Raw genomic sequence first — 954,761 nt, 5'->3', positions numbered from 1 at the left:
GCAAACAGAAGGCAGTTATTGGTTCTGATGAATCCCCAGAGCATTTTTGGGAACCTTAACTAGAACTACACACAGCTAGAAGTCCATCTCTATAAGCATTTCTGGGAGAGAGAGAGAGAGAGAGAGAGAGAGAGAGAGAGAGAGAGAGAGGAGGTGCAGTGGGAGGAAGGGAGGCAGACAGGAGAGAGGGAGGGAGGAGGCGGACCAGATGGGCTTGCTGATAATCAGGTGTGTGCTCAGACTCACTTGTCCATAACAACTGGCCTCTGGGTCCCTTGGGTCTCCATCCTTCGGTTTCACAGTCTTGCTTTCTCCCTTCACGGTCCCCTTGAAGAAGCCACACTACACACACTTTTCTCTGCGAACGGTCCTCTGGGACCCCACTTCTCACTTTCTCCCACTTCCTTAACCCTCTCCACTTTCCCCTCTTTGCCTCCCCATTTCGTTTCTCCTCTTTTCCTGTTTCTCAATGGTTCTTCATTTCTTGCCAACACTCAGCAAACCTTTGCTAAGCACCGAGTATGCACCTGGTGTTATGCAGGGCCCTGAGGGCTCACAGCCACGAGGATGATGGTAATTTCTTGCTCTGGAGGAAGCTCACAGGCTGCTGAGGAGCAGACACAACAAATTTCAACCCAACAGGGGACTGTGAGGACCCAGAGCTGGAGCAGCTAGCTCTCCCTGGATCTCTGCTCCTTGTTCCACACAACCCACTTTATACCGTTGTGATGGCAGATGAAGTCTAGAAGTAAGCCCAAGTGAATGCCAAACAGCTGGTGGTCAGGCCCCAAGAGTAGAGAGTAGACTGTGCCTAGCTCCTGTCTTCAGGCACTTATTGGAAGGATGTCTTAAATATGCTCAGGGTATGGAAATGGAGTGGATGTCAGTTAGTGCTTTTGGCTGAAAGTAACAGAAAACCCCTATTCAACTGGCTTAAATGATGACAATTTAATATCTTACGAAAGAACTCTAGATGGTTCCAGAGTTGGTCAGTGCAGCAGCTCAGTGATGTCATCGAAGATCCCAAGTTCTTTCCATCTTTTTTCCCCCTGTCATCCTCAGTTTTTTGGAATGTCCTCAATCTAATTCATGGTCACAAGCTGGCTGCCATTGTTTGAGACATGACGCTCAGACATGATAATATCTTGAAGGAGAGGAAGGACTGGTTTTACCTGGCATCTCTTATCTGTGAGGAACATTTGCTGCAGAAATCATCCAGCAGACTTTTATTTTTCAACAGCCAGACTGCATTCCAGGCTCATGCCCTGAAGGAGTAATGGGCAAGGGAACAGGGACTGCCACAACTAGCTTAAAGCAATCATGGTTCCCTTCCTGGCTGGGGCTGGGACCCCTCTCTCCAAAAGTATGTGGCCACCCAAAGGATGCTGAGAACACTGAGGTCTGATAGGGTGGGGGAAGGGAGTGGTGGGCAGGTATTGCGTGATCAACCAAACCAGCGAGGTGCGGGGGCTGGAGCGTGGGCGGTGGGGCCTGCCTCCAGCTGGCCGGAGGCCTCTTCACAGGTTTGAGGGCCATTTGGTCTCCAGGTGTAGCCAACAGGTGAAAGGCATCGAAGAGTTAAGTAAAGGAGCAGCAGCTGTGTCCTTGCCTGGCTGCTCTGCCCTCAGATTCCCCCGTGGCTCACTCCTGAAGCTCCTTCAGGTCCTAATTCAATGCTTCGTTCTAAGACCCTCCTGCAACCCTGTCAAAGACTGTGATCCTCGTTCAGAACCTGCCGTTCTCCTTCTCTGCTTAGTTTTCCTCCTTGGTGTTTCTCTCTCTCAAATAGTAGACAGATTTTACTCACCTCTCTTGCTTTTTATCCGTCTTCTGCTTGAGGGGGGATGTTGGTTTGCTTTGTTCACTGCCTTATTCCCAGCACCTAGATCAGTGCCTGGCAATAGTAAATGCTCAATAAATACTTCCGGAGTAAAAGAAACCTGGTTGTAATAGAATCATCATCTAGGGAGTTTGTGGGAAATGCAGGCTCCTAGGCCCTATCCCAGACCTACTGAATCCAGCTCTCTGATGTGTGAGGCCCCAAGTCTCCCTACGGGGCCCCCATCACTGTCTGGAGTTTGGGAGCCATTCCCCCGGCTTTCCTGCACTGATACAAGAAACCTCAGCTTCGGGACAGAAATACTTAAGCACAGTAGAGGTTAACACATCCTAGCATCAGTGAAGTGTGGAGGGATGGAGATTCTGTACGACAGTTTGCATGTTATCAAGTGTGAGGACGAAAGTGTCCTGGATTGAGTGCCTTCCAGCCCCAGCGACACGGTCATATGACGCAGGAGCGAATGCACAGAGCGGTGTGTGTGTGTGTGTGTGTGTGTGTGAACAAAATATGGGTGCACATAAGTGACTTATGTGAGAAAATATAAGGAATGAAGACAACTTAATACGGAAAAGCACAGAAGCCAATTAAGACATGGGCCAGAAAGCTGATGGGGCCCTTCACAGAAGACCGTGTGTGACTAGCCAATAACCACACGCATGGCGTATGTACCTAGTCCCCTTCGTCGTCAAGAAATGCAAACGAAAACCACAACGTGACACCACACACGCACACCGTGTCACAGAGGGGGGCTTTGTATGCATGCGTTTATTTTTTATTGAAGTATGACAGATACACATTAAATAATGCCAACTCCTAGGAGTACAACTTAGTGAGTTTTATAAATAATTGTGGAAGTGCGTCTGGATCCCCCACCCAGACTAAGATATAAAAGCATCGGCATGGGTCTCTCATGGTGCCTGGAGAGACCGTCATTCTGACTCCCACCATAATAGAGCCCTTTCTTGAACTTCACATAATGGAGTTATGCAGTACGCAGTCTTCACAGTCATTTTTATCTGGCTTCTTCCACTCCTCATTATGTTCATTGTTTAAAATCTCTGTATGGTATTCAGTCATGTGAACCTTTGAGTTGTTGGACCTATTGATAGGCCTTCAAGAGTTTCCAATTTTTTGACTCTTCTGAATAAAGCTACCATGCACATTTTTGAGCATGTCTTTTGGTTTCTTTCTTTCGGGTATACACCCAAGAGTGGGTCATAGGATGGTAGGCATGGTCCCCTCTCTGACATGCGACATGTCGTTTGACACTTCCTCCGGCAGCATATGCGAGTTCTAATGGATACCCACCCTTGCCAACTCAAGATATTGTCAGCCTTTTATTTTTAGCCACTTTGGTGGGTGTGTGTGGTGTCACACTGTGGCTTCAGTCTGCATTTCCCTGATAATTAAAGGTGTTGAGTGCATATGGACTCAAGAGGATGGTTGTGGGGGCCTGTGAGGAAGGAAGGGACTAGAGTGTGGTTCGGACATAGGAGGAAAGAAATGAATAAAATAAAAAAGGGTTCTTGTCCAAACCAATAATGAAGGTTTATAGAAACTAAAGAGTATGATTAATTCAATTTTTGCATGTGCCCAAGGTAGAAAGAGACAGAAGTTGACAGAAAAGGTGAAAACAAGGGAGCAACAACAGCAGTGTAGTGAAGGCAGTTAAGCTTTAGAAACTCGAACCTAAGTGGACCCTGGGGGTCCCTGCAGTCAGCAGACAGTGGGTCTCTGCAGTCAGCATCTCTGTCTGGGCTCATTGCCAAGAGCAGGCCACCTGGTCTGGTCGACATCACAATGGAATCCAAGACAGCAACAGGTGCAAGCAAGGCAGAGTCCCCGACTCTGGTCACTCAGGGTTGAAGCTTCCCCAGCCCAATGTCCTCTCTGGGAATTAAACCAGACTAACCCTGAGCTGTGTGTTTAGCAATGAGTACATAGTCACCAAGGCCAGTTTTGAAGAAACTCATATGAAGCTATGTTTGGGTTCTCCAGGTAAGGAGCCCCAGCCGCTGGTCAGTGGGTCATAAGCTCTGCGTCAGAATAGGAACATTTCTCATGCAAGTCACTCAGGCCACCAGTGACAGACACTGCTGTCTGTCGGCCTTGGACGAGCCTAGGACGACCCCTGGTTTCAGTGATATGGTTGTTTTGGGTTGAACTGTGTGTTCCTCAAATTCGTATGTTGATGACTTAGTATCTAGTACCTCAGAGTGGGACCTTATTTGTAAACTGAATCATTGCAGATGTAATTAGTTAAGACAGGGTCATACTGGATGAGGGGGCCCCTAATTCAGTGTGACTGTTGTCTTTATGGAAAGTGGACCCTCAGAGGCAGGCATGTGCCCAGGGAGGAGAACACCATGTGAAGATGACGGCAGAGCTCAGGGCACCAGAGAATGACAAAGATCGCCAGCCAGCTGCCGGAGAGAAGCCGGGGGCCTGGGACCGATCCTCCCTCAAGGCTCTCTGGTTGGGAGGAACCAGCCCTGCTGACACCTGGAGCTCAGCCTTCTCTCCTCCAGCCTGTGAAGACACCTTTCCGTTTTTAGGCCCCCAGGCTGTGGTTCTTCGGCAGCTGATACAGTGGCCTGCCACCGATACTGGAGTGCCTTCCCTCTTGGTCCTGGCCTTCCCCTCCAAACCCCTCCCACCTTAATGGGAGGGGGAAAGGGTTATTTCTGCACAGCGTGGGAGAGGAGCTGAAGTGTGTGGAACATTTAGAAGTGGATTTTGGGAAGAGGAGCGGTGTGGGGAGAGGGTCCTGTGGGGTGAAGGGACTCTCTGACCGTGGAGCCCCCACTGGGTACCGCTGGTTGGGGGAGAACACAGGGGAAGAGGCTCAGGGAGGCTTCGGAGAGGTAATCAGGGACGGAGTTAGCAGAGGCTTGTGGTGGAGGGTGCTAGAAAGCTGCTGGCAATGGGGGTGTGTGTGTGCATGTGTGAGGATGCATGTGCGTGCATGTGAGTATGTGTGTGCGTGCACGTGTGCTTATGCGAGTGCACACACGTGTGTATGTATGCATGCGTGTGCATGCGTGTGTGTGTGTGTGTGTGTGCGTGTGTACTGAGAGTGAGAAGTTAAAGAAAAAACAGGGAGAGGCACCCAGCAGGAGAAACTGGTTCTTTAAAGAATCCCCCCCAAACCCTTCCTTCCCTCCTGGGCTTGCTGTGAACCTTCCTTAATTAATGCCTGTAAAATGCTCTCAGATGCTGGAAGGAAAGCAGCAGCTTTATAAATAAACACAGACTTCTAAAGGTTGACGAGTGCCTGTGTCCCTTAGGGGGAGGAGAGAGCTGCGCTGTGTTGGGGGCAGAGGAAGTGAAGTCGAAGGAGGCAGCTCCAGCAGAGGGGCCAAGGTTGTGGCCCTGGCCTGGCCATCCTTGAGCACGGCAAAACTCATCTCTGGGCCCCATCTTCGTCAGTAAGATGAGGGCGTCGGATTATGATCTCACAAGATCCTCTCTCAAGCTCACATTTGTTACCAGTGAGTGCCCTTGGCCAAGGTCACAAGAGTGCATTTGAGAGAAGCAAGCAGGACCACCCGCAGGATTCTTGAAGGGACGCTCGGAAAAGTGCATAACTTGCCCAGGGCCTCAGATCTAGTCAATGGCAGATCCAAAATGGGATGGTAAAGCCATCCGTCTACCCTTCATTCCGAGCATCCCTGTCCTGGGCATAGAGGGGACCGGTCTCCGGGTGGTCGTGGAGGAGGGGAAATGGTGGCCATTCTACACTCAGAACCACTGGCCACCTTTGCCAGTGACCTCACTTGAATTGCCATCTTAACCAAAAAGGAAGGACCCAAAGGGAGTAAGGGAGCTGGCTGCTGAGGCTGGAGGAAACCACATTTAGTTCAAACCCTTCATGTGACAGAGGCAGCTGACATGACCCGGCTTTAGTGACACACAGCAAATTAATGATAGAGCCAGAGCCAGAGCCAGACCTCGGCCTCCTGGTGTGAAGGCGGCTTGTCTGCAGTCTGGTTTCCGGGTGTAGCCTTAGGCTGGTGCTTGTGGCGGGGCAGAACCAGGGGCTCTCCGGCGATGCACGAGGTGAGCATTTGTCCCCCAGGTGGTGCAAGTTCCTGCCTGTGGTTTGGTGTGATTATTAATAGTTCACTGACCACTGCGTGACACTAAGGAAGAGAGGGGACCTGAATCTGTGGAATCCTTGCCTTTAGGCCTGAAAGGACCTCTGTTCACCACAGAATCCCTCCAAGAGGTTCTGCAGGCTACGGCAGGAGTGGGGCTATTCTGGAGATATCACTCTTTACTTCTCTCCCACTGGAGATGAGTGCAATGGAATAAAGGAAGGTACCCCAGTATCTGAGTAACCCCCCAAATCAGAGGCAGTCCCCACTGGCTTACCAGTTGCCCAAGGTCCTTGGGCACGGAATGGCCCCAGAAATACCTGCTTCGCGGGGTCGCTGAGTCTGGAACTGCAAAGAGCTCCTCAAACGTGCGGCATTATTTTTTTTTTTTTTATCAAGTCTCATCATCTTACTTTATAAAAAAGAGAAACTGATATCCAGAGAGAGGAAAGAGTCATGGAGCAGATTCACAGCAAAGCATGAACCGGAGCCCAGGTCTCCGGGGTCTCGCTCTTTCTTCTGCCTGCGCTGGCTGTTGGCATTCACATGGGGCAGCCAGGCCTGGGCAGAGGGGGGAGAGGGGAGCAGTCCCCTCAGTGTCCCATTTCAGTCCATTAAACCAGGTGAATAGCTTCAGGTCCCAGTGCGAAGTGGCTGCTACATCCCTCAGGTTCTCCAGGAGGGAGCGACAGCCCGAGTAGGTGGAAAGCCTCCCCAGGCTCTTGAGAGGCCCACCCAGGAGACACTGGCAGAGACACAGCCCCCTCTGCCCAGGGAGGTTGGGAAGCTGTCAGGAGAGACTGCTGAGGGCCATAGACCATAGGGAGACTGTAGGGCCCTTTGCTGATGTCCTGGGACTGGACGGGGCTACCCACTCACAGAATTTGGGCTCAGCCCCTGGGAGATGGTCAGTCTGGGCCCAGGCGACCCAGATGCCCTCATTCCTGTGACTGGCCCTGCACTGCTGCCATCAGCTCCAGGGGGGAATCCGGGTTTGGGGACATACATGCCGTTTGGGAACATAAATTTCCTTTCCCCGAGCCTGAGCTAGGCTGCCCACGCGACTGTCCTGCCTCCCGCTTCCCATGGCTGTGTTCAGCTTGGGCCAGTGGGAAAGCACGGTTCTGCCTCTGAATGGATTCAGTAAAATAGTCCAAGTAAGAAGAAATGACTTTTTTGAATTTCAGTTTCCTCAGCCCTAAAATCAGGAATACTTTGCAGGATTTCAGTGTGTGTGACAAATGAAATAATGTACTAAGTGCTGAGAAAAGTGCCTGGTACAGATGAAGAACTTAATAGGTGCTATCTGCTAGTATTACTATTATTACTACTACTACTATTTTTATTAAGTCTAGCCGGCATTTCCTCATTCAGTCTCATTATCATCCACCAACCAAGCTGGAAACTGATTTCTTCTCTTCTACTCTCCACGGATGAGTTATTAATCATCTTAGTTATTACTAAGTCTTACTGATCTTGCTTCCTAACTATTTCTTATAACTGTCCCTACTTAAAAAATCTCGACTTCCTCTGCCTCGGATCAGGTCATCATCCTTTCCCATCTGGACCACAGTCACGGCTCCCAGCGGCATCCCCATTGCTCATCCTATCTTTCCTGCACCCCTACCCCCTCTCCTCAGCTGCCAGGGATGCGTGGAAAATGAAGGCCCTTCCTGCCTGAATCGCCAAGACTCCCTATTGTCCATGGAGTCTGGCCTGGGCTTTCTCCAGCCATGTCTCTCCGGCTCTTCACTGAAGTTCCAGCAACACTAAGTGGCTTGCAGTCTACCTCCCTCCTTCCCATCCAGCTACACACCATTGCTGCTTCTTGCCTTTATATCTTACACCCTCTTCTTTTTTTTGCCCTGAACACCTGCCTCCCCCCATTTTGTCAACCGTTACCTGTCCTTTGTGAACCAGCTTGGACGTCCTCTTCCTGGAGGCCTTCTCTACATCTCCCATTTGCTTTAGGTGTGCTGGAATATCCCATGCTGTCAATGACAGTAACTAGTCTCCCTGTGACGTGGACCGTGAGACCCTTGGGGCAGGACTAGATCTTATTCGCCTTTGTGTCTCCCCACACAGAGAGCTCAGTCCATGTTTACTGAGTGAATGAATGCAAGCGTGCATGAATGAAGTGGCCCCAACGTTGGCATGTAGAAAAGAGTTTGGGGAAGAGCAGCTCATCTCCAAAGGGTAGGAAAGATGGTCATGCTTTCCGGATCCATGAACCCGAATGAGGCACATTCCTCTGACATCTTCCAGAGAAAGAAGGCTAAGAGGGAAGGGGAAGCACTGGGGCGGATGGACGTTTCTCAGGAATCCAAGATCAGGAGTAGCTGTCTTTTTAGCTGTGTTCTGCCTGGGAACGACAGAGGCATCTGACAGGTGACGGGCATACACACATAGGCTGGGCACTTTACCACAGAACAGAGCCCCTCGTCCTCTCAGGGTCTGGCATTTATGGATTTTCTGTCAAGCCGCAGTTTCTCAGCCTCTGGGCATGCTGGGTGAGCTACTACGCACACAGCAGGGAATAAAACTTGAGGAACTCATAACCCTGGGGAAGTGCTATGGCCCGGAAATATGAAAGCATCAAAAAGAATTCTGGACAGATCTATGATGGAGCCATAAATGGCAGCAAAGTGAAGCTGGGACACACCTAACCTTTGAGGCTGATGGAGTGAGGAGCAAGGTCCTCCCTTGGCATGTTTCCTGGGGCTGCTGTCCAGCAGAAAACGACACTGCGGAGCATGGATGGCTCTGGCCCAAAGTGACAACTTCTTTTTTGTTTTTTTTTAAATTTTTTTTATATTATGTTAGTCACCATACAGTACATCCTTGGTTTCTGATGTAAAGTTCGATTATTCATCAGTTGCGTATAACACCCAGTGCACCATGCAATACGTGCCCTCCTTACTACCCATCACCAGCCTATCCCATTCCCCCACCCCCCTCCCCTCTGAAGCCCTCAGTTTGTTTCTCAGAGTCCATAGTCTCTCATGCTTCATTCTCCCTTCTGATTACCCCCCCTTTATTTAACCCTTTCTTCCCCTACCGATCTTCCTAGTTCTTATGTTCCATAGATGACAGAAATCATATGATAATCGTCTTTCTCTGCTTGACGTATTTCACTTAGCATTATCTCCTCCAGTGCCATCCATGTTGCAGCAAATGTTGAGAACTCGTTCTTTCTGATAGCTGAGTAATATTCCATCGTATATATGGACCACAACTTCTTAATCTCGTCATCTGTTGAAGGGCATCTCGGCTCCTTCCACGATTTAGCTACTGTGGACAATGCTGCTATGAACATTGGGGTGCATATGGCCCTTCTCTTCACTATGTCTGTATCTTTGGGGTAAATACCCAGTAGTGCAATGGCTGGGTCATAAGGTAGCTCAATTTTTAACTAATTAAGGGACCTCCACACTGTTTTTCAGAGTGGCCGTACCAACCAAAAATGTAGGAGGGATCCCCTTTCTCCACATCCTCTCCAGCAATTGTTGTTTCTTGCCTTGTCAATTTTTGCCATTCTAACTGGCGTAAGGTGGTATCTCAGTGTGGTTTTGATTTGAATTTCCCTGATGGCTAATGATTTTGAACATTTTTTCATGTGTCTTAGCCATTTGTATGTCATCATTGGAAAAGTGTCTGTTCATATCTTCTGCCCATTCTATGATTTGTTTATTTGTTTCTCACACATTGAGTTTGAGAAGTTCTTTGTAGATCTTGGATACCAGTCTTTTATCTGTAGCATCATTTGCAAATATATTCTCCCATTCCGTGGGCTGCCTCTTAGTTTTTCTGACTGTTTCCTTGGCTGTGCAGAAGCTTTTTATCTTGATGAAGTCCTACAAGTTCATTTTATCTTTTGTTTCTCTTGCCTTTGGAGATGTATCATGAAAAAGGTTGCTTTGGCCGATGTTATAGAGGTTGCTGCCTATGTTCTCCTCCAGGATTTTAATGGATTCCTGTCTCACATCGAGGTCTTTCATCCATTTGGAGTTTATCTTTGTGTGTGGTGTGAGAGAGTGGTCAAGTTTCATTCTTTTGCATGTAGCTGTCCAATTTTCCCAGCACCATTTATTGAAGAGCCTGTCTTTTTTCCACCGGATGTTTTTTCTTGCTTTATCAAAGATTAGTTGCCCAAAGAGCCGAGGGTCCATTTCTGGGTTCTCTATTCTGTTCCATTGGTCTATGTGTCTGTTTTTGTGCCAGTACCATGCTGTCTTTGTGATCACAGCTTTGTAGTGCAGCTTGAAATCCGGCATTGTGATGCCCCCAGCTTTGTTTTTCCTTTTCAACAGTTCCTTGGCGATTCGGGGCCTTTTCTGGTTCCATACAAATTTAAGGACTATTTGTTCCAGTTCTTTGAAAAATGTATTTTGATCGGGATAGCATTGAAAGTGTAGATTGCTCTGGGTAGCATGGACATTTTAACTATGTTAATTCTTCCGATCCATGAGCATGGAATATTTTTCCATCTTTTTGTGTCTTCTTCAATGTCCTTCAAGAGTGATTTATAGTTTCTAGAATATAGGTCCTTTACGTCTCTGGTTAAGTTAATTCCAAGGTAACGTATGGTTTTTGGTGCTATTGTAAATGGGATGGATTCCCTAATTTCTCTTTCTTCAGTCTCATTATTCGTGTATAGAAATGAGACTGATTTCTGAGCATTGATTTTATATCCCGCCACATTACTGAATTGCTCTATAACTTCTAATAGTTTGGGAGTGGATTCTTTTGGGTTTTCCATATAGAGTATCATGTCATCTGCGAAGAGAGACATTTTGACTTCTTCTTTGCCGATTTGGATACCTTTTATCCCTTTTTGTTGCCTGATTGCTGTTGCAAGGACTTCTAGTACTATGTTGAATAATAGTGGCGAGAATGGGCATCCTTGTCGTGTTCCTGATCTTAAGGGAAAGGCTTCCAGCTTTTCCCCATTGAGAATGATATTTGCTGTAGGCTTTTCATAGATGGTTTTTATGAGATTGAGGAATGTACCCTCTATCCCTACACTCTGAAGGGTTTTAATCAGGAAAGGATGCTGTATTTTGTCAAATGCTTTCTCTGCATCTATTGAAAGAATCATATGATTTTTAAATTTTTCTTTCTGGATAAAATCTAAGACACTGATAGATTTGCAAATGTTGAACCACCCTTGCATCCCAGGGATGAATCCCACTTGTTCATGATGGATAATCCTTTTAATGTACTGTTGGATTCTATTAGCCAGGATCTTGTTGCGGATTTTGGCGTCCATATTCATTAGGGAGATCGGTCTGTAATTCTCCTTTTTGATGGCGTCTTTGCCTGGTTTGGGGATCAAGGTAATATTGACCTCATAGAATGAGTTTGGTAGCTTTCCTTCTGTTCCTATTTTTTGAAATAGCTTTAGGAGAATAGGTATTATTTCTTCTTTGAATGTTTGGTAGAATTCCCCAGGAAAACCGTCGGGCCTGGAGTTTTGTTTTTTGGAAGGTTGTTTATCACTGACTCAATCTCTTCATAATTAATTGGCCTGTTTAAAAAATCAATTTCTTCCTGTTTCAGTCTTGGTAGTTTATAGGTTTCCAGGAAGGCCTCCATCTCTTCCAGATTGCTTAATTAATTGGCATAAAGTTGTTGATAAAAGTTTCTAATAATCCTTCTAATTTCATTGGTGTTGGTTGTGACCTCTCCTTTTTCATTCATAATTTTATTAATTTGGGTCCTTTCTCTATTCTTTTGGATAAGTCTTGCCAGTGGTCTGTCAATTTTATTAATTCTCTCAAAGAACCAGCTTCTAGTTCTGTTGATCTGCTCTACTGTACTCCTAGTTTCTAATTCATTGATTTCTGCTCTAATTTTGGTCAACTGCTTCCTCGTGCGTGGATTAGGCCTGTCCCTCTGTTGCTGTTCCAGCTTCTTGAGGTGAGAATATAAAAACTGCATTTTAGATTTTTCTATTCTTTTGAGTGAGGCTTGGATGGCTATGTATTTCCCCCTTAGGACTGCCTTTGCAGTATCTCATAGGTTTTGGACCATTGTGTTTTCATTCTCGTTGGTCTCCATAAATTGTTTCAATTGATTTTTGATTTCCTGGTTTATCGAGTCATTCCTGAGCAGGATGGTTCTTAGTCTCCAAGTGTTTGAGTTTCTTCCAAATTTTTCCTTGTGGTTGAGTTCCAATTTCAAAGCATTGTGGTCTGAGAATATGCAGGGAATAATTTCAGTCTTTTGGTATCGGTTGAGACCTGTTTTGTGACTCAGAACATGGTCTATTCTTGAGAATGTTCCATGGGCATTAGAATAGAATGAGTATTCTTTGGTTCTGGGGTGTAGTGTTCTATATATATACCTATGAGGTCCAACTCATCGAGTATAGCATTCAAACCCCTTGTTTCTTTGTCGATTTTCTGCATGGGTGCTCTGTCTATTTCTGATAGTGGAGTGTTGAGGTCCCCTACTATTAACGTATTTTTATCTCTATGTCGCTTTATTCTTTTTTTTTTTTAAAGATTTATTTATGTGACAGAGAGACAGCCAGCGAGAGAGGGAACACAGCAGGGGAGAGGGAGAGGAAGAAGCAGGCTCCCAGCCGAGGAGCCCGATATGGGACTCAATCCCGGAACGCCAGGATCACACCCTGAGCCGAAGGCAGACACTTAACGACTGCGCTACCCAGGCGCCCCTCTATGTCGCTTTATTCTGGTTAAGAGTTGGCTTGTGTATCTTGCTGCTCCCCTGTTGGGGGCATATATATATAATTGTCATATCCACTTGTTGGATACATCCTTTAAGAATAATATAGTGCCCTTCTGTGTCTTTAACTATAGTCTTTAGTTTAAAATCCAATCTGTCTGATATGAGAATTGCTACCCCAGCTTTCTTTTGAGGTCCATTGGCGTGAAAGATGGTATTCCATCCCTTTACTTTCAGCCTGAATGTATCTTTAGGTTCAAAATGAGTCTCTTGTAGACAGCAAATGGATGGGTCATATCTTTTTATCCAATCTGCAACCCCGTGGCGTTTTATGGGAGCATTTAGGCCAATTTATATTGAGACTGAATATTGAGAGATATGATTTTAATGATGCCATATTGCCTGTAGAGTCTGTTTCTATAGATTGTAACTTTCTGTTCTGTATCACTCTTGAGGCCTTTTTACTTTTATAGAACCCCCCTTAATATCTCCTGGAGGGCTGGTTTCGTGGTCACAAAATTGGTCAGTGACTGGTGATTCTGGAAGGTCTTTATTTCTCCATCCATTCTGAATGACAGCCTTGCTGGATAAAGGATCCTTGGCTGCATGTTTTTCTCTGAAAGAGCTTTAAAAATGCACCCCCCCCAACCCTTTCTCTCATTCCAGGTCTGTGTAGACAGGTCTGATGTAATTCTGATACCTTTGCCTTGGTACGTGAGAAATTTCTTTGCCCTGGCCGCTTTCAATACTGTATCCTTGGATCTAATATTTGCGAATTACACTATGACGTGACGTGGTGTAGGTTTGTCGCGGTTGAGCTTGGGAGGGGTCCTCTCTGCCTCTTGGACACGAATGTTTGTTTCCCTTGCTAGATTAGGGAAGTTTTCAGGTACAATTTGTTCAAATATCTCTTCTAGACCTCTGTTTTTCTCCACCCCCTCGGGGATGCCCATGATTCTGACATTGGAACGTTTGTTTCATTGAGTCAGTGATCTCCTGTAACCTACATTCTTGAGCGTGGAATATTTTGAGTCCAGATTCTATTTTAGCTTTCTCTTCTACTAACCCATCACCAATTCACCAATACGTTTTTCTGCCTCATTCACCCTGGCCATCAGAGCCTCTAGTTTTGACTGCATTTGGCTCATAGAATTTTTAATTTCTGCCAGATTCGCTCTCATTTCTGCCCTTAGAGATTCTATATTCTCATTAACATTTTCGTTAATACTTTTTTCAAGTCTACACATCATCTTGACCATTGTTACTCTGAACTCCATTTCTGATAATTTGGTTATATCCATATCCATTAGTTCTGTGGCAGAGGCCACAGACTCGTCTTTTCTTTGCTGGGGGGGATTTCTCCTTCTCGTCATTCTGATGAGGAGAGGTTGCAGGGTTGTCCAGAGCCCAAATTATTGACCGGGACCCAGGCCGTGTGCCCTTGTTTTATAGGGATCTTAGGGATGTGGGCTTCTTGATTTTTCAGCCTGCCTTCTGGGGGAGGGGCCTGCCGCGCCGATACTCAGACAACCCTGTTTGGGTAGAGTCTCCGTGTCCCCTGCGAGTGGGGATGGGGATGGGCACACTGTGAGCCGGTATTTCCAGGCTTTTGTTCTCTGGCAGCTTTCCCTGGCGGTTTGGTGTGCCTCTTCTGAGAGTCAGAGCAGCAGTGGCCGAATCTCAGCCTCTGTCTCAGAACAGAGGGATCGCGGACCTTTCTCCACTGATGTTCTGGCCACTTTAACTCTGTTTCTGTTGGTGCTGCTCAACCCTGCAGCGTCCCGGGATGTGCGCCCCACACCCGGCGTCCCAGCCCTCACTTCCAGGGCCGGCGTGTCTCTGTCCTTTGTGTTTCTAACACCGCCAGCCGCCGCCGCGCGCTCCCGGAGCTCCCGGTCTCAGTCTGGTTCCAGTGAGCACACCGGACCTCCGTTTCAGTCTGGTGGTGCGTTCCCCAGCTCATGGTCTGTCTGCTTTCTTGCGGGTGCTGGTCCGTGAGTCCGTCTGCTCCCCCGTGCAGGTGTCTACTGCTTTCCGGCGCCCGAATGTAGCGGCTCCCTCCCCCTTCTGTTTATCTTCCGATATCTGTGCGCGGTTTCAAGGCTCCCCGCTTCATACCTCAATACTCATCGCTGGAGATGTTCATTTGTACAGATCCAGATGTATCTTCCTGCATCTCAGGCTGATTCCGTGGATGTTCAGGCTGGTCTGGTACCTATCGAACTCGACTCAGGGGACCTGCTGAAAAAGGGGTACCCTACTCCTCCACCATCTTAACTCCCTCCCAAAGTGACAGCTTCTATGTTCCCATGATAAACACACAGAACATGATTTTTTTCCCTGTTACTCTCTTGGTTGAGGAAAGAGACGGGAGGTGGTGGGATTCGAATCCAGAACTGTTTGGTTCTTTGCCCTTTGCCATGTGGATAAGATGCTCATGGCAGCCTAAATGTTGGGCTTGCCACCTTGGTCTCTTGAGCCCTTAAGTTGATTGTGCAGGCTCTAGCTGTGCTGAGAAAAGACATGACTGGCATTACCTATCAGCATGGTGGCAGGAAGTGAGAACAAATCTCTTGGAGGAGCTGGCATATCTTCCATAGACTGGTGTGTGGACGCAGCTGGATCGGACCTGTAGCTTCCATGGTCACAGACAATGTGCAGTCTTCTAGACCAGTGGCCTTATTGTTGCTCAGCATCGCTAAGCTGGGAACACCCACCACCTCTCTTGAGTGTCTGTTTCAGCTCCTGCCAACCTCTGTGGGAGGTTCTTTCTACCTTAACTTTCATCTAGGTAGTTAGTGCCTTCCGTCTTGGTCCTTAGACTTATAGGGAAATCCTCCGATTTTGGCTTATAACTATTGGGTCTTCCACCCTTTCTCTTGCCTGTTTAGAGCACTCTTTACTTCCTTCCTGATGTGCCCTTAACTTGTCCTTACCTGGCTGCATGGTTTGGGCTGTGCTAGCTGGCAAAGAGCCACAGTGCCTGTCTGAACTGCCCAGCCCCTGGGGAACACTACCAGCAGCGCTCAGCTTGCTACCTCCCCGCTGATGTTTTAAGACCACAGTCTGCACACACAGTTTTTATTTGTGTACTTTTCTCGAGGCTCTAAGTTGTTGGAAGGCATTACTCATAACTCGATTTGGTGAATATCTATCTAGATACTCAAGGTTGAGTTAAATATACCAAGTATTTGTAACTGCCTCTCTCACTATCCTAATTATAAGAGGGAGGGGGATGCCAAGCCTTTGAAACCTGAAATCAAGTATTCAGCAAAATGCTGGGGAGACCCACCAGTCTGTGCAGCCAGGCAACTTTACACGTTGAAGTGTTGCTACAACCTGCTGGCTGCAAAAGATAAATTTAGCCTGAAAGATGGTTCAACGTTCCAAAGCCTACGAAGCAAGCTGATTGTTTTGCAAAGGGAGAAGGAGGCACATATCTGAATAGAGCAGGAGCTGGATGGAGCAGGAGCTAGGAGGAGAAAGCTGCCAATTTGTCCAGTCTGGAGACATCGCTCTTAACCCTGCACCCTCGCCCTCCATCCCGCCCCAGCCCTGCCCCGCCCTGCCCCGCCCGGCAGAACAAAGAACTGTCTTCACAGCTCAATTCTGAGTTCCTCTCCCTCCTTGCGTTTGTACTGACACACGGTTGAACCCAAGCGAAGCCTGGTATTCACAGGTCTTTGATGTGACACCTCCCATGTTTAATATTACACACCCAGGGGCGCAGGCTGTAACCTGTGCCAACTGCTGGTTTTAACACCCGAGAGAACTGAAGAGGGCTAATGCTGTTCAATAGCTGGGGCGTCTTTAGGAGGACAGGCACCTTCTTCTCTGATCAGCACACTTTTCATTCAAAATGAAGCAAGTAGAGTCCTGTCTGCCAGGATGTGAGAAATGCATGTGGGCTAACAGTGTTTGAGGAAAGGATGAACTTACCAGAGGCAAATGACATGTGCCTTTATGGGGCAGCCTTCAGCCTGGGAATGTTTTGCCCTGGGCCTACCTTTTGAGAGGGTTGGAAGAAGCCAGTTGTGGGTATCAGCCGGAATGGGTACGGAGACAAGGAAATTCTTAAAGATGCTGACAAAGGTTTCTCTCACTCTGCAACTACCTCCATGCCTGGCCTTCTAAATGGGGAAGCTGAGTCATGTGTGTGTTTTCAGAAGTTCAGGGACTACGAATTCTATTAACAGCACTGTCCTCTCTGGCTTTACAATTAAGACGGCATGTTACCCATAAATGCAGGGCAGGAAAATACTATCGTGGGTTACAGTGACATCGTTGTCTTAGCTCATGACCTTTCCTTTGGAAGGAAGGGGCAGGTGTTACTGCTTTCATTTTATTGATAAAGCTAAAGACGAAGGGGAGAGGACAGTAAAGTGACCACAGAAAAATAAGCGGCAATATAAGACTTAATACTTGGGTCACAGTGGAGACAAAGGGTGGCAGATGAACTTCCCTCCAGCAGCTGCAGGCCTCATCCTGACAGCCGGGGCCTGGGACACAGCAAATGACATGCAGGGGACAGGACGGAACTGGTTACTTCTAGAGTTTGTGGCACAGAGGAACTATTTTCCATAAATAACTTCCATCTGAGGACGCTGTGGGGTGGTTATTCCTTTCATTTTACAAATGAAAACATAGCATCTCGAAGACATTCACTTGTGTGGGAACCGAAGGCAAGACTGTCTGAGAAAGGCTATATGTTCTGTCCCCTAACCAGGCAGCACTGACTTCCATAACTTCTAGAAGGTTGAAATCCACTGCACCTTTGACACCGGCTTTAGGAAAATTATCTCAGGGTTCCATCTGAAATTCAATTAGCTTAAAACTGCTGCCTGGAGCCAGTGACCCCTGGGAGTGGCAATTCCGATGGTCTCAGAATTTGGGGTATAGAGTGGGAAAAAGAAAAGTGAATTTATCTATGAAATCTAATTTGGGGTGACTCAGATAACCCTTTTTATCTCTTTCTTGGACTCTCTAGAGAAAGCTCTTTGTCCAAAGAAGCTCTCCTCTGCTTTGCCACATGGAAGGCAGAAGCACTCAATCACCAAGTGTCCTTTCAAAGGGTGACTTAGTCTTTGGTCAAAATGAATTGGGCCTGTCACTTTTAAAGTGATTCATTCCAGTAAAGGATGGACAATTTATTACTTTTCAAAACAGATCACTGTGGCGTTGACCTAAAAAGGCCCGAGTGAAGCCTGCAGTGCGGGTCTGACCATGCTGGGCTCAGGCTCTTCCTTCTGTCCCATAGCACGGCGCGCCTTTTCACATGACGTACCGCAGCTGAGGTCTCTATTCTATTCATCTAGTGCTGAGGTTAAAAAATATTTCAGAAATCAGCCATTTTCTACCCCCAGATATATTAGAAACATTTAAAATGGAATTCATTTCTCCCTAGTTCGACAAGCAACTCTAAACATGTAATTATGATCAAAGAAATTTTTTTGAAGAAAAGGTTGGCAAGTGGTTAAGTGTATCATTGATTTTGTTCCAATTTTAGTGTGTGTGTTACAGAAGTGAGCACAATCACTGATTTCAGGATACTAGAGCCCTGTGTGTCTCTCTCCTCGCCCCATTCTCCTTATAAGAATGTGGAGATACTACATGTGCAATTATTAATTTCAAGTAGTTTGTTACAGTGTTTACGTCTGTGTGAGATGATGTGGGAGATGTCAAAAAAAAAAGAAAGAAATCATCCCTTCCTAAACTTAGGAGGGTAACAGTAGACTCCTCAGCCTAGTGGACAGCACATCACGAAGGGTCAGTAAGAGTCCAATCCTTTCCCGCCCACCTTTTCTTCTTAGAAGAAAAAGCACGCTCCTGCGGGAGGTGTGGGAAGTGGTATTCTGAGGAACACCACTGATGGTGTGCCTGCACGAAGGGCCAAAGCTTAAAGCCCAAGTGAGAAGCTGTGAGGAAACCTACTTTTCCCATGCCTCCTGAATGACCTATAAAATGAGAATAAAACCTGTCTTCCATGCAGTAAGCTAGGGATTTTTTTTTTATGATCTAAGAATAAAAAGAGCTATAGAAATGCAAAGCTTTATTTATTACTAATACTCAGCAGGGACTAATTCCCATATGGACACTTTGGGGCCTTAACAACTTGGCAAGGGCTCTTCTGCCTCCCTCCAAGATTAAGCTCCTCATCTCTGTGAACATAAAAATCAATCTGCTATGTAGCTTGAAGAGTCCTTATCCATCAGGGCCCCTAAGCAATCTACTACCTCTCTTCAGAGGCTAAGAAAAAGCTTTAAAATCTTCTGTGACCTTCCTCTCAGCATGTTCTGCTGAAAATGACAAAATGTTCATTTGGAAGCACAGGCAGGCATATTCTGCTGGTTGGGTCCAGAAGAAATAAGAGGAGCTGGGATAAATGAAGTGTTACTGGAAATCTGGGCCACTTGTGGACTCCTAGAACAATTATCCTCTAGAAACTACCTATAAATACCCCTAGAAATAATTTCCCTTAATAAAGGCCCGGGGAAAACATGCCAACTGGATTTTTACAAATGAAAGGTTTACTTTGGTAAAGAAAACCTTTATTTCCGAAGGCTCAAAGGCTCGGGCAGGGCTGTGTAGGTTAGTCTGTGGGGTGACACTGCCACCTGGTGGCTGGTATGCACCATGGCATAAGGCGCTCAGCAACAGGGAAACCACTCCCCCCTTCAAAGAGTAACCAGAGCTATTAATAAAAAAGAAACCAAGTTTCCAGAACAGCCCTTCCTACTGAGAGGCTAGTGCTTGTAGAAGTGGCCCCATGCATGCAAGGAAAAAATAATTTAAGCTTGGAATTTACCATGTGATATAAGCAAAAGACTTTCTATCCACTGGATTCTTAGTACCAAGTGTACTGGAGGATGTGATGAAAAAAATATCTTGACTGAAGAAAATTCCGAGACATTTTACTTCATATTATATATACTTTTTTTTTTTTAAAAAAGGCAGAAACATTTAGGGTAACACCACTGACGCAAAAGAACCTTGAGCCACAGGACCTTGAAAATCAGTCTTAAAATGTCTTGCTTTCACATCGTCTTTTTCATGGCTGCTTGTGTCATGCTGAAGAGATAAGCTTCGTAGATGATATTTAAGAAGTTGTCATCGTTCTGGAAAACAAAATCAAAAGACCCAAGGGCATGTGATTTGGTCGGCAGAAACCCAAGGAGCTGAACTGGCGCGCTGACACTAGGACGCTCCTCTCCACCTGTCTGCTCCAATGGCTGATAGCTCTTCACTGCATATGTGAAGTTTTTAAAAAAGACTTTATTTATTCATTTGAGAGAGAGAGAATGAGTGGAGGAGAGAAGCAGAGGGAAAGGGAGAAGCAGATTCCCTGCTGAGCTGGGAGCCCGAAGCAGAACTCGATCCCAGGACCCTGAGATCATGACCTGAGCCAACGGCAGACGCTTAACCATCTGAGCCACCCAGGCGCCCTGAATATGTGAATGTTAAGTGGGATTGGAGGCAAGTGCCAGAGTCAGCTGCTGGTTTCCAACAGTCAATATGAGAAGCACCAAGTGCTCATTACATATAGTCCAGATGGGCGGCCCAGCCACGTGACAGAGTGGAATGAGGTTCACTCAAGAAAAGCCTGGGTCTGTTGTGTGAAAAGACACAGGTCCTAACAGAAGGCTGGACTGGGAGGCAATGATCCAGATCAGGGGTTCTCAAAGTTTGGTTAGGAGATTGCTGTTGTTTCTTAAATGTCCTCCCAAGTCTCCCACAATGTGTATACTTTGCCTTTGGCATTAGTTACGATTTATTTGCAAGATGCTGCATTTATATCATCAAAACCAGCCTAATTCTCCCATGAGTTACAGCAAGTTTTTGGTCTTGGCAAGTGGGCAGCCGTGAGACTGGTAGTCTCTGGGCTCCCCTGCCTAGCTAAGGGCTGAGGGAGAATCATGGGTCTAAAGAGTGGTGCTCTTGGTTTTTAATTCTAGAGACTTCACCCTCCCACTCAAATCCTTTAAAGCTTTAGCAATTCACCCACATTTCACATTCCCCCTTCATTCCCTCTTGGCACCCCACGCACAGAGCTAGCATTATTCTCATGCAATGAAAGACAGCGATGTTATCCCAGTTTTTCCTTATCCCACAAAGTCCCAGTGCATGAGATTGTGTCCTACCAACAGGCAAAGGCTAAAAACAGATTGCGTGAGTGACTTCCAAGAGTTCATCAGGAAGATGATGTCTACAACATGGGGGAAAGTAAAGCGTTATGCAGAGAGTGGAGGGAACATACATGTAATTTTCTACCTAGCAATAGACAGGGCCTGCTCTAGACTTTCAGAGTCTTGGCTCCTGTACAAAGATCTATGGAACCATGTTTTTTAAATGCAATGAACCAGAAAAATGTGAAACTTTTCAATTCAAATTTAGGGTTTTTTCCTTTATTGCTCATAAAAAAAAAAAAAGAAGTTTAAAGATGTCCTAAGTCCTCACAAACTAATCACGAATGGGTTGACAAGGTGGGAAATACTTTCATCCTAATATTTGCTCATGAATTAGTATGGCCCACTCATTTGTGGTTGGTCTTTAGCGGACTGCTAATCTGCTTTCACATGCAGACGCTCATTTCTAGCCCCTGCTCCTTCCCTTCTCTCTAAAATATGCGACCTTTAAAAAATGTTTTTAAGAATAGAGACCACTGGGGCGCCTGGGTGGCACAGCGGTTAAGCGGCTGCCTTCGGCTCAGGGCGTGATCCCGGCGTTACGGGATCGAGCCCCACGTCAGGCTCCTCCACTATGAGCCTGCTTCTTCCTCTCCCACTCCCCCTGCTTGTGTTCCCTCTCTCACTGGCTGTCTCTATCTGTCAAATAAATAAATAAAATCTTAAAAAAAAAAAAAAAAGAATAGAGACCGCTGTCTTTTCAACTAGGATGAGACAACTGCAGAGTGCTAGCCAGCACTCCGGAAGTCTGCTAAAGCTTAAGCAAAGTACCACGAAAATTATCGTAAAGATTCTATCAAAAAGATACCCGACTCCGAGGTGCTTGAAGTCTGTCTGGATGACAGTGCCCCCCTTTTCAAGGCCTCACGTACATTTTCCGGGTGTGCTTTGCTAGGTGGTTGGCCAACCTGCCTCCTGGGGCCGCCCCTCCCACTCCTGTTACTCCTGCAGGGAAGGAGCATTCTGCAGCCAGCATGGGGTTGAAGCCTAGCTCTGATGTTTACTAGCTGTGACCTCAGGCCTGTCACTTAGCCTCAGTTTCCTTACCTCTAAAACAGAAAAAAAAAATAATAATAAGGTTGTTGTATAAGGATTAAAGGAATTAACATATGTAAAGCATTTAAAACAGTGCCTGGCACAAAGCTCTCTGCAAGTGTCAGCTGTGACTCTCTGAGTACCTCACAGAGCCGAGGGAGACACGTGGCTGACAGAGAAGTCCCCGCAGTCCACCCTGTCCTAATTAGCAGGGCTCAGAATTATTTGTAAAGCATGCCCTTAGTGGTCACAGCCATGACTCCTCCCCTACCTGCTGCCTCCTCCTTCCTCAGTACGCGGGAGCTTGCCCAACGGCCTCTTACCTCTGTGGCCCCACGGTGAGCTGTGCGCGTGTGGTGGGCACCTGCGACCCTCCCAGGGGCTGCTAAGCATCCAGGGTACACTGCCTTCTTTCCTGGCAGGTGACAGCTTGGAGGACTCAGCCAGTCCTCCATCTTACAAAATCCTTGATGTCGTGAGACGCCTCGAGCCACAGCTGGTCTTCTGAATCTCATCCAGTGAACCGAGCACAGAAGCCAGGGGGTTTAGGTTGAACTGTTACGTGGTCTCTTTATTCTTGGGGTGCACTAAGCAGGCGTTAGCTAACTGGCACTTTCTCTCCCAGTGGCAGCCCACAGGTCAGCAGCGCTGGTAAAGGGAAGAAGAGAGACAACGTGGCCCTCCTACCTGAATGAGGTACAGCAGTGCTTCCTGCAGTTGTCTCTTGGTAAGTGGGCTGCTGGTGATCACTGAGGGCTCCGGGGTCGGCAGAGGCAGGAGGAGGCTGGTGGAAGTGGCAGCTGGTTCTTGGCTTCCCAGGGGCAAGAGCCCACCATCCCGTTCCTTCGGTGGGGCGCAGGTGGGTTGTGTGAACACCATGGGGGACATGAGCAGAGAAGGAGCCCGGGGGGCTGGGACGCGCGGAGGCGAGGTGGCCTGCTCACGGCAAACACACACAGAGGACAGCGGTAAGTAGCGGCTCCTCGGAAACAAAGGGAGAGGGAGAGAGAGGCCCCTCGCTTGCAAGCGTGGGCATAAGGGAGTTTCAGTAGTAATTGCGGCCACTCCACGAGGCGGGCAAAGCCTGTAGGAGCCTAATTCCTGGTTGGTTCTCCACGTATTTTCGTGTGTCATTACCGCTAAGCAGCTCTGGCACTCTGCCGCCGGCACTGTTGCTCCCACTAGCATAGGCAGCTCGCCCTGTAAGATTTTACCTCTCTGGTTCACTGCTAGCCTTTTCCCTATCGTCCACTGCTCTGACCTCAAGCTCCAGCAACCCTACTGCACTTGCTCGGGGAGCACACACACATTTCTGCTCCTGACTCTCCATGTGGGGGAATCTTCCCAGCCTCTCTCCGCCTGTTCACTGACTTCTTACTGAGAGGGTCACCCCTCCCGGGTCCCTTCCTGAGGATCTGCCCGCTTGCAGACAGCAGACACTACTGGTGTCTCCAGCTCAAGTTCTGGGCGCAGGGAGGGCTGCTCGTGCTCAGCACTGCCAGTGACTTGTCTGTCCCCGCGAGTATGTCTACCTCGCTTGGCTATAGATCTAAAACCAAGTTTTCCGATAGCTTTTCCAGTTACGCAAGTGACATTTTGATCCCCGTCTGACTCCTATGGCTAGCTCTCATTTGTTTCTAAAGCAGGTGAGGAAAAAGAATGTTACTTATCAGCCTTCTGAGGCCCCAAAGGAACTCACGAGAAGGGGGACATAAAGGCCTGCAGTCTAGAAGCTGCTGTGATTTCACTCCCTCAGCAGAAAGAAGTTTGGAGGAAGATAGGTTGTTTGTTTCCTTTAACTGTCCCTATCTGCCATTTGGAGCAGAGGAGCTAAAACGGATGCCCCCCCAGCGGGGGTCCCAGCGTCCACTGTGAGGAAGAGGAGGAAGAGTGCACAGTCGTGCTCAGCTCTCCACACCTGCGGGTGCTCAAGAGAAATGAGAATTGTGTCTGCAGAAGCTGCTGTCAAATGATTAACCCCAGCTTTCCCAGTGTCCCATCTAGTGTCCTAGTTTTCCTAGCGTCCCATCCTGCCGAGAGAAAAAAGCAGGTATCAAAGAGAGGGGACAAGACACACTGAAATGAGGATGCAGGCAGCTAACCACCATTCCTTTGTGACTGTAATAAATAATGAACAAGAACACTTTGACTCAGGCTGTCACATACAGACTTACGCTACAGGCCCATCATTTTTGTTATCAAAAAAGTGAAGGCTTGTTGAGGAACTGTTGTAAGCTACTTGCCAAAACATGACAAAAGGACCAATGATGACATCTGTAATAAACAGGGAGAATGTCCTAATTATTAAACCCAATGCCTTGTCAATGAATTTGTACCAATCCAAATGGGGAAAAAAAAATCAGTCAGATATCCAGATGTTCCTTACAGGCCATGAAATAGCTGTGGTTTTATCGCTGTTCCAAGTTACTGATACATAGAGAGTCACCTTCCTTGAAGGACAGAGTGTTTATAAAAGTCACAGTATTTCCCCCGACTGGCCCAGTGTGTGTTTGTGGAGGGGGTGGGGGGGAGTTAGACGGCATACTAACTTACCCTTCTCTCGATCTTCATCGAGCTACAGTGGTGACAGAAATAAAAAGTGTCTGTACCTTTGAGGAGTTGATATGCTTTTTCTGTTGACCTCAAGCACCCCCAGGACCACGGGCCCTGCAGAGGCGGTGAGTATGTAAGCCTCATCATGAACGACGTACCCCCAGGTAGCACAATGCCTAGCATGCAGTAAGTGCTCAGAAATATTTACTGAATAAATAATAAGAAGAGGTCAGATGTCTGGGATCTCAAATGATTTCAACTCAGACGGGAAGTGTTCACGGTCAGATTCAGGGGTTTTCTGCCTGTCTCTGTTGTTTCCCATGTCCATGTGCTGTCTCAGACCTTACAACACTGTGAAAATTTAACTCGACAAGTAAAGTATCTCTAAAAGGAGGGCAGCCCCCAGACAGTTAAGCAAAGAAAGGATTGTCTCTCCAGGCGTAAAGTTACGGGGATCATACGATGTGCGGATGTGGCTTGTGGCACCCCGTTCTGTGCAGGGGTCTCCCTAGAGCACCAAAGCTGATCTCAGTCTCGCTGAGTATTCACGAAGGACTAGAGCAATACCACCCCCGCTCCCCCAGCCTCCCCCGAAGACATCTACCTGAAAAAGAGGGGTCTGCTTTTCTGTGCTGGCTGTCTTGTCCATCCAGGACTCCAGGGCTTGCCCTGCTCTGGAGCTCTGAGTCACCACTGGAAACTTGGCTGCCAAGGCCGGCCGGTTCGATGCGTGCAGCTGCTGCTCCTGCTGTACGATCTGGAGCTTCTTCAGTAACTCCTGGGGGGAGATCACCCCAGAACTGCCAGTCTGACTGCCAGAGTGGGGGAGCGCGGGTCTTGGGTGTGCCGACGGCTCCTTTCCACAAGCCTGATGTCCTAGCGTCTGAGCTGGAAGGGAGGCACTGAAATACCCTGCCTGCACCTGAGCCAGCCCCTTTACTGGGGCACCAGGGGTGGCAATGGCGAGAGCGGTGCTGAGGTTCGGGGCAGCTGAGCTGGCAGGTGCTGGAGTGCTAGGGTCATACTTATGTGCTGGCCTTGGGGCACTCTGAAGCTTCTCCAAAAGGCTCTGAGTTCTGGAAGCACTTTGTACACGCTGAGAAGTCCCAATGCTACGGGGAGACCCTGGCTGCACAGGTCCCAGAAAAACTTCCCCCGCAGAATGGGTATTACCATTTCTGCAGGGCCGGTTTTCAGGCAGCTCTGACAACGGGTGGAGGTCTGCACTCCTGACCATGAGTTTCTGAATGGCTGGACAGAGCTGCTTCTCGATGGGGGGCGAGTGTCTTCTGGGTTCCTCATAGGAGAGGGAGCGTACAACTCCCTGCCTCATCGGAAGTGGCTCCTGCTGCTGCTGCTGCAGCTGCTGGATGGTCTGTGGGGACCCCACGGTCTCCTGACATGTAGATTTGTCCTGCTTCCCAAAGAGAGCTGTCAAGGACAAGTGCTGGGGCTCGGGGTCTACGGTCTGGAAAAAATAAAAATGTCTGAAAATGGGTCTACATACAATTTGGTTATATGGTGGGCTATGAAACACAACTAACCTAACCAATAATTTTTTTTATTTACATAGGATCAATTACAGAGGATGAAAAACCTATAATTCAATCACTTTTACAAACCAATTTTACAAATTTAAGAACTTCTTTTTAGGTAAAAATTTGTCACAGCATTCTTCGCTCCCAACCCCAAGACAGCAGTTATATTTTAGCATCTGCTGATTGAAGAAATAGCCCTTGATGGGCCTGGGGTTACAGACTGGGGACCACTGTGGTGCAAAGTTACAGATACGAAAAGGGAAATAATCTCGTCAAAAGCAAGTCCGCCTAACCCTGCAGAGTATAAGATGCCGAGAACACACAGGAATATGAGGATGTCAGCAGCTTTTCTTAGAATTAGAGAAATTTTGGATAAGTCATTTAAACTAACTTGATCCTTTCAACTATATACCAGTAGCTTTAAAAAAAATCGCCATATGCATACATACGACCTGCCCTGGCCTAGTCAGTCACAAAGCTACCTCCTTCCTGCCCTATCGCCCCTCCTGCTCCTTCTGCGGCTTTCCGTGTTGTTGGGCTAAGAAAACACGAGCTCCTTCTAACATCAACATATTCCAGTCTCTTTATTAAAATGAAAACTTTCCATGGAAGGCAAACAATAAAAAGCAAGCTAAAAGGTCATTAGGAAAGACTTATTTTAAAAAATTCAGTACAAGACTTTCATTAGCCAGTCTTTATGTCGTTTGGCTCTATGTTCATTTTCAAAATTGATTTAAATGAATTCCTTTAAAAAAAACCCCAACCCTTTAATGAGGAATAACCACAGGAAGGGGAAATACCTATAGAACACTGACGATCAATAACGGGACTCGCAGATTAACAATTTTGTTAACGCGGCACTATTCTGGAAAAATGCTCTTATTTTCATATATTTAGATGCAAATACAATGATAACTCAGCAAGTCTACAGGGGAGTTTTATGCCACTCCTTAGAACAGGAATCCCGTCCTATACACACCATGCCTAGCGCTGTACCTGGGACAGAGGAAATGCTGGAAATGTTTCATTGACTGTTGTTGCCTCGGCTGTCCTTCTCTCAGTGGCCTTGGGAAACCAACCACCCACCTCAGAAGAATGCAGGCCTGGCAGGTAATATTCCTGTCAGCTCTGACAATGTTACGAGTTTGCTGTTTTTAAAAAAATACATTATCCTCCAAGGAGTTCAAGTCCACAAGAGATGAACACAGAATATGGTAAATCCCAAAATTAAAAATTTCAACCCCCTTCCAGGAAAAATACATTATTAAAATGAAACAATCACGAATTTGAAATCTCTCTTTCTTAGATTTACCCTGAAGCCTCCTTGCACGGCACCAGGCTCTCCTTTGACTATACTCTGGGTAAAAGGTCTTTACCAATCCTATAGAGACATTGCAAATGGAAAGCAGAGGCCTTCATACCTGGCTGGGTCGAGGTATGCGCTGTTGCTGGTTTTCACTGGGCTTCACTGGAATTGGTTTGATGAGATTGGGGTTGTCGTAGATGGCAGACGAACTGGTTATCTGTTTTGGCTCAGAACAGGTTTTACACTGAAATGGAAAAAAGAAGCTCATTTTTGGTGTAAAAGAAGCTTTAATCTTTTTAAAAGAACATAACTTCTTGCCCTTTATTTTATCTAATTGATAACTATTTTTTGATAGACTTTCATGCAAAAAGGAAAATTACTTGATCTCCTCCAATATGAGCTATATTTGAGTATAAATCAAACTCCAATTTAATTTTTCTTAGTTGCACAATTTCAGCGCCCTAAAATATTACCAACAGCATTAGCCTGTAAGACCCAGAGGCTCTGAAATACTTGGATATTTGAAAGGCTATAGATAGGCTTAAGAAGCAATAGTTTAAAAATATTGAGTCTAATGCTTTTCAATGATGAACAGTGATAGAAACAATTCTTTAAATGCCATGTCTGGATTACAGTATGGTTTTATTTACCCATTAGCAGTTGACTTAAGATTGGAGAATTGCATCACCAAAGCAACTGACCCTTTTCAGTCTACAAACCAAAAAGTAAAGCTGACTCAAACCACTGACTTAAAAATTACTAACACCATCTTTATTTAATAAATGACTTTTAACATAAACAGAATAATTCAAATCTGAGTGTTCTGAGCCACTCACTACAAATTAGAACTTCACAGAGAAAGAGCCAAGAGCCAAGACTCATCATTTCAAATACTGAATCATTATCATACATTAGTCTAACCAACCATACAATTGCTAACACAGTAGGATTCATAACACAAAGAACACAGCAATGATGGCAGTATCTATCTTGTTAAAACACCAAATAAAACTGAATATAAAACCACTACCTTCTATTCTATACTCTCTATAGCATTGCTAGTTTCAACTGTCAAGGCCTCAGGTAAGAAAATATTTCACACTGTCCCTGACACAGAATGAGCTATAAACACAATCTCATCCCCCAGGAACCCAAGGCTTCCAATGTGTTCTACAGTTATTGGGTTGTATTTTCTAATTCAAGGATGTAGGAGTATGGGGTCAATCACCACCACGTTCACTTGGGCTTGTAAAGTTAAATGTACAAAAGACTAATCATTTTCTTCCAAGAATTCTATCAGTATTTTGGATGTTTGGCACCAGATTAAGTGGGATGTGAAATCCCTTTATGAGTCATAAAATGTTATTTCTAATTCTTAGCTGAATGCTGGAGGTTAATGGTATGGCTGCATGGACCAACTGGCCTGGCTTTCCAAGGCAATAACCAACACAGGACAAGAAGACAGCCTAAGATAAAGTCACTTATACAAAATTTTACCGTGAAAGCCTTTAACTTCTGCTTGCTGTGTAAAAGAAAGTGGATGCTCAGATTACATTCACTGAATGACCGTGTCTGTACTTTAAAAAAAATTTTTTTATTTATTCATTTATGAGAGAGAGAGTGCAAGGCGGGGGAGGAGAGGAGCGAGGGAGAGGGACAAATGGGGGAGAGGAGCAGAGGAAGAGGGACAAGCAGACTCTATGCTCAGCGTGGAGCCCAATGTGGGGCTCGATCTCATGACCCTGAGACCCCAACCCAGAGATCACGACCTGAGCCAAAATCAAGAGTTGGATGCCCAAGTGACTGAGCTACACAGGCACCTCTACTTTTTCATTCTCTATGTTCAGGGACCTTGAATTTCAAACAAAGAAAAACAGACCCCCCCCCCACCTTCGCTTTACACATATCCACATGGGCTGAGAGGCTGCTCTGTCTCTTGCTATGCGTAAGCCCTAGATAGCCTTTCTAAGTAAAATTGCTGGAAGCTGTTTTCTGTGTTACTATCCATCACTGAAGCCTTGCTTTCAGGTAAAAATTGCTCTCCATCAAATTGCTCGGAATTAAACATCATCTACCTCAATAGTAGATAGCTCATTTTCCAGCTGTTTAATTTTCTATGCTTCTCCTGACCCAAATAACTTTAAGATACTTGGAAAAAAACAGAGTTGGAAGAAGTGTATAATGGATTCTCCATAGAGATCCTGAGGCACTTCTTTAAAGCCTTAAAAACTATGTCACGTGCTCTCCTTTTCTCACCCACAAACACACAAACATACGTACTCGTGCCAAGAGAAAAGTCTGGAAGAAAATACACTGAAAGCATTAAAAGTAGACATCTTTGGGTTACAGGATTATGGATATTCTTTATTTCCCTTTTCTACTTTTTTGAATTTTCTCACTGAACATCAAAAGACACTTAGTAATTTCTTTAATTTTATAAATAAGTCACAGTATATTAAAAGAGCACTATTAGTTCTTGCCTTAAACCGGAAAACACAAGAAAGTCCACTTGTGCATACTCAGAACCGAACTATGCGGCCAAAGAGCCTTTCTGGCGCTGGTTGTTTCTCTTACTGAGAGCGGTGCTCTTATTGTTCATTAGCGTCTGGATCAGAAGTCTAACAGGGAGGGGGTAAAAGGAGGGGAAGGTCAAACTAGCGTCAGGCTGCTCTACAGCAGATTCACAGAAAATTGTTTCTTAGGGGAACAATCATAAAATACTGGCCAAAATAAGGTTTTCTAATTATCTTATTAACTTCATGTAAACAGTTGGCATCTGCTGTCACTAGGTTTCAGTTGACCAACATCATATCCCTTTAGCCGAAAAGTTCTCCTCCTCTTATTTTTTGGGATTTTCACAAACTGAAGCATTTTAAAGTTGGGAAGATCTCAGAAGTCATTGAGTTTAATCCCTACCCGGAGAAGTGAGATTTTTTCCCCCTAATATTCCAGTATGTCATCATGTAGTCTCTTACTGAATACTCCCGGTGATGGGAGCGCCACTTTCTCACGCGAGAATTCCGAGAGAAATCTTGTCTTCTTCTCTTTTGCCTCTGTCTGTGTTCCCCCTTTCCCGTACCTCAGAGCCATTTTACTCATGATCTCCACATTTTCTGAAGTGTCTGTGTGTGGGAGAAGACGTAACACAAACACAGGCATATATAAAGCAGGTTTGAACAATACAACGGAAGTTCACGGGGGAGCATACAGATCTGGTTGCGTAGATCAGAAATACCAGGATGGACAAAGAACACTTGAAATGGGCCCTGAAGGACTGAGCATATGTCGACAGGTAAAGAAGGAGACGGGACAGCATGGCAAGAAGGCCACGAAGGCACTTTGAGGAAGCAACACTGTTACTCCATTTGGCAGGAGTTTCAAATATTTGTAGGGGGGAGTGGGGGGAGAAGGTAGTGAGGTTAGGAGAATAAACTTAGGAAAATAAACGTTATGTAATCCTTGAAGAGTCTGAAGGTTCATATGCTAGGCAGTGAGAAGCCGAGAAGAATTTAGACCAGAAAAGTGACAGGATCATGCAGGTGCTCCTAGAAGGTTACATCCTCTGGCTGTTAACTGCAGGAAGGATAATTTCTTCTGTTTATCACACAGTTGGAGCAACTAACATTATGTATATAACATGTATTTGATTTTACAGAAAAGCAGGTCTATACACCGATTAAACATCTGCACTTTACGTCAACAGTATAACAACCAGTCTGGGGGAGGGGCGTAATGATGACTAGAACATTGTTTCGACCTCAGTTAGGTTTACAGTGGAAGAAGGTGACTTAACTTTAATAAATGAGGAAGAGCAAAATACATTCCAAATAGTAACAGACTGGTGAGTTCATTGGAAAGAATAATTAATCTGAATGAAGAGATCTGGGAAAACTCTGTAAAAAGTGGAATTTTAACTGGGCCCTGAAGAGTATGTAGATTCTGAAAGGCAAAGAAAGTGTGGGGTAAACACTGCAAGCTATCGGTACAGTATAAAGCCATGGCTTAATTGAAGTCTCCAAAACCACATATTAGCGTTTGTGTGTGTGTGTTCCGTGTTCTTTTATGAGACAGTCAGGTGCAGCTAGAGGGGAGACAATGGGGAGGCTCAGGAAACAAATATCCTCATAGGTCCTAGCAACAGGAAGCATGCGGAAACCTCTGGGTGGGCCGGAGACAGAAAGCAGGAGCAAGGGGAGAGCCAAGGCTAGAGCCTCTGTTGGAGTTTCTGCACTTTAGGATTGGCTAGTTTGGATAATTTTCAGTAGGTTTTGAACTATAGGGTGGTCCCTAGTCCCCTGACCTGAGATGATTAAGGCAGAGGAATATTGCCTCCGGGGGTGCCAGGGCCAAATGGAGGAGGAAGGCTCTGGATGGCTAATTTGCATGACAAAGGCAGCCTTTGGGCCATTTGCTATCTCTAAGAATTAACTAGCCTAGGGGAACCTGGATGGCTCTGTCGGTTAAGGAGACAGCTCTTGATCTTAGCGTGGGTCTTGATCTCAGGGTGCTGAGTTCAGGCCCTGTGGTGGGCTCCACGCTGGGCACGGAGCCTACTTATAAAAAAAATATTGGCTAGCCCAGGGAGGAGAATTCTGGCCCCGATCAGAAGACTTTCAAGATGTCAAAACATCATAAAATAAAAATAATACAATATGTGTGTGTGTGCTGAGAGGAGGGAGGGAAAGAAAGAAAATAATTTTTGTTCAGTATTTGCATTTATTATTTATTGGCCACTGTTATGCTGTCCTCACAGAACCTACATTCCTGGAGGGCAAAAATGTCACCATTTAAGATTGATCTTTAGTGTGCCTAACAGAGTACAATTAGGTAAAGTATAATTAATTGATAGTTGCCAAGTCATTAGGAAGTCTTTTAACAGCTGCTGAAGAATTAAGCTAAATGGAAAACTAATACAGAAACGTTGTTACTGACCACATCTGGGATTCAAGCACCTCTGTCCAGGCCCTCTGATGGAAGGACAATGAAACTGTGATTAATTCATATTCATATGCATTGAGTCAATCAACAACCATTTATGTGGCACACATGTGCCGGGAACATTGAAGGAAACTAAGCTGATGAAGATGGAGACAGGGTGTTCTCTGTGTTCAAGGAGCTCACAGTCTACCAATCAAGGGTAAGTCAACCATCAAGTCAAAGCATCAAGTCAAAGCATGTTGGAGAAATCTGGCCGGTTGTCCTTTAGCATGTCCCACTTCATTCAGGACTTTTCTGATTGCTTTCTTGTGGTGCCATTTAATTTGTTTTCTGCCTGCCCTCCCCCCTCCTCCTTTTCATTTTCTGTAAACTAGTAAGTTTAAGAAAGCTCACAATGTGGATGGAACTAGAGGGTATTATGCTAAGCGAAATAAGTCAGTCAGAGAAAGACAAATACCATATGATCTCACTCGTATGTGGAATTTAAGAAACAGAACAGATGAACATGGGTGAAGGGAAGGAAAAATAAAATAAGATGAAAACAGAGAGGGAGGCAAACCATAAGACTCTTAACTCTAGGGAACAAACTGAGGGTTGCTGGAGGGGAGGGGGGTAGGAGGAAGGGATAATTGGGTGAGAGGCATTAAGGAGAGCCCTCGATGTAATGACCACTGGGTGTCGTATGTGACTGATGAATTCTGAAACTAATTCTACCCTGAAACTAATAATACACTATGTGTTAACTAAATTGAATTTAATAAAAATTTAAATAAAAAATTTAAAAAAAGATTCAGGATCAACAATATATATTTCAAGGTGGGGCTACATATTTCACATTGTATCACATTAGGAGACACATGATGTCTGATTATCCAACTTTTTTTTTTTTAAGATTTTATTTATTTATTTGAGAGAGAGAGAGACCACAGAGGGAGAGTGAGAGGGAGAAGCAGACTCCCTGCTGAGCAGAGATCTCAACATGGGACTTGATCCTAGGACCTTGAGAACGTGACCTGAGCCAAGGGCAGACGCTTAACCGACTGAGCCACCCAGGCGCCCCTGATTATCCAACTTTTAAGAGCGCTGGTCAGTGGGCTCATGTGGTGGTAGAATGATTTTCATGGTCAAATTTCCATCAACCTCTCTCATAATATTATTACTAATGATCATTGCTTGAATCACTTATTTACTAGTGTGGTTTTAAGTTCTATCATCTCATCTACATTTAATAGCTGGAATTCTTTGGTAGCAAAGAACTTTCCCTCATCAACCAGGATTATGTGGTTACTCTGAAAATTTGTCTCTACTGGTCAGGCAGGGTAAATGCTTAATTCCTTTCCATTAACAACTGATTTTCAGAGGAAGGAGTTGGTGTCCTAGTACCTCCAAGAATAGCCAATAATTACTTTTTGTTCTGTTTTACATTTTTGGTCTGCTTGCTCACTCATCACCATGAACTCACAGATTATACTCAGTGTGTTTCAATAGTCTTTCTTGTTGATGTTAGAATTTGATGTTTAAGTCAGTGGTCCCTTCAAGTTGACTACTGAGCCCCTTTCACGTGACCCTGTTTGTTTGATTTTCCCATCCCAGACATGGAATTGGGAATTTCTTTAAAGGCCCTGATAACTTTTTTTTTTTTTTTGGGGGGGGGATAGTATTTAGAAACAATAATCTGGGGGCCAGAGGTGCTTATTGCTGCTGAGTTGTCACTTATTTCTAGGTTTCTTCAGGGAAAAGGTTAGTAACTACATATTTAAGAAACAAAATATGAACTCTAACATTTCCACTTAAAGTTTAACATTATATAAGGCTTTGGGGCACCTGGGTGGCACAGCAGTTAAGCATCTGCCTTTGGCTCAGGGCGTGATCCCGGCGTTATGGGATCGAGCCCCACATCAGGCTCCTCCGCTATGAGCCTGTTTCTTCCTCTCCCACTCCCCCTGCTTGTGTTCCCTCTCTCTCTGGCTGTCTCTCTCTCTGTCAAATAAATAAATAAAATCTTAAAAAAAAAAAAACATTATATAAGGCTTTAACTTAATATTTTCTCTTACACTGAAGGTTTTGTTCTGACTGCATAAACATACGCATTTATTATATCCATGACAGCTGAAAAATTACAATGCCAATATTGCCATTAACAATAAAAACCACTTAATGATTTACAATTTCTTTGCAGTTCTTTTTGTCTAAGGGTGTTTAGTCCAAATAAGGGGTTCTGAAGTCACTCCCCAATTTCTTTTCTACTGTCATAATATGATATTCAGTTATGTACACTTATTTCAGCTAGTTTTCAAATTCTAGGTTTTGTCTTTTTTTCTTAATTTTCTTTTTCCCCAAGTTTCTAGAGGGTGTTAATCTTTTACTTCTCAATTTTTATAATAGCAGTTTATAAAATTGGGAAATTAACCCTCCTCCTATTACTTAGGTAAAAATATTTCTCAGTTTTACATATCTTTTCACTTTGCTTGTGGTTTTTTTTTTTTAACCAGGCAAAACATTTATTTTTTTTTATTTTTATGTAGTTGAATTAATTGCTTTTGGGTTTTAAGGCAGAGTTTAGGAAGATTTCTCCTTTCCAGATTACAAAGAAATCCATATAAATTTCATTCTGGTATTTGAATGGTTTTATTTTTAACATTTACATTTCTAATACATTTGGAATTTATCCTGGTATAAGGTACAAATCCAATTTTGTATTTTTCCAAGTGGCTACCACTTGTCCCAATATCATTTATTTAAGTATCCAAACAGCTGATTTGAGATTTTCATCTTTATCACGTCCTAAATTTTATATACACTGGCGTGTCATTTGGACTTTCCCACCAGTCCTATTGGTCTATCGGGCTGTTTATGCATCGCTACCATCAAGACCATACTGTTTTAAGTGCGTAGGCACTTATTATGCCTTAATATCAGATAGGTAGAGCTTTCTCCCCCTTCTCGCCCATCCAATATTGCTCGTTTGTCAAGGTTTTCCCTGCTATTCTTTCTTGTATATTTCTCCATATGAACCTTATAATCAACCTGTCTGGCTCCAAGAAAGAAGAAAAGAAACTAGTCTGTATTTGTTTAGGAATCATCTTAAATTTGCAGATTAAACACAAGTGAGAGCTTTAAGTTTTATCTTCTTCTCTAAGATCAGGACATAGCTTCCCATTTGTTCAAGTCTATTTTTATGCCTGTCAGGAGTGTTTAAAAGTTTTCTTCATACAGGTTTTGCTCATTTCTTGCTAATTTTATTCCAAAGAACATTATATTAATAGTTCTTGCTGTAAATGGGGCCTTCTAGTAAACCTTCTGATTGGATACTATTTGTATGTAGGAAGGCTGCTGATTTCTTAGACTACCTTTTAATCCACTTAAAATAAATGGTATTCTTTAGCTTGCTAAAACCAAATAGAGATTTAATTTTTAATTCGATTTTGTCTGGTGGAAGGAATAATAGCACTAACCCTTTCCCACAAGCATATTACCACTGTAGGATTTAAGTATGTTTCACAAAGGAAGACAAAAACTCACCTTGGTGTATTCATCTTTGGCCTTGGTGAGCATTCTTACGATATCTACTTCCTTGCCCTCTCCTGAATTGAGGATCATTGGGGAGTTTCCTGCTCCACCTCCTTGATGGGCTTTCAACTGTTCATATTGAGTTAGGCTAGAAAAATAGAGGGGAAAATCCACACAAGAAGAATGAACTCAACACAAATGGCTTTTAAAACCATCTAATTCCCACCCACTTGTTTTTAACTTTTTTTTTTTAAGATTTTATTTATTTATTTGTCAGAGAGAGAGAGAGCACAAGCAGGGGAGCGGCAGGCAGAGTGAGAGGGAGAAGCAGGCTCCCTGCTGAGCAAGGAGACTAATGCGGGGCTCCATCCCAGGACCCTGGGATCATGACCTAAGCCGAAGGCAGATGCTTAACCCACTGAGCCACGCAGGCGTCCCCACTTGTTTTTTATCTTGTTATAGTCATAATAGAAGTAAGACTGCTTAGGAAGTGAAAGAAGAAAACTGAGAGTTGAGGTTCTGATAGAGAATACATGTATGAACCCAGAGGAAGGGTGGCCAAACGATCCTGCAGGCCAAATCCGGTGCACCATGTGTTTTTGTAAAGAAAGTTACAAACAGCCACACTTACTGGTTTATGTATCATTTACATTTACAGCCAGCTTTCACACCATGACTGCAGAGCTGAGCAGTTGTGACAAGACTATGGCCTCCCAAGGCCTGAAACACTCACTATCTGGGTTTTTTTTTCAGAAAAGTTTGCCAACTCCTCATTTAGAGCATTTGAAAGGACTCATTAATTGCTGAGGAAACCCAATTTAGAGTTCTCAAACATTGAGCAAACCGCGTGGCAAATCAAGATCCCTCCCCTTCCTTGTTTCAAGGTCCCTTGTAGTCAAAGCAAAATTGATCTCAGCAACTCAAATATTGTACTCCTCTGGCAATTTATAAACAGCAGAGATTCCATTCTAGAAGGGGGGCATTTAAAAAACAAAATGGAGCAACGAAGAGTGTCTTCTGTTTTCCTGAAGACAATACAGGAGAGAGACCAGATCGCTCCTACATGGTGCCAGGTAACATGGAGAAAGACACTTTTTCTTTTGTGTGCTTTGATTTTCAGCTCAAATTTTTAAAACGGCCATGTCATTTATGGTAAAAGACATCTGAGAACTTACTGGGAGATCTAATACTAACTGAGGAAGGGCTCGGAATCCACACATATCAGCTGCTTATTGCTAGTCAACAATCAATTTCCTGCCCCAGCTGTTAAGTAATTACTGCAGAATGCTAACAGTTTGAACAGGGGCTCTTGGCTGAGACACAGGGTATTTTTTCATCTATATGAAATCCTGCTATTATTATCCGTTGTACAGTTTACAATAACATGAATGTGTTAGGACCTAGTTGTTATAGGGGTAAATACCAGTTTGAACACACTTAATCACCATCCGCAACGTGAGCTGGTTACCTACAATTAGCTATCACTAGATTTTCAGATACCTATTTATAAAAAAGTGTTCCCCACATTTCATTTTTGAGGGTCACTTTTTAGTCATTTCATTGCCCCAGGATTTAAAATCAGAAAATGGTTCTTTTACAGATGGAGATGTTTTGTCAAATCTGCGTGGGCAGCAGCCATACTGTGTGCTCGGCAGAGCCTATCACGGGCTGACATACAGCATGTGTAGGAAACTCATTTCATTCTGAGGCTCTAAACCACCTCCAGAAAGCAGGGACATAACTGCCTCACAGGGAGCAGCCTCGGGGCTCAAGAACTGGTCAAAGAGTTGACCAGTCACAGAGGAGACAGCACACTTACCTGGGCTGCCCTCTCAATGCAGCCAGGGAGCCAAGACCCCGATTTAAGTGTCCCAAAATGCAGGCGAGACAAACCACAAGGTTATCAAGAGATTAAAAAAAAAAAGAGACTTGCAAACAATGAATCATGGAACACTACATCAAAAACTAATGATGTACTGTATGGTGACTAACATATCATAATAAAATAAAATTTAAAAAGAAATAAAAAATAAATTAAAAAAGGGACTGCCTATTGATCACTAAACTAACATTAACTTCGATATTTCCAACAAGATTGAAAATAAAGTCTATCCTAAGTACTCACAGCATTTGAGACGGCAAGAAACTCTGCTTCCACAACCAAGGATATGCAGTTAAAGGAAAGTGTTTAGGGCAGGAAGGAAAGATCTTAGAGAATGTGTAGCAGCCTTTAAAATGTTCCGAATTTTCTTTTTACTGACAGCTATACCGATAATTTTTCAGAGAAAAAACCCTGCTAATTTACAAATGAGGAAAATATTGAAGAAAACTACCATCTGCAACAATTCATATTATAGATATTTCACACATGCAGAACAAAAATGAGGTGAACTGTTCTACATGATAACCTAGTAAAATGTAAAAAGTTGTGACTTTTTCATTTAAGTGAGAGTAAATGTCTTCCTAGCCACGGTGGAAAGGACTGCTGTAAGAGCTACATTCTGCTAAGAGTATAGTGGAGATACACCGAGAAACACAAATGAAAGCATCATGTCCAGAAAAATACTTAGCCTTTCAGCACCTACTTTTTCATAAGCTCTGCAATTCTTTGGCATTCTTCTTTATCGTAAAACCAAATCCCATAAATGGACACTGCAAAAAACGTATCAAATTATGAGGACCTTCAAAATTACAAAATGGAAAGAAATTCCCTTTCCAACTTAAAGAAAACACATACTTATGGATGAAACCAATCACTGGAGTTTAAGCTTGAAAACCTAGGGTTGGAATTGTCTAAGACCACACAGAACTCTGGAGTGGTCTTATGCATACACAGGGACACATACCTCCCCCCAATAAAGTGCACGGTCCTTAACAATATAGCACCTGAAAGTAACAGGCATTGGGCAAATGCTTCTTAAATGAATCTATACAGATTGAGGATGAAACCAGAATTTCTAAACTCCTGGCTTTTAAACCTTACTGTGCCCAGACTCCATTTGCCCATTTATACACATATTTCATCTTTATTGAGAAGTATCCAGAAACCTGATGCACAAAATTAGGCCTGGAAACCTCTCTTCCTCCTTCTCCACCTCCTCCTCCTCCTCCCAGGAATATGTTCACTGAAAAACTGGCTTTGTAAGCTCTTAGTTAGGACACAGTGCAGGAAAAAGTAAAATTCAATAACAAATTTCTGACTTCAAAATGCCTGTATGGGAAATTTACAGCTGTTGAAAGATGAGATGCGACCATGACTTAATCATTTAGTAATGAAAGAAAAATGTGGTATAATGGAGCTACGGATTCATTTAACAATTTTCAAATAAATTGTATACTTTAGTATGTGCCTATCTACATCATTTTTATAGCAAAGGCTAAACAGTTCCAAAATACATTTATAAAGATCTAGTTGAGGGTCTGGTGCTATTAATCATATAAACAACACATTAGCTACAGACACATTTTCAAACGCTTCATTGAAAACAGCGGCATTGTTATGATAGGACAATGAAAACCAACAAAACATATTTTTTAAAGGAAAAACTTTTTAAAATTTAAACATTCAAAATATTTAATTCTATGAATATTATTTGGTCATTAAAACAGCTGTGATACTTTGACAACTCTTTCCCCACCTACCTGACCAATGCCTCAGTGTGGGATTTCTGCTTCTTGTCAGTAATGATTCAGATAACAAAAGCTTCAGGAAATGTCTTCTTAGTGCTATTTTAGGCAGATATTTTTTTTAAAAGGAACCCCATAAATCTGAATTACTCACTTGCCAAAAGGTGGCAACGGGGTTTTTTAAACTTTTTGTATGATTAGTGTGCCAGGGTTTCTTACCAACCTACATGTGAAGAGGGAAGAAAAAGAATGGAAAGAACCCTCCAGCATTTTCTGGAATAGAACCATTTTATCCTCTTAGAAATACGTACACATATTCCTCTTTAATACATTGATAATCTTTTGAAAAAAGCCTGAGTTCTGAAGCCTATGTGCAAAGCGAGCCTTACTATGAAAAAGAAATTCTTTTGTCTCAAGATCATTAAATGTGTATCTTAAAACTTTTCATTCAAGATTGTTAGCAGTCCATCCACACTAAGGTCCTACTCTGACTGCCTACACACACTGTGACACACTAACCCACCTCGGCTTGTGTCCTTGGAAGCATAAGTACAACAGATCACCGACATTCAAAGCCAATAAATCTGAATATGTTTGTGTCTTACGGTGGTTTTAATTTTAGTTATAAAGCTAACAGCTGAGTCTACTTTTTTGGTGACAGTGATAACTTCCTTTCCTGGGAGACTGGGTTTTCCAAAACTATCAGGAAAGAAAGGTGGTAGGTAGCAGGAAAGAAAGGTGGTAGGTAGCAGGAGAGAAAAACACAGCGTGACTAAGAAGCCCCAGGCCCAGTGGCAGTGGGGAACCAGCCATTTGTGCCTGGTCTGTAGGATACATTAGCAGAAATGTTCTGAGTGTCATTTTGTTTGTTTGTTTGCTGTTACACATTTGTGGCATCTGACATAAGGAATTCGGTTTTCCTAAGAGCTGGATGCCAAGGAAACTGTTGATACAAACAGAAAAGCAGTTTGACAATGTCATTATCATGAGATAACTGAAATGTAGATTTAGGGAGGAAAAATGCTATGAAAACATCTTTCAGATGTCAGCGCAGAATGAAGGGAAGACCAGGTTTGTAATGACTATTTAAGACTTTGAGGAGATTTCTTTTGGACCTATTTATCTCTAAAACAACATGACTTCAAGAGTAAAATGGGCTCCTTTTGAAATAGCATTTTTCATCCTCGTTAATATTTGGTTTGAACGTAAAATCTAACTAGTCAGTGGAGAAAAAAAACAGATTTACCAACAGTCCTGGCTCCTGAAGGGTAGCACCAAGATAAAATGTCAAACCAGGCCTAACTTTTTTCTCCTTAAAATAGTTTTGCGACTTGCGTTACATTCCAGCAGGAGAGGGGCCGCGGTTCCGTGAACATGCATTCCAACCGAAGTTTTCTGCCTCTTAGGTCCCAGGTCTCCCAAGCCCTGGACAAACCTATCACTCTTCCCGCACGAGAGGGTATATCAAAGCAGCTCGTGGTGATATATAAAAACCAGAGATCATCATGCCTCAGGGAGGTGATGAGCTGACAGGCTGACAGAAACCATTAACTTCACATTTCAATCCCAGTTTTCCTGTAAAAGCCACTGGGTGAGAGGCCCATCCTTAGGGAGGCAGTGAGCACGCAGGCAAGGAAGAAAAAACTCGGTTGAAAAGAACCCAAAAAGAAGGTGTGGTTTTTCGAATTCTAAGCCTGATAAAGTAATCACCGTGACCTGAATTTGCAGGGACCTGTGGGACGCTGACACGTTACTGTGGGAATGACCTCTGGGCTTTGAGAAATCACCAGGAGGGAAGCTCGCGAGGAGGATATTTATTTACTTTAAAACATTGACCTATTAGTACACATCTGGAAGTTCACCATGCTTCGAGCCTTCGGCCAGCCTGCTGCACCTGCATACCAGCCACTTCCCAGTCACCCCGCCTCCGAAGCCGAGGCGAAGTTTAAGGGCACTTTGGTGCATGAAGCTCAACTCAACTGCTTCTACATTCCTCCTGGAGGTAAGAAACCCAAAGTGGGGTAAAGAATGGGAAGAACAGGTTGAAATGTACTCCAGAATGTTTTAATGATGTCTAGAATGTGTGGCATAAGGACTCATCTTTTTGGCAGTCCTCTTCGTATTTAATACAGGACATTTCAACGGCACAGTTGCGAAATCTTGCCTAAAACTGCACTGTCTTGGTCTCTCATGCTTTGGAAATTCTCAATCAGAAACAAAACCAGTGTTTGGGGCAACAGGCAAGGTAATATTGCCCTTACGTAGCTGTTGAAACATCAATCTTCCCTTTTTCTTTTAATTCTGTGTGGATGATTAAGGAAAGCAAAATCTCCCTATTAGATTTCATGTCTGAATATCGTAGGTACACACAGGTGACAGACAGAGCAAGGTGGTTGTATCTGATGATGGTATTTTCTTCTTTTTAAATTTCTTCAGCAGAAAGCTCTAAAGCTGATAAAATGTTAAGAGGTTAGTTAAGAGGTCATCAGAGGCAATATGAAAATGGTCTTAAGTGCACATTCATCTAGAACTCCTGGATTCTTATTAGCATGGAGCGTTAGTTCATTCTGGATGATCTTTGGGGATTTACCTCATCTAGGTTATGTTCCTAGCAAATATTTCTATACAATCTGTTCTTTTAAGACATTTATCATTTTTTGCATATTTTACCCAAAATATCTTTCAACTCAAATCATGAATGGTAGCTAGCAATCTTTTAACAAGGATTCATGCTAATATTTGTGCAACTTTAAAACATAAAGCATATTTCCACACAGTTAGGAAGTAGATAATACATAAATACATAGGTAAAGTTTAAATAGGCATGAGAAGGACATCTGATTTGGTAATGCTCTCCCCCTCCAGCAATAATTTCACTCAAAAGCATAGGGATATATATTTCTTAGTCGGAATGCAGTTAAGAAGGCATTTAAATTCTCTTTTTTCACTAGGAAAACTATGGAAATGTGGCAGCGTAAATCACACAAATCTCTTCTGCGCACTTAAGGATAAACCAAAATTTTAAAATTCCTTCAAACCCCATTCCTTTAATCAAGTTTTTCCCAAATGAGTGGAATAATAATCCCAATGTAAGAACCAAGAACATCTAATCATACATTTGATGTAAACACTTGTTTTTGAGACTTCACTCAAATATATTTCTTGATTTATGGTACCATTTATCTAGTTCAAGTTTCTGTAAGATTGACCAGCTGATGATGACGGTTACTGGTACTTGGTAGTAAGCACGCACAGTTACTACGCCCTGAAAGACCACAAGGTAGCTAAGAAATTAGAAAGTTAGAACCGTGAAGTTTTAGAACTGGAAGGCAGCTGAGAAGTGTGCAGTTCAATTGCTTATTTCACTAACGAGGAATGTGTGGTCTCACAAGGTGAAATGATTTAGCCAAAGACGTCTTGACTGGTTCCATCTGTTTGCTCTGAAATATGTTCCTCCCCCAGCCTTACAAATGAAATAAATAAGACTGAATCAAGTTTTAATTTGAGTTCTACGTTTGGTTATAAGAGACAGGAATGAGGCTTTTCTAAAACCGAGCTTCATATGGACTCTCAAGAGGAAAAAAGGCGAGAGGGAAGGGAGGAAGGAGATGAGTGTGGAAGGAAGGAAAGGAGAGGGAGGAAAGGGGGGATTCTGAGGCTTCTAGTATTGGCCATACTTTGATAGCAGTGAGTGCTAGGACAGCAATCACACCGCCCATGTCCTGGCAGCCACAGATGGGAAACACAAGCTCTGTTTGGCGGCTCCATCTTGACTCTGTACTTCTACCCCATTTGGAATGCTTTGCACTAATAATGTTTTTCTTCCTCATGTTCTTTAATGCCTTTAAAGTAATGTTCTTTCATTTACCTTTTGCCTCAGCTCTACTGACCAAACACGGACACAATCTTGTAAAACAAACTCTTCACTGGCCATAGAGAGTCTACATAGCACTGTTATCTTTGGCCCCTGGTCTGGTTCTTTTCATATGACATAGTTTTACTGCACCTCACAAATCAGTGATCCCGTGATCTCAAAATATTGGAAAGTTCACAGTAGATGGGAAGCAGTTTCTATTTTATGGGTAACTAATCCTCATGAACATTTTGGGAGAAACAGTAGAAAACCTAAATAAATATTGTGAAGTAGAACAACCTTTTCTCTAAATAAGTTAACTTCATTAGAAAGTTAATGCCATAAACAGCAACAACAGAAACAATCTCTCAACTAAAGCATTAAACTAATTTGGATTAAATTAATATGTATCTCCAACTATAAACTAGCATTTATTATTTTGAAAGAAAAGGATGGATTTATCTTTTTAAAAGTTTTTGTTATAACAAACGCGCGTTATGTCATTAGGCCTTCCTAATCTCCACAGAGGTCATTATCCTCCCAAAATGAGACTCCAGAGGTCTGCTACTGGCCTCAAGCTCATGAAAGGCCAGATGGAATCTTTTTCATGATACACTAACTTCCTAATTTTATTTATTTCAGGGGAAAGTTCCTTTAATTTAAGAGATTTAACAGAGTAAATAACCATTTAAAAAACTAGGAAGCAGAAAAAGTCATCGGTAATAATAAATATAAATAGGAACAACTTATTCTGTTTTGTTGGTCATTTACATTTGTATTTTCTTTTTGTTCATAATCCTGCTGATTAGTTTCAAAATTTCCTAGACCGCAAATAACAAACATGGGTTCCCCAAAGTGTCTTTCCCCCTCTCTGAGCTAAGAGTCCTCCTGAAGACTCAGGTTTTCCCATTCCTCTAGGGATAAAGAGCCTCAACTTCTCTGTTGTTCCTGTAGATTTCTGGATATCCTTGGACCAAAAAAAAAAAAAATTGAGCACACACCATAATTATTTACACAACTGTTTCCTCCACTCGACTATGAGCTCCAGCATAATGGCTGGCATGTGGTAGAGATCAACAAGTATTTGCTGAGTTGAACTGAAATCAGACTTCAAGATCCTATATTATCAATTCTCCTTGTAATGCTAATATTAGTAGTTATCATATTCTGGGCTAATTACACATCACAGACTAGATGCCTAGATCCTCTGTATTCAGTGATCACAACCTCTACCAGGGATTACAGCATGGGGATCCTACAGTGCTCCTTTACTTCTCTTTCTAACTGGAGTTTATTTAGCTTTAAACATTTGGTAACCTTAGGCATTAGTAATGTTGATGGAATTTTGTCATTAGGGGACGAGCTCCCTAGGATTGTATATTTCTATTGATCCAGCACTATGCAAGCACTAATGTATTCATTTTATGTGTATTTATTATTACAACAATTCTACCATATACCAGTCTTCCTGATTGAATACCTGTCAGGCCCTGGCAACTAAGAGCTCAAAGAATGCAATTAATCTGCAAAATCACATGCATTTATCTTCAGAGTATAACTAATAGTACTTCAATCTAGCAGAAAAAAATAATTCAAATTCCAGTCGTGTCTGATAATAGTAATCTGAAGCTTACATGTACAAGTACCTAAATTATCTTAAAAACCTAAGATTTATATGCAATGTCAATTATTCCAGCAACACATTGAAAACGTACTATCTTAAATGAATCTCAATGTAGCAAAGTAAGTCTTATCTCATACAACTGTAGTTTGCAAAAAATACATGTTTAACCTAAACATAAGAGTATTTCTACAGGTCAAAACTTGTTCCAATGAAAAGCAGACTTCCTCATATTTTAATCAGATTATTTAACCAAGTATTTAAGAATCATAGGAATAGCTTTGCTGAAAGTACCCTACCTATAATGTATATGATCAATGAAAAATTTCTAAGATTTTATATGGCGTTGGCCTTCCACGAGGAACTGAATACTGTTCTTGATTGAAGGAAAGTGAGCCAGAGTTTCTGTACTTTTTTCCAATTTGACTTTATTTAGAATTATGGATATAGGAGATACTACTTTTTCCAAAGCCCTTTATGTTATACATAGTTGAATCATGTTTTGGTCCCACTTAAATTAAATTAGAGCTCTAAGGCTGAATATAAGATAATTCTAACACAAATTCTTGGCTAAAATTGTTTTCTTTTTCCAAAACCCATAAGAACATGATGATTTGCAATTTTTCCTTTTGTAGGTTAAGAAGAAAATTAATCCAATAGTTTCAAATTGATTATTTGAAACTATTTTCTAAATGATTTTTGGACAAAAATCAGTAATATAAAAGACAGACTCTAAAAGAACAGATATGAACACTCAGTGTAGCCATAATGAGCACTTACTATATGCAAAGCACTGTGGTAGTGTAGGAAAACTGAAAGATGCTTCACACATTAAGCATTTCAGAATGTTTTGGAATCCAGTTTTTGCTCTGCCAAGATTTAGACTTCTATCATGCCAAACTGGGCTCTCAGAAACAAAATATAAAATACATTCTATCTCCAAGCCACAAACTTAGTGTATGAATCCAAACAGCATCACTATGCAGATGTTTCTTTGGTAGAAGTCGAGAATCTTAAAAGTGTTTATGGTTCAGGATAAAATAAAAGTGACTTCACTTTAATTTCACTCTCACATAGTATCTGTGTATCACCTTTGCCACATGGGTTCTTCATCTAGGCATGCCAGATTGCTAAGGCAAATTAAGTTTAGAAATGCTTATACCATTTCCAGTTAAATTCATCTGACAGCCCTATATCCAGTGAGTCCCCTACTAATAAATGATGAAAGTCTGGAGGCTGCATAAATTGGGTGGTCAGGGTGAAGAGAAGTATTGTTTATCCACCTCGTGTGTGTGTGTTTCAAGGAGCTACAAGGTATCACAACTCAATAGAGTAAAAAACAACATGAAACCTAGACATACCACGTGACTCACGAGTGAAATTTTGCTTTATGTGAGGCTTTTCAGAGCTTTCTTTAATTGATAGGATGTCAGTTATTTAGATTAATAGTATCCTTTAGAGTTTAGATCTTTTCCTTTCAACATGAACTGAGCATTGACAGAACAAAAGAGTAATTCTGGGTTAAGGTCAGAGTGACAAGTTTCATCACTCAAGTCACAGTAGATGTATGACCCTTAATCATATATTAAAACACAGTAGCTTTCTGAGCAATGATGCATAATAAATAGATCAATTTTTCAGTTAGAATGGTAAAGGAGACTTACAGAGAGAGTAAGATTCAGTGACCACATTATAATTTTTAAATTTTGGTGGTCTTTCTCTGTCACTAAGAAGCACAGGCTTCCAGCTGGTAGAAAGAATCCTTGCGTATGGTGACTAACGTAACATAAGAAAGAAAAAAAAAAAAAGAAAAAAGAAAGAATCTTTGGTTCTCTAGTGCACCAACGGTGCTCTCACATACAGCAGAAGAGCAAGACTGTATAGGTTTCCTATTCTGATTGCATATGAAATGTCAAATTCCTTGTCCCCCATTCCATACTGCACATGATTTGAATGAGTTTACTTTAAGGATCTTGTATCACTGGACAGATCCTTAATAGAACATTCTCTTCTTATTCCTGCAAATACTAAGATTCTGCCTAGCAAGAATGTCAAGTATTTTTAGCCATATAATTACTTTAAAGATGTTTCTTGACTCCAGAGGGCTTCAGGAGTTCAGTAAAATCCCTAAAGTTGTATGCATGCCAAACGATGTGTATATATGCAAACAGACATGTTTGAGGTAGACAAGTACAAAGCATAGACACCCCCCACCCCGAACAATGCCTGACACATAACAGGCAATTAAAAAATATTGCAAGTGCAGGCAGGAAGGAAATTCATAAGATTGTCAAAGAGATTTGTGACCCAAAGAAGGCTAAGAACTACTATTTGAGGATCAGTACACCACTAAATACCTTAGAATGGAAAAATAAACTCTCAATTATCTGTGGGCAGATAATGTGACTTTCATTTTCTCAGTAATAAATTTACACAGAGTTCTCTTTTAACCTTTCAAATTGCTTTTGTAATAATTGCCTGAACTGATTCGAAGGTTAAGAAAACAGATGATAAAGTCTTGAGGTCTTAGAATTTGTTAAGTTGTAGGACCTTTTATTCCTCCACGTGGCCTGAAGTCTAGGAGAGGGCTTAAAAAGATTTCACATCCTCAGCCACAGCAAGGGTCAACCACACAGTTCAGCTTCCGTTACTGCTTTGCGTTATTAGCTTGAGAGGTGGGATTTCCTTCCTTCTTCCCCTCCTTCCTCCCTCCCTTCCTTCCTTCTTTCCTCCCTCCCTGTCTTCCTCCCTCCCTCCCTTCTTTCCTCCCTTCCTTCCTTTACTCCCTCCCTCCCTTCCTTCCATCTTTCCTCCCTCCCTCCCTTCCTTCCTTTTCTTTTTTTTTTTTTTAAAGTAGGCTCCATGCCCAGTTTGAAGCCCAACCTGGGGCTTGAACCCTGAGGTCAAGACCTGAGCTGAAATCAAGAGTAGGACATTTAACCTACTGAGCCACCAGCCACCTGAGAGGTGGGATTTTCAATCTCTACCATGAAATGGCCAACGGGGAGGAATTTCAGAAAGCTGAGCTACTTTTGGCTCTTTCTCAATTACCCCAAGCATAACGTCTTCAAAGCTGGACAAAAACATCAGATGTATGTCCATGGAGGACAATTCTAGAATTAATATAAATGATTTGGGAATTACTTTAAGTACATTGTATGTGTCTATTTCTTATCTAGATGTGTTCATTTTCGGTGGTTATTTGGTACCACAGGACAAAATATTAAGATGTAGTCTCTGTAATTTATTACTCATGCCACTGCTTTCTCAATAGCCTAGATAATCAATAACCAATCAATTAATGGCAGTATACTGAAAAAGAAAACATTTTACAACATGTATTCAAAGTATAGTGAGCAATGTTTCCAAACTGTGACCTACCTTTGTTTGCAAATTTGGCTTTCTTGCTGCTATTATTTATTATGGCTATGCCCAGGTACCTTTCAACTGGAGCTTTGGAAAAAATTAAAGCCTATACCTCATAATATGCTTTCTAATAGCCATCAAGAAAGATCTTATTAATTGCTTACCATATATTAATTGTTTACTATATATTTTGTTCTAGGAAAAAGACTGCAGAAGAAATGCTAGGGCTTCTCTCTGCCAGAAAATTGACTTAAAAAAATGACTCTTAAAAGGGAAACGGAAAGTTAATTCCTTCCACTCAGGAAAAAAGATTACATTGTACAGGTTTTCACATATTCAGCAAAAAGAAACCTTTCTTCTTTGGCCATGTGGAGGAAGTAGATGGCCTAAGACAGAGGAAAGGGGTCATAGCCTTCCCAACAATCTGAAAACTAGAAACTCAAAACTATTTCCATCACCTCAAATTACTTAAAACTTTCAGTTGAGGTCATATTACATGAAAGGTTTTGGTATCATTTTGTTTAAAATCCTGGAGATGTGTTTTAAAATAAGGACAGTTCTACAACCAGGTTGAGGAAGCCAAGATACGAACTTGAGAAGAGTTAGTATAGCATTCTAATCAACTTAGAAGAAGAGATCAAGATGAGATGAAGCCCTGGTTAATAAATGCCAGGATAAAACAGAAAGACCACCAATGATATTTAAGTATTCATTTATTTAAGGTCTTCTTTGATAAGGTTCAATTATTTCTTTTTTTAAAAATTGAACAATACTTTATATATGATAAAAGGCACAGAACTTAAAGTGTTTTGTTTGATGAATTTTGGCAATAATACACTCTTAGGTAATCAACCACCCAAAACAAGACCTAAAACATTGTCATCACTTATTTTCAGGCAACAACTACACCATTTCCGCCACCAACCCAGCAGACACAATCGTTTTCTGCTTTCCATCACCATAGATTGGTTTTGCCTGTTCTTAGACTTCATATAAATAGGATCATACAGTATATACTGTTTTGTAGATGGCTTCTTTTGCTCAGGATGTTTTTGAAATTTATCCATGCTGTTGAACCAATTGGTAGTTCATTCCTTTTTATTGCTAAGTAGTATTCCCTTATATGGATATACTAAATTTGCTTGTCCATTTACTTATTGATGAAGGACATCTGGGTTATTTCCAGGGTTTTTTTGGGGGGGGTTGCCAATTATAAATAAAATTGTTATGAACATTTGAGTAAAAGTCTTTGTGTGGACACGTTTTCATTTCTGTTAAGTAAATACCTATAAGTGGAACCTGTTGGATCATATGACAATTACGTTTAAGTTTATAAGAAATTGTCAAACTATACTCCAGTGGTAGACCATAGACCTCCGACCTCCGACCATCAATGTATGACAGTTTCAGTTGGATAATGTCAGTTTTTAAAATTTTGGCCACTCTACTAAGTTATGTGGTATCCTCATGCAAGTTTTAATTTGCCTATCCATCCAATGTGTGATAAGCATATGAAAAAGTGCTCAACACAATTAGTTATGACAAAATGCAGATTAAAACCACAATGAGATAACACTTCAGAACTCCTAAAATAGCTCAAGTTAAAAGGAACAATGTCAAGTGTTGACAAGGATATGAAACAATTGGAACTCTTATACATTATTGGAAAGGGAATAAATAGGGATACAACTTTAGAAAACTGTTCAGCAGTATCTACTAAAGCTAAACATCTTTATACTATATATAAAGTGGTTGGTAAAAACTCAAAATAAGTAAGTGCATATATCTACCTAAACACCACGGGCCAGAATCCTCATGACAACTTTATTCACAGTAGTTCACTAGAAATAATTCAGATACCCACTAACAGAAGAATAAGTTAATAGACTGCACTATTTTGAGGCTATGGACTACTACACAGCAATAAAAAGGAATAAGCAATTGCTACACACAATAACTTAGAAGTTCCTGATGATTACTGTTGAGCATCTCTGTATTGGCTATTTATATACCTTCTTTTGTAAAATGTTAAATATTTTGCCAAAATTTTAAAAAGATTTATTTATTTGAGAGAGAGAGAGACAGAGAGAGTGCAAGGGGAGGGGCACAGGGAGGGGGAGTGAAACAGACTCCACTAGAGCACAGAGCCCGGTGTGGGTCTCGGTGTCAGGATCTTGAGATCATGAACTGAGCTGAAGTCAAGAGTCAGACACTTAACTGACTGAGCCACCCAGGCGCCCCAAATATTTTGCCAATTTTTAAATTGGGTTGTTTGTCTTCCTATTACTGAGTTTTAAGACTTATTTATATATTCTGGATGTAAGTACTATGTCAGATACATGCAGTGTAAATATTTTTTCCCAGTCTGTGGCTTGCCTTTTCATTTTCTAAAAGGTATTTTTAGAAGAAAAGTTTTTGATTTGATGAATTTTTCCTTTTGATGGGATGCAACTTATCATTTTTTCTTTTATGGTAAATGCTTACAAGATTCAATTTAAATCTACTGTTTGGTAATACTACCTGTTTTTAACCATTTTTGATAAAGTGTTATCGATTCAGTTGCGTCTATAAACATGGAAAAAGGATTTCTTATTTAACTCTCAGATAAAGTATCTATAGCATAAACCTTACTGTTAAAGCCATAAGACTGTGGTTTAACAGGGCCATTGGAAAATAGGAACATGACTTGTTTTCATGTATCATAATTAAAATACCAACTTTGGCACAGTGAATAAACATAAATATCAAATCAGAATGTCTCAATAAAAGTAAAACAATTTGAAGGAAACATTCTATAAAATGTTTTTTAAAACTTAAAGTTTCATGAAGAACTTTATACAAGATTAACATTTTCCTACATTATATATCTCTTCTTAGAATTATTAAATTTCTCAAGATGAGGATACACGAATTCTCAAAACTTGCAATAATTTCTAGGACTTTCAGGTAAATGCTACTACTATCTATATAAAATCAACCTTGAGGAACAGAGGAATTCCTATGTAAGCTGCTGAAATTCTTTAGTATTTTGAATTTCTATCCAGGAACCACCCAGAGCTTTAAGTTATATTTATTGTCTGTTGGAAAATGCTCCAAAGGTAAAAAGATTGAAGAAATAGTTGTTGGTTAAGTTTTATAGGTTACCTTGAATAAAGAAATCTAATAAAAACAGTTCAGTACTCATTGCAAATACTTAATAGTACACACTTAATGCAAGGAATTAAGTGTTGCAGGGGAGTAGGATACCTTGCCCTGTAGGAGCTTACACTCTAGTAGAGAAACTAAGGCATATATGTAAGATAAAATGTAAGTACTAGTAAGTGCCTGTTGTGTATTTCCAGCTCAGCATTTAGATCATTTTGAACGTTTTAGTTTATATATCTGTCTTGTGTGCTAGGATAGTAAACTCTAAGAGGGAAGGAATGTATCTTAGTCATTACTGAACTCTCAAAACCCAGCACAAAATCAGTATCAACAGACAAATGCTCAATAAACACTCACAAAAGTCAAGGAAAGAGAGTATATGCTGCAGCAAAAAATCACAGCTAGATAGAGGAATTATAAAAACATTAGGGAGAGGTCCAATTTCAGTTGGATTTTGAAATATGGTAGCGATTAGTCAGGGTGAGGGAGAGAATTCAAGGAGGAAAAAATAAGCACGTTTAAAAGCATGGAGGTAAGAAATTAAAGAGTATTCTGGGAAAGCATATAGTTGTGTTTGGTTAGAACAGAAGACAAGGGGCGCCTGGGTAGCGCAGTCGTTAAAGCGTCTGCCTTCGGCTCAGGGCGTGATCCTGGCATTCCGGGATCGAGTCCCACATCAGGCTCCCCTGCTATGAGCCTGCTTCTTCCTCTTCCACTCCCCTGCTGTGTTCCCTCTCTCGCTGGCTGTCTCTCTGTCACATAAATAAAATCTTTAAAAAAAAAAAAAAAAAAAAAAAAAAAAAAAGAACAGAAGACAAGTGTGTAAAAGTAATGGTGCACTTGGCCAGAGAGGTAAACTGGGACCTGACTATATAGCAAGCTTTAAACACCTGGTGAAAATGTTTACTTGGTAGGCATTTGAGATTTTGAGCAGGAAAATGACTTGATCAGACTTACGCTTTAGGAAGATAAATCTAATAGTGGATGGAGGGGATAAGCCAGTTGCAAACTATAAGGCTAATGCTATGTCATCCTTTTTATATGTTCCTGGACTCAATTTGTTAGTATTTTGTGTGTGCGGTAAAACATAAATAACATGAAACTCACTATTTTAACCATATTTAAGTGTACAGTTCAGTGCATTAAGTACACCCATGGTGTTTGCATCTATCTCCAGAATTTTTTCATCATTCCAAGCTAAACCTCTGTACCCATTAAACTCTCCATTCCCTCCTCTCTCCAGCCCCTGGTAACCACTATTCTACTCTCTGTCCCTCTGAATTTAACTATTTTAGGTACTCCATGCAAGTGGAATCATACAGTATTTGTCCTTTTGTGTCTGGTTTATTTTACTTTGCATGAAGTCTTCAAGGTTCATCCATGTTATAGCATGTATCAGAATTTCATTCTGGTTGAATAATATTCCAGTATATGTATATGCCACATATTGTTTATCCATTCATCCACCACTGAACATTTGGGTTGTTTCCGCATTTTGGTTATTGTGAATAATGTTGCTATAAACATTATTTTGTTGATGGTTTTTATATCTGTGTTTATGTGGGATATTGGTCTATAATCTTCTTTTCTTGTAATGTCTTTGTCTTGTTTTGGTATTAGGATAATGTTGCTCATAAAATAAGTTGGGAAGTATTTCTTCTCCTATTTTCTGGAAGAGATGCATAAAATTAGTATTATTTATTTTTTGAATGTTTGATAGTATTTACCAGTGAAACCATCTGGACCTGGACTTTTCTTTGTTAGAAGGTTTTAAACTACAATGTCAACTTAATATAGACAGGGGATTATTTGGGTTATTTAGTTCTTGAGTACATTTTGGTGATTTGTGTTTTTCTAGTCCATTTCACTAACTTGTCAAATCGATGGACATGGGGTAGAGCACAGTATTTCCCTTATTATTCCTTAATGTCTACAGAGACCCACTCTTTCATTCTTGATACTGCTCATTTGTGTCGTCTTCTCCCCCACCCCTTGATCAGTCTGGCTGGGGTTTTATCAGTTTTATTGACTCTTTTCAAAGAATCTGCTTTTTATTTCACTAAGATTTTTTTCCTAGTTTTTGTTTTTTGTTTCATTGATTTCTGGGCTTATTTTTATTTTTTCCTTCTTTCTGCTTCCTTTGCGTTTAATTTGCTCCTCTCTTCAAATTTCTTAAAGTGAAAGCATGAATTACTCATTTGAAAACTTCCTTCTTTTTTAATGTATTTGATGCCATAAATTTCCCTCTAAGCCCAACCTCAGTTACATTTGACATATTATATTTTAATTTTTATTCAACTCATATTTTCTGATTTGTCTCCCTCTTTGACACATGAGTTATTTAGAAGTGTGTTGTTTAATTTCCAATCATTTGGGGATGTTCCACATATCTTTCTGTTACTGATTTCTAAGTTCAAATGCTTGTGATCAGAGAGTGTACTTTGTATGATTTCAATTTCTTCAAAAATTTTAAGGCTTGCTTTATGACACATGACGAAGTTTATCCTGGGGAACGTTCCACATGCACTTGAGAAGAACATGCATTCTGCTCTTGTTGGGTGGAATGTTATAAATGTCAGTTACATCAAGTGAGTTTATAGTGTTTTTTAGGTTTCTAAATCCTTGCCGTTTTCTGTCCATTTGTTCTATCAATTATGCAAAGTAGAGTACTGAAGTCTCCAAGTATAATTGCAGATTTTATTTCTCCTTTTATTTCTATTACTTTTTGCTTCACATTTTTGGAAGCTGTTATTAGGCGCATATTAATGGTTGTTATGTATTTTGGATAAACTGACCTTTTATGTCATGTCCCTCTTTATCGCTGGCAATTTTCTTTGTTCTAATGTTTATGTCAATATTAATATAGTCCAGCTTTCTTTTAATTAGTATTTGCAAAGTATATCTTTCTCCATCCTTTTACCTTTAACGTATCTATATCATTACATTTAAAGTGGGTTTTTAAACAAACAGCATATTGTTGGGTCATGATTTTTTATCCAATCTGACAATCTCAGTCTTTGTATTGGCATGTTTAGACCATTTACATATACTGTATCTAATATGGTTAGATTTAGATCTACTGTTTTGCTTTATGTTTGTCTTTCCTATGTTTGGCTCTGTTGTTCCCTCCTTTCTTGCCTACTTATGTATGACTTGAAATGTTTTTAGTATTCTGTTTTATCTATTGGTATCTATATATCTTTGTATTTTTTTTCCGTAGTTGCTCTAGGAATCACAATATATATATACCTAACTTTTCACAGTATATTACAGTTTTCATTTTACTACTTCAAGTAAATGTAAAGGCTTTACACCTATATAGGTCCCCTTACCCTCCCCCTTTTATTATAGTTGTCACACATATCATATCTACATACATTAACTCACCTCCTGACAACATAACTTTCGCTTTCAATAATCCTGTGCATTTTAAAGATCTTGAGAGGAGAAAAAAATAGCTACTTTATTTACCTATATATTTACTATTTATGCTGCTCTTCTAAGGCATCCTGCAATTCCAACTTCCCCTTTGGTATCATTTCCCTTCAGTCTGAAGAACTTTTTTTTAGCATTTATTTTAGAGCAAGTCAGCTGACAAAGAATTCTTTTAATTTTTCTTTCTCTGAGGATGTCTTTAATTTCACCTTAATTCTGGGGGGATATTTTCACTGGAGATAGAATTCTAAATTGACAGTTCTTTTATTTCAGCACCTTGAAATGTTGCCCCATTGTTTTCCAGGCTTTATGGTTCCTGGAGAGAAATCCGGAGTCATTCAAAACATTGTTCCTCCATATGTATCATTTTCCTCTGGTTGCTTTCATGATTTTTTTTTTTAAATGTGCTTTTCGGCAGTTTGATTATGATGTTTAAGAGGCATGGTTTCCTTTGGGTTTATCCTGTTTGAGGTTCATGGAGTTTCTTGACGCCATATATTTGTGTCTCATCAAGTTTGCTAAGTTTTCAGCCATTATTTCTTCAAAAAATTTTCTAAACAAGTCTTTTTCTCCCTTTTTTCTACTCCAATGACACCAATCCAGACCTTTTGATATTGTCCTACAGGTTTCTGAGGCCTTGTTTTTGTTTGTTCTGTTTCATTTTGATCTCTTTCCTCTCTATTCTGCAAACTGGGTAATTTCTACTGATCTGTCTTTGAATTTGCTGACTCTTGATTCCTCTGTCATCTCTATTTTGCTATTAAGGCCACCCAGTTAACACTGTATTATTCAGTTCCAAATTATCCATTTGGTTCTTTTTATACCAATTTCTCTGCTGAGAATTTCTCTCTACATTCATATTAAGAGTATTCAGTTTTACCTCATGGAGCATAATTATAGTAACTGTGTTAAAGCCACTGTCTTATAATTCTGACACTTAGATCATCTCAGGGTAGCCAATATTGACTGGCTTTTCCCTTGAGAGTTGATCAGATTTTCCTGGGTCTTCGCATGATTAGCAATTTTGGATTGTACCAAATGTCCAACATTTTGGTTACATTGTTAAGATTCCAAGTACACTTTAAACTCCCCAGAGAATGTTTATTTTGTTTGAGAAGGTGTCTAATTCATTTAGGTTTAGATAGGAAGTTCTCTCTTGCCTTTTGTGGGAAATGGTTCTCATGCCAGTTCCATTTCAATGCTGTGTCTGCTCTACATATATACCACTTAGGATGGTGGTTTATATTATAGGTGAGTTCTCAAAGCCTTTGCTATGTTTGTCTTTGTTACATGTATGTGAACCTCATAGGTGAGACCAGGACTTGTGTCAGTTCATAATCAGAATTAGGAGATCTTATTCAGCTTTCTCCTCTAGAATCTCTCCAACTCTCCAGCTCTCAAAGGCCCTTTACCCCAGACCTCTGGCTATAAAGTCAGGATGTCTCTCAGAGTTTCGGCTTAACAGAGTCAGGCAATCTGCATAGTTTGGGCTGCTCACAGGGTGAAGCAAAAGAAAGAAAAAATATATAATGGGAACCCTCCCCAACCCTGCAAGTCTTTGGACCACAGGGGCCCTGGTTTCCAGGTACTGTGGCAGAGACAGGCTATTTCTTGGGATCTTCAGGTGACTGTGCCATCACCATCATTGCCACAGTAGCAGTTCAGCTTTGCACTGCAACTGGCTTCAGGGTAGGGCTAGGAGAGAGAAAAGGGGGAAAAGAGGTAGATTCTTTCCATACTTTGTAGCTCACAGGAGTCTATTTCTCCAGTTCCCAAACTAAAAAGAAGGAGTTTTTGTTGCTTAGTTTTTGTTGCTTTTGTCCATAGTTCTGCAACTTGGCCCACTCTTGAGTCACCATCAGGAGATAAGAAAAGAATAAAATCCAGAAATTCACCACTATCTTGGTTGTTCTTCAGGTTTTGATTTCCCTTCCCAAAATGCCTGTTGTTTACTTTCAGAATCTTCACTGAGTCGCTTTTTGTATTTAGAACTTTTAGTTCTAAACGGTGAGAGAGATGTCTGATAGCGAACTTTCTGTATTTTGGCTGGTGCTGGAAGCTTAATCCCTTTTTGTTATAAGGAGTTATGAAATACCCCCAAGTAACAGGTAATGAAAAGCCTGAACTGGAATGGATGTGGGAAGGGAAAGGAGGAGAGAGCAGCAGAACCACTACTGAAGTAGGACTTAGCAATTGTCTAAGAAAGCTTTGGTTTACTGTACTATTACCAAACATGCTAAAGTATAATTTATATGAATGTTTTAGCCTTACAAATAATCTGTTACTAAAAATGAGTACTACAAGAGCTCTGCCCTGCAACCTAAGGAAGTTATACTTTTGGGGATACACATTAAGTCTTATTCTTGAGTAAATTTTCTTACAGAAATAATGCTATACCTGCTAGTGCTATATTTCATAGATGCATCATTATAATGTTACTGTGTGACTCTTCAGTATGTGCACAATGGGCTAAAAATACTCTTGCGAGTTGACTCAGAAACCTAACAAAAATATTGTTTCTATGAATGTATTCTGCTATTCAAATTTTTAAATTTTAATTATCAAAATAATACATGTACATAATTTAAAGAGCCATATACTATTTATATAATTAAATTATAATCTGCAGAGCCATATAGTGTACTATAATTATATTTCCTTCGTTTTATGATACTTTGTTTTCCCAGGAATTAAGAATTGCCTCCTTTTGTTGTTGTCTCTCAGTTTTCAATGTTTCTACAGCATCACCAAACTTTCTTAACAAGAAACTATAAATGTCCCAATAGACTCAAAGTATTAGTTGTGAAGTTTTTCTTGGACACCCTTCCTGAAGCCCTTTATCCTTATACTTTAATTTAGACTGACCAATCTCTGGTTGTACAGCAGTCATTACGGGATTCCTCTTGACCATTGTTCTCAGAATTCCTTTACCTCCATCCAGCATTTGGAGCCCCTTTTTCCTGGATAGCTTATGTATCTGTCACAACAGGCCCAATTATGCTTTAGTAATAGATGACCCCCAAAATCTCAGTGGCTTTCAGTGATAAAGATTTATTTCTTGTACACATTACATGTCCATCACGGGTCACTTTTACCTCTGTGCCATGTTATCTTCATTCCAGGACCCAGGCTGACAGAACAGCCTCTGCCTAGAACACTGCTGGTCATCACAGCAGAAGGAAAAGAGACATGGTGAATCATGAACTAGTTCTTAAAAGTATCTGCTCAGAAGTGACACAAACCACTTCTACCTACATTTTACTGGCCAAAGCAATTCACAAAGTCATACTTGAGTTCAACAGGGTCATTACATATCCTCCTGGAGGGTGGATCAGTGGGGGGAGGAACCCAAATCACGTAGTCAAGTCTGATATCAACAGAGCAGAGATATATAATCTTCTGCAGGGAGGCAAAGCTAATACATCATGAATAATAAAGCTATCATAGCATGACTTCCTCTTTCTTGTTTATTCCATCTTTTTCATGAAATGCATCCTCCACCCCTGTAGGTTTATGCCCCTTTTTATTCCTTTATTGTCATTTCAACAGTTTTGGGAGAACCACAGGAATGTATTCAATACACCATGTTTAACCAAAGACCAGCAATCAATTACTTTAAAACGGAGCGGCTAGGACATGGCCTATTTGAAAGAGGAGGACTGTCTGTAATTACCATTTTCATTTACTGTATCATATTCCATTATTTATAGCAGTTTTTCCCAGATCCTACAAATGTCAATAAAGGATTTAAACTGTGTTTCTTTCTGAATACAAAACTACCCAACATGGTAAATTTACTTTAAAACTGAGGCAGAGTTTCTAAAACAACTTTATCTTAAATATCTTGATTTTGCCTTTTATTATTTCCTCTAAGCTCCAGGTTTATGTTTGCAATGAAATCAAGCAGCTTGAAAGAATTTAATTCTACTTCTGTAGACACAGACAATGGTGTATTCAACATGCTGGTCTAACTCTACCTGCCTCTGCTGTCTGTAACTTACCTCAAATCTTATGATATATTTGGGAAAATACAATCTTATTTAGTTGTGAAATGGAAAATACAGGAAATGGTTGCTAAAGGGCTATAATAGAAAAGAAATGGTCACATTCAGCTTTTTATTACATTAGTTTTTATTTGATATTCTAATAACTGAGATACAAGAGATTCTCAAAGAAAAACAAAATTGCTTTTTGAACTTTGGAGTGTGCAATAAAAAGATGAAGTATTCTTAAAAGGTAAACCTTGCTCAAATGCATCATTCATGTATGTTAGTACTTTTACTGCTAGGGCCTGGGCTCTTAAAGTTAGGCTCTCTCAGGGTGCCTGGGTGGATCAGTCAGTTAAGCATCTGCCTTCGGCTCAGGTCATGATCTCAGGGTCCTGGGATCAAGCCCCACATCAGGCTCCCTGCTCAGTGGGGAGTCTGCTTCTCCCTCTCCTTTTGCCCCTCCCCCCACTCTTGCATACTCTCTCTCCTTGTCTCTCACTCTCTCAAATAAATAAAATCTTTAAAAAAATAAAGTAAAAAATAAAGTTAGGTTTTCTCAGTTCAAAATTGTCATGGAAACTGGTAAGTGACTTAAATCTCTTTAATCTCAGTTTCCTCATTTATAAAACAAGAATAACAGTATTTCCAAGAAAAAGTTACCAGAGATAAATAACCCATGTTAAGCCTTGACGTAGTGCCTGGCAGACAGTAAATGCTCAGTAAATGTTTGCTGAATAAATGAATTTCTGTCCTTAATTAACAGCTATCTTACATTTAAAGTTTATATACGCCAAACCCAATCACAAGCAAACTTAAAAACTATAAATCCTTTAATGTAATAACACTGTATATTTTGTGTTTGGTGAAATTCAAAGTTACTTATTTATTAAACATCTTTTTTTTAATTAAATGAAGAAATTTTAAGATTTTTACTCCTTGATTTTGTTCTTCTAAATTCATCCAATCCAAGACAGGGATAACTGTCTCCCTAGATAACTAATTTTTTTCTAACTTAGTGAATCGAAAATACTCCATGAGAAAACTCACCACAAACCTAAATCAACTCTACCTTTTGACATGTCCAAATACGGCCTATGACATACCTAGGCCGAAGTAAAATGCCAACACTATACTGAGAGATTCTTGATTACACAGGTCTTGAGGGGTACAGAGTCTTAAAAACCATTCTTGAGGGAAGCTGGCTTCATTGTTCAAAGGACGATCTATATGTTATTAGAGAATACGTAAACCATATAGGATTATTACATAAAGTATTTGAATTCTTTAGAAACATCTGAGAAGTATCTGAGACTCTGAAAGCAACATGGAGTAAACTCTTCTGTGAACCTTTGATGGCAGAGACTAAAAAGGCTTTTAGAAATAAACTAAAACCAAAGACTATGGCTGCAAAGGCAATTATTACCATATATTAAGGAGAAAACAAAAAGCAAATAAACCTAGAAAGGTAAATAGATCCATTTCCTTCCATTCTTTGCTGTTCAACTGATTTCATTTCTTTCTTATGGAAATTCATTGGAAATATTCTGTTATGTATCCAAAAGGCTGCCTTCCATTTGCATTCATGTTTAATAGTATAGAGAACAGTGGAAGTGATGTAGAAAAAGAAAAAAAAAAAGCAGAATTTATGGGTTTCTGTCAGGTCTGTCATCTCATTGAGCCTCACTTTTCTCATCTGCAAAATGACAGTGAAAATGTCTGCCCTACAAAGCTATGATTATGAAATACGGTAAAATAAATGAAAATGCCTATAACAGTGCTGTTCAATGGAAATATAAGGTGAACCACAAATGTGAGCCACACGTGTAATTTTAAATAAAAAATTAAAAGAAGCAGATGAAATTAATTTTAATAATTTATTTTATTTAACTCAATAAATTCAAAATATTATCATTTCAACAGATAAATCAATATAAAATTATTAATGAGACTTTTTTTTTACATTCTTTTTTGGTACTAAGTCTTTGCAAATCAGTGTGTATTTTACACTCACAGCACAACTCAATTCAGACTGGCCACACGTCCAGCGCTCCATGGCCACTTGCAGCTAGGGGCTACCATATTAGACAGCAGAGGCCTGGAGCCAAGGTGAGGCTTGATATGTTTATTATATCCAAACACTATTTCCCATCAGATATACTCTGTGGGACTTAGGAAAGCTATTTTTAAAAATTAACTACATTAAAGAAAGTTTTTATTTTTTATTTTTGATATAGTATGTTATATAATATGTAATATTGTGATAAGAATTTAAAATAAAATACTATCTAAACTGACTAGACGAAGTATTTATCCAAAATAAGAACCAAAAATGATTATTATAAGTTACTCATATTCATTTATTTTATATTTATTTTTGTGATTATATTGTTAGGATTTGAATTATATATTAATATATTTGACATACTCAAATAATCTAAAAAAAAATAAACCTGACATATCTATACGCACACAAATAATCCAAATACCATCTACAACTGATTTAACTACACTCCTAGCCAAGAAATAGGAATAAAGAACAAAATATTTCCCTATATTACTAAGTTTTTCACTTCATAGGACTTACCATTGGTAAGCCATGCTACAGTTTTAATGGCTTTTTTCTAATAAAAACTTAACTGTATTCTCTAAATAACAGATGACCACCTATTCGTAGCAACTTGATTATATGTGAATATAATTATAAGTTAAAATGCTATATTTATTTTAAAACAATTCACTGGAGTTAAAACATTAAATATTATTTGTATTACATTCATTATTTAAATTACACTGAATAGTATACAGTTGGCAAATTCTTGTATCTTGATCTCAAAAGCAGGGTGGAAAATGTATGGAAAACAGTTCTTAACTGCCAGGTCTTTCTGAAAGTTATGCACAAAGCACAGATCACGTGCACGCACAATTTATATTTAAGTATGCTCTTGTTTTCTGTGTATGGAGATGCTCCTATAGTTCACATATTTTTCATCGATTTTTCTCTGGGCTGCCCAGTAATCCAACACAGTGGTCACATAATCACAAGAGTAAAATGAGAGAGAACATTGGATAGGCGATTGCTACACCTCGTTTCAAATCAGACAAGGACCATTTAGTTACCTAACATAACTTCAGCTTTACAAAGTGTTAGGAAATTCGTAATGACCCAAACTCTTTGGACTTTGGTTTTTCATTTACTATGTGTTCAGAAGATGGCAAAGTAGAATATAGGCCCTCTTCCTCCAGTATCCTATCAGGAGGCTCAGTCAGAAGTGATACACAAGGAAAAAGTGCCACTAGCCAAATCATTAATTCTGTATCTGGAGCGCCGCCTATGTGTCTGCCCCTCTGCAGTCTCCTGACCAAGAATCTGCCTCCCCCAGTGCTACTCAGGTTTAAAATCACTGATGGGTTCACACTACAAACAGGTCTAGCTGCAGAAGATGGGGTTCAAATACTTACATCATCATATTCACATTGTTTTCATTGAAATTTCACAAGGAAGAAGCGATTCCCTCAACATGCGTATTTCCCAAGTTAACTGACACTGACCCTAACAGTCACTGATACTGAACACAAACACAAAGGCCTCTACTATACATTTTTAAACACTTGGCCAAACTGCAGAAATAAAACTACCCAATGCATTAAGAAAGACTCACATCTGGCATTTCTGTAGAGAAGGAAAGGATCCTGGAGCTGGAAATCCAGGTCTTTAGTAATGGGTTCTGTCCTGTTTTCCATGCTCAACCTATTCATAATGGTGAACCCATGCTTTGGAGAAGCAGACCTAAAAATCACAAGGGTTGGGGAGGATATCAAAAGACAAATTATTCCACAGAAGTACACTTTTAGTAGAACTACTATTCGAATGTATCTCTCCACCTTTTTGTACGTATACAGAGCTTTGTGCAAGCAGACTGTACAACACACAAAGCACTGGACCTTTACTACGGGCTAACAGTACTGATGTACTGATTCACGCACTACTTTGTATGTAAACATCCAGCATGACTGCCCTTGCTGTGCCTTCGGCAAAATCAAGTCCTACTTACGTAGCTATGTGTACATAGATATCTTGCTTCCCTATCTAGATGGTAAATTCCTTTATGGCAGGAATATCAACCACTTAAAAAAAATTACTAACAGATACTTTTAAAGAATCTTGATAGTTAACATAGAGTGTACATCACAATCGTGTGAAGAAATTTTTTATAGAAAATGTCAGTGTTGGTTTGAAATTGAAGCTGTAAAATTTCTTAGAAAAATGCCCCTCTGGTCAATGAACCTGTGATCAGATACAGTATGTTTAAAAGATCATAGAATTCAATGCAAGCAGCAACTATTTTGTTTTCTTCAATATAAAGGAAACAACTTCATAAACTACTATAAAAGTTTTTCTCCATAAAAATGTGTCATTTAGTGTCTTTTTATTTTTCGTTTCATTGACTAAACCCTCAGTGCCTACTCTCTGTCAGGCAGAAAGAGCCCAAATTACACAGTGTAACTCTAACAACTACGTGTGCATTTGCCTACTCTTGGGTGACAGCCATACAGTAATCCAACTGTGCGACTTCTGGTGACAAATGAAACACCAAATGCTTCTACGCTGAAACGGAAGCAAGCAGAATTCATTTATTTACTTTAAACTAGGGCAGCAGGGTAAGCAACACACAGAAATGTTCTGAGCGATAGGAAGAAAAGGTGTTGACGCTTTAGTTTTATTTCACATTAACCATTTGGTGCTACTAAGGACATCAAACACAGCTACAAGGACTACTCAACAGAATTTTCTTTTGAGACCTCCAATTTTAAAACTGATGGAAGGCAATCCTTGCCTAACTTATTTTACAAAAAGGTAAAGCAGCGGTGGGCATATAATCAATACTAGAAATAATCATGATAATAATTTCAACTTAAATTCTGAGGAAGAATGAAAAAGAGTTCCCAAGATCTCTGACAGAGGGTCCTCTGGAAGTGTCAAGTTTAAAAATCACCAGTGGGTGTCTCTATGAACTCTCTATTACAGAAAGCAAGCTATGGGAGGAAATAAAGAAAAGAAATAATTTTTAAAATGGGATTAGGTGTTTTTATACAGAATCAGAATTTGATTCTTCAAGTATTTCATTATCACAACAGGACCTCACCTCTCTAACAGTATGGTTACTATACCATCTCATAATTTATAAAACAGGCTCAGGGGATGAACGTGCCAGTTCCCCTGAAGCAATATACGTAACAGAAGTCAAAATACTATCACCAGCAGCTCCACTACCTGTACTAGAAACTCCCTTCTGGCTTTTATGAGCTTTCTGTCATTCTCTACTGGGGAAAAACCTCAACATGCTAGAATCTGGCATCTATCTGATGGGGGGGGGGTCTGGCCCACCACCAAGCAGGGGTTAAGGGGACATGGAAAAAGCTCCTATTCTTGAGGCGTCAGATTTAGGGAAGAGATTAAGGAACAGGGAAAGAGTTGTTTCTCAACCTAATCGTTGAACTGACAGTTCCATTTGGAACTCAGAGTATATTAAGAAATACTTGAAAATGCAAACCTACATTTGATTTGGGTACAAAAGAGAAAATACCTGTATAATTTGTTAATCTTCTGCAGTCAGAGAGAGAGAGAGCACCTAAAAATCCCTAAAACAAATCATTAGCGTATATTAATACATCTTTTCTTTCACTTCTCAAAAGAGTAATACTTGTATGAAATGAATGAGAAATGCACTGTGTGTGTGTGCTTGGTATAAGTCAGAGTTCATCTGTTCGGTTTCCTTTTCACACTTCAGAATTCTCAAGAGTAGTCTATACTCACTTGGCAGTATGCTCTGGTGCTTTTGGAATGTTTTAGAACATAATGTAAACTAAAGTAGCCAATGGCTCTTAGGCACTCCCACCACTTTTCTAATAAACCAACCTCCTCCACCTACTCTGATGGCCTTGCTCATCCATTCCTTTCTTTCCACTCCCACTGCGGCTTCTGCCTCCACCTACACACTCTTAAGCCATTCTTGCACTGGGCCTGCAACTGACCTTTCTGCAATGTTCCTGTGTTGCTTGTATCTGTATGGCTGACTCTTCTCTGTATCTCTGGGCCCACAAAACGCAACCACTAGCCCTTATCACTTTCTTCTCCTTCAGAGAACACTTGTACTCTCACAGCTTCAACGACCAGTTTAAGGCCGATGACTTCAAACTCTGTATATCCATCCCTGACCTGTCCTGAAGGACCTGGCACCTCATTTGAATGCCCTGCTACTACTCCGAAATTATTTCAAAATAAAATTATCTTCAAACCAGATTCTCCACCTCTTATCTTTCCACTCTGCTCACGAGTCTGTCATTCTTTGTCTTCTATTTCAAAATCTTAGGTTTTTTTTTTTTAAATTTCATCATTCCCTCTATACGTGAAATCTTCAAGAAACTTTTTCAATTTCAACTTCTACCATTCTAGTCCATACTCCCATCATCTCATATCTACTCCACTGCAATAATCTTCCCATTGTCCTAAGTCCAACTTCTTTAAGAACCAGGGCATCCTCATAATGCTAATACACAGACTTTCCTCACACATTTTGCTGTAAGCTTATTACTTCCCTGTTCATAAACCTTCAGTGACTCCCTACTGCTAAGAAAGTAAATTTCAAAATCCTTGTTCTGACATTCCAAGCCAGCAAAATCTCTTTACCCTGACTGTCTTCTGATATAAACCAATATAAACTCTCTGTAGCCAAGTCATTTTCCTTAACTTCACCACACTAGGTCCTATGCCTCAGCTTCTGCCATTCTTCCTGTTGACATAGCCCTTCCCTCTCCTCTATGCAAGTTAAGTGCTACCTTATTCCTGAGGCCTACTCAAGATGCACCAATTCTTTAAAGTCTTCCATAATCACAGCAGCCCATTCGTTGCTTACAATCTATCAACCGGTGCTGAGGATAAGCTACCTATTGGGAATTATCTTTATTTTTTAAATTATTTTTTAATTATTTTAATTATTTTTAATAATTAAAAAATTATTTTTAAATATTTTATTTATTTTTTAAAATTTATTTTTAAATAATTAATTATTTAATTATTATTTAATTATTTTTTGTTTTTGGGGGGGAGTATATCTTTAAATGTGCACGTGTACAAAAAATATGCATGTGTATATGTGTGCATTTTCTTTCACCCCAGTGAAGCTGCAGGCTCTAGAAGAGTTTGTACTAGGCCTTTGTATTTTTTCTTCGTCCACCCACTAACAATGACGGACAGTTTATGTGAATGTTTATGTGAATAAAATGTTTAACTATTAAGACAATATACATACTAGGTGATATTAACAATTTCTGATACAAATAACAAAAAACATGAATTTATTAAATTTATCCTGAAATATATTCTATTAGCTATATAATGGAAGATTCAAAGACATCTTTAATTTTGGAGCACACTTCTTTAAAGAATCAAAGGCAGGGGGTGAGGAGGTGACTGATAAAACCTTTTTCCAAATAGTGATTAAAAAATCTAATATTATTAATAGTGTACTTCTAGCTTCTTGCCAATGCATTATATTCAAGGACTATGTACCATTCATTTGAATTAAAGGATAAGTATTTAATACTGTTTTAAAAAGAACACAGAGGTTTAAGTTCATCAATACTAGAGTTTAAATTACATTCTGAAATTAGTATTCCTCACATTATACCAGATGACATTATTCAGTATTCCCTTCCCTATATCACTAAATAACTTCAAACTAAGATTCAGGTTTTTTTTACTTCTCTTTGAAATAAAACTACATTTGAAGAAGAATTAAAATATTTTAATTTTAAAATATTCTTTCAAAGACTGTCAGTTTCTTCACAAAAGTAAAATACTCTTACCTTGTGTAAACAAATAAGGTTCCTTCCACATCAGTCTTTTCCTAAAAAACAAAACAGCAAATATGTATCTTCTCTTCATTAATAGTAACTTTCACAGAGGTTAGACAACATTCAGTTTCAAGTAAAGCCAAATCCATGTAACATGAGGGGTTTTTCTTACGGAAAGGAGAAAAGCAGGTTCTCGGCTGGGTTGTGGCTCTGCTGACTGGGCAGCAAGAAGCAGCCATTCTTTTCTCATTCACGAAATAAACCACCCTTATCTCTCTTTATCAAAGACAGGGACAGCAACACACCTCTGGCTAAAGCAATACAAAAATAAATATGCTCCATGGATATCCTTTGAAAGAGATCATCAGTGTGCTGCCTTCTCCTCTACCCTGTGACCATGGAACGTGGTACATGGCTGCGGAAGTCACTGGGTCCGCATTTCATTATCCCTCTCTTTGTTTTCTGGGTTCATTTTCTCTTGCCATATCTTGTCACTTAGGAGAGCAGATGATCTGTCAATAACCCTACTTTGACTACAACACAGAGGAGAGGAATGATGCTGTAGTTTTCAGACAAATTAATCACCAATGTGGTGTGGAATATTTAGAGTCTATTTTGGATCTTTGAAGTCAAATTAGAAACATTGCCAAGCTCAGACTTAAGAAGCTGCCTGAGAGAAACTGGTTAAGTGGTAAAGTGAAAGGGATAAACTATCATTCCAGTTCATTTGGAAAGGCTCTCTTCCATCTCTCTGAAGATAAGAGCCCAGGCCCTGATGAAAATGTTCATCAGTACAATGCATACTAAACCCCCCCCAAAAAAATTTTTTAACTAATATCAAATTATTATTATTCAGAATTTAAAAGGTACTTTTGCTACTTACATGATTTAGTTTGACTACTCTATCTAACCTCCTAATATTTTATTATTAATCTCTATTATAAAAATCATTCAAAATTTAAGTACTCTGTAGTTTTGGGGAAAAATACACTCTTAAAGAACAAGGGTATATATTAAATGATAATTTTTTTAAAGGCACATAAAACATTGGAAGCATGATTCTCTCCCATGCTCAAGTAATTTCAGCAATTCTCTTGGTCACCTTATTTCGGTGGATCTTAAGGTATGGTCCCCACATCAGCAGTATCAGCATCGCCTGGGAACTTGATAGAAATGCAAATTCTTGGGCTCCTCCCCAGACCTACAGACTCAGACTGTGGGGTGATGCCCAGCAACCTCATGTTCATCAAGCTGTCAGGTGATTCTGATGTGCGCTATGTGAAAACCGCTGCCTTAGCTAAGTAACATATTCTCTGCCCAAAGAACTGCACTAGGAGTCCTGAAATCAAAATCCACGATGTCCCAAAGTGTGTCAAACATCACCAAACATTGTTTTTTAAAAGCAAATGGATATTAAGAGTAAGTTACTTAGCAACAAGAATTTTAATCCTCATCGTACAATATGCAATTAGAAATAAAGAATTTATGACAGTTAAAACAACTTTAGTCAGTCTTTTCTCTAATACATAAATATTGGTAAGAAAGTTAGAGTTCATCCTTAAAATGGATTTATTATAAAGTTTGTATAAATCACTTCAGTGTCCTGTGAAAAATATCCTTACTTCTCAAAGGTGGCCCTTTTCCACTGTGCTTTGAACTGAGTCACAATGAAAAAAAAAAGATACAGAAACATTATTACTGATCTTTCCTTGTGTAAACAACATGGTTAATTCTTATCTGTTGAGAAATCTATATCCTGGGTGCACTTCAAGTGCCAAAAATTACCTAAACTGCTACAATATTAATCACTGAGAAAATGGCCACTACAGAATAATAAATACCACCCACAGTCTAAAAATTTGTGGGCATTCCTAAAGTTCAACTGGTACCGTTGGCGAGTATTTAGAGTCCACAGAGCCTTCAGGAATAGATGTGTAAAAATTAAATATTTGGTATTATTTGTGACGGTGATAAGAAGCGGAAACAGAGATACAGTTAAGGAACTAGACAAAAGCCTACATGCATTGCAAGGACTACTTGCTGCAACGCCAACACACTTTCCTGTCTTCCAGTATTTGACCTCAGACTGTTGCATCTTAGTGATCCAAACCAGGATGTGTCTATGGACCAGCGCACATAAAGCTAATAGCTTTTGACTTGTTTCCCTTCTTCCTCCATGAAGCAGCAATGGAAATTACTTTTTCTTAAAAAAAAAAAAAAAAAAAAAAAAAAGACCTTAATACCCAATTTTAGTTTTGAAAATCCATAATCAGAAATGTAAAAGGCATGTTTCTCCTGAAATTCTCCTCCAACTTGTAACAATTTTTTTTGATTCCACGTAAATAGTGAGATCAAACAGTATCAGTATGTCTTTCTCTGACTTATTTCACTTAGCATAGTGCCCTTAAGGGAATGGACCCCACCTCTTGATTGAAAGAGTGTTAAAGAATCTGTGGCCATCTTCAACTGCAACAGGTCCTTAAAAAGTTTGAAATTCCCTGAGTAGCTAGGGGCCAGACTTCCACAGCCCAATACCACAGACCTGGTGACCCTGGAGAATGAACATCAGGCAACAGCTTTGGAGAGTTTTCCTTGGGATCCAGACCCATAACTAGGAAAGTCTGCACCAAACAAAATCCACTCTGTACATTGCCCACCAGGAGCACTGTCATCAGCACTAAAGTGTATAGGGGATTTCTTAAATCTTGACTATGAATACCTGGAGTGGGGTTCTTGCCAGGTCATAGTGGGCTAACTAGTTTATTATTCTATGTCTCAGTTTCTTCACTGAAAAGAGTAACTCGCCTATACCACTCAGATCTTTTGATAACATTTTAAGTGCTCCATTACACCTGGATAAAAGGGGCTTTGGAAATGTAAATTCTGGGGGCGCCTGGGTGGCTCAGTCCTTAAGGAACCCCACATCAGGCTCCTCCGCTGGGAGCCTGCTTCTTCCTCTCCCACCCCCCTGCTTGTGTTCCCTTTCTCCTTGGCTGTCTCTCTCTCTGGCCAATAAATAAATAAATAAAATCTTAAAAAAAAAAAAAAAAGGAAATGTAAATTCTGATCTAGCAAGGTTGACATGGCTTAAATTCATCATTTTCCTGGTCCCTCCAGAGTTATCCAAGGGTAACCAGATTTTTTTTTCTTTCTGGGCAAAACTCAGGGTTGGGCTTCTGGGGTATAGTTAGAACAAGATTTTATTAGATCCTCTTTAGGTCCTCCAGGCAAGGAGGACTTCTATGTTAAATTATTAGTTTATAGTAATGGGGAATTTTAGCTACAATTTTAAAAGTACAATTTAATAATTTAATATTACACTCTATTATAAAATCTAACATGTATTAAAAAATTAAGCAGTTCAAAATTTAAAATAATAAGATGGAATATAAAATAGTGCTAGTTGGCAAATTATTGGGACTCGGCACAGTAGTTGCCACTTTTGAAACAACCCAAAGCAATCTCTATATTACTAATTATCTATGTTAATACGATGAAAAAGTAGGTCTCCATTTATCATAAATCTGTCTCTCTCCATCATGCACAGAGCATCTAAGTCACCTAGGAAGCCTAAAAAATAGCAAATGCCTGGACTTCGCATCCGGAGATTCTGATCTGGCAGGTTATACTTTTTAAAACTCCAAGTGATTTCAATACACAGGAAACTTAGAAAACACTAGCTAGAAACAGGACAACAGTCACACTAAGGCAGTTTCTCAAGCTCAGCACTTTTGACCTTTGGGGCCGGATTAATCTTTGTCATGGGGGCCTGCCCTGTGTGTAGGATATTTAGTGGCATCCCTGGCCTCTATCCTTTGGATGCTAGTAATACGTTCCCTCTTAGTGTAACAACCAAAAACTTTGGTCATACTGCCAAATGTTCCCTGGAGAAAAAAATCAAAGCTAGCTATGAACCACTACTCTAAGGACTGAGAGGTGAAAATATATTCTTCAAATGACACATAGGTGTTTAGGGGGGAGCAGTCTTTCCAGATAATGAATGGGAAGTAGTTCTGGCTCTCAAATTCCTACTCTAATCATGACATAATCTTTCTTAATCCTTCCTTCAAGCTCCTCATTTTCTGTCTACCCTTCATTCCTAATACCTCCTGCTCTGAATGCCTGAAGTCAATTTTCATCTATTTCAATGTAGTTAAGAATTCCCCTCCTTTACCTCCCATACTTTCACCTCCAATCTCAAGAACGTTCTTTATATTTTCAGTAGGTTTATGTTCAAAAGGCTCCCATCCAGAGGCCCTGAGCGATGGCATATGTAGACAGTGGTAACAAACTGTTCACCCTCAGCAACTTCTCTGCATCTGAACTAGGTCTCTTTTTTTTCTGGCTACCACAGCCTTGAAGATTAGTACTTTGAAAGAATGACCTTTTACTGAATGAATAATGCCCTGTCCGAAGGCAACAAGTCCAGGAAGCAGGAAAACATAACTCCTGTAAATAATGCACTGTGACACTTCACTTCTGCCTTTTGATAAGGCTTTAGAAGGACTTCACTGGCTATCTAATAAACCTAACTATCTGAACAGGTATCCATCACAGAGATCCTGTCAAAAGCCTATAGCAGACAATTGTTTTCCAAGAGGAATGCTCTCCACTACATGTTAACAATTTCTCAAGATTCTCCAGACTCTAATCCCACTGTCAAGTAGGCTTACATTACTGTACATTCCTGATCTTTTATCTCTTACAAAATTACCTTGACAGAATTAACACATTATGCCTTTGGCATTTTTTAACAGAACAGTATAATAGCAATACAATATAGAATATCTTTGTATTTTTCTAAATTGCCGTTGATGAAATCCTCCAGTACATTGCTCAATGTCCTTTATATAAAGACTCAGGTGACAAATTCCCCCTGAAAATTAGGGGAAATAACCTCTCTGCTTACCAAGTGGTATACTTTCTATTACAAATGGTGAATATTAAAGACATCTCCCCGTTTTTCTTTTTTGCTTGACAGCTGGGAGTATAGACCTAAATTCCTTGCTCTGTTCCAGCAAATTTCTTCACTTAAGAACTATTCTCGTCTCTCCCATTTTAGGACCTCCTTTTTAATCTTTTTATTTTTGTTAATGATTTTCAGGTGAATTTTTTTTTTAATAGACTGCTCAAGGTCCACACTAGAGAGAAGCAGGCTATGTAAATGAATGCAAATGTTAAAAAAATATATGAATTTGTTCAATATGTATGCTTTCCTTGATTGAAATTTGGAGAATACATTTTTAAAAAATCACCTGAAATCCATTCATCCACGCCCAGTTCTTTATACTGTTTTCTAACTTATTTTAAAATGATGGATGGTTATATAATGGATGGATTATTATTTGAGACAAAAATCATTATGACGAAAAGAAAAATTACATCTCTCTCTATTCAAGTGGGGTGGGTTACAGAATCACACGCAGTAGTTCCTGCAACAGGACTGAAGTGTCTTATGCTCCTACCCCATTGTAACTGTGAGGAAACTTAAATTTCATCCCATTGCTATTTGTTGGGTTTCTGCTTTGAGAAGGGCACTAAATAATTCGGCTTCCAAACGGACTCAAATTTCAAACTCATTTTGGTCTTGGTAGGCTGTGGTGTAATGATCTTTCCAAGAGCGTCAGCCTCCTTCGAAGTGTTAGACCCAGCCCCCATTTTGTCCTCTATTTCCTGATGTTTGCTCTTCTCTTGGTGTACTTCCTGAGTTCCCAAGTTCAATTTCTCCCCTTCTACCAAGGTTTGACTTCTCTTCGTCCCACCTAAGACTGCTGTTCCAGAACCAGAACTCGGCTTTTAAATTCCTCCCCTACCCCTGCCTCCCCTACAGCCATGTTACACTGTGACAGAATCCTGCTTTACTTTGTCGGAGTACATCAGTCTTCCGGCCTCAAGGCACCAGGCCTCCCTCCTTCCTTCAGCTCTTCGGTCCCGTCCCTGATCGGTCTGGTCTCCCCACGTGGGGTATCGTAGATATTTAAGTCTTTCCCCCAACTTCAGGTGGCTTCTCAGAGCGGCCTCCCTTTCCCCCCAAACCCCCGGCCCAGGGTCCAGTTGCCACAACTTCGGCCTCAGGCCGCGATTCACCACCATCCACCTCCATCCACCTCCAGGGCGTCAGCGTCTCCTCCCCCTCACTGGGTTCAGGAGCCCTGAGTCTGACGACCCCGTCCCCACCCTCGCCCTGGCTGCACTGCCCCGTCGCGTCCGCACGCACCCACTCGTTGGCCCGATGGCCGAAAGTGTACAGAGCCACCTGGCTGGCCACGTCCACGATGCGGTTGATATAGGGGTCGTGGCGCTGCAGGGCCGCCAGGCTGATGTCGCGCCCCTTTCCCACCAGGCCGCCCGCCGCCACGGCAGCCATCTTCCCTCCCTCCCCGACATCAACTCAGGGCTGTCGGAAGCCACTCTCAATAGATCGCAGAACAAGCGAGCCGCCTCGCGACCGAAAACACGAGGCGACCGCAAGTCCGGGGAGGCCTGCCTTCTCCAGCCGTGCCCCCGCCCCCACCTCCGGTGCCGGACGCAAGACATTACTAATCGATGGCCGCGCTCCCGCCCCCGACGATCGTTGCCGGGGGCAACCGCAAGCCCCGGCTGGAGGTCTGAATCCGGTTCCGCCTCCCCAGGCGCTGTTTTCTTCCTACGTGAGCCGTGGAGCTGCACGCGCGATGGGGTGTATCTCGACGCCGCGGAGTGTCTGTCCTTTGGCGCTCAGTGATCAAACCTATAATAATAAATAAATCTCAAAAACTAATAACTGAAGAGAAAGGGAACTATGATGTCCGTATCTACAAACACCCAGTGGTTCTCAAAGCGTGGTTCTCGACCCCCTGGGAATTCCTGAGAACCTTTCAGGGGTCTGCCTTATCAAAACCATTTTCTTGACAATGCTATGATTTATTTGTCTCTTTCACTGTGTTGACATTTGCACCAATGGTGCAAAAACAAGGGCGAGTAAAAAGTGTAGGTGTCTTGGAGTGATTCAAGGCAGGGTACCGCGGTAAAAGCCAGAGTCACTTGAGAGTGTTCTGCATAAAACAGTAAACATTAATTTTATTAGAGTCCAGCTCTTTGGTTCATTTTTTAAAGATTTATTTTTTGAGAGCGAGAGAGCGAGCGCATGTGCGAGTGGAGGAGGGGCAGAGGGAGAGCATCCGAAGCCTGACTCAGAGCTGAGCTCAGAGCGGGACACTGCCTCCATCTCCCCACCCTGAGATCAGGACCTCCCCCTAAACCAAGAGTCCGTGGCTCAACCAACTGAGCGCCCACACTTTTTAAATTCTGTGTGAAAAAATAAGTATGTGCAAAGTACATGTGCTGAATATGGGAGTACCATGTATTTGTCTCTAGGAAAACACTTCTGTGCTTGAATTGCAAGCTGAACTAATATTTTTATTTTTATTTTCACTGGACACTATTTTTACTTGAAAGAAAAATGGACAAACTATGGTTATTCAGACAGGTATTCAATAGACTTTTTTTTCAAAAATAAATAATGTGCATCTGTCACTTTCAGAAAAACAAGGAAAATTATTGTTGCCAATGATAATTTTTGAGCTTTCAAGCAAGAAATAGAAGTTTAGAAAACATGTATCCACTATCAGGAGTTGGACAGCTTCTCAATAGGTAAAGTCTTTCTGATTGAGATCAGTGGGCATTTAGAAAGTCTGTGATGAGGGATTTAGTCTTTAAACCTTCGGAGAATGGGAATGTTGTCAGTCAGATACATGCATAACTGGATGTACATTTTTGTTAAAATCTTTTAGCAAGCATTTAACATTTCTTTTGTAAAGGAATTTACCTTTGAGTCTTGGGGCCTATGGGCAAAGTCTACCTTTCCCAATATTTCAGGGAACATAGATACACCCTAGTTGGCTCCCTAGTAGTTAGTCCAATGCCTTGTGAATAGAAATTTAGTAAATGCTTATTTTGTTGCACTAGACCATGAGATAGTTGAATTTACTCATTTAATGTCTTTTTTTTTCTTTTCTTTTTAAGAGCTCATGACTTAGAGAATACTGAAATCCAAGTTGGGATAAAAGAGCATATAATAGCAAGTTCTGATCTTTCAGAGTTTACATTCTAAGGAAGATAGGAAAAAATGGAAAGTTTTTTTTTTTTTTAACTTCCTATGTTGTAAGGGAAAAAAAGAAAAGAGAAAAACCTTGAGGGTTAGAAATCACACAGAAGAAAAAACTGTGTAATATCACAGTGACTTCAGGGTTGCCATACTGTTCATCTCCTGGCCCACAGAGCTTTGTTCTTTTTTTCTAAATTCTTTTCCTCCAAATTGTTAAAGATCCAACCTTCTAGGGTGAAGACAGACTTCTGCCTACTTTCTACTTGAATAGCTTGTGTAAAATCAGGTCATTATTACCTTACCCAAACATACTACGTTGCAGGCTGTATGTTAGTAAAAGACCATTTACAATAGGCTAATTCTTATTTAATCTATATAACATTAACTTCCATTGGCTTTCATATTGCTGGCATACTTCCACCGTGTTTCTGGAAATCTCATTACGATACCTTGAGTAGCTATTTGTGACTTTGGGTTTTCATGATGATTTCGTAATTGTCATTTTGAGATAAAACATGTGCAAACACTTGGTATTTAAAGTTATGTACAAGAATTTAAAACAAGTTTGTAGTATGATAAAAAAAATAATGTCCAGGTCTATGATTTTTATAATATTGCAATGACTAAAATAAAATTCACCAACTAATCCATCAAGGTAATTGTGGGAACATAGTATGCTTCAGTTGTTTGAAAATAGGGATATAATTGAAAAATGTTTGGTTTTGTAGCTATGTATGAATGCTTGTATACAAATATAAACTGACTTTTTATGGCATAACAATCTGAAACATACATACACAGTCTGCTTTACTAGTACCCTTTTCTTTGTTGTATAAATGACCTCTAAGTTACGCATTTGCCCTAGACTGCAATGTGTTGGAATGGAGGGGAAAGAGGAGCTTTCAGGATGCCCCCTAAGAGTTTGTGATTCTAAAATGACTTAAACAAACTCTAATGGTTTGCTTGTTCTGCCTGTATGAAACATCCTTTTGTTAGCTAGGAATTTTGTACTAAAAGATAATAGAAGGAAAGAATTAATGAAAGCCCTCTTTCTCCTAGTGGCAGGAAATGGTTTGAAGCTTGTTATCAGTTGTTTTCAGTGCATGGCTCATTTCTTTTGTAGGCAGCAATATACAGTGGAAGAGGCACCCTTTGGAAAGGGAAACTACTTTAATCTCTCTTTATCTATGTGATCTTCAACAAGTGACCTCACCTTTAACTTGGGGCTCCTAACTAACATCTATCCTACCAATTTTGTGGGATAAATGAGATCAAGTTAGAAAGCGTACTTGAAAAAGATTTACAGTCTATGAAATGTTCTGCAAATGAAAAAGCTATTATTATTTTTATTATTACTACTTCTACATCATCATTAGCATTATTTTCATCACTGTTGTTATTATGTCTTTTTTTTAAAAAAGATTCATTTATTTATTTTAGAGAGAGAGAGCGTGTATGAGCAGGGCAGAGAGAGAGGGAGACAAGCAGACTCCCTGCTGAGCGCGGAGCCCAACATAGGGCTCTCTCCCAGGACCTTGAGATCATGACCTGAGCCAAAACCAAGATCGGATGCTCAACCAACGGAGCCACCCAGGCACCCCTGTTACTATTATTTCTAATAGAAGCTCAGGAGGATCCTTCTTGTCCAATTAACTAGCCAATGCTCAGTTCATCTCAACAAAGTTCTGTGTGACAAGGAGCTCATTAATTCTCAAGACAGTTCATTCCCAGGATTTTTATAAAATGGAGAATATGAGCTAAAACACACTTAGCAGAAACTTCACAAACAGAGGAAGAAATAATATAGGAGATAGAGGTCTATGTTCCGTGAGATTGCAAAGCAGTTAAGATGTGAAACAGCTATCAGAGAGCCCTGGAGCAGAATGAGAAGGGGCAGGTGTGGGGAAGAAAGGGGCCTGTTAGGCGAGACTTTGCTCCAGCCTGAATTTCTCCAGTCTGGGCCCAGCCATGGCCTGGATTAAGCCCCTGGTAACCAGGCCTGGAGTGGACCTGGGGTCATTGGAGCTCTTTGGAGTGGGGAGACCGCACGTACACATTCTCTTCTAATCTCATTTTGTCTTTTTCTGCCAGTCCCACTAAACCTATTCACTTTACTTCATGGTCAGGGGTCAGGTTTTGTAAACATAGAGGACCTGTACACTAAACATGTCTTTCCAGTTACTTCCCAATGTCTGCACATACTAAAACATGAGAAAGTGCCTTGAATTCCACATGAATGGATTATAAGCTTAAAATACAAAGACCACTGTGGTAACTAATGTCTGTGAGTCTCAGCACCTGAGTGCTAAGAGGGAGGGAGAACAAGATGTGGAAAGGGTTCATTGAGAAAGCAGAAGACAAATCTCCCTGTTTACAAGTGTGCTGTGGAAGTGACTGTGGACGTTGCATAGACCATCGGCCCTGGCCCAGCAAACACAGACAGCTCTGTGTCATATGATGCAGGAAGCTGTTATTGAATGTGGCCAATTTCACATAAAGGAGTTTTGTCCTGGGGCAGAGTGGGAGTGTGGGGGGTTGCTAGTGGGTTGCACAGTAGGACAGCAAACTGAGTTGCCTCTCTCGTTACCTAGGTGCGTGTGGTGCTAGCCGGTTCACCGTGGTAGCACCAGCGCCATAGAGGGATGATTTAGGATTATTTGATTTGGGTAGAGTCCATGGTTCTAGGCAAGCTGCTTCACTTCTCAGTGGAATAGAGCGATTGAATTAGAAGGATGTTCCCCCACTCCAGATCACATGGCTGTCTATTGAGCCACCTCAATTCATCTCAAATGCAGCTCTCTTTACAAACACGTAGATGAGCCCAGAAACAATAACGACCAATCTATTTGATGCACATTGAAATTAGGTCAAGATAGCAGCCCGTTAAGGACTTGTTAACATTATGTCAAAACTGAGGGCTCAGGTAGTCCACGGTTAAGATGGCGGAGAAGTAGGAGACACCTTTTTCAGCCGGTCCCCCGAGTCGAGCTGGATAGGTACCAGACCAGCCTAAACAACCACGGAACCAGCCTGAGATGCAGGAAGATGCATCTGGATCTCTACAAATGAACATCTCCAGCGCTGAGTATTGAGGTACGAAGCGGGGAGCCGTGAAACCGTGCACAGATATTGGAAGACAAACGGAAGGGGGAGGGAGCTGCCGCGTTCAGGCGCCGGGAAGCGGTAGCCACTTGCATGGGAGAGCAGGCGGGGCTCGAGGACGGCACCCGCAAAACAGCAGACTGAGACTGTGAGCCGGGTGTGCCACAAGGCATCTCGCGGAACACCGGAATCCCGGTGCGCTCACTGGATCCAGACTGAGACTGGGAGATCCGGGAGCGCGCGGGGCGGCTGGCGGCTGGCGGCGTTAGAAACACAAAGGACACAGACGCGCCGACCCTGGAAGTGAGGGCTGGGACGCCAGGTGTGGGGCGCACATCCCGGGACGCTGCAGGGTTGAGCAGCACCAACAGTAACAGAGTTAAAGTGGCCAGAACATTAGTAGAGAACGGGCCGCAATCCCTCTGTTCTGTGACAGAGGCTGAAATTCGGCCGCTGCTTCTCTGACTCTCAGAAGAGGCACAGCAAACCGCCAGGGAAAGTCGCCAGAGAACAAAAGCCTGGAAATACCGGCTCAGAGAGTACCCATCCCCATCCCCCCTCGCAGGGGACGCAGAGACTCTACCCAAACAGGGTTGCCTGAGTATCGGGCGCGGCAGGCCCCTCCCCCAGAAGGCAGGCTGAAAAATCAAGAAGCCCACAACCCGGGCGCCTGGGTGGCGCAGTCATTGAGCGCCTGTCTCCGGCTTAGGGCGTGATCCCGGCGTTCTGGAAAGGAGTCCCTCATCGGGCTCCTCCGCTGGGAGCCTGCTTCTTCCTCTCCCACTCCCCTGCTTCTGTTCCCTCTCTCGCTGGTTGGCTGCCACATAAATAAATAAATAAATAAATAAATAAATAAATAAATAAATAAAATCTTTAAAGAAGAAGCCCACATCCCTAATCCCTTTAAAACAAGGGGCACGGCCTGGGACCCAGTCAATAATTTGGGCTCTGGACAACCCGCAACCTCTCCTCATCAGAATGACAAGAAGGAGAAGTCCCCCCCAGCAAAGAAAAGACAGTGAGTCTGTGGCCTCTGCCACAGAAATAATGGATATGGATGTAACCAAAGTATCAGAAATGGAATTCAGAGTAACGATGGTCAAAATGATGAGTAGAATTGAAAAAACTATTAACGAAAAGGTTACTGAGAATATAGAATCCCTAAGGACAGAAATGAGAGCGAATCTGACAGAAATTAAAAATTCTATGAGCCAAATGCAGGCAAAACTAGAGGCTCTGACGGCCAGGGTCACAGAAGCAGAGGAACGGGTTAGTGAATTGGAGGATGGGTTAATAGAGGAAAAAATGAAAATAGAAGATGGTCTTAAAAAAATCCACGCTCACGAATGTAGGTTATGGGAGATTACTAACTCAATGAAACCATCCAATGTTAGAATCATCGGCATCCCCGAGGGGGTGGAGAAAAACAGAGATCTAGAAGAGATATTTGAACAAATTGTAGCTGAAAACTTCCCTAATCTAGCAAGGGAAACAAACATTCGTGTCCAAGAGGCAGAGAGGACCACTCCCAAGCTCAACCACGACAAACCTACGCCACGTCACATCATAGTGCATTCGTAAATATTAGATCTAAGGATACAGTATTGAAAGCGGCCAGGGCAAAGAAATTTCTCACGTACCAAGGCAAAGGCATCAGAATTACGTCAGACCTGTCTACACAGACCTGGAAAGAGAGAAAGGGTTGGGGGAGCACATTTAAAGCTCTTTCAGAGAAAAACATGCAGCCAAGGATCCTTTATCCAGCAAGGCTGTCATTCAGAATTGATGGAGAAATAAAGACATTTCAGAATCGCCAGTCACTAACCAATTTCGTAACCACGAAACCAGCCCTACAGGAGATATTACGGGGGGTTCTATAAAAGTAAAAAGGCCCCAAGAGTGATACAGAACAGGAAGTCATAGCCAATACAAACAAAGACTTTACTGGCAACATGGCATCATTAAAATCATATCTCTCAGTAATCAGTCTTAATGTAAATGGTTTGAACCATCCCATTTTATGCCACAGGGCTGCAGATTGGATAAAAAGAAATGACCCATCCATTTGCTGTCTATAAGAGACTCATTTCGAACCCAAAGATGCATTCAGACTGAGAGTAAGGGGATGGAATACCATCTTTCATGCAAATGGACCTCAAAAGAAAGCTGGGGTAGCAATACTCATATCAGATAAATTGGATTTTAAACTACAGACTATAGTTAGAGACGCAGAAGGGCACTATATTATTCTTAAAGGAAGTATTCAACAAGTGGATATGACAATTATAAATATATATGCCCCCAACAGGGGAGCAGCAAGATACACAAGCCAACTCTTAACCAGAATAAAGAGACATATAAATAAAAATACATTAATAGTAGGGGACCTCAACACTTCACTATCAGAAATAGACAGAACACCCTGGCAAAAACTAAGCAAAGAATCAAAGGCTTTGAATGCCATACTCGACGAGTTGGACCTCATAGATATATATAGAACACTACACCCCAGAACCAAAGAATACTCATTCTATTCTAATGCCCATGGAACATTCTCAAGAATAGACCATGTTCTGGGACACAAAACAGGTCTCAACCGATACCAAAAGACTGAAATTATCCCCTGCATATTCTCAGACCACAACGCTCTGAAATTGGAACTCAACCACAAGGAAAAATTTGGAAGAAATTCAAACACTTGGAGACTAAGAACCATCCTGCTCAGGAATGACTCGATAAACCAGGAAATCAAAATTCAAATTAAACAATTTATGGAGACCAATGAGAATGAAAATACAACAGTCCAAAACCTATGAGATACTGCAAAGGCAGTCCTAAGGGGGAAATACATAGCCATCCAAGCCTCACTCAGAAGAATAGAAAAATCTAAAATGCAGTTTTTATATTCTCACCTCAAGAAGCTGGAACAGCAACAGAGGGACAGGCCTAATCCACACACGAGGAAGCAGTTGACCAAAATTAGAGCTGAAATCAATCAAGCAGAAACCAGAAGTACAGTAGAACAGATCAACAGGACTAGAAGCTGGTTCTTTGAGAGAATCAATAAAATTGACAGACCACTGGCAAGACTTATCCAAAAGAAAAGAGAAAGGACCCAGATTATTAAAATTATGAATGAAAAGGGAGAGGTCACGACGAACACCATTGAAATTGGAAGGATTATTAGAAATTTTTATCAACAGCTATATGCCAATAAACTAAGCAATCTGGAAGAGATGGAATCCTTCCTGGAAACCTATAAACTACCAAGATTGAAACCGGAAGAAATTGATTTCTTAAACAGGCCAATTAATTATGAAGAGATTGAGTCAGTGATAAACAACCTTCCAAACAACAAAACTCCAGGCCCGGATGGTTTTCCTGGGGAATTCTACCAATCATTCAAAGAAGAAATAATACCTATTCTCCTAAAGCTATTTCAAAAAATAGAAACAGAAGGAAAGCTACCAAACTCATTCTATGAGGCCAATATTACCGTGATCCCCAAACCAGGCAAAGACCCCCTGAAAAAGGAGAATTACAGACCAATCTCCCTAATGAATATGGACGCCAAAATCCTCAACAAGATACTTGCTAATAGAATCCAACAGTACATTAAAAGGATTATCCATCACGATCAAGTGGGATTCATACCTGGGATGCAAGCGTGGTTCAATATTCGCAAATCAATCAGCGTGATACATCATATCAACAAGAAAAGACTCAGGAACCATATGATCCTCTCAATCGATGCCGAAAAAGCATTTGACAAAATACAGCATCCTTTCCTGATTAAAACCCTTCAGAGTGTAGTAATAGAAGGTACATTTCTCAATCTCATAAAAGCCATCTATGAAAAGCCTACTGCAAATATTATTCTCAATGGGGAAAAGCTGGAAGCCTTTCCCTTAAGATCAGGAACTCGACAAGGATGCCCATTCTCGCCACTATTATTCAACATAGTACTAGAAGTCCTTGCAACAGCAATCAGACGACAAAAAGGGATCAAAGGTATTCAAATCGGCAAAGAAGAAGTCAAAATGTCTCTCTTCGCAGATGACATGATACTGTATATGGAAAACCCAAAAGAAGCCACTCCCAAACTATTAGAAGTTATAGAGCAATTCAGTAACGTGGCGGGATACAAAATCAATGCTCAGAAATCAGTTGCATTTCTATACACGAATAATGAGACCGAAGAAAGAGAAATTAGGGAATCCATCCCATTTACAATAGCACCAAAAACCATACGTTACCTTGGAATTAACTTAACCAGAGACGTAAAGGACCTATATTCTAGAAACTATAAATCACTCTTGAAAGACATTGAGGAAGACATAAAAAGATGGAAAGATATTCCATGCTCATGGATCGGAAGAATTAACATAGTTAAAATGTCCATGCTACCCAGAGCAATCTACACTTTCAATGCTATCCCGATCAAAATACCGAGGACATTTTTCAAGGAACTGGAACAAATAGTCCTTAAATTTGTACGGAAACAGAAAAGGCCCCGAATCACCAAGGAACTGTTGAAAAGGAAAAACAAAGCTGGGGGCATCACAATGCCGGATTTCGAGCTGTACTACAAAGCTGTGATCACAAAGACAGCATGGTACTGGCACAAAAACAGACACATAGACCAATGGAACAGAATAGAGAGCCCAGAAATGGACCCTCGGCTCTTTGGGCAACTAATATTTGATATAGCAGGAAAAAACATCCGGTGGGAAAAAGACAGTCTCTTCAATAAATGGTGCTGGGAAAAGTGGACAGCTACATGCAAAAGAATGAAACTTGACCACTCTCTAACACCATACACAAAAATAAACTCCAAATGGATGAAAGACCTCGATGTGAGACAGGAATCCATCAAAATTCTAGAGGAGAACATAGGCAGCAACCTCTACGACATCGGCCAAAGCAACCTTTTTCATGATACATCCCCAAAGGCAAGAGAAACAAAAGATAAAATGAATTTATGGGACTTCATCAAGATTAAAAGTTTCTGCACAGCCAAGGAAACAGTCAGAAAAACTAAGAGGCAGCCCACGGAATGGGAGAATATATTTGCAAATGACACTACAGATAAAGGACTGGTATCCAAGATCTACAAAGAACTTCTCAAACTCAATGTGCGAGAAACAAATAAACAAATCAAAAAATGGGCAGAAGATATGAACAGACACTTTTCCAATGAAGACATACAAATGGCTAACAGACACATGAAAAAATGTTCAAAATCATTAGCCATCAAGGAAATTCAAATCAAAACCACACTGAGATACCACCTTACGCCAGTTAGAATGGCAAAAATTGACAAGGGAGGAAACAACAAATGTTGGAGAGGATGTGGAGAAAGGGGATCCCTCTTACACTGTTGGTGGGAATGCAAGTTGGTACAGCCACTCTGGAAAACAGTGTGGAGGTCCCTTAAAAAGTTAAAAATTGAGCTACCCTATGACCCAGCCATTGCACTACTGGGTATTTACCCCAAAGATACAGACATAGTGAAGAGAAGGACCATATGCACCCCAATGTTCATAGCAGCGTTGTCCACAATAGCTAAATCGTGGAAGGAACCGAGATGCCCTTCAACAGATGACTGGATTAAGAAGTTGTGGTCCATATATACAATGGAATATTACTCAGCTATCAGAAAGAATGAGTTCTCAACATTTGCTACAACATGGACGGCACTGGAGGAGATAATGCTAAGTGAAATAAGTCAAACAGAGAAAGACAACTATCATATGATTTCTCTCATCTATGGAACATAAGAACTAGGATGATCGGTAGGGGAAGAAAGGGATAAAGAAAGGGGGGGTAATCAGAAGGGGGAATGAAACATGAGAGACTATGGACTATGAGAAACAAACTGAGGGCTTCAGAGGGGAGGGGGGTGGGGAATGGGATAGGCTGGTGATGGGTAGTAAGGAGGGCACGTATTGCATGGTGCACTGGGTGTTATCCACAACTAATGAATCATCGAGCCTTACATCGGAAACCAGGGATGTACTGTATGGTGACTAACATAATATAATAAAAAATAAAAAAAAAAATTAAAAAAAAAGAAGTTGTAGTCCATATATACAATGGAATATTACTCAGCTATCAGAAGGAACGAGTTCTCAACACATGCTGCAACATGGACGGCACTGGAGGAGATAATGCTAAGTGAAATAAGTCAAGCAGAGAAAGACAATTATCATCTGATTTCTCTCATCTATGGAACATAAGAAGTAGGAAGATCGGTAGGGGAAGAAAGGGATAAAGAAAGGGGCGTAATCAGAAGGGGGAATGAAGCATGAGAGACTATGGACTCTGGGAAACAAACTGAGGGCTTCTTAGGGGAGGGGGGTGGGGGAATGGGATAGAATGGTCATGGGTAGTAACGAGGACATGTATTGCATGGTGCACTGGGTGTTATATGCAAGTAATGAATCATCGAACTTTACATCAGAAACCAGGGATGTACTGTATGGTGATTAACATAATATAATAAAAAAACATTAAAATTAAAAAAAAAACTGAGGGCTCAATGTTTTAATCAAGAAAGAGAAAGGGTGTCCTCCTTCATTCATTGTGCTCTTTCTCTCAGAGGGAAGCAGTCACTGTTGGGAGGAAGGGATGTTCATCCTCACTACCCTTTAGGTGGGCTACTGCCAGGGGGGATCAGCTCTCTCCGCAGATTTTTAATCCAGATGAAATGCATATTTCACATTACCTTGATGATTTACATGGCAGTCTATAGGAAGCAGTCAGAAAAAAAGTGTGAGGGACTCCTAGATGGAATACGTTTGAAGAATATTCTGATTACTTATTATCGATGCAAACTAGCATGTCAGCTCTTCACTTTGTGATTGATTTTTCTCTTTTCAAACTGATGTGTGAAGCCCCAAGGGAAAATGAACAGCAAAATATTGTGCTGAACTAAACTGAAGTCCAAGTAAGAGGCTTTGGAAGAACACTTGGCTTGGTCAGGAGCTAGAACTCTACAAATGGGCTAGAGGCCTGAGGGGGAGGCACAGAAGCCGCTGATAGAATGCTGAGATTTCAAAACATCTCCCAGCCTGGATCCTCAAGCCTATCTTATATACTCTCTATTGGGTTGACAAACTATAGCCCACAGGCCAAATCTGGCCCTCTCCCTGTTTCATAAATAAAGTTTTACTGGGGCGCAGTCAGGCTCAATGTACTGATAGACAACCGTAGGGCTGCTCTCACCCTAAAACAGCACAGTTGAGTGGCCGCAATGGAAACCAGACGACCTGCGAAGCCTGAAATACTTACTCTCAGTTCCTTTTCAGAAAGTTTGCTGAGCGCTGGTGTATTTGTTAAACAAATCAATAAGTAACTTATACCAGTAGGCACCCAGTTTGTGCACATTGTCAGCACACAATAAATTAGGAAGGGTGACAAATTATGAAACCCAGTTTTATTAAGGAACTTAAAATCTAGTTGAGGAAACAAGGTTAAGCATACCTGAACAAATGGTGAATAATGAAACATAATACATAATCAAGGGTTAAATTGTGATGTATAGACCAGTGCCAGAATTTGGAGAAAGGGGGGGGCTCCTGGGTAGCGCAGTCGTTAAAGCGTCTGCCTTCGGCTCAGGGCGTGATCCTGGCATTCCGGGATCGAGTCCCACATCAGGCTCCTCCGCTATGAGCCTGCTTCTTCTTCTCCCACTCCCCCTGCTGTGTTCCCTCTCTCGCTGGCTGTCTCTCTGTCACATAAATAAATAAAATCTTTAAAAAAAAAAAAGAATTTGGAGAAAGGGAAGGAGGATCTGTGAGCCCTCTAGTAGTTGGAGCAGGCTCTGTTTAATATAATAAAGTTCCAGGATACTGTAAGAGCTTGGATGTTCCCTTGAGATCCTCTGTAATTGGATTTGACCTGTATTTCTACTCTAGTGTCATTTAAGTCACTGATATTTTTGGCCCTGTGCTTTGGGGATACCTTAATGACCAGAAGTATTTCTGAGTAACTTTCACTGACTGATTTTTCTGGGATTTGGGATTCCTTCAATATCCCTAAACTACAGAGAATTTAATTCAGTCGTAGCAGAATAATGTCTTTCTTTTTTGGAGGAAATACAGTATAATGACGAAGAACATGAGTTTTGGAGTCAGAGACTCCCAGATCTAAATCTTGGTCTCATCTGTTCCTAGCTATTGTAACCTTGGGGATTCTGTTAAGCTCTGGGCCTCAGTTTCTTTACCCACAAAATAAAGACAATAACAGCACGTACCTCTTCAGGTTGTTGCGAGAACTAAATCAAATAATACCTGAGAATTGCTTAGAATATAAAGTGCCTGGTACGGAGATGGACCTCTATCAATGTTTTGTCATTGGCCATTGCTTTTGATAAGGGCAAGATTTATGCCCTGGACAAGAGAGTCACACTTACATCCAGAACGAAAATTAGTACTTTGTCATTTATAAAGGCACCTTGCGTACGATAAACAAATGTACTCATGCAGAGTGCGGAATTATTTCTTCCCGTTTTTAGTTTGCTAATGGCTGTGCTTCTTAATTTTTAACATTATCATCATTGCCAGGCCCCTAATTTCTTTCCGGATGTCCTTGGCAACTTGGGGACAAGCAGCACTCCATAAGGCAGGAACACACAGATCTGCGCTCTGCCGCACGCAGGGGTCTTGAGTGCTTGCAGGGTCTGTATGGCCTGCCTTCGGAGGCGAGGCAGGTTGGCAGTGGCCCTAGCCTTGTGGATTGGGGATCAGCATCCTTAGATTTTCATCTATTTCCATGATTATGGGAGAAGTCATGTAGAAAGGAGACCAGTTTTTCTTATTTGTAATAGGGAGTAATGACATTTAGTTTTGTAACTGTTGTGAGTATTCCTGAAAGAGCTCTTTGAAACACTTGAAGTATTTCGATGTAATCATAACATATGAGTCTTTAAAGTCAGGGGTGTCCGAAGGAGGCTCTGCTTCCTCTGTGGATGAAGCCTGAGGATGGCATTGCTCTTTGTTTCCCTTGGGGTAATTTGAAGATTGAAGGGCAGGGTGTTTTCCACATTTCCTGTCGGTAATAAGTGGCCTTCTACAGGGCTTTGACCTTGGCTGCTGTTACAGAGACTCCTAGGAACGGTAGCCGTGACCCCAGCCAGCCTGGCTCACGCCGTTCTGGGGGTCGCTGCCTCTGAGGGCCTTAAGTTTTCATACATTTTCAAAGAACTGCAAACACTGAATCCATTGTTTTGTTTTAGTTGCTTTTGTTAAGAATTACATGGGCTTTATAAGAAAGCAAGAAAATGTCAGGAAAACAAACATGTTTATTTAACCCAAATAAGCCACAATTAGTCTAAACTGGGAGAGCTCTCATAATAAGTAGGGCAGCTCCTGTGTCACTAGTTGCCTGTGAAGTAGGTAGCAAGCATTGCTCTATTCATTTGTCAGATAGCCTTTACATGTAATCATTTATTCACTCAGTGAACATTTTGTAAGCCCTTGTAATGGAACAGGCACAGGGCTGGGAGCCGAGACTACTACAGTGAGCAAGGCAGACGTGCCCTGTCCTGCTGGAGTGTACAGTGGGACTGGGAAGTTGGACACATAAACAGGCAATGACAAGAAGGTGGGGCTGGTGTTGTGTCAAAAGCTTAGGACGCGATGGGAGCACATGGCGGAGACGCAAGGGAGGCTTCAGTTTCTTTAAACAAGTTGCCAAGAATAACAAAATGAAGGTGTTGTACATCCTCTCTTTGGATGCAGACCAGGGTGGAAGGGCCCTAAGAGCGAGAGACTGGGCCCTGGTCATTCTGACGCCAAGAGTTTTCTTGGGTGGTTTGAGCTTTTGGTCTTAGGGAGGCAGTAGACACTTGTCTGAGTAGTGCCACAGACATCATGTCCTAAAGTCACATTGATCGCCTCTGGCCTTGCAGCAAAGCAGACTAAGTAAGACCCTTCCAAGGGCAATCCCTTCCTCCCTGGGGACTAGCGAGTTCTGGTCGGGTATTCATCTATAGGAATAGTATGTACTCAAAACACCAGTAGTTTTCACCTGCTCGGCCCTCCCTCATTCTGCTCCTAGAGATTGCCCTTCCCGAGAGGATAGACTGTATTCTCTACTTCATCACACTTGTCATCCTGAGGCAGGGCAGAGGACCCACTGTCAGCTATGAAAGGGCTAGTTTACTAGTCAGTAGACTCTCCTGTACCCTGTCCCTTTCCCCAGGGCTAAATGATCATCTGCAAGTAGGGCTAGCAAGGGGTACTCCTTGGGCTACATTTATTCTTTCTTGTCCTTCCTAAGGAGCTACATAGCTTTTACTCCTTCACTGCATTTCATGAAGTAAACTATAGTGCTGGCTTGTCATAGCCCCAATTTCCCTTCAGTCGGGGCTAAAAAATCCAGGAGCGGGCTGGCTGGAAGTCCATATATGGGGATCCCAGGAGACCCTCTTTGCCCATGCCTGAGGTTAAAGATGGATGAGGGGCAGGGATAATTCCTAGGCATTCCAGCTTGAACTATCACCAAGATAAGTAGTTTCAGCCACTTCATTGTAGGGAAGAAAGCTAGAGAAGTGGCTTTTGTGAGGTTACATCAGCTTAGAGTAGAGAGAGCCTAGAGCAGAGGTTCTTAATTGTTGGAAGGCATTTGGGAAAAAAAAAAAAATCCAATGGCCAGGGCTCATCTAGACAAAGTTAATCGAACTCTCAGTTTGGGTCCTGGTAAATCTGCTTAAAATGAGTCTAACTGCTGCCAGGTTGGAGAGCCAGTGTACAGCCTGTTTGGCAACCTCTGTGCCAAGGACAAGCTTCCTGGGTTTGAATGTGGCTCAGCTAGTGTGGGCCAGTCCTTATCCCATGTCAACCTCAGTTTCCTTCTCTATAAAATGAGGTTTCTGATGAATCTGACTTTGTAGGATTGCTGTTGAGGATTAAATACAAGTAAAGCACCCAAGACCTATCAAGTACTTAATAAAAATGGTAATGACAGAACAGGACTAGACCAGACAATGCTCTCTGTCCACCGTGATCATTTATTAAGGCACGAGATGATCAATTCAGTGGCAAATGGGCTGCTCCATCTTTTAAAATGATTCACTTTATTAAAAAATGACATGAATGGCCTTGTTTCTCAAATAAGGAAGAGTATTCCTTATTTTAAGCTTCTTAAACCTCATTTAATGTTTAATGTTTCCTGTTTGATATAATTTATTTATTTGTCCATCCACTTGTTCTTTGATTTGACAAACATTTGTCGTGCTCCTATTAGGTTGCCAAGTACTATCTAAATATCATCAATATGACAAAAAATTAAAAACAGACCCTGCTTTCCAGGAGCTTAAGTTTGATGGAGGAGATACACTAAGACAAATCACTGTACACTGTTTTTACTATGACAGTAGATTTATAAAAATAAATAAGTCAAAGTTCCACGAACAGTTTCTGGTGCTCCAGGCAATCTGGATGACCAAAATACTATTATGGTTTTGACATTACTTATGGTGTGAGATGCTGGCTTCAGCCCAGGACATTCTGATTTAATTGATAGGTATGTGACCTGGGCATCAGGAATTTAAAAGCTCCCAGATGATGTTAATGTATGTTAAAGTTTGGGAACCATTGATTTAGGAGCTTCCTCCTCATCAAGGACACAACTCTAGATAGAATGGACCTGCATGCTTAGGAGGCTTCTGGACGTGCCTTAGACATTGGGATTGGGAGTTTATTCTCTAGGCAACAGGCTGCAATTGAACAGAGAAATGACATCTGATTTGCAGAGAGATAATTGTGGCTACCATGTAGAAAATGGGTAGGGCTGAAGACAGGATAACCCACTGGGGAAAAGAAGACACTGAGGGCCTAAATTAGACTGGGATGGTGGGACTCCGATGCCAGGTATCAAAACCCTGGGCACACAGGGGAAAGGAAAAGGACCCAGAGCAACAGAAAGGTTTTGCTTCTGCTGGTTTTCAGCTTTGAAATTGAGTTGCCATCTTGGTAAATATCTAAAGAATTCCACTGATACTTCATATGTTGGTCTTTAAATGAAGACAGCTCCTTCAAGAACTCTCAAGCATTTACAGGTTTCAGAACGACATAGAGATGAATTTTCACCCTTAAAAAATAAAAGGATGCAGATTCTGTAATTACCCAGTTAATTTTGGCAAAGTAGATCATTAAGCTCCCAGATAGATTTTTTGGAGGGAAGGGAGGGAAACGGTCTGGCTACTTACATTGATCCAATTACCTAGATAATTGCCAAGTATCCGCTTACCATTGTGATACGAAGTTGGTTTTTTTGTTTTGTTTTGTTTGTTTGGTTTTTTTTGTTTTGCCTTATCTAATGCTTCTTGTAATCAAAATGTATTTTTACTGTTGTTGGGTCTGTGGAGCTAATGGGACTCTGGTGGCGAGATGATTGGGTTCATTTGCCTCATGCTCCATGAAATTCAGTCGTCAGTCAAGTCCTAATGCCAGACTCATCACTCTCAGGAAGGAGGTCGAAGGAAGCAAGAAGAGCCCAGCTGGAGGCTCGCATCTTGGCTGGAACACATAGCACAGCAAATCAGAAAGAACTTTGGTTTCCTTCTAGACTGACACAACACAAAGTGAGGTTCTGAATATTTTTCACAGCTCTCTAAAATATAAAAATCATCCTTTGCTCAAGAGTCATACAAAACCAAGCCCCTGGCCAGAGTTTGCAGACCCCTGGTCTAAACAGTGCACAAAACAACCCATCGAAGTTTGATACGCAGCATTTGCTGATTTCCCGGCTATAGATATCTTACACTGACTTGCTTTCACGTAGCAACACTAACGTCACCGGCTGCAGAGTAGGGAAGAGATGCTCTGTAGCCTGTGGTTTTCCACCACTCAACAGACGTGAGTAACTCCAAGAACAAAGATAGTGGTAAAATGTAGTAAAGTAGTTAGGAAGTAATGAGGTTTTGACTGTCTCTCCCCTTTGTTTTTGATGTAACTTATTTAATTGTAAGCTTACATAATTCGATACCTGCTATGTTTAACAAATGGTTCACAAAATTTCTGAATATTCAGCAATCTTCTCTCACCAGCTGGTGCAAACTGGCTCCTGCACACCACTCGTAGGAGAAGGGAAGGTAGAATGTTGAGAACGGCTGGGGTAAAATTGAAGGAGTGAGGAAAGATGAAATTCAAGGCTATGGGCAAACACTTGATCCGTCGACTGAGATGTAGCCAAGCTTGGGCATTGCACAAGACAGTAGCGGATTTTACAGAGCTAATTTGGTCTCTCTGTCTTAATAAGCATGACTCAACTAATTTGGGAAGAAAACTCAGTTCAGTTTGACCAATACCTGGCAGAGACAGAGAACTTGATTTAATACAGGGCAAATCTGATTTTAAAAACACAGTATGCGAATTTACATGTGAGTAAAACTATGATGGTAAAACAAAAATAGAGCCTTTCCCTTACCGCCATGTTCAATTTTCTTTTCCAATCCAGCTCTCTTAAAAACATGCAAATAAACTGAAACCAGCTAAAGTAGCAGTCCCAAGTCCCTAACTAAAAAAAAAAAAAAAAAAAAAAAAAAAAAAAAGCTAACCCTCCTTTAAATATTGCCTGATAAGGGAGTAAAATTTGTCATTCCCCAGTGAGAGATGGGATTCCCGATTTCTGTGGATGCTATTGAAGGAAAAAAAAGGAGACGTCAAACTGGGTGGCTCCCTGAGTCATTACTTGGGCTCTAAGCTGTGTGAGTCTTTAACTGCCCCAGAATGGTGCAGAATGGATGATTTGGTAGGGAGGAAGGAGAAAGGGGAAGAGCAGAGGTTGAGATGCTTGAGGACAGAAAGTAGAACACAGATGGTCTCTACTGTAACGTGTTATTTTTGTGAGGGGGCACTGTTAACTACAGCACTGTTGGATTTGCTCAAGATCGATTCGGTTTTTAGTGCCCATACTATGTTAAATATTATTTAAAATGAACTATGTAACTACACATGTTTAATATTTACCACCTAATGGTATCCTTAAGATAGCAATGGTAAATGGTTTTATGTTTCTATTGATTTCTCATGTTCTTTAACTTTCTGTAGGGAGGAAGCATTTGTTAAATATCTTCTTACATTTCTTACTATAGGGTATCGTGGCATGAACATGGTGGGCAATCTTTAAAATAGTGTGAAAGACAAACATTAAAAGGTGTATGATTCTTTCAGAGAGCTACTTTCTCTCTCTCTGTCTTTCTCTCTCTGTCTCTCTCTCTCTCTCTCTCTCACACACACACACACACACACACACACACACACACACACACACTTCTCTTGGAAGCTGAAGTAAGGCAGGAACAAAACTCCATCAGCAAATGTCCTTTGAAGGACATCAATAAAAATACTTGCAAACTTTCACTGATGACTCTCTGAATGCCAGATACCATGCTAAGCACTTTACATGCGTTGCATCATTTAAATTTCAGAATAACTCTGTGGAGTGGGCACTAATATTACCCAGATTTTTCAGATAAATTAATGAGAATCAGGAATATTAAATAAATTGCCCCGAGTCACTCACTGTAGTTGGGAGAGCTGGTTGGGGTGCCTAGGACTCTTGTTCTCCAAATCTCTGCTCTGCACCTTAACTTCCTGGTAGCTTCCTTCCAAACTCATTAATCAGGGTAGGTTTCCTGAAATCGATTTACATGGAGTTAACTTCAGAATGAAGGAATAAAAATAGAAGGCACTGGGGGGATGGGAAAAGGTAGACTCGTTAAGACAGATACAGTAGAAAAGGAGAAGAAAAATTCTAAATGTTTTAAGCTTCCCGAGTCTATAAGTACACTTGGCTGGAATGAAATGGTTGAAGGGGAAAGAAGGGAAGACAGAAGGGCTGATTTGGTGGAAGGCCATGGAAGGAATAAAATTAGACATTGTAGTTACAGAATAGAAACACTGAAACTACACTGAATCTACAGCATCTCAGGAATGGAAGAGAACTTGAATGCCATCTGCCTAATACATAAATTTGCTCTGCGTCTTGACAAGATGGTTGTTAAGCCTCCTTGAATGCCCTTGAAGATGGAGAACTCATTAGACAGTCTCAACAGGTGATGTATCAGAAAGTTTTTCTTTGTATGAAACCCATAGATGCCTACCAATAATTTCTCCCCACTGGCCGGGAACGACTACTTAGGGCCATACACAAGTCTCAGAATAGTCCCTAGGGTAGTTACAGACTAGTTCCTAGGGTAAATACAGAAATATCCACACATTGACTATTTTTTTTCCCAGTAGTAAAATTATTCCTAGATACTGAGTTCACAGATGCTCCCTAATCACTGATTATCATTCAGAACATTTCTCAATCAACTGACTTCCTCCTAGGTAATAATAGCAATAGCTGATAATAGCCAATTGGGTATTTATGTGTCAGGAAATTTATATGTATCATTTCCTATGCTATTATTTCTATCTTATAGCTGAGGAAGGTGAGGCTTAGAGAGCCAGCTTACAGAGAGAGGAGTTGGGATTTACATACAGGGAGGTTGGACCCATATGTAGAATACCCAATAAATAAACTACTCTGCCTGGTATAAAAAGCAAATGTTATGGAAGGTAGGGTCTACCCAGGGCTGGTTTCACGGATGTGCAACTTGTACATTCTCCCTTAGAAGGGCTCTGAGTTTGGTTTAATGCTCTGCTGTCCTTGTATTAAAATTCCTAATATATCGAGGGGCTCCTGGGTGGCTCAGTCAGTTGAACCTCCAAATCTCGATTTCAGCTCGGGTCACAATCTCGGGGGTATGGGATCGAGCCTGCATTGGGCTCCAAGCTAGGTGTGGAGCCTGCTTGGGATTCTCTCTCTCCCTCTCCCTCTGCCCCTTCCCCACTTGTGTGCGTGTGCCTGTATGCTCTCTCTCTAAAATAAATAAATAAATCCTAAAAGCAATCCTAATATATTGGGAACAGGGAGCCTGCAATATCATTTTACACTGAGCCCTGAAAATTAACTGGTTCTGAGCCCACCATTGAAACAATCGAGCTGATAAATAAACCACCTTTTTTTTTTTTCCCCGTGTGATGCATCTAGTGTTCTGTAGTTCTGAAGCTTAGTATGTTTTGGAGTAACCTGGAGAACCCATTCCCCATTCTGGGTCTCCTGATCTCACTGTGCTGGAAAGCCCCAGTGGGTGGCTACAGTGGTCTGGGTGCAGAGTGTAAGGACGGTTTCTTTCCTTGTACCTTCAATGCTATGCACGGAGGATGGGCTGACTTCTGGCTAGGTTGCTTTTACATTTTTGGTTTTTGTTACTTTCTACTCCTTTGACATCATGTTTTCTGTCAAATGAAATTTATGGGCATGTTATAGTAGTTGACAGGAACAACGAGCCTCCAGGATTTCCCTGGGAGAAACTTCCACCTGCTGGGTGAGAGCTTCATACTTTTGGCTAATGTGGGAGCTCTTGGCTCTCCTCCTTCTGTCCTCAGCCTGCTGTAAATGCCAGGAAGACAGACTTTGCAAGGCCGGGCAGAGGTGGGATTGTGGAACCCCAGCTGGATCTTTCAGTCACTGTTGCAGGAAACGTCAGCTGGAAGAGATCATGTCCGTACTCCTCGGATGTCTGCTTTCAGTTGTCTTAGTAAATCCAGTTTAACAAAAATGTTCCTAAGTGACTGTGGCTCAGCCCATGACTGCCAAGTAAGACAAAGGACCAACAATGTGTAATAACACACAACCACCCAACACCTTCTTTATAACATCGGTTGCCTGATATGCTGTTTCGCTGCTCATTAGTCTTCATTTAGACTGTGGATTCCTTCAAAGTGGCAGGAAGGTACTGAGAGCCCTCACTGAGAGTTATGAAAGCTGGATTTCTGCCTGGTTTTACTTGTCCTGATTAAGTAAGGGGGTTGCAGTAAGCACTTGCCAAGTCCGGCTCTTCCTATCCAGCCCAGGACTTTTATAAGGCTTCATATTTTGGGAATGGACAGACTTTGAGCTTACGTTTCCTTCTCCTGGCTCAAAGCACATAGGCTTTCAGTCAATGAAGACATCTTTTCTGAGGTCTTCTTCTTCACTGCACTGTGAACACAGCATCAGAGTGATATGTACAGACAAACGGGCTGGTCAGGAGAAATTTCCACCGGGGGTTGCCTTCCAGACTTTGCACTTAGGGCCATGGAGTCAGGCAGGATCCACCTGGGCCAGGTATTTGTAGATGACATTCTTAGATGAGATACAGATTCGGCTGCTGGAAAAGCAACCCCAAATCACAGTGAATTAAGTGGGGGCAGACATTTAATTCTCCTTCACGGAAGCCAGTGTCTCCCAGTGTCAGACACCCAGGTCCCTCTTAGCTCGTTAGGTTAACCTCCACACCTAGACTCTTGCCCTCACCTGCAGGGCCCAAGATGGCTCCCTAGCATATTCACAGTCCCGGCAACAGGATGAAAGAAGGGGAGCTGAAAGTAAGCTGCAGCTGTCACACCCCCTCACTGCCCCACAGGCAGCATTTAGTCTGTTGGAAGAGGGGAATGTAATCTTTATTCTGGGCAGCCACGTAGGATATGTGCCAGTGGATATTGGCAGATAAGTAGCAGTCTCTGGCATGTGGTTTTTATCTCGGGATTTGATTAAGATGAACAAAAGGTCTGTTGGGAGCATCTGCATTCCCAACCTGTCAGGAGATCTCTAGTACTTTAGTATATGCACTCATCCGTGATGAGTTCTGAAGACTAAAGCAAGCACCAGCAATCCATCCCTTCTCTGAGGAGTTGGCGCGACCCTTCAGCCAGTGTGGCCGTGGACTTAGTCCCTGTACTGGACCAGTCTGGATCTCCTCAGTGGAGCCTGCAGGGTTCTCATTTGGACTGTGCCAGAAAGTCACCTTCCTTCTTTATGATGCACCTTACCAGCTCTTGGGCTCATTTACACAGCTGTCCAAGTGTAGTCTCTGAGCCCTGGTTTCTGCGGATGCTCCCTTCTGATACCTTCTACAAAATGCTGCAGCTTCTAGCTGCTCCAACCTGGATTCTCTGCATCTCTGGGGGATTTATGTTTCTGTGACTGTGGGGAAGGGAAGCAGCCCCTTTTGGTGGGAAGAGTTATTTCCTACTTATAGTCAGAGTGGGGAAATGACATGTTCTGTGGGTCCATGTTCCGGGCAACACCCGTGAATGCTGACCCCAGGCAGTGCTGTGTGACCACCCCCCATGCCAGGCCAACAGCTGGTAGGCGAGCGACAAGGGGCATCGTGGGGTACACAGGGACGCTAGAAGTGACTATGGCGCTATGCTTTCCCCATCCTAGCTCTGTGCGTTCAGCACAGTGGAGGGGCAGGCATTTTCTTGTTGAGGACTAGTTTACTCGAAGCCTCCAAAATCGTTCTTGGATTGCTTTATTTTTAGCCTCCAAACAAGGCTGAGCCCTCTTCCTGCTTTTCTTTTTTTCTCTCACATCCCAACCTCCTAGAATGCAGTTCTGTCTTCTGTGTTCTGATTCAAATCCTCTTCATCCATGGGAGACTCAAATACCTCCTCTTCCTGCAAAACACCAGCCTCAGAGTTTTTTTGACCCTTGCTGTTTTTCCCTTATATTTCTTGTATCGGTTGACTTGAACTATCACTGATCTATTGTTAAGTATGTCAACTTCACTTATTTTTGTCTTCCTTTCTCACTGAGGTTGTAAACATTTGAATTATTTTACTCCTGTATTTAACAGTCATTTATTAGTCATTTATTGGGGCCTGCTCTGCGCCCAGTACTGTGCAAGGTACCAGTTATGCAAAGACAAACAATCCCCTTCCTAGCATCTACTTAAGAAAACTCAGGAGGGGGCACCTGGGTGGTTCAGTCGGTTAAATGTCTGCCTTCGGTTCAGGTTATGATACCGGGGTTCTGGGATCCAGTCCCACATCACCGTCAGGCTCCCTGCTCAGTGGGGAGCCTGCTTCTCCCTCTGCCTCTGCTCTTGATGCTTGTGCTCTCTCTGCGTGTCAAATAAATAAATAGAATCTTAAAAAAAAAAGATGAAAGAAAACTCAGGAGGGAAGGCAGTTCCTGGAAACAACAACAGAACAAATGACTACTAGTAGACATATGTGCAAATGCTTTGAAAGATAAGAAAACCAACTGCCTAGGAATGTTGGAAAGTCTCCTGAAGGAGCTGACATTTCTAACGGTCTATCAGATGGAAGGGAAGTAACAGTTGGGGCTGACGGACACATGAGTGTAATTGACTGTGTTCCACGGTTTGAGGGAGGTGGGAGTTGGAGGTCTGTGCGTGTTTGGGTGGGCAAAAGGGAAGATGAGCAGGAGAAAATGCTAAAAAGGTGAGTTTGGCAAGATGGTGGGCAAGATGGTGAAGTACTTATGGGCTCTGCTAAAGTGTTTGGATTATCCCGTAGGGAGTGGGGACCCCTGGAAGCTCTGAAGGAGGAGAGTGGCATGGTCACATCTGTATATTAGAATGACGATGTTGGATTCAGCATGCAAAGTTGATTGGGGTGGGGAGTAAGACGAGGGACAGACAGATTGGCTCGGTAGAGCTTCCTGCTGGAGGACAGCACCAGCAGGAAGGGGTGAAGAGAGGCTGGGAATGAAGGAAGGGAGCACATCTGAGAGACGTGAGGATGACTCCCTGGGTGTGGAGGCAGCTACAGGTGCCAGAAGGCTTCACGCTTCACAGAAGCCACGTCTTACCTCATAGCTGCTAAATATCAACAGACTTTTAAACACTGTGCACAAGTGATGTATACTTTTGTGGAGATTTAATTTCTGATGTAAAGCCTAAGATTTAAACAATACCGGTATTATTATTTTTTAAAGTTGATTAGAAGCCTTTCATGTGAGTTCACTGCATAAGTACAAGATTTTGTAATGTTGATGATCCGCCTATTTGGTAGTCAGACTGTTTTCTTATTAAGTACCTTTGTGACATTTTGGGGAGTGCACAGTATACATTCTGGAAGTACATATTCAAAATGTGCTCCCTGCTATGTTTTAAAAGAAAAAAAAAACTGCAAAATGTTTCTTTCACTTCAGGTTTTATGGGTTAAAAAAAAGTAGAAAAATAGCCTTCTAATTATTTCCTGCCATTCCCCAAAGAAAGGTACTGTGATGTTTTATTAAATTCAAACAGTGGGGTTTTGTTTGTTTGTTGTTTCCTGCTGTCAGGCCAGCAATCTGAGCCATGATGTTGGGGGAAGGAGGGGGGTTAAGAAAAGAAAAATATTTCCTGGTATAATCTCTCCTAGTACTAAGAAATGCTTTGCCCCTGGGGTGGCATATGCCACCCGATGGCAGAGCAAGGGGGGTTAGAATCGTGCCTTTTCCTTTTTGTCTGGTGTTGCCCATAACCGCATAATTGTTTTTAACTTAATTGGTTCAGATGCTGCATTGTTTCTGAAGGAGATCAATCTTTCTTCTCTCCATCCCTCTCCTGCTTTCACACCCGATTTGTTAAGCTCCTGTGCTCTAATGCCTAAATGCTTAACAGTTTATCTGCTGATCCCCTTAGCTCCTAGATACTGAAAATAAATTATCTTTATGTTATGGCTGCTATTAATATATTCCTGTTTGTCTTGGCCTCTGAGTTATGGGTAGCTGCCTGCCTTCAACACTGCACCATAACAGTTGTATAACCTCTTCCAAGCACTGCAGCAAACTTGAATTTAAAAATGCCTGTGGAGTGAGAGGGGCTGACTTGAGCATGGACATTTGCAGCAGAAGTTCCCTTCCCTGGAGGTCTCTGTCAGTTGATCTTTCCAGAATGACCATGAGAGACTCAGACTCTCCTGACATGTCTCGCCCGATTATTCATTGACCAAGTTTAATTGCAAGGATCCAGCAAGACGTCAGGATCAAGTTTTATGACAAATGAAGTGGTACTGCCTTGATTGATGTAAAACGCTAATTAATGATCTAGCTTCATAATTTGAGACTATTCAGACAAAACACACAGATTCCGAATTGAACAGCTTGTCTCCCGAGAGGGGTCCGTTGGGCTGGTAACATTTAGCAGTTAGTTAAAAGGAATGTGGAGCTCCTCAGAAAGTCGAGGTTTTGAACATTTTTATATTGGCCTGGGTTATGCCCTTGGAGGGATCCCACTTGCACCTCTTACCTGAAATCTTCAACAACTCTGTACAAGGATACCAATCCAAACAAATATCTTGGAGCAAAGTGATATTTTAATATTCTAAGTTTCCCCACCGAGTTAAAGAATGCCTAAGGATGTGGTATTGAAATGAAGATTTTTAGGTTTTATTTTCCAAAGGATTGCATGAGTTTCTATTCAAATGGCTCTCCAAATGTGTTCCACAGGGTCACAGGGGTTCCAGGAAGGTGTCTCAGGAACTGCTTGGGGCTTGGAGAGAGGTTCTGCGTTCTTCCCCTGCCACATTCATCCAGAACAGCTCCTCACTTTTATCTGCTTTGTATCCTGGCCTTCTAAGGAAGCTTCCTTCTAAGCCTGAGTTCCACTGCTTAAATAATTGGAAACCTTGATCTAGCCCAATTCTGAGTTTCACAGAAGGGGATCCTAAGGGCCAGAGAGATTGTAAAAGCTGCCCATGTCACAGTGGCAATGACCAAGGTGGATCTAAAACCTTGATCTCTTGTCTACCCGTCCCGCGCTCTTTACTTTTCCTAATGACTCTTGGATTCCTCGGTGTAGGCAGGACCAGCGTGGGCCTATCAGCACCAACCTTAGAGCTCAACCAGAGCCTAAAAGAAATTAGATTATGTCTATGGAGAGGCCGGAGAGCGCAGAGGTTAACCATGCAGGCGCTGGATCTGGACTGTCTGGGCTCGCACCTCTTCTCCACCCTTGTTAGCTGTATGACCTCGCGTAAGCTCCTTAACCCGCCTCATGCTCTGCTTCCTCAGCTGTAAAACAGCTGTTGTGGGGATGAAGTCAGTCAGTGGCACGTAAATACTGCCAACAGTGCATGGCAAGGAGTAAATACTCAATAAACGTTAGTTTTTATTTAAAAGTTTATGTCATCGGCTCTTTGAATCCTGGGCTTTCTGTAACTTTCCCTTGATTGCCTTGTAACCTGTCGATCCTATTACATTTGGTGCTGAGGATGACCTTGCTTGTGGGTGTGTGTTCCCTCCCATCGTTAAAGCCATTATCAAACGACCGGGGCGGGAGGAGTGATAGGATCATAGGCCCTTTGGACTGGAAGCTTGTCTTATGTTACAGGTAACCGAGAGCTGAGGCCTCCATGATCAGAAATGACTTGCTTAGTCTATTGGGATTTTCCAAATGGTGACATCTGACACAATCCTGGGAGCCTGCAGTCTACCCTAAAACCACTTATTCTTTGCATCACTGTTTATGTTGCAGTTAGCAAAATTGTTTTTTATGGAGGTAAAATTCACTTAACGTAAAATTAACCAGTTTATAGTGTACCATTCCGTAGCATTACACACATTCACAATGTTGAGCGACTAACACTTCCATCTGGACACCAAGCATTTTCATCGCTCCCAAAGGAAACCCCGTACCCACTGAGCAGTCATTCCCCGTTCCCCCCTCCTCCCAGCCCTTGTCGATCACTAATCCACTTTCTGTCTTTATAGACTTACTTATTCTGGATTTTTCAGATAAATGGAATCGTACATGTAAACTTTTATATCTGGCTATCTTCACTCAGCCTAACGCTTTAAAGTTTCATCCACATTGCAGCATGCATCTGTATTTCACTCCTTTCTATGATTTTTATATTGCATTTTGGTAAAAGGTTCCCGTTCTTCCTTTCATGTCCTAGCATCCCCCTGAAGTGAGTGAACGAAACACAGCTTTTTTCCCTTGCACTCCAAACCTCCGTCATTGATAACACACTGCACTGTGGTCCCTTCTTTACTACCAGCCTGTCACTAGTTTCTTAGGACAGGAGCCCAAGGGCAGAGAAAACTCACCACCTGGTATCCTTTTTAAAAATTATTTGTTTTTATATTTTTAAGATTTTATTTATTTATTTGAGAGAGAGGGAGAGAGTGTGTGTGAGAGCACAAGCCAGGGGAGGGGCAGAAAAACAGGCTCCCGGCTGAGCAGGGAACCAGATGTGGGACTCGATCCCAGGACTCTGGGATCATGACCTGAGCCGAAGGCAGACGCTTAACCAACTGAGCCCCCCAGGCCCTCACCACCTGCTATCCTATTTAGAGTCTATCTGTGAGGCCCCCCTGCCTGATATTTAGACAAGTGCTTGTGCCCAGGAATTTGTGAACTTTGAGGACCAGGCTGGCAGCTCTACCATGAAGAAGGAACAGACTTCAGAGGCTGGACAATTCAGCCCCCGTATAATACTGAAGTTCTGTACGAAACCCACATGGCCGTGGAGAGGCTCCCCCCTCATCAATGCCATCTCTGCCAGCTTGTTGTCCTGGCCTGAAAGAGGAACCAGCTAACATGTGGGCCCACTGGTTCCTGGCAACAATGCCATAATGCGGGTTACCAGGGCAATAAGTCAGTGTCATTTCATGATGTTGAGATGTTCTATTTGTTAACCGGGTAAGTTCCTTGTCTGTAAGGATGAACATCTGAACTCTAGAGGAGAGATTTAAAAAAACAACATCACCATCCTAATCAGGCCCAATAATTCCTATTTAAAGGTTGGATCTAATGCCGAAGAATCTCTGGCATCCTTCCTTGGAATCAATTACAGTCAATTTCATCACATTTTACATCAGTTAAAGGAACATTGTCAAGATAAAATCTTGCCCAACATAGATGTCTTTTGTTTTAATTTCCTTACTCTCATAAACCAAGAGCTTCATAGATTATTTTGCCAAAAACGTATTTTTTGAGCCAGATTTTACGGGTTTGGTCTTTATTTGGGCTGTGGTGAGGAAAATAGCAGCCTCCTTTTTCTGATCCCATGCTAGTTAGCTGTCTTGCTTTGGTCCTTCTCCGTGAATCTCAGGTGTGCCCTGGGGTCTGCCTTCTGTCTGCATGCAGGGGCCTGTGTCCTGTTTCCTTAGGTGCTTGTGAAGTTGTGCCTGTCTTGTTGATGGGATGATTTGTGCTCATCTTTCCAGAGGACAGGCATGGGCCACAGCAGGGCAGAGCTGCCCGGAAGGGGTCAGGGCAGGCAGCCAGAGATCTGATGAGCAGCAGAGCGTAAGCAGGCACAAGGCCATGCTCCACAGGTCTGAAGCCGTGTGCAAGCCAGCCTGTAGGCCCAGGCACCACGAGCATCAACTCCAAGAAGTTGAACTCAGAGTAGCCAAGGCACAAAGGATCAAACATGGACTTTTACACCACAGGTGAGTTAGGGAGCCAGCAAGAGGACCAACAGCAGGTTGGGACACTGCCCATGAGTTTAGGTTCCAAAGCAGAAGTAAACTTTGTCCTGACCTCTTTGAACTTCTCGTTTGTTCCCTGTGATGGGCAAGAACCCACAGGTGTGTGCTTGCTGCTGGAAGGCAAGAGATGGTCCACAGGTGCAACTTATCCCTGATAAGGATGGACAGAGAGGCCTAGACCTTGTCATAGGTCTCCTAACATGATTGTTAACGAGATTTTGCTTGCTGTGACAAAGGGACCTAGAGACCCTGCTGCATAACCTCCCGTGACCATTCCTGCTCCACCCTCCAGGCAGAACCCTCCTCGTCATCAAAATCGGAATATCCAAAGGGTCAGACACCTCTTCACTCTCTTAAGGGTCCAACCTGAATTCTTTCTCATCATTATGATCTCAGTAGGGGGGAACTCAAGAGCTTCTCCATGCTTTCCCTTCCCTGAGCCTTCTGGTGTCCAGATGAGCTTGAGCTGGCTAAATGGTAGGCCAGGTTCCTTAGCACATGGATGGGCAGCTGGTGAATATGGGGTTGAACTCAGTTCTCCAGGCTAACCCATTTGGAAGACAATGCTTTCCTGTCTCCTCTCCTTCCTTGTCCCATGTCTTTGGGCAGGAGAGGATTGAAAAATAAGTTTCTTTTATCTCCACCGTCTTTTCTTTTCTTTTTTAAGATTGTATTTATTTACTTATTTGAGAAAGAGGAGGGCGAGAGAGGGCATGAGCGCTTTAAGGGGCAGAGGGAGAAGCAGACTCCCCGCTGAGCAGAGAGCCTGATGCTCATGGCTCTATCCCGTGACTGTGACTTGGGGATCTTGACCTGAGCTGAAGGCAGATGCTTAACCGACTGAGCCACCCAGGTGCCCCTCCACCCTTATTTTCTATGGAAGCGAAGTTTGAAAATAAGTCTGCTTGAGCCTCTGCCTCTTTTTCTCTCCTGCTTCCCCTTCCTCCAGAGCAAAGGTTCTGAATGCACAACAGAATCAGTGGGGAGACTTACAAATCCCGATGCCCAGGCTGCTCTCCTAACTGATTAAATCAGCACCTCCGGAGTGGGTCCCAGGCACAAGCTGCTTATGCTCTCTCAGGAGCCAGGAATGGTTGGGAACCCAAACCCTAGCAAAACTTCATGGTCTTGGCCAACCCAGGCATCCCTCTGCTTTCCCTTTCTGAACAGAATCAGCAGGATGCCAGGTTTTACTGCAGCATTAGAACTTGGCTTCTAGTCCTAAGTCACCTAGCTCTCAATCCCAACCATCATTGCGCTCTTTCCTCACCTAAGACCTGGGGCTGGTAGCTGTCCAGGCCATGCAGGGTGGTTGTCAGGATTCTCTGAGTTATTGTACATAAAAGGTTTAAAGGAGCATGTCCCATAGAGGTGCTAAATAAGTATTATTATCTTTTATAGAATGATTTGTTTTCATAAAACTTTATTGTTGGACATAAACTTTACCTCTTGGTGGTTTCTCTTTTGTCCTAGTGTCAATTTCCTTACCAAAGACAAAGTCTCCCCCCCCCCCGCTTTCATTCTTTCCTACATCTTTTCTTTTTAAAGATTTATTTCTTTTAGGGGGGAGGGGTGGAGGGAGAAAGAAAATCCTCAAGCAGGACCCCCCCTCCCCCCTCCCCTTTCTCCTCTCTTCCCTCTCCTCTTCCCTGCTGCTGAGCTGGGAGCCCGACACAGGGCTCCATCCCACCACCGTGAGATCACTACCTGAGCTGAAATCAAGAGTCAGATCTTAGCCAACTGAGCCATCTGAACGCCCCTTTTCTCTCCTACATTCTGAAGGTTCCAAAGTGTGTGGAAGTTAATTCTATCTCCGTGGGAAACAAGCTTTAATATCTCCTTGGATTTTCTTATATAGCTGAAAAATTTTTGGTACCATTTGGAATCTAGGTGGCTCAGTGGTTTTCTTTTCTTCTTCTTCATTCCCTTGAAGAGTTCAAGCCCTGCTCAACCCTTCCTGAGAGGCCCTGAGAGTGAACAATGGCAGGTTCAAGGGAGAGAAGGTGCTTGTGTTTAGTCTCACCATGAATATGTAATCGTCGTGTTTGTTTGCTATTTCTTTATCCTGGAGACAAATGGTTTCTCTGTATGTGTGTGTGTGTGTGTGTGTGTGTGTGTGTTTTGTGGGGTAGGAAGGTATAATCCCTAGCTCCCATCTGGACTCCCTCCTTGCTGCAAGGTCTGTGAGTGAGGAGCACTGTGTGCTGGAGTCCTGCTAACTGGAGATGGGGGCATGCTTTGGGGTACCACTCGGGGGGGGGGGGAATTCCTGTGGTCCCGAACACTCAGCTCTCTGTGTGAGCTCTTTCCCAGAGTTAGGTTTCATCTGGGTGTCTCTATCATCATAACTCCCATCAGCCTCAGTGTCACAGACTGTCCCTAACGTGAACACCAACCTGTCACCTTCCACATCTTGGGCCCCCTCCAGGCAGGAGGCTCAAGCTCGTGCTTATCGGCAGCACACATGGAGAATGGACTCTGATGCTCTTGAAAAGGATTTAAAAAACAGACTTAGCATCCTGGTTTTTCTTCTTTTACTAACTAAACCTACCAAATGCATCTTTAAATGTAGTCAAAGTTAGGACAATTGATGTTTCAGAATAACTGACAAGCATGCAGACCTGCTGGAAACAGCAAGGTCATTAGGTGGATGTGTTTGTGGGTGCTCAGATGTGAATTACACCGATCCATTACATTTGTTTGGTGTTCATTGGGGCTGCAATATTTTTATGCAGGAGCCGTGAAAGAAGACACAGTTCAGTGGTGTTTATTAGTGACCTTGTCTTGTCCTCTGAATTATGGACAGGCAGCTCAGCACATCAGGAGGAGGTGTTAACAACTGTGCCATGTTTTCTGCGTATTCTATATCCATGAGATGTTGCTGCCATCTCGGGCTTGGATTTTGAAGTAGAGAAAGTGAATGTGGGTTTTCAAATCAGAAGTATTTATAGAACTAGGTTCTGATTTAACAATAGCTGAAGCCCTTGTGCTGGAAATAAAAATAACACAAATCAGGAAGGAGAGAGAATCTCCCTCTCGATAAAACACCTCCCCCTGCCCCCACCGACAGTGTTTACTTTTGGGGGGTGTCTTCTTTACGACAAATTAAGGGTTGGCCAATCTGACCAAAAGGATTTTAAACTGAAGGTGGGGGTGGTGGAAGAAAACGCCAAGCCAGCCCTACGGCACGGATAGGAGTGTCAGGATGGCAGAGTGGTGTAGCTGACCCCTCCCTGAGGGCATCCCACTGGCCTAGACTGCCTCTAGAGAGGGGGGCATGGGATCCCCGGTCTTTGACTTAGGAGGAATCCTGGGGCATGTGTGGGCAACCCCTCCTACAAGTGGAGCCTCGTCTTTGCGTCCAGCTGGCTCCTCCTCTGACTCCTGACACCGGTGCCCCATTATGCCCCCTTGTGCCCCTGTAGCCTGCTCACGCAAGCCAACGCTGTCTGGGCTGCACATCTGCCCTGGAATTCTGCATGGGGCTCAGGTCCCTGACACCTCTGGAACCCAGAACATGGATCCCCTTTCCCCTCCAAATCCAGGCTAATTTTACCTTAAAAAACACATGAGTCTGACTATACCCTCTTTCCTGGAAAATTGAGCTTGATTCCCATCCCTCTATGCTAAATGTCTCCCGGGATCTTACTGTCCTTGAGGGGTCAGGGGCATTATCTCCAGGGCCTGGAGTGTTACTGTAATTCTAAGGGTGAACATTTTCTAGCAATCTCATGCTAAAACAGATGAGAAAAACAACAACAAAATTACGGGTCCCACCTCCACCCCCATTGTATCATTCCCCTCACCCTCACAGTCAAATCTCCAACAATCATCTCACCACAGAGAGGAGAGCAACACGGCCAAAACGCCCAGGAACTACAGAAGATGTGGTTGCCAGAGAAGTTAAAGGAACCCTCGGCACCATGAGCAGAAGTATAATGTCCGACACGAAGGTGGTGATGGTTTGTGCTGCCCTAGTCATCGCCGGGTGACGGCTCAATCCTGCAGCCTGTTTTGAGAGGAACGTTGTTAGAGAAAGAGATGAGGACAGCAGAGAATGAGAAAGTAGCTTATGTTTTGGCTTAGAGAACAAAAGATTGATGGAAAAGGCAGGAAGATTTTGTATGTTATTTAATATATTATCTATGTTATCTCTCTATATTAATGATCTATATTCTAATATTTATTAATAATGATAGCAATCACATTTGGACTATCTGCTATATCTCAGATCTTTGGAATGTGTTAACTAGTCTCAGTCCTGGGGCACCTGGGTGGCTCAGTCGTTAAGCATCTGCCTTCAGCTCAGGGCGTGATCCTGGCGTCCTGGGATCCAGCCCCACATCAGGCTCCTCTGCTGGGAGTTGCTTCTTCCTCTCCCACTCCCCCTGCTTGTGTTCCCTCTCTCACTGCCTGTCTCTCTCTCTCTGTCAAATAAATAAATAAAATCTTAAAAAAAACAAACAAACTAGTCTCAGTCCTTTCAACAACCCTGTTGGGTACAGATGATAAAACTAGCAAGGTTAAACTCCCACCCTTAGTAAGTAGCAAAGATAAGATTCACGTCCAAGTCCTTCTAGCTCCAAAGGCCTGGTTCCATCTTCCATGGTCTCTCTGGTATGTGGAAGACAGTATGCGTTCTCTGCGTGGTGCCGGAGGCACGTGGAAGACATCAAAGCAACAGAGATTCACTTTGACATTAGGAAGAACTTCCTGAGTCAGAGGTGTCCAGAGGTGACATGGATAACCCAGCTGCCCTGGAGTTTCTGGTTGCTCAGAGGTCTTCAGGCACAGGCTGAGGGGCTGATGCTGAGGGTGGATTAATTAATCCGTGAGGATTATTTAATATTATAAGAAGGAGTTGCCAGATGACCCCTAATGATCCTTCTTATTGTATTTGTCTGTGTAAAGTAAACCCCCCAAACACACAAGCTAAAAGAGAAGGGTGGTGTAATGTCCTGGGCCAATAGCCAATTACTTAGAAATAATTCAAGAACTAATCACACCATTTAGTGTTATTAAAGCTTGTAGTTTCTCATTCATTCATTCACTTACTCAACAAATATTTTTCTGAGTGCCTACTATGTGCCAGGCCCTAGATAGATATATGGTGGTGAATAACCCAGAGTCCCTCTCCTCAAGGAGTCTATAGACCAAAAGTTAGGGAATGTGTAAGCAGGTGATTTTAATTGTATGTGTAAGTATAATTAGGGAATTACAGGATGCTGAGGGATACCAGACGCAACTAAGTGGAAACAACTCAGGAGCCAGCAAGGGGAAGGGTGAAGAAGAGAAAGAGGTCGAGGAAGAGAAAACAGCACATGAAAAAGCCCTAGGGAACCAAGATGCCCTTCAACAGATGACTGAATTAAGAAGCTGTGGTCCATATATACAATGGAATATTACTCAGCTATCAGAAAGAACGAGTTCTCAACATTTGCTGCAACATGGACGGCACTGGAGGAGATAATGCTAAGTGAAATACGTCAAGCAGAGAAAGACGATTATCATATGATTTCTCTCATCTATGGAACATAAGAACTAGGATGATCGGTAGGGGAAGAAAGGGGTAAAGAAAGGGGGGGTAATCAGAAGGGGGAATGAAGCATGAAAGACTACGGACTCTGGGAAACAAACTGAGGGCTTCAGAGGGGAGGGGGGGTGGGGGAATGGGATAGACTGGTGATGGGTAGTAAGGAGGGCACGTATTGCATGGTGCACTGGGTGTTATACACAGCAAATGAATCATCGAACTTTGCACCAGAAACCAGGGATGTACTGTATGGTGACTAACATAATATAATAAAAAAACATTAAAAAAAGAAAGAAAGAAAGAAAAAGAAAAAGCCCTAGGGGCTTGAGAAACTATGGCCTGGATCAGGAACGCCAAGCCCAGTCGTACACTTCAGGTTCGAGCGCCCCCTGCTGGTACAGGTGGATTCCTGCGCCCCTGCAGGCCTGGTCTCCCCTGGCCTTGGCCCATGCGGATGACCTGCTGGAGAGGATGCTCAGGTCTGTTCCAAGACAATGTCCCCTTGCTGCTCCAAAACTTGCACGTTAAAGTCCTGCAAAGGGAATGTTTGCTCTGAAATGTTCACTAGGCCAGAGCCATTCTGATTTTTTCCACAGAAATGGGGGGACCATTCTTTCTTAGGCTTTGTCACTGGGAAACAAAGCAGAGGTGCTTGTGTTCCTGTGTTTCTTGGAGTCCCTTGGTTCTTCTGGCATCAGCTGCAGTTCGTTAGACGCATGACAGGGAGTCGGCAGGGTGGTGTTATAGGGGGCCGGAGGGGAGGAGGGGGAGAACTCAGAAATTAACATCTCTATTTCTTCCAACTCCCTTCTTTTCCCCCAGAAACCCCAGCACAGATCTCTGCCATGCAGACACCTTCCCACCTCATGCAGACAGGGCGCTGTGGGCCTGCTACCCTCTCAATGACTTGGACACATCTGAATCCCAGTGGGGGGCACAGCCCAGATTCAACCTGGGGTCCCCATGATGGGTGCCTCTATATCCAGGTGTGATTATAGAACCCCAAAATGTGACAGGTGAGGGGATCATCTCATTATTTTCCTACCTCCAAGGCAGGACTGTACTTAAACTATCTCAGACAGATGGTTAACTGTCCTATTTTAAAAGATCTCCAGGGAGGACGATTTCACAATTCCCCGTGGCTGCCTGTTCTAGTATTTAATCATCTTCATTACCAGCGAGTTCTTCTTTATGCTGCATCTAAATCTCTTTGGTTGTGATTTAAGTCTTGTTCCTTGAGGGTAGATGCTGTGGATCTTCTGCTTTAGGGGAGGGGAGGATTCTGGTCCTAATTTTGCAGCCTTGGGATTCATCCATTCTATTTTAGCACCCTTCTTTGGGGTTTATTTATTTTTTATTCATAAACATGAGGGTTGAGTTAGGGCTGATTCCCAAGGAGTCTTCTATCTCTAAAAGCTGTGACATCTCAAACTAAAAGTGCTGTACAGGTATCCCATGTGATTCAATACTCTGCGGAAAAAATAATGCTTTGTTGCATGAAAAGCTTGTAGCTGAAATTGGAAATGATGCCACATTGAGTCCAGAGAGCCATCTTTCCGTTAGTGACATAGAGTGGGACTGTAGGAAGGAATGTACAATGGAGGGGCTGCCGCCTCTCAAAGTTGGACCGTTCAGGGTCACTGCAGGGTAAGGACCCCGGTCATCCATAGTCATATTTTGTGGGTGCTGTGCCAGCCTCTTGCCCCTGACAGCTGAGGACGTGAACACCCAGAGGAGGGCAGTTGTCTAGTAGGGCTAGATTTTCACCCTGCCCACCCTTTCCTAGCTTTAAAAAGTCAATGCTTTAGGAAGGATAATACCTTAAGTCATTATTGTTAGCTCTTTACTGACCTGAGAAAGGAGCTGCTGCAGACTCGCTGTTTGGTGTAGAGAGGCGATGGTTAGTATGGGAGGATTCAGGATGCCTGAGGATGGAGGTTTGCCAAGAACAAAGACAAAGGCTCCCACACACAAAGCAGGAGGATGCTGAAGACAAAGTTTACTTATTTCTCATTTTTTTTTCAAAACGTTCTTGTCTGCTATCTTTGGTATGCATGTCCAGAGGACAGCTTGCTTAAGGCTGGTACTAGTTAGCTCACTTAAGGGAGGAGTTGTCAGGCGCAGTTTATCCGAGGCCAAGTTCCACCAGCTAAGCTCGCTGAGCTTCCGGCCTTATCCGTCCACATCGTCCTCAACTTATGATGGGGCTGTGTCCTGATAAATCAATTGTAAGGTGAAAATACCGTAAGTCGAAAATGCATTTAATACACTTAACCTCCGGAACATCATAGCTAAGCCTAGCCTACTTTAAACTTGCTCAGAACACTGACATTAGCCTACGGTTAGGCAAAGTTGTCTAATACAAAGCCCATTTTATAATGAAGTGTTGAATATCTCATGTAATGTATTGAAAACGGCACTGAAAGTGAAAACCAGGGTGGTTGTAAGGGTACCAGTGGTTTACCCTGTGATCATGGGGCTGACGGGGAGCCGAGGCTCACTGCGGCTTCCCGGCATCATGAGAGAGAGGATCATATCGCATATTACTAGCCCAGGAAAAGATCCAAAATTCAAAACTCAGAATCCAAAATTTGAAGTACAGTTTCTACTGAATGCATATCGCTTTTGCACCTTCCTAAAGTCAAAAAATCTTAAGCTGAACCATCTCAAGCTGGGGACTGTCAGTCCATCGGAGTGAATGCAGCTTCGGTCATGACAGGATCACATCATGAGACAGATTAACCTTCCATTCAGTTGTATACTCTTACCTCCTCAAGCTCTTTAAAAGGATGCAGAAATAAAGAATTCGTTGTTGGCTAGGCATGTGAGGAATTTTAATCTTCTGCAAATGTAAATATGAGATTGTAGAATTTCTCCTTTATTACTGGTATCATCAAACACAGCACTGGACTCACTGTGTGCTGACAGCCGTTCTTGTATTAGTATTTCAGAGTTAGCTGGGAGTTAAAGGTATCAAAGACCCAACTCAGTCTTGAAATTGTTTGTTAAAAGCCGCAGGGTACTTAGACAGCTACGTACTACATGATTCCAACTATATAACATCCGGAAAAGGCAAAATTATAGAGACAGTAAAAAGATCAGTGATTGGGGTGGGGAAGAGATGAACAGGCGAGCATAAATTTTTAGGGCTGTGGAAATACTCTGTATGATATTATAATGATGGATATAGTCATTATACGTTTGTCTGAACCCACTGAATGTACAATACTGAGAATGACCTCTTAGGTAAACTACGGAGTTGGGGTAATTATGCTGTGTCAATATAGGCTCATCCTTGGTAAAAAATATACCACTCTGGTGAAGGATGTTGGTAATGGGGGAAATAGTGCATGAGTGAGGGGGATGGTATATGGGGAAAAAAAGTCTCTGTTCCTTCCTCCTAATTTTACAGTAAACCTAAAACTGCTCTAAAAAAACAAAACAAAGTAAAACAAAACACAATAACAACAAACAAAGTCATCGGGCACAAAAAAAATTGCCTTGGGCCTCTGCAGGGGAGAAAAAGGGCAGGATGGGCCTACCTGGATTTGAGGCTCCTGAGGTGGGGTGTGTGCAGATTAAGTGGGGGTGTATTGCAGAGTGAGTTCCTACTGTTGTACAGAAAGGTCACGGAAGAATTTAAATTAGCTCAAGATGCTAAGCATTCCCACCTGATGAATAGCACAGAGTTTTGAAAATACCTGAGCCTTCTATATAGCGTTCCATTTCTCAAAGCTCGGGGACTGGCAGCATCAGCCTCCCCTAGGAGCTTGTAAGAGAAATGCAGAGTCTCAGGCTCCACCCCAGATCTATGGAATCAGTCTGTATTTTAACAAGATCCCCGGCTGATTCCTAGGTATATTAAAATTTGAGGAGCACTGGAAAACAGGGTCCTTCTAGGTGGATTCTCAGCACATTGATCCTAGGCAAAGTTGTGATAAGCACTTCTTTGGGTTCGCTAGTCTACTTTTTGATAGTCTTTTCTCTCATTCAGGCTTCCTTCTCCCTCTATTCCCTTCCACTTTCATCCCCTCCTTCCTGGACCACCCCCAAGAAAAACCCAGACAGAGAGACAAATAAACACAGAGACTGTATACTCAGTATGACACAAGCCCCTCACATACAGGACAAAAGAGACATGAAAAGATAATTCATATTAAATTATTAGCGACTTGGAAACTTGAAGAGTTCTTTTTTTTTCTTTTTAAGATTTATTTATTTATTTTAGGGGGGAGGGGCAGAGGGAGAGGGAGAGAGAGAAAACAATCAGACTCCCCACTGAGTGCAGAGCCTGACACGGAGCTCCATCTCATGACCCTGAGATCATGACCTGAGCCAAAATCAAGAGTCCATCACTTAACTGACTGAGCCACCCCGGCACCTGGAAGAGTTCTTTTTCATTGGGATACTGTACTCTAAAATAGGATACTTGGGGCACCTGGGTAGCTCAGTTAGTTAAGCATCCAACTCTTAATTTCAGCTCAGGTCATGATCTCAGGGTTGTGAGATCCAGCCCACCTTGGGCTCCTGCTGGGTGCAGAGCCTGCTTAAGATTCTCTCTCTCTCTCTCTTTCCCTCTCCCTCTGCCCCCCACTCCACACATGTGTGTACGTGCTTTCTCTTTCTCTCTCTCAAAAATAATTAAAATAAATTAGGGTATTTAACAAATCACTATTTAACCTGAAGAATGTATTTCTGTTTGTAGAAATTGAGTCACTGTGGCACTCAGATGGAGCCTACAGATATCTGGGGGATAGGGTGACTTTCTTTTCTTTCTTTTTTTTTTTTTTTAAAGATTTTATTTATTTATTCGGCAGAGTTTGAGACAGCCAGCGAGAGAGGGAACACAGGCAGGGGGAGTGGGAGAGGAAGAAGCAGGCTCACAGCGGAGGAGCCTAATGTGGGGCTCGATCCCATAACGCTGGGATCACGGCCTGAGCCGAAGGCAGACGCCCAACTGCTCTGCCACCCAGGTGCCCCCCCCCCTTTTTTAAAGATTTTATAGGGTGACTTTCTTAATCACTCACTTGACACTTTGTGGGCAGCCACTTAACTACATAACAGACTGACCCTTACTGAAAGGGTGACCCCTAAGGCTTCTCAGACTGGTAAGTCCTCATTACTGCTCACAGACATGAAGTTCTGCATCTCAGATACTTCATTCTCATCTGCATTATTTTGATGTACTTGGCCACTTAAGATACAAAGTCCAGGCATAAAAATAAGCAATGGGTGTTAGGAGGGTTTTGATAAGCCAAAGAAACATAGGAGAATTCTTAGGGAGCCTGGCTGGCTTAGTCGGTAGAGCATGCAATTCTCGATCTTGGGGTTGTAAGCTCGAGCTCCACTATGGGCCTAGACCTTACTTTAAAAAATGTTAAAAGAAAAAAGAAGAGCATTGTTGAGCTACAATCCCTGGAGCTAGCTGGACCCAAGCTTTACAGGGTGCTTGTGGTTTGCCAGGCAGCTTTAACATGTGATGACTGCTAACATGTTTTTGTGTCCATTTTCTTTCCAGTTACTGTAGGAACAGATCTGACTTGCACGATATTCTCCCTTTTTATTGCTTGGTCTGATTTTTCTCTCACTTAAGTCACATCCTGGAGATGCAATCCAACATCACAGCAACTCTCGACTGTCCTGGGCCCAAATGGTTTCAGAGGTGAAATCCCTAAACATGAATTTTATTGATAAGTGCTGGTAAAAGACAGATGTTGGGGAAAGGAAATGGTTAAGTTCAGGTGTTACAGATGGAACATTGGCAAATGCAAGGATTGCAAATGTTATGTAAGTAAACACAGCTTTTATAGGTAGGAAACTGCAAAAGACAGATGCTGCCAGTGATAGTCTCTGGGGTCAACAGTCAGCCCCTTGCATGTAACAGGGGCCTCATACTTGAAAAATAAGAGCCAAAACTTGCACACAGAGTCCCAGATCCCTAGAAGAGGGTCTTTTTAGCTAGGTAGCCCATTAAACAATAATGAGAGGACAAGTGAAGCAATTTCTCTTTAAACTAATCTCTGTGGGTAACCTACTGGGGAGCTTTGTCAGGAACATTAGCTACCAGCTCAAGGCCAGCCTTTCATGTAGATACTTTTGTGAAATGATTGAGGGAAGTAGGGCAGGTCTCCTGGTCCCAAAATATCTCCTCTACCAACCTGCAACATGCCTGAAATTGCACCATTAGCAATATATTAGATGAACTCCCTACCACATCCAGAGATTGATAGAACAATCATTTATTCATTCATCAAATGTTTCTTAAGTACTTACTATGAGCCAAACACTATTCTTGGGAATGGAAATTTAAAGGCAAGTAGAACATGGCTCTTGCCCTTGAGATGCTCAAAGTCTAGTCAAAGGGACAGGAGGTAAACAAATAACTCAAATAAACAAATAGTAATTAGCAATACAACTGGTTCTTGGATAAAGATAACTCAAGGTTCTATGGGGAACAGAGGAAGAGGAGTCTCACCCACCTGAACAGGTCTGGGGAGGCTTTAGGACATGACTCTTGAGTCGAGTCTTATAGAATGTAAAGGATGTTAGACAGATGCCAAGGATGGGGGATGGCAACTTGGATGTGGGAAAGAAGGTATAGGGAATGATTTTGGACCATGAGGCGTTAGGCCTTATAATCAAGAGGGAGCATCCCTGGATCTGGGTAGGGGAGTATAGACCTTGGGTTCCCATGGAACATCATGTAGGTCTTGGATGCCCAAGTGTGTTCAGAGAGTGCTTCTGGAGATGGGGGAGGAGGATGTGGCAGGATTTATGCCCAGAGATGGAGAATGGTAGAGACCAATTTGTCTACTTGGTCACTTTGTTGAAGGCATGATAGCCCCAGATTTCTCTTTCAAGTCATCCCCTCTTCATTCAACTTTTTGCCGTCCACATGCCGCTTTCCAATCCAGTGAAGTCTCACCGCATGACTTCATCAATGAGAGGGTTAACCAGCAGATTTTTTTTTTCTTTGAGGTTTGACGCTTAAACTCCATCTTTTTTTTTTTTAACATTTATAATTTGGGCATTTAAAAAACTATTGAATATGGCTTAAATGAGCTCTTTGTGTAATGGGAAATGTTTTAAGCTCTATGCTTACCAAACTTCTGTAGCATTGATCAATCCCAGGAAATGGAGCTTGCTCTGCCATCTGCACAGCAATCCATCTTGATGGGACCTTCGCTAAATGCATGAACTTGACAGCAAATAATTTAGTTAATCTAACTACTCCCTTCACAGGATTTGCTTTCAAGAGTTTTAAGGGAAATTTTCAAGCAGAAAAATGGTTACTGGGATAAAACCATTGAAATTTAATTTGCCTTTCATGAGAAATTTGGCAGAATTTGGTTGTTAACGTCCAAGTGTGGGCTGCGTAGTGCGGAGACGCCGAATACTCTTGACTTCTGCTTCTGAAGAATTGATTTCAAGTATCTTCTCTGCACATAGGCAATGAACTCTTACATAAGAGGTGGTGGCCAACTGTTTCCTTTTTCCAAAAAAAGGGTTAAAAGACAAAAAGAAAGGACTGGAATTGTGCTTAATGATACTTAGTTTGAACTGGAAGTGATTACTGGGTGCTACCACAGATCATCAAAAATGATTCAAAATTCCATCTTCCTGGGGTGCCTGGGTGGCTCAGTCAGTTGAGTGTCTGACTCTTGATCTCACCTCAGGGCTTGATCTCAGGCTCTCGAGTTCAAGTCCTGTGTTGGGCTCCACACTGGACGTGGAGCCTACGTAAAACAAATAAATAAAATAAAATTATTCCATTTTTCTGGTAATAAACACCCCGTTCTTTTTCTACTTTTACTCACCACCCACTTTCATATTGATGTTTTATTTTATACTGAAAATCCTCTCCTCGGGGATTTCCCAGTTTGTGGTTGAGGGAACTTATACTCAAAGAATATAAGATAGTTGGCTAAAGTTACACAGCCAGGTAGGAATAGATACAAGCTTTGAACTCAGAGTTCATTCTAATACCTAGCCCTTTTGGCTCCTAGACTGTAAATGAAAATATGGCAGATTCAGATCTGTTCAATAAATCCTGACTGAAGGCCAGAACTGAGAGAATTTCTTCTGAGGCTGAGAAAATCCAATCTCGAGTTGTTGAAAGAGTAGACACAGGCGGTGGGTCTGCTCTGTTGGACCTTTATGGATTAAAAACATACTTGAAAATTGAACAATTCTGTCATGGAATAAAATACAAATAATCCGGGGTCAAAAAGGCTCCTTGAGAGTGTTTCAATTGCCATATTCCAAAGGCTGTTCTCTGTACTCTCTGGGATAACAAAAGACGTGACCACATGACACTTAGCACTTATTTCTCTAAGTATCTCAAGATTAAAAACTTTGAGAAGGGAGGCAAATTGCTCAAGATCATGTTGGGGAGAGATGACAGAGAATGAGAAACCAGAGATGTTAATTTGTTTCACAAACATGTGCTTACACACCATGCGCCTGGTGTTGGTAACCTGCCTTCCTTCTGAAGAGCAGCGCAGGCCAGTGCTCAGAGGCAGGGCCAGCCCTTCAACTGGCCGCCTCGCTTGGGCCTGCCGGGGTCTCAGCCAGCACTGAACGAAGGAGTCCATACTCTGTTCTGCTTGCTTATCCCCCAAAAAGCGTTTTGAAAAAGTATGTGCCTCATTATACATTTTCAAGTTCATATCCAAAAATTTTCATGATAAGTTTAAATGGTTGTAAATGATGCAATTTCTGGTGCTTTGTAGATCTTGACAGTTTAAAATAAAATAAAATTGTTGCATCCCTCTTTAAAAAGTTTCCAATGAAATATAAACACCATTGCTATTTGAAACCTTCTATTATCCATTCAAAAATATTACATAAAAGCTTTTTTTAAACAAAGATTTTGCATCATTTCTTTTTCACCTTAGAAACATATTTCCATTCCGTTTCCTCCATAAAAGTTTACCCTGACGCAATATATTTTTTATACTGAAAAGTCTTTCATTGATTACACAATTATAGTACTCTGCAACAAAAAGAGGTATATAAATTTAAATTTAAATTAAAAAATTTTTCCTGAGACTGTAAGTCTTGGTGCTATAAGTTTCTTCTGGGTTGAATTTTCATCACAAATATTAATATACAAGTGAGCAAACCAATGTAAGTACATCATGAGCTTTTTTAAAAAAATTCAAGTGTAATTAACATACAGTGTTATGTTAGTTTCAGGTGCATGATACAGTGATTCAACAATTCTATACATTTCTCAGTGCTCATCAAGATAAATGTACTCTCTATTTCCTTTATCTATTCCACCCATCCCCCCACCCACCTCCCCTCTGGCAACTACCAGTTGGTTCTCTATATTTAAGAGTCTGTTTTTTACTAGTCTCTTTTTTTCTTTGTTCCTTTGTTTTGTTTTTTAAATTCCACATATGAGTGAAACAATATGGTGTTTTTCTTCCTCTGACTGACTCATTGCACTTAGCATTATATCCTCTAGCTCCATCCACACTGTTGCAAATGGCAAGATTTCATTCTTCTAATGGCTGAGTAATATTCCATCGTGCATATATATCACATCTTCTTTATCCAGTCATCTATGGATAGACACTTGGGCTGCTTCCATATCTTGCCTACTGTGAACGCTGCTGCAATAAACATGGGGGGGGATATATCTTTTTGAATTAGGGTTTTTGTTTTCTTTGGGTAAATACCCAGTAGTGGAATTACTGGATCACATGGTAGTTCTATTTTTAACTTTTTGAGGAGACGACAAAAGCCTCCATGGTGGCTGCACCAATTTGCATTCCCACTGACAGTACAAGAGGGTTCCTTTTTCTCTACATCCTCACCAATAATTTTTTATTGTGTTTTTTTATTTTAGACATTCTGATGCATGTAAAATGATATCTTACTGTGGTTTTAATTTGCACTTCTCTGATGATGAATGATGTTGAGCATCTTTTCATGTGTCTGTTGGGCATCTATATGTCTTCTTTGGAAAAATTTCTATTCAGGTCCTCTGCCCATTTTTAATTGGATTATGTGTTTCTTTGGTATTTAGTTGTATAAGTTCTTTATAAATTTTGGCTATTAACTCTTAAATGAAGTAAAGATGAATAAAGTAATGATTAATATAAAAATTAAATATTATCCCAAATATAGCTCTTACAAAGATGGATGGTATGTTGTCTGATTAAAGGAGGTTTTCTGGACACCGGTATTTCAAATATCTCCTTTGGTGCCCTGGTGGTACTCACATCTCAGGGAAATGGAACATGGAAGGAGTGTGTATGTGTGTGTGTGTGTGTGTGTGTGTGTGTGTGCGTGAGAAGGTGTGCCCTTCTTCTGTGGTGTGGGAAAAGGATGCCTGTGAAAGGTCAAGGAAAGTGGCAGGCAGTCTCCAGCCTCTGCCCCACACTCTCCTCCAACCAGTGTTAAGATTGAGTGTATATGAAAGTTGGGAATCTGGAAACTGATTCCATTAAAACGATCCATGTACCACAAAGGTAATCCATACATCAGTTTGAAGATGCCATCAACTATTCCAAACACTTTTCAAACCTGCTTGGGAAATTGCTAGCATGTTCTTGATTCATCTAGACAAGAGTAGTTTGCATAAACTATTCAATATAAATGCAGGCATAAATCTACCTTTACTTTCAGCAGATTTTAAGAGAGAAATGTGTTTTGGGGGTATTTCATCTACAGAATCAGTTGAAATGGATACTGTCATTGATTTATCTAGAACAAATAAAAACTATTATATGCTACATAAATTATAAATGATCTCGATATTACTCCATCACAAGATCATTATGGTTACAAGCTACCCTCATATGAATTAGAATCATTGACTGATTTTATGCTGATTGGAACGGAAACCAACTCAACTAATCAGAACTTGGCAAAACCCTAACACACATGGGTCACACACACACACACCACAGAGATGTTGATTTATACTAGTCTGTTAGTCAGGACAGGCAATGTCATATGTTGAGGATGACTTCCAAATTTGGGGGGCTTAATACAATAAAGGTCTATTTCTTGCTTATATTACATGTCCAGAGGGGGTTTGTGTGAGAGGTTCTGCTACACAAAGTCACTCAGGTATCTTGGCTGATGGATGCTTCTCCATCTTGTAGCTGTACCATCTGGATTATGTGGCAGAAGAGAGAAACAGGAACGTCACAATGGGCCTTTCATCACCTTAACCTTGAAGTGACACATGTCATTTCTACTTACATTCATTGGTCAGAACTAGTCCAATAGTGTGTCCAAATACAGAGTAGTTGAGAAGTACACTCTTCCATATGTGCACAGAAGGGGAGGAAAACAGAGTATTATTGGAATTAAACCATAGCAGAAGTTGATATAGGTGTCACTTCATAAGCAGCATTAGTCATCTTGGAAAAAAATGATTACCAAGGGTTGGTGATAAATAGTAAAACAATACAGTTGTATTCATTGCAAAAAGAGTGATTATAGAAACAGGACTGAACATGAGAAGAACAGAAAATTTGAATCTGATATAGAGAAAGGCAAAATTGGCAAACTGTGAAAGAATGAAACTTGTCTTCAAATATGACTTTGACCTAAGACCTGTCTAGAAGGGAAAGTTAGTTCTTCGGGGTCTTACAAAGAGATGGTTGTGAGTGTCCACACTTGAAAACTCTGCCACATTCTTGGTTCTACCTGGCTCTACCTGGTTGTTGAATGGAAGTCATTTGACAAGTTCATGATAATCACTACTAAGAAGATATCCTTTTTGTGGGCCATGAAAGTCCTTCAACTTCACTTTGTCTAAGTTGTTACCTAGATGTGTTATGGGGCATTGACCCCGCTGTAGTGGCGGTATGGTTCAGCTATAACTTCTCCATCTCCTGGGACTGGGAAAATCACTTTTCTGCAATTTGGAAGATAAGAGTGACTAAGCCAGATCTACTATCAAGTATAATTAGTTACAGGAAAGTTGGGTTTACTTTTTGAGAATGTAAATATTTGGAATATTCCTAACTGTATAGCTTATACTAGTATTCTTTTAGATTTAGTTCAGGGATGGGACTGCCACGGGTTGACCCACGTGTATACCTATAAAAGATCCCTAGAATCTATAGTTACAATAGAGGGCCATCTTCAAAAAAAGAGGTCTTAGGGAACAAATATCCTTTTTTTTTTTTTTGGTGTTATAATAAGGTACCTTTCCCCTAAATGTCAGGAAAAGGGTTACTTGACCTATTTTCAGGTCAAGAACCAAAAATTTTCAAGGCTTTGAGAACTCTAGTCTAACATGATTTCTGATCTTGTAGGGAAGCAAGGTGGAAATTAATGCCATGGAATTACAAGAGGGATAGATGAAAAGTGAAAAATAGAACCACCCTATGATCCAGAAATTGCACTACTAGGTATTTATCCCAAAACCACAAAACCATTAATTCAAAGGGACACACACACACACACACACACACACACACACACATATATATGTGCACCCCTATGTTTATAGCAGCATAATTTACAATAGCCAAGATATGGAAGCAGCCCAAATGTCCACTGATTGATGAATGGATAAAGAAGATGTGGTATTTATATATTTAATGGAATATTATTCAGCCATAAAAAGATGAAATCTTGTCATTTGTGGAGACATGGATGGAACTACAGAATATTAAGCTAAGCAAAGTAAGTCAGAAAAGACAAATACCATATGATTTTACTCATATGTGGCATTTAAGAAGCAAAACAAATGAGCAAAGGGAAAAAAGACAGAGAGACAAAACAAGAAACAGACTCTTAACTACAGAGAACAAACTGATGGTTACTACAGGAGAGGTGGGCAGGAGGATGGGTGAAGTAGGTGATGGGGATTAAGGAGTGCACCAGGTGATTATGGAAGTGTTGAAAGACTATATTGTACACCTGAAACTACTATTACACTGTATGTTAACTAATTGGAATTAAAATTAAAACAAGATTAAATTTCAAAAAATTAAAGAAGAAAAGAAAAGCATTTTCTATCTAGCATCAGGGAATACTTTTGGAATTGGCCTGAAGCAGTTAAGAAGGGAAAGAGGTAGGGAGGCTGGGTAGCAGAATGAGCTGCGGGGTTTAAAGTCAGGTTGACTCCTACCCAGTTGAGTTGGTGTGGCCAAGTTACTTCTCCAATGTCTTTAATATAAAAACTGGGGATAACGTTTAACCCACAGAGTTGTTGTAAGTGTGAGGTTGAATACTGAGGGAAAACAGTGCCTTCTGTAGTCCAGCAAATGCGCTGGATTTATTTGCCACTCATTTGAATCTTTGCATATGCCCATAATTTTCATTTTATAAATGAAGAACTGAGTGGGGGTGGGGGGAGTGAGAGGTTGCCCAAGTTTCAGTAACTAGTAAATGTTGTACTTGAGATTGAAATGAGAATGGGTGCAGGGACTTAATGTAAGTTAAGGTAGTATGTGAGTTGAATGATGGCCCCTCAAAATATATGTCCACATCCTAATCCCCAGAACCTGTGAATGTTACCTTATTTGGAAAAATGGTCTTTGTTGATGTAATTACCTGAAGGATCTTGAGATGAAGACATCATTCTGGATTATCCAGTGAGTCAATGACAAATGTCCTCCTACCTGTGAGGCAGAGGAAGATTTGCAACCAGAAGAGGGGGAACCAATGTGACCACAGAGACAGAGATTGGAGTGATGTGGTCACAAGTCAGGGAATGCCAAGAACCACCAGAAGCTGGAAGAAGCAGAGTGGACGGTCCCTTGGAGACCCTGAAGGGAGCATGACCCCGCTGGATTTTGTTGACTTCTAGCCTTCAAATCTGAGAGAATAAATTTCTCTTGTTTCAAACCATCCATCTAGTGGTAATTTTTTATGGCAGCCCTAGGACATTAATACATGTGGGGAAGGCTTCCACCCTGTGATGGCCCTTGAGGTCCACCTCAGATGTGGACACAATATTGGACTGGTTCTGAGACTTGACTCAGGGGGTTCCTTCTGAGGGTCAGCAGGTCATCCATATGAAACTAACTTCCTCAGGGCCCTGATAAATAATTAAGAAAATTAATGACTAAACTTTTCTTTTGGCATCAGCTTTTCATTGCAAAGAGCCATAAGAGAGGAGGCCACTTGGCCCCATTTTGCAGATGGGGCAAACAGGGGCAACAGTCTGCTGATGTGACTTTCCAAGGCAGAAAGAGAGTGCCATAATTTGAACTCACACATGGTGTATGAATTCTCTGCCATGGACAGCTAGTCCTCAGGATCAGGCCATCAACCATCTTGCTGCTTTCTGCCTTTGGGGGCTAAGTATTGTTGAAAGTCACAAGGGTGGGTATGTAACCACAATGTTATCCCTGCTATATGAAGCCACTGTAGGATGAGGATTGAATTTCCCCCATACTCCACACACTCTGGCCTCCTCTTGGGATTGAAATTGGGGCTGAGTTGCCAGAGAGCTCTCCTTAAATGCAATATATAAAGACAAGCCGGCGGGTTAGCAGGGATCTGTTTTGTCCTGTGGCTTCTAGACAAGTAGACGAGGAGGAGGGATTTCAATGTGATATAGGGAAGAACTCTGCCCATAGAAGTTCTTCAATATTGACATGGGTTGTGAAGGCAGCAGGGTTATTATGGGTCTCTCAGAAGGAAGGAAGGTGTGACTCTATACCCTCTTCAGCTCTGCTCTCTGAATTGTGAATGGGGAGAGTTTTCCTGAAGCCTTCCACTCCCGTGCATTTTAGTTCCAGTACCTGAGTTGTCTTGTAGTAGAATGGACTGTACACAGCCTCAAGATTTGCATGGACTTGGGTTCAAGTCTCAGTTTTACCACGTACTGACCAAGCAATCTTGGGCAAGAAAGTTAATCTCTTAGCTATTGTTTTATATTTTTAAATGGGGGTGGTTAAATCTCTTTGGCAGTGCTGTGGTAAAGTCACATATTGGATACTTGGCAGGTCTTTCTTATGGGGATGAAGGATGATAACAGCAAACATTAAATGAGCACATTGCACACCCCTTACTGGATTATTAATACTCTCAAGCACCCTAGGTACCACTGTTGATGTAATTACCTGAAGGATCTTGAGATGAAGACATCATCCTGGATTATCCAGTGAGTCAATGACAAATGTCCTCCTACCTGTGAGGCAGAGGTACCATTGTTAGTTCTGTTTTGTAGAAACTGGGCATTAGGAGGTAAACCAGGTGTCCATATTCCCACAGCTATTGCAGGGAGAGCCTGGTTCTGCTTGGCTGGTCTCCAAAGACCAGGCACTTAACTGTGGTTAAGGTGCCTGCCACAGTGCCTGCCACTCACTAAGTCTGATTAAGTGATGGTAATTAGTATGAATTCAGCAATATATATCAAAAGCACCTATGTGCCAGGCACTATCTATTATTTGCTCATGAAAACATCCAGGCAAATGACCTGGGAAATGCCAGGACGCATCAGTTAGGTTTGATTGAGGAAGAAGTACCCCCATGAGTGACGGGGGCAAGGGATTGGTCATAGGACTGAGACCTTACCCAGTGATGGCTCTGAAGTCGCTGTAGATCAGCAGGGCCAGAAGTCTGGAAGAAAAGCCAGGTGTGGGGTGGGAGAGAGTGAGGCCAAGATAAAAACCCCAAAGACAAGTGCAACTTTTATTTTTATTTTTCTCTCACCATTTCCATCCTTGACTTTGAACCCAAAAGCTGGTACCTTTTACCGTGGACCCAGACGTAGCCTTGCTCCAGGCACAGAATAGCTGAAGGGGAAGATCTGGCAGGAGCTGGGGAAGCTGTGGGCCTACACCAGCAGGGAAAGTGCCCAGATGGGTCACAAGGTGCTGCAAGTTTGAAGCAGCCGTCACAGCCGTGCGCTGACCTTGACGGCGTGAGAGCTGCTGCTTCACTTCTACCTTCCGAATGCTCCACAAGTGTCTGGTGTGGGCAATCCTGAGCTGGAACCCACAGGGAAGGTAATTCTGGGAAATATAGTTCCACCTTCGTCAAATTGGCCCAATACAAAGCCACTGAGCTGATGTTCCAGTGGTCTCGGTGCACTGCTGTCCACGGACCTGTCAAGGGAAAGAGGGTAAACTTTGGAAGGCACATTGAAGCCGAGCCTTCTGTCTCACCTCTTCCCTGCCAACCTGGCTTTCAAAGCCTTGGGTCGACAGAAAAAAAGAGAAATTTACCTGTGATCCTACCTCCCAAAGGAAGTTCTGTCAGTATTTTGCTGTGAACCCTATGTCGTTTTTTTCCTAGTTCAAATACACACTTGTCTTTTAAAAGAAAAATGGAATCATAGCATCCATGATATTTTGTAACCTGTTTTTCTTTTAGTGTAAATAGTCTTTTTCCATGTCACTAGCATTCTTCCTTAATATTATTCACATTTGTGTAAGGATTTCATGGCATGAATGTTCCTAGTTTAGCTATAAAGTGGCTAATAGCATAGACTCTGAAGACAGACTGCTGGGGTTCAAATCCCAAGTCCTGCAACCTTTATTAGCCATGAAAACGGGCAAGTGAGTTAGCCCTCTGTGCTCTTAGTCTCCTCACCTGTAAAATGGGGCTAATAGGACTTCCCTCATAGGGTTGCTCTGAAGAACAGATGACTTTTTATATGTGGATAACCTCTCAATGATATTATTTAACCAACCTTTTAAATGGAATATTTAGATTGTTTCCAAGCTTTTCACTTTTACACATACACCGCAATGAACAAATTTAGTGCACTCTAAATTTCTTCAAAAGAAATATTTGTGGTCACATTAGGGAATCTTTTCCAGAGTGAATCAACACACTCAATGTACATTGAGTGTCCATATACACAAAGCATTATGCTATACACAAAGAAAAATGACACAGTTCTCCCCCTTAAGACATTTAAAAGGTAGTGGGGGTTAGAGCAAGGCACATTCATATACAAATATAATACTATGTGGAAACACACCAGCCCATAGACAGAGTGGCACAAATGAAGAACTCTGGGAAAGGAGAGCACCTTTTGCTGGAGAATCAGATCATGCAATCAAAGAGAAAGAAAGACTTCATCCGCTGCTCCCACCACCTCCCAAATCCCCAAATCAGAATTCAGAATGTTTTCTGTTTGCCATGTTGAGAATTTGTTGCCTCGAAAAAGAGCACCAAGGGCTATATTCCAAAGTTAGAAGCTGAGATATGGGTGTACAATGCAAGACCAAATATTTAGGAAATACCTTTTTCTGGAAAGGAAAGAACACATTTCACAGCTGAAAAGAGAAGTGAAAAATGAAACTAAAGAAGCATGAAGGTAATATTTACTTGCTAGATTTATACAGTGCCTACCTTTAGAAAAGCCTGGCTATAAATCCAGCATGCGCCCCCCTCCCCCCAACACACTGTTCTTTTATCTGAATTCTCTGAAGCATGTTTTATGGTCATTTTACTGTTATTTTATTTTTAAAGATTTTATTTATTTATTTGAAAGAGAGAGAGAGAGAGAGCCAGCGAGAGAGGGAACACAAGCAGGGGGAGTGGGAGAGGAAGAAGCAGGCTCCCAGTGGAGGAGCGTGATGTGGGGCTTGATCCCAGAATGCCGGGATCATGCCCTCAGCCGAAGGCAGATGCTTAATGACTGAGCCACCCAGGCACCCCCTGTCATTTTAAACTCTTCATCCTTCTACCCACCCCAGATCACCCTAAAGCATCCCCTCTACAAGTGGATGTTTGGAGTCAGACACTCCTGGGCTAAACCCAGGCTCCACAGTTTTCCTGGTGGGTGACCCTAAACATATAACTTAAGCCTCTTAAGTCTCAGTTTTCATATATATAAAATGGGGATGCTAATAATAACAGCTACTTTATAGGGCTGCAATGAGGATTACATGAATAAGGCCTGTAAAGCACTTACCACGGTACGCATCGCTCAATAGTGTTAGCTATTATTATTTCTGTAATACAGTGTGTATAGGGAATGCAAACCAATTTCAATATTAAACAAATAACCAGGTATGTAGGCCTCTGAAACACAGGACTGTAATGCATCCGAAAGCCAAACAGAAGAGATATTTCGATTTGTGTCATTTCTACTTTTCTCTGTTAGGTTGAAAATTGAGTATGAAAACACCAGAATGGTCAAGAAGTCAGATTTCTCTGGTAACCAATAAAATGTAGGCTGTTTCTAAATCCAGAATGCTTTTCTAAAGGTAGGCACTTGTATAATCTAGACTGTTCACAGTAGGATGAAGATGACTGATAAAGCTTAATGCCTTTTCCAGGGGCATTTGCATTTTCAGTGGGGGCCAAAACTCTTGGCCAGAGGACCGAAGCAGGTGTGCTGAGGTTTCGGCTCTGAAGCAGGGGACAGAGGGAGGCATTTTGATGCAGTGAATTGTAGCACTCCTAAACCATCTCAGGTACCCATTCATTCATTCATTCATTCATTCATTTGACACCTATTTATTAAGTGACTGCTGTCTGCCAGACATTGTTCTATGCACTTAAGATACCATGGTGAATAAAATAGACAAAGGTCCCTGTCCTCATGGGTTTCACATTTTAGTGGGGCATACAGACAATGAACAATACAATTAATGAATAAGTAGGCTATCCAGTATGTCTGACAGGGATTAAATATCATGGAAAAAGGAGAGAAAGGGGAGATTGGCAGCAGGGGGATGTTGGGCAGGTTGCAGTACTAAATATGGTGGTTACGATGAGCCTCTGACTGAGAAAGTGACATTTGCCCCAAGTCTTGAAGGAAGTGAGGGAGTTCACCAGGAGGACTTCTGAGGAAAGAGTGTTCCTCAGTGGGGCAGCTTGAGCAAAGGGCTCAGGGTGTGTGTGTGTGTGTGTGTGTGTGTGTGTGTGTGTGTGTGTGTGTGAAAGAGAGAGAGAGAGAGTGAGAGAGCGGAAGAGACACAGAGAGACACAGAGAGAGAAGACATGGGGGTGGTGGGGAAGGAGGTGTGGGGAACAGTATTCCTGCAGTGCTTGGGGAGTACCAAGGAGGCCAGTGTGGCCCTGGAGAGCAGTAGGAGAGGAAAGGTGTACACCGCTGTTCATGTGGGTCCTTGCAGGCTACTCTAAAGACCTGGGCTGCTACTAAGTGAAATGGGAACCACTGGAGGGTTTTGCGCAGAGGAGTGCAGTGACATGACGTTTTAAATGGATCACTGTGACTACTGTATCAGGAATATACCAAAGGTGGGGAGGGGGAGGCACACCAGCAAGATCAGCTACAGGAGAAACTCAGGTGAAGGGTGAGGTCGGCTCGGGTGCGGGGGGGAGGGGGAGGCAGCAGGGGAGAAACCGAGAAGTGGACACATTCTGAATCTATCTGAAGGTAGAACCAAAGGGATGTCAAGAATGACTGCAGGTGTTTGGTCCCATCAACCAAGATGGGAAAGGCTGTGCCAGGAGCAGGTTTTGCACAGAACATAAGGAATTCAGTGTTTGGATGTGTTAGGTTTGAGATGTCTATCAGACTCCAAGAGGAGACTGAGGTTGGCTGTGTAGCCTGGCACTCAGGAAGAGGGGTCTGTGCAGGAGATACAAATTTGATATAGATAGTTGCTTGAAGGCATGGGGACAGATGGGATCACACAAGGTAGGCGAGGCGGTCTGAGGGCAGGAAGTCAAGGTTTTCCCAGAGGAATTGCAGGTTCCCCTGCTAGGGCTGTCGAAGGCCCGCTCTGGAGCAGCCCGGGCCTGCAGGGGGTGCCCTGGAACCTGCTGTGGCTGCAGAGTGATGGAGAGAAATGTTAGCTTCTCCGGGAAGAAGAGGCGCTCAACAGATTCCTTCGGGAGTGGCAGAAATAATTAAGAGAGTAGGTAAGGATATCTTAGTAGCACACGTGCTCGGCTGCCTCCAAGGAATTAGAAAACCTGGGTCTATTAATCTGTTCAGACATCTGGGCACCACCGCCTAGCCTACGAGGCCCCGCCTCTCCAGCCCTTTCTCTCCCCTCCCCTCTTCCCATCCTCGCCTCTACATGTCACTTCTACAACCGCTCTGATTATAATTGATCAAACAGAATCACGGAATCACGGCTCATTTTGCTGTTTTGTTCGGTGGCCCGATCTGCAAAGAGACTCTGGTAGTTGGGCAGATTGTATTCCCCCCTCTTGGAATTCCGCTCACAGAGGCCTTCCCGTCGTGGTCGGCCGCGCAGTGACGCGCCGGTGCCGCCGAGGATAAAGAGGGCGGGGGGGCCGGGGGCAGGGGGCAGGGGATGGGGGTGGGGGTGGGTGGGAGGGTGCGCGGCGCCGGCGGCCGGGCGCGAGGGGGTGTGTCCGCGCCCCGGCCCGCCCGCGCCCCCCCCCCCGCCCTGCCCCGGGGTGCCCCGCGCGGCCCCTCACCCCCCACCCCTCTGCCGGCCCGCCGCCTCGCCTCGCTCCCCTTGACGTCATGTGGGCAGCAGGCTGGCTCGCGCGGCGCGGCCGGGGGCCCGAGCGGGTGCTCAACTTCGGGCTCAAGTCCTCGCCGTGCGCCGTGCGCCCTGCGCCGTGCGCCCGGCTCCCCGCGCGCCGCCGCCGCCTCCACATCTGGAAGCGTTCAGCGCGTCTGCCTCCAGCGCGCCGGGCGGGCGGGCGGGCGGGCGCGGGCAGGGGAGGGCGCGGGCGCGGCGCGGCGCGGCGGGGCTGGGCTGGGCGGCAGTGAGCGCGGCGCTCTCTCGCGCGCCCGGTGTCTCCCTCTCCCTGCCTCTGCAGAAACAGCTCCCTGCCAGAACGGCGCTCGGCGCGGCGCGGCCCGGAGCGGCGGCGGCGCCTCTTCCTGCCTGCTCGCCCTCAGGAGTTGCTGGATCTTTTTGACAGAGAAAAGCCGACAGGGGCCTCGGGGAGGACTCGCCACGAGCGGGCAGAGACGTTTCAGTCCCCTGCTGGCCCGGGCGGACCCCTCTCTCCCCCGTCCGGGGGTCCGCCGCTCCCCCACTCCCCTCCTTTCCGCCTCTTCTCGCTCTGCCTCTCTCCATTTATTTTTTCAAATGGTGTAGCCGCCAGAGGTGCGGTGCTAAATTCTTGGAAGGGGCCCGGATGTACTGAGGATGCATTACAATTTCACAAAAGGAGGCAGTAGTGGAAAGGAGCAGTTTTTGGTGTTTGATGCAATAATGGGAATCAGGTAATCATCAGAAGGGAAGAAGAAATACTGCAGATCCACGGCTTCCTTGAATTTTGCACGAAAGCCGACCTCGGAGGAGGGATTAATCCAGACCCGCTTGGGGGTGTTTTGCCATTTCTTCCTCTTCGTGGCTTCTTCTCCTTTTAAAACAATTTTGGTCCATGGTCAATGAGAACACGAGGATGTACATTCCAGAGGAAAATCATCAAGGTAAGGCTGGACCCCGCCGCGTCGCCGGGGCTCCAGCCCGGTCTCCCCGCCCTCTCCACCCCTCTCCCACTCTCCCCCGCGCGCTCCCCGCGGTCCCCGGGCCGGTCCCTGCGGAGTTGCCCCGGGCTGCGTCCGCGAGGGGCGCCCGGCGGCGGGGCGCCTCCGTCTCGCCGGAGCGGCCGGGAGCCCGGCGGGATCCGGGCCGGAGCCGCCCGCGAGCCGGAGCGGAAAATTCCCGCCCCTCCCCCTCCCGTGCCCGGCTTCTCCAGAGCATGTGTTTCCTATGAATTTCCAGGCGAGGGGGAAAAGTTCCCCAAGTGTCTGCTCTGCCTCGCTTTCTCGCCTTTGCCTAGAAAGCCCAACTGCCCGGTCAGCGGCGCGGGGGGTGGGGGGGAGGGGACGAGGGGGCGCCGGCGCCGCCGAGCCCCGCGGGCTGGGGTCCCTCCTCTCGCTCGGGGCGCGGCTGGGAGCGCGCGCGCGCGCACCCCGCCCCAGGTCGGCCTCGCGCCCCGGGCCGCCGCCGGGCATCCCGCTTGCTGCCGGGCGCCCCCTCTCCCCCGTAGCGCGCTCCAGGTGGCGGGTGGGGGGCCCGGGATGCAGATGTGAGTCTCGGCGCCTCTCTCCCTCTTTCCCGTTTCCCTTGCTCCCTCTGTCTCGTTTCCCCTCTCCCGGCTCCCTTTCTCCTCTCTCCTGGCTCCCTTTCTCCTCTCTCCCTCCCTCTTTCCCTGGGTCTCCCTCTCCCCATCTCCCTCTCTCCCTCGGCTTACCTACACCCACCCACCTCTCTACTGCCATTGACCCCAAGTGCCCCCACACCCCGTGTATTCTGATTCGCACCCACATGTGGGCTAGCACCTGAGGATGTAAGCAGTTAGAATTCGGGCGGTGTGTGGGCTTTGCTTTTTCATGTTTTAAGGCAATAATGAAAGGGTGTGCCGAGCTCACGCGGCTCCACACTATTGCCCAGTGTTTTCCCAGCATCTCCATCCTTGGCATCAAGTGTCACCAGCTCCCCCGAGTGAGGGGGAAAGGCTTTCAGGTAACTCCCCACTTCTTGGAAACTTTCTCCCTCCCCCCTCCCCCCATATTAACAAGTTATTATGTTTCGGCATTGCTCAGCAGCTCAGGTTATGATGGAGTGTGGAGGGATGGTCTTGCTGGAGTGTGGCAGCCTCCAGCTTCTTCTCTGTCTTGTTTCCATGGCTTTCTCTGTTTCTTTTGGGTGTAGTCTTCCCTTTCTCTCGCCCAGTTTCCCAAGCCTCCCTGTTTACACTCTTCCTTTCAATTGCGTCCTCCTGAATACCTGTCGCTGTTAGTCCTGCTACTTCGTGGGGTACTTGAAGTGATTCTCTGAGGACCCCAGCCTGGTGGAGTGGTTGCCTCCATGTCTCTTCTTTACAGTCTCCTCCTCCTTCTGCCCCCATCTCCACCATTTGGGGACAGAGCCCCTGTCCTTTAGAGCTACCTGCCTGGTCTCTGTCCATCCTGAAACTGATTTTGGGGCTAGCTGTCCCTCTGCTTTCCAGCTGGGGTGGCAGTGTGGGGGTTTTGATCCTTCGGTAGAAAGAATTTTGTCAAGGGCCATGGGTTCTAGGGTGAGCCAGGGCTTTGTCGTAAGGGCAGCTTCTGTCCCTGCATTTCTCTATGCCATGACCCCATCCATCACCTGTTCCCCTGTCCCTTCCTAGCAGGTGGAGCAGTGGATGCTCTAGGAGGTTGAGGATGAGAGACACAAAGGAAAGGGTGATATTTGTGAAGAGTGAGGATGGATGTCTCCCCTCCAGGTTCTCAACTCAGTGTGAGCAGCCTCGAAGAGGGGATCTCAGTAGTATTGTCCTTACTGTCACTAACAATGGCAGTATACCGTGGTAAGAATTATTATTCACATAATGATAATTTTTACCAGGTCCCTTCTTAGTGCGGGAGAAACCCCTCTTAGCCCCTTTCCTTTCTTTTGCCCCTTTGTGCCCCGGCCTCCCCCTCCCCCCACCCCACAGAAATGCAGGGAGCAGACGTTAAAAGTAGGAGCACTGACCCTGGAGAGGTTTGTGAGAAAGATGGAGGGACAGGAGGGAGTGAGCGGTGGCCGGGAGCTCTGCCTTTCCAGCAACATGCCAACAAACACTATGGCAACCTGAATTCCAGTTCTCTCCCTTGAAGCTGCAGTGATTATATAATTCACAGGAGCAATTTTGCCTCCATTCCTGGATGCGGTTCTCAGGTGAAAGAGCACCAGGATCCCTGTCTCCCCTCCATTTCCCATCCCCCTTCCCTCGGTCGCTGGCATTGCCCAGGGTTTTTTGCAGGGAGGAGAGATGGAGGGTGATGGAGGTAGAGAAGGCAGACCTGGAAAACAGGAATATTTACAAGGAAGGGGTTGCTGTGGTTTAATAACCGAAGGGGTGATGAAACATAATTGGGGGTTAGAGTTTCAGGAGAGAGAGAAGAGAAGCCAAATGATGATTACCTCAGATCAGTGATGGTGATGAACCAAAGAGTGGAGAACCGAAAAAGTTGTCAGTGCGGGGCTTTACATTCTTCTCTTCCTGACAAATATGAAGGCACCAAATGCATTGACCCTTTCTCCCCAGCTTTTTGGTGGTGGTGGTGGTGTTGGTGGTGGTGTGTGTGTGTTGAGGGTTGGGGTTTGGAGATCAGTGATCAGGGCACTGGAATAGCCTGAAGGTTCACTGAAGGACTGGCTTTTGACACTGGGTTTCAGGCTGGGAGTGGCTCATGTGGGTCTCGCCTCACCTCTAGTGCCCTATCTGCTCTGGTCCCACGCCAACCTCCCACTTTTCTGGGCTGATTTTCCATTGCAGGCTCCAGCTAGCAAATGAGTTTCTTAATAGTCAACCATTTAGCAAATAAAACATCAGAATGTCCCTTATCTGCTGGAGACAAGGCAGAGGGGAGAAACATGTGTTCTGGGAGTGGAAGACACACTGTGCTTTTCTTTTAACTACTTAGCAATACAGCAGAATAGTAATCATCATAATAAAGTAATAATAATAATAGTGATCACAGTTAACTCTCTTTACAAATGGTCATACAACAATGTCGCTTGCACCTCAGCTTGCGCAGGTTATAGAAAGTGTGACATTAGCTTTTCTTTCTCTGGATGCTGCATGGAGGAAACCAGAGGACAAGGGCTATTAAGGCTCTAAATATCACTCCCAGTATTGCTCTGATACTTTCCAGTGTATCAGAAAAATGTGTAATAGACTATATCACAAGAACCAATTATTCATGATTTCCACAGAGCACACACTAAAAGTATTTAAATGTGTGTGTGATTGTGTGTGCGTGTGCATGCGCACGCACACACACACATGCACACACTGAATAAGGAGAATATATTTTAGATTACATAAAAGATTAATGCACTTTGGGGACCCAGCAATTTGTAGAGAGGAATATTGATAATGAAGTCCCCTGAGACTGTTTGGACATTTCTACCTCATATGAGTGGAGAATTGTTCTCTACAGGTAGATGTTATAGGTATAGTACTTTGCAAATGAAATGGTGAGCCGTTAGCCCCTTCGGCCATCTCTCAGAGTCTTGGTGATGACTTGAACTCTTACTGCAATATTTTCTTTGACTTAAAACTGCCCTAGGTGGGTTCTTCTATATATCTAAGACCTTGGACTTACACTGAAGCACGCTGAATGGGGATTTCGAGGTCCTGCTGATCCTTGATCCTTGTATCCTCACTTCTAGCACCAGTCCCCGCTCATTCCAGGCCCCTAATACATGACTGTATGAAGGGACGCCTGCATGAACGAATGAACCGCAGTCGCAGGAAGATCTAAAGTGGATGTGCTTTCTGCCTCTCCCAGTAGGTGGCGCTCCAGGGCTTAGGAGTCAGGAAAGGGGCACTCCCATTGGGTTTGGGGAGGAAGGCTATTGGGAGGGTTTGGAGAGGATTTCTTGTGTGCTGTGACTCTTTGGTTATGCCCACACCTGTCCTAGTTCAGAGAACCCCAAAGACCAGTGTGTGTTCCCATGCCACCACACACATACCAGAGGACCCCCAGTGTGACTGAGTCCCTCAGTGACCTTGCCACCCTCTGGTAATGCAAACCTACTTTGGATTTCTCCCGCTCTTGCACACTCTTACCTCTGACTTCTGTTTACCTCTAGCACAGACAACATCCTACTGAACCTTGAGGGAGACTGTTGGGCGATTAGCCGAGCTTGTTATGGCCGTATATTAATTTTCTCCCTGATTTACCATGGATGGTTTAGTAACCAGAGGGGCCAGTAGTTTCCAAGCCCAGTGGAGCATGAGGTGACCAGAAATTTGGGATTTGGAAACCCTAGCCTCTAGGGTTCCAAAGCTTGCCGGCTCAAAGGGAAGAAGACGTTTTCCTAACTTTATTAGGGAAAAAAAAACACAAAAACAACTGGGTACACTTCACAGCTGATTTCTGTTTATGAGTCTAGCTGGGCTCCTGCTGGGTAATGGCAGACAAGCTCCCGAGACCCAGGTTAGGCAGTAACTGAGATTTGTTCTAATTTTCAGTGATGTTTTCCAGATCCTGGTGTTTTGCAGCCCTTCCTTCACTTGGCTTTCTTAGTTGTCGTGGCAAACTCTCTGAGGTTTGAGGAACCCTTGCCACCGTGCTAAGAAGGGGTGAATGAGTGCCCCATAGTGTCTTCTTCCTTTTCAGTAATTCCTGTTGCCTGGTGAGGCAGCCATTTGCCAGGTGGTAGTGACAGGTCAGCCAGGGTCATCCCCAAGCCTCCTTGCCGGACTCTGAAATCAGTGCTCAGCATTCAAAAGCCAGAGACAATTTTATTTTCCAACACAGACTAAAGAAAGCGGATAGATTGTTTGGGGAAACACCTGAAGACTTAACAACAAGACAAATCAGAAAAATAATCATGCTGGTTTAGTCTGTTTTGAGAGCCCATCCTCAGTGTTGCCTCAGTTAATGGTGGGCACTGTGGAGGAGAGCAGAAGACTGATGAAAGAAAAAAGGCATGGGGAATTGTTTTGCAAAATATCAGGTGCTAAATATTTAGCACCATGAGTGCTAAACATTCTGATAATGAAACAACACTCCAAGCCATGACTGTCATTATTAAAATAATTTAGTAAACACCTGTTTACATGTACCTCAAGGTTGGATACTGTATAAAACAAGTAAAAGTGACAGGATCCCTCTGGGAAAATGGAATGATTTTCAGTACTGTTTCAAAGCCAGACCTGTAGACTTTAACCGAACCGTGGCAGAAAAAGCAAAATGGAGGGCTGAAGCAATGAATATGATTGTTGGAACCTAAAGGCCAGGTACCACGGGAGAGGCCTTCTTTGTGTCTTAATTTCCAGATGGGGCGCTTATGTGTTCAAGACGAGGCTTTACTGACCCAATGGAGATGCACGCCCAGAACCTTGAAGCAGCCCTTGCTTCTTTCCCTCTATGGCTTAGAAGACCTTGGAGACAGCTGCTCGTGGCAAGAAGGGAACCGAAGTGCAGTCTCAGGTTCCCAGGAGCCTAGGGACCCCTGAGAGCCTCGCTGCAGTTCTAGCCTGTGCGCTGTGTGGGTGAAAGCCCAGGAGGGCCTCCTAAAGAAGCAGAGTTGTGAAATGGCTGGGAGCTTCAGGGAGCCAGGCTGGCGGGAGAAGCACACAGGAAGAGGCCCAGATGACTGGGGGGTGTCGGGGTGTGGGAATTTGGGGAACACGGTTGCTAACTTGTGGAAGTGAATTAAATTCAAGTGGCGATTTAAGGGACGTAAGGAGAACACTTTGGGCCTGGAGCTCAGGAGTCAAAGAGAGATGGAAATAGGCCCTTCCTTACTTCCCCAGAGACCAAGGGAATGAAAAGAGTAGTAAATCTGGCTTGGAGCAGAGGATGAGGAAAGGTTGGGTTGACTGGCAAGAAGCCAGAACCCTTTAGTTCCTCCCCTTCCAAGAACCCCAAACCATTGCTCTCCATAACATGTTCACTTAAAAACGTCTTCTGGCTCCATGTGTGTGTGTGTGTGTGTGTGTGTGTGTGTGTGTGTGTGTGTGTGTGTGTAAGTGCACGCTTGTGTGAGAGAGACAGAGAGACGGTGGGGAGGGGATGGTTCTAGATTCATGAACTTTGAAGCACTTGTCAAACAGACATAGAATAAATGTAATGTCTCTTTGGGAATTTACTTTCTAGGATCAGAGCATTTTAAGGAACTTTTAGACAAACTCTGTTTCCAGTTGAGAAAACAGAGGCTCCCGAAGAGAGAGTCACTCAGGCAGGGATGTGACAGAGAACAAGGTCTTCAGGCTCTTTTTGCTCCTGTTTTCTCATGACCACACTTGGCATGTGTTAAAACCCATAAGAGGGCATTGCTTAGTATTTCTAGTAAAATTTTGCTTACTAAACCTTTCAACCTCCCCCTATTCTACCCCTTTCCAGTCCTGCCTTTGTACTGGTGTAAGATCATTTCTGAGATGCTAGACGTGGAAGCAGAGTGGGGGTATCTGTCATTGGAAGGGTTTAAAAATAATTGCTCAGACCGTAGAGTAAAAGTTCATACACGTCCACGAGGAGCTCCAACAAAATTCAGATCACTATGCTGTCTGCAGACGAATATAGCTCTGAGCTGTTTTTATTTGCTTGCTCCCTTTCTGTCCCACTCTAGGCTCATTTCAGCCCCTGAGAGGGAGCAGAGTGATGAGAGGGGAGGCTGTGCTGTATGACTCCCTTTGGTGAACTGTTGGCAGTTCTTTGTGGACCAGCCAGCTTTGCGGTTGGTCAGCGCAGGGACACACATTAACTGCAGGGTAGATACCATGGCACATTTGGGTTGCAGCTGGCCAGAGGACAGGCTGCCATGGACTCCACCTGAGTTGAAAGAACAAGAGCTTCTCCATGCTTCCGTGTCGGGGTCGGTCTCCTAGGACCCCTGTCCCTCTTCCCAGGAGATATTTAAATAAGGAGCAGCGGTTTAAATTCAGCCCATGGAAAGGAGTTCATCTAGGACCTGCCTTTTGCTCCCATAATCCTCGAAGCACTTGTTGGCTGCCTTGTTTGATGCTCGTATACATGGAAAACTGGAAGGCCTTTGAGGCTGGCTTGGTTTCTAGCTCTAAGGCAGAGGCATGGGCTAGACTCCCCCTTAGAGATGTGGCCTTTGAGATCGCTGGAGGAAACCACCCTTTCAGAACATAGTGTTGTGATAATCTCATGAAATATTCGTGCTGCCAATTTGCCAAGGGGGGGTTCTTTTAATACACTTGGCTACACTTGGTATTGCCTGCTTGAACCTAGCTAAAAAGAAAATAAAATAATCTTGTGTCCTATCCTTTAGAGAACCACGCCAAAATCCAGACATTAAATGAATGTTCTCCCCATATAGCCTGTGGGCAGAAACGTTGGCTTGATTACTCAATTAAGCTGTGTTTACTTTGTGACCATTGTGTCATGTTCAGTCACTTACATTGTTTGTGTCCTTCCAAAATAATCCATGTTGGGCTGAAAGCTTTCAAAGTTGTTAGTTAGCAAAAGTAAGAAAAATAAATAAAAATAAATAAGGGTACAGCTAGAAAAATGACCAGGGTCACATTCTTTGACTTCCTCTTTTTCTCTGAGAGTATTGAAGGAATCAAGCCTTACATTTTTTCATCTATAAAATGGAGATAAGAATCCTTAGCCAGTCCGCTTCACGGGGCAGCTGTGAGGCTCTGGATGGGAGAATGAGTGTAAATCACTGTGTGGATATCAGTCATTCCTACCAGAAGGCAGACCACTAGGGTTTGAAAAAGCAGGGCCATGAAACAACTTTCAAAGTGTTTCAGACAACTTTGTGGGTGCTGTTGGGTGACTGACATGATTCAGAATTTCAAGGATAGAAATGAGTCTGAGATGGTCTGGCTGATACCAGAATAATCAAGGAAGTGAAAAATCAGTCCAGATAGGCCTGGTATTTTGGTGTTCTTCACAACTGTTGCCCAGTGTGAGGCCAGTAGGATGCCAGGACTGGGGGACCATCTGGACTGCTGTTTCCAACCAGAGAGTCAGGACCTGGGGACGCAAGGCTCCCCTTAGGCCCAGTGGCTGTCTGCCTGCCACACCGTCATCTTCTTCCACCCACGGCACAAGGCTCCCTGCCTTCAGCCTAAGGTCCAAAGCCAAACTGGTCGGAAGTCCTTTGATGGTCCAAATATCTGGAAATAGGGCCACTGAGAGCAGGAAGGACACCACCTGGGCAAACAAACATCCCCTTGCTTTCCGGCATGAATTCCCCAAACCTAAACACAACTCCTCAGTACAGAAGGACAGACTGCCTGGAAAAGAAAACTTTGCTTCAAATGTAAACCTTGGCTTTGGGGAAAAAAAAGCACAACAATTAATTTTTTATATATAGTAAAAGTGCTGGAGGTTTGTAGATAAAGAGAGGGACTAGTTCCATACAGCACTGAGACACATCACAATAAGAAAGGGCTTTAATTTCACATCTTAAGATTAGCTTTTATTTTCCTAAGGCAAAAATAATCTCATCATTAAAAAGTGTGCTGGAAAATTTGCATTTAAGTTTGCACATTGCACCCCACACTGTGCCCCCTCTCTCTCCCAGCCTCAGGTCCTATGATCTGTGGAGTCATCCATGCTTTCATTTTTATTTTAAAAAATCAGCTATATTGAACTATAACTTCTTCCTTTTTATATTTTGAGAATGGGGCAGGAGTGATAACTGCCACTTAATGCCTAGTGTGTCTCTAGCAATGTTCTTTGGGCTTCATGCGCTTAGTATCGTTTTGTCCTTCCATCAGTCCTGTGGAGCAGGTACTGATATTTTCCAGATAAGGAAACCGAGGACCAAGGATCTTGTGTGTTGTGGCCAAGATCACCCAGACAGTATTGGAGCTGGGCACTAAATCCAGGTCTGTTAGACTTTCAAAGCATTTGTTCTTTCTTTCTCCATATGGGGAAGAAGAGAAAGAACTCACTATCCATCCATTTTGGGAAAAACTACCTTGGGCTAGCCTCATAGAACTTTGCCTGGATTTGCTACGTGGAAACTCTGGCTTTGGCTGGTCATGGCAAGTGGAGAAGCAGCTGAAGACTTGTTCTCCTCTGGTGGCTGCTGTGTGGTCCCTCAGCATGCCCCTCCTCATAATCCCCTTCTTTAGCTATTCATTTGTGCCCATGGTTTTTGGCTGGGCCCTCTTTGGTTCTTCAGATCCCTCTGTAGACCTTAATGGAAGACCTAGACTACTCAGTCTTGGCTTTGGGATGACCACTTCTTGGTGTGGCCTCACTTTACCACCCACTCTTAGTAATTCCCTCCTGGTAAATAGACAGTCTCCTTACTCAAACAAGATTCTGAGGAGTTCAGGGGACCATCCTTGCAAGCTGAGTTCCCTGAACTTCATGCATTATACATTTGTTTATTTATTTTTAAATAACATCTTTGTGGAGCTATAATTCACATGCCATGAAATTCACCCTTTAAAGTATACGACTCAGTGGTATTTAGTATTTTTACAGAGTTGTGCAGGCGTCACCACTGTGTAATTCCTGCACATTTCATCACCCAAAGAGAAACCCCCACCCACTGGCAGTCATTCTTCATCTCCTCCTCCCTTCAGCCCCTGGCTATCATGCCTTTACTTTCTGTCTGTATGGATTTTTCATGCATTATTGTGAGCAATTATAATTCTATAATTGGAGCTCATCTGTGTGGTCTAGCGGTTGGCAGCACATCTCACGCATTTCAGAGGTAGGTATGTCGTGACAATCTGTATGATAGATGATTCAGTTAAAAGGAAGCATGAGATTAGTTACGGACTTGGGTGTCATTTGGAGGTGAGATTAAGCACTTTCAGTTACGGAAAGAATGGTTTTAAGATTTATTTCTTTTAACTGTCTCACTAAAGCTAAGTCTACAAGTCACAGCTACTGAGAGTTGAAGAAGATGTGAATGATAACCTTTACAATTTTTTTTAGTGTAGTAAAATACATGTAACGAAATTTGCCATTGTAACCATTCTCAAGTATTACAGTTCAGTGGCATTAATTTACAGTGTTGTACAACGTGGCCACTACCTACTTACAAAACTTTTTCATCGCTCCAAACAGAAACTAACTGCAAAGCAATAACTCCCCATTCTTCCCTCTCCCCAGCCTCTGGTAACATCTGATCTACTTTCTGTCTCTATGAATGTGCCTGTTGTACATATCTCAATATCTACAATAAGTCCTTGTATTTGGCCTTTTGTGCCCGGCTTATTTCACTGAGTGTGTTTTCAGGGTTCACCCATGTTGTAGTGGGTGTCAGAACTTCCTTCCTTTGCATCACTGAATAATACTCCATTGTAAGAATATACCTTATTTTGTTTATCGATTCATCAGTGGATGGACACTTGGGTTCTGCATACACCCTGGCTCTGGTGAATAATGCTGCGGTGGACCTTGGGATACATGTATCTGCTTGAATCCTCGTTTTCAGTTCTTCTGGGCATATACCTAGGAGGACATTGCTGGGTTTGAATTTATGACTTTTTAGCTCTAAGAGCCTGTCTTCCAGTGTGGCTCCCCATGTTTGAATCCTGTGCAGAGACGAATACAGTATTAGGAAGTTCCATTGTGTCAGTAATGAGAATCAAGTGTTTTCTCTGGGCTCCCAGTGCCTATATCAGAAATTTGACTCCAATTAGGTGTTTAACAATCTAGCAGCTGCCTTTTGATGCTGCCTCCATTCCAAAAAAATAATGAAGGTCTCTAGATCCAGTTCAGCGTTTACCTCCTTGCTGACTGGGCTTTGTGACTTGACAGGAAATGGGTGTTTGGCAAGACAAAGCTATTTCGTCTGTCTGTCTCTGTCTCTCCTTCTGCCTGTTTGTCTAGTCCAGGGGCACCCACGCCTGTGGAGAGCAGGATCCAGTCTGACAACCATGAGGACCCTGGGAGAGGTTGCCTCCCCCTACTGTGTGGTTGGGCTGCGTGCTCCTCGGTGGCTGCTGTGCGTCTGCCCTGGTGGAAGGGCAGTGTGGCTTTGTTGATGGGGTCTCTGTTTCCCAGCTTTGGAGCTGCCTCAGAGGAAAGCCATGTTCCAGGGCTCTTGGTTATGCCTCACAACATTTGAAGTCTAGGCAAGGGAAGAAAAAAGTGTGATGGAAGAGAAACGGGAGAGAATCAGGAAAAGAGGGAGGTGAGTAAGGGAGAAGGGACTGGATAAGCAAGGGGAAATTTTTAACACTTGATGGGTCTGTGTTGGGAATTAATGGTCCAATTAATGATCAGGACACTTCTTTCCAATCTTGGGGTGGCTTTTTTTTTTTTTTTTGGTAATTGTTTTACCTAAAAGTCATAATATCACCTTACATTTTGATTGTGTAAAATACCTTTTAAGTGCTTTTCATGTCTACTACTTTAGCCATTCTTCAAAAAAAAAATCCATTGAAGTCATGGGGCAAGTGTTATTATTCCCAGTTTTTCAGATAAAGAAAGGTGGACTCAGAGAATTTGAACAATTTGCCTTGTTAGGGAAGGAAAAAAAAACTCATCAGTTTTATTTTTTTTTGAGAGAATATTGTATGTTAGACTTTGAGCCTGTGCATCTTTTTGTCCCATACCAAGCTCTCTGATTGGTGGGTTCAGCCTGGCCATAAATGTGTGTGTGTGTGTGTGTGTGTGTGTGTGTGTATCCTTCTCAGATTAGCAGAGTTCAGTATGCTAAGACAAAGATGCAGGTCACTTTGAAGACCAATACACTTGGTTTAATCCAACTATGAGCACATTCTTCCCTTGTAGGCTCTGCCTTCACATCCCCTCCCTGGTCCTGCTTACAGGTGTGTTTTGGCCACTGTCCAGAGCTAAAATGTTGTATAGTGTTTCTCCAAAGTCAAAGCCTCTGCTGTCATGTCTGGGTGGCCAGGTCAGCCTGGGGTTCCAAGCTCCACTCCAAGGGGATTACGGTCACTCAGATCTCATATTTGGTCTGCAGTGGATAGGATCTTGTGGCTCTGTTTTTCAGTTATTTAATAGGCAAAAATTTTGACCTATGTCCAGCTGTCTGAAAGATCAGGAGATAAGAAGCCTTTTCCTAAGATAAGTTGACTGTGAAATGTCCCTGAAATGGGCTGTCTCATCCCAATTGCAATGAAAATAATTTCAAGTTGTTTTTTTTCCCCTTTCCAGAATTTGGATGGTTGGTCATTCACAGAAAGTTATGAGCATCTGTTATCTGTAAGGCAGTTTGCTCTTGGGATCTCTAGATTCAGGGAGACCTTCAAGATTACAGGCTCTCAACTATCCCTTCCTTTAGGGAGTATATAGTCTAGTAGGAGGTAAGATACACACCCACGTTCACAGATACAACTATAAAATGCAAGGCAGAATATGTTTGATGTTACAGGGAGGTAAAGATGAAAAGCTTACGGGTGTAAAGAAGGAGGATGACACAGTTAGATGGAATAAGTGGAGAAAGCATATATAAAGATGATGACAAAGCTGTATCTTGAAGGGTGGACATAAATGGGGTAGAGAGGAAGGGCGTACATTCCCAACAGAAAGAATGGCACAGTCAATAATATGTTGAGAGGCATATACATTGGATTTTAAAGGAGTGAGTTGAATTGGATTAGAGCACAGGTTAGATACGGGAAGAAGTGAGAGAACGTTGGGATGGCAGGAAAGGGATAATGTGTCAGGCCTTGTGTCAGGCTGAAGAGCTTGCATCCCATTTGGTAGGCAGTGGAGGGCCAGGTATGTTTGAGTGAGGAATGGTGTGGTAAGAGCTGCTCTTCCAGAAGATTAGGGAGGCGGTGGGGGGGGGGGGTAAAGGATGAGGTGCGGGTGCTAAGACTGCAGGCAGGGTACAGTTCTGAAGCCATAGTTCAGGCATGAGAGGGAAGAAGGGCTATTCTTAACAAAAGCCAGAGGCTAACGGAACCCCTTGCTGTTGTCTAGGTGGGAAGGGTAGAGGGTGGATTTGGAGGGTAAATGGAAGATACCCAGCATATGTGCAGAATTAGAGTTAATTTAGGGGTGATATTTAAAGCTGTGGAAATGGATGAAATTATTAGGGAGAGGGAACAGAGAGAAGAAAATGGTGAAGGAGCTGAAGATGAAGCCCTTACATTCAAAAGACAAGAAGGGGATGCAATGGAGCAGAGGAACTGAGAAAATCTTACTAGATTTGATGATTTGGGTGTCAGCAGTGGACTTTGAGAACAGGCTCAGAGTGATCACTGTGTAGTCAAGGAGACTACACAGTGCTGAGTCATGGCAGGGTGCGATGGGAGGCACATGTGGACCACTCAAGAGTTCTGACTGTGAAGGAGAAAAGAAGAGATGGATTTGTTGGCACATGAGAGGCTGGACACAGAAGAGGGGGCTGTTGATGAAGCAGATCTGGAAGAAGGCTGTAGGCAGTGGGGTGAGGGGCAGGAGCGGGAGGTTTAACCCCAGCTAAGGAGGTACAACTCAGAGGTAGACCAAAAGTAAGCAGAGGATGAGAAATATAGTGTGATGGTGGGGGGAACTGAAAAAGGAGATATTATGGGTGTCCGGGATGGCTGTGCTGGAGCCTGAGACAGATGAGGGCAGCTGTAGTATAGTCTGAGTTTGAAGACAGCAGAGATATCAGTGAGGGTTCCTAAGTCTCAGAGGGAATATGCTTGAGGTCAGGAAGCATGAGTTAGGGGCCAGCAGTGATCAGCAGTTTTAGAGAAAGGTTCCCCAGATCTGAGTTTGCTAAAGTGAGGTAGGCACTAACTAGGTCAAGGGGGCAGTGAAGTTAGAGCTGGTGTGGGAGAACAGTGGTGGCTGCCTAGGACAGTCGAGGTGGCATGGAGGTCCTAGGACACCTAATTTTAATAGGATTCATGAATCTGAATCCTCTAGCTTTCCTCTGTTCACATAGATTATTCATCAAAATAGCTGGTTGGCCACTTGAATACTGAATGGATGTAAAAGGAGCAGGTGGACTTTCTTTGGGGAACATAAGAACAGGAAGAAGATGGTGAGCCTGGCTGGTGGGAATGATGGCAGCATAAGGGTAGGTAGAGGGTGGTGGACTAAGGAGTGTGTGTGTATGTGTGTGTGTGTGTGCACACGTGTGTGAGTATGTGTGTGGAAGGGTAGGTGAATGGAGATAAAATTTACTGAAGCTTTCACAATTTGGCTTTCTGAGAACCTTCTGGGCACTGACACCAAAGCAGAGAGCCTTTCTCTGAGACCTGAGGTTCTAGAGACCTGAGGTCATGTTCAAGACAAGGATGGAAGGAAGCAGGTGACATTAGGATTGGTGTAGAGGTGGACATCAAACATCAGGTTGTCACAGACCATCTTGGGCATCATGGACAAGGAGCTTGTACTGCTGACCTCAGTCATGGCTCAACAGTGGATAGGAGTGTTCTGGATGATTCAGATGAGAAGTGCCAGCCTAAGGGTGGTTACCTAGAGAATGACTTGCCTGCATGTTGTTCCCACTCCAGTCTTCTCGTGTTCCCTATCCACACCAAACAAGCTTCCCAGCCTGATATTGGTTCTCTGGAGAATTGGTTAGTCTTTGTGGAGTGTTAAGATGATTTTTATCATTATAATTATATAAGAATATCAAATTCCTGAGAACAGAACATTTTATTATTTTTTCTTTATCCCCTCCCTCTCATAACCTCACAACAAAAATGTTACAAACCACTGGAAACTCTGGTTGGATCCAATTTGAGCTTTGCAATGCCTAGATTTGCCTGCAATCAAGAAAAATATGATATCCTGAATATTTAATGAAAGGACGTAAGTTTTTGGTGCCAAGAACATTAATACTCTTTGAATGCCATGGAAATATGCTCTGCTGGGTAGTGCTTGGTCCAAGAAAGAGTTAATGATCAGAAGATACCCTCAGGCTCTATCCCAGTCCTTGTCAAGGGTACAGGGACTCTAGTAAGAGGTCTGGCAGGCATCATCTGTGGACTGGAAAACTTTGCCCAGAGGCAGTGGGAGGGGCAGTGGCTGCAAAGGCCTGGTGATTTGAGTAGGGGAAGCTAGGCCCCTGCACTTCCACTCGGATTCTCTGCACTGACCACCACAGTGAAATGTATAGACAGTCCAGTGGTCCCAAGTCCTGCCCTTTTTCTCTAACTCCCTGCACCATCCCCACTTCTTCACTAGACCTGACCATAGTGTGGGATAGCCCCAGGGACAGGGGTGAAGCCTTTACCGGGAAGCCCATTTTTTCCTGCCTTTCTTAGCCAGGGAAGTGGTACCAGTTGCCTATCTGCCTCTCCAGAAACCTCTGGGAACTGGCCTGACCAGTCCTGTGGCCACTGTTTCACCCGGGCTAGCCTCATCTGGAAAACCTATTTGCTGAGTTTGGCCTTATTCTGGAGAACCTCAAGGTGGCACTGACCCCACCTTGATCTCTTGCTGGATCTGGGTGGCAAGACTTTGGGATTTTCCCTTTTCCACCTCAGGAAAACCTGGGCGAATGCACCCTTTTTATCTGAGGGATCAGTTGTGGAATGGTCTGGGTCTAGATGGACAGGTTTCCTCAATGCCTGTTGCGCTTTCCAGACAACTGATCCTAAGACATTTCCTTAGAGTTTGACTTGACTAAACTAGAATGAAGGAGAAAAGAAGATCCTGAAGAAGAAACTAACCATAAAAAAATGTTCTCGAGTTGGATGAAGGAATGGAATAGGCCTGGTGTCCCTGAGAGGTAGGCATAGCTCTTCTTAGAAATGTCCACAGATAGCACAGATAGTCACATTTATGCACACTTGGCCCAGGGACAGGCACACATCATTGCCTCCTGAGGAGTTACAATTAGGTCGTGGTCCATTTGAAGGAGAGAGGATAAAATGGCAATAAAGGTCATCTAACTTGTGTTTTTCAGGCCCAGAAGTAAATGAACAGAAATTCTAAACCAAAGACTCTTAAGCAAATGTTCCTTTAACATGTGGGGGCCAAATACTTGCAAGTTTTTTGACAAGGATATCCATGTGGTGTGTGTATGTGTGTATGTGCATGCGTGTGTGAGAGAGAAGAGGCAGAGGGGAGGAGAGAGTGGTGTGCCTTCATTTGAAATCTGAAAGATACCATGTTGTCACAAGGCGCAGGCGTATCTGGGCCCAAGGAGACCTGTGTTTAGATGGACTTCAACCTCTTGCTTTGGAACTTTGGTTCCATCATTTAACTTCCCTATGTCTGAGGATCTGCATCTGTTTCCACCCTGACTCTCCCTCCCCCATTAAGAATCCATTTATTCTTGGGGTGCCTGGGTGGCTCAGTCAGTTAAGCATCTGCCTTTGGCTCAGGTCATGATCTCTGGGTCCTGGGATCAAATCCCGAATGGGGGTCCCTGCTCAGTGGGAAGTCTGCTTCTCCCTCTGCCCCTGCCCCCTGCTCATGCTCTCTCTCTCAAATAAATTAATAAAATCTTTTTTTAAAAAAAGAATCCATTTATTCTTTTAGCCTCATTGATAATGACAATTACTTGAATATTTCATGGGATTGAAGTACAGCAGGAGAAAACTTTTTACATCTAATTGTTTATGTACTGTCAGGTGCAGAGGGAAATTGTTGTGTAGGCTCAAATGCATAAGGAATATTTCTGAGCCAGGTTTTCTCTAAGAAAGAATGTCTTGGGGTGGTGAAGGAAGAATGTAAGGCAACCTTGCTCTGTGACTTCAAAAATAGTACCAGAGAGAAAGGACTTTGGGCTTTAAAGGCACGGAGACGTCCTTTGTTTCCTTGGCCTTGAGAGGGGCTCTGGAATTGGGGATGCTGTATTTTACATACTGTAGATGTGACAAAGAATTCAAACCTGCTCCCAAGGAAGTCTTTGTGAGGGAGCTCTATTTCATTTTCGCTCTCTTCCTTTCTCCTAGGTTTCTTTCCTTAGTACGAAAGCACATATTTTGTAGTTCTTTCAGCAGTGGTCTATGGTGGTAGATTTCAAACCTCTTCAGTCTTTGTTTTTTCTTTTTTTTTCTTTTGAGTTCACTCATGAATAATGTCAGGTACAAAATTCTGTGTTAGCAGTTCTATTCCTTCAGCAATTTGTGGACATTCCATTTTCTTCCGGACTCTCTTGTTGCTGAAGAAAAGTCTGCTGTAAGTCTGAATCACTCTTCTGACTTTAAAAAAGATACTCTTTGCCTTTAGTGTTACGCAGTTTTACAATGTTGCTTGAGACTTGGTGGGATGTCAGTCTACAGATTGATATCATTCTCCAGTCTGGAAAATTCTCAGTCATTTTCAGATATTGCCTCTCTCCTGGTCTTTCTGTTTTATTCTTCTGTACATTTTCTCTTAAATGCACTTTTGTATCTTATATTTCATTATCCCTCTTTGTTACATTCTGGGGAATTTCTTCAGCTCTATCATCCAATTCATCAGTTTTTTCTTCATTTCTATATAAACTGCTGTTTAACCTTTATTTTTAAAAAGATTTATTTATTTATTTGAGAGAGAGAGCTGGGGGAGGGGAAGAGAAAGAGGGAGAGAATCCTTAAGCAGACTCCCCGCTGAGCAGGGAGCCTGACATGGAGCTTGATCCCAGCACCCTGAGATCATGACCTGAGCTGAAAGCAAGAATTGGATGCTTAACTGACTGAGTCACCCAGGTGCCTCTGTTTAACGTTTAAATGCATTTTTATTTTTAATGGATATTTTATTTCTAAAAGTTCTGTTATGTTCTCTCTCAAATTTTTTGTTTTTTTCATAGCATATTTTTTTCCTTTTGGTTTCTATTTGATATTTTAGATTGTTAAAATAATCTAAAAATATATAAATATTATGAATATTACATAGAGTTTATAAATATAAAATGTTTATAGTCTATTTAAAATTATTTTATCTACTTCAGCGCTTGGGAAATGATTATCCTGTTTCTTGTATCTACTGACTTTCACTGGTGGTGGATCATTTCCTTTTGTGGCATATAAATTTTGAGTGTGAGTCCATCTTCTTTGTGAATTTTTTTCCCATGAGGTGCTAAGCACCCTGTGTTATGGAGGTGTTGCATAGTGCTGTTTTGCATTTGCTGCCAGTGGGTAATGTTGGTGGTTTCAGTGGTCCAGAAACAGTTTTTGATATTTGCTTCTTGGCTTGAAGTGCCCACAGCATACTGGTGCTTTAATTATCATGAGAAAAAAATGTTCAGACCCAGAATCTCAGTCAAAGATAAGTGGAATATGTATATGTAATGAAGTGACTCATACAAACAGGAAACATTTTAATTTTTCTACCATTGCTGCATTCGGACCCTCTCAGTTGGATCTCCCTTCCCTTTTCTTTCACATTCTCTCAGGCCTGTCTTTGCTTTCCACTCACATTCAGTTATTAGAATAGTCTCATTTCAATAATTAGGACTCATGTTGTAAATATTTAAAAAGTCCATAGACTACTTCAGGCCTTACCCATGGGTTTCAGATTTGTATGGAGAGGAGTGTCATGACCTACTTTTTCCCCCTTCTTCTTCTAGTTCTTCCATTTCTCCCCTACTTCTGAGTTTGTAGGATTAGGACAGAGGAGAGGGACTTAGAGGAAGTAGGGCTGAAGTCTCTCCCTTGGTGCTTCTTGGTGTTTCTTGCCTGACATTGGCTGGCCGTCATGTTCTCTGTTATGGTAGTCATCTCAACACTGGCTCTTTCTTAGGGCATTTTTGTGGGTTCTTTGACGGTCCCTATGGAGTCCTTTATACCACACAGTTCCCTGATGTGGGTGATGTGGTATCTCCCAGACCTCTTGTGAATCTCACAGCCTCTTTATGCTGAGGCAGCCTTCTTGGGTGAGTCTTTTACAGTGGCTTGAATCCAGCCAATTCATGTCATGTCGATGTCATAAACTCAGCCCAGTAAAGGCTGTTGTATTTAGTTGAAGTTCAGAGTTACAGGCTGCTTCCTATTATTGCCCTTTCTCCTTACCTTGTCTGCATAACTGCTCCAGTTCTCCTGGAGAATTCTTGAAGCAGGAAGCAGGCCCTGTCCCTTGGGTTTTGTGTACACCCTCCGGACTCTAAAAGACATGGGTCAGTGTTTTCCCGAGAGTAGCCCTCTGCTCTGGTACACTGGGGTAGGCGCATGGGTCCTGTCCCTTAGTAGGCATCAGACTGGGGGGTGACAGGCTGGTCTCTTTTTATCACAGGCACTCCAGTCTTAAGAGATGCTCCTCTTGGTACTCAGTTCCCTTGGCTTCAGGGGAGGTTTGGAGAAGCTCACTCCACCACAGCCCACACCTTGCTAACTCCAGGACTCTAGTTTCTAGTCCTCTGCTTGTATAGGCTGTATGGGGTGTAAAGGGGAGGGTCAAAAGAGGAGTTTGAGCACCTCTTTATTTTGCAACAAAGTATCTATCCAGTGCCTTTGTTGTTTGAAGGGTACTTCTCATTGATTGTTCTTAGGTTTGGGGCTTCAACTGGAATTCGGAGACAACAGGAGAAGTACCAGTCAGCATCTCCTTGTCTCTTCCTCGGGAGGGTGGGAAGAGATTTTAGACTGGATTTTTTTTATAGGGGAGCAGTTTTTCCAGGTTCTTGGCTTTTTGCCAAGGCCTCAGTTTCCACTCTTGACTTTGTGGGGTCACCTAGCTGTGTCTCCTGCCATGTAGATGGTAAAGCCCCAGCTGTGGCCTGCAGCCTCCAGACCCATCACAGCTGTGGTGCCTTGGCGTGTTACTCAGCTTTAAGTTCTCTCTTCCTTCCTGGGACTAAGGAATCCCCTTTCTTTGTGCCCGCTGATAATGTCCAGCATTTCTCTGCATTGTCAAAATGGTGAATTTGGTTTAAGTTTGGCCTGACTTATTGCCAGAACTGGAAATTTGCATCTGTGTTTTATAGACCACTACTAATAATTCTACTTCCATCACAAAGATGTGAGGGCAAATGAAATCATGGATGTGGACATGCTTGGAAAGTTTTGACCCATTTATGAGGAAGGGATTATTATAAATATACCTCTGCCTGGTTTGTTAAATCATTCTCCCTTGAGCTGGTCCTTTAATAAAACTATATTTATAAGCAAAACTGTCAGAAACCAAAGTGACATGATAATATTTAATAGTTTACCTCCTTTAAGTATCACCTCCCATTTATGACACCTAATGATTTCCAGCCTGCCCTTTGGGACTTACTCAGGTAGAGTATTTTAAACTTTCTGGATGCCAGTCCATTATTTCTTCTTTTTAATATCATAAAGTATAAGAGGCATATATTAAGTATGCATTAAATATATGTTTAGTACATTAGGTATCTGTTAGGTATATTAGGTATATACTAGATAGATCAAGCGGACTCATTCGGCTTTCTTCACTTAGGGAACAAAAGACAGGTCAACCTATCAATCATCAATCATCAATCAGTCAATTAATGTTAAGTGCTTGCTCTGAGTTTGGCACTATAATAGCCACCTGGCAGAGGGCATAAACAGGCACAACCAATTTTGACAGCCATGTATGAACTGTCTAGCAGATACCAGATAGACACAGCCCTCGATGTATTGAGGAATAAAACAGATGGGCATCTGCCCTCTTGGAGCTTACAATGGAGCCACTGGCTGAATTGTGTTAGGATTTCTCAGAGGTGGCAACGTGGTACAGTGTTGTAACCATACTTGTTTGGTAAGCAAGTGGATCCTTCAGACTCTGGAAGTCTTGTTCAGTTTTTGTTTTTGTTTTTGTTTTTTTACAGAGCTCTAGTATACAGACTGATACCATAATCCCATCAGGGATACATTAAAACAAAACAAAACAAAAGCCTAGTCCAGGAGTTAAGCAACTTTTGGTATAAAGGGGTCAAACATAGTACGAAAGATGATTTTATGGGGTTTAGTTGCGATCTCTGTGTCATGGAGGTTTATCTCTGGTTGCCATCTCCCCTTTCAGTGCTCTTTCCATTGCACATCACTCTAAGGCATCCAGAACTCTTTGCTTTTTCCTTCTCCTTCCCTCTGTCAAAACACACTCATAGAAAAAGGGCTTGGATAGAGTCGTGCGACACTGTCCTTGTTCATCCTGGCTGTCATGGGTGTGTCTTGGGTGAGCTCTGCTGTCCCTGGAGTCCAACTTCATCCAGAGGGTGGAGGGGAATGGTTTTTTCAAAGATGCAGTGAAGAGCTGCTCCAGAAGGAATAGGGCCACGAGGACCTGCGCAGAGGGAGACTGGAATCAACTATTTCTATTTTTCTATAATTGAAGTCATTTTTATATCCTTTCTGAAGTATTAGCATGTCCAGCCTTTTGTCTAATTAGGAAGTGAAAGATTTTGTCTCTTTTGCAGGAATTCTAGACATCAGCAAATTAAGTTTAGGAGGAATTAGTAAGACTAAAATCATTCCCTAGGTGATTTACTGAGCCTCTGGTTTCAGATTAAATCAGGTAAAGGATGTAGCTATGACAACAAATAGTTTTCAGAGCCTGTGCCTGTTCAGGACTGGTTATGGCTGCCTGGACTGCCATGTGTTGAAGAGGAGTCTAACTGTTGCCCAAGCTGGAGGGGGAAAAGAGTGCAACGATTGATTAGTGATGTCTGCCACAGCCTTAGGATGGAGGGAAGGCGTATAGCCCACCTACTCTTTTGGCTATTCCTGGTAGAGATGGGCAGATGCTTAGGTTGTATTTTAATAGCCAGCTGATTCAGTCACTTTTGTCAAACAGTTGAACAACAATGACAAAAAAAATCCGTTGAAATATGTGTTTGGTATAATGAAGAAAGAAAAGAAAAAACTTACCCATCTTATAAACTCTGTTTTTCATTTTTTATTCAGGTAGGTTGGTAAATCATAGACAAATTTTGAAGGGTGAATTAAATGTGAGAGCTTCTAATTTCTGGTTTAACTTTCCTGGAGGAGTCACTAGATAGTACTTTATGATTTTATTATTCTGTCTTTTTAAATATTTTTCAAAGCATTTTGCACATATTATCTCATTTTATTTTCACTTGATCCTGGTGACAGATTTGTTTCTAGTGCATAGATGGGGAAACTGGTGCTCAGAGATGATCTGACTTGCCACAGGTGGTCATGAGCAGTTGAGGGGTTGGCCTTGATCCCTGGCCCCCTTCATCTGTACCATAAAATTCTGTGACCCCCAAGAGATTTCTACCTAGCTGATTATTGTTGATATGCTCTCTCAGGGACAGGAGATTGTGTGCTGGGGCAGTGACTCAAAATAGCGTCTATTCCCTGCTTAAGAGGTTGTCCTGTCAGCAGTAGGCTGATGAACTAGACCCCACTGCTTCAGTAAAATACTTTGGGATTTATAGGATGGAAAATTTTGTTTGGAAATGAAAATAGCCCATAGTCATTTGTACCCTGAAGTTGTCAGCTGATGCTGTCTGAGTCACCCCTCACCGTCTTCTGGCACCCTTGGGGGGCCTCCTTGTGGCCTACCTAGAGTGGTCTGAGCGTGGCCATATTTGGCTTTCTAGAGCTTGTTGGCTTTGGAAGTGCCTTTCAACCTGCCAACACCCAAGTGGGGACCCGGATCAAGTCATGCATTTAAATGGCCAGGCAGCAGAGAGAGCTCAAGTGGAGACATCCAAGGGATGTGGGGCCATTTACTTAACATAAATCAGCTCTCTGAGCGTGAGTGTCTTAATGCATTCCTTCAGTTATAAACAGTTTAGCGTCATGACAGCCAACATCTTCTCACCCCTGCTTTCCCTAGCCCAGACCTCCGTTTGGATTGTTTCTGCAACCAGGACTTTGATGATTGCAAGGGATGGTAAGGAGGCCCTTCTGAAGAATAATAAGCTATTGTTTATCAGAACCTTCCTCCTGGAGTGTTGGCACTCAGTGGGTGCAGGCAGTCTCCCTCTGCCCTTGCTCATGGTTCCCAGTGGGCGCTTTGCTGCATGTGTCACAGAATCTCATTTAATCCTCATTTCCCATTTATGAGGTAGGGACTCCTGTTATATCAGTTTCACAGAGAAGAAAACCGAAGTTCCAAGAGCCTAAGTAATTTACCTAAGGTGTCACAGCTGGTAAGTGGTAGAGCTGGAATTTGAACCTGGGCAGCCTGTTTTGTGAGCCCTTGGTCTTAAAAAGTCCTGCCATGATTATCTTCTTTCTTTTCTAATTTGGATAGTTTATTGTTGGGTTCTTGAGATTTTTCTTGGTAGCTTAAATAGCAACCTGCATGCTGGTAGAACGAGCCTGGGGATCTGCTCAGACCTCCCCTAGCAGAAGCAAAAATCGGGTTAAGAATGTGTGTTGTCTCGAAAGTGGTGGCAGAAATAAGGGGCTTGTCCAAACCTCAGATTTAGGAGAACAGAGCCAGGGTGTGAGAGTCTTGGTTTGTGCCCCATTCTAGGTTTCTCCCGGGAGCGGATGTGCCAGGCCTTGTGCTTGAGAGTCTGTTTGTACCCGCAGAGCACTAACAGGCAGGGAATCCATTTTGATATAAACAGGGGTTGGTATATTTAGAAAGAATCTCTAGGGACTGTCGTATGTGTTTATCTGCATGCTCAGAGATAAAAGTCAGGGAGGTGGGTCAGTAAGAAAATGCTTGGGTTGACACCAGTTGACATGATGGCTCTTTCCCAGGGATGCAGGGCAGCCTGATACAGAGAGCCTATTTTAGGGTCTTTCTTTATCAGTTTGGAATTGTCACTGTCTGCACTGCAGTAAAACAAGCCTAGCCCGGCTCTGCCTTTCCCGACTGGAAAAAAATCTCATCAACACAGACTTGTCTTAGACTCAGTCTTTGCCCAGCACACTGACATGTTGTGGAACTCTTTAATTTCTGTCCCCAAGCCAGCCACAGGTGTAACCTGCTGATTCGCTATCTAACTTAGGACAGAAACTTGCAGAGCTATGTCAAGAGAGGCTGTTTTCACTTCTGGATATTACACATGCTTAATGTTTTTGCTTTGAATACATTCCAGGAGGGCACAATAAATAAAGGAGTACACACACACAGCTCACGTGGAGTCTGCTGCTTTTGGGGATAAACCACATTTATTTTCTCCCTCCCCAGCTCTCCCTCTCTTCTTTCCCTCCCCTCCCTTCCCTTCTGTCTCTTAAATCCCTTCTCCTTTCCTCTCCTCTCCTCTTCTCTCTTCCCAATGCCTTTTTCATTTATTAGAGCAGTTTCACAAGGGGTAGGAAAGAGCAACAGAGATGACATCTTTCGTACCATATATTTTGCAGTCATGAAATTATTTGCCCCTGGCTTTTCTTCCAAGTTTGATTCCCATTTATTCTAGAGTCTGATATACTGGTATTGGGACTGTTGCTGATTTCTGTCAGATGACTCAGTTAAAATGAGCTCTTGCTTTATATAATGGGACTTCTTATGTGGGCCACCTATCAGGAAGGCCCAGGAAACCTCCCGCTCTCAGTACATGCAGCTACCACATTTGAAGGACATGGGGTTTTGCTCTATAGTACTTTCCACTGAGAGGGAGATCATGGACCAACCACCCATGGAATCCAGCAAAAGGGACAGAAATTCTGACTAGGGCAAGACAAACTCATGATCTGGAACAGATCCTAAGCTAGGATAAACTGTTGGGTTGTGAACTAGCTGAAGTTTAATGTTTAGCAACAAGGCTGACATGTTTAATGCAATATGGACATGATTCCCACTTGAGGGATGAATGGCATTTATGATGTGTATCTTTATGATCAACTGGAAAATTTGATTTGGATACAACTAATAACTGTGTGTGTGTGTGTGTGTGTGTGTGTGTGTGTGTGTGTGTGTGAGGTTGGTGAAAGCTTCATGCATTTTGTTTGAATTCGTATGTTAGCTAACCATCTGGGCAAGTGCTTCATATTGGAGCTATCTCATATACAGAAATGATATTGGGCTTCAGACTTCGTAGCTAATTGTTGGTATCTCTTGTATTTCATGTTTTCTCCTCCTGTTTTTTTTTTTTCAAAAGAAAGGAGAGATATTGTATGGGCAATCCAAGGCAGATAATGTTGTATGTTACAACTTTTAAGTTTTTAAAAGTATTTTTAAGAGGAAAGTGAGTGGTTTTGGCTGGACTGGGCTGAGTTGGGGTTTGAAAATAAAAGTAGCAATGATTCATTGACTATCTGGTGTATGCTAAGCCTTATATAGGAGCTTCATTTGAATTGTATGATTTAAGTCTCAAAGCAGTCCTGTGTCATACATATGCATATTTTAACTCTACAAAAGAAATAATAGGTTCAAAATAGCTAAGGCATGGTGACCCACAGAAGTTTAAAGTATAGGCTTTGGGGGTGGAAGATGAGGGTCTGGCCTCAGGCGTGCGAGGTTTCAAGGGGCTGGAATGGAGCCCTTGCATAAAGCCCAGAACCTTTAAGAGCTTTCTGGTCAAGAAAGGGAGATGAGCAAACTTTTTTGTACTGCCCTGGGAAGCCTACTGTCTGTCCTGGGGCTTACTGTACCACCTATGAGAAAGAGGGCCTCTACTCCTATACTACCTTTAGGTGGGGGAGGGGGTGTCTGAATTTATGCTCCTTGCCTATTACAGGAACTTTAGGATAAAAAAATTATCAAAAAATGACATCTTGGACATTGATGGATGAATGGATTAAGAAAACATGGTATATACATACTCTATGGACTAAATTGTGTCTCCCACCCAAATTCATATGTTGAAGCCCTCAAGTATGTGGAGATGGGCCATTTGGGAACTAATTTGGTTTAGATGAGGTCAGGAGGGTGGACCCCTCATGAAAGAATTAGTGCCCTTATATGAAAAGACAGTAGAGAGCTTGCTCTCTCTGCCACATGAGGACACAGTGAGAAGGGGACCATCCACAAGCCAGGAAAAAGGGCTTCTCACCAGAAGCCAATGAGGCTGACATCTTGATCTTGGACCTCTTTTTCCAGAACTGTGAGTAAATAAATCTCTGTTGTTTAAGCCCCCTAGGCTAATGTGATTTGTTATGATGGCCTTAAAAAAGAAGAAAACCGGCGTGCCTGGGTGGCTCAGTCGGTTAAGCATCTGCTTTTGGCTCAGATCATGATTCCAGAGTCCTAGGATCAAGCCCTGAGTTGGGCTCCCTGCTCCGTGGGGAGCCTGCTTCTCCCTCTTCCTCTGCCTGCCGCTTTGCCTACTTGTGCTCCTTCTCTCTCTCTCTCTCTCTCTCTCTCTCTCTCTCTCTCTCAAATAAATAAATAAATAAATAAATAAAATCTTAAAAAAAAAAGAAAAAGAAGAAAATCCTGCCATATATCACAACACAGGACATTAAGCTAAGTGAAATAAGCCAGGCACGAAAAGACTCTCCACATAACTGTGGTGTCTAAACCAGTCAAACTCTCAGAAACAGAAAGTAGAATAGTGGTTTCCAAAGGCTGAGGGGAGGGGAGAAGGGGAGTTGTTCATTGGGTATGGAACTTCAGTTCTACAAGGTAAGAAAGTTCTAGAGATCTGGTGCACAGCAGTGCATATAGTTAACATTACTATACTATACACCTAAAAATGCTTAAGATGGTAAATGTTATGTGTGTGTCTTTTGCCACAATAATAAAAAAAAGACCCCTAGATCTAGGATAATTGATACCCATAATGGCCCTTCAGCAATAAACACAAACAATTGCAAGCACATTTATATAGCTCAGGGTCCCTAACACTTTTGTAACATAAGCAATCCTGGCTGAAGATGAGCTCACAGTAAGAGACATAAACCTCATAACAATGGAAACATCCATGAGTTAGAGCCAGCAGACCTAAGCAAAGTTAGTGCCACAAGAGTGAAAGTAACAGGACAATTCCAGGAGATGATAAAATGCATTCATTTAAGACAATTAAAGAGATCAAAAAAGAAATAGAAACTCTAAGAAAAGAATAGTGCTCTAGGAAAAAAAGAGAAGTTTTGAAAACAGGGCTCAGTATACTTGAAATCCAAAGGACTTTAATGAATGGGTGTGACATCAGGTCAGACCTAGCAGAAAGTGAAATCTGTGATGGGCAGCTGCCCAGGCTTCGGGTCTGAGAGAGAAAGTACGGAATCCGTGGAAGAGAAATGAAAGAGCCCGAGGACAGGATGAAAGGTTCATTGTAGGCCTCTATGGAGTTCTAGGAGACAATAGAGAGAATGGTGAGAAGACATTGTTTTAGGAGATAATGCCAAGACCATTCCAAAATTTAAGAGAGATATTGATTTTTACATTGTAGGAGCACGATGAGTATTGAGTAGGGTAATTAAAAATACATCTACATCTAACACTCAATGGAGAAAACTGCTGGAATGTCAAAGAAAATGAGAAAATCTTCAAAGCAAGCAGGGAGAAAAGACAAATTATCTACAAATAGCAGTCCTCATCAAGCTACAACAGAGGCCAGGAGACAATGAAATAATATCTTCAGAGTGCTCAGTGACTCTCAAACTAGAACTCTGAGCAAAGCTAGATTTCATTCAAGAGTTAGGATGGAAAGGCATTGTTTGTACAGAGACTTGACAGCGTTTGCCTTTTAAGTGATCCTTGCAGAAAGAACTACCAAGCCACACGTTCAGTAAAGAAGCATTGTTTCCTTCTTCCCCTTCTCCTTCTCCTTCTCCTTCTTCTTCTCTTCTTCTTCTTCTTCTTCTTCTTCTTCTTCTTCTTCTCCTTCTCCTTCTCCTTCTTCTCCTTCTTCTTCTTTTTTGAAAAGAAGACTAAGATTTAAGATGATTTGAAAATAAGGTGGTTTAAACATTAAACAATAATAAGGTTCTAATAAGTGATAGATGGGGTTGGTGCAAAGATCAGAATTTAATGCATTCTAAGGCCTTGGTATTTTTCAGAGAAATAATGAACTGTTAGTTAAAATATTTCCCGATTCAAAACAAGGAAGAAAAATATCCAGACGCTGACCTTTGGATACCCATCATTAACACCAGAATAACAACTAATGGATAGTCAGTTCTTATTGTGTGCCAGGATCTGTCATTTATATTATTTCATCTAGTCTCACAGTGACCATATGGAAAAGATAATGTTGCCTTTGGGGGAGGTAAGGAAAGGGGATATATTTACCTTTGTACTCCCATCGTTCAGTATAATGGGCAGCAGTAGTATGTGTTCAGTAAGTGTGGGAGAGCCAAACCCAGCTGAGGTCAAAATGCAGTCAACCAACAGTTTGCCTCTGTCATGATACTAGAAAAGCGATAAAACCCTTGTTCAAACTCCACTCCGTCCAACCCCATGGTCCCTGCTTCTCTACCGGGCTCTGATCCTCACTGTTTACTTCTCAGGGTAAATGACTTTCTGGACCAGTCAGACATGGGCTCTGCACTTCCTGTAGACCAATGCCCCACTAGTCCCCCCTCAGACATTCTTCGGTCTCCCATGTGATGTGCCCCATTCAGGCCTGATGACCTGGCTGTGTTTTTACCACGTGTCACACAGGTGAGCAGTCTCCTGGATGTCTGCTTTTTGATTTCACAAGTTTTTATGTGGTACTTAGACAACACTGCCGGCGCCGTGTTGCTAGGGGCGCAGTAATGATCACAGCATTTAGAGCACGCTCCTTCTCTTCTCCCTCCCGTAGACACCTGCCTTCACCATCTGTTCAGGATGCCCACTCCTGCTGCGTCAGTACCTTGACCCTGCTCTACTGAGATGCTCCCCTGCATTCTGGACCCTGGGTCACGGAGCTCGGATTTCTTTACCCAAGGAATTATCAGTGAGAAAACTAGCACCTAGGGTTGCTAAGCTACACTGTACTCTGTTCTAGTCACACACTGGAGAAGAGGTGCTGAGCTAGTCCACATTCAAGGAGTCTTCATTCAGTTTCCTATAGTTGAATAAAATTGCTTTATCTTCTCCATGAGATCTTTTCCTCGCCCCCTTCCCCTGTCTCTCTCTCTCCACACACACACACACACACACACACACACACACACACACACACCCCAAATTAACTGGTAAAGTCTGTGCACATAGTTTTTTTTTCTTTTGTCTGTTTGTTTTGGTGGTGGTTGTTTGTTTTTTGTATCTTTGGTTTTAATCGTGGAGCGTGCTGTTGGTTTCCTGCCTTGACAGTTACTTTCGGACTGAAAGAACTCATCAGGTAGTCCCACATGAGCTGGCTTGTGCACTGAATGAAAGGGGAGCTCTGAATTGAGGTTCCCATTACTGGCTTCCTACACGTTGTCATCATCTTTTGGTGGTTTGTTTTTTTGTTATTTATTTATTTATTTATTTATTTATTTATTTATTTATTTATTATGCCTTTGGGTAGATGTGAGAATCGAATCCATCTCAGAGGGATTTACAGTGCCAGAGTGAGCAGGCCTGGCGCACAGATGGTGTCTTGAAGGCAAACAAAGGCGCTTGGCTGGCTGCTGATGGAAGCTGTGCTCCTCCATCTCTCTGCTTTTCCCCAAGGATGCCCTGGCTATAGATCCCAGCAGTACCAGGGCTGCTTGTGTTGTGGAAGCCTGTATTCTGTGGTTTGGTGGCTAAAACAAAGCATTTCAATTTCCCCCAAAGGGGCTGCAGGACCAGGTTCTACCTTTCTTAAGGAGGAACTTAGGGCAGGTGGGCACAGCATCCACCTTGCAGTTAGAGGAGCTGTGTTCATGTTCTGACTCAACCATCTTGGATGTGGCTTTGGGAAAGCCTTTGTTCCTCAGTTTCTCCGACTGGAAATTCAGGGTACTAATTTCCGTGTTGTAAAGAGAACTGAGTGAGATGATATCATGAGAAAATGCTTGGTAAATCTTAAAACACTATACAAATATAAGGCATTGTTACTCTCAGTGCTTGGAGAATGGATTGTGGGAAGTTAATGGCCCTTGCTGTAGTGTGTTTCAGTGCCAGGAATGACAAGAGCTATCAATAAATATCGATTAATGGTGGTGTAGAGAAGCCTTTGGACTCTTTGGAAACCAGGGCTTTATATATTAAATGTATGCATTCATTCAGTCATTCAATGGGCAAGTATTTATTGAGTGCCTGCTAAATGCCATGCACTGGAAATACAAGTGAATGAGACAGTGGAATCATGATTAACATTTTTCTGGCCCTGACAGAGTTAGAAAAATTAGGTATGCTTTTTCAGAAAGTTAAGTTTACTTGCTATAGAGGATTGCCCTTTATGCTGATAATATATCTTCCCTGCTCTTTGGTGTTAAATGTCTTGGTTTTTGTGAAATGATGGTGATAGAAGATGGTAGTTGATTTTTGAAAAATTTCTCACATGGCAAATTAAAAAGAAATGGTACTGGTCCTTGAAATTCAAAAGGTTGGGGACCTGGATCCAGTCCAAACTCCTACCCAATGCAGAAGTCTCTTCAGTGTTCCTAACAGGTGGTCTAGTTTCTGCTTTGATAATTCTAGGGAAGGGGGGCCTCACTAGCTTCACAAATCCACCATTCTGGGTTTTTTTTTTCTCAAAGATTTAATTTATTTATGAAAGAGAGAGCACAAGCAGGGGGAATAGCAGAGGGAGAGGGAGAAGCAGGCTCCCCGCTGAGCAGGGAGCCCAATGCAGGACTCGATCCCAGGACCCTGAGATCATGACCTGAGCAGAAGGCAGACACTTAAACAACTGAGCCACCCAGGCACCGCACCATTCTGGTTTTAAAGAGCATTTAGCTTTTGAAATAAGATAAAGTTGAAATGTGCCATCCTCTAACTTCTGCCCATTCTATCTTCTTCCATCTGGAGCAAAGGAAATACACTTACTTCATATTCTTTAGCCCTTTGGAGTTTTGCAGCAAGCCACCATGCTCCCTCTAGGCATGTTTTCCAGGTCTCTTGTCCCCACTTTCTTTACCGAGTTCTCTGTGGCTCTCTTCTCCACTGTTCACCCTCTTCTGGTCAGCCTCCACCTTGCTACTGTCCCTCTTGGAGTCTGTTGCCAGAGGGACACAGGCTTCAGTGGTGGGCGCACTTGTGCTGAGGGCTCAGCCCTCTGCTTCCCTTATTCTGGGCCCTGAATGCAGATTACGGAAGTAAAGATTGTATTTGGCTTTTTTGGCAGCTGTGCTGTACTGTTGACTCACATTGAGTTGCAGTCTGCTAAAGCCCTTAGGGTCTTGGTCATATAAATTGCTGATAAGCCAGGGTTCCTCCTACCTTATGTTCAGGTAGTGACATTTTTTCTTCTAAGTGCACTACTTTACATTCATGCCTATTATATCTCATCTTGTCAGTTTGGACCATAGTTGCAGCATATTGAGGTCATTTGAATCCTGATTCAACCTTCCAACTTACTAGCGATTCCTCCCAGATTTATGTCAGCAGCACATTTGACAAATTTGTCTTCATCCAAGTTCTTAATTCAGTGTTTAAAAAGCTAGAGCCAAAGACAGAGCCCTGGGTCACATCAGTAGAGACCTTCCAAGTTTAAACGCATCTGTGAATCAGTGCTCTAAACATCTGTGCATAGAATCAATGCATCTATCGTTAATGCACCTATGTGTCAGCTAACTACAGATCACCCCAATGGACTATCCACACAGGTGATGTGAATTCTGTTTCTGACTCTTCCATGTATCTTTCTTTAGGCAATGTCATCTGTGCCCATTATTGAACCCACCATTGGTATGATTATGACTTTCAAATGTACTTTTTTCAGCCCATATCTCTCTCTCAAGTTCACATTTTAAATTTTCTACTGGACTTCTCCAGAATGTTTTGAGTTTTTCAAAATCTATTCATCACCTCTATGCCCCCTAAAACCTTTCCCTCTTTCTGTGATCACTATTTCAGTGATGGCACCATCAAATTGGTTAAGCCAGATACTGGGGAGCCAGTCTCAACGTCTGTTTTCCTCCAACTGCACCGCTAGCTCAGTTAGCTGGTCTGAGAGATTCTCCTTCTTTCATATTTCATAATCCATTTCCCAAGATCTGATCTGTCTTGCCTATGTGATTATAAGAGCCTTCTGACTAGAGTCTCTATTCCTGGTTTTACTTCTTTTAATGCATCCTCTGCTCTGTCACCACAAAGCAAAAGCATGCATCAGATTATGTCATTATATTGCTTTGAGCACTTTGTTAGCTCCTTGTTGACTGGGAATGATGGCTGGTCCTTCATAGTCTAGCCTTTACTTGTCTTACCAGCTGATTTCTTACTGCTCCCCTCTACCCCTACACTTTAGATGTACTATCTGCCGATGGTTTGCAAATGCAGTTTACTCCCTTGTGCCTTGCACATGCTGTTCCCCTTAGCAGGATTGCCCTTTCACCCTTTCTAGTCAACTGACTTCTGTCCTTCAGAGCTGGGGTCAAGCATCCCCTCCTTTGGGATTCCTTCCCTGACAGCTCCAGAATGAGTTAGGGGTCCTTTTTCTGAGCTGCCATCACACTGCAGGCATACCCATTAAACACCTTGTCACATGGTCGAGTAACTGTGTGCCTGCCTCTCCCACCTGGCTGGGGGCCCATCTGGGCAGTGACTGTGTCCCCTTTCCCACTATAGCCATGGCTCTTAGCACAGGGCGTGGTACATAACAGGTATTCAGGGTTTATTGAACGAATGGTGGCTTGCCAAATCATTTCCACTTTGTTATGGACCATGTGACTATTAATTTCCCTGCTCAGCAATATTCTGATTCTGTGTCTGTGGTGTCCCTTTGATTCACTCATCTTGTAATCCGATTACAAAAGTAAAAGAGGTACTTTGACATCGAATAGGTTTTTTCTTTATAGGTGTTTCAAATCATTTGATTTCTAGTCCCCTCTAGGCATGTGAAACTGGATTATTTTACTGCTTAGTTATGTGTTCATTTCTCTGACCCTGTGTTCATATTAACTGTCTGTAACAACTAGCCCCCAAATCTCATAGGCTTGACTTTCTACTGGACTTTTTATTTTTTTATCATGATGCAGGATTCCTCTTCAAGTGGCCTTCCAAAGGGTGAGTCAATGACCCAGCTTCCTTTCATCTTGTGGCTCTGCCCTCTCTTAGGTCTTCAGAGACCTCTCCATTCAGCCGACGTATGAAGAAAGAGGGAGGTTTGCAGATGGGGAGGTTCTCCCAGGTCAGGGCTGGACATGGTACCAATCACTTCTGTTCACATTTCATTGGCCAGAACTTAGTTACAAGGCTGTGTCCAAGTACCAGCGAGGCTGGAGACTGGGCTACCTGTGGCCCCAGGATGAAAAAGAGAACACAGATGTTAGTGAGCATTACCAGTCTCTGCCACTGTACTCAGTCTTAGGTCCTGACGTTGTGTGTTCCTACGCTGTGTTCCAGATCCCTTCTTAGCCGGACCTTTGCCTCCAAGCCTTTGGATTTTCTATCACTCAACCTGGGTTTTTGCTTTTTGCTCTTTTTCTTCCCATTGTCTCTAACCCTCTGGTCAGTTGTTGGCTAATTCCTCGCTCCTTGCTGATTTGGCTAGACTTGATGCCACATCTCTCTGGTTTCCTAGCAACCCTCATTGTCTGGCTCCCATGTCTGAGACTGGACCATCTGATCTTTGATACCTGCCTGCCATCACCATGTGTGTTCCTTGGATGAGAGCTCACCTTGGTCCAAGAGAGGAGAGTCTTTTAAATATGTCCAGTGCTTTGAAGTCCTTCCTATGAGTACTGGTTATGGATTGGAACTCTATTTTTAGAGACAATTAGAGAATGTAGACAGTTGCAATGAGAGCCATAAAATAAGCAAGACATTGGAAAATACAGCTTTGGGAAGCCAAGAGAATCAGTGCTGTGTATCTTGAAGGAGACAAGCCTGAAGGGAAAAGCCAAGCTTCACATATTTGTAAAAAGTTGGTTTAAAAATTGTTTTAAAGGTGAAGGTACTAGAGTAGATGTTCTTTTGTTACTCTGAACAAGAAGAAGGTATCTCACATTTTAGTGTGAGATTTTTAGGTAAGAGACAAAGAAAGAGTTCATGAGTTCCAGAATTTGGGAATCTGGGGATAGGTTCCTGAGAGGTTAACTCATATGCTTTCCTGGAACACTGTGAGTGGGAGAGCCCATCTCAGGTGCCTCGTAAGCGACCTGTTGGGTGGCAGGAGGTGGTTGAGCACGTTTAAAATCTTTTCTCATTCTGTAAATCTAGAAAAAATAAGCTGGATGTCATGCTTTTTTGGCTCATACGTCTTTTGAGAGATGCTCATAGTTAAAGTATTTGTCTCTGGGTAATATTTCCCAATGATTTCATAAGTGGAAGAGGGTATTGTCTTGTAAGGTTTCAAGTACTATGACGCCTGAATTCCATTACTTATTTTATCATCCACTCACTCTGCAGGTTACCAACTTGGGCATTCTTTAGATGGTCTGCTTATCTAGTAAGTGGGAATGGGATGGAATGAATGTCCGGGAAGTTTGAGTGAGAAGTAACTCATGTTTCTAACATGCCTTAGAATATGTAAGTAAAACATCCTGTACAATTATACTGGTGTTAGGTACAGTTCTCTGCATCTTCATTCTTTGGTTCTTGCCTTGGGACATGTGTGGTTATTTGCAAATACTACTTCTTAGAAATAACTCCTTGAACTTGTGAGCCTCTCCCAGTGAGACCTGAAGTGGTATCCTCTGCGGGCTTGCGGGCTAGGGAGGAGGGAGAAGAAGCTGGAAGTGAACACCTCAGGCCAGGGACCTAACTGTGGAGGCTGTGATCATGGTGGTATACGCGTCCCCTCTGCAGCCAGGCTGTTTGGTTGAACTGGTGGCTTTGCACAAGTTAGTTCCTCTGTGCTTGAGTCTTCTCATCTGTAAAATGGACATAATGATATGTTTACCTGTGGATATGCTCCCTAAATAAATTAATATGTGTGAAATTGTAAGAACAGGATCTGGCCCATATAATAAATGCTCTATAAGTATTACTTTTAAGCAAGAATTTCCAGAAGTTACCCTTTTCCTCCCTTATTACCTCAATGGGGCCCTCCCATACATTTTGAGAGCCCCAGGGCTGACTTTAAGCTTACAGACGAGAGGAGATGGACCTTTCCACTGTTTTCATGCTGGCTTGAGTTATGTCAGGAGATGAGTATCAACACACACGGTGACGAACATTTCTGTCGATAAGATTTAGTTGAAGTGGTTACTATATGTAATCACAGCATTGAGGGAGTATCAGAGGATACCACGACGTGAGGCTTGCACTCTGTTTATATTCTGAAACCAATCAAGGAGGTGTTAAATTGGTAAAGGAGGGCTTCCAGACCTGTATTACGGTTTCTAGTATGGTCTGTGGGGCTCTGAGATTTTGTCCTTCGTAGTCTAACCCTGTTTCCAGTGAATCATTCTGCTTTTACCTCTGATTTTGTGTTCTTGAGTGATTACCTTTTTAATGCCACATGAGGAAGTCTGGGGCAGGGTGTAGAGAAATGATACCATATGAGCATTTAGAGAATAGCTACACTTGTTTACTTACAGTCTGGGCCTCTTCCAAAAACCCTGATCCAGTCTTCCCTGTCTCCTTGGTACTTGGTCTAACATCCCCGACCCTGTGGAGGCTGGAAGGAGAATAAGCACCACTTTGGAAGAATAAGATTAATTTGTAGGAGCTAAGGCCATACTCTTGAAAAATTCAACTCAAGAAATGTTCATCAAGCACCTCTTATGTGGAAAGCACAATGCTGGGGGCTGTGTGAGGTACTTGGAGTAAAAGACTTGACTCCTGTCCTCAGTGAGCTCATGCTCTTCTTGGGGAGACAAACACCTACATGAGGGCAGGAATCAAGGCACAAGTAACGGGAACTCTCACACATGCTATGTTGTAAGAGGCCTTGGGGTGTTTGTGATACACTCAGCTCGTTTGGTGTTTGTTATGCACTCAGACACTTTTTGTTATTTTTAAATTTGCTTTATTGTGGTAAAAAACACATAACATAAAATTTACCATCTTAACCACTTTTAAGTAAACAACTCAGTAGTGTTAAGTATATCCACATTTTTGTGAAAATACATCTCCAGAACTTTTTCATCTTGAAAAATGGAAACTGTATACCCTTTAAATAATTCCCTTTTCCGCCAGCCCCTGGCAACCACCATTCTACTTTGTTTTATGAGTTTGACTGTTTTACATACCTTATTTACATAGAATCATGCGGTATTTGTCTTTTTGTTAACTGGCTTATTTCACTTAGCCTAAGGTACTCGAGGTTCTTTCGTGTTGTAGCCTGTGACAGGATCTCCTTCCTTTTTATGGCTGAGTAATATTCCGTTTCATGTATATATTACATTTTGCGTGTCCGTTCATCTGTCAGTAGACATGTGTGTAGCTTCCACCTCTTGGCTCTTCTGACTAATTCTGCTATGAACATGGGTGTACAAATATTTCCTCCAGACCTGCTTTCAATTCATTTGAGTAAATATCTAGAAGCAGAATTGCTGGATCATATGGTGATTCTATTTTTAACTTTTTGAGGAGCCTGCACACTGTTTTTCACAGTAGCAGCACCAGTTTGCATTCTCACCACCAGTGCACAAGGGTTCCAATTTCTCCAGTCCTTGCCGACACTTATTATTTTCTGTTGTAGTTATTGTGTTTTTGTTTTTTTTTTGGCAGTAGCCATACTAGTGATGTGAGGTGATATCTCATTGTGGTTTTGATTTGCCTTTCTTTGGTTCTTAATTGAGCATCTTTTAAAATACTTTTTGGCCATTTATATATATATCCTCTTTGGAGAAATGTTTATGCAAGTCCTTTACCCATTTTTAAATTGACTCCTAGAAGCTTTTGGTTCTGTTCTACTCATACCACCCCCTGCCCCAGACATCTGGCACTGGCCCACTTCTGAGGGCCTGGCAGGCTGAGGGCAGCAAGGACTTTGCCCTCGAGGAGTCCCAGGAGCACAGTTTACTCATTGCCATAGGCCAGATCACCAAGACTGCCTAACTCTGCCCTCTCCCTGCTGCTTTCACCTTGGGATTTTACACACATGCTGTGCTGAGGGTATGAGTTTCCTATTGCTGCTGTGACAAGTGACCACACACTCAGCGGCTTAAAAAACACAGTCCTGGAGGTGAGACGTCTAAAGTGGGCTTGCAGGGCCGCATTCCTTCTGGAGGCCCTAGGCGAAGACTCTGTTTTTTTGCCTCTTCCAGCTGATGGAGGCTCCTTCCTCCATTTTCAGAGCCAGCTGTGCAGCATCTTCTCCTTTCTCCTCTTACAAGGACTCGTGTGATTCTATCAGGCCCACCTGGATAATCCTGGATAATTCCCCCAACTCCCCAGTCAGCTCAATCACACCTGCAACATTTCTTTGACCATATAAGGTACCATGTATTCAGCTTCAGAGGATTAGGACGTGGACATCTTGGGGGGGGGTCATTATTCAGCCTGCCACACGGCCTCGGCTGTGTAAAGGGCAGTGGGCAGAGCAGTTCTTCTAGGCCAGTTTCTCATTAGAAAGGCTTCAGCCTTGACCTGGGTGAGTAGAAACATCGTGTAGAACTCTGGAGACTGGGGCTCAAGTTTCGGCTGGACCTTGACCTGGCTGTGGAAGCTAGGGCATGCGGCTTGCTTTCTCGGGGCCTGAGTGCCATACCTCTGAGAGGAGATGCTGGGGCCAGATGGTGTCTAGGGCACTCCCAGCTCTGCCATGGCTGAGCTTGCGCCCCTTCCTCACCCCCACTCTCCTTTCGTCTCCTCACATGGCTTTCTTCTGTCGACTCAGCGAAGGCCTGAGGCTGTCCTGAAGGGGTAGAAGAGGGCAGCTCTGTGAGGCTTTGTGAAGATGGCTGCTGGGTGTCAATGAAGGGAGAACAGGGAGAGCAGAAATGAAGGACAGAGGGCTCTGCTTTGTGGCCGGCCTTCTTTTTCCAGCCCACACACAAAGTATCCCCGGCACAAACAAATGCAACTGTTACATGCTTTGGAAGCCTGATTGGGTCACACATAACTTGCACAGTAATTTCATACGAAACTTCAATTACCCTTCTTTTCCAGTTCAAGCCTGATAAGGTCAAATATTTGAAAGCTGCCAGCCAGATGGAAGCCATGTCTCCCAAAGGCTCGGATGTTGTGTAACTCCATCTGTGTGGTGACTGGCCTGGGCTGTTGTGTTCAGGGAAGTGTGAGAGAGTCTTGCCAACCTTGGATGTGGCATTGAGGGCAAGACATGACTAGGTGTTGTTGGTTCTCTCTGGGAGGGCAGTCCAGGTGTGCTCTGGAGTGGGCTGGGAGAAGTTGCTGGAGAACCGGCATCTTCCAGGGGCTGGGGAAGGAGGGTGTAACTCCTCGTGTCTCACACCACCCTTTAGCACTGCCAACTCAAGAGATCACGTTGGCTTGAAATAGTTTACCTTTAGTGAGCATGGACTGGTGTTAACAAATCCCATTTATCCTTGTAGTAGTATTCCTGTTTCACCCATAAGCGGCCTGAGCACCAAAGAGGTAGGCTAACTTAGCAAAGATCACCCAGCTAAAAAGGGGAGTGCTGAGACTCAAACTGAGATGTATCTCACTCCAAAGCTCATCTTCTTTGTACCTTGGCACTTCGTATCTCCTGGGTTCATCCCTTCACCTGAAGCCATTGCCCTTGGGCATGGAGTCTGGGAGCCACGGGCGAAGGGGAGGGAGGGGCCCCTCAGTGACTGAAGCCCAGAGCCGCAGTCTGGAGAGGGTGACAGCTTGAAGAAACCACGTGCTCTAGCAGAGGCGAACTGAGCACTTTAGAATGCTAAGCTGCCTGGAGCTAACCTTTGGGCCAGTCTCATCTTGGCTGCTTTGGTTTCACGTCCAAATTTAGTTGTGAACTCTGAAAGAGCAAGGTCCCTGGCTGGGCAGATGTTACTGGAGAGCTTGTGTGGGTGGGTGTCTGTGTGCGTGTCTGTGTGGGTGAATGTGCAACCCGAGGAGGCTGGTGGCTTGTCGAGGCAGGGAGAGCATCTCACGTGTCTGAGAACATCCCACAGTGCCCACCCCAGTGGGGCCCACACACCCAGCCGTTCTTGACCACTTGCCCTGTGCTAGCACTGTGGGGGCCGCAGAGTGGGAGGAGATGGGGTTCTGCTCTCGGTTCTGTCTGAGCAGGGAGAGAAGCCACGTACATGCTTCAAGTAGGTACAAGGAAGGCAGCGGCAAAGACTGTGGGCAGCACAGAGGAAGGCGCTGGGGCTCTGTGCCTGCAAGTCCCACACTGGGGACACGCACATGTTTGTATGTGCACATTCGTACGTGTGTGTGTATGTACTCCAGGGTGAACTCCACGCTTTCCTGAACTTTCTCCTTGGCAGGCAGCAGCTGCTCTCCCTTCCCCCATCACTGACGCTTTCACACAACCGTGTGACCACGGATGATTTGGGGTCAGTGAGTGGGGGCTCCATAACTCCTTGGCTCAAGTGGGAAGTTGGACCAAGCATTTGCATCCTGAGTGGGAGTCCTAAGCTCCTAGTTTTATAAAGAAAACCGCCTTTCTTTATAAAAGGCAAATAGTGCTCTTCAGCAAACACTGTCTAGTTGCAGGCTGCCAGCGGACCACCCAGTAGCGAAGCTACGTTTAGTCCATGCGTGTTTTATATTAAAGGGCACTTCAGTGGAGTACTGAGTGCAGAGAGCAGATGAAAGCAAATGCCCCATTTGCCCCAGTGACCTCCACCTGCTAGCTCTGACCTTTAGAAAGATGCTTCCAAGTCACCCAAAGATTCCACATCTCTGTTCTTACCCTTCGGGAGCCATTAGCTCCTGTTGCACAGATTGGGAAAACCAAATAAATCTAGAAAGGCTGCCAAATGAAACAGACATTCAAGGAGAGCTAATGAACAGGTGACGGTAGTTCCAGCAGCATCCTGCTCCCAAACCTGAGTGCATCAGAGAGGACCAGGAGGAGCAGCTTAATAAGTCAGCGGGTAGTTCAGAAGCCGGGCACTGTGGAGTGCAAACACTACACATCCCGCTCTGAAGGAGTCATGGCCATCGTGGTCCGTGTTTGTTGAGACTCAGGAGGGTGGCCCTAGGTAAGTGGCTGTCCTATTAGGTAGGTGCTTTTCAGATTCAATTATTTATTAGCATAAAGGAGGGAATTGAGGAGTGGGTGGGGGCACTGAGCATCCCTCTAGGAAGCCTATTTCTTTTGCCAGCATGTTCCAAATGATGAACTCTTCTGCCACCCACATGTGAATTCTAGAATCAGTGAGTGCCAGAAATTATATAGGATCTTAGAGATCATTTGGTAAACTCCTTCATTTTACTGATGATGTAAACACAGGGAGGAAGAGGAATTCATCCAGCGTCACTCGGCTCCCTAGTGGAGGAAAGAGGAGGAGACCCGTGTACCCAGCCCTGGTGCTTGGTCCTCGTGGCCCAAGGCGAGCTGATGAGGAAGTGAGATCAGCTGGGGCTGTGTATGCTTTAGTGGAAATGTGGAGGGTCGTGAATTGCTGACTCTGGGTGGGGTCTCTGTTGAGGTGCCTGCAAAGGCCTTCGTGGTGCTGAGCCTCATGGCTCTTCTCAGTTGGGGCCTCCCTACGCCTCCTTCATTGCTGCAGGCCCCGGGGATCCAGCTTATTTTAATAACAACATCGACAATAAACGCAATACCGATTAATGCCCACTGTTTGGTGAGAACCTCGTATATGGCTGTGCCATGCCCAGTGCTTGCAAATGTCTTAAAATCCTTGAAACAGCTCCGAGGTCCCTGAGTCTCAGAGATGTTAACTAAGTTGCCCAGGCCCACGGGGCTTGTAAGTGGCCGCACAGAGCACGAGCTTGGGTCTCGTGTGACTCCCGATCTTTGCCTTTAGCCACTAGATTCCACAGCTTTCTTTTCTAGCAGCCACTATCCACTTAATTCCCTTGCAGCCTGTCTCTAAAACTCAGTATTTACAGATCCTGTGTTCTTCTTTCCTGCTCTTTCCTGCAGTCTTCATAGTCCAGCACTAGATTCACGTTGTCTTAAAGGTTACAACCTTCCTAATTACTGTGAGGACATAGTCAGAGGAGAGCCCCATAAACAGGGTGACAAGGGTGCAGAGATTATAGAGTTTTACAGCGTTTCTGCCGCCCTGGTTTCTGCTCCGTTGAATCATAACTCCATTCTGAGATGAAGAATGAAGGTGATGCTGACCTCTGCCTTCCAGTTTCGGGTTTTCAACAGTAGACTTTCCCAGCGCTCCCCATCTGCTCCCTTTTGGCCCAGGCTTTCGATGCACCTGAGTCTGGACAGCACTAGAGTCACCCGTGGGGAACTTGGGTCTCCAAGGACCCCTCGCCTAGGTGGCAGCCCTCGCCCTGCCTCTCTGCCACACACGAGGATGGCCCTCATCAGTTGCTTTCCTCAGTCCTCCAAGGAGGAAAAGATGGAAGACAGGGGCCAGGAGCGGTCAGGTACTGGTGGCCAGAAGGTGTCAGATGAAGCCAAGCAGAAAGAAGAGAAAAGGCAGCTTGGGGCTCAGGAAGGAGCGGGACACCCCCCCCCCCTGGGGTTGGGGAGAGAGCTCAAGAGGTTCCTGGCGGCAAGAGGCTCCGAGGAAGGAGCCTGAATTTAAGATGCCAGAGAAATTGGAGGGCTTGGGGGTGGCTGAGTCCATCCTAGCCTGTGTCACATTGGATGGGGGCCGTGTGCTTCTCTAGGCCTTGGTTTCGTCATTAGTAGTGGGAATAATGTAACTTGTTTCCTCACCTAAAAACTATCAGGACGCTGAGTAGCAATCACACTCCTTCAGTGAACACTCTTTTTATATCTGATGTGCGCCAGGCGCTGGGCTGGGTACCAGAGCTAGAGAGATGAACGTGTCACAGCCTGCCCTGGAGATACTCCAGGTGCCCAGAGCAGAGCCTTTGGACAAGACTGAAACTGTGGAAAGCCAGGGATTGATCTAACGTTCTGATCACCCATCTCTCCCAGCCACAGACCTGACGCTTGGTGTTGAGTGGTGCCTGAGAACACCGTAGATGTATTTGGGTGTGCGTCTGGTTTCACTCGGTTGTGAAGACATGTTTGTGTATGTGCATCTGTGATTTATTTGATAATTGGAAACAATTTATGACCAAAATTCTTTGCATCCTTTTCTGGGCCTGAGTCACGTGCTGAGGGCTGGAGCAGAAGGTCGTGCACGTGGGTAAGGGTAGAGACTTGTCCTGCCACACACAGCCCTGTGGACTGGTCTGAATTCACCCTTGCCAGCCCTTCCTGAAGGACAGCTGCCTTCGCCTTCCAGCTCTCTGTTCCTGAGAAGGCAGCCCCCCACTTCCTATCTCTTTCCTCTTAGAATGTTCTTTCAAGGGCTGCAGGTCCAACACTGTGATCTCTCTGCTTTTTATAAAAAAATTTAAGTTTTAATATTTTTATAATATGTAAAACTTACATAATATGAAGTTTACCATCTTACTGTTTTTTTTTAGTGTATAATTTAGTGGCATTAAGTACATTCATATCATTGCTCTGCAGTCACCACCAGCCTTTTTCATCTTCCCAGCGGAATTCCATACCCATTAAACACAACCACCCCCCCGCCCCTTCTCTCCCCAGCCCCTGGCAACCACCCCCCTACTCTGTGTGTCTATAGCTAGGACTCCTCTCAGTACCTCACAGAAGTGGAATCAGACAGTATTTATTTTATGACGTGCTGACATCACTTAGCGTCATGTTATCAAGGTCCATCCATTTTGCAGCCTGTGTCAGAATTTCTCTCCTTTTTAAGACTGAATAACAGGCCATTGTACATATAGACCACGGTTCGTTTATTCATTCATCTGTCGATGGACACCTGGGCTGTTTTCAGCTTTTGGCGATGGTGAATAATGTGGCTCTGAAACTTGGTGTGCAGTGTCTGAGTCGTTGCCTTCGGTTCTTTCGGATATAAACTTAAAAGCGATCTTGCTGCATCATACAGTAATTCTGCGTTTACTGTTTTGAGGAAGCTCCAGGCTACTTCCCCTAACCATTGCACCGTTACCGTTTTATGTCCACACCAGCCATGCACAAGGGCCATCCTTCCTCCGCATCCTTGCCAGTGCTTGCCATTTTCTGATTTTTTTGACAAAACTGTCCTAATGGGGGAGGGGTGAAGGGCTCTCTAGGGCTCTGAGGACTTCCACGTGAACCACGTGGGGCCCCAGGGGTCACTGGGGAAACCCCAGAATAATATATTAGAGACGAAACAAGGGCTGGAGGGTCCTACGCTCTCTGTTGCCCTCCCTTGCTGAGTGACCACTTCAGTTGACCTTGCCCTGTGAGCAGACTGGAGGCAGCCTCTGAGGATGGCCGAGCACACTCTCGAGCCAGGAGCCCTGCCCGTGAGCAGAGGGAGTGGATGTCAGGCTGACTTTCTCGGCCCTGATCTTCGAAGTCTGTGGGGAGGAGAGCCGGGCACCGTGGAACTCCATAGGAGTTAGACTGGCTGGGAGGGGTGATCGGGGCAGTGCGATACCAGACCCACAAGTTCTGGACCTGAGGCTCTGAGCTAGGAGACCTCTCATGGTGTTTGATTGAGCCTCCTCATTCTAAAGAGAAGGAAACTGAAGGCCAAAGAAGGAAAGCGGCGTATCTGCCTCGCACAGAACAGGTGGGTGTTGGGGAGGGGAGACTGGGATTCGGCTCTCTTGACTTCCGGTCTGGTTCTTCTCCCACCACACTCGGGAAGCAGTCGAGATGGCTTCATAGCTCTTCGAAGCTTAATATTTACCAAGGAATAACTAGCTCAGGGGGACTCGCTTATTTTTTCGTTGCCTTCCACCTTCTTGTCTGCCTGCTGTCTGGCAGAGGTTCTGTGGGGATTAAGGAGATAAATGGCTTTGACTTTTCCAAATGAAGGAAGCATTATACTTTATACAAAGCATTGTTATTCAATAGCCTGTGAGTGCAGAGGAATAAGCTAATGTGTTTCTTTTGTCCCACCTTAATGAGAATTAGAGACACTAAGAGTAGGACAAATGGGCCATGTATGGGTTTGTGTGTATTAGGTTTTTAGTGTGTAAATATGTGCAGTCACACACCCCCCCCACGTGTATACATGAGCAATCCCACGGAGAATGGAAGAGGAACTTCAGAGCCTTTCACTAAGAGAGGTTCCTTGGAAAATGGAGCACTGTTTTCAAGGATCTCTGGAATCTTCTGTATTCTGAATTCTCTGGATGGATTCATTTTTTCACAAATTGACACTATTAAATTTATATGCGAGATATAGCAGTTTTTAAGAGGTGGTTGCTTAACATGGAGGATATGCTTCTGGGAAAAGGGTCTTTTTTTTTTTTAAATAAAACAACTTTCATGTTTTATTTTACTTCATTGGTAATGAGATATTCTTCTTTGGTGCCCTGAGGCTTTATATGTGGACATCTGTGGAAGGATTCTTATTAAGTATCTTTGTATTTGGGTAGTACTTTCATAGACCTAATCTCATTTAGTCTTTATGATTGTCCCGTGAGGAATGTGTTATTATCTGTTATTTTACAGATGAGTAAACTGAGAAGTGTGCATCCCTTGGTGCTCGGCAGTATGGCTGGCGGTGGGGGTGACACTCACGGGGTCAGGGGCGACGCCTCCAGCCGAAGGAAAGCCCCTCCCTCCTTCCAGTGTCTCATTCTGCTCTAGCTTCTTCGAAGGGCTGGTACCGATGTGGATGGCACCCTCAGACCCGGGGCCTGAACCCAGGGGTCCTGGTGTCTTTCTCTATGACACGCACACTTACCTGTTCATACCTCCTGGAGCCCAGTTGTTATTTAATGGACTTCTTGTTACGAATCATGATGACAAGAAAAAAGAAAGCATCTTGCCCAGATATGTATCTTGGCTAATTTTCAAATCAACTTTGCCCTAAACCTAGATATTTTGTTTACAAAGTACTGCAGCTGGAGACCCAGGGATGCAATTATCCTTTGTCCTGAGCTGAGGTTCAAGGCAGCAGAGGGCTGTATGAAGGTGCTTGTTGAGTTTTCACAGGACTCCTTGTTTCCGTGTAGCTGCAGGCCGATGCTTGTGTTTTCTTGCAGTGCTGGGGAGCGGGAGGAGGCTGCAGGCAGGCCAGGAAGGTGGGTGACCTGTTTGCCAGGTGGGGTTGGTGTGCACTGCCTCCCCCAACACCCCCAGAATTGGTCTGGCAGCGGCTAGACAAGAATCTGATACTGGTTTGGCTACAGTAATTTTGGAAGTATACTTAAATAATAAACCAAAACCATAACCTTTTTTCCTTCTGATCACCAAAGAGTTATTTACTGTACAGAATTTGGAAAATACGATAATTTCAAAAAGAGCTAGTTCTTACAAGTTTCTTACTCTCAGCACTATTCTGAGAGTTTTATATTTATTAACTTATTTGATCATCCTAATGATGCTGGGGGTTAGGCAGTGTTATGATTTCTACTTTACAAATAAGGAACCTTGGGTACCGAGAGGTGAGGTGACCGTTCCAGCCACACAGGTAGTGAGTAGCAGAGCTAGAATCTGCATCTAGACTTTCCAAGTCCGTGGCCCTGAGTTCTAGGTTGAACTGCCTCTCTGCAATGAATGTGGCCACCTGAGGATAACCACTAGTATCCATCCATCATTCCTTCCCTCCTCCCTCTCTCCCTCCCTCCCTACTTCCTTCCTTCCTCCCCCCTCCCTCCTTCCTTCCTTCCTCCGTTCCTCCCTTCCTTCTTTCCTTCCTTCCTACTACTTTTATAAATTTTTATTCTAGCCATTTATAGGACAAAAATCTAGATAGACACATAAGTCTATTAACGGTGCTTTTTCTGAGGTAGGGGACTTAATGATATGCATTTTTAAATTGTTGGACTTTTCTGTTTTTCATCAATAAGTGTGTTTTCCTTTCAAGTTTAGTAAAAACAATAGAGATCTTAAATCCTTTTTTCATGCTCTTGATCTAGAAAGATGACTTTTTAAAAGATTGAAGTATAGTTGAACCACTAAGAATATTTCTATGTGTGTCCTTCTAGTGTTTCTTCTATGGAAAAAAAAAGTGTTTTTTAAAAAATTGGGGTCCTACAGTACATTCATTTTTGGGCCCTGTTTCTATTGCTTAATATCATGTGAACTTTTTTTCTATATTGTTTTTCAAAACATAATTTTTATGGCTTCTAAAATTCTATTATGTGGACATGGCATCTCAGGCCAGTCCCCCTGTGATGGGGCTTATAGGTGCTTTTTAGTTTGGTGTTGGTATAATTTACACTGTGGTGAATACCCGGGTAGGTTGCTTTGTCGGAGTCTTGGGTAGCTTCTGAGAAGGGTAGTGGAATGATTGAATTCCTTAAAGACTCTCATTACGAGTGCTAAATTGCTTTCCCTACAGGGCTGATCAGCCCATGCTTCCTGCTGGGCAGGGTTCTGGAGTTCAGCTTCCCCTGCCCCCAGCGGGGCTGAGGAGGCTCCAGGCACAGTCGGACCTTCTCTCCTGCAGAACAGAAGCTCTCCTGGCCTGGAGGGTCTGATTCTGTTAGCTCTGAGCTCTGAGCCTCAGCAGGGCTGAGCTGCCACATGCCATTCCTCTGTGGCCGTCTCGCTGGGCATTCACAGGCATAGAATGGAGTCAGAGGGATTACTGCTGGTTCCCAAGGGTGCTTGGCCTACTTCACTGGGTGCACTATGTGGTCAGATGAGTATTAACCAAGTGAGACTTCCTGTCACCCCATCCTCACAGATGGTGAGAAGGAAGGAGGTTGGGATCACTGAATACATTAAAAACTGTCCTTCCAAGATGGCACTGCCTCATAAATTCTAGTTCTGGTGATTGGGAAAGGTGCAGAGACTCTGTGTCTCTGTTTTCCTACCAATAAAATGGCGCCAAAGCAGCAAAACCCTCTATATCTTGGGGCCAGAATTTGAAGTAATTAAAAATGTCATGGGAAAAAAATATAATGGGACAATTACAGTTTGAGATATTCACTTATTCGTTCAACACATCTTTGTTGGACACACACCATACTCTAGGCTGTTCTGGACTCTGGGGCAGTACGGTGGTGAACAAAATAGACAAGGGTGCCTGCTGCTTGGGCTTCCCTTCTGATGGGAGATAAGAAACAAATATTCACCTAACATGAAATAAACACAGAAGGGGCTCAGTCAGTTGATCGTACAACTCTTGTTTTCGCTCAGGTCATGATCTCAGGGTTGTGGGATTGAGTCCCCCCACCCCGTCAGCCTTTGTGCTCAGCAGGGCATCTGCTTAGGATTCTCTCCCTCTCTCTCTGCCCCTCCACCCCTGCCCCCACTTGTGACCTCTCTTTCTAAAGAAAGAAATAAACACACATATGACATACTAATCTAAAATAACTGAATAACATCATCTCTGTAAACTTCTGTATAGAAATCTCTGAAGGCCTGGGGCGCCTGGGTGGCACAGCGGTTAAGCGTCTGCCTTCGGCTCAGGGTGTGATCCTGGCGTTCTGGGATCGAGCCCCACATCAGGCTCCTCCGCTATGAGCCTGCTTCTTCCTCTCCCACTCCCGCTGCTTGTGTTCCCTCTCTCGCTGGCTGTCTCTATCTCTGTCGAATAAATAAATAAAATCTTTAAAAAAAAAAAAAGAAAAAAAAAAGAAATCTCTGAAGGCCAAATAAAAATTCTGCAAAAGAACTTCCATGCAGCAAATGTGTTTTGAGCACCTACTAGGTGATGACCAGTCTCCCAGGGTTTCTGAGGCCACAAAGCTGGTTCCGGCTCTCAAGGAGCTTCCAGGTCACTGGGAGAATACAAGAAGGGCCCCCATACCAGAGGGTGACCCTTCTCAGGCACTCACTAGCTGGAGCCAAGGAGACCCAGAGCCAGTGTCTGGTCTTCTCAGTGTTGTGCCAGTCTGTGTGGCACTCCTCCTGTCTGTCCCCAGACATCGGCATCCAGAAGGCTTTTCTGTTTTTCTAGCTGGTATCTGACCTCAGTCAGGGCTGCATCTGTTTCTTTCACTACAATGGCTACTTTGCAGTGGCCTTGAAGAAAGTAGAAATTCTGACTTTTTATAAACTTGAACTGATCTGCTGGGTCCTGTAATTTAGGTTAGCCATCACCACAGGGTGATAGGCGCCTTTGTTCAAATAGCAGGAGGTTGAGATTTCCCTCCTCTCCCTGCTTGGACATAAGAGGAAGAAATGCTTTATTATCATTACAATTTATTATCTTTGGTTGGAGAATGTGGTTTAGAGTGTGTATCTATAAGTTTGTTTTCTAACATTTTTCTTTGCCTGCTTTCTGATGTCAGTATGACCTTGAGTAATGTGAGGGAAATGGCTTTCTGGTTAGTGTCCTCTAGCCAAGGTCATACTGACAGATCTCCTCTGCAGGGACTTCCATGGGAGTCCCTCCGAGGATGCCTTTTCCTTTCTTTCTCTCCTTTTGACTAGCTGCCCTGTGAAGAACAGAGAAAAGATTTAGTTTGCTGGATCACTAGAAGGTGTGAACGACAGTAGCTTGACCACTCTTCCCGTCAGCTTGGGCTTCTGAAATAGTCCAGGTTCTTTGCTTTGGCTCCATCATTAGAGAGGAGTGGGATGTCGAATAGGAAAGAGATGGTTTTATTTAAGGCCGTGTCTGAACAATTTAGTTGAGGGGATGGCCACAGATGACCTTGGGTCCCTGTCTTTGTTTCAGAGCAGGTTTGTCTACTGTGGTCATGGGCCTGTTCTGAGCATCTTCATCTCTCATGAGCAGTGTTCATAGAAGGGTGAGGGGAGAGTGGAAGAGAATGTTGTTGAAAAGAGTGTGAAAATGGCTCCAGTGATGAAAGACCTCGATGTGAGACAGGAATCCATCAAAATTCTAGAGGAGAACATAGGCAGCAACCTCTACGACATCGGCCAAAGCAACCTTTTTCATGATACATCCCCAAAGGCAAGAGAAACAAAAGATAAAATGAATTTATGGGACTTCATCAAGATTAAAATTTCTGCACAGCCAAGGAAACAGTCAGAAAAACTAAGAGGCAGCCCACGGAATGGGAGAATATATTTGCAAATGACACTACAGACAAAGGACTGGTATCCAAGATCTACAAAGAACTTCTCAAACTCAATACACGAGAAACAAATAAATCAAAAAATGGGCAGAAGATATGAACAGACACTTTTCCAATGAAGACATACAAATGGCTAACAGACACATGAAAAAATGTTCAAAATCATTAGCCATCAAGGAAATTCAAATCAAAACCACACTGAGATACCACCTTACGCCAGTTAGAATGGCAAAAATAGACAAGGCAAGAAACAACAATTGTTGGAGAGGATGTGGAGAAAGGGGATCCCTCCTACATTGTTGGTGGGAATGCAAGTTGGTACAGCCACTCTGGAAAACAGTGTGGAGGTCCCTTAAAAAGTTAAAAATTGAGCTACCCTATGATCCAGCCATTGCACTACTGGGTGTTTAACCCAAAGATACAGACGTAGTGAAGAGAAGGGCCATATGCACCCCAATGTTCATAGCAGCAATGTCCACAATAGCTAAATCGTGGAAGGAGCCGAGATGCCCTTCAACAGATGACTGGATTAAGAAGTTGTGGTCTATATATACAATGGAATATTACTCAGCTATCAGAAAGAACGAGTTCTCAACATTTGCTACAACATGGACGGCACTGGAGGAGATAATGCTAAGTGAAATAAGTCAAGCAGAGAAAGACAACTATCATATGATTTCTCTCATCTATGGAACATAAGAACTAGGATGATCGGTAGGGGAAGAAAGGGATAAAGAAAGGGGGGGGTAATCAGAAGGGGGAATGAAACATGAGAGACTATGGACTATGAGAAACAAACTGAGGGCCTCAGAGGGGAGGGGGGTGGGGGAATGGGATAGACCGGTGACGGGTAGTAAGGAGGGCACGTATTGCATGGTGCACTGGGTGTTATCCACAACTAATGAATCATCGAGCCTTACATCGGAAACCGGGGATGTACTGTATGGTGACTAACATAATATAATAAAAAATCATTAAAAAAAAAAAAAAAGAAAATGGCTCCAGTGAGAGGTAGAGGCAGCAGATGTGACACATTGTGAAGACCTTTTGGGTGATCGATCTGGGGAGAGGTTCCATTTCAGCTGGGATGTCCTGGGGCTCTCTTAGGATCCACTCAGGTTGGGGGGGAAACAGCTTCCCCATCTGCCCCTTTGGATCATTAGTTTCCCTTCATCAAAAGACTTTTGGTTTCTAATGTTGTTTGCTGGGTCTCAGACTCTCTTATGCTTTAACACATGCCTTTTTGCATAGGGTGGTTATTTCCTGATCAGAAAATCCACCACCTATCAGAATTTGAATCAGTTCTTGATTGTTTTTTTTTTTAAAGTTCTGTCACAAATTATGCTCTTTCCATTAGGATTTCCTCTTAATGTAGGCCTGTGCTATCCTGTATGATGGCCACTAGCCATCTGTGGCTATTTACATGTAAATTAATTGAAATTAAATAAAATTTAAAATGTAGTTCTGTAGTTGCTCTTGCTACATTTCAAGTGCTTAAGAGTCAACAATGGCTGGTGGCTAGCATATTGAACATCGAAGAATTAATAGAACATTTTCATCATTGTAGATGTTCTAGACAGCAAGGCTATCGACCGTATGTCTCAGTCAGAGTTCAGAACTACGGTAGACTGTGCCATAGTCTTTTTGAGAAGAAACATAGTTAATACAGGAATTTAAGGGTCTACAAAATCATTGGTAGTGTTCGGAGAGCAGGCTCTAGGTTGGACCTCCAGGAATGACTCTCAGAACAAGGCTACAGAGCTGGCCCACCAAGGGGACCAGGACTCTGTTATAATTAGGAAGTTGGGGAATCTGGAAGCCACCGTGCCAAGAGCTGGCTCCAGGATCACACCACCTTATCCACGTTCCAGGCATCGGGAAAGCATCACCAGAGCCTCTCTGGCCTTGTAGCAGTGAAATAGATGCTCTCCCCACCAGACTTAGTTTCAGTCACTTCTTGAGTTGGCCAAACTCCATAGCCACTTCAGGAAGTCCAGCTTCAAGGGAGGTTGGAAATTAGAGTTTTTAGCTCTTTGGCTTCTGCAGGACAGGCAGGCATGGCAGAAGGAGGTTGGAAGAGCTGCTGAGTTAGTTCACCGGTCTACCCCATCTGCCGCATGGGGTTGAGCCAGAGCTGATCCTTCTCTGCATGAGCACCACTGGGCTTAAGATGGACGGGGCGTCAGGTATCTTAAGACCAGGAGACAGTATCTTCCCTGTTCAAGTTTCCCAGCTATCTCTGTAACACTCTAGATAGAGAAGATTAATGGCCTCCTGCTTTCTAGTCATTTGGCCTTTAATGGGCAGAGAAAGCACGGTTTCTGTTTCAGGTTGGCTGCTACACTTTTAAAGAGAATGGAGGCGCCTGGTCGCCACAGTGAGATGACAGACAGCAAGAGCATGAAATGGGCTTCTGCAAAGGTCTTGGGTGACACCCTGGCCTGAGAGAAATCACTTCCTTTGCACTGGAGAGGTTGCTAAGTGAGAGGATGGTTAGGACTTGAGGAGGAAATGCATTTTCAGAACTGCCCAGTGTGAACTGCTGCTTCTTGCTCTCCATGAATCGATCTGGGTTGCAGGTGTGTGTACAAAGTCTCGTCTTTAGCAGTGACCTCCCTTATGCACGGATGAAGGTGCTAGGGCTAAGAGGGAGGTTGTGCTGTAGAAGGTCATCTGCACCACTGTACTTTTCTCCACACACGTGGCTAATTGGGGATTCTTTATTGTGCCAGGAGTTTGGGCGTCTCTATTCAAGGGTAGTTTGGAGGCAGGGAGATGGGGAGGCCACTGGCAGCCAGTGTCTGAACTCTGCTTATTTACATTAGAGGGTCAGGGTTGGGGTTTTTGGAAAGGAATTATTTAAGCCCAAAGCTGAGGAGAGAGAAGGAATCGCCAAGCCAAAAGCAGAGGGAATAACATTCTAAGTACATCTAAAGGTACTGTGGCATATAAGAAGTGAGCATTTCGGAGGAGTGAAAGGAGGCCAGTATGTGAGGATTGCATTGGACCAGGCTGAGAGGGGAACGCGATGAGCTCAGAGAAGTGGCAGGGGCCAGCCAATGTGTGCTTCATAAGTCATGGCAATGAGTCCAGATTTTGAAGATTCTCCAGATTTTATCTAGGAGAATGACAGAACCTGATTTATGATTTATATTTCTAAAAGGTCACTCTGGCTGCTGCATGTAGATTGGGTTGGGGACAGGCAAAGAGGGAGAGAAATGTCAGGGGGCTACTGCAGCATTCTGGGCAAGAAACAGATGGAGGCCTGGACTAGGGGGTGGCATGGGAGATGGAAGTCATGGCTCACAACCTCTTCTTTCAGAAATCTCCCCCACAAATGTATCCAAGAAGTAAGTGGAAGAGCCTGAATAAGCCCATGCTTTAGGGCATAGATGGGCTGACTCCATCATTTTCTAGTGTTTACCTGTTATCCGCCTACATCTTTATTATGACATCATCATATTGCAGTTGTTAGCAAATAGATATTGATCGTTTTCTGCAATAAGGCCCTGGATCAGGTGCATGGATGGAGATGGATTAAAAGGAAAAAAAAACCCCACTTTTTCATCACTGAACACCTTCCGGGTCCCCAGCTCCATGCCTCACACATGGGGGTACCAGGGAAGCATAAGCCACCACCTCCTGACTTGGACTCTTTCCTTGGACCTTGCAGAGCAGAATGACCTGTGGCTGATCAGTTTGTGCAGGAGTCTTGCGCTTGTGCTAGTCCCTTGGAGAAGCAGCAGCCCCTGTGTGTGAGAGAAGGGAGTTGCTGTCTGAAGTCAGGGGAGCTGGACCATTTGACAGATGGGAATCATTTTCTTCTGCGTGTAGGTGAGGTCGCCGCTGTGGGCACCCACCTGTTTGTGTCGGGCCTGGTCTGCTGGGCTGCTGCTCTGGGGCTCTTTCAAGGACAAGAACATCAGTAAAAATAGTTGAGTAAGGCAGGAGCCAGAGCAGGCTTCAACGGTGGCATCTTTTCAGCTGGCAGCCAGGAGACAGAGCTTTGAATCAGCTTTATAATTTGAAAATTGGTCTCTTTGCATTGGGTGGTTATTTCGTGCTAACGAAAGCCATCAGGGACACAATGCTGCTTGCCCTTCCTCCATGGCACTGCTCTGGGTTCAAAAATGTTGAGCCTAAGGTGGTGATTTTTCATTCCTGGGATTCTTGGATGGTTGTACCCCCTTCCTGAGTGGGACCAGGAGATACTAAGAAAGTCTCGGGTCTGGGTAGGGAGCCATCCCAGTGGATGGGGGAAATTTGCTGTGAGAAAGAGAGGCTAAGCTGGGCCTTGAAGCGTAGCCCTAGTGGAGGCTAGCCCGGAGGGGCCCACACCTGTCTCGCCTCTGCGTGGCTCCGTGTTTACTATGGCAGTGCCCTCAGTCATGTCACATGTCTGTAGCAATGCTCAGAGCTTCCAGGACCAAAATAATGGAGGCTGTTTTTTTGTTCTTTGGCCAGGGAGAGGTTGACATTCCATTTTTCCCCACAGACTTCTTCGTAAGTACTTTCTCCAGATGGTGTGCTCCAGAGAGGTCCTTGTGCTCTGGGAATATAAATAAGGTCACCCGTGGTTCAGGGTGGCTCTGAAGCCAGCCTGCCAGGACATGGCTTTTAGACCCACATCTTGGCTCTGTGAGCCATGGTGACCCGCTCTCCAGGTCACTGCCTTGGGGTACATAGGATGCACCCCACATGCAGCCTTGCTGAGGTGATGGTTGTGTTCCCATGCTGGTGCTTCCTGCCTTCTTCCGAAGCATTGTTTAAACACTCCAGGATGGCTCAGTTTTTGGAACTGGCAAGTGGTAGGAGAGAGAAGCATGGAGACAGTGCTGGGGAGTGAGTACAAAGATTGGAGTTTGAAGACAGTAGTCTGCAAGAAGGTGTGAGGTGCTGCCGGCTTGTTGTGAGAAGAGATTTGAGGTCTGGAGAGGCTGACAGTGGTGGAAACATGGCCGCTTTAATGTGCGTGAAGGAAGAGAAGTTAGGCTAGGAACCAAAATAGAGTCGATTGAGTGTTGTCCATGCTGAGCAGGGAGGGAGTCTAGGAAGGAAAAATTATATATCACAGATTGAATGGACAAAATGAGAGTTCTGGTGCTCCCAGCAAACCCAGTAAGACATGAGATGAGGCCACTGGTCACTCCAATGCAGCCAGTAGAAATGCGGACACCTTCCACCTTCATTCACCCCAGAGGCGGCCTGAGGGTTACTGAAGAGGCTGTTGTCCTTCCTGTGAAGATCATGCCAAACATAAGGGATGTTCTTAGGTCAGAAATGCAGCAGCCCCTTCAACCTCAAGGCCCATAAGCCCAGTAGGAGACATGTTTTGCTCGTGGCCATGGACGTGAACACACACGTGTGTATGCATGTGGGGCACCTGGGTGAGTTCTGAGGAGGCGGAGTAAGTCTCGCAGTGAACCGCGAGTCCTGTGCGTGCAGCAGAAATCTTTCATCGTCTCACTCTGTGACCTTTAATGAGTCATAGGCTTCTTTGTTTTCTTATGTGTTAAATGGAGATGCGAATGCTTGCTGGTTACTGAAGCCGTTCTGGTACCTCGGGTGCCTTTATTAATTCAGATACTGCCTTCTAATTCCTTCCTCTGGGGTATTATGAGGAAAGTGAAGGCCCCAGTCATATCGGGGTCTTCCTTGCTTTATGCTTAGGATCCACACAGTGAGTGCAGGGAGGACAATGGCAAGGTATGTGAGAGAGAGTGCTTCTCATAGAAGTGTTGGGTTCTCCCTGATCCTGACATTGTGGGTAAAATACCCCGGGGTGTGGCAGCTGCCTGGAGCAGCTGGAGCAGAGGAAGGGGGGAGGGTGAACAGAATAGACGGTGAGACAGGAGCCGGTGTCACGTTGAGAATATAGCCATGAATCGAGTATAGTAAAAAAGGCAATTTTCCAGGCCCTGGAGAGTGGGGGCGGGGCTCTAATGCTACAGGGACCAGATGGCAATAGTGCAGGAGGCAACTGTCAGGGGGCAGCAAGGCAGTGGGCCAGCTGGTACTGAAGAAGACCTGATGTGCTCATCTTGGTATCATACAGGGCTGGTAAGTTCACGGCATCTGTGATACCATTCCCTACCATTTGTCCCCGCGGCAGACATCACTAATCTATCATGACGTACTTTCTTCTCTTACGTGGAGAAGTCTCAGGATCCTTTAGGTCCAGCATTTTGGGCAGTCATGTCAATCAGTTGGCATAAGAGTAGAAACTTATTTATTGTCTGTCACGGGTGTGATGAAAGAAAGGACATAGATTTTGGAATTCAGCAGAAATGACAGCCCAGACAGGTACAAGCTTTGTAGCATTGAACAAGCATATTCGTCAGGTATTTTTTGGTTACGAAGGACAGAAGCCCAATTCGAGTTAGCCTGAGCTAAGTTACTTAAGTAATATGACCAGAAAGCTCAGGGTATGGCTAGATCAGGAGCCTGATGATTTTAGGGTCCATCTCTAGGACAGAGTGTCTCTGCATTCTGTCTGGCTAAGCCAGGTCATTGCTTATCCCCTGTGGGGTGGGGGGAGGGCAACAGGGCTGGTGATGGAGGTGATAGGGTCTAGCTAGCAGGTCACACTGGGAGCAGAAAGTCATCTTTAAGGTCAAACATAGAAGGATCAATCCAAGATAAGAGTGGGGAGGGGTGGCTGGGAGAGGTGCCAAGTGTTCATCTGCATACTAGTGAGTTGCAGCGAAGAGAGGGAAGGGGCTCCACAGGGCAGTTTGTCCTGGGCTCAGCAGCTTCCCTGGAAGAGCCTTATGTACACCGAGCAGAGCAGAGGGTCCTTGTGGGGAGCCTTGGAAACAACACACGTGCGACTGGTCTCCCTGCTCCAGCCACGGTTCTCTGGGCACTGGACATGGCATCAGACGCTAGGCTCGCTGTCCACACTATCCCCCATTCTCTGCTGCTTCTCTTCACCTGCTGCCCCCCGACCAGGTGACAAGTCTCAAGGTCATGAATCTGTTCTGGGGCATTAAGGTCTGGGCTCAGGCTGAGTGGATCCTGGGTAAACCTTGTAGGATTCTAGGTGAGGCATCCAGCTAATGAGACGGAGGAGTGCCCACCAAGTGTGCACAGTGTCTTAGGCGCAGTCTCGAAGGCTCTAGTTGCCTTAATACCAGAGAAGTGCGGATGCCTCTACTCTGAATTTCACTGCTCCTATGCAGGTTTCCTCCCTGTGTCCCTCTACCCCACCCTGTCAGTCTCTGCCATACACAGCCTCCTCTCCTGGGTATCAAATTCTGTATAATGAATCACTCCAAAACAAAGTGGCTTGTAGTAGCAAGCACCTGGCTGCCTCCCACGGTTTCTGGGGGTCAGAAATGGCTGGGGTTCTCGCATGAGGCTGCAGTCAGATGGTGAGCAGAGCAGCTGGGGGCTGGCTGGGAGTATCTCCCTGCACGTGGGCTCTCATGTCAGCTACTTTGGGCTTCCTCACCCCACGGCGCCCTCAGGGTGTGCAGTGCATTGTTTTGAAAGGCACATACTGTCATTTCTTATGTACTCAGTTGGTCAAAATGGTCACCAAAGACCAACCCCATTTCAGGTGGAAGGGACATAGATCCTGTTTTTTTTTTTTTAATGATTTTTTATTATATTATGTTAGTCACCGTACAGTACATCACCGGTTTCCGATGTAAAGTTCGATGATTCATTAGTTGCGTATAACACCCAGTGCACCATGCAATGCGTGCCCTCCTTACTACCCATCACCGGCCTATCCCATTCCCCATCCCCCTCCCCTCTGAGGCCTTCAGTTTGTTTCTCATAGTCCATAGTCTCTCATGCTTCATTCCCCCCTTCATAGATCCTCTTTCTTAATGGGAGGGACGTTAAAGGATTTGCTGACGTTACGTAAAACCATCACAGTCCCCGACCCCCTCCTATCCAACCAACACTCATTGTGTGGATGGGTTTGAGGTACCTGGATGTGACCTAACTTTGGTCCTATGCCTTCCTTTCATTATACTATTTTTATTTTTTGGAACTTGGGTACAGAGACTTGAGTGAATTACACTCTTCAATTCATTGTTCATTTGTCATCGTTGACTCATGCAATGACTCTCTCCATTCATTTATTCACTCATTCACTCTTCCCTTTTATCCCCATATCCTACTTTCCTTTTTTCCTCCTCACTTTCCTTAAACAACTGTTCTATTATATTTCATGCATATCCATTATTTGTATGTGTTCTTGTAAATGTAATTGACGTATATCACATTGCATATGTACTGTTTTCTGTGTCCTCCTTTTCTCACTTGTTCTGTATTTCCCGGTCCATATATGTGCCATGCATGTATGCTGTAATGCATACATCTCATGTCTGGTTGCCTAAAATGAGTCAGTGAGACTGGAGAGGAGGAGCGACATGTCCAAGGTCACACAGCCAAACTGGGACAAAAATAGTTTTCCTGACTCTTTTTTCATGTACCACCTCCCAGGCTCTTGCAATAGTTCAAAATAAGATTTTTTTTTTTAAAATTGCAAGTCTGGGGGCACCTGGGTGGCACAGCAGTTAAGCGTCTGCCTTCGGCTCAGGGCGTGATCCCGGCGTTATGGGATCGAGCCCCACGTCAGGCTCCTCCGCTGTGAGCCTGCTTCTTCCTCTCCCACTCCCCCTGTTTGTGTTCCCTCTCTCGCTGGCTGTCTCTATCTCTGTCGAATAAATAAACAAAATCTTTAAAAAAAATTGCAAGTCTGGGTTCCTATTCCAAGCTCTCCTGTTTTCTCCCTAGTAACTGCCGTCCTCTGTCCTCTCCCCCTTCAGGTTCTAACTATGGGAGCCCGCGCCCAGCTCATGCCAACATGAATGCCAATGCCGCTGCGGGGCTCGCCCCTGAGCACATCCCTACGCCGGGGGCAGCCCTGTCCTGGCAGGCGGCTATCGACGCGGCCCGGCAGGCCAAGCTGATGGGCAGCGCCGGCAACGCGACCATCTCCACGGTCAGCTCCACGCAGCGGAAGCGGCAGCAGTATGGGAAACCCAAGAAGCAGGGCAGCACGACTGCCACGCGCCCGCCCCGCGCCCTGCTCTGCCTGACTCTGAAGAACCCCATCCGGAGGGCATGCATCAGCATCGTCGAATGGAAATATCCTTTGTGCTCTGGCTTGGGTGGGGCGCCCCCAGGAGCCCTAGCGGGGCTGGCCCCACACTGGTTCCCAGACCCACTGCATCTTCATCACTGGGGCGCTATGTAAATGCAGAGTTTTAGGTTCTACCCGACACTCGATGATTCAGCGTGTCTGGGGGTAGGGCCCAGGAACCTGCTGGAGTAACCAGCAGAGTCTCTTTTTTTCATATGTTTTTTTCATACCATGAGCAACATTTGAGAAAGTGATCCTGAGAAGTTATGAAATATCATCTCACCTAACGGAGCCTGTCCTGGGATCCGCTGCTCTTTTGGGTGAATAGTGGTTACATGCTGCTACCCCATAGCCTTCTTTGCCTCCCGTGTCATGGCACTGGTGCAGTTTCATGACTTCCGCTCTCTCTAGGATGAGGGAGCCCAAGAAGAGCAAGAGGGTGATCAGTGACCCACTCTGGCTCTTGGTTCAAGGCCTAGGTGCAGTGGTTCTCAAACTTTGCTGCACATTGGCATCGCCTGGAAAGTTGTAACAAAATACAGGTGCCTGAGCCCCATCCAGGCATATATAGAGCTCTCCAGGTGATTCTCATGTGTGGCCAGAGTGGAGAGCACTGGCGTGGAGTTTTAAACACAGATCCACTTTGTATGCGTAGAACCCAGTGAGTGGGTCCTTCATAGAAAATGGCTTTGAAGGGCCAGGCTCTCACTGTGGAATTATAGGCCCCTTAACATCATGGGAATTGTGGGGTGGTGGAGATTGAAAGGAGCTTCAAGATCAGTAGGTCCACCCCTGATTTTGCCCAGTGATGACATTGAGCCCCACATGGTCATAAGGTTAGTGACTGACAGGACTAGAACTCTGGTACTAAGTGTTGGGCATTTTCATAACAAGAATTCGTTCAGGCAGGGCTACCAAATTGCCTGGGGCTCAGGATGGGAGGGTTCCATGTCATTCATGAGTTTCCTTGGAAAGACTGAAAAGCCTTAGTAGGTAGTGGTTGAAAGGCAAAAGAAGATGGCTTGGGAGGGAAGAGCTTCTGTTTAGCAAGAAATGTCAGTTCTATAAATGTTTGAGCCCCTCAACTCAAAAAGTAACTTTAAGAGAAGGCAGTGTAAGCTGAGTGGCGGTTGGAGAGCTGGCCATCTGTCCTGAGTGGCCAAGCGTGCTTCAAGTTCCCAGAGGACCGGGTGAGAGGCTCGGTTCTGGGCAGCCCCAGCACGCTGCTGTCATAACTGCTCCATCAGAACGGTGCAGTGGAAGAGCTGGGAGCCATAAGGGTCAGGCTCCCCCAAAGGGGGGGCACTGAGGCTTGGAGAAGCTGAAGATCTTGCCTTGGTCACACAGCCTGCAACTGATAGAGCTGGGTTTCAAATCCAGGTTCCCTAGGTCCCCAGTGCCCGCGTGTCCCACTCCCCTGCACCCATAGTGCAGAGGAGAAATGCTAGGGTAGGTGTTCACGGGATGCCATCCAGCCCACTGGGACACAGAGGGACCTGGATCTGGGGCCTGAACCACGCCCCATCATGGCACTGCCGCCTGTGTTCTGAATGGTCACGGGTCATCAGAATTGCCAGAGCTTCCGTTTCCTCAATTCCAAGGAGTAACCAAAGCATTAGCGAGGGCTGCGGGGGTCTGTGCCTGTGGAAGCACTCTCAGAAAAACACATCAGGGGACGTGTTCAGTGAGTACAAGTTAACTTTGTCAAGCCTGTTTTCCCCTCCCGGGACGGTCCGCTCCCTGACAGGCAGCATTGTGTGCAGAATGAAGTGCCAGGTGACGTACTAGCCTGGGAGGAAGGGAAGAGGGGAGCGAGCAGCACAGGGCAGGAGGGGGAGTGTGGAAGAGCATGTGGTGTCTGGTGCACTGTCCGTGGAAACTGGTCACAGAGCCACAGGAGGCCCGAAGCAGGGACTCGTGAAGAGATGGTTGACCCCGTCAGCAGCAGTGTTATCTGGGCCGTGACCAGTGCCACCTGTGGAGCTCAGCCGCCTCACTGCACCCCAGCTTGGGCAGAGGGGTGCTGCAGCCACCTCACCTGGGGGAATGTGCCCTCCCCCCCTGCAGGAGAGGAAGTGGGCCCAGCCTCTGCAGTGCTAGTCAGATGACATTCCCAGATTGCTTGGAAGGGTAGCTGGACAGGTCAGGAGATGATCTGGTGTACTCGCTCGTCAGTGTTCCTTGAAAGAGTGGAATCTGATGTTGTCATTAAGAAGGAAAGACAGTTTAAAAAATGATATGGTTGTCACAGGGTGACACAGTACGTTTCCAGGTCTTACCTGGCTTCTCCTCCACTTTGCGGCTCCTGACTTTTCTTATCTGCCTGATTGGTTTCTTTATACACTATTGTCTCCAGCAGTAGGCAGGGACTTTTAGCATAAGATGATGGATGGATAGCCTAGATTGGGGGAGGATGTAGAAGTGATAGTGTAAGAAACACCCCAAGCTTAGCCATCACCCACTTTGGTAGAAGGAACGAGTTGACGTTTGAGGACAGGTGCATGAGGTCTGACTCAGTTGAACTGATGTGCTCTAGCCCTGGTAGGGGGGGCACAAGGGACCAGAGGATGGGAATGAAACCGACCAGCCTCTGGGCCGAATGGGACTTCCCTAAACAGGTGGGGAAAGGGCTAAGAGGGAAGGGTTTTTGTGGTAGAAGGTCTAAAGCACGAACTTTCTAAAAATGCTTTAGGGTAACTTTAGGATAGATCCGGGTAGAGATCAGTGTAGAGTAAATAGTCCTTACAAACTCTGACTTTGGAACCAGACTTCCTGGGTTTGAATCCCATCCTACCACAAGCTGTGTGACATTGGGCAAGTTAGCATTTCACCTCACTGTGTCCTCAGTTAGAAATGGGGATGGTCACTGCACGCTTGCTTCGGGGGTTTGCATGGAGCGGGCAGAGCAGAGCCCACCACAGAGTAGGCGCGCGGTGTCAGCCACTGTCCTGCCTGTTGCTGTCACTGTCATCATCACCACCGCCAGTGTCATCACTGGTGCCTTGGCCAACTCAAGGGGCAGCACAGGGTATCGGAGGAGATGAGACAGTAGGTCTGGTTCTGGGCCTGGCCCTGCTACTTGTCAGCTTGGGAGCCGGGAGAGGTTGTATGTGTCGAGCTGGGGGTTAGACTGCATGTCATTGTCTTGATATCAAGGCACACAGAGAAAATGACAACCTTCATGAGGTGTGCTGGTAAATGGACCCTCGGCCACGCCTGTGGGGCTGAGGGGGATCCGTGACCAGCACACCAGCTAAAACCTTGACTAAGATGCCTTCCAGGCCCAGTGTTTCCCTGTTAACACAGTCTGAGGCCATTCATGGCAGGGGAATGAACACTGGACTCTGCCCTCAGGAAATTTGTGTTCTAGTCCTGACTGGGAAGTACCTGCCATGAGGTCTTGGGAAAGTTTCTCAGGCTCTCTGGGCCTCAGAGGTTTGGGCGAGATGATCTCTAAGGTCTCTCTCCCAGCTTCAGTTCATTAACTTGGTGAGTACAGGTTTCCCTGGGAGAGGAATTTGGCCCATTCTTCCAGGAATTTCTATCCTATTTCCCTTCCTCATCTTGTTAGGCTCCACGGACGAGGCTGGAAACATGGCAGTGTTGGGGAACCAGGGGAAGATGGGGCCTGAAGAGCATAAACCGGCCTTCCTCTGAAGCTTCAGCTGTAGGTACAGGCTGGAAGGACCATTATCACATTAACTGCGTTTTCTCTGGAGACTCTGTTCTGCCTGGTATTTCGATAAAGAAGTCTGGGCACAAGAGCCTCACTGAGGGCACCGCTACTGGTGAGTGAACTTGGCTTCTCCCTCTAGATCCCAGCACACAACAATGGAAGTCAAGAAGACCTAGAACATAGGCCTTGCCCACTGAAGGCAGGGCCTCCACAGACTGAAGAAGGTTAAGGTATCCCACATGGAGCTGTGCCTTGGAGGAAAGATGGTTGCCCCACCCTAAAGGCACAGTATACACGGTGCTCTTGAGGGTCCAGAGCCCCCAGCTGTCATCACGTTCAGTGGAAGGTGTTAGGAAATAAAGTAGAAGAGAAAACAATAACCACTCTAAACTTCAGATCAACAGATCAGAAGTAAATCTCCAAATTTCAATGAAAAATCTTGATGTCAAGTTTGCCTGAATTCTGTCTCTCCTCTCCCACCCCCAGCTCAGGTCCCTGGGTGGCAGCGTGGAAATCACGAGAGCAGGGGTGTCTGGGGGACAGCCCGTCCCGACTGCCGCAGGCCCTGCTCTGTAGAAGCAACCCCGAGCACACATGGGGGAAAATGCAGTGCAATGCAATCTAAATAAATAAAAGAAGAAGAAAAAAGTTTTTAGAAATCTGTGTTTACTCTGGCACGCGACTGGCCTCCACTGCTTTTGACATATTAGGAAAAATTTTGGCGGGGACCCATTAGAAGCACTTAAAAAGGCATATGTTTCTTTTCAGAATACAAGGGGCTTGGAATGTATTGTTTAAACAAAATTCTTATGAATCTTTGATTCATTTTAAAATATATATATGTATGTTTGTTTCACTTGTGCTTTCAGCTGCATTGACTTCCTTAACTCCCTTCCTCAGACCATTTGAAATAATTATTTTACTGACTATTTTTGCCAATTGTGTGGCCTTAGCGATCTATATTCCCTTTCCAGAAGATGACTCCAACGCCACCAATTCCAACCTGGTAAGTCCACCATCCCATTGCTCTCTGCTTTTCTCCGTCGCTGGAGGACCTGCTCAGATCACACGGATTCAAGGGGGAGTGCGGGGAGAAGCGAGATGTGCGTTTGACATGCGCAGAAGTGCTGCCGAGCTCAGATCTCAAGTGCTGTTGCTCTTTATTCAAATCAGCACCTGTCTTATCACAGCCCGTTTTCAGAAAGAATATTCCAATTAGGTGGTGGTGAGCTGTGTGTGTGTGTGTGTGTGTGTGTGTGTGTGTGTGTGTGTGTGTTGAGGGCTATGAAATGTGCTGCATAAGTGGCAAGTGCAGGTGTTTGCGGGAGCTTTTATTCTTGGACGATTTCTGTATTTATTTTAAGTGACTGTGTCCCATTGGTAGGGTTTGCTCAGGTGATCTGTAGTATCACTGCACGAGAAACAATTTCTAGGAAGCTTTTAGGAAAGTTTCCTTTTGCAGCCAAGATGCATTATTTAGTTGAAAAGGTTTTATTTTCTTGGGAAAGGCGGCTTTCCATTTGGATTGTTGGGAAGCCAGTGCTGGCAATTCGGGGTTAGAATTTGTCCATGGAAAAAGCGCGGAGTGTGTTTACTTTTGGCTGAGCGTGAAGTCATTACAGAGGCCTTTGCTCCGTCTGGGCATGGGAGGAAAAGAGCTCTGGAATGCACTTGGCAAAATCGGGGCAGCCCGGGATGCCTCTGCCACAGGCCATAGGAAAATCCTGTCTCTCTCCCCCTCCCCCGCAGAGACACCATAACTTTTCATGTGATTCCCACCAAACGCATCTTTCCCTGTCGTCAGCACCTTCCTCTAATTAGTGAGATTGGACTGTCTGATGAGATCGTTTCGGAAAGAAGCAGGAGGGTTACCAAATTCTCCTTTCCCTGGTTGCTGGCTGCTGATGGCTTCACGGCTGTCATTCTTTGGCTTTTTCATCTTCGACCTTTTCTTTAGCCCCTTCAGCCACTGAAGCTGAGGTACATTTTAAACTTCTCTGCCATGTTCCCCAGTTGGGACGATTAGACCAAGCTCCACATTGGGTAAGGTGTTGTGGTGCACGCTGGGCTGCTGTATCTTAGGGCTTGGCTCGGCCGCGTGCCGGGGACAGGTTCCAGAGCTGGCCCGGGAGCTCCGAGGGATGACACGGCCAGAGCCAGCAGGGAGAGCGTTAGCTGCAGTCCGTGCGGCCTTCTGAGGCATGACCTTGTCTCTTAACAGGCAAGAAATCTTTACTGTGTCAGAATAAATACAAGCAAAAGTGTCTCCTAAACGGCCCCTGGAAAAGCAGGAGCATCTTCCATTGGCTACCCTTCTCTGTGTATCTACCTCCCTCCCCCAGCACGGGGCCTCCTGAAACCCCCGCAGCTTCACACTTAATCTGCAATTTAAAAAAAAGAATCTGTGTCTTACTCTGAAGACAGTGAGGCTTTGGGTGGACTCCAGGCAAAAGCAGTGGGGAAGTGGTTAGAGAGTTTGCGTTTATTCTTACCCCAGCCCCTTGGGGCCAGCTCCCTGGGGGGTTAGCAGCAGCACAGGGGTGGGGGGGGCACTGCACAGAGAGGGGAGCCTGGGCTGGCTGCGGTCTGGGTCTGTGAAGCCCCCACTTGGTGGGGGGGGTGGGGCTGGCGGGGCGATGAGGGGTGGTGTTGGACCTACTCCAGAGCTTGCTGGGTGCAGAGATTGCTGGAGGGACAGTTTAAAATCCCACCGCAGAGTGATGGAGGTGTTCTGAAGCTGGATGCACAGCTGTGTAACTGTACTAAAAATCATTGAGTCATATACTTAGCAATGGGTGACTTTTATGGTATGTAAATTATACCTCAATAAAGCTGTATTTTTAAAAAAGAATAACACCAGCATGCTAGCCCAGGCCTCACAAGACCTCCCAATGTCAGCTGCTTGTTGCTCTTTATTCCTTTCAAATGAGGGGGGAGGTTACACGGGTGGAGAGAGACAGGTGATGGGGACAGCCAGTGAACTTTGTCGTAACATTACACTAGGAATTTGGGGGGTGTGGAACAGAGTGTGCGAGGTTGAAAAGGGGCTTCTAGTTGCTAGAGCAGTTCCCACCTCTTTAAAGCCACAGTTGGCCAGTGACTTAGTAAGTGAAGGAATCGTGCTCACGTTTCCTTTATCCCCAGTCCAAACACACACACAGACACACACACAGACATATACACACACAGACACAGACACAGATAGACACACAGACATATACACACAGAAACAGACCCATACAGAGACACATACATGCAGGTGCACACATAGAAATATGCACAGACACACACAGACAAATGTACACACAGATACAGACATAGACACATGCAGAGACACACATATGCAGAGACACACATAGAAATATACACAGACAGACATATAGACATATACACACAGAAGCACAGACACACATAGACATAGACACAGACAGACATAGAGACATAGAGACATACACATACACAAGCATACACATACACATAGATACACAGAAACACATGCATGCACACATAGACGGACATACACATGGACACACGCAAACACATAGGCACATTCTTCCCTAATTCTGCTCTATCCTTGAAATTCCTTTAATATATATGTAATTTTTAAATTTTAATTTTGAAATGTTTTTTTCGGGAAGAGTCTGAAGTTGCCACTTCTGCCAGTTTGTTTTTGCTCTCTCTTCAGCTCCGTGCTCTCTGTGTTCCGTCCCCATCTCTAGAAAGTGAAAGACATGGATCTCAGTTGGCAAACTCAGGAGGGAAAGAAATGCAACTTGTTCTTGCTTTCCTATCACTGAACATGCTGTCTGATTGGCACGTCCCATTGGCTGGAACCATAGACCTCACCTCTGTAATTTCAGGGCTCTCAGCCCCTTCCCTGCATTACGGAGCCAAGAGGACATGCTGCTCTTGGTGTGGTTGATCCACACTGTTGAAGTGGCCTTGTCCCTCCTGGAAGGGCCTTGGTCTTTGACCCACGCAGGCAGTGTGGTCTTTTGTTCCCACATGGGGTCTCTTGATCTGCAGCTCTGGACCTCTCCTGGCCATGCTGGGGCTGTGGGAATGGGGACATGGTGAAGATTTCATGGGCCCCCTTTTAGGGACATACCCCAGGTCTCACTCATTTTTGTTTCCTGGCTGATGCTCCCAGGTTCGCCATCTTGGGATCTTTGTTTGCAGCAAGGTGGCCCAGCAGAATCCTCCTGTGGGGTGTTATATGCAAATAATGAATCATGGAACATTGCATCAAAAACTGGGATGTACTGTATGGTGACTAATATAACAAAATAAACATTATAAAAAAAAATCCTCCTGTGGCCATCCAGACTGTCCTCAGCGCCCTAGCTTGCACTCCTCGAACTCTGAAGCCATGGTGTAACTCCTGTTCTCTGCATTCCACTGTGTCATACCTTCCCTGGGACAGTGAAGACCACTGACCTAAAGGGAGGGAGCATGGTAGCCCAGGGGTCTGAAACAACTAACCAAGCCAAACCCACATTGGCTTACAGGCCAGGCTATCATTCTGCTCCCTGGTTGTAACCAATATGAGCCTTGTGATTTGGGCCCTCCTCTTCCCTCTTTCTCTCTGCAGCATCTATGTTGTGAGATGCTCCTCTGCAGAAATCTTTTGACCCTTGGCTTTGGGGCAGAGTTACTATTAAGTCCCCTCCTATCTCTTACCATTTTCTTCCTGCTTCTCCTAGCTTCTTGTCTTGCTTCTACGGGAACTTTGACCAGGTTGCTGTCCTGGTCTTTTTATTTTCTCTAGTTGTGGTCTCTTGGTGAGCTCAGCTACTGCCACAATTTCATGTTCCCTTTCTAGGTAAGTTGTTTCTAGACTAATGTGTTCACCTCTGAGCTCTTTCCTAAGGCCTGGACTAGTATTTCTGACATTAGAGAGGCCCGTGGACTAGTGCAGTGACTCCTGAGACCGCCTTGATTGTTATAACCACTTGGATAGCTTCAGTGGAAAGATGCCAATGTGTTGGTAGATCTGATTCAGATTTAGTAGTTCTGGGACATGGCCTGGGAATATGCATTTGAAAAACTCCTCATGGGCTGGAGCTGGGGGGCTAAGGATCAGTCAGGTTTGGGAACTACTGGCTTTTTGGATAGAGCTAAATTTTGGGCTGGACTGATGTGGGTTCATGCCTTGGCCTTACCACTTTCTATCTTAATCTGGATCATCCTGTGGAGTTGATTCGTCTTCTGGAAGCTCCAATCCCTGGCCTGGTAGATGGAAGTAAGGCTCTGTCACAGGCTTCTGGGGTGGAGCGGGGCTGGCGGCCATCAGGAAACACAGTGCCACAGTGATAGGTGCCAGGATGTCTTGTAGACACCTCAAACAGACAAGCCCACAGAGGACTCAACTTTTCTTTCCTCACTCAACTGGTCTCCAAAAAAGAAAGCAAAAGAAACCACACAGGAACATTGCTTCTGACCTTCGCCTTAAGCCCAGTTGCTGGCTCTGCCAACCTTGATGTCGTACAGTGATCTTGAACATCTTCTGCCCCTCGCCGTGCTCATCCGAGCAGATTCTGATATGGTCTCTCTGTCGGTGGTATATCACATTTAGCTTCCTTTCTATTTCCAAAGTCATTTCCGTAAACTTTCTATGCCTTCACTTCTTTGTCTGTAAAATGGAAATATCTACCTCATGAGTTGCTGTGAGGATTAATGAGACAGGATGTTTAAGGCTCTTAGAAGAGCACCATGGTGAGGGCTCCGTGTTGGGGGTAGGTGGCAATTTTACCATCTTGTCATTGATAGCATCCCAGCCCAGGCCATCATGGCCTTTTGCCTGGACTCTTGCAGTAGCCTCTTGCCTTGTATTCTACCTTTGGTATTTCCTTCCATGGGTCTATCTTATGCTCCTTCAGTCATTTGACAAACATCCATGCCAAGAGCCAGGCACAGTGTTTGGGATTTTTCAAGAAGCAGACAGGAAAGATAAACACGTACAGATGTTTGCAAATAGTGAAAGGTCTTATAAGGGGCCGGGGTGTCAGGGAGGAAGCACAGACTCATTTTGCTTTTGGGAAGGGAATAACATAAGTCTTCACATGGGAGGACATATTTGAGTCACATCTCCCAATAAGAGGTGATTTCCAGGCCAAAAGAGTCATTTCAGGTTGAGGTATACCCATGTGCAAAGGCCCTGTGGTTGTGCCCTTTATGACTAGAGTTTCAAGTGAATGAGAAGAGCCAGGTAATGGGGGGCTTCCTGGCCCATGCCAGCAGTTGAACTTAACTGCAGGCAATGAGAAGATCCTGAAGATCTTAAGAGCAGGAGAGGGCTGGGTCTGGGAGTATATTTGGGAAAGTGTGCTTTTGCAGCATAAGAAAGATGGCTTGGATGGAGGCCTCACTGTGAAGAAGAAAAAAAACCTGCAGAAGTCTGGATGATTGTGACAACAGGGATAGGGAGGAGGGTGATGGATTTAGGAGGTAAACTTCCCTGGACTTGTAACCAGTTGGATATTGCAGATGAAGCAGAGACTGACTCCCAGGATGGTGATGTGCCATTAGTCAGGAGAAAGGTCACATTTAAGGGGAAAGCACGGAGGGGAATAATTTGAGCTTTGTTAGTGAGAAGCCCATGGAACGTGCAGATGGAGACATGCAACAGGCAGTAGATATGGGCTAGGGTCTCAGGAGGCAGTTGGTGCTAAAGAGGGAGGAGGGAGAGGATAGATGGAAGGAGAAGCCATGGCCCCGGCTTGGAGCACCGGCAGGGTGGATGGCAAGAGGAGCTGGTGTCCTTGGATGCAGTTGAGGGGCAGACAGAGGGAGAGGAGCCACAGAGGGCGCGACGAAGTTTTGGCCTGAGAGGTTAGGAGGGAAACTGGAGGGAGTAGAGCCTTAGGAGCAAAGGTCAGAATGTTCACAAATGTAAAAGAGAGACAGGTTGCTAGCTCAGACTTGTCTCTCTGGCAGCCCAGGGGTCCCAGGAGGACTGGCCTGCTCGTGGGGGAGGCCGAGCTCAGGGCCCAGCACAGGAGGAGAGGACGTCGGTCCACATCTGTAGTCTCACTGAGGCCCTGAGATAGTAGACACATAGCCACTGTTTGTTGAGCTTCATTGTCACGCCAGAACATGGTCCTCCAATCACTTAGGTACCCCTAAATAAAAGCTTGAGAATTCTCCCATTACTTTCATGGCATGGTCCCATCTTTTAAATAAGAAGTGCTATTTCAGAGCCCTGCTCTCAGAAACAGCAGAGGAGGGACGATGGCAACAGCAGTGGTTGTCAGACCTCAGTGGGTAACAATGCTCTGGAGAGATGGTTAGAATGCAGACTCCCAGGTCCTGCCCCCGGGGCCCCCCATTCCGTGTCTGGAGGGGGCCCCGGGAGTCTCGTTGTCTGTGGCTGCCCCGGGGACTGATGCAGGGGACCAGGGACTGCTCTCTGAGGATGGTGACTCAGCTCGTCATTGTAGAGTGGACCCTCCTTCAGCTCGCCCTCCGCAGTCTGCCACTGCCTACCCACAGCTCTCTCTGGGCCACGTCGGCTGCCGAGAGGTTTCCCACTCTGTTGGGCCCAGCACAGACTGTTTAACGAAGCGCGCTCACGCTGTTGCAGAATTAGCAGAGTCTTCCGTTCACACACACTGGCAAGCGCACATCGGCGCCTGCTCCTGCTCTGTGCCTTCCCTTGCGGAGTTGTCAGCGTCTATGCATTCTCCATCACCCTCTCCTTTCTTCTGCCTCCTTAAGATAACCCCATTCATTTTTCTAGCACTCCGCTTTCTTCTCCTTCTGAGAGATGAAAAGTATTCCGATATAGAATTTTTTTTTTTTTGGAACTTGCTCTCATTATTTGAAGAAAAGTCTGTTTTATGCTCCACCTGACATATACTTTTGCACCCAAATCCGTCATCTTTGTTATCTTTTCCTTCTGTGAGTGAAGAATAATGAAACCGAACTGGCCCGTGATGCGAGCCTTCTCTGTGTATTGTGCCCAGGCTCGTGGCCGGCAGTGCCCCCGCTATACAGCACGTCATTTACGCTACAGCAGCCGTAAGCCCGTCCCGTGGACAGCCGTCACCTGGGAAGAACACTGTATGTAGGGCGTCTGTTGAACAGCCTCTGGGAGCAGGGCAAACTCATTGTGTGTGGAAAACTCCCAGGTCTCCCAAACTCTGAAGTCCGCAAAGACTTGGCTTGGGTTGAAATATGAAGAGAATATATTTGGCATTTGACCTTGTGCAAAGAACAACACTGTGTACTTTCTGGAGCAAGAGCCAGGCTCTCGTCGGAGGCAGAGAGGCCAGAAAAGGAGTTGTTTTGGGGCTGGGCTTGCTTGCCTCTCTGGGAGGGACTGGAGAGAGATCAGGGTCATGGGTTTGTCAGAAGCTCTCGAGTTATGTTAGGAAGAGGGTTGGGATGCCAGATTTTCCTCTTTCATGCTGTAAAGTTGGGGCAGTGATGAGAGTTGGCGTCCTAGGCTGGCCGTGAGGGTTAACTGAGTTAACGTATGAGAAATGCTTAGCACAACGCCTGCCGCAGAAAATGTGTGTTGTCCTTTAGAACCAGAGGCTGAAAGCCATCCCCTCCATCTGGTTCCTTGGGGTAAGTCAGGATCAGTGGCACTGAGGCTAGCTTTTACTTCAGAGGGGTAAGAGAGGACACCAAGATGCCCTATTTCTAGCAACTCTAATGTGGCCGAGTGACACATGTCCACGTGCCTCACCCTCATCGTCGGACTGCACGGGGAGCAAAGCAGGGACACATTCATGGGGAGCGATGAGCCCTGAAGGGACAGCCCTGGGTGGCCTGTGGGGGACTCCACCCCTCAACCCCCCAGGTGTTTTGTGCCTGAACAAGCCTGTGTCTGCCCCTTCCCAGTCCAGCTCAGGGAGCCAAGGTGTGCCGAGCACTCTAAAGTTGAGATTCCCCCATCCTCAAGCAGGCGGGGCTGAAGACACTCCATAGGGTCCTGCGTTTAGGTCACTACAGTTCTGAGACGAGTCCAAGGCCTGCCCACCAGGCGCGAAGAGACCCAAGTCAGAGCTTCTGTTTGAGAAGTGAATAAAAATGCCAGTTTGGGGGCCCCTCATCTCCCTGCAGTGAGCTGTGATTTCTTGCATCATCAGGCTTGTCTAGGAGTGAGAAGTCTTTGTGGGCTTTCACGCATCAACAAAACGTGATTTATTATTGTTACCTCGTATGTGTCGTCTTAGCAGCGGACGCACACACTCGGCAGAAATACCAGGGTTATAAAATACACTAATAGCTAATCGCAGGTAACAAGCCACATAGCTACTGCATCACGTGCGGACCTTTTCTGTGCCATGTAGTGAAGGGGGCTCGGGGAGGCGGCAGCGCCGAGTCTGTCTTTATTTTTTTTTTTAATTAATTTTTTTAAGTAGCAATTTTTATAGAAAGCACACATTCTACAGAATAAAGCATACAGATGATCATAACGAAATGCTTCTTGTGTGAATGCATAAACGTAACAGATGTTTGAGGAAACCTGGGAGCAGTGATTCTTTTATTAAACATTAGCTCCTGTTATTAGTAACGTTTCTCTGTGTTCAACCAACATATGCTTCTTATGCTATTCATCTGCACCTTTAAAAAAATAAGATGCTGGATTAAGGTAGACTTTTGCACAGTATTAATAGGTGAGAGAATTAGCAGGATGCCGTGTTCACTGAGTGAGGTCTCCCCTCCGAGGTTCTGATTGATCTGGTCTGAGCGGGACGTGGGTGTAGGTATGTCTGAAAAGCTATTCTGGAGCTGCGGTTGCGGGCGCTGACCTAGGAAGAGAGACCTGAGTGGCGTGGCCTTAGGTCAGTCACTTAACCTTCCTGCTTGTGTCTCTGGAGGCCAGTGGGGGTAATCAGACCTGCTTCGTCATAATAATTGCCTTTATTCAGTGACCAGCAGGTGCCTGAGCTTTGCAAACACTCTTCCTAATCCCCACAGCAATAAATTACAATATCTATTTACTTCTTTCCTTGAGGGTGGAGAATTCAGCCCTTTTGTTTGCTGCTCTATCCCCAGGGCCTTGAGCCGTAACTGGTGCATGTCAGGCTCTTGATAAATATTTGAGGAGTGAATGAACGGCCCCTGCCAGGATGTATCCCTTTATTTCAGGTGAGGACATGGTGTCTCGGAGAAGTAAAGTGACTTGGCGAGTGAGTGGCAGGGTCGTAATTTGAACTCAGGACTGTACGGGACCATCGCTTGGGCTCTTCCGTCTGTTCTCTGGAGTGTGTAGGGTTGCTGTGAGCATAGAAGGAGGTACAAAATGTTTCAAAGATTGAACCCTCTGCAGCGGTATTAACAGGTATTTAAAAAAACCAACAAACTTGGTTCTGTTGCAAAATAAATTTGATAAGCCTGAGGCAACCAAAGTTAATTTATTCTAAGACTCCTTGGAGTCTTTAACACGATAATAACACTATTTAGTGCTTTGAGTATATTAATGCATTTAAGCATCATAATAACCCTATGAGATGGATACTGTTATGATCCCATTTAACAGAGGAGGACACCGAAGCTCAAAGAATTGAAGTAATTTGCACTGGGAAACATAGCAAAGTGAAGGTACTGCTGTGTAGACGGAGGCAGTTAGCTCCAGCGGTGTGTTCTCAGCCATCATGCTACAGCGGCCTCACTGTACATTAAGGAGCCCCCGGGCTCCCTGGACCTCCTCAAACCTTCCCACCACAAGACAGCTTGAGGAATGGTCTTCCTTGGAACACACTATGGGGAATGCCGTGCGCAAGTAACGCAGTGGTTTGACACCACGCACAGGAGAAGACCCGCAGGGGAAGGGAGCGAGCTGGGAGCAGGATAGGACATGCAAGGCCAGCGCAGCAGGGAGGCCAGTAAGGCCCACCGGGAGCCCGCCTCAGGGACGTGGCATTTCCCAGGGGATGGCAAGCTCCCCGATCACGTTGTGCTTCTCCTAATCGTCCTAAACCCTCGGGTGCCTGGGGCAATTGTTTGACTCAGCGTTTCCTCACTAAATATTTCAGAGGAGAAGGCATTGTCCGCTCTGCATTTGCCAGCGGATGGGGTGAGAGGAAATGATGCTTTGAAATCTAAGTATGGTGACACCTCTTGCTCCATTTTTATCCATCTGCATTCTTTTTTGGGGGAAAATGTTCCATATGTATTCACACTCTGGGTAATAGAACCCCTTTCAAGTACCACGCTCCTTTTAATGTAAGTATATTTGAAGAAAGTCTTTCTAGAATGTAAAATACAGATCCCTGGATCTTTAAAAAAAGAATTCTCAACATACTTTGTGCTTTTTCTGGGACTGCACAGTCACTGGAAATATTCAATATGTGAATTTCTGTAGATCCATAAAGCCATCAAGAGAGTGAAGGAAAGTCAAGGTGGCCCAGAACACGGTGACCTGAGAGGGTCTTTGGGCATCATTTTCATACACCATCCCTGTTGGGGTGTCTCCTGCTCCAGGACCAGCCCTTTTAATTTGCTGTTTCCCCCTCCTGGGAGTGTAGACACCAGATCACCAAAGCCATCATAGCTATGTGCAAAGTGAGAGTAAATAGATTCTGATAGAGGAGGCTCGTTTATGAATAAGGTGCATTAGCTTTAATGTGTGGATTTTAGAAAATGGATTTTGGCTTCCCAGAAGCCTTTTTTTCCTCTTTAGTCCCTTTGTTCTTACTGATTTCTGTATGATTGAAGATGTTGGATTAGTGCCTTTCAACAAGCAGTGGTACCAGCAGCCCCATCCACACTCAGGTGGCCCACCCCCACAGTGCTGCCGCTGCTCGAAGTGCGTCCCAGTGTTAACTCAGTCCTCAGGAACTCCGTGAGACCTCTCTTATTGTTATAATCATCTCATTTTCCAGATCAGGGAAATGGAGCACAGAGAAATGAACTCACCTGCCCCAGGAGTGTGGGTCCTCAGTCCAGGCCCGTAACTGCTGTGCTCTGCGGCTTTCTTACGGTGTCTAAGAGGAGGGGTATTTTGTCTAGAGTAGGGTCCTTTAATTACCGGGGGCTCACCTAGCACACAGATGTGATGTGTAACATATGTGATGATCTGTTTAGGGACAATGGAGGGACAGTGGATGTAGGGAATAAGCCCCTCAGAGGCTGTGTTGTGTCTGTGGAAGTCTTAGGGGCATGTCACACAGCCCGTCGGCGGTGCCCTTTGGTAAGTGTGGGAGGTGGGTGAGGAGGACGCACGTTTATATCCCCTGCGGGCTGAGCAGAAGATTTGGCTTTGAGACCCGCATTCTTTCAGGGACCCGTGACTCACATGAACTGGCATCCTTAACCAAATCGACCTTCAGGTCTCCTAAATAGATGAGAACCTCTGGTTGGAGTGGGGGACCCAGAATCATCCTGACTTCCTGAGACGAGCTACAAATCCCAAATGAGCCTTCTGGGGGACCGAGTCATGGGAAGCAGTTCCCGAGAGCCAGAGAGGCCCCATATTTCAACGAGGGGCTCTCTTGGGGTCATGGTCAGCGTGGTCAAGGCAGGTGTAGGGGACCTCAAGAGCACCCAGCCCCAGGTGTGAGCCCCATGCCTTTCATGGTGGGTGGCTTCCTGGGGTACGCCAGAGCACTCGGGGACCTGCAGGAGGTGGGAAAATGCTGTGAAGCTGTGGCCTAGACCACAGCTTGTGTGATGGCAGTGAGAGAGTGCCAGGCTGCAGTCACTGTCCTGGGTTCCAGCTCGGCTGCCAACTAGTGGCACGGCCATGTCACTTTATTCCCTAGCCTTTAGATTTCTTGGCGGTGGAAAAGGTAATAGGTCATCCCTCACACAGTCATAGCAGGGCTCTAACGAGAGGATGCACGTAAATGCTCTGGAACATGCAAAGCGCCATATAGACGTCGCTGCATTATCACAGTAACGGTTATTAAAACGAGGCACATATATTCGGTCTCTGATATATATACTTCTTTTCTGGCATGTTCCTCTGTGAACCTTTTCCTTTAGCCTCCTCTCAAGATAACTTAGAGACGCAAAAGAACTAAAAGCCAGGTTCCAAATTTAGTTCCTGACCTTTCCAAGATGGATGGTGCGCGGTGTGGCCATAACCTGCTTGCTGCTGAAAGTGAGACTGGGCTGCTGGAGCCTGGGAAAGCCAGGCGAGGGGACAGCTGTCCCATCCTTGATTGGGCCTGGAATGCATCATGCCCATGCACAGGGAGCCCCTTGCTGGGAGGCTCATGCAGTGCTTGTCTTGTTTGCTCCGTGGGAGCTCGTGCAACTCGGGCATGGCTGAGTGTAGGGGACGAGTAGTTTCTCAGCATCGTCCTGCAACTTGGAAAGCCTTCCTCAAGTACAGAGCAGAAGAGACATGAAAACACGGGAGTTTCTGTCTCTGTGCTCTAGGACACACGGCAACCTGCCCTGGGAAGGGCTCTCTCTCTAGCGCCTTCGAGTCCTTTGGAACAGGGTTAGACATTGAGAATAAGGAAGGATGTCCAGAAGGGGACCTCGTGAATGGAATCAGGTCTTCTGGTGATTGGGACACAGTGCCATGGGACTCGTGGCCGGGTTCGGCCTTCACAGGCTCGGGGAGCACAGACCTCAGAGCTGCCCATGCTTGCGGCTGCATTCTGGTTGTGTGGGGGGGAGGCAGGCAGCAGGGGCTGGATAGTACGCCTGAGAGCTGGGCTATGTTCACCATTCAAAACGCAGTTGAGTTTGAATTGTGGCAGCTGGACAGGGTCGGAGGAGGAATACAGGCAGAAATAGGTTCCAGAGGGAAAAGTGCAGGGACATGTGTAGTCTTGGTCTGTAGGATGACACTGGCCTACCTGGCTAGCTATTTGGTGGTCGAACTCTGAGATGACCCCCAAGGCCCTACACCCTTTCACCATCGGTCCTTTCCTCTTGATAGTGGGGCAGTCCTGTTTAGACGACAGGGCAGCATGTCTGTGATGGGATTTGGTATCCCACACAGCGGCTTTGAGAAAGGGGGACAAATGGAAGGGCGGAGGTCTGACCTAGTCAGGTGACTCCTCAAAAGTGATGGGGTCCTTCTTGGTGCGAAGATTCAAAGTACAGGGGTATTCGATGTGTGAGATATTCTCTATTGCTGGTTTTCAAGAAGGAGGGGCCCTGTAGCAAGGACCTGAGCATGACCTCTAGGAGTTGAGAGCCACCTGGGCCGACAGCCAGCAAAGAACAGAACTCTGCCAACACCATGATGGAGGTTGAGTGAGGACTCCCCTGTCATTTCACTGCCCCGATTTCATCCTGAGCAGACAACCTGACCCCTCTGTGTCCAACCTACAGCACAGTGAGCTAGCAAACGGGTTTGTGTCAAGCCACTAAGTTTGTGGTCATTTGTCACGCGGTGATAGAAAACCTTCACTTTTTCCCCATACTCACACCCCGCCATTGCTGGGCTTGAATGAGTCTCTGCCCCTTCGCTGAGGGGCTTCTGCTCACACTGTTGGTCTGGAAATCCTGCTTTGTCCACTTTGCCTGGCTAACTGCGACTGGTCCTGGGTATCTCAGCCCAGGTGCCACTGCCCGGAAGCCTTCATTGACGCCTGGAAAGCGACTTTATGTATTTGTTCCTCTGGTTTACTGGTACGTATCCTCAGGCTTAGAAGTCCCTTCTTGCAGGAAGCTTTCTCGTCCCTTTCGTGGTTCCATAGCATTTTCTAGAAACAGCAGCCCCCTTGTGTGTGGTTTTGCTTTCCATGGTTTCAGTTACCTGCAGTCAGCTGAGGTCAGAAGCAGATGATTCTCCTAACGTAGCCTCCGAAGGTCAGGAGTAGCCTCGCGCTGTGTCACGGTGCCTGCGTCACTCACCTCCCTGCATGTCGTCACGCAGGCATTTCATCATCTCATGTCGTCACAAGAAGGGTGGGTACAGGACAGTAAGATATTTTGAGGGAGACAGACCACACTCACGTAACTTATTATGGTATGTTATTGTAATCGTTCCATTTTATTATTAGTTATTGTTGTTAATCCCTCATGTGCCTCATTTGTAAATTAAACTTCATCGTGGGTATGTATGCATGTATAGGTAAAAACATAGTATATGTGGGGTTTGGTACCAGCCTCGCTTTCAGGTACCCACTGGGGGTCTTGGAACACATCCCTGCAGGTAAGGGGGGATGGTGGTGTCTCTTAGCTAAGCACCGTTGATCTCCTGTGTTTGTATATGGATCTCACAGTGCTCCGTGTATAGGACTGCAGTAACAAATGACCACTAATTGGGTGGCTTAAAATTTTTTTTCTCTCTCACAGTTCAGGAGGCCAGAAGCCCATACTCAAGGTGTCAGCAGCGTGGGTTCCCTCTGGGCCATAGGAGGGAGAATCTGTAGCACGACTCTGTCCTAGCTCCTGGTGTTCCTCCTAATGGTGTTTGTTGGCTTCTAGACATCTCGCTCCAGTCTCTGTCTCCATCCTCCTGTGGCCTTCTCCTCTGGGTATCTGTCTCTCTGTGTCCAGATTTCCTTCCTCTTAGTAGGGCACCAGTCATTGGATTAGCCTCCCCCCCCACCCCGTATAAACTTGTCTTAACTTGATGCTGTCTGCAAAGACTATTTCCAAATAGAGTCATGTTCGCAGGTACCAGGGGACACAATGCAACCCACAACACTCACCAACAGTAGGCTGTGCGTGAGCAGGGATCACGTCCGTATGGTCTCCAGCACGGTGCCTGAATACCATAGGAGCTTCACGTGTGTCTGCTGAGTATCTGGCTAGTCTGTTATAGGCATTGCTTCGCAGGGAAAGGTGTGCCTCCGTGTGGGTGTGGGTGCTCCCAGGGTGAGCTCCTCCTGCCCTTGTTACAGCAGCGTTGCCTGACAGACAGCAGCTTGGTCCGTTCTACCTCCAGGGACTGAGATCTTAGCTCAGTTCTACAGCTCCAGACGTGCTCCTCCCCTTCCTCTCTTGCTTCTTTGGCCTACTGGTCTCAAATGTGAGCCCCCACGGAAGGGCAAATGCAGTCAGAATTGGAGGTCTGAGGATAGGGCAGCCCTGCAGATTACTGCAGGCCCAGTCCTGATGCCTCCTTCGGGCCTCCTGGTTCCAGTGAGTGGGAAGGAGATGGCCTTCCATGGGGCCACAGAGAGGAGCCTTGGCTTCCCCTCTAGTCCCCTGTGCACCATGATTGACCAGGAAATGCCTGGGCTGGTCCCCCTCCTCTTTCCTGGCACTCAGGGCCTTGAGAAGCAGGTTTGGCAGAGGCCTGAGCAGCGAATTATCTTTGCCAGGTTCAGTCCAAATGGGAAGAGGCTTCTGGTGGACACATGGCAACTCAGTCAGGTTGTTCCACACCCTTCCAAGTGGTGTCCCTCCCTCTCTGCTTTCGTGGCTGTATATCATCGTATTTCTGGCAGAAGACCCATTCTGCAGCTGGAGAATCTCTGTCCTGGGACAGGGACAGGCCCCAGGTCACTTTGGGACCAGTCATGGAAGATGGATGATTTGTGGAATGATCCCAGAAAGCCCCAGCAAGTGGATCTGTTCACGGCCACCAGAGATGTCTTTGGGATTATAGACAAGGGGCTCCCAGCACTATTGATTTGGACTTTACTCCAAGGACCATTCTTGAAACATAGAATGCACTGAATGAGTATTTGCTGTATAAATAACTGAGTGAATATGTGAGTGAGGGGTGCTGGAGAGGTGGAATGGGACTGAAACAACACCAGCCTGGCATTCCAGACTTTTCTCTGCTCCTCGCAAGCTGGGTAACCTTCGTAAAGTGTCTTTGCCTCTCTGACCTCTGCTTGCTTACTTTTCACTCCATTCAGTGAAAGTGTCTTGAGTGTCTGCTGTGTTCCACCTAGGGGTTAGAAATACAAAAAGGACAAACAGACAAGGTCTCTGCCCTTGAGGAGCTTACGTTCTGTGGTGCCAGTCAGAAAAAAATAGGCAAATTAATAAACAAGGTAATTTCACAGAATTATCAGTACCATGAAGAAGAAAGTAGAAGAGGCTGTGGAGGCAGAGAGTGATGGGGTGGGTGATAGGCAGGGAAGGTCTCTGTGAGGAGGGGTGCCCGGGCTAAGAGGGGGGTGATGGATGGAAGGGGTGCTGAAGGCCTGTGGGCGGAGCCTGCAGATGGGCCCAGCACAGGGCAAGGACTCACAGATGTGTCTGGAGCACAGTGAGCCAGGTGAGGAGGGATGCCTGATGAGTAGGAGAGACGGGCAGGAGCTGCATCATCTAGGCCACGTTGAGGGTTTTGTTCTAAGTGTGGGGTTGGCAGGTCCTGTTGGCTTGCAAAGGCCTGCAAAGGAGCAGGAAGCATCCAGAAGGGTGTTAGGAGGTCATAAGAGAAAGGTGAGGGTGTCTGCATTGACTTCAGCATTCCAAGAGGGATGTGTATACTGCCAGTGGGCCTGTGTAGATCTCACCAAAAGAAGGGAAACGCAGGAGTCACAGAAACATGTCATCAGCTCCTATCAGAATGCATCAGGGACATGGAGGCCAGGCTCCTCTGGAGGCTGTTTTCCTGACCATTCTGCACACTGTGGTCTCAGTGAGCCAGCCTCCAGTCTACATGCTGATTCATGAGGGGAGCCCTTCTGGCCACCCCGTAGGGAACTATACAAACTCCTTTGCCCCATGGTGGCTGGAGAGGATTGGGAGCCTCCCTGGGGCATCAGGCATTTGCAGCCTTTTGCTGTCAGAGGAAGAGGAGTGTGAAGACAGCACTCTGGACGGTTTCAGTTTCTGTCTATCTATATATTTCATCTCTCCGGAAGGAGGCTGAGGGCAGCCTTTTCCTTTGGTGGCAGCCCCAGGGCAGAGGTGAACCTTGTGTGAGTCCTAATAACCTAGTCCACATGAGATTAACTTGACCAGAAGCCTGTCCGTCTTCGGAGGCATAATGTTCCTTTCCATTACTTGGGGAGTGCTGCCAGGCTGGCACGAGACTCAGGTAGGGGAGAGAGCCCAGAGCTGGGTGGTGCCCGGACTGGTCCTCACACAGCTACCACCTGGCTGTGTGCCCTTGTAGGTGATACCTGGTGTTCACGAGCGCTTCTGATGCCCCAGCTCTGGACCTTACGTGCATCACCTCATTCAGCCTTCCAGCAGCCATAGGAGGTGGAGGCACTGTTATCCCCTGTGACACAGAAGCAAAGAGGCTGGAAAAGTGGATGACTCGCCGTATGATTGCACCAGGACAGTAAGAACCCAGAGTCCGTACTCTTGGACTCCCCCTGCAGTTTTGGCAAGTGGCCTCATCTGTAAGATGGGGGTGGTGAGACGATCTCTAAAGTCCCTTGCAGTCTAATGTCATATGAATTCTTTCCATGAACCCCAACAAAATATAAGCCATTGGCAGCACCAAAGTCCACATTCTTTTTTTTTTTTTTTAAAGATTTTATTTATTTATTTGACAGAGATACAGACAGCCAGCGAGAGAGGGAACACAAGCAGGGGGAGTGGGAGAGGAAGAAGCAGGCTCACAGCTGAAGAGCCTGATGTGGGGCTCGATCCTATAACACCGGGATCACGCCCTGAGCCGAAGGCAGACACCTAACCGCTGTGCCACCCAGGCGCCCCTAAAGTCCACATTCTAAAGAGTGAAACCGGGCATAGTCAGTACACATTTTTTTTAGGAATTTTTTAGGAATTTTTAGGAATTAATCACAATGAGGGCAAATCAATAAAAGACTTGGTATTCTCCCTTGCTCCCTCTCAAATTATATATTTGAGGGGAACTTCAAAGGACTTTGTTGAAAGACTCTTAATATGAGATTTCTTATCTCTTGTTGGATTGTGGGAGGGGGTCAGCTTATGCTAGAGGTGATACTTGTCCTAAGTTTTGCTTTGACTGTCCTCCCCACGTCCACTCCAGCACCCAGTGGGACATGCTGTCTGTATGTTGTTAACTGTGTCTTTAGTTTACTTCAAAGTTGCCAACAGACATTTGACTATAAATTTAAAATCACTGGGATTAGCAGTGGTTAAAGACAATAGGCGTGGTAGGCAAGTAGCCGGCTCATCCAAACAAAGGGTAACGGAGCCCTACTCTGTTGCTTGAAGTCAGCACTGTGTGTGCGTACAAGAGGCATAGGCGTTCCTAAGCAGTGTTGAGGATGCAGAGCTAAGACACACGGAGCCATTAGGGGCTAATCTGTAAGATCCTAATACGATTCTGATATTCTAATATGATTAGTAGAAGGCCCCGAAGGATAGAATTAGTGTGAACCAGAGTGGTAGAAAGGGTCTCACTGCAAGCGGGCTTGAGTGGCACCTGGACAGCTGTAGAGGACTTAGCTAGACCAGTGGTAGCAGTGGAGGGGTTCCAGGTAAGAAAAATAAAAGCTACAATTCCATGCAACAGGTACGATTTTGACATATAAACATGGAATTCTCAGGGTTCAGCCTAAGAACATTTTTGGGGTGATCTTCATTCATGCATCAGCTAATACATATCAAGTGCCTAGTATATATTAGACACAGCGATCGTTCGGACACACAGTTCCTGCCCTCAAGGGGTATCATACTATCTAAGGGGGACAGGTACCTACCCAGCATCTAATTAAATAACCAAGTATTCGATTTTAACTGGCCTTTAAAATATTTATGTTTATGTTTGGGTATGACTCTGCTTTAAATTAATATTTACTTAAGCTACCGAAAAAAATAAAACCTGAGCTAATGGTCACTTAGTTGCATGGAAGGGATGGCTGTCTTGTAAAGATGATTTTTCTCTTAAGTTGTGAGAAAACAATGTTTTAGGGTGGAATGGTGGAACTGTGGAGTTTTCATTGGCCATATGGCCCCTGGGTCATAGAACTTGAGGCGTGTGGCGTTGAAGGGATGAAGAATGATGGGGAAATCTCAGTCTCTGTCGGGGAATAAATAGATTGTGACTGCTTGAACTAAGGTCCACCTTAGGTACAAAGTCCAAAGGTGTCCTAAGGTACAAGGAAAGGATTCCAGAAGGAAAGTAAACATACCCCAGGCTGAAGGAATGGAGCCACATCCGAGCCCGGAGGGCAGCACTATGAGATCATTCAACAGGAAACGTAATTTGCATGCAAAAAGTTACTGCGTTGGAAGGTTGTTTTAACTGTGGGAAGATGCCTGACCCTCTCTTGCCACCTACTGTCATTTCTTACCTATTAGGACGATTTGAAATTCTGGGTTGCCGAAGTCATTTTTTCCTCCATGTAGCCAGCCATTTCTAGTAAAGCTTGTGGATTTTTTGTTAAAAAAAGGTGGGGCGCCTGGGTGGCTCAGTCGTTAAGTATCTGCCTTCTGCTCAGGTCATGATCCCAGGATCCTGGGATCCAGCCCCGCATCGCATTGGGCTCCCTGCTCAGTAGGGAGCCTGCTTCTCCCTTCCCCTCCCCCCTCCACACACTGGTCCTGGTCTGTGCTCATTCTCTCAAATGAATAAATAAAAATCTTTAAAAAAAAAGTCATTTTACCCTTTTGTAGTCAGGAGGGTTTCCTGCCTGAATAATTTTCTTTCTTTTCCTTTTCTCCAAAGTAGTATTCTTAGGTTCGGCCTTTTGGAACTAAATAATAAAACTCTTTGCTTACTCTGGGGGCCTTTGCTTATGTTAGAGCTATTTTATCTCGACATTTGTAATTCTATAAATTGAAATCAGCTTTTCTTAAACTTGTGGATTTTTTAGATTTGAAATCTACTCTTGGTTATATTTGCAGTGACAGTGCACTTCTTGTAGGTTTATTCATTTGTTTTGCTTGTTGATTTATTTCTTCATCCTTCGCTCATTCAGCTACCATTTATAAACTTGCTTACTGTGCACCAAGCCTGGGCAAGGGGCATTCAGTTATAGAAAACGTTGTGGGGAAACACTAGATCAATCTCTCTTATGGTAAATGTCAAGTGTTGCCAAGTGTGGGGTTTGGTGGAAGGTGTGAATTTTCCTGGCGTTGGTCTTTCTTGCTTGAATTCTGATCGTTGACTGGAGGCTAGCATTTCGAGTGTCTGGAGGGACCCTGCAACAGAGAGGGAAATGCTGACTGACCTAGACGAGAATGCTAGACTGGCTGTCTGCCCTTGGGCAAGTCGCTTAACCTTTCTGAGCCTCAGTTTCCATCTGTTGCTTAGCGCTAATTATACCTACTTAACTCACAGGCTTTCTGTGAGGAACATTACCTCATTAGAGATAATGTTTCTAAAAGCTCTTTGAAAATTGTGCAGCATTATTCAAATGGAAAGTATTGTTATTTTTATTATTGAGTGCCTACTAATTCCACACCAGGGGTAGTGACAAAGGAGAGAGGGCGTTATTGTCACCACGCTGCTCTGTCACTGTGCTGGGTATCGGAGGCGTGTTTTGGATTGCAGGGGTAGGGCAGTTGCAAGCAAAGGCCAGAGCATGGTTCCCGCCCTGGAAGAGCTGAGGCTCAGATTTGGGTGACAAGAACCAATTAGAAAATCATGGAATAGTTGTTAAGAGAAGGCAGAGAGGGTTTGAGGATCTTTCTGGGTCTTGCTCCAAAATTCTAGTCATACTCAGAAAAGGCTTCGCTGGGGAGGTGGCCTTCGACTTGGCTGTCATCAGCATCAGTCAGAATCACCTTACACTGTTAATAAAGTCAATATTTATTGAGTAGCCATATGTGGCAGGGAACATGAAATTTGGTTGGGGAGTCAGGATGCTTGCATAAAAAGAGATGAGTACATTCCCTACGCTGGGGCCCCAAGGAGGGAAATGCCAAGTGCTGCCCGAAGCCGGAGGAGTGGGCAGCCGTAGCTTTGAGGTCGTTGCGTAAGGCAGCTGAGCAGCAGTGAATCCTGACCTTAAAGGAAGGGCAGAATTTAGACAAAAGCAGAACCATTTGGAAGGACGTTCCATGTTTCTTCTTATTTGATTTCATTTAATTATCTGTTTTCCCATTGAGCTTGTAGAGATTGCTTTCTACTCTCAATACCTGATTTTGTTCACCTGCCGGAAGGGGAGAGGATCATAAAACCCAACTCATGTAGCCCTCTGCACCATTTCCTCTCTTCTCTATGGAAAGGGTTTTGTGTGATTTGCCTGTGACTTTTCAGGCCCTGAGTCATTCAAGACAAATGTCTGAGGTTAAGAACACTGAAGTAGGACTAGGTGTGCCGGAAGGAGGACAGAGGGGAGAGAGGCCAGGAACAGAGATGGAGGCCAGGGCCAGAGAGGGAGAAGGTCAGCCTGAGTCCATCCAGTTGTGGGCAAATGACAGAGAGAGAGAGAAAGGGAGAAAGAGAGAGGGAGGACAGACAAGTTCCCCGTGAGAACGCTTCAGTCCCTCAAATGATCAAAGCAAATTCGTTTCACTGTAAGCATGTCTCTGTCTCTTGCTCAGTTCTTATCCCTATCTTTATATCTATAAAATCCAGGGCTTTAAGGATGAGGGAAATTAAAACAAATCACTGATACGGGGTGGCAACCCCCAAAATGGTGAGATTCACTTATCTAGTCTCAGAAGCTTCAAAGGAATTGAAGCTTTAAATTTCAAGAAATGGAGCCAACCAGAAAGAAGTAAAGCTAGAAGCAGTGTACTGCAGGGGTTGAAGATGGAGGTAAATTATGTTTTAGAAGGGCCAGGCTTCTTTCCAGACAGCTCAATTCGGGACCATGTTCATACAATGGGAGGTTTACTGACAACTTCCTCAGGCAGCCTTGGGGAGTGAAACGCTAAATATGGGCAAAGTACACACTTGGCTTTGCTGGTGTTGGGGCTTCACCGAAATTATCTGTTATTAAGTCCTTTCCAGGGACTTGTTGCCTCTTTATGACAAGTGTTAAGGTAATTTTCATTAACTCAGTTATTGACGGAAAAGGCAGAAAGGGAGCTGGTGAGGAGAAAGAAGATCCAATGAGGCGCCGAATTACATGCCTGAATAGGAGCTGAAGAGAGAATGGAGAGAGAGCAGACATCTTAGGACCATAACACGCAAAGGGAGTAATGAGAATACTGTGGCCAGATGGGAAGGAGAGGAAATGTGAATTATGAAGGGAAAGGAGACTTCGTTCTACTTTCCCGAACCTCTTTGGAGACTTCTTTTGGTAATTAAATAGATAGCAGTTTTCCTCCCAGGTGAATCATTTTGAAAAATTCACCCTTTAACACTTGGGTTTCCACGTTCTTGATCACAGTCCTCGGATTACCACTGTCAGCCACGCGGGGTCCACTGGGCAGCGACACCCCACCCAGACACCTGGTCGTAGTTAGCAGGCCACTGGGGATGGGGGTCGATGCAGCTTCCAGGGCTCCTCGTAAAATGGTTGTTTGTATGTTCACATGTATATACATATACATACATACTTATATAAAACCTGTCAGATCTTTCAAAAATTGTTCAAGGAATTAGCATTGTAAAGTCATAAAGAAATCTCTGAAGGGACTTCACCATAGAGAAAGAGGAGGGAAAAAGCCCAAATATATCACTCTGCAGCAAACCATCCACGCAACCACAGAAATCTCTGATAAATCTCTTGTGAAATAAACTCCCTTCTGCCTGACAGTTCTCTTTGGAAACGTTCTCTCTGCCTTTCATATTAAAATATTGCCTTGAAAAGGCCGGCCATGGAGATATTGATCCCACTTATGGGCAAGGAGTCATCTGAGCTTGTCTTCCAGCCTCTGCTGCAAGATTCCACGTATTAACCTCTGCTGTTCACGCTTGTGTATTTAACCGATCTCTCTCTATGGCCAGGCCAGGGCTCCTGATTTTCGAGAATGCGCTATAGTCCAGGCGCTCTGGGTCACATCTTCTATTTAGCTGTCATTTACCTTTACTTGTACAGATGATGAGTACTGTGATTACAATTCTGGAGCATGTATCATGTGCCAGGAACTTTGATCTTAATAACAGCTCTGCAACTCTAGAGTTTTCAGCTCTCGTTTGCAAGCAAGGATGCAGTTTTGGAGGCAAGTTAGAGAACGGGGGAGCTAGGCTGTAACCCACATTCTGTGTGACTCTAAACGCTGTTCTTCCCAGTATGCTCAATGTTTACAACCATGTCTACCCCAGATATGTTGTCAAAGGGGCCCAAGGAGGGGGAAGAGGGGTCTGGTGTTTGAGACGACAGGAGTGAGCAAGTCCCTGGGCTGAGACTTAGGCCTCCTCAGCCCTGTGTGCTAATAGAAACCAACTCACTGGCAGGCTAGCAGGTGTCTGTGGGAGTCATCACTTTGCATCCTGTCTGGACCAACCCTGAAATTTGTTTTGTGGCCTTTGCAGTTGAGATTCCACATGTAAGACTTGATTTTTCCCAGGGTCATCAGGGATGTGATGCCTTTCATCTGGGAAGATGTGGTCTTGGGGGTCACCTGAGCAGCAGAGGGAATCTTACAAGATGACACTGGGGCTTATGCGGAATTAACTTGGAAGGCGATGAGTTTGCTGGACCTAAGAGCTCACAAAGGGCATTGGAACGTCTGAGGCTGAGGAAGAAAGGGCAGCTCTGACCCGTTTTGGGATTTTGTGCTTTGTTCTTGTGACCCTTTGGAAATGCTTGGATAAATGCACGTGTTCGAATTCATGCCAGGCCGGTGTAAAGAATCAAGCTGAGCAGGCATCCATTCTAGGCTTAAAGCCAAAAGAAAGAGAGACAGGCCTGGAAAAATATCATGGGAAATGTCATCGTCCCTTCCTTCTCCTGGACTCACTTAAAAAGCCCAGGACCCTTTTAATATTTTGGTTGCAACAATTATCTCTATTGATGGTATTTTGCAAAGCAGGAATCTAGAAGGTCTCAGCTGTAGGCATTCTTGTAGTAGTAGAACAGGCTACTGTCTTTTCTGCTTTTCAACAGTATCTTAATTTTCCTGATTATTTATTAACTGTCTACCATACCGAAAGTTTCTTGGATCAGGGCTGCCCTTGAGTAAGAGACAGTGGCCTGAAATGCAGAGGGAGAAGTTTGTGTCAACTGAGGACAGCAGGTGGGACCCAGACTTAGGAGAACCAATGCCCAAATAAGGAAGCCCAACTCTCAGAGGGCATGTGAGGGTCCAGGCTGGGGCAAACCCCAGGAAGGGCTGCTGGGGAAGTGAGAAGTCTAAGCTGGGGCCACAGGCTGAAGGGGAAAGTTGGCACAGTGGCTTAGGAATATGGGTAGCAGGCAGAGTTTAAGGAACTGGACTGGCTTTATGATTCAAGACTACAGTCGGCAGAAGGCAAAGATAAGGATCCAGGTAATGACAGCTGGTAATGGAGTATCAGGCACAAAGACCATATAGTAGAATTCAGAGATTAGCGAGGAGAATGGGTAGCAGAGAGCCATGACATGGTGGTGGAATCTGGGCAGCAGGAGTAGAAGCCCCTCGGGCCTTCCCAGGGAAAGCTGGCATTCAGTCGCAGGTTTGGCTGGCCTACAGCTTGCAGATTAAGTCAGAGTCTGCCCGGAATGTAAGAATGAGTGGTAGAAGAGGACAGGTCTTGCTGGCCTTGTTCTCTAGAGGAACCACTGCATGTGGAAGAAGGCATGTGTTCGTTAACTGACTGATCAAGAGAATTTAAGAGGAATAAGAGTGCCCCTCACCCCCAAGCCCCTACCACTTCCTGGGGTATGGAGCAGAGGGAAGACAACACGGAGGGCATTGCAGGATGATTTTCATAGACTCCGAATCAGGAATACCCACCAAAGAGGAAGAAGTCTGTTTACATCATGATACCCTGCTCTCTCGATTTCCAAACAGGACTTCTAGGCTACAAAGCAACAATGATGACAGCAATGCTTTCCCTCTCCTCTAGAAGGTTAGGTGGCTTTGAAATAGGTAAGGCTAATTTTATTCCCTCTCTAGGTTCCAGTGGAAAGCGTGTTTGCTGAAAAACGCGTGGGCTGGCATGCAGTGAATACTTATTTACATTGGTGTTTTAAAGACAATGACAAAGACTCAAAATTTAACCCACAAGTTTGAGTTTTCAGTTTTTTCCTGCTTCTCTTCTTCTCAAAGGAGGACTACCTTTATCTCTCCTATTTTTTTTAATCTAATAGCAATACTTTCAAAGCACTTTGAGTAAGCGTCCTGGAAGATGACATGGGAACCACAGTGGTAAATATTATCTCTGGCAGGAGCCAAGAGGCCTGGGGCAGCTCGTGTCTTTGTGTCCTGCATATTTTCCTTTGCATTGGCTCTTATGTCTGAGTTCACTGTTGGTCTGTCTTTGGCAGTTAAGGGGAGCTGTGAGCAAGTCCCAGAATTCACTGGGCTCCACTGAACTCGTGTGCTTTATTCACAACAGACTCCAATAGTGGTATGGGATTCTGTGGTCACAACTGAACTCAACTGTGATGTGGATCATTGGAGCCAAAAGAAAACCTGAAGATTGTCTCACTGAGTTCCCTGACTTTACAAAATAAGGAAACTGAAGTTAAGTTAGATTTTGCTCAGGTCTAAATAAAATGGAAGTAATTTTGCCATGGCCAGTGTTCTTTCTATACACCACTGGCTGACCAGTGGTAGCTAGCAAATGTGCTTGGGATGGCAGGGCAGGGTTTCTGACTGAGGAGCCATTTTTATAGACTTAAAGCCATGGTCATCATTCATCACATATTTGCATAGGTTTGGAGTAGCAGAACCAAAAATAGCCTTTCCCTTTTCAGGAGCAACTCTGCATAAAAGACGCACTGGCTTTGGACTCTGTCCCTATCATATCTCTTTCAGAAGCCAGGCCAAGAGATCTGGCCAGGAGGCTGGGTACTTCCCAGCCAGAGAGCAAGCGCTTGTCACAGAACGAGTCGTGAAGCTGGGCACAGAGCCAGCTTTGCAGAAATGGTTTTAAATTGATGAAGAAGGGAGATTTATACCTTGTCTTGACCTCCGTCATTATGAAAGTGCTATGGAAAAGTAGGGATGACACCGGGCCACTCTGGCAGACACATTAAGCTTGTTTTCCTCCATCCCAAATACATAGGCCAGTGGACCCTCAGGAACCCATTGCTCATATGTGGGTGGATGAACCAAAGATTGGGTAGAGACCCATTTTGGTAGCTTATTACCTGACACTGTATCTTGAACCTGTGCTGCCCGAGGGCTATAGCGTGTCTTGGGGGATCTGAACCACGTGGTAACATGGCAACCAGTGGATCACTCACAGTCAGCATACCTGGGCAGATTTTAAACCCTCCTGATTCTGGGGCCTTGACTCATCTGAGAAGTTCGGAACTCAGTCCGTCATTGTGAATTGTGGTAAGGGTCAGTTGGCTTGAGGGCAACGTCACAGTGCCGTTCCCTAGTTAGTCCCATCACGATGGACCACTTCATGGTATGCGCATTATGGCGGAGGTTGTTCGGGCAGAATGGGTCACAGACTCCACTAATGAGAGGAGCAATTCATTGTCACTTGTACTGGCCCTCTCCATCTTTCATAGTAATGGACTTTTTAGCTGGGGAGGTGACTGTGTGGAATGGCGAACTGCAGTTTGCTGTGTCTCTGTGGCTAGTGATGTGTGCAGTGTCCGTCCAGGTGTCACCCTTAAAGACAGAGGTGTGCCTACCCTTTCCCTTTCCCCTTCCTCCCTTCCTGCTAGCATGACAGCAGTCATGGTGAGGAGCCACTGTGAGTCATGCTGACCAGAGCGGCACCCTTGGGTTGGTGGAACAGCCAGCAGAAGGGCCTGTGGCTCTGGCAACCAGTAGAGTTCCAAAAAATCCCGTGTGGGGCATCCAGCGGCCCATTGTGGTCACCGTGGCATGGACTGGCAGAACGAAGCGCAAGGAGGCAGCCACATTTCTGATTGCCATTTAATCACGAATGTCACTGTCCACGAGGCAGGGGAGTGGTTGCTTCCCCTTTCCTCCTTTCCTGGGTCCGTTTGTCCTAAAACAGCCCATCGTGATTTGCCTGAGGAGCTGGCTCTTATTCTTGAGATTAATGGCCCCCCCCCTCTTACAGAAGCATTCCACTTACATAATTCATTCAATTCATTCTTCTTCTTAGGATGGAAGCGCCTTTCTTTTTTCTTGTGGTAAAATATACGTCACATAAAATTGACCATTTTAACCAGTTGAAAGTGTGTACATGATGCAGCGGCATTAAGAGCATCAGTCACCGCCATCCATCTCCAGAACTTTCTCATCTTTCTGAGTTGAGGCTCTGTAACTAGTAAACACTAACTCCCCATTCCTCCCTCCCCTGGGCCCTGGCAGCTGCCACTCTGCTTCTGACTTCTCTAGGTGCCCCAGAAGTGGAATGGTACAGTACTTGTCCTTCAGGGACAGGAGGCCACTTGGGTTTTTGTTTTTGTTTTTTGCTGTTTTATCGTGCTTCTCAGATACTGTGATTTTTACAAATTGAAAGTTGGTGGTGACCCTGCATCGAGCAAGTCCGTCAGTGCCATTTTTCCAACAGCATTTGCCCATTTCATGTCTCTGTGGCACATTTTGGTAATTCTAACAATATTTCAAACTTTTCACTATTATTGTATTTGTTATAGTGAGCCGTAATCAGTGATCATTTTTAAATATTTTTTTATTATTAAAGTATAATTGACATACAATTTATAGCAGTTTCACGCCTGCAACATACTGAGTTGACAGTTCTATACACCACTCAGGGCTCCCCGTGGTGAGTCTCACCACCTGTCATGATACTATGTTGTTATCATATTGTCGACTGTATTCCTTACACTGTTCTTTTCATCTCCATGAACTGTTTATTTTATAACTGGAGGCTTGTATCTCTTAATCCTCTTTGTCTATTTCACTCATTCTGCCCCAGCAACCACCAGTTTGCTCTCTGAATTTTTTGTTTGTTCACTTGTTTTGTTTTTTAGATTCCAAATATACATGAAATCATATGGTATTTGTCTTTGTCTGTCTGACTCATCTCACTTAGCATAACACCCACTAGATTCATCCATGTTGTCACAAATGGCAAGATTTCATTCTTTTTTATGGCAGAGTAATATTGCATTGTGTGTGTGTGTGTGTGTGTGTGTGTGTGTATATCTCACATCTTCTTAACCATCCGTCTATCAGTGAACACTCTGATTGCTTCCATATCTTGGCTATTGTAAATAATGCAGCAATAAACATAGGGGTGCATATATCTTTTCAAATTACTGTTTTCATTTTCTTTGGGTAAACACCCAGTAGTGGAATTACTGGATCACATGGTAATTCTATTTTTAATTTTTTTGAGGAGCGTCCATACTGTTTTCCACAATGATTGCACCAGTTTACATTCCCACCAACAGTGCACAAGGGTTCCCTTCTCTCCACATCCTTGCCAACACTTGTTATTTCTTTTGTCTTTTTGATACCATTCTGACAGGTGTGAGGTGATATCTCATTGTGGTTTTGATTTGCACTTCCCTGATGATTAGTGATGTTGAACATCTTTTCATGTGTCTTTTGGCCATCTGTATGTATGTCTTCTTTGGAAAAATGTCTATTCAGGTCTTTGACCATTTTTAATTGGATTATTTTTTGGTGTTGAGTTGTATACATTCTTTATATATTTTGGATATCAACCCCTTATCAGATATATCATTTGCAAATATCTTTGCCCAGTCAGTAAGTTGCCTTTTTGTTTTGTTGATGGTTTTCTTTCTTTTTATTTTGTTATGGTCCCAATAGTTTATTTTTGCTTTTGTTTCCGTTGCCTGAGGAGACATATCCAGAAATATGTTGCTAAGGCCAATGTCCAAGAGATAACTAAGTTTTCTTTTAGGAGTTTAACGGTTTCAAGTTTCACATTTAGGTCTTTAATCCATTTTGAGTTTATTTATTTATTTATTTTTGTATGGTGTAGAAAGTGGTCCAGTTTCATTCTTTTTCTTTTAAGTTTTTATTTAAATTCCAGTTAGTTAACATACAGTGTAATATTAGTTTCAGGTGTACAAATAGTGATTCAGCACATCCACACAATACCTGGTGCTCATCACAAGTGTCCTCTTTAATCCCCATCACTTACTGAACCCATCCCCTTACCCTCCTCCCTTCTGGTAACCATTAGTTTGTTCTCTATAGCTAAGAGTCTGTTTCTTGGTATGCCTCTCTCTCCCCTTTTCCCCTTTACTCATTTGTTTTGTTTCTTAAATTACACATGTGGTATTTGTCTTTCTCTGATTGACTTATTTCACTTAGCATAATACACTCTAGCTCTGTCCACGTGGTTGCAAATGGCAAGATTTCATTCCTTTTCATGGCTGAGTAATATTCCATTGTCACATAATGTGACATCTTCTTTATCCAATCATCTGCTTTATCCATTCATCTTTATCTTCTTTATCCATTCATCAGTCAGTGGACACTTGGACTGTTTCCATAATTTGGCTACTACAGATAATGCTGCTATTAACATCTGGGTGCATGCATCCCTTTGAATTAGTATTTTTGTATTCTTTGCGTAAATACCCAGTAGTGTGATTGCTGGATCATAGGGGAGTTCTGTTTTTAATTTTTTGAGGAACCCCCATACCATTTTCCACAGTGGCTGCACCAGTTCATATTCGCGCCAACAGTGCAAGAGTGTTCCTCTTTCTCCACATCCTGGCCAAGGACTGTTGTTTCTTGTGTTGTTGATTTTAGCCATTCTGACAGATGTGAGATGGTATCTCATTGTAGTTTTGGTTTGGATTTCCCTGACAATGAGTTTTGTTGAGCATCTTTTTGTGTCTGTTAGCCATCTGAATGTCTTTTTTGGAGGAATGTCTGTTCATGTTTTCTGCCCATTTTTAATTGGATTATTTGTCTTTGACTGTTAAATTTTATAAGTTCTTTATATATTTTGGATACTAACCCTTTATCGGATACATCATTTCCAAATACCTTCTTCCATTCCATAAGGTTGCCTTTTAGTTATGTTGTTTCCTTGGCTGTGTAGAAGCTTTTTATTTTGATGCAGTCCCACTAGTTTATTTTTGCTTTTGTTTTCCTTGCCTAGAAAAAAGTTGCTATGGCTGATGTCAGAGAAGTTATTGCCTATGCTCTCTTGTAGGATTTTTTTGGTTTCAGGTCTCACATTTAGGTCTCATCCATTTTGAATTCATTTTTGTGTATAGTATAAGAAAACAGTCCAGTTTCATTCTCTTGTGTTGCTGTCCAGTTTTCCCAACATCATTTGTTGTGGAGACTGTCTTTTTCCTATTAGGTATTCTTTTCTGCTTTGTCAAAGATTAATTGACCATATAGTTATGGGCTCATTTCTGGATTTTATGTTCTGTTCTATTGATCTATGTGTCTGTTTTTGTGCTAGTACTGTACTCTTTTGATCACAACAACTTTGTAATATAACTTGAAATCAGGAATTGTGATGCCTCCAGCTTTGCTTTTCTTTTTCAATGTTGTTTTGGCTATTCAGGGCCTTTTGTGGTTCCATACAAATTTTAGGACTGTTTTAGTTCTGTGAAAAATGCTGTTTTTTTTTAAGATTTTATTTATTTATTTGACAGAGAGAGAGGCAGCAAGAGAGGGAACACAAGCAGGAGGGAGTGAGAGAGGGAGAAGCAAGCTTCCCGCTGTGCGGGGAGCCCGATGCGGGGCTTGATCCCAGAACGCTGGGATCATTACCTGAGCCGAAGGCAGACGCTTAATGACTGAGCCACCCAGGTGCCCTGCTGTTGGTTTTTTGATAGGGATTGCATTAAGTGTGTAGATTGCTTTGGGTAGTATAGACATTTTAACAATATTTGTTTTTCCAGTCCATGAGCATGGAATGTCATTCCATTTCTTTGTGTCATCTTTAATTTTTTTCATCAATATTTTATAGTTTTCAGAGTATAGGTCTTTCACCTCTTTAGTTAGGTTTATTCCTAGGTATCTTATGGGTTTTGGTGCAATTGTAAATGAGATTGATTCCTTAATTTCTCTTTCTGCTATGTTATTATTGGTGTGTAGGAATGCAACAGATTTTGATACATTGATTTTATATCCTGCAACTTGACTGAATTCATGATCAGTTTTAGCAGTTTTTTGGTGGAGTCCTTTGGGTTTTCTATATATAGTATCATGTCATCTGCAAATAGTGAAAGTTTTACTTCTTCCTTGCTGATTTGGATGCCTTTTAATTCCTTTTGTCGTCTGGTTGCTGTGGCTAGGACTTCCAGTACTATGTTGGATAAAAGTGGTGAGAGTGGGGACGCCTGGGTGGCACAGTTGTTAAGCGTCTGCCTTCCGCTCAGGGCGTGATCCTGGCATTCTGGGATCAAGCCCCACATCAGGCTTCTCTGCTAGGAGCCTGCTTCTTCCTCTCCCACTCCCCCTGCTTGTGTTCCCTCTCTCTCTGGCTGTCTCTCTCTGTTAAATAAATAAAATCTTAAAAAAAAAAAAAGTGGTGAGAGTGGACATCACTATCTTGTTCCTGGCTATAGAGAAAAAGATCTCAGTTTTTTCCCCATTGAAGATGATATTAGCTATGGTTTTTCCTATATGGGTTTTACCATGTAGAGGTATATTCCTTCTAAACCTACTTTGTTAAGGGTTTTTATCATGAATGGATGTTGTACTTTGTTAAATGCTTTATCTGCATATATTGAAATGATCATGTGGTTCTTATCCTTTTTTTTTATTAATGTGATGTATCACGTTGATTGATTTGCAGATATTGAACCAGACTTGCAACCCAGGATTAAATCTCTCTTGATTGTGGTGAATGATTTTTTTTAATGTATTGTTGGACTCAGTTTGCTAGTATTTTATTGAGGATTTTTACATCTGTATTCATCAGGGATATTGGCCTGTAGTTCTCTTTTTTAGTGGTGTCTTTTTCTGGTTTTGGTATCAGGGTAATACAGGCCTCATAGAATGAATTTGGAAGTTTTCCTTCCTTTTCTATTTTTTGGAATAGTTTGAGAAGAATAGGTACCAACTCTTCTTTAGATGTTTGGTAGAATTTGCCTGTGAAGCCATCTGGTCCTAGACTTTTGTTTGTTGGGAGTTTTTTGTGTTTTTGTTTGTTTGTTTTTTTGATTAGTGATTCAGTTTCTTTGCTGGTTATGTCTGTTCAAGTTTTCTATTTCTCTCTGGTTTGAGTTTTGGTAGTTTATATGTTTCTAGGAATTTATCCCCTTTTTCCAGTTTGTCCAGTTTGTCGGCATATAATTTTTCATAATATTCTCTTAAAATTGTTTGTATTTCTGTGGTGTTGGTTCTTATTTCCCCTCTCTCATTTGTGACTTTATTTGGGTTCTTTCTCCTTTCTTTTTGATAAGTTTGGTTCCGTTCCATTCTTTTGTCCAGTTTTCCCTGTACAGCTTCTTAGAAGGACTGTCTTTTCCCCATCATATATTCTTGCTTCCTTTGTCATAGATGAATTGACCATATATGTGTGGATTTATTTCATGGCTCTCTTTCCTGTTCCATTGATATATGTGTCTATTTTGGTGCCAGAGCCATACTGTTTTATTACTTAGCTTTGCAGTATATCTTGACATTTGGAATTGTGATACCTCTAGCTCTTTCTCAAGGATTCATTTAGTTATTGGGGATCTTTTGCAGTACCTTACAAATTAAGATTATTTGTTCTAGTTCCGTTAATGCATTTTCTTCTGCGAAAAATGCTTTTGGTATTTTGATAGGGATTGCATTAAATTTGTAGATTGCTTTGGGTAGTATGGACATTTTAACAATATTAGTTCTTCCAATCCATGACCATGGTGTATCTTTTCATTTGTTTGTGTTATTTTTAATTTATTTCATCAGTGTTTTATAGTTTTCAGAGTATTGCTCTTTCATCTTTCTGGTTAAATTTATTCCTGGGTAGTTAATTCTTTTTGGTGCAGTTGTGAATGGGATTGTGTTCCTAATTTCTCTTTCTATGACTTTGTTAGTGTATACAGATGCAACAGATTTCTGTATATTAATTTTGTAACTTGCAACTTTACTGAATTCATTCATCAGTTCTAATAGTTTTTTGGTGGAGTCTTTAGGGTTTTCTATGTATGGTATCCTATGACCTGCAAATAGTGACAATTTTGCATCTTCCTCACTAGTTTGGATGTCTTTTATTTCAATCAGACATTGCTGCAGCTAGAACTTCAAATACTCTGTTGAATAAAATTGGTGAGAGTGGACATCCTTGCCTTGTTCCTGATTTTAGAGGAAAAGCTTTCCAGTTTTCACCACTGAGTATGATGTTAGCTGTGGGATTTTCATATATGACCTTTATTATGTTGAGGTATGTTCCCTCTAAAACCACTTTGTTGAGAGTTTTTATCATGAATGGATATTGTATTTTGTTAAGTGCTTTTTCTCCCTCTATTAAGATGATCATATGGTTTTTATCCCTCTTGTTAATGTGATGTATCACACTGATTGATTTGTGAATATCGAACCACCCTTGCAACCCAGGCATAAATCCCACTTGATTGTGGTGAATGGTTTTTTAAATGTATTGTTGAATCCTGTTTGCTAATATTTTGTTGAGGATCTTTACATCTATTTCATCAGAGATTTTGACCTGTAGTTTTCTTTTTTGTGTGGTGTCTTTATCTGGTTTTGGTATCAGGGTAATGATGGCTTCATAGATTGAATTTGGAAGTTTTCTTTCCTTATCTAGTTTTTAGAATAGTGTGAGAAGAATAGGTATTAACTCTTCTTTAATATTTGGTAGAATTCACCTGTGAAGCAAGCCACAAAAGTCTTGGACTTCTGTTTTTGGGGAGTTATTTTGTTTTTGGTTTTGTTTTTAAAGATTTTATTTATTTATTGGAGAGAGAGAGAAAGAGAGAGAGAGAGAGAGAGAGAGAGAGAGAGAGAGAGCACAAGCAGGGGGGAGGGGCAGAGGGAGAGGAAGAAACAGACTCCCTGCTGAGCAGGGAGCTAGATTCGGGGCTCAATCCCAGGACCCTGGGATCCTGACTTGAGCCAAAGGCAGATGCTTAGTTAACTGAGCCAGCCAGGTACCCCAGGAGTTTTTAGATTACTGATTCAATTTTGTTACTAGTAATTAGTCTATATAAATTTTCTATTTTATCCAGATTCGGTCTTGGGAGATTATATGTTTCTAGGAATTTATCCATTTTTTTCTATGTTGTCTGATTTGTTGGAGTATAAGGTTTTGTAAAATTCTCTTATAATTCTTTGTATTTCTGTGGTACCAGTTGTTATTTCTCCTCCTTCATTTCTGAGTTTGTTTATGTGAGTCTTCTCTTTTTTCCTTTATAAGTCTGGCTAAAATAAAGGTTTATTGGTTTTGTTTATCTTTTCAAAGAACCAGCTCCTGGTTTCATTGATCTTTTTTATTTTTTTTAAGTCTATTCATGTATTTCTACTTCAATCTTTATTATTTCCTTTCTTTTACTAGCTTTGGGCTTGGTTCTTCTTTTTCTAGTTCCTTTAGATGTAAAGTTAGGTTATTTATTTGAGGTTTTTCTTATTTCTTGTGGTAAGTCTGTATAACTATAAACTTGCCTCTTAGAACTGCTTTTGCTGTGTCCCAAAGATTTTGGACCATTGTGTTTTCATTTTCATTTGCCTTCATATATTTTTTTATTTCCTCTTTGATTTCTTCATTCACCCATTGTTTAATAGCATGTTGTTTAGCCTCTATGTGTGTGTATTTTTTGCAGTTTCCCCCCCTGTAATTGATTTCTAGCTGTATACTGTTGTGGTTAGAAAAGATACTTGATATGATTTTAATCTTCTTAAATGTATTGAGACTTGTTTTGTGGCCTAACATGTGATCTATCCTGGATAAAATTCTACTTGCACTTGAAAATAATGTGTATTCTGCTGTTTTTGGATGGCACGTTCTGGATATACCTGTTATGTCCATCTGGTCTAATGTGTTGTTCAAAGCCAGTGTTTCTTTGTTGATTTTCTGTCTGGATGATCTGTCCATTGATGTAAGTGGGATGTTAAAGTCTCCTATCGTTATTGTATTACTGTCCATTTCTCTCATTATGTCTGTTAATATTTGCCTTATATATTTAGGTGCTTCTGTGTTGGTGCATAGATATTTACAACTGTCATATCCTCTTGTTGGGTTGACCCCTTTATCATTATGTAGCACTCTTCTTTGTCTCTTGCTACAGTCTTTGTTTTAAAGTCTATTTTGTCTAATGTAAGTATTGGTACCTCGGCTGTTTTCAGTTTTGTGTGTTTGGTTTTTGTTTTTTATTTGTTTGTTTGTTTCTTAGAATCCAGTTTTTACTAAGGTGGGAAAGAGATGGATGAATTCCTTGCTACGAAGGAGCCAGGGGCTGTGTTCACTGGGGATGTAAAGACTCCAAACTGTAATTGTGCTCTTTTGTCCAGTGTAGGATGCGGTAATTCTGTGTTAAAATGTCTTCCATTATTGTACTTTTTAATTTTCCTTACTGGGAAGTGAAGGGAATGGTGTCTGCCTGCTTCATTTGGAGGCACAGAGGCATGGATCATGAATAAGATAGTTGTAGTATAGTTGGCAAAATATTAAATACTAATTATCTCAGCAAAACCAAATAATCACAGAATCCCTCCAAGCTCCATCATGTTAATTGTGCTTTCAGCTATCCTCGGACATTTCTTTCCCTTACCTCCACTCTGCTCTTTGTTTCCCAAAATACTGGGCAGAAGTTCTTTTAAATTCAGGAAAAAAGTAAGAGTTCACCTTTTTCCCCAGTGACACTCTTGAGATCTCTTCTCTGACCCGGGAGGTTTCCTATGTAAACTTCAACAACAGGGTTTTTTTCCTTTAGGCTCTCCATTTAGAAATCTTCGTTTTTTCCCTACAAAAGGAGGCTTAGTGATCTCCCTCCCAGTGATGGGTCCTGCTTAGAAAACACAAGTAGGAAATCCTTCATCCCACTCCAGCCATGTGCTGCTGAGACCGGCCAGGGCATGAGAGGGGACAGTACACTAGGAAAGGCAGTTCTGAGACATGGATTATCTGGCACTGAGACAGAGGGTGGGCCATCAGAAAACAAAATCTGTCAGGTTGCAGAAAAAGCACCAACTCAAGTATATAGAGCTACTTCCTTCCTGTGAACTTAAAATCTTCCTGTTCCCTGCCCCATTCATGGCAGTCATGGCTATCTGTGTCCAGCCTCCTGGTGCCCACTTAACAAGTAGGGATATTGAGATGTTAGAGAAAGGGAGCCTTCTCACTGAAGCCGGTGTGGGCCAGTGGGGGGACCCAGGATCAGGACTCAGGCTTCCCAGCTGGGAGTCCTGTGCATGACTTTGGAGTGGAAGATGTTTCTCATTACAGCTCCAACATTTTGGGATTTGTTATAGGGAGAATCCAAGGTGCTGGGGCAGAAGTCACTCAGGGTTTACCAGGCAATTTTACGCTGAGAAGAAACTAAAGCCCAGAAGAACTCCTTCTCTCATGACTCCTACACAGGCTGCCTCCTTCCTTCTCTCAATTCCAAAGGCACAGAATGTCTGATCAGAGAGTTTAGCATACTGCTTTGTACTGTTTTCTCACAGTTTCATGTATCAACCTTGTCTTGCCAATGAGACAGAAGCTCCCTGCTGGATAGATGGTAGGTGGGTGCTTTGTGATTGCTGTATTGATGTTGACAAAGCTCCCCAAGTGGGATGTTCCTGGGCTTGTTTCCTGGGGTGGCTCTGTGTTCTTAAAGAGCACATCCTGCCTTCTTGGGGTACAGGTGCAATCTCCCTCTGTTTACTGAGGTATCAGGAGATGAAAGATCTTTCCACTTGGTGAATCCCACAGCATTGTGGGAGGACTCTCTTAACGTAGACATAATTCTCTTTGCTTGCAATTATGCAGGCGTGCGCGCGCACACACACAGCCACACCGCTGATGTGTAAAGGGCCTTGTTTTGCATGGAGAGCACAGAGTATGAAGATACATTTTCCATGATGGCTGTTCCTATAGCGTAGGATTGATTTGCCTGTAGACAATAGGAGTTAGAGTGTTAGTACTCTTCAGGATCTTCAAGATCACGTTTACACCTGCCCTCCACAGGTGAAGAGAATGTAGTCTTGAGAGCCTAACGGCCCAATGAGCTTTGTAACTTGGACGCATAATTTTATCTCACTTGGGCTTTGATTTCCTTGTCTGAAAAAATAAGATTACCCTAAAAGGATCTTTAAGGATGTTTTCAGAATTCTAATCTAATGAGTTTTTAATTGCCATTTTTTTCACCGTTTTCTGGCCTTCTTAGAACTGACTGGAATAACTGGATTGTTAAGGAATGTCTGACCTCAATCCATTTTTCTCACTTAAAGAATAATTGGTTGTAGGGATTCATGTCTCTTGGGGCTATGGCTGACTTAAAAGTGCTATAAGAATATATTGGATTGCTGAAAGAAGATGCCACCTTTTAGAAGACTTCATCCACCCCAAACCAGGGCATCTCCTGATGAGGAAATGGGCGCTGAGACTAGTGCAGATCCTCCCAGAGGTGGGAGGATGAGCCAGCCATCCCTGGAAAGCCATTTTTAGGGGAGCTTTCCACTTGCTTTGAAAAGTCTAATGTTCCACACTTAGAAGAGAAATATTTTTGAATCTGTGGATTTTTGTCTCTTAAACTTTAAGCAAATTATTTAACTTCTCTCTTTTTTACATGCCACTTCCATAGCTTCCTAATACCTCTTTTTTATAATGTTGTAAAATGTATTTCATTAAAAGGTAAAGATGCAGAAAAAGACCAATACCTGAGGCACAACAGTAAGAATGGATCCAACAAACATAAGATTGGGTGAAAGAGGAAAGACAAAAGAATATGTCCAGTAGGATTCCATTCATATAAAGCTAAAAAACAGACAAAACAAAACTGTCTTTTAAGGTACACATTCGTAAGTGGTAAAAGCATAAAGAAAAGTCAGAATGTAGCTATAGCCAAAGTCAAGGTAGCCGTGTTGACAGTGAGGAGGGGTTGGTTCATGTGGGAGAAGGATGGTGGTGTTGTGTTTCTTGATCTGGCTGGTGGTTACATGAGAGTTTGCTTTCTACGTATTCATTAATCTGTAAAAATATGTTTTATGCACTTTTCTGAATGTATGCTATATTTTATAAAAATAGAGTAAAGTGATATGGAAATGAGAAAAATACAGTAGTTTAGAAATTGCAGATAAATATGGCAGATTGAGTGCTCTCTTCCAAAACCACACTAAGATGATGGCAAAGGAATCTTTAAAAATGCATAAACCACAAAGACAAAATGAATGGAAAAGAAGATGCCAGCAACCACACACACACACACGCACGCACATATATATGTTTTTATTTATTTGTTTTGATGACATATTTGACCTGAGATTCTTTGCCATGGTCCTAAACGACCATACAACTGCAAACAACTGCTTCGCCAGGCTTTGCTTCTTGGATAATTTTGCAGAGGCCTTCCCATTTCTCTAGTTTCTCATTATGACCAGCCTCAATTAAGTTGATCTGGTTGGTATTTGGTGCACAGTTCCTCTACCAGGTTTTTGTGCATGAACTTGCCGTAGCTAGATGCAAACACATACATATTGCACAAGATGGGCTATGGTGGATGGGGGGGGATTCTTCAGTACCTCTTGTAAAGCAGTGTTAGTGTCCATTTCATCACCAGAAGCAGTTCTTTCCTTGGCTATGGTGTGGGGGGTTTAGGTTGGAGCTAAATCCTGAACTTGCCAGAGAGGCCCTGTCTTCATGCAATTCAGTGGCAACAGAGGGACACAGCAACAATATTCTGAAGTCTGGAAGGTAGAGGGACAAGTAGCAACTGATTTGCATATATGAGATAACTGAATCCTGAGCTGTAGTGGGGAAAATCAAGACAACTAGACCTGTAGCTCACAGCTCCCAAAAGGTTTGGGAATTAGTGGTATCAGGTATCTTTGGAAATGGTGATATAAATGGGGCTATAAACTGGAGAATTGGCTCAAGGTCTGTTGAAGGAATAATTACATCTCAGATCCCATTCCCATCCTAGTAGTCAATACTCTTCTTCCTTTCAGCTGAACACTGGAGGGTTGTTCTCTATTGAGGATGAAGGAGAAGCTCTCTGTGCTGGGGCATGGCTGGCACAATTATGGCGGGGTCTTAGGGGTGAAAATAGGGTGGAGACTTTCGAGCTGTGTCCCCACATGGGCCTCACAGTGCTGGCCCTGAGGCCTGTACCCTCTAAGCAGGAGATTTAAACATCCTAGCATCCTTTAGTCTGGCAGAGGAGATTAGCCTAAAGAAGAAAGACCTAAAGATACAGCAGAGTCTACCCAACAGGACAATTCAGCCATAAACCTCTAAGGTTGGTTTGGACCAACCAATTGAGCTTGGACCTCAACCAAAGCCCCGTTGATGAGGCCCATTTACCATTCAGAGTGTCCTGACAGTTTTTTGTTGTTGTCTCACTCTTAAATATGATCAGTCAGTTAAGAGTACCTAAATGTTTGAGGAAGTTCCTTAAAATGAAAGTAGAAACCAAAGCAAACAAGCAGAGGAGGCATATTTAAAACAGAATATGCAAGGAGAAGAAAAGTTGAAACAAACAAACAAACCACCAACATTCTTTTCTGTCTTTAGAGAGATGAAAAATGATATCATATCCCTGAAACAGAAACTAATTTCTATGTAAAAGGAACATTTAAGAAACAAAAAGGAACTCGTGGAAGTTAAAAATGTGGTTAGTTGAGGGATGTGAATGGTTGGAAAGTGAAATTGTTGAATCTCCAAGAAAACAGGGCAAAAAACCCAGAGATGGAAATTAGGAGGAAAAAATATGACAATTAGACAACTGGTCTGAGAAGTCCCACCTGTGAATATTAGAAGTTCTGGAAAGAGATAACTGAAAACACAGTGGGGAGGAAATCATCAGTGAGACAGTTTTAGTTTGTTTCCTAGAACTGGAGGGCATTGGTTTGCTGATTGGAAGGGCTCATGAAGTGCCCATACAAATGGATGAAATAAGCCTATGCCAAGGGTACCTCACTGTGAAGTTTCAGAAAAGTGAGGACAATTGAATCATCTTACAAGTTTCTAGAGAGAAAAAATAGGTTACAAAGGACCAGAAATCAACCTGGTTTAGGGTGTTTTATTAGAAGCTAAAAGGCAGTGAAGCAATGCCCTCAAAATTCTGAAGGAACAAGATTTCCAGTTGTAAATTTTATATACAATCAAGTTATCACTCACGTAACAAGGTAGGACGAAGACGTTTTCAGATAGGCAAAAATCTGAACAATGACAACAACAACAACAACAAAAAACAAACAAATCCCAAACTGCGAACACCTTAGCGCCCATGCACCTTTTTTTAGGAAGCTCTTAGAGGAAGTTCTTCACCATAAGGAGGGACTAAACCACATGGGATTCAGGATCCAGCATAGGAGAGAGGCCAGTGGAATAGTGCAAAGAGATCCTTCCTAGTCATGATAGCGCAGATGTGTTGATCTAAATTAAATTAGGATGTAGCTATTGAGGAGGATGGGGGAGAGAAAACTGGAAGGAAAACATGGTAGGAAGAACAGTTAAAAATTGGTAAGAAGCTATATAAGCATATTATTTAAAAATAAGGAGTTAACTACTGAAAGAAGTAGCTAAAAAGTTGAAAGCGGTTGTTGTTTGGAAGGGGAAGTGGGGGGTAAGAAAGAGAACTGTGGTTTTCTTTTGTGATGAGCCTTTCAGAACTATCTGTCTCTTTAAATTATATGGATGTATAACAGATAAAAATAAAAACTGAAAAAAATTAATAGTTTATTGTTGATAAGCAGCTATTTCCTTTGGAATTATTTCACATTTTAAAAAAGAGAGTTCTATGTTGTTTGTTCATTTATTCAGCAGTATTTTTTTTGAGCATCTGTTATGTGCTGGACATTGAGGCCATTTCTTTTTTCAGTGTTCGCCTTTTTTTTTTTTTTATTGCTCCTGTTCTGGCCATTCCTACTAGGACCCTAAGTTCAGGGAACTATTGACCACCTGCCCTGTACCTCTTTCTCCCTAGATCTCTGCTGGGTGCAGTGTAGTTGGAAATCACAAATTTCTAGCAGGCACGGTTTGTGGTCAGTTTGCTGAGCACAGTTCCTGACAGGTAACAGGCACTCGATGGATGGACAAATGGCCGCTCTGACGTGTGTTCATCTATTCTCCTGTCTCTCTCCTTAGAGTAGACCAAATGTTGACTTACCCACATTCCCAAATCATCCCTTAGTTTAGGCAGAACAGGGCGACTAGGGAGAGTCTGCTGCAGCCCTCCCACCCGCCCCATTTATACCTTCATTATCAGAGATCCAATTATTTGAGATTCAGTACTTTCAGTTTTGAAGAATATTTGGAATTTAAGGAAAGTACAAATGCCCTTAAGGGGGAAAAGACTATGAACCATTATCAGTGTAATTTCCACCCTGGAGTTTCCATACTCTGACATCTCATCAAGGGCATAATGGTAGCCAGAGAGCTCTTTTTAATATTTCAGAACACCTAATGGAAACTGCCCATTTATTCAAGATAAGGCTATAAAGAGTAACTAAAATGTCAAGGTCCTTTGCTCTCAGCTGGAAGAGTATCTACTGCCTGACTTGGCATTGTAGCTCTGGTCACTCCGTGCTGGTTAGATCCTCTGGTTGGTAGCTGTCTATCTTTGATAAATTTAAGAGTGGAGCGGGAGATAATAATTATCAGCACCATTTATTTGGTTGACAGAATCTTGCCAAAGACGGGGTGGGTGTGGGGAGTGTGGCAGGGGTCTTTGGGCGTGGAGCAGGTGAGGGCCCTGCACACTGGCTCCCCCTTTCTCAGGGATTTGTTGGCAGCTGGGCCAAGGGCAGAGGGCCCCACAGAAGTGGGGGGGGGTGCGAAGATCAGCTGCCACTCCCTGCTTCATCACTGTGCTGAGGGCTGGCCCACAGGGCTGGTGTTGCTGTGAAAGGCGCCCAGCCTGGCATGTCAACTCTCCCCACAATTCAGACCTTATTGCACGGCTTCATGGCAGCAGAGATAAATGCTCGGACGAGGCAAATGAATCCAGAGAGAATAGGAGCCTCAAACTGTGAAAAATGATGGAGACTATGGCCTACTTTCTTGCCTTGTAAAAGTCACTAGCACTTTCCTGGGGTTCAGCCAAGCTGCTCCGTGTGGGGAGTGCTCCGTGTAGGGAGCAGGGCTGTAGATAGAGATGTGTGAGCCCTGTTGGGCAAAATGAAGGGCGCCGTGGCCTCCAGTGGTTCCAGCTTTTTGAGTCCAGACCAAAGAAAGCCAAGCTGGCAACTCTATAGAAAACTTGACCTCTTTGCTGACTCAGGGGGTGGAAATGGTTTTGGGGATTTTGTTTTGTTTTGAAGGGGTGATGTTTGGAAGCTGAGGCTCTGGAGAAAGACATCCTGACCTTCCTGGGGGACTTAAACCTATGACCACCGACCTTGGTACTTAGTTGTTTTCTGTTTGTTTTGGCGGGTTCTATTTTTGTATTTGCAACCAGATTGTAAGGTTGCTGGCATCCATTTATTTACCAGTAAGCCTCAGTCTTCTTGTCTTTAAAATGGAGATAATGATGCCCATTTTGCAGGTGCACTGTGAGTATTAGGGGATCACTCCTCAGTTTTGGTTTCACAACCTTCCATCCACATTTTCCCCTTCCCGTGCGCTCTTAGAAAGGATCTTACTTCCAAAGAACAGTACTCCCTAAGTGAGAGAGATGGCCACTTTCTTAAAGAGCTTGGCAAGCATCTGAGAACTACTCCCTCCCATTGAGGACCCCTTGTTTCTGGCTCTGAGGAGCAGATCGTGAGCCCATCTGTTCAGCTGAGATGAGGATGCTGATTTTACCTCCATAGGGAGACAAGCCCCACCCAGTTGGCTTTCTATATGGAGGCTGGGAGTGCACGACAAAGTTGGAGGAAATAAACAGGAAAATTCACAGACGTATGTGGTTCATTCTTATCCACAAAACAAAAAGGTAAAGGAAAAGCAATGCTTTTGAGGTACATTAACTCTGTCCATTGGATGTCCCTGGGTATAACTAGTTAGAATACTACTCATCCAATAAGGAGACCTAGAAATGGGATGGGAAGAGGGATGGAAGAGCTCTCAACTAATAGTAGAGGAGTAAACAAGAGGACTGAGGGCAGAAATTACCTCCCTAACAAAGAAAGTTAGAAGTGATGGATACAGAACCCCTAGCACAGAGCCTGGCCCGTGGGGAGGGGGCTTCCCAAAGGGTAACTGCTTTTATTAGTGGTGGCTTTGCCATTCTGAGTTGATGTCCATGTTGTAAACACAGAACTTTGTTGAGATGGAATTGTCTCCTCAGTCTGCTTTTGTGGATTCCTTCACTGAGAACCAACCCAAAGCAAATAGCCCTCTTCGTCATCCTCATTTAAACTAGAATAATTTCTGTCCCTCATTTGTGCATATGTCTGGAAAACCCGTGGATATGCCTTCCCTGTTTAAAATATGACCATTGAAATGTGTATGCTTTAAAATTTATAATGTATTTTTTCATATGTTACTTGCACCTCATAATGGCCTTATCAAGGGTAGGCAGTATGCGTGTCCTCACTTTAACGATAAAGAAGCTGGTGCCGAAGTGGCTCAGGCACCATGCCAAGTTCACACACTGAGTAAATGGCTGAGCAGGACAGGAGTCTTTGCACTTCACATCCTGTGCTCCTTTCTGTAATCCGTAATGTTTGTTCTGCCTGCTGTCCATAGTCAGGTAACAAGACTGGTCACTTTTCTTGATGGGAGGCATCTTGTGTAGCCTTTTCTGTTTTTCAAAGAAGGAAAATGGCTTTCAGCTTGTGGTGAAGGTTCTCAGAAAAATGGGATCCAGAAATGTCTTCGAGCCTGGTCCAGGTGCCAGAAGAGTTTGGCAAGTGAGTTTACCACTGCTGAGTCAGGCCCTGGTCCCCCTCCCCCAGGATTCGGATCGATGTTGCAATGACTCTGGCGGCTCTGTGCATTTCCCTTGGCCTCTAAGGCATTCCAGTGATGATGATGGCTTGTCAGGGTCATGGCCCTAGTACAAAGCAAGGCTATTTGTGGCTTATCGAAAACATAACTGGAGCCACCTGCATGCGAAGCTGGCTTCTCAGTCTCTGGGGCCTGCAACTCAGCTGAAGTAAAATGTTCATATCAATCTGTATAGCAGATATCAAAAGTCACATATTTTTCAAGTTTGCCTGAGTAATTGGAAAACCAAGTTGTCAGCTACCCTGCCATATTGGACCAAGCTGCTCAGTTTCTTATCCTATCCGAATACTCATCCAGGGCCTGCAATGTCCCTCTTCCCTCTCTTTGTCTCTCTATATCCTGCTTGCTTTCAAGACCCTACTTCCCCCATGGAGTCTCCATTCCAGAATGCACATGACCCTGTTGTTTGTTGCTCAAGCTGATGCTTTACCAAATATCCTCTTGCACTGTTTCATGATTGCTTTCTGCACAGTTACTCTGGCTGCATTCTTTGCAGTCAGACACTAGGTCTGCCTTGTCTCTCTTCTTTCTGAAAGTGTCTGAGTGTGCTGGGCACACGTGAATGCTGACAGATTCATTTGATGAAATATAGTGGATGCTTATAGAAAAAGCAGAGACCTGGGAATCTGGAGACATGGTTTTGTCACCTGGGATGAATCCTTTCACCTCTCTGGGTTGCAGTTTTTATCTCTAAAATGAAAGAGTTGAACTGGATGATCTCTAAGGTTTATGGCAAATCTAAAGTTCTAGGACTACTTGTGGGTTAATCAAGAGAGATTCTCATTGCTTTTACCTGCCTGTATGCATTCTCCATTGCAACCTGTTAAGGTGTCCTTCGCTTATCACCTGCAATTATGATTTGGCTGCATGTAACTTAAAAAAGAATTATCGTCCTCTCTCAGAGAGAGGTCATAGATGAGAATGAGGAAATATTGAGGAGTATTTAGAAGCAGATGGCTCTCACTCCTGGGTTTAAATCACAGTCCCATCATTTACTAGTTGTGCGATCTTGAGCAGGTTACCTCATTAAATGCCACATATCATATCAGAAGTACAGAGTTAATAATACTGGTTTCACAGGATGATTGAGGAATAAGTGAAATAAAGCATATGTTGTGCATACACGGTGTAGGTACTCAATAAATAGTGGTGGCCATAATAATTGGTGTAATTGGGAAGCAAAAGGGTGTGTCTTCTAATCCTTCGGTGAGCATTTTCTGATTTGTAAATTCTTCGTTGTATTTTAAGAAAATGCCTTTATCATTTTAATAAGCAGTGTAATGTTTGAGGAAAATCATTTCAGTTCTAATAAGAAGACTAGCAGTACTAATTATGAACATGATAGCATTTTAACAGAGTTCCATAATTTATGGAATTGGGAGAGAGACTTACAAAAACATGGGTTGACTCTCTGGAGTTTCAGATTTCTAGTGAGTGATTCAAATGAACTCGTCTTGCTTCCTGCCAGTGCAAATAAATCAAGTGTAAATCTTTGCTTTTTAACCAAATTGTGAAAAATGGAACAAGTATAATGATAAGAAACTGTTTTAATGAGCCACTTTATTCTTGAGGTGATTTTCTAAGGAGAGACTCTAATTTGTCCCTGAACTACCAAAAGCAATAGACCCATTGCTGTATTTGCTTTTTCAAATTTTTTCCCCAGCTGCTCTGGGTTTAAGTGACTGAAGTTTCTCAAGTCTTAAAGTTGGAGGGTGGCTCAGTGCTCTAAGCAGTGGAGACTAAAAAAGGATTTTGGGTGTAAATCAAAATTTTCTAACTGCCTTGCTCTGAGATATTGGGAAAGTCACTTAAAGACCTTGGATATCTCAATCTTACGTGCAAAAATGGCATGACGGCATGATGAACATAACCTGGCTTTAGAGAGTGTTAGTGAGGAAATAAGATGTTAGAAAATCCTTTTCTGCTTAAATGGAAAAATGTATGTTGAGTGAATATTACCTTTCAGGTAACTTTTGGACAAAGTCCACGTCTGTGTGTGTGTGTGTGTGTGTGTGTGTGTGTGTGAGCCTGAAGTTCAAGTATTTGTAAAGATTTCCAGCACACAATTTCTTTAAGAAACAGTGACTAGGGTTTTGATCAAAATAATGCTTTTCTTCAGTGGTGGGTGAGCAAGATTTAGGACTTGCCGATCTCCCATGTCTTATCTTGACAATTTATGTTTTAACTGACTTTCAACATTGACTCTGAGTCAGAAAGAATTCCAGAAGATAACAAGATAAAGGAGAACCAGAAAGCCAATTTTTAATAAATACTCAGAGTAAAAAGAAATAATCAAAATGGCATACATTGTAGAGGGCATGTGGTGTATGAAGAAATAGCTTTGGATAAAAGAGGATAGGATGAAACTTCAAAGTGTCTTCTGCATGTTAATCCCATTAGTGTTCCAGTGATTTCTCAGAGATGGATTGTCTCTGGGGAACTGTGTTACATCAGCCCTCAAACTGTTTTTACAATCCCATTAGGCCCAGCAAACAGTCTCTACTGTTGGGACAATGGGATTTTGTGCCATGTTTACCCATATTCCTTCAGCTTGTCCCCCATCCTTCGCAGTCCCAGACAGGAGCAGAGAGATGCCTCCACTCTCAGTAGTGAATATGTGGGATTCCCACTCACAACCCTTTGAGTGGACAAAAGAAACTCAAACAGATGGGGAGGCAGCATCTGCCCAGGTTATTTTTAGGTTGGCTGATCAATTCTTCATGTGGCTTTTGATGTTTATTTAGATTTTAGATTTTATGGGTAGTTACAGTGTCCCCATTCAAAATGCCTCTTTAGCCATCAGGGAAATTAAAATCAAAACCACATTGAGATACCACCTTACGCCAGTTAGAATGGCAAAAATGGACAAGGCAGGAAACAACAAATGTTGGAGAGGATGTGGAGAAAGGGGATCCCTCTTACACTGTTGGTGGGAATGCAAGTTGGTACAGCCACTTTGGAAAACAGTGTGGAGGTCCCTTGAAAAGTTAAAAATTGAGCTACCCTATGATCCAGCAATTGCACTACTGGGTATTTACCCCAAAGATACAGATGTAGTGAAGAGAAGGGCCATATGCACCCCAATGTTCATAGCAGCATTGTCCACAATAGCTAAATTGTGGAAGGAGCCAAGATGCCCTTCAACAGATGACTGTATTAAGAAGATGTGGTCCATATATACAATGGAATATTACTCAGCCATCAAATGAATGATTACACAACATTTGCAGCAACATGGACAGGACTGGAGGAGATTATGCTAAGTGAAATAAGTCAAGCAGAGAAAGACAATTATCATATGGTTTCACTAATTTATGGAACATAAGAAATAGGAAGATCGGTAGGAGAAGGGAGGGAAGAATGAAGGAGGGGTAAACAGAAGAGAGAATGAACCATGAGAGACTGTGGACTCTAGGAAACAAACTGAGGGCTTCGGAGGGGAGGGGGTGGGGGATTGGGATAGGCTGGTGATGGGTATTAAGGAGGGCACATATTACATGGTGCACTCGGTGTTATACGCAAATAATGAATGATGGAACATTACATTGAAAACTAAGGATATACTGTATGGTGACTAACATAACATAATAAAAAATTATTATTAAAAAATGCCTCTTTATATTAGATGTGAGATGCCTAAGGAGTGTCAGAAATGAGGGGAAAAAACTGCTTCTCTTGAAGTCTCTCTCTTTGTCTAGTTTGGTGGGCAAAGGAGTTTGCCAGTTGTGAACTTATAAATAACCTCAGAGTTTCAGTTTTGTTAAATGTAAAATGGCAATAATAATAATAATGCCTTCCTCATAAGGGATTAGGAGAATTAAATGGGTTAGGTATCTGGTAAATGTTTAACACTGTGCCTGCCTGGTGCTATGGAAGGCACCCGATAAATGTTAGCTAAAATTATGTTAATTGTTCTAAGGGGAAGGGTTGGTAGGCATGTTGGGAATTGATATTAAGAAGGAATAAGACCCATATTTGGGGAAAGTGGGGATTGAGGAGACTAGTCAGCAGGATTTTGAATATGGGAATATGCAGGATGTGAGCACATGTGATTTCTTGCCACAAGAACCACCTACATTAGACATAGTAAGAGAAAAGGACCCATGCAGTTTTAAGACAGTATAAGCATAGTACAAAGGGGCTACCCATGAGTCAATGATACTCAAGCTTTTAACACCACCCTCTGTCACTGTATTCATTGCTTCATTCATTGATCCTGCATTTATCACCCAACCTGTGCTGTGCACCAATGGTATAGATAAAAACAATCCACTCCTTATCCTTAAGAAAGCTGAAGGAGGAGGCGGGCAAGTTACCAGACAATTAGACAAGTTCTTGAGTGATCAGGAAGAATGAGGTATACTGGGAAGGCTTCTTGGAGGACTTGGTACCTGAGATTAGATGAGTAAGAGTTATCTAGCAGTGGGAGAAGAGTTTTTCAGGTAGAGGTTGCTGTATGTGCAGGTGCATAGATGACAGGGCACTGTGTGTGACACATCCTGTCTGCTAATTCCAACATCTGAGTCATCTCAAGGCTCTTCTCCATCGATTGCCTGTTCTCTTAAGTATGGACTGGATTTTCATGTATCTAGAAATTTTGGATTATATTCTGGACATTGTCAATAATACAGTGTAGGGCCCGTGGATTCTATTTGTTCCTCTGAAGAATGTTGATTTTTTATTTTAGCATGTATTGAATTTGACTGAATTCAAACATCAAACTCCATTTCCCCTGTAGTGGACAGAAACTGAAATCTCTGATCAACTCTATTAATCTTGGCTGGGTTGTTTAGAATCTGTCCAATGCATGTGTAGCTTAGGAATCAGGTAGAGATTTGGATGGAGTTTATATGCAGAATTTAGAGTTCGCTTCTGAGGCTGTCTCCTTTCTGGGCTTTCTTCTCTTATTTTTCAGCTGCCTCAAATTCAGTTTTCCGATTCTGCAGGTTTCTATCTGGTTTGTAGCCACTTAACAGGGTGCTTATTGGGGCTCTCACTCAAGCAAAAAGTTGCAAAACCCAGAAAACTTGTCCAGGCTCCCTTTACCTAGTTTCTGCCTGCTTTTGGTTGCCCTGTAGTGCACACAAATAGTTATTTTTGAGTTTTTATTAGGTAATAGTTATGTAGAGAGAATTGGTCCAATATAAGCTACTTAACATATTAGAAGCAAAACATTCACATGGATATTTCAAGAACTTCAAATTGTTCAATATGGTTAGAGGGGAATGTGTGTGTGTGTGTGTGTGTGTGTGTGTGTGTGTGTGTGTGTGTGTGTTGTAGGGGACTGGAGGGATATGCAGTTTGGAGAAAGGCAGAGGCCAGGTTATCAAGAGCCTTGTGTTTTACAGTAAGGAATTTGGGCTTTATCCTGAAGGAGAGCTTTAACTAGAAGAGTAAAATGATCAGAATTGTGTCTCAGACACATGGCTTGGCATCTCTATAAAGGATGAGCTAGAAGAGGTAGAAAGATAGTTAGGAGGCTGATGGGTAAAACAGAGTTCAGTTTTCTCCTTTGTAAGTTGAGGGATTGAGCTAGCTGATCATTAATGTCTTTTATGGCTTTAATATTATAATTTTCCCGCTAATGCCCTTACTTGGCCTTATTGGAGCTGGGGGTTCCTGTGAATCTGTGTTTTGTAGAGCACTGTACACAGCCCTTTGAGCCCAGACTTCAGATGATACCAACAGAGAAAAATATACTTGGTGGTGTTCTAAGGTTTATGAATATACATTAAGGCAATGGGGGCACAAAGCAACACACATGAATATACCACAGGTGCTTAACAACCTTTGAATTTCTCTGGTTCTCCCTTTAGACCACCTATATCATAACAGGTATTTGGTTATTCTGTATTATCTTAAATGGCCTACTATTGATCTGACTTTGACATTTTTAGTTCTCAAAGAGAAGGAGATGGGCCTATTAAGAACCAATGATATGGACAGATTGCAGTAGGGGTACCAAAAATGGGAAGGGTGGGAAAATATTCTATTATACCTTTCTGAGAGTCTCAGGAGATACTGATTGTAGTATGATGGGCATGTTGATTTCATTCTGAACCAATAAGAAGGTGAGGCATCCCTGAGCCTCAGAATGTTCTATATCTTCTAATGTTTCCTAGAGAGCAAAGAGCTCCTTTGTGTCAGACTGTGGATGACATGCTGAAAAGCAACCTCTGCCCTTGCTCAGGAGGGCAGTCCAGAGTCCAGTAGTTCACCTTCATCATGACACATTTTTATGTGCTTTGCCTCAGTAGGAGCCCAGGCCTTTTTTCTTAAAACTAACTGAGTATACCATCTTCGGTAAATTAATTCTACATTCAGTTCATGAAATATCAGGTTTTAGGAGTTACAGAGGAAGCAATGTAATTCTTTCATGCTGTTTCTTGCATGTAAACAAGGTTTTCCTCTTAGAATTACAAGACCTGGTGTGGAGATTGGAGAATTACCTTCCTGGATTTTTACTTTGATGAATGTCATTTTACTGAGAGTTGACTAAATGATATTGTCTTATATGGCTCAAAAATTTTTCTCTGATCTGTTCCCAGTCTGGAGCGTACGAGTGCATCAGTTCAGATATTTACTAGACACCTGGGGTTGGCCTGGGAGTATTATAGTGATTAAGATGCAGTCCTTGTCCTCAGAGAGACCCTAGCTAAGTATCTGCCATGGCCCCTCGTTGGCTGCTTGGCTTTCCACTCTGCAAACTGAGCTAATGAACATGGCGTGCCTTTCCATGGTGGTTCTTTTCTATCACACTGTGGCCACTGAATTGGATTTGGTGAAAATATCAGGAAGTGAGATAGTGTGCTCTTGACAGAGATGTTCAAGTTTGGTCACACTTGACATTTTGCCAGCTTCTATTTTATCAGTTCTAGTGTAATTGGGCCTGGATTTGAGGGTGCTGTGAGGCCTGTGCCAAGTTCATTTCCTACTTCCTTGCCTTTGCACTTAAAGTTTCTGCCATTGGTGTAACTCAGTGACAGTATCATCGGTTATCCCATGAGTTATCATGGGTGAAGGCATTGCCTGTAGAATTCTTTTGGTAAACGTCCCTTATATTGGAAGAAGTGGATTGAGGAAGCATTTTGACTTATTTATGATGTTCCGTCTGAGAACTATGGATGGCAGAAGTGGGAGGTGGGGATGAGTTTCAGGGGTTGAGAGAAAGTGATTCAAAAGAGCGTGGAATAGGCAGAAATAGGAACTCTCCCCTGTTGCAGTTTTGGCAGCTTCTATGCCTGTTTCTTTTTTTTAACTTTTATCCCTAGCACATAATAGATGCTCAGACAATGAAATCTCAGGCCCAGCGTTGGCTGGCAGTTAGATCTGTGAATCTCAGCCCTGATTTAAGTTTAGTCAGAACTGAATCATTAAAAGGTTCTTTGCATGTTCAGATAGTGGGATTTTTACTCAGTCTCATTCATTTCAATGTGGCTTCAACATGACCAGGTCTGTGAGGAAGGAGGCATCCCTCCCAATATGGGGATAAGTCCTCTGCTCTGAGTTACCTACTGATTTAGATCAGACACTCGTTTTTAGAAGGAAAAGTCTATTTTAGAGCAGGGGGGGAGAGAGCTTAGGCATGACCTGAGGGAAGGAGAGGGGCCAGGCTGTCCTGCCACTTCATGTATGGTTGACTCAGCCAAGTTTGATTGCAGGGTTGGGTCTTGGCCGAGGATGGAGAGTATCCACTAATGAGGCAAGTGGCTTCAAGAAGATCAAAATAATTAGTCAGTTTTCACTGCTGTAGTGAGTCACCATCTTAAAGACGTTATGTTCCAACTAAAGAGTTAGGAAGCTGAGGTAGAAGACGCCTAGTTCCTATTCCCCGGGGAATGCGAAGTGTGTCTGAGAAGCCCGAGGGCTGGTGGAGAATGGAAGGGGACTCCAGTTCTTTTCTGCTGCCTGTGCTTTTGCTTCCTTCTTCTTGCCTTCAGTGGGAAGGAATGTGAGAGGAACAGTGTATTAGAGGCTGAGGTGGGTTGGAATGGACCCACTGGGGGCACATGAGTGGTCTAGCAGAAAGGAGTGCAGCTAACACTGCTACTCAGGCCACTGGAGGCTGCAGAGATCTCGCCAGGCCTGCAGGGGCTCCTGAGGGGTATTTTGGTGGGCCTGGCTTTCCAACTCACACTGTTTGAGAGGGATCAGTGTTCCTCTTGGAGGCGGGCGGTGGGGGGAGGGCCGATGGTGTCTGCATCTGGAACTCTCCATCTGTGTGACTCATGCAGCCTGTAGAATGCCCTGTGGCAGGGAAAGACAGCTCGCACCCTGTGGTTAGTTTACAGTACATGGCTTTCCAAGTACTGGGCTGGACTGCTGAGAAGTCTTTTCCCTGGGGTATCCCCAGATAGGTGAGAGGGATGTCGGTCTGGGAAGCTGATTGTCATATCCTCTAAAAGCCAGGCAAGAGCAGTATGATCTGTCAGGGTAGTGAGTTCTGTAGCTGTTTGGCCAGAGTTAGAGGTATGTGCAGAGAACAGAACTTTCCTTGGAGCTGAGCAAGTTGGCGCCCTTAGAGACTGAACCCTTTGTTTTCAAGAGTCCCCCGTGCCAGCCAACTTGCGAATGGGAGGCCGAGGTGAGACAGGGTGCAGTGTACGGCACATCACCGTTGCAGGAAGGACAGGTCGAAATGCACGTCCTCCTCCCATCACAGAGTGACGGGTACCCTGCACAGAAAGTCAAAAAGAGTCTAGCAGAAGAACTCAGACAGTGGGGGCTCTGTTCAGGATAAATGACCTTCAGGACATCACTTAAACTTTCTGAACCTTCTTTCCACCCCTCCTCCTGTCCCTCCCTTTCTTTTGAGTGCCTACTAGGGGTTGTAAGTGCTAAAGATGCAGCGGAAAATAATAGAACAAGGCTGGCATTCTAGTAGGAGAAAGAGATAAATGAGGTAAACAACTAAATAAGTAAGACTATTTCAAACACTAGTAAATGCTTTGGAAAAAAAATAAGGTGATGGGATGGACAGTGCTGGGGGAATGTAGCTATTTTTGGGGGGTAGCACAGAAGGCCTCCCTGGGGTCATGCTATTTGGGCTCTGACCGATGGCAAGGGGCTCTTTATTCATAGGTCTGGGAGAAAGGCCATTATAAAGAGAAGGAACAGCAAACACAATGGCCCCGAGATGGGAAGACCAGGAGGCAGATGACCACTATGCCCTTCGTGGGCGCAGAGCCTGGTCTCTGAATCCCACTGTGAGGGGAAGCTCATCTGCAATTACTGTGAGCAAGAAATAAACTTCTATTGTGTTGAGCCACCTACATGTTGGTGTGTATTGGTTACAGCAATTAGTGCCCCCCTAACGAATACAGTATAAACCTTTGCATCTAGTGGTGCAGAGGACCTGAAGCAAAGGTGGAATCTGAGCACAGAAAGGAAAGCCAATTATCACCTCGGCAACAGGAGAGTGCTTACCTCTCTCTCCTTGGAGTCTGAGCCAGAGGCTCTGTCTTGCTCTAATGTCAATTCAAAAGGCAGCATTTCCAGACTCCTGTCACGTCACCAGGAGCTCTTGGTCCTCTAATTAAGCAATAATGTGCTTGTCCAATAAGTGCCATATGGTTGCAATGAATCAAGACCAAATTATCATAGCTTTAAAAATTAATATTATTAATGTTGATAATAAAAATCTCACAATTTTATGTCATGTTTTCTTCTGAAGAGCTCAAAATGCAAGTATTAAAATATATGTCCAAATATCCTACCAACTATGCCTTAGGAAAAAATGAAGACCAGGGAAAAGTTGGGAAAATGACTTTATACTTTTAAATAAGGTTCAATTCTTTCACCTGTCTTTATCTCTAACCTAGTAAAGATAGCTAATCTTTCCTAGCAATAAACCAGAATAGTGTGATAGAATTAGGGAAATAGAATTAGGGATTATCTTAACGTCGCAGTAAGGAGACAGAGCACAAATAAGGGGCTGGAGTTAATTAGATAATACCAAATGTCAAGACTGGAGAAAACCAGAGTAAACTTGCCCTGATGAACCTGGTCTGTGGAGAGAGGTTGTGGAATCTGGACAGGGAACATGGGAACGGGAGCTGGCCTGCTTTGCCCCGCGCCTCACTGGCCTGGAAGTGGCAGGTGACTGCAGAGTTGATGAGGAGCCAAGAGAGGGATTTATCAGGAAGCACTGAGTTCTGAGTAGCTGGCATACTTGAGGACAGGAGACTGGCCTCCATCTAAGAGAGAGAGCAGGGCTTACCATAAAGAAGGTAAATGATGGATTGACAGTGTGCCCAGGGATGTCTCTTACTTAGGAGAGACAAAAGAAAAGTATGAGTTTTTGTGTTTGGCTCTAACCCAGATCCATTTCTTCATTGAACTCAGAGTTGCTGTGGGATAACCCAGGAGAGTTGGGGAAGAGTGGGCATTTACATCTGAGGGGGTAGTTAGGAAAGAGTTATGAGCCACAGAATTTAAAAGAATTGCCAGGGACACCATGGAGACCATTACTTGGTCAGTCCTTCATTTCTGGAAAGGCCCATCACCATAAATAAAAATTCATTAACCTTTTATTCAATGGATATTAACTAATTGGCTATATGTGCTTTTCCTACCCTGGAGGAGCTTATAATGAAGATGATCATATAACTTATTATCCAAACAAGGACACATTTAAGAAAGAAAGGGGGCATTATTAATAACTGTATGGGGACAAGAGGCACACACAAAGAGTGGCCCCGCCAAACTGGAACATACGGAGGAGACCCGACTTAAGAGCTATCACTCCATTCACACGTAGGCACAATGAGACGCCTGCTCCACGGGCTGTGAATGTTTCTACCCATGTCCGCATCTCCTTACTGTTAGGACTCAGCTGGAACCCTACCCCTAATGCGCACCACCACTCCAGCCACTGATTAGGTTTGTGACCTCGGGCAGATTCCTTAACCAGTACTCACATTCTGCCTGTTAAATGGGGATAGCAAGAGTACCTGCCTTGCAGAGTTGTAGTGAAGATGAACGAGTTAATATAGATTGACACTAGAATGGTGCCTGACAGAAAGTAAGCACCACATACATCATGGTCCTCATGACTGGCTCTGTGACAGCAGCTAACTTACCCAGTCTCTCTGCACTTAAATTTGCTCGTGTAGGAAACAGGGACAGGAATACCTACCTTTTATGGGCTTGGAATTCAATAAAATGTAGCCCCCCTTCCTCCTTACAATCAGCAGCAGACATCAAAGGGTGAGTTTTAATACTTTCCACACTAGTTCACAGATTTATTACATAATATATTTAGATGTAGTTGAAGAACATTTACTGAATGGACAGGGGAGTTTCCCAGGGGGAAGGAAGCAGATAGGGAGAGGGGTGTATGGCCTTACATGGAAAAGGTAAGCAGGAATCCAGATAAACAGATGGCTAATCTTCTTAGCACTCTCCGACAAGAGAGAAGACTCTGGAAGTTGCAAGACGGTCTGGACTTTGTCTCAGGATAAAAGCCAGAGGGGCTATCTTTAAACTAGGGAGGCAAGGCACTGGGGTACATCTAAAGTCAGAACATGAACAGCTCTTTTGCTTCTAGTATTTGACCTCCATCCAGAGCTGATGGGATGCACAGAACTATTCTAGGGACTTTGAATTCTTAAATTTTTTTTTACTTCATTAAGTTCATCTATAAAATAGCAACTTTTATTTTTTAGAAATGGCTTTATAATGGAAAATTTCAAATATAATCAAAGAGACTTGTATAATCAGTTCCCATATACGCATCTCCCAGCTCCAGCTCCACAGTTATCAGCACTTGCCAAGTTAGTTTTATCTGTTTCCCTTAAGGCATTTTTTCTGAGATACTTGAAAGCAAATTTGTCATTATATACAGATGGTCCTTGACTTATGATGGTTTGACTTGTAATTTTTCAACTTTACGACAGTGCAAAAGTGCTGCGGAATCAGTAGAAACTGTACATCAGATTTGGAATTTGGATCTTTTCCCAGGCTAGTGATATGAGGTTGATACTCTCCCATGATGTGGGGCAGCAGCAGTGAGCCTCAGCTCTCAGTCAGCCCTGTGATCACAGGCTCAACCACTGATCCATTTACAATCATTCTGTACCCATACAACCATGCTGGTTTTCACTTTCAGTCTACTGTTCAATATATTACATGATATAGTCAATAATTTACTATAAAATAGGCTTTGCATTAGGTAATTTTGCCCAGCTATAGGCCAGGTGGGCTAGGCTAGGCTATAAGGTTTGGTAGGTTACGTATAGCAAATGCATTTTCGACTTACGATATTTTCAACTTCCAGGTTTATTAGGACGTAACCTTATCATAAGTTGAGGAAGGTCTACAATTTCACCTTTAAATACTTCAGTGTGTATCTTCTACAAAGACTTAAAGAAAAACCCAATGGCTGTATCACCCCAGACAACAATAACACCAACAAAACTCACTCAGTAAATCCTTGATATCATCTAATACTCAGTTCATATTTAAATTCCCCTTATTATCACAAAAAAAAAATCTGTTGACAGTTGGTTTGAATCAGGATCCTTATAAGGTCCACATGTTACATTGGCTAAATCTCTTATCAAAAATTGTCCCCTCTCCCCTTTTGAATGTCATTTGTTTGTTGAAGAAACTGGGTCAGTTGTCCTGTAGAATGTCCCACATTTTGATTTGGCTGGCTACTTCCTCATTTTGTCATTTAATTTGTTCCTTTATCCTCCTTATTTCCTGTAACCTAGAAGCGAGATTCACGCTCCATTTGTTTTGAAGGGAGGGCCAAGGGTATTCTTGTTGGGGCTCTATACTTCCTGTTGTAGTACATCAGCAATCACTTTTAGGGATGCTGGAACTGGTGAGGGGGCTCAGAGATTGATGGTCAGATGACTTCCTCCATTACAGAGCTCCCCACCAGCCTTCTACCTGGTGGTTTTAGCTTCCAGTGATGAGTGTTGCCCATACCTGTTATTTCATTAGGACTTGTGAAATGTCCATTTTGGATTCCATCATTCCTTTTGCATTTAGTAGTTGGAAGCCTTTTATAAAGAACTATGCTCCCCCATCATTTATTTGGTTTTCCTGAAATACAGTTTGACAGGAAAAGCAGGACAAGTGCTTTCCTATCATTTGTCAATTTTCAGAATAATGAGTTGGTGCCCTAACAAAGGAGGATAGATCTTTCATTCATTAATTAAACAAATATTTATTGAGTTCCTATTATATGTTGAGCATTGTTCTAACTCCTGATGGTTCAGCAGTGAACAAAACAGAGAAACATCTTTGCTTTCTTGGAATTTACATTCTGGTGGGAGAAGACAAACATTTAACAAACCAGTAAGTTGATTTATTGTGTTAGGTGATAACAAGGGCTATGGAGAAAAATAAAGCAGGACAGGGGTATAGGGAGTGCTGGAGGGGATGGGAGTTGGGTTTGCAATTTTAAATAGGGTCAGGAAGGCTCACAGGAAGGCAACATTTAAACAAAAACTTGACAACAGTGAAAAAAATGAGCCATCTACATGTTGGAGAGAAACATTCCAGGCAGAGGGGCTTGAGGTGGGAGCATGTCTACGGTGTTTAAGGAATAGCAAAGAGGCCAGTGTGACTGGTGTGGAGTGAATGAGGGGAGGTTAGTAAGAGATGATGTCAGAGAGGTGGGAGTGGGGGCTGACCACACAGAACCTTGTAGACCATTTTAAGAATGTTGGTTTTTCTCTTGAATGAGCTGGGCAGCTGCTGAAGGATTTTGAGCAGAGGCATATGATGTGACTCCTGGTGGAATAGTAGGGTGAGGGTAGAACTGAGTTTAGGCTTAAAAGTAGAAGGTTTCTTTCCTTGTCAGCTGGTACTGGCAAGGGGGACACGAGGTGTTTCATCTGTTTGGAGGGGATGCATCTGGGTAGTGGTTGGACTACAGGAAATGCTGCCTCTTAAATTATCCTTTTAAATTTGCAGGCTTAGCATTTTCCTTGGCACTGCTGAGCACTTCATAACATAAAATCCCAGGGCAGACACCTTCCTCCCCCAGACTCCACACAGAACGACTGTATGTCCATCATCCCAGAGAAATCGAATTCCATCCCATTCTAAAATTATGATATGTGGGGAAAAATGCCACTAGGTGACCCATCTCCTTTTATTCTTGGTTACAAGTCTGTTGGAACATTTTCACCATCCCCAAGGAATTGGTGTTGGCTAACAGTGGGGGTGTCTGATTATTCTAGAGCTAGGTCCACATTTTTGGTGGCGTAGACCATCCATCTATTCAGGGTCACCCCTTTAAGCCTGGAGAAGGGTGGCCTCACTAAGAGGCACCTGACAACTTTGGCTACATATCAGCTGGGCACCCTTTACCATCCAGAGTTCGCAGTCAGCGTGGAGCACACCTTTTCATCCCTGCAGCCTGCTCAGCATCCAGAGAGGCTTTTCGTGGATGAGCATCTGTCTTTGCCTGTAACTCCCGCCTGTCGTAGGCTGTGAGGAATTTCTGGGTGCTTAGCAACCAGGAGAAGATACATACAAGCAGCCTGAATGCCTGTCAAGAAGCTGTTCCCTCTCTCATCTTCTCCTCTGGGGTTGTGTGAGCAATGAAAGCAGCCACAGAGACAACTCAACGTCAACTTAAACCGTGATTTTTTTAATTAAAAAAATTTTAAACTGAATCTAGTTCAGTCACATCTGGCCTCAAAGAAAGCTTGCAAGCATCCCTTCTCATCATTCTCTGTCATCATTTCAGGTGGTTCTCTGTAACCCTCTGAGATTTTTGTTCACAGGCCTACCCACCAAGGGAAGTGAGGAGGTGGGAAGAGGCCAGGCCTCTCCGCACTGCAAGGCTCCTCAAGCTGCAGGGTCTGCTGAGAAGAAAGAAGGACATAATGAGAGGAGCAGATTCTCCAATGAAGGGACGTCGTCACTTGCAATGGGCTCTCTGCTTCTTACTGAAGGGAGAATTGTTTGCTGGGGGGAGTGGCAAACATTTCAGATGAACGACAGTCCTTGGTAGCAGCCAATATCCAGCAATGTGACAGGACAGGAAATGGAGCCCTCATACCAGGAGGCTTCTTGGGGAGTCAGGGGCCGGTGGGAAGGGAAGGGAATGCCTCGCAGTTTATATCTGCAAGGGGTCAGGCACTGGTAGGTGTTACTCTTATAAAATACCTGTAGGAGGCATGAGCCTTGCTTTTTGCACAGACGAGTCTAACTCGGAACTGATGCTCCATTGTGAGATGATGTCCTGCAGACAAGCCAGGTCCACACGGGCTTAATAAAGGATCCAAGCAGTTGTCTTGTGGTGTCAAGACATCCGTGTCTGGGGAGCTGGATACTAAGACCTGGAGTTTGACACCCTTCCAGGTTGTCACAAAAGGCTGTGAGCATGTCTCAGCTCCCAGAAAATACTCTTCTTTCCTGGTCCCTGGGCAGACTCGGCAACTTTCTTCACGATCTGATTCTCACCACGGTGCCTTTGGGGCTGCTTGAGTACCAGATTTTTGGACCCATGGGTGTGCTCTTTTTTCCAGATGAATTACACAGGCCCTGAGAGGAAAACAAAAAGATAGAAGTGATGGGGGTCTTTTCTGCACTCAGAACCACCTAAAGCTTGTTTAATGAATTAATTCATTAAACAGTCATTAAAATGAATGTTTGAAGACTTGAAGTCCAAAGTCTTTTCTTACGATCTGAGTCTCCTCTTGCTTCTCCAGGTGTTCGTGGTCTTTAGGGGCATGGGGGTATAGCACAGAAGTCAGTGGGCGATGTGTTGCCAAAGACCAAGTGTTCCTTGGGCTTACTGATGGTAGGTTAGTGAACTGGTGGTTTGGGCTAGATTTTTTACCCAGTGAGCTATCTGACGAAGGGAAAAAACACAAACTTATCAGTGAAGTTGGCACCTTGGACCCATAAACTCTTTAAGGTTAGAAGGGCCTCTGAGGTCATCCAGCCCATTGCCCCATTGAATGCTTAATTAATACTTGATGCAAAAACTCTGGGCTCTGCATTCCAAAGGTTGACCCAGGCCCATAGTGTTGGTTTAGAATATTATCATAATTAATGGAACGCTGCTAGAATATTGGCTCCAGACCTGAATTCACAAATCAGAAGAGATTCAGGAATAAAAACATCCAAAGGAAGCAACAGACATTAGTAAATTTGGGACGTAGACAGAATGAGCAAAGAGTAAGTCAGTAGGTTCAAAAGGAACGATCAGAGTTTTATAATAATGATCACAAAGGAGTATTCAGTAAATAAAAGCATCCTTGTTCCACACTTACTTGATGTGAGTCTTCTTTCAGAAAGAGGTCTTGCCTTCCTGCCTTTGGTTTCTTCACCCTCTGAACCATTGGACACACCACTGCTAGACTGATCTCCCCCGAGAGTCTACTTCCTCTGTAATCCTCCTCTGCAATGAAGGAAACTTTCATAGTTTCTCTTTGTCTAACTGGAGAAAGTTAGAGCTTTCTACACTCGATCATCAAGGCTCTGCCCTTCTTTCTCCATCCTTTGTTGTAAGCTTTTGTTTTGGGCATTACCTCCTGAACAGGCCTTACTTGGAGTCTTTGCTCATGCTTGCTGAAATGGGGAGCACAACTTCTAGTGCCTGTAACTTCCATTATTATCTACCATGAGATTGAGTACATGGTGGAGGTATGAACGAATAAATGAAGCTTATATTCTAGGTAAACAAACATACAGGTGTAAGTACAAACCCATGTGTCTGCACACACAGAAACACCCCATACTCCTAAGCATAGCTGGAGATAACTCCTGGCATCCCTCTTTTCTGGCACCTGGTAAAGGCGAAGGGCCTAGAGAAGTATAAGCATCAACCTAAAGAGAGAGCATTAAGATACAGAAGCTCAGTTCTTGTTTCTCCCTGGAGTTAGCATCTGCTAGGAAGCCCAGCAGGCCTGAGTACTGGCAAGCCTGGCATGAAGCCCTTCTCCTTTCAGAGGAAGCGAAATGTCCTGGCAGGATGAGTCAGTGGGAGAATGGAACCAGAGAGTGAGTCACTTTGGGAGGAGAGGCTAAAGGATCTTCTCTGCTCAAAGATATTTTAGTCTTGGTAGGTTTTTCCCATTTCTCTTGTTTAGGTATAAGTTTGGGACATGTGACTGCAGTGGCTAAGTTCTCAGATGTAATGCAGAAAGCGTTCCCCTGTATGTCCAGAATATTGCATACGGAACATTTTTGCAGCAAAGCGAGGGGTTAAGAAGACTGGCTTTGGAGCCGGGCAAACTGGGTCCTAATCACAGCACTTCCCAGAAGCAGATGGGGACCTTGAGTGGGTGCTTGAGTCTCTTGAAGCCTAGTTTTTGTTATTTTTTAAATGAAGGTTTTCATGAGTGTCAAATGAGATCACACATTCATTCACTCCACAAGTATTTGGGTACCTAATATGTTTCTGGTACATTGCTGGGTGCAGAGCACATGGAGGTGAATGCTGTGGGCTTGGACCCTGCCCTTTGGGGTCCAAGATGCTGGCTCGGAGGGCCCCTGGGATGAGAACCATTCATGTAGGACCTATAGACAGAAAGTGCTCAGCGAAGACAGTGATTACAATGATCATTACTATCTCTCTGGTTTCCTGTAAACCAGTGCATCTCTTTGCACCTCAGTTTCTTCTTTAAAATGTGGACCTGAATTAATCTCAAAGGGGAAGACCCCCAGCCTCTCATCTTAAGCTGAAGCTTTGGAGCTCATGCTTTATTATTTAGAGTCTGTGAAATACAAATGGAGGGGCCGCTGGAAGGGGTGGCATGCAGGCCTTCCGTATGGGGATTGAATTAAGATCAACATGATCACAATAGACTGGCATGGTGAGCTGAAGCAAATGGGAAAGTGTTGGGGTCTGATATTAGGCGCTCAAGCTCAGTTGTTCAAAGACACAATCAGGGGGAGCAGACTCGAGAACAGGGCCCACGAAAACGCTCCGGGTGTGTATTTTATTCTTGTATGACTGGGGCTGCTGAAACTATGGCACCATCCCAAGCTGCATTCATATAGATGGATAGCGTTTAGGGTGTAGGCTGGGGGAAGAAGAAGACCAGCGAAAGCTAATATTTTAGAGTTACTGTAGGCCGAGAGACCTACATACATATCACTTAATTACAGCTTGTCAGATCCCCACAGTAACCCCACAGGGTCAGTTTTGTTGTTACTATCACTTTATAGATGTGAACACTGAAGCCCAGGTAACGATTACAAGGGACGCTTTGCCCAGGGCCCATAACGAACAGCCGTAGGACCGAGGCCAGAAGATGTATTGTCAGGGGTTCACGCAGAGAGGGAGTAAATTGACTGTGGGTTACCTGTTGGTGTAGAACTCAGACAGTGGGTGGATGCTATGGGCTCAGCAAAGAGCTGTTTAGGAAGAGAACACATCAAGAGGTCCCATGTTCCCCATCCTTATAAGCATTCAAGCAGAGGCTGGAAGACTATCCGTGATGTTGGAGAGGGAGTTTTGGCATTGGGAGGTGCTGGCCAGGTGACCTGTGAGTTTCTGTCTACAGAAAAGTAACCATGATGGAACCGTGTAATCTTTCATGACCTCTCCAGCAAGAACCACTATAACGTCATGTGAGCGGTGAGGTAGTAGGGGAAAGCGAACCTGAGTGTGGGTGTGACCTGTATGGAGGCAGGGCATGCTGCAATGATGGGATCTGTACTCCTGGGGGTGCAGGTCCTCAAGGGTTTCCTTTGCTCCTGCTCCTGCCAGTCCTTCTCCCACCAGCACCCCCCCACCCCTGCCCCAGCCTTCCCCATGTCTTTCTCCTCTTTCCTCCTACACCACCTGAAATCGAAACCCATTCACATTGGTGAAGATTTCAGTCCTTTGCCTATTGGAGAGCCATGTGTGTGTGTGTGGGGGGAGTCATTGTCATCATATTGAGGGCACAAAATCTGAGGTCATTCTGGGGAGGTGGCTTCTCTAGTGGAGTGTTTAGAGGGAGAAGTGGTCAGCTGAACTGCATACTCCCTCCTCCCTCCTTTTCTTTGTTTAGTGTATACAGGAAATACTTGTCTCATGTCTCCTATGGGCCAGAATGGTGCTGGGACTGGAGATTCAAAGTTGACTCAGGTGTGCCCTCATGTTTCCTCCATGCAGGGAAACAGGGGAGCAAGCAAGCCGATGACGCAAGTACAAGGAACGTCGTGATAAAGGTGCATCCAGGGCCTTGGGGCAGCACGTGGGAGGGGCATGTACCCCTGGTGGGGTTTTAAAGGTGTCATCCTTGTAAAAACTCAGGCAGGTATTGGTTTTGGTCCTCAACCTGCCACGTGCCATCTCGTGGGCAAGTTCCTTAACTTTTTGGAGCCTCTGTCTCTCCACCTATGTAATGGGGAAAATACTACTTCCTTCACACATTTTCTGTGAAATCAAATTAAATGAGTTAATTTAGGGAAACCAACCTAACATAATGTCTGGCTCAATAAAGGAAAGTTCCCTTGCCTTTTGACCTTGGTGAGGGTAAAGGGCAGGGACAGGATCCTGAACTTGATGTCCATGAGTCCCTAAGGCAGTGGTTCTTGAACTCCAGGTTACAGAGTGGTGCCCAGCTGGATATCGTAATAGCAGGAATGGATTCTTCCATACAAACTTTGGGACACTTTCTCTAAAGATTCTATTTTGGTGAGTGTAGGACCATAATCTGAGAAGTTGCCCACATATTTCTGAGGCATAGGTAGGTTTGGAGACTGACTGAAAATACATACAGAAGTGTGTGTGTGTGTGTGTGTGTGTGTGTGTGCACGCACATGTGCACACGCATATGTGCATTTTTCCAGAGAAAGGCCCCCTTGTTTTCACCAGATTCTCAAAGTACCTCATGATCCCACAAAAATTAAGAATCAGTCTTGTGTGCTATGTGCTCTCTGGCACAGAAAGTGGTCTGGAGAATATGGGCTTGGGACGTGAGCCGGCCTCCGAGGCTACCATGGCTGGGCTCTCCTCCTCCCCTCACGCCGGAGATTCCCAGGGAAATGGGAACAGGGGTTTGGTGGCCTGACTCTCTGGCGGGTGGGTGAGTGGTTGGGGCTCCTCATCGCTTCTGACTCCAGAGGTTCTTGAGATGCTTAGTTGTAACCGGCCTGAAAAGTTGACATGGAAATTGTTTCCGTCTGCTTCCCCTAAACGTGAAATCTGTTATGAATTACATCCATCGGAGTGAAAGAGAGACAGAGATTGTGGTGTGTGTGCAGGAAAGCCAGCCTCTGCACGGTCTGAAAGCTTTTGCAATTTTTCCTAATTGGTCCAATCTTTTCTGTAACGAGTCTTCTTTTCTCTTTTCTCTATCCCATCCTCCACCGCCCGTGGCTTCTGATTTCCTGGCAAGGCAGACAGGCACCAGAGCCGGGGATGCTGTTATTCAGCATGAGTTTCAGGTGTATGATGGTGAAAACAGGCAGGAAGGGAAAGTTGGCTCTGAGTTTGGCAGCTAAGGGGACTTGTTTTTCAACATGCCTTCTGAGGTTAGGAGACTTGGACTTTTTGCCTGGTTCTCTGTACTCTTGGTAAGTCTCCTACGACGCTCCATGAACTGTGGCGGGAACTCTGACCTCCCCCGCGATGCCCTCAAGTTTCCCACCGTGAGGACAGACGTTCACAGCTGCTTCTGGGCATCGTGGGTGACACCCTGGCAATTTGAACTAAGTTCATGGGAGTTCGTAGTCTTCAGCGTCAGCTTTAGGGTACCCGTTCGTTGGTTGTCTCCTGTCAGAGCTAATCACAGACCTCATCAACGTGAGAGGGGATTTGCCTCATACAGAAACCCCTGCCACATGCTGTATCTAGAATTACAGCAGTCAGTGAGTGCCATGTTTCTCTGCACAGCTGGTAGTCTGCTCATTCACTCCTTCACCACTTACCTCTTGCTTGTCCAGTGCGCGCCATGCACCGTCATGGGCACCGGAAGGACAGTGAGGACCTAGACTTAGTCCTGCTCTCCTGCAGCTCACTTTCTAGTGAGGAGGATAGGTGCATGGGCGGCATGACAGAGCAGACCGAGACACTTGTTTTCTAGGCTGCTTTCTTCTTTGGCGGTTTGGTGGCTTCATCTTCCCCACAAAATACTCCTAGCTCTAGGATCTTAATGATGAATAATAATGGAAATCGCTGAAGATGCTTCCATGGGTATTTGCTTTTAAACCAGGGTTCAAGTCATATGTAAAGGGATGTGGAGCTAAATTTGGGGTGGGGGGAGTGGAGGGGGAGGGAGGCCCTGCGGAGAGACCAGGAATCTCCCTCTGAAATGGCTAATGCTGGCTGGCTGGCTATAGCTCATTCACCGTGCCCGCTGCCAAGCCATGTGAAGGTACAGATGTCTCTACTGACACCCTCCAAGTTGTCTCTTTGTGTTTCTACCTCTCTGGTTTTTATCACTCCCACTTTACCACTGGTGAATCCCGCTCTATTTGTGTGTGTGGCTGGCAGGTGCAGTCGAGAGACAAAGGGAGGGAGGAGCCGACCAGCTGCGGAGGGGGCGGGCTGTCCTTCCTCCCGCCTGCAGTACCTCCTCTGAGCCCAATTTCCACCACTTCACATCCCCACACGCCTTCCGGGCTTTGCCAGGACCTCTCGAGGCCCACACGAGTACCTGTCCACAGGGCCGTCTCTTGGCCAGGCCTCTGGCTCTGCCCTGCTGCTCTGCCTGTGTGGCCCTGGGCAGAAGCTGCCCTGTGTCTTCGGCTACCTTTCCTCATGGACCATGTCTTCCTCTTCCCATCCTGGGGACCAGCCTAGACTTCCCACAACATTATAGCCATATTTGTGGCCCTCATGTGAAGAGAGCCCAACAGACACTTGTGGCCTGACTGATTGGTTTTCCCAGCCAGGCCACCAGTCGCTTCCCAGCCAGTCTGGCTCCTCATTTGATCGCCTTCCCCAGCCCCCCACTCTGAGGAGGCCGCGGCCAGATTCACGTCAGCAGCTGCTCCCACTGCGGGCTGTGGTTTTGGTGAACTGAGTTTTAGGCCTCTCATCTTTATGGGAAGCCTGCCCAGCGCCGGCCTGATTAGAATTGGATGGTGGCAATAAAGGTCTCCCTTCCCTTCCAGTGGGGCTGAGTGTGTAGCCGAGCACTGCCAGAGTTGGCCACACGCGGTAGCGGGCTTCCTTCCTGGGGCCTCTGGTCACTGTCTGCAGCTGTGTGGTAGGTCCGCTCGGCTCCGGTTACCCCGACGGGACTGAAGTCAGGCTCTTGCTTTGCCGGGGCCTGGGTAACTAGGTGAGGTTAGGTGCCCACTCCTTGCTCTTCTTTGGGAGCAAGCATCTGCGGGAGAGCCAGACACCTGTGTGCGGTGGGTCCTGATGTGACAGCAGTCTGTCGGGAGGACGGCCACTGCTGGAGCGAGGGCACCTTCCAGTGAGAAAATGCACCTTCTGCCCAAACAGAAGTTGGCTTTATTGATCTATTTATCTTTAAAGAATGAGAGAAGGAAGAAAAAGATGAAGAACGTTAGAGGTCAGAGTCTGAGAGAGCCCAAGACTGAGATGGAGACAGAAGGAGCGTCAGAGAAGAACAGACACTGAAATGCAGAAAGACAGTGAGCAGCAGATAGGCAGAGAAGGAGGGGGAGACCGCAATGAGAGAAGTACTGAGAGCGGGAGAGGGAGGCCAAGAGAAGCCGGTGGCAGCATTGCTTACGGATTTATTGATCTCTGAGTTATTCACAATTCATTCCTGGTATCAAGTACTTACCAGTCTCTAAAGTACAGTCTTAATGTAGATATCCATTTAATAATAATAATAGGATTTTTTGAGCAATTGCTGTGTGCCAAGTACTGTGCTAAGTCATTTAACATGACCTCTTTTAATTTTTATGACAGTCCCATGAGGGTGCTATCATTATCCTCATTTTATACAAGAGGAACAGGTGCTCAGAATGGGGCCCATGGGTAGCTAGGAAGAGCCGGGACTCTGACCTCAGGTCTGTGGGATCCCATGTGACACTGCTTTTTTCTCTTCCATTTGATCTCATGCGGTCCTCTTTCCCCAAACTGGCTTCCCCCCCAACCCTTTTTCACCTCCCCCCAAACTCCCCCCGCCGCCACCGCCACTCTGCCGTAGCTCTGTGCTTTCTTCCTGCCAGCTCACAGACTCACTGTGAAAGCCTTTCCTACCTCTGTGTACCATGGTGTGTTTCTAGAGCCTTTCCCAGGCAGTGATTCTGTGAGCACATATTATCTTCTACATCCTGTAGAAGGGGAAACTGAGGCTCTGTGAGATTCAGTGACTGCCTAGGGTTGCACTACATGACTTTTAGTTGGTGGAGCCGAGATGCAAATCCACAGAATTCAAACCCAGCACACTCCTACCCTTGCTGGCCACCTCTCTGAGGATCTGTGTTCCTCATAGCAGCCACTCCATCTTGAGCCAAAGGAATGACCAGGGAACCAGAAAGTGATTTGTATTTGGAAGTGAGAGGGGGCTGGTGGGGGTAGAGAGACGTTGAGGCAGTGAGGGACAGAGTGGGCCCATAGAAACTTCCCTCTGGGAGCTGTAGCCTCTTCCCAAGCAGAGCCTCTGAGTAGTGTCTTAGTGGTTGATTGCTGGTGGCTTCCAGAAAGTGTGCCCTCCAACAGAGTAAAGTGTGAGGAGACCCACTGTTTGGGGGGCATGTGTTAGTGACTGACAAGCCTGATGTCAGGGCAGCATGGAGAGAGCCAGGCGTAGCCGAAGGGACCAGGAGCACTGTCTGCAGAGGGTAGGATCCATGCCTTGTAATGTTCCATTTACCTTCTTTAAAGGGAGAGAACTATGAAAGCAAAGGCAGATTTTGTGCTGGTGCTACTTTGCCTCGTGTTTGCAGCAAAAGGCCTGAGTCTCTGACACATTGTCCTGATCTCAGAGCTGGGTGTGCTGAGCCCTCAGAGGGATTAAGCCGTTCCCTCTGCACGGTGGCAGGGAGGGTGGCCGTGGAGGCGCCCCAGCCCCGGTGGGAACAGCAGCGACAACTTGGAGTGGTCTTTCTTGAAGCTCTGGCTGGGTCCTCAGGAAATAACAGCTATCAGAGAAAAGCAAATACCCAAAGAGACAAGCAGCCTGCGTGTAAGTCTTTTCACTCAGAATAAACCAAAAACCAAAAACCTTATGATCAACACAATACCTAGGGGCCACATGGTGTCATAATGTCCGTCTTCCCAGGGTTGCATGAGGCTTTCCACGGCCCGGGGCCCTGGGACAGTCAGCCAACCTACCTGTCAGTCAGCATATCAGACATCTTAAAATGTATCCACAAACCACATCAAGTAGGATACTTTTGCTGTAACGAAGTTAGAAACAACGGTTATATTTTTAATAATGTTGCGTTTTATTAATAAAGTATTCATGTTGGTCTTAGGAGAGAAACTTGATTATATTGATAGATAACTCTGTGTGTTGAGCCACATCTGACTGGCTGACACAGGGTTAAGTTTTATGGATGCTGAATTAAATATCCATTTTGATTTTGCAGTTTCTTTTATGTGTCGGACCCAGCCTACTTTTGTTTTTGTGGGACAACGCACAACTTGTAGGCACGGGCACTGAGACTTTGGCGCCCAGCGGACAGTCTCTACCGTCCCTTCCCACCTCCCATTCCCAGAAAGAAGGAGAGAAAGAAGGAGGCTACTTCAGTGACTTGATATGTACTTTCTAGGCCTAAATCATACTAGGTTCTCAGGTCCCCCGATTTCTTCTTTGGTGTTGCTTTTATGACTATAAAATGTAGGAAGTGTTCCCTGAGAAATGTGGAAAATTCCTAAGTGTCCTGAACAGATGATATTAAATCAGTTACCTCGGATCCTTTGGCAGAAGGGAGGATATAAATTCGAAATGGAGTTGTATCAACCAGCTCAGGTTTTCAGAAGTGAGGAGTAAAGACATGGGGAGGGTTGTCTCTTCCAGAGTCTCTGACTAGGATCTTCGTGTGGCTCTGGTGTAACATAGATGCTGGATTCCTCCCCCTGCTCCAAAGAAGAGACTCATGCTGAATGCAGCCATGACAAAGGTGCCAATATCGTGCCCCAGTGGAGCAGAGTGAGGAACTGACTTGGGTGACAGGAGCTGAGTTTGTACAAAGAGAAGAAGGCTGGAGAAAACCCCTCTGGGCCAAGGGGTCTGGCTCACCCAGACATGCAGGAAGGGTCTGGTCTATGGAAACAGGAAGCCACTCTGCCATGTGAGGACACCATGGCTTCCTATGGACAGGACTGAGGCTGGTCTCTGGCTATGCTGCCAAAAGGAGGGCATCAGGTCTGGCTTCCCAAGCGCCACTTCAAGGAGGGGGCTGCTACCCAACTGGGAAACTCTATCAGCAAGTTGAGTGGGAACCTGTAGGGGAGAGGGAAAGGAAGGAACGTTTGGCTATCCTCAACCACGGTGATTTACCTGACGTAAGGGAAACTAAAATAAAGCATCATGAAATTGTGACAGGCCCCATTAACATGACATACTCATTAAGAGCTCTGATAACTACTGATATTTAAAGAAGAAAAAAGATACCCTCACAAAAAGACAGGAAGAGATTTACTGCAGGCAAAGAAACTATAGGTCCCTCGAGATGACTGACACAGGAGAACAAAGGAGGTCTTGAAGGTGGCTGCTCCAATCAAGATGAGAGCCAGGTCTCCAGGGTTGGGCGCGGTACTTCCGAAACCAGGAGAAGCATCTTGGGGGTCGTGCCTGGCTTTTCTCTACTAAGCGAGTAGTGCATCCAACCAGAACCTGCTCTTTGTTAATGGGATGGAATCCCCTTTCCATACTAAAGATGAGATTCTGTAAAATCTCAGAGTTATTGGAAAGAGGGAAGGCTTTTTTGTGCCTGATGCATTACCATAAAATGACACTGTCTTACTCCTTATTGCCTAATTAGTAATATTGTACTTCTATGGGAAATGGTGTGTTTAAACATTGCCAATCGATTTAAACAAAAGATTTCAAAATACTGTAGGATGGAGCACGGTGAAACACTCCTGCCAGCCCGCACTCTCCTAGGGTAAGGGTTTTGTCATTTCAAGGTATGCCTGCACAATGGGAACCTAGCAGAAGAGGAGAAACTTTCCTCAGCACTCGGCTTCCTCATCCAGCCCATGATTTCCAGCCCTTCCCTTTCCTTCATCCAGGGCTTAGCTGGGCCTAGGGCTGGGCTGGTATTTTTTTTAATTAAAAGTGTTCAGGGTAGTACAGACCCCGCTGGGTGTTGGGCTCAGCTGGGATCTACCATTCATTTATTTCCTTCTTCAGTATATACTTAGTGAGGACATATATAAACTCTGTGTCCTAGGTGTGAAAACGATAGAATGAGAATAATATAGGTCCTTTCCTTGAGGAGGTCAGCCCAGTGGGAAAGCAGATGTTTTTGTGGAAAACTGAAATATAAGCTGGTCAGCAAGGAGGATGGTAGAGAGGTGAACGAATTTCATGGCAGCCTTGAGAAAGAGTGTATTCGTCAGAATGGTCTGCATGCTGTAATGAATACGCCCCAACTGTTGGTGGCTTAACAGGATAAAGTTTTATTTCTTACATCACAGCCCAACTTAGATTGGCGGGGTGGTGATGGGACATTCAGGGATCCAGCGTTCTTCTGTTTCATGGCTGTGCCATCCCCTTGGGCCTGGAAATTTTCCCCTGTATTCCCTGACTCTGGCTGACAGATAAGAGATAAGAAAGGGCATGGAGGGCTGCACCCAAAGTGTTAAGGTCCAGGTCTAGAGGTGGCGCTCATCATTTCCTGCATGTGGCAATGGCTCAAACGCAATTCTGGGAAATAGGGTCTGGTTCTGTCCTCATGTGGAGGCAGAATGGTTTGGTGAGCATTAGTGTCCTATTCAGTGCAAGGAGCAACTTGCCCACCCTGGGAAGTCAGAGCGGCTCCCGGAGAGGTGAGTACTGAGGGTGCAGAGGGTCCGCCTGGTGAAGATGTTGAGTGCTGGGTGCTGGGAGGGAGCAGTGGTGTGAGAAGAGTATTTCAGGGAAAGGAAGTGGAAGTAATTGGATGTGTCTTCAGATAGAGCTGGATTTAAATATCGGCCCACAACTAGCAACGATGTGACCTTGAGCCCGGTCCCTGTGTGTCCCAGGTGTTAGCTTCAGCCCTTCATCCTATGTCCTCTCCCAGGTTGTGGACATTGCCTAGGGACTTGCCTTCCCCAGCCCCCACTGGCCCCAGTGTCAATGCCATCACTCTCTCCGACTGTACCCTTCTCTCTGCTTTGGACAAACTCTGACGTGGACCTGTTCGCCTTTGATTTGTACACACACCCACCCACCCCCCCCACACACACACACTCTCTCTCTCTCTCTCTCTCTCCATTCTCACACAAGGGTTTTGTGAGTATATCAGCCTGTACTCAGGTTTTGGGAAGCTCAAGGGAGTTCACATCATTGTAATGTGAATATAAGTGTTTGAAATTTCTGGGCTTAAAAAGCCCTCCACACGTTTTTGCCTACCCAGGTCTTAGGGTTTTAATATATTTCGTGCCCTTTCTCCTTCTCCCCCTGTGCTGCCCCCAAACTGCTTGAATCCACTCTCCCCATTTGCATTACGCAGAGCAGTCTGGCTCCATCTCGTCCCCACCCCTAAGCTCAGCCCAGAGCCGTCTTCTGCACATCCACTTCTGTGCCTTCCCACACAGTGGGCTGTAGCCGTTCCTTCCCACATGAGGAGCTGTTTAATGGGGTTTCAACCCCACCTCCTTGGACAAGGGAAATGGGGTGGTAGAGAGATTCATTTCCCCATTTCTTTATTTTTTTTTTTAAAGATTTTTTATTTATTTATTTATGTGACAGAGAGACAGCCAGCGAGAGAGGGAACACAGCAGGGGAGTGAGAGAGAGGAAGAAGCAGGCTCCCAGCGGAGGAGCCCGATGTGGGACTCGATCCCGGAACGCCGGGATCACGCCCTGAGCCGAAGGCAGACGCTTTTAACGACTGCACTACCCAGGCGCATTTCCCCATTTCTTTAAAGGCAGAAGCAGATGGGGCCAATTTTTGTTTTAAGTAAATTTTCTTTCTTTTATATACAATTTCACTAAAGGTCAAATGGGACTGTTGCCACAACAATTGCAACGTTCTTGAGAGAAATAAGATAATAGATGAAAATGTGTCATGCGGTGCCTGGCACATAGTAGATCTTCAGTTAAAACACAGCTGTCCTGTCCTCTCCCACCTGCCCTCAGAGTCACAGGGTATTAAAAGGCACAGTGCTGTGTGGTCAGTGATGGGGCATCTCAAGGGGCAAGTGTGTGAGGGGGAGGAGTGAGAGACGGAGCTGCAGAGGGGGAGTGGGGCCAGATAGCTTCATGCTGTGCCTTTATCCAAGGAGGTGGGCCTTTATCCTCTGCATTCAGAAGTCAGAACTTAGCACATCAGATATAAATGGGAGGTGAACCTTTGTAAGTAGCCGTTTCAGCAGAAATCTTTTTACTACGATTCACGATGTGGCTCCAAGTAGATTTAAATTGGCGGAGTGCCCACAGGACATGGCTCTAGGCTCCACACCTGCAGTGAGGGTGGCACGTTGCTTTCTCCTCCCAGGTGTGTGGCGGCTTACAGGCCTTGCCTGCAAGACTGGTCGGAAACTTGTTACCCTGTGGAGCTGGTTTGCATGAGACGTCCTGCAGGGGCGAGGCTGACAAAGCTGGAAGCTGGAGGGGCCCTGTACTCCTCCAGCAGGCCGCTAGTTTCCAGAGCGCTGCACCTTTACTTCTCTTTAAGAGAGAAGAGAGCCACAGGCCAGCTGGGCCGTTGAAGTGTCAGGCCAGGGCCACAGGGACCTGCCATGTCCGCAGTCTCTCAGAGCTACAAGGGGCCAGGCCCACCCAGCAGAGGGCCTTCTCCTGCCCCGGCCTTGACAAGTCTTTGGGCCATCCAGCCTCTGCCCAACACCTCTGGGAATGGAAATCCATAATGGTGAGAAAGGTTTTTCTTAGACTGACCTTCCTTTAGCGTCTACCTGCTGCACTTCATTTTGCCATCTGGAGGGGAAAAAAACGTATTCTCTCTTCCTCAGGACATCCTTGTTGATTTCAAAGACCACAGCCATGTGCCTCTTGGTCATCTTCCCTTAAGCGAGCCATCGCTTCACTGCACCCTCTCCCCCCAGTCCTGGCCACCTCATCTGAACTCTGCTGTTTGCCTTGGACCCACAATTCCCCAGTCCTACCTGGCCCCAGGGATAGGAGGCTGTTGCTTCCTGTTAATGGCCACTCATTTCCATCAGTGTAGCCTGAGATTACATGCTGCCTTCCTTCTCCCTCTTCCTCCTCCCATCCCTCCCCCTACCCTCCTCCTGGTCCTCTCCCTCCCTCCTCCTCCCCCTCTCCCTCCTCTTTGTCCTCCCCCCTCCTTCCTCCTTGTCCTCCCCCTCCCTCCTCCACCTCCTCTCCCTTCTCCTTGTCCCCCTCCCTCCTCCTTCCACATCACATTGTTTACTTGTATTGAACTTTCAGGCAACTGAATGCCTCAGTCATTTTTCATATGTGCTGGTAAGCTTTGTTTCTCCCTTTCTGTCTGCGAACAGTTCCTTCTCTTGGAGATTTCCTGATAAATGTTTCTTATTGACACACTCTGCCCCTTTTCGGGCTTCTTTGCTTGTTTGTTCCCCCCCTTCCCCTTTCCTGCTCTGTGATAGTCTAATTTTCTTTCCCACTAGTAATGCCGTGTTTCAGTGATTGGAAGAGTTTGGGGCCTCATCTATTTTGCCCATGAACACTTATTCCCCCTCTGACTCTCTCACATTTTCCCACGCAGGCACACTCGTTCCCTGAGCCCTGACCCTGCCATCGAACCCCATGGGAGGTGTCCCTGGGTTTCTTGCCCTCAGGCTCATCAGGTTCTCCCCTGCATCCTGCACTGGGATATCTGAAAATTCCACCCCTGGGGAAAGTAGGAGCACTTTCCAAACAAAGGTCCTGTAAGGACACTTGGGGACAGTTTATTCCCAAGAGCAAACACTGACTAGGATGTCTTTTTGGCTATGATGGGATCTGGTAGAAAAGTTTGAAGTTACCAAAATAGAGAATATGTTCTGATGTCTTGCAAATGAACCAAATACACTTCCCTTAATGGAAGAAGAGTTGTGTGTGTGTTTTTAAATCACTGATAATAATAGCAGGGATGACAGTAATACTCATTACGGGCCTGGCACTGTGCTCTGTGTTGTACACACCTTTGTCCTGTAGTCCAGACAGCAACTCATGAGGAGTGGGTGTGCCGATCTCAAAGCCTTTGGGGGGTGGTGTCCTCAAACCTGCCCTGATCACATGGCTGGAGAGCAGAGCCAGGGTCAGACCCTCCCTGTGGAGGCAGGGACTCAGAACTAGGAAGTCATGGTTTCCCACAGGATAGTAGGGATAGTAGGGAGGATAGTAGGGAGCACAGTGCTTGGGATCGTGGCCACGCCACTGTTGCTGCCACTCTGGGCCTCAGTTTCTCCTGTGGTAAAGATGGGATTGGATTAGATGTGCTTGAGACTGTTACCAGCTACATATGTCTGTGATTTGACATCTCTGTCATTTCAGAGCCAGCTTCCTTTGGGAAACATTGTTGTCACAAGAAAAAAATTGCCCTCTATCAAAATGTTTTCTTGTCTTGGACAAAGTGAATGGGGTTAGTGCCAAAGATAGGAAAACATTACTACAGGATATGGGGGTAGAGATGAGGGTAAGGGGGGGTGGATGGGATCGCATCTGAAACTGAATAGAGACATAGTTCTTAGGGAGCCACAAGATTATACATTTGATTCTCTACCCTGCAATTCAAGCCTGCTAGAGATAGTGAATGTCAAACTGGTAAGGGTCCTCCTCTTGGCCCCAAACTCAGAAATTTTTGTGACAGGTTAGGAGGGGTCCCCAGCACCATTTAGCTCACCCCTTCATTTTATGTCAGTGGAGCTCCCAGCCCTTGGAAGACAGAGACCTCTGAGATCATCTGGCCCAAGCTCCCAGAGAATTTAGATTGGGTGGGCCCCCGGGTGTACCACCCCTGGTACTTGTGTCTTCAAGAGCAGGCTGTGGTAGAGCAGGGCTTTCTTCTGGAATATGGAACTCATAAGACTCTTTCAGCCTCTTTTCTGACAGCTCATCTACCAGAGTGACTGGATGCAGTACAGTTGGGACAAGGAGTCCAGAGCCCTGCTGTTGTTTCAGGAAGCCCCTCTTGTCCGTCTACCCTGAAGACCTGTGTTTGCCAGCTCACTCTACAGTTAACACCTTCTTAGTAGGAATTAATGAGTCCAGGGTTCTTTGCTACTTCTCAGGTGATAAACTGTGATAAAGTATAGTTAAGATTTCCTAGCTTAGATGCAGGAAAAGCCTGCATGAAGTCCCATTGGTAAGAGATGTTGAGTTTTTCATCCAAAAATAATTTCTAGACAGTCCCCAATTTTTGAAGGTTGGTGTTTTAAACATAGAAAATTGTAAATGGCATTTAGATTTCCAGGCTGACCTGCTTAACCCATAACACAGCTGAAACACTCCCTATTACCATGAATCATAATAGAAAATAATATTTCTGCAAATGAAGAGTATAGAATTGCAGTTGCAGACTCCCTATGTCTTGAACCACTTTTGGAAGGCCGTCAGCAGTCCTAGCCAGAACATAAACACATTTACACTGAAGTGTAAAAGCAGGATGTCCGATTAATCTTTGCTCTGATAAGAGGGAAGTGAGGAGGGAGCGAGAGCTTCCTGGAGATCTCTGGCCTCAGCTGGGGAAGCAGCAAGGAGAGAGGAGCATTTGAGGGCTCTTGTATATGCAACCCTTACGGTCTCCCACCAGCCTTTCTTTCTGGTTCTTCTAAATATCACGTGGACCAGCAGGTCCAGAGTTGATAGGAATGAGGTGGGTAGCAGGCAGGGAAGACTCTAGGGCTTCTGTAGCTTTGAGCAGAACAGAACCTGTTGGCAGCCTGCCTTCTGGTTCAGAATGGATGAGCCGGCCTGCCCCGCAAAACATCTTCTGGTCCTTTCCAGGTCAGCAGTCCCACATCTACCAGTCCATCCAGAGCTGGCTTTCTACCAGGCACAGGCTGGCCAAAGCACCCCTTCCTCCAGGGGCACCATACTGTTCTAAGATAGGAGCTAAAGCTGTCAGAACAAGGAGACTGCAGTAAGGTCCCACTGCAGCCCAGACTGGGCACACTCTGCCGTTAGGAAATTTAAATCCCTCCACTCAGATCCCCTCTCTCTGCCTCTCTCCCTCCATTTCCTCCCCTTCCCACCCCATCTCCCCCCCCCCCCCCGCACTCCCCCCTCTCTCCTCCCCATCTGTCCTTCCTCTCTGTCCCTCTTCCCTCTTCCCTCCTCCCTCCTCCTCCCCCTCTCTCCCTCTCCTGCTTCCCTGCATCATGCATTTACTAACGCTACTCACTGACCATTGGAAATGCCCAATTAAATCCTGACTGCTGTGTAACTTAAATTCAAATTGTACCCCAGGAATTCTGACACAGACTGTGTTTCCCATTGATTTAAAAAATTAAGACTCAGTGATATAATGTAATTCATTATTATGTAATAAAAGCCTATTATGGATTGTAATTTTTCAGTGACTAACTCGATTTTACTTATTAGTGTTCATTTAAATCTTAGCTTATTATATGTTCAATATTACAAGTACTAGAACCATTTTTCTTCAAAAATCAGCCATTCAGATTTTTTTCATCAATTTAGACAAGACTTTCTTTCTTCCTCTTCCTCCAAAAACATTCAGATAAGTGAAGTTTTCCTACATTTAAATCGGTGAATGAATAGGACCAAACAGGAGGGTGATTAATTTTAGAACCAGAAGCACCAAACTGAAATGAATTTTTATTAATTTCAAAATCTGACACTCCAAGGACCCTCTAGTAGAACCCGAGCTTTTGTAAGTAGCCACCCAGTGAATTGGTTCAGTGCAGAAACGGACCTGTATCTAGAAATGCAACTTTAAGATCATTTCCAAGCCAAGCTGCAGTTTCATTAGGAATGTTCCCTGATTTACATTTTCTGGGTTTAGTAAATTCAATTCAAATTTATTTCCTCCTAAATGAATTTTTACTACCGGAAGGTCCTTGTATGGAAATGATCTTCTGTCATTATGTGGTTTGGTGCCTCAGAGGATGAGATGGCCTTGAAACCGGGGAGTGCTGGCCATGGCGTGGAGAGGACCCCCGGTTACCTTTCAAGGCTGCATCTGCACCTGTCCAGGGCTGAGACAGGAGGGAAGGGCACCCTCAGGAAGGAAGGTGCTTGTGTTTGTGCCTTTGTCCTTTTAGGGCAAAATACCTCCATTTGGCAGTTCAGCTGAACGCATCTTTGAAGGCAGCTGGGGAGCTGCCTGCCTGTCTTCCTCCCCACATGGCCCTGTCGCCACCCCTGCTTCCCTCCAGGGAAGTGGCTTCTGAGGAGGTTGCTGAGGTGGGCTGCTCTCCGTTGAACCAGAAGCCTCCCCTCGGAGGCTATTGAGATGTGTTCCTCAGGCATGAGGATGACTCACCATTTCAAGATCCCTTACAAATCCGAATACTGTAGGTCCTGCACGTGTGCTGGGGGTGCTCTCAGCATCACTGAGTTTCTCCATTGCCAAATTGTGAAGACTTCAGTTTTAAGAAACAGAAATTGAACCAAATTTGGTAGATAAGGTAAATTCCTACAGCGTCTTTGATAGAAGCGCTTCATATTCTCCTCTGCAGCTCTCCGGCTGCACGAGGGCAAGGCAGTCAGAGGTGGGCGGGTGGGAAGGTCAGACAAGGGATCCTGGAGTGAAGGGAAAAGGACAGAGAACCTGCCCGCCAAGCACTGTTGTCCAGGGCTGCGGTGGCTGGCATTCATTTTGACAAGGCCATCAAGAGGTGGCATGAAGAGCAGCATATTTATTTTATGTGATTCTTAGTTTTCAAGGTGAGGGATGCATTTGGATGTACTCTTAATTGTTCTTAAGCATATATTATAGGCTATCATCCAAAACTCTTTTCTAAACTTTTCCTGAAGCAAGTATTTTAGCTCTTGTAAGTTAGGTATATAGCTGCATAAAAGCGTGTCTCCTGATACTTGCTGTTTGTCCCTTTTGACCTTCGCCAAGTGGCTCCAGATTGTTCTGTCACCACATCGTGCCCATCATCTCCTGAGGGATGTCCAGGCATGGACCTTCCTGATCCTTCCTGCTCTGTCATCTTCAGTGAGCTGCCCTGACATTACAAGATGGCTATAGCCGTTTCAGGCTTCCCAGGCAGAAGCAGCAATGTCCAGGGGACTGGAGGCCTCTCTCCCCTGAGTGTCCCTTAAGAGCAAGGAAGCTGCTCCCAGAAGCGTCCAGCAGACTCTGCCATGGCTCATTGGCCAGGAGTTGGTCAAGTGTCCCTTTATCAAGGAGAGTGCAATTGTCTTGACCAGTTGAGATGAATTAGGACTTAGCTCCATCCCTGGAAGAGGGTTGTCACAACCAAACAGAATCTGGGCCTTTCCAGCCAGGGAGAAGGAGCAATGGCTTTTGGGCAGCCAGTGATGCCAATTTCATCATCAATCTTCCTGGACTCAGAGAGTACTGAACACCTATTAATTTATTTTAAGAGTTCAGCTTTTTTTTAAAATTTATTTATTTTAGAGAGAGAGAGAGCACGAGCAAGGAGAGGGGTGGAGGGACAAGCAGACTCCCCCCTAAGTACGGAGCCCAGTGAGGACTCAAGGCTCGAGCCCGTGACCCTGAGATCATGACCTGAGCAAAATCGAGAGTGGGCCACTTAACCGACTGAGCCACCCAAGAGTTCAGCTTTTCATTGAACATGTTACAGAAGATGTTTAGTCAAGAAGACCAAAGCCCATGTCATCATCAGACTCTTCCAAGTCTTCTTCCTTCCTTCCAGCTCCTTCTCCTCAGCTGTGGCAGCCGTGGTGGAGGGAGCGGAACCTCCTGTTGGGGCAGCAGCAACTGCTGGGGCAGGTCCCCCAGCCCCTCTCTTGCAGATGAGGCTCCTGATGTTGACATCGGCCAGGGCCTCTGCAGACAAGCCTGGCCACAAAGGTTCAACACTTCACCTGCTGCTTTAGTGAGGGCATTGATCTCATCCTCCATGACTGTCACCTTATCGTCATGCAGGATGAGGGCCGAGCAGATGGAAGTGAGCTCTGAGAAGGAGGCCATGGCGTGGGTGCTCTGCTGGTCTGCAGGTGAAGTGAGGGCCTCACCCCAGCGCGGCCTTAGCTCCCTCAGAAGGACCGAGCGCCTCAGTCACAACTGAGGAAAGGCAATACTGACCATTTACATTTTCCAAATATTTCATCATGTGCAAAAATATGTGGGTTTTTTTCTCTTTAAGTTATAATGATTAGAGAAATGATTCATTGCTGACCTTGGGCCTCTGCTTCTCCTTGCCTGAGCTGGACAATGTGGACTCACTGCTTTTGATCATTGGGTTGACTGATAGGATTTTAGAGTTGGAAGACCTTTAAGAACATGCAGCTCAATCTTTCCATTTTACAAATAGGGAAACTGAGGCTCATGCTGCGAGGGACCAGCCCAGCGTCTCATAGCTAGTTTAGCTGAACATGCCTGTGATGCCTCACATCTCATTTCGTGTCTTTTTTCTACTTTCACGATGCTTGGTCCCCTTTTCTTCCAGATAATCAGTGCTATTGTGCACTTTTGAGCTTTTCTCCCTGTTTAAACTTGCCTAAGAACTAAAGAACTAGGTAGCAGTCATTTATAGCCCAGCATGAATATTAGATATTTCATATTTTAAGTCTTCTCTTGAATCATTTAAAGGCATTTCAAGCATTTATTAACAGGCATGAGAATTATTTTGAGGGTAAGAGAACTTCGATTCTCTTATTGGTCCTTCAGAATCACACCAGTGTCCTGTCTGCCTTCTTCGTCCTGGAAGGCATAACCGTCTCCGCAGCCACAGCAGAGAAGAGAAAGGGACCTTGCTTCGCATGGGAAAAGCATCCTGCCTGACACCATCCTTAGACCCTTCATTTAATCTAAAAATTTTTTGTGAGTTAAGTACAAGCTGTGTTGTTTTCTCTGTAAGCAGAGGGTGAGGGGAGGTGCATGGATATGGGCCACAGGCCCTGAGAATGCTCCAAGGCCCACAGATGAAGATGTGTGTCTGACAGAGTCCCCCATGGCCCGCCATCCAAGGTAGACTTCTCTTCTCCTTAAAGAGATGCCTTGTATCTGGAAATCTCAGTGCCCCATCGTAGAAGGCGAGGAAGCTTATTTGTACTACAAAAGTTTTGAGGTTTGTTTTTTTTTTTCCTATGCAGAAAAAATCATCATGGGGATCCCACGAAAGGAGTAGTTAGAATATTTACCCTGGAGTATCTATCCTGGTGTGTTTAGAAAGCAATTTGATTTCCACACTGAGCACTGTATAAAGTGAAACATATGTGGTCTTTCCCTTGAAGGGACATGCCTCCGACTGAACTCTTCAAACCATCAGGTCAGAGAAGCAACACGCTACTACCAAGAAGGTGGTGTAGGGTCCTGTGTCTACAGTCCTGTCTCTGAGCTGTCCCCCCCAGTGCTACTGAGGGCCGTGGTTACTGCCTCATCTTCTCCCCCTTCTGGTAGCTCTCGGTCAGGGCTGGGGTGTTTAGGCTGAGGGGCATTCTCACCCATTGCAGGGTGTTTAGGACCCTTGGCTTCCCCCACCACCCACCAGAAGTACCTCTGCTCACCTCTGACTGGCTCCTCGGGGACAGGCTGCTCCTGGTGGAGAAGGTCCATTTGACACAGAACCAACTAGGAAGTTAGAATTCCGGGGCCTGGCTTAGTCATACTGTGCAAGCCTGTCCCTTCCTCTGTTTTTAGGGCCGTTTTCTGACTCTAGCGGAAGAGGACACTTCTTTTTGTTCACCTGACTGCTGACACATTATAGTGTCAGTTAGCAAACAAATGAAATAAACATTGATTATCATCCTCCCCACTTCTCTTCTCCCTGCACACCCATGGGCCTTTCACTCCTGTGTTCTGGACACATTTTTCACACCAGAAAGATTGCTAAACAGAGCCCAAGGGAGTAGCGCGGGGTATTGTGACTGGAAGACCTTCACAGCAGGTCTGCTTCTTACCAAATCTCAGGGCGCAGAGCCCCGGGGTCTGTCCTTCGGTGCCTAGGCGGGCATGTGACGTCTGCACAACCACCACTTCAAAGGGGGGTGCGGGGTTAGGGAGGCTTGGCAGTTTCTTGGACATCAAGCAGTGCTTGCAAAACAAATTTGATGAGTTATGAATGAATCAGAACCAGACGAGTTACATTTCTCTCAGAATGCATATTTAAAACTTTCTACACACACACCAGAGAACATTCGTCCGTTCCCAGAGGATGGGGGTCTTGGCCATGTGTCCTGCAGGGTTTGTGAAGCCAGGGTATTTTTCCACAACATATCTGCATCCTCATCACTTCCCTTTCTTTGGCCACCAACCATCCCGGAAGGTCATGCATTTGGGCCCCTTTAAAAGGGCTGGGTGAAACCAGGCTTCTGCACACTCAACTGGGAAACCTCTGTGTGTGGAAGTTCACGGTGCCCTCCCACCCCCACCTTGAGAGGCTGGGTTCTCACATTGCCAACTTAGAGATAGGCTGGTGGAGGCGGGGGTGTTGGAGGTGGCAGGTCGTGGTGGTTAGGGGGAGGAGGCCGACAACCCAGAGGCGCTCACTCTTAATTTGGCTTCCTCTTTCTTATCCTTCTATTCAGGTCTCACTAAATGTCACTTCATCTGACAAGTCTTCCCTAAGCTCCTATTCTAAATCCTCTTTCCTGTTATAACCTTTTATCTTGCCCTATATTGCCCTTTTCTCTTGCTCTTGTCTCTTATAGAACTTAAAACAATTAGTAATTATGTATTTATTTCTATGATTGTCTGTCACCCCAGTAGCTGGGTGAGGTTGAGGACCTTGTCTTCTTTCCACTGCAGTATCTCCAGTACTTAGCCCAAGGCTGGCAGGTAAGAAAGAGTTGTCAGATCAATAAATGCTGACAGTCTACTCCTCTTGGGTTGGTGATTTTGAATAAGGGGGTAGGCAGAAGGTTTGGTGTACATAGTCTGTGTTGGGGATTAACCTTGACCTGAGGGTGCTCAGGGAGGCAGGAGGGCGAGCTGGACAAACCTGGAACCGCTCCATGTAAATCAGGTAGCCCACTTGAGATCTAGTGCTTCCATCAGAGCGCCATGTGCTGTAGAATCCAGGCCTTGGGATGAGATCCAGAGGGAAGAAGGCCAGTTGACAACTTATATGATGTAGATGAGTGATTTCAGAAGCACAGGGTAGGATTTTCAAAAATAAAATGAGACTCTGGGGGTTGGGAGAATGGCAGTGCCTGGGGGTTGACTGTGCTTCTGACCTCGCAGGAGGCACTATGAATGGAGCAAAGGGCTCAGGCGTTGCACTTAAGCCTGCCTATGATTCTAGATTTCACCACTGACTGCCTGTGTGGCTCTTAGCCAAGTTGTGTATGCAGTCTGTATTTTTACCTGTAAAATGGGGCTAGTGATAACTCCCTCTTTGGGGTGTCATCAGTATTCAGTGAGCTGACATGTGTGCCTACCTCATAACTCAGTGTCCAGTGAGTGTTGGTCCTTAGTTCTTTTTCTCTTTTGAACAGCCAGCATGGCCAAGTTAAGATTTCTCCTGCTCTCCAACCCGGTCTTGTCTCATTTCTATAGTCAGTGATCAGATATACTAACCCTCCGTCCTTTGGTATGTATTGTGCACATGGCATGTACCCATCATTGTGCTAAGGGTGGTAAAGGTTCAGAAAAAACAGGTTTCTCCTACAGAATGTCTCCCCTGTTAACATATTCCTGGGGAAATATATCTTTGCTTCTAATACCTGTGTTTCTTATTTTATAAACAGCTCTGAATAAAGTGGTTTTCAGTTGATAATTTATATAGGTAAAGTATAAATTGATATCCCCCAAACTCAATATAACAATTTAAAGAAAAGTCTAAAATTATCTTTCAAATACAATTGGTGGAACATGAGAAGCATTTGTAGGTGTTTTGTAGAGCCCACTGAGTACCAATAAAGGGGATGTGCTTTGAGGCTGTTTTGGGGCCTAAGAGACGCATGTGACTACATCAAAGGAACATTCTTCCATTCCCCAGGGGAGGAGTCTTGGCCATATGTGTTGGAGGATTTGCAAAGCCAGTGTAATAGCAAGGTAGACCAGACTGCTTTTCCAACCCCCAACACACCCCCAACACACTCTTCCTTTCCCTCTTCCTGACTGCCAACCTTCCTAGAAGGAGGTCATCAATTTGGGCCCTTTTAAAGCTCTGGGAGAAACCAGGTGACAGGCTTCTGCACATTCAACTGAGAGATCAGGAAGTGCTATTTTAAACACTTTACATCCTAATGTGATAGTTTATACGATAGTTATGTGCTGTACTTTGCTTACATTTTAGGAAATACATTGTAATATATTTTGGTTTGGGGTTGATGTAATGCAACACATTATAATTTTTCCTATTTAAGATAATGGGAAATAGGTTACCATTTCCCACAGAACATCTGACTTTTAGAAACGGATTACCAAAATGTGCCTTTTCCCATGTGGTTCTTATCTTCAAAGAATGTATAGTCTAGTTGGGGAGATAAGACAACAAGAATTGAACTTTCTCATAAGGAACATAACATAAGATGGTGTACAGTTAAATTAGGTGTTGAAGTGTGCAGTCTGGTCTGTTGATTCTGTGGAGATTAGAAAAAGCAGAATCACTTGGGTGGGGGGAGATTCTGGAGAGGTTTCATGGAGGGGACTAGACCTGCAAGGGCTTTAAAAATAGCAGGGCTTTGTTAGGATAGGAATCAACTTATAGGCCATGGCCGTTGGAATGTCAGGCTTTAAAAGTTTCTTCCAATGAACATTCTTTAAATATCTATAATGCACCAGGTACTATGTTAAATATAAAGTGGTAAGCCAAGAAACATAAAACCTTGTACGATGCCAGCCTCCAATCTCTTTATGGAGAAGAATGAGAAGACATGTACATTGAACACACATACACACACACACAGCATAATTCAGATAAAACAGTTGCAACATGCTGAAAGAGAAGGACAGCTAGATAGAGCACTGTTCACAAGAGGGAAGATGATGTCTACCCAAGAGGTCAGCATGGCTTTGGCCAGGATAGCTGTATTAGCTGAGATGGTCTTAAGGCAAGACCATGACTAGGGCTGCACACATTATTAATAGCTGGTCTGGTAACACTCATCAGAATGGATACCACTGGCTAAGAGAGCTGGTACAGGGTTCTGGAGCCTTCTGCCCTGCCCGGAATAAACCCTCTGTTTAGCGGATTCAAGGGAGGATCTGGGGGTCCTGATAAAGGGGGTCTGAGTGGTGCAAAGCATTTGGGAAACTTAAGGAAATGGCTGTTTACCAATCAATATGGAGGTGTCTTAATACGTCATGATCAGTTTGTACTTTCCGTACATAGTAGCGGAAGATCAGGCCAAATTGGACCCCTTGGGGTGAGTCCGCCGATGAAGTCAGGTTATCTTCCTCTCCTCACTTCACCCCAGAAAAAAAAAACGTGTTTCCCACGTAACAGGTATCTTGGTTTTGGGTTTTCTTGTTGTTTGTTTGTTTGAGGTTATTCTACCTGGCTTAACCTGCGGGTCTAACTTAGGGCCTGAGTACCCCCTGCATAGAAATAATGGAGAAACATGGTTCCTTTTCCACCTACTCTGAGCATTTGAGTTACTCTAATCCAAGTGCCCCCACCACCCAAGACCCCTGCCTCAGACCCCTGGACCTCCCCTGCATCTAGCAGATAGAAGATCTATGCCTAGTAGGACAGCGGGCTCCAGAGCCCTGGGCCAGCTCTCCTGGCTGGCGGTATCCATTCTGACAGGTGGGTGATTTTTAAATATTTCTCCCTGGTCCTTAGGCCTTCTAGTAAGAAGCAACCAATCACACTATACCCCACTGAAGTCTTGGTTTGGGGTGGGGTGTATTATTGTTAGAATTGTTTTCCTAAAAACAGTAATCAAATACCTTTAAAAATTCTGTTAAGCATCCATTCTATGTATCAGTATGGTTCAAACAACCCCCAAATACCAATAATCCTCATGAACCAACACACAAACAGTCGGAAGTGGTCTGTGGATGGTTGTAATAATAAGAAATTCACTGGGAGGAGTCATCATGTGCCTGAAATTTGATGGCTCTGGGAAGACAAATGGTGTCCCATCTGTGTGCATACTTGTATCCGAGAGAGAGAGAGAGAGAGAGAGAGAGAGAGAAGGAGACAGAGAGACAGAGAGAAGGAGACAGGGAGAAGGGTGTCTGTGCCGCTCTGTATTTTGAGCATTGTTTCATAAGATTCTTAACTGGCTTGTACCACCATACACACAGTGTTCTATTAGCAGTTGTTTGGCCAAGAATAAAGAATTGCTAATTATATTTTAGAAATACAGTTTAAGGAGCTGAAGTTTAAAATAACTGTCTTGAGCTTCATAAAAGTCATCTCTGGAAACCATCCATGGAAGGATATTTGTACTTTCCAAGAGGGTCTGGTGGGGCAAAAACAGGTCAGGTTTTTCTACATTTCAGTCAGTGTCCTCCTGAAAGGTTACTCATACATTTCGTTCTTTAAAACACTAATTGCCTTGTTTTCCAAGAGCCAAGACCTATCCAGTCCTCCAACCAAATTCTCACCTAAAATCAGAAGGTTTAAATCCAGTTATTTTAAGTGATGCATACTCTTAAAAATATGTGTCTGGTTATGTTGTGTATAAGCAGCTCATATCAGAGATGCAGCAAGTCAAGCTATATAAAATTTAGTAACACATGCCAGAGAGGAGACAGAGAGAGGAGAGAGAGCGGGGAGAGAGAGAGAGACTGACTGATATCCTTATCCTTTCCTCCAGGAGAGGCTTGCGTTTTACTTTTAACCCGTTTCTAAAAATGGCAAATGCAAAGTAAGAAAACAAGTTTATCTGTTGCAGGAAGGAAGGAAGGGCAGGGAGAGGAGTCTGATCTTCAGCTTGGTGTGATTTTATTTTTATCAGACTCTTTTTGCAACAGAACATCTGGAGGGAGTGGCTAGTGCAGAGTCGGGGTCTTACCTGTGTTTTAACGCCTTCCTTAGGGTCATCGTTAGGATTCATTTCACTAGGGCCATGCTGGGAAATATGAACTCTTTAGTTTGGGATGAAGTGGTGATATATGAAAGAGTGTCCTGAGTGAGATGTTGGTGATATTGCTACTAACAGCAGTGTTCGGGTGTATGCTGTCTTCCTCTGAGGGCATACAGGTAGCGCACCCTGTTTCCCTTTCCTGTGAGGAAGCCTGGGATTGGTGGGGGTGCTTTGATTCTGAAGTCTGGGAAAATGATGTGGAGCAAGGTGCTTCAAGGTTAGAGGTAGATGCCAGCCCAGTTCTCACAGGGCTGGCAGTGACATTTGGCACTGGCACATATGATCTCAAAGGGGGTTACGGGCAAAAGAGATGGACCTTAGACTGGTGGGATCTCAGAGAACTGGGCCCAAGTTTCTCAGTTTGGAAGCATCCCAGTAATTCAAGTGTATTAGGGGGAAAAGCATTAGGTTAGCTTTTCCGTTCACCGATTCAGTGATTCAACGTCTATTTCTTGGTCACCTGTGCGGTGCCCAGTGCAGTGCTCCAGGCTCTACTTGGCACATTGGAGCCGGCTGCCTTGTCAACTCCATCTGTTCCCCTTCCCTTGGAAGCTGCAGCTGTGACTGGGTATTTTGTGCCATAGAGAAGGAAGACAGTATATGGATGGGTAATGAGGACAGGCTGGGATCTTACGTATCAACATGGTTGTGTAGTGATGGTGAGAGCTGTCTCTTGGGTACCTTTTAGCAGAAGGGAATGTAAAGCTTTCAGAGGAGTCCTATTTTCCAGTCAATGTCAGGACTGACTTTTCATTTGTTTTGTGGTCTGGTGAAGGACCTGCTGAAAACAAGGGGTCCGGGCAGGCATTGGCACACAGGTGCCCTCAGAAAACAGTCCATCTGGCAGATCTTGCTGAATTAGGAGCCCTCCCCAGGCCATCAAGTCAGGGCCGTATAGAATTTGGGATTCTGCAGTTCACAGAGTGCTACCCCACTTTCTTACACTTGTAGAAACTGCGCTCCAGTCGCATTTTTGGATTGGTCTGCTCTGTGCCTGGCCACGAGAACACCAGGCACTGTGGATACACGGTCCCTCTCGGAGACGTCTGGGTGTCTGACTTTGGAGAAGAAGGAATGTGTCCATGAACTTTACCGTCTCTAGAGACAATGCTGAAAGCAGATTTGATGGCTATAGTTGCTGTAGTCTTGTGCAAATACGAACCTCTCTGGAGTTTTGTTGAAATACAGCTGTCACGAGCATCACTATTACTTATTTGGTAGGCCCCACCCTGCTGATTCTCATTCTCTCAAGTGCATAACTTAATTCATACAGGTTGGGCCTTGCTCAGAGGTTGGGATGGAGAACAGAATGATCAATGGGACTTGCTCTCAAATCCCCAGTTATTCTCCTCCTTCTTTTACTTGTCATTCTCTCTGCTACTTTTATGTTATTTGCACAAGCTTGGGGGACCAGAAGCAGGAACTGGCATTTGGATTAATGGCTAAGTAATCCAGAACAGTCAAAGAACAAAGAAATAATGTTTATGTTCTGTTCTGGGTTATATATTTTTATGGGGTGATGGTGAGAGAAGTAATGACTTTAGTTTCTTAAGTACATGCTTCTTACACTGATATTAAAATTAGTACTGTTTTCATTTGCTGAGTGCACATGCACCATGGTGGACGGAGAGAACTCAAGGGTGAGTCTGGTAGAAGGAAGGAAACCACAAATTTAGCTGTTGCTGCTGGCTCCACTCAAAGTAGAGATTCAAATTAGCACATACTACCTGAATTAAACAAATTATACTTTAAAGAAATTAGGCAGGTTACATTTGAGGAAATCTTACTATAATTACTAGTAAAGGAATTTATTGCCAACGAAATTCTGGATTTTAATTTATCTGATCTGCTTAAAGCATGATACACCTGTATATGTGATGAACCTTTTTTTTTTTTTTTTGAGACTAGAGACCTGGATAGAGAGTAGGATTTGGTTCTTAGAAGGCAGAGCTTAGAATTTTAGAAAGAGAGGTGTTTTATCTAGGTCAGGTATTATTACTGTTAATATCTTTGCCGTTTACCCAGAATACTGTCTCTGCCATGTTTGAGGCAGTGCTCCTTCCTTGCTCCTTCTTTCCCCCACTGTGTTTGTTGTGTGTGGACTGTGTGTCTGGGCTGATGGCAGACGCTAAGGTTATGAGAGTGAACAGTTCCACGTGATTTCTGCCTTGTGGGGCATAGGGTCTGATGGGAGAGAAGAACAAAGGAAACCTGTAACCGCTGGACATGTGCACTTTCTCCTCTGCTACAAGAGCCAGACCGGAAGACCTTGAAAATAATTCCACTGCCTGTCCTTTGGAGCTGTTTACAAATTGCTCCATGATTTTTATCATTACGCTGTCTTACCTTTTGGAATTAGTATGATGATGGCTCTTCTGGCGGGATCACAGTGAGAAAGGAAACCATGAACCACTCATGCTGCCCAGCCCGGGCTCCTGTCTTCCACAGTCACCTCTGGGGCCGAGGCTTACTTAAATATGTTCCAAAAGAGAAACGGTCAGTTACGACAGGGCACCTGCCACTTCCCATTCATTCTGAGCCAAGGAGTGGGGTACGGGTGTGACAGCCCCGAGCAGGCCCAGCTTGGGCCTGGAGTCCAGGCTGACCTCCCGAGGAGGGGAAAATGCCCCCTGGCTTGGTAGCCGGCCTCCAGGTGTGAGCGCTCACCTGTCTTCAGGTGCCCATGGTGGACGGGGAGGGGTGCTCCAGGCCCCTGGCGTGGGTGGCCTCACGTCGTGTGGGCCGCCGGACAGGGAGCAGCCGTGGGGGCCGGCTGGGGAGAGGGCCGGGCCGAGGCGGAGGCGAGATTATTGCCTGTTACACATGGACATCTAGACGGGGGAAGAAACATAACGGCTTTATTTTTAGGCTTTGCTAATTCTCACTCTTCTAGTTCGCTGCTACCTGGCAACAGCTTATTGTCATGGCAACGCCAATGTTAATGAGTGAAGCTCTCTGTGTGTCTCTTTTACCCGGTGCTCCGTGACAGACACTCTGCGTGGAGCTATCTTTCTGGCCATCAGAGGCGAAATGCCGGCCTCCCTCTCTGCCAAAGGCCTCCCAGGCCCTGTCCATGAAGGAAAGGAAGGAAGGCAGCTGACGAGGGATTTATGGTGTTGCTTACACATTCCTAACGTATTCTCTATTTACAGATGGGCCTGCTGGCTTCGCATGCGGCCCTTGGCTCATCGGGTCCCCCCTTCTTTACATTTTTCAGTGGCAGTCATAGGCTTTGAACAATAACCAGTTTTCTCATGTTCCAGGCACATCAGGATTTGTGCAGGTTTTTCTGGCACCTTCTCTGTGGTTGGTCAGCAAGGCTCTGAATCACCGGTCCTGAAGGGAGGGGAGATTGTTGCTGCTCTTGAGGGCCCTGGGGAGCTGACCATCCTCGAGGGACCGCCTGCACCCCTGACCCTCAGGTGGAGAAGCAGTGATGCCACCTCACGCTCTTGTCTTGGTTTCCCTGACATCTGTTGATAGAGGTCGTCATCTATGGCCTCAAGGTCATATGTGAGAAAGAGCAGCGGCAGCCTCTTTGTGCCTCAGTTTTTCCATCTCTAGGCCGTCGTCCATGTCCGCCTGTTGAGCAGTGATGCATATAAAGTGTTCTGCAGCCCCCTCACCAGTTCTGTCATGTGGGTGGCTGCCTGCACCTCTCTGTCCCTCAGCTTCTAAAACTTATGAATGAAGGATAGGAATCAGATAAATATGGGTCATGCGGCTTAAAGCAGTGTCTGGCATAAAATAATGGTTCAATAAATACTGGTTATTACTATGGCCATTATTTAATCTTCACACTAACCTTGTGAGATAAGTGCTGTTCATATTCTCAAGTTGCAAAGAAGTAAACTGAGGCACGGAGAGGTGGAACTGCCTTGGAGTCGCTGGAAGTGACAGACTTCAGTTGGGAGCCACGACCCAGTGAGCTTGGCGGTGCTTACGCTCCGGGCCCCTCAGCGCCACGGTCCTCACAGCTGTAGAGAGCTGCTCCCTTCCCCCTCGGGTGGCTTTGGGGCCTCCTGGGTGTGCACGAGCACTTTGCACTCCTCGGATAAAAGGTGCTATGTGAAGCAGAGAGTTAGAATCATTACGAAGTGTCATCTCCAGGGAGGTGCTCTTAGCCGGCATGGCTCATCTTGAGGTTAGCACTGCAAGGCTCTGTTATGAGCAATGGAGTCAGGACTCCTTGCAGCCACCTCTCCATGGCCCTGGACTGGTCTCGGGACACAGGGTCCTTGGCACCTACCTCTCTACTGCGCCATGAAGCACATCACCACTTATTTACTCCTGCTGATCACCTGGAGTTTTCAGTGCCTTGTAACAGCTCTATTTTTTTTTCCTGAGTTCTAAGTAAATCATTCCATGTATTTTTTAAAAGGTAGCAAAATCACATAGTACAAAATAAAAAACACACAAAAGGGCATACTGTGAAAAGTGTCTCTCTCCTTGCTCCTTGCCTCCAGGGTCTGTCCCTGCAAGGAGACCTACACATCAGAGAACATATACTGACTTCTTCTTCACCTCCAATGGGAATTCTCACACACTCTGCCCTGCATTGTTTTTTCCCCACTTCACTGGACCTGGGAAATCGCTCCGTATTCACTACACAATCAGTGAGAAGTGACCTCAATCACTTGCAACAGCCACCTCAAAAGTTTTATTGGGTTTTTAATTCTAGGTAAATAAATTTGTGAATAATTGTGATAGAAGCTGAAGAAAGCAATAAGCTAATAGTACCAGTTTTCTATTACTGAGTATCACCAGGATAATAATACCAGGATTCTTTTGAATCCCTCAACCATTTTTTCTCTCACCTGTTATAAAGCTGAAATCCAGAGTCACAAAGCTAAAAATGAACCTAAGTCCATCTGTGTCCACATCCCTATGCCCTTTTGGTTACACTGTGCTCCTACTCTTATGTAAACACGCTCAAACATGGATCTCAACCACAGGCCTGGGCTGCGGGAGCTAGCTCCCTCACGGTGACCAGTACACTGTCATTTAGTCATGGCATCGCTAAATAGTTCCCCTGCCTGGCTCCCCTTCCCTGCTCCTGCAGGCCTGGCTTCATCCACGGGCAGACACTTCTGGTTAGCAAACGTAATTTATTGATGTGTGAAGTTCATTTGAACTCCATCTCTGCTATTCTCTGCTTCTGTTTCTTTACCCATAAAATGTGCAGAGCCGTCTCACCCCCGCCTAAAAGAGGTACTGAAGAGGGGGTACAGATCATGCTCAGTGTCTCCCCTCCTGTCCCCTTCTGATGTTGCAGAGGGGTACCCTCTGGGTCTGGACCTTGTGAGTGGGAAGGCAGGAGGAAGGGGGCATGGAAACCTGGAGAAAATTTGGGACTGCATCATTGCTAACGCTTAGTAGGCACTGCACAAGGATTTGCTGCACAAGATAGACAAACACATATTTTCAGTTCCCTGTCAGAGAGGTGTCAGAGACGTGCCTGCCTGGGCTCCCCAGCTTCAGCCGTAGTCTGCTCTTTGTAGGTGTTCTGTGCATTATTCGGGGCTTTGGTCTTCATTTTCCTTACCCCTCACACTTCCTCTATGTTCCCTCCCATGAGCTTGCACACTTCTTAGGATAGATTCTGATTGGCTCTCGTGGTTCCAAGTACTTTGGGGGTCCAGCATGCCTGAAAGGGCAGAATAGAGTTCAGAGGTGGGCTTGCTCATCCCAGCCACACCCAGGCAGGTCCTGTCCCCCGGGGAGAGTGCCCTCTCCCTTCTTGCGAGGCCTGGCTACATCATACCCCTCCCCCTCTCCCGCCGCTGGGGCCACCCCACGCTCTGTGGACACTCTGCCAGCACCCTGGCTCCTCTAGCTCACACTTGTTCTGTCCTTTGAACTCCTGCGTGGCTCCTGTCCCCTAGCACCACTTGGCATTCTGTTACATTAGCATTTCATGTGGATGGAGAAGGAGCCCCCGGGAACAGAGCTGACCTGCTCAATGCCATCGAGACATGTCCCAGCCCTTTAGATGCAGGCTGCAGAGGAGGCCTGGCAGAGGAGAGGGCCTGGTTCTCAGGTCTCTGGGGGGCAAGTCCTGGGGAGCATGAAGCTGCTGCTGGGACTGTAGCCTGGATGTCTTCCAATATCCTGTTTGGGGAGCTCTCCCCAAAAAGGCAGAAGAGGTGAAGGGCCTTGGAGCCCCAGGGCTGCCCGTCGGGAGAGGAAAGCCCTATGGGGCAGCAGTGGAGAGAGAAACTGTCCTAGGGTATGTCCTGCTGCAGCCACTTTGGTTGTGAAGCTTCTGACTGAGAGGTTTAGAACTCCTCTTGTTGGTGAAGTCACGATGCTCCCCTTTTAGCGACACCCTCTATTGTCGAGAACTGAGCGATCAGAGAGCACGGCAGCACAGAGAAGCCTACTGGCATGTTGGTTACAGAGGGGAAATGATCGAATATAGAACCGGACAGAGCCACACCAGCTGTCCTCGGGACACACCAAAGGAAGTACCTGCAAGTCCTGGGTGAGAATGGGGGGGCCAGGGCCTGGGGGTGTTTTAGGGTCAGAGCAATGTGAGCATGGCCCAGGTCCTCTGTCTCCTCTAGTGAGTCTGGGAGCCAGCCTCCTCAGCAGCCTCCTTCCTGGCCTGGAGAGAGTCTTGGACCCCATCTCGTTTCTCTCTCTCTTCTGGTTCCTGCTGCCTTAAAAGGACTAGATTATAATTTTGTGAAGGACTGAGTAAGCCTAAAAATGCCTCCTTACCTGCTTACACGTATCGACATTCCTTCCAAGGAAGACGTGGGTTATTACACAATTAGAAAAGCCTTGCACTGGAAGAGGCAGAGCTGTGAGGGTTTCTGGTTGGGATGGACTCAGGCAAACGACTAGGGTAGTTGACTGGCAGCAAGCCCTTTTCACTTTTGATGGGAAAAAAGGAGTTCTTCATAGGGCAAAGATTTTGTAAATAAAGAGAAGGAGCCCCCAAAGAAGAGAGTTTATAGCAGTGGTCCTTCTGCAGAATAACTGAAGAGAGGGGAGGCTTTAAAAAAACATCCTCTGCCGAACCCAGAGATTGGGATTCAAACGTCTTCAGCTGGTCCTGGACATCAGTATTTAAGAAAAAAGCACACCCAGGTGTTTCTAATGAATAGCCAGTGTTGAAAACCATTGGTTTAAAGGTGTTTAAAGACAGAAGGCAAAATGTGTAGAGACCCCGGCATAGAATTTGCTCGTTTACCAAGCTGGGACCAATAGAAGACATATCCTGATTTTAATCTACAGTGGCACATTCTGAAAATATACTTCAGGATTTAAGAAGTTTGGGTGCTTAAAAAAACCTCTTTGTACACCGATGTTCATAGCAGCGTTATTCACAATATTCAAAAGTAGAAGCAGGGGCACCTGGGTGGTTCAGTCGTTGAGCATCCGACTCTTGGTTTCAGCTCAGGTCGTGATCTCAGGGTCGTGGGATTGAGCCCCATGTCAGACTCTGCACTGGGTGTGGAGTCTGCTTGAGATTCTCTCTCTCTGTCTTCCTCTGCCTCTCCCCCCACTCATGCTCTTTCTCTCTCTCTCTCTAATAAATAAATAAATCTAAAAAAAAAAGTGGAAGCGACCCAAGTGTTCATGGATAGTTGAACAGATAAACAAAATGTGGTATGCCCATGCGGGAAAAGGGAAGGAGAATGTGACACAGGCTACAGCCTGGAGAGACCTCAAGGATATTACACGGGGTGAAGGAAGCCCAGGCACAAAAGGACAAATACTGTGATTCCACTTACAGGGAGAACTTAGAAGAAGCAAATTCCCAGAGACAGGAAGTAGAATGGCAGTTTTTGGGGGCAGTGATCGTTGACTGGGTACGGGGTTTCTGTCTTGCCAGATGAAGAGTATTCTTGAGACAGGTGGTGGTGGTGATGGCACGCTAAGGCAAATGTACTTTAATGCCTCCGACCTGTACCCTCGGAAATAGTTAAGATGGTAAATTTTATGTTCTGTGTATTTTGCCACAATTAAAAAAAATTAATTTCAGATTCATAAGAACGGTCTGTTTTAATATTTTGGAAAAACAGAAATTGATAAAGAAGAAAATTTACAAATCACTTGGTATTTAGATGTGTCCTTTTTCTGCATGTGTGTAAACGCACGAACACACACACACTTTAGATCCCACCTGAGAGACAGCTTTGCACCACAGTTTTCATTTGGACCCGCTCTGGCTTCTTAGAGATGGCTCCGTTTTGGGGGGAGGGCGAAGGGAGGTCATAAGATAGTGAGGCAACACATCACAGCTGGGTTCGGAATCAAAACCAAACTGGATTCCCCTCTCATCTGTGACGTTCAGGATCTGTACGACCTTGGGCCTGATTCTGAGCATATGTTTCCTTGTGTCAGGGCTGCTTTGGGAAGAAAAGAGAGGCCAGGTACCCTCTCGGGCCCTCGGGAAATGGCAGCTGTCATTGAAAATTCACTGTAGGCCTCCACTGACGATGCACCTGTTAGAGGCTTCTCCTGGGTGCTTGTCCTCCCCTAACCTTCCCCGGGGGCTGTGGGCAAGCCTTGACCCAAGGTTTCGGAAATCACTGGGGCTGCCGCCCGGTGCCATAACACTAAAAGTGCCACATCCTTTCTGGGTCTAGTGGTTGCATCTGTAAGGTGAGCATGTTGGTTTTGGGGTCTCGAGGTTCCCCCTCACCCCACCTGCGCTTTGCTTCTTTATAACCTTTCCGTACCCGACGCACAGCCCTCAGTGGGGTTGTAGTCATGCTTATCTGCTGTGAGATTCCAATCTGCTTGGTTCTCCTGCTGGCCCATCAGGGTCCACATTAGCAACGAGCAGCCTCATCCCAGAAGGGACCCGCTCCCTCTGTGCAACAGACTGCTCCACAGCAGACTCATTTGCCTTTTCTAGGAAGTTCAGTTTCCAGTGGTTCAGGGTGGTGGTCACAGGGAGGCTGGAGAGGGTCTCTACTAGGAAGAGAGGGGTATATTCCCCTCAAGACAGGACTGGGGGACAGAGGGCCAGACGGCCCCCTCCATGACTTCTGAAGCTCTTGAACGAGGGCAGGGGAAACAGATGGATTGTAAGACGGTGGAAAGAAGTTCTAAGTCCAGCTCAGAGCTGAGCACATCTTTTAGTTGCCAAATGGAAGGTCTCTATGTGGCAATGCTGGGAGGGAAAATCGAGTTAGGCTGGCTTGTTCCAAATAAAATGCTATATTTAATTTCACTCTGGGAAACATTTGATGTCCGGGCTACTGCAATATGTGAAATATATTTAAGAAGATCTGTTTTGCTACAACAGAAAAAAAAAAAAGTTGGGGCAGAGAGGTCCTCCTATCCGCTGTAGATTGCACATACAGAAATCTGATCATTTCAATTGGTTTTTAATCACCCAGCAGCTGCTGACCATGGGTTGGCTAGTCCGTGTCCAGCAGCCTGAATGTCGTTGTATGAGTTATATTATGTCTCAGTATTTCAGTCTGCGAAATGTCTTTCAAGGAAAACAAGACACTCGGCATTGGAGGGAAGCTGTCAGTTTTAAAATTGGTGATGTGCGTTTGTGTGCTTGACATATGGGAGGAAAGGTTGGGTCTAAACCTGTGCCAGATTAAACCAATCCAGCAAATATGTGTCTGACTAGTTTTCAAAGTCTGCCTGGTGGTGTCTTGTTTCCAGAATTGCTGTGCCCTTTGTGACCATCGTGAGCACTGTGGTTTTGGACACTTCTTCTCAGTAGAGGACTGTCCTCGTGCCATTGTGGGCTATGTAGAGAATTAGGGAAAGAGCCCACAGAGCTGCTTTACTTTTCACGTTATCCCTGTCCCTTACAGCTTTCATGTGTCCCTGTCCTCACTCTGCTCTTTTTCTTTTGGTGTGTGTCAGAAGCAGCTCTTCTCCCTCTCCTGCCCTCATGTCCTCTCCCGTCAGAGGGTCTCACTGAGACAGAGAGACCAGCAAACAGGGCTGCTGACTCAACTCAAGAAACTCATTTCTTACAATTATCAGGCCAACTAGGAACTAATAAGCATTTGTTGTTGTTGTTGTTCATTTATTGAAAAAGAAGATACAGCATCAAGTGTTTTTAAGGATTGTGCCACTCTCTGGAGTTGTAAATAGAAGTGGTCAAATCCGTCTCGTGTCCAGTGTTTCCCGTCAGACTCCCAGAGGGAGTGCTCTAGCTTTCTTCCCTGAAATTGGCTTGGCTTTTTCCCTTCACGATGATACAGATTAGAGAAAGAAACGAATCTTTTAAAATGACTGTGAAGGTTTCTCTTTAGAGCACCTGAAATCCTGGAAACATTTCCTTTCTCACACACCGAGGGCTTTATTATATCCAAAAAGGATTTTCCGAGCCACTGTCTCAGGCAGGGCCCTGGGAGGGAGAGGAAACACACACTGTGTGGCCTGCTGACCTAGGGCCAAAGGGGAGCCCAGGAGAGTGGCTGTCCTTGATGAGGACTCTGACGCTGGATAAACTCCAGACATTGACACGGTCAGGAGAGTCATACAGGGAAAGCTGTTCTCAACTGTAGAAGGGGTTTCCTGCTCCTCAGGGGTGGAAGGAAAGGGCTTTTTGCATCCTGCATCCCAAATCAGCATGAGCTTGGGGAAGGAGAACTGGGAATCTGGCCACCCCATTTCTCAAAGTGCCGTGGGCAAGCTGGACCGTTGTGTAAAAAGCACGTGTCAGGCACATGTTGGAATCTTGATGTAATCTGTTTGGTCCAAGGTCTCAGCAAAGCCTGGTTTCTGACCCGTAGGAGTGGGGATAGCAGCACCTCGGAGAGTCGTCGGGAGGCTCATAGGGGGTCACTCATGTCAAACGCCAGGTGAAGTGCTGGCTCCCTGGTGGGGGCTCAGCACAAGGCAGGTGGTACAAGCTTCGCCTCTGCCCACCCAGGAGGGCAGCCGTGCTCATGTGCTCGCGAGTCTCACCTGCATAGCCACAGCTTGTGTTGTAATCTAGAGATCTACCATCTACGCTTTTCATTTTTTTGTTTCTAATAACAGGTCAGGTCTTCAAATAGTGAAAACCAGTCGTATTACCCTATCTACACCTTACTACGCTAGACAATTTAAATCTCTCTATAATGCGAGAGAATACACTTTCAGGTATTTCCCTATATGTTGTAATTTCTTATGGTAAATTTGCCTTTTCTTTTTTGAGATTCGTTTTAAGGGATGCAGTTTTTTGTTTTGCAATGCAAAAGGACCTGCTTCTGATGCCTGGTTAGAGTCTGTTGGATCCATGTGATGCAGGCGAGCCATCCCAGCCTGAGCTCTGTGGGCCCCAGTCTTGACTTGCCATCATTTATGGCATCTCTTATCTTTTCCCCGTTTCTGGAAGGGATCAGGCGATACATTTTACATTAGATTTAGCTCCAATATTATGCTTAGTTAGGGCCATACTAAAATTACTCTTTTCTCTGCATTCATTTACTCAACAAGTATTTACTGTGAACTGGGGCGCCTGGGTGGCACAGCAGTTAAGCGTCTGCCTTCGGCTCAGGGCGTGATCCCGCCGTTATGGGATCGAGCCCCACATCAGGCTCCTCCGCTATGAGCCTGCTTCTTCCTCTCCCACTCCCCCTGCTTGTGTTCCCTCTCTCACTGGCTGTCTCTATCTCTGCCAAATAAATAAATAAAAATCTTTTTTTAAAAAAGTATTTACTGTGAACATCTGATTCTCGGGCACACGGATGGTCACGGGCGGTACAGTGGCGAGTGAGAGTTTACATTTTCTGCGCATTTTGGGGGGAGGGGAAGGGAAGGAGGAAACAGAAAATAAAGTAGTAAGCAAATCAGTAAGAGATCTTCATATTATGATTGGTACTGTAAGAGAGGAATCTAAGAGACACAAAGCAAAGGGATGGAATAGCATGACTGTAGGGATGGAGTTACTTGAAGTTGGTGGCCAGGGAAGACCCTTCTGGGGCCATGATGACAGAAAGAGTTAGGCTTGTGAAGAATGAGAGGAAGAGCTTCCTGGGATAAAGAACAGTAAGTACAAAGGAGGCAGGACAAGCTTGGCGTATGTCTGAAACAGAGGAGCAAAGCTGGCACACAGTGAGTGACCAGGACGGTCATGGGTGGAGAGGTTGGAGGGGAGGCAGGGGCTAGATCATGACTCGTAGGGAGGGTGAGATGTTTTTATTTTGAAAGATCATCTGCCTATAGATTGGAAAATGGACTTGGTTGGGGGATGGGTGGATATGAGAGACCAGTTGGGAGGGACAGAGGCTGGTACCAGGTACCAGCAGTGGAGGTGAGATAGATGGGTATGATTTGCCCACTGGGACAAATGGGACATGTTTTGGAGGCAGAGCTACAGGGCTTGCTGGGCAGTGGAAATGGTTATACTAACTTTGGAGGCAGTTCGTTCAAAATGTTCAAGAGCCTTAAAATCTTAATTCCTGGGCACCCGGGTGGCTTAGTAGGTTAAGCATCTGCCTTTGGCTCAGGTCATGATCCCAGGGTCCTGGGATCGAATCCCACATCGGGCTCCTTGCCCAGTGGGGAGCCTGCTTCTCCCTCTCCCTTTGCCCCTCCCCCGTGCTTGTATGCTCTCTCTCTCTCTCAAATAAATAAGTAAATAAATAAAATCTTAAAAAAAATCTTCATTCCTTTTGGTCCAAGAGTTCTATAGGATTTTATGCTATGGAAATAATCAGGAATATACACACAGACTATTTACAAGTATTTCATTGTAGTCTTATTCATAATAGAGTCAAACCTGAAAGAATGGAATTGCTCTCCCTTATTCTTCAGTCTCTAGGGGATTGGTTGGCTACATTAGGATGCATCCTTGTGATGGAACACCAGGTAGCTATTCAAGTGATGAGGTGGAGGGTATTTATGGCATGGGAAGATGTCGATGGATAGCTAAATGGGAAAATATAGAATGGTATCCATAATATGATCTTAATTTCATAAAACATGGAAACTCTACATCTCACATAGGTATAGATAGGGTGTACTACGTGCTGAGAAGTCTACTAGGGTGTACATCAGAGTGTTAACGACAAGCCATTTTCAGCAAATGAAATTACAAATGATTTATTTTCTGAACATTTATGATTCTTACCAGTTGTCTATGATAAACATTTTGAAATCAAAAGTAAAAAACAAGTGTTATTTTGAAAAGTGCTGGGTGGTCTTACCATGTCTGATTGTATAGAATAGTGAATATAGCCCTTCTAAATACCCTACTACTCAGACGGTGGCATTTGTCTTCAGAACGTTTGGGTTGAGGAAACCTTGGGTTTGAGTCAGTAAAATGGAGTAGGAATCCCAGCTTTGCCATCAATGGGCTCTGGATCTTGGACACTACACTCTGTCTCTCTGACACACAGACCCTTGCTGCTTCGGTTTGCAAATGGAAACGAACGATAGTAATGATGAAAGCAGTAGTAATGTTTTCATGGAGTTGTTTTGAGAATTAAGTGACAGGGATGAGAAGAGTTTCTAGGAGGAAAAACACAATGTAAATATTAATATCCTAGGGTCCAAGTCTTCACACACAGACATGACTATTGGCACAGACATATTTGAGGACGGGTCATTTGTGGTGTACTGTAGTGCACATTTCATGGAATAAAGGGCCATGCTTTGACTAAGTGTTTGGCCAGCTCGCTTCAGATCCCATGCCCTGAAAAAAGCCAACAATCTGAACTTAAGGTACAATTAGCTTGTCCTGAGCGGCAGGCAGCACTCAAATGAGGAGTGCTTTCTCATTCACTGGAAAGCTCTAGATGAAATGCCATCTCAGCAGCAGCCGCACCCAGAGCCCCTCTGATACATCACTCAGCTGTTCTGTTACATAAACCTATTGGAAATGAACCTGCAAAGGAGCTGAGTGGAGAGAAGTACCGGTCCGAATAAGGATGAAGGAGAAATGTACCACTTCTCTGTTTAAAGGAGATATTTGCTTGTTAATGGACTCTGGGCATTGGGATCTGAAATGTCATGGTCCTTATGTAATGGAATGGATATGCACAGAAACACTGATGAGCAACTCACAGGCACTTGATTTTTAAATTCGTAAATTCGGACGGGCCAGGGACCTTCTGCCTGGCTCTGCAAGACTCATAGTGTATTTGACGGTGTTGTCCACATTAGGATGTCTCATTGGAGAGTTATCCCTCCAAAGAGAGCTGTAGAGAGAACGGGTCCCTTATAGCATTAGGGTTTGAGCCTCTGTTTTCAGCTTGGGATTTCTGGAAAAAGGGAAATGAAGCAGCCAAGGCTGACCAATCTCTGAGGTTGATTTCTTTGGGGATTATCAGGTTCACTGAGGTGGGATACAGCACACACCAGTTACGATATAGGGTAATGGCTACTGGGTTGAGTTGCTATGTTGGGAAGATTACTGGTGCCCAGCAGTGCCTTCTGACTCTAAGAACCCTAGCCTTGCCATTTTGAACAGGTATCCCGGGAATTGCCAATTAGGTATGCCAGTAATGTGATTCCTTTCGATGTACAATTCGTTATCCTTCTTGTGGTAGATGACCCTACGATCCCCTTGTTGAATTTTACAGGAAGGATAATAGCAACAGGGACAACTGTGTTGGGTACTGCTCCAACTGCTTTATATATACCATCTTGTCTAATCTTTGCATTAATTCTGGGAGGTAAGCATTGCTGTGCCCATTTCACAGATAAGGAAACTGAGGTTAAGTAACTTGTCCAAGGTCACAAAGCTAAGAAGTTACTAATCTAGGGTTTGAACTCAGGCCTCTTTGATTCCAAGGTTCAAGACTTGAACACCTCTATTATCCTGCCTCTTACTGAGTTGTTTTTCCAGCACTACCGATGGTTTCGAATTCAGTTCTACCCCATGTATATTAACAAGGGCCTGCTCTGTACTAGGTGCTACTCACGTAAAAAAAATGAATAAATTGTGGCTCCACCCCTTAAGAAACTTATGTATATTATTATTTTTAAGAGTTTAGATAAAGTCTATAACAAGAACTCAATAAATAATTTTTGAATAAGTAATGGTATATAAGTACATTCTGGGTTACTTTACAGGTATTTACAACTCCATTCAGATTATGATGCATCCCATAAAAGATGTATGCATAAAATCCTCTGGGAGTTTAAAGAAAGGAGGGAACACTTATGTTTGGAGATATTGGGAGAAAAGCAATTTGAATATAATGTCTGAGATGGGCCTTACAAGTGGTAGGGACTGGGACAGGCAGAGAGGTGAGAATTGTCAGCTGGCCTTGATTGTTGAATTATAAACCAAACCTGCTGCCTACTGATTGATTCTTGCAACTGACCCCACACCTCTGGTTAGTTTCACTTTGTAATTCGACTTCACAATAATATTCAGAACTTAGAAATGGAGTTTTTATTACAATAAACATGGTTGGTCTCAAGAGACCTAGATGAAAAAGTAGGATTTTCAGTGTCCTCCTCATTATCACCTGTATGTGAGTGGGTCACACGTCTTTATTCTAGACCTCTCTCCTGCAGTTCTAATCCACCTGGCCAGGCACCTACACTTGGTTATCCACGCATTCTCATAGACTTAAGTCTAAAACAGAACGAAGTACCTTCCCCATTTTCCCTTCATCACAAGCTCTCAACTTCCCAGCCACCTGTTTGGACACTTCATGGCAGTAGAAGAGATGGTCAGTTACACTGTATTTTAATATTAAGGGAAGAATAGAGTCTTGTATTAGGAGCTGACTTTGGAGGTCGAAATCTTTTGTTGGCTCACTTTGGGATCTTGGGCAGCAGTATAATTTGCCATCGATTTCCCGATGAAGAAAAGGCAAGTTGGCTTCTTTTGTATAAGCAAATAGAGAAGTGTTGGAGATAATTAAATTGTAAAGCACCTTGGGGTCCAGAGATGGGAGGTCACATGTAAACACCACTATGCCATTGCTGCTGTTTGGCACGCGGGGATGGTAATATATTTTTGCTTACAGAGTGATTTTCTGATGTTTGGTTGAAAGGGACAATGTGTACCTGAGCCAACCATGAGGGCTCTTCTTCTAGCACAGTTTATAAAGTGCTTTTTGTCCCGCCCAAATTTTGTAGGAGGGGAGAACTTTTATGTTTCAGGTTGTGGCTTTTTAGAATGAATGAGTGACCAGTAGCGCTCCAACCAGAAGAACGTGCAGATCGTCAGGCCTCCCTTTCTGATTTGCTTCCTGTTCCCGTACAAGTCACCTCACCTCTCTGCTCTTTGTTTCTCCATCTGTGAGACATTGCTCACTTCGTCAGGGTATCTTCAATATGAATAAGATAATATGTGGGAACCTTCCAGCTGCTGCATCATTAAAAAGCATTTATTCAGCACTTATGTAGTGTTGCACAAAGAGAATTATAAAGACTACATTCCTGCCTTGCCTGCTAGATTATATCCTAATATCTTCTTAAAAAGGCAGAAACTAGGCAGCTAAGGAGAGCAATAATTCAAATGCTGTCTTTGTGTTATAAGATACAAATAACAGTAGCATAAATAATTAACAAGAACTGAACGGGAGGAAATCTGGTTATCAAGATGGAGCTCACATCAAAACTCTACACATAAAATGGGAAGTTCTCACCTATCTGGAACGGAGTGCTACAGGAACCTTGTTTTCTGTAAATGAAATTGCCAGGTATTTCCCCTGGGACCTGAGCAAGGGGCCCTCAGTTAAGAGGTGGGGGTGGGGCTACAGAGGAAGTCCTCTGGAGAATTTTGTTGGAGATTCTGGGTATTTAGGTTTCTGCCACTGTTTCTTCTTCCCCAGTGCAACTGAGACTCCTCTTAAGGCTTACCATCCTGAAGGAAGGAAGGCCTAGGCTTTAGAGAGGGTGTTCGAGGGTAGAAGGCAACTACCATTTCATGTTCTGAACATAGTGGTCATCACATTGTAGGTCTTCATGACCAAATCAAGAGCTTGAGATGTGAATCAAGCCGGACATGGGTGAGGCGCTAGGGAGCAAGGCAGCCCTGCAAGAGCAATCAGCAAATCGTCTGAGTGGGAATCATCCTGAGGAACTTTCATGAGCCTGTATACATCTCACCTCCCCATCAGTTAAAGGCTTTGAAAAGTTGACCTCAGAGAGAATGCCATTTACTTCCCCAATGATATCTAGGTTACTTACTAAATCCCCGCTGCTTCTTAGAGAAGCTAAACCCCCAGACGTGTAGCGCACGCACGGTTTTCTTCCTAGAGGGGTGGTAAGACCTGTCAAAAACTAATTAAATGAGCTGTTATTGGTGTTTTTCTTCAGTTTACAGCATCCTTTGACTGGTGTCTGGTGTGATCTTCTTTGACACCAAAGGCTAGCTCTCGTGGTAGGCGGGGCCGTTACTGATGACTGCCATTGTACATTTGAGGCGGCTCAGAGGCTGAATGACTTGGCCAGGAGCACACAACCAGTGTAGATCGAAGACGGAGGCCAGCTCTTTGAACTCTGCATTCATTCTGAACACCTTGTCTTTCTCTCTGGAGGGTCATCAGCATGCTAAAGCCACCTCTATTTAAAGACCACTTGTCAATGACAGATTTTCTGCACCAAGATTTCAAGCCCCATATAGATATCTGGATTTCCTCTCAATACCTCACATTTTGAAATTACTATTTGTCCCCATAGCACACAGTATGGTTAATGACTGACTTGCTGCTGTTAATAATTACACGTGTCTTTGTTTCCTCTAAGGAGATTCAGAATGGAAGCCAGCAAGCTTGGAACTTGTCCTTCCTTCACTGTACTTGGGTCGCAAGCAGCTATTAAATACATGGAGCTTGACTCCCATCTTCCTTTAGTTCTCAGGCTCTCTCCCTGTTGTTTTTCAGCAGAAGTTTCAAGTATTCTATTGGCATTGGGAAGGCTCTTGAAAAACAGCCTATCATAGTGCAAATTCTTTTCTAACGAATGCATTGTGTAAGCAGTAAATCTTAAACGAGTGATACCTGGATCCCTGACAGGGTGGAAGATGCTAATCTTGCCTGAGGCTTAAACAGGTACCTGTCCTGGGCGCGACTGCAGATGATGTCCTTGCTGCTGACGCTGTGGCTCCCTGTGTAGGGAGGGGATTGTACCTAAGTGTTCACTCCAAAACTTCTGGGTGGGCCACTGGGTTTTTCCCTGTGCCCTGGCCTCCTCTTTTTAGCAAATCACCCTCATCTCTGACATTCTGTCTCCCTGAGTTTGCCTAGGACCTCCTTCCAGCGCCCCTTCTCCCTCTCGCTAAGACCACCTTTCTGGAAAAATGATTCTTGTACCTCAGTACAACTTTTTCCTGAGGACATTAACATTTTAAGCCTTCAGTGCTAATTGGAGACTCTGTCCTCCTGAAGGAATCTCCCAGACAGGCGGTGCAGTCTAGCGATGTATACCCTGGGCTTTGTGGTTGGTCAGACCTAAGTTGGAATCCCACCTCCATTTTCAACTAACCTTTGGCAACTTACGCAACCTTCCCGCGTCTGTAAAATGAAGGTAATGGTGCTGTGATGTTGTGAGAAGACCGCACAAGGTCCCTGGCCATGCTTGTCTTGTGGAGAGTCACTACATTTCTGCAACCCTTCCCTCCTCTCCTCCTGAGGAACCCACGAGGCATCTTCATTCAGCTTTCCATTTCAGGCCAGTGGACAGTGTGCTGATGAGGCAGGAACCAAAGATCATTTGACATCAGTTATCACTCCTACCTGATAGTACCCATCAAATGTCAATTTCTTTCTGGCATGATATAAAATATTTCATTGATTCATATGAATACATTCCCCTTAAATTTCAATTCCTCTAAAATTGGGATGTATTTTATAATAGATGGTGTGTTGTGGACAGCATTTTTTTCTTTCTTATTGGTCTGTGGGCAGCATTTTTAGTGGGCAGCATTTTTTTCTTTCTTATTGGTCTGTGATGTAGTGGCTGTGTCTTATAATCTATGACTCCTTCGATTTGAAGAAATACAGTTTTTTTTCCTTTCTTTTTTTTTTTATAGAGAGAAAGCAAGTGCAAAAGTGCAAGAGTTGGGATGGGGGAGTGGCAGAGGGAGAGGGAGAGAGAGAATCCTAAGCAGACTCCACACCCAGCACAGAGCCCAACATGGGGCTCAGTCTCACAACCCTGAGATCACTACCTCACCTGAAATCAAAAGTTAGGTGCTTAACTGACTGAGCTAGCCCGGTGCCCCTATTTTTTAAAATCTGAGTTTAAACTCCCTCAAGTGTCAAACAACTACTCTGCTCTGGCGATCCTTGATGCCTCTTCCTGGGCTCTTTGTTCCAGGCCATCTGTCCAGTGACCCCATGTGGCAGGTTGTTGTCTGGGTACAGAAGCAGTAGAGGAAGAGTTTCCGGGCTTCTGGGACACATTCGAATAGGGTGTGAATGACACTTAGGATTGCATTTTGCTGCAGAGCTCAGGTGGCTTGCAGCAACTCTGTCCCTGGCCCTGAGATGCCTTTCCAACGCTTTACACAGGGAGCTCTCCTCTCATGTTGGCATATATAAACTCTTTTAGTCAACACAATGCCTGATGCTGCTCAATCTGTATCTTACAGAGGAAATAGAAGCTTAGGAGTTAACTCATTTGCCTAGGGCTTGAACTCAAGTCTGTCCCACTCCAAAGTCCATGATATGAACCATCGTGCCCTACTTCTCTCTCCCAGCCTACGCTGGAAAAGCGGTCCTTGTAATCTCCCCACTCCTCCACGGCTAGTCGTAATGATAAAGCAACACAGCAGTTAAGTGTGAGTTTCAGTTCATTAAGAATCTCATTGGCATGCCGTGGATAAAAACGTAGGGGTTAGGTTATGGATTTTGGAGGTAAGGGAGATTGGAAAGGAGGGAAGCACAGTGGAGATGTTGAGCCTTTCCAGGAGAGATTTCAGCTCTCCTCCAGCTGCACTTATTCCATCTTTTCACCTTTATTGTTGTGTCCGCAAAGTCTGCTGGGCTTGGGGTGGGTGCTGCCTGTTAGGAGCAGGGCTGCACTTGGCCTCTGTGATTTTCTACCCTCTTGAAGATAAGCGCAGCAGGATGCTTCTCTCTCTTCTGACTTGAGTCAGATGTGCCCTAGTTGCCAAGAAAAGAGGAATAAGTGCTTGATAATCTGTCTACTCAGAAAATGAACATTTCTAACAGTGAATAATGGAGACTGACTATGCACCAGGAACTATACTATGTAGGCAGGTCCTGGGAAAACAGAGACAGGGATGACACTCCCATGACCTCCAGGAGGCTCCCTCTGGTAGGAAAGACAGCTGATCTACTGGCCAATGATCATTAGTGTGATCAAGAGTGTTAAGGGACATGAGAACCGAGACTTGATGTTGCTTGGTAGAAGGAGTATGGGATTTGGAGTTCTGAAGGGCATACCCAGCGTTGTCTTTTCCTTGCTGACTCACTTAGGCAAGTTGAGTTTCCTCATCTTTATAACGTGCATAAGTATATTTTTTCTTGCAGGCTAATTGAAAGCATTAATTAGATGCCCGTGTAAAGTGCACGTGCTTCACGCAGGCCTCATCCAGTGCCTGGGATGTAGTTGGTGCTCAATAAGTAGTAGCTATATATGCATACCTAAGAATATATGTTTATGTGTTTGTATATATGTATACGGATTTTTAAATTCCTTCTTTCCTTTCTTCAAGTATTTATTGAGTACCTATTCTGGATACCGGGGACTTAGCAGTATATAAAACAGCTCTCCCTGCCCACAGAGAGCTTAGGTTTTAGTAGGGAGAGACAATAAATAAATAAATAAATAAATAAATAAATAAATAAATAAATAAAACACATGAGTCTGGATGGTGACAAGCGCTATGGAGAAAAGTAAAGCATGAAAATGGTGGAGGTGTGGGTGGAGGTTTACGTTATAAATAAAATGATTAGAGCAGCCTTCCCAAGGGGATGCTTGAGGGAACCAACCAGATGGGTATTTGGGAGAAAAGCATTCCAGGCAGAGGGAGTTGGAAGAGCAACTGTTCAGAGAGGTGAGTAGCCTGGCGTGTTCAGGGAAGAGCAAGGAGCCTAGCACGTCTGGAAGGGCCCAAGCTAGGAGTAGTGCTGGTTGAAGGTGGGACAGAGGGCTAACCAGAGGCCAGATGGAGCAGGGCCTTGTAGGCCATGGGAAGGACACTACTTCTTGGAATGAGACAGGAACCATTGGAAATTTTGAGCTAGAGAGTGATAGGGTCTGACTATGTTATACCAGGATGACCGTGGCTGCTGTGTGGAGAAGTCACGTGTGGGGGAAGGATTCTCTGTTTGTGCGTGCTTGTTAGCATTGAATCAGAGAACCTTGATGTAAGCTGAGAATGTGATTGCCTTGGGTTTTGAGGATAAATGAGAATGGATAGTGGAGGAGATGGAGGAGGAGGCCTGGAGAAATATGGTTCTCATTGTGGGTTTGGCCCTTCCTTGTTATTTGTCTAAATGGTTTCCCATTGTTGTGGGCTGGGGATGCTGTGGCAGGAAGTGAGGGGTCGTTGGCCTCTCCACCAGTCCGGGGACGGGCCTTGAACATGTCCAGATTGTGGTTGAATGGACATTGTGGGAAAGGCACAATGCACCAGTGTGTGTTAGAAATGAGAGCAAGCCAAGACCCGAGGCCATGCTGAGACCAAGGCCGAGACCCTTTCACTATGGCTTTCCCATGTGCCAGAATAAGGAGGAAAGGTGTTCTCAGCAGAGGTGGGGAGATGGGGTGAGAGCCTGGAAACACAGTCACTGAGAAGTGTGTGTCCATGGATCGCCCCAATTCCCCAAGAAGACATGAGGACTCGAGAGCTGAGTATGACCTAAAGTGTCCAAAAGGCTAAGAGGGGAGCAGGTGGAAGTAGTGAGTGAAGTTACACAGCACCCAGCAGCCTCAGGAGCCAGCTAGTCTATGCACTACTGACTGGCTCTCTTTCTGTCCTGATTACTCAAGGTGATCTGTGCTTTTCTGGAGCAAAGAGGACTTTGCAACTAGAGTTTTCTGTTTTGATTTTGTGGGGTATTTTTCTTCACTCGCAGTCATAAAGCCATAAATACATTTCCCCAAGTCAAGAAAGAACAACTGACTCTTGTGTAGTGCTTATTTCATGCTAAGTACTGTTCTGAGTACTTGATTTGTATTAAGACTCCTTCAGTCTTCAGAATGGTTCTGTGAGGTAGGTAGCATTATTATCCCCATTCTGCAAAGGAAGAAACTGAGGTTAAGGACCTTGCCCAAAGACGTACAGTTAATAAGTGCTGGCCATTATTGGCACACATGCTTCTGCCTCCAAAAGCCTTCATCTCTTTTCTCTTTATTAATCTGGTAATCATTTATTTATCACATGGAATTCGTTTTTGGAAATAATTCGTACAAATATACACAAAGGAACTGTGTCGTCCCAAAGGGAAAAAGTAGCTGGCTCAAGTCCTTTATTTTCCCATGTCTGTGTGGGGTACCTGCCTGGCAGCTGGCAGTTTCCACTTCTTATTTGGTATTGTCGTTTATTGACATATACGTCATCCTTCTTCCTAAGGCTGGAAACTCATTGAGGCCAGAGTCCATGTGGAATTCATTTTTATATTTACTATAGGATCTATGCCAATGCCTAAAACATAGTAGGTCCTCAGTAAATATGAAATAATTTCTCAAGTTGAATGGATGTATTTGGTAACCAATTCTAAAGTCATCCATTTCTGAAAATAGTGAAAAGGAGGCCATTTAAACATGTGACCCATAGGACAGGGTTACACTTGAATGGTGCTTTTATGATTTTCAAAACCTTTCCGCAGTTTATCTCATTTTATCCCCTTGCCAGCCCTTGTAGAGGTGGTGGGGCACACATTATTTTCCCAGTTTAATTAGGAGAAAACCAATGTTAGTGTCAACAAGTGATCTACCCAAGTTCACAAACAGGGTTCTTTTGTTTTTGTTCTTTATTTTGTTTTTAAAATGAGAGCAGAATGAGAACCATCATCTCCGGATTTCCTGTTTTGTGAGTAACATGTACCTGCTGAGGACAAAGCTTGAACACAGGACCTAACGATACTCATTAGACATGAACAAGAAGGTGTTTTGATTCCTTTCTTTCTGGCAAATTGCAAATAATTTAGTATAGTGCTACTCTAAATGTGCAGCCCAGCTGGTAGACCACTTACCAGTTACCAATCCATGGTGAGATCACAAGCTTATGGCAGAATGTAAATCAACTGTATCTATAAGTAGTGCTTAGTTTACCTGATTTTTTTTCTCCTTTTTTAACTTTTTCTTTGAAATAATCTTAGGCTTACATCAAAGTTGAAAAACAGCACAGAAAATGTGCATAGATCCTTCACCCAGCTTCCTCTTATGTTTATATCTTGCATAATGATTAAAATGTAGAAATTGCCATTAGTACAATACTTCAATTAAACCTCAGACTTCCTTTGATTTCACCAGTTTTTCCACCCATGCTTTTTTTTTTCTGGTCCAGGATCGAATATAGTGTCCCACATGGTGTTTAGTCAACAAGTCTCCTTAGTGTCCCCCAACAACATGGGCTTGTCCCTCGTTCTTGCCTTATTTTTCCATGACTTTGACACCTTTGTTGAAGAGCACAGGTCAGTTGTCTTGGACAATGCCTCTTAATTTGGGTTTGTCTCTTTCCTCATGATTAGATTGAGGTAATTAATGCATTTTGCCTCCGGAATACATGCATCACTTCTGAATTTCACAGAAGGAATGTGCCCTCCACATTCTATCATAACAGGGGCAAAAGATGTTAGAATGTGTTTTCACTGGTGCCACTGACCTTCATCGCTTGGTGAAGGTGGTGTCTTGAGCTTTTCCACTGTAAAGCTGTTATTTCCCCATTTCTAATTAATTAATATCCTGGGGGAGATATTTTGAGACTATGCAAATATTCTGTTGCTTCTCAAACTTTTGCTTATAATTTTAGCATACATCACAGATCTTGCCTGCAACATTTATTACTGTGGTGTTTGTCTAATTTTTCTATTGTCTTCTTTCCCTCTACATCTATTAATTGCCATTCTTCTACTAGGAAGAGCTATCCCTTCTTCCCCATTTCTTTCTTTATTCAATTATTAATTTATATCACTGTCATGTTTATTTTATTCTATGGGCTATAATCTAATATTACTCTTATTTATTTTTTTGTTCCGATTGTTCTAGCTTTGGCCATTGGGAGCTCTTCCGCGTCAGCTCCTATAGACTTCAACATGCCCTCAGCCCTCAAGCATTTCTTGCTTTTGGATTATAAGATGCTCCAGAATCATCTTGGATATTTTTCGGCCTCAGCCCTGGAATCAAACACTTCTCTAAGGATCCCTGGTTTCTTTTATTGGAGAATGATATTTAAAAACCAAGATTTGGGCACTAGGTGTGTTTATTGCTATCAACTTTTTTTTATATCAATATTTCCTTGATGAAGGGAGCTTCACATTTTGAAAGTGAGTCAACTAGCTCCTTATCTTATCATGAGCCAGTAAACGATTTGTGACCCCACCACTCTGAGTCTCAGTGGTCTTAAAGATCTGTCACCATGGACATGTCGCCCATTTGGTGGTAGTTTTAAATTCCATGGAAGAAGTCATGAATCAGTGTTATTCCTTCACTCATGCATGAAGCAAGTATGTGTTGAGCACACAGTATGTGTCAGGCCTTGTGGTAGGTGCTGGGCTTACAATGTGAGTGAAGTTCTCCTGAGGAGCTTATAATACAGTGTCTAGGAGATGGTACTCCTTTTTTTGGTCACTGCATATTATGAGAGCTCATTTAAGATTATTCAGCATTCTAAAACCTAGGGGATTCAGCCTCAGGGATTTTTAATTTTGATTTTGGATCCAGAAGTTGTTAGAATATGAACAGGCTATTCCCTAGCACAGTATCACTTGGTATCATTAAAAACTTTTGCCCATGACTTGATTCTGACATATGGATTTTTGACTCTGTTAGGCCTTATGCAAGGAGGCTGGAGATACATACACTGACTTGAAAAGACTTTTGGTGTCTAACTGCTCATTCTATTCATTTTGTGAAAGAGTCTGCTGGCAGGAAGGAGTAAAGGCTTGCTGCAAGAAGAGGGCTCCATCTTCAGTGCTTCCCTCTCCCATGGGGCTGGGAGATGGGATAGGAGTACTCCTCTACAAACTGGTCTCAGACCCCAAAGGGATTCCTTCAGCAAAAGTGTGTTTTCAAAGACTCTGTTACTTGACTTAGTCTACACCACCTGCACATCAAGTTGGATCTGGGTGCAGATGGAAGGAGATTAGCAGTGATGTCACTTAAGGTCACTCGGATGTGCATTATCTCCACTCCCACCTCCTGTACTTCCCATCTGGTTTAATACAATCTGGCATTATTTCAGTGTTTCCGACTTTGGCTTATTATTAGTATTTCCTTTAACTTTTTGAGCATGCATGGACTAAGAATCCCTTTCACAGCTTGGAAAGGTGTCTCTGGCAAAGAGGCTTCTGTTGGTAGGGCAATACAATCCTATCAAGCCAATTGTCTGGAAGCATCTGTTGGTCCTTTTTACTTTTGGAAAAGATGGGAATGCTGAAAACAGATGCTAAGGCTTGTTCTCTGTACATTGGTCCTTTCTGGCATCCACGAAATTATGAGTATTTTGTGTCACTGAAAACGTGTGTTCTTGGCATGCAAAATATATACACAATGGCTGACTTATTACCTGTTCTTGGGAGGAAGGGAATAGTGATGCTGTGGTTAAGTTGATTGTCATGCACTCTGGTTAGAAATGGGAGGACAATAGGATCAATGGTGTTTGCCTTGAAAAGTAACTTAGGAATCTGGGAATCCACTTGCCAGATGTGTCAAAGATGGGCAACTGGGTGTGCGCTTCTCATCTAGGGTGGCTGATTCTCCAGCCTTGAGCTTGGTAGATGACCAGTGGCTGGATTATGGATATGAATCTTTAATGCTTATCTCAGTGTTTGTGTTGGTACTTTTCACAGAAATTTTGTTTGTATGTGCCTGTGTGTTTCTGTATTTTAATACATGAAATCCAGTTTGGAGAACAACTTCGTGTGCACCATCCTGCTTATAATACAGTGGTCTGCCCTTGAGAATTTTAAGTGAGCTGACCTACATAGCTTAACTATTTCAATTAGAAGTCACAGAGAGTGTGGATTGGCGAGAAGTGGAGGGTGGGGAGGGAAAAATCCCTCCCAGAAGCTTTAGTTCAGGCAAGGCAGTAGAAGGGAGAAGAGATTCTAGGTGGGAATCATAACTGAGATGCATGCTTTGACACGCTGCTATGGCTGAAGTCCTTGTGAAGGTAGCTTCTTGGTATCCCTTGCTATGGACCTGGATGGGGTCTTTATGGGATTGAGGCAGGCTAACTGTCTTCTGGGGAAGAATTAGGACAGTGTTATTCCTTAATTTTCCAAACATCCACTCTTCCATTGTCAGCTGTCTCTACACTTGATTCTCGGAAGGGGTGGTGTTCTCCCCATCTCTCCAAGCGTTTCAGTGTGGAGAGGAAATGCTGTTTATGGTACAGGGTAGCCACTCTTGCATTCTTATTCTCCAGTTGTTCCCTCCTGCTCAGAATTCTGACTCCACAGAAATTCCTAATTAACTCAGTTGCTCTATAATGACAAGCTAACATCTGGAGCTACCAAGTCAGGAAAGCCATTCGGCCTGGGTCCAGCATGGATTTTCTCCCCTTCTCACCCAGCTCAGCAGCTGGGCACTGCACCAGCCCCGACACTGTGGGATGAAGATGCCAAGGGCTGGAGCAACTCAGGGCTAATTGTTTCACCCAGAAAATCATGGGTTAGACACTTTTAAATTGCTGTCTTATTTTGTTTTTTGTTTTGTTTGTTTTTGATCTAGAGCTTTTATGTTTTATTTTATTTTATTTTTTTAATTTTAAAACATTTTTATTTCTTTTTAAAATAATTTTGAAGAGTTTTTTTTGTTTGGGGATTTTGTTTTGTTTTTGGGGGGATTGTTTTGGGGTTTGGGATTTTTTAAATAGGAGATCAGGAGATTGTACAGTCATTGGAGGGGCAATCTCTCCTACATACTGCCTGTGTACTACACCCAGTAGATGGGGGTAATGGGGGTTTACGGGGCTGTGACCAGGTAAAGTGTAGTACTCTTCATATTATATCCATATGACTCCTCAAGAATAGGGAGCAAAACAGGGCTATGTCAAATGGGGGTAGAGAGGGGACAAAGATATGAATGAGTAACAAAGAATTGTCTTTATTAGGCTGGATGGAGGCAGTTAGCACAGGAGATGTAGAAGCCACTTCTAGTCTCCATTCTTCAGTTCTGGCTCACGGACATCCTACCATCTATCTGCTTGCCATATGTAGAGCTTATTATGGGACTGGCACTATTCTAAGTACTACGCATAATTAACTCATTCAGTGTCCACAGGACCTAATAGCTAGGTACTACTGTTATCCTGTTTTATAGGTGAGAACTCTTGAGACATTGAGAAGGTATTAAATTTGCTCACAACAGTTGCTTCTGGAGCTAAGGTTGGAGATCAGGTATTTTGGCCTAAGAGTCCAACCTGCTATACCAAAGGCATACTGTCAGTCATATGGGTTCCATCCTATTCCAGCCCCAAGGATTTTCAGAGAAGAATCCATAGTTCTCCTTGGGTCAGTGTGGCTCAGGCTCAAACTCGAATTTGCATGCGAATCCTCTGGGGATCTTGGTAAAATTAGATTCTGATTCAGTAGGTCTGGGGAGTGGCCTTAGAGTTTCAACTCCAGTAAGCTCCTAGCTGATGTCAATGTGGCTAATTCATGGTCCACACGTCGAGTAGCAAAGCCTTAGTAAACTATCCTATGGTTTTTACTGTCAGATTGCACTTAACTGGCTGTGGAAGAAACCCTTTCATTTAAATATCGGGCTCTTTCAGCAATAGAGTAATACCAATATGAATTTAATGAGTGATCTATTAGAAAAGGAAAGAACGATAGCAGTAGGGAGTAATCAATTTCTGTTTAAAAAACTAATTTTCCTAGGACTCTAGTAGAAAATGGAAAGATTATGTCCTCCTTTTCCATGTATTAGCCAAGGGTCTTTCTTTTGTTTTTGGGCTAACCTCAGTACTTCTGGGCTAGTTTCAGTCCTAATTTTTTTCTGAGTCACCATTACATACAGTTCTCCCAGCCACACCCCAGCAATGTACAAGGGATCAGACGCAAAGTTAGATTCCATCACAGAGGCGGAGTCACCATGGTAACCACATCCTTTGAGTCTTGAGTGTACCCAGCAACCTGAGCAGAGCTGATAGTTGAAGTGAACCAAGTTGTTCTCCGGAGAGATGGAGGGAGTGGTGCCCTGCCTACACTAGGCTGCTGTCTCTTCACCCCTGCAACTAGAGGCTTCTACTTGGCTGTGAAGAGTCTAGACTCTCAGAACCTCCGCCCCTGCCCGGAATCTTGAAGTTAGCCTCTGGAGTGTTTTCTGAACCTAACTGCCCAACAACATGAGAATAGTGCAGTGCCTTGGGATACTCTTGTTCTTCTGGTTTGAGTTCTGGTGGATAACCACATCTGAGTCCTCCTGTGTTAATGTGTCACTATTTTGGTTTATCTGCTTACTGGTGGTATGGGGCATATGGCAAATCCAGTAGTGAACGGGCCAGGGCAGACCAGACCCCACCTCACAGGGAATCTTAATTCCAGTGTGTGGAATCGGTGAAAGTGTGGCTATAATTTGGAACAGTCTCCTCTTCCTCTCTTCCCTTTCTGCCTCTCTCCATGGCCTCCATTGCTCAAGGGATGATGGTGTGGGTTCACTTCGTCCATCTCATTTGGATGACATCATCAGAGAAGCACTCTGTACCTCTCCATTGAGACCCATGAGATGACCTAATGTTTGATGGAGCTGAGAAAAAGAAACCAAAATGACCCAATGGAACATAAATGCTGATTTCAGTTATTATTGTTTGATGGAATTAACTCAGTTGCATTAGCTTGGCCACATGACTTCTTGAAAGGCACCTTTCAGATATAGAAACACTTTAGAGGGTTGTGTTGAGTCTCTAAGAAGACATTGAGCACTTCATTCCCAGTGGCCAATGGTTGACCTCTTTTGAGACATTTCCAACGGAAAAGAAAAGATGGGTCTTCCTGCCTCCGGTGGAACCTCATTTTAAATGATGTGGCTTTATGAATATGTGACCTAAGGAAGAACTGTTACAGACAGTGCTTTTAATCTCACTCACCTTATTCTTCATTTTTATATCTAAGCTTCAAGAAACCAGTGTTAGCTAACAGCACTGTTTTTACTGCTAAGCAAAACTAGGAAGAGGCATCCTTTGGTAGGACATTAATTAACAAATTCGCTGTCCGTCTAAATTAAAACCTACATTGCTTCCCTTTGCCCTCCCAAACTCTCCTCTTATACTCCAGAACATTTTAAGTACTATAAAAGTGACAGTGATTGGTTTTAATATTGGAAACCTAAATTAATAAATGCAGTTTTGACTGCTGCTACTGTCCATGTGTTCTTTTATGTAGGTTTATTTAAAAGCCAAACAATACTGCTGCTTCCAGAGACTCTTTGTTCTAGTCTTCATTATCAAAGCCGACAGAATCAGGTTTGGGACCAAGGCACATGAAACTGCCAAACTATTAAGCAGAAGAAGCATTTCTTTTCAAAGTAACCAGTATAGATAGTAAGCATGATCTATATATAAACCAAGAAGTATTTCCTGGGGAAGGAGTAACCAAGCAATTAGTTGATTTTGACATGATCATCCTATAGAGATAGTGGCACTGGAGCAATGATACACTTTGACTGAATTTAGGAAGAATTAGAGCAGTTCTTGCCTTGAATCTGATATCTTTCAGACCCAGAAGTCTCTCATAATACATCTCTGGCTGGTGAAGGGTGGTGAAGGGTGAACAATTTGGGAAATGAAGAAGTATAGTATCAATTGCACTAAAATAGCTTTGCATCTTAGAGAAAACTTGGAGGGAGATCAGACAGTCTGACTCCCTTGTGAGTAAGAATCAACATGTAACTCAGTGGGGACCAGGAAGGGTCGAGTTAATGTGGAATGGGCTTAAATGGATCCACGAAGTGCCCTGGAGAGGAAGGGGTTGGCTGTTCTCAGAGAGGGGAGGGGATCTGGATTACTTCGTCCTTTGGGCGGAAGGTCAATGTGACCAAAGGGAGTCTTTGAAGAGGTGTTGCCCATCTTTCTCTTTGAGAAGCAGAATAAGAGGATTGTACTTGCAGGAAGTAGAGAAGAAGAGGTGAAGTTCGGAGATCTCCCTGGCTGTGGCTGACATATGGGAATTGACGATGCAAGGAGATTCTGGAACCCCTAACTCTGGTTTTTAAGGTCAAGAGTTTTCATTTTGCCTAGCTTATCTCCTCAACTTATTAAATATCTTTGATCAAATTGCTTAACTACACTGAACCTTCATTTTCTCACCTGTAAAGTGGAGATAATGTTTCTTCCAGAAGGTTGTTAAGAGGATCACATGAAGTAATAATATATAGCATCAAGACTCACATCATAGCTCTTCAGATGTTACAAGTTGTTATTACAACTTCTAGTTCTGTTACAGTCGCTGACTGGGGCAAGGGGAAAGTGGCCATAGAAATGGTCAAGATGGAGACATCAGAGCTGGCCCAGACATGGCAGCAGAACTGTTTGAAGGGAAGTTGCCTATAGAGCACCCCGTTTGGCTCCATCCGCAGGCCGTTGACTGTCGTGTGGTGGCCAGGACAGGGTTGGGAGGTTGAGAGGACAGAAAGGGTTGGGACAACAGCACCTCCCTCAGCCCCCCGGGGCTTTCCCCACACACACATTTCATCCTGGAAAGGCTGTTGGTGGAAGCCACAGCTGGGAGGACGACACGGGCATGGTGATAGTGTCAGAATGAGTTACCACGGAGCCTATGGAGAGGTCAGAGGCTGCAGACTCTCGGCCCTTCAGCCCAATCTCTGAGGTCACAAGGGCCTCCATTCCTGCAGTTTCTCTCGCCAGCTGTGGTGGTTCAGCTGCTTTCCTGGGAAGCCCAGTTTTTAACTGGTAAGAGATTTTATTCCAATCGCCTGTTTTCGTTCCCTTCTCTGTTTTTGATTGTCCTTCTCCTCTCCCACCAGCCTCCCACTCTGCCCCCCTACACACCCTGCCTGGTTTCCAATTTTAGTGGTGTTACCAGGGCAGCTTTTCAGAAAGCCTGCTTCAGTGGTTCTCGCCTGGGCCGCTTCCACGGCGGCTGTGTGCCGGGTACCATTCACCGAGGCTCAGCGACTGTGCCCCATCTGTTCCTCTGGCTGCAGCCACCAAGCATCTGCGGGGGGCGGTGAAGGCTGAAGATGCCCAGACGAGGGCCGGGGAGGACCTGCCACGTGATGACCAATGCAGCAAGGATGCCCGGCAGGAGACACCGAGGAGAGGGCCCTTGTGACCTCCAGGGGTGGGGGGGAAAGTGGAAAATAGAGAATGAGTTAAAATTAAAAGGGCTTAAAAAGTGATTTGTGAAGAATTAAACACATTTCTTGCAAACTGCTTTATTACTCATAGGAATCGTATCAATCAACAGTGAGCACTAAATTGCTGGATCAGTCCGAAAATATTGTCGCTGCTGAAGAGTCAATGCTAATTGAATCATTAGGGCATTATTACACGAAACACAGATAGCTTGCGGTGGTAACTCTCTACTCCGCTTGATCAGTCGTCTTCCAAGAAGCAGGGACATTGTATCTGTACTGCCTGGCCTACTGACAGGCTCCCCTGCATTCCTGGCTTTCTCACTGGAGCTAAAGGTAGGTAGTGGTTGTGGTAATATTCCCCTATTAGGAAAAAAAAAAACACAACGGTGTAACACAGTCCCTCTTGAAGTCAGTGATAGAGAACAATTTTGACAAGTAAGAAGGTGAAGAAGAATTTAGATTGCATTTTAGAAACCTGCTGGTGGGGTCTTTGATATGTGAGGATATGTCTGCAACTTTACTGAAGTAGGCAAAATGCAAAAAAAAAAAAAAAACATGATTGACCTGGGCTTAGAATATAAGGCAGGGCTTCTGTGGGGGTGCTGGTTACAGCCTGGACGCTCAGGTCGGAGCCCCCAAGCTGGCTGGAATGGCTCCCAAAGGGGCAAGACATTTTGTAAGGTCTTGGAGGCTGGTGTTAGAGCTCTGTTCACTCTCTATCTCCCAAAGACTGATATTGGCCTCTCTGCACAGAAGTACTGATGGGTATTAGTGAAGGGAAGAAGATGCTTTCTTCATCCATATCTGGTTTTTAGCAAAGAGTAAAGTAAGCTTCATTGGCCTCAACGTTCCCTCCTCTTCCACCCCTCTTGCAGCCATTTTTCCTTGTCCCCCACCCACCCTGCTGACTTCTGGCAGCCCAGAGCCCCCATCTGGAGCCCTCACCCAGGCCTCCTCTCTCACTCAGTCAGGGGCTCTTGTTCTGAAGTGCCCCTCCCTTTGTGAGAAGGGCCTGGATTTCCACAGGGCGCATCTCCTCGGCCCACCATCTCAGTGGGTGTTTTGGCCCATGTGAGATTCCTCCCAGGGATTACATTTGCGTTTGAACAAGAGGTTACTGGGAATATATGTCCTAACCCAAATGGAATGATCCTTGAGGGGATTTCAAGGATTTCTTAAATAATGCCAGAGACAGACATAGTTCACATAGCCAGTCTTGGCTGTGTCTCTCCTAACAATAGGAGGTGATGGGGGTGGGGAGAGGAGCGGCATTTCCTTGAAGGTTCACTGCAGCCTTCTTTCTGACTCGCATGTGGACCTAGAGGCCTAACTTCCCCCATGTGTCCAGGAGCGAAGGAACACAGTGAGAGGGACAGCATTTGTTGCATACACAGTTCGTGGTTATACTTATGGGCAGAAATACTTGTTATACTTATGGGCAGAGATATTACAAACATTTCTCCTCTTTGCATTGCTCTTGGCCACTCTTTGGTGGAGGAAAGCCTCTATCATGCTTCCACTTTACATAGAAATACTCGGTCATTTTCCTCACTTGTCCCGGTAATTAGTTTTTCTGTCTCCTCCACAATGGAACTAAAAGAATGGTCATGAGGTGCCATGAGCTATGACGGTGTGTTTCCCCCTTTTTCCAAGGGCAGAGTACTCCTCCTTCCATAAGACTATTTTGTTGTCAAGGTGACCCCTTCTGAAAAAGCTTGAAGGCAACTATGTGTGTGTGTGCGTGTGTGCATGTGTGTGACGTGCACACACAAGCCAGGGAGCGGGCCTGCAGAAGAGAGCACTTGTGTGGGGGAATATACGTGTGACCGATCACACAATGTGAGAAGCCTGGAAAAAATAGGTCAGAGGAATGACAAGCCCCACCGTCTATGCTGTAATTCTGAGGTTCATCCAATGTCTTAGAGGATTAATGAGTGGGGTTTGGAGTTGCTTTGTGCTTTCATGGGCTCAGCAGTGGTAGGTGGATCATTTTTGACCCCCCCTCCTCCCCTCTCCCTCAACAGTCCTCTGGGAGGGAATCATCAACTCTGCCATTTGTCTGTCCTCCCTTGCTCAAAAACACCTAATGGGTAGAATCGTTAACGGAAGGGTTTTGTGGCAAGACCCCTCCCAACTTGGCTGTCTATGCCATGAAATCAGGGATTTTTGTCTAGTTTTGTCCCCTGCTATATTCCTAATGCCTGGAACACAATGAGTGTTCAAGACAGTTGTGTTGAATGAATGAGTCTGCAAAGCATTTCTCCTAATTTGCAGTCATGGGCACCTCCATTCTGTCTCTGCCTGAAGGGCATGCCCTGCCCCCTGGTCCCCTGCTGTCACCATCATCACTCAAGATCCTTCCTCCACAACGCAGCCTCATTTCTTGATCCAAACTTCTTCCCAGGCCTCAGCGTAGCCCCTCATTCCAGTCAGGCTGCTTCTTCAGGGTTGCCACATGGCCACACCCTTTTCCCAGCCTGTCTCCTTACCTTCTGGGACTCTCTTTGGCCTTCAGGTCAGAGGTTGCAGACTCCCATGCCTTCCAGAGCCAGGCGAGAATCCTCTCCCTGCCCCTGGCAGAGGAAGGTTCACATTCCCACAGATGTATGCTCATCCCCGGTGTTGCTGGAAAGCAGCAATGCAAGAATTATGATAAATAGCTTCTGACACTTGGCTTCCAGGTTGGAGAAGCTGTAGGGGATGAAGGCATCCATGACACATGAGAACACGAGTTCCCTAAAGGTACAGCTACAGCAGATTATCGCTATGAGGGAATGTCTACCAATTGTCATGAGTCCTTCTGATTTAAGAAAGGTAATACGGATTTTAAGTGAAACCTAATGCTTCATAAGTGTTGGCTCAAAAAAAATTTTTTAAACAACTATGCCAGCCAAATAGAACACATCTAAAGGTCACGTTGGCCCCCTGGCCTTGGGTGTGTGACCTCTGCTCCAAAGAATCTTCTAGGTCACTGAAGCCTGACTGGATATTTCCCTTCCCAAGCTCCCCTAGAACTTAGAGAAACAGCATCATGCTTTAGGAAGACCACTGGCCAAAGGGTCTGTAGACGTACTTTGTAGTCCTGGTTCTGCTGTTGGTTTCCTCATTTGTAAATGGCAGCAGTGATTTTACAAAGACAGTAAAAATAAGTGGAAAACCACTAGGTCGACATAATGGAAAGAGAATGAGCTTCTATTTGCTTAAACTTATACACAACTGTGGTGATACAGCAGAATGATGATAAAATTCCAATTAATTTTACCAAGGAACTGGTTAAAAGCTCCATCCAGTGTGATGAAGAACGTGGTCTCTAGATCGCTCAGAGACGTTCCACCTACCTCTGGATCCAACCCTGCTGTTCCTTGCTAGGATTTCCTTTTCCGTTTCAGGACTTCGGCCTCCTCTCTCTGAAATTAGGCACTCACTCCAAGATTCTTTTAGCTCTGGCCTTTATTAATTACATCGGGAAGGGGCCTTTGGCTCCCCAGTACGCTTTGCAGAAGGTTAGCGGCCTGCTTTGCTCATGAGCACTAGCCTAGGAATGTGGTGTTGACTCTGGTGCTGCTCTGCCCTCAAACAGAAGCACTTGGGGCCGGAGCCTGTGTTCTTCACCAGGCAGGGAAGGGTGTTTCCGGAGGGGTAATGCCAGGTGAAAACAGACCTCGCTCTCCCATCTTCAGCACAGCGGGGATGCCACGACGCTCCTCTGTAAACCCACCGTATAGCGAGCTCCTTCTGGAATGGCCTCTCAGCTCCTGGCTGTAGCTCAGGACTGTACCGCCAGCCCCTCTGTGCTCACTGCTCACTGTGGCTTCATCAGTACACATTTCCCACTCTGTTTGGGCCTTGGCGAAAGGGTGTGTGGAATCCTGGTGTGTAGGGCTCCGCAAGTACAAGGCTGGGTGGGGAGGGGGTAGGCCACGTGAGCACCTTACTCCTGAGAGCAGAGCCTTGGGCCTGCTTTGCCCTGTTGGAGGGCTCCTGTGGAGAGCTCAGAGCCCGTGTTGAACTCCCCCACAGGAATGTGCTGGGGATTACTGGTTAATGCCGGTAAAGCACTTGGGCTATGAATGTCAAGTTTAGTGTTAATAAACAGGGGGATTAGGTTCATTTATGCACAAAGGAACTCCCTTCACAATGTGCATTGCAGGGAAGACTTTACTTTCATCAACAAAAACAAACAGTCGACTGTAAACCCAGCTTCCTGGAGCCCTAGGCCTCTGTCTCGGCTCCCACCCTGACATCCCCCTGGCTCTTTCTCCTTCCCTGTAAACTCCGCTGGCTGCTGAGCTGATGGCCTAATTGTTTGTGTGTTTGGTGTCTTAGAGAAGTGTTGAAAGAGAGCACACAAGGCAGACGTTGCAGGGCCACGTGGAGAGGCCCGCATGCTTTGTGACACCAAGTGGAGTAGGTATTCTTCCTCAGAAGCTCGCATACTTTAAAGGCCGTGCTTCAGCTAATGGTCTTCTATTCTTCCTATTTTTCTATACAACAAAACCCAAGCATAAGGATTTCAACAAAACTGAAGCAGAGGGATTTGCTCTAAGCTCATTCTCTCTAAGAAGCTTCTTGGATAAGTTTTCCTCAGCTCAGTTCTCCTTTGGCACATGTGTCCTCAGCCATCCAGTGTGGAAGTTTTTGCTGATGGGATAGTAAAGGGAAGAATCCTTACAGGATCCTTGGCCAGGAATTTGCTGGGCACTTAAACCTGTCTTTGTCCGGTATGTGTCCTCCCATTTCGCAGACTAGGCAGTTGAGGCTCAGGGAGGGTGGTCTAGATGTCGGAGCTTACGCGCATCTCACTGTGTCTCCTAAAGGCAGCAGTTACCTGTTTGTTTATTTTTATTTTTATTTTGTGTTAAGTCCATTAGCACCAAGTATAGATCCACAGCCCCTTGTCTGTAATTCGAAAATCTGAAAATCTCTGAAAAATGGAAGGTTCAATCACTGTCCATTTGGCAAAAAACTTGGCCAAACTCACGAGGGGTCCAAGTGACCTCAACTGACATGAGGGTAAGTATAGCCTTTCTTTAACCTGCTTAAAGGGACTGTTCATATGATTCACAGCACCAGTGTGTTGACATGTGGTGTCCTTCACCCTGCTGTGCTGTTAGGTACAGTGTAGACACAAATGACCCTTCTGGAACCTGAAACATTCTGAATTCTGAAATGCACCTGGCCCCGAGTTTGCAGTGAGGAACTGGGCCACGGCAAACACTGGCTGCAGTCTGTCACTCCATGAGTGGGAGACCTCAGCACAGTGACCATCCTGTGCTATGCACCTGCAGCCAGGGGTCATAGAAGCCAGGCACCCTATCCAGAGTCTTCATTAGGCACCGCCATGTGGTGGTGAGAGGAAGGGCTGGCAAAGAAAGGAAGAGAGGGTGCCTGGTGCAGATGGCGATGTTTGTGGGTGACAGCTAAGGTGGAGAGTGTCCGCAGCCAGTGCTGCGGGAGGACAGAGCTGGGCTGTTCATGAGCATGGGTCCCTAAAGAGGGGACGGGCCCTAAATAGGCGAGAGGATAAGGTGAGGCTGGGGGGGGGGGGGGTGGCGGTCAGGTTCAGAAGCTGGGACACAGACTTCTAGGCCCAGGAGGGAGAGAAGCATGTGCCCAGCGGTGCCAGGCAGGAAGGGGCAGATTCCAGGGGCCTTGACTGCCCAGCAGAAGAGGACAGAGCCAGTTCTGTAGCTGTGGAAGCTAAGGCAGAATTCTGAGCCAAGAACTGATCTGCTGAATATAGTGCTTTGCTGACACTTTCTGGATGGTAGCTCCCAGAATGAGTTAGATCCTAAACCCCAGGCTTCCCTTATCCCGTAAGCCTTGTCTCCTTTCCTGAAACGTATTTGGGTAACCGCCAACACTCACATAGTGTACTTCCTATGGAATCGGCACTGTTCATAATACTTTAGTTACTTAACTCCCAACCTTGCTATGAGATAGATACTACCATTATCCCCATTTTGTAGATAAGGAGCCTGAAGCACAGAGAAGTTAAGAGGTTAGGTTAATTGCCCCAGGTCCCATATGTTGTGAGGATAAGGGCTATGATGAGGACCCAGCCAGCGTGGCTCCTGCACCTGTATTTTTAATTGTTACCCTCTGCCCTAACCTATTCTTCCATATATCCCAGCAATGAAACTTTTTTAAAATCAGCGCTGCATCCTGGGTATGGAGTGACCCTGTAGCTTGAATGACTTCAGTGAGCTCTCTGTTCTTGCCCTGGAGAATGTGATGGCGGTGGAAGGGGCTGCGCAAAGGCAGGTGGTGACCGAGGAGCATTAGACAAATGTGCAGGTGGGGGCGGAACTTGATGTCCTGAAGTTTGTGACCCAATCCGTAGGAAATGTAAGTTAGTATCTTCAAGGAGACCAGTTCTCTTAGGTGACAGCCTCGTGCATAGAAGCTACCTCCCTGCTTCCACCTCTCCCATCCACTCCCGGGTCACTCTTCTCCCATCTGCTCACCTATTGCTGGTGTGTCATGTGTCCTGGAACAACTCTCCAAGAGGTAGAGCTAAGTTCACCCAAAACTGAGGAAAGCTAAAATGATAAATTAAGAAAGACTACATCAATTTCCTTCCTTTAATCCCTTGACTCCTAAAAATCTGCAGCTTCCTTTAAATCATTCTGTTTTGTCTTTTGCAGTTTTTGCCCTGATTATTTCGGAAATAAATCTTAGGCTTTTCTTAAAAATACACTGGCTGGTGGGGGTGGTCTTTTAGAACCTTGCTTTCTTTCCATGGTCATGGCACACTTGATGAGGCTGGAATACCCTTGCACTTTCCCAGGAGGTCACTCTTGGATTCCCTGCACCCCCTCTGCCTTGTCAGTGATGGAGGGTCTACTTTTCCCGTAAGTCCGACGCTCCCTCATCCTTGGACTCCATGTTCCGGGGGGTTTAATTAGCTAAATTCACATGTGCCAAGGTGAGATATAACCTTTGTTGGGAGAACCCTCAGGGATTTCTGGGGTGGGCGAAAGGACAGCAGTGCCATTCGGTGATGGAATGTCCCGATTTAACACGGCAGGGTGACTGCGGACTTCATCCTCCTGGCGGCCACATTGTTCCTGGGGCTGAGCTCTGGGCTTCCTCGTCCTCCCGCTGAGGGGCCAAAGTGGAGTCCAATTTCTTGCTTCTTCCTCAGTTCCCTGTGGACTGTGATGGCAAGATGTTGCAAAGGGACAAAAGAATCTTTGCTGAAAATTTTTAAGTCTTTAATCGCTCATTCTTTTTTCTTCTTAAACCCCGAACTCTTGCCAAGCCTCTTTGCCCTTCGTCCATGAATCCTCTGTTGCTTCCACTTCCCCTCATTCACCTGCTGCTCCTTCTCTTTGTTCCCCAAGGGAGAGGAAGCCAACTTGAATTTTAGGAGCAAAGCAAAAAACAACGTGAGGAAAGGAGAAACAGTGCTGTGGCCACTGCAGAAGGTGGACAGATGGTTGAGAACCTTTGTAGACCAGGAAAAAAACCAACTCTTCTTTCCTTGCCCATCCTCAGAAAAAAAAAGTTATTTCTAAAGTTGAGCTGGATTATTGAGTGCCTTTGTTTACTTGGACCTTTTTTTTTTTAACTCAGTAATTCTGTGTGTGTGTGTGTGTGTGTGTGTGTGTGTGTATGTGTTTCTTTATGTTGAGGAAGAGATAACACCACAACAACTTAGCTAACCTGGGAGGGTTGCTCCTTGTAAAGCAACGAAGCAGCAGTTCTGTGCTCTGTTTACCATATATTCTCTTAATGTCTTGGTGTCACGTGCTATAGCAAAGTACCACAGACTGGGTGCCTTAAATGACAGACATTTATTTCTTATAGTTCTGGAAGCTGGAAGTCCAAGATCAAGGTGCTGGCAGGTTTGGCTGCTGGTGAGGGCTGGATCGCTGGATTGTAGAGAGTTGCCTTCTCATGGTGTGCCCACAATGGCCTTTCCTGGTGTGTGGGGGTGGGTAGAGAGAGAGAAAGCTCTGGTGTCTCTTCTACTTATAAGGTCACTAATCCCACCATGGGGTTTACTCTCATGACTTCATCTAAACCTAATTCCCTTCTAGAGCTCCACCTCCAAATACCATCACATTGGGATTAGTGCTTCCACATACGAATTTCTGGAGGGGTGGGGGGGCACAAACATTCAGTCGATAACACTTAACTTCTCCTTCCTGGAGGATGGACTCTTCTTTACAAACACAACCAGTGAACAGTGTCTCTTCCCTACTCAACTCCTGATCAGCGAAGGAGAAGAGCAGATGAGTTTGGAGGCCAGAGTTGGAATGCTGGGAATGTCCATGATGTCCTTCCAAGAAACATTCCTCTACAGCAGGGCCAAGGACCCAAGGGAACATCTCTTTCCATTATGAAGGAGCTGGGGGCCATTTCTGTGTTCCATTTTCCCATGGTTTTATTAGCAAACTGGAAGTGAGATGTTAAGCCCATGGTGCCACAGAAACTGACAGATGATGTGTTGCTAAGTGACATCCAGGACAAGTAGGAGATGATGCTGGAGAGGGGATGATGGCAACGGGGAACAAAAGCATGTCCTCCTTCCTGTCTGGGGTTAGGCAGGTGTGACGATTCCCCTGGTCCGTGCATAGATGCTCATGCTCACCCCAAAGCCTCAATGGGTATAAACTTTTGACGAGAACAATATCCAACTCCGCTTTTGAAAGTGAACCAAAGAAGGGGACAGACACGGCCTCCCAGCTATGGTGCCTCCCAGGATGGAGGTGACTGGGGCTAGCCTCAGTGTTGACAGCCATAGGCTCAGTTACAGCTCTGCTGTTTGCCAGCTCTGTGACCTTGAACAAATCATGTCAACTCTTGACCTCAGTTTCTCCATCTATAACGTGAGGGTCATAATAGCACGGCTCTCACAGGGCTGGTGCAAGGATTCCCTGTGGGATGCACCTGGCACAGTGCCTCGCATATAATAGGCCCTCAGTCAACTTGGAGTGTTCTTACTGTGGTCAAATGCAACTGGCATCTCCGTTGTGTTTAAGACTGATTTTGCTTACGAGTACACTGAGGAGGCTCTCAGCAGAGAGGTGAGGAACACAGACTCTGGAACCAGCTTGCCTTTGTTTGAATCCCAGTTCTGTCACTTACCAGCTGTATGGCCTTGAGCAAGTTAACTGACATCTCTGGGCCTCACCCTTCTCATCTGTGAAATGAGTATACAGCGATACATACCTTATAGGGTGATGGGACTTGAATTTATGGGAAGCAGGAGTTGGCAAACGAAGGCCCACAAGCCCAAACACCACCTGTTTTTGTAAATAGGGTTTTGGTGGCACACAGCCATGCTCACTCATTCACGTATTATGTGTGGCTGCTCTTCTGCTACAACAGCAGACATGAGTAGTTGTGACAGAGCCCGTCTGGCCTACAAATCCTAAAATATTCACTGCCTGGCCCTTTACAGAAGAAGTTCACTGACCTCTGGTTTTAAGAGGTTTCTCCAGTGCCTGGCACGGAGTAAATGCTAGAAGAGTGCTTGCTGTTGTTGCTACGATCATCCCTTTATGGTTCGTGGTCACTAGGCTCTCCCGTGCATCTGGTACACATAGGTTATGATCATTCCCTTCTTGTTGAGCACCTGAGGCTCAGAGCACTCAAGTGACCTGCCCAAGGTGCCACCAGGCCTGAAGTCGAGTTCAGGGCTCACTCCGGTGGGGGTTCTGAATGACGCACACCTGCCTTGCCTTCCCTGCGATTCCTCGAGGACAGGGCTATGTCTGTCCTTCCCGTTTCCATTCTTCCCCCCACGGGCCCTGACAGCGCATCTCTCAGAGCCTGGCTTCAGGGTCGCCTGCTGAATGCATGTCTCCCGCCCCCACCTGCCCAGCTTCCAGCACTGAGCTCTCCACGTGGGACATCTTTAAGCGCTGGGCTGTTTACCTCCCTGACTGCTGGAATCGGGAGGGCTTGGCTTATTACCGTGCCGGAAGCTCCCAGCTTATGGGGAATCTGGGAAGAACATGGAATCTGGGAAGGCACAGCCTTCTCCCTGCCCAGACTTTTCGTCAGGACCATGGGTGTGGCTGATGATAACTCATCTCTGGGTGGTTCACTGAGTACGTTTACATCCATTAACTCACTTGATCTTTGTGGCAAGGGACAAGGTGGGTGATGGTGTGCCCGTTAGTTAAGCTGAGAGAGGCTGACCCCTTACCAAAGGTTGTGTTAAATGGCTGAGTCAGACATGGAGTCCTGGTCTTCAGCTCCGTCTGGCTGTTCTCCCTCCTCCAGCCGGCCTCCTGGCTTGATCACTGTGGTGGTGCCAACACCATACCCCCGGGCACTCATTCTACCATCTAATGACTCATTGTCCAATACTTCTTTGGCTGTAATGGAAATTCTATGTGCTTTAGGAGTTTGTTCTGCTCTCAGTGGAGGTGAAAAGAAGCTACCCAGAAAAAAAATTAGTATGTAATCTTTGGTCTTGATGATGTCTTCTGCCTGACCAGGCTGGCTTTTCTGTCCTTGTGGGTTTGTTGGAAAAGAATCCATCCCACCCACCAAAGTGACTTCTACCATGAACTGTACTTACAACTTCCAGTGTGAAGCAGAAGGAGGGATAGTTTGTTCTGAGTCAGCTCAGCCCTTCTGTAGAATAGTCATGTGGCTTTGGAAAGCCCTGAGTTTGACGTGTGTGCGTGTGCATCTGAGAATACTCCTTGATCATGTAATTTCTGCCTCATCGATATCTGGGGAAGAGAAAACTATTCCTGAAAGCTTCTGAACAGCACAGGAAGAAATGGAGATGTTTGCGGTCATGATGAGGCTGTGGGGATGAAAGGACAAAGGGAAGTCAAGTCACCAACAGAAAATGTGGTACAATTGACCTGTTTCTTAGGGACTGCAGTTCAGCCGAGGAGTGGAGAGCTGGCGGCTAGTCAGAGCAACACCTAGCTTTCAAGTGTGATGGTATGAAATGGCCCGGATGAACTGGGCCGAAACCTTCCCCATAAGAAGCAGGTGCTATAAGGAGAGAAATCACCCCTGCAGATTTCCAGCAGAGCTTCCCAAAGCAGGGAGGTGGAGGTAGTTCAGCAGGGCCACCCGGAAGCAACCAGATGTCTTGCTGTTGACCCACAGGGACCTGCCACAGCTCTTGAGTTCCCCATCACTGACCTTCCTGGCTGGGCAAAGTCCTTCTAGACATCGCCGTTGCAAGTGTGACCAAACTCAGCCTCAGTCCCATGTGAATGTATATCCATAACTTTTGGTGGGTAGGACAAGAAGTTGCTTTATAACCAAAATACTCTTTTGGTTATGTGCCTCTCTTGGACAAATAATCAGAAACAGCTGCCCTGCAGCTCTGCAGAGAATGGAATCTTCCTAGCCTCCATGAAGTGAAAACAATTCGGGAATCAGAACAGAATAAGGGCCAGGGTGAGAGGTGGGGCTTAGAGCGGACTCCTGGCACCACCTCGATTGACCCTAAATCACTTCCTTTCCCTGGCCTTTGGTTTCTGCATCTCTGAAACAAGGCTAATGAAACCTGTTTCTTACTGCAACTCCACACACCATGAAAATTTATTCTCTCATCTGCGGCAGGCTGAGGCAAAGCGGCCCGCCACATAAAACAGCTTGAATCCCCGAGCATGGTGGATGGAGGTTGTTTAATGAGTGAAGCTGTGTAGCCTACTCCATGTTTGTCCTGCCATTAAAATTTTTATTGTTATTTGTGAAGTATCCACTGGAGTTCAGGAAAAGTCTGTACACCACTAAATCGAGTGAGCTCAGCTCCTGCTGCAGTTAAAATGAGTGCTGTAACCCCAATTAATAACGATTTTTTTTCCACCAGAGACGGCTGCTTGCATGAATGTATTATCTGCTGGGGAGCCCTTATGGGGCCTGCTCCCAGTGTGTAAATATTCGGTCTGCCTAAAAAAGAAAGTCCAAAAAAGGGCTGGTTTATTCAGAGTGGCCTTTGTGATCTGGCCACATTCAAGGGCCTCTTCAAATCATCAGCTCTGATATTATACATAAACATTTGGGTCTCCAGGATAATCTGGAAAGAGGATGCAAGAGGGAGGGGAGGTGCTGAGTAGGAGGTGTGGGGCGGGGGGCAGGACAGAGAAAACCAGAAAGCTGAGAACTGAGGCTGGGAAGCCATGAAGCAAGGTTGAAGGCTTCTGCCATGATTCATGGTCTGTCCCGACAAAGGGCCTTTCCTGTCCATCAGGAAGCAGGGACAAGAGTGACGAGCTTTGAATGTCAAGGTTGTCTCTGTAGGTGGTAGAGGCCTGCTTTGTCCAGGAGATTATTCAGTTCCACTGAGAGCAAATGCCAGATTGGATCAAGGTATTTGTATGTGGACAGCTGTTATGTTTTTTTTTTTTAAGATTTTTTATTTATTTATTCGACAGAGATAGAGACAGCCAGCGAGAGAGGGAACACAAGCAGGGGGAGTGGGAGAGGAAGAAGCAGGCTCATAGCAGAGGAGCCTGATGTGGGGCTCGATCCCACAATGCCGGGATCACGCCCTGAGCCGAAGGCAGACACTTAACCGCTGTGCCACCCAGGCGCCCCCAGCTGTTATGTTTTATATACAGACCTGGGAGCCAGGCCCCTTCTCTCTCCTCTCCAAGCTTCTACTCCTTCCCACTTATTTTTTACATCCCAAGATCTTTTTGGGTCCTTCCGAGGCCTTCTGTGTTATCACTTAGAGGATGTCCCTTATCTTGTATTACACTACTTTTTGCCCTCCCTGTACATTCAAACTAACTTGCAAACTTGGATGACGTACCCACCCCCCCGCCCCCAGCCTCCCGTAGAGGAGGAGTAAGACTTATTCTCTACTCTTTCTGTTAGCATGGGCAGGGAGGAGAGCATTTCTATGCCACATCCCTAGAGCGGAAGATGTGGGAAGAACACTTCCCACTTCTCCCTATCTTCTCATGCCCTTGACCCCAGGGGAGGTGATGTAACTTATCTGATTCATGAGTTTAGCTTAGCCCCTCCTGGGACTTACTCTTGAATCTACTTGTCCCCAAAAAAGAGCTCACCAAGTTGCTGGGCCTGGCTCTGGCCCTGTGGGGAAATCCCACAATGGTTCCACTTTTTTGGGGGTGAGTAGCTTTAACTCTGAGTAAAATATTAGGCAGCCCTTCGTAGCCACCCATCTAAGCCACATTCTCCAATTTAGAATTTGTTCTTAATGAAGCTTTTAGTTTGATTTCAGTCTGTGTGTCTCCTCTATCTTATTTCTTAATTGGTTCTGAACTTGTAAGAGGGAAGAAAGGACGATTAGTTTTTGGCCACCACCCAAAGCCCCAGAACTCCTCCTTGATCACTGATTATAGAAGGCTCTCTGAGCAGCTCTGGGTATAATGGAGGCAAGGCAACATCTGTGGACCCTTTTCTCCCTCCAGAGAACTATTTAGAATTTATAAGAACATAAGTCTATGGCTCCTGTTTTTGAAAATGTTTGCGTGGAAATGTTATAATTTTCCTGTTTATCTCTGAAGTAATGATCCTCACCGGAGAGGGCATTGAGGAGTAAATGAAATAGCACACACTCACACATACTAGGTCATCAATAAATGCCTGTCCCTCCTTGGTTGCCTCTGTCCTAGTTCAATAGTGCTTGCTGTCAGAAAGTTCATTCTGATGTCCAAAATGTGCCTGTCTTGTTACAATTGAAGGCCATTTCTTCTGTCTCACTGAGAGCGATTTATAGGCTTAACAAATGATGAGAAAACCTCATATCCCATTCACCTGGTTTAGGGGACCGTTTGAGAGAAAGAACCTCAAAACCAATAGAGAGAAGTGTGCCAAGAGGGAGAAGGAACAGCCAGGGCATCCAGAGAAGGGAAGATGTGTCTGAGAGTCTGGCCAGTAAGCGTGCAGTCATGAGCCTTCAGGTGTCCATTGGCTGAGCTCACCTGGGCACTCCGGAGCTTGGCTGTGCCTCGTTTAGAGCAAAGGCTGACGAGGTCTGGGCAAAGTTGCTGACGGTATCCTACGTGAACATATAGCTGTCTCTCCCACAACCTGGGATGCAAAATCATCTCCTTTTTCTGGAACTTTACCGTGTGTGCCCAGTACTGGGCTCAGCACGGGGGAAGCCCGAGACAGTTGCTCACAGGCTGGCAGGAAGGAGAATATCAATACAGAAGAGAGTCTTAAAGCGCCCCGGAACTCCGTTGCTTGGCAAACTTCCTGAGGACGGGGCCTGCGTCTTACTTATCTTTGTGTCCCCTGATCCTCAGGAGCAGCCCTTCTGTTTTCTTTCTTACACGGGGGCTCGCTCTTTTCTTTTAGCTCTGGATGCATACTCCGTACCCCTGAGTTTTCTAGTTGTAAGGAACAGAGGTGTGGGGGCTCAGCCAGGCAGCTTCAAGAACGAGTGTCTCCCCATTGCTTTTGCGCCTTTTCCATCCATGCTGCAGTAATGGACGCAGGCGTGTGTGTTGGCTCCCACCCCATGCTAATGGTTGTTCAGGGTCAGGGCTTCTCCTACGGCTCCCCTTGTCTCCGCTTGACTGCTAACATCTATCTCAGAGGATGAGGGAAAAGGAAAAGTCCAATCCAGGTGCTCCATTTTGTTATTTGGCATCAGGGCTGTTGCGGAGTCAGGGTTGAAGTCAGCTTTGTTGACTCATCAGAAGCTCTGGGGAAGGGAGAAGACACCTGTCAAAAAAGTTCCTCAGGACACTCTGATATGGCCCACTCCCCATCTTGAGAACTGTAGGTTCATTTCCACCATCAAGAGAAAGATCTTGCATTATCCCTCTCCCCTCTGTTCACATTGGCTGGTGATTGAGGAATGGTCTCTCTGAGACTCACCCCTAAGCTCTTTTAAATGAAGAGACAAAGCTTAGCTTGATACTTTTCTGAAGAACGTGTGCTTTGATGCAAAACTCAGGAGCAACAGCCTTGAATTAAAGCAGCCATGACTCCCCATAGACCTAAAGGCGCTTTGGCTGTGGGAAAGTAGTCACTCCGGATGCGGAGAGCTTGGATGCCCTCCCCGGCTTCGCAGCTGACCTGCTGCGTGACCTTGGGCGAGTCACATGTCCTCTCTTTGCCATCTGCAAAACGAGGATAAAGAGGCTTGCTACTTACTGGTTTTACTGAGGTACTGAGAGTGTGTGAGATCACAGAACAGAGTGCTCACCGTTCTGCCACAGAAACAAAGCCTGGTTATGAGGAAAGCATCATTCCCTGGGTGCAGGGGGCTCAGAGAACCTGTGCAGGGCTTGCAAACGGTCCTGGGGTCATCCCGGGGTGTGGGAGGCAGGCTCTCCCTCTGGGTCCAGGCCTACTTCCGAATGCCCTTGCCTGTCTGCCCCAGCAGAGAGGAAGGGATGTCTGAGCTGTCAGGAGGTGGTGGGTACAGATGGTCTCTGGCTGAACGAGAGGGAAGTGCCAATCAAAGAAGGTCGGCCTCCTCAATTAGAACTCGGAGCAGATGGGTCTGAGGCAGCCAGGAGGAGCACTTCCCAGTTTACTAAGTATGTGATGGTGAGCTGGTGGCCTTCAGAGAACCAGAGAGGTCACCTAGTTCATTTCCTTTCTTTGAGAAAGGGCATTTTTAGGATAAATCTGACAGATGAGAGTCCTCATTCAACAGATAGTTAATAGCTTTACTGTGACTGGAGCCGTATGCTAGGCCCTGTGGATGTAATATTAAACAAGATAGACCTGACCCTGACCTCACCTCACAGATGTTAACAATCACACCCACTGCTCCCTGCCACTGGGGCGGGAAGAGGACAGTCATAAATGCAGATTCCTGGATCCCACCCCAGAACTATTGGATCAGAATATGGGGGGTTGAGCCCAGGAACCTACATTTTTAATAGGTTTCATAGTTCATTCTTGTGCCTGTTTAAGTTTGATAACTGATGGTCTTCGCTGTCAAAGCAAAAAGTGATCAGTGACGTGAGCACACTGGTGTCTTGAAAATGAATTACATATACAGTTGGAGTGGTTTTGCTAAATCTAGTCTCTTGTGTCTAGGTTATTAGAAGTCCTCTCCCCGCCCCATGTTCTAGTCATGTGGAAAATAACTGCTCACATCAAATGAACTAAAGTGTTGATTGAGCTTTTATTACCTGCCTAGCTTCATGCTGTTTCGAAAAGAAATGTACAAGCTATAATCTTGACCCCTGATGAGCTTACAGGGTTCTTGGGCTGATAAAGCACACCAGTTACCCAGTTAGAGAGGAGGAGAGAATGAAGGGCCAAGATGGTGGGCAGATGAAGTTCTCAGGTGTGCAGAAATAAAGACGTTGATGGGGGACATAGCTGCAGCCACATCCTTTCCAGACGGACAGCCTCTGATTCTAATCCGAACACCAGAGTCCTAACCTATTAAAGAAGTTGAAAAAGTGTCCTGGGGAAATTCAAGAGGTGCAGGTGTAGGGAAATCTGTATTGATGAAAAAGCTCCACCAATGATTCTGAGGTGTTCTCAGGTTTGGGAACCAGAACACAATCTTTTTTAGTACTGAACAGTTTTTTCCCCATTTAGTTCAGTTCTGTTTTCTTGGGGCACAAGAACATACATGCAAACAATGAATCATGGAACACTACATCAAAAACTAATGATGTACTGTATGGTGACTAACTTAACATAATAAAAAAATCATTAAAAAAAAGAGCATCAATTCCTCTACCCATTCCTCTGTTACATTAGCTGAGTAACAGTTGAACCCTGAAATCACAGGGGCTTAACACAGAAGCTTATTTATCACTCATGTAAGTCCAGTCAGGGGCTTGGGGTGACTCTGTTCCTTATTTATTGAGGGATCAAGGCTTTGCCATCTTCGGGGGAGTGGCTTCCAAGGAGCTGACATCCAGCAAGCAGCCAGCCAGAGGAATGAGCAGACAGGATCATGGTGGATCAGATGGACTGGGCCTGGAAGTGGTGACTGTCACTTCCACGGACGTTCCATTGGCCAGGCGTCAGTCATGTGGCTACATCTGTCTGAGAAGGAGGCTGGGAAAGGTAGTCACCCTGAGTACCCAGAGGAGAAGGAACTGGGTCTGGTGACCAAGTCAGCTCTGCTCTAACATGTTCCCAAGCACAGTTCCTTCCTCCGTAACTCTTGAACCATTGTCCCTGATCTCTCCTCCTCCAGATTCTCCCAGGCTCTCAGGCAGTGAGGTACTTACCTGGTTACACCTTTCCAATCTTCAGACTTCTTTTATACTTACCAGAACTGCAAAGAAGGCCTTGCAATTGTATACTCTTTACACCTGTCCCCTCCTTCCCCCTCATTTCTCCTCTTCCTGCACTTCATTTGGTCTCTCTCTTAGGCTAAACCATCTGAAATCACTGATATTTGATACTTTTTGCCCTACAAAGATGGCATTTTCATATGGTTCAATTAACATTATACTCTTAGCTTTCTCCTGAGAGAACCCTAGATCTGCCTTCAGTAAATGCATTCCCAGTCCACAGGAGGCAGAGATTACTTTGAGAATCAAGCCAAAGGAAAGAGAGAAAAGTGGGCAGGGTTTGCATGCAGTGCTATTACCTGATGTATTTTGGGTTTGCCCTACCCCAACTAAGAGTAAGCTCTCATTTCTCACCTCTGCCTTGAACCTTGATAATGACATCTTATTTCTGGTTATGTACTAAAAGTTTATATATATATTATCTCATTTAATTGCTTCGAGCAGTCGACCTCTCAATTAATGAGATTTGAGAGTTACATAATAATTTCCTTCTTTAGATTAGCTGCCAGGAAACTTAGGCCAGCATTTATGATTAGTCAGAATAATTGTACTATGCTTTTGGCTGGTATACTTTAAAAATTTACTTATTAATGTTTGATAATTGTCATTTTTGTCTTGTTTTTTTTTTAATGTGAGATTTAAAATCTCTCAAGTCCCTTTTTAAAAATGGTGTGGAACAAAACAAGTAATTTTAATTATATCATAACAGTCTTTTTAGGAAGACTTTATTATCTTAATCTTACATATGTGGAACTGAAGTCCATAAAAACAGATTTTTCTGAGCCCTGCTCAGTGTGGTCACTAGACCTGGGTGCTTACCTCTAGGACTCTTTCCCTCCATGATGCTGCCTTGTCCAAAAGGCCCATTACCACTTTAATCACTTTCCTCCCAGAATCACATGACTCATATTTTAAGAGACTTGATTATTTCCTATCCCATTTATTCTTATAGATGCAGGAACATCATCTAATTAAAAGGAAGTCATATTTTTGATCAAGTTCTGGTTAATTTTGTTCCATTAAAATACATTTTTAAGTTTTCAGAAGAGGAAGAGAGGCAAAAAGCCCTTTTAAAAAGTAGATTTGAGAGATGAATTAATAAAGTAATGTTATAAATTCAATATAAACTAACTTGTATATGCTTTTAAATTCCAAACATCGGTGGAGGAGATGAAATTACACTTGCGAGTAAGCATGATTACTAACAATGGCTTTTCCTACCTGGAAGTGTTTCACGTGGGCCTGGGGAAATCAGATAGCTCAATATTTCCTTTATGTTCTTGTTTTTTCTTTTCTGTGTGGAGAGGAAAAAATAATTGGGGGCCATGGAGATGCCAGGAAAGGTAGTTTAAAGCTCAAAATGTGGTCTTGAACTAACATCAAAAATTTCCCGGGAGCCTACTAGAAATGCAGATTCTTGGGCCTTGCCCCAGATGACACAATGGGAACCCCGCCCCCCCAACCTTGGGACCCAACAATTTGTGTTTTAACAACTGCACCAGGTTTTTCTAATGCAGGCTAAAGTTTGTGACCATTTGACTTAAACCAACATCAGCTGGAAGCCACTTCTTCATTTGGATAGGAACCAGGTAGTTAAAACATCTCTGAAGGCATTAAAAATGCTAATGAGGAGAATTAATGTCTTTGTCCTAAAACAAACCAAAAAAGGAAGAAACAAAACAAGCAAAAAATAAAAAATAAAAATAAAAACCCAAAAAACCATAAAAACCCTTCGTGAGTTAGTGGTTAAAGACCAGAAATAAGTTGCTCTGAAGTGTTCCAGGGTGAGCCAAGACCAGGACCAAATTTCTGAGGGTCTCTTGACAGCAAGAAGTGGTTGGGAAGCCTGTCTTCCGTCTGGCAGTGTTGGATTAAGAACTATGTCAGATCTAGGTGTGTAATTTTCTTTGAATAACTAGAGCAAGAGTTATACTTTTAAAAATGTTATTATTAAAAATTGGCCAATTTATGCTCCAAAAAATTGAGTAGAAAAAGCATTGGTAAACAGCACTGTAAGCTCAATTCCTGCTTTTTTGGGTGTTTTGATGTCATACTCCGAGAACTCCTCTTTCCCAGCTGGAGTCCCCAGGTTGCGTGCTCGTGTCCCACAGAAAGCAGCCACCTCGGGAGCATTGGTCCAGCCAGCTCAGTCAGCCCAGAGGAGAGCAGGCTGCCCACTTCTCAGTGAGCTCACAGACTCCCGCTGTCCTGGCACATTGGCACCTGCTGGAGTTGTGCTACTCCTTAGCCGTGTGATCCTAGACAAGCCCTTGCCTCTCTCAGCCTCGATGTTCTCGTTCTTAAAATGGGGATAATAACAACACATACCTTGTAGGATTGTTTTGAGAATTAAATGAGTTAGAACAGCAGCAGTTCTCAGCCTTTTTGGTCTCAGGACCCCTTTATATTCCCAACAATTATTGAGGACCCCAAAGAATTTTTATTTATGTGCGTTTATAGCTATCAGTGTTTACTCTATTAGAAAGTCAAATGTAATTCATCCAAAAAACCTCATTACAGGTTAACATAACATCTTTTTAATGAAAAATAATTATTTTCTAAAGCAAAAAAATTAGAAGAATTTCACTGCTTTACCTTTTAAAGAGTTTCTTTAATGTCTGGCTTAACAGAAGACAGATTCTAGTCACTGCTTTGTCACTCGGAATGATGCAATATCATGTGTTGTGTAGTTATGTAGTCTCTGGAAAACTCTGCTGTGAGACTATTGAAGTGCAAAAGGGAAATAACATCTTAGAATTATTACGAAAATAGTTTTGAGCTTGCGGACACACTGAAAGGGTCTTAGCCACCCTTCTGTGTTCCCTGAGAGACACTGCGAGAACCATTGGGTTAAAAAAATCGTAACAAGAGTTGAGCATACTGCTTTGCACATGGTAAGCACTACATAGTAAATTATAGTTGTAGACATCACCATTAGCTAGGGGACAGCATCAGAGACAGTTTCTATGCATATTGGAGCAGAGCACTAGAAGAAAGTAAGGCTTTGCTTCCTGCGTCCTGTGTGCACAACCCGCACAAACACAGGTGCCTCTGCTGCTGCCGCAGAGCAGGCCTGTGACCTCTCGTCTGGCCGGTGAGAGGCCTGGAGGGGCCTGGATGTGTTTCAGGCTGCAGTGCCAGGACTGTGCACATGTACTAATATGGAGATGATGTTACATGGGCGTCACAGAGATTCCTTTCCTCCTAAGAAGCAAAGCACTCGCCTCTCCATCATCTTGTTCGTCTTCTTGGCATCCCCAGGTCAGTCTGGTCCCAAGGTGAGTCAGAGCCAGGGCCAGACTGGAACCCAAGTTTCCTGTCTTAGAGCAGAGTCAGGTAAGGAGGGAACAGGCCGGATTGGCAGAGGTCTGCCCAGGGGCCCAGTGCCATGCTTTCAGGACTCACAGGAGTGGAAACAGAAACTGATCAGCTCAACCTAGTAGATGGCCAGTCACCCTGGAGAGGAAGGCCCAAAGCCCATGACTGTCCTGCCAGCGGGAGACTTGTGCACCACGTGACAATCAGCTGGCACTCCCAACCACCTTTCCCTTGGCCTTTCTTTAAGTCCAAAAGCCATAATGCAAGCAGTAGGCTGAATGCTGTAGCAATCTGCTGTGTTGGCATGTAATTTGGAAACCCTTTTCACTTAGCCATCTATTAAACACCTGGTGTGTTTTGAGTCCCCAGTCTGTTTCCTCCCTCATCTGCCACCAAGGGAAAGAATAAAGAAACACTGACCAATCACAGGAGAGCTCAGACTTGGCAATCACAATAGCCGTCTTTCTTGTGGCCAACACCTGCGTCTCAGGCACCAGTCATTGGTGTGTGCAGCCATAGGTCGAGAAGAAAGGGCAGTGAGCTGGGACCAGGAGTCTGACCTGCGTCAGTGCCCATTGTCATAGCAGATCGGCCTCTGTGGATGGCAGAGTCAGAGCTAGCTTGAGACCGGTAAGAGAGACGGCCAGGAAGTGGCCGGCAACCACAGAGATGCTTCACGGGCTCAGGATAGGGATGAGCATGTCTAAAATGTGGGACAAGTAAGAGTCCAGAAAGCTAGTGGGAGCAGGAAAGAGTGACAGCATATAGAAGAGTAGAAACACGTGACAGATCTGGGAAGTGGCTTCTGCCCCTGCTTTTTAAGGATTCTCTGGGTAACTACAGGGTAAGGGCTATATTCACTCAAAAAATATTGATTGAGTACCTATTGTGTTTCAGGCATGTTGTAGATACATCCGTTGTTACATAAATGAATAAAACAGACAAAACTCCCGCCTTCAGGGAGCTGACCCTTTCATGGAAGGAGGAAAATAAAGAATAGGAGAAAATAAGGGAAAAAAGAGTGAAGTATATCGTATTAGATACGGAGAGAGAATTAATGCAGGAAAGGAGACAGGGTGCCAGGATGGGGTTATAATTTTAAATAGAGGGATCAGGGAAGGTCTCATTGAGAAGATGACATTTGAGACAAGACCTGGAGGGGATAAGGAAGTGAGTCTGGTAGATATCTGGGGAAAAGGGCATTCAAGGGCACAAGGAAGAGCAGGTGCAAAGGCCCGATGGTGAGAGTGTGTTGGAGGAACAGGGAGGAGGCAGGTGTGGCTGGAGCACAGTGAGCTCTTTGAGATGAGGTCAGTGAGGAATAAAGGAAGAACACTTAGAACCTTATAGGTCATTATGGTGATTGTGGCTTTTACTCTGAGTGAAGTGTGAAACTTATAGAGAGTTTTAAGAAAAGGAGTGACATGATCTGATGATGTTTTTAAAAGGAATAGAAGGGCAGGGTGCTGGAGCTGGTAGAAGCAGGAAGATTGGTCAGGAGGCTAGATCAGTAATTTAGGAGGCAGATGTTAGCAGCTTGGACCAGGGTGATAACAGTGGAGATAGAGAGAAGTTGCTGGATTCTTGATGTATGTTAGAAGTACAGCTGGAATGATTTGCTGACATATTGAACATTAGGTATGGGAGAAAGAGACATAAAGATCAACTCTAAATTTCTTGGCCTAAGCAACTAGAAGGCTGGAGATAGCCAGGATCTGAGATGGGCAGGAAATGATTAGGAGTTGGGCAAAGTTCAGGTGTTGGGTTTTGGATGTACTTAGTTAGAGATATTCAGGTGGAGATGTCAGGATGACTGGAGAGGCCCAAGCTGCAGCAGGGAGAATCAGAGAAATGACCTGAGAAGCGCAAAGAGGAGAGAGAGAGAGAGAGGGAGAGAGGGAGAGAGGGAGAGAGAGAGAGGGAGAGAGAGAGGAACAACAGCAGTTCTTGTGCAGCCAAGTCCTACTCCTGGGATCAAATGATAACTGAAGGGGCATCTTAGAGCCAGCCTCAAACCCGGAGCCTCAACCCAAAGATCAGGGAGCAGCCAGGGTCACCCACTCCTCCTCCTCCCTGCTGGTGCTCCCTAGTGGGCAGCAGAAGACAGCACTGAAAGCCTTACTTCAAACAGAGCTGACTCCCAGGGAGGGGGCAGGAAGGGAGAGGCCCTGATGGGATTGGAATGGACGCAGAGTTTATCGTCGTGTCTCCTAAGACAGGGGCTGCCTCCAGGGGGCCCCTGGGGGGGGGCATTCTGGGGAGGATTCAGGCTCTGCCTTTCCCAGACCAGTGCTCTGGCACTGTGGTTCTCCTGGGACTGTCTTCAGATGACTGCAGTTATCCAGAGAGATGGAAGTGGCAGATCAGAAGTCCTTGATTAAACCTGCAGAATGTCAGAATTGACAAAAAGAGCATCCTGTCCAAGCCTCTCTCCTTACAGATGAGGGAACTGAGCTCCAGAGAGATCACATGACTTGTCCAAATTAGAAGCTTTATGACCTAGGGCAAATCACTTAACCCTTGCATCCGTGCCAGGCAGAGAGCACCTTCCCAAATGAGCTGTGTGCTTGTAGTTCTTCCTGTTCCCCGACCCTCCTCCACATGGGCTTTTCACTGCCAGATCAGGGTTTAGGGGATGACTGGCAGCCCTGAGGTCACCCAGCCCTTTTGGCAATCCAGCCACCCCATCGGATGAGACATGGATTCCTGGCAGTCAGTACTTCCTCAAGAAAGACTTTTCTTAAAATTGATGGTAACTCTTTTGGCTTTGCTGTTCCCCATGTCCGCAGTGGGGCAGAAAGTTAGCTCTGCACCGACGTGGTGTTTTTCATCCGTCAGCATCCACCTCCTACCCCATCCCAGAGCTGTTTTTTCTGGCCTGCCCAAACCACATGTTGGTCCCTTTTGTTCTCGTAAAACCCTCTCTCCTTCCAATTGTCTGAGCTGCCTTTTTCTTGACTACTTCTTAAGCCTCTGGATTTCTCCTTAAATATCAGCTCCAGGACGCCTGCCTGATGAGCTGAGGTCATTCCTACCCTCAAGTGACCTGGTGAATTAAGCAACAATACCAGGGATTCCAGGACAGTGAGTTTGAAGATCAGCATCTTTGCTGGCCTGGTGGGAGGCCCTTGGCCCTTCTGGAAGTGGGTAGAGTGACGCTGACTTTCACACAGACTTCATGTTGAGGACCATGACTGTCTCTCTAGGTGAAGAGTGCCCGGTCCTCTGCCCTCCAAGCAATGGCTCAGAACTTACAGAGCTGAGCCAGCAAAGTGAGCATTTGTTCTACTCCTGTTTCCTGGGAAAATTTTAGGCCTGGACCCCTCTGAACCCACAGGTGCTTGATGCTTTATTTCAAGGCAAGAAAGGAAGATGATGCCCCCTGGGTCTGGTTTTGTGCCCTCCTCAGCTTCCTGCTGGGCAGTGGGGGAGATGGAATGTGAGCAAGGATCAGGGACTTCTATACCCCTATCACATTCTTCTCCTTCTGTCCCTTCTTTACAGGTGTTCAAACCTTTTTCATTCTGTGGTTTCTGACTAGCATCCCCCAGGGGACTATTTCGCCTATAAATGCAGAGCAAGACATGCTTCTCTACCATCGTCTTTCCTCTGTTGGAGATTCCAGAGCTCAAGCTTCTGTGGAATGAGCCTGGAAAAAGAGGAAATGCCTAGGCTCTACCCCTCTCGTGCGGTGAACCTGGCAAGTTCCCTCACTCCCTGCGGCCTCTGTCTCCTACAAAAGGGGGTGCTGGGTTGGCCTGCAATCCCTGGGGTCCCTTCTGGCTCAGACACACTGCCTGCCAATAGTCTTCTTGTTCCCAGTGTCTTTTTAAAGGATCCTGTGTTATTTATCTCGGTATCTCTGTTCCCCTTCACTGCACACTGCTATCCTTGCAGTAATGACATCAAAACACCCACACTGCATCTCAACAATCTGATGAGATAAATGCCTCATCCTTGGGCGCTGTGGACACAGAGTAGCAATTCTCCTATCCCACTATCAAAGAGCTCAGAAAACACAGGCTGCCAAGGAGGAATACGCAGTCATGCGGATCACCACGTGCATGTCATTAAGCACATTCTCCGAGCCCCAAAGCCCCTGTTTTCCCCAAAGCTGCTTCACTTTTTCCCTTCTTCTACCTCTGGAATAATGCCTCTGAACTGGTTAGCTTTTGAGACTGTGTTGGGAGGGCTGACATCGGGAGCATATGGCCTTGTTATCCTTCATACAGCTCCAAGTTGGATGCACCAGCAACTGGCCAGGTCCTGAAAGTAATTAAGTTGTGCAGAGTGATCCAGGGTGGCAGCGGGGGGCCACCAGCACCTGCTCTCAGGCTCCCTCTGTGGTGTCCCTCTCACCTGTGAGACAGACCGTGGGACTCTCAAGGTTGGCACTGCCAGGGCTGGCCTGATGCTTTTGTGCCCCCTCTCCCTTTATGGCCCCAGGAGCTGGAGAGCCACCCTGGGTTCCAAGAGAAGCAGTAGCTGGTGTGGTCCTAGTGTAATGAAAACAGACCTGGCTCCAGCATGCTGGGAGAGTGACCTTGGACCTCAGTTTCCCTGTAAGCAGACAGGAGGTCATAGCAAGGTCCTCCCACTTCCAGGAATGCTATAAGAATCTGGGGATGTAATGTGAAAGCATTCAGACTTAGAGACTTAGAGGGAGTTCACACATCAAACAGTGTCATGTATGGATCTAGGCAGGCATGGGTTTGAATCTTGATGTGCGGCCTGGTGGAATGTACTTAACTGTTCTGAGTTGCTCTTTACCCATCTGTACACTGAAGGGTAATAAAACTACAACTGGTTTCTGATAATAGTAACAAGTGCATCTATTATTTATTGAACTGGGTTCTTCCTGAAGCCCAGTGCAGTGCCAGGCACACAATAGGTGCTTAAGGGGTGTTCATTGAGTAAAGGGAGACTAGGGGTCTGACTCATACTCTCCTTTAATCCCTACACCAAACCTATTAGGTACCATGGGATTATTATCCCCATTTTAAAGATGAATAGAATGAGGCCCAGAGAGGCTGAGTGATGTGCCCAAGGTTACACAGCGAGGAACGATGACATAAGCCCATTGTACAGGACTTGCTAGCACTTCCTGGGAGGTTTGGCAGTAGGGTGTGGGCAGGACTGGGCAGGGAGGAAACAACTGGACACCCAACTGGATGCACCATATTCCATCCTCAAAAAATATATGCCCCTCAGGCCATCCCACAAAACTAGGTGTTACAGTGCCCACCTTACAGATGTGCAACTGAGGCTCAGAGAGGGAAAGAAGCTGAAGGACCGCCAGTTCCAGCATGAAAGCGTCCAGGTAACGGAAGCTGTTTACCTCCTTAGGCTCTTGAGCTCTGGCCAGGCAGCCTGCACTGTGCTCCTGCCCTCTCCGCCGCGGGGTGGGGGGGCAGAGGGGAGAGACTGGAATGTCTCAGACTGCCCAGGGCAGTAAGCAAGGAGTCCAGCACGCTGAAATTCCTTCCCTGTGGCACTTCTGGGAGGGGAACCCCCCCCCCCCCGCCCCCAACGATTCTTGGGAAATCTTGGCATCTGGCTGGTCTTGCCGGCCCGTTTCTCTGACTGTTCTTTCGGTCTCGGAGCACTCGCCAAACATCTGACACCATTCAGGATCGATTGCACGTAAAATGAAGAGTGGGTTTTGTTTTGTTTTGTTTTTTGCATTTTTTTTTTTTTGCCCCTGTTGTCATCTAAGAAACAGGTTTTGAGGGTCTTTGATTCTCTTCCAGAATAACAACCATATGGAGCCTCCATTTATACTAAGTGTCCTGTGCCTTTTGCAAGGGACCAGGGACCAGTTTGTTTTCATTTGGTGCTGAACCTTGACTTGCTCCAAAAAGTTTTAATCAGGTAGCTTCTGAAAGAGGGAGAGACTCTGAGGACAAATGGTACCTTGTCCGTCTGAAGGGAGCCTATCTTTCAAGGGTATGGGCAGGAGCGGGGCCAAGAGCCTGAGAGGTGAGATTTGGAGAAGCCGAGGGTCACTGGCAGGATCCGGGCAGATCCATGCTCGGTGGCTGGAACAAAGAACACTTTGAATCATGCAGGACTCTGGCATGTTTGTTGATCGACTTATCCAGGGCCCAAGCCAGCTGCTTTTGTTCCAGAGGATTTCATGGATTAACTCCCAGGGCCTCGGAAAATTGTTTCTTTTTAAGAAAGGGAAGTTTGGAGGTGGCTGCAAAGGAAATGCTTATGGGCAGCCTGGGGGGCTGGGGAGCTGGGGGAGTTCTGGAGGCTGGGAGGACACATATTTGTTGGGGTGATGGCCAGAGACTCCCAGTGAGACAATCACTGGACTTAATACATCCACACTCTCGGGAGGGTTCCGGCAAGGACCTCTTCCAGCAAGGTCTGATGGAAAGAGGAGTATGGATGCCTGAGGCCAGGCACATCCTGGGCATTAAGCTAGACCACAGCAAGGACTCCCCAGGGCTGAAGGTTGCTAGGCACTGGGGTAGGTTTCCTAGGGAGACCGTGGCTAGAAACACCATCTGCCAAAGATGGTTTAGTTCCAGAAGAGGCAAGGGAAAGAACAAGATGGTCTTTTCTGTCCTAGTTCATCTCGGTTCTGTTCACTCAGGCTGAGCATTCTTCTCCTGAAGGGGACGTGAGGGCAAAGCACTTCTGGGCAAAGGGTCTTGTCGGAGGGAGGGCCCCACCTCCTCAGCTCAGCCCCAGTTCCCTGCTGAGGCCCGGGGTCTCCAGAACTTGCCTGTTCCCTGCCCGCTGTCCTGCCCTGGCAACAGGCTCCAGCAAGCCCACGTGTGCTGCTGGGGAGGGTGTAATGGGCATATGATTAAATACTCATACTTTGTCAAAACACTGACAGTTACAAAATGCCTCCGCATCTACTCAGGGAAGGGCGAGCAATGAGCAAAATGACTTCAATATGCAAAAGACATTCCATGGAGGCCAGGAGGGAATGCGAATCCTGGAGCCAGGAGGAGGAATTGGGATTAGTGCTTGATTTATAGGCTGGCTGAGAGACATCAGCTCGCCGAAACCTGCCTCAATTCTACTGTGCACATATGTGCTTAAGGAGACGGGCCCGCTTTGGTTTGAAGAGCTAGCTCCTCTTTGTTGATGGGAATGAGAGTAAAGTACCTGACCAGGGTTGAGGGCAGAGGAATTCTGAGTCCCTGAGTTCTGGATTTAGCATCACATGCCATCCTCTAGACAATAGAAATATGTTGTTCAGTGGAGAATTTGAAAAATGAGAAGGGCGATTGCCTATTTAGGACGGGTCTGGATAGAATCACTCCCGGAGGCCAGGAATCAACCAACCACAGAAGCTTAGTGTTTTCGCTATATCTTCCTTGATGAAATGTATCAGGTGGCCAGTTGCATCACCATAGGAAATGGAATGCTACACTGATGGTTTCATTGAGAAGACCCTATCGCAGGGCATTTTCACAGAGGGCAAGAGAGCCAGCAAGGCTATTGGGGCACCCAGAGCTAGCAGTGGAGGGGCGATGGGTCTAGGGGAGGAAGCAGCGCACTTGGAGCCCAGTGAGAGCTGGAGCTGGGGACGAGAGACCATGAGCTGGAAACCATGGTCATGCAAGGACCTGGCCACCCCCAGGAAAATGGCACCACATTAGGTGGGCGTGGAAAGAAAACCCCCTGACTTCTCTTTTTTCATACGCTCCAGTGTCCTGCTGGTGCTTCTCATTGGCCAAACCAACCTGAAGCCAGAGAGCGGGAATGCCTGGGAGATGCAGTCCATAGGCATCAGCCTTCCAGGGCACAGAGTAGGGTGGGGAGGCCAGAGAGTGGACCTAAGGGAGATGGTAAGGGAGCAAGAGCTTATTCGGAGTATTAGCTTAGTTTAGCCAACTCTGGAAAGCTCTTCCTGAGAAGGGAGCTTATAAAGAGGTTACCCACTTTCAGATGATTCTGTCCCCAAGATGAGCATGGCTACCTTGCAAAACACATTGCTCAAATGATAAAGGAACTCTGAAATGTCCCACATACACCTTTATTTGTGAAATATCAGCCTTTGGATGGCAGCAACAGAGTCATTTATTACCAGTTGTCTTGAGCAAATTTAACAGCCCCCACCTATGTACAGTGCCTTACACTTCACAGAAGACAGGAACTCAGACATCTTGAAGCTGACAAAATGGTGACAAGGCAGCCCTTTGGGGGAGTGAAAATGAGCAGGCCTGACTCAGCAAGGTCCACAAGCACTGTAAAGATGCAATAAACCCTCTATGGGGAAAGCCCCCAGCCATGCAGCCCAGCAGGAGCCCATGGCAATGGTGGACAGGAATCAGGACGCAGAGATGGAAGTCACTAGACTGCCCTCTGGCTGAAGTCAGGCCATAAACATGTCTCAAGTAGGGCTTCTGGTTCCTGTCTTTGGCATCCTGAAGCTACCATTCAGATAATTCTTCTAGGCGAAGAGTCTTTATCCACTGGAGGGGGAGAGCACGTGAAGTCATTAGCATATTCAGGCCGACCAGATGGTCATTTCCCTCCTGGGCCAGGGCCGGTGATGGGCAGGGGAGCAGGCAAGGTGAGAAGGAGATAAAGGGCATCAGACACGCTCTTTGCCAAGGGCTGATGGTCTGTGGCTTCTTCTTTAGGACAACGTGGACCTGTTTGGGGTAATAGCCCACACCGTTCTTTCTCGTGTAGCGGTCTCTTGCTCTCTGGAATCTTGCTGGGCACTCCTCCTCGGCGGTGTCCTGGGGCAGGCAGGCTTTGTCATCTGCAGCCGGTATGAGGCAGCCAGCTGCCACCACTCAGGCCGGGCTGAAAGGGCCCAGGCAGGGTGGGGTGTGGAATCCGGTTCATGGTTTCCAATGCCAATTTGGGTGAAATGCAAATTTTCCTCCACACTGTGTTTCTCTTTCCCAGTTCTGTCCTGAATGGAAAAAATGTCTGTAGATTTAAGTCCAAGGTGCAGCACTAGAGCTGGTATTTTCCCTTTTGACACGAAAACGGAGAGAGCCCGGGGCCTTGGGAGAAGCATTCAGAAGGACTCTTCCCTACCCTGGGTCATGAGCCAGACGGCCTGAACTCCAGTCCTGGTATTGCAGCTTAGTGGCTATGTGTAAGTTATTTAACATCTTAGTTCTTTGGTTTCCTGATCTGTGGGATGGGCTGCCATCATATCTACTGTGGGGATACTGAGATGTGGATTGAATGACTCGAAGTGTGCAAAGTGCGTACCTGGTGTACAATATGGGGATGTGTGACTATTTGCTGTTATTACTACGAGGCATACTTCTCTGGGCAGGACATCCTCCTCAGGCTCAGGGGGGATGGGGCATCTGTGAGGTCCTGAGGGGGCAAGCAACCCTCGAGCATCTCTTTCATCAAGAAACCTGCAGTGAGTCTGCTTGCTTGAGGATAGAATCTGGATCCACTCCACAGTCTGGCTTCCAACCTTCCCTACGCTTGCTACACATCCTCAGCTTCACTGCAGAAATCTGGTAGATCCCATCCCCTGTCCCCCAGATTTCTGTTACCTGTGGATTTACTTCTATGTTTTTAACACCTCTTTAAGAACACAGAACAAGGAGCTTCTTCCTAGCAGTTCTTGTAGGGCCTGGCATTACAGGGATTTGCACAGATGGGTTTGTAGGGCCTATCTACTCTGAGGGAGTTGACTTCTTTCTTGTTTCTTTGATACATCAGTATTGTCATGTAGAGGCAGCTCTCCCTCTCGGACGCCTGTGAGTTGGCAGCAGAAGGGCTGTGACTGTTGCCTCGGACCCTTTTCAAAAACAGAGGCAGGTCACCACAGGACCAGTGCTACAGTGTATTTATCTCTTCTCCTGAACAAATGTTCCCAGGCCCAGGACCTGAAAAAAATGAGTCCACAGCTAAAAGAAATCACTTTGTAGGCAAGTTAGGCTCCGATATTGGCCCTTAAAAAGAAACTACTTGTATTATGTGTTACACTTTAATACTGTCCCTATTAAAAGCAAAAAGACTCAATGTTACCTTTGCTTATTACTACGTCTTAATTGTTAAGGGTTATTTACCAAGATGACTATCATTCCAAATCTAAACATCAGTTGCTCAAAGTGGGGATCCAGAAGCCCTGGCATGTGGCATTAGGAGAAGTAGAACTGGTAGAGAAGCTGGACCCCTAAAATCTTACTCTCTGTGCAGCCTGGGGGGCTCCTCTGGGTGCTGGGTTAGGACCCAAAGGGCAGCCAGTACCCTGGGGACATGTTCTTCCTTTCAGAGCTGGGGAGAGAGCCTTCATCTTTCCTGGGAATCAAATCCAAAGAAAACCAGAAGAAGAATCTAGACTTCTTGGAATGACTTAGCGAAGGGAGCCCAGACAAACAGAGGTGCTCAAGCTGTCCTGTAGGCTACTTGCAAATCATTGGGCACCATAGGGAGTGTGCCTGCAGAAAAGGGAGAGGGCCACCTTCCGGGCTAAGCAAGAGTCCCACATGCTTGGGAGGTAATGGGACAGGGAGACTCTGGTGCGAAGCCCTGGGAAAGTGGCTGGTTCCAGGGAGGCAAGGCAGCGTGGACTCAGCAGCCAGCCTGCCTGCGTGGGAAGCTGGCTCCGCCACTTTTGGTTGTGACCTTAGGCAAGTTCCTTTACTTTTCTGCCTCCCAGTGTTCTTGTCTATAACACGGTGATAATAATGGTACCCACCTTGGAACGTTGGTCTAAGAATTATCTGAGCTAAGGCATGCTACATGCTTAGGACAGAACCTGGCATATACAAAGTACCCAAGAAGTTGTTTTATTATTATTATTATTATTATTATTATTATTATTATTATTATTATTCAGGATTTATCAAAGAAAGATTCTACCTTTTAATAGCTTAAGGTAAGTCCAGCATCTCCCTTTAACTTTCCTACCTCATCCAGGTTTACTGGTACCAGATTTTGGCCTGAGGTTTCTATAAACATTATTTCTCAGCCCTGTGAGGGATACAAAGATGACAATCAATAGAACCATCTTTGGCTCAGGCAAATGTGGCTCATGGGGGGAAGGACTGAGGGGAACACACTCCTGAGTTCTTGTGAGAGTCACATCAGGAGCTTGGCTAGGTTCTGAGTGGTGCAGAAGACAAGAAATTTCCTACAGGGTTTTCAGAACTCATACTCTTTATGGCAATAACCAGCACAGGGCAGAAAGTGGGAGGCTCATGGGGACTGGGGTGTGCTGGCTGGAATGGGCCACATCCAGAAACCGCTGAAGAGTTGCACTGGTACTGGGGATGCTTCTGGATGCTCATCTTGGGCGGGCTTGAAACATGAAATGGCTCTCGTATCTGAAGGTAAACCCTGGTCTGGGGGCAGAGAATGGGAGTGGGTGAGAAGGCTCTGCTTCCCTCAGTACCTGTGTCTGACAGCAGGCGCATGCAGGCTCTGCCCTTGACCCTGGTGAGCACTTGACGGGTAGCCGTTGAATGACTGTACGGTGCAGTGGACATGGGCTCTACATGGCAGCTTCTAGCAGACAGGCTTGCTTGTCTGGGTTCTGTGTAGCACTCCACAGGAATTATCTTTGCCCTGGTTTTAAGGAGTGGCATAATGTCATATTTGGGAGCCTGATTGGTGATGATGATGATGGTGGCCACTTAAGGCCACATGCCACTTCCTACATGGCTTTATCCTTCAGAGCAGCAAGTCATCATTCTGTCTGACCTATTTCTAAGCTGGACACCCAGCAGCCATCTCAAAAAATTCTGAGGAGGCCAGGTATTTGCCAGGTATTAGCATCCCTGAGTAGTTATAATCAGAAAAAGCCCTGTTGGCTTCATTCATTCAGATGTGAAGTACCTGTTGATGGTTCTGAGCTGTGAGTGGTCCCTTCACATCAGAGAAGGAGGCTCGTCCCAGACGAGGGAGTGTTTACCTTGGTCCGATTGAGAGAAGTTTTGGAACCAGCCAAATCCCGGGGATCCTCCCGTGCCCTCACACTAAGTTGCAGTCAAAGGGTTCAGCACTTGGTGGCTGCTCAGTTCAGGCTTGAGAAAAATACTATAACAGTGATCGTGAGCATGGCAGCCTTGAGTGAAACATGCCAGATGGTGGGCATCTTACATGTGTGATTTCTGATTCTCACGATAACTGCACGAGGTAGGCACTCACATTTTTTGTTTTCAAATGGGGAAACCAAGGCCTCTAGAGCCCAGTGTCTTTCCCAAGGCCACCTAACTAGAAGCCAGTGCAGCTGGAATTCAAGCCCAGGGCTGTCTGATTCCCAGGCTGTGCCCTTCCTGCGGCACAGTGCAGGGGTGCAGTCCGGGGCAGGAGGTGATGGGCTTTGCTTTAAAGGAGCACCAGGTGGTGGAAGAGTGCCAGAGCGGGCTGGCACCGTGGCTCCTGGCTGGGATGGTATGCTGGCTCCCCCCCCCATCCTCAAGGGTTGGGCATGGGACTCATGTCTCTGTCAGTAGACATTGGTCCCAGGCGACCAGGACTGCTGGCAGCATTCCCGGCCCGGGCACACCCTGCACAATTCCTTCAGCAGGCGCAGGCCTCTTGACAGGGAGTGACAGCTGTGATTCAGCGCTTGCTACAGTGGCAGGAGAAACGCGGGTGAAACAAGGGGGAAAGGACTATAATTACCTCTTAACACGTTTCCACATTTCTCTGCTGTCAGAATGGTTTTGTTTTCTGATTTATTTTGATCTCCTTGAAAATTAGTTGCCGCAGTGCATTTGGCATGTAATCGTGGTCCCGCTAGCTAGCAGTCCTCATCAGCACTGTGAGCTGAGTAAACGTGATTTTTCTCCCTTTTCCCCAATCTGTGTCAGTTTCTGTGTGTGTCGAGGGCAAGGGGAAAGGGATGACCATGTGGTACTAGGTAAGTCTGTTGCCTGTTGTGTGTCCTGGCTCCTCACCATGACCCTACAACCAGGCAGTCTTGCAGGCGGTGTCTTCCCAGAGGCTCCATGCCCCCCATGGATTGTCCAGTGAGCCTACAACCTCAACTCTTTTGCCCTAGCTATCTTTCATCGTCCCACTCCAGGCCTTCTCTGGGCTCTCCACTCTCTCCCCCACAGGCACTCACAACTCCCTATGTATTCCACACCAGCTCCCAGCCCCCACACAGCCCAGCTCCCCCCTTTGACCTGACGCCTCCTTCTGCCCTCAGGCACCTGTATCCACTCATGAAGCTCTTATCCATGAAACAGAGAGAACCATCTTGATATCCCTCTGCCGAGAGCACCACCAGATCTGTGCGCCATTTCCCGTGGGAAGGTGGCCAATCTTAGTCAAATTGTGTAGAGGCTTTTTCTCTCAGGTCAGGATGAGAAGGGAGCCAACACTGTAGAATTGTGAAGTGCTTGGTACCTTCCAGGGATGGCTGTCCATCAGCAGGCCCTCTCAGGAGAGGGCTGCCATAATGAACACTCCAGAAACAAGAGTGTTAGAAACAGGAGGAAACTCTGTGGTCCTTGAGCCCAATGACTTTATTCTTCAGTGGAGAAGACAGAAGCCTAGAGGTGGGTCAGGGATATGCTCAAGACACACAGCTGGCTGGCAGTAGGTCTGGGCTGGAATCTGGATTTTGATTGCATTCTATCCAGAAGGAGGCTGGCTGGCTTCCTGATTAGAGCAGACAACTGCACATGTGCTGGGATTTGGGGGAATCTGCCATTTCCTTCCAGGGATTCTATAACCCAAAGAACCTTTTCTTCAAACAAAACTTGGTGCCGAAAAGAAAAGGTCAGGGCTACTTTGGTTCAAATGCATGAGGAGGAGTGGAATGGAGCCCACCTTCTCAGTTTCCCCTGACTCTCCAAGGCGGCCCTCAGGCATCTCTCCAGAACCTTTAATACCCCATGGAATAGAGTGACAAAACATTTAAGGCATCTATTAACAGGGCAGACGAATGGATGAAAACATGCACAGCTTCTATGCTTCAGCATGGGTATATTTCCCAGAGTAATTGAAAGCAGAGACCAGGACTATAAAAGAATGGAGTTCCCAATAGGATAGCTGTTGAATAAGGAGATGCTTGGAACCAGAATGAAATGTTCCCAGCCTGGGAAAGGCAAGTTCAGCTGGGGTGCTCTCAGGTTGAGGGTGGACTAGGCCAAGAAATGGGGGGGGGGGTGCTGGAAGCTTGGGTACCTGAATCAGGGGTTCAGGGACCAGAGATCTCAAACATCAACTCTAGCCACTCGACGAAATTACTTGTAGTAGGCAAATTCTGACACGTCTGCCATGACCTGAATTATTTCTAGCATGGCAGAAGAGCTGCAGAGTCACTGCAGAAAATCACATTAAGCTTTCCTATGGGAGACTGTGCCCTCGCCCAATAATGACAACTCACATTCACATAGCACTTCGTGCTCTGTAAGACACTCTCGTATGCTAGGTGATTCTTCCCATACCACACGAGCTGGCTATTGTTATCACCATCCCCATTTCACAGATGTAGAAACACAATGAGCCATTGCTTTAGAAGCACCATTACTAACAATGACTCCTGACAGTTATATTCATCAGCTCATGGCCTAGAAAAATTTTGTTTAATCCATTCTCTCTCTTTTAGTAGACAGGCAGACAGAAGGGCACACACACACCTCTCTCTTGCTCTGAGGATTGGTAAGGAGAGGATTTTGCTCCTGGTTTCTCAACAGCAGTTTCTAAGTCTTTGCTCTCTAACAAAAGACCCCATTCAGAGCCCCCTCTGCTCAGAAATCTAAGGAGGCTTCAGGCAGCAGTGGGGACCCCAGCCCTACACAGGCTCCTAGGAAGAACTCCAAGAGGATGCCCCATCCCCAGTCCTCTCAAGGATCCCAGCAGAGCGTGGCATGAGTCCCTCACTGCTGAGTCTTGACTGGGCAGTGGCCGGGGCAGCTGAGGGAGCCTTCTGTCTCTTTCGCCTCCTCTACCTAACAGAAAGGTGGCCCCTGTCCTTTCCAGTCCCTCCCACCCCAGCTGCTCTCCACAAATGGGTCTGTTTTCTCTGATCCTTCTTTATTGCATGTTAACACTTAATTCCTGGACTTGATCCTATTATACCTGCACTGACAAAGAGCAGAGCAAAAGGGCCCACAGATATTCCATTAGAGGCAGAAACCACCTCTAATCTGATCAGCTGAGGTGGTTACATATTGTCACTGCTTTTCACAGGGACTGGGGGCGCCCCAGCCACCAGTGCCCCAGGCACTGATTCCTGGTCTCTTTCAAGGCCTGCAGTGAGGACCCACCCTCGTTCCTCACCATAGCATGCCTGGATAACAGATGCCAGGCGCTTTGCCCTTGTTGCTGATAATGGTCCACAGTGCACAGAAGTATACCTGACCTCACATCTGATAGGAACAAACCAATGTGTGAAGTCACCGGATACCCAAATGCTTTCTCCTGGCATTTACGGCTCCCGTTTATTTTTAAAGATGTTTTTGTTTACTGAGGTATAATTTTCATACAGTAAAATTATTTCATTTTAGGTCTACATATCTGTAAATTTTTAAAAATGGCTTTATGGAGGCATAATCAACATACAACAAACCCCTCATATTTCAAGTATGTACTTTGAAAAGTTTTGACACGTTCATACGCTTGTGAAACCATTACCGCCGTCAAGACAGAAAGCATATCTGTCACCTCCAAAAGTTTCCTCTTGCCGCTTGGTAATCCCTCCAGCTCATCCTCCCTGCCCTCCTCGGTCTCTTTCCATCACCATAGTTTATATATTCTATAGTTTTTTATAAGTGGAATTTTTTGTGTGTGTTCTTTTTAGGCTGACTTCTTTCCTTCAGCATAATTATTTTGAGGCTCGTGAATGTTGTTGGGTGTGTTGGTAATTCATCCCTTTTTATTGCTGCTGTCCCATGGGATGGAGATACCAAAATTTGCTCACCTGTTGATGGACATTTGGCTTGTTTCCAGTTTGTGGCTATTTAAGTCAAGTCACCATGAATACTTACATACAAATCTTTGTATGGCATATGCTTTCTTTCTCTTGAGTAAATACCAAGGAATGGAGTGGTTTCATCAAATGGGAGTATATGCTTAACTTTCGAAGAAGTTGCCACACTGTTTTCGAAAGTGTTTGTACCGTCTTACACGCCCCTCAGCAGTGTATGACAGTTTCAGTTCTTCTACATCCTCCCCAACACTTGGTATGGCCAATATTTTAAGTTTTTGCTGTTACATGTATATAGTGGTATCTCATTGTGTTTTCAATTTACATTTTCCTAGTGACTAATGATTTGAGCATCTTTCATAAGCTTATCTGCCATCCACCTATCTTCTTTGGTGAACTATCTGTTCATATCTTTTGCCCATTTTGTAATTGGGTTGTTTTCTTATCATTGCGTTTTTGAGAGTCCTTTATATATCCTGGATACTAGCTCTTTGTCAGATATGTGCTTTGTAAATATTTTTAATGTCAGTCAGTGGCTGATCTTTTCTCTGTCTTCTTTGTCTGAAGTCAGTTTCCATATATGTGCAGATCTATTTCTGGATTCTCTATTCTATTGGCCCATTTGTCCGTCTTTACACCGATACCATAGCTTTGATTACCATAGCTTTATAATAAATCTTGAAATCAGGTCACGTTAGTTATCCCTTCAACTTTGTTCTTCTCTTTTCCAAACATGTTGTTTGGACTGTTCTAGATCTTTCACTTTTCTGTACGAATTTTAGATCTGCTTGCCAGCTTCTACAAGGGAAAGTTTTTGCTTCATGTATTTTGAAGTTCTATTAGTAAGTGCAAAAACATTTAGGGTTGTTACGTTCTTTAAAGAAGTGCCCCCCTAATTATTATGAAAATGCCTTCTTTATCCCTGGTGGTATTCTTTGCTCTGAGCTCTACTTTGCCTGATATTCATGTAGCCACTCTGGTTTTCTTTTGATTCATGTTAGTATTGTTTATCTTTCCTACCTTTAACTTTTAACCCATTTGTATCTTTATATTTAAAATAGATTTCTTGTAAGCAACATATAGTTGGGTCTTGCTCTTTATCTAATCTGATTGTCTTTTGCGTTTAATTGGGGTATTCAGACCATTATATGATTATTGATATACGGTGAGGTTTAAGTTTATCATCTTGTTACTGTTTTCTGTGAGTCCCATATGTTCTTTTTTCCCTTTTACCTCTTTTTCTGTCTCCTTTTGGATTGAGTATTTTTTTTATTCCATTTTTATCTCTTTTGTTGGCTTCTTAGCAAAAACTCTTTGTTTTTGTTTTTTAAATGGTTGCTTTAGGGTTCATGGTTTACGTTCTTGGTTCATCACAGTCTACCTTCAAGTGTTACTACACGGCTTCCATTTAGCACACTGCTTATAATAGTATACTCACATTTCTCCCTTCATGGCCTTTATGCTATAGTCATACATTCTATTTATGCATTTGTTATGAACTTCATAATACATTGTTATTATTTTTGTTTAAGCAGTATTTTAAAGAAAATAATCACACATACATTTCTGCCATTCTTCCTTCCTTTATGTAGATTCACATTTTCATCTCATATCACTTTCCTTCTTTAAGCATTTCTTATAGTGCAGGTATGCCAGTAATGACTTTTGTATGTCTGGAACAAAAAAGAATTTTCACCTTTATTTTTGAGAGATATTTTTCACTTAGTATAGAATTCTAAGCTGGCAATTTTTTTCTTTCATAATCTAAAGCTGCTGTTCCATTGTCTTCTTGCTTACATTGTTTTCAACAAGAAATCTGCTGCCATCGTTGTCTTTGTTCCTCTGTAAATACATGTCTTTATGCTCTGACTACTTTCAATTTTTTTTTTATCACTGGTTTTGAACAATTTGATTTGAAATTCCTTGGTGTATAATTTTCTTTTATGTTTCCTATGCTTGGAATTTACTAAGGTTCTTGAATCTGTGAGTTTATATTTTAAAAATTAAATTTGGTAGTTTCAGCTGTTATTTCTACAGATATTTTTTTCTGTGTCCTCCTCCCCATTCTTGTGAGAATTCTGATTACACATATATTAGGCTGCTTGAAGCTGTCATACAGTTCATTAATACTTTTTTCATTTTATTTAATTGATTTTCTTTCATTTCAGATAGTTTCTATTACTATGTCTTCAAGTTTACTAATCTTTTTTTGTGTCATGCATAATCTGATGTTAATCCTAGCCAGTGTATTTTTATCTCAGACACAGTAGTTTTCATATCTAGAAGGACTATTTGGGTCCTTTAATATTTTTCGTGTCTCTACTTAACTTCTTGGAATGAAGTTAAAATTGTAGTTTTAATATCCTTATCTGCTAATTCTAATATCTGTGTCATTCTGGGTCAATTTGAATTGATTTTTCTTATTGTGGGTTGCATTTTCCTGCTTTCTTGCATTGAATGAAAGACATCATAGGTTTTGCCTTGGTTAATGTTGAATTCTTATGAATTCAATTAATTAAAAGTAATTTATAAATATTTTTAAACTTTATTCTGGAACTCAGTAAAGCTATTTGGATACAGTTAGATCCTTTTTTTGTCTTGCTTTTAATATTTTTTAGGCAGAGAAGCATTTAGTCTGGGGATGGTCATTTTCCACAACTGAGGCAAGACCCTTTTGAGTACTCTGCCCAGTGCCCTGTGAATTATGAACTTTTATACTCTGGTTAATAGGAACAGACATAATTTCCAACTCTGTGTGAGTACTGGGCACTGTTCCCTTTAATCCCCTTGGATGGATGGTTCTGTGGCAGAAAGACCCTAAGGTGTCCCTCAGTAATTCCTGCCTCTTCTTGTTCATGCCTTTGTGTAATCCCTTCCCCTTGAGTGTCAGTAGGACCTGTGGCTTGTTTCTAACCAATGAAATATGACATAGATACTAAGGTGCCACTTCAGTGACCAGGTTATAGTATATGGTAAAGGTGATAGGTCTCTCTTATGTGATTATGTTATGTTATATAAGGCTTCAACTTAGGCCTGGAAAGCTTCCCTGTGGGCTCAATGGCATAAGTAGTCATGTTGGAGAATCCCACGTGTTGGGGAAGTGCAGGCAGTCTCTAGAGCCCAAGGTTGTCATACAGCCACAAGGATATGAATTCTGCCATCAATCTGAATGAGCTTGGAAATGGACTCTTCTCCAGTGGAGCCTCCTGATGTTATTACACCCTGGCCAAAACCTTGATTACAGCCTTGTGAGGCCTTGACCAGAGGACCCAACTAAGCTATGCCCAGACTTCTGACCTACAGAAACAGTGAGATAATAAATATGGGTTGTTTAAGCCACTGCATTTGTGGTAATTTGTTACACAGTAATAAAAACTAATATAGTTCTTTCCTGTGCCTGAGGCAGTTTCCTCACACACATGCATCAGTCAGTACTGTGCTGAATCACTCAAGGGGACCCTCTGCAGATCTCTGGAGTTCTCTTTTTCCTTTCTATTACTCTGTCCTACTAAGTGTAGCTTCCTTGGTTTCCCCAGACTCTCAGCTCCATCTTAACTCCGGGAATCTGCAAGGCTCCACCTGGGCTCTCCCTACTCATGCTGTGGCCCACAGACTCTTAAAGCAGTGAGCTAGGACAGTCACGGAGCTCACCTCGTTCCTTTCCCACGTCTTGAGGATCTCAGACAATGCCTGTGTTGCCTGATGTCCAGTCTCTTGAAAACTTTTCTTCTATACTTTTTTTTCCCTGTTTTTTCCTATTTGTTTTAGGTTTTGATTGTTTCAGGTCTTTGTTATCCCATCTTGGCCAGAAGGAGAAGTCTCCAGTTGGATGAATTTTGCCAAATGTGTGTCATCATATAAGCAGTATCACAGTCAAGATGGGAAACATTGCCCTCACCCCCCAATGTTGCCGCATGCCTCTTTGTACTTATTCTTCCCCTTAGTACCTGGAAACCACTGATCTGGTTTCTATCCCTGTAGCTCTGCTTTTTCCAGAATATTGTATAAATATGACTCTACAATTTGTTGCCTTTTGCATCTGTTTTCTTTCAACTTAACATGCTTTTGTGGTCATCCATGTTATTGCATGTAGCTGTGGTTCATTCCTCTTTGTTGCTGAGTAGTGTTCCACTGCATGCATGTATCACAGTCCTGCCAGTGATGTGGGAGCAATTAGTCCAAAGAGCCATAGATATTAGGGGAGAAGATCAAAATCCATGCAGCAAGCCCAAGTCTTTCTGCCTTCCTTCCTGTCTGCCTGCCTGCCTTCCCGCCAATCCATTCTTTCCCCTCCTTCCTCCTGCCTCTTTGCCTTCCTTCTTGCCTTCCTACCTATCTTCCTTTAGAAAAATCTAGGTAGATTTACCTAATAATTTAATAATGATTATTATTTTAAAACCAACACAGAGCTTTTCAACCTATACTCCACAGGCTGAGACACATCCGTTTGTCCTCAAAGCCAGATGACTGGTTGGAAATTCTGAAAGGAAGAGATCCAGGGGTGACAATTCTGGAATTTGATGGACTTGCATAACATCACACATTGGAGGCTGGATTGGGATACATCCAGTTTCTCCTGCATTCTCCTTCTCCTTCTTTCCCAAAGGAAGGACAGTCCTATGAGCCAAAAGGCACTAGACAGCCTGAATGCATTCCAGGCTTACAGAACCTAATGCTTGGATTTCCTTCCCAACGGGAAAGGAATATGTCTGAGGGGTGAGGCAGAACTGGAAGCTCTGTGGAGGCTGAGTGTCTCCCATGTAGGCTCTGAAGACCCTGCCTGAGGCAGTAAGTTTAGGAGAAGGTCACCATGGCCACTTCTTCCCCACAGCCACATCAGAGGGGAGAATGGCGCCCATGTAGGAGCTTAGGAGGAGGAGATGAGTGTGCTCTGTATGTGTGTGAGCAGGGTGTCTGAGCCAATTGTGCCCACTGAATGAGCTGTCAGGAACAGGTGGGTCTCACCCAATTCCTGCCAGAGAAGGGGTGTGGAGCAAGAAGACCTATACTCATTGAAGTATAGACCTATACTCATTGAAGACCCTTACTCATTCTCAAAGACTTATAGTGCATGTCAATTAGGAATGTTTTCAGCTTCAAGCAATAGGGTTCTTGAGAAGTCTGGAAGTAGCCTCAGGTCTGTCCAGCAACCCAAGATGCCACTGAGGACCAAGGCTCTTTATCTCTCCTCTCCCTCATACTATGCTTTTCCATGCTAAGACTTGTTTTCTCATTTATTCCAGGTGGTTGATGCAGTACCAGGCATCACATCCACATTCAGCGCAGGGTGAGCGAGGAAGGTGTGGTGCCAGCGGCACTCTGTCCCCTTTAACGCATAACAGAGGCCTTTCCCAGAAGCCCCCAGGATAACAGTTCTTGAACTTCATATACAGAAGTGTCACCTGGGGGTCTTGTTGAAACACAGGTATGGATACCGTAGATCTGGAGTGGAGCCTGAAATTCCACATTTTGACCAAGCTCCCAGGATATGTCCGTGCTGCTAGAAACTGCATTTTGAGTGGCTCCCTCTTCATCTTATTGCCAGAACTTAGTCACATAATTACAACTAGCTACAAGGGAGGCTGACAAAGTAGCTTGCTTTTTCTTCCCCTGCCTTTGTAGTGGAAGGGGCAAACGAGAAGAGAGAAGTAGAGAGTTTGTAGGACTGTCTGCTAGAACGCTACTGAAAACGCAAGCTATGGGAGCTTCTGAAGCCATAGGTTGACTTGGGACAAGCTAGAGCCTTTGTTCCCACAAGGGAGGACCATAGACCTGCTTACACTATGTTCACGCCAGGCCCAGGGGGATGGGGTGTCCCTGCCCTGGGCTGGTCAGTCCTGTGTGCTAGGCTGTGAGGGAGCTCACAGGAGCAGGGATACCACTTACTGAACTTCGTTGCCTCCAGCACCAAGCACGGTGCTGACACACAGCAGGACCTGATAAAATGTGTTGAACTGAAATCCTACTAGCACATTTTCTTATTACAGGGCTTCTCAAACTTTAATGTGTACACAGTCGCCCGGTATAGGGGAACTGTGTTAAAATGTGGATTCTGATTCTGTACATCCAGGCTGGGGGTCCAGGATGCTGCATTTTGAACAAATTCCCAGGTGATGCTGCTGCTGGGGATCCGGGGCCCCACTTTGAATAGAAAGGGCCTCAAACATACAAAGTCAAGTTTTCCTTCCTGACTTAGCAGCAGTTGCTTGTTATTCATTCACTCAGGGCGAACAGCTGTTTGTGGGGATGTTATCAGACATTAGAAATAGACCCATGGGGGGCTGGGGCAACCCCGCCTGTGCTTGTTTCCGGGGCAGGGGGCCTGGAAGCCTGTAGATCTCATCCCTTGCTTCCTTGGGCCCCTGCCTGCCCCAAACAAAAATGAGCAGTGTACCCCGGGTGAGAAGAGAGACCAGCCAAGCATATCTTTCAACAGCTCTTAACTTGCTTGGCTCCAGCCATGAAACAGAAACACACCACCCCTGTCTCGGTCCTGGCCTTCCGGAAGTGCTGGGGACTCAGGCCCAGCTGCGTGAGGGGCCGATGCGTTGCAGATGTCCGAGCTTCGCTGGCACAGAATGGGCTTCAGGCGGGGGGTTGGGGGTAGCTAGGAAGAGTGAGCAAGAAAGACATTTTCTGTGAACAATTGTGCCCAGGGGAAAAGCTGAATTCTCTAGAGCAGAGCTTTGAATTTTTTTTTTTTTTTAAGTAGCGGGAACCCAGTTACTGGAATTTCTTCTGAATTAAAAGCCAAACAAAAGTTTCTTGCGGTTTCAGTTACACAAGAGGCCGCTGCCAAGATGGAATGAATGAGAAGAGCTGCTGAAAGGAAGAGCCCATAAGGGGTTGGGGAATGAGGGGTGAGCAGGACAGGACCCCAGGGCCCATCACCAAACGGTTCTCTTGGTTGAGGCACGCTGCCCACTGCTATGCCGTCAACTTTTAAGGGAAAGAACTGACTGTACCCGTCTTCAAAAGGGGGGTGTGTGAAAGTGATATGTGGACTGTAAGACGTGGACACATGTAAATGATTAGCCTGCCTTTGTCATTTACCATAATTCAGGGCCTTGCACTCTATGGGGTCTTGCTTTGTTCGGTTTCCTGGCTGATTGGCAGCTGGGCCAGACGGCTCGCCTGCCCCTAAGCTACAAGGCTCTTGATTTGGCCTTGCTCAGATGTGACGCTGCAGCCAATGCCTGCTGCTCCAAGGGGCAGGGATCATTAACTTCAATTAGTCATCCCCAAACTTCATTTTTCTCAGCACCTCGAGCCTCCTCCCACTACCTTCCTGGTAGCCACAGAATGGGCCTGGCCTGAGTGTGGCTCCTTGCCTCTCTCCTGGCCTGCCTCTGTGGGGAGCACTGCTTGAAGCCTGTGGGGGAGTGGAGTAGAACAGATCTGCAGGATCCTGGCTTGGGCTCCGGTGGTGGCCAACTCCTTCCCTCCCTGCGGAGAACCAGAGACCACGAAGTGCTGGCAGCAGCTTGTCTCTCAGACCCTGTGCCTTCTTAAGAAACTTTCTGTGTTTCTCCATATTTACCTACTAGGAATTTCCCCTTCCTTGGATCCAGTGGGTTGGCATGGCTCCTGAGAGCTGACTGAACTTGCTCTCAGCTCTGCATTCAGTGCTTGAAATGGACCTCGGGAGAAGTGTTTACACCACAGAAATCAGCAAGAGCTACAAATCAGGGCTTTCATCCCACCGTCCCCTGGAAAGTGGTTTGTTAAATACTTCCCAGCACACCACTGGTGAAGGTCGGGTCGAAGTTGAGGGAGAGGCTAGGTAGCAGAGGGAATCCTCCCTCCTTCCGCATAGCCTGTGTTGGCCATCACGGAGCTGCTTGCTGGAACTAAGAGCCCTGCTCTCGATAACTCCGTGGACACATCCTTAACCCAAAAGGATTGATCAGTTCTGTTGGAGGCTTTAGCTCTGGAACACAGCTGGACATAACCCAAGTTGAGTTGGAGACAAGACATACTTCCTCTGTTCCTTGCCTCCCTTCCATCCCCTTCCACCAATCCCTGTCTTCTTATCTGACATAATTTCTACTCTTTTTAAACAACCTGCCACTGATACGCTCATACCAAGAGAGATTGGTACCTACGTACCCAGGGACATTTTGGGGGCGGGGGAGGAGAGTGTTTTATTGGGGATTAAAGTTGTAAGTCCAAGGAATACTGCACTGATAGTGGGGTTCAGTTGTTTCCCACTGGAGGGAGGGAAGTACTTTTTAAATTGCACAGCTTTTCAGACTTTGTAGTATTTTCAGTCATCCTCTTTTTAGGATCGGAAATCTCCCCAGAGACCTTTAGTCCAGCCCTCATCTTACAGACAAGGAGGTTGAGGTCCAGGGAGGTTTCACAGGGGCTCAACTCTAATGAAAGTGAAGGTGTCCCAGTGCCCTTGCCTGTTTGCTTGCTTGAGTATTGAAAGGGCCCTCGCCTCATGTGAATCATGAATGACCGCCGGTGTTATTAGAGTGAACAGAGAATCACCAGGAGCTAAATACTCATCATTTGCATCTGGCCATTTCTGTCTTGTGCTTTTTCTTTGCAAAGAACTTTGAAACTAGACTGGCCTGTTTGACTTTCCTTTGGAGTTAATGTCAAAAATCACTGTGGCCTGGGAAACAGGCTTGGCTGTTTACATCAAACTGGAAGAGAAAACAAGAGCCTTGATTTTCCTGGGCTCTTAACTTTCTTTAATGAAGGAATTTGAGGAAATGTCCTGGAGGCAGGTATTCCTAGAATAGAATTCTTTTGAGGTGGAGCAAGCGGATGGAAATGTGCCTTAGGCAGCATGCCAGATTTTAGGGGCCAATGTCTATGGGATGTACACCCCAGGATCTGCTGTAGGCCCCTTGGGGAAGACATCATGGATAATATGGAGCCTGACAACCCAGTAACTAGCAGCTTTGCGGCAGTCTGGCCTTGGGTTCTTCTTGCTGGTCGAAACCATGTTCAGGAGGTTCATTCAAGAGCTCATATTGATTGGCACAGATGAGGTGCTAGGCATGGGCAGGGTAGCGGCACTGGGGGGCGGGGATTCAGTCCCTGCCCTGGAGACCTCACTGGCCAGTAAGGGGAAATAAGCCGAGAACAAATCACCGTATAACTTAGGCATTAGAGCAGCTCTCCTCTGAAGAGAGGGAAACAGAGTCAGGGGAATCATTCTTACAATTGTGTTGTTTTTTCTTACCACGTGATACTCCTCACAGGATAAAGGCATTCTTCCCTGTCTCAAAAGAGCATGCCTCAGGTGCTGACTTATGCCAGGACGAGAGTAGCCACCCTTCATTCCAAGCGCACTGGAACTCCAATGGAATTTTCAGCAAATTTTTATTCTCTTTTTCTGAAGATAAAAATCCAAAGTCCAGGAGTGGGGGCTTGTGTAAGCAATTTGGATGTTGGGTGTCTGGTCTGGCTAACTGGTCTCAATTACCCTTATACCATTATACCATAGGTTCCCACAGGAGCCTGCCTCCAGTTGGCTGTTGGCCATTCAGACTCCCTCTGGATTCCTCACCGTGGAGCCTTTCTTTCCCTTCTGGTCTTCTGGCATTTTAAATCCCTTTTCCCTTCTTCCCAAGGAGTGTTCTAGAGAGGAGGGTTCTTGGGAGTGGGCACCCCTCTCAGCTGACCACCCTAAGGTGAGGGACAGGAGCATGTGTTGAATCACCCCTGCTCCTTCAGACTGTGGCCCAGACAATGTGCCCTCATGGAGTGTCACTGGGTAGATGACGAATGTCCCTTGAGGCGTGCTACTCAGAGTGCAATTCCAGAGAAACAAGGGGATACAAATGAAAGAGACTCATTTGTTCAGTGGTTCTTTAGGAGTTGAGATCATTGCCCTGAAGAGCAGTTTTAGCCTGCATGGTCTAGAGGTCTTATCTGATGAGAAGCTATGTCCAACTTTGTGATTCTGCGTAAAAGATGCCGTGTGCCATTGGGAGTGACTGTGTGGATTCTTTAAGTGACTAATTCTCATCTCTGGCCACCCATTAGAATCACGTGGTAGTAACAGAAACAACGCCCAGATCCCACAGTCTCATTAAGACTCTTGGTTCTCAGACTTTAATGGTCATCAGAATCACCTGGAGAACTTGGACCCCCCCACCCCTGAGTTTCAGGGGCTCTGGGATGGGGCCTGAGGATATGGATTTCTAACAAGCTCCCCGATAATGTTGTTGCTGCTGGTCAGAGACTGCACTTGAAGAATCACTAGTATGGGCAGCTCAGTGACAACCCAGAATCTCTGCTGGTGTGAACTGAGCATCAGAATTTTTTCAAACTCCCCGGGTGAGTCTAATGGACAGCCATGGCTAAAAATGTTATTAAATCAATGGTTTTATTGCATCATCTGATCACTATTCTCTGGTCAGATTGCTTGCCAGCCCAGTGTTGAAGTGCAAGGGACCTTTGGGAGTCTCACTGATCACTGAACCATCCAAGAAAACCTAGACCTGCCCAAGGACATCCAGTGTGGTTTTCCTTGTCCTTTTGAGAAGTCAAGTGAAACCTCCATCTCTCCCTGCCCTTTTCTCTAGAACATGAATGTACAGCAGGCTGCTGATAGCAATGTCATTTGCCCTAAGCCTCCTTACCCTCTCCAGCTAGCCTCTCCCTGAGCTTGGACGATTTTGTGCCAAACACACGATGATGGGCTGTTTACCTCCCTCTGGAGTTTGAGACTCTTGTGCAGATCCTGCCCCACCCTGGGCAGTTCAGGAACCAATCAACCAGCTGGCCGTGGCAACCCAGGAAGCATCACCAATTGCTCTGAAATAGGTTGATGGCACCCCGGAATTGCCCTTTCTGCTCCTTCCCATCAAGTGTGTTCCCAGTTCCATTTTCCTCTTCAAGGCAGCTCTTCTGTTACCGGGCTAGTGTTTCTGGCTGGGGTCTGTGTTTTCCAAAGCCTTCAGCACTGGTTCTTTCTACCCAGCTCGGCTGCTGGGCTGAGAACCCACTCTGTGTTCGATACTTCGTGTCCTTGGCAGGTCAGAATATCCCTGGTCTTGCGTGCCTTGGGACCGCCCACTGCCCCCTGCTTCTCTCTACAGCAGATATGAGGAGGAGTATCCCAATGATTCAGCACTCTGTAGGGCACCCATGCCCACTGACTCTGGCAGCCCCAGTCAACGGGGATCTGTAGTGTGGCCTTTGTGGCAAGGCTGCCCCTGCTCACAGCCAAAGAAGACCACTAATATGTGTGTGTGACCTGAAAATGACAATGTAATAAACATCAAGGCAGCACACGTATCGGAAGTCAAATTTTAATCAAAAGTCTTTTCTCAACTCAGCCTGTCTGTAAGGATACGGAAATGCCAAACTGTCAGGGTGTCAGTCATGTTAGAAGGTTCCCTCGTGCAAAGTGGACCGAGTAAAAGAATCTGGGATCATTGACATGAGATGTCTTTGATTAATTATGGGCCAAATGCATCCCATATGGGGAAGATGTGTCCCCAGGCAGTTAGGAAAGCTGGCAGGAGCCAAAGCTTCCTGAGGAATGTTGGGTCTCCTCTCATGCAATGTGACAGGGGTGTAGGCCATACAGAGGGAGGGTCTCAGAGTCAGGGTTTCTGTGTGGGAAAATGGAGCACGTGACCCATCGGCAAGTTGTGTATCTTCCAGTACGTGTAGCTGTTAAGGCATTGGACCCAATAGTCATGCTCGGTCTGCTGGAGCATTGGAAGGTAACAGGCCAGATGAGGGCAGTCAGTCAAACCTCTGGGACAAAGCTCACTGTAAGAATGATTTCCTATGGAAATCTCCAGGGGAGGGATGGAGAAGAGCTACAGAGCCTATGAAATGTGTGGTTGCCATCTGGGTTCTGGTATCATCAGGAAATCAGATCTGTACAGTGGAAATACATTCGGGCAACAAATATTTACTGAGTTCCTACAATGTGCTGGCATGATGCTATTTCCCGGGGACACAGTGTCGGTGTAGATAAACACAGTCCCTGTCCTCACTGAAATTCCTGTGCCATTGGAACATATCAACATAGACACGATATTGCATGATGAATGTATGAGGACTCTATGTGAAATGGTCCAAGGTTCTTATGATCACACAACAGGTACACCCGTATCTGAAATGACTTTCTAGGATCCTAAGTGGTCAAACACAACTTTACCTCTTTACTTTACTTTACTTTACTTTACTTTACTTTACTTTACTTTACTTTACTTTACTTTACTTTACTTACTTTACTTTCCCTCCCTCCCCTCCCTCCCTTCCTCCCTTCCTTCCTTCCTTCCTTCCTTCCTTCCTTCCTTCCTCTTTCTCGCTCCCTTTCTTTTTCTATTTTGTCATTTACATGCTCACACTCTGTCAGCTCAAGTTACTCTTCTACTCATAAGAGGAAGGAAGTTTGTGTCCAGTCCTACAGAATCAGTGAACATTTGCATTTGGAAGATCACCCGGGTCCACCCCTACTTTAAACATAAAGATACTGAAGCCAGAGAAGTTGAGGAACTTGTTCAAAATGATGCAGCTAGTTAGCAATAGAATTTGGGTAGAAATCTGCCTTCTCAACTCCTAGCTTAGTATTCCTTTGAGTTTACCTGTGTGTCACCTTTGCAAAAATAAAGCCAATTCAGGGGAAGTTCTTGAGCATTTATGGCCAACCACTCTCATTCTGAAGAGTTAATGTTTTAATTGGCACAGCAGAGCTAAGTCCGCAGGTGGGTAAGTGTGGACAGGTGGAGAACCAGCGTCAAAAGAGAGCCATCTGGCCAGCACCTGACTCTCTCGGCAGATGTCGTGGCGATTGGGGATTGGTGCATCAGGTAAGGGATGATGCTGGGATGCTGTCTTCTGGGACCCATAGGCTCAGTGGGGCAGGTACATGTTTCAGAGAAAGATGGTGCTGATTTTCTCTAGGAAGCCTGTGGGTGGCAGTCCCATGAGTGAAACGTTGGAGCAGGCACTTTGGGAGACAATCATAAGAATGAGAGAGAAAGTGCTGGTTGGAGGAAGAGAAAATACCTTCTTTGGGGGAAAGAAATGATCTATGTCAAGGAACTTCCTTTCCCAGCCATGCAGATCTGGGAAGTATGAGCAGCAGGCATGGGGGTAAGTCTGCAGTGGGGACGTGAAACGAGCTGGAGGAACCCCCACCCACGGGCTTTATTAAGGGAACATGCTCAGGGTTACTCCACCTACTACCCCTCCTGCTGGACCCAGGGCTATTCCACTCAGTGCCATAGAGAGTGAGAAGTCAAACCTGTGCAGAAAAGGAACCAAGGACTCTTATGAGAGTGAAATGTTAAATTTGCCTGGAAAGTTACTTTTCACAGGGATGTGAGATGTGTGAAAGACTGATATTTCAGGAATGAAATTGCCCATATCAGCAGCGCTGGTTACGGGATCTTTGGAACATAAGGATGATTTCCTGACTGCCCTAAGGAAGCACATCCTTGGCTGTCTCAAGTGGGTTGTCTGAATCAGCCAACCTATTGAGGAAAAATGGTGGTGGTTTACAGCATGGATTTTGAAGTTGTGTAGACTGGATTGAAATCCTCCGTTTGACTAGTTGACAACCAGGTGGGCAGGTCACTTAAACTTGCTGAGTCCTAGATCCTACATACTATGAGGTAATAACTAATATGTCACAGGGTTATTGCAAGGATAAATAGTATCTAAACACCCAGTAATATGTCTGGTTCATAGCAAGCACTTAAATGGTAACCCTTACTAAAACAAAACAATAAAAGGTGCTATTCCTGAAGCCAAAAAAAGGTTTTTGGAAATGGAGCAGTGTTTAATGAGGGAGCCTCAGAATCCAGAGGTACCAGCCAAAACAATCAAAATGGAACCCAGGCGGGTATTTATCCAAGGCCCTTTGCTTACCTACTCCAAGGATCTGCCCTGGAGCCTGCTGGGAGAATTTGCCGGCGCCACCTACTGGTAGTTTCTTGAAACTACAAACTTTTTCTAGATGTGGCTCCTTGGTGAGTAGGACACCGGGGAGAGGAGGGAGGAAAGGAAGGTAACTCGTAGTTTTGCAACTGTTTTGATTACTTCAAATTGAGATGTTTGTAAATAAGATGTTAGAGTCTGGAGATTTTGTTTGGTCTTGCGTTCGGCATAAATATAGTTTTATTAAAACTTGTCACAGCAGCATCTTGCAGTGGAGAACGCAGGATCTGGCTGTGACAAAAGCTAGCGCAACTTCCGAGTGGCAGCATTTGGAAATGCTTTCTCTGGGTAGCACACCCAGGCCACCGTCAGTGTGCTGTTTGTCCATTCTAAGAAGCAAGAGAGGCGAGTGTCACTAGCCCACTCGAGTCGGTCCATCACCTCTGTTTACTACATGGGAAAAGTGATGCACATACAAGGAAGGGGTTCTTTTCCAGAAATTCTCAGTGTGCCAGAAGAAGAGAGAGATCCAAATTAGGGAGCCATCTACATTTTGTTTTGAGTTTTTGTTTGGGAGCATTTTTTCCAATGAGAAGGCAAGAAAGGCCTGTTTCAGCTCCTCATTCCTTGGTTGGGTTTAATGATCTTCCCCAGTTTGGAGCTGCCCTGAACCTAACTATCAGCAAGACCAGCAGGAGGGCATCACTAGGATTAGAAATAAGGGGAGACCGATCAACAGACCTCCATTAAGCACGACTAAGTGCCAGACCTTGTTCTGGTTTCTGAGGAGGCAAAGAGGCATAGGACTTGAGCTTATCCTTAAAAATATGACAGTGGGGAAGTGAGGCAATGAGAAGAGAATTTAGTAGTACTAACTAACTATATAATAGTGAAGCGAACAATGGGTCCCATAAGACAGGGCCATCCTTTTGTGGAATATTAGAGAAGGAAGAATGCATGTGGTTGGAAATGGTTCTGGATCTCTGAGATGATGATTCAATTCCATGTACATTTTCTGTGTCCTTTCTCTGTATAGAGAACATTGTTGTAGGTGCCCTAAGGTATTTGGAGAAGGATAAGGTTAGGTACCCTTTCCTGTCCTCTGTGTCCTCCCATTCCCACACTGTACAGCATAGAGGTCGGGAGCACTATTTCAGGAATCAGCCCACATCTGAAATTTCCAGCACTTACCAGCTGTGTGACCATGACCAAGTTATGGAACCTCTCTATAGCCTCATATAGTCAATCAACAAACATGTATCGAGTATCAACTGCAAAGGCACTGGGGTGTTATGGTGGCCGAAGCAGGTGAGCTAGGGGGTTAGGGTGGCCTAGAGGCATAAGGGATATGCAGATATAGGTGAACATGGAGGGAAGGGCAGGTAGCATATCTAAGCAAAGCTACCTTTTCAAAGTGGTCTGGGGACCTTCCAGTTCTCAGCCAGATCTCTGACCCAAGTGGACAGACCCTGGTGAAGGGCCAAGTGGCAGCGTGTTTTAGTGTCCCTTCCTGCCTTTCTTCTCTTTCCGTTTTGTTTGTGCCCTGCAGCACTGGGCCCACACTGGCGTGCTGGTGGAAACCTGCTTGCCTGGTTACAGGGGCACTGCCAAGGAGCCTTCTATAATTGCTTCCTTTCTTTTATTTTCTGGCATATTTATTAGTTCGAAAAGCCCTTGGCAATCAGGAAATTCCACTTCCCTCTGCAGCTCCTTTATACTTTCCTTGGTATATGCCCAGGCCACAAATACTTGTGTATTACTTGGTTTTTCACGGAGATGCCTTGTAAATTCTGAGGCCCTGGTGGGTGCATTTCTACCCCTGGAGGTGGGAGAGGGAAAAGAGAGTAGAAGGGGAGAAGGGGAGGCATCTGGACACTGGGGTGTTCCAGAGTCTGGGGTTTAGCATGTCAAGCTGACCGGTCATCTCAGTCCCACCCCGATCCATCCCCTAACATGGCTCAGAGGGAAGTCTTCATGCCTGTGGAGGCCTCTTGAGAGAAAATAGTAATACTTTGAAAATCTCCTCTGAGACGGAAAGTGAAAGAAATGGAATCAAGCTGTAGCATAAGTGTGCTAGAGTCATTAAAAGTAGGTTTTTTTCCTGGTAGATAAAATGCCCTTCTGCATATTAACAATAATATATGTAGGGACACCTGGGTGGCTCAATCAGTTAAGCGTCTGCCTTCGGCTCAGGTCATGATCCCAGGGTCCTGGGATCGAGCCCCACATCAGGCTCCCTGCTCAGTGGGGAGTCTCCTTCTCCCTCTGCCTGCTTGTGCTCTCTCTCTCTCAAATAAATAAGTTCTTTTTAAAAAACCAATAATATATGTAAATATGAGTGACTCTCATATGATTGTGACATGGTGACACAGTGTGGTCCTGTCTATAGGCACTGGGATCAACTAAATGTCTGTTATGCTTAATAGCAGTAATGTTCTTTAATCCTGTGACTCCATGAATGCCTCTAAACCTAGAGTCTTTCACAGTTTGACCTTCAGAATAGCTTTTTTTTTGGCTTATTAGTTATTTTTTACATACATATACTTTGTTTTCCAAACTAGATGATACATTTATTATTTTTACTCATATTTCTACCAGAGCCTAGAATAGTGCTTTTTTGTTAAAACCAATCAAGTTTGATAAATTATCAATAGATCGCAGGCATTTCTAGTTTTTGCTAGTGCCTGTAGGCGAATTCATTTTTTTTCTTGAGGTGACAGGGAACTCTTATAGTAATTCTACTCTGAAGTCTTCTTTTGTATCAGTATATTTAATTTAACCATTTATTAACTGTCTAATAATATGCACCAGCCATGGTTAGGTGCTGGTAATGTAAGGTAATCCAAGGCCCAATCCTGGAGTGAGTGGTGTTGACTACATGGGGAGACAGACATTCAAACAGACATTCAATATAGGGAGATACATAGTCTTTATGTAATTTAAAATGAAATACCAATTAATAGTATTTTAATACCAAGTATGTATGAATAATTTTAAATGGAGGGAGTGTTTTTGCCTGGTGTAAAAGGAGAGAGTTGCAAAGAGGATGCATTTGATCTGGAACTCAAAGATAAGTGTTAGTCAGAAAAAAAGGTTGGCGATGTGGGCAGAGAAAGAAGGAAGAACATTCTAAGCAGAGCATGGCCCATGGCATGAGGCGTGAATGTGGCTGAAGTTTCTGAGGAAGCTTGAGCAGGCAGCCTGGTAAGGGAGCTGCAGACTGGGGTCAGAGAGGGAAGACCTTGAATATCCTGGGAAAGAATGGGGTCTGTTCCTGTAGGCAGTCAACGAGTACCCTGCTGGCATTTGGGGAGGCTGACTGGTGGTGGTGGGGAGTGGACAAGGAGGCTGGTGGTAGGTCAGAGAGGTCAAGAAGGCCTGGGCTGCAGTGGTGAGGGTGGGAATCCAGGCAGAAAGCAGCTCCAAAACGAAGTCGTTCTGTGGGCAGGGAAGACTGTCTCCAAGGGCTGTTGGAGCATGTCACACAGCTTGAAGAATGCCAGCTGGGCCAAGAAAGGAAGAAGACAGTCAATGAGAGCGGAAGTCAGGCCATCCAAGCCAGACGAGCCCAAGTAGACCTGCAGGGGCAAGCAGCTTTGTTAGTTAGTACGCCATGGGTCACCAGAATAAGGAGCATCTCTGGCAGCTGCTGGGACTGTGGATGCGTTGTTGGTCACACAGACCGAGACAAGTAGTCAAGGCAATTTCACCATCAATCAAGCAGAAAATCCAGCCACAGTGGGCTGGGCAGTGTCTGTTCATGTGTGCAGTTGGTATGTGGTGTGGCATGTCTGCCCCCCGTGGGAGCTCCATGGTCAGTTAAGCTATAACTGGGCTCACCGTTCTGTGGCATACTCTTCTCAGGGAATCGGTTTGTTTGGCATTTGTCTCGCATCTCACCCTTCTTCCTATTTCCTCTTCCAGCATGTTTTCTGGAGACTGGACTATCGTAGTAGTCTTCCAGCTGGCTCCCTGCATATAGCCTCCCACTAGGTTTAGGAAGAAGACTCTAGCAGAGACATGCATAAAGGCCTCCACTAGAGTCTTCTTCCTAAATCATCTTTTGCTCTTTAATCCCCCTTTAAAACAGATTCTTTGTCTCCTAGAAGCCTGGACAATAAACATCCTTAATCTGACAAATGGCCCTTAGCAATTCCCCAAACCTATTCTCCATTTTTCTTCAGGATGCAATGAGTATGGTCAAGCTGATTAATTCCTTATTTCTTATTCCTATTGTGGCCCTCCCACCTCTGTCACCTCCCATCTAAAATGCCTCTCACCATTCTGTCCTTCAAGGTTTCATTCAAACAACCCCCCCCCACCTTAACGAAACATCACTCCTCTGACATCTTGCAGCCCTCACTAAATAGACACACATTTGGTACATGTGCCCATGTACCTGAATTTCTCTTTCCAGGGCAAGGAATTTTCTTCTATCTCCTGTATTCCCAGTAATAGCAGAATTTCCTTAAAATAACACTGTTCAATGGATGTGTGTTGATAATAATGATTCTGGCTCAGCTGGGGGGGCCACATAGATGCTAAATGGTATTAAGAATGGTAAAGGTTAAAAATAATAATACCTACCATTTCTATTCATCACAATAGCTCAGGCACAGTGCTAGGCCCATTACGATCCTATGATTTAAGTGTTGTAACCACCCTGCTGCTTGACAATATCTCCATTTTGCAGACAAGCCAGCTGAGAGTCTGAGGAGCTCAAGGTCACACACTTGGGAGTAGCAGATGTGGGCCAGCTGTCTGATTCTAAGCTCACACTCCTAACCTCTCAATGTGCACCCTCTGTTAGTAGTTCATATCGCAGACTGCATGGATTGTTTTCATCGTTTTGTTTTTGGGAACATGTTGCTTCTTTGTCCCTGTGATTGGGTCTTGCCCTCCTCTCTAGAATAGGAGCAGCCTTGGTAGGAAGCAAGGAGAATGGAAGGGGTGTCATATGCCAGAGCGGTCAGAAAAATGAGGTTGCTCAGCAGGTGTCATAAAAATGGATGACTTGTGCCCTGTGTCTTAGAGTAAAGATGGAAAAATGGAAAGGGAGTGGGGAAAAGAGAGATGTTGACAGATGATGAGTGAGCACAAGTGTTTATCCATGCTAATGGAGTGGGGACGTGATAGCCGCTCTGCCCTAATGGTTACGAGGAGCAATCTCTTCACTGCAAATGCAGAAGTGCGGGGAATCTTCACCCTAGAGACAGAGGAACCGAAAATCCTTGACTGCAAACAATGGCTGAAGCATTTCTCTACGGTCCGGCCTCACAGGCCAAAAGCCAGGTCACAGGCAACAACAAAGACATTTTATATTGAGGGAAAACTTAACCCTGATGGTGCATTTGGCTCTTTACCCTCAGGACCCTCAGTCCGAGGCCATTGCAGCACTGCACGGGGACAGGCTGGAGGAAGGTTCTTGGGGTCCAAAAGGGTGCAGGGCCAGTGTTCTTTCCCTCCCAATGCCAACCCAAAGAAGTATTTGGAGCTGCTTGCAGAATATCCTCAATGCAGACCACCTCCTCTCCGCCACCGCCCGCACTGCTGCCGTAAGCTTTCCCACATCAAACTGCGGGCTATCTGAATTCTCTACCACGGAGCCAAAGAGTGAGGAAAAGGGAAGGGAAGCCAGACTTATACAGGGCACACAGAAGCATAAAATGCCCCAACTGGTTTGTGGTCCAACAATAGGGAAACACCCACCTGCACGGGGTGGAAATGTCTCTTCCTTGTAAATGTCCCTCTGCCTGAAATGCTACCATTATAGCTTTGATTTGCTTCCGCTATTCCATAATCCTCTAGGGAAAGAGAAAACTTTAACTTGCTAACACCCTTATCAGAATCACTTAGCTCATCACAGATCAAATAAATCCATGGAACTGACTGAAGAAATGGAGAAGGGTTTAGAAAGCCAACTGTGTCTTCCTCATCATTTTGCCTGGGTCCCGCCTTGGGGGTGCACCCCTCTGTTAGTTGGTGGGAGAAACATAACCACGATAAAAGGGAAGATGTTGAGTACAGCACAGGGAAGCAAACAACTCCATAATAAAACTAACTCTGATTATGTTTGCAAGCTTCCTGTGTGTTAGCCCCTTAGCCTGCCCTCCAAATTTTAGCTGTCATTTACTCTCCAGGGGCAGGAGCACAGAACACATGGGAGTTGCCACTGCAGGGAGCTGCCTTACTGACAGTAGCATTTACCAGAGGCATTTAAAGGCTGATTGTTTCCTCCACGGAGCTGGCTGGGCTTTGAGAGAGAGATTCTGCCTGCACCAGGAGGATGTTGACAAATAGAGAACCGTTGGCAGAATCAGAAAGTGGTCAGGTCCATGGGCCTGATTTACTCGTGCTATTAACATTGTTATTTTTAATTCCTCAAAAGACAGTGGGTTATAAGAAAGTGGGCTGTTGCCTCTGCCTCCCAAGAGCAAAGGCTAAGGAGAGAGCTTGCTAAGGAAGCATCCCTGCGGAGTTCTGACCCCCAGATGTTGTGTTACCCGCCCCCCCACCAACCCTAAGCCTCACAGCATGCTCGTGAATTTTGTGAGTGATATTTTGACATTGAAATCATTCAGGTGGCATTTCTGTGAGAATCTTGGGTCCTCTCCCTCTGTTTGGTCTGAATATATACGTAATAGATGTGTGTGATTATCCATATATTACATATGCGTATGAATATCTATGCGTTATATATGTGTGTACCTGTGCGTGTATTCATATAGTTTACGTTAGAATATTTCTCCATGCCCCTTGCATACACATGTATACGTAACGTGTGTACCTGTATCTATTTTTAACAGTTGGGTGTATGTAGATGTGCTGCAGCACTCCAGCATTTGCCAAAAACACAAAACAAAACTAAAAACCGCACACACATTAAAGGAGGGGGAGAATGATATACTCAATGGGGAAAAGCTGAAAGCCTTTCCCTTAAGATCAGGAACACGACAAGGATGCCCACTCTCACCACTGTTATTTAAACATAGTACTAGAAGTCCTTGCAACAGCAATCAGACCACAAAAAGGGATAAAGGGTATCCAAATCCGCAAAGAAGAAGTCAAACTGCCTCTCTTGGCAGATGACATGATACTCTATATGGAAAACCCAAAAGAATCCACCCCCAAACTACTAGAAGTTATAGAGCAATTCAGTAATGTGGCGGGATACAAAATCAATGCTCAGAAATCAGTTGCATTTCTATACACAAACAATGAGACTGAAGAAAGAGAAATTAGGGAATCCATCCCATTTACAACAGCACCAAAAACCATACGTTATCTCAGAATTAACTTAACCAGAGATGTAAAGGATCTATATTCTAGAAACTACAAATCACTCTTGAAAGACATTGAAGAAGACACAAAAAGATGGAAAAATATTCCATGCTCATGGATCGGAAGAATTAACATAGTTAAAATGTCCATGCTACCCAGAGCGATCTACACTTTCAATGCTATCCCGATCAAAATACCAATGACATTTTTCAAAGAACTGGAACAAACAGCCCTTAAATTTGTGTGGAACCAGAAAAGGCCCCGAATTGCCAAGGAATTGTTGAAAAGGGAAAACAAAGCTGGGGGCATCACGTTGCTGGATTTCAAGCTATACTACAAAGCTGTGATCACAATGACAGCATGGTACTGGCACAAAAACAGACACATAGACCAATGGAACAGAATAGAGAGCCCAGAAATGGATCCTCAGCTCTTTGGGCAACTAATCTTTGACAAAGCAGGAAAAAACATCCAGTGGAAAAAAAGACAGTCTCTTCAATAAATGGTGCTGGGAAAATTGGACAGCTATCTGCAAAAGAATGAAACTTGACCACTCTCTCACACCATACACAAAGATAAACTCCAAATGGATGAAAGACCTCGATGTGAGACAGGAGTCCATCAAAATCCTAGAGGAGAACGTAGGCTGCAACCTCTTTGATATAAGCCACAGCAACTTTTTTCATGACACATCTCCAAAGGCAAGAGAAACAAAAGATAAGATGAACTTGTGGGACTTCGTCAAGATAAAAAGCTTCTGCACAGCCAAGGAAAGAGTCAAAAAAACTAAGAGGCAGCCCACGGAATGGGAGAAGATATTTGCAAATGACACGACAGATAAAAGACTAGTATCCAAGATCTACAAAGAACTTCTCAAACTCAATACATGGGAAACAAATAATCAAATCAAAAAATGGGCAGAAGATATGAACAGACACTTTTCCAATGAAGACATACAAATGACTAACAGACACATGAAAAAGTGTTCAAAATCATTAGCCATCAGAGAAATTCAAATCAAAACCACAATGAGATACCACCTTACGCCAGTTAGAATGGCAAAAATTGACAAGGGAGGAAACAACAAATGTTGGAGAGGATGTGGAGAAAGGGGATCCCTCTTACACTGTTGGTGGGAATGCAAGTTGGTGCAGCCACTTTGGAAAACAGTGTGGAGGTCCCTTAAAAAGTTAAAAATTGAGCTACCCTATGATCCAGCCATTGCACTACTGGGTATTTACCCCACTGATACAGACGTAGTGAAGAGAAGGGCCATATGCACCCCAATGTTCATAGCAGCATTGTCCACAATAGCTAAATTGTGGAAGGAGCCAAGATGCCCTTCAACAGATGACTGGATTAAGAAGATGTGGTCCATATATACAATGGAATATTACTCAGCTATCAGAAAGAATGATTACCCAACATTTGCAGCAACATGGACGGGACTGGAGGAGATTATGCTAAGTGAAATAAGTCAAGCAGAGAAAGACAATTATATGGTTTCACTCATTTATGGAACATAAGAAATAGGAAGATCGGTAGGAGAAGGAAGGGAAGAATGAAGGGGGGGTAAACAGAAGAGGGAATGAACCATGAGAGATTGTGGACTCTGGGAAACAAACTGAGGGCTTCAGAGGGGAGGGGGGTGGGATTGGGATAGGCTGGTGATGGGTATTAAGAAGGGCACGTATTGCATGGTGCACTGGGTGTTATAAGCAAATAATGAATCATGGAACACTACATGAAAAACTAAGGATATACTGTATGATGACTAACATAACATAATAAAAATTATTATAAAAAAATAAAAATAAATAAAGGAGGGAGAGAAGGAGGATGAAGGAAAGAAAAACAAGGGAAAGTGTCTAAGTGTCTGAAGCAGTTTGTCTTTTCTGTTGTAGGGGCCCTTAGCAGTTGTTCCAAAATATTGTCCCTTGCTGGCTTGTCCAGACTGAAGGGGATGATATTCCCAGTGGTAACAGCCAAGGGCTCTGGAGTCAGACAGTTTGGTTCAAACCACACATAGGTGCTCTTGTGACCTTGGTCCAGGCACTTGCCCTCTCGAAGCCTCAGTTTCCCCATCTGAGGAACAGGGGCAATCCTTGCTGCTGCTCCTAGGTTGTTGGAATGTGTAAGTCAAGGGAAGTGTGTGTAGACAGCATGGCACCCTGTCTGCCCTGTGACAGGCTCAACAAGGGTCTTAAGTTTTTTAACAAGAAACGAAATCATTCATGCTAGAAATTAAAATGCAGGTAGCCCTCGAGTGATCATGCCATCAATTCACATCAAGGCTTCAGTGATCGATATTATTCATTTTTGCCTCCCGGCATGTGGAAAGCAGAAAGTAGAATCTGGAAGCTTCTTAGGCTAACTGCTGTTGTGTCACGGTGCCATCCAGGGTCACCAGGTTGGGTTCTGGTTCTGCTGGCCGGCAGGTGTGAGTGAGTCGCTTCCCCTTGCGGGCCGGGGCACGTGTGCAGGGGCTCTCTGAGGTCCCTCCCAGCCCTGAACTTTCGTGTCCGTGACGCCAGCTGTGTGGGACCTGTGCTGGAAGCTGCCCTGACGTGCTCCCCATCTCCCAGGCACTTGACTTTCTCAGTTTGATCGTGTGTGGGGAATATGTTTTGTTTTACTTATTCTTCCTAATGAGGCTGAGCTGAACTAGTGAGGGTATTAAAATATTTTTCACGTCATTAGTTTTTAAATTGGCTGGAGCTGTGAAGGAGCATTCGGGCTCACTTTGTTTACGTGAGAAAGGATCTTTCAAAGGTCAAGGCTGAAAAAAGACAAAGCTGTGAGCTCTGCATTTGAATCATCGGGGAAGCTTTAAAAATCCTGATGTGGGGGGTGCCTTGAGCCCCACATCTTCCAGGCTCTCCTCACCTTCCCCACACATCACTATGGAGGCTCAGCGGATTAAACTATATCCATTTTACAGTGTATTTGGGGAGGGACGGAAGGGAGGAGGGTTGGCATGCCAACCCACTGTTTCCCATTTCCCACACAGTGGGTGTCAGTATTCACCGAAGATCTCTTGTCCGGTGCCTGGTGTGGACAGAAGGGCACAGATGGGATCAGTGCTTCTCAATCCTGAATGACCATCAGAATCACCCAATGATCTTTGAGAAAATACAGATTCCTGGGCCCCACTCAGATTTGCTGAAACAGAATCTCTGAGGGTAGGAATGAGGAATGATTATTATTATTGTTACTATTTGATTTGACACACAGCCAGATTCAGAAACCACTGGAAGGCAAAGACTCAATTTTCATTTTCCAGGAAAAGAGATTTTGCGTCTTTCCTTTTGACCATCTGGTGGCTCTGGGGTCCCCTATATAGACCAGTTCTGAGCTGGGGGACACAGAGAAGCTACTCATCTTCCCCTAAGCCTCATTTCATCATCACCACAACAGTACCCACTTCATATAAGTATTGGGAATTAAACGAATTAATACATGTGGAATGTTTGGCACGTCATAGGTATTCAGTAATTGTTAACCATCGTCATGATCCATGTGGTAATTCAAGTAGAAGCTATGGACTAAGAAATTTAGGAGTTTAAAGAATATGAAGTAAAAAATTCTGGCCCTGAGTTCTGTGGCAACTCTAGGGGCCGGAGGGAGTAGACTAGCTTTGAATTTGTGCCTGAACCAAGAACTCTGGGGAGGATTGGAGTAATGTTATGCACATCACACTCAAGACGTATTTGTAAAGAATGAGGGCCATCTTTGGGGAAACAGTGAGGTCCTGATTACCATCCAAAATGAATTAATTGACATTCATTTATTGAGTGCCTACTGTTTGCTCAGATTGATGCTTGGTAGCGTGACATAAGGAAGGACGGTACTCCCTTCCTTCGGGACCTTTTCAGTCTGATCTGGGAAGCCTCATTTGTACTGTTTGAGGAGCAGGAGCCAGATGAGAGGATGTGTAATTAAGTGCTAAATTGTGTCGTTTGGACTCTCTAGGGCTGAAGGATTCCAGGGTAGGAACTCAGTGAGCCCTGAAGATGGTGAGGGGCCTCTGGAGAGTGTTGGGAGAGGGCCCTGAGTCAGGAACCTGCTGGGGACATGTGGAAGGTGGGGCTTCCCAGGAGCAGCCTGGGACAGGAGTGAAACCGCTGGGGTTGGGGTGATGAGCAGCTGGCCTGGCTGGGATCCCCGAGCTACACGGCCACTTCTCAGCAGGGTCGTTTCCCTCTGTGGCCTCTGGACAGCTCCTAGTGGTCTGTGGGCATGCTGTCCACTTCTGGTGGTGAGCAGGTCCTCGGCAGCGGGGCTGCCCAGGAAGCTGTGGGTGCTGCCTCCACGGCCTGAGAGCACTGTCTGGGGAGGCACTCAGCTCCAGGGCTGGGCTGACTCGGGGTAGGTGACTGTGTGCCACCACTTCGGGGACTTCAGCAGCAACCTCTGTCCCAGAAGACTAGCTGCATATCCTGCTCTCCTCTGTGGGCCTTAAAAGTGTTCCAGTCTTGTAAAAAAAATTTTTTAAATAGTCATTTTATGCTTTATGTTAGAAATGCTGCAGCCTTCTTAATTCCCCTCCTGGAGAATCACAGATTGCTCATTAACATTTTCAGGGTTCAGAGAAGTCTTGCAGTAAAGAAGTGCAGGTCACCCCCAAACCTACTTGACCACAGAGCACTTCTTCCTACAGAGCACCCATGTACATTCTGAGAAATGAGCATCCGAAGCTCATCTCCTGTGGAAAAACAGGGATAATGAGGTCCTACAAGGCAGAGCCTGAAGGGGCCTTACGGATATCCTCCACCCTTCCACGTTCCAAGGGAGGCGCACAGAGGCCCAGGAGGCTGACGAGATTTCCCCGAGATTCCCCAGCCTGGCCCTGACAGTGGTTGGGAGCCCCAGATCCTACTCCTGGTGTAATGTTCCTTAGTCATTAACCAGCTGGAAATAAAAATGAGAAGAGACTAGTCAGGCTTCGCAATTGAATGAACTATCAGTGCGGTTGAGAGGCTATTTTGAAGATGTTTTAGGTTTGTTTCTGGGTCAGTAATTCTACAAAAGAAGTACAATCCAACTGATTTATTAGGAAAAAATTTGTAAACTTTGGTTCACTTACAAGAAGAAGTGTTTGGGTTTCTGAAAAGGATACTGCTTTTGAGGCTGGATGGTTTTCGTGACCGACAAGTGTTTACAAACTGAAATCTGGCTCTGGCCGCGGGGGCTCCTTGGTGAGACGTGTACACTGAATCCCTGCCCTGAGGCCTCCTCCACAGCTCTTTAACCCATTCGCCACCCCTGACCGTGGGCTGGGGGCTCTCCCCAGACGGGGACGGTAGGACAGAGGGTGGCCGGCCCGAGTTCTGGGAAACAAAAGTGAAGCTCCCCTTGCACAGGAGACGAGAGGGTGGCTGTCAGGCCCTTGCTTGCTGCCTGTGTACTCTCCAGGCTCTTCCAGAGGTAAGCTGCAGGAAGCCACCCATTCCTGGAAGCTCCTTCCCGTGTATCCCTGCCCTCCTGGAAGCCCATGGACTTTTCCTCTTGCTAGTGGGGGCTGTCCACCTGTATCTGTCCTCTCCCCTCTGACAGTCCACAGGCACCCAGGGTTGGGGGAGGGGCACTGGCCACTTGCCCTCTCTTACATATATGGTTTTTCTTTAGAAGGGTTAAATACATTAATAGCTTATTCACCAAAATGTATCCAGACCTATTTTTAGTGCTTTGAACATGTTGACTCTTACATAAGATTCATTCAGTATATATAAACTATTCAGTAAATATTCCCTCATGAGAAGAATGGTATTTTGGTCTGTTTTGTTTCTCTGCCCTCCACGTTCTAATTTAGGACTGGGGAGCATGTTGGCTCCATCTCCATGTTGGTTGCCTTCAGACAGAGCACTCTGGCTGGATCCCGTTGCCTTTGCATCACTAAGGGGTCTGTGTCCTGCCTGGGATGCTTTGTAAATGCAGGACACACATCACAGTGCGAGTCAGGGAGGCCAGAGAGCAAGATGTCAAGCTGGCGCTCCTGCCGTGAAGAGAGGGCGGCCTGGTGCCCTGGGGTGCGCTGTGTGGGGAACATCGTTCTGGACCCTCTGTCTCCTTTTCACTTGCTTCCTCCTGCATCTCCCTCCTTTAGCCAAGTTGTGGGAGCTTCGGGCATTAACTGGCGGGGACATGGTTGAGTATTGGAGCCAGTGTACTGGCTCATGAACGTGGCTTCGAGCCATGCAAGTGTCTTACAGATTGGAAAATGAGTGAAGGAATCTGTATGAGTTTGCTTGGGCTGCCTTAGAAAAAATACCACAGACAGGGTGATGTAAACAACAGAAATGTATCTTGTCATAGTTCTGGAGGCCAGAAGCCTGAGATCAAGGTGCCGGCGGGCTTGGTTTCCTCAGAGGCCTTTTCTCCTTAGCTTGTAGATGACCACCTTCTTTCTGCATCTTCACACTGCCTTTCCTCCATACGTGCCTGTGTCCACCATAATTCTGACCTCATTTTAACTTACTTAGCTCTGTTAAAAACCCTATCTCAAAATACAGTAACATTCTGAGGTACCGGGGATTCGGACTTCCACCTGTGAATTTGGGGGGACACATTCAGCCCTAACAGAATTCACTAGTGGATTCATCCAGATGGGTAAGACTGCTCTGGAGGGTTGTGCAGACCGTAAGCCCCTGAGTTCCGTTGAGGCATGCTGGGGACTGGGGGCGGCCCTGAGCAGTGGGCTGCTTTGCAGAAGACGCCGTCTTGTCGGGCTTTCATCCCGATTGTTCCCGCACGCCGCAAGTGTGCGCCGTGGCGGAGATGTGAAGGGAGTCCTTAGAGCAGCCCTGCTGCTTTCCAGGTGACGGGGGGCCCCTTCTCAAGAGGAGCCGCAACGTGTGCCTGGGCAGATGGCTCGGTCTCCCTCACCTGCTGAATGTGGGGCGGGGAGTAGGTTGCGTTTGTCACTTCTCCTGTCAGAGCACTGAGAGTTCAGGCAAGGACAGATGAGAAGATGTCTGTCAAGGACTTCGAACTCTGGTGGAAAGCGAGACATCAGACAGTGGATTCTGGTGAGTTACAAGTCTGTCAGAGCCCGTGCAGACACTGTGTGCCTGCGTGTGCACGTGTGCACGCGCGTGTGTGTGTGTGTGTGAAGGGGCAGATGGGGTTTGAGAAGGCACAGGGCTCTGGGATAAAGGTAGAGAGGGATCCAGCCTAGAAGACTTTTGGGATTGCCAAGCCTTTCCTCCCTCCTAGTCAGAGCGCAGCAAGCAAGCCATGCGAGCACAGGGAGCACCCTTGCTAACTGGCCCAGCACTGCAGGAAGAGCTCCTAGAGCATGGTTTCTCTGGATGTGTGAAATCCCCTCCCCTTTGACCTGTTTTGTCCCCCTGTGTTTTGCTGTTCCCCCCATGAGCAGGGCCAGAGCACCTTCATAAAGCTGGGAGAGTAAGCATCAGCTCACATAACTGAGTGTCCAGAGGAGACAGACCCGCTGTCCTTCTTTTCTGTAAAGGGACAGAAAACAGATTTCTTCCAGGCCACCAAGCCCGTGCAGACCTTCCAGTGAATAAGCCCTCTCTGCACTGCACAGCACAATTATCAGGGCTATAGCATCCAGTTGCTTTTAAATTCAAAAGATGCTCTCTGCCTCCAAACATGGAGCTCAATGAGGTTCAACATGTGAGCACAGAGCAAGGCTCTAGGGGGAAAAGAGGCACAGGTCCGAGTGAACCAAGTATGTGGATGAGAAAAGGAGCTGCACCCCACCCAGAGGCTTTCAGTTTTTACGGAGTTTTAATCTTGACTGTGACATTAAATTCTTACCTAGTTGAATGCAGCTCAAAGTCACTGGATGGCAGCTGTGTGGGCCACAGCCTTGGCGTCAGCACCATCCTGAGCCACTCAGAGGACCGCTGGGCAGCTCCTTAGCAGGGGCTGAGGGAGGCTTGAGTATCCATCCTCCCCGTGCTCCTGCCCAGCACAAAGATGTGTGCAGCATGGGGCTAGTGCTGTGCTCAGTCTGGCTCCTCGGGCCACCCCAGCCCCTCCTGTATCCAGTACCTGCGCTGGGAAACATGGAGTGTAAAATCTGAGAGACTCCAATGCCCCTTAATTTAACCCCATCATTTTACTCTGGGGAAAGTCAAGTCACAAAGCAAAGTTTGTGGCAGAGCCTCACGTGGAGGCCAGCTCACCTGGTCCCCAGTCTGGTGCTCCTCCCCTATGTGACAATGTATTTGTCTTATCTTGGGTGCTCTCCCCACCGTCCCACCTTTCTTTCAGCTGTGCGTACTTGCAGAAGTGCAGAAACAATTCAGGCTGGGTATCCTCCTTCCCAAGCCCGAAAGAAGTTTGCTGGTGCAGACACCTTTCTGAGGCTTACTATGTGCCGGACATGGTGTTAAGTATATTACTTAGGTTAACTCATTTCATCCTATGGACATTCCCCATTTTAATGGTTGAAGAAGCTGAGGCATGAAGAAATTAAGGAACTTGCCAGAAGTTATATAGCTATGGGTGGTGGAACTAGGATTTGAAACCAGGTAGCCTCCCCTAAGGTGTTGTGTTCTTAACCAAACCTGTCTTTCTTGTGAAGGAAGACCCACTGTGCCACTGATCTTGTTGGGTGGCAGGCTGCTAGGGTGTGGAAGGGAGTTTGGAAACTTCCAGAAACTATGGTCTGGCTATGCGCATTGACGTTTCCCAGGCTTTGGTTCATGGTGAGAAGCGTGCCGTGAGCAGACACAACACACCTTCAGCCTGCGTGCTCTTGTGGTCAGACACATTCCGGGGCCGAACAGGAGGCCAGCAGGCAGCCTCCAAGGAGAGCGTAGCGCCTGGAGCCGGCCTCCTGTTCAGATCCGCTGTCTTCTCCTGAGATTCTGCCAGAGAGCATGCAAACCTGGAGTCCCCTCACAAATAGCTACTCTGAGTCCTAGGACTTGAGTAATCATGAAGTTAGGTCCTGTAGTCTTTTGTCCCCTAAAATATAAGTGAAAGGAAAACCCCCCCAAAAAATTCCTCTTCTGCTTTTCCTCACCTCCAAATCCTCAGGATGTCTTCCTTTTCCCAAAACCCACATGCAGGCACTTCTGACACTACCTCTGTGTATCACACAGTCTTCCAAAGAATATCGGATAAACTACTTGTAAAAAAGGGTCTGTCAGTCAAAAAAGTTTGAGACATGCTGGTTTAGAAACATGCTAAACAAGCTCATTTGCCCCAGGACCTATCATTGGGGTCTTGAATGTGCAAATATCTTTTGGGAGAAGAGCTAATGTACACCCATCTCACATTCAGGTGAGAAAGCGTTCCCGAAGCCTGTTTGTCTGGGAACAACTCCTGCAGCAGCAGTGGGAGGAGATTAGATCGTGTCCATTTGCTGTCAGGGGAATTCCACGTCCCTGGGGACTAGGGTTGGGGGGAGCAGACCCCCCCACCTTGCCAAACTACCACTGCTACCCAGAGCCCATTCTTAGCTGCCTGTAGGGTACCCAACTGAAGCATGAGACATCCTCCTGCTGGCCCGCTCTGCATCGAGAGAGCGTGCTGACATCTTTCCTCCCGTCCACTCCTGGGGTGCAGCCTGGGGAAGCGCAGAGCTGCAGGTGTGACTTGGACATTGGATCATCCCAGAGCTGTGTTCTGGGCTCCCACTGACCTGCCCCCAGGGGGCTGCTGGAGGTGGTGCTGACCACTGCACTTTAATCTATTCTCTGCATCCAGGTGTGGGCTAAGGTTTTTTTGGCAAAGAATATCATTGCCAAAATAAAATCTGAAAGCTGTAGATTTAGTTAGTTGAGACAAATAGGCTCTGAGATGCCTAAGGAGCTGTGCGGGACCACACAGCTTCTTGGAGGCAACAGAGCCATGACTAGAATCCAGCTCCCTGCTGCCTGGGGTTTGTGGGTCTCCCCACTGCCTGGCTGTACCTCTCGGCAAAGCTCACTGGGGCAGAGGTGGATGGCCTGCAACTTTGGTTCTCAAATTTGACCGTGCAGCACAGCCACCCGGTGCACTTTCTAAAAATTACAGAGCCATCCATCACAAAGGACCAGGGCCATGCGGAATGAGCCCAATGACGTTGTCTGGGCTCTTCATCTTTTGAGGCTGTGAGCGGAGCATTCTCTTCTGTGCTGTGATCCTAGAGCACTAAGAACCTTTGCCTGTTCTCTGGTGCATTTGAATTTGCAAGGTCTCTGGACAGGGCAAGAAAGTGCAAATTCTTCTGGCTTAAGCCCACTTATGTCACTAACTGACCACACTCAATTCTGAGAGACCAATACAACTGCCCAGTATTGCAGACTCTAAAAGAGGCTACACTGGCTGGGCTTATTTAAAGGAAGGTCCCTGGCTCTGGCCCCAGAGATGATCATTCAGGAGGTCTGGGGTGCAGGACAGGAATCTGCATTTTTAAGTAGCACACACTCCCTTTCCACCCCCACCCCATGTGGTTTTGATGCAGTTAATACTTGGACGACACTTGGCGAAATGCTGACATAAATAGTAAAGACCCAAAACTGCTTAATTATAGGAGTCATTCAAACACCCACATACTAGGATAGGAGGCTAGAAACTCCAGTCCATGACTGTCCAAGTAGGTTAGAAAAAGAAGCAAGACATTTTAGTTTTTAAGGTGGGTCACGTGTAACACAGCAATATCATCTCGATCATTTTAAAAAGTATTTATTAAGCACTGCTCTCGAGGTAGCTTTGCAAGCACCGTGTTGCGCTCAGTGATCTTCAGAGAGGCGGTCCCTGCCTTCTGGAGACTTACAATCCAGGAAGGAAAGAATGGAGAAGTGGAGCAGAGCCGAGGGTGGAATGCCAAACACCTAACCCAGTGCACGGAAGTTAGCTGGGATCACCCCAGTTTCCAGGAGGGAGCAGTCTGGGGGTACCTAGTGCTGCCTGCAGTCAGAGACATACATGGTGGCCTGGGGGGCTGTGAGATCCCCAATTAAAGTTTCCTGCGTGGTCCCCAGAGCCATTCAAGCTCACCACTGAGGCCACTCAGGCTGCTGTGGTGGGAACATTTAGTATTCAGAACCCCTTTACAACTCTTAGCTCATTTAACCCATAATACCCCCATCAGGGAAGTTGTCGCATTATCTCCACTTTACTCACAAAAAGTGGAGGCTTAGAGAAGTAGATTAACCCAAGTCAAGGCCTCAATTCAGGTCTGTCTGACTCCAGGGCCCACCTCTATTCCCTTCTGGTTCCTCAGCTGGAAAGATGGGGTGATCCCCTGTCCCCTGCCTCCCAGTTAGAAATTGAGAATGCAGAATTCTTGAAATGTACCACCAGCAAATCTAACTTGGATTTTGAATGAGTGGGAGGCAAAATGACATTGACAAATAATAGGATTTACATGAAGTTTTGATTTATTTAGAGAGATACTATAAACCTTTTAGCATTGTTGACTCGTTTGACTTCCAAAGGAGCAAATGCAAAGTATTTTTTCATAACCCAGCCTTCCTTTTTCAGATCTGAACAGGGAAATAATATGGTCGATGCCTGAAAGTACAGAGTGGGTTATATTTAGCTCTGCCTAAAGGCAGGGGGATGGACTAGATGAAATTTGCAAGGGCCTTCTACTCACAGGAATCTTTCATTCATTGGGTTCCAGTTCTCAGTGCATAAGAGGTGCCAAGGAACCAATGTGTTTTGGAGATATCGTGTAACCAACTCGTAATGTTCTCAAGCACATCAGAAAAACCAACTGTTGCCTCCAAACACTCTTCTTAATGCAGATGGAGTTTTCTGTGAATCCTGGAAAATGCACTTGGGTGGGAGGTAGATAAGGAATGGGAAAAGGAAGACAACCCCAATTTTAGCAAACTAAGGGCTGGTGTCTGTAGCGACGCAAAATACTTTCTAGAAATCTAATCCTGGTCATGGGTGTAACATCTTTCCCCAGGCTCTCATCCTAGGCTTCCGTTCATGCTGATGGCAGCAAATGGCGGGGTTTCCCTATCTCTGCTCAGAATCCACGGGACATCACTCTTCCTCTGAAGCTGGCCAGGTTCTTTCCTTATGTCAGCAGCTTGGGAGAAAGCCACTGTCACCTCATCTCTCCCTTGAAGCACATCTAGCTTTCCCAAATAGCAAACTCTGTGTCTTTTAGCAAATGACTTCCAGATGCTGAAAGCAGCGGCCAGTGGAATTTTATTGCCCCCAAACTGTGGTTCTGGGCCACATACTTCTGACTTGAAGGTAATTTGGAATGTAAACAGTGCAAGGCATGTACTGGAATTAATTAAAGCTACCCTGTATTCTCCACGGCTTGCACGACTGCAATTAACTATTTACATTAACACCAAGCCAGGCGGATCAACGGGAGTGAGTGCAGACCCTTGATGATCACTTTCCCTCTTTACCTTCAGGAAAAAAGTGAAATTGGACCCAAGCTGGCCCATGTCCTCAGGGGTGGCCATCAGTCTCAACATAAGAAGAGGCTTCCTAAGCCTTCTTCTCTACCAAACTGCACAGAAGGCAGCTTATATGTGGGAAGCACAGGTCGGCGGGGGGGAGGGGGGGTGTCACATGTTCACCCAGAACCAGTGACTGGCATGACCCCTTCTACTTCCTATGTGTCAGACATCAGACAATGCAGTATGCACATGGAGAGGGATGGTTACAGCCATGGTGGGTCTGCAGAGAAATCCATGGCATATAGTACCTGGCTGCTAAAAGTAGAGATGGATTTGGGGAATAGTTTTTAATTTCATGATGGCATTGAAAAGTAGGCTGAAAGTTCTGGAGAATGTTGGTGGTGGTGGTGGTTGTGTAACAATGGGAATGCACTTAATGTTACCAAACCATACGCTTAAAAATGGTTCAAATGGTACATTTTATGTTTGTGTGTATCTTCTACTGCACCCCAATAAAGAAGCAGGACAATCAGGCTGTGAAGGCTCTTTGGGATCATGCTAACTGTGAGTCTGAGGTATTCGTCACTGTCTATCGTGCAGTACAAGAGGGTGGAGTTGTTGCTCTCTGGGAACAGTTCCACACAATGCCAGGGTGTCTCATGGGCATAGATGGAAAATAGCAGGAAGCCACGCCCCTGGGACCCACCAGTCCGTCACATCCCGTCCATGTCTTGAGTAACAGCTCATGGCAAGGAGCATGAAGAAAAGCTGAATAAATGGTTACCTGCATTCATTATTGACCGTAGCCATTAAAAGAGACTGAGGTCATCTAGGTTAGCCCCAATCCTACAGGATGAAAGGGACTTAAAGATTCTTCAGCATGGTGGGGGCAAGTGTCTGGGTGGAGGGCCACATACCAACTATTGTGTTGTCCAAATTCTGTGATTGTTGGAAATTCCTCCTTTTATTAAGCAAAAGAAAATCCCTCTAACGTATTCATTGGCCTTCATTCTGCTCACTCGTATTACAAGACTCAAGTGCCAATCCCTCTTTCAATAGTACTTTAAGAATTTGAAAGTGAATTTGAACTTTCTATTGCTACCCAAATCGTCCTCAGTTTCCTGTGATCACAGATTCCTGTGATCATCCTCAGTTCCTTCAAATGATCCTGTATCGGCTTCTAGACCCCTCACCATCCTGTGCATCTTCCTTTGGGCTCACAGTAGATTTCAGAGTGATGCAAAGCACTAGACACGGTACTGTTGGTGGTCTGTCCAGAAAGGGGTGTAGAAATTTTATTTTCTATCCTGATCTCCATACATCCAGCACTATAGCCCAATGTCATATTTTAACCATCATGACATATTTTTGCCTTAGAAAAAGGTTATAGTCTCCTAAAGCCCCCAGATTTTTTTTTATAGGAATAGCTGTTGAACAAGAGCTCCCCATTCTTGAAGTTAGGTAAATTGATTTAACCTGAACCCAGAAATTTACCATAAACCTCATTATGGTCCAGCATGTTGAATCAGTCCATTGGATGTTGAGATATCGAATCCTGACTTCCTCACCCACTCTCCTTCCTAGCTTTGAGTGTGTCTACATCTTCATCTGAGTTATGGTTCTGTATATCACGGTTTGATAGAAATGTTATACAGGATTGGGTCATGGAACATAGACACCACCTTTTCAGTTTATGGGGAACCATTAATCAAAGCTCTGTGGGTGTGGCAGAGCTGCTCTGAGTCCACTTAGCCCCTCATCCAGCTCCTCGTTCTCCAGTCTGTTCCCAGGGATTGGGGGAGCCTCTGCTCAAGACAGGCTCAGTGGCTGCATCGGTCAAGCCAGGCTAAAAGGGGAGAGTGGTCCTTGGCACATGGTGGGTGTCCAGTACATTTTGTGGGGTGAGTTCATCTGTGAAGATACGGGTCATCCCCAAACCTTTTGTAGGTGATAATTCAGGCTTCACTTCCTCCCCACCCCAAAAGAGTTTCTTTAAAACTGCTCACAAAGTGAAGTGGGGGCTTTGATTTCTCCTGACACCTCTGATAGGAAGCTACTCAATTGGAAACTAGCTCAGAGGTCTTTGGAAAGAGGAGTAACCTAAGATTAAGGACCTAGAAAATCCCCAAGGGGGAAAAAAGATCATCCCTATAATCAGTGAGGATAAACTAAAGGACAGTTTGGGACAACATTTGGTTTCGTTGGTTCACTCAGAACATCGATTCAGAGATCTGGGGAGTGGATTTTCCTGACTTCAAGGGAAGTGGAGGCCTTGCCCTCCAACATGAGCGCATGTTCCTTCCCTCCCTCCCTCAGGAAACGAGTCTGTCAGGTAAGAGCTAAAAGGACCCAGGAGGGCCCTTCCTGGTGAAGCAGCATTAGCAGATTGGTTGAGAATGAAGCAAATGGGGCTAAGGAAACCAGGCTTTCAGCCGAAAAAGCTTTTATTGCTCTTTATCTATTGACACTTTTTCAATTAAGGAGCCTCCCCTGAGATGATCTATCGCCTCCCTGTCTGAGCAGGAAATAATTACCATCAAAGCAATTCCATCACATGCCATGCATCTTTCTTGTGGCCAGCAAGACTACAGGGAAAATCAACAGCCTCCTGCCTACTGTGATTCTATTGGGCACAGGGCCCCAGCCCTGGAGGCTGTCCATCTTTCTGGAGGGCTCAGACCCTCTATGCTTTCTCCTCCCTCTTCTTGGTCTCTTTGGGGCTGGCAACAATGTTAGGAAATCTAACCATGTTACCTGCTCTCTCTGAGGATCCAGAGAGGCTGGCGTCCCCACTCCCTCTTATTCTTGGGACCAGCTGTGTCGCTCATATATGCAGATGCCTGGGAACATGATCCAGTAGGGGTTATCTTAGGATCAAATTTTTATCTTACTGAGGGTTTTTTTTTTCTTTTTGAGAGTTCAAAATTCCCCATGTCCATGATCTGATATTTTAAAATAAATAAATATATATTTTATGGAATTATAACATGAATATGGTAAAATATAGAAGCTGTAAGTGTCCAGTGCACCTTGATGAGTCTTCACTGAGTCAACACTGTGTAACCAGCACCCAGATCAAGAAATAGAGCATTGGGGCACCTGGGTGGCACAGCGGTTAAGCGTCTGCCTTCGGCTCAGGGCATGATCCCGGCATCATGGGATCGAGCCCCACATCAGGCTCCTCCATTATGAGCCTGCTTCTTCCTCTCCCTCCCCCTGCTTGTGTTCCCTCTCTCACTGGCTGTCTCTATCTCTGTCAAATAAATAAATAAAATCTTAAAAAAAAAGAAAGAAATAGAGCGTTATTTGCACCTCTTGTGTCTCCTTCCAGTCACTGCCCTCCTCTCCCTTAACTACTATCCTGACTTCTAACTGAATAGCTCAGTTTTGCCCCTTTTTTATACTTCATATAAATGGAATCATACAGTCTGTACATTTGGGTCTAGCTTTCTCCCCTCAAAGTTATTTCGAGATTCATCCGTTCTGTTGCCTGAAGTTGTTGTTTGCTCATATTCATCAGTGAATAGTACTCCATAGTATGAATAAACCACAGTGTTTATATCCATTCTGCTACTGATAGAATTTAGTTGGATTTTTAAAAAATAGTAAATATATGCATGTACTTCATTTAAGTGTAATTTCTGGGAGTGGAAATCCTGAGTCATCAGGTATGTGTATATTTAGCTTTATTATTGCCAGTTTTACAAAGTGGTTCCACCAGTATGAATTTTTTTAAGTGTAATGTAGAAACAGTTCTCCACTCCCCTCACCCCCAACTGCCATCTTGCTTTTACAAAAGAAAACACAAAGATGTGACTTCTCCCAAGTGAAAAGGGTCAGATCTTTTTGACCCCTCATGAAATAACCTTTCCTGTGATGGATATATGGGAGAAAAGGGCACGTCCTCCTTACCCCCTCAAACTTTCCTTCACCCTATTCTTCTACATTGATAATTTTTCATGGAATGTCTTACTGGAACTCCAAATGCTTAAACACAGATGAACACCAAAGGCGTGGTCATCTTTTCCTTGCTTATCTGGAGGATTTGGGCAAGCATGAATCTCTGCCCCTCCCTTGATGGATATCATCCGTGACTGTCTGCTTTTCTTTGTACCAATATCTGAGAATGAGAGAGAAATGACTGTTGCTTAAGATTGAATTTATGACAACACGGGACTAGCTTGCATCAGCTCCACTGATGAGTGCCCGGGTAAGCATGTCACATACTTGTATATTTTTCCTTCCAGCTACCCGCCCTCCTTGCCTTCTTGATTAGGAAGCTGTGCTGTCAATGTGTTTGATTTATGAGGGGAAAGAATAGGCTCTCACAGTACTTTATGCCACCAGCAGTTCCCCTCGAGGAAAGAAATGAAGGCAGACCTCTGTGCTCTCTGAGCCTAACACAGAGCTGCACAGGTACCTCGGTCAGCCTCCCCAGAAGGGCTTGCGGGAGGGGGTGAAAAGGAAGAAAATCTATTTATTGAGCAAAGGTTAAGTTCTGGACATTATTCTAGATGTATCGATGCAGCTGACTGAGCAAATGAATGAATGAATGATTAGTTTTAAAATACAAATAAAAGAGCTTCTGCTCGCTTCCCCAGAACAGAAATCTGAGATTATACTTAAATCTAGAGTAAGAGGGCTCTGAGAATACATGGCTTTTTGGCTAAAGTCCCTTAATGTTCTCTAACCCTGGGAACCTCTTTTCATCAATGGATCAGTGTTACAGTTCTTTGTATAGAAGACTCTCTTGGCTTCTCCAGAACCAGCTCTGAGGGTGAGAATAAACACAAGCCATGAGCTATTATCAGAAGACAGGGACTTTGTGGACAGAGAGGCGACTGGGGGCCCTGTGCCCTAACCCAGGAGGTCACTAGCTCCATTAGGAGAATGGGGTCCGGGCCTATTCAACTTCCTCTAACCTGGGGCAGACCCCAAAGCTGGACACATCCAGAGCAATTAAGAGCATGGGCTCTGGTATCAAATCCCAGCTTTCCTATCTCCTAGCTATGGGACCTTGTGAAAGTGCCTGTGTTCCTCTGAGACTTCAGTTTTCTCATCTGTAAAATGGGGATAATCATACTGACCTCACTGGGTTGTTATGAGGATTATATCAGTCAGTGTGTGTAATGTGCAGGGCATGTAGGAAACATTCAAAAGTGTTGGCTATTATTTTTGTTGGGGGGAATAATTTTTGTCAGGCACATATTATAGGACACTCATTTTGGGTATCTGACACATAATGCTCACACAGGATAGAACTGACACATAATGCTCACACAGGATAGGTCGTTATTGCAGAGTCTGCTTCAGCTGATGAAGAGAGCCCTTGTTAGTCCTGTATAAAATGGCAGGCACAGACTCATGCATGCTTGGAGTAGCATCTATAAGGTCAGATTCCTGGAGACCCCTGTGGCCAAAGAGAGGTCCCCAACTACTTGTTGATGCCTGAAACACTATTAACTCATGAGTTCACCAACAAAAAATGACCAAGCTTCTGCTAAGTCAAGGCCTTGTGGGCACCCTGTGCGTATGTTCTTGCTATCAAGAGAGCTGGTTGCCAGTAGAGAGACATGCATACATGCGTAAAAAGATGGCCAATGACACAGGGAAGAAAGTGGCCACCTACTGAGTATCAGTGTGGTTTCGTGGATCAAATGAGATTATGTGTGCCAAGCACTCAGCATAGTGCCTGAAACATGAGAGGATATCTTTACTTCCACCTCAAAACCAAAACAGAAAAGATCAAGTGTTGGTGAGGATGTGGAGAGACTGGAATCCTTGTGCGCTCTCGATGGGAAGGTAAAACGGTACAGCTATGATGAAAAACAGTATGGTGGTTCCTCAAAAACTTAAAACAGATCTACTGTATTATTAGCAATCCCACTTCTGGATATATATCTGAAAGAATGGAAGCCATGGTCTCAAAGAGATATTTGTACACCCGTGTTTGTGGCAGCATTATTCACAATAGCGAAAAGGTGAAAGCAATCCAAGCATCCATTGATGGACAAATGGATAAACATGGGTCTATACATACAATAGACTACTCTTCAGCCTCAAAAAGGAAGGAAATGCTGACACAGGCTACCACATGGAGCAACCTTGAAAACATTATGCTGAGTGAAATAAACCAGTCACAAAAAGACAAGTACTGTGTGATTCCACTTGTATGAGGTATCTGGAGTAGTTGAAGTCAGAGAGACAGAAAGTGGGATGGTGGTGAGGAGGGGTTGGAGGAGGGGAGAAGGAGGAGTTGTTTAATGGGTACGGAGTATCTGTTTTGCAAGATAAGAAGAGTCTGGAGAATGGTTGCACAGGAATATGGATGTTCTTAATGCTACTGAATTATACACTTAGAACTGATTAATATGGCAAATTTTATATTTATGTATATTTTGCCACAGTATTTTTTAAATTAAAAAATATTTTAAACATAAAAGGAACTCAGTAAACAAATATTTGTTGCATCTGAATCCTGTTGAACAGAAGAAATGTCTTGGAGGGCATGAGCACTGTGGATGAGGACGGGTCCTGCTGCTGATTGGCTGTGGGGACACAGAGAGGAGAGACAGGCCAGTTCTGGAGGGAATGGCTGTCACTCCTCAGGTCCCTTTGCTGTCCTGGTCTAGGTGAAGAGATTTCAGAGAGCAGAGAGGAAGACATGGTCGCCTTTCATTTCATAATCAAACTGAAAGCAGCCGTGGGAGAGGAGATAACATAGTGACTTCAACCCATTTGAAGGAATAAATAACTGACATCATGTTTTAATTAGTGGGGCGAAGCTCAGGGAGGCTGAGCCCTGAGGAAATGGACCCTCTACGTGTGCTATGGAGGCTGGAAGTAGACAGCAATGGGGTAGGGGGTCCCAAGACACATTGGAAGGTCTGCTTAGGGTTGGGAGTGGTGCTGGTGGGCACCAGTGGCTTGCTTGTAACTAGCAATGACCAGCAAAGTACAAGTTGTTCTAGCCTCGTTGACTTTCCCCCAATCAGATTCATGATGTGTTTAAAGACTTTTCTGTATGCCCCCCAGTGGAGTCTCCTTCTGGAGCTGGAACCCACACAATCAGAAAAGGTTTTCTTAGAGCCGTGAAGTGTAATTACAGACCTGACAGGTGGCTGCAAGTTGGAAGAGACATCTTACTCTGTAGACACTTCAATAATGATTTCAGCGAGGTGGCAGTGGGGGGGGGGGGCTCTCATGGTGTCAGCCTGCCCTGTTGAGCCACAGCCCAGAAGCACGTCACAAGAACCTTCCTTCCTGGATGAAGAGCAAGGGCAGACAGATCCAATGACACTGGGATAAATCGGTCCTTATTCTCAGGTTCATGGTGCAGGCCAAAAAGAGGCCATTCATCTATCCTTCCACTGGCCGCCCACCTTCTTCAAGTGTCCTCTCTCTGTCAGGCACTGTGTCAGGCACAGGGACACACAGTCTGTAAGGACGTGGCTCCTGCCCTCCAGGGGCTCGTAGTCTAGACACCCGTTGCCGAGGGTCTCAGACAACAGTGAAGGCAGAGTGGCTGCTGGGACACAGGTGGGGACTCGGGGCTTGGACGAGCCCTAGATCCCACAGGGAAGATAGACACTCGTGCAGTAGTACCTAGCTAGAACAGTGCCTGGCAGGATTAAGTGCCCCAAGGGAGAGAGATGGAGAGATGGAGAGGAGCGAAGGAGGAAGGAAGGGAAGGAGGGAGGAAGTCAGGCAAGCCTACTCCTCTGAGTTCTACTCTCTGGAACAAGGACTGAGAAATTCAGAATTGAGCTCCTTTTCTGATAACAGTGATGTCTTCCCAAGGGACTAATCCTCAGTCTCCAGAGGAGTGCTTATAAGCCTCTGACACCAGTTCTTTCCTGGGAACGTTAGGTTCACAGGCTCCCCTCCTTGAGAAAAGTGCCCATATCCCGTGGTGTATCAACAGTTCTGTCACCTGTCCTGGCCAGGCAGGGGTCACCATGGATCCCTGAAGCCTCATGGGCTCTGTCCCCTTGCCCTGGCAGCCTGTGTGATATGCAGCTGCCCGGAACCATGCAGGGATGGATCATCGCTTTCCCACACAGCAGTCAGGAAGCAGATGGACTGTCCTACGTGGCTCCAGGCTCCTGACACCCCGTACTCCCCAGACCTCTTTTGCTCCTTGAGAAAAGGGCCTGGCAGCCCTGGTCGGCTGGACTCCAGGGTCCCCATGCAGGGGTGCCAGGAGGTGAGACTGGGGCTTGGCTGCTGCTGATTTCCCCAAGGTCTCAACACAGACCTGCGCCCGGCTCCAAAAGCAGGCCTTGTCTTCTTCCACCTGTCAGACGCTCCTTGGACATTTCTTTGATTCCTGGGTTTGCTCTTGCTGTGGATTTCACTCTGATCTGACATGTCTTCAAGTGTTGGGGGCTGGCAGGGGGTGAACTGGGCTGGGTAGGGTTGATCATTCCCTTGGAGGGAAGGCAGCAGGAGCACTCAGAGGGATGGGGCCAGATCCTGAGACAACTCAGGGAGGCACCCCTGACACAGGAGGTTCTGGCCAGACATTTCAGTTCCTCTGCTTGAGTCATTTCAGCATTTCAGGGAAAATACAAACTGCTTCCCAGGGCTGAGGAAGCCCCGTGAGCTATTCTGGTCTTGGCACCAGCTCCCCTCCCCTCCACAGCGCCGGTCCCCTCGGGGCTTTTGCTGCAGGATGGTCTCTTAACTCTGCCATCACGTATTTCCTTTCCCTTCTCGCCAGCCAGGCCCCACTCTGCCCCCTGCCCCTTGGGGATTCTCCATCTAGCTGGTCCAGGGCTCAGGCCACTGGGTGTGTCCCCCGCCTGAGGACAAACCCCATTGTTACTGACCCCCTGGGCCCCTGGCTCCAAACTGAGCAGAAAAATTGGATTTCCAGTGCTTAGTCAGTGCCTGCACTCAAATCCTGGACTCCAGGCCCCGTGGGATCCAAGCTCCCTAATCCCTGCCTCCCAGCCTTAACCTTATTCCAGGCAGCGCGAGCAGCCCGCACCTCTGCCCTCTATGGCTGTCTCGGCCTTGCTTTCATGATTTCCCATGTGTCTGTTGAACATATATTTTTTAGTAAAGAAGAAAACAGCAAATACCCAAATATCCAATACCACCATGTCCTATTCTGGCACTGCGTATGCTCTCTTAGTCTGAGGAAACACACACAGAGCATTAAATAGCAATTATTGTAATTAGCGGAATGCACACGTGATCCGTCACCCTTGGGCCCCTGATTTTCGGTTACTGTGCCTGTGGCCTTTATGGATACTATAAGGAGCAGAGGAGGGAGAAGGGGGCCTGGTGCCCCTGGGCTTTCTTCCCTCCTCGGGTGCATGACGATCTTTCTGGGTTGCCATTGCCTCCCTCTAAGGCTGCCTTTCTCTCTGACCCACCCCCAGGGCACAGCACCCCTCGAGAGAAGGACTGTATTAATTAAGCTCATCTCTGAGGTTTGCAGCCTTGGTCAGGCATTTAGGCCAAGGCAGCTAGGAGCAGAAGCAGAAGACAAGGAGGACAATATTTCCGATGTGCTTAAAAAACCCGAGCCTGTCTGCACCGCCCCCCCCCCCATTCTCCCAAAGCCCCGCTCCACACATATTCATGGCTCCAGGACACTTCAGGTCCTGGGTGAGAGCCAGACCTGCTAGTTCCCCCAGAACCCTTGAAGCAGAGGAGGGGCTTCAATGGCCATGAGCGCTGTGGTGGCAGCTGTGTAAGGCTCGGAGGGCTGAGGGTGCAGCCTCAGGTCACATGTTCACAGTTGCCGCGTTACTGAAAATTAAAGGTGTGGGAGGCACAGCTAGGCGACCTCCAGCCAACGGAGGGGACCAGCTCAGGCCTCCAGGATCTTCAAACCCTCCCACCTTCCCCAGGGGACCTCTTTCTGGTTTCTACAAGGATGGTGGGGGGAAGGAGCCGGCACCTGTGGCACCCCAGTCCCTCCTCTGTCCCCAAGTATGACAGGATGGATCTGCCTTTGGTCCCCCAGTGAGGGCAGTAGTGCCACGGAGTCCCCATTGCTAGCAAGGCAGGTCAGGACCTTAGCTCCCCATCCATAAAACGGGGATTTACACCCACCTTCTAGGCCTGACGGGATGATTTAATGCAATACTGCTTAGCCTTGTAATGACGTGAATGAATTAGTTAATTAATTCATTAATTCTGGTGAGTCGGTAAATACTGAGCACCTGCTGGCTATCAGGCAGGAACTACTTTAGGTTCTGGGGCTAAAGCAGTACGATCGAGCTTACCTTTCTGTGTGCGTGTGGAATGCATGCGGGGAACGGACAATTAAGCAAGTAAACAAGTAAATGAACAAGGTAGTGATATATGCTATGAGGAAGGTCGAGTCATACGGGGTGGGGGCCAAGGCCTGTCTGAGAAGCTGCGGTTGGAGTGAGGCTGGAATGAGGAAAAATAAGCAGCCGTGTTACCCTCTGGAGGAAGAGCGCCGGAGGCAGGGAGAGCAGCTAATGCAAAGACCCTGAGGCAGAAAAGAGCGAAGTCGGACTATGTTGCGATAGTACCTGGTTCCTGCCTCAAAGGAACAGTGCGGATCAAGTTTGTGTTACACCCTGAGGGGACGTGGGCATGGACAGCCAGAGAATCGTCCACCTCTGAGTGGCCACTGCGTTCCTGGGAGGTGTCTCAGATTGGCCAGAGCCATCAGAACGAGATGCAGCTGCCGAGGCATCTTATTCTGTTCAAGAGCTAAAACCCACTTATTTACAGAGCATTATTAAGGGACCACTGTAATCCGTGCTTTGGGTTGAGTTGCCTTACACTTGCGTGCACATATCGTTTACTACGGTGAGGTATTTGGCATATTCTTGCTCTGAGGGTGAGCAAGGAGCAGTGCTGGAGGGCCTGGGAAGGTCACATCTGCTCACAAGGGGCAGCCTGGTGCATCACAAGTGGTGCTGGAACCACCCCAGATTAGGGTTTCTATTTTTAATGAAAAGAGTAGTAATGCTCTACACGCAGGAGCTAGGGGACCGACCGAGGGCTGGGAGGGGGACAGCACGTGAACTCCAGGGACTTGGATCCTGCCACCGTGAGGTGCCCCCCTGAGGTGCCCCCGTGGCCCCTGATGGTCACAATGCTCCGTGCACACGTGCAGCCATACAGCCTCAAATCACTCCCAACTGCACCATCCTGTTGGAGCTCTGAACAAGCCTGAGCAGGCAAGAGAGGGTTTGTCATCTCCGTTTTGCAGTTCCTCATGGGACTGTCCGTTCCGAAGGTCCTCAGTGTGCACCTGCACTTTGCTCCAGCCCTGCTCTCGAGTCTTTCTAGCCTGCTCTGTGTGACTGCGCTCCCCCATCTCGTTCCCCGCCTCCCGTCTCCCTTTCCCCTTCTCCGCACACATGCAGAAGACAGCCAAACACAGCTGCAGCTCTTTTTCCGGCAGACCTTGCTCCATCTTCTCAATCTGGTAAATCACATTTCTAAGTAAATTTGAAGTTTAGAAGTTGTTCTTTAAGCTCACAATCCAGAAAAAAACAAAAAAACCCCAAGCAACCTTCGCTGGTGGCAGCCCTGCTGGGCACTGCTCTTGTAGGGGCCAAGTAGGTTTGTGCTCTTCACCGGGGCTCCTGTCAGCCAGGACGGTGGGGAGGAGTCCGGCTTCATTTTGTGAACTAGGAAAGCAGTGACAGGATCCCAGGGAGTGAGTGGGTGCTGTGGGCGGGTGGAGAGTGGAGCCACCCGGAACCGAGCTGGAGGGAGGATCACAGGTTGGGCACAGCCCCGGAACCCACCCTCCCATGCTAGCCCTCCCCCTACGGTTCCCCACAGGCTGAACGTTCTGCCCTGAACCTGCCTGCTTCTGGCCCTCAGGAGACTAGTCTCTTTGCTCAGTAATAACCAGCTCACCTCACAACTTACTTCCCAGTGGCTCCTTTCCTACGTTGTATCTTTGCAACTCAAGAGGGACCCTAAGAGAGGTTGACTAGGGCTTTATGGTGAGTCAGTGCAAGGACTCAGGTTTCGGTAAGTTTGTGGAGGTGCCCTTCAGACCATCTGTGGGAGCTGAGGGTTGGGCTGGGGACCTTCTGTCTCTGTGTGGGAGCAAACCTCCTCCTGTGTCTGAGCAGAGCCGAATGGGTGGGAGCTTGGAGCGGGGTAGTGGTGGTGAAGGAAGGTCAAGAGCACAGGAGACCTGAGCCCTTCCCGCCCAGCCCCCTGTGTGGTAGCCCTTTCCACTGCTGGTGAGTCTGGGTTGTGTCGTCAGTCTGGACATTTCCATTTGAGAACAAGCCAGTTGGCTCTATATATAACCCAAATGTCCAGAGAACTGTCAATCCTTCTCTCCAAGTCTAAAAATATGAGTGCAAGTCTCAGCTCTGACGCTTGACAGTGACTCAGTGTAGCCTCAGTTTCCCTCAGGAGAGCAGAGGATGGGGCTGACATCCCTGGACCTCCGTGGGCCTCGTGTAAGACATACAAACCCCACAGGGCAATGGACAACCGGTGGGGGGGGGGTCCAACAAGGTTCATTGCTTTATTAGTTTTGCATTTTGGAGGCTTTCCTTTTTTCATGTTCTCATTTCTCTGGACCAGGAAGGGGCTAGCCGAGACCTTATTGCCTTGCCCAGCTGCTTTGCCCACAAGCCTCTGAGCGTGTACTCAGCCGACATGCTGGATTTGCCCCCATGTTTGCCCAAGGCAGTTTCCTATGTGCATGAGGAACATGCAGCACCTCCAACTCTTCCTGCCATTCAGAGCCACTGAGGCCCTTTCTGCCCGGGAAACTGCCTCCTTCAGCCTGCACCTGTTGGAGAAGGAGTGTTGCCAGGATCCTGATGCTTTCAGCTGCTTTTCTGCTCCGCTCTTCTGTCTGAAGTAGGAAATAGGGCAGACTTGCCACTACACTCCAAAGGTCATTAACAATATGAAAAGGAAATAAACAGGCCTCCATAAATCACCTCCTCGATGGACCTGCATGGCAGGGTGCTGGAGAGGTAGGGCACTGGGCCTGGAGAGCTGAGCTGGGTCTCTCTGCGTGGCCTGCCTCTGTCTTTCTCCTGCGTTCCATCTGATGAACCCATGAAGAAAAAGCTATTGCACACCTACTACACACCAGGCACTGTGCTGGGCACTTTTCCATTGGTTATGGAATCTTAACCATGACTTTGTGAGAGGGCAACCGTCACTGCCATTTCTACAGTTGAGAAAGCCCAGGTTCAGAGAGGTGAAATGCCTGACTCAAGGTCACACACATTTAAGCCCAGCTCTGGTTCTGAAACTCCACCTGAGCATGGACTCTTTCCCAAGAGTTTCGCCATCTGAGAGCCTTGTGCAGTGCTGCGAGGGGGCAGGTGCCCTGCCCTGCCCCAACTCCCTTCTGCCCCCCCACTTTGTGCCACCTGGTGTCCAGAGCACCTACCCTCTTGGCAAAGCCCTTCCTGAGCAACCTGTGCCCGCCTCCGACACTGTCTAATCTCCAGTCCCATTTCCTCTGAGCTCCTTTCACATTGAAAAATTATCCACTAAACTCCCTGATGCAGTAAGAATACTTGGTCACAAAATGGTAGATTCGTTCACTGATGGGGCACCTCTGTAGGACTCTTGCAGATAATCTCTAACAAGTGATTGTCTAATGGTTGTATTTTTTTTTTCTTTTTGGGGTCATGGTATAAGGTTTATTGGAAGGAATATGGGCTGTGAAAGACAGATATCAAATCCTGACCCTCACTAGTGTGAACGTGGATGAATTCTGCAGCCTCTCTGGACTCCCACTGTATGATTTGTAACCCAGGGATTAAGTGAAATTCTGCACATTAGCCTCACAGCACAGAGCCTGGCACCCAGAGGAACCCTCAATAAATGTTACTTTCACTTCTGTCCCTTTTGAGGGCAAACAGGTTTTTTCCTGCTTTGTTTCAAATCCTGTAATAGCTGCCAACTCCACTTGTGAGTAAGACCAGTCCTGGCCATGTGATCGGGTGGCATTGCCCTGACCTCTGACTTAGTGGCAATCAGCCTCGGGCTCTGTGGGTGGCAGGAGACTTTCCCTGGACCAGGGAGGAGGAGGGGGCTGAAGAAGGACACAGGCCCCCACTCTGTGTCTGCTGCTGGCTTTCCCAGGGGATCTTCCCCCACCGTTCACAGCGGACATCTGGCCCTCTGCGCCCTCTGCTGGTCACTGTGGGGGAAGGACACGTGAGGGGCTCAGGGGTAGCCAGTCACACCTTGGCCACATTTCAAGAGGAACATTTTGTGTTTCATTATTAAGTTTTTCAGAAGGGATTTTGAGAGAAGGACTAAAAGAAGCAGGGAGAAAGAAAAGAAGAAGAATGAAGGAAGGGAGAGGGGGAGCTAGAGAAAGAGAAGCCTGTTGCAGGGCAGGAGTACAGTTAAGGGGAAGAAGGCCATTTGGTATGTCTTTCAGAGGGAACTTTCCGCGAGGGAACACTGAGCTCAGGTTCATTAAATGTCACCTGGGAATCCTGTAAAAACTACAAATTAAAAAAATTAACTGTATGTTATAGAATTTTGATCTGATTAAATAAATCTGAAATGGGGCCTAGGCATCTGCATTTTGATGAGCTTTGCTACAATTTTGATGCAGAGGTTTGGGGACCATACTTTGGGAAGCAGTGATCCTTCAGCTGGACCTCCAAGATGTTGGATTCTCAGAAATCCCTAGGCCCCTCTTCCTGGACAAGGCAGGTTCTTGGTCTCATTGGAGATGGCCTTGGCACCCAACTTGAAGGGGCTGCCCCATTGCCCTTAGACTCCAGTGACTATTTTCCACGGATTCAATCAGGCATGACCCCTACCTCTTAGCTTTCTTCGTGTTATGTCTCTAGTGAATACAGGCTGCAGCTCTTTACCATTGTTCTTGGCCTTGGGGACCCAGTCCATATTTCACTCAGTTCTTAAGGCCTGGTTACATTGATCAGCTCACTGGACTCACTGCCTGAAACACAGCCTAATGTGATACCTCATTGATCTCTTCACTTCATGGCACTCGGAATGGCCTGTGACTGAAAGGTGACTGAGATGTGTTCTAGTCTAATTGTCCTTAAGTAGGGGTGTGCATGAACAGCCCTTGAGGAAGCTTTCTAAAAATATGCAGCTCAGGAGCACCAGGAGACTCATGATTTGCTGAACATTCACTTGGTAGTGCTGTGGCAGAGACATTAATTACCCTCTAATACCCATTCTTGCCCTCCCTCTATCACTCCTTGTTTCTTTCTTCATCCTCTGCCAAACATGTGATGGCTGGAGCTCTAGCTGCCATCTTGGTCCATGAATAGGAGGTCCACACCCTGGACATGTATAAATGGGGAGTTGGCAGCATCTGGTGTATAAATTATATAGAACAACCGTTTACCTCCAGATTTTTACATAAGAGGGAAGAAGTAAGCTTTCATTTTGCTTAAATCACAAAAAAGGGAAAGCCCAGACCTGTCCCTGGAGACTCAGATCCTGGATGTCGGATGTCTATTCCTCTTGTTTTTCAGTAGCTTTATAAGCTCTTTGTACTCATTGCACACACAGTACTTATACTTCCTTTCCAAATATTACAAAGTGAATACACTGCCAGTCAAATGCAATTAACCAGAAATATTCAGTTGATTGAGTGACTGATTGATTGGGTTGCCCCTCTTCCTATTTCTACGCAAAGAAGATGAAGTTCATTGGTGGAGTCAGGAGTTCTGGGATTTCTTTCCAATTCTGTCAGTAACTAGTTCTGTGGCCTGGTAGCTAACCTGTCCACTCTAGAAGGACAGTTTTTGACCAGATGACATTCACACTCCATCCATTTCTAACAGACTATGAGGATGACCTTAGTTCTAAAAGCTGTTGTGTGACATGGGCAGGCATTTAGAACACGTGAACCTGATTGGTGAAGTTCACTCGGTGGCACTGCTGGTTGGAACATGACTGGGAAAGAGAAGGGGGTGGGGAATGGTTTAGTAGTTTTACTGGAAGAAAGATAGTGACCTTGGAGGCTTGCGGTGTCAAAAGCAAGATGAAAGTCCAGTTGCTTCATTATATGTACTCATAAAGGAAGATGGATTCGGAAGAAGACAATGAACATGACTAGAACTGGTGGAGTGAAAGCCCTGGGGGGTGAGGTTATCCCTAAACCTCACATCTTGGTGAAGAACCCTTGGATGGTTCCTCTGACCTTACCTTCCTCCTTCACCTATGGCCTGTCATTCTGAATAGCTAATTCCAAAGATGAGATCATGTAATTACTCCTTGGGAAAACACATCTTCCAGATGTCCTAGATCAGGGACCAGTTCTTTGCAGAGAAGAATTTTGATAGCACCTCAGCCAAAAGAGCAATCTTGTTAGATCTATCAGAGAGGTAAGCCTGCTTGCGCCTTTTCTCTCCATGCCTGGAGAGTCGAGAGGATGCTGGCTGTGGTATCAGTTGCCCCTTCAATCATCCCTGAGCTTTGTAGGTTTATTGAAGAGGCTGGATTTCTCAAGATGGTCCACCTAGTTCTTTCTTCTTGGCATCTGGGCAACAGAATGTCCCCATGGATATTCTGCTCCTCTTGGGGAACAGGGTCTGCCTAGTGGGGCTTTGTGCCTAGGTTTAACATACGTTATCATAGCAGTAAAGTCCCCATGATTCCAGCATTTTCATCCCTTTTAATTTGTCCACAGTTGTCACTTAGTTCTGCCCCCAGAATGGGCATAGAGATGGATGGGGTTGTCAACCTGAGCTCCAAAGGCAGGCCAGATTATCAGATGCCTACTCCTGTTCAGTCACCCTAGCAAAGACATTAGGAATGCAAGGGAACAGGGGCAGATCGGCAGTCTTCAAACTGGCGGGAGCAGCTTCGTATGGAATACCTAGGTGGGCCTGCAGTTTGACAGATAAGTTTTATGGAAGTTGGAAACAGAGTGAATAAATACCACTTGGTCTGTTCTCGGGCCATTTATTTACCATCTTGGTGCGATTCGACAATGATGACTAGATGGGGGCTTTTATTCTGTCATCCCAATTAGAAAGTCTTTTTTAGTTACTGTTAATGTGTCTTCCTGCTGTGCCATTGATCAGCTGCAGCTAAGCTTTGACGGTGCAGGTAGACAAGGCCACTCCTTTCAGCCTCCACAGAACGACTAAAGAGCAATGTAGTGCCTCATCAGCAACCAGGTGGATTTGTCTGCGTTCGAACCAGTCCTGCTTGTTGTCATCCCTGCTCTAGTCTTACCTCTCACATTGGTTAGTTCAGGAGCAACCACAGAATGGGCATTCATGAAGTGTGCTGTGAGCACCTCCTCGTTTTATGACAGAGAGCTAAACAGCATGCCCGAGGGCAATGTTGGTGTATGATGGCATCCTGGTCCCTTTGGTCGCCCTCTGGCCACAGTGAATGTGCAAACACCACAGGCCCTGATAGATGTCACTGTTCTAATGACTGCATTTCAATCTCTACCCCTCTTCTCTACCAGAATCATGTCCTTTTCTTGTGCATAATTTCAGAATGGTTTTGATTAGTGGAATAATAGCATCAACATTTTCTACTGTTCAATTATTATAATTTTTCAAACACGTAGAACACTGTAGTGGGTTGCCCAGAGTTAGGTGCTGTCTTGATACTATAATGGTTGCTTGCCATACTCAAGCCAAGTATGGACACTTGCTCATCAAGAAGGACTCCCTTCATCTGCAGTAGTGATGTGCCAGCCAGTGCCAGGCCCCCCATCAGGACAATGAGTCACTGGGTGCCCACCCTCATTCATAGATAGTGCCTTCAGGGCTGGCATCAAGTAAGTGGTCCTATTCTGCACATGTCACATAACCTACCCTGCCTTGTCACCTTAGGCACTTCAAATCTAAAAAAAGAAAAAAAACTTGCTTTTAGCATTTTGGGAAGAAGAAAACATTTATGTCACTAGCTACGGATGCCATGTAGTTGTATGAAAATGGGGACATGGTAGGAAGTTTTAAGCATGAGAAAGATATGGTCCATATGCACCTTATGATTACTTTGGAGAATGGAATTCGAGAGGGGAAGACCTAAGACAAAAAAGAAGAAGAAGAAGAAGAAGGAGAAGGAGAAGGAGAAGGAGAAGGAGAAGAAGGAGAAGGAGAAGGAGAAGGAGAAGGAGAAGGAGAAGGAGAAGAAGGAGAAGGAGAAGGAGAAGGAGAAGAAGAAGAGGAGGAAGAAAAAGTACCAGTTAGGTGCCTATGACATGACTGTCATGGTCTTTGTAGTAAAAAAAAAAAAAAAAAATCCCCTACGAATCCTTTAAGAAAGTACCAGGCTTCAGAGTGATATTCCACTTCTCAGAATGGCCACAGCAGCTGCTTTTGCTCCTTTCAGGTTAGAAGTCTGCTGCTGGGGCAGTTGAGCCCCAGCTGGAAGTACAACAGTTGGTTTGCATTTAGGGGCCATGCTATTTGGAAAAATACCCATCTTTAAGCACTGTCAACCCACTCAATGTGGTGAGATGCTATCTCTTTGAAAGGCTCGCTGGAGCTAAGAAAGACCAGGTGAACAGCTGGTTGGTATGTCCCCACTTCTAGAGGGTGCGTGTGTGCTGAGTGTAGAGGTGTATGGTATCACCCACACTGCCAGAACTGCATTCCCCTCTCTTCCTCCCTCCTTCCATTCCTGTCACTCTCTGCACAAGTTAAAAGCACAGGTCATGGGACTCTACCTGAGTCGGAGAGGTGAAAAGGAACCCACCTTCCTTGTGCCCGTGTGGGAGGGCTGGGCGGGGGGGTGTGACCTCAGGCAGTCATCACACATTTCTGAGCCTCAGCGTCCCATCTGAGAACTAAAGGAGTTAACATTGAAACAGTGATAAAAGTAATAATGACTAACATGTATTGGGCTCTTCCATGTGCTAAGTACCATTTTAAGCACTATAAGTGTTTTGACTCATTTAATCATAATAACCTATGAGGTGGGTACAATTATATTTCCATTTTACAGGTGCAAAAGCTGTAGACTGGGTTTGAATCCAGGGATGCTTTGAATCCTGGCTTTAGTGCAGAGGCTAAATGCTTAGGCTGTGTGTTCTTTATCCAAGATTCTAAATTATGTGAGATTAGGAGAGAAAAACAGTTTACCCTGAAACCTCTATAAAAACAACCTGGCCAGATGGAGATACAAAAGCAATTTCTAAAAACAACAATGATAAATCAGTGATGAAGGGAAGGATTATATAATAAGAGGTGCTATGACAATTGGTTTAGCTACTTGAGAAAAATATCAAAGCAATTCAGATCCTCATCTCATACAGTTTGCCCCAATATATTCCAAGTTGATTAAATAGATTAATGGGAAAAGAAGAAAATAGAAGTATCACATCTTTGGCTGGGGGAGGACTTTAATAGATCAAAACAATGGAAGAAATTACAAAAGTTGATGATAGTTCTAACGTCAAAAAATGAGAAATCTCTACAACCAGCAATAAAAAGTCAAGTAATGAATTTGCGAAAGTACTTACCACAAATGTAGTGTTTTGCCTAATGTTTATATTTAAAAATGTATCTAAAAGAATAAGAAATACAGAGACTCTAATAGATAAATGGGCAAAAGATCCACACAATGTCCTCATAAACATTTGGGAAAATGTTTGACCTAAGTAATAACTAATAAAAATTCTCCTTTATAAAGAAATACCATATAAATATCATTATATATGTGCATACATATTACACATATATGATGTGTATACATATGTAAATATGCCGGCATATGTATAGATGTATGTGTACATATGTGTACACACACATACATGTATTTCCTAGCTTTGTGGCTGCTGAAAGGACTGAGAAGTGACAGCCCAGGAGCAGTAAGCAAACCTAGCATCCAGTTCTTGGTCTCCACATAGCGTTTTCCACTATAAGGAATCAAAGTAAACACAAGAGAATCCTGCGACACCTGGTGCCAGAAAGTAGTGCTCACAGAACGATGTGTCAAAGGACACAGGAGCCAGTTTGGAGGGAGTCCCACTGGCTAAATCTGAGCTGATTGGAGTTTCAAAGTAAATGACATGAACAGATTGACTAAAGTAAGAAGCCATGAGTCCATACTGATGTAAGTAACTCAAAGAGTAAATAAATGGAGAAGAATGAGGACAACTTTCCCTTGAAACAAAATGCTGACTAATAAATGTGGAAGGAATGATGGCATTAGAAAGTCACCACTTGCCATAGCCCATTGCTTCAAAGAAGAATCGTCAGTGTATGCTAAAACCAGTCAGTGAACCTTTAATGAAGAACAGAATACTCACACAGTCTCAAAGTATGTCCCCAGAAATTACTTATTAAATAGTAACCTTCCAGTGGAGAAACCCAGATGCCAGCTTCACCAAGAAACTGAGGCGAGCTCACTGCTAGTGGTCCAAGCCCACATCATGTACCCAAACAACGATACCTTGAGATGGGTACAAAATCGCTTATGTGTATTCTGCCTGGAATGCATAACCTTAATCTAATCTTGAGGACACATCAGGAAAACCCCAAACTGAGGGACATTTCAGAACTATCCTGGCTTTCCCTTGCCAAAAAATGTCATGGTCATGAAAGACAAAGTAAGACTGAGAGAATCATTCCATTTAAAGGACACTAAGGAGAAATGACAAATAAATGTAATACCCATGATTTTGGGATTGAATGCAGAACTAGATTGGGGGGGTGGCTATTAAGGACAATGGGTGAAATTTAATGTCTTCAGTTTAGATTTAGTATTTATCAATGTAAATTTTCTGATTTTGTTAATCATACTACATGAGAATGACTTTGTTCTTATGAAATATATCCTGAAGTATTTAGATATAAAGGGGTATTGCATCTGTTACTTACTCCCAGATGACCCAGAAAAATTTTATATATATATATGTATATATATGCATGTGTATATATTACACATGTAATATGTACATTATTACATCTATTGAGAGAATGATAAAGCAAATATGACACAATGTTAACAATTGAGAAATCTGGGTGACAGGTAGTTAAGAGGGCCTTTCACTACTCTTGCAACTTTTCTGTAAGTTTGAAATCATCTTAAAATAAAAAGTTAAACAATAACGAATGCCCTGTTTTGCCTCAGGAATTAGCAAGGGGAGCAGGATTTCAGGGCAAAGCAGGAGCTCCTGAATCTGGAATGCAACTGGGCAGTTTGTATTCAGACCCTGCAAAATATAACTTCTAGCCCCCCTTCTACTCAAAGAAAATATACAAATATGTAAAGGTTTATGTACAAATATTGTATTGCAGTGTTACTCTCAAAAGTGAAAAATTGGAGACAACGTAAGTATTCAGTGATGGGGACCGGTGTGGCCCTGCTAGGGAATATGATGTGCCTGCTGCATGATGTCTTGGAAGAGTCTTTACCAGCACGACCAGATGCTTATCTTAGAATGTCCTGTGATACCAGAAAACAACATACATGCTATAGAATCTCAGTTATACTGAAAACATACATTAAAAAATCTGGAAGAAAGTAAGCCAGAATTGTAAGATGTGCCCATGTAGCATTTCCTCCTACTTTCTAACGCTTTTCAATAATATCACATTTCTTATCATAAGCATATATTCTGAAGTCAGAAAATCATGGCAACAACAAATAAAGAAAGTAGCAATGACTGTGTGAAGAAAGTCCCGTGTATAGACAGTCTTCCCTCCCAGCAGGCCTGAAGCCATCGCCTTGGACTTGCTCTAGTACCGGCTCTTGAAAGAGCGATGAACACCAAGAGGGTCAAGGGAACAGTATGGGGGGTGGCCCTCCTGTGGGTCATGGGCAGTGCTATGAAATCTCATTTAACCCCCCAGTGGATAAGGAAATTGAGTCTAGGAGAGATTAAATGATTAGACACGGTCAACATTTAATAAGAGGCGAGGCTGGAATTCCATGTGAGCTAGAATGTCTCCAAAACCTGTGCCCTGACTCCCCACCCAGCCGTCCCCTGGGCAACGCCGGCCGCCAGTGGAATCAGCGTGCTTAGCTGCTCCTCGTGTTTCCCTCCTGACTAGTCTGCTTGCTTGCTTCCTCCTCTCCATCTTGGTTTCCTCAAGCTTCTTATTTAAAAATACAAGCATCCTTCTTTTTCTTCTGGCATTCTCATCTCACAGTGGCCTAAGGGGAAGGTAAAGTGTTTGCCTAAGTGTTGGAAGCATTAACATATCATCCAGTCCACTTTCAAAGGTGATTTACTTAGCCTTCGAGGAGCAAGGAGCCCATGCTGTTAGAATGGCTCTGGCCCCGTGTTCTCCATCACCTCAGAAGGCATAACTGCGGGGGACACTGCAGGGAGAGATTTGGTTTGGCATCCAGAAGACTTTCTAACAGTGAGAGTGAATAAACAGAAATAAATTACACAAAAATACCATTCACTCTCTCCCAGAGACCCTTGAGAAGAAACGCCTAACATTTGGGTATCTTCTGTGCTGTTGGGCCCATCACCTCCTCAGATTCTTACAAGGGCATCATGAGAAAGTCAGGGCAGGAATCCTTACCTTAGAAAAGGAAACAAGGCTCAGAGAGATTTAAGTTGCTTGCCTCTGGTCATTGGTGATTGAGGTCAGTCTTCTAACTTCTAGACCCTTATTCCTTCTACCCCTAGGGATTTAAGATCTTCCTTAAAGACCACCCCCAGGGCAGGGAGATGAGCCGGATCATTTCTAACACTACTTCCTTCATCCACAGCTTGATTTACCTCAGCTAGGTGGGCTGGTCCACGGTTATAAACTTTTCTCCTTCAGGCTACCCCAACTAGTGAAAAAGATTCATATAAGGCACAGATGGCTTGGAGCCCCCATCTGGCCACTCTTCATTTGTCCTATTCCAGAGGAGACCACCCTCAAATGAAGGCCCCCCAGCACTACCGCAGTCAGCAGGTGTTAGCTCATGCTGATGATACTACTGGAACTGGGGAGAGCCAAGAGAGGGGAAAAGCTTGCCATGGTTCCAGTCAAAAGAACTCACTCTAGGCTCAAAGGGACAATGGTGTTGGTTCATTAGGATGACTCCATTTCCATCCGGCAGACTGGGCATTTTTTTAAGAGAGGAATTATGCTGTTGTGAGGCAAAAGTGGGCTTTGAAGTCTGATACATCAGCAGGCGGTGCCGACTTCATCCCTTAGTTGTATGACTTCCAGAAAATTCACTAACCTCATTGGCTGTTAGTTTCCTCAGCTGTAAAATAAAGATAATAATAAACTCTCTCATGGTTTTGTAGCAAGGGTTAATAAGATGGCAAATACCAAAAGCCTGCCATTATCAATTCTCAACAATTTTATTTTACTTCTAAATTAAACGGATATGTCATACTTTAGGGTTCCCATTATGTGTTTGTGAAAGACAAGCTCATAATTGATTCAATGTCCTAAGCTGCATTTCTAGGGCCTCTCCCACTCCTTTCTTCAAGCTCTCCCCTCCCAGATCTGTGTGAATGCCCCAAGGTGGAGGAATCCGAAAGCCCAATTCAGGGACTCATAGGTGCTCTGAGCTGGTGGTGGCCACTCACGGGCCCCAGCCTTATCTGAAGCCCCTACAGCCAGAACATGACTATAACCACCCGTCATCACTCTCGCTCACCCAGCAGCCTCGGATTGGCTGCTGGAGTTTCCTTCTGGGTTCTACAAGCGGCCCTGATGATTTATGTCCCGTGACCCAGTGTTCTGCACCCACAAGCCTGCAGCCTCCCACCTGCCGGAAGTCATTGGGAATTAAGAACACCAGTGAGAGCAAACAGCTGCAATGTATTATGTCAGAGCTGTTTCCTTCCTCTTGAAGACAGTCTCCAGAGGTAATTTTCTTGAGGTCACCTACTCTGTGTTGAGCTTATGAGCTTAAAAATGACCTGAAATGTACAAAGATGTGCAGGTAAAGAAGAGGGAAAGGCATTTTTCCATGGTTAGCAGCCTATCAGGGCAAGATACCCACACACGAATTCCCTCCTGTTGCCAGAAAGCAGGTCTGCTCTATTCTTTTCTTCCAAATGCATTTCCATGGGCACGATGTGTGGGAGTGGGATCCTGGGTTAGAGACCCAGCTCTACCATTTGCCTGCTTAGCTACCTGCTCCCTCTGAGCCCTTGCGCCTCCAGCATCAGTGTCTCCTCTTGTAGACTAGGAGTGCTGACATCTGCCTGACCTCATTACAGGTTGTTGCGAGGTCAAATAAGGCAGCATAAGTGAAAGCCCATGGTAAGTTCTAGAGTGGAGATTCCGAATGAAGTAAGTTGTCACAACTTTTGGCAAAAAGAATGTATGGCAATGGCGTAGATATCTTTCCCCAAAAACATAAGGCTGAAAAAAAACCTCAAGGCTGGTCCTAAGGCTGTTACTGTACAAACGGTTTTTAAGTAGTAAAAAAAAAAAAAAGCTGGAAGATTTTAGCATAGGGAGACCTCAAAAGCCTTGAAAAGGAGTATAAAACCTTTCCAAACAAAACAAAACCCCTAAGCATCCTCTTTGTTTCTCGGTGACAATTTCCCAAACTATTTTAAGCCACATTGATTCTCAAGAGAGAAACCACCACCAAAGCATGGATGAAGAAGTTTCATTTCCTTGTCACCGCTGTGAAATACCCCGTGCTAATTTAAAGATCTAGAATTTTCTAATAAAAACAACCAGAATGCGTTAGGCAGAATTATTCCAACTCTGCCCATCTGTCTTTCCGTCTACTGTCTCTGTCCATCTAGCCTGCTGATTTCCAAAAGATTCAGGGGGTTTTTATTAAATTTAAGACTGTATGAAAGAAGACAATTTTAGCCCCTGTTTGATTTTCACATTACAGATAGGGCAGTATTTTTTTTTAAAGAGCCATGTTTGTCTCTGTCCTATTTTGGGGCCCAGGTACATGGTTCCTATTTTTAGTAGCTCTGTGGTATTGTGAATCTGAGATTTCAACCACCAGTGAGTCAGAAGGTCTGGCTGCCCAGAGATACGTGACTCAGATGGGCAGGAATAGTCTGTTCGCCAGGAGATGAGGGCTTAAAGGGGAGCTTTTGTGCTTAGTGAAAAACGTAAATGAAAACATGATGTTTAAATAGAATTCTATTACCCTTCCGGAGGGTTCTTTGCCCCTCCTCCCTGAAACTTCTCATCCCGTACCCAGGGAAGAACCAGTGCCAACTCATTAGGCATTTCCTCCTCTTTAGGAGGATCCTGGGGAAGAGGTTTCTGGGCCACATCAGACTTCAGAGTTAACAGAACGGCCTCCTCCTAGGCAGAAATGGTGGAAGGATGAAGCGGATGGAGTGCAGATGTTGGGGTAGGTGAGGGTCACAGGGAGAATATTTTTCTTTTGTAAGAGTAAGAAACAGGAAGATTAGGAGGCTGCATCTGAAAAGGGGGAGGCAACAGATAGGTATTTTCTTGATGCGACATTGGGTCTGAAATGCCGTAGAGTTTATTTAACCCCTCACCGCACATCCATGCACCTACCTATGCGAACATCCGGTTACCTAAGCATCTGATGTCTGTATTGAAACTGACTACATACTGGGCCCTTTGCCACATATCAGGAGAAGAATACTTGCCCTCAAGAAGCTTACAGGTTGGAAGAAGATAGACAGGAAGGGAGGCAGTTTTGTTGCAGGATCCTTCCAAGGCCAAGGCTTAAGGATTGCAAGTTTTCAGGAACTTGGCACTTTAGAAAGTCTCTGCAGAGGCTCTGCTTGTGTAGAGATAGAGGGGCACTTGGGGTCCATCACCGGATAAACAAACCCAGAGGAAACCAGGATCACTGGCTTTGGCCATGTGAGTGCCCCCCTCCTGTCCTACTTTTCCCAGACCCAGCCCCAGCCCTTGAAGCCATGCACCTGCAGGGCGCTCTGGGCGTGAGAAGCCCCCAGCCCCACCTGACTGAAAATGCTTATCATGGAAGCCAGGATAGTTGTGTTTTTAGCTGCTGTTTAGATTTTCCAGTGTTCCATGAAAGCTCCTGAATCTCTTCCCTAAATAACAAAGTTCTGTTTGGTATTTGGTGAAATGTTTGGAGTGCAATGTTCAACTGAGCAGAACTAAGCTGCTGACAAAATACTGTCTCAGTCATTTAATAATAATAGCTAACATTTGTATAGCACTCTACAGTTTAACAAAGCTCTTTGCAGCAGCCCTGTGAGATCCATCTGAGGGCAGGGTTATTATGTGCGATTCACCCATGGAAAATGGGCTGCCCAGAGGAGCTGAGAAACGCGCTCTGGGACCCATGGCTGGTAAGGCCAAATGTGGGACTCTCAAGTCCTGAGCCAGAGTCATTGTCCTTCACTAGCCCCTCTGAGAGCTTCAGTGACCAAACCCCTCCCCTCAAACGCCAGTTTGGTTACTACCTCTGGGCTCAGCCCCCTGCAATGTGCTACGGGCTGCCACCACTTAAATCTTCCCTAAACTCTCCTTAATGGTGTCCTTTTCCTGCTTCGGCACCCAGAATAACTCTTCCAGGACTTAGTCCAAGCACTTAACACTGGAATATCCCTTCTTTGCCTTGTTCTATCTCACTATTCCACCCTACTTCCTCACTAGCACCAACTGGCATTTTCTGCAACCAGGCTGACTTTTCTCCATGGTGGAACATGCCTTGGTCAGCTTTAGATCCCAGTGTTGGCTATCCGTAAGGTGGGAGAGGGGCAATTCTTTTGTTTGTTTGTTTTCTATTATAGCCTCCTTGGTATTTGGCAAGGGGCTGGTTAATGAGCAGCAAACCCTTTCGGAATCAGTAAGTCAGAGAATCGGAATGAAATGGGCATCTGTGTAGACATAACAGTACCATGACAGAGGCAAGAGCAGGATAAACTCCAGGATGGGCTCCTTGTGTGCAAGAGACTGTCTGAAATAGATGCTAAGGGGAAAAGGAGAATGTTGGTTCAAGACCAGTGGACCCACATCATCAGCAGGGCTGGGTATGTTGCTTAAGGTGTCTTGGAGCCTGCAAAAAAAAAAAAAAGTGGCCTGCAAACCAGAGATGTCCCCCAGCCTACCAGTGGAAGTTGTGTGGCTGGAGTCATGGCTACTTTCCAATAAGTTGGCAATGGCCACAGATGGCTCATCTCAGCTGTTTGCTGGGCAGAAGCCATTCTGTTGCTCCGCCTTGATTGAAGCCTGAGAGGATGGGGTTTGGGGTGGAAGGGGAATTTGAAGCAACTTTGGAGCAGACAATGACTTGGAGAGTGGGCCCCAATGGGGGATCCAATGGAAGCATGAGAATATTACATACCTTGGAGGGACTGCCATTGGAAGTGGAATATGCGTGCCAAGAGATTGTCCTGGGCCCAAAGAAACAAGAGGACACCTCTCCTGCATGTCCCTTTCTCCACCGAATTCATATCCTTCCCCCATCACTTCCCCAGTGGAGCTGTTCTATTGATCACTTTAAACTGGTTTAATAGGTTTTATGGGCTAACCTGGTCATCTTAGCATATTGTTAGCATATTGTTTTGTATGTGTTTTGTTTTCTCCAGATTTCAGTAATAGCCTTTGCTTTTAAGAATAATCTTAAATGCGAGTATATATAATCATTATAGAAAAATTAAAAGACAGGTTTAAAAAGAAGAAAAAATCATCAAAAATATCAGGCCTCAGGGACACTACCGTCTTTTATGTGTATATTCTTCCATCCTTAACCATACAAATGCAGAAATACATAATTTTTTAAAAAAGAATCCTACTACACATAGTACTGTGTAACCTGGTTCTTCTTTAATTATATACCATTGAATATCCTTCTGTGGCATTAAATATGAATCTACACTATCATTTTAATAGTAACCTAATATTGAATTATATGAAGGCACCACAATGTATTTAATCCATTCCCTGTTTGGAGAGCATTCTCTATTCTCAACAGCACTATGAAGAATATCTTTATTCTTTTATATATACCTTTATAATATATATAATAACTAACTTTATTCAGTATACATCTCTTTTTGTGCTTGCTTTTTCCTGATGAGGAATTATAGTAGGGGATTTATAGGTGAAATGTTATGCCTCTTGCTGTATGTTGCCAAGACCCTTAAGAAAGCTTATTCAAACCAGATTCTCAACTGCAGAGTATATAGTTCCTAGTTCCTCAGACCCAGTTTTCTGAGCATTATCTTTACTAATCTGAAAGGAAATAACAAACAAACATGATATAGCATTGGAAAATATTTTCTGAACCAACCTTCATTCTTTCAAAACACAACTGAAGAGCCACCTGTAAAATCTCTTGACAAAATATGGCCAGACCCCAGCCAAGGGCACCCTTATTTCTACTTATAGTTGAGACAAAATTCTGGTGCAATAACAACAACAAAAAAAGAATAGTTCCTAGAAATGTAGCCAGATGGGTTTGATTTGATCCTTATCTGAAATTTCCTTGAAAAAAGAGATCATAGTAAATGTCCAACTATTTAATTTATGTCCTGGGGCCTTTGTTTCCCAACCAGCTTTGGACTTTGATTGAAATGCACTGTAGGCACCTTCAAGACCATGTCAGAAGTAGCTATGAAGTGGGAAGTGCACTGGGATTGGGCCAAGGGCCCTGGGCCCTGCCAGGCGGGGCTGCTCAGCACTTGTCACCTTGCCGTCCTCACCTGTGGAGGTTTGAAGCAGCAAGGAAAGAGCCCGTGCACCAGGGAGACGGCCCTGAGTCCCTCACCCACACGCTAGCTGTTCGACTTTGGGCAAGTGACGTGCACCGTGATCATGCTGTCTACCTTGTGGAGTTGGCATGAGGATCAAGTAACGTGTTAAGAGCTTGGCACACGATAATCATTTTCCCTTGACCCTTTCACTCTGCCATCCATTCAAATAAAGGATTAAATTATCTGATCTCTAAGAACCCTTTTAGATCAAATTTCCTTAAGATTTCAAGTCAGCACAAGTGAGATCCTGCCTTTGGAAGCATTGATTTCAGAGTTGCTATGGAATCCTAGCTCGGGAGGGGTTGCTTTTGCTGGCTTTGCATTTTGCACGGGTAGCCAGGCCTCAGCGCTCACACGGAGGCCTTCTCCTGCACAGGCCTACTCTACTGTGATGTTGTCCATGCACTTCTGTTAGCTTCTTGCCTCCGTGGCTTTTGTCCAGCGTACAAAATGAATTTCCTGAGGACGAGCCCATGCCTGTCATCTCATTGACAGCGCCCCTCCAAGCCCCCCAACTGCCTCATCTCATGTGCACCTGTATGGGGGGCCACATTCAGGAATGATTAACTGGTTGATAGGGAGTTTAATTGACAGGGGATTTATTTCATTGGGTCAGTCTTCCTGGTCCCAGCTGTGATGTCCCACTCACTGCAGCTGGCTATTGGTTTATTTCAGCCCATATCCATCCCCCCAAGACCCCCACTCAGCTCATAGCTGCATGTAACTCTCACAGGTATCCTTCCAGGAGTCAATTCTGTGCCTCTCTGGCAGGTCTCCACCTGCCCTCATAGGTTAGAACAATGGGAGTGATTATGGGGCCCTGCCGTTTGTTAGGAAAATAAAACAGAACACATTATTTCCAAATATTACAGAAAAGGAATGACTCATTTAATATTAGCCACTTAAATATTATCTTTAGAAATGGCTTCCCTCTGGTTCATCAAGCAGTCTCATCTCCAGTGTATAACGGGCATGTAATTGTTGTGTTGTAATTCCAGTGATATTACCTACCCTGTAATTCATGCTAGGTTCCCCTCAGTGATGGAGAAGAGTTCTCCTGGGTTTCCACTTCATGCACATTCCAGTGCCTTTCCTCTTCCCTGCCTTGTGCTCTCATCCATCCTGAGAGGAGCTAATTCACACACAGGTATATCCCGAGTCCTTTTTATGTTTCCAACACTTTGTGAGTTCACCTTGGGGACTCGTTCACCTGCTTCTTCGTTCATTCCACAAATATTTACAAGAGGCATAATGGCCACTTGCTTTGAACACAGAATTTCTCTCTAATCTCATGAATGGAATATGACTAGCACAGTGCCTGGCACATAGTCGGTACTCAATACATTTTTTTTTGAAGCAGCTCTCATGGTTTTTGATGGGCTGTGTCAAATATGGAAGCCCTGGGGCCTCGATAGATTTGCCTGGATGAAACACTTTGCTGCTTTCTTCAACAGAATCCATGGAATATAGTTTAATCATTTAACCTATATGCAATCATATATTTAATCAAGATACCCCAAAGCCATCATTTAGAACATCAGTGCTGTGGCCGAATGAAGTGACAGAGTTCTTTGTGCCTGTATGAAATAAGTTCAGAGGGTCGTCTTTGTGGTGCTTGTGTTTGATTGTTATAGTTTTCTTCCTTCCTTGTAGTGAGACTGTAGGATGCTTCTTTCTGTTTCTGTCAATGTCTCTTTGTGATAACAAGGATCTTAGGTTTATTTAGCATTTTTCATATGTATTATTTTATTTAGTCCTTACATCAACTCTGCAAGGTGAATAGAATCATCTCCAAATTTGTTGATTAGGAGTGGCGGGGGGGAACCTGTGAAGCTTTTAAGAGTTAAGCAACGTGTCAAAGACCATATGGATAGGAAAGGGGGCAGTGGCATAGAGAACCAGGTCTTCCAATTCGAAGCGAGGGGCTCTTTCTCTGCCAGCAGCCTGCCTCCTTTAGCAGCTCCTTACCTTCATCTCAGGGTGCTGGTGGCCCACCATGGACCTTGTTAAAAGAGAGTGTAAATGACTGGTAAAGGTTTAAGAGGCTGTGCTTCGAAGAGACTGTTTGAGATCTAGTGCCTGGGTTTGTGACCGCTCTCTTTTTCTTCTTTTTCTCTGATGTATAAACAAGGAAGATGGATAGCAGATAGGGTTGCCAGATTTAGCAAAAAACAAACAAAGAACAGTAACAACAAAAAACATAAGATCCCCACTTAAATTGGAATTTCAGATAAACATTTTTTAGTACGTATTTCCCAGGTATTATTTGGGACATACTTATTAAAAAAAAGAACGATTTTTTTTTTTTGTCTAGCCATAATTCAGATCTATCTGGGTGTCCTTATTTTATCTGCAGTCCTAATAGCTGGGCTCTGGCTGTGTGAGGGGTCTCGGCTCAGTAATGACAGAAGGACCCGGAGTAAGAATGGAGGACGGGAAAAGAAACCAGTAGGTTGCAAAATCTATAGTGTTAATTAGATAATGCTTCCTGGAAACAATGGGTCCTGAGCTGCTGTTTACACAGCAGTAGGGAAATGGTTTGGCAGGTAGCTGGAGAAGGAGCCATTCACATGAACAGGAGAACAGCAAACTGGAAAAGGATGCTGGCCAGAGGTACACACACAGACCAAACAAGGGGCAGTTTTCTTTGACCAAAAGTAAATTACTCTTCGAACATAACAGTGTTTTGTCCCCTGCCTAATATAATGATCAGTTTGGTTCCTGTATGGGAAAACGGTGTTGCCTTCCCTGTGCTCTCAGGGCAATCTGACAGTGATTGTTTGAAAATCTTTGGTGCCCTCAGGCAGTAAATTTAAGGAGCAACCTGCCTTGAAAATGAAATTAGGTTGTTAAAGACATCTTTTAGGTAGTCTGGAATCTCTTGAAATCCGGGATATCGTTTTTTTCCCAATAGCGTCTTGAAATCTCCCAAGCCCTGCTTTTAAGGCTGATTTCTACCTGTTATTAGGGAATTTGCCTGTGAAGATCCCAGGTAAGGGAAGTTTACAGGGTAAGTTGAAAATCGCCTGTTCTAAATAGGATGATGCAGCAAAGACAAGACATTCTTTGCTACATGCCTCTTCTGGGTATGCAAGTGTTTCACACATGTGCTTTTTCACATGTCTTTGGGAAGATTCTTTTGCCCCCATGGGAGTAGGAACATGCCTCAGGCCCTTGTCTGAGTCTCTCTCCCTCTCCTTTCTTTTTAGGGTGTTTTATGTTACAGGTCCAAGGACCAAGCAACTCCCTTTTAATATTTATGTTCATCTTTCTTGAGTGCTTATCATACACCAGACACATAGGAATATGCATAGTTCAAACCTCCTCCCTTAATGTTTTTTGAATGCCAGCTGGGTGCCTGACCCCTTGGCTGGTCTTTTACCTCCCCTTCAGCACCCAAGCTCCCAGAGGGAACACAGACAAGGAGCTAAGGGTGCCAGGGACTTGCCTTGTGCCCCACAGTTAATAAGCAGCGGGGTTGAGATTCGAACTCATGTCTTCTGACTTTCATGTCTTACCTTCTACCTGCCCCAACATCAGTCAAGACAGGCATGACAAGCCAGGGCAGGGTCGATGGTGTGCAGTGATGTGGGACTACCTGGATGAACTCCTGTTTTTTTAAGACATGTTTACTTTGACAAGCTGGTGCTGCAGTCCTAAGAGACTGGGCTTGGGGTTTTGCCTAGCTTCACAGAAGTGGACATTGAGTCCAGCTTTTCCCAAACATCTAGAACCAAAGCAGAGTATCACACAAGGTCAAGCTCTGTAGCCCTGAACCCTGCATCTCTGGGTTTGAACAATCTGGAGAAGAATCGCCTTCTGCAAGCCAGGAGAAAGGCAAGCAGGTGCCCTTCTCATCAGTGGATTGTAGAAATGGCTGAAGGTCACTGGAAGGCTTGGTTCTCCCCGAGAGTGCCAAGGGGGTGGGAGGGTATTGAAAGTACTTGCAAAGGGTGCAGAGGCCAAGGAGGACTTTGCAGGGATCTGTGGAGCAGGGGTGGCGTCTAATTAGGGAGCCAAGCCGGGCACCGGTGCCAGCCCAGAATCAGACACTGCCCTGTCTCCTCCTTCCACCTGCATACTGGCTGATAACTCCTTGGTAGCTGCAGCATGGGAAGGTCTGGGGGCCCCAAGGAAGGGCTGGGGTGGCAGATTTAGGCGGGTTGCTTAGGGCAGTAGCCATTAACTAGCTCTGAAGTATTTTTATGATTTAAATACTTGGTTAAACTCTAAGTACTTTATTACATATATTAGCTTGGGTAACCTTCACAAATTATTCTAGGGGTTAGATTCTGTTAATATTGCCATTTCACGGATATTGAAACTGAGACACAGAGTCATTAAGTACCTTCCCCAAGATCCCACAGCTGGAAAGTAGCAGAGCTGGTTTTGAAGCCCTCTCCTTAATTTTGAAGACTGTGTTCTTAATTACAAGGTGATTTCTGTCTCTTTATGCAAGTTGCGTCTACTCTTTCTGGAGGTCGGTCTCAGCTGGCCACCTGAAATCATTCATTTTAGAACCACGGCATGGAGGTGGCTGGATGGGTTGGGTCATAGTGTGGTCTCTCACTGAAGTCCTGAAAAGGAGGAAGGAATGATGTTTAGGCCTAGGAACCTTCATGGAGTTCCCCTTTCTTCTTTCTTCCCTGCCAAATTCCAACATCCAGGACTTGAAGGAAGGAAAGGAGAAACTGACACCCCCCCCGCCCCATCCCCGGGCCCTGCCCAGCACAGGAAACCCCATGAGTCGCCTCTGAGACTAGCTAAGTGTGTGAAGAAACTGGGGCCATGTGGTAGTGCTCAGGCTCAAAGGAGCTTTTACGATGTATGGCCTGCCTGTTTCCATCCAGAACCACTGCAGGCCCTCTGGGGTCTTTGGGAGCCCCCTAGTCTCTCTGGAAACCTTCCCAGAGACCTTGCTCTTGGTGAGCCCATGGCCGTGGCTCGTCTGTGGGTGGAGTGTGGAAGCCTGGGCCGTAGCATGGTGCACACACATGTGCATGTCTGCTTGTGCATGCGTGTGCAGACATGCTCTACCCCCTCCCTCGGCAGGGACAGACTCCTGTTGCCCAGGTTCTAGAGGAAATGTGTCCATTGTTCCAGTGCTTTGGGACAATGGGCTTGCTATTTTTAAAATTTGTGACCCTAGGAAGAGATAGATGTTGACACTGTGTCCACGTGGCTGTGGCTCAGGCCAGTACTTGCCCACTTTCTCTGAACGTCCCCTTCACTTCTCAGTACCTGCTTCAGGATACACCCCGGGAGCACCTCCCAGGCCTGAGGCTGACTCCCTTAGTCTGCCCATGTGCCAAAGTGTAGGTTCTCTGGGTCTCAGCAGGGGTGACAGGCAAGTCTTACAAGGTAGCATTGAGAAATCAACATGTTGCTTATTTCTAATAAATGTAATAAGTCTTTGTATCCACTGCATGATAAGAATATACAGGTAGATCCATAAATATACACAAAGCAGTGTATATGTGACAATCTTCTGGTTTCTCATTCCTCTAAAAGGCTCTTCTGGGCGTGCCCCGTGATTTGAATCATCTGAAATCTGGATTTTTGCCCAGCCACCTCTCTTCTTGGAATGCTAGGCCCCCTTCCTTGCATGGCAACTACCCTATTTTAGTCCGTCTCCTGCCTTGTAATTCTTCACTCCCCTAAGTTCTTCCAGGGCAGAGACCATGCCTCAGCCCATGTCCTGTCTCTAGGGGTCTATGAGCCTGCCATGCATGTGCAGTTAGCATCCAGATGAAGGAATGGGTGCTCTCTTCTCTGTCTCCCCCCACACTCCACACTTCTCCCTCATGTATCGGTGAGGAGAGGACTGAGATTTACCAGCACCCATGGCTGCCTATCTTCCAGATCATTCTATTGTCATTTGCACTTCCGCAAACATCTGGGTGCTATGGGCAAGGCCCATTCACAGCATTCATGATTTCATTTCCTTCTGAGGACAACTCTGCAAAGCATCTGCCAGCTGCGTAAGCATCTACTTTCTGGAGGTAGATGGGGGAAGGAAGGAAGGAAGGAAGCCAGGCCTTACATATTTTCTTGTGGGTTTAGTAAAAAGCTTTAACAGAGGTCCTGAGTGCAGACAGCACAGAATCAAACACAGTAGCAGGCTCTGGGCCTGACACCCACACTCGGGGTGTGCAGGGCTTCCTCCACCCTGGTCAGCAGGAGTGCAGCTCCAGGGCTCACAGAATCTCAGGGGACAGGAACCCAGGAGCCATAAAGGCCAAGCTCATAGCTCCTGCCTTTGGGATTCCTGGGTAGATTAGTCTTCTGGGATCTGGACCCCTGTGTCCCACTCAAGCCTTCTCTCTCTGCCTCATTCCAGCCTGAGCTGTGGACACTGGGCTGGCGGTGCCCACAGATGTCCCTGGGCAGCTTCTCCAGAAGGACAAGTTCCCTCAGGCCCTTCTGACCCTGAAAACAGGGCTCAGACCCTGATGCCACCCTCCCTGCTTCCCTCCTGCTCTAGGAGACTATGTGTGTGCAGGAGGGACGTCTCCGCCTTTAGACCCGAATCCAGAGGAGGGGCTGGGAGTGAGAATTTCTACCCTGGGGCTGTTCTCACAGAGCCATTGGGAACAGCCCTTGGAACATACTGAGAGAGTCCGTGCCAGCTGGGAACTCTTGTGAGGTCTCAGGGAAAGAAGCTTGCCCTAGAAAAAGCAGCAAGGTAGTTGGGCCGAAGACCCACTCTGAGCTGTGAAGGAGCCCCTCCTTGCCGGCAGTGGAAGTGGGGGAGCGGTGGGACCATTCCCGTAGCTGTCCGCACTGGGACCATTCCCGACAGATGCTCCCAGGGACGGAGAGGGGCCTGGGCAGCCCAGGGGAGGCCCAGGCCAGTCCTGACCTCCTGGACCTGCTGCCCGCCCACTGAATTATGGGTCTGCAGACCCATGTCCCTCCTCAGGGCAAGGGCAGACAGCTCCCCTTCCTGGCCAGAAGGAGCTAGACCTTCAGACCCAGCCTTGGGGGGACTTCCAGTGGTTTCCAGCCCATGCTGAGTCACGCAGCTTCTCAGCCACTTAGTCAGACAAGCCCAACGTGGAGGTGATTGGAATACTTCAGAGCCCCCTCTCCTGTTGGCGTTGCTGGTGTCTTCTCACTGAGCCGCAGCACCTGGTGCCTGGCTACAAATAGTCTCCCTGAGGGAACGGGGCTCACAAGCCGGGTGGGCAAGGATTTCAGGCGAGTAGTCGGCACAAGAAGAGGCACTATATTAAGGCCTGGTTATGTTTAGAAGTCATCCTGAGAATGTTTGGCATGCTGAATATAAACTCGCACTTCCGTCTGCCTGCCACACTTTAAGATCTCTCCCGGAGGGACCCAGAACGTGGGGCGCCCTGGAGAAGGAGCGGGAATGTCTCGGGGGAAAGGTTTCTTTCTCAGGAACCAGGGGACAGTGGGAAATCACTCCTGAGCTTGCTTCTCTCCTGGACTTCCCAGAGGAAGGATGGGGACATGGATGGATGTGAGTGGGTAATGTCAGCATTCACATGCCAGCCGGAAAAGCTCTCTTTTGAAGTCCACGCAATCCCTAAATGCCTTTCTAATGGACATGCTCTGAGAGGATTATACTTTGGAGTTCAGTTAGCCCAGAACAGTGAAGAGGATGGCTGCTCCAGACCCTTGCTGAATTGAAGAATCATGGCCCCCGAAAGAACTGCAGGGCCTTACCCAGTCCCCTCATTTGATAGATGGGGAAACTGAGGCCCAAAGACAGGATCATGACCTGCTTGAGGTCACACAGCCATTGAGCAGCAGCCTAGGCTGTAGGTTGCAGGATTGGTTTGCCCTAATGCGTTCCCGTGGATTGTGAAAACACGTCTAGGGTGGGAAATGAAAGCCCCCTTCAGACTGAGATGGCACCAAATGTGGAGCTGAGACTTGGTTTGGAAAGTGGCCTTAGCAGCTTTGGGGTAAGGAAGCAATTCGGGCTGGGTTTTAACCATATAGGAAATCCCAACAGAATATCAGGGAGATTCTCCAGGACTTTCTTAATTAGAATCATCTTTTTTTAAGGTGAAGGGGAAAATGAAAGGGTTCACATGGGATAAATGTTTTACAGACAAATGTTTGACTCTGCCAGGCCAGGGGCATCTTTAGTAGGGACACACCATGCAAGCAGAGAAAGCGGTCCCACACGCCTTCCCTGCCTTCATCCTCACTGAGATGTTAGCCCTGTGCACGGCATGGTCATGGACTCCGGAGGGATTTGCTATAGACGAATGGAAAGAGCTCTGGACTCACACAGCTCTGGCTTTAAATCCCATCTCTGCTTTTCTGCTGCTTTAGAAAGACTTGAGCTATTTCAGCTTCCGAGCCTCCGTCTCCTCCTCCATAGAATGGGGGTAAGATTGTGTATGCACCGGGCTTGGCACAAGGTCCTCCGAAAAGGGCCCCGCATATAGTAGATGCTCCAGAAATACCACAGTCTGACCAGGAATTTGCAAATTGGCTATTGGCTCAGTCTCGGGGAGGAAAGAAGAGCAATTTCCCATGAATCAAGGTATAAAGATGTAGTGGTTGCTGAGAAGGTCAGAGAAAGAAATGGAGCAAGGTGAAAGGAGTGGCCCCAGGGCTCATGAAAGGTTTCAGAATTCCTTTTGGGCTCTCTAGCTACGATGTTCACCTTGGGAATCCTGTTTGTTCACTCACTGGCTTGTCTGGAAAACTCTAGTGAAGTGACCCTTTCCTTCTTGTGACATCCTTGTTTTGGTGGCTTCTGTGGAATTCCTTCTTGCTGCGTATGCCTTTTCTCACCACACCAGAGTAAGACCAGGGACCCACCTAGCTCCACCAAGGCAAGGACCCACCACTGAGAAAAGCCCAGGACCAGACCTTCCTGAGAGGGTTAGGTTGTGACAGTATTAATACTAATCAACCCTGATGGAATGGCCATCACATGCCAGCCACTGTGCTGGTCAGTTTATTTCAGAGTCAATGTAGGCAGTAGGACACTATCATTACCCTATTTTCCAGATGAGGAAGTTGAGGCACTAGGGAGGTCCTGTAATTTGCCCAAAGTCACATGCGTCGTTGGTGGCAGAGGTGGGATTTGAACCCTGGCAATGTGACTCTAGAGTTTGTGCCCTTGACCACTACACCATACTGCCTTTCAAGTAACAGAAAAAGAAAGATCAAAGGGGGAGAATGGGGCAGAATATGCCCATTGACAGGAGATAGAAAAGGAAGTGCCCTAGGTTGGGTGGCCCGTTATGTCAGTGAACCGATCAGCCCAAATGCCTTGATGGCTTGTTGAATGGGTAACATTCACTCCCTGCAGGCTCAGTTGTTGGCCTGAACCGTAAGTCCTCCCTACCCTTCTCCAGCCCCTCTCCACTGAATGAGAGCTGAGCTCTGTCCTGGTCACTACGTACCCCTGCCCCAGCCGGCCACCCTTGCCTGGCCCCCTAGCCTTCTAATCATTGGGCACTAGCATCTCTTGAGTTGGAAAGGACTGTAGAGGTCACCCAGTTCACTCTCCCACCCAACTCAGGCATCCCTCTGTGGTCTTCCTGGCAGGACCTGTCGGATCATCCATGGATGATGAAGGCTCCCCCAAATACCCGTTGAATTGTTGGAATGCTCTTGTTCATAACCTCAAGCCAAAGGCTGCCTCCTCACAGTGGCTCCCGCAGGCCCTCTGGTCTGCTCCCTCAGGGCCCTTCAACTATCAGACACTCTAACTCAGGGTTTTCAGTCTTGGCCTCTGTTTTAGGACAGAGAATTCTTTGCTGTCAGGAGCTGTCCTGTGCACTGAAAGATGGTTAGCAGTGTTCCTGGCCTCTACCTACCAGATGCCAGGAGAAGTCCTCCTCCCCAGTTGTGACAACCAGGATGTGTCCAGACACTGCCCAATATCCCCAGGGGGAAGGGGGACGAAATTGCCCCTGACTGAGAGTCACTGCTCTAGTTCTGCCTCTGACAGCCATCAGCTAAAGAGAATTCACCTTCATCCATCTTGCCTCTGTTGAGTGCTGGGTCTGGGGGGCCCAGAGTCAACAAGCTAGGGGTCCTCCCAGACATTTCGCAGCTGAGAGATGGTTTGGTTCCCTGGTTGTGTGTCAGGAGTTGGAGTTGTGCTAGTGAGCCGCTCACTTCGTGGGCCCTGTCCTGCCTTCTTGGTTCCTCCTCTCCTCAAGGTGGCTAATGCAGCCTGAAGAGTGATGACTTTTGCAAGGATTGAGTGAATGTAAGGTTGGGAGGCCGGTTGATTATAATGCCTCCTTTCCCATTTTTCCTTCCTCAAGAGCTTTTCTATGTGATCATCTCATATGATTTGGTGTCTCCAGCACTACAGAATGGAAAACATCACAAGCGTCTCTGTCTTGGCTTGGTTTCAAGAGAACATGTTTTCTTGCTGTAGGATCTGCAGTTCTGTGTTCCCCTGGAGTGTCCATTTCCCCGCCCCTACCCCCAGATCCACACCCACCACCTCTCCCACATACCCTGGGCCCGGAAATTATCCAGCAGGGAAACTGGAGCAAGAAGGAGATGATCCCCAGGCTCCACAAAGGTCTGAGAACAGTAGTAGGAGTTCTGTTTTATCAGGTTTCTGTCCACTCAGCACAGGAGGCCTGAGTAAGCGACCCTGCCCAGTGGGGCCTGACTTAGAACTGTGTTAGCTGAAATGCCTGGCTTTTACCCCAAATGCAGCACAACTGCCTCTGTCTCCAGAGTCACAGCATCCGGCTCCTGTGCTTCTAGTTTGCTCTGAAGCAGCTTGGTAAGAAGATGGGCAGTGTGGGGCATCATCAGATTAGATGCTCACCTAATGTCTCAGAACCCACGTTATGTGCCTTTGGCAAGAGACCCCCTGCTGAAAATGCTCCCCCATGGAACCTGCCATTTTCTTCTCCCCCTTTCCTGCTTGGCTAATGAGGTCTTCTAGGTGGCCTGAGATTGTTAGAAGGTCTATATGGTGAGACCTCAATTGACAGTCCCTCTGGGAATACAGTTCCCCTGTAATTAAATTATTACGTTAAAAAAAAAAAGTCTTCATCAATCATACAAAACAAGCTGCCTGCATTTGATGTGTGTGGGTTGCAGGAAGAGTTGCTAAAAAGTGGTAGGGTGTGAAGACCTTTGCAAGACGTGCCAGGTGAAGTCCCTGTCTTGTTGCTCCCCCATCTTTGCCAGTAGCAGCCTTAGTCCCAGTCTTGGAGGGGGAAGCTTGGCATGACACTATTTGTTGGAAGAAAGAGATTATGTGTTTGAGTGTTTGGGACAGCAACCGAGTTCAGGACAATCCCTGACCTACCTCTTGGTGGTGATATGGACTCTGAAAAGGCAGTTAGCCTCTGAACCTCAGTGTTGCCAATCTAGAAAACTGGATAGTGAAGTTCCTGCTTTCTCAGAGCAATGATGAGGGTCCAATGAGACTCTGCAAGACAAATGCCTTTTGACTCCAAAGCGTGCACATAAGGGCTTGACAGATGGTTATTGTGGAGGAAAGGGTGAAGCTCCAACTGGGTGCAAGGCAGCGTGCTGGGTGCTGCCAGGAGGTCACCTGTCGAATTTGCATCAAGGTGAAGCAGGCGAGTGGGAGTTCAGAGGAGGACCAGATTCCTCAGGCTGGGATGCTGAAGGGTGTTGTGTGAGCAAAGGTGACATCACACGGAATCCTGGCATATGGATGGGATCTCCAGAGGGAGAGATGGTGGACTGTATCCAGCCCTGCCCACAAGTCTCCTCAGGCCTGACTCGGCTTAGTATGGGCCCCCTTGGTTTCAGAAAATTCTGAAGTCCATGGTGCCTTGCGGCAGGGTGAGGACCTATGTCTTCTTGGCTCTGTTCTTATATGCCCTACCTGCAGGAATGCTTGCACACTGCTGCCCTGGATTACTTTCCTGGCTCAAGCACTCTCTTCAGCCCCCAGGAGCTCTGGAGTTCACCCAAGCAGGGCTCATGAGGGTAGGAGCTGGAGAGGGAGAGGACTGCGAGGGTCTGCTCAGCGAGTCAAAGCCCAAAGTGTCCCATGGAGGAGGCAGTAGGACCACGGGGCCTTGGCTGTGCCACATGCCCTCCAGAGGTGCTGGAGGCCAGGGAACACACTCTGGTCCAGAGGGCTTCCTGGAGGAAGTGGAGTGTGAACCACAGCTCACCCAAGGACAGGATTTGAAGGGGATGATGCTCTGGGTGGGTGCTGTGGCACAGGCTCAGGGCTGGGGATGGACAGGGCCTGTCTTGGGGATTATGATTAGATCCGCCTGGCTGGAGCAGAGCTGTGTGGAGAGCAGCAGGGGGAGCAAGGCCAGAATGGTGAGGGAGATGCACCTTCCAGCTCTGGAATGTCAGTTAGGCATCTCAGTATCACACTGTAGGCAGCAGGGTCTTTTTGAGTGTGGATGGAGGGGTGATAGAAAACAGTGCTAGTTTTGTTTTTGACTGTTTAATCTGGCAGCTGTGCTCCCAGGATGAGAGGGGAGAAAATCTGGAGACAGACTTTCATCAGGCAGCCCTTGCAGTAGTCCAGTAGCCAGGTGAAAATGATGGAACTGGGGGTTTGCTTCCGAAATGCAGTGGGGGTGGGGAGTGGCTAGGAAGAAATGGATGGACTCTGTCCTCCAGGAACTCCTAAACCTGTGCACACCCCACCTTCTGACTCAGCTCTGCCACGGTCAAGCTGCCAGGCCTCCCCTCCCCCGGCATCCCCTATTAGGACTTCAGCAGCCTCAGACCCCTGCCCCCCTTGCCCACGCCTGTTGCAGAAGCCAGTGCAAAGCAGGGAATGGAGAGCACAAGGCCAAGCAAACAGCTTTGTGTTTCTTCCAGTGTCTCTGGATCATTCTCCAGCCACCTGCTTGGAGTTCCAATAAGCCAAATCTTCCTTTAGACGAGCAAGCAAAGTGGCTAGCCAGGAACACTGCCACGGTGTGTGGTCATTACAGAAACACTGGTAGGGTGGGAAATTGTTTTTAAAAGGGACTGAGAATGTCATCAGCAGTGAAACTGAATCCCATCTTTGAGAACCAGGGACCAAGAGGGAGGAAATATCTCCCTGGCTGTGTACGTTCTGCTTGGGCCACAGGGATGGCCCTCTACTGGCTGGTCCAGTGGCCTGTCACGTGGAAAAGACCAGAAATGGGATCTGCCTGGCAGAAAGAGCCAAGGTACTTCTGCCCACAGGGTGGGTTAAGATTTAATTTTTCTGAGCATGGCAAGAGAGTGCTGAACTTCAGCTGCTCCTAACACCCACTTGTGCTTTCTCCAAACATGGCGAGACTGGCCGTGAGTTCTGGTTCATTCTCAGTTCCCTAGTCTACTCTCCCCATTTCAGGTTCAACCCAAATATTCTTCTCAGAGCTGGTGGGTTTGCTCCAGCCTTGGCTACTGTTTTGGTGAGCAACTGTACATAATCCAGGTTTGCGCAGTAGACAAGCTAAAGAACCCTGGAGAAACGAAGCCAAATGCTCAGGGTTTTAGCGGGGGGAGCTTGGGGAGGACCTGCAAGGAACCATAACATCCTGCAAGGTGGATATTAAGCCTACAGCAGCAAGCCCAGCTTTGTTGGGTAAGCAAACCCTTACCCCCTCCCCAACAATATTTACTGTATGTACCTTCTGTCAGATACCCATCAGCATTAACTCTTGAATTGGAAAAGAGTTTTTCACCATTGTCAGGCCAAAACAGTTTTGAGCCTTCCTTTAAGACCAAGAATGGATTAAGCTTTGGGATCTGTTCTCTTCCAGAGCAGGAGAAACAGGCTGCATTCAGCCGATATGTGCCACCTTCCCACATCAGTCATTAAAGGACTGAAAAACTTGAGTGGCTCTGAGCCCCGCAAAGGCCCTGTGCCCCTTCTAGGATCTTCTCACCATCCCACACTTCAACAACTCACAGCTGAATTGGTGCCGGACTCTGCTTCTGCCCTGTTCTTCGGGCTCATTCTGATCAGGGGGTGCTGCACTAACTTAAATATTTTGAGAAGCTCTTTGTAGTCTGCAGGTGATGCTAAGTCCCTTAACAAAGAGTACTAGAATTTCCTGCCGCTTTATTTTTCCCTTTTTAAGATAGAAATGGTACTTGTCAAAACCCTACTCACTTTCTTAGGACCAGCCCAAATGTCACTTTGTTGATGAAGCCTGTCCTGGTTAGAATGAGTCACCTGCCTCTTTGCCCACATGACACTGAGTTCATGCCTCTTTTACAGAACTCCTGTTACTGCAATGCTCACAACAGGGGCCATTTGCCCCCCAGGGGACATTCAGCAACGTCTAGAGACATTTTTGGTTGTTCAAGCTAGAGATAGGTTCTACTGGCATCTAGTAGGTAGAGACCAGGGATGCTGCTGCACATTCTCCAATACACAGGACAGGTCCTACACAAAGAATTACTGGCCCAGTACATCACTCATGCCAGCTGACGTGTCCCCGTGTCTGTCCAGCTCCTACCTGTGAGCTTCTTGAGGGCAAGATGCTGCAGCCAGTATCATGCTCCAGCCCACTCCTCCCTGCCCCCACCCCTCAGGAACCAAGGCAATCCTTTGCATTTAGCTGGACACTCAATAAATGCACTGAATTGAATTCATTTAGTTAAATTGAATCAAATTGAATTGAACCTAAGCTACCCGCCAATCAGTAGGCAAACGCACCAATTACCCTGTGCGGTAGTGCAATCTTTCCTTTGCTTTACAATCCAAGTGAAGAAGGTCCTGGTCAAGCCCACGCCAGTAGGCTAGCCTGGGCCCCAGAAGTTGAACACAAGAGCTTAGGGATGACTGTGAACATTTTAAAGGTTCATCAACTGTGTCAGTAAGTCACCTTGACTCCTCATTTATCATGCATCTCAGGGATACAATAAGTGTGACCTTCTCATCACCCCGAAACAGATGGAGCTAAGAACTACCAGAGCCCCAGCTCTGTTTTGTAGTAGGTGTGGGAGAAGTGCAGGACGGTCTGGTGAGGAGCAGAGCAGCGTTCTTGCATTGTAGCCCACAAAGAAGATGCTTGTACCTCTTCTACACCAGTACTGACAGTCTGACCTTGATCTGTGGGCATAGTTCCCTCACTTGTAGATGGGAAGAATAAATTCTTACCTGCTTTGAGGCAGGAGCTGGACTTGGTCATCTTGGTGTCTGACCCAAAATATACTAAGCATTCTATGTGCATTGCTTCGGTCTCCTGTATCTGCATTCCCATACCAGAGGATGAGGCCACTGAGGCTCAGAGAGATTGCATTGCTTGCCCAGGGTCACACAGTTAGCATGTGGTAGAGCCTGGTTCCAAACCCAGAGTCCATGCCTAGTCCACTCCAGAACACCACTTCATCCTTTCTCTCCACTTCTCAGGACTGCAGCATCTACCAATCCTTCCATCCTCTTCATGGGGTCTTAAAAACATTAGACTGTTTTGCCTGGGTGTTTTTAAGCCATTTTTGGAATATACACAGTGATCTCTGGGCTCTCACTCACTGACTAGAACCAAAGATGGACAAGATTAGAATTGGAGGTTTCTTTTTCTTCAAGATTAAATTTTCTGTTCCACCCAGAATAACCTGCTGTTCCCCAGCTATATACTCCCTGGTTTCAAGCAGATCTAAAATTACAAGAGAATTACCTTGCTTTGAGGCAGCTGGTATTTCTGTTTCCTGATGAAAGTAGATACTAGAGAGTGGAACTACCCAGAAACCAGGGGGCGGCTTGTTGGCCATACGGGAGGCAAATAAAGCTCATTTTCTTTTCTTGGCCCTCTTAAAGATGTGTCTAATTTCGGGCATGTTTAGTGTGGTTCATCTGTATCTTGGTTCTTCTTTTCTCCCTAAGTGACATCTCTTTTGAGTACACAATTCCTTCTTCTCAAGGTGAGTAATCCCCTCTCCAGCTGTTCGTAATTACTAATTAGTGAACAAAGAGACTAACAAACAAAATTAGCTATTGGGCCAGAGTTTGGGATTGAACCAAAGGGAGAAGAAAGACCTCAGTGTGTTTGTCTTCCGCCCCTAAAAAAGGGGGGAACAACAAAATAAAACACATTTTCCCTCGGTAATTTATCATAGTCGCATCCATGATGTCTATAGCCAGCATATTCACGCCATATGAGGAGTGGTTGCGGGGATTCCTCACCTCGTCAGCAGTGGAGGGGCCCCAGAGAGGCTCCCCACAGAGCATGCCTGGCTTCATCATAGGATGGAGAAGGAATGAGCTGCCATTCTCCAGAAGGGAGAATTCTCCTACCCATTCTCCTACCCATTTTCCTACCCATCTGCTCATCGATGCTGACTCAGGGGAAGTGGTACCCCTCCCTCTCTGTCTCTCTTTCTGTCTCTTTCTCATCTTCAGTAAACCCAGTGCAGAAGGAGATATAGGCATTCATATTCCACTAACGTGTCTTGGCATGTAATTATATCATCTCTTTTAAATCTCATTACAACCCTTTCCATTTATTGGCCAAGAGATTGAGGCTAAGAGCTACAGACTTCCTTGGAGACACACCTAATAAGTAGCAGTACCAGGAATTAACTGTGGTCTCCAAACTCAGTGCTCATAGTCTTAGGAATTTACAACTAATAAATGCTAATTTCACTGGGAAGACCAAAACAGCATATAAGAAAGGATTTGAAAAGAGAGAAGTGCTAAATTATGAGCTACTAAGTGCACTCAGCTTTCTGGAAGCTGCACAGTCCAGGTTAACCACAAAGTGGGTGGTCTGTGGGTGGGAGAGTGGGATGCTCACCCGCGGCCATTCTGTGAGATCACCTCTTGGGAAATAGTTAGAACCCAATGCCTACTTTCTAACTTCCTCAGCAAAGTGCCACTTTCCTTCCTGGGTGGTGGGGTAATTGTTCTAGGCCCCTGGAGGCTGCAGAGGGAGATTCTGAATTTCCCCTGCCCTTCTGCCACCCCTCTTGCCCCTGCTGTCGTCCCCCTGCCTTCTTGCTGTGTCAACCCCTGAACTCTGTTCCTCCTTGCATCCTACTCTCAGTCTTGCTTGCCTTCTTCCTCCTTCCTCTTGGCTATTTCATCTTCCATATTATAGCCTCAAGAAGGTTCTGTATCCCTTAAAAATCTTCTCCAAAGTGGATTTGTGCTTATGATGACCAGCTGTCATTGGCACCAGGGCTGCCAATGACCCACCCCTTACCTCAACTCTGGCTCCCACATTCCATTCTGTTTTCCACCCTTCTCCGTTGATGAGTCCCGGCCCGCCAAGTTCCATCACCAAGATCAACGGCGAAGCTAAGCAGTCCTTCCCAATGTTCGGATGGGCCTTCAAGTAGGCCCTCAGGCCCATAGACTCACCTTGTCTCTTTAGCAAGCACCCAGAAAACTTTTGGGGTGTGTTGCCATGGAGTCTTCCTTGTAGTCCCTTCCTTAGACTTTCTTATGCAACCTGCCTCTTTCTGGAGTGCTGGGATGCTACAGGGAGGTTTCTTAAATTAATCCTGTCAAAATAGCCTTCGAGTTCTTTTGGAGCAGGGATTTTTTTTTTTCTTAATCTCACAAGACACAAACTGTTCAAGGGAAGAACTGGGAACAAAGACAGCTCAAGAGGACTGGAGGGAGCTTGGAGAGCATTTAGAGGAGAGCGTGGAAATGATTGATGGGCTGGGAAGTGGGACCGCAGCAGAGAGGTGAGAGGCAGGGGGTGACTTAACTGGGAGAAGAGTAGGCTGACAGGTGACCTAGTAGCAGGCTTCAAGTTTGTGAAGGGTTCGGATATGGAGGCTGGCAATTAGCTGGCTTCCCATCACCCCCAGAGAAGAAAAGACAGTGAGCCCGACGCTGGGTGGTACAGGTGGTGAAGCGTCTAGCTCAGAGGCTCCCAGTCACTGGTGCTCTGATCAGCACTTGGACAGCAGCAGCAGCATGTCTGAGTACGTGTTCAAGATGCAGTTTTCTGGGTCCCACCTAGATTCCTTGGTTTAGAATATCTGGGCGGCAAGTCCAGGAGCCTGTTTTTAACAAATTCTCCCAGAGGAGAATTAAGAGAGTCATTGAGAACCAAGGACTGGTATATGGAGAAAGAGAAAACACCTCCCCAAATTCCTCTTTCCCCCTTCAGCATCCAGCAAGGTCTTTCACCACCCACGAGCCTTTCCAGAGCCCAGACCACAGTCGCCCAGGTGGCTCTGCCCAGTGTTCCTACCGGGTCCCTTGCAATGGGCCCTATGTGGTTCGAGGCTGCCCCGCCACTCTCGGAAACCTTGGTGCCTCTCTTCATGGACATGAAGCTGCTGGAGGAAATGCTCATCCCACCTTTTGGTCCTGACTTCACTGGGAGGACCTGGAGTCTTAGGTGGCAGCTTTGTGGAGTTAGCCAGGACCGGGGAGTCCCTGAAAGCCCCACTCCTCCTCCAGTGGGGCTGGGAGTCAAGAGACTATCCCTTTTACTCATAAGCAGATCATTTTTCCTCTCCTGGTCTGGTGCCCTTCTCTGGAAATGGAGGAGTCCTTCCAGCTCTTCCTTTCTGTCTGCACTGACCATCTGAGGAACTGGATCTCATGAAGAGCTCTTGAAGAAATACAATCTTAGGTCCAGTGCAGTCTTTCAGAATACAATGGTTCAAATTTGGTGATTTTTTCTTTTTACATAATTTGCATTGGTGAGTTGGGATGAATAAGGAAGAATATACCAACATGCCTGTCCCCAGTTAATTCGGCTCATGTGTGAGGCTGCTGCTCACTGCATGTGACCATGGACACATGTTTCTTTCACTTGGAGGCAGCATACCAAACTACAGATCCTGTTCTTTGGCCTTGGAATGGTATTTTGTATGTTTTTAAATGTGGCGCCAAAATCAAAGAGCACTTTTCATAGGAAGAAAAGCAATGTTTCAGGGAGTGATCATTATTTCAGTGCCTTATTTGCTTTATCCTTGCTGAGTTCCAGGCTGCAGTGGTATTAAGAAAAAAGAAGAAGAAGAAAAGAAAAAGCTCCAATGGCAATTATTAACTATTCTTCTAAGGTACTGGAGACCCTGGTACTTGAAAAAAAAATGAAGTTTTGGTATAAGAAAAATTACTAGTTGTCTACTCCAGCATCTAGTCCAGCCTTCCTCCTTAGTAACTGAACCTTAATTTTCACCTGGACACATTGCTACCTAGACTAAAAAGATTTTCCAGTCTCCTGTAAGGCTTGGTGGCAATTTCTGGCCAATGAGAGATATAAATTAAACTACAGTATGCTGTAATTTAATAAAGCCTCCTTAAAGGAGAGGGATGACACTTTTCTTCCTTCTTTCCTCCTTCCTGTTTCCTGGAATGCAGTTGCAATGCCTGGAACTCCAGCAGCCACATTAGATTATACAATGGAAGCAAAGCGTTGATGATGGCAAAGCATGGTCTCAATGACCATGAAGCTGTCATCCCAGCCCATCTCCTTTTAGACAGAGACTTGAGAGGAAAATAAAGCCACTATTATTTTTTGTTCCATTTATGAAGCTGAAAAAGACACAGGTTTTAAAGTCAGACTGGGTGTGACATCCAGCTCTGCCTCTGGTTATTCATGACCTTGGCCAAGTTATCCTCTTGATTTTCAGTTTCTTCATTTGTAAATTAGAATAATAATCTCTACCTCACAGGCTATTCCTCAATATTAGATATCATATTTAGAAGGTGTCTTATTTAATACCTAGCACATTATAGGTGGTTAAAAATGGTGGCTCCATGTGTGTATGCATGTGTGTCCATCTGGCCCAGACACAGTGCTATGCTCTGGGGGTATATAGATCAATATGGCATACCCCTGCTCTCACTTGCAGGCTTGGGGGAATATCTTAGTGTCATAGCCGGTGCTTGGTCATAAAGCATGTGCCTGTCTGCATGCCATGATGCAGGCTTAGGTGATCTTAGTGTGCACATCAGAGATTGAAGGGTGCTCTCTTAGAGTGGGGCTCTTGTCCTTTGCTTATTCAGACTGGCCACTTGGCATTCCCTTCCCCCTCCTTTACACCTCTGAAGCCTGCCTACTTTTATGGCCCATCGACATCCTCTCTCTTCCACAGAGCCATCTAAGCTAGTCCAGCCATTCCTTGACATTTTACTGAGTTTATCTCAGTCAAGACCACACAGTTCAGGGCTCACCATATTCTCTTACTAGGTGTGTGCATGTATGTGCATGCATGTATGCAGACGTGAGGGCATGCTTGCACATGTACGTATGGACCTATCCTTTCCAGCTGGACTATAATCTTCTTGAAGACAGAGACCAGGTTTTAGAATTCTTTTTATGTGGAATATACAGTAGGTGCTCAATATTGTTGTTGAGAAAGCAGAGTTTGGCAGGATGAGAACGTTTTTTTCCTGTGAGAGCTCTGTCAGGTGTGTGGTCCTTCTCCATCTCCTGTGGCCACAGACCATGTGACGAGGCAGAAAGGGAAAACGTGAGGAGGATGAGGGATGGTGTGGCTCAGAGGTGAGCACATCACCTGGCCCAGGCTCTGAGCCCAGTGGCGAGGGCAGCTTTGCCAGGAAGACACAGAGGAGACTTTCTCCTCCCCAGGTGCAAACCTGATGATAAGAGACAGTTTCTCACCCTCAGGAAACCTCCACATAAAAGTTGTCTTCATCAAAACCCTCCCAGTGGCTGTAACATGCTGTTAGTCATATGTGATAATGGCCCAGGGGGAGCAGGTGTCAGGCACCTAAGATGAACTGTCTCTTTCTATCAGGAGTGAACTCTTGAGATCCCATATAACCGTATTTCAGCTCTCCGAGGGTTATGACCCTCACTCTAGGAGCCACCCCTGACTCTTCTTGCCCCTTGTCATGCCCTCTCCTTGGCTAGCTCATAGCATCACCTATCCTCAGGAGTTCCTGTGAGGATCAGGAGACAAGCTGCCTTGGAGGGTTTCCAGTTCTAGAAATCCACCTTGGCTGATCTGATAATACACTGGGAAGATCTTGAAAAACACCAGACAGAATTATTCTTCCCCCTTCCCCGTGCCATTTTTATACTTCTATTTTTATAAATCCCACATTATTTTGACCTGGCTCAACTACTGCCATAGTCCATTCCTAATGACTTAGTAACTCGTACTAATAAAAACCGGTTAGAGCTGTCAGAAGAAATGTGTATTATTTGGCTCCTCCTCATTCCTTGCCAGCGAGGTCTTTCTTGGGCTGCTGGGGTGCTCAGTGGAGGGGTACTTTAAGAGTACCCACTGTATGCCCCACATTAGGGTCCTCTCCCCACCCTCTCCATCTTCCTGTTTTCCAGAATTGTCTTTGTTTCCCTCCTTCCTTTCCTCTGTGAAAGAATAGATATGATGTGTATGTGGGAGGCTGAGGCAGATAACCTGGGAGTTCTCTGTCAGCCTGAGAATCCTCATCTTCCTTATCTTGGTGTGGAGAGTTCTGCGCCTCCTCCAAAGGCAGCCCTAACCCATCAGTCAGCTGCCCTAGTCCCAGCTCCAGGGTTCCTGCTTCTGGTGTGAGTCCTCAGACCTCAATGAGAGGGGAGATCGGAGTAAAGGCTGACACCCCTCTTAGTAGCTCATGTTCTTCTGTAATCATTGTGATTCCGAAGGTCTCTACATGAATCTGTGTAAGAGTAAAGTAACTAGATCAGAAAGATTAATGCCGAAGGGAAAATGCAATTTTTGCAGGCATCTCTGAGAGTTAGTTTGTGACTCAAGACTGGGTGGTAGCAATCAAAGAACACATCTTGCTGCAGGAACACCTGCAGCTCCTATGGAAGAGATTGAGAGAGATGCTGAGTGTCAAGGGGGCCCACACTGTTAAATAAACCCATACCTGGGTGTGACGGCCTAGTGCAGACTCAGCAAGGATCAAAAGAGGGAAGAACTTAAGTCATGTTGTGGAAATGTACCACGGACTGCCTGTATAAACAAAGATATGAATAATGATTTCTTAGGACAATTCATAAAATAGGTACAGAAGCAAAATAGTCTTGTTTTCTGCTAGAAGTCTCATTCAGCTGCAAGCAGAGCATTGAAATATACTCTTGCCGTGGATTACTGGGAGTTCCAGCTCTGAAAAAGAAAGGGGAGCGACAATGGGTCCACCGTGCTAGACTCAATTCTGAGTAAAGAGGAAGAGCTGGTTGGAGTAGGGACATCATGGAAGAGAGCAGCCAGTCATCCTAGGGTTCCTACTTATAAAAGGGAAACCATTAAACAGAACACAGCCCATAGATGTCAAGAAAAGATGTTACAGAAAGTGCAGAGAATGGTCTTGTGATTCCATGAGTCTCTGAAAGGGAAGATGTTTCTCAAGAGTAGAACAAGCAGAGGCTTGTGGTGGATGCTGAGACCCATGTTTTGCCTCCTGCAGGGGGCAAGGAGAATAGGAAGAGAGAGAATGGTCTGTAGGCTCAAAGCACTGCAGCAGTACAATTACACAGGAATTGAACACCTGCATTTACAGCATCTACCTGAATTAAAGGGTTAAAATCTGTCTTGACCAATTTTACCCTAAGTAGTGAAAGACCTCCTGATATTTTCTTAGAGTTTTTGACAGTGGTCTCAGTGAAATTACGGAATGAATACAGGGGCCAGAGAAGGCAAACATTTTGATTTTCTAAAGTCCAGAGGCCCTAGAAGAGTAAACTTGATATTACTCCCTGACAGACTCTTAGAATAGATTCCCTAAAAGATAGCATATGTGTGTTTTAGAAAGAAATCAGTAATTTTAGGAACACACTACATTAACTAGATTTTTCTTTAGTTGTGGGATTACTAGGCTTAGATCAAAGCAATACCTAAGATAGTGTTGATTTCAATGAGGCATTTGGAATATCTATCATGATTTCTCTGTGGAAAAAAAATGTTGAAAATAAGTTTGTGATTGATTGGCCAACTCTGATCAAAGAATGTGGGTTAACAGATTGATTCAGTCTGGAGAGGGGACTCCAGTACAATGCCATGGTGGCCAGGCCTAGTCAACATGTCTGCCGCTGAAGCTGGAAAAAGGAAACACATTTGTTGAAGACGCAGAGTTGGGAGAGATGACTAATGCCACAAGTAGAAAAAAAATATTTACAAGATCCGTGCTGGCTTCTTACTTAACATGGCAGGAGACCAAACATGCTTGACATGCTTCCTAAGAACTTCCAAATAAAATACCCATAAACATACCAAAAAGTTTAAAATTGGCAATCACATTATAAATTATGGAGTAGTCAAGAGCATACATCAAAGAACAAGTGGAATTCTTACCAGTGGGACTGGATGGCTTACGAGGCACATTCCTGGCCTGCATTCCACACATCTACCTATTGATAGCCCCCAAGGAACTGGATTGTTAAATAAGATGTAATTCAGATAGAAAAATATTGTAAAACATATTAAGATATGCCAGGCCTCAGAAAATAAACCATTCATATCTTCCCCCAGAGACAATGAATCAATTAATCCTTAATATTCAGGTGACTGAAATGAATCAAAATCAAGGACTCGAGGATAGTAAAAATGGACTAATGGTGAACTTGAAACCAATTAAATAGAGCTAGGGTATAATAATTAAGAGGATAGGCTCTAGGATCAGAGAGACCAGCAAATGAATCCTAGCTCTGCCACTTACTAATTGTGGGACTATGCAGAGTTATTTAACCTCTGTGAATCCCATTGAGAAAGTGTTATTTCTATATAAATTAAGTAGAGAATGTGGATAAAGTGCTTGATGCAGTTCCTGACATAGCAGGTGCCTAATAAATTTAGTTTTTATTGATCTTGCTAATATTATTAATAAAAACAACTTTGTTAACTGTGGTTACAAAATAGAAATTGGAATTAATCTTAAAAATACTATATTTTGAGGAACAATTGTATGATAAGAAACTGAGCATATAATATAAGACTAAATTAATGATAACAAGGAAATAGCGAGTGCTCAAAGAAAGCAGGTATTACATGTATTTAAATTATATTAAGTATACGTGTCCTAATGAGGGGAGCCATGACATAGAGTTTTGTTTTGGACTTAAGTTATAGAAGTTTTTTTGCATATGCATATTATAAGTGTAAGGTCAAAAATCAGGTTTGTTTTTTTTTTTTTACTTTCAAAAACACCAAGAGGCTAAAATATAGCCCATGAAACAAAAAATGAGAAAATAAATATACACAAAAATATCCAGAAGCATAAAACAAAATGGCAAAAGTAAGGTCAAACATATCAACTGTGGTAAAATATGTAAGTGGGTTGAATGTTCTTATTAAAAGTCTCAAACTCTCAAATTTAGATTAGAAAATAAAACCCAACCATATTCTTGTACAGACTCACTAAAGACAAATGATACAGAAAGTCTAAAAATAAAATTAATTAATGATTTAGAAAGCAGTCTAAAAGTAGATTTAATAAAAAATCAAGGAGCTATTGCTATGAAATAAAATATTATGTGACCTCTGGAAAGTTTAGAAATAAAAAAGAAAAAGGAACATAATAAGGAAGCATAATATATATATAGGAGATTCTAAGGTTAAGAGAATGGATGCTATTCATAGTTCTATGCTAATAAATTAGAAAATCTCAATTGCAACTTTATGGAAAATTAAAGTTTCAACTTTAGATCATTTGTTCCAAACACAGAAAAGGATTAAAATTAAAAATTTATAGGCAGATAGCCTCTCCTCTGCTGTCCTGCCCACTGCTCTCTTCCAGTGTAGTCAATAAATTTACATCTCCTTAAAAAAAAATATTTAGTAAAAGTAGCGTTACCTTGACAAGATTGTCACACACAGAGAAAAAAAAATCAGAGCAATCTTACATATGTACACAAATGAAAAATAAATTGAATCCAGTGGATTCATAATTAGGTGGGATATATCCAATGAACTCAAGAACTATTTGATATTGGGAAAGTTGTTACTTTAATATATCATACTAGTGAATCAATTAAAAAAATAACACATCATGCAATAAAATCCAATATCCATTTTAAATAAACTCAGTATATACTGGAAATAGAATGATACATAACATGATTAAAAAAATAGTATCTATCTCAAACCAACCGTAAACATTTAGTGATGAAAGCCTTGAGGCATTTTCTTTAAAATCAAGAACAAGAAAGGGATGTATGCTAGAACCATTGCTAACTAACACTGTAAATGGTCTAGAGGATGCAACAAAGTGGGAAGTAGAAAGGAAGAAATAAAATGGTCCATATTTGCAACCAATATGATTATAGTCCTAGAAAAATCTAACTAAAAATGGTTAAGATCAATAAAAAACACAGGGATGTGGCTGGATATGACATAAATACTTTAAAAATCAGTAGCTTTTTTAAGTATCCAAAATTAAATACGTGAGACTATATGACAGATTTAACTGAAAGACATAGAACATAGTTTGAATAAATGGAAAGGGGAAGAGTGAACATTGTGGAGATGCCAGAACTTTTCAAATTAATTCATAACTTTAATTCCACTCAACAGCCCAGGATAGTTTTAGTGGGGGGAGTGGCGGGGGGAGTGGGAAGAAGGAGAGCACTTGACAAAAATAATTCTAGAGTTTATCTGGACCAATAATCAGGCAGAATTTACCAAGAAAAACATATAGAGAACACTAGTGAGAACAGGATCTTTTCCTATATAAGAAAATGTATTACTAGCATTAAATAGAATAGTATAGGTAAAGGAATCCACAGGTAGAGCAGTGAAACAAAACAGCTAGAAAATAAACTCTGGTAATATTTGCTGGTGTATAGAATAAAATTTTTTAAAAGAAATGTGTCCAAAATAATTTCATGAAATAGCACCATTTTCAAAGTGGAAGTCCAGAGCCCTAAAGTACTGCATCAGTTCAAAAGCAAAAGAGAAAACACATCTGTTGCATCTATAATGCAGCTCATACTGTATACTAGAAAACAAAATCTGTTTTCCCTTACAAAATCAGTTTAAAATTACCTCCAATTCATTTATGGTATAAAGAACCTTAAAATGTTTCTCAAAAAAGTGAAATTAGGGTGTGTCTTATTTAGGTGCAAATATGGCTCTTAAGAATCTACAAAAGATAAAGGAAGCAATAAAGTCTGCTGGGAAGGGGTGAGTTAAATGTGGTAGAGAATCAAGTATTTGGGGGAAAAAATAACTTTACTTATCTACCTTATATATTCAGCCAAAACAAATTAAATAAACTATTTTAAAAAGTTTAAAAAATAACCAAAAAAATGGGGGGTATGAATATTTAACTGCTCTCATAATTAGAAGGGACTTTTTTAAATAAAGATTTTATTTATTTATTCGACAGAGATAGAGACAGCCAGCGAGAGAGGGAACACAGGCAGGGGGAGTGGGAGAGGAAGAAGCAGGCTCACAGCGGAGGAGCCTGATGTGGGGCTCGATCCCATAACGCCGGGATCACGCCCTGAGCCGAAGGCAGACGCTTAACCGCTGTGCCACCCAGGCACCCCTAGAAGGGACTTTTTAAACATAAAAGTAACAGAATAAAACACAAAGGGAAAGATTAAGAGGTTCAGTGCATAAAAATATAAAACTTTTACACACAGAAAAATTAGGGTATTTTAAAACGCAAACACAAATTGGAAAATATTTCTTACAATGACGGGATTAATATTTCTGTTAGATAAGGAGATCTGAGAAATCAGTAAGAGAAACACTTACATCCCTTTTGAAAAACTGGGCAAAGGACATAAACAGATTCATTCACAAAAGGTTAAGTACATGTTGGTAAATATATACATATAAAATCAGCTTAGTAAAAAAAATACAAATGAAAACAAGGTGCCATGTTTTTCTTATTGAATTGATGAAGATTTATTTTAAAACAAAGTGTATTAACCAAAGGTTTGGTGAAATGGGCTATCATATACTACGGTAGAAATAGAAAAATTTATAACCTTTCTGGAAACAGTTTATACAAATTGTGCACAATTTGTGTATAAATTTATACAAATTGCATACAATTAATACAAATACATCTAAGTCTTCTTTGAAATGTTTCTACCCTTTCACTAATAATTTTCCTTCTAGGAATCTAGGCTAAGAAAATAATTAGGTAACAATTTATATTTATGTACAATGATGTTCATTGCAGCATTACATATAACAGCAAAAAGAAATTGGAAATAAGCTAATATCAAAGGGGAATATTTAAATAAATTGTGTTATAACTAATGAATCATCGAGCCTTACATCGGAAACCGGGGATGTACTGTATGGTGACTAATATAATATAATAAAAAATCATAAAAAAAAAATAAAAAAAATAAATTGTGTTATAATTCATGTGACGAGCTAATAAAAATTATGTTTTTAAAGCTTACAAGTCAAAATGCTCATTGTACATTAATAGTAGGATATAAAACATATGGACAGCATAATAACAGAGATTAAAAGGGAAATAAATGTGCATAATTTCACATTTTCTATACCGCACAAAAATAAATTCAACAATCTATGAATAAAAGTTCTAGACCACAACTAATGAGATAAATTTATTATTAGAAATGTAAAGTTCTGCACTCAAGCTCAAAAAACAGTCCTTTCCCTGACTTAACTATTGTATTTATGGAAAAAAGCAGGGGCTTTAGTTGGCCCCACACTCGGTGATGTATTGTAACCAAAGCAGACCTGGGTTGCCTTGATGGTGGGCTGGGGTATCCAGGAGGGGGAGACAACAGTCCCTGTCCTCTGTACAGGTCAAAGCACATCTTGAGCTTGGGCTGTCCCTGTTACGAGGGGCCAAGGAGATTCCTCATCTCATCTTGTTCGCATTCAGTGAGGGCAACCAGAGAACTCATCTGGAAACCCTGTTATGTAAGGACCTGTGCAGGACCTAGGAACATTTTGCCTAGAGAGGAGAATATTTAGGGGCAGTGTAATTTCAATTTCAATTACATGAAAGCGTTGTCACAAGGAAGAAAAATTAGGCTAATCTGGAGGGGCTTCAGGAAGCAGAACTAGTTCTTGGGGAAGAGTGAAATGGAGACAGATTTGAGAACAATGCAAGGTATGAGTTATAACAATTAGATATGTGAACACATGGGAGCTAATCTTGAAAAATGGTAAGCTGTGGGGCACCTGAGTGGCTCAGCTGTTGGGCATCTGCCTTCGGCTCAGGTCATGGTCCCAGGGTCCTGGGGTTGAGCCCTGCATCAAGCCCCACATTGGGCTCCCTGCTCAGTGGGAATCCTGCTTGTCCCTCTCCCACTTCCCTGCTTATGTTCCCTCTCTCACTGTCTCTCTCTCTGTCAAATAAATAAATAAAATCTTTCAAAAAAAAAAAGAGAGAGGGAGAGGGAGAAAGAAAACTGGTAAGCTGTCCAGGACAACAGGGCTGAACAGCTCTCATTGAGGAGTGATCATGAAAGACTTCATTGAGCAGAAATTGGCCTAGAAGCCATTGAAAGACCCTTCCATCTGTAAGAGTCTGTAATTTCATCAATGACTGACTAGAGGTCTAGTCTGATTCTGTTGGTTTGGGCTGGGGACTTGGAGTTGGTATTTCCAACAAGCTTCCTGTGATGCTGATGCGGCTGGTCCAGGGACCACACTTTGAAAACCACTGCTTCAGGTCACTTGGAGTAACAAATCAGGAGGGTTTTTGGAGCCTATAGCCTAATGATATAAAAAGCCCAGCAACAATATATGGCCTATGGGAGACACAGGCTATGTGATAACTGACTCTCTTATCTACAACTCTTGGACTGTATTGTTGAAATTTGTGGAATGAAATTACAGGCTGTTCAGAGGTCTGAATGGACCCACATTTGTACCCTGCTGATAGGACAGCCCTATCACCAGTCCAAATAAATTGAGGTGGATCATTGAAAGCCTCTAAGGGAAGCAAGTGCTACGATTTTCTTCTATTCTTCCATTTTTAGCTGCTCTGACGTGGTGGGGAAGTTCACTGTCATTTAGAAATTCGGGAAGGAGCTATAGTAACGGTCTTGGGTTTTGGTATGGCTCACATTTAGCTTTTTTTGGATTTTGTCTTGTTGATTGGTTCTTTATTGTTTGTTGTTTTCTTGACCCTAGAAGAAAGCTTTCCTCAGTGAAACTTCTTGCTATGGTGACAGTATAGTTCATGACATAAAAAACCACAGATTGGCCCTCAAAGTTTGAGGGTGTCCCTGGTGTCTCTGAGTAATTCTAACGAGGATGCACACTTCTTGTGATTGTCTCCATTCAAAGTTGGCCTCATTTACTTGAGTTTACAGCTAATTGGTTTAGGAAGGAACAGCCTTCACACACCCCCCCCCACTCCCCTGCTGCTCTCTTCCCAAGCTTCTGATGTGGCCTGTGAGCAGACTAGCAGACTGTGAGCTTAACACACCTTGGAGTCAGTTGCCATGGCGCTGGGGAGGAATCTGGTTCCTATAGCAACATCAGGTTGACTCGGTGCACCTTGTGGCACAGGCAGCTCTTGAGCAGTGGATTATTTGATCTCAAGTCGATCTGGGAGAGACGGGTGTATGTAGTACTGAAAAATGTCCCATTTCCCTACAACTTGCCCAGTCTTTCCTGTCTGCTGTCCTCTCCTCTATATCATCAAAATTAAATAATAATAATAATTTCATATGCCCTTTCTTTAACCTATGATAATAAACCAAAGTATTACTTTAATACCTTCTTCAGATTAAGGTGTAGTTTAGAGGGTCAATTTCTATTTTTCCCCTTTCTAAAACCAGTCCACCCGTTGGCATGCCTTGTCTCTAGCTCGGCCTGCCCAGCTAGTTAGGGGCTGAATGTTTTACTTATCAGCCCTCATTTTTATTTTCTCCTTTTTTTTCTGGTTAGTCTTCTCTAACTTCCTTCAGGCCCTTCCTTTCTTCCCTGGTGTGCTAGAATTTTCTGGTATTGGAATGTTGATTGCAATATTGAGGAAATTTGGCCATCATTTTTGGTTATACTGAGGTTTTTATTGTAGTGGTGATCGTTGTTTTTACCCTTTTCTGCTTTCGTGTTATTTGTGGCTCCCATTGGAGCTTTCCTAAATTCTCCATGCCTTCCTAAGCCCTGCTTGTTTTCCTGTGACTGGAAACTGTGTGTTATTGTTTGTTCGTTGACAACCATGCCACAGGCTGATGTGCCAGGTAGGCTGCCAGAACATGGTCTTCCAGGCCGCCATCCCTCCACCTTTCACTGTATCATGTCCCAGACCCTGCACCATGCAGCCCCTTGGGGCCCTGGGCTGCCAGGTGGGAACCCAGCCAGGCTTGGTTTTCCCATTACTGGGCCTTGACAGAAGGGCCAATGCTCCCCTGCTGCTCACACCCACGTCTAGCTCCCCACCTCTACCGTTTGTCTCCTCCTCTGTCCTCTCCAGATCAGGGTCCTTAGCCATTCATTCAGCGGCCAGAAAATACTAATAGAGCTAATAACCACAGCTGCAGGAATGACACACTAGCATTAGGTCCCATCAGTGTCAGCCCTGCGGCATCCAACCAGCACAGTCGGAAAAGCAAACAATAAGGTTGAAAGTCATTGCTTCTGTCTCCAAGGCTCATGTCCAGTAGAAGCTGGACTCTTGGAGTCCTGGGTGGTTCTATATCAGGGTCTGTGGCAACACTGCATGGAAATCGGTCAGGAAGAATCATAAAGTGCTTTCAGTGACAATATACGCTTTAATTTGTACAAAAACTTTTGGAGATAAGATTATTATCCCATTTTTCAGATGGGGAAACTGAAATGGGAAAGAATAAGTGATTTATCGAAGGTTACCTGGCTAAGGAAGAGTCAGAGCTGGAACATAAACCTGGGTCTGCTGCTCACTTCTCACACCTGCCCTTCTCTCCAGGCCACAGATGTGCTGAGCAGCTATGCAGGAAATAGCTCAGCCAAGCCGCTGCAGAAGAAGAGACAGTGTCTCCCCCTGCACCACCACGGCAGGCTGGGTTGGCTAGAGATATGTTGGACACAGGCAGGGCCTGGCCTGGGGAGCTGCTGATGAAAATTATGCCTGGTGTCATGGTCTGGCTTGGGGTCTGGGCCTGCCTCCAGCTCCTATGGGACCTTAAGCCAGGGCATCTGCCACAAGCAGACCCATCTTAGCTTTCTTACTACAAATGAAAGAGTCCTTTACTTGTATCATTTGTATCACTGTATGATTTAGAAAGCTCTTTGTTGATGATCAGATGTTTCGTTTTTAAGGTATTTTCAGCTTCTCATCTATAGTCAATACTGAGTTGTTCTCTTTGGCTCTGTCCAGGCCCCTGCTGTCTCTCCTCTCCACACATCACACCATAGGATGCTTTTTATTATTGTTATTATTATTAAGTTGAATCCTTGCCTTAGCATTTTTTTAATGGGTTAGGTAGGGACAGTGGACTTCTGATAGTGGTGACCTAGTCAGTGCAGAGTCTTTAGCCCTGCTGCTGTTGTCCAGAGCTCATCAGTGACTCTCGGGCTGACTGCACTTGACAGCGGACGTGTTGGGCAGGCCACATGGATTGAGAACTATCTTCTTCTCCAGGGGTGAAACCAGTCAGGATCTTCTCACGTGGGGGGATTGTAAAAGATTAAACCAACCTAGAAACTGTCAGAGAAGAGCCAAACCCCCAGCAGGCAAATGAGAAGGGGTGGGAAGTGCATCAGGCGGGGCCCCATGTGGCCATCCTTTGCCTAGCACCTTGCCCGGCCCTGGCAGACTCACGGGCATTCCATAAATATGGGTTGAATTGCCACGATTCCTCAGGAGATAGGAGCAGCTGAGCTTGAGCTGAGTCTCCCTTTAAGCCTCAGCCTGGGGGCAATGATATCTTTTTTGCTGGTAGAAAGCATTTGGCCATCCAGGCTACACAGGATTAGAAATCTAGGGGGGAGCCCCAGCTCAGGACCTGCTGTGTGATGTTAGGCAAGTCATTGAATTCCAAGCCTTGGATTGTGAGGACAAGCACCCCTTCCTCTCAGACTTGCTGCCGAGTCCTTACAAAATGCACCTGCTCTTGGGGAGGGATTGGGGGAAAGAGAAGAGGGGTCAGGTCTCACCCACCTTCCTACGCCCAGCACATGGCATAGTGCTGATGCTTGCAGGTTCCCAACACAAAAAGGGTGGTTGGGTAGATGAATAGACAGGAGGACAGATGGACAAATAAATGAACAAGAAATATTCTGGGAGCTATGGAAGATAAACTGCACTTACTTGGAAGGGCTGTCCTGCCTTTCTGTAACAGGCCAAGGGTCAGTGCCCTGCTGTCCGTTTCTGCCCAGAGACGCCCTGAGGGGAAGCGTGGAGAGCTAGACCAACCCAGAAACACTCAGGCACGAAGCTTTTAACTGGGATTCTGCTGCTCGGGGCTGAGTGATGCTATATCTGTCGCTAGAAGCGTATGTTCCAGGCACACCTTTCTGCCGGAAAACCCCAGCCTCCAGCCTGCACAGCAGAGAAGGGTGGGAGGCGGTGGCACCCCCGAGAGTGTGGCGCACCAAGGCCCCACGCCGAGCACGCTCTGCTGCCTGCCTGCCTGCCTGCCTGCCTGGAGATGGATGACAGTAATCACAGAGACGATAATCTGGCCTTTTCTTCCAGGCCCACCTGCTGCTGCTGTTATCACGTTCTCTGCCCTGCCGCCATCCTCCGCAGTGGCGGGGCCGCATCTTGGCAGCCCTGGGGTAATAATTAGGGGTGGGACAGCTCCCCAGCTGGTGTGATATATTTGAGGAGGGGCCTGGGGAAGAGGGGATGGCTGGGACCCAGCCAACAAAAGGAGAAATTAAATGGGCTGTCCCGGGAACCCACAGTTAGCATTTAAACTCCAGCATGAGCTGTGGGTTTCACCCGAAAAGCAGGGCTCTGGCGACGGTTTGGGCTCCCCTCCTCCCCCATCCCCTCTGCTACTTGCAAGTACAATTTTTTCTGGCGAAGTTTGGGTGCCTCTCAGCAGAACCACTTAGATATGATGCTGTCATGTCCTGGGGGCTCTTGAGGCATCCCATGCAGAGCGGGGACAAAGACAGTGACAGAAAACAACTGAGTGTGACTTCACCAATGTTACGGTGGCCCCTGACCCATTCACAGCCCTGATGGCAGCCCAGCCCTCAAGGGACTTAACTGTCTAGAACAGCCTCCTTTGCTGAGGGCCCTCCTCCCACATTCCACAGGCCATCAACATGGCGGTTGGACCCCAATTCAGAGGCAATTAGGATTTTGTATCATTTACTGTCAGTATCGTTCCGACTGCCATATTGGTTGTGGGGAGACGGCCAGGAGATACAGGTAAAGGACAGCCACAGAGACTGTGCACTCAGCATATCTGTGTTCTTTGTGTCACGTCAGCCACACCACCCGCTTACAAGATGGACAGGATTACTTCCAGTGTACAGCTGAGTAAAGTGACGGTCACCAACATTTCATGGCAGGCCCAAGTTCAGCACTAAGTGTGCCTGACTCCTAGACCTCTTTCTAGTTCTCAGTGCTGTCCAGAACATGGCCCAATATCTCCCTTAATAGAAGTATAGAATGTCATCGCCTCTCCTGTGTGGAAAAACCCAGGGAAAGAAGGGGGTCCTGAGGCCTCCAGATAAGCTGCCGAGCCCAAGAGCTGAGTAAATGGGGCTTGCCAAGGGGCCCGGGGCTCTGGAGCCGGGAACAGGGTGGGGTAGGCTGAGAGCCCTCGGATAACTTCTATCCAGCCAGGATATGGAAATCACCTGCCCTCTTTTGGACTTTAGCTTCTGCTTCTTCTGGAAATGATGATGACAAGAGAAATAATATAATTAATGATCCCAGGAGTTGATAAGTGCTTGGGAACAAGTGAAGCACTGGGTCTTGGGAATGGATGCCAGAGGTAGAAACAGCCTCAGAAACACAAGTTGCGAAAATAGAAACCGGCTTGCAGGGAGGGGTCTGGGTGTCCCAAGGGTTGCGTGGGCCCCCATGTGTGGGTGGCTGGAATGCACCATGCCCAGGTGAATGGCCAGATTTCGCAACTTCAGTGGCCTCTGCAACCTGCAGTTTTTTAACATGATTTGTCCCACAAAACCACCCATCTTCATTACCTGTGGCCCCTCAAAGCCATCAGACACAGGCACGTGTGTGCCAGCCCGTGTATATGGGGCTGTGCCCAGGGTGGGTGGTGGGAGCTGTCTGCCCTAGATGCGCAGTAGGGGGCCCGTTGCCTGTGGAGAATTTAAAAACGATAATAAAACTGAGAGAAAGTTGGTTTCTTTGTATGGCCGTTATGCCCTGGCAGTTCTAAATAACGGCAGTGGTGACTACTGCCCAGTGGGGCAGGAGGCTTCCCCCCACCCCCAAACCCCGTGGCATGCTACAGAACCTGCATTTCTCCGTCAGCCGGGGCTCCCTTGGCGGTTCTTGACCTCTGGCTGGTCGGTGGGTTTCCACCGAGGCCTGTTTCTCGCGTCTTCCTGGTCAACCCCATGCTTACTACACGGATTTAGCTTCTCTGCAGTTGTGTTTCAGCAACTACCTTGAGAATGGTAGGAAACCCTAGGAGGGGAGGAGAACAAGCAGGGAAAACACTGTTTTCCTCTTTTTGTTATTTACTTATAAATGTCACAGAAATATTTCTATTCATTTTTGGGTTTTTGCGACGTGCTTTTTTTAACTGAGGCCTAGATCCAGGGCCTCTCTTGGCAGTGTCCCTTTAAGCAGAAGCGGGGGAGGAACGGCGTGGCGGGGATGCGTGGAGCCGCAGAGGTACTCGTACTGTACAATTTTCTGGGTCCTGACTGATAAATTATTGTGCGTCTTCCGTGTGCTCTGACACGCAATACAATTTGTCCATGTAGCAGTGATGATAGGCTGTCCTGGGCTGATCATTGAGAACCCTTTATTTAGCTCCTTCAGCCTTTTAGAGAAATCTTAAGTAACTGTTCACATCCCTTTATCGGTTTTCTCTTCCACATTTTAGCATAAGTGGAAAAAGCTTTTAACCTTGAGAATTTTACTCACCCGGGGGCTGGGGGTGAGGAAGATGTGTTGTTAAAAGCGTAAAGGAAGTGGGAGGATCTTGACACTCACGGCTGGAATGGCTTTTTCTTGGCCTGCCTCATGGGAGTGTGAGACTGTCTGGGTCCTACAGGTTGCTGAGTCCACCACCAGTTTACGGGTAAAGAAAGGAGACCCCAAGAGGTAGGTCACTTGCCCAAGGTCACGTGGCAGGACCCCGGCTGATCCACCTGGAGGCGAGGTCGAGCCCTGCTCCCCCCCATCAGACAGGCCCCCCACCAGGCCACCACGCTTCCCTTGGGCTTTGGGTCCCTGATGTGTCCCTGCACCTAAGTGATGCTCAAGTCAGCTTAAGCACCTGTTCAACTGTCTACCCAAGAGGCTGGGCGTCCCCTGCACGCTTTCCCGTGTCACTGTTGCTGGTGATAGGTCGTATCCTCATGGAGACAGATGCCGTCTCTGTTGCTGTGTAAACGGCTGGGTGTAGCAGCTGTGTAGTCTAACCCCACCTTGTGCAAAACAGGCTTTGCCGTTTGTATGCCACTTTTTGGATTTGGTTTTACAAACCTTAACACACGAAGTTGCTTGTTTCCTTAAAGGCACAGTGCTGGCAATTTGGTTTAACTGAAAAGCGGTACCTGGATGGTAGTCTTGTGATTCAAGTGTAGTTTCCTAAAGATGGGACCAACAGCAAGAAGGCAGGCAAGGTTTTCATCCATGTATTTTGATGATGGGAGGAGTACTTGCTAACTGTTCTCTATCTGGTTATATTCAACTGATTTTGCTCACCCCTCTGGGAGTCTTCTGCTAACCTTTTCTAACAAATTGGGCCCCTAAATAGGTTGGTTTGATTCCAGATGTTTCCTCATCCCCATTTCATTCCTGGAGAACAAATACACAAGCCGTCTGGGTCAGCTTTCAACAGATCCTCCCGTTCGGACGAGGCCCTTGCTGTTATGTGCCTGCAGGCCCCGATCATTCTTGCTGTGAACCCAGTGCTGGGGTCAGGGACGCCCTGCACTGAGGGGTTCTCTCACATAGCATCCTCACCTGCCAGATAGTCCAGCTCCAAGGTCTTCCCTGCTGCTGCCCCTTTCTGCACAAGAAGGGCCCTCGCTGCAAAGGGATTTGTCCAAGTGGGTATCACAAAGGTTTGTTCTGGGCTGAAGGCTGGCACGAAAGGACTCTGCCAGTGAGCAACATTAGAATTAAAGACATAATAATACTAATTAACTTTCCCATGCCCATGCTCTGCACATTTATTATTTCTATAGAGATAAAGCCTTAAATAATAGGCTGGCCTCTTTGGGAGCCCCAGTTGGGGGGGGAAGAAGGCAATGTCCTCATTACAGCAAATAAGATGGATGGTGTTCTGCCAGTGTGGCACAGCCCCCACAGACAACCTAGAGAAGGGGCTGCCTCCTTCAGAGCCAGGCCTGTGTCCTGGGACGTGCACTTTCCCCTGACAGAGTGTGGGGAGGGCAGGGGTACGAGGGCACATGGAAGAAGAGAAGCAATTTCCAGTGCCTTGGCCATCTGCCTTCCTGGGCCTGCCGTGACCCCGTCCACAGCAGCCCTCAGCCTGGCTGCCTGTGGCTGCGGGAAGGTCCCTCGCTTCTCTGGCCTCAGTTTTGTCCTCTGTGAATGGTGGGGGAAGGTGGAGGATAGATTAAAAAAATCATCAACCTGGACAGGCTTCCAGGAGTCCTTGAAGCTCCTGGAACTACACGCAAAAGACGAATGTGCTTCTGGGCATTTTTCAGGGACTAAAAGTCCACTGCTTGCCTCTAACTCTCAGAGGCTCCTGAACCAGAGGTTAAGTGCCACTAAAGGAGATGCCCCCCACGGATCCACCTTGCTTTTCTAGCTGATGAGTTTAGAGCTGCCAGACCTGATGCGCCAGGGTCATGGAGGTGGATGGTGGATGCTTGGGTTGAAATACCCTCTAAAGTCACTGAAGACCAAGTGGCTTCCCAGTGACACTGCCCAGATGGGGAGGCTCTCATGTCCCCACCTCATCTGCAACAGCTGTGGAAGCTGCCCCGCTTCCCAGGTTATCCTCAACCCCAGGACACTGCATCAATTCTGGGCTAACCCTGAAAACCTTTCTGGCCATTGGACAGCTTAGTGGTTCTCTAGTGACACCGAACCAAGCCTGTCTCCCTCTCTTTCCTGCACCGTCTTGAGGGCACCAGCTGATCGGCAGCGCCATCGATAGCGTGTCTCATTCGAAATTTGACTAATAAGTTAGTAATAATGAGTTTGACAACTGGGAATTCTTGAGAAAAAAATCTTCCTGAGTACTCGGAGATATCCTGGGGGAAAATAGAAACAACTTTATTTAAGATCTGGAGCATCTGGGAAAGTACTGGGAGACGGATTCCCAGGGCCTGCCCGAGAATCAGAGGCCCCTCTTTGATTAAGTCCTGCCTGCAGCCCAGCGCAGACAGGTTTGTTTTTCTTTTGTTTTCCCCAACACTCCCTTTGCTCTCATTAAGCGTTCTTTACCTGGGATTCAAGGGGTCTGTAGATAGTACTCCAGAGGGCCCATGAACTTAGATGGGAAATAATTGGATCTTTTCAGACTTCTTACTGAAATGTATCGTGTTATTCTTTTGTGAAGACAGGCAACAAACCACAATCATAGCAGCCATTTCTGCGACCTTTACCACCAGTAATGGTTTCATGGGTATTTTCCTATCCCATTGAGATAGTTACAGGTGTCTCACAAGGACTGTTTTCCCTTCATCAGTATTTCAAAATTCCAGTGCTCGACTAGATTTTTTATTGAATGCATTAACAAAGAAGCATGTGTATTTTTAGATTGAAAATTCACCTTTTAAATATTTTTTGGTAACTATATTTCCACATAACTGGTTTTCTTTGCAATCCTTGATTTCCATTTTAAAACGTTATTCTGAGAAGGGATCCACAGGCATCCCCAGAACTGACGAAGGCCTCCAGAGCACCAGAGGTTACAGACCCCTGTGCCATATCCACACTCCACTTCTCAACCCTGGGCCACTTCCGTCTGGTTTACATGACGGGTGGAACTCTGAGCTTATGTGAGCGTCGGGGCGGGAGCGACAAAGCCAGCAGAGGGGAAGATGGAGGAGGTTGTGTGTGCTGAGAGTTGAAACCAAACACATACCGTACAAGGAAATCTTCCTAACTTGGGAAACCCCAGAATGGTTTTGCCCAGGACACTCTCTTACCTCCTCATTGCATAAGAAAAAAACTCTTGTGAGTATTGAAAGGAACTTGCGTCAGTGTGGGTCCGCGGACTTAAACCGGAGCTCCTCGGGCACCTCGGGTCGGGTTGGTTTACTTACTGAGGCCCCTACTCCCCACTGCTCCTTAGAGTCCCATTCAGGGGAGGAGCCTTTGCTCTGAATGCCTGAATCAGAGCTTGGAAGGCGCAGACTCTGGGCTAAGCAGGCCTTGCCCGAGACCTCTACTTGGGGGAGGGGGCAGTAGATGCTAACAGTTAGGATTTTGGACTCTAGAGCCCCCTGGAACTAGTTTCCACTCCTGGATTGAAGTCCCAGCGCCATCACTAACCCTGTGACCTAGGCACATTGTTTCATCTCTTCGTGCCTCAGCTTTCTCATCCATAAAATGGGGTGCTGTGCCACTTCGCTGTGCCCAGCTTCTCATAAACATGACACACTGTCACATGCCGACCACCCCTGCAGCATTTGCAAAGATCTGGGACAGGAGGGTGGACGGGGAGCAGTGGAGACTGAAGCGGGAGTCTCGTGGCAACATTCAATCTGGGGGGTCCTGAATTTTCCTTTTACCTGTCATTCACATCACGACAGCTCATGGGTGCTTAAGAGACCGGCAACGTGGCCGCAGCTCTCTGGATGGTAGGAATGTGCCCTCTTTTCTTGGCTTCTAACTAATGGTGTCTTCAGGTCCAGTTGAGTGAGGGGTCAGCTGCAGCTCCCGAATAAATGCATGCCGTTAGAAATAGAAGGCGGAGATTCCCAGACAAGGAGGGCAGTCAGTGAAACGGCAGAAGAAGTTGGGAATTGTCAGTGCTCCATCTGTAATGATAATGTTAACAGCAATAATCATCATCCTAAGAAAGGATCTTGTACCAGAGCCAGAGCAGGGGGAAGAGCCTTTTTCCCATGCCTTTCTGGGGAGAGCTAGACACTCAGACCACGTCAAAACAGAAGGAACCAAAAATATAGCAAAATGCCCTTTGCCCCAGTGGCCCTCACAGAGAAATCGGGGTGAGACGGCCCGCTGCAGAATGGGCCCAGAGAGGAGAGGGAGCCCCGTCCTGAATTTATCTACTGGTTTTAACTTCCTCCTTTAATGACTTCAGAAGAGCTGTTAACAGGCAGGAAATCTAATTGATTAGCATTTCGCCTCCTGGCTTCCCTTTCTGCCCCAGGTGCTAATGAGCAGGGAAATCACAGATCCTTCCCTACAAGGTCCTTAAGGGGTCATGGGATTGCCACCCCCACCTCAGCTGAACCCCAGCAAACGACAGGCGCGCTCTGATTTTTAAACCCCCGCAGACTAATCTTCTTGCCTCTTGTGCGACTGAGCAACCACACGGCCGGGGACCTGCCTGCCACCCATCACTTGTCCTATTGGTGGGGCATCGCTGGTCACCTGTCCTGTGGAAGTTCAAGTTCTTGAAGACAAGTCATTGGATCTCAGGTCCTGAGGCTGCATAGTGAGCGTCTTACACCCTGTGTGCACACGCTGTCCTTTCGGACCCCTCCCCTCAGTACATCGTGTTCACCTCCCTCCCAGTTCTCCATCTGCTTTCCTTGTAGGTCCCATAACTGGGCACAGAAGCCATTCGAGCCTTTAGCAATACTGGGTATGTTTACAGCAAGTCTCCTAGCACCTGCTGCCCCTCCTTTCTAACAGAAGTAGGATGCTTCTCTCCTCCAGGACCCAGCTATTCGTCGGTCCCCATCTCCCTGTCTCCTTGATGTGCATGCCCTCTTTATTTCCCTTTCCCTGTAGACACTCCTGCACTTTTTCTTAGCTGAGTAACAAGAGTGACAGGGAAGGGAAGCTAAGGGAAATTAAGCAGCATGGCCAATCAGAACCCGGGACTTCGGGGCGCCTGAGTGGCTCAGTCGTTGAGCGTCTGCCTTCGGTCCAGGGCATGATCCCGGGATCCTGGGATGGAGCCCCATGTCGGGCTCCTCCACTGGGAGCCTGCTTCTTCCTCTCCCACTCCCCCTGCTTGTGTTTCCTCCCTCACTGGCTGTCTCTGTCTCTCTCTCTCTCTCTCTCTCTGTCAATAAATAAATAAAATCTTTAAAAATTTTTTAAAAATTAAAAAAATCTTAAAAAAGAACCCAGGACTTCATCCTCACCTCTGACTGGTCCAGTGCCCGTGAAGGGCACTGCATGAGACAGACCAACTCTGGAACAGCAGGTTTCAGAGGCCTGTGGAGTAATTCCTTTGCAATCTGAACAAAGCCCATTTCTCATCGTTGGCAAGTGCTTTTTACTTTTTGGTCCACTGGAACTTAGCGCACAAGCAGTTAGTTATCCAAAGGGCTCTCTGCGTCCCATTCGGCCTTAATAGTCCCTGTTGATGCCATCTGGAAAGGGGTCAGGGAATGGTCAGCTTCCGGCATGGGAGCCAAGCGACTGGGAAAAGAGAGGGCAATGGAGAAAGAGACAAGCCAGTGCTCATTCTGAGAGGCTGAAAATCACTTCCAAGGGCCTAAAGATTTACAAAGACGCAGTCTGTATTCCCAGAGCAAATGAGCCTTTCTACCCATAACAGGTTGTAATTTGAGTCATATAGGAAGTTAAGAAAGTGAAAACATGAGCAAATGCCAGTGTGATAAAATCATAGTCTCCAGGCTGGAAAAGACGTTGGAGGGATCTGCCTGCACTCCTTCCCTTTAGAGATGGGAAAGCTGGCCTGCCCGGATTCACACGGCTGCTCACTGCAGGACGGGGCCAGAACCATTGGCCCGAGCCATCTGTCCTGCTCAGGCCTCCCTCTCTCTCACCAAATGAACCTCACTGCCCATTTCAGACAAAAAACCAAGAGAGAGACTGTCAGAAAATAACTTCCCCCACTTTCTCAGGGTCCACAACAATTAAGTTTATTCCTATAGCCACCTTTCCCTTGTCCTGTGACACCCCTGCACCCAAGGGCATGTGAGACCCACAGCTGCCTTTGGGGCTCCCTCACGCTGTCCCTTCCTCTCCACCCTCTCTCTGTAGCTTCCTTAAATCCCTGCTAGCTTTTTGCCTGCAAATTGCAGCCATCTCTGGACCAGTGTCTCTTCTCCCCTGCAGTCTTAATCCATTTACCACTCTATACCCAGAGTTACCTCTCTAAAATGCAATCCTGATAAAGTCATTTCTCTGTTTAAAAGTCTTAAAATCCTTCAATAGCCCCAGTTTCCCCTTAGGATAACTATCAAACTCCTTAACGTGGTTCACAGACCGGTGGTTCATGCCCTTGGATGCACATTAGAATCACCTGGAGATCTTTTAAAACTCACCAATGCCTGGGCCTCCCCCCTCCTGATTCCACAAAATTAATCTGGGTTGGGGCCAGCCGTGTGCTGCAGCTGGAGCTGCTCTGACTGGCTCAGGAGAGCCTATCAGTAAATGTTCAGGAATTTTGCAAGTGGGTTGTTAAACACAGCCATTATTAAAAATTAAATTATATAGACCTATGACTAAATTACATTAAAAACAAAGGTCATAAAATACTCAAAATCCATCACTTCCTAATGATTTGACTGCACTTTCTTACCGACTATGCTCTTGAGGTCATTTACATCGATTGTGTTTGTATGATGGAAATACATAATGCTGTTCTACTGTGCATATCTTCCCAGCTCTGCATTCAGTAGCTTGGAATCAGCCATCGGGGAAGTAATCATACCCTGAGAGGAGCCAGCGCAACAGATCAGTCCCCCACCCAACCCAGCCGTTAAATATTTATATCATTGGATGAGGCTTACATGTGGACATAATTTTTTTAAAGCTCCCCCAGTTGAATCTACTCAAAGTTGAGCTTCCTTCAGTCCAGCTACACAGAACTACCTGCAATGGCCCAAGTATGTCATGTTATTTCTTGTTTCTGTGTTTTTATTCCCCTTGACACACTGTTCTTGTGCCTAGAACGCCTGTTGCTTCCCCCGTGGCCTGGCAAGCACCTGTTGATCTTTCAGAACTCAGCTCGGTATCTTGTCCTCTAGGACAAGTCGCCCTCCCCCGAGTCTGCCACTCTGCTTTTGGGACCTGTTCATACAGAATCTTACAGCACTTTTTGACTATGTTTCTCTCTCCGCCTCTTCTATTAGACAGTGAGCACCTTAAGGGCAAGGTCACAGCTGGCTCACCTACACCCTAGCATAGTAGATGCTCAGCACGTGTTGCATGGATCAATGAGTGAATGAACCCAGATCTCCTGGCCCCCTGCTCATTGCTCTTCCCACCCCCCCCATGCCACCCGACCCAGCCGTTCTGAGTTCCTAAAGAGCTGATTGCTTCCGAACCTATAAGTGGATTGTGCTCTGTGCCAGCTGCTGTTGAACCCAATAGGAAGATGGCTCTCACTTGTCTTTTATCGAGTTTAGTTGCTTTGGGTTTAGGATGCAGTGGTGCACAAGGCAGGCGAGAGGATGACCCTCACAGACCCTTCAGTCATGGGGGACTCGGGGCGGGGGGAAAAGAAGCACTTACTGTTAAATGTGCCAAGTGCTGTGGAATGGAAAGTGCTGGCTTCGGGGTTGCCTCCTGGTCTGTGGGGCATATGGCTTCCCAGCATAGGTGAAGTCTAGGCCCAGTGTTGAGGAAGGAGGAGGGTTGAAAGGTGTTCTGTGAAACTGGAACGGGTCCTGTGTGGCAGCTCCAGGGCGAGAAACAGCTCAGTGGGCTTAAGGAACTGAAAGAAGTTAGATCATAGAACTGTAAGAAAATGAGTAGTGACAGCTAAGGCTGGAAAATCAGTCAGAGGCCAGCACAAGAAGGGTCTTGGAAGCCATTTTCAGGAGTCTGGATTTTATCCTGAAAATGGTGGAACATCACTGAAAGCATAAAGCAAGGGAAGGCTACTATTAGATCTGTTTAAGAGAACTCACTCACAGTCCTTGTCCAGCAGAGACAAAAAATGGGACAGGAGACCATGCTTTTCGTAGGGAAGAGGCTATGGGGATGGATAGAAGGGAATGCATTCAAGAAGCATAATCATGGAACATGATGGCCGGGCTTATTGGTGAAGGGGAGGGAGATATTAAGATCTGGTTGGAAGGGTAGGAAGGCAGATCAGTTCATGTGCTCATCTTTGGGTTTGTGGAGTTGGCAGTGTCTGTGATATACACAAGTGCCGTTACTGGGAGGGAGTTAGATTTTCAGATCTGGAACTTAGAGGAGAGATGTAGGAGAGAAATACAGACTAAGGGTCATCAGCTGGTAGATGGTACTGAAACCAAGAAACAAAGGCCATTTGTTAAGAAGAATGAAGAGAGTTAAGAGGAACTTGAGGCATCTCAGGACATCAGCTTTTAATAAATGGCCAGAGTAGGAAGAGCTGGTGAGCCCCAGGCTCCAGAGAGGTATAAAGAAAATGAGGAAAATGTGGGGTCGTGGAAGCCAAGGAAGACATGTTTGGAGGAGTGAGTGGTAAACAGAGTCCCACATTCTTGCTGATAGGAGAGGTCAAGTAAGATATGGACTGACATGTGACCCTTGGATTCAGAGCATGTTGGTCACTTGTGAGGTTGGCAAGAGTGTGGGTGCAGTGCTGAGCAGAGGCCAGGACACACCATGCCGAGGAGGGGCAGGGGGATGAGATGATGCAGACAAGCGTGTAAACGCCTTCAGGACATTGAGCTGCAAAAGGCGGGGGTTGGGGAGGGCAGGATATGGAGGGAATTCTGTGGGATCAAGAAGGGTTTTTGGTTTTATAGTTTGTTTTCAAGTAGAAGAGGCAAGCTGGTTAAATTTAGAGTAAAAAGGAAGACTGTGAGCTTGTCCTCTGAATGAATCACATCAATTCATTGTGTTAAATCACATTGATTTTAACACAATCAATGCCATATGTCATTGGGTAACCACTGTGTCTAACCTGATAGACATTTAGAATTGTCAAAGATACTTCCTTGCTTAGCCTCGTATCATTGACAACTGCCTCTGCCGATTCAACATTGCCTTCTGATTGTCCATACTCTGGGCTTTCATTTTTCTCTTCCTTGACAGATTCTTAAAATAAGCCTCCCCTCACCAGCCTTTTGGGGGCATCATTAACCCCTTGTGTTTGTGCTCTGTTCTAATTCCTGCTCTGATCCAGCCCACCCATCCCTCTCTCTAACCCCTCTGGCCCTGAGTCCCCCTATTCATTCTTCCGTTCTTTTCTGGGCAAGTTCAAACTGGTTAGGATGTACTCATGTAGTTTCTGCCTCTCCTACCTCCCATTTACCAGAGCTTACAGAAAGCTGCCGAGGGGTGTCTGCCATTTCCAGGCTGAGGAAATTAGGCTGAATTTTTATTACAGCTTCTCTCAAGAGTACTTCTAGAAATCACAGAATCTTAGAACCTTATTATGGTAGAAGAAGTTGAGAGGTCATCTAACTGATCCCCTTACCCCTTGCAGTTTGATTTCTAAACTCTTTATAAATAGATCTTCTTCTTCAAGATTTCTACATAAGAGATCACAACCCAAGCCTATGATTAGGGTGACCGTATAATTCAGCATTTCAACAGGGATATTTGCAAGAATGAAATGGGAGCGATAACCAAATAGGACACCAAGATGACTGAGGTAAATTGGGACTGTGCTAGGCTAGCCAGAACACACAGTCATCCTACATATAATGAGTATGAAGGACAAAATCTGAGAAAAATTTATTTGCTGAAGTTTAACATTAGGAGATAGTCACAGAGCATTTCCTATATAGGATAAGCATTGTTCTAGCTACTGGAGCTAAAGATGAATAAGATATATATCTTCTCCCTTAAAAATTATTGGGGAAGAGAGACACAAATACAATTTGCAGTCATTCAGTTTGGTAAGTTTTTATTCCGGTTTTGATAAGGAATAGTTTTATGAACAAAGTGCTTTGGGAACACAGCAGAAGTGATTAGGCTGTAGGGGTTCAACAATCGGAGGAGGTGACCTGAGAGCTAGGCTTCAAAGAATGACAGGATTACTTTGGAAGTATGATTGTAGAGAAAGGGGGAAATGTGAAGATATGAAGAGAGCGTGTGACCAGAGGACAGTGTTTATGGAAAGAGAGGGGCAGGAAGTAAAGCTGGGAAAAGGAGTAGAGCCCTGCCACAGAGCTTTAACCTCTTGAAGGCATCATTAATTCTATGTGTTTGTGATCTCTCAATGTGTGCAGGGCTGTGGCATGCTGGAGTTTAGGAGACACATCTGGGGAAGGTGTGGAGAAGGCCAGAGTAGGGAGTGATTGGGGGTAGGGAGACCAGCTCAAAGACTCTCTGAGCAGCAGTGGAGACGGGGTGGCCCTGAACTAAGGCAGTGTCAAGGAGGACAAAGAAAAGAGAATTTGGCAGTGGAAATGAAGGGACTTAGTGCCTGACATTGAGACATACCAAGTTGGCAAGATCTGAGAAGTCTACTTTGGAAGACCAAGTAGGAGGGCTTCTTCTCTTCACTGAGATATGGAGTAATAAAGGGGCTGGGTCTGACGTCACTGAAGGAAGTTTGGGGCACTTATTTTGATGTTTATGGTACATCCACATGGAGATACCCATTATATCTCTGGGTCTGGGGCTGAGGGGACAGATTCTTACTGGAAATATTGATTCTTCAGTGGATTGATTGAAGACGTGGTTGTAGACAAGATTAGTCAGGGAGCAAGTATGGCATTGAGAGGACTTGGGAACCCAGGCTTGACCTTTGGGAAGCATCAAATCCCAAAGAAAGGGAAACCATGAAGTCTCTTCAGAAGGAACAGTGAGCAAGGTCAGAGAGAGCAAAGAGGAAGACTGTCCAGGAAGCCAGGAGAGAAGGACGCTCTGTGTGCCAATGGCGACCAAGGAGAGGCCACTGAGTCTCAGACCTAGGTGGTCCTTTGGGGATCCTTAAAAGAACAATTTTAATAAAGTGATTGAGCAGGAGCCATGGCTAGAGTAGGGTGGGAGATGGGAAAGAGGAAACAGCAAAGTGTAGCCTGCTTCTTTAACTTTTGGAGTTGAAGCAAAGGAGAAAGTTTGAAGTTTGAGGGTGAGCTGGGGTTTCACAAAAAGCATTTCTTTTCGGGTTAATGGAGTCTTAAGGGAATCCCTTTTTACAGTAAATTCTTAAAGAACACTCACTCTAGGCTCTTCAGTATAATGAAGACAACTCTGCCCCTCTAGACTGGTGCTACCCAATACATTAGCCACAAGGCACATGTGGCTATTTAAATTTAAATTAATTAAAAACAAATCAAATAAAAAATTCAGTTCCTCAGTCTCACTGGCCACATATCAAGTGCTGAATTGCCACGTGACTCCTGGCTAACATATGGGGAGGCACCAATACAGAGCCTTTCCAGTGCCACAGATGTCCTGTCTGACAGCATTGCTCTAGACTTCACCACATTCAACCATCTCCTCGGTCCTGCCTTGTAGACTTTAGTATGCTATCAGTGTTCTCTCATTTCCAAGCTCAATTCTAAGGGGAAGAAAGCCAGATGACATTTTTATCTGATGTGCTGAGAAATTCTTATAATTTTAAAGTCAACATTTTCCCCAGACGTTGACCTACAATAAACTGTTCTAGATGTTAAGCAAGGGGGGAGGGGTAAATAAATGAATTATTTCTAATGAACCATCTCTTTACGGTCTTTTCATAGTTACCGTCGAACTATTTCCATCTGATAATTGTCCTCTGTGCATCCACAGTAACTTAATTTTTCTAATTTTTTATAAGTGATGTGCTCATTTGAAAAATTTGGCAACAGAGCCCCTTCCTTCCTTCCAGGAAGCTAATGGGGCCCTGCTAGCTTTCCACCTGTCTAGGCATCTTCGAGCAGACCTCATCAGCTGGTGGAAAGAGAAAGCATCCAATCTGCCAGCTCCTTAGGTGTATCCATCGGTTGGTGGTGGATTTCTGAGAAGCCATCATCTGGGCACAGGCCCAGAGCATATTCTCATATTCCCTAAGCTACTTTCTCCTCTATCCTTCTAAGGGAGTTTGTCTTTGGGTGATTCTGTCTCCAAGATGCTTGTGTTTAAAGAAGTCTTTTCATTGTTGTTTGTGCAAAGGACTTGAACCCAGACTGGAGAAGTGTCATAGATGCTCCCATGGGAGGCGAAGGGCTGTAGCTGAGGAGTTGTCCAGAGAGCACATCAGCTGAGTGTTCTCTGGGGTGATCCCACCCGATGTGGATGTGTTGATGGGCACATTCAGCAGACCTGTGGCAACTAGAGAGCTTTTCTTTTCTGTCTCTCTGGCCTTCAGTCCTTACATCTAATAAGGACCCTGCAATGTTGACAGACCATCAGTTAGTGTTAACCCTCTAATGAAGTACTGCCTCACACTCCAAGCCCCAGACACACACCTGCCCCTCAGCGAAAGCTTGCCCCGGTAGCTGCTCCTGAATTTAGCAGCCTTGTACTTGAAGCTAACGCTGCAACTTCATCTTCCCTGGAAATCTGGGCTCACTGGGAGAGGCAGGGCCCCCCGACGAGTGCATCTCAGCAGAGATGGCCCGACACGCAACAGAACACACAACCTGGGCTGAGGAGGCCTCTTCAGATGATTAGTAACTGAGTAGAGCAGGGGCAAGCAGTATGTGAGGACCCTCCAGCTGTAGACCCGGACAGCGGGCTCACCCCTGGAGGCCAGGGCCCCCAACACCTGCTCCCCCAAGGATGGCAGTTTTTTGACTGCTGGAATCCTTCTCGTTTTCTGATTTTGTCATCAGTTAGCTGGGTAACCGTGGGCAAATAGTAATTGGAAAGAGCTTTGGAGCCTGCTACCCAGATCTCACATCCACCCCTTGCTAGCTGTAGGTTTAGGGCAAAACATTGAACTTCTCTAAGCCTCTATTTCTAGTCTATAAAAGATTATAGGAATACTCATTTTGTTTGCAGAGTTGTTATAGAAATTAAAGGATGTATGCCAAATGCCTAAAATAAACGTTCAGTAGATGTTAGTTTCCCTTCTTCTCTCAGGTTTATATCCTCGTTGGAGCTAAAATTCTGTCCTCCCAACAACCCTTCAGGGTAGGGTCTACCTCTTGAAATTAGGCTAAAAAAGGAGGCTGGGAAAGAGTCTACACAATTTGCTCAAGGTCCCAGGATAAGCCAAGGGTGGTGGAGTCTTGCATGATCCTGTGTCCTCTTCCTGCTCCTGATGTGGCTTCTCTCTGGTGTGAATACAGAAGCCATTTTTTATCTCATGGGGTAAACCTAGACACAGCTGTGATAAACATAGGCTTCAGAATCTCGGGGCTTAAAAAAAATAAGTGTTGACTAATAAAATAAAAATTTCTCCATTCCTTGACGCTTGACTTTCAAAGGAAAAAGTAGAATAAATCTGAGCCTCCTCCCTCAAGTATGCCTTTCAATATTAAACCATTCATTTAATTATATATTTTTAAAAAAGGTGGATCCCCTACTGCCTGGAGAAAATAGCCATCTTTTCTCCCTGGTGAAGATGAGGTCATATCACTTCCTGTCTATGTAAATATGAAGTGTTTTTCAATGCTGGAAAACCCTGGGTGGGGTTTCAGAAGGCCCAGCCCCCTCCCCGGCACCCCCCCCCCCACCCACCCAAAAGAGTCTTCAGAGAAACAGTGGGAGAAGGGGTGGGACTGAGCAGGAAGGGCTGTAGGAGGGAGAATGGCAGCCCACCCCGAGAGAAAATGCAGCAGGTAGTACCAACCCAGTCGTTCTCAGGTTAGAAGTCTTAATGGTTTGGTTTCCCATCTCCAGCTAGGCCGGATGTGCTGCCGTAAGCTACATCTACAAAGCCAGTCTGAGTCTAGACTTCAGTTAGGGTCCAGATTATGCATTGTCAGCTTGTTTAACTCTCTGTGTTTGTATTTTGTATTTGCTTTCCTTTGGTTCTTAGTTTCCTAATGAAATTTTTATATGAAAATTCCCAGCTTTATTTTAGCCTAATAAATGTTTTTTCATGACTCTTCAGATAGGGAATCAGTGCGCTCCTAGGGGCCAGAATCAGTAGTTACAGGGAAAGGGAGCCCAGTGTCCCTCAGAGCCTGGGGAAGAGCAGCTTCTGCTGGAATTATCCAGGAGACAGCAGATTTTTCCAGACTGGAGCTCTTTCTTCCTTCCTGTCTGGGATTTCCCATATATACCTTACTAGGCAGGCCCTCTCTGTGCATCACCGAGCCCTGTGATTTTAGAAAAGCTGGGCAGTGAACAGGGAACTGACTCCCAACTTTCCCTTTTGTATTTATATCAGCCCAGATCTGAGCCACATAAGCAGTTACTCGTATAATGTCAGCCTTCTATCGAGAGTTTAGAATGTGCTAGGGATTGACATACGTTATCTTATTTAATCCTTACAAGTCAGGATCAAGTATTAGGCTCCCCAATTTTCAAAATGGAGAAACTGAGGCTAGAGAGATTAAGTTGTCAAGATCACATAGTGAGTCTGGCTCACTGGAGCCTGAGTACCCAGTCCCATTGTCTACTCTCCTGACCTTGAACTTCAGCAGTGGATGGCCCTGACTAGTTAATGGGGTTCAGCTAACATGGGAAGTACATGTGAATAGTATGTTTTCTATAATCTTGGCAACTGAGTCCAATACCCTAGTTGAATAACTAGAGCTTCCAGAAAATAGAATTCTCTTTAGAGAGCCGAGTTATTCCCTGAGGTTCTGCCTGTGCCAAGTTGTGTGTGTTTCAGTGACATGTGTCTGCACTCCAAGCCTTCTAAGACAGGGACAACTGAGACAGGTGGAAAGAGGGATCACTTTGGGAAATGTGCAGATGTTTGCAGCTTGATTATTCCTGAGTATATCACTAGCAAGCTGTTTCTGCTCCCTTCCGGGTCTGAGTACACAAAGGTCTATCCAAGTAGAGCTTTTGGGTTTTTTTCTCTTTCTGTGGTTGGGGGACAGAAAGACAGTGCAGCCAAACCAGTGGCTTGGGGCAGGCCTAACAGGGTTTGTAACCTGCGGAATGTGCTGAGCTTTGATTCAGCCAACCAGTGGCTTGTTGCCCAGGCCTTGCGGTCCTCCAAGACATCAGCTGAGGATCCCGAAACATAGGGCCCCTATGAACAGGGTGAGTTGTTGTCACCAGGACTTGCCCTGTCACCACCTATTAAATTTCTGGGGACCCAGCAGCCCCCGGCCTGTGGCCACACAGCAGCCTACTCCTGGCCAACAGCTCTGGCATGAAGCTAGGCCTCTCCACTATTTAATGTTTCATTAGTGGTTTTCCAAAGGCACCGGTCCAAGCTTGGCTGAGCCACGCCATTCGGAAGTACGTGAACACTTAATAAAACCAAACTGTTTAAGGATCCCAGACCCAGGACTCTGGTCACTTGGAAGTCCAGGCAGAAAGCCCAGAGAGGGATGCTTCATCATCTTAGCTCTTCCTTCGTCTGGATACTTCTGTGCCTTCATCTGTCTCTCTCAAGTTATCCAACCTGTTTGTAGTTCTTAACTGTTGGGGCTCTACTAACCCATTTTCACATCTGATGAAAGTTTTGGACTCTCTCCCCAGACAAATGCACCTATGCACTAACATACAGTGTTTTGCTTAGAATTGCAAGATGTTCATGAACTACCCGCTAAAGATGGACCCCCATTGAGAACTCTTGTGCTAAACAACAGTTGCTTCCAGATTTAGACGTGGGGACTGTGGCGTGTTATCTCACCAAGAAGAAGAGCAAACAGGTTTTTTATTTTTGAAATGTCAGAAGTCCTTGAATTGCAGAATGGGACCTAAGCCATTAGTCACTTTGGACTTCCCAGGAAAGAGTGGGAGCTCAGTTGAGTGACAGGCCCTTCCAGGCACAGAGTGACTCAGGGGCAATTGTTCGGAGCCCCCAGCAACTTTAGCGGTCTTGGGGCAAATCAGGTATGGGGCAGCATGGGACAAGGAGCGGTTTTCAGCTAGTGCTAATGGCAGTGTGTGGAGGAAGGCCTGCAAGGCGGCATATCTGTATTCTAATACAGATTGCTGTTGACTGTGTGGCCCTGGGAAGTCCAGAATCTATGGGCCTGTAAATGACCATAAAAAAAAAAAGGCTTATGATTGCAGAGGAATTAAAGCATCCAAAGTGTCTGGCGCAAAGTAGGAGCTCAATAAACCAAACAGGGCTGACGGTAGAGATGGTGGGAATAGTAAACAACCCCCATTCCAGATGAGTGGTGTTGGTGTCTACGGAGGGCTTCCTGCTGGTTTCTCAACACTTGAGCCTTCTGAGAAATCTTGTGTACTTTCCTCCTTGCCTCAGTGCCCCCCCCTCGGGTTTGATCTGGGGGGAGGTGAGAAGAGTGAGGAGAGAGCATGGTTAGGTGTTCTGACAGCTGGCCATGGCAGATGCATGATTTGTTCACCACATGAGCTGCAGCAGGAGCTTGGGGAGCAGGAGGGACTCTGAAGTGTGAGGACTGGTCCAAGGACTGGTCCAAGAGGCCTCCTGCCCCAGTCCCAGAGCCTGCAATTCCCAAATCTCCACCACCAGCCCCAGGACAGGTCTAGGGTTGGGATAAACTCAGGCCACGCTGCAAGGCAACTAGGAGGAAAATGCTGTTCAGCCTCATCCAAAGGGTAGAGGAGGGCTTCTCACTTTTGTGCACTGAAGACTAATGCACTCTTTAAAAGTCATATTTGCATCCCTATTTGCATCCTCTGAGTTCTGTTGCCCCTGGGCAAACTCCAGTAACCAAGACTACTTAGCGCTCTGACGGCCACTCCACGCATCTGCCCCTCCCCAGAAGAAACCCTGACACCTGGAATCCCCTGGTCAAGAAAATTGTGTTTACTTTGTGAAGTTTGTATTATAAAAAGTAATAGGTACTTCTTCATCTCTACCTATAAACACATTGAACCACATTGAATAAGCTTTTCCAAACTATTTGGAAATGTCCCCTATTCGGATAGATGCCTCTGAACAACTGTGGCCCTCCCCTTTGAGCATCCTGGGGTTCTTCGACTGTTAACAGTTAGTCTGGGAGGAAGGGTGTGGCTGGAGCTCGGGAGAGTGAGTGTGGGTACCTGACTCTGTTTAGTTGTGGGGAGAACAGCCTTTTCTTTCCATGCCACCTTTGTCACCTGTCCCCCCAGTGGAGCCGCAGCCGAGCAGGAACAGCCCACAGCGGAGCTGCCGCTGTAAGAGTCACATTGCCACTCTTGCTAACCTTCCCCCCACCATCAGATTCTCACAAATATTTTGGCAGGTTGTCTGACTGCTGTCAATGTTCTCTGAACAGATAGTCTTGGCCTCTGTAGAAGAGAAGGACAATGAGCGGTGCTCCATGGGGGCAGAACTCCGGTCTATGAATCAGGAGACCTGCCACTTAAGAGCCAGATGGCTTCTGTGAGCCACATCTCCTTATTTGCACATTGGGCAGCTTGGGTCCTCAGAACCTGCCCCCCCCCCCACGTCCCCCCCTCCCACCCCACCTTCTGCAGAGCTATCATCAGCGGTTGAGATTCTGTCTAGGGAAGCACTTTGAAATGTGCATTCCAGAAGTCCAGGTGTGCTCATAGCTGTGGAAAGAAATGGAGATTTTGCCAGGTCTGGAGAAGAGGGTGAGTGGCATCTAAAGATGTTACTAAGCAGTTCCTGGATCAGATGTCCCAGCAGAGGCCCAGCAGGTCAGGAGACAGCAGAGAAGCAAGGAGGCTGTGGCACATTCTTAACTTGGAGCCTTAAGAATGGAAGGATTCTGAAAACACTGTAAATGGGGAAGCCAGAAGGGCAGTCCTGGAGGCGGGTCGAAGAGGGAACTCCCTGAGGGAGGCGGGACCACCCCGCGTGCCTGTGAGTCGGCCATCGTGTGACCATCCTCTGTCCAACTCAAAGGGTACCATGTTTCTAAAACACAAATCTGATCCTGCAGTCGCTCCCATCACCCAAGGAGCAGGTCTGTCTGATCCTGCAGTCGCTCCCATCACCCAAGGAGCAGGTCTGTCTGATCCTGCAGTCGCTCCCATCACCCAAGGAGCAGGTCTGTGCTCCTGAGCACAGTGAACAAAGGCCCTCGGAGTGCTGCCCCACTCCCCTGGCTATCCCCCAGTCAACAGCGCCTTGCAGTCATTCAAAACCACCACCATTTCCCAGACTTCCCCAGGCTCTTGGCACATGCTGTTTGCCCTGCCCAGAATGCCCTTCATTACTGCCCTTGAAGGAGCAATTCAATTGTCACCTCTTGAGTGAAGCCTTCCCTGACCCTCCGACCCCTACCTGGGTAGCTTTCTGCCGTGAACTCACAGATTAGTGCTGCCCCACCTGTGTCCCTGCTCCCCTAGATAGAGAGTCCTCTAGCGGGGTCCACAACCGGCTCCCCATTGTTCAACAGCACAACACCTGGCTCACAGAAAGTGCTGGGGAATGCCAATGACCAGCTGATTCTGGCTTAGACGATCTCACACTCTGGGGCTGACTTCCATGTCTCACTTCTGTCCCCAAACCTCTCCTCTTCTGAGGCCAAATGGCCATTTCTTCAGTGACTCCATGGGAGCCTTCAGTGTCTGAGTGAGTGGGTAAGGCAGGCCCCGCAGCCTGACCCCTGGACACTGCACTTAGCAGCCTGGCTTGTCGAGGTGGGCCCCACAACCCACATCTTGGAGGCAGGACGTAAGGTGCAGGGATGCATTCTCGAAGGATCTGCAGAGCTGGAAGGAGTCTCAGGGCTCCCACCTCCAACGGAAGGGGAGAAGAGGCCTCTAAACCCTGCCGTGAGAAAACTTCTTGTCCCAGCCTCCTGCTCTCCTGTATTCTCACCCACCACCATTGCTGGCTCTCCTCGCTCCTCATGAACAATTAACTGGCAACAATTTCCAGTGGCCGGCTCCCTCTCCCCTTTGCCCCTGCTGACATCCTCAGGAAGAGCGAGAGGACAGCTGGTTGGAACCACCCCCCAGAAGGGCCTGAGCTGCCCCCCAGCAAACTGCACATGGGGAACATAGCTGTGGCACCAGGGGCAGGCTGTTCACACCTCAGCACAGCGTCTGGCCCCCAGCTTAAAGGATTAGGGCCACACCCGTCAAGCAGGGAGAACTTGTACAGCGGGTCTGAGCAGAGTGGAGAGCAGTAGGAAGATTCTGTTTTGTTTTACAGGAAGCCAAAGAGAAGAGTGATTTGGCCGTGGGATCTGTCAAAGTACAGAACATGAAAATAAGGGAGACAGACAAGGCACAGACCGCTCGAGTGAAAATGTCTAGGGGAAATGGGAGAACCGAGGTGTGTTTAGCCAGTTTTGTCACACTGAGCAGGATTGTTATTAGTAATATTGAATACGTTATCCCAGCACCCGGAGGGAGGTGAGTTATGTCACTGTTGAAGCTGATTAGATTGGGAATTAATCATGGAGTTGGCAGCAGGCCCTGACAGGTATGCCTGGCAAAGGGTGGCGGGTGTCAGAGCCTGCAGCCCCCAAGGTGGCAGGCACCTTTGACCAGGGAGGGACAGTGGCCTTGAAGACAGAAGCCCTGCTGCTTCTCCAGCCAGGGCTAGGCTTGCACTGGGCTCAGAGGCTGCCATGAGAAAGCCACAGCCCCTCCGCCCAGAGTCCACAGTGGGGATTGACACAGATCTAACAATGCGCCAGCTCTTTGACCTTGAACAAGTCCCTTGACCTTTCTGACGTGCAGAGATCTTTTTACTGAGGACGAAGTAAAGGCTCCTAGGGGCTGAGCTTCTCCCAGGGTTATCTAGAGGACAGGGGAGCTGAATGTGGAGTGCTTTGTGGACTGGAAGCAAGTAGGAGGCTACATGAGTCCTTAAAGAGAACTGGGGGGCTGTCTGCAAGGGTTTTATGGGGACCGCTCACCCTAGCCCCTCCGAGTTCCTTCCTGACCCAGGGCCACTGGACACAATCCCCTTCATTAGGAAATTCATTCCTTTCTGTCTTCAGAGCTCCTAGAAGCCTTCCATGCAGTCCTGAGGAGCCATCTATTGTAAACCAGCATCTCAGAGCTGGCAACTCAGAAGTGGAGAGAAGTGTCCTTGGGGGAAGTAGGAGGTTTCTCCTGGGACCAGGCCATCGGAGGCCTTCCAGGATGCACTCTGAACTTCCCCTGCCCTTCTTGTCACCAGAGCATCTTGATTTGGCCAGGACAGGTAGAGATGGCATGGAGGGACAAAGTAGGCAGACATCCTCTGGGTTGCGGGGGCAGTAATTTCTTAGGCCCCTCAGTGCATCAGCAACAACCCCAAGATATCATGTCAGTGCCCAAGGCCACAGTCCCCAGAAAATGGAGCTTTTTGTACAGTTTGGCCCATGCCTTCTCCCCACACGGGTTTATTCTCAGTTTCATTAAAGAGCTGCTCACAGTGACCTCAGATCATTAGTATCTTGGAATAAGCTCACTGTTTGGATCAGCCCTGCCTTTCCTGTCTCTTGGCTTTTTGGAAATGTTAATGCAAAAGTGCCTGCCTTTAAGCATCAGGGGTTTGATCTCCTCCCTTGCAAGGGATTTAGGAGATTTAGACAATGGGTCTTACCGCAGCAGTGGCCTATTTAAATTTTCACTTCCTGGAGGTAAGAGCAGAAGGGTGTACTATCAAGTATGGGCTAGGTGCCTCAGACTTGGCATTACCTCTGGTTGTTCCTCACTACAACACTGTGAGGTGGGTCATGTTACACCTGTTTTACAGACATGAGAACTGAGGCTCAGCAAAGTTAGGTAATTTGCCCATACAATGGATCGCTGGTAGACTGGGATTCAAACTCAGCTTCACTTGACTCTAGAAGCCAGGCCATTCCTTGCTCTCTTGTTGTTTTAGCCCTAAAGCTAAATCAGAATGAGGAGCTTGACGATGAGAAATAGCTCGTGGAGGAGCAGGCTTCCAGTGGCTTCTATGAAGCAGGTGCCTGTTGGCTTCCAGGTTATCATCAGAGTTAAAAGCATGTGATTCAGAGTCAGAGGAACCTGGGTTTGAGGGCCTGCTCCATCACCCACTTGCTGCTTGTAAGACCTGTCCTTGCCAAGCCTCACATCCTTGTCTGGCACATGTTAGCCCCCATGGGGCTGCTCTGAGTATTGAACAGAAATAATGCAAGTAAGGTACTCAGCACCATGCCTTCTCTGCCTACTCCAGATTAGTTCAGGGTCCCCATTACACACCCACAGCACCCTCTACTCGCGCCTGAAGGGCTCTTCCCTCTAGTCTGTCTGCCTCCCCACCAAGTTGCGTAAGATCAAGACCCCCACCTGGCCTGCCCACTGCTGAGTCCTCAGCCCTTGACTCCGTGCCTGACACCAGGTCAGAGGTCAGTAAACGTTTCATGGCTGTGAACTACAACTGTTACTGCTGTTTCCTTCTGCCCCCCCAAACCCTACTTTTTGCTTTAGCATGCTATCTCCCTCTTGTCTGCCCGCCATGCCCTGCACCTCTTTCCTCTCAGCTTTTTCTCCCCACTTTCCTGCTTCCCCACTACCCTCCCTGCCCCTCACTCTGTGCATACCCTTCCCTCCTTAAGTCTCTGTGCAACATTCTCGGAATATCAGGGGTGCTCTTGGTGACACCTCAAATTTTGGTATAGGTCAGAATTATTCTCTTAGTATTGTACTTGTGCTTTTGACTCTTTAACTCTTTGGGGTCTGTTTGGCCTCCTTTGGAGGGTTGAGGGCTGGGAACGCGTGCTTCCACCACCATGGCAGGACTTGTGCCAAGGCTGGGTGTGGAGCAGGCTCTCAGGAGCACTGAGTCGATCGGACGGCACACAGGGGCACTCCCATGCCATGTCACTTTCAAGGCATGTCACATGGGTGTGGGGGGTTGCCTTTTGGCTTTTTTCCTGCTTATTGGAAGCCTCATGGTTAGGGTTGGAAGACATGGTTAGATTATTTTTTGAAGAAAGGGTGAAAGTTTTCCTTTGTAGTTTTCATGCTTTATCATCATCAAACCACACATCCCAAAATATTTCTTACCTATATGTGGTCCTCTGGTAGACATTGGATCAAATGAGATTAACAGACCTGTTGACTAGCTTCAAATTTAAGACCCAAAACCGGACCCACCAATGAGGACTTAAGCTGTATCTTTAAAGATGAGTGACGTAAAATTTATTATACTCATATTCATGGTGCACACTTGTAATAACAGACACATTTTCATGTCTGTGCCCTCATGTGACCATCATAACCAGCCTATGAATTTGGCAGGTAAGACAGGTCTCCTCTTTGAACATATGGGGAAATTGAGACATGGAGCATAAGGTTATAGAGCTAGCAGAAAGGGAAGCGACTGCAGAGTCTCTGCCCCTGATTACAGTGCTAAATGGGTAGAGCCAGACTGCCTTGGTGTGAATCCAGCTCCTCCATTTGTTTAGCTGTGTTTCCTTGGCAAGTTACTTAACCTCCCCTGCCTCAGTTTTCCCATCTTTAAAATGGGTATAATAGCACATATAGGATCATTATGAGGATTAAGTGAGTAAATATCCACAAAGCAAGTACATAATAAGCACTGAATGTTGTTCAGTAAAAATACAAACTTAGATGTGCCTATGGGATCCTTTTGTATATTTCTGTACATTTCCACAATAGAAAGGATGGGAACGAAGTGTCTCCTAGTTTTCTATTAATTAAAGAAGACTCCAGACATGGAGTCAGCCTCATGAGGCTGGAACCCCATTGTTTGAAACCCTTGCCTAAAGCATCTTGGATGTTCTCTATGCATGAATACAAGCCGAATTCCAGTCTCAATAATAAGATGGCAGTGCTGGAACATCCTGCTTCAGAAAACCTGGATTTCCAACCTGGTTCTGTGACTTCACCAAAGCTAGATAATTAGCCAAGCAGCACCTGACCTTTCTGATTATTTATCTTATTGGCAGGCAGGGCTCCAGGCCTCTAATGTTAAGGTTCCCCTCTTGTTCCTGGCACTTTAAGGATGCTAATGAAGTGAGGAGGAGGGCTGTGTGCAACATGGCTGGCTAGGAGCCTCAGACGAGGAACGCGGTTTGAAGGGGCAATGCCATGTGCTTCTAGGGGCCAGAGCCAGGCCCCACGTGGAGCTCTGGAGAGCAGGAGCCAACCTGGAAGAAGCCAGCTGGAAGAGGAAGGCGGGAGATTATGTTGCAGGCAATATAGGTGTGGAAAATAATGGACTTGGTTTCCCAGGTCACTCTGCCACTTACTGCTGTGTGACCTTAAGCAAGGCACTTAACCTCTCTGAGTCTCAGTGGTCCTATCTGGGAAATGGAGATATTCATACTGGCTCTGTCTACATCACAGGTGAAATCAATTCATAAATCTTTTTTTTATAATAATTTTTTATTATGTTATGTTAGTCACCATACAGTACATCCCTAGTTTTTGATGTAATGTTCCATGATTCATTATTTGCGTATAACACCCAATGCACCATGCAATATGTGCCCTCCTTAATACCCATCACTGGCCTATCCCAATCCCCCACCCCTCTCTCCCCTCTGAAGCCCTCAGTTTGTTTCCCAGAGTCCATAGTCTCTCATGGTTCATTCCCCCTTCTGTTTACCCCCCTTCATTCTTCCCTTTCTTCTCCTACCGATCTTCCTGCTATTTCTTATGTTCCATAAATGAGTGAAACCATATGATAATTGTCTTTCTCTGCCTTACTTATTTCGCTTAGCATTATCTCCTCCAGTCCCGTCCATGTTGCTGCAAATGGTGGGAATGCAAGTTGGTACAGCCACTCTGGAAAACAGTGTGGAGGTCCCTTAAAAAGTTAAAATTGAGCTACCCTATGACCCAGCCATTGCACTACTGGGTATTTACCCCAAAGATACAGACATAGTGAAGAGAAGGGCCATATGCACCCCAATGTTCATAGCAGCATTGTCCACAGTAGCTCAATTCATAAATCTTAAACTGATGTTGTTGTAAACTGGAGATAATCAGTCATATGCCAGCAATGACTTTCCATCACCAGCCGGCCTTGTGGGCCCCAGTGTCAGTGGGCACCTCATAGCACAGTCTCAGGGGCAGCAGGAAGGGTCTGTTGCACCACAATCATCACCAGAATATTGCTTCCCTCAAGGATTTATTCTTTGGGGTGCTGATTTAAGCCACCATCATTTATAATACCTTATGAATAATGAGTTCATTGGATTTTTCCCCCACCCATTTGGCCCCCGTCTAGGAGGAAGATTGTATTGTTTTGTTTTGTTTTGTGAAGAGGGGTGAGAGTTGAAATGGAGAGCCAGATCATGAAGATCTTGGGGTTAGGGGAATTGGAATGGCCTTGTGGGGACAAGGGAGGGGAACTTGGGTATCTAGGTGACATCGCAGAGACACACAGGGCTGGGATGTAGGAGTAGGGTGATAAGGAACAAGCCACAGTCTCCCCTAAATTTCCTAGAGCCCAACCTGTTTTTTAATACCCTTAATTCCTTTCTGACCAGTGTCTCATCCCCAAAAATCAAGTTGAAGTAGACAAAACTCCAGGCCAAAGATCCTCCTTGCATTATTGACCTTCTAGTCTTGCCCCACAGCTGGGTAGCTTCCTGTTTACCCATCTGCCAGGGCCACCAAGTGAAGGTGTTGGAGGCATTGGAGGCAGTGTTTTTGAGTGTGACTGTGGTGTTTTCGAGGACCTGAAGGAGGTAGGATTTGGAGAATCTGGTGGGAACCACAAGCACATAGCTCCCACACTGGCAACTCATCTCAGCGCTGCAGAGTCCGGAACAGCCATTCAAGGCTGCTTTTCCTTTCCCTTTCTTTTTTTTCCCTTTAATTAATTTAAACTTTTTTGATTAAATGACAGCTTTCATCACTCCTGGCAGCTGCTGAGAGACAAGATAATTTATAGATGCATTGACACTATATGATTAGGACAAGTACAGTAAATAACAGATGAGAAGATGACTTGCAGCAACCCGAAGGCCCCCCATCTCTTCCATCCACCCCCTCCCATCTCTTGAGTGAGTCCCAGGTAGATGTCTGCTACCGCCACTCAGGGATGCTTGGGGCATGAGATGCTTTTCCCAACTGCAAGACAACAGAGATGATGGCGGGTAGAAGACCACCCTTGTCCCAGAGACCACAGCCCTGCTGGATACCCCAGGGGGCTTTTCAGAGCTGCCTGTTACTCCCTGGGAAAGGCCTAATTCTCTCTCTTGAAAGCTTAGAAGTAGGTCCAAGTCAGGATTTCCTTGCTGGTTACAGGGGTACGCCTGAAGGCAAGGCCTGGGACATGGGGTCCCCTGAGCCAGTCACTTCCAGCCAACTATGAGCACTTCATTCATCTCCCTCTGGATGCCATGAAAATACTATAATTTTCATGTGTGCCTTACTGTGAAAAGGGTTGAAAATCTACTCCCTAGGCCTCTGGCAAGGACGGTGATTAAACCAGCCCAGAAAATACGAGCATCTGTCCTCAGGTCTTCAAAACTGTTGGGGTCCCAACTTCTTCAAAAATATACCTTGTTGCCTCTTCAAGTTAATCAGAAATGTTCATGGTGAGGTCAGCCTATACCTCTCTTTCTGGGTGAAACTTATTTCCCTTTGTTGGACCCTCCTCAGTCTAACATTTGGTGTGTTCCTTTTAGTGATAGGGGGTCCACTTAGTAGGCATTTTGCATGTGTGTGTGTAGGTATTGTCTGTGTTTTGTAATTAGTAGTTACTAGGCAAGGTTAAATCAGTGACATTCAACCATGTACAATCCTGAATAATTAGACATTGAATCAGAAGACAAGATTCTATTTCACCTCAAAGGTTCATCCTGGTGTGCCCTACCAACGTGGACCCTTCTCATGTGGCTGGGAAGGAAGAAACAAGCTCCCAAACTAATGAATGAAGTACCTTGGGTTCCAGAAAATTAAGTGGACAAACATGCATAAAGATAAATGATGTGTCTTGTCAGCTTCTGGGGGATTGCTTGTTAACATGGGAAGAAATGAAATCATTCAGATTTCCATGGAAAGATTACACAGTTTGTGGCTAAGTTTTTGTTTGGGTTTTTTTTATTTTGGTTTGGTTTTGGTTTTTTTGTGTTTTGTCTTTTGGTTTGGTTTGGTTTTGTGGCTGTTGTTTGTAAAGAGCCAAGTGTGAAAGATTGAGAGGGAGCCTGGAAAAAGATAAGCTTTAAGACTTATAAGGAGGGATCCATGTTATACGTATTCCTAGTTTCCCCTCAGTTGCCTAGCACAGTGCTTAGGACACAGTAGGTGTTTCCATAAACATGTTGCTAAACTGCACAGAGGAACTTTGTTGGTGGCACCCCCTGCTTCAGTTTCCCCACCTGGCCAGGAAGGCTTGCTCATTTGTATTCCTTAGTGGTGGACTTGAGCCACTCCCCAAGGAAAATCAGGACAAATAGGGGAAGGAGACATGAATATGTTCTACTGATCCAAGTTGCATTATTTTTAATTTTTAATTTTTAAATAATTATAGATTCAAAGGAACTTGGAGATAGTACAGAGATGTACCCTAGAGGTTACATCTACCATAACTACGGTACAGTATCAAAACCAAGAACTGATATTGGTCCAAAGTGTATCTGTACTTCTGTGCCATTTGATCACTTGTGTGGATTCATGTGAGCACCACCACAGTCAGGATACAGAACTGTTCCCTCACCACAAATTCTTACTCGTGTTACCCCTAGTCACACCCACTTCTTTCCTCCCCACCATCCCTAATTCCTGGCAACCACTAATTTTCTCTCCATCTCTATGATTTTGTCATTTTAAGAATGTTATATAAATGACTTCTTCTCACTTTCCTGTGGATTACTGGAACATTTTTGAGTGTTTCTCTTTATATAGCTATTTCATTGGTTGCTCTCAGTATTACATCATAATATATACATAATTTACCAGCCTACTGCTGTTACATTTTGCTAATTAATTTACTAATTACATTTACTAATTAATTAATTAGCAGTTCAAATTGTAGATACTTCATCTCCTCTTACCCTCCCTGTTTCTAATGTAATCACTGCAGATATTTTCTCCACATACATGAGAAACACATTAGTGTTAAAACTTGCTTTAACCATCAAACATAATTTAGAAAAGTCAAGAGGAGAAGGAAAGTCTATTGTATTTACCTCTATTTTTGCTCTTTCTGTTCTTTCTCACTTCCTGATGATCTAAAATTCCTTTTTTTCCTAGGGAAAAAAAAAACTAAAACTAAAAAACATTCCCTTTCTGCTTACAGAATTTCCTTTAGCCATTCTAGAGATAAGTCCACTGGTGACAGATTCTATTAGTTTTCCTTCATCTGTGAAAATACATGTATTTTCCCTTCATTCATGAAGTATACTTCTGCTGGATATAGAATTTTGGTTGATAGTTCTTTAGCGCTTGAAAAAATGTTATGTCACTTTCTTCTGACATACATGGTTTCTGATGAGAAATCCACTGTGATTAGACTTGTATCCCCCTCTGTGTAACCCATTCATTTATCTTTCTGTGCTTTGAAGATGCTTCTTTGGCTTTAATTTTCAGGGGTTTGACTGTGCTGTGTCTTGGTGTGAATTTCTTTAGGTTTGTCATATTTGAGAACATTCAGCTTCTTGAATCTGTAGGTTTGTATCTTTTGCCAAATTGGGGGAATTTTTAGCCATTGTTACTCTGAATACTTTTTCAGCCCCAACCTTTTTCTCTTCTTCCGGAACTATGATAGCATGAGTGTTAGGTCTTTTGTAATAGTCCCACGGATGTCTGCCACTCTGTTCACTTTTTAAAGACTATTGTCTATCTGTTGTCTACACTGGGTAATTTCTATTATTCTGTCTTCAAATTCACTGATTCTTTCCTTTGTTGTCTCTGTTCTGCTATTGAGCCTGTCCACTGAGTTTTTTAATTTCCTTTGTTGTATTTTTCAGTTCTAAAATTTCCATTTAGGTCTTCTTTATATCTCTATTTCTTTGCTGAGATTTTCTGGGGGTTTTTTCCTGAGACTCTATTTTTTATTGTTTCATTGTTTCAAGCTCATTTTTAATTGCTTGTTGAAGCATTTTTATGATAGCTACTTTAAAATCTCCATGAGATAATTCTAATATCTGGGTCATTTCGGTGTTGGTATCTGTTGATTTATCTTTTCTCATTCATCCTGATTCTTAGTGTGATGAGTGGTTTTGATTGAAAACTGGACATTCTGAGTAATATTTAAAGTCTTCCGTTATAGTTGGCTTCCTCTGACACCAACCCAGCAAGGGAGAGGAACGTCACCTCATTACTGCCGGGTGGGAGTGGAAGTCCAGGTTCCTCACTTGGTCTCCACTGACACTCAGTAGGGCAGGGTCTTCTCATTACTGCTGGTGGTAATTTAGGCTCCCCCCACTAGAACTCTGCTGACACCATCCTGACTGGGGCATCATAGGGGGCCTCGTCACTGGGCAGTGGTGAAAGACTTGATTCTCCAGTAGGCCTCCATTGACATCACTCAGCAGGGAGAGGGTGGTGTACCTCATTACTTCCAGGTTGGGGTGGAAGTTCAGTTTCCCCACATGGTCTCCACTGACACTATCGAGGTACTAAGGAGCCTCATTACCACCCAGAGGGGAAGAATGTCCTGACTCCTCACTTGGCCTTGTCTGACACCATCCCAGCAGGGGGTTCAGGGGGCTCATTATAACCTGGTGAAGACAGAAGATGAGGATGGAAGTCAAGGCTCCCCATTCAGTCTTTACTGAAGGAGGTGGGGGTGGAGCAACAGTTTTTCCTGTGGTGTTTGGCTGGAGTAGAATGATTACTGTCTAAATTTTTCTGTCTTGATTTAAAACTGGGCAAAGGATTTGAATAGACATTTCTCCAAAGATGATATACAAATGGCCAATAAGCACATGAAAAGATACTCAATATCACTAGTTATAGGGAAATGCAAATTAAAACCACAATAAGATACCACTTAACACTCATTAAAATGGGTATTATCAAAAGAACAGAAAATAACAAGTGTTGGCAAGCATGTGCCGAAATTGGAACCCATGTGCATTGCTGATGGGAATGTAAAATGGTACAGCCACTATAGAAAACAGTATGATGGTTCCACAAAAAAATAAACATAGAATTACCATAAGATATAGCAATTCCACTTCTGGGTATATACTCAAAAGACATGAAAGCAGGGACTCTGGCTATTTGTACACTCATGTTTATAGCAACATTGTTCACAAAATCCAAAAGGCAGAAACAACCTAATTGTCAAATAATAGATGAATGGATTAAAAATGTGGTATAAATACACAATGGAATATTCTTTGGCCTTAAAAAGGAAGGAGATTCTGACACATGCTACATCAAAGATTGCTGCAAACATTATTCCAAGCAAAATAAACCAGACATAAAAGGACAGATATTGTGTGGTTCAACTTATGGGGTTACCTAGAGTAGTCACATTCATAGAGATAGAAAATAGAATAGTGGTTACCAGGGATTGAGGAGAGGGATTAATTGGGAGTTATTATTTAGTGGGTACAGAATTTCAGTTGTAGGGTGATGGTGATGGTTGCACACACTGTGAATGTACTCAATGCCACACAACGGTACACTTAAAAACAGCTAAAATGGTGAATTTTATGTTATGTATATTTTACCACAATTTAGAAAAAGGTTTCTGTCTTGCTAGGCCACACCCTTTCCTGGGCCTTTAGCTAAAGAGAGCAGACTTCTATTGGGTGTTTATTTGTTTATACCCATTAGCATTTCTGGGTTGCCCAGAAACCCAAGAACTTCACCCCTGTGTCATTCCTCAGGTCTTGAGATTCCTAACTAGTCTGCTTTCTTCTCTCTTTTAGTCTTTTTATGTTTGTTTTATGTATAATGTCCATGGATTTTAGTTGCACTTTGTGGGAGGAATAGGGAAAAATATGTCTGCTTCATCTTTTCGGAAGTACAAGTCTCAAAGCCACTTTATTTTATGGAAGGATTTCTGTCCATGTTTCATTTCCTTTTGCTAGCTGGTGAAATCTCATCCCTTTCAATTTAGTACATAAAACTGTAGTTAGGGGCACCTGGGTGGAGCAGTTGGTTGAGGATCCAACTCTTGATTTCGGCTCAGGTCATGATCTTGGGTCATGAGATGGAGCCCCCAAGAGAGTCCCTTTGGGATTCTCTCTCTCCCTCTGCCCCTCCCCCCCCATTCTCTCTCTCTCAAATAAATAAATCTTTAAAAAAAACTATAGCTAAAAAAATCTCTCACTTTTATAGACAAGGGCTCCTAATTCTGGAATCTTATGTTAATATTTCTAAACATTTCCAGAGCAACGGTTATAACATCAGATAAGTAGCATGTTGTCATAACATTTCATTCCCCACCATGTCTTCTACCATTTTTTTTCAACAATACTAATCCCAGGTATACCTGATGAGTGTGCATTCTCAACCTATAATTAATTAATTCTACTTGTGCAGACAATTCTCTTCTTGTCCTAATTGTCAGTTTCTTCAACTGACGCCTGCTGTCCCTTTCATACTTTTATTTATTAGCATATGTAATCAAATATGCATATGTTAGATGTGTCCTTTTGTTCTCATCATAGCTGCTAGTATTTAAAACACTCCTTGGATGAAAACCCCTGGTGTAGCAGTAGAAGCAATGGGCTTTGAATTAGGATATTTGGGTTCTAGTTCCAGTTTTGTCACTAACCAGCTTATCATTTCATTTCGTGAGTCTCAGATTCCTCATCATTAAAATGAGGGAAGGAGAACTGGATCATCCCTATGGACTCTTCCTGTTTGAACCAGCTTTACGTTTAGGTTACTCATGTCTAATGAAGTCAAAGTCATTATCAGACCAGGGGATTAGAAACAAAGTTGTCACCACCAGCCTGATCTCCTTGATGATTATTTGCTGATGGGTAGGAACCGGCATTGGCTATATAGTATGTGTAAAACTTCCATCAAGATTCCTATTTTGGGGTCTGTTACCATAATTTTTTACTTTCATTGACAATTATGCTTGGAGCAATACCCAAATTGTAAGTGATTTTTGTCCACTTTTCCCTTTGACATTAGGTGCCTTATAATCATAAGTCTTTCCCTTTTGCCTCTTCCTTTCTGTGTCCCCACATCCCCCTTTTTACAGGAGTAGAAGGTGCTTAAAGTTGAAGTGCTCACCTTAGCAAAGTAAGTCCCCTGTGCTCTCTCGATGCCTCCCAAGGCTCTTGTACCAAGTACAGGAAAGAAGAGTTAACCCAGGGCTGCTATCCACCAGGGGAGGCAGCAACTCCCATGTGATGCACAGAATTGCTGTCAGGGCAAGAGGAAGAAATAAGGCAAGAAAGAAAATGAGACAGAAGGGGAAGGAAGAGCACATGGCAGAACTAACAGAACAGAGAGATGGATGCTCAGGATAGCTCAGGGAGACAGGAATGCAAACAGAGGCGAATTTTCTATTGGGGTGGGGATGAATCATCCTTACCTGTCAGCCACCAGGCCTCAGGAAGCTGGCAGCTTCTTCCTCTCACAGCCTCCGGGTTGCTTGTCGCTGCCAGCTTTGCATGTTGGGCTGAGGCACCTGCTCCTAGTCGAGCTGGCCAGAGGGACAGGTTCACCTCTCCAGAGCAGCATGGCTCGTCCAGTCTCGATGCCCATGGTGAGTGCAGATTCGACATCACCTTGCAGGGCACCTTACAGAGCACCATTTTAGCAGTCCACCTCCACCCATTTTCTAGAAACAAGAAACCCTGGCTTCCCATTGTCTGCAGCATGAAAGGACATAAAGAACCAGTCCCTGAGACATCTTGTGTTGAGCTTTTCAAGACATGAACCCCTACAAGGAACTTGGTTCATGATATAGTTATATTTTTAAGGGACTGTGATTTCCATAGGTCACTTTATATAAAGGAAACCAAAACCATTTAAAGTAAATGACAATAAACATGCCTGGTGTAAAAAAACATCTGGACCCTGTGTATGTGTGTGCATGTGTATGTCTGTGCATGTGTGTGTGTATGCATGTGTGCGTGGGCATGTGTGTGTGCATGTGTATGTGTGTGCATGTGTGTATGTATATGTGTGTGCATGTGTCTGTGTGTGCATGTGTGTGTGCGTGCATGTGTATGTGTGTGCATGTGTGTATGTATATGTGCGTGCATGTGTATGTGTGTGCATGTGTGTGTATGTGCGTGCATGTGTCTGTGTGTGCATGTGTGTGCGTGCATGTGTATGTGTGTGCATGTGTGTGTATATGTGCGTGCATGTGTCTGTGTGTGCATGTGTGCGTGCATGTGTATGTGTGTGCATGTGTGTGTGCGTGCAGGCATGTGTACACTCAGCATGCATATATTTTTCAGGAGATAATGCTATATGTAGATGACTTCCCCGTCCTTTTTTTCTCCTTGCTCTCTGCTACTGCAACATGGATTTTTCTCTGGTCTTTCTCTCCTGACACTCCTTTCCAGGATAAGAGCCCCAGCCCTTCCATATAACTGCTAGGTTCTGTCACCCTCTGGAGAGGCCTGTTTTGCACTATTGGGGAGGGTCTGGGTCAGCACAAATCCCACCATCATGATGCCCCCCTCAGAGCTCCCCAGGGGGGTATGTGGGATCTTTCCAACATCCCCTAGCAGATCCCATCTCTTCCCAACTCAGTGAGATGTCAGGAGCTACCGTGACTTAGCAGGGAAGAAGAAAAAAACAGAATTCTCACCTCTAGTACCAGTCCCCACCCCAACTCTTAGCAAGTGAGAATGAAAATAGACCTTTCTCTGGATTTTTATGAAAAGCCTAATCCCATAGAACTCAGAACTTGCAGGTAGTCAGAGCACTGAGGCCTTTGGGGACAAGGCACCTGAAAGACCTTTTAGAACCAGAGAATGGGGACTGGAGATGGGGACAAACCAGAAGGTGATGCTTCTATTTTCCACTAGATAGAAACTACCAATAATTACAAAAGAAACCCTGGTTCTCCTGGGGGCTAAAATGGCTTCAGAATAGTTAAAACCCTTGAGAAACAGAGCAGGGGAGCACTGCCCTACTTCCCTTCCCTGGCCCTGGGGTTGCTGGAGGTGCTGGCTGCAGCCTTCCAGCTGCTTTAGAAACCAGGCGTGAGGTGGCCAGGCCACCTTTCACATTTCAAACTAGGGACCCCCCGAGGTATCTGGAGCTTGCTGAGATGCATTGCAATGAGATGAAAATTGCAGAGCCCCGGGCAGTAGAAGAGAAGGGTGCATTAACCAAGCACACAGCCTTGCCTACCGCAAGGCTCCCTCCTATAATATCTTCTATTGTGCCTTTAAATCCATCCTCAGTGAGGAGGGACAGAAAGCCAGCCTTTCTTCTGCAGCAGTCTCCCTGAGGGAACTGCAGACATCTGCTTTCTTTCATCTGGGGAGTGGTGTAGGAGGCACGGGGACCATGAGAGGTGAAGGCCTCTGAACTTGGATGACCTCTCCCTCCCAGCTCTCCCTCAGAGCTTCCATCTAGGGATAGGAAATGCCCTTCTGGGGCCCAGAGCCATCTTTTCAATCAAGCTTGGCCCTGCCCCATCACCCAGGTCCACCCCCACCAGCCTGCTCTCAGCTGCACAGGGCTGGTCAAGCATCTGTCACTGTGACCCACAGAGGTCGCCAGGAAGATCAAGTTCATGAATAGGAGAACCTTCCCCTCTTCCTTACCATGACCCCCAGCCCTACTATTTGACTCCCAGAGTACCTCCTACCAGGACGTCCTCAAAGCCCACTGGGAAGGCAGTCTAGAAAATTAGTAGACACTTACGAGCTTAGTTCAGCCTTCAGGCAGGTAGTGACATATCTGGTGTGCCAGTCTGGGAATCGGCTTCTGACCCAGGACCCAAGGAGTGGTTGGGTGTTTGGGGCATTTGGACCCCCACCCTTGTTGACCTCAGCAGTTAGCAGTGACCCCAAGCTACAGGAGACAGCCTGGACTGACCTCCACAAATTCTCTGTAAATTGTGGACTGAGCGGGCCGAAAGCAAAGAGCCAGGAGTCAGAGAACCTGGGTTCTCATGGCCTCCCTGGTGCTAAGCTTCTGAGGGTCTGCAGGCAAGTTATCAACTTTCTGGGGGTCTTTTTCCTCACTTGTAGTAACAGTACCTGCCATTCAATGAGCTCTTATTAGCCTCAATTTTTTATGCATTCAAAGAGTGGTAAATATATAACAACAAGAATGGCATGCTCACTGACCACTCAACAGATTAACAGACAAAACAACCCATGTACTCACACTGGGATGGATGTCCCGGATGAATCTTGGTTCAACACACATCTCACCTAGACCACATACAACCACGAAACATAAACATTGCCATTATCTTTTTGTGACAATTATTCCCACTATTCACTTTACAAGTTCAGAAACTGAGGCTCAGAGAGGTTAAGTGCCTTGCCCAAGGTCACACAACTAGAAGAGATACCAGGAAAGGTGAGAGCGTGTTAGGGATGCCCAGTGGAAAGGCTTGCCATCTTCTCTGGCCAGCAGAGAAGGGACTGGGCAGTGACACCCCCACCCCCACCCCCATCATTTTGGGGTCTTTGTCTCAGGACATGGTCACAGCCCAGATTTTTAAGGCCATCCAAATCTAACACCAGCCCCCATATAGCCAGCTCAGCAGCTGGGCAGGCTTCATGTGCACAGTGAGCTCCGGGCCTAGACAGACCAGCCAGAGCAGCCGCAGCCCATTAACTTCCCAGCATCACTACCACTCAGCCCAGTCCAGGGAACACTGGAGATCCCACCACGTCAGTCTCAGGGGTCTAGACCAGAAGAAGGAGAAGGTACTAGTTGCTCCTAACACAACTCCCCATGAAAGCTGGGCATCCTGGAGACAGACACTGCTTCCACTGGCATTTGTCCTTGTGTGCCTAACTGGCATTTCTCCCCTATAGTGTGCCAGTCTGTGTGTGACAGTCTATGGTGACCAGGTTCTGCTAGCCTGGTTCTTGGTCATTGAGTCTGAGAAAATGTCCCAGAAGAGCAGCCCTAGAAGGGCTAAGACAGAAGCAGCCGAGTGAATATGATATGTGCTCATGGATCTGGTCCCTTAGACAATAAACACTCTAGACAGGGCTCTTCCACTTGGCGCTGGAGCCTGTTAGAAGCTCCCTCAGAGAAATTTTTATCAAACTCGTATCTGATGCATGGTGAGGTACTCCATTAAGTGCCTTTCAGGTCCTCTCTGAAACTTTGGACATGTTGGAAACAAGGGGCAAGGCCTGGCAGACGTGGCTGCTTGACCCAGGGTCTCTGCAGGGTGAGAGATGTAAAGACCAAAGGCATAGCAGCAGCACACTGGCTGGAAACACCCAGGCCCAGGAGGCTCTGACTGCGTGCATTCTGCTTCATGGCTCGGAACAAAGAGCCCTGAGCTGCGTGGTCATCTCCAGTCTATAGTAAGTGCTCAGTAAATCATCTCTCTTTTTCTTGAACTAAGGAATAAATAAATCTCTTGATCAATATGTCAATAAGTAGATGTTTAACAGATGTCTATAAGATGGATTTAACGCGTTTTCAGATTGTTGACATCAGAAGGAGGAGGCTGTGGGAAGAGAGCATCTGTACCCATGACCCACCTGTCTGCTAGAGGCATGCCGGCATACCTGTTCTAATGACAGTATTGTAGCGTAAATAAGAGGAGGTGCCACCAAGGAAAGGCTTTGAAAAACATGCCGTTTTGTCCAAATCTAACAAATTAAACTGTAGGCGAAATTTAAAATGTAAGCTAAGAGCCTGGCAGGAAGAGACATTCATTAGATCAGTCATCTCTGGGGCCCACCCAGGGCTCTTTTTGGTGAATGAATAACTGAAGCAACGAAAGCCACTTGATACGCTGTGAATGCCTCTCCCACCCCCCTTCCACCCCCGTGCCCTCCTGCACCCTTCCCCTTCGCTGTTTAAATTGCCATCTGAATTTATTGCTCCTGCCAAATGAAGCCGGCTGAGATGGAAATGTTAATTTATTGGACCAGACATGTGTCAACACAACTCTGATAAAATGCTCCTATAGGCCATCCCAAAGCCACTGTCCCGACATGACTTCCTGCGCCCACTGCAAAACTGCCATTGGCGTTGCATGGTGGCTTCTAGCTGCATCTAGTCCACTCAGGTCTTGAAACCACTGTCCTTTTCCACCTCTGTGACTCTGTCCACAACGTTCGTCCACCTAAAGGGCCCCCTGTTGCCATTTGCCTATCACACACCACCCTCCCTCCCTCCACGCAGCCTCCCCTCCCCTGAGCTGGAGATGACCTCCCCTTCCCCTTCCTCGGCATTCCCGCATTCTACCTTGTTCCATCATTATTTGAATATATGATTTCCTCTCCTGCTGGATCATCAACTCCTCAAAAGCTGAGACTATCTGACGCATGTTGAAATTACCCCCCGGCTCTGTGCAGTGCCTCGTGTGAGGGAGAGGCACCATGGTGTGTGCAAGGATAATGGGGTTCAGAGGAAGCCAGGCCCAAGCTCAAGGCCCACATCCATCATTTGCCATGGGACTGTGGCCAAGTTGCTGAACTTCTCTGAGCCTCCACTTCCTTCTCTGTAAGCCTCGCTGGGTCGGGGCCTCGCTGACTTACTGTGTCTGCACATGGCTGTCACTTAAGTTGGCTCTTCCTTCTTGTTCTCATCACCTCCCTGGCTCCACCCCTTTCAGCGTTTCTTTTCAAAGGACTAACACCTGTACAACAGGACCCTCTAGTTCCTTCATGATTCAGCACTTGGGGGTGGGAATTTTACTGAGATGATCAAAGGATTAAGCCATACAGAAGCTCTGAGGGAGACACCAGTTTCCTGTGAACGACCAAATTCTGATCGAGTACAGATGACTGCAGGTAGGCGAAGAGCCATACAGATTGGCCTTGAGGGAGGTGTGAACATTAGCCACATTCAGCTTGTGTCCTTATCGTACATCAGGGCTCCTAGCCCACTGCCTCATAGGAAAGCCTGTATCCTTTCAGGTGCTAATAGTTGTTCTGAGATAAAGAAACCCAAAAGGGTTCTGTGGTGTGCAGTGAGGGTCAGGCACAGAGCCCAAGTGTGGAATGAGTCTAAAGTGCCCTTTGTGTCTTAATGGTGTTAGGGGAAGGGAGGCCTCCAAGCTTTCAGGGTGTAACTAGTCCTCAGCACGTACTTTGTATTGAAATGGCCTCTCTCCCTGTCTGGATCCTTCTCCTGGCTTAGGCATCTCAAGACAGAGGCCACTGCTTCTTCATCTGTGGATCCCCAGAGCCCGCATAGTGCCTGGAATATGATAAACTTATAATACGCATTTGTAGAAATTACCAAAACTTGGATGCCCTGAGGCCTGGACATCTGACTGGACCAGCAGTCTGATACCAGCCGGGTGCATGGAGTCCGTTTCCACAGAGCCTGGCATTGTGACCCCAGGGGGTGGAGAGAGCCGCAGTGGGAAGGAGTGACACGGAAGAGGGTACTTACCCTAGAGCAGAGGCTGCTTGTGCTCTTGCCTCTCATTGAGGGTGGCCAGAGGGGTGCCGTCTACCCAGAAGGCAGTCTGTTTGTGGGGGATCCTGGCTGCAGTAGGGCCAAGGCCCTGGGATCACTGGCTTTCTTCCTCCACAGACGGTATACAAACGGCCACCTCTTCCCAGAGGAGCCGAAACAGCGCTCTTCCACATCCAGTTAGGTGTTCTGTGGGTTCCTGGAGGCAGGAACCTGGAGGCAGTGAGGGGCTAAGACGTGCTGGATTCATGCCCCATGGGCTTTTCTGCAGGGCACCTTGGACGTGACACCTGTGTGCACCGTGGGCTCCTGTTACATGCACGCACACGCCCCCTGCTGTTGGGCAGACTCCCCTCGGGCATTGTTAGCGTGGCTGCAGGAAACTTCACCCTAGACAGCCATTTGGGGTGGTAGACTGTCTCCCACGGGTGTTGCAGCTTTCTTTCTAGCTCTTATGTGTTTTCCTGGCTATTCTGCCATCTTACCCTCCTTTTTATTTTTATTTTTTTTTTGAAGATTTTTTTAATTTATTTGACAGAGAGAAAGACAGCCAGCGAGAGAGGGAACACAAGCAGGGCGAGTGGAAGAGGAAGAAGCAGGCTCTCAGCAGAGGAGCCTGATGCGGGGCTCGATCCCATGACTCCAGGATCACGCCCTGAGCTGAAGGCAGACGCTTAATGACTGAGCCACCCAGGCACCCCTTACCCTCCTTTTTATTTTTCAGTTTTCTCCTCTAGCAATTTTTACTTGTCTTTTACCTTTCATCCTCTTTCTTCCCTGGTGGGCGTCCTCACCCACATGCCTGCTGATGCTCTAAGAGCCCCATCAGCCTCTTCTACCCACATGTCTGGATTCGACTCTGGCTGTCACCCTGACTTCTCAGTCCCTTGTGGGGCCCAGCCAGTCCCCCTGCTGCCCTGCAAGCCGCTATCCTGAATTGCTATCCTGAAAAGGAAATGTTCACTTTTCTTCCAAGTAGAAATGCTTTATGCTATTTTCTGCAAGCCACAGAGAGTGAAAATAAAAACCAATAATAGCAGCAGGAACAACAACAAGATCCCCACAAGAAGAAACAAACACCTGTGACAGACTCTGGAACCCAAGCGCCTCTGATTTGATCAACCCCGTGGTCATGCGCTGGGCCTAGCCCCGTGCGCTCAGGGTTCCTTCGCTCAGCACCATGTGGCCATAGCTGAGCACCTGTGCTCTGACTGTGGCTTGGCAGGTGTAATTAGTGATTCTTCATCACTGCTGCATCTTCCGTCACCCCTCCCACCCCGGCTCCTAATGCTTTCTTCTTCTCTGCTTCTCCCTTTGCCACATTCCTCTCCTCCCTATTTCCCTGACCACCTTCCTCTGCACTCCACTCCCCAGGCTGTTACCTGCTACCTTCTCTGACCCTATTTCCCTGACTGCCTTCCTCTGCACTCCACTCCCCAGGCTGTTACCTGCTGCCTTCTCTGACACTTGCTTGTAGAGATCTCACTGTCCACAGGTGGCTCCTCATTGTGCTTCTGTCTCTCTGCCTTCCCTCTCCATCCTCCCAGAGGGGCCCCAGGCCTCAGAGACTGAATTTGGGGTTCTGAGGAGGCAGGACACCCCCATGTACACAGAGTCTGCTCCTCCTTGCCCTTCGGGCCCTCGCTCATTGCCTCCTTCTCACAGAAGCCTTCCCTCATGCCTCCGTGGATTTCCTCTTAACAGCTTACCACTATTAAAAATGTCTTATTTGTCACTCATTCAGTGTCCTGTCCCCACCGAATGCAAGCTCTGTGAGAGCAAGGACCTTTTCTTATGCACTGCTATGTTCCCAGGGCCTGGAACATTGGCCTCAGGCAAGGATGGTCCAATGGCGAAATCAGGTTCAACTTGTGCCATTCTGGTGGAGACTTTTTCCTGAACCTGGAGCCTTCCTCCAGCTGGGCCTCCATGTACTCAACACTGTGATGCATGTTATGTAGGCTGGTCCTGTGTAGAGGTTTCCTGAGGTGAGCGGCTGGAAAACAGGGTGACCTTTCCCCTAACTTCGAGGCCCCTACATGGCAGGGCTCAGACAGCTGTGGCTGGTCGGGGGCTCTGAACTCTGGCTGACTGTAGGGTCCTACGAGCTGCTTTGCAGACATGCATGCCTCAGGCTCCTCCCCAGTCTTGATTCATCTCTGGGTGTGGGGCCAGCACTTATTGTCAAGAGTTCCCAAGAAGCGAGTGCTGATGGTCCCCACTGAGCCTTTTGGAGCCAGGAGCCCCGATTTGTGTCCTCTTCATTCTTCTGGCGATGTGTGACTTGACTGCAAGGGGGGTCCAGGCAGATGAGACGGGAGAGATAATGATGCTGTTAATCAGAGACACTAATCCGTGCTAATGTATCATCCCTCCCAGGTAGCAGAACATTCTAATTCAGTTAAAGATCACATCTCCTTGAAAAGGCCCTTGAGAAGTGAGTGATGTGAATGCCGAGAAATCAGGAAACTGGCTGGAGGGTGCTTGGGGCAGGAGACTTTTCACTGTGCTCCAATTCCCCCCATACCTCTCCAGCCGGGGACAGGCTGGCACCAAAATGGCAAGGGAGGTGTTCCTGGGAAGACTGTCTTCTAGCCATGTATCAACAAGCACCGACTGGGGGCCCGCCGTACATGGGTACCAAGCTTGCAGGTGGGGCGTCCATGGTGAGCAAAACCAGGGACGCTTCTTGCTCTCGTGGGGCTTACCCATCATGGAGGAAATTGAGGTGACTCAAGTAATTATATCCATAAATGTAGACTGAAGGAGCTGTTCCTTTCCTGACTCTGGGGTCCGTGTTAGAACCTTCTGAGTGCATGATCCCACTCAGTCCCCCCAGACATAGAACCCCAATAGCGTCAAGGCTGGTTTTTCGGGGGGGGGGGCTGTGGCTTCAGACTCCTGATGAGGTCCCGAAGTGCTCCACCTCTTCACAGCAAGGGGCCTGACATTCTGTCACCCTTGGTCAGGGTCTTCCACATTTCTGACAGATGTGAACACAGAAATGTGCAGACACCCCAAGGAGGGGCTCCTCTAGGATTTCGTGTTACAGTAAGGTATAAACGACTAACACCCAATCCTTCCTGGGAGCAGGTTTTAAGAATAGAGAGAAACTGACAAAGGTGTGGGCCTGAAGGGTGGCAGGGGGGAGCCATGAAAACAAATTCTGCCCACACCACACGTTTCTGCCTGGCTAGGCCAGAGCAGTGTTGGGGAGGCGGGATTAGAGAACGGGAGGCAGAGGGGAGGAGGAGGAGGGTGGGAAGAGAAGAAAGGCTCCTGTGGGATGTCCCAGTTACCTGCCCTAAAGACAGGAACAGGAGCTAGGGTCACTCCTCCAGCAAATAAATGGAGCTTTGAAGAGCATGCAGGCAGCCCAGTCAGTGAGGCTGACCTTTGCCTGCACGGAGTTGGTAACATCCCTGGGCAGCTGGCCAGGGAGCTGCCAGAGGCAGGTGTCTGCAGCCTGACGCCAGCCACGCTGAGCCCCAGGGAACTAGGGAGGGGCCTCAGACCACCTCCCGTGGTCCCGGAGCCCCTGTGGTCTCTTGAGAGCTGTGGACCCCTATGGAAACGTGCATATAAACATGCACACCAAACTCTCTATGTGCTTTTTCATAGCCTGGGCAGAGGTGAAGGGAAGGGGCATTCATTTTACAGATGAGAAAACTGGGGCCCAGAGAGGCCAAATGCTTTCCCCCAAACTGAGTCCTCTCAACCCAGCCCTGTGTTTTTCCTTTCTATCATCCCAGATTGACCATGAATCACATCACATCCAGACTTGTTAGGGCATCATAACAGGGGCCACACAGCCCAGAATTTTACGATGCAGTCCAGATGTCACATCCTCTGGCCCATATAAATAAACTCAGACTTGATGGTCCATGTGTCCTGGTTTAGGCATCTAGAGAATGGTCCCCCCAGAGAGGGGCATAAACGCATTCTGCAGGGCACACAGTGAGACCTCAATTAATAGCAGTTGCAATGTGAGGGAAGAGAATAGAATTCTCAGAGGAGTACACTGCATCTCCCCTTAAGAGATTTTGACTCTGAAATCCAACTTCAGCCAAATTGGAGAGAAGGCAGCTGGTGGTGAGGTGGTGAGGTGAGGTGTGTCACAGCGGGTCCGGGACCTCCACCACCATCTCTGTCTCCCACATGCTTTAGCCTGGTCTACACAGAATATATTAAGCCTTGCTCGGGGCACTGCCAGGCTTTTCCTTGTGACGGCATTTTGGCCATAGCCAGGATAACTCAGCTGGACATGGATGACAGCACCAGGCAAAATGGTGTGTGTGTGACCATGTTGGGGGGTGGGGGCGGCAGAGGGAGAGTGAGTGCGAGAGGATTAAGAGCTATAGAGCCCAAAAGGGACATGGAACCACTCCCGCTAATTACACCTCCCTCTCCTCCCCTCCCCTGCTTCTCTGCCCACCACCCTGTGCAGTCGCTTTCCTCCCAGCTGCCACTATTAATTCCTGTGAGAGATTGGACCAGGGAGACTCTGCCAGTCTCTCCCCCACTGAGATGGCTGAGGTGGTGGGAGGGGTCACAAGGGGGATGGGGCTACCTTCAGTACACAGAGCTGGTGTCCTGCCAACGGAGAGGCTGCTGGTCACTGAGCTGCGTCCTGGACTGACTTCTCCCTAGAGATGGACTTAGTTGTCTCTGTCCTGAAGCAGGTGTGGGTTGGGCCAAGGTGAGAGAAGAGTCGTGCTCTTGGGACCCAAATTACCTCAGTCCCTTTGAGTGTGTCCTGTAAATGAGGAGCAAACGTGATTTTTCAGTGTCTCTTTAAGCAAGGTTTCTGGCACATCCTTGTGAACTTTGAAACATTGAAGCATGAGTTAGACACAATCTGTTCAACATTGCACCTCTGGGTGCTGGACAGAGCCAAGGCTTGGGTGACAATCAGAGCCAGACTCAGGTCCTGGCTCCCCAAGTCACTGAACTCCCTGAGCCTGGTTTCCTTGTGGAGTATATACACCCATTTCTTACACTCGTTGTGAGGATTAAATGACATTTTGTATGCAAAGCTCTTTGTGCAAATCTGGGGCCAGGTGTGTGCTAATGGGTGCACTAAAACTGTAGTCCTTTCTCTTATCTAATTGGAAGAAACTTACTCTTACTTCAGCCAGAGCCTGTGAATTAAATTTAAAATGGTGTAATAGAGGGACACCTGGGTGGCTCAGTCGGTTAAGCGTCTGACTCGATTTCAGCTCAGGTCCTGATCTCAGGATGTGGGATCGAGCCCCATGTCAGGCTCCATGCTTAGCATGGAATCTGCTTGAGATTCTCTGCCTCTCTATCTCTCTCTGTCCCTCCCCCTGCTCTCACTCTGTCTCTCGCTCCAAAATAAATAGATTTTTAAAATTTTAATAAAAAATAAAAAATAATAAAATAAAATAAAATAAAATAAAATAAAATAAAATAAAATAAAATAAATAAATAAAATGGTGTAGTAGCCAAAAAGTTAACGGGATCTGGTGAATAGCAGAACTGAAGTCCCAAGAAGTCAATTTTATTTGCCTTTAAATAAAATTCTCAGATTATTTTTCTCATACCATCTACTCAAAGGGTCAAAAAACCTAAAGCTTACCACAACACTTCACAGGGAACTTATAAATACTTATAAAACATGTTTTAAGTTTTCTGTGTTAACTGGCTTTGCAACCATTTTTCTAGCATAATCTGCTCAAATAACTCAATGGTATGATAACTTCTGGAAACTTTGCCTCAAAAATGAGAAAATGTAAGGACCAAGAAGAAAAAAGACTCATTTGGTCAATGTCGTAGAGCAAATTAGACGCCACACCTGGTGGGAATCTTCCCCCCTCGAAGCTTTGTATTGTTAACTAAACTATTGAATGTTGCAGTTCTTTTTTTAAGGGACAAATGGGGTTCGCCATAGGAAAAAGGGTGATCTGAAAGGAACTTTCAAGATTTGAGAAGGAAGAAGTCAACAAAGCCCAACAAAAGCGGTTCAGCAGTTCGATCCCTTGCTACAAAATACATCTCTCTCCCCATGGACGTTGGTAGCTTCCTTTCCTCTCTCCTTGCTGGTCTTTAATGGTCTATAGCATTAGTGTAATTCTCTACCCCTTGTTATGGCCATACGAAGACATAGTGAACTTGGCAATGAATGAAATACTATTCTATGTTTCTCTGCTTGGGGAAATCTATCAATAATTAGACTTCAATTTTTCAATTTTACCATCTAGAAAAAGAAAATGCCCATAAATCTCCCAAAACAGAAATCAAATATAGCCCATTTAATTACCAGCAAGTAAACAAAGTGATTCTTCCTCTGTAAGATACCCAAACACATTCATAATTGGCTAATTAAACTACCATAGAAACGATTATTCAGTATAAAGAGGAGAAAGAGAAGAAGGAAGGAGGGGAGCATTCACAGACACCCAGTGCTTTCAGCTGGGAAAGTAATGAGCTTTTCCAGGCCAGTGGAATAGAGGGAAAATAATCGGAGAGTGGAAAATAACCCCACGTTGGTGGCGTTTCTTCTGCTTCTGCATCTATGAACCAAAGGTGGGCCTTCATCCTGTCTTACCAAAAGAGCATTATTCTTTCCCCTTCACATCCCCCACCATCCTGTAGGAAGATGCTCCCAACAGGCCTTCCTTCAAGTCAGTTTCCTAGCAGTTTTACCCTATAACGAGTTAAGAGTATTTTGGCTATTCTGGGAGATTCACTGAAGTATAACTAAGGTAACCATAGTTTCTAGTTCACCTGAGATAATCCCCGTTTAGTCCTGTGCCACCACAAAATTATTAATGGTGCCCCCTTTCGCTCTCAAAAGCGCCCTTGTTTGAATGATAAATTATATGGTCACCATGTATATCATTCAGAGAGAGTGAAACTGTCAGCTGTCAACTTGTAAGTTAACACTGATGCATTGATAATAGTTGCCTGGAGCACTGTTGATGAGGATTCTGAGGTCCTGTTGTGGCTCAGTAAGTAAAGCCACGGTGATAGCTAAGCGGTGTCTCCCAAAGGACCAGTAAGGGAAGGGGAGGGGAATGGAATCAGCATGAACCAAAAGCCAGGAGATCTGAGTTTACACTCAACTCTGCTCACAATTCCCTGTGAGCCATCTCGGGTGGATCACTTCTAGCTAATGTTGAACCGGGTTACTTGCAAGATCTCTTTCAATTTCATGAATCTATCTAATCTTGCATCAAGTGGGAAGTTATCCTAGATGACATCTGAGCTCCCTTCCTACCCTAAAATTATGTGACCCTATGAACATTTTATGAGAAGTTTCTCTCTGCCCCCAAAGGAAAGCTACACTTTGGGACTGATGCCAGCTAGTACTCTATATTGCGCTCTACAGTTTATAGGACACTTCCATGTATGTAACCACAATCACATGATGCAGGCTTTATTTTCATCATCTTCATTACATAGGTGAAAACGTTAAAGCTAAGAAAGGTTAATTAATGGCACTCTGGGCTCAGACTGCCTGGGTGCGAACACTTGGCGTGGCACTTACAATCTGTATGGTTTGGCCAAGTTGACTTCATCCTTCAATGTCTCCATTTCTCCATCTCCAGGGAGGGCTAATATGCTTGTATCATGATGTTGTGAGGATTAAAGGAAATCATTTGTGCAAGACACTTAGGATTTAGAACACACATAATAAACTTAGTTGAAGGAGGGTGGTAGATGGTTGAGGTGGTGGTAGTAGTAGTAATAGTATTAGTGGTGGTGTGGTAACCAGCTAGTAAGTGGCTTAACTAGGACTCTTCTCAGGTACTGTGACCCCAGGGTCTATATATGACCCCAGAATTCATTGTCCCCTCTCTACCTCAGGATTTATAACCACAAGTCAGAAGCAGCAAGCCTAATAATAATGAAAAATGAAGACAGGTTTAAGAAGACATTTTACCCATGTAGCACTGAGAGAATTCTAGCTGGGAGTCAAAGCCCCATCTTCCTCAATCTCAGATCATTCCGGCAAAGGATGTGAGCAGCAGAGTGAAGACTGCTATTTAGGCCATTGCCGTACTTGTGGGCTTACAGTGGCCAGGGAATGGGCCACGCCGCCCTCTCTCCCTCCCCTCCCAGGCAAAGCTGTGTAACTTGTCAGGGTTTCTTTAATAACTCATGCTCATTATCTGGTTCCACACTGGCCAGGAAATTTTTTCACCATCCATACCTAGCAAGGTCAGTTGTTTCATTAATGGCATCGTCAGTATCGCAAGCTGATGCTCATGGCTTTGTGTTTTTCCATTTTCAGTGGGTCTCTGCAAATTTTATGCAATTTGCAAGAAATACCTCAATTAGTTGAACTCCTGTGTGACTCAGTGAACACTGAATATGCACAGCTGCCCATCCCTCAGGTGGAGAAGGGAGAATCGGAGAGGGAGAGAGAAGGGAACAGAGGGAATAGGTGGGAATAAGAAAAAAGCAAGAGAGGCAGGGGAGACAAGAAAAATGAGGTGGGTGGGGAAGCCAGAGAAGAGGAAAAGCTATGGGGAGCTAGCAGTCTGCTCCTGAGGACAGGAGACAGGAGGATGGGGCCGTTTTCACCCAGCATGAGGCAGATTCGCTTCTTCTTTCTTGGATATTTGGCATCTTAGATAAAAATAGGTCACTGAATGGTTTCTTAGGGACAGGGAGATGGAGAGGAATGTGACACATCACAGAAAGCTCAGGCATGGAGGGTACTCACATGGAGGTGGGCGTGAGTTCCTGTGCTATGCTGAGTGGAGACAAAGACCCCAGCCTACCTGAAAGCCAGAGCAGCATTCCCAGGGGAAGTGTGTATTCTCATGAGTGGGAAGGCTGGCTCCACTTTTCATAGCAGGCTCTTCTGCTCATCCACAAAAGGAGAAGGGGCCATCTCTGAATGGAAGGGGTCTTCCTGATACTTTTGCAAGGAAAACGAGCAAGATGGAAAGAAGGACTTCTACTATTCCAGGGACAGAGTACGGCAAATGCAAGGGACAGCTGGGTAATCTGCTGCGTGGGAGGGAAGGAGGAGTGGCCAGAGGAGAGTCCCAGAGGAAGAGGGGCATACAGCAAGGGGCTGAAGCAAGCCTCTGGCCCTCAACCTCCCCAAAGAGGGACAGGCCTCAAATCATTTCAGATAGAGCTGAAGCCTACAGCACTAAATTGAACCATTCTACAGAGAACAGCTACATAAATCATAGTAACACCTATCCATGCTACTAGCATGCTATAAGGATATTGAAAGTGATATTGAAGACAAAATTGAATAATGTACAAGACATTTAAAACCTCTTGTTAAGCAAAAATGAAAGAGGTTATAAAATAATATGAACAATGTGAGGACAGTTTTGGAAAACAAAAGTACACACAGGAAATAGATTGATCATCTGTACCCAATTGTTGACAACGGTTACCGTAAGAAGTAGGATACTGCTCGTTTTTATTTTCCTTTTTCACCTTAGAGTTTTCTTAAATTTCTGACATGAAATATTTTATCTAAGCTATTAGAAAATAAAATGATCAGGGGCACCTGGGTGGCTCCATCAGTTAAGCATCGGACTCTTGATTTTTGGCTCAGGTCATGATCTCAGGGTCGTGAGATAGAGCCCTGGGTCACCCAGCACAGATCCTGCTTAAGATTTTCTCTCCCTCCTTCTCCCTTTGCCCCTCCCTGCCTCCCCCTGCCTGCACTGGGAATTCTGTCACTCTTTCAAAAAAAAAAAAAGAAAGAAAAAAGAAAGAAAGAAGAAGAAAGAAAGAAAAGAAAGAAAGAAAGAAAGAAAGAAAGAAAGAAAGAAAGAAAGAAAGAAAGAAAGAAAGAAAGGAAGGAAGGAAGGAAGGAAGGAAGGAAGGAAGGAAGAAAGAAAGAAAGAAAGAAAGAAAGAAAGAAAGAAAGAAAGAAAGAAAGAAAGAAAGAAGGAAGAAAAGAGAAAAGGATCAAGATCATAAGACAGGGATCCAGCTGAGGGGACTGCATGGGAACACGGGGCGTGAACTCAGAGCAAAGCAGGAGGTGAAGCAAGGGAGGCGGGATGGCGTGTTGCTGACTTCGTTGTGAGCCATTTGAGAAAACTGATGCGATGCAGAAGTTTAAACTAGCAGAGCAAGAAACCTTGGCCTTTACCTTCACCGTTTGACCTTTAGCAGCCAGTCTTCCGAGCTCTTGCTTTTTTGAATGCACTTACCTCATTTCCAGTCTGGGCTTAATACTCTCCTCATTTGCAATGCTAAGCTTTTTATCTGTTTTCTCCTGCAAAGCTTTGTAGTTCACTTTAAAGACCTTAGTGAAGGCTGAAAGGCACAGGAAGCCCAGATTATCCAATGCCCATGCCTGGGACAAATGGAAGGTCACAGGAATGAGAAGGGAAGTTTCCAGAGGGTTCCAGAAAGTCCCAGGAAACTCGGGAGGCCAAGTAATAATTTGTCAAGAGGGGGTTACTTGCCTTGGTTTGGGTGTGCCTCTCTGACTTCTATGGTGTTAGTATAGGGGGATGGGTGACCACTCCCTATGTTCTAGAAAGCATTTGTGGTGGGACTGAAAAATGAGCTCACACCCCATGGAAAAGCATGAGGATCCAGGATACAGCTCAGAGCTGGGTGGAAGGTACATTGGTGAGAACTGACCCAGCACGGTTATTTTCAGATACTCGTTGAATTTCCAAATCTCATCAATCAATGAGCAATAAATATACCTGTCCTGAGCAAGATATTGGGTTAAAAGCTGAGTCTAAATATAAGACAAGGCTTTGCCCATGAAGGACTGGCAATTTAATATAGAAGGCAAGATGTAACAAAACCATGTGAAGCTAATGTTATCAGAAATAATTTATTACAGTGTGCAAGACATGCCACAGGGTGGTGAGTGTGTGATTAAGGGCCAAGGGAGTGGTGCAGACAGTGAGTGCCACCATTCTGAGAGCTATTTAAAGAAGAGGCCCTTGACCCAAGCCTTTAAGAATGGGCAAAACCTGAGGAGAAAGGGAGCAGATATTTCAAGAGTTTAAGCAAATTCTTAGAAACAAGAAAGCTCAAATTATATTTAAAAGCAGCAGAGGGTAGAGAGGCCCATGCAGATTGTTGTGGGAAAGGTCATATGTCAGCAAGCTTGTGCTGGGTAACAAACTATCCCAATGCTTAGTGACCTTAAACAGACACATTTTTTTAGCTCATGTTTCTGCAGGTTAGTGATTTGGATTAGACCCAGTTGAGCAGTTCTTCCAGACCCAGCAGTTCTCCGCCAATCTTAGCTGGGCTTGCTCAAGTGTCTGTGGTCAGTTGCTGGGTCACTAGAGCTGGACTTCTCATCCTGGCCTTGGCTGGGATGGCTGGGATACCTCAGTGCTCTTTCTGCATCGCCCCTCATTCCCCAGCAGGCTGTCTTGGGCTCATTCACGTAGGAGAAGCTGCCTCAGAGGCCTAGGCTTAGCTGTCACTGTTGCAGTGTCCTATTGGTCAGAGCAGGTGACAAAGTCAGCACAGATTCAAGAGGTCTATTAAAGTCTATTAAAGATAGACTATGATTCTTTTGTCTTTAATTCAATTTAATTAACATATAATGTATTATTAATTTCAGAGGTAGAGTTCAGTAATTCATCAGGTGCATAGAACACCCAGTGCCCATTCCATCATGTGCCCTCCTTAATGCCCATCACCCAGTGACCCCATCCCCACACCCACCTCCCCTCCAGCAACCCTCAGTTTGTTCCCTAGAGTTAAGACTATGATACTTGATGGGAAGAGCGACAAAATATCGTGGCCTTTTTTGCCAGATTCCACAGACTGGTCAGCTGGCACCAAATCCTAGAGGATTTGAGTAAAAGGACGCCTTAGTAGGAAGGACATGGGAAGTACGCCATGAGCTCGAAAATGGGAAGGACTGAGGTTTCCCAAATGCCAGTGTGCGGGCCTGTGCCAGTCCACAGTGAAGATTTACGAGGCCGCAGTTAGATGAGAAAAATAAGCAGAGGCCTACGTGAGTGGATGAGTGATGGCAGGGGTGGTGGGGGCTGCCAACTGCTCTTCATTCTGGGCTTGTTCCTCCTTCCTTTTATAAAACAAAAGAGAGAATAAATGGTCATTGTTATTTTCAATATTTCTACTTGGCAGAATGAAAAGTTGGCAACTCAAGTCTGTCCCTAACATCTTTTTGGTCTTGCTATTTTACTGATCCGTGAAATCTTGACAAGAGCCCAGGAAGCACCGCACAGTCGATTAAGACAAAAGAATTCGCAGAAGAGAGAGGTGGCTCACTGTTGACCTGCCCAATCAAGGAAGGCTCTCGGTGGAGGTGTGGTCTTGGCTAGGCCTAGAATGGCTAGCATTTTGTGAGGTCGATTTTTAAAAGCAAAATAATGTCAGCTTTGGAATGTTTATACTGTGTTAGTGAGGCCTTATCAGATCAAACATTCAGCCCCATGACTTCAGCACTTTCAAGCTGAGAAACACTTTCAAAGGAAAGGCTATCTTGTATTACTTGCTTGGAAATTGAAAATCTGTTTCGATTCTACTTGAAAAGTGCTTTCGTAAGATTCACTTACGCATTGTTTGTTCAAACTGCCTGCAGAACACAGCCTAGTCTCCTTACCCTGACAGGTGACACCCTCCCCGATGGGACTGCACCCTGCCTTTCCAGCCTCTATGCCATCCTCCCCTGCAGACCCCTGCTTTAGCCCGGTGTTCAGACACCTTGTGCTTGAGCGGCTTGGCTGCTCACCTTGGATCCCCACCTGTCCTCCAGCTTTCCATTCTACACCTTCCCTAGCACTCAGGTCACTGGCCACCTTCTCCAGGAAGCCTCCCTGGCAAATGAAGCCAGCTATGGCATTGGCCATGGCCAATTAATCACATACTTGGTGATTGGGTTTTTTTTTCAGGTATTAGTCCTACCAACCTAGACTGCCACCTCCCTGAGGGTGAAGTTCTTCTTTTCTCAGGCTCTGTGTGCCCCACAGTGTGCGGCACCTGGAAGACACTCTGCTGAAGTTTAAGGCCACAGCTAGTAGCTGGTTGGTGGGTCAGTAGAAGAATGGAGCCGTCTCAGAGTCCAGCTTTGCTCCCCCTGAAAGGAGCGTCCAGCCTGTGGGCCCCATGTCTCTGTGCTCTGACTCCCATTATCCCAGTGAACTCCCAACCCAATGGGATGCCCCCTGAGAGGTTGGACATGTCATTAGAGGCACTACTGAAGAAACAGAGCACATTAAAGGAAGATCGGTAGGAGAAGGAAGGGACGAATGAAGGGGGGGGTAAACAGAAGGGGGAATGAACCATGAGAGACTATGGACTCTGGGAAACAAACTGAGGGCTTCAGAGGGGAGGGGGGTGGGGGATTGGGATAGGCCAGTGATGGGTATTAAGGAGGGCACGTATTGCATGGTGCACTGGGTGTTATACACAAATAATGAATCATGGAACACTACATCAAAAACTAAGGATATACTGTATGGTGACTAACATAACATAATAAAAAATTATTGTTAAAAAAATAAAAATAAAGTACTCTGCTTGTCTTGGGTGGTGACTTGGCAGTGGGTGGTCAGGAGACCGGCAAGGCTGCAGCTGACCCCATGCCCGTGCCGTGTCACATCAGTTCTGTGTGAAGAGAATCTGGGAGCATCACAGGCAGTGGCCTTCTAACAAAACATCATGACCTGAGTGGCTTAAAACAATAGAAATGTATTCTCTTAGAGTTCTGGAGGCTGGGAGCCCAAACTCAGGGTGTCAGCAGGGCTGTTCTCTAGGGGGAGAATCTGTTCCATACCTTTCTTTGAGCTTCTGGTGTTGTCAGCAAGTCTTGGCATTCCTTGGGTTCTAGATGCATCACCTGAACCTCGGCCTCTGTTGTCACATGGTCTTCTCCCTGTGTGTGTCTGTTTCTCATCTTATAAGAATGCCAGCATAGTGGACTAGGGGTCCAGGATATGGCTTGTGTGTCAAGTTCAGAAATTTGCAGGAGATGCTGGGAGCTGTTTGATAGATACCGTTCCTCTGCTCACTCCCAGGAACATCACAGTATTCTGTGCACCAGGAGCCCAGCGGTGCCTGGCGAGCCCAGCAGAGCTCATGGAGGAGGGGGTTTCCATGTGCCTGGGTGTTCAGGCCAACTCTGGCGAGGGAGGAAGTGTGCAGAGTGAGAGAGGAGGCTGTACGCACTAAGGCCTAAGACTTCAGCAGTGACCCTACCTTTCTACAGACCCGCTATGTTCTATTTCATCCCATGAGTCAGTGGAACAGGTCTTCTTATTTCTAACTGAAATCCAGAGACCCTCAGTGTCTTGCCTGAGGACCTACAGATGGTTAATAGCAACAGGGCCCTGACACCTTGAGGCGTGGTCTCATGTAGTCTTCCAGCTAGTTCCCAGGACAGGTTGCAGGAATCAGTAGACCTAATCTCCCTCACACTTGCCTTGGCTTTGCTTCCCCTGCCTGCTCTTTCCCTACCCAGCTCAGGGAGGGTCACCTGTAGCTCTTGGATCCTTGGGGCCAGGTACGTGTGAGGCCCGGTGCTAGGACACAGCAGGTGCTCAGTAAACACCACTTCCTCTCCTTCCCCCTTACCCTCTAAACTCCCACAGCCCCCATCTCTGTTCTTCCATCACCACTCACTCTATACTCCTTCCTGGATACAGGGCAGCTCTGGTTGTACAGCTGGTATTCTCACAGGAATACGGAAAGTCCTTCCTGTGTGTTCCCCACAGCTCTTCCCCAAAGCTGGGCACGGGGAGCTCTGTCACCACAGGCTGATGGCAGAGAGCAGGCCTGAGCACCCTGAAGTCCCTCAGCCTTCCTTTGCTGCTGAGCCTCCCACCCTGGAAACACACCGGCTGCTCACTCAGCGTCACCTGGTGCCCCAGCGCTGTCCCTGGCCTCCGATGTCTCTACAGAAGCCACACGTTGCTCCGTGTGGGCAGCTGCAGGCCTAGCTCCACACCTGCTGTCAGGAGGGCAGGGCCAGGTTGTCCCCACAGAGCCTCTTCGCTCCCAGGAGGCAGAGATATGTCTGAGAATCTTATAGCTGAAAAGATCCATGGAAACCATGCACACCTGCAGTTTCCAGCCTGCACACTTTCCAAAAGCTGGGGAGCCTGTTAGAAATCCAGATTCCCGGGCCCTTCCCAGAATATTCTGATTCAACAGATCTGCGATGGAGGCCCAGGGGGCTGTCTTTTTAACAAGTGCCCAGGACGTTTCTAGGTAGCCATCAGAGAGCCAAAGTTTGCAATCCACGGACAGAACCCAGCCTGCTCCTGTGTGAATGAGGAAAATCAAGTTCACGGAGGCTGTGTGGCTGACCAAGGTCACCGAGCTTGATGACGGTGAAACTAAAATTAGAACCCAAGATTTCCGACTTCCAGGTCGGGGCTCTCACTGCCACAGCTTGCTCATTGCCCTTGCTCTGTTTCCAGAGACAGGAAACAGTAAGAGGCAACACAGAATCCAGGGATCCAAATGTGTTGCTGTATGCTGAGAGGTCGTGTAAACATACTGATTAAGACACCAGCTTGGTGCCAGGCAGACCGTGACTCCAGCCTGCAGAATGAGAATGATGATGGTCCCCACTTCCCAGGGTGGTTGGGAGATAATCTCTGTAGAGTATTGTGCCCAGGTCTGGCAGGGGACAAGACCCAGGAGCCAAGAGTCTGGCCCACTTGTGAGGCGTTCAGATCCAGTAACCTCATTTGGTGGCCACTAAAGGATGAGGGGAATCCCACCAACAAGCCCAGTGTGCAAGCACCATTGCATTGCTGGGCCGTGAGCTGTCTTCCTCAGGACCCAGTGAAAGTCAAGGTGAGCACAGGGAACCCAGGCATCATGGCTCCCAAGAGTCCCATCCCCCTTGTCACCTACCACAAAATCTGTCTTCATCTGGGAGACAGCTCAAACCCATCTTATCTCTGTGGAGGTCCCCAGAGGAACAGACCATGAATCACTGTTACCACAACTCCTCTCTCAGGGCATGTCCCCGGGTTTTATAGCTCTCTGGTTTCTATCATTATAATTGAACTGATCAGCAAGGAGAACAGGCCCGTTTTTATAAGGGAAAGGAGACACCCACAAAAAGCCAAAATTATGACTGTTTGCAGTTTGCAGGAAACACTTTTTAAACTAGATCTGCTTTTGGTAGAGGCCTCGGCCAGTTTCCGAGAGGAGTTCATGCTCTAGAAGCCGAGCACGAGTTGGAGGAGAAGCAAGTGAGCCCCCTTGGGGAGGCAGGTGGCCAGCGGGGAAATGAGGCACGGACATCAGGGGTGAACTCACAGATTTGCTGGGGCAGGAGGTGGGCTGAAGTCGCCCGCGGAGCAGAGTCCCTACCTTTGCACCATTGCTGCCCTGGACTCTCCGTGGCCCCAGGTGTCATCAGTGTCTGCAGGATCCTGATAGCCAACCTGGAAGACCTGCTGTAGCAGCTCGGGGAAGGGGCTCCAATGTTGTGGGGTTCGGTTTCTGCTCTAGGAGTCTGTGATTCTCCACCGAATAACCCCGCTGTCAGTACTGCAGGGGATAGGTGGCTGAGGCTATCAGACATCAGAGGGAGGCCAGAGTGAGTGTTGGCACGAGCGGGGGGCAGCAGCCCCGCTCCAGGGCCCTTCACAGAGCTCATGCTTAAGGAGCTTTCATGTCTGCTTTAGTCTTCACTGAGAACTCAGGGCTTCTTTCTACTCAAGTCACATGTTAGGTCATTGTTTTTTCTTTTTTGCTCGTTTTTATGGTAATGATAACTCACACTTACACAACACTTTGACAACTACAAAAGGCCTTAATAAATATTATTTTTGTACTTTTATTTCAAATTCACCGCCTCCCTGTGAGGTAGGTTTTATTATTTTTGTATGACAGCTAAAGAAACTGAGGCCCAGAAGGTAAAGTGATGTACACAGGAATCAGGGTAGCCAGCAGCAGATCATCCTCGTGGCTCTGCGACCAATATCATGCCATTGTTTCGGGCATGCCAATACCCAGATGCAGCATGGGCCCTGACCTCCATCTGATGGAGGAACTAGGTGTGCTCACCATTCACTACAGCATGGGGCAGGATATTCCCCCATCGTGGCCCTGGTCCTATCAGAAGTGCTGTGGAAGTTTAGATGCTCGAGGAAGCATGCAGTAGATCAGAAAGTCATATGTGCAATGCACTTTAAAAAAATCGTGTAAATGGGGGTTATTACCATGTCATTTGTATTATGCAACTTTGTGGCTTTGGGCAAGTCCTTACCCCTCTTTGTGCCTTACTGTCCTCATCTGGAAAAGAAGTCAGTGGACCCCAAAAGCTTCCAGGTTCCCTCCAGCCTGATGTTTAGTGCCCAGATGCATTCTGCACACCACAAAGCCTGATGGTCCTCCCACACCTTCTGGGCAAGCCAGCAAGACAGAACCAGAGCATTAAGGGGGCAAAAAAAGCAGAAACAGAGGCTGGGTGAGGGGAGTGTTCCCTTTGGCACCAGAGACCACTTAGGCAGAGAGGGTCCTGGCTGCCCAACCATGGCTCTTCTTCCCTGAAATTGATGTCCATGCTAACATCTCTGAACCATATGGAAAGTGTGGCTGGGCTGCCGCTGGTGGGCATTTATTTCCTTGCCTGTTGGTTTTTGAGGAGCCTGGATCGATGGTGCCACCTGCCTGTCTCAGCACAGGAGGTAGGCTGAGAAGCTGAGGCGGAAGAGGCATCCAGCCTGGTGGATCCAGTGGACACACAGGGGTGGTGCTCTTGTGGGGCCACAAGACCCGGAGCAACCTCAGGCCCGGGCAAGCCCAGGTGCTTTGCGAGGAGAGAGGGCTAGTCAAAACAGCAGAAGCCCTGTGCTGCCCTTGGACCCATGCCTGCATGGAGAATAGCCCTTCTCTCCCTCCATGCATCCATCCATCACCCATGCATCCATTCATGCACTCACTTCCTTTGCTTCCATCTTGCTCACAGATGTGAGGGCACTTCATGGTATTAAGTACCACTAGTCATCAGAGGGACCTTGCAAGAGATGTGTAAGCTCTACCTGAGGCTTCGTCCCTGAATGCATACTCACAGGTGACCTGCCCCAAGACAGCCCTTCCCGATACTGGAGAATACCAGCTCTAAAGAGTTCTCCTAGGAGACAAAATCGGCCTCCCTGTCATGTCTACCAATGAGTCCCATCTTCTGAAGCCACATAGAGTCAGTCTGATCCTTTCAAGGGACAATTCTCGAGCACAGTGTTTCCCCAAGTGTGGCAAGTATCCTGGCTGCCATGTGAGATGATTTTAGGTAGTACATGGACAAACACTTTTAATAATTCTTTTTATGTCACCTTCTATGGTAGCAGGGATATTTCTAGTTTAAAAAAAAAAATCTCCTTCCTAAATGTCTATATGAAAAAAACAAGTTGATTGAAAGCAGAAGTATTAGGTAAACAATACTAAACATACGTGGACATGGCAAAAATGATGCTGGTCTTGGTAAATGCCTCTACAGGCCACCCCCTTGCCAGCATCCCCTTCACAAACCTTTCGCCTCTGTGCCCATCAACTTCACCTTGTTCTTTGACCATGGATTGCACGTAACGATCACAACTTCATCTACACAGATGGTTTCTCGAACCCATGCCTTCAGCTCTGACCCACCATCGTCTCCAGTTGCCCTGCACACATTTTCACTTGGATGTTGTTGCTTCTCCTCCTCGTCATGTCTGTGTGACATCTCAGATACCATGGGATTCTAGAACCACTGGGAAGGGGGGAGGGAGGGGGACATTTCTCAAGTATTTCCTATTTAACATGTTAGCGTACATTTTCCCCTCAGTCTTTAAGAGTCTCAACAGGAAGATACTATCTCCATTTTATAGCTAAGAGATCTAAAATTTAAAACTCAGATTTGCCAGTGCCATGGAATTCCCATTATGCTGGGTAGCCTTCAAGCCAGAGGCAGGAAGGGGAGTGGAGATTATATGGCCACACTTTGCATTCAGTGGGTAAGGACACCACAACCCAGAGACCTTGTGTGGCATGCCCAGGCCACTCTGCTGGCCCTGGCCAGCTCCTGCTCTGGACTCCACACATAACACTCCTTCTTCCCATCATTCTGGATGAAGTTTGCTGTCATGCTTAATGGTCCCCTCACTGTCCACCTCCCGTCTTAGTGTTTTCTGAACCAGTCCGTACCCCACTGCTCCATCCTTCTCTGGTTCAAATTATTGTCACCTCATTCCTGGACTACTGCAGGGTCTCCCAACTTTGCTGTAATCTGTCTGGGACTGCTTTCCATATTCATCTTCATAAAACGTATGTTGGCACACATCACCCCTTGATCACAAACCATCATCAGTCCAAGTCACCACAGACCTTAAATCCCAGGGACAGCTCCCTCGTATGAAGTACAGACTCTATCCTGTCGCTTGAAACCTGTTTGAATTTAGACCCTACCTGTCTCTCCAGCTTTGTCTCCCACAGTGCAAACTCTCTAGCAAAAATGGTCTTCTCCTTATGTCTCTGTGGGAACTTATACTTCCCATATGGAAATCACCTCACTGCACCCAGGCTCACCCCTCAGGCCCAGCTCACATCATATATGTTTAGCCTCCAACCCCTGGAAATCCACCTTTTTCCAAGTTCTTAATCTGCTTCTTACCTACAGGAGTCATTTGGCAGGTAGCAAATGTGACCCTGTGCTAGAATTCCTCTCCATCAGGTACATCCTTCCTGCCTCCTGGCCTGACCATGAGGCCCTAGAGGACAGAGCAAAGTCTGATAACCTTTGCAATCTCAGTCCTTAGTCTCCGTGCCCTTCAGGGTGGGCCCCTCAGTACATGTTCTTCATAGTGACATGCTACGTGTTTTCATGGGGGCAGAGGGTAAGGCTGCTGCTGGGCAAGAGCCCCTCCTTTCTATCCCCTGGAGTTGCACATCAAGGGCTGGGCAACAGCCCGTGGACCCACGGGGCTATCTGCGGAGCAGATAAGAGGACGATGTGAAAGCACATTGTAAAGCAAAAAGCGCAAGGTGCGTGAAAAAGGCCAAGACTGCAAAATCAACCTCGATGTCCTCTAGGTGTCCTTTGGACTCAGCACTTGGAAGGATCTGTGAGCCTTCAATTCCCAGCCCTGTATAAGACACAGTGGGGGACAGAGGGAAAGTGTGACATATAGTTCCTGCCCTCGGTGCACTCACACCCCTGGTGGGGGAAGAGAAATCCAGGACACTTGCCAGTCTGAGGGTGTTTAAAACATACCATAAAGCCTTATGCAAAAACTCCAAATGACTGCCCTGAAGGGTGTAGGGCCCACAGAGAAAGGAGATTGAAAGCCTTAGAGAAGTCAAAGCAACCCCCTGATGGGAGGAGGAATCCAGTTGGCCCCAGAGGAAGTAAGAACATGCCACACTAGAAGTCACAGAGCCTGGAATAGAACTAGGTATGCAGGAAAGTAGCATCTTAACTCGAGTAGTGGGTGTTGGGAAAAGACAAAGTATGGGAAGGGAAAAGTTCAAGCAGAAAAGCTGGGGCCTAATCAACTAGGAGTAAGGAATCCCTTTAAGTTCCTGAGGAGGGATGTGGCATGATAAAAATGAGATTCTGGAAAGTTCCTTGCTCAGAAATTTCTTCATCCTTTGAGGGTGAAAAAACAAACAAACCCACACTAGGGAGAGAAATGCCAGGTCTGCATCCATATCCTCCATCTCCAGGCCTCTGGTGCTGGGATGTTGAAGGGGATCTTCTGTGCCTCTTCACCCAACCTCTTTCAGGACTGTAATGTTACTGCCTCATGCAGCTGTATCCTTTGTCTTGACAGCCCTGCACTGAAACAAGGCTAAGCGCAGAACTACATGGGCTACCCTCTGATGGGGATTTGGGCTGAGCTCTCTAGATCTAGTCTGAGACCATAATCTGAAATAAGCATCTCACGCACAGGCCGAGAGCTAACTGGGAGACAGAGGAGCATTTGTCTTACAGTGTTTATGAGCTCTAGTCTTTCCCGGCTGGGTGAAGCTAAGCCTAGCTCTAATGTGCCCAAATGGCTGATAAGGGGTGGAAGCACAGAAGGCAGTGGGATAAAGAGGCTGAACGGGGAGTGACGTGTAGAGATAGCAAATAGAGCCTATCAGCAAGGGCGCTTTCAGAAGCAAGTGCTTGAAAACTCAGTTTGAAATGGTTTCTACAATAAGGAAATTTTATCTCACATAAAATAAGCCACAAATTAGGATGGCACCAAAGTTGGTTGAGTTAATTCACTGGTTCAACGACTTTATCCAGGAGTCTGGTTCTTTCTACCTTTTCTCTCTGCCACCATCAGCATGTCACTCTTGTCCTCAACTAGTAGTCCTCATGATCCCCAAATGGTTGCCATGGTTCCAAGCTTCATATACAGACATGATGAGCGTGTCCAGCTAAAAAAGAGATTATAGTGCTCTTTTGAATGTATGTCTCTCTTTCCCTTTTAAATCAATGAGGAATCTTTTCTGGGGGCATCCCCAATAATTTCCTTTCATGTCACATTGGCCAGGCATGAGTTACATGCCCCTTCCATAGCCAATGGATAGAAGGGAAAAACTGGCCTCCATTGGGTTAGACTAGTGGTTGGTTTATGGCCACAGTGCTGCTCACAAATAGTGACCAGGTTTGATTAGGAGTGGGAAGAGAGTGTAGGAGTCCATACTCTAGCCAGCATCTTCAGCCACATGTTTCACACTGTCAGTGGGAATACAGAGTGCCCTGAGCCAAGCAGGCTGTGCATCTCAAGCACTTGCTTCTTGTTGCTGGATTTCAACAAAAATCAGTCAGCATAGCCCCAACAAATCCCCATGCACTTCCTATTCTCACAGTGGTTCCAAGTAAATGGGCCTTGGGATCATTGAGGGCTGAGTTGGTAGGGTCCATCTATCGCTATAACCACAAACAAAGGGAAAAACATTAAACTTAGAGTCCTGGCTCAACTGCCTACTAACTGCAGGACTTTATGGAAAATTAATAAATCTCTTTGACAAGTTTCTTTGTGTATATAATGGAGATAATATTTTTAATCTATCACGCAGAGTTACTATTAATATTATAACTAAAACATCTAGGCTCAGACTCAGGTGTTAACAGCAGCTGTGGTGGAGGAAGAGGAAATGGTGGTGGTGGTGGTGGTGGTGGTGGTGGAGGTGGAGGTGGAGGTGGTGATGGTAGTGATGATGGTGGAGTTAGTGATGGTGCTCACGGTAGAGATGGTGATGGCAGTGGTGATGATAATAGTGGTGGTAGTGCTGATGGTGGAGATGGTGATCATGGTATAGCTGGTGATGGTGGTCATGGTACAGGTGGTGATAATGATGGTGGTGAGGTGATCATGGTGCAGGTAGTGATGGTGATGGCAGTGGTGGTGATGATGATGGTGGTGGAAGTAGCAGAGGTGGTGGTGGTGATGGTGGTAATGGTGATCATGGTGCAGGTGATGATGGTGATGGTGGTGGTGGTGATGATGGTGGAGGTGGCAGAGGTGATGATGGTGATGGTGATCATGGTGCAGGTGGTGATGGTGATGGTGGTGGTGGTGATGATGGTGGAGGTGGCAGAGGTGATGGTGGTGATGGTGATCATGGTGCAGGTGGTGATGGTGATGGCAATGGTGATGATGATGATGGCGGTGGGGGTGGTGATGATGGTGGTGAAGGTGGTGGTGATGGTGATGATGGTGATGCGAGGAGGAAAGAAAAGTGGGAGTAGGAGGAATAAAAGGAGAGAAAGTACCCACCCTTCCTGTTTCACAAAGAGATCATGAGACTCAACATAAAAATGTCTGGGAAAGTGCCTTCTCAACCGTAAAGTGCTACCCAGTGAGTTATCACTGTGGTGATTACGACATGGTTAGCAAACCTCCCGTATCCATGGGTACCTCTACTCCTAAAAAGCACTGACTGTCATCCTTCACCCTTGTCTGCCATAACTGAAATAAGCCACTTCAAGAGGCAGATTGTTGTCAAGTTCCCAGAGACACAAGGGAAATGCCCACAGCTCTGAGGCTGGGAGTTTCTTTTGCCAGAATAGAAGCCGTTACTGTAGATCTACGGGCTAAAGTGGGAGATGGGGGAAGGACATTTGGAACACGTGGAACCCAGCAAACAGGATACAGAGAAAGTTTTGTTTTTGTTTTGTTTTTAAGTTGCTTTGATCATCGAAAGTAGGTATGAGGACTCTCTAGTTTTTGTTGAAGTCAAGAGGATCTAAAGAGGCACAGAAGTGAGTTGTGCTACCTGCCTTGAGGCCAGGGAAGGAGAAGAGACAGGGAAAGGCAGCAGGGCTGGTGCCACTGACAACTCCAGCTGCCCAGCAGGCTGTCATGGGAACAAGCAGAGCCAGGACCTCAGGGGCGAACACGCAGAGTCCCCTTGAGCAGGGATGTCCACTCCATGAACCTGTGCAGAACCCCTACTGTGTGCAGGTGCTAGGATGGCAGGAATGACAGCAGCTACCATTTGAGTGATGACTCTGGTTTCTAGTTCTCATAATTACCACGATTTCCACTTTACTGGTAAGAAACCAAAGTTTAGGAAAATTATGTAGTTCGTCATAGAGAAATAATGTGATCAGGTGTATCTGACTCCAAAGCCCTCTCTCCTCTGTCACTTTGCCTTTCATTTAAAGACACTTCTTCACCAAAGGTGACAAAGACACTTGCTTCTGCTCTGCACCCCCTCTGCCCCTGGAGAGGAGAAACACACACAAAACACACACTTTGTGATGAGTGCTATCATCTGAAGAAAGGGTGCTACAGCTGAGGAGAGGGACTGACTAATTCCAGCCCACTGGGGGCAGAGGAGGCAGGGGAAGTTTGAGAAGTCCACACAAGGAGATGACACTGGAGCTGGCTTGGATCTGAGATGGAGTCAGCCAGGTAGAGAAAGGGGCGAGACTTGAAGAGGGTTGCGCAGAAGAGCCTGTCTGGTTTGGGGGTGGTGAGCCTTTCAATGTGGTTGGAGCTCAGGGTGGTGGCTGAGAATAAGGCAGGAGGGACAGGTGGGGTGGGACTGTGACAGACCTGGGAGCCAGGCTAACGAGGCTAGATTCCACTTTAAGGCAGAGGGGAGCTGTTGGAGATTATTATGCAGTAAAACAGCCCAGATGTCAATGGGAGGGGTTAGGGAGCTGCTTTAATTCCCAACCAGGGAAGGAGGCCTAGATGGAGATGGGCACTGGGGACAGGCAGAACAGACAGCATCCATTTCCCTGGGCCAAGTGTTGGTGTGACTCCTCAAAAGAAGGGGGGGCATTTACGAGAGTTTTGAGGCCACTGCTGCACACTCTCTCCATTTGGGAGATTACATTCTAGCCCACAGGTCACTAAGCAAATGCCCCATTGTCCCCAGGAGTAATTCAGCCCTGATTGGTAATATCTGTCACCCTCTCCACTCCATTACCCCCAAAGAAAAGGTAATATCCCTGAGCCAAAGCGAACTCCTTAGAGAGGGACGGGGCTGGCCATATTCTGACAGCCAGAGCTGCCCAATGAAGGACAGGCCACCTTAGAAGGAAATGGCAGCCTGAGGTGGAGGAGATCAACTGGAGGGACCTCCTGCTGTGGGCAAGAGGCTGGCCCATGTGCCATTCGGGCACTCCAAGAGGGGGATGCAGGCAGACGTAACAAAGGTTGACTATTCCCTCTGTACTGACCACATAGTGGACACCAGACAGAAAGCTGAAGCAGGCCAGTCTCTACCCTGTGGGGGTTTACACAGTCCGTGGACTGGGGAGGGACCCAGGGATGGACAGAAATGTGGTCTTGGAGACAAGGACAGTGAAGGGTCCAGGAGGAGCAGACAGGCCCATACCCCGACATCTGAGGTGGGCTGCTTGGCACTCTTTGGATCTGAGGCAGGTGCCTCTGGGCTGGGGCAGCCAAGGCAAGACGGGCCTCCTGAGGGGAAGATGTGAACTTGAGAAATTAGTAAGTGGATAAGTCACTTCAACTTAGCATCATGGATAAGCATGGAGAAACAGTCCAGTTGAAGGAGAGTTTTTGTTTTTTTTAAACTGAGCTACTGTAAAACCGACAACATTGACATACTTCTCAACTCACTCAACCTCAGTTGCTACTTGCCCTCACTAAATAGGTGAAATGTTTTTTTCCAAAGCTGCTTTACTCTTAGGGTATTAAATGGTTTGTCCTGTCCCCTCTTTCTTTGCTAGAAGTCCTGAGTCTTAAGACCAGACCATTTGAACCACCAGACACCTTCTAAATGAGGCCCTTGGGAAGGGCCTGCCCTCAAAAAAATGTGAAGTTGAAGCATTCATCTTCAGGGGACTCCACGTCCCTTTCCAGCCCCCTTCTTCCCAATCCAGGTGCCCCAGGCATCTGTCCAGGCGTCTGTCCAGGGTTTCACAGAAGATTATGTTCTCAACTTTCTGATGAGTTAGTCCCCATGAAAGTGAAGGCTGATATAGGTTTATCATCATGTACTTTGGTTGGAGATCCCTAAGGAAAACCTTTAAGATCCAAAGGAATGTTTCTCTTTTTTTTCACTATGGTAAACTCTATATAACATAAAATTTGCCATCCTTACCATTTTTAAGTGCACACCTCAGGGGCACTAATTATACTCCACATGTTGTGTGGCCATCACCACTTTCTACTTCCAAAATTTGTCATGCCCTGAAACAGTTCCTCCCTCCCTCCTCTATAAACTCTCCTCTACTTTCTGTCTCTGTGAATTTGCCCATCCTACACTCTTCATATAAATGGAATCTTACAGTGTTTGTCCTTTCATGACTGTCTTCTTTCACTTAGTGTCATGTTTTCAAGGCTCATCCATGTTGTAGCCTATCAGACCTTTATTCCTTTTAATGGCTGACTAATATGCCCTTGTATGAATATCCTTCATCCGCTGATGGAAGAAAGGCTTCTTAATGGCTGGATTCCAGGCCCCAATAGAGACCCCAAGAGAGGAAGACTTGGGGATCCCTGCTTCCCTCCCTTCCAGTCACACCACGTAGGTGGCCCTTTACTGCCCAGCGGCCCTTGATGGGCACAGTAATCCAGGATCCCAGTCAGTCCACAGACAGAGACAGCTGTGCTACAGCAGGAGCAATGCCAGACCAGCCATTGGGATACACAACTACTCATCTATGGGGTGGATGTGTGGCCTTGGACAAGTCCTCTTATTTCTATATAAGGAGGAGCTTGGGATGTGTGTCCTTGTAGGAGGTCCTTCCAACTTCTCATATTTTGCCAAGTCCCTCCGTGTCCTAAGAGACACTTGCAATGCAGCAAGTGGTGTGGGGCAGAGCAGACCCTCAGGAAATGTGTGTGACCTACTGAATGAAGGAGTGAAGGACCAAGAGAAGAATTAGAGAGTAGGAACTAAGGCATTCCAGTTTCTTCATCTCCCTTCATTAGAGATAGTCAGGAGGCTGTTTTAGAGGTCAAGTTGAATTATGAAACAATCTGGAATACAAGGTGCTGTTTGACACATTATTATTGTGTTTCTTGTCTTTGCACCTTGTACTGAGATGTATGACTGGGCTTCTCATCAATTCTATTTGGTGTAGAAATCTTGGCAGCTTCAATAAATACACTTGCATAAATTTAAGTGAATACACACAGGCTCTCTTAGTATGAATTCTCACACTTGGTCTGTTATATAGCGGGTATTAGCTGTACAGTGTTCAACACAGATGGTGGACATCACCCAGCTGTGCCATGTGTGTGTACATGTGTGTGTGTGTGCGTGTGTGTGTGCAGGAACATGCACAGGTGTATAGACATGACATGATTGTCCTTGTCTGAAGAGCTCTACCCTGGCATGGCTTCTGCTCATAAAGAGTCCATGTTCTCCTAAAGCACAAATATTAGTGATCTCCTACTGAAGGACCTTTTTATTATAAAATCTATTTGTATTTATAGTGATCCTTAGAACAATGAGGAGAGGAACTCTTTGTTCCTTTCCATGTCTTGGAATCTGACTGGGACTTAGGCAAAACTGCACACATACCAGGAATTGGCCTCTTCACTTGCCATAGAATTTTGAAGAGACTTTGGAAGTCCTCTATCACTTTGAAATTGGTGTTCAAAGTTCCAAGAAAAACAGACAGACAAAAAAAGCAGTGATTCCTCTTCTCAAAGAAAATCTAATGCAGAAACCAGCATATAAAGCCAATAAAAGTCTTCCAGACTAGTCAGAGATGGCTATTTCTTTTTCTTGTGTAGTGTCTGTCCATACCCCATCATACGGGTTCCCTGGACTCTTTTGAACTGTGTAAGGATCCTTGGACAACTTAGTGTGTGGGTTCAAATGGTGCTGCTCTGGTTCAAGGTGGCGGGGGGAGGATTGTCAGTGAGCAAAGCCCCACTTTCTCAGCCTTCCCTAACCTGTAACTACTCCCAGAGAAGCACTGTGGAAGCCCAGGGCTCTCTGAAGCACTGCATTTTTTTAATGCTTAGTTAGTTCTTTAACAGACAAGGAGACAGACCCAGAGAAGTAAAGTGACTTGCCCAAAGACACACAGCCAATGGCACCAGAATCAAGATTATCACCATCAAAAGATAATTGAGTCTCTGTCCTATAGAATGAAAGGTAGGATACAGGTACATGAAAAGGTAAAGGGAAAACTAAAATAAACACTTACTCATCAGTGTCTATTAGTTCCACAAGTGTTTAGAGGACATCATGGTTCCTGGAATCTGAGGCTCTCTCCATTGAATTTTTCTAAGTATTTGAGACATGGGTGTTGCCATGGGCACCACCTGCCAGTGGTAGCACTGAGAAATGAGCAGGGAGAGAGGAAAGGAAGGGAGAAGAAGATGAAGATGGAAAGGCAGCAGTAAGGGGAAACAGCCCTGGATAGGAAGGAAGGAAGACAGGAGCGTCTTAAAGACTGAAGTCATCACACCTGCCCCAGGCAGGTAGGACTTAACCCTTGATTTGGGAAGGGGGTCCTCCAGGAGCCCCTGGACTCCATTCCAGTGTATTCCCATTCCAGCCTTGAATGTCCTCTCAGTTGCAGGTTTTCATGCTTCCTTGACCTTTTCCAGCCTCAACACAGAACAGTAGGAACGGGAACCTTAGTCTTTCCAGGTTGGCTTCCAAAGTTCCTGAGTTCCCAAAATCACAGGAAAAAAAGGGGGCAGTTCACAAGCTGAATGTTGTGCATTCTCAAAGAGCTCCGTGGCCCCTCAGGATTCAGGAGAGCACATAGCTCTGGTCTCAGAACTCAGGCAGGAGGAGGGCTATGAAGGAGCGTGTGTTCACAGGACCGGAGGTGCCAAGGCATTGGAGCAGCAAGAGGAAGGTCTTAGACAAACTTCTGCAATTCTCCACTCCATTCATTTTTGCCCTTAGGTGTTTCTGTGGCAAAACAACATATGTTTTGAAAGGATCAACCAAGCTGTTTCACTTGTTTACATTTTTGTTTGTTTCCTTCTTGGGTTTGTGGGGGTGGGATCAACTTCAAGGGCATTCATTTCCCTAAGGTCAGAATGAATACAACAAAGCACGTGCATGCTCTCAGCAGCACAGAAGACTGTGGTCCAGACCCTGCAGCAAGGGGCAACTGCCCCCTCTCAGGGTTCTTTGTCCGGACCCCTTCTTACCGCCCCCTGGACCCTTTTCAGTTCTCAGATCCTTAAACAACTTAGTATGAGGACTCTGACCCAGTTGTGTCTCTGGGGATAAGCAGGGACCAGTGAGAAACTTTCCCTTGGCACCCAGGAAGGCAAGATGAGATGAACGGACCTTGGGACCTAGGGTCAGGAAATCTGCATTCCCATCTTCTGCACAGATCTCTCTGGCCTTAGTATCTTATCAGCATCCTGGATTTTCAAGTGAGGAGGTTAATTAGATACCCTCAAAGATTCTTCCTGTCTCTCCAACTCAAGCACTTTAAGCAGGATCCTGTAACTTCTGCCAAAGGGGTACATTCCCATAGTGTGAAAGTGCTTTCCAGGGGATGAGTTTGCCCCTCATGGAGAGAGATTCCAGCCTCATCTCTCCTCTCTTTAATTGGCACGCTCTCCCAAGGCAACCTCATTCAGCCCTCCTCTGCAAGCTGAACACCCTCTGACCCCCTGTGTCTGATCACCAGTAGCCCCAACTGAAAGTCCCACAAATGCTTTAAGTCATCAAGTCCAGAAGTGATGTCTCTCCCCACAAGTCCCCCACTGCAGTGAGAGGCATCACCATCCAGGATCACCCAAGTTAGGAAACTCAGGGAGGGGGACAGTATACTTCTCTTGCTACCTCTCCCCCCAACCCCTACATGGAACCAGAAACCAAATTACATCCTTCCTATCTCTCAAATCCACCTAGTTCTCACCAATCCCACTGTCTACCTTGGCTCAAGCCTCCATGGTCTCTGCATGGGTCACCCCCCGACTCCCTCCACCCCCATCACCACCCTCACTCTCTAGGCCGGTGCCAGATTATAGGACTGGCATCTGACTCCAACATTCACTGTCTCCTCAGAATAGAATCCAAGCACCCCGGGACAGCCCCAAAGCCCCTGGTCATCTTGCTCCTACCCACCTCTCCGGCCCCAGAGCCTTCACTCCAGCTGATCGGATGCCTCCCTCCACACACAACTTCCACAAGTTCCATCGGGTTGCACTGTGCCTTTCATAACATGCTTTCCCTTTCAACCCCATCCTGATGGACACTTTAACCCAATGTCACCTAATTTTAAAAGACCAGAGGCTCCCACATGCTGTTATTTGTTCCTGGTTCATGCTCCGCCACCCGAGGCAGCCACATGCCAGACCAAGTTAATGATGCTGTAATGGGTAGTGAGTAAAAGACAATCCTGTCTCTGAGGTGCTGATTAATGCCAGCCTCTCCATTCCCTTCCCACAGCTACTGCCTGATCAGGGCCTTTGCTAGCACATGGGCCAGTGGTTCTTAAACTTTAGGGTGCCTCAGAAACACCTGGAATCATCTGCAATTCACATTTCCATGCTCCATAGCCAGGGGATCTGCCTCAGTAGGTCTGGGTAGGGCCCAGAATCTGGCATTCTTAAACTTTGCATCCTCAAATGCTTCACCCTGAGCTGGGCACAGTGAGGCCAGCACTCATTCCAAGTCTAGCAAATCAGGAAGAATGGATGGGAGCACAGGCACGTGTGTGGGCTCACCTCCCCTCACAGAGCTACCCATCAGGCTCTAATGCCCCTGGTCTTGGAGCACCTTCCCAGCAGGCTAGAAGGGGTGGTGGGCGGTGGTGGTATGCCTTCCCAGGTGATGACCCCTCTCCACAGTGTGGGTGTGACCTGGAGGTCTTCAGAGAGCTCCAACTGACCCAACAGAGGATGGGAAGATAGGTCCAGGAGTTCTGAACCTACTGCCTCCTGGGGGCTGTGATTGGGCCTATCCTGCTTGGAGGATCTGTGACCAAATGCCACGTGGACCAGGGTTTTGTGGCTCCAGTGAGAGATGGGCTGAGGCTCCTGCAGAGGCGAGCAGTGGAGCATGAAGGCATCCAGGCAGCCTTCCCCTAGTGGGGCCATTAAGGCTCTGCACTGGGAACAAGGTTGTGGGAGAAAGCAATTAGTGGTGAGGGAAGCCAGTGAATCAGCACACAGAGTCGGCTTGCTCTAATTGAGCCAACAAGTTTGTCCTGTTAAGTGTGGGCTCCCAGGGACAGGAGCTTCATCCTTAAATGCAAAGCCTTCTTCAAGGTGGCAGAGGGAGGAAAAACACTACCTCCCACTCCTTGAGAAAAGAGATGAGCCTTTTCTCCTCACTGCCCCACCCCAGTGCCTGCCTCCGTCCTGGAAATGCTGATTTTCTCAGCTGACTGGATCTATGTCTTTGTACAGAGATTTTTTTATTTTCTCAAGAAAGAGAGACTTCAAGTTCAGGGTCAGAGTATATGAGTAGATTGCTTGTGTGTCAGGTGCTGTTAGGAGATTTTCAATGTCTCAACTTCTTTGTGGCTATTTCTGGTCTATCGTTTTGAGAACATGGTTAGTACACTCCCCCAAGATGGTTTCTGTTACCTTCAGGGTTTTTTACCTCAAGGTGGTGGCACACTTTTCCTGTGCTTCTGTCCCCTCCTTTCTGAGCACTGTTGTCCTCTGTCTTGGCATCATTTCTCTCTAGATCAAGACATTATGAGTTCTCATCCGAGAAGGTACAATGAAACATTCGCTGATTAACTAAATAAGATGTTTCTCCAAAATGTGTAATTTTCCCCCCACCCTAACATTTGCATTTTCAACAGGGGACATTTGAAGCTTAAAAAAAAAAAAAGAAAAAAAGAAGAAAAAAAACCCACCTTAATGCCCAATGAATTGGAGCTCTAAGGTTAGAGCACACTGTGGAATTGGTAATCTGGCTTGGGAGTCCCACCCAGTGTCCCCCTAGATCCTACCACAGAGGGGCAGCACTCTCGTCCACCTGCTTGTGAGATCTGCTCTTCAGAACTTTCCAGATCCCCAATCTCATTGACTTTATTTTTCTCTCCCTTCTATTTTTGTTTCCTAGGAACGAGTGGAATATCTCTTTCTCATAATTTTTACTGTGGAAGCATTTTTAAAAGTAATAGCCTATGGACTTCTCTTTCATCCCAACGCTTACCTCCGCAATGGTTGGAATTTACTAGATTTTATAATTGTGGTTGTAGGGTAAGTATCACTACTTTTCTCTCTTCCCTCCCCTCACCCCTTACCATCCACCAACATGTGCCTCCATTTCCTTCTGTTGTTTGTATCTCTGATTTGGTCACGGTGGCACTGGGCATCAGGCAAGATGAGAGAATCCATTACAAGTCACTTTGAATTCAGACTTTCTGCAAAGGGAAAAGAGCTCTTACTTAGGAACATCTCCCTCACACACACACTCACATGCGTGCATTCACACGCGCGCACACACACACACACACACACCACAGAGTGGAATGTGACTGCTTTTAATGAAACCCCGGATCCACTATGCAGCTGAGGAGATTCCTCTGCTTGAGGTCTTTTTATTCCATCTCCAACCACATGCGGCCCAACAGCTCTTCAAGCCAGTTCCCCTGCTGTGTCCCTGAGCAGGGTTTGTCCAGTTGGCCTGGCGAGCCGCCCTGGGCATGGGGGCGAGGGTGCAGCTGGCATACAGGGTGTGAGGGATGCCCTCTCTCACCTCTACAGCGGGCCTCATCGGGGGCCCCAGGAAACAGGCTGCTTGAGATGGGTGGGTGAGGAGACAGCAGAGAACTGTGAAGGGCCAAGGTCGTGCGTGGCCTAAGTAGAACCAAACACACCTTCCCCAGACATGCTGTTCCACTGTAGCCTAAGATAAGCAAGGTCAATGCATGCTTAAAAAAAAAAAAGCAATGTGAAAAGTCATAAACAAAATTTGGAAGTGATAATCTCCTTATCTAGGAATTAGTAACTTTACAAAAAGATGCTCTGTGAAGTATTCGTACATGTGCTATGTGACATGTAATTCATTAAGACACAGCTGAAGACTTCCACCCAGCCCTCTCTTTTGTGGAGGGAGGGCACCTTCATAGCACAGTCTACTTCAAGAACAAGCTGAGGCCTCTCGGGGCTGATCCGTCACTTCTCTGAGCCTGGAGAGTGGTCACGTGGTGGCCACCTTGCCTTTTTACTCCTGTGCAGCCCCAACAGGCTTCAGGGTCAAGGTCAATATGTCATTAGGCTCACACCCCAGGAGGCTGTTTTTGATTGGCACTGTTTGTGCCATCCCAGTGAAGACACAGGTCCTTCTGGACTCCTCCAGAGCACTCACTACTCATCATCTCATGGGAGTGTCCGGTCTTTGCTGCAGGAAATAACAAGAGAAAATCAAGACCATTTAGAAGTTACTTCCTTGCCTCTGGCCATCTGGATGACTTATTATGGTTGTTTGGAACTGTTTTAGGGGTTTTTCTTTGTTGTCTTTTTTTGCACAGCCAATGAATGACACATTTTGGCCACATTAACACCGAAGATATTTGGGTGACATGAGAAGTACTAAAGTTATTAGAGTATTTGCCAAGCATACATCTGGCTTCAGAGGACTCAGAGCAAGGGTGCCGCTATAAGAGATCTTCCTGCTTCTGTTCACACCAGGATAAACAAAGAATAACAGAACAAATACCTTGAATTAACTCTGTAAACCGTACAAAGGCATTTAAGGTGCCTTGTTCCACATGTCCCTAAATCCTTTCAAATTCAGTCTTTCTCACAGCCTGGGGCTCCAGGGAACCTTTCACACAGGCCTAGAAAAGAGCCCCAGGAAGGAGATTGATAGAGAGATAAGGGTGCCTTCAGGGACTAATTTGGTTTCAGCAGAGAAGCTACATCTTCTTCTCATGTTTATGGAATGAGTTAGAGTTGACTGTGTCCCATGTTCTGCCCCTTTCGTCCGGAAGCACAGGGCAGAGCTCAAACCGGAGCTTGGGGGGAGGAGCAGATGCCTTACCATGGGCCGCACGCTGGCGACTTCTGCTTGCTTGGACCTTGCCTTATCCCTCGCCTGCTGCTCCTCCCAGTAACCACAGAGGGCAGACTTCATGGGGTCAGCCCAGATTTCAGTCACATCTTCCTGGGGCCGAGAGGCTGATGAAGAGGAAAGCATCCAAATTTGGCTCTCTTCCAAAAGATGCCTCTGGTTAACTGTTTAAGCCACAGAGGTTACGATGCTAGTGGTCTGCTTAGCTTATGGTTCACCATGACCCTTTGGGCTTTTCCCCCATTATTATCACACATGGACATATTTGACACCCAGTTTCTCTTCTCCAAGGGCATTGGTCCTAGGGGCTCTCTGTCTAGTCTAAATCTTGGCCCATCCATCTAATTAGGAAAATCACACACACGCGCATACACACACAGACACACGGTGTAGTTCAGCCTCCTCTCTACAGCTATGCCTCCTTTTCCTGCCCTTTTTTTTTAACCATATTAAATGGATATCTGTCTGCTTCCCTTACATCTCCTGGGAAATATCTACTCTCCTGGGCCCTTCCTCTGCAGCCACTTAGGGGAAAGTTTCTTGGGCCCTCCTACAATCGGAACGGAATCTGCCTTTCCCCGGGAGAGCTGAGTTTGGCTGCCTGCAGCCTGAGTGCCAGGCTGAGAGCTGCTCTCTCATTTCTGCATTGGCATGCTGGGGGCCTGTGACAAGAGGCATTGCCTAACCCCCACGGACCTGTCACATTTCCTTCCTAAAGTGGAAGATTCTCCTTGGTACAGTGGGGAGATGAGACTGATGAATGAAAGTGTGGAGGACTTCAGAAGCCTCTGTGAGCTACCTCTCTCCACCCCAACCCAGGGACCTAGGGATCCTCACTAGATCCCCCTGCCTGAGACATTCTACTCCAGCCACAAGGGCTTTTGCTACTCTCTCTCTCCCAGTATGGTGGCCCTGCCTTTCTGATCTGCTGGGCCCTCTAGAGCCATGTTGTCCTCTTTTTAAAAGCTCCAAGTCCAGTTAAGGAACTGCCAGATACAACTCCTGAAGAATGCCCCCACCAAGCATCCGCATCTGAACCCAGCCCTTAGGGACAGGTAGGCACAAAGCAGTGGGTTTGGCTTTATAGTACTTAATCAAGGAGAAACACACCAGCCCCTACCAGCCAAGAACACCTCCTAGACCCCCTCCTGAATTCTCTACCCTTTCAAAATTAAAATCAGACACTTAATAAAGTGTCTGCATCAAGTTGGGGCAGGGAAAAGAGAAGAAAGTTGTCTAACCTCTGTTCCCTTCAATAAATAATGTTTTTGCGAACATCTTGTACCCTAATAAGCACATTGCTTTCTTCCAGGAAATACTAGGAACCAAATCTGGTTTGGATTTGGAATGTTGTTTGACAAACTTGCAAACTAGTCTCCATTTTCTAAGATTTCGGTGATCTAGACTTCAGTGGAAAGAACATTTCTCTGCAGAGAAAGAAGCCCGTTTCCCCCATCCTGGCAACTCTGCCTGGGGTTCAAGGCATCACCAGCTAACATATGACACCATCAAATTGCCAAGCTGAGCTGAAAGAATCAGAGGGCTGAGAATGACTTTAGATGTGGTCTGGCCAGAGTGGTTAAACTTCTTTTAGCTACAGAACCCATTGTTCAAGCAAAGCGTTACTCAGAGAGCCATGAAAGCCACTCTATTCCAGCCACTTATCTCTGGCCTTGCTGCCCAAGAGGTCCCCGAACAGTTCCATAGAACAGTTTGGAAATCCTTCATCTAGATCAACCCCTCCTTGCTGGGCCCTGCCTGGATTTGAGTTTCTGCAAAACTAAGTCCCCAGCTGTAGCCTCCCCTGTTTCCAGATCCAGTTCCCTGGGCATGAGTCATTTCACGGGTTCAAGCCTATTCCTCAAGAATGAAGTTGCCCTGGCCCCGAGTGCAGGTCAGATGTGGGACCCCAGTTCTGATACCTGTGCTTCCCCCTTGGCCCCCGGCCACAACCCAGCACACACTCTACTGACACTGAATCAGTAGTCATCTCTCGTACAAAGAACAGAAACTGCCCCCATGTGTCCTTTCCCCTATTTTTCTTGGTTATCCTAAGAGCCCAAGATTCCGGGCTCCCATTCCCACATGGTTCTTTGCGTCCTGTGCCCCTCTCCCTCACTATCTCTGAAAACTTTCCACTGTGCCTTCTGCTCCCCACAGGGCACTGCCCATTTAGGGGTCAGCAGACATCTTCTGTAAAGGGCCAGGTACTTATTTTTCAGCTCGCAAGCTGTGCGCTTTGTCCCGACTTTTCAACTCTAGCGGGAAAACAGCAATGGACAACAGCTGTATGAAAACAATGGGTGTAGCTGAACTCCAGCAAAACTCCGTTTACAGAGCAAGTGGCCCAAGTGCTGCCCCAGACCTGCAGCTTTGTCTCTGGCTACTCACTTAACTTCCTGGCTCCCCCAAGGGTCATGCTCCATCACAGTCTCTCAAGAGATGGCCACTCTCTCCCAAATGCTTCATTTGGCAGCCCAGAGGTCAGGAGAGAGGTCCTGCGTTTCTCTTATTTCTGCTTTCAGACTGCTGGCCCTTTCCCCTTCCTAGCAACCTCTGATTCTGATGTGTGTGATCAGACCCTCTCACCCCTGCTTCTCCTTATGGTGTCCCCTCTAGGCCTCTGGGAACTCCTTATTTTTTGAAGACAGGAGCTCTTGGCTCACTCCCAACTCTCTCCAACCTCACTATTCCTGCTGTCCCCTCCAGTAGCTTCTTGGTTCCTTGATATCTCCCTCCACCTCCCCAGGGATCCTGACTCCATCCTGTCTCAGCTGCCCACTCCCATGGTTGTAGCCAGTATCCCTACCATAACTAATAACCCCATAATCTCGAACCAAACACCCAGCTCTGGAAACACCACCAGCCATCTTTCCAGCTTACTCCCTCTAACACTTTGACTCTGACAGTCCATTCATCCTGTCCCATTCTCTCTGTTGCTCTGGCCGTTGTGTCCAGTCCTCCTTTTAACCAACTTAGGTGCCCAGCCGCATCACAGTCTCTCACTTGCATGTACAGTCAGCTTCCTTCTTTACTTACCATGCTCATTTGGAAAAACACTAACCCCAGTCAAGTCCAACTACATGGAGATCCATCTGGTACCTAAAGCTGTGCCACTGAAAGGGGTAGAGAAACACGCAAAGCTGAGCTGATGGGGTTCACTTTTACACCTGTGACCACCAACTTCAACTAGGTCCTTGATGATACCTGGCAATCCTACTCTGTGTGCCTACTCCATTCACTCCTTCACTTTCTTTGGTGAGTCTTTTATACCTTTGCCTTCCCCTTTAAACTTCCAATACCTCTCCCCTTTCACATTTTCAGCCAATAACCTCGCTTCGTGTTTCCCTGAGAAAACAGATGTAATCAAGGAGAACATCTGTACCCCTATGATATGCCTTCCCTCTTGAACCATGATAAACCATCCCTTGCCCTATCTAGGCCAGTACCCCTCAGGGTGCAGGAGACCCCTTCCGTCTCCTGCAGGATAGTAATCCTCCCAGTAATTTTTCTCTCACTTCTGCATGATCAGATTGTCTATCTCTGTTACACAACTCCCGTTACATATAAAAATGCTGCTGTATCTCCCATTTAAAAACAAACACAACTCTTTTGATTCCACACCCTCTTCTGGCAACCATCTTTTTTCTTCTACTATTTTTACAGCCAAATTCCTCAGAAGGGTTGTCTATACCATAACCACCAGCCACCAGCCACATAGCCACTTGGTATGGGATATGTGGCTAATCTGAATTGAAACCACACTGACCATGTAACATATATAGCAGATTTTGAAGATTTAGCACAAAAGAGTGACAAACATCTCATGAAAAATTCTTTGTATTTATTACAGTTGAAATGATAATATTTGAGTTATGTTGTGTTAAATAAAATATATTATCACAGTTCATTTCACCTGTTTTTACTTTTTTAATGTGGCTGCTAGAAAGTTTAAATTACGTGTATGGCTCATATTTGTGGTTTGCATCATATTTCTGGTAGATAGAGCTATCTCAGACTCTTCTTCCTATCCTCTCTTGAGCCCATAGCTATTAGGCATTTGTCCCCATCACTTCTCCAAAATAGATGTTTTCAAAGTCTCAGGAGTCTGCATGTTGCTGAACCAGCGGTCACTTTCCCATCCTTGTATCTGCAGCACAAAGCCAATTTCCATGGGGTCACCTATTTGTGCCCAGACAAAATCAAAGGGGAATCATTAGGAGTCAGGAGGTGTATGGGGACGAGAGAGAATGTGGTTCACGGCCATGTGAGGACAGGAGCTAGGAAACCCTGGCATGGAGAGAGGGCCCAGCAAAGGAACAGAGATACTATAGCAAACTTTAGCAATGGTACCCTTCTGTCCAGGCTGCCCAGCTTACACAAAACCAGCTGTGTTCGTATACAGCTTTGTGACTGCAAAGGGCCTGCCCATTGCCTCTCAGACCTCTCTGGGCAGTGGTGATGCCCTTGGCAGGGCGATACACACACAGAGGGAATGCCGTCTTATGATGGTCACGGTCCCTCCCACACACACACCTTGGCTCTGGTTCCTGCACTGGGGATGCCTGCAAATTCTGCTCTGCCAAGCTTCCTTCAGAGAATTCAGGGTCTGACAGCTCCATATCCCCTTCCTCTCTTCTAGGCTTTTTAGTGCAATTTTAGAACAAGCAACCAAAGCTGACGGGGCAAATGCTCTGGGAGGGAAAGGAGCTGGATTTGACGTGAAGGCACTGAGGGCATTCCGCGTGCTGCGCCCCTTGCGCCTGGTATCTGGAGTCCCAAGTAAGTAAAGCCATTCTTCTGGTTCGCAGTGGTACCTTGTCACCCTCCTCTGTTGTCCTGTGCTGAGTTGCCAGGAGCACTTCGCAAAAAAAAAAAACTGATTCCATATAAAAATGGAGGTGCTTTTTCTTAAATGAATTCCTTTGTTTTAAAGAACCTAACTCTGATGCAAATCCTTGAAAACACACCGTGGTCCCAGCTCCTGTGAACACCTGGAGAACATCCACAGCAGCCAAACAGCCAAATGAAGACAGGCTACCCAGAGAAAGAAATCCCTTGGCCATCTGAGCCATCCCCCCAGGGCCCTGGGCTGGGAATTTAAATACATTTGCAGCAGAGGGGCCAGGTGAGCAGAGAAGGCTAATCCCCAAGGCTCAGGCACAAGGTATTTTAGCCAATGAGATTATCTCTACTTTCTGTATTTTTCCAAAGAACAATCAGAATAGCATCAGTGGATGTTCAAAAAGTTCTATTTGCCATTTCTCTCAACCCTCTCCTTCTTTCATGTCAAATGGGATATTTCTGGCTTCAGAAGCCCTATTTATGGACAGGCTGCATGCCTTTGTGAGAATTGGTTTTGCCCAAGGGTGGAGAGTGTTCGGCTCTCTGAATCAGGCCAAAGGGCATTGGAGAGATATTATCTATCCAGATATTACTCCCGTGGATGGCCCGTCTTCTACCTCTTCCTCCAGAAGCCTGCCCCACTACGGATGACCTCCAGGCACTGAACACAGCAGCCTCGGGCATCCAGTGTCACCTCCAACAAAGCACAGCCCCAGTTGCTCTTGGGGGTTAAATCAGAGAGCTCCTCGTTCCACTCCTCCTTGATCTGAGCATAATTCTGGACTTGTGTGCTGAGATTTTTCTCTCTCAAGTTAACTCCATCAGATCTGGCCCATAACTCAAGGTAGAAATGTCCGTATGACTGGGCTGAAACCAGATGAGCTTAGAGATGGGAGCAGAGGACAGGAAAACAAAGAGGTCCTCTGAACACCGAGCCTTTACCATAGAAACAAGAAGGACTTTATATTAACCTGTTTGATTCTTTCTGTATGTGCACAGAATAGTGAAAAGATCTTCCCAAAGTAACCTAATTAACCAGCAGCAGAGCGGGACTAGAATCAGGTCTCCTGACTTCCAAACCAACTTTCTTTCCTATCATACAATATAACTTCTTGTAAAGGCTTGACTGGTATATAACTTGATTGTCTTAGACTTTTACACATATATCCCATCTCTTCAATTATGTTATAAGCCCCTGGAAGCCCAGAACAGTGCCTTATATTGTCTCTGTTCCTGCACTGTGCCTACAATGGTCTCTGTACAAGGTAGGGGAATTTACTAGATAAATGAAAGCAAGAGTTGGAATGTTTTCTTCACAGTGGGGCCCCCTAGGCAAAGTTTGTGGCCTGTCTTAACCTCAAAAGTGAACCTGAAGCTAAGCCACACAAGCACATTTGGAGCAGATTCTTTCTACTTGGCCTTAACCATTTTAGGGCATCTAGGAATGGAAAAAGTACAGTTGACCCTTGAATAATGTGGGGATTAGGTGTGCTGACCCCCACCTCGTGCAGTTGAAAATTCATGTATAACTTCGGACTCCTCCAAAAGTTCACTACTATAACCCGCTGTTGACCGTAAGTCTTACCGATAACATACACGGTCAGTTAGTACATATTTCGTATGTGCTATAATATACTATATTCTTACAATGAAGTAAGCTAGAGAAAAGAAAATGTTATTAAGAAAATCATACAGTGGGGTGCCTGGGTGACTCAGTCGGTGAAGCATCTGCCTTCAGCTCAGATCATGATCCCAGGGTGCTGAGACTGAGTCCCACATCGGGCCCCCTGCTCAGCTTGCTTCTTCCTCTCCCCCTGTCCCTCCCCCTTCTCATGCTCTCTCTCGCTCTCGCTCTCACTCCCCCTCTCAAATAAGTAAATAAAATCTTTAAAAAAAAAAAAGAAAGAAAATCATATGGCAGGGGTCGGGGGGCAGCGCCTGGGTGGCTCAGTTGGTTAAGCATCTGCCTTCGGCTCAGGTCATGATCCCAGGGTCCCATGATGGAGCCCCGGGTCAGGCTCCTTGCTCAGTGGGGAGCCTATTCCTCCCTCTCCCTCTGCCCCTCCCCACCCTGCTCATGTGCTCTCTGGAGCACGCTTTCTCTCGAATAAATAAATACATTCTTAAAAAAAGAAAAAAGAAATCATACAGTGGGAAAAAATACATTTACAGTACTGTTCTGTATTTATCAAAAAAAGTCTTTCTGTAAGTGGACCTACACAGTTCAACTCACATTGTCCAAGGTACAATGGCCAAGATCCAATTTCCCTTTTGTGAAGCCTAAATTCTTTGGGTTTTCTTGGTCAGTCAGCCCTAACTCAATAGACCAAAATCAAGGAATGAGAAGGAAGGTGAGAATAACTTTAAACATGACTTTAAGGAGCTTAATATGATGGTGAAGCCAATATGTCAGTGATAGAACTACGAACTATTCCAAACTTCCAGCCAAACTCCAGTGGACATAGTAAATCTTATCTTCTTATGTACACGCTTATTAGCAGCCCACACTTTCAGAGCATTGTTCTGGGTATGAGGACATACCATAAAGAACAAATATGGTTCTTTCACCTGAGGAATCTTATGATCGAATACGAGTGTATCAGTCAGCCTTTGCTGTAGGAACAAACAGTCCCAAATTCTCAAGGACTTAAAACCAGAAACATTTATACCTGGTCATGTTACATGATGATGTTGGCCAGCTGCCGCTTTTCTGGGCTCAGCCCGACTCTGAGCTTGACCAGCTTCTATAGGCTCCCTCATTCCAGAGCCCAGGTTGAAGAAACATCCAGCAGGTAGGCCGTGTTGTTCTCGTGGCAGAGGGCGGTTGCTCACAAAGAGGGCAAAGAGCTAAACCACACAAGCATAGTTTAAGCTTTTGCTCAAAATGGCTTATATCATGGCTCCTCACTTTCCAGAGGCCAAATCAAGTCACATTGCTATCTTTGTCCCAAGGATAAGGGGACACAGAAGTACCTATAGAGAAGCAAGGGTGAATAATTGTGAACAAACAGCATAGTCTAACACAAAGAAATTGAGGAGTTTCTTATTAGCAGAAATAGTTACAGTAATTACTCTAGAAATTCTTCATTAGAGATGCATATGGTTGAGAGTCACTCATGCTTCAGTGCATTAAAACGGAGAATCAGATTAGACACAGTCGCTAGGGTTCCACAGTAGAAACTTCCTAAAGAAGGTGTCACAGCCCCACATGCATTTAATTAATGGTAGAACTGTATTGTGGGGTCAGGAAGAGGTAACATGCCTTGGAATTCTCTCATCAAGAAGATGAGGACATGGTACAGTACCTCAAATATGAGACCCTAATATTACCTGCCATGCGTTCCAAGAAGATAGCTTTGTCCTTGAAGATGATCACACTGAGATGGTTTTGCAGCTGTGGCCAGCCTTGCAGGTGTATTCACCCTTATGCATAGGGCTAACAACTGTGTCTTGTGTTCCATGGGTCATCAACAGAGTAGCTCTTTTTGGAGCTTAAAAAAAGGACTAATCCAGCTCATCACCATTTCTCCTGGAAAAATGTCTATGAGATTTTTAAATAGTAAAGTAGGTAGACCACGGTGAGCAAGTGCTCCATGCTAGTTTGGTTGATACCATCCAGGAAGATGTCAGCAGTATCTCCTACCACTACAAACCTAGGCAGATTCCATTTCATAGAATTTTTAGGTGTCTTCTTTCATATTTTAGCAGAACTCCTCGAAAGAGTTGCCTCTATCTGTTGTCTTCAATTCTAGTCTTCTCATTCTCTCTTAAATCCATACCAGTCAGGCTTCCCCGCCATTACTGCAGTAAAACATCTCTTGTCAACAATCTCAGTGATTTCCACATTACTGAGTCCAGCGGTTAGTTCCCTGGTGCCATTGTATTTGATCTAGCTGCAGTACTGGATGCAGCCGATCATCCCTTCTCTTTGAACCACTGTCATCACTTGGCTACCAGGACACCATTCTTTCTTAATTTGTTTGCTTTTCCTTATCAGAATCACTTGCTGATTTCCCCTCACATTCTCATCCTCTTAGCACTGGAGAGCTGCAGGCTCAATCCTCAGGCCTCTTCTCCATCTCAGGGATACTCAGTTCCTGAGTATCTGACATTAAATATCCTGAGCCTTCTGGCCTTAAATGTCACCTACATGTCTTCTAATAACTACGAACTGTATGTCGCCAGCTCAGACCTCTCTTCTAAAGTCCAGAATTGTATACTTACCAGCCTATTCTGTTCCTTTAATTTGATGTCTAAGCATCTCAAACTTACCACATCCAATACAGAACTTCCAATCTTCCCAAAGTCTTTCCTCTCTTGGTCAAGGTCAACCTCATCCTTCCAGTTATGCAGGCCAAAAATCTTGGACTTGCTTCTTTCTCTCACCCTTTGTGGGCAGTCCTTCAGGAAATCTTATCGGCCATACCTTCAAGAAACTTTGTTTCTTACCACCTCCAGTGCCAGCCATCAACACCTCTCACCTAGATTATTACAGTAGCTTCCTAGCCATATTCTGTTTCCACCCTTGCTCTTTGCCACAGCTTAGTCTCAACACAGTAGCCAACATGGTCCTTTCAAAATACAAGTCTTCATAAAATACACGTCATGGCTTTGCTCAGAGCCCTCCAAGTCTCCCCTCACTCACTGATGAGACCCAGAGTCCCCCAGGGCCCTACATGGTATCACCCGTCTCCCCTCTGAAATCCTCTCCCTCCACCCTTTCCTTCTGTCTGTCCCTCCTTGCCAGCCTCCGTGACCTCCTTGCCATGCTTCCAACATTCCAAACCCACGACCAACATGGAGCCTTCATGCTTGCTCCTCCTCATGTCCACAACGTCCTTTCCCCAGCTCTCCGCTGGGCTGCTTACTCACCAACTTCGGCCTCCACAGAAATGTCATCTCACCAGAGCGTCTGCTCTCCCAACCCCTGTCAGCCATCTGCACATTTCCTGTGCCCCTTCCCTGCTTTATTTTTCTCACTTCACTTGTCACCGTCTGTCACACCATATATGTACTTGCGTATTTACTTACTCCCCTTGTCTCATGAGAATAGAACCTCCATGAGGACAGTTTGTGTTCATTTTGTTCACTGTTGTATCCTCAGCATCTACAATGCCAGGTAAACCTCTGTGGAATGAATGGCTGTCTCTGCTCAGCCACCTCATGGCTGAGGGGCAGTGCTCCACACAGCAGTTACTAAGAACTAACCGGCTCACTCAAATTCTGGTGCTGACCCATCTTCCAGTTATAAACGCCTCTTTAGCATTTCCAGAGGGTGTTTATTTCTTCTATCCTCTTTGCTCTTCGTGACAGTTGTGTGATATGTGGATTTACACAGAGGTGATACGCATGTTGTCCCTTATAACAAATAGGTTAGTTGGATGGTTTGTGGGATATGTAACTCTAAGCCCAAAAAATTGCTTTTATTTTTTAAATGTCCACATGTGTATTAAATGCTATTAAAAAAATTTTTTTAAGAGGGAGAGAAAGAGGGGCGCCTGGGTGGCTCAGTCGTTGAGCGTCTGCCTTCGGCTCAGGGCGTGATCCCGGTGTTATGGGATCGAGCCCCACATCAGGCTCCTCTGCTATGAGCCTGCTTCTTCCTCTCCCACTCCCCCTGCTTGTGTTCTCTCTCTCGCTGGCTGTCTCTCTCTCTGTGTCAAGTAAATAAATAAAATCTTTTATAAAAAAAAAAAAAAAAGAGGGAGAGAAAGAGAGGAAGGGGGAAGAAGCCAAGAGAGAGAGAGAATCTTAAGCGGGCTCCATGCCCAATGTGGAGCCCAACGTGAGGCTCAGTCTCACAGCCCTGAGACCATGACCTGAGCTGAAATCAAGAGCCAGATGCTTTAACCAACTGAGCCACCCAGGTCCTCCATCACTGAAATCTTAAGATCACGGATTATGAAGTGAGAGAGATGATTGTGAGAGTACAAGTCATATATTAATTTGTTCAACAAAACCTACCGAGTGCACCCTTGATAGAAGATTTTCTAGCTGTTACAGCAGATGCAGAAAGGAGTCAGATGCTAAGTGTGTTTTCAAAGAGATTGATATGTAGAAGAAAAGATGTTCAAAGAAATGATGGTATAGAACAAAAATTGGAGAATGCTCTCCCCCGCCTCAGAAACAAATCTTAAGAAAAATGTGATGAGTTCTGTGACAAGGATGTTTTGGAGATGCCATAATTTTGGGAGTGGGGATAAAGAACCAGGAAGGCTTCTTGAAGGAGGTGGCATTTGGGATAGATCCTAAAGAATAAATAAGGAGGGATGGTCTAGAAAATTATGAAAAGAAAGGAGAATGACTATGGCCCTGGAGTTGTACACAGTAAGGCTGTAAGTTTTCGGAGGTGATTTCACTGTGGTTGTTAAAATTAGTTGACTCTTTCTGTGCAGTTCTGTGTAATCGAAAGGTTTGTCCATTTTGCTTCATCAAGACTTCCACAATTAAGGATCTCAGTTCCCACTGCTTGTGAGGCACTCCTCACAGCAGGAGTGCTGTGAGGAATGCATACTGTACCGAAGGATAGGCCATATGGAATAAATGTTATACAGTGAACGTGAACAATAACATGGAGGGTCGTGATTAAATATTTGCAGTGTATACAACAGGAGTGCATTTGTTTGTGGAGCAATAAGCAAAGGGTCATTTCTTCCTTTCCCTGTAATCGCATATGCCCTCCTGGAGAAGAACTTTTAGGAGTGGATTGAATAAGGGGAGCAGAGAGATGGAGGTGAGAAAATGCTTTTTTAGATTTGTGAGGTCTTTGACAAAAACTCTCAGCAGCCAACTTGGTTTGACAGTGAAGGGGATTGAGCAGTCACCTCCATGCCAGACCAGTGCCAGCCTTAGAAAATAGCATCCATTCACCGTGAACATTTATTGAGCACTTTCTGTGAGGCAAGCAGTAAACAAGGGGACACAGAGATAAATAGAATACTATTCCCATCTGTTAAGATACTTGAGTGCTTTAGAGACTTTTGATTTGACATGCTTTCCCTATGGTATGAATTTTTGTAAGATTAGCTCTTTCTCAGTTAAAAGTGTATTTTCTGGAATCACACAGAAGAGAAAACAGCTATTAAACAATGGTTTGCTTCCTAATTGAGAAGTGAGAAGGAGCACTAAGGACCATGTGTGGAGAGTCAAACACTTTCTTCCTATTTTTTCCTGCTCAGATTAGAACTGTTTCCTAAAAACAAATCAACGTCAATCAGCCAAATAGAAGGTGCCAGGAGAGACAAGACATAGTGGTTTTGAGCAAGAACTCTTAAATCAGACTGCCTGGCTTCTTCACTGACTTACTCTGTGACCTTAAGGAAGTTACTAAGCCTTTCTGTGCCTTAGCTTCCTCATCAGTAAAATGGAAATAACAGTAGAACCTATTTCACATGGTGTTAGAAAAACTAAAGGAGTTGATACATGCAAAGCACTTAAACAGTGCCCTGCTTCTAGTAAGTGCTCAGTTAAATGGTAGGGGTTACATTACATTGTATCCCATCACATGGTGTTACATGAGGCATGTGAAATGAAAGTACACAACAAAATCCCTATCAACACAAAACAGATACACTTTATATTTTTTAAGATTTTTTTATTGATTTTAAAGAGAGAGCATGCAAGCAGGGAGGGGCAGGGAAGGAGGAAGAATCTGAAGCGGACTCTGCAGTGAGCGCGGAGCTCAATCCCACAATCCTGAGATTGTGACCTGAGCCAAAACCAAGAGTTGGGCGCTTAACCGACTGAGCCACCCCAGGCGCTCCAAAACAGATACACTTTAAATTGTAAAGAACATTAAAGAATTAAATAGCAGCATGAGACCAAAAACTAGGAGAGAGGCATTATGTATGATAGTGAAGTAGATTGAAGGGGGGGAGTTTCCCAGTGACTGTGGCAGCCCAGAAAAACTTTATGAGGAGATAGTATTTGAAATGAGCCTGAAGTTTTTGGTAGAAGACATAGGGAGGGAGATGAAAGGACATTGGGGGCAAAAATCTCATTTGTTTGGGTCACCAGGGCCGGCCAGCCCTGGCCAGCACGTACGTCTCTGCGTGGATCAGTCCACCACTGAAGAGGACGTAGTGAGAACCAGGTGAGGCAGGTCGGCACAGAGCAAACCACGGTGGGTCCTGGATGTCAGGCCAGTAAGACTGTTTTCTAAATAGACTCTTCTTTCCTCTCCGCTGGAAACATTCAAAAGACTGCACTGCAGAGAGACAGCAAAATGCCTTGGGAATCTCCTCAGAGAGTATCAAAACGGATGGCAGATCTTGGACTCCAGGGAGGTTCAGTAACCACCCTGGACACCGCTAGCTGGTGGCAAAGCTGGGGTCAGAACCAGACCAAAGCAGCCTACCTTCTCCCACCCTGCCCAGCCTCCCTCCTGGGGACCAGGTCCAGGGCATCCAGCCCTCTGAACACTCCGCCACAGACCTTACACTACACAACACCTACCACACCGCCTTTGTTGCTATTGATAGAGCACATTCTTGACTTAAAACTTCCTGTTGCAAAAGTTAAAAACTCACCTGAGTGCCCAAGTACCCAGGTGAACCATATTCATCCCATAATGCAGTTTTTCCCCCAGAATACCTTCTCCCCTCCTGGGGGTTAGTAACTGTGAAATTGGCCACACTGATTAGCAAATGCTGCCAGTTAATCAGACCCATTGGGGGCATATTAGAGCTGCTAAAAACAACTTTTCTGAGTGTGTTTACACTTTGATGGTTCAAAAGCAGTTATACCATCCTGCGTGAAATTTGCTGTTCAGTAAGTTGGGCCACAGTGGATTTGCAGTCACCATTACTCTCCCAGGACAATGTTCCCGGGGGGGGGGGGGGTGCCTGCACTGCTAGGAAGGAGGAGGGCTTGGGTACCAGGGATGGTCCCTGCAAAAGCTCCCTCACTGTATTTAAGGACACCTCACCATTCCAGATTTGATGAGGGAAAGCCTATCTAGAGATGGTATTTGCAAATCAAGGCACCCAGCGCCTGAAATTTACAGATTTTGAAGCCTGCATCCCAGAGAAGACCCATGAGTCAGAGCAGAGATTCAAGTGCACATTGTCCTCTCCCCACCCCCTGCTCTTTCCTCTGCCTGTGTCATCACCTTCCTGGACCTCCCTTTCTTCTGGTTCATGTGACAATCCCATAAAGTGCCAGCATGTTGCAGGTGAGGTGGGAGAGCTCAAGCCTGAAGTGGACTGAAGACTGGAATCCAGCCCGGCCTTCATGCTCACCTAGCTCAGGGACCTTGGGCAGGTCGGTTCGCTCTGGATCTCTGTTCTACCTGTAACTTGAAGGGCCTGACCTGCCTGGCCTCTGAGTCTCTTTCCCCCTTCCTCATGGACCAGCCTCTCTGCACCAGCCCTTGCCAGTAGCAGGCCTTCTTGCCTCTCCACTCTCTGCTCTCTCTTCCCTTTCATTTCCTTGGACTTCGTCCTCTTCTTCCCCTCACTTTCTAATTTGCTTTCTCTGCCCTTTCATCCCTTTTGTCCTAAAGGGATATTAAATGTCACAGGGCCTAAAACCAAAATGAGGGAACTTGAACCACTTACGAGGCTACTCAATACAAGGATGGGGCAGGTGCCTAAGTCCATCCCTCTCTCTACTTCTCCCTATGAGGGACCAGAAGCTGCCCATCCCACTGACCATCCCATGTAGAAATCCTGTCTGCAGCATCTTCTAGGTCTCTCGTCTGCCACTTTCTTTTACTAAAACAGGAAAACTTGTTCCCTGCATTCCTCTTAGGGTGCCATTTCTGAAGGACGTCTGAGTGGGAAGGGACATTAGATATCTGGTCCAACCAAGTTTCCATTTTACAGATGAGAACACTGTGGCCAGACATCTTAAATGGCCTTCTCAAGGTCACACAGCTCCCTGATGGCAGGCAGGCAGGACTTAATTCCTACACCACCTGTAAGAAGACTGATAGGAGTCATGATGGGATCCTCCAGTTTTGTATAGTCTTTGGAGCTCACAGAGTTCCCTCACACACATTAGTTCACAGCCACCCCAAGACGGAAGGCTGAGGGGACGTGAGTGCTCCCGCCCACTTTCCTGCTTCAGGCAGCCTGCTGGCTTGTGTTCGCTAAGGCAGAGCAGACCCTCTGGAGGACAGCTATAAACAGCATGGCCTCTTAACATTCCAAACAGGTTGGCTGGCCTGCTTTGCTGTGAGGAGTCTGAAGTCAGCTCCCTGGTGTTGGCATTCCTTGCCTACCAGAAACAGAACAGAATTTAGAATAGGGTCCCGCCCCAGTCCCCCAAAACCTGTCATGTTCAAGACAGCTGGGAGTTGATGCCTACCCTCTCCCATGTCACCCAGCATGATTCTACTACTGCACCCCCTCCTCTGCTTTGGAGCTCTTGACCCCTCCTTTCCAAATGCTCCAGAATAGGAGGTCAGGGGCACAGTTACAGCCCCAGTTCTGCTGCCAACCTCTCTGTTCCCTGCTTCACGTTGCCTCAGTTTCTTTATCTACAAAGTGAGATTAGTGATGAGTATTCCATGGACAGGGATGAGGTGTTACCTCTCAAGCCCCATGAGCTTCTAGCAGCTAAGACTCCTTTAAATCCACCTCTTGAAGAGAAACATTATACACTGTGATGAGCCATGGCGTCAGGTAGTAAGGAAAGGAGGATGACCCCAATGCAGCAAAACAAGTTAATTCAAACAATGAGCATATTTCAGACGTTGCAGGCCCTGTTGTCATGGAGTTTTCCTGAGAGCTTATTGAATACCAATAACAGTATCTGACTAAACCGGGAGAATCTCTATTACTTGGTGTTCTACATACAGCAGCTTAAAAAATAATAATGACAGAGAATGCATCCAATCACACAATAACTTCTCATATTTACTAAAGGAAAGCACTGACATTCCCCCATGGCGAAAATGTCACTTTTTGATTTAAGAACAAAATGTAGGTGGTGATCAATGTTAGGGTTACCACCAACCATAAGCAATATTCTGCATCGGTGCAAGGCTTTCAGACTGCAGGAGCTTTATTGGCTGATTAATCGGCCCAGTGGTCCAGGAAGGCAGGGACATTATCCCTAATTTATAGATAGGCAAATACAGTCCCAAGCGCTTCTCCCAGAGTAATGAACAGAGATGGGTTCAGACTATTTTCCAAGTCAGGAATACTCCCTGTAGGACTCAGGTCACTGTGGTTTGGAGGAGGGCATATTTTCCCATCAGGGTGCTCCATGTGGCTTTCAAGATTGAGGACAATTGATAGTTAGGGTGCTGGTTTATTTATGTTTTGATGGTTGGTGAACCAGGGACTTGTGAGAAAGTGGGAGGCACTCTGGGTCTGCAGGTGAAGAAACCAGGGATCTAAGTCTGGCCAGCAAGGTGACCTTATTGTTTAACCTCTGACTTTCAGTTTCCTCATCTGGGAAGTGAAAGGGTTAAACTGTGTTAAGCCTCAAATTCTTCTGAGCTGTATCATCCTGTGCTTCAATGGCAGAGAACAGCGGTAACCTCAGAATTTTTTTTTAATCACAAATTCTAGATGTAGTCATCGACAAGGCATGACCTTTGGCAAATCCCTTCACTCTTTTAACTCCCAACACATTAGCAATCAGGCCAGAGGTGGAAGAATATGTTATATAGTAAGTCAACAATATTTATTTATTTATTTATTTATTTATTTATTTATTTATTTATTTATAAAGATTTTATTTATTTAACTGTCAGAGAGACAGAGCACAAGCAGGGGGAGTGGCAGGGAGAGGGAGAGGGAGAAGCAGGCTCCCCTCTGAGCAGGAGGCCGACATGGGGCTTGATCCCAGGACCCTGGGATCATGACCTGAGCTGAAGGCAGACACTTTAACTGACTGAGCCACCCAGGCATCCCAGTCAATAATATTTATTAAGCACTAAGTCCATGTGCCCAGGACTGTGGCAGGTGGCAGGTGGCAGCTCACAGAAGAAGAGAGAGCTTCTTAAACTCAGGAAGCTCCATGATTGATTCTCTTTTGTGCCTGGCCCTTTCCTGGAGATCCCCAAACATGCAATAACAGCCAGCAGCAAGGTGACTATAACCTAATTTAAAATAATGATAATAATAAAGGCCACTTAGACTTACAAGTGACCCATGCTTTATAAGTGCTAGAAGGAAAAATGAGGGATTAGAAAATGAAGATACAGTGAGGTCAGCATCCCATGAAATGATCAATACACAGAGCATGAGTTCCAGGTACCTGTTACTCTTGGTTAGTTCCCTCCTGCTGATCCGTGCCAATTAGTAGTTGAGGACATAGATAGTGGAGTCCCACTACCTGAGTTCAAATTCCCAGAGCCACCACTTATTAGCTATATGCCTCAGTTTCCAGATCTATAAAATGGGGGTTAAAATTGCATTTACCTAATGGAGTTGTTGTGAGGATTAAATAAATAAATGTTCATAAAGCATTTAGAATTGTGCTCAACACATAAGAAGCATTCATCAAATATTAGCTATTAGTATTCCTGTGGGTCCAATTCTCTACTTACCTCAGGCTCCAAGTTGGACTGGTTAGAAGAAGGGGAACATCTACAATTGGTTTTTTTTAAATTAACTTTAATGAAGTATAATTCATATTCAATAAAATTCATACATTTGAAGTGTATTGTCACAAATGTAATAACAGTAGTATAATTTCATTTACCCAATCCTCCATCCTGTGTGATTATTATATGTCTTTTTTACTTATACATATATTTAAACCCCATCCTACAGTGTTAATATTTTTTGGGCTTTTAAACAGTCAGTTGTCTTTTAAGTAAATTATGAAAAAACATAAATGTAGTCTTTTATATTTACCCACTCATTTGTCATTTCTAGTGCTCTCCATTCCTTTCTATAGATCCAAGTTTCCTTCTGCTATCATTTCCCCTCACCCTGAAGGACATCCCCTAGGATTTATATGACACAGATCTGCTGCTGCAAAATTCTGTTTTTGTTTATCTGAAAATGTCTTTATTCCATCCTCTTTTTGAGGAATATTTTAGCTGGATATACAGTTCCTGTTTGACACATTTTTTTTCTTCTCAGAACTATAAAGATGCTGTTCCATTTTCCCTGGCCTCCATTGTCTCTGATAAAAAGTCATTGATATTCTTATCATTGTTCCCCTGTACATGTTTCTTTTTTTTCTTGACTACGTTCTAGATTTTCTATCTTTGGCTTTTAGCAGTTAACCATAATTTCCCTTGTGGTTTTCTTTATTTTTCCTACTTGGAGCTCGCTGAGCTTTTCAGATTCATTCATAAGTTGAAGGCTTTCATCAAGGTTGGGGAATTTGAGGCCATCGTTTCTTCAAATATCTATATGTATTTTCTTGCTCCAATCTCATGCTTCCCTTTCTGAGACTAAATTACACTTACGTTAAGTCATTTTATATTATCTCATTGGTCCCTTAGTCTTTGTTCAGTTTTCTTCAGGTTTTGGTTTTTTGATGGTTTTTTTTTTTTTGTCTGTCTCATAGATTGAATAATTTCTATTGATTATTCTTCCAGTTCACTTTTTCCTCTGCTATCCTCATCTTCAATAAATGTAATCAATAAACTTTTCATTTCAGTTACTCTTTATAGGATCTCCATTTGATTTCTTTTTATGTTTTTAATTTATCTGTGAAATTACCTATCTGTTCTCTTGTTAAGGCCATATACGTTTTTAATTCTTTTAATATATTTTCCTTTATTCTTTAAACATTTTTAAGCTGTTTTAAAATCCTTGTCTGCTAAGTCTGACATCTGAGCAATCTCATTTTAACTTCCCTGGTGAATGGTTTTACTTGATTATGTATCACCTTTTCCTGTTTCTTTATATAGCTAGTGATTTTCTTCTGAATATTGGAATTGTGAATAATATGTTATAGAGAACCGGATTCTATTATCTTACTAAGAGTGTTGATTTTTCAGCAGGAAGTTCAATTGCTGGCTGATCACCATGAACTTGGCTTGGCTTGGCTTTTCACCTGTTGGTACAAACTGATTAAAAGCCAAAGCCTTCAACCTCCAAACTCCATTTTCCTTTCAGATCTTGTCAAAACTTCCTTCCTTACAGGCTTTGTCAAGAGTTGGTCTTACTGGGGCACCTGGGTGGTTCAGTCAGTTAAGCATCTGCCTTCAGTTCAGGTCACGATCCTGGGGTCCTGGTATCGAGCCCCATGTTGGGCTCCCTGCTCAGTGGGGAGCCTGCTTCTCCTTCTCCCCACTTCTTGTACTCTCTCTCACTTTCTCTCTCTCTCTCTGAAATAAATAAATAAAATCTTTTTTTTTCTTAAGTCTTACTGTAGGGTAGGTTATTTATTCCAGGTGTACATTTCTGGTGTTTCTATTAGTTTCCCAGGGCATTATTGAAATATTAACTAGACCTCTCCAGTATGTCAGGCTTAGAATGCTATCCTGCTCTTTCCTCAGCACTGCTTAACCTATAGTATTTCTTTTCTGCTTTTAACCCTGTAACAGCTGATATTTGATAGCCCTCTGTGGTTTCACTGTGCACATATATGACCCAGCCCTAAGCCACGGACACACAGGGAACCCCTACACAAACTTCTGGGGCTCCTTATCTACCTAGCTGCCTCCTCTCTGATATCACAGCACATCCACTACAGCTGCCCAAATTCTGATCTGATCTCTGTCTTCTCAGATCAGTGGGGCTGCAGTGGTCTGTCTGCTTGGACTGTAGTTCTTGGTGCTACCGTGAAGAATTTGTAGCCAGTCACAGAATTATGGTGTTCACCTCATGAATTTCAATTCTCTCAGGTATTACAGCCCTATGCTGCTTTATGTCCACTTTCTGAAAATAATTTCCTCATATTTTTGCCCAGTTTTTTAATGTTTTTGGTAGATGGGCTCATCTGCTACTAGTTTCTCCAAAATGGCGAGGAATGGAAGTGTACTTGATTTTTAAATCTCAAAATTAATGACTACTATGTTAGCAGATGTAAAGTATTCCCCAAACATTATATAAATTATATATATTATTTCTTATGTAATACATAATATAATTCTGAGTTATATTATAAGTTATATATTAATTCATTTGTCACACATTTATTGAAGACTTATATATAAGGCACTGTGATAGTTGGAAGAAGGAAAGGTACTAGAATCTTAAGATATTTAGAAAATAACTCAACAAATCTTAGATCCAGAGTGGGCTTTCTCATCCAATATCCTCTTTTTAAAGTGTTGAAACCTAGACCCAATAAGATAACATAACTGCCAAGGTCACACAGCTATTAGAGGCAGAAGAGAAAATAGTCTGGCATTTTTTTCCAATAAGTCTGAAATCTCTTTGAACAAAACAAAACACTAAGCATAATGCTTAGAGATTTTCCCCTATATAGGAGATTTGATCAGTGCCAAAGCCTCTATTGATTCACTAGTGATTTGAGCCAGAAAGGGAAATAAATAAGTCTGGAATCCTAAGAACATTTTGTTTGAGTTTCATAGAAAGATTGACTTCAGTGTACAAAGACACTATAAGTTGACATCAATAAACAAGCTTGTTTCTTTGTTAAACTCCACCTCAAGAACAGCTAGGGAAGAGAAAGCTATGAGTTGCCTGGGTATGTATAATAGTATTTGTTGGAAAAATAGAGATATAATCAGGACTATCTTAGAAACTCATCCAGCTTGATAACTCTATAGTAAGCATGTCTCATTTGCCACTGAATCATGGAGACATTTTTCAATTTTCCTAAAATCTGCACCTTTTACACATTTCTGAAAGAAGGAGTAAGAATCAGCAGTGACTATAACCAAACCATCACTCCCTCCTGTTTAATCTTATTACCAGGTATTTCGCTCTGCATTTAACCGTCCACAGAAACTTCACTCCAATAAGCTCTATCCCGAGGGTCTGGCACTGAGAGAATTTGACTAGCAGAGATTTTCCCAACCTTTTCTAATATGTCCATGTATTCAAAGTCCCGGTTACCTGGATCTGGGGTGGTGGTAGTAGGGAAGATTATAATGAAGGGACTTCCCTAGGTAGTCTTCCTTAAGAAGTACAGATCACTTTTGCATTCTGAAATGGCACATGAGGTAATTTAGATCAACTGTCCTACTGAGGACAACTAGAAAGGCTGAACAAAATAATCTAAATCTCTTTTCTGAAACTTGAAAAAAAAATGACTGCCAAAAACAAATATCAATCTTCTCTGGAGAAAGATAATATCATCAAAGTTCTCAAATTATTTTGAAAAACAATTTTACAAAAATAAGGTCTAACCCACAATACAAAATAACTAGGCACACAAAGAGACAAGATAACAGAAATGAAAATGAGTAGAGGGGAGGGAAAAAGATGGCGGAGGAGTAGGGGACCCCTGCTTCGGCTGGTCCCCTGAGTCGAGCCGGATATGTACCAGACCAACCTGAAAACCCATGGAATCAGCCTGAGATGCAGAAAGATACATCTGGATCTCTACAAATGAACATCTCCAGCGCTGAATATTGAGGTACAAAGCGGCGAGCCGTGAATCCGCACACAGATATCGGAAAATAAATGGAAGGGGGAGGGAGCCGCTGCGCTCGGGCGCCGGGAAGCAGTAGCCACCTGCACTGGGGAGCGGGCCTGACTCACGACCGGCACCCGTGAGAAAGCAGACTGAGACCGTGAGCCTGGGAACACGCGTGACCAGACTGAAAACTGGTGCTCTGGAGCACTCACTGGAGCCAGACTGATACCGGGAGCTCAGGAACAGGCGCGCGTCCAGACAAAACCGGCGCTCTGGAGCGCACACAAACCACACTGAAACAGGAAGCTCGGGAGCATACGTGGGAACCGGGGGCGGCTGGCGGTGTTAGAAGCACAAAGGACAGAGACATGTCGGCCCTGGAAGTGAGGGCTGGGACACAGGCTGTGGGGTGCACAACCCGGGACACTGCAGGGTTTTTGGCAGAACCGACAGAAACAGAGTTAAAGTGGCCAAGAGAACTCAGTGGAGAGCAGACTGTGATCTCTCTGTTCTGAGACAGAGGCTAGGATAAGGCCACTGCTGCTCTGACTCTCAGAAGAGTCACAGAAAACCACCAGGAAAGCCACCAGAGAACAAAAGCCTAGAAATACCAGCTCACATTGTGCCCATCCCCATCCCCCCTCGCAGGGGACAGGGCGACTCTACCCAAACAGGGTTGCCGAATATCAGCGCAACAGGTCCCTCCCCCAGAAGGCAGGCTGAAAAATCAAGAAGCCCACATCCCTAAGGTCCCTATAAAACAAGTGCACACGGCCTGGGTCCCAGTCAATAATTTGGGCTCTGGGCAACCCCGCAACCTCTCCTCATCAGAATGATGATGAGGAGAAATCCCCCCCAGCAAAGAAAAGATAATAAGTCTGTGGCCTCTGCCACAGAACTGATGGATATGGATATAACCAAATAGTCAGAAATGGAGTTCAGAGTAATAATGGTCAAGATGATGTGTAGACTTGAAAAAAATATTAATGAAAATATTAATGCGAATATAGAATCTCTAAGGGCAGAAATGAGAGAGAATCTGGCAGAAATTAAAAATGCTATGAATCAAATACAGTCAAAACTAGATGCTCTGACGGCCAGGGTAAATGAGGCAGAAGAACGAATTAGTGAATTGGAGGATGGGATGGTAGAAGAGAAAGTTAAAACAGAAACTTGGCTCAAAAAAATCCAATCTCAAGAATGTAGATTACAGGAGATTACTGACTCAATGAAACTTTCCAATGTCAGAATCATTGGCATCCCCGAGGGGGTGGAGAAAGAGAGAGGTCTAGAAGAGATATTTGAACAAATTGTAGCTGAGAACTTCCCTAATCTGACAAAGGGAACAACCATTCATGTCCAAGAGGCAGAGAGGACCCCCTCCCAAGGTCGACCACGGCAAACCTACACCACGTCAAGTCATAGTGCATTTCGCAAATATTAGATCCAAGGATACAGTATTGAAAGCGGCCAGGGCAAAAAGATTTCTCACGTACCGAGGAAAAAATATCAGAATAATGTCAGACCTGTCTACAGAGACATGGCAGGTTAGGAAGGGGTAACAGCATATTTTCAAAGCTCTATCCCAGAAGAACATGCAGCCAAGGATCCTTTATCCAGCAAGGCTGTCATTCAGAATTGATGGAGAGATAAGGACCTTCCAGGATAGGCAGAAACTGACCAAATTCATAACCATGAAACCAGCCCTATAGGAGATATTAAGGGGGGTTCTATAAAAGTAAAAAGGCCCCAAGAGTGATACAGAACAGAAATTTACAGTCTATGGAAACAAAGACTTCACAGGCAACATGACATCATTAAAATCATATCTCTCAATAATCACTCTCAATGCAAATGGCCTAAATGCTCCCATAAAATGCCACAGGGCTGCAGATTGGATAATAAGACATGACCCATCCATTTGCTGTCTACAAGAGACTCATCTTGAACCTAAAGATACATCCAGACTGAAAGTGAAGGGATGGAAAACCATTTTTCATGCCAATGGACCTCAAAAGAAAGCTGGGGTAGCAATTCTTATATCAGACAGATTAGATTTTAAACTAAAGACTGTAGTTAGAGATACAGAAGGACACTCTATTATTCTTAAGGGATGTATCCAACAAGTGGATATGATAATTATAAATATCTATGCTCCCAATAGGGGAGCAGCTAGATACACAAGCCAACTCTTAACCAGAATAAAGAAACATATAGATAATAATATGTTATTAGTAGGGGACCTCAACACTCCACTATCAGCAATAGACAGATCACCTCAGCAGAAAATCAACAAAGAAACAAATAAGAGCTTTGAATGACATACTAGATCAGATGGACTTCATAGATATATACAGAACACTACACCCCAGAACAACAGAATACACATTCTTTTCGAATGCACATGGAACTTTCCCCAGAATAGACCATATACTGGGTCACAAAATAGGTCTGAACCAATACCAAAAGACTGAGATTATTCCCTGCATATTCTCAGACCACAATGCTTTGAAATTGGAACTCAATCACAAGGAAAAATTTGGAAGAAACTCAAACACTTGGAAACTAAGAACCATCCTGCTCAAGAATGATTGGGTAAACCAGGAAATTAAAAATCAATTTAAACAATTTATGGAGACCAATGAGAATGAAAACACAATGGTCCAAAACCTATGGGACACTGCAAAGGTGGTCTAAGGGGAAAATACATAGCCATCCAAGCCTCACTCAAAAGAGTAGAAAAATCTAAAATGCAGTTTTTATATTCTCACCTCAAGAAGCTGGAGCTAGAACAGAAGAACAGGCCTAACCCACGCATGAGAAAGCAGTTGATCAAGATCAGAGCAGAGATCAATGAATTAGAAACCAACCAGGATGTACTGTATGGTGACTAACATAATATAATAAAAAATCATTAAAAAAAAAAAAAGAAACCAAGAGCACAGTAGAGCAGATCCACAGAACTAGAAGCTGGTTCTTTGAAAGAATAAATAAGATCAATAAGCCACTGGCCAGACTTATTCAAAAGGATAGAGAAAGGACCCAAATTAATAAAATTATGAATGAAAGGGGAGAGGTCACAACCAACACCAATGAAATAGGAAGGATCATTGGAAACTTTTATCAACAGCTTTATGCCAATAAATTAAACAACCTGGAAGAACTGGATGCCTTCCTGGAAACCTATAAACTACCAAGACTGAAATAGGAAGAAATTGATTATTTAAACAGACCGATTAATTATGAAGAGATTGAAGCAGTGATCAAAAACCTCCCCCAAAACAAGAGTCCAGGGCCTGACGGATTCCCCGGGGAATTCTACCAAACATTCAAAGAAGAAATAATACCTATTCTCCTGAAGCTGTTTCAAAAGATAGAAACACAAGGAAAACTACCAAACTCATTCTATGAGGCCAGTATTACCTTGATCTCCAAACCAGGCAAAGACCCCATCAAAAAGGAGAATTACACACTGATATCCCTGATGAATATGGACGCCAAAATTCTCAACAAAATCCTAGCTAATAGGATCCAACAGTACATTAAAAGGATTATCCATCAGGACCAAGTGGGATTCATCCCCGGGATGCAAGGGTGGTTCAACATTCACAAATCGATCAGTGTGATAGATCATATCAACAAGAAAAGAGTCAAGAACCATATGATCCTCTCAATTGATGCAGAGAAAGCATTTGACAAAATACAGCATCTTTCCTGATTAAAACCCTTCAGAGTGTAGGGGTAGAGGGTACATTCCTCAATCTCATAAAAACCATCTATAAAAAGCCTACAGAAAATATCATTCTCAATGGGGAAAATCTGAGAGCCTTTCCCTTAAGATCAGGAACACGACAAGGATGCCCACTCTCACCATTATTATTCAACATAGTACTAGAAGTCCTTGCAACAGCAATCAGACAACAAAAAGGGATAAAAGGTATTCAGATTGGCAAAGAAGAAGTCAAACTGTCTCCCTTCGCAGATGACATGGTACTCGATATGGAAAACCCAAAAGACTCCACCCCCAAACTACTAGAACTGATAGAGCAATTCAGTAATGTGGCGGGATACAAAACCAATGCTCAGAAATTAGTTGCATTTCTATACACAAACAATGAGACTGAAGAAAGAGAAATTAGGGGATTCATTCCATTTAAAATAGCACCAAAAATCATACGTTACCTTGGAATTAACTTAACCAGAGACATAAAGGATCTATATTCTAGAAACTACAAATCACTCTTGAAAGACATTAAAGAAGACACAAAAAGATGGAAAAATATTCCATGCTCATGGATCGGAAGAATAAACATAGTGAAAATATCTGTGCTACCCAGAGCAATCTATACTTTCAATGCTATCCCAATCAAAATACCAATGACATTTTTCGAAGAACTGTAACAAACAACCCTAAATTTGTGTGGAACCAGAAAAGGCCCCAAATTGCTCAGGAATTGTTGAAATGGAAAAACAAAGCTGGGGGCATCACGTAGCCGGATTTCAAGCTATACTACAAAGCTTGAAGCTGAAGACATCATGGTACTGGCACAAAAACAGACACATAGACCAATGGAACAGAATCGAGAACCCAGAAATGGACTCTCAGCTCTTTGGGCAACTAATCTTTGACAAAGCAGGAAAAAACATCCGGTGGAAAAAAAGTCTCTTCAATAAATGGTGCTGGGAAAATTGGACAGCTGCATGCAAAAGAATGAAACTTGACCACTCTCTCACACCACACACAAAGATAAACTCCAAATGGATGAAAGACCTCGATGTGAGACAGAAATCCATCAAAAGCCTAGAGGAGAACATAGGCAGCAACCTCTATAACATCGGCCAAAGCAACCTTTTTCATGACACATCTCCAAAGGCAAGAGAAACAAAAGAAAAAATGAACTTGTGGGACTTCATCAAGATAAAAAGCTTCTGCACAGCCAAGGAAAGAGTCAAAAAAACTAAGAGGCAGCCCACGGAATGGGAGAAGATATTTGCAAATGACACGACAGATAAAAGACTAGTTAACAAGATCTACAAAGAACTTCTCAAATTCAATATGCAAGAAACAAATAATCAAATAAAAAAATGGGCAGAAGATATGAACAGACACTTTTCCAATGAAGACATACAAATGGCTAACAGACACATGAAAAAGTGTTCAAAATCATTAGCCATCAGAGAAATTCAAATCAAAACCACAATGAGATACCACCTTACGCCAGTTAGAATGGCAAAAATTGACAAGGGAGGAAACAAGAAATGTTGGAGAGGATGTGGAGAAAGGGGATCCCTCTTACCCTGTTGGTGGGAATGCAAGTTGATACAGCCACTTTGGAAAACAGTGTGGAGGTCCCTTGAAAAGTTAAAAATTGAGCTACCCTATGATCCAGAATTGCACTACTGGGTATTTACCCCAACTATACAGACGTAGTGAAGAGAAGGGCCATATGCACCCCAATGTTCATAGCAGCATTGTCCACAATAGCTAAATTGTGGAAGGAGCCAAGATGCCCTTCAGCAGATGACTGGATTAAGAAGATGTGGTCCATATATACAATGGAATATTACTCAGCTATCAGAAAGAATGATTACCCAACATTTGCAGCAACATGGACGGGACTGGAGGAGATTATGCTAAGTGAAATAAGTAAGCAGAGAAAGACAATTATCATATGTTTTCACTCATTTATGGAACATAAGAAATAGGAAGATCAGTAGGAGAAGGTAGGGAAGAATGAAGGGGGGTAAACAGAAGAGGGAATGAACCATGAGAGATTGTGGACTCTGGGAAACAAAGTGAGGGCTTCAGAGGGGAGGGGGTGGGGGATTGGGATAGACCGGTGATGGGTATTAAGGAGGGTACGTATTGCATGGTGCACTGGGTGTTATAAGCAAATAATGAATCATGGAACACTACATCAAAAACTAAGGATATACTGTATGGTGACTAACATAACATAATAAAAATTATTTAAAAAAAAAGAAAGAAAATGAGTAGAAACTGTAGACAACAGAAATAGGCCCAAAGGGGATCCAGATATTGGAATTACCAGATATAGACTTGAAAATAACTGTATTTACTATATTCAAAAAGATCAAAGACAAGATTGATAATTTCCCAGAAAACCAGAAGATATGGAAAAGAACCAAATATAAATTTTAGATATGGAGAATACAGTAGCAAATATGAAACATGGGGAGTGAATAGATTTAGAAAAGATTTAACACAGCTGAAAACAGAAAGAGTGAACTATGGAGAGATCAGGGGAAAATATTGAGATTGAATCACAGAGAATCAAAAGAATGGGAAATACAGAAAAGAATGCAAAAGATTGGAGAATAAATGCTGAATTACATGAAATTTTTTCTATCTATTGATAGACTCATGATTTTTTTTTGTAAAAAAATACTTTTTAACATGCCACTGAAGTATAATATAGTGTTTGTCTAGTGTAGGAGGGGTACTACCAGGTGGGGGCATGAGCAGGGCTTCTATAGAGCTGGTGATATTCTATTTCTTGACCTGAGTGAATTATATGGCTTTATTTTGTGATTAATTAGACTCTGTAACCTCTTTCCTTTTTCACTTTTTATATGTATGCTGTGTTTCACAGTTTTTTTCAGAAAGGTTTGAAGCAGAAGAAACAGTGCAGGCCCGAGCATCTACATCATGGGCAAGTGGCAAAGGAACCCTACTTCCTATTCTGCCTATAGCAGGAAAATAGAGTTTGTCACCAGGAGGGAGGCAGCACATACAGGGGTGACAAGTCATGATCCCAATGACTTCCAATGGATTCGAGTTGTCATGGGAGAAGGATTGCAAGGCCCCATCTGGGACAGGAGGAAAAGAGGCCATGATGGACAACAACATCTGCCACAGCACAGGGTCAGAAAGTAGTGCAGTATATCTGTCATTCTTGCCTGGATAGTAGCTAACAGTTGAGGTTTTAAAGTAAACTTGGCTTAGCGTTTAATTGCAGCTCCAGGTGTGTCATGTTGGACAGGTTATCTGTCTTGCCTAACTCTCAGTTCATTTATTTTTATCAAGGTCATTGGAGAAATGAAATGATATATGTAAAGCACTTAGCATAGTGCCTAGCACATGCTGAGTCCTCAAGAAATGGTAACTGATATTATCATTATTGTTCACTTTGGAACATCTTGTCTCCATTTTGCCTTATTTGTTTTCTTCCAATATCAGGATTTTTTAAATACCTTTTTTCTGAGGTTCTCTTTCCAACCCATATTGCTAATACAAAAAATTAATTCAACATGAAGGTTGATATTTTAATTACTCTTATAGTTTTGAATTTATTAGGCAACAGAGTATTTGCCATCCCTTTCCTAGGATAACAGTCCTCCTTTGGTGTTCATCAAACCACTTGTGAGATACATAAATTTATTAATATGGAAAGGTTAAATTAAAAAGAAATGGAACCCTCTAATGAATAAAGACATTTTAATAAGAACATGTAAAAAAATAATAAAACTTGAAACTGTAGGAAAGCTAGCCAGGCAAGAGTTCTTCCTCCCTTAATAGGAAGACTCTTTTCCAATAAGAAAATGCATCAGGCACCCTTGAACCTCATGTGATAAACTGCCTCCTTAACCCAAGAGAGAACTACCTGTCCTAGTTCTAGACCTATTTTCTTTTGAAAGCCATTAGCCTGTGGACTATTAAAAGTGTTCATTGCTCCGTTTGGCTGAATGAAGGCACAAAACATGATCTGTGAGATTTATCACACCTCTAATTTCTAGCCAGTCCAGACTGGTTCATGTGAATCAGAAGTAAGCTTTAGACCAATAGTCACAAGCTGATGTTGTTGATGATGGTGGTGGTAGTGGTGATTATGGTGATGATAGTCACAACCAGAAATGTCAATAGGAGCATTCATTTTTAAACATCAGTCAGGTATGTCTTTGGAAGATGAGGACCAACTCTATTGGCTAGTGAATTAGAGTCAGAGAACCCTCCCCAGGAGGGGACTTCTTGACTCACAAAACGCAGAAGTTTTCCAAATAGGGAAGTTACTCCTAATAGAATGGTGATGGTGACACACAGAAAGTCAACAGTACTTTGCCAACTACCCTAAACTCATTGTTCTGTCTGCCCACGTTGTTCCATTTGCCCCACCACATCTACTGTCCACACTTCTCTATTCCACTCTCAGGCCTGGGAGAGCTGACCAGATGGAGTACAGCAAAAGGCTGTCTTGCCCTCTGGCTTTCAGTTAGATCCAATCAATAGGGAGCAGAGCAAGAGCTCAGCAGGAGGGAGGAGGGTGAGATCAGAGTTGTTCTGTCCCTAGATCCTTCCCTTCAGGCCATTGGGCGGGCATCAGCACATCTCTTTCTCAAGGTGGCCCTCCCCACCAACTCCTTTACAATCTTGGTAACCACCTATTGCTTGCTAGAAACTACTCTTAGATTTTTGTAACATGGTTTCATTTTTTTCTGCAAATAAATTTTTTTGGGTGCTTACTATATGCAGATCATGTAAAAGGGAATTTGGAGTCTACCCTCTGTGATGGAACCACTGGTGGTTTCTGAGCAGGGCAGTTTTAGGATGAGTAATGGGCCACGGCTGCAGAATAGGTTGGAGTGGAAGGGACCTGAAGACAGGGAGTCCAGTGAATCAATCCAGGCAGGAGATGGCAAGGACAGCAGTGGCTGCAGTGAGAAAAGCATAGATGACAGATGCAATGGGATGAAGAATTGTCTGAAGTTGGTGAAGAAGTAAGCCAGGGTTGAGTTTTGTGGGGACCGGTTTTAAGGAGAAGGCTGTGAGTTCAGGTTTAGTTTTCTTGAGTGTGGGAAGATGAAAGGTAGGACAACCCAGCAAAAATATCTAGTAGGTTTATAGAGTAATATGACTTGAACTTAGAGGGCAAAGAAAATATAATTGCAAATTTGGGCTCATCTAATGGTGGTGACTACTGAGCACTTAAGAGGGAGTGAATGCATTTCCTGAGAAAAACAGAGTTATACACAGCCACACAAGGTGTGGAAGACTGACGGAATAAAAAAGCAGAAGCTTCACCCACTGACACAGCTCACATCTTCATTCCTCTCCCTCTGTTATGCTCCCACAGTTCTTTGGGCATAATTCTTAGGAACATTGTCACCCACTTCTGCAATTAGCTATTTCCATATCTGCCTCTCCATCTAGCTTACAGCTCTTCATGGGCAGCAACTGCATTTTTTTGTCTTTGTAATGTTCTCCAGATTAAAAGAGATCCAGAAGGGAGGGAGGGCAAGGAAGGCGAAGGACTAACTGAGGAAGTGGAAGAACTACAGGTTCTTCACAGGTTCACCTGTCACAGAAACAAGGGGGGAGAGAGTTTCAAAAAGAAGGGAGTAAAAAAAAAAAAAAAAACGAAGGGAGTAATCGATGGCATCAAACAGGCCAAGGAAGATAATGGCCACAGCAAAGGCACGGGTTGGCCAGTTGGTGGCCATAAGTAATCTTTAAAGATGCAAGCTTGGTGAGAGTGGCAATGACACAGGCCTTGCTGTCCAGAGAGAAAATTGACGCCGAGCCATTCCTTCCTCTAATGTTGCAGGATTGGGTCACAATCATCAGAGTCCTTTCCATGACTCTGTTAGATAGCTTTTATTGTTACTGGAAGGGGACACGAGCATACATCACTTCTGCTCCCCGGCAACTCAGTGTAGGTGTATGTCTCCCTGTCTAGAAAATAAAATAAAAATTGTAGTAAAGAATCCTATAGGACCCTGATATCAATTAGTGTGTGGTACATTTCTATATCCAATGCTGACTTCATGCACTTTACTGAACATATAAATTACCTGACAAGAGAGTGATGTGACAAGGATCACCTCCGATGAAAATTCAATAACTGCTTAAGAGCATCTCATACTTCAGCAAGGCCGAGTGAGATTGCTGCGACCTCCCAGAATGACCAGCATGCTCTACAGCCTTGCTTTCCGAAGTGCGGTTGGCGGAGCAACAGCTTTGGTATCACCCAGACCTGGTCAGAAATACAGAACACAGGCTCCACCCCGCATGGCCTGGATCAGAATCTGCATTTTAACAGATTCTGTGTTAAATAAATTTTAACCTGTGCACATTCACTACTTTAGAGTTCCACTGATAGCCTGACCATGCTTACAATAATAATGGCGTTTACTATCACCCACACATGGTTCTGAGTATTTGATGTGAATTGACTTGTTTAGTCCTCACAGCAACTTTATGAGGTGGGTACTACCATCATCCTTACTTTAAGATGAGATCAAAAGGTTTGTCCAAGGTCACTTGTTTGAGAAGTGGTGGAGCCAGGATTCAAACCGGTCACTTGGCTCCAGGGGTCCCTATGATTTAACCACTGCACTGCACTGTCTTTTTTTCCTTCCTTCCATGGCAATCAGCAGGGTACATCATAGGTGCACAGTAGGTTCACAAGTAAGGGATGCACAGTGGCCTGGAGAAAAGCAACCTTGGTGCTTTGAAGAAGAACTTTCTACTATCTGGGTATACCAGTTGCTCTTCGTTAGAGAAGGGAAGCTCCTTTGATAGCATTTCTGCCAGGGCAAACTTAGAGAGAAGAAGTAGCTGAAGAAGGAAAGCCTCATTCTAGATTCTCCTCCGGGGTGATGTTGGTATTTTATCTATACTTCTTCAACGTCTGTGCCCCAGGTCAAGGTGTTTCAGGTCTAGGGGCAGCATGGGGCTTAATGGGCATGGTAGGGACAATACTCTACTTGAGCACCTGTTTTAGTGGAAATATACTCCTTTTAGACAGCATCCAATTCTGAGGTGAGCCTGGTGAGAAAGCTTACAATTGGCTCACCATGTAGTGACTCTGTCATTTTCTTTGAATTTGGTTAAAAGTTTGTTGGAAAAAACAGAAGGCATAACACACTTTGGTGGGGCCAACCTCTCAGTTAAGCATCATCCAGCTTATCAGACCTCTGGATTAAGCAGTATGTTTTTCTGCCCACCGTTCTGGAAGGAGAGGATAGCCAGCTTAAATCCAGGAATTGTTTTCTGAACTCCTGAGTGTGGCCTACAGTGAGGACAGTCCTGACTCCTCCGTCAGACTTGGACATAGGGATATGACTTCTTTACAAATGCCCTGTCACATTGCAGGGTCTTGAGTCAACAACAAAACCACCAGTAACAGCGTTGGAAAGCACTGACTGCATCAAGGGGTCTGTCCCATCTTAGAACCTTATCCAGGCTTGAGGTTGGTGGGACATCTCTTTCCATCTAGGCTTACAGTGTTGGTGGCATGTTATGTGGAGCCACAACTCTCTCTTCAGTTGGATCAAGTCGAAAGCTTGGTGATGAAGGTGGTCCCCAAAAGAGCCAGCAGAGCAGGATAGGTGTACCTCAGAGACATTGCACGTTCAGTCCCAAACCACCACAATAAGGTAAATATCACAATAAAATGACCCAAATTAATTTTTTTGTTTCAAATACATATAAAAGTTATGTTTACATCATATTGCAGTCTATTAAGTGTGCATTAACATTATTCCTTAAAAAACAATGTATGCCCCTTAATTAAAAAAAATAGTTTATTGCTAAAAGATGCCAACCATCATCTAAGCTTTCAGCAAGTTATTGTCCTTTTGCTGGTAAAGGGTCTCACGTCCATGTTGATGGCACTGACTCATCAAGGTGGTGGCTGCTGAAGGTTGGGGTGGCTGTGGCCATTTCTTAAAATAAGACAATGATCAAGTTTGCTGCACTGATTGACGCTTCCTTTCATGACCAATTTCACAACATGTGATACTCTTTGATAGCAACTTCCCCACTGTAGAACGTCTTTCAAGATTGGAGTCCATCCTCTCAAACCTACTGCAGCCCTGTCAACTAAGTTTATGTAATTTCTAAGTCCTTTGCTGTCATTTCAGCAGTCTTCATGGCATCTTCAGCAGTAGTAGATTCCATTCAAGAAACCACTGTCTTCACTCATCCATGAAAAGCAACTCTTCTTCTATTCAAGTTTTATCACAAGATTGTAGAAATTCAGTCCTATCTTAAGGGTTCACTTCTAGTTCTCCTGCTCTTTCCGCCACATCTGCAGTTACTTCCTCTGAAGTCTTGATCCCCTCAAAGTCAGCAATGAAGGTTGGAATCGACTTCTTCCAAACTCTTACTAATGTTGATATTTTGACCTCTTGCTGTGAGTCACAGATGTTCTTAATGACATCTAGAATGGTGAATCCTTTTCAGGTTTTCAATTTACTCTTCCCAGATCCATCTGAGGAATCACCATCGATGGGAGCTACAGTTTTACAAAATGTATGCCTTAAAGTGTTAAATTTGAAAGTTGAAATTACTCCTTGATCCACGGGCTGCAGAATGGACATTGTGTTAGCAGGAATGAAAACGACATTAATCTCATTGTACAGCTCCATTAGAGCTCTTGGGTGACCAGGTGCATTGTCAATGAGCAGTCATATTTTGAAAGAAATCTTTTTTTCTGGGCAGTAGGTCTCAACAGTGGGCTTAAAATATTTAGTAAACCATATTGTAAACATATGTGCTGTCATCCAGGCTTTTTTTTTTTCCATTTATAGAGCACGGACAGAGTATATGTAGCATAATTTTTGTGGGCCCTAGAATTGCAAGTGAGCATTGGCTTTAACTTAAAATCACGAGCTGCATTAGCCCTTAACAAAAGGCAACCTGTCCTCTGAAGTTTTGAAGCCAGGCATTGACTTCTCCTCTCTAGTTGTGAAAGTCGAGAAGGCATCTTCCAATATAAGCCTATTTTGTCTACATTGAAAATTTGTTGTTTAGTGTGGCCACCTTCATTAACGATCTCGGCTAGATCTTCTGATAACTTGCTGCGGCTTGTATATCTGCACTTGCTGCTTCACCTTGCACTTTTATATTACAGAGATGGCTTCGCGCCTTTAACCCCATGAACCAACCTCTGTTAGCTTCAAACTTTTCTTCTGCCGCTTCCTCACCTCTCTCAGCCTTCACAGAAGTGAAGAGACTTAGGGCCTTGCTCTGGATTAGGCTTTGGCTTAAAGGAATGTGGCTAGTGAAATCTTCTCTCTAGGCCACTAGAACTTTCTTCATATCAGCAATAAGGCTGTTTCACTTTCTAATCATTTGCATGTTCACTGGAATAGCACTTTTAATTTCCTTAAAGAACATTTCCTTTGCGCTCACAACTTGGCTGTTCGGTGTAAAAGACCTGATTTTCAGCCTGTCTCAGCTTTGGACATGGCTTCCTCACTAAGCTTAATCATGTCTAGCTTTTGATTTAAAGGGAGAGAGAGAGAGAGAGACACGACTCTTCCTTTCACTTAAACACTTAGAGGCCATTGTAGGGTTATTAATTGGCCTAATTTCAATATTGTTGTGTTTCAGTGGTCAGTTGGTAGAGTAGGCAAAATACACACATTTATTAATTAAGTTGCCACAAACCTTCAATTTGTTTAAAAAAAAAAGGCAGTATCTGCAGAGTGCAATAGAGCAAAGCACAATAAAACAAGGTATGCCTATAGAGCACTGTTGGCCCAATTCCCTGCCTTCCTCTGCTCTCTCTGTGGCTAGGATGAGAATTATTTCCTCCAGTTTACAAATGAGGAAGTTGTCAGGAGAGCCTTTCTCACTGTGCTTCCTGAATTGTTTTCTCTGAAAGTGAAAGTGAATTCTGCTTCCCCACACTTCAAACAGAAGCAGTAAACTGGTTTCCCAAATCTCCTTCTCGTAATGTCTTTTAAGAGGCAGAACAAAGCCAAGGAAAAAGCGTGAGGCTGACAGATAGGAGAGCCATAGGTCTTTCCTCAGTTGTTCAGGCAACCTTCCTCACCTGGAGCTGACCGACCTCTCTGCCTGGACCTGTCTACCTGCCCACTCACCTGGCAAGGTTCTCTTCCTCTTGGGGAAGCCTTCTTCTACCCTCCCTGTGCAAGGATGATCCTTGTCATACCTTGTTCTCTTCCCTTAAAGCTCTTAACAAGTTTGTAATTATTTATTGATTGCATGATTGTTTGATTAATGTTTGGCTTCCATTACAAGCTCTGTGAGGGGAATGCCTGCAGACCTCTTATCCACCACTCTATCCCCATCCCTAACATAACAGGTGGCCCATAGAACATAGCTTAATAAATATCCTTTGAATGAGTGAAAATTAAAGTATTAAGTTAGGTGATCCCAAAGTCCTCTTCCTGTCCTGAAAAATTTTGAGTCCGTCAGTGAGCAACTTGTAACTGCCACCACCACACTAAATCCATGCCTCTCTTCTCTTAGTTCAGTGATTCTCAGCATTATTTCCTTATCGATTCTACAATCAGGATTTCTTGATCATTTTTATTGCCTTCTGAGTGCTCAGCTGGAACCGTGGAGTCTGAAAAGTTGGGACAGGAAATGTACATTCCTAGCCACCACCAACAACAAAAAAAAGCTGTAAGTCAAATCAAACATGAAATCAAACTAACATTGGCAAAGATCTCCAATTGGGGGGGCGGTTCTTCAATTATTTCTCCCTTTCCTCCCATTTTACTCCAGGATGACTTGAACTTGAAAGCTGAGTTCAAAAGAAGGAGCATGGGAATAGAGTTTACATGGAAAGAACAGGGCCTGTAGGTCTAGCACTTGATCAGACAACCCTTCTGCACATTACCTTTCAGCCCCAGTAACTTTTCATTTTCCTTCTTCAGGCTCTTGCTCACAAACTCATTTTCAAACTCCTTCCTGATGTGACCCCTGGGGCCCTGAGAAGAACAATTCATCACCAAAGTATGGCTTAGTGAGATGCTCTTTTATAAAACGAAAGAGTGTGATGTGTTCTCAGCCATGTATCCATCACGGTGGACCATCTGTAATGGGTGTGGAAGCCTGGGCATTTTGGGGCTAATCTCAACACTTTCTTCAGGAAAGATGCCAGGTTTTGCTTTCCATAACTGATTGATGGTTCCTCTTAATCTTTTAAGGAAAAACAGGATGATTTATATATTCAGATCCTCTAAGCCTCTCCTAACCCGGAATTTTCAGGTTGGACCTCTAAAGGTATGCAGGCCTTTGTCCAGGGCTTAACAGCAACATAAGAGAGAGAAAAGGAATAGCCATATGTGCCAACTGAGCTCCATCTCTGTCCTTTTCTTAAATTCAGCATCGGATGGTGCCACTTCCCAAAGCCCCATCTCCCTGGGAGGTCTGGCAGCCAGGCATTTTGGGAGATTTTCCTTCCACCAAGAGGTTACCTGACATGAACTGCAAATTATCAGACACTGGATTTCTAGATTATATGTTTAACCCCTGTGTGGAACGATATGTTCCAAATTTTCTGGTGTAATTCTCATACCAAACGTTCTCTTCTATTGTCCCCATAAGTATATGTGTATTTGTCAGATCTCGTAACCTGATTTGAGGCTAGGAAAATAGCCTCATCCTGTTTGTAGGCCTTTACTGATCTTGTGTTCACAGGGCATTTTCCAGCAGTTGCTTCACTGGGCTTACCTAGGGCCCATTTGCCTCCACTAACGTGAGCAGCCAGCCCTGAAGAAGGGCCTAGCAATTGCTTATCTGCCTAAACGTGGCTTACCTGAGGAGGCCACTTGGGTGGAGAAATGTTGATGTGTTTTCCAAATTAGAGCTTGAGCTGGAGGAGCCATTTCTGGGGCAGCTCTGAGCCAATTCCAAAGAGAAGATTCTAAGCATCCAGGCCCTGAGAGCCAAAATCGGTCTGATGGACTGGAAAGAAGGCATTCTGGCCCCATGCTTTCACACATCAGCCTGACTTCTGCCGTCTCAGGCTGTCTGTGAGGAAAGCAAGCAGGAACTCAAAGCCTTTCCTGGGCTGGCCTTGGAAACATTGGGGCTCTCCCAGAAGCAGGGACTAGGCTCCCCACCTTTGCTGCAGATGTTGCCAGCATGTGTTAACTGCTTTATAGACACAAATATTAGAGACTTAGAGCCACAGTGTAGGTGGTATGGGAAGCATTTAGCACAATGGTGAAGCCCATAGGGTTTAGAGCCAAGCCACCTGGCCTTGTACCCCATGCCACCACTCACCAGCTATGTAACTATAGGCAAGTCATTTAACCTCCCTAGGACTCACTTTTCTCATCTGTAAAATACAGTTAATAATACCACCTACTTCAGGATGCCTGGGTGGCTCAGTTGGTTAAGCATCTGCCTTCAGCTCAGGTCATGATCCCAGGGTCCTGGGATCGAGCCCCACATCGGGCTCCTTCCTCCACAGGGAGTCTGCTTCTCCCTCTGACTTCCCCTCCCCCTGCTGTGTTCTCTCTCTCTCCCTCTGACAAATAAGTAAAATCTTAAAAAAAAAAAATAGCCCCTACTGCATAGGTTATTGTCAGGAGGAAATGGAATTATCCAAGTAGAGTGTTGAGAGCTGCACCTGACCCATGGTAATGTCTTCAGAACAGATTAACTCAGAAATAGGGGGCCTTGGTGCACCCAAGCAATTCTTCACCCAGTTGTTGAATGCCCACAAGGCACCTCCTCCAAGAACTTGTTCAGTCAATGCTGGGACACATCTGAGGATGGAGAGCCCACTACTTTTTTTAAAAATTTTTTTATTTAAATTCAATTTAGTTAACATAGAGTGTATTATTAGTTTTAGGGGTAGAATTTAGTGATTCATCAGTTGCATATAACACCCAGTGCTCATTACATCAGGTGCCTCCTTAATGCCCATCACCCAGGAACCCCATTCCCCACCCCCTCCCCTCCTGCTACCCTCAGTTTGTTTCCTAGAGTTAAGAGTCTCTTATTGTTTGTCTCCCTCTCTGATTTCGTCTTGTTTTATTTTTCCTTCCCTTCCCCTATGTTCACCTGTTTTGTTTCTTAAATTCCACATACGAGTGAAATCATATGATATTTGTCTTTCTCTGACTTATTTCGCTTAGCATAATACCCTCTAGTTCCATCCATGTCATTGCAAATGGCAAGATTTCATTCTTTCTGATGGCTGAGTAATATTCCAGTGTGTGTGTATCACATCTTCTTTATCCATTCATCTGTCAATGGCCATCTGGGGTCTTTCCATATTTTGGCTATTCCAGTCCCTCTTAAAACATCTCACTCTACCTTCAGATAGGTCTGGGTTTTTGATAGTTTTCATTTCTGTTGAATCTAAATCTTTCCTGGAAACTTCCTAGTTAGTCCTGGTTCCATCTGTGTGGTCCATCAAACTCATCTAACTCCTTCCTCAAAATAACAGTTTAAATAATGTGAAAATCACTGATATCACCCTCCCTGCCTGTGTTTTTCCCATTCCATGAGTCTTATCTTTTCCTGACAATACATCTTCGGTTTCTTCTAAAGGTTATTGAATGACATGGTTTCCAATTCTTTCATCATTGTGGTTTCTGTTTTCCAAGGCAGCCTGTGCTTACAGTTGTGATTTAGCTCCATGTACATTGAGTCGTTACTATATGCTGAGATACAAAGATAAGAAGTTGCAGTGTGGCTGCTGGGAATGGCATTCTATGCGGGTGGAACAGCATGTGCTAAGATAAGGAGGCATGAAGCCAGAGGACTTCAGACAGCTCAGTGTATTCCTGGAATGTAAGGTGTAAACTGGAGTCAGGTGTGATGAAACTACAAAAGGAGGCAGGTGGGTTTTACCTGTAGGTGGTGAGGGTCATCAAAAGACTTCATCAGGGGAGCAACACGTTCTGGTTTGTGCTTTAGCACGAGCATTCTAACTGCAGCAAGAAAATTGGGTAAAACTGGACATAAAGAGACCATTAACCAGATGAAGAACACCAAGAGGATAAAAAAGAGGTAAACAAGTCTTGAACCAAAATGTCCAGAATATATGCCAAAGGCTAGCAGGGGTTATCTCTGGGTGGTGGAATAAGGGATGATTTCTTTCTTTTTGCTTCCCATGTTTTGTAATTTCTGTCATAAGTATTTTCTATTTTCTCTATGATTTTCTATTTTCCCTATAATACATGATTTTTCGTATGTTATTTATATAGTAAAAATAATTCGTTCCTGTCTAAAGACACTTCAAAATCAAACTGCGTGACTTGGTAACCAGTTAGAGGGAAAAGCCTCAGGAACTGGGTTTCTGGCCTGGGTGCTCCGGTGGGAGGCACAGCCTCTGGCTGAGATAGGGACAAGGGAAGAGAGCATTATTTCAGAAAGCTGATGGCATCCCTGATGGCTGGAAGGAAGCCCACGGTCTGCTGTGGCTTCCTTTAAACCTCTCTTTAGCCCACTCAGTAGTCTCTGCCTGAGTTTGTGGGCCCCTGAAACTCACCTGTCCATTCACATCCCTACCTGTACAGCAAACCCCATTGCAGCAAAGGCCATCAGAATGCCATGATTGCAAAGGCATTTACTTAGATTGAAAGTTTTGTCCCTCCTTCAGCAAACAATGAGTGCCTGCCACCTGTTTAGCACCAAGTTAGGCATCAGTGCTAAACTGGTGAAAAGAGCAGGCAGTCCCTGTCTTCACAAAACTCAGGCCAATGTGAAGGACGGATAAAAACGCTTAAAAACCACTTAAAAGACATATAATTCCAAAGTGAGACTAATGCTCCAAAGGAAGGGAAATGGTTCCCAGGAGATACATAAGAGAGGAAACTTCCCTGTCTGGGAGGTTGCGGAAGGATCCACAGAAAGAGAGAAGCTTGGGCTGAGAGCTGAAGGCTAGGTAGGAGGGAGCTGTGGGAATGACCCCCAGGCCTAGAGAACAGTGTGCTCACAGCCCTGTGGCGTAGGAGGTGCAGGCATACCTCGTTGTACTGCATTTCACATTCTTATGCTTGCAAATGCTGCATTTTTTTTTTTACAAATTGAAGGTTTGTGGCAACCCTGCATCCAGCAAGTCTATCATGCCATTTTCCCAGCAACATTTGTTCACTTTGTGTCTCTGTGCCACACTTTGTGTCTCTGTACCACAAAAATCATATGATAATTGTCTTTCTCTGCTTGACTTATTTCACTTAGCATTATCTCCTCCAGTGCCGTGAGTAATTCTCACAATATTTCAAACATTTCTTTTAATTTTATTTGTTATGGTGATCTGTGATCAGTGATTATGACTCACTGAAAGCTCAGATGATAGCTAGCGTTGTTTAGCAATAAAGTATTTTTTAACGAAGGTGTGTATGTTGGTTTTTTAGAGATAATGTTGTTGCACACTTAATAGACTCCAGCGTCGTGTAAACATAACTTTAACATGCTCTGGGAAAGCAAAACATGCGTTTGACTTGCTTTGATGCAATATTCCTTTCATTGCAGTGGTTTGGAACTGAACCTTCAAGATCTCTGAGGTCTGCCAGTATGGCATATTTGAGGCTAAAAGAAAAGCTGTTTTAACCAGGAGCACAGAGAGTGAGGGGCAGGGGATGGGAGTGGATAGAAAAGTAGATAGGGGTCCAGCCCTTGTGCCACTTTGAATGGCACAAGAAAGACTATGGTTTTATCCTAAGAGCAGAACCTCTGGCCACGGCACAAGGAGAGGTTCCCATTCTGTGTCTCCCACCACCTTCTCACCACCCCAGGCTGTGGCACCAAAGGCCTGATAACAAATCTCGCTGATGGCCTGTGTAGGCAGGATTGGGAGATCTCCCTCCCCTTCAGTTTTTTTTTAATGTTTTTTTATTATATTATGTTAGTCACCATACAGTACATCCCTGGTTTCTGATGTAAAGTTCGATGATTGATTAGTTGCGTATAACACCCAGTGCACCATGCAATACGTGCCCTCCTTACTACCCATCACCGGCCTATCCCATTCCCCCATCCCCCTCCCCTTTGAAGCCCTCGGTTTGTTTCTCGGAGTCCACAGTCTCTCATGTTTCATTCCCCCTTCTGATTACCCCCCCTTTCTTTATCGCTTTCTTCCCCTACCGATCTTCCTAGTTCTTATGTTCCATAGATGAGAGAAATCATATGGTAATTGTCTTTCTCTGCTTGACTTATTTCACTTAGCATTATCTCCTCCAGTGCCGTCCACATTGCAGCAAATGTTGAGAAATAGTTCTTTCTGATAGCTGAGTAATATTCCATTGTATATATGGACCACATCTTCTTAATCCAGTCATCTGTTGAAGGGCATCTCGGTTCCTTCCACGATTTAGCTATTGTGGACAACGCTGCTATGAACATTGGGGTGCATATGGCCCTTCTCTTCACTATGTCTGTATCTTTGGGGTAAATACCCAGTAGTGCAATGGCTGGGTCATAGGGTAGCTCAATTTTTAACATTTTAAGGGACCTCCACACTGTTTTCCAGAGTGGCTGTACCAACTTGCATTCCCACCAACAATCTACGAGGGATCCCCTTTCTCCACATCCTCTCCAGCAATTGTTGTTTCTTGCCTGGTCAATTTTTGCCATTCTAACGGGCGTAAGGTGGTATCTTAGTGTGGTTTTGATTTGAATTTCCCTGATGGCTAATGATTTTGAACATTTTTTCATGTGTCTGTTAGCCATTTGTATGTCCTCATTGGAAAAGTGTCTGTTCATATCTTCTGCCCGTTTTATGATTTGTTGATTTCTTTCTCGCGTATTGAGTTTGAGAAGTTCTTTGTAGGTCCTGGATACCAGTCTTTTATCTGTAGTGTCATTTGCAAATATCTTCTCCCATTCCGTGGGCTGCCTCTTAGTTTTTTTGACTCTTTCCTTGGCTGTGCAGAAGCTTTTTATCTTGATGAAGTCCCACAAGTTCATTTTTTCTTTTGTTTCTCTTGCCTTTGGAGATGTGTCATGAAAAAGGTTGCTTTGGCCGATGTCGTAGAGGTTGCTGCCTATGTTCTCCTCTAGGATTTTGATGGATTCCTGTCTCACATCAAGGTCTTTCATCCATTTGGAGTTTATCTTTGTGTATGGTGTGAGAGAGTGGTCAAGTTTCATTCTTTTGCATGTAGCTGTCCAATTTTCCCAGCACCATTTATTGAAGAGACTGTCTTTTTTCCACCGGATTTTTTTCCTGCTTTATCAAAGATTAGTTGCCCAAAGAGCCGAGGGTCCATTTCTGGGTTCTCGATTCTGTTCCATTGGTCTATGTGTCTGTTTTTGTGCCAGTACCATGCTGTCTTTGTGATCACAGCTTTGTAGTACAGCTCGAAATCCGGCATTGCGATGCCCCCAGCTTTGTTTTTCCTTTTCAACAGTTCCTTGGTGATTCGGGGCCTTTTCTGGTTCCATACAAATTTAAGGACTATTTGTTCCAGTTCTTTGAAAAATGTCATCGGTATTTTGATTGGGATAGCATTGAAAGTGTAGATTGCTCTGGGTAGCATGGACATTTTAACTATGTTAATTCTTCCGATCCATGAGCATGGAATATTTTTCCATCTTTTTGTGTCTTCTTCAATGTCTTTCAAGAGTGATTTGTATGGCTAACAGACACATGAAAAAATGTTCAAAATCATTAGCCATCAAGGAAATTCAAATCAAAACCACACTGAGATACCACCTTACGCCAGTTAGAATGGCAAAAATAGACAAGGCAAGAAACAACAATTGTTGGAGAGGATGTGGAGAAAGGGGATCCCTCCTACATTGTTGGTGGGAATGCAAGTTGGTACAGCCACTCTGGAAAACCGTGTGGAGGTCCCTTAAAAAGTTAAAAATTGAGCTACCCTATGATCCAGCCATTGCACTACTGGGTATTTACCCCAAAGATACAGACGTAGTGAAGAGAAGGGCCATATGCACCCCAATGTTCATAGCAGCAATGTCCACAATAGCTAAATCGTGGAAGGAGCCGAGATGCCCTTCAACAGATGACTGGATTAAGAAGTTGTGGTCCATATATACAATGGAATATTACTCAGCTATCAGAAAGAACGAGTTCTCAACATTTGCTACAACATGGACAGCACTGGAGGAGATAATGCTAAGTGAAATAAGTCAAGCAGAGAAAGACAACTATCATATGATTTCTCTCATCTATGGAACATAAGAACTAGGATGATCAGTAGGGGAAGAAAGGGATAAAGAAAGGGGGGTAATCAGAAAGGGGAATGAAACATGAGAGACTATGGACTATGAGAAACAAACTGAGGACTTCAGAGGGGAGGGGGGTGGGGGAATGGGATAGACCGGTGATGGGTAGTAAGGAGGGCACGTATTGCATGGTGCACTGGGTGTTATACACAACTAATGAATCATCGAGCCTTACATCGGAAACCGGGGATGTACTGTATGGTGACTAACATAATATAATAAAAAATCATTTAAAAAAAAAAAGAAAAAGAAAAAAAAAAGAGTGATTTGTAGTTTCTAGAATATAGATCCTTTATGTCTCTGGTTAAGTTAATTCCAAGATAACGTATGATTTTTGGTGCTATTGTAAATGGGATGGATTCCCTAATTTCTCTTTCTTCAGTCTCATTGTTCGTGTATAGAAATGCAACTGATTTCTGAGCATTGATTTTGTATCCCTCCACATTACTGAATTGCTCTATAACTTCTAATAGTTTGGGAGTGGATTCTTTTGGGTTTTCCATATAGAGTATCACGTCATCTACGAAGAGAAACAGTTTGACTTCTTCTTTGCTGATTTGGATACCTTTTATCACTTTTTGTTGCCTGATTGCTGTTGCAAGGACTTCTAGTACTATGTTGAATAATAGTGGTGAGAGTGGGCATCCTTGTCATGTTCCTGATCTTAAGGGAAAGGCTCTCAGATTTTCCCCATTGAGAATGATATGTGCTGTAGGCTTTTCATAGATGGTTTTTATGAGATTGAGGAATGTACCCTCTACCCCTACACTCTGAAGGGTTTTAATCAGGAAAGGATGCTGTATTTTGTCAAATGCTTTTTCTGCATCTATTGAGGGAATCATATGATTTCTGAATTTTTCTTTCTGGGTAAAATCTATGACCCCGATCGATTTGTGAATGTTGAACCACCCTTGCATCTCAGGGATGAATCCCACTTGTTCATGATGGATAATCCTTTTAATGTACTGTTGGATTCTATTAGCCAAGATCTTGTTTAGGATTTTGGCGTCCATATTCATTAGGGAAATCGGTCTGTAATTCTCCTTTTTGATGGCGTCTTTGCCTGGTTTGGGGATCAAGGTAATAATGGTCTCATAGAATGAGTTTGGTAGCTTTCCTTCTGTTTCTATTTTTTGAAATAGCTTTAGGAGAATGGGTATTATTTTTTCTTTGAATGTTTGGTAGAATTCCCCAGGAAAACTGTCCAGGCCAGGAGTTTTGTTTTTTGGAAGGTTGTTTATCACTGACTCAATCTCTTCATAATTAATTGGCCTGTTTAAAAAATCAATTTCTTCCTGTTTCAGTCTTGGTAGTTCATAGGTTTCCAGGAAGGCCTCCATCTCTTCCAGATTGCTTAATTTATTGGCATAAAGCTGTTGATAAAAGCCTGTAATAATCCTTCCGATTTCATTGGTGTTGGTTGTGACCTCTCCTTTTTTATTCATAATTTTATTAATTTGGGTCCTTTCTCTATTCTTTTGGATAAGTCTTGCCAGTGGTCTGTCAATTTTATTGACTCTCAGTGAGTAGCACTTAGAGCGCTCCCCTGCCAGCAGACACCTCTGAAACTTGCTTTGCAGTTCAGTTTTCAACTTCTTCCATGGCATCACGTCCTTTAGCACTAATGTGTGTACAACTTGCTAATTAATGAAATCATGTGGATCTGAAAACATCTTGTTCTAATGGGACGCTGCAAAGCACTCTCATTAATTCACAGGTAAAATTATTCCAGCTTTTCTCTTCTTTTATTTTTTTTCCTCTCCCCATCTTGGCTTAATAACTGGGGAGAATTCCTCTAATTAGCCTTGTGAAAATCACTCCACCAAATCACAAAACACCAGTGGCTGCCTTGGGACCTGGGGAGAGGGTGACCCAGACTTTGTTTATCCAGTGCAGAGGGGGGGGCTGTGGGTGAATACAAAGGTGAAACTCCCCATGCACAGAGCAGTGGAAAGATGTCCACAGCTGGGTGGGTACATCAGGTAGAGACACTAAAAGTGCCCTGTGTGGTGTGATGCATAGGTGGGTGTCCTAGCATATGTATGTCAAAGGTGGCCACAAGATATTCTGCACAACTGGCCTAGATGTAAGGAACCTCCCTTTCCCCACTTCTCTCCTAGGACATGAAGACTTGGTATACTCACTGTTGACAGAAAGCTTTCTTGGAACTGGGTGTAATCTGGGGGTGACTTGCTGGTGACTCTCCACCATTTTGCAAATGATAACTTGTAACATCCCTTTTAAACAAAGAACATTCTTGGTGTCATTTATGGTTGAGCTTATAAGTTAGGGGGTCCTATTACACAGCCATCCAAAAAAATGATATCGTGCCATTTGCAACGACACGTATGGAACTAGAGGGTAATATGCTAAGTGAAATAAGTCAATCAGAGAGAGACAATTATCATATGATCTCACTGATAGGTGGAATTTAAGAAACAAGGAAGAGGATCATAGGGGAAGAGAGGAAAAATGAAACAAGACAAAACCAGAGAGGGAGACAAACTATAAGAGACTCAACCATAGGAAACAAACTGAGGGCTGCTGGAGGGGAAATAGGTGGGGGGATGGGGTAACTGGGTGATGGACATTGGGAAAGGTATGTGTTGTAATGAGCACTGGGTATTATATAAGACTGATGAATCACAGACCTGTACCCCTGAAATAAATAATACATTATATGTTAATTAATTGAATTTAAAGTTAAAAAAAAAAAGAATAAAAAATTCTGTTTTACTTAGAGTTCCTCCAACTATCCTTATCCTAACACACAATCTTTTCTTGAGACATTCTTAGATGATGAACAATTTGATCAAGAAACTATTTTTAAAGTAAAGTGTAAATAAACATACTACCATTTCCAAATGCTATCCAAAGACATCAGGGGAATTTATTCTAGACCTATTAGCCCTGCCTATAACTATAAATTAAATATGTCCTGAAATCTTGAAAAAAAATTTTTAATTAAATTTTTTAAAAAGTAAAAAAGAGAGAGAGAGAAAGCAGGGAAAAAAAATAGGTTAGGGAGTCCCTTTTCCCATAAGACAGCAGTACACGCCTACAGACTTTTGGGGTGCACTGACAAGACCCACATGAACTCCCTTCATTGGGGTTTTTGAATGGAAGGCTGTAATGTTCTTCAGATTTGGGCCCTGAGGGAAAGGGGCCTGGTCATAAATTTGTGGGAAGAGAGGTCCACTCACATTATCTCTGGAGTCCCACAGAGGTCTCAGCACCTACACATATCCTGAGGGTATGAATCAGTTTCAACAAAGGAAGTCCTACCCTCCCAGATGCCTGAGAACCAGATTTGTGTTTTCTAACAGATGGGTCAGCCATAGGCTCTAGTAATCCCACCTTGAGTGATAAGCAAGTCCTTGCAGGGCTATCTCTAGTCAAAGTTAACTCTCACTATAGTGAGATGCTGGTCTAGGACAAAAAGATGCTAGGTTGTCTCTAAGACAGGATATTAGAAAATTGCATAGTTCTGGATAAAACAAGATGTTCTTCCCCTTAGAAGCACAGCATCTGCCAGTCCTTCCATTTGGATGTGCCTCCAAGAAAGATTTGGAGTCAGGCCAGCCTAGATATCAATCCCTGCTCTGTCACTCACTGACTGTGTGACCTTAAGCCTCACTTTCCTCATCTAAAAAATGGGTCTTATGATACATCACTGGTAGAGCTGCCAAGAAGACTGAATGAGATTATGTCAGTATGGCATCCAAGATAGCGCTTGGTTCGATAAATGGAAGCTGATGTGCTCATTATTACTGTCTGATTTTGTCATTTTAGGTCTCCAGGTGGTTCTGAATTCCATTATCAAGGCCATGGTGCCCCTGCTGCATATTGCTCTGTTAGTGCTGTTTGTAATCATCATCTATGCCATCATTGGCCTGGAGCTCTTCATGGGGAAGATGCATAAGACCTGCTACAACCAGGAGGGCATAGCAGGTAAGGGAAGATGCTGAGTGGCCAGCTCTCAAGAAGCTTCCCTGTCTCATCGCTACTTTCCTTGTAACTGGGTGATGCTACCACGTGATCAGGGATGCTAGGGAAGGCCTCCTCCATTCAAGCACTCATCTTTTCATTCCATGGATAAGTGAGAGGCAGGGATTGGTATTCTTTTCCCCCCGGCTACTTTCTTTCTAATAAAATAGATCTCTGTTAAAACAGCTAAATGCAAGTTCCCGTCCAGCACTACTAAACAGTTTAAATGATCTGTGCGAATCAAGAAACACCACCTAGACAACGTGGAATATTTTAATTTAAGAATCAGAACTGACGTAGTGAGGGTGTGTATCTCTGTTCATTGATCCTTCAGTGTCACTTGTCATCTAAAGCCCTTTCAGGAAGGCAGCTTTGCCTGCAGCCTGTAGATGCCTCCATCACAACCCTAGGTTCTGTCCACCCTTCGGGGCTGATCTTGGCTCCTCTGTGCTTACAGTTTTCTGCTTCTCCCTTCATAGGCAGAACCTCCCGGCCCCCTGGCAGAGGGGGGCCTTTTTGAGACTTCTCTCCACATGGTCCTTCCATAAATCAATATATTTAACGAGCAATGCTAACCCGTTAAGCACTTCTCTGAATAGGACTAAAGTTTTGCCTTGTGGGTTACGATGCAGATTGTTGTCTTAGGTTACTAAAATCTCAGTGGCACCTTTAAAAAAATCATTTAAACAGGTATTGACAAAACTTTTAAACAGACACATAAAGTAGTTTAACACAAAAACTTGTTGAAAAAAATACGTGCCCCCAAAGGGGTTAGAAGTGTTAAGTTTATGTGATTATTTTTTCCAACAACAAGATCTTTCATCTTGGTTTTTGGCATCTTGGTGGAGAAAGGGGAGCATCTGTCTGAAGCTTTAAAAGATACCTCATTTCTCTCCATCTGTACTGCTTCTCCTTCCCATTCATCCCAGGCATTAAATTAAATTTGACCCCTCTTGCTTTAGGATGGTGAGGAGGGACAGATCTGCACAACAAGGAGTGACATTCGTTATTCATATTCAGAAACCAAATAGAGTACCTGATCTGTATGAACTGATTTAACTGGATGGATTGACTGGATATTTGTAGTTTCTAGACCACCACTATGTGACCATAGTTCTAAAACAAACAAACAAAAAACTATAAGCCCATGATCACAGACTCGCACAATTGTTTTTACTTTTTTGATAAAGAGTCTGTTTAAGAGAGACCATTTTTTCTCTCTGTAGAGTACTTCTAATTATTTGGATCATAATTGTATAAAATAAACTGTCATATTAAAAAAAACAGAGGCTCTTTAATATTAGTACAGATCTTGCCTTTAGCTACAATTCTGAGATTTCCAGCTTTGCTTAGAGGAATACCAAATAATGCAATGAATAGTATTCTCCCCTTGAATTCAAATCCTTCTTTTTGTTCAGTTTAGTCTGTAGCCAGCCCGGAACCAATAAATTTATGTTAATTGGGTAGCTTTGTTAGAGCTCATTCTAAGTCCCACATAAGAGCTGGACTGTTTATCACTAAAGTTTATGCAGTTGTATTGAAATGATCAGTGACTCTTTAGATCCAAACTCCTCAGGCAGTTGTAGGGAGGTTGAGTGTCAAAGATGCCAAGAGTGGGTGTGTGTGATGGTGTGGCTCTCACCAACAGCATACCAAGGGGTGGGGAGAGAATGAAACGGTGAAATTCTGCCACGGAGCTAATGATAACGACCCTACCCTGCAACCAAAGGTCTGTGCACCACTTACCTAAGGAGCTGCACATGGTTTCTATCATCCTGCTGGGAAAACAGCAAAAGTATGTTTTTCACTGGTGGCAAGATCCTCTAAGGGCCTATGCTAACAAGCAACCCTGAATGTTGGAAGTCACCAGGCTTTGTTGTCAGACCTGCAGGGGCCTCAACCAGCAAGAAAATGGTGGGCATGATAAACAAGGGAGACACAGGATGGGATGCTCTTCTCTGGACCACAGCTGATCAGTCTAGTGAAACAGCCGCCAAATGCCTGCCAACATTTATAGTGGCCTGCCCACTGTTAGGATAAAGACCAGAAAGAACTGGCCTCACCAATTGGAGTAGCCTCTTTAGAACCATATTGTTTTCCATCCTTGATTTAAAAGAAATAAATAAAACAGGACAAGAAAAATACTTAGGACGTCACCTGTTTCCTACCAGAAGATGCATCAGATTATTTAGCAGTGGATTTTACCTTCACCCCACAAGTCAGAAAGGAAGTTAGCTGCCATGGTGAAAATGACCATCAGCCTGGGGAGCCAGGATGCCAGAGGATCGACATTGAGAGAAGTGTTGCAGAGAGAGGAGCCATGCCAACTCCACCAGGAAGGTGACCTCACTCTGTGTGGAGCCAGGCTCCCTGCTGGGAAGAGGGGCTGAGGACACCTGGCCGTAGAAGCCTTTTCACTCAACACTCTGCAATCAGGAGCTCACGTAGTTCCTCCTTCCTAAATCTGCCCTCTGATAACAAATCCAGGGCCCCACTCCATCACCTCCAACAGAACATGATACCACTGTCATCCAGGCCTGTCCCACCTACATAGTGACTAAAACTAATGAGAAGGGAAAAAACATATGGGAATCTGGACATACTCCAAGCAGCCACAGAGAAGAAGACCAAAAACCTGTAGTCTTTGAAACCAATCCCCGTGTGTTTGGGAGAGTTTTATACCACCTTTGGAATGGGTGATTTTTTTTTTAATTTCAGACTTTGGATTGAATTACCTTATTTTTCTGCAAATTTAGATTATACAAAAGTGCTTGTGAGCCCTTGTCATAATTTTTTAATGGAATTTAGATCAAATTCTTCTTTTTGCACTCTAAGATTATTTCTCAGGCTGGGAATTTTATGCACTTGTAGATTGTAGGACACATTGGATTTTGAGCCATGTTTTGGATAAATAAAACTCTGACGCTGGCTGGGTGGACCATTATTCAGCCTCTAGGCCACCCTTCCAGTTCCCCGTAGAAGTGGTCTCTGAAAAGTCAATTTTTCTCCGATCCCAGAGGCATTTGCAGGGCGCCTTCCTAGTTCCTCCACAGATATATTTCCATATGCCGGCACCTTTTGTTTCTGGCTGTCCCATCTGTTTGATGGCACTCTGAGCCAGGCCACTCTGAATCGCTCTCCCAAGCACACTAATTACCCCTGAGACTGGAAAAGAATTGGTTGGCTCAAACCTAGAAATGAAATCACTCTCATTATATTCACTCCTTAAAGTTGGGTCCTAAAAAAGTAACTGATTTTGTCTTTGGCGATTTCTCCTTTGAACCCCTAACTGGCACTCTCCCAGCGTTTCATGTTCTTGTTGGTATTAACTGCATTTCTAAATTCTCTCCTAATATTCGCCTCCATTCTTTTACCACAAACTTAATTGGGACTTTCCAGAATGATTCTACTTCACTTCTGTTTTAAAGCATAGGGCCCACATCTTTGTTTGTTTCTCCTACTTTTGTTCCCACTTTCCTCCCTGGGACTTCATGACTCTGCAAAAGAAAACCAACACAATTTTCATGTTCAAACTAATTTCCCCTCACCCTCAAGTGCATGTCGCAAGGACCTGCTGATGTGTGTGTTCACATTTTTCAAGTGTTCCCTTTAGAGCTTTTTATAGATACCTATTTTTACCAGATCATCATTGCTTAATTGTTCTCAAATCTTTTTTTATTGTTGTTCAAGATAGCTTTAAAATAGCAGTGGCTCTTGAGCCTTTAGATAATCTCTCTGAACCTCATCCCTTTTTTTGTTATTATTATTAATGAGATCACTTCCCCTTGATGCCATTTTCCTTTCAACATCTATTTTTTTGCAAAGCCCCAAAAGATGTTTTTCTTCCTTGAGGACACTCAGAATTCACTTTGGCAACATTCACTTTTTCCTTATTTTTGCCTGTTTCAGAAATAGAGAACTCAGGGAAGGCTGTCAGATGAGAAGTCACAATACAAAGATTAACAGCATCTTTACTCACTAGAAGGTGAAATAGGAAAAAGAGAAATGCAAGTTGTCCCTCTGTTTTTTCACCTTCTCTTTTTCTCCCATCTCCTATATCATTCCAGCACTTTTATCACAGTGATTGAACACATCACAGTAGAAAGCCATCACCAGAACGTATGAGAAACCCAACAGAACGTATGATCTGTTTGGTTCCCGGTTTCCAGGTCTCTCAATTTTTTAGGTATTTGTTACCCACTTTTTTATGCATTCTTTAGGGTTGGGATTGACTTCTTAGTTTCCCTCTTTTTATAGCCTCTTGTTGTTTAAACTCACATCCAAATCTCCAAAGACTTCAAAAATTACAGGAGTGGAGCCCTATTGGGAACCAGACCCTGGAGTCAGGAAATGGTGTCGACGCTGTCATTTCCTCAAACAGTTCAGGGACCAGTGATGCAGACCTTTACACCTTGTCATCACACAAAGACTCACACACCACCTGAAACACCAGGCCAAGAATAAGCCAGGAAGTAGCACTGTTCACAATAGCCCAAACCTGTAAACAATCCACATGTCCATCAGCTGGTGAATGGATAGACATACACTGAAATGCACTGCTTGGCAACAAAACGAATATACTATACCGATGTGAGCAACAACACAGATGAACCTGAAAAACATTATGCCAAGTGAAAGAAGACGGACACAAAAAGCCACATATTGTATGATTCTATTTATAGGAAATTTCTGGAAAGGCAAAGCTGTAGAGACAGAGTGTAGATCAGGCTGCTAGGGGCTGGGGAGAGGAGCTTGGATTGACTGCAAACAGGCACACAGGAATTTGGGAGGATGATGGACATGTTTTAAAATGGATTGTGGTGATAGCTGTACAACTATATAAATTTACTAAAAATAATTGAGCTGTACATTTAAATTGATGAATTGTAAGACATGTAAATTATATTTCAATAAAGCTGTTAAGAGAGAAAAAAGAAAAAAAGCCAAGAAGACACACTGCAGCATATATTTCCAACCACACTGCTCAGCTCCATTCTGGTAAGAACTGTCTCCTAATTAGGATTAATAGTCCTCTTCCTATCTTCCTCTTTGGAGTAAACAGTTTCAAATTGGAAGCCACAAACTGAGAAAGAGCCAACCAACCTGACAGTCTTCAATACAGAGGTGCTAGACGCTTGTAATTGCTGGGATGCATGTGAAACAAGAAAAGACCCTGGGTGACCTGTTATCTCTAAATGAAGAACTATAAGTAAATTCTCTATCCGGGGGCATATTATCACTATTGTTAAAGGCAATCATTTGTTTGTTATGACTGAAGTCTATTCTGTTTATTACTGCTACCTTCTACAAGCATGAGACAATGTACTTAATTTCACAGATTTCTGTGAATTTCAAACTATTACCTTCCACAGCTGGGTCAAGACTACCAGTATTTTATCATAATGGGAATTCTTAGATCAGTCTAGTCTTTTTTTTAAGGATTTTATTTATTTATTAGAGAGAGAGAGAGAGAGCCTGCGCACACCCAAGCTGGGGAGAGGAGGAGAGAGAGGGAGAAGCGGACTCCCCGCTGAGCATGAAGCCCCGTGTGACATGAGGCTCAATCCCAGGACCCTGAGATCATGACCTGAGCTGAAGGCAGACGCTTAACTGACTGAGCCACCCAGGCACCCCTAGATCAGTCTAGTCTTATTTCAATTTACCAATGATCTCCACACCAAAAACATAAGCTACATCTTAATTATTAATTTTCTAGTAGGTCTTCCCAGCATGTGGAATTAGCCCAAGCACCATCTGTAGCCACAGTAGATATGTTAAACAGTTTCCTGAAAAAGCCCTGTCCATACTTAGGGAGCATTCTCCCTGTCACCCACTGTTGTTCTGTCTTGATTAGAGATCTGAAAATGATTCTTCTCTTCTGAAAGATATTAATGCAGGAGACCAAAGAGCAGTGCTGCAAGGTCTCACATGACAGTCAGCAGTGTTTATGCTCAAGGGTTGTAATAAAGACCACTTTATGGTTGATACTTTCTCCTATGGTCAGAATTTATTTTTTGCCCTTCATCCACGTAAGGCTTACACTATAAAATGACTTGTTTCTCTGGTAATGTATCCTGTAACACGTAAAGGACAAAGTGTTACTGAATGGGATTTGTTGGCTAATTATGTGAGAGACTCTTCTAATCAATATAGCCCTCACCCTAAACTCTGGTGTTCCAGTGGAAGTGTCCGTAGATACTTTATCACCAAAAAAAGAAAAGGTAGACTTCCTATCATTTTCCAGAATATTTTTCACTCGGAGTGATTGCATTATTAGCTTTTAATTGGACTTTTGACCACAATGCCAACATGTTTCAGCCGAACGTGCAATAACCTTACTGTCTTTAAAATCAATTACCGAGGTTAAAATACAGTTTTACAATTAGTTGAAAGTACAGACCTTCTAAATCAATGGCAGCCTAAATGAATACCTAGTTCCTTATATTGTTTAATTTGTCTACGGGAGAACTAATGAAAACTTGTTCTGCATTATTGTTGTTGTGGTTGTTTTGCCTAACCCCTCAACCTTATCTATCAGTTTTCTCTCTGACTTTTCTCTCCATCTTTCTCTGCCCATCTCTCTCCATCCCCTCTGCTGCCTTTTCTTTTCCCCTGGTCATTCAAGATGTTCCAGCAGAAGATGATCCTTCCCCTTGTGCTCTGGAGACAGGCCATGGGCGTCAGTGTCAGAACGGCACTGTGTGCAAGCCTGGGTGGGACGGGCCCAAGCACGGCATCACCAACTTCGACAATTTTGCCTTCGCCATGTTGACAGTGTTCCAGTGCATCACCATGGAGGGCTGGACAGACGTCCTGTACTGGGTACGTAGCTTGAGATGGACAGAGGTGGGGAGTCCAGAAGGCTGTGAGCCTTTCCTCAACATCTCCTTTTTCCATTCTCCCCATGACTTTGTGGTCACATACACACCTTAATGGGATAGTTGATGCATGTCTTTGATTTCTTCCAGGTCTTTCCTGAGAAACAAAGCATGAAATTTGCACCCTAATGAGTTTCTCTGTCTGCCCACCAGCCTAAGAGAAATGTCATCTTTCAGTTTGTCCTGTAGTGAGAAATACGGGCACGCAGCTGATGCTCTGTGAATGAGTTGGCCAAACCTGACACAAGGATTCTCTTCAACTCCCCTTCCTGTAGAAACTGTAGAGTTTCTTCTGTTCTTATCCTTGTCTTGCATCTGTCCCCAAAAGAGAGCTAGAGTGCACAATTATTAATTTTTAGGGCTAAGGAGAAAAGTCAGGCCTGGTCTTCTAACAAGAAACCATTTTTATGAATTGTTAGCATTATGGCATGCTATTGTATTTCTATTTCTCATGTTAATTGTACCTTATTATATTAGAATAGTCCATCAGACAAATACATTGCCATCATTTTCACTGCTAACAAAACACTCTGCTGGTTATGTGATGCATATATAGAAATACCGCTTCCTAAGTGTCAACCCGTCCATGGTAAATCTTCTTTTACCCTCAAGATGCCCCTTTTATTATCCAACAGCCAAGACTACTTTGCCAACCTTCAAGCTGTTAAAGCGCCAGATTTCTGCCTATCAGACAGGCAAATATACACACCATATTTGAGCTGTCTCCATTCTGGCAGAGTCAAGTCCATTATTTGTAAAAGCTCCAGGAAATATAATTCTTTGTAGTATCTTCTACTTGAGCATGAGGAATGACTTGCCAGAATCCAGTGTTGTTCTCCAGCATTTGGGTGAAAAATGCTTGTTGCCAGTCTTGAAAATACCATCTCACCCAGAGTTTTGCAAATAGTCAAATTTATTTGGCCATGCTGAAAACAGTCTAAGAGTCTGCTTGGGGAATAGTGTCTACACACTAAGGCAGGGAAGAGGGAGAGGGAAGGGAATGGCTTCCCGTTGAACAGAGCTGCCAGATAGAAAGGAACTGATGCCAAGGGAGGTGTTGACTTCTTCCTAAAATCAGAATAGTTTTGTAACAACACAGAGATGTGATACAGGGTATTGTATCTTTTAATTTTTTTGTAAGCACCATGTCCTATTGATTCAAAAACCCTCTTTTTCCAGTTTTTATGTTCGGTTCAACATGCTGAAACCCAGTGTTGCTATGAAGTGCATACCTCCCTACAAATGACTACTTGAAGCTTGACTGAGAACCTTGTACCCAGAAAACATTTACTGAGCATTCTTTGCATGCCAGGGAAGCTCTTAGGTACAGGATTCAGACATAAATAACATCCAGTCCAGACTGAAAAGCTCAGTCTAGAGAAACAGTTAATCTAAACAGAATAATGGCGGTACAACTGGAACAGTGCCATGGTAGAGTTGCTATGTTGTGATACTTTGAAAAGAAGACAAAGGTCAAGTCACTTTTCCCTCAAGTTAAAATGAAACACTGGAAAACGTTTTTTTAGGTCCATGCTTGACAAAACTGTTTTTGAATAATTTCTAAGAGGAAAAGAAGGAATTGAATGTACTATGTTTAGGAAAATTTATTTCATTTACCAAAGCGGATCAAATTCCCAGGTGGTCCTTCTACCTTGGATAGATCCCTCTGGCTATGCAAGGACAGAAACACCCTTCTGCTATGGGCCATAGAACATATGATCATATGGAACTACGCTTCAGAGCCTCCTCACATGAGCTTCAAACCCATGCCTTAAGTTGCTATGGGAACGCCTTCCATGGCAGCAAATTGAGGGCAGGGTGGCAGTGGGTGGGTGGGTATAGGTCTGAGGGAATAGGTATAATTTACTTTGCTGATGGCCCTGATGTATTTTTGTGATCTTCCTTCATCACTCCCTCCCTCTCCCTCACCATAAGTCATTGATACCCCACCAGCCAGATGTGACCCAAAGAAATACTGTCGCAATGACAGCCAGAGTGGGGAATGAGAAGAAACACACAACTGCAACTACCAATTTTCAGCAGCTGTGTTGTGCTTTCTCCCCTGGGGTGTGTGTGATAGAGCTCAGGCTGGGAATGGAAAAAGTGTCAGAGGTGAAGGAACAATCCCAGGCTCATGGGACATGTCTCTCTGATTTTCCCAGCACCTTCCCAAAACGGCCATATTGTGTGTGCGTGCATCTGTGTGTGTCTGTGTGTGTGCATGCATGCACGTATGCATACACACACACAGACACACACACAGACACACACATACCCCTAAAGGTGAAACAGCCTCATACTTGGGTATTCATGATGGAAGCACTTCTCAGCCCAATGCTCCTGCTTTCAGACGATTTCTCTAATTGCCTTGACCTTCTATGGCCATTTCTTCCTTTCCTCCTACTTCTTCTCTCTCCCTCTTACTTCCTCCCCCTTCAGCATTCTCCTTCTTGCCTCTGAGCCTGTTTCTCTAAACCCACAGACTCTCAAATCTCAGTGTACTTTAGTATAAACGATGGAGCTTTCTAAATATAAAGATACCTAGACTTCCCTCCAAGCCACTGAATGAGAAGTTCCAAAGTTAGGCCCCAGTATCTGCATTTTGAAAGGCTTCCCAGGTGATTCTGATGCCCAAGCTGGAGTCTGAAAACCCCTGGAAGTCTAACCTATTCAATCTGCATGGTGATGCTTTGATGTCACTGGATTTGAACCACTGGATTTGAAGCTATAGTTTCCATGGAAATTGGAGAAGTAGGGTCTTCCACTCAGAACAATGCATTTCCCTTCAAATCCAAGGGGCAAGTCTAGAGGATGTTGGAAGGAGAAACCAAGATTTTCAAGTATAGCAATGAATGGAAACCCCAGAGCCAGATTCATTCTGAACTATCAAACAGCTGGTTATATGTTCCTAGGGAGAGAATCAGCCATTAAAACACTAAAGAATTGATTAAAACTGGTTATTGCTTGGGATGGAAGGGATCAGGGAGGTCAACAGTAGCAAATGACAGACCCTCGCCTCCTACTGTGGATAATATCAAATCCATTTCTCTTTTTCTGTGACATCCATTATTTCATCCCATTGTTATGATTTGAAGAGTTAGTAGACTAAAAAGTAAGATCAAACTTGGTCAAGTAATACTTGAACAAGTCCTCAGCTGTTAAAGCTACTGACCACACATTTGGTCAAGGCTCCAACTAGGTGGACGATTTGTTGAAACATTTGTTTTACTGAATCTGAAGATGACAGGGTAAAGGGTGGGGGACACTGAGGATTTGGAAACTAAGCCAAAACTTATTTTGAGGTGTGGTTTCCTTGGGCAATGGCTTCTTTTTTTTTTTTTTTCAAGATTTTATTTATTTATTCGACAGAGATAGAGACAGCCAGCGAGAGAGGGAACACAAGCAGGGGGAGTGGGAGAGGAAGAAGCAGGCTCACAGTGGAGGAGCCTGATGTGGGGCTCGATCCCATAATGCCGGGATCACGCCCTGAGCTGAAGGCAGACGCTCAACCGCTGTGCCACCCAGGCGCCCCTGGGCAATGGCTTCTTAAGCCAAAGTCTTTTCATTTACTCTCAGAATGTCCATGCCTCTTCTAAAATAGTGGGGAAAGGTTAGCAAACAAAAGTATCATTCTTCTTTAAAAACAGTGAAGCACCAACCCAGGAAAGAATCCAGTACTGTATGGCATTACCATTGGTTTCTATTTGTATGTTCAGATTTTATAGATTGTTTTTTTTTAACCAAACGCCCCTAACTTTTTGCATATAATTCAAGACTATTTGTCTTACATGGTTTGAGCATGTGCCTTCCTGAAGACAGAAGAGGCTGCTGAATCAAGATGATTTACAGGACTCTTAGACGTGGTCTGAGGACTAGGGTCAGTTTGAAACCATTATCCCTTCTACATTACATCCAGATCCCAGTTAAGTAACATAAACATCAATCAAGTGTCTGTTCAGTGCTGAGTTTGTACTCGAGATAGCCTCATGCCCTTGGGAAACAGAGTAACATGACTGCTTACCCAGGGTTTGAAACACCTGGAGAAGATTACATGTGAGACTTGTGGGAAAGGGAGGCAGCAGTTAGAAGCAGGCATAACCCAAGAATACACGTTTCTAGCTCTTCTGGAATCTAGATGCCTGAATAATCCTTTATCAAGAGGATTCTGTTGACCTCTGCTCACCCGATACCCTCCTGATCCAGGGTCTCCAAGAATATTACATACTGAGCAGCACGGTAAAAACACTCAGATCTAGGTTTTCCTGGACCCACACCCCACCCTACCTACCACCAACATAGTGGGATCACTTCTTTCCAAAACCACCCAGTGCCCCCACACACAACTGGTTTCTGCAGGATCAGTTGTTTCACTGATTTTTAAAAAATAGAAATTGAGCTTAAAAATAAAAATAAAAATAAATAAATAAAATAGGATTAGAAAGAATACTTAATAAGAAATCATATAAAGAAAAGATTTTTAGAATCACAAATAGTGACTTTTGTAGCGTCTGGGTTAGTTTGGGCTCAGCAGGAGAACTTGGGAATAAAATTCTAATGCTTTAACCTTTCATAAGTCAGTTGTCAGCTCCACACTTGGTCTTGTCCCACTTAATGTCTGGACATGATAGGAAAATAATTCCTTCTAAACTCTCATACACACACACACACACACACACACACACACACACACACACACACACAGATGGCCACTCATATCTGCTCTTGGTGCTGCTGAAACATCCTCATTTATGACAAAGATCTTTTACATCCAGGCAGATTGATTCAGGCTTTACCCTATTTTTTCCCACTCCATCTTTTCTTCAAAAAGCCACCTCTTTTCACTACAGAATATAGAAAATGAGTCTCTGAAGGCATCAAGAAAGCAGAAATGGAGCTGAGTTCTATTTATGACCTAATAGTCATTCTAAGTGAAGAGCTAGGAAAAAATCCTCAAGTAACCTAGAAACAGCATCTTGGGCTCTTTAACGGGTATCAGAGCAGAGAAAGTGGTAGGTTCTACTTAGGACCCTGCAATTTTTAACTTTTAATCTGCTTCTGTTAGAGTGTTCCCCACTTAGTGCCCATGCTGTTTTGAACAAAGGATGCTATCTAGACAATAAACTAGTGGTTTATAAGCATATCAAGAAAGAAACTTAGCATCTCTCAATGCTATTATTTAATTTTTAGGTTTTATTTTGTTAATTTCACTGGTATTAGATGAGACCTTATTCAGTAATTCCATTTAACAAACATTTATTGAGCATTTACTATTTTCCTAGGACTGAGTAGGGACTGGGGTGGAGGGATGGGGAGAAGAAGGCCTGCCCTCAAGGAATTTAGGATCTAATTGAAGAGATAGAGGACACATAAGGAAACATGACTTAGCACGGGGCAGTACACTCAGGGAGAGCTCTGCATTGGCCAAGAGCACTTCGGGGAGAAAGGGGAATTTCACTGGCTTTGAGGCCCCTCCCCTGGGGAAAGCAAGCTTTATAACATTTGGGGAGATTGGAGAGAACTGTTTTTTAGGTTCTCTCAACAGAACCAAGAAACAGCTCAGCTTCCCCAAAGTGTTCTCACCCAAGGTGTCTGAAAAGCCACCTGCCTAGAGGCGCAGTCACAGGTATCAAACACGACCCCACACCTGGTGGCTGCCCAAGACAAATAAGCAGGTCTTCCTTTGGTTGTGAGCCAGCTCTCTCCTCCAGGTGTTCATACTGGGGGACACCACTCTACTCATACTCCTTAACCTGCCCCAAGATGTCAGTGCATGATCCCATCTGAGTTCAGGGATTTTTAAAAAATAGATCAAGGAGTTGAATGTGTTGGCTTGCCTTCATGTTAGGAGACTTTTGGTGTCTTTCCCCATATAATCCAAGCTTTTACTTGTGCTCTGAGGCACTCAGGGGTTTTCCATGTACGATAAACAGGTGCAGGGGCAGGAAGGAGTCAGGTGGAACGTGTCTGACTTGCTACTCACTCATTGACCCATGGGTGCAAACCCTGTGTTCACAAGGAAGGTGATAAAGGTCAAGAGAGTCACAGCTTTTTTGAGCCATCACCCTGGGCACTGGCATTGATGGCAGCAGCAAACCCTGTCCTCTAAGTATACTCTGTGGAAAGCACTCTTGATTTTTATGGGTCTACACCTCCTGCCTTTGATGTCAAGTGACAGCCCTTTCAGCATTCGCTGAAACTATTTAGTCTTTTTAGATTCGCAGTGCCTGTGCCATGAACCTTGTAGGAGAAAGTGCCACAACTTGAAAACTCATGGAAACCAGTGAGGATCAAGAGTGGCCTTGGTGCACTAGCACCCAGGAGGTGTTGTTCTTCATTTTTCTTTTTTGGGAAAAAAGTTTATGTTGGATTTGAAGGTTTAAGGTTGAGGTTGCCCTCAAGGAATTAGATATTGTTTTCTGAAGGTTCTGTGTTTTTCATTCAGTCTCACGTTTGGTCAGTCTATGGATTCTAGGAATAATAAGGTATGTGTTTCAGCAAAGGCTAGGGTCATCCTGTTAGTCCTTGGGCCTGGAGGCTACAATGGCTGCTGATGGTGGACATCAAGATGCCTAAATATGTGCCTTCCTTAGAAAAGTCACAAAGCTTCCTTTGCTAGACCTAAGAAACATATAGCTTTAATGGTTTGAGAAAACCTATCCTTTTTTCACCTCTAAATAAGGGTGTCAGCAATCTAGGTCATTTTTTTAAAATATGTCTTTATTTATTCTCTCTTCTTAATAGCTCCATTCCAGCTGATTTAAGACATCAATCTCATCACTCCAGGCATTGCCCTACTTCAGAGCCACCCAGCATTGTATGTTCTCTACCCAGTCTGCCCCCAAAAGTAGGTGGCCTAGAATAAAGAGGAGAAAGTAAAAGAGAAAACAAAAGGGGCACTTTCCTCTCAGGCCAGAGCCAGACACACCAGAGAATCACCTGCCAGTGGCTGCCGAGCATTGCTTGCTGAGGAAGTGATGGGGTCTTAGGACCACCTTGGAAGCTCGTTAATCTCTCATCTGTCCTCCTACTTCCTGCCCTTCACCTGCTATTCTGCATCTTAAACCTTGAAAGAACTGCCTCACAGTAAGGAAGAGACCAAAGCAGAAGCATAGGACAAGGGAGAAGTAAAGACTGTGAGTCTCCTGGATATGGCCCTGGCTCTCTGTGGGATATCTATAGGTCATGAAAATATCCATGGGTCATGAGGTTATCATGACAATATCAATGGGATATCTGTGGGTCATGAGGTTATCATGAGGATATTAATGAGATATCTATGGGTCTAGAGGTTATGAAGCTACTAATGAGATATCTATGGGTCATGAGTTTATCTGTGGGTCATAAGGTTATCACAACACTCTCATTGGGTTATCTGTGGGTAATGTGGCTTGTACCTCCATCCATTTGAGGGTCTTAATGATGCTGGAAGTCACTCACCTGTGACACAAAGGAAAGGACACCCAAACTGAATAAGAGCCCAAGGAAATCTTTAAGGTTCATGGGTTTGTTGACTTGTGAGAGAGATGTGGCTTGGGGAACTGTATTTTATGTGAGGTTAAGTGTTCACAGATTCAGGGTTATGAGGAACCAGTCAGGAGATATTTCATTCCAAGGAGGTTGGTTGAGTGCCAGTCACCCCTCGCACCCACTCACCATCTGCCAGGGCTCTAGAGGCAGCTCTGGGAGGGTGAACTGCAGCAGGTGTGCCATTGCCTCCTGCAATTACCTGTTTCTCTCTGACCTGAGGAAGGTAAGGAGGTCTGAGATCCGGGGCAAAGCAGGAGAACTCACTCAGAACAGGCCCCCTCTGCCACTCTTGGGAAAAGCTCTTCTGGGATTAGCACAGAGCAGCTGGTTTGTAAGAATCATGGAGTCCATGCACGTGGGGTTGTATGCAGAGCACCATGGGTGTGCGCCTTTTCTCAGGTGGGAGGCCACAGCTCCTGTCAGCTCATCCTAACCTGACCACTGTCCCTGACTCTGACCTTCACTGGCAGGACTTAATCTGAGAAAGGAAGAGCGAGGACGGTTAGAGGCTTCACGGCCTCGGACCCAGCGTCCACACACTCCTCCTCACAGATGCCGTCTTTGGTCCCAGGGCTGTTTTCAGTGCCATCACTCTCACTGGCACAGAACACAGTGTCTTACACACAGTAGGCTCTCAGGAAAAACCGTTGAACAAATGTGGATTCTAATGAGACCGTTGCTAAGAACAGTGAAAGGCTTATGTCGTAGTCCCCCATAATAAAATGTGACATATAGACCCTGGAATCATACAGCCATCCTTACAATCATTATGTGGCCTATGGTTGGCTAACTCACCATCATGCCTATGCCTTTTTCCTCCGTAACCTCATTTCACTAGTCCTGCCCCTTCTTATATGGGTGTAGTTTTCTTTTTGTCCTCCTGGATGGTTATTGGACTTTCCTCTGCTGGTTTGGTTTCCTTTGTTGCCTTGGTTCAGACAGTTACTTCCTGGTTAAAGGGAGCTCCCAGGCTCCCTGTGATAGGGACAAGGTCTGACACACACAGACCTTTCTGCCCTGCCTCTCGTAACAACCGCTGTTTGGCTGGATATTTTAGTCCTCAGCCACTGGGAAAAGCCTCCATCCCAGAGCCAGGATGGCTTTTCAGCTGTGGGCTCTATTTTTAATAATTGCCAACTTCCTAGGAAACCCCCAATTCCGTCCCAGGATCACATGGCTTCTGGCTTCCTTTCTGTCCCTGCACTCCTGCCTTCAGTTGCCTTACAGTGCGGGATTTACCCAGTCCTGCCTGGTCTGGCATTTGCTTGCTTCTCCAAGCCTCAGCCAGTTACTCTTCTCCCTGCACTTGTAGAACCCCGGATGTTTATTCCTTAGCTGCGTTTACCAATTTGTGTTGTAGTTACCTTTTACTTATCTGTCCCCGTGCTAGCAAGGGCTTCCTATTTATAGCAGTGCCTGGCACATATCAGCTTCATTCATTCACTCAACATTTACTGAGTACCTGCCATGTGTGAAGCCCTGTTTCTGGCACTTGGGATACACTAGTGAACAAACCAGACCAAAACTGCCTGTCTTCAGGGAGCTTTCATTCTAACATGGAAGAAAAACATATAATAAATGAATAAATGATACAGTTAGAAAGTGATAAGCACCATGTGAAAAACAGCAGAGTATGTGGGAATGGGAATGCTCAATAAATTCATGTTGAATTGAATTATGACATGGTTAAGTAGACAAATGTTGGGAACTCTTCTTTTGCTCAGTGACTGAGTTCAAACCAATGATCCCCAAGCCCTGAACACAATTTTTGTACTCTATGCCATGGCCACATTTGGTAGATTCCTCTAACCAAAACATAGTGACCCCAGATAAATAGTATTAGATTTGAAAAGAACATATCAGGATGAAACACTTCAAACCAATCCAACTAGGTAGGTCTCCCAGTACTTCTTGATCTTTTTTACTCATAGCACACAGAGAACATAGGATTTGTCCAGCATCCTCAGGCACATGGGTAAGGTTTCTTGGAGCCTGAGAAGCCCTGCGGGCTGAGGGGTACTATTCCAGCACATGTGTAACTCATTTGATGCACCTGGCTTTAGAATCCCCTGGGGACCAAGTCATGAGGCTTGCTGACTTGGGAGCAATAGCCCAGGATCGGTGTCGTTAACAGTTCTTCCAGATGATTCTGATGCTGGGGGTCTTCAGACCACACTTTAAGGAACACTGCCATGCTACAAAGCAGAGACAGGTAGTACTCACAGTGTTTGTCATGTCCTTATATTTGAAGTTGAGAGCTATGGGGAATGGTGTAAATCAGTGGTTCTCAAACTTGCTAAAATGTGGGTTGTTAGACCCACCTGCAGAGTTTCTGGGAGGGCAGAGTATGTGCATTTCTAAACAGGTCAGGACCACACTCTGAGATCCACTAGTGTCAATCATTCGGGAAGCTGGTATATTAGAAATTTGGATTCCTGTAAGGCAATTTCACAAGGACAAAGTTGGGGTTCATTTTGGAAAAATAGGACTAAATCCTGTTTAGTCTAGTTGGAAAGCATTAAAAAAATAAATTTGAGAAACTAAATCAGAACAAATTTCCTGTTTGATAAAAATGCTGCTCTGTGGTTTCACGTCGTGTTTACACCTACCCTCCAGCCAGCTTTGTGCTGGTAAATGTTTAACCACCAGTTCTTAGGGGCAAAGAGTAAAAGAGGGGCTGGTCTGTGTCACTCGCCCACTCTGCCCACCGTGGCGGGTTTCGGGCTACGGGTTCGCATTCAGTGACGTCACTGAACACAGACCAGGGAAGAGACGCGTGGTGGCTCTCCAAAGCCCAGAGGAACCGGGCCCAGCACACCAAGCCTCCAGCTACTGCAGGGGTTTGCCACCTGTCAGAGGCTGCCTCTGTTATCCAGTTAGGTACTGGTCACAGTCTCCAGGCTACAGGAAATGCGGTTGCAGGACAGGAACTGTTCTCTGCATAAATAACCCAAACGACCATCCTTCCTGGGCCATGGCCCAGAGTGCTCATGAAGCACTGCAGTTTTGCTTCTAAATTCCGGGCCCAGCTCAGGAAAGCCCCTAGGGAAGGGATCTCCTTCCTCTCACATCTTCAAAGGTTCTGGGTGTCTGGCTCCTTCAGGAAGAGCTGAGGCACTCCTGACACCATATAATGCCATATAAACCCAACTGAGCTGAAACCATCCTAGGTTGAAGAAATCATTTTTTTAGGTAACCAACCTTATTAGAGAAGTGAGAACATTGAAGAAAGTCTTCTGGTTCCAGAAAATAAAACAACAGAGACAGCCAAAAGTCAGAGCCTGCAAAGGTCCCTTATGGTCCAGGTCAGAGTCACAGGGAAGTATTTTGAATGTGAATGGTACCAGAGGTGACAGTGGATCCTGGTTCTGTCTCGCTAGTCTCCTCCAGTTCTGTCCACAACCTTCCTGCCTGCCTCCTCACTTTAACTCATTCTGCTCTCTCTTTCCTAACCTGCCTTCATCTTTCCAGATGCAGGACGCTATGGGCTATGAGTTACCCTGGGTGTATTTTGTCAGTCTGGTCATCTTTGGATCCTTTTTCGTTCTAAATCTGGTTCTCGGTGTGTTGAGCGGGTAAGCTGACCGTTTCTATGTACTCTTTACAATGCAGCCGAGCAAGGTCCCAGGTCCCACTGTATCCATCACCAGGGTCCTCGGGGAAGGGATCCTAACAGGCCAGGAAAACCAGAAAAAAAAAAAAGTCCCCATTCAACCACAGATTCTGACCCATTGGCTGGGCAGGCTATTTGGCCTCTGATTTGCACCTAAAGGATCCCCGGGTCCCGGCGCTGCTTGGGTCAGTGTCCAGGAGCCGGTGATGGGCACTTGGCCGTGCTCGGCTGCTGAGTGTGCCTCACTAACTATCATTCCATTCTTCCAGGTCAATGATGCCGTAGGAAGGGACTGGCCCTGGATCTATTTTGTTACACTAATCATCATAGGGTCATTTTTTGTACTTAACTTGGTTCTCGGTGTTCTTAGCGGGTAAGCAGGACCAAGGAAAAAGGTCTTGATTTTATTTTATTTACTCTTTCTGCTCTTCCTGGCTTTATTCTTTTTTCTGGCTCTGATAAACCTGGGATGAGAGGCCACCTCAGGAGCCTTGAAGTGAATGTCCTTGGCCTGGCTGGACAGAGAATCAAATGTATAAGGATTAATCTGTTGGTTTGGGCTTCACGAGGAGATACTTAGGCCCGCCTGTCTCCTGCTAGCCCATCCAAACCCCTCCCACCCTCAAGCAGCTATTCAGGTAGGCAGGATGCTTCTCCTTCTACCTGAGGAACTGCATGGTGAGAGCCTTGAGCTGAAAGGGTTTGGCAGTAGGGATTGCCTTGCCAATAGGTACTTGCCTGATTAAAGTTTGTGGCAGGCTAACAGTAAAGATTTCAGGTAGCTTTTATGCAATATTGAATGGACTGGGGTAACAAGAGTTTGATTTAAAACATAAGTAAACAAATACAAACTAAAAATAAAATTGTCTTTGGTTCTAATTCATAGACTCTGCAGTCCGTGTCTTATATACCCTTTTTCTGAATGGAAATGGCACTTAGCTGTCCAAAGCCATAGATTATTTAAGATAGAAGAGATGGAATATACTTTCCTTTAAATGTATCTGCTTAGCTACGTGTATAAAGTTTGCCTAATTTCGGCCTTTGCTCTGATGAAGTTAAAAAGTGGTAGAAATAGCATACGGTTGGGGCATCAAGCTGCCCTGGGGATGGCTACCTTGACACCGTGGAGACTCACTGGGCCTTTCCTCAACCCACCTTCTTCTTCACAAGTCCACACCAGCCATGCCAAGGCCTAACACCTAAATGCTCCTGGTGACCTGCTCATGGGTGACCTACTCTGCTGCCTTTGCTACAAGGGGGAGGGGGACAATCTGTTTCTGCCCTGCTCAAGACAGGTCAGCTGCTTTGAATAGCCTTTCCTACATCTGCAGGGACATTAATGCTGGGAGAAAGTCAGGCATGACAGGAACGATTGCATTTAACTTTTCCTAAGTACATAAACTGGGAACAGCTGCTCCTGTCTCCTGCCATAGCCTAATGCCAGGCAGGAGCGTCAGGTTTAGTCTTTGGGATTTGGTGAAGGGAAGAATTTGCTTCCACCCTCACTCCATCCCATGGTGGGTGGCCTGTTAGAGACTTTGATGACACCATGCCTTTTGCCAAGGTAAGGCCACACAGGAAACTAGTGTCTTCCATCAGGGATAAAAATGAACAGGACAACATAAGCCCCTGATGAGCTGCCTGGAAGGTATAAAGGTTTTCATTTTTGTGTTCCAACACAAGAAAATGCTCCTGTGTTTATATGTAAATCAAAGCATTGAAAAAAACAAATTCATCACTCCCACTCAAGACAAATTTGGATATCCCAGCTCTGCACTTGTGGGATGCATAATGTTGGGCAACTTCACCCTTTTAAACTTTAGTTAAGCATCAAAAAAAAATGAAGATAATAATACCAGCTCATAGGTTGTTGTGATAATAGAGTGAGATTATTTATGTAAAATACTTGGCATATAGTAAGTGCTCAATAATGGTGCTATCATGACTATGATTATTCTTTACTTGGTACCTATCAGAACTGGAATTATTGCATAAAATCCTCAGCCTTTTCCTTTTAAAGATGAAGGAAGCAAGCCCAGGGGTAGATGGCTTATGTGATGTCATTGTGCTTCTAAGTATTAGAACGAGGACTGAACTCAGGCAGGGCCTGGACCCCATCTTCCCATCACCGTCCATTGGATATACATTGAATGAACTTCAACTGTAACACAAGCTAGAGCTCTGAATCTTTAAAAAAAAAAAAAACCCATGATTCCACTTTCTTCCCCCAGAGCTTAGGAAGAAATCTAAACAAGTGAAATTCCCCCCAGGAATCCAAAATGGAGAATCAGCACTAGCCAATGAAGTCCCCTCTCCAAGTAGGATATCTACTCACAGCCATTCTTGGCTCCCCCAGGAAAGTTGTCTTCCTGGCAGAGAGGTCAAATGGCAGCAGCTGCTGATGTGAGAGAGAAGTCATTTTGAAGACCATGTCTTGGACCAACTCAGTCCCATTGAGATAGGGTGTGTAAAAATACCTAGCCCAAAACCTGGCATGGAGTAATGCTCCAAACATGAATTGACTCTGAACACTAAGGCTTTCAGACTTCAGAACTGTGAGCTCTGGAGTCCATACATTGGTCTCTACAAGACACCTTCCCCAGCACCTGCTCCCTGACCCAGTCTCGAAGTGGCAGTCTGCTCCTCACAGCTCTGGAATTGGTGATGGAACATCTCCCAAGGCTTCCTGGGCTGCTGAGCACACCCTCTGCACAGACAGAGAAGTGTTTATGGGTAGGCATCTCCCCTTCCTGGTTTGAGGAGGCCTCCTAATCAGTCAACAGGGCTGGCTGCTCTGACTGTGCTGCCCTAGGGTCCATGCAGTGACAAAACCTGGAATCAGGCTCTTATTGGCTAACCATATGCTGGCAGCGGTTTCAGTTTTGAGTCAGCATCTTGATCAATCAGGACAATAACATAAAAGTCACCACAAGAATGCAATAAAACTCCCATGTATTCATCAGTCAGACTTCGATTAAACTAACCGTCCAAAAGCATCCAAAAAACTCCCAGAGCTTCACAAAATTCACTGTCCCACTGATAGCATTAAAAGTAACCAGCCTCCATGGCAGGCTCAGTGCATGGAGCTTTTGGAGGATAACTCATTCGAAGCTCACAACAACCTTATGAGCTAGGTGCTATTTATATCTACATTTTAGAGAAAAGAAAATTGAGGTCCAGGTGAGGAAACTACCTCAATTCTTACAGGTGAAAATGGAGGATCCAGGATTAAACCCAAGCAGTGTGAATCCATAGCTTCTGTCCCTAACCTCCATGTTATACTGTCCCCAAACCCATTTAACTGGCTAATCCCATGTTTCTAAATTAAAGTCAAGAAATGGGGAGGTAAAGAGCAGTAAATGCAGTGAGAAGGAGCAAGAGGAACAGGGAGGAAGGCAGAAGCAACGCGTGGGACAGCTGTTGGAAACTGCCGCTGGGAACAGAAAGAGCCCCAAGAGGAAGCTGCAAAGCCACCACTCAGGAGCCTGCAACAGGGCATGGTTGTTGAGCATGGGGGCTGGCAGCCATGCAAATGTTAATAGTCCTTGAGAGAGAACAGGACCTCCCCCTGCCCAGCTCGGTAGAACTACAGCCTTGGAGCATTTGGGAACTGGAGGGGCCTGAGACCCTAGAGCCATCAATTAAAGACAGTATTATTTTATAATCCAACACAGTAACTCATCCTCATAAATTATGTCCTTCGGTCACCAAGAAAAGGTTAAATTGTGCTTGGAGTGTTCTATTCATAAAGGAAAGAGGACACTCTATAAAGAAAAATGTAAACATTCTGAGATTTTGGTCACCAGAGGGTTAGGCACCCTTTATCCAGAACATTCATGTATCCAGAACATCTTACTCCTCATGAGGCCAGATAGAGTCAGTGTAAAAAATATATATCTCATGGAGTTTTTCAAAATGGTTTCATGTTCATTATCTATTGATCCTTACAAGCCTCAGCACTGGTATTAGCACAGACAAGAATTGGATTATATTTGCTTTTCTCTCCAGAAATCTCAGTCTTCAGCCTACTAAAATTAAAGCAGTGACAATGGGATTCTCAAAATTGCACTTAAGCTGTAGTTAGGTAAAAGTCCCTGGACTCTGGAATCTGGTCACTTTTTGTTTTAAGTGATTGCAAACCGAGGACTTCAGACATGTGCCTTCAGTAGACAAGGAACTCAGGATCTCTCCTTTTTTTTTTTTTTAATATTATGGTAGTCACCATACAGTACATCCCTAGTTTTCGATGTAAAGTTCCATGATTCATTACTTGTGTATAACACCCAGTGCACCATGCAATATGTGCCCTCCTTACTACCCATCACCAGCTTATCCCATTCCCCCACCCCCTCCCCTCTGAAGCCCTCAGTTTGTTTCCCAGGAACTCAGGATTTCTTAGATGGATAGTCATCCTGTCCTCTTTCCCACCAGAAGATGGGCTTGTCTCTCTCCACAAAACAGCAGGGGGCTTGGTGGGGAAGAATTTTGCAACCTGAAAGCATAACTGGACCATGGCACTATAGTTAAAACACAATGTCTAGGCCCAGAAGGATCCAAGAGAAATGCCAGGACATGCATTCTTTGTGGGTGGAAGCAGAAGAGAAAACAACATCTAGAGTCATATTCACTATCTGTGTAGTTATATTTTATGGGGTCACTATGAACACTGAATTAGTGAATACTAAACCATTACTCTTGGACTCTTGGGGAAAATACAGCGCAAGGATCCTGTGAGCCTCTAGTTACAACAGTTTCGTCAACCAACCAATACACAAACTTATTTTATGTGCGTTTCTGTTTAAAGGCATCTTATTTAATATATATCGTTGATTCATTAACATTGTGCTCATGGCCAACAGCACTGTAACTGATGCCTGAACAGAGATTATCTAACACGTGTACATTTTCCCTAAGGCACATCACATCCTGTTGCACTTGAGAACACTAGACAGCACTTCAGCACTGTGCTAGGGGCTATTTTTAACAGAAAAACCACCAACAAAAAGCACAGAAATGTGACAAACATGGCACTAAAGAGATCATAAAAAGTTCACTTGTTTACAGTATGAGAGCTGAAACAAGAAGGCAGAGTGTCGCCGTGTTTAAACACAGCTGCAAATGTGACTCATTTCTTGTCATGCTGCACATGTCTGCATATGACCACAAAGGTACACAGGTATCGATTCGGGAATTACAAATAAATTTTAGCAAGTAAGCAAATTCGCAAATACGGAATCTATGAATAATGAGAATCCACTGTATTGATCATCGGAAGGCCTAGAGCCCCAGCCTTCTGTATTGATTGGATTTCCCACATCCACCTCCCTCTGCATGCTTTACATTACTGAGCACTGGCCCCCAGCTCTCCATTCCACCCCTCATTTTTCATGTTGGCCATTGTTGGCAAGAGCTGTGCTCCTGCATTATGACAAATCCCATGGCTGTGACTGATTGTCTAGCTAGCTCTGGTCCACGGGCCCAGCACAGCCCGTCAAGCTGGGGCTTCATGTCTTCATTAGCTCAGTCCCCAGAGCAGGCACATGGCTGGCATCCAGGCGAGGAGATAAAGAGAACCAGATACTATCACCCAGGAAATCCCTTACTGCGTGAAGTCTGGAGAAAGAAACCTTGGCTTACCTTCTATCCAGCCACAAACCGAGTTATGCCCCTCACTCCATAGAAGCCAATGGGAACCAGCAGGGCTTCAAATCTGACCCTGCCTCTTCTCCATTCCCCTCAACCCTAACACAACCTCATTTTCTTTTCTCCTCATCTCCCAATTTAAAAAAATCCCTAGACCACTCCCAGTCCTAACCCCTTTTAATCCATAAAAATGGTGATACTAAAAACCTCTGCTCTCCTAAGCAGCACAAGCAAAAGGCAAATACTAGATAGTGGAGGTGGTGATAGAGCCACACCTATATGTTAGGGTGTGGATGATGAGCTTTCATTCCACAGGGCAGATGCTGCAGCTCGGGACTGGGTCCGTCGTTCCTACTCCAAATTGATCCCTCCCTTATTCTCCTGACTCCAGAAGAAGGATGGGTCATTGTTTTGTAACTAGAACTTAAGCCCTCTGAGAAATAATCCAAAAGAGCTAAAGTGAACCCTCGGCTATTCAGTCCCCTTAGAACCCAAAACCCACTCCACAGAAAAGAAATGGAGAATGCAAATGTGTGTGGACAAGAAAGTCCAGAGAAGGGTCCTGGAAGGGCAGTTGTTGGAGTCAATTTGCACGGGGTAGGAACTGCTGTATGAAGTGACTGTCTCCAGAGGATGAGTCTACAGCCCAGGTAGTATGACCAGATACAGGGGATCTATCCATGCTCATCCCCAACAGCAAAAGGAAGGACAGAACAAAGCAAGGCAAAGCTTCCATCTTCATTTTGAACTGTCAATCTGGCCCCTTTCCCCTGGCATTAAGTTCCCTGGGAAGGAAATGAAGGTACCCGCCAGTTGGCAGGAAGCCGGAGAAAGAGTAAGTTCAATCCAATTAGAATTGGATTCAATCAAATTTAAGAAGTAAATTCCATCCAAAGCAGAGCATCATTAAGGCAGCAGTTGAAGAAAACTTATTAGCTTGAGGGCCCCCACATCTCCCAATTAAAAAATTCCCTAGACCACTCCCAGTCCTAACCACTTTTTATCCATAAAAATGGTGATACTAAAAATCTGTGCTCTCCTAAGCAGCACAAGCAAAAGGCAAATACTAGATAGTGGAGGTGGTGATAGAGCCACACCTATATAACTGAATGGATTCAGGAGTTTTTGTCTACCTGTGGTTTGTTGCTGTGTCCTTCCAAGGTACCTTTCAAGAAATTCCTTCAAGGTGGTTTCTACAGCCTTCTGCCCTGAACTAGGCCTGTACTGATGAGAGAAGGAGGAATCATGTCTCTAGGAATTAACCAAGATGCCCAGTGCCTGTCACACTCTCACACATGCACGCACGCACACACATGCATACACATGCACATACACACATGCGCATGCACACACACACCACCGAGAGCCCCATTTCCCATAAACTGAGTATCAAAGACCAAAATGCTCCTAATATACCTATTTTGGAAGAAAAGACACAGACTTGCTTTGAGAGTTGAGAACTAGCTTTCTTGATCATTACGTTCTGCTGCCAGCCCCTTCCTTGCTCAGAAAGTGAGTTTAAAATCAGGACAGAAAGAAAATAGGAAAGAAATACCCATTCTGTCAGAAATTTTTCAATAGGCCCTTCTTCCAGCAAATCCCAATCCAATTCCAATTTCTACTCATTATTACTTTAAACTGAATGCATCATTTAACTTTTATATCATCTTGCTTTTATGTATTTTTCCAGTCTGATTAGATTTCTTTTTTAACCAAAAGGGCAGCCCCCAGGACATTTTCTTGTGTTTAGAGTCCTCATTTGTCTCCTTGTGGGGAGGTACTTTCTCTAGATTAGAAATCCTTCCAGGCATCTTAAAAGTAACAAAACAAACTCTAGTAATGAGAAGAGAGGTTGAGGTGGTTAAATCTTCTGGGCCTTAAATCAGTGGTGTACTGGTAAATATTTACCAGTTGGCTTTTTGAGGGGGGGAAGCCCTAGTTTGTAGCATTTGCCAATTTCTGTGGTGTAAATATACCGACCATGGCCGCTTTCAAGCCACAAGGACACATCAGTGAAGCTAGAGCAGCAAAGAGCCGTGTGCGGTGGGCTCCTGGGAGCCAGTGCGGTGAGTGGGCTTCAGCATACCACCAGCCTTTAACGCCTTTGTCACCCAGAGATGCTTATGAGGTCTCCCAATGGCCACCCAATTCCGGGGGGAATGAAAGTGCACAGTCCATAACTGTCATGGAGGTTTTTTAGTGACTGTTTGAAAGGGGTTTCCAGGTCACTGAAGAACAGTTGTTATTAAAAGGCAAAAGGCTGTGACCGTGATCCAAGAATAAGGGAAATGGACTTCATCCATCCCTTTGTACTCTGGTGGCCTGTGTCAAGAGTCCACCTCAGTGACTTTCTGCTTATGTGAGAATAAAGACAAAGCTTGGGATGAGGAGAGAAGGCTGTCTGTGGAAAGCAGGGACAGGTGGGTGGGTCTCCTGGTGTGAAGAAATTAATCCCTTTGTTTCTTCTTATCTCCATCTCTCCTTCCTACCCACCTGGCCCTCCTCCTCCTCGTGCACTCCCCTGCCCTGCCCCTCTGCTCTCAATCCCCAGAGAGTTCTCCAAAGAGAGGGAGAAGGCCAAGGCTCGGGGAGATTTCCAGAAACTTCGAGAGAAGCAGCAGCTGGAAGAGGATCTGAAGGGCTACCTGGACTGGATCACCCAGGCAGAGGACATTGACCCTGAGAATGAGGATGAAGGCATGGATGAGGAGAAGCCCCGAAACAGTGAGCATCCATCCTGTCTTGGTCTGGGTTCTGGGAGAGGGAGGAGATGGTCCAGAACAGCGAGACCTACCACCAACTTGTCCTTACAGTTTGTCTTCCTGGAGCAACATTTGATGCATTGATTGCAATCATTTCTACTCATAGAAATTAGTTGCAGGTGTGAAATAATTGCTATTGATCTGTTAAGCCTCATATTCCTTTTAGGTCCAAAGATTCCAAAAGACAGTTGAGATTTTGCTAAGGCGGAATCTTTTTTTTTTTTTTTTAATCAGACATCCTCCTCCAGGCTCCATCTCTTTGGGCAGGGGGCAGATTATGCCCTTCCCATTAGACTTTGAAAATCCCTATTGCGTAGGAATGTGTATACATACATATCCTAACACACACATATAAATATGTGAGTCTAATTTCTTGTCCTTATTAGCAGACATTAATTATGTCCATTGTGTTCAAACTCCCCAGTTAGTTTCTGTATGTTTCTACTCATTAGTAACTGAGTTCTAACTGGGAATCTGGGAGAAGGAGCAGGTGGAGGGAAAAGGGAAGAAGATAGTCAAAGATGTGAATAGAAAACAGAATCTCTGCTCCCTCATTGCAAAGACTGATTTAATACATCTATCAACTTTTCCATTTCTGATAACTCTGCTCAAGGTGCAAATACAAAATTAAAACACACAAACAACAAGGGACTCGTAACAACATAATTTAATAACCTAAGGAGACCTTTATGCTCTACTAAGTAGTTTTGCAAGTTGGAAGACCACACCTTTGATGGATTGTAACAGTGAGCAATGATGCCACTGAGGGTCTTTCTGGAAAAGTGCCTGGCAGCTTGCATTATACTGTTGATGGTACTGTGGCATAGTTGATTCGTTTGTGGACTGAATGGTATGGTGAATAAATAAGTTGGTCTGTGAATGACAGAGAAGCTTACCTCTAAGACACAGGAATTGGCATCTTGGCTCCCCTCCTCACCTTAAGTCAGGGTGGAGCCCCTAAGTCATGATTAATGGTGATAAGCATGCTTCTTACCATGTTAATAAAAATGTGCAGTATCCACTACTTGCTTAGCTATTCATTGCCATCCACAGAGTCATATAGTTATTCTGTTCTCTGGCAAAGCAAGAGCTTCCAAGGAGAAGTATGCTGCTTCTCTCCCTTGCCCATTAAGTGAATAAATTCCAGGGAGTTTCCAGAATGGAGTATTCTCTTCTGCTAGAGCAGATCACATTGACAAGGTCCATCTACCTACATTTCTGGCTAAGCTTTGGGAGGGACGTACCGAACTGCCTACCCCAATGGACAGGGTTTCTGCCACGTTTTCATAAGCCCAAATATGGATGAAATCAGACTCTGGAGCCTGTTGTGCCTCTCACCTCATGGCTGGAGGACAGTTTTGGGTCTGCTTCTTGTCCTCAGTCAACGTGTGCCAGGAAGATGGAATGGGGGCCTGGCTCCTTCAGGTGTGGACATGATGGTGGAACAGTTCTAGGGGACAGGGCAAGGGAATAAGTATCCAAAAAAGCAAGCTACAGAGAGTAAAAAAATAACACTTGCAATGAAGTGAATGTGAGAGACTTAGGAATGGAGCCAGAAAACGAGTCCAAAGGACTGTCTATTGGGGAAGTCCAATTAAAAGCGGAGGTGATATGGTTAAATTATTAAGGAATTGGCAACCTAACAGATCTGCAGGAAAGGCAAGTCTGTGGCTTAGGAACTGTATTCTCTTCCTCAGGACTTTATAGTTTGCCCTTCAAAACAAATACAAGGGGACAAGTGCTGTTACAAATTACATGTGTGTCTCAATTAAAGTAATATCTTGGCCTTTGAAATTGCTAAAAGATTACAGTTTAGTGTATTTGCCAGTTCTTTTCATTTCAAAAATTAAGTAGACTTTTAAGAAAACAGGTATTATCACTCTTCATCAATGGCTCTGGAAACTTCCAGGCAGAATCCCCACCAGTACTTACGAGATGCACCAGTGAGACAGATTTGGCTCCAGCACAGGGACAGTTCAATGGCACATTCTGTGGTAGCTGGGCTTACCTAGAAGGGGCCCAATTACTCATTTTTTGTAGGAAAAGCTACAAAACCACTGAGGAAGTAGAAGGAACAGGAGTTGGGATTACAGCAGAGAGAAGGGGCATAGCAAGGAAGCATTTCTCTAAGTAATTAGAGCAAATGATGTGACCAGTAAAATTATATACAAAAACATATTCTAGTTCATTCATTCTTCCCTTCTTCCCTCCCTCCATCTACCCATCAGTTAAGGGTAACTCTGTGCCAGGCACTGTTTTAGGCACTGGGGATATAGCAATGAACAAAATAGTCAAACTTCCTTGCCCTCATGGGAATTATATTCTGGTGGGGAGACGGACAATAAATTAAATAGTACGTCAGAGAGTGACAAAGTGACAAGTACTGTGGAGAAAGATAAAACAATGAGAGGGAGACAGAAGTGCTGAGAGGTGTCCAGGAAATACCTCACTGAAAAGGTAGCATTTGAATAAAGACTTGAAGGCAAAAAGGAAATGAAACATAAAGATATTTAGGAAAAGAGCATTCTGGGCAGAGGAACTAACCCATGGAAAGGCCTCGAAGCAGGAGGATGGCTGACATAGAAACAGAAAGGAGGCTAATGTGACCAAGGAGGAGTGAATAACAGGGACAGTGATAGAAGATGAGGTCCAAGGTTGACTAAAGAGTATATCATGAAAATCATTGTAAGATTTGGACTTTTACTAAAGGTGAGCCAAGAAACCACTGGTGGTTTCGAGCTGAGAAACGACATGGCCTACACATATTTAACAGGATCCCCCCAGCTGCCATGTGCAGATTGAAATGAAAGTGAGCAAGGGTGACATAGGGGGCCAGGTTGGAGGCTACTGCCTCAAGAGATGGTGCTGCCTTATCCTGGTAACATGGGATGGTAGAGTCAGGCTCCAGAATAGCATCATTTGCTGGCATATCAGATATGGGATGTGAGAGAGAGAGAGAAGTCAGGAAGATCTCAAGGCAGTTGTCCTCAACAGTAGTAAAAGCAGAATCATCATTTATTAATATAGGGAAGATGATGACAGGAAAAGATGTCAGGGCGGGATTATCAGGAAAACCATCTTGGACCTTTAAGTTTGAAATGTCCATTAGACTTCCAAGTGGAGACATTGAGTGAGCAACTGGGATAAATCTGAGTCTGGGGAAAGGTCTGGGACAGAATTATAATTTGCAGAATCAACATTCACCTAGCTGTGACAGTAGGGCATAGTGTAGACAGAAGTGAGACGCATCCTAAGAACCTGGGCCCCAGTGATGTTTGGAGACAGGAGTGATGAGGAAGAACCACCAAGAGAGACTTAGAAAGATATGTCCAGACAGACAGGAGGAAAAGTGCAGGAGGGTCCGTGCTGCCCTGAGGCCAAGCAGGGTGAGCACCAAAAGCTGGTCATTGGACTTAGCAATGTGGAGGTCACCAGTGGGTGAAGCAGTGAGGCTCAAATCTTGAGGGCAAATGAGAGTCTTCTTTCTTGAGTCTCTTGAGTCTAGATACTTCATGGAATGGTATCAAGCATTATTTGCAGACCTCCTGTAGTTGGCATGGCCTAGCTGTCAGCCATCTAAAAGGTTCCAGAAAGATGAGAGGAGGAGACTCATACAATCCGGCCTGCCTGTGGCCCTAAAGAGGTGTCTGAAGGCCAGCCTTGCATTCTATCTCCATCCAGAGTCATTTCAGTACTAAGCATTGCCTCTGCGATTGGTTGCAGACAGCCTTGGGTAAAGCAGAAAATGACATTCAAGAGCTATTTTGGTGCCAAAAAGAAGAGAAGCAAGCAAGGGACATGCTTGTGCACCATTGGATTTGTGACACTTCCAAAGCAGAAAGCCGCATGGGTCTTGGCCTCCAAGCTCTGCTCCTCTTGGGTAAAGACTAGGGTAATGTAGAGGCCTCCCCTCTCCCTCCAAGTAGCAATGAGCATCCCCTGTGAAGACACCACTTGCAAAACTATCACTGCTGCACGGAGCCCATTGTTACCAGGAGAGACACGCTGCTCCAAGGGATGGGCGCATTTTCCAGCTTTAATGTCGAATCAGATAGAAGGCCAGTCGTTAGAGACAGAGAAGCCATAGAGAAAGAGATAAAGTCAGAAATTTCTTCTTTCTTTTTCCTCCTCAAGATCAAAATATGCATTTATTAAATATCTATCCATATGGAAATCTCTGTATCATGTCATTAAGACAATTTAAATGCACTCCCAGCCCTCTAAACTTGCAGTCTAAGACAGACATTTATGTGGATGAGCATATAAAAGACAGACAGACGGTAGAACCAAAACATTGAATTTCCCCAAAGATAAGCAGGATTAAATATTTACGCCAGTGGTGTTCAGTTATGTGACTCCGGAGCCACTCTTGCAATGATCATTAGCTGACAGAGCCGCGTGACTGCTGTATGCCCTGCAGAGTCTATGATACTGTATTATTGAAATACGGAAATTCGAGGGCTTATGAGAGCTGCAGGTTGCCCACAAAAGGGCCCGATGAGGCTTGAGAGCAGTAATCTGAATATCACTGATTTACATTATATACATGTCAAGGGCATGTGTATCATTATTTCAACCTTTTTTTTTTTTTTTACATTTTAATCAGTATAATCAGCATTTACCCTGGACTTAACTTGTGGACTTAACTTACCACAAGTCTGGATTTCTGTGACAGGATCCCACCAAGGATCTGGCTCTGCAATCATGAAAAGAAACACTAACAATTGTCTTTTCCTTGATTCCATTGTCTTGCACCCTTTAATTATCATGTGTTAGAGGACCATCCTGACCTCACACCACTGTGCAGACCCCAGATGTCTCTTGTCCCCCGCATTAACTCCCAGCTGGTCCTAACTGGGGCCCTAAAGTTTAAGTGTTGGAATGTGGCCTTAGAGATGAGGTGAGGAAACTAGAGTCCAACACGGGATCAACTCACCTGAGCTGATAATTAGTGAGGGCAGGACTCAGAGCCGGCCCCACTGATACCCCAGACAGGACTCTCTCCACAACACCATGGTGCTCCTCACAGAAGCCTTGTCAGACGGCTCTGGGCAAAAGCCATCCCTAATGGTCCCTCTGTGTTCCCATGGCTCTTGGGGTGTGTTTCCCTCTTTGCATGCCTTCTAGGCTGCACTGTAAGGTTGCCAGCCAGCTGCCCTTAATTCACCCTATGTCCCTACTCCCTGACAAAGCCCCAGCCTTGGAAATATTACTGCACATAGAAGTCAAGTGACTTACAAGAGTTTGTGAGTGCCTGTCCCTAAGCAAGTTTTAGCAGAACATGTTCTGCCTTGCCCTGGGCAGAGAAGCTCAGATCATCACCAGACTTGAATAGCTTTCCTCATTCTGTCTGTTCAGAAGTGACTCTCTTGTGGCATCACTGATGACTCCCTTTCCAAGTGTTTTCTGCTAGCTCTGAATCACTCTCCAGTCTTGCAAAGTGCCATTTGAAACCAGGCAAAAGAGCATGGAACCCCCTCTAAGCATGGACAGTGGCAGGGTAGAAAGATTGAATGTCATGGGAAGGTGTGGGAGCTCTTGAGAAATGATGGAGAACTGTACCCTGAAGACGCTGGCGACCAGTAGGAGACTATACACTGGGGCTCTGCCGTGAGACTCTTTCATGGATTCTTCTGGCTCTGGTATTAATCAATAACCCTGGGTGGGGCCCCTGGACCCAGGATTGTGTGCACTATCTCAGAGGGGGTGGGAGGGAATCATGTCATCACAGAGACCCAGGCAGGTGTTCCCACAGGTAGCACACCTGCCTTTGGAGCAGAGTCTGCCTGCTGTACTGTCTGGCCCTGCAAGCATGTAGATGCCCTTGTCCCAGCCTGGAGAGCAGTAGAGAGCTACCGGAGGGGTGGCCTTGAATATACAGTGAGAATTTAGGTGTGCCGATCTCAGTGAGCGGCCATAGATTTCTTAGAGCAAAACCAGTTTTGGGTAAAGCTTGCTGACTTGGAGCTATTGGGAGACCATGACAGCCTTCTCAATGAATGACGGCTATAGGCTTCTGGGGTTATGGAGAAGAAAAAACCACATAGCAGACTTTAATGGCCTTCCCAAACCCAGCCTTAGGTCAGTGTAAAGGTGCCTGACTGGTCTGGGAAGTCATAGGTTACTTAGGGCCCTGTTCTTGCTCAGGAAGCCCCATGCACCCTTTCCTACCACCCACCACCCAGCCACTCAGGGAGACTCCCAGTTCACAGCGCCCTCTCAAGACAGAAGGAAGCTTGCTGCATCCTTGCAGAGCCCAGGGCTCCATGGTGATGCCATAGGAAACAGAACAAGGCAGGCTGGGGTGGACAAGAGCACCCATAGGGCTGTGTCTTTAGAGGGGCTCATGCCAAAAAAACAGTTACAGCCAACAAGCTCCAGAAGACAAATGGTTACATTTATGGTGAGGAATATAGTCAACACCAGCTGAGAAACATACCAGAAGAGGACTTCTTACACCTTTTTTAGATGCCTGCCTTTATCTTGGTTTACCCTTTACTGCTTAACGCCCATGGCAGCAAGCACCCAGGCAGGCACTTGCTAGGCAATGCCGCGGTTTCCCAGAGACACAGGATTACCCACCGAGCCACCAGATCGCTCCTGTCACTCTTGCCATGTGAAGGGGACAAGTGAGAGCTGTTTTCCTGGGAGCACTAGCTAACCATGTGCCCAGCAGGGCAGAGCAAAGAGGCTGTTTCTTAGGTCTTGAAGGACTAAGCAAGACCAGGACTCCTTGGTAGGGTCCCAGAGTTTGGAAGGCCCCCTTCTTCTCCAGTGCCTGAGGGACAGCACCTTCTGCCTCCCAGCCAGGGTCTCGGCCCAAACCAGTGTCTTCTGACCCTCCCGTCTACCAGCTACTGAGCTAGAAGGGCTTCTTTCTCCCTCTTTCTCCTCCCTCCTCCTCTTCTGTGATCCTTCCTCCTTTCAGTCAGCCACCAGGTCTTATCAGTTGTGCCACACACACACACCAAAGTCCCCTCTCCCTCTCCCTCCTCTTCTCTCCACCTCTCTTCCCCAAGGTAGTAGCCACCTGGCTGCCCTGCCCCCAGCCCCACTTCTACACACCCTGCATGATATAGCAGAATTCCTGTATTTCTAGAGCTGACATGTCAGTCTCCTGCTCAAAGGCTCTGAATGTCTCTCCACAGCTGCAAAATAAAGCCTAAACATCTTCTATCTGTATTCTCAGCACCTCTGATCTGTCCCAGCCAATAGCTTCAACATACCACTCCCTATTCCCCTTCAGCAAAACCAGACTACTCTTGTTTTCCAAATAGGCCTGCTACTTTCTCGCTTCTGGACTTTCATGCATCTCTGCCCAGCATACCCTCTCCCTTCTCACTTCACTCACCTGCTCCGACCCTGCCTTCCAGCTCAGTGCCAGGAGCATATCTTCAGTCCTCCCAGACGCTCCATCTCAGGACAGGCACTGCCAGACACTCGACCTCTGCCCTGCCTCACCAGTATGAGTGGGGATGGCCCAGCCCTCTTGTCATACAGAAAGCCCTTGGGAGGCAAAGACTATGCTTTACCAACTTCTTACTCACTCTCCCACTTAGCATCCAGGACAGTGATTTATATTTAATAGACTTCCCCCTTCCAAAAAATAGTGAACTGAATTGAATTGAATCCAGCTCTGTGGATCAAGAATATTAAGGTTTTATATCTCTACACTGCTACCTACTTGGCCAAATACCCTTTGTCTAGTCTTAGCCACACTCACAGTAGGTCCTCAGAAAATGTATCATCATTGACAGTGTGGATAGAAATGATTTAGGGGCTGAGGAAGTGGGCCTAGAAGAACAGCTGGAAGGAGCTAGAATTACAGACCCACTAAAAGAGAAAGCGGGATGGTCAATGGAACAAGGAGGTGAAATCCTTCACTTGCATATTCTCTCTCTAAGGGGAGTCATTGTTCCATAGCTTGTGCTTTTTGGGTTCTGAGATTGGATAGTGGACACGTATCAGCCATTTATGGTCTCTCCTGATAGAGGCAGGACAGGGGCAAGGGCATGACAGGGGACATGTGTTTCCTTGAATGCAAGGCAGGAAAGACATAGATTTCCTCCCCAAGATCATCTTATGTGAGTATATTACCTCCCCAAGATCATCTTATGTGAGTACTCCTATCCTCATTTTATGGATGGGAAAACTGAGGCTCAGAGAATTTCACTTGTTGATGTCACATGGCTTTTGCGTTGCCCCTAACCTCAGCTAGGTAGGCCTTGAGCCCAGTTCTGCTGGCTCTATACTATACTCCTTTATATTCCTATATACTCCTTATACCATAGCCCCACCCCTCAGTGATGTCAGGACTGTCCTCCTCCTCCAACTAGAAGGGAACCAGAAAAGGGCCCTGCTAAGCCCCAGAGGCCAGAGTAGCCTCTTCATCTCCTTCATTATAGCATTTATCACCTTTGGCCTAATGGGCAAAGCAAGATGGACAGAGAAAAGAAGAAGAGGGGAGGGCAGCAGATGGGAAACAGTGGCAGGGAAAACTGATCTTAAATGTTAACATAAAAGGGCATGAGTTTGATTTTTAAAGAGAGAAAAGATGAGCTTTATGATTATATGAACTATGTTTGAAGCATGAAAGGAAGTCATAGTGTTATCTTGTTCAAGCAAAAAAACAAAAACAAATACATTAACTGAGATCAAAAACTATCCATCTCGTGGTGAGGGGGGCACCCAGCTGGGTCAGTCAGTAGAGCATGTGACTCTTGATCTCAGGGTCATGAGTTCAAGCCCCATGCTGGGCATTGAGCCTACTTAAAATAAAAAATAAAATACATTTAATCTTTTTTAAAAAATCCATTTGGAATGGTTTAAGAGATAGTCTTGCTTGAAATAAAACATATGAAGTATATGTTTAAATAAACCCATCAGAATTTCTTTAAGTTCAGGGCCCCTTTGGGACCTGATTAGAGGAGAATGCTGTCAACCAGAGTACTCCAGGAATGGGGTGTTCTAGCTCACTGACCATCCACTCTCCAGCCTTGGCAAGCCCACTGTGAGGGATGTGATACAGTTTGTTTCTGATAATGCAGGATCATGCAGTGCTGCAGGGCCATCCCTTCCAAGTCTCCAATAATCCCAGGAACCTTGGTATGATAGGGGCCCAGAAGAAGAATCTCTGGCCAGGGACAGCCTCACAGTGAGAGTTCATATGTGGTATTTTTGGAGAAGTCTTGTCACCTACCCGAAGCCACAAAACACTTTGACCAATGGATCTGCCCACTCAGCCTCACCAGGGTAGGCGTCCAGTAAAGTGCTGATTTGATTTTAATTTGGTGCTTTGCAAACAGATCGACACACCTGGGAGCTGGAAGGAGCTCAACAAAGGGGTCCAAGGAGAGATGAAGCATCCTAAATTTTCCTTTGAACCATTTCCTCTGATAACCAGTGCTTAGCCCCCAAACAGAACCACCCACAGTATAGTTACCTTTGGCTTCCAACACCCACCCCTCCCTTCCTTCCACATAAACACTGGGAGATAAAAGCCCCATGTCACATCCAGATATATTACCTGTCAGAAAGCTGTTAGTGAAGGAGAAGGAGTGACAGCTCCTGCCTCTGTCATTGCTTGTTGATGTGCAAAATCATCATCTGGTGATGGAGGGAGATGAACCACGTACTATATTTCCATCATCAGGGCACGTGGCATGGGAAGCCAGTGGAAGGGGCACAGATACTGAGATTGCTGGCCTTACAGTGGTGAACAGTTTGGAGGAGACCCCCAGGGAGTCATGCACATGTTCGTTTAAGAGAGACGTTTGTGCATTTGCTTGATACATGTTTAAGTAACAACTGGCCACTCAGAATACCAAGATAAATAAACACAGTCAGTGTCCTCAGGGGACTTACAGCCTAGTGAAGGAGACAGATGTACAAGCAGGTTACAGCAGTGAGTTGAAGGGATGAACAAGGTACTGGAGAAATACAGAGGAGAGGGAGTAACATTTGGAAGAGTGTGGATGGGGCTTTCTACCCAGGGAATGATTCCGAAGGGGTGCCATGTCAGCCAGGGTGGGCTAATCGTCATAAGCAACCTCCAAATCAAGTCTGCCTCTTGACACAGTAGAGGTTACTCCTGGCTCCATGGTTCGGTGTGGGTTTGGTGTTGGTAGGAAGGAACGTTCCCCTCCACACAGGCTTCAGGAACCAGGGCTTCTTCCTGCTCGCAGCTCTACCAGCCCCTGGGCATCAGAGGCCTCTGTGGATCCTCTGCATCTGGCCAGCAGAAGAGGGAAAGGAGAGGGAGGGTAGAGGGGCATGTGGGAGGCTTTGAAGGCCAAGCATAGGAGTGTGGGCATGGCTCCCATCCCCACTTCATCAGCCAGAATAGTTCTCAGCTCCAGCTAGCTTCCGGGGGGCTAGGAAATATAGCTAGTTAAGTGCTGGAGTGGAGGGGCGGGAAGGGGAAAGAACAACCGGGGTTGGGTAGACACATGGGAGGGGCTGTGCCACCACAGACTGGGAACACTTCAAGAATTCAAAAGGATGAGAAAGGACATTGCAAGCTGAGGGAACCACATAAATCAGGTGTAAAGGCAAGTAATAGGAGGAAGAAGGCCAAGAGGAGGAGGAGGAAGGAAAAGACGTTACTTTAGGGTACATGGGGAGAAACCAAAGACTAAGCCAAGAAGAAAGCCAGCCCTAGTCCCAGAGGGCTTCTGATATGACCTCATCCTGTGAGTAAGGGGGAGCCACAGAAGAGACTTAAGCAGAGGTCACTGTTGAAAGGCCACCACGAGCTTGATGGGAACCAATGGCTGGAGGGAGGGAGAAGCTGGAAGCAGGGAGGTCAGTCATTTCAGGGGCTGATATGACTGAAATGAGGATCGAAGAAGAGGGATGCATTACAAAGATGGCCTTCCACAAGTCGCCTGCAACCACTAGTACAGTCCTGGGAGCTGACCTACCAAGGAGACTTTGGAATAAATTTCCTGTGCTTTTGCAGACCCAGGGACGGTGGAGGGGTTACAGCAGTGGCCTGTCCCCCTGAAGGACTCCCCCAGGAGCTGGTTTGTCCTGTCTGGGAGCTCTGTCAGCCCTTGGCCCCTGCTGTTCCAGACCTGTTTCTATCCAGGACCATAAACACACCAACAAGCAGTGCCTTTCCCCTAACAGGTGCCACATGTAGAATTCAAATGTCTCTACCTCATTTAATCCCTGCCCTTATGATTAAGTGGTTTATGAAAAAAAAAAAGTTGAGTAACAACCCCAAACATAGGGCTTTGATAGCTCCATTCTTCAGGATTACTTCATCAAATGGAAATGCACATGCCTCTGGTGATAACTACAGTGTTTCCAGAAGAGATTTATGCTCCCATATAATAGGAAAGATTTTGTCCTCTTAAATAACTATAGTACCTGCTGGAAGTGCTGGGCTATTAATCATTGTGATCACTTTGTGTTTAAGCCTCGTGGTTAGTGGGACGGGACTGGAGCCTGGTCAGAACACTAGAGAGTCGCCCTCAGGGAGTTTCTCAATAGAAAGGTGGTCCCCTGGGAAGATGGATGGAGCTCTTAAAACCAGAAGGCAAAATGTCAGTGCTAGGCTGGGCTACAGGCAGAGGGAAGAGGGAAAGCTGGAACAGGGAAGGCCGGGCCAATTAAGTATTATTCCTGCCCCCATCCGGGCCACTGTAACTAATTCCCATAGATTGCCTGGCTTGAACAACACACATTTATTTCTCATAGTTCTGGAGGCTAGAAGTCCAAGATCGGAGTGCCAGCATGATCAAGTTGGTCCTCTTCCTGTTTATAAAGGGCTGTCTTCTTGCTGTGTCCTTATGTGGTATAAAGAGCACAAGCCATCTCCCTGGCCTCTTCTTTTAAGGCCACTAATCCAAATCTTAAAGGCTCTATACTCATGACCTAATGACCTCCCAAAGGCCCCACCTCCAAATACCATCACACTGGGATTAGGGTTTCAACATACTAATTTGGGGCAACACAAACATTCAGTCCATTGCAGTGACCTTTCTGTGTCCCTATACTAGGCCCTGGATTCCTTCTTTAGCCAAGTGGATGGCTCCAGCACAATCAGAAAATCACAGAATCTTAAAGTCCCAGGGCCCACAGGGGTCTCTATGTCACTGAGTCTATCTCCCAGCCTCTGGGCAGAACCACACAGTGTCCAATCGTGCCTTACCTACCTGTTAAGTGCCCTGGTGGCTAAAAGAAGTGTCTGGATTACTTCTATAGGGCCCTATCTCCTCTAAGACTGGTTTGTTTTCTGAAGACAGCAAAGGGCAGATTTCCTCCCCACTCATGGTGCTCACAAACTTACTTTCTCTCAAAGATGCATGCAGGTTTTAACACTCCCAGGGCAGATCACAGAATGTGCTCAAGGGTAACATAGTGGGAACTGGGCAAAATGTGGGAACAGTCAGTGTTGTTCATTTCCAAACACCTGACTTCAAAACTAAACTTGGACTTCACTGCAAAGGCTATAAACTTTCCTCCTCCTGCCCCCAGTTTGGATCCTCCAGCAGGACCCACACATATAACATTCAGGACCACCCCTCCTCAAAGGGGAGGATGAGCAAGAAAAATGTGTTTGCACAGAAGACCCTATTCCCAAAATATAGTCCATGAACGAATGGTCTCCTGAGGTCATCAAGGAAGACCAGAGCGAAAAAGTCAAATGTCCTATTCCAGATGATATCTCCAGAGAGCCTAGGAGAAAAAAAAAAAGGAAGAGAAAGAAAGATTTAGCCTTTTATTCAGATTCATACAAATATATACTCTTTACAAAATAGACTTAATTCATATTAGTTCGTCAGACTGACCAAAAGTAGCCCCAGCAATGATCTGCAGCGGTGATTCACTAGACAGAGCTTTGATGAAAGAAGTTTAAAGTTTGTCCTTTCCAAAAATACATCTTTGAATTTTGACAAGGTTCTTTGGTGTTGGTTTGTTTTATCCTAATTTTTTTTTACAAAAAAAAAGTATGGGTATTAAGATTTTTAAACATCTGGACAAAAAAAGGCTTTGATGCCCCCTAAATCATGTCCTACAAATCATTTGCCAGACATAAAGCTGGTTTTGACTAGCATAACCTAACTCTTATGGACAGGACTTCATAGTACCTCAGATGCAGGAACACAAACAGTCCAAAATTTGAGGTCAAGAGCAAATGTAAACACAGGCTCAAAGCTGTTAAAGAATTATTACAACTGCCCTGGAACTTGTCTGTGCTTTGCTTGGGTGTGATATAATACATCTATTCTCAATGACTTCCTGACGAAGTGGAAAGCCTTAATTATATGCCTGACAGGCTGGCTTTAAGGGGAAAAGCCTTTGTTTACCTTACCACTTCCAAGCTTCAAATCAGCCTGTCCAACCATTAGACCTCATTTCAATGACTCATGAGATATGATAATGGTATCTAATATCAAGCCAGTTATTCTGTTAACAAAATTCTCTGAAAATAGCAACACATACATATAGATACACACACACATACACACACACACACACACACCCCATACACATGGGCAAGAAAATAATGAGGACCCCTTTCTTGTCAGAAATATTCAGAATTAGAGTCTCATTATATTTATTATTACTTGCTTCAGTAAGCTGAGTTCAGCTATAACTAGAAGCTTGGTGTAATGTCGCCTTGCCCAGAAGAGACAGAGAAAAAGATCCCCCCATCACCTGAGGGGAGAGCCTCTACTTGGCATGAAAAGTAAAGCCAGGGGTAGAGGGCCCTAGCCCCCTCGACCCACAGCCCGTTCAGCAGGGACTATGGTCGTTTGCCGACAACTAGGCAAAGTGCCCTAGGTTTTCACCGGGAAGATCACAAGCCTCAGTAGAAATCGTAAAGCTTCTTCTTGAGCCTCTCTGATGGTATACAATCATTTTCATTAATTTAAATTTCCATAATCGCTTAAATCCATGCGGTCATGCCCCTTGATTGGGTGAGTTGAGAGTACAGCAGTGTGAGATGAATGGCCCTCAACTTTCTCTCCTAACAGGATCAGAGCTTTGGGTGGGGATAGTGTGTGTGTTGTAGCAGCACTGAGGAGCCTGAGAAAAACAGGCCGCCCAAGCTTCCGGGCCCACTAAGTTACCAACTGGCAATTGTTCTCAGTTTCCTCTTTAGTAAAATGAGAGGTTGGGCCAGACAGCTGTGAAGATCTGTGTTTTGTTTCTATAGTTCTAAGCTGACATACATTAGCTTTAGTCCTAGGAGTCTGAACCAAACCTGGATATTTCCAGTCCATCATACCGTAGAGGAATTCAGTCAATTCTAGAAGCCTGAAGTTCCCAGACTCCCAGAACTGGTATGGGGTCTCCTGCAGGACTCCCCAACCCCTGGAAGCCAGCCTGTTCTTCCAAAGACCCTCCTGGCATCTGCACGCGTTCTGCCCTCCCTGCCTGGAAAGCCCTGCTCCACCGTCTGCCTTTGGAACTGCATTGTCTCCATTCCTACCTCCCCTAACTTCTCCTCCCTCTCCACCTCTCCTCACTCCCAGAACACCTACTCAAAGCCTGCACGGTATAGTGTGTCTATTTATTTATCCATCTTCTACCATCTGCTGGGTGGCATACCTTGTGAGGGTGGGACTTTGTATTCTCAGCACTGGCGCAGAGCCTGGCAGATAGGCAGTCAATGAAGCTCCGTTAGAAAGGGGGGTGAGAGATGGGGGGAGAAAAGTGGGGTTGGCCTGACGTCTGGAACTCTGCCATTCGGAGCAGATGACTGGGGTCTGCCTTGCCACTGTGTCAGAGCTAAAACCAGCAAGGGCCAGATCTGATCCAGCAGACGGTATATAATGAATCAGACATACAAATACATGCTTTGTCTTCCATTTCTCGTCTGCCAACATTTCTTTCTAACTTCTGCGAGAGGACCAGATCATTCCATGGTGTTTTTCTTCAGGTTCTCACCTCTTCTCCCATTTATTCTTCAAATGCATTCAGAGAAGTATCGGAAATATCCTTATTCTATTTCTCTCTCCATGAGGCCAGCTAGCCGGCAGTCAGGCAATGGTTAAGAGAATACCAAGAATAAAAGCTTAGCAGCTTCTTTAGGATGGGAAAGCTGAATACGTTTAAGGCTTGAAAAGGTCAATTTCTTCCAAGGGGGCAGAGGTTTGATTTCATCCATTATGTGGTCTTTGGCATAATGCTCGTTTCATTCACTGGATGCGATGGAGATTTATGGAGTAAATGTTATCACAAGCTGAGACTTAATGAGATCTCAACTGTATCTCCTGGATGTAGTGGAAAGCAACCATTTTGGTAATAAATAGAGAACAGCATCTAATTTGTAAATTCCCCTTTCCGTTTCTAAGTTTAATCAGATCAGTGAAACTGAAGGGAATTGTTGATGACCCAAAATTATTTTCCATGCCTCAGTCTGGCCAGGAAGCTTTGCTCCTAACGGAAATGGCTTGTTGCTCTGGCAATGGTAGGGGATGACATTTGTCATTAGACTAACCCAATTGTTGCATATTAAAAAATATGTTTAGACCAAAATCTATTTAAAACCAAACTGGAACTGAGGCTTCATAGCTCTGCTACTAGTGTCACTGGTTCATAGAAGCAAAAATTCTTTTCAAATAAGCTATGGAAATCTGTAGCAGGGGCCACTCTTAAGAGGCCCAGGACCCATGTGACTTCATCTTGACCCAACTGAGGCATCCAGAGTAAGGCTAGAAGGACCACCATGGTGCCCAAGTTGTGGTCGCAAATAACCTTTTATGGCATGGCAGACGGCATGTTAGGAGACCAGAACACAATCTCTGGCAGGTTCTTGGTTTCATTTAGGGTTTAAACACAAGAATTAAAGGAGCACAAAAGGGAGGTAAATGCAGCTATATCTTCTTTCCAGTCATGCTTCACTAGTTTTCCACGTCCAATGGTAGGTAAAGATTTTTACAGATTGTCTTCTCATGAGCTGTTAAGCATTTCCAGGTCAGGGACCACGGCATGGGGAAGTCACTGTTGGCACACATGAAAGGACTGACACAAATGATGAACATATGGAGGAGGTTGATGGCCCCAAAGGGAGCATGGTTAAGTGCAGCTGGCCTTGGGGATTGGCCCTGGGAGCACAGACATCATCACTAATAAATGTTCAGGCTCCAGATGACCTTTGAGATGCAAAGCAAGTGACCTTGAGATTCTTTTGTTTAGCCTGCATTTTGCTTTTCCGTTCCCCAATAAATATGTACAGTGTCCAGGCATTCTACCCACGGAGTCTTATTATTGACAATCATGAACCACAGCTACCACTTATCAAACACCCCTCTAACTCATAGTATCTTTAATCCTCACTTACGCCTCCAAGATCCGTAATATTGTCTATTTTTTTAGATGAGAAAGAAGACAAACAGATCATTTGCCCAAGGCCAGGCAGCCAGCAGGAGGGTTAGCCAGGGCTCATGCCCAGGGCTGTCTGACTCTAACGGCCAGCCTCCTTTGTCAGGCAGGAAAGAGACGAGCAAAAAGAACAAGACAGCCCCCAAAATACCTGGTGATAGGGAGGGGAAATTGAGCGGAAAGAAGACCCCAGAAAGCAGTCAGGAGACCTGGTTCCTAGTCTCAGCTCTAATACAAATAGCTCTGGGACCTCAAACAAATCCTTCCCCCTCTAGGCCTCAGTTTCCTAGGATGTAAAAGTAATAGTCAATCTCCAGTTTTCTATAAATCTTTGAGCATTCTGATCCCTTAGAGCCCCCTCTGGCACTGTCTTTTTCTTTGATTCCTATATTCCAGAAGTGATGGCTGGCTGGGCTGGGGAGAGAATGTCTTCATTTTGCAGACCCTGGTTCCCCTCCTCTTGGCTGGGCAGCAGGTAGCTACAAGATAGAAGCCTCTGTCCAGCATCCAGCAGCTACTTCATGGCCCACACTCCTCTGCTGTTCCCAGAAGCAATATCCTGATAACTTTGTCTTTGCCTTGAAAGCACCTAATGGTAGAATTTCAGCACCGGAAAGTGTTACAGAGGCTCATTCCTGCTCCCCTGGTGTCTCCGGCTCTTTCTCCGTGAGAAACTCCTCTATAGCATCTATGCAATACAGAGTCTTTCCCCCCTTTCTCGAACACTCTGTTGGGAGGATCTCACTAGGTCGCAAGAAACCCCCTCCATTTCTGTGCACCTCTGGTTTTTATAAGAAGTCTTTCTTCTCCTGAGCTGCCACCTGCTTCTGTTTCGCTTCCACACACTGGTCTAGATGTCAGGGGTGCAACAGTGCCCTGCCAGTGGCACTGGTAATTATCCTTGTGCAGCTAATTACACTAATTGTTTCTCTCTCTGCTCTCCCTCCTGCCTTACATTTCCATTAAGGGCGTGCTTCTGACATCCTTGCCCACCTCTTCTCATTGGTCCTCTCAGTAACCGATGAGGGAAGCACCGAGCTGTTTAGACTACGTGTCCTTCCCAGACACTGAGTCAGTGCTAAAGAGGACCCTGGAACACAGGGCTCCTGGCCGGGGCACAGACGGTTTCCACAACACCTCTCTGCCTGTGTCTCTCTTTCCCCCACCCCCATGCAGCCCCTCTTTCCTCATGAGTGCTGACCTCTGTGCTTGGTCCCTCCTATCTGCAAAGAAGCTCACTCTCCTACAGTTTTACTGGAATAAAAAATGGGCTACTGTCTCCTTTCTGCTTTCCCCAAATCAGGCACATACCCTATCTTCACTCCTTTGCAGCTAATCATCAGATAAGGATTACTCCCACAATGCAAGCAACAAAAGCAATAGAGTTCCGTGAATCTGCCTGAGGTCCCCGTCTCCCCACGCACAGACCCACCAACACCTGTTCATCATGCAATCCATACAACCAGCACTTCCCTTCCTTCCTTGAATAGCCTGTTCCTTATCCCACCTACCATGACAAAGACTCCATCCAAAAACCAGAACTTCTGTGTCCTTCCTTCTAGGTTTCCTGGGCTGCTGAGCCCACAGCATGAAGCCTCATAGAATGTAGGCTTCAGAAGGGGAGCCGTAACCAGGAGGTAGCAGGACACCCCAGGCAATGAGGCCCAGGTGAACCCAAGGTCGAGCCTCCCATCTAAAGTCGCTTGCGGGAGCATTAGCATTCCCACTTCCTGCCAGTGCCTCCAGGCCTTTTGCTTGTTGAAAACAGTGGTCCCTGTTCTCTGGGTTTCAAAAACCCTTTCTCTCTTCTAAAGGAAGAGTAATCAGCCTCTTCAGCAAACCCAAGTCTCCTGAGAAATTACGGAAGAGTTCTAAGATTAGGGAAGAGAGGGAGGAGGGATGAAGGGTGAATAATACCTTTGATTCAGATTAAATCTGGAGGGGAAGAATCTGGAGGGAGAGGCTATGGAGCAGAATAATAAAGTGACATTGTCCGGCATTAACACCCACCAGTTCTTGCACATCTGGCTTCAGTTGGTTTCTCTTCCTCTGCCTGATTCAGAGTCACCCCCACTGCTGTGGTCCTGAGCAAACCTACCCAGCAGTAGCTCGTCTTGGCCCTTCCCCAGTATAGCCCAAGAGGGAGGAAGGAGCCTTCAGTGGGTGGCTGACTGTGCGTGCTCCAATCCCCTCCCCAATGAAACAGAATAAATGAGGCAGTGGCCCTGGCCCATCCCAGAGACGCTCATGGGCACCCCTCACTAAGGATGAAGAAGAGCCACGGAGGAATGCTGAAGGCACGCTTGCAGATGGGCTTCTGGGCCTCCAGCAGAAGTCGAGCCCTGCGCCCGGCCCTGCCACACTTCCCTTCTGGTTTACCAGCAAGTCAGCATCGCGCCACGGAAGGTGCCTGCTTTCTGAGGGCTGTGGTGGAAGGGAAAGGACAGGAGAGGAAAGCAGAGAAAAGCTGGTGAGTCAGTGAGGTGCGGCTCTTCCTTCCGACCATGAACCAGAGAGTCAAAGGCGCTGTTGGCTGGGGGAGCAGCCGCGAGCCGAGGACGGGCCAGACCTGCACCCTCGCCCCAGCACTGCTCCTGCACAGCCTCGGTCTCCTCACGTGGAAATTGTGACTGAAGACACCTTCCTCCCTGGCTCTCTCCCCAGGTGGTTGTGAGAGTTAAAATGGCATCGTTTCCTGGGAGTAACACCGAACAGCGCTGTACTCTTTCTAGCGAGCAGCATATATACCAGAGCCCTTGAACTGCATGGTGCAAAGAGTGCGTGTTTCGGGAGGAAGAGCTGTGATTCTGTGGGATTCAGGAAGGCTTCAGGAAGGCAGTAGGACTTGGAGGGAAAGAAGGTCTTGTGCCTGTGGAGGAGCCCAGGGGTCAGTACTGCAGGGCAAAGACCAGATGTCGGTGGGTGTGTGGTGGCTGGCCAGCACCTTGCACGCAGTGGCATCAAACCAAGCCGGCCCGGGTGGCATGTACCAGAGGTGGAGAGGAGAGCTGAATGCCTGCCCCCGAGCATTCCCTGGGTAGAGATGGAATGGAGTTTGGGTGAGTGGAGTGAAACCAAATCACAGGAGCCTCGGGAGACAGGCTGAGGGTTCTGTGTGGTGCGGGACAGTGAGGTGACATGATGAGATGGTGCTGAGGGAAGGCTCCCCCAGCAGGTGAAAGAATCAGGTAAGGGCTCCAAGAACCCCTTCTGTCTGGGCCCTGCCCCACCCCCCCCACAAACAGTCCACAACGTGGTGATGGACCACTCCAGGCATCCTTGCTGTAAAGCTCGGGGCGGGGGGGGGTGGGGGGTTCTAAGCAAAAGAAACCTTAGGAAGCTCCTCTCAAACTCCCAGCAAAGGCTTGAAAACTGCCAGTAATGACTACTTCATAGTCTTTCAAGGCAGCCAGGCCACTTTGGACATGTTTCTTGCTTTAGGGCAAAATCTTCACCCCTCCAGTTATTATTTGATACCTTTTCCTTGTAGAACTACTTGAAGCAGGCAGTATCTTCCCCCCCAAGCGAAGACTCCAAATATTTGAAGGGGGTGATGAGGCCTCTTAACCTACCTTATCTAGACTAAACCTTTCCAGTTTCTTCCTAGAACATGACATACCACCCTTCACCATCCCACAAGTTCTCCATCCCAGAACTTCACCTCTGGCTGCTGCCCCTCCAAGAACTTGATCCTGAGCCCCGAACCCCAGCCTAACAGGATCTGATTGATGCAGAGGAAGGGAGCACCACTTTCCTGGGCCTTTGTCCAGGGTGGGGGGCCTAGGATCATGTGAAGTGACACTGCAGGAGGACCTCTCCATGACAGATGTGGGCCATTAAAGGAGCAAGACGGACCCAGGACTGCATCTTCACCCCAGCAAGAAGGAGGAGAGTAACCACTGAAAGCCTCCAGCAGGCAGAGCGGGGAGATTAATTAAAGTAAAGGACTTGCCACAGAACGGGGAGAGCTGATTGATATCTGACAGTTGCCCATAAACTCATTGATGAAATGACTGGGGGCTGAAGAGACACCATGGGGTTGGGAGCTAAAGTGACTCACTTCACATAAATGCCACTAATGGAGGCAGCCTCAAAATTTAAGGCAACAATTTACTTGCACGCTGGAAGTGAAGGCAAGGCTAAGTCCCTGACGTAGAGGTGGTGCTCCTCACTCAAGGTGGCTCCCACTCTCTGGGTACCTGCATCTTTTGAGATTCTGCTGGGTCCCTGGAGGACTCCTTGCAGGAAATCTGACCTGGGTCAAAGTTATCTTGAGCAGCAGAAAGTAGCGAAGGGGAAGACAGAGCCCAAGAGAAAAGAGAAAATGAGAGTGAATCGTGAGCTCTCTATAGCCTTTGTAAACAGCAGAGAACAGGGTGCAAAGTGTAAAACTCATCCACAGTGGAATTTTGGAATTCCAGCCAAAGGGAGAGCTTAGCTGTGGTGTTCCAGGGTGGACTTTGATCCTCTCCATGACGTAAGTGAATGCAAGTGAGAAAGGTGGCAGCACTGGATGGTGGAAAGAGGACTGTCCCTCTACCACCAACGAGCCTTGTGACCCTGGGCACATCACTGACCTTCTCTGGACCTTAATATTATCACCTATGAAATGAAGGCTACACCTTCTAGCCCTGCAATTGCAGGTATGATTCAGGTCTCCCTTTGCAGTGCAGAAACTGAGCCAGAAAACAGTGAAGAACCACATTCAAGGTCACAGAGTTCCAAAGTGTCAGAGACAGGACGCAGACTCAGGCCACCAGGCTCCAGAGCCCATGCTCCTAGCCATGCTGCTCTGCATACTGCCTCCCCCTCTTTGCCCAGAAGAGCTGACAGGGAGGCCCTGGGCAAGGCTGTGAAATAAGTGGCTTCTCCCCCAGAACCTCCACCTGTATTTTCTGCTCCTCTTCTCCCCTCAGTGATCCAGGCACATCTTCAGGGTCCTCTAGTCTTCTCTTATGATTAGGAAAGGACTTTACAAATTCATGCAATATATATAATGACTAAAAAGGGAGACTTAGCATAGCATCTACCACATTTCAAATGCTGGTTCTTACTAGCTGCTTACTTTGAATAAGTGAGTTAATTCTCTAAGCCTCAATTTCCTGATCTATAATATCGAAACATACAATGGGGACATATAATCCCCGGTAGGGTTGTTTGAGGCTTGAATCAGTCAGCATATGTAAAATGCTTGGAGGAGTAGCAGTTATGTAGTGAGTGATCAAAAAACTATTGCTCAATACTGTTAGTATTAAGATAGAAATGACTGATGCTACTATTACACATCCAAGAATATTTGCACTCTGAGGGGACAAACCCTAAAATGAAGGAATGACCAGTAGACATCCCTGGACTGGGTTGAAGAGGGATAGAGGGCACAAGTCATTCTCTGTCCCTTTCATATCATTCCACATGAGCAACCAGCTACTGCTAAACCAGGCTTTGGGAATTAGAATAATGTCCTCCCTCCAGCCTAAAATTAGTTTGTGCCCTCAAAGAATTGAGTTTCCAAAGGGATCCTACACAGAAAGGCCACCATCATCATGTCCAGAAGATCCTGTCTCAACCCCAATGGCTGTGGTGAGCTCTATTTTCCCTGGGGATGTCCATGCTCTCCTGCGCGATCGGATGTCCTGTTTCCCCTATCGTCCCAAGGGCCTGAGAATGTTCCACGCTGCCCTGCCATCCCTGATGAAGGTGGGGCAGGGTGGAGGAGGAAGGAGGGCCATGGGCCAAAGTTCAGACATTTGTTTGACGCAGCTGAACTTCCTTCCCCTGCCTCCTCCTGCCACTGCCCACCTCCCCTTACCCGCGCCAAAGGCCCGACTCAGTGGCGCCACAATTGTGGGGAGAAATTTTCTGCTTGGGAACACTGGGTGTTTATGGCCTGCTGAGAGTACAACGACCCTGGTTTTCTTCTTTGGATTATGACTGCAGATCAAGGACAGGCATTTATGCCTCCTCCCAGTTTACAGCAGTAATAATAATTATTATGATGGCACATCATGCTTATATTGTGCCTTTTTAATAAGGCCACTTTGTTTGGCTTCTTAATGTTTAATCCTGTTTTATATTTATTTTCTGATGGCTTAACATCAACCCCGTTTTAATTGCTTATGTGGAGGAAGCCTTGCTGGGCCTGGGCTAGCAGGAAGCTTCTGAGACGGCTCTGAAGGCTGTGGCACATTTCTCTGTGACCTTTCAACCCAGACAGACCACCACGGCTGGGCTCCATTTTGCTTTCTCTCTCACCATCTCTTGCCTCTTCTTTTCTACAATTTACTTTTCTCCTCTCCTTCTCCTTCTCTTTCTTTCCCTTAGAAGAAACCTGCAACCCATCATCTAATTTAATTTATTAATATAAGAGATGAGGAAAATGAGACCCCCCCCCCAATCATCACGTGATTTGTACAGGGTCTGGAGCTATTTCGTGGCAAGGCCAAGGCGAGGATCATCTTTAGCATTTCCTAGACTCACGGTACTAGGGGGGTTCCTAAGACTCTGGATAAAGACATATAAAGAGCTCCTTCCTTCACCTGTCAGCCTGAGACTGTATTTGGCCATGTGTTTGACCTATCAAACTGTAGAAGAGTACTAAGGAATAATTTCCCTAATTGTTTTTTTTTGTTTTGGGGGCGGTTTGCAAGAGAAAATGAAATGAAATGTAATATAGTTTCTTCCAAGAGACTCTTTTGGGGCAGTAACCACAACTGGAATGTCCAGTTCTATTCTGCCATGGAGCAAAAGCAATGCCCACTGTAATACCCTACACCACTAGTTCTTATCAATTAATTCTTCTGTATTTGAGCAAAGTTACTCTGGAGGTTGCCTGATGTACCCAGGGAAGTCCTGGGTGCAAGGCCAGCCATTCTGTGCCATTCGCTAGCTTTCACTCTGGGGACAACTAAGTTTAACTCGTGGAAATTACCCTTTCACTTGACAGGGGGATACTACTATCTACCTTTCCTGGACCAGAGGGCTCCATTAGTCAAGCTCGTGACAGAAAACAGATAGACTCATAAAGTGGGTGATTTAAGGAGAGTTTAATAAAAAAGATGCAGGAAAGTTTAGTGAAGTCAACAAGGGATAATGCGGGACCCTAGGGATAGCACCGTGGGCCTGCTGGAAGGACCTGAATGGACAAAGTGAAGGAGCAGTTTCCAGAAATCAGAAAGGGTGACCGTGAGGAGAGGCTCATGTGATCAGACTTGCGGTCTTCAGCAACAAGAGGCAGCCAATCTGTACCAGCCCTGCACGCGGTACCAGGGAAAGAAATACCCCTGCTTCACTTTCCTCAGGCCTCACAGACGTCCTGCTGGCACTTCCCATTGGTCGACACAGCACAAAGCCCTAGCATAGGAGAAGTTGTTGATGCAGTTTACAGAGGTCAACCTCCTGGAGTACAGGGCGTAGCAGAGAGGGATGAAGGATGCATCTGAAGGACGAACCCTCAAGATGTCCAGCATGTAGGAGTGCCTTTAAAACTCCATAAAGATAGAAAGTGTTGTTATTATAGTTCCAAATCTAATACCATTAGGATCTGAAAAGGAGTCCAGAGAATTCTAATATAAAGACTCTGGCCTTGAGAAAATTATAACTTAGTTAGGGAGATAATCTAATATTCATACAGTAAACTATAAGAAACACAGATTAAAATTAGTTGGTAATATTAGCAAATACAGCATTTACCATTTTACAAAGTTTTTATAAGTATTATTTCACTTAATCCTTACTAGAACCTCATGAACTAAATGGTATCATTAATCTCTTTTTACATATAAGGAAACCTCAGAAAGATTAAATAACTTACCTGTTTCATGGCTGGGAGAGGGTCGAACTATAACTTGAATTCACATTCTAATTTTAAATCCTCATGGATCCCAATGTTCCAGGAGCTCAGAAGTGGGGACTCTGTGGCAGTGGGTGGTCCAGAAAGGCTCCACAAATGAGAACTGGGCCTCCAGGAATGGATGAAATTTGACGAGTTCAGGAGTCAGCACGCTTTTTCTCTGAAGAGCCAGTTGGTAATTATTTTAGTCTTTGCAGGTTACGTGGAGCCTCTACTGCAACCATTCAGCTCTGCTGCTGTAGCGTGAACAGCAGTGGACAACACAGAAGTAAGAGGGCATGGCTGTGTTCCAGCAAAACTTTATTTACAAAACAAGGTGTAAATCCAGCAGTCTGGCTTTGGCCCAAGGGCTATTGTTCCTTGAGCCCTGGAATACGTGAAGGAGAGGTGCACAGGCTATGTGACATCATAGCTACGAAAGCCCAGAGGTTCGAATACAGATGGCACATTCGAGGGACAATGAGGAGGGGATCCCAGCTTGGGCGGAGAATTTCTGCAGGAAGTACTGGGACATGAGGATGAATCGATAGTGTCTTAGTCAGCTAGAGCTGCTGTAACAAAGCACCACACATAGACAAGGTGACTTAAACAACAGAAAGTTATTGTCCCGTAGTTCTGGAAGCTAGAAATCCAAGATCAAGCTGTCACCAGGGCTGGTTCCTTCTGAGAGCCATGACGGAAGGACCTGCTCCAGGTGTCTCTCTGTGGCTTGTCCCTATGTCTTCACATTGTCTTCTCTGTGTGTGTGTCTGTGTCCAGATTGCTTCTTCTGATCAGCATACCAGTCAAATTGCTTTAGAACCTGCCCTCATTATCTCATTTTAATTTAATTACTTCTTTAAGACCCTTTCTCCAGACACAGTTACACTCTGAGGTACAGGAGCTAGGACTTCATATGAAATTCTGAGGGGCACTCTCAGCTATCACACATAGCATGGAGCCAGATTACAGAGAGTTTTAGATTCCAAATTAGAGTCGGTGGAGTAGGACATTAGAAATCCTTTTGCATGTTAGTCATAACTCAGATTAGTACTTTGAGAAAATGAATACTAATTATATCACTCATATACAAAAAAGATAATAAAGTGGGCATCTGCCAATTAAATGGCAAAGTAAATTGTTCAGTTCATCCAAGAGAGCATAGAAGCCTGAGTAAATGGATCCTGGCAGTCTGGCAGAGCCAGGATTCAGCGCATTGGCTCCATACGGCATTCCACAGCACTGGAGAAGTTCACGTTGGGTGAGAAATGCCCTCAGTTCCTTGGGCTTCCAACACCCCAACCACTGCCTGGGATGTCTGGCCCTGATGTACCAACCCTCTCCCAACAAAAGAAGATAAAAGATTGACAGCAGTTGATGAGTTCTCTGACCTTGGGTAATGAGGCTGCAGCTAAATTCCAGAATGATGACCAGGCGTTTCTCTTAGCAGATCTCAAGAAAGGCCCCCCATTCCTGCTGAAAGTCACCACAGCAAATTGCAAAGCCCCATCCCTGGGACAGTATCAAAGCCATTTGGGTGACCAAAGATTTCAGAACTAGGCAGATTTCTCCATCTCTCCCAGGTCCATTCTTCATTCCCTCACATGGAGCTTTGCTCTGTCACTCGGTCAATTGTAATGAATAAAAATATCTGAGACAGATAGCCTCGAGAAGCAAGGCCAGATGTTTTATGTGTGGATGGTTCTCCATGCATCTCCCCCCAGCCTAGAGAGAGGAAGGAAGGAGGGGAAGGAGGGGAAGGAGGGAGAAGGAAAAAGAGAGTAAAGGAAGGGATACTTGAGAAGATTTTGCTTACTGTTTCCTTTGTGGATTGATCCCTAAGTAACCTTAGTGACTTTCTTAGTCTTTATCAAAACTAACGCTGCTCTCAAACCTTGGTCAGAGCCCCTTCTGAAGTCATTTTTTATGCATGTGGATGAGTATGGCCATCTTTGGGGATACGTATTACATCATGGTAGCTAAATGAATTGAGATCTAATTTCTTTTTATGGCAATCATGAGTGCTCACACACTGGGACAACCTGGAGCAGATTCACCACTTGGAGGTTTGTTTTAAGCAGTATAAGGAACTGGAGACATTAGTTTTACAGAGAACTTCTCTGTTGACCACAGCTTTGGAAACACTGGTCAGCTGATCTGTGCAGCACTATCTGGTGTTTAATGGAGGATTACTAAATTTTAGTAAATAAGCCTTCAGAGAGTTTGCAAACCCATATGTACCAGGAACTGCCAATCTTCACCATGGCTTAGATCTAGCGCTCCTCTCCCAGCATGATTCATATGATTTCCAGGCAGGTAGGAAATGGCTTATTATAATCCCCCCAGTATCCACACAACTGTTCTCCAAGCAGCTCAGGGGAGACATTGGTTATTCTGAAACAAGATCTGTGCACCTCCCTTGAGACACAGAAATCATCTACCAGGCACCATTCAAGCAAGAGTTGTCACCAAAAGAAAATATCTTGGGGAGAGAAGACATTAATTCAAGATATAATTAGTTGTTGGGGAGATGGAGTCAACACAACTCATTGTAGCGGTTGTGATATGACTAAAAAATGTAATTATGTTATCCACCACCTGCAACAGCAGCTGTTAATTACTCTTTCAGGAAAATCTCATTTTCTTTGGGAATCTTCTCACCAGAAGTCAAGGAACAGGACAGCCCAGAAAACCAGACCTGATGCATAGTACCTGCTAACAATGAAGTTAGAAAGTCAGAAAACTAGCTTTCTCCCTAACATTCTTTCTCAGTAACATCCTTCCTAAATCATTCAAGAGGCACATTTCATTCCGCAGAGGGCATATTGTTATGACACAGTCTGCAGATGAGCACACATCAAGCTTCACTTTACAAGCTTCCAGAGGGTTGCCTTTAGAGGAGAGGTGCTCTCGGGCGCCTGGGTTCTTTGTTGTATTTCTGCCTTAATTTCCAGCCAGTTCATCATTTGAGTGGCCACGGGAAGAGGCAGAGTCTCCAGCTCATCCACCAAATAGTATCCAGCATTTATTAATTCTTATCTTTCAACAGTTTGGGCATTCAGACTCCAAGAAGGACAGCAAGTCCATCTCTCTGGGGCAACAAATCCCTTAAAGAATCAACTATGATCCTGCTGTCTAATCCCTTAGTAATAGGAACACAAACTGCATTTTCACCCATCTTATTCCCTTAGGTACTTTCGGCATAAACTATCACAAATAGGCACTAATATGTTAATGTACTGCTCCTTCCAGGTGAGAGATTTTCATTTCAACAAGGAACCTTCAGATATATGACTTGACCCAAAAGAGCAGATCTAGCAGACACTACTGCACATTCTTAAGGGAAATGATTTACATGCTCTTCAAATCCCTTTCCACATCAGTGGCTTCCAACTTTGCCCACGTGAAAGACCAGCCCTGGTCAAATTCAGTCATACATTGAATGGCCATGTTTTTATCAAGCTCTTTCTGTTGTTTTTAAAGTTATCATGCAGTTATTTCTGAAAGCAAACAATATGGGGCAATATTGATGCCAAGGCCAGAAGCTGACTAATGCTTCTGTATAACAGGTCACAGTGTTCTGGGCTTTCCATTACTGACCAGGACTCTTGTTCCCCCAGACAATCATGTGAACAGACAGGAACTTGGTGACTGGCAGCCTCATGTTGACCCTTTTACACCTCCAAAAAAAGACCACTATGAGATGCTTACTTCAGTAATTGTTATCATTCTAAGCTGAGACATATCTTTTACTATAAGGCAAATTGGAACCAGGCCATTGATTTCAGCTCCTAACCCTCAGTGCTTTTTTCATACGGGATTTTTGAGAAGTGTTTGCTTATTCCAAGCTTTGTATTTTTTTTTTAAGATTTTTTATTTATTTATTCGACCGAGACAGAGGCAGCGGGAGTGGGAAAGGAAGAAGCAGGCTCATAGTGGAGGAGCCTGATGTGGGGCTCGATCCCATAACGCCGGGATCACGCCCTGAGCCGAAGGCAGACGCTTAACTGCTGTGCCACCCAGGCGCCCCCCAAGCTTTGTATTTTAAAGATGTGTGGTTGGGGTATGGCCCTTTACCTAGGTTAAAAATAAGACTGATCCTTTTTTTCATGAACCAGTCTTCAGAATTCTCACTAACAAGCAGAGTTCAAGGATGCTCACTGAGGGTGATCCAAGTTCCAGGGGAAGTGGATAAAATAAAGAAGCACCTAAAAACCTGGATTGACCTTCCCTTCATGCCCTTTCCTGGAACCGATGGGGCCACCTACCCATTCCCCATCAAGACACATGCTTCCTTTCCCAAGTGGTAGCAGATTTCCCACCTCATTAATAAGTTGTGACTAAGCCTCATTCACCACTCATCCCCAGCACCCTCCAGAGGGGCCTGGCAGAAGTGCAGTTCATACTAGTTTTGTCAGAGTGGGAAAATTCTCTCTCTGGGATTAGGTAAAGGATTTGACAACCAGAACTCAAAGTCTTTTGCAGAAGACAGAGTTCCCCCTCCTCCATTTGTGGTAATTATTGTCTTTACAATCTCCCTAGCACGCTCTTCTTCAACTATAGCCCAGTGCCAAAAGAAGCTTATAGAAGTCTTCCCTCTTATACACCAAACTCCTCAAAAGACTACCCATAAACAAGCAATCGAGCAACTACTTCACCTGTTAAACTAATTAAGAGCAGATACATACACATTTTGGATATGATCAGGCCTGAAACACTTGATGGGTCTTTATTGAATGGGACTGAATAGTTGGACAAAAGGGCAAGTAGATCCATGGGCTGTTTTCCATCTGCAAATGGCATGATCTGAGTGTAAGTGGTGAGGGAGGGGTGGATCCACTACAGGTGGGGAAGAGGTCAAGTCACCTGGCCATCAGGTAGGAGTGAAGGGGTAGCACCAATGCTAGTTTGATTTTAGCAGTTACCCTACTGGAGCCTGTAAAAGGGGCACCTCCCCAGGGAGTCAGCAGGGATGAGTGGTGGCCTCTCCCAGGAAGCTCTTCCCTCAAAGCCACTAACTAGATAGACCAGTGTAGACTAAAGCTTCTGCTGGAGTAACTCCTTCTCCTCAGGGTCCATCATTTGTTTTGTGTCATTAATTCATGTGATTTGGGATTTTGGTTCTACTTTGTTATGTTTTCTTACGTGTTTTGGTTTATCGCTTTTTACAATTTTCTTAGTTTATGTTCAAAGATGAAAATGAATGTTCTATGTGAAAGCTGAGTTCCTTGTTTCTTTCTTTTGCCCGTGGCTGACTGCATGCTCTCTATTGATGTCTTGTTCCTGGTTCTTGACACTGACCATCTTGTCTGTGAAAGGAGGCACTCCAGCGGGCTTGCTTGATCAGAAGAAAGGGAAGTTTGCTTGGTTTAGTCACTCCACAGAAACCCATGGTAATGTTGCCCTGTGCTCTATGTGTGTAAATGTGCATTAGTACATACCAGACTCTATGGGAGGGCATTTTTCTCAATGGCTTGTGATCCAGTGGTCATGAATGTGTATTTGTGTGCGTGTGCGTGTGTGTGTGTCTGTGTCTGTGTCTGTAGGGGGATGGTTATCTGTCCCACTCAAAGTCACTGCCCTGTCATCTCTTCGTATGTATAAAGTCAGCAGACATGACAATCAGCAGCAGCTATTCCTTGGTGGAACCCTTCCTTTGGATAGTGCCCGCCAAGATTAAGGACACTGTAAATGCCAACTTGGTACTGCTACAGGCGGTTCCTTGATTTAGGAGGTGATATGGTTCCTCCTAAAGCCCAAGCCCATCCACTCCTAATTTGGTTGTATTTCCAAGCCTAGCACAACCACCATCATACCATTCCATTAACACATAAGGGGCTCTCTGGAAGCAAAGTTTCACAAAGTCAGAGCTCTTTAACTTTATTTTTTAAAAGATTTTATTTATTTATTTATTTGAGAGAGAGAGAGAGAGTGGAGGGGAAGCAGAGGGAGAGAGAGAATTCCAAGCAGACTTTGCACTGAGCACAGAGCCCAATGCGGGGCTTGATCTCACAACCCTGAGATCATTATCTGAGCCAAAACCAAGAGTCCAATGCTTACCTGACTGAGCCACCCAGGCATCCCCAGAGCTCTTTAACTTTAAACAATGATGCTTGAAGAGTTAAAGGAAACTTGGGTCAGAGATGACCAGAGATAGATGGATTGAAAGGACTGAAGGCTCTTCAGTTGTATGACTTCTTCCATAGTGTGGATGGAGGAAGGAACCTGGCAAGCTCTGAAGATGCTCTCTTCCCAGTTCCCAGTGTTAAAAACATCCCTAAGGTCTGGCCTCACACACCAGCTCCCTCAGACCTCTGCCTACAAAGGGTGTGTAAATGCTGTAAAATTCAGCACCACCATTTGGCTATTCATCATGCTCCTATGATGCTTCCAGTGCCTGATTTGGCTATAAGAACCTCATCCTGTTTTAAAGTATAGAGTAGGGAGCTAGTCGACAGAGGGGCAGTCAAGATGAGCATGGTGCAGGGGGTCATGACACTTGTACTCAAGACCAAGTCCTACCGCTGCGTGAACTTGGGCATCTTCTCTTCCCTAAACATCACTTTCCTGTCCTATAAAGTGAAGGGAATAAGTTAGATCTAGGTAATATCCAAAGTCTCATCCAGTACCAACCTTCTTTGAAATGGCATCTAGATTTCTTTTTACCCAACTGTATTAAAAATGAGTCCTAGGGTAGAAAGGTCTCTCATACATGACATATTTGACTGGCTTTCTATTTGTATCTTACATGTTCCTGAAATGAGTCTCTTCTCACCCACCCAGCTTGTCTTCATCCAAAAGAAATGAACCTTGGAAAATCACCATCCAAAAATATTATCCATATAACCAGTAAAAGCTTTTCCTGGGCTGTGGTGGCCCTATGGGGACTTATACAAGGTGCCATATCACTCAATGCCACACCCTCACTAATTGCAGATTCTGTGGCTGCTGAAAGTTAGTGATTTTCTCACCACCTAAGGAGTTCTGTTCTGCAAGGAGAACGGAACCAGGACCAATGCTGTAATGGCCACTCTTAAGAACAAGGGTTGCCAAAAATAAAACTCATTGTTGCATCATATTAAAAGGGTAAGAGAAGGTGAAGAGGAAGAACTCTCTTGAGTGAAACTTCTATTTGAAATTAAAAAAAATAATGATAAAATAATGGCTTCTCTAAGCCACTACATTGGGTTCCAAGCTAGAAAATTGCTGCCACTCTGGAAATGCAACCCACTGCTGCCTTGGGGAGGGAGTGGAGATTGATCAGATTGTCACCAGTGGAATTAGATGGTTTATATCCCAAGTCAGCCTGCTGGGGTCAGAATGTCAGAATTGCTGGAAGGGGAAATGACATCCCAGTCTACCTGCAGTCTATCTTCAAGATACATTTAAACTTAATTGGTGGATTCCACAGTTATGCTCCCCACTCCTGGTGTCTGTAATGCTAGTTTGAATCTTAGTACACAATTCTGGTAAAAGGCATTTATTTCAAGCTCCCTATTTCAGGTATGGTCCTATATGGAACTGACTCAAGACCCAGTGTGCACTACAAGTAAGGGGGCAGTCTTCCACATCCATCTAGTACTTCATGAGGCAGCAAAAACATCTTTCTTACAAACAAGCTGGACCCTAAGTTTGGGGATGAAACCCCTTAGAATTGGTGGGTGGGGAAAAAAGCAAAATAAAATGTTTTGATGAAAGCTCCTCTTTTTATGGCTAGTAGTGGATACAAATGGAAAAGCTTGCACAGATTTTCTGAGGGCACAGAGTTGCAGGGAGGAAAGGATTCAACATTTTCAGGAAGTGTTTCAAAGTGTTTTCAGGAAGTAAGTCCCACTAGTTAAACTCACTGTAGACAAGCAGCAGGCATGATGGTCAAGGAAACCCCCAAACTTGGCCATGGCAGTGTCAGTGCCCCAACCTGCTCATAGCAGCACCGCTGCCCCCCCACACACACTACAGATGCTGCTCAGGCTCTCCTCCTCCCAAGTAGCCCACAGTCTTGGGACCAGGTGTTTTGCAAACTAATGCTCTTCTCTCCCCTTTCCCTCCCCACTCTCAATGCCTTGTTCTGCATCCCTTTGACTCTTGTAGTGAGTATGCCCACAAGCGAGACCGAGTCTGTCAACACCGAAAACGTGGCTGGAGGTGACATCGAGGGAGAGAACTGCGGGGCCAGGCTGGCGTGAGTAGGCACCGTGAGCCCAGGGACTCGGGCTTTTCCAGGGATGCGGGCAGGGATGCTGTGTCCTGAAGTCACCATGCCCATCATGGGTGAGGCAGAAGCCGGAGAAACAGAAAGCTCAGGCAGTGACTTGTGTGGGGAAAAGAGGTCCCTGGCTTGAGCAGGGGGAGGAGTCTTAACATTAAGGCCAGTCTCCAGTTCTGTGAGAGGGTCTGACTCAGGATTTGGAGCCCCTGTCCATTACATCAGAGAAATATAGGACAGGGGTAGGGGGACGGTGAGGGGAGGTTGTAGGTGGCTCTGAAGTCTGTTTCTTCCCAGCCCCTCTCACCACCTGTCACATGAGGCACCTATGTGAGGGTCCCTGGGTCCTGCTAACCACCCTTTCCATTTTGGTAAAATTGACCTGGAAGAAGAGAAACAGGTAAGAAAATACCCTGGGAGATAATCAACATGTTGGTCCTTCTCTGCAACTCTAGTTACCCCCTAGTGAAGGGAAACAGAGAAGCCTGAAGTACAAACTGGAGTTAATACGAAATTCACCTGTGCTTAGCCTGGAACATGGCCAGGCACTTCCTCCAAAAGTAGCTCCAGCCTAGATGCCCACAGCTTCCCTTCCCCTAGATCAGACCCCAGGCCCCAGGCTTTGGGGAGCTGACTGGCCCAGGACTGGGCCAGGGGCACAGATGAACAATTTACACATGGACTATCACAATCACCCATCTTTGATCTTAAAAATGGAAACGAGTAGTCCCTGGGAAATGTTCACCCCCCCCCAAAAAAAATGAAGGGAAAAAATAGTTTAACTGCTAAAAATAAGCAAACTGCTGATTCTATTACCGGCATCTCAGCAAAGTCCAAAGACTAAAGTCCTATTCTGTCAAGGATTCACATTGACCTTGGGCAGGAGACCTCCTGGAGCATTCAGGGTCTGCTCTGGGAAATGGAACCTGCTTTTCCTGTTGGCTTGGTGGTGTAAGAACTGTAAACTCACCCCAGTCACTGAGAGGCACTGCATACAGAAGGCTCTGAGTAGGACCAGTCCCAAATGAAATGAGTTTCTAAATCGCTCTTTCAGTGGAACAGCATCAACCCTGAAATGACTCAATAGTCTGAGCAAACCCTTTTAAAAAGATTCTCTGTAGGTAAGTCTGAACACAAGCCAGCCTTGAGAATGGTCTCTGAGAAAGGAGAAGGGAAAACAAGGCTTAGGAACAGACTGGCTCTTGCAACTTCTATTTCCAGGGTACACAGGGCTTTCAGCATCACTCACTTTGACAGTGGCACCAGGGAGTCTGCACTGCAGATTTCTCGGCATCATTGGGAAGCAATTATTGTCAAAATGTTGTTAAAATACAGGGCTAATTACATTTTTAAGCAGCAGTCCAAGACTTTCCCTCTTCTCCTTTTGGAGCCATACAGACCAAGCACTCAAGTTTTTGCAAATGGGCCCCAGCAAACCTTCTAAGTCTGTCAGGCCTTTCTGTGATCTTGACACCAAGAAGGGTTGTAGTTCTCTATGGTGGAAGACCCTGCAACTCAGGCTTTGGGGCATAGTCCAAGTTGTAAACCAGGAGGGACCAGGGAAGTTCCTCACCCTAGGAAGTCACTTGAGAGTATATATCAGGAAAGCATGGAAATCTGTTGGAAGGAGAACATGATTATCCTCCAGAGAGGGAAGCTGGCACCTCTAGCATATCTGTCATTTCCTTGAGGACACATTCCGCAGGCTGGAAGAGCTTTGTAGAAATGGTCCCTGTTATCCTTATGAATATCCACATTTATGCTTCTACTCTGTGCATGTAAAATACGTGGACACGGTGCCAGGATTATAATACATACTTAATAAATTATGGTCTTTCCCCATCTCTCTCCCCAGCCCCACCACACTCCTTGCCTCAGACAACCATGGGCTAAGACTGCCAACATTCCTGGTGGGAGAAACAGTGTGAGAACAGGCTGGGGGCTGAGACTGAGGGTGATGGGGAGGAGATAGTGAGGGGCTAGCATTTTTACAGCTAAGAGTTAAAAGACTTGTATAGTCAGATGAGGTCAGGATGAGAATTTATATGTAGTGAGAAGAGCTGATGAAGATGGTCCCTGAGGAGGTGGGGGCAGAGAGAAAAAGGAACTGCAATATGATATTTTTGGGGAAAGAGGGAAGTGATGAAGAAGGAGCCATCAGAGTTTGAAGACAGAAAACAGTAAGGATGCTGAAGTAAAATTTGAAGCAAGGGTCCAACAGAGGGACCTGCAGGTACCATATAGGCAACAGGATATGGAGGTCCAAGGCTCAGCTCTGAACGGGGATGGAGCCACACACTTGAGGTTATCAGTATAAAAACTACTAATGTTAATGAGGCTATAGGATGAGGGTTGGCCAAGGGCTGAATCTCAGGAAACTGACAGACAGACGAATAAGAACAAGTAAGTGAAACAGATGAAGAGGTGTTAAGAGAACAGACAGCAGTACTTGCAGGAAGGCCACGGGAGAGTTTCAAGAGAACTATTTATTCAGCAGTGTGCCCTACTTGGTGCAAAGTGATGGTGATGCATAACAGTAGAAAAAAATTGATACCATCTCACTGGAGTTTATAATCTGGTGTGGAAGTGACAGTAAGCAAGTAAATAAGTCATAGAAATAGGGTTAAGTGATAGGGAGGAAAAGTAGCTATAATGTAGGGTTAATAACAGGTTAGACTGGCAAGTTAGGAAACACTTTTTTTGAAGAATTAAATTTAAAATGAGAACTGAAGAGAGAACATACATTATTGAGGTGAAGAGTAAGGAAGAACGTTCCAGTCAAAGGCAACAGTGTGTTTCAAGGCCCTTGGGTGGAAGAACTAAGAGGCCAGTATGGCCAGGCCAGAGCATGCGGGGGGGAGGGGGGAGGTGAGGCTGGAGGTGGGGCATGGCCAGGTAGGCCCCTAACGATCTTTGTCTTTATCACAAGACTGTGAGAAATCACAAGAGCATGGACCTGGCGAGAGAGGTTGATTGGGTTAGTTTTGCATTCTCGAAGGATCACTCGGATGTCAGGGAAAGAATAGGTAGAAGCGAGGCCAGCAGGGAACGCAGTGAAACACGGTGCAGCAGCCTCGACAGCAGGTAGTGAGGTGTGAGATGATGCTGGCTCAGGCTAGAGTCACACATGGAGATAAAGTGGTTGGGTTATTCATGGGTTCTGGAGCCACACTCCACAGAACTTGTTTGCTGGAGCTGGAGTCTTAATGAAGGAGAAGGGTGGGAAGGAGCCAGCATAGGGCACTCGCTTCAGAAGTGAGGCCATGGAAGGGAGAGGGGAAAATAAGAAAGTAGAAGGGGAGGCAGCAATAGCCAGATGAGGGCTTATTTTTCATCATAGTAAACATTGGGGCAGTCTTTACAGCAGAGAAGCTGCCAGTGAAAATGGAGGTTCTAAAGATGCCGGAATGGAAATAAGTAGGTTGACTTCAGAGACACAGTTGGAGACGCTAGATTTACACAGGAAGAAGGAGTTCCTTACCTCTGGGACTAATTAGAAGATAGAAAAAGAGACCTGGCATCAGGGGTCCTGGGGTCAAGTCCCAGTCAGCCACCAACTAGCTATGTGACCCCAACCAAAGCACTTCCCCTCTGAGTCTTGGTCTCGCCCTCTGGGACATGAAGTAGTTGGCTTGATTGTTGGCTCAGGGTGCTCCTAGCAGAGGCTCAGGACTCCTGGGGGCCATTTTCATCTCTTGTACGTTTGGACTTCCATGTAAGATTTCATATGAATAAAACATCCTACAACCCATAGATCCGGGTGACATCGAAGGATTCCTTCCAAGCTTTCAAACTCTAGAGTTCTATAAAGAATACAGAATCAGATATAGGCTCTGATACAGAGAGTCAATGATAGGACTCATACCAAATTATCTGTCATCTCATCACAGAAAGTGGGGGTTAGGTGTCCTAGGAACCTAAGAACAGTACAGAAGACTCAAGCTACTGAGTCACCAGGAGGTCACTAAAAGATCACTAAGCAGTACTGACATCGTAAATGGGAAGGCAGGCTCGCAAAATGATTTGACAGATTTTTTGGCAGTCTGCGTAGCCCAGAAGCACTAAAAACAAACAGCGGCGTGAACCAAGGTGGCGGTGTAGCAAGACAGGCAAAGTACAAGTCCCAGGCTGTGTGTTGAGGACAACATCCATGTGATGCTGGGGCCAAGCAGAGAACTGGAAGTTAAGCCTAGCATTAGCCTGGGAGCTCTGGAAGGGGATGAATGATGGAGAAGACCCAGTGAGGGCAAAGATTGGTTTCAGAGCAAGAGCAGGAGGATAAATAGAGAAAGAGACTCTGGCCAGAATATGAAGCAACTGAGTTCAGCACCCAGTTGTTGAAACAGTGCTCTGTGATGACAAGGTCCATTACCCTTCTAGGAATAACAGCTGTGGACAGTGTTGAAGTTGTGGTGTCAAGGAGGTTGAGTCAGATGTGTGTCAGCCTGGATGGTGACTGCAGTGCCATCTGACTTATGTTACAGGCAAATTGGGATAATTCAGAGAGATATTTCATTCTGCAGGTAGTAAACATATGGTGCTCATCACTCTAAGAAGGGGAGAAAGGCTGAAATATAAATAAGCTCCCAAGAAGTAAGTAGTTAAGCAAACGAAAGGAGTTTGGGGTTCGTCTCTGATTTCGAACCTTAATATCAACAGAGAAAATCATGGTTCCCTAGAAGGTTTGTCTTGGAGGCCTGGGCAGAGAAAGTATCTTGGGTTGAAGCAACTTCAGGTCCAACCCAGTAGAATTGCTCTGTGGGTCTTCAGTGTGAGTTACTTCCTCCACCTCCTTGCCTTTCTTTGTAAGCCATTGAAAACACGAGGTAGGAGTCGTACCTCACTAGGAGAATAATGAGAGAAAAAGCCAAGACGACTTCTAAGCAAATTGTGCATGCCCCATAGGGGTTTGGAGAAGCTAGAGCTTCTACTGTTCTGAGGAATCTGAACTGGTTTAAAAACCAGTAGGAAGAAGCATTTGCCACACATCAGCCAGCCCAGGGTGTGGAGTAGGGGCCATGACACCAGACCTGCATATGATCCCCAGTTTGCTTACTCACACGGTGAGATGGACCAGCTTTCCAAACCTTGAGCCAATGGTTACTTCCCAAGAGGTGAGGCTACTGAGCAATGGGGTCCATCTGTTTTCATGAAATGGAGTCCTACAGTTGACTCCCACCTATATAAGGGAGTATGGAGGAATCAAGATACTTGGGCTTTACAGAGTTCTAACCTCAGCTCTCCAAGAGCTGGGATTTTCCTTTGCCTCCAGACACTTGCCACTTGAACAACACCCTCCACTTTCTTAAGTAGGGGTGCTTAAGTAATGTGGTATTTAAAAGGGGATGAACATTTCTGACCCAGTGGGCCTAAAATTATGCTCACAATCCCCTGAGATAAGCAACAACAACAAAAAATCAGTCTTCAAGTGTGGTGTCAAGGGTTATAAATCAGGACTTGTAACTAACTGCTCCATTTCCTCCTCTTCAGAATGTGCTGGAATGCCAAGAAAGGGTCCATAGTTCATGACCATGCTGGAACTAGAACTAGGACATCATTTCAAAAAGTCACCTCAGCTCTGATCCCTCTCCATGCCCACATTCCAGAGTCATTTCCCTGGAAGATATGAGTTTGGGTTTTAAGAATCCACTTTTGCTTATGACCCCCTTGGACTGAGAGAACCTTAAAGGAAAGAGCACATGGTCTGCATTGAAGGAAACCCCCAAGAGGATCACTGAGACATTTCTGAGAGAAGGCCTCGGGCCAGGCCAGGCTCTGTAGACAGAGTCATGAGACTAAAGGCCACGGTCATCCACTTTGGCTTATGCCTAACAGCAAAGAGAGTCAACTGTCCAAAAGTAAGCCTAGTGAAGACCCTGAAGGTCCCAAGCTTAGCATGGCTCTGCTGGCGAAGAGAGGACCCCAATTCTCCATCACCCAATTAGCAGCTGGAAAACATTTGTTTCCCCCATTAAACTGTGGCTCTAAATAAAAATGCTGCCCTTGGCTCCTGGTCCCCCTCCCACATGCTTTGTTAACATGTGATTAAACACTCCAGCCCTAGCAGGCAGCCTTGGGGGTGGGAAAAGGTTATTAGCTAACAGTTCAGAGCAGTAAAGGCACTTGGTTAGGATTCTCAGTGCCCCAGAGATATAATTATCTCATGCACGATGGCTTTGCCACCTGTCACATCTTCTGGTTTAATTTTTTTTTAATAAAAAATAACAAGAGAGGTTGTTTTCTTGCTCTGCGACAGAGCTCGCTTTGTGCTGAGCTGGGACAACACAGGCTTGCTGCGGTCGCCTCCTGAACTCTCTGCTCCTGTTTTCTGTCTGCGTCTCCCTACCAGTGTCTCCATCACTTTCTTCACCTCTAACTTGCATTCTGTATCCAACATTTGCATGTCCCTCTGAGCATGGTTGTTCCACCTGCAATCTCTCTTGTTCACTCCCTGAACATCAAAGCCTTTTCTGACACATTGCCTTCGATTGTTTTGTCTCAAGTGCTTACATTCCCTGCCTCCTCCCTTCCTCCCTCCCTCCCTCTCTCTCTCCCTCTCCCTCTCTGTCTTTTTCCTCCCTTCCTTCTCCCACACTTCCTCCTCCTAGTCTCCCCTGGACTCTCCAACATGAACTCAGTAGCCTCGGGGCCTCCCTGAAGGCTCCTCCTTTCAGTGGACCTCCCTCCCCAGATCGTGACCCTTTGAGTCACACCTGCCCTGTGCTTTTGCCCAGAAGTCCCCCACGTCTTCAAGGCTCCATGTGACTGTCAGCATCCTGGGTTTCTGTCAGGACCTGTGGCTGTTCCTTTAGGCCCAGTTGCAGCTCTCAAGCCAGGACTGTAGTGGCCTCTCAGTTCCCAGCTGGTTTCTTTCACTTATCTTCATTTCATACCCCAGCATTGGCTGGGATCCTGTTGGGACAAGAGTGCGGTCTGTGATGACATGTTCCTGCTTGTGGTTTCCAGTAAGATCTTCATATCTGCAGAGGCCTTCCTCTCTTGCATCGTTCTCATCAAGGTGCAGCATTCCCAACACACAGCCTAACCTGACTTTGTGGGACCTGCTGGGCAGATGCTGTGTGCCACATGGCGCCCTCCCTCTCCAGGAACCACTGGTTCCACTTAGAAAATACTAGATTTGTAGACATGTCAGCTGGGCCAGCCCTCAGTTTCCATGTTCGTACATATAAACACGCCAAGAGACGCTGACAAGTAGGGTTCTCTCTCTCCAGAGTCATTCTACTTCACTCCACACATCCGTCCAGCCCCCATTTCTAGTCATGCAGGGCCATCAAACTTCTCTGGGACTACTGAACATCTTTTAAATGAAAGAATATGCATACATATCACTTGGTAAAGTCTGTTTTTTCTCTTTCAGCCACCGGATTTCCAAATCAAAGTTCAGGTAAGTGAATTGCATGCTCTTCTTTCCTACCGCATGCTAGCTCTGTCCCCAGCTACACTTCTGGGTAGTCCAAGGCAACACCTACAGGGTGGAGGATACAGTGAGACTGTTCTTCTAAGGAGTAAATGGCTCTCTTTTGTATTGCTACTAAGAAAAGACTTTTAGATTAGATCCCGCATATAATTTAGGGATCAATATTTGTTGAATAGTCTTTGCCATTCGTTTTGGCAAGTACCATCCCTGGGAGGTTGGGGGACCTAATGTGTCTCCCTTCCTTATAAGATGAAGTCCAGTTAAAATAAATGTAATGTGGACACTTGCTACTATTCTTGTCTACTTCATGTTGATGGAACACAGTCGGAGTTGAACTTTAAGGGTTATGGAAAGCACAGAGGATCACGACACTGCTCTGCTTGGGAACCTTCCACAGGACTCATGGTCTTCAGCCCCATGTCTACCTTTTCAGCCCACCTCCGGCACTCCCCTGCACACACTCTTTGTGCCAACCACATGGAACTTCTTGCCGTCACCAGAATGTTCCCTGTTCTCTTAGACATCAAGGCATTTCCATACAGCCTTTCTTCTCTCCAAATCACTGTGTCCACATGTCTTCAGCTGGAGAATTCAGGTTTTTGTTAAGAACCTCAAAGGTACATCTACGTCTTTGGCAAACTCTCCAGGGAAGTTACTCACCTCCCTCTACTCCCATAGTGCTTTGTTCATACCTCTGTCACAGCACTTAGCATACTACACTCCAATTACTGGCTCACAGGCCTATCTCCTTCAGTAGACTCTGCATGCCTCAGACATATTCTTTCTAGAGAGCCTAGCTTAGTGCCTACCAGGGGTAGGCTGTCCATACATATATGTTGAATGGATGAATTAATGGATTTGTGAAGTGAAGATGTGAATTTTCCCCCACAAAGCTTGCACATGCCAAAAATATTGGTTGTTTATGTTTTGTAATTGATCTAATCTTGCTTCCCTAGCCTCACCCACTGTGTAGCAGGAGCATAAATAACACTAAATTTTAGTCCAGCTGGGTAAATGGAACCCGATGCTATGTTTTAAATAGTCCCTGAAGGTAAAATGTTCAGTCTCTCATATTTCCACTTCCCCAGCTTTTCTCCAGGATGGAGTCTGGATGCATGGGGGCAGGAAACTTCAAGATCCCGGGAAGTAAAGAGGGCTTGGGAGGGCTGCTCCGGGAATCCTTCTGAGTCCTCTGCCTATCTCCAGTGTCCGATGACTAGTCTGGGCTTCTCTCTGAACTTTCAGGTCCTTACTGGGGTACAGCAGCCCATCTGGTTTAGACATCCACTGCTGGAGTCTAAATATGCCCCCCCATATTTACATTTGATCTTGAAATCTCCGCCTCTGCTGTCTGACCCCCAAAATCTGTCAGTCATTAACTTCAGCACCTCCACACCCCATCTGAGTCTGTGGACATGTCCAGGTCCTTTCCACTCCAGGAAGGAGCTGTGGGGAACCCAGAGCACTATGGCGGTCTCACCTACCTATCTGCCTCTAGCTGCTGTCTCTGCACCAGCCTGGATAGAGCTCTGAGCCAAATGATGACATTCTCCCAGCGGCCTGCAGACACCCCCCCCCAATACTATACCCAGTAGAGGCTACCTACTCGCCTCAGCATCCCTGGGCCTCCCCGTGACTATCTGGGTGTTTCTAAAGCAACCTTCTGCAACCTCTTGAGACTTGGCACCCAGGGCTGAGAATTAAGTGAGGACTCTGGTGTCTGACTTTAACCTCTATTTCTAATACCTTCTTTCTCCCATAATTCACTGGAACCAGAAAATGTAGGCCTTTCTCCCCTTCCTCTTTCTCCCAAGCCAAGACCTCCTTTACATTAAAAAACCTAGGGTCAAATCTACCAGGCCTAGCCCTTATTACATGAAAGAGAGTTCTAGAAATATAAAAAATCCTTTCTCTCTTGATGTTGCTTGGATTTTACTGCTTTATCTCCAGCAACTGAAGAAGTGACTATACATAATAGGGGCTGAATTAATATTTGCTGAATGAATGAATGAATGGTCTTATCTCAGTAAGACAATAGGCTTACACAAACTCAAACAAAATGTCTAATTTGACAGCTAAAGCTAAAAAAGCACTCTGCGTTCCTGATAGTTACAAAGCCCCCACAAAATAAGAGAAAAGGGATACAAAAATCCATTTGAAAATATTTCCAAAATATCATTCTCATTACATGCAAATGAATGAATCATAAATGAACAAATGAATGAGTGAACAAATGAATGAACATGATCTGAAGGACTGGAAGAGAAACAACATCTCTGTATGCACTCTGTCTAGTAAGAGATTGCCCAGGAGACTCTGGGAACATTTTTCTATCCAGTGACCTATGGTACAACCCGTACTTTTTTTTTTTTTATTCGACAGAGATAGAGACAGCCAACAAGAGAGGGAACACAAGCAGGGGGAGTGGGAGAGGAAGAAGGAGGCTCATAGCGGAGGAGCCTGATGTGGGGCTCGATCCCATAACGCCGGGATCACGCCCTGAGCCAAAGGCAGACGCCCAACCGCTGTGCCACCCAGGCGCCCCCACAACCCGTACTTTTAAGAGAGAGAAACCATGCCCCCGCCTAAACCTTGGGACTCTTTGCTAAGTTTTGAGACTTAGTTCAACCTGCTATCTACTTAACCTCCTGTATTCCAGCCATTGGATCTCTGGGAAGGGTTTCTCCCTCTGCTGTTACTATTTAAGATACAACAGAAATACAGAGAGAAAACTGTTTTCCCAAAAGGCGTACTACCAGTAGTTTGGCACTACCATTCAACCCATTCTCAGATGAAGATACTGAAGCTGAGAGAGGCCAAGGGTCACATGCTCACATCTAGTCAAGTCAGAACCCATACCCAGGTCCCATATTGCTAACCACTGTGCTAGCCTAGTGAAAGGTTCTTCCCAGGAATACTAACCCCTGTTTCAGCTCAGCTACTATATCTTAGGCATAGACCCATAGCTCTACAGCAGTGCTGTTGAATAGAAATACAATGTGAGCCACATTAGGACTTTTTAAATTTTTCTAGTAGCCATGTTAAAAAGTAAAAAGAAACAGGTGAAATTAATCTTAATATAATTCATTTAACCCAATGTATCTAAAACATTATCATTGCAACATGTAGTTAATATAAAAATCACTAATGAGATATTTTACATTCATATTTTTTTTGTTCTAAGTCTTTGAAATCCAGTGTATTTTACCCTTACAACGTGTCTTCGTTTGGACTGGCCAATTTCAAGTGCTCAAGAGCCGCATGTGGCTAGTAGCTACTGCACCAGATAGTGTGGCCCTAAAAGGTCTGAGCAGATAGCAAACAGTGGCCCTCTAGTCTAGATGCTACAGCTCACTGATGGTGTGTGTTTAAGGGATATCAAAGGCTGTCAATGGATTCAAAATGCCATAAAAATTATCAAAGTAGACCTGGAGCCGTTTCTGTCTGCTGTGAAGTTTTCCACTACAGATGCGAGAAGAATGTCTCCTTGTACTTCCTGTCTGCTTGTGGCAGCCGTGACTGAAAAGCATAGTATAGAGGTAAAATGGAGAGAGAATTTTTGCAACTCAGACATAACCTTGTAAGCAGGGAAGAGCTGCTTTACTCTAAAAAAGGTTCTAAAATTTGAGTTTAAAAAAAATTAAAGTATCCTGATCATTTTCTCTGTTTAACAATGACAAATAAGACAAATTGAGTTTCCAACCAGCCTATTCTTTTGCAATACTGAATGATGCAAAGTCACAGTTTACTTAAAAGAAATACTAGAAGAGGGGCGCCTGGGTGGCACAGCGGTTGGGCGCCTGCCTTCGGCTCAGGGCGTGATCCTGGCGTTATGGGATCGAGCCCCACATCAGGCTCTTCCGCTATGAGCCTGCTTCTACCTCTCCCACTCCCCCTGCTTGTGTTCCCTCTCTCGCTGGCTGTCTCTATCTCTGTCGAATAAATAAATAAAATCTTAAAAAAAAAAAGAAATACTAGAAGAGAGACTTTAGGGGAAATTCAGCAAATTAATTGACTTACAATATTAGGGTATTCCTTTGGTAAGCCAAGTCTCCACTTGGAGGAAATAGTCACAATAAGGAATTTTGCAACATTTGGGGCTCACTGTTCAGAATAGGATTTAAACAGTTAAGGAACAAATGATTTAGAAAGCCTTGTGCAACTTGCAGGGATTAATCAGATAACCTGTCAATTTCCAGATCTTGACTTTTTCGAGTTCTGAAGTGAATCCCATGGAGTTCTAAAATTTGGGAGGACTGTCTTGCTCCATCTTCAGTGAAATGAGCAGCTGGGACAAGGCACATATCCAAATTTGTCTACTCTCTTGTAGTCCACTCTAAGTTACTTAAGTATAATATAAAAGAATTAAATTGAATCATTTCCTGAGATGCTTGTTCTCAGTTAAAGAAAAACTAGGAACTTATTCCAGCATCTAGAAATAGCCTAGTGTGTCCACCATTTTGATGTTGTCTACTCTTCTAGATGCCTATCCAAAATTATGTACCAAGCAAACTCCTTTAGCAGCTGCCCCTTCCTCACCCCACCTTCATCCCTGGGTCACAAGAGTTCCAGGGCTCTCAAGCACTGTCTTCAGCAAGAAGTTAGTAAATCATAGAGTTGTCTCTGCTGTTCTACCATCTGTCAGTCAAATGTCCCTACCAGGGAAGATGGACTGCACTAAGTACTGCGGATCTATAGCAAAGTGCAAGATAGAGTCCCTTTCCCTTGAGGGTCGTTTGATCTCACTGGAGAGACAAGAGCCATACAATAAAATATGGGGACAATATGGGGAAATGGGAAACCATTTCCCCTCGGTAACCTTTGCTGGTTCCTCCACCACTGGCTAGGAGACCCTTGGTGCACTCCTGTGGCACCTCTGCAGAGCCTGCCATGGTGCTAAGCATATTCTTTGATTGCTTAAGGGTCTTTATTGCCCACATGAGTTTTATGCAGAAAAAGACTATAGCTTTAACTGATGAATATATAGTACCTATCCCAGGACAAGTATTTAATAAATATTTCTTTAATGTATGCCTAAAATGAGTAATGCAGACATAAGTGTGGCAGGAATTCTGAGCCTGGGGAGACTAGAAAAATTCACCATGGAGAAACTGGGACTTGAGCTGAAGCCTCAAGAATGAGCAGGGCATAGAAAGGGGAGGTCCTGGCAGTTGTGGGGACAGTCCATGGAGGTGGAAAGGCAAGAGCAAGGCCCAGACTTAGGAAGAGGTAAGGTGGATCCCAGGGTGAGTTGAGCAGAAATTTCCCATTGGACTGCAATGATATAGAATTTTGAAGTGGATTAGGCACATTCATATCCGCCCTTCTGTCCTATGTCTACATATAGGAACTTCTATTTCTAGAGTAAGTGACTTTTCTAGTTAGTATGAAGGGAACATGAATAGCAGGCAAATTTCTCCTCCCTGTTTTATCATTTAATTTCTATATCCTCCATGCATATGTAAACACACAAATAAATTTACACATTCTAATAAATCATTACATTTATTATACCGTAGGAAGTGTTGCCAGGAAACCAGTTGTCAAGCAAAGCTATATTTTGAAGAGTGGGAGGTGTATAATTATCTTTAAATACTTTCTCTGGATAGTAATTACCCCCACCCCCACCCCAGCCCAAATCCATGTGACTCCCTTGGCTGTGCACAGGAAGAGCACATCTGACAGCTACTACCCTGCCTCTGACAACAACTCCTTCAGGGGGTCAGGCAGTTCTAGACCCATGGGACAGGCCTGACCATGTGGCACCCCACATCCCAAACTTTGGAAAAGAGGAGCTTAATCGAGTTCTCAGTATTAAACTGACTCCGAGTCCATTTCTACATACTGTGAAGGAATGCAAACTTGATTCCTTTGGACTCTGAGTAACAATTTTCCGTGATTTCTCTAACAAAAGATTATATCTATTTAAAACACCCTTTGAAACTACAATGTAAGCTATTTAAGGTCAGATATGAGTTTGTCCTGAAAATTCATTTTTCAGGAAAAAAATAGTCGTACCAAATTTCTCTATAGAATTAATAACCACAATGACAGGAAAGAAGCAGAGTCCTGCCCTGATGAGATAAGACTCCTCAGTACCAAGAGCTAGTGAAATGCAGAGGAGACTGAGGACCGCCTAGAACCCCTTATCCCATCCTTTGCCTCTCTCTTCACCCTCCCGCATGCTTACTCTTACCCAGGGTGGTATGTCTGGGGAGGGAAGCCTCCCTAGCATTTGGAAACCTTACTTTTCTGACCCGGATGCACTTCTTCTCTAGGTAGTGAATTAGCCTCAAGTAGCAGACAAGTGTCCCCGACAAAGGGATAGGGCTCACTGGAGATGGCATTCTGGCACCCACAATGAGCTAGGGTCAGACCAGAACAGCATTTGGTTAATTCTTTCTTCACTCCCCATTCTGCAGGCCAAAAACTAAGTTATCCCTGCCGTTCCAAGGACAGAGTTCTCTTCTTAGATGTACTTCTCATGTTTCTAATCTCATAATAGAGGTTAACAAAGGTTTGGTAACAGAATTTTCCACAGATAGTAGGTAGAAAATACAGAGTGAAAATATAGATGAAGTCAAGCTATCTTGACAGGCCATTTTGGGGTTGGATGGAGGGATCCAGGGCAGCAGGGGTCTGCATCTCTGGAAATCTAGAATACAGACCTGAATACAGATATTCATGGACTGTTGCTCCGAGATGCTGCTTTGCTCCTCCCCCTGCCTTTTTTATTACCCAAACAGGGCACTGCCTTCCAACTGCATGCTGGGTCTCTCTATATATATGACCTGCTCAAACCTATTTCCTGAGCTGAGCGCCTCATCTTTCTCCTTATAGCAACCTCCTGCCCAGAGTACCGCTTCTCCTGTCTGCACCTATAATAGTTAGAGGTCCCACTCTCTCAAACCACCCCAGCTAGAAATTTTGGCTGTCTCTTCCATACCTTTCTCTCTTACCCTGCACATCCAGTCAGACTCAAAGTCCTATTGATTCTGTCTCAAAATAACTCTGTCAACACAGTGTCCTCTTTTCCATTAATAAAGCTACTGCCTTCATCATCTCCTGCCCAGATGGCCAAAAGAGCATTTCTCATACTTCCCTTGATCTAGAAAGTGTTTTGTTGGTTGTTTGGCTTTCTAAAATCAAATCCCATCATTCTCTCTCTGGAAATCCTCAGCATGGCCTCTATAGTCTCCCTCCCAAGCACCTCTCCAGCATCCTCTTCCTTCTCTCCTTTGCTGCTACTGTCAGCATTTATTGTTTGGTCAACAGAATCACCAAACATATTTTCTCTGTGTCCATATAGGATGAAATTAGGGATAAGCTATAAACTCCTCCACCATAGAATTAAAATTTTTTTTTGTTTTTTTTAAATTCTTTATTTAAATTCAAGTTAGTTTACATATAGTGTATTATTAGTTTCAGAGGTAGAATTTAGTGATTCATCAGTTGCGTAGAACACCCAGTGCTCATTCCATCATGTGCCCTCCTTAATGCCATTCGCCCAATAACCCCATCCCCCACTCACCTCCCCTCCAGCAACCCTCAGTTTGTTTCCTAGAATAAGAGTCTCTAATTTTAAAATTTGAGTGATTCCTTGGGATCATCTAGCTTGATGGTTCTCAACCATGGTTACAGATTAGACCACCTGGGGAGCTTTAAAAACTACCAGCCCCCAGAGAATCAGATTTAGTTGATTTGTAGTTGAAGCCTGGGTACTGGGGAGGGTTGATGGTCATTTTTTAAGCTTCCCCTGGTAATTTTATGTACAGCCAGGTTCGAGAATCATTGACATAAGTCCCTAACCAAGAGACCAAAGGAACATTATATGGACCATGGCCGAGCTTCCAGGGGACCATGTGCTGCATGAACTTGTATACAGAGATGTGTGTATATGTGGGTATGCTCGTTTTTTCTGAACAAAGGATCTAAACATTCATGAGATTCTCAAAACGTTCCATAACCCCATAAAAACAAAGAACCTCTGATCCAGATTCTCCTGTTACACCTTACAGACGAGGCAGCATCTGGGCAAGAGACTGGGCTGGGGGGAAAACCAAGTCTGGCTCTGCCACTGTGTGATATCCATCAAGGTACTCAACTTCTGTGGCCCTTAGATTTCTCCTCCTCAAAATCAGAGTAACACCTGCTTTGGGGGGTTATTTAAAGAATTAAAGAGAAGGCATGAGAAGTGTCTAGTATGGTAACAGGCATGGATGAGGTTTCATTAATGGTAACCATTACTAGTCCTACTGCTACCATCACTACTAATAATACTCTTAATTTGCGTGATACAATTTTGAATAATGTCATTATTATAAAATAAAAATACATATTTATACCAGATATGTTATATGGTATTTTATCAATCCCTACAACAACCCTGTAAGTTTCACCTATTCCTGTTTTACAAATAGGAGAACCAAAGCTTAGAAGGGTCAGGGCCACACCCAAGACCATGCAAGTAAGTGGTAGAACCCAGTTAACTTGACAGGAGGCTTAGCTCCTTGCCACCAGATTGTACTGCTCTGCTGAGGCCAAGTCCATTAAGGGGAGAAAGGAAACCAGTATGGTGCCTTTCAGATCGGAAGAACACTGCATTTCACAACCCCCTCTGCCCCGCCTTCCTTGTCTCCTTGCTCCTCTTCCAGCCGCTACTGGCGCCGCTGGAATCGGTTCTGCAGAAGAAAGTGTCGTGCCGCAGTCAAGTCTAATGTCTTCTACTGGCTTGTGATCTTCCTGGTGTTCCTCAACACTCTCACCATTGCCTCGGAACACTACAACCAGCCCCACTGGCTCACGGAGGTGCAAGGTGAGAAGCAGCCCCAAGCGCCATCCTTCTTTACTCTTGCTAACTCAGCCCTGAATCCAGGGAGCGAATAGTTACAGCCACAAGGTTGGCGGGAAAGCCGCCAGTGTCCCTGGCTCTTGGCAGAGGCCGTGCTGGGGACACCAAGGGCCTGACAGCTCGCAAGCCCCATAGTAAAATGCACAACCTCATTCTAAACAGACGTGGCTCAACTGGCTGGGCGCACATGGTCTGCCTGCCCCAACAGTGGCTATTGGGTCCAGGTGACAAAGACACATGCTCTCCCTGGTTTGGCTATCTCAGACCCTTGGCGGCCAACTTCTCTGAACAGATTTTCAATACTTCAGGCCTCACTGTAACCTGCAGGTGGGCCTGCCAGAACGTGTGTGGATAATGTGAGCAAAAAGCCAGGAAGGAGGACAGTAGTGGCCTGAGCATGAGGAGCTGTCCTCCTTGGGCATTTAGTACCCACCACCATTCCCTGGAGCCCTAGAAGGGGACCTCCCTAACCAGTGCCTCAGCTCCACTCCCAGGGAGTCAGGCAGACACGGTGGCTGCATTCCAGAACCCTGTGTGGTGGACAGTCTCCCAGTGCAGAGGGTGGACTCAGGTGGCCTGGCTCCCCCTTTCGGCTGATGGGTTTGGACAGAGTACTCACCTCTCAAGAGCTGCACTCCTGATCTCTGAAAAAGCAGCCGGGGGCAGTAAAGAAGGTCGGCACACAAAGCCTTTGATGCATATGATTAGAACTAGATACCCCTTTCCTGACAAGTTGGCCCCCAGTTGCTCTGTTCTGGCCGAAACATAGGGGAGAGGTGTTCTGGCTGGCAAGGGAGCGTCTGGGCTTTTTTTCCAGTGCTGATAATTACTACTTTCTTTCCCCTCCTCCCCGCCTCCCTCCTATCATCCCCATGTTGGGATGCCACCCCCTCGCCTGAACACGCCAGACACGGCCAACAAGGCGCTGCTGGCCCTTTTCACTGCAGAGATGCTGCTGAAGATGTACAGCCTGGGCCTACAGGCCTACTTCGTGTCCCTCTTCAACCGCTTCGACTGTTTCATCGTGTGTGGTGGCATCCTGGAGACCATCCTGGTGGAGACCAAGATCATGTCTCCCTTGGGCATCTCTGTGTTGAGATGTGTCCGGCTACTGCGGATATTTAAAATCACAAGGTATTTGGTTTCTCATTTCCCTTCAGACCTGGGACTCAGGGAGCGGTTCTTTCAGAAGGCAAGGAGGTAGAAAGGCCTGGGTGGAAGAGTAGCTGGTATTTCTTGAAAGGTCTACCCTTGGCTCATATATGATGGAGGGGAATTTTTCTTCATTTAGATGGCATATCATTTAGAAATTCCTTTGGCTGCTGATACCAGAGACAACTCAGTGGCACAGGCAAATTTGGAATTTGTTCAGTTACATAGAAGAAGTGCAGAGATGGGCAACCCAGGTGGCTTCAAGAAGGCATCAGGGACCCAGTCCCCTTGTGTCCTTTGCTTTGATAGCCTTAGGACTGCCCTCCACTCCCAGAGTCATGAGGTGGCTTCCAGAGATTGAGCCATCATGTTTGAATCAAGGCAAGGAGAAGAGGAGTGGTGAGGGACCAAAGGGGGCACCCATCCTGGCTGAGTCAGTCCCTTCCAGAGCTCTTCTAGACATCACACCAAAGGCTTTGTTGGCCACCCAACTATTACAGAGACTGAGCAATGTGGTCTTTTTGTTGTGCATGTGTTGCCGAAAATGCAGTCAGGATTCCTTAACTGGAGAAGGATGATGGCTATTGTGCCACAGATGGTTCTTACCCCTCCTTCCACACATTCACCCCCTCTCCATCTGCCTCTCCATCTGCCCACCCAAAGACTGCAGGCTCCCCAACTCTCCAGGTCAAGCCATGATTCTCATGAAGAGGACAAGCACAGGCGGGGGCAGGGGAGTGGGTAGCATGCTCTACAACAGTAATTTTCAACCATGTTGAGACCCATTTGGGGTGGTGAAATCAATTGATTGGATCACAGCCATCATTTTTAAACGGCTTTATTGAGATATAATTCACATACTATATAATTCACCCCTTTAAAGTATACAATTCAGTGTTTTTCTATATATTCACAGAGTTTTGCAACCTTTACAATTTAGTTTTGGAACATTTTCACCACCCTAAAAAGAAAGCCATACCCACTCCTCATTTACCCCACTTTCTCTCCCAGTGGAAACCACTAATTTACTTTCTATCTCTATAGATTTACCTGTTCTTGGCAATTCCTATAAATGAAATTATGTAGTATAAGGTTTTTTGTGATTGGGCTTCTTTCATTTAGCATAATGATTTCAAGATTCACTCATACTGTGGCATGTGTCAGTACTTTATTCCTATTTGTGGCTAAATAATATTCCATTATACAGATATACATTGCATTTGTTCATTCATTCATCAGTTGATGGACATTCAGTTTATCTCTACCTCTTGGCTACTAAGAATAATGCTGCTGTGAACATTCATGTTCAAGTTTTTGTATGAAAGTATATTTAAATTTCTCTTGGATATATACCTAGGAATAGAATTTCTAGATCATTTGATAACTCTACTTTTAAGATTTTGAGGAACTGCCCAATTGTTTTCCAAAGAGACTATGCCATTGCATTCCCACTGGTGATATATATGGGTTCCAATTTCTTCACATTCTCATTTTCAATGAAGGAATGAAATAGAATAGGAAAATAACAGAAGGCCTCACATGTTCATAAAAATCTTTGGGACATATATATGAGTAGCAGTATAATATGTATTTCTCACTGTGGGTTGTGGTCAACCTTGAAGGAATATGTCAGAAACGTGGTAGGGAGGGGGCTCAAACTCTGCTCCCCAGACGTACAAGCCTCCTCTCCAGAAGAGTCTCTGCTTTGGGAGCCCAGCTGATAATAGGGGCACTAGAACCATCAGTTGGATTGTGTTGGGGAGAAAAGGGAACGGGGTTGGTATCCTTCATTCGAAGACCTGGAAGTAACCACACCCTGCTCAGTGTGTTCTGAACTTGGCTGAGTGAGTGGTCACGGCTTGCAAAGCTGCCCCTGCTTTGCTGTTCTGTTCACAGATCTCTCAGCAGCCCCCCAGCACATATTCATTCCTGCGGTGCTATCAAGGGTCAAGGGTCAAGGGTCAAGTGAGAGAAGGCATTTAAAGAGTTCAGTTCAGTTCAGCCCAGGGACCCTCAAAAGCCAGAGGGTTTATTATTAATCTAACTATTATCACTGTTGTTACTTGGAGGAGGGAGAGGAGGAGCACTGAGAGCCATCTAAACACATACACAGTCTCTTACTTCTTTTTCTCTCCCATGTTCATACTGCACATCGAGCTCCAAGAGATAGGGCAAAGGGGGTATGGTATGAACTGAACCCAGGAGAACTTTAGAGTCTGGCTGGGGAGATGGAGTTTGGGCTCATGAAACCATTGAAAGAAAATCTAAGACAGAATAAAATGAGCCGGCAAATGTTGGGATGCAGGGAATACATGGTATGGGAAGTCAGGAACAGGAGAGTCCCTGGGGAAGATTTAATGTCACAGATGGACTCCGAGGACACACAGAATTTAAACCCACAAGTGTAACGCTCCTAAGCAAACACCTCTCTTCCCCTCGCACCAGAAAAAGCTCTTTCTGAGTGCCCTGAATATCTTGGCATTACAGAAAATCCTCGGTTTGTAGTAAAAGTAGTAGAAATATAGTAACAATTATCGTTAACATGCATCAGGATTTACTCTGTGCAAATAGTGTGGCCCGACTGCTTTCATTTGATTTACCCTCACAATTAATTACCTGTAAGAGAGAGTCAGAGCAGGGCACCATTATCATTATTCCCATTTTACAGATGAGAAAACTGTGATTTAGAGACTTCAGTCACTTGCCCAGGCCACACAAAGTGCTCAGGAGTGAAGCCAGGATTAAATAGGAAGTCTGTCCGTCTGACCTCAGGTTTCGTGCTCCTAACCATGATGGTGAACTGTGGAGTTGACCACTAAACTGTCTTGCCGTCTCTGTCCCAGAGACTCAACTTAAAGGATTTTTACAAGTTGATGCTTGGTGTTATTCACTGATCCTACTTGTTCTTCCTTGGGTCTGGTAAAAGCTATTTTTAACTTGGAGTTTTCAGAGCCTCCTAAATAATTCTCAAAAGTCTGTGTGTTTGGGGGTTTGTTTTTGCTTTTGTTTTTTAGATTCCTATAGAAAAGAATTCTTGTTCCTAGATATTGTCATAGTGTCTTGAAGATATTTGACAGTCATTCTATTTTTAATCAATAATTTATCTATTTCTAAGCTAAAACTATTGCTAAGAAACCATTTTTTAAAAAATCTTTGTGGAGAGCTTCCTGTAGTCCCTCCATGAGAAAGATTGGTGATATTTTCAGATCTCTATAAAGTCTATAAACAGAATAATTTAATTATCTAATTGGAAGTTACTTTGGCAAAGGCCATCATCTTCCTGTTTGCAAGCCTCCAACCCCTCTGGGGGCTTTTGGAAAACAACATAGAGACTATAACTATGTGGGGAATCCCATCCTCCCTCTAACCTTGTCTCCAATATACTCCAGTGACCAAGAAATGCCTAAAATATGGGCTGGGAGTGGACATCATGGTCTCTAGAGATTGGTGATCTGTGCATGGTTCTGCCATCAAGCAAACATATTTCTCGCTCATCTTTTAAAACCTCATGGAGAATACTTTGTAAATATCTCATCACTTGCATGTTGAAGAAGCATTTTTTACAATGCATTCTGAACCAGTAATTGTGATTCTCAAACTCAGTTGAACTTATTAAGAGAGCTCATGAAGGATTCCCACCTCTAGAGATTTTGACCAGCAACTTCTAGTGAGTTCCATGCTGGTAGTCCAGTGACCTCACTTTGAGAAACACTGGCCTAATTTCCTGGTGCTGTCCTTTGTCCACTTCCCTGTCTTAAAATATGGACCTTCATATACCATTGGAAACCTTGATTCTTTCATCTACACTCTCTACTGTAGCCCCCAACCGTGTTAAGGTCATATTTTTAATAGTTCTTGACTGGAAAAACATAGAATGATGATAAAGAACTGTGAATTCAGCAAAGTTTTTAAATTATTTGAATTTTATTAGTTCTTATACACCTATGCACATTTGAAAAGTGGTAATGTACACTCAAGACAGGCTATTTACTTAGAGTGCTGTAATGCATGGTGTATCCATGGATTCATGGATCCCTTTCTATAATTCCAAGTTTCCCTTCCCTCACCCAGGATCTACAGTCTGAGTTTGGAATACTGACCTAGACCAAGAGTCCTCCACAATGATGTCAAGACACAATGGTATGTCCAGAGCAACCGAGCAGTGTGTAGCAAGTAATTTGTTATTATAGGAGCTGAAATACCAAAGTTTATGAACAGTTTCTTTTCCAAAAAAATAAATTCAAAAAAATTCAATACTGTTCCTGTGATGCCCTCACTCTTGGTCATTTGCATTCCCAAGTACTTTTATGAATGGGCAAGAATGGGCTGGACTTACCACTCTTCATGCTGCCTGAAGTCTTCGGTATATGACAAGTATGAATATGGTATATGATGAAAATGAATTATTGGCATGCTTATTTTTTTAGTGTTTTGTCAAAATCTGAGAATGCTTTAGCGAGTATACTGTGCATATGAATATGATCCATCCTATATGTCTCATTAAAAAAAAAGACTGGGAACCCTGCACTGGACTGTAAATCAGTTGATTCCTGAGTGTTAATAATATTAGGAGTGGTAAATTATGGATTAGAGAAGGCAAGATTCTCGTCTCAGTGAGAACAGAGAGGCATCCACGTGGCCAAAATCTTTGTCAAATTTGGGTACATTACCCATGCCAGTGGGCCTTCCAGCCATGTCATAGATTGGGTTCTTTCTCCTGTTTTGAGGTTTTACAGGGCTCTTCAATGTTGCCCGTTTTTAATATCAAGTATGTCTACTCTTTGTCAGCCCAGTCAGACTTATCATTCTACAGGGAGGAAGAAAGACCTCGGTTAGACTAAATCTGGACGTGATTCCAATTTACTAATCACACCTCATTTTTTATACAGTTGGTTTTTAAAGGCACTGAAATCCCTCCAGCCCTTGCTGTTTTCTCTCTTAAACCTTAAATCCCTTTCTTTCGCCTACTGCTCCTCCCCTGTGGCTCCCTTCCCAGGCCCTAAAATGTGAGTTTGGGCTGACTCAGCACAGACAGCTTTACTGGTGAATCATGATCACATATGGGCTCCATAACGCCCCAAGGTGAGAGCCTTTTGCAAATTCTCCAGGCTCTAAATGTCTCCATTTCAATTGCCAGAGTCTGGCCGTGAGTATCAGATCCAACCCTACACCAGCCCCACCCTCCCCACTCCAGCTCTCCTCTTCTTAGGGCACCATGGAAGCTCTGAGCTCCTTAAGGACCATTATTAAAGAGATATGTTTGGCATCTGCCCAGTTTCCAGGCCAGGGTCTATGGAGAAGGCAGCTCAGACTCAAGAGCCTGCTCCCTGACGTCAGCATGAAGGGTGGTTATTCTCTGGGATGGTGACTGGCTGGTATCATCTACTGGGGATTAAGAAGACACAGGTGAGGATGACTTGAATGTTCTCCCTCCCTAACCCTGACACATCTGATGCAAGGGCTCACTAGCAGAACTGAGCAGCTCTGTGGTCCAGGAGCTCAGGGGAGCACAATCCCAAGGCAATCCGAAGGTCAAGACCAGACAGCCGTGCCAGCCTGACCAGGTTACAATCCCCCCAGTAGGTTCCTTTCTCAATGTGACCAAGACATCTGATGCAAACAGAGAAGATGAGACCTTTGAACTTGTTATCCAAGGCAGGGTTTGACTCTAAAGTAAAACACATAAAATGTGAATTCTCCTAGAATGGAGGGAACAGAGGTAGGTATCAGGCGGAACTAAATTGGTAAATTTGGCCTTGGGCCCCTGGCTGTCCGAGACCCTGACCATAATATTATAGAATTCTCTGTTTGACTCTTCCTGGAACCACATATGCCTAGTTCTGCCTTCCATCACACTAAACCCTCCAAGTTCTACTGTGTCTTACAGAACCAGGGGCCAACTTTGCTGAAGGACTAGTCCTTGCATGCCCACCTTGGATACCTGTGTAGCTGGCACAGGGAGAGATGAGGGCAAAACTGAGCTTCTTTCCTGAGTGCACCTTCTGTGCTTCCCTCAGTGAACTTACCTGATCTGCATTCCTCCTCCCTGCCTTAGGAACGCTGTATAGAAGTCTCATGTTGCACAGATTTGCCACAGGAAATTTGCTTTATAGATTCTCTATCAACAATAGATCACTGCCACCAACACTGAAAGGAGTTTTGTGGTTTTTGGGGGGTGGGGTGGGGGGTTACCCCTCAGGACAAGAAGAGTTGGGACAGTTATAATTTAGTTATGAACCTCTCTGTAACAGAGAGGAAGTGGGGTGAAGCATTTACAAAGCACCCTAAAGCTATTGGTACTGTTATTATGAAGATCTTTTATTTATAGCAAGCTCAATGATCTGCTCCATACCTAGAATGTAAAGGACCTGGCCCTGAGCTATTTGAAGCAAAGGTTCACAGGATGAAATTTCCAGCTCAAGCAAGGCTCAGGTCACTTTCTGTCATTGAAGATGCAGGAGAAGTCCACGGGGCCCAAACAGTCTTAGTGCGGGAAGAATGAGGGAGATACAGTACGCCTGCACAGATGGTGGTCATTTAAGCCAAGAGAGACAGAGGGGAAAGGTGACAAAAGTGAAGCCATAGTCAACAAGTTAGAGAATAAGAAAACTCTCACAGGCCCCCTACTTAAGGAGAGAACAGTGGGCTGGTTTGGATGGGGGATGAGGAGGGCAAGGACACACTTTGGAGAGAATGATTCAGAGCCACAGGAGAATTGAAAAGTTGACCTCAAGGATGACCGTGGCCAGTGGAGTGTCAGGGAATGGTGGGGTGGGGGGAGGGGGTTCTCGGAAGTTGGGCATGTGCATCTGGGCCTGCGAATCCCCAAATACAGAATGGAGACCTCTGTGGATGTGGATGCCTGTGTACGCTGTTCAGAAGACAAGTACTTCATTTTCCTGTTTCTCTAAGAGGCCCAAGACATTACTTTGTTGTGCTGCTGCTCGCTTTCCTCCAAAGCTCGCTCTTTTTTGTCTGTGTGTGAATGTATGTGCTTCATGTTTTTAGTTGATGAGGATAAAAGCCTCAGTTGATTGCTAATATGTGGTTAACCCTTTTAGTTTTTATGTTTCATAGCTAATATATCTAAAAAGGAGAGTGTTTCTGGGACCTGAGGCATCATCTGATCTTCCTGCCGTAGCGCTAACAGCCTCCCAGAATCAGACTGACAGTAAGGAGGAGAGAGCTTCAGGAGCTGCAAGGCTGCCAGCATTTCATTCCAATGCTATTTCATGTCACCCTGTCCAGAGGCTGCCACCTGTCACCTACAAATCTCATTGATATCAGTGGTAATGAGGCCCCTACCCTATCTCCCGCTATCAGCCAAGGCATGCCAGGCTCCAAAATCTAGCTCTTCTCTGAACCCTAATAGTGTTCTTTGCCACAACATCAGGACAACAATCCCTTTGTCTCAGTCCTTTAGAGAGCACATAAAACATCTCCAACCATGTGCACATTAGGGGTGGACACCTTCTGTTCAGCAAGCTGTATGCCCCTCATCATGCCAGGCCACTGGCACCAGCTCTACTCCCTTAATTCTTCTCAAGGAACAGAAAGTCCAAGTGGCAAGCCAGCCATGGGACAGACTCTACCTTGCTCCTGCTGAACAGGAAGCAACTGGAAATCAGAGGCAAACAGCATCAACAGCCATTTGTTTCTTCGTCTTCACTGTGTCGTAACTGCGTGACTGGTCCTCAATGCTATCTTTTCAGCCTGGGTGTTTTTCATGAGAAGGGTAGGCTGATATCCATGTACCTGCTTGCAATTTGTCTCTTAAAGGCTGGTTCAAGCCCTTGAACCCACAGCCATTGGTTTTGAGCCACTGGCATGGGAGTCCTTCCATAAGGGAGACACATGCCCAGAGCTCTTTGGGAAATCCTAGCACAAGAGTCTCAAAGCCATAGCAACCCTGTTTTCTGTAGAGCAATTGAGACATAATCACTTTCTTTTTTTTGTTGAGGTATAATTGACATATAACATTATATTAGTTTCAGGTCTGCATAATGATTCACTATTTGTGTACATCACACCGTGATCACCACAATAAATCTAGTTAACATCCATCACCATATATAATTCCAAATTTGTGTATCTGTGTGTGATGAGTACTTTGAAGATTTACTCTTGGCAGCTTTCAAATATGCAGCACAGTATTATTAACTATAGTCACCATGCTGTACCTGACATCCCCAGGACTTATTTATAACTGGAAGTTTCTACCTTTTGACCCCCTTCACCCATTTTGCACACACGCCCACCCCCCTGCCTCTGGCAACCATCTGTCTATTCCTTCGGTACATAATAGTTTGACTTAGGCAGTGGTAACTGTGCCTAAGAATTTAGGGAAGCTATAGGAAAAGAACTGATGTGGAAGAGGTGCAAAGTATGTTTGACTTCAGTACGTGTGTGAGAGGTCCCACCACCATCCCACCCCTGCTCCCACCTCACACACACAGAAGTGTCTGGGTAACCCATGTCCCCTTGCTTTTCCCTCCAGTACATACAAAAATGTCACATTCATGGTAAGATTCGTTCATTCAACAAAATAGTCATTGATTACTTCCTTGGAAGAGGCACTACTCGAAGCACTAAGGATATGAACAAAGCAGGCAAACTCCCTGCTCGCATGAACCTTACATTCTGGTGGCAAGTGGTGATGAGTATATTAAAAGCAGGAATAGGAGATAGAATGTGGCCAGGGGGACCGCTGTGATGAGGGGACATTTGAGCAGAACCCTGCAGGCCTGAAGAAGCAAGCCACGCAGAGTTCTGGGGGACATCTCCGCAGACAGCAGAGAAGTGAGGACCAGAGGAAGAGTATGCATGGAGGCTGAGGGGACAGTTGAGGACCGGTGGGCTGAAGCAAAAGGGGGAGGGAGAGCGGGAGGAGATGAGGTCATGGAGGCAGGAGAAGCTGATCCTGCGTGATCTGTTAAGCCTTCCATTGGGAAGATTTGAGGGCTTGAAGCAGCGTTGACTTGGTGTGACTTACAGTTTCAAAGGGGCTCCTGCACAGGGGTGTGGAGTACATAGATGATTGTGTGCCTCCCACCACATGGCATCGGAAATACGTAATAGAAGCTTATCTCATTATTGGTGATTCTAAGTGTAGAGACTTGGTTAAGGGGATGCCTGCCAGATTTCTCCACTGTTAAGGTACCCTTTCTCTTTGTGATTAAAAAGTAACCTATGGAGTGATACTTTGAGAGTGTATGAACACCCTACTGGCCAATAACCTTTCACCTGATGGTTTTAGCGTCTGTAATGATCTTCACCTGAATTAGTTGCTGCTACAGAAGGATGATCTTCTAATTCGGTCATTCATCATTCATTCCTTCATATTATCCATTTGACATATTCTATAAAGGAAACCTCGTCCTTCTTTTTTTAAATATCTGTGGATTTAGATTGTTTTTTCTCTTTTTTTTTAAGATTTTATTTATTTATTTGACAGATATAGAGACAGCCAGCGAGAGAGGGAACACAAGCAGGGGGAGTGGGAGAGGAAGAAGCAGGCTCATAGCGGAGGAGCCTGATGTGGGGCTTGATCCCATAACGCCGGGATCACGCCCTGAGCCGAAGGCAGACGCTTAACCGCTGTGCCACCCAGGCGCCCCTAGATTGTTTTTTCAATGTGTTATAATTCATTACTCTCAATTGAAAAAAAAAGTATGGTGCATTTGAGGGCTTTTCACCTTAGATGTATGTGACATGGAGAAGGGCTGCAGGGAGCAAGTGTCAGAGCAGGGCAACTTGTCAGGAGGCAGAAATCAAGCTGGGAGGTTACTGGCTTGGCTGGTGACAGAGTTGTGGGAAGTGGCCAGACTCAGGCTTCGCTTGGAACGTGGGGATACAGAGCTTGCTGATGTTGGGGGTTGGGGTATGAGAGAGATGTGAAGGGTAACTGCACTGGTTGTGTCTTGAGCCACAAACTGCAGTTGTCACTTACTAAGGGAGATGATGGGGTAGGAGTTCTGTCATTCCACAAGTCTCACATTGTGAGCCCACCACTGGTTGACCAAAAGAAGTGCAGACTTTCCTTGGATAACTTGAGGGACATGAGGAACCATGAGAAGAGTCCTCACTTTTAGTCAAACGGTCTGCCCCATGGCTGGCCCCTCTGACCATTATAGCCGTCACCTCTGCTCCACGAGTCGGCCCCTCTAGGTCACTCACTATCTGCCATCTTTCGTGCCCAACATTTCCAAAGAGTTCTCCTCCACTGGATGACTCATTTTGTTTCTCTACTACAGCCTCCATATTCCCAGAACCCTGGACACTCTGAGGGACTTCTCCCACATCCGCTTCCCTCTCTACTTCCTGGCTGCTCTGTCCAGTCTGGGACCTCCCTGTCTGGCTCCCCATAGGGTGCCTGTGGCTGTCAGACACCTCTGAACCTCAGCTGTGAGCCTGGTTCGAGTTATTTTCCTCATGTCCATGCACCTCATGAAAATTAAGACTTCAACCTTCTATGGACATAAAGACTTCTCCAGAATATTCCGTGACAGTTGAACACACAGAAGATCTCTAAGGGGCTCTGTGACCTTAATCCATATGCAGACACTCTCCCCTCTGATAGAGCTGGAAATTCTCATTATAAATATGCTCTAAAGTTACTGGTTCCTAAACACCAGTCTACCAACAAGTGTTGGAGTTGTTGTGTGAGAATCACTCAAGCCCCAGCGCCAGAGATTATGATTTCATGGTTCCAGGGTGAGGCCTAGGAATTGGTATTTGGAAAATGAACAAACTCCTCAGCAGTTTCCTCTCCAGCCAGGTGTGGGAACACTGCTTTAAATGTCAGAGGGGCAGGTATTCTAGCCCCGGAGAGGTTCTCTTTTTGCTTTAAGCAGAACAAATACGAAAAATGTCCTCGGTATTTTGATCGGGATAGCATTGGAAGTGTAGATTGCTCTGGGTAGCATGGACATTTTAACTATGTTAATTCTTCCGATCCATGAGCATGGAATATTTTTCCATCTTTTTGTGTCTTCTTCAATGTCCTTCAAGAGTGATTTATAGTTTCTAGAATATAGATCCTTTACGTCTCTGATTAAGTTAATTCCAAGGTAACGTATGGTTTTTGGTGCTATTGTAAATGGGATGGATTCCCTAATTTCTCTTTCTTCAGTCTCATTTTTCGTGTATAGAAATGCAACTGATTTCTGAGCATTGATTTTGTATCCTGCCACATTACTGAATTGCTCTATAACTTCTAATAGTTCTGGAGTGGATTCTTTTGGGTTTTCCATATAGAGTATCATGTCATCTGCGAAGAGAGACAGTTTGACTTATTCTTTGCCGATTTGGATACCTTTTATCCCTTTTTGTTGCCTGATTGCTGTTGCAAGGACTTCTAGTACTACGTTGAATAATAATGGAGAGAGTGGGCATCCTTGTCGTGTTCCTGATCTTAAGGGAAAGGCTTCTAGCTTTTCCCCATTGAGAATGATATTTGCTGTAGGCTTTTCATAGATGGTTTTTATGAGATTGAGGAATGTACCCTCTATCCCTACACTCTGAAGGGTTTTAATCAGGAAAGGATGCTGTATTTTGTCAAATGCTTTTTCTGCATCTATTGAGAGAATCATATGATTTTTGGCTTTTTCCTTCTGGATAAAAATCTATGACACTGATAGATTTGCGAATGTTGAACCACCCTTGCATCCCAGGGATGAATCCCACTTGGTCATGATGGATAATCCTTTTAATGTACTGTTGGATTCTATTAGCCAGGATCTTGTTGAGAATTTTGGTGTCCATATTCATTAGGGAAATCGGTCTGTAATTCTCCTTTTTGATGGGATCTTTGCCTGGTTTGGGGATCAAGGTAATATTGGCCTCATAGAATGAGTTTGGTAGCTTTCCTTCTGTTTCTATTTTTTGAAATAGCTTTAGGAGAATGAAGCATGAGATACTAAGGACTTTGAGAAACAAACTGAGGGCTTCAGAGGGGAGGGGGGTGGGGGAATAGGATAAACCGGTGATGGGTAGTAAGGAGGGCACATATTGCATGGTGCACTGGGTGTTATACGCAACTAATGAATCATCGAACTTTACATAAAAAACCAGGGATGTACTGTATGGTGACTAACATAATATAATAAAAAAACATTTAAAAAAATAAGCAGAACAAATATGACAACCTCTAACCTACGGGGTGCCTCACATCCTGGGTGAAGACAAAGATGGAGAGAAAAGAAGAAAAAACTTCTGGTCTCTGTCCTCAAGAACTCAGAGCCTATTTGGGTGAAATGAGACTGTCACAAATGAAAAGCACTGAAGAGCATTAATAGAATGGATACAAATAAACTTATATTAATATTCTGCAAACAGAGGAAGTGTGGCTGTCAGGCAAAATAGAGGTAGAGAAAGGCTGAATTTGTGAAGGAGAAAGGAGCATTAAAGATGCCAGGCTGGGAAGAAGTTCACGTTTACATCCAAACTGTTGGCCCATCTGCTTCTTTCAACTAATATGGAACCATTCTCTGGAGAGAAGTACCAAGGCTGGGGGTACAGCTGTGAGGCTATAATGGGAGTGGTTTGCATGTCACCTTTTTAAGCAGCAAAAACAATTCACTGTACATATTGGTAATAAGCTAGGAATGCCTGAAGTGGAGGAAACCAAGATAGTGACCTGGAAGGCAGACAGGCCAAAGGTGGAGCTAAGCAAGAGAGATTTCTGTTGTCACACCTGCTCCAGTTAGAGGCTGTGTTCCTTTTGCTACAGTGTATTTCCTTACCTTGACTGACCCAAGCCACATTCAGCGTCCATGAGCAGCCCATACCTCCCCCCTTTTCCAAGAGGAAGGCATTTTCCCTAGGCTATAATGGAGAACCTCTGTATTTACAGTGGAGAGAGGTCTGTGACTATTAGGACTGGGGGCCTCCTCTCCAAAGCACCCCACCAATGGCCCATCTCTGCCCGGGGAAGACCTCTCTACCTTACTCACAGACTCCCACCCTGTGGGTGAGATAGGTTTCCTGTAACCCAGGATTTCCCAGACTTGCCTACTTATAAGAACCATCTGGGATGCTTGTTAAAAATACAGATTTCTGAAAAAAAACAAACTGAGGGCTTCAGAGGGGTGGGGGTGGGGGAATGGGATAGGCTGGTGATGGGTAGTAAGGAGGGCACGTATTGCATGGTGCTCTGGGTGTTATACGCAACTAATGAATCATCAAACTTCACATCAAAAACCAGGGATGTACTGTATGGTGAATAACATAATATAATAAAAATATTATTATGGAAAAAAATACAGATTTCTGGGCTCCAAACTACAACAATTGAATCAGAATCTCCAGAAGAGAGGCTTTATAAAAAAAAAACAATTCTTTGGACAGCAGGGTAAATCTGGGAAACGTCATTAAGCCTTGTACCCTCTCTTACCCATGGGTGACCAGCTGCTGCCTGGGCTGAGGACAGCATTCTTGGGGGAAAAAGATTGTAATGTGTTTTTCTGTCTAAAGACCAATAGTGATAACAGTAATTACTAACCTTTATCAACTGTGTGTCAGGCTGTATACTAGGGTATTTTTTTAAGAGGAAGAATTATTTTTTTTTCAGTTTTATTGAGAAATAATTGGCCACACATCACTATATAAACTTAAGGCATGCAACATGATGGTTTGATTTATATTTATTATGAAATGATTGCCACAATAGGTTCTCATATAAATACAATATATATTGTCTTATATAAATAAGATTGTCTTATATAAATACAATATATAAATAAAAGAAAAGGAAAAAAATCCTTCCTTTTGATGAGAACTCTTAAGATCTACTCTGTTAATACCATAGAGCACTGTGAACTATAGTCATCATACTGTACATTACATCATCATGACCTATTAATCTTATAACTGGAAGTTTATACTTTTCAACACTCTCATCCAATTCTCCCTCCTCCCACCCCCTACCTCTGGTAACCACAAATCTGATCTCTTTCTCCATGAGTTAGGTGGGGTTTTTTTTGCTTTTTTGTTTTTGTTTTTAGATTCCACATAGAAGTGAAATCATATGGTATTTGTCTTTCTCTATCTGACTTATTTCTCTTAGCATAATGTCTTCAAGGTCCATCCATGTTGTCATAAATGGTAGGATTTCCTCATTTTTTATGGATGAACAACATTGCAGTGTGTGTGTGTATTATATATACTGCAAGTTCTTTGTCCATTCATCCCTTCATAGACACTTGGGCTGGCTATTGTAAATAATGCCGCAAAGAACATGGGGGGTGTAGATATCTTTTGAATTATTATTTTCATTTCATTTGAATATATTCCCAGAATTGGAATCATTGGATCATATGGTAGTTGATTTTTTAACTTTTTGAGGAACCTCTATGCTGTTTTCCATAGTGGCTGTACCAATTTACAACCCCACCAATAGCATACCAGGGTTCCCCTTTCTCCACATCCTTGCCAACACTTGTAATCTCTTGTCTTTTTGATGATGGCCATTCTGACAGAGGTAAGGTGATACCTTACTGCAGTTTTAATTTGCGTTTCCCTAATGACTAGTGATGTTGAGCACCTTCTCATGTACTTGATGCCTATTCACGTATCTTCTTTAGAAAAATGTCTACTCAGGTCCTGTGCCACATTGTTTTAAACATTATACTTCTTTTTAAAAAATTGATTGTTTCTCAGACAACACTGAGAAACAAACTGAGGGCTTCAGAGGAGAGGGGGGTGGGGGAATGGGATAGGCCGGTGATGGGTAGTAAGGAGGGCACGTATTGCATGGTGCACTGGGTGTTATACGCAACTAATGAATCATCGAACTTTACATCAAAAACCAGGGATGTACTGTATGGTGACTAACATAATATAATAAAAATATTATTATAAAAAATAAAATAAATAAATAAAAATAAAAAATTGATTGATTGATTTGAGAGAGAGAGAACACATGCACTCAAGGGTGGGGGAGGGAGAGGGACAAGCAAACTGCATACCAAGTGCAGAGCCTGATGCAGGGCTCAATCTCATGACCCCAAGATCATGACCTGAGCTGAAGTCAAGAGTTAGATGCCCAACTGACTGAGCCACCCAGGCACCTCTGTGCCAAATTTTTGAATTGGATTATTTGGGGTTTTGGGTTTTCATTGTTGTTTCGTTTTGTTTTTGCTGTTGAGTTGTCTGAGTTCTTTCTATATTTGGATATCAACCCCTTATCAGATATATGGTTTGCAAATATTTTACTTGTTCCATAGATTGTCTTTTCACCTTGTTGATGATTTCTTTTGCTGACCAGAAGCTTTTTAGTTTGATGTAATTCCACTTGTTTATTCCTTATTTTGTTGCTGGATGGGCTGCTTTTTTTTTGTCTCATGTAATCTTCCCAATAACCTAATGAAGTATGTGCCACTGTTATCTCTATTTTCTCAGAGGCAAACAGAAGGGAAGTTAAGTGACTTGCCCAGCTGCAACTAGCAGCTAGCAACTGGCAGAGCTAGGTTGAAACTCAGGCTTCTGACTTCTGAGCTCCATCTATTCACCATTACACATTACTGATCCTGGGACCCTGAATTAACTAGCTGCACACTCTAATTGTGAGTTTAGCAGCCCAATCCACACCACCATCGCTACCCCAATGAAAGGGGAAAAGAAGGAGTTGTAATTTATCTTAAAATTTCTAGTGGGTGTGTGAATGAGGAGTGATATTAAGGAAAATGTAGAAAAAGGACACTAATCTCCCTCGTTCTTGTCCTCAGGTACTGGAACTCCTTAAGCAACCTGGTGGCATCCTTGCTGAATTCTGTGCGCTCCATTGCCTCCCTACTGCTGCTCCTCTTCCTCTTCATCATCATCTTCTCCCTCCTGGGGATGCAGCTCTTTGGAGGAAAGTTCAACTTTGATGAAATGCAGACCCGGAGGAGCACATTTGATAACTTTCCCCAGTCCCTCCTCACCGTGTTTCAGGTATGGACTCTTCTCTGTTGGGATGATGAGCAGGAGGGTGGTTGAGTGGCAGAGTTGGGGTTGCAAGAGAGAAGGAGCCTTGAAAAGGTGGTGGGAAGCTTCACCCTTGCACTGGGCAACTAAAGCCAGCCTAGATCAGCCATGGACAGCCCATGCGCAGGAGAGTCTTGAGTTCTTTCTGTAGTTCCCCCTACCTTAGTCCCCCATGGAATTCCTCTGTTGGGTGGACCACTGGGGGAAAAAATATAATTGAGTAGTTTAAAAACTCTTGCTTAACCATGGAACCCTTTATTCAAATAAATTCTACATGAACACAAACGGAGGAAAGGAGACTGCTCTTGTTGGGGGAGGGGAGGGTAATGAAGCTCTGTCTTTCTTACCCACCATGCTTGTCCCCAGAAAAAATATAGCTAGCTGATCAAATTTGTCATTTCATAGATATTTTGGTGTAGGGTAAAGATAAAGTAGCACTTGCTTAAGTTTCAAAGTAGATTGAGTTACAAGAAAAATAATATGTGGATATGGCCCAAATCTTAAAGATGGCACCCAACGACTAACTCTGGGGAAAGTTGGAATAGCACAGTACTCTCTCAATGAACACAATCACGTTTGTAAAGGACCCCGAGGAATGGCTAACGGCAGCCATCTTGTGCAGTGTATGCAAGTAGAAGGAGATACTTTGACCAGAAAGCCTTTTTTCTTCTCAAATAGTATCATGTCAGGGCCCGTGCACCTTTTCTAAGGATAGCGTCAAACTTGCCCAGGTGTTTAGCTCAGAGCCCCTGGGAGGAGAACTGGGGGCCAAGAGGAGGGAAAGAAGTGGAAAAGAGATTTTAGACAATTTTGCTAACATAGTGGGGCAGGGCAGGGGAGTTTTGGGGTTTGCTGTTGGTCTAACGCTGTGTCCCTTATTGGTGGGAATGTGTCATTCAGATCCTGACCGGGGAGGACTGGAATTCGGTGATGTATGATGGGATCATGGCTTATGGCGGCCCCTCTTTTCCAGGGATGTTAGTCTGTATTTACTTCATCATCCTCTTCATCTGTGGAAACTGTATCCTTTGCTCCTGCCTCCCCGCCCCTGCTGCCCCACCCTCCCTCAGCCTGCAGCACGATGCCAAATACGTGTGCCCAGCAGGTCCTGACTTGGGGCTGAAAAGTGTGGCTGCCCACCCACAGGGCCCCCAGGCAAGCAGGGGAAAGATGTGCTCTGGGGAGAAAACGTGTGCTGTCCCAGAACCACCTTAGCCATGGAGGCGGGTCTTGGTTGAAGCCTGGAGCTTTGGCGTAGGTGGGGATGTAAGTTCATCTTCCTGAACCAGTTTGGGCTGTAGTGTTGCCCCACTCCAAGAGGCATGTTCTCATTAGAGTCTAGGTGAACAACGCCCCCTGCTGTTGTGCACGGACAGCTACTCACATAGATTCCAATGTGAACACACTTGGAGCTGGGCACCCTGACTGCCCTGGCCTGTTGCTGCTGGAGGTAAGAAGTACTGTACAGGAGAACTGAGCCATCATCCTTGAAATGACCTTCATCTCCCCTCCCTGTTTTCTGCTCAGTGTCCCTCCCTCTGAAGCCGCTCTCCAGGACTTTCGTCTCACCCAGAGCCAGACAGGCTTCGCCGAGCAGACCAGACAGGTCCTTGCTGATCCAGGCCATGGGCGGGTTTCTGGGGTCTCAAGCCTCAGGCGGTCTTCTCTTCTGCTGGTCATAACCCTGTGAGGGTTGTGTGCAGAAGCAGACGGTAAAGTAGAAGTAGCGCTGACCCAAGATTTGGGTTTAAATCAGAGCTTAATGTAGTCCTGAAAGCATGGGCATTGATGCCAGCAGACCAGCTTCACCTTTTACCAGCCTGGTGACCTCAGCAAACTAAAGGCTCTCTACCTCAGCGTCTGTAAAATGGGGTGACGAAATATCAGTGCCGACTACTTAACAGGTCCTGGTGCGGTTTAATGGGATGACGTATGTGAAGCCCCTGCCACGGGGCCAGGGGCCAGGGCAGGTGTACATTAGCATCCTTAGGCAAGCCCTTCACCTCTGTGGGTTGTGGCTTCCTGATATGGGACATGGTGTGACTGTCTGGGGGCCTGGTGGTGGAGGTTAGACTTAACAAATCTTAAGGCCCCGTGCAGCTATACTTTCTTTGATTCTGCAGTTCTCTGACCCACAGTGTTTCTGTTCACGGTGGGGAGGGGGGCAGTGAGAAGAAAAGGGCAGATGACCCCTTCGATTCGGAGTTCCCAAGATGCAGCCAGCTCCAGCTGGACACTCCAAGGGTCTTTGTATGCGCAGGCTCACATTAAGAGTTGGCAGAGCTATCAGGCCGCCTCCTCAGTGCCCAGTGGTTCAATGAACCACTCTTAAGAGCATTCTGCATTCTGCTAGAGACAATGTTGTTTATACTGTCAATTACAGCCAGTCATCTCAGTGGGGAAGCCAATAACAAAACCCAGCAATTAAAGAGCAAGGCAGACTCACTGCCTCACTTGCTGTCCACTCCAGCCTGCAAGCTAGCCTGCTCTTGACCCCTTAGAAAACTCCTGGTAGCTAGAAGGGTGATGGAGGGAGAGGGGTGGAGGAGGGACACCACTGGGCTGGGAACCCTCAGAGTGAGTCACCATTGAGCTCACTCTGTGGGGAGCTCTACCACTGCATGTCCTGCACCCTCCTTGCCCCCTGTGCCCACCAAAAACCCCAAGGCCAAGGGTCATTTTCTTTAAGAATGGACACAAACAGATATCCTACTGAATGTGTTCTTGGCCATTGCTGTGGACAACCTGGCTGATGCTGAGAGCCTCACATCTGCCCAAAAGGAGGAAGAAGAAGAGAAGGAGAGAAAGAAGCTGGCCAGGTAACCCTCTAAGCTTATCCAGGCCCAGGTCCCCAAAGTCCCAGTTCTGGAATGCCATTCCCATTAGTGGTAAGGAGAGGCTTGGGTGCTGGCCTCTGCTGGCCATCCCTCCTAGAGGGCACTGGGTTTGGGTCTTCCTACAGAAAGTTAGGCCTCTCTGCTGATTCCTAGGCATTGCTCTAAAGTAGGGACCATTGTGAATTACAGTCTCTGTGAAGATGCTGGATTCCCCCACCTGTCTAAGAAGTTGGAGAATGCTCTTGAGAAGGGAGGTCATGATAGGTGGTAGGAGTGAAGGATGTAGAGAGGAGGAAGGCAGCCACTCAGAGGGGAAATGCTGTTCCAGCTGAGTGACTCCTTTTTGCTGTTTGATAATTCATCTCCAGTGTTCAGAAAGCAAGATAAGGCCCTGCATTGTCTTCTGTCATTGTCTAAATGGGACTGTCAAAGGCCATGCATCTGCTGGATACTAAGCAGAGTTTTCCAAGAACCAAACCTGAATCAGATCCAGAACCTTTCTCTGATTCAGCAAGGACTGGAGCAGCTAAGAAGCTGAAAGAGGCCAACTGAGTCTCAGACAGAGCAAGGTGTGGCCAGGCCAGGCACAGTGGGCCCGGCCCAGTGGCATCTGGGATTGAGTGGCACATGCCCTATGCCCTGGGTGAAGGAAGATGGATGTAGGTCCACGGAATCTGCTCCCACCAGTCCCCAGCAGACCACAGGGTGGTTCGTTTCTCCATGTTTCCTATCATTCAGTAAACATTCCTTTAATGTTTCCTCCCACTGACCGGCCAGGACTGCCAGCCCAGAGAAGAAACAAGAGGTGGTGGAGAAGCCAGCAGTAGAGGAGACCAAGGAGGAGAAAATTGAACTGAAATCCATTACAGCTGATGGAGAGTCCCCACCCACCACCAAGGTAAGAAGCCATCCCCTTCCAGGAGCTGGGAGGCCCATTGCTGGGGGAAGGAAGGTATGGTCTTCCCAGGCCAGGCACCTATGGAAAGGAGGGAGGAAGAAAGAAAAGAGACTCCATGGAAGAAAACCCAGGAGGGTGGGGCAGGAGGGCTAGCAATGTGAAGAGAAGTCCGTCTGGGTGAATCCCAGCCTTCTGTTGATGTCTTTAAGGAAATATGCAAGATAACAAGGATATATTTTTGAGTCAACAGCTCAGCCATTGACTATGATGCCATTTCCAGGCTACTCTAAGCCTCTCTAACTAGGGAACTTATCTAACTGGATTCTTCCTCCTCTCGTTTGACTGCCTAGATCAACATGGATGACCTCCAGCCCAATGAAAATGAGGATAAGTGCCCCTACCCCAACCCAGAAAATACAGGTACCAATCCCATTGCCTATCCTTGAGGTTGGGAGGTAGGGGGTAGAGATCCAGATTCTCAAGCTATATGGAAGTAGCTATGTATTAGGGACCAGTGGTTCCAGGTTCCCTCTACAAGTACCTTACACCGCTAAAAGTCTTCTGTCTCTGTAGTTAGGCATTACCAATTATCATCCGGAGGAGAACTTTGCTCCTAGCTTGCTCATAATAACAACATAACATTAAATGAATTGTGTTTGAGTAGTCTTTTATGCCCTTTGGTAGGTGGATTCTATAGACATTTAAGGTTTTATTATATCCTATGCCATAAAATCATTAACTTATATAATTTGCATGTTGCAGCATTACGCTCACTTAATAATAATAGTAAATCCTGACTCTGCCTTGCCCTTACTCAGGTGGCAGTGCTGAGTGCAAGGACAGCTGCCACCACAGATGTCCCTCTTGTTGCTTTGTAAAATGCTTTCATTCATTATAAAAAGTAGTCTTTGCAACTTAGCCTTCTCATCTTCTGATACCTAAGTTGGCAGGCAGTCTCCTTTGAGGGGGCTTACTGTCAGAGGTCCTCAGGCCTCCCTCCAGAATTCGCTTCTCTGCCTCATGAAGCTCCACGTCCCGTACAAGCCCCAGGATTACCCCCCTCTCCCTACAACTGCAGCTGTTACTTCCCACTTCAAGCCTGCCATCAGCTGCTCACAGCAAGGGACTGTTGTCTTACTGGCATTTCCTTCTCAGTGGAGGTTAAGCTGTATTTGGGTTGATAACCATGTTAAATGGCTAAAAACCTTCTACATGTATGAGGAAAGCTAGGTTTTCCTTTTGGCCTTCCCTCCACCATCCTCCGCTGGCATGCCTGCAAGGACGCGGGCAGCCATCTTCTGTTTCCCTTGGAAAGCAGGCCCGCTGCCATCATTCCATCCTGACTCACCTGCCTCCAGGGAAGGAGGATTTGGTTTGCTGGGGATTGGACCAAAGGAAGAGCGAGAAGGGTGTCTGAAGTCTGAAAGCTCTTCTGGGTAGAAATTCTTACAGGATTTCAAAGACTAGACATGTTGACCAAAGTCAATGGGGAATTCTGTCTTGATCCTGAATCTCCAAATTAACTCTAAAATGACATTTTGGAGATAAACGGGGAAATTGAATATGGACTGGAAATTAATGATTTTAAGTAGTTTTTGTTTATTTTGTTACTGCAGTGGTGTTACTGTAGTTTTAGCTTATAAATGTAGATGTGAGTATGGCTGGAGTCTAAAATATTTAGAAGTTGCTTTAAAATACACTCCAGCAAGTCCTGTTGAAGCTGGGTAGGGAGATTCACCACACAAATCGAGACTTGTGTGTATATTTTCAAAGTTTAAAAAGAAAGACAGTAATCAGAGGAACCCCCCTGGGCCCCAGGCGGTCCCCCTGCACACAGCACAGGGGGAGAGAACGCATGTGAGGGTCCTTTCCCACGTGTGTCCAGCTGCGGGCAGCCCAGGCCTGCTCCTTCTACCAGGCAGTGGGGCAGCCACACCTACGACCATAGTCTCCAGTTTCATCATTCTAAATATACTCATGCCTTTTCTCTTCTTTGTTGCCCTTTGAAATCAAAGAGAAGCAGGTCAGGGGGAAAAAAACTAATGAGAACATTGTCACCATATTGGCCACCATAGAAAAGTCCCTCTGTTGACTCAGCTTTGAGGATTCTTGGAATGATTTTGATTTTAGACTGAAAAGCTATTCCCACATTGTGCTGATTTGTCAGGATTCTTTAGGGTTTTTAGAGTGTCCCTTCCCCCCTTGTGTGGCCACCCTTCTCTAGCCTTCTGCAGACCCAGCCCTTCCCGGATTTCTCTTGGTCCCACACATCTGGCACATCTGTGTTGAGACCTCTGGTCTATAGACAGTTGACACTGTCCTGCCTCAACCCACTGCCACACTCAGGCCTTGAAGGCCAGCCCCGACAGCCCCCTGTTTATTCACTGTCCCTGCTTTTCATTTTCTTACTCAAGGTGGTGTGCTCTTAAAGCTGGTGGTTCCACCTGTCCTGCCTCTGCTTCCCTGCTCTTCCTTCCCGACTCTGCAGGTCAACTCCTGGACCTTAATATCAGGTGCAGCAGAAGTCCCCAAAGATTCCTCCTAGGATCACTTGACCTGCTGTCTCTGTTCTTGTCAATCTCTCGTTCCCACCTGCTCCTCTCTCTTCTGAACCAGAAAAGGCTAAGAACCTGATCTGCCATTGTCCTCCCAAACCTGCCCCTTCTGCTTTGCAGCCTCTGGGCATCCGGCCTCTGCTGTGCCCACTTCTCACAGATACCCCTTGGGAGGCAGCACTGGTGAGCATCGCACCGGCCCCACTTACAGCCAGACTCCCAGAGAGAGAAGGGCAGAGCCAGAGAATACTCTCACACCTCCTCCTGCCCCCACTTCTCACCCGTGCCCCTCCACCCTCGGCACGGCTTACTGTGCTTGCTTGTCCAGGTTGCACCCAAAGGTGTGTGCCGAAGCGGCCGAGTGGGGCTGAGCTCCAGCACTCCCCTAGCCACAGGCTCTGCCCTCACAGGAACACCCTACGGAAGGGGCCTTTTTCTGATATGCACAAAGTGCCAATCAGCCAGCCGTGGCATGTCAGTCCTTCCTTCCCCGTTGAATCCCCAAAGCTCAACAGCTGATTTGAGCCTCCCAGCTTAGTATACACTAAATTTTAGAAATATCTACTCACCTAGGAAGGGTGCCAAGATTGTACTTTTATTTAATAGATTCATTTATTGAGGGAACATACAGATGTTAAGAGTCACTAAGAACTTAAAATTAACAAGGACACTTGAAAAAGAAAGTGGAAGACACCAGAGAATGCATAGGACAACACTGAGTGCTGTAGGGGGGCTCCAGCTGCTGCAAGGGGTTCGTGGGGAGTAAGGGGAGAGATGAGGTGGGGAGTGGTGGGGAGAGACAGCCAGCCTTCATAGAGAAGAGTAGGCTGGGCTGGGCTTGGCATGTGGGAAGTGGGAGAGAACAGAAGTTATTTCAGGACCATATGTTGTCATAGACAGAGTTGGAAGAAACTGTGAAGGTATTCTTTCACTTAATAACTACTAATGAAGCACCTACCATGCACCAGGCACTGTGGCAGGCCCCAGGGATACACCTGTGGGCAAGACAGGGAAGGCCACCGCTCTCCTAGAGTTTACAGTGGGGAGACAGACAGTGAGCAAGCAAGGAGGCCAACTAAAAAGGTAACGTCAGGTAGCAGTGAGTGGCAAGGAGGTAATGAAGCCAAGGGCTATGTAAGCAAGGTCCTCGGTGGCGTGGGGCTGCTTTGCCTGTGTGGTCAGTAAAGGCCTCTTGAAGGAGTCGACATCTGGCCTGACAACTGACTGAATCAGAGGAACTAGACATATGGAAATCAGAGGAAAGTGCTTTCTAGGTGGAGGGCTAGCAAATGCACAATCTCTTGGGCAGAATGGCCTGTGGAGGAATCCGAAGAGGCCAGTGTGCATGCAGCAAAGAGAAAGAAAGGGCAAGGTTGTGGGTGAGACAGGGACTAGGCAGGGGCTAGTGGGGCAGGGCCGCCGAGGCCACCAGAGGGGTTCGGATCTAACTGATGGAAGGGAGACTCACCCGAGGTTCTCAGGCAGAGGAAGATAAGATCTGGTGTCTCAATTACCTTTAGCAGACTATGCTGCGTGAACACAGGGCAGTGGATGGTCAAGAGTAAAACTGAAGGCAGTGAGGACATCAGTAGTAGTCCCGTGAGAGGCAGCGGCCACTTCGGCCACAACAGTGGTGCTGGAGATACAGAGAAGTGGCGGAACTTGGGGTGCATTTTGCAGGACTTGCTAGTGGCCCAGAAGTCAGAGAGAGAACGTGAGCCATGGGAGGAGATGAGGTTTCGGAGCTGAGCCAGCACAGAACATGTCTGTTGCAGCAGCAGGGGCATCCTCAGACTTCTGTCTCGGGTCCCCACCTGCACAGCTCACTTCGGGGGCGTGGCCTTGCCAGTCATGCCAGTGAACTCTGGGCCACACTAAACACTGTACGTCCCTCGAGGGCAAGGACCACAGCTTCGTGTTCAGTATGCTGTAGGCACTAGGTGTTAGAAATAACATTTTATCTGAATTGGCCGTGAGCAAAATCACAGAGGTGAAATTGAGTATCAAATGGGGCAGGGGCAAGGATCACCAAGGAACAAGAGTGGGGCGTCCAGCTACACAGGGGTTTTACTTTTGAGCACTGGCACCTGCCATGCACTTCTCCACACCTCTGAGAACGGAGATGAGAAAATAAAGATCCCCAAGGGAGTCCACTGGCATCTGGGAGCGGGAGTATAGGGGGTTCTGTTGACTTTTCCTACTCTGCAGCCTCCCTCCTTATACATAATACATGCAAAGCGTCACAGCTGTCGGATTTCTGGCCCTTTACAAATTTGGGTTTGTCCTTTAGAAGTGGTTTCCTCTTAAACATTATGCCTGGAATTCAGCCGGTGTGTGTCTGAACGAACTGATTTGCTTCTCCCTAAGAACGGAAATCAGGGTGGAGCTTCATGAACAGCGAGGCAGCCTATCGCAGACGAAAGAGCATGCAACACTCTTCACCATGAACTCGGGAAACCACAAAGCTAGTAAATAAGCTTTTCTATAAACACGAATGATTAAAGTAAGCGTGAAATTACCTGTTAACCAAATTATCATGAATAAGAAAGTGCTGGGTCATTTAGAGCAAAACTGAAAAGAATACAAACAATTGGACAGGAATTTAAGAGCCTTCTCGGTGAAATTTCATTTGTAAACATTGCAATTGAGGCCAACCCCAGTTTTATTTATTTTGCTTTACTGGGAGACTCTACCTTTCTTTAACCTACCAAGGTTTGGTTAGAAAGCTTCAACCGCTGGCCTATACACAATTTTTCATCTCACAGCTCTCTTCTGTTAAAAATATTAATTGCTTGCTGGTCAGGTCTAATTGCTCCAGGGGGAAAAAAACTGATTTATGCCTATATTCTGCTGGTCCTCCAAAAAAGCCTTGGACCCCTAAATGCTTCTTGCTTGATAAAGAACCACCTTCTGTGCCTGGCATTTTTTTTTTTCTCTGCACCACCTGGCTTCATTTTAGCCAGAAGAAGAGACAGCATGCAGAGACATGGCTGGACCATAAGATAACTCCCCATAACTGTCTTCCCAACAGCTGAGTCTCCACCTGACCTTCTTCTTTTGCAAAGTTCCCTTCCTTATAAAGCAAATGTTGGTGTGAATGTGTAATCATCATCAAAAACTAAGGGCGGCTACGTGCTGGGCATGGTGTCTCTCTCCATAGTCTCTCTCTCAGCACATAAAGAGATGGAACAGATAGATAAGTGTAAAACCAGGCATTCGAGCTATTTTGTCCTAAGTGCCAAGTGAATGCAGGAGGCCAACAGGGCTCTGGAATCGCAGGAAGGTCATTCTGGAGAGCTCAGGTACTCAGGAGAGCCAGGTGAATGATGCTGTCTGACATGGGAGTCCTTCTAGCTCTGCAGAGAGGGAGATGAGTGCAGTTCAAATAAAAAGACAGCGTGAGGAAAGGAAAGGAGAAAGCGCATGGCGAGTGTACTCATTTCCTGGGGCTCTCATAACAAATTACCATGAACTTGGTGGCTTAAAACAGCAAACATTTATTTTCTCAGAGTTCTGGAGCCTAAAGTCTGAAATCAGGTGTTGGCAGGACCATTCTCCCTCTAAGGCTCCGGGGAGATTCCCCTCTCGCCTCTTCCCTGTCTCAGCTGGTGGCTAGCATCCTTCGTGCTCCTTGCCTTTCAGCCTCATCACTCCCCTCACCTCTGTCCTCACATGTGTGTCTCTCTGTCTCCTCGTAAGGACAACAGTCCTTGGATTTAGGGCCCACCCCACTCCAATATGACTTCATCATGACTATACATCTGCAAAGACACTGTTTCCAAAGTAAGGTCACATTCTGAGATTCCAGCTAGGCATGAATTTGTGGGGGATATTATTCAATCCACTACCATGAGCCTTCAGAAAACAGGTTGATGTGAGTGGAACGTGTCAGAATAACAGCAGGCAGAGGTCAGACTGAGAAAGATGCTAAGCACTACTTTGCAGGCTATGAGTCTTTCCTGTGGGTAGAGATCATAACAACAGCTAACGTTTATATAGCACTTGCTATGTGTCAGGCGCCACTCTGAGGTATGGATGTACTATTATCCCATTTACAGATGAGGAGATTGAGACACAGAGAGACTAAATGCCAGAAAGAAACAGCCAAGATTTGGACCAAGGCACTGGCTGGAGAGCCCATGCTCTTACTCCCATTCTCCTTCTAAACATTTTTAAATGCATTTGATCAGAACAGGATATGTGGTAGTTTCCTACCATGGGCAATGACCTCACACGCAAAGGAATAAGCCATTTCCTTTTGGCCCACGGTAAATGTGGCCACTAGCCAGGAGAACAAAGGGGCTTCTTTAACTTTGAATGAAGTGCCTGTTGTAGTCAACATCATTGCCATATTATCCCTACAGTGCATGATTTTTTGGTATTTTTCAGGAATGGGAGTGTTAATTTTAAACTCCTAGAACCTTCAAGGATGGGGTTGCTTGCAAGTCAATTAAGCAGTATCCACTCCCCTACCTGTAGCCTAGATGGACAAGTACACCTGGCCATGCCCTAGTCTTACCTGATCTCCTTTCCTAGTGCCTTACAACTAGGATGACTAACCATCCAAATCTACATGGGACTGAGGAGCCTCCTGGGATGTGGAAATCTCAGTTTAGAAACCAGGACTGTCCTTGGCAAACTGGGATTGAACTAGTCACCCTACTTACAACCCCTCCCCCTTTGTCATGTGCTGCCAGAAAAGTCTCTCTAACAAAGATTCCAGCACTCACAGGGAGAGAGCTGAGTGTCTTAGTTTATATCTCTCATTTTCAAAGACGCAAATGATGTCTTGATTCCGGTCAGTAGGAAGGTATCTGGAAGTAGGCAGCATAGCGATAAAACCTTGTGGGAGTAGTGGAGTTATTTAGAACGGTGCTTTTTTTCTTACAGGAGAAGAGGATGAGGAGGAGCCTGAGATGCCTGTGGGCCCCCGCCCACGACCACTCTCTGAGCTGCACCTTAAGGAAAAGGCAGTGCCCATGCCAGAAGCCAGTGCGTTTTTCATCTTCAGCCCCAACAACAGGTGTGCAAGGATGGTGGGGAAGGTGGGACTCTGCTCTCTCCGTGCCACGTGCATACCAGATGCCAGCACCCTCCGACCCCTAGTGGAGCCTGGGTCGCTCCCAACTCCCCACAACTTGTGTAAACAGTTTTTTCCTTGATTAAGGAAAAGTATCCTGGATTCCAAATCAGAAGACCTGTGTCTGTTTTTCCCTGCATTTTTTTTGACACGTATAAACTCTATTTCTAGTCTTTTGGTGATTACCCTTGGTAATTTACTAAGTCTATTTTACTTAACACAGTCTAAAGTTAAGCAGTATCCTAAACCTTCTCCTGCAAAATAGAAGGAGCTTACACTACTTTAACTCCCCTCCGCCCTCCTACCTTACATATTGCTGTTGCTTAGTATTTTAGTCCTGACCTTTTTTTTAACTAACAAGCTAGACATTAACATCATTACATTATTATTCTATAGGCAATGTAAATTTGGATTTACATACAGCTTGACATTTTACTTGTTCACCATTTTTTCATGCATCTCAGTCCATCCTCCTGCAATGGTTTTCTTTCCTCTTAAGCACATTTTTTTAGAAGTCCCTAGTGTTCCTTTATGGTAAAGTCATTTGGCCTCTGTTTATCGCTAATTGTTTTCATTTCTTGTTCTTGGAAAATAGTTCTGCTATGTACACAATTTTAGGTTGATAGAATTTGTCTCACAGTGTGTTAAACATATTATTATAGTGTATCATTCCTACTATCATTCCTTTATAGGTAATCTGCCCTTTATCTCTAGCTGCTCTGAGCACCTTCTGGTGTTATTTAGATTTACTACCACGTGTCTAGATATGGATTTCTTTCTATTTGTCCTGCTTGGGATGTTAGGGATTTATATTTTTCTCCAGTTCTCGAACATTAAAAATTAGAATAAGAATTTCTAATTCCTGAAAAGTTGCAGCCATAATCTCTTTCTCTCTATTCTTGCCTTCTGGCACTCCAATTAGACATATGTTAGACCTTCTTGTTCTGTCCTCCTATCTCTTAATGTGTCTTGCAAATCTTTCACCTCTTACCTCTCTTCTGGTATTCAGGGTAGTTTCTTCAGATATATCTTCCAATTTCTTCATTCTCTCTTCAATTTTGTCTATGTTACTATTTAAGCCAGTTTTTATATCTACTTTACTCTTTTTTCAGTTCAAACAGTTCCATTTACTGCTTGATTTTCCAGATCCATCTGTCTATATCTAATACCTCCCTTGTTGATTCATCATCTTTGTGCTCAAGTCCTTTATTCTGTTAAATATTCAAAATATATTTGTTCTACATTCTCTACCTGATATGTCCAGTATACACAGTCTTTGGGAGGGGATCTAAATCACTCGTTTGTAGTTTCTTCTGATTTCCCATCTTAACGGCTCACCCTCCTGTGTGTTTAATGATCTTTTGATTGTGACCTCAATACATCATCTTAGTTGGTGATTCCTGTGGACCTAAATTAAGATTAGGAAGCTTTCTTCCAGATGCTTCTTAAGGGTGTTGCCTCAGCAACACAGAGTCCCAGGCTTCTGTGTCCCACCTCAAGTCTTGTTTGAAATGCAGTTTCCTGATAGCAGTGCTACTACTATCTATCTACTACGTCTATCCTCAGGCAACTCTGGCTACGTATCACACAGACCCTGGCTCAGTGGATCTGTTTATTTGTTTGAAAGGGATAATCACTGCAGACCTCTTCACTCTAATGAAGCCAGAATTGTCTCAAAGTGTTTGTCCTTTCCAGGATTTGCTACTTCCACAGCACTAGGGTCTCTCAGAGCATTTAGTCAACCACAATGCTGTGAGCAAAAGTCTGAAAGCCTGGATTCAAGCCCTGAACCACTACACACACACACACACACACACACACACACACACACACACACACACACACCACTCTACAAGCTGTCTTTCTAGGCCAGCCTTTCCTTCTCGGGTTTCAGTGTTTTTATCTATAAAATGAAGATAATAACAGCCATATCCCCTTCCTAAGCTGCCAGTATGAGATAGTATATAAGACACACTTGGCATTCAAGGATCTAACATTTGTGGCACCATCAATGAGTGCCCAGAGGTCCATGCATGTAGTTCTTTATAATTATGCTGAGGTGTGGAATTGAATTGCATGGTTTGAAGCTATTATACAGGAACAAATTGCCCAGCCAGAGTGTAGGCTCAGCTGGCCTCTCACCATCCACGTCTCTGGGTGGCTCTGTTATTCCCTATACATCAAAATATGAAGATCTTATAAATGATTTTTTAATGATGGGAAAAAGAAGTCCCCCCCCAAAGAGCCAGTTGTTAATGTCACAGAAGTAGATGAAAATTTGGGGATTCCCAAAGGTCTCAGATGTAACCCTCCAAAATGTCAAAAGCTAACTGCCTGGGAAAATGCTTTAGAACTGCAAAATTCTGCGCAGATACGCCTCACAGTGGGGATACAGAGCGGGGGTGGGATGTGGTTGTCATTACCCAGCAGCAAGACCTCAGATGAAGAGCCCACCCCCAAACTGACAAGCACCTTTCACAAGTTGAGCAAAGGAGTGTTGAGCCCCAGAGACCCAGGAGCTGCTTCCCTTGCCTACCTGACATGTTTCTGTCCTTCTCTCCTCCCCACACAGATTTCGCCTCCAGTGTCACCGCATTGTCAATGACACGATCTTCACCAACCTGATCCTCTTCTTCATTCTGCTTAGCAGCATTTCCCTGGCAGCTGAGGACCCCGTCCAGCACACCTCCTTCAGGAACCATGTACGCATTCCCTTTTGTCCCCTGCACCCCTTCCTTCTGGGAATGGGACTGTGTTACTGACCTCAATCAGGAGCCCAATTCCAAATATTATAATCAGATGCACAACAAACATTCTTTAAGATATTAGGGCTTTGGTAGAAACCATCAAAAACAAATAAGAGAACACTTACCCAAATGCCTCAGGTTTACCTGAATGGCAAAGTTCAAAACTCTGATTGCTCTGTGGATGTTTCCCTGAAGGCTCTGGTTCCTTGTATACTTTAGTGTAAAAAAAAAAAAAAGAAAAAAAATATATATATATAAAATCACTGACTTCCTGCCTTGCTCCCAATAAACTCTGACCAGTTCCAATCACTGGGGAGATGAGGGGAGCATTGTCAAACAGGTGCCAATGGTGAGGCTGACCTTATATAAAGGAGAGCTTCAATGACATTGTGTAGAGTAGAAACCTAAATTTGGAGACCCACCCAAGGCTCTGGTGAACAACTTTAAAGGCTAGAGTAAGAATTGTTATATCTCGAAGCCTCAAAACTTTGTCAAATCCCAACCAGGTAGGCACGAAGAGAAGAGTCCACCAACCTAAAGTCATACCCATGACAAACCACTTGGTGATCCTGCAGCCTGCTTGGTCCAGAGTTTTCTTAGAAAGGTGTTGGCTCTAGCTCTGATCCATCACCTGAGATATAATAGAGGATGAAACCATGTAGCCTGCCCCAAACCTGGGTAGTCCTCACCTAGAGGATGCTCCCTCCCATGCCCCAAAGAACACAACACCAGGATCTCCACCAACATGAGAAGCTAGCTGAGTTGCACCAATGTGAGTTAAGCGTTTTGCATTTTCCTGCAATAAAAAAGCAAACCACACTCTCTGTCCTTTTGACATGCATCCCAATGGTCTGAGTGGGGTTTGTAAGTAAATTGGATTAATGAGAAAAACATCCAACCAAATCCTGCCCAGATCCAGGACAGCTGAGTCCTGCCCTGGAAGTGCCCCTCACATGTCTGGGGACTTCATCTGGAGCCACTAAGCTGCCTGAGGCCAGTTCCGCTTCAGGATCCAATGCTGTGTATATGCTACTCATCTCCTAACTCGCTTCCATCTGTTTCCACGTGGAAAAGCTCAGGTGACATGTAGTGTGGTTCTGGAGCTGACCTCTCCATCTGGCCTGCTTCTCTCCCTTCCCCACCATCCCCATCCTGTTTCTTTTTGTTTTGCAGATTCTGTTTTATTTTGACATTGTTTTCACTACCATTTTCACCATTGAAATTGCTCTGAAGGTAAAGCCCAAACCCTCTCTCTCTCTTCCCATCCTCCAGGAGCCAGCACTAGCTCTCTGCTGCTGTCTGTTGCTAACACACATGCTTTTGTTGGTGTCGAGTTCACTCTCACAGCCACTAATCCAATTGTGCTTATTTTTCAGATCCTAGGCAATGCAGACTATGTCTTCACTAGTATCTTTACATTAGAAATTATCCTTAAGGTAATGCAATCTGAGCAATGCACTCTGCCTCTTTATCTCTGCTCTATCTGCCTGTGTCTTTTCTCTCTTATTTCCTTCACTCTCTCTTTTTTACTCTCAAGCCTGAGATTGGAAGAATTAGTGACCTTCCCATTGTGGTACGTGCCTTACTAAGACTCAGAAGCCCAAAGAAACCCACTTCCCATGCTGTGCTTCCTCTCAGAAGAGGCATATGGCTCACGGTGTCAACACTGATGCTGTCCTGTCACCAGCTCTGGCACTGTGCCAGTTCGTGATGCCCCCCCACACACACACCCCATCTCCGGGTGATTGATGACTGACCCCTGCTCAGAGCTCCCTTCCCTCCTCCTGCCCAGAAGAGATGCTGCACAAAGTCCAAGAGTGGAAATGCTCATGGGCCATGGAAAATCACTTTGTCTGCCTCCTTTGGATAGCCATTGTCAACACCTTCCTCCTAGGGGCAGGCACCAGGGCTAGGCTGGAGTTGGGCCTGTGTGATAATAATCATGGGTCTAATGCAAGATTTGGGGCCAGCCTTCCAAAAGGGCTTTCAACAGGTCACTGTAGATTACTTCTGAATCCTCAGTTTCCTGCTGAAAAGCTTTGTTACAATGCCCCTTGCCCTAAGCATGGAGGAGGGAGAATTGTACTGGAGAGCTAAGCACAGGGGAGTAAGGAACAAGAGCTGAAAGAACCTGGAGCACCCAGGTCCCAAACCCCAGTCTTGAGAGCATACAGGCCTGGCTCCACCTGCAGCTGGTGGCCCCCGGTGCTGGTGGCCCTGATTGCAAAACTGCTACAGACTTACCCTATCAGTGGAGCCCATCCCTGAAAGCATTGGGATGAGAGAGATTGTTTTCTAAGTTTTATTTTGTTACTTATATTAATTTATAATTAATATGTATATTTATTTTATTATGATTTCTAAGTTTTTCCAGTATACATCTGAGCCTCTAAAACAATGCATCGCCAAGCCACTCCATCTGACACTCAGGGTGTGAGTTCTGAGACCCAGAAAAAGTGCATTTCAGCACTTGCTGTCTTCTCAGAACAACAGAATGGATTTTACCATTACCCCAAACAGAAGGGCTGTAGGCTCTAAAGCATATGCTCCAGCTTGGTGTCTTCCTGGGAGACTCACCCAGGACTCCTTCCAAGGAGTCCAGGCTCCCTTTTCCCCCTTCCTGTGGCTGATGCAAGCCACTGTCCACACTTGACCGTGTGCCACAGCCAGCCTGCAGACAGACCCTTCCTTTCCTAATGCAACTCCCAAGTCATGATCCAACCCTTTAATGTGCACGACAGTTCCATCACTCCAGATAGAAGTTGAATGGGGCAGTTTGGTGTGCCTCCCCTGTGTTCTTATCCCCAGAAGACTAAGCTGTCCAGACCCCTAGCTTCTGTCCCTGGTCAGTGAATCTGACCAGGCCCTGATTCCTGGCAGTGGGAGAGGGAGCCAAGAGCCACCCGGCTGCATTAAGAGACTCTGTAAAACCCCTTTCCATGGTGAGCTGAGCTCTTGTGGACTTCAGACTCAGGGAGGCACTCAAATCCCCAAAACTCTTTCCCAGGACAAGAAAAGCTCTGAGTCCCAATTCTCACATCTGCTCCACGGAGCTTCCCTTGTGGATTTCAGTGGTGCTTTTTTTCCTTCAAGGTTGCCGTGAGCAGAAGTGAAAGGTCTCTTTGCCATCATTGTCATGGCCAGAGCCTTCCCTCCCTTTGCCCTCTCCCTCTTCTACTCGCGTTGTGACTCAATGTGCTTCTAAATGAAACCCAAGTGCTCACTCCACTTCCCTGCACCTCCTTCCACCGGGCCCCTCTGCCTTGCCAGAAGGCTCAGCTTTATGCCATGGCACAGAAAACGATGGGCCCATCATCCAAGTGGCATTTAGTTTCAAGAATAGTTGAAAGACCTGGGGACGTTTGGCCTTAAAAAGAAAAGGCTTATAGCACCATGATGGTTGGCCTGCATACTGCAAAGGACTGTCACATAGAGGAGGGAGGAGGTAAACCAGGCATAGTGAGTACAGTTACAAGATGCATCTAGCAACTAAAAGAGCTGCCTCTGGTGCTGGTAAGCCGCCTGTGACTGGACAGAGGGCTTTTCCGGTCCTTCCAGCTCAGACAGTCAGTGATCTCATGCCCAGCCTTTATCTTTCCTCAGCCTGAAAATACCCCAGCAATAGGCTTTTCCTATGCAATGACTTAGAACTTTTAGGAAGTGGATGGCCATCAGCCAAAAGATAAAGGACACTTTGCACTGGGTACCTGAACCTGGCCTCTTCTGTTGTCTTGAATGCCTAGGATAATTTTCAAATAAATGCTCCATTTTTTTCAGTATCCACTTGCCCTTTCTCCCCTGACCACTCTTCCTCTAGCCCTGCCTGGGCTTTTGTCCCCACCCCCCCCTACACACGCACATACACACACACACACACACACATGCACACTCACTTTCTGGAGAGCTGGTATCATTCTAGGTCCCCTGACAAATGGGATCCCAAAGTCAAAGGACAGACATTGGCACTGTGAGCCCCACTAGTGCACCTATTCAAGGAATGCTCCTCCTGACTGTGGAGGGCTCTGTGGTGCTCAGTAGTGTCCTCAAAATGTACAAGCCAGGAATGAGGTGAGGTTAGGTGCAGTGTCTCTTCTGAGCCTGAAAGTGTGATGGCTGGGGAAGGTGTTTGGCCTTCTACAGGCTCAGGGGTTCTTTGGTTAAGTGAACTGGAAGAGCCACCCAAGTCTAGTCTGTGGGGTCCTAGATCTTTATCGGGAGACAGGACAACAAGACCCTCCAGATGGTGGGCCTTCAGGAGAAATCTCCAACTATATTCCCCTGCAGGTGTTTATATAATATACCCACTTCTAGAAACTGTTGCAGGACACAGGTGCCTCAGTCCCCTGTGACCCCCTGCAGCAAGAGATAAATGGAAAGAACTAGGTTGCGAGAGCTATTTTTGCCAGTTTCCCCTGTGTTTGCTTTTGAATTGCTCTGCGGACATGCTGCTCTGGGCATGCTCTGATTCCAAGGAGATAAACTGGACCCCAGATGACCAGGGAGCCACTCTCAGTCTCTCAACCACCAGCACCAAATCGTTCCCTTTGGCTGATGCTTCATGGCCCATGGCCTTTCACAACCCTTAACCTGGAAATCCGCTGGCTCTTAATTCAAGTCAACAGAATTGGAAAGGCTGTTTGTTAAGCATCTACAGTGGCTTTATACTGAGCTCAGAGAGAGGTAATAATAGCCAAGTCCTGGAACAATAATCACCATCCCAGCTGCTCCCGTTTTAGTCTTTAAAGGGCCTTCACGTTGTCTTTCTGTGTGTGCCTCACAAAGACAGGGAATAGTATGCCCACTTCGTAGATGAGGAAAGTGGACATCCTTATATAGGAAGAGTCCAGGATTCTATTCCAATCTATCTGGCCCCAAGTTCAGTTCTTTATAGTGACAACTAACACTTACATGAAGCTTAGTATTTGCAGGGTAGTGTATGTGTTTTACCTGTAATAACTCATTTGATGCTTACAACCCTATAGGGGAAGTATTATCATGACCCTCATTTCTCAGATGAGGAAACTGAGACACAGAGAAGTTAAGTAACTTGCTCCAGGCCATACAAATAAAATATGACAGTTTTGGGATTCAAACTCAGGCAGCCTGGTTCCAGAGCCTATGCTTTTAACCATGGTACCACATTGCCCCTCTGAACACATAGCTCTGGCCTCAAAGAACATCAGTCTAGAAGCAAGATAATAGAACTGAGTTTAGAATATGTGCCATAGATCATAAACACTAATTAAGCTTAGGAAGTGGAGGGATGCTAATTGCCAAAGTTATTGATAGATTCCCACTGGGCACTAGGTTGACCAGCTGTCCCAGTTTGCCTGAGACTGAAGAATTAACTGGGTGGGACACAGGACTTTCAGTGCTAAACCAGGAAAATCTTGGGACAACCAGGACAATTGGTCACCCCACTGCCCCACCTTTCCCCAGATGCCTAATGTCTGAAGCTGACCCTGAGGGTTGATAGAATTTGGAGAGGAGGTTGGGAAGTTTGCATCCAAGGGAAACCTGGTCTGGGCAGTGTCAGCAAAGGGCCCCTCAGGGCCAGACCCACAGACAAGTGATGAGGAACAGTGGTGGAAAATGAAAAAGGGGTGGCAGTGCCCAATTTGAAAAGGCTCCAAAGATAGGATGGAAGAGTCTGGTGTGCTCTAGTAGGTGGAAGGAGCCGCTTAACCATCCTAAGCTGGGGATTGTGTGGTGGTTGTGTAAATGGTTGCAGAATGCTGTCCTTGGTCCTGCCTCTCCTTCTGCAGTCCTGCCTGCCCCCAGTCTTCTCACTGCTTTTCAGCTTGCCCTGCCCAAGGAATGCTGTGGGAGGAGAGGGAGGCATGAGGGGGTCTCTGGAGCTTGGGCAGGGACCACTCATGCTCATGTTTCTCTGTGCCTCCCTGCAGATGACTGCTTATGGGGCTTTCCTACACAAGGGCTCTTTTTGCCGAAACTACTTCAACATCTTGGACCTGCTGGTGGTCAGCGTGTCCCTCATTTCCTTTGGCATCCAGTGAGTAGGACTCCCTCGGCCCCAGATGGGGACACACAAGTGGTCAGAGAGGATGACCAAGACTCTGGAGGGCATTCCTGTATGGCCACCAGTGTGACTGTGGCAGGAACGGGTTGGGTCCCCTGCCTTCTACAACATGATGGCTTTTTGTACACGTCCTTAATGGTGTGACACTTGGGGGTATGTCGATCCAGCAAGAATATGTTTAAATATCTGGATCTTGCCATGACAGGGAGGGCCAGGCCCAGTTATAATGAGAGGAATGTCTCCAGGGCCTTCCTGCCTCCTCCATCACATGCCCAGTGCCCTTGGCTACCCTCAGCTCCAAGGGCCTGCCATTTCCATGATCAGCCCTGATCTTCCGGTCCATCTTCCTCCCTTTCTCTTTCCAGTCAAAGTACCTGATGAGAAGAAGGTGGGTGGGGGAAAGAGAAAGAGAGAGGGGAATTGCCGATTCTCAATCTTGACTGTGTAATGGAATCACCTGAGTAGTTTCAGGAAAGATATTTGCCTGGATCCCTCTCCCCAAGTTTTTATTTAATTGGTCCGGCGTACAGGCCTGGGCTTTAGGAGTTTTAAAAGCCCTCCAGGTGACTCCAGTGTACAATGAAGGTTGCCAATTTGCTCAGTTGAAAGGATCTGATTACTGCCTCTCCCAAGGTCTATCTGATGCTAATGTTAACCCTTCAACCTCAAAGCACTTTCACATGCACAACCCTCTGTGGTCCTCACAAACAAAACAAAACAAACAAACAAACAAAAAACCTATGAGGCAGACAGGGCAGTGGCTGTTATCACCATTTTACAGACAGGAAAACTGAGGTCCGGGACATGAGACTTGCCCGATATCACACCAATGGCAGAGGAAAGGGGTCCTGGGTCTCCCTTCCCAAGGATGTTTTCATCGTAAGCCTAGAAAGAGTGGACACGGGGACATGAGGAGTGAGGCCCTTTCTGTGATCATCAGTTGTCTTGTCCCAGCTGTCTGCCTAGGAGCCTACAGGTCTAGATTCTAATCCCAGCACTACCACTAAACTACTATTTAACCTTGAACCAAGAACTCCCAACCTTTAGTCTGTGCTTTCCCCCGCCTGATCTTAAAATCCTTTCCATTGCCATTCAGTGCAAACAGGCTCCCTCCCTGAGACACTGGGATAACTAGGAATGCCCTTTGAATCCTTTGGAATAAAAGAGCCATGAACCAGAGGAATCAGATCTTTCTACCAGCTCCCTCTTGAGCATGTTATCCTGATCTCATGTAGAATGAAATCAGCCCTTGCTGAGGTGTCATACATTTTTTAGGTCCCAAGGTGGGTACAAGGTTCTCTGAAAGCTTGAGAGGAGATCTCAATCAGGGTAGTATGTGACGATTGGGATAGGTCCCACCTGGGTTGCATTGATGAGTAACTCCAGAAACCATGTAGGCTTCCTGGTGAGGGGCTTGTGGGAAGAACTGCACCCTAGTGCCTCATTTCCACTGGGAACAGCAAAAGCCTGAAACTCCCAGAAATCCTGGCCAGGCCCTAGCATCCAGGTATGCAGAACCTGCTGCATAGAATCCATTCCTTCAAGTCCTAAGTGTGCTATGAACCAGTGGGTTTCATATATGTATGTAATGCGCTATTACCTAGGACATGTGTTTGGAGATAACACCAGAATAGCTCCTCCCATGCCCATCACCTCCAACCAACAAGGCATGATTTTTCACCACCTGTATGGCATTTCTTCAAGTTCAGTGATGTCTTCATCAGACATCATAAAAAAGCTGCCATTTATTCAGTTCATAATATGTGGCAAGCACACTGCTAGGTGGTGCAGCTGTGTTTCCTCATTTAATCCCTGCAACAACCTTATGAGGCCCAATTTACAGATGAAAAACTAGGGTTCAGAAAAGTTAGGAAATTGATCCTCAGTGAATTGGCTGTTAAGTGGCAGAGCTGGGGTTTCTCTTTTCTTGTCTAAAGCTCCCCTGAGTAGCACATTATAGTGCTAATGACTCGTGGTAAATTGCTTTTCATATTATTTACACACCAACAGGAAGTCCCAGGGTCACAGGCAAGTTATAGGCTCCTCTAGGGGGTAAGAGTTGGGAGTAGAGAATGGTCCCAGGATGAAAAAATCCCCCAAACCGACTTTACACTTTCTCAAGTTCGCCTGGGGCAGCCTATCAACACACCCCCTCACCACATTACTTCTGGCTCCACCAAAACCGGAGCTTACTCACCTGCCCTGTTTCCCTCTCCCAGGTCAAGTGCAATCAACGTGGTGAAGATCTTACGAGTCCTGCGAGTCCTCAGACCCCTAAGGGCCATCAACAGGGCCAAGGGGCTGAAGGTGAGAAGCATGGGCCTGGGTGGGGAACCAGCAGTCCAGCAAGCATCTACCTGGCTGTGGGTTGGCGAAAGTTAAGCAAAGGGATGGGGCGGGGAGTGGGCCTGGAGGGAGGAGAAATGGCCAGAGCAAGTGGCTGCTGTGTTGGAGCCTGGACTCTCCTGCCTGTACCACCAGTTCCACTTCAGGGAGAAAAGAACAAGGACAGGCAGCCATTCAAAATCAGAACTTCAAAGCAAAACTTTCACAAACCCAGGGCCCCACATAACGATGAGATCTCCATATCCCTACCCCTATAAAATGGGAAACTAGCTGGGCTTTTGTCCCTAGAGTCACCTAGAGCCCAACAGGGGACTTTGAGTTCCACTGGATTCCATTGCCATGTGAACCTGGGAAGGTGCTTTTCGCCTGTTTGAGTCTGATTTTCCCCCTTTGGCAAAGGGGCTGCCCGTGCAGCCTCCTCAGAAAGGCTCATGGCTTGGCAAAGGGAAGCTCAGGCTGCAGGCACTTCTTGAACCCCAGCCCCTTCCCCCACCTTCTCTTCCCACCACAGCACGTGGTTCAGTGCGTGTTCGTCGCCATCCGGACCATCGGGAACATCGTCATTGTCACCACGCTACTCCAGTTCATGTTCGCCTGCATCGGGGTCCAGCTTTTCAAGGTAATGTCTTGACTCTGATCTTCCTTCCCCTTCTGTCAGTATTCCTGAGAAAGAGAGCTGGCAGGTACAACCAAAAGAAGACAGAGGCCTGGGTCAGACTTGGGGTGAGTGGAATCTCCAACCACCCTCCTCTCAGCATCCCCCAGGAGAAGAGGAAGAGCCTGGAAGGAGGAGCTCTCCAACAGGCCAAGGACCCCTCACCCTCACAGTGCAGCCTGCCCTTGTGGTCCCTGCCCTTCCTTCTAGCAAAAAAGGGAGAGGGACCCTTATCCTCTGAAACCTCATGTCAGTCACCTGCTTAAAGCCCACAGTGGTCCCCCATTATCAACAGCACCAAATCCACCCTTCTCCATGTAGCTTTCAGAGCCTGCATCCATCAGGGTTCTCTCTCACTGCTTCCAGACAAGACCCCTCAGCCATGCTGAGGCCAGCGTCCATGGTCTCTAGTCTTTCTGCCTTAATCCTTTCATTTTTGCTGTTCTACCTTCTGAAGCATTCTTCCCCCTGCCCTCTCCTACCAACCATATAAATTCCCCTGATTTCCTCCCGTGTAATTTGTCCCTCCAAGCCCTGTTCCACTTCTACCTTCCTCGGGCCAGCCAAAAGAGTTCAGCTTTCATGGAGTAGAGTTCTCTTTTTTCTTTTTCTTTTTATTTCAGTGATACTTGCAGCACTGAGCATCTTTATTTGCTGCCTGCTTTGTATATGCGAGTCATAGCTTCCTGATCTGATTCTGTTCTCCTTGCACTTTTCATCAATAGCACAGTGCTGGGCTATAGAGATGATCGCTAGTCATTTTTTGACTGATTCATTGATTGATGAACATCTCCAATCACTTTGTTCTGCCTTCCAGGGAAAGCTCTACACCTGCTCAGATAGTTCCAAACAGACTGAGGCGGAATGCAAGTGAGTACAAGCTGGAGGACAGCCAGTGCCAATGCTGCTTAACTCGGGGAGGTTGTTGACTTGGCCTTAGAGAAGGGACAGCCCATTCTTTCTGAGATGGCACTGACAGCTGGACTTTAACCCACGGGTAATGTTATCACATTGACATGACATGTAATATTATCTATTCTTAGAAGTTCTTCCCAATGGCTAGTAGTATGGGTTTAAGCCTGGCCAGTCTCATCCCACCCAGCAAGCCAGGAGTCCTTGGTGTGTCAGGTGTGAAGGGAGATGAGAGACCCGAGAATTAACTCTTCCTTCTTTCTCAGGGGTAACTACATCACATACAAGGACGGGGAGGTCGACCACCCCATCATCCAACCCCGCAGCTGGGAGAACAGCAAGTTTGACTTTGACAATGTTCTGGCAGCCATGATGGCCCTCTTTACCGTCTCTACCTTTGAGGGGTGGCCAGAGTGAGTATACAAATCAAGGCCTGCCCACCCTGATATTAGAGGACAAAACATTCCCCAAGTTTTATTATTCTCCCACACTCCTTCCCAGAGGTCATACTTACCTGTGTCCTTCCCAAGCAATGAGGGTTTGTTTCTAGAATAATCTGCATACCATGGTCACTGCTGAAACATAGACTCTTCTTTTTCTAGAAGATGTCAACATTTCAGAAATTCCAACCAGAAAGGAGCTTCTTTTAGCTCCCCCTCCCTACCTCAGAATGAGCCACAATGATAGGGTTCTTTGTCATTACTCTCATGGCATCTAGGAGTGGGGTGAGTTTCTCTAGGTATGAGCCCCTGGATTACCATAGGATTCAAGATTACTACTCCCGACATGCACTCAATGTGGACAGAGATGGCACAGATAATCTGTTTTTAGACTCTACCCTAGTCTCCGTAGGAAGAGCCTTGCCTATAATTACAGTGAGAAGTAAGAAAGGGATGGAAGTCTGAGTACAAATTCCTCCCGGAGATAACGCCTAGACCAGCCTGGTTGGCCTTTTACACTGCATCACCTCTACCAGGCTGTTCCATATATCTTGTATAGACATCTGCTTCCCCAAACCCCCCACCCAGTGTATTCCAGGAAAATTACTGTCAAACAGCCAGAAAATTCTAAATATTCCTAAGTCAGATTTAGTGCATGGATCTGAGATGAGGTCACCCCATAGATAGTACCTAGAGAATAACCGAGTACTGTACACAGTAACAAAGGAAAGAGAGGAGATAATCCCTGTCCATGAAGAGGAGCAAGCATAATGGGCACATAGTCCAGGCCCAAATGAATGGCATACGCATGGAAACTACCTAAGTATGAATACAAACCATTGTTGATGATCTGAATAAGCTTGGGTCATTTTTTATCTAGCATTTTTATCTAAATGGATGTTTGCTCTCAGATAGATTTATTTTATGTTCACTGTAACATCCTCTGAGTCTATGCCAGTTTACAAAGCTGTTCCAATATTTACTAATGTTTCCAGTATTTGATATCAATGTCCATGACTCATTTTACATTGAAATAATTATTGACAGTTTCAAAACACTCTCATATACATTATATCAACCACACTGCCAGGTAGGAAAGTCAGGCTTATTGTCTCCATTGTACAGATGAAGAATCTGAGGCTCAAAGAGGTTAAGTGACTTGCCCATAGTCCCACACCAGTAAGTGGCAGAGCTGGGACTTGAACCCAGATCTTCCGACTCTCAGCCTAGAGCTGTTTCCAGCACCCCTGATCTGAGGATCCCTAGCAACAGTGGTGCCATCATTCCACAGAGGTGACACTGCTTCTCCGCTTCTCTCTGGGGCCTGTCTCCCCCTGCAGGCTGCTGTACCGCTCCATCGACTCCCACACAGAAGACAAGGGCCCCATCTACAACTACCGTGTGGAGATCTCCATCTTTTTCATCATCTACATCATCATCATTGCCTTCTTCATGATGAACATCTTCGTGGGTTTCGTCATCGTCACCTTCCAGGAGCAGGGGGAGCAGGAATACAAGAACTGTGAGCTGGACAAGAACCAGGTAGCTTCCTAGAAAGGAGAGGAACAGGTGGCGGGGCAAGCGGGGAGCAGGGCTATGTGAGGAATGACAGCAGTTGGAAGCTTGCGGCCCACCTGGAAGAGAGGCTGGAGTCAGGAGAGAGATCCATGCAGACACTAAGATTATCTGTCCGCTCCTCAATGAAGGAATAGGGCTGTCAGTCTTCTGGAAGGGCCTGGACAAAAGAAATGCAAATCCTGGATCTGGCAAATGCATTCAGCCAACAATTATTGGTTAAGCATCTACTTAAGGAAACTCTATGATAGATTCTGTGGGGGGAAAAACCTCATGTCCTATGTCTCAGAAGTTGACTAGTCAGAAAGTGCCCACAAGCATTGGCACATTGATAATGAAGGAAAGAAACCAGAGCAATGAGGGAGTGAGAGTTTCAGGGGTGGGGAAGAGAGGGGTCTTAGAAAACCACTAGTAAATGGTTTCTTAAATAAAACACAAAGGCCTGCACATGAGGTGGAAGCAAGAAAGAGGCTTAAGTAGGAATGATATGGGAATGCCAGGACTGTAAGGTATTCTGTTGGCCTATGAGAAAGAGCTGGCAACTCTGTCAGTGAGGAATGAAGCTGTTACAGTGGGCTGCAGCATGTGGTCACTGAGGTCACTTCCCTAGCTAGGATCCCCGATGGGGAGAGTGAGAGGGAACTACATCCCTGTCCATAAATGACTTAAGTTCTTATATGGGAAAGTACATGGCACAAGACATTCAGCTGCACATCAGTTAGGCCAGCTGGACCCCTCATGGGTTTTGATGTCAACATCTTGGGTTTAGACTCATCATTCTGGCTGCTGTATGGCCTTTGGATTGAAAGTAAGATGGGAAAGAAGGAGGCCAATTAGAAAGTGTAGATGAGAAATGATTAGTGGAGGTGGACAGGATAAGAGGAAATAAAATTTGTCAGGCCTGGATATTGGGTGTGGAGGCTGAAGGTAAGTGAAGAGGCTGGAGTGACTCCCCAGTTTCTGACACAAGAATCTGGGCCCAGTGCAGAGAAAATGAACTGGATCTGTCCTGGAGTCCCAAGAATCTAGCCAGCCCAAGATCTGATCCCCTATCCTTGAACTATGTCTTCTGATCTTGTGGACATGGGTAAATAAGGAAGATTGACTTAGGACAGGAAGGAGAAGTTGAGAAGTGCCCCAAGGAGAGTCTGTGGCATAGGAAATAATCAATGAGAAGACCAACTATCTGTCATTCAGTAAGTATTTATCAAATGCCAACTAAGTGTCAGCAGTATACCAGGCATTACCAAATTGAAAAAAGGAGACACAAACTCCTTGACAAAATCTTGGTAAGGAAGTTGACTAGAGGCAATGCTTTCCTTGATTAAGAGAGTGATAGAAAAAAAAAGGCCAAATAACATCTCAAACCTGTAAATGAGCTACATAAGTAGATTATTTCTCTGATTCCCAAGGTGTGTAGTTTCATCCACATGCCACCTCCTCTGCCACCCCACACACATCAACCTGGTTACTAACCCCCTCTCTCTGTTCCCGCCCCACCCCTCCCGGTGCCTCCTTCCCAGCGACAGTGCGTGGAATATGCCCTCAAGGCCCGGCCCCTACGGAGGTACATCCCCAAGAACCAGCACCAGTACAAAGTGTGGTACGTGGTCAACTCCACCTACTTTGAATACCTGATGTTCGTCCTCATCCTGCTCAACACCATCTGCTTGGCCATGCAGGTCAGTCCGAGGGGGGCCCTGGACCCATGACACCTGCAGGAAGGAGGATGCTAGGGGAGGAGATAAAGTGTAGAAGAACTGCATGGTTGTCTCCAGTGTGTCACCTCCATGTTGGCCAAGAGAGGCAGAAAGAGCAGAAGAACTGTCCTCTTTTCCCAGATGGAGAAAGACAAGTGTCCCTTCTCAAGGATGAGCTCCTCTCTGGGACCTTAGAAGAGAATCCATAGACGCCTGGGTTAATAAAACATTAAGAGTGAAGGAAATGGAGAACAGAGGGGGAGCCTGAAGAGTTTGTTATTGTGAGGCCTGGGTATAGAAGTTGATTCTATATCCACCTGTCTTCAGGGAGGTCAACTTATGCTTGAGCTCTCTTGAGAACCGGAAGTCTCCATAAAGTTGTCATAACCAGTCAAAGCAGGAACACAGGACTCTGCCAACCTGTGTTTTCAGAGCTAGCAGAGAAGGGAAGAATTTGCAGGATTTCCTGAGTCCACCTGGCTGCCCATGGAGGTGTGAATGGCTTTCCAGGGCTTGGTTCAAGGAAGATCTCTGTTGAGAGGAAGGTGGTAAGGAGTAGGGATGTCCCTGCCTCATTTTCACAGTCCTTCCCCTCCCCTCAGCACTATGGCCAGAGCTGCCTCTTCAAAATTGCCATGAACATCCTCAACATGCTCTTCACTGGCCTCTTCACCGTGGAGATGATTCTGAAGCTCATTGCCTTCAAACCCAAGGTAGGCCTCTGAAAAAGGTGTCTGGTCTGCAGGCACTGGAGGGATGGACAAGGGGGAGTGCCAGTACTGAAAGAAGGAGAGTGAGGGGCAGAAATAATCAGTGGAAGACCCCATCTTCCTGGAAGATAAATGGTACAACTCCTAAACCTACCAGGATTTGCACCAGGACAACCCATTGAGATAGAGTCTCCACTCTAGCCTGTGGCTGGGAAGTACAGGAAACAGATTCCTCCCTGCACTAAGTCTCTTCTTCCAAGGAGGCAGATGATGGTCCTTCTCCTCTTTCCCACCCTGTGTCCACCCTCATCCCCCAGCACATAATCTAGAAGAAACTATGCCCACAGACTGGCAAACCAAACCAAACCTCTTCACAACCAGCCCCCCAGATTCACTCAGGCTACTGTTCTACTGTCCTGTCACGTCATCAACCACAGACCACCCTCCTCATAAAAAGCTCAGCCAGGGCTTCATTTGCTCGGGGCTCAGTTTTCCAGCCTATGGAGTCCTCCTGTTCAGATGCTACATCATTTTTCCCTTGCACTTTCCAGTACAGGAAAGGCAAATGTCTGTGGCTTGCTACTTGTGAGCAACTTCTAGGGAAAAAAGGCTGGGAGAAAGAGTAGAACCGTTGGCTGAATGAGGCAGGGTAGGAAAGGTTGAATTGCCTGTCACTTTGGATTTTCTGTGCCCTCCCTAACCAGCCTCACCCCCATTCTCCTGGAGAATGGAGGAGTAGACTGACTTGAGCATCATCTTCTACCCCTGAATAAGGTCAGAATCATTGGCATCCGCTGGCCTGGGATTCACAACACAGGCAGTTGCTTCTGAGGGAGGGTATAGCTACAACTCCTTTGGAGAGCGATGAGAAGGAAAGAGTTGATTCTAAGAGAATTATATGGCTACAGACTTGAGGAAACTTCTCTAGCTTTTTGAGCCTTCTCTCCTCCTCCTTTACTAGTTTTTACAGATTCAACACAGATCAACAGGAGAAAAAAGGAAGGGTCTTTGTTCATATATTCCATTTTTATTCAAATTTTTACTTGTCCTGGAGTTAATTGGGACAGGGAGAGTACTCCTTGGCTGTTGGATCCATATTCATTTAACAAGATGTCTATCATCTTCTTTGAATTAAAATTCAACTAACATTTCTGAATAACCTACCATGTGCTACACATACCTCATTGCATGTAATCCTCAAAACACCCTCATAACACAGGTATTAACGTCCTCATTTTAGGGAAGAGGGAAGTGAAGCTCAGAGCAATTAAGTGTAATATTAATTACATCATTATTAAGTGGCAGAACTGGGAATAGAATCTGACTTTATAGTTGATGTAATTTCCACCATGCCAAGCTGTTAGCAAGCACCTTCCATGTCAAGTGTTCTGCTGGGTGCTTTTCAGAAAGAGGTAAACAGCCTGTGAGGGACTTCAAGATAAAACAGACAATATTCTTGCAATGCTGATTCCTTCCCTCAAAGAATGCCTAGGGATCTTGGCTAATTTTCAGAGAGTAAGACTCTCTGAAATGTCATTTGGTGATAATAATGGTGCTTCCTACCTCCTCCAGGGCAGTAAATATACTCTTTTCACTTTCTCTTCCAAGCCCAGTCCCATTCAGGGGCATAAATTTTGTCCTGACCCAGAGAAACCCACTGAATCTCCCTGGTCACCTTCCATAGGGCCCATGGTACCTCTGCTTACCTGTGGTCCTATTCCAAGCCACGTGGCCCAGCAGTACTGACAGGTTCACAGCCCACAGCTCATGACCGGCGATGCCGGGAATACAGGATCATTGCCAAGTTGAGCTTCAGTTGCAGATGATAGCCTCTAGTAGGGAAACTGGCATCACTTTCACCTAGTTTCATGAGACATATGGTTTAAATATTTCAAAGCCTTGAGTCATCCCACAGTTGACTCAGATGTGTCTCTGATGATGTCTGATGCATTCTGCAGAGCTCTGCAATGGACTCTGTGAATTATTCCTCATGACCACAGAAGATATATTGGGCAGACCTGCCCTAAGAAGCAAATGAAAGTGATCCCTGCAGGAGCCTCAGATTGAAAGACACCCTTACTTAAGTCCTGCAGATCAAGGAACAAGCCGTTTCCTAGGAAGTAGCTAGCTGTGGTGGTCTAAACCATAAAGTGACTCCTAGCTTCCTCAATCCCTAGTTTTCTGTTGTGATAAGATGGAGTAAAATAAGAAAGACTTCTCCCAAAGAAGTAAGAGAGCCATCCTGGGATCGTTTGCATTTCACACATGCCAGGGTCAATCTGTGGTGTAAAGAGAAAGGAAAATGGATAATTTCTGTGAATATCTCTAAAGGGACTTCTGGCAATACAGGGGTAAGGGTCACTGGACCTGTCTGGCTAAAGAAGGTTGACCAGTTAGGACTTAAGGAGAATAGGGTGCCCCGGTTTCTCATTAAGGTATGTTCTTTGTTTAGGGAATAGACTCCAGGAAAAGAATCCTCCAAAATTTCAGGCAGAAAATCAAATCAGAAACAACTTGAAGCCCTGGTAGAAATATCTGGGTGGGTGTGGCCCAAGCACCAGTGGCTTCTGAAATATAGAACAGCTTTCATATCTCACCATTAACTGAGATTCTCTTCAGTATCACTGGCATGATCCTTTATATATGATATTAATGAGTCTGCACTTGCAAGTATTGAAGGCTTTCTTTGTAAAAGAACAGTTAGACAGCAAGGATGTAGAAGACTGGCATCAATCGTAGCCAGGGAGACGTTACCAGAAGTTCTCACTGCTTGACTTTTCTTCTCTATCTTTTCAGTCTCTATGATTGGTTGGTTGGTCCATAGGTTGGCTGATCACTTGTATCTTGTTTCATTCTTCATTGTCTTCGTGGTGATTGATGTTGCCAAGTTTTTCACTTCTGTTCTCCTCACCACACTATGGAAAATCACTTTACTCAAGTAAATCCCTGCCTTAAATCCAACTGCCCCACTCCTTAAGTTGACACTCTATTCCAATCACACCAAAAACTATGGGTGAGTATAAACCAAGTTAGAGCAATTCAGTCCCCCACCAAAACATCAGGAATCTGTAGGGAATGTCTGAAGCAAATGCAGTAGGTAATAGTAGTATTGATTTCAACACTTAATAGCAAGCCAGAGGAGATCCCTTCCCTAAAGTAGGAGACACTGAATGGTACCTGGGTCCTACATGCTTGTGTAGGACCAAGTTGGTCAGCATGGAAAAGTTTTGGTTAGAATTATCTGAAGGTAACTAGATAACTGGGTTGTTCTCCTATAGTGAATTGAAATGCATCAGCAAAGACAGAAAAAAAATTTAAGATACACTTTATGATAAGCACTGAAAAAATATCTAATACCTAGAAATAAATCTAACAAAAAATGTCTAAGATCTCTATAGAGAAAAAAAATTTCATACAAAGGAACTAAAGAAAACTAAGTATTAAGTTGAGAAATATATTGTGTTCATGAAAACTCAATATTATGAACATGTCATTTCTCTTCAAACTGATCCATAAATTCTGTACAATCCCATTGAAAACTCCAGATTGGACTTTACCCGAAGTGAGAATGGCAGGAGAAAGGGAAGCCATCAGCAAACCCTTTCTGGCTGATAGGATGGCCCTGGGCGGTCCCAAGGTTTCAACCCACTTGGGCAGCTCTGACATCATCATGGAGAGAGAGGCAAGAACCTGGTTCCAGAAGCAGTGCCAGTCACAGATACTCCACTGTTAACTATAGGTTTTAGTACCAAAAGAGCTGATGATGTCACTTGGTTGCCTGGGATTTGCTGCTGACAATGACTCAGCAAGCACAATGAGGAGGGGAGGAGGGAGCGGAGGGGCTTGCCCTCCGCAGCAGAAGTCGCTTTGCCCAGGAAGGCAGGAGTTCCCCCAGTGAAAGGCTCCTGACTCCTGTGCTCCCTATAAACTTTCATGTGGGTCATGGAGGAATGAAGATGCAGGTCTGCCATTGCTGAGATGTATCTCGGGCCCCTTGGCTGCTGCCCACTCCCTATCTCCCCCAGAGGAGGATACTGGAGGGGATTTGACCCTGCTCCCTGCGATCAAAGCCTTGGCCTCCCCTTTCAGCTTTCTCCCAGCCTGAGAACAGTCCAGAGAGGTGAACAGAATCAAAGTAAAGTAGCTCGTTGACCTTCCTGACACCCCAGCCTTCTTGAATAAGAGCAGCCGAAACCTTGGGACTTACTTTCGTGTTGCAGGACAAATAGGGCCCAAAGGCATTTCAAACCGAAGGGATGAAGTGAGGCCTCTGGACCAGCTCTGTCTAATAGAACTTGCTGCAATGTTCCATATGCACTGTCTACAATATAGCCGCTAGCCTTCCGTGGCTGTTGAGCACTTGAAACGTGGTTAGTACAGCCAAGGACTGGTTTTTCAAATATATTTAATTAATTTAAAATTATATAGCCGACTGTGGTCGGCAGCTGCTATATTGGGCAGCACAGCTCTAGACACTGATTCTATCCCATAATATTCCCAGCTTCTGCGTCCTCTGTCTGTCTTGGTTTCTTCAGCCCAGCTGCTCTGGCTACATGAAGCCAGATGGTTTATCTCACCCTCCCCACTCTCTCTCCAGCTGTTAATTTTCTACCAGAAATTGACTCATCATGGTGGAAACCCTCTTGATAGGGTAAGACAGTCTCTTGCTCTAGGATCCCACAGTGTGGATTTTCTCCTGACTTGGCCAGTCCTCGCCATCATCCCTGGACTTCCCCAGCCCTTGTCAGCTGCAAGTGCTGAGGCTCCTTCTTTGTGGATCCTGTCGCACCTGGTTTCTGAGCTCAGGAAGGCCCTACGGAAGGCGGAGAAAGTGCCCTGGCAGGTGAAGTCTGGAATTAGTCTGCTGCTAGGGGATGAATATAAGGTGTGTCCCCGGTGATCCCTGGGGCGCCCAGCTACAGTTTTTCCCAGTCCATTGGACTTCAGACTAGGTTTCCTGATAGTGCTTTAGTGCCCTAGTGAAACTGAAATCTGAGAGCCCTAAGACCCTACCCAGTTCTTGCCTGACCCATCCTCAGGGTGTAGAAACTTGTCCTTGCGCATCCCAGTTGCTGGCCAGAGACTTGCTGCCCAACAGCTTTGATGTCACTTCCAAAGGGGGTGCCCAGCCTTCCAGCCACATCATTTCCCTAGCTCGGCCCTGCCTAGCATCCTCACCCTGCCCACTGGCTTCTACTGCTAGGCTCTAGCATGCCTGGTAACTGTCTGGGGCTGTGACTCCTGTCCCCTGCTCCCAACACAGAGAACTTTCCCAACATTTTCATAGTGTGAGCTAACAGTAGGGGCAGTAATTCAGCTGCCACAAAACTGTCTCTGCTTTGGGGTTTTTTTTGTAGCCCTGTTATCTTTCCAGAAAGAGGACATGATGGCATTGAATCAGCCTTGGCTGCTTCTTGGAGGACAGAGAAGCAAAAAGAGGGTGAGGTTGGAGACAATGGCCAATGCTGACAAAGAACGCAGCTCCTCCTTTCCTCAGTCTATTGTCCCGAGGAGTCCATCAGTGGCCCATGCACACTTCCCTTGGCTGGGAGCAAGGGATGAGTCATAACTAAAGGAAGCCTGGTTGATGAGATGCTCTGAGAATCAGAGCTGCTCAGGACCATGGAGGTCAAATGCTTGTCAGGCTCCTCCCCATAGCCCAGCATGTGGCACAGCCTCACTGTGGTCCCACCCACACGAGCAGCCACCGGGCTATGAGAAGGTACCGATCGGAGGTTCTCCAGCCTGCCTGAGAGAGCATGCTGCTGGTCTTGTACTTCCCACACACAAAGGCGGCCTTCCTCTTATTGCTGATCATGCCTTCCTTGTACGGTGCAGGGGATCCCATGCCTCCGATGGTCCCCAGAGCAATCTTTTCTCTGCATACTCTGTTGTTCTTAGGAATGATTCTTCTCTTCGGAAGGATTGTTGGCCCTGACATGGGTGGGCACAGGCCCTGCCAAGGTGAGGAGTGTTTGGGGATATTCTAAGGGCATGATCAAGATGGAGCTAATTTCTTTTCACTGGGCTTGTGGCAAAAGAGACAGATGTGGGCTAGGTTGGGGCTCTAGGTTCACATCTGGATATGCAAAGGGAAAACTGGAGTTGGGGAGGTGGATGCTAGGAAGCACTCAGAGACAACACTTGCAAACAAACTTTGCAGTCCAATTACTCAGTCTACCCTGTCAGTTCTATCCATGCCTAGAAGTTTCTTTCCTTAAAGATCCAGCATCTAGGGATGCATGGGTGGCTCAGTCAGTTAAGCATGTCTGCCTTTGGCTCAGGTCATGATCTCAGGGTCCTGGGATCAAGTCCTGCATTGGGCTCCTGGCTCAGTGGGGAGTCTGCTTCTCCCTTTGCCTGCCACTCCCCCAGCTTGTGCTCACTCTCTCTCTCTCTCTCTCTCTCTCTCTCTGTCTGACAAAAAAAAAAAAAAAGATCCAGCATTTGGCTTCCCTTTGGCAAATACCTTTCCACACACAACATGAAGATGTCGTAAAGATGCCAGCTTGGGGTTCTCCAGGGACACACGTGCTTTCTACATATGCAAAGGGGGCTTCTGAAGCTGAAGGTCCAGATTGTGCAGACCTAGACCCACTGTTTTAGGGGTTAGAGCTCTTGTCCTCCATAAGCAAGCTGCCTCCAGGGAAGGGGCCAGGGTTCTGACAGTCACAAGGCAGAAGGAGAAGCTGAGAGCATCTTAGTGATGACACAAGCCCCAAGGCAAGTAGCTGATCTGCTTTTCTAACCCAGGGAAGAGAAACCATTTTTACCAAACATGAGCCCTGCCTACTTCCCTACTCAGGCAGGGTGTCATATCTGGACTGTGTATTCATTAGCTTCCAAAATCAGACGTGCTTGCTGTCTGCCAAAGGAGGCAAGCAGGGGGGCGCACCAAAGGATAGGCTCCAAGTGTTGCCAACTCTGACAGAAACAGAGCCACAGGAGAAAGGGACACATGAGCTGGTGTTCGAGAAGCTGCTAATCAGCAGAGGAGGTCTGTCAGCTGCCACCAAGACCCTGAGCAACCCCACAGGGCCCTGGGACAACCCGAACAGATGCAGTAGAAGGGTGGCAGGGCCAGGATTCCTGTAGATGCAGCAGCACAGCGACCGAGGGGCCGAGACGAGCCTGCAGGCAGCATTCCATCAGGCCTGGGTCTGGGTCTGGGTCTGCCCCTGGGGGCGACTCCCTACCCCTGGCTGGAAGGGACACTCTACCCGATGCCCTTCCACAGGCTGGCAGAAATTTCAGTACTCTTTCTTTATAGCCCAGTAATGGACCAGGAGAAGGCAGGTGGAAGTAAGATGACCAGTAGGAAAAGATGTAAACCAGGGCCATTTCCTCTTCTTGAAAGCTGAGTATCTTCCAGAAACTTGGTTTGTTTTTGCCAGATGATCACATTGCCAACTAAAATCTACTTTCTTTCCAACGTTATCTCTGGCTCTAACTGCACCACTCGCCACCAAGTCAGCCCTACATTTCTGTGTGATGCAATCATTTTTGCAAGGCTTTATTTTTTACCAAGCAAATTTTGCTTTCTTCGCTTAATCATTCACTCCCCAGCAAGAGAGAAAATGCTGGTAGATTGAGAACCAGGAAGCCTATCCCCCCCTCAGCATCAGGGAGTGAGTTGGGGGCGGACCAGTAGAGCTATAGTTCCTACATGCAGTTCCCTCCATGGCTCCGTGTCTCTGTAAAGCAGGGAGACTAGCTTAGCAGACTGTGGGAGACAGTAGGGTGATGCCTGTGTTCATCTGTTTGGACTGCTAGAGCACATACCACGGACTGGGTAACTTACCAACAACTAGAATGTCTTTCTCACAGTTCTAGAGGTTGGAAAGCCAAGATCAAGGTGCCGGCATGGTTACCTTCTCTGGTGAGGGCCGTCTTTCTGGTTCACAGCTGGCACCTTCTCACTGTGTCCTTATGTGGTGGAAGGGGCGAGGGAACTCTGTGGGAGCTTGTCCATAAGTGCACGAATCCCAGGGATGCCTGGGTGGCTCCGTTGGTTAAGTGTCTGCCTTCGGGTCACATCGTGATCTCAGGGTCCTGGAATCGAGTTCTGCATGGGGTTCTCTGCTTACCAGGAGTCTGCTTCTCCCTCTCCCTCTCCCTCTGTGCTCTCTCTCTCTCTCAAATAAACAAACAAATAAATAAAAGCTTTTTAAAAAAAGCAGGAATCCCATTCTTGTGGGCTCCACCCTTGTGATCTCATCTCCTCCCAAAGGCCCCACCTCCTAATGCCATGTCTTTGAGCACCAGGGTTCCACCATGTGAAATGGGGGATGGGGGACACAAACATGCAGATCAGAGCAATGTCTAAAAGGCACCAGTGGCTTCTGAGGAAAGTGCCATCTCGATGGACCATGACAGGGTCCCTCGGCCTGAGGACATTGCACCCAGCCCTCTAACTCAGAAAAAAGGAACCTCCTGCCTTTCCATGCCCTTCTTGTCTGTTATCATTTAAAAATGGGCCCTTTTGCCGTTCTGGCGTTCTGTCATCTCTCATCCTGGGCTTGTTGATTCCATCCCTTCACACAGATTTCTGCCAGACACCATAGTATAACTCCAAGTCCCGTCCTAATGCATCCTTGAAGTGAGATCATAGAAGACGCAGCATAAACCATGCTACTAACATCTAGAACTATCACTCACGTTTTCCTGTGACTAAAATGACCCGTTACTGGGACAAGATTGGAGGCCCATTTCTTTTTTTTTCTTTAATATTTTTTTATTTTATTATGTTAGTCACCATACACTACATCCCTGGTTTCTGATGTAAAGTTCGATGTTCATTAGTTGCGGAGGTCCATTTCTGATCATTTCCTCTCTTTCTCTGTCCCTAGGCCTTGTCTTTCTTTGCGTTATCTCCAGAACTCTTTGCCTATATGTTGTTGGGCTAGTGTTTTGCTGCAGGCTAAGGTTCACAAACAGCTCAGCAAATATCATATTGAGCGCCAACATGGCAGGCACTGTGCGTGGTACCAGGGACACCACGGTGACCACAGCAGGCTGGGGAGCACAGCCTTGCTCACTTCGCCTTTTTAGAACAGACCTCCCTGACTTTGGCTCACTCTTGGGTCTGGTAGAGTCCTCAGTTCACCATCACACCCATCCCTGGAAAACCTATTCAGCCTGGTACTCCTGTTCCTACTTAAGAAGTAGCAAATAAACACATGAACCCATTTTGTATCAATTCTAATACCTCAAATTAAGTAACACTAAGAAACAAGGAGGAAAGGAAGTAATACAGATTAAGTGTCTGAAGAACCAGACATTACACTAGATTTTTTTTTTTTTGGTAAAGATTTTATTTATTTGACAGAGAGAGAGCACAAGCAAGGCGAGCGACAGGCAGAGGGAGAGGGAGAGGGAGAAGCAGGCTTCCCGCTGAGCAGGGAGCCCGATGCGGGACTCGATCCCAGGACCCTGGGATCATGACCAGAGCCGAAGGTAGATGCTTAATCAATGGAGGCCCCCAGGCGCCCCTGCCTTAGATATTCTCCATTCACTGCCTCGGTCAATCCATGAGAGAAGCGTTATGGCATTTAGGAAACCGAAGGTCAAGGAAGAGCTAAGTCATGTGTCCAGGATGGCGGAGCTCTTCTGTTGTTGTTTTTGTTGGGGGATTCCAATGCAGGTTTAGGTGATTTAAAAGCCAAGCTCTATCCACCACCCCCTCATTGATACCGCAAATGTGAACAAGCCGAGATTTTTCTGTGCACCTAGTGGGTCCTCAGCAAGTGTTCACACTCTTCCTTATAAGCAGATCAGAGGCAAAATGAAAGCAAGCCATTCCCAAGTCACAAGTTTCTGTAAACTGATGGAGTCACTCCATTCCCACATCCCTCCAACTCCTCAGAGGCTCCTTAACTCCCTTTCCCCCTCATTCACCCACTCTGTCCTTGGCTCCTGTGTTTCCCTGCATTGGTCTGGACCTTCTGGATTTCTCTTCCAAACCTGAAGTGACAGGTCTTTTCAGGGGAGGAGACAGTCATCTGATCGGTGACTACACCTAATAGCCTGCATATTAATGTGCACGCAGACACACATGCACACGCCAATGCACTTGCAATGGGAAGACTTGCAAGACATGGAGACAAAAATCAGATTGCCAAATTCCTGAAAGACAGGAACTGTTTCATAGGCATTTCTGCATCCCATGAGAGGCATACCGTGGAAGTTTAATGTGTGTATGCCTGCATGCATGATGGAAATTATGAAACTAGAAAACAAGGAAAAGAGAGTCCGAATATTCATATCAGAAAACACCATTAAGATCATCCATCTTCCATCAACACAGAAATCTCTAAGCCTTCCTCCTTTTTGCCATAAGAGATTTCTTCAGGCAGCTCTGTTGGGAATCCTTCTTTATATTGATCTGAAATGTGCCCCTCTGTCATTTCTACTTATTAGTACTCCTTTTTCCATCTTTTTTTTTCTATAAATGGTTATTGAGCACCTCGGCGATGATGTCGAGATGTGGTACCATATCACAGGGCTCACGGTGTAGTGCAGAGACAAAGGGGTTATGGAATAGCTCAAGTGCTAGGGTGGGGGAAAAGGCCACCACAGGGACAGCCCCGCCAGGGGAGGAGACATCTGTTTCCGATAAGGTAGTCAAGAAGGTACTGGGTAACCTGGGGCCTGGAGGTTGAAAAGGAGCCGGAAGAGCCTTTCAGGCCTAGGGGAGAGCAAAGGCCCTGAGGCCGGGGCAAGCTCAGCTTACTTTGGGAACTGAGAGCAGTGAGTGAGACGAGGGGTAAGAGGACACAGGCCCTTCAGGACCTGGGAGGAGTGTGGATTTATGCTGACTGCCCTCAGAATCCACACGGAGCAGGGCCTTAGGGGGAGTTATACCATCGGATTCATGTTTTCAAACCAGCACGCTGCCGGCCTGGAGAAGAACGCGCACTGGTACTGGCCGAGGGGGGAAGCAGTTAGGAGTCTGTTCCTGGACATGCAGGTGACAGCCGCGGAGGGTGGGTGGAGGTGGGCCAGGTCTCAACACTGTCTGATGGTGAAGAGGGTGTGAGGGTGAGGAAGAGGAGTCAGGGAAGGTCAGGATAGTGTTTTAGCAGGACTGCCTCTTAACCTTTATATCCTTCCAGATGCTGAACATAGTAGCATCTGGTACCTGTCAGACACTCTGGAAATGTCACAGAATCAGAGCAAACCACAGACAGCATCTCCTGGGGAAACTGAGGAACCCTGTTTCCTTCCCCACAAAAATGATTCCAGCCTCACGATGACAGCTCTCACATCCTATGAGGAAACCCCCTTCAAGTCTCACCTTCCCCGGGTCCCTCCCAAGAACTTGCTGGAGAGGGAAGCAGACATGGAAAACCAAGGGAGTGGTTGCTAATGCCTGGGGAGCTGCCATCTGGAGTGGTGATCCGCAGGCCCTGACGTGGCCGCCTAAACTAGGGAACTCCTGCCTTCAGCGTAATTAGACAGCTTTCTTCCATGCAGGACTCAGAGCTCATGCATGGTGTGCTCTCAGATCACCCCAGGTTAAAGTCCCGAGTAAAGGCTAGGAGATACGGCACTTGCAGCCTTTTTAGAGGATGGAATCCTTGTTTTTTGATTTGTTTGTCATGTCTCATTGAAGTGCCAGTTACCATCTCCCAGAACTCGTGTTCCACAGAACACAGTTTTGGAAATCTGCAGAAGCACCACACTGATCCGAGGAAGCGAAGCTGGCATTGAGGGTTGAGTGGGAGGGACCAAGGATGCACAAGGTCCTGTGGTGCGCTGGGCAGCGCCACCCAGGGAAGACCCAGCCTGTGTGTGCTGGGAAAGAATTTGGAGAATGCTTATCTGAGGACCACTGTGGGTAGGTCCTGTTCAGTGGCCCGTTAATGGCCAAGGTACAGGGTAAATTAAACTAGAAGTATGAATGGCTCTTAGATTGAATGACTTTCTATTTCCTCACCAACCTGAAAAATTCAACTTTAAAAAATCCCAAAAGCAAGCCACATTTCCTTTTAAGAGTTCTATAGAAACTTAGACATCCTTTTAGGCTAATGATCTTTGATCCTTTTAGAACCAAAGTTCCCTTTTTGTAACAAATACCTTGTAATACCTCCTTAATTTTCCTTAAAGAAAATCAGAGGAAACTCAAATCTTTATGTATATAAAATTCACATCTATACACATAATGTCATATTTATATATGTAAATGTAAGATAAGATTTATATATTTTTCACATAATGTGTGTATATATACATATACAGATATATAAAATCCCTGAATTTTAATGAAATGGGAAACATCTGTATTTAGTAGAAGAATTCATTCCACATAAAAAAATAGAGGTTAATGAAATATGAGACCTTGGAATAAAAACTTAAGATAAGTTATAACCAACAGGCCTTATTTGCATGTGGCACCCTACATGTCTCCCAAAAGTCATATAGGACACACCACAGTTCATTAGGCAGAACTGTCCCATGCCTAGCAGGACATCCTTGACCCATCCACCCATTACAAAATGCCACTTTTGCCCCCCTGAATCTTAGTGGTGCCCCTGCAGGTTCCAAAACACCCCTTAGAGGGCAGTGAGTGCCCCAGAGTGAGAACCAATGCCTTAGGCTGAGGTAGGACTTCATTCAGCCTCTTATTTAATTCTTGAAATATTTGAAACCTGTTTACCCAAATTATTAAGAAACGAGAGTCTCTCACCAGCAGGGGAACCCCTCAACCCAGAAACACACCACATATGTACGTTTCATTCAAAGGAGTAGAAAGGGAAAGAGAAGGAAGGGAGGCAGCAAGGGGGTGACATGTAACAACGCCCCCCCCGCCCCACCCCCTGACCATGGAGTGGCAGCAGAGTCAAGAGGCACCTGCTGTGTGGGGTACAGCTCCTGCGTGCTTCCTAGCAGCCTGATTGGTGAGTTGGCATTACCCTGATTATTATTTATTTGTGGAATGTCCACAGGGTACCTGATGCCAAACAGTGCACGCAGACAGGCACAAATGGGCTTTGTCAGGGAGGGGCCTCCCCACCGGGGCTCTCGTACCCAGGGATTTGCATATTGTTGCAACATTGTGACAGGTTTCTTTCCTGCCTGGCACTTGAGAGCTTGAAAGTCACTATGAATGATAAAAAATAATTATATGACTTGCATAAAGCCTTTGTGTGGGAAGGGTGGTATTAGCTATTACATTTAATTATTTAATGTGGAAAATTATTCACACTGTGTAAAGAAGCCAGGCGGAAAGTACACTGTGGTTCCCTTCTCCGTCCCTGCCACTGAGAAAGAAACCAGAACGCACAGAGTATGGGAGGGAAAGAGGGATCCCCAGACCCACAGGGCTCGGGGTCACCGCTGCCCCAGCGGACCTGAGGCTCGACCAGCAACCAGCCGTCACTGTGGGGGTGGGGGCTGTGCAGGAAGGCCCCTAGCAAGGCCAGGAGGGGTGGCCTCCCACGGAGTGCTCCAACAGCAGCAGCCAGAGGCCAGCAGCCACTGTCCCCGTCCTGCTCAAACTCAGGTTGTCCTCACAAAGCCCGGAGGGCTTCACGGTGACTGTTCCTGTTTGACAGAGAAGGAAGTAGGGGCTGTGGGAACTCACCTGCACAACTCCAGGTACATCTTTGGAAGCGAGCGCAGGAGCTCAGTGCATTCCCGTTTTGTTCACTGAAGTGGGTGCAGGTGCTGCCTCTCACAATTGCAGGGAGCCGTACCTGCCCCTTCCCTAAGGAGGGCTCAGCCCGTTAGGTCAGAAAGGGCATGGAGGGGACCGGTCAGATGTTGGTTTGCTGTGCTTTCCTAGCTGGGCTGGAGGGGACAGGACTCAAGGCAGGCAGATGGCAGAGGGCTGAACTGGGACCTGTGGCAGAGGGGTGGCATGGCTCCTCATTCACCCGCTCCCAGTGCTGCCTATTCTCTGCCTCCCCTTCTCCTTCAAAGAGTGTCCACGGTGTTCCTTTGAACGGCAGTTTGCCTGCATGCATTGCACTGTGTCTGCCCAGCCTTGCCCCACCACGGGGATGTGTCCATTCAGCACCCTGGGCCTGGAGGATAAACTTTGCAGGAAGCAGCTACTGGGATCCTGCCGCCTACCCCGGGGCACACGGAGGCACAGAAAGAAACTTCTAAGGTCCCCAAAGTGAGCTTAGCCAGTAACCCCCAGTTTTCATCTGCTCCCATGGGAGAAGGCTGCAGGTGTCAGATCTGTTCAATCTTGTGTAGTCCCAGGCACCTAGTAAGTGCTCATCACGTGTTGGTGAGAGAAAGAAATGAAAGAGGGCCTTTAAAATGTTCCTGGGGAGGAAAAAACTTAATTAAGAAAAAGAAAAATGGAGCAGAAGGTATCCAGTTCAAAGTGCACATTCCTCCGACAATGTCAAGAGCAGCCCCATCAGCACCACCCACCTGGGGCCTCCTCTCCTGAGGGGTGCGGACCCAGTGCCACACCCCGGCCCTCAGCCTGCTCCTGCCCCTCATGTCTGCTGTCCCCCAGCTCTCTGTGCAGCCTGAGCCTCTGGGAGCCTCTGAATGAGCACATCACAGGGGAGGAGCTGACAGAGGAAGACAGAATCCTCACTCCCTCCCAGGCTGCCGGGGGCCTGGAGCAGCTGTGTGCTCCCCTCATGACTTCTCCATTAGACGCCACTAATCTCCATGATTACTGTTATGTCTAAATGACATCCTAACGTAATACAATTCCTATTATCTCTGCTTGGTGTCAGTTACCATTGGGTTCCATGAGATTCCATGAGATCGTCTCTTGCCACTACCACTGAGCTGCCAGCTGCCTTCAGCACCTCTCCCTGGTTCATTTGCTCTCCCCCACATCTCAGTCCCACCACCTGAACCCCAGGAGAGACCAGTGCTTCCAAGGAACTGGACACTGCCTCCCCAGCCACCCCAAACGCCTCTGCTCAGCCCCCTGCCTCACATACCTTCTCTCATCTGCTTGCTGACTCAAGCAGGGGCTCTTGTTCTCCTTCAGGGACCCCCTGCCCCAGGTTGAGGATGAGCCATCGTTGGTCTCTCCCTTCCATTGTAGGCCCTGCCTCCCCCAGGTGGCCTGACACTGCCTCCCACTTTGTGTGGATTCCCTGCTTTCCCCTGCGATGCCCTGGGCCGACCTCTGGGACTGTTTGTCCTGCCCACCTCCTCTCATGCTCCCTTCCACTCCCCCCTCGTACTCCTTTCTCCTTCTCCCCACTTCCCACCATCTGCATGGCTTTTCCTAACTCCTCCTTCCCTCCTTCCCTCTGTTTCTGCCATCTACATTTCATGACCTTCCCCATCCTGCCCTTCTCACCTTTTGCTTCTCACATGATTCCTCAGTTCCCTTGCTTCTCTGGCATCTCGGCATCCTGCAAGTTGGCCTTTCCCTCCCTCTGACACTTCTGCTTCCCGGCCTTTCTCTGTCTCCATTCCAGCACCTCCACCTCTCCTCTCGGCTCAGGCCTCTCGCGTTGACGCTGAGCCTGGCAACAATCTCCGGGGCTCTGGGTCCCTGGAAGTAAACACCCCCGGATGGACTGAAAGTCCAGGTCAGCCTCCCCATCGGGCCAGGCAGGTTTCCTCATCACCTCCTCTGGGTTCCTTTGCTTTACCATCAGAGGTAGATTCTGAAGATGGGCAGGCAAGAATAGAGAAGAGGGGAAAAAACAAGTGACGGCCGCAAAAGAACACTTACCTCATAATCCCTAAGCACACACAGCATACTCCCAGGTGCACAGACTTTCCTGTGATACATTCTCATCACCAACCTGTTTTAAAGCCTTTCTTGTCTCTGAGATCACAGAGGAGGCCTCTGCGCTGGGCAGGGGAGCTGAGAATCCAGAATTCAAGGGCTGAGGCACATGCCTCTAACCTCTCCACATCAGCCCTGCTCCCTGGGACCAGAGGTGGGAAACAGGCCCACTTGGCAGCCCACTCCTGTCCTCCCAGACCTCCAGGCAGAAGTAGGGGGGCCTGGGTCTCCCCCAGTGGAAATAGTGGTTTCTCAGAACCTGGCAGTTAACTGTCCAAATTACCCTGCGTCTAAAAAAATTTAGCCATAACAACTTGCAAACTGTCATGGGTGTCAAAGATGGTCACACTACTCACTAGTGACTCAAGATGAACAGAATAGGCCCTAGGTGCTGGCGAAAGGTGAGCTCAGGATTCCAGAACCTTCAACTCTTCCTTCCTTCTTCCACACACCTGGGCTTTGCCTGCCCTTCTACTCAGTGCCACCCTCAAAATGGAACCTGTGAATCCTGCTTAACTAGGAAAGAGGTGGATCAATTCAGATTAACCCTGACAGTCATCCAGACTTACTTACAGCTAACTTCAGGCCAGGCATACGTCCAAGTGCTTTACATGTAATCCCCATTGTAACCCTATAGTTTTCCCATTGTACAGGTGGGGAAACTGAGGCACAAAGAGGTGAAGTTATTTGCTCAAGAGTACCCAGCCTATTAGTGCCAGACGTAGAATTTGAATGGATGACCTACCTCCAGAGACCATGCTCTTAATACTGCCTCTTTCAACTTGGAATAGTTTCAGTGATAGAGGTGAATCAGGGCGCAGAGAATCCAAAAGAGAGGAAAATCCACAATTCTTGTGCATTCAAAATGTACAACATGGTGTTTTGTGGCAATTTCTCCTTTCTAGTAATGATTTGCTAAAGCTAGTATCAGTGTTGTCTGCATGTTCTCAACCCGCCTCGGCCAGTGAGTGGAGGGTCAGCAGCACTGAGGAGAATGGGCCATCCTGAGGGTCCAAGCAGCTGCAAATCACAGGGGTGGCCGAGTGGATGCTCTCGAGAGCATTGCCAGGAAGGCCAGAGAAGAGGCCTGTCTTCTGAACTCACCCCTAGACACTGGGAATTTGAAAGAGGAAAACCCACTGAATCTGCAGGGTTTAAGGATGTCAAGGGAAACCCTTTTCACCCCCAAAACACCATACCTTCTGGGTGATTAGCCCTGCTTGACTCTGGGGAGTTGGACAGTAAGAGGTTTGGTTCACCATTTCAGCGAGGGCAAGGAAAACCCTTCCCTAACCTTGACTTCTTCCCTACCATTTGGGACCTCATCACCAGGGAAAGAAGGAGTGACAGGTGTAACCTGGCTCTAGGTCAGACTGATTTCATGAGAGAAAAAGCCTATGATTTTTTCCCACCCTCCTTCTTCCATTACACCCCCAAAATCTGTGTCAACTGTGGTTTCCAGCAAGTGAGGGGGTAGGCAAAAACAGGTTTTGTGTGTGTGTGCGTGCACGTGTGTGTGTGTGTGTGTGTGTGTGTGTGTGAGAGAGAGAGAGAGAGAGAGAGAGAGTGCACGCACGCATTAAGCTCTTAAACTTCAGAGAGTGCAGGGAAAAAAATATTCCTCCAGACCCTGCCCACTTAGGGATTTGGCCAGGTGTCTAAATGGAGATCACCCTGTTTCTGGGGATGGGTGTGGATGGGGTGGGAGGAACGACCGTTGAGAGTGGGAGGAGGAGTCGAATGGAGGAAACAGAGAGCTGAAAGCTGGATCTGAAACTGTCTTCATGGTCCAGCTTGCAGAATTGATGGGCTTGTGGGACAGAGGAGCCGGGAAGGTGGGTGGACAGGTCAGGGTAAAAATCTGCGTCTTAAAGGGATCCTGTCACCTGCCCCCCTCAGCATGCTCCCTCACCCCTGCATTCTAGCTATGTGTAAATCTCCTCAAGAAGAGTCCAATAAAGCAAATGGTTGGTCTCTGCAGCCAGTGGAGGCCCTGGCACTGGGCCTACCAGGTAGTTTGCCTGGATCGGAAGCCTCAGCAGCACAGCCTGGTGAGGGCAAGGGCGAGGCATGAGGCATTCATCTTGAGCGAGCCCATCCAGTGAGAGCCTGCACTGGAAGGTTGGGAGAGGGGCCATGGTCAAGGAGCAGTGGACTGGTGTGTGCTTTCCCTCCATCTGCACGTACACAAAGAAGTCCCAGAGAAAGGGTGATGAGCAGTGCCCAACTGGGAGGTTGACAGGGTCCCTTTTGTTGTCTGCCTTCCCCTGGTGCTCAGCAGCTGACTAACCTGTGTGTTTATCCTGGCCTTTGCCCTACTCTCCGCTTTCCTGCCCTTTTTCTCCCCCCTCAGAGACGTTGCAGATGAGGCCGGCTTACCCATTTTGTTTCAGGTCTCTGGTGAATGAGAAGACTCCAACTCAACTTCCTTTTCTGAGCGCTGAGCCATCCCCCTCCCTATCTCTCCTCTTGCCCCCACACCCAAATAATGTTTCGTTAGCACGTTTTCTAGGCTAGACGCTGAACATTCCTGGACTCTGCTCTAGCTCCTGTTTCTCTCCTTTCTCTTCCTTGACCCTGCCTCCCCTTCCCTTCTGAAATAGCTCTCCCCACAAAGATGGTATTCCCATTGAGAGAGACTCCGCCAGTGTTTTCCAAACTCTAATTTTAAAACACATGCATATATATAGTTCATTTGGGGTCTTCACTCTTTTCCTCCTTTCTTTAAAAACCAGTCTTCTCCATTTGCCCTGTAATAGCATCTAAGAACCTGGGAGGGAGTTGGTTATTTCCTGCTCATAACATGTGACTTAAATGGGAGAGAACAGTCTCCCTCTGCCTCAAAGTCTCTAGTATATTCAGAAATGATTCTGGGAAGCCAACAAGAAAGCATGATTTCCAGCCGACCCTCACCTGACCCACGCCCTGGCCGACCTCTGCTTCTCCAGGCTGGCTGTCCAAAGTCTCTGCCGTAGCGTTTCTGTTTTCTTTTGGCAGAAATGCCTGGGAACCGAGAGGCCCCTTTCCCTGTGACCTGACCTCCCACACTAAGAATAACAGCCCTAGGACAGCATGTCTTGCGATCCCTCTGGAAAGAGGGCATGGCTGGGAAGTGGGGAAGTTCAGGGAGCTGGATAGAGCCAGGAGGAAATGGAAGAACACAGACTCTTGGCTCTTGTGAGTAAAAAATTAAAAGGGAGAGTTGGCAACCTTCAAAAGAACTAGGGAAAGAGGTCTGGGAAACTCTCAGAGGACCCTTAATACTTTCATACCCACTCCCCAACCTCGAGAAATCCATCTCCTGGAAGCCCCAACTAGTGGCTCAGAGAATAGGAAAATGCTGGTCCTACCAAACAAATGTGGTCCAGCCCTGTCTGGTCTCCTTGGCAGAACATTCCCTGAAAAAGCGAAGAAGCAAATGTCCTTTTTTTAAGAAGACAAGTAACTTTAGTACTAGGTCCTTTCCTTTCCAGTCCTGGGGAATATGACTGTCCTGTTCCTGGGCTTGCCCTAACTGTGAGCCTGTGCCCCATGTGGCCACGAGGCGGTGCTCTCTAGACTCCCACACTTCTCAGAGAAGCAGGTGGTCCAGACCCAAGACACCTGTCCACTCTGTGAAGGGTCCACCCTCCTGGGACTCTTGGAATCCTCTAAGAAATCTGGGACAGCCTTTCCCTTGGTTGACTAGTTGTCCAAGACCTCAAAAAAGTCTTTAAAAAGCATCTCTTCCCTTCTCCAAATATGGCAGAACACAAGTGAAATCCCAGTGTACAGGGTGAAGGGGTGAAGTCGGGACTCGGACTTCTACCCCCTCAGTGCCATAATCTCTCTTCCATGGCACGACGACCTCCAATCCCTTCCTGCGAATTCTATGTCCCCATACCCTCTACCCACACTCCTCCTATTAATCTAGTTCCCAGGCTTCGATCATTTCGTTCACTTTGGCTGGCATTTGCGTGTCAACAGGGACTCTACATCAAACTAGGAGACGTTAGGAAAGGAACCTAGCGGAGGTGTGTAGGAGACGCCCCTGAAAGCACTGCCTGGGGCAGTATCTGACACTACTAAACTGTAAGATTTACCTGGACTCTGTCTCCTTTCAGTTCATAAACCCTTTGCCAGGACAGAGGTGTCCCTGGAAACACCAGGGCATGTCCAGTGCTGGAACAGGGGTGACCCTGACTCTAACTGCAAAAAGTCCAGCATATTATAGGTATTGTTTTAATGATGCAGTCCTCTTGTTATTGCCAAGCTTTAGATGAGTCACCGCTGAGCCCAGATGACCTGGCCACCCTTCTGGACCACACTGCTGTGGTTTTTCAGAGTCTTTGGAATTCCCAGGTCATCCCTAGGACCACAACCCACTCACCTGGGGGGAGGGTGTCACACACCTGTGTCCCTCCCTGCCTCTAAAAAGGCCCTTCTGATGGAGGAGAACTGTGGGCGTAGGAGATGCTGAGTGGGGACTGAGATGAGAGTCCAGCCATGTCCCTGCACCATTGCGACTCGCAGTGCCTACCCTCCATGCCCATGCCTGCCCCCCGCCCAGTGGGAAGCAGAAAGAGCCTTTGTGCAGGAGGGTGGTGAGGCGGGATGGATCTGGAGGAAGGGGGGTCATATGACCAGGGGAGGGTGGGGCAGGAGGGTTGGACCAGCCACCTTCCAGCCACCTGCTTCCCTCTTGGTCTCCTTGGCCACAGTAAGGGCATTCACAACTCCAGCAGCAACACTGAGGTGCCTGGACGGTGATTCTGATGGTGATGTTGCTCTGTTCTTGTCTGTCTAATATTCCTTTTTAATCCCCATCCTGCCTGCCCCTCCCTTATGTAGGGTTACTTTAGTGATCCCTGGAATGTTTTTGACTTCCTCATCGTAATTGGCAGCATAATTGACGTCATTCTCAGTGAAACTAATGTGAGTATGACTCTGCCCTCCCCAGGAAGCCTCCTCCTTCCTCCTCTGCCTCCTCTCTTTCCCCTTTCTTTCACTCTCTCTCTTTACCTCCTTTTATTTGTTTGGCTTTTTAATTTCCTGTTTTTACCCCCCTCCAGTCATGCTTTTTATTGAACCTGCCGTCGTCTGTGGGGGAAAAAAAGTGGGAGCTTCTCCTCCTTTTTTTCTGCTTGGCCCGGCTCTGCCCCGCTGCACTGGGCCCAGGGGCCCGGAGCTGAGCGGAGGGGGCAGGCGCAGGGGGCTGCCCGGCCCCCTCCCCGGGCAGCCGCACCCAGCGGAACCTTGGTACTAACCCAGCTTTTGTCAGGCCTCTCCGCCCCGTGAGAACCAGGCTGCCCAGGTTTGAGCCGCCAGAACTGTAGAGTGGTAAGAGAGTATTTAATGTGCCCACGTAACCTCTTTCTTTTCTCATTTTTTTCTCTTCTCTCCTTTCTTTCATGCTTTTTTTTTTCATTTTTTCCTCTTCCTTTTTGTTTTGTTTTTCTCTTTTGTTGGTTTTTTTTTTTTCTCTTCTCTCTCTCTCTCTCTCTTCCTCGGCTTCTCTGCCCCATGCAGCACTATTTCTGTGATGCATGGAATACATTTGACGCCTTGATTGTTGTGGGTAGCATTGTTGATATAGCAATCACCGAGGTAAACGTAAGTACATGGCGTCTGTACCTAACTGCCCGTGCCTGCTCTAACACTCATTTGTCTTTTCCCCGGTTCATTTTTTTTCTTCATTTTATTTTCTCCTCCCCACCTCCTTATTTTCACTTTGTTTATTTTGTTTGTTTAAATTGGTTTAAAGGATTTCTTTTCCTTGTTGCTTTATTTTTCTGTTCTTTTTTTTTTTTTTTAGCTTTTGGAACGAGTTAGGCCTTCCTTTTCCTTTTAAGTTCTGATTGCTGCATCTTTTCTCTCTCCCGTTCCACTCAGCCTGGCATGACTCACACTGTATAGGAGGGTGCAGCTATGGGAGCCAGAGAGTGCCAGAGCAAGGGGATATTTACAACTGTGGGGCCACTGCTGGGGCAGGAACCCAAACCTCTCCTCACCCCCACCTTCACCTCCAGACTGCTGCCTTACCCTGTTTTCCCTTCACCCCCATGGCACCTTGGAAAGGCGCTCTCTCAGACTGGAGCACTGAAGTTAAGGCTTGGACTTTGCCTGCATTGTCAGCCCAAGGACCAGCCCATTGCATTCACACTGAAAGGAAGGGCTCCATGGCCATTTTAACATCAGCAGCCCATGCAGGCAGCCCAGCCCTCCAGGCTTGTGTGGGACAGAAGCGGAGAACTGGCCATGTCTGGCCTCCAGTTGGGATCCTGCATCCCCGCAGTGGCCAAAGAGCCAGGTGGCTGGGTGATCCACTGGGAGCTCTTCCCAGGGGCGGGGACCCTGCCTCCCACTGGCCAGGGAAGCAGTCTCTAGATGAACACCTCACTCCCACATGAAGCTGCCCAGACAACTGACTCTTGCTCCTGCCTGGTTCTCCCGCTCCCCGAGTCCCTCACAAGCCTGCCCCCGGGCTCTCTGGTCTCAGAACCCCAGCCCCTGGCCCCGGGCCTCCTGCTGTCTTCTCCCGAGCTGTCTCCTCCTATACAGTTCCTTCCAGTCCCTGCACATGTCTTTTTGTTACCTGGCATGTTGAAACCTTCTCTCTTTATCTATGGGCAAGCCCTCTGGCGATTAGTCTTTAACATGTGTTGTTTAATTTTTTTGTTGTTATTATTTTTCCTTAATTAAGAGACTTGGTAATGTTTGCACAAACCTTTCATGCACTGAACCATTGAATAACAGCACGGAGCAGACGCTGTAGAGTTTTGATCTAAGATGTTTGAAACTACCCAACCAACTGCCCCCATCTCCCTACTGCATCCTTACCCTCCCCCTGCCCGCTCCGTATTTTGCTCCCAAGCAGTTGAAGTGACATGTTATCTTATCTGCCTGATTCCCCTGACGAGAAGTCCGTCTGCCCCCCCCTTCCAGCACATGGACACTGGAAGGAGTCCGTTGCGCATTCCCTACCTCCCCCTCCCATTGGCCTCTTGCACCCTCACTGCTCACCCTATAGTTATAGATTTGATGGCCCCTCTATCTCTGAGATCCCCCTGAGTTGTCTTTGTCTAATGGTGTGTGTGTGTGTGTGTGTGTGTGTGTGTGTGTGTGTGTGTACTCACTGTCCCTTGACTTGTCCCAGGAGAGCGTTAGGTCATTTAAAAACAAGGTCCACCTTCCTACTCATGTGCTGCACCTCCCCTCCCCTCAGTGCCCCTCCCGACCACCCTCACCTCACCACTCTGAGCACACTCCGGGCTTTTCAGGCCAGATGAGCCCTACGTTGTATGTCAGGTGCTATTCAGGGCCAGGAGTCACCCCGGCATTTCTAAAGACCAGCAGCACCTTCGTGCTTGGAGCTCTCAGAGTGCACTGCTCTCAACTGAGGGAGCGGGCAGGGAGACAGATAGGGGAGAGACGGAGGCGTGTGTTTTACAGACAGCAGTGCAGGTGCGTATGAATCTATGCCCAGGGACTGGGAGCCCGGTGGCAGGAAGATGCAGGAAGGTGACAGCAAGCTGCTCCCCTACATGCAGAGAGGATCCATTGCGGTCCCGGGGTTGTGAGGGGGTCCTTTGTGGCTCTAACTGTTGGCAAGGCCTATACCACTCAACCTGCCATTTTCTCCCAAACTATTGGTGGTTTTTTTTTAAGATTTTATTTATTTATTTGACAGAGATAGGGACAGCCAGTGAGAGAGGAAACACAAGCAGGGGGAGTGGGAGAGGAAGAAGCAGGCTCATAGCGGAGGAGACTGATGCGGGGCTCGATCCCAAAATGCCGGGATCACGCCCTGAGCCGAAGGCAGACGCTTAACGACTGCACCACCCAGGCACCCTTCAAACTATTGGTGTTTTAAAATGAAAAACAAAGGAAAAAGAAAAAAGTTGCTAGGGTATAAAATTTCTACAGAAAGAGTGGCTCTGTGGCAGATCGAGAGGGAGTGCGCAGGGCAGGAAAGGAGCAGGAAATCACCCTGCAGACCCTTAGGTTTGTAGAATGGCTCTCTATTTACAATTCACCTGTGCATAAATTTGTCTCAGGTAACTCCTAACTGCCCTGTGAATTTGACAGGCAAGAATTATCATGTCCAATTTGCTGACCCTAAAGATGCTGATGGAGAGATTTAAGTGCCTTTTCTTCGAGCCACACAGCTGGAACCCAGACCTCCTGGTAGGGCCCATTCACTTTGCCCTGGGCCAGAGTTCCTGTCCCTTCAGTCCAAGACGCCTTTAACAAACACATACATCTCACACAACCCCCTCGCATGGACTCTCCCTAGCCAGGATTTGTTCAGCCCTTACATTCTGTAATTTATATTTTCAGTAACCATACAGGTTGTTTTCCCATTTTCTTTTTTTTTAAAGATTTTATTTATTTATTTGACAGAGAGAGAGACAGCCAGCAAGAGAGGGAACACAAGCAGGGGGAGTGGGAGAGGAAGAAGCAGGTTCCCAGCGGAGAAGGGAGCCCGATGCAGGGCTCGATCCCAGGACCCTGGGATCACGCCCTGAGCCTAAGGCAGACGCTTAACGACTGAGCCACCCAGGGATCCCTGTTTTCCCATTTTCTAAACAAAAACTTATTTATCAGACCGCCTTAGAATTTTCTGATCACCTCTAACTCCTCCAGCCTCCCTCCATCCCATGCTCAGATTCTGTTCACTCCTCCAGACTGAGGACTCTGTTCAAAGTCATACTGAAGGGTTGTCTGGGGATTAAATGAGGACAGTGTGTGTGACGGAGAGCACCAGGAGGTGTCCAGAGACCCACCACACAATGAATGGCTCTGAGCAAAGTGAATAACCATAATACCACCCCAGTCCAGAAGGCAGTGTGGGAGAGGAAGAGGGGCCCAGACGTGAAGTCAGAACTTCTTCCCGGAGAAGTTAGCAAAATGTCTGTAGGCTTAGTTTCCTCATCTGTCAAAGGAATGTGATGATATTTCCTGCAGTGTGTTTTGAGGCTGAAATAAGAGCATCTATTTTAAAACTCTATGTAACTGTAAAGCACTACTGAGTGGGAGAGACTGTGGCACCCAAGCCAAAGACATTTTTTCCAAAACCCCTACTGGAAGAGCTGGGAGGGCCTCGTCTCCAACCAGGTATATCTCAGTATAACTTACTACCCCCAGACACTGCGAGGGCCCTTAATTTCCTGGATATGGTTAGACTCTGGAACGTGGTCGACAGTTTCAGCCAGATGAAAGTAAGCACCGAGTATTGATCACTGTGCACAACCCAAGCCTCAAGACGCCCGCTCCACAAGCACAGTCCTGGGCAAGCCTGCACTCAGGTAGCAGCCAGTATAGTGGAGGACAGACTAAGGAGCAGTAATGTCTAGTCTCAGAGGTAGGTCCCTGCACCATATGGCTCTGCCTTCAGGTCACTGGCAGCTTCTGGGTCTAGACCATCCCTGGCGTGAAGAAGTTCACAGCGCCATGGTGGTTTCCCTGGGTGCTGCTCTAGGTCTTCCTGGAATGTTCCAGTCATACTGTCATCACAAGATATCCATTTCCAGACATACAGGCAGGAATCCACACTTTTAGCCTCCGAGGAATCCATGAGGGCTTTTCACCTGTCATTCATCATCTTTGGCTCTTTTAAAACTACAGAAATCAACTCTCATTTCCCTCACCAGATCCCGTATTTATTCCAACTGCCCCCAAACACTCCCCGCATTTATACTCTTGTCCCCGCAAGCCTTCCTTCTCTTCCCTCCTTACCTTCACTGCGTAGGCCGTGGTGCCCCTCCCTCTCAGGAAACGGTTCTCCACCCATCCCTGGCCATCACTTATTCATTCCACTGTATTTATGGTCTCACCTGTGTGTGTCAGGCACTATTTCAGGCACCTAGGATACATCGGTGGGCAAAACGAAAGCCCCTGCCTCATGAGCTGGCATTCCAGGGTAGGGGGAAGAACCAGACAATGAGCCATACCTCTAGAAAACAGGAATATCACACAGTGTGCTAAATGATGATCTGTGCTTTGGAAAAAATTGTGCCAAGTTAGGGGGATCGGAGGTGCTGGGGACAGTCAAGGCAGGGGTAGTGTCAAATAAGATGGGCTTTCCTGGGAAGGGGACGTGGGCACAAAGCAAAGATGTGAAGGCAGTGAGGAGTTACGGTGCAGATATCTGGGAGAGGAACTTTGGGGCAGGAGCAGCAGCCATGGTGGCTGGTGCACACTGAGCAGGGGAGAAGGACAGAGAGGAGACTGGACAGGGGACCGGATTCTGGCTTTTATACTGAGCAAGAAGGGAAGACACTGGTGCCTTCGAGAAGAGCTGTCCCATGATCTGACACATTTCCAAAGGACCACCTTGCTGTCTCTAGGAGTCAGGGGAGGAGGCCCAGACACCACTCAGAAGGCAAACGTGGTAACCCAGGTGGGAGGTGAGGGTAGCTGGCGACAGAGCAGGAGCATTAGAAGTGGTACAAAATGGTCAGAGTCTCAATCTGTTTTGAAAATAGAACAGTATTTCCTGACAGACTGGATGTGGGTGTGGGAGAAAGAGGCGTCCAAGATGGCTGGGGGGTTGGGGCCTCTACAGTGGGAGGATGGAGTTGGTATCCACTGGGAAAGACAGCAGGTGAAGCGTGTTTGCATGAGGAGGACAGGAGCTCAGTGAGGACGTGTCTCTTTGACCTGTCAGTAGACATGTCAGGGAGACAGTGGGGCGCACAGTCTGAGGTCAGGGCATGGAGTCAGCCGCATACCGGTGCTATTCAAAGCCACAGACAGTGGCGAAGAGGACCAAGAGAGGGAGAAAGACAAAGGAGAGACGAGGGCTGAGCTGGGGCCTCCAGCATGAAGAGGGCAGGACCCTTGTGCTCACAGCCACTGTGGCTGACTTTCTGTTCGCTCTGGAAGAGGCCCACGAACAAATGGCAGATGTAACTCGAGGCAGATCGTGGGTCCCCACCTTGTGTCATCACGCTGAGTTCTGCTTCAGTGCCCAGGAGCATTGGCCGTGGCCCTTCTCCTCCCTGAGGAGTTGCCTTGTTCTCTGGCTGAGGCTCCCCTTCCTTTGTGTGCCCTCTGGTCTTCCTTTATTTCTGGGGTCTGAAATAATATTTTCCAGAGGGAAGACCCAAAGAGGAACCCAGGCAATTGTTAATGGAAGTCCCTGGAACGTCAAAAAATGCTTCCTAATACCCCAAACTGGAATCAGTTTGGGTGTCGGGGACAACAGCCTTTCCCAACATTCTTCCTGTTAATTCTTCATTTTAAAGTCTATTCCAAAGCAGAAAGTGCTGAGAAGCCTGGATCCTTGCCTTAGGGATATGGAGAAATAGTCCCAAATGGTGAATTAAGAAGCTGGGGATCGGTTCTCAGCTCCAGCACCAGTAATCCCTGTGACTTAGAGCAATTAACCCCATTCTCTGGGCCTCAGCTTCCTCAAATGTACATGGGGGAGGGGTAACAGGGGGAGGTGGTCTCGGTGGGCCCTTGGGATCTAGCATTCCGTGATTCTGACTGGGCTTTTTCTGATATAGTTTGAGGCATTTTCATGTCCCCTCAACTCCTTGCAGATTCTGGAGGGGTGTTCCTTTCATAAAGCTTGGCTCACATGGAAATTCTCCAGAGAAAACACCCTAGAGGGACCTTCAGGGAGAGGAACAGGACAAGGACCATGTCAGGTGAAAGAATGCTGGCTTCTGGGGGGCCCAGAGGATTTGTGTAGGTGCCTAAGTGCTAGTCCACAGAAGTGACCAGAGCAGGAAAATCAAGTGAACTCACCACGGTCCTAGCTGTGATCTTAGCTGATGAGGAGCAAGGCGGGGACAGGGAGGAGGAAGAAGAAGAGGGAAATGGTGGCTTCTCTTGGAGGAGCATGAGCCAGACGGTGTTAAAGGCATCACGCCCATGGTCAGATTAACTCCTCAGAGCACTTATTCTCCACAGGAAGGAATCGAGCATACAGGATGAACAGTTTGCCCAAGATCATAGGGCTAACAGGTGGCAAGACTGGGACCTCAAAGCCACTTCCACAGAACCCATTGGCTAAATCCCTGGGCCAGGCTGCCTGGGCATGGTGTCGTAAGGGTCCTCGTTCAGTGCACCGCCAGCACCAGGAGCTGGCACAGAGCCATCCAACCTAACTTCTCTGTGCCTGTTGGTGCTGCCAGTGCTGGTCCAAGGGAGCCCAGCCTGCCCCAGGAATGCTCAGACAGTGGTCTGCATACTCCCGACCTACGCACCTGATTAATGGGACTCAGAAGAAAAGGGCAAAGTGTAAAGCAGCCCCCACTACCCTTGCCCCCTTGACATTTGCAGCTTGAGAAGAAAATGGGAGGAGGAGGGAGTCTCAGGGGGAGGGTGGTAACAAGACTGGGGAGATGGGCCTCAGCTGCAGGGAGTGTCCAGGGACATCACCCAGGGGCCTCTACATACTGGCCCCAGGTCTTCCCTGCCCAGGCTCCTGAAGCTAGCAGCACCTTTCCGCCACAGACCCACAGGACAAATAATTGCCCCTTACTGGCTTTTAAAAATAATAAAGCAAGTTTGGCTCTTGCTCTGATTTTGGGGCCTGGAATGACAGGGGAAGGAGTCATCCTGAGTCATAGGGAGAGTGTGGCACGTCCACCCCCAGATTGAGTCACGGAGCTCCACACACACACTCCAACCCTCTCTCCAGTCTTCAACCCATAGTGCCTACATGGGGCAGCAGGCCTGGCCCTCTTGGTCTGCCTTTCCCTTCCCCCAACCGTAGCAGAGAAGGGGCCAGAATGGGCACAAGGGCAGGGCAGATGCCCCTGCCAAGAACAGAGATGAGGGGTCCAGGCAGATGGTGGCCTCATCCAAGAATGTTAGAGAAGACACAACTTAGCAGACCACCTGGCCCAGGCCCATCTCCACGTATCCCACATGAGTGCACAGAATATCTGCTGATACATGAGTTTTACAAATGAGGACTCAGAAGGCCAGGGGCAGGAGACAACTCGCTCATTCTCACAGCTTGGTACTAGCAAGGCCAACCAAGAACCTGGCCCCTGACTCCCCATCAGGTGTGTTAGTGTTGGGGGTTCAACTGGTGGAGTTACCAGACATTGTCTATATATATGACAATGGTCAGTGTGGCCAGAGCTGGTTCTAAGGTAGATTAAATCAAGATTGGCGATCTCAGGCTAAGCTGGGTGGAGCAGACTTGATCCTGACATCTCTTTACACCTCTGTTCCCTTTGCTGGATCCTTTCTTCTGTTGCTCATGGATGTTCCTCCATGCCTCTTCCCACTTTCAACACCACCCCTAGTCCCACAACAAAACTAATGCAACTATGGTCCCTGTTTCCAATATACTAATTCATACTAGGGTGGTAGTGAGTCAGTAAGCAACCCTTCCAAAAAGTAATGTTACCCTTAGGAGAAGACAGTAATGCTCAACCTAAGACTGGATATCTGGTGTGTCTAATATAAGACTTTCAGGAACATGACACCTGAGTGAGACAGATATTCTCTACCCTCCACCCTCCAGTGGCTCTACAAAGGCAGTTTTCTACTCTGCTTGGAAATAAAGTCATCCCTCGAGAGATTAAGCAGTGTGTCTGACTATTGGCAGTCTAGTTGGCAATGCAGGAGCCATTTTTGAAAGCCCCTAGGCCTCTGCTAGGCAAGGCTTGCTGTGTGGGCAACGACAGAGCACCGTGAGGTCAGATGTGATAGGAAGTCAGGCCTGATAAAGCGGCCTGGTATACAAGTTTTCCCAAAGCTGTTGCCTCGAGAAGTGCCCTGCAGGCTTGACCCGAGAGGTCCACGGGAACCTGTTTTTGTGTGGACATCCTGGTTTGGGTTTTTAGTTCAGCCTGTGTTGGATCATCTGAGTGCTCCAGCAGTTATGACCCGTCAAGGCTCCTCTTGCCCTCTGCCTTCTGCCTCCTTCACTTTCCCTTTTCCTCTAATTTTCTTTTCTTTCATTTCCTATTCTCATCTTTCCTGTCCACATACAGCCCTCTCCTTTACCCTAAAATAGAAGAGTGGAAGGAAGCTGTCACAACACACCCTTGGTTTGGCCAGCCAGCCATCTGGGCCTAGCCAGTGTCTGTTACTTTAGTTCCTACAGGCCGGCAAGCTACTGTCGGTGTGGTTGCCAGAAAGCTGCTAAGGCGAAGGGACCTAGAACATTCCGTGAGCTGGTAGAGAATGTGAGAGATCTCCACCACAGGTGGGTTCAAAAACACCCACGAATGCCCCCAAAAAAGCATAGCCTGCACCATTTACTCTTCATATTTACTGCGTCTCTTCTCTCTGTCCCCCTTTCTTCTCTGTCCTTCTGGGCTTGTATGTTCTCTCTCTCAAATAGAATTCACTGATGTTGTTAGCACTGCTGACAAACTGATTTCATTCATTTATTCTTCATGGGTTTCTTCTGTTTGTTATTTGAGTGAAGGATATTGGCTGTCTTTCCCAAGGGAAGATAAAACTACCTTGACAATTGAATCAATCTTGTTTAGCATGAATTATTGGCAGGTAATAGCACCTGGGGAGCCATCAGGCTCCAGGTGAATAACACAGTGACTCCTGAGGCTTAAGCTACTTGCAGCTGTATGAGCTAGCCACAGTGCAGCTAATAATCCAGTGGTCGCCGCTGTCCACCTTCTGCAGTCTAGCACACAGAGACAGGAAGAGTAAGAGTGAGCCAGGAACCAGCAACCCCCATACTCTGTACCTCTCCACCAGTCCCCTTGGGGCCAAAGACCCCCTTCAAGGAAGTTCCAAAGAGGCATTTCAACTGTGTGTCTGTAACCACAAAGATTCAAGAAGCGCCCTTCTCCTTCTGGCTAGAATTTTACTACGAGAAACAGATGCAAGCCAGGAGGTTTCCAACAGGGTGGACAGGTAGAAAAGGGGAAGGGGGGCTGCTCTTTCCGCTTTCTACAGCCTCATCTTTGGGCTTTCTTTCATTTTGCCCTGCCCTTTTCTGTGCAGTGGTTTTGCCTCCCTTGAATCCCCCCTTCCTTCCTTTTCCTTAGCACCCCTCCTCCACAGATCCATCTCCAAAGACCAAAGACCCCCTCCACAAACCAAAATGGAAATTCTAAGAACTGCTTTCAACTCCCCATATTTCCTTCATTTGCCCTTAAATCTGAAAGCCACTGACATCTACCCTCACCTTCTATATATCCCAGTTGACTTGTGCTTATTTAAGCCTTGCGTCTCCCTAGCAAAGTTCTTCATGCGACTTCAGAGGATTTACAGTTTAAAACATATTTTACTTTGGCCTCCTTAAAATTCCCTCCCCTGCTGTCACCTCTGGTGGCTCTAAGATTCAGCATCTCCCACCTCCTCCACACCTATAGGGCCACAGTTTGGTTCGGGGTTGGAAGAGCAGATAAAAGGATAATGAAGACCTCCCCACCTTAACCTACACTTGCTGGCTCCTGACAATGAAGGTGATGTCAAATGTTTCTAGAAGCCCCTGACTCCTGCCTCTCTCTGTGTGTACCAGCCTGATAACCAACCAGCCAATCTCACCAATAAAACCCCAGCCTCTCAGCCTTCCACCACCCCCACAACACTCTTGCAACTGAACCATGCATCCTGTCTTGCGGACCAAATTGAGATGAGATTAGAGACAGTGGATACAGAGAAGCAGAGAGTAGAGCTTGGGGAGTGGGGAGAGATGCCAGCTGGACTGAGATCTTCAGGTGGTCTAAAATGGAATTTATATTAGATCTACTCCCTAAGTTCGGGACAAGAGTACTTAAAAAAAAAAACATTTCTGTAACAGGGTAGCTAGTAAAAGACTTGCATGCTCCTGCAACATTGCTTTTGACTCATGTTTCAGAGGAGTGTAGAATTTCAGTGACTCTGATATTATAGCCATTGTCTCAATGGCACCAATGGATTGTGCAGACCTGTTCTGCGGGGCCTGTTCATGACCTAGCCAAGAGCCAGCCTTCCCTGGAGGGAATCAGAAGGTAATCTGCACCTTTCAAAGTCAGCATGTCCAGGAGGGTGCAACAGTGGCTTATGGTTGCTTCAAAGTACTCTGTAATGGCCTGATCTTGAGAGAATATCCTGGAAGACAGCTTGGTTGGGTATTACAGCCTAGATATCTACTACCTAGCCTTTAATATCTAGTAATCCTTGCTTCCTGGCAGTCGAAAGAAAGAAAGAAAGAAAGAAAGAAAGAAAGAAAGAAAGAAAGAAAGAAAGAAAGAAAGAAAAAAGAGAAAAGAAAAGAAAAAAGAAAAGGTCTCCTTTTTATATGGTTAAGAGCTATTTTTCACAACCTTTTAGTTCTCCAGAGAGACTATGTAATGTTAACAACAGGAAAAATCCCCTCTATGTAGGAGAATCCTCTCTTCACTAGCCTCTAGTACTCCCTGAGTTTCATCCTTCAGTGTACTGTGCATGGTCTAAAGATGGTCCCCCAGTGAAAAGGAACAGTGAGGACATTCCAGAAACTAAGACTTCATCCACTGAGGTGATAATTTCTCATTTGATCTTGCACTTAATTTAGAAAGACAGTTTTCCAGAGAATATCCTATTTGCTGCCTGGTGCCACTAATGTTGTCATTGCCAGTTATACCGAACCTAGGTAATCTGCATAAGTATACTGAAGTAAGGTAATTGGGTTTTCCTTTCTATCTGCCTTTAGCCTGTTAGCTGGAACCACCAGCCAGGACTCTTTCTGCCTCACCTATGGAATAATCATCTTATTTCATTTATACAAATTGCATGAACAAATTAAGTTAATTGCCCAATATCTTTAAACCCCTTAAAAATTACCAGATCATTAGAACACAAAGATGAAATCATTGGCTGCTCAGTGCCTACTGGATAGAAAGCCGTATGAAAACTCAGCCGGAATGTTCAGAGTAGGTAAGCAGCTCTGTTGGCTCCCTCTAGAAGGGTAGTGCGGGTAGGGTCTCCAGGCTCACGGGGCATGAGTCTTCAGGGATTCTTTCTGCCCTTCTTCCCCAGAAAGACCACAGATAGGGAAACTAGCAGCTACCTTTGTTCCAGAACAGGGAACAAATCTGGGAAAGGGTCAGAGATGGATGGTGTAAGTACTCCAGGCTACCAACCAGTTCTGAATTTAGCTCAAAAAGTAGAACCAGTGCTAGGCGGTCTTTCAAGACAGGGTACCAGGGAATCACAGAGAGTGGCAAACAGCACAAACATGGCTCTGGGCTAAAGGAGCAGATGCCCAAACCCAGCGGGTCCAGTCTTCCCTTCTAGCTCACCAAGGGATTCCACTTGCAGCCAGGCAAGGTACCAAAGACTGGAATGACTACACGAGATCCTCTAGGAAATGTCCTTAGGGGGTTGGCAGTATGTCAGTGGACTGTGGGTTCTCTGAGGGTGAGGGCTGTATGTTAGGCTTCTTCTTATTGTTTCCACTTAGAAATCACCAAGGATTGCTTTCTGATTTTATTATGAATGGTTAGTTATTTTTGAGACATCGACAGATACTGCTCTAGTGGGTCAAAAGAGCCCTCTGAATAGCATAGCTTAAGGCCCAAGAAAAAAATTAATCTGTGACTCTCCAGATTCCCCCAAAGTGAGACTCCTAGGAGAGCTATTGTTCCCTGGGCTGGGAACCCAACGTAGGAGTCCCAGAGAGCCCCATCCTTCCTCTCCCGACTGCCCTCATTGCTCCTTCTGATTTCTTGACCCCTACCATAGAGATGTATCCTAAGGATTATTAATACATATTATTAAAATAATAAGATACAATCAAGGTGATTAGAAAACACGAACCCAGGTGGGTTCTCTTAATTGTCTCCATCCTGGTCCCATTCGGGACAGGATTGACCCAGAGGACTCTAAAACGTTTGCCCAGGGTTCTTAGGAGTGATGGGCAGCTTTGGCAGTTTTCGTGATGGATCCAAGAGGAGAGCAATGGCCTACGCCTGCTGGGAACTCTATCTGATGCCCTGGCATCGCATGTAGTGTTGATTTACCTCCGTCTGACCCTCACACTCTCTCCCCCACTGAAACACAGGAGGACAAGCACTCAAGCGACTAGAGATGTCTTCCGTGTGTGTGTGTGTGTGTGTGTGTGTGTCTATGTTCTATCTCAGCCTGCTAGCCAAATTATAGTGACCCCACAGCCTCCAGGCGTGTGGACTGACCTGACAGCTGGTATTCCTTCTGAAGAAGAAACCGAGATCTAGAATGTGCTCTGTAAGGGACTGGAGAGGTGTCCCTTCCCTTCTCTTCCCTTGCCTCACCCTTTATCTCCATCATTCCCAAAAAAGGACATTTTACCAATTTACTGTAGGGAAAAAAAGGAATTTGCTGAGAAATCTGTTACCAAAGAAGTATTTTCAGTCTGCAAGTAAATGTCTAGTTGTGCACATTTCCATCCTTCAAAACTTCCATTACATGTTTTCCTTGTTTGTACCTTAAAAACAGAAACACAAGAGCAACCATCTTAAAGTGGAGGGTAAAAGCAAAGTCATGACTTTCTAGAAAGAGTTAACAGCTTAGATGATCAGGACCAGTCGGGGGCTGAGCTCTGAGTGCTGGGGCCCAAAGAGTAGGGACATCTTCCCGGATATGGGCTCAAGGAACTGGAGGTTGCCCTGGGATACTTACCGGTGGCCAGTTTCTTCAGCTCCTGCCCCAAAGTGAACTCAGCAGTCAGACCCATGAGAACAGCTATGTTGGGTGTTAATAATAATATCCTAAATTGTGTGAAGAGCTTTAAAATGTAAAAAACATTATTTCACACCAATGGCCAAGGCTCCCCACACCTATAGACTAGTAGCTAAGCAGGGCCATCTCCCACCTGAACCTAAGCTTGAGGTACAGCCCTGCAAAAGAGGGGCTCGAGGACCACCTCTTTAGATCCTCCTCAGTGATAACTAAAACTGAGTTTCCCCCTAAACTTCAAGGGCCATTGCCCTTGACCTCCTTTGCTCAAAAATATTTGGGCAGGGACGTGGACTAAGGCATAAGCAAAGCCTTTCTCCTCCAGCTGGCAATGGCCGGGGGCCAGGGTAAGCTAAAGTGAAGAAAGTGCAAGCCCTCAAAGGTTATCTTAGGACACATAACTCATTTTAGAAAACAAAACCAAACCTCCCACCACAAAATTCAGAAGACCCCGTGTGTAACAAGTGTGGGCATTATTTCATTCGTGGCCAGAGATGGTCCTGAGTAGAGAATGCCTTCGGGTCATCCCTAGATGTGAGACGCACCTATGCAGAGCCCACACTCATGGTGATGTGCCAGAACCTGCCAGGCCTATGCTTTGTATTTCTTTCACTTGTTTCCTTTTGCCCTCTCCTGCCACGGTGTTGCTCCTGTGTTAGCCAAGACCTAGAGTACCAGGCATCTTCGTTGGAGACTCATTACAGCTTATTTCTATCTGCCTTTCTTTAAAGCCAGCTGAACATACCCAATGCTCTCCCTTTATGGTAAGACCGACCCTCCAGACCACGCTCTTAGCTTCTGTGACCCTCCTCTAACACCTCCACTCTCACCCACCCTGGTCCCCAGCATCTCTGGGAGCTTAGCCTCGCTCCCGCTGCATGTCGCCACCGTGTCTGTCCTGTGCCTCACCTGCCCGGTCGCGTGTGAGCTGTGAAGTGCTGTTGTGTAATGGTGTTCTGGTCCCTCCCTGACCTTTCCTCTGGGTGATAATTCACTGTGATCTTGACCATCTAATGAGCCACCGGGAGAGAACTGGACCCGAGGGCCATTTCCTGTTAACATCCTGAGACCTCCGTGGGCTGAAGTCTCTAGCTTTAATCTGATGTGGGAAATTTGCACAGGGCACCCATGAGCGCCATGGTAAGGGCCTCCCGAGAAAAGAGGAAGGAGAGGGATGATCCAGCCGGAGACAGACAGTCAGATGATGACTTCCCACTAATCACCCAGTGTCTGTAACTACTGGCCTCCCGTGTGCTTGGAGTTTAAGGCCGAGGGTGTAAGCTGGACTCTGTTACTGAGAGTGTGCCTGAATGCCCAGTCACTCCAACAACGTGACCCATGAATTTTTCTAAATTCCTGAAGTTCATTCAAATTAGGTGATGCAGAAAAACAAACTCGGGAGCTTGAGGGGAGCACTCTTGAAGTAGGACTGTGATGATTCGCTTTGCCTAAAGTGATAGGTGCCACTAGGTGTGACCTTGAAGTCTCCTTGGAACAGGCTTCTCTAAAAGGCTGCCGTCTAAAAACTGAGCCAAGTGTGAGTTTTTAAAAGGCTCAGTGAGTGGGTTGATTCCCTGAAAGTCAGCAGACTGGGGGCAAGATTGGGTCGGTGGTAGTGCTTCCCAACACAGCCCGCCCCAGGCTAGCTGGAAGGCCACCCAGGAAAAGGCTGAACCTGGTCGTTGTACCCCGCTTCCCAGGAGCGGCCACCAGGGTCAGCTGCCTCACTGCCTTGTCATTTGGTTTTTTGGAGGACATTTTTGCGTCTACATAGAAATGTGTTTATCCTCCTTCTAGAGCGTTAGGAAACTGCAGCTCCTGGGGGAGCCGGTCTCCGGGGTCGGGGTTTGAACCCAGCTTGGAATTTAAACAGCACCCTTGACTTTATTTTTTAACTCCTCAAATCCAGGTGCCCCTGTGGCACCAACTTCACCAGCTCTTGACCCGCACAGTTGAACTTCCCGCTTAAGCTTGTTCTTCTTTCTCTCCTTCCCGGAACATAGAGGAACTGAAAGCCGACTGATAAGACCCCCGAGCCTCCTCTGCCAACTCCTCTGGGGAAACAGAACCTCCTTTTAAGGAGAGAAAACAGAATTTCAAGTAGATACACGGGTGATAGAAATGCAGATATGAAGGGCATCAAAGTCTTCCAAGTACCCAGGCATGGCCGGGCGGGGGCGGGGCAAGGGCTGCGAGGCCTTCCCTCCCGGCCTGGCCTGGCGGCAGCGTGCCCAACAAGCCCCCAGACGCCCCCGAACAGGAACACGCCCTGTGCGGATCTAAGGCAGCTCTGGTTTGAAAAGAGAAGAAATACTGTGACCCTCCCGCGGTCTGGAGAGTCAGAGAAGTGGAGACCCCTCTGGCACGGTTTCTGAGCACCTCCCACCCCCGGGGAGCGGAGCGAGGGTGTGCGGCGGTTGGCCACTGCCTGGGGAGTGTTCTGCCACCCTCGCGGGTCTCCCGTGTGGAACAGAAGTAAGATGGAACCACTGGCCGTGGCAGTGACAGTCAGCAGGCCACCGGCTTAGAACCAAGGGCCGGTAGGGGCCCTCAGGGGCATCAGCGCTAGTAGGATCTTCAGGGGTGCAAACAAGGTGTGGACATTGTCAGGGAGGATTGGCCTGGAAATGATTCAAAAGAAAGCAGAGAATCAAGAAGGGGGTCGGGGGGAGGGGGGAGCGGTACAGATTGTCCCCGCCAATGACCTGGAGACTCCCCCCTCCCTTGAGAGACGCCCGCAACAGGAACAATAACAGGAAGCCCAAAGGTTCATTCTCTCCTGGTGCGGACAGGGCTGGGTGAGCTGCACTAGCTCTGGGGACAGGCAGGTGGTTCCCCGGGGGCTACCACCACGGGCTCTCTGGCCAGCGTAGGCAGGAGGAGGGCGGGGGGCGGGGGTCCGTCCGTGTTGTCCTTAGGTCTGGAGGCAGAGGGTGACAGGGCAGCCTGCCCTGCCTCTGAGCCCTGGCCAGGCACACACCCCAGACCCAGGACGCTCCAGGTCCCACAGGCTGAGGAGGCCCCTTGGCCAGCAGACCCCAGCAGCCCTAGCACCGGGTTCCTGCCTCCGCTTGGCTTGGCTTGGATCCGGTTCTTACTCACCTTCCCCTTCCCCCCCCCCCCAGCTCCAGGACTCCCCTGAGGGGATGATCTGCCCTAAGCAGGACCCCTCTGTCCTCCTACACCGGGGCCCGGACTCATCTAGGGCTCACTTAGAGTGTGTCCCCCACCCTTCTAGGGTCTCCTGCAGCCTGAAGAGAGGCCCCAGAGCGGGGGGTACTAGAAGGGGAACAGCTTCAGTGTCTGAGGTGAGGCAAGGGCTGCACACAGACACTTTCCACGGGCGAAGCAACACCCCTGTCCCCACCGTCCCTTTTAGCCCTGTGGTTAGAGACGGCACAGCAAGACTTCTGGAGTCTTGAGCTGCCAGGGCACAAGATCCCTGCCGCAGGCAACCTACTCCAACTATTCTCTGTCAGCCCACCCTGCCCACCAGGACCCCCAGCGCAAGCATACCCAGGGCTGGCATGCAGGCCACGACCCACCCAGCCACCTTGCAGTGAGCCAGATCCCACTCTGGATGCATGTCACCCCTCAAGCCAGACAAGAGGGAGGCTGGGACTGCTTCCTCAGCATGCAGTCCAGGCAGGGTGCTCCCAAGGCAGCTAGCTCTCAGCTGAGATTTCAAAGCACATGGAAGTTCCTTATGGAACCTTCTATTGCTCCACCCAGGGGGTTAAGAATTAGGAACGCAGGGGAAAACGGGAGAACAGATGAACAGGGTTGGGCTCAGGGGCCTGGGCACAGCTGAATTCTGCAGAAACCTCAGGCCTGGGTTGTCTGAAGAGGCAGGCAGCTGGCCTCCCCATCTGCGGTCCAGGGGAGAGAATCTAGTGCAGCTAACCCTGCCCTGCCCTGCCCTGCCTCCACCCCAACTGAGGGCTATGTTGCTCAGAGCAGGGCCCACCTCGTTCTTGCCCCACCCCTCTCTGTTGCCATGTTAACTACCACCTCCTATTGCCGATGGATTCCAGAACGCAGAGGAGAACTCCCGCATCTCCATCACCTTCTTCCGCCTCTTCCGGGTCATGCGCCTGGTCAAGCTGCTGAGCCGCGGAGAGGGCATCCGGACCCTGCTGTGGACCTTCATCAAATCCTTCCAGGTAACCTCCTGCCCTCTCAGCAGGCTGCAAGGACAGCGTCCTCAGCTCCCTGGAGGCGGGGCTGCGCAGGAGCTCCCCCAGCTCTGGAGGTGACGCAGTACAGGGAACTGCACCACTAGGAGTCCAGTGCAGGCTTACCTTGCTCCTCAGCGGCTCTGTGACCACAGCCTCCCTCTCCGCCCTTGGCTTTCCTCCAGTCTACAATGAAGGCCTTGGACTCCATCTAGGGTTCCCAAAATCATGCCCCTGGCCTCAAATTTCCCCAAAGTTGGGGTAAAGAAGGCTGGGAGCTAAGGGGGTGGCTGAAGTGGTTCTCTCATCCGTGCATTTTTCCACGAGAATTCACTGCACAAAGAGGTTTTATGGTGGAAAAATTTTGAAAAGCATTGGCCCAGACGATCTGATAACTTCAGTGGCCCTCCCACTTTCGGCATTTTTAGGATCTGGCCATCACCTTCCTTCCAAAAGGCATTTCTGCAATGTCTACTGTCCACACCTGTTTGTAGACTTAGCCAAACTCTCCAGGACCCTGTTATGACTCCATTCGAGGAGACATGATCCCCTCACAGGGGCACAGGGTTGCCTAACTATAGGATTAATTCTTTTTTCTCAGCCATTATTTCTATCTGTGAAAGCAGAATAATGATCACCCCTGGCCACCTCTGAGGTGTGTTATGTAAGTTTGACATTAAAGAGAAGCAAGCTCCATGAGGTCACTTGAATTCCTTGAAGATAAGTGGTGCAGGGACCCCTGCGTGTACTTCCATGCTTCCTTAGCCCAACATGGACGGCGGCTTCTCCCTGCCCACGGAAGCACCACTGTCAGGCTTCCGGGCACTGAAGGGTGCCTTCCTCGTCCCCCACTCTGGCCAGTCTGGGCCCAGGGACAGGCACGGAGTGGGTCCCTGATCCAAATGTGTCCAGAACTGAAGGCGCGGCCAGAGGAAGTGCTCTGTGGTCAGGTGCCTGCCTTGCTTTGGAATCCCCTCCCAAAGGTGTGAACACCCTCCCAGGCAGCCTCCTGCCCTGGGACTCATCCACCCAGGCCCTTGACTGGACCAGCCTGGCTGCACTCCTCATAGCCAGTCCTCTGCACACCAGGCCTTCCTGATGAGCTGCAGCCACCCTCTGCTAGCCCCATCCCGCCCCACCCTACCCCACCGGAGGGTGCCATACCCTGCCCAGTCCCTGGAAATCTGAGGATTCTGGGGAGAGCAGGACTGGGGGCTGACCCTGTCCATGGGTGTACCCCTGGGGTCCCACAGCCACTATCACTATACAGGCTGTCAAATACTCGCCCCCCCCCCACACACACACATATTTCCTAGGAAGAGGCAACAGACCCGGGTAACTGTGGGCAGAGGCTTGAATGTGGAGTAGCAGCTCCCACCTGACCGAAGCAGCATCCGTGTGATCTCGCAGTGCCATCTAGTGGTGTGTGGATGCCTAGCAAGGCATTTCCTAGTCCTGAACGTGTGGCTCTCTGGATTCCAGAATAGGCCCTGAGCCCCAGAAGGCCTCGCCCCAGGAGAAGCGGCAGGGACTCTGGAAAATTAAGTTGTCTGAGCTGCCAGGCAGATAATACATGGAGTGGATAACATATAGGGGACCCAAATACGTGGAAGACATCACATTCAGCCTTTTGTAGGTCTTCAATCATTTCAGTACCACAGAACCCCTGAGAGGTAATTACTCTTCTCATTTTTCAGAAAAGGAAACTGAGGCTCAGAGAGCTTAAGTAATATGGCCAAGCTCCCATGACTAGAAAGTGGCAGAAAGAGGATGAGTCCATGATCTTTCTTCTACTTAAGTTTTTCCTTAGTAATTATTTCTATTACAAGTAGCAGGATATCATCAAACTATGTAAAGGAAGGGTCTAACCCCCTCCACCCCGCACCTCCCCAGGAAACCTTGGTGTGTGTCCTCCACAGCTTTCTCCTTGTTGTACAAAGCCTTATGTCTAGTCGGAGGACATTTGCTCATTCTTGACTGTTTTGACTAAAGCAGTACCCTACCATATGTACCCCTTCTCTGCAGCCTGCTCTGCACTCCACACTGCTTCTCGGGTGATTGAAACCAAGGGAAAACGAGAGGCCAATGCCATGGTTCAAGCCTTCTCCTGGTGCCCAGAACTTCTGTGGGGGCTCTTGGAAATGCCCCCTCCCAAAGCCAGGCCGCAGCGCCCTCTGGGAATGGATCTGGCCAATCATCCCCCCACCGGCCTCACACCCTGTCTCCTGTGCTTCCTTCCAGGCCCTGCCCTATGTGGCCCTTCTGATAGTGATGCTGTTCTTCATCTATGCGGTGATTGGGATGCAGGTAGGACAGCGGGCCTGCTGCTCCCCTGCCTCCCCTTTCTCTTTCCACCTCCCAGCCCCATGTTCCCGGACACCTCCCTCTTGCTCCTGACGGTCCCTCCTTCTGCTTCCACTTCGGAGGCCAAGAACTTCACAGGAATTAGAATATCCCTGCAAATGGTGTCCTGCAGGTAGCAGGGTGAATAGCCATGTACTATCCTATCCACCTTCTCTCCACTTTGCCCCAGGCCTGGTCTCTGGTCTCAGTAGGGAAAAACACTCCCAGATTAATGCCAAGGAGGCTCAGGAGAGACAGCCCCTTCCAGAAAACAACAAGAAGGGTGTGTCAGACAGGACCCCTCTCCTTGCCCAGGTCTGACAGCCTGAGGACTATCTCCCACCCCAGCACCGTTGAAGAGAAGCTAATGACAGGCAGGGAGGGAGGAGAGAGGGAACGAAGGAAGGAGGAGGGAGGGGGAGGGAAGGAAGGAGTCAGGCAGGCAAGCTCTCCCCATCAAACATGCAGCAGTTTCAAGGGCGCCCCCTCGCAAGTGCTCACTGCATACCCTGTGTCGTTCTCCAGCTAGCCCCTCCTGGGGGCTCCAGAGAGCACCAGAGCCCAGCATTCACACCAGCCAGGACTTTTCCTCAGCGGCCTCTGAAGGAAGATTCCCCCTGCTTATTCTCTGCAGAAAGACCCCCGGTGCCTAGGCCAAAGTCTTCTGAGATGAGAAGAACTACCTTGTCCCCTCACCAAGGGCAGCAGCTTCTAAGACAGGCAAAGCTCTAAAAGTCCAGAAAAATAAGGGGGCCGCTAATTTCAGGGATAGATTAAGCTTGCCCACATCCCAGAGTGCTCTGAAATCCAAGAACTGAATTTGGAAGAGGGGGCATCTGGGATGAAATGGCAATGGAAAGGAGGCCAGAGGCCCGAGTTCTGAGGGCCTTATGGTGACTGTAATTGATAACAGTGCTGTGTACTTGAAAGCGGCTGCCAGTAGATCCGAGGCATTCTCGCCACACCGAAACAAAAGCCACCTACGCTCACCGTGGGGGCTGATGGATGTGTTAGTTGGGTTGGTCTGGGTAATGATTCTGCGAGCATTGTACATCAAATTACCACCACACCGTACACTTTGAATATACACAACTATATTTGTTAATTATTCCTCAGTAAAGTTTTTTTTAAAGAGAAAAAAGATATATTCCCAAGAATCTTCAGCCAAAAAGAAGAAGGAGAACAGAGAGCCCTCTGTCCATGCGCAGAAGCACGGTGCTGATGGCAGCATCCACCTGCTCTCAGCCCGGCTCCCAGTGGCCCATCAGGACCTCTCCTGAGGGTCCACAGCTTTTTCTTCTTACACCTGTCCGGTGTGGTGGATGCAGATCAGGGGCTGGATGGGGCAGCAGGTGTCTACCCCAAAGAGGCCCTGTCAGGTCACGTCAGGGGACTCAGTTCAGCTATGGGCTAGCCTGACCCACAGCCAGCCATGACCCCTGAAGAGACCACTGAACGATGAGTGGGAACTAGGCCCCTCTCTGTGCACCGTTCACTGAATCCCCCTCCCCTCACCCTGCTTAGGTGTTTGGGAAAATTGCCCTGAATGACACCACAGAGATCAACCGGAACAACAACTTCCAGACCTTCCCCCAAGCTGTGCTGCTTCTCTTCAGGTGAGTCTCTGAGGACGGATGCGTACAAACACACCTACATGATGCAGCCCTGCGGTCTGGACGTAGAACGAGAGGGAGCTCTTCCAGGGCAGCGGGCAGGGAGGGAACAGATGCTGGATCTCCCTCCCTGGACTAGAAAGCTGGCCTTTCAGTGCTATTTGTAGTACTTCCCATTGAGCGGCCCACTGGTCACTGACATGCCTGCCAGTAACCATCCAAAAACACTAGAGGATCACAAGTCAGATACTGACGGCACCCTGGCCTGGGAGCCAAACAAGCTCAAAGCCAAGCCTGTGATACATTCGCTTTGGGTGAGACACCTAACTTCTCTGAGTCTCGGTTCCCTCGCAAACAAATACAGCTGCCGATGTCAATGCCATTTGCTCTATTGGGTTATTATGTCCTCATGCACTTAGTTTCCTCCTCAGTGAAGCCAGCCATGAGCCTTCACCTTTTCGGAAGTCCACCACCTCAGGCCTAGCTGGGGGAAAGAGGGTTCCTCAGCCTACTCCTGACTGAGTCCATGCTGCGGCCTGCTTCTTCCTCATCTGACTCCTAATGACCCCTTTGCTCTGCCCCCTTGGTCCTTCTCAGTTTCCTGTTCCTCACAGCCTGGGCTGCTAGAGGAGACCATCCAGACCATCCAGACCAGGGCTGGCAGATAAGCACTGTGTACCCCATCCCTAGACAGGTGATCTCTAAAGTCCGTTCCAGCTCATGTACTCTACATATTGTGGCACTGGGAGAGGCAGTGAACTCCCTACCATTGCCTGGGGTCCCTCTCCAGAAGATCCAGAGATCCACTCTATCAGATAGCCCCACCTTCACCAAGTTCTAGAAAATCCTTTCCCCACACCCAGCCCCAAGTATCATTATTGCTCAAAGTGTATTAAATCAAAACGACATCTCTCTAAATATCAGCTAGACATTACCACCTCCCTCAGATTGCAGACTCGGAGTACACAGAGGCCACTGTAAACCACAATTTAGCAACAACACTTAAGCCTGCACCATATTTAAGTATCGGAGCTGAACACGAGTATAAGACCGAGCACATAGCTCTATCTCCCCTCCTTTCCTAAAGTCCTTGATGACAGAAGATATTTCTTAAAAAAACAAACCCGTAACAGTACTAAGAAGGAAAAAAAATGGAAGAGTGCTGTTAGTGAACCAGGAATGCTGAGGAATTTCTCAATGGAAGAAATCAGAATTGACAAAGGAACGAGATCTGAGGAAAACATATCTCCCACAATGCGTGGTCTATGGAAGAAGTGAGAGCAGTTCCAAGATCAAGGTAAAAGGCCCAGGAGAGACCTGGGGCCCGATGAGGCTGGCTCCTCAAGGACCTGTATGTGGAGCGCAGTTGCTAATGTTCATGAGCTGAAAGCAGCACTTGACATCACAACCCTGGGCTTGGGGTCTGAGAGGTAGAGTAGGTCCCCCCCGGAACCCCACCCTCAAGGAGATGCAGCCTACCCACCTCACTGGCAGCGGGTGTTCTCTTTCTTCATGATCCCCAGGGAGGCTCTGTAATGAGAACTTGATCCACAGAGATGTGAACTGGTCCTCAGTCACAAAGAACAGTCAATAATAATCCCAAAGTATTTGGGGGAAACGAGTATCAATAAAGAAAGGCACCATGTTCAATTAGCAGATGAATGAGCCCATGAGGAGGAAAAAGAAGATATAAAGCCAAAAGATTTGAAAATAAATACAATTCATCTCTTTAGAGAGATTGCACAGCATATTACATCTGTTGAACCAAAGAGCAGGAGACAGAGGAGAAGTCATTATTAATAAGAACAAATTAAAGAAAAAACTCAGAAAAACATCTTTGTTGAAATATTCAGAAAATGGACACAGCTAAAGAATGAAATAGTGAGCTGAAGGATCTAATCTAGGGTTCTCTCAGTACACAGCCAAAAGGACAAAAAGATTGAAAATATAAAATAAAAGTTAACACATGGAGGATAGAGCTGAAAATCCCATCTTTCTAATACAAGTTCAGGTAAAAACAACAGAATGAATGGAGAGAATGAAATTAAAGAATGATCAAAGAAAATTTGAAATGGCCTACTAAGTGCAGAATAGGTTTGTCAAAAAGTCCCTTCATCAGACACAGTATGAGGAAGTTTTAGAATACCAAGAATAAAGAAAATACCCTAGACGCATCCAAAGAGGAAAAAGTGAATTGTTTTCAAAAATACCAATTTTCATTAGATTCTCATTAGCAAAAGTACATACTAGAAGACAAATAATGTATGCAATATTATGAAGAAAATATATTTTTGAACCGAGACGCCTGTAATACAGCCTAATTAGCATCCAAGTAACAAAGCAAAATTGATTCCAAAAGTGTAAGAACGCAGAAATTTTACTCCCTTGCATAAACCTCTGAAACAACTACACAAGGATACGCTTCTAAGTGAAAAATTAATCTAAGAAATTGAATGGAACACTGCATCAAAAACTAATGAAGTATTGTATGGTGAGTAACATAACATAATAAAAATAATTAATTAAAAAAAGAAATTGAATGAACAGAGTAATGATATTAGTAAAGAAACCATAAAGTTTATAGTTATGAGTTATGAGCGAAGAAATTATAAACCTTATATTAAGTCTAAATAATTGTTAAGGGAGGTATTAGTTATTAAACAATTATTGCTAATTTTTAAGTATAATAATTACTTTGTGGTTATGTAAATTATATTGTTTTATTTTCGAGATGCATATTGAAGTATTTAGGGTTGATATAATGATATTACATAAGGTGTGGGATTTGCTTTAAAATATTCCATCATGGAGATTAAAGATGCAGAATAGGGAATATAGTCAGTGGTACTGTAATACTGTTGTATGGTGACAGGCGGTGGCTACACTAGTGGTGAGCAGAGCATAACGTATAGACTTGTCGAATCACTATGTTGTACACCTGAAACTAATGTAACATTGTGTGTCAACTCTCAATTTTTTAAAAAAGATTTATTTATTCATTTTAGAAAGAGAGGGAGAGAGAGAGTGTGCATGTGCGGGGGGGAGGGGCAGAGGGAGAAGGAGAGAAGCAGACTCCCCCCTGAGGAGGGAGCCCCATGCTGGGCCCCACCCTGGGCTCAGGATCCTGAGATCATGACCTGAACCAAATCAAGAGTGAGATGCTTAACCAACTGAGCCACACAGGCGCCCCTCCTCTTTCAATTATTTTAAAAGGTGAGAGTGCAAAAGAATAAAATAAAATAAAATACTCCAGCCAAAAGGGGAGAAGGGTGTTGTTGGGGAGATAGATGAAACACACACAGAAAAGTATTGATGGTTGCTAAGATTGGGTGATGGGTACATGGCATTTCTTTGACTTTCTTCTTTTGTATCTGGTTGAAAACTTTCATAATAAATTTTTTAATAAAAAATAATAACTGTTAAGGCAAAATGTCCAAAACCTTAATGGCAGTTTGGAAGTGAAATCCCAATTATCTCAACAAGGCAGGAAGAATGAGATGGTAGAAGAATGAGAAACATGAAAGTGTGCTAACATTCTTCTCCTGTTTATGGAAAGGAAACAGATACCATTCAACTCTATACACAACCAGAGGAAAGTGTGTAAATAGATATGTTAAATATGTGAAGGTCAGCCATTAGAGAAGCAGAAATGGAATATGTACATTCCAAATCACTAGATGGAAAAAGAAAGCCTTGGCAATTCTGCAAAAGGAAGGAGAGGAAAAAAAAGAAGAAGGGGGATAGGAAGGGGGGGAGAGGGAGGAAAAGAAAATTAGAAAATAAAACAAATATATTCTCCCATTCCGTGGGCTGCCTCTTAGTTTTAAGTCAAGCAGAGAAAGACAATTATCACATGATTTCTCTCATCTATGGGATATAAGAACTAGGAAGATCGGTAGGGGAAGAAAGGGATAAAGAAAGGGGGGATAATCAGAAGGGGGAATGAAGCATGAGAGACTGTGGACTCTGAGAAACAAACTGAGGGCTTCAGAGGGGACGGGGTGGGGGAATGGGATAGGCTGGTGATGGGTAGTAAGGAGGGCACGTATTGCATGGTGCACTGGGTGTTATACGCAACTAATGAATCATCGAACTTTACATCGGAAACCGGGGATGTACTGTATGGGGACTAACATAATATAATAAAAAAAATTTAAAAAAAAGAAAATAAAATAAAACAAGATGGAAGGAATAAAAACAAAAATTAATCACCAAAAATTCAATTTCTCTATTAAAAGGTAGATACTCTGATGTTGGCTTTAAAAAGTCTAGCTGTAGCTTGTTTATAATAGAGTAAAATAAAGGAATGGGAAAATAAAGGAGTGAAAAAAGAATACCAGACAAAGCTTCCAAAAAAAAAATAGGTGTAGTTATAACAACATCAGAAGAAATAAAATTCCAGGTGAAAGGCATTAAACAAGACAAAGAGGGATATTGATAAAAGGTATAACCCACCAAGATTATAAAACAATCATAAAAGTACATGAGCCTAATAATAAAGTTTGAAAACATACCAAGGAGACTAATAGAACGGTAAGGAAAAAATGAACACACACACACACACACACACACACACACACACACAATGGGAGACATATAAAATAATGACAGAGCAAATAGAACAAAAGAAAGGGTAAAGAATATCTAAAAATACAACTGACAAATTTAAGTAAATTTGTAATCAATGGATGGCAAAAAAAAAAAAAACACATTCTTTTTAAGCACCCAGAAACATTCACAAAAATTAGCCAAGATTTAGGTCACAAAGAAGAACTCAAAAAATTCTAAAACTTTTCTAAGTTCAGTACAACAAAAATTAGACATTAACCACAAAATCTGTAGTCCCTCCAAAATCTATCCACTTAAATCATTGTTCTAAATAACTCACAGCTGAAGCTACATACTTCTAAGAAATGAAAGAGTGAGGGCAGTACATCTTAAATTTACAAAATGCACCCATCGATACCAAAGAAAATTTCAGAGCCAAAATTAATTTATTTTACAAAATCTATAATTACCAAACTAATGGAAGGAAAAAGAATAGCGAAATAACCTCAAAGTATGAAAGAATGCACTTATTAAAATAAAGCAGAAATTAATAAAATATAAAACAAAAATATTTATCAATGAACCCTTAAACTAAGTCTTTGAGAAGACCAATAAATGGACAAACTTTCATCAAAACCAATTTTTTTAAAAAGGCACAACATCGGGAATAGAAAAGTAACACAATTACAGACGTGGAAGAGATTTTTAGAATGATAAAATATTATGAACAAATTTATGCCAATACATGTGAAAATCTAGAAGTAGATAATTTTATATAGGAAAATATAAATCACAAAATTGTCTTTAAAATAATGTTTTTAATTATTCACAATAGAAATTGAAAATGTAATCAAGGTTTTGGTCCTCAAAAAGTTCCAAGATCCAGAGGTGCCTGGATGGCACAGTTGGTTAAGCGTCTGACTCTTGGTTTTGGCTCAGGTCATGATCTCAGGGTGGTGAGACTGACCCCTCGTGAGACTCCTGACTCGGCAGGGAGTCTGCTTCTTTCCTTCTCCTTCTCCCTCTCTCCCCCCCCCAGCCCCCCAAGGCACTCCCTCTCTCTTGCTCTCTCTCTCTCTCTAAAAATAAATAAATCTTTTTTAAAAAGTTCCAAGATCCAGTATTTTTATGTGTGATGTCTTCCAAAATATCAAGGAATAGATCATTCCTATGTTACATAAACTTTTCAGGAATAGAAGGGGGTATGAAATCTCCTCAGTCATTCCATTAAGTCATTCTATAAGGCTAAATAAGGCTAATACCTTATGTATTAAGAAAGAAAAAAAAAGCAAGAAGTATAAATATGAAAATGTGTAGACCTAACTGTCATTGTTGACAACAACAGGTTGATCCAAGTAGAATAAAACAAGCATATCAACTCAGAACCCTTATAACCATCAATAGGATCAGTAAAGTGGAAGATCAACAAGGGAAAACAATCACTTTCCTGTCCTGGCAAGTTTAATTTTGTCAGCCTTCTGTAACAAAATACAAAATGGGTGCTTAAACAGCAGACATTTCCTTCTCATGTATCTGGAGGCTGAAAGTCTGAGATCAAGGTCCCAGCCAATTCAGTTCCTGGTGTGAGCCCTCTTCCTGGCCTAAAGAGAGCCACCTTGTTGCTGTGTCCTCATATGACGGAGAGAGAGAAAGCTCTAGTCTCTCTTCCTGTTCTTATGAAGACACTAATTTTATTATGGGGGCCCCAGCCTTATGACCTGATCTAAGCCTTATTACCTCCTAAGGCCTCACCTGCAAATTTATTGAGGTTTAGGACTTCAACATACTCATTTGGTGGGAACACACTCAGTCTCTAATAGGTAATTAGGAATATAACAGAAAAGAGCACCTTTTCTAATCAACATTATACTGCAAATTTTATCCAATGCAATAAGAAAAAAAAAATCAAAGAGTAGGAATTAGAGAAATAACAAAATTAAATGCCAAAAAAAAAAGATCGCTAAACTCAACGACAACGACAACCAAAACAACAACAACAATAACAACAACTTTAAAATGGGCAAAAGAGGGGCGCCTGGGGTGGTTCAGTCAGTTAAGCGTCCAACTCTTGATTTAGGCTCCGGTCATAATCTCAGGGTCGGGGGATCAAGGTCTGCATGAGGCTCCATGCTCAGCAAGGAATCTGCTTGAGAATCTCTCTCTCCCTCTCCCTTTGCTCCTCCCCTCTAATTTCTTTCTCTCTCTAAAATAAATAAATCTTTTTTTTAATGGGCAAAGGACCTACCGCTTCTCGGCCTTTTGGCTAAGATCAAGTATAGTATCTGTTCTTATCAGTTTAATGGGCAAAGGACCTGAATAGACATTTTGAATCGACATTTTTCCAAAGAAGATATATGAATGGCCAATAAGCACAGGAAAAGATGTTTCACGTCACTAATCATAGGGAAATGTAAATCAAAACCACAGTGAGCTACTACCTCGTTCATTAGGATGGCTACTATCAAAAAACAAAACAAAACAGAGAACAACAGGTATTGGCAAAGATGTGGAGTGATTGGAACCCTTATGCCCTGTTGTGGGATATAAAAAGGCACACCCGTTGTGGAAAACAGTATGATGGTTCCTCAAAAAATTAAAGATAAAATTACCATATGATCCATCAACTTCACTTCTGGGTATATATACCAGCCAACTGAATTCAGGATCTAGAAGAGATAGTTGTACAACCATGTTCATAGCAGCATTATTCACAATGGGTAAAATGTGGAAGCAACCCAAGTGCCCACTGACACGTGAATAGATAAGCAGAATGTGGTGCATACATGCAACGCAATATTATCCAGCCTTGAAAAAGGAAGGAAATTCTGCAATATGCTACAACAGGGTTGAACCTCGAGGACAGTAAGCTAAGTGAAATAAGCCAGTCACAAAAAGACAAATATTATGCAATTCCACTTATATGAGGTACTTAGTCAAAATTGTAAACACAGAGAGTAAAGAGGTGGTTGCCAGGGCCTAGGGGGAGAGGAGAATGGGGACTTATTAGTTAATAGGCACAGAGCTTCAGTTTTACAAGATGAAAAGATGAATTATGGGGATGCATGGTGGTGATTGCTGCACAACAATGTGGATATATTTAATACCACTAAACTAAACACTTAAAAATGGTTAAGATGGTAAATTTTGTTATGTGTATTTTACTACCATAAAAAGAAAATAAATAAAACCTCTTTTAAAAATTTATTGCCCATGTAAGCTATACAAGAGAAACAGCAGAACTAAGAGAATTCAGCCAATCTTGCACAGATAAAATCGACAGTATTCCCTATACATCAGTTGCAAACAGGAAATATAACTTCTTAAATGTACTGCTTATAATACCAAAATTTTGTTCATTTATTTTAAATAAGATACCTAGAAATAATCTAACAAAAGATATACATGGGGGAATTATAAAAAATTCTTAAAAGACATTACATAAGGCTCAAATAAATGGAGAGGTGTGCCATATTGATGGCTGGGAGCCTTAATGTCACAAAAATATCAAATTCTCCAAGTTAATCTATGCAATTCCAATAAGACTGTCAGTGGGATTGTTCATGGAACTTGATGAGCTGATGCTAATGTGTCTGTGTAAGAAAAAAGGAAAATGAATAGCCAGGGCAATTTTGAAGAACAACAAGCTGGAGGGACTCACTGTTTATAAGAGAGCAAGACTTAATATAAAGCTCTGTGATCAAGACAGTGTGGTTCATTGGTATCAACATAGACAAATAAACCTACAAAATATAATGAAAAGGCTAGCACGAGACCCTCACAGCTATGGAAATACAATTTATGTCAGAAGGGATATTTCAATGAAGGGGGGTAAACAGAAAGGGGAATGAACCACGAGAGACTGTGGACTCTTGGAAACAAACTGAGGGCTTCAGAGGGGAGGGGGGTGGGGGATTGGGATAGGCCGGTGATGGGTATTAAGGAGGGCACATATTGCATGGTGTACTGGGTGTTATAAGCAAGTAATGAATCATGGAACATTGCATCAAGAACTGGGGATGTACTGTATGGTGACTAAGATAACAAAATAAATATTATTTAAAAAAAGAAGAAGAAGGGATATTTCAAATCAGTAGGTAAAGATGAACTACTCAATAAATTGTATTAAGAAAATTGGTTATCCACAAAGGAAAAGATAAAGCGTATTTCTACCTTGTATCTGAGAAACAAACTGAGGGCTTCAGAGGGGAGGGGGGTGGGGAATGGGATAGGCTGGTGCTGGGTTATAAGGAGGGCACGTATTGCATGGTGCACTGGGTGTTATACGCAACTAATGAATCATGGAACTTTACATCAAAAACCAGGGATGTGGGGCGCCTGGGTAGCGCAGTCGTTAAGCGTCTGCCTTTGGCTCAGGGCGTGATCCCGGCGATCTGGGATCGAGCCCCACATCGGGCTCCTCCGCTGGGAGCCTGCTTCTTCCTCTCCCACTCCCCCTGCTTGCGTTCCCTCTCTCGCTGGCTGTCTCTATCTCTGTCAAATAAATAAATAAAATCTTTAAAAAAAAAAACCAGGGATGTACTGTATGGTGACTAACATAATATAATAAAAAAATATTATTACTAAAAAAAGAACAAAAATAAATTCCAGATTAATGGGTTATTATATAAAACAAAATTTTAGAATTTTTAGAATATGTAGGAAAATATCTTTATGACCTAGAATAAGGAAGGATTTCTTCAAACGAGATAGCAAAAAACAGTGAAATTTAAAATTTAGATTCATCAGGGCTGCCTGGGTGGCTCAGTTAGTCGGTTAAGTGTCTGACTCTTGGTTTCAGCTCAGGTCATGATCTCAGGGTCATGGGATCAAGCCTCCTGTTGGGCTCCACACTCAGTGGGGAGTCTGCCTGAGATTCTCTCCCTCTCCCTCTGTCCCTACCCCAGCTCGCTCTCTCTCTATCAAATAAATAAATAAATCTTTACAAAAATAAAATAAAATTTAGATTCATTAAAATAAATAGGTTTCACCATAAATAAGGCTATAGACAAGCCACAGACTGGAGGAAGGTACTTACTATGCACGTAACTGACAAAGGATTAATAGAAAGAATATATTTTTTTAAAAAAACCACAAATGAACAAGAAGACAAATAACCCAGGAGAGAGACAAAAATATGAACACACAGTTCAACAGAAAATGAAATAAAAATTCTTAACCCATTAATCATTTAAACCCAAATTAAGACAGCAATGAAATATCATTTCACACCCATCACATGAGCAACATTTTTTAAAATTCATTAATACAAAGAGTTGACAAGTCTAAACTCATAGAATCAGAGAGTAGAAAAGGAGTTAGCCAGGAGCTGGAAGGGATGAGGATAGGGAGAAGTTAGGAGAAGGGCACACACTTTCGGCTATAAGATAAAGAAGTTCTGAAGATCTAATGGGTAACATGGTGTTGGTAGTTGATAACGCTGTATTACATACTTGAAATTTTCTAAGATCTGAAATGTGCTCATTAAAAAAAAAGATCAATATGTGAGGGGATGAGTGTGTTAACTAGGTGGGAGGAGTTGGATCAAATCATTACGACAGACACTGTAAATATCTTACAATTTTGTCAATTATACCTCAGGAAAACCGAAAAAACGTTGACAGGTCTGCAAAGCAATGGCATTTGTCCCACACTGACAACAGGAGCATAAATTGCACAAACCTTTGGAGAACCAGCAATACCTAGTGGAAGTGAAGACACACCTCCTTCACCTGGCAATTCCACTCTCTAAGCAGATAACCAGGGCATGGACCTGCATGCTGATTGTAGGGTTCTTTGTAATAGCAAAAAAGAAAATAAAAGAGAAACCTTTAACGGGACAGCAGGTTTATTAAAATGGTATCATAGAGGGCACCTGGGTGGCTCAGTCAGATAACCATCTGCCTTCGGCTCAGGTAATGATCCCAGGGTCCTGGGATCAAGTCCCACATTGGGCTCCCTGCTCAGCTGGGAGTCTGCTTCTCCCTCTGTCTCTGCTCGTGCTCTCATTCTCTCTCAAATAAATAAAATATTTTTTAAAAATTGGTATATACATAGAATATACTGCTATATGGCAGTTAAGATGAATGAACTAGAGCCTAATGGATAAATCTCCAAAACTTAACATGAATGGCAAAAAGAAGGACTTTTCAGAGAAGGTGGATTGTGACCATCTCTGGAAAGTTTTAAACTATTCAAAACAATGCTATGTATCTTCATATTTAGCGAATGTATAAGAGCATTCAGGGAACGATAAACACCAAATTCAACTTAGTAGTCCCTCTGAGGAGGGAGGATGGGGCAAAGGGTGAAGGAAAGATCCAGAGATATGAGATGGGCCCCACGGGTGGCGGACTCTCTCACCTCTCTCCCCTAGGTGTGCCACCGGGGAGGCATGGCAGGACATCATGCTGGCCTGCATGCCAGGGAAGAAGTGTGCCCCCGAATCAGAGCCCAGCAACAGCACAGAAGGCGAAACACCCTGTGGCAGCAGCTTCGCGGTCTTCTACTTCATCAGCTTCTACATGCTTTGTGCCTTCCTGGTAAGCCGGGGGGGGGGGGGGGCACTGAACAGCCACAGGTTGTGAGTGTGCAGTTCAAGGCAGCCCAGGCCCTCTCTCTCTGCAGCTTGCAGTCAGAGGAGCCAGCTTAGAAAGACTCAGTTAGTAGCAATATGCAACCACTAGACGAGGGCATAAAGCCCTGGGCCAAAGCAAGCCCAACCAGCACCTTTCTCTTCTCTTCTTGGCTCTTGTCATGGTGGCATTTGTCCCAGGGGACAGAAGGGATGTGTGTGGAGGCCTAGAGGCAATGGATATGTTTTGGACACTTTGATGAGGATTGTAGGGAAGGGTGGTGGAGAAAGCTGCCCTCTGTCCTTGGCAGCCCTACCCAGCGGTTTGGTATAAGAGAAGCTGTCCAGCCCACATGTGGGGTTCATCCCACACCACTCTGAGAGGAGCTGTGTCAGGTTCATACACAAGAGACCACAGCACCAGGGGCTGATTTTTTAGATGGTGAACATACCTGGTCTTTAGAAATGTGGGCTTCTGCCAGGTATGGCACTGGCTGGCAAAGTGAATTCAAGTGGCAAGAAGCTCATCATATCTCTGTTCTTTTCAGATCATCAACCTCTTTGTAGCTGTCATCATGGACAACTTTGACTACCTGACAAGGGACTGGTCAATTCTTGGTCCCCATCATCTGGATGAATTTAAAAGAATCTGGGCAGAGTATGATCCTGAAGCCAAGTAAGTTCCCAGAGGGAAACACTGGTTCCCAAAGTCTAGAGGACATTATGTGACCATACCTATAGAAGAGGTTCAACACAGGTTAGCATTGGGTAGATCGATTAGAAACACTGAACTGCACCAGACCCCAGGGTCAAGGGTCAAAGGCCAGCAATAGGAGGTCAAGCATCTTGGGCTAAGTCAAGAGCATATCTATTTTCAGTTGAGCAGAAGGATGGGAGATCTTAGTGTGAGGAATAACTAGTAAGTATTCAAGTTAAAATGTTTAGAGTTAAGCAGATCTCAACCCTATTCTCTCCTCGGGTTCAAGGATACCTTATTTGTCAGTCACATTTAGTTGACACTTAATAAATGCCTTTTGGTCAGATGGTTAGATTGCAGCAGCAAGTATATGTGAGAATCTCATTGAACTACCTAAAGTCCCTTCCACTTTGAACATAGCACTGCTGGAAAGTTGCTCATTAAAATCTAAACATGTATATATTGGTTTTGGAGTTTTACCATGCAATTCTGCAACTCTGCACTGAGTTTGACCAATAGGGCGACGGCTATGAAGAGCCTGATACATGAGTCGTGGGCTGCAGGCTGAGACCATGGCCCTCTGACTGATCTTTCCCTCCTCACCTTCCTCTTTTAGGGGTCGTATCAAGCACCTAGATGTGGTGACCCTGCTTCGACGGATCCAGCCCCCACTGGGTTTTGGGAAGCTGTGCCCTCACCGCGTGGCTTGCAAAGTAAGTGATGACCTGGGTTCACAGGGGAAAAAGAAAATATGGGAGGGAAGAAGCCTGTTTGTCTTGTGACTTTAGTCAGGCCATTGATCCTTTAAGGGCATGACAATAATATTTTGTGTGCTAAAGAAATGAGCCTGAGCCAGATTACATTTTAAGGTTCCTTCCAACAACAAATCCTCAGACTCTATAAAGGAAAACTGAGGTGAATGCCTCATGATCCAACAGATCACATGCCCAGTCCCATCAGACTGTACCACCTAGGCATCCTGGAAGACTTCCAGCCAAGGACGGATGGGTTAGAGGTTCTCTTCCTGGGATCAAAGGGCTATTAAAGTGTCCATTCATCAGCTTTAGGGACCTGGAAAGCCCTAAAGTTGTGTACAAAATCACTGAAACACTCACAAATTTTACCAGGGAGAGGATCTATCATGTTCATCAGATTTCTAAGTGAGTCTATGACCCCATAAAAGTTAAAGACAAGCATCCTAGGTTCTTTAGACCCAACTCTTGCTCATGTGGCCCTCTTATGACCTTGAGACTGAGCAGCTCCTTAAATTGTGTGCCCAGGCACCTCTCTTACCTCACTGTAATCCCAATCAGGTAGCCCCACAGTTGCCAAAGAGTATTGCTTCTACTCTATCCCCTCTTCTTTTAATTCCCATTTCCACCATTCTGTATTGTGAGAATCACTGTGAGATGAAAAGAGTTGGGGGAAGTGAGTTCAGAGAGCTGCATAGAAGAAGCACAAATAGAAAAATTCAACTATGGATAATCCACTAATGGGAAATGGAGAATTGAATTGTGCTCTGTTTTACTCAGTTTTTTCTCACTTATATCTCCACTATGTTCCAAAAAAAAAAGATTTTAGAATATTTCCAAGGTTATAGAAGATATGAGGGGGGAAAAGCACAAATTAAATGTAATGTCAAAGCACAATGAACAAAAGAGCAAGGACAAGTGTGGCCTGCATGAGATGATAGTGCATCCATCATGGTCTCCAGATGGGCCTGGACAGGCTACCAATTGGGTGTTCAGCTTCCCAGTGACTGCTCCACAATTCACACTGACCATGAGAGTCAAGAAGATCCAGTCACTCAGGAAAATTATAACTCTTCTTGGCACTATGATTAATAGGGGGACACCATGTGATCTAACAAATAACATCTTTGACCACATCTTGAGAGCAAATGCCAGAATGACTTTCATGGTGTTCTTTCTCATAATTATTCTGGTGTGTGCTGAGGGCCCCACACCAGGGCACAATGCAACGGCAGCAATTTTGGGTGATGAGGAAGGAGGGAAAAGGTCAATCCTATCCAGCCAACAAGCTTTTGACCCAGCTTGATGCAGAGGTCTATTTTTCAATATACAGAAAAGAGGATACACTGCAACTCCTGTATGCAAACCTGCCATTACTATCTCTCTTATCAGGCTTTGAATGAGTGCTGGCTGGCAGGTGGGCTTCTGGCAAGAGCCTGGCATGCAGCTGTTCTTTGTTGCCAGTAGAGAGCACACACAAATGCCTGAGTGGACATTTGAGCTGAGGAGGGGTTGGGTGGGCTTAACATCCTTTTGTGGACGCAAGGGTCTAATAAGAACAAGTTCTATTCCTCCCTCACCCTATGTGGAAGGGTGAGAGTACTTATAGCAGACCTAAGGTTTCCCCCAAAACAGGTTTTGAATACATTTTAATGACCCATGCCTCAAACCCCTTCCTGCTCCTGACACATGCACACAAGTTTCAAGGCACCCTCCCAGCATTCTCCTGCCCTGGTGGCTCCGTAGGTCCTTCGAGAACTGTTTGCTATAATCACCAGCTTTGCCTCCTCTTCCCCCTCCAGCGCCTGGTCTCCATGAACATGCCTCTGAACAGTGATGGGACAGTCATGTTCAATGCCACCCTGTTTGCCCTGGTCCGGACAGCCCTGCGAATCAAAACAGAAGGTAAGTGTCATCTGAGGGCCACTGGGAGAGCCATTCTGAAGATCTAGCAGACTAACCAAACAGCTTGCAGAAATGCTGCCAGGATCTTCCCATTCCATGTAGCATCAGAGCAGTGGTTCAGTGATAACTTCACATCCAGGGATGCTGAGGAAGCCCAACCTACTTTTGTTTCCTTTGCTCCTTGAATGGCCTGCTGGTCTCTAGCTTATTTATTTTGAATTCTAGCCTTCCATTAATTTCTAGAAATTATTCTGGGTGATATCTTGAAGTCATAGCTTATAGTTAAAAAAGCAGAAGGTGATGAGTGTTACCTAAAGCAGGGCTAAGCCCCAACTAAATGGAATTTTACTGACTGTGTGGATCTCTCAAATGCTTAACTTCCTTTTTAAATTAGAACTGTAGAACGGGGTCATATTGGCAAATGCTGACTATGGTCAAAGTCGTCACATACAATTGTACAGGCTGTACCTGGATCCAGGTGCTCAGCCAGCCAGAGGCTGTGGGTTAAGATCTCACCTATGCTCTACTGGTTGGGCCATGCTTCCTCAGAGCTGTGTTCACCTGAAGGGATGCCTTCTGGTTTGCACAAAGGTACCCTATTGGCCAGCAGCAGCCTTGGCTGAGGTAACCTGCTGTCCTTGTAACTGATAAGTATTTCTGAACCGCTCTGTGGAAAAAGCTATATAGAATGTACCTAAGAAGATGTGATCGCTCTCTAAGAACTTCTAGCTTATGATAGTGTTTTGTAGATTGTGGTCAGAAGACCACCTGCCTCTGATTCAGCTGTTGAAGTTTGTTTAAAATGTAATAAATCATTTATTCTCTCTCTACTTCAGCTCCTTCATTTGTAAAATAAGAAAGATAATGATGTGTGGAAATTCACTTCAGTGAATAATCCAGCAGAGAAGTGCCTTTTCTCAGTTAAATCCTTCCAGAAAATAATAGAAATATCTAAAATGAGGGAAAACAGGAACCAGGCCAGCAAGATACATGTTAAAATAATGAGCTAATCTTAAAATAGTTCAAGTTATGCTGCTGAACTAAAGAGAAACAAAGGCTGAGGGAGACAGTCCAACATGCTGGCATAGGAAGACCCTGAACTCACCTCCTCTCAAGGACACACTAAATCTACACCCACATATAGAACAATTCATCCTGAAGAACTGAGTGCTGATTGAACAACTTCTATACAACAAAGAGGGACCACACAGAAAATGGTAGGAAAGATGAAGACATGGTAACCATGGGAAACCTTCCCCCAAAAAACCAATGTTACAACCTGCAGTGAGGAAGGATAGCACTGAGGGCCCTATACCCAAGCTCACCCATCCTGGGACACAGGAAAAACAGTGGCTTGAAGGGCAACAAGACTATAAGTGAAGGAAATCCATTTACATCCACTTAATGGCAGGGGAAAGGGAACTACTGGAACTCTCTTCCAGGTTGGAGGTACCAATAAGCACAATTGTTTACATTCCCCTCCACCTTGATAGTGCAGATGGGAGCAGAGTCCAGGTGCTCTAGTTGGTCAGCTTTGGTTACTCCAGTGAGCCCCAGGCCCTTAGTCCACACCAGCTCTCCCCAAGGTAGCCCTCCATCCATGCCCGCCCCAGCTTCTACCACCCCACCAAGGTGGTCTCCAGTCTCAGTGCACCCCAGGCCACCCCTGGCCAGTGCCTGCTCCAGTTCTAGCCATTCCATCAGGGTAGACCAGGCATAGTGTGCTCCTGGACTCCCCCAGGCCATGCTGGCTTCAGCTCCAGCCAGCCAGCCAAAGCTTCCAGGCACACACAATGTACACAGGAGATGTTCCTACACAAGGCTGCTCCTTAAGACTGGGAAAGGTGGCTATTCCGCCTAATTTGTAGAGGCTAACACTGAAAATCAAACAAAATGAAGAGACAGAAGAATATGTTCTAAATGAAAGAACAAGGTGAAACCCCAGCGGGGGGAAACCCTGATGAAATGGAGACAGGTAATTTATCAGACCAAGTGGAGTTCAAAGTAATGGTCATAAAGATGCTCACCAAACCCAGGAGAAGAATGGAGGAGCACAGTGAGAACTTCAACAAAGAGTCAGAAAATATAGAAAGTACCAAACAGGAGTCACAGAGCTGAAGAATACAACAATCGAATTGAGAAATACACTAGTAATCAACAGCAGATTAGACGATACAGAAGAATGGATTGGCAATCTGAAAGACAGAACAGTGGAAATCACCCAGTCAGAACAGCAAAAAGAAAAAAGAAGTTTTAAAATGAGAATAGTTTTAACTTCCTTAATCTGGGGAAGGAAACAAGCATTCAAGTCCAGACAGCACAGGGAACCCCACTGAAAATCAATAAAAATAAATCAACACCTCAACATAAAATAGTGTAGCTTGCAAATTTCAGAGATAAAGAGAAAATCCTGAAAGCAGCTTGGGACAAAAGGTTCTTAACTTACAAGGGTAGAAGCATAAGGCTAGCAGCAGACCTGTCCAGAGAGACCTGGCAGGCCAGAAAGGACTGGCATGATATATTCATTGTGCTAAATGGGAAAATATGAAGCCAAGAATACTTTATCCAGAGAGGCTGTCATTCAAAGTAGAAGGAGAAATAAAGACTGTCCAGAATAAACAAAACTAAAAGTATTTGTGAACACTAAACCAGCCCTGCAAGAAATATTAAAGGGGATCCTTTGAATGAAGAGAGAGCCCAAAAGTAACAAAGACCAGAAAAGAACAGAGACAATCTACAGAGCCAGTGACTTTATAGGTATGGCACTAAATTCAGATCTTTCAGTAATTACTGTGAATGTAAAGGGACTAAATGTTCCAATCAAAAGATATAAAGTATCAGATTGGATAATAAAAAAACAAGACCCATCAATATGCTGTCTACAAGAGACTCATTCTAGACCCAAAGACACCTCCAGATTCAAAGTGAGAGGGTGGAGGACCATTTATCATTCTAATGGACATCAAAAGAAAGCTGGAGTATCAGACAAACTAGATTTTAAACCAAGACTGTAATAAGAGATGAAGAAGGACACTTTATCATAATAAAAGGGTCTATCCAACAAGAAGATCTAACAACTGTAAATATTTATACCCCTAATTTGGGAACAGCCAATTATATAAACCAATTAATACCAAAATTAAAGAAACACATTGATAATAATACAATAGTAGGGGACTTTAACACCCCAGTCACAGCAATGGACAGATCATCTAAGCAGAAGATCAAAAAAGAAACAAGGGCTTTGATTGACACACTGGATCAGATGGATTTCACAGGTATATTCAGAGCATTTCATCCTAAAGCAACAGAATACACATTCTTCTTGAGTGCACATGGAACATTCTCCAGAAGAGGTCACATACTGGGTCACCAATCAGGTCTCAACTGGTATAAAAAGACTGAGATTATACCACGCATATTTTCAGAACATAGTGCTTTAAAACTTGAACTCAATCACAAGAAAAAAAAAATTGGAAGCGACACAAACACATGGAGGTGAAAGAGCATCCTAACTAAAGAATGAATGGGTCAACCATGAAATTAAAGACGAATTAAAAAAAATACATAGAAGCAAATGAAAGTGAAAACATGACAGTTCAGAACCTTTGGGATGCAGCAAAGGTGGTCCTAAGATGGAAGTATATAGCAATACAGGCCTTTCTCAAAAAAAAAGAAAACTCTCAAATACACAACCTAAACTTACACCTAAAGGAGCTGGAAAAAGAACAGCAAATAAAGCTTAAATCCAGCAGGAGAAGAGAAGTAATAAAGATTAGAGCAGAGATCAATGATATAGAAATTAAAAAAAAAAAACAGTAGAACAGATCAACAAAACTAGGAGCTGGTTCTTTGAAAGAATAAAATTGACAAACCCTAGCCAGACTTATCAAAAAAGAAAAGAGAAAGGACCCGAACAAATAAAATCATGAATGGAAGAGGAGAGATCACAACCAACACTGACAAAATACAAACAATTATAAAAGAATATTATGAGCAATTATATGCCAACAACTTAGACTATCTGGAAGAAATGGATGTATTCCTAGAAACATATAAATTACCAAAACTGAAACAGGAAGAAATACAAAACCTGAACAGGCCCATAACCAGCAAAGAAATTGAATCAGTAATCAAAAATCTCCCCAAAACCAGAGTCCAGGGCCAGATGGCCTCCCAGCAGAATTCTAACAAACATTTAAAGAAGAATTAATACCTATTCTTCTGAAGCTGTTTGAAAAAGAAAAAAATGAAATGGAAAGAAAACTTCCAAACTCATTCTATGAGGCCAGAATTATCTTGATCTCAAAACCAGACAAAGACCCCACCAAAAGGGAGAATTATAGATCTATATCCCTGATGAACATGGATGCAAAACTTCTCACCAAGATACTAGCTAATAGGACCCAGCAGTACATCAAAAGGATTATTCACCACGACCAAAAGGGATTTATTCCTGGGCCGCAGGGATGGTTCAACATCCACAAATCAATCAGTGTGATGCACCACATTAATAAAAGAAAAGACAAGAACCATCTGATCCTCTCAATAGATGCAGAAAAAGCATTTGACAAATACAACACCCTTTCCTGATTAAAAAAAAAAAAAAACTCTGGGGCGCCTGGGTAGCGCAGTCGTTAAGCGTCTGCTCAGGGCGTGATCCTGGCATTCCGGGATCGAGTCCCACATCGGGCTCCTCCACTGGGAGCCTGCTTCTTCCTCTCCCACTCCTCTGCTGTGTTCCCTCTCTCGCTGGCTGTCTCTCTATCACATAAATAAATAAAATCTTTAAAAAAAATTCTCTTCAATGTGGTGATAGAGGAAACATACCTCAATATCATAATAGCCGTACATAAAAACCCACAGCAAATATCTTCCTCAATGGGGAATAACTTAGAGCTTTTCCCCTAAGGTCAGGAACACAACAGGAATGTCCACTCTCACCACTGTTGTTCAACATGGTACTGGAATTCCTAGCCTCAGCAATCAGACAACAAAAAGAAATAAAAAGGCATCCAAATTGGCAAAAATCAATTTTTCACTCTTCACAGATGACATGATATTCTGTGTAGAAAACCCAAAAGACTCCACCCAAAAATTGCTAGAACTGATACAGGAATTCAGCAAAGTGGCAGGATACAAATTCAATGCACAGAAATGAGTTGCATTTCTATACACTAACAATGAAGCAGAAGAAAGAAAAATCAAGGAATCAATCCCATTTACAATTGCACCAAAACCCATAAGATACTTAGAAATAAACCTAACCAAAGAGGATCTGTACTCTGAAGACTGTAAAGCACTTATGAAAGAAATTGAGGAAGACACAAAGAAATGGAAAAACATTCCATGTTCATGGGTTGGAAGAACAAATATTATTAAAGTGTCTATGCTACCCAAAGCAATCTGCACATTCAATGCAATCCCTACCAAAATACCATCAGTGTTTTTATAGAGCCGGAACAAACAATCCTAGAATTTGTATGGAACCAGAAAAGACCCTGAATCGTCAAAGGAATGTTGAAAAAGAAAACCAAAGCTGGAAGCATTACAATTCCAGACTTCAAGCTGTATTCCAAAGCTGTAATCATCAAGACAGAATGGTACTGGCACAAAAACAGACACATAGACACATAGATCCACGGAACAGAATAGAGAACCCAGAAATGGACCCTCAACTCTATGGTCAACTAATCTTCAACAAAGCAGGAAAGAATATTCAGTAGAAAAAGACAATCTCTTCAACAAATGGTGTTGAGAAAATTGGACAGCCACATGCAAAAGAATGAAACTGGACGACTTCCTTACACCATACACAAAAATAAACTCAAAATAGATGAAAGATCTAAATGTGAGACAGGAATCCATCAAAATCCTAGAAGAGAACACAGGTAGCAACCTTTTTTACCTCAGCCGCAGCAACTTCTTGCTAGACACATCTCCAAAGGCAAGAGAAACAAAAGCAAAAATGACTATTGGGACTGCATCAAGATAAAAAGCTTTTGCACAGCAAAGGAAACAACCAACAAAACTAAAAGGCAGCCTACAGAATGGGAGAAGATATTTACAAAGGACATATCTGATAAAGGGCTAGTATCCAAAATCTACAAAGAACTTATCAAATTCTACACCCAAAAAATAAAAAATCCAGTCAAGAAACGGGCAGAAGACATGAATTGACATTTCTCCAAAGAAGACATACAGATGGCCAACAGACACATGAAAAAATGCTCATCATCAGAGAAATACAAATCAAAACCACAATGAGATACCACCTCACATCAGTCAGAATGGCAAATGAACAACTCAGGAAACAAAGGTTGTTGGTGAGGATGTGGAGAAAGGGGAACCCTCTTGCACTGTTGGTGGGAATGCAAACTGGGGCAGCCACTCTGGAAAACAGTATGGAGGTTCCTCAAAAAGTTAAAAATAGAACTACCCTACAACCCAGCAATTGTGCTACTAGGTATTTATCTAAAGGATACAAACATAGTGATTCAATGCACCCCAATGTTTATAGCAGCAATGTCCACAATAGCCAAATTATGGAAAGAGCCCAGATGTCCATCAACAGATGAATGAATAAAGAAGATGTGCCATAGATATATAATGGAATATTACTCAGCCATCAAAAAGAATGAACGCTTGCCATTTGCAATGCCACAGATAGAGCTAGAGTGTATTATGCTGAGTGAAATAAGTCAGTCAGAGAAAGACAAATACCATATGATCTCACTCATACATGGAATTTAAGAAACAAAATTGATGAACATCAAGGAAGGGAAGGAAAAATAAGATGAAAATAGAAAGGGAGCCAAATCATAATAGACTCTTAATCATAGGAAACAAACTGAGAGTTGCTGGAGGGGAGGTGGGTGAGGGGATGAGGTAACTGGGTGATGGGCATTAAAGAAGGCACTGGATGTTGTGTGCAACTGATGAATCACTAAATTCTACCTCTGAAACTAATAATACAGTATATGTTAATAAAAATGAGAATAGTTTTAAGAACTTCTAGAACAATATCAGGAGTACTAACATTCCCATTACAGGGGTTTCGAAAGGAGTGGGGTGGCTTATTTGAAATTATTTGAACTTATTTGAAGAAATAATGGCTGAAAATTTCCCTAACTTGGGGAAAGAAACAGACATCCAGGTCTAGGAAGTACAAAAAGCCCTACGCAAGATGAACCCAAAAAGACCCACACCAAGGAATATTATAATTAAATTGTCAAAAGTTAAAGACAAGGAGAGAATTTTTAAAGCAGCAAGAGAAAAACAACTTGTTATGTACAAAAGAACCCCCATAAGACAATCAGCATATCTTTCAGCATAAATTTTGTACGGCAGAAGTGAGTGGAATAAAATATTCAAAGTACTGAAAGAAAAAACTGCCAACCAAGAATACTCTACCTGGCAAGGTAATCATTCAGAATTGAAGGAGAGAGAATTTCCTAGACAAGCAAAAGTTAAAGAAATTCATCACCACTAAAGCAACCTTACCAGAAATGTTAAAAGGCTTTCTTTCAGCAAAAAAGAAAAAGCTATAGCTGGAAATAAGAAAATATATAAAAGAAAAAACTCACTGGTGAAGGAAAACATATAGTAAAGGCAGTAAATCAACCGCTTAAACGGATAGTATGAAGATTAAAAGACAAAAATAATAATTTAAGTATAACTACAGTAAGTAGTTAAGGAATACAGTAAGTGCCTGGGTGGTTCAGTGTCGGACTCTTGATTTTGGCTCAGGGCATGATCTCATGGTCATGAGATCAAGCCCCACATAGGGCTCCACACTCAGCAAGAAATCTTCTTGAGATTCTCTCTCTCCCTCTCCCTCTGCCCCTCCCCTTACTCTCTCGCTCTCTCTTTTTCTCTCTCTCTCAAATAAATAAATAAATCTTTAAAAATATTTTTTTTAATTACAAGATGTCAAATAGTATGTTAGAAACATAAAATGTTGGGGGAGGGCAGTATAAATGTAGTGCTTTTAGAATGCGTTCAAACCAAAGTGACTATTAGTTTAAAATAGACTGCTACGTATATAGGTCAATATATATGAACCCCGTGGTGACAGCAAACCAAAACCTGCAATAGATAAACAAAAAATAAAGAGAAGAGAAAAAAAACAGAAGAATTGCAATAACAACCAGAAAACAACTGACCAAATGACAGTAAGTACATGCCTATTAATAATTACATTAAATTAAATGGACTAAATGCTCCCGTCAAAAGACATAGGGTGGCTGAATAGATTTAAAAAAAAACAAGACTCATTTATATCCTGCCTATAAGAGACTCATTTTAGATCTAAAGCCACACAGAGAATGAAAGTGAGGAGAGGGGAAAAGGATATTCCGTGGAAAAGGAAACAAAAAGAAAGCTGGTGAAGCAATACTCAAATCAGACAAAATAGACTTTAAAACAAAGACTATAAAAAAAGACAAAGAAGAGCATTATGTAATGAAATCCAAGAAGAGGATATAGCATTTGTCACTATTTATGCACCCAACATAGGAACATTTAAAAATATAAAGAAAATATTAATAGACGTAAGGGGAGAAATTAACAGTAATACAATAATAGTAGGGAATTTTAATATTCCCCTTAACCAATGGATAAATCATTCAGAGAAATACTGGCCTTAAATGACACATTAGGCCAGAAGGATTTAATAGATCTATATGGAACATTTCATCCAAAACAGCAGAATACACTTTCTATTCAAGTGCACATGGAATGTTTTCCAGGATAGTTAGGCCACAAAACAAGTCTTAATAAATTCAAGAAGATTGATATCATATCAAGCAGCTTTTCAAACCACAATGGTATGAAACTGGAAATTAATTACAAGAAAACTGGAAAGAAAAAAGACATGTGGAGACTGAACAATATGTTACTAAACAACCAGTGGGTCAACAAAGAAATCAAAGAGGAAATTTTTTAAAATACCTTGAGACAAACAAAAATGGAGACACAACTTTCCAAAATCTGTGGAATGCAACAAAAGCTGTTCTAAGAAGGAAGTTCACAATGATACAGACCTACCTCAAGAAACAAGAAAAATCCCAAATAAACCATCTGACTTTACACCTAGAGGAACTCTTTTTTAAAAAAAGGAACAAAGCCCAACATTAGTAGAGGGAAGGAAATAATAAAGACCAGAGTGGAAATAAATGAAATAGAGATTAAAAAAGAAAAGATAATAAAAGTAAGCTGGTTCTTCTTTTTTTTTTTTTTTAAGATTTTACTTTCGTATTTGTCAGAGAGAGAGCTCAAGCAGAGGGAGCCGCAGACAGAGGGAGAAGCAAGCTCCCGGCTCAGCAGGGAGCCCAATGTGGGCCTTGATCCCAGGACCCTGGGATCATTACCTGAGCCGAAGGCAGATGCTTAACCGACTGAGCCACCCAGGCATCCCAGGAGCTGGTTCTTTGAAAAGATCAATAAAATCAATAGCCAAACTCAAGAGAAAAAAAGAGAGGACCCAAATAAATAAAATCAGAAATGAAGGAAAACTTACAACTGACACCACAGAAATACAAAGGTTAAGAGATTACTACAATTATACACCAACCAATTGGAGAACTATAAAGAAATGGATAAATTCCCAGAAATACATAACTTTCCAAGACTGAATCACACTCAAGAAAATAGAAAATCTGAATAGACCGATTACAAGTAATAAAATTGAAACAGCAATTTTTAAACTCCCAAAAAACCAAAAGTCCAGGACCAGACAGTTTCACAGGTCAACTCTACCATTTAAAGAAAAGTTAGTACCTATTCTCAAATTATTCTGAAAGATTGAAGAGGAAGGAAGTCTTCCAAACTTACTTTACAAGGCCAGCATTACCCTGATACCAAAACCAGACAAAAGTACCACAAGAAAGAAAATGACAGGCCAATATCTCTGATAATATAGATGTAAAAATCCTAACAAAGTATTAGCAAACCAAACTCAACAATACATTAAAAGGATCACATGCCACAATCAAGTGAGATTTATTTCAGAGATTCGAGGATGCTTCCACATCCACAAATTAATCCATGCAATATCTCACAGTAACAAAACAAAGGATAAAATCATATGATCATCTCAATAGATGCAGAAAAAGCATTTGACAAAATTCAACATCCATTTATGATAAAAAAAAAAACCTCTCAACAAAGTAGTTATAGAAAGAATGTATCTCAACATAATAAAGGCCGCATATGACAAGCCCACAGCTAACATCATACTCAATTGTGAAAAGCTTTCAGCTTTTCTTGTAAGATCAGTCACAAGACAAGTATGTCCACTCTTACCACTTTTATTCAACATAGTACTGGAAGCAATTAGGCAAGAAAAAGAAAAGACATCCAAATTGGACAGGAAAAAGTAAAACTCACTATTTGCAGATGACATGATACTATACAGAGAAAACCCTGAAGGCTCCACCAAAATCTGTTAGAACTAATAAATGAATTCAGCAAAGTCACAGGATGCAACAGAACACATAGAAATCAGTGTTTCTGTACACTAATAACTATCAGGAAAAAAGGTAAGAAAACAATTTCATTTACAATTGCATCAAAAATAATGAAATACCTATGAATAAATTTAACCAAGGATGTAAAAGACCTGTACTCTGAATACTGTTTAAAACATTGATGAAAGAGGGGCACCTGTGTGGCTCAGTCAGTTAAGCGTCTGCCTTTGGCTCAGATCATGTTCTCAGAGTCCTGGGATGGAGCCCCACGTCAGGCTCCCTGCTCAGCAGGGGATCTGCTTCTCCTTCTCCCTCTGCTCCTCCCCCCACTTGTGTGCTCTCTCTCGAATAAATAAATAAAATCTTTATTTAAAAAAACATTGATGAAAGAAATTGAAGACATGAATAAATGAAAAGATATTTTGTGTTCATGGATTGGAAGAATTAAAATTATTAAAATGTCCATACTACCCAAAGCAATCTACATATTCAAGTGTAATCCTTATCAAAATACCAATGGCATTTTTCACAGAACTAGAACAAAGTATCCCAAAATGTGTATGGACAAAAAAAAAAAAAATCCAAATAGCCAGAGCAATTTTGAAAAAGAAGAACAAAGCTGGAGGTATCATGCTCCATGATTCCAAACTATACTACAAAGCTATATTAATCAAAACAGTATGGTACTGGCATGAACACAGACTCATAGATCAATGGAATAGAATAGAATAGAGAACCTAGGAAAAAACCCACACGTATGTGGCCAATTAACCTATGACAAAAGAGACAAGAATATACAATGAGGAAGTCTTTCCAATAAACAGTGTTGGGTACATTGGACAGCTACCTGCAAAAGAATAAAACCAGACCACTGTCTCACACCATACACAAAAATACACGAAAATTAAATGGATTGAAAACTTGAAATAAGACCTGAAACCATAAAACTCCTAGGAGAAAATATAGGCAGTAAGTTCTTTTCGTCGGTCTTAGCAATGTTTTTAGACCAGTCTCCTCAGGCAAGGACAAAAAGCTAAAATAAACAAATGAGATTGCATCAAAGTAAAGTTTCACACAGTGAAGGAAACCAACATAATGAAAAGGCAACCTGCTGAATGGGAGAAGTATCGGTGGGGTTTGTTCCTCCCAGAGGCTCAAGGGAAAAACTGTCCCATGCCTCTCTTCTAGCTTCTGGTGGGGGCCAGCTGTGCTTGGCGTTCCTTGGCCATAGGAGTATCACTCCAGTCTCTGCCACCATCTTCACATGGCCTTCTTCCCTGTGTGTCTCTGTGTGTCTTCTCCTCTTCTTATACAGATACCAGTAGTATTGGATGTAGGGTCCACTCTAATAAAGTACAACTTCATCTTAACTAATAACATCTGCAAAGACCCTATTTCCAGCTAAGGCCACATGCTAAGGTTCCATGTGGGGATGAATTTGGTGAGGACACTATTCAGCCCACTGCAGAAGATAAGCATATTTGAGTATTATTTTAATTAGGACTCTTTCATTGCGTATGTCGGAAACCACTAACTACCTTAACCAGGAAGGGAATTTAACCACGCAGGATTGCCTCCATAACTGGAATACCCAGAATCGTCCTCTGGCTCCAGGTACTATTTGTATCCGACAGGGGACTCAGGAGTGCATCACTCTCCCTCCATTGCCACCTCTGCTTACTCCTGTTGGGAGCCTCTCTGGTGTGGCCACTGGGCAGATTTCACCTCAGACAGTGTAACACCAGAGCTCTCTACCGTACTGCTTCCCCCATGTAGTAACAGTAAACACCCCTGTATTGGTTTCCTATGGCTGTGGAACCAATTACCACAAATTCTTCAGTTTGAACAACACCTAGTTGTTAGCGCACAGTTCTGTAGGTCAGGGGTCCCGCCATGGAATAGCTGAGTTCTCTGCTAAAGGTCTTACAAAGCCAAAATCAGGATACTGATCAGGATGTGTCCTCTTCCAGAGGCTCATATCTCATTTGGGTTTTTGGAGGAATTCATTTCTTGCTGTTGTAGGACTGGCTCTCAGGTGGGAACCACTGAGCCCCCAGAGGCTGCCTCTCTCCGTTCAAGTCACAACACTGGCACGTGCTTTCTCCCAGGCAATAGCAGTTGCCTCTCATTCCTCTGCTCCCAACTGGAGACAAATCTCTACTTTTACCTTTGACCTCCTTCATATAGTACTTTCTTATTAGTTTTGTTTTTATTTTCTATTGAAGTATAATTGACATATAACATTATATTAGTTTCAGATGTACAACATAATGATCCATATTTGTATATATTAAGAAATGATCACCGTGGGGCACCTGGGTGGCACAGCGGTTAAGGCGTCTGCCTTCGGCTCAGGGTGTGATCCCGGCGTTATGGGATCGAGCCCCACATCAGGCTCCTCCGCTATGAGCCTGCTTCTTCCTCTCCCACTCCCCCTGCTTGTGTTCCCTCTCTCGCTGGCTGTCTCTATATCTGTCAAATAAATAAAAAATCTTTAAAAAAAAAAAAAGAAATGATCACCGTACTGTACGGTGACTAACATAACATAATAAAAAAAAATTTTTTTTTAAAGAAATGATCACCACAGTAAATCTGATTAACTCCCATCACCATATATAGTTACAAATTTGTGTGTGATGAGAACTTTTAAGACTTACTCTCTTAGCAACTATCCAACGTGCAGTATGGTTCTATTAACCATAGTCACCATGCATCCCATGATTTATTTATTTTCTAACTGGAAGTTTGCACCTAAGAACTCTCTACTTTTAAAGAGTTCATGTGATTAGGTCAGGTCCACCTAGATAATCTCCCTATCCTAAGGCAAAAGGAGCCACATAATCTAATCTAATCACAGGGGTAAAATCCATCATAGTCCAGGGACCATGGACCCACAGGGACCATTAAGGTTATGTATGTATCAGTGGTGTGGGAGATAGCTCAAGGTGATCTTAGACTACTGCCCACCACAACTTCTCTTACAGCTGCTATACCACCAGTGTCCCAGTGTCTGCATGGGATAGGCATCAGATTAAGCCTGCTTTACCAGTGGAGAAAGTAGACCCAGAGAAGCTCCAAAACAGACTCCAGTGTGTTTAGATTCCTGCTTCTACACCGAGGTTTTGCCACCTCTTCCCCACAGGAGACGCAGCAAAGAGCTTTGACACCAAGGTCCCCCCACGTATGGATGCTCTGTGCGGGGGCAAACTCGATCACCCATGGAGCCCTGTGAGAAGTGCCAGGCACCAGAGCAGTCCCTCATGCTCTCTGGCGCGTGGCAGTTGAGCTCAGTCAGACCAGACTATCTGGTCCACTCCAAGGGCCACTCACGAGGAAGCAGCGTGTGGGGATGAAGGGTCACCACTGGCTGGCCCGAGCAGCAGGCAGGGAGGAAGGGAAAAGGAATGACACTGGACAGGGAATGGAGGGAGGGGGAAGTAAAGGCATGGAGAACAATACAAAGAAAAAAGATGGAGATGACATTAGGCAGACTGGAGAGAAAGAAAGCGAAGCTGATGGACCAGGGCTTTCTGTGGGGCAGGAGCTTCTCACTCTGCATGGGGGGACACAGCCCATGGATCCCTCTTGGGTGGGCCCTCAAGGGGCTGATGATCATTTTTCAGCCTTGCATCTCCCTCCCCTCAGGGAACCTAGAACAAGCCAATGAGGAGCTGCGGGCCATAATCAAGAAGATATGGAAGCGGACCAGCATGAAGCTGTTGGACCAAGTGGTGCCCCCAGCAGGTGGTGAGTGCTCCCGGGATCTTGCCTGGTTTCTGAGTCCCCAAGGCTTGTGGGAAGCCTGCTTTTTCCCCACCCTTCCTGTGGGGCTCAGAAGCCCTATTGGTTGAAAGGGACGAGAGTGTCATGGCTTCACAAACTCAGATACAGGATGTCAGGTTGGAAATCTGGTAAAATCATACATTTCATAGACCAGGCAAGACCACTTGATGCTTAGAGGTTTGGCAGAACTTCTAAGGAAACTCTGCAAAGTAGAGAATTCCCCATAAACTACTAGGCTGGTTGCTATGGAAATAATGGGGACCTGGAAAAAGAATCCCCTGAGATCCCCTCTTGGTTGAAATTCTTTTCATTTTACCTAGGGCAGTGTTTCTCTACCTCTCAAACCCAGAGCCCCTTTTCATAACCAACAGTTTATAATGTCCCCACTACTATCCTAAATGAAAATTATAACCTCCCTACAGATATAATTTCCAAAATATTAATATAACGCTTTAACTTGGGGCGCCTGGGTGGCTCAGCCAGTTAAGTGACTGCCTTCGGTTCAGGTCATGATCCCAGGATCCTGGGATCAAGTCCAGAATCAGGCTCCCAGCTCAGCAGGGAACTTGCTTCTCCCTCTCCCTCTGCCTCCCTCCTGCTTGTGCTTGCTCTCTCTCTCTCTCTCTTTCTCTCTCAAGCAAATAAATAAAATCATTAAAAATATATATATAACACTTTAATATAAAATACATTAAAGTCAAATGTTTTTCAGTATATACATGCTCAGACACTATGGGTTACAGCACTGTACTAGAATTTGCAGTTAACTGATAAAATACTTTCATGCATCCATTTATGATAAGGTGTGTTTAAAGGAACTAAGACAAAATTGACTATTGTTGACATTTTGTATTTGTCACTTTGAAGTAAGGGACAACTAAGTATATTAATATAATATACACACATATGTATACATATGCATACATATGTACATGCACATACATAGAACAAATGCAGACTGATATAAGCGGGTCAGATGCGGCAGGTGACTCAGATATCACAAGGAGCATTGCCATCAGGCATACAATTTTCCAAAACGTAAAGCCCTCTTGGTCAAGTGGAAACAAAGCAAAGTATGGTCTTTCCATCAATTATTCCTGAGAAATTCTGGATGTATTAAAACTAGGCAAAAAATTATTTTCTGTTCATATGTAAAATGAAGTTAGGGTCTTAGTTCAGGTAATCGTAAACAGGTTATTTCCCCACATGGACATCTAGCAGAGTACAAATCTATCACTTGTGCAAAACATGCTTGTGTTGTAAGGGACACATCTGGAACCACCTAATGCCAGTAGCCCACTGTTAGAACCAAGAAAGCCCCACACATTCTCAAAATACTCCTTAAAATGTGACACCAGCCCTGTTGAAAACACTTCCCAAAGGGAAGCAGGCCTGGAGCTCAGTGAAAAGTCACCTAGACAAGTCTAGCACCACATGACGTTTTGCATACCTTATTTAATCCATATAACATTTCTGTAAAGTTTGCTCAAGAAACTGAAATTCTGGGGCGCCTGGGTGGCTCAGTCGTTAAGCATCTGCCTTCAGCTCCGGGCATGATCCCAAAGTCCTGGGATCGAGCCCCGCATCGGGCTCCTCCGCTGGGAGCCTGCTTCTTCCTCTCCCACTCCCCCTGCTTGTGTTCCCTCTCTTGCTGTCTCTCTCTCTCTCTCTCTCTCTCTCTGCCAAATTAAAAAAAAAAAGAAAAAGAAAAGAAAAGAAACTGAAATTCTTAGAAACTATGTAGCTGACCCAAGGCTATAGGGTGAGTACCTGGCAGATTCAGAATTCAAACCCAGGTCTAGGGGACACAACAGAACTCCAAGCCCTTTCTGACCTTCAGCTCTTCCTCACTGACTACCCTAGACAGGGGACTCGGGTTTTCTCTCCCACATGGGAATGAAGTGTTTACCATGTGGAAGGTCACCACTGCTATGGACTTGGCTATTCTTAAGGGACAACTAGGAGTAGGAGAACCATCACAGGCCCCTATGCCTAACCTACCAGCTGTCTCCTGGGCCCATTTCCCTGAGAAAAAGATGGAGCCAAGAGGCTACTCACAGGGCATGCAGTGTTCTTCTTGGAGACTCATTGGCTTCTCCACCACCTGGTTCGTTCCCAGCACAGAGGCTGACTATGTCATGTGTAACTTGGGGGTCCAGCCCAGCAGGGACCCAACCGAGCCACATGATAAGAAAACCCAATCAGTCTGGTTGAAAGCAAAACCCAAACTTAGAGAATAAGGTGCTCCTTCCACCAAACTCCATCTTTAACCAGACCTGTTTGCACCAAGGGGGTTGGTCAATTTATGATGGGCTCCTCAAGTTTTGGAATCAAATAAAAATTAGTTAGCAACGTCAGTTACGTTTTTTTTTAACTTTTTTAAAGTTTTTTTACACCTTTTTTTTAAGCAAGGTGGAAAATAATTTTGATAATAGGCTACTTCTGTTTAAAAAAAAAGAGGAGCTAAGATTATGTTTGCTTATTTGCAGAAAGCATTTGCAGAAACACTCTGGAAAAATACTCAAGAAGCTAATTTTAGCAAGGTTATCTATTAAAAGGTGGTAACTCTGGATGGGGAGGGGTGGGAGAGAGACTTTTCACAGTACATCTTGTAATATATTTTTGTCTTTCTGAACCATGTGAATGGACTACCTCTTTTAAAAAAGTTTTAAAAACTTCAGAAAGTTTGGATGCTAAAAAATAAATTAATTAATTAATTAAATAAAGGGAAGCCCAGCTGAATTCCCCCCTTTACCTCCCCTCTGTCCTCTCTTCTCTTGTCTCAGATGACGAGGTCACAGTTGGCAAGTTTTATGCTACTTTCCTGATCCAAGAGTATTTCCGGAAATTCAAGAAGCGCAAAGAGCAGGGCCTAGTGGGCAAGCCCTCCCAGAGGAACGCCCTGTCCCTACAGGTAAGGGGTGAGGAGGGGGGTCCACACCCTAAAGAAGGGCCTGGTCATCTTCCAGCGTCTGGCCAAGAGTTAAGTCTTTCAGCTATGGGCTGGAGGCCAGGTCCCTCCAGAAGGAAACTTTTGGAGAGCTCCAAGCCTTTCCAAAGGTGTGTGTGTAAGGGGGCAACCCACTGCCTCCCACACACCCTGCCTCCCCAGTCCTGCCTGCTTCATGGCCCCTCCTAATGTGCCTTTATCCTTCCTGAGTGGAGAAATGGATTCTTCCAGTCCGGGGCAGACAAGAGAGGTCCCGAAGCACATCCCTGGTTAGCACACAGTTAAACGCTCAGGAGGCTCACCTGCCTTATAGAGGGGCAGCGCGTCAGGTGGCTGGGTGTCCCTCTGGGTTTCAGGCCGGCTTGCGCACGCTGCATGACATCGGGCCTGAGATCCGACGGGCCATCTCTGGGGATCTGACGGCTGAGGAGGAGCTGGACAAGGCCATGAAGGAGGCTGTGTCTGCTGCCTCCGAAGACGACATCTTCAGGGTAGGTGGATGCCACAGGAACACTCACTTACCTTTATAACGTTCAGCTGGAAGCAAGAGGGTGGGCTGGTGCTCTGCCCGGAAAACCCAGGGAGAAAGCCCTGAGCTCTCTGACAGATTCCAAGCTCTTCCCACTCAGATACTTCTGATCCCTCTGCCTTCTCCAAGTCTCACCCCATCTCAAGCCTGGGCTCCCAGGACATGGCAGCTCCCAGAGCGTCACAGGCTCTCAGAGAAAGAGGGAAGGAGCCATTTTCTTCAGGGAAATGTTTCCTAGGAGAACCTTCTACATTAGAAGCTGCAAAGCAGTGGGGCCACTTTTGGCCACATCTAACCTGCAGACGAATTTTGTTTGGCAACATTCAGGAATCCAGCACATTCAAATAAAAACCTAGACCTCTGACTTCTCTTTAAAAAATCAGAGAATCCAGTTTATGTTCCCACAAGGCAGCAGAGGAGTGGACCCCAAGGGCATTGTCCTCTTGAGAGAAAGCATGTGTACTCCCGATCACGAAAGTCCCCTCCAGCCTTCCTTCCCCCCCTCCTTTCCTGGTTATGGAGGCTGAACATCAGTTTTCGGTAGAAACCAAACCTGACTCTGCCAGAATAGTGGAACTTTATATCCCGCTCTCTCCATTCACCGTGGTCCCTGCTAACCCCAAAGGTATTTGGCTAAAATCCCTCCAAAGTGAGGGAGAAGCCACCGACCAACATCGCGCCGGGGCCCTGCTCACAGCCGCCCCTGCCAGCCCCGAAGCAAGGGTCCTTGGCTGTGGAGACACTGGGAGGGAGGACGGCCTGCCCTGCTTGTGGCTGTCCTGTCATCACCATCCTCATCCTCATCACTGTGAAATGTCCATCACTGAATGGCCTCAGGGACACAGCACCAAGTTAACACTGCCCCAGCGAGACCCCACAGACCAACTTGCAGATAGCTACTTGCCCACTCGCCCCAGGACAAAGAAAGAATGTTGGGAAAAAAACACTGGGTCCTGATTTGAAATCTCTAAGAATCGCCAGGGGGAGAGAAGGCCATAATATAATTAATGGAGTCAATGCGTCATCCTTATTTTCAAAACCATTTGGCCAACATAGTTTCTAGCTCAGTAAGCCAGTCGGATCTCTGTTTTTAAAATTCTCATTAGAATCTCTTGGTCCCTTTCCCCACCCCTCAGCCCTCCCAGTGCCTTACAGCTGCCAAGCCGAGCAACTGGATGCAACTAAGGATTGCCATCCTACAGTGGTTCTTGAAACTCAATCCCAGTCCTCAGGGGGTTCCTTAGAAAGTCCCAGGGCAGCAGCCTTCCGGCCTGACTGCTTCCTGCAAGAGGTCCTGTCCCTTACCAGTCCCCCAGCAGTTTCAGAGGGGGACTGTCTGGGTCCCTCCCTCTCCAGCTGCCAGGCCACTGGGGTGAAGAGTTCCCCATCTGCCATGAGCTGCCTGGTGTGGCTGTGCTCTCTGGAAGGCGGACAACCTTTCGTGTCTTGGCCGAGAAGGAGAGGTAGCTGAGAGGGCTTTCTCCTCCACCCACCCCTCCCATCTTGCCTACAGAGGGCCGGTGGCCTGTTCGGCAACCACGTCACCTACTACCAAAGCGACGGCCGGAGCGCCTTCCCCCAGACCTTCACCACCCAGCGCCCACTGCACATCAACAAGGCGGCTAACAGCCAAGGCGACACCGAGTCGCCATCCCACGAGAAACTGGTGGACTCCACTTTCACCCCCAGCAGCTACTCGTCCACTGGCTCCAACGCCAACATCAACAATGCCAACAACACTGCCCTGGGCCGCTTCCCCCGCCCCGCTGGTTACCCCAGCGCGGTCAGCACCGTGGAGGGCCATGGGCCCCCCTTGTCTCCTGCCGTCCGGGTACAGGAGGCAGCATGGAAGCTCAGCTCCAAGAGGTAAGCAGGAGGGTGGGGCATCCAGGGCCCGTGCACAGAGGCCCCACACACTGCAGCCCAGAGTGGATGGGGGGTAGAGTTTGGCCCCCAGGCCTACCACTCGCCCCTCGAGCTGGGTTGGAGGCTGCTGCCCCAGACCCCATCAAGAGATAGGCAAATGCTGCCTCCCATTCTTGCCCTTGATTAAATGTGGCAGCCACCCTTGGGGGAAGGCACCATGGCCCCGATGGTCATCAAGTGTCCTGTTGATGCACACCTCTGGACAGAGCCTCCTGTGCTCTCTCATGCTACCCAAGCAGAGGAGCCCAGGCCCCCAATCCCCAGGATGTTGGCATCCTGGCTACACAACAGACTCTCTTCCCCCAGCCTTTCCCAAGTCTGCGCAGACCTGGCCTTTGGCCTAGTTGGGACGGGAATGGAACTACCACCTCTCCTTTACATGCTTCTCAACCCTCTTGGGAGGGGCATTTTGGTGGCAGGAGGCCCTTCACCATAGCACTTGCCCATTCTGCCCCCGTGTAGGATCATTCCTGGTAGTTTGATCTCCCACCGCCTGACGCATGCTTTTCTCCCCACTCTCTGCTCCCTGGTGCTCCAGGATGCATTGCTATGGTATACTGGGATGTAGGTGCCTACAGCCATGCTCTGGGCCTCCAGAAGCACAGCCTGGGCCTAAAGGGTCTCCTCCCTGTTTCTATCAACAGCTTTCAGTTCCAAAGACCGGGTGGGAGAGGACAGGCCCCCCCGCATCTTGTCACCTCAACCGTAGTGGAGCTGCTCTTCCAGAGCAGGACAGCACCCCCACCACAGCAGGCCGTGTTCTTGGGCAGATTTCTCCTGCTCACGAGCTTAGAAAATAGTTGTGATGTGTGAGTGTCTTTCTGGACAAGTGTCCTGCAGCTGCTTCCATCTAAGGAGCCAGCGTATCTGCCCCCCTGGTTTTCACTTCCCTTTTTAACACCCACTTTCAAGTGGGCCCATGGACACCTATGTGCCTGGGCCTTTAATGGTGTTGGAGGACAGCCAAGTCAGACTGGCCCTCAGTCTACCTTACTGTCTGGAAGAATGGCTGGTTAGTCCTTCTACTCGAGAGATGTATATTGTAGGGGCAGGGCAGGGCAGCGTGCTCAGCACTGGACTTTGTATGCTGATCTGAAAGGTTAGCTTTGCAGGGCAGAATATCAGAGTTCAAATGGCTGGCCCATGCCTGTCTTGGTGGTCCTTCCCTTTTCTGCAAACTTCCTACGACCTTCAGGGACTGGGCCCTAGTGCCATTTTCTCCCTTGCTCCCCTTATCAAAAAGTCTTCTTTAGGAAGGCTCGTTAGCCTTTAGGAAGGTCCATCATTAGCATCTCGGTGTGAACTAATGCCTCCTTCAGAGGGTATTTTCCTATTAAACCGTGTTCTGTATTGAATGAAGGGAGAGTGGTTTTTTGAGAGGAAGTAGGGAGAGACATCCGGGGATTTTCTTCCTCTCCCCACAGATATCTCTGTCCATGAACTATGGTACACGCAGAGCACCTAGCACATAGCAAATGCTCACTGAACATTGGCTCCCTCCCTTCCCTGCACAGTGGGAAAAACGACACTTGAGGCAGTAAGCTTCAGCTTGGGGAGGAGGAACAAGTTAACCAAAGTTGTAGCCCTAGGGTCTCAGCCCTCGTGTTAAGTGCAGTGCCCCCAGCACTGGCCTTGCTTTTGCTGGGGACGGGCCAGCATGTCCCCCACACAGTGACCCCCCCAGAAGTGGTGTTGCCTGCCTGCTGCCATTCTCCATCTCCAGCTCATCCCATTATGCCTCCCCAAAGCTCCTTTCACCTCTCTCTCTTCCCACCCCATCAAGAGCCTTCAACATTTCATCTGTCCTTACTGTGGAATGGGCAGCCACTTGTTAGGGCCTGCTCCAGAGAGCCGGGTAGGTACCTGGGAGGGTAGCTTCCTGAGTTGCCACAGCTCACAGGCCCCAGGTCAAATCTGGGGTGCTTATCCAGCGCCCGGCCTGAGAGGATTAACTGGGATCTTTCCCTCTAGCCTTCATGGGTTTGGGAGTAAAGTGAGCCCCAGCATTCAGGATCTATAGGAAAAAAGACTGAGGGAGGTACTAAGAGGCACAGACGGGAAAAGGAAGAACACCTGGGCCAGAGCTAAGAAGACCCTGGCCCAGAGGGAAAGCAGAATAAGCCGGGGCACACCCTGCTGCAGGAGGGTCTCGAACTCAGCAGGGACTCGGCCTCACTGCCCAGGAGAACAAACCCGTCGACGTGAGGCTTCTTGTCTGTGCCGTCACTCCAAAGGCATGGCAAAATGTGACCCCAGGAACTCTGCCCATCCAGCACCCAAAGGCCCGGCTCTTTCTAGCAGAGGGAGAGGACAGCCCTCTCAGGCCCCCCCCCACCCTGTACAGCGCAGCCCAGGCCCCTGTTCTAAAAGCTGGTCCTTTCCACCTTTCTCATCTGTTACTTCATTTGTTACTCAGGACAAGCCTCTGAGTCAAGCAGAGCATACGTACTCCAGTTTCAGTTTTATTGACAGGGATACTGAGGCATGGGGTGGGCCAGTGACTCATGCCAGAGGGCAAGTGGATTGGGGTCAGAACTCAGATCTCCTTGGGTCCTAACCCAGAGATGCTTGTTCCACGTGGCATCCTGACCCTGATCTTACTGTTCCCACGGCTCTGCTGCTTCGTCAGCGACTGTGGGAGGAGAGTGCGTGGGCACATGTGCACACGCGTGTTCACTGCGTGTGTGTGACGCCTCACCTGCTGAGGGAGCGGGGGGGTTGGCGGTTTCTGACTTCATTTCTCCCTCTTGGACACTTCAGGTGCCACTCCCGGGAGAGCCAGATAGCCATGGTGTGTCAGGAGGAGGTCTCTCAGGACGAGACCTATGACGTGAAGATGAGCGAAGACACCGAGTACTGCAGCGAGCCCAGCCTGATCTCCACAGAGATGTGAGCCCTGCTGCCTTCGCCCCAGGCTAGCCCACATGTGGGACCGGGTCTGGGGGTGAAGGGCTGCTCCCTGGAACCTCTCCTCTGGGCAGGACTTGGGGAAGGGGAGATTGCATGTCAGAGGAATAACCGCAAAGCCTCTGTCGCCTCACGAAGGAGATGGATGTATGCCCCCGCCCACACCCACCCACACACATACACATACACACATACACACATAGACACACTGTCCCTGGTTAGCCTGGCCGTTCCTCATGATACAGTGCTTTCAGGAAGACTTCAAAACATTGTTTTATAAACTTTTTTTTTTTTACTGAAACCAACTCATAAATACATTTTATAGTGAGACTCAGTTTGGCAAATAAATGTTCATGAAACTACTTATCATAAAGCTACCCAGCAGAGGGCACTGTTGACAAACAGTGGCTGAGGTTTTTGTCAGTGCTGGAATTTTTTACGAGAAGGGTTTTTGAACGAGTCTAGACCCATTACTTAATTATGATCTCCACTTTCATTTATATTAGTGTTTTATTGAAAAAGGTACAAGAAAACCACCTATGTACACAGCCCCAGATGAACCTAACAAGCAAGCCTCCTCACACCTTCTGTCTTACGAAAGCTTGACTTCTCTTGCCCATGCCAGCCACACCGTCCCAGTTAGCTTGGTGCCTTTTCCTCCAGCCTCAAAATAAAATCAAACTCCTCTCGAGTCAGGGGATGAATGCAACGTCTCCGGCGAGTGGAAAGGGCCCTATTTTTTAAGGGGCCTCCAGCGGCTTTGCAGGTTTGGTGATGGGTTTTGAGCTCAGCCACCAGCGTCACGGAACCCTTCATCGTCTGAACAAACTGTACCTCCACCGTGGGCCGTGTGGGGTTGCCTTCTTTGCTGGGTGGGTCACAATAGGGATTGTTCTTCTCAAACTATGGGTGGTCTGGGCAAGCCTCCTGCACAAGCTTCGCAAGTCCTGCGATGCCTGGTTCTTCACAGTTGCTCTGGTAGAAGGCTTCTTCCTCCCGCTTCAGGGCTTCAAGGAAGTTCTGGGCCTGGGAGGTGCGAAGCCCATCCCAGCCTGCTGTCTGCTTGGGCTGTGCTTTATGATCCCCAGTGCCGCGCTTCACCTCTCCCTCTGTCTAGTCGGCTTCCTGGCTCTGACGTCATCAGCCAGTAACTGCTTAGGTTCTGCCCACCGTCTTTAGAGGCTGAAGCCTTCTGTGGGCTGGAGTTATCCATTTGAGCTGATGCTTCTGCTGAGTTCTTAGTCTTGGTTCGTCTTCTTACTGGCCCCTTATTGTCCGACCCCGCAGGCTCCGCAGCCTCAGCCAGCCTCTTCCCCAGTCTGGGCATGGTTTCCCTGGGGGGCTGAAGAGCAGAGGATTTTGGAATCAATGGAGACATACGAGAGGCAATTCTGTGTCTGCCCCCCAGAAACCACATCCAGGTGCCAGAAGGCCAGGCCGTGATCAGCACTTAAACAAAAAAAAAAAAATAGCATAATACAGAATAGCATAGGTTAGAACAAGATAATAGATAGTGTATCCAATGTCACAAAGGTGTTATTTAGTGAAATATTTAATTGCCAATATATATATATGCATGTACTGAGTCTCATAAAATGTATTTATGACTGTGGGTTGCATTCAAAAAGTTTAAGATGCATTGTTTTAGAAGCTTTCCTAAAACCATCTTATAATAAGGAAGGACCAGCCCCTCAACCTTTTGATTTTTAGAAACTGCAAATTTTTACATGGCCACATACCCTAGAAATCAGGAAAAGCATACACCTCAATCCATTTTGGCTCTTACTGAGCGCTTGGTGCATCCAGGCACTCTGCTAGATCATGAATAAACCGGCCTCGGCACTCAAGGATATTTTAGAAACCAGTTAACATCTCAGAAGAGGGAGATAGCATGGAGATTCACTCACAGAGTGGTGCAAGCAATGAAGGGGAAAAACACTCAGAGGAGGTTGAGGTCAAGTTGCCGATAACAGGCTCCTGGCACAAGATCAAACAGAAGCTGGGTCTTCAAGAGTGGGTACAATTTGGATAAGAAGAAAATATAATAGGGAGAGCACACCATGTTGAAAATGAGAGGAAAGGTTTGGAGGTTTTTGGTCAGAAATTTTCCTGCACATGTACCAAGGGTCAAAGCCAGTATGCTAGGAGCAGGGAAGGCCACACAGTCTCTGCCCTCAAAGCATGTGGAATCATACCAGGGACAGAGGCAGTGGCCATGTCTGTAAAATGAAGAGGTTAGAAAGCACCTGTCTTCTTGGCCTGCAGGCTACTCCCCCTGCACACTGTGAAATCAACTTAGTGGATTGCAACTGACATTGTTTAGTGAAATAGAACTGACTAAAGTAGAATAGAAACCACCAGAGAGCCATGCATGCAAAAAAGGTAAGTATGGTTCGAGAAGTTGAGTTCGATTAGGTGTGCATGTAAGTGGGACTATGTACCGTTTATATCCCACTGTGAGTCCCTATCCAAAAGGCCTTGCAGCCAGGACCCTTACCGCTCTGCTCTTCACTGGTGACTGGAGATTTGTCCATAGGCAACTGCTTATGTGTCTTGATGATGAAGGGTGGAGAAATTAGGAAGAGGGGGAGAAGTTTGGGCTGAAGGTGGGAGTGATCATGGTAAATAGCATCCACATACATAAACAGAGGAGCCTAGGCTGTTCCTAGAAAGAATCTTGTGGGCCTAAAATTTTTACCAACTTTCTCACCAACTTTGACTCAAGAGTGCCTCTACTGCCTCAAGTCAGAAATGCAGAAATGCAAGGCTTGTGAGCAGAAGGGCTGTGGATGAGGAGCTGGAAGCCCGGCTGGGGTGGCGAGTTCCTGCTGCCCGCTCCCCAAACCTTTATGAAAGCACAAAGCAGGAGTTCCCTTCACTAAGGAAAAAAGCAAACTGCCTTCAGGGGATGTGAGCTGTCTCTATGGGATGGCACTTCCCGGCCTCCCAGAATAAGCCCCAGGAGTTCTCTGTTCCAGGCTCTCCTACCAGGATGATGAAAATCGGCAATTAACACCACCTGAGGAGGACAAGAGAGACGTCCGGCAATCTCCAAAGAGGGGTTTCCTCCGCTCTGCCTCACTAGGTAAATAGTCACACCTCTCTCTCCACATGGGCCCTGGCTCACACAACCCCACGCAGGGGCTGAGCAGATTTCCAGAACAGTGAGACGGGATTCCAAGGGCAGGGCTTGCGGAGATGGGACTTGTCCATATGCTATGTGCTAAGAGAGGTGAACGGTAGGGAGGAGGTGACTCCAGGGCTGCTCACACGGTTCCTTGCATCCCCCGTCCCCAGGGTGTGAGCCTCGCAGACCTGGGTCCCCTTTCCCTGCGCTGATCACAGTTCTTTGTCTGGCTTTGCAGGTCGAAGGGCCTCCTTCCACCTGGAATGTCTGAAGCGACAGAAGAATCAAGGGGGAGACATCTCTCAGAAGACAGTCCTGCCCTTGCATCTGGTTCACCATCAGGTAGCCCAGACTTTTGGAGCCCAGACTGGCCAGCACCTGGCAGGCGACACAACCCCCGTGATTATGGCAAATCCCAAGACCCCACTCAGTCCTCCCTGTCTTGGACCACTGATAGTCCTAGCCCCTGGCCCTAACAGCCCCAGATGAGGGGGCTCGGCCATGCAAGTGAGAACCTTAACAAGGTCTGTCATTTCCCTGGGGAAAGGGGGACACCTAGGAAATACTGGCGACCAGGAGCCCCTCGCATAGTCCGGAAGGGTCAGCAACTCCAGGATTCTGCCTGATGTTCTTCCTACGATGGCACAGATGTTCCCTTCGCAGACATCGGAACACAGAGCACTCAGGCAGATGGACTTATCCCTAGAGTTGCAAGATACCTGGAGACTGAGCTGCACACAAACCCATCCACCGAAATATAGACGTGATCAAAGAACCTGCCAGCAACATGATCAGGAGTAGAGACTCATGTCCAAGGAAAACAGGTCCAGAGAGATTCAATAGTGGAAATATCTCTTGGCATGGCTGACTCCAGCTGAGCCAGTGAAATCCAAGACATCAGCATCCAACAGGTTCTCAGTATCTTAGAGCTAATGGAAGCCTCAAAGAATCAAAGGCCAGTCCCTTACCTCTAGGCAAATTAGGGCCCAAATTTCCCAAACTTTTTTCCTCTGTGAGTATATACTCCCTCACCATAGGCCTATGCATTAGATGATTTTTTTTAATACCCAAAGGCACTCAACTCCCAATCAAACCTTATAATATGCATTAGATGGCCTGTGTGGCATTGCCAGCATACAGATGATTTCCACTGGGCTTTCTGGAATATGAGCATAGCCTTACACTTCCCTCAGATCTCCAGGGAACCAGGGACCCCAGGCTGGGCACCATCAAGAGCTGTGGGCAGAGGAGGCTGGCAGGCTAGTTGGGGGGCGGGGCGGGGGGAGACACTGTGTGTGCTATTTTTAAAGATTTCTAGAAGTTCATTTCACCCATGTGTTCTTATCATGCTGAGGGCAAGAACCTTGTCTTTATTTACACTCCCCCCTCCATGCCTTTCCTCTGCCCCCCAACCCATGCTGCAGCGTTCCCTTCCCTCTGCCTCTCGGGCTGGGCTCTCTCACTGCACAGTGCCACTCTCCGTGGACACTGGCTCAGAGCGGGTCCTTGTGGTGCTGACCCAAGGGCCAGGCCCCGGCCTCAGGATTTTCAAGCATAGTGGGGGCCAGAGGATACAACTTGTAAATAGTTTAATCACAATACAGTGTACGATTCGAACTACAGTAAAAAAATTTTTTTAATTTTAAAAAAACACCAAACAAACAAACAAAAAAGATTTGAACAACAGTTCAGAGACGAACTGAGCTAAAGAGCAGCAGGACATGACTCCTGGCCTGATTACCTGTGGAAACCAGGTAGTGGTTCTGTCTAGTTCTTTGTGGTGTGCAGTATACTTCTTCACAGACCTTATTTCACTTGACCTCACGTCAACCCCACAAGACAGGGAGACAGCGGGCATTAGTTTTCTGGTTTTATAGATGATGAGGGGAGCATTCTTTCTAGACTACTGATGAGAATACCGAAAGCCAGAGGACTCGCCACTGACGGGCGGTAAGGCTGGTGCTGGGAAGTGGACGCTCTTGACTGCACTCCATCACAGCTCTCTGAATTTAGAGGAGAAGCCATGCCTTCAGATTGGCACGATCACCAAATCTATTTTAGGGTGGCGGAAGCTAACACGGGGTCTTGATGAGGTGGGAGCCAGAGGGCTGACGGCAATGGGCGTGGGAACGGGGAGCAGGAGCTGCTGGGAAAGCAGCGGCCCGCCTCTCCCAATAACTCTCGCTCCTTGTGTGTCCACAGGCATTGGCAGTGGCGGGCCTAAGCCCCCTCCTCCAGAGAAGCCATTCCCCCAGCACGTTCCCCAGGCCATGTGCCACCCCCCCAGCCACGCCGGGCAGCCGAGGCTGGCCCCCACAGCCGATCCCCACCCTGCGGCTGGAGGGGGCCGAGTCCAGCGAGAAACTCAACAGCAGCTTCCCGTCCATCCACTGCAGCTCTTGGTCCGGGGAGCCCACGCCCTGCGGTGCGGGCAGCAGCGCCATCCGGAGAGCCCGGCCGGTGTCCCTCACTGTGCCCAGCCAGGCTGGGGCCCGGGGCAGGCAGTTCCACGGCAGCGCCAGCAGCCTGGTGGAAGCGGTAAGTGACCCTGGGCTGCACGGCCCGCGGGGAGGGGAAGGCAGAGGGCAGCCCAGGGACTCCGCCTGAAGAGCTGAGACGAGAGGCTCTGGTCCTTTTCCAAGTAGAGTGGATGTCAAGTCTCTCAGGCAGGAAGAGTCAGTCCCAGGGAGGAGGGCGTGCTGTGCAGAAAATTGTGATCACACAAGACGCCAGAGGCTTCTCTTGGGCAGGGCCTGCCGCAGAGGGAGAAAGGACTGAGCAGCCTATCCCTGCCGCAAGCCAGCGAAGCCGCCCCAGGGCCCCGGGCTCTGCGGTACAGCCAGGGGGGAGCTCGGACTGCTCCAATTGCGGGGTGGGCCTGGGCTGCGTTTGCACACACAGACAGTCAGAATCTGTGGTGCTCGAAACTGGGGCTCATTAGAATAACCTGGGGAGCTTTGGAAACCTAGGACACAGTAAATGGGTATTTTTTCAAGCCCTGCGATGATCCTAATGCACAACCAGGGTTGAGAATCACTATTCTAGAACAGGAGGGCTCCCAGTTCCTCTATCCTCTGCCTGGCCAGAGCATCTAGTGTGAGCCTGGCACCACGTTTCAGGGGACTTTAACAAACTGGAACGAGCCCAAAGGGACATGGCAAGGGGTTGGCGAGGTCCCTAGAAGCGATCTCATATGAGCACGGGTGAAGGGAGTTAAGGAAACAAACCCGGAGAGGGGATGGCTTAAGAGGCCACGATAGGCATCTCCAACCGTAAGGTCCCTCATGTCCTGGGCAGGGGGTCTCGAGTGCAGGACTGGAGCAACAGATCAACCTGACAGGCAGGCCGATTTCAGGTTACGTGAGGAAGACCTTTCCAACAGAGCTTTCCCGAAATGAGGAGGGCTTTCCCATAAACGAGTGAGCCCACCATCACTGGACGTATGCAAGCAGAGACAAGGCCCATCCAGCCATCAGGTTGTCATGCAAGAGGTGGAGAGTTAAACCAGATGACTTCTAAGGTCCCTCCTGGCTCCAAAACCCTGTTCTTCACTTGGCCTTGGTTATCCCTCATTCAGTTGACAAATCCCGATTGAGTGCCGACCACGGGCAGGCACAGTTGTAGGTGCGGGGATACAGCTGAGACACAGTTTCTGCTCTCAGGAGCCCATGCCATGGTGAGGAGAGACAGATCATAAATAAACCTGGATGTGGCATGTCCCACAGGGTGGGAGCTCTGAAGAAAACTTAAGCAGGACAGGAAATAAAGAGTGATGGGAGGAGGCAAACGGACCTGAGAGAAAGGTATTCCAGGCTTCACTATTAATCCCCTGGCCCTGGCTCGGTAGCTGGTTTCCCCAAAGCCAGTCACTGAAGCGGCCGCTAAGAAGGAGAGAGCTGGCCCTTCGGAGCTAGAGCGGAGACAGGTGCAGACCTGGCATTTTGCACACATCCTACGCTAGGATCTTTGCCCCCACCAAGGCAGCCGGCCAGCAGTGGGAAAGGGGCACAAGTTCACAGTTTCCCCAAAGGAGAGGGAAGATTTCTGGGCACGAATAGTATGGAGGCATCTAGGGGTGCCAGGGAGGAGAAAAGACAGGGCAGGCCGGTTCCGCCTTAGCAGCGGCCCCTCTATGAGCCAAGTTTTCAGGCATTTGACAACAGTTTTTTAGTATCCCAGCCAAAACAGCTCTCGTCCAGCCTACACATCCCTGATTCCTTTGTTGCTCCGTGTCAGCTCCTGTCCTGGGAACACCCCTCCCACCACACGCACATACACACTCACTTTCCGGAGTTACCAGTCACAGGCCCCTTGCTCCAGCCCTGAAGAAAAGAGTCGACCTACAGGAATAATGTTCCTCTTTGGTTCTTCTTCATGGTCCTCCCTCCCCACTTCAGGTCTTGATTTCAGAAGGACTGGGGCAGTTTGCTCAAGATCCCAAGTTTATCGAGGTCACAACCCAGGAGCTGGCTGACGCCTGTGACATGACCATAGAAGAAATGGAGAACGCCGCCGACAACATCCTCAGTGGGGGCGCCCAGCAGAGCCCCAACGGCACCCTACTACCTTTTGTTAACTGCAGGGACCCAGGGCAGGACAGAGCGGGGGGCCAAGAGGGCGAGACCTGCGCCGCGGCTCTGGCGTGTCGGAAAAGCGAGGAGGAGCTCCAGGACAGCAGAGCCCACGCCGGCGGCCTGTAGTAGCTAGGGCTGGGGAGACGCTGGGTTTTTTATTTGTTTCAATGTTCCTAATGGGTTCGTTTCAGAAGTGCCTCACTGTTCTCGTGACCTGGAGTTAACCGGAACAGCGTCTTCATTCATTTCGTTGGGACAAGACGCAGAGTTGGGTGGTGTGCAGAGTCCGTTTTCCGGGGGGAAGGAAGGCAGCATCCCCCGTGTGTGTTGTGTCCACAGAGGTAGAGTGGTGAGGAGGAGCGGAAGAATCAGGGAGGGAGAGCAAGAGACGCTTGCCCTCACCTCCGGGCATGAAAGAGAACCTCACTTCCTGCGTTAGCCCTCACCAAAAGGACCCTATGTCAAACGGGTGTCTTTCAACTTTGCTTGTAAAAAAAAAAAAAAAATGATTTTGCACATATTCTGTACGAGCCTCACTGTCTCCATAGAGCCAGGGCCCTGTGGATTTGCAGAAGGAAGTAGGGGTGTGACTTCAGCGAGGACCCAGCCCCGTCCCAGAGAGGGAGGAGGAAAAGCACGAGGCCGCAGGAGCTCGAACCGGGCGCCGGGAGCGAAGGGCGAGGGGCGTGTGGCAGCCTCAAGGCCAAGGTTCCCCCGCCGCCCCCGCCCCCGCCGGGTCTGCGGCAGCATCACCTACCTGCACGGGTCCCCGGAGCTCCAGACCAGCGGCTGGGCCTGCAGGGGGCGCCGGCACCGCCTGCCAGGGAGGGGGCAGCCAGCCCTTGACAAGACGAGGTGGTGCTGAGCTTCTGTTGAGCGCTCTTTTGTTTGGTGGTTTGACATTTTTCTTGATAGCATGTTGCAGTTTTTGTTTTTTGGTTTTTGTTTGTTTTTTTAATTTTTGTTTTCCCAGGGGGAGGGGAGGAAGAAGTGTTTACAAAGCTTTGTAGCCACCCACCTTACTGTTTTCACTTTTGCAAATGTAAATCGGGTTTGGTTTTACTGTATTATTTAAATGGTTGTGGTTTTCTTTTTCTACGGTGGGTTCAATAGAGCCTCCGTAGGCAAGTTTTACCAGCCATTGTGTATGCGCAATAATTTGTTATAATTTCCGTAGGTAGTAACAAAAAATTTTTTTGGTTTGGTTTTATAATTTAAAGGTAATGCACTTGATATGGTCTTGCACATATGGGTGATTGAGTTGGGTTCTTTTTAATGTGGGGTGTATTTGTGGGTGCCAGAGAGAGGAAGCATGAATGAGAGAGTCTCCGTGAGTGTGTGTGTTGTGTGTGTGTGCGGTGGGTTGTCTGGGCACCCGTCATCCATGTGTATGTACACCCACACAGTGCGCCCTTGCGTGAATGAGTGTGTAGCTCCCCCTTTCTGGTCTAACTGTGGGGAGATCTGAATCTGGGGCCATTTGAAAGCAAAAACAAACCACTGTCTCTGCTTCTGAAATGGGAATCAGTAACTCTTTGCATTTTCTGTCCCACAAGATATGCAAAAACAATGCAATAATATTCATTTTAAAAATACAATTGTGAGTTGTGTTGGCATTAAAACTGTATTTAAAAAAAAACACAGAGAAATTTAAGGGAAAAACTCAAGAAGGCGTTTTGCTTCGATATATTCCGTGTAATGTTTTATTGCATTGATAATGTTTCTGTTGAAGAAACTGTTATACTTGAATTCAGGTCAGTTTCAGTATTTTACAAATATTTTTTTAAAACTGAATTGCAATTGTGCCAAGCGAATATAATGAATTGAATTAAGTTTGTTTTTGAATTCACTTCTTGTATATTTTGCTGCATGTAAGTAAATCATTTTGTATTTGGAGTGTGACAAGCTTTACCCTTGAACTCTGAAGTGCTTTTCTATATGTGGTTGGGGGAAAGGGAACAAATATTCTTTTAATTTGTACAATGAGCAAAGGTATCACCAGTGTAAGTCATTATTCTGCGATCCACAAACAGGTTTGGACATTACTGTTTTGCATATCTTGTGTTCTCTTCCGTTCCCCTCCATTTTTCCAAAACTGTATGATAAGCATATTCGTACTACATCTTGCTTTGAGAGACCAGGACATGTCTTATTCCCGTCTTCATTCTATCCACTCTGCTCCAGTTCTCTGATTTGGACTTTGTCTAGGGGCAGTCCTGCACCGTAAGCATCAGCATCCCCCACGGGAGAGGTGGCTGGCTTTTCTGTTCACTTCCACAAACTTTCCTCAGTGGTTTCCTCAGGAAAGCGTACGCTGACTGAGAGGATGGAACTAGAATTGGGCTGCCTGGAGGGCAGGGAATCCTCCTTCTGGCAACTGCACTACCCAAACTCAGACAGCGGGGGCCAGAGAACAGCAACCAGGTAAAATCTTTTTCCATCCAAAAGTCAGCTCTGTCTTACTCACTTCATCTTTTCCTCACTCTGGAGCAAGTTTGCCTCCAGATCTACCCTAGTGTGTGTGGCAGCCGTGGAGGGGACCAGGACCAGGGAGGACGCGTCAGGAGTTCACAGTGATAGTGGAACCAGAGACTCTGTGGGAGCGTCTCTTATGCCCGGTTATGTCTACCTAGAACAACATCCTGTCGGTGCTGTTTCCTTCGAATAGATTTCAGCAATGATGGTTGAAAAGGAAGTGATGTGGGGAAAACAGGACCCAAACATTCATCCAGAATTTATCCAGTGAATGTCTTCCAGTCCCAGTGGGCTCTCAGCCCTTATGTGAGCAACCAAGAAATTAAAGTCGGGGAAAGTCCATTCCCCAGTGAAGACGAGTCTTCACTTTCAAGGACTGATCCATGAAAAGTGGAGAACCATGCCCGATACTCCCAGGTTAACTTACAGTCTAGAAGCAGAAGGGTTTCTTCCTGTTTCTCCAAGCTCAACCCATCCAAACTTTTTTGGGTCCTTTTCAGTGCCATGAAGGCCTTCTAGAAATTACAGTTAGGTGTCACCCTTTGTCCAGTTTCCCAAGATATCTACCACTGTGCTGCTAAGATTTTAGTTATGATGGAGAGGGGAGCCCTTTTGGATTGCTATCTGGTTCTTGCTGGTCCCTGGATAGAAATTTGGAATCTTAACTGACCACACACACACACACACACACACACACACACAGTCACACAACCTTCATGCTGCTTTCTTTTTTCCTTTTGGACTTGTCTTCTGCATCACCAAATCTCATTTGCCGGTGGCATGAGCTACAGACTGGGACCTGTACAGACCCAGAGCCCTGCCTAAGTGAGGCCCCTTGCCCTTCACCACTCAGACCTACAGGGTCCCTTCTTTCTAATCAGCTCTGTCAGAAGACCGGCTAGCCTTGCACCCTGCAAGAATAACGTCAGCAGTGACAAGAACACCTGGCCCTGTGCTGCTGGGAAGGAAAAGTTTCAGATGGGAGTTCCCTGTGTAGGGCGATGGGTCTTTCTGGCCTGACCTCATGATCGACTGGTATAGGACTGACACAGGATACCTGTCATCAGGCAGATGGGTAAAATCAATCATGAAATCGTGAACCTCATCCGCAGTGTATTAAGTGATGTCTACCCTCCACCTAGAGCAGAACTTTGCCCATGAACATCAGATCTTCTGAGAACCCTTGAGTAGCAGGAGAATGCAGCCAATGACTGAGGACCACTGGGACTTGAAGAAGTGCCATGTAAGTTCTGGGGGCTGGTAAACATGATATTTATTTGTCCTCTGAATGGCCCAGATTGTATTTCCACACTTTGGCTTTTTAATAATTAATCATGTGCATGGCTATAGTAAGCAGAGAGATTTTCAGTTGCCTCCTTTCTGCCTGTTTCTAGGGTTTTTTTGTTTTTGTTTTTGGTTTTTTTTTTTTTTTTTTTTGGTCTTGAGGCAAAAAGAGGAGAATGTTTTCCTAGATTTTGGCTTGTTCCATGAATTTTTCTCTGCTCTGCTTCAGAGGCTATTAGGGTCCCTACCCCGCCTTCTAACTCTGACTGGGAGGTCCAAGGACAAAGGAACAAGGCTTCCTTACTCTGTCTTGATCCTGTGACCCTGCTTGCAAACCTCAGGGGCTTGTCTAGAGTGAAGCTATCGGTTTCTCACAGCCATTTTCCTTCCAGCACGTCTCCTGATCATTCAGCTATAGATAGTAAGGCAACCACAGGAGAAGGATACCTTTCAATGCCTTAGAGATAAGAACACCCTGAAAATGAGAAGTTTGGAAGTCATCAAAAGGGTTTCATCATTCCTAACGTTCAAGACGTGTAACAATAAGCTAGTTTAGGCATACAGAATAACCCTGGTTGTCACATTTTTAACCTCATCAAACCATAATTATAAATGTTACTAAGGAGGAGGATGACATGTCCATCCAGAGGGACCTAGAAAAAACAAAATACCATTGTCTAAGAGTTAGAAACCATGTAGCAAAGAGGCCAGAAAAGGGCAATCTGGTCTCAAGAGGGCCCATTCAAGGCCCAATTTAGTAAAACACTTGCTGATAAGAGTGCAGGCCAGGTCTATTTTTTTAAAGACATGGTTCTGGTCGGGGGGGAAAGTGTTGGCACAGAAAGAACTGGAGGGAAAATGCAGGCAAAGCAAAGGGCAGTTCTTGGCTCTTTATGCATCTGTTCCTATTTTATGGAAAGAAGTGTCCAGTTCACCCACCCACAATGGCCAGTACAAGGGAGAGGCTAATGCATCAACTTTGGAAAAAGAGAAGAATAAAATTTCAATCATTGTTTTATCAGACAAATCAACCTATCTGGCCAGATGTGAGGTATCTGCCACCCTGTCTTTCCTCTCTGCTGGTGTCCCTCCCCTCTTATTAGCTGTCACGCCACTTAAAACTGGCTCCAGTTAGTCAGAAGGCATGAAGAGAAGCTTAATGTCACTCACGGTGAAGCTTTTAGTCACCACATCCGGGTTCCCCATCAGCTCCCTCTGAGGAGACACGAGGAAAAGAGACAAGGGACCGAAGTGTCCTACAACAATCAGGGATGGGATCTCTTTCCCCTTCCCCAAGCCGTTCTCTCTATTCCAGCCTCCTGCCCAGCCGCTACTTTTCCTTCCTCACCCGCCCCCGTCTAGTCAGAAGAACAGAGAGTGGAAAAGAGTCCAATGTGCAGATTCTTAAGCAGTTTCTTTGTGAAGCTAGTTCTGGTTTTAACTTTATTTTTCTTTTATTGAAAATGAAAGCTTTGTGAAGCCAGATACCAATGAAACAGGTGGTTTCTGCCAGACTTCCACATGGCTGGGAGACACTTGAACACCACACATATACATACACACTTTCATCCTCATACACACACACCCACCCACACACACACACCCTTCCTTAAAGGACAGGGGCTGGTGCTGGGGTTGAGCTCTGCACAAATGACATTGTCATCCCCAGAGGGCTGAGCACTGTGTGGAGAGACATGGGGAGTGAAGCCGAGTAACTTTCTTGGGTAGAAATAGCGCCATCTGGCCCTATGATTACTGTGAACTAAATATTCTTTATCTACATGGAGAAACACAGCTACTTCTAGAATCAGACTTCTCCCTCACATGGTTTGAAGAGGCTTGCTCCAGAGAAGATGCAGTGGTAAAGACTCTTCAGCTCTCCAGTATACGAGAAGAGCCTTTTGATCGGTCTCTGAAAGGGAATTAGAGATTGCCAGAAGTATATATTGAGCCAAGTTGAACAAATCAATTCGACACTGAAAATAGAGTCAGAGTTGGGACTTCCACAGAAATCCCCTCAGTCTCTAATGAATTAAGGAAGACAAGACAAAGACTAGATAATTAAATAAAAGCCTGAAATGTTATACCACTGGAGTCAAATATTCTCCCTTCAGATCATATGCTGGCCTCTTCACAGCTGTACTCTGTTTTGGGGGGCATCTCATGCACCCCACTTTCCAGAATCTACTCTGATTTGATCAGATTCCTAGAAAGGGCAGCATGACATTATTCTACCATAAATCAGACATTTACTAAGAATTTGCCTTCTAAAAATCTCTCATGTACCTCATACATAAGAAAATGTTTCACCTAGGTCATTAACAAAGAAGTCTCTTGGTGGAAGAGGTTTTAAGTCTTAAGGAAGGGTAATTTCTATGTGAAGAAATACAGAAATGGAGAGGATGGTTCCTTTTTGCAGTTTGAGCCTGGAGAACTCTTGTTCTGATATTCGTGGAGCCCTCGAGTGTATAAGCAGAAGGAGGAGGAAGATGTGAGTGAGCGGGCACCCGCCTCGGCAGTGAGTCCCTGCCAAGGCATGCGGAGGGCTGCAGGTTTCAGGCACTCGGCACGAAGTCTTTCCTGAGCCTGCAACTGGGAGGGCGATGAGAAGGCTCCCTTCTATAGAGTCACAGGAAGAACAAAAGAGGACAGGTCGTTGTGTCCTGTTCCAAACCGCCCTCCCTAAGATTTCCCAACACGGAGAAACTACATCAAGTCTTAAAAGAAAAAAACAAAACTTGGGAAGGAGGGTCGACAGTTGTAAACAAACAACCCTGTACAAAGGGCTCCTTCGTAAGGCAGCGCCAGTGACCCAAATGCTATGGGCACCTTTCTGCTTGCACACATCACACCACCCATGCATCAAGCTGCATCCCATTACCCCAAATTCGTAATCCATCTCTTGGTTTCTCAACTAGATTATGCACCACCCCATAGCGGCTTCCTGTCCTGCCCAGAGCATGTGTTGTTCTCCCAGAACCTCATGGGCATAAGGTCTAGGACCAAATAGGCTGTGGATATCAAAGGCATAAACAAATCTGGACAAATCTGTGATGGTAGTAGTTGAGAACAACCTGTGGAGATGCATACAAGTTCGTTAAGAAATAGGGGCGGGTCCCCAGCTGGTGAAGCACTAAAATGTCTATTACTCTCATAATCTGCTTGTTTTATTTTAATACCCTAGAGCTACCAAGCAGAACTTGGGTCTACGCCAGAGGCTCCAGAAACAGCCCCTCCTCCTTTCTCTCCTCCTGTCCTCCTGCTCAGGCCCATCTTTATGCCCCCAAACCAATCGGTATCACGCTTGCTCTCAGCGCAACGCAGAAAGATGGACGGTCCTCCATTGTCATCCCACTGCTGTCACCACCCCCCACACCCTTGCGTGCCCCACACCTTCCTCTCCAGGCTTCACGACTTCACGGTCTTACTGTTGTAAATACTGTTGTACAGTTTGTAATCATCAAATAATCCCATTGTCAAAGGCCTCGCCTGCGGCGCCCTCTCGCCCTCGAGAAAGGCCAGGGAATCTAGAAGGGGTAACCTTTCGAGAAGAGCTTCAGGGTCATCTCTGTGTGAGACGCTATGTATATTCCTGTAAGATTGCATTTTTATCTAAGGAATGATGTTATTTAAAAAACAAACAAAAAAAAAACCAAAAAACAAGAATTGCAAATAAATTTCTTAACAATGTCTACACTGGTTTAATCGTATCTTCCCTCTTCCACATCCCTCCTCTTCTCCTGGATCCTAGAGGTTACAAAAATACACTGAACTGCCAAATTACCCTCTCATATCCTCCAAAGGGGAGGGAGGCCGGGAAAAACACGTGGAATCTGAATCCAGTGATAATCTCTAACCTTATTTCAGCAATTTATCCACCTCTTCCTTCCAATGAAAAGGTTAACAGGAAAATGGTCAAAAGTTGACAAGGAGCTAGAATAGAAGGAATTGAATGGATAATCCACAAAATAGCAGAGGAGCCCCCCCGAAGTATTTGGAAAGGCACAAAATTGGTTTTGAATAAATGAAGGAAAGAAGGGGGGAAGGGAGAATAGAAGGAGGGAGGCGGGAGATAAGGTTATGTATATTAAAGTAATTTAAAGACTAAAAATGCAAGGTTCTTTGTTTTGTTTTGTTTTATTATTAAACTGGCTCTGACAAAGCTTCCAGAATAATTCCCTGTGTAAAAATAATGTGTCCCAGAAATCCATGTGCCTTAGATGAATACAATTATAACAAGAGAAACCCTCCCACCATCTCCCCATGGATGATCAAGTCCATTTTAGGAATTATAGGACATCAGCCAACCTCCCTGCTTCTCCAGAGCCGCCCTCCTCCCGACCTCACCACCCAAACCCCGAGCTCTGGAGTCTAAGGTTGTAGAACAGAGTGGAAAGGCTGGAGAGAGTAGCCACTAGAGCAGATTGGGAGGGCACTCCACCAGGACCCGCCCACAAGGTCACAACCCACCAGCAGACCCACTCGTAATTAAAGTGCCAAAGTTTGCAACCACCCAGAACAGATTCAGGATTTACCCTATAATGAAATTACCCTCCCTTGCATTTTGTATGCTCTGGAGTAGATGGGAATAAAAGGAGGGGAGGGATAGCCCACGGCAGGAATTAAACATAGCCACAGGAGCATGTCACCAAACTGAGGCATCCCTTCTGCTTTGTAATGTGGTGTCAGCTGTTTAGGTCTGGCCTGGCCTGCAAACCCTTTTCCTACATCAGGTCTGCTTCCGCCCATTTCTTCCTTTCTCCCTACAAGGAAGATTTGGTTATTGATCTGATCGGTCAGATCACTAGATATTAATTGGGCCACAGCTGCTAATGGGCAGGATTACTGCATGGTAAAAAAAAAAAAAATCAGTATCCATACATGACACTCTGATTTGTACTTTAATTTTCCAGGCTCCATACATTAAGCAGATCTAAGTATTCTTTCTATAAATCTCTACCCCTTTCTTATCTTTCTCTCCCTTTGTTTCCATATGGCTTGCCAGATAAGTGGGCTCAGCAGTCTTTCCATCTCTTGCTCTTCATAGCATATATGGTTATATTAGCCCAAGAATTAGGCTGTAGAAAGTTGGGGGGGGGCAGAAGACCCTGAACTGACCATGAGCCAAAATGATGGGCTCCAATCCAACCTTCACAGAGTGCTGAGTTGTACATGATTGGACATTATTCCAGCTAATAAAAGAGTAATACTCATTTTCTAATTGGCTACCATCCCATGTATATAGTTTCCTGGGGAATCCCAGGATAGAACTTGGCACTCTTAAGCAGTTTAAATAACATCAAAATCCCCTTTCAAATAGGTTGACCATTTAGCCCAGGTGTTTCCCCATTGAGGATCCATGTGACACAATTTTGGAATCAGAAAATAGAGTTAATATATTTGTATGCAATTATCTATGTGGCATGATTCCTGATACTCAATAAAGCCTTCTCCTCTTGCAACTGACACATGCAATTCTAGCATTAGTGTCTCCTCCCCTTAACTTAGGGAATTATTATCAAAGCATAATTTCTGAACCACCAGCAGAATCACTTGGGATGCTTGATTAAAGCACAGATTCTTGTTTTACCCCCAAACTTGGCCTTAACCCAAAGCTATCAGATCAGGTACTTGGAGGTTGGAGCCCATCAATATGCATTTTAACAAGCTCTCCAAGTTGTTTTTATTTCCACCAAACATTGTGAACCACTGGTATTAGACTGATTTCTATTAAAATGCAAGGTCCCTGGGAAAGGAAACTTTTTAAGCTGCTTTCACTCCACTACATCCCAGAGGAAACCAAAGGTCTGAGGGTATAAGTAAAAGATTTTCAAGTAAAAGATAGGAAATGGGAGCAATGGTTGTCAGCCCTGAGGAGAGAGAGCAGAGAGGGAAAGAGAAAGTATGACAAAATGTGCAACAGGGTAATGGTTTAGTTAAAAGAGCCATAGGCATCATGAGGCAAGCTTCTATTTCACCTACCTAGGAATTCTTATTTGGCTGGGGAAGTAATGAAGTCAGATAAAGCAGGTGATCTGGCCTCTGAAGGTCCAGCGAGAAATGAAAGATGGCTTGACCTTTTGCCCATGGCTGTCATCTTAAACATCTTTTTAGGAAACTGGAAAGACTTCTTCTGAAAACACCTTTAAGGGTATGGTGGTCTTCGAAGTCAATCTACTGTCAATGGAACTTTCCCCAAGTTCTCTCTAGAGCATCTTAAGTTAAAGGAATGCCAGCACTCTACATCAGGAATTAGACTAAAAGGCTGGGACCTGATAGTATGACGGAACAGCAAGGAAGAGAAGACTCTTGGGTATTAGAGGAAAAGGTCTTGAGGAATTGCCTGTACTTCAGGCATTCTCCAAACATAGCAATGAGTGGCAGTCACCTCTAGAAATTCTACCTAACAATCTTGAAGTGTCAGGCTTGTTTTCGGGAAAGGAGAGAATTTGGGATATGTCAGAACTAGGGTAGCCATACAGGATCTTGTCTAAAACTAGGACTTTTGAGAGTAAAGGTACCTGGTCCCTCAGTTGTTCCAGTCCAACAAAGACATTTGGTCATCCTGGTTAGAACCCAGGAGAGAAGTGTAGCCTAGAGAAGATGGAGTGTGGATTAGCTGAAACTTGGTAGACAGAGCCTCCTTTACCTTCATTCTTATGCCCAAAGTCAAGTATCCACAAACTGACCTTTTTAAATAAATCACATTACATCACATCACTGTCCTCAACTGTCCAATGCTTTCTCATTATACTTGGATTGAAATCCGATGTCTTTACCATGATCTATAAAGCCTGAAACATCTGACCTCATTTACCTCTCTGCTTCTCAGACCTCATTTCCCAGCATTGTCTCTGTCCCACTCACTCACTTCCAGCTATACTGACCTTCTTGTCCATTAAACACACAATATTTATTCATCCTTTTGCCAGTTATCAACTTATTGCCTCTCAACACTAAATCCATTCTTTTTACCCAGCTCTATGATATTGGAGCTCAACCTTATAAACATTTCTCTTTTGCCAGCTGGCTCAATGTCAGTACAGTCTTCATCAATAGAAGGCACTGAAAGGACATTGTAAGGCCATTGCAAAATAAGGCGATTTCCTTTCATAATTTAGTGTGCTATTTTTAGGCACATAGACAGTGGAGTGGTATGTGGGAGGCTTGGTACTGGTCATCTCAGTAGCCCTTAAAGACCAGCTCCAGCCTGCTAATGCCCTCCAGCAAGTTTCTTCACCATTCAACAGGCCATGCTTATGGACCAGTTTCTGACCATGCCCTCTGGCAAGTTTCCTTAGTGCTGGCATGCTGTGTTATCCTATAGCAGCCATGTCCCTCCAAGTATGTCTGAATCAGCCTTGAAGTGAGTAGTGGGGAGAGCTCTTCTAAGTTCTTTGTTCCTTCCTAAATTATTCTCCCTCAGCCCCAGAAATAGTAGCTGCTTTTTTTTCTTCTAGTTTGTTAGTTAACCCCTTTTATAAGCTATCATTCTTTAGATTAAATTTTCCTATTCAAATTACTGGGATGGGGTCTGCCTCCTGATTGGACTCTGATATAGAATTGATACTGGAATGGTCTGGGGAGACAGACTCTCAGAGACAGGATTTGAGAATGAGTTTCATCCTGTGTTTGCATCTGAGGGCAGTGCTGAGCTCCTTGCCAGTGGAATCCATGGCATAGAGTGACATCCCAGTTAATTAAATTATCATCCGTGATGAAGTGTTAAAGCAAATGCCTCGGGAGCCCAAGTGGCTGCAGCACTTATTGTTATGGCAATAGCAATGACAAGGACTGCGGTGTGGAACCGACTTTCCTGAGTATACCGCAGCACTTATGGGAAGAAGAAAACAAGCGGAGGATCATCATCTGAGAATCACAGAGCTTCCAAGGGCAGTCTTAATCTAACATTTTATTTCATATAACTAATATTGAATACAAATTTAACTGTGCCAGTGGCTAAATTACAGCAGCAGTTGAATTCACAGCTTTCACAAGTTTCTTATGTGAAAGTTAGAACATTGATTGAGAAATAATGAGACCTTGAAACTTGGAATGGGTAATCTGGCAGGATGCAAGCGAAGTTAAGATTCTAAAATCTCCAAGTCACTTTGAGCCTCCCTTTGCAATAGAAGCAGATCAGTACTATAATGACTAGCCTTCCTTGCTGGAAAACTCTATGATAACTTCATCTGGGGCAGATGCTTAGAAAGAGATGCTTATTCTCCTTAAGATGCACTATCATCACCTCTTGCTGCTACTAAACCCACAACTTGGGTCAAATCTCACCATGTTTCAGGGACTCAGACACACAGCATGACCCAGAAGGAGATGGCTTATACTCTAAATAAATTACGAAACTGGTCTAATATATATGTTGGTAGAAACTGGGGGAATGTGGGTGGAAATCAGAACATGGAGAGTGGAATATAACTCTACATCAGACAAAGTTAATTTATATGGTACACTTACTAGAGATTCCAGATCTTGTATTTTAAATTAGGCAGCTGGAAGAGGCTCTGACATCTTATTAGGTGATCAGCTGACTCTTGGACTCAGTAATATCTCTGCTTAATGAGAGTGAGATGCCACAGTTTCCATGATCTGATATGGAGGAAGGAATCTGAAGGCTTAGGAAGATAGAAATGTTGATGTGTATTTATCATGTGCAACATGCATACCCACCCCCTCAACCACATCCCCTGAGTAGGCTCAGAAGACCCTCCCTTCACTAAGATTTTGAGAAATTAATTAGTGAAGGAGTACCTACATCCTTTCAAAGCTCTGTAGTTACCTGCACTTATAGACTAGATATGGCCATGGGGGATGATACACTGATTTCAATGGGATTAATGGAATCTCAGAGTAACAAAAGCCAAGAGGCAGCATATAACTGCCTGACAAGGTGAACACAATTACTATAAAGGGCAGCAGAAACAAAGATAATCAGAATGTTTTGGCCAATTGGGATCTCAAGTGGTGGTTAACTGATCATATGGTAATAAAAGAAATCACCTATTAAAATATCACTAGATCTATGGCACCGTCAACTATGACCTATGAGCCAAATCCAGCCCTCTACCTATTTTTATTAATAAAGTTTTATTGGAACACAACGATGTCTATGGTTGCTTTCCTGCTACACCAGGAGAATTGAGTAGTTGTGACAGAAACTGTTTGACCTATAAAGCTTAGATTTTTACCCTTTTGTCAGAAAAAGTTTGCCAACCTGGATCTAAAACTTCTAGTTTTGTTGGTTAAAGATCTGGTTTGAGTCACTGCAATGGAGGCTCATGGACTCTCATCTAGTTTCCAATCCTAAGCCAATTCACAGATCCAGAGATCCTTGGTTGAAGGGGAGACACTCTGCAGAATGGCCACGAGTATATACAGTAAACATTCCTCTAAGACTTCCCTGAAGATATCTATAGCCATTTACTAGAGTGGCTGGGTCCTGGAGAAAAGCAAATACCCAGACTACTAAGGGATCAGTAGACATAGGCTCTGAATTGATGTTAATTCCTAAGAATCTGAAACACCACTGTGTCCCACCAGTCAGAGTGGGGACTCATGGTGCTTGGATGATAGATCTATACCTCACAAAATTGTGTCTGATCAAAGAATTAATTTTACAGCAAAGGAAGTAGCAATAGGCTCATGCCCATGGAATCTTCCCACAATACCCCAATACCCAGAAGCAGCTGGCTGAATTGAAAGGTAGAATGGCTTACTGAAAACTCAGTTACAGTATCAACTGTGAGACAGCATCCTGGAAAGATGGATGCAATCTTCTAACAGGCTGCAATATATGCTTCGAACCAGAGACCATTATATGGTGCTATCTCTCACACAGCCAGAATACATGTACCCTCTGAATCAGAGGGTGGAAGTGAGAGAAGCTCCTCTCACTGTTACACCTAAAAAAAAACATTGGCATCCAGCAACCGTGAGCTCTTCTGGCTTGGAGGTCTTAGTTCCCAATGAGAAAATGCTTCTATCAAAGGCACAATGGTCCCATTGATTTGGAAAATGAAACTGTCACTTGGGGCTCGTTATGCTGAACCAACAGACAAGAAAAAAAAAAGAGTTACTCTATAGGCTGGAGTGATTGATCACAGTTGCCAATGGGAAATTGAATTGTCCCTACACAGTGGGGAACAAAGAAGACTATTTCTGGAACCCAGAATACTTCCACGCCCAATGGTGAAGGTTAATTGAAAACTACAGCAAACAAACGAAAGAAAAAGTCAAGACTCTTGAAGAGTCAGACCCTTCAGAAATGACAGTCTGGGTCACCCTACCAGGATGAGAACCCTCAATCACTTAAGTTTCTGACTCAGGACAAAGAAAAATTTAGTAAAGAAGGGAGAAATATCAGCTATGATTTTGTGACCAGTTCCAAGGATTGTATTACTTTTGCATATTTTCTTTTTGTGTATATACTTATTTGTAAATTGTAACGATTTTCTTCTCTCTAATTCTTTACCTTATTATCTTACATACATGAGTTGTTGAAAATTAACTTTACAATTTAACCATTAAGTAACAAAATTTTCAATGGAACTGTGACTGAATTTGAAAGTACTGAATATAGTCAGCAATGGGTGTAATGTCTATTTTTAGTGCCTCCATTTTGGAGAAAGTGTGAGCACTTCTTCCCTATACAAAGGACAGCTACAGCTTGTTGGGTGGAAACAGAGTTGTTTCATTGTTGTTTGGAAGTTCAAATGTGTGTAGGAGGATACATAGGGAAGCTGAATTGTCAAAAAGGTGGACTGTGCCAGTTATCAACCTATCGCCTCTTTTTTTCTTTTCTTTTCTTTTTTTGGCCTGGCTTTGTGATACTGGGATTGGACCCTGTAAATATGTCTCCTTTGCCAGATGGCTTGATGTTAGGATCTGTCATTAGATAAAATAGGTGATAGTGGAAGGACGCTAGGAGGCACTAGTAGAAGGAAGGGAATTGCTTCCAATATACTATTTCTTGGTGCTGCAGCCAGTGCTCTGGGATGCGAGAGACTTGGTAGCACTCACCTACGTAGCCCTATGGGCTGGCTCTCCCTGTACTCTCTGGCAGTTACTCTACTTCTACAGATTAGCTCTGACCCAAGCTTGTCACCCTCTGGCAGGTTTTGTCATTCCCACAGGCTACATGTTCCTGTAGCAGTCATACCATTCCCTCCTTGTTCTCGCTCCCTCAGCCCTGGAGGCAGAAGTTGCTTTCTGCAATTGCTACTTCCAAGTCCCTCAAAGTCCTCTTTTATCCCTTTACATAGTTAATCACCTAACTAGTTACCAAGACTTTGCACCAAACTCCCCCTGTTCAAATTATTGATGTGGTTTCTGTTCCTGATTGAACCTTGACCAATACACCACCCTTGTTCTTCCCTCTGCCTAAAACAATCTTCATCCAGATATACATGCTCAAATATAGCTGTGACTGACTGCTATGACTGTCTAGACTGTCCTTCCTTGTGGCTAAACTGAAGCCTCTGACAGAGCCTCTACCTATTCTTTGAAACAAGATGGCACAGACCCAACCACTGGGCACTATTGCCTATAACCAGGATGAACCCAGGGAAAGGAGATATGCAAGGTTTACTTGTGATATAACTAGACCTTGAGTTTTGACTCCCAATAAACCTACCTGGGAATAGGATTGCCACACCCACAAGCCCTACAAATAGCATCAAGAGTCTCTGAGAGCACCTGATTATATTCTCCATTTGTCCAAACAGTATTTACTGAGTCCCTACAATGTACCAAACACTGTTCAGGGCACGGGTATACAGCAACACTTGGGTCTGATTCAGCCCTGAAACTTTTCACAGTTCTAAAAGGTAACCCTTCTTCTACACAACTCCAAGCAGGCACTGGGTAAAACCTTATCCAAAGGGTGTGGCCTCCCCACAACCTCAGCTAAGTTTCAAAGTGAGGCCTCAGAGGCCCCTGCACACAGTTGTGCGCAAAGATGCCCAGCCTGGGATGAGAGTTGAAGGTGGCACCTAGCAGCTCCAACTGCCAAGCTTTGTGCCTGGTGAGGACTGTGTGGCCCAGAAAGATCACATATTTATTTGTGTGTGCAACAAAAGGTGCTGGGACCTCAGACCCCACTTTACTGAGACCAGTGCAGAACAAGATGGATCATTCAGGACAGTGAGAATCTTCCCAGGGCTGGCTAGGTGGAAGGGACAGAAGTGGCAGTCACCTCAGTCTCTGACACTCTCTGCTAAGACTTATACAAGCCCCTTGAACTGTGACTGGAACAGATTCTGGAAGAAAGCAAAGGAGAACTCTTTCCTGGAATGGAAGAAAAGTTGCCTCCACAGATACATTAATGCTGAGACCACCCAGCCTCCACCGGCTCTTGTACTATTGTGGAGCCCCTGAAGTCAGTGTGTCAGTTTTCTATTGCTATGTAACAAATCTCCACACACATAGCAGCTTAAAACAAACATGCATATAGTATCTCACAGTTTCCATGGGTTAGGAGCCCAGGCACGGGTGCTCTGCTCATGGTTTCACAAAACTGCAATCTAGGGGTAAGCTGGGCTACATTCTCATCTGGAGGCTGGACTGGGGAGGAATACACTTCAAACCTCATTCAAGTTGTGGGTAGAATTTAATTATTTGCAGTTGTATGACCAAGGACCCCATTTTCTGCTGGCAATCAGCTGGGGGCCACTCTCAGCTCTAAGACGCTGCCTGTGATTCCTTGCTGTGCATGCCTCTTCAGAGCCAGCAAGGGAAAGTCTTGTTCTAACCTGCTTAAGTGGAGGTATATATAATATGACATAATCACAGGAGTAACATCTTTCAGTTAGAAGTAAGTCACTCTTCCTGCCTGCATTCATAAGGGAGGGATTATACAAGGACGTGGATGCCAGGAGGCAGAAAATCATTGGGGGCCACCTTGAGATCTGTCTGCCACAGTCAGCCTCAGGAAAATTCCAGCTACATCCAACTAAGTTATTTGGGAACATCATGCTTGCTTGAACAAGACAGACTGTACCCAAAAAGGTGGGGCTCCTGACACTGCCCTCTGTTCCTCATGTTACACCAGGCACCTGGAGGGAGCCCAAGCCTCAGGCACAGGATAGTCACTCAAATTACTTTGGGCAGGGGGGCGCCTGCCTAGCACAGGGTGAGGTAACTAGCCGTACCTTCCCTGTAACAGACTCACTCTGATCCCCATCTTTGCCTCCCCCCAGATGTGAAGATCTTTAGCCATATCTGGTCAAACCACTTTGTGTTTGCAGACAACAGGACTCAGCAGGGGTCCCAAAGTATGGTTAATAAGTAACCTATGTGTAGACTTGAGCTGGGTTTCAACATAACTCAAGATAGACAGGTCAGGTCTTGGAGTGAGACAAGATTCTGGACACAGAGAAACCCAGTGCACTGCTTCCACCAAACCTCATTTCTACCTTAACCACACTCATCCTCTGGGATTCATCCAGATTTATTCAGTCCTCACTGGAGACTCAAGTGAAGTGGCAAGACTGGGCCTGCACCTAGGGGCTCGGGGAACCTACACTGCCATTCCAGCTGAGAATTTTCCTGTGGAGAAGAACGACCTTCTCTGTATTTACAACCCAAACTGGGGAGGCCAGAGCACAAGTCAACCAATCTCCCCTGAATCTTTAAAGCCCTTAGTTCTAAGACTATGACAATTCTTCCTGATTTGAAGATACTGGAAGAATGAAGTAGCAAGCTCAATGCCACAGGATTCTGGGGAGGACCAAATTAGATAGCACATTTGAGAAAACTCTGAAATGTTATTAAGTGTGTACCACCCACTCTGAGTTAGACAACCTGAGCCTGGTTGTAGAGGAAGGAAACAGAACAACCAAGGTTTATTTCATGAAGGACTAAAGCAAAGAAAGTTAGCAAGAGGAAGTCCCACCCCAGACACAATATTTAAAGGAACACAAACTTCCTAGTGTAAGGGAGGAAAGACTCTCAGTAAAAGCTTCCAAAATTAGTCAAGCCAAAACTTAGCACTGGCAAGCCCTTTCAACAGGTAATGATGGATGCTGTATATGAAGAAACCTGAGCAGAAGAGGATGATCATGAAGGATAAGGTGATGAGGGTGTAGATGGACATTCGCTTCTCCATAGTACCCCTGATCAGGCAGAAATAGGGCCCAGGGCAGCTCTCAGTGCTGCAGTGGATGATGGTTTGGTTTACCAGGGGCAGGTGTTGGCACATGAGAAGGAATAAAAACACACACTGTGCACCGACCTGCAGGAGGAAATAAAGAAGGTACAAAAGCAAAAGCATCTTCTCCTGGTGGAAGTTCAGAATGGACTTCTTTGGGGAAGGGACATGTTCCTGGATTCCCACCATGGAGCCCTCCTCCATTTCACTTGCCACTGACTCCACCGACTTGGCTTTGATCTGCTTGTGCCGAATCTGAGCCATGAAGAATTCCATGAGGAAGAAGAGGGCCAAGAAAATAAAGAAAAAGAAGTACCAAGTTCCCACTACAGGACTACTAAAACGTTTTTCAAAACATTCAATCAAACAAGGATTGGTGATGTTGCCATGGCACCAGAAATCTTCATGGATGGAGGCCCAGGGCATGCGGACCACGTACACCACCACTCCATACACGGCAATGAAGCCAAACCACAGCTGCCGCCCAATGTAGTAGCCGGATTTGTCACCAGCCACTGAGTGTAGCACAGGGATCAGTCCAGCTACTGCTGCTGCAGCCATCTCTTCAGACTCTCACCGGACCGCGGAATCCAAGACCAGGAGAACTCCCTACAGCACCTCAGGAAAGGCAAGAACAGAAAGAGAAGAACACAGGGTCAGAACGTGAGAGCAGGTGCCGAGAACCCTGAGTACTTCCAAGGGATTGATAGGCTCAGGTTTTAGATCTGCCACCAGCAGTTAGTTTCGCATGTTTACACACATGCAGTATTTTTACCCCCATGCTGTGGTTATTCCTCTCTCCACCTTTCAGCCTATAAAAAAGGCTGTGCACTCAGGACATGCCCAAATGCACTACAATCATATATCTCACCTCTCATACTAGATTATCAGCATCCCAAGGTCAGGAATCAAACCTTATTACATTTACAATACCCGTATTGTCCAGTATAGATGATTACATTAAGGACCTAAGTAAACTTGATAAATGAATAAAGGAAGGGTGGAACAAATCAATGAATTTAACGATTCAGGTGTGTCTGGCTGTTCTAGAAGTCCGGGGCAATCTCTACACTTTGTATCTTGCCAGGAGATGTCCTAAGACTGCAGAGAAGAGGAATAGAAAGAACAGTTGTTTTCTTTCTTGCACATGACCTCTGTTCCATCCCCAACTCTTTTGAGGGTACCTATCACCATACTTTATTTGTAATACTTATAATAATAATAAACAGTACTAATATAAATAATAAATAATACAAACAACAATAACAGTAATGATGATTAAAAAAAAAAACACTGATCACCTACTGACTGCCTATATATGGCAAGCCCTGTGCCAGTGGTTTAGGTACATTACCTTCACAGAAGGGTCAAATATTGTAAATACTTCTATTAGCTTGATTTTGGTAATTGTCAGTGCTTGTCTTCTCTTCATATGTTCTTACACATGACAGTGACCAATCATTTAACTTAAGGTTTAGAGTATTTAACAAAATTGGGTTTTTTATTGTAATGAAATATACAATAAGACAAAATCTACCATTTATGACCATTTTTAAGGGTATGTTTCTGTGGCATTAAGTACATTTGCACTGTTGTGCGACCATCACCACCATCCACCCCTAGGACTTTTTCATCTTCCTAAACGGAAGTTCTGTCCCTAAACAACAACTCCTCGTTGCCCTCCACCCTCTCCCACTCCCTGGAAACCAGCACTCTACTTTCTGTCTCTATGAGTTTGAATACTCTGAGAACCTCCTCTAAGAGAAACCATATTTATCCTTTTGTGTCTGGCTTATTTCACTTAGCATAATGTCTTCAAGTCTTGTCCATGTTGTAGCCTGTGTCAAGTTGTCCTTCCTTCTAATGGCTGAATAATATTCCACTGTGTGGACATACTACACGTTTATATATTCATTCATTGATGGACATTTGGGTTATTTCCACTTTTTGGCTGTTGTGAATAAAGAGACTATGACCGTGGGTTTACAGATATGTTTGAGTTGCCACAATCACTTCTTGTGAGTATATATCGAGAAGCAGAATTGCTGAATAACATGGTAAATCTATGTTTAACTTTTTTGAGGAATGACCACAATGTTCTTCTTGGCTGTTGTGCCATCTACATGCCTACCAGAAATACATAAGTGTTTCAGTTTCCCCACATCTTTGCCAATGCTTTTTATTTTCTGAGAATTTTTTAAATGCTTTGGGGGGCACCTGGGTGACTCAGTTGTTTAAGTGTCCAACTCTTGATTTCTGCTCAGGTCATGAACTCAGGGTCATGAGATGGAGCAGGGTGTCAGGCTCTGCGCTGAGGGTAGAGCCTGCTTGAGATTCTCTCTCTCTCTCTCTCCTTCTGCCCCTCTCCCACACTCACTCTCTCTCTCTCCCTCTCTCTCTCAGTAAATAAATAAATAAATAAATAAATAATAAAAATTTAAAAATGCTTAGGGTTTTTATTGAAAAGTTGTCAAAGCTAGTGCTGAAAAGTCTCCTTCAAAGGTGCCTGAGGCTCAGTAATATTTCTAAATTACTCCCAAGTATCAGGTCACAGTGTTCATTCAGTATCGTTCAAAAGTCCATACATAGGAATCATGAGAGGCAGGCTGCCGAGAATGCTGATGGATGCAGGACTACCCAGTCAGCCTACCAAGGGCTGTGGCTGATCGAGGAGAAGAGCCAAAGGGGTAGATGGGACAGTGGAGAAACAATACATGTACTGGGCACTGACTGCGTGCTAGGCACTCTGCTAGAAGTGGACAGTTACGCAGTTAGTTATCTCATGTATTCCTTAGAACAACCTTATGAGATAAATATTCTCAATTTCCAGACAAGAAAGCCGAGATTTAGAATGCTTAAATAACTCCTCCATGGTTATTATACAGCCAAGCACATGGAGGTGCCAGGGTTAGAAACCAGAGTGTCTAACTCGGCAGCCTGAACTTTGGACTTCACCTGCTCCACAAGCACATGGCCCAGAGGTGGCAGGGAAGAAAGGAGGAAGACCATGGTGGGTCCCCGAACTCTCACCTGCCAACTCTCGTGGGAAATAAAACAGTTGGTGTCCAGGCCCACAGATCCTTGCTTTTCTTCCTTCGGAGACAGCTTTGTGGCCAAATCCCAGTCAGCTCAAATTAAAGCATCCAATCTCCAGGAACATGTGATGAGTGGGGGCTAAAAGCACAGGTTGTCACTGCAGCAGCTGAAGGAGTGGATCCTGTCTGGACCATCTGTCCAGGTGGCTTAGCCCTGCTTCTGCTGCCACAGATCTGAAGCCCCGTTTCTTCTGTTCTGTCCCATTAAAACCTGGTGCTCAACGGGAAACCTCTCCTTCCTCACCAACTGCTCTACTCCTTAGAATCTCCCAGCTGGCTGCCCCATTGGCTATGCCACCTGCCTGTCTTCACAGCCTCTACGAATCAACACTCTCAGAAAAGCAGGTGTAGAAGGACGTTCAGATCAGGTCTCCTGTAGTGTAGAAGGGAGAGTTTGTATGGGATCAGGAGCCAGGGCCCTGGTGATACTCGTGCCATGATCTGTCCTTTGCCTTCTGTCTGTTCCTGGATTCAGATACCCAATAGTCTATCAGCAGATTCAAAAAGGAGTATCTGATGCTTTTCCCATCCTTCTCAAACCCCCAACCCCACTCTCCTAAACTCTCATCTCATTTAAATTGAAAAAAAAAAACAGAAATTGCCAGCCAGGAAACTCCCTCATTTTCCACGTGAGTCCCAGATACCATCTCTGGACCTTCCAAGGGACCCTACTCAGGAGTTAGACTCTCCCCTGAGTCCTTGATTTCTGCCTCGCTATAGAATCTTCCCACCAGCATCCGGTTGCCCCTACCTAGCTTAACACTCTCTACTCTTCGTCCCAGCCAGGTTCCTGGAAAGGGCTGGCCCTCCTCCAGCTATGCCATCTCCACCTCCCCACCTCCATCCACCAACAGCCCCTCCTGGGTGGAGAAGTCAGGATCTCCGTCCCCATTAGAAGAATGATGAGCTTGCTTTAAGTCAAGAAATGAGAATGACTGCTTCACTGTTTTCTTTTTGCCTTGCCTGAAATCTCAGAGCTACATGTTCAATTACAGTAATTCTATTAGACTAAGTTCATGGCATATTTATTTTCCTTTCCTGATAAGTTTAATTTTATGGTTTGATACCATAGGTCATATTGTAAATTACCACAAATTCTTCAGAGCAAAAATTATAAATAGACAAGAAAAAAAATACCTGGATCAATTTGGGTTTGATTCAAAGAGCAATTTCACAGGAATTATTATGTAAATTATTAAAAATATGGAAAAAATAGTATGCAGTCATTTAGCTCTAAATCTTCAGTGCCTGACATAAAGTAGATCTCAATAAATGCTTGTGGAATGTGTGAATAAAAATACAATGCTAAGAGAGGGAAAAACTGCAAAATGTTATGTGCTCAATAAACACAACACTGTTTCATTATGTATGCCTATCATGAACTAATAAACAATGTATAGATAAGTGGAAATAGAGAAAGCATTGGAAAGGTGGATTTGTAGGTGGATTTCTTTTTTTAATTTATTTTAATATTATGACAATGAATACAAACTGGAGTGGATGCACTAGAATGTTCTGTAATACAATTATATGTTCTGGTTTTTTGTTTTTGTTTTTGTTTTAAGATTTTATTTATTTATTTGACAGAGAGAGAGTGCACAAGCAGGCTGAGCAGCAGGTAGAGGCAGAGGGAGAAGCAGGCTCCCCACTGAGCAAGGAGCCCGACGTGCTGCTCAATCCCACAACGCTGGGATCATGACCTGAGCCGAAGGCAGATGCTTAACCTACTGAGCCACCCAGGCGCCCCTGTTCTGGTTTTTAATTTGGTAGAAGATGAGGTTTGGGATGGCTCTTGATGCAAATCAACCCATTTCAAAATTCGGTAACTTAAAACAGCAATGGCTTATTTATTCCTAAAAATTCTGTGGGTCAAATGTCTGGGCAGGTCCTGGTTGGCTGGTTCTTCTGTTCCAGCTGGGGTCAACTGGGGTGTCCATGAAGTTGTGGTCAAACAGTGGCTAGGCTGAGCTGGAAGGTCTAAGAAGCTTCACTCTCGTATCACGTGTTCAGCTCCTCAACATGGCCTCTCTCATTGCACATGCTAGCTACCTCATCACTCAGTATTTTATCTCTAGCTTCTTTACTGCATGGCAGCTGGCTTTTCCAGAGAGCAAAAAGCAGAAACAACACTGCATCTTGGAAGCTAGCCTCAAAAACCACACAGTGTCACTTCGGCCATCTTGGATTCAATGAGGGGGAAATAGACCCCACCTCCTGACAAAAGGGTCTCATTGCAGAAATAATGCAAGATGGGAGATACAGTTGTGGTCATCTTTGGAGAACAGTCGGCCACTGGGTGCTTGAACAACGTTTCATTCCCAAAGTTGCAAAGAAACCTCTTTTAAGGTACCCTGCCTGGTGAAATAGACTCTAAGGATAGTGGTATATAAGACCTTGAGTGTTCATGTTAATCATCTCAATTGAAATGAACGAAGAAATGAGCAGAGGCAGTCTTGAGCAGGCCAGAGGGTAACCTGAGGCACATCCAGAAACCAGGAGCCTGGCTATGCAGGGACCCTTTACAAGGGCTGTGAACCTCGTCTGCCCACCATGGGCTCCTGAATCTTGACCACAGTTCCCAGCAGGGACCTCTCCTGATTCATTCCCTCTCTCTCTGTCTCTCTCTCTTTCTCCAGCATTACCTGGAGATTCTGTTTTTCTTATTTGAAATTTTATTTAAAAATTTTTTAATGTAGCTTTTTTATTATGGCAAAATACACATAACATAAAATTTACCATTTTAACCATTTTTAAGTGTGCAGTTTACTGGCATTAAGTACATTTACAATGCTATTTACAAAACCATCACCACCATCCATCTCCAGAACTTTTTTATCTTCCCAGACTGAAACTCTGTACCCTTTAAACACTAACTCCTCTTTCCTCTCTCCTCTGAGTCCTTGGCAACTACCATTCAACTTTCTGTCTCTATAAATTTGACTACTCTAAAGACTTCATATAAGAGAATCCTACCATATTTGTCCTTTTGTTCCTGGCTTATTTCACTTAGCATAACGTCCTTAAGGTTCATCCACGTTGTAGTATGTGTCAGAATTTTTCTTTTTAAAGGCTGAATAATATTCCATTGTACGGCTATACACATTTTGCTTATCCATTCATCCATCAGTGAGCAGTGGGGTTGTTTCCACCTTTTGGCTTTTGTGAATAATACTGTGAACATAGGTATACAAATATCAAAAACGGTTTTTAAAAGCTAAGTAGTTAATTCAACTAGTATTTATTGAGCATCTACTATGTGCCAGATGCAATGCTAGGTGCTGGGACTACATCAATAAATAAGACCATCTACATATTCAGCCACCTCCCAGAACTTAGAGCTTGAAGGGAGAAATAAAGACAGCTAAGGAGATTTCAGCATGGGGAGATAGGTGTTAGGACAGAAAGAATGTGAGGACATGGGCTAGGTACCCAGGCTAATCTTCTAATAAAGGTTTTCTGGGTTGTATCACTTTGAACTTGAGATCTGAAAAATGAGTCTAGTTATAAGGGTGGAGGGAGCAGGCAAGTGTAGACAGCAGAGCAGTTTGGGCAGTAACCCAGAGGCATCTGGGTCAGAGAATGAGAAAGTGGGGTTAGTAGGCAATAAGGCTGGAGAGCCAGGTAAGAGCCAGAAGATATGATGGAGGCCCTTGGAAGCCTGGCATGAAGTTTGGATTTATCCTAAAAGTAATAGGAAGTCATCGAAATATTTCAAGTAGAGACCTAGTATATACTTTATACCAACAGCCTGTCTGGGTGTGAAAGTGGGTGGGGCAGAGTAGCAGCAAGAGAACAGAGGAAGCCACTGTGAGTATCTAATCCATCAAGAGTGGAGGCCCGGACTAACAGAGTTGGGGAATGGAGATCAGGGACAGCTGGTAGCCGACAGAATGTAGGAAGTGGAGGAGAAGGTGGCGTCAAGAAAAAAGAACCATAGGTAGTCATTAAACAGACCATTTAAGCACCTAGATAAGTGTAGCAAAATATTGATAATCTAGTGTAGGGGTGTGGTCTTGACTTTTATTTCTTCTTCCCCAACGATCTGGGGGCTTCTTTGTCTCAATCTGCTCAGGTCTTCTTTATTTAGCAGTCAGATTTACTGGAACCTGCTTGACCTTTTATATGACCCACATCAAAAGAGCATAATCTATGCCCTGCCACTCTCAAAACCAGTCTGTTCTAGACTGAGTTGTGTTCCCACCCAAATTCATATGTTGACACTCTAATCCCCAGTGTCACTGTTTTTGGAGATGGGGCCCATAAGAAGGTAATAAAGGTTAACTGGCAAGACTTATCCAAAAGAAAAGAGAAAGGACCCAGATTATTAAAATTATGAATGAAAAAGGAGAGGTCACGACGAACACCATTGAAATTGGAAGGATTATTAGAAATTTTTATCAACAGCTATATGCCAATAAACTAAGCAATCTGGAAGAGATGGAATCCTTCCTGGAAACCTATAAACTACCAAGATTGAAAAAGGAAGAAATTGATTTCTTAAACAGGCCAATTAATTATGAAGAAATTGAGTCAGTGATAAACAACCTTCCAAATAACAAAACTCCAGGCCCGGACGGTTTTCCTGGGGAATTCTACCAAACATTCAAAGAAGAAATAATACCTATTCTCCTAAAGCTATTTCAAAAAATAGAAACAGAAGGAAAGCTACCAAACTCATTCTATGAGGCCAATATTACCTTGATCCCCAAACCAGGCAAAGACCCCCTCAAAAAGGAGAATTACAGACCAATTTCCCTAATGAATATGGACGCCAAAATCCTCAACAAGATACTTGCTAATAGAATCCAACAGTTCATTAAAAGGATTATCCACCACGATCAAGTGGGATTCATACCTGGGATGCAAGCGTGGTTCAATATTCGCAAATCAATCAGCGTGATACATCATATCAACAAGAAAAGACTCAAGAACCATATGATCCTCTCAATCGATGCCGAAAAAGCATTTGACAAAATACAGCATCCTTTCCTGATTAAAACCCTTCAGAGTGTAGGAATAGAAGGTACATTTCTCAATCTCATAAAAGCCATCTATGAAAAGCCTACTGCAAATATTATTCTCAATGGGGAAAAGCTGGAAGCCTTTCCCTTAAGATCAGGAACACGACAAGGATGCCCACTCTCGCCACTATTATTCAACATAGTACTAGAAGTCCTTGCAACAGCAATCAGACAACAAAAAGGGATCAAAGGTATTCAAATCGGCAAAGAAGAAGTCAAAATGTCTCTCTTCGCAGACGACATGATACTCTATATGGAAAACCCAAAAGAAGCCACTCCCAAACTATTAGAAGTTATAGAGCAATTCAGTAACGTGGCGGGATACAAAATCAATGCTCAGAAATCAGTTGCATTTCTGTACACGAATAACGAGAACGAAGAAAGAGAAATCAGGGAATCCATCCCATTTACAATAGCACCAAAAACCATACGTTACCTTGGAATTAACTTAACCAGAGACGTAAAGGACCTTTATTCTAGAAACTATAAATCACTCTTGAAAGACATTGAGGAAGACATAAAAAGATGGAAAGATATTCCATGCTCATGGATCGGAAGAATTAACATAGTTAAAATGTCCATGCTACCCAGAGCAATCTACACTTTCAATGCTATCCCGATCAAAATACCGAGAACGTTTTTCAAAGAACTGGAACAAATAGTCCTTAAATTTGTATGGAACCAGAAAAGACCCCGAATCTCCAAGGAACTGTTGAAAAGGAAAAACAAAGCTGGGGGCATCACAATGCCGGATTTCGAGCTGTACTACAAAGCTGTGATCACAAAGACAGCATGGTACTGGCACAAAAACAGACACATAGACCAATGGAACAGAATAGAGAGCCCAGAAATGGACCCTCAGCTCTTTGGGCAACTAATATTTGATAAAGCAGGAAAAAACATCCAGTGGGAAAAAGACAGTCTCTTCAATAAATGGTGCTGGGAAAATTGGACAGCTACATGCAAAAGAATGAAACTTGACCACTATCTCACACCATACACAAAAATAAACTCCAAATGGATGAAAGACCTCGATGTGAGACAGGAATCCATCAAAATTCTAGAGGAGAACATAGGCAGCAACCTCTACGACATCGGCCAAAGCAACCTTTTTCATGACACATCCCCAAAGGCAAGAGAAACAAAAGATAAAATGAATTTATGGGACTTCATCAAGATTAAAAGTTTCTGCACATCCAAGGAAACAGTCAGAAAAACTAAGAGGCAGCCCACGGAATGGGAGAATATATTTGCAAATGACACTACAGATAAAGGACTGGTATCCAAGATCTACAAAGAACTTCTCAAACTCAATACATGAGAAACAAATAAACAAATCAAAAAATGGGCAGAAGATATGAACAGACACTTTTCCAATGAAGACATGCAAATGGCTAACAGACACATGAAAAAATGTTCAAAATCATTAGCCATCAAGGAAATTCAAATCAAAAGCACACTGAGATACCACCTTACGCCAGTTAGAATGGCAAAAATAGACAAGGCAAGAAACAACAATTGTTGGAGAGGATGTGGAGAAAGGGGATCCCTCCTACATTGTTGGTGGGAATGCAAGTTGGTACAGCCACTCTGGAAAACCGTGTGGAGGTCCCTTAAAAAGTTAAAAATTGAGCTACCCTATGATCCAGCCATTGCACTACTGGGTGTTTACCCCAAAGATACAGACGTAGTGAAGAGAAGGGCCATATGCACCCCAATGTTCATAGCAGCAATGTCCACAATAGCTAAATCGTGGAAGGAGCCGAGATGCCCTGCAACAGATGACTGGATTAAGAAGTTGTGGTCCATATATACAATGGAATATTACTCAGCAATCAGAAAGAATGAGTTCTCAACATTTGCTACAACATGGACGGCACTGGAGGAGATAATGCTTAGTGAAATAAGTCAAGCAGAGAAAGACAACTATCATATGATTTCTCTCATCTATGGAACATAAGAACTAGAATGATTAGTAGGGGAAGAAAGGGATAAAGAAAGGGGGGGTAATCAGAAGGGGGAATGAAACATGAGAGACTATGGACTATGAGAAACAAACTGAGGGCTACAGAGGGGAGGGGGGTGGGGGAATGGGATAGACCGGTGATGGGTAGTAAGGAGGGCACATATTGCATGGTGCACTGGGTGTTATACACAACTAATGAATCATCGAGCCTTACATCGAAAACCGGGGATGTACTGTATGGTGACTAACATAATATAATAAAAAATCATTATTAAAAAAAAAAAAGAAGGTAATAAAGGTTAAATAAGGTCATAAGGATGAGATCTTAAACTGATAGGACTGGTGTCCTTATAAGAAGAGGAAGAGACACCAGCAATTTCTCTCTCTCTCTCTCTCTCTCTCTTTCTGCACCCTCACAGAGATGAGGCCATGTGAGGATACAGCAAGAAGACAGCCATCTATATGCTGGGAAGAGAGGCCTCATCAGAAGCCAATCCAGCCAACACCTTGATCTTGGACATCTGGCCTCAATAACTGTGAGAAAATAAATTTCTGTTGTTTCAGCCCCCCAGTGGTATCGGTTATGGCAGCTCTAGTGGATTAACACAGTCTCAAGAGGGAGGAATGGCCATCCCCATCTATAGAGGAAGAAACTGAGGCTGGGAGAATTGTATTTGGCTACGACCCCATGGATTAAGCAGCTCATCTCAGCATCCAGCGCAGCCTTCCTTATAGGAAGCCTTTGTGTTTGCAGAGAATTGTCTGGGCTGCCCCAGAAGTAACAAGTCTTTAACCAACTCTGTAAAATCACAGCTGATGTTCTTCCTCAGCCTTCTGTGCAGACCCACAGAATGATGGAACTTCAGGGCCTACACTGAAAAATTACCCCAGACAGGCATGCCAGGCTCAGAAACACAGAGACCTGCTGCCCAGCTCCATCCTCCTCCAATAGTGAGGGGGGCTTGGGTTGGCTAAAAGCTTTTCAGCAGGAGAAGAGCTACTTCCTGACTGTCTGTGATTTCACATAAGACTCCGCCAGCACTTCACTACCTTCTGGAACTTACAGTTGCTATTGTAAAGAGGAGCCTTTTCTGATTTAATTGTTTCTCCTTACCTTTGTGTACGCTACCTAAGCTTCTAATAGCCTTGTTTAAAGTATTGGTGGACATGATCCCTACTGAAGCAATTTCTGAAGCTGTAGCTTGAACCAGATGAAATTGTGATTATATAGGTCAAAAATGATCAAATACCAGCAATTTCATACATACAGCTGGCCCTCATTCCACCCTCCCCCCCATTTGCTAACTTCTGGGTGCTCAGTACTCATGCCGCCCTCTGGCACATGGGTCCCTAACTTCTTCCTACCACCTTCCCCGGTGGTGGCCCATCTCTGGATGGAGACAGACCTGGGAGAGAAGTCTACAAGGGAAACAAGACGGAATGGTCAAGGAGGTAGAAGGCGAGCCACAGAAACCAGGAGGTAGAGAACTGAAGAGGCCCTGGCCTGGCACATTCTTCTTTCCCTGAGGCTGCTCTGACCACAGAATTTCTGGAGTGCATCCACGAGGATCAAGGAAGGCACAGAGAGCCAAAACAACGTCAGCATTGCCAGCCCTGGCCTCACGAGTGGCCTTTGCACAGCCTAGGTGCTGGTTTCATAATAAAATGAAACCACCATGTCATCGTTCTCATCAAAGCCAGCCAGACTTGGTAGCCAGCAGATCCCATGTGCCAGATGGTGGCAGGATTTTGTCTGAAAGACCTGTGGTTCAAGACGGGAACAAGATAAGTCCAACATAAGCAAAAGGCTCCCGCACCCTGTTACCTTTTCGGGCCTTCAGCTGTGGGCTCTGTAGGGATATCCCACTCTAAGCTGGACTAGACCCAGAGGTTTAGACGAGCTGAATTTTCAGGGGTACGGAAGGGCTGTGGTTCAAGTCAACCTTGGCTGGAGTGCTGCTTGCTGATTCAGAGCGGGAGCTAGGTGCAAGGACTCTCAACACAGGTACTCTCCACATTTGGAGTGGAGCTTTCCATGAATTAGTCAGTTGGTTAGCATCCCTGGCCTGGGTGAACTAAATGCAAGTAGCACTCTGGGCATCGGGACAACCTACAAGCCCAGGGCTGGGAGCTGAAGTCAGTTTCTGGTGCAGATGGCCTCTAAATTTAAAAGGGGTTTTCCCATAGAACTGCCTGGCCCTCTCTCAATCCAGTCTTTGACTGGATTGCACCTTCCTTGCTCTGACTGATCTGGTGCTGACAGCTAGGAAAGGAGGGGCAGGTGAGCTTGCAAGGAATTTAGAAGGAAAATGCAAGGAGTGGGGAGTTTTCAGCCCAGCTCTAGGAAAAGCGACTGCTTAGTAGTGAAACTGATGATGAGTAGGAGGAAATGGAGACAGCGGGTCAAACCCAACACCTGCAGCCAATGCAACAACATATTTTTTATGAAAAAGAGAAAGCTGGGAGGGGTCCATCTGCATCCAAAGGCCCCCAGCAAAGACTTGCAAAAGCACAAAGATTTGTGTGCTGCTAGGTGTAAGGCCGTAGCCCCAGGACAGCCAGGAGTTGGGAAGCCCACGTCAAGGTACGAATAAAGTAGACCGAGAGTGAGGAAGCAATGTCCCTTGAGCTCCAGGTATGAGAACTCAGGTGTTCCAGGTGATGTCCATCATCTCAGGAACAGGTCTTTGATCAGAGCAAGGATGTAAGGACACCTCCTCACTCCCTTATTCCAGAGGTCAGAGCGCATGAACCTGAGCAAAGTAAGGAGCGACTGGCACAGAAGCAGACCAGTTGAAAGAGACAGAAGCTGGAAGCTGAGGGAGGTGGTGCCAGTTTGCAGTGTCAGTGCAAAGGCCCACCCTGTGTGCAATAAGGAAACCGCCCTGGAAACCCTCAGTAGCCCCACCCACCAGAGGTGGTTAACGCTCACCAAACCACCTCATGAAAGACACAAAAAACAGAGGGTTTGTAACACTAGTTCACATTAGGACTTTGTTCTCTTCTCTGTGGCACCCCTAGAGCCTGGAGGAGCTGAATAAGTAAGTAATAAGTAGTAACCCACTTTGGCCAAAAGAGGTGTTTAAGATGATGTATTTCACACTGCCCTAGTTTGAATTAAATAAAATCATGCCACACATTGCCCCAGAAATAAATGAGATCTCCAAGATCCGGGACTATGATAGGAGTGTGTACTCTGACAAATGGAGGTCCCAGACAATAAGCCCAGTGGTCTCTGAAACAGCAGCCAAGACGAGGTCACAACCCAAATATCTACAGAAATTCCAGGGCCATCACAATGGGGATGACAGAGTGCTCAGGAGCCAAGAAGACCAGAGTTGGATCATCAAAGGGAACTCCTTATCTGATAGGAGCTATGGTGAAACCAAAGAGCAAACTACCTCAAATTTAACAACAGTTCTGCACTTGTCTAATAAGGACACCCCTTCCCCCCCAGCCACTGAAATATGCAGGCAGATCATGTCACCTGGAGGACTTGTAGTTTATAAGGAGTCAGGACATTGAAGGCATGTCACCATGCTGCTCTGGGCATGAGATCATGATCCAGCACCTAAAGATGAAGCAGTGACAGTGCCAGGACACATCCTGAATGTTGTTCTACCCCTCATAATGCACCCACAAGGTCAGGACCCAGATAGGTCTTCATCTGACCCATGAATAGTGTACAGGTCTTCTAGCTACATAGTAGGTGTGAGCCAATGTGCTAGAACTGCATGGTGCAGCTACAAGCAATGTAGCCTAACCAGGAGACACCATTGTCCTGGCATGGTATGTTTGAGTGGATACCGCTGCTGCAGCGATGGGGGTCCTTGCCAACAAACAAGGGCTGGCATGTGGGAGAACCGCAACTGTTACTCTGATGAAGGAACTCATGTCACTACCCCTGGCTTGATGTGCAGGGCTGACCCTCCTTCAGGACACAGCCCAGACTTTCTCTCCATCATAGCATCTATAGGAGGCAGGGGAAGTAAATAAAAGATGGCACAGAAATAAGTCAAGCAGAGAAAGACAATTATCATATGGTTTCACTCATTTATGGAACATATGAAGTAGGAAGATCGGTAGGAGAAGGAAGGGAAGAATGAAGGGGGGGTAAACAGAAGGGGAATGAACCATGAAAGACTGTGGACTCTGGGAAACAAACTGAGGGCTTCAGAGCAGAGTAGGGGATTGGGATAGGCTGGTGATGGGTATTAAGGAGGGCACGTATTGCATGGTGCACTGGGTGTTATACGCAACTAATGAATCATGGAACTTTACATCAAACACTAGGGATGTACTGTATGGTGACTAACATAATATAATAAAAAATATTATTTAAAAAAAAGACGGCACAGACCACCACAGAAGCAAATACACACCACACCCCCAATCTAAGCCGAAAGACATGCTTTCTATCAAAACAGGAACATATAAGAACCACCAACAGGAAATTAGTAATCTCTCCCAACTTGTTTGCTCTGCTGATGTACCCACCTTGTGGGGTGCTGTAAGGATTAAATGGCATGCCTGGGGGAGCCATGCCCGGCCCGGTGCTTCGTCTGTGCTCGGCAAACTTGGTTTTCTCCCATCTGCTCTTACCCAGGCTCCAGGTTTCCTGAACTTGTCTGTAAAGCTGCTCCATACGAACCCAGAACTACAGCCGATGAGCAGTGGGGCAAAGTGCACAGACACACAGGTCTACGGCAGGTGGAGGAAAGGGGCGGCAGCCACCCCAGTTCCACTCAACACGGTCCCCTTCAAGCCACCTCCCAAGTCTTTGCTTTTCTGTGATTTTAAGATCTCATAAATTAAGTCTGCCCTGTGGGAGCTCCACAGCCCCAGCACCCACATTCTTTTGGGATCTGACTTCTGTCCTCACAATCCCCCTAGGGTTTCATTCTCCAAGGTCACGGGGAACCCCTAAAACTCTCAGTCCCGTGGCCTTTCTGAGTCTAGTGCCCCATGTGGAGCTTGACTGGGAGCTCAAGAAATCTTTGTAAATTAAAATGTCTCTCTTCTCTGGCAATCACCACCTCAACCAGTTGACCACACTTAGTATTGGTAAGAGTAGTGATGCAGCCCTGGGACGACGGAGCAACATGAACTGTACACTTTGAATAAGTGAATTGTATGATCTGTGAATACCTTAATAAAGCTACTACAAAGTAAATAAAAAATAACAGTGGGAACAACCTGACCTTATTGGATCTCCTGATGTGATGTCATATGAAATACACAGCATCGCCTGGGGGATATTCTGGCCAAAAAATTTAACCCAAATCAAGCCAAGCCTTTTGATCTCACTTCCAGTTTACAGGAACTGTAGGGAATAGAAAAAATCATGGAGGGTGCCTGGGTGGCTCAGTGGTTAAGCGTGTCTGCCTTTGGCTAGGTCATGATCTCAGGGTCCTGGGATCAGGTCTTGCATCGGGATCCCCGCTCAGCGGAGAGTCTGCTTTTCCCTCTGCATGTGTGCCCGCCCCCCCCCAACTTGTGCTCTCTCTGTCTCACTCTCAAATAAATAAATAAAAGCTTTAAAAAAATAAATAAAAATCATGCTAAGAGATACTACAAAGAAGTTGTCAGACAAATATAAAAATGTGGAATATTCAATGTCAATTTTTAAAAGGTGAAGGAACTGTTCTAGATGTAAAGAGATAATCAGCCACATGCAATGTATGAAACTTGAATGAACCGTGGTTTTAAAAAAGCTTTTAAAAAAGGAACAAATCTGAGAAAAATCATGAGCCTATAATGATATTCCAGAAGGGGAAAAGCATAAAGTGCCCGAGGAGAAGATTTCAACTCATGAAAAGGATCATTCTGTAAAGTATATTAATGATGATTGTGTTATTCTCTTTCTTATCACCTTGGTATTAATATTAATTGTATTGTGCTGACATTGTTTATTATGTCAAGAAATAACTAAATGCATTTATTTGTTTAAAAAGATCAAGCTTTGGGGCTCCTGGCTGGCTCAGTCAGTGGCACACACTACTCTTGATCTCAGGGTTGAGAGTCCGAGCCCTACCATTGGGTGTAGAGAACAGGTAAAAAAAATTTTTTTTAATTTAATAAAATAAAGAAAAAGATCAAACTCTACAGTTAGAAGGGTAACTGACCCCATTGATCATTGGGGAAATATCTATAAATGACTTTAAAATGAGAGTTGGTAAAAGAAAGAGAAATATTAGAAGGGTGTGGAATCCAATCAAGCAGTAGAGTAATTAGTTACAATCTGGATGCAGGGTTCATTACCTCATCAACTCAAATCAGGAGCACAGAAGCTAGGAAAGAGATTCTGTCATAAAGAGGACGGACAGTCCAGGTTTCAGGGGGAAAACACTGGCTGGAAAAGGCCTATAACAAATAAGAAGGATTCCAGCTTAAATATCAATTTGTTTTTGCTGCATTAAGAAACACCCAAACTTAGTGACGTAAATTCTCTTTTATAATTTCTCTTCACTCTGTGGGTCAATTGGACAGTTCTTCTGGTCTTGTTTGGTTCCAGCTGCTGCTGATGGTCAGGCTGAATGGTCAAGGTCAGGTGGTTGGAAGGTTGATTGGTCTGTTAGTCTCTGCTCCACATGGTCTCTCATCCTCCACTAGATTAGCCTGGGCTTCCTCGTGTGGGAGTCTAAGGATTCCAAATCCAGTAAGAGAGAGCAAGCCGTGGTGTGTTACATATGCTATCGTCCCATTGGTCAAAGCAATTCCAGTGACCACACTCAGAGTAAGTGTAAGAGGATTACTCAAGAAAGTTTGAACAAAACAGGATATGAACCATTACTGCAATAACTTCCTAGAGTTTGTTAACAATTAGATTTGCAAGTCTTGCTTAAACGCTTGGAAATGCTTTGTTTGTTAAATTTATAAGTCTACTTGGTAGCATTAGAAATGTTTGAGAGAGGCGCCTAGGTGGCACAGCGGTTAAGCGTCTGCCTTCAGCTCAGGGCGTGATCTCAGTGTTCTGGGATCGAGCCCCACATCAGGCTCTTCCGCTATGAGCCTGCTTCTTCCTCTCCCACTCCCCCTGCTTGTGTTCCCTCTCTCGCTGGCTGTCTCTGTCTCTGTCGAATAAATAAATAAAATCTTTAAAAAAAAAAAAAAGAAATGTTTGAGAGAGGCCGACGCATAAAATTTGTGATATGGTTTGAAATGTCTAAGAAAATGTAATTAATCAAGTTTTGAGTAGTGTTAAATGTTTAAAGACAATTTAATCTTAAATTTATGAGTTAACTGCACATGAATCAAAGAACAAGTAAAAGTGATTTTTCTTATTTTAAATGAATATTACTAGATTAATAAATGTACTAGCAAGATTTGTAAGTTTAATTTAAAAGCTTGAGGAAAACTGGGACTAAAATTTCATAACTCAGTGTAAGCAAGTAATAATTAAAACACCAATATTATAAATAATTTTACTACACACAAAAACCTCTCTCAGGCTTTAAGAAACCTTAGTGAACACATTTATTCACTAGTTTATTCAAAATATATTATTGATCATCTGTTCTGAGATAGGTGCCTTCTAGACACAGGTGGAAAATGACTCTCCGACCTTCCTTCATTAAGACTATACACTAGCAGAAAATACAGGCAGATGATAGAGAGACAAATACCAGTCAATCAGAAACTATTTCCTTATCTTCTGACTCTATCTTATCTTCCTCATGGCAAAAACCACTCTGTCCCTTCTCTGATCATCCAGGAATAGGAGCAGTGGTGTTTCCTCTCTCCTCCAGCTATCCAAGATGCCGAAAGGAAAGAAGGCAAAGGGGAAGAAGGGGGGCCCAGCACCTGCTGTTGTGAAGAAGCAGGGGGCCAAGAAGGTGGTCAATGTTGTGTTTGAGAAAAAGCCCAAGAATTCTGGCACTGGACAGGACATCCAGCCCAAAAGGGACCTCGCCCACTTTGTCAAATGCCCCTGCCACATCTGGCTGTAGTGGCAAAGAGCTATTCTCTATAAACATCTAAAAGTGCCTCCCGGGATTAACTTGTTCACCCAGGCCTTGGATCACCAAACAGCTACTCAACTGCCTAAGCTGGGCATTGGTAGTTTTTAAAGTATCCCAGGTAGCAAGGGAAACAAAAGCAAAAATGAACTATTGGGACTTCATCGAGATAAAAAGCTTCTGCAGAGCAAAGGAGACAATCGGTGAAACTAAAAGGCAGCCTACAGAATGGGAGAAGATGTTTGCAAATGACATAACAGATAAAGGGCTAGTATCCAAAATCTATAAAGAACTTAACCAATTCTACACCCAAAAAATAAAAAATCCAGTCAAGAAATGGGGAGAAGACATGGACAGACATTTCTCCAAAGAAGACATACAAATGGCCAACAGACACATGAAAAAATACTCAACATCACTCATCATCAGAGAAATAAAAATCAAAACCACAGGAGATACCACCTCACATCAGTCAGAAAGGCCAAAATGAGCAACTTAGGAAACAATGGATGTTGGCAAGGATGTGGAGAAAGGAGAACCCTCTTGCACCGTTGGTGGGAATGCAAGCTGGTGCAGCCACTCTGGAAAACAGTATGGAAGTTCCTCAAAAAGTTAAAAATAGAACTACCATACGACCCAGCAATTGCACTACTAAGTATTTATCCAAAGGATGCAAACATAGTGATTCAAAGGGGCACCTGCACCCCAATGTTTATAGCAGCAATGTCCACAATAGCCAAACTATGGAAAGAACCCAGATGTCCATCAACAGATGAATGGATAAAGAAGACACACACACACACACACAATGGCATATTACTCAACCACCAAAAAGAATGAACTCTTGCCATTCGCAATGACATGGATGGAACTAGAGTGTATTACGTTGAATGAAATAAATCAGCCAGAGAAAGACAAATACCATATGATCTCACTCATACGTGGAATTTAAGAAACAAAATTGATGAACATTGGGGAAGGGAAGGAAAAATAAAATAAGATGAAAATAGAGAGGGAGCCAAATCATAAAAGACTCTTAAGCAGGAAACAAACTGAGAGTTGCTGGAGGGGAGGTGGGTGAGGGAATGGGGTAACTGGGTGATGGGCATTAAGGAAGGCACTTGATGTTGTATGCAACTGATGAATCACTAAATTCTACCCCTGAAACTAATAATATACTCTATGTAACTAACTTGAATTTAAATTTAAATTTAAATATAAAGTATCTCATGGGATTGTCATATGTAGCCAGGGTTGAAAACCAGGCTGGCAAGTTCAAACTAGAATATATACACATTCTCAAGGGGCATGCCTCCATGGATGCTTTGGGACAAGGGTTAGCAAACTAGAGCCTGCAGCCCAAATCTGGCCTGCTTTTTACCACTCAAGGAGCTGAGATGGATTTTACATTTTTAAATAATGGGGAGGGGAATATCAAAAGAGGAATATTTGGGGACATGTAAAAATTATATGGAATTCAAATGTAAGTGTCCATAAATGAAATTTGACTGGAACACAGCCACACTCCTTAGTTTACATATTATCTACGGCAGCTTTTGTGCTCCAAGGGCGGAGTGAAATAGCTGGGACAGAGGCCATATGGTAAAGCCTAAAATATTCACTATTTGGCTCTTTACAGAAAAGGTTTGCTGACCGCAGCTTGAAGGAAATGGATTTCTAGAACCTCAACATCTCTGTGTCCTCTTCCAAGAACTGAACCTGCCTGGGAAGTTGCCAGCTGCCGAGGGGTCAGGTAGGAGTGGTATCTTCTTCTTTCTCACCTCTTTCACCTTTGCTTCTCCGACTTCCAGAAGAAGACCTCTCGCCAGCCCTACGTGTATAAAAACCTCCTAGGCACTACACAAAAGAATCTTCCCCAAATACTCGTGTCTAACAGGATCCTAATGACATTTTGTTTTCAAGTCAGGAGGGTTCCAAATAGTGCGTTACCAAAACCAAAGGAGGACCCAGTCAAGTTGTCAGCTGCCAAACCACTGAAAGTGTTTGGTGGCAGATGGCTATGTGATTTTTGGCATGCAACTCAGAAGGGGTTCAAAGAATTGAGTAACATAGTTATGACAAAACTAGTATCATAATTATCTATGTAAACAACGTTTTCAAGGCTTACATGTAAAATATTTAAAATGCTGAATGCAGTCCCATTCTATGAATAAGCAGTATTGGTCCAAAGATACATGAGGAAAAAAACCATTCGTTTCATCAGAAATGAATCTCACAAATAAGTTTATTATGTTTAATAATTACTTATCAAAACTTGCATCGTGTTTACATTATTTTGACCAATTATGTACTAATACTTGTAATTATGAAATGAGGACCTCCATTGCTCACTGACTATTGAGGCCTTTCTCAGTTCCTTGACTTTGGGCCTCTCCGCAGGGCAGCTTGCAGCAACCCAGAAAGAGGCTGAACAACCGAAGCCATGGTCCTTTTGTAGCCTAATCCTGTAAGTGACATCCCAACACGTTTGTCTTATTCTATTCATATTCTATTGCTGGAATCAAGGCTCGAGGCTTACCCCACACTCAAGGGGAGGGAGATAGGAAAGGATGTGACTACCAGGACGCGGGATCATGGGAGCCATCTCAGACGCTGTCCACTACAAATGTCAAATTTTAATAACATTTATATCCTCTACATCTGTGTGAGTACAGGATGAAAACTTTCAGGTGTCAGCTTAAAAATGGGTGAGAGGATGCAGAGTTTTCCAGAATTCTTCGAGAAATAAACAAGTAAAGACGTTCGGAGACCACGGAGCTTGAGGCCTAATCAAGCCGGGGCCTGTCAGGTGGCCGGGTCTGGCAGAGAGGGTAGCCAGGGGGCCGTGGGCAGCGGGAAAGGGCGGCGGCTGCTTGGGACAGTGAGAAAATCCACCGCCCCAGACCTGGCAGCTCCATCCGGGTCCGGGTGAGGGCGAAACTCTGGCAAAAGCGAAGTGCATCTGATTCCGTGCGTTTCAAAGGTCAGGCGAGGCGATCAGACTTGACCGGGAAGGAAAGGCAGGCGATGGTGGGTGTAGGGAAACGGAGGAAGGGAATACGAAGCAGTTTGCGAAAGACAGAGGTGCCAGGAGCGGGTGGGGTGGAACCCGGGAGGCCGAGGCTCGAAGCCGCGAGCCGGGGCTGGGGCCTGGCGGGAGCCAGGAGAGGGGAGACGTGCGCCCGACCTGGGATGGATGGCCTGGGGGTCCGGACGTGAGAGCATGCAGTCAGCGCTGGTTGCAGAGGATCGGTCGTCAGTCCGGGAGACTAGGAGCTGGGATCACCGGGCGAGCGTCCTCCAGCGGACGTGAAGTAAGTCTCGGGAAATGGGGCGGTCCGGGGCGCTGGGGCGCTGTGGGCACGCAGAATGGGCCCAAACCGGGTGCCTGCCCCCCGGGAATGCAGTCTCGCAGAGTGGGCGCCGACTATGCGGGAAATGACTGCTCCCATTTCCTCCCCCGGGACCCAACCGACAAATGCGTCGGAGCGGGCAGCCGCTGGTGCTCGAGGAACAGAAAGGAAAGCCAGAGAAAGCAGAGCCAGACCACGGAGCGGCCAGGGGGTGGGAACAGAGGGACAGGGACTACGAAAACGAACTTCCTTGGAGCCTCGAGCTGGGGCCTGACGTCCAGGGACCGAGAAGAAAGCCAAGAGAAGGCTGATCAGGGGCGAGGGCAAAGCGGGAAGGGACAAAGTCGGGCGCCGCGGCTCGAGGCTAAGAGCGGGGATGAAACGTGCGACCGGGCGGGTGGCCGGGAGCCAGGAGACCGCAGCAGCCCCTGCGGCGGGAAACCCGCGCGCCGGCGCCCAGGCCTGGCGGAGGAGCGCGGGGAGGAGCGCGCACCTGGACGCACGGCCGGAGGAGGGCCCAGCGCCGCGCGGGTCCCGGCGCAAGCCCTGCCCCTCGGCGGCCCGCCCCCTGGGCGGCTGGAAGCCGGAAGCGAGCGAAGAAGAGCCAACTCTGAGCTTTTCGGCCGACGGGGAAGCTCAGGGCCGCTCTCCTGCGGCGCCCCACCTGCGGGCTGCTAGCGCTCCGCGACAGTGCGGGGCCATGGGGACTCCGCGCCGCGGGCCACCTGTCCTCCCGGGGCCCCCGCTGGGGCGGGTGCTACTGCCCCTGCTGCTGAGCGGGCTGGCTCCGGCTCGCGCCTCCCCGCGGCTCCTGGACCACCCGGCGCCAGTCTGCTCCCAGGAGGTGAGACCCCGACGCGCCGCGAGGATGCCGCGGGGGCGAGAGCGAGCGGGGTGCTCTGGGCCGGGCAGTCTGCGCTGGGGGTCTCAGCGGGTCCGAGGCTCGGCCACAAAGAGCGGGCACGCTCAGGAGGAGTCTCGGAGCGGTGGGAGTTGCGGGGTGGACCGGAGAGCAGAGGGAATTTTCGGGGAAAACGACCCGACCCGGCGTCCTGGGCCGGAGGCGGGAGCGCCGCCGCCGGGGCCCCACGGTTCAGGGTAGGAGAAGGAGGCGCGGGGCCCGGCCAGAGAGGCGGGGCAGGGTCGGTTAGAAAGGGAAGTGGGGAGGGCCCTTCGGGGAAGCAGGACTGGACCGGAGCGGCCTCCACGCCGTGCGCCCTGCGAATCCCCGTGGTGCCGGGGCAGGCCACGGCTCGAGCCCGGGAGACCCATCCGGAACTCGAGAGCGTCTCCTCAAAGGAGCGCCGCCTGCCCCCGACATTCGGATTAGGGGGCGGCTGTGCGGAAGTCTGGGGCCCAGTCGGATCTCGGCCCCGCTCCGCCGGAGGGACCCCGCGGGCCTAGAGCTCTGCGCGCGAGCCCGGCCTGCCTATGGGGCTAAGGGCTCCGAGCGGTGAGAGGGGGACAGTTGTGCCGAGGGCGCCGGCTAGCTCCGGGCGACCCCTCTCGGGGGGAGGGGGGGCGAAGCCCTGAGGATTGGGCAGAGGTTTAAGACACCGCCTTTCCAGCTCCCACCACCCCCACTAGGGTCCAGTTTGTACCCTTAGTAGTACCCCTGCTGTGCTCACAGGAAGTGACACACCCACCCGTTGGGTAGTGGCCGTTTGTGGAGGACCATCTTAAGGGGAAAAAAAGAAACAGCAAAGCACCGTGCCCACCTCCACGACTTCTCCCTCCCCAAGCTGTCCTCTCTCCTCCACTTTCTCTGGTTTCCTCAGCCCCCTCCCCGCCACTTCTGACCCAGCATCTGAGTCAGAGGATGTGAAACAACCAAGGAGATATTTCTCCTTATCTAGTTTTGCAGAGGATTTGCCAAAAGAGGGTGGAGGATGAGTGACTATTTAGCAGGATTTTTTTTTTTTTTTAACGTGAAAGATGCTGGGAAATGGTCTTGTGACTCCCACTTTTAGGCAAAGCAGGGGATATATGCTCAGCAGATCCTTCCCACAGACTTGGTGTAGAACTATTCCACCTAGAGAATTCGGTGTTCATTTTTTGATGGCCGTTTTCCCTGTGCCTGTAAAATATACGGTATTACTTGCTCTGAACTGATACTATAAAGAAACACCCCTGGGACTCTAATGTCCAGGAACTTAAATCATCTAGGAGGGGAAAAGGCTTGAAGGTGCTAACCGTGGTGCAAGGCAGCCTGTACCAAGTGCTCTTTGTGCGACCAGAGCGTGTACAGAATTCCAAGGAAAAGAAAAATGACTTCCAGCTGGGATGTTCTTCGTGGCAGATGAGGCATTTGGGCAGCCCTGAGGATTTGGTAGGAGCCTCCAAAACAGCAGTTGTGGAGCAGTGCAGGTGGCAGAGAGGGGCTGAGCCGAGGCCCTTGGGTGGGCAGGATAAGGTGGGTGATGCAGTGGAGGGTGTGTGTGGCAGGGAAGTGAGAGAAGAAGCTAGAAAGGGAACTAGGGACTCCATGGTGGCCTGGTGTAAGAGCTAGACTGAGTGTTCGACTTTAATTGCTCAGTGGGAAGCACTCTTGAAAGTCAGGACAGAGGCAGGGCTGGAGAGAGATGCTTGAAGGCCAGAGTTGTCTGCGATCTCCCACGTTCTCCCCCACCCCTAGCCTTGCCTCTCCCTTCACACCTGACTCACAGCCTGCTCAGCTCATCTCCATGGACAGACAGCTTCCCTGCTTCATGGACTAGTCCCTTTAAAACCACCCTTCAGATTTCTCTGTCTCCACTGGTGTTTAGGTGATGCAGCATAATATCATGAGGGCAGGGAGGGCCACAAACTTGGCCTCAAAGTACCTGCATTTGCATCCTGACTTCCCCACCTAGAATCTCTGCAAGCTCCAGCAGCTTAGGCTGCCTGCTCCTGCACCTGGGTTTCCTCACTTCCACAAGAAAGAGCTAGATGAGCCCTCACAAAGTGTACCTGAACCACTTTCCAGAAAATAAATGCCTCTCCAAAGCCTGGCTGGATTTAGTGCTCAGTGACTCTCCCAAGACAGAGAGGAGCCTTCTGCAGGTGTGTTCTGCTCCTGGCCCAGTGCTGCAAGCACAGAATGGGGGGGCTTGATAAATATTTGTGGAATAGAAGTCAAAGGAATGAGTGAATGAATGAGTGAATGAATGGTCAGCTCTGCTTGAAAAGCAGTGATTACCTGAGACCAGGCATAGCCGTGTTTCTGGCTTCCTGGGTTTAACACCTCAAAACCCAGATGACTTTTGAGTTCCCCACAGAAATCGATATCGGAGAAACCATAAATAATTGCATTTCCCTGAGCAGTCTCCAGGTTAGCCCTCCCCCTGCCCGGGCTTTCTCACAGGTGCCCCCCCCCCCCGCCCCCGGCTGCTAGCCCAGAGGAGAGCCCTCACGGGAAGACAGTGACTTGAACTTGGTCAGTATGAGTGTTAACACACCGTTTTATAACAGGATGTGTGTTGTCTTACAAATTCTTTTTTTTTTTTTCCTGAGCACTTTGTGGTTTTGGCTTGTGGCAGAACAACAGTTAGATTTAACCCTTTTCTTCTGGTTGCCAGGCCACTGTCCAGGTGTGATAGGTTGTGTTCTGGGGATGCTTTCTCATGGTAGAGGCATTCTGGCAATCAGGGCTGGGCTCGCTGCCCACAGTGGAACTCGCACAGTGAACAGTTCCTTGGCCGTCATGCCCGACTTGCACCCTGACTGCTCACAGCCGGCCTTCCACGCAGGGCCTGTAATACCAGATCGCAGCCCACAGCACACAGCAGTGCCATGCAGGGGAGAGGACATGCCGGGTCAGCAGACCTGGGCTCTGGGTCAGGCCTCCCCACTCACACGCACCGCAGCCCTGAGTCAGTCAGTCCACTGTGAGGAGCCAGTGTTCTCACGTACAGAAGATCCTCCCCCCCGCCCCAGGGGTGTAAGAAGAGCAGATACGTGGGGGTAAGTGAAAGCACCAGACGTGCATTGTAGCTTCGGCAGGTGCCAGGCCTTAGCACTCACCTGTAGCTCTGTGCCAGGCCCCGTACGGGGCGTTAATGTGCCCAGCTTCACTCCACACTCACAGCACCCCACCAGGCTGCACCACTGGCCCCTTCTAGAAAGGCTGGGTGATTGGCCGAAGGTAACCCCGCTCGTGAGTGCTTGCTGGTCTGAGAATCAAAGCGGTATGTGACTTCAGAGCCCACTTCTCTTGACCAGGCACTTGGTCTTGTTCATTGAGTATGCGGAGTTAGACACCGTGAAATAAATTTCTTCCTTTTAATCTTCACCACTGTGGGTAGAGAATATTGGCCTACCTGTTGTAGGTGTCCTTTTTCTTTCTTTCTTTTTTTTTTTTTTTTTCATTTAGACAGTATAGCTGTGATTCAGAGCATGGATTCTGGAGCAAAACTGCATGGGTTTGAGTGTCAGCTCTGTGGGACATTGGGCTACTTAACTGACCTCTCTGAGTCTCAGTTTTTTCATCAGTAAAAATGGGATAATGGAGAGGGGGGCGCCTGGGTGGTTCAGTTGGTTAAGCCTTGGACTCTTGATTTCGGCTCAGGCCATGATCTCAGGATCCTGAGATCGAGCCCCACTTAGGGCTCTGCACTTAGCACAGAGTGTGCTTGTCCCTCTCCCTCTGCCCTACCCCCTGTGCGTACCTGCGTGCTCTCGCTCAAATAAATAAATAAATAAAATCTTTAAAAATAAATAAAACCCAAACTGACACATCTCTGTCCCAGCCCTTACACTCCCTAAAACTGTTTGCCAAAGATGATCACTTACACTTTTTTAGGGTTTTTTCTTTCCTGGCATTTGCCTCCACATTTCTAAATGTACTTATATTGTTATTCTTGACTTGTCAACGTTAGATATTACCTGTTGACTCATAACAGATAAAACTTAAATTTCTTAGATTTCTCCTTCCACTGCTTCTCCTCCCAGTGTCCGCAGTAGTAACATCACAATTTTAGTGAAATCCATCACCCGTGTTTGTAACAAGTAAGTAATCTTCACTGCTGAGGCCAGTAGTGTGCTTTGATTATATTCCTTTTCTGGTGTAATTCCTTTTCTCTTCTGAGATGATAACTGCTTTAATTCTTCCATACTTTTCCATGTAACCAGTCAGTTTTTTCTATCAGATGCCGTCAATTCCATTCCCTCTTCCCCTAGAGAACTCCCTCCCGGAACCCCGCCTTCTCCAGCTCCAGCCTGGACGGATTACTGTCTATTCTGTGGCGAACTGTCATACTCGATATCCTGTCCTGGATCCTGTGTGTGTCTTCCCAGAGCCTACCTCCCTTGTTTTGCTGAAACATATCCTCCTGCAATTTCCTAAGAAAATGTATAAGGATATGAGGGACATATATACACATATACCCTCACACTTTTTGTTAATTTGGCTGGGCATAAAAATCACAGGTTAAAGATAATTTTCCCTCAGAATTTTGAAGGCATCGTTTTGTTGCCAGTGCCGTCCTGACTGTGTGTGTGGCACCTATCCCCCCCCCGCCCGGAAACATTTAGATCTTTTTATTCCTGGTATTCAGAAGCTTCATGATGTTGGACCTTGATCTGGGCCTTTTCCCCAGGCCATTCAGTGAAACCTTTTAATTTGGAAATATGTATCCTTTAGTCTGGAGTGTTTCTTTGCTTTTTAATTTCTTCCCTCTGTTTTCTGTATAATCTTCTTCTGGAAATGCAGTTAATCATACCTTGATTTCCTGAACTGATTCTCTAAGGATTCATATATTTTCTCTCCTATTTCCTTTTGTGTTTATTCTACTTTCAGAGAAATTTCCTGACTTACAGCCCAACCCTTCTATGGGGTTTTTTAGTTCCAAGGTTCATTTTTATTCGCTGCTTGCTCATTTTACCACAGTATCCTGTCCTCGTCAGTGTCCTCTCTTATCTCTCTGAAACTATTACAATTCTGTTTGTTTTGTGTTAATTTTATTCTGTTCCCAGCATCGTTTTATTTCCTCCAAGAGCATTTTTTTTTAATTTGTATGTTTTGATCTATTTTTCATACAGGAAACCCTCCTTAAGTATCTGATGCTCTTTGGCTGAGAATATTTTTTTATAAAAATTTTATTTATTTATTTGGCAGAGAAAGAGTGAGAGCACAAGAGGGGAAGCAGCAGGCAGAGGGAGAAACAGGCTCCCTGCTGAGCAAGGAGCCCGATGTGGGGCTTGATCCCAGGGTCCTGGGACCATGACCCAAGCCCAAGATAGACGCTGAACCAGCTGAGCCACCAGGTGCCTTGTCTGAGAATCTTTTAGGAATGAGGTCCTAACCATGATGAGCACTGAGTAGTGTGTGGAAGTGTTGACTCCTGATAGTGTACACCTGAAACTAATATAACACTGTATGTTTACTGAAATTAAAATGAGAAACTTAATAAAAAAAAATGTTTAAGATTGAGGTCCTTCAAAAGCTGATTAAAGACTCTGTAGATAGGGCTTACTGATCACTGGACTTTACTACAGGACGTCAGGCTGATGGTGAACGTGCCCCGTCTATCAGTGGACTCTCAAGTGTCGGAATCTGGAGGTCTTTTCCAGGGCTTGGCTGCCAGCATTCTGAGATCAGAGCAGGGAAAGAGCCCAGGGTTTCCAACATTCCCTATGCAGACCGTCAATGAACTGCACCCGTCAGCTCCTTTGTTTATACTACCTCCCCAGACACGTGATACCTTTAAGATACCTTTAAGACACGTGATACCTAAGACCCGAGGCTTTAAAAAGGTTCTGTTGACGTCTTTCTTGTCCTTTTCCCACTTGACCTGAGCCATTTGCCTTCTCCTCCTTCCACTTTGGGTTTTAAAAATTTGTTCTCTGGGTGCCTGGGTGGCTCGGTTGGTTGGTTAGGTCAGTCGGTTAGGCAGCTGCCTTTGGCTCAGGTCGTGGTTGCAGGGTCCTGGGATGGAGCTCCTTGCTCAGCGGGGAGCCTGCTTCTTCCTCTGCCTACCAAGCCCTCTGCTTATGTGCTCTCTCTCGCTCTCTCTCTCTCATAGATAAATCTAAAAAAATTTTTTCTTTTTCTTTTTTTTTTTTTAAAGATTTTATTTATTTATTTGACAGAGAGACAGCCAGTGAGAAAGAGAACAGAAGCAGGGGGAGTGGGAGAGGAAGAAGCAGGCTCCCAGCGGAGGAGCCTGATGTGGGGCTCAATCCCAGGACTCCGGGATCACGCCCTGAGCCGAAGGCAGACGCTTAATGACTGAGCCACCCAGGAGCCCCCCAAAAAAATTTTTTTTAAATTTGTTCACATCTTTTGTCCACTAATGTTTCCTTTGTCCATGAAAATTTCTTTTTTTTTTAAAAGATTTTATTTATTTATTCAACAGAGATAGAGACAGCCAGAGAGAGAGGGAACACAAGCAGGGGGAGTGGGAGAGGAAGAAGCAGGCTCACAGCGGAGGAGCCTGATGTGGGGCTCGATCCCATAACGCCGGGATCACGCCCTGAGCCGAAGGCAGACGCTTAACCGCTGTGCCACCCAGGCGCCCCTGTCCATGAAAATTTCTAAAAATGTTCTCTTTCCTAGAACTCTCCTGTGGTTTGGGGAGGAGGAGAAGATTGTATACGATCACCATGCCATAACCTCTGATGGACTGTGTTATTCTGTATCTCACTGATATACGTATTTTCTTTTCTGTTTACATCTCTGTCCCCTCATCTCCCGTCTCTCCATCTCTTCTGCCCCCGTCCCTTAACCCCCAGGGACCCGTGTGCTAACCACCTGCTCTGTATCTGTCCACATATTTTAATGTGTTCATACAATCACATTTATCATATGTAAATATATGGGAAGGGTTTTTTCATCACTTATTTCCATAGAAAACTGGCTCACATGATAAAAAGTTCTTTGCTTATGTTTCTCACTCATCACATCTTAAGCATCACACCGGGTCAGTAGATGTCGATGGAACTAGTTCTCTTCAGTCTTTACATAATATTCCGTAGTAGAAAGCAGTTTCTTGTCCTCTGTGCCCCAGTCCTAGGAGTTTCTGGTGGGAGGAGAAATGAGCATGGGTGTGGAAGTTAATCTCCTCACTGGCCGGGAAACAGAGTGACACTAGAGTGAGCCGAGGCAGCTGGTGGATTTTGTTGCATGTGCGAGGAGCGCCTCACAGGGTTTCAGTGGCCCTGGGTGAGTGAGAATTCAGCACCAGGAGCTGGACAGGACCCCAAGGGCTCATGAACCGGTGTCCCGGAAGGTAGGGTATGGATGAAATGGCCTGCTTGGAATCAGTCGTGGAGCGTGCTCAAGGATATTAGCTCTCTCTCCGCTTCGTGAATCAACCCTGGAGGCAGAGCATCTTCTCCCATCTTTAACCCTGTCTCTCTGCTTCCTCTTGAGAGAAAGGCGGGTGCTGACCCCAACACCGGATTTACCGCATATATCAAATCCCTCTGTCGTCCTGAAAATTGTATTCCTGACCTGCGTCAACATCCGACTTTCTACTCCACATGGCACGATTGGATCATTTTGCCAGTGCAGATAACGAAAAATACCTGCACCTGAGTTCTTCCCTCGCTCCACGGCCAAGTCTGAATATGTGGAGGTCACCCCTTCTAGTAGAAGCTTCCATTTATTGAGTGCTCACTAAATGCCAAGCTCTAAGGAAGGGCAGCCAGTAATTAAAGAGCAGCCATTATGTGCCAGACACTGCACAAATATTGTGTCACCAAGCAGGGAATGACGTGGTTCCCCGGGCACTGCAGCCAACAAAATTCCTCATAATGATTTTCTTAGGGCTTCTAGTAAGCTGCCTGTTTAACAGTCTGGGGACACTGTATTATTTTACTTAATTGCATAATTAATACACAAATACATTTCTGTTGTTTGAGAATTTTTGCAGTACGGATATATTAGAAGTGGAAAGTGAAGGGCTCCCTCCTCCACCCACACCGCCATCACCACCAGCCCACTCCCTGCCCCAGGACCCTTATATGTGTATCATTTAATTCTCAACAATGCTATGAAGTTGGTATTAGGGTAATTCTGATTTTACAGTTGAAGAAATCAGGTCCTGGCAATGTTTGGTATCTTGCCTAAAGTCACTTAGCTGGTAAGTGGTGGTAAGGTGACTCAGCTCCAAGGATGTGTGCGCCCGTCTTCCCAAGTAGAGTCAGCTGGCCAAACTGAAGACAGTGATGCATTCCCTACTGTTTGTAATTAGGGCTTCTAAATTCGGCTCTCCAGAGCTCCTCTGGGTTAGGGAGTTCACACGTATTGCCAAAGTGGGAGGCCGCGTAAGGTAACACTCGTGCTTCAGTTTTCTGCTCTACAAAACAGGGCTGAGGGTAGCACTTAGTCCTACGGGTGTACGTGAGGATTAGTGAAATAATATGTCTAAGTCACTCAGCTCAGGGCCTAGCACCCAAGGAGCTTGTAGGGAGTTGGCGAGTTTTCTGTAGCTGACCCTGTCACGGAGCTATGGTTGTGTTCCCTTCTCTGGTAATGCTGTTATCCAGACGGGAGGGGGGAAGCCCCAGGGTATTTAGAGGGCCTTTCAGCGGGGCGTCCCAAGAGAACCCTCTCAGTGTCTTTTAAAATGGGGAAGTTCCCAGCTGTTAACAGTTACTCAGAAAATGCCCTTTCTGTCTTGTCATCCACTGTACCCACTTGCCGTCCTGTTTCTCCTTGGATGGGCAGGATGGGAGAAGTGTGAGGAGACTGTGACTCCTCCAAAAGGGAGGGCGGTGCCGTGTATGTTTTATTCTTGAGAATGAGCCAAGGGAAGCATGGGGAGCCTGGATTGTGAATTACCATTCCTTCACAGCCCTAATGACCTCCTTCTTTCCTCCACAGGGGCTAAGCTGTGCAGTCAAGAATAGTAAGTCCTCTGTTTCGGGTCGCCCTGTTGTTGCCTTGTTAACAAAGTGCTAGCCTCGTGTCACTGTCTGCAGGAGCGCTGCCCTCCCCCTAGGCTCAGGATGAGGGCAACAGCCTTCAGCAGGAGGGGTCCTTGAGAATCCAGGCTGTGGGCACCTGCGTTTCCTCTCAGGAATAGCCATTATGCAAAAGTCAGGAAGTGAGACGCAGAATTGTCATTTAGGTTTTGCAAATATTGTTTGGGGTGCCGCCCTGGTGTGTCTACGATACGATTTGGTTTGCCAGAGCTTGTCCCTGGAAAGTGAGAGACATCTGTGATGGTGATCCTGTTTTGTGTTTTAATTCAAGAAGGAAGCACGTACTTCAAGGGTCTGTGCTAATTAGGGATGAGCCCTGGCATATGATGCAGATCAGCTTTTATCACTACCCCATCCTTCCTGTCCCCGTGTCACTGCTGTATCACAAAACCAAGTTTCATGCTTTGTCTCCGGTCCTAAAGTGCCCTTAGACTTCGGAGATTTGCAGGGACTTGGCAAGCTGGAGCAGAGAGGGGCGGGGCGGCAGGGCCAGGCGAGGGTCACAGGCCCCGCGTGGTCATGGGCAGGCTCTCTGGGGCCGCTGCTGGGCATCTTGCTTGCGCGCCTCATTCTCCTGCTGCTTCTTCAGGTCCTGGCAGAGCATGGGGGTCTCTGATTCCTGCATTTTCTGGCTCCAGGTACCTGCCTGGATGACAGCTGGATCCACCCTCGAAATCTGACCCCTTCATCCCCCAAAGATGTCCAGGTCCACCTGGACTTTGCCCAGACCCAGCATGGAGACCTAGTGCCTGTAGCTCGCATCGGATGGACACTGCAGACAGACGGTGAGCGGGTGTGTCGGGGGGCCTGGGAGCTTCTGCCCAGCTCCAGGTGAGTCCACCAGAATCAGAATGGGACTGCCAGTCCCGTGCTCGGACACAAGGGCCCGGATTTCGTGCTGAATGCCCCCATCATTTCGTGCAGTAAATGAATACTTTCTTAGTGTTTTAGATACTAACCCATGATGGTGTCTCCTCAACCCGCCATCTTTCCTTCAGTCTGAAGTCCTTATCACCCTGGAAAAGAAAGTCCAGTGGTTCATTCTCTGACTGCAGTACCAAATATTTATTGAAAAATAGTAACACATTGGCCAGTGTGCTTTTTCCCTTATTTTAGGGGCTGGCATTTCTTTTTTTAAGTAATCTCCACACCTCAAGTGGGGCTCAAACTCATGACCCTGAGATCAAGAGTCACGTGCTGTACTTCCTGAGCCAGCAAGCCACCCCTAGGGGCTAGCATTTTTTAAAACAACACTCCCCCCACCAAAACCTCTTCTGGGATAGAGAGTTGAATGACAGAATCGGGAAGACTGGGGTCAACAAGAGCCAGCCCCACATTTGTGACCAGGGCCTGGGGGAGGTCCTCCTCCTTATAAGTCTCCAGCCTGGTGCCTACCCCCGCCTCTCCAAAGACGGGGACAGCCGGGTTTGACCCCCAGGGATGATCTGCACAGCTGTTGCCTCTGGCCCAGTGTAAAGTTCCACCTGTCGAAGTAACGTCCGCAAGGCCGTCGGCTTGCTCTAGCCCAAGAGTGAGCTGGAAGGAACAGGAAGTGGAGGGTCAGGTACAGTGAACAGATTTTCTTTTAAGAGTGAGTCAGCATAACAGATAGGGAAGTGCCACGCCCAGTGGTTTGCCTTTGTTGACCTGCCTCCGTGCGCCTCTTCTCCCTCCAACCCGCAGCCAGCATCCTCTTTCTGGAGGGCGCGGAGTTATCTGTCCTGCAGCTGAGCACCAATGAGCGCTTGTGCGTCAAGTTTGAGTTTCTGTCCAAACTGCAGCATCATCGCAAGCGGGTAAGCAGCTGTCTCCAGAGTGGGCTGTGTTCCTCTAATGATTGTGAGGAGCAGAACGTGCTTTCGAAACCTTCCCAGACGTGCCCACCCCTGCTTGTGCTCCCAGCTTTCCCTAGTTGTTCGGCGTAAAGAAAGTTGAGTGGGAAGGACTTGCCCAGCCGCACTCCTGTTCTCTTCCTGTGTGGCTGAGGTTAACGTGGGGCCTGCCTCCAGGAAGGAGCAGCTTTGCCCAGACCGGGACTGCGGTGGCCGGGGGCACAAGCGAGGGAGTTCTGCCGCAGTTTCCATTTATTTTGCTGCTCGCTGCCCAGTGGTGGAAGGTTGATGCTGCTGTAGTTTAAAGCGTCAGTTCACAGAGCGAGAGCGTCATCCCGGCGGCATCCGCGTGCCCTGTGAACCGCCAAGAAGCGCAGAAGCTCGGGCCCCAGCCCTGACTTCCAGAATCAGAAATGCTGAGGGTGGGGCCCAGCAGTCAGTGTTGAACCAGCCTTCCAAGTGATTCTGACGCAAGCTCCAGTTTGAAAAGTGCCAGTCGAAATCTGCGAAAGTACCTCTTTGCAGATCTCCCACAAACACGAGCGGCCAAGAGAGTTCCCTTCCCCTGTATTTAATGAGGACCCCCAAACTTGACTGCTGGCAGGATGGTGAGGCCCAGGTGCCTCAATCAACTTAGAAGCAAAGGGCTGCACACCCCCATCCACCCCCAGACTAATTAGAATGGGAGTTGGAATCAGTATGTGTCATCTGCCCCATCCAGAAAATATTCTCACACCTTCTGTTACCTCTGCAACGAAGATGCCTGCGGGCACAGGCAGAGTGGGGATCTGCAGCCCTCCCTCTGCACTTTCATGCTCCAGAACATTCTCAAGAGAGCCTGGCTTTCGCATTTAAGGAGGAAGAGTCATGTAACAAACGGTTTTTAACTGGCTCTTGTGCCCTAGCTCTCCCACTAACCTTGAGTCCTCTGGCTCTGCTCCTTCACAGCATCGTTCTGGAGTCTGAGAGGGCTGACCAGGGAGGAGGACTGTTTTGGCTTTCCCCAGATTCTCTGGCATATGACACTACTGTCCACTGATGAGGCCAGATCTAGGTGTTTTAAGTGGGCAGCAAAGACCAGAGGAAACCAAGAGCAGAGACGCACCTCCCTCTTATTTTGGATCTTGCTGTGGTGGTTGTTTTCTTCCCCTGTTTCACGGACCTTTCAGGGGGTGGGTGGGGGTGCAATTCTCTGGGCACACACCACTGGGTGAGAGGTGTGTGTGTGACCTGTCCAACCTCCCCTTCCTCCCTCTCTTCAGTGGCATTTTACCTTCAGCCACTTTGTGGTAGAACCTGGCCAGGAGTATGAGGTGACCGTTCACCACCTGCCCAAACCCATCCCTGACGGGGACCCAAACCACCAGTCCAAGAACTTCCCCGTGCCTGGTAAGAGCGCCCTCCCAAGCCATTCCTTTCACCACTCTGCTCTTCCTCTTCGAGAAGAAACCAGCAGGTGGCTCAGACATCAGCCTCCCCGCTCAGCTGGGCCATGGCTGCCATTGTCAGTGCGTGGTACCTACAGAATGAACAGACGCTGTGATTGGGGAGCTCCTGTCCAGGACGCGTCAGAAGACAGGCCACTCTCGGGAGAGTTTTAACCCCCGCTTCGAGCCTCATGCCAGCTCTCATCACCTTGCTCTGCACTTTGGTCTTTTTCATTCTCCATCTGCCCTGCCTGGTTCTTCACTTTCACCCCATACCCTACCTGCATTTACCTACCACCATCCCACATGCACCACCATCTCCTCTTCCCCCTGGGGTCCGTCCTGCTTAGGAAGACGGCTGGGCGTTTCTTCTAAAACATCTGATGTCTGTGCACCTTCTAGTTCTCTGTCCTCCCAGCATCTCAGCCACAACCTATATTTCTCATCGTTCAAAGCCAACTACATCTGGAGCCCCAGCCCCCTTGAGGACAGGGTCTGGGGCTCACACCCATCCATGCGAGCTCCCGAGCCTCGTGTTGTTTCTCCTATAGCAGGCAATTCAGGAAGTGCTTGTGAAGGATGATGAGAGCCTTCCTGATTCCTGGAGGACTCCACACACACACGCGCCCACGCACGTGCACACACCAACACACAGACTCACGTACACACAATCTGCTTACCCTGCTTTGTCTTCACGTTACCCGTCACTCCCTGACACATTATCCTGATATTCTGGTGACGTTGCATTATGCTGTTTGTTTTCCTCAGTCTCTTTTACTGGAATGTGCTCTCCAGAGGGCAGGGACTCCACCTTCTTCACCACTGTATCTCTAGTGCCTAAACCAGTGCCTGGCACAGATCAGGTGTTCATAAGTGCTTGTCAAAAGAGTGAACCTCCCCAGGCCCCTCCCTCGTTCCTACCGTAGACTGACTCAGTCCCTGTCACTCCACAGCGATTCATACCTGTCACATGTCTTCTTAAACCAAAGTGAAAATGTTACAGTCAAGGCCATTGGGGAAGGGAAGTCAGGAAGATGTCTACGAAGCGGTGGTCCTCAAGGCGGTCCCTAAGCAGTGGCATCATTGAATTACCTGGGAGCTTGTTAGAAATGCAAATTTTCCTGGACCCTCCCCAGACCGACTGCATCAGAAGCTACCCATGGTGATGCACGGGAAAGTTCCAAAAACACTGCTGTGAAGAAACAAAGTATTTCTGCCCCTGTCAAGAGTCAGAGGCAACCTGCAGAGGAGGGGGAGCGGGGGGCGGGCAGAGTGGGTGGGGGAGGAACTGGAGCAGGCCAAGAGTCTCACTGAAAGCAAGCTCAGAAGGAATACAGTTGAGTCGGGAAGGTTCTCTGAGAGAGGAGGGATGACACAACCAGGTCAGCCCCCGGTTCTGTGGGGCCTCTGGCCAGTGGCAGCAGTTCAGTCCCGGAGCTTGCTTTGAAGAGGCCATCTTTGAACAGACTCCCCAGAAGGAAAGAGGTGGTTATCCCTGGTGTCAGGAGTCTGGTGAAGCAGACTTTCTATGGCGGAAGCTTAGTGGTTTCCCCTTTTCCGGGTTGACAGGCTGCGAGGACCCCAGGATGAGGATGACCGCACCGTGTGTGAGCTCAGGTAACCGTGGCCAGGGCCTTGCTGGGGGAGCTTTACTTGGCTGCACGCGCGCACCCTCCCCTCACTCCCAGCCCATGTCTGTGCCCTGGGCAGGCAGCCTGTGGGACCCCAACATCACGGCAGAGACCCTAGAGGCCCAGCAGCTGCGGGTGAGCCTCACCCTGTGGAACGAGTCTACCCCGTACCAGGTCCTGCTGACCAGCTTTCCACACACGGAAAACCAGAGCTGCTTCCATCATGTCCTGATGGTGCCCGAGGTAAGGCCATCACTGTCCTGAGCCCTCACGTGGCTCTGCGCCCCCTCCCCAAGCGTCAGGCCTCCGAGTACTGAGCTTGGTTGATCCCAGCTCTGCGCAGCTCAGCTCTTTGTCTTTCCTTCTGACACATGGTCAGTGCAGAGTCAGGTCTCTGGCGGATCTTTCCTTTGGCTCCATTGTGTAGTTGATCTCTGCCCTGCTCGCCTGCCCCATCCTCTCAGTTCCTCCTTCCACACAGTCCGCCTGGTTCTCTTCGCTTTGTTTTTCTTATCCCACCTGTTCCAAAAAGGACCTGAAGAGTTTTAAAATGTGGGTATTAAGACAAAGGGGAAATAAAGATGAGGAAACAAGATGAAGCCAGGGTGGGGTTACTATAGAAAATGTGTGTCGTGCTGTTGGCTGTGAACACATTTGTCCCCACGATCCCCAGCAGCCAAGCAAAGAGAGAAATACCAGTCACTAGATGTGTTCCTGAATCAACAACGAGCCAGCTGCCGTAGGGAAATGGAGTTTTTCCTGGAACGGAAACCTGGAAAGCCGTTCGTTCTCCACGCGGCCTTCCTCAGGGGCGTGCTGCACAGCAATGGCCCTGTTCCCAGCAGCCGCCTTGATGCCGCTCTGGGCTCAGGCCCTCCAGCCTGACCCCCCCTCCTGTCCCTGCAGCCCACACCCAAGGAGTTCCACCAGCGGGCCAACGTCACGCTCACCCTGTCAGACTGGAATTGGTGCTGCCGCCACCGGGTGCAGGTGGGTGCGTGTGATGCGGGCAGGTGTGGGACCCGTGCACAGGCGGGCACTCCTAGAGGGGCCGAGTAGGGGAGGAGAGCAGCTCAGGGACTCGCGCGCTCTCCAAGAACCTGCCTCCCGACCCCCTGGGGCTCCCTGCCTAGAGAGACATCCTCTCTGCCTTTCCCAGCCCTGTGCTCCCGGCCTCCCCAGGGCAGGGCTCCTTGGCGCCCTGGAGCCGATGGGCGACCTGCCTTGCAGGCCCGTGGGGGTCCTGGAGTAGCCGGCCAGGCTCTGCTCCCTCCAGAAGCCTCTGTTAGCAAGAAAACATCCGCCGAGGGCCCGAGCCTCCTCGTCCAGCGTCTCAGCGCCCGCTCTCCCCGCTTTCTCTGCTCTCCCAGGTCCAGCCCTTCTTCAGTAGCTGTCTCAATGACTGTCTCAGACACTCCGTAACCCTTCCCTGCCCGGAGATTCCAGATGCTCCAGGTAGGAAGTGTATGGCTGCTCTGGGGGTGGGAGTGACGGAAGGTCAGCACCTTGAGCTGAACCCTGACCTGGTGCTAAGGGTGGGGGCGGACTTTAATTTTACTTGGACTTATTCAGGCCTGCAGGGTGGGGCTGTAGAGACACTCCTGGGTTAGACTCCTGACTGCCTTCAATTGGCAATGCAGCTGTGGGCAAAGTACGTGACCTTTCTGATCCTCAACTTCTGTGACTGAAGAACTGGGGATTGTTCTTGTCCGAGACTTCTGGTATGGACCACGAGGTGTTTTACCACGTCCGCTTTCAATCCTCACGGATTGTGACTGTCATGAAGTGATGGCACGGCAAACTTGTCCCTCCCCCAGTTCGTAGATGAGAAAATAGAGGCACAGAGATGTTCAGTGACTTGTCCAAGATCACACACCAGGGAAGTGGCAGAGCTCCAGGTTCTGACCCGAGCCCGTTCCCTCCCCCTGCACCACGGCCCACCCCCCACTCAGAAGCCACCACAGCCTAGACGGCTGAATGCGGGACAGAACCACAGCCATTACACCGGCCTGGAGGAGAATCTGGCCTCCCAGGTGGGAGTTGGAGCATGTCTTAGGAGGCCAGCAATTCAGGTGTTTCCTGTAGATGTTGTCATTAAGTTGAACGGGTATCTGGAGTGCTCAGTGTAGGGCCGAGGTCACCAACCGGCCCTCGGTGGCTGTCAGCAGTGGGTTTTGTGATTACTGCTAATAATGAGTACTATTTTCCCTTTGTTCTCATTGCAGTCTCGATTGCAGGTAAGGCCAGCTGTCCTTCCCGTCGTGCTGCAGGAGTCCCCAGGGGCCCTTCCTCAGGGGCCACATGAGAAGTCCCTGACTGAGCCTCATCTGGGGCCAGGCGGACAAGGCCGAACCAAGAGGCCAGCTTGGGGGTGGGGTTCGCCAGCATGTCATGGCGCAGGCCAGAGGGGACAGCCCGGGGCCGGGCAAAGGGGCTGGGGGAGCTCGGGGCTGGCAGAGCGGGCCGCCTCTGCCACGTACTCGTGCTGTTCCGCTTCCCACAGACTACATACCCCTGTGGGTGTACGGCTTCATCACGGGCGTCTCCATCCTGCTGGTGGGTTCCGTCATCCTGCTGGTCGTCTGCATGACCTGGAGGCTACCCGGTAAGGGGGCTGGGCTGTGGGGGCGCATCATGGGGTTGGCCCCTCTGTTCCTCTCTTTCTTCCCGTGCCCTCTTCTTCCCACCCCAGTCTCTGTGAGGCTGTACTCAGAGGGCACCCTGCAGTCCCGGCCTGTCCATCTCAAGTGAAGTACTGACATTGTCTGTCTTTGGCCACGGCAAGCTCGCTTGTCAGGAACTCAGCCTATGGGAAGGCTGACGTGGGCTCGGATCCCAGATCCACCACTTACACCCTGGGCAGGTTACTTCATTCTCTGAGCCTCAGGTTCCTCTTCCACAAAATGGAAATTATAAAGATACCCACATCATAAAACGGATATAAGGATTACATGAAATAACGTATATGAATTCTTAGCTTAGAGCCTGGCACGTATTTGCTCAACATATGTTAGCCACAGTTATGTTTATTGCTACCAAAATTAATATTATTGAAACAAACTGGATGGAAGGAGCTAGGGTAGGGTTTCCCTGCATCAGACATGATCAGCCAGGCAGGTGGGAGAACCGGAAGGAGCCCATCCTGCAGCCCCCAGACACGTACATCTGTTGGGGAGAATAGCGAGGGACAGCACGATGTGACAGAGAAGGCTCTGGATGGGCCCAGAACACATGGCCGTGGCTCCCAGCTCTGCCTTCCTGCTTTGCAGGCATAAGCAGATTGCTGAACAAACCCTGGATTTGGTTTTGTCTTCTGTAAAATGGGATTATAACTCCTCCCTCGCAAGGTTGTGGTGCGGAGTAAATGGTCCCATGGAAGGTGCTGGCCTGCGGGTGCTGGGAGATAGCAGCTCCTTCTCCCTGCGGCCCTCTCTGGCCAGGTTCTGAGCAGGAGAGCACATGGGCCTTCGGGGGAGGGGCTCGGCCTTCCCCAGGCCTTTTCTTCAGCAATCTGAGAGCCGTTTCCACACTTACAAGGCTCATCAGGATTAAATATTAATCATCATTAATTATTGTGTGATGGGAAGACCACCCCACCAGGCACTGGAAGACCCACCGTGAGGGCACTTCTCCGCGGGACCATTAGCAGGGTCAAATAAGTTAACATCTCTGTGAGTGCTTTAAAAATTGACTGATTTATTGGTGGAGAGGGGGTGCCGAAGGAGACCGAGAGAAAGAGAAAGAATCTCAAGCAGATGCCCCGCTGAGCGCCAAGCCCCGCGTGGGGCTCGATCTCATGACCTGAGCCGAAACCAAGAGTCGGACACTTAACCTAGCGAGCCACCCAGGCGTCCCCACGAGTGCTCCATAAACCGTAGATCACTCCATAGATGCCAGGGAGGCTTTTTGCTTCCTTCGTTTCTGCTGTCGCACATCCGACCTTCTACTGAAGTGTGCCCCACAGCACTGGGTAGAGGAAAGGACACTCGTTCAACTCTCTGTTGATAGTTCTGGGAAAAGGCCCAAGAGGTAGGAATTGAGATTCAGGTTCTAAAAGTCTTCCTTGGCCACCCATGGGTTCCGTGCGTCCTGCCACGTCACCGAGGAGCTGACTTCCCTACCACAGTTTCCTTCTCTGTATCTCCAGGGGAGCAGTTGCTTAAGAATGTTGTTTCCCTTCCTCACCTCAGAAATACCAGAAGGAAATGTGGTAAACGAGCCTGGTGGGGGCTGCTTCTGGAGATGTGTTGTAAGCCTCTTACGACGATGCTGCTGGGGAAGAGGCTTTCCCTGAAGTGGGGCATTTCCTCAGGGCTGGCCAGGCCGTGGGGGCGAGTGGCACCATTGCTAGGACAAGGGGCGTGGGGGGGAATCCCCTAGTCACCGTGCTGGGGGTCCCGGCTGAGTCAGCGCTGCAGAAGATTCATGACCCCAGCTGACTGCGTACAGTATGCCAGACACGTCACAGATACATTCTCATGGAATCCCCGCCGCACAGACCCCTTTTACAGAGGAAGAAACAGTTTCACAGACCTCAGTAACTTTCCCGGATCTCACAGCTGTTGATGGCAGACCTGGTATTCACACCTGAGCGGCGCCTCACAGCGCCGTGTCCTGCAAAGGCCCAGAAGCATCTCGCAACTGCTGCTTCCGACTGCCCTCCCTGACCATTTGCCCCGGGTCAGGGGTGGGACAGCACTCCATCAGACACCCCTGGAAATTGGTCCCTATTTCTCTTCCAAAAGAGCTACTCCAGTGTATTTTTTTTTCTTTCAGGGTCTCATCGTGAAAAATATGGTAATGACACGAAATACACAGGTCAGTATTTCCTGGCGTGGGTGGGCTGGGTTTGGTGAATGTTGCCGTCAAAGGCGTGATGAAGGGTTCTCTCGAGACACGGGTGGGTTGCCTTCTGCAGTTTAACTCCTGACTTCCTTCAGGAGACCTCAGCTTGGAGGACCCACCTCAGACCCCTACACAGGGGGGACCACAAATGGCAAGGCTGGGATAACATTTTTGAAATCGCTTGGACAAGGAAAGGAAGGGAAGGGTGCCATCTTTGATGAAAGAGGTCCTACCTTTCACATATTTGTATTCCGTAGGCAGGCCTTTGTGCCTTTTTCTCTTTTTAATTATGATAATTAAAGTATAGGCTCAAAGCCAGAGAGGAGTCTTGAGAAAGAAAGTCACTCTCCCAGAAGGCACCACAGTCACTGTGACTCTTTTAACGCAGCCAGAGTGGCTGAAATAGCAACACTTGGCTTATTCCAAGGCCTCGGTTGCCTTGCTTAGACTAGGGAGCTGGTGTCTGCCTGGCCCAACCGCCCCCTGGGCTGACGGGCGAGGAGTGCTGCCCGGGGCCTGCGGTTTGAGGATTAGTGCGGGCGCACACCGGAACCTGGGGGCCTGGCTTTCTTTGTTTCCCTCAGATGTCCCACCCGAGACTAGCCTGACCCCTCCACCCCTGAAGCCCAGGAAGGTCTGGATTGTCTACTCTGCCGACCACCCCCTCTACGTGGACGTGGTCCTGAAATTCGCCCAGTTCCTGCTCACTGTCTGTGGCACCGAAGTGGCCCTCGACCTGCTGGAGGAGCAGGTCATCTCAGAGGTGGGGGTCATGACCTGGGTGGGCCGCCAGAAGCAGGAAATGGTGGAGACCAACTCCAAGATCATCATCCTGTGCTCCCGAGGCACCCGGGCCAAGTGGCAGGCCATCCTCGGCTGGGAGGAGCCGGCTGTCCAGCTCCGGTGTGACCGCTGGAAGCCCGCGGGGGACCTTTTCACCGCAGCCATGAACATGATCCTGCCAGACTTCAAGAAGCCAGCCTGCTTCGGCACCTACATTGTCTGCTACTTCCGAGACATCAGCAGCGAGAGCGATATCCCTGACCTCTTCCACATCACGTCCAGGTACCCGCTCATGGACAGATTTGAGGAAGTGTACTTCCGGATCCAGGACCTGGAGATGTTTGAACCTGGCCGGATGCACCGCGTTGGGGAGCTCACAGGGGACAACTACCTGCAGAACCCGAGCGGCTGGCAGCTCAGAGAGGCCGTGGACAGGTTCCGGGAGTGGCAGGTTCAGTGCCCGGATTGGTTTGAGCGTGAGAACCTTTGCTCAGCGGATGACCAGGACCTCCCGTCCCTGGACGAAGAGGTGTTTGAAGAACCGCTGCTGCCGCCAGGAAGAGGGATCATCAAGCAGAAACCCCTGGTGCTCGAGGCCACCTCTGAGGGCTGCCTGGTGAGAGATCTCCTTGTCAGTGAGGAGGGAAGAGGACTGTCAAGGCTGGAACCTCAGCTCCAGCCCCAAGGAGAGCTGGCGGCCCAGACCCTCCAAACCGTGGTGCTCCCGGCAGAGGAGGTCCCTTCGGCTCAGGCTGTGGATCCCGTCCCTCCAGCCATTGAGAGCAGCCCAGCCGGCCGGCTAGCCGTGGTGGGGGGAGACGACACCTGCCCGCTGTTGGAGGGCTATGGCCCTCGGCGGAACAGTGTTCTCTGCCTCCCTGTGGACTCAGAGGCCCCGCCTCTCTGCAGCACCCCGACGGCATCGCCCAGCTACCTCCCGGGTGATGTAAGGGAGCAGCTCGAAGGCTTGATGTTCTCACTCTTCCAGCAGAGTCTGAGCTGCCAGGCCCAGGAGGGCTGGGACAGAGCCGCAGTGGCCCTCAAAGACCTCTACACGCCCTGCGAGGAGCGGCAGCGGCAGTCGGTGCAGTCTGACCAGGGGTATATCTCCAGGAGCTCCCCACAGCCCCCCGAAGGACTGACAGAAATGGAGGAAGAGGAGGAAGAGCCAGATCTGGGGACATCAGCCAAGCAGCTCTCTCCTGAGGACCTAGAGAGCCTGAGAAGCCTCCAGAGACGGCTCTTCTTCCAAGAGCTTCAGAAGAACTCCGGCTGGGACAGTGTGGAGCCGGAGGAGCCCTAGGGCTTCCCCACACCCAGGGTGTTAGAGAAGGGCGTGTGTGTGTACACGTGAGTGTCTGTATATATGCCTATGTTCCTGTGTGGAGTGTTTGCCTTTAAATGTGGCCCTCTTGATCCCTGGGCATCCCCCTGAATTTTCTTTCTCTGACCCTCTGGTCATGTTCTGTCCCAGCAAGAATCCATAGGCCATCCCCAGGAGCCAGTGACATTGTCCTTGAGCCTCCCTCATGCAGTCATTCAGTCACCCAGCATTTATTTTGCACCTCTTGTGTGCCAGGCGTCTGACATACAAAGATAAATTGCACGGGGTAGTGGCCCTGGCCACCAAGGGGCTTAACATCTGCCGAGAGCAACAGATAAGCAAACAGAATGGTCCCGTGCGATGGAAAGGCTCAGTAGAGGTCTGTGCAGGGCTGTGAAAGTACACAGAAGGAGCCGCTGGGCCCAGAGACCATGGTTGGAGAGGGCAGCGGTCCCTGGGGCAGGGGCAGCGTGTAGGGTGAGGGCTGGGGCCAGTAGGCCTGGAGTGGGAGGAGGGGGCAGCGAGAGAGGTGGTGGAGAGACAGCAGAGCCCGGGCTGGAGGAGGGCTTGTGGGCCAGGCTGGGGGGTTCGGACATCAGCCCAGTGGCCTGGCATTCCTTTGATAGGGTGAGCTGCTGCCCTGCCGAGGAGGGGCCCGAGGACCAAACATAGCTGAAAGCCACCTCAGATCGTTTTTGGAACGAGACAGGGTAGAAATGTGTGATGGGAAACCTAACTGTTCAGCGGGGACAAAAGCCCGGAATCCTGAGCTCCCAGTTTGGTTCTCAGTCAGTGGGAGAGCCACGGCAGATGAGTCTCTGCGTGGGCAGCAGTGCCCCCGAGCTCAGGAGGCCCCAGAGCTGGGGACCCAAGCCTGAGTGTGAGCTATGGAGAGCTCCCAGCAGGGGGGGCACGGGGGGGCACGGCGGGAGTGGGAGGTACACTGAGCCCGGCAGGCCTCTCTGAAGGGAGAGGAAAACAGGCCACGCTATGCTTAGAAGTCTGAGATTCAAAGTGTTTGAGGAGAGATGCTAAGGCTCAGTGTTTAAGGAAGTTGTTCCTGAAGTGCCTTCTTGGCAGGAACTGAAGGCTTCTGTGTGTCTGGGGTCCCGGCGAGCACCTGGGACTGCCCCTGGACTGGGTGAGCTCATTGCCTGTACTCGAGCCCTCCGCTGGAGCTCCGAGCTTCAGTGAAGGGGTGAGGACTCAGGCAGGTAGTGGGAAGCCATCACAGGGTGTGTGTGTGTGTGTGTGTGACACACGTGCATACGTGTGCACAAAAGGGGAGATGATCAGTAAAAGAAGGAATAAATTTGTCAGTTCTGGTAAGAACCCCCGGTAGTTACGTTGAGTCGTGCTCTAGGTCAGGTTCCTGGCTGTCGAGTCCTTTCAGTCGTGCGATTTCCCTGCGCGGCTGCAGGGGTAGCGGGTCAAAGGTCCAGACCACGTGTGGCCCGTAGACAGCCCCACAGCAGCAAAGCACCGGGGGAGGCAGTGCTGCAGACAGGGCATCTGTCGGCCCAGAAATATTTGACACCTCATCCTCAGTATGACAGGGTACGGGTGATTAGGTCGTGAGAATGGAGCCCCAGAGAGCTCTGTGCACCCCTCTGCCGCGTGAGGGCGCAGCGAGATGGTCATTTGGGAACGGGGCAGCAAGCTCCCACCACACAGCCAGTCCGCCGGCTCCTTGGTCTTGGACTTGCCGGCCGCTAGAACTGTGAGAAATGTCTGTAACTGTAAGCCGCCCAGTCGGTGGTGTTCCGTGCTAGCGGCCCTCCCAGACTGAGACAGCGACAAAGGGAGCTGCGTTCTCCCCTCCAGTAAGCTGGAGGGGGCGTCATTAGGGCCAAATGCCTACCGAGCTTTCTGTGACGTTGCCTCAGCTTCCAGGAAGCGCTTACTCGATGTCCAGAGTGTGGAATACCGTGGTGGACACTTCCTTGCTGGAGCCAGGGCTCAACACGCCCGCAGAATGGCCCCAACCAGTGAAGCCCTGGTGCCCGGGAGCTTACTTTCCGCTTGGATTGTGTTCCCCACAAGCCTTGAATTCTAGCTCCACTGGCCTTCGAGGCCCAGTGTCCTCAATTAGCATTGTTCGCTTGTCCCCTGTCTCCCCGGGGCTGCTGCTTGTCTCCCTAACAGCTTACTGAGATACAGTGCACATACCGTGTAATGTGGTGCCTGAGCGGCCGACCCCAAGCGGTTCGGTGGTTTTCAACAGTTCAGAGCTCAGCAACCATAAGCATAATCAACTTTAGAACATTTTTCTTACCCCAAAAAGAAATCCAACACCTCTTAATTACCCCAACCTCCCTAAACTCCCCATCCCTCTATGGATTTGCCTCTTGTGGACATAACATATAAATGGAATCGAAAGTCCCCCAGGGCCTCTGGACCCTTTCTTGAATGTCATTCCCCGGTTCCTCCCCGGTTGCCTCCCCTGCCCTAGAGCCCCCAATCTCAAGCTGGCCTTTGCTCACCACAAATGCTGGAAGTTCTGTCAGCCTGTGGCGTCTGCTGTCCGCCCAATGCCAAGAGTGTCAAGAGCATGTGTAAATAAAGCCTGGCCTTGCTTTTTGTATTATTCTGAAACGTGGCTATAATATCCTGCTTCACCCAGAAACGCCATTCCAAGAACAGAGGTCCTCCAGGCTGTGACTTTCCTACCACTCAAGCCCCTCTCCTAAGTGGAGCACAGCAGAAGCGGTTCAAGGGGGTGGAAGGAGCCACAGTCAACATGCAACCCAAACCTACAGTGAAGCCACCACCTATTCCTGGCATCCCGCTTCCGGCTCCGGAGTGGATTTGCACCGCAGAAGGGGGGAGAGGGCACGGAATGATTAGATGGTGGTGTAGACATGCTTTCCAACTTTTCTTTGACCCCAGTTTCTCTTTTCTGCTTAGGAAGGACCTCAGAGGTGTTCAGGCTTTAAGGGAGTTGGTCAGTCACTTGAACATCCAGCAGTTTGAGCTGGAATCTGTGAATGCCAGGGTATGATGGATTTTACTTCGTTTCTGCTTGTCTTTGAAGATTAAGGCATAAAGGAGAGGAAGATGTACTTAACAATGCAACGGGAAGTTTTAATCCAATGGCCTTTAGACGCTGCAGTTGATGTCTTCCCTTCGCAAATAAATAAGGAGGGTGCCAGGCCCACTCTTGCTCCAGCGCTTCCAGAAAAGACCTGGCAGTTCAGGGCCACAAGAGACCGCTGCTCCAGGCTAGGCTGAAAAGTATGCTTGAGCTTGGAATAAAAAAGCAGAGCTAGTATTCCAGCCCTGGCCTTGGGTCTCCAGTTAGGTGGTTGGAGAGGAAGATTCTTTATTATTTTTTTAAAAGATTTTATTCAATTGAGAGCACAAGAAGGGGGAGCAGCAGCCAGAGGGAGAAGCAGACTCTCTGCTGAGCAGGGAGCCCAACAGGGGGCTCGATCCCAGGACCCTGGGATCATGACCTGAGCCAAAGGCAGCTGCTTCACCGACTGAGCCGCCCAGGTGTCCAGAGAGAGGTTCTTTAAAAAGAGGCTGGCAACACTTAACCCACGGCTGGAGCCCGGGCCCTGCTGCTTGCCAGCCTGTGATTGGTCAGGTGATCTTTCTGAGGCGCAGCAGGGGCTCCTCCCTTGTAGAGGTCTCGTGAAGTGGGCGGAACACCCACGTGAGGCTCTTGGGTGGTGTCCCACACGCAGGAGCTCGGCACACGGTGGCCCTCATTCCAGCCAGATGTTGCCACCCGTACACCCTGCTGCCCTTGTGAGGAGTGTGGAGGCTCCCTTAGGTCTCCCCTCCCCTCAGCAAGGAGCACTCTCACCAGGTTCTGGGTCGGAGCAGTTGAGGGGCGTGGGGCACTGTTGAGCCTTCTTCCTGTTGTTAGGGCTTTCTTGCTCTAGCGTTTGCTTTTTCAGATTACAAAAGCAATATGTGATCCAATATTCTGTATTATGGGAGAATATATAATAAAGTGACTGCCCCAGCGCATGGGTACAGGCTATGAAGTTGGGGTGCCCACTCCCAGCTTCCCACATCACTCCTAAATGGTTTCACCATCCATCTTCTTGCCTTTGGTCTCACCCCAGCCCTCCATGCCCTGCCGCCTTGGCAGCCAGATCCTGGCACTGGGTGCACATTCGCATCCTGTCCATTTGGGTTGGTTGAGGCAGGTGAAGTGCCCTGGTGAGCCAGCCTTGTCTGTTAGAGGAACATGGAGTCCCCTCATTATTTCAAGGATAACAACACGTCTTGTCCAGACCCCAGTTGCTCGATTGCCTTCCTAGGAGGAGTAGTTCCCTAGGCTATTAGTTTACTGGATCCTTCCTTTCTGATTAGAGAGAAAGAGGATACAACAGTGACCTGAGAGGAGAGAGAGCAGAAACAAATGACGCATGATAGGCTGGCCCCTGACTTTTGCTCAGTGCCGCTTCCTTGGGTCTCACACAGAATAGAAAAACCAGCCCCTGCTTTTTAGCCAGACCATTCAGCTTTAATAAGGAGAAGTTGAACTCTATTAACAGCTAAGTCTGAAGGCTGCCTGGGGTCGTGCGGATTTTGGAGACAGAGCCGGTTCAAATCTGGATCCCTTTCCTGACTCGTGTGTGTATTCAGCAAGCTACTCTCTCCTTCTGGACCTCGGGAAAATGGAGCTAGAGCTCCCTTGGAGCTGGCCGTGAGGATGAAATGAGCCACTGCGCGTCAAGGGCCGACGCAGGCGAGCCCAGGATGTGTCCCCGGGCTCCTCCTGAGGGGTGAACTGCGGGTCAGACCCACCCCCACGACAAGCCCCGCGTGTGGCCTCAGCCCTGCCCGCTCTGAACACACTGTCCGCTTATATGCCACTTCGTCCTTCAGAGTGCTTTCTGTATGGTCCTGCTGACCACGGGGAGAGCGCTCGCTTACCTATGAGAAACGCTTAGTCAAATTCGTCATCGTATTTTACATCTCGATTTAAGAAAGGAAGACATGGTCCTGTGTTTCTTTGTCATTGTTTTACATGGGAATTTTGTCCCCCATTATGATTATCAGTGTCTTGAGGAAAAGGACCATTTCTGCACATGCTGCTACCTCATAGCCGTGTGAGGTAATAGTGTTCCTGTGTGATGAGTGATGAAGACACCCCAGGAGGTGAGCTAAGTGCCCAGAGCCGCAGCTGGGCGGAGGCAGAGCAAGCCCAGGACCTACATTCCCATGCTCTGAGTTTGCCTCTTTCACCCTCTGGGTCCAACCATTGTGTGGCCTTTGGGATGGCCACAAGCATCAGAGGGCAACAGCACAGAGTGGTTTGAATAGCACTGGCTGTCTCTGTGCTAAAAGGAAAAAAAAAACTATTATTTTTGTGCAGACTTAATGTTCTGTCAGACTTCACAGTCCCCTTTGTGTTGTTTTGTTGTTGTTTAAAAAAAAAAAAGGCCTTGTTCTTCTCATTCATACATAATTCATGCCTCTGGCTGGGGTAAGAGTCATAGAAAAGGGCAAAGTAATGAATATAAGTTTCTCAGTCTTTCTTTGGGAAGTCATTCTTAGAAAGAAATGGGAGTGGAAGCCCCAAGTGTCTGGGGAAATGTCTCTCAGGCCGAGAGCCCACGTGAGTTAGCTCTGCGTACAGGAGGCCTGCCTAGACACCCCCCAGGTCAAGGCCAAAGCCCCCTGCCTCCCTGAATAGTGCCAACTGCCTACAAGGAAGTGGCCAAGTGGACCCACAATGTTAACACAAGCCTATAAAATGATGACAAATGTCAGAGTGACATTTAAGAATTTCGTAAGGAAACCAGGACAGGAAAGATCTTAAAACAAACCACACAGGAAGCTTGTCACAAGTCTCAAGTTTTTTATTTTCAGAACAGAGGCTGGTTTTATTTTTAAAAAGAAAAAGGGGGAAAAAAACGTGCTCAATGCTAGTGAGGTGTCACTTCCCTTCTTCCAGGCTCTAACTTCCAACCAGCTCTCTTCCCCAAAAACACACAGACTCAGAAACAGGCCAGGTTATATCAGAACAGCCTTTAGAGAGGGGCTGGTCCAACCCCCTTTTACAGTCCATAGAGTCAGAGGCTCAGATCAAGGGCACGCCTTACTGGCTCACACATTAGAGGCCAGCAGTCTGAATTCTGAACCCAGGGTACTTTCCTGTGAACCATACGTCTGGCATGAGCCTCAGGAGAAAGTACACCTCATGTTTATGAGACCCCCACCCCTGGGAAACATCTCCAGTTTGACCCCACTACAGATGCCCCTAGAAAAAACGAAACTTTAGGGGTCATGTCTCATTGTGAGTGGGGCAAGGAAAGAAAGTAAAAGCACTCAAGAAAAAAACACCAGAAGGAAGGGATTGACCCCTGAGCGCAAAGTGCTTGCACCAGATGTTTGAAAGAGAACGTCCAGGGGTGAGTGGGAGGCCGGCAGACAGCCTGAGCAGGCCCGGCCTCTGCCAGGGCTGGCCAAGTTGCCATCAGTCTCGATGTTCTAGGGAAGTGGTAGCTCATCGGAACCTAGCACAGCCTCCCACCAGAAAACTCAACAGCACTCAGATTTTACAGCCAGTCACTCAGCGGGGGAGACCACCATCCAAACAGGAGAAAGGGGGTGGGGCAGGGGCCAGCCGGGGGGGGGGGGGGGGCGGCCATGGCTCAGACACAAAGTCTGTTCACAGCCACTGAGATTAGGCAGCAGAGAAATAGCAAAGTTGGAGAGAGAAGATGGAAGCCCAGGGAGTGGTCTGGGCCCAGGACTTTGAGCACATGGAATTCAAAGGGAAAGGATATGGGGGTGGAGGGAGTGGGGAAGCAGGAAAAAACTAGTTGTAAAATTCAACCCGCTAATATTGGACCTAGGAGGGTGAGGGGCTGGGAGCACAGATAATACGTTGAATGTAAACATGTTTCCTTCATCACTCCCCACTATGACAGTAGGGGAGGCTCAGAAGGACTCTGGTCAAGACGTCAGCCCCTCTGTGTCTCTATCTACATGGAAGTCTTCTGTGAACAAACCCCCAAGAAGTTGGGAGAGAAGGGCCCCAAGTAAAAAACCAAGGCCCAGAAAGCAAAAGTGATGTGCCATCCAAGCTAGCGAGTGACAGTCAAAACTACAATCCATGACTTCTGGTCCTTTGTCCGGGCTCCATTACACTACACAAAGCATACGAAGTGGGGAGGGGAAACAAAAATTCTTACAGTTTTTCCCCCACCCCTTCCTAGTCTGGGGTGGAGGAAAGTGAGTATTTCCTGGCCTTGCTGCCAACTGTCCTCCTGCACTCTAACCTACCCTAAAAATACTTATCCACCCTCAAAGATTCCAAGAGTGAGGTCCCACATCCCAACTATAGGTGGGCAACCCCTGGGTGTCCCTTGTCATTAATCTCAACAAGAATGCCAGGGAGGAAGGCAGGGCAGGGGAGGATTTGCTCAGCCTCTCCATGCAGCCTGCCTCTCCCTAGAAATTCTCTTAAGCAGAGCAGAGTTAATGAGCAGGTCATTATCACCACCGTTTCTGATCCGCACCAGGCTTCCTAGAGGAAGGATAGATGGGAAATTGGATTTCCTTGAGCCAGTGGGAGCCCCAACTTCACATCTATCCAGGGACCCCATCAAAGCTGTTGTTCTAAGCCAAGATCTGACCCAGTCAGCAACAAACCTCGGGAAGGATAAGAGTTCTGGGTGCAGAGGGAGGGCAAGCCAATGGCTGATACTCCACAGACCCTGTAATAAGACTGGCACCAAACCCCAGCTGGATCCAGTGGCCATGTTGAATGCAACTTCTGAGTATTTTGCCTTTATTTTTTGCAAGCAGCATCAGTGCACAATGCAACAAAAGTTGTAAGCACGGAGGTAGAAATGCTCACTCACCCAAGAAAGGGTGCATTTTGGTCCTTAGAGTATGGACCCTCTCCTCCCCCAAGCTGAGAAGAGAGGAGTAGAATTGAGGAAGATCCTGGGTGAGCGTCTCCCTTGGAGGAGAGCAACTGGGCAGCTCCCAGGAGCCCAGCTCTTTCTGGGAATTCATGGCCACAAATTCAGGTAGGAATGAGGAGGGCGGTCGTATGTGTGGCGGGAAGGACAGGGCCTCCCCAGATTGCCTACTGATTGCAAGGGGCCACAGTGCAGACACAAGAAAACTATACTACACACACAGACAAACACAGACTTTGCATCTACCATCTGGAAAAAAAATCCAATAGACACTTCAGGGGAACTGTGGATTCTGGATCAGTTTCAAGGGCCTCGCTGATGGCCGGCACTAATCACAGCCTATACAAAGCTGGCACTTGCAAGCAAGGGGGAAGGCTTAAGGCCCAGCACCCCTGTCTGGGCACCCCCTTTTCACCACCCCCCACACACACACACACACAATGGACAGGAACTAGGATGGCGGTGTGAAAAGCAAGAAGCAGAGGTGTCTGGCCCCTGGAGGCTAGATTAGGGTAGGGCATGGAGAAGGAAGACTAGAGTAGTAAGTGGACCTTCCTCCTTCACCATTAGCTGCTGGTCTCCCTCCAAGTAGTCTTGACCCAAGGGGTGCAGAAGGACACACTTAGCCCTATTAACAGTTCCGTCTTCCAAATAGAGCCTGATCAAATCTGGGTGAGAGACAGTCAAAGGACAAGGGGCTGGGGTCTCTCAACCCCAAAGCAAGCCCCTCTCCCTTATCCTTCCTCAATTCTGGGAGGCCACAGCCAAGGTATTGACATAGCCATGGGCACCCCCCTCGTTCTCCGAGATGCAGTGGCCCAGCTGGGAGCCTCCCTGAGGTGGTGGTGGTGGTGGTGGGGCAGAAGGCGGAGCCCCATAGCCCCCTCTCCCCCGACTGGGGGAGGCCCGACTCCCCCGGTCCCAACAGCCCTCTAGGGCTTCCAGGCCGCGGCAGCCGAGGAAGAAGAGGTTCTTGAGCATGAAGATGGAGAGGGGCTGCTGGTAGCTCACCACCAGGAGGCAGCGCAGCGCCAGCAAGGGCACGTCCACCAGGCAGCCGCCCAGCAGGCGCAGAAGGCGGCTACAGCTGCCCGGCCCTGAAGCCTGGCCCCAGGACGAAGCTGCCGCTGCGGCGTTGAGCTCGTAAAGCCAGAGCACCGGCGAGGCGAGGGTGAGGAAGTAGACTGCGATGAGCAGGTAGCGCAGGTGCGCAGGCAGCGGCACGCGGCCTTCCAGCATCAGCTCCACCAAGGTGAAGCTGTCGAGCAGGTCCAGACACGTGCCCAGAAAGCAGCCGGCGGCTCGGTGCTGCTGGGGCTGCAGGAGCAGGGGTCCCGCCGAGCCAGGGGGGGCGCCCGCCTCGCTGATGGCCCGCACCAGGCTGTAGAGCAGGGGCACGGACAGAGCCATGGTGAGGCGGAAGCCCGTGGTGCCGAAGGGCGCGCGCAGCTCGATGAGGTCCAGGATGGACGTGCCCAGGATAAGTACCACCTTGGGCGTGAAGGCGATGGAGTAGATGAGCCAGGCCAGGTAGGCGAAGGCGAACTCGCCTGCTGCCCCAGCAGCGCCCGGGCCACCTGCGCCCCCGCGGCCGCCGCGAGCCTTGGCCCCTGCCGCAGCCCCGGCGGAGGCGGCCGAGGCGGCGGGCAGGTGTAGAGGCGGCGCGGCGTGGTGGTGGTGCTGGTGGTGGTTGTGCGCGCCGCTCGCCGCGCCGCTCCGACGGCCCCGGCTGTTCTTGGCGAAGAAAATGGCCCAGCCCACCACCACCACCAGGTCGGTGGCGATCCAGGAGCACCAGTACAGGTCGGTGACGGCGATGAGGTACAGGTCCAGCAGACCGCCCTGTGCCAGCAGCAGCACCACGGACAGCGCCTGGTAGCCCCAGCGGCACCCCGGGCTGGGGGCGCAGCCTCGGCGCCTACCCCTGCGGCCGGTCCGGGCCGGGCGGCCGCAGCAGCAGCAGCACGAACAGCAGGAGGTGCCGCTGCCTGTCCCGGTGCCGCCCGCGCCCCCGGCCGAGCGGCCCCCGGGGCCCCCGACGGCCCCGGCCGCTGCGCCCCCGCCGAAGTCCGCGGCTGTCATGCTGCAGGAGGAGGTGGGCGTGGAGGTGGAGGAGGAGGTGGCGGCCGAGGAGGAGAAGGCGGCGGGCGCGGGGTCGGCGGCTGGGGCGCCCCCCTGAGCCGGGGGTCCCTGGAGGCCCGCGGCAGCGGCTGGCACCAGCGGCTTGCTGATGCTGATGCTCTCGTCGTCGTCCTCTCTCTCGGCGCCGGTGCTGCTGCTGGGGGATCCGCCGCCGCCCCCGCCGCGTCTGCCGCCGCCTCCCCCCCGGCTGGTGCTGGTGCTGGTGCTGCTGTCGCCCGAACCTCTCCGGCCGCGGGAGGAACCCCCCCGGAGGAAGAGGGGCTGCAGGCGGGCAGCGGCAGGGGGCGGTGGGAAGGAGCCGGACGAGGACGAGACCGAGCGGGGGTTGCCGAGCGCTGGGTGCATTGTCCTCCGAGGGGCTCCGGGGGGCTGCCCAGCTGCTCCCTCCCCGCCAACCCCGGGCTGGCAAGGCGGCCGAGGGGAGCCGGGGCCAGCCGCCGCCTCCTCCCCAGCGGCTGGGACTCGTACCCGGGTCGGGCAGCAGAGAGATCCGGACTGGAGCCACCGGACTGGGCGAGCCAAGCCCCGGGTGGCTGGGAGCGGGGTAGGCGAAGAGCTGAACCCACCGCGGTGACTACGGGCGCGGCGGGGGCGGGGAGCTAGCCCAGTCGGAGAGGAAAAGGAGGCTGGCGGCGGGGAAACCAGGACTGGATTCAAGGGGGAGAGGAGGAGAGACCAGAGAAGGAGAAAGCCTGGCTCGCTGGATCAGCAGGAACAAAAGGGGGAAGGGGTGTTGCTGAGGCTTGAGAGCTGGGGTGGGGAGCCCTGTGGGGGGCCTAGAGGATGAGAGGGGAGGAGGGAGAAACGGGGAAGCGGGAGTGGGGCGGGGTTGGCACTGGGAGGACCTAACCCGAGCAGAGGATTCCCAGAAAAGTCGTTCAGCGATCCCACCGGCTGAATGGCCTTGGTCTCCGTGGACATCATGCCTCTGAACACCAGGCACAGACCACACGTTCCGGTCTCTGCTCCTGGTCAGCACAACTTCTTTTGCAGGCAGCAGGGGCAGCTTTGGCCTCTACGCCAGGGCCCTTTCACTTGGGGCAGCCTGCCTCTCCTTCGGGCACTTGAAAACTAATGGAGGAATCAGGCCATGCTGATTAAAAGGACCAGGAACAGCAGTCCAGACATGAATTTCTACATATTCCTGTGCCCTGCACTGGGTTCAGTGATAGACCCTCAGGGAGGTCCCACTTTCCAGTGAATGGAGCAGTTCTTCCAATGTAACTGCTTGGGGAGAGAGCGCAGGTAAAAGAATTATTCATGTGGCCCCAGCCAAGTGGGGCTTTTGGTCTTCTCAGAGGTCTTTAAAGTGGGAATTAGAAATAATAGGGGTGCCTAGGTGGCTCAGTCGTTAAGCGGCTGCCTTCAGCTCACAGCGGGGTCCCGGAGTCCTGGGATCGAGCCCCACATCAGGCTCCTCCGCTGGGAGCCTGCTTCTTCCTCTCCCACTCCCCCTGCCTGCGTTCTCTCTCTCGCTGGCTGTCTCTATCTCTGTGTCAAATAAATAAATAAAATCTTTAAAAAAAAAAAAAAGAAATCACAAGGATGTATCTAGCAGTGAGGAAAATAAAGGGACCTTTAGAGCTATGGGTACCTTGATAAAAACAAAGGCTCAAAGAGGGTGCTGGTGAATATTATAAGCCGCCACTGTGGACAGGCCCTGCAGCTACAAGCTGGGAGCTCTTTCTGACTCAACCCCTGGGATTTATTTCATGACCGGGGCTGGACACCCATCAGCAACTCAGGACAGCAGCAGGTAGAGTTATGGCTTTAGAGGTTTAGGGGAAAAAACAATGACTAGAGCATTTGGGGCTCAAAAAAAAATCTGAGGCTCATGTATAATGCAAACATTCCAGCCACATCAGCAAGGCAGGAAGCTTGTCTGCCCTTCCTCCTTCTCCACATACTTCAGGCTGCAAGTTCCCTGCCTTGATTCTACTGCTGTTCAAGTTTGTGCTGCTGGGGCTCACCTGCCTAGATGACACCACGCAGCGCCAGGGAGACGGACGCGGTAGCACCACGGTGGCTGCTTGCCTAGCCCTTGCCCCTGTATCGACCTAGTCAATAAGGGTCAGTTTGGGCAACCCTGCTTTTTCCAGTCTCTTGGAGGTCAGTCTCTACAACTAATCCATGGTAGATATGCGATTTAGAACCACCAACCTACACTATTTCCACCTGCCTCTGGCACACAGAACCTTTAAAAAGTTCTGTGTCCAGTCATGCCAGACAGAGACATTAGGTGGTGAGAACGTGAGCTCTGGGGTTGGTGGTCTCAGCTCTGCCACTTAGCTTGTATGATTTTGAACTGGTTATTTCCCCTCTCCGAGCCTCACACTATCCAACCGTAAAAAGGGGCCAATATCTACCCTAACAGGCGGTTTTTAAGAGAGGTCATGAGTTCAAAGGGTTTCGCCTAGTGCCTGGCACAGAGCATGTACTCACCGAAAGGCAGCTGGTGTTATCGTAATTCCACTTAGCTCTTGTCTTAACCTCCCAGGGAACATTTCCTCATGGCACAAGCCACTTATGATGTTTTCTGGCCTGGATTCCTTCTTGAGGCCACATTCAAAGTTCTGTGCCCCCATGGCTTTGCACTTTGGTAAGTGCCAGGGAGCAAAGCTGCTCTCATTAGGACAGTGGTTCTTGGAGCTGGTCTTCTCAGACCTCACAGTGTGAGAGCTTTAGCTCTGGCAGCTGGTGCCAAGGCCCACCCACATGGGGCAAGGTGGGCACTAAACAGCGGGTGCAGCCCGCACGCGTGTGTAAGCATCACAGCAGACCTGGCAGATGTCAGGGCTGAGACAGTCCAAGTTCAAAAGCAGATTGGGGAGCTGCCAACTGCTAATGGGAGTGATTACAGCCAGTCTCCCAGCTCTCCCCCAGGGAAGACACCAGCCAACAACTAACCTGAAAGCTGACCCAAGACTTCTGCCCAAGTTAATAAAGCAGTTGAAGGAGCAAAAGCAGCTGAGGAAGGCAAAGAACTGGGCTCCTGAGAGAAGACTGACAGATCTGTCCGCACTCGCCACACCTGCCAGCTCCCCTGACCCATTCACCACTCACACGGGCTCCCCTCCTGCTCTCACCTGGCAGGCCCAGCCCCTCCTCCCACAGGTGCCTCCAGGATGGGGATCCCCCCGCCCCCCGTAACTTAAACTGCAGCAGCCCTCGGAAGTTATCTTTTGTATTTCTGGGAAATGGACTGTCAATCAGCTAGATTAACTTTCTGTATGACATCTTTTAGCCCAATTTTTTCAGATCTGAGGTCCCGAATAAAAGACCACATAAAATAAGGATGAGAAGTCCGAGTACACGAAAGAATAAGTTGGTGGCCTGGGTGTTGGAGGGATCTCCTCTTTGCTCCACTGGGTTTTTTCTAATCTTCTGTACACACACACACACACACACACACACACACACACACACAGCCTTTGCTTCAGGCTGGAAAGGCTTGACAAAGACGTGACAAGGAGAAGGAGGAAGACAAAAAGAACTTCTCATATATAAAGTGAGAGCAAATATCCCACAAGGATGCAGAAAAGGGAAGACACAGTCACCAAGCACCTCATAAGCACTGAGAGTCTAGCTAAGTATCTTACACACAATACCTGGAAACTGACACAGAGAGGTTAAGCAACTTACTCCAAGTCACACAGCTAGTTCAGGGCAGAGTTTAAGGTTAGATCTAGACTTCTTTCAGCCCAGAGCTCTCACCACCCACCACTCTCGAGGATGGCAGGAGCTCGTAGGCATCCTGGGGGACAGAGACAAACTAAGCAGGTTTCAATCCAAAAAATATTTCCCTAAAAACCTGCGAAACACTGGACACTGGGTAAGATTCATTTGGAGTCCTAATATTCTTGTCCTCCTAGAACAGAAAGGCCAGGGGCTCACTGCCCTCACTGCCTTCCTGGAGCAGCAGTGGATGGACGAGGAGCTAGGGAACGATACCCTCAGCCAGCTCAGCAGCATAGGAAAGCTCAGTGAGGAAAGGCCAGCCCTTCCACATACTGAACCAAGGCCCCACTCTTTCCTGATCCATTCTCTGCTCACTATCACTGCCCTCTCTCACCTTCACAGCAAGAATAAAGAACAGGTCCAAAGAGAACTGTCAGAAGGGTATGTAGAGCCCCACAGGTGCTTGGTGAAAAGACACCAGCAGGGCCCTCTGGCTCTCAACTACACAGTCACCATACTGACTCCCAGAAAATGAAAGGAAAGCTGGCAGGGAACTGGGACTGAAGTAGGACGAATCTGTGAAGTTTGGGCTTATTAGGAACTTGAAGCCTCAAAACGACTTTTAGAGCTCTCTGAAGATAGACACCACCCCGTCCCAACTCAGACCTCCTCTAATACCTGGAGCAAGGCTGTGCCTTGAGCTGCCCCACGAATGTCTCACAGAGATGCCACTACCCTCTTGGATAAAGAAGTGCCAGCATCAGCACCTCCATGTGTCAGTCCCCAGGCTAGGAGTTGGGGTTCCAGAGACTAAAGCAAAGCAAGTCCTTTCCTAAGCGTCCACCCTGGGAGGGAAACACAGTGAAGTGACCGAATGCTATACAGGGTCCAGAAGAGGTACAAACGGGGTCGGTAAAGCCTTCAGAGAGGAGGAGATGTGTGAGCTGCTGTAAAAGGTGGGCAGATGTTGGTCAGCAGATAGGAGGGGGGTTGGATTGGGAGAGCATTCCAGGTAGAAGGAGCAAGATGAACCAAGTACCTATGGTATGAAATAGCAGGACACGTTTAAGGAATTACAAGCATTTGACACTGCTTGACTATGAAGTACAAGGAGATGCAATAAAAGGCAAGGCCGAGGGAAGAGGCAGGGGTTAAGTTACAGAGGACCGCATATGCCACACTGAACTTGGGCTGCATTCTGAGGGAATAGGGAACGCTTGAAAGCAGAAACGTAACAAGAACAGATCTGCATTTTGGAAAAGTTGCTTTGCAGTAAGGATGATGGACTGGAGGGAAGAGAAAATGAAAACAGAGACTATGTTCCACTTCTGGCAATACTGTGAACTAGATAATATAAAACCTCTCCAGCTCACAAAGAACACAAGATAAAATTGAATGTCCTTTTAAATGCCCAGTTAAAAGAATAAGATAAATTCTTGGGGCCATAAATAAAGAGTGAACTGAAAACCAGAATGGTGAGTGAAGTAACTGACGCTGTGAGCGCCTTCACATATGCAGTCTGTCTCAACAGGGAATGCTGTCTACGATGGTGGTGACAAGCCATGAACAGCAATCTGATTTAAATGTACGTACATTAATATTAATTGAAATAAATTGAAACTCAAAATTCAATTCCTCGATCTCATTAGCAACATTTCAGCTGCTCAAAAGCCCCATGTGACTAGTGGCCACCATATGAGACTGCAGATATAAAATAATTCCATCACTGTGGCAAGTTCTAGTGGACCACACAGATGGGAACTTCGATTTAATAGCCAAATAGAGAGAGGAAACCTGGCATTCAACCCAAATGAGGCAAGAAGGCAGAGCTGACCTTCCTACATAAAACCAGAAGCCTCAATGAAAGGATGGACTAGAAAAACAAATCTACCACCCAAACAGGGAGACTACATGGAAATGAATGAGCACTGGCCTAGGCTGGAAGTGAAATAAAAACCCTTCCTGGAAATTCATTACCATGAGTTTATACCACGTATGGATTTGGAATTTGAATGATCTCATGCTGAAAAATTAACATAAATATTGGTTGTAGGCTGATAATAACCATGGATGCTTACCAAAAGCAAATATAAAACAGTTCTGAAGGGACACACCTTCAACCCTGGCCTTAAAAAGTCCCATAGGTAAAACACCAGTAAAAGTGAGATCACAAGCCCAAATTTCAAAACACATAAGGACGTAACCCATAATGAATGAAAGCCAGTAGATTAAACATACAGCAAGATTAGACCCTCCCCCCCACCACCAAGAACTTCAAATGATGAAGGTCATACCACCAATAGGTTTACAATGATTAAAAACATAAAGAATATAATGCTATAAAAAGAATAGGATAGAAAAAGAAAAGAATAAGGCAGGGAGAAATACATCTAAGAATGGCAGTATGTAGAGCTCCGTAAATTTTCTCCCCAGTGAAACAACCACAACTGGTGGAAACTATAAAAAACAACCATTTAAGATTTCTGAAAATCATCTTAGGGCACCCAGCAAATGGAAAAACATTTATTCAAAAAAGCATACTATATCTCTTTAAGAATAGCAAGAGTCTGTGGCATTTAAGCCAAGACCTGCTCCCTTCCCTCCCCCCGCCGAGTGTGATAGAAACTCTACTTCAGGCGAGTACAGCCAAGAAGGGGCTCCCCATCTCCCAGTCTAGGACAATAGTCTCCCTAGGAAGGGATTTCTAGTCCTACCCCACCCCCCTGCTTCCTGCATAGAAATCCTGTCCCAAGAAGGCACAGCTGAGAGGTCTGAGGTTCCCTACTTCTGCCCAGTCCCTTCCTGCAGAGTGAAAGTTCTAATCTAGGTGTGGGCAGGCCAAAACTACTGGGCCAAATCACCCTGTCCCAGCTCACTTGTAGCCTAGGAGTTCCAGGCAGGGAGAGGAAAATGAGAAGACAAGGGGCTGTGACCACCTCCTCTCATCCCCTTCCAATTCATAGAAACGGTGTTTCACTCCAAGAGAAGTACTTGTTGAGCAGCGGCAAAGGCTCTGCCTTAGATGTAGAAACGAAGAGCTCTGTAGCTCGACCTAAGGAGACCGACTTTATTGGAACAGGAGAAGTTCAAGTGTAAGGGCACCGTTGAAGACAATATATAGAGATCTTGGTGGTGAGTAATTTAGAGGAGGCTGATAGTTCCACGATGGAACAAGTGAAACAGTAAACCAGCTAAAAGTTTAACAGAGAGAACCAGGGAAAGAGCTAAAAAGAACCCACCTGGGGACAGAGTAAGCTTCAAAAACTGGTCTTAAGAACTACCCCTGCAAAGGGGCCCAACTCTATTGGATCAGAGATGGAGCAACGGATGCCCCAGGACATTGTCAAAAATAATAGGACAATCAGTTATCAATTAGTGAACATTAACAGATAGATGTGACACCAATAGAGGCTGACCAGCCAGAAGTATAACTGGGAGATCAGGGGAAAAGACAGTCAGTGTGAACCCAGCTAAAACTGCAGCCATCCCAGGAGGGAAGGAAGACTGGGTACATGTCCAAGGCTATTGAAGAGACATCAGAGGCTCCACAACAAGGAAAACAGACTTCACTGAATTTGTCCAGCCACGGACACCCATGACATCCATGCTGTCCATGACAAAAAGTCCTGAGGTAGGGGTGAGAGATCATGGTCAGTTTCCTGAATTGTTACAAGACATTAATGTCCAGTTTTAAAACATTATGAAACATATAAAGAAAATAGGAAAGTGTAACTCATACACAGGGAAAGAAAGCCAGACAACAGAAACTGCCACTGAGGGGCCCAGATGTTGGATTTAGGAGACAAATACTTCAAAACAGCTACTATAAATCTGTTCAAAGGACTAAAGGGAATCATGCTTAAAGAATTATAGGAAAGTATGATGACAATGTCTCATCAAATAGAGTATATTAAGAGATGGAAAACAATAATAATAATAATAATAATAACAACAACAACAACAAATGGAAACTTTGGAGTTGAAAAGTTCAGTAACTAAAACGAAAAATTCATTACGGGAATTCAACAGTACATTTGAGCTGGCAGAAAAAAGATTCAGCAAACTAAAAGATACATTGATGGAGATTAAACATTCTGAAGAACAGAGAGAAAAAAGAATGAAGGAAAAAATGAATAGAACCTCAGAGAGATATGGGACACCATTAATCATATCAACATACACATAATGAGAGTACCTGAAGGAGAGGAGAGAAAGAAAAAAGCAGAAAAAAATATTCAAAGAAATAATTTCTTGAAAACTTCCCAAATTTGATTAAAACTATTAATCCACACATCCAAGAAGTTTAACAAATTCCAAGTAGGATAAATGCAGAGATCCAGACACATCATAGTCAAAATGTTAAAAGTGAAAGACAAAAAGGAAATCTTGAAAACAGCAAGAAAAGAACTACACATATACAAGGAAATCCCAATAAGATTAACAATTAACTTCTCATCAGAAAGAGTAAAGGCCGGGGTGCCTGGCTGGCTCGATCAGTGGAACATGCAACTCTTAATCTCAGGGTCCTGAGTTCAAACTCTGCATTGGGCATGGAGTCTAAAGGGAGGGAGGGAGGGCAGGAGGGAGGGAGGGTAAAGGCCAGTGGCAGTGGGATGACATATGCAAAGTGCTGAAAGAAAAAGTGAAACAAGGGGTGCCAGAGTTGAGTGATCCATTAAGCAGCAAACTCTTGCTTTTGGCTCAGGTTGTGATCTCATGGGTCTGGGATCAAGTCCTGCACTGGGCTCCACACTCAGCAGGGAGTCTGCTTGGGATTCTTTTTTTCCCCCTCTGCCCCTCCCTCTACTCACATGCTGTCTTTCTCAAATATATTAATAAATCTTGAAAAGAAAAAAAGAAAAAGTGAAGCAAGATTCTTATATCCAGCAAAACTATCTTTCCAAAAATAAAGCTGAAATAAAGACATTTCTAAACAAACAAAATGTGAGAAACCTATTGCTAGCACAGCTACCTTATTTTTAAAATGTTATACTGAAGGATGTTTTTCAGGCTAAAAACAATAATTCAAATCCACACACAACAAAAGCAGAGTGCCAGTACAGGTCATTATGTAGATAATTATAAAAAATAATGTAATTGTGGGGCGCCTGGGTGGCACAGCGGTTAAGCGTCTGCTTTCGGCTCAGGGCGTGATCCTGGCGTTATGGGATCGAGCCCCACATCAGGCTCTTCTGCTATGAGCCTGCTTCTTCCTCTCCCACTCCCCCTGCTTGTGTTCCCTCTCTCGCTGGCTGTCTCTATCTCTGTCGAATAAATAAATAAAATATTTAAAAAAAAAATAATGTAATTGTGTATTTCTACTCCTTTCTTCTAAATTATGTATAAAGCAATTGCAATAAAGGTTCTCATGTAGGTAATTTAAAAAGATAATACAATTGCACATTTCTTCTTTCTTCCAACTCCTTTAAAAAGCAATTGCATCTTTTTATCAAATGGTACTGGAACAACTGGACATCCACATGCAAAAAAAGAAAAAAAGAAAAAAAAAGGATCTTACACCCTTCACATTTTGACTCAAAATGTCTCACAAACCTAAATGTAAAACACATAAAACTCCTAGAAGATAACATAGGAGAAACTCTAGATGACCCTGGATCTGCTAATGCCTTTTTAGATACAAACACCAAAGTCATGATCCATGAAAGAAAGAATTGATAAACAAAATTAAAAATTCTGCTCTGCAAAAGACACTGTTCTTGTTTTGGGTTTTTTTTTTTTTTTAAAGATTTTATTTATTTGACAGAGACATAGTGAATGAGAGAGGGAACACAAGCTGGGGGTGGGGGAGGCGGGGAGAAGCAGGCTCCCCAATGAGCAGGGAGCCCACTCCCCCTGCTTGTGTTCCCTCTCTCAGTGTATCTGTCTCTGTCAAATAAATAAAATCTTTAAAAAAAAAAAAAAAAAAGACTTTCTCTTCCTCTTCTTTTGCCCCCAGCTCACGCATGCAGGCTCTCCCTCTCCCTCTCAAATAAACAAAATCTTAAAAAAAAAAAAAAAAAAAAGACATGGAGGAACCTCCAATGCATATTACTAAGTTTAAAAAAAAAAAAGCCAACCTCAAAGCTTACATACTGTATGATTCCAACTATATGACATTCTGGAACGGCAGATCTATGGAGAATATAAAAAGATCAGTGTTTGCCATGGGTTAGGAGAAAGGGAGGGATAGGTGGAACACGGGGGGAATTTTAGAGCAGTGAAAATACCCTGCATGATACTATAATGATGGATACATGTCATTATACATTTGTCCAAACCTACAGAATATATCCCACCAAGAGTGAACCTTCAGGTAAACTGTGGACTTTGGGTGATTGTGATGTGTCAATATAGGTTCATCCTATCCTTGTTAAAAAATGTGCCACTCTAGTAAGTGATGTTGATAATGGGGGGACACAGAGTATATGGAATATCTCTGTACTGTTCTCTCAACTTTGAGAACCTAAAACTGCTATTGTCTTTTAAAAAATGCAATTGCAGGGGCACCTGGGTGGCTCAGTCGTTAAGCGTCTGCCTTTGGCTCAGGGCGTGATCCTGGTATCGAGCCCCACATCAGGCTCCTCTGCTGGGAGCCTGATTCTCCCTCTCCCACTCCCCCTGCTTGTGTTCCCTCTCTCGCTGGCTGTCTCTCTGTCACATAAATAAATAAAATCTTTTTTTAAAAAATGCAATTGCAGGGGTGCCTGGCTGCCTCAGCTGATAGAGTACGAGACTCTGGATCTCACGGTTGTGAGTTCAAGCACCAAGCTGGGCATACAGATTACTTTAAAACACACACACACATACAACTGCATATAATTATAATTGTATTGTTGGGCCTACAACACATAGAAATACAATATATTTGACAATAACAACACAAAGGAGGTAGGTGGGAGCAAAGCTATATTAAAGGAGCAAACATCAGATGGTAACCTGAATTCTCAGAAACGAAGAGAACCAGAAATGACAAACTTTATAAATACATATTTTCTTTCCCTTCTACTCTTCCTTTAGACATAAAATTAGGGGCATCTGGGTGACTCAGTTGGTTAAATGTCAGACTCTTGATTTCAGCTCAGGTCACAACCCCAGGGTCCTGGGATTGAGCCCTGGGTCAGACTCTGTGCTGAGTGTGGAGCCTGAGATTTCTCTCTCCCTCTATGCCTAACCCCCCGACACACGCATGCTTGCTCTCGATAAATAAATAAAGACATAAAATTATGTAAAGTAATAATTATAACAAAGTATTGTTGGGTTTGTAACATATATAGATAGAAATGTTTAACAGTAATAGCACTAAAAAGAGAAGGGAATAAAAAGACACAGAAGTAGTTTCTATATCTCAGTGGAATAAATTAGTATAAATCTGAAGTAGATTCTCATAAGCTAGTATGGTATAAGCCCTAGAGCAACCACTAAGAAAATAACTAAAAAATTAATTTAAAATTAAAGGAGTTAAATGTTACACAAGGAAAAAAATAACTTAATACAAAAAAAATATTTCTTTAAAAATTAGAACCTCAAATTTCAAATATGTAGTCATTGAAAAGAATTTAACAGATGAATTAAGCAGGAAATTAAACACAACTGAAGAGAGTTAGTAAATTTAACAATATATCTGAAGAAATTCTCTAGAATGCAGCAAAGAGAGCTAGAGTGGAATATATAAAAGAGAGATCAAAAGACATGGTGGATGAGTTGGGAAGATCCAAAATATGCCTAAAGAAGTTCCAGAAGGAAAAACTAGAAACAAATGGGAAAAAGACGATAAAGAAATTTTAGCTGAAAATTTTCCAAAATTGGTGAAAGAACTTCTCCAGTCCAGAGATTTAGAAATTGAAATGAAGCGGGGCCCCTGGGTGGCTCAATCAGTTAAGCGTCTGCCTTCCACTCAGGTCATGATGGGATCAAAGTCTGCGTCCAGCTCCCTGCTCAGCGGGGACCCCGCTTCTCCTCTCCCTCTGCCCATGCTCGTGCTCTTTTGCAAACTCTCTCTTCAAAATAAATAATTTTTTTTATTTTTTTTTATTTTTTTTTAAAGATTTTTATTTATTCATTCGACAGGATAGAGACAGCCAGCGAGAGAGGGAACACAAGCAGGGGGAGTGGGAGAAGAAGAAGCAGGCTCATAGCTGAAGAGCCTGATGTGGGGCTCGATCCGAGCGCCGGATCACGCCCTGAGCCGAAGGCAGACGCTTAACCGCTGTGCCACCCAGGCGCCCCTAAAATAAATATTTTTTTAAAAAAGAACTTGCAATGAATCCTAAACAGGATGAATAAAAATAAACATGCTTCTAGATGCTTTGAAGTGAAACTACAAAACCTCTAAACAAGGAAAAGATCTTAAAAGAAACCAGACAGTAAAAACAACTTACTTACAGGAACAAGTTAGATTGACAGCAGACCTTTCATCAGAAATAAGAGAAGCCAAAATGCAAATAATTTACAAAACTACAGCTAGAGGCACCTGGGTGGCTCAGTCGGTTGGGTCTCCAATCTTGGTTTCAGCTCAGGTGATGAAATCTGGGTCTTGGGGTAGAGCTCTGCAATTGGTGGGAAGTATGCTTGAGAGTCTCTCCCACTGCCCCTCCCCCGCTCGTGCTCTCTTGCTCTAAAATAAATAAATCCTTAAAAAATACAGCTAAATATATCAGTAATCACAACAAATGTCCCATTAAATAACAGATTATCATATCAGATTTTTAAAAAATTTCCAGCTATATGCTTTTTACAAGAAATAGCCCCAAAGCATAGACAAAGATTGACAGTAAAAGGCTGATGGGGCGCCTGGGTGGCTCAGCTGATTATGTGTCTGCCTTGGGCTCAGATCACAATCTCAGGATCCTGGGATCAAGCCCCATGTTGGGCTCACTGCTCAGCAAGGAGTCTGCTTCTCCCTCTCCTGCCCCTCCTCCCCACTCATTCTCTCTCTCTCTCAAGTAAATAAATAAAATCTTTTTTAAAAAAAAAAAAGCTGAAAAAATATATATGTATTTTTAGTATATTTATATAAATAAACCAGGCAAATATTAACTAAAAGAAAGTTTTGGCTATATTATTAAAAAAAAATGTATGCCCCCCAAATTATTAGTGGTAAAGAATTTCACCATATCATGATTAAAAAAAGACAATATAGCACTGTAGTTAAGGGCACACTCTAAAGCTAGATTCCTCAACTTCAAATCCTAACTCCAGCACTTAGAAGCAAGGTGACCTTTGGCAAATTACTTAATCTGTCATCAATTTTCTCATCTGTAAAATGGGGACAAAAATAGTACTTACTTTAGAGTTGTTATGAGGGGTAAAAAAAAAAATTAATGTATAATTAATATATTGAGAGCACTTAGAAAATCCTTGGAACATAGTGCTCTATAAGTATTTGCTGCTACAAAAGGATCAAGTTCCAGAAAGACATAATTCTGAACTTGTATGTACCAAATAACACAGCCTCAAAATGTATAAACCAAAATGGATAATAATGAGACACTGGCAAATATTTTATTATAGTGGGGGACATAAATCTCTGAGTAATGCACAGATCAAATAGTTGAAACACTGGTAAAGAAATATAATTTTAACTGCATCATTAACAAGCTTGATATAATGGCTGAATATAGAACTGTGTATCCCCCAAATTAGATTACTACACATTGTTTACAAATATATGTGCAACATTACAAAACCTGACCACATACAGACCATATTCCTTGACCTCAAAGCAATTCGATTAGAACACAGTAACAGAAAGATAACCAACCACTCCCCATATATTTGGAATGTTTAATTTTTTTTTAAACAGGTATGTAGGAGCTTTTTTGTTGTTTTTTTATAAATAAAAAAGAGATTTTTATTTATTTGCGAGAGAGAGAGAGGGAGAGAGAGCACAAACAGTGGGGAGAGGAGGAAGCAGACCTCAGCAGGGAGTCCAACACAGAGGTTGGTCCCAGGACCCTGAGATCATCATGACCTGAGCCGAAGGCAGATGCTTAACGGACCGAGCCACCCAGGCACCCCCATTTGGAATACTTTAAAACAATAACTCGTGTAAAAATTGGGAAATATTTAGAACTAAATGATTACGAAAATAATGTCAAAATGAATGTGATACAGCCAAAGCAAGACTTAGAGCAAAATTTATAACCTTAAATGTTTTTTACAAAAGCAGGAAGACTAAAAATTAGTAGGCTGAGCATCCAACTAAGTGGGAGAAAGAACAGAGTAAATGCAATGAAAACATAAAGAAAATATTAAAGAACAAAAATAATTAAAATTGACATTTACGTACACAAATACCTGGCATAATTTATTAAGCAAAAAGGAAGAAAGTATAAATAAAACAACATTAGGAATGAAAAAGGAGATCTACATATAGAAACAATGGAGATTTTTAATAATATTATGAACAATGTTATACTAATGTATTTGAAGACTCAGAGAAAAATAGTAAATGCCCTAGAAAAATACGACCTTCCTAAACTGTCGGAGATAGCAAAGTCTGAATATATATTTAATTCTTAAAGAAACTGAATCAGTAATTAAAAGCATCCCCCACAAAATTTACCAGGTCCAGATAATTACCTGTGTGTTCCACCAATATTCAAGAAACTGATAATCCTATTTTGAACAAGCTGCTACATAAAATAGGAAAAGATAAAATGAATCACTATTTTATGAGGCTAATATAATTGATATCAAAACCAGACAAAGACAGAAAATAATTAAAATATATAGGCCAATCTCATTTATGAACATAGACAAAGGGCTCCTAAACAGATGCTAGTTAGTAGCCCCCAGCAACATGCAACATAACCAATCAGGCTTTTATCACAAGGATGCTAGGAAAATGAAGATGAAAAAAAATCTATACTGTAACTCATCATATTAACAGATTAAAGGAGAAAAGCATATACAATCAACTCAATAAGTATAAACAACTTCCAACATTTATTAAACAAAAATTTAGCAAAACAGAATTTCTTTAGCCTAGTAAATAGTAATATGGCAACAAAGACAGGGTAGATGCTGACCACTTCTTTTTTCTAGGCACAAAGGAAGACAACATTTCCCATCCTCCTTGTAGTTGCATTGGAACCATGCACCTGGCCAATGGATGTGGACAGAAGTGATGTGTACCACTCCCCGGTCTGGTCATAAGTCCCTTCACAGTCATCCATTCTCTCTCCCCCTCCACAGAGACCTTGCAAATCATGTGTTGAAGACAACAGCATCATGAAATGGAAGGTGCCAGGATCTCTGAGTCACTACTTGGAGGGGAAAGGCCAAGAATAGCCACCTAGCCCACATCAGACTATGAAATGAGCAATAAACATTTATTTTTTTTAAGATTTTATTTTTAAGTAATCTCTACACCCAACATGAGGCTCAAACTCACAACCCTGAGCTCAAGAGTCACATGCTACCGACTGAGCCAGCTAGGGACCCCAACATTTATTTAGTTAAGCCACATTGTCATATATTTTCATATATTTCATATATGTATTTCCTTTTTTGTTGTTGTTTAGAAACCATAAATGGAAATCGTAAATGATGCATCACTGTAGGCATGGCTTATGCAAGAAAGAAGATCCAAATTCAGTAGAAGACTCGTATCAAATATATGGCATTAACTACATTAAAAGATTTGTGAATAAATGTGCATTTATGTGTTCAAGTTAAAATAAAATCTTTAAAGATATATAAATATCACTTTTTACATTTCATTTAATGGACTAACCACAGATTTCATTTGATTTTGCTATGTTCAGAGTTCTAGCTTGACTAAAAATTTATCTTTGACCTCTGCAGCTCTTCACATCCAGCGCATGCTTCTGTATATCTTGACCAGGCTGTACTGCAATTGTTAAATTGAATGTTAGTTCCTGTACTCTAAGTGTCTCGAAAGCCATAGTTCTTTCTGCAACCTTTAGCAGAGTCTGCAGTCCAGTGGGAAAAGCAAACATTAAATAAGTAATTTGAGTGAGATTATTGAGTTATATGAGCAAGTAGTTTATGATGCTGTATGATCACACAGCAAGGAGATATAGTACAATTTTAAGGTTAAAATTTATCCCTCTTTTTAAAAAATGGACGTATAATTTATACATAACATTACATATTTTTTAAAACTGAAGTATAACTGGGGCACCTGGCTGGCGCAGTTGGTGGAGCATACAACTCTTGATCTCAGGGTTGTATGTTTAAGCCCCACCTTGGGTGTAGAGATTACTTAAAAATAAATAATCTTTTTTTTAATTGAGCTATAATTTACATATAACGTATTAGCTTGAGGTGTGCAACATAATGATTTGATATTTGTATATATTGCAAAATGATCACAGTAAGTCTAGTTAACATCCATCTCCATAGCTAACAAAACATTTTTCTCTTGCAAAGAACTTTTAAGGACTCTTAGCTACTTTCAAATATGTAATACACTATTATTTAAGATTTATTTATTTTAAGAGAGAGAGAGCACATGAGCGGGAGGGGGAGAGGGAGAGAATTCCAAGCAGACTCCGTGCTGAGCACAGAGGTGGGGCTCAATCTCATGACCCTGAGATCATGACCCAAAACAAACAAGAGTTGGTCGCCCAACTGTGCCACCTCGGTGCCCCTTTAATACAGTATTATCAAATATAGCCACTATGTAGTATATTACATCCCCAAGACTTACTAATTTTATAACTGGAAGCTTGTACCTTTTGGCCCCCTTCACCCATTTTGTCTGCCCCCACCCCCTACCTCTGACAATCACCAAAATCTTCTCTAGACTGTGAGACCAGGGGTGGGTTTTTGTTTTTTTGTTTTTTGGTTTTTTTTTTTTTGGTTTTTAGATTCCACATATAAGTGAGATCAGGTAGTATTTATCTATTACTTACTTCACTTAGCATAACGCCCTCGAGGCCCATCCATGTTACTGTAAATGCAAGATTTCCTTCTTTTTATAGCTGAATGTTCCATTGTGTATATGTAAATGTATACATTGTGTGTGTGTGTGTGTGTGTACACATATACATTTTATCGATTCATCCACTGATAGGCACTTATCTTATGTGTTTCTGCATGCTATTTTGTCCCATTGGTTTGTATCCCTCTGCCAACAGAACACTGTCTTAATAAGTTTATAAAAATGTTTGGAATTGAATAGGGGCCAAGTCCGGTGTCAAGACAGTGAGCTCCTTCAAGACCAGGGCAGTTTCTCACTTATCTTTGGGCTTAGTAGGTAGGTGCTCAACAATCATTTTCTAAGTAAATAAATGAAGCCAAAAGAGGAAGTTAGAAAGACCAAAGGAAAAAGCAGACCAGGGACATGCCCCTCCCGTCTCCAAAGAGAGGGCCCAGAAATGCTAAGGCTTATCTGGTAGGAGTGTAAGCCAGAATGCTCAAATCAGAGTGGGAGGAGGTGGAGAGAGTTTCAAGCTAGACCCCTCTTCTAAACCTCCCAAAAAATAGAAAATGACAGAAGGCTTTTGGAACCAAGAGCTAGAGGAGCTGGAAGCAAAAGCTAAAGCTGTCAGCTTCCCAGCAGTTCACACCCTAAGACAATCCTCCCACCTCCAACCCCCAAAGCTGCCAAAAGCCCCAGGCAGAGAAACAGGCGTCCCAAGATGGCCCCAGCCTCAGCAGCACCATGCAGCACTGGGGAAGTGACAGTGATGGGGGGGGGGAGGGAACACTGTTATAGCTGAGATATTTTAAAATTCCACCCTCAAGGCAGCATCCAGTTGCCATGGCAACCCCAGCTCCGCTGGGAGTCCTGATTACCGACTTGCTAGATGCACCTGCCTCTGACAGCCTAGAGGTGTCCTTAGGAGGCTGGGAGCTGCTGCCACCAAGGGGAACACCAAAGAAGTGCCCCTATGTTCTGGCTCCAAGGTAATGACTGAGAAACCCAAGGTAATTAATTCTCTATTCAATGTGAACACCCCATGGTATAGTTTTGTTCCATGTTAATAATATTATTAAAAATATGGGCCTACTTGCTGTTCAGATTGACTTATAAAGTCTTTTTTGTTTTGTGTTCACTTGGCTCCTTCAAAACACAAAGAGGTAACATTTTCATTTAGCTTGGGACAGAGCAAATGAAGCAGTTGGTTGTGAGTTTTGGTTCCATAGTTTAGACAAAGCCCCTAAGGGACAAGACTGACACTGGAGCTGAGCGGCTGGCCCTGCCCTCCGATATAGTTTTGCATAAGTGCTGTTGCAGACGCTTGCTCTTCGGCACCCAGTCTGGAATGGCTTGTGGTATCTTTAGGAAACCCAAACAAGTAAGAGGGAAATGGCCACAGAGCCAGAATGACAGGCAGCCAAAGGGAAGAGCCAGAGGCAGATAGACACAGAGATGCTGCCATTCTGTCATTTCAATGTGGAGCGAAGGAATCTTGACTCTGGCAAGATTCCTCTCCACAGTCATACTTGGCTTTATTTTCCAACTCATTTCTGCACTCACCTGTCATTCCATTTGGTAAGCTTGACCTATTTGGCCCAAGGAGAGCTCACAATGGCTGTATGCACAACAGCAGCTGCTCCAGGATATAAAGCAACCCTTGGAAGAGAAAGGCAGTGGGCTGGCTAAGTCTGTTGCAAGTCTCAGGGAAAACACTGAGCTCAGTCAGGAGACTGAACTGCAAACCCAGTCCCTCCATTTGCTGACTTTGGACACATCAGTGAAGGTGAACTCCACGAGGGCAGGTATTGTTGCCAATGACTGGTCATTGCTATGGCACCTAGAATGGTATTTGGCACTGAGCAGATCTTCAATAGATGTTTCAGAAATCAAAGAATGAATAGTCTCTGCTGTAGTGCCTTCATTTATAAAAATGGAGTAAGAATTCTCACTCCATCAGGGGCTTTGGGAAGCTCTAACAAAATAGGATGAATGACGTCTAACTTAAAACGCTTTGGAAAAAGTTAAGTGATGCACAAATGTACGTTAGCAAGACTGTTACTCAACCCGACAGCTCAGATGACTACTAGCAAGATGCTTGAGCAGCCAGGGCTTACCCATTTCCTCAGAGCACTTGGGAGAAATACAGTTAAATGCCTTCTGGGTCCCAGGCGCTGGTGTTGTACTACTTAGTTGCCTACCCACCATCCATTCTACTAGTCTTCCCTACAGACCCTGATTTTCTTTGAGCAACAGTGCACCCTGTCCCTGCCTCCTGTAGCTCCCAGTGCCTGTATGATCCACCTGTAGTCAACCAGCCAGAACTAAAGTCTGGAAAAGTTCTTTTAAAGGAATACAGCTCAGGGAGCCTGGGTGGCTCTGTTAGTTAAGAGTCTGCCTTCGACTCTGGTCATGATCTCAGGGTCCTGGGGTCAAGCCCGGCGTCAGGCTCCCTGCTGAGCAGGGAGTCTGCTTCTCCCTCTCCCCTGCACCCCACACCCTGCTCGTGCTCTTTTTGTCTTTCAAATAAATGCATCTTTTTAAAAAAATAAGTAAATAAAGGAATCCAGCTCCACTGCCTTTGTCTTCACCTTTTCCTCCTTCCTCCTTGGAATGTGGTTGAGAGTCCAAAGGGTAGAATGGTGCCATCTTGCAACTGGACAAACACACATGAAAAGGATGATAGGCCAAGCACCTGAGTCCTTGATGACACACCCTCAAGCTGCTTCCCCAGCCTGAAATGCCTACTCTGAATTTCCTATTGCTTAGAAAAATAACCACCTATTTGTTAAAGCCACTGTAGTCAGATTTCTGTAACAAACAGCTGAACAAAATCCTAAATGATACAGTACTGTACTTAAAATAGCTCATTTATGAAATACACGTGGCCAATGCCAATTTTACAGATGAGAAAATGGAAGCTTGGAGAAGTGAAGGAGATTGCCCAAGGCCATATAGCTAGTGATGGCAGCTAGGATTTGATTCCAGCTCCGCCTGACTCCAAGACCCTTAGTCTTTTCACTTTTGCCATGATGCTCAAGGAAGAAAAGAAAATCATGTTTGTCTTAAGGACACTATGGAGGATTCACAGGGTCTGCAAACTGACCAAGTGCCAGGCATACGGGTGTGGGGACACAAGAGCGCATCAATACAGACAAAGTCCACAGAGCTTGTATTTTAGTAGAGGACACAGAATAAAGACGTTAATATAGATCATGAGGTGATAAGGACTATGGAAAAAATTAAGCAGGTTAAGAGGGATAGAGTACTACTTTTTTTTTTTTTTAAAGATTTTATTTATTTATTAAACAGAGATAGAGACAGCCAGCGAGAGAGGGAACACAAGCAGGGGGAGTGGGAGAGGAAGAAGCAGGCTCACAGCAGAGGAGCCTGATGTGGGGCTCAATCCCACAACGCCGGGATCACGCCCTGAGCCGAAGGCAGACGCTTAACCGCTGTGCCACCCAGGCGCCCCTATAGAGTACTACTTGTTATAAGAAGTTGAGGGAGTCTCTTTGAGATGACATATCCACCAGATATTTAAGAAGTGATGAGGGAAAAAAAGGGAAGGAGTGAGCCATGTAGATAGTGGAGGTAGGGTAGAGGGAACCACAAGGGCAGAGGTCCTGGGACAGGAATGGGTACGGCAGACTGGCAAGGGAGCCAGCGGGGCTGGTACGACATGAAGGGGAAAGTGGGAGAACAGGATTCCATCCAGGATTCCATCCATTCTGGGCATCTGTGCTTCGGTAAGGAACGTGGGCTCTTCTGGATGAGACCAGAAGTCATGGGAGGGTTTTGATCAGAGAACAGGTCAAACTTAGGATCTGGCTTCTGGGGCGCTGAGGGGGGGAGCCACGGAGAGGGAGGAGAAGATGACACAGGGACGTCAGCCTAGAGGCTGCCACAACAATGCAGGCTAGAGAAGCCAGCAGCCCGGGGCAGGGCAGCATCGAAGGCTGGAAAGTGCTCACACTCAGTACATTCTGAAGGCAAAGCTGCAGGACATTAAAGAGAAGACAAGGACGAGTCCAGGCCTTCAGCCTACTGTCTTCAGTGCTACTGTCTGGGGGGGGGGGGGGGGCTACAGCAGGACGTAGGCCGCTCAGGGTGTAACAGTAGGGTTGGGCTACATTTGGCTTTGGACACGGCCGAGCTCTGATACTTAGGGAGTGAGCCAGCTCATCACTCCCTTTTTTGTGAAACGTGTTCACTCAGCTTCCCAGATACCCACCCACTCATGATTCCCTGCCTATTCCAGTGGCCACTCCTTCCCAATCTCCTATGTTTCCTCCCCTCTGAATGACTACCAGGCATCCAAAAAAGGGGTCAAGAGGTACGTGAGATACAGCCAAGTAAAGAGTGTTTTGAGAAAAGGGGAGGGAGTCACCAGCTTGTGTCGCATGCAAATGACTGCCAGAGTAACACAAGGGCAAGGACCAGGAGATTTGGCAAACAAGGGGTCGTGGACAACACAGACCATGGAAAAGTGGAAATGGGTCGCTCCTAGAGGGAGGAATATAAGAAACACATACTTTCCAGGATCACTATAGGTGATCCTTCTTCTGTCAGAAGAAACCATAAACAAGATCCTTTTTTTCCACATCAGAGGAGTTGTCAAGTACATGCCAAAGCCTGGGCATAACTAATTCCCAGACAGACTCGGCTTTGCAGGCTGGGGGTGGGTTGGTGGTGGGAAGGAGAACAAAGGTAGGAAAGGAGACATTAATACCTTATGGGAGAAAAATGGTACCCATTTCTTTGCTTCAGGGTCACCCACACTGCTCACCCACTATCCTTCCCCCACAGGACTTCTTAGTACATTCCAGGAGAACTTCACAACTGACAGCATAATGAATATTTATTATGATTATTTTAATTTAAAAAAATAAGCCTAAAAGTCACTGGGCTTGAAGCTAAAATACAATAAAAAGCAGTATCATAGTGTTAGTGACACACCTTGCTGGCATGCAACGGTGAACTCAGAGCAGGTGAGGCTCTGCATTATTTCACACCACCTCCCCTTTTTTCAGACGTCCCTACTGAAATGAGAGAAGAAACTGAGGCACAGAGGTAAAGGGACTGGCCCGAGGTCAAACTGCCAGGAGAAGCAGGCAGGAACTCGACCCAGAAAATCCTGATTGTTCTACCCAAAATGCTCCCCGGGTACAATTCTGTGGCTACTGCCCAGGAGAAAAAGCCAGTGTCTTCTTCTAAGTGATCAGTAATACCCACCGTGGGGGCCACAGAAAGTGTCACGGGAAGCAGCCCTGACTTGATGCCCAGTAATCTGGGCCAGAAGCTAGTCAACAGGACTCCCCTCTAGTTCCAGGGTCCCTCCCTCCCTGGTCTCCAACACACAGCCCTCGCTACAAAGCCCAACCCTCCTTGTGGAAAACCAGCTGTACAGCCTCGTTCACATCATTCACAATGTGGGACGCCTCCATGAGCCCTGGACTGAAGCTGAAGTCCCGGTGCCCATGGAATGGAGCCTCCTCTGCGTCCTGGGCAGGCCTGGTGGGCTCTGGGCCCTTGGGATTGTACACACCAGTGCACACCAGGATAGAAGCGCAGCTCTGGGTTGCTGAGGGCCGCTGCTTCCACAAGCCACTGGCCCCCCGCGCCTCTGCCCCATCATGCCTCGCCATCTGCAGGTACTTGTGGAACAGGTTGGCACCGTAGACATCAGACATGGGGTTATCACTGGCAGGGGCAGCCATACCGGAAAAGGAAAGAAGAGAAAACCCCAGTTCAGTGTTACAAGGCAAAGAGAACAAAGGACAACTGTGGAACTAGTGTGTATTAGATACAGGGAAACAGGTGGGTGAGTAGGTAGGGAGGAAGGGCAGGGGAAGTCCAAAAGTGATGAGGAGATGGAATAGCACTTACCCGATAGCATAGAGCTTCTGGATGGGGGCCGCCCAGCCCCGCCTCTCCGCCTGCTGCCGGATCAGGTCCTCTGCATACTGATAAGTGAGGACGCTGGGTTTGCCCATCAGGCCCTCATATCTCAGCTCTTTGCCTGTCACTTTCTGGTAAATGGTTTCCAGGCACAGCAAAAAGGTGCCATGGCCAAACCTGCCAGAGAAGAGAGCTCAGCAGCTCAGGCCTCCCCTCCCTGGCTCTAAGCAGGACCCTATACACCAATCTTTCACTCCAGCACCCTGCTGGTGACAGAAAGAGTGAAATTACTTCTAGTAAGAACTACATTTATTACCTATCTTTATGACCTGCTGTTCTCTACTAACATTTGTTGAGCACTGGAGTGGCATATCACATTTAACCCTCAGAATCACCTCATGAGACCTGTCATCATTTTCATTTACAAGTGAGGAAACTGAGGCATACAGAGATTAAGTAACTTGCCCAACGTGGTAGAGCTAGGATTACAACACAGGCAGCCAGACTCCACAAATCTTAGTTTAAACTCGGCTTTAAATCTGTGGCAGACTACCAGTTGCCCTTCTCCCCTTCTTTTTCAGTGCCAGTTTTCAGCTCACCACATTGCAACCGGGGTACAGAAGTATTCCCTTGCCTCCACAGCAGCTAGGTATGCAGCCAGTGAATAAGCTACAGCCAAAGAGTCCCTGAAATCGGAAGTGCTGTGCTAAACCTCTAACAAGTGTAAAACTGGGGAGCGGGTACTCTTTTCCACCCTCTCCCACTCCTCCTTGCTGCCTGGAATGCTGGTCTGGCTAGAGCTCAGGCAGCCATTTGGGACTATGCTGCCAAGGGCTAAGGATCGCACAGCAGGAAGACAGGAAGAACCTATGTCCCAGACAGGTGTGACATCCACACAAGCCCTGGACTGCCCACCCCATTCTTCTTTTACATGAGAAAGAAAGTAGCTTCTATCTTGTTTAAACCACTTTCAGGGGTGCCTGGGTGGCTCAGTTGGTTAAGTGTCCGCCTTTGGCTCAGGTCATGATCCCAGGGTCCTAGGATCAAGTCCCGCATCGGGCTCCCAGCTCAGCAGAGAGTCTGCTTCTCCCTCTGCCACTCCCCCTGCTTGTGCTCTCTCTCTGACAAATAAATAAATGAAGTCTTGAAGGAAAAAAAAAAGACACTTTCATTTTGAGTTTTCATCCCTGGTTGCTAAATCAAATCCTAACTGATACTATCCAACATATTAAGGTTGTATCTCAATGTCATGTATTTATATAATGAATTCTATTTTCAATTTTTAAATTAGTGAATGAAAATTAATCTCAAATGCGATCTATAAATTGAAATCTGCGCCTTGCTATTCTGTTCCAGCCTACATAGCCAAACCCCCCTCACCTAGTGTGTCAGCACACCTGAACCGTAGGAAGAATACTTCAGAGAAAATATCTAACCTCAGACTGCAGAAATATACCTTGTAAAGTAACAAGAGAATGCCATGAACACCCATCTCTTTGGAATTACTGAGTCATGTGACTTGAGGCAGTGTCAGCCATCTCTTTGGAATTACTGAGTCATGTGACTTGAGGCAGTGTCAGCCTGCTGCCCTCTGTTGATGATCACTCACAGCCCACTGGGAATCAGAAGCAGCGAGAGAAAACTCTGGACTTTGGCCCTGCAGATAAGAGCCACCAAAAGGTACACAGTTTGGGCCTTCCAGGAAGGCCCTCAAGAGGGCTAGAAGTAAGAGCTGCCTAGACTGTGCTTAGCCTCAGACAGGACAGAGGAGGTCTACACTGCTGAGCCGGGAGAGGGGCCTGCTCAGTACCTGTGTGTCTTTGAGAAAGTCACTTACCCACTGGGTCTCAGTTCTCTGGCCTACAAAACTGTCAGAATAATTATTGCTCCCCTTGCCCCTACATCTTAAGAGCAAGAGGAGACAAAGAGGGAAGGAACCAGAGCTACAGGGAGGAGGCAAGGAGGAGCGGCTGTACTGCTAGGCCTCAGAAGTCAACCACTGTTTGGGTTCTACAGACAATAAATAACATGTTCTGGGGGAACGCGGCAGGCTGAATCGGTGGAGCGCGCAATGTCTGATCTCAGGGTTGTGAGTTCGAGCCCCATGTTGGGGGCAGAGATTAATTTAAAAAATACAATAAAATAACATGTTAAGATTCTGGAGAACAGGGGCACCTGGGTGGCTCAGCTGGTTGAGCATCCAACTCTTGGGTTTCAGGTCATGATCTTGGGGTCATGGGACTGACCCCACGTCAGGTCACCGCAGAGTCTGCTTAAGATTCTCTCCCTCTGCCCCTACAGCTCATGCTCTTTCTCTCTAAATAAATAAATAAATAAAATCTTAAACCAAAAGGATTCTGGAGGGCAAAGGTCATGTGTTAAAGATCATCTCAACATACCTTCGGTGATCAGTAAGCTACACTTTTCATTTACTAATTAGTATGTTAAATGACCCCTTGAAAATCCTCCCAGAAGGCCAAGTTTCTATGGCAAATACGGGGCCAACCCAGGCAGGGGTCTGACCGCCCAAAGTACCAGAATGATGGTAAGAAACTGTCAGCAGGACTGCCCAGGCAGCAGCTGGCAGTGACGACGACAGTCAAGGCCAGGGACTCTGTGTCCTTACCTGGGCATCTTGGCTTCAGCCATCCAAAGGAGATCCATGTTGCTGGCCAGGACAGGAAGATGGGGATAAGGGGCTGTCGCCAGACCAGTCCCAGGGTTCCCATTGCTGAGAAGGACATCCATGATCAGCTGCAGGCTTGTCTCCCAGCGGACTGGCTCCCCAAGGAGAAGCACCCCTTTAAAGAGCAAAGCATGGAGGTGAGGGTTAAGGGCACTCTGCCTGGCCTCTGTGGCAGGCAGGAGGAAGGCCCTCAGGAGGCCAGCAGATGCCAGCTGGTGCCACCCAACCACAAGCTCTTTCTCCACAGTACACACCCCTGCAAGGGCACAGTTCCCAGAACCAGCCTTCAAAGATCCATTCACCCATTCACCCAAGGTAAACAAAGCCCAGAACCTGGGAAGGCACTCCCTACGGGTTCCCATTTTCACTTGTATTCACCAGTACTTCAGAGAAGAGGTTAAAACAAAGAAAAACAGCAGCCAAGTCTCAGACTTGCTTCCTCCTGATGCTCTCCCGACCACCTCACCCACAAATACCTGGCAAAAGGCTTGCCTTCCTCGGCCACTTCCCTCTGAGCCCCAAGGGCCAGTAAACCTAACAGCTAGGAGAGGAGGATCTAGAGTGAAACAGACCTGCATTCCAAACCTGACTGTCCATTTTCCTTGTGACTGTGGGCAAGTGACTTACTTTCTCTCTAAGCCTCAGCCTCAACTACATCATAACGATCCTACAATTGTTTAGGGTGAAAATGAGATATAATAAAGCACTTAACCCATGCTGGACATGTAACACTCAACACATGGTAGCTGCCAATATTAGCTGCAAGACCAGTGACTGGACCAAACCAGTGGTCTCAATGTGGGAGTACTGTCCCCTAGGGAGGTGTTCTAGAAACTGGTGAATGTATTTTAATTGTCACCATGATTGATAATTAGAGGCAAAGATGGTGGGAGAGGGCCACAAATGCTAGATGCTCAGGACAGTCCTGAACAATCAGAAACTGTCCCCCATCTATTAACATTTGAGTATCTCATCTGACATCCACATGGGTGAATAACCTGTTCATAATTAATTGAGCCTAAGCCCTAATTTCACTCTACATGTAAACACAAAGTAGAGTTTTAATAAACACCAATTTTCTAAAAATGCAGCTATCATGTAAGTCAAGAGAAGATGCACTTTATCTTTTCAAAATTTTACCAATAGCTGTTCCCTATCCTGGAAAACCACTTCACCAATGACAATGCTTCCCCTAATTTCTGAGTCACCTATAAAATACATCTACATCACACCTATAAACACACTTACATAAATCTGCATTTGTTGCTCTAACATTCACGGTGATTCCACATTTGATATCATCATTTTACTATTTCATTATGTCTTCCTGAATAATCATTTACATATTGAAATACTAAAAATTTTCCTTTTATTTCTCCCTATTACAATTAGGGCTTTATACTGAACTAATTAATTTTTAATATACATATACAGGAAAGTGGTACTATCTATGAATTTCACTGCAGGGCAGTAAAGGGGACATTATGGTATTTTTGTTACACAAGGGGGAACTGGGTTTAATGGACCTGAGAAATGCTGGCCTACATTACCTCTGGGAGCCTTTCCATGCTAAGATTTTCTACACTTAACAATTTTTCTAGAATAATAAAGCAAGTGATACGGGGAAGGAAAGATTAAAAACAAATGTCTCAGAGGTAGTGAGGGGCAGATCTGAGACTAAAACCCAGATGACCTGATATCCAATGCCCACAGCCACCCTACCAGTCTATAGGCAAACAGCTCAAGAGAACAGCCTGGAGGGCAGAAAGGAGAACCACCCAGAGCCCCATCTACAGCAGCAGAGGCCCTCATTACCTTCAATGGCAGGGAAGTCGTTCCTTGGAAGAGGCTGCCAAGAAACAAAGAAAAGGCCCGTCAATGCCACAGTCACAGTCCCCTACACCAGACAACCACACAACTACATCATAATGAGCGGCAGGAGAAAACACACACTCTAGACAGATCGAAGACTACCCTCACAGTCTAGCCCAAGCCAAGGAGAAGCTGAGAAAGAATATTCACAAAGAAAAGTAAAGAGAATGAACAGGGCTCTCACAGAACACGCTGAGAGAAGCCACATATGGAGGTCAGCCAGGAGGAAGGGCTGGTCAGCTGTCCCTCTCCAGTGAGGACAGGAGGTGAGCTATGGGCCAAGCAAGAGTCTAGAATCAGGTAGCTAAGATGAAGGTGAGCGTACGAAGAGAAGGAAAGTCACCGGGGCATGATGGACCATTTCTCTTGATAGGAGATGAAGAGGCAGGAATCTCCACTTTATCATCCCCTGGGGTCTGTTCCTTCCCTAAACTATTAGTCTTGGCTCTACCACTAACCAGCTGCATGACCTGGAGGAGGTCACTCCCCCTGTGTGGGGCTCAGCCTCTGAGCTGCTCAAAGATCTATTCCAACTCGACATTCTGGTTCCCCACATAATTTGCATGGTCCTCGGAGGAAGCTTTCAAAGGCGATAAAGTGCTCTGTTCAATCAGAAAGCCCTGGGGGGAGGGGCGCCTGGGTGGCTCAGTCATTAAGTGCCAGGATCGAGCCCCACATCAGGCTCCTCCGCTGGGAGCCTGCTTCTTCCTCTCCCACTCCCCCTGCTTGTTTTCCCTCTCTCGCTGGCTGTCTCTCTGTGTCAAATAAATAAATAAAATCTTAAAAAAAAAAAAAAAAGCCCTAGGGGAAGAAAGACTAAGGCTACATAAACAAACAAAAGTAAGCTTGTCTGTTCATAACTGCATTTCCCCACATTTGACAGTGGTCTGACTTAGACTGCAGGCCATGAGATAGAGAGTTCACATGAGGGGGCGGGGGGCACGGGCCATCAAGAGCCAGGAAATCATACTCTAAAGGATCAATGAGAGGCCCTATGACTAGTGATCAGAAGAGATAAGAAATCAAACCAGTGGTTCAAATATGAGCCAAACCCGAAAGGAACATGGGCATACTGAGAACTGTCAGTTACTTTTACAAGCAAGCTGTTTCTCATCAGGACAGCTCTCCATAGCAAGCTTTAGGATAAAGGAACAGCAATGATTAATTTCACAAAAGTTAATGATTCTCCCAAGCAACACTCAGAAAGCCAGCTGGTAAAACAGAAAACTCCTCATTGGAGATGCTAGGGCTTTGAAAGGGGTTCTCAGCTAATTACAAACAATGCAGAAAGGAAAGCCCTTAGGAGCTTGCAGCTCCTCTGGGCCATCCTTGTATATCTGGAGAACAAAATCCTTGGCCAGTTGTGTCTCTCTAAGGTGCAGCTCTCAGTGGGCGGGGTTGCAAGGTTGGTAAGAGGAACCCACGTGGGGAACAAAAGGACAAAACTAAACATAAGATATCCAGGAGCATGCTCCTTATTACCGTGGTCTTTGGCCGCCGCTGGAGATCTACCATGTCAAGCACAGGAAAGGCCATCCGCAGCTCATCCACAGTAACCACGTTCTCGAAGCCAAGTCTACAGCAAGATCAGGGAAGCAAAGCTGGACAGTTCTGGGGGAAGATGCCTTAAAGGTGAGGGAACCAACACAGTCCCAACCAAACTAGTGCAGAGAGGAGTGAAGCAGTGAGAACCCAGACACAGGCTGGAAGGCCAACACCAATCCTGAATGTGCTGGCAGACGGGCCGTGACTACACAGGCAGAGCAGGGATGCAACCTGCCACAGTGACGCAGCAGCAGGGTGCCAGGTCCCACGCTGGGACTACCAGGGTGGCAAAGGCATGCAAGAATGTCTGGCCTCAAGGAGCCCACCACATGCCCAGGGCCCATCTAAACCATCACTCTGTGAACAGTGCTGGGTTTGTTTTAAAGATTTTATTTATTTATTTATTGGACAGAGACAGACACAGCGAGAGAGGGAACACCAGCAGGGGGAGTAGAAGAGGGAGAAGCAGGCTTCCCGCTGAGCAGGGAGCCCAGTGCAGGGCTTGATCCCAGGACTCTGGGATCATGACCTCAGCCGAAGGCAGACACTTAACCGACTGAGCCACCCAGGTGCCCCCAACAGTGCTGGTTTTGAAGAGTTGAAAAGAGGAGACTCATCACTGGGCTGGTAGCTGGGCAGAGTCTAGGGAAGTCAGACTTGAGCTAACTCTTGAGGACGAGCCAGATTCAGAAAAGCTGGGGAGGCCATGAAGAGCAGAAAGCCAGTGCCAACCTTATCTCTCTGAGACCTGCCTCCATTTTCTGTCCTCAATTCCTACTTACAATCTTAACTGGACATGGTTTCAGATTACTTTCAAAATGAATCTCCTGAAAATGCTGCTTCTGTCAGATCACCCAACAGCAACGGAGCCTGCACAGACACCCCCTGCCCTCATAAGTATGCTCACTGGCCTCTTGCCTTTGCTTCTGAGGCTTCCCTTCCGAGGCACCGCTCCTCCTGTTCTCTTATTCCCCACCCTATCCCAATCCAATCTCCTGCTTCAGGGATCCTCACCTTCCCTTCTCTCCCCAGCCTCCTTAGCTCCTTCCCTGCATGGAAAACCTTAACCATAACTATCTCTGGTAGCACAGCCACATCCCTCTGTGAAGCCACCAGTCACGGCCACTCCCAGGGTGTTCCTTCCCCAATACCTGGGACTCTCAGAACCTATACTGCGCTTTCAAGTTTTCAATCATATGCCATCTTTTTTTTTTTTTTTTTTAAATGCAGATCCCAGCTGGGCTTGAGGTCTAGGCTTGGGAATCTGCTTTTTTCTTTTTTTTCTTAGAGAGGGAGTGGAAGGGGTTGCAGAGGGACAGGGAGAGAGAGAATCCTAAACAGATTCTGTACCCAGCGCGGAGCCCAATGAGAGGCTCAATCTCATGACTCTGAGATCCCAACCAGAGCGAAAACCAAGAGTTGGACGCTTAACCGACTGAGCCACCCAGGTGTCCATCTTAAATACTCCTTTATCCTTTGCAGGTGTGTTACTCCTGCCTCGAGTATGAGCCCTTTGATGAAGACAGAGTCCCACATGCTGTTCTTGGTCCCCATCGCCCCTGAAGAACATGCAGCACGGGGCTGGTACCCAGCAAGTACTCAACACAGATCTGCCGAATGAGCAAATGCATACGCTGCTTGAGAACAGGGACCGACTCTTCTGCCTCTTGAGGGTGCACAGGCCCAGAAGCTTCACTGTGGATACTTAATTAATATTAGCTGAGAAGCTGACTGAGCAACCTGAGGAACAGTGCTAGAGCAGTGATTCCAAACCTAATTAGAAAATCACCTAGTTTTCTCTTCTAACATACAGACTGTTGATTTTTCTCTCAGACCTAGTGAACCAAGAATCTGTATTTTAAGCTCCCCAGTAGGTTCTGATTCAGTGGCCTGGCTTTTTGGAAACTATGACACCAGGACCGGCCATACTTGGGAGCCATTGTCTCTCCCTCATAAGCCCACTACATATCCCTTAGGCCCTGGCACCATGCAGCCAGCACACCTCATTATGGTCCTGTCTACCCCCACCCCAGCCATGGGAGGAAAACTCCAGTCCTGCCCCCTCCTCTTCAGCCAGAACAAGAAGCACCAAAAGGATACATTCGGGCATTTTCCACCAGGGGCCCCTGCCCAGACACCAGCATCCGCTTGTTGTGATATTGCGAGAAGAGCTTCATGGGGCTGTGAGAGAGAATGACTTGGTCTGGCTCCACCTGTAGGGACAGTCAAAAGACAGAGGAGGGCAGAGGAGACACAAAGTTGACGTAAAATAATGGGGAGACTGGTGGCTTCTTTCACTTAGGAAGGGAAAAAACTGCCCAGAGCAAAGGGGGGGAGAGAGAAGGCGGGGAGCCCTTTCTGGCACCCAGCACTTCTAGACACTACCCAAACAGGTGTGAGAAGAACCTGTCTAATTTGGCTCTTGCCACACAAAAACAAACAAGCAGGAAATGCCATCAGTCTGGGTCCTGACCACTCACCAATCCTGTTGTGCTCCGCTCCTCCACCTGGAGAGCTCAGGGTTTATGCGCATGTTCCTTGCCACAGTCACAGAAATCTGCCTCTGACTTTGTTTTCTATTCTACTTAAAGGCTTAGCTTTTCAACATTTATAGTACTAACTCCTACGATGCAGCCAGTGCTCAAAATGTTTTGGAACCCTCTCTGGAAACCACAGAAGGGAACCAGTTGTACTCCTTTGTTCTACGTCCACCCTCAAGCAGTGTTACCCAGTCGATCAGCCACTTTATTTACTCTCTTGGTTCCAAAGGGCTCTTTCCAAGAACTCAATCCACCCTTACTAAAGAAGGACATGCCAAGGTTGACATACCACATGGAACTGCAAGTGGGTGAAGAGGGGCTGCTTTTGGGGGACAATGCTCATTCAGATATGTACCCCTTATTTACGAGAAACAAAGGCTACTCCTCAGAGTACCACCTGGTATACAGACATTTAGAAAAACATGACCCTCACTTTCCAGGGGCTGACAATCCAAAAGAGACAACCCTGATGCCCAGAAAAGAAATGGATACAAAGACAGCAGACTGAAACTGCCAAATCCATGGGCAGAATTTCTGCACTCAACGTGAACTGATATATCAAAAAATGCCCTTGCGGTAAGGCTTTACTCAAGAGGCTAGGCTTGAGCTTCAAGTTATTTTCTACTATTGACCCAGCAGGCCATACCCTAGGGCTTATCAACACTCTACCCCAACCCAGGAAATGCAGCTTAGTCAGAGTTGGAATGGGGGATCCACTGGCAACCAGCTCTTTGGGCTTCCATTTCTCTAGGGCCTCCTTACCTTGAACCCCAGCAGGGCAGACAGCTCCTGGGCTTTGCTGTGTTGTAAGATGTTCCCAGCATTTGTGACAAAGACCACGGGGACCCGCAGCTGCCCATGAGCATTCACCAGCCTGCGGAAGGCTTCCAGAGCAGCGGGGATCACTCTGTGACCCCGCACCAGCACTCCATCGATGTCCAACAGGAACCCAAAAGTGGGTGGGCTCTGCACAGAAGGAAGAGAATCCCCACAGCCTGAGTCAAGAGGCAAAGGGGAAGAAGGAAAAGAGCCTCACAACAAGGGGCACCACATTATGCCCAGGTCACCCAGAGATTTGAGCAGAAAATGAGGACATGGGATTTCTGATAGGGCAAATCCATCTATAATGAAGAATTGGTCCCTCTTCATGTATTTTTAAGCATGTAACTATTTGGTTAAAACTATCTTCACATAATTAATATAAAAGAGTTTTTTAAATGGAAAATAGAGAAATTCAAAAACATCCCAGGACTTTAACATGACTGATCTTTTTTTTCTATTCTTTTGTCACGTAGACAAATACACTTTACATGTTCAATTTTTCACTTGTTGTTTGACATTCAAATATTTTTGTATGTTACAACAGCCTTCATAATATTCTTTTACAATTTTATTACAACACCACACACAGAGTTTTAAAAAAACCTCAAGTGCTATAGATAATATTAAAAAAATTTTAAATTTCTTGCCTCCTTCCACCCAGTGCTATTTCCTCTCTTGTAGATCTCCAGAAACTGTGTGTGGATAGACAGTAATAATTTTTTTATCTGGTAACTTATACACAAATGGCATTATATTGTACTTTCTTTTCCATCTGACCTTTTTTAAGATGGTATCTCTTAGTTATCTTTCCATATCAATATACATAGCTCTATCTTCTAAACATCATTTTTGACTACATAAGTCTGAGTCAATATTCCACTAACATTATATTTCCCCTATTTTGGACACTTACATTTTCCTACATTTTTGCTATTACAAATAATGCTGTAAGGAACCTCTTCATGCTTACTGATTTTTCCCTTAAGCTAGATTCTTAAAAGCAGGAGTAACAAGAGAATGCAAACATTTTAATAACATAACACCTATTGACAAACTGTTTTCCAAAAACATATATTAATTTACATGGCCGTTGGTAACATACTTTATCCTTGCCCATATTGATTTTCACATGTATCAAAGAGTTAATTATCAAACATCTTGTTAATTTAAAGGTTTAAAAAAATGGTATCTCATTTCAATCTGCATTTCTTGGGACTTATAAAGTGGAACACTGTCCTTTTTTCTAAGTTTTGGTTTTTTTTTTAAAGTAATCTCTTCCCCCAACATGGGGATCAAACTCATGACCCCAAAATCAAGAGTTGCATGCTCCACTAAGCCAGCCAGGTGCTCTAAAGACTGTTCTTAAAAAAAAAAAAAAAAAAAAAAAAAAAAAAGATTTTATTATTTGTTTATTTCAGAGAGAGAGAGAGAGAGAGAGAGAGAGCATGAGCAGGGGGGAGGAGCAGAGGGAGAAGGAGAAGTAGGTTCCCTGCTGACCAGGGAGCCCGATGCAGGGCTGGATCCCAGGACCCTGAGATCATGACCTGAGCTGAAAGCAGATGCTTAATGGACTGAGCCACCCAGACATCCCTGAACACTGTCCTTTATAGAAAAAAATTCATTCCAGAGGCACATGGCAGGCTCAGTCAGTAGAGCAAGCAACTCTTGATTTTGGGGTGGTGAGTTCAAGCCCCATGTTGGGGGAAGAGATTACTTAATTAATAAAAATTTGAAAAAAAAAAGTTTAGGGGTACCTGGGTGGCTCAGTCAGATAAGCACCTGGCTTTTGGTTTCACTCCACCCTCAGCAGGGAGTCTGCTGGAGATTCTCTCTGTCCCTCTCCCTCCTCTCCCTTCCCCCACCACCCTCACCCCCCACTCTCTCAAATAAATGAATAAATCTTTAGAAAAAAAATTTTTTAAATAAATACAAATAAAAAATTCATCCCATTTATTAACATATAAGGTGTTTTTCAAATGTCAAAAAAATCCAACCTAACCTGTTTGCTACTTTCCTTTTGTTGGTGGCCAATAAATCAAGCCACTGTCACTGCATACACCTACTCTATGCATAGGGCTCTGTCTGTGAGGAGCAAGTGCTCCAGGCCCTGCATTTTTCAGCTGGGGTCAAAGAAAAAGCAACCAGTGTAGGAAACACTTAAACCCACAAAAACTGCAGATTTTCACAACTGCAAATCAATTCTGAGTACTTAAGTTCTGAGCAAATAAACAGAATTAGACAAAGGTAGTTTCTTAGAAGAGAATTTTGAGCTGGGCAATAGAAGAGGTAAATGCCTTCATTTAACAAGTATCTGTTGAGAGCCTGATCAGTACCAGACCAAACAAGCAGCCAGAACTGGCCTCTGTCTACACAGTTCAATGCAGAAAACAATTAAACAAGCAGCCACAGAACAGTCTGCACTGAGTGCTACATTAGGAGATGAGGGGAAGTGAGGCACCCCAAGAGCCTTAATGAGGGATACCTAACCCGTAGGAGGTGGCGAAGACTAGCCATCCCAGGTCTCGTAGGCCAATTTAAGGAGTTTACAACAAGAAAGTGACATCATATTAGACCTGCACTGTAGAAAAATCTTGGCTGCAAAGTCAAGATTGAGTGAACTGAAGAAAGCCAAGTTGAAGGAGACCAGTTGGGGCCAACTACAATCTAAGACAGAGGTGATGGTGGCTTTAACTAGGTTTTACTAGGTAGTAGCAACAAGAACAATAAGAAAGGGGCATGTTATACACAGAAGCAGAACAGCCAGGACCCCGAGGGATGGAGGGGCCACAGGGACTCCCATACCTTTTTTTTTTTTTGGCTTGGGACCCTGGGAGGGTGGATGGTGGTACTACTCACTGATCCAAGAAACTCTACAGGGGCAGCAGCTGGGAGGTCAGAAGATACATCCTACTTTGGACCTGTCAGACATGCAAGTGGAGACATCAGCACTGAATACAAAGTCCTAGAGATGAAAATCCAGAAGCTCTCTGCTTGTAGAGAACAGCCAAAACTTGGGAAGGGAGAGAAGAGCCCGAGAAGCACAAGCAGAGTGAGAGCGGAAGCAAGGCTTGCAGAGAACCAGGAAGAACGTCACCATTTAAGGAAGGGCCAGCTAAGAGTCACCAGCAAAAGAACAAGGAGCAACAGTCAGTTTGAGGAGGAAAATCGAGAGGGTGTGGGGTCAAGGAAGCTGAAGGATAATATTATTTATTAAATTAATATTATTTAATATTATTCTGTTTCTGTAACAAGTAAACTAGGAAATGGAGTGACTGTAAAGTAATGATCCCATCTCCCCTCCTCTGAACAGGGAAGACCATCAGGGAGGAAGTCTTCTAGCTCCTTCATGCTAGCTTGTGCACAGAACCTTTCAGCTTTCGACCTTGGCAGCTTCGGTGCCAAGTCAGAGGTGGGAAAGGACCCTGGAAAAATAGAGGGGAAAGCAACTCAAATCAGCAACAGAGAAATTCTGACAACCAGCAAACACAACTGCCAGGAAGAAACTTGTCAAATCCTGCAGGCCAGGAGGGAAATACCTGAACAGTGTCTCTAACTTTTGGCTCCAAAGGCTGATCCTATTGCACTTTTTTTTTTTTTTAAGATTTTATTTATTTATTTGACAGAGAGAGAGAGAGACAGCCAGCAAGAGAGGGAACACAAGCAGGGAGAGTGGGAGAGGAAGAAGCAGGCTCCCAGGAGGGAGCCTGATGCAGGGCTCGATCCCAGAACACTGGGATCACGCCCTGAGCCGAAGGCAGACGCTTAACGACCGAGCCACCCAGGCATCCCAATCCTGTTGCACTTCAGATGGGTTGACTGTACTGAGCTCTGAGCTGAACATATAACAAAGATACGCTTACTTAATCCTTGTACCAACCCTCCGGGGGTGGGTGTCATTATCTCCAATTGACATTACCTAGCAAAAGGGGCCTGGTTTATACATAATGCTCAATACGACTCACTGGATAATCTGACGAGATGAATAAGAAACCAGATTCAGAGAGAAGAACTAGCCAAAGGTGACCCAGTTCACAAGTGCTCAATCCAGATGTCAGCCTTAAACTGAGCTTGTGGCAAAGTCAGAGCTCATTCAGTGGCCCCCAGGGCAATAAGCACTCAGAGTAAGGATCCAAGAGGTACCAAGATATCTGTGTTGGAACATGCTGTTGCCACACCTCCCGCCAGCCCCAGCCATGAGAGTTCGAGTTCTTCTCTGTACTCAGTGTGCTCATGCACCAGATGGCCCTCAAGGATCCCTGGAGCCCCTCCCACTTTCTCAACAAACCCCACTAGAATAGGGGTCCTAACCAGGGGCCCATGGATAGATTTCAGAGTGGCCATAAAAGCCCTTAAAACACTACGTGCATTTTTCCTGGGGAAAGGATCTATGGCTCTTTTCTGATTTCATTATTTTATTCTTCTCAAAGAGAATCACTGCACAGGTCCAGAGGGAGGAGGGGTATGATTTTTCCCTTAACCTTCCACCCCTGGCATAGTGCTTAAACTCTCGTAGGTACGCAACAAAGGTTGATTGAATGTTGAAGGACCCAAAGGATGAAGGATTCAGCCAACATAAGGAAGACCTTTCCCCTCAGACCTTCCTGACCACCAAATCCCTTCCCAAGGGAAAACAGTTGGTGACTCTTAGAAGACAGGTCCCTCTGGAGGTAAGGACTATGTTGTTCTAGGGCATAGTGGGCCTTCTTTCTTGTACTGTATGGACACACGGCATACTGTTCTGAAAGCTTACATGTAAAACTCATGCCCATAATTTTGAGACAATCAGAGACATTTTAAGGACAGGATTTTAAGTTATAATAAGGAATTACTAATTGTTAGGTATGACAACAGCACTGTAGTTATGCTTAAAATGTCATTTTCTGGGGCGCCTGAGTGGTGCAGTCGTTAAGCGTCTGCCTTTGGCTCAGGGCGTGATTCCAGCATTCTGGGATCGAGTCCCACATCAGGCTCCTCCGCTGGGAGCCTGCTTCCTCCTCTCCCACTCCCCCTGCATGTGTTCCCTCTCTTGCTGGCTGTCTCTCTCTGTCAAATAAATAAATAAAATCTTTAAAAAAAAAATTAAAAATAAAAAAAATAAAAATAAAATGTCATTTTCTTAGAGGTACATATAGAAGAATTTAGGGGTTAAGTAACAAGAAATCCTCATTCATCTTAAAATCTGACAGCTAGAAAAAAAAGGGAGGGGAGGGAGACAAGCAAAGCAAGTGTAGCAAAATGTAACTGGTCAATCTGGGTTCATAATATTATTCTGTTTTTGGATTTTTGAAAACTTACATAGTTTTAAAAAATAAAGTGTCTCATTTGTGCTGATGGCTACAAAATTTAACCATACAGTTTTAATAGTTAGTGGCCATGTCCTAAATAGTCACAAAATTTGCTCTCTTAGAAGCAAGACTCCACATGGGGCGCCTGGGTAGCTCAGTTGTTAAGCGTCTGCCTTCAGCTCAGGGCGTGATCCCGGCATACTGGGATCGAGCCCCACATCAGGCTCCTCCACTGGGAGCCTGCTTCCTCCTCTCCCACTCCCCCTGCTTGTGTTCCCTCTCTCACTGGCTGTCTCTCTGTCAAATAAATAAATAAAATCTTAACAAAAAAAGACACCACAGCCTCTGCTACTTAGAACAGGAAGGTTTTCAGGACAGTTTAGCAATATCCCTAAGGCTCCCTCATCTCTAACTATATAAATGAGTAATCATACGCCTCCAACCCTCAGGTGAATGTACACAGAGAAACCAGGCACCCAGCAACAAGAAAGTAAAGGTGCAAGTCAACTGTAACAAATGTGCCACACGACTGCTAAGATATTAATAATATCTGGGGAGAGGGCATATATATAGGATTTCTGGGGGGAGAGGGCATATATATAGGATTTCTCTATACTTTCTATTCAATCTGTCTTTAAAACTGCTCTAAAAAATAAAGTTTATTAATTTTTTTAAGTGAAGGTACCTAGAGAAGCAGAAAGAGAAAGACTTCCTCTTCATTTTTTTTTTCATTTTTCTTTTCATTCTCTTCTGTATCTGTATTCTTCTTTATCACTTGGGTTTTTAAAAAACAAGTCCTGGGTATTAGGCCAGATCCTCTAAGTAAAATTCATAACTGTGGCAGTGATTAAATGTGTGGTTTTAAGATTAGTTTGAAGTGAAAGGACTACTAAGATGTTCCTCTGTGTTTCTGCTTCTTACCTGTAGTTTGGTAGGTTTTCAACAACGGCATTAGAACTATCGTCTACTTTACTGTCTACTCCATCCACTTCCACATTTAAAAGAACTTACTACGTGCCAGTCACTGTGCAAAGTACCCTACATATATCACAAAAAGTACCCTACAGATATTCTCACAAAAACACTGCACAGTAAGTAATATCCTCAATACATAGTTGGAGAAATTGAAGCTTAGAAAGCTAAGTAATTTGCCTTAAGTGAAACAGGACAGGCAGGGTTCAGTTCTAAAGCTAGTACTCTGAAATGCTGCGCCTATGCCACATCCCTTTCTTCCCTTTTCCTACTCTATCAGAAAGTCACTTAGAAATATTTCAGGACCTGCAGAGATGCTAAAGTCAATACAATAGTTATAAATGACAGCAAAGTCCTTTTCACAATATATTCTCAAACCATGCTTCCAGTGTGGCCACTTGTAGCTCTGCGACACTGGTCAAGTCTCTTAACTTGACTCTTAGCCCTTCCATATGCAAAATGGTAACAGCGATAACATAGCTGTTAAGAGTTAGAACTCTAGTACCAGACTCCCTGGATTCCAGGATTCTACCACTGACCAGCTGTATGCCCCTGGGCATGCTGCTTAACCTCTCTGTGCTTCAGTTCCTCCATCTGTAAAATGGAGTAACAGTACTTACTTCAGAGTTGATATGAAAAGTGTACGAATTAGTAATTGTGAAGTGTCTGGCACTAAGTAAGTGCTATGTGTTTTTAAAACTAAGTAATTATTTAAAATTGTCAAAGGGTTACTGTGAAAGCACTATAAACATGTACGACATTATTACATACAGAAATTGTGATTTTAGAAAACGAAGTTATCCTTTAAAAAAAAAAAAAAGATAAATAGCCCAGAGGAAAGTTAGGGTGACAGATCTGCCCACCTGGCTTAGCGTCCTGGCACAGTCTCCCCCAGCTGTTTCACCTTACAAAGAAAAGTACTTAAAAACTTGACTCAAGCACCTGGCACCAATTAGGGACCCTGCGCCAGTTCTCTCTCCTCTCGCCCGTCTTCCTCTCGTAACAGCTGCTCATCATAAGTAAGGCTCACAAGCGAATGGGACCAAAGTAAAAAGCCCGCACAAAACCCACATTCATCTCTGGGCTGTCCATTTACAGGTGGAGCTCCCAGAGGGGAGTCCATCACGAGTCCCCAGATTTCTTTCAAATGTCGCTGAAAATCAAAACCGAAAGACTCTCATCCTGAAAAATCACAGAGGACGTGCAGGAATTATACTCTGACCGGGAAAATAGGAACACAGAAACTGCCGAATAACTTCGGAGACGAAAAGCAGCGAGCGGCGAAGAAACAATCCCGGTGCGCGTTTTACGCTTGTTTTGTTCATTCTCTAGCTGAAGTAACTTTTCATCCAGGCCGAAGGCACGACAAATCCCCCGACTGAGGGGGAGGCAGGGCGTGCAGGGGACACTAGTGCTCAGGGAAAGAACGAAGTGCACTAGAGGTCAGTGGCCACGTCCAGGAGCAACCCAGCCCGCGCCCCCTCCCTCCCCGCGACTCCAGCCCCACCCCCAACCCTAAGGACCCGCTCGGCCGGAACTCGGGCGTCCTCACCTGTGCTGCGTCCACAGCATAGCCTCTCCCGGGGCAGCGGCCCCGCAAACCCAACGAGGCGCGCGCCGCCCGCCACCAGAGCCCCGGCGCCGCGCGGACGGCAGCGAGGCAGCGGAGAACAGCCATCCAGCAGCCCGTCGTGCGCACGTGCAGACAGCACCAGCCCGGGTCCGTGGCCCCCGCCCCCGCTGCACAGCCAATCAGCGGCCGGTGAGCGCTCGGGCCGGGTGGCGCCCGAGGCATCTCGGGAGTTGTAGTCCCACGTCCGTGTCCTGGAGCCCGGCGGGGAGCGGGGCACGTTAGGCTCGGGGTCTAACAGGGCTCTGAGTTGAGCAGGGCGCGGGGTCAAGCAGGGCGCAGCGGGAGGCGGGGGCGGGGGCGGGAGCCGCCCTAACGCAGAACGTTCCTGCCCTGCTGGCCAGGGGTGAGGGGTGGAGGGTGGAGCAGGTAGGGGTTCCTGTTGGAGGGGAGAGAGGCAGGCAAGGTCGGGCCTCAGACGGAGACTTGAGGTGAGCAGGCCCGTGTGCACGGACTGTGTACCTGCGGACTTCTGGAACATGCGTTTCTGACTGAAGTCCCGCTCCCTCAACCCTCGGCGACTGTCAGGGAAAAGAGAAACTGTGTGGAAGGAACTAATACTTTTTTGCAAGAGGGAGGGGGGCGCGGAGGAGCAAAGCTTTCTTTTGGTGTTCAAGTGCCCTGAACCCCAGTCAATCAAGGAATACTTGTAGGTGAGGACCTCTTACCTACGTTCGCAGACATGCCGTCCAAGGGTCCTCTGCAGTCCGTGCAGGTCTTCGGACACAAGAAGACGGCCTCGGCCGTGGCGCACTGCAAACGGGGCAACGGCCTCATCAAGGTGAATGGGCGGCCCCTGGAGATGATCGAGCCGCGCACGCTGCAGTACAAGCTACTGGAACCTGTTAGGCTTCTGGGCAAGGAGCGATTTGCTGGGGTGGACATCCGAGTCCGAGTGAAGGGTGGTGGTCACGTGGCCCAGGTTTACGCAATCTGCCAGTCCATCTCCAAAGCCCTGGTGGACTATTACCAGAAATACGTGGATGAGGCTTCCAAGAAGGAGATCAAAGACATCCTCATCCAGTACGACCCGACCCTGCTGGTAGCTGATCCCCGGCGCTGCGAATCCAGAAAGTTTGGCGGTCCTGGCGCCCGTGCTCGCTACCAGAAATCCTACCGATAAGCCTATCGTGAGGATGAGGGTTCATCTTTATAATAAACAATTGTCACGGGACTTAAGATTTAAAAAAAAAAAATACTTGTAGGATACCAATTTGTCATTCTTGTAGTCTAGTAGTCTTTCAGTAAATATTCGCTATGGTCCTCCTCCTTGCCCAGCTCTGTGCTAACTCCTGGGAAGACTATATACACGAATAATCCCGCAAACCCACACTTTGCAGGGAGGTTGAGACAGGACTATAACACAAGGTAGAAAATAATTGTCCCGAAAGAGGGAAAGCACAGTTGTTTCCACCATTTGAAAAATTTAAGATGCCCCCTTTCAGACACTTTGACCTGCCCCTGCATATAGTTATACTAAAAATGGCTGAGCCTACAATGTATTTAGGTGAGGGGAAGCAAGGTGTGGATCAGGGATGGGCAGAGACTCTGCCAACTCACAAGTTAGCAATACCCCTAGATCCTCAACCTTGAAGTCCAAGACCAGGGTGGTAACTTGTCACTTGATAAGTCTTCCTTAAATTCTCTAGGACTTCTTTTTTTGTTTTGTTTTAAAGATTTTATTCATTTATTTGAGAGAGAGAGAGAGAGCACAAGCAGAAGGATTGGGAGAGGGAGAAACAGGCTCCTCGCCAAGCAGAGAACCCGATGTGGGGCTCGATCCCAGGACCCTAGGATCATGACCTGAGCTGAAGGAGATGCTTAACCGGCTGAGCCACCCAGACACCAGAAAAGGTTAAGCCAGAAAAGATTAAGAAACATCTATAACTCGGGGCGCCTGGGTGGCTCAGTCATTAAGCGTCTGCCTTTCCTCCGCTGGGAGCCTGCTTCTTCCTCTCCTACTCCCCCTGCTTGTCTTCCCTCTCTCTCTGGCTGTCTCTCCCTGTCAAAAAAATAAATAAAATCTTAAAAAAAAAAAAAAAGAAAGAAAGAAAGATCTATAACTAGAAAAATCCTTGAGAGCAGGCTCCCTCTCTGATTTGTCTTCATCTCCCTCATAGGTCCTATCATGGTGACTGGCACTTGATGGGTGCTCAATTAATATGAGTAGACAAGTGAATGAATACCCATACTCCTGTCCCTCTAAACTTGCTCACATGTGCTTGTATGTGCACGTGTGTGCATAAGCCCGCTCATCTCTATGCATATACTTTGTGCTAGTTAGGGCTAGGATTGGCTCTAAGAAACAGAAACCCCCAAAGACTAGTGGCTTAAATAAGATCTAAATTTGTTTCTTTCACGTACACAAAGTTGGGAAAGAACAATAAGGCTTGGTATTGTGACTCCACCCACTTATTAGGTACCCGGGCTTCTATTTTGCTCCTCAGCTGTCTTCAAAGCTCTGCTTCATGATCCAAGATAACTGTGCAGACTCAGACATTATGTTCACATTCCAGGCATCAGGAAAAAAGACCAAAAAGGCTATGCCATCTCCCTACAGATAAAATTCCCAGAAGTCTTAGACAGGCGTGCCTCTTTATATTGCACTTCACGGATACTGCATTTTTTACAAATGGAAGGTTTGTGGCAACCCTGCATTGAGCAAATCTCTTGGTGCTATTTACCCAACAGCATTTGCTAGCTTCATTATATCACATTTTGGTAATTCTTGAAATATTTCACAATTTCTCATTATTATTATTTTTGTTATGGTGATCTGTGATCGGTGATTAGACTTGCTCAAAGCTCAGATGATGGTGAGCATTTTTAGCAATGAAGTATTTTTTAATTAAGGTATATTGGTTTTTTAGACATAATGCTATGGAATATTTAGTAGACTACAGTATAGTATAAACATAACTTTAAGTGCACTAGACACCAAAAAATGTATTTGACTTGCTTTCCTGTGATCGTCCCTCGGTTTCCATGGTCTGGAACTGAACTATGTCTCCCACTTGTGCCTGCCTGTACACCACACCTGCTTATGCCTCACTGGCCAAAACTTAATCACATGGCCGCGCCTAGTGGCAAAGAAGGTTGGAAAATGCAGCCTTGTGCCTGATTAAAAATAGGGGTTTCCTTTTCCACGTAAAAAGGGAATAAAGGAAATTGGCATTTTGTCTCACACTAGGAGGCAGACAAAAGAAAACAACCCAGAGAGTTCATGGGTCCCCAGAGTAAGGGCAGAGTGCTGCAGCTGGAAGAAAGTGAGTGGGGGCTGGGGAGCAGACGACAGGGAGGTGGGTGGACCCGGGCAGTGGTCCGTGAAGGGACATGGACACGCGGACACACACATGAGCATGTGCGCGCGCACACACACACACCCACACACCTCTCCCGAGGCCTCACCCAGTCTTGTTGAGGGAGAATTTTGAGAAGAGATTAGAGTTCATCTCTGTTGGGGAGTGATACTTATCCCCTTCTCCTCATGTTTTCCTGAAAATACAACTTTTTTTTCTTAGAGAAGGAGAGCAGGAGGGAGGAGCAAAGGGAGACTGGGAAAGAGAGAATCTTAAGAAGGCCCACACTCAGCAATGAAGCCCAAAGCGGGGCTGGATGTTACAACCCAGAGATCATGACCTGAGCTGAAATCAAGAGTCAGGTGCTTAACTGACTGAGCCACCCAGGTGCCCCTGAAAATGTAATTTCTATTAACAACACTACTAGCCTCTCTCCACCTGGGACACAGAACACTTGATTGACCTGATGGGTGGGCTTGTAAGAAAGAACTAGGCACTTGTGGCTCTGTCGTCTCTCCCCCTTGGGAGCCAGCCCAACAATGGGACCTGGCGTTCCAGTCTGCCCCTGTAGTGAGGAGGGCTGCCTTTTACACCCGTGCCAACGACCTCTGCATTTGTGTGATCCAAGTAGCAAGCCCATTTCGTTTCCCAAATAAGCCACGTTCCCCAACAAACTTTTCTTTTTCCAAATTTTAATTTAAATTCTAGTTAGTTAACATATAATATAATATTGGTTTCAAGAGTAGAATTTAGTGGTTCATCACTTACGTGTGACACCCACTGCTCATCACAAGCGCCCTCCTTAATACCCATCACCCATTACCACATCCCCCACCCGCCTCCCTCTATCTCCTCAGTTCATTCTCTGTCGTCAAGAGTCTCTTACGGTGGGGCGCCCGGGCGGCTCAGATGGTTGAGCATCTACCTTCGGCTCAGGTCATGACCCCAGGGTCCTGGGATCTAGTCCCACGTTGGGCTCCCTGCTCAACGGGGAGCCTGCTTCTCCCTCTCCCTCTGCTGCTCCCCCTGCTTGTGCTCTCTCTCTCTGAAAAATAAATAAAATCTTTAAAAAAAAGTCTCTTACGGTTTGCCTCCCCCTCTCCTCTTTTTTTTCCTGTTCCCACATGTTCATCTATTTTGTTTATTAAATTCTATATATGAGTGAAATCATATGGTATTTGTCTTTCTCTGACTTATTTCGCTTAACATAATACCACCAACTCCATCCACATCACTGTAAATGGCAAGATTTCACTCTTTCGATGGCTGAGTAATATTCCATTATATATATATATACACACACATATATATAATACAGACGGACACACACACACACACACACATATATATATATACCCCACATCTTCTTTATCCATTCATCAATCGATGGACATTTGGGCTCTCTTCATAGCTTGGCTATTGTTGATAATGCTGCTATAAACATCAGGGTGCAGGTACCCTTTCGATTCTCTATTTTTGTATCCTTTGGGTAAATACCTAGTAGCGCAATTGCGGGGTTGTAGGATAGTTCTATTTTTAACTTTTTGAGGAAATTCCATACTGAGTGGCTGCACCAGCTTGCATTCCCACCAACAGTGTAAAAGTGTTTCCCTTTCTCCGCATCCTTACCAGCACCTGTTGTTTCCTGTTACAACAAGCTTTTTAACAGTAGTAAATCTGATATTTATTCCATCTGTCCCATGCCTATTTTTCAACAGAGTCAGATTTAAGCAGGAAAGTGAGGAGCATTTATAGACTTATCTTTAGAACCTCTATCCCCACTGGCCTCAGACTAGCAACACCTACTTGCCTTCCCAAACCTTAGCAATTAGCAGAATAACTGGCCACCAGTGTGGTAGAGAGGCTCCAGTGGTCCCAGCCAGCTCCTGGCCGCTTCAGACCTCCAAGCCAAAGAATGATATTTTTTGCACCACAATTAGAGCTCTGAGTTGAGACCTGGAGAACAGGGACACAGGAAGTCGAAACAGTTCACTGCATGCTGTAAATAACTGATTATCCCTCCTCTCCCAAAAGCAAGTTTTTTGAGTGGGAAGGAAGGTCAGTGCCAAAGACACTAGATGACAATGACAGAACCAAAGCAAAGGCCCAAAGAGGGACCTGAGAGCTTGAAGCTTCAGCACCTCACAGAGCTCCTGCTTGGGTTCACTCCTTCAGTTCCCTAGCCCACCAGTCTCCCCTGCTCGGAAAAAATCAGATGGTGGGTGTGGCCACGTCAGTCCTGGGCTAAGCATGACAGGACCTTCCATACAGCTGAGCCTCTGGAAGAGGCGGCACTTTCAAAGACCTGTCTGAGCCTCCCTGTCACTGTGCTGCCTGGGGGTGGGAATCCTGGTGACGCAGTCTCGTTTGGATTATGTGACCCTAATTTGTAACCCAGGTAACATTTACAGAGAAACTTTAAACCTCCCAGGCTAAGGTACTGAGTCACTGAGCCCACCCCCTAGATATTTGCCTTCCTTACCCCTGGCCGTAGGGGTGGAAGGCCGACTCTCTGACATCTTGCCTCAGCCATAGAAACTAAAGAATGCAGGGAGCCACGTGGCCACACTGCTGAATTCTCCTCACAGCCCCGTGCTCCCGCTCAGACTCTCCCCAGAACCGCAGTGTGTTGGGCTTTGCCCTGTGCTCTTATTCCCTTCCTGGATCTGCCCTCTCCCCCACTCCCTCGCCACCTGCTCCTGTTAAGTGCAGGCCACGTGTGAGGCTTTAGCTGTCCTGAATACCGAGCTGGGTCATGCTCCAAGACCAGGCAGTGAGGAGAGGGCTCCTCAAAGACGCAGGAAATGAGCTGGCAACTCAGCCCGGCACACCTGGCCTGGTCCTCCCTGCCACACCTGTGCTCTGTCCAACATGTCTGTGAGAAATACAGGTGGATTTCTGAGTGCGGGGAAGAAGAAGGGCTGAATGAAAGAAAGGGGAAGCTGGAGAGGAAGAGAAGAGAGAAAAGAAAGAGGCAAGAGAAGACGTATAAGGAAATGCTGAAAACCCTACACAGAGACAAGTGAAGAAAAAGGAAGAAAACAAGAGAATGTAGGGGTTCCTAGCAGCCCCAGGGGTCCAGCCCTCCCTGCTCAAAGCCTGTGGTCCTTCCCCTGCCCTAACTGCCTGCTACCTGCCCTTCCTAGGTTTTTCTTTTTCTTTTTCTTTTCTTTTCTTTTTTTTTTTTTTTTTGCTAGTCACATGAAGCCGTGAGAGTGGAGAAGGAACAAAGAAATCTGTAACTGGGTGTGATGAATTAATTATGAAACCACTGCACTCAGACCAGCCCTCTTGGGCATTTTCAGCTCCTCAGACCTTCCCCAGACTGAGTCCCCAGGCTGCAATGTACTTTTGGGTCAGGGCAGTGCCAGGATCCTCCAAATATGGCTCCTTGACCATTTCCTCTCTTGCAGAGCCCTCAGGGGAACACTTACCAGCTGCAGCCCAGCACTCACACTCTCCTGCCACTGGATCCCAGGGAGCTTCTGAGGGGAACCAGTGGGGTCCCAGCCTGCCAGCTCCATCCTGGCTGACTAGCACACAGGGGCAGGCCTCCACTCCTGCAAGCCCCAAGCCCTCACAAAAAGAGAAGAGACTACAGGGGGGATGGGGCAGGAAGAGTCTGACTGCCCTCCAGAACCCAGCCTCTTGAGTGAGCTAAGCAAATGGAGGAGCTGCCTCTCCCCAAGTCCTGACTCAGTGTGATCTCCATCTGGTTACTGCCCCTGCATCTCCAGCCCTACACAGGTCGTGGACTGTCTGGACTGGTTGCTCCTCATTGGTACGAGGTAGGAATGAAACAGTACAATGCGAAGAATCACATCTAAATCTTATCAAGACTCTAAGTCTTATCAAGACTCTCCGTCAATAGTGCATGTGACTCTTGATCTTGGGGTCATGAGTTCGAGCCCCACATTGTGTGTAGAGATTACTTAAAAAAAAAAAAAAGACTCTAATTCCAACTACCAATTTACAGGAAATATGCAGGCCAGGGGAACATGTTAAAGAATACTCCTGGGCTCACTTCCTTCCATGGACACAACTAGATAACATCCATATCAGCATAAATAACCCAGAAAACAACGTGAACACTGGCAGAATATATTCCCTACAGCAGAGAAGAAGGCACATCAAAAAGGGCAAGAAGGGTGGAGACATGGTCAGGAGGTAAGTGGACCCCAGGGACCATCTGCAATAGGGAAGGACACAACACGCACTGAAGGAAGAGGAGCAGATCCCCAAGCCAGGCATCCCAGGCACAGGGGACTTGCATGGGAAACATGGATTTTCATAACATTTGGCTTTGAAAACCAGAGAGGCCCAAACACTTGGGGGAGCTTAACACCTGAACACTAAAACGCAGTGGGTTTGGCTCTGGAAGAGGCAGGAGGGTAGAATACTTGCCCTTAAGAGATAGTACAAGCAACAGCCCCACTGCGATGCAGCATAGAAGCAGCAGTTTGAAAAATGCCTGGAGTTTATGGGAAGATATATTTACTCATCTCGGAGTGTGTGCTGAAGGGACAGGGATCATTGGGAGACCTCTGCAAGAACAAAAGAGCTGGCGGGCACCATTCCCCTGCCTCAGCCTGGACACAGGGACACCTGTGGCAACCAGTGCAGTGCCAACATTCTCTATCTAACTTGCTAACCATGTGCCCCTGTGCTCTTCTGCAGATCCACCCCCTCCAAGCTAGCCTAGGCAGGAGTTTCCCTCAGTGGCTACAGGTCCCCTCCACTGGCTAGGACCTTGCTGACACCATGTGCCCTGTCCCTGCATTCTCCTGCAGACCTGTCCCTGCTAGTACACCCTTGGCAGGAGTCCATCCAAAGCTGCACCACAAGGATGGTAGTGTGCAAGCAGCCCCGACAGGGGTTAGCAGCCCCCCAAAATGACCACTACCCAAGGGAGAGGGGAAGAAAACCACACACACCTGTTTGCAACCCCAGCAGTGGGCTGGAGGCAGACATCTAGTCTGACTGCAGGCCATGTTCACCAAGGAAAGCTTCTCAGAGGATAACACAGGGAGAACACCTGCAGCTCTGGCAAATGCCTGATCTGACTCAACTCAAAGTCAAGGTGGCCCCAGACAGGCCCAGTAACAACACAGGGACCAAATCCTGCTCAGAACAGGCAAAGAGCCACTGCAGATGACGAGACTGAAGGCAAAAGTAGCCCAGCCACAACAGCAGGGTGCACACTACACACACGGGAGACACCCCGGAAATGCCAGGTTCTGAACAGGGGACATTGCACTACAGGGCACTCGAGGACCTCTTCACATGCCACTACTTCCAAGAGTGGGAGATGCAGTTGACTTTCCTAACACATACGAACAGACACAGAGAGTTAGATAAAATGAAAAAACAGAGGAATATGTCCCAAAGGAAAGATCAGGACAAAATCACAGCAAGAGAGCCAAATGAAACAGAGATAAGTAATATACCTGATAGAGGATTTAAAGTAATGGTCATAAAGATATTAACTAGACTTCTCAAAATATTCCAAAAAATAGAAGAAGGATAGCTTCCAAATTTATTCTATGATGCTAGCATTATCCTGATACCAAAATCAGACAGAGACACTATGAAAAAAGAAGAAAGAAAGAAAGAAAGAAAGAAAGAAAGAAAGAAAGAAAGAGAAAGAGAGAGAGAGAGAAGGGAAGGGAAGGGAAAAGAGAAGAGAAGAGAAGCAAAGAGAAGCAAAGCGAAGCAAAGTAAAGAGGAGGGGAGGGGAGGGGAAGACAAGACAATACAGAATGACAGGCCAATATCCCTGATGAATATAGATGCAAAACTTCTCAAAAAAATGTTGGCAAATTGAATCCAACAATACATTAAAAAAGTCATTCACCACAATTGAGTGGCATTTATTCTTGGGCTGCAAGGCTGGTTTGATGTTCGCAAATCCATCAATGTTATATATCACATCAATAAGAGAAAGGATAAAAAGACATATGACATTCTGAAGATGCAGAAAAAGCATTTGACAAAGTACAACATCCATTTATGCTAAAAACCCTCAACAAAGTAGGTTTGGAGGGACAATACCTCAACATAATAAAGGCCATACATGAGAAACCCACAGTGAACATCATTCTCAATGTGAAAAAATGAGAGATTTCCCCCTAAGATCAGGAACAAGACAAGGATGTTCACTTATCGCTTTCATTCAATGTAGTACTGGAAGTCCTAGCCATAGCAATCAAACAAAAAGAAATAAAAGGCATCTAAATTGGTAAGAAAAAAGTAAAACTTTTGCTATATGCAGATGATATGATACTATATACAGGAAACACTAAAGACTCCACCAAGGGGCACCTGCGTGGCTCAGTCAGTTGAGTGTCTACCTTCGACTTGGGTCATGAGCCCCACATCAGGCTCCTTGCTCAGCAGAACCTGCTTCTCCCTCCTCTTCTCGCTTTCCCTTTGCCTGCCATCCTGCCTGCTTATGCTCTCTCTGTCAAATAAATAAATAAATAAATAAATAAATAAATAAATAAATAAATAAAATCTTAAAAAAAAAAAAGACTCCACCAGAAAATTACTAGAACTGATAGATGAATAGTGTAAAGTCGCAGGATACAAAATCAACATACAGAAATCCATCGCATTCCTTTTTTTTTTTTAAGGTTTATTTATTTATTTTAGAGAGAGAACATGTGGGGGGGGCGGTAGGCAAGAGGGGGAGAGGGAGAGGGAGAAAGAATCTTAAGCAGATGCCAAGCTGAGCACAGAGCTTGACACAGGTCCTGGTCCCATGACCCCAAGATCAAGCCCTCAGCTGAAACCAAGGGTCAGTCACTCAACCGACAGCACCACCAGGGTGCCACCCAGGCACCCCACCATTGCATTTCTATACACTAATAATGAAGCAGCAGAAAGAGAAATTAACAAACAATCCCACTTACAACTGCACCAAAAATAATGAAATACCTAGAAATAAACTTAACTTTTCTGAACGAGGTTTGGGAACTTAGATGAGCTCCAAGCATCAGGAGATGATTGAAGCAAGAGAAGGAAGAGCTTCAGGAGCTCACAGTCTAAAGGCATTGGCCCCTTGGCACTCCACCCTCTTTCCAGAGCAGACAGTGTTGCAAAAGTCCCTTATGTACAACAGAAAATTGTGTCTGATAGAAAAGAAAATCGTGGGCGCCTGGGTTGCACAGTCAGCTGAGCGTGGGACTCTTGGCTCTGGCTCAGGTCATGATCTCATGGTCCTAAGCTTAAGCCCCATGTCGGGCTCCCTGCTCAGCGAGAAGTCTGCTTCAGATTCTCTCTCCCTCTCCCTCTGCCCTTCCCCACTGCGCATGCTCACTCTCACTCTCTCTCTCTCTCAAATAGATAAATCTTTAAAAAAAAAAAAAAGGAGAGAAAGAAAACAGATCCCTTATATTTCCTCAAAAATCTCATTGGCACATTTTTCTTTTTTCCTTTTGTATTTTCAATCTGCCTGGCCCAGGCCTGTGACCTATAAAGCAAGACCCTGCTTCCCATCAGCCAATGCGTGGGTGATGACTTGGCATCTTCTCTGGGCCCCGCCTGAGCTGCTATCATGGAAGAATCAGGGGAAAGACACAAGTCTATAAACTTGTGCCTGCAAGGCTCTTGTGACTTGGCCTCTTCTTCATTCATCGAATAAAGAAGGTACTTATTCTATTGCAACAGTTTATAATAGGGGTGCCTGGGTAGCGCAGTCGTTAAGCATCTGCCTTCGGCTCAGGGCGTGATCCCAGCGTTCTGGGATCGAGCCCCACATCAGGCTCCTCTGCTGGGAGCCTGCTTCTTCCTCTCCCACTCCCCTGCTTGTGTTCCTTCTCTCACTGGCTGTCTCTTTGTCAAATAAATAAATAAAATCTTTAAAAAAAAAAACAGTGTTTATAATAAAGGGTATTTGAAAGCAATCCAGATGCCAACTTGTTGGGGCTGTTTATTGAACTATGGCATGTTCCCACAATAAAACACTGAGTTAGATAAAGGAATTACTCTCTATGACCCAAAATAGAAAGATCCCGAGGGCATATGGTTAAATAAAAAGAGCAAAGCCTAGAACAGTGTGAGTAATATGCCGCCTTTTGTAAATCAGAAAAGGAAAAACAGAATATTCATATTTGCATTTGTTTATTTTGCACAAAGAAACACAAGAAACTAATAAATACAGTGGGAAAAAATAGATGGGGTGGGAAAGAGGATAGGGTGAAGTTGGGATGGGCATAAGACTTTCCAATCTATCCTTTTCACATTTTTTTATTTTTAAAAATATGATTGCATACCTATTTGAAATTTTTATTTTAAGTATAATAAAACTTAGAGATTATTAGGGTACTACCCTCTCAGCCTACACAATGTGCTATAAATTTGTACCCACAGGATGGCCCAAAGTCCAGAGCAGACCTGTTTACTGGGAGGGGAGACGAGGCAGCAAAAGCAAAGCATACGAGGGAGGTAGTAGCAAGTGGTAAGGCAGAAGCAGGGGCTGGAATGAGTCCCTGAGGACTATCACACTGTGGGTAGGAAATGGACCAAAATAGTAACAGTAATGGAAGTATGGGTGAATTTTTAAAAAGTTTTATTTAAGTTATCTTTACATCCCACTTGGGACTTGAACTCAGAACCCGGAAATCAAGTCACATGCTCCTCTGACTGAGCCAGCCAAGTGCTCCAATATGGGTGATTTTTGTTTCATCGGTACTTTTTGACGTTTACAAATTTGCTACCACAAGCATGTTTTACAACCAGGAAGTATTATTATTAAATGTTACTTATTACATTAAGTGTTACTCCCAGCGATGACAGGAGGAGACAGCAGAGGATAAGGGAACCAAAAGGTGCGCTGAGCTGCTGGAGGCTTTTCTGTAGTTCCGCGAATCGCCATCAGGGGTCAGCAGCACGCCGCAGTCCGCCCGCCGCGGGCCACAGGTGAGGAGGAGGCGGCTCCATCCGGGGAAAGGCTCCTGCCATCCTCAGTCTCACACTAATCGCCATTTGCTTTCCACAGGCTTCTGTCTCGGGCCATTTCCCACTAAATGGCAGTCACGGGGGTCTCGGAGGGCCACAGCTGCCTGCAAGCTGGGGGCCGGTGGGGGAGGGGGGCGCTGGCGGAGACTCTTGGAACCTGCACTCTCCCTGCCTGGGGACTCTGGACAAAGAGAAGGCTCCAAAAATCCATTCCTCCTGGGTGGGGGACGGGAAACTGAGCCGGTTTCCGGGACTGGAACTCGGCCAAAGGAGAGCCAGGGGTCCCAGGAGGAAGATTGCCGCTCCCAGTAGGGCTAATGGTTCTGTCCTCATCAAGCAAGGGGACTGGTGGAGAGCTTGTCTGAGGGTGAATTAGGGGCTGCGGCTGCCCAAACTCCACCCTCTGAGCTGGAGAACTGACCAAGGCCCACCAGGAGTTTATGGAAACCTGTTACTGAGAGGTGCTTCAGACAAGAAGAGAAAACAGTCCAGTGTTGCAGTGTGAGCACCAACCTAAGACTCTGGAAACCTGCTGTTACTCACTATGTGACCTTGAGAGAGTAGTTTACCCTCTCTGGGCGGTAATTGAGCCCTCTGTAATACAGAGTTAGATAAGATGATCTTTAGGCCTCTCCCAGCTCCAATATTTTATGAATCTAAAAATTCCAGTCTTCCTACCCTTCCTTGCCCCAGAAGGGGCCTAGCTCCCGGAAGGTCTGGCTGGACCAGGACAGACCTCATCCCCCTTATGTATGGTATCTGGCCAGTCCCCAGGCAAAGCCCCTTTGGAAGATTGGATCAAGGCCACCCTGAAGGTAGAGGAGGAAAAGGCTTTTGGCTAAAAGCTGGGATAAAATGAAACTCAGCAGCTCTGCGTCGGCGGCACCATTATGTGTAAGATTGAGTGGTATGGACGTTGCTCTGGCGAAGCCAGCTGGAAGTGCTCCCTGTCCCCACCATGCTCCTGGACACCCCACAGCTCTGCCAGCCCCCACACCTTCTATTTACACCCTTCCTGGACAGAGAAGAAAGGACCAAAAAGGTGAAGTTATTTTTAGGGTAACTGCTATATAATGAACATAGTACATATGTGAAAATAATATTTATAATCCAGTATGCTAACTTAATAGGTGGTCTATGGATATATATATCTATATCTATCTCCAGTCCTCTAGTGATCAATTCTTGTGAGAGGCAAGGATCGCATCAGTCACTCAAAATCCTGATTATGGGAAAAGGGACATTCTGACATTCTGGGTGGCTGAAGCAGGTTACAGAATCCTATTCTGGTGAGCTTTAAAAGTCAAGCAGGCACAACTTCCTGATTATTTGGGCAGCTCTTCCAGAAGTGGCGATGGTTTAGATAGCTTTCAGGATCCCTTCCAGGTTGAGACCCTATATTGTTTATCTCAGTTTTGCTAGTCTTTTCAGCCAACATACCTTCCCCTTGTTTTCCCCATTCCAAATGAAGAGCTAACTAGAGAAAGACCCAGATCCTGATTTTGTGGGACCCTGAGGCTTAAACATATTTGGAGGGCCCTCTTAAAGAAAAAGAATTTTAAATCACTAATACACAAGTTCTCTTAGAAGAGGTCCATGCACATACAAGCCCTGAAAGGGGAGCTTCAGTAACACCACAGTGAATCGGTTCCCATTTGGAGATGTCTTCAAACTCTAAAAAGTCCACCTGTTTCCCTCCTTCTTCCAAATCTTTTTCTCTTCCTTTCCCTTCCCTTTTGTTTATTGGTTCCCCTCCCTTCCCATGAGGCATCTGGGACCAGAGGGACCTGCAGGGCCAGCTGAGGAGGTGGTAGTGGGGGGTGAAGAGGGACCGCATACACGGGGAATCAGTAACTATGAAGATACATTGAGGATAGTGGGAGCCAGGTTTCTCACTGATGGGGAACAGAGTTAGACATGGGAAGGGCTGAGGCTGAAATAAACCCATGGTATTGAATGGAATTGGAGATATAGGTGCAAACTCATGGTTGTTTGCTTTTTCTAAGTAAGCTCTGGCCCAACGTGGAGCTTGAATTCACGACCTCAAGATCAAGAGTCACAGGCTCCACCAATGGAATCAACCAGGCACCCTGCAAACTCATGGCTTTTTAATATACATAGATAAACTTGGAAATAGATGTAAATGTATACATGTAAGTATACATGTGTTTTAATACATACAATTAACAAACAAAAATTCAACTGAGTACACACGAAGATCTAATTGGGTTTACTAAGTGATTCACAGAATCAGGCAGCAACCCATCTAGCAAGTAGAGGGGAACTCTGAGGAGCCATATAAAATGGAAGATTTTATACGAAAGACAGTGGGGCAAGAAGTCATTAACAAAAGAGAAGATCGTTCCAGGCAAGGTCATCTCCCCTTAGGGTGAAGGGCATGGGCTCTTATTAGGTGGATTACCTCATCTTTGGGGGATGGAGATGGCCCATGTGGTAGATCATCTCATTGGTACTGATCAGAAAATTCCTGACTGACCAGTTAAGACTTACATTTCTGGGGGCGCCTGGGTGACACAGCGGTTAAGCGTCTGACTTCGGCTCAGGGCGTGATCCCGGCGTTATGGGATCGAGCCCCACATCAGGCTCCTCTGCTGTGAGCCTGCTTCTTCCTCTCCCACTCCCCCTGCTTGTGTTCCCTCTCTCGCTGGCTGTCTCTATGTCTGTCGAATAAATAAATAAAATCTTTAAAAAAAAAAAAAAGACTTACATTTCTGAGGGAAGTTGAAACTGCACTTAGGTTAGGTATTAAGGCCCGATTGGTAACTTGGCCTAAGTGACACCATTTTGGGAGCACGGTTTTCTTTTCTTTTCTTTTTTTTAAAGATTTTATTTATTTGTCAGAGAGAGAGAGAGCACAAGCAGGGGGAGCTGCAGGCAGAGAGAGAAGTAGGCTCCCCGCTGAGCAAGAAGCTCCATGAAGGACTCCATCCCAGGACCCTGGGATCATGACCCTAGCTGAAGGCAGATGCTTAACTGACTGAACCACCCAGGCTTCCACAAGTGTGATTTTCTTTTTAACAATATAGATTATAGTTACATATGCGCATATATGAATTCTATTTATGTACATACACACACAGCAGTAACAAGGAGCACATCTAATGCTCAGGTCAGTTTCTAAATATTCTCTACCAAAAGGAACAAAGTTCTTTGGAGAAGAGCTCGTGTCCAGAATGAGACAAGGAAAGTACAAAATGAACCTAGAATATTTAATTGTGTCAAAAAGTAAGGAATTTCTCAAAATATTGTAGGAATTTATCAGAGTCACAGCAGACAGCTTAACAGAGTTCCCATGGCCAAGTCTTTAACAGTGTGAGCATCTTAAGAGAAATAATGATAGTGTTAGAGTGTAGCCCATTGAATAGAATCAGAATCTGTGAACCCTAATGATAGATAGATGATAGATAGATAGATAGATAGATAGATAGATAGATGATAGATAACTAAATAAAAAGAGAAAGCTCTTTCTTACAATAGAATGGCAACCAATAAATATGGAAGTAATCAATATTCGGTGATTATATTTTCTAAAATTTTTTTACAAACTTTTTTTTAAAGATTTTATTGATTTATTTGACAGAGAGATACAGCGAGAGAGGGAACACAAGCAGGTGGAGTAGAAGAGGGAGAAGCAGGCTTCCCGCTGAGCAGGGAGCCCAATGCAGGGCTTGATCCCAGGACCCTGGGATCATGACCTGAGCCGAAGGCAGACACTTAACAACTGAGCCACCCAGGCACCCCTAAAATATTTTCTTTTTTTAAAGATTTTTTATTTTTTATTTATGTGACAGAGAGACAGCCAGCGAGAGAGGGAACACAAGCAGGGGGAGCGGGAGAGGAAGAAGCAGGCTCCCAGTGGAGGAGCCTGATGTGGGGCTCGATCCTGGAACGCCGGGATCACACCCTGAGCCGAAGGCAGACGCCTAACGACTGCGCCACCCAGGCGCCCCCTAAAATATTTTCTGATGGGATCTCTAATCCTACATATTCTTAAATTGTGACTTTGATAGTCTTCCATCAAAAAGTCCCTGCCTCTTGAAACTAGGAGGGCTTAGGTCGAAGAGATATGACCAGCCGAGGTTGGCGGAAGTGATACCATGTGACTTTCAAGGTCATATTAGAAAAGACAAGAGCATTTCTGCTTTATTACCTGAACACTTACTCTTGAAGTCTTTGGCCACCATACTGCGGGGAAGCCCACATTGGCCCGTGTGGAGACTCCGTGGCTGAGCCCTGGGATTGTAGAGAGATAAGGAGACGGCTGCCAAGCCCCCAGCTGCTCCAGCTCCACCACCAATTTGACCGCAAATGCATGAGAGACTCCAGACTAGAACTGCCTAGTTGGTCCCTTTCCAAATCCCTGACCCACAAAACCTATAGGACATAATAAATTTATATTATATCTTTTCTTTTCTTTTTTTTTTTTTAAAGATTTTATTTATTTATTTATTCAACGGAGATAGAGACAGCCAGCGAGAGAGGGAACACAAGCAGGGGGAGTGGGAGAGGAAGAAGCAGGCTCCCAGCAGAGGAGCCCGATGTGGGACTCGATCCCATAACGCCGGGATCACGCCCTGAGCCGAAGGCAGACGCTTAACTGCTGTGCCACCCAGGCGCCCCAATAAATTTATATTATATCTTAAGCCATTAAGTTTCGGGATAATTTGTTACACAGCAACAAGAAACTAGAGGGGTGCCTGGGTGGCTCAGTCGGTTAAGCATCTGCCTTCGGCTCAAGTCATGATCCCAGCATCCTGGGATCAAGTCCCGCATTAGGCTCCCTGCTCAGGGGGGAGTCTGTTTCTCCCTCTGCCTGCCGCTCCCCCTGCTTGTGCTCTCTCTCTCTGACAAATAGATAAAATCTTTAAAAAAAAATAAATTTCTTAAAAAAAAATTAGTAACTAGAACAGTAATGACTGTAATAATAGATTCAAGCAATAATCTTCAATGGCTACAGAAACTAATGGGTTAAAGGAGAATAAGAATTTTACATAGAGTTTTACAGAAGTGTTTCCCCATTAAATATTTATTAATCACAAAGCGGAAAATTTTGCAGTTCCAAATCCTGGCAGACATTTCCTTAACAAAGTGACTGAAGTGAACATCATCATAATGGGACAGATTGACACTGTAGTCACTGGTATGCTGATAAATGATTAACAACGGGCTGGGGGTGGGGGGCTACTGATTTGTAATATCTGCTGATTTCTGTAGCATAAAAACTCCCACAACGACCCAGCTGCCTGGCTGGCTCAGTTGGTAGGGTATGTTACTCTTATCTCAGGGTCGTGACACTTAGCTCCACATCGGGCCTAGAGCTTACATTAAAAAAAAACAAAAAAACTTATAAAACAACTCCCACAAAGACCAATTTCAGACCACCGTTGGTTTCACAGCAGGCTGAAATTTTAGTGACTGTTTGTTGACGACCTCCAGCAGGCCCTGATCCATGTACCCCCTGGATGTGATGTACTGAGAAGGACAAAGCATCACTTCTGAGGCCTTCCACCTGAAAATGTCTAAACGGGAATCTCTTCACAAGGAAACATTACACAGACCTGAAATGAGACATTACCAAATATAACTGGTTTGTACTCTTCAAAAATGTCAAGGTCACAAAAGACAAGGAAAGACTGAGGAACTCTTCCAGAGTGAAAGAGACAAGACAGAGTATAGCTAAATGTAATATGTGATCCTGGGTTGGGTTCTGATCCAGAAAAGAAATATGCCTGGAAGGGTCAGGGCCAGATGGTAGGATCTTATCAACGTTAACTTCCTGCTTTGGGTGGTTATACTGTGGTAACACAGAAGAATGACAGGGTCTTTAGTAAATGGGCACTGCAGTATTGACGAGTAATAGGTCCTAATGGCATCTTAAGTCTCAATTGGTTAGAAAAAATAGGATCTATTATGCAGACATTGAAAGAGATACAGATATATATACAGAGAGAATGGTGTAATAAATGTAGTAAGATGTCAATGATGGGGGAAACTAGACAAGGGGCATGTCAGAGTTCTTTGTACTACTGCAACTTTTCTGAAGGTTTCACATTATTTCGAGAGAAGAAAGAAAAATATTCCATGGTTTTCCCTAAGGCTGGATCCCAAATTCTCACCTGCTGGAAAACAGGACGATTCACATCTCCAACAACATTCCCTCAGTTTGAAGTTTTTTTTTTTAAAGATTTTATTTATTTATTTGAGAGGCAGAGATAGTGATAGAGATAGTGAGAGAGAGAACGAGCAGGGAGGAGAGGGAGAAGCAGGCTCTCCGCTGAGCAAGGAGCCCAATGAGGGTCTCGATCCCAGGACTCCAGCATCATGAACCCCAACTGAAGGCAGCTGCTTAACCAACTGAGCCACCCAGGCGCCCCCCTCAGTTTGAATTTTGAGAATTCCCCCTGCCCTTCCCTGGGAGATGTGCCAGCTGATGAAAAGCTCTGGGACCCAGGAGGAGGGGGCTGGACCAGGGCATTCATCATGGACCAGATAATGGGGACTTGTACAATAAGCCTGGCAAGTCAAGGACTCTTGGTGTCCCTGGTCATTAGGTTTTTCCAGACTAGAAAATTCACCTGATGAAGAAGGAAAAAGCATTTAACTTTCTCCAAAAAATAAATAGACTACATAATTCAAATTACAAAAATATGTTTTAGCAGAAGGCTTTGCTTCAGATTTCCTTTAAATAAATAGCAAGCCCCCAGGTGCAGCATGATTTCATTTACAAAAATTCAATTAACACACAAGTTTTCCCAAAAACATATGTCAGGGTACCTTCTGGTAAGTGCCACAGGAGGAATAAGTGAAATCAGATTTAACGACTCTGCTCCTGGTAGGAATATTACTTAGTTCCAAGGGGTCTGAAACCTGTTTCCCAGCTCTTCATAATTTAATGTCTGGTTCTGTTGGTGTTTCTAGTTCTCTGCTAGGACTCAGCCTACTGAAAAGGCATGAAGACAAGACTAATAGCTGGTTTAATTTGCCAAATCAGAGATCACACCAAGTCCAGGCCAGAGACCTTACACTCCTGGGAGACCCCTGTAGTCATGACAACTTGCTACAGAAGTCCATTCTGCTAAGTTCCATTTTCACCATTTATTAAATATAAGTCAGCTGAGTTGGGACCTATGTACTAGCTGCTGGGACTGCTAAGGCAATAAATCAAAGACTGTCAGAATTAGACAGGATCTTAAAGGTCATCTTGTTCCATCTGGGTACCAGACTGTGGTTGAGGACCCCTAATCAGCAAGACTTTTTCCAGTGTCATGAACCAAACAGTGATAAACTACTAATGGAGAGAGGGTTGGCTGCTGCGTTTGAGCCTAGATGCAGGTGATGGGTGACGGAGGAGAAGACATTTGAATCCACCTGGGACTTCTAAGGAATTCTTTGATCCTCCTTCACTTCCTTTAGTCAAGTGAAGACAGGGCTGGTTTCTTTCCTTCCTTTTCCAGAAGACCACGCTAGGAGCCAGAATTCGATCACATGAGGTCTTTTCTTTGGGAGACTCTGCTCTGTTCCCTCCTGCTTTAGCAAACAGCTCAATACATACAGGTTATATCCACTCATTCAACATATCTTTTATTGAGTACTGACTAGGTTTGGGGCATGGAAATAGGCTCTGTGTTCACAGTGTACGTGAAACAATCATTAGTACCTGCCCACGTGGAGCTTACGGTCTGGTGGGAGGGAGACTATAAACACAGAAATAAATACATAATAACAAACTATGATTAAGAGTCATGAAGGAAAAAAAGTAAGGCGTCATGAGAGATATTAACAGGTTAGGGGTCTAGGAAACTTTTCTGAGACAGTGACATTAGAGGTGAAACCTGAAGGGTGAATAGCAGTCAGTTATACAAAAGTAAAAAGAAAGAATATCCCAGGCAGAGAGAATGAGAAAAGACTCTGATGCAGCATAGAGTTTGGGATATTTGAGAAACAAAGGGCCAGTGTGGCCAGAACCTGGTACGCTAGGGGAGCCTGGCGTAGGATAATGCTGGAAGGGATCCAGGTTCAATAGGATGCTATATGCCCTGTTGAAACATTTGGGTTTTTCTAAGTGCACTGAGTTGTAAGCAATGGAGTACCCTGATTTAATTTAATTTGTTAAAAGTCATTGCTCTGTGAAAAATGAAATGAAGAAGGCAAAGAGAAGAAAGGAGAGATCAGTTAAAAGGCTATTGTAACTCAGACAAGAAGTGATGATGGCTTGAACTCAGCCAATAGCAATACAGATAGAGAGGCATAGAGGATTCAAGATACATTTTGATGTAGGGAGCAGGGGAGAGAACAGTATCAAGAATTTCACTGAAAAATTCTACTTAGAGCAACTGGATGGAATGGATGGAGGTGCCATTTACCAAGATGGGAAAGACCAGGAAAAGGTTGAAAGGGAAGAGATTGAGAGTTCAGAATTGTACATAGTAGTTTCTGAGATTTCTGTGAACCTTCCAAGTGAATGCATAAATTGGGAATCATCAGCAAATAAATGGTATTTAAAAGAAAAGGAGTGGATAAGACTACCTAGGAAAAGACTATAGAGTGGGAGAGAAAAGAAGAGGAGAAAAGCAGACATGAACAGAGAAGCAAAACTAAGCCCTGAGGAAATGCAACCCAGAAATCTGATAGAGAAGATCATCTGGAAAAGGGACCCCAGAAGCAAAGGCTAGAGAGAAAAGAGGAAACCAAGACAGGTGATGTCATTGAGGTTGAGAGAAAAGAATGTTTCAAAAAGATGAATTTGGTAGACGGTTTAAGTGTTTCTGAGAGGTCAAGAAATGTGGAGGCCATTGATGACCTTTATGAGGTCAGTTTTGATAAAGCAATGGAGGGAGAAACTATACTGGAGTGGGTTCAAGAATGATTGACAGAGGTGAAAACAGCTTGCAGAGAGAAGCAGAGGAATAGGGTAATAAATGGCTATCTTCTCAATTTGGCCTCCTGGCCAGGTCAGCTACAAATTTATTCCATCTCTCCTCCCAGGTTTTCATGGCAGCCTTTTTATCAATATCCAACAAAGTGCTGAACCTGCAGGAGAAAAAGCACCCAGGTCAGCCCCAGGAGAAAGGGTTGGGCAAAAGGTGAGGGGATCTCAGATGCTTGCAGAGCACATTTCTCCCCAGTCCAAGAGCAGCAATGAAACAGAGGCAATGTGCGGAAAACACACAGAAACCTTCCTGGTTTCTGCCCCCAAATTCCAAGAGAGATAAACACAAGTTGTGGGATGGAAGAGGGGGTTGGGGATCTGGGAATTACACAGGATACTCACTTGATAGAGTTCATGGCTAGCTGTTTGAGTGTCCTCAGATCGGCTGCCATTCCCCCAATGCCCATGAAGGCCTCATAGAAATCATAGGATAAGCCTTTGGCACCAAAGACAGCTGGGTCATCAGAGCTGATCACCATGGGGTACCCAGTGGCCATCAGAACAGCAGCAGGGTGGTTTCTCAAGTCAGACACCAGTTTCAGAACCTGCCAATAAGAGGCAAAGGAAAAAGACAAAATTTGACCCATATAAAGAGTTGTCACAAAAGAGTCAAGACCATGAGCATAACTAGCTCCTTTCTTATCCTCATCACCACTGAACATTGGGATGACTTCTGGGCACAACACAGGAATAGAGCCAGTCCTCATGCTCTTCCTAATTTTCTCCAAGTTTCTTCACCACCACAAATATTTGGTCTCTCTCTTGGTCCGGCTCAGAGCAGCTCTCCGGAACACAGCAAGACAGGCAGGTGCACAAAGAACCCCAAGCAGTATCCTATGGCCCTTCCCACTCCACTGGCCTTCCTCACTGTCCCTTTAGCTTTGTCTATAGCTTCACCCAAAATTCCACCCCACTGGGGACCCTCACTGATGCCTCATTGTTATGAATGGGTTAGGCAAAGGGCCATTCCTAAATAACTTACTAATGGGAGTGAGACAGTGTAGGAATATAGAAAACCAGTGCGCTAAGGAGCAAGACATTATACAGGAAAATGTTTGGAAATCAGAACAGAGGTTGAAATTGGAGGGTTGGTTGCATGGATCACACATACCTGGTTGGAGATGGGACAGACTTCTATGGGGATGTTCTTCTTCCAGGAGTCGGCCCAGACTGCTGGGTGTTTGGTCAAAGCAAATCCATGGCCAATCCTGGTAGAGTTCAGTAGTAGAGCATCCAGAAGGTTCCTATCTATGGAAGTGCCCTGCCAGTCTGCAGGAAAAGGGATAGTCTTCAATCAGATGGATCTGGTCTATAGATCATCCTCAGATAAAGGCTCCAGATCCCCAAGAACAAAAAAGAACATTCACACACACACACACACACACACACACACACACACACACACACACACACAATCGTCCTTATAACAATGCTAAGGGAAGGTAATGGCAAGCCTTTATTTTATGTATGTGTATGTAACAGATGAGGAAGTTGAAACTTACACAGGCTTTATAAATTGAAGGAGCATATTCAGTTAAGTAGTAAAACTGGGTTTCAAACTTTGGTCTATCTGACTCCACAGTCTATATTCTTTCTTTTCATTTTTTGTTTGTTTCCAGAGCTATGTTCTGGAGTTTTTTTTAATTATCTTTACAACAATGTGTTGCAAACTCTCTCAATATAATTACTTGTATGTACTTACTCAATTTATATCTTCAACAATATCAACTGCAACATCAATTGCAAGATACAATGACCAGCACAAAGTGGTGGCAGATACTGTCGGCTGCCTATTTACCAGCCATCCCCATTGTATCTTCCTTGCTGGCAGGGCTTTCTTTGGAGGGTGAAAATAACAGGTCCTGACTCTCCCAGCTTCCCTTGCAGCTAAGATAGTCCTAATGCTGTCCTCGAAGGTTATTGGTGGGGAGTTCTTGGGCTTCCTCCTTGATAAAAGGAGATGAGCTGGAGGAAATAGCTTGTCTTTTGCTTCACTGGATTGGTTATGCCTAAATGGAACTTGACTACCTGACAACCAAGTAAGGTGAAACCCTGGACTTGACATGGACAGCAGAGGTGACTTATTATAGAAAATAATAGATGACTTTGGGACACCTGGGTGGCTCAGTTATTTAAGTGTCTGCCTTCAGCTCAGATTATGATCTCGGGGTCCTGGATGGAGCCCCATGTGGGGCTCCCTGCTCAGTGGGTAATCTGCTTCTCCTTCTCCCTCTGTCCCTCCTACTCCCTCCCCGCTTGTGCTCACCCTCTCTCAAATGGATAAATAAAATAAAAATAAATAAAACAGATGACCTTGTTGTAAAACCTATTAAATGTGTGTATGCCATTTCTGGCAGCCAAAAGCATCCTAACTGATCACATGTTAAATATGAAAATTCCACTTTTCTGTTAGTAATAAAACCCCAGAATTCCCATTGCTGGTTAGGGTATGCGTTTCAGGTGGATTTTCACTGGTTTCCTATCTAGAACTTTTTTTTCAAAGATATCTTCCTATTTACTTATTTATTTATGATTTTATTTATTTGAGAGACAGTGAGCGAGAGAGAGTGAGCATGAGCAGGGGGAGAAACAGAGGGAGAGGGAGAAACAGACTCCCTGCCCACTGAGCAGGGAGCCCAACATGGGGCTGGGTCCCAGGACCCTGGGATCATGACCTGAGCCGAAGGCAGATGCTTAACCAACTAAGCCACCCAGGTGCCCCTCTTCCTTTTTAAAAATAAGAACATGACTCTTGGGTATTAAATACCCAGGTCCTGGCAAAATCCTCTCCTAGGGCCGTGCATCTTAGAATGTGGTTAGATCCTGTTACACTGTTTCATACTGTTGAAATGATTTCACACAGGTAAGTATGATTTTCCCAACTAGATCACAAGCTCTTCAAGGTTAACAACCCTTACCCCCTTGCCACATCTCCCACAAACAATTCTTCAAATCTCCTAGAACAACTTTGATCTAAAATGGATCCAAAATGACTTGAAATGTCAAGGAAAAAAGAGATTAATGCACATGGACCCTTCCTCTGAGAGATGGTATGATACACCAAGGTTCGAACCTGGTTGTGAAATTCAAGCCCCCACTGCTCTTCACTTATCTCCTTGGTATTCTAATGATGACTGGTGCCTAAGGTACTCAGGGACACCAGGTGGGATGCAGCAGCAAGTTTTCCTCCTGATCTAAACCCCCAACATCTTCATTTCGATCTGAAATTGCAGCCATAATCTGGGACTCTTTTTGCTTAGGGTTTAAACATTTTAAGGACTGGAATATGCGAAGGTCAGTCTGAGAGAGGATGCATGAGCCTATGGAGTGAGCAGTGGGGAACCAAGCTGTGGCTAGGCTAATGGCATTTCAGAAACAATAGCAGCGGGCCTGCTTGAGCTGGGTGGGGTCTCCTCTTCAGCACTGATGAGTGTGGACAGAGCCTCCCAGCTGCTAGAGCAGGCCTGGTTCTAGTCCCTCTTCTGCCATTTAACCCATGTATGACTTTGGACAGGTGAATTAATCTCTTAAGCACAATTTGCTCATTATAAAATGGAGATCATCAGAAAAGGCTACTCTGGAGACTTTGGCTCTTCACCTATAAAATGGGGGAAGAAGGGGGCCTGGGTGGCTCAGTTGGGTAAGCATCCAACTATCGATTTCAGCTCAGGTCATGATCTCAGGGTCTTGAGATCGAGCCTGGAGTCCGGCTCTGTATTCAGCGGGGAGTCTGCTTGAGATTCTCTCTCTCCCTCTCCCTCTGCCCCTTCCCCACTCAAATAAATAAATAAACAAATAAATAAATCTTTTAAATAAAATAAAAGAAGGATAAAAACACCTTCCTAGCAGGACTGGGGTAAGAATTAGAAATAATATATGTGGGGTGCCTGGGTGGCTCAGTAGGTTAAGTGTCTGCCTTTGGCTCAGGTCATGATACCAGGGTCCTGGGATCCAGCCCCGCGTTGGGCTCCCTGCTCCGCGAGAAGTCTTCTTCTCCCTCTCCCTCTGCCTACTGCTCCCCCTGCTTGTGCTCCCTCTCTGTCAAATAGATAAACAAAATCTTAAAAAAAAAAAGAAAGAATATATATAAAGCGCCAGATACTATTATCACTGTTATTCCTTCTCCAGGGGGTTGCCGGCAGGATTAAGTGAAATAATGCATACAAATTGGACAAGTGCTATAAAAGGACTATCAACAATATCAGTACTGCCCCAGGATCCCAGCAGTTCTTTTGAATGGTGAGGAGGAGCCCTCCCATCTATCACCTCCTCTGTCCTGCTTGTCTCCATATGGCTCACCTGTCTCTCCAGCATGGAAAAAGTAAGGCAGTTTAACACCATGCAAGCTGGGGATCATCAAAGCCTCCCTGTAGTCATACAAGGAGTGGCCAGTGTCTTCATGCCCCACCTGCAGGATAGAGAGCAGGGGACATGGAGCCATCCGCTTGGTCCATGCCTCAGCTGTAACTACAACAAAATTGTGCTTCTCAAACTAAACCACACTTATCCCCAGGGCTTTGTAGCTGTGTGCCAAGAGTAAGGGTGCCTTAGGATAAAAAGGGTACCTCCTTCAGAATGCCTATTTGGGGGGAGGGGGGCAGACAATGACACATTTTTATAATAAGCCAAATACGGATATTCAATGTAGTAGAATGGAGTGCAGGCTTGAAAGAGAGTTGGAACTTGCAAGTAGATCCCTTTGAACAACTACCTATCCCCCTTCTGACCCCAATTTCCCTCTAGGACTTGTCCATTACAGTCCTCGTAGGGACTGTTCTGGAAGCTCTATACTAGAGGTGCTCCTTCTCAGCCCCCTTTGTCAGTGCTGCATGCAGAGGGAAAAGGTGAGATGGGAGGGCCTTCTGCCCCTTTCAGGAGAGGCCACATCCTTTGAGCAATCCCCAGGGATCCCAGGAGGACATCCCAGGTCCAAGCAAAATGAGTCTTTGAAATCCACTCCTTTGAGCTCTGGATGGTCTAAAAATAAGAGCTTAAGCACAGACTCAGGAAAAATGTACAGATTCTGTAAGAGGGAGTCAGGAGTGCCTTTCAGCCAGTTAGTTCAAACTACTTTAACTTTCTTAATGAGACTGATGAGTTGTCATCTGGGAAGTGTGCCCTGGCTGACAGAACCTGGCCAGGGCTTTGATTTGGTTGGAGGGGCAGGGGACAACTTGGCATCCCTGACAGTTTTGCCCAGGGCTGGCCCCATCTCTGCTTCCAGACCTCCCCCTCAACACATACACCATGTGCTACAGTTTTAAGAGCCAGCTGTGGGTAGGCAACGTGGGCTAGAAAGAGGGCGGATGGCAGGGGAACGGGAGTAAGCCCACCATTACTGCCCAACCTCCTTGAATTCTCCTTATTCTGGAACTCCCCCTTTCAGCCTTCTGGCCCTTTCTGCTCCCCTGTCTCTTGTGACTGTCATCCTCCTGCAGGCCCCCAGAGAAGGTCAGTGCTAAACTCTGGCCAGGCCTGCTCCTCTGCAGAGGGTTTCCGTGGGAGCCGCCAAGGCCTTCAGGAAGAGCAGCCTGCTGGGCTCCGCTCTCAGACAGCTTTGTGGTGCAGAATCCATTACCAGGTCAAACCCTGCCACCATCCTGGGGAACGTGTTTCGAAGCATCATGGCTCTTTGGACGGATTTCATGATGAAGGACACGTTTCTCATTCTGCGAGAGAGACACAGAGAAGCAGGGACGACAGCATGACTTGGCGTTGGTACTGCTGTGTACCCCAGAGTGGCTCCGTCGGCGCCTGGGGCTGGGCTGGTCCGAGGTACTCAGCAACCACTCCCCATGGCCCACGGGACCCTATCCCGACTGGGCTACAGTGATCCCTACGAGTGGCTACATCTGGGAGATATTTCACCCAAATCCAACCCTATCGAGGACTCTGGCTGGCTCCAGAAGGACCCATAGTGTCTGAAAAGCGAGTGAGGGAGACCTGTGGGATACTTTTCATTTAATCTGCATTTGGATGAAGCAAAGAGGGCTCGTCCAAAACTTGCCCTGCGTCCCTGAGAGGATGGCTCTCAGTAGTGGGTGCAGTAGAGCCTGGCTCTCTGTTCACTGGGCACCTATGAAATGCAACAGACCCCCAAGTCCCTGTCAGGTCAGCTGGACCTGGAAACGATAGGTCCTCTGTCCTGAATTAAATCAGCAAGGCCCTGGGAACTCCAGAAACCATATAACTGAACTGTCTGTCTTCTCTCCTCACCCTCTCTGTTCAAGTCCTGGATAGGGATTGAGACAAACAGCACAACCACGGAAGCACCAGCAGGAAAAGTCTGGTACAGCTCTGTGACAGGACAAAGGTCTCTGCACAGCAGCTGGCTCACTTGTTCCTCAGTTCTATGGGCCTAGATTTCTCTTGCCCCCTTCCCCCATACCTGCTCATTCCCTCTCCTGCAGAGGGAACACGAGCATTAACCAGCTAGCTGCAGCCCAGCCCTCACACCCTCCTGCCACGGTTCCCAGGGAGCTTCTGAGGGAAACCCCAGCCTGCCAGCTCCATCCTGGCTGACTAGCACACAGGGGCAGGCCTCTGCTCCTGCGCCTCACCCCTCCAGCCCTCACAAGGAGGGAAGGGGAGTCAGGGGGGATGGGGCAGGGAGGAGTCTGACTGTCCTCCAGAGCCCAGCCTCTAGGGTAGGCTGAGCAAATGGAGGAGCTGCCCCTCCCCAAGCCCTGACTCCATGTAATCCCCATCTGATTGCTGCCCCTGTAGACGGGTCACAGGCCTTAGGCTGGCTGCCCTTTGACAGGAGGAAAGAGCCATCCTTTGGTACAATCAGAAGGAAAATTAAGCTATAAAGTTTTCTGCGATTGCTTGGGGGAAGAGTGGTTCTTGTTCACACATCAGGTCCCACAAACATGCTCCTATGGGGTGTCCACACACAGACTCTGCGATACCTGTCACTCAGGGCTCTGTCACCAGTCAAGGCCTTGCACACAGCCATCCACAGCACTTGGATGACATCAGGCAGAACCCCAGAGGCAAATTAAAACAAAGAAATGAGCCAGTTATCTGAACATACAGGCAAAAACATATCCATAACTGAGTTACCCAGGCCAATATGGGGTCAGGGCCTAGAATTGCCTGGAAAATTGCCACAGTGCTTCATTTCAGCTTAGTTGTAAAGATCTGAACTAGAAGTGACTTCAGAGGTAGATGTTTGCACCCATGCACAAATGTACCTTCAGTTGGCACTGGGGGTAGGTCTCTGATGCCAGCCTCCCAGACTCCCTCTTTCTCCCTCTCTCCTCCCCTCCCTTCTTAGTGGCTCTGCCTGCACCCTGTTCTCCCAAATCCTGCAGTTTCAACCATGTTCTCTCTCACCTGTGATCCGAATAAATAAGTTTGAGTCCAATAAACCCAGGATGCTTTTTCGCAAACATACAAGCCACTTCTCTATAAGTCCTCACTGACCACTCTTGGTCATGGATGGTCCCATTCAGTTCGTAAACCTGAGAAGGAAGCATGGTCATGGTCAGACATCAGAGGTGAGTGAAACTTCATTCCCATTGCCAATAATCTGTAAAACCATGCTGGACTTCACAATTTTCTTGACCAATGCCTTCAATAGCCTCAGACATTTATCAGAAATCCTAGTCCTGTCTGGGATAATGCTCTTGAACACCACAAAGCTGGGTGTCTGCCTGTCTCATTCACTGCTGGTCCTTCCACCTAGAACAGTGCCTGGCACATGGCAGGCACCCAACAGGCATTTGTGTAATGAACGAAGAACAGGTCAGTGGGGGAGAGGACCCACTTCATCTCCCCACTTTCCCACCCCTAGGCGGGATGTCCCCTGAGGTGGACATGGTGAGAGGCAGAGTGAAAAGAGCCAGCAATGGACAGTGGGTAAGGCAAAGGAGAAGGAACAGGTATAAAGAAGTACCCTCTAAAGTGCCCTCTTTGCAGGCTGGGCCACACCAAGCCCGCTATTGAGAAGCTGGAAGGGGTTGGAGTGACGCGTCCCCTGCCACTCCCTCTGCCCTCCCCTGTCACTGGGTCAGCTCTCAGCCCTGCACAAAGTGGCAATTCAGGGTCAGGACAGGATGTGGGAGTTTCCAAAGAGATTGTGGGGCAAGGGAGGATGGGAAGAAATAACCTGCAGAAGTTATTTCCATGAACATCAATTAAAAACCTGCTGTGTGCAAGGAATGAGGCTAGGCCCTGGAAGGGGTGCAAACGCTAGTAAGACAAGGTGCCTGCCCTTCAGAAGCTCCCGATCCAGTGGAGACAGGCTCTTTTCATTTTTACGATATAAAGCAGGAAGACTTAAGTGCTAAATAGAGGTTTATGGGAACTCAGAGGAAAGGGGGTCCCTTTTAACTGGAGAGGGTCAGAGAAGTTTCCGGGTGAAATGGCGCTGGTGCTGGGCCTGAGGAGGCTGCTCCAGGCTGGCCCCTCTAGCTAAAGCATTGCTAGTCCTGTGTAGGGAGCAGTCGTTCTACAGAGCCAGAACTGCACGGCCAGGGAGCAGAGGCTAGAGGGCAGAGAGGCAGAATGGGGGCCACGAGCCCTCTCACCATCTAACGGAGAAATCCCTTTTCCTCCCTGGGGTCATCTCTTATGTCCTAGAGCCGGTGGTATCCAGGAAGCTCTTCTCCTTCCCCTGCCAGTCACTTGCTCACTTTTACCGGCCCAGGGGACCTCCCCTTTCCCTCCCAGCTGCACCCTGGAGGTGCTGCCTTCTGTTCCGGGGCAGCCTCCCCAGGCCCACAGAGCAAGCTCTTGGCTCTTTTACTTCCAGGGTGCCTGTTCTGCAGCCTGGGTTGGGGGAAATGGGGTGAATGGGCAGCTCTTCCTAGCCCCTCCTCTTGCCCCATTGGCCTTGGTTCTTTGGTTTCCTCTGCTGCTGCCCCAGTGAGGCCTGGCCTCTCATGCAATCCCCTGCAAGCCTGCCTCAGCCAACTGGGCTCAGTATGGGCAGGTGGCTCTTCCCTGATTGCTTGGCCTAGGAGTGGACATGCTCAAGCTTATTGAATGTTAAAGCGGCCAGAACTTTCCAGAAGAGAGACTCTCAGAAACTGCTAACTCAGTATCTAGACTAGCCTGTTACTATTATTATATTTTTTACTGAAGGGGATCAGAACACGCCACCCTAAAATATGCTACTTTTCCATAAGGATTATTTTGCGTGGAAGGCAATTAAGCAGCAAACACAGAGCTCTCTGCCCTCCTCCTATCTGCCTACAAGCAGGACAGACACTGTTGGTGAAGGTGCTCCCCCTTCCATCTCCCACACCAGGAGAACAAGGCTTATCACTGGAGACAGAAGGTCAGCACTGAGATGGGTCTGCACAAGCAAACCTTACTAACATAACCCTTATCTTCTATGAGTTTCCCCCATATATTTCTCTCTCCACAATCTACTGACCCAGAAACCCAAACCCCTCTTCCTTTGTATCATCATTTCTCCACAATTTATCACCACTGGTTAAAATAGTGTATAAGCACCTGGTCTACCCAGTTCTTTAGGTCTTCACTTTTTTCTACAAAGGCCTCCATGCACACAAAAATTAAATATTCACATCAAATACGATGTGCATGCCTTTTCTCCTGTTAATGTGGCTCTTAGTTTAATTTGCAGTCCCCCAAAACAGAACCTTAAGAGGGTAAAGGAAAGTTACTTTCCTCCTTTCCTACTTTACCAAGGATTTTTTAAAGAACTCTTCCTGTCACTGATCAAGGCTTCAACAGACTTCCAGGCCCTCTGTTAGAATCTTCACATCTTTGATGCTGAGAGAACCTATATCCTGTACCCCAGCAGTACTCAAAGTATGGTAAGGGAACCCCTACGGGTCCCCTAGACTTTTCCAGGCAGTCTGCAAAATCAACAACTCTCCTCATAAAGATTTTAAGATGTTATTTGTCTTTTTCATTCTCATTCTCTCATAAGTGTACAAAATTTTCCAGAAGTTGCACCATGTGTGACAATAGTGCTTTGACAAATAATGGATTGTGTGCTTGTGTAGGCTTGTGTTTTGAAATTTTCTCAGTTTTAATTTTTTTTTTAAGATTTTATTTGTTTATTTATTTGACAGAGAGAGACAGCGAGAGAGGGAACACAAGCAAGGGGAGTGTGAGAGGGAGAAGCAGGGTTCCCACTGAGCAGGGAGCCCGATGCAGGGCTCGATCCCAGGACCCTGGGATCATGATCTGAGCCGAAGGGTGAGCCACCCAGGCACCCCTCAGTTTTAATTTCTAACACAGGCTAGATTATACAGGATATAGTAGATATAATCCATATAAACAAAAGCTCTTTGGGATCCTCCAAAATTTTTGAATGTCCAAGTGTGAGAACAATGCATTAAACCAACCTAGAATTGATACTTGACGCTGTCTTGGCATTACCCAGCTGATTTGCAGAAGGGAAGTCACCCGGCCAGACACACCAACAGGATTCTAAACTACTGACGGTGGGCTCCAGGTCCTCTGAATCCTCCCACCTTCCGTCCTATAGCATCAGAGTAGGAGCTCCACAAATAAGTGTTCACTTAAGAAGAGCACTGTCCACTTGGAGTTTCAAAAGTACTAAGCCTCGGCAGCATGTTTTAGAGAAGGGATGAATAGGTGGATATTGGAGCGGGTAGAATAGTGCTAGCAGAACAGAAGGGAAACAAAAGAACCTTTAAAAAAATCAACAAATGACAATTCTGCCTAAAAGAAGCTCCTTGGCATATTAAACAAGTACGTACGGATATGCAAATGACACAACTAGAGGCTTGATGGGGGCTTGCATATGGCTGCAGTTCCAAGCCATCAACTCTGTCATTCTAGTACTTACTGCGGGAGCATCCGAGACTCCTGCCTTGCAGGGTTCCAACCCCACTGCCAGTTCCCATAGCATGGAGAGCTGCGAAGATGGAATCTGGCCCCTGAGGCTACAGATGCCAGAGCCCTTGTCTCTTGGTGCCTCAGTAAATCACCACCGGGTCTGCCCATGCCTTTTGCTCCTGGGCCTCTGGCTCCTGGCCAAGAAACTGCAGGCTTTATGGAAGCACCTAGGACAGGACCTGAATGCTCAAGAGCACCCCCATTTCAAGGAGCAAGAGACCCTTTTCACGGGGAGACCTGCAACCGCTGACAGCCTCAAAGCCACTCCACTACCAGTTAGAACACTGCTGTGAAGCCAGGCATTCAAGGAAAGTTCTCAGCTGGTGAGGGGGTTCTGGGCAGCCTTCTGGAATCAGGCTCCCAGTAGGGGTATGTTCTGCCCCAGTCAATCATACCTCCCAGGGTCGCTGCAAGGACCAAATGATTTAATATTTGGAAAGCACTCAGAAATGATAACTATCGGGGTGCCCGGCTGGCTCAGCCAGAAGAGCCTGTGAGTCTCGATCTCAGGGTCATGAGTTCGAGCCCCCCCATTGGGTGTAGACATTACTTAAAAAGATCAATAAAAACATAAAAAAGAAATGATAACTACTAATAATAATGTTATTATTACCAATCTTATTATCACCAGATGTAGAAAAACTCAAAATCTGCAGTTATCCTAGGAAGATGAGTTAATATCTAAGAATTGAACAATTAGCAAGTACAAGTAGGTGGTGTCAGTCATTTACCTAAGACTATGTGATACAAAAGCTGCTATCTCCCTGTAATAAGCCCTCTTGAGTTGAAAACACACTGGATTCAATGTAGATTATCTCAATTTTTCATTACAGTTTAATTGTGAAACTATAAAGTTGGCTATTTATGCAAGCCAAAGTAAGATTACAAAATTTTATTGTCTATGATATCATGGAATTACAGAATTCCAAAGGTGGAAGGAACTGAAGGGAAATGTGAAAGCAGACAGTTGCTCAAGGTCACACAATTAGTTTGTATCAAACCAGAAACCAGGACTCAGAATTAACTGAGCTTGTATTATGTGCCAGGTAATGTCAAGAACCTTACATCATAAACTCCTTTAATCTTCGAAACCACACTATCAGGTAGTTCTCATTTTACAGATGAGGATTTTGAGGCTGAGAAAGGTCAAGAAACTCAGTCCTACTCCACAGTGGGAGTGAGGGATGGGGGTCTGCGGAGTTTCAGAATCTTGCTGACCCTGAGGGGCTCTTGTCATCAGAGCAGCCCCTGTCTTCACCTTCATACTCCAGTGGCAGGTAGGGGTCTCAGCGTCTCAGCTCCGGCTGCACATTACAATCACCTAGGCAGAGGGAGATGCCTCGGTCTCACCCCAGACTAGTTAAATCAGAATCTCTGGGGTCAAAGTTGGTCATTTTTATTTTAACCTCCCCAGGTGGTTCCAATGTACAATGTACAGCTAGGGTTAAGAGCTACTACTTTTGTGGACTTGACAGACAAGTAAACAGCTTGACTACAGCAGAGTAGGATAAGTCGGGTAAGGGGAGCAATTAAGGGGGTCCCCCAACCTCGCTTGTCAGTATTCTCGTAGTTACACCAGTAACAGGAAACAATGGTCACTTCAGCAACAAGCCAGGTGGAATTTTCAGTGGAGGATCGGCCAAGAATCCAGGAAAAACCCTGGCGGTGGGAGTTGGTAGGCAAAGCCCGAGTAGTGTTCCTTACACAAGTGACAGCATCCAAGGAAACGTCCGGGAACGACCACGATGGGTTCTCTCTGCCACTGACCGTCTCTCTCCTAAGACCCCCTGTCAGGAAGTGCCAGCAGCACAATCTCCTGTTGATAATCCTCCGGGGTTTTAGAAGAGCTCAGCTCTGAAGACTGGCCGGGACCCAGTCTGGGCCTCCGATTCTGGCCGTGGGGGAAGGGACTGGAGCCCAGGAGATAAGACCCGCCTAGCAACTGTTGCTAAAGGCAAGTAGCCTTTGTTATCAAGCATTAGTAACACAATAGGAGGCTGAGCAGCCAGGATAGTCCATCAACATCATCCCAGGCCCTGAATTAGCCCCACAAGCAAGAAGGGGGAGGTTGTGCGGCTCAGCAAAAGAATTCCCGTGCAGACGGTTTTTAGTTGTTAATGTGCTGATGGCTCCCCCTACTCTGGCTAATGGGGGGCATTAAGGCACAGACTCTCTATTGCAAGAGGCCTTTGTTCCAGGGTCAGAGCAGAACAAATGGTCAAATCCCATCCCCCTCAGCCTCTCCAGAATCCCAAATCCCAGCAGCCTTCCACCTTCTAGGATGCCCGGGCGGGGGGGGGGGGGGAGCAGAGTGGGACAAGAGGTTAGGAGCGAGGCAAGGTCCCCAAGTGAAATGCCCTAGAGCCCACTTCTCCATGGGGGAAGGAGAAAAGGGGGAGGGATGGAACAGGAAACGACTGATTTCCCTCCAGTTTCTCAGCACCTTCCCCTAAATGCTTCCCCACCGGCTCAAGATGAAAGTCACAGCCCTCAAAGGGACCAAGACCCAAAGCCTCTGCAATCCCCCTCCCCTCCACCCCCTAAGGCACCCAGGGCTCTGTCAGGATTGATGGGCTACTTCCCCCCACACTCCACACTGAGAAAGCTGCCAGGATTGCCCAACAGGAAGCGGCCCCCCCAGCAGGGGCCAGCACTACTCTGGGTGAAACATCAGCTCAGCCAGTCACAGGGGCTCTCTTTCCCCTATGGAAGGATGAGCCAGATGCCCTCTCCAGCAGCTCCTTTTGAGATTGAGCATGGCTGCCTCAATGCTCATAAAATCCAGCACCCTGGCCTCTATCCAGTCACTCCTTACCATCGATGTGATCTTGGTCGAGCTCTTTGACCTTCCCAAGCCTCAGTTTTCACGTCTGTAAAGCGCAAGCTTGCTGTGCAGTTCAAGAGCTTTGTAAAGGTCAAGGCGAAGAAGGCCCTTGCTCCAAGTATGGTCTGGGTGAAACCATCTGCACTAGAATCACCAGGAGGAGGGGAATAAGCTGAGTTAATTTCTCAGCTTCCTGGCCCTACCCAAGAAGACAGAATTAGAATCCAGGGAGGTCGAGGCCCAAACGCGAGTTTTAAAGAGTACCTCCAGATTATTCATGTGAGCCTGTGAGTCTGAGGACCACTGTCAACGAGCACGATTATCTCTACTGGTGCCTCTTGGCAATGTAAGATGTGGTGCCAGCCTGAAATATCTCACAATCTGACCTAAATCATGAGGCAACAAACGCTGGGTGCTGGAAATCCACATTACCAGCAAACAAAGATGGAGATGTGGACTGCCACAGGCCTGGGACGGGGGTGAAGGAGGGGTTGGCGGACCTACAAACCAGTTTCAGTGGAACCCAGAGAGGAGGACGGGCTGAGACGGGGTGGAGCCCATACTTGGAGAGAAAAGGATTTTCCAGGCCAAAACACAGGAATAAATTGTTCTGGGAAGTGCAATTTCTTCCAGCTCACATAGGCCAGACCCAATGCCAGCTCATCTCCCTTAGAAAGTCTCCTAATAGGTGGTGGACCCTCGCTTCCTGTAAAAGGATCATTTGTGTCCAGGTCTTACCTACTCTGTTCACAAAACTGCTGAAAGCTGTACTGGTGGACAAAGGTCAGCCCCACTCGTATTTCCCAAGAACTGTACTCAGGGCTTTAACTACCAAACAAGCAGTCAGATCCTGAGGGAGATAGGCACCCTTAGCTGAGAGCCTACAGTTTGGGATCCTCCAGGGCCAGCCTTGAGCTAAACTTACGGAGGGTATTAACATATCTGAGGGGAAAGGTGGGTCAGTCCCGAGCGCTGAGCCTTGAGGAAGCTTGGTCTCAGATGAAGGGAAAGGGAGCCCTGACACACAAACTGGAATTACTGGTTCTTGGGTCAGGTATATCCTTCATCAGAGGGTCGTTGGAAGATTTTAGATCAAACTGGGGGTTGTAAAATCAGTTTAGGAATCCCAACAAGAATTTAAAAATTTTTTAGAATGCAAAAGTATCAATATCTGTACATTGTATTATTTCCTAAAATGTTTCATGGATACATATGGATACACGTGGAAACACTGTCTTCAATAAAGTCAATTTACTATAGCATTTTCTACTCTCCCTGGGGAAAGGGTGATCATTTTCATCAGATTTTCCAAAGATTAAGTACACTGTTGTGTACTCTCTTAAATTCTCAGAGCCCAATGACAGGGCTTCTTAGGACTCCCGCTCACCAACATCCTGGCTATAACTTGGCTTCAGGAAAGGCTAAGATTTGCCTTCAAGGAGAGAGAATTTCCCAGTCAAGAAGCATAAGTGTCTGGCCTAATTGACAGTTTTCTCCAAAAACCAGCATTCTGACTTTCCTGTTATACTTCTGTGTCTTATGAATTTGGTCAATGTGTTTCGGTCCTCTGGAGCTCTATCACTTCTGAGTGCACAAACAATAACATTTCCAAGACTATAAAGACCATGGAATATGGTAACAAAGCCAAAATGATGCCACCCTGTGGGCCTTGCCACAAACTTGAAGGTCAGTTACCAAAGCATTGGTATGCTCAACAAATATTTCGATGAATAAGCGGACAAGTTAGGACACGATGTAGGGGAGAGCGCTACACAAAGGTCATGGTTCCCCAAGCCACTTAAAATCTTTAACCAGCTCAAACTCTTTGTGAGCCCACCAAATGGAACATTCAGAAATCCTGCCCACTCCCACAACACCCAATTCCTTCCCGCAAATAGTCTTCAGGGAAGTTCTGTCCCACAGACATCCCAAAGGAATGGTCCAGGAGCATCTGATCACCTGAAGCTGCTCTCCTCAATGAGGGGTCCCCTAATGGGGAGGCCATCCTCGTTCTCTCCTTCTACAGCCCACTTCATGAATTTTCCAGCCTATTACTGTTTGTAGGGCCCCTTTCTTGGCCCACGCCTCTTTTCAACTCACAGTTTCTGTGGGAACCTCATCCCTCTGACAGTTTTAAGGATTACCTTTCTGCAGACAAATTATCACACATCTGTTTCCAGGCTAGAACTCTCCTCTGGGCTCCAAAGTCACATATTCAACCACTTCCCAAACATCTTCAAAGGGCTGTCTCAGAGGTACCTCCAACACTACAGGTTCAAAACCAAAATTTCTATTCTCCCTCCCCATCCTGCTCCTCCTGTTACTTCCCCTATCTTCACTAATGTCACCACCAGTTAACTCAACTCAAGCTGGACGCCAGCCAGTCATCATAGAGTCCTCACCTCACATGGTCAGTCAAGATGACCTCGAGAGTCCTCCTCTGGCACACTGCACATCTCCACCTCCTCGTTGCTCCTGTCTCCCCCAAGCCTCATCATCTCATACCTGCTGTTTCCCTGCTCTCCCAGCCTCCATCCCCACCTCTCTCACCAGGCAACCCTCACACCGCAATCCCTTCTCCCCAGTGCTACCAAGGTGATCCATTCGCCAGACCCATCAGCTGTCCCAGGACCAAGAGTGTAGTCTCGAGGGACTCTGGGAAGCTAAATTTTGATATGAAAGGAAACCAGGTCAAGAAAGGTTCAGGTATGAGGCACTGCTCAGAGTCCAAGGCCAGGGAACCCTGAGCATCCAGGAGGCACGGTGTATCCAGGAGAAGGTGAGAAGTAGGGGTCATGAGAGAAGGGGGTACAAAGGGGATTTTCACAGTTTTGGGGGGCCAGCCAAGAGCAGTGCAGGTTTCCTTGCTCATGGGGGCCCCTGGAAAGACACATGTCCCATTTGGGATAAAACCAGCATCCAGTCCTATACCAGTACTAAGGTGGGGAGCCTTTGAAGACCTACAGACTGAGATCTGAAAGTCAAGCCAGAGCAGAGGAAAGAGGTGGGCTCACCGGGAACAGCATGGCTCTGAGCTCCAGGTAGAGCACATTGTCCTGGTAGAACTCCTCCAGGGCCTGGAAGACATAGTCTCTGAACACTGGTGCATAGTGGACAAGGCCAGAGATTGTGAAGAAGATCCTTTGAAACTTGGACCAGACAATATTTTGGTTTGCATAATCCACCTCGGGGTTCTCAGTCATCAGAGTGAAATTCTTTAGCAGCCTGTCCAGGACACAAAGTGGGTAAATTGAGGAGGCATGTTTCAAGCCATCACCTTCAGGCACCTGCAGGATTCCTCTCCACTTTGCTTCTCCCACCAGCTGACCCAGATGCATCACAGTGATGAGAGGCGAGGGGAAGCACTCCTGTCTGATGGAGGCCGCTCCCTGAGACGCACTTCGTGCTCCTCAAGACCCAGCTCAGGTGGGATGTTCCCACCAACCAGGCTCTCCTGCTCCCCCTTTCATGCTTAGCCAGTCCAACCCCATTGTGCTTACATCCAAGATCAAGCTCTCTTGGGGGGGGTGTTTGCACCAAATTTTATCCCCCTAAAATCCATAGGTTGAAATCCTCACCCTCAATGTGACTATAGTTAGAGATAGGGCCTTTATGGCGGTAATTAAGGTTAAATGAGGTCATACGCGTGGGGCCCACATAGAATAGGACTGTTGTCAGGGACACCAGGAGTGCACACACACACACAGGAAAGGCCATGTGAGGACCCACTGACTGCAAGCCAAGGACAGAGGCCTCGGGAGAGACCAGACTTGCCAGGATCTTGATCTTGAACATCTAGCTTCCAGACCAGTGAGAAAATAAATTTCTATTGTTTAAGCTGCCCAGCCTGCAGTATTCTGTTATGGCGGCCCCAGGGAGCTAATACAGGACGTGCGATGGAAATATGGGCACTACAGCACCCGTGCTTCACCCCTGAGTGGCTGTGTCCTAGCTGCGTGGCCATGGGCAGATGCCTTAACCATGCTGAGCTTCATGTTTCTTATTCGTGAAGGGAAGTAAGCTCACAAAAGCACTCTGTGGATGGTTCTATGATGAAAACAGTTATTACTTATAATATTACTGTTCAAGTGTGTTAGGAAGTTGCTCCATCACATTTTCAAGCTGTTTCACCCGCCAATGCACTGTCATTATTCCAGGAGCTGGGAGCTTTTCATCTTTCTGGTGTTAAGCATCTAGACAAATTTCATTTGATGCAACAACAGTGTTACTGTTAATACCTCTTACAGATCAAATTGGATTTTAAATGAATCAGGAACTTGCTATTTGAATGCTTTTGTGAAGTCAAGTGTCTTGTAAAGTTAAAAGAAAAAGCCTCCTGATTTTGTTTAAGGCCAGATTTGCACATGTTGGTTTGCACCAAGGAAGACACACCTGCACACCGCCCACTACTTATATGGGTGTGTAACACATTCTTTCCGAGCCACACTCACCCGCTGTCAAACTCAGTGACGTTCTGCATCTCCTTTCGATATTTCTCCAGCAAAACCCACTCTGAACACTCTGCTGCCAGAGGGGTGGGGGGTGTTGGATAAGCAAATTTGAACTTCAGGGCCCCCTTTGGGGTGATACAGAAATGGCAGTGGGGCCTATAGGTGACATTTGTCACCAGCCAGTTCATGCTCAGGATGCCGAAGTCATGGACATGTAAGGCAGCCCCTGGAAAGGGAAGAAGGGTGGGGGTGGGGGTGAAGCAAAAGAGGTGAAGTCCAGATTCCAGGGCACAGGGGCCGTGAGGACAGTGTCGATGGATACTCCTATGGGCCCAGATACTCCCTTGTGGGTGGATGCAGTCGCTTTGTCAGGGAAGACAGTAATGCCCAGCTCCCATGCCCTACTGTCTCTCTGAGGCAGAGTCCCTTCTGAAGCAGGGCTTTGGGTTTCCAGGGTAAACCAGCAGCCACCTTGGACCAGCCCCTTCCTAGTTTGCCAAGAAAGAACAAAGGTACAGAGTAGCTGAGTGGGGTTCTCACTGCTCCATTTATTTATTTTCATTTTATTTATCATTATTTTTTAAAGTAGGCTCCACACCCAATGTGGGGCTTGAACTCACAACCCTGAGATCAAGAGTCACACACTGTGTGACTGAGCCAGCCACGTGCTCCTCACTGCTCCATTTAGAACAATAACAGCTCCAATAAAAATGCTAGCTCCAAGTTTAGTTCCCCTACCTGCCCAGCACCCCAAACCACCCTCTCCAAACCTCTACCTTTTGGCATCTTCTTCAGGATATTAAACACCTCACTCTTCTCGATGAGATTCTTGGCCTGGAAAAAGTGCATGCTGGGAGGAAAATTCTGGATCTTCATGGCCTGTGTCACCTCAGCCTTTTTGAGAGCCATGAGCCTCTCATTGGCCAGCTCCTCCTGTTCGGTCAGCACCAACTGCCCCCCCAGCTGCATCATCTTCTCTCTCATCAACAGCTGGGTTCGTGCTGCATCTATGGATATGGCTGAGCCGAAAAAAGGTATCGCCGCCACCAAAAGCAGGAAGAGCAGGGCTGGCCGCCCCAATGGGCCACCCCCGGACATCGGGAAGCCTGGAAGAGGAAAGCGCTTAGATGGAAACCCAAAAGGGCTAAAGAAGGGAGTAGGTCAGTGAAAATCTACAGATTTAAATGTCAAACTCTGATTCTCCTTCTCCCACTCTGTTCTCAGATTACCAGGAGGCAGCATACTGAAGGATTCTTCTCCAAGCCCGCAGAGGAAAGACCTCCAGGTACAGACCTAAAGGAGTTTCTCAAATAATAAGGCACCATGAGCCCTCCTTGAAAAAAGTGGAGCTTTTCAGTTAGCGAGCCCTGTTCACACATAGAGGAGGACATTGCAATCAGTTTTTTAGTATTTCACTTTTAAATATCGTCAGGGAGCAAGAGATCACAAGGCATATAAAGAAAGCCTCCAACATGGTAAAGAAACACGAAAAAAACAGAGAGAGAAGGAAACAAAGGGAAACAGAGACAATGCAGGAAATAAAAGAAAAATTCAAAAGAACCATACTTAATATCCCAAGAAGGATACTAAAGATACTGTGTCCATAAAACAACTACAGGGAATTATTAAAAAATGTAATTTTTTATACTATGGCTAGCTGGCTGGCTCAGTCGGCGCAGCATGAAATTCCTTGTCTCAAGATTGTGAGTTCAAGTCCCACACTGGGTGCAGAGATTACTTTAAAAAAATTAGGGGCGCCCGAGTGGCTCAGTCAGTTAAGCGTCTGCCTTCAGCTCAGGTCATGATCTCAGGGTCCTGGAATCAAGCCCCATGTCTGGCTCCCTGCTCAGCAGGGAGTCTCCTTCTCCCTCTCCCTCTAACCCTCCCCCTGCTGTGCTCTCTTGGGCTCTCTCTCTCTCTCTCTCTCTCAAAAAAATAATAATAATAATTGAAATAATTAAATAAATTTAAAAATAAACAATGAGAAAGAGCTTTTAGAAATTAAAAATACAAAAGCTGAGAAGTGCCTGGGTGGCTCAGTTGGTCGAGCATCTGTCTTCAGCTCAAGTCATGATCCCAGGGTCTGGGATCAAGTCCCACATCGGGCTCCCAGCTCAGCAGGTAGACTGCTTCTCCCTCTGCCTGTCACTCCGCCTGCTTGTGCTCTCTGGCGCTCTCTCTCTCTGACAAATAAACTTTAAAAATCATTAAAAAAAAAAAAAAAAGGATTCTCTCTCCCTCTCCCTCTGCTCCCCCCTCTACACTCTCTATCTAAAATAAATAAATAAAATACGAAAGCTGAAATTTTAAAAATTAACTAGCAATATTACAAGATGGAATTGAAGATGATCTTTTAGAAATTAGGATAAAATAAGAGAGAAACAAATGAGATGATTATTGGCTTAGGAAACTCAACCCCAAATAACAGACATATCAGAAGGAAAAAGAAAAAAGAAAAATAGGAGAAAAAAGTAAATAAGTAATAGAAAAAATTGGGCCAGAATGGAAGACCTGAATCTCTGGTTTAATGAGGCTTGTTGAGCTCCTAGCATAGCACAATTGCCACTGGCTACACCAAGATAGATCATCTTGATATTTCGGAATGTTAGCACTAAAAGATGTTAAAAGCTTCTAGAGAGCAGCTAGTCCAGGTTGGCAGTGAGCAAGGATTTAAGGGCAGAAGGAAAGAAACTTGCTTTTATTGGGTCTCCTCATGCCAGGCATTATGTTAGGACTTCACCTGGGTCATTTGTTTGAATTACATTTAAGAATTATGGGGTGCGTGGCTGGCTCAGTCAGAGGAGCATGCCACTCTTGATCAAGGCTATAATTTGGAAGACCTCAGGATCAGTCTCAAATTAGTATGTCTTTAACCATGAGACCTTGGGCAAACTGCTTAATGTCTATGGGTCTCAGTTTCTCACCTGTGAAAAGGGTGAATTACACAAGATCAGTGGCCCTCCAAGTGTGATACAGGTATCATCAGTGATACAAGATACCACTGTTTAGGTTGAATAAAAAATTTTTTTAAATAAGTTAACTGAAATAAAGATATTAAGTAGGGGCGGCTGGTTGGCTTATTTAGTTAAGCATCTGCCTTCGGCTCAGGTCATGGTCTCAGGGTCCTGGGATCAAGCCCCGCATCAGCCTCCCTGGTGAGTGGGGAGCCTGCTTCTCCCTCTCCCTCTCCCCCTGCTGTGCCCTTGTGCTCTCCTCTCTCTCTCTCTCTCACTCCTTCTCTCAAATAAATAAATACAATCTTTTTTTTTAAGAAAGATATTAAGTAAATAGAGATGCAGAGATATGACAAAGGTGAAAAGCTTGCTAATCACTGAAATACAATATATCCTAGGTTCTTTCCAAGGCTAAATTCAATTATTTTAAGGTACATCAGACACCAAGAGGCAATTTTCAGAAGGAACTGGATACTATTTACTCTAGTACCACAGCTATGATAGGGGCTGTACCTTCCTAATCAGAGAGTTGGACTTTCGAAGAACCCCTGCAACTTCATCAAGGCTTCGAATCTCTTCAGACTACAGTATTTGCCAACAGCTGAAAGAAGAGAGTGACATTTATGCCACCATCCCATCCCTCCCATGCTGCATCCTCCGATCAACGGCCCCAGCCCCTTGTCCCTCTCTCCTTACTGACACATAGCAGAGGCCACTAGTTCCACAGTCTCCATCTCTGTCCTCTCCGCAGACCCCAGAAATAGTTGTGTGGCCCAGCATCTAGGGACTTTTCCTGGCCTGACAGACACAAGTTTATCTAACATTGGTCCTGGCCCGCGTTGGCTGAGCATCAGGAAAAATCATCCCTATAACACTTGCTATGCTGACTTCATCTCTCTTCTCATGAAAAGTTTCCTTTACTTTTAAAAGAGGGTGCATGAAAACTCTATAGTTTGTTCCCAGAATAAGAACAAAGAAATGGACCATGTACATCTGTGACTCTGAGTCAGTGGCCTTGGGTCTACAGCCATTTTCAAAAGCCTGTTGTGGAGCAAGGCTGTGCTCTTCCTCCCCACTGGGAGGCACAAACCGCCTTCAGGCGGGAGGGGAGGGTCAGGGGGTCAGGGAGGGCTGCCAGCAGGTAAACAGAGCCCAAGTGCCAGTGTCCCAGCTACCTACTGTAACCTCACAAGCTAGATGCCCACCCCAGGGGATCCCAGGTACCTCAGAGCAGCTCCAGAAACTGCGGACTGTTTGCCGAGTCTCCCCAACAGCTGTGTCAGAAGCCCCAGAAAAGCTCACCATCCTGTTTTCACTTCCTGTCAGCTCGGGTTTCACTTCCTCCCAGCCTCATGCTGCTCAGGCCTCCAAAGAGAGGCAAGGAAGACGGGGTCTGGCAGAGCCGAGGCAGCAAGTGGGCCTGAGAGTACGTGTTTACATGTGTGCGTGTGTGCACTGATGTGCTTGTGGGGCGATTTCTGTGTGTGTTTGTATGTGTTCGCGTGCCTCTGTGCACGTGTGCATGTGGGCATTAAGTATGTGTTTGTGAGGCAGTTCTACGCATGTTTGTGTGTGTCTATGTGTTTGTGTGAGTTTATGCATGTGTGTGGGCTTCTCTAGGTTTGAGGGGAGGATACGGGTGTGTTTATGTTTGGGGTGTCTTTGTAGGGTCCAGAGCATAGTCTTAGACAACAAGCACCACAAGGAGGCACTCCAAAATCTGCTCATGAACTTTGGGAAGTATAGCCCTCCTCCAAAGGTGACTGGGAATTGTGGGGCAACCCTCTAGACAGAGGGTGAAAAGGTACATATAAAAGAGGGTAAACGTTTTAGGGGGAAAATTCAGGGATGTGGGAGCAGGACAGTTGAGGAAGTAGAGAAGTATGAGGCAAGAGCAAGGGGGCAGGGAGGATGGGCGAGAGGGCAAGAGGCAGAAGCTTCCGGGGGGAGAGAAGAGTGGGACCAAGTCCTGATACCCAGACGCTGGAGTCAAGCCTACCTTTGCACCCTGGCCTGGCCATTCGCAGCTGTGTGGCCTTGACGATGTTACTTAAACTCTCTATACTTCAGTGTCCTGATCTGAAAATGGAGGTCACAAATCAATGACTACACAGGGTCCACTGTGAGAATGTATGCAAAGTGCCCGGTGCATAGTAAGTTCTCCAGAAAGAGTAGCCGTTACTACTACTGGAAATAACAATTGTGACATAGCATCCGAGTGAAGCTAAATAGGACATCTGAGACCATCCCAGTGACTTCTGCAGCACACGCCTGCTCCACAGACTTGCCGAGTACCCCTCCTGCCCTGCCCCCTCTAAAGGCCTTCTACCCCAGAGACACCCACAAACCCTCCAGCACTTCCACTTCTGCTGTCTCTAAACGTCTGGAACCTTGGGGCCCCTTGTCATCATCTTCTCTAAAAAGTAAAAAGGTCATCGTTTCATAAACAAGAAGAAATCCAAAAGTGAAAATACAGAGGAACTAACAATTCCCTCATCACAAGTTCAAGATTAATTTTTTTACAAGTCCGTGAAATCACAAGAAACAAGTAGTAAAGACAGACCAATTGACTAACAGAAGGGTAGGAAGGGAAAAATCACCCATTTTGAATGTAAGTCATTAGAAGATTTTTTTAAGGTACCAGAGCAGAACTCTTTCCAAAAGCTTTGGTTAAAAGTAAGAGCTAATATTCACATCCCAAACACTTGGCTCCGGAGACTCTGGCTCAGAACTCAGCTGGGAAGTGCAGAAAGCCAGAGGAGGGCTGTGGGTCCTGAGGCTGGAGTTACTGCATCAGCCAGAAGCTACCTGGGCCAGGGGAGTAGAGGACCCAGATGTGGAGACAGAAGCAGAGAGGGGAACTGCTGGGAGCGCACACCTGGACACAGGATCAGAAACGATGAACCGAAGCAGGGTCAGACCTAGGAGACCAACCAGCAGGACCTGCAAACCTCTTGGCCTTCTGGGGCCATCAGCCTTCTTGGGGGCGTGGCAGTGAGCACGTCTAGTCGCAGAGGTGTGCCACCTGACGACAGCAAGCCACGGTGTAAAAAGGAGAGGCCGTTCTGGGAGAATATTCTGCCAAGCGCAGAGACTGTAAAATATGGAACAGGGCTCTGCTTTTTACACTTTATTGAAGATAACCATCAGAAGCAGAACTGGCCTTGTGTTTAAAAATCTGGGCACAGAGCAGAAAAAGGGAACCAAAGTGTCTTTTAGTGATTACAAAGCCTAACCTAAAGGGAACGAAGTCTGAAAGGACAGGCGCGTATGACCCCAAAACTGGAGACAGGAGAGGTTTTCAGAATTAAAGATGGTGTATGGTTACACAAACATTTGAGAGGTATTTTCATTAAAACATTGCTTTCCCCCATCAATACCATGAATTATATGCCATTGGTATATGTAACCTTCAGGAAACTAGAGGAGACTTAACTCTGGTGGAAGGTTTGAAGCATTGGACATACCACTTCAAAAGAAGATAAATAAGGTTCTCTGATCCCCGAGTTTAAAACAATGAAATGATAACACCTAAAATTTATTGGGAATTGTAAATATTTACTAATTAAATCCTTGTAGTGATCTTATAAGGTAGGGACTATTGCTAGCTCTCCTTGACCCGTGAGTACACTGAAGCACCTGGAGGGAGGTTGGTAACTTGCCCAAGGTCACACAGCTGGACTTGCAAGTTTCCACCCACAGCCTTCCCACGCAGCAAGGAAACAGAAGGTCTTCAAGGTGGTGGGGAGCCTCTGGTGTGGGAGAGCACACCTCAAGACAGAAGGGAAGATCCCTGGAGGAGAGCCCAATTAGCAAAGATGAGACACAGGAACAGATACTATTGGGCAAAGATGATTTTTCTGGATACTGGGAGCTTGTGCTTTTAATAGCCAGAGTTTTTCAGGAAGCAAAAAATAAGCTCTTTCAAGGAATTGCTGTGTGATTAAAAAAAAAAAAAATCTTAACATCTATGAGCTTAATGCCTTTATCTGCAATAAGGGGAGAATAACATGTTCTTCCTACTGTTTTTTACCAAGTAAGTTTGTGTGTGTGTATTAAATAATACACATGAAAATATTTCTTTATTCTCTCTTTTCTTTTCTTTTCTTTTCTTTTCTTTTCTTTTCTTTTTTTTTCTTTTCAGGGAGTGAGAGAGCACAAGAGACGGACGAGGCAGAGGGAGAGAGAGAGATTCTCCAACAGGCTCCACAATCAGCATGGAGCCCCAGAGATCATGACCCGAGCTGAAATCAAGAGAATCATCTGGACGCTTAACCAACTGCACCACCCAGGTGCCCCTTAAGATTTTATTTTTTTAAGTAATCTCTACACCCAACATGGTGCTTAACCTCGATCCCTAGATCAAGACTCACATGTCCCACCCACTGAGCCAGTCTGGCGCTCCCAAATTAGACCATTGAAACACAAAGACGAAACCCCTAGAGCCACAGACATTCTATTTGAACTCTCTTTAGCAGAGCACTGCCGATTTCTTTGGGGGAAGAGAAACAGTTTCTAGCCTAGTTAAGGATGGCGTACCCTACTAAAAATGAAGATAATATTGAAATTTTGCAGATTTAACAAGATTTTTTCCCTACTAGTCTCTCAGACATCAGCAACCAGCTTCGTACCCACTGTGAAGAAAAGGAAAAAGCCTTCCCTGGGGCTTTCACCAGCCTCTGGCAATAGCCTTAAAGATACTGATGGGAGCACCTGGGGGGCTTAGTCGTTGGGCTTCTGCCTTCAGCTCAGGTCAGGATTCTCCGGCTCCCTGCTCAGCAGGAAGCCTGCTTCTCCTTCTCCCACTCCTCCTGCTTGTGTTCCCTCTCTGGCTGTCTCTATCTGTCAAATAAATTTTAAAAATCTTAAAAAAAAAAAAAGATATAGGGATTTACTGGATCACTTTTATAGCACAAAGGATGGCCGACCACCACCCCTCCCCCACATACACAGGGCTTCTAGCATCCTTTTATTACCCCACTCTTTTTTTTAAATATTTAATATTTTATCTAATTTATTTGAGAGAGAGACAGGCAGAGATAGCGACAAAGATAGCAACAGAGATCAGACCAGGAGAGGAGAGGAAGGAGAGGGAGAGGCAGGGTCCCTGCTGACCCTGGGATCACCACCTGAGTTGAAGGGAGAGGTTTAACTGACTGAGCCACCCAGGTGCCCATCCCCCATTCTTAAATATGAGCAGATATCCAGGAGCCACTACGCTTGAGGTATGCTATTTTATGACAGAGCAAAAAGTATCTTGGAAGAAAGAGAACAGGAGAGAGAAGAAAACTTCATCCAATATATTATTGTCAGAGAGGTAAGAGAAGATATCAATAACCATGAAACAAGGACAGGGTGTTATAAAGAACGGATAGTCAAAGAGTGAAAACTGGGGCGCCTGGGTGGCACAGCGGTTAAGCGTCTGCCTTCGGCTCAGGGCGTGATCCTGGCGTTATGGGATCCAGCCCCACATCAGGCTCTTCCGCTATGAGGCTGCTTCTTCCTCTCCCATTCCCCCTGCTTGTGTTCCCTCTTTCACTGGCTGTCTCTATCCTGTTGAATAAATAAATAAAATCTTTAAAAAAAAAAAAAAGAGTGAAAACTAACTCGGCACAAATGGTGGAGAGTAAGAATGAAAAACTACAGAAAAGTTGAATGATAAAGTTAACATCTTCCAGAAAGTAGACTAAAAACACAAAGAAAAGAAAAAGTGGAGGAAAAAGATTTTTTAAAAATTTTTAGTTATTATTATTTTTTAATTTATTTATTTGAGAAAGTAAGAACACAGTGGAGGGGCAGAGGGAGAGGGAGAAGCAGATTCCCGGCTGAGCAGACAGCCTGACACGCTCAATACCAGGACCCTGGAATCATGACCTGAGCTGAAGGCAGCCGCTTAACCCACTGAGCCACCCAGGGGGCCCTGGGAAAAGATTTTTTTAAAAAGATGAACAGCGAAAAAAACCAAAGGCATGAAAACATGTTCCAGGGGCGCCTGGGTGGCTCAGCCGTTAAGCATCTGCCTTCGGCTCAGGTCATGATCCCAGCGTTCTGGGATCGAGCCCCACATCAGGCTCCCTACTCAGCGGGAAGCCTGCTTCTCCCTCTCCCACTCCCCCTACTTGTGTTCCCTCTCTCGCTGCCTCTCTCTCTGTCAAATAAATAAATAAAATCTTAAAAAAATAATAATAAGGCCATCGATTTATTTAAAAAAAAAAAAAGAAAGAAAACGTGTTCCAGAAAGAGAAAACAGAGTGGAGAAAAGCCAAAGAAATAATTCAAGAAAATATCTTAGAACGGAAAGACATGTGAGTCTAGATTGAAAGGGTCCTTGGGAGGCCCACCAGACGGCTGAAAATGAACCACAGCAAGGCCATTGCAGCGAGAGTGCAGAACACTGGGGACAGGGGCGCCTGGGTGTCACAGCGGTTAAGCGCCTGCCTTCGGCTCAGGGCGTGATCCCGGCGTTCTGGGATCGAGCCCCACATCAGGCTCCTCTGCTATGAGCCTGCTTCTTCCTCTCCCACTCCCCCTGCTTGTGTTCCCTCTCTCGCTGGCTGTCTCTATCTCTGTCAAATGAATAAATAAAATCTTTTAAAAAAAAAAAAAAAGAACACTGGGGACAAAGTAAAGAACTCCACGTCATCTAAAACAGAGGGTGAACCAGAAAAAAAAAGGAATTCAGGGAATCCAGGAGACAGACGGTCCAACACAAGGAAGGCACTGAGGAAGTCTCCAGCTTCGCGAAGGAAGGTCCGGAGCCAGGATCTGCGCTGCTCGCGGAGGGCGGGCCTGTCCTTGAGCAGCTGCCGCTGGTGAAAGAGGCTTTGGGAAAGCATTTTGTCAAGATGAAATTAGTAGAATGCCTAATCTGTTTGGTTGTATTAGTAATTTCAGAGAAGAGAATGTGAGGATGAATAAGGGGAAAAGACAGAACACTAAATAAAACAAAGAACAAGGGCCAATGCCACGAAATACGAATGGTGGTGACAAGGGAAAGTTATCAGAGTGAACCACGCAGCTCAGCGTTAGATTTTCCAGATCTAAAGGCACAAACTCTCAGCATGGCCCTCCTGTCCTTTCCTGCTGAGAACCTTTCAAAATCTACCCAACTCCTTTTCTTGACCTACTAGGCCAGGTTTTATCTGGTCCTGGGACTGTCTCTCCACCCTGTCCCCACCTGCTCTCTTTTGCCCACTGACCAACCTTCTTGTAGCATTTCACGTGCGGTGAACCCTTGCTCTTTGAAGAGTTTTCAGTGTGATTCCCTTTGCCTGGAATGGCCTCTCTGCTCCTCTATAAGCCAACACCTGTTTATCCTTCAGGCCCCAGTGTTACTGCTTCCGCTCAGGGACGCTCTCAGTGAACACTCTGCCATCTCAATAGAGTTCCTCTGGTACACTCTTCATAAGATCCTTTTCTTTTCTTCTTCAGCATGTATGTCGGTTTATAATTCATATCTACATATTTCCACGATTGTTTGTTTAATACACATCTTCATATCAGATTGAGAACTGCTCGAGGGCTTTCTGAAGGGCTGTTTACTGCTGGGTCCTTTAGATATATCGGTGCCCAGCTCGGAGTAGATGCCCCAAAACATCTGCTGCAGGCAAGCAAGTGGGCAGACAGGAATGGACACATGAATGAGTGAATGAATGAATGAGTGAAAGAAAGTAGAGAGGAAAAGAAAATTCTGAGTGTTTGTTGCAGGTAGTAGACCCTTGGGTTTTCTCAACCTGGTGTAATGGAGAAGAGGTCAATGAGATTAGAATGTCCAGCAAAGGCTGGCCAGTCAGCAGTGCCGTTCACTGGCACGGCCTGTTTCTGTGGTCTTTACGGAACGGTTGTTGTAATTACTAGATAAGTCTACGTCAGTGATGTAAACGGTGCCCCCTAGAATTGTGCAGTGCTCATCGTGCACAATCACACATGGTAGCCTAGGAGGTGATGAGAAATGCCAATGGCCTATTGATAAGCCTGGGCTGGCTGTTCTTGTTTGTGTGCATTTCATTTTATCCATCTTCAGTGAAACACTGAAGTATCTCTAGGAATCAAGCCTTGTCTCAGAGTCACCTTTTCTTTCATTGTTTTTTTTTTAGTCTCCAACACGCTCTTTGCAAGCACCAACATTTGTCCTTTCTACAGTTTTCTTTGTTCTGTTCTTATTTTTCTTTCCTATTCTTTTCCTATTTTCCTATTTTTTGGGGGTGGAGCAGCGGTTCTTTCTTTATTACACCTGTCATATCTTGTGAGCCTGTATTCTGGTCCTTTGCTCTGGCTACTTCAGAGATTCAATCATGCCAATACCCGTGGCTTACTACCTTCAAAGTGGCAAGAGATGGCCTCTAGTGTGACTGTGCGATTTTGGCCAGCATTTTCTCTACTATAGACATGAGGACCTTAGCCTTCTTGGGGTGAAGGACTTTTATTATGATCTGTTGACCAGGCAACAGTGGGACGTCCTGTACTTCCTGGATGGATGGTGGCTGAGTTATTCTTGAACACAGAAGGGAAAGAGCCAACTGCCTTGGAAACCCAGACATCCACCTGACTATTTTTTTTAAGTAAGCTCTATGTCCAACATGGGGCTCGAACTCTTGACCTGAGATCAAGAGTCACACGCTCCACTGACTGAGCCAGCCGGGAGCCCTCACCTGTCTGAGAATTGCCTCCTCCAAGGATTACATTCTGTTCATCTACCTGTAGAGCACAAGCTCTTCCAGGACTTTCTCCTCTCTGAAGGACAGATGTCAGTACAGCTAATCAGATCATGTCATTCTTCCAAAAACCCTGCAAAACTTTCCCAGAACACCTCACTAGTTTTATTGCTCACCCTACAATCTCCTGCTAGTCAACCGAATTCTTTGCCACTCCCTGAACAAGCCAGGCTCCTGTTGCCTCCAGGACTCAGCACATGTTCACATGGAAAAGGTTTTCCTTCCCCTTTGCCTGGCCAACTCCTACTTTCCAGTCACAGCCTGCACGACTTTTACTCTCACAAGTCTGGGTCCCTTCCCCCAGGACAAAACTAAGTCAGGGGCTGGTCAGTTTCCCTCCCCTGCTCAGTCCCCTGTCTTAGCACTTAGACCACATCGAAATCTTCCAGTACCTGTGTGTTTCTACCACAAGGATGCACCTCCTTTGACGGCAGAGACTCTTGCTCACCAAGCACTGTGCTTGGCACATTACGACAACGCCATCAGTGTTTACTCAGTGGGTAAGTGGATGGAAGAGGCCACATAGTCTCCCTTACCTCTTTCAGGCTTCAGTGCTTGTCACTGAGGGAGCATCAGGAACAGGGGCTCAGAGCTGTTCCTTGACAGTCTCTGTTACTCTGATTTAAGCATGTCTTTTATCCCCAAAATGCACTTCCTTATCCCTGTTCTATATCTCTCCACCTCCTCTTTAGCCCCAAAGCTCCATCCACAGCCTCCCAATCTGTGACTATTCAGGGGGGTCACGGGAGGCACCTGCACAAGGAGACACAGAGAGACAGAGGCACAGCGAGAAGGGCAGCAGTCCACGCTTCCTCACTGCCTCTTTTGTGCTCTGCCCTTTACCTCCTGACGCCTTCCAACTCTGTGAAGGACCTGTTATTGTCCCTATTGTAGAAGGTGTGGACACTGAGGCCCCGAGGCTTCAACAGCCAACCCATGGAGTCAGTTCTGCAGCCACCAAGAGGTGGGACCAAGTGAAAACATTGAGAGCAGTATCCTCTGAGCCTCTAGCGTGGGCTCGGCCCAGGACAGGGATCACTTCTTGGAATGCTCACGGTATCCTCGGGATGTGAGCAAGCCGTCCATCCTCATTTGGCAGGTGAGGAACCTAAAGTCCAGGAAGTTAATAAACTCCATCCAGTATAGTCAGTGGCTGAGCTAGGACCACTATACTATGCCTGCCTGAGGGCAGAGGGTTCTGAACAAGGGCTCCATATGGACCTCAGTGTCCTTCACCAAGACGAGCCAGGAGGCCATGAACAACACATCACACATCTGGAGAATGAGCTGACGATGCCCACTACACGTGCCCTCACCACCTTCCTCCTAAACACTTCTATTTGCCCTGCCCCCCATGACTGCCCAGGGGCCAGTGAGTGGCTCTCAGGCCACTTGCTTTCCAAAGTCCTTTTCAGGTCAATGCTTCCATTCATGCCGACATAAGAAAGCCCTACAGAATGCTGGGCTCAGCTCTCCAATTCTCAACCTTAGCTGCACATTACCTGGAAAACTTTACAGGCCTCACACGTCTAAGCCCCACCCCAGACCAATGAAATCGAAATCCCTAGGCTTGGGACTTGGGTACTGGTATTTTTTTTTAAAAGCTTCCCTAGTGACTCCCATGTGCGGCCAGAGTTAAAAGCCACTGCATTTCTGGAGACAGGTGCACCAGGAAGAGTTCAATACCAATACACGGCACTGTCTACACATATAAAAGACCCAAATCCCTTGGGAGTCAGGGGGGGAGCTGGTGACAGCCTTATAAAGGAGGTGAGATTTGATGTGACCCCGAGCAACATCCAGAGGAAGGAGGTGGGAGACATCAGAGGAGGACATGACCCGTGCTTTCCTCATCCCACACGGGGCCCATCCAGTCTCTTCTGCTCCCCAGTAATGGTTTACTAGGGACGGAAGTCAGCAAAGTCCAGCAGAGCAGAGCTCCAAGTATCAAGGTTTATTTCGAGGCATATTTAAATGGTGCCTGGTGGTTGTTGAACTGGAGAGAAGAGAAAGGGAATGTAGAGAGAACAGGAGAAAAGCACTCCCTCTCCTCTGCCCCCATCACTCCATGGCCCTCCCTCAAACATAATCGCATTTCCTCCATCCATCGCCAAGATCCCCTGTGCTTACCACCAACCTCGGGCACTCTCTCGGGACTATGCTGCCAACGTGGCACGCAGTTAGAGGACAGAGCCTGGTTCCTCTGCTCCCGGAGCACAAAGTGAAAGGAGTGTCTCCACGCCTGCAGCTTCCCTAAGGACAGACATGGCAGGCCCAGGCTGAGCCCAGGCAACCAGCTATGGGGTGAGCGCATCTGTCCTCTGAGGCCCACACCCTGTCCTTACTGCCCTCTCTGGATGTGGACGAAAAGGTGCTTGCAGCTCTGGTTTATGGAGATAAACTAAGGTCCCCTGGAAGAAGACAATCTGTGGATGGTGATACACCAGAAGTTCCAAGCTGAGGGTAAATGACCCCAGACACCAGTTCAAGTGGAGGAGGTGGGTCAAGATGGAGAAAAAGGCCATGTCAGTCTTCAAAACTTTCCTGAAATAGGGCTTAGAATACCTCCACGGGGGCGCCTGGGTGGCTCAGTCCGTTAAGCATCTGCCTTCGGCTCAGGTTGTGATCCGGGGGTCCTGGGATTGAGCCCCATATCGGGCTCCCTGCTCAGTGGGGAGCCTGCTTCTCCCTCTCCCTCTGCCCCTGCCCCTGCTTGTGCTCTCTCTCTCTCAAATAAATAAAATCTTAAAAAAAAAAAAAAGAGAGAATACCTCCATAATTAGGGCCTACCTTTCAAGACTGACCAGGGACCCCCTAATCCTTCCCCCACCACCTCTCAGTTGTACTGGTGATGAGGGTAGGGTCAGTCCCTCCGGGGTCAAGATCCAGGCTTGGGGGTTGTGTGTGCCAACCCCTCACCACCCCCAACTAACCAGGAACATCAATTTGCATCTGAAATTGTTCTATGTCAGAGCAACCTCCTAGGCAACATTTCCTCACCTCCAAACGCAAATGGAGAGATTTGGGATGACTCCACCTCCAAACACAGAGCCTGTGGAGTCTGTGTTAAAATGCAAATACAGGGGTCTTAAATATTTTTAAAGATGTAATACAAGAAATGAATTGCCCAGGGGCAGAAAGGATTACCTTTTATATGCAAATGAAATAATGAATCTTTAAATGCAGTTTTTGTCAGGGTGATGAGCTGACTCAGGCTGGAGGGAAGGGGCCACCTGGGTGGGCCCCAGTGCATGATAAAAAACCCACCAGGGCCGAGAAGAGAAAGGGGATGCAGGAACCCAGGGAAAGGTGATAAGAAATTCTAGGGGCAAGCCAGTGAGGAGAAAGAGGACCAGATTCCTGGGGTCAGTAACTAAGGGTGACAAAGAAGACTTTTACTTTCTCCAGAAATCCAAGTGGTCATCTGGGGCAAAAATAGGCCAGGAAGGTCCTATCCCAGAATTCAAAGGCAGGAACTCAAAGCAGATGGAAAGCGCTCTACCTTCAGGGCCTGGGCTTCTCTCCTCCCTCACTCCTCCTGCTCCTGCTCCAGTCCGACTCTTCTTTTCCTGGAACGCGGTCAACTGTGGATTTCCTGATTGTAGGGGGCTATGTCGAATTTCATTTTGATATTCCCAGTGCCTGGGATTTATTAAGTGATCACTGATGAAGGAATGATTAATTATTTGCTTCTGTTTTCCTTTTTATTCATTCATTCACCAAGTATTTACTGAGGTCAGGTGTATGCGGGGCAATGTAATGGATATGGTGAAGCTCTCATGATGCTCACAGCCTACAGGGAGACAGAATGTGAAGAAATGATCAGTTAATTCTGAAATAATGACATTTAGGCTATGGAAGGATAAGAATAGCATAGAAGGGAGACCCAATCCAGAGCACAGGGTACAAGGCAGTTTCCCACAGGAAAGGTTATTTCAGATAAACCTGAGGGATGGATAGAAGTGAGTCAGAGGAAGAAGCAGTGTAGGCCAAGAGCAGAGCAAAGGTCCTGTGGTGAGGTCGAAGGAACTGAAAGAAGGACCGGGGCTGAGCAGCAGCAAAGGAAAGTAAGTGAAGTCTACTCGTGATGTGGATAGGGAACAGTGCATACTACCTTCCATCTGGAAGCCCTGCCCCATCTGGCACACTGACAGATTACAAGGAAATCCATTCCAATGGATGAATGGAGATCTGCTCTGTCTCACTTCTTGTCCCTTTCTGATCTTTCCCGGGGCCCAGGCCCTGTCTTTGGGTCTTGGTCTGCTTTTCCCCAGCCCTTGAACACGGCTTCGGGAGCAACACCCCTCCTTTCCTGCACGGATGACTGAGTCTGAACGTGCAGTGACTTCCCCTGGGAGCGTTTGGAGTGGCGATAGTCAAGATTTGGGGGACTCGTCGCTGGTGAGTCACCAGAGAGAATCTGAAGGGATGAGCAGAGCAGCCCCCAAGGGGCCCTCTGGGATACTTCAGTCCTTTCTGTCTGACCCTGGGGCTGGACATTGAGGCGTCTGCCGGACAGAATGGGAGGGTGGAGACTGCTCATGGAGATGGGGGGATCGAGTGGGTAGGAAACTGGCTTAAAACAAGAGGCAGACAGTATGTGCCTTGAGGGCCCAAGCCTGCTGTAAGCTGAATTTGCTATTTTAGGTGAAGATGGATCAGCTTATGAAGCTTCTCCAGACACCTGAAGACAACTCTGAGAACAGATGAAAGAAGGAGACATTGGGGAAGAAGCCAGAGGCCTCCCAAAAGCTCAAAAGACAGGGCTGTTTTGAGTCAGAGCTTGAACACCATCCAGGTCAGAAGGGACTACTCACTTAGGACCTGAAATGCAATCTCCTCCTTTTTAAAGATTTATTTATTTTAGAGAGAAGGAGATAGAGCGAGCACAAGCGGGAGGCACAGAGGAAGAGGGAGAGAGAATCTCAAGCAGACCCTGTGCTGAGCATGGAGCCTGACGCGAAGCTTGATCTCAAAACCCTCAGATCATGATCTGAGTTGAAACTAAGAGTTGGATGCTTAACCGACTGCACCCCCCAGGCGCTCCCTCTTCTTCTTCTTTTTTTTTTTACACACTGTATTTTTAAGTAATCTCTGCACCCAACGTGGGGCTTGAACTCACAACCCCGAAATCCAGAGTCACACACTCCACCGACTGAGCTAACCAGGCACCCCAATTGTGAACAAGTTTAGAAGCCGACTATCCCCCTGAGGAACACAGACTCACCAACACCTTGATTTTGGGCTGGGGAGCTTAGCCCACCTGGGCTTCTGACTTAACAGAAATTGTGAGAAAATAAATTTGTGCTCTCTTAGGTTGCTATGTTTGTGGTAATTTGTTACATCAGCAACAGAAACAGATGGATTATTCAATATTTTTAAAAATAATGTTTTTAAATTGGTGCTCAGAAAATCTCTTCCTTCTTTGTAATTTTTCCTCCTTCAAAGAAACTTAGAGTCAAGAGGAGGCTTGTGAAAAATCAGGCTGTCCGATCCACATTTTACGGCAAACTAGGTCCAAAGATCCACCATTGGTTTTATTTTGTCAATTCCTATTCAGGACCCTGATCCAGGCTTTCCTCGCATTCTCAAGAGAGTGTTAAGGAAAGCATGGAAAAATCAAATGTTTAGTTACATACTCTCAAAGAGATATCATAGTCCATCACCCTAGCCCGGGGTTCTCGAAGTACAGGCCTGGTCCACAATCATCAGCATTACTTATAAACTAGTTAGAAATGCAAAACCTCAGACTCTTCCCAGATCTACTGACGAGAAACCCTGGGGATGGGGCCCAGGTTTCTACGCTTTAACAAGTTCCCAGATGATTCTGATGCACGCTCAAGGTTGAGAACCATCATGTGACCTAGCCTGTATAACGCCATCTTTCTGTAAATGCCTGGGATGAGTGGCAGAGTTGGTAGGGGGAGAGAGTAGAGGCATTCCAGAAGGTAGAGAGGTTCCTAGATTTATCCTAGCAGATCTCCAAGTGGCCACTAAGTCTCAAGGGCTTACCGAAAGAAACTTTTTAGTGTTGGATAAGCACAAACGTAGCACTAAGGTACCCAGCTAGGTTGAGCAAACTTGGAGGGTAATAAAGGGAAGTGGTAGGATAGGATGCCATATCACGGAGCATCAGCTCTGACCCGATGCTGGCAGGTACTGCCCAATAACACACTGTGCGTGGGCACTGTGGTCACTGTAGAGGGCGGCAGTCCATACCATACTCAAAAGTGCTATTCTATGTAAATTCGAGACCTACCAGAAAACACTATTCCAAAATACAAATAAGGCACGCCTAAGTAAGCCAAGAAGTGCCTGCAATTATTAACTGCAAAATGTTTTTTTAAAACCTGAAAGGGTTCTCGTGTACTTAGCTCACATCCTATGTGCCTGGGTAAAAGTCGGCAAAGGATGATCCAAGCAGACTGGGGAAACAGGAACTCAGGTGAGAAAGCAGCTTTTCTAGGCACCTGTAAGAGAAAAGGGGAGAAGAGTCTGACAGGCACAAAGAAAGAACTCTGGGGGCTGAGTTGTGGAGGGAGTCTGCCTACCCACGGCCCCTGGGGCCCCAGCCTCCTGTGGGATCTCTTCAACAAACAGGCAGTCGTCCAAATGGCCCAACCAGGACTCCGCTCATTAGTTGCCTTTTGGTCTTCTGCCCATTTATGTCTCGCCTGTCTTTCCCCATGAATTGTTCAGACTTGCATCTCCATATGCCCACTCCAACACGCAGCTTCTTGGCAGGTGCCTAGGAGCTCACCTCTGCCTGCCCCTGCCCCTACGCCTACCCCTACCCTGAGGCCCTAAACAGCTTAAAACAGACAGCCCATGGATGAACTGCCTAGGGCGGTCCACCTATGCAAAGAAAGCCAAGCCCTGGGGGAAAAGTTCTCAGGGGTCACCTCAACCACGTGCAGCTTGTGCCCTGTTCTGCCTTACCATGTGGGGTGACACCTGTCACAGGGGTGCTTACATGATGTGGGGCAGAGTGTGAGAGAGTGGGAAAGAGCTTGGACAGGCCAGGGTCAGGGAAAGAAAGCTTTTTTTTTTTTTTTTTTTAAGGGAAAGAACTCTTCATGGAGACAGGGACCCTATTTTGAAAGAGTAAGCCCAAGACACAGGTGGACTGTAATACCCCTTTGGGAACTCCCACGCATGTGATACATAACGGTGGGGGATTTCCAGAAAGTTTAGGCACTTAATCTGTGACAGAAGATACTTCCCTTCTGGGGTGTCTTAACTTCTCTATTTGTATTGCTTTGCTATGACCGCCAAAACAAAACAACAACGGATCACAGACCGGGGGCTTGCACAGCAGAAATTTATTTCCTCACAATTCTGGAGGCTGCACGTCCAAGATCAAAGTATCAGCCGACCTGGTCTCTCTGGAGGCTCTCTGCTTGGCTTACGGGTGGCCTTTCTTCTGCCTGTGTGCGCTGCTGGTGTCCCGCTGTGGGTCCAAATTTCCTCTTCTTAGAAGGACACCAGGGGCACCTGGGTGGGGCTACTGACTCTCGGTTTCGGCTTGGGTCGTCATCTCGGGACTGTGGGGTTGAGCCTCATGTTGGCGTCCGCTTGAGATTCTCTCTCCCTCACCCTGTGCCCCTCCTGCTCTTTGTCTCTCTCTCAAGTAAATAAATAAATCTCAAAAAAAAAAAAAAAAAAGGACCCCTGTCAGGCTGGGTTAGGGCCCACTTCTAATAGCCTCATTTTAACTTCTTTAAACGCCGTATCTTCATGAAGGTATGGATATCAGAAGGGGACAATCCATCCCAGAGCACTACTGAATAAGAACTACGAACACCAATCCATCCCCTAGGTGAAGGAAGGGGCGGTGAAGAGAAAACAGAGCTGTGTTACAATCAACACGGCAGGGGCGCCCGGGGGGCTCAGCCGTTACGCTTCTGCCTTCGGCTCAGGTCATGATCCCAGGTCTGCGGTGGAGCCCCACATCGGGCTCCCTGCTCTGCTGGGAGGCTGCTTCTCCCTCTCCCACTCCCCCTGCTTGTGTTCCCTCTGTCAAATAAATAATTTTTTAAAAAAATTATCAGCACAGCAAGTTTAGATTTAAGCATCCCCTGCAAAATTTCAGAAAGGTCATATTGTCCTTTGTTAAAGAAAAAAATATCAGTCCTTCCTCTAGAAGCCGCTCATTGAGTGCTGCTCTTGCCAGGCGCTGCGAGGGCAAAGCCGTAAAAGCGCAGGGACAAGGCCCCCTGCAAAGCAGGTGTTGCCCGATGGACTCGAGAAGCCGTCGCCCTAGCGGTGGACGTTCGCGTAGTACTGGCCGCGCTCGACCCCCGCCCGGAAGGGGCTGGCAGCTCAGGCTGAGGAGGCCGCCCCAACCGCAACGGTGCCGCGGGGCCGGCCGGGGCGGCTGACAGCCGAGCTCTCAGCGGCGCCCACGCTCTTCAACTGCCGCGGGCCTGGAGAGCGAGAAGACGCACGCGCCGGCGGGCGCAGAACCGCGGGAGTGTTGCCGACGCGCTCGCGCCCGCGCCGAGCCGCCGCCGAGCGTGGCGCTCCGGACGCTAAAAGCCGGCTGGAAGGCCTCCGCGCACGCACGCCTCAGGGGAGGCAGTTTCGTTTCGAGTTTCTCAAATCACGAGACAAGTGTGGGTCTTGCCCTGCTCACCGGCGTCCCACCCAGCCCTCACCCCCCGGGCGGCGAGAGCTTGCCCCGCGCGGCTCCCCCCCGTGAGGGCGGACGAGAGGAGGGCCCCACCTCCGCACACAGCCGCGACGGAGCGACGGCGGCGGGACGGGGCCCAGAAGCCCGCCCCCGGGGAGGCCGGTGCGGGCAGGAGGAGGAGCCTAGAGGACAGAGGGACAAACCGAATCGCCGCGAGGCGGAGGACGCGAACCCGGGAACCGAGCGCCTGCACCAGCTGTCTTCTTTCTTTCTTTCTTTTTTTAGATTTTACTTATTTATTTGACACACAGAGCGAGTACAAGCAGGGGGAGCGAGAGGGAGAGGGAGAAGCAGGCTCCCCCGAGCAAGGATCATGACCGGAGTCAGAGGCCGCCACTCAATCCACTGAGCCACCCAGGCGCCCCCAGCACAAGCTGCCTAGCTGGACACGTGTTTCTCTTTCCCCTACGTTTTTAGGGCCCAGGGTCCAGACTGGCCTGGGAATGCAGGCAGGGTCTCCCCACCTCTCCCGAACCCCACGCTTAAGGTCCGAAAGGCCTCGACACACTACTCTCTCATGCAGACATGCGCACAGCTCCTAGAAGCCCTGGAAAGTCCCGAATATAATCTCTTTATGCTGAAAATGGGGGTTGAAAATTTGTGAGCACCGTGAACCTCTGAGGCGTGGTAGGGAGCCCTCCTTCCGGGTGCTAGGGAGCATTAGCAATGGTATTTTCAGTCCACCACATGCAACAGCAGTAGACTTGAGTAGAACCCATCTCCCAGGAAGGAAAAGGAGAGACCCACAGTCCAGGCTCAAATGCGCATGGTAAGCTTGGGGGCAAGAACTCCGAACAACAAATATATTATTACTTTAAGACTTATGTTGTACTGGATGTTTTGCATGTATTATAATATTTCATTTAATCTTCCAGGTATTGTTATTACCATTCCATTGTAGAGATGAGAAAACTGAGTCTCAAGAAGGTAACTAGCTTAGAGAATTAAGTGGCGTACGGTCACATGGCTAGTGATTGGGGAAGGTAGAATTGAACTCGAGTGTCTCCATGGCCCCACACAGTAACTATGAGGCTTTACTCCCTCCCTCATAAACTGATTGTGTCAATCCTCAGCTATCGGCAGGGTTGGTGCCTTTACAAAACCAAAAGCAGGGTTTAGGAATAAATATTCTAGTCCATAGGCAGCAAGCCTACAGTCTGAAGGTAAAATTTTTTTTTAATTCTCTCTTGAGGCATGTTTTACATAATTCATCTATTTCAACTGTACGATTGAATGATTTTTAGTAAACTTACCAAGTTGAACTGTACAAGCATTATTTTCAATATATTTTAGAACATTTCCACAACCCCAATCATATCCTTTATGCCCATTGACCTGCAGGTCAAAATAGGACCCACAGATGTTGTGTTTGGTCCACCAGATTTAAAATATTTTAAAAAATTTTTTTGTTAGTTTTCTAAAATAAGATAATTTCAGATTAAAATTTTAAATTTTAACCTCTTGAAAAATCAGGAGATTGGGCGAAATTGGGCCCTCCTTTATACAAGGCAAAACTAGTAGCTGCTCCTTTCAGACAAACATCTACTTGCCAGTTCCTCGTGAAATCAGTGAGGGGGCCCAGGATGGGGCCCCAGAACCATGGCCCCAAATGTTTGCCCTACAGCCCCAGGCACCTGTCTGTACAGCTCCTGGCAGATGGCAGAGCCGTTGTGGCTGTTTTGTTGTGACAAAGATAATTTTTGGTTCTTACTGAAAAGGAGCTGTTCTTTTTACTTGAGCGGGCTTCTCTGAAAACAAAGCCACATGTCTTATTTTGAAACTTCATAATTAAGGTTTGTACCTGATGTGGCAAAAGAAAGCTCAGAGTTTGCTTCTTTTCTTGCTCTCTCTTTGGAATCTACCTCTCCCTGCACATAAAGATGGCATTTCTCGTGTCTTGTTTTTTGGCTTTAATTTGCTAGACTCAAGGCAGACACACTTCTCAGTGGAACTCGTGACAGAGCCAATCTGAGGATGACTTTCTTCATTACTCAGGTAGACATTGCTGGTTGTCTACCCAATTCCTTCTTTGTTCCTTACCATTTTGTTCAGAGTGGTGGTATTATCAGGGAAGGTGGACCCAGCCCCAGGGAGTGAAATATGACTGGCCTGGCCCATTCTGGGGACTCAGGTTTCTTTGACAGTGATTGACTTAGGAGTAGGCATATGACCCACTCTAATCAGAGACATAAGGGGATATCGACATTGGCCAGGGGATTTTTGGAGCAGTTTCTCCTCTTTTGCCATCTTTGTTTATTGTCACAACAGTATGTAATACTTGGTGCTACAGCAGCTATCTTGTGATCATGAGGGTGAAGCCAAGAGAATCACAGAGAAGCTGAAACAGAGCCCTGATGTTGTTGAGCTGCCAAATCACCCAGACATTTCCTTCTGGACTTCCAGTTATGTGAGATAAGATATGTCCTTATTGTTAAGGCCACTTCTTTTTTTTTTTTTTTTTTTAAGATTTTATTTATTTATTTGACAGAGAGAGAGACAGCCAGCGAGAGAGGGAACACAAGCAGCAGGAGTGGAAGAGGAAGAAGCAGGCTTCCAGCGGAGGAGCCTGATGCAGGGCTCGATCCCAGAACACCGGGATCACGCCCTGAGCCAAAGGCAGACGCTTAACGACTGCACTATCCAGGCGCCCCTGTTAAGGCCACTTCTACTTATGCATTCTGTTATTTGAAACCAAAAGCATCCTGACCAAAGTGTAATATTCAAATCATAAGTCCTATTGCCAACTGGGAAGCTTCCCTGTTTTCCATCATTTGCTCAATTCATTAACTATATTTTGGGGTGGGTTTTTCATGTAGAAAGCTATATTCAACCAGTTTATGTTGGTATTGGTTTTTTGTTTTTAAAGATTTATTTGTCAGGGTGCCTGGGTAGGCTCAGTCAGTTAAGCCTCTGCCTCCGGCTCGGGTCATAATCCCAGGATCTTGGGATGGAGCCCACGTGGGGCTCCCTGCTCAGAGGGGAGCCTGCTTCTTCCTCTCCCTCTGCCCCTCCCCCTGTTTGTGCTCTCTCACTCTGTCAAATAAATAAATAAAATCTTAAAAAAAAAAAAAGATTTATTTATTTGACAGAGAGTGAGAGCATGTCCCCATGCCCCAGGAGGGACAGAAGGAGAGGAACTCAAGCAGTCTCTGTGCTGAGAGCACAGCTGATGTGGAGTTTGATTCCACGACCCTGAGATCATGACCCGACCAAAATCCAGAGTCGGACACTCAAACGACTGAGCCACCCAGGCACCCCTATGTTGGTTTTAAATCTCAAGAGGTTGAGTTTTTCCTCATCTTTTTTTTTTTTTTTTTTTTTAGATTTTATTTATTTATTTGACAGAGACAGACAGCAAGAGAAGGGGGAGTGGGAGAGGAAGAAGCAGGCTCCCAGCAGAGGAGCCTGATGTGGGGCTCGATCCCAGAACACTGGGATCACGCCCTGAGCCGAAGGCAGATGCTTAATGACTGCGCTACCCAGGCACCCCGAGTTTTTTCTCATCTTAACTCCAGAGTTTACGTGCAAATGATATGACCTAAAAACTGTATTACAAAAGACTCTGAGGTTAACCAAGGAAACAAAGGACACATGCACAGACCTTGCCACAGCAGATGCACTTCCACCAGCCATCCTGGATTAAATTAATAAGCAGGTAAAGAGGGTCACCAGGCAAACCACATGCTGGTGGCCAGCTCTGAAGACCTATGAAGTGGCTTTGTTTTCTGCCAGCCTCCACCCACTGGCATGTTTTAATTAGAGAATTAATAGTCCCTTATGTCAGGCAGGGCTACAGCTGCTTCATGCCTCACCCCACCCCAACACCTGGGGGAATGGTATTTAGGCACCCTGTTGTGGGACAATAAGGGGGCAGCCCCACGTACTGGCCCTGAGCCTGTGGCTGAGCCCAAAGCTCTATTCACTGACAGTAGCTTCCATCTACCCAGCACCCACCATGTGCCAGGTATCCCTTGTCATAGTGCTAATCCCTAAAACTACTCTGTTAAGTGGGATAATTACAGGGCCCATTTCACAGACAAGGAAACCAAGGCTCCAGGAGTTCAAGTGACTTGCCTGAGACCAAAAAGTTAGAAAATTGCAGTGCTCACTCTGCCTCCAAAGTCTGTCCTTTTTCCTTATACCTATGTTGTATCAGTGCCACTCAAATCCAGAAGAAGGGGGCCAGAGTCGTCACCAAGCCCCTGGGAAGGGCCTTGATCTGCTGCTCGCGGCTCTGAACAACTCCTTTCTGGCAGTGGGGCTTGTGCACCAGAATCCTGAGCCTGAGCCTGCCTCTCCAGCTCCCAGCCGGTCAAGGAAGGCCGTTCCGCCCTGACACACATTCTGAGATTTGCTAGAGTAGCTAGCTGAGGGAAGCCTCGGGCTCCTTCCAGCCCACACTCTGCCTGTTTCTCACCTGTGCTCCACCTGGAAGTAACCGCCTGATGACAGCTTCCACTATTAAGATAGAACCAGAGGCAATACCTAAGATGTGTTCTTGACAAGAAGTTTTAACCAGAATTGAACCAAACCTTTTAGATCTTTCAGTTTACAGGAAATATACAGATAAAGGAACAACTTAAATAACACTATGGGGAAATAATTAGACAAATTCATGGTCTGGAATAGTATATGGGATATACAGGTCAGTACCTGTCTCTTCAAGAATCAACAACACTACAAAAGGTGAAGTGATGGTTCTGGATTAAAATAGATTTCAGAGAGATAACACTTTTTATTGCAATTTTTGCAATGCATGATCCTTGATTGTGTCCTGGTTTCAAAGAGCCAACTTCAAAAGAGATTTGGGAGCAAATGGGAAAATTTGAATATGGTCTTATTATTAGATTAAATTAGATAATTATTTTCATTTTGTTAAGTGTGACAATGGTATTGTGACTATAGAGGACAATATCCTTACTTTCTGGACATGTATTTGAAGGAGAAGAGTCACTGTTTGTAATTTACTTTAAAATGATCCAAAGACATAGAGATAATAGGTAGGTAGGTAGATGATAGAATGAGCAAATATGGCAAAATATTACCCATTGTTGAATCTGGGTGGCACATATATGAATATTCCTTTAACTATTCTTTCTACTTTTCTGTATGTATTTCAAACATAATGGAGAAAATGGGGCACCTGAGTGGCTCAGTCAGTTGAGCATCTGACTCTTGATTTCGGCTCAGGTCATGATCCCAGGGTCCTGGGATGGAGCCCCACATCGGGCTCCAACCTCAGTGGGGAATCTGCTTCTCCCTCTCCTCTGCGCTTCCCCCACCTCATGCTTCTGCTCTCTTCCTGTCTCTCAAATAAATAAAATTTTTATTTTTAAGAGAGAGCACAAGCAGGGGGAGCTGCAGAGGGAGAGGGAGAAGCAGGCTCCTGGCTGAGCAGGGAGCCCGATGAGGGGCTCCATCTCAGGACCCTGGGATCCGGACCGAAGCTGAAGGCAGATGCTTAACTGACTGAGCCACCAAGGTGCCCCTAAATAAAATCTTTTTAAAAATGGGGGAAAAAACCTTTCATAACAAAAAGTTTACAAACTAAATGAGGATGACCGTAGGATGGAGACCTGAAGCCAGGGCCTCTGTTGGTGACATTTTGCCCACCTGGTCCCCTCCCTTGCCATTCTGCCCAGCTGTTGGGCTCGCCTGATGTTCCAGCCTGGACGCTGACGTTTGAATGAGCTTAGACTGCTGAGGTCCCTAGAATCAGACCAGGAAAAAGTGGTTCTGGGGCTGGACAACCAAGGCAGGATTCCTAATTGGTGACTTGGAGTGAAGATAAATGTGTCGCCCATAAAGGCAGCCCCTGAGAGAGATAGACCCTATACAGAAAAGCAAAAGCCCCTCCTGGGCATCTCTCCCAGTGAGAAAAGGAACAGAGTTTTAGCACAATAAGATACAAATGTATGAATCAACACACTGTACACTTTAAGCTTACACAATGTTATGAGTCAATGTTATCTCAATAAAGTTGAACAAAATAAATAGCATAGTAAGAGAATGGGCCACAAGGCTGGGCCCTGAAATTAGAACCATTTACCAGGGTAGAAAGTCAGCCCTGGCTGTAAAGATCAAAAATGAGGTTGATGTTCCCCAAGTCAATTAGCAGACTTAGCATATTTTCCATAAAACAGCAGTGGGCAACTCTACAGAACCTGAGAAAATTATCACATAACTCATACAAAAAAAGTGTGCCAAAAATACAGATTTGAAGAATATTTTTGGAGATTATAAGCTCCTTGAGGAGAAGAATAATTCCTGGCTTTTCTATCTCCCCACCAAAACCTCCATTACTGTAGGATTTTGCATAGAACACACACTCAAATATTTCTTTAATTTGATTGAGACACGCAAGCAACAGAGTCAACCCCAAAAGCCCTGTATTGATATCACGGGGCGGGGTGCAGAAGGTCATCAAGCCTGACAAATGACCAGCAGCACAGAGAATGGAGGAACCTAAAAGCCTCAAAAGCCGGATTCCGAGAAGTTTAGCAGCCAAATTCATACTGCTGGGTTTCCTCACAACATGTAGCAAAGGGCTGGAGTGGGGACCAAAGGGGTCTAGGCCTTCGGGCATTTGCATCACTGATGTTGAGGCAAACACCACCTACAAATAAAGGGTCAGACACGTCAGCCAAGACAGCTTGAAATTTCTCTAAAACGCTGGTGCTGGCCTTGGAGTTCAATATTGGCTCCACCAAAAACTTCTTGATCTTTGAGCATAAATTTCCTCAAAATGGAGATTTGTTTTGTTTTGTTTTTAAGATTTTATTTATTTATGTGACAGACAGCCAGCGAGAGAGGGAACACAGCAGGAAGAGTGGGAGAGGAAGAAGCAGGCTCCCAGCGGAGGAGCCTGATGTGGGACTTGATCCCGGAATCTCGGGATCACTCCCTGAGCCGAAGGCAGACGCCTAACGACTGCGCTACCCAAGCGCCCCTTAAAATGGAGATTTTAATACCACCGCTCTTATAAAAGAACCCAATGAGATAATATATGTAAAATATCTGCCAACATTTATGGCCCATATAGCAGGCACTCAATAAACAATAGCTGGTATTATTATTGTTATGACTGCAAACGCACTTGACAAAGCCTTTCTTTTTCTTTCCTTTCTTCTTTCTTTCTCTCTCTCTCTTTCTTCCTTCCTTCCTCCTTCCTTCCTTCCTTCCTTCCTTCCTTCCTTCCTTCCTTCCTTTCTTTCTTTCTTTCTTTCTTTCTTTCTTTCTTTCTTTCTTTCTTTCTTTCTTTCTTTCTTTCTTTCTTTCTTTCTTTCTTTCTAGATTTTTATTTACTTGAGAGATTGAGAGCCAGAGACAGAGCACGAGCAGAGGGGAGGGGCAGAGCCAGAAGCAGACTCCCGATGTGGAGCTCAATCCCAGGACCCTGGGATCATGACGTGAGCTGAAGGCAGACATTTAACAACTGAACCACCCAGGCGTCTCATGGCAAAGTATTTCTAAGTGCAATCTACCTGAATAAATTTCTCATTGCCAGTTTTCTTAAACATAAGAAATTCCACTGGCACTTTCTTTTCCCATGTTCATTAAGGTTGTGGGGAAAAATGGGAGATGCATGACAGAATTGTCCTCTAATGGTCTCATATGTAAGCTTTGGCCACCAACAGGTCAGTCAGCCCTGCTAGTATCAGAACCAGGTCAGTTGTGTCTTCTGTCCTCCTCTGGGTCCAGTAATGTCGGTCACAGACTAAGTGCTCAAAAAAACATTTGGAAAATTGAAGGGAGTACATCCGAAGCCAAAGAGTAGTGATCTGATTGGTCTAGAGTGGAACTCGGGGAACTTCCCTCTGAGGGCGAAGGCATACACGGTGAGGAGGTGTGTGATGGGGCTGTTGATTCCGTATCAACCTGCACAGGAAATACTCAAAGATGGTATCCTGGCTCTTCTGCCCTTTGGAACCCCTGACCTGTAAGAGGAAAGCTTCCAGAGCTTCCTCCTGATGAAAGTTTTAACTGGGGCTACAGCTTAGAGCATCTGGGTTCAGGAAAACAAACAGTCATTGGAGCCGGCTGTGCTACTAACCACCACGAAGGGTAATTTTATTGGGTTACCTGGCCTCTGGAGAAGGAAATGGGCTATAGGCAAAGAAATTAGCATTCTAAAAGCAAGTACATTTCTAAAGTAGAAATGGACTCTGAGATCTGCGGCTCCAATCCCACACTTTACCCAGCAAGGCCCAGAGCAGGGAAGTGGCTGGCCCTGGACCACCTAACTCTTTAGGTGCAAGTAGGTACGAACTAGAATCTAGAACTGACTCCACACTCCCAGCCCTTCCCACTCAGGGCAGCCTCTCCCAGGAGACAGTCTGTCCGCCTCACCACCCCACAGACAGTCTCACTATTCTTCCTTTCCCCAGTCTGTCAATCCTCCTACAGGCCTTTGCCATGCTTCCCACCCTGTGGGCACCATAAGTTCCGAGGGGCATTGTGCTCGGAGAGCCGCAAGCTGGGACTTGCGGTCTTCCCGGATTGTTGTTTTTGGCTGCTTCAAGGAGCCGGAGGCCACTGACTGCATCGGAGATGTATGCGAAAGGCATCTGTGCTGCTTACACTGTCCCCAGCCACCAGGCTCGGTGCCAGAGAAGCAGACCCTTTGTCAACAGAGATGCCCTGGCTTTGTGTGCAGAGAGGGAAGCAGAAAAAGTCCTCTGGTATCAGACCCGCCTCCAGGGGAGGAGGGAAAGGGAGTCATCTACGGAAGTTCCAGTAAATGTTCTCATTTAAACAAACAAGAAAATAATAAGATGGAGAAAGAGCCAAGGGGGTAGGAACAAGCAAACTCCCGAAACTGCACTTTAATGAAAGCAGAACTCCGTTCTGGGTCTTCCTGTGCTGAGAGGGGTGGCGTGTTTATTAACCTGGTCAAAAGACAGCAAGGCAAATTAAGTCGCAGCCCAGCCCCGCTGCCAAACGATTAGCATGCAAATGAGACAAGCACTGGGGACCAAGTGCGAAGGGGACCAATAAGGTCTTGGGCAGTTGAAGAGGGAAATCCAAACTGGGCTGCCTGGAAAGTAGAGGGAGCCACTGGGGAGACCAGGGCCAGGGTGGGGACAGCTATCCTGTTTCCACCACGGACAATTTTCATTGGTTCAGTCCAGGCTGATACTAAGGCTAAGAGCTAGCTGGTTTGGCCCCCAAGGGCTGTGCCAAGTCACACACGGGAATACAGCACACTGAGGCCCAGGAATATTTACGTGTTTGCGCCAGGAGGAACCCAGCAGGAATGCCTACCCACCTTAACCGCTCCACCCAGGCCAGGGCGACATTGCCAGGGTGTTTGCAGGGCATTAGCTAGCATATGGGCCCCAAAGAAACCTTTCTGAGTCGGGGGAGGGCAGGCTATCCCCCAATGAACCACTCTCCGGTGGTTTTGCTTTGGTTTCAGAACCTGTGGCTAGGGCAGAAGGACCAAGAGGGCCCCTGGCCGGGTTGCTTTCTCTCCTCCCAGCTGCTTCTGTCTCTCTCTCAGGCTCCTGGACACAAAACAGCTGAGCAGATAAACAAGTCACCACCTGCTCCCTCCTTCCCCATGACACCGCCCCTGTCCCCAAGTCCCACCCCTTCTTCCTAGCGTTCTCTCCCTCCATTCCTCCCTGAAGCCAAACTTCCCAGTAGCAGCAGCTGCAGCCAACTCTCCCCTCCTGTGCCTGCCTCCCCGGCACACCCCCAGCACACCCCTCCACAGCCCCCCTTCGCCCCTTGCTCCCCACCAATGGCAAATGAGGAACATGTGTACAGAGCCCTGGGCTCTCCCTCCTCCCGGAGCCATTTCAAACAAAACAGTTGTGCTTTCTGAAAGTAATTCGTGGAGCTCTGGGTCCCCAAGGAAAATGAGTTTATGGCATCCACAGCCCTGGAGCCAGTGAATGTCTGGCCACTTGGCCCAGAGCCCCTCTGCCAGGCACAGGAAAACTAGAAGGAAGGGGTTAATTTGAGCAGAAGCGAGGAGGGGCCCAGCTCCATTCCAGACTGCAAGGGAGGCAGATCCCTGGGATGGAGGGCAGCAGGAAGCCGCTCAGAGAGGCCAGGAGGCCAAGGCCCAGTTCAAACCCTGAATAAAGGCCACCTTTCCGATAGCCTGCCTGTGTGCACGCGCGCACGCACACACACACACGCACACAGTATTCTTATTACCGAAATAAAGGTTGTCACAACAGACTCTGGGTTCCGTAGTCAGAAGCTCTGAGTTGGTGCTGTTTAATAAGTCCCCAGTGCCAGTGGCAGGCATTACTGAAGACCTCAGTGGGTGGGGGAGACAGGTGAGGAACCCCAGAGTGCCTCCTCCCAGGGAGGGGAGCTGTGTGCTGGGAGCTGGGTGGTGAGGGCTCCCCCAGGGGACTCCTTGGCAATTTAGAGTTTAAATTTGGGTTACTACTGGCTCACCTGAGTCCTCAGAAGCTTAAGCCACTGAAACTGGGAAGAGAGTGAACCAGCCTGTCTTCGCCTCCAAGCTTCCCTATTCCTAAGAGCTCTTTAAAACAATTATAATTGAAGTATACTTAACATACAACTCAGAGGTCTCCCTGTACTGTTTTGTGGACAAGCAGGGAGTGGATTTGATGAAAACAACCTGGCTTCCATTTGCCGAGTGTTTCAAATCTGTCTGCAAACTCAGGGCTATTTTGTGGAAAGTAGCAGCAGGACAAGACTGGATAGCTGGCCCTGGGCTTGAAACAGTGAATGGCGGTGTGACCCTGGGCAAGTCACATAACCTCTCTGAGCCTGTTGTCTCATCGGTAAAATGGAAATATACCTCACAAATTCAACTCCTCCATATTTTCAGGTGAAGTGAAATGACAAGGCAAAGTTAATAAAATACACCTAACACACCAAACATTCTGCTGAGGCCGCACTTGGTGCTTGATAAAATTGCTTGTTTTTTTAATATTCTGTGGGAGACAAAATGCAAACATGAAATGGAAAATAGCGGAAATGGCAGGCACCAAACCCAGTGACTCTGAAGAGGTCGATGTAGACCCACATACTGCTTGGGATGGGAGGAGGCAGGAGAAACTTCTCCAGGAGGAAGTCTGTGGACAGTTTTTCCGTCCTCCTTGGAGAGCAGGGTTTCCCAGCCTCGGTCCTACTGACATTTTGGACCATGTAATTCTTTGTTGTGGGGGCCTGTCCTTTGCATTATGGGATTTTCAGCAGCATCCCTAGCCTCTACCCAGGAGATGCCAGTGGCACACACCCCCCCCCCCCCCAGTTATGACAATCAGACTGTCTCCAGACACTGCCAAGTGTCCCCTGGGAGCAAAACAGGCCCTGGCCAAGAACCACCCTTATGAGTTGGGAGCAAGCACATGCCTCTTTTTAGGAGTCTGAACCAAGGCTGTGCTCATAGCAGGGAGTCAGTACATGTTAGAAGGATCAGTGCTCACTGATAAGTTTCTTTTAAGCAAGAGAGCCTCGCAGAACCCGAGAAGGAAGATGTCGTCATGGAGAAGGCAAGCAGTGGCCATTCTAACAAATATGGTGGATGGGGTGGGGGAGGAGGAAGCAGTGACTGCCGTTGAAGGGCCGGGCAGGAGAAGCTGGCCAGTGCCTGAGCTGACCTTCCCTTTTCTCTCCTGCTAGGGGCACTGCCTTGGAGGAAATTTCCCACTGCTGGATTTCATCTCACCTGATCTGAAGAATGGAGGTGAATTTGTGAATCAGATTGGAGAATGATTCAGGGTGGTAGGAATCAGCTCTGTTCTTGCCCTTCCTGTGTAGCTGATGAGATGCATGCCCTTAGACAAGCCATCTTGTCTCTGCAACTGTTTCTTTGGCTGTGAAGTGTGGGAGTTAGAGTTGATGAGTGCTAAGGTCCCTTCCAGCTGTAAGTTCTAAGGCCTGTGAGCGCCACAATGTGATGAAACTAACTGGCTAATTAGGGCGATGTAAAGTCCCGTCTTACTGCACCGCAAACCAGCAGGGTAATTCTCCACTTGTCTTTGTTATGAGTTGTGGCTGCCAGAAAAGCTTTCACAGCTTCTTCCTGTATGGAGAGCACTGTGCTAGCCACTGTGGGAGAGAGAAGACTTTCTCTCTTTCCTTCACAATCTAATTAAAGATAAAAATAATTCCAATAAAGGGCCATGATTGAAAAATGCCTCATACTCTCCAATGGTTTCAAATTCAGGCCAACCTGAGTTACAAGACTGCCTCCACACTCTGTGCCCACAGGCAAGTCACTTAATCTCAAGCTTCTTCATCTGTAAAATGGGCACAATAATAGTACGTATGTCACAGGTTAATTGTAAGAGTTAAATACATGCAAGAAAATTAGCATGGTGCTTGGCATGTAATTAAGTGCAAAAAAAAAAATGTTCAGGGGCGACTGAGTGGGCGTCTGCCTTTGGCTCAGGTCATGATCCTAGCGTCCTCAGATTGAGCCCCGCATTGGGCTCTCTGTTCAGCAGGAAGTCTGCTTCTCCCTCTCCCTCTGCCTGCCATTCCCCCCTGCTTGTGCTCTCTCTCTCTGTCAAATAAATAAAACCTTTATAAAAAAATGTTTGCAGCAAATATTTGTTGGATAGTCTAGACCAGGCATTGTGCTAGGCCCTGGGAATCTGGAGACGAGGGACAGGGCTCCCACTCTGGAGAAGCTCACTAGACGACTGCGGACACAGGGAAGGCACGTGGCTGTGACTATAGCATACTGCACAGAAATAATGTCTGTGCTGGGTCTTTTTTTTTTTTTTTTAAGGTTTTATTTATTTAACAGAGAGAGACAGCCAGCGAGAGAGAGAACACAAGCAGGGGGAGAGAGAGAGGGAGAAGCAGGCTCCCAGCGGAGGAGCCTGATGTGGGGCTCGATCCCAGAACACCAGGATCATGCTCTGAGCCGAAGGCAGACGCTTAACAACTGCGCCACCCAGGCGCCCCAGAAATAATGTCTGTGCCGGGTCTTGAGGCGCGGCCAGTGGTGTTCACTCAGGTGAAGGAGGTAGAACATTCCCGATGAGAGAACACACGCGCAAAGGAGCCAAATGCTCTGTGCTTCTGCGGAACCACATGCATCCGATGACGGCCACGTGTGTAGGGGGCAGGCATGGTGAGTGAGCCTGAATGTTAGTTCCCCAAAGAAGGGACCTGCACAAGGTCTTCCTCACATACGCTATTTCCCTTTTTGACACCACTACCAGGCAGCTCAGAGCTGATTTTTAGGCTCAATTACACACTTCCCCGAATCTAGGTTTTCTGCTGTCATTATTCTCTTGCCCCAGCTTCCTTTATAGCTTGGACCTCAACCATCAATCTGGTGTTTGGTTTTATGGTATGCTGCCATTTATCATAAACTGCCTTAATTGCGTTCTGAGCATGGATGGCACGTAAACGAATGAATGATGAAATACAAAAGTGCACGGATGAGAATGAAGTCAGAACAGAGTGGTGAGAGGGGCTTGTTCGCAGCTGCCTCCCCAGGGCAGGGCCCACCGTAGGAGCTCAGTAAACTGCTGACTCAGAGAGTGACATTAGGAGTATTTCCCCCACGAGAAGGCTTCTCTGTAAGATACAAAAGAACCGGCCTAGGGGACCGTTCACTGGCCCCAGCACACATATGGGCTCCGTACTGGACTTCCTTGTATACTGTTCCCTACTTGTTTGGGCTGGAAGCCTTGCTGTCCCAGCCAGATGGCGCGCTATACCTCATGGACTTTGCCATACATATCGCTGTCTCCCAAACTGCACTTACAGAGCTGGCCACAAGGCCGCTTCCCCAAATTTCTGTGGTTTTAGCCTAGTAAACCCACAGTTCTTTGTAGTTGAACAAGGGTGAGCACCTCGGTCCCTTCCAAGACTGGCTGGAATCGTTTCCTCCCTGACCACATGTTTGACCATAGGGAATAGCATTTCTTTCACTCATCAAGTTAATCGATGAGTATTTGCTGAATGAAAGAAGGAAAGAACTGCTTCTTATGGGTCTGTATTGAAGCGTTTGCACATTTTTAACAACTGCATTATTTGACCCCTTTCCACAAAAGGCAGGGAAGGCAGGGAGGAGCCGCCAGTCCTCTAGAGAAGGGACAGAGGCTCCCAAGGAGCAGTGATGGGGATGGCAGGCCCGTAAAAGCCACTGCCACTGCTGCTTTCATGGTGGGCAGACTTTTCCTTTTGACTCTCAAGTGTCAGCATCAGGACCAGGGCAGGTGGCACGCGGAGAACTCACGTTCCAGCTGTGCTCAGTGCTGCCTGCTGGCCCCTGATCCCAAAGGGCCTCTTCCACACCTTCCTTCCTTCCTCCTTCCCTTTCTTCCTCTCTCTCCCTTTCTCTCCCTGCCTCTCTCAGTGAAAGGACTCCCTTGACAAGAGTATCAGGTTTCAGTTGTCCGTGTCCTGGGAAATTACAGGATCTTTCTCCCTTTCTCTTTTTAACCAGGATTACACATTCAGAGCGAGTTGGCTCCCAGGGCCTGCCTGGCTGCTGCATGGCTGGAGGATGCCAGAGGCTCCTGGGCTTGGCCACTCAGGGGAGGGAAGGCAGGTCACTGAGTGGACCTGGCCTGCTCTCCCGTCTTCTGAAGTCCAGGGACCCCCACCTCAGAATTCTGAGAGCCCTAGCCATCCTTGCAGGGCGTGGGGGTGCAGCTCAGGTCTACCCTCCCTGGTCAGGCATCTGGCCACCAAGTCTCCTTCCACTCCAGGGACAACTACAGCAAGAGGAAAAGATGGGAGATACCAGGTTATACGTGGTCTGACTATTGTTATCTAGAAAGAGAAGCATTTTGCAATGTATACATTTGGCAAATCATTATGCTGTATATCTTAAACTCATACAATATTAAATGTCAATTATATCTCAATAAAACTGGATTAAAAAGAAAGAGAAGCAGGCCAAGCGAGTTTGGGATGAGATGAGATTATGAGACGAGCAGAGGGGAGAGAGTGGAGAGATGAAAGAAAGAAGAGACTCTGTAAATTCCCTGTGGCCCCGGGCCCCAGGGTTTTGGCCACCAAGAATGCAATGGAGCAAACATGACTCTTAGGACATGGCCTGAAACAGGTCTTCTTTAACAAAGTGGAAAGGATCAAGGGCCACCTGGCCGGCTCGGTTGGTAGAGCATGCGACTCGTGATCTCAGGGTCGTGAGTTCAAGCCCCATGTTGGGCATGGAGCCTATTTAACATAAAAAAAGAAAAGAAAAAGAAAATTAGAAAAGATCAAAAGAGTGACTCTGGGGTGTGGGAGACTGAACCCAGTTGATCATCAGTAGCATTTGCTGGGTACAGCTCTTCTCTCCTGAATCAGAGCAAGTTGCCCCTCGGTGTACAAGTGCACATGCTGTCCCCCAATTTGAAAGGCCTGAAACATGCGGTCTAGTTTTGACCCCCCATGGACAGTGAAGGTTGTGGACTCATAGCCTCTTGGAGGCCAGGCGTCACCGAAGCCTCATTCTACAGGTGGGAAAGTGACGGCTGAGAAGCTCACTCAGGGCCTTAGTGACAGAACCCACTCCAGAACCCAGGCCTTGACTCAGTGCTCCTCCCCGCCCACCCCAGCAGGGGTGGGGTGGGGGGCGCTGGCCAACTCCCGAGGGAGGCCCAAGTGATTTACACAAACAAAGCAGACTAAGATCAAAAGGTGAGTTGGTGGTAGGCTGTGGGTGTGGAGTTGGGGTGGGTTCTGAGTTCTTGGGGCCAAGCCTGCGGGTGGAAACAGCCCCCTTTTGGCCTCCGAGTGTCTCTGAAATACCAGCTGCTGTCAGCCTTCCGCTGTCCTCCAGGCCAGGGCTGCTGGGACACTTGGTGTTTTCCAGGACAAAATTCTGAGCACCTTAAAAGAGGGCCGCAGGGGGGTTGGGATCAGCATCTGGCTCAGATTTCCTTACTCTGAGCCGGACACAGTCTTAGGAAACTGCCCACAGTGCACAGTCCTATCATTCAAATGAAACCTAAAACCCAAGCCCCGGGGAGTCACACGTGGTCACCAAGGACACCCCAGTCTGGGGCTAAGCCAAGGGCATTCGCCTGGGCGGCTCGAGACTACTCTATGGCTGGGATCAGTTCTTTCCTCAGACCCACGGCACCACCGCACCCATTCCCTCTCAGGAGCCACCGGCCAGTCCCCCCTGAGTCACAAAATTCCCTGTGCTTACCTTGGGGCTCACTCTGCTGTGGCAACAGCATGCAACTTCCCAGGGTTATGAGAAATAACTTTCCTAAGAGTGTCACCAGCTGCAGACGCCCCTGTCATAAACTGTCCCAGCTCTAAGCCGCCTAGGGCTTTTATCCCCTCCCTCTTAGCTACTCATTACCCAGCTTAATTAGGCCAGGAAATGCTCTCGCAGAGGACACTCTCGGCAGGAGGCGAGGCTGGAGGAGAGATTCTCAGCAGCTCCACTTCCTGAGGCTGGAGCTGGGGGCTGGGGAAAGCCTGGAGGAGGACTGTGGAGATGGCAGGGCTGTGTCCTCCCATGAACAGCTGCTGGGAGAGAGGCAGAGATGCGCACATTTGCTCCCCAGGCCCTCCAGGGAGCTGAGGGTTGCCCTTGTTTACAGAAGGGCACCGGATCTGAAAGCTTGCAAGTGCCTGCCCACCCCCACCCTCACCCGCCCCTCTCAATGAACCAGCCGCGCCCCCCCATAACCACTTACAGTACTTCAGCCCAGTCCCTGACATAATCAAGCCAGACCCAGCCCGACACTGCC

General features: G+C 45.7%; 7 protein-coding genes and 4 pseudogenes across 42 annotated transcripts; 4 read left to right on the top strand and 7 right to left on the bottom strand.

Annotated features, from left to right (window-relative positions):
- Nucleotides 1–19,522: 19,522 nt before the first annotated feature.
- Nucleotides 19,523–73,049, bottom strand: DCP1B (decapping mRNA 1B). Of its 5 annotated transcripts, XM_045774910.2 has the most exons (10): nucleotides 72,797–72,875; nucleotides 66,592–66,632; nucleotides 64,311–64,365; nucleotides 62,385–62,512; nucleotides 38,276–38,342; nucleotides 35,703–35,838; nucleotides 27,358–27,486; nucleotides 25,003–25,866; nucleotides 22,533–22,781; nucleotides 19,523–19,742 (listed from the first exon to the last, which is right to left on the bottom strand). In XM_045774910.2, exons 4-10 carry the CDS (start codon nucleotides 62,479–62,481, stop codon nucleotides 19,662–19,664), a joined length of 1,623 nt encoding a protein of 540 aa, XP_045630866.1. In that variant the 5' UTR covers nucleotides 62,482–62,512; nucleotides 64,311–64,365; nucleotides 66,592–66,632; nucleotides 72,797–72,875; the 3' UTR covers nucleotides 19,523–19,661. The 5 variants fall into 5 exon arrangements, 3 of the variants coding, with proteins under 3 accessions (XP_045630866.1, XP_045630847.1, XP_045630857.1); XR_015721585.1 differs by lacking the exon at nucleotides 64,311–64,365 and having other exon boundaries at nucleotides 22,533–22,864; nucleotides 72,797–73,049; XR_015721586.1 differs by lacking the exons at nucleotides 22,533–22,781; nucleotides 64,311–64,365 and adding an exon at nucleotides 22,169–22,493 and having other exon boundaries at nucleotides 72,797–73,048.
- Nucleotides 40,882–774,937, top strand: CACNA1C (calcium voltage-gated channel subunit alpha1 C). Of its 29 annotated transcripts, XM_087855493.1 has the most exons (49): nucleotides 128,210–128,850; nucleotides 186,297–186,627; nucleotides 191,190–191,295; nucleotides 510,414–510,553; nucleotides 517,012–517,151; nucleotides 559,399–559,557; nucleotides 566,219–566,415; nucleotides 577,881–577,984; nucleotides 585,806–585,978; nucleotides 618,277–618,367; nucleotides 625,770–625,796; nucleotides 634,484–634,644; nucleotides 635,589–635,814; nucleotides 651,558–651,765; nucleotides 652,699–652,819; nucleotides 654,503–654,617; nucleotides 655,413–655,533; nucleotides 655,884–655,953; nucleotides 662,979–663,111; nucleotides 665,741–665,870; nucleotides 667,089–667,148; nucleotides 667,292–667,351; nucleotides 671,822–671,928; nucleotides 674,175–674,262; nucleotides 674,813–674,920; nucleotides 675,774–675,826; nucleotides 676,135–676,281; nucleotides 677,649–677,850; nucleotides 679,407–679,565; nucleotides 680,186–680,296; nucleotides 700,848–700,931; nucleotides 701,526–701,609; nucleotides 715,349–715,381; nucleotides 718,652–718,780; nucleotides 721,034–721,099; nucleotides 722,660–722,751; nucleotides 733,670–733,835; nucleotides 734,416–734,543; nucleotides 735,181–735,277; nucleotides 737,119–737,221; nucleotides 751,336–751,437; nucleotides 754,260–754,387; nucleotides 754,780–754,914; nucleotides 756,466–756,818; nucleotides 759,639–759,767; nucleotides 762,764–762,870; nucleotides 763,151–763,254; nucleotides 765,115–765,450; nucleotides 767,310–774,937. In XM_087855493.1, exons 1-49 carry the CDS (start codon nucleotides 128,802–128,804, stop codon nucleotides 767,610–767,612), a joined length of 6,576 nt encoding a protein of 2,191 aa, XP_087711619.1. In that variant the 5' UTR covers nucleotides 128,210–128,801; the 3' UTR covers nucleotides 767,613–774,937. The 29 variants fall into 29 exon arrangements, 28 of the variants coding, with proteins under 28 accessions (XP_087711622.1, XP_087711621.1, XP_087711617.1 ...); XM_087855491.1 differs by lacking the exons at nucleotides 128,210–128,850; nucleotides 667,292–667,351; nucleotides 700,848–700,931 and adding exons at nucleotides 40,885–41,319; nucleotides 615,504–615,578; XM_087855494.1 differs by lacking the exon at nucleotides 667,292–667,351 and having other exon boundaries at nucleotides 128,211–128,850.
- On the bottom strand, nucleotides 269,659–270,125 carry LOC123777903 (large ribosomal subunit protein P1 pseudogene; annotated as a pseudogene).
- Nucleotides 729,540–729,650, top strand: LOC123778288 (U2 spliceosomal RNA; annotated as a pseudogene).
- Nucleotides 760,425–761,112, bottom strand: LOC123778180 (thymocyte nuclear protein 1 pseudogene; annotated as a pseudogene).
- Nucleotides 774,938–785,226: 10,289 nt separating the features above from the next.
- LOC148107741 (uncharacterized) lies at nucleotides 785,227–785,967 on the bottom strand. The gene has a single exon (XM_087855399.1). It carries the CDS (start codon nucleotides 785,965–785,967, stop codon nucleotides 785,227–785,229), a length of 741 nt encoding a protein of 246 aa, XP_087711525.1.
- A 21,381-nt stretch (nucleotides 785,968–807,348) lies between these two features.
- Nucleotides 807,349–831,142, top strand: IL17RA (interleukin 17 receptor A). Its single transcript, XM_045774948.2, has 13 exons — nucleotides 807,349–807,643; nucleotides 816,605–816,629; nucleotides 817,344–817,490; nucleotides 818,389–818,501; nucleotides 819,800–819,926; nucleotides 821,534–821,581; nucleotides 821,675–821,838; nucleotides 822,502–822,585; nucleotides 822,966–823,050; nucleotides 823,821–823,832; nucleotides 824,099–824,200; nucleotides 826,372–826,413; nucleotides 827,025–831,142. The coding sequence occupies exons 1-13, from the start codon at nucleotides 807,500–807,502 to the stop codon at nucleotides 828,524–828,526; spliced, it is 2,595 nt and encodes an 864-aa protein (XP_045630904.2). The 5' UTR covers nucleotides 807,349–807,499; the 3' UTR covers nucleotides 828,527–831,142.
- Nucleotides 831,143–834,348: 3,206 nt separating this feature from the next.
- Nucleotides 834,349–841,683, bottom strand: TMEM121B (transmembrane protein 121B). Its single transcript, XM_045774960.2, has one exon. It carries the CDS (start codon nucleotides 838,927–838,929, stop codon nucleotides 837,187–837,189), a length of 1,743 nt encoding a protein of 580 aa, XP_045630916.2. The 5' UTR covers nucleotides 838,930–841,683; the 3' UTR covers nucleotides 834,349–837,186.
- An 18,322-nt stretch (nucleotides 841,684–860,005) lies between these two features.
- On the bottom strand, nucleotides 860,006–878,503 carry HDHD5 (haloacid dehalogenase like hydrolase domain containing 5). The gene is made up of 8 exons (XM_045774971.2): nucleotides 878,327–878,503; nucleotides 870,458–870,661; nucleotides 869,256–869,368; nucleotides 867,093–867,186; nucleotides 865,554–865,587; nucleotides 863,679–863,853; nucleotides 861,041–861,229; nucleotides 860,006–860,854 (listed from the first exon to the last, which is right to left on the bottom strand). Exons 1-8 carry the CDS (start codon nucleotides 878,450–878,452, stop codon nucleotides 860,521–860,523), a joined length of 1,269 nt encoding a protein of 422 aa, XP_045630927.1. The 5' UTR covers nucleotides 878,453–878,503; the 3' UTR covers nucleotides 860,006–860,520.
- A 527-nt stretch (nucleotides 878,504–879,030) lies between these two features.
- On the top strand, nucleotides 879,031–879,613 carry LOC123778265 (small ribosomal subunit protein uS9 pseudogene; annotated as a pseudogene).
- An 18,490-nt stretch (nucleotides 879,614–898,103) lies between these two features.
- On the bottom strand, nucleotides 898,104–954,344 carry ADA2 (adenosine deaminase 2). Of its 4 annotated transcripts, none has more exons than XM_045775020.2 (11): nucleotides 954,209–954,344; nucleotides 935,779–935,869; nucleotides 918,508–918,837; nucleotides 917,732–917,957; nucleotides 916,295–916,505; nucleotides 906,950–907,077; nucleotides 905,190–905,280; nucleotides 903,911–904,019; nucleotides 900,723–900,880; nucleotides 899,954–900,156; nucleotides 898,104–899,712 (listed from the first exon to the last, which is right to left on the bottom strand). In XM_045775020.2, exons 3-11 carry the CDS (start codon nucleotides 918,827–918,829, stop codon nucleotides 899,613–899,615), a joined length of 1,548 nt encoding a protein of 515 aa, XP_045630976.1. In that variant the 5' UTR covers nucleotides 918,830–918,837; nucleotides 935,779–935,869; nucleotides 954,209–954,344; the 3' UTR covers nucleotides 898,104–899,612. The 4 variants fall into 4 exon arrangements, with proteins under 4 accessions (XP_045630976.1, XP_045630958.1, XP_045630940.1 ...); XM_045775002.2 differs by lacking the exons at nucleotides 935,779–935,869; nucleotides 954,209–954,344 and adding exons at nucleotides 921,199–921,286; nucleotides 921,910–926,573; XM_045774984.2 differs by lacking the exon at nucleotides 935,779–935,869 and having other exon boundaries at nucleotides 954,209–954,335.
- Between the last annotated feature and the right edge of the window lie 417 nt (nucleotides 954,345–954,761).

This window comes from Ursus americanus, chromosome 25, assembly GCF_024610735.1.
Source record: "Ursus americanus isolate L20-20 chromosome 25, mUrsAme1.1.p, whole genome shotgun sequence".
Taxonomy (NCBI): Eukaryota; Metazoa; Chordata; class Mammalia; order Carnivora; family Ursidae; genus Ursus; species Ursus americanus.
This window is presented reverse-complemented; position numbering and strand designations above follow the sequence as displayed.

What these genes read in the sequence shown, in the direction of transcription:
- CACNA1C (XM_087855491.1), top strand. Translation starts at nt 41,181, where the DNA reads ATGCTTCGAGCCTTCGGCCAGCCTGCTGCACCTGCATACCAGCCACTT. An exon ending in CCTCTTCATCTGTGGAAACT is followed by an intron (nt 652,820 to 654,502) that starts GTATCCTTTGCT and finishes GGACACAAACAG; the next exon opens with ATATCCTACTGAATGTGTTC. An exon ending in CCATTGAAATTGCTCTGAAG is followed by an intron (nt 667,149 to 671,821) that starts GTAAAGCCCAAA and finishes GCCTCCCTGCAG; the next exon opens with ATGACTGCTTATGGGGCTTT.
- DCP1B (XM_045774891.2), bottom strand. Translation starts at nt 72,946, where the DNA reads ATGGCTGCCGTGGCGGCGGGCGGCCTGGTGGGAAAGGGGCGCGACATC. An exon ending in ATTGCAGAGCTTATGAAAAA is followed by an intron (nt 35,839 to 38,275) that starts GTAGGTGCTGAA and finishes CTATTTTTCTAG; the next exon opens with CCTAACTCAATATGAACAGT. An exon ending in GCATACCTCGACCCAGCCAG is followed by an intron (nt 25,867 to 27,357) that starts GTATGAAGGCCT and finishes TATTTTTTCCAG; the next exon opens with ACCGTAGACCCCGAGCCCCA.
- LOC148107741 (XM_087855399.1), bottom strand. Translation starts at nt 785,967, where the DNA reads ATGGCTGCAGCAGCAGTAGCTGGACTGATCCCTGTGCTACACTCAGTG.
- IL17RA (XM_045774948.2), top strand. Translation starts at nt 807,500, where the DNA reads ATGGGGACTCCGCGCCGCGGGCCACCTGTCCTCCCGGGGCCCCCGCTG. An exon ending in ATGGACACTGCAGACAGACG is followed by an intron (nt 817,491 to 818,388) that starts GTGAGCGGGTGT and finishes TCCAACCCGCAG; the next exon opens with CCAGCATCCTCTTTCTGGAG. An exon ending in ATGTCCTGATGGTGCCCGAG is followed by an intron (nt 821,839 to 822,501) that starts GTAAGGCCATCA and finishes CTGTCCCTGCAG; the next exon opens with CCCACACCCAAGGAGTTCCA.
- TMEM121B (XM_045774960.2), bottom strand. Translation starts at nt 838,929, where the DNA reads ATGCACCCAGCGCTCGGCAACCCCCGCTCGGTCTCGTCCTCGTCCGGC.
- HDHD5 (XM_045774971.2), bottom strand. Translation starts at nt 878,452, where the DNA reads ATGGCTGTTCTCCGCTGCCTCGCTGCCGTCCGCGCGGCGCCGGGGCTC. An exon ending in CGACTTCCCTGCCATTGAAG is followed by an intron (nt 863,854 to 865,553) that starts GTAATGAGGGCC and finishes TGCTCTTTAAAG; the next exon opens with GGGTGCTTCTCCTTGGGGAG. An exon ending in GCTGAAGCCAAGATGCCCAG is followed by an intron (nt 861,230 to 863,678) that starts GTAAGGACACAG and finishes CTTCTCTGGCAG; the next exon opens with GTTTGGCCATGGCACCTTTT.
- ADA2 (XM_045774984.2), bottom strand. Translation starts at nt 954,239, where the DNA reads ATGCTGTTGCCACAGCAGAGTGAGCCCCAAG. An exon ending in ACAGCAGAGTGAGCCCCAAG is followed by an intron (nt 918,838 to 954,208) that starts GTAAGCACAGGG and finishes TTCCTCTTCCAG; the next exon opens with GCTTCCCGATGTCCGGGGGT. An exon ending in TTTCCATGCTGGAGAGACAG is followed by an intron (nt 900,881 to 903,910) that starts GTGAGCCATATG and finishes CTTTTCCTGCAG; the next exon opens with ACTGGCAGGGCACTTCCATA.